Source organism: Ranitomeya variabilis, chromosome 3, assembly GCF_051348905.1.
Source record: "Ranitomeya variabilis isolate aRanVar5 chromosome 3, aRanVar5.hap1, whole genome shotgun sequence".
NCBI classification, from domain to species: Eukaryota; Metazoa; Chordata; class Amphibia; order Anura; family Dendrobatidae; genus Ranitomeya; species Ranitomeya variabilis.
The window spans coordinates 523,309,315-524,462,747 of NC_135234.1; the positions used below are offsets into that span (position 1 = coordinate 523,309,315).

Genomic DNA, 1,153,433 nt, shown 5'->3' on the forward strand with positions numbered 1-1,153,433 from the left:
GGGGAACATCATACTATATGGGGGCTATGAGGTGAACTATCATATTATATGGGGCTGTTGGGGGTACCATCATAATATATAGGGGCAGTGAGGTGTACCATCATAATATAAAATGAACTGTGGGACTGACCATCGTACTATATGGGGGTGTTGGGGGGACCATTGTACTATATAGTAGTCTGTTGGAGGGATCATCACATTATATGGAGGGCTGTGTGGTGGATTATCATGCTATATAGGGGGCTCTGGGGGACCGTCATACAGTATTTGGGCTATGGGGGATCTTCATAGTGTATGGGGAATCTATCATACTGTGTGGTGAGGCTGTGGGCACCAGCTTACTGTGTAGGGTGGTTGTGGTGTATATCATACCGTGTGGGGTGCTTGTGGTGGGCATTATACACTGTAGAGGTTTATGTGGTACATTACACTATCCTCGGGGCTGTGGTGACCATCATAGTGTATGGGATAGTTATGGAGGAAATCATACTGTAAGGGGGCTGTGGGGTCATCATACTGTACGTGGGGCTTTGTTAAAGATCATACTTTATATAGGGGCCTGTGGTGGACATAATACTGGGGGGCTGTCATGGATACCATGCTGTATGGGAGGCTGTGGTGACAATCTTAGGGTAAGTTCACACAGGGCGTTTTTGCTGCGTTTTTTTGCTGCTTTTTTTATGCTAATTTTCAGCTGCTTTTTACAGTACCAGCAAAGCCTATGAGATTTCAGAAATCTCATGCACTCACATTGGTTTTTTGTGTGATCAGTATTTTGTGCTTTGCTGCGTTTTTTGGACATAGAGCATGCCACTTCTTTCAGCGCTTTTCCAGCGTTTTTTCAAAAAAACGTTGCAAATACACAGGTTGACTTTTCTTGCAGAGCATTTGCTGCAGAAAAGTCAAGGACAGCTGGATGTGACGTCACACACGGCTCTGCTACATCTAGATGGCAGGCTGCATGATGCGTCCATGCAGCCTATCATCCAGCAGAGCGGACCCGTTCCCCATTCACTTGAATGGGGGGCCCGACATTATAGTGTTTGACATGCTGTCATATGCATGACAGCACAGCAAACACTGCCTCTGATCGGCGGGGAAAAGAGAGCCTTGGTTCCCACGCTGGTTTCTGACAGCGGGAGTGCTCAGCTGTGATCGGAGGTATAAACTTCACCTCCGATCACTGGTGTCAGCTGATGGGACTACTGCTCCCATCATCTGACACCTACAGCTGCTAATTACAGTGAGAGCAGGAGCGGCGGATGGGAGTATTCATCTGACGCTCCTGCATTATAAATAAATAATTTTTTTTAAAAAGCGGCGTGGGTTCCCCCCAGCTGTCAGCTTCAGCAAGGCTAGTTATCAAGAATAGAGTGGTCCTCATGCTTTTTTTAATTATTTAAATAATTAAAAAAAAAACGGCTTGGGGTCCCACCATTTTTGACAACCAGCCTTGCTAAAGCTTACAGCTGGTATTCTCAGGCTGGTAAGGGGCCATTGATATAGGCACCCCTGCCTAAAAATAGCAGCCTGCAGCTGACTCCCAGACATTTAAAAACTTGGACATGGGCCAAAGGTTGTATGGGAATCATTTTAATTTCCCCGTGCCACAACCTCTTCTCAACACTCAAGGCCCGCCAATTCCTTTCAGATGTGTGGAAACCTCCTGATCCATACTCCATTCGGGACTTGAACTACACAAAAAGTATTTTTTATTTCAGACTGACCAGGGCAAGAAGAACTGTTGAGAGTGCCTTTGGTATCCTTGTCTCAAAATGGTGCATTTTTGGGACAGCCATTAATCTAAAAATTGAGACAGTTGATGAGGTGGTCAAGGCGTGTGTGGTGCTGCACAACTATATAATGGCTAAAGAGCAACCTAGCATTGAACTTGATGAACCTGTTTCTAACCCATTGCCAGATTACTATCATCACCCTTTCAGGACAACAGTTAAAGTTGCCCAAATGAGAGATACATTTGCGTCCTACTTTGTTTCTGAGAGTGGACGTCTGTCCTGGCAAGATGACATGGTTTAGTGTTCTTGTAATGTTGTGCAATGTTATGTACCTGTAATTAGTAAAATTTACTTTAATGTTTGCTGACAATAAAACACCTATAGTTAAACATCTGTTCCAAGTGTCCTCTATATTAGAATAATAATTTTTAGAGGTTAATAAGGTGATCATCGGTTCGCAACTACAGTTTTTATATAGTTCACTCGCTGTATCATGCAGATTGCATGAGACAGGGATTGTATAATCAAATTGGGTTAGGTAACCCATGCTTTACACTACACCTCCTCTCTCTGAGGTCAGTGCTATGGTAGGTGACATTGGATTAGCTCCATCGTCTCTTCAGTCTGCTTTGCTCTACTTCTATATATTACTGCAGACTGAAGAGATGATGGAGCTAATCCACCTCATATCTTTACTCACCTGCCCATGAGTCAGAACTACTGCACTCAAGATGCAGAAAACACTGTATCCTGAGTGCACTAGTGCTGACACCTGGGCAGGTGAGCATTGTTGACCCCTGACCTTTTTTGCTGTATTAATATATATTTTTGAGGTTTTTCATTCCTCCTTGTGTTTTTGCCACCTCATAGCTACATTACACATACAAGAAGCAATGCTGCTGTGTAAAGCAAATAAAAAAGAGGAGCTGTAGATTGTGTGTCAGGGAGATATGAGGTGGCAAAAACACAATGTGTGTTTACGGCGACATGTGTGTTGACGGCGCACGGTGTGTATTGCCGGCGACGATAGAGACAAAGATCAAGCATTGATTTGGGGAAAACAACACAAATTTATTTACAAAAAAAAAATTAACTTTTACAAGGTTAGGGGGAAATGTTATGGACCTGTGGGTGTAGAGCTGGGAGGATTGGCTATAGGTGGACGATGAAGGGGTTCCAGGGGAAGGGGTAACTAAACTTGTGGGGTCTTGAAGGTCAAGGATGGAAGTAGACACAATAGAAGTGGAATCACAGGATGGGAGAGACACATTGGAAGGGAAAGACAAATTGGACAACACAGACAAATTGGGATGCAAGGGTGGAGGTAGCACGACACTTCTGCCTTTAGTCCTTTTTATTTTATGTCCACTTTTCTGTGACATCCTCCTTTTTTTGTTTCTCCTTGGGAGGGTGGGAGTGGTGGGGTCAGCAGGGCATGTATCTCCTCTACCCGGCCTGGTGGTGGCAGTGGACAGCCGTGCAGGTACTTCTGGCGGCCTACTGGTGGTGGCGGTTGGCAGTTGTGCAGGTACTTCTTGCGGCCTACTGGTGGTAGTGGTGGGCAGCTATGCAGGTACTTCTGGCGGTCTAGTGGTGGTGGCGGTGGGCAGCCGTGCAGGGTCTTCCGGCAGCCTACTGATTTTGGTGGTGGTCAGCTGTGCAGGAGCAGGACTCGGCATGGTGGTGGTGATGGAGTGGATTGCAGCTGCGCCCGCCATGGTGGTGGCGGTGTAGTGGTGTGTGGCAGGACTGGGCATAGTGGTGGCCATACAGTGGTATGCAGCATAACTCTACTGAGTTACTGAGTCTACTGAGAGGTTAAGTGTGTAATTGGTGGCAGAGGTGGAAATACCACCTGTGCCTGGTGGTAGTACCGAGTCTGCTGCATAGCCTGAACATAAGCAGCGTTGCAGGTCTGCATCACGTTGAGCTGGAGTTCAGGCGTAAGGTGTTCCGACATGCCCTGCTCTATCTTGTTAAAAAAATGGTGTGCTGGTTTCTGGAGGTCGGCTTCCAGACGGTTAAGGCGTTGGTTGACATCCTGGAACAGTGTGTTAATATGGGTCAGACCACTTTCCAGTCTATGTCCCAGCGCCTTTAAGCCATTCTGGAAGACCGAGCGCAAGCGAATAAACTCGGGCATGAGTGACCTGTCCGAGGCCTTCTGCCACTGACAGGAAGAGCCCAAAACCAGAGGCAGAGGACCTGAAGGACCAGCTGCCTGTTCTCCAGCCTGTGACGCCGACCCACTTGCTGCTTCACTAGTGGATGGCTGGGACTGGTCCATGGCTGTTCGATGAGGGACCACTCCAGAGGAAGATCCAGGTTTCAGGGTGCTGCTACAGGTTCTGTGAAAAGAAAAGAAAAATATTACTACCAAATAATAACAATTGTAAAAGCGCCAACTCCTGTGGAATAGAAAAATTCAGATTAGGCATTACAACACAGTGGAATATAACACAAAAATACTTACATTCTCTGAGCAAGGACAGGCCTCAGGAAAGCCAGGAGCCGGTGGTACTTGTACTTCCCTATCCTTGCTGCAGCACCACTGAGAACTTGGATCTCCTGTCTCAGGTCCTTGTTGAAGCAATCCTTCATCGAACGCCAACGGGTTTTGACTTTGATCATTGTGAATAAGGAGAAAAAAAAGCACTTTAGGCAGGGATCCCACAACCATGTGTTATGCAACAAACTCGCAGGAGTTTATCGCATCACACATGGTTGTGTGATCCCGGCCTTCAGGTTCACTACAGCATCAGACCACACTGTAATACTTACGAAAATCCTTTCTGATATGTGATGTGGCGTTGTCCCAGTCATCCATCAGCGCTTGGGCCACCTTATTCCACAGCCGCCGAATCACCACAGCGTCCGAGTGCTGCTGCTCCCAGGTGTCCCACAACGGAACTCGCTCCTGCACTAGGGTGATGAGGAAGTCATTGTCAATAAAGTCCTCCTCACAGGACCTAGAAATTAAAAAAAAATGTTAGAAAGATAAAACACTAGGGCAGAGACATACGGCCGTATTTCTCGTGCGAGAATCGCATTGTAAAACTCGACCTGGCTGTCGGCTCTCCTGACCTGAGCTTCACAGCGGCATAGTAATCCATCATGCTGTCATGCTTGGGTCAGGAGAGGTGACGGCCAGTCCGTGCAGTGCGATGTGATTATCACAGTAGGAATACACCTGTTTTAAGGTGCTAGAAACCAAAAAGAGAACGCCGAACAAGTGGTCAAAAAAGTGGGCCATTAGATGGAGGATAAAACACCTTTATTAAGTAATGGGTAGCAATAAATGGCACTACGAGCAACAACAGAGTACCCGCACTTGTGTGAAAACAAAATACAAGTAAAAAAGAAGATGATAAAATATTATAAAGGGGCACCTGACTAAGTACTTGGTTCCAAAACGCACGTTGGGGTGTACGCCGCACTTGGACTGGGGACCACAGACCAGGTAATTTCAGTGCATGGGGATCGCATTCAAGCTCTTAAACTTGCAAGCACTCTCATTTGGGACACACATTGCAGCATATTTGGGATTATCTTTCGATATCATTTACTTATTTTCCCTTGTGCATTTTCTCTGTCATCACAATGTCATTAGCCCTATACCATCCACCCTTTACACGTTACATTTCTCGCTGTACTCATGACAATGTTGATAGCATGCCATCATACTACCAGGGCTATTTATGTTTTGCCTTACCATTGTGTTATGGCTTTTCCAATATCATTAATATTGACCTTTTGCACTCCTCCTGCATCCTGTGTCAGCGCTGAATATCTCCGGCATCTCCCACAGAGCAGAGCGGTGACGTCATCGCTTTGCTTTACGGCCGGCACTTACACAGGATGCAGGAGGAGTGCAGGGAAGCGGACACCGGGCACCGGAATGTGAGTATGTAGTGTTTTTTTTTTACTTTTACACTGGTAACCAGGGTAAACATCGGGTTACTAAGCGCGGCCCTGCGCTTAGTAACCCGATGTTTACCCTGGTTATCAGTGAAGACATCGCTGGATTGGTGTCACACACACCGATTCAGCGATGTCTGCGGGAGATCCAGCGACGAAATAAAGTTCTGGACTTTCAGCAACGACCAGCGATCTCACAGCGGGATCCTGATCGCTGCTGCGTGTCAAACACAACGATATCGCTATCCAGGACGCTGCAACGTCACGGATCGCTATAGTTATCGTTGTAAAGTCGCTTAGTGTGAAGGTACCTTAAAAAGCAGAAACGTGCCTTCAGGAGCAAAATCATCTTCGTGCTGACAATGCCCCATCTCATGCTGCAAAGAATACCTCTGAGTCATTGGCTGCTATGGGCATAAAAGGAGAAAAACTCATGGTGTGGCCACCATCTTCCCCTGAACTCAACCCTATAGAGAACCTTTGGAGTATCATCAAGCAAAAGATCTATGAGGGTGGGAGGCAGTTCACATCTAAACAGCAGCTCTGGGAGGCTATTCCAACTTCATGCAAATAAATACAAGCAGAAACTCTCCAAAAACTCACAAGTTCAATGGATGCAAGAATTGTGAAGGTGACATCAAAGAAGGGTCCTATGTTAACATGTAACTTGGCCTGTTGGGATGTTTTGGCGTTAAATAGCTTTTTTGTTCAGTGAATGTGACCTCCTAATGCTGCAAATTCCACAAATGAGCATTTTCAGTTCTTTAAAACATATCAAATGTTTAGAAATTCTACTGTGCATAATAATTTGGAACAGTGCATTTTGAGTTTTTATTCATTTTGGAGATTATACTGTTATCATTGTGAGGTTTCTTCAATAAAATTCGATGTATACTCTAACGGGTGATTACTTTTATTAGGCTGACTGTCATTTGCACTGACCATTTAGGAAAATATGATAAAAATGTAATTTGCATAATAATTTGGAACATAGTGTATATATGGGGGCTCTGGTGGTGACCATGCTATATATTGGGGGATTGTTGTGGAAATCATAACATATGGGCGGCTGTGGTGACCATCATACTGTGTAGTGGGACAGTTTGAGGAGTGGTTACAGTTTGAAGAGACAAACGTGGTGGGCAATATGAAGGTATAGTGTGAAGAGGGGGCACAGAATGGATATGGAGAGGGGGCAGCTTGAAATGGAGGCACAAAATGGAGAGGGGTTAGCATGGTGGGGGGAATAGTATGAAGATGTAGAAAGTGTAATGGATAATTAGAGAGGGGACAGCCAAAGTATAGGCAGTGGTTCATAAGGGCAGATGGTGTGGCAGTTATAGGTGTTAATGGTAGACACTGTGGAGGCCAAATACCATAGGAGACTTATTTAGGTTATAATATGAAAATATATTTTTATGCAGATGGCATTTTAATGACACTGTTATTTTAAAGGGCATTGTGTTGGAATGTGCTGCAAAAGACCGGCGAAGAACCGCTGTGGATATGAAAAGTCATCATGGCTTCTAGACAATATGGAGATGAAAAGAATGAGACAACGCCAGAGAAGATGTAATCTATAAGGTACCTGGATGTAAATGTTTATTTGTGATACTAAGTCTCATCAGTACTGTGGTTCCTGTAGGGTCCACAGTCTGATGATGGCTGTTAATAACAAATCCCAGTATCTCCTTACCATTGTTAAGGACATACTGGGAGTTGTAGGTTCATGCAACACAATTGATTATGGGGTTGACTTGATATTACAATTGTTTTACTAAGCTTGGTTATTGTATTCAAGTTCTCTTGGTTCTCGCCATGGATTTGTGTACCTTTGGTGGTTCTTGTGAAGCATTCATGTACTGATGGAGGTTCTGGTGCTGTATTAATTTACTAATGGTGGTTCTGATGAGGTGGTGGATCTGTTGATGTATTCATGTACTCAGGTACGGACTGGAGCTGAAATTCAGCTCTGGCCTTTGAAATCACACAGGCTCATGCTGTCCCTGTCCCCAAGCACTAGATGGGATATATTACTAATATTACTCTGGATATAGGAAAGCAAGATTTACTACAAGACCAATATTTTTAATGATACCGGTGGCCTGGTGGGGTATGTGACTGAGTCAGCGACTTTGTGCTCAGTCACATCTCTCATCAGTATGGGTGTCTTGAGAACACCGATTCTATTAACAACGTTGCAGACAAGGCAGCCCACAACCAGACAGGCCCTTCTGGCACTTGCCAGAATTGCCAGATGGCCAGTCAGGCCCTGCATGTACTAATGGTTGCTTTAATGATGTGCTCATATAATAGTGGTGGTTCGCAGAATATTTCATCATAGTCTGCATTCCAAAATGTTACTCCTTCCTTTCCGAGCTGTGTACTCAAACAGTAATTTTCCTCTACATATGGGGTATCAATGTACTCAGTAGAAACTGCACAACAAATTTTGGGGTCCCTTTTCTCCTGCTATCCTTGTAAAAATGAAAAAATTGGGGCTTGGGGGTTGAAGGGGGTTAACCATACCATTTCTGTGTGTTATATAATGAACTGAAAAATCTTCATACCACCTAAATTATTTTGCATATGTGTAAATATTTTGACAAACTATTAGTTGTGTTTGTAATCATTGTATTGCTAATTATATATTATACACATATGTATATATGTGGGCAATTTGCCAGATTAGCTCACTCGTTAAATTTATGTCTGTAAATCTGTGTTTGTATGTATTTATTTTTTAAGTATCTGTTTAAATAAAATTAGACTTTTTATTGATATATTAGCATTACTTTGTTCCTGGCACACAACTTTTTTTTACTGTTTATGTATCTCTGTGCCCTATGGGGACTAAAAAAACTAAAATACACAATAATCTGGGTTTTAAAGCGGTTTTGGTAATTTTTATATTAACCCCTTAACCCCCAAGGGTGGTTTGCATGTTAATGACCGGGCCAATTTTTACAATTCTGACCACTGTCCCTTTATGAGGTTATAACTCTGGAACGCTTGCATGGATCCTGGTGATTCTGGTTTTCTCATGACATATTGTATTTCATGTCATTGGTTAAATTTCCTAGATATTACTTGCGTTTATTTGTGAAAAAAACTATTTGGCGAACATTTTGACGAAACGTTTGAAAACTTCGCAATTTTCCAACTTTGAATTTTCATGCCCTTAAATCACAGAGATATGTCACGCAAAATACTTAATAAGTAACATTTTCCACATGTCTACTTCACAATTTTGGAATCAAAAATTTTTTTTATTAGGAAGTTATAAGGGTTAAAAGTTGACAAGCGATTTCTCATTTTTGCAACACCATTTTTTTTTAGGGACGACATCACATTTAAAGTCACTTTGAGGGGTCTATATGATAGAAAATACCCAAACGTGACACCATTCTAAAAACTGCTCCCCTCAAGGTGCTCAAAACCACATTCAATAAGTTTATTAACCCTTCAGGTGCTTCACAGGAATTTTTGGAATGTTTAAAAAAATGAACATTTAACTTTTTTTCACAAAAAATTTATTTTATATATAATAATAGAAATTGGACACCAAAGGTTGTTGTACAATTTGTCCTGAGTATGCAAATACCCCATATGTGGGGGAAACCACTGTTTGGGCGCATGGCAGAGCTCAGAATGGAAGGAGTGCGGTTTGACTTTTCAATGCAAAATTGGCTGGAATTGAGATGGGACGCCATGTTGCGTTTGGAGAGCCCCTGATGTGCATAAACAGTGGAAACCCCCCACAAGTGACACCATTTTGGAAAGTAGACTCCCTAAGGAACTTATGTGTAGTGAGCACTTTGCAAGGGTAACAGGAGAAATTGGACCCCAAAGGTTGTTGTGCAATTTGTCCTGAGTACGCTGATACCCCATATCTGGGGGTAAACCACTGTTTGGGCGCATGGCAGAGCTCAGAATGGAAGGAGCGCTGTTTGACTTTTCAATGCAAAATTGACAGGAATTGAGATAAGACGCAACGTAGCGTTTGGAGAGCCCCTGGTATGCCTAAACAGTGGAAACTCCCCATAAGTGACCCCATATTGGAAAATAGACCCCCCCCAAGGAACTTATCTAGATGTGTTGTGAGAACTTTGAACCCCCAAGTGTTTCGCTACAGTTTATAACGTAGAGCCGTAAAAATACAAAATCCTTTTTTCCACAAAAATGATTTTTTAGCCTCCAGTTTTGTATTTTCCAAAGGGTAACAGGAGAAATTGGACCCAAAACGATGTTGTCCAATTTGTCCTGAGTACGCTGATACCCCATATGTGGGGGTAAACCACTGTTTGGGCGCTTTGCAGAGCTCGGAAAGGAAGGTGCGCCGTTTGACTTTTCAATGCAAAATTGACTGGAATTGAGATCGGACGCCATGTCGCATTTGGATAGTCCCTGATGTGCCTAAACAGTGGAAACCCCCCACAAGTGACACCATTTTGGAAAGTTGACTCCCTAAGGAACTTATCTACATGTGTGGTGAGCATTTTGAACCCCCAAGTGCTTCACAGAAGTTTATAATGTAGAGCCATAAAAATAAAAAAAATCATATTTTTCACAGAAATGATCTTTTCGACCCCAATTTTTATTTTCTCTAGGATAACAGGAGAAATTGGACCCCAAAAGTTGCTGTGCAATTTGTCCTGAGTACGCTGATACCCAATATGTGGGGGTAAACCACTGCTTGGGCGCACAGCAGAGCTTGGAAGGGAAGGAGCACTGTTTTACTTTTTCAACGCAGAATTGGCTGGAATTGAGATTGGACACTATGTCTTGTTTGGAGAGCCCCTAATGTGCCTAAACAGTGGAAATCCCCCAATTCTAACTCCAACCTTAACCCGAACACACCCCGAACCCTAATCCCATCCCTAACCATAACCACACCCCTAACCTAAATACGCCTCTAAGGCCAGGTCAGACTTGCGAGAAACACGGCCGAGTCTGGCATGTTAATAGTCGGCACTGCTGCCCGCACTCGGATCGGAGCGTGCAGCCACATAGTAATACATGGAGCCGCACGCTCCATTCCTGAGTGTCGTGTCAGTGCTGGCTATTAACATGCGAGACTCGGCCGTGTTTCTCGCAAGTCTGACCCTGGCCTAACCCTAATTCCAACCCTAACCACACCCCTATCCCCAACACACCCCTAACCCTAATCCCAACCCGAACCATAACCCTAACCACACCCCTAACCCTGACACACCCCTAACCCTAATCCCAAACCTAATCCCAACAGTAAGCGTAATCCGAAATGCTAGCCCCAACTCTAGCCCCAACCTTAACCCTAACTTTAGCCCCATACCTAGCCCTAACTTTAGCCCCATCCCTAAGCCTAACTTTAGCCCCAACCCTAAACCTAGCTTTAGCCCCAACCCTAAACCTAGCTTTAGCCCCAACCCTAACCCTAACTTTAGCCCCAACCCTAATTTTAACCCTAACCCTAATGGGAAAACCGAAATAAATACTTTTTTTATTTTATTATTTTTCCCTAACTAAGGGGGTGATGAAGGGCGGTTTGATTTACTATTTATAGTGGGTTTTTATAGTGGGTTTTTGTTTGGCAGCTGTCACACATTAAAACACACTTTTTATTGCAAAAAATAGTTTTTGCATCACTACATTTTTCCATATTTTGGCCCACAGAGTCATGTGAGGTCTTTTGCGGGATGAGTTGACGTTTTTATTGATACCATTTTCGGGCACATGACTTTTTTTATCGCTTTTTATTACAATTTTTGGGAGGCAGAATTAACAAAAAACAGCAATTCATGAAATTCTTTTGGGTGGAGCATTTATACCTTTACACGTGTGGTAAAATTGATAAAGCAGTTTTATTACCCGGGTCAGTACGATTACAGCGATACCTCATTTTTTTATGTTTTGGCGCTTTTATGCAATAAAAACTATTTTATATAAAAAATAATTATTTTTGCATCGCTTTATTCTGAGAGCTATAACTTTTTTATTTTTTTGCTGATGACGCTGTATGGTGGCTCGTTTTTTGCGAGACAAGATGACGTTTTCAGCGGTACCATGGTTATTTATATCCGTCTTTTTGATCGCGTGTTATTCCACTTTTTGTTCGGTGGTATGATGATAAAGCATTGTTTTTTGCCTCGTTTTCTTTTTTTTACGGTGTTCACTGAAAGGGTTAACTAGTGGGACAGTTTATAGGTCGGGTCGTTATGGATGCGGCGATACTAAATATGTGTACTTTTATTGTTTTTTGGGGATTTTTTACGCAAAGAAATGTATTTATTGGAACAATATTTTTTTTCTTTGCTTAGGAATTATTTAAAAAATATTTTTACACATGTTAACTTTTTTTAAAAACTTTTTTACATTGTCCCACTATATAGTGTCAGATCGCTGATATGACACTTTGCAGAGCACTGTGTCAGATTAGCGATCTGACAGGCAGTGCAGGAGGCTTGCTGGCGCCTGCTCTCAGCAGGCACTGACAAGCCACCTCCCTGCAGGACCCAGAAAGACCCCGTGGCCATCTTGGATCCGGGGAGCAGGGAGAAGAACGGAGGAGACCCTCAGAACAACGCAATCACATCGTGTTGTCCTGAGGGTCTCAGGGAAGCACGCAGGGAGCCTCCTCCCTGCGCGATGCCTCCCTATGCCACCAGAACGCTGCAATCTTGATTGATTGCAGTGTTCCAGGGGTTAACATGCCGGGAGCGGTCCGTGACTGCTCCTGGCACATAGTGCCAGGTGTCAGCTGTGATAATCAGCTAATACCCGGCCGCGATCGGCCGCTCTCCACCCGTGAGCTCGGCTGATCGCGTATGACCTACTTTCCCATCCATGGGAATTAAGTCCCAGGTCACATGGACGGGATAGTACGTCCGATGGCAGAAAGGGGTTAATTGTTGCTAAGTTTCCTCTAAATAAATTTTAGAAAATTGGTATAATAAAATATTCTGCATCTGTAAATATGCAAAAATAATAATGTCTCAAAGTACTGAAACTTTTAGGGTATGTTTCCACTTCAGTAAACGCTGCGGATTGGACACTGTGTACAGCCGCAGCGTCCAATCCGCAGTTGCCAGAAGTTACAGCATTGTGGATGAGATTTTATGAAATCCCATCTCCACTATGCGTGCAGGGACGCCTCCGGCTTCCTTGCGTATACGCATGCAGCATGTCAATTTATCTTGCGGAGATGTTCAGTCTCTGCAAGATAAATATCACAGTCCAATGTATAGGATGCGGTGATTCCGCATGGTTCAATGAACACGTGCGGAATCACCGTGCGTACAAAAGCCGGCAGTACTTTGGATGGAGCGGACATGTGCTGCGTCCAAAGCGCTGCCAGTACTGACCGTGGAAACATACCCTTATGCATTCATTATCTGTAGCAGTAAAAGGAAAACTCTTTGGTATCACAAATACAGGAGTCAACTCAAAATTTTCACTGTCAGATTTGAATTCAGGAGGTCAAAATCATTAGGAAATGGCTGATTTCTTAACTAAACCGGACAACTTTTGAAAATATGTAGAACAGTGTAAGCTATTCCACATTATATGCTGGACACCATATAAAACAATGATGTTACAACATTTAGTGAAATCATATTTGTAGCTGTAATTTATTAGTATAAATTTTGTGATGGACTCGAACAGATTTGCAGGAAACAATGATGACAAACCATGATACCAGCATGGTATATCAAGTACAACCTTGCTTGTATTATGCTGCCACCTCCTGGTAAAAAGAAAACATAGAATGTTTTTTTAAACTCCCTGATCCCTGTACCATGGACATGAAATTACTTGTATTAGGCCGGCGTTACACTAGCGAGTTTTACGGACGTATGAGAGGTGCAGAAAATACGGATTACATACGGAGGATGCCATGCGCAAAATACGCTGCCACACCCTGCCTACGGATGACATACGGATCACTATTTTGGGAACATTTCTGCGTATTACGGCCGTAAAATACAGACCGTATTTTCATACACTGAGTGTGACGCCGGCCTTAAAAGGTAACTTCAAATCTCAGAGAGACAGAAGGGTTTTGAGTATAAACTCATGACAACCTTTGACCCACTCAGTGCAGGAATTATTGTATTGCATGGATTTATGTCTTTTTACATCAATTAACCCCTTAACCCCTGAAGTTTTTTTCGTTTTCGTTTTTCGCTCCCCTTCTTTCCAGAGCCATAACTTTTTTATTTTTCCTTCAATATGGCCATGTGATGGATTATTTTTTACGGGATAAGTTTTGCTTTTGAATGATACCATTGGTTTTACCATGTCATGTAACAGAAAACAGGAAAAAATTCCAAGTGCAATGAAATTGGAAAAAAGTGCAATCCCACACTTGTTTTAGGTTTGGCTTTTTTGCTACGTTCATGAAATGCTAAACCTGACCTGCCACTATGATTCTCCAGATCATTATGAGTTCATAAACACCAAACATGTCTAGGTTCTTTTTTATCTAAGTGGTAAAAACTAATTCCAAACTTTGCTAAAAAAAAAAAAAAATTGAGCAGTTTTCTGAGACCGATAGCGTCTCCTTTTTGGGGGGTCTGGGGTAGCAGCATGAGGGCTTATTTTTTGCGCGCCGAGCTGACATTTTTAATGATGCCATTTTGGTGCAGATACGTTCTTTTGATCGCCCGTTATTGCATTTTAATGCAATGTCGCGGCGACCAAAAAAACGTTTGTGCTGTGTTGTGTATAAATATGTGTTTCTTCAGATTTTGTATTAGTCTATGCCTGATGAAGAGAACTGAGTAGTCTTCAAAGCAATTTGTCACCATCGTTTGGCTACTTTCACACTAGCGTTGTGCACTGCACGTCGCTATGCGTCGTTTTGTAGAAAAAAACGCATCCTGCAAAAGTGCTTGCAGGATGCGTTTTTTCTCCATTGACTTGCATTAGTGACGCAGTGCGACGCATTGCCACACATCGCAACCGTCGTGCGACGGTTGCGTCGGACTGTCACCACCAAAAAACGTTGCATGTAACGTTTTTTGGTGCGTCGTGTCCAGCATTTCCAACCGGAACTCCGCCCCCACCTCCCCGCACCTCACAATGGGGCAGTAGATGCGTTGAAAAACAGCATCCGCTGCCCCGTTGTGCGGCGCTTCCACAGTATGCGTCGGTGCGCCGCAACGTCGCATTGCGACGTGCAGTGCACGACGCTAATGTGAAAGTAGCCTTTCAGTTAGCCATTAAAAGGTATCAACCACTAAGGACTCTCAATCCTAAATATTTTTCTATCTACTGGCTAACACGGTACAAAGATATTTATCGTTCCTGTATCAGAATGTTTCACAGTGATTTCAGATGCTACCGTATGTGTGTAGGGGAATCAATATGTAAATTCCACTCTTAAAATATGTGAAATGTTTGTGTGTGTAGGGTCTAAGGGTGTGTTTCCACGGTCAGGAAACGCTGCGTGTTTGACGCTGCGTAGAGCCGCAGCGTCAAACACGCAGCGTCCAGATGTTACAGCATAGTGGAGGGGATTTCCTGAAATCCCGTCTCCACTATACCTTAAAACACACAGGTGGCAGACCCACGTAAATGGACATGTGGTGTGTCTTTTCAGAACGCAGCTAATATTTGTTAGAAAAACTGGCGCACTACCCATAAACGAATAAATATTACAGGGGTGCAAACAAGTGGTCAAAACACATGATAAAGAAAAAAGAGAAAAAAGAGAACCACTCAAGAGAAATGCACACCACTGCTAGCGCAGGGATGTACAAGCGCAGGGATGGTATATCTTTGTGTCCATAGTTGGTTATCTACCAGTTTGTTTTGCCAGAGTTGTTCTGGCAGGCATTTATTTTACGCATAGTGTCCACTGCCTGCACATGTTAATATTTTGGTGCTATTGTGTGTGTGGTTAGGATCCCTTTATCACCTTGATGGTGGGGGGTGGCTTATCAGTGTGTATTCTTGTTTTTTTCTATTGAAACGCATGCGTTTAAAACGCAACCAAACGCATGTGCTTAAAAACGCATGCGTTTACATAGACAGCAATACGTTTTTTTGCGGCAAAAAAACGCCTCTAGAAATTACTACATGTTGCATTTCTGCAACCAAACGCAAGCATAGAAACAATGCATGCGTCGTCAAATGCGGCAAAACGCATACAAAAAAAAACGCATGCATTTTTAATGTTAAATATAGGAAAAAAAACGTATGCGTTTTTTTGCGCTAAAACGCAGCGGCAAAAAACGCAAATGTGAAACCAGCCTAAGTGCTCTAAAATTTCCTAGTAGACAGCTGAACTGACTTTGGTCTTGATAAAACACAGTGGACCAACACCAGCAGATACGTATACATATTAATCCAAACACAACCTAAACACCATAGGTCACACTCCGTACATAATAGATATTCCTTAGAACAAAGAAGAAAAGGTCCATGAGGTGTATATAAAACAATTGGTAAAGTTTATTTTAAATACATATCCATAAAATCATGTAAACAGTATATAATGGATGCCATAACAAAATGACTAACAACCAACAACAGAATAACACACTGATTCACATACAGGTATATACCATGATAAGTGTCAATCATGGTAACCGTCAAAACCATTGCTCAATCTAATATAAATACAGGTGCTATTTATGATAAATCTTAAAACAATCCATCCATGGTAATTACCATCAATACATGTAGTATGCTAAAGTGTCTAAGTACATAGCGCTACTCTATTTTGAAAATATAAAGTGCATAGAGTCGCATACTAATACCTGTGTGAAGTGTCAATACAGCTGCGTCTCACCCCGACGCACATTTCGCCTATTCTTCTTCCGGGGGCGTGTATTAGTGAGGAGGCAAGGAGACCTTTTAAATACCCATTTTCCTATCAGAATCAGAGGGCCAATCACCCAACATTATTGCATCTGGGCCCGTGGGGTCTGCATGTATGCTGCGACATGACGGCGCATCCGGTGTTCGCATCACTTCTGAAGGAACATCCCACTTCTGGCCAGTGGAACGCACATGTCGAGCGCCACCATGTGTTGCCAAAGGCAGGATGTCCAGAGCGCACCGTCACAGCATGGAAAAATATACCTAATTGTTGGATGTTGTGTATGGCGCACATAACAAAGTTAATAAAGGCGATACATTTGCTAATGTGTATATAACTAAAATACTAATAAGCCAAACCTAAGAGTGAATGTTGTGAATTTTGATGGTGACATAGATCTAATGACAATAACACAGCACTGCATATATGCTGCATACTGATAATGTATAAACACAAAACTATTGCTCACTTGAGCCTGTACAATATATGTGACAATTGATAAATATAAACAGTGCCATGATGCCCATATGTGCCCGACATATAATTAACTGTGACCTTGTAAGGTCACCTAAACCCATAAAATCCATCCATATGTAGTGTTCTAAAAGTGACATGAATGTTCCCTAATCTATATATATATATATATATATATATATAGTGATGTGAACACCTATATTAAATTAGCACATGAAAATCAACATTAAACAACCTATAGCAAACTACTTAAACATGATAGACAAACTTAAATCCCCAAAATTGGTAATTATCAATCATATATCATAAATAATAATAAATGGACCAATTTTATTGTTTTCCAAATACATTATTGTAAGGTCCATAGTATATAAATTCTGAAAAGATTCTAAGAGGTTGATAGGACTCCAAATGATTTCAATAAAATTACTCATATATCCCAAAAATGTCAAAAAGAATGTCTTTAGACTTGTCCTCACAAGATCATTCTCCAGGAGTTATATCTTTAGATGTAATCTTCAGCAGCAATGTTAGCCCTCCATAACGTTCACAGACACAATGCACAAACCCAGAATCCTACAGGCAACAGACTGGACCATCTGATACTGACATAAATCTCTGAAGGGACAAAAGTGACCATTAATATACAATAAGCATAAAAACATTAAAAGAAAAAAGAAGAAAAAGGCCCACCCACCCCTTAAAAACTTCCATACAGACAGTAAAGTTCACAAAAATGCTCCAAAACCAAAACTCTCATTTAACCCAGGCGGTGGTAATGTGCCTAGAAGATATATGCACCTACTTTGTGCCAAGATTTTGCCAATGTTCCCCCTCTATCCCCCAAAGATAACAAATCAATACCTTTGATTTTAAGGCCATGCGAATTACCTTGATGGTATTTCCTGAAGTGTTTGGGGAGAGTTTTGAGGGTCCATTCATTCTCCACTGCAATTGCCTCTTGAGATCTCTAAAATGCTCACGTGTCCGGATTTGTAATTCTCTTGTTTTTAAACCGATGTATATCTCATTACATGGGCACGTGGCATGATAGATTACACCACGGGAAGTACACGAGATGTATTTTCTTATGGTATACACTTTGGAATTATCCCAATTAGAAAAGGCTTTGATCTTAATATTTAATTCATTTGAGTTCAATGTGTCCATAAAGGTGACCAAATCACTACTTAATCCCTCCCAGATGAACCAAATGTCATCTATGTACCTAATCCAGCCTGTAAACAGGCTGGACTGAGGTACAGGATCACATGCAAAGATACTCTGTTCCCATACACCAAGAAATAAGCTGGCATATGATGGGGCACAGCAGCCCCCATAGCAGTGCCTTGGCATTGGTAGTAAACAACATTCTTAAAAATAAAAATGTTGTGAGTAAGAGCATATTCCAAAAAATTCATCAACAGTGTACTCATATCCCCATCCACATTACTTGCATTCAGGTACCAGGAAACTGCCTTCAATCCATCTTTATGGCGTATAGATGTATATAAGGCCTCTACATCGGCCGTCACCATCACAGCATTGTCACTTAAATAGATATTATCTAATCTGCGTAGTGCCGCATTTGTATCCTTGATATAAGATGGTAGATCATCTACCAAAGGCTTCAAATAATGATCAATGACTGTGACTGTCGCAGAGACCCCCCGTTTATCTGATACAATGGGCCTCCCTGGTGGGTCCAACGCATTCTTGTGGATTTTAGGCATCAGGTACAGTGTTGGTAAACGAGGATGCATCTCCTTCACTATATCCACCAGTTTTTGGGGAATAATGCCCCTAAGGCGTCTTCCAATATTCTAACTAACTCCTCATGAAATACATCCATAGGGTTAACTGATCATTTTTTATAACAAAAGAGTTGGGTGAGTGGCCCTCTGATTCTGATAAGACAATGGGCATTTAAAAGGTCTCCTTGCCTCCTCACTAATACACGCCCCCGGAAGAATAGGCAAAACACGCGTCGGGGTGAGACGCAGCTGTATTGACACTTCACATAGGTATTAGTATGTGACTCTATGCACTTTATATTTTCAAAATAGAGTAGCGCTATGCACTTAGACATTTTAGCATACTACATGTATTGCTGTTAAGTACTATGGATGGATTGTTATTAGGGTGCATCATAAATAGCACCTTTATTTATATTAGATTGAGCAATGGTTTTGATGGTTACCATATGATTATGATACTTATCATGGTATATAACTATATGTGAATTAGTGTGTTATTCTGCTGTTGGTTGTTAGTCGTTTTTTTGAGGCATCCATTATATACTGTTTACATGATTTTATGGATATGTATTTGAAATAAACTTTACCAATTATTTTATATACACGTCATGGGCCTTTTTTTCTTGGTTCTAAGGAGTAGCAACACCAGCAGATGACATCACTGATTGTGGAAGCTTCACACTAGACCTCAAGCAGCTTGGATTGTGTGTCTTTCCACTCTTTCTCCAGACTCTGACACCTTGACGTCCAAATGACGTGCAAAATTTACTTTCAACTGAAAATAACACTTTGGACCACTGAACAGCAGTCCAGTTCTTTTTCTCCTTGGCCCAGGTAAGACGCTTCTGGCGTTGTCTATTGGTCATGAGTAGCTTGACACAAGGAATGCGACACATGTAGCCCATGTCCTGGATACGTCTGTGTGTGGTGGCTCTTGAAGCAATAACTCCCCCAAATTTTTGAATGGTCTTTTCTTAACAATCCTTTCAAGGCTGCAGTTATCCCAGTTGCTTGTGCACCTTTTTCTACCACACTTTTTCCTTCAACTCAACTTTCCATTAATATGCTTGGATACAGCACTCATGAACAGCCAGCTTCTTTAGCAATGACCTTTTGTGGCTTACCCTCTTTAAGAACTGTGTCAATGACTGCCATCTGGACATCTGTCAAGTCTGCAGTCTTCCCCATGATTGTGGAGCCTTGCTGAAACAGATTAAGTAACCTTTTTAAATGCTTAAGAAGCCTTTGCAGATGTTTTTTGTTAATTATTCTAATTTACCGAGATAATGACTTTTTGGTTTTCATTGGCTGTAAGCCATAATCATCAACATTAACAGAAATAAACACTTGAAATTAATCACTGTTTGTACTGACTATCTAATATATGCGTTTAACTTTTTGTATTGAAGAAGTGAAATAAAATAACTTTTTGATGATATTCTAATTTAGTGAGAAGTACTTGTAACTAGGGTTGAGCGAAACGGGTCGTTCATTTTCATAAGTCGCCGACTTTTGGCAAAGTCGGCGTCTCATGAAACCCGACCCGATCCCTGTGCGGGGTCGGCCATGCGGTACGCGATCTTGGCGCTAAAGTCGCGTTTCGCATGACGCGTTTAGCGCCATTTTTTCAGCCAATGAATGAGCGTGGGCAGAGTGTTGACATAGGTCTTAGGGGAGTGAACGCCTATCGTCATGTTATCGCTTGTGCGCAGTAGGGATTTGGAATGTGCAATACGAAATTTTCTGTGCTGGGACGGAGGGGGGAGAGAGAGAGAGAGAGAGAGAGAGAGAGAGAGAGAGAAAAAAAATTTCTTCATTGGGTTTCGTGTTTCGGCCGAAACCCGACTTTTCACGGTGGTCGGCCGATTTCACTCGACTCGACTTTTAAGACAGTCGGGTTTCACAAAACCCGACTCGACCCTAAAAAACTAAAGGTCGCTCAACCCTACTTGTAACTATCCAGATATTTGTTGGGAATCTCTCTCAGGCAAAAGTAGTGGGTCCAGAAAATTATTATCTTCTTTCGCTGACAACTTTATCTTTCAAAAAGTAGAACAGAGAACAAGAGGATCTGCCATCTTGGACCTAATTCTTACCAATAGGGGGGAAATGATTAAGGAAGTAAAGCTGGCTGGGAATTTAGGAGGCAGCGATTATGATATCGTCGATTTTTGATTACAAGAGGAGGAAGACTTTAAGATTGGACTTCAGAAAGGCAAATTTTAATGGACTCAGAAATAGGGTAGGAAAGGTCCAATGGCTGAATGTTCTAAAGGACAGAAATGGCCAAAAGGATGGGGAATTTTGCTAGATGAAATTCTCACTGCATAAGCAGTTACAATCCCAAAAAGAAGGAAGATTTGGAAACATTTAAAGAGATCAGGATGGATGAACAGAGAACTTAAACACTTGCTAAAAATGAAAAAAGAAATGGAAAGCGGGGGCATATCCAAATAAGAATACCGTGTGTAGAATTATTAGGCAAGTTGTATTTTAGAAGATTATTTTTATTATTGATCAACAACTATGTTCTCAATCAAACCAAAAGACTCATAAATATCAAGGCTTAATATTTTTGGAAGTTGGAGTGTTTTTTTTTTTAGATTTGGCTATCTTAGCAGGATATCTGTTTGTGCAGGTAACAATTACTGTGCAGAATTATTAGGCAACTTAATGAAAAACAAATATATTCCCATTTCACTTGTTTATTTTCACCAGGTAAACCAATATACAGTTGTGGCCAAAAGTATTGACACCCCTGCAATTCTGTCAGATAATACTCAGTTTCTTCCTGAAAATGATTACAAACACAAATTCTTTGGTATTATTGTCTTCATTTAATTTGTCTTAAATGAAAAAACACAAAAAGAATTGTCCTAAAGCCAAATTGGATATAATTCCACACCAAACATAAAAAGGGGGTGAACAAAAGTATTGGCACTGTTCGAAAAATCATGTGATGCTTCTCTAATTTGTGTAATTAACAGCCCCTGTAACTTACCTGTGGCACCTAACAGGTGTTGGCAATAACTAAATCACACTTGCAGCCAGTTGACATGGATTAAAGTTGACTCAACCTCTGTCCTGTGTCCTTGTGTGTACCACATTGAGCATGGAGAAAAGAAAGAAGACCAAAGAACTGTCTGAGGACTTGAGAAACCAAATTGTGAGGAAGCATGAGCAATCTCAAGGCTACAAGTCCATCTCCAAAGACCTGAATGTTCCTGGGTCTACCGTGCGCAGTGTCATCAAGAAGTTTAAAGCCCAAGGCACTGTGTCTAACCTCCCTATATGTGGACGGAAAAGAAAAATTGACAAGAGATTTCAATGCAAGATTGTGCGGATGTTGGATAAAGAACCTCGACTAACATCCAAACAAGTTCAAGCTGCCCAGCAGTCCTAGGGTACAACAGTGTCAACCCGTACTATCCGTCGGCGTCTGAATGAAAAGGGACTGTATGGTAGGAGACCCAGGAAGACCCCACTTCTTACCCCGAGACATAAAAAAGCCAGGCTGGAGTTTGCCAAAACTTACCTGAAAAAGCCTAAAACATTTTGGAAGAATGTTCTCTGGTTAGATGAGACAAAAGTAGAGCTTTTTGGGCAAAAGCATCAACATAGAGTTTACAGGAGAAAAAAAGAGGCATTCAAAGAAAAGAACACTGTCCCTACAGTCAAACATGGTGGAGGTTCCCTGATGTTTTGGGGTTGCTTTGCTGCCTCTGGCACTGGTCTGCTTGACCGTGTGCATGGCATTATGAAGTCTGAAGACTACCAACAAATTTTGCAGCATAATGTAGGGCCCAGTGTGAGAAAGCTGGGTCTCCCTCAGAGGTCATGGGTCTTCCAGCAGGACAATGACCCAAAACACACTTCAAAAAGCACTAGAAAATGGTTTGAGAGAAAGCACTGGAGACTTCTAAGGTGGCCATCAATGAGTCCAGACCTGAATCCCATAGAACACCTGTGGAGAGATCTAAAAATGGCAGTTTGGAGAAGGCACCCTTCAAATATCAGGAACCTGGAACAGTTTGCCAAAGAAGAATGGTCTAAAATTCCAGCAGAGCATTGTAAGAAACTCATTGATGGTTACCGGAAGTGGTTGGTTGCAGTTATTTTGGCTCAAGGTTGTGCAACCAAGTATTAGGCTGAGGGTGCCAATACTTTTGTCTGGCCCATTTTTGGAGTTTTGTGTGAAATGATCAATGTTTTGCTTTTTGCTTCATTCTCTTTTGTGTTTTTTTTCATTTAAGACAAATTAACCCCTTAGTGACAGAGCCAATTTGGTACTTAATGACCGAGCCAATTTTTACAATTCTGACCACTGTCACTTTATGAGGTTATAACTCTGGAACGCTTCAACAGATCCTGCTGATTCTGAGATTGTTTTCTCGTGACATATTGTACTTCATGTTAGTGGTAACATTTCTTCGATATTACTTGCGTTTATTTATTAAAAAAATGGAAATATGGCGAAAATTTTGAAAATTTTGCAATTTTCAAAATTTGAATTTTTATTCCCTTACATCAGAGAGATATGTCACACAAAATGGTCAATAAATAACATTTCCCATATGTCTACTTTACATCAGCACAATTTTGGAAAAAAAAAAAAAATATTAGGGAGTTATAAGGGTTAAAATTTGACCAGCAATTTCTTATTTTTACAGCAAAATTTACTAAACCATTTTTTTTAGGGACCACCTCACATTTGAAGTAAGTTTGAGGGGTCTATATGGCTGAAAATACCCAAAAGTGACACCATTCTAAAAACTGCACCCCTCAAGGTGCGCAAAACCACATTCAAGAAGTTTATTAACCCTTCAGGTGCTTCACGAGAGCTAAAGCAATGTGAAAGGAAAAAATGAACATTTTACTTTTTTTCACAAACATTTTACTTCAGAACCAATTTTTTTTATTTTCATAAGTGTAAAAAAAGAAAATGAACCACATAATTTGTTGTGCAATTTGTCCGGAGAATGTCGATATGTCATATGTGGGGAAGGACCACTTTTTGGGTGCACAGCAGAGCTCCGAAGGGAAAGAGCGCCATTTGACTTTTTCAACACAGAATTCCCTGGAATTGAGATCGAACACCATGTCGCGTTTGGAGAGCCGCTGATGCGCCTAAACAGTGGAAACCCCCCACAAGTGACCCCATTTTGGAAACTAGACCCCCTAAGGAACTTATCTAGGTGTGTGGTCAACACTTTGAACCCCCAAGTGCTTCACACAAGTTTATAACGTAGAGCCGAAAAAATTAAAAATCTTTTTTTTTTCACAAGAATGATCTTTTCACCCCCAATTTTTTATTTTCCCAAGGGTAGCAAGAGAAATTGGTTCCCAAAAGTTGTTGTGCAATTTGTCCTGAGTATGTCGATACCCCGTATGTGGGGGTAAACCTCTGTTTGGGTGCACAGTAGAGCTCAGAAGGGAAGGAGCGCCATTTGGCTTTTTCAACATAGAATTCCCTGGAATTGAGATCGGACACCATGTCGCGTTTGGAGAGGCGCTGATGTGCCTAAACAGTGGAAACCCCCCACAAGTGACCCCATTTTGGAAACTAGACCCCCTAAGGAACTTATCTAGGCATGTGGTCAACACTTTGAACCCCCAAGTGCTTCACACAAGTTTATAACATAGAGCCGAAAAAATTAAAAATCATTTTTTTTTCACAAGAATGATCTTTTCACCCCCAAGTTTTTATTTTCCCAAGGGTATCAAGAGAAATTGGTTCCCAAAAGTTGTTGTGCAATTTGTCCTGAGTATGTCGATACCCCGTATGTGGGGGTAAACCTCTGTTTGGGTGCACAGTAGAGCTCAGAAGGGAAGGAGCGCCATTTGGCTTTTTCAACATAGAATTCCCTGGAATTGAGATCGGACACCATGTCGCGTTTGGAGAGGCGCTGATGTGCCTAAACAGTGGAAACCCCCCACAAGTGACCCCATTTTGGAAACTAGACCCCCTAAGGAACTTATCTAGGCATGTGGTCAACACTTTGAACCCCCAAGTGCTTCACACAAGTTTATAACATAGAGCCGAAAAAATTAAAAATCATTTTTTTTTCACAAGAATGATCTTTTCACCCCCAAGTTTTTATTTTCCCAAGGGTATCAAGAGAAATTGGTTCCCAAAAGTTGTTGTGCAATTTGTCCTGAGTATGTCGATACCCCGTATGTGGGGGTAAACCTCTGTTTGGGTGCACAGTAGAGCTCAGAAGGGAAGGAGCGCCATTTGGCTTTTTCAACATAGAATTCCCTGGAATTGAGATCGGACACCATGTCGCGTTTGGAGAGGCGCTGATGTGCCTAAACAGTGGAAACCCCCCACAAGTGACCCCATTTTGGAAACTAGACCCCCTAAGGAACTTATCTAGGCATGTGGTCAACACTTTGAACCCCCAAGTGCTTCACACAAGTTTATAACATAGAGCCGAAAAAATTAAAAATCATTTTTTTTTTCACAAGAATGATCTTTTCACCCCCAATTTTTTATTTTCCCAAGGGTAGCAAGAGAAATTGGTTCCCAAAAGTTGTTGTGCAATTTGTCCTGAGTATGTCGATACCCCGTATGTGGGGGTAAACCTCTGTTTGGGTGCACAGTAGAGCTCAGAAGGGAAGGAGCGCCATTTGGCTTTTTCAACATAGAATTCCCTGGAATTGAGATCGGACACCATGTCGCGTTTGGAGAGGCGCTGATGTGCCTAAACAGTGGAAACCCCCCACAAGTGACCCCATTTTGGAAACTAGACCCCCTAAGGAACTTATCTAGGCATGTGGTCAACACTTTGAACCCCCAAGTGCTTCACACAAGTTTATAACAGAGCCGAAAAAATTAAAAATCATTTTTTTTTCACAAGAATGATCTTTTCACCCCCAAGTTTTTATTTTCCCAAGGGTATCAAGAGAAATTGGTTCCCAAAAGTTGTTGTGCAATTTGTCCTGAGTATGTCGATACCCCGTATGTGGGGGTAAACCTCTGTTTGGGTGCACAGTAGAGCTCAGAAGGGAAGGAGCGCCATTTGACTTTTTCAACATAGAATTCCCTGGAATTGAGATCGGACACCATGTCGCGTTTGGAGAGGCGCTGATGTGCCTAAACAGTGGAAACCCCCCACAAGTGACCCCATTTTGGAAACTAGACCCCCTAAGGAACTTATCTAGGCATGTGGTCAACACTTTGAACCCCCAAGTGCTTCACACAAGTTTATAACATAGAGCCGAAAAAATTAAATATCATTTTTTTTTCACAAGAATGATCTTTTCACCCCCAATTTTTTATTTTCCCAAGGGTAGCAAGAGAAATTGGTTCCCAAAAGTTGTTGTGCAATTTGTTCTGAGTATGTCGATACCCCGTATGTGGGGGTAAACCTCTGTTTGGGCGCACTGCGGAGCTTGGAAGGGAAGGAGCGCCGTTTGACTTTTTAATCTCTTAATTGTGAGAGCGGACGCCATTTTGGGTTTGTAGATGTGCCTAACAGCAGAAACCCCCCACAACTGACCCTGTTTTGGAAACTACACCCCTCAAAGAATTTAATCAGGGGTATATTGAGCAATTTGAACCCACATGTACGACACAGAGTTTGATAACATTAGGTCGGCATACTGAAAAAATTCATTTTTTTCCACGAGAATCTTGTTTTAGACCTGAATGTCTCACTTTTTCAGAAATAACATCAAAAAGTGGACCCCACAATTCGTTACCCACTTTATTATGAGTGCAGCGATATCCCATATGTAGTCAAAAAGTTCTGTTTGGACAAATGGCAGGGCTTGGACAGAAAGGGGCACAATGTGACAAATTTGGCTTTATTTGAAATTGAAGATCCAGGACCCATTCAAAGCTTCTAGAGATATTGAGCAAAAAAGAAAATCCTTCCAGGAATTATTACTCACAAAGTGAGGCATGCTCCTAAAACACTTTGGCTGACTATAAAATTGGTCTTGCTAACAAAACAGTTGTCCCGCATTTGCGTATATTGTAGCAGGAAGAATAAACTGTACTGGAATGAAGGGCAAAATGTGTAGCAAAATGCAGCCAACTATGTGGCAAAGCGGAGTTTGTTCCAAAGATGAAAGAACACCATCAGGGCTAGAATGGCACAGCAGACACATTCAGAGACTGGTCGTACAACGTCCTTTTAGCTCCATCAATCCCTATATGGGGACAAATGTGCCAATAGACGTGGTACACCATAGCAAGCTCCCACCCGCCAAGGTCAGAACCGCTATATGCACAAAACAACCAGTTCTCTATAGAAAGTATTGTCTGGTACCAGAGGTTCGGCAAGAACCATAAAGTAAAGCCCATAGTGTATAAGTACGGAACTTCCTAATTTTTTTAGAAATCCTACAATAAAATGATCATGCCCGTATCATCAGCATAAATATAAGTAATATAAATGGAAGCCAAAGTTTTGTGTAGCAAGACAGTCATAAAAAATGGTCAAAAATAGATAAATGGTCAAAAATGTTTGTGAGTAATCAAGTCCTAGAATTCATTTTCAGATGATCTCACTTTTCAAGATCATTTCTGGGGTCCACATTCTAACGCTTATTGACATGGGTACGTGGACGAGAATTTGTTGGAATAGTAGTTTGGCATGGGATTGATCAAGTTCTAGAATTGTCAGATGACCTGACTTTGCAAGAACATTTGTGGGGTCCACACTCTAGAGCGTACAGACGTGGGTACGTGGATGAGAATTTGTTGGGATAGTAGTTTGGTATGGGATTGGTCAAGTTCTGGAATTAATTATGAAATGGGGTAAAATGGGATCTACTAATTAAAATAATATTTATCAATTGTTCCAAATTGTACTACTTGGGCCACTAAGCAGAAAATAAAAATTATTGAAAAAAAAAAACCAAACTAATAATTGTAGGTGGTGTGGTAGGTCTCAAAACAGGGGGAGATACAAAGGCCTGGTTGGGATGGGCATGTGGGGCAATAGAATCGGGAATCACTCCGTCTGCCATGCTTTCTGCAGACTCGGCACCTTTTTTGAGGATACCTTTGGGTGGGAGTGACAGGGACAGGGTGAGGAAAATGGCGTTCTGAAAGTCTCCGGGAATCCTCAGAGTCGAAGGCTTCCCCCGGTGCCATGGACTCAAATATGAGGCTCTCTATAATTTTTTCCTGAAAGTGCAGGAACGTAAGTGGGCCTTGTGATTTTTTATATAGGACAAAACTGTTATAAGTGGCAGTTTGGATTAGATAGATTGCCACCTTTTTATACCATGCCCTGGTCTTCCTCTTGACCAGGTATGGTTGCAGAACCTGGTCTGACAAGTCTACGCCACCCATGTGTTTGTTGTAGTCTGTGACGCAGACAGGTTTTTCTTTGTCCCTGGTGGCACCCCTCTCTCTGACCGTCACAGTGGTGTCCGTATGCAGTGTGGAAAGCATGAAGACGTCCTTCCTGTCTTTCCACTTCACTGCAAGAAGTTGGTCGCTTGCAAGTGAAAATGACGCCCCCCTCTCCAAGCGTCTGGACACCAACTGTGACGGAAGCCCCACTCTATTTTTCCTCACTGTCCCACAGGCCCCTGTATTTGCAGCATGGAGGGATTTGTATAGGGGGATGCTCGTATAATAATTGTCCGTGTACACGTGGTACCCTTGATTGAGAAAGGGCGTCATTAGCTCCCAGACAATTTTGCCTGGGATACCAATTGTCTGGGGGCAGTTTGGGGGGTTAATTTGGCGGTCCCTACCTTCATAAATTAAAAAGGTGGACGTGTACCCTGATGAGCTCTCGCATGCTTTATATAATTTTACACCGTATTTGGCTCTCTTGGAGGGAATAAATTGGCGGAATGACAGACGGCCCTTGTAGCTCATCAAGGACTCGTCGACTGCCACATTTTGCTCTGGGGTATAGGAATTTAGAAAGGAAGTTTTTAGGAGGGAAATTAGGGGTCTTAATTTATTTAGCCGATCGTAGTTGGGGTCAGTTCTTGGGAGGGCTTGGGAATTGTCACTAAAGTGGAGGAATCTCATCAGGGCTTCGTAACGGACTCGGGACATGATGGCTGCAAATACAGGGGTGCAGTGGACAGCTTTTGTTGCCCAGTAAGAGCGGAGAGTGGGTTTTTTGACTATACCCATATTCAGGGTGAGGCCTAAGAATTTTTTTATTTCGGGGACATTTGTGGGGATCCAGGAACGGGAATGAAAGGCATTGGGTTTTTGGGAAATATACTGGCGGGCATATAGGTTGGTTTGGTGGACGATTAATTGCAGGACTTCGGGGCTAATGAAAATTTCAAAAAAATCAATGGGGGTAAAATTGGCGACATTTACTTTTATTCCAGGGACTGCAGAAAAAGGGGGAATTTGAGGGGAAAATGAGGTGTCATTATACCACAGCGGTGGGGGCACTGCGGTACTTGGTCCTGCCTCTGAAGCTTCAGCAGTGACGACCGACTCCGCTACCATCGGGCCGGGGGATCCCGTGGAGGAAGAGTCGTCATCACTGTCTGAAAGCTGCTCAGCTTCAGAGGCAGATTCTGTTTCACTGCCGGAGCTGCCGGAGCAAAGCAGGCTGTAAGCTTGCTCCGCGCTGAACGTTCTGCGGGCCATTTTATTTATTTCCAACCCCAACACCAACCCTAACCCTAACCCTAACCCTAACCCTAACAAAAAATTTTAAAAAAAATTATATATATATATATATTTTTTTTTTTTTTATAATCCCCTGCTTATGATGCAGGGATTACGGAGAACGGGGGTGGATAAATTCGATGCTGGCGGATATGGAAATGGCTTTTTTTATTACTGACAGGGCAGCGCTTGATATGTAGTCTCTCTCTCTTCTCTCCCAGAACAACTACAAGGAGAGAAGAGAGAGGTACATCCCAAGTGCTGCCATGTTTATAAAACATTTGGGGTTTTGATCACTGTGATAGGACATATCACAGTAATCAAAACCCAGCAGCCTATGAGAAAATTCTCACAGGTTGCTGGGTCTCTGCTGGCAGATCATGGCAGGCGTACTGCGCATGCGCCCGCCATTTTCTTCCAGCAGAGAAGAAGAAGGGGGGCCGGGAGCTGTGGGCTGGGGACCCGGGAGCTGTGGGCTGTGGGCTGTGGACCGGAGACACACCGGAGGCATGGTGGGGGGCTCTGGGGACTCTATTTCTCTCCCTTCTGATGTACGATCACATCAGAGGGGAGAGAAATGAAAAGCACACTGTTTTTTTTTTTTTTTACAAACTATATGCAGCGATCGCAACCCCGGGGGTCTGTAAAGACCCCCGGGATTGCGATCGCTCCAGGGGTCGGTAAAAACCGACCCCAATACAATGCGGGGAGGCTGGGTTCTGGCGGCCGGAGTTAACTTTCGGCGGGCGCATCTGCTCATGCGCCCGCCATTTTGGAGCCGTGAGAGGAAGGAGGAGGGTCGGGGACCGGAGGGGGGACTTTTACGGTACATAAGGTACCGTGGGGGGCTCGGGGGACCCTATTTCTCTCCCCTCTAATGTGCGATCACATTAGAGGGGAGAGAAAGAAAGCGCAAGTCCGGATTTTTTTTTTTTTTTTGCGATCGCCGGTAAACGGTTAATTACCGGCGATCGCAAAAGCGGGGTCGGTAAAAACCGACCCGAATCATGTTCTCTGGGGTCTCGGCTACCCCCGGCAGCCGAGACCCCGGAGAAAATCGGACTGTGGGGGGCGCTATACACTTTTTCCACAGCGCCGTTAATTAACGGCGCTGTGGTTTAAGTACCCTTAGCGGCCGCCGTTAAAAGGCGTATCGGCGGTCGTTAAGGGGTTAAATGAAGATAATAATACCAAAGAATTTGTGTTTGCAATCATTTTCAGGAAGAAACTGAGTATTATTTGACAGAATTTCAGGGGTGTCAATACTTTTGGCCACAACTGTAACTGCACAAAATTTAGAAATAAACATTTCTGACATGCAAAAACAACCCCCCCCCCAAATTAGTGATCAATATAGCCACCTTTCTTTATGATGACACTCAACAGCCTTCCATCCATAGATTCTGTCAGTTGCTTGATCTGTTTACGATCAACATTGCGTGCAGCAGCCACCACAGCCTCCCAGACACTGTTCCGAGAGATGGACTGTTTTCCCTCCCTGTAGATCTCACATTTTATGAGGGACCACAGGTTCTCTATGGGGTTCAGATCAGGTGAACAAGGGGGCCATGTTATTATTTATTCTTCTTTGAGACCTTTACAGGCCAGCCACGCTGTGGAGTAGTCGGAGGCATGTGATGAAGCATTGTCCTGCATGAAAATCATGTTTTTCTTGAACAATACCGACTTCTTCCTGCACCACTGCTTGAACAAGGTGTCTTCCAGAAACTGGCAGTAGGTCTGGGAGGTGAGCTTCATTCCATCCTCAACCCGAAAAGGTCCCACAAGTTAATCTTTGATACCAGCCCATACCAGTACCCCACCTGCACCTTGCTGGCATCTGAGTCGGAGTGGAGCTCTCTGCCCTTTACTGATCCAGCCTCTGGCCCATCCATATGGCCCATCAAGAATCACTCTCATTTCATCAGTCCATAAAACATTTGAAAAGTCAGTCAAGATATTTCTTGGCCCAGTCTTGACATTTTATCTTATGTTTCTTGTTCAAAGGTGGTTGTTTTACAGCCTTCCTTACATTGGCCATGTTCCTGAGTATCGCACACCTTGTGCTTTTTGCTACTCCAGTAACGTTGCAGCTCTGAAATATGGCAAAACTGATGGAAAATGGCATATTGGCAGCTTCGCGCTTGATTTTATATCAGGAAAGATGTTTGAACAAATTATTAAACAGCATATATGTAAGTTCTTGGATAAGAATACAGTAATTAACCAGAGCCAGCATGGGTTTGTAGAGAACAAGTCATGCTTGACTAATATAATTTCCTTCTATGATGGAATCACTAACTGGGTGGATTTGGGAAATGCAGTAGATATAGTATATCTTGACTTCAGCAATGCTTTTTATAGAGTACCCCATACTATCCTTATTTAAAAAAAAAAATACCAAGCATAGGATTGACAAGGTTACAATTAGGTTGATTCATAACTGGCTCAGTGATCATACTCCACGAGTGGTAATAAATGGTTGCACATCCAATTGGAAGAGCATTTCAAGTGGGGTACCACAAGGCTATGTCTTGGCCCTAGTGATGTTCAATATTTTTATAAATAATGTAGATAAGACTTGGGTATACTAACAGATCACAGACTGCACGAGTCAACAGAGTGATGCAGCAGCAAAAAATGCAAACAGTTTTGGGATGTATTAAAAAGTATTAAAAGAAGCTGTGCGAAAGAACTTGAACACTTGTTTCTAGTGTCCTAAATGAGAGGACCGGTTCACATGAAACAAAAAGAGATGTTCATTAACTTAAGTAAAGTACAGGAGAGTGTACTGGCATTTTGTAGGTTCTGGATGGTCGAGGACGACCATCGCTAAAGAAGGGGGAATGTAAGGATATGGACATGCTGCCCACATTTCCCACTTGAAAAAACACATTTTGTTTTTGATATGTGTGTAATGTGATAATTAGAGATGGGTGAACCCAAACAGTAAAGTTCGAGGTTCGTACAGAACACCTTTTGTTTCGGGCCATAACTCAGAGCACGAACTCCGAACACAGATTTCTCCAGAAAATTTATGTTACTGTTCGGGTTCAGCACTCAGAACATCAGGTGTTTCCCATGCTGTCATCTGCATGACAGCGCGAGAAACACCAGTGGGTCTGATCGACGGTAAGATTAGTGCCACTGGAAAGGGCACTAGGGCTCCCACGCTATCAGATGACAGAGTGAGCCAGCAGCTGTGACCAGCAGTAAAAAGTTTACCTCCAGTCACAGATGTCAGCTGATGGGAGAGTACTACTTCCAACAGCCTACGCCTGCTGTCGCTGATAACAGCGAGACAAGGTGCGGCTGATGGGAGTATTCATCAGCTGGCATCTGCACTATAGATAAATAAAATAAACTGCATAGGTTTCTCTCTATTTTGTATAACCAGCATTGCAAAACTGATAGCTATGGGAGTGGGATCTCCCCATTTTTGACAACCAACCAAGCTAAAACAGACAATTCTGGCACTTTGCCCAGCTCTTCCCACTTGCCCTGTGGCGGTGGCATGTGGGGTTAATGTCAGCTGTTTTATGGCCGCTGACATCAAGCCCACAAGTTAGTAATGGAGAGGCGTCTATATCATGTCTCTCCGTTACTGACCCCATAGATTGTAAATAAAACACACAGCCAAAATAAAGTCCATTATTTGAAATAAAAACAGTTTTCCTTTTTTATTTAAAAATAAAAAACAGTTACTCCCACCCTATGCCCATTCCATTGAAGACTTCGTCCCCTTTAAAAAACAGAAATTAATAAATAATACTCACCTAAAGCCTATTCGATTGAAGCTCTGGTCTCCTGTAAAAAAAATATATATATAAATAAAACCATATCCCTCAGCTGTCTGACATTGTCCCATGCCCTAATCGATGTCTGTGATAAGTGGTTTGCAGCCTGGATGGTGCCAAGATGTGACCATCCAAGCTGAAGACTATGGAAGAATGAGCTGCTGCGAGCACAGGGTCAGTGGCTAGCAGTGACGTCATCGAGGTTACCACAGCTTACTTCAGTGTGAGCCGGACCAATGAACTGCGGTGACCTCAGTGACATCACAGCTAGCACCATGAGACTTTTTCCTCACGGCGCTAGCGGAGAGCTCACTGAGGTCACCGCAGTTTAATAGCTTAGCTCCCAGCTAAGTGAGCTAGGAATGCAGCCTCTGAGCCCTGTGGTAACCTCAACGACATTACTGCTAGTTACTAAAGCTATGCTCGCAGCAGCTCATTCTCCCATGGTCTTCAGCCTGGACGGACGCATCTTGACACTGTTCAGGTTGAAAAACGCTCATCGCAGACATGGTTTACAGTGAGGAACAGTATGTTGGACAGGTGAGAGATATGTTTTTTATTTTTTATTACAGGGTACCAGAGCTTCAATGAAATTTGCGTTGGGGGGAGTATAACTTTTTTTTATTTTTAAATAAAAAAGTAAAGCCTATTTTCAGGTCAAATAGACTTAGTTACTTATCGGTAACAGTATTTTTCGGAGAACATGACAGCACAACGAGAGAGGGGGATCTGCCATTCAGGGACAGGAAACCTACAGATATAAAAGGGCTGCACCACTCCCACGCATCAGTTGGATGACAGAACCTGAGAGGACCTCCATGGTTAATGGCAGAAATATATACAATACTCTAACACCGAACAATTTCACACACGTGAAAACTTATAAGAGGAAGATGTGCACACCCACACGTGAAGGGAAGGAATCTAAGGGCGTTGTCGTGGGCTCCGAAAAAATACCGTTACCGGTAAATGACTAAGACTTTATTCGGTTTCCCTTTACAGCACCACTAGAGAATTACAGAAAGGTAATAATTGCCTTAGAGAGGGACCACAGCCTGCAGCACCCAAAGGTGAGATCCGAGGAGGCACCCATATATAACCTACACTCACCGGCCACTTTATTAGGTACACCTGTCCAACTTCTTGTTAACACTTAATTTCTAATCAGCCAATCACATGGCGGCAACTCAGTGCATTTAGGCATGTAGACATGGTCAAGACAATCTCCTGCAGTTCAAACCGAGCATCAGTATGGGGAAGAAAGGTGATTTGAGTGCCTTTGAACGTGGCATGGTTGTTGGTGCCAGAAGGGCTGGTCTGAGTATTTCAGAAACTGCTGATCTACTGGGATTTTCACGCACAACCATCTCTAGGGTTTACAGAGAATGGTCCGAAAAAGAAAAAAAATCCAGTGAGCGGCAGTTCTGTGGGCGGAAATGCCTTGTTGATGCCAGAGGTCAGAGGAGAATGGGCAGACTGGTTCGAGCTGATAGAAAGGCAACAGTGACTCAAATCGCCACCCGTTACAACCAAGGTAGGCCTAAGAGCATCTCTGAACGCACAGTGCGTCGAACTTTGAGGCAGATGGGCTACAGCAGCAGAAGACCACACCGGGTACCACTCCTTTCAGCTAAGAACAGGAAACGGAGGCTACAATTTGTACAAGCTCATCGAAATTGGACAGTAGAAGATTGGAAAAACGTTGCTTGGTCTGATGAGTCTCGATTTCTGCTGCGACATTCGGATGGTAGGGTCAGAATTTGGCATAAACATGAAAGCATGGATCCATCCTGCCTTGTATGGAGCATCTTTGGGATGTGCAGCCGACAAATCTGCGGCAACTGTGTGATGCCATCATGTCAATATGGACCAAAATCTCTGAGGAATGCTTCCAGCACCTTGTTGAATCTATGCCACGAAGAATTGAGGCAGTTCTGAAGGCAAAAGGGGGTCCAACCCGTTACTAGCATGGTGTACCTAATAAAGTGGCCGGTGAGTGTATAATGATTATAAGGTGGAAGGAGAAGACCAGGTAGCTGCCTTACATATCTGGTTAAAGGAGACCTCCGACCTCTCCGCCTATGAAGTTGCCATAGCTCGAGTGGAATGCGCCCTTAGACCCTCTGATGCTGGCCTGCCACTGGATGTATATGCTACAGAAATAGCCTCTCTAATCCACCTAGCTAAAGTACTCTTTGACATCCTAAGACCCTTCCTGGCCCCATGGAAGGACACAAACAAGGCATTATCCTTCTTTCAAGGATTAGTGACGGATAAATACTCTAACGGGCACCTCCTAACATCTAGAGTATAAAAATTCCTTTCTTTCTGGTTAGTAGGATTGGGGAGGAAGGAAGGGAAAACTATCTCTTGTGACTTGCGGAATCTAGAGGCTACTTTGGTCAAGTAAGCTGGATCTGGCCTAAGCACAACTCTGTCAGCCAGGACCTGTGTATATGGAGGGAGTCTAGAAAGAGCCTGGATATCACACCCTCCACGCTGATGTTAATACAACCAAGAAGGCTACCTTAAGTGAGAGCACCTTCACTGAAGCTGAGATAATGGTCTCAAACGGGGGCTCCGTCATAGCTGTGAGAACCAAGTTCAAGTCCCACGGTAATCCTTTCTTTATGAACAGGCCTAGATCTGCTTGATGCTTTAATAAATCTAGCCACCCAGTAATTACCCACAATGTCACAGCTAACTAAGGCCCCCCAGGGCTGACACTTGGACCTTAAGGGTACTTGTGGAAAGACCCATTTCCAGATCCTTTTGAAGGAACTTCACAATTTGACTTATCGGCACCCCCTTCCCGGCTCTAAATTCTGAGGTAGCTAGAAATTTCCTCCGGGTCCTGGAGTAGATCCTGGTCATAATTACCATCCTACTCTGTAGGAAAGTGGCTATCAAATTGGGGGAAAATCCCTTATCCCTCGGTAACGACTTCTCAAATTCCACGCTGTCAGGTGAAGCCCCCCCACTTGTGGATGGTAGACTGACTCCTTGGAGAGGAGATCCAGGTGTTCCGGTAGCACCCATGGATCAGAGACCAACATGGTCCTTAGCCACGAGAACTACACCCTCCTGGTCCAAAAGGGGGCAATTACTATAATTCTTGCCCTGTCCTCCCTGATCTTCCTCACCACTAGAGGCAAAAGGGCTAAGGGGGGAAAGGCATAACTCAGGTTGAAGTTCCACTTTATCCATAAGGCATCCACTACCAGTATTTTCTGTCTGTGGTTCAGAGAACAGAACCGCCTCACTTTTCTGTTCTTCTTGGTGGCAAAGAGGTCTACGTCTGGCTGACCTCACATCCGCACAATCTGGTTGAAGACGGCACTTTTCAGCATCCATTCTCCCTGCCTTAATAGGTTGCGGCTCAAAAAGTCTGCCCTGATGTTGTCCTTTCCTCTGATGTGCAGCGCCGTCAAAGATAGAAAATGCTCCTCTGCTATTTGAAACAGCCACTCTGTCACTTCCATTAGGAATCTGGACCGAGTTCCACCCTAGTGGCTGATGTAGGCCACCGCAACCTGATTGTCAGAGAGGATGCTTATGTGATGACCCTGCAGGAATATAATGAGCCCCTTAATTGCCAGTTCTACTGCCGTCAGCTTCTTCAGGTTAGATGAACTCTCTGTTGCTCCCATAGGCCCTGGACTACGACCTACCCAATATGTGCCCCCCCACCAGTAGGGCTAGGGTCTGTGGTGATCACCTGGGTTGTTTTTCTACCCTAACCACCACCTCAGTGAACGTATAGAAGCAGGGCACAAGGTCACCAGTCCCTGCAGGTACCCTCTAACTGCCCTATCATTAACTAACACGTCCCATTGTAAGGTTCTTGTATGGAACTGTGCCCACCAGACCGCTGGGATGCAGGAGGTTAGCGAACCCAAAAGGGACATCGCCCGCTTAAAGGGCATAGTGGGATGGTTTGATGCACTTAATACTTGGTGCCGAAGGTGAATCATCAGGCGGCAGACGACACTCCTGCCGTTCTGAGTCCAGAATGAGCCCCAGAAACTGCTGCACTTTCAAGAGTTGTAGCTGACATTTTTTAATGTTCAGTAGCCACCTCAAGCATTCCAGAGTGGACATTGTCCTCTCTACCTGAACTGAGCAATGATCTGCTGACCTGCCTACAATAAGAATATAATCCAGGTAGGGAATAATCAGGATGTTGGTTTCACGCAGGTGGGCCATGACCTTGGCAACTACCTTTGTAAAAACGCAATGTGCCACGGCAAGACCAAAGGGGAGAGCTCTAAATTGGAAATCCCCAATTACTACCGCCACCCTGACGAACCACTGATGATCTGCGTCAATAGGCACGTTGTAGTACGCGTCTTTTACATCCAACACCGCCATAAAACAGTTTTCAAAAATTTGCTTTATTGCCGACCAATAGATTCCATCTTGAAGAGGCAAACTACCAAGAACCCATTTAGAGCTCTAAGGTAATGATAGTCCTGAAGGGGCCATCCGGTTTCCAAATCAGAAAGGGGGGGGGGGGGGAGAGTAAAATCCAATACCCCTCTCTGGCCCAGGAACCTCCACCAGGATCTCCTTATGCCATAGCTCCAGGACCTCAACCTCCAGGGATGATCCGAGGGGGCTTTATCCCAAGTGTAGCCTACAGTTAAAGAACTTTAAGAGAAGGGGTATCTTCCCTTAAATGCCGGAGGAAGGGAGCCCCTCTTCTCCGGCCTCTTCCACTACCAGCCTACCAGAGCCTGGATTTTTTCATTCTAGGGGAAGGACCTGCGCTTCCTTTGATCCAGCCCCCCAAACATGACATCCTGAACAGAACGTTCTGGCCTAGACTCCACTATCCCCATAGTGCTCCTGACTGCTTTCACCAATTTAGCCACGCGGTCTATTGGAAAACAAAAGCAGCCAGAGTCCTCTTCCGAAGAAGAGGAAGTTGAAGGCGATGAATCGGAAGAGTCCTCATTTCCCATATAGTCAATAGAGGAGTCGACTTTGGGAACCATGTTTTACGCCCTTTTTCCTTCCCCTTGGGGCACTCACCCTGGGACAGGGTTTTCATGGACTCCCTCACTTCCGCTCTAATAATCTCTTTCAGGCTTGTGACTAAGTTAGGTGTCTCCTCTGCTGCCTGTGGGGGGCAGTAAGCATCAGTTAATGTACCCTACACTAGCCCCTCTCTCCCCATTTCCTCACGGTGAAGTCTCACCGTCTGCATGATACAGGACTGACAATCTTTTCGGACAGGAGTCCAACTAGGGGACCTGCAAAGGGCACTTTCTTTGTGTCTTGACTTCCCTTTACACTTGTTTCCCTGGAAGGGCAGGACAAATAAAGGGAAGACTGCATCACCGAGTGAACATTCATGAAGATCACTTACCAGTGTTGCAGTGAGTAGGTACAGGATTACAAGGGGGCACATCTCAGCTGATGCCGCTAACTCATCCACTCTGGAGGAGCTGCTGTGGCTGGATCGATCACTTGCCTGGCCATCACCCGTATCATCACGGGTCTTTCACACGGCTTCTGGACTGGTTGGATATGCTGCTGCGCAGGGATTACCTGCTCCTGCTGCACTTTCTTCCATTCTCAGAAATGGGCTCAGAGGCTGCCTGGGCAGCGTTCCCCTTTGTCCTCCCCCCGGAAATCAGCAGGTCCTGGCCAGGCGCCTCTTCCTCCCTAAGACCTGTCACACACACAGCGTGGCATGACCGCCTCAGTACCCACCTCCTGCAGACCTCAGACCGAGCCACCGGTCATGGCCTGTACTGAAGCCAGGTGCCCCAAGACACCGGCCGCAGTCCAACGGTTCTATCGCATACGTGACTGTGGCACTGTCATCCGGCAGCCCGGACGCACCCCCAAATTTGGCCCGGCCGTGTCGGCATATCAACCCAGGCCGCGTCACAGGGCCCACCCAGGACGCGTCACCCGGCCCCCCCAACAGATGCCCCCAGCCCTAGGACACACCACAGCCCGGGCAGCGCCACACTGGAGACACAGAATCTTCAGAGGCATACTCACCTTCTTCCGGTGCTGGCCCTCCGCAGTTGGTAATCCACCGGACACCACTCCATCTGCCCACTCACTGTCATGTTGTCCACCCTGGACCTGATGTGGCGCTTCCAGGGACCCCCCACTACCTGAACCAATTGACCGGGCCTGGGATATGTCAAATCTTCCTTCACAGGTATGTCTGTAGGCAAAAGTTCCCATCAGGGACAGGAAACCAACTGACGCGTGGGAGAGGTGCCGCCCTTTTATATCTGTAGGTTTCCTATCCCGGAAGGGCGGATCCCCTCCCTCGTGGTGCTGTTATGGGAGACCGAATAAAAAAAGGACTTTATTCTGGCTATGTGTTTATTTACAATCTGACTGTGGGGTTAGTAATGAACAGACATCCCACTCCATTACTAATTTCTGGGCTTGATGTCAGAGGACAAAAATAGCCGACATCAACCCCACAAATATTAACCACAGTTGCCACAGCGACAGGGCAAAGAGCCAGGGGAAGTGACTTTTCTGGGGCACCTGCGGGATGCTATTTTTAAACTTGGGGGGGATGCCCAATATCCATGGCCCGTTACCTGCCTGAGAATACCAGCCCCAAGCTGTCTGCTATAGCTTGGGTGATTGTCAAAAATGAGGTGGGGGGGGGGGTTAACATCACATTTTTAAAAAATTATTTACTTAAAAAATTTAAAAAAACTTTATGGGGACTCCTCTATTATTGATTACCAGCCATGACAAAGCTGACAGCGCTAAGGGTGGTAGCCCGCAGCTGTCAGATCTCCCATGCAGGTTATAAAAAAAGTAGAAGGGGGGAAAAAAAATGTATTGTGCAGGTGCCGGCTCATGAATACTCCCATCAGCCGGCACCTACTCTCGCTGTTATGAGCGACAGCAAGCGTAGACTGATGATTAGCAGTCCCATCAACCGACGCCTGTAACCGGAGATAAACTTTTTACGCAGGGGAGCCGCAGACCTCTGACCGGCGGTAATGATTAGTGATGAGCGAGTATACTCGTTGCTCGGGTGATCTCTGAGCATTTGTTAGTGCTCAGAGATTTAGTTTTGTCACCTCACCTGCATGATTTACGGCTGCTGGACAGCCTGTATACGTGTGGGAATTCCCTAAGAAACAGGTATTCCTCACATGTATTCAGCCTGTCTAGCAGCCGTAAATCATGCAGCTGCGGTGACGAAAACTAAATCTCCGAGCACTAACAAATACTCGGAAACCACCCGAGCGTGCTCGGGAAAACCCGAGCAACGAGTATACTCGCTCATCAATAGTAATGATCTTACCGCCAATTAGAGCCAGTGTGTTCCGCACTGTCATGAAGATAGCAATGTGGGAAACAATGGCTGTTCGGGCCCCCCAATCATCTGAATGGGGTCCGGTTACTGTTCTGGTACCTGAATCACACTTTTTTTTTTTTTTTTTTAGCTGTTAGGCAGAACATCCAGGGGTTTGCCCATCACTAGTGACAAGTGTTAATGGTATGTAATGTGAACTGTGTAGTGCATTAATAATGTGTAGCTTGAATATAAGAACAGTTAAAGGGAATCTGTCACCCCATTTTTGTGATATGAGGTAAAAATATCCATCAATTCAGAGTCAGTTCTGCGTTACAGCAGTACTTTTGATACCCCCCCCGACTCCCCACCTTTGATAAATACCTTTTTTATCTCTCCTGCGTTGTATGCAAATCTCCTTGGTCCAGTCCGATGGGTGTGGCTTATTTTCCTTCTCTCTACACCTCCTGTCTTGCTCTACGCATTTATTTCTCCTCATTCCTGCGTTCACGTACAGTGCAGACCAAAAGTTTGGACACACCTCATTTAAAGATTTTTCTGTATTTTCATGACTATGAAAATTGTACATTCACACTGAAGGCATCAAAACTATGAATTAACACATGTGGAATTATATTCTTAACAAAAAAGTGTGAAACAACTGAAATTACCGTATATACTCGAGTATAAGCCGAGATTTTCAGCCCATTTTTTGGGGCTGAAAGTCCCCCTCTCGGCTTATACTCAAGTCATACCCGGGGGTCGGCAGGGGAGGGGGGCAGGGGCTATCTAATTATACTCACCTACTGCTGGCGCGGTCCCTGCGTGTCCCTGCTTCTTCCAGCGCTGCATATTATTCCTGTACTGAGCGGTCACATGGTCCCGCTCATTACCGAAATGAATATGCGGCTCCACCTCCCATAGAGGTGGAGCCGCATATTCATTTCGGTAATGAGCGGTAACTGTGACCGCTCAATACAGGAAGAAGATGCAGCGCTGGAAGAAGCAGGGACGCGCAGGGACCGCTCCAACAGTAGGTGAGTATACAGCGCTGCGCGATATTTACCGCTCCTCGTTCCAGTGCGGCTCCGTCATCAGCATCCTCTGGCTGTGACGCTCAGGTCAGAGGGCGCGGTGACGTAGTCAGTGCGCGCCCTCTGCTGAACATCAGTGCTGAAGACGGAACCGCACGAGGAGCAGGTAAATATTGAAAGTGCCGGGGGTCCTGAGCGAAGAGAGGTGAGTATGTGATTTTTTTGTTATCGCAGCAAAAGCATATGGGGCAGTGACTGTACGGAGCATCTTATGGGGCCATAACGATTGTGCAGCACTATAAGGGGCAGTGACTGTACGGAGCATCTTATGGGGCCATAACGCTTGTGCAGCATTATATGGGGCAAGTGACTGTATGGAGCATCTTATGGGGCCCTTATTACCCTTTATGCAGGATTATATGGGGCATATTTTAATATGGAGCATCTAATGGGGCCCATCAAACTTTATGGAGCATTATATGGGGCTCCTGATTCAATATGGATATTCAAAAACACAACCTACTGATGTCTCAATTAATTTTACTTTTATTGGTATCTATTTTTACTTTTGAAATTTACCGGTAGCTGCTGCATTTTCCACCCTAGGCTTATACTCGAGTCATTAAGTTTTCCCAGTTTTTTGTGGCAAAATTAGGGGGGGTCGGCTTATACTCGGGTTGGCTTATACTCGAGTATATACGGTATGTGTTATATTCTAGGTTCTTCAAAGCAGCCACCTTTTGCTTTGATGACTGCTTTGCACACTCTTGGCATTCTCTTAATGAGCTTCAAGAGGTAGTCACCAGGAATAGATCTCACTTCACAGGTGTGCCCTGTCAGGTTTAATAAGTGGGATTTCTTGCCTTATAAATGGGTGTTGGGACCATCAGTTGTGTTGTGCAGAAGTCTGGTGGATACACAGCTGATAGTCCTACTGAATAGACTGTTAGAATTTGCATTATGGCAAGAAAAAAGCAGCTAAGTAAAGAAAAACGAGTGGCCATCATTACTTTAAGAAATGAAGGTCAGTCAGTCCGAAAAATTGGTAAAACTTTGAAAGTGTCCGCAAGTGCAGTGGCAAAAACCATCAAGCGCTACAAAGAAACTGGTTCACATGAGGACCGCCCCAGGAAAGGAAGACCAAGAGTCACCTCTGCTTCTGAGGATAAGTTTATCCAAGTCACCAGCCTCAGAAATCGCAGGTTAACAGCAGCTCAGATTAGAGACCAGGTCAATGCCACACAGAGTTCTAGCAGCAGTCACATCTCTACAACTGTTAAGAGGAGTCTTTGTGCAGCAGGCCTTCATGGTAAAATAGCTGCTAGGAAACCACTGCTAAGGACAGGCAACAAGCAGAAGAGACTTGTTTGGGCTAAAGAACACAAGGAATGGACATTAGACCAGTGGAAATCTGTGCTTTGGTCTGATGAGTCCAAATTTGAGATCTTTGGTTCCAACCACCGTGTCTTTGTGCAACGCAGAAAAGGTGAACGGATGGACTCTACATGCCTGGTTCCCACCGTGAAGCATGGAGGAGGTGGCGTGATGGTGTGGGGGTGCTTTGCTGGTGACACGGTTGGGGATTTATTCAAAATTGAAGGCATACTAAACCAGCATGGCTACCACAGCATCTTGCAGCGGCATGCTATTCCATCCGGTGTGCGTTTAGTTGGACCATCATTTATTTTTCAACAGGACAATGACCCCAAACTCACATCCAGGCTGTGTAAGGGCTATTTAACCAAGAAGGAGAGTGATGGGGTGCTACACCAGATGACCTGGCCTCCACAGTCACCAGAACTGAACCCAATCGAGATGGTTTGGGGTGAGCTGGACTGCAAAGTGAAGGCAAAAGGGCCAACAAGTGCTAAGCATCTCTGGGAACTCCTTCAAGATTGTTGGAAGACCATTCCCGGTGACTACACCTGAAGCTCATCAAGAGAATGCCAAGAGTGTGCAAAGCAGTCATCAAAGCAAAAGGTGGCTACTTTGAAGAACCTAGAATATAAGACATAATTTCAGTTTTTTCACAATTTTTTGTTAAGTATATAATTCCACATGTGTTAATTCATAGTTTTGATGCCTTCAGTGTGAATGTACAATTTTCAGAGTCATGAAAATACAGAAAAATCTTTAAATGAGAAGGTGTATCCAAACTTTAGGTCTGTACTGTAGTTGCCGCGCGTGCACATTGAAATGGCCTCTCGGGCGTGCGCAGTATGCTTTGCCCAACTGTGGGAAAAGCATAAAAATCAGTATTGCGCATGTGCCGGTATTTTTCATTACGTTCTATGCCCCGGAAGTCTTGCCAAGCAAGGGGGCATAGAACGTAATGAAAAATGCGGGCGCATGCGTAATAATGATCTTATGCTTTGACCACAGTTGGGCAAAGCATACTGCGCACGTGTGAGAGGCCATTTCAATGCGCACGCGCGGCAACTTTATGGGATCTGTGCTATTCACAGATCTCATTACATACAGCAAGCCGAGCAGCGGGAGGAGAGAAAGAGAATAAGCCACACCCATAGGACGAGGAGATTTACATACAATGCAGGAGAGATATAAAAAAAAAGGTATTTATTCATCAAAGGTGGGGAGTCAGAGGGTATCAAAAGTACTTCTGTAATGCAGAACTGGCGCTGAGTTGATGGATATCTTCACCTCATATCACAAAAATGTGGTGACAGATTGCCATTAAGAGTTAGGCTGCCGTCACACTTTCAGTATTTGGTCAGTATTTTACATCAGTATTTGTAAGCCAAAACCAGAAGTGGAACAATTAGAGGAAAAGTATAATAGAAACATATGCACCACTTCTGCATTTATCACCCACTCCTGGTTTTGGCTTACAAATACTGATGTAAAATACTGACCAAATACTGCTAGTGTGACAGCAGCCTTAATGTTTGGGACTAGCTATGTGGCAAGATAGTAGGGAACTTTATGATGGAGAGGCAGATAGGGCCTGGAGTGCTTAGTGAGCGGACCAAAGGTGCATTGTGAACAGCACCCCTTTTTGCCTAACAGAGAAGACAGAGAGAAGGGATAGCAAGATCCTTAGCATAAATGACAGAGACAGAGTGAACTTCTGGATAAGACCCCGAGCTTACATCACAAAGGTAATGGGCCTAAGTAGGACTGAGAACGTGAGACAAGTGAAGGGTCCCAAGTGGGAGTTCCAGGGCGCCAGTAGTGGAAAGAGGATGCGGAACAGCAGAACAAGTAGATGACACTTGTCGATCAGGACTGCTGGGTTGTGGTGAAGAAGGGAGAAACAGCAGACATAGGGATCCATGGAGTATACTACTAAAGGAAGGAAACGGTGTTGAGAAAGCTTCACGTTGTGAAAGGAAACATTCATAAGACTTTGTACCTGATATTCCTTGTATATAACCCTTACCAAGTTACCATCCAGAAGTAGGGTAGGGGACTGGAGCAGCAGGATTAATACTACAAGGTAGTGTGAACGCACGAAAAAGAAAAAAAAAAAAAAAAAAGACCAGGTGTATTTCAGGCACTAAAAACCCCAAAATATAAAAAAAATATGAAATGTCCATAGAATGAAATGTACACTTTAATTGATTTTATTTCTTGTGTATGTTTTAATAATGTATTAATAAAGATGGAAGAAAAGGTAGGTGGGAATACCTTTTATGGTAAAGCAAAGTCCCCATATCATAATAAACAAGGTATAGTAGGACAACTCCCCAAACGACAAGAAATTGAAGCAAAAATTAAAAATAATACGTAGGGTTTACACAGAGGTACAACCAAACAGGTATGGATCTTAAATCTAATATAGATATTACTAAGGTACAACTTACTATATGGAATGAAAGGGAGAGTTACGGACCCCACCACTTGCACCACAGCCATGTAGCTTCCTCGGGGGTAGAGACTCCTGAGACATTGCTGTGGCTTAACACGTGGGGTTTGTTACTCTCTCCCTTTCATTCCATATTGTGGGTTGCACATTGTATGGTTTGCACAACTAATTTGCTAATATCTTAACCAGTTTTTAATTAAAGAATACTGAAGCACCACTAGAAGTAGTATTGGGGAGCAAGCAACATCAGCTCCCTCTACCCGCCCCACGGGCGTAAACCACAGAGGATAGCTCCCAACAAAGATGAAGGCAAAAAAACGGAGCAAAAACATCCAAAGCAACATGTTTTAAAATAGGTAACTTCAACACAGTAACATCAATATTTGAACTGTAATGAGTGCTAAACGCACTCTGCAGACACAGAGAGGCAACAAGAAAGGGGAAATGATGATAGCCACACACAGGGGGGGGAAAAATAGCACATACAGTTGTGCCCTTTCACCCCCTTAGAACACTGGGACGCCCAGCCCACAATGGCAGTCACCTACAGGGTCCTTCCGGTATCCCCTTTGCATACAAAACAGAGCTATGGTGCACAAGTGTACGCCGTATTCAATAAGGCTTACCCATTATAGTTGCTTCAAAAGGGTTCCCCCTCCTGGTGTGGCTCCCCTGGACGCGCGTTTCGCGTATTCGCTTTATCAACATTATCATCAACAATATTATGACCCTGTTGATAAAGCGAATATGCGAAACGCGCGTCCAGGGGAGCCACACCAGGAGGGGGAACCCTTTTGAAGCAACTATAATGGGTAAGCCTTATTGAATACGGCGTACACTTGTGCACCATAGCTCTGTTTTGTATGCAAAGGGGATACCGGAAGGACCCTGTAGGTGACTGCCATTGTGGGCTGGGCGTCCCAGTGTTCTAAGGGGGTGAAAGGGCACAACTGTATGTGCTATTTTTCCCCCCCCTGTGTGTGGCTATCATCATTTCCCCTTTCTTGTTGCCTCTCTGTGTCTGCAGAGTGCGTTTAGCACTCATTACAGTTCAAATATTGATGTTACTGTGTTGAAGTTACCTATTTTAAAACATGTTGCTTTGGATGTTTTTGCTCCGTTTTTTTGCCTTTATCTTAACCAGTTATTTGCCATAAATATTATGCCTCATTGGATCCATATACATGTCTTTCCAGGCACCTTAATATAGTTTTCATGGGATCTAAGTTCTACTAAATATCTATATTGAATTTAAGCTCCATACCTGTTTTGTTGTACTTCTGTGTAAACCCTACATATTATATTTAATTTTTGCATCAATTTGCCATTTTGGTTGTTTGTCTACTATACCTTCTTTATTATGACATGGTGACTGTGCTTTACCATAAAAGGTAATCCCCTACCTTTTCTTCTGTTTTTAATTGATTTTATCTCTTGTGTATGTTTTCGTATTAATAAAGTGTACAATTTATTCTATAGACATTTCATATTTCTTTTGTGTGTGGATTTTTGGTGCCTGAAATACACCTGGTGTTTTTCCGTTTAGTATACAAGTTACCATCCAGTAAAGAGTTTATTTTTGAATGGTGGTCTCCCTCATTGAGCTGTGAAACATCTGGTCCTGGTGAGCCCACAACAACTGTTACTTGCAGCCCGCATGGGTGTAAGGCGCCCCAGGCCCAGGCCCTGACTGACACTGGCTCTGCATTGGAGTCACCTGTCAGTTAGGGCTGGGGACACCGTCACAGCAGCAGCTCTGTATTCTCAGAATGTTAACAAACCGAATGCTGCCATGGGAAATAAAGTTCTTTTTTCTCCTCACAGCGTTTAACAGGTTAATAATGCTATTAACATGATGATTAACCCCGTAACTGGTTGATAGTGTTTTTTTTTTTCTGGTGACAGGTTTCCTTTAAACACTTGTTTAAAAGACTGAGCTCATTTGTCTAGGAGACCGACCACCGCTGCTAACCAGTTTGTAAACACTGCACTGAAGTGGACTGGGATTAGGAGGTAACAGTGCGCTTCCGTGATCCTGGCCAGCTTCAAAACAATGTCCTGCTGTCTAGCAGCAGTGGCCAGTCTCCAAAGCAACAAGCTATGAAAAGTCTTAATCTCTCAAGAATGGCTGAATATCTTTAAAAAAAAAATAGCAAAATATCTGGTATTTAAAAGCACTATCAGTCAATACCCATTTATGAAAAGGGGAATAACACTAATTAATTGTTTTCTATGATCACTTCTATATGTTCGACCTAGGTGTTTTTTTCCATAATTCTTTCACTCCCTTTCTTTATAATACTCCATGCCTTACATGATGCAACGTGCAAAGTTTGGGGTGATTTTCAAATTTCCATGCTCTTCTTGCATCCGAAAAAGGAAAGTCACAAAAATAACTTTCCATAGACCTGTATTTATTTTAAGTATTACAGCTGTACAATCTTCATACATACAGAAGGAAATGCACATTGGATATACAACGGCATTCAGCTGCATTTCCAATTATAATACATCAAATGCAATGCCACTTAAAATGTACATTTATACAAATTAGGATTGCTTCACTAATACCTTTGACTGTATAAAGCTTGATCTGTGAGAGTCATTAATAAACCACTGTTTGACTGCATAAAAAAACATAGTTAATTAAAATGGCCTCATCTGGACTCCAGGCCAGAATTCAGTATAAAATATTCGCCATGTAAAATGTTTATTTTTCTTTGCATCTCTAGAAATAAGCCAGGTGTCTTAAATGGAGTCTGTTGGTATAATAATGCAGTCATAGAACATGGGTTACTTTTATACTTCTGCTGCCAACACGAGGGGCACACGGCAATACATTACAAAGCAGTGGCTTTTGGCAAAAGTCAATTTATAGGGAAAATTTGGCATAACTATATGCCGTAAAGTAGTGGTGAAAATGTAACCGAAAATGAGACAATGGGCTGTGCGAAAACAAGTGGATGGACACAGTGCTTTTAAGAGTTTTAGAAGTGCATTAGACATCCACCTAACTGATATACTCCGAGTGCCATCTTCTCCAGAAAGGGTCCAAGACAATGAACATAAGACATGCATGGCATGAACAATAAACCAGCTCACTAGGTTCTCAGACATAAAACATGGGCATGAAGTGATGTTATTGCTGTCACTATAGCAGGAATATCCCTAAACTTGGGTACAAGAAAAAAGTATGCCATCCTCATCACCTTCACAAGGTATGTCTGGCCAATAAATACAATGCTTTTTTTCTCCCCTTGGGAACTGCAACTCAACTACCTGTTGTATGCCCTCTCTTTTTTTGATTTCTCAAGTGCTTTCCCCATGGTTTTTTCATTTTCTCCTCTACATTCAGGACAGTACCATTTTCCTTTGGGTTTATGGTTGAGTCCAACACAAGAAAAGTGAAACCATTCTATGGGGCATTCTTCATTATCACAACCAATCATTTCACCATATGAAACTTGGTTACACAGGCAATAGGTCGGCTCGTTGGGATCAATAGGAAGATCGGCAGGTGATGCTTCTCTTTCAGCTTTAGCTTTCGATCTCTTTTTCTTCTTTGATGTTTTTGGCTTCTTTTCTTTGGGTGTTCCTGATGTAAGGTCATCATGGTCATGATTAATGGTGGCATTTTCTCGATTTTCATTGTTCCTCTGCCTCCTTGATCTTTTATTGCTGGCTTTCTCAGTCTGTGAGAGCGCCTCGTTTTTAGACTTATCTTGGGCGTTCTTGCTGCTGTTACTTGTACTGTCATTTAGATCCTGGCATGTTTCAAACAGTTCCACATGACTGTCCACTTGTCTTGTCCTGTTTTCAACTAGTTCCACCATCTGGCTAACTATTTGTATTTTGTCGTCACCCAGTTCTTGGCTACGAATAAGTGCTCTCTGAATGAACTGCAGAAGGCGCCGCTTCTGTACTGCATCAGATTCGCGTCTGAATTTTTCATAGTAGTCGTCCAACTCTTTCAGGATCTCTACAATGACAAAATTTAGAGTCAATAGAAAAAAAGCAAACTACTTGAGCACGCCCACCCACCATCCCCATGTAACTTAGAAAGCCACTACGAGGGTGGCTCTCATCTTGAAGGACCAAGGATGACCATCAACAAGTAATGTTTAATAGCAAGCAACAAGTTCTCCCTCCTAGAAGTAAATCACTTTAGGTCAATCTGTCTCAACTCTCCTCTCGACATTGACTTGTTATTCCTGGGTAGCACTTTGTATTTATTAACGGAGCTAGGAAATAGGGTTCAAAGTTGCAAGCGTTCCCCTGGCCATATCCCTTCTGCCATGTGTTGTATTTACTACCAAAAAGGTTTTGTCTAGGTGTGGTATTGTCCTGTATTTGGTGCATAGTGCTCCCATCAGCAGTATTAAAAGGGTTGTCTGGGAGTTATATTTATTTCTCCATACGCTATGTTAAATCCTATATCTGCAAGCCTATAGGGGAAATAAAATCATTTTAAAACCCAGGCAAACCCTTTAAAAAGGAATGTTCTCATGTGGTTTCTCCAGGTGTAATCCGCCCCACTGCCTCCAGGGTTCCTGGTAACCGCGCTTATATAGATTGACAGTTTTTTACAGCGACATGGTAACTCCACTGATGTGATAGGTCTTCTCCCTTGTACAGCTAGCAGGGGCAGCTTTGCCTATGTAACATGGTAGAAGCGCAGGGAAACGGATTCCGAGAAGCACAAGCAGGAGCTAAAGCATAGACCCGGCTTGTGGTACAAGCTCCTTACCTTGGCAATAGACCGTATGGTGGCACGTAACCCTACAGCATTAAAAATCACTAAGTTCTTGAAAGCAGATAGAATTTTTATTAACAGGTAAAATTCACAAAGTCACTTATTTTTACAAGCACTTTGGAATTTTAAACATTTTAAGACTTGAGACAAGGTATGACCACATGGATGTTTCATTTGGAAAAAATCTGTATATATTTGTAGCAGAGACTGACCCTCAGATTTCAGTCACGAATTTGCAGTTTTATCTGCAGTGGGTTAGCATGTAGATTTGATCCATTCACTGGGGCTAATCCTTGTGCAGCTACGTGCCCTCGTTTCAAAAATCCACAGAATCTGCATAGAAACTGGTGAATTAAGTAACATTGCATTTACTGAAGTGGTTTACAAATCCACAACCTTGTGAGCTGCAATGTCAGATCCCCTTCCTTTATAAATGGGAGTTTGTAGACAGATTTCAGTGTAGAACAAGTGACCAAATCCGCAGGAAAAAAAAATTCTGAAAGCATTCCTACATTAACTTTTGACTAGAAATGTAACTATCTGTATTTGCATTTAATTGTTACACTTCATAAGTACGATAAGTGCTGAATGGATTAGGAGCCGTAGCAGAAGTTAGCAAATACGTGGAGCGTCAGACATCTGATCATCTCAACCCAGATCCTGCCCGCAATGACGGACAGGCTGTCACAACCAAAAGCCACTAGTGCGCGGACTGGAACTTGTTTAACATAAAATCTGAGAGCACTAAATTTTTAACACAAATTTTGAAGCCCTGAGCGGTTAAAAACTAACTGCACAATCACTTGAAATAAATTGCTGAACGATGTAAAACCCATTTAGATAAGACAGGAGGTCGTGCAAAAGCCACCGTCACAGGTTCGTTTTGAGTTTTCCAAGCTATTTGCACACACAATGCGCATGGGATTCTCCATGTTCAACTCACAATCCATGTCAATGTAATTATTCTTCCTCATCGGCAATCATGTTTGAAAAGCGAAGTATGCCAGGAAGGGCTCATTCAGACGTCCGTGGCTATCAGTACGAGTACGGACAGCTAAAACACGGACTGGCCACGGATCTCTCGACCAGAGCACGGCAGCACGTGCATTGCAGTTTGATTTTGGATTGATTTTCACAGACATCTGAATGAGCCTAACATTTTAGAATTACTAAGGCCCCTTCACTTGTCACGATTTTACATACTTGTGTACATGTGCGTCATCTGTGTGCCATCCATGTGACACGTACCGGAATAGAAAGCAGAATTTTTAGGCGCTTAAAGGGAATCCGTCATCCACCCGGGAAGTATATGACCTATTAATATGGGCATACAGGTAATAGAAATGTTACACTAGTTCTACCTGCATGCCTCATATTAATGGTCTTGTTGCTGAGAGATGTTATATTCTTTATTTATGCTAAGGCTCCCAGGCATGCGGTGCTGGAAGAAATCTGTGGCCCCCCTGTCTTCATTGTAATACTTACCCCTCACACACATGTCAGTTATGGCCCCGGAGTCCTGCGCCTGCGCTCCCTCCAAAATACGTACCTCTTCCTCCCTTCTGTGGGCACTGCATTCAGGGATCCCGGGGAGTCACTGTGACCTCCAGTGTGCCCACCGATAAAGTGCTCTCCCCTACCTCCCTGCATAGTCATCGCTTCTCAACCATATGTACATAACTGACTATGCAGGGAGGAAGTGGGGAGAGCACCTTATGGGCGCACACACTGGAGGTCACTGGAGCGGAAGTCACCAGCACCTGCGTAGAAGATCCCGGAATGCAGTGCCCAAAGAAGGGAGGAATCAGTACGTATAGTGAAAGGATTGCAAGGCGCAGGATTCCGGGGACAGAGCTGACTCTGATGGGAGGGGGGTAGCATTACAATGAAGATTTTTTCCAGGCACTGCATGCCCCAGACCACATGTATTGACCTAATAAGTACATTAAAAAAAAAAATGTAGGTTCTCCCCCCCCCATCATTTTTGATAACCAGCAAGAGAGCAACTGAGAGTTGTTATTATCAGGTTGGGAGGGTCCATGGCCTTTACCAACCTAAAAATACCAGACTGCAGCCCCCCAGAAGTGGAGTATCACATTAATGCAACAATTCTGAAGCTTTGCCTTCACTCTTCCCGATTGCTCTGGTGCGTTGGCAATAGGGTAATGAGGATTAGGGTTAAGCCGGCGTCACACTCAGCGTATGTAAATACGGTCCGTTTTTTACGGCCGTAATACGCAGAAATGTTCCCAAAATAGTGATCCGTATGTCATCCATAGGCAGGGTGTGGCAGCGTATTTTGCGCATGTCATCCTCCGTATGTAATCCATACGGCATTCCGTACTGCGAGATTTTCTCGCAGGCTTGCAAAACCGACATGTTCGTTAAAAGATATAGTGTGTGTGTGTGTGTGTGTGTGTGTGTGTGTGTGTGTGTGTGTGTGTGTGTGTATATATATATATATATATATATATATATATATATATACATACACACACACACACAACAACAGTTGGGTCCGTATATATTTGGACAGAGACAACATTTTTCTAATTTTGGTTATAGACATTACCACAATGAATTTTAAACAAAACAATTCAGATGCAGTTGAAGGTCAGACTTTCAGCTTTCATTTGAGGGTATCCACATTAAAATTGGATGAAGGGTTTAGGAGCTTCCGCTCCTTAACATGTGCCACCCTGTTTTTAAAGGGACCAAAAGTAATTGGACAATTGACTCCAAGGCTATATCATGGACAGGTGTGGGTAATCCCTTCATTATGTCATTCTGTATTAAGCAGATAAAAGGCCTGGAGTTGATTTGAGGTGTGGTGATTGCATTTGGAAGGTTTTGCTGTGAAGTAAACATGCGGTCAAAGGAGCTCTCCATGCAGGTGAAACAAGCCATCCTTAAGCTGCGAAAACAGAAAAAAACCCATCTGAAAAACTGCTACAGTATTAGGAGTGACAAAATCTACAGTTTGGTACATCCTGAGAAAGAAAGAAAGCACTGGTGAACTCATCAATGCAAAAAGACCTGGGCGCCCACGGAAGACAACAGTGGTGGATGATCGCAGAATAATCTCCATGGTGAAGAGAAACCCCTTCACAACAGCCAACCAAGTGACCAACACTCTCCCGGAGGTCGGCGTATCAATATCCAAATCTACCATAAAGAGAAGACTGCATGAAAGTAAATACAGAGGGTTCACTGCACGGTGCAAGCCACTCATAAGCATCAAGAATAAAAAGGCTAGACTGGACTTTGCTAAAAAACATCTAAAAAAGCCAGCACAGTTCTGGAAGAACATTCTTTGGACAGATGAAACCAAGATCAACCTCTACCAGAATGATGGAAAGAGAAAAGTATGGCGAAGGCGTGGTACAGCTCATAATCCAAAGCATACCACATCATCTGTAAAACACGGCGGAGGCAGTGTGATGGCTTGGGCATGCATGGCTGCCAGTGGCACTGGGTCACTAGTGTTTATTGATGATGTGACACAGGACAGAAGCAGCCGAATGAATTCTGAGGTATTCAGAGCCATACTGTGTGCTCAGATCCAGCCAAATGAAGCAAAACTGATTGGTCGTCGTTTCATACTACAGATGGGCAATGACCCAAAACATAAAGCCAAAGCAACCCAGGAGTCTATTAAAGCAAAGAAGTGGAATATTCTTGAATGGCCAAGTCAGCCACCTGAACTCAACCCAATTGAGCATGCATTTCACTTGTTAAAGACTAAACTTCAGACAGAAAGGCCCACAAACAAACAGTAACTGAAAACCACCGCAGTGAAGGCCTGGCAGAGCATCAAAAAGGAGGAAACACAGCGTCTGGTGATGTCCATGAGTTCAAGACTTCAGGCAGTCATTGCCAACAAAGGGTTTTCAACCAAGTACTAGAAATGAACATTTTATTTACAATTATTTAATCTGTCCAATTACTTTTGGTCCCTTTAAAAACAGGGTGGCACATGTTAAGGAGCTGAAACTCCTAAACCCTTCATCCAATTTTAATGTGGATACCCTCAAATGAAAGCTGAAAGTCTGAACTTCAACTGCATCTGAATCGTTTTGTTTAAAATTTATTGTGGTAATGTCTATAACCAAAATTAGAATAATGTTGTCTCTGTCCAAATATATATGGACCTAACTGTGTATATATATATATATATATATATATATATATATATATATATATATATATATATATATATTTTAGATTTACTTCAGCGCGATATAGCAGAAAAGCCAGTAATTCAATTGCCGGCTTTTCATTTCCCCTTCACAAACCCGACATGATACGAGACATGGTTTACATACAGTAAACCATCTCATATCCCTTTTTTTTTTTTTTGCATATTCCACACTACTAATGTTAGTAGTGTGTATGTGCAAAATTTGGCCGCTGTAGCTGCTAAAATAAAGGGTTAAATGGCGGAAAAAATTGGCGTGGGCTCCCGCGCAATTTTCTCCGCCAGAGTGGTAAAGCCAGTGACTGAGGGCAGATATTAATAGCCTAGAGAGGGTCCATGGTTATTGGCCCCCCCTGGCTACAAACATCTGCCCCCAGCCACCCCAGAAAAGGCACATCTGGAAGATGCGCCTATTCTGGCACTTGGCCACTCTCTTCCCACTCCCGTGTAGCAGTGGGATATGGGGTAATGAAGGGTTAATGTCACCTTGCTATTGTAAGGTGACATTAAGCCAGATTAATAATGGAGGCGTCAATTATGACACCTATCCATTATTAATCCAATAGTAATAAAGGGTTAATAAAACACACACACACTTAAAAGTTTTTTAATGAAATAAAGACACAGGGTGTTGTAATATTTTATTAGACTCTTAATCCACCTTCAGACCATCGTCCTGAAACAAAGTTAAAAAAACAAACAACAATATTCCATACCTTCCGTCGTTATGTCCCACGATGTAAATCCATCTGAAGGGGTTAAATAATTTTACAGCCAGGAGCTGTGCTAATGCACTCGCTCCTGCCTGTAAAACCCCGGGTACTGAATGGAAAGCAGGGTGACCTGTAGTTACCTTGAGTCGCGGTGAGGCGCCCTCTGCTGGATGTCCTCATATCAACTCGAGCGTGGGAACTTTTCCAAGGCTCCAGTTCATGAGGACATCCAGCAGAGGGCGCATCACCGCAACTCAAGGTAACTACAGATCATCCTGCTTTCCATTCAGCCTGAATACATGTAGGGTTTGCCCGTTTGTTAGGCAACAATCTTCGAGCAAGCCCAAAATACTCGGAGAACACCCGAGCATGCTTGGAGAAACTCAAGTAACGAGTATACTCGCTCATCACTACACAAGACTGCTGAGACCAGTGATTAGCTGACACGTTCATGTGGCTGTACTTGGCGTTAGTCACTGCAGGACAAGTCAACAAATCCAGGCAGCAAGCTCTGAGGCTCTATGCAACCAAGTATTGCATGTGGGTTTCTTTTTTAGCAATTTTTATTAAGACTGCTTTTTCAATCCCCCCCCAAAAAAATATAAATTTAACCCCTTCATGAGAGCCTTTTTCGTTTTTGCGTTTCTGTTTTTCGCTCCCCTACTTCCAGGAGCCATAACTTTATTTTTACGTCAATATGGCCATGTGAGGGCTTGTTTTCTGCGTCACGAGTTGTACTTTTGAACGACACCATTGTTTTTACCATATCGTGAACTAGAAAACGGGAAAAAAAATCCAAGTACAGTGAAACTGCAAAAAAAAAAAAAAAAAAAGCCAAATTTTTTTTTTTTTTTTACCATGTTCACCAAATCCTAAAAAACAGACCTGACATTATTATTCTCAGGTCATTACACGTTCGTAGACATCAAACATGTATAGGTTCTGTTTTATTTATGTAGTGAAAAAAAATCGGCACCATTTTCCGATACCCGTAGCATCTCCATTTTTCATGATCTGGGGTTGGGTGAGGGTTTATTTTTTGTGTGCCGAGCTGACGTTTTTAATGACACCATTTTGGTGCAGACATGATCTTTTCATCACCCATGATTTAATTTTAATGCAATGTTGTGGCGACCAACAAAAGTAATTCTGGGGTTTTTAATTTTATTCTCATTACGCCATTTAGCGATCAGGTTAGTTTTTTTTTTTTAAATAGATTCTGAACGCGGCGATACCAAATATGTGCATGTTTGATTTTTCTTTATTGTTTTATGCTGAATGGGGCAAAAGGGGGGCGATTTCAACTTTTGTATTTTTTTTTATATTTCTAAAAGCATTTTTTTTTTTTTACTTTTGCCATGCTTCAATAGCCTCGATGGGAGACTACAAGCTGGCATAGCCTGATCGGCTCTGCTACATGCAGGCAATGATCAGATCGCCTGTATGTAGCAGAATTGCTGACTTGCTATGAGTGCCAACCACCGGGCAGCGCTCATAGCAATCTGTCACTGACAAGCAAATGTGTCTGCAGGAGACCTCTGGTTGTCACGCCGACCCATCTTTGACCCACGATCACGTGACGGGGTCACCAATGGGTTGGATTTCCAGAGTGATTGCCGGAAACACGCGTTAAATGTCGCTGTCAGAGTTTGACAGCGGCATTTAACTGATGGGGTTTTTTAAACTCTAATTTCTTTTTTAATGCCAAAAAAAATAAAAAATTTAAAAAGCTCAATCAGATCATATGAAAATAGTGTGGCATATCCACAACACAAACATAAGTCAGCCCAAAAGCCGAATAGGTGTATACATAACAGGAAAAGGTAACAAAGTTACAAATACAGTGGTGTGAAATGTGTTTGTCCCTTCCTGATTTTCTATTCTTTTCAATGTTTGTAACACTTAAATGTTTCAGATCACCAATGTAAATGTAATGTAATGTTCCATCCTAGGGTGGCACATGCGGATTTCTGAACCCAATGATGCAGAGGGCCGGGCCTGCCCAGGAAGGGGAATAGCTAAGTGGCTAGATTTGGATAAAAAGATGTATAGATGGGGCAAGGTAATATAAAGAGGACGTGCACTATATACATGTGCCCAAAGAGGACTCCAAAAGTCTATACACGGTATAGGTAATGACACAAATAATGGCAGATACAGCCCGGGATTAGATAATGCTGTCCCTCCGCCCTGCACTCACTATCTCACTCATGCTAAAACCATACAACTCTGCCCTTCACCTCTCCAAACAAACCTATTTCAACACCCTCATCACCTCACTGTCCAATAACCCTAAACGTCTCTTCGACACTTTCCAGTCCCTACTCAACCCAAGAGAGCAGGCCCCAACCACAGATCTCCGCGCTGACGATCTGGCCAATTACTTCAAAGAAAAAATTGACCACATTCGACAGGAAATCATCTCCCAATCTCTTCATACCATGCACTGTCCTCCCTCCCCCACTGCATCTAGTTCACTCTCTGACTTTGAACCAGTTACAGAAGAAGAAGTAAGCAGGCTCCTTGCATCTTCTCGCCCGACCACATGCACCAGTGACCCCCATTCCATCACATCTCCTCCAGTCCCTTTCCCCAGCTGTCACCTCTCACCTAACAAAAATATTCAATCTTCCCTCACTCCCAGTATTTTTCCCTCCTCATTTAAGCATGCCATCATACATCCATTACTTAAAAAACCCTCCCTCGACCAAAACTGTGCCGCTAATTATAGACCTGTCTCTAATCTTCCCTTCATCTCTAAACTCCTCGAACGCCTGGTCCACTCCCGTCTTACCCGCTATCTCTCAGATAACTCTCTTCTCGACCCTCTTCAATCTGGCTTCCGCTCTTTACACTAGACTGAAACTGCCCTCACTAAAGTCTCTAATGACCTACTAACAGCTAAATCTAATGGTCATTACTCCATGCTAATTCTCTTGGATCTCTCCGCAGCATTCGACACTGTGGATAATCAGCTCCTCCTCACTATGCTCCGCTCCATCGGCCTCAAGGACACCGTTCTCTCCTGGTTCTCCTCCTATCTCTCTGATTGCTCCTTCACTGTATGTTTTGCTGGTTCCTCCTCCTCTCACCTTCCCCTTACTGTTGGGGTTCCTCAAGGATCAGTCCTAGGCCCCCTCCTCTTCTCTTTGTACACTGCCCCTATTGGACAAACAATCAGTAGATTTAGTTTCCAGTACCATCTCTATGCTGACGACACCCAATTATACACCTCTTCTCCTGTTATCACGCCGACCTTCTTAGAAAACACGTGATTGTCTCATTGCTGTCTCTAACATCATGTCCTCCCTCTATCTGAAACTGAACCTGTCAAAAACTGAACTCCTCGTGTTTCCTCCCTCTACTAACCTACCTTTGCCTGACATTGCCATCTCCGTGTGTGGTTCCACCATTACTCCAAAGCAACATGCCCGCTGCCTTGGGGTCATCCTTGATTCCGAGCTTTCATTCACCCCCCACATCCGATCATTGGCTCGCTCTTCTTATCTGCATCTCAAAAACATTTCTAGAATTCGCCCTTTTCTTACTTTCGACTCTGCAAAAACTCTTACTGTCTCACTTATTCATTCTCGTCTGGACTATTGTAACTCTCTACTAATCGGCCTCCCTCTTTCCAAACTCTCCCCGCTCCAATCTGTCCTGAATGCTGCTGCCAGGATCATATTCCTCACCAACCGTTACACCAATGCCTCTACCCTGTGCCAGTCATTACACTGGCTACCCATCCACTCCAGAATCCAGTACAAAACTACTACCCTCATCCACAAAGCACTCCATGGCTCAGCACCACCCTACATCTCCTCTCTGGTCTCAGTCTACCACCCTACCCGTGCCCTCCGCTCCGCTAATGACCTCAGGTTAGCATCCTCAATAATCAGAACCTCCCACTCCAGGTCTCCAAGACTTTACACGTGCTGCGCCGATTCTTTGGAATGCACTACCCAGGTTAATACGATTAATCCCCACAGTTTTAAGCGTGCCCTAAAAACGCATTTGTTCAGATTGGCCTACCGCCTCAACGCATTAACCTAACTATCCCTGTGTGGCCTAATAAAAAAAAAAACAAAAAAAAAAAACATAATCAGGTTCCTCGCATCATGTTCTCATACACTTTATGCAGTTAACAGCACTCTGTGTCTGTACTGCTACATACTTAGGCTGTCAACTGGTTCATGCAGCTTTACATGAACACCCGAGCCTTACACTATGGCTGGTCCAAATAACTAAAGCAATTGTCACCATCCACCTCTCGTGTCTCCCCTTTTCCTCATAGGATGTAAGCTTGAGAGCAGGGCCCTCACTCCTACTGGTATCTGTTTTGAGCTGTGATTTCTGTAATGTCTATTGTCTGTACAAGTCCCCTCTATAAGTTGTAAAGCGCTGCGGAATATGTTGGCGCTATATAAATAAAAATTATTATTATTATTATTATTATCTTGGCCCAGTTATACATCTTTTTACCCAAATATATTCTGTTCTCAGAGGAAACCCAGGCAAACACGGGAAGGACACACACACACTCCCTGCAGATGTTGTCCTTTGTTGGATTTGAACCCAGGACCCCAGCACTGAAATGCAACAATGCTAACCACTGAGCCACCTGTGTGATTTTTTTTATTTTCACATGACAGGAATACATGTCACATCCAATTTAAAGATCTCTCTATAATAAGTTGCACACTTTATTTACATAGTAACATAAGGCGAAAAAAGCCCCCTTGTGACCGTCACCTTCCTTGGTATAAGCAGATCCTCAAAGAAATATTTGTATTGTCCCCTTATATATGGTTATTAGATCACCTCTCAGTCGTCTTTTTTCTAGACGAAATAATCCTAATTTTGCTAATCTCTCTGAGTATTGTAGTTCCTCTATTCCCTTTATTAATTTTGTTGCCCTCCTTTGTACTCGCTCTAGTTCCATTATATCCTTCCTGAGCACCGGTGCCCAAAACTGTACACAGTACTCCATGCACGGTCTAACTAGGGATTTGTACAGAGGCAGTATAATGGTCTCATCATGTGTATCCAGACCTCTTTAATGCACCCCATGATCCTGTCTGCCCTAAACCTGTATGTGTAGTGTCGGAGCATTAACAGTCACCGATAGCCATGTTCCCCACGCCGCCCCGTCCCTCTTCTGACTCATATGATGCAGATTCCGGGGTGATGGATCGCACTGGAGTTTGTGAGTCTATGTAGCGTCAGAACAAGTCTCCATGGGCTTACATTGGAAAAAGTGACTTCTGGCTCAGAGACCCCAGGGTGATCGGCAACCCAGCATTTTAGTCACGTGACAAGATGGCGATCAGGAAGCGTTTTATGGCACTTCCATTCCCTTTAAAAGGGGCCAAGTATAAAATCAGGCCGGAAACTAATACGGGGACCCCACCACCGTGTCATGTAGCACTGGGAGAGGCGATAGGCAAATGGCGAGCCCCCCAGGGGTGTAGGGATGCAAATCACATGTGTGGTCATGTGACGGCTGCTGGAAGCCTGACAGTAGGATGTGTGATTCCCCAGAGTTAGACCCTGTCTGTGCAGCCAGTGTCAGCCCCTCTCGGCTGAGACCCTCTACAAGTAACAGCTGGAGCTCCTAGCCCTGAACACCGGAAAGGCAGCTTTCTGCCGGCCACTGTGCTGCTAATACCGGCGCGACTACGACGACAGAAGGCCGGCACTACCCTACACAACCAACAGTCGGAGCCCAGCACACAACAATAGCCATTGTGGAAGGAAATCCCTCATCATGCCCACAGAAAACATGGCCGCCAATACGTATATACTTTCCTGTATTTTCTGCCCATATCAGTACTGTAGGAAAGTAGGCTTTAGTGCCCGCCCCCTCGAAAAACCGCCAGCCAATGAGAGCAGCGGGGCGGGCAGAGACATCCAAATGAATGTAAAGGGACTACTAAACTGCGAAAACGAAGGCGGAGTAGCCAGCAGTGGGCGGGGCTAATGGATAGCAAATGAGAAGACAGCCAGCACCCGGGACGTTCTAAAGTAGTAAGTAACGTCCAATGGGCATGAGGAGGCGGAGCCGAAAGGATGACGTAAACACGTCCTCACTATAAAACAGAGCAGCGAGCACCAGCCAGGTTAAAGCGCGGCTGGCTTTTGTAGCATGTACTTCAGTTGTTTGTTTCCGAAGCAGTAAACATAAATATGTCCTCTACACAGAGCGGTGCTGCAGCACATAAACAGCGTCCCCAGCAGCGCGGAGAGCGCCGTGCCGGCCTTCCCGCCATCACTGTACCGGAGGTTGCCACAAGAAGTTACCGTGCGGAGCCAGCGGCGAGACTCCCCGAATGTGACGCATGTACCCGAGCCCGGGCTGTCTCCGGGGAGGCGAGTGCCCCGGTGCACGGAGGAGGGGGCTGCAGGCGGCGCACTGCGGCCCCGCACACACCGAGCCCCGCACAATGTCACACAGAAGGAGCTCCCGGGAACAATGAGCGGCGGCACCGAGCACAATGAGGAGCCCTCCCACCACCCGCTCCGCGCCGGGGACCTCGGCAGCTCCGGGGGACCTCGGCAGCTCCGCGGCTTTGTTCCGCCCAGCAGGACCGAGCACACGGCGGGCTGCACACCGGAGCCGCCGCCAGACACAACAGCCGCAAAAGTTCCTCGGCGCTTACCCTGGTACTTGGCGTCTATCTCCCGCATCAGGGACACATTTCTCTGCAGGTCGAACGGCAGAGACTCGATGGAGTCCAGGTACTCCTCCACGTAGGTCACCATGTGAGCCTGCTCGCCGGGGCTGGGGGTCAGCATCCTGGGCACACACCGAGCACACGGCCGCAGCCGCCACTGGCACGGGAACACAAAGGAGAAGCCCCCGAGAGCGGCGGGCCGGGCATCCAGCCTCCGAGCGCGGCGGCACGGCGCACAGTCCGGGGGGCTCAGCAGCTGATTGAATGGCTGTCTACTGGGCAACTCGGGAACAAGACAGTGGAGGAGGCTGTGGGGTGTGTGTGTGTAAGGGGGCGGGGAGAGGGTGGCGCCGCGGAGAATGCAGCAGGCAGGAAGGAGAGCTGCTGGCGACAGTGAGCGGCGGGGCTCGGTGCGTGCCTGAGGGCTCGGTGCGTGCCGGCTGCCGGAGGGCTCGGCGTGTGCCGGCCGGAGGGCTCGGTGTGTGCCGGCTGCGGGGCTCGGAGACACAGCACTTACGCTACAAACACTTGGGAAACATTCCTGTCTGTGCCGCATGCGCAGTGTCACCTCAGAGCTGCTGCCGCCGGTTCCCCAGCCCCTGGTTTATTTACAGCGCTCAGTGCCAGGCTCCTCCCACTAGGAGGCATCAGCGCTATACCCGTGCCGACACACACAGTTACGCCGGCAGTGAGCGCTGCTCGTGCACGCCTCCTGCTCGTGAACGCGGACATGACATTTTGACAGCGCAGCTCTTGTCACTAGAAAACTATCAATCCCAGAAGCCACCTGTCACTGAGAGACAGCAAATAGCAGCTGCCTCTCGCCATTTGAAGGCGGGGCGTGAGAAGCGCCGCCCCACGAATCATTCATCCTAGTAGTCACTAGGTAACGCGCGCCCTGCAGGGGGCGGAGCCAGGGGTGGAAGGCGGAAGTGGCTATAGTAAGGTGGGCGGGAATTGGTGAGCTGGGAGGGGATTGGCAGGCCTTATTGTAGCCATGACAACAACGCCAACAGCCCGGCCCTCGGCCCGCCCACTTAGTGCCAGAGAGAGAAATAAATGCAGCCCCCAGCTGCAGGCTCCGTGCCGATACTGGCGGCGCAGAGACCCCACAATAACGGCGATGAGCAGGCAGCTAGGCTGTGTACTGCCCTCTGTAGTCAGGCAGGGCCGCACACTGGGTTATTGCAGGGTCACTGTGTGATGGGGGAGGGAGCTGGGAAAGTGCTGGAGGGGAGCAGAGAGTGGCCGGCATTGTGTAAGCAGGTTACATGAAGCCCACCACATCATGGTGTAGTGCCAGGGACCCTGATTCCAGTCCCGGAGCTTATCACTACAGGACTAGTGAGCCTGTATGTAACCCCTCCCCCACCGCTGATTGGCTGCTCTCTGCCTATGCACAGTGTACACAGAGAGCTGCCAATCAGCGGCGTGGGCGGGGCTATACAGAGCTCAGCATCAGAGAGCTTCAGCCCTGTAAGCATTGCTGGAGTCAGGGTCTCTGCCCCTCCATACAGCTGCTCTCAGCTAGGGAAGCAGTCACCAAGTTTCCCTACCGTATGGCGCGGCCTTCCCTTCTCGCACACTGATGGAATAGCCACACTCTGGTGGTGCAGGTCTCACCCATGGGACTCGTAGCTTTCTGGAGACTATGGCGCCGTCGGGTTCTGCGGTCAGAGTTCCTATACTAATACATTAGAATTCTGTCTGGTTTGAAACTGACACAAGTTTGGATTTTCCACAATTTGCCTCTTCAGTGTTTGCAGCCTTTAGTCAGATGTTTCCATGGTTACTGATGTATAAGCATTCCATATGATTGGGACCTTGTATTACCGTCAGGTTTCTGCGAGTCCTCAGTACTTACAGTGCTGACCCTTACTTTCCCAAGCTGTTACACTTCGCCCTACGTGTCGGATATCAGCTTCTGGGCCGTTGCTGACTGATGGCCGCCAGTTTAGGCCTGATCTTTGCGCTTAGTCACCATTTCTGTGCTTTGTTTGGCCTTTTGGGGATTGTCTGCAGGATCTCGGTTGGATTGAGATCTGGCCATTTTCCCGCCATGGACTCCAGATCTCAGTGTTTTGTACACCGAGCTCCTCTCACTTTTGCTTTCTGACATGGTTTTCCATGATGCTGGATGAATACTTGTTCCTCACCAGATCGCTCTGGGATGGTTGGAGAACTTGCTCTTGGAGGATGAGTACATGCCATTCTTTGTTCATGGCAGCGTTCTTGGGCACAATTGTGAGTGGTCCCAGTACCTTTCATGAACGACACCCCCACCCATGAATGGCCTTTACCGTTGGCGTGACACACAGAACTCACGGTAGCGCTCGCCTTTTCTTTTGTGGGAAATCATGTCCAAATCAGCCAAGGGGCTTCATCACAGAGCATGACTTTACCCCTGTCCTCTGCAGTCCAATCTGTGTATTTCAGGCAAAGATGTGTTCTCTGATGAAGCCCCCTCCAGACCCTTTGGGGCACCTGCCAACAGTAAAGCACCCCAAGTGCATTCATGTGCGGGATTGCGTTTCATCCCAGAGAGTGGGCTCATTTTTTTATGAATAAAGAACGGTATATACTCATTGTCCAAGAGCAACCTCTCCCTACAATCCAAGAGTAATTTGGTCATGAGCAATGTTTTTCCAGCATGATGGAGCTCCATGTCATAAGGCAAAAGTGGTGACTAAGTGGCTCGGTGAACATAACATTGACATATTGGGTACATGGCCTGGAAAGTCTGCAGATTTCAATCCCATTGAGAATCTTTGGTCAATCCTCAAAAAGTGGTTGGACAAATATAACCGCAGAGATGAGGATAAATTCCAAGCATTGATTAGGCAATACTGGGTTGCCATCAGTCAGGGTCTGGCCCATAAGCTGATATCCAGGGCAAATTACAAAAGTCTAGAAATATAAAGAGCAAAATTGTGATATTCAGCCATTGCATAAACTTGATATATTTATCAATAAAAGTATGAAAACTAATGAAATACTTATATTTAGTCTTCAATATCTGACTAAAAGACCTAAAAATACTGAAGCGGCAAAGTGTGAAAACCAAAATTTGTGTCAGTCTCAGAAGTTTGGGCTCGACTGTGAAAGTTTCATACAGTAGAAAACTGATGCAGATGTAGTATAAAATACGGCAGTAGTACCTGTGGTATTCTAAGTGTTCTCTGTTGGCTTCAGTTGTGCACCTTTGGTTTATGCACACTATGAAGCTGTCATCTGCCAGCGCAATATTAACACATTACTTGCCTTTCATTTTGTACCCACCCTAATTCTGCTTTGGGGCCTATTTACTGATATTGTTGTGCTGCTCAGAGCTACATTACAATGTAATTTAGAACCAAGAAGGATTTTCCTGCAGGGACTATGATCAACTATGACTAAGGGCATAGCGTGCGTCAGAAACGCGTTTTTATCCTCATGATGGATCCTACCGTTTTTAAATTAATTTTTAATGAAAAGATTAATTTTATGCATGAAAGTGCAGGAAAATCCTTTTTCTTCATCGGTTCTACAATAGCTGAGCTTCTCCATCAGGAATTGGCAGCCGTTCAGCAACTTTCCGGTGTATCCCGAACAACATTGGCATGGTGAGGTTATTTCTTTTTTCTACAGAATGTAACTTAATATAGCTTGTGTATTTTATGTATGAAAAACTTGGCTATATAATGGGAAACCTTGAGTCTGAGCTGAGAAGAAATAAACCTGATAAATAATAAATAATAAATAAACGAGATCCTGGGGTTTCAGACTCCACTTTGCGTATGATATAACGGGGGATGTATACAAATTGCATCCCCAATACCATTTGGGAAAGAGGATGGTCAAACAGAGGGTTGTGACAGAGGTAACACTTCCTGTGTCATGTATGTCCGGCTGTGTCACAAGATTCACCATTATGTAAATTAGTTCACATGTGTAGTGAGCTGCGTTCCCACACTAAATACGCATGTGATTAGGAAGATAATGCAGCTTTGCCGCATCTAATGATAGTGAATGGGTCATTTACCCAGCGGAAACTGAGCGTCTCCACTACATAAATTGACATGCTGTGGTCTGGAAAGACGCATGTCCGTCTCTGCGGGTGAGGCGCGGGCATCGGTGCACACACAGTGGGCATGGGATTTCTTGAAACCCCATGCACTATGCTGTAACATCTGGATGCTGCAGATGTACACAACGTCCAACCCACAGCATAGCGTTGAACATACCCCAATATAGCTGCAAACAGGAAATCACTTTTTTTTTTCTTCCCAGAAGCCAACTTTCAAGAAGCTTTATTTCAAGTGACAAAAAAACACATGCAGAAAAAGTGCATCGAAAACGTATGTAAAAAACGCATCAAAAACACAAGTGACCTGCCAGTGTCCTCAGATGCAGATTTGGTGCAGATTTCATCTGCCTCAAATCCTGAGCAAATACTGAGCCATTCCTGACTGTGGAAACATACCCTTAGACTACGTTCCCACAATAAGCTTTTGATGCATTTTTGACTCTGTATGTTTTTTCTGTGTCAAAAATGCAGCATCTTAGAATTCTAGCAATGTGGATGGGATTTATAGAAATCTCATGCACACTGTGCTTCTTTTAATCACTGGGTAAACTTTGTGCGTTTTTCAAATCCACAGCATGTCAATTTCTCTTGCCAGTGTGCTGAGTTTTCTGTATGGATTTTGAGCTTGAGGAAGGCGAGTGTCAATGCTCCTTTCATTTGGTGTTGGTGCTGTGTGGCGGCCATTGTTGCTGTGGTTTTCTGCTTGTGGCGCTGTGGTCTGGAGTCATGGAGACCCAAGTCGTGTAGTACGGGCGCTGTGGGGAACGAGACCGCTTGCCCTGCTGGGGCATTGTCACTGCGGCGGTGGTTAGCGCACAACGCTGCTACATTAAGGCAATAAAAAATTAGGACCCACAGAGATTCGCCGTGACGTGGCAGTGGGTTTCACACAGTCTGATCAGAATGTTAAACTAAGAACTTCATGGTCAGTTCTATATATTTTTGCCTAGAAGCATTAGATCGATGTATGATTTTTGGAGGTCCGATCCATTCTCATTTTCTGCATATAGTGTCCGTAATGGTTTTCTATCACAGTACTTATGGCATCCATAATGGTTTTCCTAAAGGAAAAAAATGACAAAGAACAAAGCAAGCTAAGCAGGCCATGCACAAGTCATGTTGATTCTTATGCGATCAATGTTAAAAATACTTAGCCACATTCAGCACAAGATGTCCGCAACAATGTGTTTAATTTTTCCCTACTGAAAATAATTTGGTTCCCTGCAAGTATAGCTCATAGTGCAGATTTTGGGAGACTGACATTTCACTATGCTGGATACCCCAAATTTATAAAGTAGCAACAGTATATTTATGTTATAATTTACAACAATCTCTTTAGTAAATTTGTCAGACCCCAGTTGACTATACCCTTTTTCCCACTAAAAACACCCCTTTAAGCCTCCTTCACACATCCATGTTTCCAGTATGTGTGGTATCCATTTTGTTTTTCACAGATACACAAATTGCCTATTCAGAGAGGAAGAGGACTAAAGCTTTACTGCCACCTCTTAGAAGTAGCATTCCTAAAAGTCAACGGATACCACACGTACCCATTACAACCCATGGTGCTTTGCACATGTTCATTTTTTTCAGACAACATGGATGACAAAGGCCAATACAAGTCAATGGGTCTGCTGACGCTGGGAGAAACTGAACTGAACAACATCCCAAAGGTCGCTAAATTTTAGTGCAAATCCGAATTGCGCCTATGTTTTGCAACTTTTCGAAGCTTTTACACTAGAATTCTGGTGTGAAAGCTTGGATGAATCAGGCCTTAATGTCTATGGAGTATAGAATGTGGGCCCGATTCATCAAGACCAGCGTTGTTCACGTTGGTCTTGATTAGTGGGCATGGTGGAGTCAAAAGCTTCCAATTCATGAAGAGGTGCACACGGCTTTATGGATCAGGAGCATCTTACAAGTGGCATGTGCAGCACACCACAAATCTCACTCCAGTCAGGTACTGGATCACAGACCGCTCCTGCTGGCCATTCTGCTCCTTCATTTGACCTCACATCAACAGAACAGCTATTTTGGGCTGCTCTGTTGACGGGGCGTGACTGCCGATGTCATGCTGATTGACGGCCGATGTCATGCTGATTGACAGCCAGTTCCTCACAATTAGGCAGTGGAGAGCCAGCTGTCAATCAGTATCACATCGACAATCACACACCATCAACAAACAGAGTAGAGCAGAAGAGTAGACGCTGCTCTGTTGATGTGACAAAATCAGAAGTCACAGAATCAGCGGCAGGAACAGTCCATGCCTACTCTGTGCTAGCATGGATCATAAATTCTTAGGCCCATAAGAAAAAAATAAAATAGTCCCACATAAAGCCCTTAGTCTGTGCAGGGATACTTCATGAATCAGTGTTATAATACCAGCCCGATTACTGCTCCTAACATATTGGGGCTACTATCGTGGTGCGACATTAACCTCACAATACTGGATTATCCTATTAATGTGGAATCCTTAATTATGAGTTTGTACACTAGAATTCTGATGTAAAAAGCTTTTTAAATTTGCAAAATTTTGGCACAAGCGAGGCTGTGCTAAAATTCTGGCACCATATTAACCCAGCTCTGACACGTGGGTGCAGCTGGGACAGGGGCGTGGAGACCCCTACTCGTCTAATTCATTAGGAGCGATGGCATTCGCTAAGCCGCAAATTTTACTCCAGTCCCCAACAGGAGTAAGATTTGCGGCGAGGTTGGGTACGTCTCTTAATGAATCAGGATCATTGACAGGTGTGAACAATGCCGGTCTTGATGAATCAGGACCTTAGTTTCTACTCAGTTTTTACTACAAAAACTCAGTGAACAGACTCTGTACCCGATTCATAAAAGCTTTCACGTAAAAATCTTTGAAAAGTTGCACAATTTTGATGCAACTCAAGGCTGTGTTAAAGTTTTGAAACACTTGGTGTTCTCCACAATTTTCAACCAACAGAGACAAAGTGGGCAAAGCTGAGACAGGGCGAGGCAATCTCTGCTCGTGAAATTCATGATGAGCAGTGGGGTTCGCTACAAAAAAATTCTTACTCCAGCAGAGACTTGAAGGGTGCATGCCACTCATCAGACACTCTTGATTATGCAAAGGTGTACGCCTCATCATATATCAGGAGCGCCTTACTCCAGCACAACTACCCATTAAGACCAGCATGAACAACACTGGTCATGGTGAATCGGTCCCTCAGTGTGCACATAGTCTTAGAAACACAAGTAATTCTGCTATCATAGTACTGGCAGTAGGTGGAAGCTATGGATACAGGGTGGAAAGGTGTAGTTGTTTTCTGTCTCTGCCTATAATGGTCGCTAGTCAGGAGGAGCTTATTTCTGTACAGCCCCGTGTTTTGTATACAGCCTAAGACAGAGAAGCTGTATACTAAGGGCCTGGGCTAGAGAAGCTGTGTAGCAGTGGCCTGGGCTAAAGAATCTGTGTAGCAGTGGCCTAGGCTACAAAAGTAGTGTAGTAGTGCATGAGCTGGAAAATTAGTGTAGTAATTGTCTGGGATAGAAAAAACCCATGTGGTAATGGCCCAATCTAGACAAGTCGTGTGGAAATGGCACAGACTAGGGAGGATGTGTAATGTACCAGGCTACAAAAGTCGTGTAGCAATGACCCAGGCTAGAGAAGCTGCGTCGTAGTGGCCTGGGTTATAGTAGCCGTGTAGTATTGGCCCTGTCCAGAGAAGCCATGTAGCAATGGCCCAACCTAGAAAAGCCATACAGTTGTGGCCAAAAGTATTCACACCCCTGCAATTCTGTCAGATAATACTGTTCCTTCCTGAAAATGATTGCAATCACAAATTCTTTGTTATTATTATCTTAATTTAATTTGTCTTAAATGAAAAAAACACAAAAGAGAATGAAGCAAAAACCAAAACATTGATCATTTCACACAAAACTCCAAAAATGGGCCAGACAAAAATATAGGCACCCTCAGCCTAATACTTGGTTGCACAACCTTTAGCCAAAATAACTGTGACCAACCGCTTCCGGTAACCATCAATGAGTTTCTTACAATGCTCTGCTGGAATTTTAGACCATTCTTCTTTGGCAAACTGCTCCAGGTCCCTGATATTTGAAGGATCCCTTCTCCAAACTGCCATTTTTAGATCTCTCCACAGGTGTTCTATGGGATTCAGGTCTGGACCCATTGCTGGCCACCTTAGAAGTCTCCAGTGCTTTCTCTCAAACCATTTTCTAGTGCTTTTTGAAGTGTGTTTTGGGTCATTGTCCTGCTGGAAGACCCATGACCTCTGAGGGAGACCCAGCTTTCTCACACTGGGCCCTACATTATGCTGCAAAATTTGTTGGTAGTCTTCAGACTTCATAATGCCATGCACACGGTCAAGCAGTCCAGTGCCAGAGGCAGCAAAGCAACCCCAAAACATCAGGGAACCTCCACCATGTTTGACTGTAGGGACAGTGTTCTTTTCTTTGAATGCCTATTTTTTTCTACTGTAAACTCTATGTTGATGCCTTTGCCCAAAAAGCTGTACTTTTGTCTCATCTGATCAGAGAACATTCTTCCAAAACGTTTTAGGCTTTTTCAGGTAAGTTTTGGCAAACTCCAGCCTGGCTTTTTTATGTCTCGGGGTAAGAAGTGGGGTCTTCCTGGGTCTCCTACCATACAGTCCCTTTTCATTCAGACGCCGACGGATAGTACGGGTTGACACTGTTGTACCCTCGGACTGCTGGGCAGCTTGAACTTGTTTGGATGTTAGTCGAGGTTCTTTATCCAACATCCGCACAATCTTGCGTTGAAATCTCTTGTCAATTTTTCTTTTCTGTCCACATCTAGGGAGGTTAGCCACAGTGCCATGGGCTTTAAACTTCTTGATGACACTGCGCACGGTAGACACAGGAACATTCAGGTCTTTGGAGATGGACTTGTAGCCTTGAGATTGCTCATGCTTCCTCACAATTTGGTTTCTCAAGTCCTCAGACAGTTCTTTGGTCTTCTTTCTTTTCTCCATGCTCAATGTGGTACACACAAGGACACAGTACAGAGGATGAGTCAACTTTAATCCATGTCAACTGGCTGCAAGTGTGATTTAGTTATTGCGAACACATGTTAGGTGCCACAGGTAAGTTACAGGGGCTGTTAATTACACAAATTAGAGAAGCATCACATGATTTTTCGAACAGTGCCAATACTTTTGTCCACCCCCTTTTTTATGTTTGGTGTGGAATTATATCCAATTTGGCTTTAGGACAAATTAAATGAAGATAATAATAACAAAGAATTTCTGTTTGCAATCATTTTCAGGAAGAAACTGAGTATTATCTGACAGAATTGCAGGGGTGTCAATACTTTTGGCCACAACTGTATAGTATTGGCCTGGGCAAGAGAAGACAAATAGTTATTGGCCCAGTCTAGGGAAGCCATGTGGTATTGGTCTGCGCTAGAGAGGAGTGTAGCAGTTTCCTGAACTAAAGAAGCCATGTACCACTATCCTGGACTATTAATGTCTTGTAGTACTGGCCTGGGTTAGGAAAGCCGTATAGTATTGACCCAGCCAATGAAAACTGTGTAGTAGTGGCCTGGGTTAGAGAAACTGTGTAATATTGGTTCTGGCTAAAGAAGCTGTGTAGCAATGACGTTGGTTAGAAAAGCAGTGTAGTATTGGTCCAGGCTAGAGAAGCTGTGTAGAATCATAGAATGGTAGAGTTGGAAGGGACCTCCAGGGTCATCGTGTCCATCCCCCTGCTCAATGCAGGATTCACTAAATCATCCCAGACAGATGTCTGTCCAGCCTCTGTTTAACCCCTTTACCCCCAAGGGTGGTTTGCCCGTTAATGACCAGGCCAATTTTTACAATTCTGACCACTGTCCCTTTATGAGGTTGTAACTCTGGAACGCTTCAACGGATCCCGGTGATTCTGACATTGTTTTCTCGTGACATATTGTACTTCATGATAGTGGTAAAATTTCTTTGATATTACCTGCGTTTATTTGTGAAAAAAAAGGAAATTTGGCGAAAATTTCGCAATTTTCCAACTTTGAATTTTTATGCCCTTAAATCACAGAGATATGTCACGCAAAATACTTAATAAGTAACATTTCCCACATGTCTACTTTACATCAGCACAATTTTGGAACCAAAATTTTTTTTTGTTAGGGAGTTATAAGGGTTAAAAGTTGACCAGAAATTTCTCCTTTTTACAACACCATTTTTTTTTAGGGACCACATCTCATTTGAAGTCATTTTGAGGGGTCTATATGATAGAAAATACCCAAGTGTGACACCATTCTAAAAACTGCACCCCTCAAGGTGCTCAAAACCACATTCAAGAAGTTTATTAACCCTTCAGGTGTTTCACAGGAATTTTTGGAATGTTTAAATAAAAATGAACATTTAACCTTTTTTCACACAAAATTAACCCCTTCACCCCCGGAGCTTTTTCCGTTTTTCGCTCCCCTCCTTCCCAGAGCCATAACTTTTTTATTTTTCCGTCAATTTGGCCATGTGAGGGCTTATTTTTTGCGGGACGAGTTGTACTTTTGAACGACATCATTGGTTTTAGCATGTCGTGTACTAGAAAACGGGAAAAAAATTCCAAGTGCAGTGAAATTGCAAAAAAAGTGCAATCCCACACTTGTTTTTTGCTTGCCTATTTTGCTAGGTTCACTAAATGCTAAAACTGACCTGCCATTATGATTCTCCAGGTCACTACGAGTTCATAGACACCTAACATGACTAGGTTATTTTTCACCTAAGTGGTGAAAAAAAATTCCAAACTTTGCAAAAAACAAAACAAAACAAAATTGCGCCATTTTCCGATACTCGTAGCGTCTCCATGTTTCGTGATCTGGGGTCAGGTGAGGGCTTATTTTTTGCGTGCCGAGCTGGCGTTTTTAATGATAGCATTTTGGTGTAGATAACGTTCTTTTGATCGCCCGTTATTGCATTTTAATGCAATGTCGTGGCGACCAAAAAAACGTAAATCTGGCGTTTCGAATTTTTTTCTCATTACGCCATTTAGCGATCAGGTTAATGCTTTTTTTTAATTGATAGATCGGGCGATTCTGAACGCGGCGATACCAAATATGTGTAGGTTTTTTTTTTTTTTTATTGATTTATTTTGATTGGGGCGAAAGGGGGGTGATTTAAACTTTTATGTTTTTTTTATTTTTTTCACATTTTTAAAAACTTTTTTTTTTTACTTTTGCCATGCTTCTATAGCCTCCATGGGAGGCTAGAAGCAGGCACAGCCCGATCGGCTCTGCTACATAACAGCGATCATCAGATCGCTGTTATGTAGCTAAAATGCAGGTGTGCTGTGAGCGCCGACCACAGGGGGGCGCTCACAGCCACCGGCAATCAGTAACCATAGAGGTCTCAAGGACCTCTATGGTTACAATGGAGGAGCATCGCCGACCCCCGATCATGTGACAGGGGTCGGCGATGCGCTCATATCCGGCCGCACGGCCGGATGCGGTAGTTAAATGCCGCTGTCTGCGTTTGACAGCGGCATTTAACTAGTTAATAGCGGCGGGTGATCGCGATTTCACCCGCCGCTATTGCGCGCACATGTCAGCTGTAAAAAACAGCTGACATGTCGCGACTTTGATGTGCGCTCACCGCCGGAGCGCACATCAAAGCGGGGGTCCCGACATGTGACGTACTATTCCGTCACATGTCGGGAAGGGGTTAAATTCAGCTCCAATTTGTTTTATTGTACCAAGGGTAACAGGAGAAAATAGACCCCAAAAGTTGTTGTACAATTTGTCCTGAGTACGCTGATACCCCATATGTGGGGGTAAACCACTGTTTGGGCGCATGGCAGAGCTCGGAAGGAAAGGAGCGCCATTTTACTTTTCAATGCAAAATTGATTGGAATTGAGATGGGACGCCATGTTGCGTTTGGAGAGCCCCTGATGTGCCGAAACATTGAAACCCCCCACAAGTGACACCATTTTGGAAAGTAGACCCCCTAAGGAACTTATCTAGATGTGTGGTGAGCACTTTGACCCACCAACTGCTTCACAGAAGTTTATAATGCAGAGCCGTAAAAATAAAAAATCATATTTTTTTCACAAAAATGATCTTTTCGCCCCCAATTTTTTATTTTCCCAAGGGTAAGAGAAGAAATTGGACACCAAAAATTGTTGTGCAATTTGTCCTGAGTACGCTGATACCCCATATGTGGGTGTAAAGCACTGTTTGGGCGCATGGCAGAGCTCGGAAGGGAAGGAGCGCCATTTGACTTTTCAATGCAAAATTGACTGGAATTGAGATGGGACGCCATGTTGCGTTTGGAGAGCCCCTGATGTGCGTAAACATTGAAACCCCCCACAAGTGACACCATTTTGGAAAGTAGACCCCCTAAGGAACTTATCTAGATGTGTGGTGAGCACTTTGACCCAACAAGTGCTTCACAGAAGTTTATAATGCAGAGCCGTAAAAAATAAAAATCATATTTTTTCACAAAAATGATCTTTTCGTCCCCAATTTTTTATTTTCCCAAGGGTAAGAGAAGAAATTAGACCACAAAAGTTGCTGTTCAATTTGTCCTGAGTACGACGATACCCCATATGTGGAGGTAAACCACTGTTTGGGCGCATAGCAGAGCTCGGAAGGGAAGGAGCGCCATTTTACTTTTCAATGCAAAATTGACTGGAATTAAGATGAGACGCCATGTTGCGTTTGGAGAGCCCCTGATGTGCCTAAACATTGAAACCCCCCACAAGTGACACCATTTTGGAAAGTAGACCCCCTAAGGAACTTATCTAGATGTGTTTTGAGAGCTTTGAACCCCAAGTGTTTCACTACAGTTTATAACGCAGAGCCGTGAAAATAATTTTTTTTTTCACAAAAATGATTTTTTAGTCCCCAGTTTTGTATTTTCCAAGGGTAACAAGATAAATTGGACCCCAATAGTTGTTGTCCAATTTGTCCTGAGTACGCTGATACCCCATATGTGGGGGGAACCACTGTTTGGGCACATGGCAGAGCTCGGAAGGGAAGGAGCGCCATTTGGAATACAGACTTAGATGGATTGGTCTGCAGGCGTCACGTTGCATTTGCAAAGCCCCTGATGTACCCAAACAGTACAAACCCCCACAAGTGACCCCATATTGGAAACTAGACCTCCCAAGGAACTTATCTACATGTGTTGTGAGAACTTTGAACCCCCAAGTGTTTCACTACAGTTTATAACGCAGAGCCATGAAAATAAAAACTCTTTTTTTTTCACAAAAATGATTTTTTAGCCCCCAGTTTTGTATTTTCCCAAGGGTAACAGGAGAAATTGGACCCCAAAAGTTGTTGTCCAATTTGTCCTGAGTACGCTGATACCCCGTATGTGGGGGGGAACCACTGTTTGGGCGCATGGCAGAGCTCGGAAGGGAAGGAGGGCCATTTGGAATGCAGACTTAGATGGATTGGTGTACAGTCGTCATGTTGCATTTGCAGAGCCCCTGATGTACCCAAACAGTAGAAACCCCCCACAAGTGACCCCATATTGGAAACTAGGCCTCCCAAGGAACTTATCTAGATGTGTTGTGAGAACTTTGAACCCCCAAGTGTTTCACTACAGTTTACAACGCAGAGCCGTGAAAATAAAAAATCTTTTCTTTTGCTACAAAAATGATTTTTAGCCCCCCAAATTTTTATTTTCCCAAGGATAACAAGAGAACTTGGACCCCAAAATTTGTTGTCCAATTTGTCCCGAGTACGCTGATACCCTATATGTTGGGGTAAACCCGTTTGGGCGCACGGGAGAGCTCGGAAGGGAAGGAGCACTGTTTTACTTTTTCAACACAGAATTGGCTGGAATTGAGATCGGACTCCATGTCGCGTTTGGAGAGCCCCTGATGTGCCTGAACAGTGGAAGGAAACTCCCCAATTCTACCTGAAACCCTAATTCAAACACACCCCTAACCCTAATCCCAATGGTAACCCTAACTACACCCCTAACCCTGACACACCCCTAACTCTAATCCCAACCCTAATCTCAACCGTAAATGTAATCCAAACCCTAACTTTAGCCCCAACCCTAACCCTAACTTTAGCCCCAACCCTATCCCTAACTTTAGCTCCAACCCTAGCCCCAACCCTAACCCTAACCCTAGCCCTAACCCTAGCCCTAGCCCTAATGGGAAAATGGAAATAAATAAATTTTTTTAATTTTATTATTTTTCCCTAACTAAGGGGGTGATGAAGGGGGGTTTGATTTACTTTTATAGCGTTTTTTATAGCGGATTTTTATGATTGGCAGCTGTCACACACTAAAAGACGCTTTTTATAGCAAAAATGTTTTTGCGTCTCCACATTTTGAGACCTATAATTTTTCCATATTTTGGTCCACAGAGTCATGTGAGGTCTTGTTTTTTGCAGGACGAGTTGACGTTTTTATTGGTAACATTATCGGATACGTGACAGTTTTTGATCGCTTTTTATTTTTGTGAGGCAGAATGACCAAAAACCAGCTATTCATGAATTTCTTTTGGGGGAGGCGTTTATACCGGTCAACGTTTGGTAAAATTGATGAAGCAGTTTTATTCTTCGGGTCAGTACGATTACAGCGATATCTCATTTATATAATTTTTTTTATGTTTTGGCGCTTTTATACGATAAAACCTATTTTATAGAAAAAAATAATTATTTTGGCATCGCTTTATTCTGAGGACTAAAACTTTTTTATTTTTTTGCTTATGATGCTGTATGGCAGTACGTTTTTTGCAGGACAAGATGACGTTTTCAGTGGTACCATGGTTATTTATATCCGTCTTTTTGATCGCGTGTTATTCCACTTTTTGTTCGGCGGTATGATAATAAAGCGTTGTTTTTTGCCTCGTTTTTTTTTTTTTTCTTACGGTGTTCACTGAAGGGGTTAACTAGTGGGACAGTTTTATAGGTTGGGTCGTTACGGACGCGGCGATACTAAATATGTGTACTTTTATTGTTTTTTTATTTTATTTAGATAAAGAAATGTATTTATGGGAATAATATATATATATATTTTTTATTTAGGAATTTATTTATTTATTTTTTTTTACACATGTGGAATTTTTTTTTTTACTTTTTTACTTTGTCCCAGGGGGGGACATCACAGATAGCTGATCTGACAGTTTGCACAGCACTCTGTCACATCAGTGATCTGACTTACAGTGCTGCAGGCTTACCAGCGCCTGCTCTGGACCCGGAAGTAGTCCCTGCAGGACCCGGATGCAGCCCCGCGGCCATTTTGGATCCGGGGCCTGCAGGGATAGGAGGTAAGAGACGCTCGGTGCAACGCGATCACATCGCGTTGCTCCGAGGGTCTCAGGGAAGCACGCAGGGAGCCCCCTCCCTGCGCGATGCTCCCCTATACCGCCGGAACACTGCGATCATGTTTGATCGCAGTGTGCCGGGGGTTAATGTGCCGGGGGCGGTCCGTGACCGCTCCTGGCACATAGTGCCGGATGTCAGCTGCGATAGTCAGCGCGGCCGATCACGCTGGACGTACTATCCCGTCGGCGGTCATACGGGCCCACCCCACCTCGACGGGATAGTACGTCCGATGTCAGAAAGGGGTTAAAGACTTCCATTGAAGGAGAAATCACTTCTTGTGGCAACTTTTTCCACTTATTGATCACCCTCACTGTCAAAAAGTTTTTTTCTATCTAATCTGTATCTTCTCCCTTTCAGTTTCATTCCATTGCTTCTGGTGTTTCCATGTGCAAATGAGAATAAGGATGATCCCTCTACACTGTCACATCCCTTCAGATATTATTGCAAGTCAAACATTCCCAGATCCTTTAACCGTTCCTCATACTGTGCAGTTCGCTCACCATTCTGTTAGCTCTTCTCTGAACTTGCTCCAGTTTGCTCATGTCTTTTATAAAATGTGATGCCCAGTACTGGACGCAGCATTCTAGATGAGGCCTAACCAAGGAGGAATAGAGGGGGATAATGACTTTGCATGATCTAGACTCTATGCTTCTGTTAATACATCCTAGAACTGTCTTTGCTTTTTTTTGCTGCTGCATCACACTCTTGACTCATGTGTAGTCTGTGATCTATTAGTATACCCAAGTCTTAGTATTTGCCCGTAGTATGTTTGGTAAGTGTAGTATTTGCCTGGTCTATAGAAGCCGTATAGTAGTAGCCTGCCCCAGAGAAGCTGTGTAGTTTTGGACCAGGTTAGAGAAGCTGTGTAGTAATGGTCCGGTCTAGAGAACCCGAGTAGTAATGGCCTGGCTAGGGAAGCCATACAATATTGGCCTGGGCTAGGGAAGCTGTACAGTACTGGCCTGGGCTAGAGAAGCTGTACAGTACTGACCCGGGCTAGGGATGCTGTACAGTATTGGCCTGGGCTAGGGAAGCTGTACAGTACTGGCCCAGGCTAGCAAAGCCATACAGTATTGGCTCAGGCTAGGGAGGCTGTACAGTACTGGTCCTGGCTAGAGAAGCTGTACAGTACTGGCCCGGGCTAGGGACGCTGTACAGTATTGGCCTGGGCTAGGGAAGCTGTACAGTACTGGCCCGGGCTAGGGAAGCCATACAGTATTGGCTCGGGCTAGGGAGGCTGTACAGTAATGGCCTGGGCTAGGGAAGCTGTACAGTACTGGCCCGGGCTAGGGAAGCCATCCAGTATTGGCTCGGGCTAGAGAAGCCATACAGTATTGGCTCGGGAGGCTGTACAGTTCTGGCCCGGACTAGGAAGGCTGAACAGTACTGGCCTGGGCTAAGGTGTACAGTACTGGCCTGGGCTAGGGAGGCTGTACAGTTCTGGCCCGGGCTAGGGAAGCTGTACAGTACTGGCCCGGGCTAGGGAGGCTGTACAGTAGTGGTTTGGGCTAGGGAGGCTGTACAGTAGTGGTTTGGGCTAGGGAAGCTGTACAGTACTGGCCCGGGCTAGGGAAGCTGTACAGTACTGGCCCGGGCTAGGGAGGCTGTACAGTAGTGGTTTGGGCTAGGGAAGCTGTACAGTACTGGCCTGGGCTAGGGAAGCTGTACAGTACTGGCCCGGGCTAGGGAGGCTGTACAGTAGTGGTTTGGGCTAGGGAAGCTGTACAGTACTGGCCTGGGCTAGGGAAGCTGTACAGTAGTGGTTTGGGCTAGTTAAGCTGTACAGTACTGGCTCGGGCTAGGGAGGCTGTACAGTAAGTGGCCCGGGCTAGGGAGGCTGTACAGTAAGTGGCCCATGCTGCCATACACACAATATCTGTATAATCCTGTCACAGAACAGCTAAGCTAAGGTGAGCCTTAGGTCCATACAACGTGGCGCTGGTTTCTTTCCTGCTCTATGAGGGCAGAGCACTAGAGCAGGGTTAACGGTGGGAGGGGCAAAGGAAGAGGCTTGGTTTCATGGAGGGAGGCTGGCTTCTGTCTGAGTGTGATGCATGTGGCCTCAGTGACAGCGCTCCTAATACCGCACTGTACGGCTGACAACACGGAGACTGTCGCGCTGGATGCGAGTTGTCGGGTGTCAAAGGAAGGAGGATGCAGGGCATAGCGCGGCTTTGCTGCCGGCGGCTCCCCGGAGTGACCGTGAACGTTCGGGCCGGAGGCTTATGTACCTCTGCAGCTGGGCACTGTGCGCCCCCTAGTGGATATGACACGGGGATACAAGTGTACAACAGCCTGACTAAAAGGAAGGAAGTGCTCTCACTGCACCGACCGGCGCTGGCGACATGGTCAGACCCTGCCTGTATTGTATCGCATGACGTGTGGCGGCAGTTGTGTGGGATGGTGGCGCGGTCTACACCCGCGGTTGTATAACACCTGGTCGGGCTGTATAATGCTTCTAGGATGGTTTGTCACCCAGGGAAAAGGTCTTTATGTAAATAAAACGTCTTCCATTTATGATGTAAAGTTCGGCAGCTTTCTGCTTTGGTGTATTATGTTATTGTAAGGGTTCGGCCTGCTGTCAGTGAATGGAAATATCCAGAGGCTGAATATCTGTCCTGATGACCTCTGGCTGACCCCCCAGTACCCTCATTACCATTCTGTATCTCCCATAGATCCTTGGGACACGCGCTACGTATCTCCCATAGATCCTTAGGACACAGGCTACGTACTTCCCATAGATCCTTAGGACACAGGCTACGTACCTCCCATAGATCCTTAGGACACGAGCTACGTATCTCCCATAGATCCTTAGGACACAGGCTACGTACCTCCCATAGATCCTTAGGACACGGGCTACGTATCTCCCATAGATCCTTAGGACACAGGCTACGTACTTCCCATAGATCCTTAGGACACAGGCTACGTATCTCCCATAGATTCTTAGGACACAGGCTACGTATCTCCCATAGATCGTTAGGACTCGCGCTACGTATCTCCCATAGATCCTTAGGACACGCGCTATGTATCTCCCATAGCTCCTTAGGACACGCGCTATGTATCTCCCATAGCTCCTTAGGACAAGCGCTACGTATCTCCCATAGATCTTTAGGACACGCGCTATGTATCTCCCATAGATCCTCAGGACACGCACTTTATAGCATAGTACTGTCTCATGGGTAACATGAAAGGCGTTAGGTCCTCCACAAGTGCCACCTCATAAAAATGGTTCTCAACTCCTGCCATCTACCCGTACTGTGCCCCAGAAACATTGCTTGTAGAGGATGCTAGTGTCCGGGTAATGTCATGGGTCCATAATAAGGTCCCCATCTTAGGCCTCATTCACAAGTCAGTATTTTTGCATCAGTGTTTGTAGGATAGGAATAGGAAACAAAGGGTGGTTATTAATGGAGCACACTCGGACTGGGTTGCGGTTAGCAGTGGGGTACCACAGGGGTCAGTATTGGGCCCTCTTCTTTTTAACATATTTATTAATGACCTTGTAGGGGGCATTCAGAGTAGAATTTCAATATTTGCAGATGACACTAAACTCTGCAGGGTAATCAATACAGGGGAGGACAATTTTATATTACAGGATGATTTACGTAAACTAGAAGCTTGGGCTGATAAATGGCAAATGAGCTTTAATGGGGATAAATGTAAGGTCATGCACTTGGGTAGAAGTAATAAGATGTATAACTATGTGCTTAATTCTAAAACTCTGGGCAAAACCGTCAATGAAAAAGACCTGGGTGTATGGTTGGATGACAAACTCATATTCAGTGGCCAGTGTCAGGCAGCTGCTACAAAGGCAAATAAAATAATGGGATGTATTAAAAGAGGCATAGATGCTCATGAGGAGAACATAATTTTACCTCTATACAAGTCACTAGTGCGACCACACTTAGAATACTGTGCACAGTTCTGGTCTCCGGTGTATAAGAAAGACATAGCTGAACTGGAGCAGGTGCAGAGAAGAGCGACCAAGGTTATTAGAGGACTGGGGGTCTGCCATACCAAGATAGGTTATTACACTTGGGGCTATTTAGTTTGGAAAAACGAAGACTAAGGGGTGATCTTATTTTAATGTATAAATATATGAGGGGACAGTACAAAGACCTTTCTGATGATCTTTTTAATCATAGACCTGAGACAGGGACAAGGGGGCATCCTCTACGTCTGGAGGAAAGAAGGTTTAAGCATAATAACAGACGCGGATTCTTTACTGTAAGAGCAGTGAGACTATGGAACTCTCTGCCGTATGATGTTGTAATGAGTGATTCATTAATTAAATTTAAGAGGGGACTGGATACCTTTCTGGAAAAGTGTAATGTTACAGGGTATATACACTAGATTCCTTGATAAGGCGTTGATCCAGGGAACTAGTCTGATTGCCGTATGTGGAGTCGGGAAGGAATTTTTTTCCCCATGGTGGAGCTTACTCTTTGCCACATGGTTTTTTTTTGCCTTCCTCTGGATCAACATGTTAGGGCATGTTAGGTTAGGCTATGGGTTGAACTAGATGGACTTACAGTCTTCCTTCAACCTTAATAACTATGTAACTATGTATGCCAAAGCCAGGAGTGGAACTTGCAGAAAAAAAACTATAATTGCGAGATTGACGAATGTTCTGGTTTTGGAGACACTCCTGGTTTTGGCATACAGATACTGATGAGACAATACTGTGCATGAGGCCTTACAGGGTGCGAGCGTGTAGCAGGTCTGGCCCGGGTAGTGCCATGGGTCCATAATGAGGTCCCCATCTTACATGGTGCGAGCGTGTAGCCGTCCTTTCCTGGATTGTGCCACGGGTTCATAATAAGGTCCCTACCTTACAGGGTGTGAGGGTGTAGCTGTCCTGGCTCGGGTAGTGCCACGGGTTCATAATGAGGTCCCCATCTTACATAGTGTGAGGGTGTAGCCGTCTTTCCTGGATAGTGCCACGGGTTCATAATGAGGTCCCTACCTTACAGGGTGTGAGGGTGTAGCGGTCCTGGCCCGGGTAGTACCATGGGTCCACAATGAGGTCTCTATCTTACTGCTTGTGAGTGTAATCTTCCTGGCCCAGGTAGTGCCATGGGTCCATAATGAAGTCCCCATCTTACAGGGTGCGAGGGTGTAGCCGTCCTGTTCCAGGTAGTGCCAGAGTTTCATAACAAGGTCTCTATCTTACATGGTGTGAGCGTGTAGCCGTCCTGGCCCGGTTAGTGCCATGTGTCCATAATGAGGTCCCCATCTTATAGGGTGTGAGGGTGTAACCGTCCTGGCCTTTATAGTGCCATGGTTCCATAACGAGGTCCCCATCTTACAAGGTGCGAGGGTGTAGCAGTTCTAGCTCAGGTAGTGCCATGGATTCATAATGAGGTCCCCATCTTACAAGGTGCGAGTGGTGTAGCCATCCTGGCCCGGGTAGTGCCATGGGTCCATAATGAAGTCCCCATCTTACAGGGTGCGAGGGTGTAGCAGTTCTGGCTTGGGTAGTGTCATGGGTCCATAATGAGGTCCCTACCTTACAGGGTGCGAGGGTGTAGCAGTTCTGGCTCGGGTAGTGTCATGAGTCCATAATGAGGTCCCTACCTTACAGGGTGAGAGGGTAGTCATCCTGGCCCGGTTAGTGCCATGGGTCCATAATGAGGTCCCTACCTTACAGGGTGCGAGGGTGTAGCAGTTCTGGCTCGGGTTGTGCCATGGGTCCATAATGAGGTCCCTACCTTACAGGGTGCGAGGGTGTAGCAGTTCTGGCCCGGGTAGTGCCATGGGTCCGTAATGAGGTCCCCATCTTACAGGGTGCGAGGGTGTAGCAGTTCTGGCTCGGGTAGTGCCATGGGTCCATAATGAGGTCCCCATCTTACAGGGTGCGAGGGTGTAGCAGTTCTGGCTCGGATAGTGCCATGGGTCCATAATGAGGTCCCCATCTTACAGGGTGCGAGGGTGTAGCAGTTCTGGCTCGGGTTGTGCCATGGGTACATAATGAGGTCCCCATGTTACAGGGTGCGAGCATGTAGCTGTCCTGTATTCTTACAGACAAAATGAGCATTACAGAAAACTGGAGAGAAAGTACAGACCAAAAGTTTGGACACATCTTCTCATTTTAAAGATTTTCCTGTATTTTCATGACTATGAAAATTGTACATTCACACTGAAGGCATCAAAACTATGAATTAACACATGTGGAATTATATGCTTAACAAAAAAGTGTGAAACAACTGAAATTGTCTTATATTCCAGGTTCTTCAAAGTAGCCACCTTTTGCTTTGATGACTGCTTTGCACACTCTTGGCATTCTCTGGATGAGCTTCAAGAGGTACTCACCGGGAATGGTTTTCACTTCACAGGTGTGCCCTATCAGGTTTAATAAGTGGGATTTCTCGCCTTATAAATGGGGATGGGACCATCAGTTGTGTTGTGCAGAAGTCTGATGGATACACAGCTGATAGTCCTACTGAATAGACTGTTAGAATTTGCATTATGGCAAGAAAAAAGCAGCTAAGTAAAGAAAAACGAGTGTCCATCATTACTTAAAGAAATGAAGGTCAGTCCGAAAAATTTAGAAAACTTTGAAAGTGTCCCCAAGTGCAGTTGCAAAAACCATCAAGCGCTACAAAGAAACTGGCTCACATGAGGACTGCCCCAGGAAAGGAAGACCAAGATTCACCTCTGCTTCTGAGGATAAGTTTATCCGAGTCACCAGCCTCAGAAATCGCAGGTTAACAGCAGCTCAGATTAGAAACCTGGTCAATGCCACACAGAGCTCTAGCAGCAGATGCATCTCTAGCAGCACACACATCTCTACAACAACTGTTAAGAGGAGACTTTGTGCAGCAGGCCTTCATGGTAAAATAGCTGCTAGGAAACCACTGCTAAGGACAGGCAACAAGCAGAAGAGACTTGTTTGGCTAAAGAACACAAGGAATGGACATTAGACCAATGGAAATCTGTGCTTTGGTCTGATGAGTCCAAATTTGAGATCTTTGGTTCCAACCACCGTGTCTTTGTGCGACGCAGAAAAGGTGAACGGATGGACTCTATATGCCTGGTTCCCACCATGAAGCATGGAGGAAGAGGTGTGATGGTGTGGGGGTGCTTTGCTGGTGACACTGTTGGGGATTTATTCAAAATTGAAGGCATACTGAACCAGCATGGCTACCACAGCATGTTGCAGTGGCATGCTATTCCATCCAGTTTGCGTTTAGTTGGACCATCATTTATTTTTCAACAGGACAATGACCCCAAACACACCTCCAGGCTGTGTAAGGGCTATTTGACCAAGAAGGAGAGTGATGGGGTGCTACGCCAGATGATCTGGCCTCCACAATCACCAGACCTGAACCCAATCGAGATGGTTTGGGGTGAGCTGGACCGCAGAGCGATGGCAAAAGGGCCAACAAGTGCTAAGCACCTCTGTGAACTCCTTCAAGATTGTTGGAAGACCATTCCAGGTGACTACCTCTTGAAGCTCATCAAGAGAATGCCAAGAGTGTGCAAAGCAGTAATCAAAGCAAAAGGTGGCTACTTTGAAGAACCTAGAATATAAGACATAATTTCAGTTGTTTCACACTTTTTTGTTAAGTATATAATTCCACATGTGTTAATTCATAGTTTTGATGCCTTCAGTGTGAATGTACAATTTTCATAGTCATGAAAATACAGAAAAATCTTTAAATAAGGTGTGTCCAAACTTTTGGTCTGTACTGTAGCTGTCCTGTAGTCTTACAGACAAAATGAGCATTACAGAAAACTGGAGAGAATAAAGACTAATGTACAAGGTTCTGCAGGATCGGGGTGAGGAATAACCCCATTTTGAGTATGTGCACACAACAGATTTATCAGGTGGATTCCAGCTGAATAAGTGGCAAAAAGACGGAACATTTTCTATTCAAAGCGACTAGCCATGCACCTTTTCCGTCTTTTATGAATTCTTTTAATCACTTCAGGCCTCAAAAGCTGTGAAGAGGCAAAAATAAGTGACCAATCCGTGCTTCTGGCGACGTCTCCTTGAAAGCTGTCACCATATTTTATGTGGATTGAAAAAAAAACAATCACTTGTGCATGAGGAGGACAAGCTTCCAGCTTCTGAATGTAAATGAATCTCCATTCACTGACAGCAAGCACATCATAAATGGAGAGGACTTGAAATTCTTTTAGACAGCTGTGAAGGAGATGGACATGAAATAAAATAAACCATTAACATTTGGGATAAAGAGCAGTAATGTTGACTCGTGTTAACTTGCAGTATTTAATTTTTTTTTAATTCATTTTTTTTTTATATTTGACATCCTAAATCAAAACTATTCTTATGGTAATATTATCTGTACTGCTGTTTTAGGTATAGCTGTGGGCCTACAGTTTATGATCACGCACATCTTGGACATGCATGGTAAGTGACCGTGTGTCATTTATCATTGTAGGCAGCAAAATAAGGAAAACTGCCAAATTTATTTATCTAAGATTTGTTGATAAGTGGTGATTAGTGTCTTCGTAACTGAAATTGCTATTATGTACTATTGTCTCAGTCAAACTTATATTTATTGTTTTTATGATTATTATTGTCTTAAATAGAGCTTAAGACTTAAAGGGTTGGTTTAGTTCCTAAAATTTCCTTTCTAAATATCTATCTTCACACCCTAACCATTTTTGTCATTTCCTTTATTACTCAACACCCTACATTTTTCCGTATCTATCTAATCTCTAAATGTGTTTTTTTTCCCACTGTATTTGTGTCCCATTTCGTTTGAGAGGAGTCAAACGTGACGTCATAGGAGGCTGGGGCTGCATTCACTTTCCTGAAACGTGACGTCATAGGAGGCTGGGGCTGCACTCACTTTTCTGCAGTGTCCATCACCCCTCCTGAAACAGGACGCCTTAAGGGGGCAGTGCTGTAGTTACTCACTGCAGTTTCTTGCATCTCTGCCCCTCTGAAGATTTCCTGGATCCATGGTGATAGATGCTGTAGTAGAAGTGAATGAGTACCGTATATATGACAAAATAAAAACAAAACAAGTTCAAATCACTCTCTTTTGCCCCATTGAAAATAAAAAAAAATAAAAATACACATACAGTGGGGAAAATAACTATTTGATACATTGCCCATTTTGCAAGTTTTCCCACCTACAAAGAATGGAGAGGTCTGTAATTTTATCATAGGTACACTTCAACTGTGAGAGACAGAATCTAAAAATATAAAACAGAAAATCACATTGTATGATTTTTAAATAATTTAATTTCATTTTATTGCATGAAATAAGTCTTTTATCAGCTACCAACCATCAAAAATTCTGTCTCTCACAGACCTGTTAGTTTTTCTTTAAGAAGCCCTCCTACTCTGCACTCATTACCTGTATTAATTCCACCTGCTTGATCTCGTTACCTGTATATAAGACACCTGTCCACACACTCAATCATTCACCCTCCAACCTCTCCACCATGGACAAGACCAAAGAGCTGTCTAAGGACACCAGGGACAAAATTGTAGACCTACCCAAGGCTGAGATGGGCTTCATGACAATAGGCAAGCAGCTTGGTGAGAAGGCAACAATTGTTGGTAAAATTATTAGAAAATAAAAGAAGCACAAGATGTTGGTCGATCTTCCTCGGTCTGGGCCTCCATGCAAGATCTTGCCTTGTGGGGTAAGGATGATTCTGAGGTCAGGAATCAGGCTAGAAATACATGGGAGGACCTAGTCAATGACCTGAAGAGAGCTTGGACCACAGTCTCAAACATTACCATCAGTAACACACTACGCTGTCATGGATTAAAATCCTGTAGGGCACACAATGTCTCCCTGCTGACGCCAGCACATATCATGTGGTCAGATGAGACCAAAATAGAACTTTTTGGTATCAACTCCACTCGCCGTGTTTGGAGGAAGAAGAAGGATGAGTACAACCCCAAGAACACTGTCCCAACCGTGAAGCATGGTGGGGTAAACATTATACTTTGGGGTGCTTTTTTGTAAAGGGGACAGGACGACTGCACCATATTGAAGGGAGGATGGATGGGGTCATTGTGAGATTTTGGCCAGCAACCTCCTTTCCTCAGTAAGGGCATTGAAGATGGATCGTGGCCATTGTGAGATTTTGGCCAACAACCTTGTTCCCTCAGTAAGAGCATCGAAGATGGGTTGTGGCTGAGTCTTCCAGTATGATGATGACCAAAATCACACAGCCAGGGCAACTAAGGAGTGGTTCCCTAAGAAGCATTCAAGGTCCTGGAGAGGCCTAGCCAGTCTCTAGACCTGAACCCAATAGAAAATCTTTGGAGAGCTGAAATTCAATGTTGCCCAGTGACAGCCCGGAAACCTGAAAGATCTGGAGAAAATCTGTATCGAGGAATGAGCCAAAATAATCACCTGCAAACTTGGTAAAAAACTAGAGGAAACAAAGATTTCTGTACTAAATATTAAGATCTGCTTTTCTATTGTATCACATACCGTACTTATTCAATATATTTCATTTAATAAAATGCAAATTAATTATTTAAAAATCATACAATGTGATTTCCTTGATTTTTTTGTAAGATTCTGTCTTGGTTGAAGTGTACTTACGTTAAAATTTACAGACCTCTCCATTCTTTGTAGGGAAAACTTGCAAAATCGTCAGTGTATCAAATACTTATTTTGCCCATTGTATTTGGTATCGCTTTCAGAAATGTCCAATCCATCAAAATATAAAGTAAATGAACCCGATCAGTAAAGAGCAATGAGAAAACAAATACAAAATGTAGAATTTAGTATTTTGTCCGCTACCACATTGCAATAAAATGTAATCAGAGGCGATCAACACATCATACCTGTCCCAAAATGGTATCAATAAAAATGTCAGATCAGGGCTCAAAAAATGAGCCCTTACTAAACCCCATATCCAAGAAATGAAAACGTTATGGGTCTCAGGAAAGTGTCGACAAAAGTAAAAACTTTTTTCCATACAAATTTTCTAATTTCTTTTTACCACTTACCTAAAAAAAACCTTTACATGTTTTGTTTCTGTGTACTCATACTGACCTGGAGAATCATATTGCCAGATCAGTTTTACCATATAGTGAGCATGGTAAATACAAAAAAAAGTTGTGGAATTGAACAATTTTTTTTGCAATTTAGCCACATATTGAATTTTTTCTTCCAGTTTTCCAGTATACTATATGGTAAAATCAATGGTGTCGTACAAAAGTACAACTCGTCCTGCAAAAAACAGGCCCTCACATGGCCATATTGACTAAGAAATAAAAAGTTATGGCTCTTGGAAGAAGGGGAGTTAAAAACAAAAGTGAAAAACAGCCCAGGGGTGAAGGGGTTAAAAAGTCGCACATTGCGAATCAGCTGCAAACATCAAGTAGAAAATAGACTTCAAAATAGGCGCATCTTATGATAATAATTTTGGCTCAAAACTAAAAAGTAGTCAGCAGATTTGGGTTCCAGTATCATCTCTATGCTGATGACACCCAATTATACACTTCTTCCCCTGTCATCACCCCTACCCTAATTAAAAATACCAAGGATTGTTTGTCTGCTGTCTCTAACATCATGTCTTCCCTCTATCTGAAACTAAATCTCTCCAAAACGGAACTTCTTGTGTTTCTCCCTTCTACTAACCTCACTCTTCCCAACGTCGAAATTACTCTGGAGGGTTCAACCATTACTCCGAAGCAGCATGCCCGCTGTCTTGGGGTCATATTCGACTCCGAACTTTCCTTTACTCCCTATATCCGATCACTCACTCGCTCTTGTCACCTACATCTTAAAGGGAACCTGTCACCCCGTTTTTTCAAGATGAGATAAAAATAGCGTTAAATAGGGGCAGAGCTGTGCTTTACATTAGTGTATTTTTTGTGCCTTTATTCCCCACCTATGCTGCCGAAATACCTTTGTAAAGTCGCTGTTTTGGGCTGTCACTCACGCTGGTCTGGTCATATGGGCGTGGTGACATCACTGTTTCTCCCCCAGATCCTGCTCATCTTTCTGTTGGTGGCATAGTGGTCTGCGCATGCCCAACAGGCGAATCCACTGCGCAGCTGAAGGAAAAGAGTGCGATCTGCGCTATTCCCCTGGTGATCGTGGGGGCGGTTATCTTCCTGTGGCCGCGCGTGCGCAGATGGAGCGCTCTGCTGCCCAGGGCTTCAGGAAAATGGCCGCGGGATGCCACGCGTGCGCAGATGGAGATCGCGGCGGCCATTTTCCTGAAGCCGTGTTCGCATCTCGGCTTCAGGAAAATGGCCGCCGCGATCTCCATCTGCGCACGCGCGGCATCCCGCGGCCAGTTTCCTGAAACCCCGGGCAGCAGAGCGCTCCATCTGCGCACGCGCGGCCACAGGAAGATGGCCACCCCCACCGATCACCAGGGGAATAGCGCAGATCGCGCTCTTTCCTCACCTGTGCAGTGGATTCGGCACTTGGGCATACGCAAACCACTACGCCACCAACGGAAAAATAAGCAAGATCTGGGGGAAGAAACAGCGATGTCACCACGCCCATCCGACCAGACCGGACTGATTGACAGGCGAAAACGGCGACTTTGGTAACGTATTTCGGCAGCATAGGTGGGGAATCAGGGTCCACAAAATACACTATTGTAATGTACAGCTCAGGCCCTATTTAACGGTATTTTTATCTCATACGGAAAAAAACGGGGTGACAGGTTCCCTTTAAAAACATCTCCAGAATCCGACCTTTTCTCACCTTTGAAACTGCTAAGACTCTTACTGTCGCTCTTATTCATTCTCGTCTGGACTACTGCAACTCTCTTCTGATTGGTCTCCCTCTTACCAAACTTTCTCTTCTCCAATCCATGTTGAATGCTGCAGCCAGAGTCATATTTCTGTCCAGCTGCTTCACCGATGCCTCCATCTAGTGCCAGTCATTACACTGGCTACCCATTCGCTACAGGGTCCTGTATAAACTCATCTCTCTCACCCACAAAGCCCTCCACAGTTCTGCACCGCCTTATATCTCCTCTCTCATCTCTGTCTATCCCCCTACACGTGCGCTCCGTTCTACAAATGACCTAAGGCTAACATCCCCCGTAATCTGAACCTCACACCTCCGTCTACAAGACTTCTCTCGTGCTGCTCCAGCTCTCTGGAATGCACTTCCCCAGACGATCAGACTGATACCTAGCCCCGACCTATTCAAGCGAGCTTTAAAAACCCATCTCTTTAAACAAGCCTACAACATCAACTACTCAGTAAACTAACTTTGCCCTGTTCCCTCCTTCCAAATATTATTCTGAATCTGCACCCTACTATTCATCTGTCTCCACACCCTCCATGCTCATGATAACTGCACTTGATACTTGACTATTGCACTTAAACACACGGGCTGATGACCGGATCATGCAGCTTTGTATGAAAATCCCTATTTATTATAATTGCCAGACCTGAAATAACAATCACTTTTCACCTATTGTGTCCCCCCCCATTTCCTTGTAGATTGTAAGCTTGCGAGCAGGGACCTCACTCCTAATGTCACTGTTTAAATTGTCTTAACTTGTATTGAATCTGTCTGTATATGTCCCCACTTAATTATAAAGTGCTGCGGAATATGTTGGCGCTATATAAATAAAGATTATTATTATAGTGAAAAGTAGGCAAAAATAGGAGCAAATTCAACAATGAATCAGACCCTTATTGTTTAGGCTGGTTTCACATTTGCGTTTTTTGCCGCTGCGTTTTAGCGCAAAAAAACGCATGCGTTTTTTTTCCTATATTTAACATTAAAAACGCATGCGTTTTTTTTGTATGCGTTTTGCCGCGTTTGACGACGCATGCATTGTTTCTATGCTTGCGTTTGGTTGCAAAAATGCAACATGTAGTAATTTCTAGAGGCGTTTTTTTGCCGCAAAAAAAGTATTGCTGTCTATGTAAACGCATGCGTTTTTAAGCACATGCGTTTGGTTGCGTTTTAAACGCATGCGTTTCAATAGAAAAAAACAATACAAACTGATAAGCCACCCCCCACCATCAAGGTGATAAAGGGATCCAAACCCTACCCCTAACCCTAACCCTAGGGATCCTACCCCTAACCCTAACCCTAGTGATCCTAACCCTAGGGATCCTAACCCTAACCCTAGGGATCCTAACCCTAACCGTAACCCTAACCCTAACCCCAACCCTAGCTATTTCTATTTATAGTGGGTTTTCTAGATGATTTTGATGATTGGCAGCTGTCACACACTTCTCAGCATGCGTTTCAAAAACGCATGTAAACGCGTCAAAACTCCGCGTTTTTTTTACCGCATGAGAAAACGCATGCGTCTAAAAAACGCAGCGTTTGCACGCGTTTACATGTGTTTTTTTCACCACCTGCGTTTGCGTTTTAAACGCTGCGTTTTTAAACGCAAATGTGAAACTAGCCTTAGTGTTAGAAGCGGAAAGCCTGTCCTGTTAACCAGTGCTTGTCCATAGCTTTGTAAGGGGGCACATTCTCACAGGGCGATGCAGCAGATTGTTGGGTCTGATTTCCATATGGATATTGTCGCATTTTGCCCTACCAACAATGTGTGATATACAGTATATATCAGTGACCAAAGTAAAATATTTGCCTGTGCTATGTATTTATTATATACACAGTCTTTTCTTGATGCCTATTTGTAGGTAACATATACACCTTTTAGGGGTAATACATTTTTTTTTCCATTGTTTTTTTTTTAAATATTTTTATTTAAATTAAGATATACCTTCTTATTATATATTCTCTGTCTTGGTGGTTCTTGGTTTTACCATGTTTAGAGTATAAGTAAGTTTCCTCTTTCAAGTGGTTCCCACTTAATTTCTGCACTTCACGGTGTTTCTATGGTATTTATTATTCATAAAAATTTGTAAGCAAATATAAAATCTAATAATATATAAAACCATAGGGTGTTACTGTTGTGCTTATCTAGTGTCTTGTTTAGTAAAACTGATGCCTTTCCTTTTCCAGTTCCTATGTTAGATTTGATATCATCCGTCGAATTCTAACCCAATATTTTGGAATAGACGTGATCATGGTGATGGTCATAACCGACATTGATGACAAGATAATCAAGAGGGCCAGCGAGGTAAATGTGACACCAACTGCATTAATTCTGTTTATGACTATGGGAAATGTTCCGCCGCAGATTAAAGATTGTGTTTATAGAAGGAAATCTTCTGGCAGTTCTGTATCTCAAAGAAACAAGGTTTTAGGAAAATTGTTAATTGATGGCTGTTAGAGCAACGACAGCACAAATGGCAGCAATATAGTTTATACAATAATGTACTTGTGTTACATTGCTGCATATACCATTAGCTAACTGTGTAGCATAAATGGTACAAATTATATTTAGCTCTTATTTTAACATCCATTTTCTTTGTTCCTTCACACCATCAGCTGATTGCATCCGGTGACATTTACAGTATTTTCCATGCACTTTCTGTAGTGTAAGGCTTTTTTTTTGTTTTTTAAGACGTTAACATTGCTAAAAAAGTGTTGTAATAAAGAATACTACAGGGTACTGATACACAGGGCTGTGGAGTGGAGAAGCCAAACCTCCGACTCCTCAGTTTCCATGGCTCCAACTCCACCAAAACGGTCTCCGACTCCGACTCCACAGCCAAACCTCCGACTCCTCAATTTCCATGACACCGACTCCGACTCCACAGCCCTGCTGGTACAGAAAAGAAAATGTATCATGGAAGTCAATGACAGCGGAGTCTAAACTGCATATGTTTCTTGTCAAAAACAACCTTGTGGGTTTTTTTCAGTGTGCTGGACCCCTTTTTGGTCCTTGTTTCAGTTTTTACAATCCTTGTTGCATTCGTTTTTCTTATATAAAAAAATGTAAGCTTCTCCAACCCATTAAACAGTAAGATAGGAACTAGTGACGAGCGAACGTGCTTGGATAAGGTGTTATCAGAGGATGCTCGGGTACTAATAGAGTACAATACCTATGTTCGAGTCCCCGCACCTGCATGCTTTGCTGCTGTTCAACAGCCGCAACACATGCCGAGATTGCCTAACAAACAGGTAATCCCGGGATGTGTTGTGTCTGTCTAACAGCCGCGAGTCATGCAGCCACGGGGACTCGAACATATTTTTCGATTACGCCGAAGACACTCGGTTAGCACCCGAGCATGCCGCACAGTCGCTCATCACTAATAGGGACAACACATGAATAAGATCCCTGTTCTATCCGTTTTTTTTCCCTCTGGGCCATTGACTTGCGTTGTCGATTTTGATTCCCAATTTGGATTACATTAGGACATGTAAACTTTTTTTTTCTTTTCAAAACCAACTGGTCTGGGGGGAAAAAGGGACACATATAAGGATGCATGGTTCTGATGGGACTGTGATCTAGCTGTAAAAATAAAGGATAGCACACAAAGAAACTGATGTGTGAAACTACTGCCCGACTACAATTACAACTTCTATCATATTGTGTGGCGTCTGTGATGTGTGAAGAATAGCTTCATAGTAAAATGTAAAACAATTTCCCTAATTAGTCCGAAATTGGAAGGAGAAGAGATGGAAATGTACGTGAGAGGAAAATAATATATTCATATTATTGGATGAAAATGAGTAATTAGGAAATCTCTTCTGATGATATTGCTACTAGTTCTGTTCTAAAGAGTTGGCAAAATTCACTGGGTTACATCTCAAAATATCACTTTTATGTTCACAACTTTATGCAGTCGCTGCCGGCAGCCAGTTCATTGATACCCAGTGTGAGAAAATAGAATTACAAGGAAGAAAGAAGTAAATTCTGTTTTCTTCTGCTTGCTGCACTGTTCGGTTTCATTTACAGACACGCCAGTCACAGTGCTGAATCAATGATGCAGATTTTCTCCAAGAACCTCTAGAAGGCTCCTGTTCCAGGGATCCTGCTGCGTAGCTGCCAGATATCAGTGAGCAGCATTTAGCACTGGTCTCCAGAGGGAGCTGCCCCATCTGACTCCGTGCAGTTATTTAGGGCTTGTTCACACAGCTCTTAGCTGCTGGTGACAGTTCTATTTCCCCTCGGGCTCCTGCAGCCAGTTATCTACATATTAAGGAGAAAGGGGACATCAGGGACCAGATCAGCACCACAACCTTAGTGTTTAGAGTATAAAAAGTAGCTCTTATGATCCTATATTATATAGGTGTGTTCGCTATTACAAATGTGCTCAACTTCAACATAAGGAGATACCTAATTTAAGGCATAAATCATATGCCTGTCATTTCAGCATCTATTGTTTCTTTTCTTTGGTCATATTGATAAATATATTTTTTAACTCTGTATCTGAGGACTACATTGGAAGGTTGTATGTGTGTGTATACACTGTGTGTACAATTATTAGGCAATTTGTATTTTTGATGATTCTTTTTATTATTGAACAACTGCAGTGCTTTCGGTCACTCTAAAAGGTTAATAAACCTGAATATTTAAGAAAGATAAAGTAAGGCTTTGTCTTTCTTAGTCTTTGTCTATATGCCCAGAATTATTGGACAACTATTAGTGTGCAGAATTATTACGCAACTAGAAGAAAAATGTATATTTCTCTATCGCTTCATTGGGGGACATAGGAAACCAAGTTAGTTCCCCCCAGCAGTGTACACCCACCAACTAGCATGGAGTTAATCTGTTCCAGCCTAGTTTTAGCTCAATGCCAGTAGGAGGCAGACACGGGTCTGGTCCCAGTCCCGCATCTACCTTAGATTTTGTTGTTTTTTATGAATTATTTTCTTTTTTCTTTCAGATACGGCTTGTAAGGGCAACAGAATGGCGTTCCTACCTATAGATTGAGAGCACAGTGTGGAGTTGTGTCACTACTGTATCCTCTCTGGTCTATGAGGCAGGATCCTAACTCCATCACGCAGCAAGAGCGTTTGAGGCTCCCCAGCTTACGGTCCTTGCCACCATTCCTATGCCCACATAGGAGCATAGAAGGAAGATGGATCCATTAGCTTCCAGCCATCAATAGTCAGCGTACGGGACGTCTTATGACCATCTTCCATTACTGGCCTGCGAAGAAGGATTCAGTATCTTCAGGACAGTTACTAACCAAGATCTTCACATGCTAATCTGTGACAGTTAGGGAGGCTCCAAAAAAAGGAAGAAAAGGGCTCTAGCCTTCCCTTTCCTTCTTTCTGGCATGCTCTATTCACCCATTGGAAAGGTTTCCTATCCATTTCGCCATTCATTCTTTCCCTCGTAGACCAGCTGCGGCTTTCACTCCGCTCTGGTTCTCTTCAGTGGGTTCACTTATAAATTTAGCCCACGGCAGACTGACCAATCGCTAATTCACGCCCCCTGCAGTCTGGCCAATCGCATGCACTGCCTCTCTCGGGTCCGTCCGCTGACCACTCTCAGCCTATTAAGGTGTACCTCTCATTTAGACAAACAGGAACCCTGCAAGCTCTTTCTGATGCCATATCTTCCTCTTCTTCCTTAGGGCGTCATCTGAAAGCCGCCGGCTCATCCCCAACCGCTACAGGTTCTACAGTTCACAGCCTGGAACCACTGATCCAGTGTTGTCTCCTGTTTCTCAAGGGCACAGGACCCAGGACCTGAGTAAACTCTGCCACCAAGGGGCAGCTTTTCTATCCTAAGCAATGCTCTGTCTGTCACATTTCTTCTCCTTTATGCCTAACCCCAGGGAGTTTCGCTCCAGTACTTCGGCTATTTTCCTGCACTTTGTATGTTTTTCCTGTTACAGGAAGTTTGCCTCCACTCAGACCTCTGCCAGATTGCAGTCCACCCACCATGCTATCCTCCCAGGAACCCCAAACTGCCCGCAACGAGAGCGGTTCCCCTCCCCTTGAGTGGGCTGCTGTCCCGGGTTTATCGTGACATAGAGAAGCCAGAAGACTGCAGCGTCTGATTTCTCCTACTCCTACACTGATTTAAAGCACTTCACCTTCTTATTAAATGGTGTAAATTTCTTTTGGCAGTGCAGGGGTTAATCTCTGAGAGCTCCCGGAGTGTTAAGGCTCTCAGCTGTGCACTGTTTGCCACTCCCATCTCCTACATAAACTGGGTCCTGCCTAGAACTCCTTGTCAGAACTAGCTTATGCTGCATGGCTGGAGATTGTTGTTGGTTATTATTGGAGAAGGCGTTTGTCCTGCACTTTGTATGTTTTTCCTGTTACAGGAAGTTTACCTCCACTCAGACCTCTGCCAGATTGCAGTCCCCCCACCATGCTATCCTCCCAGGAACCCCAAACTGCCCGCAACGAAAGCGGTTCCCCTCCCCTTGAGTGGGCCGCTGTCTCGGGTTTATCATGGCATAGAGGAGCCAGAAGACCGCAGCATCTGGTTTCTCCTACTCCTGCACTGATTAAAAGCATTTCACCTTCTTATTAAATGGTGTAAATTTCTTTTGGCAGTGCAGGGGTTAATCTCTGAGAGCTCCCGGAGTATTAAGGCTCTCAGCTGTGCACTGTTAGCCACTCGTATCTCCTACATAATCTGGGTCCTGGCTAGAACTCCTTGTCAGAACTAGCTTATGCTGCATGGCTGGAGATTGTTGTTGGTTATTATTGGAGAAGGCGTTTGGTGGATTTATCTGTAACTGTTCCTAGGTTTTGAGTGTGTGATAATTCCCTTTCTCATTTTACTTTGGTTTAACCCAATCCTCCACTCCCCGGTGCATTCCTGTGTTACATGTTATTTGTATGTTTGCTATTTTTCGTTACCCCTGTTCGTATTACCTTGTTAGCCAGGCTGGTTTACTACAGTATTCTACTACTCCCCTCTTCCCTGGGTATGGAAGGGTACAATCTGAGGGCGGATTCAGGAGCTAAGGCAAGGTACTTGGCCCCGATATCTTCACCATCAGAAGTAATCAAGGGAGCAGGGCGAGCTAGGGCGCCCCTAGTGTTAGGGACAGGGAAGGAACCCCTAGCCTCAGGACAACCGACAACAGAGTCGTGACAGCCGCAGCTCTTAATTAGTTGCCAACCTGACAAACATGTCCCAGACCTTGGTCTCAGTCCTATAACGACTGACCAATCCTGCTACCATCACGGGGGGCCGTCCTCTTCCCTGGGCATTGTGGACCTTCAGGTTTTTCAAACCCACCATGGTAGATTACGCAGAGGTTCCAAAAATCATTCCCGCTCTAGCACATCGTCCAGTTCTCCATCGCCCTCAATGGTCTCCAAGATAGCATCTCTATCTCACTCTCCCTCCTCTGGCGGCTTAGCAGTCACACTTCTGTTCCGAGTCAGATTCCGATCTGAATGCGAACAAATCTCAAAACTACAGGACATGGTGGATAGATTGATTCTGGCTGTTAATCAAACCCTTACCTGAAGGATGTGGAGCCCTTTCCCTCGGAGCAGACCGTATCCTTCAGGAAGACTAAGTGCCTCCCCCGGGCTTTTGCCAACCGTGAAGAATTTGATGGAATCTTTACCAGGCAATGGGAGCACCCAGAAAAGCATTTGCAGAGAAGAAAATGCATGGAGGTCTTCTATTTGTGTCCAACCTGCTACAGAAATGTGCAGAGTCTCCCTCAGTGGACACCCCCGTTTCCCAGCTCTCCACTCACACCATCTTCCCTTTTTCTGATGGAGCCTCTCTGAATGATCCCACACCGAGGTTCTCGCAAAATTCTGCCATTGAGACTGCGGGATCGGCAGTTTGCCTTTTTTTGCCACAACGTGGGAATCCAAGTCAGTTTCAGCCTGGGCAAAATTACTTTGACAAGGTATTCTGTTGGGCGCTCCCGCTACGGAATTAGCAGATTTAGCTAGTGGACCAGATTGGACAAGCGGGGAAGTACCTCCTTTCAGCTTCTCTCGATGCAGCTGCCTATTCAGTCCATGCCACTGGCAACATTGTCGCTATCCACAGGGTCTTATGGCTGAAGGCATGAAATGTGGACTCGGCATCAAAGAAGTCTCTCACCAGTCTTCCTTGCCAGGGCTCCAAGCTTTTCAGAGAAGAGCTAGACAAAATTATTTCACATGCCAAAGGAGTAAAGGGTACTTTGTTCACGCAACAGAAGACTTAATTCCCACCTCCCAAAAGACGCATGATCCAGTTTAACGCCTTTGAGAAATTTTCAATCTGGAACAGGCAACCTCTTCCTGGCTTGCACGAACCCACCACTGCTGGTCCTCCAGACCCGCATATAACAGATTCTTTACTGCATAATGCGGCGCATCAACGTGGGAAGCATCTCAGGGTGGGCGTCTGTCTTCTTTGTGGCTCTCAGTAGTCGACCACACTTGGGCCTGTTGTCTCCTAAGGATACAAAATAGAATTTTTCACCCTCCCACACTTTATTTTTTTAAATTCCTATCCTCAAAAGAACCCCTTTCTCATTCCTGGCTTCTTTAAGGCTATCGATTGGCTCTACAAGGCATGCGTCATCAGTCCCGTTCCCCCGCAGGAACGCTTTTCAGGTTTTTATTCAAACCTGTTTGTAGTCCCAAAGAAGGATGGCTCTGTTTGCCCCATCATGGACCTAAAATTATTGAACAGACATGTTCATCTACGTCTATTCAGGATGGTGTGCTATGAGGACTAGAGAAGTGGACCCTCTGGGACACGGCTTCAGAGCCCCCGAGGGCGAGCGGACAAGATGGAGCCACCCCCTGTACAGGGAGCGTTAGGGACAGGCCCAAGGAGGGTGAAGCCGCAACTGCCGGAGCCAAAGAGACGACTGAGGATATGACAGAGGGAGAACGGAAGATGGGAGAAGGTCGGAGCTACAGAGCAGACCAATATGGCGGAGGCACAAGACGGACGGCGGCAGCAAAGAAAAAGTACTGACCGGTAAGATGAAAACACACGTTTGACGGAACACAACAGGAACACAGGACTGGAAGGCACGGCAGGAACTCAGGGTTAGTAGATACGGCGGGAACACAGGACTGGTGGGCACGGCAGGAAACACAGGACTGGAAGACACGACAGAAACGGCAGGACTGACAGGAATGGCAGGAACACTGGACTGGAAGACACGGCAGGAATGGCAGGACTGACAAGAACGGCAGGAACACAGGACTGGCTAGAACGGCAGAAACACAGGACTGGAAGACACGGCAGGAACAGCAGGACTGGCCGGAACGGCAGGAACACAGGACTGGCTAGAACGGCAGGAACACAGGACTGGGATTACTAAGAGTCACAGCAAGGATGCAGGGACCGGAGCCAAAGAACCTACAGAGATGCTGGCAAAAACCAGCAAACGCAATGGACGCAAAGGCATCTGAGTAGGGCTGGCGCTGGGAAGAAGTGCCCGACGGGCGCCGCCATATTGGAGGTGGAGCCGCCGGGTCATGACCTCCCAGAAGCTCCAGCGAGGAAAGGAGCGTGTCTGCGCATGCGTGGCCCAGAGAATGGACGAGCGCTGGAGAAGCTGGAAGACGGAGAGCAGGAAGGAGCATCGGGAGCGCGCCGGCCGGACAGGTAAGTATGGGAAAGCGGCGTAACATGTGCCTTCGGTCTGTCTTTCCCTCCGTGAAGCCCAAGGAGTTCCTATGCTTGGTGGACATTCAGGATGCTTATATCCACATGCCCATTTTCCCACCTCACCAGAGGTGAGGTTTCTCCGTTTCACAGTCCAGGGAGCTCACTTTAAGTTCACAATGCTGCCTTTTTGCCTAGCCACAGCAGCACCCAGGGTTGTCACAAAGATAATGGCCATTCTTTGAAGCAGATACATTCTCGTCATACCTTATTTAGGTGACATTCTGATCAAGACTCCTTCCGCCTCAGCATGTTGTGAAAGCCTGCCGAGCACTCTGGACACCCTCTGTCTTTTTGGCTGGATCATCAACAGCTCAAAGTTGTCTCTGATCCTGGCCCAACGCATAGTTTTCCTTGGACTGCTGTTAGACACTGTGCGGGCAGGTGTTTTTCTGCCAAAAGAGAAGTACTCAGTCCTGCTATGCAGGATTTGTGCTTTCAGAGGTACCTCCTCACGTTCTCTCAGCTTCTGCATGAGTGTACTGGGCAAGATGGTAGCCTCAATGAAAGCAGTTCCATTCGCTCAGTTTCACACATACCCTCTACAGCTCTCTCTTCTGTCAAGGTGGGACAAGTCTGTTCAGTCCCTAGACCGGCTTGTCACACTTCCTTACCGAATCAAGAAATCCCTGGAATGGTAGAGACACTCCCTCCTCATTCGTTGCACAAAATCGCTTCTTCCAGTGCATTAGAAGGTCGTAATAATGGATTCCAGTCTTCTCAGTTGGCAAACAATTTTTTAAGACCTAATGGTCCAGGGCCGATGGAACGCTTAGGAATCGTGCCTTCCCATCAACATTCTGGAACTGGGAACAATCCTCCTTTCTCTTCTTCACTGGCAGAATCTTCTCTCCGGCCGTCCAATACGAGTCGAATTCGACAAGGCCATGGTGTTGGCATAAATCATCCACCAAAGAAGAACTCATAGTCGAGCAGTGATGTCAGAGGTGGCTCAGGTCCTGTCCTGGGCCAAATGGAACGTACCGTCAATCTCAGCGATATACATCCCGGGAGTGGACAACTGGGCCACCAACTTTCTCAGGCAAGAGGGACTCGCCGTGGGCAAATGGTCCCTGAACTCTTCAGCTCTGACTCAGATGGAGAACTTCCAACGTCGATCTGATGGTGTCCAGACTGAACCACAATTTGTATCCAGATCTCATGATCCCCTAGTGGTCTCTTAGTCCCAGTTCTTCCTCCCATATCTGTTTCCTCCTCTGCCTCTGATTCTTAGGGTGGTTAAGAAGATCAAAGCGGAAGTAGTGCCCCTCATACTCGTCTCTCCGACTGGCAAAGAACATCTTGGAATGCAGAAGGAATCAATATCCTCTCTGACTCTTCATGGAAACTTCTAGATCATCCAGATCTCCTCTTGCATGGTCCTCTTTTCCACCAGAAATCTCAGTGGCTCAATTTAAAGGTAGGGTTGTTGAAGCAGTGATACTGAAGTCCGCTGGTTACTCTGGTCAGGTTGTTCAGACCATGATTAGGGTGAGGAAGTCTTCTTCAGCTCGCATATACCACCATACATTGGAGGCCTTCTTCCACTGGGGCAAAGCCAACCAAGCTGCCGCCATGGTTTTTGTTCTGCCATCTCTTTTGCCATTTTTACAGTCAGGCCTTAAATTTGGCCTGTCTTTAATTTCAATGCTCTCCTTTCTGTTTCAGATGAATCTGGTGTCTCATTCTCAGATCAGGACTTTCCTTCAGGGGGTCGCACACTCTGTTCCTCCTTAAGGGCCCTGATAGACACTTGGGACCTCAACTAAGTTCTGGATGTCCTTCAAAAGTCGCCATTTGAACCGCTACGAGAAATCTCTCCTTCCTCTCCTGGAAAGTTGCCTTCCTGGTAACCATCACCTCAATCAGATGAGTGTCCAAACTCCCAGCTCTTTCTTGTAGTTCCCCCTACCTGGTGTTCCACCAGGACAAGGTGGTCCTGTGTCCTATCTCATCATTTCTTCCTAAGGTGGTTTCCTCATTTCACCTCAATGAAGACATCGTGCTTCATTCATTTGATCCGTCTCCCTCTAATCCTTGGGAGCAGTCACTAAACAAACTGGACCTGCTCAAAGCTCTACATCTCTACCCATCCAGGTCTTCACCCTTCAGACTGGCGGACTCTCTGTTCATAAATCCTTGCAAAGGCTTCCCTGCTTACAGATCCATCATTGCCTGCTGGACTCGTTCTACTATTCTGGAAGCCTGTTAGATAAGGGACAGAGCGTGTCCACTCATGGTCACGGCTCACTCTGCTTGCGCAGTGGGGGCCTCCTGGGCCGTCCGTCACCAGGCATCAGCTTTGCAAAGTTGTTACATGGTCTTCCATTCAAACCTTCACAAAGTTCTACACTCACTCTTCGTCGTATGCGATCCTCGGTAGAAAGGTCCTGCAGACCGCAGTGACCAGAGCTCAGACTTGAGGGTACTGTCCTTTTATCCACCCTTGGGACTGCTTTTTGGACAAACCATAGTTCCTTGTGTCACCCAATAAAGCGATAGAGAAATAAAGATTTTGAGTACTCCATTAAAATCTCTTTCTCTTTAATGTATGACACGGCACCCATCCTTGTATACAGTTATGTTAGTTCTGCTATGTTGTTTGTCTTTGTGTTGTTTCTCCTACTGCTTTTTTACTAACTGATTAACTTTGTGCCATTTGGTGTACACTGCTGTGGGGGGAGCTAGCTTCTTTTTGCATAGTGTCAACCTCCATAGTGGCAGCAGCATACACCCATGGTTTCCTGTGTCCCCCAATGAACACTCCAATAAAGAGATTTTACGGTGAGTACCCCAAATCTTCATTTTCCCATCAATTGTTTATTTTCATCATTTAAAGTTAGAGTAATAACTAAACAACTCAAAATGTTCAAAAATATATTTGACAATTAGAAAAAAAAATCAGTGACCAGTATACTTGTAGTTGCCCTTCTATTCAATAACAATGATAAGCCTTCCATCCCTGGAGTCTGTCAGTTTCTTATCTGATGATCACTTTTTGGACAGCACCAACCAGTCTCACTGAGACCAGTCAGAGAGGTGTACTGTTTTTCTCCACCCTAAATCTCCCATTTAAAGGGACTCTGTGAGCACAGAATTATTATTCAAACTAAGTACCACCTATCGGTGCTTCATGGCCAGGCAAATCTTCTAAATACACCTTCCCACCTGCTGGTTTTCTCTCAATCTCCACCCCCCCCCCCCCCCCCCTCTTCTTTGATTTCTTCTTCTATTTTGATCCTTTGATTCTACCCTCTTCTGGCTTCATAGGGCCAGAAAAAGGTAGAGCTATAAAGCAAGCAGGTGGTAAGGTATATTTAATTGATTGGCCCCGCCGTGAAGCACTGAGCGGCTGCACTTGGTTTGAACAATCATTCCGTGCTGACAGAAGGGCCCACAAGTTCTCCATAAGGTTTTGGTCAGGTGTGGAAGGGAACATGTCATTATTTTTCATCTTTAAGGACTTTACTAGCTTACCAATCAGTGAATCACTTCAATACATGCAATGGAGCATTGTCCTGCATAAAAATCATGTTTTCTTGAAAGATGCCGACTTTTTCCCGTACCACTTCTTGAAGAAAATGTCATTTAAAAACTGGCAGTAGGTTTAGTAGTTTATTTTGAGTCCATAATCAGCCCAAATAGGTCCAACTAGCTTCTCTCTAATAATTCCACATCATAGCAGTACCCCACATCCACTTTGCTGAGGTCTAAGTTAAAGTGAAGGCCTGTGCCCATTATGATTCAGCCATGGATCCATCCATCTGGTCCATCAAGAGTCACTCTCAACTTATCAGTCCATAAAACCTTTGAATAATCTGCCTTCAGATGTTGCTCAGTGGTGCTTGGTGCTTGATAAAGGTCTGTTGACCGAAACGTCGCTACAGGAGGCAGAATAAATGTAAGCTCCTATTTTTCCACCATCCATTGTGGCGCTGTCTTTTTGTTTTTTGTGGTCTTGGTACTGTCCGGGATGGGCTCCCTGGTTTCGGACGTGCGCCCTTGTGTCCGCTGAGACCTTCAATCTATATATAAAAGGGTGCGGTTTTGACTTTCTTTTATTTTGACTCTGTTGCTCAGTGGTGGTCAGTAGTGATGAGCCAATATACTCGTTACTAGAGATATCCCAAGCATGCTCGGGTGACCTACGAGTATTTGTTTTTGCTCGGAGATTTAGTTTTCATCTCCTCAGTTTCATGATTTACGGCTTCCTGATACGCTGAATACATGTGAGGAATGCCTGTTTATTAGGGAATTCCCACATGAATTCAGCGTATCTGGAAGCCGTAAATCATGCAACTGAGGCGATGAAAACTTATTCTCCGAGCAATAACAAATACTCGGAGATCACCTGAGCATGCTCTGGAAATCTTGAGTAACGAGTATATTCGCTCATCACTAGTGCTCAGGTTTCAGCCTCCATTATTTTGGCCATGTCTCTGAACACTGAGCACCTCGTACTTCTGGGCGCTACAGGGAGGTTGCAGTTCTGGAATATGACAGCACTGGGGGATAATAGTTCCTGGCTCCTTACCATTTGATTCTTTTGAAATCTTTGGCAGTTTTCTTCTCTTTTTTTTTTTCCCTCTAAACCGCCAACATGTCATGTCTGTAGTCTATTTCTACATTCTGACACGCTACTTCTTACACCTTAGCAATGGCTCTATAATTGTAGAATCGAGTTTGAATCTGTTCACGCAAACCTATGAGGAATAGTTCGTCGAGGCATTGTTTTTCCTGGACTAAGCCTCCCTCCCATCTTTGTGGAGGCATTGTTTTTCCTGGACTAAGCCTCCCTCCCATCTTATAAGCACGCCCCAAGGGTGTGATTGACATGATTTTCAAGGGCAACATTTCTGTCGGCCCTTTACAAATCTCGAAAATATGTGTAACGTTCTGCCAACCTACGCATTTCAAAGAAGCTGAGTTTAAGCTCCCTGGCTTCATCACCACACTTGTCATGCCCAAGAAGGTCAATCATCACATTCATGAGAGATTTGCAATTAGTTGACGGTGACGTTGCTCTTGCAAATAATCGTACTTATGCCATAAAGGTAGGGGCAGGCTTACAAGATGGGAGTTAGGATTAATCTGTGAAATAAATGCCCCTATTCCTCACAGTTTTACAGAGTGCCACCATCAATTTAGCTCGATCTTACAATTTTACAATAATTGCAAAGGCATACAAAAAATCTTGCTAGAATGTAACCACGTTGGCGGTTGAGGTTGATCAGGGAACCTGATAGGTTCCCTTTATTTATACAAAAGAATGAACACAGAGGTTTTGCCAGTTCATAAAGTGATGGCATATTATTTTACAATCGGTTCAGATCTGATCTCTGTGACTGCTGAAAATTAAAGTCTCTCTGCACTGCCCTTTTAATGATTTTTTTTCTTTCCTGCAACGTGGTATCTGGCCTCCTGTCTGTACAGTGATAACTTTGAAGAGTCACAACTTAACACAAGTGAGAACACCCAATTGACCCATAAACCTTTACATCATAATTTCTGGTTGGTATCTTCCGGCCAGCAATTGGGCACATAGGAGTACCTTTCTCTATTTTATATACAGCTCTGGCACAAATTAAGAGACCATTGCAAAATTTTCAGTTTGTCTGATTTTTCTCTTTATAGGTATATTTTTGAGTAAAATAAAAATTGTTCTTTTATTCTATAAACTATTGACAACATGTCTCCGAAGTTCCAAGCAATAAATTTTGTATTTATTTTGTGAAAATGAGAAATAGTCAAAATAAAAAATGCATTGCTTGCAGACCACAAATAATGCGAAAAAACAACTTCATAATCATTTAGAAACAACAATACTAATGTTTTAACTCAGGAAGAGTTCAGAAGTCAATATTTTGTGGAATAACCATGATTTTTAATCATAGCTTTCATGCGTCTTGGCATGCTTTCTACCAGCCTTTCACACTGCTTTTGGGTGACCTTATGCCACTCCTGGTACAAAAATGTAAGCAGTTCTTCTTTGTTTGATGGCTTGTGTCTATCCATCTTCCTCTTGATTACATTCCAGAGATTTTCAATGGGCTTCAGGTCTGGAGATTGGGCTGCCCATGACAGGAATTTGATTGAACTAGCTGTGTGGCACGGCACATTGTCCTGCTGGGAAAAAAAGGCCTCAGAGTTGGGGAACATTGCCTGAGCAGAAGGAATCAACTGTTTTTCCAGGATAACCTTGTATGCAGCTTGATTCATACATCCTTCGCAAAGATTAGCCTGCCCAATTCCAGCCTTGCTGAAGCATCCCCAGGTCATCACCGATCCTCCACCAAATTTCACAGTGGGTGCAAGACACTGTGGCTTGTACACCTCCTCAGGTCTCCGTCTAACCATTAGACGACTAAGTGTTGGGCAAAGCTGAAAATGAGACTCATCAGAGAAGATTACCTTACTCCAGTCCTCTATGGTCCAATCTACAAACTACAGCCTGGCTCTCCTTTGCGTCTCATTTATGAAAGGCTTTTTTCTAGCTTTACATGACTGGAGTTCTGCCCCTAGGAGCCTGTTACGAACTGTGCTTGCAATGCCCTTCACCCCAACTGCCATTTGCCATTCTTTTTGTAGCTTACTTGATGTCATTCTGCGGTTGCTGAGTGACATTCAAATAAGATGATGGTCATCGCGGTCAGTGGAGAGTCGTTTTCGCCCTCTGCCGGTCTGTAGCTTTGTTGTCCCCAATGTCTGCTGCTTGACTTTGTTGTAATGGATTGCCGTCTTGGAAATTTTAAGGATGGAGGCAACATGACTCTCACTGTGTCCCTCTGCTAGTAAAACCAGAATTGAGCCCTTCTTTTCCTCACTCAAGACTTTCTTTTTCAACTCCTTTGGCACGGTTAAAAGTTATTTGTTCATTCCTATTACTTTTGGGATATTACTAGCACTTGTTTTGCCATCTAGCTTGTCCTATTGCAAGAGGATTGTGAACACCACAGCAGTGTTTCTTATACTTTTCTTCGTTAAATAAGATTTGGTTCAGGTGATCACCTAATGAGAAGCACATTAAGTAGAATGAGGAGTCCTCTGGTTAGAATTCAACTGACAATGGAATGGAATGGCTGTCAGACAAGTAGAAAAGCTGATTTTTATAAAACTATGCAGTGGTCTCTTAATTTTTGCCAGAGCTGTAAGCTCAGAAAATGTCTTTAAAGGGTTGTTCCACTATAATGATATTATCATATTAATATCCTTGGGATAAGTCATCACTATCAGATCGGTGGGTATCCAATACCTGGCACTCCTTCTGGTCAGCAGTTTTTAGTTTCGGTTAGCCAGACTCTATGAGGTGTGGGAGAAGGTCCCATCTCAGAGCTCAAAACAAAAAGGACTCGGATGCCTCCACCAGGAGACTATAGTAACATAGAGATCTACTTGAAACTCGTTACACATTTTTGCATGCTTCCATACTGCAGGAAGCTTGTACCCCCTGCTGGTAGCATGTTTTGTATATGAGCTCAGGATTGAATTAATTACCTTGTAGTGGTTTCTGTGTATAATAATACTGCATACTATAGGCACTAAAAGCACTGCTTGATGACTTTTTCTATACACTATTTTTTTTCATCATTTTTTTTATGCTTTTGTATTCAATAATATTTATTTGTTTTACATATTGTGGACTCGAACTCCATGTTTTCTGTAGGATTTATGTTATTGGGAGTGTCCATTTCTATTACTTACTGGTCTTTTATGATGGCATAGGACCAGTTTTGTTAATAAGTTACTATGTTTCAGTGGACTTATTTATAGGGTTAAGCTTATATATACTATGCCATTTATGTTGTTTTTTGCATGACCATACCACCTTTTTTTTAAAAAACTTTCTCTAGCTGATAGGTTTTGTGCTGTCTCCATATACAACCTTTTTTGTCTTTGGTCTGGGACTTTACTCCAGCCATCTCCTCGCTATATCACATTGCGGTAGCTATCCCTTTATGTAAAGGCGTATAAAATATATCTCTATGAGAGTTTTATCTCCCTCTTAAAACATTGAGCCATATACCTGCACTGCTCATTGTTGACTAGGCACATAGGATCATGTATCTAAACATGCACTTTAAACACTTTATGTAGGTGGTGGCGCGGGGGCGCCATTTCGCTACCCAGTGTGCCAAACTCCACTGTTAGATTGTGTGTTACCCTATATATCCCTTCCTGTCTTCCCTAGATGCTTCCTTTTTGTGTTACTAACTAGCTCCAAACCCTACGCGCTGTTTTTGTCTTTTGTATCCCAGTGTATATTCCCTCTGAGATAACCCGTATCAGACTCTCTATAACTCCTTTTTTTATTGCTTAAGAGGAATTTTTGGGTAGTTTTTTATATATTAATAAATAATGTAATTATTAATATAAATAAGTTATTTTTAAGGGGTTTCTTTTCCGCTTTGGTTTTCTTCCCATTAAGACCCTATAACATTGTTTTGGTTTTTGATGCACTCTGACCGATCAGCAGTTTTTGGATGTGTCCGTGGAGGCTGGATGATAACGGTTGGGGAGCTGAACAGCCCAGCTCTGTCCTCTGTCTCATGACCACTGCCAAGTACTGCAGATCCTGTTTTGTGGCCAGTAAACCGTTGATGGCGCTGTGCTGTTCACCTCCACAACTGCATACATTTACAACAAAACTTAATACAAAAGCAAATATTAAGTTAAATCCCTTCAGGACACTGATAGGGAAACGTAAAATGTATGCACAACCAAATAGATTCATGTGAAGCAGGATAATTCTACCACTGTGTGTATATGAAAAAATAATATACAGTATATATACATATATAATCAATTAAGCTCAAATTTCATGGAGTATTATGTGCTAGCGGAAGCATTGTATGTATCTGTGTGAATAAAATCCACTTATTTCCATTGAAGTGCTGCTTGCAGTATGTATATACATATACATATGTCTACAATCCCCACCCTACAAACTTTCACACCCTCGCAGAAATCTTAAACATCTTGACCTACATTCATTCTCTGAATCCCTCCTCCCTCTCACAGATATAAGTTCCTTACCCAATGCGGATGACGCTGCCGCTCTATATAACACCACAATAGCTGTAGCTTTGGAATCTGCTGCCCTAGTTACACATACCAAAGCTCGCAAAATCAACAGACAGCCCTGGCACACCAGCCTGACCAAAGAACTGAGGCGAGCTTCCAGGGCTGCTGAGCGCAGATGGAAAAGATCCCACTCCAACGAGCACTTCAACGCATTCAAACAGTCCCTCACTACTTTCAAGACCACACTCGCCACAGCTAAACAAACCTACTTCTCATCTCTCATATCCTCCCTGTCTCACAACCCTAAACAGTTATTCAACACCTTCAATTCTCTCCTCCGTCCCCCAGCACCTCCTCCCTCCCCACTTATCTCAGCTAAAGACTTTGCCTAATTTTTCAAGCAGAAGATTGATAACATCAGAGACAGTTTTGGTCAACAACCCCCAGAGCCCTTCCTCCTGACTTCCCAGCCCTCCACCTCCAAAACCAACTTCACCATTACAGAAGATCAACTCTCCACTCTACTCTCAAGATCGCATCTCACCACCTGTGCACTTGACCCGCTCCCATCCCACTTCATCCCAAACCTCACCACAGTCTTCATCCCAACCCTAATCCATCTCTTCAACCTATCACTAACAACTGGTGTTTTCCCCTCAAGCTTTAAACATGCCTCCATCAGACCTATCCTCAAAAAGCCTTCTCTTGACCCATCCTCTGTATCTAGCTATCGCCCTATATCACTTCTCCCCTATGCCTCCAAACTACTGGAACAACACGTCTACCTTGAACTGTCCTCCCATCTCTCTTCTTGCTCCCTCTTTGACCGCTTACAATCTGGCTTCTGGTCACACCATTCCACTGAAACTGTCCTAACTAAGGTCACCAATTACCTCTTAACCGCCAAGAGCAAGCGACACTACTCTGTCGTCCTCCTCCTCGACCTGTCGGCTGCCTTTGACACAGTGGACCATTCCTTATTATTACAGACCCTCTAATCCCTTGGCATCACAGACTTGGCCCTATCCTGGATCTCATCATACCTAACAGACCGGACATTCAGCGTCTCCCACTCACACACCACCTCCTCACCTCGCCCCCTATCTGTCGGAGATCCACAAGGTTCAGTCCTAGGGCCCCTGCTCTTCTTCATTTACACCTTTGGCCTGGGGCACCTCATAGAATCTCATGGCTTTCAGTATCACCTCTATGCTGATGACACACAGATCTACATCTCTGGACCAGATATCACCGCCCTACTAACCAGAATCCCTCAATGTCTGTCCACTATTTCATCCTTCTTTTCCGCTAGATTTCTGAAACTTAACATGGACAAAACAGAATTCATCATCTTTCCCCCATCTCACACGACCCCCCCAACGAACCTATCCATTACAGTAAATGGCTGCCCACTCTCCCCAGTCCAACAAGCTCGCTGCCTCGGGGTAATCCTTGACGCTGATCTCTCCTTCAAACCACATATCCAAGCCCTTTCTACTTCCTGCCGACTTCAACTCAAAAATATTTCACGAATCCGTACATTCCTCAACCAAGAATCTGCAAAAACCCTAGTTCATGCCCTCATCATCTCTCGCCTTGACTACTGCAACCTCCTGCTCTGTGGCCTCCCCTGTAACACTTTTGCACCCCTCCAATCTATCCTAAACTCTGCTGCCTGACTAATCCACCTGTCCCCCGCTATTCCCCGGCCTCTCCCCTCTGTCAATCCCTTTACTGGCTCCACATTGCCCAGAGACTCCAGTACAAAACCCTAACCATGACGTACAAAGCCATCCACCTGTCTCCTCTATACATCTGTGACCTTGTCTCCCGGTACTTACCCTACACGCAACCTCCGATCCTCACAAGATCTCCTTCTCTACTCCCCTCTTATCTCCTCTTCCCACAATCGTATACAAGATTTCTCTCGCGTATCACTCCTACTCTGGAACCCTCTACCACAACACATCAGACTCTCGCCTACCATCGAAACCTTCAAAAAGAGCCTGAAGACCTACCTCTTCCGACAAGCCTATAACCTGCAGTAACCACCGATCGACCAAACCTTTGCACGACCAGCTCTATCCTCGCCTACTGTATTCTCACCCATCCCTTGTAGCTTGTGAGCCTTCACGGGCAGGGTCCTCTCTCCTCCTGTACCAGTTATGACTTGTATTGTTTAAGATTATTGTACTTGTTTTTATTATGTATACCCCTCCTCACATGTAAAGCGCCATGGAATAAATGGCGCTATAACAATAAATAATAATAACACATATAAAGTATATAATGTGATGTAAATCCTTCTCTTCACATTGTAAACTATCAAATGATAAGTTGAATCAGATCAGCCAACATATTGTCCGTGCATATATGGCCGCTCCAATACTATTGTTTAGGTATTTTTAAAAGAGAAAATGCCCTTGTGTCCACTTATGGCTTTTTCGAGTAACGATGATTGCGGAAGACTTGAAAGGATACAAAGACTCCCAGAACGTATGAGACTAGCTGCGAAGACTTTGTGGCACATTTTATTCACAGCTTGCAGCTAAAAACATGTTTGCATGAAAGTGCACAAAGGCTTTACCAGTCATCCAATGGTGTTTCACAGCAGTAATAGCTCTGTTGCTAAGATGAAACCAAAACTTCTCAGTTTTATAAATACGTATCCTTTCATCTTTTAAGGTTCTTGAACTAGGTAGTCATGGAAAGCTCACAGCTGAAGAGACTTACAAGACTCGCATATCAATTTACCTTAGCGACTTTGACGACAAGGTTTGAGGATAGGAAAAGAGATGGTACACACCTAATCCCACACAGCACTAAAAATGTATACTTGATTGAACATTTTATAAATGAAAGACTATTAAGATATTAGAGACAACAACAAGATGGATGTTTATAAACAGATGAATTAGTACCTAGGTACTAAAGGTGAAAATGTATCATTCCAACTAATCCAATATTTTGTTGTAGGAAAGGCTAAAATTCCAACAAATGGGATATTTGCTAAAATATTTTGATTTCTAAAGCTTACAGGATGCTTCTTAAAAATGGCTGTGACATAGTGAGAGAGTATGGCCGTTAACTGATAAACAAATTTGCTATAACTTATGCCAGAAATTGATGTCAAATATATTGCCATGGCTGCTGTGGATTAGGTTTTCTGGTGCATGGACTGAGATCCAACAATTTTTTAAAGAAGTTTAAATATGTAGGCAGGCGCAAGTGTAACCACTGCCAAAGGGAATCAGATGCAAACAGGACAATACCACAACGTTGTCAAATGCCGAACACAATAAATATTATATCGTTTGTGCTATAAATACCCTTTTCACCTGGTTGGAAAAAAGAGACATATTTAATAGACATATAATTAAAAATACAATCAAATAGCATAAAAAAGTCACAGTATCCCAATACTTTGGGTGTAAAGTCCAATTCATCCAGATGATTTCCTGACACAACCGTTAGTGCACAAAAGTTCCGAATATTTGCAGAGTTAAGAGTCAAACTGCATAGAGTACATAATGCTGAAATTACCTTTCTACAGACGATGTGAAGGTCTCAAGTATGAAGTTTCCGCTCGGGTCCTCCTCCGTAAAGATGATGATAGTGACAGCTGACATCACACAAGGTCCTGCTGGCTGATCGCTACATTGCAGACCCTGATCGCGAGCTCACCACACTCACGTACCACCGGAAAGGAGGCCCGGGGAGCGTGTGTCACTGGCCGGGACAACGCTCCTGAAGAAAAATCTTTTTCCTGATCTGCTATCATCATCTTTACGGAGGAGGTACGGAGGAGGACCCGAGCGGAAACTTCATACTTGAGACCTTCACATCGTCTGGACGAATTGGACTTTACACCCAAAGTATTGGGATACTGTGACTTTTTATGCTATTTGAATGTAATTTTAATTATATTTCTATTAAATATGTCTCTTTTTTCCTACCAGGTGAAATAGCCGGATTACTTACGGTAATGCTCTTTTAATGAGTCCATGACAGCACCCACTGGAGAGATAGGGATCCGCCCCAAGGAACAGGAAACCTACAGAGACATAAAAGGGGGCGGTCCCCCTCTCCTCCTCAGTTTAATTTCAGAGTACCCGGAGGACCGCCAGTGTTAGTCAACCATTACAATGTATCATCAGAATATAAACTTCATAGAAGTAATTACATTGGCTTTTATTAGGGAGGGATGTGACTGGGTGTTGTCATGGACTCATTAAAAGAGCATTACCGTAAGTAATCCGGCTATTTACCCTTCGCCATGACAGCACCCACTGGAGAGATTTCCAGAGACCAACACCTAGGGGGGGACCACCGTGCTGAGGATAGTCCTGCCAAAGTGTAGGTCAGAGTCGGAAGACAGGTCAAGCCTGTAGTGATTATAGAAAGTGGAAGGAGCCAACCAAGTTGCAGCCTTACATATATCCTCGATTGGCACGTTCCCTCTTTCGGCCCAGGAAGAAGCCATGGCTCTGGTGGAATGTGCTTTGATACCCTCCGGAGGTTCTTCATTTTTCATGGAATAGGCCAACCGGATAGCGTCTCTTATCCACCTGGATAATGTTGCTCTTGTGACTCCATATCCTTTCTTTTTGCCCTGGAAGGATATGAACAGAGCCCTACTCTGCCTCCAACTACTAGTTTTCTCAATATATTGCAAAACTACTCTCCTGACGTCTAGAGTATGAAATTTTTGTTCTTCAGGAGTAGAGGGGTCTTTAAAGAAAGTAGGAAGATGTATCTCTTGTGACCTGTGGAACTTCCCTGCTACCTTAGGAAGGTATAAGGGGTCTGGTTTTAAGATTAGTCTGTCGTGAAATGTGAGAAGGTAAGGTTGATCTATCGACAAGGCCTGAATGTCGCTGACTCTTATAGCCGATGTTAAGGCTACCAAGAAGGCTGTCTTTAGCGACAAATGTTTCAAAGATGCTGTGTCTATAGGCTCAAACGGAGATTCTGTTAGAGAGTCTAAGACTAGATTTAGATCCCAAGGAGCTACCCTAGGTATGTGGACAGGAGTAACTCGTTCACAGGCCGTGATGAAGCGGGATACCCATTTATTACCAGCAATATTATGGCCATAGAGGGCACCCAGAGCGGACACCTGGACCTTCAGTGTATTAACCGACAGACCTAACTCTTTCCCTTTCTGTAGAAATTCTAGTATAGATTTTATTGGGACTTCAGAGGGGTTTGAACTAGTATGGAACTGAAGAAACTTTTTCCATATTTTGGTGTAAATTTTTGTTGTAGATGGTTTCCTGCTAAGCAGGAGTGTATCAATTAGGCCTTTTGAAAACCCCCTGGAATTTAATATCTGCCTTTCAAATTCCAGGCCGTCAGGTGGAGGCTGTCCACCTGAGGGTGGAAGAAAGGTCCCTGAGAGAGAAGGTTTGGGATTGAGGGAAGGACCCAAGGATCCGTCACCGACATTGACCGCAGGCACGAGAACCATGGTCTCTTGGGCCAGAATGGTGCTATCAGTATTATCCTGGCCTGCTCTTCCCTGATCTTCCGTATTACTTGTGGAAGCAGAATTATCGGAGGGAAAGCATACGCTAGTTTGAATTGCCAGGGTGTTTGAAGAGCATCTAGAATGTCCGGGTGATCTGCACGGGACCGAGATGCGAATTTCTGGACTTGTTTGTTCTGTTCTGTAGCGAACAGGTCTATTTGGGGCTTGCCCCATAATGTTATTTTGTGGAAAATGTGAGGATTGAGACACCATTCTCCTTGATGAAGAGTGTGTCGACTTAGAAAGTCCGCTTGTTGATTGTCCTCTCCTTTGATGTGGACTGCCGAGAGGGACAACAGATGCTTTTCGGCCAGGATTAAGGTACTGTTTGCGGAAGACATTAGAGCGTCTGATCTTGTGCCGCCTTGTTTGTTTAAATACGCCACTGTCGTAGTGTTGTCTGAACAGATTCTGATGTGGCTTCTTCGTAGCTGTGGGAGAAATTGACGCAGTGCATAGTTTACCGCATTCAATTCTTTCAGGTTTGATGAATATAAATCCTAATTTTTATCCCAGGTTCCCTGGCAGAATCTATCTCCCATGTGTGCGCCCCACCCGTGGGGACTAGCGTCCGTAGTTATCGTGTGGGATGGTGATATTACCCAAGGGACACCCCCCGCTAGGTTGTTTTTATCTAGCCACCACTCTAAGGAGGATAAGACTTTCTCGGATAAAGTTATTTTTGATTCAAGGTGCCCCAGAAATTTTCTCTGTTCCCGAAGTATCTGGTGTTGCAACGTTCGGGTATGAAGTTGTGCCCACTGAACGGCTGGAGTACAGGAGGAGAGGGATCCTAGCAAGGACATTCCTGCTCTCAGGGACATTTGAGGCTTGTGAATGGCCGCCACTACTTTACCCTCTATAAGAGATATTTTTTCTTGGGGAAGTAGACATTTTTGTTTTATGGAATTTAGATTGAACCCTAAAAATGTCTGAAGAGAAAGTGGGATGAGTCTGGATTTTTTATAGTTGACGATCCAGCCCAGGCTTTCTAAGGACAAGACAGTGTCAGCTAATCGTTCCGCACACTGAAGGGACGAATTTCCTACAACTAAAAAATCATCTAAGTAGGGAATGATTAAGGTGTCTCTCTGGCGAAGGTAGGCCATTACTTCTAACATTACCTTCGTGAAGATCCTGGGTGCCGTGGAGAGACCAAAGGGCATGGCTGTATACTGGAAATGATGAATCTCCCCCTCAAGAGTTACTGCCACTCTTAAGTATTTTTGATACCTGCTATGGATAGGGAGATGGTAGTAGGCATCTTTTAAATCAATGCCGCCCATTTTACAATTCGGAAAAAGGAGTTTAATGGCCGATCTAATAGACTCCATTTTAAACGTATAATTTTTAATAAACGTATTGAGTTTTCTAAGATTCATAATTGTTCGAAATGAACCATCGGGTTTAGGGATTAAAAATAACGGAGAGTAGAACCCTCTACCCTCTTGTCCCTTTGGCACCCTAACTAAAACATTTTTAACTATGAGACTTCGAATTTCCAGTTCAAGGGCCTTCTGTTGCACTGGTGAGGAAAGGGCTGTTAAAATAAAAGAATCATGGGGAATTTGGAGGAATTCTATCTTCATTCCTTCCTTAATAATATTTAGCACCCAGGAACTTGACGTGATTTTTCGCCATTGGGGAAACAAAAATTTTAACCTACCCCCTACTGGGGTGTCTGGTGTTTTAGAATTTATTGTCTCTACGGAAGGGGGGGCCTTTAAACATAGTGCCACCCTGTTTTCCCTCTCTTGTGGCCCATCGTGACGATCTTTCATTTTGTGTTCTTTTCCCGAACGGCCTCTTCCTAAAGGTCTTCCTATAGAAAGGAATTGAGGGGTCAGGGAAGGCTTTTTTCCTCTCCTTCGCTTTTTTGAGGATCTCGTCTAATGCTTTCCCAAACAATAACTCACCCTCACACGGAATAGCACAGATCTTAGCCTTTGACTGCGTATCCCCCTTCCAGCTCTTCATCCATAACGCACGTCTGGCATTATTAATCAGACCCGCTGATCTTGCTGCAAGGCGAAGAGAGTCAGCTGAAGCATCGGCCATGAATGCTGCTGCACCTCTAATTAGTGGTATCGCATCCCGCAATTTTTGTCTGGAGACCCCCTGTTCGATCTGTTGATCCAGCTGATCAATCCAAACAAGCATGGATCTAGCAGTGCATGTACTGGCAATTGATGGTTTAAATATGCCCGTGGAAGCTTCCCATGATCGTTTTAGTGACGATTCTGCCTTCCGATCTAGAGGATCAGAAAGTAGGCCCGCATCCTCGACTGGTAGAGCTGACTGTTTTGAGGTGGAGGCGACTGCAGCGTCCACCTAAGGAATTTTAGTCCATGAAATTAACTCCTCATCATTAAAGGGGTACTTCCTTTTGGAGGCTGACGGGAGAAAACCTCTCTGGTCCTGTTTCTCCCACTCCCTCTTTATCAGTGCCTTAACCGCAGGAATTACTGGGAATGCTCTTCTCTTCCTCTCTGCCAACCCTGCAAACATGATGTCTTGTGCAGTTTGGTCGTCTTTTGCATCCTCACAACCTATAGTATTCCTGATGGATTTTACTAGGTTGTCCACCCCATCAAGGGGAAAACAAGCTCGACCCTCAATGTCCGATTGTGTCGAGGAAGAGGATGACGCCTGCGAGGAGTCTGAGTGGATAACGCCTTCCTCCTCGGACTCAGAGCTGGATATTGCCTTTTCTTTCCCGGATTTTTTAGGGGGGGGCTACTGGCTTGTGAGATGGCCTGTAATTCTTCTCTAATTATGGCCCGTATATCTGTGACCGACATAGATGGACTCTGCATTGTTTCAGTCATACATTGATTGCAGAGTTTTTTGGGGTGGGAATCTGGGAGAGGCTCGTCACATAACGCACACTGTTTGTGTTTAGATTTTTGTCTCCTTTTGGCCTGGGAGAAGAAGACATTTGTGGAAAAGAGTGTCAGCTTTATAGGCAGAGGGGAATTACACTCACCCAGTGAAGCTGTACGGTACCGAAATAGGAGGTTGCGACTTTCTGGATCTTGAATCCTTGGTCTCGCTCCTGTGGCTGGCATCTGAGGACCTTTTGCTGGCTGGCTCACCTGCTGGGTCCACTGTTTTGCCTGGGGACGACATGTTGCATCGCCTGTGCGTTTGCAACTTCCCCCTTTTTATAGGCCAAGATCCGGTCAGCTTTCCTTTTTTTTTTTTTTTTTTCCCCATACCCCACAGCGGTGTACTGCGCATGCGCGAAACTGCGCTTTCCCTCACCGCTGTGTGGGTGACCCGGAAGTGCTCACCCGCCCTGGGGCAGTATGGGGATGTTTTTCCCACCGCTACCACGCACGCGCGGCCGCCATCTTGCCCGGCCTGCGCTATGGAGCGGTGTGCCGGCTGCCGCTGCAGCTGTGCCTCAGAACCCGGACCTCATACCTGCCGGTCCGCGTCTGGAGCTCCTTTAGGGCCGCACATCTGCCGCGTTGCCTCGTGGAACCGAGCGGCCTCCCGGACCTGGCGTTCCACATGCCGGCCAGACGAGGGGGGAGCCATCTAGCGGAGTCTCCCCCGACGCTGCTTCTGGACTGCATCCCCTGCCGTTCTCGCGGAAACCGCACAGGCGGATGCTTCTAGCCCAGGTATGCCTGTAGTTCGGAGAATCCAGAGATCCTGTCCCCTGGGAACAGGAAACCTAAACTGAGGAGGAGAGGGGGACCGCCCCCTTTTATGTCTCTGTAGGTTTCCTGTTCCTTGGGGCGGATCCCTATCTCTCCAGTGGGTGCTGTCATGGCGAAGGGTAAAAGCCTATTTATAGCGCAAACGATATAGTATTTATTATTTTTTTTTTAAGAAGTATGCACCGCCTAATAAATTGATCGCATCTTACTCCAGTAGGTCCTTCTTTAAATCTTTTCTCTGGCACCGTTCAATTCTGCATCGGCAGGTGAGTGATGCTGATGACATGGCATTATTAGAATCAGATGAATGCATCCTTCCACCTCTTGATGTGGAAGTGAATGGTGATGGAAACTTTGTAAGGGTATGTGCACATGCCAGAATGAATACAGGAAAGCTAGCTCACCGTAGTTGCCCAGTTTAGTCCAGAACACTGAGCGACGTCACGTCCAGGGAGGGAGTTGACCATCGGATTATAGAGAACGATCCAACTTCATGGACATAAAATCTTAATTTTTATTTGTGAGAATGCAAAAATTTTTTATATAATCCAATCATTAGAGAATGGCTTGTTTAAATAGCAGTTTTCCAGCAAGATTGATTGCACATATAAAACGATATTGTTAGACCTGGTATGCATAGGCTGAAGAAAACGTGAGTCAAAGGAAAAAAATAGTGAAAAAATTCAAATAAACAAGACCGTTAAAAACATACAAAGAGCAATGACTAATATTTACAATAAGAACCAAACAAATATAATTAATCATAGTAATCTTAAGGCGATAAAGACGCATAATAGTCTAGTATGAATATGGCTATAGACAGGCAATGATTGACTGGTTAAGAAAAAATAAATCAAACCATAGATGTCCATAAATTAGGTGTATTAATGAGAAATGACACAGGGAAAAAGTATTGAAAACGTGAAGCAAGAAAGGTACAAAAAGCCATGGAAAATCATGACACCAGCTGAAATCTATTAGTAATTAGAAAGCAATCCTGCCACTTAGTGAAAAATATCATCTAGCTCAACTGATGGCCTATAGAAAGGTGCCACACAAGAAGCATCTCTTCATAGGTAAAAGCAGTGAGCTGCCTCAATACCTTTGCAACCTTATTGTTGCAAAACACTGATGGCATTGATAGAAGACTTGCTAAACTCCTGAAGGTTCCAGCGAGCACTGTTGGGGTGATAATCTGCAAGGGGAAAGAACATCATTTCACCATAAACCAGCCACGAGTAGGTGCTTCCCGCAAGATTTAAGACAGAGGAATGAAAATAATTATTTGAAGAACTGTCCAAAAGCCAAGGACCACACCACCTGTGGAGAGCTACAGAAATACCTGGAATCAGCAGGTACAATTGTTTCAAATACTGTAAAACAATAAGTAATGCACTCAACCTCCATGGCCTGTATTCACGCAAGACTCCATTGCTGAAAAAAAGCATGTTCAAGCAACGCTAAAGTTGGCTCATTAGCATTTAGACAAGTCTGTGAAATACTGTGAGAATATAGTCTGGTCATATGAGACCAAAATTGATTTCTTTGGATGCCATAATACACGCCATGTTAAAACACCATATCAACAATAAAGTTTGGAGGTGGAAACATCATAGCGAGGGCCTGTTTTTCAAGAATTCAGCACTTACAAACTTCATATCATTTTAGGAAGGATGAATGGATAAATGTACCAAGACATTCTTGATAAAAATCTTCTGCCATCTACTAGGATGATGAAGATGAAATGCAGTTCAACATTTCAGCAAGACAATGATCCCAAACACACAGCCAAGGAAACTCTCAATTGGTTTCAGATAAATAAAATAAAGTTTCTAGAATGTCAGAGACAATCACCTGACCTGAATCCAATAGAAAATTTATGAAAGGAACTAAAGCTCAGTTCATCGATGAAGCCCACAGAAGCTTCAGGATTTCAAGAATGTTTGAGTGGAAGAATGGGCCAAAATCACACCTGAGCAATGCATGCCACTAGTTTCTCCATAAAGGAGACATCTTGAAGCTGTCATCACCAATAAATTCTTTTGTATGAAATCTATATATATAAAGCTGAGTGTATGTATGTGTGTGTATGTATTAAGCCACGACCACTCAACATAGCCCCACCCACACCACACGCAAAGCCCCATCCACACATCCTAAGTTGTTAGCGCACACAGCCGGAGACACATTCACCTCGAAAGCCACCCTGCAAAACTCACTGGCTGCGATGGCCCAGCCGCTGCAAGCTACAATCAAGGCCGCCACCTTCAGAGTATCAGTACGTGGCAGGCACAGGCCACATCTAGCTATATTGTGTCTAGAATAGAGTTGCTCCTGTGAGGCATGACGTCAAGGGAGAGGGAGGAGCCTCATGGATTACACCGTTGTGCTCATAAGAGGAAGTTGCTGCGCACGTGTTAGGGGAACAGAGGAGTGAGGTGAAAATGAGAGGAGTGTGGGGAAAATGAGAGGAGTGCGGGGAAAATGAGAGGAGTGAGGTGAAAATGTGAGGAGTGAGGCGAAAATAGTGGAGTGAGGGAAAAATGAGAGGTGTGATGTGAAAATGAAGAGGAGTGAGGGGAAAATAGTAGAGTGATCTGAAAATGACAGGTGTGAGGAGGAAAATGAGAGGAATGAGGGGAAAATGAGAGGCGTGAGAGGAAAATGAGAGATGTTAGGGGGAAAATGAGAGGCGTGATGGAAAAATGAGAGAAGTGAGGTGCTGCTGCAGTATGAGGCTGTGCATAGAGACGAGTGAGGCGCTGCAGGTGGAGGCTGCAGCTTCAGAAATATATTTACTTAGAAGATTGGTGGCATGTTCAATACTTATTTCACCCACTGTACACATATTCATGTTACATCATATTCAAAAGTTTTTAAATTGGGTACAGAAACTATTCAGACCCCTTTAACCCCTTTACCACCAAGGGTGGTTTGCACGTTAATGAACAGGCTAATTTTTACAATTCTGACCACTGTCCCTTTATGAGGTAATAACTCTGAAACGCTTCTAACAGATCTTGGAGATTCTGAGATTGTTTTTTCGTGACATATTGTACTTTACGCTAGTGGTAAAATTTCTTTGATATAACTTGCATTTATTTGAGTAAAAAATGGAAATTTGGCGAAAATTTGGTACATTTTGCAATTTTGAAACTTTGAATTTTTATGCCCTTAAAACAGAGAATTATGTCACACAAAATAGTTAATAAATAATATTTCCCACATGTCTACTTCTCATTAGGCGAATTTTGGAAACAATTTTTTTCTTGTTAGGAAGTTATAAGGCTGTGTGCCCACGTTGCTTTTTTTACACGTTTCCGCCATGTTTTTTGCCGCAGCGGAAACGCTTAAAAACGCATTCCCATGCAATCTTATGGGATTCCGCAGTTGCTGTGCCCATGCTGCGGATTTTCCCACTGCGGAATCGCATAGCGGTAAAATCTGCAGCATGTTCATTATTTCTGCGGAATCGCGGCGATTCCGCAGCCATAGAATTGCATTGAAACGCTCACTTTACGCATGTGGCTATGCCTACCATGCGTAAAGTGAGCGCTTCATGGATGGTACCCAGGGTCTGGAGGAGAGGAGACTCTCCTTCAGGCCCTGGGTAGAATATTCTTGTAAAAAAAAAAAATTAAATAAAAAAATAGGGATATGCTTACCTTCTGATGGCCCCCGGAGTCATCCCGCCTCTCAGCGGTGCACGCGGCGACTTTCGTTCCCAGGGATGCATTGCGCAAATCACCTGAGATGACGTCGTGGTTACGCGACCGTGACGTCACAAAGGTGCTTTGCGCAAAGCATCCCTGGGAACGGAATGTACCGGGAGCGCCGCTGAGGAGATCGGGGGCCGTCGGAAGGTGAGAATAACCATTTTTTTTTAAATATTTTTTTAACATTCTATCTGCATAGGCAGCATCAATAGTAAAAAGTTGGTCACACTTGTCAAGCACTATACTTGACAAGTGTGACCAACCTATCAATCACTTTTCCAAGCGATGCTTCAAATAGCTTGTAAAGTGCAAGCATTCTGCAAGCTAAAAACGCTTGCAAAACGCTTGTCTTTTGCGGGAAAATGCATGCGAATTCCGCATGCGTTTTACCCACGGCTGGGAATTGTGGAAATGCTGTGGACATTTCCGCAGCATTTCTGCAATGTGGGCACATAGCCTAAGGGTTAAAAGTCGATCAGCGATTTCTCATTTTTACAACATAATTTACAAAACCATTTTTTTAGAGACCACCTCACATTTAAAGTCAATTTGAAGGGTCTATATGGCAGAAAATACACAAAAGTGACACCATTCTAAAAACTGCACCTCTCAAGGTGCTCAAAACCACATTCAATAAGTTTATTAACCCTTCAGGTGTCTCACAGGAGCAGAAGGAACATGGAAGCAAAAAATTAACATTTAACTTTTTAGTCACAAAAATGATCTTTTAGCAACAATTTTTTTTATTTTCACAAGGGTAAAAGGAGAAAATAAAGTTGTTGTGCAATTTCTCCTGAGTACGCCGATACCCCATATGTGGTGGGGAACCACTGTTTGGGCGCACGGTAGTTCTTGGAAGGGAAGGAGCACCGTTTGACTTTTTCTTACTAAAATTAGCTGGAATTGAGATCGGACGCCATGTCGCGTTTGGTAAGCCCCTGATATGCCTAAACAGTGGAAACCCCACACAAGTGACCTCCCTTTTGGAAACTAGACCCCCTAAGGAACTTATCTAGATGTCTGGTGAGCACTTTGAACCCTCAAGTGCTTCACAGAAGTTTATAATGCCCGGGCGTTTTTTCCACAAAAATGATTTTTGTCCCCAATTTTTTATTTTCCCAATGGTAATAGGAGAAATTGGACCCCAAAAGTTGTTGTCGAATTTGTCCTGAGTACGCTAATACCCCACATGTAGGGGGGAACCACTGTTTGGGCGCACGCTAGAGCTCGGAAGGGAAGGAGCGCCATTTGAGCGCCAAATTGGCTGGAATTAAGATCGGAAACAGCAGAAACCCCCCACAAGTGACCCCATTTTGGAAACTAGACCCCCTAAGGAACTTATCTAGATGTGTGGTGAGAACTTTGAACCCCCAAGTGTTTCACTAAAGTTTATAATGCCCAGGAGTGAAAATAAAAAATCCTATTTTTTTCCCAAAAAATGATCTTTTAGTCCCAAATTTTTAATTTTCCCAAGGGTAACAGGAGAAATTGGACCGCAAAAATTGTTGTCCAATTTGTCCTGAGTACGCTGGTACCCCATATGTGGGAAAAAACTGTTTGGGCACACGTCGGGGCTCGGATGGAAAGTAGTGATGTTTTGGAATGCAGTCTTTGATGGAATGGTCTGCGGGCATCATGTTCCGTTTCAATCAGATGGGTAACCAATTGTATGTAAAACAATTCTGTCAAGCACAATTTATCAACAAATCCTCCCCAAAATTTAGTGCAAAAAAGACAATAAATAATAATTAAAATAATTGTTTATTCAATTTATAATATTAAAATGTGTATAAGTTAAATATAACAGCTGATAGAAGCACAATTAATATTAAATCTATAAGTATGAGAACATACAAAAATTATATTAATACAAAAATCCAGGTATTACAATAATAAAAAAATATATATATAAAAAGAACTGACACAAAGGACTCCTGAATAAATATATACTTAACGTTGCAAAAATAATATGTATATAACTGACTGTGTAAAATTGCTCCAGCCACAAAATGCATAGGTTACAAGTGCTAAATAAGGAAAACCATATATATCCTAGAAATAAACAAAAAAATTAATAAAAGTGCAAATTGCAAATAAAGTGCAATTATGTGTGTATAGCAACAACAAAATTTGCGCAAAATGTGATGTAATCACAAAAAAGTGCTAGAAGTGCAATAAAAAAACTAAGTTTGTGCAAACCAACCTATATCATATACTCCAGGACCTTATATGTATCCTAACAGGGAACTATCCGTGTAAACCACTAGGAGAGCCCATACAAAGTGCTGTAGTGCCAAAGCAATATATAATCTGTATAAAACACAGCCAAGAGCCCGTAAAGTGTTGTAGTGCTAAATAGACAAAGAGAGGTAAATAACCTGGCAAAATACGTTCATGAAATCAACCGATTTATAAAGTGTTCCACATACCCAAATGCTCCTGGATCCCTACGTACGTTTCGGCGTTTAAGCCTTCTTCCGGGGGGCGTATACAATCAAGCCCAGGGTGTGCATATTTAAGCAAATGGCCACCAATCAGAAACCGGACACTGAATGCCGGGTGATGTAATGCGGCGCATGCGCAGATGCCCCGCCGCTGAACACATCCGCCCGGCGTCACCAGGACAACGCACACCAAGCTGATCCCCAAGCCACGTGACATGACCGAGGAATCACAAGGGCGCGCTGCCAAGGAAACAGACGCCGGAACAGATGCGGCCAGCAGCAGGGAAAACCACGCAAGCGCACAACCGCCCGTACTCAGGTCCGGGAAGGAAGATGAAAAAAACTATTCTAGGTACATTTATACCACTATCAAAATAAATACCGTCCACACGGACAGCGTATTAATAGACCTATAATGTAACCAACTAATTATGTGCACATAAGAAAAAAATATTTAGTATTATATGATAAATAAAGTGTGAAAAAAGTGTAAAAAAAGGGGGGAAGACATATATGCTAATTTATGCGCAAGTATGCATAATGTGACAAATATAAAAATAATAATAATAATGCAAATGAACATAATATTAATAAATGATCGGTACATATTAGTGTATGGTGATAAAATTAATAAATAATTTAATCAATACCATTATATATAAAAATATTATAGACACATACACATATAATAGTAAATGCAAATACCAATGTTATAAAAGAATATATAATATATACTACATGTGTGAAAATTATTAGTGTATAGTGATATTGCCGTGAAATTAATAATTTAATCAATACTATTATTATAAACACATACATATATAATATAATATATAATAAATACAAATGCCCATATTATAAATATGAAAATTATTAAACTACATATATAAAACTTAAAAATTATCATGTGCATAAATATCTTCTGATTAGTTGATAGCAGTAACGAATTCATATAGTCTTCTCTCTGCTCATAGGCTGGAGACCAATAGTAGATAATAAAACTAAAAAATATATATAAAAAATTAGTTAACATATTAAAAGACCACATAAAATATGCAATGGAATTAAGAATTAATACAAAGGATGATCAGAGAAATGGTGAATAGCTTATATTCTCATTAAGACCCAAAGGTTGAAGGGTACGGAGGGTCCAGATCCATCTGGTTTCTTTTTGAGCAAGTCTGCGACTAATGTTGCCACCACGTAGGTCTGAAATAATTCTGTCTATACCAATTACACGAAGGCCGGTTGGATCACAATTGTGATAAATCTTAAAATGCCTTGGTAAGGTTTTCAGATATTCTAATGTTGTTTCCTTTTCCGCGGCAATAATCTCTCTAACATGTTCTCGTACACGCAACTTTAGATTTCTGGTTGTGAGCCCAACATATATTTTTTGACAAGGACATGTGGCATGATATACAACAGCTTTCGTATTGCATGTAATAGACTGTGTTATCTTATAACTTTTTTTGTCCGAACCAACAAAAGTAAAAGCATGATCTATGTTGGAACAAGCAATACAGTTGCCACATGGGGCACAACCCCATTTCTCAATGGGCTTAGGAATTATTGAGGGAAACAGAGTAGATTGAGTGTTGATTGGATAAAAGCTCTTAGTCAAATGATCTTTTAGATTACGGGCCCGACGTGCTGTTATACAAGGTCGCTCTGGTAAGTATGCCCTCAAAATAGGATCACTGGTAAGTATGGTCCAATGCTTAGATAAAATATCCTGCATCATGCCCCATTGTGAGTGATATTCCGTAATTAGTCTAACTCTAGTGTCATTCTGTGATTTATGTTTTGGAAAAATTAGACTCCCACGTTCAGTCTTCATGGCACGATAGTAAGCCTTCTTGATGCTTCTATGGCTATATCCTCGATCAATAAATCTCTTTTTCATGTCATCAGCTCGCAATTTAAAATCATCAAATGACGAGCATAGGCGCCGAAGTCTCAAAAATTGCCCGGTTGGAATGGCATTGATGACATGTTTGGGATGTGCTGAAGAAGCATGTAACAACGAATTGACGGCCGTTTTTTTACGAAAAATATCAGTTTGTAGGATACCAAAATTATCACGTCGAATTGTAACATCTAAAAAATCGACATGATTAAAATCAAAATTGCATGTTAATTTAATATTAAGTTGATTACAATTTAAAACATTAATAAAATTTAAAAGCTCCTCAGGAGTACCACGCCAAATAAAAAAAATATCATCAATAAATTGAGTCCAAAAAACGACTCGTTCCATGGTATCCGTAGAGAAGAGCTCCCTCTCCCACAGCCCCAGGAACAGGTTGGCATAAGAGGGTGCACCCATTGCTGTTCCCTGGAGCTGCAGGAAGAAGGAGCCATTACAAGTAAAAAAAATTATGAGTTAAAATGAATTTTAAAAGTAGGATAAGAAAATCAATTTCCTCAATATTAAAATTTAACATACTTAAAAAATATCTGGAAGCTTTAAGACCATCATCATGTTTTATACTTGTGTACAGTGCTTCTACGTCACAGGTTACCAATATCATGTCATCATCAATAAACATTGACTCTATTTTACGGAGTAAGTCAGACGTGTCACATAAGTATGACGGTAACGTCTCCACGAGGGGTTTTAAATGAGAATCAATATACCGGCAGACATTTTCTGTTAGGCCTCCAACACCAGAAATAATAGGCCTACCTGGTGGACATGTGGGATCTTTGTGAATCTTCGGTAATAAATATATCGTGGGTATCGATGGTTCTTTAACATTAAGCACCTCTTGTATCTCTTTAGTGATAATATTAGAATCACGTGCAGTCTGTAGTAATCCCCCAAGTTGAGCCCTATATGAAATAAGGGGGTTAAATGTTAATTTCTTGTAACATTGATGGTCTTTTAAAAGCCGGTTCATCTCTTGTTCATACATACGACAAGGCCAGACCACAATATTGCCCCCTTTATCGGCGGCTTTGAATACCACATCTTTCTTTTTCTTTAGAGAATTAAGGGCCGCACGTTCTTCCGTTGTTAAATTATCTGAATATATATTCAATGGTATTTTCCCAAATTCCTCAGAGACAGTACGTACAAAAATATCTACACTGGGACTATTTTTTTCCCCAAAAATGATCTTTTAGTCCCAAATTTTTAATTTTCCCAAGGGTAACAGGAGAAATTGGACCGCAAAAATTGTTGTCCAATTTGTCCTGAGTACGCTGGTACCCCATATGTGGGAAAAAACTGTTTGGGCACACGTCGGGGCTCGGATGGAAAGTAGTGATGTTTTGGAATGCAGTCTTTGATGGAATGGTCTGCGGGCATCATGTTCCGTTTGCAGAGCCCCTGATGTGCCTATGTAACGCCCGCCAGGGCCGTGGGGTACTCGGTATCGGGGCCGGTACTTAAAGGAATGTGTCATGGCGGCGGTGACCCCATCCGTGGCCCTGCGCGCCCATGTTCAAGGGAAAGTATTTTTAAAGTGAAATAAAGAAAGTTTGTGACGCCACCTGTGGTATTCGGTCAGAGGTGACCAACGCTGGTTAAAGGGGTCCTCTGGGCGAATGTTATGGCAGCCAGATGGTATAACTTCCCACAGGTGAAGTAGGTCCCCAGGGCTCCCGGTGAATAGATGGAAGATGACGAGTGGTGCAGTAAAGAGTGAAGGACGCAGTTGTGCAGTCTTTTTACCTGGCTAACTGATGGTAGCAGGCAGCCACAGTCCAGGGCGCCAGATCACAGGTACAGGCAGGGTCCGGACGGCTTTGCAGTGAGTTCAGAGTTCAGCTTTACCAGGTGGAGTTAAAAGCCTTCCTTCTAGCGCTGTGGTTTAGTTCCTTACTGCCTATGGCTTCTTAGCAAGGTCCGCTCAGTTATATCTGTCTTTTATTGAAGTGGGACACAAACCCGTATGACAGGTGACTCGAGCCTTTTTACAGGGTCTCTATCATTACCCGGGCTCTATGTGTCACTCTTGGGTGTTAGGGCGGACAGGTTACGTGTAGTTTTAGCTTTCCTACCAGTTTCTGCTGTGCCTCCTAGAGTACAACACAACCTCAGTCTTCTGGTTACCGGTATCTGCGCTCTGTCAAGGAGGTAGCCCGGTTGCAGCTATTCTCTCTTATTTTCACTGTCCTGTGCTTCGCTCTCCGGCACGTTCGCTCAAAGCTGTTCTTCCTTCTGTATATCGCTATCCAGGGGCTACAGCACTTTAGGCTGTACGGCCCCTCACCCTTCCTTTAGAACGAAGAGAAAATAGTGGAGTCAACTCGAATTTATAGAATATAATAAAATACAACTTTTATTTAGACAATATTAAAAACAGTACAAACAATGAAAAATCAAGTATATTCAGGAAAAAGCAGTAACAGGCAAGGTGCGCACATATATGTTGCTATTGGTGAGGCATGAGCTTGTCACAGTAATAGGTAATACAGGCAAGTAATACTGTGGAATACTAAGCTCAACAACGAAGGCATACAGAGAGACTGGTTTAGTATGACTCTGACAGGTGCAGAGCCGACATTATAATGAAGCCTCACCAGGACATAAAGTAGGGGAGAAATACGGCAAAGCTTACCACAATGTGCGCAGCAGACCTGTATATGATGGTGGATGACCCGACGCGCGTTTCGTGTCCACGCTGGACACTTCCTCAAGGGGTATATTCTGCACATATGGGCAAGGACCTTAAATTGCCATGGCGACACATCACGTGATGTGTTTTTCACCAATCACATTGCGGTAGTAATGGCGCATGCGCAGTGTGGATCCCGGATGTCGGCACAGCAACAAGGCGTCTGGAATCACAGCGCATGCGCAAGCAAGCGAAGGAAACCATGGAGACGCCCGCTGCTATGCTGAGCCCGGGGACGGCACCACGGATGCGCACAACCGCCTGTGAATTTGGAGGCGTATAACGTATACAGCAAATAAGATATTGGCAGCATCACTATAAGCAGCACAAAAAGTCAGATCGATATATATATACATAGCGTATTAATTACATGTCAGAAGACCAAAGACAAAGTCACATTATAAGCATAAAGCATATACATCTAGTCATAATATTAATAGGTGCTTAAAAATGACACAGTGTAAAAGATGTCAGAAGCGCTGTATGAACTCCATAATACGATGATGGAATGATGAAAGAAGTACTGCATAAGGTTCTTGGCCATATTAAACAATCACTGAATAAAAATAAAAGATAAATAAAGTTAAAAACATGATAAAAACAAGAAGAACGCATTTTAAACCATCTAGAAAAAAATATATATATAAGGTAATATTAGGGCACAGGGAAAAAGGCAGGATAATAATGTGGAACAAAATTACAAAAATGGGACAAAAGTAAAAGACTCATTAAGACCTTTAGGGGCCAGTGTATCGAGAACTACGATCCATCTGGATTCTTTTTGCGCTAAGATTTTTTTATAATTTCCACCGCGAATCCCAAGATGGATAGCTTCAATCCCTCTAACTTTAAATGATGTTGGGTCACATTTATGATAAACTTTAAAGTGACGAGGGATGGATTTAAGTTCAGAGAGATCGACCACTGTCTTGGCCGCGCAAATGTCCCGCACGTGCTCACGTACTCTGATTCTGAGTTCTCTCGAAGTAAGACCAACGTATATCATGGAGCAGCCACATGTGGCGTAATAAATTACGTTGGTACTGCCACATGATATACGCTGTCGTATTGTGTATTGCTTTGAACCGTCTGATGATTGAAATGTAGAGCACCGCAGGACATTCGCGCAGGCAAGACAGTGGCCGCAGGAAAAACAGCCTACTGTCGGTTCTCTGTTACTAAAAGGATTGGCAATTTTTGGAACGTAGTGACTGTTAACAAGTAAATCATTAAGATTTTTGGATCGTCTTGATGTCATGGACGGAAAATCGCCAATGGATGGGCCCAGGGAAGGTTCAGCGCCCAAGACAGCCCAATGTTTTGTTAGAATATCACGCATGTTCTTCCATTCGTGATTGTACGTTGCAATGAAGCGGATCTTTTGATTATCTTTTTCTTTTTTCATCATATTTTCTCTAGGATACAGCAAGTCACTCCGTGGGGTTCTTTTCGCTCTGCTGTAACCTTTCCTTATACATCTGTTACTATAACCACAATTAGAAAAACGGATTTTGAGGTCTGCTGCTTGTTTCTCAAACCGGTCGTTAGTAGAGCATATTCTCTTCATCCTGAGGAACTGTCCGACCGGAACGGCGCTAATGGTGGAGGGGTTATGGGATGAACTGGCATGTATAAGTGAATTAACTGATGTCGGCTTTCTGTACACATCAGTCTGCACCAATCTATTGGCATCGACTGATAATGAAATGTCCAGAAAGTCGACACTAACAGTATCAAAAGTATATGTGAGTTTGATGTTAAGTCTATTGTCGTTCAGAGTCGCCATGAAATCCCCGAGCTCCCGCACCGTCCCGTCCCACAAAAACATCACGTCGTCAATATAACGGAGCCAGCACAGCACATGGGAGGCAGCCTGTGCGCCCCCGTCGCCAAACACGGATCTCTCCCAGTGACCTAGGAAGAGATTAGCATACGAAGGCGCACAGGCCGCGCCCATGGCCGTGCCGCGCCTCTGCAAATAAAATTGATCTTTAAAGATGAAAAAATTGTGGGTAAGGACAAAGTGCAGAAGCTCGAAGATAAGTTCCACCATTGCGCCGTCCAGGTCGGAGGTCCCCAGAAAGAACCGAATCGCATCTAATCCGTTGTCGTGGTTAATGCAGGTGTATAAGGATTCTACATCCGCTGTTACTAGAATAGTATTTTCATCCACAAGGATGCCATCAACGCGTGCCAGGACGTCCGTCGTGTCGCGGACAAATGATGGTAATAGTACTACAAGTGGTTTTAAGTAGAATTCTATAAATTTACAAATAGGGTCACAAAGACCTTCCATCCCCGACACGATGGGGCGTCCTGGTGGGTTGAGGGCATCCTTGTGGACTTTAGGAAGAAGATAAAAAGTGGGTGCTTTGGGAAACTTAACCATTAGACCATCAAAAACCTCCTTTGTAATTATGTTCTTTTCATAGGCGGAGAATAGAATACGCTGGAGTTTAAGCGAGAAGGAGGTAGTAGGATTAAATGATAATTTCATATATGTCAAAGGGTCTCTCAATTGACGAAAGGCCTCTTTTTCATAAAGTATAGTCGGCCAGATCACGATGTTCCCTCCCTTGTCCGCTCTTTTAAAAATCACATCAGGTAGTGATTGTAGTTCAGCGATAGCACGGCGTTGTGCCGCAGTAAGGTTATCAAATCTACGTCTAGAGGATAGTTTTTTAAAATCATCACTGACTAATTTGGTAAATATTTCTATCGCTGGACTCAAGGACAGGGGAGGGAACCTCTGTGATCTGGGACGAGTTGTGGATGGAAACCTACCTCGGTCAGAAGAGGCCTGTTCGTCAAGGAGATCTTCTAAATTTTGAAGTACCTCCCTCTCGATTTCATCCAGTGGTTCCGCCAATTGTTTCTTAGTATGGAGTTTTCTCAGTAACAGCTTGCGAGAAAATAAATTAAGGTCTTTTAGTGCTGAAAAATAATCAAAGGAGTTAGTAGGAGAGAATGTCAAACCCTTTTCAAGCACTTGGAGCTGTATATCAGTAAGAACATGAGTCGAAAGGTTAAGTACCTGAAGTCCCCCCCGGGCACCACCAGAGGCAGACTTAGCTCCGACATCCTTATTTTTAGTTTTAGTAGATTGTCTCGTAGTTATTCGTTTGTTGATTTGATCAAAGGAGGGCTGGCCACCAGATACTGATGACTGTGGTTGAATGTCATCGTCATAAGATCTATTAGATTTAATTGAAGCAGATCTTGATCTAGATCGAGATTGATTTCTGTACTGTTGGCGGGAGCGCTCATTTGGGTTGCGCCACCTGTATACTCTGCCCGTCAGTTTGTCTTGAGTGTCTCTTTGAAACTTTTTATTTTTAGTAGTTTGAATATCACTGACCCATTTTTGAAGTTCCACATCAATATCCTCGTTCAGTTTTTTCAAGGCATCGCCCGTCATCTCTTTCTGTAATATAGTTTGTAAGTTGTCAATATCAGCTTCAAGAGATTCTAGTGAGCCTTGATTCATGTTTTTTAGAAGTTCTAAGAACCCCTTTGAGCAGGTGTTAACCAGTTCCTCCCATTTATCTTTAAAATCATCGTCATATATAGGGAAGGCTGGAAACACCTGAACCCGCAATCCACGAGGGATAAGTTCTTTTTGCAAATACTTCTCTAGGTAGGCATGGTTCCACCAGATGCGGGTTCTTTTTTTCAAAAGATCCTTGAACTTATAAATGGTCTCTTGTACATTACTATTGTGCCCATCTATAGTCGTAGAACTGCTATCCTGAAAAGTATCGTTAAGTTGGGCGCGCCATGTGCGGTCACGAGCCCGAAAATCCATAAAAAGATTGGGAGACACTGTAAAGAATACAGAAACGATGAATATACAAACAAAAAAACCCAAGTGCATCATGAACGTCATAAGGTGGGAATGCTAAGTAGCCAACCACCTGGTGTAGCTTAATTCGAACTCCATAGATACTTTAGAATGAAGAGAAAATAGTGGAGTCAACTCGAATTTATAGAATATAATAAAATACAACTTTTATTTAGACAATATTAAAAACAGTACAAACAATGAAAAATCAAGTATATTCAGGAAAAAGCAGTAACAGGCAAGGTGCGCACATATATGTTGCTATTGGTGAGGCATGAGCTTGTCACAGTAATAGGTAATACAGGCAAGTAATACTGTGGAATACTAAGCTCAACAACGAAGGCATATAGAGAGACTGGTGAAAAACACATCACGTGATGTGTCGCCATGGCAATTTAAGGTCCTTGCCCATATGTGCAGAATATACCCCTTGAGGAAGTGTCCAGCGTGGACACGAAACGCGCGTCGGGTCATCCACCATCATATACAGGTCTGCTGCGCACATTGTGGTAAGCTTTGCCGTATTTCTCCCCTACTTTATGTCCTGGTGAGGCTTCATTATAATGTCGGCTCTGCACCTGTCAGAGTCATACTAAACCAGTCTCTCTATATGCCTTCGTTGTTGAGCTTAGTATTCCACAGTATTACTTGCCTGTATTACCTATTACTGTGACAAGCTCATGCCTCACCAATAGCAACATATATGTGCGCACCTTGCCTGTTACTGCTTTTTCCTGAATATACTTGATTTTTCATTGTTTGTACTGTTTTTAATATTGTCTAAATAAAAGTTGTATTTTATTATATTCTATAAATTCGAGTTGACTCCACTATTTTCTCTTCATTCTAAAGTATCTATGGAGTTCGAATTAAGCTACGCCAGGTGGTTGGCTACTTAGCATTCCCACCTTATGACGTTCATGATGCACTTGGTTTTTTTTGTTTGTATCCTCACCCTTCCTTCGGCCTCAGACTGCTCCAGTCTGCTGTCCGGCACCAACTGACTAATTCTTCCCAACTGCCTGGCAACTAACTCTTCCTCCCAACCAGAGAGAGCAGCTCCCCTTAAGTCGAGTGTAGAGCTCCCCCTTCTGGCCTGGAGTCAGAACGATGTTGTATGTGCTGATTACCTGTCAAAAAGGAATCCTCCATCGCTTCCAAGCGTGACATCACTCTCCCCGTGAGGAAAGCAATGCCACTGTGACAACCAGGACCCTGGGGCATCACACCTAAACAGTAAAAAAACTACAAGTGACATCATTTTGGAAACTAGACCCCCAAGGAACTTATCTAAATGTGCCCCTTTTTGGAACTAATCTACTGTTTCCTGTAAATCTAAGTAAATTAGTAGTGCATAAAGGTGTGGTACAATTTGAAGCAATCATTCATACACAGGCCAGGTTTGTCGAGGTAGGTGTCGCATTGATAAGTGGAGTCCTTGCGTATTCCCCTTTTTTAAAACACTCGGCACCTTTTTTGCGGCTTACCTTTTCTTTCAGTTGGTGGAAACACCCCCGGGAAATGCTGACCTGGTACAATACGAGCATCTTCAGTTCCGGAAGTACTGGGGCCCGCTCCTTCCTGAGTGCCAAATATCAGGGCCTTAACCACTGCCTCCTGGAGATGAAGGTACGACATATCGGTGTGGCTTGCACATCGTGATAGCAGCAAAGCGTTGAGCATTGCCATATGTACGATGTGCAGGGCCAGCTTTCTGTACCACACCTTAGTCTTTCTGAAAGAACTGTACGGTTGGAGGAGTTGATCGGAGAGATCAACGCCTCCCATGTTTTTGAGGTACACCAGTACAGTCCGGTTTGCTGACCTGTGTAGAGGTACCTCGTACAGTGCTGAGGGCGCTGCCATCACCATGTATGGTGGTCAAGAGAAGGACATCCCTCTTGTCCTTGTACTTGACCACTAGCAGGTTGTCGCTACATTGGGCTCTGCTGTCACCCCTTCTGGGCATCTGCCCAAGTAGCGTTTTTGGGAGGCCTCTCTGCTTTTTGCGACAGTAACGCAAGCTGCGGTACCTCACGCAGAGAGTGGTTTGAAGAGTGGGATGCTGGTATAAAAGTTATAGATGTAGAGGTGATAACCTTTACCCAGCAGTGGGTGCACCAAATCCCACACAATTTTCCCACTCACTCCCAGGACAGGGGGACATTCAGGGGGTTCAGTTCTGGTGTCCTTTCCTTCGTACACTCTAAACCTGTGGGTGTACCCTGAGGTACTCTCACACAGCTTATAGAGTTTAATTCCGTACCTGGCCCTCTTGCTGGGCAGGTACTGATGAAATTCGAGCCTTCCCTTAAAATGAACTAAGGACTTATCCACGCAGATGTCCCTTTGGGGCACATACAATTCAGCAAACTTTTTGTTGAAGTGTTCGATGACCGGCCGAACTTTGAACAGACGGTCAAAGTTGGGGTCATCTCGTGGGGGACACTGTGCATTATCAGTATAATTCAGGAATTTGTTGATGGCCTCAAAACGCGTCCGGGCTATGACCATTCGGAACACTGGAGTGTTGTATAAAATATCAACCCTCCAATATTGCTGAAGTTCTGGCTTCTTCAGGATCCCCATATAAAGGACCAGACCCCAAATCTGCATCATTTCAACTGCGTCTACAGGAGACCAGTTAGAATATGATGAACCGGTGTTTTGTGCCAAAAATTGACGAGTGTACAAATTAGTTTGGCCCACTATGAGGTTAACAAAATCCTCAGAGAAAAAGACTTTGAAAAAGTCTATTTCTGTGAGGCCGGTGGTGTCAAACTTGATTCCGGATTCTGCCACAAAATCAGGAATCAGTGGCTCGTAACTTTCGGGGGGCGAGTTCCATTCGGGGTCCACAGTGGGGTGCACTGGTTCATCTTCAGGACTGGGTGCTGCCTCATCTCCTGCCCTGGGACATCTGCGTGGCAGTTCTGCAGGACCCGAGGAGGAAGAGGATGAGGATGAAGAATCCGAAAAGTAAAGAAATGTGGGATCCTCTCCCTCGCTATCAGCGTCGGAGGCGAGGAAAGCATATGCCTCCTCCACTCAATAGCGCTGTTGGGACGAATGGGACGGGTGGGACATATTTTTTACGAGTATGGTGCTTGTGTGTACTTTATTTATAACTGTGTATGTGCCGGGGGTAATAGTGCTTGGTGCAAACTTGTCTGAAAAAAAGCTAAAAGAAAAAAATCAAGTAGGGAGAAAAAAATGCCTTGAAAAGAAAAGTGTAAAACTGCAGGCACGAGCTCTGATGAGTGAACTGCGTCTCTTATCAAAGTTCGGCGGCTACTGGATGTGAGTAAGGAGGTGTTGCATGGGGGGGCTGAAAAAAAAGGAAAACGGCAGGCACGAGCTCTGATAAGTGAACAGCGTCACTTTATCAAAGTTCGACAGCTGCTGGATGTGCGCACGGGGCTGGCACAAGGGGGGGGGTGAAAAAAAAAAAGGAAAAAGGCAGGCACAAACTATAAGTGAACTGCGTCGCTTAGAATTATCACCAAAAAGATCTATCTTCATCTCATCAGACCAGACAATCTTATTTCTCATAGTCTGGGAGTTCTTCATGTCTTTTTTAGCAAACTCTATGAGGGCTTTCATATGTCTTGCACTGAGGAGAGGCTTTCATCGGGCCACTCTGCCATAAAGGCCTGACTGGTGGAGGGCTGCAGTGATAGATGACTTTGTGGAACTTTCTCCCATCTCCCTACTGCATCTCTGGAGCTCACCCACAGTGATCTTGGGGTTCTTCTTTACCTCTCTCACCAAGGCTCTTCTCCCACGATTGCTCACGTTTGGCTGGACGGCCAGGTCTAGGAAGACTTCTGGTGGTCCCAAACTTCCTCCATTTAAGTATTATGGAGGCCACTGTGCTCTTAGGAATTTTGAGTACTGCAGAAATTCTGTTGTAACCTTGGTCAGATCTGTGCATTGCCACAGTTCTGTCTCCGAGCTCCTTGGCGACCTCATGATTCTCATTCAGCCTGACATGCACTGTGAGTTGTGAGGTCTTATATAGACAGGTGTGTGCTTTCCAAATCAAGTACTATCAGTTTAATTAAACACAGCTGGACTCCAATGAAAGAGTAGGACCATCTCAAGGAGGATCACAAGGAAATGAACAGCGTGTGACTTAAATATGAGTGGCTGATCAAAGGGTCTGAATACTTATGACCATGTGATATTTCAGGTTTTCATTATTAAATTTGCAAAAATGTCTACATTTTTGTTTTTTTCAGTCAAGATGGGGTGCAGAGTGTACATTAATGTGAAAAAATGAACTTTTTTGAATTTACCAAATGGCTGCAATGAAACAGAGTGAAAAATTTAAAGGGGTCTGAATACTTTCTGTATCCACTGTATATTCTCACAAGTAAAGATGAAGATTTTATGTCCATGAAGCTGTATCCTTTACTATTATCCTATGTGCACAAGGTGTCTTATAGAAGCTTCAGGAAGCAGAAGAAGCTTCAGGAAAATGCCAGTGGCGTTTTTCCTGATTCATATTTTTTGCCATGTGTCTTTTTTTTTTACAATTTATATTTAAAATAGTGGTGGCTTCCAAGCGGAATCTGCCTGAAGAATGGTTATGTCAGATCTTTAAGCAGTTTCATGGGCTTCGAAGTCTGAAAAGAAGTTAAAAAAGGCAATGTATGCACAGCAAGTCGTTTTGACATTGCTGTGTGTAGGTTCATTATGTTTAACATTTATTGAGCGCGTTCCAGGCAGAATTTGCCTCAAAAAGATGCGGGGTGCACATATCTTAGGATCGTTGTAAGAAATAATGAAAATGCAGGACTTTATACCTTCCCTAATAGTGGGAACAAATAAAAGTGTAGTAAAAAAAATAATTGTTACAAATATTATAACAGTAACAAACAAAAAATAATTTGAAATACGTATAAGTTAAAAAAAAATGAATGATCAATTTTGATCGGAACAATGAACGTCCATGAATACTTACATGCAAACATACTCAGATTTCTACCTGCCTCTGGTCTCTGAATGAGGAGAAGGTAGGCAGTGACCTGTCATTCAAAGACCGGAAGAAGACCCCTGTGCGGTCCTGCACCAACATCTAATTTGCAGAAAATTTGATTAAAGAACAATAAAGGGGATTTCCTGACCAAAGGCATCAAGGGCCTGTCTGGTCATGGGCTGCCTTGTCTGCTACGTTAACAGAATCGGTGTTCGCAAGACACTCATACTGTTAAGAGTTGTGACAGAGCACAAAGTCGCTGACTCCATCACTTACCCCAGCAGGCCACGGGTATCATCAGACATATTAGTCTTGTAGAAAATCTTCCTTTCCTCCATCCAGGGTAATATTAGTAATATATCCCATCTGGTTCATGGGGACGGGGACAGCATGGGCCTGTGTGATTTCAAATGCCAGGACTGGATTTCAGCCCCAGTCTGTACCTGGGTTCACACAACCAATTTCTCCACATTCAACAAAAAAACTTTGAGCAGAGTTTGATCAGAGTGGTATCAGTTTTTCTCAGCCTTGGAGAGAAAAAAAAAGCTTCTCCACACTCTCCATTCTGTCAGTCTGTGAAAATCAGACCGCACTCTGAGTGCTGTCCGATTTTTTTCATGGACTCATAAACGCATTGCTGATTTTTCCCAACACTTGGATCACGAGATGACGTCTCCATTTTTATCACAGACCATTAGATCTGAGGAAAAATCGGACATGTGCCCAGCCACATTGAATATCATATGTATAAGTGCTATCAGTGAAAACCACGATATTACTCAAATGAGTATATTTGTCATGTGCACCAGCCCGTGCAGCGCCATTACAGCCATGTCTTTACATGACAAAATCATGTTGACAGGTTCTCTGTAAGTGTCACATGTCTCTTAATGAATTAGGTAGCTGTGCCTTAAAGGGAACCTGTCACGCTTAAAATTGAAGATGAGCTAAGCCCACCAGCATCAGGGGCTTATCTACAGCATTCTGTAATGCTGTAGATAAGCCTCCGATGTATCCTGAAAGATGAGAAAAAGAGGTTATATTATACTCACCCAGGGGCGGTCCCGGTACGATGGGCATCGCGGTCTGGGGCCTCCCATCTTCTTACGATGTTTATGGAAAAACAGCCACACACATTAAACTTGAAGGTTCTATGCAAAAATTATACTTTTTATTAGTACAGTCATCACCAAGTGCTCATTAGTGTAAGAAAAAATGACGGATACTTTGAGTTAGGGTTAACGTTTCGAGCAAGGCTGGTCTTTGTCAAAACCACACTGAAAAAATAAATACACAACATAAGTACATAGTATAAGTGTGCTGTACACGTATCTATATGTGACACAATTGACAAAGTATTTACATATTAACATCAAAACATACAATCAGAACTTAATACATGTATTAATTTACAACCCAATATATACAAAATGTAGTGCTAACTAGAACGCCTCAATGGAGGGACCTTGTAGGGTGTCCCTGGAAATACAGATCCTTAGGAAACAGGAGAAGCAAGAGGAACCTGGGAAGGGGGGGTGCCAGATATGTCCCAGTCGCAATATTAATACATGTTTATACCTAATAACCAAATTCCTACCATTATATTTATCTTATAACTATCGTTGTGGTATATAGAAATGGGGGAGGAGATCATGGCAGCCTAGTATATGGATAACAGGATCGACATAAAACCCACCTATGCAAAGTATTAATTCGAAAAAGACAATGGCAAACTCAGGGAGTAATAATCATCCCCTGACCCCTATAGAATAGTGATATGGATGTACCCTGCATCTTGAGCATATACAATACATTCTATGACCTGAGGCACTGACCTTTTAGTAAGAGGTAGAGTGCACCAAGCAGAAAAGCAGTCCGGAGAGGGCTGTGAAAGATAAAGAGTATTTTTAAGTATATAGATAAAGTAGGAGGGAGGATTAGGGATCTGTAAAAACCCAAGTAGTTACCGGAAACTGTAGGGGTCCAGGAGCGCTGTGTCCGTCTCATTGGTGATGCAGTGTGCAGCGGTGGATGTGGCCAGTGATTTTATGCTGGTAGCGTCTGATGTAACTTCCGGGTATGCGCAGTGAAGCGCTAATAACCCGTGGTTGAGGCATGGGGGCCAGCATGCAGGAGCGTGTCCGTCATAGCCCGCGCATGCGTAGTAAAAGCGCTTGTTAACAGTGGCCGGTAAATGGAGGCTGACATGTAGGAGTGTGTGTGTCGCTCTGCTGCAACTGCACGCCTAGGGAGGGAAGCTGTGCGCCTGCGTAGTGTGTGTGGAGAGCGGGCGCGCCTGAGTCAGACCCAGCTGTACGGTCTCCATGTGTGGAACTAAGTTGGTGGTAATAAGGAGGAACACCCTTGCATACTAATGGAGCCTGGAAGTCATTTGAAAAAAGAGATTCAAATAAATTGTCTCCGTTCTTTAAGCTCTGTAGATTTTTTTATTTTTTATTTTACCCCACCGGAGTTGTACATGCATGGATGGCCCGTTTGCTAGACATTCGCAACACATGCAACAATTGCCTAACAGCCGAGAGACATGTAGCCACGGGGATTCGAACATATTATTCGAGCATGCAGAAGACACTCGGTTAGCACCTGCGCATGTTCGGATAACACCGTATCTGAGCACGTTCGCTCATCACTACTTCTTATGTCTCAATATATTTAAAGGTGGTATTGTCTGGAAATAACCCTGTATGTGGATCTCTGCCAGTACTTTGTGGTGTTACTGCTGTTCCAAGTTGCCAGTGCATGGTTCTCTTAAAGAGATGGTACCTTTGACTAAACACATTTGGGTTGGAATTTTTAAGACCACCTAGTTGCCCGAAACAGTGCTCCGGTTGTGTAGGTTGCTGGTGGCATACATATTTGTTGTATATCTGAATCTGTTGGCCCTCACTGAAACCTGGATCCAGGACTCTGACACTGTCTCCCCTGCTGCCATTTCCCATGGTGGCTTACAATTCTCCCATTCCCCAAGACCCACTAACAGACCTGGTGGTGGAGTCGGCATACTCTTGTCCCCCCAATGCACGTTCCAGGTTATACCCCCAGTTGTTTCACTTTCATTCCCTTCTTTTGAGGTCCACACCGTCAGGCTCTTCCGTCCCCTCTCCCTCAGAGTAGCGGTCATATACCGGCCCCCAGGCTCACCTACCCACTTCCTGGACGACTTCTCAGCCTGGCTGCCGCACTTCATGTCCTCAGAATTACCAACCCTTATCCTGGGAGACTTCAACATTCCCATTAACAGCCCCACGTCCACATCTGCATCCCAGCTTCTATCACTAACCACTTCTCTCGGCCTCTCACAGCTCTCAACCTCTGAAACACACAAAGACGGTAACACCCTGGACCTGGTCTTTGTCCGGCTCTGTTCAATTCCCCACCTAGATAACTCACCACTTCCCCTCTCTGACCACAACATTCTCTCCTTCACACTCACAATTCCTCGCCCACCCCAGCACTCTCCTACCTACCACACATTCAGAAATCTACATGCTATTAATCCTCACACACTTTCAGACTCCTTACACTCATCACTGTCCCCAATCTCCTCTTGTCCCTGTCCTGATCTGGCTGTACATTACTTCAATGACACTCTTAGAAGCACCCTAGACCAAGTAGCTCCCCCCACCTTCAGAACCTCCAAACACAGAGTGAAACAGCCCTGGCTCACATCGCAAACCCGATTCCTCCAGCGATGCTCCAGGTGTGCTGAACGCTTATGGAGGAAAACTCGCACCCCAGAAGACTTCTTGCACTTCAAATTTATGTTAAGGACCTATAACTCTGCCCTTCACCTTGCCAAACAGACCTACTTCACCACCCTGATCTCCTCACTATCCAACAACCCCAAGAAACTTTTTGACACATTTCACTCCCTCCTCAGGCCAAAAGCACAAGACCCTATCACAGACATTTGTGCTGATGACCTGGCCTCCCACTTTATAGAGAAAATAGATAACATCCGTCAGGAAATCCGCTCCCAGACACCAAGTGCAATGACTCCCATTCCTCCCTGCATCTCCCCTGGCTCACTCTCCACATTCGATCCCATCACAGAAGAAGAAGTCTCCAAGCTCCTCTCCTCTTCTCGTCCGACTACATGCACCACCGACCCCATTCCCTCACACCTCCTCCAGTCTCTCTCTCCAGTCGTCACAACTCACCTAACTGCAATCTTTAATCTCTCCCTCTCCTCTGGCATTTTCCCCTCCTCCTTCAAACACTCTATCATTACTCCATTACTAAAAAAACTCACCCTTGACCCATCATGTGCAAACAACTACAGACCGGTCTCCAATCTACCCTTCATCTCAAAACTCCTGGAGCGCCTAGTCTACTCCCGCCTTACCCGTTACCTCTCCACTCATTCCCTCCTAGACCCTTCACAGTCCGGGTTCCGCCCCCTACATTCAACAGAAACTGCACTCATCAAGGTGACCAATGACCTTCTGACAGCAAAATGTAACGGTGACCACTCTCTGCTCATTCTCCTCGATCTTTCTGCAGCTTTCGACACTGTTGACCACCCTCTCCTACTCTCTAGGCTCCAGTCACTAGGCATTAAGAACACTGCTCTCTCCTGGTTCTCTTCCTATCTTTCTGAACGCTCCTTCAGTGTTCTGTTCTCCGGCTCCACTTCATCTCCTCTTCCTCTCACTGTCGGGGTACCTCAGGGCTCAGTCCTTGGCCCCCTTCTCTTCTCCCTCTACACGGCCCCAATTGGACAGACCATCAGCAGATTTGGCTTTCAGTACCATCTTTATGCTGATGACACACAACTATACACATCAGCCCCTGACCTTACCCCCGCTGTACTACAGAACGCCACTGACTGTCTGTCTGCAGTCTCTAACATCATGTCCGCTCTCTATCTGAAGCTCAACCTCTCCAAAACTGAACTTCTTCTGCTCCCGCCTTCTACTAACCTCCCTAAATCTGACATTTCCCTCTCCGTGGGTGGCACCATAATAACACCCCGGCAGCAGGCACGCTGTCTGGGTGTCATGTTTGACTCCGATCTCTCCTTCACCTCCCACATACAATCTCTTGCCCGCTCGTGCCGCTTACACCTAAAGAACATCTCTAGAATCCGCCCTTTTCTCACCATGGAGACAACAAAAACTCTCACTGTCGCCCTAATCCACTCCCGTCTGGACTACTGTAACTCTCTTTTAATTGGCCTCCCCCTCACGCGACTTTCCCCTCTCCAGTCTATCCTTAATGCAGCAGCCAGGGTCGTCCATCTGGCTAATCGTTACTCGGACGTGTCCGCTCTTCGCCAGTCATTACACTGGCTGCCCATTCATTACAGGATACAATTCAAAGTACTTGTTCTCACCCACAAAGCTCTCCACAGTGCGGCACCCCCTTACATCTCCTCCCTCATTTCTGTCTATCGGCCTAACCGACCTCTGCGCTCTGCAAACGACTTTCGACTAACCTCTGCACTAATCCGTACCTCCCACTCCCGACTCCAAGACTTCTCCCGTGCTGCGCCAATCCTCTGGAATGCTCTACCCCAAGATATTAGGACCATCCACAACTTGCATAGCTTTAGGCGCTCACTCAAAACTCATTTGTTCAGAGCGGCCTATCGCGTTCCCTAATCAGTCATTTTATGTTTGTGTGTGTGTAGCCCATTCACTATCTCACCTACCCCCCACCCCCTGAAGATGGCTGGACCATCATTGTAAATACATCATTGTAAATACACACCTGTGCTTTGTATCTCCCCCACCTCATTGTAGATTGTAAGCTCTCACGAGCAGGGTCGTCTTATTTTGCTTTATTGCTGTATTGTTAACATTGTTACCTATGACTGTTGTGTTTGAAACTGTTAAACTGTAAAGCGCTGCGGAATATGTTGGCGCTATATAAATAAAGATTATTATTATTATTATTATTATATTTGTGCGGAGGGAGCTGTGTGTAGTCAGTAAAGGATTCCAGTTGTGGCCGACATAGCTGCTTATGCTTCTTATCCCAAGTTGGGGTGATAAGTTATCGCATGAAAGTTTTCGGAAATGTGAGCCATTGATGGTGACAATTGCAAAGTGAGGCCTCCTTCAAGGTTTTGTCCTATGGCCACATTGCTACTTGTTGCACCCCTGTGAACACCTCCTTTTTAGTCAGTTTCCTGCTTTTATTGAAAACCCGCTGTGTCTACTGTATTCTTATGCCCTGTGTCCCGGGCTTCTTTAACCCCTTTCTGACAGTGCTAGTTTCTGTTTTTCAGTTTTTGTTGTTTCCTCCCCTTCTGTAACTTTGTTATTTTTTTGGTCCACATAACCATGTGAAGGCGTGTTTTTGACACTATTAATTTTACCATGTGATGTACCAAGTATCTTGTTTTATTATTCTCAATTGGGTTAAGGATCCTGTGAAGGAAGCGCCCTGAAACATCCTTATTCAGATTGTATTTTATTGCTATGTTGTGGCAGCCAAAATATTTAATTCTGACTTTTAAAACATTTTTTTGTTACGCTGTTTATTGATCGGATTCATTTATTTTATATTTTTATAGATTGGGCTTTTACGAATGTAGCAATACCAAATTGTGTATTTTTTATTTGTTTTATTTTTTAATGGGACAAAAGGGGGTGATATGAACTTTTTTTTTTTTTGTTGTTGTCATTTTTCTCTGTATGTGATCGTCCCCTTATGGGGATTTGAAGCTTTGTGATATACATAGCAGTGCACCTTCAATGCTATGTATAGAGAAAATCACGATCTATGAATGCCACCCATTGGCTGGCTTTCACGGGAGGATCATAATGACAGGCTGTAATGACAACCCATCGATGCCACGTGATCAGGTCACAGGCACAGATGAGAGCGTGGGATGACGCAGCCCCTGCTGGCGTATGTTAAATGCCACTGTTTTATATTGACAGTGGGGTTATAACAGGTTAACAGTCTCCACCCGCAGCTGTTAAAGGCACATGAGGGCTGATTAAATCAGCCTTCAACTTCCAGGAAACATGCGCATCAAAGTCGGGGAGCTGGCATAAAACGTACCAGTGCGCCATATGTCTGTAAGGGGTTAAGGTAGCAAATTGTGTATGATATATACTGTACAATATTAGTTCCCCCCCGTCACTGAGAATGAACCTCATATCAATTATAATGTATAATGTAACTTGGTACAGGAGACAACAGGTAGATTTATACAGTTTCAATAAAAATTATTCAACCCCCAAAGAAAATGACGTTTATTACCAAAATGTACCAATTTTCTGCGGTTTGCAATAAACAAGAACAATTTGAAGCTGACGTCTGGCTTTCTCTCACGGTTGCCGTAGGTTATAAGTGTCAAAGGGGCTCAACAAAGTAATAAACACTTGCCATAAAAGTTTGAAAAATGTTGAGACTGCATTAATTAGTCAGTAAAAGTGGCATTATGTACTTCATTTGGAGAAACCACTCGGTTGGTCTCCAGATAATTGTGACCTGCCATACAAGTACTGATGAGAAAGCCCTTAATCTATGAGAACCTGGTTCTGGCTCTTATAGACTTGTATTGAGAGCTTGTGATTGTTACCTGTTGACTTCCGGGCAGTCAGTAGTTGCGGTCACAGGATGGCGGCATGGGATCAGAGTGGCTTCGGTAAGACACCACCTGGTGAGTATAATACTAGGGTCAGGGAATTTAGATTAGAAGCACCACGCCAGTGCTGGAATGAATAAAAAAACTTGGAGTGGTGCTTTAAGGGACATTTGTTAGATAAAGTGTACCTGTCATGTAATCTTTTTGTTTAGAGCACTTGCCAATAAAATGTAATTGTTTTATCTTTTCCTAATTCTGCTGTTCTCCTGAATCTATAGTGGTTGTTTTTTGTCCTGATTACTGAGATATGGCCGCTCTTCCTTTTATGTAAATCTAGTCTTCTTATTTAAGGAGGTTGTCCACTGCATTTACATTGGTGACCTATCCTTAGGATAGGTCAGTAATGTCTGATTGGCCAGGGCCCGGCACCCAGCACCCCCACCAATCGGCTGTTATCAGTGTTGGCGACGGTGCCGAACTGCTCCGTCTACTTGTAGTGGCTGCCGCAGGGTGCTACACATCCGCTTGCCATTGATTTCAATAGAAGGTGGATGTACAGTACCAAGTGCCAGCCACTACAAGTAGATGGAGCAAATCATCAAGTGAATATTCCCTGACGGCCACCACTGCTGACACCGATAACAGCTGATTGGTGGGGGTGCTGGGTGTCCGACGCCGGCCGATCAGACATTAATGACCTATCCTAAGGATAGTTTATTAATGTAAAAGTAGTGGACAACCTCTTTAAGGGAATGTGGTTCTCAACTATTCCTTGTGGGTGTCTTCATGACAATTGCAGCCCCTTAGTTAACAAGACTAGATTTGCATACAAGGAGGAGGGGGCATATCTCAGTAACAGAAAAGCACAGGAGCAAACAACAACAAAAAAACAATGCTAAATTTGGAAAAGTGGCATCTAGACATGGTAAAACAAAATACATGTTTTTGTCAAATGACAGGTCCTTGTCACCTCCACCTAATGTGCAAGTGTATGAGCCTGTACACAAAGTGGAGTAGACATGCAGAGATTCTCTTGAGCAATGCATAGAAGCTCAGTACGTCTCCCTGCAGAGCAGCGTCCTTAGAGCAACTTCTTGAGGAATCAGTTAAATGCTCCAGATGTAGGCCTCAACTCATCTGATGCAAAAAAATATTGTTAGGTACTCTTTAAGGAATCATCATTCTTCACAGCAAAGAACACATCACACACAGGCATTTGCTGAAGTTTTTTTGGAGGTGAATGGTGCAGTTCTAAACTTCATCACAAACACCATCCAGCTACACAATGTGTGAACCTCATTGAGATGTTTTTCATTGATGAAATGCTTACACGTTATAATCTATGAAGCCCATGGTTTGTTTTGCAAACTGTCCACAAAAAAGTTTTGGAGAAGCCAATTTTTGATCCGACTCATTATTAAAATCACCAATGTAAGTCTTTAGCTCTGTGAAAATCTTGTGGATGTAATGGTTGCAATCCTTTTGCTCTCCAGCTTTAAAATTGTAATGGGTGCTGGAAGTTAAGCGATTTTTTTTTGCTTTTTTTTTACTGATGGTAAAAACAGATCACTGACCAAAGACTGATGAAAATCTTATCCAGCACTCTGATGTAAAATCAGTCTATTTTTTTTCATATACAAGGAAAAAAAAAAAAACGTCTTAATGAGGCATTAAATGCAGAGTTACCTACCCAGGTTCCTCCTCATCAAGCTGTCTAGCTCAGCTGACACTAGGTGGGTCATGAGTAGACCTGGTACATACTGCACCAGTTGGGATGTGCCTTGTTACTTCACCATAACGTCTACTACTGTATTATGAATCAACCTGATTAGTAGGCCCAGTTGAAGTCATGCCTTTGTCACGCCTATATGACAACCTCATTTTGGGGCCAACCAATCAAAAGAAGTGCCAAGGTAGGATACAATTCGCAGGGCTCCCTTCTGGTGGCCACAGACTACTGATGAGGCCACTGGGCTGCAGTCCTGGGAATCGAATTTCTCACATCTAGAAGGTATATTTCATTATTGGTTTAAATTTCTGTAATATGGCACTGACTAGACAGATTCTGCTTTAACAGAACGTCATATGTCAATTTTACTTGTAGGGGTAATAAATCTGTCAAAATCATCCCCAACATAGACATTTACGGCATACCCAGGCAGAGTTGCTTTGGCTGCCTGCTGAAAATCGTATATGTGCGTATCTCTATTCTAGTCATTGGGAGTTACAGGAGCAATGCCGCCACCTCTCGTAGGACCTTCGTTGTCCCAGCAAGGGCTCCCAGAGATTAACCTTGATTAATCAGACATTTATATACAAAAAAGGTTGCACTCTATCGTGCCAAAGCATGTCTAATATGAAATACATGAAATATGAATAGCAAAATGGCTTTTGAACATTAGGAAAATATTTGAGAGACGCTTTGCACAGAATTTGATTTAATCAAATAGTGTGAGCCCATCAACCATCGTCAAGGTGGTCTCATTAAACTGATGGGTACTTGACCTCCCTGTCCAAATGTGAACACTTACCGAAGGCCAATGTCTGTATTTCTGGGTGAATGTGGACACCTCTGTCAGCAAATTCTGTGCAAAGCGTCTCTCAAATATTTTCCTAATGTTCAAAAGCCATTTTGCTATTCATATTTCATGTATTTCATATTAGACATGCTTGGGCACGATAGAGTGCAACCTTTTTTGTATATTTGTGTATGGAGGTAGCTGCTCCTGGTATGCACCTATTCACACTAGTTTGAATGTGCCAGTCGTTTTTCTGTCATTTCTAATCAGACATTTATGGCATATCCTGTGTACTAGAAGCTTTGGGGATGACATTTTTATTTATCCTTTGAATAAGGAAAAGCACCTTGGAATAGGCTTGTATCATATATCATTCCCTCCTACCAGTCTCCAGTAACTCCAGGTCTGATACTTACCCGGTCCCTACTAGTCTCTACGTCCCTGCTCCATTTTGTCATACAGAAAAGTGCTAACAAAATGCCTGATCAGCCATTCATTGGCTGAAATGCGTCCCTGCTGTGGCCAGTGATTGGCTAAGAAGGTATTTCTGGCGATTTCTGTTGTTACAAAATGGGACAAGGAAGTAGAAACCAGAAGGTATTATATAGCCGTTGAAAGAGGAGCTGCAGGGATTTTATAGGGAAGCGTATTACTTTTTTATTTTTTAAAGCCACTCCGAATCCTTTGAAAAATATTTTCTAGTTGAAAAATATTTTCCCTTTAAACACAGAATACATTTTATAAGGGAATTTTCACCCAACAGATTAATTCTGCGAATAAAAAACCCTCCAGCATGTACATGGGTTTCTGCTACACTTCCTTCAGATGACATGGACAGCTGCACGAATTTCCACCGCAGATCTGCTGTGTATGAAGTAATTGTGCCCATATAACTAATGCACGGTATATGGGGGCATCTCAATTGGATTGGCCACTCTGAATTTCAGTTTACTTTGGCCATGTATAAGTAAATTCCTGTCTTTTGTTTTACCAACAGCTTAACTTGTCTCCAGTTTCCTTGGCTCGTACATATGAACAAGAGTTTAAACAAGATATGATGGCTTTGAAGGTAAGGATGATCGAGTGGATGCCAAGATTTTATTACGGTAATTTATTTTAAGTAACACTAACATAAACATTTAAAAAATATCCCATCACTTTCTCGCTAACTCTTTTTTTGTATCCTACCGTATTTTCTCATAAAGCTGAAAAATTGGAATTGTATAGAAATAAATCTTCTCTGTTCCCCCTACTCTGCCTCTCCATCCTGTGTGTGATTGCAAAGATTACAAAGTTCCGCAGGTTAACTACTAAATGTAACTGATCAGAAAATTAACCCTTTATACGCTGCTGAATTTCTACAAGACTATGAGTCTGCAGCATTTTCTGTATGATAATAAAACAGTGTTGTAATCTTCATCAAAGATTTTATGTCCAAACAGTGTCGTAAAAACTTTGAAGACTTTCCAAATTTTGGGTCAACCGGGAGTTGCATCAAAATTTTGTGACTTTTGCTGTCTTAATGCCAGTTTCTCCCAGCTCCACTGAAAAGGGTGGAACAGGGATGAGATGGGGGAGTGATGCCATAATTCATCTAATTCGTGGCATTCCCTACACCAGAAATCTCATTCCAAGTCTGATTGTAGTAAAATTTCTGGCGTGGCATACAGAGGCTCACACCACTCATCAGTCGAGACAGATTCTGAAAGCCGTCTTCATGAATTAGGAGCGTCTGACTCCAGCACGTCCCCTCAACAAGACTAGCAAGAAAATCGCTGGCCTTGATTAATCAGGGCCAAAGTTTGGGCAACTATCCTTATTTAACTTAAATATTAATTAATAGGTTTAGGCCCTAATTCATCATTTGCATTTTTTAAGTAACTTTCCTTATGTGTCTTGTAGTACTAGCTGCCGTCTTTTGATCCCCAATTCATCAAAATGGCGCATGCAATTCATTAATTTGACAGAGTCAAAAAAGAGCTTTCTTCCTGTCTTGAACTGGAACCCAAAGTTTACATTTTGGAGCCAAAAGTCACACAAATTGCACCAAAAAAACTGTTGAACTCAAAAATACACCTGGGGGCGACTGGAGTGAAGTGACGCTAAATTTTGCAACATTTAAAAAGTTGGAATTGATGGATCAGACAAAAAGATCTGGAGTTGCTTAACTTTGCCCACAAAGTAAGAAAAAACAAAAAACAAAAGAGGCAATTATGTATAAAATAGATTGAAAAAGAGGCTCAAATAGAATAATGAATTGGGTGCAAGCAAAGGACAAGGCGCAAAACACACAATACGAGACGAAAAAAACTGGTGCAAACACAATGATGAATCTGGGCTTTACTATCCCTTTAAACCCTTTACCACGCGTCGGAGGTTGGTGATGGCAGAGGTGTGTTACCCAAAGATGCAGAGCAGATCTAATTCTTTGGCTTTCCTGTTCTTGGTGCCTATTCTTAATACATACAATACCTTTACACTGTGGATTTCATACAGATTTCAACAGGTATTCTGTGCCAAAAACAACTTGAAATCTACCAACAAACCATTTCAATAGAAAGTCTTCATTAGCGCACTATTTTTTTTCAGGTTGGATTAGAAATCATTGTTACAGAAAAAAAACAATGATATGTCATTTATTGAAATTATGTACCAAAGGGAGAAATGTGGGTGTGCTGCACTGGTAAGGAATTCACAAGATTCAGATTAATAGAAATAGATTGTAGTTTATTCCCAATGTGTTTCTAGGTCGATCTCTTCTTCAGGGGTTCTTTATTGTGGTTCCCCTGAGGAAGAGGTCCGTTTGACCTAGAATGGCGTTGGGAATAAACTACAATTTATTTCTATTCATCTGAATCATGTGAATTCCTGATCAGCAGGGTAGCACACCCGCATTCCTCCCCTTGGGACATATCGACGTTGGTCCATCCTACCAGCAGAGCAGCAGTTGGAATAGTGCCATCGCAGGCTATTCAAGATTAGCAGAAAAATGCAATAATACCGCATGCTTTTGGTTAATGCCCTATGTGCGCTTTTTGTCATTCCCTAGGCTACGAACTTATTGAATCCATTCCATGTGTCTACAAGCAGATTAGCCCCGATGAATGGATCCACATAATATCACAATGCAAATCTGTTACAGAAATCCGAGTGTCACACTGGCTATTTGCTGATTCCCCAATAGACCTCATCATAAAAAATAATAATATCACCAAAAAAACATGATAATGCAAACTGAACCTGATGGTAAAGTTGACCAGACACGAGAGAGTTCCATCAGGATCATGGCCATGGTTTCTGAACAATGGACGCACTGCACAGTTGTAACTTTATCCATTGTCACATTCACTTACATTGTTGTGTAGCCAGGGCATATGGTCCATGTGTGCGGTTACACAGCTTTCCGACCAGGATGTATGGTAAAGGGTGAATAAGATACCTTAGGAAATTGATGATCTCAGCATTAGGGATGGGGCTCTCATCTCATATGTACATTATACCATACCATTAGTGCACAGTATACAGTAGTAGTTTTTGGGTCGGCGACTAATCTACATTTTAAATGTCTTCTAGTAAATAAAAATCAGTCATTAAACGATTAGAATTAAGAAATATACATTTTTGATCTCTACGTCTGCTCGATTTGTCTAAACGTTCACAGTGTTTATATGTTTATTCATTAAGGCCACTTAGACACCAATAATCACCAAATTGCTCCTGGATCACTGGGAGAAGTTATTGAGTCTTCACATAAGGGCTCATGCGGACGAGCTTATAAATCGGACTTGCGCTATCAGATTTTTGATTGGACGGCTCACTGACCCATGTTATTCAATAGGGCTGTACAGGGGAATGATTTTTCCCTTGGTCCGACTGTCCATAAGAAAAATAATCATAGCATGCACTACTTTCTTCCAACACTCAGAGGAGACTCACACATTCAAGTGTAAGGCTGTGTGCGCACACGTTAAGTATTTGGTGCGGAAATTTCTGCACCATTTCCACATCTCTTGGCAGGAAAAACGCTGCATAAAACAGGCGTGTTTTTGCTGTGTTCTTTATGCATTTTTACATGCGTATTTGGTGCAGATTTTTCCCCATTCATTACTATTAGTGAAATTTGCAACAAAAACGCAGAAAAAATGGACATGCTGCAGATTTACACCTGCTCCAAGTCAGAAATAAGCAACATTGGTTGAGGCTTCATGATTCTCATTCACTTTGCTGGCATCGGGAAACCCTTCAGGTTTTTGGACAAATCTGCACAGGCTCTATGGGTGCTAAAAAAATTGGATCATACGAGTGGCAACTGAATTTTACGGATATATTTCTATTGTAAATCTAGGAAACTGTATTTTATAATGCACATTTTTAGTGTCGATGTATGAAAACGGATGTCACACAGATGTAAAAATCGTACACATATAGCACACAAATGAAACTCGGATGAAAATAAATTATGCAAAAATTGTCTCGTTTTCAGGATGAAACTTGACCATAACTGTACACGGTTATAAACTTTCTGATCACCCAAGGATCTAGCATTGCACTCATTCATTGGGTGATCGTTGGCAGTTTTACACAGGTTAAAAATTGGTACTGATCACTCTTAAGAGCACATTCGTCAATTATCTGCTCGTCTTAAAGTACCGTAAGATAGGGACAGAAAGGCCAAGGCCACCACAGCCTGGGTCATTCCATCCTACTTTTGATTCATCTCTTATTTTCATGGCAGCCTTCCCTATTCGTATCCTCCATATGTGTTTTTACAGAAACACCTTCTCCTTGTCACATCCATACCTATGTTCTTGTGTTTCTCTAGGTTCTCCCACCCACAATATATATGAGAGTTACTGAACACATTCCACGGATCTTATCCTTCATAGAGCAGATCATTGCTAATGGCCATGCTTACCCTACCTCACAAGGTAAGAGTTCGTAAATTTCATACCTGACAAAAACATGAGCAGTAAAGTAGAAAAGTTGTTGGTTGTTGTAGTTTTTTTAATATGTAAATGAGCTGTTAAGATCTATGGGCAGAACATAGATGTCCCAGAGAATCTGCCTTCAGAGCTTATTTTAAATAATAGCAGCGTTACCAGTGTAATTTAAAATGAGCTCTGGAGGCAGATTCTCAGGGAGATCTATGTCTACCCCATAACAGCTCATTTACATATTCCAGACAAATCCATGTTTTTGTTAATAAGACAAAACAGATAAGATATCAAGGTATCATTTTATTTTCAACCTTCTTTAGCCTACATGCCCATATGGATGATTTGCTGTTCCATGTGTATTGACTTAAAGGAGTACTCCCATCTTCAAAATCCTATCCCAATATGTACTAGGTGTAATAATAAGAATATTAGCAAATACCTCCAATTAGACATGTAGTATAGTTTTTCTGATTCGCTATGTCTCTTTACTCATGTGCAGGCATTTCAGGACCTTAAGTATCCATGGTTACGACCACTGATATAGTGACAGTTAATTGCTAATGGTCATAGCCATGGATACCTAAGGTCCTGCAATGCCTGCACATGAGGAAAGAGACATAGAGAATCAGAAAAACTATACTACATTTCTAATTGGAGGTATTTACTAATATTATTATAATTACACCTACTATATATTGGGATGGGGGCTTGGAGATGGGAATAGCCTTTTAAAGCTCCATGATGTACTATTCCATCTCCCCCAAAATAATGCCCTGACACCTGTGGTTGCTTTCATTGTTTAGGTAACAAAAGTGAGCCGACTCTATATTTCTTTTTCTCCATTGCTTAATATGATTACAAGCATCTTTTGTGTTTTTTTTTAATGTATTAGTAAATATATTTATCACATTTCCTTTTCTTACTTTTATTTCAGTTTGTAGCTTAATTACATGGAGTATTTCATTACTTTTCTTGGCTGTTTTAACACCATCTGTATAGCATGTGAGATGTTTTTTTTTCCCAGCAGCCTGCTTGTCACTCCACTGACATGACAGGAAATCAGAGGGATATACTTTGTATATGGAAGTAAAATATACCTTTCCGTTATTCTACAGTGCACATTGTACCGCATAGCTATATTACAAGTTCTTGCATTGACATCTTCCTATACACACTGTGCATGTTGTCCCGATTCCCCGGTATTCTTGGTGCGAGCAGGCGGTCACGTGACTGTGTGCATGCTATTTGCATACTTGGAATTACGTGCCAACTAGTCTCATGCAGTTTCTCTCAGTTCTCATCCACTGACAGAAGCCGAATGCATCTAGTTGGCACATAATTCCAAGTATGGAAATCACATAAACACAATCTCGTGACCGCCAGGAATACCAGGGAATCGTGACAGCATGCACACCACATGGCATCGCCATTCAGCAGACTGACGTCCTAAGCCTGGCCAACCCCTTTAACCGCTTCATGACGTATCGCGTCTATTTACGTCATATGTTGGGTCATTGACTTACATCAGCCATCATGTGTGAGGAAGGACGCGGGCTCAGCTTGTGAGCCTGCATCGTTCCCCGCACATGATGGCTGATGTAATTGTTCCTAATAGAGTTAGATAAAAAGATATATGTACTTCAAAATGGCGCCATTAAAATTCTACTAAACCCCCAAAAAAGCCCTCATACAGCTACATTAATAGAAAAATGAAAAAAATAGGATTAATCTTTAAGACCTAAACACGCCTGGTCATTAATGCGGTCATGTACATGGCTATATCCAGATGCATAGTCTAGAAACAGAGACTTTTCAATTTTCCTGGAATTCTACATACTTTATAGAGATTGACATATAGGCATGTGGATTAACAATGATGAGAAATAGAAATTACAGTCAGAGTACATTAAATATGGTCTCCATGAAATTGATTGGACCCCTCTTATCACACATTGATGGCCTATCCGCATAGCATACTATGGCCCACCACTTCCATCAGTGACCGTGAGACACCGTTCTCTTCTTATACTGAGGCTATGCTTAGTGTACCCTCATCCCAGGGAATCCTTCACCTATAAGGCTTTGCACTGGTCTATGTTGGTGATTTATTCACTATTTCAACAGGTTTTTTTTTTTTGTTTTTTTTCTAGGAAATGTGTATTTTGATGTCCAGTCCATTGGCAAAAGATATGGAAAGTTCATTGGTTCTTTTTCCGATACCAACTCAGAGCCAGGTACAAACTCAGTCATAGATGGCAAGATGTGTGACCAGTACATATAATTACAGCAGGCACATGTGCTGCCATAGAGGGAGCCCAAACTGTCTGTTCTTCAGATCATGTACACTTTTACAGTGGTGGGACTCAAATGTTTGTGTGTAAGATGCCTGCTGTGTATTGCGGAGTAGAAAAATGTTCCTCGCCCAATAATCAGCAATTACTATATTCCCAGAACAATATATTGCTATAGAAACCACATACAGATGTAAGTGACATCCTATATACATTATAAATATGTATGTAATATCATATACAGCTGAAACCAGTAGTTTACATATACTATATAAAGAGACACGTATGCATGTTTTCCTCAATATCTGACATGAAATCAGAATAAACCTTTCCCGGTTTAGGCCAATTAGGATTACCATAATTATTAATATTTGCCAAATGCCAGAATAATAAGAGAGAGAGAATGTTTTAAGGCATTTTTACTACCATAGGTGCCCAAAAACAGTGTCCTTTTTAACCCCTGTCGGGCTGGTATACTTTTAAGCTTTCTAAAATAGTACAATCTGCTGAGGAATTTTGTGTAGAGTCATCTGGGGGAGAAAAGGTACACTGCGCAATATATATCTTTTTTTATTTTCAACCTAGGAGCCTATGGTCTACATATACATGTGCCTATATCATGTGGAAATTACAGGAGGGATATCTGCAATGTATACAGTGTAAAATTAACCCTAACCTTCACACCTAATTCTCAATGTTCATTTGCCCTATGCAGCATAAAAGCTCACATTACATGCATGAAACATATCCATGGGCTTTCATTTGCCCCACAGAAGCCCAATGGGTGTCTTTTAGGTGTCTGTTGGTAGACATACAGAACTGTGCAAAAGTTTTAGGCCCTTCTGGAAACAATGCTGCACAGTAAGAAAGCTTTAGATAATAGAAGTGTTATTTGTTTGTTCATTCACTTTACATTTTGTTTATTTGAAAAAATCTAATTAATATTTGGCGTGACCTCCCATTGCCTTCAATTCTTCTAGGTAGACTTAACGCAGCAGAGATTGTTCCAAACATCTTGGAGTACTAACCACAAATCTTCTGTGGATGTGAGTTTGCACAAATCCTTCACTACATTCATGTTACTCCAGACAGACTTAATGATGTTGACATCAGCACTTTGAGAGGGGGCCACATCATCACTTACAGAACTCCTTGTTCTTTCTTATTGATGGAGATAGTTCTTAATAACATTGGCTGTATGTTTGAGGTCGTTGTCCTACTACAGAATAAATTTGGAGCCAATAAGATGCCTCTCCGATGGTATTGCGTAATGGCTAATTATCTGTCTTGCATGTCTCAGCATTGAGGACACCATTAATCCTGACCAAATCCTCAACTTTATTTGCTGAAATGCAGCCCCAAAGTTGCAAAGAACCTCCATGCTTCACTGTTCCCTGCAGACACTTATTCTTGAAACTCTTTCCAGCCTTTTTAGCAAACAAACTGCCTTCTGTTACAGTAAAATACGGTATTTCAAATTCTGACACCTCAATCCAGAGCACCTGCTGCCATTTTCTGCTCCCAGTCCCTCTGCTTTTGTGCATCATTGAGTCACCTGGCCTTTTTTCCATGTTCTAGGTAGCTAAGGCTTTTTTTGCCACAATTCATTCATGAAGACCACTTTTGGCCAAACTTCTCCCAACTGTACATGGTGTAGCTGCGTCCCACTTTTCGCTGCCTGTTCTGAGCTGATGGCACTGCTGGACATTTTTCTGATTTCAAATGGAAGTAAGCTTGATGTGTCTTTCATCTCCTGTACTAAGTTTCCATAGCCGACCAATGGGTCTACAGTTCTCAACATTGTCCATTTCTTAGTAATTCTTCAGCAGAACTTGAACAGCTTGAAACCTCAGTCTGCTTTGGAATCTTTGCCTGTAAGGGACTTTTCTGATGCAGTATAACTACCTTGTGTCTGTCTGGTTTCTGTGCTCAGCTTTAGCATTGTGTATGACCCCCAATGTGAAAATGGCTTCTACAACCTCACTTTTGTAACATAGTTTGGCTGCTCCTCACCCAGGCTTTAGCCTCCTACACAGCTGTTTCTATTTCACGACTGTGTTCATCCTACTTATGAGAATGAAGATCATTATTACCTGTTTGGAATAATGTTTTACTCATACACCTGACTAATATCCTACAAAATCCCTGACTTTGCGCAAGTGTTCCTAGAAGAATTGATGCTGTTTTGAAGATAAAGGATGGTCACACCAAATATTGCTTTGGTTTATATTTCTCTTTTTGTTCCCTCACTGATTTGTGCTGTTTTTGTGTATGACAGTTGTAAGTGACAAGAGGTCCCCCAGAGACTTCGCATTATGGAAGACCGCTAAACCCGATGAGCCACATTGGGTCTCTCCATGGGGTAAAGGAAGGCCTGGCTGGCATATCGAGTGCTCCACTATTGCAAGGTGCTTAAGACATTCCATAAAGTATTCCTTTAGCGTTTTACATCTATAAAACCTTCACGCTGTGTCCTTTGTCATGCCTAAATATAAGCGTCATTTCCATATGACTATTGATGTTTCTGTGCATGTCACCTCATGGTGTGAGACTTTGTCTTCTCTAGTACAGTGTTTGGAGAACAGCTGGACATTCATACTGGTGGGATTGACCTGGCATTTCCTCATCATGAAAATGAAATTGCTCAATGTGAGGCCTATCATCAGTGTGATCGGTGGGGGAACTATTTTCTCCATTCTGGTAGGTCTGGGTGATGCGTATATGTGACTGGAGCATTGGTTGTATTACACCTGGGAATTCTTGTGATGCCATTTGTATATTATGAAAAAGGACAAAAGGCGTCAGGCTATATAGTAGGGACCACCACTAGAAATAGTACAAAAATGTATACATTTTATTTTGTCAACCAAAAAACACCACACTATTAAAATCACTTAAAAACCAGGACCTGCTCTACTCTAGGTGGCGATACACGTTGGGCCTCATGCCCCCTGGACCTCTGGGTGATAGGTATCATGGTCATGGTCATGCTCTTTGAGTAGTGCTATCCTTAGCATTTCTGGTGGCACCTAGCACTGAGACATTGTGCGGTGCTTCACTTCATCTGCATGTGTACACCTTTTTTATGCAGAGACTCAGACCTTTAGGACAGTTGTGGTGATTGACTTTAGTGGGTGATTATTGCCCTTTTATAACATTCCATTTTTTCTGGGATTATTCAATTCCATGATTTAGGCTCACTTGTAAAATTACCATCTGTCAATCCGTTCATTTGACTTGCTTCTGTCATATAATGATTTAGATGTATTTCTGTCTTTCATAGTGAACTGTATAGTCCTCTACAAAAGACTCTGTGTATGATTTGAGTGGGCAATTTTGCCCAAAAACAACATTTTTTTCTCTAGACACTACTTGACCTCATGATTCTGGTCCACTTACAGTTGTGGCCAAATGTATTGACACCCCTGCAATTCTGTCAGATAATACTCAGTTTCTTCCTGAAAATGATTGCAAACACAAATTCTTTGTTATTATTATTTTCATTTAATTTGTCTTAAATGAAAAAAACACAAAAAGAATTGTCCTAAAGCCAAATTGGATATAATTCCACACCAAACAAAACATAAAAAGGGGGTGGACAAAAGTATTGGCACTGTTCGAAAAATCATGTGATGCTTCTCTAATTTGTGTAATTAACAGCACCTGTAACTTACCAGTGGCACCTAACAGGTGTTGGCAATAACTAAATCACACTTGCAGCCAGTTGACATGAATTAAAGTTGACTCAACCTCTGTCCTGTGTCCTTGTGTGTACCACATTGAGCATGGAGAAAAGAAAGAAGACCAAAGAACTGTCTGAGGACTTGAGAAACCAAATTGTGAGGAAGCATGAGCAATCTCAAGGCTACAAGTCCATCTCCAAAGACCTGAATGTTCCTGTGTCTAACGTGCGCAGTGTCATCAAGAAGTTTAAAGCCCATGGCACTGTGGCTAACGTCCCTAGATGTGGATGGAACAAGTTCAAGCTGCCCTGCAGTCCGAGGGTACAACAGTGTCAACCCGTGCTATCCATCGGCGTCTGAATGAAAAGGGACTGTATGGTAGGAGACCCAAGAAGACCCCACTTCTTACCCCGAGACATAAAAAAGCCAGGCTGGAGTTTGCCAAAACTTACCTGAAAAAGGCTAAAACGTTTTGGAAGAATGTTCTCTGGTCAGATGAGACAAAAGTAGAGCTTTTTGGGCAAAGGCATCAACATAGAGTTTACAGGAGAAAAAAAGAGGCATTCAAAGAAAACAACATGGTCCCTACAGTCAAACATAGCGGAGGTTCCCTGATGTTTTGGGGTTGCTTTGCTGCCTCTGGCACTGGACTGCTTGACCGTGTGCATGGCATTATGAAGTCGGAAGACTACCAACAAATTTTGCAGCATAATGTAGGGCCCAGTGTGAGAAAGCTGGGTCTCCCTCAGAGGTCATGGGTCTTCCAGCAGTACAATGACCCAAAACACACTTCAAAAAGCAATAGAAAATGGTTTGAGAGAAAGCACTGGAGACTTCTAAGGTGGCCAGCAATGAGTCCAGACCTGAATCCCATAGAACTCCTGTGGAGAGATCTAAAAATGGCAGTTTGGAGAAGGCACCCTTCAAATATCAGGGACCTGGAGCAGTTTGCCAAAGAAGAATGGTCTAAAATTCCAGCAGAGCATTGTAAGAAACTCACTGATGGTTACCGGAAGCGGTTGGTCGCAGTTATTTTGGCTAAAGGTTGTGCAACCAAGTATTAGGCTGAGGGTGCCAATACTTTTGTCTGGCCCATTTTTGGAGTTTTGTGTGAAATGATCAATGTTTTGCTTTTTGCTTCATTCTCTTTTGTGTTTTTTCATTTAAGACAAATTAAATGAAGATAATAGTAACACAGAATTTGTGTTTGCAATCATTTTCAGGAAGAAACTGAGTATTATCTGACAGAATTGCAGAGGTGTGAATACTTTTGGCCACAACTGTAAGTGTAACTATTATTGGTTGAATTTTCTCACTGCATACGTTCTGTCATATAAACATTCAGGTGCTAATTAGCATCAAGAGTTTACCCGTATGTTTTGTTAAGCATTGGTTCTATTGTTAATCATGCTGCGAGCTGTGCCATACTAATACTTTCATGTGCGATTAGCATAGTTGTGATATCCCTTCAGGATTGCTTATATTCAGATTTATGACAGTTGTATTATTGTAGTTTGATTATACCACTGTATCTTCACGTATTTACTTGTATACTGTGTCCTATCATAACCATGTCCAGTGGGGGTGGTTCCTAATCTGGAAACCATGATTAAGTTTGGTTTTTAAGTGATTTTAATAGTGTGGTGTTTATTGGTTGACAAAATAAAATTTATACATTTTTGTACTATTTCTAATGGTGGTCCCTACTATATAGTCTGACCCCTTTTGTCCTTTTTCATATTCCATTATATGTCATGCTTTGGGTTGACCCCCTTTTGGTGTTACTATGTTCTGATGGTGCCCTCCACTTTCCCTGTGTTTGCCATTTGTATATTAGCTAGGATGCGAATATATATATATATATATATATATATATATATATATATAATGTTTGTATCATAATATGCTTAAAAACCAGTACAACATTACTGATATTGGAGATATAGGGAGCAAAACCCACATCCCACCATACTACGGCATAGTTTCCTGGCATATACATAAGACGTTGCATACAATGATGTTCATGGTCGCTGTAAAGAACCAGCTCCCCTGCACTGACCTTCTGGCCGGCTTGTGTTGTACATCTACACAGCAGCCAGCAACTGTAGTGTAAGGGAGAGGGACAGCAGCCTCATATTCTGGTGAGACAGATGGTGGATTTCAGATGGCATCACATGCCTAATAGCTAACCTGGGGGTCACAGATCGTAGTTGTGCTAATGCCGCAGAGTTAAACCGCAGGCTTTGCTTTAGGCAGTAAATTCCAGGTGAGGATTGGTGTAACCTTCTTCACACTTGCTTTATACACTTTTCAGAGTTTTAAGTATTCTTGATGGCAAGAATAAATGGAAAAAGGGATCTAGAGAGTCAGTAAGTGTGTTCCATACCAGGGCATATAGAAATATCTGGGCTTTACGTGTAGCGACCAATAAAGAATACAAAGCTGTTGCTCATACCATCAAGACAGTAAAGAAAAATGAGTCGGTGCATACGGAGGCTGTAACCCCGTGGGTCCCTCCCAGGAGTAATCATGTCCCGTTCTTTGGTCACCTGACTGCTTTACATGCATCCGTCAGTGCCCTGCTGCTATTGGGTGCAACTGCCGTCCACCTACCGCGCACACTGTCCACCCCTGCAGGCAGTCTCTACTGCCAGTTCCCAAAATTTTGAGAAAAAAATACAGGAGCTATCAATATTATATTATACAGTAAAGCAATAGAATAAAACACTAGAGGGAGACAGAGTTTATTTTTTATCAGCTGTTACAATGGAAACACAATTCTTTATTCTGTGTAGTTAATAGGGTTGGTCAGAAAACTACATTTCTCTAGTAGCACCAAAGATGTTTTAGTATTAATAAAATGTATACTAAGTTCAAGTCTGTATCAATGACAGTTAATGCTAGGGGAAAAGCCATGTGATTTGTCATATACTGTATGGACAAAAGTACCGGAACACCTATACATTACACTTACAGAAAACATTTCCCCAAACTAAAGCCACAACGTTTAAATAACGCAATTATGGTAAATGTCTTGGTGTGCTGACGCACTAAGATTTACCTTAACCCCTAAAAATAACAACCTTATATCTTGATTACTCATCCACCAAAGTTTACAATTGGCACAATGCGGTCAGTCAGGTACCGTTCTCCTGCCATTTGCCCAACCCAGACCCGTCCATCAGAATGCCTGATAGAGGAGCGAGATTCAGCACTCTGATCCTGTGCTGCCTGTGACGGCCTTGGACCGCCTTACCACGTCTTTGCCTTCTCCCTCCTGCACCTCGTACTCGCGCCTCTTACCGTCAGGTTGGCTGCCCTGGTGTGGTACCTGGTGTCTACCGGCTGCCCAGCCTATCCTCACCATCAGAGGCTCTAGTAAAGACCTGGTAGATGCCAAGCCACCACCGTTACACTCGGCACACAGTCTTGTGTTGATTTCATTGCAGAGGAGGTTTTGAGCTCTACAGTTATTGATTCAGCAGAGCGTTGGTTATTTTTGCATCTCAGAATTCGGCAACACCACTGAGTGACAGAGTGGCAGATCATGTAAAGTGGCAGATGCTGTGTGGTTCCTAAACACTTTCACTTTCAACAATAACACTCACAGGTGATATTTCTTTCCCCCTAAATATTCCACAAACTGTTTGGTTTTTTTTTAACATCAGTGGTGTCTTATTACAGTTACCTGCTCAAATTCAGTGATCCCATTAGTATGATCCATGCCATTTACACAAATGTTTGTACAGACAGATGGCATGGCTAGCTTCTTGGGTGTACAAGCCTGTGGCAAAGGGAATGGATGAAAAAACCCTGAAATCACTGATTGCTAAAATCTTTCACCCCCCAAAAATCAAGGCAACATAATCCTTCTAATGATCCATCTTTATTGTGGCCAGAAAAGTGCACAACATAACAGTAATGATTCAGCACATTACAATAGGTTGGCGTTTTACGTGCTTAAGAAGAGGCCCTAATGTAAGAAAGGTGGGATCCAGCTCAGCTGGATTGAAATTGCCAGTGGTCCTCGGCTAAGGCCCCTTTCACACATCAGTTTTTAGCCGTCAGGCACAATCCGGCGAATTTTGAAAAAAACTGATCCGTTGCAAATCGTCAAAAACTGATGAAACGGATCCGTTTTTCTGCTGGATCCATCTATTATTATTATTATTTTTTTTTACCCAGGGCTAGAGTTTGGGGTTCCTGTTCCGGGGAGGAGAGAAAGTTCCTGTCCTGGGGGGGAGAGAGACCAGAATGCATGATTTCTTTAAAAAAAACGGAATCGGTCGCCGGATTCCATCATTTTACCTCACATTTCGTCTGTTTTTCGCCCGGATCCATCACTGTGCATTTTTTCGCCGGACAGAAAAAACGTTCCTATGTACATTTTCTCCGCCCGCCAGAAAACTAATGATCCGGCAAAAACGGATGAAAAGTGACAATCCGGCGCTAATACAACTCTATGAGAAAAAAACGGATCTGGCGGCAACTTTTGACGGACCAGTTTTTTCAAAATTCGCCGGATTGTGCTTGACAGCAAAAACCTGATGTGTGAAAGGGGCCTTAGATGATAAGGATGCTCCTGCTAGGGTGGTAGCAAGTAGAAGGTAGGAAGAATCTGGTCTTTTTTTGGAAAAAAAAAAAATCTGCAAAAACTTTATTGTAGATTCATATAAAACCGGACACTCCCAGTATAATAAAAAAAAAGATGTAAACCTACGCGTTTTGAACTAGTACGTAGTCCTTGGATCCATGAGTAAGGACTATGTTATAGTTTGAATTGCGTAGGATTTAGTTCATATTTTTTAGTACTGAGAATGTTTTCTATGAATCTTCAATAAAGATTTTGCTGAATATATCCAGAAACCGTCTGTTCTAACAAACAAAAAGACCCAACTACTGTAAACACTCGAGACGTGGCTGATATTCTCTATACTTTTCTGGGCACAATGAAGATGGATCTTTCCTTGGAACAGCTGCTTCCTCTCTGCTTGTGCTATTGATGAGGTGTAACAAAGTCTGCTTCAGGCTAAGTTCAAACCGGCATACGAAAAATCATCCGATTTACATCCTGATTAAAAATGGACAATTTTCACCCTTCTGTCATCTGTATGTCCGTTTTTATACCGTAGCAGTAAAATTGACAACACCAAATAGTTTCCTGTAGTACAATCAAGATGGATCCATAACAATCAGATGCCATACAGTTGAGCCATATGGAGTCTGATTCTTTTTTGCGTACCCATAAACTTGAATCAGCGAGTCTGATACAAGAGACGAGGGCCTGCTGTGATTTTTTGGTCCATCTCCTCTGAACAGCCCTACTGAATAACATTGGCCAGTGTGTTGTGTGTATGCCATCCGATACTAATCCAGACGTCTGAGCGAGCCCTTAGTGGTCACTTCTAGGTTCTCAATCAGGGCGCCTCTGTTCATCTTTTTCCTCCTCCGCCTCGCCTTCTCTTTCACCATTGGAGGGGTCCCGTTATATAAATTGATCTTCATCGTAGCGTAGACACATTGTAAGCTGAACGGTAAACTTTTTTTTTTTTACTTTTCTCTACTTCATTTGTCAGTCATTTCGCTTACTGACACAGGGCAGTTCTAATGGTTTGGATCTAAATGTTGATCACTTGGGCCCAAAGTCATCCGTCCCTCTGTGTCGGCACAGCCGAATGATCTCATTACATAAAGCCGCTGTATCCCCAATGACGAACACAAGACACTAAGATAATGACTTTTCATCCTAGGGCATTTACATCTGAAAGGAAACGAAGATAAAATGTCAAAGTCTTTGAAAAACTACATTACAGTCCAGGTAATTTGTCTTGGGAAATGTCTGTAGACCATTTTGTAATATAGCTTTTATCGTTGGTTACATACTGAATGCTAATGGAAGATGTTGTAGAATATGCCGGTGATCGGGGTTTTACCAAAGCCAGTTGTACATTGCTATTCTATTACACTAGTTACATCTCCATAGATAAGGTAGTAAATAAATTGATGTCTGACAATACCGAATACGACTGTTTGGCATTCAGCCCTACATGTAGAAGATGAATCTGGACTGGAGGGAGACACAGGTTACAGTTGATGTTGTCCTGGTGCATGACGAGGGCCACGGCCGGTGGTATGGGTGACACGTGACACTACTGCAGTCATAATGTCCATTTTTTATCATTTTCCCAGGCTGGAAACTTCTTATATACGAGTACCGTATACAAGATACCAACAGCTGCCTATAAATCCCACTTACCGTTAAAACCCAATTCATCATTTGCAATTTCTTGAAGTCACTTTTCTGTTTGTTTTTTTTTTGTCTTGTGTTATACACTAGCGTTTTTTTTGCATCAAATTCCTCAAAATGGCACACGCAGAAAATTACAAATGCTCTTAATTTTTGTCTTTTTGCAACTTTTTAACCCCAAAAGTTTCAAACCCTTTAAAAAGGGAAATCTGACAAATTGAAAACTCCAGGACTGTAGTGAGATGCGCCAAAATGTGACATTTGGTAAAAGTCGCATTTCGTGAATATGTCTAAAACATCTGGATAAGCAAAGGTGTTGAGAAAAATCAGAAAAAATACTTAAAAATGGAGCAAATCGAATAGAGAATAAGGCCCAAATACTAAAGCTACTAAAAAACAGCAAATGACTCCAGAAAACTGTGACAAATTGAATTTGCGGCACTTCTCCAGGTCCACCTGAAGAAGACATCGTGCTCACACAACCTAAAGGCCTTCTAAATGTATATTATTTCCCACCTGGCAGCTTACTTGCCTTTACCAGCAAAACAAAATAAAAAGTTAACGGGGTTTTCCAGATTTTTTTCTCACCCTCCCAGAGTCCAAGGCTTCGTCTCTGCAGCTGATCCCAGTTGTGTGTTATTGTCTGCAACCCTGATGTCATGTTTACAGCTCTGCAACCACTAACTGAGCTCGGCGGTTCTGTACGAGTTGACGTCAAGAGCCTCTAAGCTCACTGATTGGCTGCAGTGTTCAGTGCTGTCAGCGTGACGTTAGCGCTGCAGACAGTAACGGACACTGGAAGCAGCACTGTAAACTCGGCGTTGGGCGCCGGCAGGGTCAGTAAAGCTCAGTTTATTCGTTTTTAAACATACTGCATCTGGGTTAAATGGGTTTCACAAAACTGGAACAACCCCATTGGTTTTACCATGTCATGTACTGGAAAACGGGAAAAAAATTCCAAGTGCAGTGAAATTGCAAAAAAACCTGCAATCCCACAATTTTTATTTTTTTTACAATATTCTCTAATTGCTAAAACTGATCTGCCACTATGATTCTCCAGGTCATTACGAGTTCACAGACACCAAACATGTCTAGGTTTTTTTTTTTATCAAAGTGGTGAAATAAATTCCAAAGTTTGTTAAAAAAAAAGAAAATTGTGCCATTTTCTTATACCCGTAGCATCTCCATTTTCAATGATCTGTGGCTGGGTGAGGGCTTATTTTTTTGCGCGCCGAGCTGACGTTTTTAATGATACCATTTTGTTGCAGATATGCTCTTTTGCTTGACTGTTATTGCATTTTAATTCAATGTTGCGGCAACCAAAAAAATCAATATTCTGGCATTTTGACTTACGCTGCTTAGTGATCGGGTTAATCCTTTTTTTTTTTTTTTTACTTTTGGAATGCTTCAATAGTCTCCATGGGAGACTAGAAGCCACCATAACCGGATCGGCTCTGCTACATACAGGCGATGATCAGATCGCCTGTATATAGCAGAATTGCTCACTTTCTATGAGCGCTGACCACTGGGCGGTGCTCATAGTAATCCGGCAGTAACAACCATTGAGGTCTGCTTGAGACCTCTGGTTGTCATGCCAATCCATCGGCAATTATGTGACGTGGGCACCGATGGGCAGGATTTCCGGTGCGCTTGCTGGAAGCGCGTGTTAAATGCCGCTGTCAGAGATTGACAGCGGCATTTAACCAGTTGATCCCAACCGCAGCTGTTAGAGGCACATGTCAGCTGTTCAAAATAGCTGACATGTGCTGGAAAAGATGTGGGCTCAGCACCAGAGCCCACATCAAAGGAAGGAAGTCCGACATTGGTGTACTATTACGCCCGATGTCGGAAAAGGGTTAATGTACTGTATATCATGCAGACTAGTAGTGAGACCAATTCCAATGCCCCTCATTCACATGGCTATGTTCCCGTGACATACTAACAGCATAACAAGCTTGGTTGGATAACCCAGCATAGTTTCTAGCTATTACACGTGTAGGTTAAAAAGGATTGTACAGGCATAAAATTACTGGTGCTCAAATCTATTCACTTTACCAAAGATGAGCTGCAATACCAAACACAACCTGTGCACAAGTGTGAATATGAATATGGCTGTTTTTCTAATCCTGTAGCCCCTCACTGACTGCACATTCTGACTCTTTTTTTATGTCTTCTTCTTTCCAGGAATTCCTACAGTCTTTCTCATCTGACGAATTTCGGATGTTTTGCTTGCGCACTAAATACAGATCAGGTATTGTCATGCTATCCATCGCAGAGCAGGACGGACCACCAGATTATACACTGCCTGTTTCCCGCTCTGACCTACTTTACTCTCCATTCTCAGCTGTTGAATACAGTAATGACTCCATGAGCGAAGCCACGAACACCCTGAAAATAATCTCCTCTTTTCTGAACGATGCCAGTGCCTATGTGAAAGGTCAGCTCCTCTGTGGGCCTGTACAGGAGGATATCCTATGGCAGAGGTAAGCCATGTCTTGTCCTACCTGTCACCTCTCCGCCTGCTTAGATAGATTGTACTGTGACCCCACTACCATGCCAGTCTGGATTTGCTTTTCTCACAAATGTTTTTCCTCCCTTGTCAAAAAGCCTGAATGAAACAAAAGTGACTGTTAAAGCAGCGTTTGCAGATGACTTTGACACCCTAGGAGCTGTCAATGCCGTTCTGGACCTCATTCACCACGGCAACCGACAGCTTAAGGCCGTTTCCAAGGTAACCCATCAGGATGTAATCTAAAGATGGCAGCTGTCCACGGCAGCAGGCTCAGGGGTGCCCTAAGGGTTGCAGTTAGTTCTGGGCTGGATATGCACTGAATCACCATAGATGTGATACTTTCTAGTTCCCGGGTACTTTGCTGATAATGCAGTCCGGCTTTTACAGTTCAGCTGTGAGAATATTGTGTGGATCAGAAAAAATAAGAAATAATTACGGTAACTGTCGTCTCATTGTTGTCCTATAAATGGAGTCTGTCACCCACAAATTCAGCTACTTAACCCCTTACTTCCATCGGACGGAATAGTAGGTCCGGTGGCAGAACCCTCGCTTTGATGTGGGCTCCGGCGGTGTTTTGAACAGCTGACATGTGCCCGCAATAGGCGCAGGTGGAATCGCGGTCTACCCGCGCCTATTAACTAGTTAAATGCCGCTGTCAAACTCTGACAACAGCATTTAACGCGCGCTTCCAGCCATCGGGCCGGAAATACGCACACCGCTGACCCTCGTCACATGAACGGGGGTCTTCGGTGCATCAGCATGACAACCTGAGGTCTCCTTGAGACCTCTATGGCTGTTGATGCCGGTTTGCTATGAGCGTCACCCTGTGGTCAGCGCTCATAGCAATGTAGTAATTCTGCTACATAGGGGCGATCTGAGCATCACCTCTATGTAGCAGAGCCTATCAAGTTGTGGCAGATTCTAGCCTCCCATGGAGACTATTGAAGCATGCCAAAAGTAAAAAATAAAAAAATGTTTTTAAAAATATGAAAAAAATAAAAAAAAATACAAATACAAATCATCCCCCATTCGCACCATTCAAAATAAAATAATTTAAAAAAAAATCAAACCTACACATATTTGGTATCGCCGCGTTCAATATCGCCCGATCTGTAAAAAAAAAAGAATTAATCTGATCGCTGAAAGGTGTAGCGGTACAAAAAAAGTCAAAATGCCAGAATTACGTTTTTTTGGTCGCGATTAAAATGCAATAACGGGTGATCAAAAGAACGTACCTGCACCAAAATGGTATAATTAAAAACATCAGCTCGGCGCCAAAAAATGAGCTTTCACCCAACCCGAGATCACAAAAATAGAGATGCTACGGGTCTCAGAAAATTGCGCATTTTTTTTTTTTTAAGCAAAGTTTGGATTTTTTTCACCACTTAGATAAAAAAGACTAGACATGTTTGGTGTCTATGAAGTTGTAATTACCTGGAGAATCATAATGGCCGGTCAGTTTTTGCATTCAGTGAACCTAGCAAAAAAGCCAAAAAAACAATTGTGGGATTGCACTTTTTTGCAATTTCACCGCACTTGGAATTTTTTTCTCATTTTCTAGTACACGCCATGGTAAAACCAATGGTGTCGATCAAAAGTACAACTTGTCCCACAAAAAATAAGCCCTCACATGGCCATATTTGCGGAAAAATAACAAAGTTATGGTTCTGGGAAGGAGGGGAGCGAAAAACGAAAAAAGCTCCGGGGGTGAAGGGGTTAAACATTTGTATACGGGGTTTAGGCCCTATAAAAATCATCCAAGCAATATACGTTATAGTGTTTCATTTGCAGATGAATTCAGTGTTAATCCATAGAGAGCACCTTGGTGCACCCTTGGCATGGCTAATGTCTTGGTGCACCGTTACACCCGCCAATTTGCATATCCAGCACTGTCCCTGATCTTGATTGGCTGAAACCTCTGTTCCTGTGCATGCACACTGACACCAGGGGACCCAGCAGTATGCTCACAGTGTCCGTCTGGGCGCATACTCAGTGTGGGTACAGACATGCTCCGAGCTCCAGCTTCTGCCACTGTAATGTAGCGAGCGAGTGACTTCAGGGAAGAGCTGAAAATCAGAGCACACTCACACTCAGTGTGCGCGCCCACCCTGACACTGCGAGCGTGTCGCTAGATTTCCTCTAGTGTCAGTGCACACATGCAGGAACAAAGATTTGAGTTTAGGGAGCGATCATTGCTGGATGTGCAAATTGGAGGATGTCACTGAGCACTGAGCCATAGGCCACGCCAAGGGTGCACCAAAGTGCTCTCATTTGCATATGGATTAAAAGTAATTTTACTGAAACTACCACATTACAATGTATATTACTGGTATGCTTTTATAGGGCTATGTCCCTTATATAAATGTTTAAGTAGCTGAACTTGCATTATTGGGGGTGACAGACTCCATTTGAAGGAAATGGGTCACCAGGTTTTTGCTGCATGAGACCAGCATAATGCAGAGGCATAGGCCCTGATTCCAGTGCTGTGTCACCTACTAGGCTGCTAGCTATATATATATATATATATATATATATATATATATATATATATATATATATATACACACATATATACACTATATATAAATAAAACAGAAATTTTATCATATATATATATATATATATATATATATATACACTATATATAAATAAAACAGAAATATATATATATATATATATATATATATTATCAGCAGGAGATTATCACTAGAGGACTAATAAACCTGCCACCAGGTAGTCCAGCCACGCCCCCCCAATGATTGGCAGCTTTCTGCTTATGCAGTGTACACGGAAAGCTGCCAATCAGTGGTGTGGGCGGGGCTATACAGAGCTCAGCATTCAGAGAGCTGGGAGATCAGCAGCAGAGGAAATAGTTTTTAATCAACACTTCATCACCCAGTAATGTGATACATCGATGTAATTAAGGTCTCTGGCCCTACATCATGCTGCTCTCACATGGTATAGAAAAAACCTGCTGACATAGGCACAAGTTGTACAAATGTTCCCATGATGGCTTCCAACAGGGTGGCATCCTTGAGAAAGGTTTGTATAGAAATATAGAATTATTCTGTGCTATTCGTTCATTTTATGAGTTTATTGAGGGATCTAAGTTCAGCCTTAGCACTTTTTAGTTTGTTACATATTTGTAGTGTTATTACCCAGCTGCAATCTGTAAACTAATAAGATAAGCCATAACTGTAAAGCACTGCGGAATATGTTAGCGCTATATAAAAATAAAGATTATTATAATTTAGGCCTTGTACATTACAATAATCATATTTAAGGCTCTTCAGTGTTTTTTACATTTAAGAATTTGCAAAGTGGAACCAATGTGTGGGATTTTTGAAGGCAATGCTTCTCATCTCCCGGGGTGAAGCAACGCTAGCCTGTGGTCGGCAGCCATCATGTGTCTGTGGATGTTGCATGACACCGTTCGGATGCCGGACCAATGCATCTTTTCAGACCATGGGATTTGTATAGATCAGACGTCACATTGCATCAGTGTCCCTTAACTAAACATCCATTTTCTCGGTTGCAGGGAATACCCGTGGCTCGTAGCCCTGTGGTGTACGGTGCCATTGTATCCTACGTGGAGCAGTTCTTGGATCTTTTGGGAATGTCTCAGCAGGAGAAGCAGGTACCATCATTTCTTTCATATGTAATTTACCCCCAACTAAACTTGAGCCTAATTTACAGAACAACCCTCTTTCTTAATTTCGTCGGAGAACCTATTCATGGAGTAGATTATAATTGATTGTTCGGTGGGGGTTCCGTACTAATTGGATGAACAGTGAATTTTCATCCATAAGGCTATGTGCATTTCTTCCGCACGGATTTGGTGCTGAAAGTACGTAGCACTTTACAGTAGCAGTAAAGTGAGTTTTCAAAAATCCCATGCACACATTGCTAATTTTTTCCTAGCAGATTGTAATCTGCATCATGTCAAGTCTTGCAGCAGATTTCATCCATATTAATTTTAACGAGTGGAGAAAAATATGCAGCAAAATCGTATTTTACCCATGTTTTGTTTTTGCCAACATGTCAGGATTTGCAACTGAATTTTTTGCTGCAAATCCCAAACATGAGCACTTTTATCTCTGTTGGAACGACACTCCATTCATTCTCTATGGGACCCCCTGAAAAAGCAGAGTGCAGTGCTCAGCAGTCCCTTAGGGGACAATGGTGTGGCAGTCAGGCTTACACTCTGACACTGCATTCTAAGGGTATGTTCACACGTTCCTGATTTCAATCCTTTTTTTTGAGGACTAAAACCGCAGCTCTTGGCAGAAAACGCAGGTGCGTTTTTGGTGCGTTTTTTGATGCGGTTTTTGATGCGTTTTTTTATGCAGTTTTCTCAGCAGATTGTCTGTGTTTGACACAAATAAAGCTTTAACTGCAGTGGGGGAAAAAAAAAAAAGGATGTCATTTCCTTGTCCAACCCTTTTCTTCTTCCATCCTCCATTTTGGGACTAAACACCAAAATGAGTGGACGTGTTTTGAATGACAGCGCTCCGCAGAGTGCTGAGCGTAGGCCAGATCACAGCCCGCGGATCCAGCTCTATCCAGCTATTTAAGTTTACGTTCACATTTGCGGTCTGCGCCGCAGCGTCGCCGCATGCGTCATGCGCCCCTATATTTAACATGGGGGCGCATGGACATGCGTCGCACTTGCGTTTTGCGCCGCATGCGTCACTGCAGCGCACGCATCCGGGCGCAGAGGACGCAGCAAGTTGCATTTTTGCTGCGTCCAAAATCAATCAAAAAAAGGACGCATGCGGCGCAAAACGCAGCGTTGTGCATGCGTTTTGCTGCGTTTTTGTTTGCGTTGTGGCGCCGACGCTGTGGCGCACAACGCAAATGTGAACATAGCCTAAGTGCCACGTATTTAAGTGCCACGTATCACGTATTTCAGTGCCACGTATTTCAGTGCCACGTATTTAACTGCCACGTATTTAAGTGCCACGTATCACGTATTTAAGTGTCACGTATTTCAGTGCCACGTATTTAACTGCCACGTATTTCAGTGCCACGTATCACGTATTTAAGTGCCACGTATCACGTATTTAAGTGCCACGTATTTAAGTGCCACGTATCACACATATATATAACGTATAACACACTGACAGGAGCCATAGTTCCTGTCGGTGTGTCACTGCGCATGCGCGAGCGAGTTTACCGGCGGTCATTGACCCCGGCACTCTCGCTTAACGGCAGTGCTGCGTGGGAAAGTTCAACGCAGCTGTACTGCCGTTAACCGAGACGCCGGAGCCATTGAACTCCGGAACAGTACGCGATACACTGCTAGGAGCTTCGCTCCTGGCAGTGTATCGCCGGAGAGCAGCCGATCGGCGTGGGACACTCGTTTTATGGATTCTGCGGACAGGGAGTATGGATTTTATTTTTTATTTTGGGATTTTATCTAGGGGATCGAGGGCTTCGCCTACCAGTGTGCTGTTGGTGAGTATATACTCTGTGTTATATGTTGTATGTACTGTGTGTCATGTATGTGTATTGTGTGTGTTTTGTGTAACTTTACAACTGTGCTAAGTCGCCGGACACAGGGACAACTCTCCCATCCTAATACCGGATGGGAGTAGTAGTCCCATACGGCGACTTAGCACAATGGTGGCACTAGCGTCGCATGGGGACACACACACACACACACACACACACACACAGACACACACACACACACACACATACCAAATCAATCAAACGGCCGACACGATCCCCATGCGACGGTACGCCTCCATGTCTCTCCGCCCAAGCACTTCCGCCCACGCACTTCCGGCCGCTTCCCCGCACTTCCTGCTGCAGCGGTTCTGCACCACAAACCGCAATAAAACCCGCAGATATATTTTTGATCTGCGGGTTTTACTGCGGGTTTGACCTCACAATGGAGGTCTATGGGTGCAGAACCGCTGCTGTTTCGGACAAAGAAGTGACATGCTCCTTCTTTTTTCCCGCAGCTATTCAGCGCGGCTTTTTTTTGGAAATTCAGGATCGTGTGCACAGTGGTTCCTGTTTTCCATAGGGTACATTGTACTGTACCCTGCATGGAAAAAAGCTGCGGAACCGCAGCGGCAAAACCGCTGCGGTTCCGCGGTAAAAAACGCACTGTGTGAACATGGCCTAACAAGGATAGAAGTTCCGTTTCCTGATTATTGGTGCAGACCCCCATGGTTGGACTCCCACTGATCAATACATTTCGAGTTATCCTCTGAATAACCACCTCCAATGCTGGCTAAGGCTACCAGTAAAATTCACACACCTAATACAAGAGGTTGCAGTCTCCTACAAGATCCCTGCAGTCTCAGAATTATTCAGCTCCTTCATGTCAAGCACCGTTGGTACTTAGGTCACCTTTTTGCTGTTATGACCTACTGCACATGTGATGTACAGCCAGACACCAACTTTGGGCAGTGTTCCTGAGGAATACAGGCCCGCTCGTGACCACTGGCCTCTAGTTCACTAATATTCCTGTGTTTGCGTGATCTAACTGCCTTCTTCAAATCCCACCGAAGATTTTCTATGATGGCCACTCCAGAATCTTCCAGGACTTCTACTGAAAACCAAACCTTGGTGGACTTTGAAGTCTTCTTGTATCGCTGCGTGTATAAAAGTCCAATCTCCAAAAAATAAAATAATTTTACCCAATCAGTAAACACCGTAAACAGGAAAAATTTCAAATTAAAAATTGCAAAATTATGTTTTTTGGGTCACCAAAATACTGCAAAAACACCCTGTAAAAAGGAAGCAAAATATCATACTTATTCCAAAATGGTAACAATAAAAACATTGTTTTGCTTTGCAAAAGTTCAACCCTCAAATGACCGCTCTATTACCCGAAAAATTAAAACGTTACTGGTTTGGGAAACTTTTTTTTCAAATTACAATTTTATTTTTGATCACTAAACTAATAAAAAAAAAAAACGGACAAGTTTGTTTTCCATGTAATGGTACTGATGAGGAAAATCATATTGCCAGATTATTTTTAGTGCGCAGTAAAAACAATTCCCCCACAATAACACCAGAATTGCATTTTTTTTTTGCAATTTCACCACACTTTTTTTTTTTCCCAGACCACTAGGTAGTAATTGAATGGTGTCACTGAAAAGTACAACTCATCCTACAAAAAAACAAGTCCTCATCCGTCTATGTGGACAGAAAAATAAAAAAGTTGTTCAAAAAGGGAAGTAACGAAAAACACAGAACAGAAATTGGTCATGTTGGGAAGGGATTAAAAACATTACAGGTCTTGTAAAATGATGACATCACATCGGGCATAGTATAACATCTATGAGATTTTTATGCTGCGTATTTTCGCTCTGCAAAAAGGCAGCATCTTATATTTCCAGCCAAGTGGATTGGATTTATAGGAATCTCATGCACACTGCGCTTCTTGTTTACTCGGCGTAAACGACCAGCGGTGCAAATGTAAAATCCCCATCATGTCAGTTTCTCTTATAGCGGCACTGAGTTTTATGTGCAGATTTTCCCCGTTAACTGCTCTGGATGCAGAAAATCCACAAGTGTTTTTAGTGCGTTTCCACTGCAGAAATGCTCCAAAAATGCATGTAATCTGCATATGACTGTACAGTATCAAAGCAGTTTAATATAAAGCATGACATACCAAAAACAGACTAAAAACACAAGTCAAAAACACAATGAAAAAAAAAGTAGAAGCAAAGAAATGCTGCAGAAAATCTGCAATGTCAAAAACTCAACAAATACTCATCGTGGAAATGTGCCGTAAAGAAGTTGTCCACTACTTGTACAACTTCTTCTCGTTCCAGATGTTTGGCCTCCACAAAATAATAAAGCTTGTACTCCCCTCCCATGCCAATGCCATTGCCACGGTGTCGGCACTCGCTCTACCCCGGTGGTGTGACATGTGACGCCGGCGCCCAATCAGCGCTGGCGTCACTGGCCCCGCCTTCGTACAAATTGAGTATGAAGAGGACGCTGCCGCCCGGACTTCCTGTTCATCTTCGATTTTTCTGAAGGCGAGGACAGTGATGTCAGCTCTGATTGGGCGCCGGTGTCACAACACCGGGGTACAGCGAGTGCTGACACGGCGCGAACGGTCCCGGCACGGGAGGGGAATATAGGCTTTATTATTTTATCGGGCCAAACATTTTGATCAAGAAGGGGTTGTTGTCTTAGTAGTGGATAACCCCTTTAAAGAAGATACATAAGCGTAGCGTCACACAGCTCTCATGTGGTGGCATTTTAACGTCCAATCTAAGGCTACGTTCACATTTGCGTTGTGCGCCGCAGCGTCGGCGCCGCAGCGCACAACGCAAACAAAAACGCGGCAAAACGCACGCTAAAACGCTGCGTTTTGCGCCGCATGCGTCGTTTTTGCCCGCAAGTTGGACGCAAAAAAAATGCAACTTGAAGCGTTTCTTGCGTCCAACGCTTGCGGCCATGCGGCGCAAAACGCAGCACAACGCATGTCCATGCGCCCCCATGTTAAATATAGGGGCGCATGACGCATGCGGCGCCGCTGCGGCGCCCGACGCTGCGGCGCTGACCGCAAATGTGAACGTAGCCTTTGATGGCAAGACTCAAATCTCCATAGAATAAATGACATGCAGCAGAACGAGAGGGCTGGGGTCTTGTAGCCATAATACGGTGATGTGAAACACCACTTACTGGCTCACAGGAGCTGCACTGTGGATGAGATTATTTTCAATAAAAAAAAAATATCTGCAGTGTAAATTAACGAGCTATCAATCTGAGCTGCGGATTTATCCCTCTGCAATACACAGTAAAAGGTGCAAGAAATGTGCCATATTTCTACATTGAAATCCACAGTGCTTTTCTTCTAGAGAAATTCCACAGTGGATACGGCCTGTGGGATCATACAATCACAATGCAGGAATAGTGATCAGCACGGATAGGCTTTAAAGGGGTTTTCATCTCCTAAAGTGATGGCATGTCCCCAGGGCTGGACTGGCCATCTGGCAAATGCCAGAAGGGCCTGTCTGGTCATGGGCCACCTTGTCTGCTATGTTGTTAACAGAATCGGTGTTCTCAAGATACCCATACTGTTAAGAGTTGTGACGGAGCACAAAGTCGCTGATTCCATCACTTACCCCAGCAGGCCACGGGTATCATTAGAAATATTGGTCTCGTAGTGAATCTTGCTTTCCTCCATCCAGGGTAATATTAGTAATATATCCCATCTGGTTCATGGGGACGGGGACAGCATGGGCCTGTGTGATTTCAAATGCCAGGACTGAATTACAGCCCCAGTCCGTACCTGCATGTCCCTAGGGTATGTGCAGGCAAAAGCTATCAGTAAATTCAGTGCGCATGCCTTTTTCTTCTCACACATCATAAACAGACGTTTATGGATGAAACTCTATTGAAATGTGCAGCCAAGTATAAGATTTTCATCACAGCAGGCCACGTGTGACTGTGACAATCTTTGACAGTTCATGCACCAGAAAAGGAAATCAATGGATTTGGGATGTTCTAGATATATCCGCCAATTTATAGCAATTTCTGGTGTAAATTATAGTAAATTTATGGGGTTTTTTAATTGTGGCAAAACCAAAAAAGGTCATGAGATCACATGCAACAAAATTTGCTTTTTTTTCCATCAGAAAACTGGCGCACGTTGCCTCCTCATAATTGGATTGAATAGTAACGATGTGTTTTGCTGTTGTCCTGCTCGTCTCTCAATAGGTTGCAGTGGAAGGGAAAAATACTGCACTTCTAATGAACGTGGTTGATGAGATTGTAGACTTCAGAAGCCAAGTCCGTAATTACGCTCTCGCAACCGTGGAGATGGCGCAAGACTGGCGGGACTCTAAGGAAGAGAAGGGGCAGCAGAAGGAGAGGAGGAAGCAGATGATTAAAGACAGGGAGCCCCTAATGAGGGCCTGTGATGGAGTACGCCTGAACTTAGCCGGGCTTGGTGTCACCATTAAGGTAAATTGCTATCACTGATCATTACAGTTGCCTCATTTTTATTAAAAGCTAATAAAGCAATAACTTTTATCAAATGTTATCCCCAAACTCCATGCCAACTGCAGATGTCTAGTCATTGGATTATTTCATATTTTTTAGGACAGAGGGACGGTCTCTACATGGGAGCTGCAGAGCAAAAAAGAAAACCCGGAATAGTCAGATTATTTCTCATGTGCTGCCATTTATGTCACATTAAAATTATATATATTTTTTTTTCAGAAAACGTGTTATATTTCATAACTAAGCAATGCCATTTGGTCTACATTTTGTCAGCGTAAACCATAATTATTATTTTTTTCTAATTTAGTATAGTCCTGGGATTCGTCCCCCTAAAGTCAGTACTTTTTGCTGCCAGTTGTTTTGGATACGTCTCTATGAGCTTTCCACATCTTGCCACTAGGATTTTTGGTCATTCCTAAAGTCAAAACTGCTCCAGCTCCTCCAGGTTAGATGGTTTCCTCTGGTGAACAGCAATCTTCAAGTCTGACCACAGATTCTCAATTGGCTTAAGGTCTGGGCTTTGACTAGGCCACTCCAAAACATTTACATGTTTCCCCTTATACCACTTGAGTGTTGCTTTAACAGTATGCTTTGGGTCATTGTCTTGTTGGAAGATGAACCTCCATCCCATTCTCAAATAGTGATTTGCTCAAGACTATCCCTGTATTTTGCAACATCCATCTTCCCCTCTACTCGGACCATTTTCAAAGTCCTTGCTGCCAAAAAACATCCCAACAGCATGATGCTGCCACCACCATGTTCCACTATGGGGATGGTGTTCGGGGGGGTGAGCTGTGTTGGTTTGGTGCCAGATATATCATTTACCTTGGTGGCCAAAAAGGAAAACTTAGGTCTCATCTGACCACAGCACCTTCCTCCATACATTTGGGGAGTCTCTGACATGCCTTTTGTTAAGCTCAAAACGAGTCTTACAATTTTTGTGTATAAAATAAAGGCATTTTTCTCCCTCACTTCCATAAAGGCCACCTCTATAGAGTGTGTGGAGTATTGTGGTCGTATGGACAGATATTCTATTTTCAGCTTGAAAACGCTGCAGCTCCTTCAGGGTTACCTTTGGTCTCTGTGCTGCCTCTCTGATTAATACCCTTCTTGCTTCTCAAATTGTGAAACGCCACCTAGTTATTGATGTAGCATTTGAAAGGTGATTTTCACTGAGGGTATTATAAGCTGCACAAGTCTTTTTCTAATGTCAGCAAACTCTGGTTTTACTTATTTTAATGTTGGACAGAGTTCAGGACACAATAAAAAATACTGCAGGTAGCATTCTTCATGGCTTGGACCACAGGTGGAGGGAGCCAATCTAGTGAAGCTCAAGAGGAAGAAGAAAGTCTGTGCATCCCAGGCAAACGTTTTAACACAAGTATCTGTCTTCCTGGCCTTAAAGATTTTTTTTAATACTAAAGATGCAATAACATTCGAAGGCTACAAATGTAAAATAACATGGTTTCTTTTTACTTTTTTTGTGGCGTAAATGGTATTTGTTTGCCTTTACAAGTATAAAAAAAAATTATTTTGTCACCAGGTCAGTAATATTGTGAAAGGTACCAATTTTGCTCTCTCTCTTCATTGGGGGACACAAGAAACCATGGATGTATGCTGCTGCCACTAGGAGGCTGACACTATGCACAAAAAAGTCATCTCCTCCTCCGCAGTGTACACCCCACCGACCGGCACTAGGTTAATCAGTTTTAGCTTAGTGTCAGTAGGAGGTGGACACGGGTCTTTTACTAGACCCATATCTATCTCGGTTTTTGTCACTTTCCAGTAACGTCTCTTCCTTTTTAGATGGATCTTCCCCTTACCTCTGGAGGGATACAGTGTGAACATTCAAACTGTACTCCCACATAGAGACTGAGTATGGCGTGAACTGCCACCCTGTATCCTTATACGTCTATCCAGCCAGACCCTAACACATGAAGAGTGTTTAGGTGATCCGAACATCGGTCCTGCCCACTCGCCCACCAGAGCCTGTCGGTTTTAGGAATCATGGAAGTGCCACATCCCCAAGAGGCTCGGACATCTATGATATGAAAGGTCTCATGAATGGAGAGGTACATCTTTTTCTTCTCTCCATCAGGTCTGTCGAGAGGCGACGAGGATAAAATTCAGGTAAAGAAGATTCAGGTAAATAAGAGGATAACGAATGAAGGCAAAGATGAAGATTTGAAGACTGGACAGGCTTACCGGAAGGAAGAAGAGTTTGATTCCCTCCTAATCCCACGCTTTATAGGGTTTACCTTTTCTGTCCTTAGCACTTAATTCCCGCTGGATTGGTGATGCAGGCTACCTTACCAGTAAGTTTTTGGGCCTCCTCGCTGCCTTGTCGGCCACTGTTCTTAATCTAGGCCCCGTCCTAGTCCCGGCGTTTAGCCCCACCCCCTTTTCCTCCATATCTTCGGACGGGCTTTTCTCCCGCCCGTTGCTGACATCTCCTCTTCCTGGCTTTGGTGGTTAGCTCCGCCCCATCCTCCTGGCTCTATCGAAAGGGTTTTCATCTGCCTTTGTTCCCGTAGTTAGCTCCGCCCCTCAGTGAGCGTGTTTTTCAGTCTATGCCTCCTCCTCTCTCTCTGCAGCGCAGCATCTGCGAGCATTTTTGGGGGGGCACTGCCGGCTTTCCGCTTCCTCTCTGCTGTCGCCATTTGCCGTCATCTGGACCTGGAAGGTGGCTCATCTCTGCAGGATCTTCATCTTCTCCTCTGCAATCACCCTGCAGCCCTGCTTGTCTTTTGGACTACAGCCCGATAGCAGTTTTCAGGACCTGCATCTTCCTGTGAGTATCTCTGCTCTTCAGACTGACACGATTCTCAGCTCATATTTTTCTATCCCCTAACCTTTTGGCATTAGTTAGTGGGTCTGCTTCTTATCATGCTTAATCCTAAAAAAGAGTGATCTCGCCCTCCTGCCTCTTCTTCTTCCTCTGCTCTTGTCAGGCACTTTGTCTGCTCTTCATGTAAATGCAATCTCCCTTCTGACCAGTCCTCCTCCCTCTGTCAGGGCTGCAGCAGCCCCCGTGCCTGCTACCCAGGAGTCCCCTACTGCCCCAGTAGAGAGTGGTGCCCCTATCCCAGTGTGGGCTACCTCTCTTGTCACAATCTGTGGCGGACCTCACCAATGTGTCGCAGACCCTGGTGTCCTCTCTCGACAGGTTGCCCCTTCCTGCCTCTGCCGTTGCTAGCAGATCGCAGTACTCACCGGCTGTGCCTACCAACATGGGCCGTAAAAGATCCAGGCAGGAGTGTCATTTTATGTCCTCCTCCTGGTCTTTCCCAGTGGACCGCTTCTTACCTGTCCTCTTCCGAGTCAGGCGAGGCGGTTACCGATGTACTGTTAGAGGATGACTCAGACCTGGATTCTGACCAGGCCTCTAATATGAGAGACATAGTCCAGACTCCAGAGACTCATTGTGGTAGTCAGACCTTTAACATTAAGGATACCGCTACGAAACCCGCAGAATAAGCGGTTTCGTTTAGACGGCTGAGACCAGCTCCATAGGCTTTGCCCCACACAGAGAATTTTAGGAGGTACTTTCCAGGGAACGGAAAAACCTGACCAGACACTTCCAAAGAGGGAAGTGCCTCGGCATCCTATATCCCTGAGCTCACTACGAACTGGACTGCTTCTCCAACTGTGGACCCTCCAGTTTCCAGACTGTCCACCAACACGGTCCTTCTGATTACAAATGGAGTATCCCTCAACAACTCCAGTGACAGGATCAGAGTCTTTTGCAAAGTCTGCCTATGAAGCAGCCGCTTCTACACTGTGCCCTGCCTTTGCCACCACCTGGGTGTCAAAGTCCATAGCTGCATGGGCTAAACAACTCCATCGGGGCATTCATTCTGGAGCCCAACCGGAGGAATTGGCCGACCTCATGGACTAGATTTCTCATGCAAGGGAAGTACATGGCATCCGCTCCCTTGACACCGCTTCACGTGTGGCTCAGGCATCCAGCAATATTGTGGCCATCCGACGGACCATTTTGCTTAAGGCATGGCAGGCGGACTTATCTTCAAAAAAGTCCCTTACCGACTTGCTTTTTCAGGGTTACCATCTATTTGACTCCAAGTTGGACCAAGTTATTAAGGAGGCCTCCGGAGGGACGAGCTCCCTCATTCCTCAGTCCAAACCTCGCTGGCCTCCTCTGAAGCTTAAGTTTTGTTCTTTTCAGCCATTTCGCCGTTTCTCCCGGACGGAGGATTTTTCCCGCCAAGAGAGGCCACAGGTTTGCCAGGATAGGAAAAGGGCTTCTTTTAAACCCACCCCCTCCTGACGCACCCGTAACGCTCAGTGAAGATCAACCAGGCCTAGACCTGGCAGATCTTCCTCTGCATGATTTCTCTCTAAATTCCAGGGAATCTCCCAGGCTGGGCAGCCGTCTCTAATTTTTTAGAGACGTCTGGCTCAATTCGGTGGAGAACGTATGGGTCAGGGAGGTTGTATCCTAAGGATAGAAAATAGATTTCGTTTTGCAGCCCTGAGATTGATTTTCGAATCCCGTCCTCCAAGAAATGCTTCCCTGGTCCGGGGGTCTTTGAGTCTGTTGTCTCCCTTCACAGTTCAGGTGTCATTGTTCCTGTTCCAGACCAGGAATATTTCACAGGGTTTTCTAGTACACAACTTGGTAAAAACAATGGTGTCGCTCAAAAGTACAACTCGTTCCGCAAAAAATAAGCCCTCATATGGTCATATTGATGGAAACATGAAAAAATTATGGCTCTAGGAAGAAGGGGAGTGAAAAAGGAAAACGCAAAACCGAAAAAAGCTGGGGTCATAAAGATGATCCTGGAGATTGAAGAATCCTACAAGAATCCCACCACCATGGCTAAAAGTAGCATTGAACAGCTTTGTTTCATGGGTTTAGGAGTGCATTTACATGGTGCAATGCAGTGTGAAATGACTGCCGATCAGCAACATCAGTGTTCATTTAATACCGAGTCTAAACAGAGCTATTGTTCTCGCCATAGAGTCCTGCTTATTCAAGATTATGTGCTGCAAAGGATGATCATTTCACCCAACAAATGCACGTTTTGCTTGTTCATCAGCTGAGTGGCATCCCGTTTAGACTGCATGATTATGGTCAATAGAGCATTCCTAGGATCATTGGTTCACAATATTCGTGCAGCATAAATGCACCCTAGACCTTCTTGGGAAATCACAAGACCCGCCGTAAACCGTGAATCGAGCAGTAGTCATGCATTTGGACTACCGCTTTATATACACAGACAAGACGAGAACCCCATTTTTTATATTTGAATCTATTTTTACCAATTCTCCTAACTGTTTAACAGCTGGTATCGTATGTATGCGAGCGTGTGGCTTACCACAGGAAGCGAATAGTTTCTATTTAAAAAAAAAGTCCAAAATATTAAATACAGAATATTTATTTTACTTTTGTTTGAAACAACTGGAACCTAGAACTGTAGGTCTTGTACATAAGTAAAAATCACCAAATTTAAAGACAACAGAGCTTTTCACTGGATATTATCTTACTTTCCTGTGAAGATTTTCTAAAATTGCATACAAACTATGTGTATTTAGAACAATGCATTAGAAGCTCTGACAACATTTCAAAGGACTCGTTACAAAGTGGAGACAAATGAAATCTAATTGCAGGCACTTATCACCATGGGTGTCACTGAGCACTGATCATCTACAATTAAAGATCTTGTCCGGAACTTTAACATTGATGGGATAGGTCATCAATGTCTGATGGGTGGGGTGTGAGACCTGATACCACCACCGATCAGCTGTTCCCAATGACGGACGGAAGTGCTCAGTTGCGGACCTGTAGAGCACAACTTCGTCAACTGTATAGTGGTGACGACCAGGTACTGCACATCTGCCCACTATCGATTCAAATTGGGGTATACAGTACCCAGCTGAGGCCACTATATAGTTAATGGAGCTGCGCATTTCTGATGTCCACCGACACAGATGTCGCACCCCCACTGATAAGCAGTTAATACCTTATCCAAAGGACAGGTTATCAATGTTAACATATCAGACAACCCCTTTAATGCCTTTCATTTCTTTCCATGAAGCTCATTATCAGAGCACCCATATGTAACTGTATATCCTAATAGTGTTCAGACGTGATTGGATTTTCTTCCTGTCATTTGTGAATGTTCATCTTCTGCCTGCAATTCAGTGCTCTGTATTTTGGTAAAGGGTTAAACAAAAATCTGGAGTCTTCAATACCAGTTCCTCCTTCCAGGAAAATACAGTGTTGCATGGTTTCCCTATGGTTACTGCATAGGAACAAGTGTCTTTTGTGTATTCCAGTGCCAGTCCTATGCATAAAGCAGTCCCTTGTTCACAACAAGCAGATCAGGTTTCAAAGAGCTTGTTAAAAGCGGTCCCAACTTCCGAAATCATGTCAGTCGTGGTCATGGAACGGCCATATTTCTGAAACGCTTGATGATTGCACTGCCTTGTAAGAGAACAGGCTCCGAATGCTGCCACCACAAAAGGATTCTGACTGCAACAGAATAAAATCAAAGGGTTAAAATCCATCTGATCAACATACAGGTCTGGAAAGACATAATGGGAAAATGGGTACCAAAAAAAATTTCACACCATGTAGCATAAAGAAGATACCAAGGGAATGGTTCAGTTGTAAACGAAGGTGAAAACGGCACAAACTTTTTTTTATAAAGCATCGTTTCTGAAATGTTTGGTATATTCATAAAAATATGCAAAAGTTTCTATCCACAAAGTTTTTAAGCGAGCCTATGGCAGGTCAGGTAGGGTGAACAGTGTCTGACATATTCATAAAAGTGGCATTATAGGGATGCTGTGTATTTGTATTTTGTTCTGCCCGATCCTTTTCAGACTTCATTCACACCTCTGTATGGACACATTTTATGCAAAACCTGACTGGATTCTGTGTGCGAGATCTGCAAGGAGCTTATTTCCTCTAACACTCCAAATACACAGTGCAGATGGTTGGCATCGATATGTGACACACGTGGGAATGTAGCCGCGTCATGTCACAAGCAGGAGCCAGGGCGAGCAAACTGTACGCCGCACACCCCTTACACTGGGAAAGAATACACACGGACACCAGGGCCGTTACTGCGAGTACTGCTTGATTCTGGATAACTAGCTTGTACAAAATATATTACTGTAAAGTTCTATCAAGTTGGTAAATGGTGGATTCCAGATAATTAGGGGTTACTCAAAAGAATTCAAATCAGTGCAAAGATAAAGTAAATGATTTGAGAGTCCATTGTGACAGGGAAATTACACGACAAGCTTTGATTTGACAAAACATACCCATTTATTTTTTCTGGTCCAGCAAGAAATGCCCAGTGTACCAAGACGCCAAGAGAACCAGCTAAGAGATCACCCTGTCCTCCGCAGCGCCGGCTGCTACCTTCATGATTGCACACTAAAACTTTAAATACAAAAGAAGTGAATTAGAATTTGGCTTAATTCAAATTGTATGTTTTTTTCTCAACTTATATTTCACTCCCTTTTGGGGACTTGAACCTGTGATAGTTTGATCGCTTGTACTATGTACAGCAATACAACAACAAAACATGACAGGCACAAAAAACCTTCGGTAGACCCCGGCTGTCATAGAAACTAGTGATGAGCGAATATACTCGTTGCTCGGGTGGTCTCCGAGTATTTATGACTGCTCGGAGATTTCGTTTTGCATGCCTCAGATGGATGATTTACAGCTACTAGCTAGGCTGAATACATGTGGGGGTTGCCTGGTTGCTAGGGAATCCCCACATGTAGTCAAGCTGTCTAGTAACCGCAAGTCATCTAGCTGCGGCAAGGAAAACTAAATCTCCGAGCAGTTATAAATACTCGGAGACCACCCGAGCACACTCTGGAAAACCCGAGCAATGAGTACACTCGCTCATCACTAATAGAAACCCATCGGCTCCCCACAATCACATCACAGTGAAGAAATGATCAGGCTAGATTGCACTGATCGACGGCAAAATGCTGCAGTCAATGATTCACAGTAGCATTTAAGAGGTTAACAGCAGCTATTGGCAGCAGCGCCTGCCACTGCTATTAAAGGCATACATTAGCGGTGTAGTATAGCCGGTACCTACCCGGTGTGGAGTACCCAGACATGCTCTATTAAGTAATAGAACATCATATAGCTTTAACGGTGTATTCCCATCTCCAAGATCCTATCCCACCCAATATGTAATAGGTGTAATCATATTATCAAATGCCTCCAAACAGAAATGTAGCATAGTTTTCTGATTCATCATGTCTCTTTCCTCATGTGCAGAACCTTAGGTATCTATGGTAACGACCACTGATATAGTGACAGCTGGTTGCTAGTGGTCGTAACCATGGATACCTAAGGTCCTGCAATGCCTGCACATGAGTAAAGAGACCTAGCGAATCAGAAAAACTATAATGTATTTCTAACTGCGGGTATTGGCTAATATTATTACTGCACCTATTACTTATTGGGATAGGATCTTGGAGATAGGAATACCCCTTAAAGGAATCCGTTTCTGTTCCCTTTGATGATATTGAAACTACTACAAGTACACATTTTCCATATTATAACATTAATAACCACAATGCCAATACATGACCTCAATATTTTCTGCGTGAAAACGAAGGTATAAGAATGTGAACTGGAGAAGTAGCAGCCATATTCCTAACATTGCTTTTTTCATCCCTCACTTGCTTGGATGATTGTATCAGTGCCATTTCTCTAAGTGGATATTACATATGTTATGATAATCCTCCATGCTATAGTCTCGTTTGACCAGTAGGTGCACAAACCTTTATCCCCGTCGGAGATTAGATCCCACTCTCCTTTCTGAACAATGGTAATATTGCCCATTGCTTGGCTGAGCCGGAGTACACTTCCATGCTGATCGCTAGTATCCACAGGCTCAGTGAGCTGCAAATAGAAAAGAAACTTCTCAGCATTTCGGATTTTCATTCACTCTTTACAGGAGTTAAATTAAAAGATACAAAATTAATGTTTGCTTTCTTGCAGAACAGCACACAACACGTCCAGATCTACTAACCGCAAAAAAGCATTTAATGAGCATGCATTTACAATGCCATTGTCTCATGGTAAGCCACCGCTGGGCTCCCTAGGTCCAAATGATATCCCCTGCAGCTACCAGAGCATATTCCCTCCTCTCACCAGTGCACATGCAGAAAATTTCCCATTAGCTTGTGTAAGAATGATTATTATTTTGTAATACCATGAGCTCAGTGTAATGATCGCCCCTGGTTTCAGAAGGCAGTCAGAATCCTACCAGCCATAAAATTAAATGGAATCTGTCAGTAGGATAAACCAAAGATGATTCCTTGATATCTGCACTGTGTTGTCTTACTCCAAAAAAATATCCAGTTTTTTCCTCATACGCTAACGAGCTGTTAACTATGAGCAGGACACTGATATTTATGAGAATCTGCCAAGAGTTTATGTAAATGAAAGAGGGCATTACCAGTGCAATCACACATTAGTCTGCAGTGAGGTCAGAACTAGCGCAGTACAGCAGAGCTAAGGGTACCGTCACACAGTGGCACTTTTGTCGCTACGACGGTACGATCCGTGACGTTCCAGCGATATCCATACGATATCGCTGTGTCTGACACGCAGCAGCGATCAGGGACCCCGCTGAGAATCGTACGTCGTAGCAGATCGTTTGGAACTTTATTTCGTCGCTGGATCTCCCGCTGTCATCGCTGGATCGTTGTGTGTGACACCGATCCAGCGATGCGTTCGCTTGTAACCAGGGTAAACATCGGGTTACTAAGCGCAGGGCCGCGCTTAGTAACCCGATGTTTACCGTGGTTACCAGCGTAAAAGTAAAAAAAACCAAACAGTACATACTCACATTCCGGTGTCTGTCCTCCGGCGTTCTGCTTCTCTGCACTGTGAGCGCCGGCCAGCCGGAAAGCGAGCACAGCGGTGACGTCACCGCTGTGCTTTCCGGCTGGCGCAGACACAGTGGAGAGAAGCAGAACGCCGGGGGACAGACACCGGAATGTGAGTATGTACTGTTTTTTTTTTTTTTACTTTTACGCTGGAAACCACGGTAAACATCGGGTTACTAAGCGCGGCCCTGCGCTTAGTAACCCGATGTTTACCCTGGTTACCCGGGGACTTCGGCATCGTTGGTCGCTGGAGAGCTGTCTGTGTGACAGCTCCCCAGCGACCACACAACCACTTACCAACGATCACGGCCAGGTCGTATCGTTGGTCGTGATCGTTGGTAAATCGTTTAGTGCGACAGTACCCTAAGAGTACAGTAGAAGTGACCTGTGTCATTACAAACATGGCAGCAGCACTTGTCCTCTCAGTGCTGGCAGCCCTGCTGCAGAGCTGGGTCTGATTATAACGTAGCATTGCAGAACCTACACGGTACAGCAGAGTTGAACTTTGTGTCATTGCAAACCTATTTGCAGTGATGTCAGCTCTGCTGTACTGCCGCGCCACCCCCCACACTGGCTGCCTGTGAGATGGAAGTTGAAGCACTATCAGAGGAACCTGCAGTACAAATGTGTTAGCACAACAGAAGTGAACGCTGTCTCATTAGTCTGTGACACTGTTAGTCTACGTTCACATTAGCGTCGGGCGCCGCAGCGTCGCCGCATGCGTCATGCGCCCCTATATTTAACATGGGGGCGCATGGACATGCGTTGTGCTGCGTTGGGCGCAGAGAACGCAACAAGTTGCATTTTTTTTGCGTCCAACTTTCGGCCAAAAAGGACGCATGCGTCGCAAAACGCAGCGTTTTAGCGTGCGTTTTGCTGCGTTTTTGTGTGCGTTGCGTCGCCGACGCTGCGGCGCACAACGCAAATGTGAACGTAGCCTTAGTTCTGATCTCACGGAAGAGCTGTGCATCAATCATTACATGTATCTCACTGGTAAAGACCACTTTCATTTATAATAAGCCCTGGAAGCAGATTCTCTTGCAGATCAGTGTCCAGCCCATAGATCTTAACAGCTCATTCACAAATAAGAAAGACAAGGCTTTATGTGGAATAAGGCAACGGATGGCAGATATCAATGTATTATTGTATTCAGCTTCCCATGACCTACTGACAGATTTCCTTTAATGCTGCCCGATCCAAAGCCAACATGAACCAAAAACCGGCCACCTCACTACAAACATCTATGCACCGAAATGGGGACAAGGTGACCGAAGACATTAGTCACAGGGACACACATCCTCCGGCTTGTCACCTGCCACCTCTGCTCACACCTTTGTCACTAGCTTTAGCCACCATGTTTCTCTGAGTCGCCTTAGCGTTTCAGAGTGACACATACAGGTGTGTAATGGAGGTCGGCGTCTGATTCACACTGCCTGTGGATACAAAGCATGTAGCAGGTTCCTAAATAATTTTCTGGCTATATATACACAATATATATCTTTATAAAACTGTGGACCTCCATAGTATAAAAAAATGGGGTCCTAAGCCATCATATTGTAGGTGGTAAAAAGATCTGGGGGAGTTGTTTAACGATCAGCCATATCACTGGAGCCTACTGGGTACCACCAGAACATCTCTGACCCTTCAAGGCCTGGACTCCAGAAGACTTCTCAAGATGTCCTGTGGTATCTAACACCAAGATGATAGAGGTTAGCCTCTGTACTATGCTGCCCTCAGTAACAGGTGGCAGGACACCTAACAAAGCCACTTTAAGGATCAGTCCATGGACTTCTCTTCCTAGTAGCACCACTTACATTCATCTCTCACTTCTTGAGGCCAAGATCCTGGGGAATCCTAAAATCAATCGAATGTACAATTTCTCTAGAAGCAGAATCTATCTAACATTTACAGTTACATGACCAAGCATGGTCACTGAATATATTTACCACCGCTTCATACAGCCGACTGAACTCCATGAAGTTTGGGGTGAGGACAGCCCTCTGATAGCCTTGAATAACAGAAGGTTGTTGGGCAATCAGCCAAAGTCCATCCTAAAAGACAGGGCAACATCTACTTAGTGCCAAATACAATCTAGAAATGCCCAAAGAATAAAAGCAGCATACTCACCGCATCTATAACCAGAGGAATGCCCTTCGCCTTGGCTTTTTCAATAATACCCTGGGAAATAAAAAATAGGCATGAATACTTCATAAGGATTATACAAGGAACTTGTAATGACTTGAGGCTAGAACACTGGTTCTGTCTGTGATAGTAATACCTTTGCAGTGTCCAGTATGGAATCATTTCTTCCCAAACCCGGTCCAATTACTAGAGTGTGTAGTCTTGGAAGCCATTTTTCTATCTCATGCAATGCATTGGGATGATCACTGTGTGAATATCATATACATAAGCAATGTACAGTGAACATGAAGGTGATCCATTATTAATGGTACTGATGAACACTTACAGAACAGGATGTACAATCAGCTCTGGACTGTACGACTTTATCACAGTCGCTGCATCTTTGGTACAAAATACCTGGGACAAATCTGCACCCTATGAATATTAATATACAGGAGGTCAGAGCTGGGCTATGGAGAATACAATACAATGCCAATATAATAGAAACACGAGTTATGTAACATCAAGGATGAAAGCTTTCCAGCCATTACCATACACGCCGTATAAGACGACACCCGGTGTATAAGATGACCCCCGAAGAGTTGGGGGTCATCTTATACACCGAAAAATACGGTATATACTGTATGGCTTCATAACAGCCGATTGGCTCAAGAGAGACACAAACGTGTAGTTATAGTATACGTTTTATATTTCAAGCTCGCCATTTACATTACATAGGATCAATATGGCCAACATGTAAAGACTGACCTTGTGGATAGAGGTCATCATTAAATCAATTTGCTGCACACATACGGGGAAATGTATGATATCTGGTGCACAGGACAACCAGATTCCAGCTCTCGTTTGCAAATTAATACTGTAATTTATTTATTTTTTTTAAGAGCAACTGTTCTGATTTTCTTTTGTACCGAGTTCAATAAATCTCTTTCATATTTGACACAATCTCCAATAATATCCAACATAGTCGATAGCTTTTTAAGACCAACATTGGTAAGTCGCCAGCCATCATCAGTGAAAACATTTTAAAAGGGGTTGCCCACTACTAGGCCAACCCTTCTCATGCCTCATGTTTGGCCCTGTAATAAGTACACCTATACTTGCCTCCGATGCCATTCCAGCGGTGTTGGCACTCGCGGGGCTCACATGAAGTTCTATCACGTAAGCCCTGTGCCCAATCAGTGCTGGCATCACTGTCCTTCGAACATGTCATCAACATCAACAGGAAGTCAGGGCTGCGGCAGCTCTCCAACTTCCTCTTGATGTGCGATTTGTCTGAAGGCAAAGACAGTGACGCCTGCACTGATGGGGCGCAGGGCTTACGTGATAGAACTTCCGATGAGCCCCGCGAGTGCCAACACCACTGGAACGGCATCAGAGGCGAGTACCGGTGTACTTATTTTTACAGGTCAAAACATAAGTATTAAGAAGGGGTTGTCCTAGTAGTGGACAACCCCTTTAAATGGCCAGTTTTTAATCATTTTCCCCTAATAGGTATGGACAGCCATAGGATACTGCATTCTTTACACACCAAGTGATGTGATTTTCCATTTGTAGTAATAATTTACTTACCACTTTAAGTGCTGAAATTGCAGCAAAGTACGGAGCACCGGTATATCTATAACAAAGGCAAAGCATTTTTAATTCCAGCGCTGAATTATAAATATGCGATATACATGTGTCATAGTGAGAACCTGCAGTGGAAACTAGCACCATGCCTGCCTCTGCTGAACACAGGCAGAGGAAACCAGCACCGTGCCTGCCTCTGCTGAACAAATGCAGAGGAAACTAGCACCGTGCCTGCCTCTGCTGAACACAGGCAGAGGAAACCAGCACCGTGCCTGCCTCTGCTGAACAAATGCAGAGGAAACTAGCACCGTGCCTGCCTCTGCTGAACACAGGCAGAGGAAACCAGCACCGTGCCTGCCTCTGCTGAACAAATGCAGAGGAAACTAGCACCGTGCCTGCCTCTGCTGAACACAGGCAGAGGAAACTAGCACCATGCCCGCCTGCTGAACAAATACAGAGGAAACTAGCACCGTGCCTGCCTCTGCTGAACACAGGCAGAGGAAACTAGCACCGTGCCTGCCTCTGCTGAACACAGGCAGAGGAAACCAGCACCGTGCCTGCCTCTGCTGAACAAATGCAGAGGAAACCAGCACCGTGCCTGCCTCTGCTGAACACAGGCAGAGAAAACCAGCACCGTGCCTGCCTCTGCTGAACAAATGCAGAGGAAACTAGCACCGTGCCTGCCCCTGCTGAACACAGGCAGAGGAATCCAGCACCGTGCCTGCCTCTGCTGAACACAGACAGAGGAAACTAGCACCATGCCCGCCTGCTGAACAAATGCAGAGGACACTAGCACCATGCCTGCATCTGCTGAACAAATGCAGAGGAAACTAGCACCGTGCCTGCCTCTGGTGAACAAATGCAGAGGAAACTAGCACCATGCCTGCCTCTGGTGAACAAATGCAGAGGAAACTAGCACCATGCCCGCCTGCTGAACAAATGCAGAGGAAACTAGCACCATGCCTGCCTCTGGTGAACAAATGCAGAGGAAACTAGCACCATGCCTGCCTCTGAACAAATGCAGAGGAAACTAGCACCGTGCCTGCCTCTGGTGAACAAATGCAGAGGAAACTAGCACCGTGCCTGCCTCTGCTGAACAAATGCAGAGGAAACTAGCACCATGCCTGCCTCTGAACAAATGCAGAGGAAACTAGCACCGTGCCTTCCTCTGCTGAACACAGGCAGATATGCCTAAAGGAGAAACATTCTCTGATTAACAGGGGCTCTTTTTCGCTTAAATCTAAAACTATGACTTGGATATGCTTTTTTTTTTTTAGCCTGTGGCCATTGTTCAACCAGTCATGAAAAGATATAAAAATGTAACCTCATGGCAACTACAGCAATTTATTAAAACATCAGGGCAAAAAAGAAATGAAAGGCCCACTTATGCTGATAATCATGAAAAGAATGTCCATACGAACACTGGTTTCCAACTATCGGCCCGTCTAAACAGGGCGGCAAACACCTAATGGGTTAAAGGGAACCTGTCACCCCCCCCCCAGGCGTTTGTAACTAGAAGAGCCACCTTGTGCAGCAGTAATGCTGCATTCTGACAAGGTGGCTCTTTTAGTTCTGGGTGCTGTAACTGCCAAAATAATCAGTTTTATAATTTGTCCTAAATACCTTGTCTTCAGACAAGGAGGCAGGCCTTTCCCCCCTGCTTCAGACGCCGCACAGCCGTCAGTCACATCTTCTTGGCGCCGCCTCCTCACCACTGTTTTGAAATCTGCCGGCGCCTGCGCTGATTTCTTCTGCTTTGGGCAGGCGCAGTGAGCGCTGGCCGTCTTTCCTCATATGCAGTCTCGGTGACTGCGCCTGTGCGGCCGCCCTGCCTGTTAATCCCAGCCCGCAATGTGAATAAATCATAATTAACTGCGGGGGCTGGGATTTACAAGCAGGGCGGCCGCACAGGCGCAGTCACCGAGACTGCATATGAGGAAAGACGGCCAGCGCTCACTGCGCCTGCCCAAAGCAGAAGAAATCAGCGCAGGCGCCGGCAGATTTCAAAACAGTGGTGAGGAGGCGGCGCCAAGAAGACATGACTGACGGCTGTGCGGCGTCTAAAGCAGGGGGGAAAGGCCTGCCTCCTTGACTGAAGACAAGGTATTTTGGACAAATAACAAAACTGATTATTTCGGCAATTACAGCACCCAGAACTAAAAGAGCCACCTTGTCAGAATGCAGCATTACTGCTGCACAAGGTGGCTCTTCTAGTTAAAAATGCCTGGGGGGGGGGGGTGACAGGTTCCCTTTAACAAGAGTTTGGGTGGCATGATGTTTGAAGGTTTTTGAAGGATTATTCCCACAAAACCAAGATTTGCTGATCGGACTGCTGGGATGTTCAGCAGTCCTGAGAACAGGTCTCTGCAGCCTCATCTTCAATGAAGCGAAGGTATGCACACTTGGCCTCCGCTCCATTCATGTGTAATCATTGTTAATAGGACTGTGGGATACAGCAGAGTACAGTGCTCGGCTTTCCCTAGCAGTCCCATTGACAACAAATGAAGGAAAGGTAGAGTAAGAACATCTCTGCTCCATTCAGGACTGGGCTGCAGAGCCCCATTCTCGCTTTCCCAAAGCCTTTATGTTGGAGGAGTAAAAACGTCTATATGCCGAATGTCATTGAGCGAGAAATCAGCTAATATGTCCGAAAACGATCGTCAAACATAAATTTGGCACAAATAGGGTAAGCAAGATGGCACGAATATGGCAAATTCAGATTTGTAGACCGATTCCGAACGTATATTCGCTCAACTCTAGTGTTAATCTCCTGCTGATAAAACATTAATTGTATTAAAAACAGCACACAGCCTATTCAGTGACATCACTGGAGTCAGTGTCTCATACCCCATCTCCTGCTGCCCTCAGATTAAATAGCAAAAACCTGCGGACATATCATCCTGAGGAGACCTGCAAATAAAGTAATATTCCTGTGCACAGAACAGTCATCATTGATTGTACACAGAAAGGCTAAACAGACCATTAAACGACTGCAGATTGGCCTGTATGGAGCCGATAATTACCATAATTGTGCTGTCCTCAATCCAGCACAAGATTTTCTTCACACAGGTTTTATTACCTTTTTTTTTTTTTAAAACATTGTTATCCCATAGGTTGTGTGCCCACAATGAGTTTTTGACGCTGCATCAAAAACGAAAGCGTCTTTCAGTTCCAGCCAAGTGGGTGGGAGTTATAGGAATCTCGTGCACACTGCGCTTCTTTTTAACTCTGCGTAAATGACCCGCGGTGCGAGTTTTAAATTCACAACATGACCAGTTCTCTTGTGGGTACGATGCATTAGATAGGTAAAAAATGCACGTGGTTTTGTGTTCTCCGCTGCGGAAGTGCATCCCAAACACATGTAATCCGCACATGACCATATCAAAGTTTTGTCAAAGCCAAATGCCAGGAAGTATCAAAAACAAAAGCCGCTTTATTTAAAACATGACATATCAACAAGAAAGAAAAACTGCAGAGACAATAACACAATAAAAACGCATGTAAAAGAAAAAACGCTAAGTACCCAAACTACATAATAGGTGCCGAAAATCTGCAACATCAAAAGCTCATTGTAGGAATGTAGCCTTAGGGCTTGTGCACACGCTGCAGATTTGGTGCGTTTTTGCCAGGCAGATCCTGATAGCAGCAAAGTGAACGTGAAACCTGAAGTGCCATGCACACGTTCAGTATTTCTCACCTGCAGATTATAATCTGCTGCATGCATGTCAGTAAGGCTACTTTCACACTAGCGTCGGGAACAACCCGTCGCTGTGCGTCGGGCCGCCGTTCCCAACGCTAGCGTGGTCTCCGCCGCACAACGGGGGCAGCGGATGCATTTTTCCCACGCATCCGCTGCCCCATTGTGATGTGCGGGGAAGTGCGGGGAGGTGGGGGCGGAGTACATGTAACGTTTTTTTCTCCCGACGGTCCGCTACCACACGCCCAAGCGTCGCAAAACGGACGCGACGTTTTGCAATGCGTCGCAAATGCGTCGCTAATGTTAGTCTATGACGAAAAAACGTATCCAGCAAGAACTTTTGCTGGATGCGTATTTTCGGCAAAACGACGCATTTGCGACGTATTGCAGTTAACGCTAGTGTGAAACTAGCCTTATCTGTGTTTTTAACTGTTCACTTCACTCAAATTACTCAAAAAACACCCAAAAACTTGCATTTTTCCTGCCAAGGGGTGCAGAGATTTCTGCATCCATTACTCACTGTGTGCACACAGCCTTACAGCTCCCCCCATACATAAGTCTATGTGAAACTGCATGTAGTAGACCCCATAGCGGCAGCAGACTGCTTGTGCCCATGTGTGCCGTCTTGGCTGGGCATGTATACAGATATCCCATTATTGCCCTTCTCGTTCACTACCAAAGACCCCCAGGACATCGATGTGCTTACTCTTGACAGCCTCCAACGATGCCAATCTTTCCATCTTGACCTTTGTGCTTTTTAGATGCAAGTGGGGGGATGACATTTCTGACCAGCTGGAAGATATTCTCCATGTCCTTGGCTGGCCGTGTGGGACGCAGAGAGAACGATCTCTCTAGAACTAAAGTATGAAAATGACAAAATTAGTTTTCCAGAAGCCAGGATAATAAGCAAAGATCCATGTACAAGACTTCCAGAGGCTTCCTCCTGGCAGTATATAGATGAACTGCCTAGCTGCACTGACGTCACACTCTGGGGGCATCAGGAGTTACACCCCAATACAGGCTGAGCTCGGACAAAGCTGCCGTATGGGGGGCCCGGAGAGATGACTGTCGGGGGAGTTAAGGATCTGGCATGTCCGACTGCAGATTCTTTATTTCTCTCTGAGATTAGCCGCTGACAGACTCTCAGAGAACACCAGAGCCTTTGGTAGTGAGCGTTCCTGTGTATGGGAGAAACAGGCGAGATAGCTACCGGCCAAATCATCATGTGGCCAACAGTCATCTAAGGTCTACAGGGGCTTAAAGGAATATTCTCATCTTCAAGATTCTATCCCAATACAGTGGGGGAAATAAGTATTTCGTCCCTTGCTGATTTTGTAAGTTTGCCCACTGACAAAGACATGAACAGTCTATAATTTTAAGAGTAGGTTAATTTTAACATCAAGAGATAGAATATCAAAAATAAAATCCAGAAAATCACATTGTATAAATTATATAAACTTATTTGCATTTTGCAGTAATAAATAAGTATTTGATCCCCTACCAACCATTAAGAGTTCTGGCTCCTACAGATCAGTTAGACGCTCCGAATCAACTCGTTACCCGCAATAAAGACAGCTGTCTTACATAGTCACCTTTATAAAAGACTGTCCACAAACTCAATTAATCAGTCAGACTCTAACCTCTACAACATGGGCAAGACCAAAGAGCTTTATAAGGATGTCAGGGACAAGATCATAGACCTGCACAAAGCTGGAATGGGCTACAAAACCATACGTAAGACGCTGGGTGAGAAGGAGACAACTGTTGGTGCAATAGTAAGAAAATGGAAGATATACAAAATGACTGTAAATTGACATCGATCTGGGGCATCATGCAAAATCTCACCTCATGGGGTATCCTTGATCATGAGGAAGGTGAGAGATCAGCCTAAAACTACTGTGGTCCCAACTGCCTTGAGATCATTAATGAGTTCATTAATGATCTCAAGGCAGTTGGGACCACAGTCGCCAAGAAAACCCATTTCTAACACATGCCATAAAGGTTTAACCCCTTCATGACCTTGCCATTTTTTGCAATTCTGACCAGTGTCCCTTTATGAGGTAATAACTCAGGAACGCTTCAACGGATCCTAGCGATTCTGAGATTGTTTTTTCGTGACATATTGGGCTTCATGTTAGTGGTAAATTTAGGTCGATAATTTCTGAGTTTATTTGTGAAAAAAACGGAAATTTGGCAAAAATTTTGAAAATTTCGCAATTTTCACATTTTGAATTTTTATTCTGTTAAACCAGAGAGGTATGTGACACAAAATAGTTAATAAATAACATTTCCCACATGTCTACTTTACATCAGCACAATTTTGGAAACAAATTTTTTTTTTGCTAGGAAGTTATAAGGGTTAAAATTTGACCAGTGATTTCTCATTTTTACAACAAAATTTACAAAACCATTTTTTTAGGGATCACCTCACATTTGAAGTCAGTTTGAGGGTTCTATATGGCTGAAAATACCCAAAAGTGACACCATTCTAAAAACTGCACCCCTCAAGGTGCTCAAAACCACATTCAAGAAGTTTATTAACCCTTCAGGTGTTTCACAGCAGCAGAAGCAACATGGAAGTAAAAAATGAACATTTAACTTTTTAGTCACAAAAATGATATTTTAGCAAAAAATTTTTTATTTTCCCAAGGGTAAAAGGAGAAACTGGACCACGGACGTTGTTGTCCAATTTGTCCTGAGTACGCTGATACCTCATATGTGGGGGTAAACCACTGTTTGGGCGCACGGCAGGGCTCGGAAGGGAAGGAGCGCCATTTGACTTTTTCAATGAAAAATTGGCTCCAATCTTTAGCGGACACCATGTCGCGTTTGGAGAGCCCCCGTGTGCCTAAACATTGGAGCTCCCCCACAAGTGACCCCATTTTGGAAACTAGACCCCCCAAGGAACTTATCTAGAAGCATAGTGAGCACTTTAAACCCCCAGGTGCTTCACAAATTGATCCGTAAAAATGAAAAAGTACTTTTTTTTTCACGAAAAAATTATTTTAGCCTCAATTTTTTCATTTTCACATGGGCAACAGGATAAAATGGATCCTAAATTTTGTTGGGCAATTTCTCCTGAGTACACCAATACCTCACATGTGGGGGTAAACCACTGTTTGGGCACATGGTAAGGCTTGGAAGGGAAGGAGCGCCATTTGACTTTTTGAATGAAAAATTATCTCCATCGTTAGCGGACACCATGTCGCGTTTGGAAAGCCCCTGTGTGCCTAAACATTGGAGCTCATCCACAAGTGACCCCATTTTGGAAAGTAGACCCCCCAAGGAACTCATCTAGAGGCATAGTGAGCACTTTAAACCCCCAGGTGCTTCACAAATTGATCCGCAAAAATGAAAAAGTACTTTTTTTTCACACAAAATTTCTTTTAGCCTCAATTCTTTCATTTTCACATGGGCAACAGGATAAAATGGATCCTAAAATTTGTTGGGCAATTTCTCCTGAGTATGCCGATACCTCATATGTGGGGGTAAACCACTGTTTGGGTGCACGGCAAGGCTCGGAAGGGGAGGCGTGCCATTTGACTTTTTGAATGGAAAATTAGCTCCAATCGTTAGCGGACACCATGTCGCGTTTGGAGAGCCCCTGTGTGCCTAAACATTGGAGCTCCCCTACAAGTGACCCCATTTTGGAAACTAGACCCCCCAAGGAACTTATCTAAATGCATAGTAAACACTTATAACCCCCAGGTGCTTCACAGAAGTTTATAACGCAGAGCCGTGAAAATAAAAAAATAATTTTTCTTTCCTCAAAAATTATTTTTAGCCCAGAATTTTTTATTTTCCCAAGGGTAATAGGAGAAATTGGACCCCAAATGTTGTTGTCCAGTTTGTCCTGAGTACGATGATACCCCATATGTGGGGGTAAACCACTGTTTGGGCGCACGGCAGGGCTCGGAAGGGAAGGCACGCCATTTGGCTTTTTGAATGGAAAATTAGCTCCAATCATTAGCGGACACCATGTCGCGTTTGGAGAGCCCCTGTGTGCCTAAACATTGGAGCTCCCGCACAAGTGGCCCCATTTTGGAAACTAGACCTCCCAAGGAACTAATCTAGATGTGTGGTGAGCACTTTGAACCCCCAAGTGCTTCACAGAAGTTTATAACGCAGAGCCATGAAAATAAAAAATAATTTTTCTTTTCTCAAAAATGATTTTTTAGCCCACAATTTTTTATTTTCCCAAGGGTAATAGGAGAAATTGGACCCCAAAAGTTGTTTTCCAGTTTCTCCTGAGTACGATGATACCCCATATGTGGGGGTAAACCACTGTTTTGGCACACGTCGGGGTTCGGAAGGGAAGTAGTGACGTTTTGAAATGCAGACTTTGATGGAATGCTCTGCGGGCATCAGGTTGCGTTTGCAGAGCCCCTGATGTGCCTAAACAGTAGGAACTCCCCACAAGTGACTCCATTTTGGAAACTAGACCCCCAAGGGAACTTATCTAGATGTGTGGTGAGCACTTTGAACCCCCAAGTGCTTCACAGAAGTTTATAACGCAGAGCCGTGAAAATAATAAATGTGTTTCCTTTCCTCAAAAATATTTTTTTAGCCCAGAATTTTTTATTTTTGCAAGAGTAACAGGAGAAATTGGACCCCAAAAGTTGTTGTCCAGTTTCTCCTGAGTACGCTGATACCCCATATGTGGGGGTAAACCACTGTTTGGGTACATGCCGGGGCTCGGAAGGGAAGTAGTGACGTTTTGGAATGCAGACTTTGATGGAATGGTCTGCGGGCATCATGTTACGTTTGCAGAGCCCCTGATATGCCTAAACAGTAGAAACCCCCCACAAGTGACCCCATTTTGGAAACTAGACCCCCCAAGGAACTTATCTAGATGTGTGGTGAGCACGTTCAACCCCCAAGTGCTTCACAGAAGTTTACAACGCAGAGCCGTGAAAATAAAAAATCATTTTTCTTTCCTCAAAAAAGATGTTTTAGCAAGCAATTTTTTATTTTCACAAGGGTAACAGGAGAATTTGGACCCCAATATTTGTTGCCCAGTTTGTTGTGAGTACGCTGATACCCCATATGTGGGGGTAAACCACTGTTTGGGCACACGTCAGGGCTCGGAAGGGAAGTAGTGACATTTGAAATGCAGACTTTGATGGAATGGTCTGCGGGCGTCACATTGCATTTGCAGAGCCCCTGATGTGCCTAAACAGTAGAAACACCCCACAAGTGACCCCATTTTGGAAACTAGACCCCCCAAGGAACTTATCTAGATGTGTGGTGAGCACTTTCAACCCCCAAGTGCTTCACAGAAGTTTATAACGCAGAGCCGTGAAAATAAAAAATAATTGTTCTTTCCTCAAAAATTATGTTTTAGCAAGTAATTTTTTATTTTTGCAAGGGTAACAGGAGAAATTGGACCCCAACAGTTGTTGCCCAGTTTGTCCTGAGTACGCTGGTACCCCAAATGTGGGGGTAAACCACTGTTTGGGCGCACGTCGGGGCTTGGAAGGGCGGGAGCACCATTTGACTTTTTGAATGCAAGATTGGCTGGAATCAATGGTGGCGCCATGTTGCGTTTGGAGACCCCTGATGTGCCTAAAACAGTGGAAACCCCTCAATTCTAACTTCAACACTTACCCCAACACACCCCTAATCCTAATCCCAACTGTAGCCATAACCCTAATCACAACCCTAACCCCAACACACCCCTAACCACAACCCTAACCGCAACACAACCGTAACCCTAATTCCAACCCTAATCCTAACCCTAATCCCAACCGTAACCCTAATCCCAACCCTAACCACAACTGTAACCCCAACACACCCCTAACCCTATCCGTAACCCTAACCACAAGCCTATTCTTAACCCTATTTCCAACCCTAGCCCTAATTCCAACCCTAACCCTAAGGGTATGTGCCCACGTTGCGGATTCGTGTGAGATTTTTCCGCACGATTTTTGAAACATCTGCAGGTAAAAGGCACTGCGTTTTGCCTGCGGATTTACAGCAGATTTCCAGTGTTTTTTTGTGCGGATTTCACCTGCGGATTCCTATTGAGGAACAGGTGTAAACCGCTGCGGAATCCGCACAAAGAATTGACATGCTGCGGAAAATACAATGCAGCGTTTCTGCACGGAATTTTCCGCACCATGGGCACAGCAGATTTGGTTTTCCTTAGGTGTACATGGTACTGTAAACCTGATGGAAAACTGCTTCGAATTCGCAGCGGCCAATCCGCTGCGGATCCGCGGCCAATCCGCTGCCAATCCGCTGCGGATCCGCGGCCAATCCGCTGCAGATCCGCGGCCAATCCGCTGCAGATCCGCGGCCAATCCGCTGCAGATCCGCGGCCGATCCGCTGCGGATCCGCGGCCAATCCGCTGCAGATCCGCGGCCAATCCGCTGCGGATCCGCTGCAGATCCGCGGCCCATCCGCTGCAGATCCGCGGCCAATCCGCTGCAGATCCGCTGCCGATCCGCTGCGGATCCGCGGCCAATCCGCTGCAGATCCGCGGCCGATCCGCTGCGGATCCGCGGCCAATCCGCTGCAGATCCGCGGCCAATCTGCTGCGGATCCGCGGCCAATCCGCTGCAGATCCGCGGCCAATCCGCTGCGGATCCGCGGCCGATCCGCTGCCGATCCGCTGCAGATCCGCGGCCGATCCGCTGCGGATCCGCTGCGATCCGCGGCCGATCCGCTGCGGATCCGCGGCCGATCCGCTGCGGATCCGCGGCCGATCCGCTGCGGATCCGCGGCCGATCCGCTCTGTGTGCACATGCCATAACCCTACCCCTAACCCTACCCGTAACCCTAACCCTACCCCTAGTTCTAACCCTAACCCTAGTGGTAAAAGAAAAAAAAATATTTTCTTTATTTTATTATTGTCCCTACCTATGGGGGTGATAAAGGGGGGGTTTTATTTATTATTTTTTTATTTTGATCGCTGTGGTAGAACCTACCACAGCGATCAAAATGTACCTGTAACGAATCTGCCAGCCTGCAGATTCGGCGGGCGTACTGAGCATGCGCCCGCCATTTTCCAAGATGGCGGCGCCCAGCGAGGAGACGGCCGGACACCGGGAGGATCGGTAAGTATGAGGGGGTGGTGGATCGGAGCACAGGGGGGGGGGATCGGAGGACGGGGGGAGCGGACAGGAGCACGGGGGAGTGGACAGGAGCACGGGGGAGCGAACAGGGGGACGGGGGGGGGGGGGTACCTGACAGAACGGACGACTGGGGAGGAGATCGGGGGCGGTGGGGGGGGCCAGTACATGATTTCCAGCCATGGCAGATGCTATTGCAGCATCGGCCATGGCTGGATTGCAATATTTCACCATTTTCATAGGTGAAATATTGCAAATTGCTCTGATTGGCTGTTGCACTTTCAACAGCCAATCAGAGCGATCGTAGCCACGTGGGGGCAAAGCCACCCCCCCTAGGCTGAAGTACAACTCCCCCTCTCCCTGCAGATCGGGTAAAATAGGAATTAACCCTTTCACCCGATCTGCAGGGATGCGATCATTCCATGACGCCGCATAGGCGTCATGGGTCGGGAAGGGGTTAAAATCCTGCGGTGCCCGCAAGGTCCCCTGTTCAAGAAGGCACATGTGCAGGCCCGTCTGAAGTTTGCAAATGAACACCTGGATGATTCTATGAGTGATTGAAGTTGCTGTGGTCAGATGAGAAAAATTTTTTAGCTCTTTGGCATTAACTCATTTCGCCGTGTTTGGAGAAATAGAAATGCTGCCTATGACCCAAAGAACACCATCTCCACAGTCAAGCATGGAGGTGGAAACATTATGTTTTGAGGGTATTTCTCTGCTAAGGGCAGAGGACTACTTCACTGCATCAATGGGAGAATGGATGGAGCCAGAGAACCGTAAAATCCTCAGTGGCAACCTCCTTCCCTCCGCCAGGACATTACAAATGGGTCGTGGCTGGGTCTTCCAGCAAGACAATGACCAAAAACATACAGCTAAGGCAACAAAGAAGTGGCTCAAAAAGAAGCACATTAAGGTCATGGAGTGGCCTAGCCAGTCTCCAGACCTTAATCCAATAGAAAACTTATGGAGGGAGTTGAAGCTCCGAGTTGCCAAGCGACAGCCTCAAAATCTTAATGATTTAGAGATGATCTGCAAAGTGAAGTGGACCAAAATTCCTCCTGACATGTGCGATGGCTGCGTCGTGTTTTGGCGGACCACCGCCACAAAAAAAGTTACATGTAACTTTTTTTGTGCGTCGAGTCCGCCATTTTCGACCGTGCCAAAACTCCGTCCCCTCCTCCCCGGACCTTACAATGGGGCAGCGGAAGCGTCGTAAGACTGCTTCCGCTGCCCACGTCGGGCATTTTTTTCACAGTATGCGTCGGTACGTTGGGCCGACGCAGCGTGACGGCCCCATACCGACGCTAGTGTGAAAGCAGCCTTACCTGCCTTCTACACAGAAGGCTGGGGTTACTTCAGCCAACATAACCCATACGTCCACAGAATAGCCCAATTTCTTCCCATTCCCAGCAATGCACCTGCCTTTCTGTAATCTCTCCCATTAACACCAAAATACGAAGTGAGATGTATAAAGAAACAAAAAATGCTGCATAATGCTCTATAAAAAAATAAAAAGTATAAGATCTGCTTATTTCTAAAAAATGTCTACATTGTTTCCCACGGTGGCAGAAGTTCATAGACTCGAAGCCTTAGGGTATGTTTCCATTGTCAGTAAACGCTGTGGGTTGGGCACGGTGTACAGCCGCAGGATCCAATCCGCAGCGTCCAGATGTTACAGCAATGTGGATGGGATTTTATGAAAACCCGTCTCCACAATGTGTGTACGGCCGCGTCTGGCGGCCCTGCGCAACTGGACATGCAGTGCGTCTTTCTAGACCGCAGCATGTCTATTCATCTTGCGAAGACGCACAGTCTCCGCAAGATAAATATCACCGTCCAATGTATAGGATGCGGCGATTCCGCACAGTTCAATGATCACATGCGGAATCACCGCGCGTACAAAAGCCGGCAGCGCTTTGGATGGAACAGACGTGCTGCGTCCAAAGCGCTGCCAATTCCTACTGTGGAAACACACCCTAAAGCGTCCTGGCTGAGAGCCCATGATTAGTACTAAGATTCCATTCTCTAATGCTACATGAAGGTGACATTAGATACATGGAAATCATTCGTCATGTAAAGGAAGCGCGTGATTCTCTTCTGCGGGAATCGGTTATCCTTCTGGTATAAGAAACTACAACTCACAATGCAACCAACACCAAACTTTAGTTTGAGGGATCATCCACTTTATGGACAAAATCAACCAATGTATTAAACCAAGACCCTGTCTGGGAAAAGCATATCTGGCTGTGTATTATAATATATATTATGTGTGTGACGATGGCAGAGGTCTCATCCAGCAGTGACACAGAGGCCGAACAGCCATGGATACAAGTCACACGGTCATATCTGCTGCTCCCAGATGGAGATCTGCAGGGAGGTATACTTTTCCAAGCATAAAATAGTTAAAAAGCACAAAATCTCAGTTAAAAACAAAAAGATGTTTATAACAAATATCTATCCTGGTAGGTTGGTTTCCATTATCAGATTAGTTGAGGACCTGCCCCCCACATCCCCTACTACTCAGCAGTCGGATGTAACCAGTTCTGCTCCTATAGAAAGATAAGACTTTTTTTTTCGTGATGCCCTTCTGAATGAGGAGTCAAATGAAAGCCAAAAGTCTCATTTTCCTTCAGTCTGGTGAATGTATTAACTCTGCATGTGAATATAGTGCCGATGCGGTCAGTCCTCCCTACTGAGAGTCTGGCTACCAGGATGACATGCGCTTACTGCTCCGGGGAGCGGAGAGCTATGACTGTCCTGCACAGATGTGCTGACAATGTGCCTCTATGGCCAAGAGCTAGCTCCCACCTCAGAGGACAACATTGCGTCCATAGCTGCCCAGCAGGACGTGTGCACAAGCCACCGCTAGTCACAGAACCTGCCAGGCATCTGCCGGCACAGCCTCATCTGTGCCACTGGCCTCCTGCTGCTGCAGAACCCCTTTACCTTTCTGCCTGCCATAGCTTAGTGGCACCCTGCATCTGATTCTTAGGGTTAAGCTCCTTATTGCCCACACCATCTAACAGGTTAGACTGCAGGGATCAGAGCGGTCTCCGGGCCTGGCCATTACAGCTGGCTTCCCAATAAATGAGGGTTATAGCAGTCTTTAGGTAACCCACGCTGTCTTTACAACCACATGAGCGCACTCGAGACTTGGATTGCATGGCTTCAATGAATGCCGTTATGGTAAATATTTCATACCTTGCTTTTATCATTTAGTTAATTTATATATCTTTGATAATTCTGTGTTTGTATTTGCTTTATAAGTGTTATTCATAAAACCAATCACACAGGGCACTGTACACTGACAGACGCTGGCTGTGGGTTTCTTGCCTCTGAAGCATCGTTTTTATTTGGACCAAGAATGGCAGATCTGGAGATTGTATCTCCCCCCAAATTAGCCCTTTCAGGAATAGAGGATTACCACGACAATGGCTAATGCCAGAGAGACACCTCCAAGTGACTGAATCCCACGCCAACACGCAGTTTGACAACTGATTATTAATCGCCCTATGATTTTGAGTAAAACTGCACATTTTTACTGAATAGACCGATACTGGTAGCATGTCGCAAGTAAACAGCAATATTACTTGAAATGTCACATGACCCAACAATTTGCGAACCATACTAAACGCATAATTGATAATCATACTACTTGTACCTATTGGAGGAGAAAATGGTGAAGCAGTAGTAAAGTGCACCGAGTCCCCATACGTCCGCACATTGCCTCGCATGGGGCTGCTGACACGGCTGTGCCCTCCCATCTGAGCGCTGGAGGAGATGCCATTCAGTAACTGTCCCAGCATCTGTAACATTTGGATTTCCCGATTGTGCTCAGATTCTCGCCGCTTGTCTTCAATCTGCAGACGCTGTTCTTCATACTTGTAAAACCTTTCCTCGGCATTCACGCTCTGCTGAAGGAAACGCTCCATCATCTTGTCCAAACTAAAGCCCAAGTGGCGCTTCTTAGACTTTTTAAGCTGAGGTATCTGAGATGGATTTGTCTTAGCATGAACAGATTTATAACCTGAGGTGAGAAGAAGTTAGACATAGTTTATTAATGCTTCAAGATGTGCATTACACAAAGCGACGAAGTGCGGCCTGTCTGCTCAGGAAGACCCAACATTTGCACTTCAGTAATATGGCCGCCATCACTATCAGAAGCGGCACAATGAGCCTCCAGCCTGGGAACATCGCATGGCCGTGATCTCGGCCAGTCTGTGTGCTGTGGCCGGACATACTCGTCTTCCCTCCCTTTGGCAATATCACTTCTGCAGTACAAAGCCACCAATGTGTTATCGGCCACCACGATAGACCCTTGGAAGGTAGGAGACCCTTAGATGTGCTACACAAAGCAGCCAGCAATCGCGGCAGTCTGGTCCCCACTCCGCAGGGGTGATAACTGACCAGGAGCTGGTCGCCACATCTAGTGCACTAGACCCTGCCGGCTTCTTACCAACCTCTGGCCCAGGGTGATGATGGGTTTAGTTTTAGTAACAGATCACCCATTGGACAACCCCTTATAAATGGAACCAAGGAGGCGAAGAAAAAAACCCACACACTACTCCAGAACAGGTACTGCAGCCGCTGACACCAACATCCAGCAGGGCGCCATGTGAGCACTGCAACCAATCAGCAAACGGCGATTGGCTGCAGCATTCATATTTTGTCCAAGCATAAGAAACACTGGGGAAGATTTAGATCAAATATGAATGCTGGAGTCTGGTCAGCAGTCACTGATTGGCTGCAGCACTCACATGATGACTGCACCGGATATCGATGCTAGTAGACTGGAGGGGGCGAAGGTCTGAGGATGTCGGAGCTGGAGGATTTTACTTTTCTTACTTCCTTGGGCCCATTAATAAAGGGGGCAACCCCCGCAATGGCCCAATAATAAGGGGGCCGTCCCCCACAATGGCCCAATAAAAAGGGGGCTGTCCCCCACAAAGGCCCATTAATAAGGTGGCTGTCCCCCGTAATGGCCCATTAATAAGGGGGCCGTCCCCCGCAATGGCCCAATAATAAGGGGGCCGTCCCCCGCAATGGCCCAATAATAAGGGGGCTGTCCCCCGTAATGGCCCAATAAAAAGGGGTCCGTCCCCCGCAATGGCCCAATAATAAGGTGGCTGTCCCCCGTAATGGCCCATTAATAAGGGGGCTGTCCCCCGCAAAGGCCCATTAATAAGGAGGCCGTCCCCCGCAATGGCCCAATAATAAGGGGGCCATCCCCCACAATGGCCCAATAATAAGGGGGCCGTCCCCCACAATGGCCCAATAATAAGGGGGCCGTCCCCCACAATGGCCCAATAAGGGGGCCGTCCCCCACAATGGCCCAATAATAAGGGGGCCGTCTCCCACAATGGCCCAATAATAAGGGGGCCGTCCCCCACAACGGCCCATTAATAAGGGGGCTGTCCCCCACAATGGCCCATTAATAAGGGGGCTGTCCCCTGTAATGGCCCATTAATAAGGGGACTGTCCCCCACAATGGCCCATTAATAAAGGGGCTGTCCCCTGTAATGGCCCATTAATAAGGGGGCTGTCTTCTGTAATGGCCCAATAATAAGGGGGCCGTCCCCCACAACGGCCCATTAATAAGGGGGCTGTCCCCCACAATGGCCCATTAATAAGGGGGCTGTCCCCTGTAATGGCCCATTAATAAGGGGACTGTCCCCCACAATGGCCCATTAATAAAGGGGCTGTCCCCTGTAATGGCCCATTAATAAGGGGGCTGTCTTCTGTAATGGCCCAATAATAAGGGGGCCGTCCCCCACAACGGCCCATTAATAAGGGGGCTGTCCCCCGCAATGGCCCATTAATAAGGGGGCTGTCCCCTGTAATGGCCCATTAATAAGGGGACTGTCCCCCACAATGGCCCATTAATAAAGGGGCTGTCCCCTGTAATGGCCCATTAATAAGGGGGCTGTCTTCTGTAATGGCCCAATAATAAGGGGGCTGTCCCCCGCAATGGCCCATAATAAGGCAGCCGTCCCTCGCAATACCCCATTGATAAGGGGGCCCATCACCTTGCCTAGATGACAGCCCCCTCCATGCTGTAAGCTCTGTGGTTACTATGGAGACAGGCACCTTAGTGATACGGGGGCACTCACCCTCGTTGGGGGGCAGCGGGATGGCGAAGCTGGGGCCGTCTTCCACCTTGATGGGCAGCTCCGTGTAGCAGGAGGACCCTTCCCCCGAGTCCTCGGTGAAGTTGTCCTGGGAGGACTCGGGCCCCCCGTCCCCCTCCCCGGGGAGCTCTTCCTCGATGATGTCCTCCTCCTCGGGCAGCTCCTCTCTGCTGGGGGGCTGTGGGCGGAGGAGCAGGATCCCGGGGGGCTCGGCGCCGGTAGCCGGGGCCGGCCGTGTGCGCAGGATGCGGTCCATCTCGTCGTAGTAGCGGCAGATCTTCCGGGCGTGCCCGTTCTTCTGGAAGCCCTCCCGGGCCTGGTAGTACTGGCGCTTGAGGCCCTTGATGCGGATGCGGCACTGCTCCGGTGTCCGCTCGAAGCCCAGCTCGCTGAGCCGCCCGGCCACGTCCCGGTACACATGGCTGTTGCGGAAATTCCCGTCCAGGGCCGACTGCACGTCCGCCTCCCCCCAGATGTCCAGCAGCGCTCGGGTCTCCATGTCCGACCACAGGAAGCCCCGGGTGCTTGTGATGAGCCGCCGCATACACACCGACATCCCGCCCGCCCGCCCGCACAGTCCCAGGATACACGGAACGGAGTGCACGGAGCTCTCTCATCCGCAGCCGGCACCCCCGGGAGGCTACCGGCTCCGCTCAGCAGACGTGCCCGGCGCACACATTACTGGAGCAGTGACCGGGTCACGCAGCGCGGCGGCAGCGAGGAGCAGCTCCCGGACTCATGCATGGCTGCGCTGGTAAAGACCTGCGGGGAGTCCACATTCCATGCTGTCACTTTTCAATAAAGCTTTGGCTAGTCAAAATCCTGACACATTATTATAAACAAAAACACCACGCGGGTGTGGAGTGACGTCACTACCCGTACTGTCAGCAGATTAGAGTGTACACGGCACGTACACTGCACACTCCAAAGCAACCAATCAGATTGTGTTTGTTATTTTCTAACTAGTCTAGAAATGTAATAGCAGGCGTTTGATTGGTTGACATGGACAGCAGCTACATTTGCATTAGTGATCAAAAATATGGGCACACTAGAACCATGATATGCGTCAGCCAGCAGTTATGGGGTTATTCACACCTCCTTTTATGGGTAAAGTGTTTACTATTAAAAATCCTCTCGTCTGTCAAGAAAGAATGGATTTCAGGTTATTGTTTGTTGCCCTGGCAACGGGCCACTGCTGCATTGAAGCACTGCGCATGTGGCCACCACTGCTAAAGAGCCCTTTCCAATAGAATTATAATCGCTGCTCTGGGGCCGGATAGATTGCTGGAACACACGATTAGGAGCACGCTGCCCCTCATACAGGTCCTTCTCAAAAAATTAGCATATAGTGTTAAATTTCATTATTTACCATAATGTAATGATTACAATTAAACTTTCATATATTATAGATTCATTATCCACCAACTGAAATTTGTCAGGTCTTTTATTGTTTTAATACTGATGATTTTGGCATACAACTCCTGATAACCCAAAAAACCTGTCTCAATAAATTAGCATATCAAGAAAACGTTCTCTAAACGACCTATTACCCTAATCTTCTGAATCAACTAATTAACTCTAAACACATGCAAAAGATACCTGAGACTTTTAAAAACTCCCTGCCTGGTTCATTACTCAAAACCCCCATCATGGGTAAGACTAGCGACCTGACAGATGTCAAGAAGGCCATCATTGACACCCTCAAGCAAGAGGGTAAGACCCAGAAAGAAATTTCTCAACAAATAGGCTGTTCCCAGAGTGCTGTATCAAGGCACCTCAATGGTAAGTCTGTTGGAAGGAAACAATGTGGCAGAAAACGCTGTACAACGAGAAGAGGTGACCGGACCCTGAGGAAGATTGTGGAGAAGGACCGATTCCAGACCTTGGGGAACCTGAGGAAGCAGTGGACTGAGTCTGGTGTGGAAACATCCAGAGCCACCGTGCCCAGGCGTGTGCAGGAAATGGGCTACAGGTGCCGCATTCCCCAGGTAAAGCCACTTTTGAACCATAAACAGCGGCAGAAGCGCCTGACCTGGGCTACAGAGAAGCAGCACTGGACTGTTGCTAAGTGGTCCCAAGTACTTTTTTCTGATGAAAGCAAATTTTGCATGTCATTCGGAAATCAAGGTGCCAGAGTCTGGAGGAAGACTGGGGAGAAGGAAATGCCAAAATGCCTGAAGTCCAGTGTCAAGTACCCACAGTCAGTGATGGTGTGGGGTGCCATGTCAGCTGCTGGTGTTGGTCCACTGTGTTTCATCAAGGGCAGGGTCAATGCAGCTAGCTATCAGGAGATTTTGGAGCACTTCATGCTTCCATCGGCTGAAATGCTTTATGGAGATGAAGATTTCATTTTTCAGCACGACCTGGCACCTGCTCACAGTGCCAAAACCACTGGTAAATGGTTTACTGACCATGGTATTACTGTGCTCAATTGGCCTGCCAACTCTCCTGACCTGAACCCCATAGAGAATCTGTGGGATATTGTGAAGAGAAAGTTGAGAGACGCAAGACCCAACACTCTGGATGAGCTTAAGGCCGCTATTGAAGCATCCTGGGCCTCCATAACATCTCAGCAGTGTCACAGGCTGATTGCCTCCATGCCACGCCGCATTGAAGCAGTCATTTCTGCCAAAGGATTCCCGACCAAGTATTGAGTGCATAACTGAACATTATTATTTGATGGTTTTCTTGTTTGGTATTAAAAAACACTTTTTATTTGATTGGTCGGGTGAAATATGCTAATTTATTGAGACAGGTTTTTTGGGTTATCAGGAGTTGTATGCCAAAATCATCAGTATTAAAACAATAAAAGACCTGACAAATTTCAGTTGGTGGATAATGAATCTATAGTATATGAAAGTTTAATTGTAATCATTACATTATGGTAAATAATGAAATTTAACACTATATGCTAATTTTTTGAGAAGGACCTGTATATCAGCATGGGAGAGCGGGGAGCCCGGGCTAGCAGGGCAATGGTGCCTCAGGAACACACGATTAGGAGCACGCTGCCCCTCATATATCAGCATGGGGGAGCAGGGAGCCCGGGCTAGTGGTGCAATGGTGCCTCAGGAACACACGATTATGAGCACGCTGCCCCTCATATCAGCATGAAAGAGCAGGGAGCCTGGGCTAGCAGCGCAATGGTGCCTCAGGAACACACGATTAGGAGCACGCTGCCCCTCATATATCAGCATGGGGGAGCAGGGAGCCCGGGCTAGCGGTGCAATGGTGCCTCAGGAACACACGATTATGAGCACGCTGCCCCTCATATATCAGCATGGGGTAGCAGGGAGCCCGGGCTAGCGGTGCAATGGTGCCTCAGGAACACACGATTAGGAGCACGCTGCCCCTCATATCAGCATGGGGGAGCAGGGAGCCCGGGCTAGCGGTGCAATGGTGCCTCAGGAACACACGATTAGGAGCACGCTGCCCCTCATATCAGCATGGGGGAGCAGGGAGCCCGGGCTAGCGGTGCAATGGTGCCTCAGGAACACACGATTAGGAGCACGCTGCCCCTCATATCAGCATGGGAGAGCAGGGAGCCCGGGCTAGCAGTGCAATGGTGCCTCAGGAACACACGATTAGGAGCACGCTGCCCCTCATATCAGCATGGGGGAGCAGGGAGCCCGGGCTAGCAGGGCAATGGTGCCTCAGGAACACACGATTAGGAGCACGCTGCCCCTCATATCAGCATGGGGGAGCAGGGAGCCCGGGCTAGCAGTGCATTGGTGCCTCAGGAACACACGATTAGGAGCACGCTGCCCCTCATATATCAGCATGGGGGAGCAGGGAGCCCGGGCTAGCAGTGCAATGGTGCCTCAGGAACACACGATTAGGAGCACGCTGCCCCTCATACATCAGCATGGGAGAGGAGGGAGCCCGGGCTAGCAGTGCAATGGTGCCTCAGGAACACACGATTAGGAGCACGCTGCCCCTCATATATCAGCATGGGGGAGCAGGGAGCCCGGGCTAGCAGGGCAATGGTGCCTCAGGAACACACGATTAGGAGCACGCTGCCCCTCATATCAGCATGGGGGAGCAGGGAGCCCGGGCTAGCAGTGCATTGGTGCCTCAGGAACACACGATTAGGAGCACGCTGCCCCTCATACATCAGCATGGGAGAGGAGGGAGCCCGGGCTAGCAGTGCAATGGTGCCTCAGGAACACACGATTAGGAGCACGCTGCCCCTCATATATCAGCATGGGGGAGCAGGGAGCCCGGGCTAGCAGTGCAATGGTGCCTCAGGAACACACGATTAGGAGCACGCTGCCCCTCATATATCAGCATGGGAGAGCAGGGAGCCCGGGCTAGCAGCGCAATGGTGCCTCAGGAACACACGATTAGGAGCACGCTGCCCCTCATATATCAGCATGGGGGAGCAGGGAGCCCGGGCTAGCAGTGCAATGGTGCCTCAGGAACACACGATTAGGAGCACGCTGCCCCTCATACATCAGCATGGGAGAGGAGGGAGCCCGGGCTAGCAGTGCATTGGTGCCTCAGGAACACACGATTAGGAGCACGCTGCCCCTCATATCAGCATGAAAGAGCAGGGAGCCCGGGCTAGCAGTGCAATGGTGCCTCAGGAACACACGATTAGGAGCACGCTGCCCCTCATACATCAGCATGGGAGAGGAGGGAGCCCGGGCTAGCAGTGCAATGGTGCCTCAGGAACACACGATTAGGAGCACGCTGCCCCTCATACATCAGCATGGGAGAGGAGGGAGCCCGGGCTAGCAGTGCATTGGTGCCTCAGGAACACACGATTAGGAGCACGCTGCCCCTCATATCAGCATGAAAGAGCAGGGAGCCCGGGCTAGCAGTGCAATGGTGCCTCAGGAACACACGATTAGGAGCACGCTGCCCCTCATATCAGCATGGGAGAGCAGGGAGCCCGGGCTAGCAGCGCAATGGTGCCTCAGGAACACACGATTAGGAGCACGCTGCCCCTCATATATCAGCATGGGAGAGGAGGGAGCCCGGGCTAGCAGCGCAATGGTGCCTCAGGAACACACGATTAGGAGCACGCTGCCCCTCATATCAGCATGGGAGAGCAGGGAGCCCGGGCTAGCAGTGCAATGGTGCCTCAGGAACACACGATTAGGAGCACGCTGCCCCTCATATATCAGCATGGGAGAGCAGGGAGCCCGGGCTAGCAGTGCAATGGTGTCTCAGGAACACACGATTAGGAGCACGCTGCCCCTGATATCAGCATAGGAGAGCAGGAATCCCGGGCTAGCAGTGCAACGGTGCCTCAGGAACACACGATTAGGAGCACGCTGCCCCTCATATCAGCATGGGAGAGCAGGGAGCCCGGGCTAGCAGTGCAATGGTGCCTCAGGAACACACAATTAGGAGCACGCTGCCCCTCATATCAGCATGGGAGAGCATGATTAGGAGCACGCTGCCCCATATATCAGCATGGGAGAGCGAGGAGTCCAGACTAGCACTGCAATGGTGCCTCAGGAACACACAATTAGGATCGCACTGCCCAACATATCAGCAAGGGAGAGCGGGGAGTCCGGGCAAGCAGTGCAATGGTGCCTCAGGAACACACGATTAGGCCATACACGTTAGATATCTGTCAGCTATGGCTCCCAATGTCCCCAAACACAGGAACGCTCGCTCCTCTGGCTGAGGCCCCTGTATGTATTAGATGGCTGACTGGCACCTTTGCAATCACTGGGGTGTGGGTGATCAAAATGGCGTCAGGACATGTTCCTGGCATATTTTGTGCTTTCCCATTGACTTGTAGCGAAAAGCATAACTGTGGTCACAGGAACACTGCTCAAGCTCCATCCAGATAAAGCTCTAGCTGAGAACACAAGAACGCTCAGATTTGGCTCTCTGCAGTGCGAAAAAAGCAAAGTACATATAGAACTTTAGCCCAGAAAACTACTGTACTCCTATAAATAATGTAAATAAAATAAAAATAAGACTGCAAAATAATACAAATTAACTTCAGTTTTGAAAATAAAATTTTAAAAACAAAATATACTGCAGAAAAAAAAAGTGCCTTTTTTTTAACATTGTATATCAATGTAGACTAAATCTGTCTACCACCAGAGATGATATAAAACCAATTACAATAACCACTGATTAAATGTATCTAAAAATGCAGGGTAGTTATATATGAAAATTACTATGCTTTTCAGCGTCCTCAAATAACCTCAATAAGGCTACGTTCACATTAGCGTTGCGTCATGCGCCCCTATATTTAACATGGGGGGCGCATGGACATGCGTTGCACTTGCGGTTGTGACGCATGCGTCACTGTGGTGCATGCGTCAGGGCGCAGAGGACGCTGCATGATGCAGTTTTTTCTGCGGCAAAAACCATGCAAAAGTGGACGCATGCCTCACAAAACGCTGCGTTGTGCATGCGTTTACATTTGCGTTGCGTCGCCGACGCTGCACTGCACAACGCAAATGTGAAAGTAGCCTAAGATACCAGGTTGTAGACACGCCACAATGAAAATGTATTTGCACTAAAGAAGCCTATAAGAAGGTCTCATTCATTTTATGTACAGATTTCTGTCTGATGTAGGCTAAACTGTAGTATGAATGATGCTTATATGTGAATATATATATATATATATATATAACCACAAATTATCCAAGCCATAATGCCACACAGGCCTGATATACCGTGTATATATACATACACAGTCATGAAAGAGATAAAGGAAATCTCTCATCAAAATGTACCCCCCAAAAAAACTATATGCACATGTAGCTCTTTCAAAGACAAGTTCAGCAATACATTTAGATAGTCAGTCCATTCCTCTGTTACAGATAATTTAGCAGTTGAATTTATATGCACAGGAGGCTGAAGACCTATTGTAGACCTGAAACCTCTGTCACTCCAGCTCTATCGCCCTCCCAGTGCTGCATCTTGCTTGACTAACAGCCTCTATGCTGTGTGACTTCAAACAGAAGAGCAGTCACTCAAGCAGGAGGCAGCAGCGCTGGATGAGAATAAGAGCTGGAGAGACAGAGGCTTCAGATATACAAATAGCTCATCAGCCTCCTTTGAACATCAGTTCAAACGCTGATTTCTCAGTAACAGACCCACCATGTAAATAAAGATATGGCTGGACTAGTCTTTGATAGACCTCAATGAACATACACTGCTCAAAAAAATAAAGGGAACACTTAAACAACAGAATATAACTCCAAGTAAATCAAACTGTCCACTTAGAAAGCAACGCTGATTGACAATCAATATCACATGCTGTTGTGCAAATGGAATAGACAACAGATTATTGGCAATTATCAATGCAAATTGCCTCTTCTGAGAAAAAGAGGACTTAACTCTATAGCGCCACCTGTTGGAAGTAGCGATCCTACAAGTCACAATCAACCCTTTAACGAGTCGTGCAATATGGCTTAGGATAAAAGCCAAATCAGTATCTCAATTCGCAGACACGGTGTTTCGGGCTGTTGGCCCTCGTCAGTGCGAAGCATGAGAACTGATTTGGCTAAGTGAGAGGCTCTGGACTGGGGTCTAAGTGGTAACGTTTCTCCTTATGGAGAGTGACATACCAGCTGGCTTGTCAAGGTAAGGCCTTGTCAAGGGAGGCGCTACCAGGAGACAGGCCAGTACACCAGGAGATGTGGAGGGGGCCGTAGGAGGGCAACAACCCAGCAGCAGGACCGCTACCTCAGCCTTTGTGCAAGGACGAACAGGAGAAGCACTGCCAGAGCCCTGCAAAATGACCTCCAGCAAGCCACAAATGTGCATGTGTCTGCACAAACGGTTAGAAACCGACTATGAGGATGGTCTGAGTGTCCGACGTCCACAGATGGGGGTTGTGCTCACAGCCCAACACCATGCAGGACGCTTGGCATTTGCCACAGAACACCAGGATTGGCAAATTCGCCACTGGCGCCCTGTGCTCTTCACAGATGAAAGCAGGTTCACACTGAGCACATGTGATAGAGTCTGGAGACGCCGTGGAGAGCGATCTGCCTGCAACATCCTTCAGCATGACCGGTTTGGCAGTGGGTAAGTAATCGTGTGGGGTGGCATTTCTTTGGAGGGCCGCACAGCCCTCCATGTGCTCACCAGACGTAGCCTGACTGCCATTAGATACCGAGATGAGATACTCAGACCCCTTGTGAGACCATATGCTGGTGCAGTTGGCCCTGGGTTCCTCCTAATGCAGTACAATGCCAGACCTCATGTGGCTGGAGTGAGTCAACAGTTCCTGCAAGATGAAGACATTGAAGCTATGGACTGGCCCACCCATTCCCCAGACTTGAATCCGATTGAACACATCTGGGACATCATGTCTTGCACCATCTACCAACGTCACGTTGCACCACAGACTGTCCAGGAGTTGGCAGATGCTTTAGTCCAGGTCTGGGAGGAGATCCCTCAGGAGACCATCCACCGCCTCATCAGGAGCATGCCTAGGCATTGTATGGAGGTTATACAGGCATGTGGAGGCCACACACACTACTGAGCATCATTTCCTTGTCTTAAGGCTTTTCCACGGAAGTTGTATCAGACTGCAATTTGATTTTCCACTTTGATTTTGAGTATCATTCCAACTCCAGACCTCCATGGGATATTAGTTGTGAGTTACATTGATCATTTTTAGGTTTTATTGTTCTCACCACATTCCACTATGCAATGAATAAAGATTTACAACTGGAATATTTCATTCAGTGATATCTAGGATGTGGGATTTTAGGGTTCCCTTTATTTTGTTTTAGCAGTGTATAACGTAAATAGTTTGGGGGGTTAAGAGGGTGAAATCTGGCTGACATGTTCTCTTTAGAGCCTCATTCAGATAGCCTTTTTTTCACTGCTGAATAGAAAAAAAAGAAATTATTTTAATCATTGTGCTGGATCAGAGTTTGGTCAGTCAGTTTTTACCATGAGGTTACACTCACATTTGTGTGACATGTCTGAATGCTGTCCGATTTGTTCTTAGACAGCACTTGGCCAGAGATATGTGTAAAAAGGAATTTCACCAATGATGGGCGAGCAGTAAAATGCTCGGGTGCTTGTTGTTCGGGTCAAGCAAACTGGAATACTCGGGTACTCGACCCGAGCAACGAGCCTAATGTAAGTCTATGGGAAAACCGAGCATTTTTGCCGCGCCCCCCAGGGTTCCTTTCAGGGTCTAAAAACGTCAGAAATCGATGAAAACAGTGCTCACATGACACGGGAACATCATGGGGAGGACCCCTGGAAGCATTTCTGACTCCTAGGTCACAGCTGTGAACAATATTGTCAGAGTCTTACGCCACTTTTACAGGTGCAAAATAAAACATACAAAAACAAAATGGATTTTCCAGGGAAATATGTTAAGGTGCATCCTTTCCAGGGTAATGACTTGTATATTCGGCAAAATAAATAACCCAAAACAAAAATGTACCTCCACCACTTGGGCTATGTTCACAAGTAGCGTTTTTGATGCGTTTTTCAACTTTAACATTGCTTTCAACCAAGACAAATGCATTCACTGGGAAATGTCATTGTATCATTTAACAACCCTAGCTGGCCATGTGGTGTGTGACACATAAGCACACACATCTTGTTTCATTTATGAAGGAGGGACTCTTAAAGTCACAAAGTCTATTTTTATAGGGTCATCAGGTGGCCTTTACTATTCTTAAAGGGCCAGCAGTTGGCCATCACTTTTCTTAGTGAGGCATCAGCCGGCTATGCTTGGTTGTTCCCATTATTAAACAGTGGGACTGTTATACTGTTATTGCGTATGCAGTAAGTGGCAGGGCTGTCCAAAATTTGGATGCACCCCAACAACTCATTCAACAGACATGTGGATGACCACATGCAACCAAAGTTCCCAGTATTCATTTGGTACTCCCATACTGTTTGCTTATGCATTGAGTGCAAGGCCTGCCCTGCACCAAAAAGTTACTCACACCCCAATAAGCCTTTGAAGACACGTACTGCATGGCCACATGAAAACAAAGTTCCCATTATTATGATTTTTTTTTTTTAAGTCACCTAAAGTTTGCCCATGAAGTGAATACAAGGCCTGCCCAATATTTGCACGCACTCCAATCCCCCAAGGAAGAAACGTGGAGGATAGCCTCTGAAAAAATGTTTTCCCAGTTTAACCCCTTCATGACCTTGGGATTTTTTGTTTTTCCGTGTTCGTTTTTCACTCCCCTCCTTCCCAGAGCCATAACTTTTTTATTTTTCCGTCAATTTGGCCATGTGAGGGCTTATCTTTTGCGGGACGAGTTGTACTTCATTGGTTTTAGCATGTCATGTACTAGAAAATGGGAAAAAAATTCCAAGTGCAGTGAAATTGCAAAAAAAGTGCAGTCCCACACTTGTTTTTTTGTTTGGCTTTTTTGCTAGGTTCACTAAGTGCTAAAACTGACCTGCCGTTATGATTCTCCAGGTCATTACGAGTTCATAGACACCTAACATGACTAGGTTATTTTTTACCTAAGTGGTGAAAAATAATTCCAAACTTTGCTAAAAAAAAAATAAAAAAAAAAATGCGCCATTTTCCGATACTCGTAGCGTCTCCATTTTTCATGATCTGGGGTCGGTTGAGGGCTTATTTTTTGCGTGCCGAGCTGGCGTTTTTAATTATAGCATTTTGGTGCAGATACGTTCTTTTGATCGCCCGTTATTGCATTTTAACCCCTTCATGACCCAGCCTATTTTGACCTTAATGACCTGGCCGTTTTTTGCAATTCTGACCAGTGTCCCTTTATGAGGTAATAACTCCGGAATGCTTCAATGGATCCTAGCGGTTCTGAGACTTTTTTCGTGACATATTGGGCTTCATGTTAGTGGTAAATTTAGGTCGATAATTTCTGCGTTTATTTGTGAAAAAAACTGAAATTTGGCGAAAATTTTGAAAATTTCACAATTTTCACATTTTGAATTGTTATTCTGTTAAACCAGAAAGTTATGTGACACAAAATAGTTAATAAATAACATTTCCCACATGTCTACTTTACATCAGCACAATTTTGGAAACAATTTTTTTTTTTTCTAGGAAGTTATAAGGGTTAAAATTTGACCAGTGAATTCAGGGTGGATAAAAATCAATGTTTTTTTAAAAAAATCAAAAAAATCGGATTTTTTTGATTTAAATCGGATTTTTTTGATTTAAATCGGATTTTTTTCAATAAACTGCTTTTTGAGGAAAATATTTTACCATCCAAAGGTTCTTCCATCATGAGATAAAGCTGAGATGTTTAACTCAGTAGAATAAAGGCTGTATATGTGTAACATTCACAATGCCATGCTCTTCCAGAGGTTTCTGTAGGATTAGTGGGCAGTTTCTCTCCTATATTATCACAGACGCTCGCTTTACTTACGCAGTTCTCAAAACTGAATTTGACTCCGCAGAGGTCCCAGCCTCTTCTTCATGGCAAAAATGTTACAACATGAACAGAGTTGAGAAAAAGACCTTAATCCTATTGTTCTACAAACCTATGAATACAGAATCAACCCCTTCAGTGCCAAGTCCAAGAAGTTAGACAATATGTTTCTGATTGTTTGGAGTGGAATAGATCTGCACAACACAAGAAGAATGTGAATCTAAGTGTTTTGAGGAGGAAGGGCAAGCAGACAAAAAAATGAAAGTGAAACTTTGAGCACAATCCTGCAGCATAGCCACAGACAGACAAGTCTGGATCTGTTTGTGTGTACGATCTGAGGTTTATTACATTCTTTCCTTATAATGGCAGCAGGCCGTAAAAGAGACCCAGTTTGGGAATATTTTAATGAAGCTCCTTCGCCTATCGGTAAGGCAGGCATGCGTGCAAAATGCAAACGATGCAACAAAGAGATGCAAGGCCTGGTGGCGTGAATGAGGCAACATCATGAGAAGTGCGGTGATGAAGATGACCAAAGAAACACTTCACTATCAACATCTTCATTTCCCTTCTGGTTGCAGTTTTCATAATGTGATTTCAAACGGCAAACAAGTCCTTGGATATCCTTTTGACAGTATTTGCACTTTGCTCTTGCACCTTTCTTTCCAAGATCTGCTGCTGGCATCTCAACAAAATGAACCCAAATAGGGTCTCTCTTACGACCTGCCATGGCTCACACAGATCACTTATGAAGTTTGATTGTTACTACAGCCAAGTACTGCTGACTATCCAACAAGTTTGGGCATGTCAACTGAATGGAAAAAGAAACTAAACCAAAAGTGAAACCAAGCTAGAAGTGTGGAATTAAAGGGGCAGTATGAACAAAATGTGGAGGCTATTAATAGTTTATACAATTAAGACATGCTGCTTTTAAACACCTACCTATTGCCATATAGTAAAACAAAAAAGATTTTTACTTACTTTGGGGTCCCCCCCTCACCCTGGCGTTAGATCGTTGCCCCTAGTTTCGTCCGTGTAACTATGGGCGCACATGCGCACTGCTCTCACTTCTCATTTTAATCGTGATTTATATTAAAAAAAACCTTTTGATTTAAATCAGTGATTTAAATCATGATTAAAATCATGATTTAAATCGATCCGATTTAAATAGAAAAAAATCTTTTGATTTAAATCGTGATTTAAATCATGATTTAAATCGGCGTGATTTAAATCAATCCACCCTGCCAGTGATTTCTCATTTTTACAACAAAATTTACAAAACCATTTTTTTTTAGGGACCACCTCACATTTGAAGTCAGTTTAAGGGTTCTATATGGCTGAAAATACCCAAAAGTGACACCATTCTAAAAACTGAACCCCTCAAGGTGCTCAAAACCACATTCAAGAAGTTTATTAACCCTTCAGGTGTTTCACAGCAGCAGAAGCAACATGGAAGGAAAAAGTGAACATTTAACTTTTTAGTCACAAAAATGATCTTTTAGCAACAATTTTTTTATTTTCCCAAGGGTAAAAGGAGAAACTGGACCACAAAAGTTGTTGTCCAATTTGTCCTGAGTACGCTGATACCTCATATGTGGGGGTAAACCACTGTTTGGGGGCAAGGCAGGGCTCGGAAGCAAAGGAGCGCCATTTGACTTTTTGAATGAAAAATTGCCTCCAATCTTTAGCGGACACCATGTCGCGCTTGGAGAGCCCCCGTGTGCCTAAACATTGGAGCTCCCCCACAAATGACCCCATTTTGGAAACTAGACGCCCCAAGGAACTTATCTAGATGCATAGTGAGCACTTTAAACCCCCAGGTGCTTCACAAATTGATCCGTAAAAATGAAAAAGTACTTTTTTTTCACAAAAAAATTCTTTTAGCCTCAATTTTTTCATTTTCACATGGGCAACAGGATAAAATGGATCTTAAAATTTATTGGGCAATTTCTCCTGAGTACACCGATACCTCATATGTGGGGGTAAACCACTGTTTAGGTGCACGGCAAGGCTTGGAAGGGAAGGAGCGCCATTTGACTTTTTGAATGAAAAATTATCTCCATCGTTAGCGGACACTATGTCGCGTTTGGAGAGCACCTGTGTGCCTAAACATTGGAGCTCCCCTACAAGTGACCCCATTTTGGAAACTAGACCTCCCAAGGAACTAATCTAGATGTGTGGTGAGCACTTTGAACCCCAAAGTGCTTCATAGAAGTTTATAACGCAGAGCCATGAAAATAAAAAATAATTTTTCTTTTCTCAAAAAATGATTTTTAGCCCGCAATTTTCCCAAGGGTTACAGGAGAAATTTGACCCCAGAAGTTGTTGTCCAGTTTCTCCTGAGTACGCTGGTACCCCATATGTGGGGGTAAACCACTGTTTGGGCACACGTCGGGGCTCGGAAGGGAGAGAGCACCATTTAAATTTTTCAACGCAAGATTGGCTGGAATCAATGGTGGCGCCATGTCGCGTTTGGAGACCCCCTGATGTGCCTACACAGTGGAAACCCCTCAATTCTAACTCTAACACTAACCCCAACACACCCCTAACCCTAATCCCAACCCTAACCCCAACACACCCCTAACCCTAGTCTTAACCCTAATTCCAACCCTAACTCGAATTCCAACCCTAACCCTAAGGCTATGTGCCCACGTTGCGGATTTGTGTGCGGATTTTTCCGCACTGTTTCTGAAAAATCTGCAGGTAAAACGCAGTGTGCTTTACCTGCGGATTTACCGCAGATTTCCAGTGTTTTTTGTGTGGATTTCACCTGCCGATTCCTATTATGGAGCAGGTGTAAAATGCTACGGAATCCGCACAAAGAATTGACATGCTGCGGAAAATACAACGCAGCGTTTCCGCGCTGTATTTTCCGCACCATGGACAAAGCGGATTTGGTTTTCCATAGGTTTACGTGGTACTGAAAACGTGATGGAAAACTGCTACGAATCCGCAGCGACCAATCCGCTGCGGATCCGCAGCCAAATCTGCACCATGTGCACATAGCCTAATTCTAACCCTAATTCCAACCCTAGCCCTAATTCTAACCCTAACTCTAACCCTAATTGTAACCCTAACCCTAATTGTAACCCTATCCCTAAGTGCAACCCTATCCCTAAGTGCAACCCTATCCCTAAGTGCAACCCTATCCCTAAGTGCAACCCTATCCCTAAGTGCAACCCTATCCCTAAGTGCAACCCTATCCCTAAGTGCAACCCTATCCCTAAGTGCAACCCTATCCCTAAGTGCAACCCTATCCCTAAGTGCAACCCTATCCCTAAGTGCAACCCTACCCCTAACCCTAATCCTAACAGAAAAACAAAAATAAATATATTTTCAGTATTTAATTATTGTTTCTACCTATGGGGGTGATAAAGGGGGGGTTTATTTACTATTTTTTTTATTTTGATCGCTGTGATAGAACCTATCGCAGCGATCAAAATGTGCAAGGAACGAATCTGCCAGCCGGCAGATTCGGCCGGCGCACTGCGCATGCGCCCGCCATTTTCCAAGATGGCGGCGCCCATGCGAGAAGACCGAGGACATCGGGAAGGACACCGGGACTAGGTAAGTATGGGGGGTGCGATCGGACAGCGGGAGGGGCAGAGGGGAGGACGGGGAAGTTTCGGATGGGAGAGGAAGGCGCTTAGGACAGGACGGAGGGGTACGGAACACTGACGGCGGCTGCAGATCACCGCCGTCAGTCGGTAGGGGGGGCAGATCGGGGTCTCCAGCCATGGCAGATGCTATTGCAGCATCGGCCATGGCTGGATTGTAATATTTCACCAATTTTCATAGGTGAAATATTACAGATTGCTCTGATTGGCTGTTGAAAGTGAAACAGCCAATCAGAGCGATCGTAGCCACGGGGGGGGCCAAGCCACCCCCCCTGGGCTGAAGTACCACTCCCCCTGTCCCTGCATGTCGGGTGATATTGGAGTTAACCCTTTCACCCGGCCTGCAGGGACGCGATCATTCTGTGACACAGCATATGCGTCACAGGTTGGATTGGCACCGACTTTCATGACGCATACGCTGTGTCACAGGTCGGGAAGGGGTTAATGCAATGTCACGGCGACAAAAAAAACGTAATTCTGGCGTGTCTAATTTTTTTCTCGCTACGCTGTTTAGCGATCAGGTTAATGCTTTTTTTTTTATTGATAGATCGGGCGATTCTGAAAGCGGCGATACCAAATATGTGTAGGTTTGATTTTTTTTTTTATTGATTTATTTTGATTGGGGCGAAAGGGGGGTGATTTAAACTTATATATTTTTTTCACATTTTTTTTTTTACTTTTGCCATGCTTCAATAGCCTCCATGGGAGGCTAGAAGCAGGCACAGCACGATCGGCTCTGCTACATAGCAGCGATCTGCTGTTCGCTGCTATGTAGCAGAAAAATGATAATTACTTACGGGTAATTTGATTTTCCAGATCCATGACAGCACCGGTACATGAGAGATGGTCCCGCCCCCAAGAATAGGAAACCTGCAGAGGAGATAAAAGATGGGGGCGGCACCTCTCTCCTCAGTTTGTTTACAGAGAATGTAAGGTAACCGCTTTGTCAGTCTTAGGCATATATACATTATATTAAACGCTAAAGACTATCTATTGTTATAATAAGTGGTTATTGCCCCATCTTATGTATGTATCTGTTTGTTTTTTTTTTGTTTTTTTTGTGAATCACATAACCATCACCAAGATAGGGCGGGAATTAGAGCGGTGCTGTCATGGATCTGGAAAATCAAATTACCCGTAAGTAATTATCATTTTTTCCCTTCCCCATGACAGCACCGGTACATGAGAGGAAGAAATAGAAAGAACCTCTAGGGTGGGATAACGGCAGATAGCACTTTTCTCCCAAAGGCGAGATCTGATAGCCCCAGATTTAATCTATAATGGCGGAAGAAAGTAGAGGGTGAAGACCATACTGCTGCATTACAGATTTGCTCTATAGACGCATTTGCCCTCTCTGCCCAAGATGTGGAAATAGCCCTAGTAGAGTGGGCCGTAACACCAGGTGGAGGGACCTGCGCCGCAGAGGAATAGGAAAGTGATATAGCCATACGGAGCCACCGTGCAATGGTTGATTTTGTGGCCTTTTTACCCCTGTTTGCCCCCTGAAAGGAGACAAAAAGGGCTGAAGACTGTCGCCATGGATTTGTCACTTCTATATATTGAAGTAGGCAACGTCTGACGTCCAAGCAATGGATTGGCACAAAATGAGGGCAAGACTATCTCCTGGTCCCTGTGGAATTTTGAGTTGACCTTTGGTAAGAAGGCCGGATCAGATTTTATAATTACCCTGTCCTCTAGAAATGTAGTGTAAGGAGGGTCTATAGATATAGCCTGGAGCTCACTAATGCGTCTGGCTGAGGTAAGGGCAATCAGGAGAACCATTTTTAAAGTTAGCGCTTTCACCGATATAGAGGAAAGAGGCTCAAAGGGAGAGGTGGTCAAAGCATTTAAAACTAAATTTAAATCCCAGGGAGCGACCTTTGGACGAGGTTTGAATGGTCTGGCTTTAAAGGAGGCCCGAATGAACCTACACACCCAGGGGTGATCAGCCAATTTTTGGTCAAACAGGGCGCTAAGCGCCGAGACTTGCACTTTTAGGGTGCTGGTAGATAATCCTCTCTCCAGACCCTTTTGGAGAAATTCTAAGATTTCTGATATAGGGACTTTCTGAACGGTATCTGTTATCCCTCGGCCTGAAAATTCTAAAAATTTTCCCCAAACCCTTTGATATTTATCAGCTGTGATCTTCTTTCTACTGGACAGCAGAGTAGTAACTAACGGATCCGAGAATCCCTTCGCTAGCAGAAGTCCCCTCTCAAGTTCCAAGCAGTGAGGTGTAGACTGTGTACTTGAGGATGTGTCACTGGACCCTGGTGCAGGAGATTTGGAACATCTGGAAGGATCCATGGGTCCGAGATGGACATACGTCTGAGCCAAGTGAACCAAGCTCTTTGGCCAGAAGGGTGCGATTAAGATTATGCGCGATTTCTCTTCTCGGATCTTCTTCAGGACTGTAGGGATTAATGGGATTGGGGGAAACGCGTAGGCTAATTGGAATCTCCATTGGTGCAGCAACGCATCTACTCCTTCCGGGTTCTCTTTCGGGTTCAGAGAGTAGAATCTTTCTACCTTTCGATTCTGCCTTGTGGAGAAAAGATCCACTTGAGGAAGCCCCCAGATGGCACAGATTTCTCCAAAATTTTTTTGATTTAGAGACCACTCGCCCTGGTGCAGGACGTGACGACTCAGAGTCTGCGACAAGGTTGTCCGACCCCTTTAAGTGTGTACTTGTAAGAGATAAGAGATGGTTTTCGGCCCAACGAAATAGCCTTCTTGCTTCTTCCATTAGGGGACTTGATCTCGTTCCTCCCTGTCGATTTATATACGATACCGTTGTGCTGTTGTCGGACAACACTACCAGATGTCTTCCTTTGACGTCCTCTTCCGTTCGAAGAATCGCTTGCCTTACCGCTGTTAATTCCTTAAGGTTTGAGGAGGCTAATTGCATCTGTGGATCCCATAGACCCTGTAGGATCCGACCTGATAGGTGTGCCCCCCAACCTAACGGGCTCGCATCCGTGGTCAGTACCACCGGATTCTGGATTGACCATGGGACCCCTTTTTTTAGATTTTCGGAATCTAGCCACCAGCTTAGAGAGTCCCATACATGTTGTGACAATACGATTTTTCGATTTAAGTTGTAGGGTATTTTTGTTTGTTCTGACAGAATCTGCCACTGTAGGTCCCTTGAATGCAGTTGTGCCCATTGGACCTCCGGAATTGTTGCAGTTAGCATACCTAGGAGGGACATGGCTTCCCTCAACGAGACGGATTGGGCCGTCTATTTGTCTTACTCGCTGTTTTATGGCCTAGATCTTTCTGTCTGGAAGGACACAGTCTTGTCTGATTGAATTTAACTGAATTCCCAGGGACTCCTGTATCTGGACCGGAATCATTCTTGATTTTTTTAAGTTTATTATCCACCCCAGCCTGGTTAGTAGCTCTCGTACTTTCATAACTGCTTTTGTGCAATCTTCTTGATTGTCTGCTATAAGGAGGAAATCGTCTAAATAGGGCACTAGTAGAAAATGTTCTCTCCTCACGAAGGATGCTACTTCCGAAATTATTTTTGTAAAGATACGAGGAGCCACTGATACCCCGAAGGGGAGACATTGGTATTGTAGATGGGTGAAGACCTGTCCCAGCTGCACTACGAACCTTAGAAATTGTTGATGCTCCATGCTGATTGGTACATGATAGTAGGCATCTGTAAGGTCTATCACTGCCATGTAACATCCCGGATACAGCAGTTTTACCGCCATTCTCAGAGTCTCCATTTTGAATTTTTCCACTCGGATGAACTTGTTTAACTCTTTTAGGTTGAAAATTGTTCTTAATGACCCATCCGGTTTTGGTGTGAGGAATAGGGTGCTGTAAAAACCCCTCCCTATTTCCTGTGGAGGTACTCTTACCAGGACTTTTTTGTCTAGAAGAAGATGAACTTCTTTTTCGAGTACTATTTGGTTCTTTTTGGCCACACGAGTAACTTTTATTCGGTGAGGAGGCAGGGAGATAAAGTTTAATCGTAGGCCGTCGGATAACAGGTTGATTATCCATTGAGACAGCTGTAAGCTTACCCACTGATGGACAAAAAAAACGTAACCTTCCTCCCACCTGGAACATGGCGTCATTGTTTGGGATCTGGTTTTGGAGGTTTACTGAAAAGTAAACCTCTCTCTCTTCTTTCACCCCAGGTTTTTCCCCGTGTGGCCCTATCCGTTGGACGACCCCGGCCTGCTCTACCCGATCCTCGAAAGGACCGACGATTGTCATACCAACGTCGTTTAAAGAAGGGAGGTGGAGGGAAGTGTTTCTTCTTATCCGCCGCTTTTTCTAAAATTTCATCTAATGCCCTCCCGAATAAATATTGCCCCTCACAGGGTACAGCACAGAGCTTCACTTTTGACTGAAAATCAGCATTCCAGTTTTTTAACCATAACGCTCTTCTGCCCGAATTAGAGAGGGCACTTGCCCGGGCAGCAAACCGTACAGAATCAATGGCAGCGTCCGCCCGCTGCATTTTGTAGTGAAGGGATGACTTCTAGAAGTCTGTCTCTTGGACACTTGTTTTTTATTTGGTCGCTTAGTTCATCTAGCCATTTAACCATGGCACGGGCAGTGCAAGTAGCCGCTACTCCAGGTTTGAACACCCAAGTTGAGGCTTCCCAGGCTGATTTTAGAAAGGCATCTGCCTTTTTATCTAGGGGGTCCTTTAGGGCACCCATATCCTCGAAAGGAAGTGCTATGCCCCTGGAGGTACTTACGATAGCCGCGTCCAACTTAGGCGCCTTTTCCCACTTTTCGCAAAGGAATATATTGCACATACATATATGCTGAGAGGTACATAACCATATCATGGGGTAGATCAGAAACTAGTAAAGTGTCAGTGCACGCAAAAAGCTAGCCGTTCAGCCTATGAGTAGTAATAAAGGGACAAAATACGGGTACAGGGAAGTGTATAGCACTCGATATCTGATAATTACCTGCTGGTACGAGGGCTGCGGTGGGGGGAGGTTCCTCCTAGGACTAGGTGATTGGTGCGTATGTACTGTCGCAAAATGCCGGCGGAGCCCCGCCACACCACCGTATCGGTCGCAAAATGCAAGCGGAGCCCCGCCACACCGCCGCTGAACCTGTCGCAAAATACCTCCGGGAACCCCAGAGCACCACCGCCACACCAGTCTGGGACGGGATTTACCAAAGGCCACCGCACCAGCCTGGGCCACCGAACAACCCCTTTAACCACGCTCCCCTGTGACCACTCCTCCACCTGTGCCGATCCCCCCCTGGTAAGCTGAATCCAGACTGTAAGACGGACCCCGTTTGACACATTATTTTTTTCCCTATTTTCCTTCTGAAAATTTGGGGTGCGTCTTATGCTCCGATGCGTCTTATAGTCCGAAAAATACAGTACATACCCATACCATACATAAACACATATACCGTACATACACACATCGTACATAAACGCATAGATACACATATACCATACATATACATCGAACATACATATACTGTATGTGCACACACAGATATAATGTATATACCCATATCGTACATACACACACATATACCGTACATACAGTACAGACAAAAAGTTTGGACACACCTTCTCACTTAAAGATTTTTCTGTATTTTCGTGACTATGAAAAGTGTACATTCACACTGAAGGCATCAAAACTATGAATTAACATATGTGGAATTATATACTTAACAAAAAAAAGTGTGAAACAACTGAAATTGTGTCTTATATTCTAGGTTCTTCAAAGTAGACACCCTTTGCTTTGATGACTGCTTTGCACGCTCTTGGCATTCTCTTGATGAGCTTTTCAAGAGGTAGTCACCGGGAATGGTCTTCACTTCACAGGTGTGCTCTGTCAGGTTTTATGAGTGGGATTTCTTGCCTTATAAATAGGGTTGAGACCATCAGTTGTGTTGTGCAGAAGTCTGGTGGATACACAGATGATAGTCCTACTAAATAGACTGTTAGAATTTGTATTATGGCCAGAAAAAAGCAGCTAAGTAAAGAAAAACGAGTGACCATCATTACTTTAAGAAATTAATGTCAGTCAGTCCAAAAAATTAGGCAAACTTTGAAAGTGCCCCCAAGTGCAGTGGCAAAAACCATCAAGCGCTACAAAGAAACTGGCTCACATGAGGACCGCCCCAGGAAAGGAAGACCAAGAGTCACCTCTGCTTCTGAGGATAAGTTTATCTGAGTCACCAGCCTCAGAAATCGCAGGTTAAGAGCAGCTCTGATTAGAGGCCAGATCAATGCCACACAGAGTTCTAGCAGCAGACACATCTCTACAACAACTGTTAAGAGGAGACTTTGTGCAGCAGCCCTTCATGGTAAAATAGCTGCTGGGAAACCACTGCTAAGGACAGGCAACAAGCAAAAGAGACTTGTTTGGGCTAAAGAACACAAGGAATGGACATTAGACCAGTGGAAATCTGTGCTTTGGTCTGATGAGTCCAAATTTGAGATCTTTGTTCCAATCACCATGTCTTTGTGCGATGCAGAAAAGGTGAACGGATGGACTCTACATGCCTGGTTCCCACCGTGAAGCATGGAGGAGGTGTGATGTGTGGGGGTGCTTTGCTGGTGACACTGTTGGAGATTTATTTAAAATTGAAGGCATACTGAAACAGCATGGCTACCACAGCATCTTACAGCGGCATGCTATTCCATCCGGTTTGCGTTTAGTTGGACCATCATTTATTTTTCAACAGGACAATGACCCCAAACACACCTCCAGGCTGTGTAAGGGCTATTTGACCAAGGAGGAGAGTGATGGGGTGCTACGCCAGACCTGAACCCAATCGAGATGGTTTGGGGTGAGCTGGACCGCAGAGTGAAGGCAAAAGAGCCAACAAGTGGTAAGCATCTCTGGGAACTCCTTCAAGATTGCTGGAAGACCATTCCCGGTGACTGCCTCTTGAAGCTCATGAAGAGAATGCCAAGAGTGTGCAAAGCAGTCATCAACGCAAAAGGTGGCTACTTTAAAGAACCTAGAATATAAGACATAATTTCAGTTGTTTCACACTTTTTTGTTAAGTCTATAATTCCTCATGTGTTAATTCATAGTTTTGATGCCTTCAGTGTTCATGTACAATTTTCATAGTCATGAAAATACAGAAAAATATTTAAATGAGAAGGTGTGTCCTAACTTTTGGTCTGTACTGTACATACACACAAACACAGACATACTGTACATACACACATGGTAACTATTGAACCTGTTCTAAGCCCGGGTGGAAAGCTTTTTTATTGGTACATTTCTGGAGCCATTTTTTTAGGACACTGTCTGCGAATTCGCATATAGTGTCTTCAATGAAATTACGTCAGCTAACATGGTATGCGCACGTGCTGGCTCTAGCGCCATTTTATTCAAGTAATTGTGAGGGGTTGACTCACTCAGCTGCTTGCAGAGGTAAATGCAGGAACGTTTCTTAGGCAAGTCACCTGCTAGTTTATTATAAAACAGCATTACCCATGCAGGGTTTAACAAAATAAAAATGGCCTTTCTGGCATAACAAAAGATAAATCACAGCCAAGTCCTCCTGGAGCCATATCTGGAGTCCCTCCTCTCCAAACTCAACACAGAGAAAAAAAAAAAAAAAAACAACAGTGGCTGAACATTTAACTCCCCAGCCATACCCTTAAGGTGGAAACATGGTGAGTAGGGTTGAGCGACTTTGACTTTTTTAGGGTAGAGTCATGTTTCGCGAAACCCGACTTTTTGAAAAGTCAAGTCGGGCGAAATCGGCCGATTACTGCGTTTTTTTTTTTTTTCTCTCTCCCTCCCTCTCTCCCCTCCGTCCCAGCACAGAAAATCTCGTGTTACACATTTCAAATCCCTACTGCGCACAAGCGATAAAATGATAGGCGTGCACGCCCCTAACCCTTATGTCATCACTCTGCCCACGCTCCTTCATTGGCTGAAAAAATGGCGCTAAACGCGTCATACGAAACGCGACTTTGGCGCCAAGATCGCGTACCGCATGGCCGACCCCACACAGGGATCGGGTCGGGTTTCATGAGACGCCGATTTTGCCAAAAGTCGGCGACTTATGAAAATGACCGATCCGTTTCGCTCAACCCTAATGGTGAGTATGCATCCCGCCCATCTCTGACCCACTAACCAAAAATACCCAGTCCCTTATCATGGCTGGTTAACCCCTTCAGCACACAACATGCTGGAGAGGAACTTAAGGGTTTTTAGATCACGGAAGAAAGCAATCTTCATGACACACATCTCCCTTGACAGAGTGCCAGTGACCAAGCCACAATGAACTACAACATCAACATAGCAGGTTCTTTCAATACCGCTGGATCAGTTTTTGCAGCGTTTTTGGTGAAAAAAAAGCACAGGTGCAACTGGATGTGAAACCCATTTTGTTTTCTTATAGCAATTATTTTGCTTCTTCCCACTGCAAGCAATAGTTTAAAGGGAACCTGTCACCCCCAAAATCGAAGGTGAGCTAAGCCCACCGGCATCAGGGGCTTATCTACAGCATTCTGTAATGCTGTAGATAAGCCCTCGATGTATCCTGAAAGATGAGAAAAAGAGGTTAGATTATACTCACCCAGGGGCGGTCCCGCTGCGGTCCGATGCGATGGGCGTCGCGGTCCGGTCCCTCCCATCTTCTTACGATCACATCCTCTTCTTGTCTTCTTGCCGTGGCTCCTGCGCAGGCTTACTTTGCCCTGTTGAGGGCAGAGCAAAGTACTGCAGTGCGCAGGCGCTGGGGCCTCTCTGACCTTTCCCGGCTGGAGCCACAGCCTGAAGACAGGAAGAGGACGTCATCGTTAAGAAGATGGGAGGCCCCGGACCGCGACGCCCATCGCATCGGACTGCCCCTGGGTGAGTATAATCTAACCTCTTTTTCTCCTCTTTCAGGATACATCTGGGGCTTATCTACAGCATTACAGAATGCTGTAGATAAGCCCCTGATGCCGGTGGGCTTAGCTCACCTTCGGGGGTGACAGGTTCCCTTTAATCGAATCAATAATAATAAACATAAAAAAAAAAAAAAAGAAGTTCCTCCCTAAATAATTTCTTTTGCCAAAATGTTTTCTGTTTTCACATATGTCTTGCATTGGTGGCCTAACAACTTGTACTGTTCATGTTTGCTAGGTGGAAGCGAAGCTGAACTTCGAGATGTTGCAATAGGCACAAAATCTGTGTTTTGACTGCTAAAGGGAACCTGTCACCCCCTCTGGCGTTTTTAACTAAAAAAGCCACCTTGTGCAGAACTAATACTGCATTCTGTGAAAGTGGCTCTTTTTGTGCTCCCTTCCAACGCAGCAATATTATTATAATTTTGGCGCCATACCTTTAGTCTGTCCGGGGGGGGGCACGTCTTTTCCCCCGGATACAACCGTCTCCCAGACATCAGTCAGCCCCTCCATGCGCCTGGCGCTGCCTCCTCTATCTTCAGTAACGTACTCGGCGCCTGCGCTGTGATTTTCTTTTCCATGCTTCTCCATGCGCCGTTTGCGCTGCCCTTCGACTCACATCATCTGATGGAATTCATCACACCCGAGGCCTGAGATCCCGCCCCGCAGTGTGAATAAGTCATAACACACTGCGGGGCGGGATCTCGGGCACACGCAGGCGCGAGATGAATTTCATCATTTAGTTTGTACAGAGCAGCGGGACAGGTAGTTAGAGAGTGTATGTGCACATGCATAGGCAGATTATAATGAGGGCAATCTGGGCTACTGCCTGGGACCCATGGCCCTCATTTTAATGTTTTGTGCATCGACATCGGCGATGCACATATACCAGCAGGTAGCTTTCCTTGCCCTGTGCGGCTGACAATACAGAATGGCAGCGCAGTTCCAGGGGAGCTCCCGTCTCCTCTGCTGTGACGTGTTAGCGCAATGACGCTGGCATGTATGCGTTGGCCAGTAGAAGTGGAGCCTCGGGGACTAAAGCAGAGTGCAGGGGGAACGGGAGCACAGTGAGAATGTATGTGCTGTGTTTTTTTATTAATATGTGTATGGGATGTGCGGGCTCGCACTGTATATAGGAGGCTATATAGGGGCTCATACTGTATATAGCTCACACCGTATATAGGAGGCTATGTGGGAGCTCATACCCAATATAGGAGGCTATATAGGGGCTCATACCATATATAGGAACTGATACCGTATATAGGAGGCTATGTGGGGGCTCATACTGCATATAGGAGGCTATATAGGGGTTCATAATATATATAGGGGCTCATACCGTATATAGGAGGCTATATACGGGTTCATAATGTATATAGGAGGCTACGTGGGGGCTCATACCGTATATAGGAGGCTATGTGGGAGCTCATACCGTATGTAGGAGGCTATATAGGGGCTCATACCATATATAGGAACTCATACTGTATATAGGAGGCTATGTGTGGGCTCATACCGTATATAGGAGGCTATGTGGGGGCTCATACTGTATATAGGAGGCTATATAGGGGTTCATAATGTATATAGGAGGCTATGTGGGGGCTCATACCGTACATAGGAGGCTATGTGGGGGCTCATACCGTACATAGGAGGCTATGTGGGGGCTCATACCGTACATAGGAGGCTATGTGAGGGCTCATACCATACATAGGAGGCTATGTGGGGGCTCATACCATATATAGGAGGCTATATAGGGGTTCATAATGCATATAGGAGGCTATATGGGGGCTCATACCGTATATAGGCGGCTATGTGGGGGCTCATACCGTATATAGGAGGCTATATAGGGGCTCGTACGTATATATGAAGCTATATAGGGGCTCATACCGTATATAGGCGGCTATGTGGGGGCTCATACCGTATATAGGCGGCTATGTGGGGGCTCATACCGTATATAGGCGGCTATGTGGGGGCTCATACCGTATATAGGCGGCTATGTGGGGGCTCATACCGTATATAGGAGGCTATATAGGGGCTCGTACGTATATATGAAGCTATATAGGGGCCCATACCGTATATAGGAGGCTATATAGGGGCTCATACGTATATAGGAAGCTATATAGGGGCTCATAACGCATATAGGAGGCTATATAGGGGCTCATACCGCATATAGGAGGCTATATAGGGGCTCATATGTATATAGGCAGCTATGAGGGGGCTCATACCGTATATAGGCAGCTCATACCATATATAGGAGGCTATGTGGGGGCTCATACCACGTATAGGGAGCTATATAGGGGCTCATACATAGGAGGCTATATAGGGGCTCATACCGCATATAGGAGGCTATATAGAGACAAACTTTATATAGGGTCCATCTATTATGTACAGTGCTGTACATAACGGAAAAATGCGCATGGCTTAGGCTACTTTCACACTAGCGTCGTTCCGACACTAGCAGTGAATGCGCCGCACAACGGGGGCAGCGGATTCAGTTTTACAACGCATCCGCTGCCCCATTGTGAGGTGCGGGGAGGTGGGGGCGGAGTTCCGGCCACGCATGCGCGGTCGGAAAAGACGGGAACGATGCACCAAAAAATGTTACAAGCAACGTTTTTTGGTGGCGATGGTCCGACGCAACCGTCGCACGACTGTTGCGACGTGTGGCAATGCGTCGCACTGCGTCGCTAATTCAAGTCTATGGAGAAAAAAACGCATCCTACAAGCAATTCTTTCTACAGAACGACGCATAGCGACGTGCAGTGCACAACGCTAGTGTGAAAGTAGCCTTAGCGCGCTACTATTTCTATCATTTTCAGTGTACAGATATGCACCAGAGCACCTGTGTTACTCACACGACCTATGACATGGCCTATCAAAGGAGATCATGTGACATGTGATACATCGGGTACCTACGAGGTCCACACCTTCTAAACTGCCCGTGGCCCGTGTTACTCTTATTAATCCGCCCCATACACACGCCTTCATACTCTGCATAGACTTCAGGACACCTTCATTTTACGCGATCAGGAGGCATCTGCCAAAGTGGTAGATCAATTTTAAACAAGTGGTGTAAAGTCAGACAGAAGTGTCCAGAGAGGCCCCAGTGTATCAGCCCCCCAGCTGCTGAGAAGTGTATAGGGGATGTCCAGGCGTAGGAGACTGATGGCCAGATCGGAGGGTCCTGGCCCACCCCTGTACACACTGTTGGCTGCCTGATTACACAGGACACGTCCAGGTGCTGGCGATCTTCAGGGTGCAGCTATAGAAACACACGTGCAGGTGAGGGCTCTGCACATAGGGGGCGCTGGGCACCAGGCGGTCAGTGCTCAGGCAGCCTCACAGCCGGAAGTACCTGCTTCCCGTAGAGCATACAGCAGACCTGCAGCCAGGACGCCCGCAGCGGCCGTAACTGTGAGTGCAGCGAGGGAGCCCCAGGACGCCATGACAGCCGTGCTCCTTACCTAGCGCTGTGCACCGAGCAACCAGCATCAGGCCACTTCCGGGATCTCAGTCCAGCAAGCAGCCTGAGGCACACGTGAGTGTCACCAACCAATCACAGAGGAGGTCCTACTGTGGGCGGTCATATGCTAGCTGTCAGAGTAGAGAGCCAATCAGTAGGCGGGATCCAGGTGAAGCTGTGACAGTGATTGCTTCAGTCTGGCAGCAGCACACTACAGAACATGACAGGAATGAAGGGAGCAACACGTCTTCTTCAGGCACAGGAGGCCGCTCAGAAACTGCGGCAGCCAGCACATGTCACATCAGGCACTGAGGCGGGAAGCAGTAATGGCTGACACGGCTATTCCGGCTGCAGCGGAGGGGTGACAACCAGAGGCGTAGCTAGAGGTTCAGCTCAGGGGGGGCGAAAAATCTGAGTGGGCCCCTAACCAATAGCCCTGATTGCACCTGAGGTGGCGCACTCTATTCGCGGGTGTAGGAGAACCTCAGCACATTACAGTGCTGTAACTGAAAAAAATCTCTACACAAAAAACAATACTGATAATACCGTCATATGATGATCTCATAATTGTAGATACCAGTGTTGCAGAATATACAAGAGTTTACAATACAGACAATAACTTACAGGTGATGTTCTTTTTGATAATCGTTCACTTTTACACCTTACTCAGACCGACATGCCAACTTCTTCCAGCCAGGACTCCTCTGCAGAGATTACAACAAAGACACATTTGACTTCTCACACATTTCCAGCCCAGTACCCATCTATCTCCAACCTGCACAAAGTACTCAACCCAATACTGAGTCACTTCTGTCACATGTGTCCCTACTATTGCACCTGCTGTGTGATACAAAAGCAATGCTCCTCATACTGCCTCACATAATAATGCCACCATTGGGACCTTTACATAGTAGAATGTCTCTTTTGTCCCCCCACAGTAGCTCCCACACTGTATGTAAATCCCAGTTTATGACAGACCCCACAGTAACACCCACACTGTATATAGGCCCCCATACCGTATGATGGCCCCCACAGTAGCCTTTAAACTGTACTGTATAATGGCTTCCGCATTAGCACACATGCTGTATAATGGCCTCTGAATTAGCTCTAACACCGTATGATGGCTCCCAAAAATAGCTATCATGCTGTATACTGGCCCCACATTAGCTCCCATACTGTATAATGACCCCTGCATTAGCTCTCACGCTGTATACTGGCTCCCGCATTAGCTCATCCGCTGTATAATGACCCCCGAATTAGCTCTAACACTGTATAATGGCCCCCGCTGTAGCTCCCATGCCTTTGATTCTGGTCTCTGTCGGTCCCTGTTTGTGGACTACATCTTGCACAGTGCTGATATATATAACAAAGGGCTAAATAGAAGAAAACAGAAACAGCCAGTGGGTGTATATAGAGGCCAGCGTATGTGAATAGCTCCCTTAATGTACCCAGGTAACCCTAAAAGAAATACTATTGTCTGGGCAAGACCCCAAAGAGGGGACCAGAAAGAAAGAGGGAACTAGAAGAGAGGGAGGTAAAATATTACTCATGTAAAGAAGAAAGTGCACACCCTGGTAGGTCTTCTCTTTTATTCCCTTTTCTGCATTTGGGGGGTCTATTTGGCCAGACTGAGTATACGTTCAGGGGTCTATATGTTATCATCTATACGCACCTACTGGCTGTTTGTATTTTCTTCTATTTGGCTCTTTAACATATATATTCATCCTCAACTTTGTGGGGATTATTTTTTTTTAATAAAATGTTATACCGTATATTTGGGTTTTCATGCTTGCCACCCTGGATTTACAATATGATATGATAGGACCCTCTCCCCGGCTACAGGACCAAGTCACAGAGTGTGTATCGAGATCGAGAGAGAGATCGAGAGAGATTTGAAAGCAGCACTAGCAAACAGTGCGTAATATCAGCTGCCAAACCCAAACATTCCAGGCATTTACCGATCTTCAATGTAGCAGCAAAAAAAATGAAAAAACAGAATTTTGGTTCTCCTGGATAAAGGTTCTCAGTAGAACCGACATGTGGCTGAGCCCCAATGGGCTACTCAAACACTATTTTTTAATTTTGTCAATGGTGCACTGCCTTATTTTTTTGCTACTATATATATATATATACATATATATATATACATACATACACACATAGTGTATATATAGAGAGAGAGAGAGAGTGTGTATTTATATATAGTGTGTGTGTGTGTATATATATATATATATATATATATATATATATATATATATATATATATATATATATATATATATATATATATATATATATATACGCATTCATTGTATATATACAGGGAAAGACACAGTCTTGTTTGTGCTGTCCTGCAGCTGGGGTGACTTCTATCAGGGCAGTGCCTGATAGTTACTACTTATGTCAGTGGCTCTACCTGAGGCATAATGAGATTTATGGCAGCTGATTTGCATTGGCAGAGACACCTTCTGATATGTTTAAAAGTTCAAGTAGACTAGCGCCATAAATTTACTGTGCCTCAGATACAAGAAAATAAACAATCCAGGACTTGTAAGGAGGGGAGCAGCGTCCTGCCCCCTCCTCACTGCACAGACACAACCCCCCCCCTGCACGAAGCAGCCCAAGTTCTAAATACAGCACCACCTTGTCTTTGCTCCTCTCCGGCGGGAAGAAGAAGCCTCAAGCAAGTGCTGCGTGGTGACGTCTCTCGTGCAGTCTCTCCTGCAGACACACAGGGTGCAATGGGGGCGTGTGCTATACAACAGACAGTGATAGTGCAGGGAGATTATGTCTCCCCACACTTCAGTGGAGAGAACTACATCGGCGTGCTGCGTACGCCGGCATAGTTAACAGTGGCAGTAACTCTGAGTGGGCCCCCTCAGAGCAAGGGGCCCGGGGCGACCGCACCCTCTGCCCCCCTGGTAGCTACGCTACTGGTGACAACGTTTTCCTTCCCTAGATGGAGGCTGGAGCTGTAGGCAGTGGTAGGAGTGAGGGTCCAGCGCCATCTGCTGGTGCGTTTGAGAATGTCAGGGTTGCAGGAGATGTGGAGTCTAGTCTGCTGTTTTGGCTCCACCTGCTGGTAGAGTTGAGCAGTGTACTGGTGTTTCTTCTGTTTTGTTTTGTTTTTACAGGTGCTGGTTCTAGAGATGGGAAAAATATTTAGAATTGAGAGTCCTCAGTGGTTGATACCTTTTAATGGCTAACTGAAAAGATGGTAACAAATTGCAAGCTTTCGAGACTACACGGGTCTCTTCATCAGGCATATTTTTCTATCTACTGGCTAACACAGTACCAAGATATATATTGGTTCTTGAGATGGGCAGCCAGAAGAAGGTATACGGCAGGCAAGGAGAGGCTTCCCATCAAGTATACGGCAGGCACTAGGAGGTGAGGAGAGGCTTCCCATCAAGTATACGGCAGGCACTAGGAGGTGAGGAGAGGCTTCCCATCTAGTTTACGGCAGGCACTGGGAGGTGAGGAGAGGCTTCCCATCAAGTATACGGCAGGCACTAGGTGGTGAGGAGAGGCTTCCCATCTAGTTTACGGCAGGCACTGGGAGGTGAGGAGAGGCTTCCCATCAAGTATACGGCAGGCACTAGGAGGTGAGGAGAGGCTTCCCATCTAGTTTACGGCAGGCACTAGGAGGTGAGGAGAGGCTTCCCATCTAGTTTACGGCAGGCACTGGGAGGTGAGGAGAGGCTTCCCATCAAGTATACGGCAGGCACTAGGTGGTGAGGAGAGGCTTCCCATCAAGTATACGGCAGGCACTAGGTGGTGAGGAGAGGCTTCCCATCAAGTATACGGCAGGCACTAGGAGGTGAGGAGAGGCTTCCCATCAAGTATACTACAGGCACTGGGAGGTGAGGAGAGGCTTCCCATCAAGTATACGGCAGGCACTAGGAGGTGAGGAGAGGCTTCCCATCTAGTTTACGGCAGGCACTAGGAGGTGAGGAGAGTCTTCCCATCAAGTATACGGCAGCCACTAGGTGGTGAGGAGAGGCTTCCCATCAAGTATACGGCAGGCACTAGGAGGTGAGGAGAGGCTTCCCATCTAGTTTACGGCAGGCACTAGGTGGTGAGGAGAGGCTTCCCATCAAGTATACGGCAGGCACTAGGAGGTGAGAAGAGGCTTCCCATCTAGTTTACGGCAGGCACTAGGAGGTGAGGAGAGTCTTCCCATCAAGTATACGGCAGCCACTAGGTGGTGAGGAGAGGCTTCCCATCAAGTATACGGCAGGCACTAGGAGGTGAGGAGAGGCTTCCCATCTAGTTTACGGCAGGCACTAGGTGGTGAGGAGAGGCTTCCCATCAAGTATACGGCAGGCACTAGGAGGTGAGGAGAGGCTTCCCATCAAGTATACGGCAGGCACTAGGAGGTGAGGAGAGGCTTCCCATCTAGTTTACGGCAGGCACTAGGAGGTGAGGAGAGGCTTCCCATCTAGTTTACGGCAGGCACTAGGAGGTGAGGAGAGGCTTCCCATCAAGTATACGGCAGGCACTAGGAGGTGAGGAGAGGCTTCCCATCAAGTATACGGCAGGCACTGGGAGGTGAGGAGAGGCTTCCCATCTAGTTTACGGCAGGCACTAGGAGGTGAGGAGAGGCTTCCCATCAAGTATACGGCAGGCACTAGGAGGTGAGGAGAGGCTTCCCATCTAGTTTACGGCAGGCACTAGGAGGTGAGGAGAGGCTTCCCATCTAGTTTACGGCAGGCACTAGGAGGTGAGGAGAGGCTTCCCATCAAGTATACGGCAGGCACTAGGTGGTGAGGAGAGGCTTCCCATCAAGTATACGGCAGGCACTAGGAGGTGAGGAGAGGCTTCCCATCTAGTTTACGGCAGGCACTAGGTGGTGAGGAGAGGCTTCCCATCAAGTATACTACAGGCACTGGGAGGTGAGGAGAGGCTTCCCAACAAGATTACAGCAGGCACTGTGAGGTGAGGAGAGGCTTCCCATCAAGAATACGGCAGGCACTAGGAGGTGAGGAGAGGCTTCCCATCAAGTATACGGCAGGCACTAGGAGGTGAGGAGAGGCTTCCCATCTAGTTTACGGCAGGCACTGAGGTGAGGAGAGGCTTCCCATCAAGTATACGGCAGGCACTAGGAGGTGAGGAGAGGCTTCCCATCAAGTATACGGCAGGCACTAGTAGGTGAGGAGAGGCTTCCCATCTAGTTTACGGCAGGCACTGTGAGGTGAGGAGAGGCTTCCCATCAAGAATACGGCAGGCACTAGGAGGTGAGGAGAGGCTTCCCATCAAGTATACGGCAGGCACTAGGAGGTGAGGAGAGGCTTCCCATCTAGTTTACGGCAGGCACTGAGGTGAGGAGAGGCTTCCCATCAAGTATACGGCAGGCACTAGGAGGTGAGGAGAGGCTTCCCATCAAGTATACGGCAGGCACTAGTAGGTGAGGAGAGGCTTCCCATCTAGTTTACGGCAGGCACTGTGAGGTGAGGAGAGTCTTCCCATCAAGTATACGGCAGGCACTAGGTGGTGAGGAGAGGCTTCCCATCAAGTATACGGCAGGCACTAGGAGGTGAGGAGAGACTTCCCATCAAGTATACGGCAGGCACTAGGAGGTGAGGAGAGGCTTCCCATCTAGTTTACGGCATGCACTAGGAGGTGAGGAGAGGCTTCCCATCTAGTTTACGGCAGGCACTAGGAGGTGAGGAGAGGCTTCCCATCAAGTATACGGCAGGCACTAGGAGGTGAGGAGAGGCTTCCCATCTAGTTTACGGCAGGCACTAGGAGGTGAGGAGAGGCTTCCCATCTAGTTTACGGCAGGCACTAGGAGGTGAGGAGAGGCTTCCCATCAAGAATACGGCAGGCACTAGGAGGTGAGGAGAGGCTTCCCATCAAGTATACGGCAGGCACTAGGAGGTGAGGAGAGGCTTCCCATCTAGTTTACGGCAGGCACTGAGGTGAGGAGAGGCTTCCCATCAAGTATACGGCAGGCACTAGGAGGTGAGGAGAGGCTTCCCATCAAGTATACGGCAGGCACTAGTAGGTGAGGAGAGGCTTCCCATCTAGTTTACGGCAGGCACTGTGAGGTGAGGAGAGTCTTCCCATCAAGTATACGGCAGGCACTAGGTGGTGAGGAGAGGCTTCCCATCAAGTATACGGCAGGCACTAGGAGGTGAGGAGAGGCTTCCCATCAAGTATACGGCAGGGACTAGGAGGTGAGGAGAGGCTTCCCATCTAGTTTACGGCATGCACTAGGAGGTGAGGAGAGGCTTCCCATCTAGTTTACGGCAGGCACTAGGAGGTGAGGAGAGGCTTCCCATCAAGTATACGGCAGGCACTAGGAGGTGAGGAGAGGCTTCCCATCTAGTTTACGGCAGGCACTAGGAGGTGAGGAGAGGCTTCCCATCTAGTTTACGGCAGGCACTAGGAGGTGAGGAGAGGCTTCCCATCAAGTATACGGCAGGCACTAGGAGGTGAGGAGAGGCTTCCCATCAAGTATACGGCAGGCACTAGGAGGTGAGGAGAGGCTTCCCATCTAGTTTACGGCAGGCACTAGGAGGTGAGGAGAGGCTTCCCATCTAGTTTACGGCAGGCACTAGGAGGTGAGGAGAGGCTTCCCATCAAGTATACGGCAGGCACTAGGAGGTGAGAAGAGGCTTCCCATCAAGTATACGGCAGGCACTAGGTGGTGAGGAGAGGCTTCCCATCAAGTATACGGCAGGCACTAGGTGGTGAGGAGAGGCTTCCCATCAAGTATACGGCAGGCACTGGGAGGTGAGGAGAGGCTTCCCATCAAGTATACTACAGGCACTGGGAGGTGAGGAGAGGCTTCCCATCAAGTATACGGCAGGCACTAGGAGGTGAGGAGAGGCTTCCCATCTAGTTTACGGCAGGCACTAGGAGGTGAGGAGAGGCTTCCCATCAAGTATACGGCAGGCACTAGTAGGTGAGGAGAGGCTTCCCATCTAGTTTACGGCAGGCACTGTGAGGTGAGGAGAGTCTTCCCATCAAGTATACGGCAGGCACTAGGTGGTGAGGAGAGGCTTCCCATCAAGTATACGGCAGGCACTAGGAGGTGAGGAGAGGCTTCCCATCTAGTTTACGGCAGGCACTAGGAGGTGAGGAGAGGCTTCCCATCTAGTTTACGGCAGGCACTGTGAAGTGAGGAGAGTCTTCCCATCAAGTATACGGCAGGCACTAGGTGGTGAGGAGAGGCTTCCCATCAAGTATACGGCAGGCACTAGGAGGTGAGGAGAGGCTTCCCATCTAGTTTACGGCAGGCACTAGGTGGTGAGGAGAGGCTTCCCATCAAGTATACGGCAGGCACTAGGAGGTGAGGAGAGGCTTCCCATCAAGTATACGGCAGGCACTAGGAGGTGAGGAGAGGCTTCCCATCTAGTTTACGGCAGGCACTAGGAGGTGAGGAGAGGCTTCCCATCTAGTTTACGGCAGGCACTAGGAGGTGAGGAGAGGCTTCCCATCAAGTATACGGCAGGCACTAGGAGGTGAGGAGAGGCTTCCCATCAAGTATACGGCAGGCACTGGGAGGTGAGGAGAGGCTTCCCATCTAGTTTACGGCAGGCACTAGGAGGTGAGGAGAGGCTTCCCATCAAGTATACGGCAGGCACTAGGAGGTGAGGAGAGGCTTCCCATCTAGTTTACGGCAGGCACTAGGAGGTGAGGAGAGGCTTCCCATCTAGTTTACGGCAGGCACTAGGAGGTGAGGAGAGGCTTCCCATCAAGTATACGGCAGGCACTAGGTGGTGAGGAGAGGCTTCCCATCAAGTATACGGCAGGCACTAGGAGGTGAGGAGAGGCTTCCCATCTAGTTTACGGCAGGCACTAGGTGGTGAGGAGAGGCTTCCCATCAAGTATACTACAGGCACTGGGAGGTGAGGAGAGGCTTCCCAACAAGATTACAGCAGGCACTGTGAGGTGAGGAGAGGCTTCCCATCAAGAATACGGCAGGCACTAGGAGGTGAGGAGAGGCTTCCCATCAAGTATACGGCAGGCACTAGGAGGTGAGGAGAGGCTTCCCATCTAGTTTACGGCAGGCACTGAGGTGAGGAGAGGCTTCCCATCAAGTATACGGCAGGCACTAGGAGGTGAGGAGAGGCTTCCCATCAAGTATACGGCAGGCACTAGTAGGTGAGGAGAGGCTTCCCATCTAGTTTACGGCAGGCACTGTGAGGTGAGGAGAGTCTTCCCATCAAGTATACGGCAGGCACTAGGTGGTGAGGAGAGGCTTCCCATCAAGTATACGGCAGGCACTAGGAGGTGAGGAGAGGCTTCCCATCTAGTTTACGGCAGGCACTAGGAGGTGAGGAGAGGCTTCCCATCAAGTATACGGCAGGCACTAGGAGGTGAGAGGCTTCCCATCAAGTATACGGCAGGCACTAGGAGGTGAGGAGAGGCTTCCCATCTAGTTTACGGCATGCACTAGGAGGTGAGGAGAGGCTTCCCATCTAGTTTACGGCAGGCACTAGGAGGTGAGGAGAGGCTTCCCATCAAGTATACGGCAGGCACTAGGAGGTGAGGAGAGGCTTCCCATCTAGTTTACGGCAGGCACTAGGAGGTGAGGAGAGGCTTCCCATCTAGTTTACGGCAGGCACTAGGAGGTGAGGAGAGGCTTCCCATCAAGTATACGGCAGGCACTAGGAGGTGAGGAGAGGCTTCCCATCAAGTATACGGCAGGCACTAGGAGGTGAGGAGAGGCTTCCCATCTAGTTTACGGCAGGCACTAGGAGGTGAGGAGAGGCTTCCCATCTAGTTTACGGCAGGCACTAGGAGGTGAGGAGAGGCTTCCCATCAAGTATACGGCAGGCACTAGGAGGTGAGAAGAGGCTTCCCATCAAGTATACGGCAGGCACTAGGTGGTGAGGAGAGGCTTCCCATCAAGTATACGGCAGGCACTAGGTGGTGAGGAGAGGCTTCCCATCAAGTATTTGGCAGGCACTGGGAGGTGAGGAGAGGCTTCCTGTTGTGAATTTGGATTCTGGGCTCCCCCGGTGGCTACTGGTGGAATTGAACTTGTGACATCATCTTCCCTGTTCACCTGTTCTGATTAGATCTGGGTGTCGCTATATAACCTGGCTTCTCTGTTAGATGCTTGCCGGTCAGCAATGTTATCAGAAGCCTCTCTGTGCTTGTTCCTGCTCCCAGACATCTACTAGATAAGTTGGACATTCGTCCATGTTTTGTTTTTATATTTTGGTTCCAGTTCACAGCTGCAGTTTCGTTACTGTGTCTGGAAAGCTCTTGTTGATCAGGAATTGCCACTCTGGTATTATGAGTTAATGCCAGAGTCCTAAAGTAATTTCTGGATGTGTTTTGTTAGGGTTTTCTACTGACCATGAAAGTATGCTTTCTGTCTTCTGCTATCTAGAAAGCGGACCTCAAATTTGCTAAAACTATTTTCCTGCTGCGTTTGTTGTTTCATCTCATATCACCGCCAATATATGTGGGGGGCCTCTGTCTCCTTTTTGGGCATTTCTCTAGAGGTGAGTCAGGTCTTATATTTCCCTCTGCTAGCATTATTTAGTTCTCCGGCCGGCGCTGGGCATATAGGGATAAAAAGTAGGACATGCTACCTGGCTACTTCTAGATGATGCGGTAGGTTTAGTTCATGGTCAGTATAGTTACATCTTCCAAGAGCTTGTTCCTATAGAGGCTTATGCTAGTTCTCTGGCCATGGAGATCATGACAGTTTGACCGGCCAACTAAAGGGTTAAAATCCTTGGCTGAGAAAGGAGAGAAATAAGAAGTCTGCTGAGAGTTTTTTTTTTTTTTTTTTTTTTTTTTTTTTCTCTGTGCTCTTAATTGGATCACTTGCCAGTCTGTCTATGCTGCAGTCTTTCTTTTTTTTCTCTCTCCTTATAATCTTTGAATGGCTTTGTGTTCACCTGTTAATAATGGATCTTCAGAGTGTAACTGCAGGTTTGAATAATCTCACCACGAAAGTACAAAATTTGCAAGATTTTATTATTCATGCTCCGGTATCTGAGCCGAGAATTCCTTTGCCGGAATTCTTCTCAGGGAATAGATCTAGCTTTCAGAATTTTAGAAATAATTGTAAGCTATTTTTGTCCCTGAAATCTCGTTCTGCTGGAGACCCTGCACAGCAGGTTGGGCTTGTGATTTCCTTGCTCCGCGGCGACCCTCAAGACTGGGCTTTTGCATTGGCACCAGGGGATCCTGCGTTGCGCAATGTGGATGCGTTTTTTTTGGCCTTGGGCTTGCTGTATGAGGAACCTCATTTGGAACTTCAGGCAGAAAAAACTTTGATGTCCCTATCGCAGGGGCAAGATGAAGCTGAAATTTACTGCCAAAGATTCCGTAAATGGTCTGTGCTTACTCAGTGGAATGAGTGTGCCTTGGCGGCTACTTTCAGAGAGGGTCTCTCTGATGCCATTAAGGATGTTATGGTGGGGTTCCCTGTGCCTGCGGGTCTGAATGAGTCCATGACAATGGCCATTCAGATCGATAGGCGTCTGCGGGAGCGCAAACCAGTGCACCATCTGGCGGTGTCCACTGAGAAGACGCCAGAAAGCATGCAGTGTGATAGAATTCTGTCCAGAAGCGAGCGGCAGAATTTTAGACGGAAAAATGGGTTGTGTTTCTATTGTGGGGATTCTACTCATGTTATATCAGCATGCTCTAAGCGTACTAAAAAGCTTGATAAATCCGTTTCCATTGGCACTTTACAGTCTAAATTTATTTTGTCTGTGACCCTGATTTGCTCTTTGTCATCTATTACTACTGACGCCTATATCGACTCTGGCGCCGCTTTGAGTCTTTTGGATTGGTCCTTTGCCAATCGTTGTGGGTATGATTTAGAGCCTTTGGAAACTCTTATTCCTCTGAAGGGGATTGACTCCACCCCATTGGCTAATAATAAACCACAATACTGGACACAAGTGACTATGTAAGACAGTCCAAAGCAGCATTATAATATAATTTATTAGTAGTTTTATTAATTTAACAAATATAGATGTATATCTGCTGTATGCAGAAATACACCAAACAGAGAGGGCAGTACAAGAAAGATATGGTGGTACAACAGGTAAGGTGCGGTGCTACTGGGTATCATCCCTAACTAGTGCATATAGTATAAATATAACTTCACATGTCCCAGGGAAAATTACACAAGGCGCCATAAGTGAATAAATAGTCCCTGCATCGGCGGACATACAAATGAAGTAGTTCCTATTCAGTCATATGCACTTACCCATAATACTCAGGGAACCCGGTCCCACACCACCTGGAGGTGAAAAAGCTGAAAAAGCTACCGCGAAACGCGCGTCCAGGGCCTCCAGGTGGTGTGGGACCGGGTTCCCTGAGTATTATGGGTAAGTGCATATGACTGAATAGGAACTACTTCATTTGTATGTCCGCCGATGCAGGGACTATTTATTCACTTATGGCGCCTTGTGTAATTTTCCCTGGGACATGTGAAGTTATATTTATACTATATGCACTAGTTAGGGATGATACCCAGTAGCACCGCACCTTACCTGTTGTACCACCATATCTTTCTTGTACTGCCCTCTCTGTTTGGTGTATTTCTGCATACAGCAGATATACATCTATATTTGTTAAATTAATAAAACTACTAATAAATTATATTATAATGCTGCTTTGGACTGTCTTACTCCTTCTTTTTGTGTCACAATATTTCCGGAGTTGTCCAGTTAGGTGGATGCCCTTGGGGCATCCGGGGAGAGTTGTATACTCTCAAGTTGAGGTTATATTGAGGCTTTATGATTACGGTTATACAAGTGACTATGTGTATTAATCCGGATCACCAGGAGACTATTCGTTTTCTAGTGCTGTATAATCTACATGAGGATTTGGTGCTGGGATTGCCATGGCTGCAGTCTCACAACCCAGTCCTTGACTGGAGAGCTATGTCTGTGTTGAGCTGGGGATGTAAGGGGACTCATGGGGACGTACCTTTGGTGTCCATTTCATCATCTATCCCCTCTGAAATCCCTGAGTTCCTGTCTGACTATCGTGACGTCTTTGAAGAACCCAAGCTTGGTTCACTACCTCCGCACCGTGAGTGCGATTGTGCTATAGATTTAATTCCGGGTAGTAAATACCCAAAGGGTCGTTTATTTAATCTGTCTGTGCCTGAACATACTGCTATGCGAGAATATATAAAGGAGTCCTTGGAAAAGGGACATATTCGTCCATCGTCATCTCCCTTAGGAGCCGGTTTTTTCTTTGTGTCAAAAAAAGACGGCTCTTTGAGACCATGTATTGATTATCGGCTTTTGAATAAAATCACGGTTAAATATCAATACCCATTGCCGTTGCTGACTGATTTGTTTGCTCGCATAAAGGGGGCCAAGTGGTTCTCTAAGATTGATCTCCGTGGGGCGTATAATTTGGTGCGGATCAGGCAGGGGGATGAGTGGAAAACCGCATTTAATACGCCCGAGGGCCACTTTGAGTATTTGGTGATGCCTTTTGGTCTTTCTAATGCCCCTTCAGTCTTCCAGTCCTTTATGCATGATATTTTCCGCGATTTTTTGGATAAATTTATGATAGTGTATCTGGATGATATTCTGATTTTTTCGGATGACTGGGACTCTCATGTCCGGCAAGTTAAGAGGGTTTTTCAGGTTTTGCGGTCTAATTCTCTATGTGTCAAGGGTTCTAAGTGCGTTTTTGGGGTTCAGAGAATTTCCTTTTTGGGATATATTTTTTCTCCCTCTTCCATTGAGATGGATCCTGTCAAGGTTCAAGCTATTTGTGATTGGACGCAGCCCTCTTCTCTTAAAAGTCTTCAGAAATTTTTGGGCTTTGCCAACTTTTATCGTCGATTTATTTCTGGTTTTTCGGATGTCGTTAAGCCATTGACCGATTTGACTAGACAGGGTGCTGATGTTGCTAATTGGTCCCCTGATGCTGTGGAGGCCTTTCAGGAGCTTAAGCGCTGTTTTTCTTCTGCCCCTGTGTTGCGTCAGCCTGATGTGACTCTTCCTTTTCAGGTTGAGGTCGACGCTTCTGAGATCGGAGCTGGGGCAGTGTTGTCGCAGAAAAGTTCTGACTGCGCCGTGATGAGGCCTTGTGCCTTCTTTTCCCGTAAATTTTCGCCCGCTGAGCGGAATTATGATGTTGGGAATCGGGAGCTTTTGGCCATGAAGTGGGCGTTTGAGGAGTGGCGCCATTGGCTCGAGGGGGCCAGACATCAGGTGGTGGTATTGACTGACCACAAAAATTTGATTTATCTTGAGACCGCCAGGCGCCTGAATCCTAGACAGGCGCGCTGGTCATTATTTTTTTTCTCGGTTTAATTTTGTGGTATCGTACCTACCAGGTTCTAAGAATGTTAAGGCGGATGCCCTTTCTAGGAGTTTTGAGCCTGATTCACCTGGCAACTCTGACCCCACAGGTATTCTTAAGGAGGGAGTTATCTTGTCAGCCGTTTCTCCAGACCTGCGGCGGGCCTTGCAGGAGTTTCAGGCGGATAGACCGGATCGTTGTCCGCCTGATAGGCTGTTTGTTCCTGATGATTGGACCAGTAAAGTCATCTCTGAGGTGCATTCTTCTGCGTTGGCAGGTCATCCTGGAATTTTTGGTACCAGGGATTTGGTGGCAAGATCCTTCTGGTGGCCTTCCCTGTCACGAGATGTGCGAGGCTTTGTGCAGTCTTGTGACGTTTGTGCTCGGGCCAAGCCTTGTTGTTCTCGGGCTAGTGGATTATTGTTGCCCTTGCCTATTCCTAAGAGGCCTTGGACACACATCTCGATGGATTTTATTTCAGATCTGCCTGTTTCTCAGAAGATGTCTGTCATCTGGGTGGTGTGTGACCGTTTTTCTAAGATGGTTCATTTGGTTCCCCTGCCCAAATTGCCGCCTTCTTCCGAGTTGGTGCCCCTGTTTTTTCAAAATGTTGTTCGTTTGCATGGTATTCCTGAGAATATCGTTTCTGACAGAGGAACCCAATTTGTGTCTAGATTTTGGCGGGCATTTTGTGCTAGGATGGGCATAGATTTGTCTTTTTCGTCTGCTTTTCACCCTCAGACTAATGGCCAGACCGAGCGGACTAATCAGACCCTGGAGACATATCTGAGGTGTTTTGTGTCTGCTGACCAGGATGATTGGGTTGCTTTTTTGCCATTGGCGGAGTTCGCCCTCAATAATCGGGCCAGCTCTGCCACCTTGGTTTCCCCGTTTTTCTGTAATTCGGGGTTCCATCCTCGATTTTCCTCCGGTCAGATGGAATCCTCGGATTGTCCTGGAGTGGATGCGGTGGTGGAGAGATTGCATCATATCTGGGGGCAGGTGATGGACAATTTAAAGTTGTCCCAGGAGAAGACTCAGCTTTTTGCCAACCGTCACCGTCGTGTTGGTCCTCGGCTTTGTGTTGGAGATTTGGTGTGGTTGTCTTCTCGTTTTGTCCCTATGAGGGTCTCATCTCCTAAGTTTAAGCCTCGGTTCATCGGTCCGTATAAAATATTGGAGATTCTTAACCCTGTTTCCTTCCGTTTGGACCTCCCTGCATCCTTTTCTATTCATAACGTTTTTCATCGGTCGTTATTGCGCAGGTATGAGGCACCGGTTGTGCCTTCCGTTGAGCCTCCTGCTCCGGTGTTGGTTGAGGGTGAGTTGGAGTACGTTGTGGAAAAAATCCTAGACTCCCGTGTTTCCAGACGGAGACTCCAGTATCTGGTCAAGTGGAAGGGATATGGCCAGGAGGATAATTCTTGGGTCACTGCATCTGATGTTCATGCCTCTGATCTGGTTCGTGCCTTTCATAGGGCCCATCCTGATCGCCCTGGTGGTTCTGGTGAGGGTTCGGTGCCCCCTCCTTGAGGGGGGGGTACTGTTGTGAATTTGGATTCTGGGCTCCCCCGGTGGCTACTGGTGGAATTGAACTTGTGACATCATCTTCCCTGTTCACCTGTTCTGATTAGATCTGGGTGTCGCTATATAACCTGGCTTCTCTGTTAGATGCTTGCCGGTCAGCAATGTTATCAGAAGCCTCTCTGTGCTTGTTCCTGCTCCCAGACATCTACTAGATAAGTTGGACATTCGTCCATGTTTTGTTTTTATATTTTGGTTCCAGTTCACAGCTGCAGTTTCGTTACTGTGTCTGGAAAGCTCTTGTTGATCAGGAATTGCCACTCTGGTATTATGAGTTAATGCCAGAGTCCTAAAGTAATTTCTGGATGTGTTTTGTTAGGGTTTTCTACTGACCATGAAAGTATGCTTTCTGTCTTCTGCTATCTAGAAAGCGGACCTCAAATTTGCTAAAACTATTTTCCTGCTGCGTTTGTTGTTTCATCTCATATCACCGCCAATATATGTGGGGGGCCTCTGTCTCCTTTTTGGGCATTTCTCTAGAGGTGAGTCAGGTCTTATATTTCCCTCTGCTAGCATTATTTAGTTCTCCGGCCGGCGCTGGGCATATAGGGATAAAAAGTAGGACATGCTACCTGGCTACTTCTAGATGATGCGGTAGGTTTAGTTCATGGTCAGTATAGTTACATCTTCCAAGAGCTTGTTCCTATAGAGGCTTATGCTAGTTCTCTGGCCATGGAGATCATGACAGCTTCCCATCAAGTATACTACAGGCACTGGGAGGTGAGGAGAGGCTTCCCATCAAGTATACGGCAGGCACTAGGAGGTGAGGAGAGGCTTCCCATCTAGTTTACGGCAGGCACTAGGAGGTGAGGAGAGGCTTCCCATCAAGTATACGGCAGGCACTAGTAGGTGAGGAGAGGCTTCCCATCTAGTTTACGGCAGGCACTGTGAGGTGAGGAGAGTCTTCCCATCAAGTATACGGCAGGCACTAGGTGGTGAGGAGAGGCTTCCCATCAAGTATACGGCAGGCACTAGGAGGTGAGGAGAGGCTTCCCATCTAGTTTACGGCAGGCACTAGGAGGTGAGGAGAGGCTTCCCATCTAGTTTACGGCAGGCACTGTGAGGTGAGGAGAGTCTTCCCATCAAGTATACGGCAGGCACTAGGTGGTGAGGAGAGGCTTCCCATCAAGTATACGGCAGGCACTAGGAGGTGAGGAGAGGCTTCCCATCTAGTTTACGGCAGGCACTAGGTGGTGAGGAGAGGCTTCCCATCAAGTATACGGCAGGCACTAGGAGGTGAGGAGAGGCTTCCCATCAAGTATACGGCAGGCACTAGGAGGTGAGGAGAGGCTTCCCATCTAGTTTACGGCAGGCACTAGGAGGTGAGGAGAGGCTTCCCATCTAGTTTACGGCAGGCACTAGGAGGTGAGGAGAGGTTTCCCATCAAGTATACGGCAGGCACTAGGAGGTGAGGAGAGGCTTCCCATCAAGTATACAGCAGGCACTGGGAGGTGAGGAGAGGCTTCCCATCTAGTTTACGGCAGGCACTAGGAGGTGAGGAGAGGCTTCCCATCAAGTATACGGCAGGCACTAGGAGGTGAGGAGAGGCTTCCCATCTAGTTTACGGCAGGCACTAGGAGGTGAGGAGAGGCTTCCCATCTAGTTTACGGCAGGCACTAGGAGGTGAGGAGAGGCTTCCCATCAAGTATACGGCAGGCACTAGGTGGTGAGGAGAGGCTTCCCATCAAGTATACGGCAGGCACTAGGAGGTGAGGAGAGGCTTCCCATCTAGTTTACGGCAGGCACTAGGTGGTGAGGAGAGGCTTCCCATCAAGTATACTACAGGCACTGGGAGGTGAGGAGAGGCTTCCCAACAAGAAACCAGGAGGCACTGTGAGGTGAGGAGAGGCTTCCCATCAAGAATACGGCAGGCACTAGGAGGTGAGGAGAGGCTTCCCATCAAGTATACGGCAGGCACTAGGAGGTGAGGAGAGGCTTCCCATCTAGTTTACGGCAGGCACTGAGGTGAGGAGAGGCTTCCCATCAAGTATACGGCAGGCACTAGGAGGTGAGGAGAGGCTTCCCATCAAGTATACGGCAGGCACTAGTAGGTGAGGAGAGGCTTCCCATCTAGTTTACGGCAGGCACTGTGAGGTGAGGAGAGTCTTCCCATCAAGTATACGGCAGGCACTAGGTGGTGAGGAGAGGCTTCCCATCAAGTATACGGCAGGCACTAGGAGGTGAGGAGAGGCTTCCCATCTAGTTTACGGCAGGCACTAGGAGGTGAGGAGAGGCTTCCCATCAAGTATACGGCAGGCACTAGGAGGTGAGGAGAGGCTTCCCATCAAGTATACGGCAGGCACTAGGAGGTGAGGAGAGGCTTCCCATCTAGTTTACGGCATGCACTAGGAGGTGAGGAGAGGCTTCCCATCTAGTTTACGGCAGGCACTAGGAGGTGAGGAGAGGCTTCCCATCAAGTATACGGCAGGCACTAGGAGGTGAGGAGAGGCTTCCCATCTAGTTTACGGCAGGCACTAGGAGGTGAGGAGAGGCTTCCCATCTAGTTTACGGCAGGCACTAGGAGGTGAGGAGAGGCTTCCCATCAAGTATACGGCAGGCACTAGGAGGTGAGGAGAGGCTTCCCATCAAGTATACGGCAGGCACTAGGAGGTGAGGAGAGGCTTCCCATCTAGTTTACGGCAGGCACTAGGAGGTGAGGAGAGGCTTCCCATCTAGTTTACGGCAGGCACTAGGAGGTGAGGAGAGGCTTCCCATCAAGTATACGGCAGGCACTAGGAGGTGAGAAGAGGCTTCCCATCAAGTATACGGCAGGCACTAGGTGGTGAGGAGAGGCTTCCCATCAAGTATACTACAGGCACTGGGAGGTGAGGAGAGGCTTCCCAACAAGATTACAGCAGGCACTGTGAGGTGAGGAGAGGCTTCCCATCAAGTATACGGCAGGCACTAGGTGGTGAGGAGAGGCTTCCCATCAAGAATACGGCAGGCACTAGGAGGTGAGGAGAGGCTTCCCATCAAGTATACGGCAGGCACTAGGAGGTGAGGAGAGGCTTCCCATCTAGTTTACGGCAGGCACTGTGAGGTGAGGAGAGGCTTCCCATCTAGTTTACGGCAGGCACTGAGGTGAGGAGAGGCTTCCCATCAAGTGTACGGCAGGCACTAGGAGGTGAGGAGAGGCTTCCCATCAAGTATACGGCAGGCACTAGTAGGTGAGGAGAGGCTTCCCATCTAGTTTACGGCAGGCACTGTGAGGTGAGGAGAGTCTTCCTATCAAGTATACGGCAGGCACTAGGTGGTGAGGAGAGGCTTCCCATCAAGTATACGGCAGGCACTAGGAGGTGAGGAGAGGCTTCCCATCTAGTTTACGGCAGGCACTAGGTGGTGAGGAGAGGCTTCCCATCAAGTATACTACAGGCACTGGGAGGTGAGGAGAGGCTTCCCAACAAGATTACAGCAGGCACTGTGAGGTGAGGAGAGGCTTCCCATCAAGAATACGGCAGGCACTAGGAGGTGAGGAGAGGCTTCCCATCAAGTATACGGCAGGCACTAGGAGGTGAGGAGAGGCTTCCCATCTAGTTTACGGCAGGCACTGAGGTGAGGAGAGGCTTCCCAGCAAGTATACGGCAGGCACTAGGAGGTGAGGAGAGGCTTCCCATCAAGTATACGGCAGGCACTAGTAGGTGAGGAGAGGCTTCCCATCTAGTTTACGGCAGGCACTGTGAGGTGAGGAGAGTCTTCCCATCAAGTATACGGCAGGCACTAGGTGGTGAGGAGAGGCTTCCCATCAAGTATACGGCAGGCACTAGGAGGTGAGGAGAGGCTTCCCATCTAGTTTACGGCAGGCACTAGGAGGTGAGGAGAGGCTTCCCATCAAGTATACGGCAGGCACTAGGAGGTGAGGAGAGGCTTCCCATCAAGTATACGGCATGCACTAGGAGGTGAGGAGAGGCTTCCCATCTAGTTTACGGCAGGCACTAGGAGGTGAGGAGAGGCTTCCCATCTAGTTTACGGCAGGCACTAGGAGGTGAGGAGAGGCTTCCCATCAAGTATACGGCAGGCACTAGGAGGTGAGGAGAGGCTTCCCATCAAGTATACGGCAGGCACTAGGAGGTGAGGAGAGGCTTCCCATCTAGTTTACGGCAGGCACTAGGAGGTGAGGAGAGGCTTCCCATCAAGTATACGGCAGGCACTAGGAGGTGAGAAGAGGCTTCCCATCAAGTATACGGCAGGCACTAGGTGGTGAGGAGAGGCTTCCCATCAAGTATACTACAGGCACTGGGAGGTGAGGAGAGGCTTCCCAACAAGATTACAGCAGGCACTGTGAGGTGAGGAGAGGCTTCCCATCAAGTATACGGCAGGCACTAGGTGGTGAGGAGAGGCTTCCCATCAAGAATACGGCAGGCACTAGGAGGTGAGGAGAGGCTTCCCATCAAGTATACGGCAGGCACTAGGAGGTGAGGAGAGGCTTCCCATCTAGTTTACGGCAGGCACTGTGAGGTGAGGAGAGGCTTCCCATCTAGTTTACGGCAGGCACTGAGGTGAGGAGAGGCTTCCCATCAAGTATACGGCAGGCACTAGGAGGTGAGGAGAGGCTTCCCATCAAGTATACGGCAGGCACTAGGAGGTGAGGAGAGGCTTCCCATCTAGTTTACGGCAGGCACTAGGAGGTGAGGAGAGTCTTCCCATCAAGTATACGGCAGGCACTAGGTGGTGAGGAGAGGCTTCCCATCAAGTATACGGCAGGCACTAGGAGGTGAGGAGAGGCTTCCCATCAAGTATACGGCAGGCACTAGGAGGTGAGGAGAGGCTTCCCATCTAGTTTACGGCAGGCACTGTGAGGTGAGGAGAGTCTTCCCATCAAGTATACAGCAGGCACTAGGTGGTGAGGAGAGGCTTCCCATCAAGTATACGGCAGGCACTAGGAGGTGAGGAGAGGCTTCCCATCTAGTTTACGGCAGGCACTAGGAGGTGAGGAGAGGCTTCCCATCAAGTATACGGCAGGCACTAGGAGGTGAGGAGAGGCTTCCCATCAAGTATACGGCAGGCACTAGGAGGTGAGGAGAGGCTTCCCATCTAGTTTACGGCAGGCACTAGGAGGTGAGGAGAGGCTTCCCATCTAGTTTACGGCAGGCACTAGGAGGTGAGGAGAGGCTTCCCATCAAGTATACGGCAGGCACTAGGAGGTGAGGAGAGGCTTCCCATCAAGTATACGGCAGGCACTAGGAGGTGAGGAGAGGCTTCCCATCTAGTTTACGGCAGGCACTAGGAGGTGAGGAGAGGCTTCCCATCAAGTATACGGCAGGCACTAGGAGGTGAGAAGAGGCTTCCCATCAAGTATACGGCAGGCACTAGGTGGTGAGGAGAGGCTTCCCATCAAGTATACTACAGGCACTGGGAGGTGAGGAGAGGCTTCCCAACAAGATTACAGCAGGCACTGTGAGGTGAGGAGAGGCTTCCCATCAAGTATACGGCAGGCACTAGGTGGTGAGGAGAGGCTTCCCATCAAGAATACGGCAGGCACTAGGAGGTGAGGAGAGGCTTCCCATCAAGTATACGGCAGGCACTAGGAGGTGAGGAGAGGCTTCCCATCTAGTTTACGGCAGGCACTGTGAGGTGAGGAGAGGCTTCCCATCTAGTTTACGGCAGGCACTGAGGTGAGGAGAGGCTTCCCATCAAGTATACGGCAGGCACTAGGAGGTGAGGAGAGGCTTCCCATCAAGTATACGGCAGGCACTAGTAGGTGAGGAGAGGCTTCCCATCTAGTTTACGGCAGGCACTGTGAGGTGAGGAGAGTCTTCCCATCAAGTATACGGCAGGCACTAGGTGGTGAGGAGAGGCTTCCCATCAAGTATACGGCAGGCACTAGGAGGTGAGGAGAGGCTTCCCATCAAGTATACGGCAGGCACTAGGAGGTGAGGAGAGGCTTCCCATCTAGTTTACGGCAGGCACTGTGAGGTGAGGAGAGTCTTCCCATCAAGTATACGGCAGGCACTAGGTGGTGAGGAGAGGCTTCCCATCAAGAATACGGCAGGCACTAGGAGGTGAGGAGAGGCTTCCCATCAAGTATACGGCAGGCACTAGGAGGTGAGGAGAGGCTTCCCATCTAGTTTACGGCAGGCACTGTGAGGTGAGGAGAGGCTTCCCATCTAGTTTACGGCAGGCACTGAGGTGAGGAGAGTCTTCCCATCAAGTATACGGCAGGCACTAGGTGGTGAGGAGAGGCTTCCCATCAAGTATAGGGCAGGCACTAGGTGAGGAGTGGCTTCCCATCTAGTTTACGGCAGGCACTGTGAGGTGAGGAGAGGCTTCCCATCTAGTTTACGGCAGGCACTAGGAGGTGAGGAGAGGCTTCCCATCTAGTTTACGGCAGGCACTAGGAGGTGAGGAGAGGCTTCCCATCTAGTTTACGGCAGGCACTAGGAGGTGAGGAGAGGCTTCCCATCTAGTTTACGGCAGGCAGTAGGAGGTGAGGAGAGGCTTCCCATCAAGTTTACGGCAGACACTAGGAGGTGAGGAGAGGCTTCCCATCAAGTATACGGCAGGCACTAGGTGGTGAGGAGAGGCTTCCCATCAAGTATACTACAGGCACTGGGAGGTGAGGAGAGGCTTCCCATCAAGTATACGGCAGGCACTAGGAGGTGAGGAGAGGCTTCCCATCAAGTATACGGCAGGCACTAGGAGGTGAGGAGAGGCTTCCCATCTAGTTTACGGCAGGCACTAGGAGGTGAGGAGAGGCTTCCCATCAAGTATACGGCAGGCACTAGTAGGTGAGGAGAGGTTTCCCATCTAGTTTACGGCAGGCACTGTGAGGTGAGGAGAGTCTTCCCATCAAGTATACGGCAGGCACTAGGTGGTGAGGAGGCTTCCCATCAAGTATACGGCAGGCACTAGGAGGTGAGGAGAGGCTTCCCATCTAGTTTACGGCAGGCACTAGGAGGTGAGGAGAGGCTTCCCATCTAGTTTACGGCAGGCACTGTGAGGTGAGGAGAGTCTTCCCATCAAGTATACGGCAGGCACTAGGTGGTGAGGAGAGGCTTCCCATCAAGTATACGGCAGGCACTAGGAGGTGAGGAGAGGCTTCCCATCTAGTTTACGGCAGGCACTAGGTGGTGAGGAGAGGCTTCCCATCAAGTATACGGCAGGCACTAGGAGGTGAGGAGAGGCTTCCCATCAAGTATACGGCAGGCACTAGGAGGTGAGGAGAGGCTTCCCATCTAGTTTACGGCAGGCACTAGGAGGTGAGGAGAGGCTTCCCATCTAGTTTACGGCAGGCACTAGGAGGTGAGGAGAGGCTTCCCATCAAGTATACGGCAGGCACTAGGAGGTGAGGAGAGGCTTCCCATCAAGTATACGGCAGGCACTGGGAGGTGAGGAGAGGCTTCCCATCTAGTTTACGGCAGGCACTAGGAGGTGAGGAGAGGCTTCCCATCAAGTATACGGCAGGCACTAGGAGGTGAGGAGAGGCTTCCCATCTAGTTTACGGCAGGCACTAGGAGGTGAGGAGAGGCTTCCCATCTAGTTTACGGCAGGCACTAGGAGGTGAGGAGAGGCTTCCCATCAAGTATACGGCAGGCACTAGGTGGTGAGGAGAGGCTTCCCATCAAGTATACGGCAGGCACTAGGAGGTGAGGAGAGGCTTCCCATCAAGTATACGGCAGGCACTAGGTGGTGAGGAGAGGCTTCCCATCAAGTATACTACAGGCACTGGGAGGTGAGGAGAGGCTTCCCAACAAGATTACAGCAGGCACTGTGAGGTGAGGAGAGGCTTCCCATCAAGAATACGGCAGGCACTAGGAGGTGAGGAGAGGCTTCCCATCAAGTATACGGCAGGCACTAGGAGGTGAGGAGAGGCTTCCCATCTAGTTTACGGCAGGCACTGAGGTGAGGAGAGGCTTCCCATCAAGTATACGGCAGGCACTAGGAGGTGAGGAGAGGCTTCCCATCAAGTATACGGCAGGCACTAGTAGGTGAGGAGAGGCTTCCCATCTAGTTTACGGCAGGCACTGTGAGGTGAGGAGAGTCTTCCCATCAAGTATACGGCAGGCACTAGGAGGTGAGGAGAGGCTTCCCATCAAGTATACGGCAGGCACTAGGAGGTGAGGAGAGGCTTCCCATCTAGTTTACGGCAGGCACTAGGAGGTGAGGAGAGGCTTCCCATCTAGTTTACGGCAGGCACTAGGAGGTGAGGAGAGGCTTCCCATCAAGTATACGGCAGGCACTAGGAGGTGAGGAGAGGCTTCCCATCAAGTATACGGCAGGCACTAGGAGGTGAGGAGAGGCTTCCCATCTAGTTTACGGCAGGCACTAGGAGGTGAGGAGAGGCTTCCCATCTAGTTTACGGCAGGCACTAGGAGGTGAGGAGAGGCTTCCCATCAAGTATACGGCAGGCACTAGGAGGTGAGAAGAGGCTTCCCATCAAGTATACGGCAGGCACTAGGTGGTGAGGAGAGGCTTCCCATCAAGTATACGGCAGGCACTAGGTGGTGAGGAGAGGCTTCCCATCAAGTATACGGCAGGCACTGGGAGGTGAGGAGAGGCTTCCCATCAAGTATACTACAGGCACTGGGAGGTGAGGAGAGGCTTCCCATCAAGTATACGGCAGGCACTAGGAGGTGAGGAGAGGCTTCCCATCTAGTTTACGGCAGGCACTAGGAGGTGAGGAGAGGCTTCCCATCAAGTATACGGCAGGCACTAGTAGGTGAGGAGAGGCTTCCCATCTAGTTTACGGCAGGCACTGTGAGGTGAGGAGAGTCTTCCCATCAAGTATACGGCAGGCACTAGGTGGTGAGGAGAGGCTTCCCATCAAGTATACGGCAGGCACTAGGAGGTGAGGAGAGGCTTCCCATCTAGTTTACGGCAGGCACTAGGAGGTGAGGAGAGGCTTCCCATCTAGTTTACGGCAGGCACTGTGAGGTGAGGAGAGTCTTCCCATCAAGTATACGGCAGGCACTAGGTGGTGAGGAGAGGCTTCCCATCAAGTATACGGCAGGCACTAGGAGGTGAGGAGAGGCTTCCCATCTAGTTTACGGCAGGCACTAGGTGGTGAGGAGAGGCTTCCCATCAAGTATACGGCAGGCACTAGGAGGTGAGGAGAGGCTTCCCATCAAGTATACGGCAGGCACTAGGAGGTGAGGAGAGGCTTCCCATCTAGTTTACGGCAGGCACTAGGAGGTGAGGAGAGGCTTCCCATCTAGTTTACGGCAGGCACTAGGAGGTGAGGAGAGGCTTCCCATCAAGTATACGGCAGGCACTAGGAGGTGAGGAGAGGCTTCCCATCAAGTATACGGCAGGCACTGGGAGGTGAGGAGAGGCTTCCCATCTAGTTTACGGCAGGCACTAGGAGGTGAGGAGAGGCTTCCCATCAAGTATACGGCAGGCACTAGGAGGTGAGGAGAGGCTTCCCATCTAGTTTACGGCAGGCACTAGGAGGTGAGGAGAGGCTTCCCATCAAGTATACGGCAGGCACTAGGTGGTGAGGAGAGGCTTCCCATCAAGTATACGGCAGGCACTAGGAGGTGAGGAGAGGCTTCCCATCTAGTTTACGGCAGGCACTAGGTGGTGAGGAGAGGCTTCCCATCAAGTATACTACAGGCACTGGGAGGTGAGGAGAGGCTTCCCAACAAGATTACAGCAGGCACTGTGAGGTGAGGAGAGGCTTCCCATCAAGAATACGGCAGGCACTAGGAGGTGAGGAGAGGCTTCCCATCAAGTATACGGCAGGCACTAGGATGCGAGGAGAGGCTTCCCATCTAGTTTACGGCAGGCACTGAGGTGAGGAGAGGCTTCCCATCAAGTATACGGCAGGCACTAGGAGGTGAGGAGAGGCTTCCCATCAAGTATACGGCAGGCACTAGTAGGTGAGGAGAGGCTTCCCATCTAGTTTACGGCAGGCACTGTGAGGTGAGGAGAGTCTTCCCATCAAGTATACGGCAGGCACTAGGTGGTGAGGAGAGGCTTCCCATCAAGTATACGGCAGGCACTAGGAGGTGAGGAGAGGCTTCCCATCTAGTTTACGGCAGGCACTAGGAGGTGAGGAGAGGCTTCCCATCAAGTATACGGCAGGCACTAGGAGGTGAGGAGAGGCTTCCCATCAAGTATACGGCAGGCACTAGGAGGTGAGGAGAGGCTTCCCATCTAGTTTACGGCATGCACTAGGAGGTGAGGAGAGGCTTCCCATCTAGTTTACGGCAGGCACTAGGAGGTGAGGAGAGGCTTCCCATCAAGTATACGGCAGGCACTAGGAGGTGAGGAGAGGCTTCCCATCTAGTTTACGGCAGGCACTAGGAGGTGAGGAGAGGCTTCCCATCTAGTTTACGGCAGGCACTAGGAGGTGAGGAGAGGCTTCCCATCAAGTATACGGCAGGCACTAGGAGGTGAGGAGAGGCTTCCCATCAAGTATACGGCAGGCACTAGGAGGTGAGGAGAGGCTTCCCATCTAGTTTACGGCAGGCACTAGGAGGTGAGGAGAGGCTTCCCATCTAGTTTACGGCAGGCACTAGGAGGTGAGGAGAGGCTTCCCATCAAGTATACGGCAGGCACTAGGAGGTGAGAAGAGGCTTCCCATCAAGTATACGGCAGGCACTAGGTGGTGAGGAGAGGCTTCCCATCAAGTATACTACAGGCACTGGGAGGTGAGGAGAGGCTTCCCAACAAGATTACAGCAGGCACTGTGAGGTGAGGAGAGGCTTCCCATCAAGTATACGGCAGGCACTAGGTGGTGAGGAGAGGCTTCCCATCAAGAATACGGCAGGCACTAGGAGGTGAGGAGAGGCTTCCCATCAAGTATACGGCAGGCACTAGGAGGTGAGGAGAGGCTTCCCATCTAGTTTACGGCAGGCACTGTGAGGTGAGGAGAGGCTTCCCATCTAGTTTACGGCAGGCACTGAGGTGAGGAGAGGCTTCCCATCAAGTATACGGCAGGCACTAGGAGGTGAGGAGAGGCTTCCCATCAAGTATACGGCAGGCACTAGTAGGTGAGGAGAGGCTTCCCATCTAGTTTACGGCAGGCACTGTGAGGTGAGGAGAGTCTTCCCATCAAGTATACGGCAGGCACTAGGTGGTGAGGAGAGGCTTCCCATCAAGTATACGGCAGGCACTAGGAGGTGAGGAGAGGCTTCCCATCTAGTTTACGGCAGGCACTAGGTGGTGAGGAGAGGCTTCCCATCAAGTATACTACAGGCACTGGGAGGTGAGGAGAGGCTTCCCAACAAGATTACAGCAGGCACTGTGAGGTGAGGAGAGGCTTCCCATCAAGAATACGGCAGGCACTAGGAGGTGAGGAGAGGCTTCCCATCAAGTATACGGCAGGCACTAGGAGGTGAGGAGAGGCTTCCCATCTAGTTTACGGCAGGCACTGAGGTGAGGAGAGGCTTCCCATCAAGTATACGGCAGGCACTAGGAGGTGAGGAGAGGCTTCCCATCAAGTATACGGCAGGCACTAGTAGGTGAGGAGAGGCTTCCCATCTAGTTTACGGCAGGCACTGTGAGGTGAGGAGAGTCTTCCCATCAAGTATACGGCAGGCACTAGGTGGTGAGGAGAGGCTTCCCATCAAGTATACGGCAGGCACTAGGAGGTGAGGAGAGGCTTCCCATCTAGTTTACGGCAGGCACTAGGAGGTGAGGAGAGGCTTCCCATCAAGTATACGGCAGGCACTAGGAGGTGAGGAGAGGCTTCCCATCAAGTATACGGCATGCACTAGGAGGTGAGGAGAGGCTTCCCATCTAGTTTACGGCAGGCACTAGGAGGTGAGGAGAGGCTTCCCATCTAGTTTACGGCAGGCACTAGGAGGTGAGGAGAGGCTTCGCATCAAGTATACGGCAGGCACTAGGAGGTGAGGAGAGGCTTCCCATCAAGTATACGGCAGGCACTAGGAGGTGAGGAGAGGCTTCCCATCTAGTTTACGGCAGGCACTAGGAGGTGAGGAGAGGCTTCCCATCTAGTTTACGGCAGGCACTAGGAGGTGAGGAGAGGCTTCCCATCAAGTATACGGCAGGCACTAGGAGGTGAGAAGAGGCTTCCCATCAAGTATACGGCAGGCACTAGGTGGTGAGGAGAGGCTTCCCATCAAGTATACTACAGGCACTGGGAGGTGAGGAGAGGCTTCCCAACAAGATTACAGCAGGCACTGTGAGGTGAGGAGAGGCTTCCCATCAAGTATACGGCAGGCACTAGGTGGTGAGGAGAGGCTTCCCATCAAGAATACGGCAGGCACTAGGAGGTGAGGAGAGGCTTCCCATCAAGTATACGGCAGGCACTAGGAGGTGAGGAGAGGCTTCCCATCTAGTTTACGGCAGGCACTGTGAGGTGAGGAGAGGCTTCCCATCTAGTTTACGGCAGGCACTGAGGTGAGGAGAGGCTTCCCATCAAGTATACGGCAGGCACTAGGAGGTGAGGAGAGGCTTCCCATCAAGTATACGGCAGGCACTAGTAGGTGAGGAGAGGCTTCCCATCTAGTTTACGGCAGGCACTGTGAGGTGAGGAGAGTCTTCCCATCAAGTATACGGCAGGCACTAGGTGGTGAGGAGAGGCTTCCCATCAAGTATACGGCAGGCACTAGGAGGTGAGGAGAGGCTTCCCATCTAGTTTACGGCAGGCACTAGGAGGTGAGGAGAGGCTTCCCATCAAGTATACGGCAGGCACTAGGAGGTGAGGAGAGGCTTCCCATCAAGTATACGGCAGGCACTAGGAGGTGAGGAGAGGCTTCCCATCTAGTTTACGGCAGGCACTAGGAGGTGAGGAGAGGCTTCCCATCTAGTTTACGGCAGGCACTAGGAGGTGAGGAGAGGCTTCCCATCAAGTATACGGCAGGCACTAGGAGGTGAGGAGAGGCTTCCCATCAAGTATACGGCAGGCACTAGTAGGTGAGGAGAAGCTTCCCATCTAGTTTACGGCAGGCACTGTGAGGTGAGGAGAGTCTTCCCATCAAGTATACGGCAGGCACTAGGTGGTGAGGAGAGGCTTCCCATCAAGTATACGGCAGGCACTAGGAGGTGAGGAGAGGCTTCCCATCTAGTTTACGGCAGGCACTAGGAGGTGAGGAGAGGCTTCCCATCAAGTATACGGCAGGCACTAGGAGGTGAGGAGAGGCTTCCCATCAAGTATACGGCATGCACTAGGAGGTGAGGAGAGGCTTCCCATCTAGTTTACGGCAGGCACTAGGAGGTGAGGAGAGGCTTCCCATCTAGTTTACGGCAGGCACTAGGAGGTGAGGAGAGGCTTCCCATCAAGTATACGGCAGGCACTAGGAGGTGAGGAGAGGCTTCCCATCAAGTATACGGCAGGCACTAGGAGGTGAGGAGAGGCTTCCCATCTAGTTTACGGCAGGCACTAGGAGGTGAGGAGAGGCTTCCCATCTAGTTTACGGCAGGCACTGTGAGGTGAGGAGAGTCTTCCCATCAAGTATACGGCAGGCACTAGGTGGTGAGGAGAGGCTTCCCATCAAGTATACGGCAGGCACTAGGAGGTGAGGAGAGGCTTCCCATCTAGTTTACGGCAGGCACTAGGAGGTGAGAAGAGGCTTCCCATCTAGTTTACGGCAGGCACTGTGAGGTGAGGAGAGTCTTCCCATCAAGTATACGGCAGGCACTAGGTGGTGAGGAGAGGCTTCCCATCAAGTATACGGCAGGCACTAGGAGGTGAGGAGAGGCTTCCCATCAAGTATACGGCAGGCACTAGTAGGTGAGGAGAGGCTTCCCATCTAGTTTACGGCAGGCACTGTGAGGTGAGGAGAGGCTTCCCATCAAGTATACGGCAGGCACTAGGTGGTGAGGAGAGGCTTCCCATCAAGTATACGGCAGGCACTAGGAGGTGAGGAGAGGCTTCCCATCTAGTTTACGGCAGGCACTAGGAGGTGAGGAGAGGCTTCCCATCTAGTTTACGGCAGGCACTGTGAGGTGAGGAGAGGCTTCCCATCAAGTATACGGCAGGCACTAGGAGGTGAGGAGAGGCTTCCCATCAAGTATACGGCAGGCACTAGTAGGTGAGGAGAGGCTTCCCATCTAGTTTACGGCAGGCACTAGGTGGTGAGGAGAGGCTTCCCATCAAGTATACGGCAGGCACTAGGAGGTGAGGAGAGGCTTCCCATCAAGTATACGGCAGGCACTAGGAGGTGAGGAGAGGCTTCCCATCTAGTTTACGGCAGGCACTAGGAGGTGAGGAGAGGCTTCCCATCTAGTTTACGGCAGGCACTAGGAGGTGAGGAGAGGCTTCCCATCAAGTATACGGCAGGCACTAGGAGGTGAGGAGAGGCTTCCCATCAAGTATACGGCAGGCACTGGGAGGTGAGGAGAGGCTTCCCATCTAGTTTACGGCAGGCACTAGGAGGTGAGGAGAGGCTTCCCATCAAGTATACGGCAGGCACTAGGAGGTGAGGAGAGGCTTCCCATCTAGTTTACGGCAGGCACTAGGAGGTGAGGAGAGGCTTCCCATCTAGTTTACGGCAGGCACTAGGAGGTGAGGAGAGGCTTCCCATCAAGTATACGGCAGGCACTAGGTGGTGAGGAGAGGCTTCCCATCAAGTATACGGCAGGCACTAGGAGGTGAGGAGAGGCTTCCCATCTAGTTTACGGCAGGCACTAGGTGGTGAGGAGAGGCTTCCCATCAAGTATACTACAGGCACTGGGAGGTGAGGAGAGGCTTCCCAACAAGATTACAGCAGGCACTGTGAGGTGAGGAGAGGCTTCCCATCAAGAATACGGCAGGCACTAGGAGGTGAGGAGAGGCTTCCCATCAAGTATACGGCAGGCACTAGGAGGTGAGGAGAGGCTTCCCATCTAGTTTACGGCAGGCACTGAGGTGAGGAGAGGCTTCCCATCAAGTATACGGCAGGCACTAGGAGGTGAGGAGAGGCTTCCCATCAAGTATACGGCAGGCACTAGTAGGTGAGGAGAGGCTTCCCATCTAGTTTACGGCAGGCACTGTGAGGTGAGGAGAGTCTTCCCATCAAGTATACGGCAGGCACTAGGTGGTGAGGAGAGGCTTCCCATCAAGTATACGGCAGGCACTAGGAGGTGAGGAGAGGCTTCCCATCTAGTTTACGGCAGGCACTAGGAGGTGAGGAGAGGCTTCCCATCAAGTATACGGCAGGCACTAGGAGGTGAGGAGAGGCTTCCCATCAAGTATACGGCAGGCACTAGGAGGTGAGGAGAGGCTTCCCATCTAGTTTACGGCATGCACTAGGAGGTGAGGAGAGGCTTCCCATCTAGTTTACGGCAGGCACTAGGAGGTGAGGAGAGGCTTCCCATCAAGTATACGGCAGGCACTAGGAGGTGAGGAGAGGCTTCCCATCTAGTTTACGGCAGGCACTAGGAGGTGAGGAGAGGCTTCCCATCTAGTTTACGGCAGGCACTAGGAGGTGAGGAGAGGCTTCCCATCAAGTATACGGCAGGCACTAGGAGGTGAGGAGAGGCTTCCCATCAAGTATACGGCAGGCACTAGGAGGTGAGGAGAGGCTTCCCATCTAGTTTACGGCAGGCACTAGGAGGTGAGGAGAGGCTTCCCATCTAGTTTACGGCAGGCACTAGGAGGTGAGGAGAGGCTTCCCATCAAGTATACGGCAGGCACTAGGAGGTGAGGAGAGGCTTCCCATCAAGTATACGGCAGGCACTAGGTGGTGAGGAGAGGCTTCCCATCAAGTATACTACAGGCACTGGGAGGTGAGGAGAGGCTTCCCAACAAGATTACAGCAGGCACTGTGAGGTGAGGAGAGGCTTCCCATCAAGTATACGGCAGGCACTAGGTGGTGAGGAGAGACTTCCCATCAAGAATACGGCAGGCACTAGGAGGTGAGGAGAGGCTTCCCATCAAGTATACGGCAGGCACTAGGAGGTGAGGAGAGGCTTCCCATCTAGTTTACGGCAGGCACTGTGAGGTGAGGAGAGGCTTCCCATCTAGTTTACGGCAGGCACTGAGGTGAGGAGAGGCTTCCCATCAAGTGTACGGCAGGCACTAGGAGATGAGGAGAGGCTTCCCATCAAGTATACGGCAGGCACTAGTAGGTGAGGAGAGGCTTCCCATCTAGTTTACGGCAGGCACTGTGAGGTGAGGAGAGTCTTCCCATCAAGTATACGGCAGGCACTAGGTGGTGAGGAGAGGCTTCCCATCAAGTATACGGCAGGCACTAGGAGGTGAGGAGAGGCTTCCCATCTAGTTTACGGCAGGCACTAGGTGGTTAGGAGAGGCTTCCCATCAAGTATACTACAGGCACTGGGAGGTGAGGAGAGGCTTCCCAACAAGATTACAGCAGGCACTGTGAGGTGAGGAGAGGCTTCCCATCAAGAATACGGCAGGCACTAGGAGGTGAGGAGAGGCTTCCCATCAAGTATACGGCAGGCACTAGGAGGTGAGGAGAGGCTTCCCATCTAGTTTACGGCAGGCACTGAGGTGAGGAGAGGCTTCCCATCAAGTATACGGCAGGCACTAGGAGGTGAGGAGAGGCTTCCCATCAAGTATACGGCAGGCACTAGTAGGTGAGGAGAGGCTTCCCATCTAGTTTACGGCAGGCACTGTGAGGTGAGGAGAGGCTTCCCATCTAGTTTACGGCAGGCACTGTGAGGTGAGGAGAGTCTTCCCATCAAGTATACGGCAGGCACTAGGTGGTGAGGAGAGGCTTCCCATCAAGTATACGGCAGGCACTAGGAGGTGAGGAGAGGCTTCCCATCTAGTTTACGGCAGGCACTAGGAGGTGAGGAGAGGCTTCCCATCAAGTATACGGCAGGCACTAGGAGGTGAGGAGAGGCTTCCCATCAAGTATACGGCATGCACTAGGAGGTGAGGAGAGGCTTCCCATCTAGTTTACGGCAGGCACTAGGAGGTGAGGAGAGGCTTCCCATCTAGTTTACGGCAGGCACTAGGAGGTGAGGAGAGGCTTCCCATCAAGTATACGGCAGGCACTAGGAGGTGAGGAGAGGCTTCCCATCAAGTATACGGCAGGCACTAGGAGGTGAGGAGAGGCTTCCCATCTAGTTTACGGCAGGCACTAGGAGGTGAGGAGAGGCTTCCCATCTAGTTTACGGCAGGCACTAGGAGGTGAGGAGAGGCTTCCCATCAAGTATACGGCAGGCACTAGGAGGTAAGAAGAGGCTTCCCATCAAGTATACGGCAGGCACTAGGTGGTGAGGAGAGGCTTCCCATCAAGTATACTACAGGCACTGGGAGGTGAGGAGAGGCTTCCCAACAAGATTACAGCAGGCACTGTGAGGTGAGGAGAGGCTTCCCATCAAGTATACGGCAGGCACTAGGTGGTGAGGAGAGGCTTCCCATCAAGAATACGGCAGGCACTAGGAGGTGAGGAGAGGCTTCCCATCAAGTATACGGCAGGCACTAGGAGGTGAGGAGAGGCTTCCCATCTAGTTTACGGCAGGCACTGTGAGGTGAGGAGAGGCTTCCCATCTAGTTTACGGCAGGCACTGAGGTGAGGAGAGGCTTCCCATCAAGTATACGGCAGGCACTAGGAGGTGAGGAGAGGCTTCCCATCAAGTATACGGCAGGCACTAGGAGGTGAGAAGAGGCTTCCCATCAAGTATACGGCAGGCACTAGGTGGTGAGGAGAGGCTTCCCATCAAGTATACTACAGGCACTGGGAGGTGAGGAGAGGCTTCCCAACAAGATTACAGCAGGCACTGTGAGGTGAGGAGAGGCTTCCCATCAAGTATACGGCAGGCACTAGGTGGTGAGGAGAGGCTTCCCATCAAGAATACGGCAGGCACTAGGAGGTGAGGAGAGGCTTCCCATCAAGTATACGGCAGGCACTAGGAGGTGAGGAGAGGCTTCCCATCTAGTTTACGGCAGGCACTGTGAGGTGAGGAGAGGCTTCCCATCTAGTTTACGGCAGGCACTGAGGTGAGGAGAGGCTTCCCATCAAGTATACGGCAGGCACTAGGAGGTGAGGAGAGGCTTCCCATCAAGTATACGGCAGGCACTAGTAGGTGAGGAGAGGCTTCCCATCTAGTTTACGGCAGGCACTGTGAGGTGAGGAGAGTCTTCCCATCAAGTATACGGCAGGCACTAGGTGGTGAGGAGAGGCTTCCCATCAAGTATACGGCAGGCACTAGGAGGTGAGGAGAGGCTTCCCATCAAGTATACGGCAGGCACTAGGAGGTGAGGAGAGGCTTCCCATCTAGTTTACGGCAGGCACTGTGAGGTGAGGAGAGTCTTCCCATCAAGTATACGGCAGGCACTAGGTGGTGAGGAGAGGCTTCCCATCAAGTATACGGCAGGCACTAGGAGGTGAGGAGAGGCTTCCCATCTAGTTTACGGCAGGCACTAGGAGGTGAGGAGAGGCTTCCCATCAAGTATACGGCAGGCACTAGGAGGTGAGGAGAGGCTTCCCATCAAGTATACGGCAGGCACTAGGAGGTGAGGAGAGGCTTCCCATCTAGTTTACGGCAGGCACTAGGAGGTGAGGAGAGGCTTCCCATCAAGTATACGGCAGGCACTAGGAGGTGAGGAGAGGCTTCCCATCAAGTATACGGCAGGCACTAGGAGGTGAGGAGAGGCTTCCCATCTAGTTTACGGCAGGCACTAGGAGGTGAGGAGAGGCTTCCCATCTAGTTTACGGCAGGCACTAGGAGGTGAGGAGAGGCTTCCCATCAAGTATACGGCAGGCACTAGGAGGTGAGAAGAGGCTTCCCATCAAGTATACGGCAGTCACTAGGTGGTGAGGAGAGGCTTCCCATCAAGTATACTACAGGCACTGGGAGGTGAGGAGAGGCTTCCCAACAAGATTACAGCAGGCACTGTGAGGTGAGGAGAGGCTTCCCATCAAGTATACGGCAGGCACTAGGAGGTGAGGAGAGGCTTCCCATCTAGTTTACGGCAGGCACTGTGAGGTGAGGAGAGGCTTCCCATCTAGTTTACGGCAGGCACTGAGGTGAGGAGAGGCTTCCCATCAAGTATACGGCAGGCACTAGGAGGTGAGGAGAGGCTTCCCATCAAGTATACGGCAGGCACTAGTAGGTGAGGAGAGGCTTCCCATCTAGTTTACGGCAGGCACTGTGAGGTGAGGAGAGTCTTCCCATCAAGTATACGGCAGGCACTAGGTGGTGAGGAGAGGCTTCCCATCAAGTATACGGCAGGCACTAGGAGGTGAGGAGAGGCTTCCCATCTAGTTTACGGCAGGCACTAGGAGGTGAGGAGAGGCTTCCCATCTAGTTTACGGCAGGCACTGTGAGGTGAGGAGAGGCTTCCCATCAAGTATAGGGCAGGCACTAGTTGAGGAGAGGCTTCCCATCTAGTTTACGGCAGGCACTGTGAGGTGAGGAGAGGCTTCCCATCTAGTTTACGGCAGGCACTAGGAGGTGAGGAGAGGCTTCCCATCTAGTTTACGGCAGGCACTAGGAGGTGAGGAGAGGCTTCCCATCAAGTATACGGCAGGCACTAGGAGGTGAGGAGAGGCTTCCCATCTAGTTTACGGCAGGCACTAGGTGGTGAGGAGAGGCTTCCCATCTAGTTTACGGCAGGCACTAGGAGGTGAGGAGAGGCTTCCCATCAAGTATACGGCAGGCACTAGGAGGTGAGGAGAGGCTTCCCATCAAGTATACGGCAGGCACTAGGAGGTGAGGAGAGGCTTCCCATCTAGTTTACGGCAGGCACTAGGAGGTGAGGAGAGGCTTCCCATCTAGTTTACGGCAGGCACTAGGAGGTGAGGAGAGGCTTCCCATCAAGTATACGGCAGGCACTAGGAGGTGAGGAGAGGCTTCCCATCAAGTATACGGCAGGCACTAGGTGGTGAGGAGAGGCTTCCCATCAAGTATACTACAGGCACTGGGAGGTGAGGAGAGGCTTCCCAACAAGATTACAGCAGGCACTGTGAGGTGAGGAGAGGCTTCCCATCTAGTTTACGGCAGGCACTGAGGTGAGGAGAGGCTTCCCATCAAGTATACGGCAGGCACTAGGAGGTGAGGAGAGGCTTCCCATCAAGTATACGGCAGGCACTAGTAGGTGAGGAGAGGCTTCCCATCTAGTTTACGGCAGGCACTGAGGTGAGGAGAGTCTTCCCATCAAGTATACGGCAGGCACTAGGTGGTGAGGAGAGGCTTCCCATCAAGTATAGGGCAGGCACTAGGTGAGGAGAGGCTTCCCATCTAGTTTACGGCAGGCACTGTGAGGTGAGGAGAGGCTTCCCATCTAGTTTACGGCAGGCACTAGGAGGTGAGGAGAGGCTTCCCATCTAGTTTACGGCAGGCACTAGGAGGTGAGGAGAGGCTTCCCATCTAGTTTACGGCAGGCACTAGGAGGTGAGGAGAGGCTTCCCATCTAGTTTACGGCAGGCACTAGGTGGTGAGGAGAGGCTTCCCATCTAGTTTACGGCAGGCAGTAGGAGGTGAGGAGAGGCTTCCCATCTAGTTTACGGCAGGCACTAGGAGGTGAGGAGAGGCTTCCCATCTAGTTTACGGCAGGCACTAGGAGGTGAGGAGAGGCTTCCCATCTAGTTTACGGCAGGCACTAGGAGGTGAGGAGAGGCTTCCCATCTAGTTTACGGCAGGCACTAGGTGGTGAGGAGAGGCTTCCCATCTAGTTTACGGCAGGCAGTAGGAGGTGAGGAGAGGCTTCCCATCAAGTATACGGCAGGCACTAGGAGGTGAGGAGAGGCTTCCCATCAAGTATACGGCAGGCACTAGGTGGTGAGGAGAGGCTTCCCATCAAGTATACTACAGGCACTGGGAGGTGAGGAGAGGCTTCCCATCAAGTACACGGCAGGCACTAGGAGGTGAGGAGAGGCTTCCCATCAAGTATACGGCAGGCACTAGGAGGTGAGGAGAGGCTTCCCATCTAGTTTACGGCAGGCACTAGGAGGTGAGGAGAGGCTTCCCATCAAGTATACGGCAGGCACTAGTAGGTGAGGAGAGGCTTCCCATCTAGTTTACGGCAGGCACTGTGAGGTGAGGAGAGTCTTCCCATCAAGTATACGGCAGGCACTAGGTGGTGAGGAGGCTTCCCATCAAGTATACGGCAGGCACTAGGAGGTGAGGAGAGGCTTCCCATCTAGTTTACGGCAGGCACTAGGAGGTGAGGAGAGGCTTCCCATCAAGTATACGGCAGGCACTAGGAGGTGAGGAGAGGCTTCCCATCTAGTTTACGGCAGGCACTAGGTGGTGAGGAGAGGCTTCCCATCTAGTTTACGGCAGGCACTAGGAGGTGAGGAGAGGCTTCCCATCAAGTATACGGCAGGCACTAGGAGGTGAGGAGAGGCTTCCCATCAAGTATACGGCAGGCACTAGGAGGTGAGGAGAGGCTTCCCATCTAGTTTACGGCAGGCACTAGGAGGTGAGGAGAGGCTTCCCATCTAGTTTACGGCAGGCACTAGGAGGTGAGGAGAGGCTTCCCATCAAGTATACGGCAGGCACTAGGAGGTGAGGAGAGGCTTCCCATCAAGTATACGGCAGGCACTAGGTGGTGAGGAGAGGCTTCCCATCAAGTATACTACAGGCACTGGGAGGTGAGGAGAGGCTTCCCAACAAGATTACAGCAGGCACTGTGAGGTGAGGAGAGGCTTCCCATCAAGTATACGGCAGGCACTAGGTGGTGAGGAGAGGCTTCCCATCAAGAATACGGCAGGCACTAGGAGGTGAGGAGAGGCTTCCCATCAAGTATACGGCAGGCACTAGGAGGTGAGGAGAGGCTTCCCATCTAGTTTACGGCACGCACTGTGAGGTGAGGAGAGGCTTCCCATCTAGTTTACGGCAGGCACTGAGGTGAGGAGAGTCTTCCCATCAAGTATACGGCAGGCACTAGGTGGTGAGGAGAGGCTTCCCATCAAGTATAGGGCAGGCACTAGGTGAGGAGAGGCTTCCCATCTAGTTTACGGCAGGCACTGTGAGGTGAGGAGAGGCTTCCCATCTAGTTTACGGCAGGCACTAGGAGGTGAGGAGAGGCTTCCCATCTAGTTTACGGCAGGCACTAGCAGGTGAGGAGAGGCTTCCCATCTAGTTTACGGCAGGCACTAGGAGGTGAGGAGAGGCTTCCCATCTAGTTTACGGCAGGCACTAGGTGGTGAGGAGAGGCTTCCCATCTAGTTTACGGCAGGCAGTAGGAGGTGAGGAGAGGCTTCCCATCTAGTTTACGGCAGGCACTAGGAGGTGAGGAGAGGCTTCCCATCTAGTTTACGGCAGGCACTAGGAGGTGAGGAGAGGCTTCCCATCTAGTTTACGGCAGGCACTAGGAGGTGAGGAGAGGCTTCCCATCTAGTTTACGGCAGGCACTAGGTGGTGAGGAGAGGCTTCCCATCTAGTTTACGGCAGGCAGTAGGAGGTGAGGAGAGGCTTCCCATCAAGTTTACGACAGACACTAGGAGGTGAGGAGAGGCTTCCCATCAAGTATACGGCAGGCACTAGGTGGTGAGGAGAGGCTTCCCATCAAGTATACTACAGGCACTGGGAGGTGAGGAGAGGCTTCCCATCAAGTATACGGCAGGCACTAGGAGGTGAGGAGAGGCTTCCCATCAAGTATACGGCAGGCACTAGGAGGTGAAGAGAGGCTTCCCATCTAGTTTACGGCAGGCACTAGGAGGTGAGGAGAGGCTTCCCATCAAGTATACGGCAGGCACTAGTAGGTGAGGAGAGGCTTCCCATCTAGTTTACGGCAGGCACTGTGAGGTGAGGAGAGTCTTCCCATCAAGTATACGGCAGGCACTAGGTGGTGAGGAGGCTTCCCATCAAGTATACGGCAGGCACTAGGAGGTGAGGAGAGGCTTCCCATCTAGTTTACGGCAGGCACTAGGAGGTGAGGAGAGGCTTCCCATCTAGTTTACGGCAGGCACTGTGAGGTGAGGAGAGTCTTCCCATCAAGTATACGGCAGGCACTAGGTGGTGAGGAGAGGCTTCCCATCAAGTATACGGCAGGCACTAGGAGGTGAGGAGAGGCTTCCCATCTAGTTTACGGCAGGCACTAGGTGGTGAGGAGAGTCTTCCCATCAAGTATACGGCAGGCACTAGGAGGTGAGGAGAGGCTTCCCATCAAGTATACGGCAGGCACTAGGAGGTGAGGAGAGGCTTCCCATCTAGTTTACGGCAGGCACTAGGAGGTGAGGAGAGGCTTCCCATCTAGTTTACGGCAGGCACTAGGAGGTGAGGAGAGGCTTCCCATCAAGTATACGGCAGGCACTAGGAGGTCAGGAGAGGCTTCCCATCAAGTATACGGCAGGCACTGGGAGGTGAGGAGAGGCTTCCCATCTAGTTTACGGCAGGCACTAGGAGGTGAGGAGAGGCTTCCCATCTAGTTTACGGCAGGCACTAGGAGGTGAGGAGAGGCTTCCCATCTAGTTTACGGCAGGCACTAGGAGGTGAGGAGAGGCTTCCCATCAAGTATACGGCAGGCACTAGGTGGTGAGGAGAGGCTTCCCATCAAGTATACGGCAGGCACTAGGAGGTGAGGAGAGGCTTCCCATCTAGTTTACGGCAGGCACTAGGTGGTGAGGAGAGGCTTCCCATCAAGTATACTACAGGCACTGGGAGGTGAGGAGAGGCTTCCCAACAAGATTACAGCAGGCACTGTGAGGTGAGGAGAGGCTTCCCATCAAGAATACGGCAGGCACTAGGAGGTGAGGAGAGGCTTCCCATCAAGTATACGGCAGGCACTAGGAGGTGAGGAGAGGCTTCCCATCTAGTTTACGGCAGGCACTGAGGTGAGGAGAGGCTTCCCATCAAGTATACGGCAGGCACTAGGAGGTGAGGAGAGGCTTCCCATCAAGTATACGGCAGGCACTAGTAGGTGAGGAGAGGCTTCCCATCTAGTTTACGGCAGGCACTGTGAGGTGAGGAGAGTCTTCCCATCAAGTATACGGCAGGCACTAGGTGGTGAGGAGAGGCTTCCCATCTAGTTTACGGCAGGCACTAGGAGGTGAGGAGAGGCTTCCCATCAAGTATACGGCAGGCACTAGGAGGTGAGGAGAGGCTTCCCATCAAGTATACGGCAGGCACTAGGAGGTGAGGAGAGGCTTCCCATCTAGTTTACGGCATGCACTAGGAGGTGAGGAGAGGCTTCCCATCTAGTTTACGGCAGGCACTAGGAGGTGAGGAGAGGCTTCCCATCAAGTATACGGCAGGCACTAGGAGGTGAGGAGAGGCTTCCCATCTAGTTTACGGCAGGCACTAGGAGGTGAGGAGAGGCTTCCCATCTAGTTTACGGCAGGCACTAGGAGGTGAGGAGAGGCTTCCCATCAAGTATACGGCAGGCACTAGGAGGTGAGGAGAGGCTTCCCATCAAGTATACGGCAGGCACTAGGAGGTGAGGAGAGGCTTCCCATCTAGTTTACGGCAGGCACTAGGAGGTGAGGAGAGGCTTCCCATCTAGTTTACGGCAGGCACTGTGAGGTGAGGAGAGGCTTCCCATCAAGTATACGGCAGGCACTAGGTGGTGAGGAGAGGCTTCCCATCAAGAATACGGCAGGCACTAGGAGGTGAGGAGAGGCTTCCCATCAAGTATACGGCAGGCACTAGGAGGTGAGGAGAGGCTTCCCATCTAGTTTACGGCAGGCACTGTGAGGTGAGGAGAGGCTTCCCATCTAGTTTACGGCAGGCACTGAGGTGAGGAGAGGCTTCCCATCAAGTGTACGGCAGGCACTAGGAGGTGAGGAGAGGCTTCCCAACAAGTATACGGCAGGCACTAGTAGGTGAGGAGAGGCTTCCCATCTAGTTTACGGCAGGCACTGTGAGGTGAGGAGAGTCTTCCCATCAAGTATACGGCAGGCACTAGGTGGTGAGGAGAGGCTTCCCATCAAGTATACGGCAGGCACTAGGAGGTGAGGAGAGGCTTCCCATCTAGTTTACGGCAGGCACTAGGTGGTGAGGAGAGGCTTCCCATCAAGTATACTACAGGCACTGGGAGGTGAGGAGAGGCTTCCCAACAAGATTACAGCAGGCACTGTGAGGTGAGGAGAGGCTTCCCATCAAGAATACGGCAGGCACTAGGAGGTGAGGAGAGGCTTCCCATCTAGTTTACGGCAGGCACTGTGAGGTGAGGAGAGTCTTCCCATCAAGTATACGGCAGGCACTAGGTGGTGAGGAGAGGCTTCCCATCAAGTATACGGCAGGCACTAGGAGGTGAGGAGAGGCTTCCCATCTAGTTTACGGCAGGCACTAGGAGGTGAGGAGAGGCTTCCCATCAAGTATACGGCAGGCACTAGGAGGTGAGGAGAGGCTTCCCATCAAGTATACGGCATGCACTAGGAGGTGAGGAGAGGCTTCCCATCTAGTTTACGGCAGGCACTAGGAGGTGAGGAGAGGCTTCCCATCTAGTTTACGGCAGGCACTAGGAGGTGAGGAGAGGCTTCCCATCAAGTATACGGCAGGCACTAGGAGGTGAGGAGAGGCTTCCCATCAAGTATACGGCAGGCACTAGGAGGTGAGGAGAGGCTTCCCATCTAGTTTACGGCAGGCACTAGGAGGTGAGGAGAGGCTTCCCATCTAGTTTACGGCAGGCACTAGGAGGTGAGGAGAGGCTTCCCATCAAGTATACGGCAGGCACTAGGAGGTGAGAAGAGGCTTCCCATCAAGTATACGGCAGGCACTAGGTGGTGAGGAGAGGCTTCCCATCAAGTATACTACAGGCACTGGGAGGTGAGGAGAGGCTTCCCAACAAGATTACAGCAGGCACTGTGAGGTGAGGAGAGGCTTCCCATCAAGTATACGGCAGGCACTAGGTGGTGAGGAGAGGCTTCCCATCAAGAATACGGCAGGCACTAGGAGGTGAGGAGAGGCTTCCCATCAAGTATACGGCAGGCACTAGGAGGTGAGGAGAGGCTTCCCATCTAGTTTACGGCAGGCACTGTGAGGTGAGGAGAGGCTTCCCATCAAGTATACGGCAGGCACTAGGAGGTGAGGAGAGGCTTCCCATCAAGTATACGGCAGGCACTAGGTGGTGAGGAGAGGCTTCCCATCAAGTATACGGCAGGCACTAGGAGGTGAGGAGAGGCTTCCCATCTAGTTTACGGCAGGCACTAGGAGGTGAGGAGAGGCTTCCCATCAAGTATACGGCAGGCACTAGGAGGTGAGGAGAGGCTTCCCATCAAGTATACGGCAGGCACTAGGATGTGAGGAGAGGCTTCCCATCTAGTTTACGGCAGGCACTGTGAGGTGAGGAGAGGCTTCCCATCTAGTTTACGGCAGGCACTGAGGTGAGGAGAAGCTTCCCATCAAGTATACGGCAGGCACTAGGAGGTGAGGAGAGGCTTCCCATCAAGTATACGGCAGGCACTAGTAGGTGAGGAGAGGCTTCCCATCTAGTTTACGGCAGGCACTGTGAGGTGAGGAGAGTCTTCCCATCAAGTATACGGCAGGCACTAGGTGGTGAGGAGAGGCTTCCCATCAAGTATACGGCAGGCACTAGGAGGTGAGGAGAGGCTTCCCATCTAGTTTACGGCAGGCACTAGGAGGTGAGGAGAGGCTTCCCATCTAGTTTACGGCAGGCACTGTGAGGTGAGGAGAGGCTTCCCATCTAGTTTACGGCAGGCACTAGGAGGTGAGGAGAGGCTTCCCATCTAGTTTACGGCAGGCACTAGGAGGTGAGGAGAGGCTTCCCATCAAGTATACGGCAGGCACTAGGAGGTGAGGAGAGGCTTCCCATCTAGTTTACGGCAGGCACTAGGAGGTGAGGAGAGGCTTCCCATCTAGTTTACGGCAGGCACTAGGAGGTGAGGAGAGGCTTCCCATCAAGTATACGGCAGGCACTAGGAGGTGAGGAGAGGCTTCCCATCTAGTTTACGGCAGGCACTAGGAGGTGAGGAGAGGCTTCCCATCTAGTTTACGGCAGGCACTAGGAGGTGAGGAGAGGCTTCCCATCAAGTATACGGCAGGCACTAGGAGGTGAGGAGAGGCTTCCCATCAAGTATACGGCAGGCACTAGGTGGTGAGGAGAGGCTTCCCATCAAGTATACTACAGGCACTGGGAGGTGAGGAGAGGCTTCCCAACAAGATTACAGCAGGCACTGTGAGGTGAGGAGAGGCTTCCCATCAAGTATACGGCAGGCACTAGGTGGTGAGGAGAGGCTTCCCATCAAGTATACGGCAGGCACTAGGAGGTGAGGAGAGGCTTCCCATCAAGTATACGGCAGGCACTAGGTGGTGAGGAGAGGCTTCCCATCAAGTATACGGCAGGCACTAGGAGGTGAGGAGAGGCTTCCCATCTAGTTTACGGCAGGCACTGTGAGGTGAGGAGAGGCTTCCCATCTAGTTTACGGCAGGCACTGAGGTGAGGAGAGGCTTCCCATCAAGTATACGGCAGGCACTAGGAGGTGAGGAGAGGCTTCCCATCAAGTATACGGCAGGCACTAGTAGATGACGAGAGGCTTCCCATCTAGTTTACGGCAGGCACTGAGGTGAGGAGAGTCTTCCCATCAAGTATACGGCAGGCACTAGGTGGTGAGGAGAGGCTTCCCATCAAGTATACGGCAGGCACTAGGAGGTGAGGAGAGGCTTCCCATCTAGTTTACGGCAGGCACTAGGAGGTGAGGAGAGGCTTCCCATCTAGTTTACGGCAGGCACTGTGAGGTGAGGAGAGGCTTCCCATCAAGTATAGGGCAGGCACTCGGTGAGGAGAGGCTTCCCATCTAGTTTACGGCAGGCACTGTGAGGTGAGGAGAGGCTTCCCATCTAGTTTACGGCAGGCACTAGGAGGTGAGGAGAGGCTTCCCATCAAGTATACGGCAGGCACTAGGAGGTGAGGAGAGGCTTCCCATCTAGTTTACGGCAGGCACTGAGGTGAGGAGAAGCTTCCCATCAAGTATACGGCAGGCACTAGGAGGTGAGGAGAGGCTTCCCATCAAGTATACGGCAGGCACTAGTAGGTGAGGAGAGGCTTCCCATCAAGTATACGGCAGGCACTAGGAGGTGAGGAGAGGCTTCCCATCTAGTTTACGGCAGGCACTGTGAGGTGAGGAGAGGCTTCCCATCTAGTTTACGGCAGGCACTAGGAGGTGAGGAGAGGCTTCCCATCTAGTTTACGGCAGGCACTGTGAGGTGAGGAGAGGCTTCCCATCAAGTATAGGGCAGGCACTCGGTGAGGAGAGGCTTCCCATCTAGTTTACGGCAGGCACTGTGAGGTGAGGAGAGGCTTCCCATCTAGTTTACGGCAGGCACTAGGAGGTGAGGAGAGGCTTCCCATCTAGTTTACGGCAGGCACTAGGAGGTGAGGAGAGGCTTCCCATCTAGTTTACGGCAGGCACTAGGAGGTGAGGAGAGGCTTCCCATCTAGTTTACGGCAGGCACTAGGTGGTGAGGAGAGGCTTCCCATCTAGTTTACGGCAGGCAGTAGGAGGTGAGGAGAGGCTTCCCATCTAGTTTACGGCAGGCACTAGGAGGTGAGGAGAGGCTTCCCATCTAGTTTACGGCAGGCACTAGGAGGTGAGGAGAGGCTTCCCATCTAGTTTACGGCAGGCACTAGGAGGTGAGGAGAGGCTTCCCATCTAGTTTACGGCAGGCACTAGGTGGTGAGGAGAGGCTTCCCATCTAGTTTACGGCAGGCAGTAGGAGGTGAGGAGAGGCTTCCCATCAAGTTTACGGCAGACACTAGGAGGTGAGGAGAGGCTTCCCATCAAGTATACGGCAGGCACTAGGTGGTGAGGAGAGGCTTCCCATCAAGTATACTACAGGCACTGGGAGGTGAGGAGAGGCTTCCCATCAAGTATACGGCAGGCACTAGGAGGTGAGGAGAGGCTTCCCATCAAGTATACGGCAGGCACTAGGAGGTGAGGAGAGGCTTCCCATCTAGTTTACGGCAGGCACTAGGAGGTGAGGAGAGGCTTCCCATCAAGTATACGGCAGGCACTAGTAGGTGAGGAGCGGCTTCCCATCTAGTTTACGGCAGGCACTGTGAGGTGAGGAGAGTCTTCCCATGAAGTATACGGCAGGCACTAGGTGGTGAGGAGAGGCTTCCCATCAAGTATACGGCAGGCACTAGGAGGTGAGGAGAGGCTTCCCATCTAGTTTACGGCAGGCACTAGGAGGTGAGGAGAGGCTTCCCATCTAGTTTACGGCAGGCACTGTGAGGTGAGGAGAGTCTTCCCATCAAGTATACGGCAGGCACTAGGTGGTGAGGAGAGGCTTCCCATCAAGTATACGGCAGGCACTAGGAGGTGAGGAGAGGCTTCCCATCTAGTTTACGGCAGGCACTAGGTGGTGAGGAGAGGCTTCCCATCAAGTATACGGCAGGCACTAGGAGGTGAGGAGAGGCTTCCCATCAAGTATACGGCAGGCACTAGGAGGTGAGGAGAGGCTTCCCATCTAGTTTACGGCAGGCACTAGGAGGTGAGGAGAGGCTTCCCATCTAGTTTACGGCAGGCACTAGGAGGTGAGGAGAGGCTTCCCATCAAGTATACGGCAGGCACTAGGAGGTGAGGAGAGGCTTCCCATCAAGTATACGGCAGGCACTAGGAGGTGAGGAGAGGCTTCCCATCAAGTATACGGCAGGCACTAGGAGGTGAGGAGAGGCTTCCCATCTAGTTTACGGCAGGCACTAGGAGGTGAGGAGAGGCTTCCCATCTAGTTTACGGCAGGCACTAGGAGGTGAGGAGAGGCTTCCCATCAAGTATACGGCAGGCACTAGGTGGTGAGGAGAGGCTTCCCATCTAGTTTACGGCAGGCACTAGGTGGTGAGGAGAGGCTTCCCATCAAGTATACTACAGGCACTGGGAGGTGAGGAGAGGCTTCCCAACAAGATTACAGCAGGCACTGTGAGGTGAGGAGAGGCTTCCCATCAAGAATACGGCAGCCATTAGGAGGTGAGGAGAGGCTTCCCATCTAGTTTACGGCAGGCACTAGGAGGTGAGGAGAGGCTTCCCATCTAGTTTACGGCAGGCACTGTGAGGTGAGGAGAGTCTTCCCATCAAGTATACGGCAGGCACTAGGTGGTGAGGAGAGGCTTCCCATCAAGTATACGGCAGGCACTAGGAGGTGAGGAGAGGCTTCCCATCTAGTTTACGGCAGGCACTAGGTGGTGAGGAGAGGCTTCCCATCAAGTATACGGCAGGCAATAGGAGGTGAGGAGAGGCTTCCCATCAAGTATACGGCAGGCACTAGGAGGTGAGGAGAGGCTTCCCATCTAGTTTACGGCAGGCACTAGGAGGTGAGGAGAGGCTTCCCATCAAGTATACGGCAGGCACTAGGTGGTGAGGAGAGGCTTCCCATCAAGTATACGGCAGGCACTAGGAGGTGAGGAGAGGCTTCCCATCTAGTTTACGGCAGGCACTGGGAGGTGAGGAGAGGCTTCCCATCTAGTTTACGGCAGGCACTAGGAGGTGAGGAGAGGCTTCCCATCAAGTATACTACAGGCACTGGGAGGTGAGGAGAGGCTTCCCAACAAGATTACAGCAGGCACTGTGAGGTGAGGAGAGGCTTCCCATCAAGAATACGGCAGGCACCAGGAGGTGAGGAGAGGCTTCCCATCTAGTTTACGGCATGCACTAGGAGGTGAGGAGAGGCTTCCCATCTAGTTTACGGCAGGCACTAGGAGGTGAGGAGAGGCTTCCCATCAAGTATACGGCAGGCACTAGGAGGTGAGGAGAGGCTTCCCATCTAGTTTACGGCAGGCACTAGGAGGTGAGGAGAGGCTTCCCATCTAGTTTACGGCAGGCACTAGGAGGTGAGGAGAGGCTTCCCATCAAGTATACGGCAGGCACTAGGAGGTGAGGAGAGGCTTCCCATCAAGTATACGGCAGGCACTAGGAGGTGAGGAGAGGCTTCCCATCTAGTTTACGGCAGGCACTAGGAGGTGAGGAGAGGCTTCCCATCTAGTTTACGGCAGGCACTAGGAGGTGAGGAGAGGCTTCCCATCAAGTATACGGCAGGCACTAGGAGGTGAGAAGAGGCTTCCCATCAAGTATACGGCAGGCACTAGGTGGTGAGGAGAGGCTTCCCATCAAGTATACTACAGGCACTAGGAGGTGAGGAGAGGCTTCCCAACAAGATTACAGCAGGCACTGTGAGGTGAGGAGAGGCTTCCCATCAAGTATACGGCAGGCACTAGGTGGTGAGGAGAGGCTTCCCATCAAGAATACGGCAGGCACTAGGAGGTGAGGAGAGGCTTCCCATCAAGTATACGGCAGGCACTAGGAGGTGAGGAGAGGCTTCCCATCTAGTTTACGGCAGGCACTGTGAGGTGAGGAGAGGCTTCCCATCTAGTTTACGGCAGGCACTGAGGTGAGGAGAGGCTTCCCATCAAGTGTACGGCAGGCACTAGGAGGTGAGGAGAGGCTTCCCATCAAGTATATGGCAGGCACTAGTAGGTGAGGAGAGGCTTCCCATCTAGTTTACGGCAGGCACTGTGAGGTGAGGAGAGTCTTCCCATCAAGTATACGGCAGGCACTAGGTGGTGAGGAGAGGCTTCCCATCAAGTAAACGGCAGGCACTAGGAGGTGAGGAGAGGCTTCCCATCTAGTTTACGGCAGGCACTAGGTGGTGAGGAGAGGCTTCCCATCAAGTATACTACAGGCACTGGGAGGTGAGGAGAGGCTTCCCAACAAGATTACAGCAGGCACTGTGAGGTGAGGAGAGGCTTCCCATCAAGAATACGGCAGGCACTAGGAGGTGAGGAGAGGCTTCCCATCAAGTATACGGCAGGCACTAGGAGGTGAGAAGAGGCTTCCCATCAAGTATACGGCAGGCACTAGGTGGTGAGGAGAGGCTTCCCATCAAGTATACTACAGGCACTGGGAGGTGAGGAGAGGCTTCCCAACAAGATTACAGCAGGCACTGTGAGGTGAGGAGAGGCTTCCCATCAAGTATACGGCAGGCACTAGGTGGTGAGGAGAGGCTTCCCATCAAGAATACGGCAGGCACTAGGAGGTGAGGAGAGGCTTCCCATCAAGTATACGGCAGGCACTAGGAGGTGAGGAGAGGCTTCCCATCTAGTTTACGGCAGGCACTGTGAGGTGAGGAGAGGCTTCCCATCTAGTTTACGGCAGGCACTGAGGTGAGGAGAGGCTTCCCATCAAGTATACGGCAGGCACTAGGAGGTGAGGAGAGGCTTCCCATCAAGTATACGGCAGGCACTAGTAGGTGAGGAGAGGCTTCCCATCTAGTTTACGGCAGGCACTGTGAGGTGAGGAGAGTCTTCCCATCAAGTATACGGCAGGCACTAGGTGGTGAGGAGAGGCTTCCCATCAAGTATACGGCAGGCACTAGGAGGTGAGGAGAGGCTTCCCATCAAGTATACGGCAGGCACTAGGAGGTGAGGAGAGGCTTCCCATCTAGATTACGGCAGGCACTGTGAGGTGAGGAGAGTCTTCCCATCAAGTATACGGCAGGCACTAGGTGGTGAGGAGAGGCTTCCCATCAAGTATACGGCAGGCACTAGGAGGTGAGGAGAGGCTTCCCATCTAGTTTACGGCAGGCACTAGGAGGTGAGGAGAGGCTTCCCATCTAGTTTACGGCAGGCACTAGGAGGTGAGGAGAGGCTTCCCATCAAGTATACGGCAGGCACTAGGAGGTGAGGAGAGGCTTCCCATCAAGTATACGGCAGGCACTAGTAGGTGAGGAGAGGCTTCCCATCTAGTTTACGGCAGGCACTGTGAGGTGAGGAGAGTCTTCCCATCAAGTATACGGCAGGCACTAGGTGGTGAGGAGAGGCTTCCCATCAAGTATACGGCAGGCACTAGGAGGTGAGGAGAGACTTCCCATCTAGTTTACGGCAGGCACTAGGAGGTGAGGAGAGGCTTCCCATCAAGTATACGGCAGGCACTAGGAGGTGAGGAAAGGCTTCCCATCAAGTATACGGCATGCACTAGGAGGTTAGGAGAGGCTTCCCATCTAGTTTACGGCAGGCACTAGGAGGTGAGGAGAGGCTTCCCATCTAGTTTACGGCAGGCACTAGGAGGTGAGGAGAGGCTTCCCATCAAGTATACGGCAGGCACTAGGAGGTGAGGAGAGGCTTCCCATCAAGTATACGGCAGGCACTAGGAGGTGAGGAGAGGCTTCCCATCTAGTTTACGGCAGGCACTAGGAGGTGAGGAGAGGCTTCCCATCTAGTTTACGGCAGGCACTAGGAGGTGAGGAGAGGCTTCCCATCAAGTATACGGCAGGCACTAGGAGGTGAGAAGAGGCTTCCCATCAAGTATACGGCAGGCACTAGGTGGTGAGGAGAGGCTTCCCATCAAGTATACTACAGGCACTGGGAGGTGAGGAGAGGCTTCCCAACAAGATTACAGCAGGCACTGTGAGGTGAGGAGAGGCTTCCCATCAAGTATACGGCAGGCACTAGGTGGTGAGGAGAGGCTTCCCATCAAGAATACGGCAGGCACTAGGAGGTGAGGAGAGGCTTCCCATCAAGTATACGGCAGGCACTGTGAGGTGAGGAGAGGCTTCACATCTAGTTTACGGCAGGCACTGTGAGGTGAGGAGAGGCTTCCCATCTAGTTTACGGCAGGCACTGAGGTGAGGAGAGGCTTCCCATCAAGTATACGGCAGGCACTAGGAGGTGAGGAGAGGCTTCCCATCAAGTATACGGCAGGCACTAGTAGGTGAGGAGAGGCTTCCCATCTAGTTTACGGCACGCACTGTGAGGTGAGGAGAGTCTTCCCATCAAGTATACGGCAGGCACTAGGTGGTGAGGAGAGGCTTCCCATCAAGTATACGGCAGGCACTAGGAGGTGAGGAGAGGCTTCCCATCAAGTATACGGCAGGCACTAGGAGGTGAGGAGAGGCTTCCCATCTAGTTTACGGCAGGCACTGTGAGGTGAGGAGAGTCTTCCCATCAAGTATACGGCAGGCACTAGGTGGTGAGGAGAGGCTTCCCATCAAGTATACGGCAGGCACTAGGAGGTGAGGAGAGGCTTCCCATCTAGTTTACGGCAGGCACTAGGAGGTGAGGAGAGGCTTCCCATCAAGTATACGGCAGGCACTAGGAGGTGAGGAGAGGCTTCCCATCAAGTATACGGCAGGCACTAGGAGGTGAGGAGAGGCTTCCCATCTAGTTTACGGCAGGCACTAGGAGGTGAGGAGAGGCTTCCCATCTAGTTTACGGCAGGCACTAGGAGGTGAGGAGAGGCTTTCCATCAAGTATACGGCAGGCACTAGGAGGTGAGGAGAGGCTTCCCATCAAGTATACGGCAGGCACTAGGAGGTGAGGAGAGGCTTCCCATCTAGTTTACGGCAGGCACTAGGAGGTGAGGAGAGGCTTCCCATCTAGTTTACGGCAGGCACTAGGAGGTGAGGAGAGGCTTCCCATCAAGTATACGGCAGGCACTAGGAGGTGAGAAGAGGCTTCCCATCAAGTATACGGCAGGCACTAGGTGGTGAGGAGAGGCTTCCCATCAAGTATACTACAGGCACTGGGAGGTGAGGAGAGGCTTCCCAACAAGATTACAGCAGGCACTGTGAGGTGAGGAGAGGCTTCCCATCAAGTATACGGCAGGCACTAGGAGGTGAGGAGAGGCTTCCCATCTAGTTTACGGCAGGCACTGTGAGGTGAGGAGAGGCTTCCCATCTAGTTTACGGCAGGCACTAGGAGGTGAGGAGAGGCTTCCCATCAAGTATACGGCAGGCACTAGTAGGTGAGGAGAGGCTTCCCATCTAGTTTACGGCAGGCACTGAGGTGAGGAGAGTCTTCCCATCAAGTATACGGCAGGCACTAGGTGGTGAGGAGAGGCTTCCCATCAAGAATACGGCAGGCACTAGGAGGTGAGGAGAGGCTTCCCATCAAGTATACGGCAGGCACTAGGAGGTGAGGAGAGGCTTCCCATCTAGTTTACGGCAGGCACTGTGAGGTGAGGAGAGGCTTCCCATCTAGTTTACGGCAGGCACTGAGGTGAGGAGAGGCTTCCCATCAAGTATACGGCAGGCACTAGGAGGTGAGGAGAGGCTTCCCATCAAGTATACGGCAGGCACTAGTAGGTGAGGAGAGGCTTCCCATCTAGTTTACGGCAGGCACTGTGAGGTGAGGAGAGTCTTCCCATCAAGTATACGGCAGGCACTAGGTGGTGAGGAGAGGCTTCCCATCAAGTATACGGCAGGCACTAGGAGGTGAGGAGAGGCTTCTCATCAAGTATACGGCAGGCACTAGGAGGTGAGGAGAGGCTTCCCATCAAGTATACGGCAGGCACTAGGAGGTGAGGAGAGGCTTCCCATCTAGTTTACGGCAGGCACTAGGAGGTGAGGAGAGGCTTCCCATCAAGTATACGGCAGGCACTAGGAGGTGAGGAGAGGCTTCCCATCAAGTATACGGCAGGCACTAGGAGGTGAGGAGAGGCTTCCCATCTAGTTTACGGCAGGCACTAGGAGGTGAGGAGAGGCTTCCCATCTAGTTTACGGCAGGCACTAGGAGGTGAGGAGAGGCTTCCCATCAAGTATACGGCAGGCACTAGGAGGTGAGGAGAGGCTTCCCATCAAGTATACGGCAGGCACTAGGAGGTGAGGAGAGGCTTCCCATCTAGTTTACGGCAGGCACTAGGAGGTGAGGAGAGGCTTCCCATCTAGTTTACGGCAGGCACTAGGAGGTGAGGAGAGGCTTCCCATCAAGTATACGGCAGGCACTAGGAGGTGAGAAGAGGCTTCCCATCAAGTATACGGCAGGCACTAGGTGGTGAGGAGAGGCTTCCCATCAAGTATACTACAGGCACTGGGAGGTGAGGAGAGGCTTCCCAACAAGATTACAGCAGGCACTGTGAGGTGAGGAGAGGCTTCCCATCTAGTTTACGGCAGGCACTGAGGTGAGGAGAGGCTTCCCATCAAGTATACGGCAGGCACTAGGAGGTGAGGAGAGGCTTCCCATCAAGTATACGGCAGGCACTAGTAGGTGAGGAGAGGCTTCCCATCTAGTTTACGGCAGGCACTGTGAGGTGAGGAGAGTCTTCCCATCAAGTATACGGCAGGCACTAGGTGGTGAGGAGAGGCTTCCCATCAAGTATACGGCAGGCACTAGGAGGTGAGGAGAGGCTTCCCATCTAGTTTACGGCAGGCACTAGGAGGTGAGGAGAGGCTTCCCATCTAGTTTACGGCAGGCACTGTGAGGTGAGGAGAGGCTTCCCATCAAGTATAGGGCAGGCACTAGTTGAGGAGAGGCTTCCCATCTAGTTTACGGCAGGCACTGTGAGGTGAGGAGAGGCTTCCCATCTAGTTTACGGCAGGCACTAGGAGGTGAGGAGAGGCTTCCCATCTAGTTTACGGCAGGCACTAGGAGGTGAGGAGAGGCTTCCCATCAAGTATACGGCAGGCACTAGGAGGTGAGGAGAGGCTTCCCATCTAGTTTACGGCAGGCACTAGGTGGTGAGGAGAGGCTTCCCATCTAGTTTACGGCAGGCACTAGGAGGTGAGGAGAGGCTTCCCATCAAGTATACGGCAGGCACTAGGAGGTGAGGAGAGGCTTCCCATCAAGTATACGGCAGGCACTAGGAGGTGAGGAGAGGCTTCCCATCTAGTTTACGGCAGGCACTAGGTGGTGAGGAGAGGCTTCCCATCAAGTATACTACAGGCACTGGGAGGTGAGGAGAGGCTTCCCAACAAGGTTACAGCAGGCACTGTGAGGTGAGGAGAGGCTTCCCATCAAGTATACGGCAGGCACTAGGTGGTGAGGAGAGGCTTCCCATCAAGAATACGGCAGGCACTAGGAGGTGAGGAGAGGCTTCCCATCAAGTATACGGCAGGCACTAGGAGGTGAGGAGAGGCTTCCCATCTAGTTTACGGCAGGCACTGTGAGGTGAGGAGAGGCTTCCCATCTAGTTTACGGCAGGCACTAGGAGGTGAGGAGAGGCTTCCCATCAAGTATACGGCAGGCACTAGTAGGTGAGGAGAGGCTTCCCATCTAGTTTACGGCAGGCACTGAGGTGAGGAGAGTCTTCCCATCAAGTATACGGCAGGCACTAGGTGGTGAGGAGAGGCTTCCCATCAAGTATAGGGCAGGCACTAGGTGAGGAGAGGCTTCCCATCTAGTTTACGGCAGGCACTGTGAGGTGAGGAGAGGCTTCCCATCTAGTTTACGGCAGGCACTAGGAGGTGAGGAGAGGCTTCCCATCTAGTTTACGGCAGGCACTAGGAGGTGAGGAGAGGCTTCCCATCTAGTTTACGGCAGGCACTAGGAGGTGAGGAGAGGCTTCCCATCTAGTTTACGGCAGGCACTAGGAGGTGAGGAGAGGCTTCCCATATAGTTTACGGCAGGCACTAGGTGGTGAGGAGAGGCTTCCCATCTAGTTTACGGCAGGCAGTAGGAGGTGAGGAGAGGCTTCCCATCAAGTTTACGGCAGACACTAGGAGGTGAGGAGAGGCTTCCCATCAAGTATACGGCAGGCACTAGGTGGTGAGGAGAGGCTTCCCATCAAGTATACTACAGGCACTGGGAGGTGAGGAGAGGCTTCCCATCAAGTATACGGCAGGCACTAGGAGGTGAGGAGAGGCTTCCCATCTAGTTTACGGCAGGCACTAGGAGGTGAGGAGAGGCTTCCCATCAAGTATACGGCAGGCACTAGTAGGTGAGGAGAGGTTTCCCATCTAGTTTACGGCAGGCACTGTGAGGTGAGGAGAGTCTTCCCATCAAGTATACGGCAGGCACTAGGTGGTGAGGAGGCTTCCCATCAAGTATACGGCAGGCACTAGGAGGTGAGGAGAGGCTTCCCATCTAGTTTACGGCAGGCACTAGGAGGTGAGGAGAGGCTTCCCATCTAGTTTACGGCAGGCACTGTGAGGTGAGGAGAGTCTTCCCATCAAGTATACGGCAGGCACTAGGTGGTGAGGAGAGGCTTCCCATCAAGTATACGGCAGGCACTAGGAGGTGAGGAGAGGCTTCCCATCTAGTTTACGGCAGGCACTAGGTGGTGAGGAGAGGCTTCCCATCAAGTATACGGCAGGCACTAGGAGGTGAGGAGAGGCTTCCCATCAAGTATACGGCAGGCACTAGGAGGTGAGGAGAGGCTTCCCATCTAGTTTACGGCAGGCACTAGGAGGTGAGGAGAGGCTTCCCATCTAGTTTACGGCAGGCACTAGGAGGTGAGGAGAGGCTTCCCATCAAGTATACGGCAGGCACTAGGAGGTGAGGAGAGGCTTCCCATCAAGTATACGGCAGGCACTGGGAGGTGAGGAGAGGCTTCCCATCTAGTTTACAGCAGGCACTAGGAGGTGAGGAGAGGCTTCCCATCAAGTATACGGCAGGCACTAGGAGGTGAGGAGAGGCTTCCCATCTAGTTTACGGCAGGCACTAGGAGGTGAGGAGAGGCTTCCCATCTAGTTTACGGCAGGCACTAGGAGGTGAGGAGAGGCTTCCCATCAAGTATACGGCAGGCACTAGGTGGTGAGGAGAGGCTTCCCATCAAGTATACGGCAGGCACTAGGAGGTGAGGAGAGGCTTCCCATCTAGTTTACGGCAGGCACTAGGTGGTGAGGAGAGGCTTCCCATCAAGTATACTACAGGCACTGGGAGGTGAGGAGAGGCTTCCCAACAAGATTACAGCAGGCACTGTGAGGTGAGGAGAGGCTTCCCATCAAGAATACGGCAGGCACTAGGAGGTGAGGAGAGGCTTCCCATCAAGTATACGGCAGGCACTAGGAGGTGAGGAGAGGCTTCCCATCTAGTTTACGGCAGGCACTGAGGTGAGGAGAGGCTTCCCATCAAGTATACGGCAGGCACTAGGAGGTGAGGAGAGGCTTCCCATCAAGTATACGGCAGGCACTAGTAGGTGAGGAGAGGCTTCCCATCTAGTTTACGGCAGGCACTGTGAGGTGAGGAGAGTCTTCCCATCAAGTATACGGCAGGCACTAGGTGGTGAGGAGAGGCTTCCCATCAAGTATACGGCAGGCACTAGGAGGTGAGGAGAGGCTTCCCATCTAGTTTACGGCAGGCACTAGGAGGTGAGGAGAGGCTTCCCATCAAGTATACGGCAGGCACTAGGAGGTGAGGAGAGGCTTCCCATCAAGTATACGGCAGGCACTAGGAGGTGAGGAGAGGCTTCCCATCTAGTTTACGGCATGCACTAGGAGGTGAGGAGAGGCTTCCCATCTAGTTTACGGCAGGCACTAGGAGGTGAGGAGAGGCTTCCCATCAAGTATACGGCAGGCACTAGGAGGTGAGGAGAGGCTTCCCATCTAGTTTACGGCAGGCACTAGGAGGTGAGGAGAGGCTTCCCATCTAGTTTACGGCAGGCACTAGGAGGTGAGGAGAGGCTTCCCATCAAGTATACGGCAGGCACTAGGAGGTGAGGAGAGGCTTCCCATCAAGTATACGGCAGGCACTAGGAGGTGAGGAGAGGCTTCCCATCTAGTTTACGGCAGGCACTAGGAGGTGAGGAGAGGCTTCCCATCTAGTTTACGGCAGGCACTAGGAGGTGAGGAGAGGCTTCCCATCAAGTATACGGCAGGCACTAGGAGGTGAGAAGAGGCTTCCCATCAAGTATACGGCAGGCACTAGGAGGTGAGAAGAGGCTTCCCATCAAGTATACGGCAGGCACTAGGAGGTGAGGAGAGGCTTCCCATCAAGTATACGGCAGGCACTAGGTGGTGAGGAGAGGCTTCCCATCAAGTATACGGCAGGCACTGGGAGGTGAGGAGAGGCTTCCCATCAAGTATACTACAGGCACTGGGAGGTGAGGAGAGGCTTCCCATCAAGTATACGGCAGGCACTAGGTGGTGAGGAGAGGCTTCCCATCAAGTATACGGCAGGCACTGGGAGGTGAGGAGAGGCTTCCCATCAAGTATACGGCAGGCACTAGGAGGTGAGGAGAGGCTTCCCATCTAGTTTACGGCAGGCACTAGGAGGTGAGGAGAGGCTTCCCATCTAGTTTACGGCAGGCACTAGGAGGTGAGGAGAGGCTTCCCATCAAGTATACGGCAGGCACTAGGAGGTGAGGAGAGGCTTCCCATCAAGTATACGGCAGGCACTGGGAGGTGAGGAGAGGCTTCCCATCTAGTTTACGGCAGGCACTAGGAGGTGAGGAGAGGCTTCCCATCAAGTATACGGCAGGCACTAGGAGGTGAGGAGAGGCTTCCCATCTAGTTTACGGCAGGCACTAGGAGGTGAGGAGAGGCTTCCCATCTAGTTTACGGCAGGCACTAGGAGGTGAGGAGAGGCTTCCCATCAAGTATACGGCAGGCACTAGGTGGTGAGGAGAGGCTTCCCATCAAGTATACGGCAGGCACTAGGAGGTGAGGAGAGGCTTCCCATCTAGTTTACGGCAGGCACTAGGTGGTGAGGAGAGGCTTCCCATCAAGTATACTACAGGCACTGGGAGGTGAGGAGAGGCTTCCCAACAAGATTACAGCAGGCACTGTGAGGTGAGGAGAGGCTTCCCATCAAGAATACGGCAGGCACTAGGAGGTGAGGAGAGGCTTCCCATCAAGTATACGGCAGGCACTAGGAGGTGAGGAGAGGCTTCCCATCTAGTTTACGGCAGGCACTGAGGTGAGGAGAGGCTTCCCATCAAGTATACGGCAGGCACTAGGAGGTGAGGAGAGGCTTCCCATCAAGTATACGGCAGGCACTAGTAGGTGAGGAGAGGCTTCCCATCTAGTTTACGGCAGGCACTGTGAGGTGAGGAGAGTCTTCCCATCAAGTATACGGCAGGCACTAGGTGGTGAGGAGAGGCTTCCCATCAAGTATACGGCAGGCACTAGGAGGTGAGGAGAGGCTTCCCATCTAGTTTACGGCAGGCACTAGGAGGTGAGGAGAGGCTTCCCATCAAGTATACGGCAGGCACTAGGAGGTGAGGAGAGGCTTCCCATCAAGTATACGGCAGGCACTAGGAGGTGAGGAGAGGCTTCCCATCTAGTTTACGGCATGCACTAGGAGGTGAGGAGAGGCTTCCCATCTAGTTTACGGCAGGCACTAGGAGGTGAGGAGAGGCTTCCCATCAAGTATACGGCAGGCACTAGGAGGTGAGGAGAGGCTTCCCATCTAGTTTACGGCAGGCACTAGGAGGTGAGGAGAGGCTTCCCATCTAGTTTACGGCAGGCACTAGGAGGTGAGGAGAGGCTTCCCATCAAGTATACGGCAGGCACTAGGAGGTGAGGAGAGGCTTCCCATCAAGTATACGGCAGGCACTAGGAGGTGAGGGGAGGCTTCCCATCTAGTTTACGGCAGGCACTAGGAGGTGAGGAGAGGCTTCCCATCTAGTTTACGGCAGGCACTAGGAGGTGAGGAGAGGCTTCCCATCAAGTATACGGCAGGCACTAGGTGGTGAGGAGAGGCTTCCCATCAAGTATACTACAGGCACTGGGAGGTGAGGAGAGGCTTCCCAACAAGATTACAGCAGGCACTGTGAGGTGAGGAGAGGCTTCCCATCAAGTATACGGCAGGCACTAGGTGGTGAGGAGAGGCTTCCCATCAAGAATACGGCAGGCACTAGGAGGTGAGGAGAGGCTTCCCATCAAGTATACGGCAGGCACTAGGAGGTGAGGAGAGGCTTCCCATCTAGTTTACGGCAGGCACTGTGAGGTGAGGAGAGGCTTCCCATCTAGTTTACGGCAGGCACTGAGGTGAGGAGAGGCTTCCCATCAAGTGTACGGCAGGCACTAGGAGGTGAGGAGAGGCTTCCCATCAAGTATACGGCAGGCACTAGTAGGTGAGGAGAGGCTTCCCATCTAGTTTACGGCAGGCACTGTGAGGTGAGGAGAGTCTTCCCATCAAGTATACGGCAGGCACTAGGTGGTGAGGAGAGGCTTCCCATCAAGTATACGGCAGGCACTAGGAGGTGAGGAGAGGCTTCCCATCTAGTTTACGGCAGGCACTAGGTGGTGAGGAGAGGCTTCCCATCAAGTATACTACAGGCACTGGGAGGTGAGGAGAGGCTTCCCAACAAGATTACAGCAGGCACTGTGAGGTGAGGAGAGGCTTCCCATCAAGAATACGGCAGGCACTAGGAGGTGAGGAGAGGCTTCCCATCAAGTATACGGCAGGCACTAGGAGGTGAGGAGAGGCTTCCCATCTAGTTTACGGCAGGCACTGAGGTGAGGAGAGGCTTCCCATCAAGTATACGGCAGGCACTAGGAGGTGAGGAGAGGCTTCCCATCAAGTATACGGCAGGCACTAGTAGGTGAGGAGAGGCTTCCCATCTAGTTTACGGCAGGCACTGTGAGGTGAGGAGAGTCTTCCCATCAAGTATACGGCAGGCACTAGGTGGTGAGGAGAGGCTTCCCATCAAGTATACGGCAGGCACTAGGAGGTGAGGAGAGGCTTCCCATCTAGTTTACGGCAGGCACTAGGAGGTGAGGAGAGGCTTCCCATCAAGTATACGGCAGGCACTAAGAGGTGAGGAGAGGCTTCCCATCAAGTATACGGCATGCACTAGGAGGTGAGGAGAGGCTTCCCATCTAGTTTACGGCAGGCACTAGGAGGTGAGGAGAGGCTTCCCATCTAGTTTACGGCAGGCACTAGGAGGTGAGGAGAGGCTTCCCATCAAGTATACGGCAGGCACTAGGAGGTGAGGAGAGGCTTCCCATCAAGTATACGGCAGGCACTAGGAGGTGAGGAGTGGCTTCCCATCTAGTTTACGGCAGGCACTAGGAGGTGAGGAGAGGCTTCCCATCTAGTTTACGGCAGGCACTAGGAGGTGAGGAGAGGCTTCCCATCAAGTATACGGCAGGCACTAGGAGGTGAGAAGAGGCTTCCCATCAAGTATACGGCAGGCACTAGGTGGTGAGGAGAGGCTTCCCATCAAGTATACTACAGGCACTGGGAGGTGAGGAGAGGCTTCCCAACAAGATTACAGCAGGCACTGTGAGGTGAGGAGAGGCTTCCCATCAAGTATACGGCAGGCACTAGGTGGTGAGGAGAGGCTTCCCATCAAGAATACGGCAGGCACTAGGAGGTGAGGAGAGGCTTCCCATCAAGTATACGGCAGGCACTAGGAGGTGAGGAGAGGCTTCCCATCTAGTTTACGGCAGGCACTGTGAGGTGAGGAGAGGCTTCCCATCTAGTTTACGGCAGGCACTGAGGTGAGGAGAGGCTTCCCATCAAGTATACGGCAGGCACTAGGAGGTGAGGAGAGGCTTCCCATCAAGTATACGGCAGGCACTAGTAGGTGAGGAGAGGCTTCCCATCTAGTTTACGGCAGGCACTGTGAGGTGAGGAGAGTCTTCCCATCAAGTATACGGCAGGCACTAGGTGGTGAGGAGAGGCTTCCCATCAAGTATACGGCAGGCACTAGGAGGTGAGGAGAGGCTTCCCATCAAGTATACGGCAGGCACTAGGAGGTGAGGAGAGGCTTCCCATCTAGTTTACGGCAGGCACTGTGAGGTGAGGAGAGTCTTCCCATCAAGTATACGGCAGGCACTAGGTGGTGAGGAGAGGCTTCCCATCAAGTATACGGCAGGCACTAGGAGGTGAGGAGAGGCTTCCCATCTAGTTTACGGCAGGCACTAGGAGGTGAGGAGAGGCTTCCCATCAAGTATACGGCAGGCACTAGGAGGTGAGGAGAGGCTTCCCATCAAGTATACGGCAGGCACTAGGAGGTGAGGAGAGGCTTCCCATCTAGTTTACGGCAGGCACTAGGAGGTGAGGAGAGGCTTCCCATCTAGTTTACGGCAGGCACTAGGAGGTGAGGAGAGGCTTCCCATCAAGTATACGGCAGGCACTAGGAGGTGAGGAGAGGCTTCCCATCAAGTATACGGCAGGCACTAGTAGGTGAGGAGAGGCTTCCCATCTAGTTTACGGCAGGCACTGTGAGGTGAGGAGAGTCTTCCCATCAAGTATACGGCAGGCACTAGGTGGTGAGGAGAGGCTTCCCATCAAGTATACGGCAGGCACTAGGAGGTGAGGAGAGGCTTCCCATCTAGTTTACGGCAGGCACTAGGAGGTGAGGAGAGGCTTCCCATCAAGTATACGGCATGCACTAGGAGGTGAGGAGAGGCTTCCCATCTAGTTTACGGCAGGCACTAGGAGGTGAGGAGAGGCTTCCCATCTAGTTTACGGCAGGCACTAGGAGGTGAGGAGAGGCTTCCCATCAAGTATACGGCAGGCACTAGGAGGTGAGGAGAGGCTTCCCATCTAGTTTACGGCAGGCACTAGGAGGTGAGGAGAGGCTTCCCATCTAGTTTACGGCAGGCACTAGGAGGTGAGGAGAGGCTTCCCATCAAGTATACGGCAGGCACTAGGAGGTGAGAAGAGGCTTCCCATCAAGTATACGGCAGGCACTAGGTGGTGAGGAGAGGCTTCCCATCAAGTATACTACAGGCACTGGGAGGTGAGGAGAGGCTTCGCAACAAGATTACAGCAGGCACTGTGAGGTGAGGAGAGGCTTCCCATCAAGTATACGGCAGGCACTAGGTGGTGAGGAGAGGCTTCCCATCAAGAATACGGCAGGCACTAGGAGGTGAGGAGAGGCTTCCCATCAAGTATACGGCAGGCACTAGGAGGTGAGGAGAGGCTTCCCATCTAGTTTACGGCAGGCACTGTGAGGTGAGGAGAGGCTTCCCATCTAGTTTACGGCAGGCACTGAGGTGAGGAGAGGCTTCCCATCAAGTATACGGCCGGCACTAGGAGGTGAGGAGAGGCTTCCCATCAAGTATACGGCAGGCACTAGTAGGTGAGTAGAGGCTTCCCATCTAGTTTACGGCAGGCACTGTGAGGTGAGGAGAGTCTTCCCATCAAGTATACGGCAGGCACTAGGTGGTGAGGAGAGGCTTCCCATCAAGTATACGGCAGGCACTAGGAGGTGAGGAGAGGCTTCCCATCAAGTATACGTCAGGCACTAGGAGGTGAGGAGAGGCTTCCCATCTAGTTTACGGCAGGCACTGTGAGGTGAGGAGAGTCTTCCCATCAAGTATACGGCAGGCACTAGGTGGTGAGGAGAGGCTTCCCATCAAGTATACGGCAGGCACTAGGAGGTGAGGAGAGGCTTCCCATCTAGTTTACGGCAGGCACTAGGAGGTGAGGAGAGGCTTCCCATCAAGTATACGGCAGGCACTAGGAGGTGAGGAGAGGCTTCCCATCAAGTATACGGCAGGCACTAGGAGGTGAGGAGAGGCTTCCCATCTAGTTTACGGCAGGCACTAGGAGGTGAGGAGAGGCTTCCCATCTAGTTTACGGCAGGCACTAGGAGGTGAGGAGAGGCTTCCCATCAAGTATACGGCAGGCACTAGGAGGTGAGGAGAGGCTTCCCATCAAGTATACGGCAGGCACTAGTAGGTGAGGAGAGGCTTCCCATCTAGTTTACGGCAGGCACTGTGAGGTGAGGAGAGTCTTCCCATCAAGTATACGGCAGGCACTAGGTGGTGAGGAGAGGCTTCCCATCAAGTATACGGCAGGCACTAGGAGGTGAGGAGAGGCTTCCCATCTAGTTTACGGCAGGCACTAGGAGGTGAGGAGAGGCTTCCCATCTAGTTTACGGCAGGCACTGTGAGGTGAGGAGAGGCTTCCCATCAAGTTTAGGGCAGGCACTAGTTGAGGAGAGGCTTCCCATCTAGTTTACGGCAGGCACTGTGAGGTGAGGAGAGGCTTCCCATCTAGTTTACGGCAGGCACTAGGAGGTGAGGAGAGGCTTCCCATCTAGTTTACGGCAGGCACTAGGAGGTGAGGAGAGGCTTCCCATCAAGTATACGGCAGGCACTAGGAGGTGAGGAGAGGCTTCCCATCTAGTTTACGGCAGGCACTAGGTGGTGAGGAGAGGCTTCCCATCTAGTTTACGGCAGGCACTAGGAGGTGAGGAGAGGCTTCCCATCAAGTATACGGCAGGCACTAGGAGGTGAGGAGAGGCTTCCCATCAAGTATACGGCAGGCACTAGGAGGTGAGGAGAGGCTTCCCATCTAGTTTACGGCAGGCACTAGGAGGTGAGGAGAGGCTTCCCATCTAGTTTACGGCAGGCACTAGGAGGTGAGGAGAGGCTTCCCATCAAGTATACGGCAGGCACTAGGAGGTGAGGAGAGGCTTCCCATCAAGTATACGGCAGGCACTAGGTGGTGAGGAGAGGCTTCCCATCAAGAATACGGCATGCACTAGGAGGTGAGGAGAGGCTTCCCATCAAGTATACGGCAGGCACTAGGAGGTGAGGAGAGGCTTCCCATCTAGTTTACGGCAGGCACTAGGTGAGGAGAGGCTTCCCATCTAGTTTACGGCAGGCACTGTGAGGTGAGGAGAGGCTTCCCATCTAGTTTACGGCAGGCACTAGGAGGTGAGGAGAGTCTTCCCATCAAGTATACGGCAGGCACTAGGTGGTGAGGAGAGGCTTCCCATCAAGTATACGGCAGGCACTAGGAGGTGAGGAGAGGCTTCCCATCTAGTTTACGGCAGGCACTAGGAGGTGAGGAGAGGCTTCCCATCAAGTATACGGCAGGCACTAGGAGGTGAGGAGAGGCTTCCCATCAAGTATACGGCAGGCACTAGGAGGTGAGGAGAGGCTTCCCATCTAGTTTACGGCAGGCACTAGGAGGTGAGGAGAGGCTTCCCATCAAGTATACGGCAGGCACTAGGAGGTGAGGAGAGGCTTCCCATCTAGTTTACGGCAGGCACTAGGAGGTGAGGAGAGGCTTCCCATCTAGTTTACGGCAGGCACTAGGAGGTGAGGAGAGGCTTCCCATCAAGTATACGGCAGGCACTAGGAGGTGAGGAGAGGCTTCCCATCAAGGATACGGCAGGCACTAGGAGGTGAGGAGAGGCTTCCCATCTAGTTTACGGCAGGCACTAGGAGGTGAGGAGAGGCTTCCCATCTAGTTTACGGCAGGCACTAGGAGGTGAGGAGAGGCTTCCCATCAAGTATACGGCAGGCACTAGGAGGTGAGAAGAGTCTTCCCATCAAGTATACGGCAGGCACTAGGTGGTGAGGAGAGGCTTCCCATCAAGTATACGGCAGGCACTAGGAGGTGAGGAGAGGCTTCCCATCTAGTTTACGGCAGGCACTAGGAGGTGAGGAGAGGCTTCCCATCTAGTTTACGGCAGGCACTGTGAGGTGAGGAGAGGCTTCCCATCAAGTTTAGGGCAGGCACTAGTTGAGGAGAGGCTTCCCATCTAGTTTACGGCAGGCACTGTGAGGTGAGGAGAGGCTTCCCATCTAGTTTACGGCAGGCACTAGGAGGTGAGGAGAGGCTTCCCATCTAGTTTACGGCAGGCACTAGGAGGTGAGGAGAGGCTTCCCATCAAGTATACGGCAGGCACTAGGAGGTGAGGAGAGGCTTCCCATCTAGTTTACGGCAGGCACTAGGTGGTGAGGAGAGGCTTCCCATCTAGTTTACGGCAGGCACTAGGAGGTGAGGAGAGGCTTCCCATCAAATATACGGCAGGCACTAGGAGGTGAGGAGAGGCTTCCCATCAAGTATACGGCAGGCACTAGGAGGTGAGGAGAGGCTTCCCATCTAGTTTACGGCAGGCACTAGGAGGTGAGGAGAGGCTTCCCATCTAGTTTACGGCAGGCACTAGGAGGTGAGGAGAGGCTTCCCATCAAGTATACGGCAGGCACTAGGAGGTGAGGAGAGGCTTCCCATCAAGTATACGGCAGGCACTAGGTGGTGAGGAGAGGCTTCCCATCAAGAATACGGCATGCACTAGGAGGTGAGGAGAGGCTTCCCATCAAGTATACGGCAGGCACTAGGAGGTGAGGAGAGGCTTCCCATCTAGTTTACGGCAGGCACTAGGTGAGGAGAGGCTTCCCATCTAGTTTACGGCAGGCACTGTGAGGTGAGGAGAGGCTTCCCATCTAGTTTACGGCAGGCACTAGGAGGTGAGGAGAGGCTTCCCATCAAGTATACGGCAGGCACTAGGAGGTGAGGAGAGGCTTCCCATCTAGTTTACGGCAGGCACTAGGAGGTGAGGAGAGGCTTCCCATCTAGTTTACGGCAGGCACTAGGAGGTGAGGAGAGGCTTCCCATCAAGTATACGGCAGGCACTAGGAGGTGAGGAGAGGCTTCCCATCAAGTATACGGCAGGCACTAGGTGGTGAGGAGAGGCTTCCCATCAAGAATACGGCAGGCACTAGGAGGTGAGGAGAGGCTTCCCATCAAGTATACGGCAGGCACTAGGAGGTGAGGAGAGGCTTCCCATCTAGTTTACGGCAGGCACTAGGTGAGGAGAGGCTTCCCATCTAGTTTACGGCAGGCACTGTGAGGTGAGGAGAGACTTCCCATCTAGTTTACGGCAGGCACTAGGAGGTGAGGAGAGGCTTCCCATCAAGTATACGGCAGGCACTAGGAGGTGAGAAGAGGCTTCCCATCAAGTATACGGCAGGCACTAGGTGGTGAGGAGAGGCTTCCCATCAAGTATACTACAGGCACTGGGAGGTGAGGAGAGGCTTCGCAACAAGATTACAGCAGGCACTGTGAGGTGAGGAGAGGCTTCCCATCAAGTATACGGCAGGCACTAGGTGGTGAGGAGAGGCTTCCCATCAAGAATACGGCAGGCACTAGGAGGTGAGGAGAGGCTTCCCATCAAGTATACGGCAGGCACTAGGAGGTGAGGAGAGGCTTCCCATCTAGTTTACGGCAGGCACTGTGAGGTGAGGAGAGGCTTCCCATCTAGTTTACGGCAGGCACTGAGGTGAGGAGAGGCTTCCCATCAAGTATACGGCCGGCACTAGGAGGTGAGGAGAGGCTTCCCATCAAGTATACGGCAGGCACTAGTAGGTGAGGAGAGGCTTCCCATCAAGTTTACGGCAGGCACTGTGAGGTGAGGAGAGTCTTCCCATCAAGTATACGGCAGGCACTAGGTGGTGAGGAGAGGCTTCCCATCAAGTATACGGCAGGCACTAGGAGGTGAGGAGAGGCTTCCCATCAAGTATACGGCAGGCACTAGGAGGTGAGGAGAGGCTTCCCATCTAGTTTACGGCAGGCACTGTGAGGTGAGGAGAGTCTTCCCATCAAGTATACGGCAGGCACTAGGTGGTGAGGAGAGGCTTCCCATCAAGTATACGGCAGGCACTAGGAGGTGAGGAGAGGCTTCCCATCTAGTTTACGGCAGGCACTAGGAGGTGAGGAGAGGCTTCCCATCAAGTATACGGCAGGCACTAGGAGGTGAGGAGAGGCTTCCCATCAAGTATACGGCAGGCACTAGGAGGTGAGGAGAGGCTTCCCATCTAGTTTACGGCAGGCACTAGGAGGTGAGGAGAGGCTTCCCATCTAGTTTACGGCAGGCACTAGGAGGTGAGGAGAGGCTTCCCATCAAGTATACGGCAGGCACTAGGAGGTGAGGAGAGGCTTCCCATCAAGGATACGGCAGGCACTAGGAGGTGAGGAGAGGCTTCCCATCTAGTTTACGGCAGGCACTAGGAGGTGAGGAGAGGCTTCCCATCTAGTTTATGGCAGGCACTAGGAGGTGAGGAGAGGCTTCCCATCAAGTATACGGCAGGCACTAGGAGGTGAGAAGAGGCTTCCCATCAAGTATACGGCAGGCACTAGGTGGTGAGGAGAGGCTTCCCATCAAGTATACTACAGGCACTGGGAGGTGAGGAGAGGCTTCCCAACAAGATTACAGCAGGCACTGTGAGGTGAGGAGAGGCTTCCCATCAAGTATACGGCAGGCACTAGGTGGTGAGGAGAGGCTTCCCATCAAGAATACGGCAGGCACTAGGAGGTGAGGAGAGGCTTCCCATCAAGTATACGGCAGGCACTAGGAGGTGAGGAGAGGCTTCCCATCTAGTTTACTGCAGGCACTGTGAGGTGAGGAGAGGCTTCCCATCTAGTTTACGGCAGGCACTGAGGTGAGGAGAGGCTTCCCATCAAGTATACGGCAGGCACTAGGAGGTGAGGAGAGGCTTCCCATCAAGTATACGGCAGGCACTAGTAGGTGAGGAGAGGCTTCCCATCTAGTTTACGGCAGGCACTGTGAGGTGAGGAGAGTCTTCCCATCAAGTATACGGCAGGCACTAGGTGGTGAGGAGAGGCTTCCCATCAAGTATACGGCAGGCACTAGGAGGTGAGGAGAGGCTTCCCATCTAGTTTACGGCAGGCACTAGGAGGTGAGGAGAGGCTTCCCATCTAGTTTACGGCAGGCACTGTGAGGTGAGGAGAGGCTTCCCATCAAGTTTAGGGCAGGCACTAGTTGAGGAGAGGCTTCCCATCTAGTTTACGGCAGGCACTGTGAGGTGAGGAGAGGCTTCCCATCTAGTTTACGGCAGGCACTAGGAGGTGAGGAGAGGCTTCCCATCTAGTTTACGGCAGGCACTAGGAGGTGAGGAGAGGCTTCCCATCAAGTATACGGCAGGCACTAGGAGGTGAGGAGAGGCTTCCCATCTAGTTTACGGCAGGCACTAGGTGGTGAGGAGAGGCTTCCCATCTAGTTTACGGCAGGCACTAGGAGGTGAGGAGAGGCTTCCCATCAAGTATACGGCAGGCACTAGGAGGTGAGGAGAGGCTTCCCATCAAGTATACGGCAGGCACTAGGAGGTGAGGAGAGGCTTCCCATCTAGTTTACGGCAGGCACTAGGAGGTGAGGAGAGGCTTCCCATCTAGTTTACGGCAGGCACTAGGAGGTGAGGAGAGGCTTCCCATCAAGTATACGGCAGGCACTAGGAGGTGAGGAGAGGCTTCCCATCAAGTATACGGCAGGCACTAGGTGGTGAGGAGAGGCTTCCCATCAAGAATACGGCATGCACTAGGAGGTGAGGAGAGGCTTCCCATCAAGTATACGGCAGGCACTAGGAGGTGAGGAGAGGCTTCCCATCTAGTTTACGGCAGGCACTAGGTGAGGAGAGGCTTCCCATCTAGTTTACGGCAGGCACTGTGAGGTGAGGAGAGGCTTCCCATCTAGTTTACGGCAGGCACTAGGAGGTGAGGAGAGGCTTCCCATCTAGTTTACGGCAGGCACTAGGAGGTGAGGAGAGGCTTCCCATCTAGTTTACGGCAGGCACTAGGAGGTGAGGAGAGGCTTCCCATCTAGTTTACGGCAGGCACTAGGAGGTGAGGAGAGGCTTCCCATCTAGTTTACGGCAGGCACTAGGTGGTGAGGAGAGGCTTCCCATCTAGTTTACGGCAGGCAGTAGGAGGTGAGGAGAGGCTTCCCATCTAGTTTACGGCAGGCACTAGGAGGTGAGGAGAGGCTTCCCATCTAGTTTACGGCAGGCACTAGGAGGTGAGGAGAGGCTTCCCATCTAGTTTACGGCAGGCACTAGGAGGTGAGGAGAGGCTTCCCATCTAGTTTACGGCAGGCACTAGGTGGTGAGGAGAGGCTTCCCATCTAGTTTACGGCAGGCAGTAGGAGGTGAGGAGAGGCTTCCCATCAAGTTTACGGCAGACACTAGGAGGTGAGGAGAGGCTTCCCATCAAGTATACGGCAGGCACTAGGAGGTGAGGAGAGGCTTCCCATCAAGTATACGGCAGGCACTAGGAGGTGAGAAGAGGCTTCCCATCAAGTATACGGCAGGCACTAGGTGGTGAGGAGAGGCTTCCCATCAAGTATACTACAGGCACTGGGAGGTGAGGAGAGGCTTCCCAACAAGATTACAGCAGGCACTGTGAGGTGAGGAGAGGCTTCCCATCAAGTATACGGCAGGCACTAGGTGGTGAGGAGAGGCTTCCCATCAAGAATACGGCAGGCACTAGGAGGTGAGGAGAGGCTTCCCATCAAGTATACGGCAGGCACTAGGAGGTGAGGAGAGGCTTCCCATCTAGTTTACGGCAGGCACTGTGAGGTGAGGAGAGGCTTCCCATCTAGTTTACGGCAGGCACTGAGGTGAGGAGAGGCTTCCCATCAAGTATACGGCAGGCACTAGTAGGTGAGGAGAGGCTTCCCATCTAGTTTACGGCAGGCACTGTGAGGTGAGGAGAGTCTTCCCATCAAGTATACGGCAGGCACTAGGTGGTGAGGAGAGGCTTCCCATCAAGTATACGGCAGGCACTAGGAGGTGAGGAGAGGCTTCCCATCTAGTTTACGGCAGGCACTGTGAGGTGAGGAGAGGCTTCCCATCTAGTTTACGGCAGGCACTGTGAGGTGAGGAGAGGCTTCCCATCAAGTTTGGGGCAGGCACTAGTTGAGGAGAGGCTTCCCATCTAGTTTACGGCAGGCACTGTGAGGTGAGGAGAGGCTTCCCATCTAGTTTACGGCAGGCACTAGGAGGTGAGGAGAGGCTTCCCATCTAGTTTACGGCAGGCACTAGGAGGTGAGGAGAGGCTTCCCATCAAGTATACGGCAGGCACTAGGAGGTGAGGAGAGGCTTCCCATCAAGTATACGGCAGGCACTAGGTGGTGAGGAGAGGCTTCCCATCAAGAATACGGCAGGCACTAGGAGGTGAGGAGAGGCTTCCCATCAAGTATACGGCAGGCACTAGGAGGTGAGGAGAGGCTTCCCATCTAGTTTACGGCAGGCACTAGGTGAGGAGAGGCTTCCCATCTAGTTTACGGCAGGCACTGTGAGGTGAGGAGAGGCTTCCCATCTAGTTTACGGCAGGCACTAGGAGGTGAGGAGAGGCTTCCCATCTAGTTTACGGCAGGCACTAGGAGGTGAGGAGAGGCTTCCCATCTAGTTTACGGCAGGCACTAGGAGGTGAGGAGAGGCTTCCCATCTAGTTTACAGCAGGCACTAGGTGGTGAGGAGAGGCTTCCCATCTAGTTTACGGCAGGCAGTAGGAGGTGAGGAGAGGCTTCCCATCTAGTTTACGGCAGGCACTAGGAGGTGAGGAGAGGCTTCCCATCTAGTTTACGGCAGGCACTAGGAGGTGAGGAGAGGCTTCCCATCTAGTTTACGGCAGGCACTAGGAGGTGAGGAGAGGCTTCCCATCTAGTTTACGGCAGGCACTAGGTGGTGAGGAGAGGCTTCCTATCTAGTTTACGGCAGGCAGTAGGAGGTGAGGAGAGGCTTCCCATCAAGTTTACGGCAGACACTAGGAGGTGAGGAGAGGCTTCCCATCAAGTATACGGCAGGCACTAGGTGGTGAGGAGAGGCTTCCCATCAAGTATACTACAGGCACTGGGAGGTGAGGAGAGGCTTCCCATCAAGTATACGGCAGGCACTAGGAGGTGAGGAGAGGCTTCCCATCAAGTATACGGCAGGCACTAGGAGGTGAGGAGAGGCTTCCCATCTAGTTTACGGCAGGCACTAGGAGGTGAGGAGAGGCTTCCCATCAAGTATACGGCAGGCACTAGTAGGTGAGGAGAGGCTTCCCATCTAGTTTACGGCAGGCACTGTGAGGTGAGGAGAGTCTTCCCATCAAGTATACGGCAGGCACTAGGTGGTGAGGAGGCTCCCCATCAAGTATACGGCAGGCACTAGGAGGTGAGGAGAGGCTTCCCATCTAGTTTACGGCAGGCACTAGGAGGTGAGGAGAGGCTTCCCATCTAGTTTACGGCAGGCACTGTGAGGTGAGGAGAGTCTTCCCATCAAGTATACGGCAGGCACTAGGTGGTGAGGAGAGGCTTCCCATCAAGTATACGGCAGGCACTAGGAGGTGAGGAGAGGCTTCCCATCTAGTTTACGGCAGGCACTAGGTGGTGAGGAGAGGCTTCCCATCAAGTATACGGCAGGCACTAGGAGGTGAGGAGAGGCTTCCCATCAAGTATACGGCAGGCACTAGGAGGTGAGGAGAGGCTTCCCATCTAGTTTACGGCAGGCACTAGGAGGTGAGGAGAGGCTTCCCATCTAGTTTACGGCAGGCACTAGGAGGTGAGGAGAGGCTTCCCATCAAGTATACGGCAGGCACTAGGAGGTGAGGAGAGGCTTCCCATCAAGTATACGGCAGGCACTGGGAGGTGAGGAGAGGCTTCCCATCTAGTTTACGGCAGGCACTAGGAGGTGAGGAGAGGCTTCCCATCAAGTATACGGCAGGCACTAGGAGGTGAGGAGAGGCTTCCCATCTAGTTTACGGCAGGCACTAGGAGGTGAGGAGAGGCTTCCCATCAAGTATACGGCAGGCACTAGGTGGTGAGGAGAGGCTTCCCATCAAGTATACGGCAGGCACTAGGAGGTGAGGAGAGGCTTCCCATCTAGTTTACGGCAGGCACTAGGTGGTGAGGAGAGGCTTCCCATCAAGTATACTACAGGCACTGGGAGGTGAGGAGAGGCTTCCCAACAAGATTACAGCAGGCACTGTGAGGTGAGGAGAGGCTTCCCATCAAGTATACGGCAGGCACTAGGAGGTGAGGAGAGGCTTCCCATCAAGTATACGGCAGGCACTAGTAGGTGAGGAGAGGCTTCCCATCTAGTTTACGGCAGGCACTGTGAGGTGAGGAGAGTCTTCCCATCAAGTATACGGCAGGCACTAGGTGGTGAGGAGAGGCTTCCCATCAAGTATACGGCAGGCACTAGGAGGTGAGGAGAGGCTTCCCATCTAGTTTACGGCAGGCACTAGGAGGTGAGGAGAGGCTTCCCATCAAGTATACGGCAGGCACTAGGAGGTGAGGAGAGGCTTCCCATCTAGTTTACGGCAGGCACTAGGAGGTGAGGAGAGGCTTCCCATCTAGTTTACGGCAGGCACTAGGAGGTGAGGAGAGGCTTCCCATCAAGTATACGGCAGGCACTAGGAGGTGAGGAGAGGCTTCCCATCAAGTATACGGCAGGCACTAGGAGGTGAGGAGAGGCTTCCCATCTAGTTTACGGCAGGCACTAGGAGGTGAGGAGAGGCTTCCCATCTAGTTTACGGCAGGCACTAGGAGGTGAGGAGAGGCTTCCCATCAAGTATACGGCAGGCACTAGGAGGTGAGAAGAGGCTTCCCATCAAGTATACGGCAGGCACTAGGTGGTGAGGAGAGGCTTCCCATCAAGTATACTACAGGCACTGTGAGGTGAGGAGAGGCTTCCCATCAAGTATACGGCAGGCACTAGGAGGTGAGAAGAGGCTTCCCATCAAGTATACGGCAGGCACTAGGTGGTGAGGAGAGGCTTCCCAACAAGATTACAGCAGGCACTGTGAGGTGAGGAGAGGCTTCCCATCAAGTATACGGCAGGCACTAGGTGGTGAGGAGAGGCTTCCCATCCAGAATACGGCAGGCACTAGGAGGTGAGGAGAGGCTTCCCATCAAGTATACGGCAGGCACTAGGAGGTGAGGAGAGGCTTCCCATCTAGTTTACGGCAGGCACTGTGAGGTGAGGAGAGGCTTCCCATCTAGTTTACGGCAGGCACTGAGGTGAGGAGAGGCTTCCCATCAAGTGTACGGCAGGCACTAGGAGGTGAGGAGAGGCTTCCCATCAAGTATACGGCAGGCACTAGTAGGTGAGGAGAGGCTTCCCATCTAGTTTACGGCAGGCACTGTGAGGGGAGGAGAGTCTTCCCATCAAGTATACGGCAGGCACTAGGTGGTGAGGAGAGGCTTCCCATCAAGTATACGGCAGGCACTAGGAGGTGAGGAGAGGCTTCCCATCTAGTTTACGGCAGGCACTAGGTGGTGAGGAGAGGCTTCCCATCAAGTATACTACAGGCACTGGGAGGTGAGGAGAGGCTTCCCAACAAGATTACAGCAGGCACTGTGAGGTGAGGAGAGGCTTCCCATCAAGAATACGGCAGGCACTAGGAGGTGAGGAGAGGCTTCCCATCAAGTATACGGCAGGCACTAGTAGGTGAGGAGAGGCTTCCCATCTAGTTTACGGCAGGCACTGAGGTGAGGAGAGGCTTCCCATCAAGTATACGGCAGGCACTAGGAGGTGAGGAGAGGCTTCCCATCAAGTATACGGCAGGCACTAGGAGGTGAGGAGAGGCTTCCCATCAAGTATACGACAGGCACTAGTAGGTGAGGAGAGGCTTCCCATCTAGTTTACGGCAGGCACTGAGGTGAGGAGAGGCTTCCCATCAAGTATACGGCAGGCACTAGGAGGTGAGGAGAGGCTTCCCATCAAGTATACGGCAGGCACTAGGAGGTGAGGAGAGGCTTCCCATCAAGTATACGGCAGGCACTAGGAGGTGAGGAGAGGCTTCCCATCTAGTTTACGGCAGGCACTAGGAGGTGAGGAGAGGCTTCCCATCTAGTTTACGGCAGGCACTAGGAGGTGAGGAGAGGCTTCCCATCAAGTATACGGCAGGCACTAGGAGGTGAGAAGAGGCTTCCCATCAAGTATACGGCAGGCACTAGGTGGTGAGGAGAGGCTTCCCATCAAGTATACGGCAGGCACTAGGTGGTGAGGAGAGGCTTCCCATCAAGAATACGGCAGGCACTAGGAGGTGAGGAGAGGCTTCCCATCAAGTATACGGCAGGCACTAGGAGGTGAGGAGAGGCTTCCCATCTAGTTTACGGCAGGCACTGTGAGGTGAGGAGAGGCTTCCCATCTAGTTTACGGCAGGCACTGAGGTGAGGAGAGGCTTCCCATCAAGTATACGGCAGGCAATAGGAGGTGAGGAGAGGCTTCCCATCAAGTATACGGCAGGCACTAGTAGGTGAGGAGAGGCTTCCCATCTAGTTTACGGCAGGCACTGTGAGGTGAGGAGAGTCTTCCCATCAAGTATACGGCAGGCACTAGGTGGTGAGGAGAGGCTTCCCATCAAGTATACGGCAGGCACTAGGAGGTGAGGAGAGGCTTCCCATCAAGTATACGGCAGGCACTAGGAGGTGAGGAGAGGCTTCCCATCTAGTTTACGGCAGGCACTGTGAGGTGAGGAGAGTCTTCCCATCAAGTATACGGCAGGCACTAGGTGGTGAGGAGAGGCTTCCCATCAAGTATACGGCAGGCTCTAGGAGGTGAGGAGAGGCTTCCCATCTAGTTTACGGCAGGCACTAGGAGGTGAGGAGAGGCTTCCCATCAAGTATACGGCAGGCACTAGGAGGTGAGGAGAGGCTTCCCATCAAGTATACGGCAGGCACTAGGAGGTGAGGAGAGGCTTCCCATCTAGTTTACGGCAGGCACTGTGAGGTGAGGAGAGGCTTCCCATCAAGTATACGGCAGGCACTAGGTGGTGAGGAGAGGCTTCCCATCAAGTATACGGCAGGCACTAGGAGGTGAGGAGAGGCTTCCCATCTAGTTTACGGCAGGCACTAGGAGGTGAGGAGAGGCTTCCCATCTAGTTTACGGCAGGCACTGTGAGGTGAGGAGAGGCTTCCCATCAAGTATAGGGCAGGCACTAGTTGAGGAGAGGCTTCCCATCTAGTTTACAGCAGGCACTGTGAGGTGAGGAGAGGCTTCCCATCTAGTTTACGGCAGGCACTAGGAGGTGAGGAGAGGCTTCCCATCTAGTTTACGGCAGGCACTAGGAGGTGAGGAGAGGCTTCCCATCAAGTATACGGCAGGCACTAGGAGGTGAGGAGAGGCTTCCCATCTAGTTTACGGCAGGCACTAGGTGGTGAGAAGAGGCTTCCCATCTAGTTTACGGCAGGCACTAGGAGGTGAGGAGAGGCTTCCCATCAAGTATACGGCAGGCACTAGGAGGTGAGGAGAGGCTTCCCATCAAGTATACGGCAGGCACTAGGAGGTGAGGAGAGGCTTCTCATCTAGTTTACGGCAGGCACTAGGAGGTGAGGAGAGGCTTCCCATCTAGTTTACTGCAGGCACTAGGAGGTGAGGAGAGGCTTCCCATCAAGTATACGGCAGGCACTAGGAGGTGAGGAGAGGCTTCCCATCAAGTATACGGCAGGCACTAGGTGGTGAGGAGAGGCTTCCCATCAAGTATACTACAGGCACTGGGAGGTGAGGAGAGGCTTCCCAACAAGATTACAGCAGGCACTGTGAGGTGAGGAGAGGCTTCCCATCAAGTATACGGCAGGCACTAGGTGGTGAGGAGAGGCTTCCCATCAAGAATACGGCAGGCACTAGGAGGTGAGGAGAGGCTTCCCATCAAGTATACGGCAGGCACTAGGAGGTGAGGAGAGGCTTCCCATCTAGTTTACGGCAGGCACTGAGGTAAGGAGAGGCTTCCCATCAAGTATACGGCAGGCACTAGGAGGTGAGGAGAGGCTTCCCATCAAGTATACGGCAGGCACTAGTAGGTGAGGAGAGGCTTCCCATCTAGTTTACGGCAGGCACTGTGAGGTGAGGAGAGTCTTCCCATCAAGTATACGGCAGGCACTAGGTGGTGAGGAGAGGCTTCCCATCAAGTATACGGCTGGCACTAGGAGGTGAGGAGAGGCTTCCCATCAAGTATACGGCAGGCACTAGGAGGTGAGGAGAGGCTTCCCATCTAGTTTACGGCAGGCACTAGGAGGTGAGGAGAGGCTTCCCATCTAGTTTACGGCAGGCACTGTGAGGTGAGGAGAGGCTTCCCATCAAGTATAGGGCAGGCACTAGGTGAGGAGAGGCTTCCCATCTAGTTTACGGCAGGCACTGTGAGGTGAGGAGAGGCTTCCCATCTAGTTTACGGCAGGCACTAGGAGGTGAGGAGAGGCTTCCCATCTAGTTTACGGCAGGCACTAGGAGGTGAGGAGAGGCTTCCCATCTAGTTTACGGCAGGCACTAGGAGGTGAGGAGAGGCTTCCCATCTAGTTTACGGCAGGCACTAGGTGGTGAGGAGAGGCTTCCCATCTAGTTTACGGCAGGCAGTAGGAGGTGAGGAGAGGCTTCCCATCTAGTTTACGGCAGGCACTAGGAGGTGAGGAGAGGCTTCCCATCTAGTTTACGGCAGGCACTAGGAGGTGAGGAGAGGCTTCCCATCTAGTTTACGGCAGGCACTAGGAGGTGAGGAGAGGCTTCCCATCTAGTTTACGGCAGGCACTAGGAGGTGAGGAGAGGCTTCCCATCTAGTTTACGGCAGGCACTAGGTGGTGAGGAGAGGCTTCCCATCTAGTTTACGGCAGGCAGTAGGAGGTGAGGAGAGGCTTCCCATTAAGTTTACGGCAGACACTAGGAGGTGAGGAGAGGCTTCCCATCAAGTATACGGCAGGCACTAGGTGGTGAGGAGAGGCTTCCCATCAAGTATACTACAGGCACTGGGAGGTGAGGAGAGGCTTCCCATCAAGTATACGGCAGGCACTAGGAGGTGAGGAGAGGCTTCCCATCAAGTATACGGCAGGCACTAGGAGGTGAGGAGAGGCTTCCCATCTAGTTTACGGCAGGCACTAGGAGGTGAGGAGAGGCTTCCCATCAAGTATACGGCAGGCACTAGTAGGTGAGGAGAGGCTTCCCATCTAGTTTACGGCAGGCACTGTGAGGTGAGGAGAGTCTTCCCATCAAGTATACGGCAGGCACTAGGTGGTGAGGAGAGGCTTCCCATCAAGTATACGGCAGGCACTAGGAGGTGAGGAGAGGCTTCCCATCTAGTTTACGGCAGGCACTAGGTGGTGAGGAGAGGCTTCCCATCAAGTATACGGCAGGCACTAGGAGGTGAGGAGAGGCTTCCCATCAAGTATACGGCAGGCACTAGGAGGTGAGGAGAGGCTTCCCATCTAGTTTACGGCAGGCACTAGGAGGTGAGGAGAGGCTTCCCATCTAGTTTACGGCAGGCACTAGGAGGTGAGGAGAGGCTTCCCATCAAGTATACGGCAGGCACTAGGAGGTGAGGAGAGGCTTCCCATCAAGTATACGGCAGGCACTGGGAGGTGAGGAGAGGCTTCCCATCTAGTTTACGGCAGGCACTAGGAGGTGAGGAGAGGCTTCCCATCAAGTATACGGCAGGCACTAGGAGGTGAGGAGAGGCTTCCCATCTAGTTTACGGCAGGCACTAGGAGGTGAGGAGAGGCTTCCCATCTAGTTTACGGCAGGCACTAGGAGGTGAGGAGAGGCTTCCCATCAAGTATACGGCAGGCACTAGGTGGTGAGGAGAGGCTTCCCATCAAGTATACGGCAGGCACTAGGAGGTGAGGAGAGGCTTCCCATCTAGTTTACGGCAGGCACTAGGTGGTGAGGAGAGGCTTCCCATCAAGTATACTACAGGCACTGGGAGGTGAGGAGAGGCTTCCCAACAAGATTACAGCAGGCACTGTTAGGTGAGGAGAGGCTTCCCATCAAGAATACGGCAGGCACTAGGAGGTGAGGAGAGGCTTCCCATCAAGTATACGGCAGGCACTAGGAGGTGAGGAGAGGCTTCCCATCTAGTTTACGGCAGGCACTGAGGTGAGGAGAGGCTTCCCATCAAGTATACGGCAGGCACTAGGAGGTGAGGAGAGGCTTCCCATCAAGTATACGGCAGGCACTAGTAGGTGAGGAGAGGCTTCCCATCTAGTTTACGGCAGGCACTGTGAGGTGAGGAGAGTCTTCCCATCAAGTATACGGCAGGCACTAGGTGGTGAGGAGAGGCTTCCCATCAAGTATACGGCTGGCACTAGGAGGTGAGGAGAGGCTTCCCATCAAGTATACGGCAGGCACTAGGAGGTGAGGAGAGGCTTCCCATCTAGTTTACGGCAGGCACTAGGAGGTGAGGAGAGGCTTCCCATCTAGTTTACGGCAGGCACTAGGAGGTGAGGAGAGGCTTCCCATCTAGTTTACGGCAGGCACTAGGAGGTGAGGAGAGGCTTCCCATCAAGTATACGGCAGGCACTAGGAGGTGAGAAGAGGCTTCCCATCAAGTATACGGCAGGCACTAGGTGGTGAGGAGAGGCTTCCCATCAAGTATACTACAGGCACTGGGAGGTGAGGAGAGGCTTCCCAACAAGATTACAGCAGGCACTGTGAGGTGAGGAGAGGCTTCCCATCAAGTATACGGCAGGCACTAGGTGGTGAGGAGAGGCTTCCCATCAAGAATACGGCAGGCACTAGGAGGTGAGGAGAGGCTTCCCATCAAGTATACGGCAGGCACTAGGAGGTGAGGAGAGGCTTCCCATCTAGTTTACGGCAGGCACTAGGAGGTGAGGAGAGGCTTCCCATCTAGTTTACGGCAGGCACTAGGAGGTGAGGAGAGGCTTCCCATCTAGTTTACGGCAGGCACTAGGAGGTGAGGAGAGGCTTCCCATCTAGTTTACGGCAGGCACTAGGTGGTGAGGAGAGGCTTCCCATCTAGTTTACGGCAGGCAGTAGGAGGTGAGGAGAGGCTTCCCATCTAGTTTACGGCAGGCACTAGGAGGTGAGGAGAGGCTTCCCATCTAGTTTACGGCAGGCACTAGGAGGTGAGGAGAGGCTTCCCATCTAGTTTACGGCAGGCACTAGGAGGTGAGGAGAGGCTTCCCATCTAGTTTACGGCAGGCACTAGGTGGTGAGGAGAGGCTTCCCATCTAGTTTACGGCAGGCAGTAGGAGGTGAGGAGAGGCTTCCCATCAAGTTTACGGCAGACACTAGGAGGTGAGGAGAGGCTTCCCATCAAGTATACTGCAGGCACTAGGTGGTGAGGAGAGGCTTCCCATCAAGTATACTACAGGCACTGGGAGGTGAGGAGAGGCTTCCCATCAAGTATACGGCAGGCACTAGGAGGTGAGGAGAGGCTTCCCATCAAGTATACGGCAGGCACTAGTAGGTGAGGAGAGGCTTCCCATCTAGTTTACGGCAGGCACTAGGAGGTGAGGAGAGGCTTCCCATCAAGTATACGGCAGGCACTAGTAGGTGAGGAGAGGCTTCCCATCTAGTTTACGGCAGGCACTGTGAGGTGAGGAGAGTCTTCCCATCAAGTATACGGCAGGCACTAGGTGGTGAGGAGAGGCTTCCCATCAAGTATACGGCAGGCACTAGGAGGTGAGGAGAGGCTTCCCATCTAGTTTACGGCAGGCACTAGGAGGTGAGGAGAGGCTTCCCATCTAGTTTACGGCAGGCACTGTGAGGTGAGGAGAGTCTTCCCATCAAGTATACGGCAGGCACTAGGTGGTGAGGAGAGGCTTCCCATCAAGTATACGGCAGGCACTAGGAGGTGAGGAGAGGCTTCCCATCTAGTTTACGGCAGGCACTAGGTGGTGAGGAGAGGCTTCCCATCAAGTATACGGCAGGCACTAGGAGGTGAGGAGAGGCTTCCCATCAAGTATACGGCAGGCACTAGGAGGTGAGGAGAGGCTTCCCATCTAGTTTACGGCAGGCACTAGGAGGTGAGGAGAGGCTTCCCATCTAGTTTACGGCAGGCACTAGGAGGTGAGGAGAGGCTTCCCATCAAGTATACGGCAGGCACTAGGAGGTGAGGAGAGGCTTCCCATCAAGTATACGGCAGGCACTGGGAGGTGAGGAGAGGCTTCCCATCTAGTTTACGGCAGGCACTAGGAGGTGAGGAGAGGCTTCCCATCAAGTATACGGCAGGCACTAGGAGGTGAGGAGAGGCTTCCCATCTAGTTTACGGCAGGCACTAGGAGGTGAGGAGAGGCTTCCCATCTAGTTTACGGCAGGCACTAGGAGGTGAGGAGAGGCTTCCCATCAAGTATACGGCAGGCACTAGGTGGTGAGGAGAGGCTTCCCATCAAGTATACGGCAGGCACTAGGAGGTGAGGAGAGGCTTCCCATCTAGTTTATGGCAGGCACTAGGTGGTGAGGAGAGGCTTCCCATCAAGTATACTACAGGCAGTGGGAGGTGAGGAGAGGCTTCCCAACAAGATTACAGCAGGCACTGTGAGGTGAGGAGAGGCTTCCCATCAAGAATACGGCAGGCACTAGGAGGTGAGGAGAGGCTTCCCATCTAGTTTACGGCAGGCACTGAGGTGAGGAGAGGCTTCCCATCAAGTATACGGCAGGCACTAGGAGGTGAGGAGAGGCTTCCCATCAAGTATACGGCAGGCACTAGTAGGTGAGGAGAGGCTTCCCATCTAGTTTACGGCAGGCACTGTGAGGTGAGGAGAGTCTTCCCATCAAGTATACGGCAGGCACTAGGTGGTGAGGAGAGGCTTCCCATCAAGTATACGGCAGGCACTAGGAGGTGAGGAGAGGCTTCCCATCTAGTTTACGGCAGGCACTAGGAGGTGAGGAGAGGCTTCCCATCAAGTATACGGCAGGCACTAGGAGGTGAGGAGAGGCTTCCCATCAAGTATACGGCAGGCACTAGGAGGTGAGGAGAGGCTTCCCATCTAGTTTACGGCATGCACTAGGAGGTGAGGAGAGGCTTCCCATCTAGTTTACGGCAGGCACTAGGAGGTGAGGAGAGGCTTCCCATCAAGTATACGGCAGGCACTAGGAGGTGAGGAGAGGCTTCCCATCTAGTTTACGGCAGGCACTAGGAGGTGAGGAGAGGCTTCCCATCTAGTTTACGGCAGGCACTAGGAGGTGAGGAGAGGCTTCCCATCAAGTATACGGCAGGCACTAGGAGGTGAGGAGAGGCTTCCCATCAAGTATACGGCAGGCACTAGGAGGTGAGGAGAGGCTTCCCATCTAGTTTACGGCAGGCACTAGGAGGTGAGGAGAGGCTTCCCATCTAGTTTACGGCAGGCACTAGGAGGTGAGGAGAGGCTTCCCATCAAGTATACGGCAGGCACTAGGAGGTGAGAAGAGGCTTCCCATCAAGTATACGGCAGGCACTAGGTGGTGAGGAGAGGCTTCCCATCAAGTATACTACAGGCACTGGGAGGTGAGGAGAGGCTTCCCATCAAGTATACGGCAGGCACTGTGAGGTGAGGAGAGGCTTCCCATCAAGTATACGGCAGGCACTAGGTGGTGAGGAGAGGCTTCCCATCAAGAATACGGCAGGCACTAGGAGGTGAGGAGAGGCTTCCCATCAAGTATACGGCAGGCACTAGGAGGTGAGGAGAGGCTTCCCATCTAGTTTACGGCAGGCACTGTGAGGTGAGGAGAGGCTTCCCATCTAGTTTACGGCAGGCACTAGGAGGTGAGGAGAGGCTTCCCATCAAGTATACGGCAGGCACTAGGAGGTGAGGAGAGGCTTCCCATCAAGTATACGGCAGGCACTAGGTGGTGAGGAGAGGCTTCCCATCAAGTATACTACAGGCACTGGGAGGTGAGGAGAGGCTTCCCAACAAGATTACAGCAGGCACTGTGAGGTGAGGAGAGGCTTCCCATCAAGTATACGGCAGGCACTAGGTGGTGAGGAGAGGCTTCCCATCAAGAATACGGCAGGCACTAGGAGGTGAGGAGAGGCTTCCCATCAAGTATACGGCAGGCACTAGGAGGTGAGGAGAGGCTTCCCATCTAGTTTACGGCAGGCACTGTGAGGTGAGGAGAGGCTTCCCATCTAGTTTACGGCAGGCACTGAGGTGAGGAGAGGCTTCCCATCAAGTATACGGCAGGCACTAGGAGGTGAGGAGAGGCTTCCCATCAAGTATACGGCAGGCACTAGTAGGTGAGGAGAGGCTTCCCATCTAGTTTACGGCAGGCACTGAGGTGAGGAGAGTCTTCCCATCAAGTATACGGCAGGCACTAGGTGGTGAGGAGAGGCTTCCCATCAAGTATACGGCAGGCACTAGGAGGTGAGGAGAGGCTTCCCATCTAGTTTACGGCAGGCACTAGGAGGTGAGGAGAGGCTTCCCATCTAGTTTACGGCAGGCACTGTGAGGTGAGGAGAGGCTTCCCATCAAGTATAGGGCAGGCACTAGGTGAGGAGAGGCTTCCCATCTAGTTTACGGCAGGCACTGTGAGGTGAGGAGAGGCTTCCCATCTAGTTTACGGCAGGCACTAGGAGGTGAGGAGAGGCTTCCCATCTAGTTTACGGCAGGCACTAGGAGGTGAGGAGAGGCTTCCCATCTAGTTTACGGCAGGCACTAGGAGGTGAGGAGAGGCTTCCCATCTAGTTTACGGCAGGCACTAGGTGGTGAGGAGAGGCTTCCCATCTAGTTTACGGCAGGCAGTAGGAGGTGAGGAGAGGCTTCCCATCTAGTTTACGGCAGGCACTAGGAGGTGAGGAGAGGCTTCCCATCTAGTTTACGGCAGGCACTAGGAGGTGAGGAGAGGCTTCCCATCTAGTTTACGGCAGGCACTAGGAGGTGAGGAGAGGCTTCCCATCTAGTTTACGGCAGGCACTAGGTGGTGAGGAGAGGCTTCCCATCTAGTTTACGGCAGGCAGTAGGAGGTGAGGAGAGGCTTCCCATCAAGTTTACGGCAGACACTAGGAGGTGAGGAGAGGCTTCCCATCAAGTATACGGCAGGCACTAGGTGGTGAGGAGAGGCTTCCCATCAAGTATACTACAGGCACTGGGAGGTGAGGAGAGGCTTCCCATCAAGATTACAGCAGGCACTGTGAGGTGAGGAGAGGCTTCCCATCAAGTATACGGCAGGCACTAGGTGGTGAGGAGAGGCTTCCCATCTAGTTTACGGCAGGCACTAGGAGGTGAGGAGAGGCTTCCCATCTAGTTTACGGCAGGCACTAGGAGGTGAGGAGAGGCTTCCCATCTAGTTTACGGCAGGCACTAGGAGGTGAGGAGAGGCTTCCCATCTAGTTTACGGCAGGCACTAGGTGGTGAGGAGAGGCTTCCCATCTAGTTTACGGCAGGCAGTAGGAGGTGAGGAGAGGCTTCCCATCTAGTTTACGGCAGGCACTAGGAGGTGAGGAGAGGCTTCCCATCTAGTTTACGGCAGGCACTAGGAGGTGAGGAGAGGCTTCCCATCTAGTTTACGGCAGGCACTAGGAGGTGAGGAGAGGCTTCCCATCTAGTTTACGGCAGGCACTAGGTGGTGAGGAGAGGCTTCCCATCTAGTTTACGGCAGGCAGTAGGAGGTGAGGAGAGGCTTCCCATCAAGTTTACGGCAGACACTAGGAGGTGAGGAGAGGCTTCCCATCAAGTATACGGCAGGCACTAGGTGGTGAGGAGAGGCTTCCCATCAAGTATACTACAGGCACTGGGAGGTGAGGAGAGGCTTCCCATCAAGATTACAGCAGGCACTGTGAGGTGAGGAGAGGCTTCCCATCAAGTATACGGCAGGCACTAGGTGGTGAGGAGAGGCTTCCCATCAAGTATACGGCAGGCACTAGTAGGTGAGGAGAGGCTTCCCATCTAGTTTACGGCAGGCACTGTGAGGTGAAGAGAGGCTTCCCATCAAGTATACGGCAGGCACTAGGTGGTGAGGAGAGGCTTCCCATCAAGTATACGGCAGGCACTAGGAGGTGAGGAGAGGCTTCCCATCTAGTTTACGGCAGGCACTAGGAGGTGAGGAGAGGCTTCCCATCTAGTTTACGGCAGGCACTGTGAGGTGAGGAGAGGCTTCCCATCAAGTATACGGCAGGCACTAGGTGAGGAGAGGCTTCCCATCTAGTTTACGGCAGGCACTGTGAGGTGAGGAGAGGCTTCCCATCTAGTTTACGGCAGGCAAGGTGAGGAGAGGCTTCCCATCAAGTATACGGCAGGCACTAGAAGGTGAGGAGAGGCTTCCCATCTAGTTTACGGCAGGCACTAGGAGGTAAGGAGAGGCTTCCCATCTAGTTTACGGCAGGCACTAGGTGGTGAGGAGAGGCTTCCCATCTAGTTTACGGCAGGCACTAGGTGGTGAGGAGAGGCTTCCCATCTAGTTTATGGCAGGCAGTAGGAGGTGAGGAGAGGCTTCCCATCAAGTTTACGGCAGACACTAGGAGGTGAGGAGAGGCTTCCCATCAAGTATACGGCAGGCACTAGGTGGTGAGGAGAGGCTTCCCATCAAGTATACTACAGGCACTGGGAGGTGAGGAGAGGCTTCCCATCAAGATTACAGCAGGCACTAGGAGGTGAGGAGAGGCTTTTCATCAAGTTTACGGCAGGCACTGTAAGGTGAGGACAGGCTTCCCATGAAATATACGGCAGGCACTGGGAGGTGAGGACAGGCTTCCCATGAAGTATACTACAGGCACTGGGAGGTGAGGAAAGGCTTCTGCTGCGGTCCCACCATTACATATGGATTTTGCTGTTTCTTCAGGAGATGCTGGACGAGCCGCTCCGCCATTAGTGTGACGGGCCCTTTTTATCATCAGCTTGCATACCAACACATGCACACTTAACAATACCTGATACAGGTGATGGGGTTCAGCCTATTTTACAACAAAGTAACATGTTGGGGGATTTTAGAGAAAAGACAAAAAGCCATGTATACAGGGGTCACCTAAAATAAACTGGTATTTTAGTGGGTGCTATAGAAAGCTGAATAAAAATACATAAAACATTTAAAAGTCATGAAATGACATGGATGTTATAAACCAAGCACACAATAGTCACAGCCCATGATCAAGTGACATGACAAGCAATACAAGCAAGCAATAATGTCAATGTAAGGATATATGGTGAGCACACCAAGGAACAGACCCTATAGGAATTGTTGTTGAGGTCATCTTTACTAAAAAAAAAAAAATGTCTGCTATGATATTAGAGATGCAGTGAGGTTATCAAAAGGTAAATAAGAAAAAATACCCAGATAGAAAAAGTATGCAAAAGTGGTCATAAGCCGGCCAGTATGTAAGCAATATGATAATGGTGCACACTCAAAAAATCACCAAAAGAGGTCATATGAACAACTGCACAGTGAGTGCAAGGAATACAGCACAAATAGGGTATTACAAAACATACACAGCCGATTGTAGGACACTGTGCACACTCAATAGTGTGGCACAGATAAATGAAAGGGAATTCAGGAGAAGGACAGATACTTCACAAGACGTGCATGGGCACATAGTCCTTGCCTGAAGTATAAGATGTGGTGCCTATTAGTGATACTTACAGTAAATGAAAGTGAATACATACAAAAACAGAGGATTCTTAAAATGACGGACTAGTACACAGGTAGTATGCAGGGAAACACGTGGCAGTAAGGAAATAAGCGCCCATATTCCCTAGTCTGTCAGCTACATGCTAAGACCTGTGTCTTTGCTGGACCTGTAATATATCGTGCAATGAAGATACGCAGCGTCAAAAATGCACCAAATACTCAACATGGGAACGCAGCCTAGGAGCTTATAATTTAACCCTTATGTTAGCTGCAGCAAAACTTGCTCAATTGTGGTTTGTTGCAGATTTTCCTTCTCTCCATTGAACGCAATAAGGCCACGTTCACATTTGCGTTGTGCGCCGCAGCGTCGGCGCAACGCACAACGCAAACAAAAACGCAGCAAAACGCATGCACAACGCTGCATGCGTCCTTTTTTTCATTGATTTTTGACGCAGCAAAAATGCAACTTGCTGCGTCCTCTGCGCCCAGACGCGGGCGCCGCAGGGACGCATGCAGCGCAAAACGCAAGTGCGACGCATGTCCATGCGCCCCCATGTTAAATATAGGGGCGCATGACGCATGCGGCGACGCTGCGGCGCACACCGCAAATGTGAACGTAGCCTAAGGAAAATCCTGAAATCTACACAGGAGTTAACAGACTTTGGGAACAAAACTCTCGCTTCATCTGTTCCTACAGAAAACTGGAGTCATTTTATGTTTTAGTCCTGATTCAACAAAGTCCGAATTCTGGTGTAAAAAGCTTTGAAAAATCATAACATTTTGGCACAATGCAGGGCTGCGCTAAAATGTTGCAATTTATGGCGTTCTCCCAGCATTTACTCCCTCCTCCGACAATGTGGGGAGAGCAGGGATGGGACGAGCAGCGGCGTTCCTTGCGCCATAGATTTCGCACCGGTCCCACACTGGTGTAAGGTTTGTAAGGAGGCGCATGCCACATGTCCGTGGCTCCTGATTTGGTAACAGGCATGCACCTCCTAATGAATCGGGTACGTCTGACAACAGCATCGGCGCGAACAACGCCGTTCTTCATGAATTGGGGCATTTCTGTTTGGGTTTTTACCCCTAGTAAGAGACCTTTCTCCTTCATGCTAATTACTTGCAGACTACTGTTATAGCTCTAGTTTAACAAAGTAATTAACTGCTTTTCTGATAATTTTATTGAGCTTATGAAACAACAAATAGAACATGCACTAAGCAATTATTTATTTTATTTTTGCCTGGATTTAAGCCAATAATAAGGCCTAGGCACCACCATATTCTTGTAGGTGGGTCTACAGCAGAGAAAGCTTGAGAAAGGTAAGATTCTTCTTTTGTGCGTTTATTTTATTTATTTTGCAGTTCTGACCGTGAGCTGCACAGCAGTGTATGATATCGGCCCTGTCAATCATGCCACGAGTTGTATATACTTTTATGGGTTCCAATCTTCCCAGGTATGAGTTCATCTTGTGCTTTAAATGAATTACATGATCTATTTTTTTTAATCATATTGTTACGTGGAATTAAATATAGTGGTTTCCTGGTATAGTAAACAATTGGTCTCCACTAGTACGCTATTGTCATGCGTTGTGTGGTTTGGCCACAGAATCGCTAAATTATGGTCAATTAAATGTTGCACACGCCCTTAAAGGGAACCTGTCACCATAAAAAGGACATTCAATCTCTTGGTATCCGGTTATACAGAAGGGGAAGCTGAGCAGATGCATAGTTTTGTGAGAAAGCATTAAGTATAAACTATTTTAGTCCTTTACACCTTCACTCTTTCTGGGATTATCGTTTTTTCTCCGTTTTGGCCGGACTCCTCACATTAGTTTCTAACGTATGAGAAGCCCTGCTCTAACTGGTCTTGCCTTGTCCTAGGGTTCACAGCTTTCATCTCCCATTATCGCAAGCTTTTGGATCGTGCAGGGGAGAGTCTCCCACCAAACGCCAAATGTATTTTCATTGAGATTGCAACATGAATGAATAAAATTATGAAAATCACAGGATTAATAGACGTTATTGATATGCAAATTGAGAAAAAATAAAAACAAGATTTTAAAAACATCTCAATTTATTCAGTATCAAGTATGAGTGCCATACACAGAAATACACCCACGTACACGCCTTGGCACGTTATTAATGGTTGTCTGAGGAATGTTCTGCAATGCCGAATGCACTTGGACAGGCAATTGCAGCCTGGTGCCGTGTGGAAAGTAGCACTACGGGCACTTTGACATTCCTTTGGGGAGGCTTCTTTAGTTCCCACATGAGCTTTTGGTGAGTTTTTGAAGTTGCAGATTTTCTGCACCCATTAAGAATAAGGTTAAAGGGAACCTGTCACCCCCAAAATCGAAGATGAGCTAAGCCTTCTGGAATGCTGTAGATAAGCCCCCGATGTAACCTGAAAGATGAGAAAAAGAGGTTACATTATACTCACCCTGGGGCGGTCCCGCTGCGGTCCGGTCCGATGGGCGTCGCGGTGCGGTGCCTCCTATCTTCACAGTATGACATCCTCTCCTTGTCTTCATGCTGCGGCTCCGGCACAGGCATTCTTTGTCCTGTTGAGGGCAGAGCAAAGTACTGCAATGCGCAGGTGCTGGGCCTCTCTGACCTTTCCCGGCGCCTGCGCACTGAAGTACTTTGCTCTGCCCTCAACAGGGCAGACAAGGAACGCCTGCGCCAGAGCGTGAATGCAAGAAGAGGACGTCATAGGAAGATGGGAGGCCCCAGACTGGACAGCGACGCCCACCACAGCGAGACCGCCCCTGGGTGAGTATAATCTAACCTTTTTTTCTCATCTTTCAGGTTACATCGGGGGCTTATCTACAGCATTACAGAATGCCACTGAGCTTTGACTAGTGACGCAGTTCACTCATCAGAGCTTGTGCCTGATGTTTTCCACTTTTCTTTTACACCCCACCTTTGTGCCACCCCCATGCGCACATCTAGCAGCCGCCAAGCTTTGATTAGTGATGCAGTTCACTCATCAGAGTTCATGCCTGCTGTTTTACACTTTTGTTTTCATTGACTTTTTTTTCTCCCTGGTTGCTGCCTTTTTTCTTTTAGCTTTTTCTTTTCAAACAAAAAAGTTTACATCAAGCACTCTCACACACACGCATACACACAAACAACTAAATAAAGTACTGACACAATCACCACATACATAAAAATAAAATGTCCCGTTCGTCCCAACAATGCTATTCAGTGGAGGAAGCATATGCTTTCCTTGCCTCCAACACTGATAATGAGGGAGAGGATCCCACATTTCTTTATTTTTCAGATACGTTGTCTTTTTCTTCTTCCTCCGTCTTGTCTTCCTCCTCAGGTGCTGCTGAACCACCATGCAGACGTCCCAGGACCGAAGATGAACCAGCGCCCTCCATTACTGACCCTTTATGGACCTCTCTGCCTGAAAATTATGAGCCATTGATTCCTGATTTTGTGGCACAATCAGGGATCAAGTTTAACACCACCGGCCTCAAAGAAATATACTTTTTCAAAGCCTTTTACTCTGAGGATTTGTTAACCTCATGGTGGGCTTCAAACTAATTTGTACGCTCATCAATTTTTGGCACAAAACTGCGATTCATCATTTTCTAACTGGTCTCTTGGCAGTTGAAAAGATTGCAATTTGGGGGCCTGGTCCTTCACATGGGAATCCTGAAGAAGCCAGAACTTCGGCAATATTTTAGTGTTGATGTTTTATACAACACTCCAGTGTTACGAATGATCATGGCCCGGACACGTTTTGAGGCCATCCACAAATTCCTGCATTATACCGATAATGCACGGTGTCCTCCCCGAGATGACCCCCACTTTGACCATCTGTTTAAAGTTCGGCCGGTCATTGAACACTTCAACAAAATGTTTGCTGAAGTGTACATGCCCCAAAGGGACATCTGCGTGAATGAATCCCTAATTCATTTCAATGGGAGGTTTAAATTCCATCAGTACCTGCCCAGTAAAAGGGCCAGGTACGGAATTAAATTCTATAAGCTGTGTGAGAGTACTTCAAGGTATTTTAGCGTTTATGAAGGGAAGGACACCCGGATTGAACCCCCTGAATGCCCCCCTGTCCTGGGAGTGAGTGGGAAAATTGTGTGGGATTTGGTGCACCCACTGCTGGATAAAAGATTATCACCTCTACACCGATAACTTTTATACCAGCATCCCACTCTTCAAATCCCTTTCTGCGCGAGGTACCGCAGTCTGCGGTACTGTCCACAAAAATCAGAGAAGCTTCTCGAAAATGCTACTTGGGCAGATGCTCAGAAAAGGTGAGAGCAGAGTCCAATGTAGCGATCACCTGCAGGTGGCCAAGGACAAGAGGGATGTCTTTTTCTTGACCACCATACATGGTGATGTCAGCACCCTCGGCAATGTGCGAGGTAACTGCACAAGTCTGCAAACCGGACTGTGTACATGGGGTACAACAAAAAAATGGGGGGGGCGTTGATCTCTCTGATCAACTCCAAACGTTCAGTGCTTTCAGAAAGGTCAAGGTGTGGTACAAGAAGCTGGCCTTGCACATCGTACAGATGGCAATGCTCAACGCTTTCCTGCTGTCACGATGTGCAGGCCAGACAGATACGTTGTACCTTCAGCTCCCGGAGGTAGTGATCAAGGCCTTAATCTTTGGAGACCAGGAAGGAGCAGGCCTCAGTACTTCCGGAACTGAAGGTGCTCGTATCGTACCAGGTCAACATTTCCCAGGGGAGGTCCCTCAAAGCAGAAAAAAAAGGTAAGTCGCAAAAGAGGTGCCGAGTGTGTTACAAAAGGGGAATACGCAAGGACAATTCGACACCTGCCCCAATAAAGCTGGCAAGTGTATGAAAGAATGCTTCAGACTGCTCCACACCTCCATGAACTACTGAATTCATTTCTGACTTACACAACAAATACAATATGCAAATTGCCTCTTCAGAGAACAAGAGGACTTAAACTCTATAGCGCCACCTGTTGGAAGTAAAGATCCTACAAGTTACAATCAACCCTTTAATGAGTTGTGCAATATGACTTAGGATAAAAGCTAAATCAGTATCTCAATGCGCAGACATGGTGTTTTGGGCTGTTGGCCCTCGTCAGTGCGAAGCATGAGAACTGATTTGGCTAGGTGAGAGGCTCTGGACTGGGGTCTAATGGGTAAGGTTTCTCCTTGTGGAGAGTGACATACCAGCTCTGGCTTGTCAAGGTAAGGAGGCTTAGGCTACTTTCACACTAGCGTCGGTACGGGGCCGTCGCCATGTGTCGGCCCGACGTGCCGACGCATGCTGTGAGATAAAAGCACAACGGGGGCAGCGGATGCAGTTTTTCAACACATCCGCTGCCCCATTGTAATGTTCGGGGAGGAAGGGGTGGCGTTTTGGCCGCGCATACGCGGTCGAAAGTGGCGGACACGACGCACAAAAAAAGTTACATGGAACGTTTTTTTGTGCCGATGGTCCGCCAAAACACGACGCATCCGTCACACAACGGATGCGACGTGTGGCAATGCGTCGCTACTGAAAGTCTATGGTGAAAAAAGATCCTGCAGGCAACTTTGCAGGATGCGTTTTTTCTCCAAAACGACGCATTGTGATGTCCGTCACACAACGCTAGTGTGAAAGTAGCCTAATTCGCCCTGCAATGCTCGTCTGGGAAATTTAATATGCAAATTGCCTCATTAGAGAAAAAGAGGACTTAAACTCTATGGCGCCACCTGTTGGAAGTAGCGATCCTACAAACAAACATGCAATCATTTTAATTAGAATCTAAGCTTTACCAAGTGACGGGTTAACAAAATACGGCTTATCAGAAAAAATCCTGCTAAAATATAACATTTATTTAGATCAAATATTAAAATAGTCAAAAAAGAGACCAGGAAAATATTATCAAATATACTATGAGATACTAGGGCGTTTTAAACACAAAATTAAACTTTGAGTAATCTCTTTTACCCTATTTATTCTCCCCTTCCTGGCTGCGGAGGTTGGCACCCTAGCTAGGTCGCAATGTGGTGCACCTGCTCACCGATGGCTACCCCTGCTTCAACCTGGTATATGTCTTATACTATAGATTGCCCAGTATTGACAGTGTCCTTATAACCATGAAGTCACTCAGAAAAGAAGGATTAGATGTGACCGAGTGTCTTTGGCGTCCTCAAAAAATATGTTTGAATCCCTACGGCTGCATGTCTCCCAGCTGTTCAACAGCCGCAACACATGCAGGGATTGTCTAACAAACCAGTAATCCCTGCAGTCAAACAGCTGCAAGACATGCAGCCATAGGGACTCGAACATATTTTTGAGCACGCCGAAGACACTCATTTAAACACCCGAGCATGCTCAGATAAGACCTTACTCGAGCATGTTCACTCATAACTAATCAACAGGCTTTGCTGTAACATGAGTGTTAGGCCACGTTCACATGTTCAGTATTTGGTCAGTATTTTACCTCGGTATTTCTAAGGCCGGCGTCACACTAGCGAGTTTTACGGATGTATGAGAGGTGCAGAAAATATGGATTGCATACGGTACAATGATTCTCTATGGCCCAGCTCCTATCTGCCGTATTTTACTGATCCGTATTATACGGTCTTGTACGGCCATAGAAAATCGCAGCATGCTGCGTTTGTCACCGTATTGCGCAAAAAATCCGCCAATGAAAGTCTATGGGGGCGAGAAAAATACGGATTACACACGGACCAGCAGTGTGACTTGCGAGAAATACGCACCGGTGTTATAGAGAAAAGCCGGCAATTCAGTGCGGTGTACAGTAAAATCACACTGACAGAATAGAATAGGTAGAATAAATGTCTACACATAGAATAGGTATATATATATATATATACATTGTAACATTTCACCCGCTACGGGTCTAGGGGACACTCGCTTAGGTGCGGCAGATGACACTCAGGAGACACGTTTCCTTCAAAGTTCACAGGTTTATTGCTCCATAAACCATATTGCAACAGGAACAACAGGTAAACAGTCTTACATCAGACAGGTTAATCCTCAATGTCCATAGTAGAGCTCCGCTCTCTCTCAGACCTGTAGGCACACAGGTCGTGCTATGTCCAGCACGTAGGCTCTCCAGCCTAAATTGTCTCTGTGTGTTGTTCAGGGCGTCTGTCCCCACGTGGAACCGTCCAACACACAGGCCACTCTGCAGTGTCCAGCCAGGACACATGGAAGTGTGTCCACCCTGACACACACTCACTCCATGTGCTACACACACCTCTTTACATAGGTGTAACCACACTCAGGTACCTGTCACATGGCTAGTCAGGTGAGCGTGACATCACCACAGGTCCTTACACACAAAACCATCTTGCGTGTTCAGACACGCCTCTTTGGGTGGGTTTGTAGGTGACTGAACCCACCCATCTCTCCAATCACCTGGAAGCCTCCCAACATAAACAAATCCCTCAGCAGTAGATCTGCTTGAGCAAAACATACCCAGGCTTCCATCACAGGGCCCCCCACCTCTGCGATACATACCATCCATCACATGACCAGTCGCTATGCCACATATTCCCCCCTCTGCCTAAAGCCGTGGGGCTTGGCACTTTCTATTACCTGACCAGAGATCCTCCTCTGTCGCCCCTGACAGTCAAACCGTCTGTCAAAGTTAGGGCCTGTTACTGAACCCTTTCGTCAGCATTCGTCAACCATTTCCGTCACACCCTTTGATAAAGACGACCTCTTGTCATCTCGTCTGCTACAGGGTCTCCCACGTAAGTCACTCAGCCCTGAGCTAACTGAGGAGTCACTGCCTCTAACCCTTCAGGCTGGGTACTTCTTTACTGTACTCCCTTACTTCCTCAGAGTCACAGTCACCAGCATAGTCTGTGTCATACCCCACAGTATGGTGAACCCCCAAGTCACACTCTTTCTGGGAGTCCGCTCCACACATTCTATCCATCACACCACTAACAGTCATATTGTGGCACACATTAGGTGACGTCATGTCCGTAAATTGGGACCCTCCACCATTTTCCTTGGTCACGCCTGACTTAGGACTGTCAACTATAGGGGGTGCATTCTCTGCATTAATTTTTATACACATCAATTCCACAGACACTTCACCCTTTTTCCACCAGTCCCACAGTGCTTCCAAATCCTGTCCTATTACCATAGGACACGGCAAGTTCGGGACTACAGCCACCTCATGGTATGTGGAAACATTAGCTGCGACAATGTAGAGAGTGGCTACCTGAAGACGTTTAGTGTCCCCAGGTGACACAGAACTTCCTGGAAGGGTTCCCAGCAAAGACACTTCTCTCCCCGGGTCTATCAACCCCCGCACACACTCTCCATCCAGCCAAAAAGGACACAGTTGTGACTCCTCACTGATTGCCACCCCTTTTTGGCTCCGCCCCCTTTTGGGCAAGTGCTCCGCTTTTTGACACCATCCCTGTTCGGGATACAGCCCCCTTTTGGGATTCCACCCCTTTTTGGGCTACTACCCCTGTTCGGGTTACCGCCCCTTTTTGTGACTCCGCCCCCTTTTGGGCAACCATCCCCGTTTGGGTCACTGCCCACTTTTATGGACACCACCCCTTTTAGAGACACCCCTCGTGGACTCCCCCACAGCACTCACAAGCCCCAACAGCTCCACAGTATATATCTCTTTAGGTCGGCACTGGCCCTTTAAGAGTCTGCACGACCTGGAGCACAAAATTATTATTTTTTATTTTTTTTTCAACCTTCACCAGCTCTTGCTGGCACTGCTACAGCTCCTGCTGCAGACACAACTCTCTGGCACCTCTGGGTGCCGATCACAAACAGCTGCTGCCGCCACTGCAGCTCCTGCTGCTGCGGAACCTCTTGCTGCAACCGCGCTGCACGGCTCAACCGCAGACTTCGTGGACCCGCCGATCCACAGCAAGCCGCTTGTCACCTTCGTGGACCCACCAATCCACAGCAAACTTCGTAACCCCGCCGAGTTACTCCCAGACGCCTTCAGTCTTCGTGGCCCCGCCGAGCCACAGCAAGTTGACCAAAGAAGGAAAAAAAAAATACATGGACTCGCCGGTCCACAGCAAGCACCTGCACACGTGCTTTATAGAAAAACACAGTCTCTCACTGACCCCGGTCAGAACAACACAGACTCCGGTCTGTTACACACCTGGCTTTACAGCCCAAACACAATTTCTCACTGACCCCGGTCAGTATAATACACGGTTTTCAGACCGTTACCCGTTGGCAACTTTTACGGGTTCCTGGACACCCCTCGGCCTCAGAGGTGCCCAGACGCAATGTCTCTCTTTTCCTTCCACTCTGACCCCGGTCAGTACACCACGGATCTCCATCCGTTACCTGTCATTGCCCCACAGGTTCCCGGATCCCTCTTCTCCTCAGAGGTATCCCATTAACAGCAGTTCTCACTGACCCCGGTCAGTATTTACTCACGGTTGTCAAGACCGTCCACTCTTCTGGCTCAGACCAGCCAGTGCTGCAACCTGTGTTCCTTGGATCGTTGCCCGCATTCGAAACACCATTTGTAGCATTTCACCCGCTACGGGTCTAGGGGACACTCACTTAGGTGCGGCAGATGACACTCAGGAGACACGTTTCCTTAAAAGTTCACAGGTTTATTGCTCCATAAACCATATTGCAACAGGAACAACAGGTAAACAGTCTTACATCAGACAGTCAGACAGGTTAATCCTCAATGTCCATAGTAGAGCTCCGCTCTCTCTCAGACCTGTAGGCACACAGGTCGTGCTATGTCCAGCACGTAGGCTCTCCAGCCTAAATTGTCTCTGTGTGTTGTTCAGGGCGTCTGTCCCCACGTGGAACCGTCCAACACACTGGCCACTCTGCAGTGTCCAGCCAGGACACATGGAAGTGTGTCCACCCTGACACACACCCACACACTCACTCCATGTGCTACACACACCTCTTTACATAGGTGTAACCACACCCAGGTACCTGTCACATGGCTAGTCAGGTGAGCGTGACATCACCACAGGTCCTTACACACAAAACCATCTTGCGTGTTCAGACACGCCTCTTTGGGTGGGTTTGTAGGTGACTGAACCCACCCATCTCTCCAATCACCTGGAAGCCTCCCAACATAAACAAATCCCTCAGCAGTAGATCTGCTTGAGCAAAACATACCCAGGCTTCCATCACAGGGCCCCCCACCTCTGCGATACATACCATCCATCAATCACATGACCAGTCGCTATGCCACAATATATATATATATATATATGTCAGTGAGACACATATATATATATTTATATTTCATACAGCGCTAGATATCATAAAAGCCTGTAATTCAATTGCCGGCTTTTGCTATTTCCTTCCCAAGCCCGACATGATATGAGACATGGTTTACATACAGTAAACCATCTCATATCCCTTTTTTTTTGCATATTCCACACTACTAATGTTAGTAGTGTGTATGTGCAAAATTTGGGCGATCTAGCTATTAAATTAAAGGGTTACATCGCGGAAAAAATTGGCGTGGGCTCCCGCGCAATTTTCTCCGCCAGAGTGGTAAAGCCAGTGACTGAGGGCAGATATTAATAGCCTAGAGAGGGTCCATGGTTATTGGCCCCCCTGGCTACAAACATCTGCCCCCAGCCACCCCAGAAAAGGCACATCTGGAAGATGCGCCTATTCTGGCACTTGGCCACTCTCTTCCCACTCCCGTGTAGGGGTGGGATATGGGGTAATGAAGGGTTAATGTCACCTTGCTATTGTAAGGTGACATTAAGCCAGGTTAATAATGGAGAGGCATCAATTATGACACCTATCCATTATTAATCCAATAGTACGAAATGGTTAATAAAACACACATTATTACAAAGTACTTTAATGAAATAAACACACAGGGTGTTGTAATATTTTATTAGACTCTTAATCCACCTGAAGACCCTCGTTCTGTAAAAAAGGAAAAATAAAAAAACAATATCCCATACCTTCCGTCGTTCTGGTCACGTCCCACGATGTAAATCCATCTGAAGGGGTTAAAGCATTTTACACCCAGGAGCTCTGCTAAAGCAGCTGTGCTCGTGGTTGTAAAAATACGGGGAATGAATGGAGTGCAGGGGAATGTCCTGTAGTTACCTTGAGTCACGGTGATGCGCCCTCTGCTGGATGTCCTCATATGAACTCGAGCCTGGGAATTTTTCCCACGCTCGAGTTCATATGAGGACATCCAGCAGAGGGCGCATCACCGCGACTCAAGGTAACTACAGGACATTCCTCTGCTTTCCATTCATTCCCCGGGGTTTTACATGATTTAACCCCTTCAGATGGATTTACATTGCGGGACGTGACCTGAAGAACGGAAGGTATGGGATATTGTTGTTTTTTTATTTTTCCTTTTTTACAGAACGAGGGTCTTCAGGTGGATTAAGAGTCTAATAAAATATTACAACACCATGTGTCTTTTTTTCATTACAGTACTTTGTAATAATGTGTGTGTGTTTTATTAACCATTTCTTACTATTGGATTAATAATGGATAGGTGTCATAATTGACGCCTCTCCATTTTTAACCTGGCTTAATGTCACCTTACAATAGCAAGGTGACATTAACCCTTCATTACCCCATATCCCACCGCTACACGGGAGTGGGAAGTTGAGTGGCCAAGTGCCAGAATAGGCGCATCTTCCAGATGTGCCTTTTCTGGGGTGGCTGGGGGCAGATGTTTGTAGCCAGGGGGGCCAATAACCATGGACCCCCTCTAGGCTATTAATATCTGCCCTCAGTCACTGGCTTTACCACTCTGGCGGAGAAAATTGCGCGGGAGCCCATACCAAATTTTTCCGCGATTTAACCCTTTAATTTAATAGCTAGAGGGCCCAAATTTTGCACATACACACTACTAACATTAGTAGTGTGGAATATGCAAAAAAAAAAAAAAAAGGGATATGAGATGGTTTACTGTATGTAAACCATGTCTCATATCATGTCGGGTTTGGGAAGGAAATAGCAAAAGCCGGCAATTGAATTACCGGCTTTTAAGCTATCTCGCGCTGAAATAAATATAAATACAGTATATATATATATATATATATATATATATATATATATATATCTCAATGACATTTGAGTCCATAAATCCATTAGATGTCGGTTTTGCAAGCCTGCGAGATGCCATACGAATTACATACGGAGGATGACATGCGCAAAATACGCTGCCACACCCTGCCTACGGATGACATACGGATCACTATTTTGGGAACATTTCTGCGTATTACGGCCTTAGCCAAACCCTGGATTGGGTGAAAAATGCAGAAGTGGTGACGTGTTTGTATACTTTTCCTCTGATTGTCCCACTCATGGTTTTGGCTTACAAATATTGGGGTAAAAAAATTAAAATACTCAATGAGGGCACATAGCCTTCAAGTCTATTATCTGCATTGTCACCTAGGTCACTTACCAGAGAACCTTCTAACTAAGGCTACTTTCACAATAGCGTTGTTTGCTGTACATCGCAAAGTTGTTTGCAGGATGCGTTTTTTTCCCCATAGATTTGCATTAGTGACGCATTGTGACGTATGGCCACACGTCGCAACCGTCGTGCGACGGTTGCGTCGTGTTTTGGCTGACCGTCTGCACAAAAAAAGTTACACGTAACTTTTTTTGCGTGTCGAGTCCGCCACTTTCAACCACACATGTGTGGCCGAAACTCTGCCCCCTCCTCCCCGGACATTACAATGGGGCAGCGGAAGCGTCGTAAGACTGCTTCCGCTGCCCACGTCGGTCATCATTTTCACAACGCACGTCGGCACGTCGGGCCGACGCTAGTGTGAAAGCAGCCTTAAGCGAAGAGCATGGTGAAATATTTCACCAAAACATAAAAACAATGGAAGCCAGATACAAAGGAAGATAAGAGCCACACATGATGGCAGAATATTATAGGAATTGTAAGCAGGATTGCTCTGGCAGATCCCACTCTTGGAAGTCTTACAAAAGGAGCTTCTTGTGTGTCGAATGAATGCAAAGTTTGTACCATAAATCTGTGCTTTTGCTATGAAATAAAAATATTTTCACATAGGACACTTTTGTTTTATGTTTCCTTCATGCTTAACCCCTTCATGACCTTGGGATTTTCCGTGTTCGTTTTTTGCTCCCCTTCTTCCCAGAGCCATAACTTTTTTTATTTTTCGGTCAATATGGCCATGTGAGGGCTAATTTTTTGCGAAACAAGTTGTACTTTTGAACGACATCATTGGTTTTAGCATGTTGTGTACTTGTACTAGAAAACGGGAAAAAAAGTTCCAAGTGCGGTGAAATTACAAAAAAGTGCAATCCCACACTGGTTTTTTGTTTGGCTTTTTTGCTAGGTTCACTAAATGCTAAAACTAACCAGACATTATGATTCTCCAGGTCATTACGAGTTCATAGACACCAAAAATGTCTAGGTTCTCTTTTATCTAAGTGGAGAAAAAAAATTCCAAACTTTGCTAAAAAAAAAAAAAAATTGCGCCATTTTCCGATACCCGTAGTGTCTCTATTTTTCATGATCTGGGGTCAGGTAAGGGCTTATTTTTTGCGTGCCGAGCTGGCGTTTTTAATGATAGCATTTTGGTGCAGATACGTTCTTTTGATCGCCCGTTATTGCATTTTAATGCAATGTCGTGGCGACCAAAAAAACATTCTGGCGTTTAGAATTTTTTCTCGCTACGCCATTTAGCGATCAGGTTAATCCTTTTTTTTATTGATAGATCGGGCGATTCTGAACGCGGTGATACCAAGTATGTGTAGGTTTGATATATTTTTTTATTGTTTTATTTTGAATGGAGCGAAAGGGGGGTGATTTAAACTTTTATATTTTTTTCACATTTTGTTCAACTTTCTTTTTAACTTTTGCCATGCTTCAATAGCCTCCATGCGAGGCTAGAAGCTGACACCTCTCGATCGGCTCTGCTACATAGCAGCGATCATCAGATCGCTGCTATGCAGCAGAAATGCAGGTGTGCTATGAGCGCCAACCACAGGGGGGCGCTCACAGGAGGCCAGCATCAGTAACCATAGAGGTCTCAAGGACCTCTATGGTTACAATGCAGAAGCATCAATGACCCCCGATCATGTGACGGGGGTCGGCGATGCGCTCATTTCCGGAAGCGCCGGTTAAATGCCGCTGTCAGCGTTTGACTAGTTAATAGCGGCAGGTGAATCGCGATTTCACCCGCCGCTATTGCGGGCACATGTCAGCTGTTCAAAACAGCTGACATGTCCTGGCTTTGATGCGGGCTCACCGCCAGAGCCCTGCATCAAAGCGGGGGATCTGACCTCGGACGTACTATCCCGTCCGAGGTCAGAAAGAGGTTAAAAGATACAGGAAAAATATATCTTGTACCGTGTTATCCAGTGAATAGAATTATATTAAAATTTGAGAGTCCACAGTGGTTGGTACCTCTTAATAACTATTCACACTTGCAAGTGCAATGCGAGAAACTCGCGCATCAATACCCGGCACTTCCGCTGGCACTCGGGACTGGAGCGTTCAGCTGCATAGAAATACATGCAGCAGCACACTCTGGTCCCGAGTGCCGGTGGCAGTGCCGGTGGCAGTGCCGGGTATTGATGTGAGAGACTTGCACTAGTCTCTCGCATTACACTCGCAAGTGTGACACCGGACTTCCTGTCACCTTTTGTGTATAAATATGACTTTTTAGATATGGTGCTATGCTATGCTATGAAGAGACCCGAGTAGTCTTGGAAGCTTGCTCTTTGTTACCATCTTTTCAGTTAGCCATTAACCCCTTCACCTCCCAAGGCTTTTTGCACCTTCATGACCAGACAAAATTTTACAATTCTGACCAGTGTCACTTTATGTGGTAATATATTACTCTGGAACGCTTCAACAGATTCCACTGATTCTGAGATGTATTTTTTTCGTCACATATTGTACTTCATGATAGTGTTGAAATTTATTTGATATGACTTGCGGAAATTTTAAAATTTTTGTGATTTTCAAACTTTTAATTTTTATGCCCTTAAATCAGAGAGATATGTCACACAAAATAGTTCATAAATAATATTTCCCACATGTCTACTTTACATCAGCACAATTTTTGAAACTTCTTTTTTGTTAGGAAGTTATATGGGTTAAAATTTGACCAGCAATCTCTCATTTTTTCAACAAAATTTACAAAACCATTTTTTTAGGGACCACCTCACATTTGAAGTGATTTTGAGAGGCCTATATGACAGAAAATACCCAAAAGTGACACCATTCTAAAAACTGCACCCCTCATGGTGCTCAAAACCACATAAAATAAGTTTATTAACCCTTCAGGTGCTTCACAGGAATTTTTAGAATGTGGCAGGAACAAATTAACATTTAACTTTTTTTTCACAAAACTTTTACTTTAGACCTTTTTTTATTTTCACAAGGGTAACAGCAAAAAAATGGACCCCAAATTTGGTTTTGCGATTACTCCTGAGCATGCCAATAACCCATATGTGGGGGCGAAACCACTGTTTGGTCGCATGACAGAGCTTGCAAGGGAAGGAGCGCCATTTGACTTTTTGAATGCAAATTTTGCAGCAATAATTAACAGATGCCATGTCACATTTGGAGAGTCCCTACTGTGCCTAAATAGTGGAAACCCCGCACATGTGACACTATTTTGGAAACTAGACCCCTTAGGGAACTTATCTAGATGTGTGCTGAGCACCTTGAACCCCTTGGTGTTTCTAAGAAGTTTATAATGTAGAGCCGTTAAAATCAAAAGTCAAATTTTTCCCCAAAAAATGTATTTTAACCCCAAATTTTGCATTTTCACAAGGGGAACAGGAGAAATTGCACCATACAATTTGTTGTGCAGTTTATCCTGAATACGTCGATTCCCCAAATGTGGGAAAAACTACTGTTTGGGTGCATGGTAGGGCTCAGAAGGGAAGGAGCACCATTTGACTTTGTGAATGCGAAACTTGCTGGAATAATTACCAGACGCCATGTCATGTTTGGGGAGCTCCTGCTGTGCCTAAACAGTGGCACCCCCCACAAGTGACACCATTTTGAAAACTAAACCCCTAAAGGAATGTATCTAGATATGTAGTGAGCACCTTGAAACCCCCAGTGCTTCACAGAAGTTTATAATGATGAGCTGTGAAAATAAAAAAGTCAATTTTTTTCAACAAAAATGGTCTTTTAGCCTCAAATTCTTTATTTTATTGTGCAATTTCTCCTGGGTATGCAGATACGTCATATGCAGGAGTAAACTACTGTTTGGGTGCATGCAGGGCTCAGAAAAGGAGTGATGTTTTGGAATGCGAACTTTGATGGCATGGTCTGCCGTGGTCATGTCTCATTTTGAGAGCCCCTGATGTGCCTAAACTTTGGTAAACCCCCAAAAGTGACCCTGTTTTGGAAACTAGACCCCTCAGGGAATCTAGCTAGATGTGCCGTGAGCACCTTGAACCCACAGGTGCTTCACAGAATTTTACAATGTTGATCTGTAGACATGAAGAAAAAATATTTTTTACTCAAAAATGTTGCTCATTTTGGATAGGAGAAAATGGACCCGGTAGTGTGTTGTGCAATTTCTCTTGAGTACACCGATAACCCCATATGTGGTTGAAAAATACTTTTGAGGCAAAGTGGACAGCTCTGAAGGAAAGGAACACCATAGTGGAGTTTAGTTTTACTGGACTGGTTTGAGGGTGCCATGTCACATTTGCAGAGCCCCTAAGGTAACAGAACCCTGCATAAGAGGCCCCATTTTACAGACTACACCTCTCAATAAATTCAAGTAGGGGTGCAGTGATCATATTGATGCAAAGGGTGGGTCACAGAATTTTATACCACTGGGCTGTGAAGACAAAAATAATTACATTTTTACCAACAAAATTTTGTTTTAGCCCCAGATTTTACATTTTCACACTGGGAAATGGGTAAAAATGGCACCAAGATTTGTCCCACAATTTCTGCTGAATGTGGAAATACCCCGTTTATCGCTGTACAGTATTGCTTAGCCATATGGCGAGACTCGGGAGGGACGGAGGGCTATTTACATCCTGGAGTGAAGATTTTCCTAGAATAGTGTGAGGACTTCATATACAGAGCCCCTAAGTGCTAGCAGAATCTCCCCTCCAAGTGACCCCATTTTGGAAATTATACCCCTTTGGGAATTTATCTGCAAGTGTAGTGGTGATTTTGAGTCTACGGATGTTTTCCAAATACAAGCAGTAGTGGATATTGCTGAGTTAAAATTGCAAACTGCCATTGTAGTGACCAGTACGCTGTAGTGACTAGTACATTGAGTGACCAGTACATTGTGCCCAGCTAATGCATCTGGAGACATGCACCTGTAAATTAGGTGGGCTTTCATTGCTACAGAATGTCAAACATGTGGATGCTAACTGTGGTTTAGGCACACTGTCAGCAATGTGGAAGCCCCCTATATTTCCATTGACAGGTGATGGACCTGAGTGGGGACTTTCTTTTTTGTGGATTGATTCAAAACTTTTATTGGGAACATTTTACATAACGTTTGTGATCACATTTATCCTGCGCTGTACGCTGAGCTCTTACTTTGGGGTTTCCATCTAAATCTCCAAGTGATGTGATTCAGATGAAACCCCCGAGGCTTCTAATCACTATAATGAAGCAGCAGTTACTTTGGACTCAGTCTGGCCTCTGTTCAGCGATGTCCTTCTTTTCAGAAGTCCACAAAAATGTGACTGACGGCACTTTTATGTACACCTAAAAAGATACACTGCCAGATCACAGGTCTGACAGCGCCCACAGTGTCTTCATCTGCCTCATTATAGGGAATATTCCATCGGGGGTTCCGTCTGAATTACGTATTTCAGAGATTTACACAGAAACCCCGGTGTAAGCGCTCAGCACAGAACCTTAGTGAAATCTTTGAGAGACAGAATGAACAAATCAACAGTAGGTCAAGAATTGGTTTTATTTATTTTTTATGCTGTTTTGTGCGGTATAATTGATTAGACGACTTTATTCTTCAGGTCGGTGTGATTACAGTGAAACCAGATTTATATCAGGTTTTTATGTTTGGATCTGTCACACACTACACTCCCTGACAGAAGTTATGTCGCTTATCCATGTTATGTGTTGTGTATCCGCTTTTTGGGCTCCCCTGGTGGTTGCTGGTGGTACTGGTGACTTGTTTGCACTTTGCTGCTTCTGTTCACCTGCTTCCATCAGTGTTTGGGAGTTTCCTATTTAGCCTTGCTCTCCAGTCATTTCCTTGCCGGTCATCATTGTAACCAGAGCCTTCGGTTGCATGTTCCTGCTACTAGTCTGCTGATCAGCTAAGTGGACTTTGTCCTTTTGTTTTGTACCTTTTGTCCAGTTTGCAGTTTTTGTAATTCTCTGTAGCTGGAAGCTCTTGCGGGCTGAAATTGCCACTCCTGTGTCATGAGTTGACACAGGAGTCTTAAAGTAATTTCAGGATGGTTTTTTGAAAGGGTTTTCAGTTGACCGTGAAGTCCTCTTTTGTATCCTACTGCTATCTAGTAAGTGGACCTCTCTTTGCTAAATCTACTTTCATACTGTGTATGTCTTTTCCTCTTAATTCACCGTTATTACATGTGGGGGGCTGCTATCATCTTTTGGGGGATTTCCCTAGAGGTAAGCCAGGTCTGTTTCTTCCTCTACCAGGCGTAGTTAGTCCTCCGGCTGGCGCGTGGCATATATGAAGCCGTAGGTATGCTTCCTGGCTACTGTTAGTTGTGTGGTAGATTAAGCTCACGGTCAACTCGAGTTTCCATCACCCGAGAGCTCGTTCGTTACTTATATGTTTCTTACGTTCCCTTGCCATTGGGAACCATGACAGTATGACCGGCCTGTGTTAAACTTATTGGCAGAAGAAAGGAGAGAAAAAAGAAGTCTGTAATTTTTTTTTTTTTTCCCTTTTTCCTCTATGCTTGCTTCATAGTTGGATCAGTTGTATTTCAGCTTTAATTACAGCCTTTGCTGTTGTGAATTTGGATTCTGGGCTCCCCCGGTGGCTACTGGTGGAATTGAACTGGTGTCTTCATCTTCTCTGTTCACCTGTTCCCATCAAGATGTGGGAGTCGCTATATAACCTTGCTGCTCTGTTAGTTGCTTGCCGGTCAACAATGTTATCAGAAGCCTCTCTGTGCTTGTTCCTGCTCCTAGACAACTACTAGATAAGTTGGACTCTTGTCCATGTTTGTTTTTGCATTTTTGTTCCAGTTCACAGCTGTAGTTTCGTTACTGTGTCTGGAAAGCTCTTGTGAACAGGAATTGCCACTCTGGTGTTATGAGTTAATGCCAGAGTTTTAAAGTAATTTCTGGATGGTGTTTTGATAGGGTTTTCAGCTGACCATGAAAGTGTCCTTTCTGTCTTCTGCTATGTAGTAAGTGGACCTCAAATTTGCTAAACCTATTTTCATACTATGTTTGTTATTTCATCTTAATTCACCGCCAATACATGTGGGGGGCCTCTGTCTCCTTTCGGGGTATTTCTCTAGAGGTGAGCTAGGACTAATATTTTCCTCTGCTAGCATTATTTAGTCCTCCGGCTGGAGCTGGGCATCTAGAATCAACGTAGGCATGCTACCCGGCCACTGCTAGTTGTGCGTTAGGTTTAGTTCATGGTCAGCTCAGTTCCCATCTTCCAAGAGCTAGTTCCTATATATGCTGATGCTATGTTCTCTTGCCATTGAGAACATGACAGTTTGACCGGCCCACTAAAGGGTTAAAATCCTTGGCTGAGAAAGGAGAGAAATAAGAAGTCTGCTGAGATTTTTTTTTTTTTTTTTTTTCTTTCTTTTCTCCTTCTAATCTTTGAATGGCTCTGTGTCCACCTGTTTGTAATGGATCTTCAGAGTGTAACTGCAGGTTTGAATAATCTCGCCACGAAGGTACAAAATTTGCAAGACTTTGTTTGTCATGCACCTGTATCTGAGCCGAGAATTCCTTTGCCGGAATTTTTCTCGGGGAATAGATCTGGGTTTCAGAATTTTCGAAATAATTGCAAATTATTTTTGTCCCTGAAATTTCGCTCTGCCGGAGACCCTGCACAGCAGGTCAGGATTGTGATTTCCTTGCTCCGGGGCGACCCTCAAGACTGGGCTTTTTCATTGACACCAGGGGATCCTGCGTTGCTCAATGTGGATGCGTTTTTTCTGGCCTTGGGGTTGCTTTATGACGAACCTCATTTGGAGCTTCAGGCAGAAAAAACTTTGATGTCCCTATCTCAGGGGCAAGATGAAGCGGAAATTTACTGCCAAAGATTCCGTAAATGGTCTGTGCTTACTCAGTGGAATGAGTGCGCCCTGGCGGCGACTTTCAGAGAGGGTCTCTCTGATGCCATTAAGGATGTTATGGTGGGGTTCCCTGTGCCTGCGGGTCTGAATGAGTCCATGACAATGGCTATTCAGATCGATAGGCGTTTGCGGGAGCGCAAACCAGTGCACCATCTGGCGGTGTCCACTGAGAAGTCGCCAGAGAGTATGCAGTGTGATAGAATTCTGTCCCGAAGCGAGCGGCAGAATTTTAGACGGAAAAATGGGTTGTGTTTCTATTGTGGTGATTCTACTCATGTTATATCAGCATGCTCTAAGCGCACTAAAAAGCTTGATAAATCTGTTTCCATTTGCACCTTACCGTCTAAGTTTATTCTATCTGTGACCCTGATTTGCTCTTTGTCATCTATTACCACGGACGCCTATGTCGACTCTGGCGCCGCTTTGAGTCTTATGGATTGGTCCTTTGCCAAACGCTGTGGGTATGATTTAGAGCCTTTGGAGACTCCTATTTCTCTGAAGGGGATTGACTCCACCCCATTGGCTAATAATAAACCACAATACTGGACACAAGTAACTATGCGTATTAATCCGGATCACCAGGAGATTATTCGCTTTCTGGTGCTGTATAATCTACATGATGATTTGGTGCTAGGATTGCCTTGGCTGCAATCTCACAACCCAGTCCTCGACTGGAGAGCTATGTCTGTGTTGAGCTGGGGATGTAAGGGGGCTCATGGGGATGTACCTGTGGTTTCCATTTCATCATCTATTCCCTCTGAAATTCCTGAGTTCCTGTCTGACTATCGTGACGTCTTTGAAGAATCCAAGCTTGGTTCGTTACCTCCGCACCGAGAGTGCGATTGTGCCATAGATTTAATTCCGGGTAGTAAATACCCAAAGGGTCGTTTGTTTAATCTGTCTGTGCCTGAACATGCTGCTATGCGAGAATATATAAAGGAGTCCTTGGAAAAGGGACATATTCGTCCATCGTCATCTCCCTTAGGAGCCGGTTTTTTCTTTGTGTCAAAAAAAGACGGCTCTTTGAGACCATGTATCAATTATCGGCTTTTGAACAAAATCACTGTTAAATATCAATACCCATTGCCGTTGCTGACTGATTTGTTTGCTCGCATAAAGGGGGCCAAGTGGTTCTCTAAGATAGATCTCCGTGGGGCGTATAATTTGGTGCGAATCAGGCAGGGGGATGAGTGGAAAACCGCATTTAATACGCCCGAGGGCCACTTTGAGTATTTAGTGATGCCTTTTGGTCTTTCAAATGCTCCGTCAGTTTTCCAGTCCTTTATGCATGATATTTTTCGCGATTATTTGGATAAATTTATGATTGTGTATCTGGATGATATTCTGATTTTTTCGGATGACTGGGACTCTCATGTCCAGCAAGTCAGGAGGGTTTTCCAGGTTTTGCGGTCTAATTCTTTGTGTGTGAAGGGTTCTAAGTGTGTTTTTGGGGTACAGAGGATTTCCTTTTTGGGATATATTTTTTCTCCCTCTTCCATTGAAATGGATCCTGTCAAGGTTCAAGCTATTTGTGATTGGACGCAGCCCTCTTCTCTTAAGAGTCTTCAGAAATTTTTGGGCTTTGCTAACTTTTATCGTCGATTTATTGCTGGTTTTTCGGATATTGCTAAGCCATTGACCGATTTGACTAAGAAGGGTGCTGATGTTGCTGATTGGTCCCCTGACGCTGTGGAGGCCTTTCGGGAGCTTAAGCGCCGTTTTTCCTCTGCCCCTGTGTTGCGTCAGTCTGATGTTGCTCTACCTTTTCAGGTTGAGGTTGACGCTTCTGAGATCGGAGCTGGGGCAGTGTTGTCGCAGAAAAGTTCTGACTGCTCCGTGATGAGGCCTTGTGCCTTCTTTTCTCGTAAATTTTCGCCCGCTGAGCGGAATTATGATGTTGGGAATCGGGAGCTTTTGGCCATGAAGTGGGCTTTTGAGGAGTGGCGCCATTGGCTTGAGGGGGCCAGACATCAGGTGGTGGTATTGACTGACCACAAAAATTTGATTTATCTTGAGACCGCCAGGCGCCTGAATCCTAGACAGGCGCGCTGGTCATTATTTTTCTCTCGGTTTAATTTTGTGGTGTCATACCTACCGGGTTCTAAGAATGTTAAGGCGGATGCCCTTTCTAGGAGTTTTGAGCCTGACTCGCCTGGTAACTCTGAGCCCACAGGTATCCTTAAGGATGGAGTGGTATTGTCAGCCGTTTCTCCAGACCTGCGGCGGGCCTTGCAGGAGTTTCAGGCGGATAGACCGGATCGTTGCCCACCTGATAAACTGTTTGTTCCTGATGATTGGACCAGTAGAGTCATCTCTGAGGTTCATTCTTCTGCGTTGGCAGGTCATCCTGGCATTTTTGGTACCAGGGATTTGGTGGCAAGGTCCTTCTGGTGGCCTTCCCTGTCATGAGATGTGCGAGGCTTTGTGCAGTCTTGTGACGTTTGTGCTCGGGCCAAGCCTTGTTGTTCTCGGGCTAGTGGATTATTGTTGCCCTTGCCTATTCCTAAGAGGCCTTGGACGCACATCTCGATGGATTTTATTTCAGATCTGCCTGTTTCTCAGAAGATGTCTGTCATCTGGGTGGTGTGTGACCGTTTCTCTAAGATGGTCCATTTGGTTCCTCTGCCCAAGTTGCCTTCTTCTTCCGAGTTGGTTCCTCTGTTTTTTCAAAATGTTGTTCGTTTGCATGGTATTCCTGAGAATATCATTTCTGACAGAGGGACCCAATTCGTGTCTAGATTTTGGCGGGCATTCTGTGCTAGGATGGGCATAGATTTATCTTTTTCGTCCGCTTTCCATCCTCAGACGAATGGCCAGACCGAGCGGACTAATCAGACCCTGGAGACATATCTGAGGTGTTTTGTGTCTGCTGACCAGGATGATTGGGTTGCTTTTTTGCCATTGGCAGAGTTCGCTCTCAATAATCGGGCCAGCTCTGCCACTTTGGTGTCCCCGTTTTTCTGTAATTCGGGGTTTCATCCTCGATTTTCCTCTGGTCAGGTGGAATCTTCGGATTGTCCTGGAGTGGATGCTGTGGTGGAGAGATTGCATCAGATCTGGGGGCAGGTGGTGGACAATTTGAGGTTGTCCCAGGAGAAGACTCAGCTTTTTGCCAACCGCCACCGTCGTGTTGGTCCTCGGCTTTGTGTTGGGGATTTGGTGTGGTTGTCTTCTCGTTTTGTCCCTATGAGGGTCTCTTCTCCTAAGTTTAAGCCTCGGTTCATCGGCCCGTATAAGATATTGGAGATTCTTAACCCTGTTTCCTTCCGTTTGGACCTCCCTGCATCCTTTTCTATTCATAACGTTTTTCATCGGTCATTATTGCGCAGGTATGAGGTACCGGTTGTGCCTTCCGTTGAGCCTCCTGCTCCGGTGTTGGTTGAGGGTGAGTTGGAGTACGTTGTGGAGAAAATCTTAGACTCTCGTGTTTCCAGACGGAGACTCCAGTATCTGGTCAAGTGGAAGGGATACGGCCAGGAGGATAATTCTTGGGTGAATGCATCTGATGTTCATGCCTCTGATTTGGTTCGTGCCTTTCATAGGGCCCATCCTGATCGCCCTGGTGGTTCTGGTGAGGGTTCGGTGCCCCCTCCTTGAGGGGGGGGTACTGTTGTGAATTTGGATTCTGGGCTCCCCCGGTGGCTACTGGTGGAATTGAACTGGTGTCTTCATCTTCTCTGTTCACCTGTTCCCATCAAGATGTGGGAGTCGCTATATAACCTTGCTGCTCTGTTAGTTGCTTGCCGGTCAACAATGTTATCAGAAGCCTCTCTGTGCTTGTTCCTGCTCCTAGACAACTACTAGATAAGTTGGACTCTTGTCCATGTTTGTTTTTGCATTTTTGTTCCAGTTCACAGCTGTAGTTTCGTTACTGTGTCTGGAAAGCTCTTGTGAACAGGAATTGCCACTCTGGTGTTATGAGTTAATGCCAGAGTTTTAAAGTAATTTCTGGATGGTGTTTTGATAGGGTTTTCAGCTGACCATGAAAGTGTCCTTTCTGTCTTCTGCTATGTAGTAAGTGGACCTCAAATTTGCTAAACCTATTTTCATACTACGTTTGTTATTTCATCTTAATTCACCGCCAATACATGTGGGGGGCCTCTGTCTCCTTTCGGGGTATTTCTCTAGAGGTGAGCTAGGACTAATATTTTCCTCTGCTAGCATTATTTAGTCCTCCGGCTGGAGCTGGGCATCTAGAATCAACGTAGGCATGCTACCCGGCCACTGCTAGTTGTGCGTTAGGTTTAGTTCATGGTCAGCTCAGTTCCCATCTTCCAAGAGCTAGTTCCTATATATGCTGATGCTATGTTCTCTTGCCATTGAGAACATGACACTTTGCCTTTCTCTCCTTATAATCCTTGAATGGCTCTGAGCTCACCTGTTTAAAGATGGATCCTCAGAGTTTGGCTGCAGGTTTAAATAATCTTGCTACGAAGGTTCAAAATTTACAAGATTTTGTTATACATGCTCCTATTTCTGAACCTAAAATCCCTACACCAGAGGTGTTTTCCGGAGATAGATCTCGGTTTTTGAATTTCAAATATAATTGTAAATTATTCCTTTCTCTCAGACCTCACTCCTCAGGAGATCCTGTCCAGCAGGTTAAGATTGTAATCTCTTTGCTGCGAGGTGACCCTCAAAATTGGGCATTTTCATTGGCACCAGGGGATCCTGCGTTGCTCAATGTGGATGCGTTTTTCCTGGCTTTAGGGTTGCTTTATGAGGAACCTAATTTGGAGATTCAAGCTGAAAAAGCTTTGATAGCCCTATCTCAAGGGCAAGATGAAGTGGAGATATACTGCCAAAAATTTCATAGGTGGTCTGTGCTTACTCAGTGGAATGAGTGCGCCTTAGTGGCAAATTTCAGAGAGGGCCTTTCTGATGCCGTTAAAGATGTTATGGTCGGGTTCCCTGCGCCTACAGGTCTGAATGAGTCCATGACAATGGCAATTCAGATTGATCGGCGTTTGCAGGAGCGCAAACCCGTGCACCATTTGGCGGTATCTTCTGAAGAGACGCCAGAGAAAATGCAATGTGACAGAGTTATGTCCAGAAGCGAGCGGCAGAATTATAGGCGTAAAAATGGGTTATGCTTCTATTGTGGTGATTCTGCTCATGTTATATTGGCATGCTCTAAGCGTACTAGGAAGGTTGACAAGTCCATTTCAATTGGCACTTTACAGTCCAAATTTATTTTGTCTGTAACCTTGATTTGTTCATTATCAGTTATTACCGTGGATGCCTATGTGGACTCTGGCGCCGCTCTGAGTCTTATGGACTGGTCCTTTGCCAGGCGCTGTGGGTTTGATTTAGAGCCTCTGGAAGTCCCTATACCTCTGAAGGGTATTGATTCTACACCTTTGGCTTGTAATAAACCACAGTTCTGGACGCAAGTGACTATGCGTATGACTCCAGACCATCAGGAGGTGATTCGCTTCCTTGTGTTGTACAATTTACATGATGTTTTGGTGCTTGGATTACCATGGTTACAGTCTCATAACCCAGTCCTTGACTGGAAGGCTATGTCTGTGTTAAGCTGGGGATGTCGGGGGGCTCATGGGGACACTCCTATGGTGTCCATTTCGTCATCTATTCCATCTGAGATTCCGGCATTTTTGTCTGATTATCGTGATATTTTTGAAGAGCCTAAGATTGGTTCACTCCCTCCTCACAGGGATTGTGATTGCGCCATAGATCTGATTCCTGGCAGTAAATTTCCAAAGGGTCGTTTGTTTAACCTATCTGTACCTGAACATGCTGCTATGCGTGAGTATATTAAGGAGTCCCTGGAAAAGGGACATATTCGTCCTTCTTCATCACCTTTAGGAGCCGGTTTTTTCTTTGTCTCTAAAAAGGATGGCTCTCTGAGGCCTTGTATTGATTATCGTCTCCTGAATAAAATTACAGTCAAATATCAGTATCCGTTGCCTTTGCTGACTGATTTGTTTGCTCGCATAAGGGGGGCTAAGTGGTTCTCTAAGATTGATCTTCGTGGGGCGTATAATTTGGTGCGAATTAAGCAGGGGGATGAGTGGAAGACCGCATTTAATACGCCTGAGGGCCATTTTGAGTATTTGGTAATGCCTTTCGGCCTTTCTAATGCACCTTCTGTCTTTCAGTCCTTAATGCATGATATTTTCCGTGAATATTTGAATAAATTTATGATTGTGTACTTGGATGATATTTTGATTTTTTCTGATGACTGGGAGTCTCATGTTCAGCAGGTCAGGAGGGTTTTTCAGGTTTTGCGGGAGAATTCTTTGTGTGTAAAGGGTTCAAAGTGTGTTTTTGGGGTTCAAAAAATTTCATTTTTGGGGTATATTTTTTCCCCTTCTTCTATTGAGATGGATCCTGTCAAGGTTCGGGCTATTTACGACTGGACGCAGCCTACTTCTCTGAAGAGTCTCCAGAAATTCTTGGGCTTTGCTAATTTTTATCGTCGATTTATAGCTGGTTTTTCTGGCGTTGCTAAACCTCTGACGGATTTGACTAAAAAGGGTGCTGATGTTGCCGATTGGTCCCCTGCTGCCGTGGAGGCCTTTCGGGAGCTTAAGCGCCGCTTTTTGTCTGCCCCTGTGTTGCGCCAGCCTGATGTTTCTCTTCCCTTTCAGGTTGAGGTCGATGCTTCCGAGATCGGAGCGGGGGCGGTTTTGTCGCAGAAAAGTTCCGACTGCTCAGTGATGAGACCTTGTGCGTTCTTTTTGCGAAAATTTTCGGCCGCCGAGCGAAACTATGATGTTGGTAATCGGGAGCTTTTGGCCATGAAGTGGGCATTTGAGGAGTGGCGTCATTGGCTTGAGGGTGCCAGACATCAGGTGGTAGTTTTGACTGATCACAAGAATTTAATTTATTTGGAGTCTGCCAGGCGCCTGAATCCTAGACAGGCACGTTGGTCGTTGTTCTTTTCCCGGTTTAATTTTGTGGTCTCGTACTTACCGGGTTCTAGGAATGTGAAAGCAGATGCTCTTTCTAGGAGTTTTGAGCCTGACTCTCCTGGGAATTCTGAACCTGCTGGTGTCCTTAAGGATGGAGTGGTTTTGTCTGCTGTCTCTCCAGATTTGCGACGTGCTTTGCAAGAATTTCAGGCGGATAGACCTGATCGTTGTCCGTCTGGTAGACTGTTTGTTCCTGACGAGTGGACCACTAGAGTCATCTTGGAAGTTCATTCTTCTACTCTGGCAGGTCATCCGGGAATTTTTGGCACCAGAGATTTGGTGGCTAGATCCTTCTGGTGGCCTTCCCTGTCTCGAGATGTGCGTGTTTTTGTGCAGTCTTGCGATGTGTGTGCTCGGGCCAAGCCTTGTTGTTCTAGGGCTAGTGGGTTGTTGTTGCCCTTGCCTATTCCGAAGAGGCCTTGGACGCACATCTCTATGGACTTTATCTCGGATCTCCCTGTTTCTCAGAAGATGTCTGTCATCTGGGTGGTGTGTGACCGTTTTTCTAAAATGGTTCATTTGGTGCCATTGCCTAAGTTGCCTTCCTCATCTGAGTTGGTCCCTCTGTTTTTTCAAAATGTGGTTCGCTTGCATGGTATTCCGGAAAACATCGTTTCTGACAGGGGTACCCAGTTCGTGTCTAGATTTTGGCGGGCAGTCTGTGCCAGGTTGGGCATTGATTTGTCCTTTTCGTCTGCATTCCATCCTCAGACCAATGGCCAGACGGAGCGAACTAATCAAACTTTGGAGACTTATTTGAGGTGTTTTGTGTCTGCGGATCAGGATGATTGGGTTGCCTTTCTGTCGTTGGCGGAGTTTGCTCTTAATAATCGGGCTAGTTCTGCCACTTTGGTTTCTCCTTTCTTTTGCAATTCAGGGTTTCATCCGCGTTTTTCATTTGGTCAGGTTGAATCTTCGGATTGTCCTGGAGTGGATGCGGTGGTGGATCGGTTGCATCGGATTTGGGGACAAGTGGTGGATAATTTGGAATTGTCCCAGGAGAGGACTCAGCAGTTTGCTAACCGTCGTCGTCGTGTTGGTCCCCACCTTCACGTTGGGGACTTGGTGTGGTTGTCTTCCCGTTTTGTCCCTATGAGGGTTTCTTCTCCCAAATTTAAGCCTCGGTTCATCGGTCCTTATAGGATTTTGGAGATTCTTAACCCTGTTTCCTTTCGTTTGGACCTCCCGGCATCTTTCGCTATCCATAATGTGGTCCATCGGTCGTTGTTGCGGAGATATGAGGTACCGGTGGTTCCTTCTACTGAACCTCCTGCTCCTGTGCTGGTGGAGGGTGAATTGGAGTACGTCGTAGAGAAGATCTTGGACTCCCGTATTTCCAGACGGAGACTTCAATATCTGGTTAAATGGAAAGGCTATGGTCAGGAAGATAATTCTTGGGTAACTGCCTCTGATGTTCATGCCTCGGATTTGGTTCGTGCCTTTCATAGGGCTCATCCAGATCGCCCTGGCGGTTCTTGTGAGGGTTCGGTGCCCCCTCCTTAAGGGGAGGGTACTGTTGTGTATCCGCTTTTTGGGCTCCCCTGGTGGTTGCTGGTGGTACTGGTGACTTGTTTGCACTTTGCTGCTTCTGTTCACCTGCTTCCATCAGTGTTTGGGAGTTTCCTATTTAGCCTTGCTCTCCAGTCATTTCCTTGCCGGTCATCATTGTAACCAGAGCCTTCGGTTGCATGTTCCTGCTACTAGTCTGCTGATCAGCTAAGTGGACTTTGTCCTTTTGTTTTGTACCTTTTGTCCAGTTTGCAGTTTTTGTAATTCTCTGTAGCTGGAAGCTCTTGCGGGCTGAAATTGCCACTCCTGTGTCATGAGTTGACACAGGAGTCTTAAAGTAATTTCAGGATGGTTTTTTGAAAGGGTTTTCAGTTGACCGTGAAGTCCTCTTTTGTATCCTTCTGCTATCTAGTAAGTGGACCTCTCTTTGCTAAATCTACTTTCATACTGTGTATGTCTTTTCCTCTTAATTCACCGTTATTACATGTGGGGGGCTGCTATCATCTTTTGGGGGATTTCCCTAGAGGTAAGCCAGGTCTGTTTCTTCCTCTACCAGGCGTAGTTAGTCCTCCGGCTGGCGCGTGGCATATATGAAGCCGTAGGTATGCTTCCTGGCTACTGTTAGTTGTGTGGTAGATTTAGCTCACGGTCAACTCGAGTTTCCATCACCCGAGAGCTCGTTCGTTACTTATATGTTTCTTACGTTCCCTTGCCATTGGGAACCATGACAGTTATGTAAATAAAATTCCTGACGTTAAATTCATCCATTGGTTGTATAAATTATTCTTTTGAAAGCTGAAACCCTCCGACATGTGGTAAAGGTTAAGAAAATAAATTGGCATCAATGCAGACATATTGATCAGTTAATGGACACAGAAAGGTCAGATTTTGGCAAGACAAAAGTCTTGTCGCCCACAGAAAGTAATGTGATATTCAAACAAATAATTAACTTAAAAAAACAAATAGATGTTGCATAACATTGGTGAATGAAGTTGTGGTGCTATTAGAGTCATATTTAATATTTTGTGTGACTTCCATGAGCTTGAAGGACTGCATCCATGCGGTTCAACAATGATTCATTCAATTTATTAATGAAGTAATCAGGAATAGCAAATAATGCAGTCTTACATGCCTCCCAGAGTTCATCTAGATTCTTTGGTTTTGTCTTCCAAGCTTCCTCTTTCATCCTACCCCAAACATGCTCAATGATGTTCATGGACTGGCCAGTCCTTGAGCACCTTGATCTTTTTTGCCTGGAGGAACTTTGTTGTAGAGATGGATGAATGAGATGGAGCATCATTCTGCTGCAGAATTTGAGCCCTTTTATGATTTGGAATATAAGAGGTAGCTAGTAGTTCTTGATATTTTAGGCTATTGATATTGCCTTCCAAATTGCAAATGTTTTGCACACCCCCCGTACTGAATGTAACCCCAGACCATGATCTTTCCACCACAAAATTTAACTGTTTTCTGGGTGTATTTTGGATCCATACGGGCTCCAGTAGGTCTCCTGCAGTATTTGCGGCGGCTGTGGTGTAATTCTACTGAAGATTCATCAGAGAAATCCACCTTCTGCCACTTTTCCAGCGTCCATCTGTTTAGCAGGCTGTGGGACTTTGCAAATGCCACACGGTTTTTTATTTGCCTTTTGTTTAGTGCTGGCTTCTGGGCACTGATTTGACCATGGAGACCATTTCGAGACAGAATCCTGCAATTTGTTCTAGTTGACACAGGGACTTGAGGTGACCAGGCCTGTAGGAGCTCTGCTGCAGTGGAAGAGGGGCTTGCTTTGGATTTTCTAACCAACAAACGTTCCTCCTGAGCAGTTGTCTTGCAGGGTCTGCCGGACCTGGACTTGTCAAACACATCTACAGTCTCTTCAAATCTTTTTTTAATTCTTTGTACTTGACGCTGAGACACATTAAAGGTGCCAGCCACCACTGCAATGGATCTGGTCTTCAGCCTCTTGATAATCCAGGCTTTGGTCACAGGGTGGATTTTTGGCATGTTGTCAGAGCTCAAGTTGCAGTTAAATTGAAGGTCTGGGGTGCTGGGTTTCTTTTTATACACACACACACTAATTAACCGATCATTTACTGAGCACAGGTGAGGATGTAAACTAGGATTGGGTGCAGTATATGACCAGGCGACAAAACTTTTGTCTTGCCAAAATCTGTTCATTCTGTGTCCATTAACTGATCAATATTTCTGCATTGATGCCAATTTATTTTCTTAACCTAAACCACATTTTGGAGGATTTCAGCTTTCAAAAGAATAATTTATACAGTCAATGATTGAATTTAACATCAGGTTATAAGCTTTTCTTTACATAACATAGATAAGCGACATAACTTCTGTCATGGAGTGTAAACAAGGCACTTTAAAAAAAAAAAAAAAAAAAACAAATTTTTGCATCACCATATTTTGAGAGCTATAATTTTTCCATTATTCTGCCGAGTCATGTGAACGGCTTGTTTTTTTGTGAGACGAGTTCACATTTTTATTGTTACCATTTTCGGGCACATGACATTTTCTGATCGCTTTCTATTTCATTTTTTGGAAGGCAGAATGAACAAACACCAGGAATTCAGGATTTTTTTTTTAGGTTTTTTTTATGCTGTTACACCTATGGTAAAATTACAGTGATACCACATTTATATTTTTTTTATGTTTTGGTGCTTTAAGTTTTTATTTTTTTATGATTGAGCTGTATAGTGGTTTGTTTTTAGCAGGACAAGATGACGTTTTCAGCAATACCATTTTTATTTACATTTGTCGTTTTGATCTTGTTTTATTCAACTTTTTGTTTGGCGGTATGATGATAAAGCATCTTTTTTTGCCTCGTTTTTTTTATGATGTTCACTAAAGGGGTTATATGGTGGGACAGTTTTATAGGTTGGGTCGTTCCAGACGCGGCAAAACCAAATATACAGGTCCTTCTCAAAAAATTAGCATATAGTGTTAAATTTCATTATTTACCATAATGTAATGATTACAATTAAACTTTCATATATTATAGATTCATTATCCACCAACTGAAATTTGTCAGGTCTTTTATTGTTTTAATACTGATGATTTTGGCATACAACTCCTGATAACCCAAAAAACCTGTCTCAATAAATTAGCATATTTCACCCGTCCACTCAAATAAAAGTGTTTTTTAATAACAAACAAAAAAAACATCAAATAATAATGTTCAGTTATGCACTCAATACTTGGTCGGGAATCCTTTGGCAGAAATGACTGCTTCAATGCGGCGTGGCATGGAGGCAATCAGCCTGTGACACTGCTGAGATGTTATGGAGGCCCAGGATGCTTCAATGGCGGCCTTAAGCTCATCCAGAGTGTTGGGTCTTGCGTCTCTCAACTTTCTCTTCACAATATCCCACAGATTCTCTATGGGGTTCAGGTCAGGAGAGTTGGCAGGCCAATTGAGCACAGTAATACCATGGTCAGTAAACCATTTACCAGTGGTTTTGGCACTGTGAGCAGGTGCCAGGAAGCATGAAGTGCTCCAAAATCTCCTGATAGCTAGCTGCATTGACCCTGCCCTTGATGAAACACAGTGGACCAACACCAGCAGCTGACATGGCACCCCACACCATCACTGACTGGGTACTTGACACTGGACTTCAGGCATTTTGGCATTTCCTTCTCCCCAGTCTTCCTCCAGACTCTGGCACCTTGATTTCCGAATGACATGCAAAATTTGCTTTCATCAGAAAAAAGTACTTGGGACCACTTAGCAACAGTCCAGTGCTGCTTCTCTGTAGCCCAGGTCAGGCGCTTCTGCCGCTGTTTATGGTTCAAAAGTGGCTTTACCTGGGGAATGCGGCACCTGTAGCCCATTTCCTGCACACGCCTGTGCACGGTGGCTCTGGATGTTTCCACACCAGACTCAGTCCACTGCTTCCTCAGGTTCCCCAAGGTCTGGAATCGGTCCTTCTCCACAATCTTCCTCAGGGTCCGGTCACCTCTTCTCGTTGTACAGCGTTTTCTGCCACATTTTTGCCTTCCAACAGACTTACCATTGAGGTGCCTTGATACAGCACTCTGGGAACAGCCTATTTGTTGAGAAATTTCTTTCTGGGTCTTACCCTCTTGCTTGAGGGTGTCAATGATGGCCTTCTTGACATCTGTCAGGTCGCTAGTCTTACCCATGATGGGGGTTTTGAGTAATGAACCAGGCAGGGAGTTTTTAAAAGCCTCAGGTATCTTTTGCATGTGTTTAGAGTTAATTAGTTGATTCAGAAGATTAGGGTAATAGGTCGTTTAGAGAACCTTTTCTTGATATGCTAATTTATTGAGACAGGTTTTTTGGGTTATCAGGAGTTGTATGCCAAAATCATCAGTATTAAAACAATAAAAGACCTGACAAATTTCAGTTGGTGGATAATGAATCTATAATATATGAAAGTTTAATTGTAATCATTACATTATGGTAAATAATGAAATTTAACACTATATGCTAATTTTTTGAGAAGGACCTGTATATAATAAAGTAAAAAAAAAAAGCTGTAAAAATATGTATTTTTTAAAATCACAAAATCATAATAATAAAAATATATATTTTCTTCTTTTTTATATTACTATTTTTTTTTATTAAAAAAAAATATATATAATTTTTCAGCTTTTTGTTTTTAGTTTTTTCTTTAACTTTTTTTTACTTAGTCCCACTATAGGACTTTCATTTTCTGCAGTCTGTTCGCAGTTATATGGTATAGCAATGCAGGAGCATTGCTGCACCTTATAACCTGTCAGCCCTGCAGATGCAAGTTAGTTGCATCATGCACTGCATCTGATCTAACTAACTTCCTAGTGCCTGGTGACCTGGATGTCATTATGACTACATTGAGTCACCATGGCAACGACATAGCTTTCTTCCCTCTGCTTGCTCGCTAAATGCTGCTATTGCAGAATTTAAGGGGTTAAAATGCCAGGAGCTGTGCTAGGTGTGAATCAGTTGACAACTGGTGGTAATCACGGTCGCTCACCGTTTGCACAAAATCGTCTGGATGTATCCTACGTACAAAGCAGTGAAGGGGTTAAAAGATATCTACCACTGAGGACTCTCAAATTTGAATATTTTGCTAAAAAGATATTAATTTAAACACTGCATTAAAATATCCTGATCTTATATAGGGAGCGGAGTAATGTGTATATATATATATATATATATATATATAATGTATATGGTATATTTTCTGTATCTCAAAAACTAGAGCTCATGGTGAGAAAGTGGTACAATTTGTTGCTTGCTGCTTTAAGTGTACCCACAACCTTAAAGAGGGAAGGTATAGCCTGGTTGCTACCCTGTATCTGCCAGAATGCAAGATCTGTACCTGTCAGTTGCTTGGGAAAGCTGAGTGATTGAGTGAGATGTGGATTCCCCTCTGGGCCAAGGATGCACTCAGAGACCATCACTGGGCTTCGGGTGTCATTACAGTTGTCGGGACCCATGACTGCACTTGCGTGGACCCTATAGGTTTAAAGAGGGAGCCCTCCCCCTCTGTCAACCATTTGAATTCAGCTGCTGCCCTAGAAAATGGCAATAAGGGACTAAACAGCTACAAACGTTCCAAAAACTAATTGTAGCGGTATCAGCAGGTTGTTTCTTAGAACATACAGTTGACATCTGCTGCATTTTCACCTGTTGGGCTGCGTTATTTACTTAATGAGGTAAAAAATGAAGTGTAAAGGATTAAGGCCCCTTAATGACCTCCGAAAAAAGGTTTATTGGCGGTCGTTAAGAGGTTAAAGAAAACCTGCAAACCGACATTGAAACCCCTGGCACTTACGCAATAATCCCCAGTCTAAAAGAAAGGAGTACAAGTATCGTTAATCATAGAAATCTGACTCGTCAAGTTCTCAGTTGCTTTACGGACCCCGAGGCAGCAAACATGATACTTGTCCTATGAATTGAAAACAACATTATCACTATAATGAATGGCTATGTCCCTAGCCAAGGCCAGGTGCAATTTGTTGCTTTACAGCGCTCGGGTCCTGGGTTCATATCCCACAAAGTTCAAGCTCAGTGAGGAGTTTGTATTTCTCCCCGTGTTTGGGGTTCCTCCGGGTACTCCAGTTTCCTCCCACACTTCAAAGTCAAACTGATTGAGAATTTAGACAGACAGTCATCTTGGATCCATCTGTTGAAGGTCTTTGCGATTAGCACAAGCACCTTCTTGATTTTTGCATCTCTGTTATGGAGAGATATCCTTCTCCCTCTAGGACCCAACAGTTACCTCCACCTTCTGCTGCTAATTACACACCTGTGCGGTAGGTCACCTAGCGTGACATTGACATGAGCCATACACTTTTGTAATTGTGATTTCACTCTTGCAAAGGGATCCTCAATCCTGGGCTTTTTATTTGACACATGGTTCTATTTGTCTCCAGTCCATAGAAGAGTTTTTCAGGGCTTTAGCCCTTATCTATAATGGCTCTGACCGTATTTCCTTGGCAGAAACAAGGCTCCATCCCCGCCGTCAGCAAGGGAATCATTCAGTGGAGACTTATAGCTCTGAATTCCGCAGGTGGACAACCGATACCAAATGGAATGACCTGGCTCTTAGAAGCCAATATTGTCAAGGTCTTACTGAAAGGTTAAAATATGCTTTGGCAGTGTACTGGAGGCTGCCATGTCATTGGCTATATGGGTGGATAGACGCCTGCAGGATACTGTAGATGGGTAAGACCACCTTCTCCTGAGCCCTTTTCCTGGGACAATACCCCTGTGTCAGGGGGACAGGCCAGGGGTGAACCTATGCTTATGGAGTTAGAGGAACCCATGCAGTTAGGAGGTGCTTCCGCGTCTTATGTCTCTCCCGATATTCGCAAGAAAAGGTGTTTTATTTGTGGGCGGAAGGGACATTTTATTGGAGCCTGTCCTTTTGATTTATAAACAAAAAGGGACTCGATTAACCCTTGGGAGCCTGAAGTTTGATAATCAAGGAGTATGCTCATCTTCAACCTGTAATTCTTGCTTTGTTCTGACGGCAGAGGTGGTGCTAGAGTGCATGACTGAGAAAATGTCTGTGTTTGTAGACAGTGGAGCTGGAGTCAGTATGGTTGATGTGGAGTTTGCTAGAACTCATGGGCTTGCTTGCTCTACCTTAGCTAAGCCTATTCCTATTTATGCCACCGACTCAGAACCACTTGCACAGAAAGTTCTCACTCAGATTGTATATAATGTCATACTGCGGGTGTTTTTTTTTTTCAATATGAGGTAATTCCTTGTTATATTCTGGAGGGTCTCCCCACTCCAATAATTCTGGGGTTACCCTGGTTGGTGAAGCATAATCCGACTGTGGATTGGCAATCCAGAGAAATTGTGGAATGGAGAGATTACTGTCATGATAACTGCCTAAATATTTCTCTTTCTGCAATATCTACAGGGACCTTACATCAGGCTTTGAGGACGTATTTTCTGAGAAGGTCAGGATTTGCCCCCCATCGGGCATATGACTGTCCTATTAATCTGACTCCTGGAGCTAAACTTTTTTGTGAAAAAGAAAGATGGTGGTCTCCGTTACTGTTTAGATTTCCGCGAATTGAATCTAATGACTATCTGAGATCCATATCCTCTTCTTCTGATTCCTGATTTCAAAGGTGGTGGGGGCTAACATTTTCTCCAAGTTGGACTTAAGGGGGGCCTATAACCTGGTTAGAATCAGGAAAGGGATGAATGGAAAACGGCGTTCAATACCCCTGAGGGACAGTTTGAGAGTCTGGTTATGCCTTTCGGTCTGACCAAGGCACCAGTGGTGTTCCAGCATTTCATTAATGATATTTTCCATCATTTGGTGGGCATGTTTATAGTGGTCTATCTGGATGATATTTTGGTTTATTCATCTGATTTGGAGACACATCGGGGGCATGTGAAACAGGTGCTTCAGATATAAAGGGAAAATAAGCTTTATGTCAAACTAGAGAAATGTTTTCGCCGTCCAGGAGGTGCAGTTTTTGGGGTACCTGTTGTCATCTTCGGGCTTTCGGATGGATCTGGAAAAGGTTCTGTACTCAATTGGGACCGTCCCGAGAATCTGAAGACAGTACAGCAGGCTTTTTCCAACTGTAACTGTATCAGCGCACACAGCTAAAGCATGTCATGTTTTTCCTAATCCTCCAAAGCCGTATTGCTATTCAAATTTCACATATTCCTAATTGACAAGCTTTAGCATGATAGAGTGCAACTTTTTTTGTATATTGTATATGGAGGTAGCTGGTATGCACCTACTCACACTAGTCTGGATGTATCAGTCAGTTTTTGGTCTTTTGTATGTTAGCTTACTGACCGAGCACTCCGCCCTCCACCAGGTGGTGATTTTAATTACAGCAGGTCCCTACTTACGCATAAAAAAAGGCATTGCTGACAGAGGTGTCCACATTCACCCAGTAATTCAGTCATCAGCCTTAGAGAGGTATTCACACAGGCCAGGGACCCATCAGACTGAGACTATTTTCCTAATCCTCCAAAGCCGTATTGCTATTAAAGTTTCACATATTCCAAATTGACACGCTTTAGTATGATAGAGTGCAACCTTTTTTTGTATATTGTATATGGAGGTAGCTCCTCCTGGTATGCACCTATTCACACTAGTCTGGATGTGCCAGTCAGTTTTTTGTCAGGAGTGACAGACAGTCATCCTGGATCCGGCTGTGGCTCTTTGCAATTAGCTCAAGTAATGGAGTGATATCCTTCTACCTCTAAGACCCAACAGTTACCTCCACCTTCTGCGGTTAATTACACACCTGTGTGGTAGGTTTAATACATTCAATTGCTGAATCATAGTGCTGGTGTTAGAGCTTACGTGTCTCTGTCTAGTTGGAAGTACTCCGGTGGCTAAACTTCATCCATTGTCAGTGTCTCCTTTCAGCGCTCCTGTGACCGATTTCTACCTTTAACCCTAGTTGGAAGTACTAACAGTCGGTTAGTTCCTTCTCAGAGGATTCTTGAGGATTGCTATCATGACATCTCGGTTGTCTTCTCAAGCTAAGCGTTCCCCTCGTTCATCTACCCTCTCTTTCTTTAGTTGTAGTGGAGACTGACTAGTCATCCCATCAACTCCCTAACCCGCGACTATCACTAGGGTCAAGCGTGGATTAGGGTCCTGCTCGACGATAGGTGCAGGACCTATATAGGGACGGTTATGGCAGACAAGGTGATTTTAGATCTGCCTAGGAGTCTACACTCCCCACTTCCCTAGTGCTTGAGCTCCCCCTCACTTTCCCCGTTGTTGTGCACTTATTTATCCTTCACCCAGTGTGACAGGAATGTGATGATGCTGTATAGGCCAAATAAATTGTTCTCAACCTAATAGATATAGCTCTCCAATTTTGCCGGGAATGACAATTCCTTGTGCAAAGCTTAATCTGACCTTTTATCCAACTCTGAGTAATGACACAGAAAAAGCCTCTCTATAAGGCTTCTTTTACACATACCGTTGTTTTGCGGCCCGTTTTTGCAGCCCCAATAATTTCACGGTGTGCTGTTTGGCCGTGAGGGCCATATTTACAGCTGTGAAAAAAGATCGAGCCTGCTCGATCTTTTTCACGGCTTACAGACACAGCCCCCATTGAAAATCAATGGGGCCGCAAAAACAACGGAAGCTTGTTTTTGCGGTGCACCGTGACTTCCTGTTTTGCAGAATGCCTTTTTTTCCAATACTATTTCTATAGTATTGGAAACCCGAAAAACGGAGATCCGCAAGTTTTTTGCGGTCCGTTATTGCGGCAGACCTTGAAAATTGCGGCAATACGGCCCGCAAAAAAACCGTTGTATGTAAAAGAAGCCTAATACTTGCCAATTAGGAAGGTGAAACTTCCCTTTCTCCAGCCTGAATTACATGATCCATGGCACCCTATCAGATACTAGTATTTTTTTTCTCATCCTCACAACACATAGTCGACTTGATTATATCTTGGTGTAACGCCATGGACTATCATGGCAGAAAGAAGCAGATATTGGGGCAATTCTGTGGTCTGATCACACTTTCAGTATTTTGTTCTCATTTTAGCCCCTCACTCTCCAAACCAATCAGATTCAGGAAGTTAAATAAATTTATTTTACTCAATCCAACTTGCATTCGACATAATTTGCATTCGACATAATAAAAACACTATCAACAATTTCAAAGATTACCACACATATATTATTGCCCTAACGATAAAGGGGAAGCACTAAAATGTATATTTAGAGGAATATTGTTTAAACATGACTCATGCCTGAAAACAGAAATGATCCAGAATGTAAAAGATCTTTTAGAAGATTGAATCCTTTTAACATAAACCTGCATGTTCCTCAGCAATACTACGTGACTTGCTTGTGACACAAATTGAGGTGAAAACCCTGATGGACCAAATATATAAACACTACCTTCAGTGGCAGAAAATTCTGGTAAAAAATGTGGCCATTTATTGCCAAGAGCTCTTATCCAACCAGCTCAAAAATTATATTTCCCCTATCAAAAATGAAATTTGGCATAACTTTATAAAAGAAATTGACTAATAATCCTGATATGTTAACAGCCGCGGGTGAATCGTGACCTCTGGGTGTTAGGTGCACATGACAGCTGATTAAATCAGCTGTCATGTGCTGAAAAACATGCAGACTCAGCATCGGGGCCCACATCAAAGGGGATACACAACCTAAGATGTAACTATAGGTTGTGAGAGGCACCACTAACCAAACAACACCAGAAGACTAAGGAGATCTCCAAACAAGTCAGGGACTTTGTTGAGAAGTACAAGCCAAGGTTGGGTTCTAAAAAAATATCCCCATCTCTGATGAACCACCAAAGCACCATCAAATCCATTATCATCAAATGGAAAGGACACAGTACCACAACAAACCAGCCAAGCGAGGGCCACCCACCAAAACTCTCAGCCCTGACAAGGGCATTAATCCAAGAGGCAGTACAGAGACCAAAGGTAACTCTGATGGAGCTGCAGAATTCCCAAGCAAAGATTGGAGTATCCATCCATCCTACCACAATAAGCTGTACACTACATAGAGGTGGCCTTTATGGAAGAGTGGGCAGAAAAAAAACTGCACAAAAATTGGCATACTGTTCTCTTCACAGAGAGTTGGCTCACACTAAACACATGAGACAAATGTGGAAGTCTGGAGAACGTTTAATTTCTCTGCAACATGGTCCAGCATGCTGGTTTGGCATTGGGTCATTGATGGTCTGGGGAGACATGGCCATGAAGGGTCCTTAGGATAGATGATGGATCCCCTGACTGCTGTAAGAAACAGACATTGTCAGAGTTGCTTGATGAAATTCAAGCAAGGTGGATCCTTCTGTAATTTCATTTTTTTACTTTGATTTTTGGGGCAATTTGGAATCCACTGCTCAATTGTTTTCAATGAGTGACTTAATTTTTTTATTCATCGAGATCAGATGTGATTTAAGCATTTCCTTAATGTTTTTAATATGTGTAAAATACCCTCTTTGTCTCGCCAATATACCCATATATACATTATTCCATTCATAAAAAAAAGTTCACAAAGGTGTATAGCATAAATGAATTGCTGAAAGCAAATATACCAGATATTTATAACTACAACCTGTTTGACTAGTCCATTATTATTATAAGAGTCTTGTTTCGTAGGTGTGAATCATAACATTCCTATGGTTAGCGATCATAATGTGTACATTAGAGAAGTGCCATGAGGACTAGTTACTGCATGTAAGAAAAGAGGTGCTGCTCACTATAGTCTGTGCTCTGTCGATTTCCTGCAGGGTCTTCTATATATATATATATATATATATATATATATATATATATATATATATATATATATATATATATATATATATATATATATATACACATATATATATATATATATACACACAGTATAGTTTTCCTATATTTACTATGTACTATTTTTTCTGACTTGAACGCCCCACCCTTCACCATGCTGTGATTTTAATTACATCCAAACACAGTTGGTTCCGACCTTCCTATAAATGCAGGCTTTACCATGTTATTAGCCATAGGTAAGTGTTCACACTAGGCAGAGAGGTCAGGGACCCATCCGATCTGAGATTACCTTGACAATTGGTGGATGGGCTCACATTTTTTGGCCAAATCTTGTGCTAAGCATCTCATGTGTTTTTTCATAGATTTCACAAGCCATTAAGCTATTCACATTTCATGTATCGCACATTTCCTTGCTTAAGTACAGTTGAGTGCAGCCATTGATCTATTTGCTACGTAAGACTTTTTTGGTTATGCACCAGTTCAGACTAGATTGCTGTCCAGTCAGTTTTCCTATATATATATATATATATATATATATATATATATATATATATATATATATATATATATATATATATATATATATATATATATATATATATATATATATATATATGTATGTACACTCACCGGCCACTTTATTAGGTACACCTGTCCAACTTCTTGTTAACACTTAATTTCTAATCAGCCAATCACATGGCGGCAACTCAGTGCATTTAGGCATGTAGACATGGTCAAGACAATCTCCTGCAGTTCAAACCGAGCATCAGTATGGGGAAGAAAGGTGATTTGAGTGCCTTTGAACGTGGCATGGTTGTTGGTGCCAGAAGGGCTGGTCTGAGTATTTCAGAAACTGCTGATCTACTGGGATTTTCACGCACAACCATCTCTAGGGTTTACAGAGAATGGTCCGAAAAAGAAAAAAAATCCAGTGAGCGGCAGTTCTGTGGGCGGAAATGCCTTGTTGATGTCAGAGGTCAGAGGAGAATGGGCAGACTGGTTCGAGCTGATAGAAAGGCAACAGTGACTCAAATCGCCACCCGTTACAACCAAGGTAGGCCTAAGAGCATCTCTGAACGCACAGTGCGTCAAACTTTGAGGCAGATGGGCTACAGCAGCAGAAGACCACACCGGGTACCACTCCTTTCAGCTAAGAACAGGAAACTGAGGCTACAATTTGTACAAGCTCATCGAAATTGGACAGTAGAAGATTGGAAAAACGTTGCTTGGTCTGATGAGTCTCGATTTCTGCTGCGACATTCGGATGGTAGGGTCAGAATTTGGCGTAAACAACATGAAAGCATGGATCCATCCTGCCTTGTATGGAGCATCTTTGGGATGTGCAGCCGACAAATCTGCGGCAACTGTGTGATGCCATCATGTCAATATGGACCAAAATCTCTGAGGAATGCTTCCAGCACCTTGTTGAATCTATGCCACGAAGAATTGAGGCAGTTCTGAAGGCAAAAGGGGGTCAAACCCGTTACTAGCATGGTGTACCTAATAAAGTGGCCGGTGAGTGTATATATGTATGTGTATATATATATATATAATATATATATATATATATATATATATATATATATATATATATATATATATATATATACACTCACCGGCCACTTTATTAGGTACACCATGCTAGTAACGGGTTGGACCCCCTTTTGCCTTCAGAACTGCCTCAATTCTTCGTGGCATAGATTCAACAAGGTGCTGGAAGCATTCCTCAGAGATTTTGGTCCATATTGACATGATGGCATCACACAGTTGCCGCAGATTTGTCGGCTGCACATCCCAAAGATGCTCCATACAAGGCAGGATGGATCCATGCTTTCATGTTGTTTACGCCAAATTCTGACCCTACCATCCGAATGTCGCAGCAGAAATCGAGACTCATCAGACCAAGCAACGTTTTTCCAATCTTCTACTGTCCAATTTCGATGAGCTTGTACAAATTGTAGCCTCAGTTTCCTGTTCTTAGCTGAAAGGAGTGGTACCCGGTGTGGTCTTCTGCTGCTGTAGCCCATCTGCCTCAAAGTTCGACGCACTGTGCGTTCAGAGATGCTCTTAGGCCTACCTTGGTTGTAACGGGTGGCGATTTGAGTCACTGTTGCCTTTCTATCAGCTCGAACCAGTCTGCCCATTCTCCTCTGACCTCTGGCATCAACAAGGCATTTCCGCCCACAGAACTGCCGCTCACTGGATTTTTTTTCTTTTTCGGACCATTCTCTGTAAACCCTAGAGATGGTTGTGCGTGAAAATCCCAGTAGATCAGCAGTTTCTGAAATACTCAGACCAGCCCTTCTGGCACCAACAACCATGCCACGTTCAAAGGCACTCAAATCACCTTTCTTCCCCATACTGATGCTCGGTTTGAACTGCAGGAGATTGTCTTGACCATGTCTACATGCCTAAATGCACTGAGTTGCCGCCATGTGATTGGCTGATTAGAAATTAAGTGTTAACAAGAAGTTGGACAGGTGTACCTAATAAAGTGGCCGGTGAGTGTATGTATATATATATATATATATATATATATATATATATATATATATATATATATATATATATATATATATATATATATATATACACACACACACAAAGCTGTGCTCTAAAGTTTCCATACCCTGGCAGAATTGTTGCTTTCCTGGCGTTTTTTCAGAGTATGTATGATAACACTATGTCGACATTGACTTGTAGGATTGCTACCTTCCAATAGGTGGCACTAGAGTTCTAGTTCTCTTCCTCTCTGAAGAGACAATTTGCATAATTAGCATATTTCCCAGAGCATTGCGGCTTTAAGTCTCCTCATCTTGGCATGCTTAGCATGTCAATCTCCTCAAGGAGAAATTATACTTCTTGGATATCGGTCGGACGCCTCTCACTCAGCCAAGCAAAGATCTCCACTTTGCAATGATGAGGGGCAGTACCCCGAAACACAGTGTCTTCAAATTGAGAATCTTGTTTGGCTATTATCCTAAGTCATGTGACAAGGCTCGTTAAAGGGTCGACATTGACTTGTAGGATTGCTACCTTCCAATAGGTGGCACTAGAGTTCTAGGTCTCTTCCTCTCTGAAGAGACAATTTGCATAATTAGCATATTTCCCAGAGAAGCATTGCGGCTTTAAGTCTCCTCATCTTGGCATGCTTAGCATGTCAATCTCCGCAAGGAGAAATGATACTTCTTGGATATTAAAAATAGTAGGTATTGCTCTAATGAGACACCTTCATTTATGTGCGCTGAGTGAAACAAAACACACATACTGTATATATACTGTATATAAAACCCACAAAGAAAGAGATCATCAACCTTGAACTACAGTAGTTCAAAGACATACATTCATTCGGTTGTATGTAATCTTAGAGACCTCCACCGCTACTCTGTAGTCAAAATCAGGTAGCAACTACGGTACCAAAAGTGATGCCCACTGCTAAGCCTCAGATACACATACCCTCTATTATGTAAGGTTCATCATCATTTTACTGCGCTTTGAACAGAAAACACCTAGTGAATCAGTCAAGTAAACCCGCATAACACAACAGAAAATAACTAGAGATAGTACAAATTGGATCGCAAGAGATGGACAAGTGGTCACGCCAATAGTTGGCGTGTACCTTATCCAGAGCTGAGGGCTGCTGCAAATAAGTCTGGCAGATTCAGAGCAACCACTTATCAAGTGGTTACATTATCATTTAAATGGCTGCCCTGTAAGAATCCTGAATGTGGTAACCAATTTAAAAAAAGATCAGCAAAAAATGAACAACAATTCCGTTCGGTGAAGTAACCAGCTATGTAAATAAAAGGTCATGGTGCTCAATGAACATTTAAAAGAAGCATGAGTTTTTACATTACTGTAATTACTATGCAATGTGTTCTGTTACAAGTGTCATGTCAGTCACCACTAGTGATATCTCTGCATCTCAACAGATAGCGGTCATGTGCTGATGTCAGTATGAACTTTGTTCTGGGTAGGGTAGTCTATTACAATAATGTCATGCCAGACTTGTGACGATACCAAAATAGGACTGTGAAGATTGAATATTCACCCTCTATTTTCCGTGACAGCTAAAATATCTCTCCAGTAAACTTTACTAAATGATTCCCACATTTCAATATATATACACTGCTCAAAAAATAAAGGGAACACTTAAACAAGAGAATATAAATCCAAGTAAATCAAACTTCTGTGAAATCAAACTGTCCACTTAGGAAGCAACACTGTTTGACAATAAATTTCACATGCTGTTGTGCAAATGGAATAGACAACAGATGGAAATTGTTGGCAATTATCAAGACACACTCAATAAAGGAGTGGTTCTGGAGGTGGGGACCACAGACCACATCTCAATACCAATGCTTTCTGACTGATGTTTTGGTCACTTTTGAATGTTGCTTGTGCTTTCACACTTGTGGTAGCATGAGACGGACTCTACAACCCACACAAGTGGCTCAGGTAGTGCAGCTTATCCAGGATGGCACATCAATGCGAGCTGTGGCAAGAAGGTTTGCTGTGTCTGTCAGCGTAGTGTCCAGAGGCTGGAGGCACTCCCAGGAGACAGGCCAGTACACGAGGAGACGTGGAGGGGGCCATAGGAGGGCAACAACCCAGCAGCAGGACTGCTACCTCAGCCTTTGTGAAGGAGGAACAGGAGGAGCACTGCCAGAGCCCAGCAAAATGACCTCCAGCAGGCCACAATTGTGCATGTGTCTGCATAAAAGGTTAGAAACTGACTCCATGAGGGTGGTCCGAGTGCCCAACATTCACAGATGGGGGTTAAGCTTACAGCCGGGGGTTATGCTCACAGCCCAACATCATGCAGGACGCTTGGCATTTGCCACAGAGCACAAGGACTGGCAAATTCGCCACTGGCGCCCTGTGCTCTTCACAGATGAAAGCAGGTTCACACTGAGAACATGTGACAGACTGGAGTCTGGAGAGCGATCTGCTGCCTGCAACATCCTTCAGCATGACCGGTTTGGCAGTGGGTCAGTAATGGTGTGGAGTGGCATTTCTTTGGAGGTGCCGTACAGCCCTCCATGTGCTTGCCAGAGGTAGCCTGACTGCCATTAGGTACCGAGATGAGATCCTCAGACCCCTTGTGAGACTATATGCTGGTGCAGTTGGCCCTGGGTTCCTCATAATGCAGGACAATGCCAGACCTCATGTGGCTGGAGTGTGTCAGCAGTTTCTGCAAGATGAAGGCATTGAAGCTATGGACTGGCCCGTCCGTTCCCCAGACCTGAATCCGATTGAACACATCTGGGACATCATGTCTCACATCATCCACCATCGTCACGTTGTATCACAGACTGTCCAAGAGTTGGAGGATGCTTTAATCCAGGTCTGGGAGGAGATCCCTCAGGAGACCATCAGCTACTTCATCCGGTGCATGCCCAGGCATTGTATGGAGATTATACAGGAAGGTGGAGGCCACATACACTACTGAGCATCATTTCCTTGTCTTGAGGCATTTCCACTGAAGTTGGATCAGCCTGTAACTTTATTTTCCACTTTGATTTTGAGCATCATTCCAACTCCAGACCTCTGGGGGATATTAGTTGTGATTTACGTTGATCGTTTACGGGTTTTATTGTTCTCAACACATTCCACTATGTAATGAATAAAGATTTACAACTGTAATATTTCATTCAGTGATATCTATGATGTTGGATTTTAGTGTTCCCTTTATTTTTCCGAGCAGTGTGTGTATATATATATATATATATATATATATATATATATATATATATATATATATATATATATATATATATATATAATATATACACACTGTTGCAACACTTTCCAATACTTCATCGCCTTAAAGTGTAGCCCCGTACTTATTTATTGGTGGGAGCGTGTAAGCAGGTGACCAACTGCAACACATAGAAGACATGAGGCAGGAACAGTCATACATTATGGCTGGACTGACGTCCCTGCACAATCATGCCGTCCTTCTGTAACTGCTGGAGTCCTTCTCTGGTTGATGTCTCCTAGAGGATCTTTAGTGCTTAACCGTCGGCAGGTGTCTCTTAGTCCTGTGGCAGAAAAGACCGGGTCCCAATTTTCAATGGGCAATGTCTGGTCTCTGGAACTTGATCAGCATGGGGCAATGGTTCTGTTCTTGACCATCGCAGCCTGAACTCTGGATGTTGACTGGCATAGGTTGGGTCTCTGAATCTCACCGGGCGTCATCTGGGCCTTGTCTGGCGGCAACCAGCACCTTGGTGGCTAACACTTTTTTGCTGTGGCCTGTCACATTGGCTTCAGCATGGTCTATGGTCCACGTCTGCACTGCTCCTCTTCTTGTAGACAAATCCCCGTGCTTTCGTGCACAGGGCTTCTACATCCAGGAACTCTGTCATGCAAGGCACCTGACCAGGTCCCGCACAAGAACTGGCTTCCCCTGCAATTCTTTTGTTGCCCAGTTGGTTTCACCTGGTTTTATTCAGTCAGCAGATGGCAGTCTTTCATCACTAATGGCACACCACGCAGGGAGTCTTCAGAGGTACCATGGCTTCCTCTTACAAGTGCAACACTCTGTACCCCTCATTATCAGACATTCCTGCCACAGACAGCAGCCAGTATGCTTGGTTGCAAAGAGGAACAGCACAGCTCCGATAACTTCATAGTGACTGCAGAGGGATATTGCACATCTATCTCTATTCATATGAATAAGGGCTCCACAACTGATTACATCAGGCCGCTATCAGCACCTGGCGCAGCTAATCGGCAGCAGTGCCCCCACCGATCTGCTATTGATGACATATCCTGAGGATAAGCCATCAATATTAAAGTACTAGACGCCAATTTAAAATGAGTGTCAACACAGAATAACTGTTCAAACCAAGTGCAGGAGCTCAGTGTATCCTTGTTGTGTCCAAACATTTAAATGCAAACCTTTAGATGTAACCCCCCAGCCTAAGAAAGCTCGCATTTTTACAGGAATTTACGTTTGAAAGTTTTTTTCCATAACCAACCATTATCCTGTGTGTCATCACAAACTGACACTACATTGATCAACCTTATTGATCTGGGTCTTAAGTTACATAGTACTTTTAATCCACTGAAAACTAGTCCACCGGTTGAAACTTTTATTTCCCTCATTGATAGAGAAGTGTCAGAATATTCTAAACAAATTTTGAGAGGTGATTTGGTCTTTCATTCCAATCTTGATTCTGTTGAATAGTCTGCACTTCGTGCTCTGGTCTCTGATAAAAATATAATTAAACCCGCAGATAAGGGTGGCGCCACGAGTGGTTATGGACCGCTCATTTTATTGGAATGAAATTCTATCACAACTTTCCAATAGGGAAATACATATTTACCCTTACCCAATAATCCTACATCATTAGTAAGATAAAAAATATCACGTGTACTAGACCAAGCACTTTCTTCCAACATTATTGAGAAAAAAAAAACCTCAAGAACATTTGGTGAAGGCTGATCCTATTATTCCTGTATTTTACGTATAACAAAAGATACACAAGAGACTTGATAAACCTCCTGGGAGGCCCATAGTTGACTCCACAGATTTGATTCTATCTCCATTATCAATATTGTTGGAAAAAGTTTTAACACCTCTTATTAAGAATACACCATCCTTCTTGTTGGATACAGGGGATTTCCTGAAAGTTATCAATAACCTAGGTCGATTACCAGCTGATACATTATTGGTGACCCTTGACGTTAATAATCTCTACACTTCTGTTCAACATGTAAAAGGTATTCGGGCCACAAAACTGTTATTGGAATGATCCTCCATGGACACTAGAGCCATTTCATTTTTGACTGATTTATTGAATTTAGTCCTCACAGAAAATGGTTTCCTGTTTGAAGACACATTTTATTTACAAGTTCAAGGTACAGCTATGGGGTCCAATATGGCTCCTCCCTATGTGATTGTTTTATGTCCCTTTTGAATCAGAGTTTTTATACACTAATCCACTTTTTGTGACACACTCTCTACTATGGCGTCAATATTTTTTGCCTATGGAGGGGGACCCGATACCTTGAACGCCTTCTTTCATCTGATTAATAATATATGGTTGGCGCTTACCTTTACACTAAATACTAGTTCTACAGAAATCAATTTTTTGGATACTAAAATCATCAAAGATGTTTATGGTAACTTATCAGTGAACCTCTTTACAAAAGATACTGCTAAAAATAGTTTATTGCTTCACCAGAGCTGCCATCCAGCTGCTGTAAAAAAAAAACAATTCCCCTCTCTCAATTTCAACACGTAAAGAGAATAGTTAGCTATCCAACTACATGTTCTCTTAGATTTGATGAAATGGAAAATAAATTTCAAGGGGTTATCCCCTTAGATTATTACAACGTTGTCGTTCTACTTTTGGTTCCTCCACAAAATCGAATATGTCTAGGATCTCTTTTGTCCATATGTTTCATCCCTTCATGTATAGATTACATCACAAGATTCCGAAACATTGGCCTATATTTAAAAATAGTTACCCAGTTAAACCTAAGAGGAGGAAGGGTGATCAGATTAGACACCTCAAAATGAGAGAAGCCTTTTGGATTCACTTCCTACAAAGCATGGAACCGAAAGGGCTAAACCAAGAATATGATTTGATGAGCTTCTATTAATTTGTCATTTAGAATTTATATCTTGTTTATTGTGTTCATTATTATTTCATTATTCATTTATTGTGTTTCATTTAGGTTTTCCAGCATCAACAATTCAGCTAATTTTCATGTAAGAGTATGGAGCTTCTTTTGTTCCATTTATCTTTTTTTTTTCCCCTTTTTTCTTCCTTTTTTCCATTATAGTTTCCTTTAAATGCCCCTTCCTTCTTTCAATTAATGCATTAATTCCTAAGTCACACCCCCCATTGTTTTCTTTTTCCCTTTATAGGCATCCCATTGGTCTGCGGCACCTTTGGATCCTTCCTCACTGATATACTTACTTCCATTCTGTGTTCCAGCGATGCGTCTCACCCTTCGACACTGGTTGTTTGCAGTTCTGTTGGTGACACCCTTCCGGTTTGCGGTCCACAGCTGCGTTCCACCTGACACTTCCGTTCCCAGCGATATCCTATGACGCACTTCTGGTGCGCCTGTTAGCGTGCATTCCACCACGGCATGCCTTCGGTCAGGCACTAGTTGCAGTGACAGCATACATCGCACATATATAATCTCCCTGTACCTCACAGTGTGTTAGCGCTTGTTCTCCAGGAGTTGCTTCCTTCATACTATTTGTGCTGTTTTCCTTGGGGCGGCATTCGGGCTACAATCTGGTAAGCTATGTTCCTCCATACCTCTCCTAACTTATATACGCTATACTGTATGTTCATGGTTATATTCTCATGGTTGGATATTTACTATTAATTCTATTTGATTTGGAATTCATAGGGCTCACATTGTGTTAACATAGTAATATTTTTGAATATTTCCTCTTTCCGAGGAGGTCCCCCACTTGTTATATTTTTGCATATGTGAATATATGTTTACCTATATTGTGTCTTGTGCGGTCTTGAATAGATTAAGGTTTCTACGAATCCCTTTTGCTTGTATGCTATTTTGATCCAGTATTCTGACATACTATGTCACTTATTATACCATATTTTATACGCTTTTATTTTTATATCCCGTGAGGTGTTATGAGGACAATGAATCTAATATTTGTTTTCTTTATGTATACTTTTTGCCATAGTCTGAGGAAGGTCTGAGTTGAAGACCGATACGTTATATTTGGATAGTCATTGAAGAGTGCCAGATCTTTTTTCATCTAAAAAAGCTCATTGAAGATTGACAACTAATCTTGGAGTGTATGAATAAACAAACATTTATCAACACTGCCTCAAAATGAAATAGATTCATTCAGAGACGTCTCTTGAAAATTAAAACTCTGTATGCTATTCTTCATCTTAGGTTAAATAGGTGTAACATTTCAAGGAAAACCCAATTGGAAGTAACAATGGGATAATGGTTGCAGGTTCGGCTGTTGGTACACTCAGCTGTCAGCTCTGGGAAAGCTGTCCAGAAAGTATGGCCATAGCCAGATAACTGATTATGTAGCAGTTCTGCAAAAGCACAATAACAAGCCCTATCTAATAGAGGGGAGTCTCAGTTACGGACCTCCCTATATGATGGTTCCACATATCCTGGGGTGTCAGTGGAGCACAACTCTGTATAGTCTGTATATAGGAATATACTGTTATATGTAGTCTTGTGGATGGCAGTAATGCTACCAGAAGTCACTTTATTTCACTACAGTAGTCTCCTAACAATTGACCCACATGCATCACCTTGGTTTCTCTTCCTGATATTTTAATCACTGAACAGTTGTGCCTCTGTTTGAGCATGCAAATTATAGCCATAGCATGAGTGTCACGCTGCAATCATCTCCATCATCAGTTGACATCATAAGGAAACCAGGGTGCACGCTCAAATCACAGGTCTGATGACTAATTGAAAGAGTGTACTACATTAACTACAGCGGTTGGAGCGACTAAATGAGATGATCAAATACTTATTTCATGCAATAAAATGCAATTTAATTGTTTAAAAATCATAATGTGATTTTGTTTTTTTTTTAGAATTCTGTCTCTCACAGTTGAAGTGTACCCACGATAAAAATTACAGACCTTTCCACTCTTTGTAGATGGGAAAACTTGCAAAAATGGCAGTCTATCAAATACTTATTTTCCCCACTGTACATATATGCAGTTCCAGCACGAACCGTGATTTTTTGGACTCACGACTAGACTCCTGGCCTGAACTCAACAGCCTCATGAAAATGTTACATTTGGAAGAAGACACCCAGTGTCAGTCATTAAATCACAGTTTCAGACTGTGATACATGAATGTGTAAATAAGGCCCGAGGCCAAATTCAGCCACCCGTGTTTTACAGTAGGAGCATGGACTGTGATGCACAGAGTAACCGTGGATATCCCAAACTCGACAATTTCATAGGCATATACATACCTCCCAACTATAAAGGAGGGACACATACTGCAGCGTGGCAATGTTTAACGCTAAGTCAGTACCCTAACCTCACCCCCCTCTACATGTGTCCAACCTGAAATATTGCTCCTAGTGAAGCCAGTTTGTGTTCCCACACAATATGGTACCATTTTCATGGTCTCCACAATGCCCCCATATGATGCCTCCACAGTGTACACACTGGGCCCTTTCACATCAATACCCCTTGCATGTGTTCTGCTCCACATCTCCGCCACTGTTCAATCTGTGCAGAGACTGAATATTCTGCCAGGACCTTGAGGTCATGTGAGAATGTCAAATGATATCAACAAACAAGAAAACATTCGTACTGCACTTTTCTCACAATGGGATCAAAGTACCAGGGTCCTGGCCAGATCTCCAGTCTCTGCGTAGACTGAATGGTAATGGAGGGATCTGCTGGTTTCCTGCTCCACTCATATTCAGCAGTATATACTGTATGTTCTGAGAAGACACACCTGAAATCAGGACATACCCTTAACCTCCAGTGAGACAGCTCCCCAAATTCAGGACAGTCCCAAGATCCTTGACAGTGGCCAAAACATGCTTTGCAGTTTGTACGCATACTGTGATACACGGAGGTCTGAATTCAGCCGAAGGTCAGGGTAACCATTTTCTCCACATTTGAGAACAACAGTGCAGTTATTCTGATCAGAGTACCATCAGTTTTTCTCAGTTGTGGAGAAAAAAAAAAAAAAGTTAAATGGTTCTCCTTCTCCAGTCTATCAGTCCGGGAAAATCAAACAGCAGAGATGTCGGAGTGCGATTCAATTTTTTACCATAGACTTTCATTGCCGACTTTGATCTGACACTCAGATCAAAGTCAGACATGTGTAGAGTCCCAAAGTACATAGTAAATATAAGTAAACTGACTGAACAGCAATCTAGTGTGAACTGGTGCATAACCAAAAAAGTCTTACATAGCAAATAGAACAATGGCTGCACTCAACTGTCCTTAAAGGGACTCTGTCACCTGAATTTGGAGGGAACAATTTTCAGTCATATGGGCGGGGTTTTCGGGTGTTTGATTCAACCTTTCCTTACCCGCTGGCTGCAATATTGGATTGAAGTTCATTCTCTGTCCTCCATAGTACACGCCTGCGTAAGGCAAGATTGCCTTGTGCAGGCATGTACTACAGAGGACAGAGAATGAACTTCAATCCAATATTGCAGCCAGCATGCAGCCAGCGGGTAAGGAAAGGGTGAATCAAACACCCGAAAACCCCGCCCATATGACTGAAAATTGTTCCCTCCAAATTCAGGTGACAGAGTCCCTTTAAGCAAACACATCCAAACACAGTTGGTTCTGACCTTCCTATAAATGCAGGCTTTATCATGTTATTAGCCATAGGTGAGTGTTCACACTAGGCAGTCAGCTCAGGTACCCATCCGATCTGAGATTACCTTGACGTTTGGTGGATGGGCTCACATTTTTTGGCCAAATCTTGTGCTAAGCATCTCATGTGTTTTTTCATAGATTTCACAAGCCATTAAGCTATTCACATTTCACGTATTGCACATTTCCTTGCTTAAGTACAGTTGAGTGCAGCCATTGCTCTATTTGCTATGTAAGACTTTTTTGGTTATGCACCAGTTCAGACTAGATTGCTGTTCAGTTAGTTTACTTATATTTACTATGTACTATTTTTTCTGACTTGAACACCCCACCCTTCACCATGCTGTGATTTTAATTACATCCAGAGTTGGTTCTGACCTTCCTATAAATGCAGGCTTTATCATGTTATTAACCATAGGTAAGTGTTCACACTAGGCAGTCAGGTCAGGTACCCATCCGATCTGAGATTACCTTGACAATTGGTGGATGGGCTCACATTTTGGTGGATGAGCTCACATCGCTGTCGTTCTCGTTGGAAAGTTGCTGAGTGTGACGGTACCTTATCCCTGCGGAGGCCATTACCATAAGACAACCAGCTTCACAAGTGTGTACTTCCATCCGGAGGCCACCACTAACAGCTGATCAGTGGGAGTTATGGGTGTCGGACCCCAGCCAATCAGACATAGGATAGGTCATCAATGTAAAAGTAGTGGACAACCTTTTTAACCCCTTCCCCCCCGAAGTCTGTTTCACCTTCATGACCAGGCTAAATTTTACAATTCTGACCAGTGTCACTTTACGTGGTAACTATGGAACACTTCAACTGATCCGGGTGATTCTGAAATTGTTTGTATTGTCGTGACATATTGTACTTCACGATAGGGGTATCATTTGTTCGATATGACTTGTGTTTATTTGTGAGAAGAAAAAAAATTGAAAATTTTGTAATCTTCAAACTTCTAATTTTTATAACCTTAAACCAGAGAGTTATGTCACACAAAATAGTTAATAAATAACATCTCCCACGTGCCCACTTTACATCAGCACCATTTTTGAAACATTTTTTTTTGTTAGGAAGTTAGAAGCATTAAAAGTTGACCAACGATTTCTTATTTTTCCCCCTTAATTTACAAAACCTATTTTTTGACACATGTATGGAAAACCTGTTTGTTGGGCTCTCCATGCATGTGTTGTGACATCACACAGCCGCAACACATGCAGCCTGCGGATCCGAACGGTTGATCAGCCGGAGCAATCCAGGTATCTGGGTTACCGATGCAGCTTATTCAGTAAGCGATATAGCTTGCCGAATAAGCCCTGACCCGATAAAATTCGCTCATCTGAACTCAAAACCACATTCTAAGAAGTTTATTAACCCTTCAGGTCCTTCACAGGAACTAATGGAATGTGAAAGGGAAAAAAAAAAAAAAAAATCACTTTTTTTTCCTTCACAAAAACTTCACTTTAGTCCCAATTTTTTTTTTTATTTTCACAAGGGTTACAAGAGAAAATGAACACCTAAAATTGTTATGCAATTTCTCCAGAGTACTCTATATATGGGGAAAACCTACTGTTCAGGTACATGGCAGTGCTCGGAAGGGTAGGAGCGCAATTTGACTTTTTGAACACTAAATTGGCTGGAATCATTAGCGGAAGCCATGTTGTGCTTGGAAATCCCCTGATGTGTCTTAACAGTGGAAACCCCCTACAAGTGACCCAATTTGGGACACTAGACCCCTCAAGGAAGGCATCTAGATGTGCTGGGAGCATCTTGAGGCCAAGATATTTCATTGAAGTTTATTACATTGAGCTGCACAAAAACAAAAAACAACAACAATTTTAGCCCTTTTTTTTTTATTTTCAAAAGGTTAACAGGAGAAATTGCACCAGTTTGTTCTGCAATTTCTCCTAAGTACGCAGATACCCCATATGTGGTCAAAAACTACTTTTGGAGGCACAGTGCAAAGCTCAGTAGGGGAGAAGAACCATATTGGAGTTCAGAATTTGCGGGAATGGTTTGAGGGTGCCATGCCACATTTGCAGAGCCCCTGAGATTCCAAAACAGTAGAAACACCCCATAATTGATGTTATTTTCCAAACTACACCGCTCTTTGAATTCATCTAGAGGTGCAATGAGCATATTAAGAACACAAGCACCTCACAGACATTTATACCATTGGGAGATGAAGAAAAAAATATTTTTTTTACAGCTAAAATGTGTTTCAGCCCTCATAAAAATTTGGGGCGAATAGGGCAAAATAGACCTCTTAATTTGTTGTGCAATTTCTCCTGAGCATGCCAATTCCCTACATGTAATTGGAAACTACTTTTGAGACAGCGCAGAGAGAAGGAGCACGATAATTTCATGCAGAATTTACTGTTATGGTTTTCAGGGTGCCATGAACTACTGGGAGAACCTCTGAAGTACCAGAACCGACCCCAAAAGTGACCACATTTTACAAACTACACCTCTCAATGAATTCATCTAGGGGTGCAGTGATTATATTGACACCACAGGTGTGTCACAGAATTTTCTGCCATTGGGCAGTGAAGAAAAAATTAAATTTTTACCACAAAAATTGTTTTAGCCCCAGATTTTACATTTTCACAAGGGAAATGGGTAAAATTGCACCAAAATTGGTCCCACAATTTCTGCTAAATGTGGTAATACCCCATATGTGGTTGTACAATACTGCTTAGCCATATGGCAAGACTTGGGAGGGACGGAGCTCTATTTCCCTCCTGGAGAGTAGATTTCTAAGAATAGTTTGCAGAGTCCATATAGAGACCTTAAAAGGGAACCGGTCAGCACTTTTTTGGGCTACCAGCTAAAAATATAATTTAATTTAGTGTCACCTATGCATTACACAACTACTTCTGATACCCCGACTCCCCATGTATCATCCATAAATACCTTTTTTATTCCTCCTGTGCTGTAAATATGTTCAGTCCGGTCCGATGGGCGTGTCTTCGTTTCCGTCTCTCCACCCCTCCTGACTTGCTCTACGCATTCCTTGCAGTGAATTTCGGCAATCGTGTAGTTTTCCCGCGTGCGCATTCCAAAGGCATCACACGCGTACGCAGTACGCTTTGCCCAACTGTTGGCAAATCCGAAAAGCAGTATTGCGCATACGCGATTGCTATGTACCGGAAGTATTTCGCTGCCATTTCTGTGTTTCCTGACACAGGAAACCTTTCAAAAGCGCTGGCGAGAAGACCGGCCATAGAAAGCAATCCTGTATGCTGGTGCATGCGCAGTTCTGCTTTGCACATGCGAGATGTCATTTGAATGCGCAAAAACTGTACGCGATCAGCGAGCAAGGAATACGTACAGCAAGCCGAGGAGGGGTGGAGAGACGGAAACTAAACCACGCCCATCAGACCGAACAGATTACCATACAGCGCAGCAGGAATAAAAAAGGTATTTATGGATGATACATGGGGAGTCAGGGGGTTTCAGTAGTAGTACTAAATTAAATGATATTTTTAGCTGGTAGCCCAAAAAAGTGCTGACAGTTCCCTTTAAGTTCTGAAAAAGCAGAATACCCCTCTTAAGAGACCTATTTTGGAAATTATAACCCTTTGGGAATTTATCTATAGGTGTAGTGACAATTTTGACTATGGCTGTTTTCCAGAAACAAGCAGTAGTGGATGTAGCGGAGTGAAAATTGCAAGTCTGCTATATTATAGTGCCCAGTACATTATGCCTAGCTCATGCTTCTGGATGCTTGCACCTGTAAATTAGGCGGGCTCGCATCGCTACAGAAATGCCAAATGTGGTGTACATACACTGTGGGGCTCAGAAGGGGAGGAGGCATTTAAATTTTGGAGAACAGAATTTATTTTGGGGGCGAGGGGCCACAGCGATTTTTCAGAGCCTTTGTACTACCAGTACCATGGAAGCCCTTATACTGTATTTCAATTGACAGATGATGGCCCTGAGTCAGGACTTGGCTTTTTGGATTGAGTTGAAGCTTTTATTGGGAACACTTTACATAACATTTGGGACCACATTTAACCTGCGCTCTATGCTGAGAGCTTACATGGGGTTTTCCCATCTAAATCCGAATGACATGATTAAGGTGAAACCCGAGGTAAACATTCACTATAATGAAGCAGCAGTTACTCTGGACTCCGTCTGGCCTCTGTTCCGTGATGTCCTTTTCAGAGGTGCGGAGAAATGTGGCGTACACTTTTCTGCACGCATAAAAAGGACCCTGCGATTCATAGGCCAGACGGCGTCCACAGTGCCCAATTATAGAGAATCTTCCTGCCAGGGGTTAGGTCTGAGATTTACACGGAAACCCCAATGTAAACGCTCAGCACAGACTGCAAGATAAATGTTAGCCAAGCATTACTGCTAACTTTGGGAGGCAGAATGAACAAATCAATAGCAGGTAAAGAATTCATTTAATTTTTTACACTGTTTCTCGTGCATAAGTGATTAGACTATTTTATTCTTTGGGTCGGTGTGATTACAGCAATACCAGATTTATATTTTTTTTATATTAGGCTGCTGTCACACTAAAATATGCTTTTTTTTCCCCTGCAAAAACTAGTTTTTGCATCGCCACATTTTGAGAGCTGTAATTTTTCCATATTTTTTTCCGATAGTCATGTGAATGATGGCGAATTGATGTTTTTAAATCGATACCATTTTTGGAAAGTGACATTTTTTGATCATTTTCCATTCCGATATTTGGGGTGGCAAAATGAGCACACAAAAAAACCCAGCAATTTAGGACATTTTCTGGGGGGTTCTTTTCATGCAGTTCTGCGTGTGATAAAATCGATAAAGTAGCTTTTTTCACAGGGTCAGTACGATTACAGTGATACCACATTTATATGGTTTATGTTTTGGAGCTTTTACACAATAAAAGCTATGTTATAGAAAAAAAAATTACATTGCTGTATTCTGAGAGATATAACTTTTTTTATTTTTCCATTAATGGTGCTGTATGGCAGCTTTTTTTTTTTTTTTTTTTAAACAGACGACGTTTGCTATGCTTCATAACCTGTCAGTGCTGCTGACACGAGTTAGTTAGATCATGATTCGTGATGAGCCAATATACTCGTTGCTCGGGTTTTCCCGAGCACACTTGGTGGTCTCCAAGTATTTATGACTGTCCGGAGATTTAGTTTTCCTTAGCTAAGCTAGGTGATTTATGGCTGTTAGCCAGCCTGAGTACATGTGGGGGGGTTGCCTGGTTGCTAGGCAATTCCCACATGTAATCAACCTGATCTACGAGCAGTCAACTACTTGGAGATCACCCGAGCATGCTCTGAAAAACCCGAGCAATGAGTATACTCGCTTATCACTAATCATGATCTAACTCGCTAGAGCCTGGTGATCCGGATATCGTCATGACGACATCTGGTCAACATGGCAACGATCGGCCACTCGTGGGCGTCGTCCGGAGAGCAGAGGTAGCCCCTTCCCTCTCCCCGCCTTCTAAAAGCTGCAATCAATATGGATTGCAGCATTTAGAGAGTTAAACTGCCAGGAGCGAGTGCTGTGCGTAAGCTGTCATGTCAGCTGAACAGACGGCGGCGATCGAACAGCTCCTGTGTGCGCAAAGTGACTTGGATGTATCCATACATCCAAGGTTGTGAAGGGTTTAAAGAAGTTGTCCACTATTAGGCTATATGCACACGTTGCGGATTTTGCTGCGGATCTGCAGCTGCGGTTCCGCAGCAACTTTCCATGCGTTTACAGTACAATGGAAACCTATGGAAACCGCAATCCGCAGTGCCCATGCTGCGGAAAAAAACTCGCGGAAACGCTGCAGGTTACACTCCGCAGCATGTCAATTCTTTGTGCGGATTCCGCTGCGGTTTACACCTGCTCCACAATAGGAATCTGCAGGTGTAAAACCGCAGTGGAATCCGCACAAAATCCGCATAAAAACCACGGTAAATCCGCAGGTAAAACGCAGTGCCTTTCACTTGCGGATTTCTCAAATCCGCAGCGCTCCAAAATACGTGTGCACATACCCTTAGGACAACCTCTTTTTGATCTAAGGCTATGTGCACACGTTCAGGAAAGTTTGCAGAATTTTCCTGAGCAAATCCAGACTACTTTCGCAGGAAATCCGCTCGCGTTTTTTGCGCGGATTTTTCCAGAGGTTCCCAATGCAATAATATAGCGGCAAATCCGCAAAATTAATGAACATGCAGCGTTTTTTCCGCTATGCGTTTTTTCCGTGGGGAAAAAAAAAAGCAACATGGGCACAAAAATTGCAGAATGCATTAAAATTGATGGGACGCTTAATGTAAGCGTTTTTGCAGCAGAAAACCGCCAAAAATCCGGAATGTATGCACATAGCCTAAATTTTTGGGGTTCTTGTACGGTTCTGACACTTGAGCCCAGCACCCAATCAACGCTGGCGTAACTGTCCCAGTCTTCGTATTTATTGACTATGAAGTCAGAGTTGCTGTTGATCTTGGACTTTCTCTTCATGTTCAAGTTGTAAAAAGGTGGGGACAGTGACGCCAGCGCTGACTGGGCACCGCACTATGTCACAACACCGCACGAGAGTTCAGTGGAGAGCGAGTGCCGACACCACTGCAGCAGCGCCAGCACGGGTGGGGAGTATAAGTTGTTTTTTTTTTTTTATTGGGGCCAAGTGCAGGGTATGAAAAGGGGTTGTCTTAGGCCAGTCTCACACGTCCAGATAATTCCGGGACCGGAAAAATTGGTTCCGGAGTTATCCGTGTCTGTGTCCGTGAGCTCACGTGGCACATCAGTGTGGCACACGTGCGGCAGCCGTGTGCCGCCCGAGTACCACACGGACCGTGCAGGAGACAGCGCTACAGTAAGCGCTGTCCCACCAGCGTGTGGTGCTGAAGCCGCCATTCATTCCTTCTCTCCAGCAGCGTTCGCTGGAGAGAAGGAATGAAAAATCAAGGTATTTTTGTTTAAAATAAAGATCCTTGTCACCTGCCGCCTCCCACCCCGAGCGCCCGCCCGCTGGCATTAAAATGCTCACCCAGCTCCCTCGATGCTTCCTCTCAGCCCCGTAGCTTGCCCTGTATGAGCGGTCACGTGGTGCCACTCATTACAGGGATGAATATGCGGCTCCACCCCTATGGGATATTCATCACTGTAATGAGCGGCACCACGTGACCGCTCATACAGGACAAGCTGCGACGCTGAGAGGAAGCATCAAGGGAGCCGAGTGAGTATTTTAATGCCAGCGGGCGTGCGCACATGGAGTGGGAGGCCTTATATAACCAAGAACTTTATTTTAACCACAAAAAAAATAAAAAAAACATTGATTTTTTTATTCCTTCTCTCCAGCGAACGCTGCTGGAGTGAAGGAATGAATTCCGGCTTCAGCACCACATGCAGGGAGGACAGCGCTTAACTAGCGCTGTCTCCTGCAACGTCCGTGTGGTACTCAGTCGGCACACGGACAGCATCCGTGTGCGGTACGTGTTTACACGGACCCATTGACTTTAATGGGTCCGTGTGATCCGTGCGCTCCCACGAACACTAACATGTCTCCATGTTTTTCAAACGGACACACGGTCCGTGAAAACACGCTGACATGTGCAGAGACACATTTATTTTAATGTGTAATGGTTAAAAAGAGGTAACTTTATTATGCCATCAGAGCAGCAACGTTTCGACCTAAATAGGTCTTTTTCAGGCTTGAAAAAGACCTATTTATGTCGAAACGTTGCTGCTCTGATGGCATAATAAAGTTACCTCTTTTTAACCATTACACCTGGATGGAGCGCTGTGACCTTTTTGTTTGAAGTATCTGCTTGTCCTGGAAGGTTCCCTGGACTGTGAACGGGCGCCCCAGTAAGTGAGTGCTGTCAGCCAACTTCTTTTTTTCTGGACATTTATTTTAATGTGTCTACGTGAGTCAGTGTCTCCGGTACGTGAGAAAACTTAGCACACGTACCGGAGCCACTGATGTGTGAAACAGGCCTTAGTAGTGAACAACTTTAAGTATGACAAACAAAGTTCAGCATATGATCACTTCTATGAAAACTACCTCCTCCGCTGTGCCTCATCAACAGCAAGCATGTGCAGGTAGCCTCAGTTTGAGAAGCATTGCAATACACACGTTTCAGATGCATGTCACGCAGGGCATCCATCACCATAGGGAACCAATTACTGTAGTTCGGAACAGTACAGTTGGCTTTGGTTTTCAAACAGCAGTAGCCCGTAAATAAGTTAAATATGCTCCTAAAATGTGATGTGAACATATCCTAAATGGCTCAGAGTGTTGCTAGATTATATCAAGGGCATGTAAGCAGCAAACTTCAGAGCAGCTCTTGAAAGCATGATGAAACTAACAACTGATTTACATTAGGCTTTGGCACTTCACCAAGCAAAAAGGCTGCATCCTCCTGCACAGAATCAGCAGGTGCAGAATGCTCGTAGCTAGTGTTAGTTTTTATATTGCAAAAAGCTAAGCTATACTGAAAGAAAAAGTTTATATTCAGTAAAGACTAGTGTGCATCATATTGACTAGTGGACAATATTACCAACTTACAACCATTCAAATAATCACATTATACAATTTAGCACTGAATACTTTTACAATCTTTACCCACCTCATTTCTAAATCTACTGCTGGGTAAGACATCCTAGTAAAAAAAAAAATAAAATAAAATCTAACAATATCAAGTTTCAAAATAATAAAATAACAAAACTGACAAGCACAAAGCAAGTGTGAACAGGTGCATGCTCCTACGGCTGCATAATATATAGATAAAAGAATACAGCACGACTAAGCAAGCAATGAATATATTACATTTATTCCGCATTACTCCTTAGAAAATATTCTTATGAAATGAAGGTATGCAGTGCACAAATTGGCCAATTCAATTAAGCCCACCAGCCACGACAAGGCTTAAAGGGAACCTGTCAGCACTTTTTTGCTCTATCAGCTAAAAATATAATTGAATTGCTTGTCAGGTATGCATTCCACATCTACATTTGAAACCACCCAACACCCCATGCATTGTCCAGCGCTGTATGTTAATCCGTTCAGTCCGCTCCGAAGGGCGTTGCCTCTGTTCCCTCACTCCACCCCTCCTCGGCTTGCTGTACGCATTCTTCGCCGTGAATCTCGCAGAGCGCGTACAGACTTTGCACGTACGCATTGCTATGTGACCTCGCGCGTGCACAGTATGCTTTGCCCAAAGGCGGGCAAGCATACTGCGAATGCGCGAGGTCAAATTGCAATGTGCATGCGCAAAGTCTGTACGCGCTCTGCGAGATTCACGGCGAAGAATGCGTACAGCAAGCCGAGGAGGGGTGGAGTGAGGGAACAGAGGCAACGCCCTTCGGACCGGAATGAACAGATTAACATACAGCGCGGGACAAATTAAAAAGGTTTTTATGGGTGATGCATGGGGTGTTTCAAATGTAGATGTGGAATGCATACCTGACAAGCAATTCAATATTTTTAGCTGATAGAGCAAAAAAAAAGTGGTGACAGGTTCCCTTTAACTTTCTTTGGGACCCTAAAACTATTATTTATCCAACATGCCTCTCCCAAGCTATAAGGATATATCTCGGTTTCTACAGAGTGCTGCTGTACTCTTGTGTATGAAAATCAAGGTAAAGGGATTAAAAAAAAAAATGCATGCAATAGTTCCGTATCCAAGTCTAAGGAGTGGATCTGTATAAACGTACACACATATATATATACACAATATATATATATATATATATATATATATATATATAATATATATATATATATATACATATATACACAATATATATATATATATATATATATATATATATATATATATATATATATATATATATATATATATATATAATTTATAACCATAGGTCCAACATATTTATCGAAAAGGCACTTCAACCTATTGAATATAGACTACTATTTCGATCCAAACAAGGGCCGACTAGAGAAGAGATCCTTTAAAAAAGTAACATTTTATTGAACATATTAAAAAGACACATAAAAAGCAGAAAATACACAGACAGGGAGCTGCTAAAAACCAGACCCAAAATAACCGTCACAATAAACATCCAAATCTATTCAGTACAAAACCAAGTGTCTACATCAAAAAATGGACATCACTAATATAGATATAGTTATTACTTTTCAATAAATATGATCTAGTGATGCTCTAAAGGTGATTTATCATATTCAACTACATATGGATAGAGATATAGATACAAATATAACAATACTCAGTGTCCATGTTATAATGTAGGTACTAAATATGGTAAGTATATTAACAATACGTTATTTTAATATCCCACTAGTCTCCAAAGACATAAATAACAGTGATCTATAGGTTAGCTCCTAATGTTCCATCTAAACTACCAGCAAACATACAGGTTAATACGTGATCTCCAGCCTGGCGGTATAACCAGTAAAGCCAAACAGGCCTGAATTAGGCAAGCAGTGCAATGTAATGCAATGTAAGTACCCGCAGGAAGTAGACACAATATTCAATATTGTAGGGATAATGCTGGAGGAGCGAAAGAGGGGACGCTGCTACCTGGACCAAGACCATTCTCTTGTCAAGTCCCGCGATGTAGGTATATTCTTTTTTCCTCTTTCGCTCCTCCAGCATTATCCCTACAATATTGAATATTGTGTCTACTTCCTGCGGGTACTTACATTGCATTACATTGCACTGCTTGCCTAATTCAGGCCTGTTTGGCTTTACTGGTTATACCGCCAGGTTGGAGATCACGTATTAACCTGTATGTTTGCTGGTAGTTTAGATGGAACATTAGGAGCTAACCTATAGATCACTGTTATTTATGTCTTTGGAGACTAGTGGGATATTAAAATAACGTATTGTTACTATACTTACCATATTTAGTACCTACATCATAACATGGACACTGAGTATTGTTATATTTGTATCTATATCTCTATCCATATGTAGTTGAATATGATAAATCACCTTTAGAGCATCACTAGATCATATTTATTGAAAAGTAATAACTATATCTATATTAGTGATGTCCATTTTTTGATGTAGACACTTGGTTTTGTACTGAATAGATTTGGATGTTTATTGTGACGGTTATTTTGGGTCTGGTTTTTAGCAGCTCCCTGTCTGTGTATTTTCTGCTTTTTATGTGTCTTTTTAATATGTTCAATAAAATGTTACTTTTTTAAAGGATCTCTTCTCTAGTCGGCCCTTGTTTGGATCGAAATAGTAGTCTATATTATATAATGTATATCAAAAGTTTAAAGGGCCACTGTCACCCCCCCCCCAGCCGTTATAAACTAAAAGAGCCACCTTGTGCAGCAGTAATGCTGCATTCTAACAAGGTGGCTCTTTTAGTTTTTGATTCATTTATTACCTCAAAAAAGTGTTTTAAAAATTGGCCACACATACCAGATATTGTACCAGGAGGCGGTCCGAAGCGTCCTGTATGAATCCCCCAACTGCCATCACTCATCTCTTCAGGGCCGATGGTCCCCGCCCCCTGAGCGCTGTTATCGTCTGAAATCCGGCGCCTGCGCTGTGCGAGCCTGCCTGGGGCCTGCGCAGTGTTCATTGTCAGTGCTGCCACACTGTTGCTGAATCCCCCGCCCCGCACTGTTATTCATTATGCACAGTGCGGGGCTGGGGTTCCTGGGCATGCGCACTGCGCTGTTTAGACGCTCCCCAGCTCTGACGCTCCCCCGCCTTCCCAGGAACCCCAGCCCCGCACTGTGCATAATGAATAACAGTGAGGGGCGGGGGATTCAGCAACAGTGTGGCAGCACTGACAATGAACACTGCGCAGGCCCCAGGCAGGCACGCACAGCGCAGGCGCCGGATTTCAGATAACAGCGCTCAGGGGGCGGGTACCATCGGCCCTGAAGAGATGAGTGATGGCAGTTGGGGGATTCATACAGGACGCTTCGGACCGCCTCCAGGTATAATATCTGGTATGTGTGGCCAATTTTTAAAACGCTTTTTTGAGGTAATAAATTAATCAAAAACTAAAAGAGCCACCTTGTTAGACTGCAGCATTACTGCTGCACAAGGTGGCTCTTTTAGTTTATAACGGCTGGGGGGGGGGGGGGGGGGGTAACAGTGGCCCTTTAAGACGCATACCATCCAGATAGACCGGTGTTATTTTGTGTGATGCACATTTCTGGATCAGTGTTATTTGCATAATCATCCTGATTCTCTTGGATGAGGCAATCTACGGCTGTCTGCCCCTGCCCTTAGACACAATCTGCCATCATTCTGGAGGGGTATTTCATCTTAAGGGAACCCGATACCAGTTTTTTTTCTTTTCTGAACTAAGATTAGCACCTTAAACAGTGCCTGTGCTGCATAACCCGCTGACTCCCCCTGTATGCCCCCATATAACCCTTTGAAAGTCTGCCAAACTATGAAAATCCTGCAGGTTCAATCATAGTTCTCCTGCTCTGATTGACGCCTCCCGCGTCATCCACATAGCCGGGCTACATTACACGCCTGCGCACTTCACTCTTCACTACTGTGGGCACAGCCTAAACTATAACCTTCTGTTTTAGGCTCTGCTTGCAGTAGGGTAGAGCGTAGTGCGCAGATGTGAGCCGGCAATCTCTTTGCACAGGTGCAAAATGTTGCCCAGCTATGTGGATGATGCCTCCTGCGTCACCCACATCAACGAGAGCTGGAGGACGGCGCTCAGCTGCTGGGGGATAAAGACACCTCATCAAGGATGCCTACTGGACCGGACCTGCAGGATTTAGATAGGGCAAATGAGACTTTCAAAACGTTTTTAGGGGCAAACAGGTTGAGTCAGGGGGTTGTATATCCCTTTATGGAATGGAGCACAGGCGCTGATGAAGGTGCTAGACTTAGTTCAGACACACACACAAAAAAAAAAATGGTGACAGGTTCCCTAGAAACATTTAATGCATTTGCCACAGGATAGTCTCCACATCCACCTCAATAACAAGGCCCATAGTTTACTGCTGTCAGAGAGAGGATTACAGTTCCTGAACAAATCAAGTGGAATTACGACCATCTCTCCACTGACGGCGGCGCACATCGGAGGCCTGATCTAGAGGTAGATATGAATGTCATTAATGACAACTAGTATACAATTATGGCACACAAGGCTTTTGAGCAGACCACTGATGATGAGCAAGTCCAAACTCTCTACCTGCTTATTTCCCTGGCGGCTACATTGCTAGTTACTACTGGCCATAGGGAACCAGCACAATACAAGTCAACTCTGCCACACTTAATTTGATTTTTATAAATTGCTTACTACACAATGTCAGGCCCCCTCCTGTATTTGTTGTTCAATCTGTCATTTATAGGGAGTCTGTCATCAGGTTCTTTTTTTTCACCAATTCTGAGAGCAGCATAAAAACAGAGACCCTAATTCCATCGATGTGTTGCTTACTGGTCTACTTCCTGCAATTTTCATAAAATCAGTAATAGATCACTGGAGGAATAGTAAACCTGCTGTCATGTAGTTGAGTATATTAATGAGCGCTGTATAACCCCACCACTGATTGGCAGCTTTCTGTATATACTGTGCATAGGTAGAAAGGGGCCAATCAAAGGTGTTGGTAGGGTTTTACAGAGTTCAACATACAAGACTGGTAGACCTGCAGCAGATAAAAGGGATTTTATCAAAATAGCAAGCAGTCTAGTAAGTGATACATCACTGGAATCAGTCTCTCTCCCTACATCATGCTGGTCTCCGATGCGGTAGCAAAATTTTGGTGACAGATGAAGAAATGGATCCTACTTGCAATGGAAATCTCAATCTGTCCGACTCATTAGTTGTTTCAGACAGATGCCAAATAACTTTTCATACAATTTTATGATCTGGCCCTGGACCATTGCCTGGAAGAAAAATGTGAAAAATCTAATGCTATTATACATGTAAAGTATAAAGTGATGGTGAGGAAACATGGATGCATGTAAATGAAATCCCAGTCAGCTAAACCCAAGACCACAGCTATAACCACTTTTTACCATTGACGCTATAGGGATCCATCCTTATTCAGATTTGTAGACCTTATATAATCATATACAAAAATATAAGCCTCTGCTAAAACTAGTTTTTTTTTTTTAACCTGTGAAACACTTTCTACCAGAAAAAGAAATCCACATTTGTGCAGCCTCCAATTAACCCAATCACTGCCTTGAGCCATTACTGAGAACTGGTGATAACATCTATGATCATCACTTACCACATTGGAGCACCGATAGGACAGGAGGAATCGGGTCAATCAGCCCCGTCTGCTCTGAATGATGCATCTTAGACCGACATTCTCAAACAGTGCTGTGCTTTTGTACATTTATTTTCATTATGATTTACAAGGCTTTTGATTATTAGACAAAAATAGCATACAATAACTAAATATAAAGAAAGAGTAAAAATAAAGAAAAATAGAGAACAACCAAAATTCTATATATGAAAGAGCATAGTGTTACCAGAGATATCTGCACATTACCAAAAAAAAATCTCTGCGTCGAGCTCAAGAAAGTTTCTTTTTGTCAGGCAAAACTTGAGTCCCTTTCATTCTAATCATGTCTCGGCTGAAAACAGGCAGAAATGGCTTCGTGCAACCAGGAGTTTAGCTCAAACAGTTCTCAGAACAAGAATTAGGGGCTTATATTATACAGTGCACTTACTGCCACTGAAAGAGACTTTTCAAGTTTTCTTAAGAATTTTTATGTCTACACACTTATTGCTGAGGTGGGAAGAAAGGAGGCTGTGGGCAGGGGTAACCGGATGGTTGAGTTGGGTAAGGTGCCTGACCAGCCTGTGGTTGGTATAGGTAAGGGGGCATGGTTTGGCCATACATGTATGGATTATAGCCAACAGGCATAGGCATACCATAATACCCTGTGTATCCTGGGTAGGTCGGGAATGGGGGACCCTGTGCCTGGGATGGTACAGTGCCCGTAGGAGGCTGTACAGGTGCTGGAGCAGTGGCACCTCCTAGGGCAGGGTTCACATTCTGAGCTACACTAAAAGGGACAGGAGCACTTGTGGGGACCGCTGGAGGAGGAGGACGTGGTGGAGGCTGCTTGTTGGTGTAGACAGTCCTTGGAGCTGGTGTTGGAAGGCTCGATGTGCCACCAGCAGCTGCAGACGATGAAGCAGCAGTCTGGTAACTTGGTACAGCGGGCATTGATGGAGCGCTTGGCTCTCTTGCAATACTTTGCTGCAAATCTTTCAGTAACTCATCTCTTTCAGTTTTCCGGGCAAATACAATATCACTGCATTTACCCTGGAATTTCAGCAGGATTTCTGTCAGGTCGTTGTAAAATTTGGTTCCCTCCCTCAGATTAGCTACAAGTTCGATGTAACTATCATGGCCGGCAGCTAGTTTTTTCAAGACTTCTTCTCTTAAGTTGGCCTCACTGTTTGACTGCTTCATCTTGGAAAACTCCTGGTGAGACACTTGAATTTGACCAATCAGCTCCTCCTGCTTGCTCAGGTTCTTCTGCACTCGGTCTGTGTAGCCTCCATAGATTCTGTCAAGCTCAGTCACTGATAAAGCTTCTTCATTGATGGCTCCATCTTGTGACAAAGCAGTGAGAAACTTGGTTGTCATGTCAAAATTAACAGATTTTATATCATTCTCTAGTTGCTCCCTCTCCTTCTTTACATCGTCTAACTGGGCCAGCAGAGACTTCAGGGCGATGACCACCTCACTGCCCTGCATGGTTTTTGCAGGGTTGGCAGAAGGAATGGACGCATTGAGATCGGCTTCTCCCTTACACAGGATTGCGATGGCTTCACGCTGAAACTGATAACGGTCTTTCACTTGTGCATCTGCTGCAATGGCTTTATCCAAGATATTATGCAGGTTGGCGCCTTCACTTCTCAGAGGCTTGTACAGTTCAATAGAAGGCGTTCTTTGCCACCTTTCTTTGAATTTTGATTTCAGTTCATTATCGGTCGCCTCTTCCTCATCCAGAAACTTAAGCGATGCTTCCAGAATTTCTTTGTTTCGCAGGAGCAGCTCTGGAAGGTCTCTGATTAGTTGATCAATGGTCTGGATCCCACCTTGCTCAATCACAGCCTTTGATTTCTGTAAAATAGACTGAGGTATACTGTCACCAGAAACATCTTCGATGGCAGCAGGAAGATTCAGAGAGGCAAGAACCCCATTACATAAAGTGGTGGCATCTCTCATCCTGGCAATGGTGCCGTTGATCAGATCGGCCTTTCTCTGGTTATAAAGACTCATTGACTGTTGTACAGACACAGGTACCATCTTCTCAAACAGGTCTGTGTACTTCTGGCTCATAGGGACGGAGACAGGAGTGGGTTTCACAAGAGGAGCTTTTCCGATAGGATCAAGATCTTTGAGGTCTGGGACTCTGTCGTGGTAGATAAAGTCGTTGTCTTTTTTGGCGGCTGTCAGTGCTCGTTGGATTTTGTCAGACAGATCCTTAACAGTGATGTATTCATCGTACCTGGAGGTGACAGTCTTCACCAGATCGGCGGCATGCTGTAACCTGCTGATCTCCTCCCCAAACTTCTTCTGCTGCTTGGCCAGGACCGACTGGTGGTAGTCCGCATGGGCCTGCATGAGACAGTGCTTGGCAGCCAGCACCGGGAACACCTCCTTGGGCAGCACATCTTTGTACTGACACTGCTTGAAGGCATCTCCATAGAAGTCAGCAGCTTGGTTGGCCAGCTTGGCTATGATGGCATCCTTCATCTTGTCTCTGGTGGCTTTGAGGAAGAAGACCTCCTGGGCCTGGGCCAGCATGATGACGCTCAGGGTGCCCATGGTGTCGGGGGAGATGTCCACAGTGGGGTCCCGGCTGAGGGAGGACAGCACGGTGTCCTTGATGTGGGAGAAGGCCCCGCTGGCCAGCTGGTAGTACCGGGAGGCCGCCTTCAGGGCCTCGTCGTTGTCCAGGTTCTGCTCGGAGGCGATCTGACTGGCCAGGGCCCCGACGTTGAAGAGCACGCAGGTCTTCTCGTAGCCCAGGCTGGGCAGGCTGAGCTTCACCGAGCCGCCGAACAGGGAGCCCTTGTCAAACGCGTCCTTCCAGGTGAAGCTGAGGCACAGCTGGCCGTCCGCCCACGGGAACTTGGGCTCCACGGAGCAGAGCTGGTCGTAGTAGCGCATGACGGCCTCCAGCGAGCTGTCGTGCTTGTCCTGCGGCCTCCCCACCGCGCTCCGCCGCAGCTTGTGCAGCTCGTCCACCGCCCGCACGTACTCGGCCTGCTCCTCCCCGCTCGGGTACGTGTTCGCGATGAACTTGGTGAGCGGCTTCACCAGGTCGGTGTCCGACGTCTTCTTCAGGGGCACAGAGATGAAGGCGGCCATGGCTGCACCGCGTCCTGCAGGAGACTAGGGTTCCTCAGTATCGGCCGCTGTTTCCGGGTGCCGCCTCCCGCGCTGCTCGGTCACACGGTGAGTGAGTCACCTGCAAGAGAGTGCACTGTCATTTCCTGCTGCCTGTCACAGTGCTGCCGTGTGCTAGCCCCGCCCGCCCGCTGCACATACGTACTGGGAGCAAGATGTCAGCGGGGTCCCCGGCGGCAATGAGGCGCTAATATGCGGGCGCGCACATCCTGGGGAGGAGGAGCCTGTGAAGAGAGGGGCGGAGCCAGGGCGGGCGGGGAGGAGCCGTGCCGGGAGGGGCGGGGCGCCATGAGTCAAACAACTTCCTGAACTTCCCAGCTTCTCCTAAAGTTGTGCACAAGTGTGAGGAGCAGTGTGAGGAGCAGCGCGGACCCGCTATGTGCTGCCGGCCGCCCCGCCACCCCGGCCCGCCACAGGCCGCGCACTAGGGCCCCGGAGCGAGCGCCTCCGCCATGATGAAGAAGCCGGACGTGAAGGTGGTGCTCCTGGGGGACATGAACGTGGGCAAGACGTCCCTGCTGCACCGCTACATGGAGCGCAGGTTCGCGGACACGGTCAGCACGGTCGGCGGAGCCTTCTACCTGAAGCAGTGGGGGCCCTACAACATCTCCATCTGGGACACTGCAGGTAACGGCGGCGGCGACCCCCAGTGCTGGCAGCGCCCCCCAGTGCAGACCCCCTGTGCAGGCAGCGCCCCCCCAGTGTAGGCAGCCCCCCCAGTGCAGGCAGCGGACCTACCCCCCCCCGGGCCAATCCCCAGCTCAGGCAGCCCCCCCAGTGCTGACACCACCCCTCAGTGCAGACCCCCAGTGCAGGCAGCACCCCCCCAGTGCTGACCCCTAGTGCAGGCAGCCCCCGTGCACACCGCACCCCTATGTAGGGCCTCATTCCGACAGTGTCCGTTTTTATGATCAGTTTTCTTTGCAAAAAAAACCCCGAATCCTGCTGGCGGTTTCTCTGCTTTCCGTGTCTTGGAGCGACCGGATCCGTTATGTTTCTCACTGACATGGTCCAAATCCGAGCTGTCCCTGTGATTTGGTCGGAGCCCTGGCTCCACATAGCACAGGGTCATGTGACCGGCCCCCTAGACTGTATTAGGTGGGTGCCGTATCCGAGATGACCGCGGAGCGCCATTAGTGGGGTCCTGGCGGATCCTACGCGGGTGATGATTATTATGCACGGGTCAGCAGGCTGTATACGGCTGGTGCTGGCCCCACTGCGGGGGATCAGGCGATCTAAGGGATCGCTCGGAACACAAAGCGCCCTCCGTCATTTATCGTCAGTCCTACAGTGACTCGTCTTATTCTACTTTTTTATCTATAAATATCAATGTTTATAACGTGTAATTTCCACATGGAGCCAAGAAAATCTCTGTAAGGCTACTGTCACACTTCGGGTTTTTGCCATCAGGCACAGTCCGGTGAGTTTTGAAAAAAAACGGATACTTTTTTTCCGCCGGATCTGTTTTTTTTTCAGTTGTATTAGCGCCGAATTGCAACAGATGGCCACACGTTTCATCTGTTTTTTGCCGGATCTGTCAAAAATTATGTTTGCAGCTGATGGAGAAAATGTACAGAGGAACGCTCAGCGACGGTTCCGGTGATAAACGGATGAAACTGAGTTGTGAAGTGATGAATCCGGCGACCGATTCCGGTATGTTTACACTGAGCATGCCCCGTAGCTTCATTTTCCATTCTGGAGAGTCTTTCCCCAAACTCTATGCCCAGTAAACAAAACGGATCCATTAAAAAAACGGATCCGGCGCATCAGTTTTTCACAATTTGCATCGGATCCTTTTTTTTTTTTCAATAATAGCCGGATTGCGCCTGAAGGCAAAAAACTGATGCATGAAAGTAGCCTAAGATGCAGATATTGTCACTTCCCCGCACACTGGTTGTAATCTCAGGCAAATGAAGACACTGAGGCCTCCTTCATGGATCCATAATAATCTATGGTGCTATTCACATGATCATGTTTTTTTGCGGACCGTCTGTCTGTACAAAACTCACCGAGACATGTCCATTTTTCTCTGGTATGACGCATTAAAATATCCAGTACAAGTCTGTGGGTCCATGAAAACCCATCTAGCACATGGAATCGCGTCCGTGTACCATCCGTGTGTAATACTGCAAAGTGTACGAGAAGCTTTAATATTTATTTATCCATGAAAAACACTTGATGGTAAAAATTGACACACGGACAAGACACTGATGACACCGACACCGTGAGGCCTAAGTGACCTCTGCCCCCTCTCTGCCTTTGCACAATACAAAAAAATAACATCAAAGCTGAGTTCCCCATAACGTTCCTCCCATTGGCCGCTCATAGACCTTCCAGTAAGGTTATGTGCACATGTCCAGTTATAAGAGCGGATCCAGCAGCAAGCCGTTACCAAAAATGTTCCAGATTCAACCTTTTTTGTCCAGCGAAAAAAAAACAAAACTTATTTCAGCTGAACCTGTTATTTTTCTTTCTAACATTCTCATCTATGGGAAACGGATCAGTTAATTACAGTAGCCACCTGCTCTTCTTTCCTTTTGATAATGTTGTTTTTTTTGCTGACTGGATCAGATTAAATTGGAACCGAACACATGGCTATTTAATTGATCCAGTTTCCATAGACTTTAGTGTTAAAATGGATCCAGTTGAAATCTATTTTTTTTTTTTTTTTTTTTTTCTGCACAACATTTTTCTTACCAGATTACTGCTGAGTCAGTTCTAACTGATGATTACTGGACATGTGCTTTAATCATCAACAGGTATCTGTGAAGAAGACCCACTGATCTCTGTAAGAAGACAATATGTGACTCTTTATCAGTGACTTCCCCCAGCTATTATCTCTAGCCATTGTGACTGTGAGTCTCCAAACAATACCCCATGGCATGATACAGCTGTAAGGCCATGTGCACACGTTGCGGATTTCTTGCAGAAATTTCCTGAAGAAAACCGGAAATTTTCTGCAAGAAATCCGCATTTTTTTTTTTGCGTTTTTTTTCCGTTTTTTTTAGCATTCTGCAAGCGTAATTAGCTTGCAGAATGCTAAAGTTTTCCAAGCGTTCTGTAGCATCGCTTGGAAAACTGACTGACAAGTTGGTCACACTTGTCAAACATACTGTTTGACAAGTGTGACCAACTTTTTACTATAGATGCAGCTTATGCAGCATCTATAGTAAAAGATAGAATGTTTAAAAATAATTAAAAAAAAAAAAAAATGCTTATACTCACCCAGACATCTCATAAGCGGCGTCCGTTCGTCTTCCTATAGCTGGTCTGTGCGCACAGGACCTTCCGTGATGTCACGGTCACGTGAGCGGTCACATGACCGCTCACGACCAATCACAGGACAGTGACGTCATCGGCAAGGTCCTTCGCCGCACATCAGCTACAGGAACCGAACGGCAGCGTGCAGCGGTGAGGCGGGAACACTGCGCGGGACATCGAGGGTGAGTATAGGACTATTTTTTATTTTATTTCTTATTTTTTGACCAGTTATATGGTGCCCAGTGCGTGGAGGAGAGTCTCCTCTCCTCCACCCTGGGTACCAACCGCACATAATCTGCTTACTTCCCGCATGGTGTGCACAGCCCCGTGCGGGAAGTAAGCAGATCAATGGACTCCTAGGTGTGCGGAATCCCTGCAATTCCGCATTTTTAATGAACATGTTGTTTTTTTTTCCGCTATGCGATTTTTTCGCGGAAAAAATCGCAACATTTGCACAAAAAATGCGGAATACCTTGTAAATAATAGGAGGCATATGTTAGCGTTTTTTTCGCGTTTTTATCACGTTTTTATAGCAAAAAAACGCTAAAAATCCTGAACGTGTGCACATGGCCTAGCCGTCTCACATAGCGAGATCGCTAGCGAGATCGCTGCTGAGTCACAAGTTTTGTGACGCAACAGCGACCTCAGTAGCGATCTCGCTATGTGTGACACGTACCAGCGATCAGGCCCCTGCTGTGAGATCGCTGGTCGTGTCGGAATGGCCTGGACCTTTTTTTGGTCGTTGAGGTCCCACTGACATCGCTGAATCGGTGTGTGAGACACGGATTCAGCGATGTCTTCACTGGTAACCAGGGTAAACATCGGGTTACTAAGCTCAGGGCCGCGCTTAGTAACCCGATGTTTACCCTGGTTACCATCGTAAATGTAAAAAAAAACAAACAGTACATACTCACATTCCGGTGTCCGTCAGATCCCTTGCCGTCTGCTTCCCGTACTGACTGACTGCCGGCCGGAAAGTGAAAGCAGATCACAGCGGTGACGTCACCGCTCTGCTGTTAGGGCCGGCGCTCAGTCAGTGCAGGAAGCGGACGCCGGGGGACGCGAAGGTGAGTATGTACTGTTTGTTATTTTACATTTTACACTGGTAACCAGGGTAAACATCGGGTTACGAAGCTCGGCCCTGCGCTTAGCAACCCGATGTTTACCCTGGTTACCTGGGGACCTCGGCATCGTTGGTCGCTGGAGAGCGGTCTGTGTGACAGCTCTCCAGCGACCACACAACGACTAAACAGCGACGCTGCAGCGATCGGCATCGTTGTGTGTATCGCTGCAGCGTCGCTATGTGTGACGGGGCCTTAAGGGATCCCTCCTCAGGAGGCTTCTCAATGGGGCAGCAGTGGAGGAGGGTGTTGTCCCATTGTACTATTCATTTGGGAACACAATGCTGTGATACCCCCCCACCGATATGTGACCACCACTTGGGGTCCCTGTCCTCAAGATAGATACAGATCCCACCTGTGTCCCTGCATCAGGCATTTAATACATATCCTGTTCTATATCAGCAAACGGAGTGGATGTTTCCTGGCACCAGCTCTTCATACTAGAGGGATTATTTTCCCACATGCGGAACATATCGGCCAAATGCAGAAACAATTGGTGGTGCGCACCTTCGTGATCCATCAGCGTCATTCAAGTAGGAAACTAGAAAAATAGTGCTTACCAAATTCTTGCAAAAATACGTTTCTTCAATCTCTTGGGATACAAACATGCCAACAGGCAGGGAGATGGGACAGCGTGCCTAATCTCCCTGTCTGTTGGCATATTTGTATCGATAAAGGATTAAAGAAACTTATTTTTGCAAGAATTTGGTAAGCGCTATTTTTCTAGTTTCCTACTTGAATATCCTGTTACATAGTTAATGTTCCACTAATGAGTAATGTTGGATAGAAAAAAAAAAAAATAGATATATAAATATATATGTTTTTCAAAGTAGTATGTATATGTGATATATATTTATACAGCGCATGAACTAGCACATTGATGTGCAGTGATCAGCGTGTTGTCTGTATTTTACACATGGGCCAATTCCAGGTGGTGTACGGACATTGTGGGTTTTCCATGGAATCCGTTTTAGGTGCAACGCCTAAAACTGCACTTGTGTGTGCCAACAATAGCAGTAATCCAGCTTTCTGAATGTTATTTTTTAGTTGTATACTTAGTGAATGTTTTACCTCCTGCCTGCAGATTAGATGCTGATGAATGCAAATAACGAGTCCCTCACCCCGTACTGTAGTCTTCCAGACGTTGCCTGAAGTGATCTCCTGGTGCAGGCTTTGTGCTGTTCTAGATGTCAATACTTGTCTATTCCACATGTACCTTACCTGCTCCATCATGAGACCGTGCTGCCGCATACTATGCCTTTTGCTCTATAAAACATTGTCACATGTCAAAATTTCCATTTATTGTGCAACCAAAATGCAGAAGTAGCTGGGTCACGTCAGCTCATCTTTTGTGGGATGCAAAATCATCACTTGCTTTTATAGTTATGACTGATTAAGAAATGTGCATTCATGGCTTTTCGGGAAACGTGTAAATGAGATTCTTATCTTGAAGACAGCTCTGGGTTACACAGTATGACTGCCATGGGAATCCAAGTCTCACCAGTAGGGTTTTGAATTTAGACATAGTAATTTTCCTCTGATGCCGAGTCTTGTAGTATTTATCGCTTATTAAAAATTAGACTTGCATGAACAGCAATACTTTTGTCTTGTCCCTCCATGTGCCAATATACAGTGGGTACAGAAAGTATTCGGACCCCTTTCAATCTTTCACTCTGTTTCATTGCAGCTATTTGGTAAATTCAAAAAAGTTAATTTTTTTCTCATTAATGTACACTCTGCACCCCATCTTGACTGAAAAAAACAAACAAATGTAAAAATGTTTGCAAATTTATTAAAAAAGAAAAACTGAAATATCACATGGTCATAAGTATTCAGACCCTTTGCTCAGTATTGAGTAGAAGCACCTTTTGAGCTAGTACAGCCATGAGTCGTCTTGGGAATGATGCAACAAGTTTTTCACACCTGGATTTGGGGATCCTCTGCCATTCTTCCTTGCAGATCCTCTCCAGATCCCTCAGGTTGGATGGTAAACGTTGGTGGACAGCCATTTTTAGGTCTCTCCAGAGATGCTCAATTGGGTTTAGGTCTGGGCTCTGGCTGGGCCAGTCAAGAATGGTCACATAGTTGTTCTGAAGCCACTCCTTTGCTATTTTAGCTGTGTGCTTAGGGTCATTGTATTGTTGGAAGATGAACCTTCGGCCAAGTCTGAGGTCCAGAGCACTCTGGAGGAGGATTTCATCCAGGATATCTCTGTACTTGGCCGCATTCATGTTTCCTTCAATGACAACCAGACATCCAGTCATGCAGCTGAAAAACACCCCAATAGCTTGATGCTGCCACCACCATGTTTCACTGTTGAGATTGTATTGGCAGGTGATGAGCAGTGCCTGGTTTTCTGCACACATACTGCTTAGAATTATGACCAAAAAGGTCTATCTTCGTCTCATCAGACCAGAGAATCTTATTTCTCATAGTCTGGGAGTCCTTCATGTTGTTTTTTTTTTTTTTTTTTTTAACAAACTCTGGGCCTTCATATGTCTTGCACTGAGGAGAGCCTTCCGTCAGGCCACTCTGCCATAAAGGCCCGACTGGTGGAGGGCTGCAGTGATAGTTGACTTTGTGGAACTTTCTCCCTACTGCATCTCTGGAGCTCAGCCACAGTGATCTTGGGGTTCTTCTTCTATGTCTCTCACCAAGGCTCTTCTCCCACGATTTCTCGGTTTGTGTGGATGGCCAGGTCTAGGAAGACTTCTGGCGGTCCCAAACTACTTCATAGGAAATATTCTATCGCACCATATGACAAGAAAATGTATATTACCAAATAGTATACTATATAGAGTGTATAGCTTCTTTAATAACCTGTTACATGTGTTCATTCTTGTCATGACAAGCGGGCACCAGAGGCAGACACTGCACTGTCCGGTTACGTGCCTCCTGGACAGCTGGACGCCATCTGTTGTGGATACTCAGATGCAGAATAGTTGCACCTTAACCCTGGAGGGTATTTTCCCTCTCTGCTATTTTATATATGTATCTTTATTCACATTACTAATAATTCTGCAACTGAATGGAGTTGTTTGGCAGAAAACACATGAATTTCATCATGCCCCATTTTTTTTTGGGGGGGGGGGGTGTCACAGGAAGTTCTGCAGCAATATCTGACATGACAGTACAGTAAGAGGGTTTAAACGCACTTTGTGTCATAAAAATCCTACATGCTGCACTGGAAGCCATGGAAGAAATCTAAGGCTGAACCTCTGGCTTTTGCTGCTGACCGTAAGGGGAACCTGTCATGTCCTTTTTGTGTTCTATACTCGCCCCCAGTATGGTGGTAGTGGTGTAATGTGCATCACTAACATTGTTTTCTGAAAGAATATCTCCCAGTAGATGTGTTAAAAAAACAAACAAGAAAACACACTTTATATCATTAGCAGATTGCATCAAATACCTTTTTAGCTTGACATGTTCCTGTTCAAAATTGGCAACAGTTGTGTGCGCCTCTTTGGAAATAAAAGGACACAGCTGAACAGAGGCAAGACGGAGTCCAGAGTAACCACATTTAGCATCCACATGTTTGGCATTTCTGCAATGATGAGAGCAAGCCTAATTTACAGGTGCATGTCTCCAGAAGAACTAGATGGGCATAATGTACTGGTCACCACAACGTATTGGTCTCTACAACAGCAGATTTGCAGTTTTCACTCAGGAACATCCACTGCTTCTTGATTCTGGAAAACACCCATGGGGTCAAATAATTACTACACCTGTAGATAGATTCCCAAAGGGGTATAATTTCTGAAATGGGGTGACTTGAAGGGGGGGTATTCTGCTCTGCTAGCACTTGGGGGATCTATTTATGGACTCTGCAAACTATTCTATGAAAATCTGCACACTAAGAGGCAAATAGCGCTCTGTCCCTCCTGAGTCTCGCCGTATGACTAAGCAGCACCGTACAGCCACATACGGGGTATTTCTACGTTCAGCGAAATTGTGTAACACATTTTTGTGCCATTTTTACCTACAGTATTTCCCTTCTGAAAATGTAAAATCTCGGGTTAAAACTAAATATTTGTGGTTAAAATGTAGTTATTTTTTTCTTCACTGCCCAATGGTATACAATTCTTTGACACATCCGTGGTGTCAATATGATCACTGCACCCCCTAGATGAATTCATTAAGAGGTGTAGCTTATAAAATGGGGTCACTTATGGGGGGGGGGTTCTGCTGTTCCGGCACCTCTGGGGCTCTCCCAGTGGGTCATAGAAACCCTAATACCATAATAGTAAAATCTGCACTATAATATGGCGCTCCTGAGCTTTCCACTGTGCCTGAAAAGTAATTTCTGATTACATGTAGGGTAATGGTGCACTCAGGAGAAATTGCACAACAAACAGACGCCCATTTTTTCCTATTAGCCCTTAGAAAAATTAAAAACTTGGGGCTAAAACATTTAAGGGTTAAAAGTCATTATTCTTTCTTCACCTCCCAATGGTATAACATTTTGTGAGACACATGTGGTGTCAACATGCTCACTGTACCCCTAGATGAATTTGTTTGGGGATGTAGTTTGTAAAATGGGGGGGTTGCTGATGTTTTAGCACCTCAAGGGCTCTGTCAATGTGGCATGGCATCCTCAAACCATTCCAGCAAAATCTCAACTCCAATATGATGTTTCTTCCCTTCTGAGCTTTGGACCACACATGGGGTATCTGCCTACTCATGAGAAATTGCAGAACAAATTTTGGGCTCCATTTTCTGTTGCTATCCTTGTGAAAATGAAAATAACTGGGGGCTAAACAACATTTTTGTGGGGAAAATGTTTGTTTTTATTTTCACAGCTGTACTTTGTAAAATTCTGTGAAGCACCTGATGGTTCAGGGTGCTCACCACACAGCTAGTTTCCAAAATGGGGTCACTTGTGTTTATTTTCACTGTTTAGGCACATCATTGGGCTCTCCTAATGCAACATGACGTCCTCTCTCCATTCCAGCAATTTTTTGCATTTGAAAAGTCAAATGATGCTTCTTCCCTTTCGTGCCCTGCCAAAGCGGTAGTTTTCCCCCCACATATGGTGTTTTGGCTTACCCAAGAGAAATTGCACAACAACTTTTTGGCTTCCATTTTCTCCTGTTAACTTTGTAAAAATGTAAACACATTTGAGGCTACAGTAACATTTTACTCTTTTGTAAAAAAAAAAAAATTACCTCCACATTGCATTAATTCCTGTGAAGCACCTGCAGAGTTAACAAACTTCTTGGATGTAGTTTTCAGCGGTTTGAGGGATACAGTTTTTAGAATTGTCACTTTGGGGTATTGTGTGTCCTAGGTGCCCCAAATTCACTTCAAATTTGATCCCGAAAAAAAACAAACAAACGTTTTGTACATTTTATTGGAAAATGGTAAAATCGACTATCAACTTTTAACCCTTATAAATTCCTAATAAAAGAAATTGATAAAAAAAAATGATGCAGATGTAAAGTAGACATGTGGTACATGTCATTTAACTATTTTGGGTGACATAAGTCTGGTTTAAGGGCACAAAACTTAAAAGTTTAAATATTTCTAAATTTTCACCACATTTCTTGGAATCAGTGGGGCCTGTTGACGCTTTTCGGAGTTATTACTAAATAAACTGACATTGGTCTTTCACCTGCTCATTATCATCGGTGGCTATTGCAGGCGCACTTTGCTCTGCCCTAACTAATGTGCTCCTGGGAAACCTCATTCTGGCTCCTTTTTCGCCATAATGTATTTCCGTCATTTGTTAATAAGTTTTGGTGTTTTTTTTAATTCACATCTTTTCACCTTTAACCCTCCACTATTAATCTACTACCTTTCAGTGGTGAGCATTTATGTGAATATTCCAACCAACGCATTCTCGGTAGAGCAGGGACTAAGCAGCTTCTGAAACGGACATCACTGATGACGCTCCTTTTCAGTGTGGGGGCAGAGGCTACGGCACTAACCACAGTATTAGAAAAGAAATTAGATTATGACAAGATAAGCATGTAGAATTAAAATAAACTTTTGTTTTTGTAGCACCCCTTTAAAACAGATGCCAGCAGTGTAAGGGTATGTTCCTACGGTCAGTAAACGCTGCGGGTTGGATGCTACGTACATCCACAGCGGCCATATGTTACAGCATAGTGGTGTGCTTTTCAAAAATCCCATGTCCACTATGCATGCATTGACGCCCGCTGCTGACCCGCGGAGACGGACATGCGGCACGTCTTTCCAGACCGCAGCATGTCAATTTATCCCATACATTGTATTGGACACGTTGATTCCACACGGTTCAGTGACCACATGCGGATTCACCTGCGTTCAAAAGCCGGCAGCACTTTGGCCGCAGCGGACATGTGCTGCGTCCAAAGCGTTGCCGATTACTGACCGTGGGGACGTAGCCTAATATAGCCAGCGTCAGACATGTATGGATAGAACTCTGCTCCTGAGCCCTTTGCACACAATCCTTTACATGTACGTGTCATTTTGCGTTGAATTTAGAGAAACCACTTGTTGAGCTATTTCCATAGTTCTTGTTTGTTTGATTTATTGTGAAACAAAGTTTGTAAATTTTGCTAATAAACCTAATTTACAATGGGGGTTAAATATTAATTGGAATTGTGTGTGTCGGAGTAATCTGTCTAAAAGGTGTGCAGAAAATATAAATGGTTATTCAGGACTATGGGACTTATTGACTACTACTTTTCTGTATTACTCTTTGAGTCTAAGCTTTCTTTTTCCTTGTGAGTTGTCCCCCACCCTTCTTCCTCAGTAGTAGTAGCAGCAGCAGGCTTCCTCTTGTACTCCTCACCTGTACGCTGTATCTGTGCACCCCCTGTTCAGCAGGAGGCTACACGGAACCAGACACTGGTATAACCACACACCAGCACACGAGGTCGGTATGCACCACAGATGCTCAATACTTGCAGATCAAGGAGCATGTTTTTCTTGGTTACTGTGTCCGTTTTCTTTGCCGATGTGTCTACTTGTCTTACCTTTCATGTATTGTTCCTTACTGATCAAGTTGCATAGTGTTTAAGTTTTAATATCCGTGGCCATCTTGATTGAGTTCTGCATTTTAGTGTGATTTTAATACTGAATTGAAATGGTTGAGAACTTTAGAAGGATCAAGCAGTGGGGGGAACGGGTCTAAAATTTTGGATGTTAATTCAGCCATGCGCTCACAGAGCGCTCTTTGGCAGCCATATACGTCTTGGGCTGCCCTCACACTAGCAGTATCTGGTCAGTATTTTATATCAGTATGTGTAAGCCAAAACCAGGAGTGGGTGATAAATACAGAAGTGGTGCATATGTTTCTATTATACTTTTCCTCTAATTGTTCCACTCCTGGTTTTGGCTTACAAATACTGATGTAAAATACTGACCAAATACTGCTAGTGTGACGGCAGCCTAATACAACCTCTAACCATGTCAGGTTAGTCCTCTCACCGCCTCTATCTGGCTTATGAACTTACCGAATTTACTGAATATTAGCTCCCTATTAGAATAATAGACGTGATCAAAGGTCTCATGCATCGGGTGATTATAGATGACATTGTTTCTTTAAAGGGAACCTGTTACCTCGTTTTGCCGCTATAAGGCCATGTGCACACGTTAAGTATTTTTCGCGTTTTTTTCGCGTTTTTTTGCTATAAAAACGTGATAAAAACGCGAAAAAAATGCTTACATATGCCTCCTATTATTTTAAGTGTATTCCGCATTTTTTGTGCAAATGTAGCCTTTTTTTCCGCAAAAAAATTGCATCGCACAAAAAAAGCAACATGTTCATTAAAATGCGGAATTGCAGGGGATTCCGCACACCTAGGGGTCCATTGATCTGCTTACTTCCCGCACGGGGCTGTGCCCACGATGCGGGAAGTAAGCAGATCATATGCGGTTGGTACCCAGGGTGGAGGAGACTCTCCTCCACGCACTGGGCACCATATAAGTGGTCATAAAAAAAGAATTAAAATAAAAAACAGTCCTATACTCACCCTCGATGTCTTCCCGCCTCCACTGCATGCTGTCGCTTCGGTTCCTGTAGCTGATGTGCGGCGAAGGACCTTGCCGATGACGTCACTGTCCTGTGATTGGTCGTGAGCGGTCATGTGACCGCTCACGTGACCGTGACGTCACGGAAGGTCCTGTGCGCACACGCCAGCTATAGAAAGAGGAACGGACGCCTCTGAGGAGATGTCTGGGTGAGTATAAGCATTTTTTTATTTTTTTTATTATTTTTAAACATTCTATCTTTTACTATAGATGCTGCATAAGCTGCATCTATAGTAAAAAGTTGGTCACACTTGTCAAACGCTATGTTTGACAAGTGTGACCAACCTGTCAGTCAGTTTTCCAAGCGATGCTACAGATCGCTTGGAAAACTTTAGCATTCTGCAAGCTAATTACGCTTGCAGAATGCTAAAAAAACGCGAAAAAAACGGAAAAAAACACACAAAAAAAATGTGGATTTCTTGCAGAAAATTTCCGGTTTTCTTCAGGAAATTTCTGCAAGAAATCCGCAACGTGTGCACATACCCTAAGATGAGGCCATTGCCTTTCAGGCCTTATCTACAGTTTACTATAATGCTGTAGATAAGCCCCCGGTCCAACCTGCAAGTGAAGAAAAATAAGTTATGTTATACTCACCTTCGGGGTGGTCTGGTGACGCTGCCCTCCTGCTTCTTTATTGCTCCCCGGCATCGGCGCTCCTGCGCTGGCGTACTGATTTGCCCTGTTGAGGGCAGAGCAAAGTACTTTACTCTGCCCTCAACAGGGCAAATCAGTACGCCAGCGCAGGAGCGCCGATGCCGGGGAGCGAAGAAGAAGCAGGAGGGCGGCATCGCAAGAAGATGGGAGGCGCTGGACCTGTGACACCCATCGGACCGGGTGAGTATAATAAAACTTATTTTTCTTCACATTCAGGTCAGACCGGGGGCTTATCTACAGCATTGTAGAATGCTGTAGATAAGCCCTGAAAGGCGGTGGCCGCATCTTATAGCGGCAAAACGAGGTGACAGGTTCTCTTTAATTGTTAGTCCCCTTTAGGAGTAAAGATGGTACCCTAAAATGTCAGACATCCTGGTACTGTTACACAAAACGATTTACCAACGATCACGACCAGCGATACGACCTGGCCGTGATCGTTGGTAAGTCGTTGTGTGGTCGCTGGAGAGCTGTCACACAGACGGCTCTCCAGCGACCAACGATGCCGAAGTCCCCGGGTAACCAGGGTAAACATCGGGTTACTAAGCGCAGGGCCGCGCTTAGTAACCCGATGTTTACCCTGGTTACCATCGTAATTGTGAAAAAAAACAAACAGTACATACTCACATTCCGGTGTCCGTCAGGTCCCTAGCCGTCTGCTTCCCGCACTGACTGAGTGCCGGCCGTAAAGTGAAAGCAGAGCACAGCGGTGCGCTTAGTAACCCGATGTTTACCCTGGTTACAAGCGAACGCATCGCTGGATCGGTGTCACACACACCGATCCAGCGATGACAGCGGGAGATCAGCGACGAAATAAAGTTCCAAACGATCTGCTACGACGTACGATTCTCAGCGGGGTCCCTGATCGCTGCTGCGTGTCAGACACAGCGATATCGCTGTAACGTCACGGATCATACCGTCGTAGCGACAAAAGTCCCACTGTGAGACGGTACCCTTAGACTCTATGCACAACTCGCTGAGACAGACTTCTGATAGAGGTTTACTATCTATCACATGCCTTGTTCCTTGCATTACGATATAGATATGGCCCATTCCTCCTAATGCCCCTGCAAGGCAGTTATGGATGGCTGGACACCTACATGCCTGGGATTTTCTGGTAGATGGTAACAGTCAGTACGTAGGGTAGCATGCCGATCACCAATGCTGATTGTGCTTATTCCAGAACATTAGCATTACCCCATGCTGTGGCCCATAGTCTATTATTAAGTGTATCCTGCTATACTGACATGCTTTATGCTGCTCACATGTTCCACATTCCTGCTCTTCCCACTGCTATAAAATTCTACATCCCACTGACATATTTGAGCAATGGCTGCTTTGTTACCGCTGTCGTTATTTTGGATGCAGGACTGGAATTATAATAAAGGCTGAAATGTGAATTTACCACTTGAGGGTTTGGGTTCAGTGTTCCTTTCACTAAGTTAGAGACCCCGGATCTCCAGTAATGCTTTTTTAACTAGTACTGTAATTCATTGTAGGGTTTTGAGCCCATGTTCCGCATTAACCCCAGTATGGGATTTGAGGACTATATTATTTAAATTCTAAAAGCCCATTTATTCTGCATGACTATTGTGAAGTTTTCCTGGGAACACTGCTGGCGATCACCTGACTAATGAGCAAAACGTTTGTTCATCGTGGTTTGCATGAAAGATCGTTATTCTGGGTAGCTGTGTGTACACAGGACTTGTGCTGCCGAGAAGATCATTCATTATGTGGTCTGCCTGTGTAAACAGGAACTAAATGACGGCTGACTGGTAATTATTTACAGATCGATGATCGTTTTAACTTTGGCTCCTATTTCGGTTAGTCTCCATTACTGAAGTCCCCCATATTTTTATTTTTTTAAACTGTGGAACGTTTTAGTTTGTCAAGTATAACAAGTAAGTGCGGTATACAAGTGTTAGCAGTCTGCGCTACCCAACCCGGGTGTATAACTGCGAGGTGTGCAACCTTACTACATGGATATCTAAATATTTGCTCATCTATAGTTTTAAGTTTCTCTGCAGATGGCTGTTTGTATTGGAATGGGGTTTCCATCATCTTTCCATTCAGAACGTGCACAGGGGTCGGGAGAGAAGGCTGGCCATACACATTTGTTTGACTTTCTGCTGAAAGTTGTCTGTTTTCTTGGAGATGAGGCTAGCTGCATACTGCGGCACAAGAGCGTAGTTGCATGTGCTCTTGTGCCCATCTGAAAAGAGGGACACTGCCACAAAGGAGGGCACAGGTTTTTGATCTTTGTCTTGTAATGAATAGTTTTCTTCATCGGCACTTTTCACACCAGTTTTTCAAGGATTTAGACTGATGTCCCAGATGGAAGCCAGCAAAGACTGCTGATCGCTGTGTAGGTCACATTCACTCGATAAGCAGAGGGCATTTAAGATATTATTTGTACCTAATATTTCCATTACTTTGCCACAAAAACTTTAATTCTGGGAAACTGTTTCATTTGGCTTCAGGCTCTATGACTCAATGTCAAGATTTGTTTACCTGTGGGCTCTCGGAGAAATATTTGGAGCCATGGCATTTTCACAGATCCACAAACATACCTGCATGTGTCAGTTAACTATTGATTTCTGCCTGGATGAAACGATATACAGTGGGTACGGAAAGTACTCATACCCCTTTAGATTTCAGTTTTTCTTTTTTATTAAATTTTTAAAAATTTCTGCATTTGTTTTTTTCAGTAAAGATGGGGGTACAGAGTGTACATTAATGTGGAAAAAAAAGATCTTTCTTGAATTAACCAAATGGCTGCAATGAAACAGTGAAAAATTTAAAGGGGTCTGAATACTTTCCACACCCACTGTATGTTAAGGCTTTCCATTCACATTAGATAGCAGTTAGCCACATGCTCGTTTTTCAACAAAAAAGCCTTGTTTTTTTTATACTTTGGTAGTGTTTATATTGTCTCCTCCCAAATAATGCATTACCCAAAACATCAGGGCTGTGGAGTCGGAGTCGTGGAGTCAGTTAGTTTTGGTTGGAGTCGGTAGAAATGTACCGACTCAGACTCCAGCTTAAAAAAAATGTATTAATATTTCATAATTGAACTTTCATATGAATTTTATAAATGCTACTCAAATATATATGTTCTATCAAACTATGAACAACAGTGATAAGCAGTTCTGCTGGAGATAGAGACATTTCTTAAGGTACCTTCACACTAAGCGACTTTCCAACGAGAACGACAGCGATCCGTGACGTTGCAGCGTCCTGGATAGCGATCTCGTTGTGTTTGACACGCAGCAGCGATCAGGATCCCGCTGTGATATCGCTGGTCGGAGCTAGAAGTCCAGAACTTTATTTCGTCGCTGGATCACCCACTGCCATCGCTGGATCGGTGTGTGTGACACGCTTGTAACCAGAGTAAACATCGGGTTACTAAGCACAGGGCCGCGCTTAGTAACCTGATGTTTACCCTGGTTACCATTGTAAATGTAAAAAAAAAAACACTACATACTCCCCTTCTGATGTCTGTCACGTCCCTCGCCGTCAGCTTCCCGCACTGACGGCGAGGGACGTGACAGACATCAGAAGGTGAGTATGTACTGTTTTTTTTTTTTTTTTACATTTACAATGGTAACCAGGGTAAACATCGGGTTACTAAGCGCTGCGCTTAGTAACCCGATGTTTACCCTGGTTACCCGGGGACTTCGGCATCGTTGGTCGCTGGAGAGCTGTCTGTGTGACACAACAACTTACCAACGATCACGGCCAGGTCGTATCGCTGGTCGTGATCGTTGGTACATCGTTTAGTGTAACGGTACCTTTACTTCTTGTGTGTCACTGTTCTCCACTGCCCTTATCTAATCTTCTACTTGGTTAACCTCATGCTGCCCCAACCCCCCTACTTACAATGTATGAAACTGAAAGTGAAAATGTGTTGCAAATTCTTAGTAGTAAAGCTCCTCCTCTAGACTAGATGTTTACTAGGTGTGCGTCTTCCAAGCATCTCACAGCTGCTACTAAGAAGAGGAAGAATGTAAGAAGTATTATCCTTTCAACAAACTTTGCATCAGTTAACTGTGAGTACATGAGGAATAACAGTATTACTGACCACTATATCAGTTGTACGACCTGGCAATAATTTTGTACAATTGTTTTTAGGAAAAACAATTGTCATTTGGATTGTGAATGCAGAATTAAAAACCTGCGAATGTCAAAGAAGCGTCACATTAAATCAGCTGTATTTGAACATTTCACTATCACTCAAGATAGAAAACATTATGTCTGTCAGTGTATGACAAATGATCCAGACGAAAACAAATGCTGTGAAGCCAAGATCAGTGCATATTCAGGCAAAGATAAAAATGCTCCTACCAGAGCTTCTAATCTAAAGAGACATTTACAGCGCTTTCATCCAGAAGTACTGAAAGCAGTGGATGAGAAAGACTGCATCCAAACCAATGAACCAGTGCCCAGCTCTTCCAGCCAAACAAAGGAGCAAAGAACTTTGCAGCCATCAGTTGCAAGATATTTTGTCAGTGACAAAGTTACCGTGACAATGACAGTAGATACATTTAAAAAACAGATCATAGAGCTTGTTGTAAAGGATAGTGTGCCCATTTCATTATTTTCACGACCAGCTTTTGTGTCTGAATGGGGAAATGGCCCTCAAGTTTGGTGTTTCTCTGGAGAGAGAGAGAGTATTAGAAAATTAGTAATCGAAGAAGCTTTTAAAAAAAACTCTCAAGGGACGCTTTCTGTTTCTTAAAATGGATGTGAACTATTTTGCCATCAATGTCCGATTTGTTTGTGACAAAAATGAAATAGTTACCAAGACATTGGCAGTAAAAGACACCAAAGCTCATCACACCAGTGAGTTTCTCCAGGTCTTGGTGGAAAAGGTTCTGCAAGACTATGAACTTAAAAAAGAGCAAGTTCTTTCTGTCGTAACTGCCAATGCTTCAAATATGATAAGTACTATTCAGCTATGAATGAGAGTAATGATGGTGACCAGCAGCTAGAAGAACATTCTGGGTCCATAGACACAGAAATGTTTAAAATAGAGGAACACAGTATTGTAACGGAGGAGTAAACTGAAGTTGCCTCAGATGAACAGCAACATGATAGTTTAGATGATCTTGTTGAAACTGTGTCAATACGTTCTTTCATCACATGCGCTGTGTTGTGCATACGCTACAGCTGGCTATAAGACAGTCTGCAAGAAGGACATGCTGCTGCACTGATTGGCAAGGTGAGAAAATTGGCTACTGTTGCCAGAACCCCTAAAGTTGACTCAGTTTTGAAGAGACGTGCTGGAAAAGGGGCAATTATTGATCAAGCCACACGATGGGGCAGTACTGACTTAATGATTCAGCGCTTGGTTGAACTGAAAACCTTTCTTGTAGACATGGCTAACCCTCAACTGACGCTAAATGAAAGTCAGTGGAATCAGGTGACTGAGCTGGAAAAATTGCTAGAGCACCCATTTTCAGTGACTAAAAAATTACAAGCAGAGGACTTAACTCCAGGTATTTTCTTAAAGGAGTGGAAGAACCTGATGTTTCGCCTGTCCCAAAGAGGAGGGTTAATTGCAAGTGGCATTGCTACATCAATGAAACGGAGAGAGGAGCTACTATTACAAAATAACATTCTTTTGGCAACTGTTTATGTAGACCCAATGCATCGGATTCTTCTAGATGATCAACAGCTAACTAAAAGGAAAAGAAGCTCTGTTTGAAATAGCAGTAAGGATGAAAGGGTTGCAGAACAGTCAGGAGGAACAAGAAGAATTTGGTCATCCTGCCACATCTTCACCCTCATCAACTGATGAAGACTTTAATTTAAAAAATATTTGGATCACAAGGACCGTGCAAAGCGTTCCCGCATAGAAGAAGAGTCATCCCCATCAAAGAACACAGCCAGTACATTTCAGCAGAATTTTTCATGTGCACTAAAAGAAATTGAGAAATTTGACCGTTCATCAAAAATAACAGTGCAACAAGGGATTCCTCTGTATCCTGACATTGTCAGAGATGTTGCCCGAGTGGTTACTGCTTTGCCACCAACCCAAGTTAGTGTAGAGAGGTTGTTCTCTGCTCTCAAAATAGATCAGATTTGAGGGCATCCATGAAGGAGGATCTGTTAGAGGCAATACTTTTTCTGAGGACAAATTTATAGATTTCTTCTTATTAACTGCAGAACAGTGTTTATTGCATATTTACTTACAAGAGTTTAGAACAGTTTATAAAAGTTCTTTGCTATATTCTAATTGTATTCTAATAAATATAGTTTTTGCTCTAAGTGGTCTGATTACTTATATGATGGTGAGAAACTGAATAAGCACTATGTTAATATTTTACAACAGTAAATTTATTGTTACGAACTGGCCATTTATGAAGGAGTCGGAGTCGGATAAAATCCAGGAGTCGGGAGTCGCAACTGTGGCTTACCGACTCCACAGCCCTGCAAAGCATAGCATATTGTGTTAAAAAAAAAAAAAAATCTCCAAAATACTTTATCTAACAAATTCCAGCATTTTAGCTCCCCAAAATACAAAAACAGCCAAATTTTGCTTGAGCTTTAAAGTGTAACTATTGTTTTAATTGTTTCTCTTAAATCAGTAGTACACATGAAAATAAGCAACTTTGTAACATATTTTATAAGGGAAATCTGCTTCTTCGCCAGCACTGATATTCTCACATCTCTGGTAAAATCTTTATTCAATGAAGACCGTTACTTACATTACTGAGATTGGAGGTGAATTACTACTGACAACATTCTATGTAATAGCGAGGAGGAGGATGGATGAGCTGGAGGCAGAGCTCTTCTCCCATCCTCCCATCTACATAGAACCTTACTGTATCAGTAGTAACTCACCTCCTATCTCAATGGACAATGAAAAATTAGATTGGAAATACCATCATGCCCATAAAGACAAAAGTATTTTAGGATTGATGCCTTTTATGGGCTAACCATTGGTAAACCAGCCTGACGAAGGCGTCTCCGGGCTCTAAAAGCCTGCAAATATAATTTTTCGGGTTAGCCTATAAAGGAATCTCACTTATAATATGTTTGTCGTTTTTTGGGACATAAAAGTATTTTCATCAATCTCCTATCTCAGAAATGTAAATATCTGTCTTCACGGAATACAGATTTACCCTGGAATTGAGAATGATCAGGCCTGGTGGAGAAAGAAGCGGGCTTCTCCCATAAAATATATTACAAAGTTGCCTATTTTCATACATACTATTGATTTTACATTTTTATATAAAAAAAAATAAAGTGTGCAAACCCTACTTAGTATATTGTGGGTGTATTGTACAGAATAAGCCTGTTTTGTCACTTACCTCTCGTGTCTCCCCTATTCCCTCATAGCTTGTGAGCAGCAGGGCCCTCATTTCTCCTGGTGTCTGAGTTGTTTCTTCTGTAATATCTTTATTGTCTACAAGGCCCCTCTAAAACTGTGCTTCGGAATATGTTGGCGCTGTAAAAGTGAATTGCTATAGTTATAAAATGACGGTGACTCTTCAGGTTTTGTTGACTTGTAATGGATTTAAAATGTGAAAATGAAGCAATTTTCTTTAAGGTTTTCTCATATGCTGTACAGGTCTATGTCACATAACACACAGGAAAAAAAACTCCCCTTGGAGCTAGTTCAGCAGCTTTCTGAATGGTTTCCTTGTAGTGAAACTGCTGACCCTCCTAGTGACGTAACTGAGAAAGTGCAAGAACGTTGTGACCTATGTCTTCCCGACACTTATCATGTTTCCTTTCTGTTTTAGGGAGAGAACAGTTCCATGGCTTGGGCTCTTTGTACTGCAGGTCGGCCTCCGCGATCATCTTCACCTATGACGTGTGTCACCGGCAGAGTCTCGTGGAGCTTGAGGACAGATTCTTGGGCCTGACGGACACAGCCAGTGATGACTGCATCTTCGCTGTAGTGGGGAACAAGATCGACCTCACTGATGAACATGAAGCAGAAAGAGAATTCGGGGGAGATGCGGCTCGTAAGGGTAGTGCTTCTAAGCTTCGCAAACAGGTTTCTACCGAAGATGCTATTGCTCTGTACAAAAGAATCATCAAGTATAAAATGGTAGATGAGATCCATGCTCCAGCCGCAGACAAGATGTGCTTTGAAACCAGCGCCAAGACTGGACACAATGTTGATTTCCTGTTTGATAGCGTCTTTAACATGGTTATACCACTGATTGTGAAGAAGAAAGCAGGTGGACCGGATGATACAGTGAATCTCACACAGAATCATCACGAGAAAAAGACTAAAAGTGGCTGCTGTTAGTCAGGTCTCCTGCATTTCTTCTAAGACTATGATCGTACTGCACAACTGTTTTACTTTCACATAACTGCCTTAGTAAAAAAATTAAAATAAAAACCCAAAACTGGATTTTGCACAGAAAAAGCCTTACTAAACGACTACCTACTAGTTTGGAATAAATCTATTGCTTCCTTCAGCAGTTAATTTATTCCACATCACGTCCAAAGGATTAGTTCAAACATTCTGTTTTAGTGTTCATTTCATAGCTCACACATTTTTAGTACATTTATTTATTAGATTCAGCTGATTTTCAACTTCATTAAAAATGTGTGACTTGATTCAATAATCATTCACTTTATAGAATCAATTCATTTATTTATATTTGAGCAAAATACTTTTGAAAAATGAATTGTCGATCCAAGAAAGCTCTGTCCATAATGGGTGTTTATTTAAAAACAAAACAAAAAAAAAGCAATACATGTACGATGACTGTTCCGTATGCTATGAGTGTATATACACGTATTATGTATAATATGTGGGGGGGGGGGGGGAAGTAACTTATGATCATCATTGTTGATGCGATTTGTCGCTAACCTATATCAATTACTGACCTGATATTAAAATTCTAAATTTTCTTACTTCTATTTTTATGTTCAGTTTATTTTTGTTAATAACTAGATGGAGGCCCGATGCGATCGCATCAGGGGGCGGTAATGTCACGATGGGGGCAGGCTTTGCAGCGTTGAGAATCTCTTTCCCCCCCCCACGTGCTCTGTCTCTCACACCTGTGGCTTTCCCTCTCCCCCATCGGCTGTCTTCTCCTCTCATGTCATCTCTTCTTTGACCTGCGTACGTAGTTTCGTTCGTGGGAAAACCCCTTTAATGTGACGGTCTTCCTCTGCCTGTAGACACGTCGCCCATCTGCCGCCAGGATCAGCAGATTGATTCACTGCGCCTTCGTGGAATTCGCGCAGGCGCAGTAAATCAGAACGCCGCCATCTTTGTGCAGGCAGATAGCGGCGGTCACATTAAAACTGTGCATGCGCTCCTGTACAAAGATGGCGGCGGTCAGTGAATCATTCGGCTGATCCTGGTGGCGTGTTTGCGACGGTGTTCCGCTGGTGGTACCGTGCAAGAAGCTGTGTGTGTGATGCATATGGGGGGTATGTGTGTGTGTGTGGTGCGACGGTGTTCCGCTGGTAGTACCGCGCAAGAGGCTGGTACCACCAGCAGTTTCCATAGTGAGACACCCCTCACTTGGGTGTCCCAATATGGCGGTCGGTGAACTTCCGTCGCTTGAATTTCTGGGATCCGGACACATCTGGACAGAACAGGATGTGAAGACAGTACAAGGTAGTATATATTAAGATAAGTAATAAAAGGTATGAATGTTTAACTTGGCTGTGTAGAATCTGCATAAGATCAGAACTAAGATAATAAAACAGTCATCAGCAGCTCACTAATGATGCATGCTAACGAATGTTTTCCAACTACATAAACCACTTCCAACTAGCAGTACATTAGATCAGGCTGTCGTGTGTGTGTGTGTGTGTGTGTGTGTGTGTGTGTATGTACAGTTGAAACTAGAAGTTTACATACACTATATAAAAAGACACACATGCTTGCTTTTCTCAATATCTGAGATGAAATCAGAATAAACCTTCCCCGCTCTAGGTCATTAAGGATTACCATACTTATAAAAACTTGACAAATGCCAGAATGAGAGCGAGAGAATGTTTTTAAAGCATTTTTATTACTTACTGCAAAGTCAAAAGTTTACATACACTAAGTTTATTATGCCTTTAATTCTGGACTGCCCATATGATGTCATGTGTTTGGAAGCTTCTGATAGGTGTTTTTTTTGTAACATCTGAGTTCATTAGAGACACACTTGTGGATGTATTTTAATACACACCTGCTTCTTTGTGTAGCATCATGGGAAAAGTCTAAAGAAATCAGCCAAGATATCGGGAAGAGAATTGTGGACTTGCAAAAGTCTGGATCATCCTTGGGTACAATTTCAAGATGCTGGAAGATGCCTCGTTCATTTGTACAAACAATTACACGCAACTACAAACCAGATTGGTATGATGGCTGGACATTCCCATCAGGAAGGGGGGTCGGTGTCCCAGAGATGAACGTGCTTTGGTCCGACATGTGCATATCAACCCAAGGACAAAAGCAAAATACCTTGTGAAGATGATGGCAGAAGCTGGTAAGATTGTGTCAATATCCACAGTGAAACAAGTACTATATCAACATGGGCTGAAAGGCCACACTGCCAGGAAGAAGCCATTACTCCAAATGAAACATAAAAAGGCTGATTAATGTTTGCAAATACACACCGGGACATGTCCTGAGGTCTGATGAAACTAAAATTGAACTTTTGGGGCATAATGGCCATCGTTGCATATGGAGGAAAAAGGGAGAAGCCTAAGACCACCATCCCAACTGTGAAACGCAGGGGTGGCAGCATCATGTGAGATTGCTATGTTGCAGGAGGGACTGGTGCACTTCACTTAATAGACGGCATCATGAGAAATGAACATTGTGGTATTAATTATGGTAATTCTAATTGACCTAAAATGGGAAAGGCTTATTCTGATTTTCATGTCAGACAGAAAAACATGCATATGTGTCTTTTTATATAGTGTATGTAAACGTCTCGTTTCAACTGTGTGTATATGTGTGTACACATACAGTATATACACTGCTCAAAAAAATAAAGGGAACACTAAGATGCCACAGCCTAGATATCACTGAATGAAATATTTATTCATTACATTGTGGAATGTGGTGAGAACAATAAAACATAAAAATGATCAATGTAAATCAAAATGAATATCCCACGGAGGTCTGGATTTGGAATGATACTCAAAATCAAAGTGGAAAATCAAATTACAGGCTGATCCAAACTTCAGTGGAAATGCCTCAAGACAAAGAAATGATGCTCAGTAGTGTGTGTGGCCTTCATGTGCCTGTATGATCTTCCTACAACGCCTGGGCATGCTCCTGATGAGACGGCGGATGGTCTCCTGAGGGATCTCCCTGACCTGGACTAATGCATCCGCCAACTCCTGGACAGTCTGGTGCAACGTGACAGTGGATGGTGTGAGACATGATGTCACAGATGTGTTAAATCGCATTCAGGTCTGGGGAACCGGCGGGCCAGTCCATAGCTTCAATGCCTTCATCTTGCAAGAACTTCTGACACACTCCAGCCACATGAGGTCTGGTATTGTCCTTCATTAGGAGGAACCCAGGGCCAACTGCACCAGCATATGGTCTCACAAGGGGTCTGAGGATCTCATCTCGGTACCTAATGGCAGTCAGGCTACCTCTGGTGAGCACATGGAGGGCTGCATGCCACCCCACACCATTACTGACCCACTGCCAAACCAGTCATGCTGAAGGATGTTGCAGGCAGCAGATCGCTCTCCACGGCGTCTCCAGACTGTCACATCTGTCACATGTGCCCAGTGTGAACCAGCTTTCATCTGTGAAGAGCACAGGGCGCCAGTGGTGATTTTGCCAATCCGGTGTTCTGTGGCAAATGCAAATCGTCCTGCATAGTGATGGGCCAGTGAGCACAGCCCCCATCTGTGGACGTCAGGCACTCAGACCTTCATGGAGTCGGTTTCTAACCATTTGTGCAGACACATGCACATTTGTGGCCTGCTGGAGGTCATTTTGCAGGGCTCTGGCAGTGCTCCTCCTGTTCCTCCTTGCACAAAGGCTGAGGTAGCGGTCCTGCTGATGGGTTGTTGCCCTCCTACGGCCCCCTCCATGTCTCCTGGTATACTGGCCTGTCTACTGGTAGTGCCTCCCTTGACAAGGCCTTACAATTGTGCCCCTAGAAACCTTTATACGTCACTCAAAATGATGAAGTAGAACCTCATAAAATTTACATGAATAGTCTTTTGAAATTCTGGGAAGCCCTGAAATTAAATCTATACTTCCCAGAGCTGTAGAAACTTATCAGTATGACCATAATTTTCTGCAGAGAGTTCCTCCATTATAAAAAGTATTCCAGCTCACCGTAAATTATTTCTATGCTGTTCGGTGCTCGGATAGCAGCTCTGTCACGGCATGCGAGTGTGAACAGGAGGAAAGGGGAATCCTGCTCTGACGATCGATCTTTATTCACGTGAATGTGACAGAGGGCATTAATAAGACCAGTATGTAAATAAGGAGGAAAGAGGAAGGCATCTCTGTTTAAAATTCTTCAAAGTTTATTTTCAAAAGATTGAGGCTATGTGCACACGTTGCGAATTGTATGCGTTTTTGCCTCGTTTTTTTCGCTGCGAAAACGCATACACAACACAACCCATTGAATTCAAAGGGATTCCGAAATGCTGTGCTAATGCATATTTTTCCGCGGCGGAATCACATTGCGGAAAAATACGCAGCATGCTCATTCTTTATGGGGAATCGCGGCGATGCCGCACACAAAGGAATGCATTGATCCGCTTACTTCCCTAAAAAAAAAATTAAAATAAAAAATAGTTATATACTCACCTTCTGGCGGCCCCCGGATCCAGCAGCAGCTCCCGTTCCCAGTGATACCTTGTGGCAATGACCTGTGATGACGTAGCGGTCTCGCGTGATGCTACATCATCTGGGGTCATTGTCGCGACATAACTGGGAACGGGAGTTGCCGGGAGCATCGCGAGGATCAGGAAGGCTGCGGGGGCTGCCGGAAAGTGAGAATATCAAGATTTTTTAAATTTTTTTCTACTATTTTTAACATATCTTTTTACTATTGATGCTGCATAGGCAGCATCAATAGTAAAAAGTTGGTCACACTTGTCAAACACTATGTTTGACAATTGTGCCAACCTGTCAATCATTTTTCCAAGCCATGCTACAGATTGCTTTGAAAATGCTAGCATTCTGCAAGCTAATTACGCTTGCAAAACGCTAGTGTTTAGCGGGAATACACATGCCAATTTCCCATGAGTATTTCTGCAATTCCACAACGTGTGCACAAAAAACTGACGCGTTTCTGGCACTAGTGTGCCCTTACTCATAGAGTACTCTGGCCTCTTTCCTACTTTTTGCGGACGTCTCTGCATCAGCAGCTTTTTGGTTATGGAACTCTGTGGGATCTAACAGGCGTACAATACTTCAGTACGGTAAGATCATTTTCTTTTTTCATAACAATACCAGTAAATAATCTGGGTAGAGAAGTAGCTCTTTTCTTTTATATATTTTTATAAACCATTTCTCTTTATGGGACTACAACTTTATTGTGAACTGCATTGCACCCTCACCTACTGTATCCTCACCCATCCCTTGTAGACTGTGAGCCTTTGCGGGCAGGGTCCTCTTTCCTCCTGTACCAGTTGGTGACTTGTATTGTTTAAGATTATTGTACTTGTTTTTATTATGTATACCCCTTTTCACATGTAAAGCGCCATGGAATAAATGGCGCTATAATAATTGATACAAGTATTGTGACACCTACACGTTAGGCTGGGTTCAAACATTCAGAAAAAAACCCCATGATTTTTCATCCATACAGTGGCTTACAAAAGTATTTCACCCACATTGGCATTTTTTGTGTTTTACAACCTTACAACCTGGAATGGAACAGTTGTTTTTTATTTTGCATTAGTTCATGTAAAGAACATGCCTACAACTGTGAACATTTTTGTTTTTCTTTTTCTTGTGGAGCAAACAACAAATACGACAAAATTACTGACAACTTCAGTGTACATAAGTATTCACCTACCTAAAGTCAGTACTTTGTAGAGCTTCCTTTTTGCGGCAATTACATCTACAAGTTGCTTTGGACTCTCTAGATGTCCGATACGAACCCCGAACTTTACAGTTTGGTTCTCTTAACTCTACAGTAGTCTCTATGTGCTTTCCACATCTTGCCACTGGGATTTTTGCCTTTTCCTTAAGACAAAACTGCTCCTGTTCCTTCAAGTTAGATGGTTTCCTCTGGTAAACAGCAATCTTCAAGTCTGACCACAGATTCTCAAATGGATTAAGGTCTGGGCTTTGACTAGGCCACTCTAAAACATTTAGGCTATGTGCACACGTTGCGGATTTTGCTGCGGATCTGCAGCTGCGGGTCCGCAGCACCTTTCCGTGCGTTTACAGTACAATGTAAACCTATGGAAAACGTAATGCGCAGTGCCCATGCTGCGGAAAAAAACGCGCGGAAACGCTGCGGGTTACATTCTGCAGCATGTCAATTCTTTGTGCGGATTCCGCTGCGGTTTACACCTGCTCCATGATAGGAATCCGCAGGTGTAAAACCGCAGGTGGAATCCGCATAAAAACCACGGTAAATCCTCAGGTAAAACGCAGTGCCTTTTACCTGCGGATTTCTAAAATCCTCTGCGGAAAAATCCGCAGAGCTCCTTTCTACGTGTGCACATACCCTTACATGTTTCCCTTAAACCACTCGAGTTTTGATTTAGCAGTATGCTTTGGGTCATTGTCTTGTTGGAGGATGAACCTCAATCCCAGTCACAAATCACTGATAGACTGAAACAGGTTTGGCTCAAGAATATCCCTGTATTTTGCACCAGCGATCTTCTTCTCAACTCAAACCATTTCCCCTGCTGCTGAAAACATCCAGCATAATGCTGCAATCACCATGTTTCACTGTGGATATGACATTGGGGTGATGAGTTTGTGACAGATATAGCATTTACCTTGGTGGGCAAAAAGTAACATTTTGATCGCATCTGACCACAGCACCTTCCTCCATACATTTGGGGAGTCTCCCACATGTCTTTTGCAAACTCAGAAACAAGCCTTACAATTTTTGTGTGTAAGTAAAGGCTTTTTTCTGCCCACTCTTCCATAAAGGCTACCTCTATGGAGTGTACGGCTTATTGTGGTAGGATGGATGGATACTCCAATCTCTGCTTGGGAGCTCTGCAGCTCCTTCAGGGTTACCTTTGGTCTCTGCTGCTTCTCTGATTAATACCCTCCTTGCCCGGGCTGAGAGTTTTGGTTGGGGGCCCTCTCTTGGCAGGTTTGTTGTGGTACTATGTTCTTTCAATTGATGGTGCTCAGGGGGATCATCACAGATTGGGATATTTTTTTGAAAACCCTGACTTGTACTTCTCAACAACATTGTCCTTGACTTGATTGGAGACCTCCGTGGTCTTCATGGTGTTTGGTTAGTGGTGCCTCTTGCTTAATGGTGTTGCCGCCTCTGTGGCCCTTCAGAAAAGGTGTGTATATACTGACAAACTTACACTTATACTGACACTTAGATGGCACACAGGTGGACTTCCTGTCACTAAGCATGTGGCATTATGAAGGGAATTTCTTGCACTAGAAATTTTTAGGGGCTTCATAACAAAAGCGGTGAATACATATACACATGCCAATTGTTAGTTATTTGATCCCATAAATTAAATTTTTGCCTATATTTTTTTCACTTCACTTCACCAGCTTAGACTATTTGATGCTGATGTATCACTCACAAATCGGATGGCAAAAATATTTAAACACAGGTTGTAATGTAACGAAATAGGTAAAAAGCCAAGGGAATGAATACTTTTGCAAGCTGTATTTCATCTTAAATTTTTTCTAAGGAGGACCTGTTTCTAGTAATTACTAGGATTCTTCACAGAATAACAATTTTGGAGCCGCTTTTCATAGACGTTTGTATTGTGAGGTTCCTGTTATTCCTCTGAAAATGTATGATTAATTTAACACAAGGGTGTTACAAGTTTGGAGGGTGTCATTAAACAGTCTGACACCATCGAATCAGTGCTGACGGTATCAGATTATCGGCATGCACACCATTTGACAAGCAGAATCAGACCGCGGTTAACAGATAAGTCTGATGTATGTGTGTTACACGTGAACTTTATAGAGGAGAGCATTAATATTTCCAGGACCCTGGTCTAGAGATCATGTTGGTAGTCTATGGCTGCCGGACCAGAGCCCTGTGAACCTCCTCTGACTAGTAGGCTCAACACAATGTCATGCATGTATCGTGCTGTAACAAAGTTCTCGTGCTGGGCTTGCTGGCCAGAAAGAGGTTTGCAGGGCATTGGTGTGTCGGCCATGGACTACACACATGGCCACTGGACCAGGGTCCTGCAAATCTTTTTCTTCAACTCTAAAATATGATCATTTAACTTTGAAGGCTATGACATAAAATAGACACATAATTAATTATAAAATATACTTTTATTTAGGATAATTACAACAGCATCATATTGAGAAAACTACAAAGTCAAAATCTGAGAAAAAGAAACACAGATAACAATTGTGATTACAACACTGGAACCTGAACTGCGGGCGTTTAGTTTTCTTGTCGTAACTGTTTTTAGTTAAATGAATGTATTCTACACAATATGTCAGTATTTTGCAAGTGAAAACCAAGAGTGGAACATAAACTTATTACAGTGAAATGGAAAATTTGTGGTTCGTCTTTGTGTTGGTCCAACTCTTCATTTTGGCCTTAAAATCTGGATGTAAAAACTGGTTAAATTCTGCAAGTGTGAATGAGATCTGACACTGTCAGCCTTGATTGAACAGTGAAAGACTGAATGGGGACACATCCATTGAGTAGAGGTAGAAACACTATTTATCATTTTATGCCCACAATTCCAGGAATACTATCATCATATTGAGTGCGAAGTACATGTGCTCCAGCATCGTTAGTTTATGGGAAATGGAATTCTTTACTAAAACAGGTATGTCAGAAGAGCTGATGGCTTGTCTTGAAATCTTCTATACTATTTTATGTAAATTAGCCATAGTTTCCGGTAATACTGTACAGGCCTAACGTGTGACTGGTGAGAAGAAAAGGTTTCTCTCATTTTTACCTGCAGGTGGAGATAAAATGGTCACCCACAAGTAGATGGTATCCGTTTAGACCCACAGCTACGGAATCCCAAGGTGATGTTGTAAAGGTACTGGGAGCGCAATGCTAAGCGGCTCATTGGGGAACATGGTTTTCGTGCGGTGCCAAATCATTGCAGCACCAACGCTGTAGCGTAGGTTGTCAGCCATTTGGATGCCTGCGTCCGCTCAGACTGAGAAACACATGGGACATCGCTTTTGGCATACTGGGAGAGGGGCTATCGGCTCAGGATGCTCCAATAAGGGGTTTTCTAGGCTGCACAACCATTTTACCTGGACCAGTGCTTGCTGTTGTATACATGATCTTTATGCTTTGCATCTATATTTCTTGTATGAATTAATCAATGGATCATATAATGTCTTGACCTGGACAGAACACTGCAGAAAAATGTACTAGCGATGCACATATCTTCATATTAATATATAATGCTTCAATTGCAGTCAGCAGGCACTATAAAATTGCAAGAAAATTGATTTGCATGCAGGAATGTGCCTCAGACAATGTTACTCCTATTCACATATGACACTGCACTTTTTTCTTGCAGCTTTTTATGGGAGAGCAAATTGGTCCAGTCAAAGAGAAGCATATGAAAATGCGTGGCATCGCTGTGCCAAAGCGGGGGGTTCACATCAGTATACAGTGAAATGGCACAATGTTCATAGACTAATGTTCTCATAACTATTGCTGGTAAACTATACACTGTACCGAAGGAATTGTATATGGTCTGCTCACAAGCAGTTGTTGATGCCCCCTAGTGGCTAACGTCTAGAAATGCTTAGTTGTGTAGCCCAATATCTGCTAATACTGACAAGGACGGTGCAGTCATTTTCTATGGCCCAAAGTGAAGGCAATGCCAATTACACGCTAATATTATATTTACACTGGGATTTTAGTTATTCTTTTGTCAATTTGCAAGTGTTTTAGGGACCTTTAATTGCAAATAATAATAATATATAAATGATGTGTGACTTAAAAACAATTTATAAAAACTGAAATGTTAACCATACAGTGTTGCAAACACTATGTAAGTACATATATTTGTTTAGAAGTAAAGAAGATCTAAAACCGCTATATAAAAAAGATCTAAAACCAGTGTGGTATGCTGCTGTGTGGTCTTAAAAAAGGAACACTTTTAGCCTCAAATGGAAAAGGCCATAAATTAGAATGAAACAACAAGTAGAATGAGTCTTGATCTTTCCTTCTAATTTATGGTATAATTCCATTTGTATGTATTTACCTCAGTCTGTCACGTCTGCTTTTTAATCATGTTGAACATTGCGTTTAATTAGCATATGTTAATTATTTTAATTATGTGACCAATAGGTTTGTTGGACACACTATTTAGTGGTGTAACTTTTGCTATAAGGTTAGATCATGAGTAAGACGCATGCTGCAATGCATTGATCTGTCCTAACAGTGTGTTAGTGGTCGACATTGTGATTTTCATTTTAATAACTTTACAATAAAAGTTATTTTTTAACCACCTCCGCCTACCGCTGGATCCTCCTTTCGACAAAATGTTACAAATCATCAGAGTTCCAGCAGCTCAGTTCCCTCTGCTCTCCCTCTCTTCTCTCATTGTTAGACATAGCAGCAGGGAGGACACATGAAGCGGGGAAAAAGTATCTCTTCAGGAGAGCTGAGATAACGAGGAAAGAACATGACGAGAATATAAGTGCAGGATAGAAGTTGTGCTAATATATGAGATGGGAGGGCGGCAGCACTTTTGATATAGCCCTCACAAACAGCCTATATTACAGGGAGGGACACTCACAAGAGACAAATCTGAAACTTTAAAACTTGGATCAGGCTGCAAAATGCATAAGAACTATTATGAAAATAAATGAAGATTGAAGACTGGACAATAGTGCAGTTTTAGGTAACCACTAACATAGAGAAATGTATTTTACATACTGTATCTCAGAGTTGTATTTAGCCTTTAAGGCCTTTTTGTTATTGCTTTATTGTGTTTACATTTTAGGTTTTTTATTTTGGTCATTTACCTACACTATTCTTGGTTCTCCTATACCAAAAATAAACTACAGTACAATTGTATACCATAGTGATCTAAAGGTGACACAAGATATCTGGCTTAACCCAAGAATTTTGAATACGTAAGGGGGTGTCCTGAACTTCCCCGATGTGTTTCAATATGCCTGCTCTTCCAACAAAATGGTGCCAGAAACGTCTGTCAGTAGCTCATTTTTTATTCAGAAGATTCATAGGAGTCCAAGCGTTGTGGCCTTTCTACAGTTCAGTAGCATCGGATTTTCGCCTTTTGCCCTACAGTAACCAGTATAAAGGCACCGACAGAGGCTGGCACCATGCCTACTAATATATGACAAATGCAAACCATTTACAGGATACAATTTGATATCCCTAATGCTTTACCGGAAATTATTAATGGGTGTGGGTCCCAAACCATTGTTTGCATTCAGCAGTCCACACTGGTCCTAGTCAATTAAAAACAGAATAGGGAAAGTACAAGAAGGTAAATGTTACGAGCCCCAGCCATTTCATCCACGTGTCACTTCATCATTTTATTTTTCTCTATACAGACCAAGTCAAACACCTTTCAGATAAAGTCCTAACATATGTATAAATGGAGTTCTGTGTAATGGCACTGATCCCACCTAATTAGGTGAACAAAAATAACATTTTCTTAACAAATGTGAAATCAAGTAGTGAGGTAATAAGTTAACATTGAGCACCAATAATACATTTGTTAAATGTTTACTTATAAAAAGGGAATACGTATAAATTTCATTTTACAAATTTTTCATGCAAACTTGACAGCGGCTGATATGAGTTCGGATCAGGCCGGCTTTCAGTGTATCCGCAGACGGGGAGCTCTGGAATGCCTTGTCAATAGTCGTAAGCCAGAAGCTGTATTTGTTAGCAAAGTAGTGGCAAGTTCCACGACCACCGTTACATTCAATGAATGGAGTTGCTCTGAAGTCTTCTAAGCAGCTGCCAGGAGAAGAAAGGGACTGTCCACCTCCCTCGTCACCGGCGGCGGTGTGCTGAGATAAAGATAGCAAAGTTACACTTCACTACTAGACTTACCGTGGTAAATCTACTGATACACTATAATGTCTTTTTACATGCACATGCAATTATTACGAGATATAAAAGCATCATATATGTAAAAACAAAACTGAAAGATTCATATTTGGATATATGCCATAATCTTCTACAAGTAAATGGACCTTAAAACCTAATAGATTAAATTTGCAGTCGTAAAATATGTATGCAGCGCCCCAGAGTCCTGGTCGTTGCAGTACTGTGGCTCCGCCACTATGGGGAGCTACGGTACGTCTGATGGCACTGAAGGAGTTCATCTGATCAGGTATCACAGACACCAATACATTTCACAGTCGGGCCTCCGGGGGGGGAGCTAAGGGTTCTATTCACTAGGCCACTCCCCACCATAGTGGGTAAACTGGGGGTCAGGCAGGAAGTTAGATCAGAAAGCTGACTGGGTTGGAACCAGGCAACACCTTGTGGCAGAGGGTGTTGTGGGGGAAGATACAGTAGGGTCTCTGTCAGGGGTGGGATCCTGACAGAGGCTTGGCAACTTGAACGAACGTAACGGGACCGTGCCTGCTCCGGGTAGCGGCGGTGCCCAAGGAAGGATTAGAAGTGAGATAGATTGTGCTGAGTGAGAAACGAGATCAAGCAAAAGGAGAAATACCAGTAGGAGTCGTGCTGTAAGACCGAAGCAACATCCTACTGAGGCGCACTACCGGTGGCCGGAACGCCGAGGGAGTATCATAACATTCAGTTTCAAGCAATACTCCAAACAGCGGCAGGACAGTCAGTTTAAGGCGGGCTGTCTAACTTTAATCACCTATGCAGTCTTGGGGGGCAACTTGTGGAGAGGGGCGACTCTAGGGTCCCGGAAGAGCTCCGAGCCTACCCGTCAAACGGGTGCCGTCCCAACCAGAACACCAGGGAGGGACGGAGGATTAGCAGAACATCATCTAATCGAGTTGTGAGGGAACTTAAGAAACAGACACAACAGTTGTGGGGACTTTCCGTAAGCACAGCAGGGAAGGACCACAACACCTAGCGCTAGCAGGAAGGCACAGATTTCCACCTGCTAAGAGAACTCTGGAGGTGCCATTGGGCCGGCCGGACTTGCGCAGCCTGGTTATCCGGATTCCGGACTGAGGACCCAGAAATCTTCAGTAAAGAGGTAAAGAGACTGCAACCTGGTGTCCTCGTTATTTACTGCACCTCACCACCACAGCCTCACCACCACTACCATCATCCGTCACATCATTCACTGTGCGCCCCTCGGCAGGGTCACAAATTGGGCCTAGCCACCGTGACAACCCCAGAGCAGAGACTCAGAGGCCCGGTACCGGGTACCCCTCGGCCCTGCGGCAGTGGGGGCGCTTCAACTTGGCGTCACGAACAGGATCTACTTAAGCCTGAAGAATCAGGTCATGTGTGCCTTGGAACTGCGATTTATTGTGCTAGGACTGTATTATGTTGCAAAGACTGTGCTACGACATTCCCCGCCAAAACCGCCGCCATTGTAGTACTATGTGGCGCGCAGGGAGCATGGGGCGTGTCATCGTGGGCGTAGCTTGGAAGAGTGGCGCGAAGATGGAGCCCGCCCCTCACAGATACTACTATGTCCAGAAGATATGCCCATCAAGGAGAAGGACCCGCCTCCTAGTGTGGGATGGTGGAGGAGAGAAAGGCCGCCCTCCGGACGGGGAGGAGCAAGAGCCTCTGGATGCCACGAGGCAGAATCCGATTGGCAGCATGGAGCGCGGAAGTCACCCCGGAGAAAGAGAGAAGACCCGTACCAGGCTCTGCCAATGGGAGCCGACGGAGTTCTTACCAGGCTGCGCTAATCAGGAGATCCTCGGGGCGGAAGTAGAGGAGCTGTGCCGGCAGTTCCGGAGTCTGTGCCAGCGAGCCACCACCCCTAGCGAGGAGCCGCACCCGCACCAGGCATCGATCCCGCAGCCGACAACAGAGGAGACCGGCACCGGAGATGCGTCGGAAGCAGGTAACGGCGCCGACCCTGGCGTGGCGATTGAAGAACCCCTGCTGGTGGATGTAGACTCACCCCCACCACGACCACCCGGGCGGGTGTGTAGCCGCATCGAATGCGAGAGGCCCTGGGAAACTCTGCAGACAGCCGATAGCCCCCTACGACCCATCAAACAGCCCACGCAGCTCCAGGGAGAATGGGTAACCTTCAAGTGGACCCGCGCGGCCACTACCAATCTGATGGGGTTTCCAGGGGATGCCCAGGAGGAGGGGGAGATTATTGAGGTCATCCGCCAGAGGGAATGCCGCCAGCAGCTGCGCCAGCAAGAGGAGGAGTGGGCCCGCAAGAAGGAGCTCCGGCATCAGGCTGAGCGGGAGAAAGACCTTCAAACTAAAGCCCAGGTCCGACAGGCTGCTGAGGAGAACTGGGGCCCGCAGCGCTATGGCGTGATCAGCACCTTCCGGCTGCAGGGAGGTTGGGGCTTCATTAAGGAGCCCGGTCTTGCCTTGGAAGTGTTTGTAAACCGGCGGGATGTAGAGGCGCATCTCATCGAGGGACACCCAGGCCGGGATCTTTACCCAGGAGACCGAGTTCGGTACACCCGCCACTGGGGAGATAAGGGGTGGTATGCCCTGCACGTGCGCAAATACAAGCCGGAAGTGACAGTCCCACTCTCCGATGATTCACCGAGACCAGCGGTCATTGTCCCAATCTCCCTGTGTGCCAAATGTTTGCGGACCATCACTCCAAGGAGAACCGTGAGTACCCAGACCCCTATTCAGGGTGCTGATGCCCTTTACGTGGTGGCAGGAGGAGGGCGGTACTCACGGAAGCCGTCCCCAGACTTGGAGGGATAAACCTCGATACCCTGAGTATGTATATAGTTGCTGCTTTACTGTTTTGTTGCTAAACCCGTCCAGGGTTAACTCTTAAGGGGATCCTTTTTGTTGACCCGGGATCCCTATTGTTTTGTTTGTTTTTCTAGTTTTGCACAAGTTTTCAGAACTGCCGCAATCATGAACAGTGCATGATACAAACTTTTTGTACATAGTTTGCACCTTATTAAAGGTGCTCCCTACTGGTTTTACTTAAAGAAGGACTCTTTGTGAAGATACCACACTGGAACCTTTGCCGAGTATGGACTGGTGGCTTGAGAAGATATGCTACCTCATAGAGACTTGGTCCCCTCTTAAAGGGGATGTTCACTTGTTGCACTTAAAAGAATGGCATTGCTTTAAGACTGAGAGATAGCAATGATGTTTTGATAAAGAGAACGTGATGATAATGTTTATGTGAGAAAGTTGTACGTACCCAACTAGTTAATTGTAAAGAAATGCTGATGATGTTCCCAGAAAGAAAGTGAAAGCTAGAAGAAGGATGCAGTGGGCCCGTAGGGGTAGACGTGGTGTCCAGCATGCATGTTAGTGAGAAAGATAATGAGAAGGTTTAATGTTCCATAGAAACAGTTTTTGATAATGTTGATAGATAATGGGGATAGAAGGTGAACCCTGAGTCCTCATAGGAGCCATATAGGGATGGCTCAGTGCTCTTAAACTGAAAGTAATGTTATGTTCTATACTGTGTATAGTAGTTGAAAAGGCAGTAGGCCCGGGCTGAACGGGGCGGTCCTGCATAGAAAGGAGAGGCAGTAGGTCTGGTGCCGTTAGGACAGGCGGTCCTGCAGATTTAAAGAAGGAGAATGAAAAAGTTAAATTGCCTTATAATGTGATTATAAGAAGGTCTTTAGTGGATTCCGAGTGTATGTCCTTAAAGGCAATGTTAAATTATTGTTCAACCATTTTGTACTAGTAGAATACCCGGTTGGGTAAGAAAAAGTTATTTATAGCATGTTGCTATGATATTTAACCATGTTTGTAACGTTCAAGTGTCCTCACCTCCCATAAAGGGAAGCTCTGTTTAAATATACTTATTGTTATTGCACTCAACAAAACTGTATGTCTTTTTGCTAACTTGTATTGCTGTTTTCTTCTCAGTCCCGGAGTACTGTGTTTAACCAGGGGGGAGTGCAGCGCCCCAGAGTCCTGGTCGTTGCAGTACTGTGGCTCCGCCACTATGGGGAGCTACGGTACGTCTGATGGCACTGAAGGAGTTCATCTGATCAGGTATCACAGACACCAATACATTTCACAGTCGGGCCTCCGGGGGGAGCTAGGGGTTCTATTCACTAGGCCACTCCCCACCATAGTGGGTAAACTGGGGGTCAGGCAGGAAGTTAGATCAGAAAGCTGACTGGGTTGGAACCAGGCAACACCTTGTGGCAGAGGGTGTTGTGGGGGAAGATACAGTAGGGTCTCTGTCAGGGGTGGGATCCTGACAGAGGCTTGGCAACTTGAACGAACGTAACGGGACCGTGCCTGCTCAGGATAGCGGCGGTGCCCAAGGAAGGATTAGAAGCGAGATAGATTGTGCTGAGTGAGAAACGAGATCAAGCAAAAGGAGAAATACCAGTAGGAGTCGTGCTGTAAGACCGAAGCAACATCCTACTGAGGCGCACTACCGGTGGCCGGAACGCCGAGGGAGTATCATAACATTCAGCTTCAAGCAATACTCCAAACAGCGGCAGGACAGTCAGTTTAAGGCGGGCTGTCTAACTTTAATCACCTATGCAGTCTTGGGGGGCAACTTGTGGAGAGGGGCGACTCTAGGGTCCCGGAAGAGCTCCGAGCCTACCCGTCAAACGGGTGCCGTCCCAACCAGAACACCAGGGAGGGACGGAGGATTAGCAGTACATCATCTAATCAAGTTGTGAGGGAACTTAAGAAACAGACACAACAGTTGTGGGGACTTTCCGTAAGCACAGCAGGGAAGGACCACAACACCTAGCGCTAGCAGGAAGGCACAGATTTCCACCTGCTAAGAGAACTCTGGAGGTGCCATTGGGCCGGCCGGACTTGCGCAGCCTGGTTATCCGGATTCCGGACTGAGGACCCAGAAATCTTCAGTAAAGAGGTAAAGAGACTGCAACCTGGTGTCCTCGTTATTTACTGCACCGCACCACCACAGCCTCACCACCACTACCATCATCCGTCACATCATTCACTGTGCGCCCCACGGCAGGGTCACGGATCGGGCCTAGCCACCGTGACAACCCCAGAGCAGAGACTCAGAGGCCCGGTACCGGGTACCCCTCGGCCCTGCGGCAGTGGGGGCGCTTCATGTACAAAAAACCCTGATAGGTTATCAGGATTACACGTAGCGAGTAAAGACAACATTTAACCGAAATACAAACCATAAGGAATGAATATCCAATCCACAAGCTTCTCCAGCCGTCGGGACAGAATGGGATGGAAGTATCTTGGCTATGGACGGCAATTGCAACTGCAGGAGCCTCACAAACCGTACAACGACTTATATAGGGTTGAATTTCTTCTTCTACTAAAGGCATCATTGGAAGAGGAGCTGTGGTTGACAGCCAGTAGGATTTATCATTACGACTGGCATAATAGCACACATCACCTGGGTTGCAGTATAGGAAAGGCATTGTACTGAAGCGTTGCAGACAAGATCCAGCCAGACCTATGGAAACACAGCACATGTGGTTATAACATAGGGATAAATGCTTTAACATAAAAGTGGCTGTACATTGGATGTGTAGTAAACTGTCAGACTGAGGTTAAAGGGAAGCTTTACAAAATCACCTATTCTTTAAATCAGGTTTTTTTTTATATATATATATATATATATATATATATATATATATATATATATATATATATATATATATATATATATATAAATATTTATATATATATTATAATTTGGCATTTTTTTCTTGTCTTTTCATACTATGATCTTCATAAAAGATAAAATAATAATCTTGCAATTTTCACCCCGTCCACTTGGGCATTTTTAGACTGCTTCCTTCCAGGAACAGTTTACAGCAAGGTTCTTTATCATCAGAGGTTGGGTTACAATGACAATGACTCTTGTGTACACAGCTGATAGCCTTGTGTGATTGGTGGATCCTGCGTTATGTCACAGATGACCCTGCTCCCCGTCTTTCACTATCATCTTTTTATGGGCTTTTTGGACACTTCCATACAAAAGATAGGGTCGGGGTCTGACAATTGTGTTTAATATACATGTGTTTTTATTGTAACCACAGGAAGTTACAGACCAAAAAAGCCCCAATTTTAGGTGTGAAAATTGCAAGATTTCAGTTTTTCTCTTTAATACAGATTGTAATACATAAAAAAATGCCCCAAAAATTAAAAAAATAAATTTAACACAAAACTTGATTTAAAAAATAGGCCATTTTCTGATCATAGATTCCCTCTAAAGGCCCCATACAATGATTGTAGGTAGACTTCCTTGCTGAGGCATTTTGCTTTCCACATCTTATATATATAATACAAAATGATTATTACTGACCATTTAGTTATCAAGTTAACAGTTAAAGCACACAGTGCAACAGCTATGATTTTCCTTAGGGCTCATACTCACTTGCAAGAAAAACGGACAAGTGCAATCCAATAAAAAAATCAGATTGCACTCGAACCAATTGTATTCAATGGGTGACATCTCATTTGCGTTTTTTCTCTCAGCTGAAATCGGACTGAGAAAAAAAATCACAGCATGCTTCACCAATGTAAGTCAATGGGGGCGAGAAACAAAATCACACAGCACTCGCACCATGCCAGTGCTGTCCGATTTTTACGCACCGGTGTCCTTTGGAAAGCCGGTAATTCATGTCCGGCATACAGTAAAATAACTCTGACATGTTAAGAATAGAATAGACAGAATAAATGTATACAAATAAAATAAATCAGCAGAGTACTCCTTTAGCACTGCCGGGCTTCACATTTTTATCATCGCACTTCTAGCTGTTATATTTTTTCTTACCCTAGTGTGAAAATGTAATTAAAGATGTAAATCATGTTACCTAAATCTTGGTTGTGCGCTTTCTCCTGCCCTTCAAAATACAACAGACTGTATCCGCTCCACAGCTTGCTCATGCCCACAGGACACATAGGCTCTTGGTCAGTCTGGCTGTGCTTTACTAGGAGATAGCCAATGTTCACACTTCTTCCTGGCATTCCTGGCAACCCAACAGTACCCGGTACACCGGAGTTTCCTGACAAACAGACGATAACTTAATATGCTGCAGTAAATATCGTCCTAAAAATGTACATTGTTGACACTGTACAAATCAATTTGAAGGAAGTACCCAAGAGAAACCCATACAGCGCCTGTGCCAGTTATGAGCTCCTCTGTAGGTAGTCCCACTTAAAAAAAAACAAGAAATTAGATAACTTTCAGATCGTTGGGGTCTAACCACTGAAACCCCCACCAACTCAGAAATCGAGGCTTTAGAACTCAGAAAATGGGTTTTTGCAGTCACGTTCTGAATATCTCCATTCATTGTCTATAGCACTGACATGTGCAGTGTTTGGCTAGTCCCCTGGACAATGAATTGAGAGAAAGCTGTGCATTCTTACCTCCGCTAAATTCAAAATGGGGCTGCAAAGCCTCGTTCTCCAGGTTCTAAAGCCCGGATCTTGGGAACTGTGTGGGTCCTATTGGATGAAGCTCAAGTGATCATCAAGTTATCCACTATCCAAAAGATAGAGGATACCTTGTTTTTTTTTGGGGGGATAACCCTTTAAATTCAGTAATAAATTGCCATTTTTACTGGTTCAAGTGCATAAAAACCAATGCAGACAATGTTCTTACTTCTCTGTGCCTGTAAAGGACCATATGGCGCCTAACTGCTACCTATATGGTTGCTTTCCCAAGTGGCCCAATAAAGATGACGCTTTTTTGTGCCTAATACTTTGTGATGTGTAGATTACACAAAGACTTGTTTCATTAGATAAATTGCTACGTGTCCCAATAATACAAAGTACTGTAGATAAATACCAATTGTGCTAAACTGCACCTGTAACTTAATACTGCAGCCACCCTAAGGGTGGGTTTCCACGGTCAGGAAACGCTGCTTGTTTGACGCTGCGCAGAGCTGCAGCGTCAAACAAGCAGCGTCCAGATGTTCCAGCATAGTGGAGGGGATTTCATGAAATCCTGTCTCCACTATGCAGTAAAAGACGCATGCGGCGGCCCTGAGAAAACTCACATGAATGCAGCATGTCCTTACATTGCAGAAAAAACTCAAGGACAACGCAGGTGACCTGCCAGTGACCTCAGGTGCAGATTTGGTCAGGATTTTACCTGCATAAAATCCTGACCAAATCCTGAAGCAATCCTGAACGTGGACACACACCCTAAGGGTATGGCTCCACGGTACGGCTTGCCGGCGGGTTCGCCGCAGCGGCGAAGCCGCTCGGCGCTAAGCCCCGCCCCCTTTCTGGGACGCGATGGTGCCGGATGTGTACAGTACACATCCGGGATCATCGCACCCCTCGCCATAGCGCCCTGTGATATGCCTTGCGGGGACGCTGCGTCCCCGCAAGGTGTACGGACATGCTGCGTTCTGAAAAGACGCGCAGCATGTCCGGAGTCGCAGGGCCGCCGCGTGCGGGTTTCCACGCATAGTGGAGACGGGATTTCATAAAATCCCCTCCACTATGCTGGAACATCTGGACGCTGCTTGTTTGACGCTGCAGCGTCAAACAAGCAGCGTTTACTGACCGTGGAAACATACCCTTATGGTGTTGGCAGAGATGGACAGCCGCTGTGCAGAACCTACAGTATAAAGCTTGCCACACACATACTGTGCAGTTCTGCAACCAATGTAGAAAGACACTGTGTGTAGGCTGCATTCACATGTTGCAGTGATAAAAATTGCACCATTTTCCTCAACTTTTGAAAATGGCAGCAAAAACTTTACCCTTTTACTACCATTGCTGCTGCTGCTGCAAAAAAGAACAGCGGTGGCGGCACGTGAACGCAGCTGAATACCTGGGCATTATTTACTTCTCAATGGGATTAAGAAATTATGAAGGATCTCGCGCGTATCTTTTCCTTACTGATGCTAATGCAGATCGCACGACTAATACATTGATTGATTAATTGATTTAGTAATATCCAAACTATAATGAAACATCTGAAGATCTGCAGAGTCACTCAGTGAGGTATACTTTTTTATTTACCTTGAAATCCTAAAGGACCCCTCTGTCCCATTATCCCCTGGTCTCCACGGATGCCCGGCGCCGCAGACCTTCCAGCTACACCTGGCACACCTTGTTTACCTTGTGGACCTTGTGCTCCTGGAAAGCAAGTCTCTAAATTAGAGTTTGGTAATTATTATTTGCTAAGCCATGACATTTACAGACTGTCCTCGATTCTGTCAATCCGAACTAACCAGCCTCAAATATATCTACATCCTTCAGGGACATCTGGGTTCGACCTTAATAACTCATTCCATCCGACCTTGACCTACAATTACTGGTGAATTACTGCTATAACTACGTGGGTTTACTTTAGGGAACAATGTCACTAGGTTTTTGCCACCTACAGGTCCTTCTCAAAAAATTAGCATATAGTGTTAAATTTCATTATTTACCATAATGTAATGATTACAATTAAACTTTCATATATTATAGATTCATTATCCACCAACTGAAATTTATCAGGTCTTTTATTGTTTTAATACTGATGATTTTGGCCTACAACTCCTGATAACCCAAAAAACCTGTCTCAATAAATTAGCATATCAAGAAAAGGTTCTCTAAATGACCTATTACCCTAATCTTCTGAATCAACTAATTAACTCTAAACACATGCAAAAGATACCTGAGGCTTTTAAAAACTCCCTGCCTGGTTCATTACTCAAAACCCCCATCATGGGTAAGACTAGCGACCTGACAGATGTCAAGAAGGCCATCATTGACACCCTCAAGCAAGAGGGTAAGACCCAGAAAGAAATTTCTCAACAAATAGGCTGTTCCCAGAGTGCTGTATCAAGGCCCCTCAATGGTAAGTCTGTTGGAAGGAAACAATGTGGCAGAAAACGCTGTACAACGAGAAGAGGTGACCGGACCCTGAGGAAGATTGTGGAGAAGGACCGATTCCAGACCTTGGGGAACCTGAGGAAGCAGTGGACTGAGTCTGGTTTGGAAAGGCGTGTGCAGGAAATGGGCTACAGGTGCCGCATTCCCCAGGTAAAGCCACTTTTGAACCATAAACAGCGGCAGAAGCGCCTGACCTGGGCTACAGAGAAGCAGCACTGGACTGTTGCTAAGTGGTCCCAAGTACTTTTTTCTGATGAAAGCAAATTTTGCATGTCATTCGGAAATCAAGGTGCCAGAGTCTGGAGGAAGACTGGGGAGAAGGAAATGCCAAAATGCCTGAAGTCCAGTGTCAAGTACCCACAGTCAGTGATGGTGTGGGGTGCCATGTCAGCTGCTGGTGTTGGTCCACTGTGTTTCATCAAGGGCAGGGTCAATGAAGCTAGCTTCCATCGGCTGAAATGCTTTATGGAGATGAAGATTTCATTTTTCAGCACGACCTGGCACCTGCTCACAGTGCCAAAACCACTGGTAAATGGTTTACTGACCATGGTATTACTGTGCTCAATTGGCCTGCCAACTCTCCTGACCTGAACCCCATAGAGAATCTGTGGGATATTGTGAAGAGAAAGTTGAGAGACGCAAGACCCAACACTCTGGATGAGCTTAAGGCCGCTATTGAAGCATCCTGGGCCTCCATAACATCTCAGCAGTGTCACAGGCTGATTGCCTCCATGCCACGCCGCATTGAATCAGTCATTTCTGCCAAAGGATTCCCGACCAAGTATTGAGTGCATAACTGAACATTATTATTTGATGGTTTTTTTGTTTGTTATTAAAAAACACTTTTATTTGATTGGACGGGTGAAATATGCTAATTTATTGAGACAGGTTTTTTGGGTTATCAGGAGTTGTAGGCCAAAATCATCAGTATTAAAACAATAAAAGACCTGACAAATTTCAGTTGGTGGATAATGAATCTATAATATATGAAAGTTTAATTGTAATCATTACATTATGGTAAATAATGAAATTTAACACTATATGCTAATTTTTTGAGAAGGACCTGTAGTCTGTAAGCAACATGATATAAGAGCAGATACACTGATTCCAGTAATGTGTCACTTATTGAGCTGCTTCCTGTAGTTTTCATAAAATCACTGTTTTCTCAACAGGATATTATCACTAGGGAGCTAGTAAACCTGATGCCATGTAGTCCTCCATATTCATGAGCTCTGTATAACCCCATCCCCAACACTGATTAGTGGCTGCCCCCGCAGAGTGTATACAGAAAACTATCAATCAGTAGTGGGAGCCGGGTTATACAGAGCTCAGCATACAGAGAATTGGTAGATCTGCAGCAGATAAAACAGCTGTGATCAAAACGACAGCAACCATTAAAGTTAGTGATACATTGCTCTGATTGATACCACTCTGCCCCGTGTAGTACAGTGGTTCAGTGGTTAGCACTGTTGTTTTGCAGTGCTGGGGTCCTGTGTTCGAGTCCCACCAAAGACAATGTCTGCAGGGAGTTTGTTTGTTCTCCCCATGGTTTCCTTTGGGTTCTCTGGTTTTCTTCCACACTCCAAAGACATACTGATAGGGAATTCAAATTGTGAGCCCCAATGGGGACAGTGATGATGTGGGGACAGTGATGATGTCTGTACAGTGCTGCGTTATTTGATGGCCCTATATAAGCAAAATAATAATTCATCATTCTGCTCTCAGATGAGGTAGAAAGACTTTGGACACGTGATCTTCATTACTAGGATGTGAAATAAATATGAATATACATGCTGTGTGTATAGAAAAGAAAATTTTGCAAATGTATCCTGCGGCATAGCCATAGCATATATTCAACTCTGCTAAGCACGGGAAGATTAAAGGAGCATGATATTCAGCAGAGCAATGGAGACCCTTCTGTCTAGAAATCGAAGGATCTTTTTTTCTTCTAATGTCTATACTTTAGCCTCACACTGCTGAAAATAGTCATACCTTTATCACCAACGAGACCATGAGGTCCTACGTCTCCTCTGATGCCTTCAGGACCTATAATTCCTGTTACACCAATAGAACCTGGTTCTGCACGGATATTTAATGGTTCCGCAGCAACTCCTGGCAATCCAGGTTGACCCTGCAGACCTATAAAAGAATAGAAAGTCAGGAAGGTCTCCGAAGTCGCAATGAATCCTTCCCTGCTTTGAAGGAAGACATCATGGTTGATTATGCATTTTGATTTACTTTATGTAACAGATACAATTACAAACTTGGTAATAATGGAGAAGATGATTGTTTTGGTACTTACCCTCTGATCCACGTCTTCCTTTTGGGCCTTTAGGACCTCTGTCTCCTGGGAATCCAGGTAATCCAAGTCCACCTTCATTACCCTGCAATCCTATTTTACCTTTTGACAATAAAAACTAGGTTTATATTATTAAGTATATGGAAGAAGTACAGTGGCGCAGCTATAGAAATATCATGCTCATTACCTTTCCCACCAGGATATCCTTGGATACCAGTAAATCCTTGTGGCCCTCTGTCACCCAGAATTCCTTTATCACCAACCTTTCCTTGTGACCCAAATGGTCCTGGTTCACCTTTAGCACCGGCTTGTGCAGGCACACCAGGTCTTCCCTGGGGGCCTGGGGAGCCTGTACAAAATTAAACATAAGTCATGCATATGAGCCAAAGTTTAGTTAAAGGCACTTGTTAAAGGGATGATCATAAAGCAGAAATGTGTAAGAAAATTTCAAAATCTCTATTTGTAAAGACAAACATACCTGGTTGCCCTGGAACACCCGCAAAACCATCATCTCCAGGGATTCCTGTGTAGTTAGAAACACCAGGAACTCCACGAACGCCATCTAATCCAGGGAGACCCATAACACCAGGCTTACCTGATAAACAGAGAACTTTATTAATTTCCTAATGACATATTTGAATGGGCAAATAGTATAAATACTAAACGCATATTATAGAATACTGTTTTATTACAATACATGAAAATAGTATTAGATTGTTTTATTCCAGTACATAATAATGATAGTGGCATGTTTTCTTTCCGTATATAATAATAGTAATTGATTGTCTTCCTCCAGTATATCATAATGGAAGTGTATTGTTTTCTTCCACTATATAATATTGGTAGTGGACTGTTTTCCTCTAGTATACAATGATAGCAGTGGACTGCAGGGCTGTGAAATCAGTAAGTCAAAACTTCTGACTCCTCATTTTCCTTTCCTCCCGACTCCACAACTCGACAGCACTACCTCACTACTGAGCATGTACATAAAGTGCAGCACAGATTCATCTCAACAAAAAGCCTCCGGTATCTAATAATAGTAGTTGACTGTCTTCCTCTAGTATATAATAATTGTAGTGGATTGTCTCCCTCTAGTATACAGCTCTGGCAAAAAGTAAGAGACCACCCCATCAAAACCCTGTCATGGGCAGCCCAATCTCCAGACCTGAACCCCATTGAAAACCTCTGGAATATAATCAAGAGGATGATGGATAGTCACAAGCCATCAAACAAAGAAGAACTGCTTACATTTTTGCACCAGGAGCAGTGTGAAAGACTGGTGGAAAGCATGCCAAGACCCATGAAAGCTGTGATTAAAAATCATGGTTATTCCACAAAATATTGATTTCTGAACTCTTCCTGAGGTAAAACATTAGTACTGTTGCTTCTAAATGATTATGTACTTTGTGTTTTCTTTGCATTATTTGAGGTCTGAAAGCACTGTTTTGTTTTTTTCATTTTGACCATTTTTCTTTGTCAGAAAAAAATGTATTGCTTGGAAATTCAGAGACGTAGTCAGAAGTTTATAGACTAAAAGAACAATTTACATTTTACTCAAAAATATACCTATAAAGAGAAAAATCAGACAAACTGAACATTTTGCAGTGGTCTCTTAATTTTTGCCAGAGCTGTCTTCTGCCAGTATATAATAATAGTTGTTGAATGTCTTCCTCCAGTAAATAATGGAATTAGACTGTTTTCCATTAAATGCAACGTATATGGTGAAATGCCAAGCTTCCAAGTTTTCTTATTTTGGAGGGTAGCTAAATCTACCTCTAGCCACAATTCACTAACCCAACATAGTACTCAACTGCTCCCGTGCTCTTATTTAGACATCTGGAAACCTGCACTCATTTGATTGTGGAATACAGAGTAGTTATAATTGTGGAGACCAGATGTTCAAAGTCTACATTAACCATACTTTCACCTCTTTCCGACATTGGTCATACACATATGCCGATGTTGGACTTCCTCCCTTTGATGTGGGCTCCGGCGGTGAGCCACATCTTTCCCGACACATGTCAGCTGTTTTGAATTGCTATCCAACCATGGCTATTAACCCATTAAATGCCGCTGTCAAACTCTGCCATCGGGCCGGAAATCCGCCCATCGGTGACTTCCGTCACGTGATCACGGGTCACAGATAGGTTGGCATGAGAACCAAAGGTCTCCTGGAGACCTCTATAGTTGTCACTGCTGGCGCTCATAGCAAGTCAGCAATTCTGCTACATACAGGTAACCTGATCATCGCCTGCATGTAACAGAGCCGATCGAGTTATGACAGCTTCTAGTCTCCCATGTAGACTATTAAAGCATGCCAAAAGTTAAAAGAAAAAAAAAAGGTTTCAAAAATATTAAAAAATAAAAAAAGACAAAAGTTCAAATTACCCCCCTTTCGCCCCATTCAAAATAAAACAATAATAAAAAAAAAAATCCAACATACACATATTTGGTATCGCCACATTCAGAACTACCCATACTATCAATGAAAAAAAGGATTAACCTGATCACTTAACAGCGTAACGAGAAAAAAGTCAAAACGCCAGAATTACGTTTGGTCGCTGCGACATTGCAGTAAAATGCAATAACGGGTGATCAAAAGATCGTATCTGCATCGAAATGGTATCATTAAAAATGTCAGCTCGACACACAAAAAATAAGCCCTCACCTAATCCGAGATCACGAAAAATGGAGATGCTACGGGTATTGGAAAATGGTGCAATTATTTTTTTTAACAAAGTTTGTCATTTTTTTTTTCACCACTTAGATAAAAAAGAACCTAGACATGTTTGGTGTCTGTGATCTGTACAATCATAATAGCAGGTCAGTTTTAGCATGTAGTGAACATAGTGGAAAAAAAAAACAAACAAACAAGTGTGAGATTGCACTTTTTTTGCAATTTCACCGCACTTGGAATTTTTTTCCTGTTTTCCAGTACATGACATGGTAAAACCAATGATGTCATTCAAACCTACAACTTACATGGCCATTTTGAAAAAAAAAAAAATAGAAAGTTATGGCTCTGGGAAGAAGGGAGGCAAAAATGAAAATGCAAAACCAAAAATAACTCTTGTCGTTAAGGGTCTAAAAAATATGTTGGAATTGACCTCAGACAATATGAGCATGTCCTTTTTACACCTTTGTTTTTTACACTCTAAACTGACATTATTTAAAGTAAATAATAAAAAAGCTAATCCTGAGAAAGTGAAAGGATTATATTTTTAATAAAACTTAGAAACAAATAATTCATAGACAAAATAGCACTGACCTGGGTCTCCTTTGGCTCCTTTAACACCTGTATTTCCTGGTAATCCAACAACATTACTTTGCTCTCCTTTGTCACCTGTTTCACCTATGGGTCCTTTGAAGCCCGGTGAACCAAATGAATCTGTGCCTATTAAAGAATGATAGTATACAGACATTTGGGTGCAGCTCTAAACTTGTGTTCAGCATTAGAGAGTGGATGCTACGTGTACCTGATGTGCCTTGCTGTCCCTTAGTCCCCGTTTGACCTTCAACTCCGGAGCGTCCTCGCACTCCAGGAAAGCCTGTATTTGGATGAATAATGGGACCATTTATAAATGATACAATGAAAAGTAAAAGCTATAGGGGTTGTTGGGCTTGTGAGTAGCAGTCGGGTTCTTTTCTACACCATTATTAGGACGTGAGGTCACCTTGCTCTCAGTTTCAGCACTTAGTGTGGTGCTGGGGCTTTTACGCATGATGGCACTGCAGCTCATACTTATGGAGACTGAAAATGTTTCAGGTTGTGAATGTTATAGAGCACTGGCGCTGTGACTCTTATGGGGGCCATGTGGTTGTCCAGATATTTAGGCACTGTAGCTGCATCTCTTACGCATCTATGGGGGCAATGAGGATAGCTTTGGAGCGTTCACTGAAGAATAAAGCTTGATTTGATGTCCACTAATGTGACAGATTGACCAACTATGTTACAGTGTAGAGAGACATAAGCAACACCAATTCCTGAGAAAATATTCAGCACAAGCTGTTCTAACTGTTGCACTGTAAGGTTTGCTACCAGCGTTATCTCCTTTATATACCGTAGTTGTCTCTGTCAAATAATCAGCCTCTCACTGACAAAGCTTTTGCCTCCTAGTGGTCAGCTAAAGTAACTGCACTACAAAAATGCATTTTGCCCCTATGTTTCAGAAAATGCTTCCTTTAATGATAAAATTAGATTCATGAATTGTACTTTAAGGGAACTTGTCACCTCCAGTAATGCTTTTTACCCGCAGATGTAGGAGTAATCTGCAGGTAAACAGGATTTCAATCATAAACCAAAAACCCCCGATGGTTAGTATGAGTCTTTAAATTAGGGCTCGTACTCATTTGTGAGAAAAAAAGATCTGATTTCCGGACAGAAAAAACAGACGAGTGCTATGCGAGTGTCATGCGATTGTAATGTGATTTCTGTGCAATTTTTCCTCGGAACATCCGTATGGCATGCGTATGCAATCTGTAAGCAATGCAATTTTTAAAGTCGGCAGATGCTGCATGCAGTATAGAGTAGAATAGGTTAGAATAGAATAGATAGAATTGAAATATACACATAGTATAGGTGTATATAAATATATATATATATATGTTAGTGACACACACATATATATATATCTCAATATTTCATATTTGGTAGCAGAATAGCCGATAAATCAATCAATAATCATTGCAGAAGCCGACAGGATATGAGACATGGTTTACATACAGTAAACCATTGCATATCCGTTAGATTTTTATATGTCCTTTACTAATAATGTTAGTAGTGTGTGTGTGTGTGTGTGTGTGTGTGTGTGTGTGTGTGTGTGTGTGTGTGTGTGTGTGTGTGTGTGTGTGTGTGTGTGTAAAATTTTGGAGCTGTAGGTGTTAAATTAAAGGCTTAATTCATGAAAAAAACTGGCGTTGGCTCCGGCGCAATTTTCTCCACCAGAGCGGGAAAGCCAGTGACTGAAGGCAGATACCTCAGGTCAGGTGGGGTCTAATATCCTGTCGGCTTCTTCAATGATTATGCAGAAGCCGACAAATGAATTATCGGCTATTCTGCTATCTCTCTATGAAATATATATATACACCTATTCTTTGTGTATATATCTATTCTATTCTAACATGTCAGTGTGATTTTACTGTACACCGTACATGAATTACCGGCTTTTCAAAGGCCACCGGTGCGTAAAAATCGTTGCATCCGAGAATCGCAGCAATACGCAGTATGCTGCGATTTTTTTCTCAGTCTAATTTCAGCTGAGAAAAAACTTGCAAATGATATGTCACCTATTGAATAACATTGGTCAGAGAGCAATCAGATTTTTTATCGGATTGCACTCGTCCGTTTCTCGCACAAATGAGTATGAGCCCCTAGTATGAATCCTACATAGAACAAGATGCTTTAGACAAAGAAATATATGCAATTCCGATTCAGAGTAATATATTACATATGTTTATTAATTCATTCTCATTAAAATTATAAAGATAAAAACATAGAAAAGGAAATTACTACATAAGATACAGAAACAGGATAAAAAGATGTGCTGCAAAAAGAGGAATATGGTCACATTTGAAATAGTGTAACTATTAGAAAATATAAAGCAATAGCGACTCACAGATGTCTCACAATTGTGAACATAATACACAATCTGTAATACTCTGATAAATTCTAATGGTATTTTGATACACCTCATTTCCTTTTGGCATCTATTAACGTATAGACAAATGGCATGATATAGTGGCATGGTTGTCTATTACGGTAATTACTTAATACTTTTGCTTATATTTCCTTTTATTGGTGTCTATATTTTTGTAATGCTCTTCAGTTTAGTGTTACTTAAAAAAAATAAAACCTATAAACTGGACAAATTCTTGAAGTCCCCCAAGTCTAAGGCCTTATTCCATCATCCATTTTTCATTTGTTTTCTGTTTTTCATGGTTAGAACATAAACACATTGTAATCTAAAGAGAAAAATTCTAATTAATTAACTACTGAGCTTCAGGATTAAATAATCTCAATGATTTTCTGCAGCAATCTGCAATTTGATATTGAGGTGCAGGCCACGGCTATTTATTTCTATTGATATTTTTCTATTGATTTTTTTACACTTTTTTTTATAATACTGTGATTAATACTATGTAGCTAGAGATGGGCGAACCTGAACAGTAAAGTTCGGCGTCCATACCGAACACCAACTATTCGGGCAAGAACACCGACTTCACAAGGAAGTCCATGTTACTGTTCGGGTTCGGCTGCCTGAACACTGGGTGTTTGTTGCGCTGTCATATGCAGGACAGCATGGTAAACACCACTTCTGATCGGTGGTGAAACCATGCCTGCTGGTCAGAGCCTTGGTTCCCACGCTGTCAAAAGAACAGCTGTGATGGGAGGTATAAAGTTTACCTCCGGTCACTGGTGTCAGCTGATGGGACTACTGATCCCATCATCCGACACTTGCTAACGCTAATAACAGTGGATGGGAGTATTCATCCGCTGCTCCTGCGCTGTAAATAAATAATTAATAAAAACAAAATGGTGTGGGTTCCCTTGTATTTTTGATAACCAGCCAGGCAAAACTGACAGCTGGGGGCTGCAACCCTCAGCTGTCAGCTTCAACAAGGCTGGTTATCAAGAATAGAGGGGTCCCCACGCTGTTTTTTTAAATTATTTAAATAAATAATGTAAAAAAACGGCATGGGGTCCCCCCATTTTTGACAACTAGCCTTGCTAAAGCAGACAGCTGGAGGCTGGTATTCTCAGGCTAGTAAGAGGCCATGGTTATTGCCCCCCCCCAGCCTAAAAATAGCAGCCCGCAGCTGCCCAGAAAAGGCACATCTATTAGATGGTCCAATTCTGGCGCTTTGCCAGCCTCTTTCCACTTGCCCTGTAGCGGTGGCAAGTGGAGTTCATATTTGTGGGGTTGACGTCACTTTTGTATTGTCAGGTGATATCAAGCCCACGGCTTAGTAATGTAAGACACCTATCCATTACTAATCCTATAGTTGTATGGTAAATAAAGACACGGCCAGAATAAAGTCCTTTATTTGAAATAAGACTATACACAGTTTTCCATTTTTATTTAAAAATAACAAATACAGTTATACTCACCTAATGCCTAATAAGCCCTTGTTCTCCTGTAATAAAACTAAAATAAAAAAACAACAATATAACATACCTGTCTGTCGTTCTGTCCCATGCCGTAATCCATGTCTGGGGGATAAACAGTTTTCAACCTGGATTGTGCCAAGATGCGACTGTCCAGGCTGAGAACCACTGGTGACTGAACTGCTGCGAGCGCAGCCTCAGAGACCGGTGGTGATGGCATCGAGGTTACCTCCGGTCACTGAGGCTCCATTCCCAGCCAGGTTGAACTGTCATGACTTCGGTGAGATCCCTGTTAGCACCCTGAGAACAACAAACACCACATGTTCGGGCCTCCCATTCAAGTGAATGGGGTCTGGGTTCGGGTACTGTTCTGGTACTCGAACCCGAACTTTTTGTAACTGTTCAGCTGAACCTGCCGGACCTGAAAATCCAGAGGTCTGCCAATCTCTATACGTAGCACTATTTCCACTTTGTTTGAGTTGCAATTGTTGATGTGCATTATATATTCATATTATCCTCCAGGTTGTTTAATCCTTAAATGCAGTGGTTGCCCACATTTTTTTCTTTTGGTTTTCTAATACTTGTATGCACACAGACAGGTGAGTGCATAACCGCATAGCTGTCTTTATTAACTTTGATGCAAGAGGGCATAGGTGCGCATCATGATTTTTATATACCGTTCATTATACTATATGAATTTATATATGTCTTTATTTTACAGCAATAATAATACTAATTTTAGCAATAGCTGTCTTTATTAACTTTGATGCAAGAGGGCATAGGTGCGTATCTTGATTTTTATATACCGTTCATTATACTATATGAATTTATATACTGTATGTCTGTATTTTTTGTGGACTGTGAGTCTGCAAAAGAAAAAATCAGAGAGACATGTTCATTTTTTATCTAAGTTATGGATCAAAATTATCCGCACAAGTATTTGGGTCCATGACAATCACTGACAGAACACGGATGGCATCAGTGTACAGTCCATGATTAACAATATAATGAATAGGAGAAGTTTTGTAATTTTTTTTTATGTTTTACACGTGAAAATCACTGATAACATACGGATGGTAAAAACTCACAAATGGACCAAACACTGATGAAACTCATATCCAAAACACAGATAGACAACGATACGAGAAACATCACCAACGTCTAAATGAGGCGTTAAACGCGTCTAGGATATAAAGCCCAGGATGCTGAATCTCTGGACCAGAAAAATATGATTTCAGATATGCTCCTCAAAATTAAAAGGGAAACTTCCTTTTGGGAGACATTTTTCCTGCCATACAAAAATATAATGGGTCACTGGAAGATCTCCCTCACAAATAGGAGGCCTAAGAAATGACATCTTCCTATGTGTGAAGACATAACATTTTTTTTAGGACAGACTGAAAGAACCTGAGGGGGCAGTGACAAGGTTCCAACAAGAAATTAGAAATTGCAGAGGTGAGCGAAGAGGTTACTAAGGAAATAGTTGAGAACAAATCTCTTGGAGCAAAAATTGTGGATTTAGAGGATAAGTCAAGAAGTAGCAATATTATAATTCTTGGAATTCCAGAAGGCGAGTAAGGTAGGGAAGTCCACCAGGGTCAGACTGGCAATCGAACAGATCTGGCAAATGCCATTCCAGCAGCGGGCACAATGGCCTGCAACATTTTTAACTGAATCAGCATCCTCAGGACAATGATCCTGTTTACAGTTGTGATGTAGCAGAAAGCCATTGGATCCCTGCTCTGCCAGTTGCTCTGGCATGCCATAGGCAACATTTGGCCTGCATGCAGTTAGAACCCAGTGCCTTACAGGAGACGTCGAGTGTTTTGATGACATAACTGCATCTGTCTGTCTGAGTCTGCTCATTTTTAGATAAGCTAGGAGAAAAGAGAGAGACTGTGGTATAATGGGTACTGCAAAGTACTGCAGTGCGCAGGTGCTGGGAAAGGTCAAAGAGCCCAGGCACCTGCGCACTGCAGCACTTTGCCCTTCCCCCAACAGGGCAGATAAGTACGCCTGCGCAGGATCACGGTGCCGAGGAGACTGTGTGGATGACGCAGGGACGTGTCATCCACATGAAGCAAACAGGAGGGTGGCATCACAAGAAGATGGGAGGCGCTGGACCAAGAAGACCAACACCCCTCGGACTGGACCACCCTGCAGGTGAGTATAATAAAAGTTATTTTCCTTCTTTTACAGGTTGGGTTGGGGGCATTATAGAAAGCTGTATATCAGCCCTGAAAGGTGATGGCCGTAACTCATATCAGCCAAACCTGGTGACCAGTTCCCTTTAGCTATTATGAATGATTTACTTGTGGGGCATAATAAGAAAAATGTCAAATGGAATATGAAATAATTCTTAGTTAATAGACAATATTGCATCCTCAGCCCCAAATCTAGGTTGGAGAATTCGGCTGAACCCCACATCTGGATTGGTTAAAAAGGCATGAGTCAATGTAGCAGAAATTGAAATAATCATTTAAGGGTAAGGAATAGAGGGGTAAAGTGACGTAATTTACTTATTGAATGAAAAAAATGTTTTATTTTGTTAGATTAAAAATGTAATAATTTTTTTACACAAGAAGGCTTTTTGGAGGTTGAAAGTATCCAGAAAAGGTGTTGTCTGCCATGATCAGACTGAAAACAAATTTGCTCCTTGTTTTGAAGAAATTTATCAGTCAGAATTTGAAAGTGATTTATTGGAAATAGTGATGACAAGATCATTGGAAATTCGAATTCGCCAGTTCGCATGGAAAAATGTATGTTCTGTGGCTTGGCGAGACCCCACAGCATATTGAACATAAGATACCGTATATATAAAATTAAAACCTAATGCTGACCTTACAGCTCACCTCTCTGGCCACCTCATTGCTTACTACCCCATGTATGTCCTCTTCTTAAAGCCGTCTCGTGCCTCATCTACCTGCTTTTCCCCATAGGCCAGGACTTCCAGACATGACCAGGCCTCATGGATCACTGCATGTTCTAATGTTACATTGCAATGTCGTGACCTGCAAAGCACAGTGGCCTCTGAGGTCTGGGTGTGGCCAGATGTTCCTGCCTGGCAGATGAAGAGTGCAAAAGCTGAAAAAAGAGGTTCTGAGGACAGGACAGTGGGCGGCACACAATGGGGCAGCCAGTGGGGTGATTGGTAAGATGAATGTTAAGTTTTGTTTTCTTTTTATCATTTGCTGGCACATAAGGTCACACAAATGGCGGCCAGACTTTTTTTTTCCGCTCCTTGCGAATCGAATCTCATATTGGTTGAATTTGCGTGGAACCAAATAGATCGATCTGCTCATCTCTAAAACAGGAATATATTTGGAGAAGATTGGTCTTCCTGATTTTTGGGAGTCACTTAAAAACCAGGTGTAGGCCTCAATTATGCTCCTACAACTAGAGGAGGTGTTAAGTTAAACTTCTGTTAATTCTGCTGTTGAAGCGGATGAGCTCTCCTTGAAACCTCAGGAAATATAATGAGAAGACCTACTGGCACCTCTTTTGATGGAAGTGCTGAATGCTTCTTGGAAGGAGAGAGCTTTACATAATGCAATGATGGAAGGAATAATTGTTTTCATACCAAAGAATCGGAAAAACCCAAACAAAAGAGACCAATTACATTACTTAACACCAACATCAAAATTGTGGCTAATATACTGGTGATTAGATTGAAAATACTTATTCTAATCTTGCCTATGTTGACAAAAATGGGTTTATACTGCGGAGGAATACACTCTTGAATCTACACAGATTCTGGTACACAGCTCGGTCAGGGGTGGCACTGTTATTGGATGCTACTAAGCCTCTTAAAAGGGTGGAGGGGTGTTTCCTCTGGAGGACATTAGAGAGGTTTGGATTTGGTCCCAAATATATCAAGTACAGATTTTGTATTATCAACCTAGGGCTAGGGTTGAGATTAATGGGAACGTTACTGTTTTATTTGAAGAATACTTTTTTTCCCTTATGTAAGTTGCCAAGGATATTATTGGGTTTATATATGTGATGGGGAGAGGCATTACCATAGATTATGTTATATGCAGATGAAACCCTCCATAGATTGCTGTGCATGTTTATTACTTTAGTAGTGAAATATCGCTATATATTTCTGCAATTTAAATCAACTGAGGGAAATCAGTGCTTTCCCTGTGTATAGAGAAGTGACAAATAATTATGGGGAACGGAGTATTAATACCTAAAGTTTGAGCCTCTGAGATGGTTTTGAGGACAGAGGAACTTTATAATCTTATGCATATAATTACTGGAGTATGAGTGTATCTGATTTTGACAGAGTCAAAGTTACAGAGTGGGAGACAACATGGTTCAGGTGACGCAGAAGAGTGGTAGAGGGGAATAGGGAAGGTTTTTTATTTATTTCTGATCCAGTCTGGGGAGAGATGGGAGGGATGCAGGTAATTAAAGATAATATTATTTGATGTGATGTTATAAAAATTGAATAAAAAAAGTAATTTCCTATCACTAATTTTATGACTTCCTGCTTATGAAAGAACCTTAAAGGGGCTGTCATACCTATGCAATTGATTTGCATTAGCTTGCTGATTGCTGTTACTGGACTGTCAGAGATAGCTGAGCACTGTACCAGGCTATCTCCCGCAGTCTTATGTCTACCAAACCCGCTTATATTGACAGGTTTGGCCGACAGTGTAATGTTTATGGGAGCCCCGGATAATTCAGTATTGGGTAAAATATTGATTCAGCATGTCTGTTTTTAGACTGTCGATCATATTTTCTCCTGGAAATAATGCTGCCGCAAGACAGATTGGGAACACAGGAGTGCTAGGCTGAACACACCCTGTGTATAGGAAATCCGGCTGAGATAGCTGTTGGCCGACAGACATCTAATGTGTATGGTGGGTCTTAAAGTAACTAAGATCTGTAGGCAGTTACCTTGCTGTATGTAAAGTAATGGATTCAGAAATAGAACAAATGTTAAGAAATATCTTTGCTCTGAAGCTTAGTAAAATACATTTCTATTTGTTCAGAGTCTCTCATGTTTGAACACTAAAAATGAAAAATATAACTCATTTTTACCTTGCTGACCAGGCACACCTGGAAAACCAACACTTCCTTTTTCACCTGGAATGCCAGGGAAACCAGGATCACCCTGTGCTCCAGGCAATCCCAGAAGGCCCGGTAACCCTTACAAGAAATAAACACATTATTATACATGTTATACACTGGGACAAGCTCACAGATCCCTTTTGATTAATGGATCAATCTGAATCGACGGCAACAATTAAAGTATATATATGTTACTGCTATGTGCACAGACAATACCTATGCTGCCTCTGTCTCCTGGCTGTCCTGTTACTCCTTTCATTCCTTCAATGCCTGAAAACCCTTCATTTCCATGGAATCCTTTGTCTCCAGGTCTTCCTCTGAATCCTACAAATGCAAAATGAATAGATTTATATACTTGGTTAATGTAACGCAAATCCATACAATGATGCGGTACAGGAATTATGAAACGCACTAATGCGTTTCTGGCGCCTACCGCACCTTCAGCCATAGAGCATGAATACTGAGGTGTTGCCACCACATTTAATAGACCAGACCACAACCTATCAAGGGCTAACTAATTAATTAAATCACATGCAGCAATCATGAAAAACATCACCTACAATCAAAGAAAGAAAAAAACACAAATAATGCATATTCAAATAAAGTGTATCAATAGTTACCAGCATATAATCCATTACTGTTATAACATTCATTCAATATATAAACATTGTGGTTTTAGATGCTTTGTGGCCAATGTGAACATGCGTTTAAGTTCTGCATGTGTACCAACTCAAGTCAAGCTCAATTTTTGTATTTTTTTTTTCATTGTGCTGTTTCAGTAGTTCATTCCCTTTGGTTGTTTGGTACCCAGGGAAGTAATCCAAAAAGCTTCTCTCATAAAAAGCTTTTACTGTCAACTACCACCTCGATTAGGTTTGATTACCTTCTCCAAACAAAACAAACCTAAAACTATCCAAATCGCCTTCATGTTTTTCCAAAAAACATCGAACTGCAGCTGAATGTGATATTTTTGTTATTGATATTGTAATTATGTTCTGTAATTCTCTTTTTTAATCCTTTTTTTTCTTGTATATTGGACATTTCTGGTTGGTCAGCAGCATTGGAATGGCACTCCGGAAAACAAAGACAGGTGTTTTCTAAAATGTAAGCATGATGGGAATTTTTTCATGTTTTCCATAGAAATAAAACTAGCAATTTTTACACTGATTTCATACTTGTTAAATCTCTAAATATTAACTAAAATGTTTGCGATGTATTTTTCCTATTTTATAATGCGCTGACTTGTCAATACCAGCATGCTGCATTTACAGTCAGCAGATTGTTATTATTATTATTATTATTCTATATCCTTATTTTCATTTGCACATGGAAATACAAGAAGCAATGAAAGTAAAAAGGAGAAGATACAGATTAGATATTAGAAAAAACTTTTTGACAGTGAGGGTAACTAGGGATGAGCGAATAGCTTTGGATAACTCCTTATCTGTATAGCTATAGCGCTTACCGAACAGCTGCCTTGGGAACCCGGATACCTGGAGTGCTCCCGATAATCAGCTGTTCGGCGCTGCATGTGTCACGGCTGTGTAACAGTCACAGCACATGCATGGAAAGCTTGTTTGTTGGGCTCTCCATGCATATTTTGTGACTGTCACACAGTAGCGACACATACAGCTGCAGCGCCGAACAGCTGATTATCGGGAGCAATCTAGGTATCCAGGTTCCTGATGCAGCTATTTGGTAAGCGCTATAGCTATACGGATAAGGAGTTATCCAAAGCTATTTGTTCATCCCTAAGGGTGACCAATGAGTGGAACAGGCTTCCACGAGAGGTGGTGAGTCTCCTTCAATGGAAGTCTTCAAACAGAGGCTGGACAGTCAACTGTCTGAGATGTTTTAGTGAGTCCTGCATTGAGCATGCGGATGGACACGATGACCCTGGAGGTCCCTTCCAACTCTACCATTCTATGATTCTTTTTGTCTTCACATATTTTTGAATATAAAAAGGGCCATCTGTACTAGACATACCACATTGATAGGAACATTAATGCTTAGGGAATAAATCTACTCAGTCTATAGAAAATAGGTTGTCCAGCTGAAATTGGCAAGTTTGTCCAACATTAATTTAATGTGTATGACCAGCTTGATTCCAATATCTGAGAAAGATAACTATATTGTTAATGGGGCACCCATTGACTTGGATTAACTTAAGACTGCACCATATACCAACAATAGTCTTGTGATTTATGGAAATGTGGAAATCTTTAAGCAATTAGCTGAATGGGCAAAATGCTTGAAAGACTACCATATTGCTTGTTTTCATCTACGGTAATTTTAAGTGCCATGTTCTATACAATCAGCATGGAGCAATCACAGGAGCTGAGCCTGCTCCATGCAGTAACTCCCAGACAGTAACTGATGCAATAAGAGCTAGCTCCAATTGCATAAGTTTACTCCTTAAAGGGAACCTGTCACCCCCAAAATCGAAGGTGAGCTAAGCCCACCGGCATCAGGGGCTTATCTACAGCATTCTGTAATGTTGTAGATAAGCCCCCGATGTATCCTAAAAGATGAGAAAAAGAGGTTAGATTATACTCACCCAGAGGCGGTCCCGCTGCGGTTCGATCCGATGGGTGTCGCGGTCCGGTCCGGGGCCTCCCATCTTCATAGGATGACGTCCTTTTCTTGTCTTCACGCTGCGGCTCCGGCGCAGGTGTACTTTGTCTGCCCTGTTGAGGGCAGAGCAAAGTACTGCAGTGCGCAGGCGCTGGGCCTCTCTGACCTTTCCTGGCACCTGCGCACCGCAGTGCTTTGCTCTGCCCTCAACTGGACAGACAAAGTACGCCTGCGCCGGAGCCGCTGCGTGAAGGCAAGAAGAGGACGTCAGTGTAAGAAGATGGGAGGCCCCGGACCGGACTGCGACGCCCATCGGCCCGGACCGCAGCGGGACCGCTGTTATGACCCCAGTGGACAGGGTCTCAGAGGAACGTGTAAGTCTGCGAGATTCAAAAATCCAGCTCATAGGGCTGTGGTAACTGGGTTGACCAAATAGCTACTCCTAACGCCAACACTAGAAGTAGCCGGGGATCATGCCTACGGTGATCGCTAGATGACTCGCGCCAGCCGGAGAATCTAACTACCCCTAGGAGAAGAAAACAAAGACCTCTCTTGCCTCCAGAGAAAGGGACCCCAAAGCAAGATACAAGCCCCCCACAAATAATAACGGTGAGGTAAGAGGAAATGACAAACACAGAAATGAACCAGGTTCAGCAAAGAGAGGCCAGCTTACTAATAGCAGAATATAGCAAGATAACTTATCTGGTCAACAAAAACCCTATAAAAATCCACGCTGGAGATTCAAGAACCCCCGAACCGTCTAACGGTCCGGGGGGAGAACACCAGCCCCCTAGAGCTTCCAGCAAAGGTCAGGATACAGATAGGAACAAGCTGGACAAAAATACCAAACAAAACAAAAGCAAAAAGCAAAGAAGCAGACTTAGCTTGAAAAACAGGAACAGGATCAGAGGACAAGAGCACAACAGATTAGCTCTGATTTCAACGATGCCAGGCATTGAATTGAAGGTCCAGGGAGCTTATATAGCAACGCCCCTGAACTAACGGCCCAGGTGAGGATATAGGAAAAGACAGACGCTCCAGAGTCAAATCACTAATGACCACTAGAGGGAGCAAAAAGCAAAATCACAACAGTACCCCCCCCTTAGTGAGGGGTCACCGAACCCTCACCACGACCACCAGGGCGATCAGGATGAGCGGCGTGAAAGGCACGAACTAAATCGGCCGCATGAACATCAGAGGCGACCACCCAGGAATTATCTTCCTGACCATAGCCCTTCCACTTGACCAGGTACTGAAGCCTCCGCCTGGAGAGACGAGAATCCAAGATTTTCTCCACCACGTACTCCAACTCGCCCTCAACCAACACCGGAGCAGGAGGCTCAGCAGAAGGAACCACAGGCACAACGTACCGCCGCAACAAGGACCTATGAAACACGTTGTGGATAGCAAACGACACAGGTAGATCCAGGCGAAAGGATACAGGATTAAGAATTTCCAATATCTTGTAAGGACCAATGAAACGAGGTTTAAATTTGGGAGAGGAAACCTTCATAGGAACAAAGCGGGAAGAAAGCCACACCAAATCCCCAACACGTAGTCGGGGACCCACACCGCGGCGGCGGTTGGCAAAGCGCTGAGCCCTCTCCTGTGACAACTTCAAGTTGTCCACCACAAGATTCCAGATCCGCTGCAACCTATCCACCACAGAATCCACCCCAGGGCAGTCAGAAGGTTCCACATGACCCGAAGAAAAACGAGGGTGGAAACCAGAGTTGCAGAAAAACGGCGAAACCAAGGTGGCGGAACTAGCCCGATTATTAAGGGCAAACTCAGCTAACGGCAAGAAGGTCACCCAATCGTCCTGATCAGCAGAGACAAAACACCTCAAATAAGCCTCCAAAGTCTGATTAGTTCGCTCCGTCTGTCCATTAGTCTGAGGATGGAAAGCAGACGAAAACGACAAGTCAATGCCCATCCTACTACAAAAGGATCGCCAGAATCTGGAAACGAACTGGGATCCTCTGTCTGACACAATATTCTCAGGGATGCCGTGCAAACGAACCACGTTCTGGAAAAACACAGGAACCAGATCGGAAGAGGAAGGCAGTTTAGGCAAAGGAACCAAATGGACCATCTTGGAGAAGCGATCACATATCACCCAGATAACAGACATGCCCTGAGACACCGGAAGATCAGAAATGAAATCCATGGAGATATGTGTCCAAGGTCTCTTAGGGACAGGCAAGGGCAAGAGCAACCCGCTGGCACGAGAACAGCAAGGCTTAGCTCGAGCACAAGTCCCACAGGACTGTACAAATGACCGCACATCCCTAGACAAGGAAGGCCACCAAAAGGATCTGGCCACCAGATCTCTGGTGCCAAAAATTCCTGGGTGACCTGCCAACACCGAGGAATGAACCTCGGAAATGACTCTGCTGGTCCACTTATCAGGCACAAACAGTCTGTCAGGTGGACAAGAATCAGGCCTATCAGCCTGAAATCTCTGCAACACACGTCGCAGATCAGGAGAAATAGCTGACAAGATAATACCATCCTTAAGAATACCAACAGGTTCAGCGACTCCAGGAGCATCAGGCACAAAGCTCCTGGAAAGAGGATCGGCCCTCACATTCTTTGAACCTGGTAAATACGAGACAACAAAGTCAAATCGGGAGAAAAACAATGACCAGCGGGCCTGTCTAGGATTCAGGCGTTTAGCAGACTCGAGATACATCAGATTTTTGTGATCAGTCAAGACCACCACACGATGCTTAGCACCCTCGAGCCAATGACGCCACTCCTCAAATGCCCATTTCATGGCCAACAACTCCCGATTGCCCACATCATAATTTCGCTCCGCAGGCGAAAACTTCCTAGAGAAAAAGGCGCAAGGTCTCATAACAGAGCAACCAGGGCCTCTCTGCGACAAAACGGCCCCTGCTCCAATCTCTGAAGCATCCACCTCAACTTGAAAGGGAAGCGAGACATCAGGCTGGCACAAAACAGGCGCCGAAGTAAACCGACGTTTCAACTCCTGGAAAGCCTCCACGGCAGCAGGAGCCCAATTAACCACATCGGAGCCCTTCTTGGTCATATCCGTCAAAGGTTTCACAATGCTAGAAAAGTTAGCGATAAAACGACGGTAGAAGTTAGCGAAACCCAAGAACTTCTGAAGACTCTTAACTGACGAGGGCTGAGTCCAATCAAGAATAGCTCGGACCTTGACTGGGTCCATCTCCACAGCAGAAGGGGAAAAAATGAACCCCAAAAAGGGAACGTTCTGTACACCAAAAAGACACTTTGAGCCCTTGACAAACAAAGAATTTTCACGCAAAATTTTAAAGACCATCCTGACCTGCTCCACATGCGAGTCCCAATTATCAGAAAAAACCAGAATATCATCCAGATAAACGATCAGAAGTTTATCCAGATAGTTCCGGAAAATGTCATGCATAAAGGACTGAAAAACTGAAGGGGCATTAGAGAGCCCAAAAGGCATCACCAAGTACTCAAAATGACCTTCGGGCGTATTGAATGCGGTTTTCCATTCATCCCCTTGCTTAATGCGCACAAGGTTGTACGCACCACGAAGGTCTATCTTGGTAAACCACTTGGCACCTTTAATCCGGGCAAACAAGTCAGACAACAGCGGCAAAGGATACTGAAATTTGACAGTGATCTTATTTAAAAGCCGATAGTCAATACAAGGCCTCAAAGATCCGTCCTTTTTAGCCACAAAAAAGAATCCCGCACCAAGAGGGGAAGAAGACGGACAGATGTGTCCTTTCTCCAGAGACTCCTTGATATATGAACGCATAGCGGTATGTTCAGGTATCGACAGATTAAACAGTCTTCCCTTAGGAAATTTACTGCCTGGAATCAAATCTATTGCACAGTCACATTCCCTATGAGGAGGCAATGCACTGGACCTGGACTCGCTAAAGACATCCTGATAATCAGACAAGTACTCCGGAACTTCCGAAGGCGTAGAAGAAGCAATAGACACAGGCAGGGAATCCTCATGAATACCACGACAGCCCCAACTAGACACTGACATAGCCTTCCAGTCAAGGACTGGATTATGGGTCTGTAACCATGGCAGCCCCAAAACAACCAAATCATGCATTTTATGTAGAACGAGAAAACGTATCACCTCGCGGTGTTCAGGAGTCATGCACATGGTAACCTGTGTCCAATACTGCGGCTTATTTTCTGCCAATGGCGTAGCATCAATACCCCTAAGAGGGATAGGATTTTCTAATGGTTCAAGAATAAAACCACAGCGCTTAGCAAATGAGAGATCCATAAGACTCAGGGCAGCACCTGAATCTACAAATGCCATGATAGGATAAGATGACAGTGAGCAAATCAAAGTTACAGACAGAATAAACTTAGGATGCAAATTACCAACGGTGACAGGACTAACAACCTTAGATATACGTTTAGAGCATGCTGAGATAACATGTGTAGAATCACCACAGTAGTAGCACAAGCCATTCCGGCGTCTATGAATTTTCCTCTCATTTCTAGTCAGGATTCTATCACATTGCATCAAATCAGGTGTCCGTTCAGACAACACCATGAGGGAATTTGCGGTTTTTCTATCACATTGCATCACATCAGGTATCTGTTCAGACAACAACATGAGGGAATTTGCGGTTTTGCGCTCCCGCAACCGCCGGTCAATTTGAATAGCCAGGGACATGGTATCATTCAGACCTGTGGGAATGGGAAAACCCACCATAACATTCTTAATGGCCTCAGAAAGGCCATTTCTAAAATTAGCGGCCAGTGCACACTCGTTCCAATGTGTCAGCACGGACCATTTCCGAAATTTTTGGCAATACACCTCAGCCTCGTCCTGGCCCTGAGACATAGCCAGCAAGGCTTTCTCTGCCTGAATCTCAAGATTGGGTTCCTCATAAAGTAAACCGAGCGCCAGAAAAAACGCATCAATATCAGCCAATGCCGGATCTCCTGGCGCCAACGAAAAAGCCCAATCCTGAGGGTCACCCCGTAAGAATGAAATAACAATTTTTACTTGTTGAGCAGAGTCTCCAGACGAACAAGGTTTCAGGGACAAAAATAATTTACAATTATTCCTGAAATTCCTAAACTTAAATCGGTCTCCTGAAAACAGTTCAGGAATCGGAATCTTGGGTTCAGACCTAGGATTTCTGGTAACATAATCTTGTATACCCTGCACACGAGCGGCAAGCTGGTCCACACTTGTAATCAAGGTCTGGACATTCATGTCTGCAGCAAGCTTAAGCCACTCTGAGGTAAAGGGGAAAAGAAAAAAAAAAATGAGAGAGGGAAAAAAAAAACTCAAAATTTTCTTTCTTATAATCCCACTTCTGCAATGCATTAAACATTTAATACTGGCCTGGCATACTGTTATGACCCCAGTGGACAGGGTCTCAGAGGAACGTGTAAGTCTGCGAGATTCAAAAATCCAGCTCATAGGGCTGTGGTAACTGGGTTGACCAAATAGCTACTCCTAACGCCAACACTAGAAGTAGCCGGGGATCATGCCTACGGTGATCGCTAGATGACTCGCGCCAGCCGGAGAATCTAACTACCCCTAGGAGAAGAAAACAAAGACCTCTCTTGCCTCCAGAGAAAGGGACCCCAAAGCAAGATACAAGCCCCCCACAAATAATAACGGTGAGGTAAGAGGAAATGACAAACACAGAAATGAACCAGGTTCAGCAAAGAGAGGCCAGCTTACTAATAGCAGAATATAGCAAGATAACTTATCTGGTCAACAAAAACCCTATAAAAATCCACGCTGGAGATTCAAGAACCCCCGAACCGTCTAACGGTCCGGGGGGAGAACACCAGCCCCCTAGAGCTTCCAGCAAAGGTCAGGATACAGATAGGAACAAGCTGGACAAAAATACCAAACGAAACAAAAGCAAAAAGCAAAGAAGCAGACTTAGCTTGAAAAACAGGAACAGGATCAGAGGACAAGAGCACAACAGATTAGCTCTGATTTCAACGATGCCAGGCATTGAACTGAAGGTCCAGGGAGCTTATATAGCAACGCCCCTGAACTAACGGCCCAGGTGAGGATATAGGAAAAGACAGACGCTCCAGAGTCAAATCACTAATGACCACTAGAGGGAGCAAAAAGCAAAATCACAACAGACCGCCCCTGGGTGAGTATAATCTAACCTTTTTTTCTCATCTTTCATGATACATCGTGGGCTTATCTACAGCATTATAGAATGCTGTAGATAAGCCCCTGATGCCGGTGGGCTTAGCTCATCTTCGGTTTTGGGGGTGACAGATTCCCTTTAAAAGTTGATGAAAAGTGTAAAAGTGGTACTTATCAGGCTCCAACACCATGGCTGTCTCATTGTATGGCTTTCACACCCCACATAATGTGATCACAGAGTGCCAATTGGTTCTGAAGTCCCCTCTGTCTGCCATGTAAGATCTATGCAGCACAGCTTATGCAGTGAATTGTATAGGTGATCAATATATCGAAGAGGAATAGTTAAAAAGTAAGATACATAAAAAGTTTGAATCACCCTCCTGTTAAAGGGGTATTCCCATCTCCATGATCCTATCCGAATAAGTAGTAGGTGCAAAAATAATATTATCCAATATCTCCAATTGGAAATGTGGTATAGTTTTTCTGATTTGCTATGTCTCTTTCCTCATGTGCAGGCATTGCAGGACCTTAGGTATCCATGGTTACGACCACTAGCAACAAGCTAACTAACTGTCACTATATCAGTGGACGTAACCTTGGATAGCTAAGGTCTTGCAATTCCTGCACATGAGGAAGGAGACATAGCTACTATGCTATGCTATTTCTAATTGGAGATATTTGATAATATTATTTATTACACCTACTAGATATTGGGATAGGATCTTGGAGATAGGAATACCCCTTTAAATAAAAAAATAACATATTTGGAATTGCTCTGTACGTAATAGTTTGAAATAAGTAAATATAAAAATATTTATCCCGCATGGCTTAAGCCCTGCTGTGTGTAGCAGGCAATTGGATGATCACAGCTTCTAGTCTCCCATGGAGACTATTGAAGCAAGTAAAAAGTAAAAAAAAAATGCTTTTTAAAAAAATAAAAAAATATAAAAGTTTAAATCACCCCTCATTCACTCCATTCAAAATAATTTTAAAAATGCACATATTTGGTATCGTCGTGTTCTGAAATGCTCAATCTATCAATATATAAAAAAATAATTAATCTGATCGGTAAACGGGGTAATGAGAAAAAAAAGTCAAAACACCAGAATTACGTTTTGTTGGTCATTAACCCCTTTCTGACCTCGGATGGGATAGTACGTCCGAGGTCAGCTCCCCTGCTTTGATGCAGGGCTCCGGCGGTGAGCCCACATCAAAGCCGCGACATGTCAGCTATTTTGAACAGCTGACATGTGCGCGCAATAGCAGCGAGTGGAATTGCGATTCACCCGCCGCTATTAACTAGTTAAATGCCGCTGTCAAACGCTGACAGCAGCATTTAACCACCGCTTCGGGTCACGCAGCCGGAAATGCGCTCATCGCCGACCCCCGTCATATGAACGGGGGTCAGCGATGCGTCGGCATAGTAACCAGAGGTCTCCTTGAGACCTCTATGGTTGCTGATGCCGGCTTGCTGTGAGCACCACCCTGTGAGCCTGCAATTAAGCTACATAGGAGCGATCTGATGATCGCTGCTATGTAGCTGAGCCGATCAGGCTATGCCAGCTTCTAGCCTCCCATGGAGGCTATTGAAGCATGGCAAAAGTAAAAAAAAATGTTTAAAAAAATATGAAATAAATAAAAAAAATATAAAAGTTTAAATCACCCCCCTTTCGCCCCGTTCAAAATAAAACAATAAAAATAAAATCAAATATATACATATTTGGTATCGCCGCGTTCAGAATCGCCCGATCTATCAATAAAAAAAAGGATTAACCTGATCGCTAAACGGCGTAGCGAGAAAAAAATTTGAAATGCCAAAATTAAGTTTTGTTGGTCGCCACGACATTGCATTAAAATGCAATAACGGGTGATCAAAAGAAGGAATCTACACCAAAATGGTATCCCTAAAATCGGCAGCTCGGCACGCAAAAAATAAGCCCTCACCTGACCCCAGATCATGAAAAATGGAGACGCTACGGGTATCGGAATATGGCACAATTTTATATTTTTTTTTAGCAAAGTTTGAAAATTTTTTTCACCACTTAGATAAAATAGAACCTAGACATATTTGGTGTCTATGAACTCGTAATAACCTGGAGAATCATAATGGCAGGTCAGCATTTAGTGAACCTAACAAAGCCAAACAAAAAACACACATGGGATTGCACTTTTTTTGCAATTTCACCGCACTTGGAATTTTTTTTCCCATTTTCTAGTACATGACATGGTAAAACCAATGACATCGTTCAAAAGTACAACTCGTCCCGCAAAAAATAAGCCCTCACATGGCCATATTGACGGAAAAATAAAAAAGTTATGGCTCTGGGAAGGAGGGGAGAGAAAAACAAACACGGAAAAACGGAAAATCCCAAGGTCATGAAGGGGTTAAAATGCAATAATGGCAGATCAAAAGAATGTGTCTGCACCAAAATGGTATAATAAAAACGTCAGCTCGGCACACAAAAAGTAAGCCCTCACCCAGCCCCAGATCACAAAAAATGGACACACTAAGGGTCTTGGAAAATGGCGATTTTTTTTTTGTCAAACTTTGGATTTTCACCACTTTTTTTCACCACTTCACAAACTCGTAATGCCCTGGCGACTCATAATGGCAGGTCAGTTTTAGCATTTAGTGAACATAGTAAAGAAGAAACCAAAAACAACTGTGGAATTGCACTTTTTTAGCAATTTCACCACACTTTGAAATTTTTTCCCTGTTTTCCAGTACATGATATGGCAAAACCAATGGACTCGTTCAAAAATACAAATCGTCCCACAAAAGGCAAGCCCTCACATGGCCATAAAGACGGAAAAAGAAAGAGTTATGGCTCTGGGAAGAAGAGGAGCAAAAACCAGAAACTCAAAAATGTAAAAACCCAATATGGTGAAAGGGTTAAAAACATCATTTTAAAAACAAACTGGCCTCAGAAAATGGTCACACAAGCCATTTTTTTTAAAGTTCTGATTATTATATATAAAAAAAGTTGATAGTTTGAAATCACTGTAATATTTCAGACTTGGAGAATTATGCTGCCTGGTCATTTTTGCTTCAAAATCACTGGTGCAAAAACATAACTCAAGGAATAAAAGCCGAATTGCTTTTATTTTTCATCATCTCACAGCAAATTATTTTTTTCCCTTTGTTTTTCAGTACAGGTCCTTCTCAGAAAATTAGCATATAGTGTTAAATTTCATTATTTACCATAATGTAATGATTACAATTAAACTTTCATATATTATAGATTCATTATCCACCAACTGAAATTTGTCAGGTCTTTTATTGTTTTAATACTGATGATTTTGGCATACAACTCCTGATAACCCAAAAAACCTGTCTCAATAAATTAGCATATTTCACCCGTCCAATCAAATAAAAGTGTTTTTTAATAACAAACAAAAAAACCATCAAATAATAATGTTCAGTTATGCACTCAATACTTTGTCGGGAATCCTTTGGCAGAAATGACTGCTTCAATGCGGCGTGGCATGGAGGCAATCAGCCTGTGACACTGCTGAGATGTTATGGAGGCCCAGGATGCTTCAATAGCGGCCTTAAGCTCATCCAGAGTGTTGGGTCTTGCGTCTCTCAACTTTCTCTTCACAATATCCCACAGATTCTCTATGGGGTTCAGGTCAGGAGAGTTGGCAGGCCAATTGAGCACAGTAATACCATGGTCAGTAAACCATTTACCAGTGGTTTTGGCACTGTGAGCAGGTGCCAGGTCGTGCTGAAAAATGAAATCTTCATCTCCATAAAGCATTTCAGCCGATGGAAGCATGAAGTGCTCCAAAATCTCCTGATAGCTAGCTGCATTGACCCTGCCCTTGATGAAACACAGTGGACCAACACCAGCAGCTGACATGGCACCCCACACCATCACTGACTGTGGGTACTTGACACTGGACTTCAGGCATTTTGGCATTTCCTTCTCCCCAGTCTTCCTCCAGACTCTGGCACCTTGATTTCCGAATGACATGCAAAATTTGCTTTCATCAGAAAAAAGTACTTGGGACCACTTAGCAACAGTCCAGTGCTGCTTCTCTGTAGCCCAGGTCAGGCGCTTCTGCCGCTGTTTATGGTTCAAAAGTGGCTTTACCTGGGGAATGCGGCACCTGTAGCCCATTTCCTGCACACGCCTGTGCACGGTGGCTCTGGATGTTTCCACACCAGACTCCTTCTCCACAATCTTCCTCAGGGTCCGGTCACCTCTTCTCGTTGTACAGCGTTTTCTGCCACATTGTTTCCTTTCAACAGACTTACCATTGAGGTGCCTTGATACAGCACTCTGGGAACAGCCTATTTGTTGAGAAATTTCTTTCTGGGTCTTACCCTCTTGCTTGAGGGTGTCAATGATGGCCTTCTTGACATCTGTCAGGTCGCTAGTCTTACCCATGATGGGGGTTTTGAGTAATGAACCAGGCAGGGAGTTTTTAAAAGCCTCAGGTATCTTTTGCATGTGTTTAGAGTTAATTAGTTGATTCAGAAGATTAGGGTAATAGGTCGTTTAGAGAACCTTTTCTTGATATGCTAATTTATTGAGACAGGTTTTTTGGGTTTTCAGGAGTTGTATGCCAAAATCATCAGTATTAAAACAATAAAAGACCTGACAAATTTCAGTTGGTGGATAATGAATCTATAATATATGAAAGTTTAATTGTAATCATTACATTATGGTAAATAATGAAATTTAACACTATATGCTAATTTTTTGAGAAGGACCTGTATATGATATGGTAAAAATTAATGGTGTGATTCAAAACTGCAACTTATCCTGCAAAAAGCAAGTACTCATATCTAAGTTGACAGGAAAGTAAAAATGTTAGGGAGTCTATTGCTAGGTTTGTGCTGTCCCATCTGAAAGCAGCGTTATGTAGGGGCAGAGATACTGATTCCAGGAGAGTGGCACTTGCTGGGCTTCTTGATGTAGTTTTGATAAAAACACTATTTTATCTGCTGCATCTCTTCTAGTCCTCTCAATGATGGATTCCTGCTATGTAGTAGTTTCAATGCTGTGACATTGACAAGTGATTGGCAATTTTCAGTCTAAACACAGTGAAAGCAAAAAGCTGTCAATCAATGGCATGGGCAGGGTTAGAAAGCGCTCATTTTAATCGACAACAGTAAGCCCAGTATGTAACACACAGCTGGAATCAGAAACTCTGTCCCTATTTTTTGCTGTCCCTCAGATTGGGAAGTATAAACCTGGTGACAGTTTCCATTTAAACAATTCCATTACTATATTCTTTAGATTAGAGCAATCAGGCTTCTAGATCTGAGGCCCCTGTACATTAATGTTATGATGTCTGAGATAAGAACACTAATTGTTTAGGATTTCAGCCGAATCCATCTATTTCACTTATAATGTGTCTCTTTAGAGCTCAATTTATTCCTTTACAACAATGTTTGATGGATGTTTACCATGTCCATATTAGTCTAAAACTAATGCTTGTATTTAATTAAAATGTTGGAACATGTAAATGATCTACAGTTCCCATAAAATCCCAATGGTAAGAGATAGACCTGGATGCACAACATTCACATTGGTGAACACTCTTCATATGATGGTTCTTCTACATTTGCTGAGCATGTCTTTACGCAATGTTTACCTGGTAAGCCACTGTCTCCTGTCAGACCCTTGATTCCTCTCTCGCCAGGCATTTCCATTGTTTCTCCTATTTGTCCTATGACAAGAAATACAAAGCAGCAATAAATAATTTTGCATTACATTCTATTGTCAGCAAAGAAAACAAAATATAGAGCGAACATACCTTTATCTCCAAAAGTACCTCTTTCCCCTGGCAAGCCAAACATACCAGGCATGCCCTTGGAGCCCTGTGTGTGAAAACAATGAATGAAAATGTCCATAACATATGTAAGTCTTATTAACCACCTGTATTGGAACACTATAGTAATATATTGGGGTTATCCTAACCTCTACTCATCTTGGTTTGTTAACGAAATAGAGCTTTTTTTGTGTGTGTGTGTGAGTGTATGAATACTATAGAAATATAGTCAATCACTGAAATATGGGATAAAAAACACCAGAATACATGTTTTTAAGCTAAATATCATGCAATTGGAATTCAATCAAAGTTTTGAGCTATTTGGCTTCTGCAGCCTCTACATTTCACTGTACATAGCTGCTATAGAAGGAGTTTCCTGTGAATCCTTCAGTAAGCTAGTCCTGTTGGCATCTTTAGTAACCCTTATCTGTCTTCTCCTGAAATCCTCTATGCGGATTTAAGACTATATCAAAGTTGTGGTCATAAGAAGAACGATAAGAGCTACAAACTCATCATAATGTGCTCACTTTTACCTGATCTTGCTGTCTGGTTAAGTCTGAAATGTACTGTGATACATAGAGGAAGGAGAAGCCAAATGTTTACAAATATTAATGAATGAATCCCAATTGCAAAAATGTTTTCTTTTATCTCAAAATACATGCATTTAATTCAAAAAATGCCCCCCTTGCAGTCCTGAATGTGTCCGTAGCCTTTAAGATGTTCATAAAGGCTAATAGAATACAATTATTCTATTACTATGCCCCAAAGTCTTCTTTTATAGTTGTATTTTACTTACACAGAATGGAGAAATTATCAATGATTCTTCTTCTTTTTAAAACATTTCCAAGTGAGATAAACTTACTCTGGGACCAGTAAATCCTGGGAATCCACGAATGCCTGGTGAGCCACCTTGGCCTGGAACACCTTGAAAACCTGTATTTCCAAATTCTCCGCTTTCTCCTTTAACACCTTGGTCATAGTTGGGCATTCCAGGTAAGCCAGGCTGTCCACGTTGCCCAGGATGACCTGGCATACCTTTATCACCTAAAGAACAAGTCATATTTAGTAAACTGTACAAGCATTGAAGAAAATATTAAAATAAGAATGCAAAATCTAAGAATATTGTTTAGCTAATGTTTAATAGATAACTATGTTCTTACCTTTAGGCCCTGTGAACCCTTTTAATCCATGAACTCCCTCATCTCCTTTCTGCCCTTTCATTTTCATTAACATTTCTGGCTCCACTTCAGGTTTACGTCCAGGTGGGCCGCTTTCCCCTCGATCACCTTAAGGTGTACAAGTGGATAAAACTTAACTTTATTTTGTTACTGTGCTAACGTTCTAGATCTAGAGATCGAAAGTGCATCTGTCAGGTGACTTTTCAGAATAAACTGCTAGGTGTTTCTGGTCATCATATGACTGGTATGCTGCATTTTTCACCACCAGGTCTACATCTAATTTTTCAGTTGTTTGTGAACCAGTGTGTGAGGATTTGAAAGCAGCATGGAAGTCATTATACTTAGCAGTGTAGCTGTGAATCCAGCCCCTGAGTAAAATCAAACAGAAGAATGTAGTAGCATGGGTCTGTGCTCTCTCCACCACACTCCCTTTCTTTTCCCCTCTCCATAGACTTCAATAGTTGTAATCTCATCCTTCAATGAACTGGTAGTCCATCTTGTCTTCAACAAGATGGATTTTAGCTTTTTTTTTTATAGTGAATGATCATTTCAGGAGGCAGGGGGAGAGAAGATGTAACTTTTAAGTGGGGGAAGAAGCAGATTTCTCTGATAATGTTTCTTCTTCTTGCTTTTACTATTGATTTATGAAAAGTTTGTTGAAACAGCAGCCACCACTTTTCTGATCTAATGAAGAAACAACGTACAGTATAAAGCAACAATAGAAATAATTCCAGGAAGGGTCATTGACTATGAACTATGCTGTTCAATGCATCCTAAAAAACAAAATCATTGGTATTGCTTTTGAGGCATGAAACTGATAAAATAATAAGATTTAGGGTAGGTATAATGTATAGTACAGTGGGAGAGAAGTAAGATAATTACTATCAGTGTAATTGGTTAGGGGAAAAATTCCAGATAAAGAAAATATAATTAGTACTATATTGTATATTTGTTATATAGAATCTCAAAAACTATAGCAGATATTTTATAATAAATGTGCTTAGTACATTTTAAAATTAATAACTGGAATGTCAAAAGCTCGATATGGATATAGAGATAGAAAGTAATAAAGTGGTAGAATTTATTCTATTGTTTTACAATTTACCTTTTGCTCCTGAATCTCCTGAAAGCCCGCTAAGTCCTGGGAAACCAACATTGCCAAGTTCTCCTTTAACTCCACTCCAAGCAGGTCTTCCTTTTTCTCCCTTCATTCCCTCAAATCCTGCCATGCCAGGTGAACCTTTTGCTCCTATTACAAGGTAATGATAAAAAAACTTCACTCTTAGGCTGTGTGCACACGTTGCAGATTTGGTGCGTTTTTGTGTCACCTTTTTTTCTGCACGGATTTGTTACAAAACCTGATGCCAACAAAGTGAATGAGAAACCTGAAGTGTCATGCACACGTTAAGTACGTTTGACTTGCAGATTTGGTACAGAAAATAAAAAAAACCGAAAAAATTCCCAAATTGGTCTAGGTAGAGTAATAAATTAATTATAAAAAAGAAAATATGCATATAAATATATAACTATCCAAGAATACCAATAAGGGAAAAAGGCGGGGTATAAATACAAATTTATGATTTTATTGCATTAAATATAAACAGACAAAAAGGTGATACAATACAGAAAACAGCTGAAGAGAGTCGGCAGTGTGGACATGGATAATGCCGAACAGAGACAATAGAAAAACTGCGTGGCTACCGATACCGCAGCATCAGGTGCAAAAGAAAACTGATAATAGCACCAAAGACACTGCACTGGTTAGAGTCTGCCGTCAGAGGTTAAATATAAATATAAATAGGAAAGCATAGTCCACATAGGTGGAGGTAACCATATAATGTAAGTATGAGCAGTCACTAATACTGGTTACACAATATCCACCGGGTATACTAGAACAACATAATCCTATATTAAAATGCCTTGTGACAAGCTGTAATAGCCGCACAGTGGACTAGACCCTCCGCAAAGTAATGGCCCATTTACCTTCAGACATAGTGCAGGCTGTGTGCTGGGGCGTCGGTGAACCACGCAGAGGCCTCAACGCGCGTTTCACCGTCCTCGGCTTCGTCAGGAGGCGTGGCTTACGAGCGGGGAAGACGGACTATATGTATGGCTGTGAACCCCTAATCAGCGAATCGAAGCGCCACAGTGTATGATGTCCCGCCCAGCGGCGACATCCGGCTGGCGCGCCGCGCCGACGATGGAGAGGAGGACGTGCGTCATCACTCACCATCGCCATAGCGACGCGCCCAGCCGGACACACCACCGGAAGAGTACAGCGCACACAGAGGGCGCTTCTGCGCATGTCAAGGTGCAGATGAAAGAAAACTAATACATAAGTATTACATCAGAAGATCCGTAGTAGAATAATATAAAATTAGACCGAATATGGTTTAAATTTACTACGGAAGATATAGGTGCCATATACAAGAAGGATAAATCGCACCATAAACTAAATAAGCATATGAATATATAAATGACAAGGAAGAAAATCTAAATTGCCGGCAAGTAGAACCAATGCATTATTAAATATATCTTAATCCCATCCGTAATAATATCAGGGGAATGCAATTGTACATATATATATACAGCCTAAATATAAAGCAAAATAATAAGTATACATTACACCCCGTCAATTATAATAACGGGGGAATATAATGGCAAATAAAATAAACAATAATCTAAATAGACTATAGCCCGTATACATAAACAAGCCGTCAGCATGCACCGGCACTCCATCATCATAATCTCAAAAAAATATGATTATATGAAAATACGGTAAAAAGCAATAATTACATGATGAAAATAAGCAAACCGCACAAATATATGTGATTAAATTATTTATACAGAAAAAGGAAATATAAATAATGACAGATAAGGGCCGTAAATACAGTCATGTCTTGCTAGAAGATTTCCTTCCCATCCAATAAAATCTGAACTACAGATGCACCACCAAGTTATGCTGATGAGATGTACTAGAGGGTTCCTAGATGATTAGCCATATATCTATAGAAATAGGAAAAAATCCATAAGTGATATAAAAAACAACATATAAAATAATTAAAAACACCAACATAAAAATCCATGACCCCATTAAAATAGCGCACAAAAAATTAGAGAAAAGGCTTGAAACTAATGGCCTCATTGAGGCCGTTTGGTGTCAGAGTGTCCAACGTAACTATCCAACGCGTTTCTTTTTGTAACAGTTTTTGTTTCAAATTTCCGCCGCGTATCCCCATGTACACATGGTCGATGCCCCTAACGGAAAATCCTTTAGGGTTACAGTTGTGAGTTTCGAAAAAATGCCTAGGAATAGTTTTTAAAAGATGTGGTTCCAGGCAAGTACTCGCATTTTTAATGTCTCTAACATACTCTTGAACTCGAATTTTGAGAGACCTAGTTGTCATGCCCACATAAATGCGACCACAGGGGCAGCTGGCATGATAGACAACCGCCTCCGTGTCGCACGTGATGTGATGTACTATTTTGTAGGTTTTGTCTCCTTTCGCATTGTGAAATTCTTTAGTTCTTAGAATATAACGGCATGCAGAGCATTTACCACAAGAGAAGCAACCCCAGGGGGGACCCTTATTATTGGTTGTAAATAAATTGTTTTTAGGTACAACATAATGGCTCTGGCACAGCAGATCACCAAGAGTCTGGGATCTGCGCCACGTAATGGAAGGAAAAGAGGTGAGTTGTCGTTGTAAATCACTATCAGATAATAAGATGGGCCAATGTCTCCTGAATATCTGGTTGATTTCCATCCAATTTGCGTTAAATTTAGTTATGAATCTAGGTGTTCCATCTGTTTTTGTCTTTATCTTTTTACGACTAGGTTTAGATAGGAGAACAGATCTATTAGTATTAAGGGCACGTAGATAACCTTTATTGATATCCCGATCGGAGTAGCCCCTATTTTTAAATCTATGGCGCAGATCCTTGGCCTGCGTGTGAAATGCCGTGTCATCAGAGCAGATGCGACGTGCTCGCAAAAACTGTCCTATGGGGATGGAGCTTTTTAATTTGGGTGGGTGAGATGACGTACAGTGCAAAAGCGAATTTGTAGCAGTAGCTTTTCTAAATATGTCTGTACTTACAGACCCATCCTTTAGCTTTGATATCTGAAGATCCAAAAACTCCACTGTAGTCTGACTATACTTCCAAGTGAGTTTAATATTAAAAACGTTGTTATTAAGATGACATAAAAATGATTCAAGCTGCGACGTGGAGCCCTGCCATATGAATAGTATATCATCAATATAACGTAGCCACGAGATAACCGACCAGGTCACGGCTCGGTTATCTCGTGGCTACGTTATATTGATGATATACTATTCATATGGCAGGGCTCCACGTCGCAGCTTGAATCATTTTTATGTCATCTTAATAACAACGTTTTTAATATTAAACTCACTTGGAAGTATAGTCAGACTACAGTGGAGTTTTTGGATCTTCAGATATCAAAGCTAAAGGATGGGTCTGTAAGTACAGACATATTTAGAAAAGCTACTGCTACAAATTCGCTTTTGCACTGTACGTCATCTCACCCACCCAAATTAAAAAGCTCCATCCCCATAGGACAGTTTTTGCGAGCACGTCGCATCTGCTCTGATGACACGGCATTTCACACGCAGGCCAAGGATCTGCGCCATAGATTTAAAAATAGGGGCTACTCCGATCGGGATATCAATAAAGGTTATCTACGTGCCCTTAATACTAATAGATCTGTTCTCCTATCTAAACCTAGTCGTAAAAAGATAAAGACAAAAACAGATGGAACACCTAGATTCATAACTAAATTTAACGCAAATTGGATGGAAATCAACCAGATATTCAGGAGACATTGGCCCATCTTATTATCTGATAGTGATTTACAACGACAACTCACCTCTTTTCCTTCCATTACGTGGCGCAGATCCCAGACTCTTGGTGATCTGCTGTGCCAGAGCCATTATGTTGTACCTAAAAACAATTTATTTACAACCAATAATAAGGGTCCCCCCTGGGGTTGCTTCTCTTGTGGTAAATGCTCTGCATGCCGTTATATTCTAAGAACTAAAGAATTTCACAATGCGAAAGGAGACAAAACCTACAAAATAGTACATCACATCACGTGCGACACGGAGGCGGTTGTCTATCATGCCAGCTGCCCCTGTGGTCGCATTTATGTGGGCATGACAACTAGGTCTCTCAAAATTCGAGTTCAAGAGCATGTTAGAGACATTAAAAATGCGAGTACTTGCCTGGAACCACATCTTTTAAAAACTATTCCTAGGCATTTTTTCGAAACTCACAACTGTAACCCTAAAGGATTTTCCGTTAGGGGCATCGACCATGTGTACATGGGGATACGCGGCGGAAATTTGAAACAAAAACTGTTACAAAAAGAAACGCGTTGGATAGTTACGTTGGACACTCTGACACCAAACGGCCTCAATGAGGCCATTAGTTTCAAGCCTTTTCTCTAATTTTTTGTGCGCTATTTTAATGGGGTCATGGATTTTTATGTTGGTGTTTTTAATTATTTTATATGTTGTTTTTTATATCACTTATGGATTTTTTCCTATTTCTATAGATATATGGCTAATCATCTAGGAACCCTCTAGTACATCTCATCAGCATAACTTGGTGGTGCATCTGTAGTTCAGATTTTATTGGATGGGAAGGAAATCTTCTAGCAAGACATGACTGTATTTACGGCCCTTATCTGTCATTATTTATATTTCCTTTTTCTGTATAAATAATTTAATCACATATATTTGTGCGGTTTGCTTATTTTCATCATGTAATTATTGCTTTTTACCGTATTTTCATATAATCATATTTTTTTGAGATTATGATGATGGAGTGCCGGTGCATGCTGACGGCTTGTTTATGTATACGGGCTATAGTCTATTTAGATTATTGTTTATTTTATTTGCCATTATATTCCCCCGTTATTATAATTGACGGGGTGTAATGTATACTTATTATTTTGCTTTATATTTAGGCTGTATATATATATGTACAATTGCATTCCCCTGATATTATTACGGATGGGATTAAGATATATTTAATAATGCATTGGTTCTACTTGCCGGCAATTTAGATTTTCTTCCTTGTCATTTATATATTCATATGCTTATTTAGTTTATGGTGCGATTTATCCTTCTTGTATATGGCACCTATATCTTCCGTAGTAAATTTAAACCATATTCGGTCTAATTTTATATTATTCTACTACGGATCTTCTGATGTAATACTTATGTATTAGTTTTCTTTCATCTGCACCTTGACATGCGCAGAAGCGCCCTCTGTGTGCGCTGTACTCTTCCGGTGGTGTGTCCGGCTGGGCGCGTCGCTATGGCGATGGTGAGTGATGACGCACGTCCTCCTCTCCATCGTCGGCGCGGCGCGCCGGCCGGATGTCGCCGCTGGGCGGGACATCATACACTGTGGCGCTTCGATTCGCTGATTAGGGGTTCACAGCCATACATATAGTCCGTCTTCCCCGCTCGTAAGCCACGCCTCCTGACGAAGCCGAGGACGGTGAAACGCGCGTTGAGGCCTCTGCGTGGTTCACCGACGCCCCAGCACACAGCCTGCACTATGTCTGAAGGTAAATGGGCCATTACTTTGCGGAGGGTCTAGTCCACTGTGCGGCTATTACAGCTTGTCACAAGGCATTTTAATATAGGATTATGTTGTTCTAGTATACCCGGTGGATATTGTGTAACCAGTATTAGTGACTGCTCATACTTACATTATATGGTTACCTCCACCTATGTGGACTATGCTTTCCTATTTATATTTATATTTAACCTCTGACGGCAGACTCTAACCAGTGCAGTGTCTTTGGTGCTATTATCAGTTTTCTTTTGCACCTGATGCTGCGGTATCGGTAGCCACGCAGTTTTTCTATTGTCTCTGTTCGGCATTATCCATGTCCACACTGCCGACTCTCTTCAGCTGTTTTCTGTATTGTATCACCTTTTTGTCTGTTTATATTTAATGCAATAAAATCATAAATTTGTATTTATACCCCGCCTTTTTCCCTTATTGGTATTCTTGGATAGTTATATATTTATATGCATATTTTCTTTTTTATAATTAATTTATTACTCTACCTAGACCAATTTGGGAATTTTTTCGGTTTTTTGTATGTAGCTTTAGGGGTATGGTCCCAAGTAGCTATGGTGACCACTTTGTAGGTTTTCTTGGTACAGAAAATAATCTGCTCTATGTTTATTCTCTGTGCGTTTCTGCCCTGCGTTTTTCACCATTGACTTCACTCAAATCAATCAAAATGCAATTTAACACAAAAGCATAGTTTGGTGTTTTGTGTTTTTTTTTGCTTTTACCTTTACGATTTATCCCCATTAGTATGTGCTCCACGGACAATGCCAGCACGTATATGCCTTCTGAGTTGTATTCATGCCTTGAACAGCTGTTTGAGGGTGAATATGTCTGCACTCGATGCCAGCGAGTTACATGTTTGGAAGCCCAGGCAATGGATCTAAATGTGCAGCTGGCAACACTCATTGCCATTGCATTGCAAACCTGGAGAGCAGTTTAGAGCTCACTGATCTTGTGCTGTCTGAGGCCTATGATACGGAGGAGGGTGGAGGAGGGGAAGATCAGGACAGAGAAGTACCAAGCTGGATAAATGTTACAAGAAGGGGCAGGGGGAAAAGTGCCAGGGAGCCCAGTCCTAATCTGGCACAACCTAGTAAATATTTCTGTTTAGCTGATATTAGGAATGCAAGCCCAGGACTGGGATAACTGCAGTACATTGCTCCTAGCAATCAGGAAAATGACTGTTGTAGGAAGGAGGGAAATAGGAGTGCCGCAAAGGCCAGACAGATGTTGGTGGTAGGGGACTCTCTAATTAGGCTGAAAGACAGAGTCTTCTGCCTCTGAGACCGTGAATGCTGAACAGTGTGTTGTCTGCCGGGTGCTCAGGTTGCGGATAGGATAGACAGATTGCTGGGTGGGGCTGGGGAAAACCCAGCAGCCAATGACAAAGTTAGGGGGAGGTGGAAGGTCCTTAAGAATGACTACAGGGAAGTAGGAGAGAAGCTGAAGGCCAAGACCTCCAAGGTGGTGTTTTCAGAGATACTGCCAGTGCCACAAGTGGCACTAGATAGGCAGTGGGAGCTTAGGGAGATAAATAAGTGGCTTAGAAATTGGTGAAGGAAGGAGGGGTTTGGGTTCCTGGAGAACTGGGTAGACTTTTCTGTCAGATACAGGCTTTACCGTAGGATCGGGCTGCACCTCATTGACGAGGGTGCAGCTGTGCTTGGGGAAAAAATGGTAAGACGGATGGAGGAGTTTTTAAAATATGATCTGGGGGAGGGAGCATAGCTGGGCTAATAAGGAGATAGAGTAGACAGACAGAGGGAGGCAGTAGGGGTAAATGAGGATTTAGGGGGGCTGGGATATGCAATGAAAGCAGGGAGCTGAGTAGGAGTAACAAATGTGCTAATAATATTAAATGTTTGCTGGCAATTGCAAGAAGTCTAGCAAACAAAATGAATGAACTGGAGACTCTTATGACGGTCACAGAACACGATGTAGTAGGCATTAGGAAAACCTGGCTTGACGAGAAGCATGACTGGGTAACAAACATAGAGAATTACACTACATTTAGAAAGGACAGGAAAGATAAAAAGGTGGAGGGGTGTGTATCTTCGTAAAATCCACATTAAAACCTGTGCTCAATGAAGACATTGGGGGAGATACAGCAATGTAGAGTCACTATGGGTAATGAACATGGGGATGGCAATAATGGAAAGCTGCTAAGTGGAGTTTGCTACAAGCCTCCTAATGTAGCTGAACCGGTTGAGGATGAAATGCTGCAACAAATTAAAAAGGCAGCAAGCAGTAATAGGGGGATTTTAACTATCCAGACATTCAATTGGACATATAATCTTCTGGTTGTGCTAAAATCTACAATTTCTTATCCACAGTTCAGGACAATTACCTCTCTCGGCTGGTTAATGAACCAACCAGGGGAGGTAATCTGCTGGATCTGGTTCTGTCAAATAGGCCAGATACGATTTCAGATCTACAGGTAAGGAAGCATTTGGGAAGCAGTGACCATGACACGGTAAGTTTCAATGTAATTTTAAGTCAAACATTCAAAAGTGGAAATGCCACAACCTGTAACTTTAAGAAAGATGATTCCAACAAATTAAGGGAAGAGCTTAATCGCATAGACTAGTACACATTATGGTAACTGGGGATATTGAACATAAATGGGGCATTTTTAAGGAAATACTACTAAACTCCTGCAGATAAATGTAAGTTTAAGGGTACTGTCACACAGTGCAATTTTGATCGCTACGACGGTACGATTCGTGACGTTCTAGCGATATCCATACGATATCGCAGTGTCTGACACGCAGCAGCGATCAGGGACCCTGCTGAGAATCGTACGTCGTAGCAGATCGTTTGGAACTTTCTTTCGTCGCTTGATCACCCGCTGACATCGCTGGATCGTTGTGTGTGACAGCGATCCAGCGATGTGTTCGCTTGTAACCAGGGTAAACATCGGGTAACTAAGCGCAGGGCCGCGCTTAGTAACCCGATGTTTACCCTGGTTACCAGCGTAAACGTAAAAAAAACAAACAGTACATACTCACATTCCGGTGTCTGTCCTCCGGCGTCTCAGCTTCTCTGCACTGTGAGCGCCTGCCGGCCGGAAAGCGAGAACAGCGGTGACGTCACCGCTGTGCTTTCCGGCTATGGTGCTTACACAGTGGAGAGAAGCAGAACGCCGGGGGACAGACACCGGAATGTAAGTATGTACTGTTTGTTTTTTTTACGTTTACGCTGGTAACCAGGGTAAACATCGGGTTACTAAGCGCGGCCCTGCGCTTAGTAACCCGATGTTTACCCTGGTTACCCGGGGACTTCGGCATCGCTCCAGCGCCGTGATTGCAACGTGTGACTGCAGTCTACGACGCTGGAGCGATAATCATACGACGCTGCGACGTCACGGATCGTGCCGTCGTAGCGATTAAAATTGCAGTGTGTGACAGTACCCTAAGACAAAAACAAAGGGCATTTAAAATCTTGAAAGCCGATTATACTGAAATTGCATTTCAGGAGTGTAAAGATCTAAATAAGAAAGGTAAATAAGAAATCAAGCTAGCAAAGTTATCTACAGAAAAACAAATTGCCAACGACATTAAAATAAAACCAAATTTTTTTTATAAATACATCAATGTCAAAAATAAAAAAACAGATGGTATAGGCCCATTAAATGATGACAATAACAAGATAATTACAGAGGATAAAAAAAAGGCTGAGATATTAAACAGGCACTTTTCATCCATTTTCACTATTGAACTGTCTGTTATAGGGATCATTCAACAAGGCAAAAATCAAAACTCACCACCTGATATTTCTAGTTTAACACAAAAAGAAGTACATCTACATCTGAACAATTTAAACATTGACAAATCCCCCAGCTCAGATGGTATTCATCCACGGATACTGAGGGAATTGAGCTCAATAACTGACAGGCCACTGTATCTCATATTCTTAGACTCTCTTGTAACAGGGATGGAGCCACAGGATTGGAGGATGGCTCACGTGGTACCAATATTTAAGAAAGGTAAGAAGGTGGATCCAAGCAACTACCGTCCGGTAAGTCTGACATCAGTAATGTGCAAAATTTTTAAAGGCTTTAGAAGAGATGACCTGCAGAAATATACCATAGATAGTAATATAATAACTGACAACCAGCATAGTTTCATGAAGAATGTCGTGTCTAACATGTTGGGTTTCTATGAGGAGGTAAGTGCAAATCTGGAAATTGGTAATGTGGTTGATGTGATTTATCTGGACTTTACAAAGGCATTTGATACTGTTCCACGTAACAGCCTTAGGGTACTGTCACACAGTGCAATTTTGATCGCTACGACGGCACGATTCGTGACGTCGCAGCGTCGTATGATTATCGCTCTAGCGTCGTAGACTGCGGTCACACGTTGCAATCACGGCACTGGAGCGATGCCGAAGTCCCCGGGTAACCAGGGTAAACATCGGGTTACTAAGCGCAGGGCCGCGCTTAGTAACCTGATGTTTACCGTGGTTACCAGCGTAAAAGTAAAAAAAAACAAACCGTACATGCTCACCATCTGATGTCCGTCAGGTCCCTTGCCGTCTGCTTCCTGCTCTGACTGAGCCGCCGTACAGTGAGAGCAGAGCGCAGCGGTGACGTCACCGCTGTGATCTGCTCTCACTTTCCGGCCGGCAGACAGTCAGAGCGGGAAGCAGACGGCAAGGGACCTGACGGACATCAGATGGTGAGCATTTACGGTTTGTTTTTTTTAACTTTTACGCTGGTAACCACGGTAAACATCGGGTTACTAAGCGCGGCCCTGCGCTTAGTTACCCGATGTTTACCCTGGTTACCAGCGAAAGCATCGCTGGATCGCTGTCACACACAACGATCCAGCGATGACAGCGGGAGATCCAGCGACGAAAGAAAGTTTCAAACGATCTGCTACGACATACGATTCTCAGCAGGGTACCTGATCGCAGTAGCGTGTCAGACACTGCGAGATCGTAACGATATCGCTGGAACGTCACGAATCGTGCCGTCGTAGCGATTAAAATTGCACTGTGTGACAGTACCCTTATACTGAAGCTACAGAAGCAAGGACTGGGAGAAACTATATGCAGATGGGTAAGAAATTGGCTAAATGACAGGAAACAAAGAGTTGTTATAAATGGTACGTTATCTAAATGGGATATAGCCAGCAGTGGGGTACCGCAGGGATAAGTGCTAGGACCGATTCTTTTTAACCTCTTTATTAATGGCCTTGTGGATGAGATTGAGAGTAAAGTGTCAGTGTTTGCTGACGACACCAAACTATGTAGGATAGTACCAAAAGAGAGATAAAATCCCGCAATACCCTGTATAAATCATTGGTGAGGCCAGATCTAGAATATGGGAGCCAGTTTTGGGCTCCACATTTTAAAAAGGATATTCTGAAGTTAGAATCAGTTCAAAGACAAGCAACTAGATTATTACAAGGGATGGAAGGCCTCTCATATGATGAAAGGTTGGAAAACTCGGGCATTTTTAGCTTAGAAAAAAAGACGCCTCAGAGGAGATCTGATTTACAGAATACTGGCATATGACTTATTCCTTCCAAAGACAATACTGAAGACTAGGGGGCACTCATTACAGGTGGAAGAAAGGTGATTCTGGCAGCTAAATAGGAAAGGATTCTTTACAGTTAGAGTAGTCAGATTGTGGAATGCCGACCACAAGAGGTAGTAATGGCAGACACTATAACAGCTTTTAAAAAAGGGCTGGATGATTTCCCTGATAAACATAACATTGCAGGTTATAGTTAAATTAGTGAGGAAATGTACAATTGGTGGAGAAAGGTTGAACTTGATGGACCTAGGTCTTTTTTCAACCTACATAACTAAAAACACAGGGCAAAAATGCATAAAAAATGTGGCAAAAATGCACAGTAAAGTGTAGTTTTGCAGCAGCGTTAGTCCTGCCATGAGATGCAGAAATGGTGCAGACATTTTACTCAACTTGTGCACATACCCTAAAAGTTATGGAATCAAAAGCTGGGCATTATGGAGAACATATACTAACAGACCACACTAAAGGATTGTGTAGAACTTTTATATTGATAACCTATCCTTAGGGAAGGTCAATAATATCTGATTGATGGGGGTCTGCCATGCAGCATCCACACTGATCAGCTTTTTGCCACATCTGTTGTTCTTCCATTTACACGGTGTACAGAGCCCGACAACCATGGCTCCATAAATTGTATAATGGCCTTTCTAAAGTACTGCAGCTTAACTCCCATTTAAATGAATAAGAACTGAGTTGCAATGTCTGAGAACAACCACTCCACAGTGTATGGACCTATGCTGGTCCCGGCTCTGTACGCTGTATGGTCATAGCGAAAGCTGGAAACAGCTGATTGTTGGGAGTGCTGGACTCCCTCTAATCTGGATTGATGACCTATCCTATAGATAGATCATCAATACAAAAATCCTGGACAAATATTTTATTAAGATTAAGGAAGAAATTAGAATATGCAAAGTAGTAACATTTACTAAAACACAAAAGGCTGATTTAATTTACCTTTTGAACCAGGGTGTCCATCCATGCCAATCAAACCAGGAAAGCCTTGATCTCCTGGTCTTCCTCTTATACCAATAATGCCTACTTTTCCTCCATCTCCTGGCTGTCCTTTTATCCTGGATTGTCCAGGTTGGCCTTGTGCACCTTCATCTCCTCTTGGTCCAGGAGAGCCTGTGATCAATATCTTGCAATATAATTTGTGCACATGCAGTTACAATGTGATCACTGTATACTATATGCTACACTTTCATCCATGCTGCAAAAATTAGCTTTTAGCTTAAAAAGAACCTGTCAACTGATGGTGTGGGCAGCTGGAAACAAAGACATTACTGCAGAAATGTGCTGTGCTGCAGTGTCTCAGAGAAATCATACTTTGAGACACTGACCGCGAATGATACAAATAGGATGACTAATCCATGGCAGGCCCCTGCAGCTTCTTCCCACCCCACTTCCACTTGAGTGACAGGTTACTCCCTATATTTGTGTATTTTTTTGTTGATACGTGTTACACTGCACTATGATATTTAGAGGTATGTCATGAATGAATTTATTACTTCTAAGCTTATTGGGCGATAGCCATGATGTGGCCACTTCCTTAGAAAATCTCTTATGGGTAAAGCAGATGTTTTGTAATATATAAAATTATTTAATCTCACCTGGAAGTCCAGGGGATCCAACTGTTCCTGGCAGTCCCTGTTTTCCTGGCATTCCTGGAAATCCACCATTACCTGAAGGTCCTGGCAAGCCAGAAACACCAGGGATTCCATGTTCTCCTTGAATACCTTTCTGTCCTGGAGTCCCAGGAACTCCATTGACACCTAGGCGAGAACAGTATAGTAACCCAAAAAGGAAAGAGGAATATATACAGCTCAAAAACACGCAATACCTACATCAAAATCTTATATCAAGCAACTACATTTCATTAATATTTTGATTACGTAATACAGAATATAGATCAATTTTTTTAAAGAGACAAGACGTTCAGCAACCCCAACAAAATATTATTAATGCATCACTGAAGTAGGAATCTCAGGCAATAGCCTGGCACGACCGTGCTTCCTTAGATATTACATCAAATGTTATTCATTTACAGCTTACTTGTGAAAGACTACGTTTACAAGGCCACACTTTAGTTGGTATTTCACATCAGCATCTTCAAGCCAAAATTAATGGGTCAAAAATGAAGAAGTGGGGCAAATATTTTTATGATACTTTTTCTCTGTTGCACTCCTGATTTTGGCTTCTAAATACTGATATGAAATACTGACAAAATACTGATGCATTGACGTGGCTAAATATGTAACCCTAATTCAGTTTAATAATTAATTCAAACTTTAATATATTCTGCTCTATATATAACTTATCCGATAATTATCGTGAGGATTTCTCTTTAGCATTCTATGGAATCGACAAAATGGAAACAAGTTGATAGACTTTTTCAGATGTACTACAGCTCACCATATGCAGCAGGAAAATCACATACATCAAATGTAAGAATTAAATGTGTCATTACACAAAATACCTTAAAATTACATTACATGTAAACTATTTCTGCTTTCCATAAATGTCAGTATTACGAAGATGTAATAACTAAAATAAAGTGATGTACCTTGTAATCCTGATAAACCTGGCTCGCCTTGTTTGCCTTTTGGACCTTGGAAGCCAGGATATCCAATATCTCCACGAGATCCTGATGGAGCACCTAAGACATCACCTGGGCCTCCTTTCTGACCATCAAGTCCTCGTTTTCCTGGATTACCCTCTAGGCCAGGTAGCCCAGGCAAACCTGGTAAACCAGGAGTACCACGGTCTCCTCTTCTCCCTGGAAATCCTGCACAAGTAAGAAAAGACAGTACAGGAGCTATAATCACTACTTCATACAATAAAGTAATTATTATAGTGTGAACCATAGTGCAGGAATCCTCAACTTTAAATTGTCAGTTCAGTGCAGTTTGAAGGTGTAATATGTTTATATAATGAGCATTAAATGTTGATGATTTTGGAATAATGTTTTAATGTCAAGAAATGAAGTACAATAGAAACTCTACTAAATAAATAATGCTGTCTTGTAGAATCCTTTGGTTAACCCTACAGTACAGGAGCATGGACGGGTGAATAACTCTATTATAGGGGCACTGTCGCTATTATTTCTATGGCAGCACTATGGCTGCTAAAGGGGCAATGTGGCTGACTTTGTAATAGAGGTATTATGATTGGTAATATTATTGCGGTGCTGTATTTATTTTGCTTTGGGTTTTCTAGTAACGAAAACCAGAGTTTTCATTGTAAAAGAAGTGGAAATTACTTTTTCATTTTATTTGTTTTCTACTCGGCTATGTCTAAATAGAAAAGTAGAACATTGAGATTCTGGGAATTTTTCAGGGGACGGTAGCCATGATGAAATCTTGCAGATACCCTTTAGTGCAAAACAAGAATATTTATTTTTCATTCAAATAAGCACAGGACTCTTGGCAGTCACTGGTACATTCAGAAGTACACATGCATAATGGTCACGGTCTCTAGATGACGAACATTTGGAGGGGAAACCCTTTTGAACTGCAGAATTACCACTGACCACTTGCAGTGCATACTCGTGGCTTGCCTGCTAGAAATGTACCTGCAGTTTTCATTGGAGATATGTATTTATGATTTTATATATATTCAATGAAATAATTTGTTTTATCCCAGTGCATATGCTTACTGGAAGCATACCTCTTGCTAGTTCAAATAGGTGGCACACAGTCCTATTCCTCTCTGAAGAGGATATTTGCAAACTTAACTATTAGGCTACTTTCACACTAGCGTTTTTTGCAATACGTCGCAATGCGTCGTTTTGGCGAAAAACGCATCCTGCAAAAGTGCTTGCAGGATGCGTTTTTTCCCCATTGACTAACATTACCGACGCATTTGCGACGCATTGCCACACGTCGCAACCGTCGTGGCGGACCGTCGGCTGCAAAAAAACTTTACATGTAACGTTTTTTGCTGCCGACGGACCGCCATTTCCGACCGCGCATGCGTGGCCGGAACTCCGCCCCCACCTCCCCGCACCTCACAATGGGGCGGCGGATGCATGGAAAATCAGCATCCGCTGCACCCGTTGTGCGGCGCAAACAACGCTAGCGTCGGCACGTCGGCCCGACGCTCTGCGACGGGCCGAGTAAGACGCTAATGTGAAAGAAGCCTTACTCTTGTACCACGTGCACAATTCCTTATTTGCAGGAGGAGAATTTTTGAAGATGATGATCATGTATTAGTGATTTCCTGGTGCATTCATCTGTACACATCCCTTGTTTCTTCAATTAGTGCCTCTTGGTTCATTGACAATTCACCATGTCATGAAACAACCAGTTCTAAAATTATGCTAAATCATATTTAAACAGCTGAAAGCCTAAAATTGGGACATTTAAGCCCCGCCCCTGTACCAGCAGCTACCACTAGGGGGAGCATGGAAGTTTACTGAGTGCTTATCATTGACTCATTTTACACCAGCATGCAGTTAGCTACAAAGTTTTCTCTCGTGGTAGCTGTAAGTAAATTTCTATCTTTGCACAAAATTTAGGGCTCTAAACAAGAAAAACATACACACATTATGAAAAAACTGCAGTGAGATAAGATAAATAATAAAGAAATGAAGAGTTCATAACTATAATAACACAGGTCAACAAAAAAAAAAATTTTTTCTGGTGTCCAAAATATTTTAATGAATTTGGGGTATTTTTGGGGTGCTGATTCTGAATATGTCATCAGTTTTGCCAGATTTGCTCAAGTTTTTGAGATTTTTGGTATCTTATTTATAGCACTTGTTGGTAAATGCGACGCATCATCTCATTAATTTCTTTGGATTAGTACTTGAACTGAGCAGTTCTCAATATAGTTTTGTGTTAATTAGTGTTCTAAAAGTTTGTTCATAGCTTCATTTTTGCACTAACTTTATGTTGTTGTCTGTTTTCCAGTGAAAAGCATGAACTCATCAAGAAGAAGTTGTCTTAACGATCCAGACTCATTCTGTTACATTTGTGGTGAATACACACTGCCAAAACATAGAAGAAACATAACAGACTTCGTAAAAAAAGTGTATTTTGCCTATTTTGGGGTTATGCTTGGGGACCAAGACAAGTTTTGGGCACCACACATAGTGTGCAAAGCATGTATCGAATTATTACGAAAATGGAGCAAAGGACAAAGAAAAAGCTTCAAATTTGGTGTTCCAATGGTGTGGAGAGAGCCAAAAAATCATCATGATGACTGTTATTTCTGTGCAGTGCAAGTGCAAGGATTCAATAAGCATAAGAAACGAAAATGGGAGTAACATGGAATCTGCAAGAAGGCCTGTCCCTCATTGTGAAGATGTGCCTGTACCTGTGTTTACCATAAATAACAGTCATCATGATGATTTTTTGGCTCTCTCCACACCATTGGAACACCAAATTTGAAGCTTTTTCTTTGTCCTTTGCTCCATTTTCATAATAATTCGATACATGCTTTGCACACTATGTGTGGTGCCCAAAACTTGTCTTGGTCCCCAAGCATAACCCCAAAATAGGCAAAATACACTTTTTTTACGAAGTCTGTTATGTTTCTTCTATGTTTTGGCAGTGTGTATTCACCACAAATGTAACAGAATGAGTCTGGATCGTTAAGACAACTTCTTCTTGATGAGTACATGCTTTTCACTGGAAAACAGACAACAACATAAAGTTAGTGCAAAAATCAAGCTATGAACAAACTTTTAGAACACTAATTAACACAAAACTATATTGAGAACTGCTCAGTTCAAGTACTAATCCAAAGAAATTAATGAGATGATGCGTCGCATTTACCAACAAGTGCTATAAATAAGATACCAAAAATCTCAAAAACTTGAGCCAATCTGGCAAAACTGATGACATATTCAGAATCAGCACCCCAAAAAATACCCTAAATTCGATGAAATATCTTTGGCACCAAAAATGCTGTTGACCAGTGTAATCTATTGTAACTAGAACCCATTTGACTGAGTAAGAAAACAAGATTACCTTGTGGCCCTGGCAAACTATCAGGTCCAGGATCACCTCTGGTTCCTTTAAAACCTTGCATGCCATCTGTACCAGGTAACCCTAGCTGGCCTTTTAGGCCTCTGATACCTGGTATAAAAATAAAACACATATGCATTAAATATGGCTTCCATAAGCCACCGACTAAACCTGTACAACAAACTTTGAAAAGTGAAATTCTACATGATTATTATAGAAAATGTGTTTAAAGCTTCCCATAGATGTTATAGGTCTGCAACAAAAGACTCTTTACTGGGTGATGTTTGAAGCCAGCTAAAATCATGAGATACAAATGGATTTCTTGAGAGTCACAATTCTGCTGCCTCAGACCATTCTTTTTATAAAAATCACTTTATTGAAGAATTGAATAACATAAAAACTAGGGTTGATTGAATAGCTTCGGATAAGAGCTTATCCGAGCCTGTTTGTTGGGTTCTCCATGCATGTGCTGTGACTGTCACACAGCTGCGACACATGCAGCTGATTACCGAGAGCTCTCCAACTATCCGGGTTCCCGATGCAGCTATTCGGTAAGCGCTGTATCTATTCGGATAAGCTCTTATTCGAAGCTATTCGAGAAACCCTAATAAAAAAGTATGACATTACAGATACTGTTAACATGACTTAGAATATGGTTCATAGCTAGATTAAATAAAGATATACGTATACAGAAGGGACATATACAGTGACATATACAGTGCCTTGCAAAAGTATTCGGCTCCCTGGAACTTTTCAACCTTTTCCCACATATCATGCTTCAAACATAAAGATACCAAATGTAAATTTTTGGTGAAGAATCAACAACAAGTGGAACAATTTATTGGTTATTTTAAATTTGAGATGAAAGTTTAGAGGGATGGCCGGGTCTTGGTAGATTTGCAGTGGTATGATACTCCTACCATTTCAATATGATCGCTTGCACAGTGCTCCTTGGGATGTTTAAAGTTTTGGAAATCATTTTGTATCCAAATCCGGCTTTAAACTTCTCCACAACAGCATCATGGACCTGCCTGTTGTGTTCCTTGGTCTTCATGATGCTCTCTGTGCTTCAAACAGAACCCTGAGACTATCACAGAGCAGGTGCATTTATACGGAGACTTGATTACACACAGGTGGATTATATTTATCATCATTAGGCATTTAGGACAATATCGGATCATTCAGAGATCCACAATGAACTTTTTTGTTTGCTGCACTGAAAGTAAAGGGGACGAATAATATTGCACGCCTTACTTTTCAGTTTTTGAATTTCCACAAAAATTTAAAATAACCAATATATTTCGTTCAACTTCACAACTGTGTTCCACTTGTTGTTGATTCTTCACCAAAAATGTACATTTGGTGTCTTTATGTTTGAAGTATGATATGTGGGAAAAGGTTGAAAAGTTCCAGGGGGCCGAATACGTTCGCAAGGCACTGTATATATATATATATATATATATATATATATATATATATATATATATATATGCTACACCAGAAGCTGTTAAAGTCAGAATATGTTATATGTCGGGAATGAGTTAAAAACTCCATTTCATAGTATTACAGTGCCTACAAGTAGTATTTAACCCCCTGCAGATTTAGCAGGTTTACACATTTGGAATTAAATTGGCATTGTGACATTTGGACTGTAGATCAGCCTGGAAGTGTGAAATGCACTGCAGCAAAAAAGAATGTTATTTCTTTGTTTATTTTTTTTTTAAATTGTGAAAAGTCTTTTCAGAGGGTCATTTATTATTCAACCCCTCAACCCACCAGAATTCTGTTTGGTTCCCCTAAAGTATTAAGAAGTAGTTCAGGCACAAAGAACAATGAGCTTCACATGTTTGGATTAATTATCTCTTTTTCCAGCCTTTTCTGACTATTTAAGACCCTCCCCAAACTTGTGAACAGCACTCATACATGGTCAACATGGGAAAGACAAAGGAGCATTCCAAGGCCATCAGAGACAAGATCGTGGAGAGTCACAAGGCTGGCAAGGGGTACAAAACCCTTTCCAAGGAGTTGGGCCTACCTGTCTCCACTGTTGGGAGCATCATCCGGAAGTGGAAGGCTTATGGAACTACTGTTAGCCTTCCACGGCCTGGACAGCCTTTGAAAGTTTCCTCCCGTGCCGAGGCCAGGCTTGTCCGAAGAGTCAAGGCTAACCCAAGGACAACAAGGAAGGAGCTCCGGGAAGATCTCATGGCAGTGGGGACATTGGTTTCAGTCAATACCATAAGTAACGTACTCCACCGCAATGGTCTCCGTTCCAGACGAGCCCGTAAGGTACCTTTACTTTCAAAGCGTCATGTCAAGGCTCGTCTACAGTTTGCTCATGATCACTTGGAGGACTCTGAGACTGACTGGTTCAAGGTTCTCTGGTCTGATGAGACCAAGATCGAGATCTTTGGTGCCAACCACACACGTGACGTTTGGAGACTGGATGGCACTGCATACGACCCCAAGAATACCATCCCTACAGTCAAGCATGGTGGTGGCAGCATCATGCTGTGGGGCTGTTTCTCAGCCAAGGGGCCTGGCCATCTGGTCCGCATCCATGGGAAGATGGATAGCACGGCCTACCTGGAGATTTTGGCCAAGAACCTCCGCTCCTCCATCAAGGATCTTAAGATGGGTCGTCATTTCATCTTCCAACAAGACAACGACCCAAAGCACACAGCCAAGGCCTGGTTCAAGAGGCAAAAAATCAAGGTGTTGCAGTGGCCTAGTCAGTCTCCTGACCTTAACCCAATTGAAAACTTGTGGAAGGACCTCAAGATTAAAGTCCACATGAGACACCCAAAGAACCTAGATAACTTGGAGAAGATCTACATGGAGGAGTGGGCCAAGATAACTCCAGAGACCTGTGCCGGCCTGATCAGGTCTTATAAAAGACGATTATTAGCTGTAATTGCAAACAAAGGTTATTCCACAAAATATTAAACCTAGGGGTTGAATAATAATTGACCCACACTTTTATGTTTAAAATTTATAAAAATTTAACTGAGCAACAAAACTTTTTGGTTTGTAAGATTTATGCATCTGTTAATAAATCCTGCTCTTGTTTGAAGTTTGAAGGCTCTAACTTATTTGCATCTTATTAAACCTGCTAAATCTGCAGGGGGTTGAATACTACTTGTAGGCATTGTATATTACAAACTGATATAGTTAGGATGTCTGCATGGGCAAACATATGGCAGATGAAGTTTAATGTTGATAAATGAAGGGTAATGCACCTAGGAAGGAATAATCATATTGCTGCTTATACAATATAGGGTATAATACTCGGGACCTGGGTATTCTAGTTAAAAATAAGCTGGCACCAGTAGTCAATGTCATACAACAGCTGCAAAAGCAAACAAGATTTTAGGGCGTATAAAGAGAGACACAAAATCCTATTATCCAAAAGATAATTTACCCCTTTATAAATCACTTGTAAGACCACATATTGACTATGGGGTCTAATATCGGGCTCCATATTTTAAAAGGATATTGGGAAATTAGGGTCAGTTCAAAGGTGGGCAACTTGATTATTACATGGAATGGAAGCCTCTGATATGACGAGAGTTTAGAAAATTTGGCTTGTTTAGATGAGAAAAAGATGCCTCAAAGGAGATCTAATTCAAATGTAGAGATGAACAAAAGTTTGGGGTCTGGTACCTGAACCAAACGTTAGTCCAAAGTTTGGTTTGGGTACCAGAACTGTACCTGAACTTGAACCAGAACCTAAACAACATTTAAATATAATGGAAACCAGAACTTTGGATCTGGAAACAAATTCTCTCTCTCTTCCAGAAGGAGTCTGTGTTCGGCGTCTACTGTCGGACACTAACTGGCCGGTACGAACCCCCAACTTTTAAAGGGAACCTGTCACTCCCAAAATCGAAGGTGAGCTAATCCCACCAGCATCAGGGGCTTATCTACAGCATTCTGTAATGCTGCAGATAAGCCCCCGATGTATCCTGAAACATGAGAAAAAGAGGTTAGATTATACTCACCCAGGGGCGGTCCTGGTCCGGTTCTGGTCCGATGGTCGTCACAGTCCGGGGCCTCCCATGTTCTTACGGTGACGTCCTCTTCTTGTATTCACGCTGCAGCTCCTCAACAGGGCAGACAAAGTACACCTGCGCCAGAGCGTGAATACAAGAAGAGGACGTCATCGTAAGAAGATCCTGGACTGCGACGCCCATCGGATAATCTAACCTCTTTTTCTCATCTTTCAGGATACATTGGGGGCTTATCTACAGCATTACCGAATGCTGTAGATAAGCCCCTGATGCTGGTGGGCTTAGCTCACCTTCGATTTTGGGGGTGACAGGTTCCCTTTAAGGTCGAGTTCACTCATCTTTATTAATATGTATAAATACATGTGTAGTCAATGAAAAGGACTGGCTCATGACTTATTCCTACCAACGACCTTACAAAAACTCAAAAATACACCAGGTAGGATTGACCAGAGTAAAGTTCTGCTAAATTTAGAGATTTTTTAAAAAAAATTCACAATTGACAAATCAGGCGAATGCATCTGAAATTGCTAAACTCCGACCACAAAGTGAAATAAACAAAAACAAAACCGGTGAGCACATATAAAATAAAATAGGAACAAATGGAATAATGAATTGGGTACAAATAAAAAAAGACATAAACACAAAAAATTAGGGAAAAAAATGGCCGCTAAGGCAATGATGAATCTGGGACTAGATTCAGTGGCTCAATATTTGTCAGTGTCATTTAGCTTTACATGTTACAAATAATATAAATAGGGATGTAAGTCAGTTTTCAGGTAAATTCATATAAATAAATGTTCCAACCATTAAATCCTGGTAATCCCTGTGGTCCTGGTGCTCCGACTGGTGCAGGTGGAGGCGTTAAAGTACATCCATTTCCTGGAAATAAATAAATATATATAGTTATACTTCCATACAATGGCTTCAACTTTATCTTACAGTGAAAAACTTAAAAGGTTATTCTCAACTCGGCAAGTTATCATCTATTCATAGGATAGGCTAAATGCTGGGAGTAAGACAACTTAGGACTCCAACCATGCGTGGCTACAGCTCCATTCCAACTGGGCTTTTTAGAGCCTTATTCTGACCATTGGCAAGAATCCCAGTGGTCAGACAATCAGCAATAAGTCAGTTGTTGCTTATCCTGTGAATAGATGAAAACGTACTGTGCTAGGAATAATGTATTAATATATCACACAGGGTTAAGTACTGTTAACATATCTTAAAGAAGCACTCTCATGAACATTTTTATCCTATTAATATATTGCAATCATATTATATAGCACTGTGTACAGAGAGAGTATCAAGTATCAACTCTTTGAGAAAGCCACTGGGCGAAACGTATGTTAGCGTCACAGGAGCCACGGGGTACTGACTACTGGTATACATTATCCTATTGTACTTCCTTTCTTCTTTATGCCTACTCTATTATGCTAATGTGCATGATGTTTCCTACATCTTTTTACCTCGTATATATATACAGTTAAGTCCATATATATTTGGACAGAGACAACATTTTTCTAATTTTGGTTCTAGACATTACCACAATGAATTTTAAACAAAACAATTCAGATGCAGTTGAAGATCAGACTTTCAGCTTTCATTTGAGGGTATCCACATTAAAATTGGATGACAGGTTTAGAATCCTTAACATGTGCCACCCTGTTTTTAAAGGGACCAAAAGTAATTGGACAATTGACTCCAAGGCTATTTCATGGACAGGTGTGGGCAATCCCTTTGTTATGTCATTCACAATTAAGCAAATAAAAGGCCTGGAGTTGATTTGAGGTGAGGTGCTTGCATTTGGAAGGTTTTGCTGTGAAGTAAACATGCGGTCAAAGGAGCTCTCCATGCAGGTGAAACAAGCCATCCTTAAGCTGCAAAAACAGAAAAAAACCCATCCGAGAAATTGCTACAATATTAGGAGTGGCAAAATCTACAGTTTGGTACATCCTGAGAAAGAAAGAAAGCGCTGGTGAACTCATCAATGCAAAAAGACCTGGGCGCCCACGGAAGACAACAGTGGTGGATGATCGCAGAATAATCTCCATGGTGAAGAGAAAGCCCTTCACAACAGCCAACCAAGTGACCAACACTCTCCAGGAGGTCGGCGTATCAATATCCAAATCTACCATAAAGAGAAGACTGCATGAAAGTAAATACAGAGGGTTCACTGCACGGTGCAAGCCACTCATAAGCATCAAGAATAAAAAGGCTAGATTGGACTTTGCTAAAAAACATCTAAAAAAGCCGGCACAGTTCTGGAAGAACATTCCTTGGACAGATGAAACCAAGATCAACCTCTACCAGAATGATGGAAAGAGAAAAGTATGGCGAAGGCGTGGTACAGCTCATGATCCAAAGCATACCACATCATCTGTAAAACACGGCGGAGGCAGTGTGATGGCTTGGGCATGCATGGCTGCCAGTGGCACTGGGTCACTAGTGTTTATTGATGATGTGACACAGGACAGAAGCAGCTGAATGAATTCTGAGGTATTCCGAGACATACTGTGTGCTCAGATCCAGCCAAATGCAGCAAAACTGATTGGTCGTCGTTTCATACTACAGATGGACAATGACCCAAAACATAAAGCCAAAGCAACCCAGGAGTTTATTAAAGCAAAGAAGTGGAATATTCTTGAATGGCCAAGTCAGTCACCTGATCTCAACCCAATTGAGCATGCATTTCACTTGTTAAAGACTAAACTTCAGACAGAAAGGCCCACAAACCAACAGTAACTGAAAACCACCACAGTGAAGGCCTGGCAGAGCATCAAAAAGGAGGAAACACAGCGTCTGGTGATGTCCATGAGTTCAAGACTTCAGGCAGTCATTGCCAACAAAGGGTTTTAAACCAAGTTCTAGAAATGAACATTTTATTTACAATTATTTAATCTGTCCAATTACTTTTGGTCCCTTTAAAAACAGAGTGGCACATGTTAAGGAGCTGAAACTCCTAAACCCTTCATCCAATTTTAATGTGAATACCCTCAAATGAAAGCTGAAAGTCTGAACTTCAACTGCATCTGAATTGTTTTGTCCAAATATATATGGACTTAGCTGTAATAGGCTATTGGTATGAAAGTTTATTTTGTATCACTATGTCATTTAGTCATTATACCCATTACTAATATCTTTGTGCATTGGTTTCCATATATTTTGTTGTTTGGTTTCCCTCCATCCTTCATGTGTTTTATTGTCTCTTACATTTTAATATTACGATTTATATTTTTTTATACATATTGTTTTGATTTGGTTTGTTTTATAAACATTCTATGTTCATTGCATAAGTAGAAAACTGAAAATCAGTGGTGAGGGTTATACAGAACTAATGAATATTGGCCAATTTATGCGCTAAGAATCTTCATTTCATCTATTACTGTAAGTTTTCTGAAAACATTTTTTTTGAAAAAAATATTTTTGAGAAGTATAATTCATATTGAATATTTGTCTGTGTTTTCACATGGCCTAGATTCATGTACATGTGCTGCTGTTCTTTTTTATCTATATGATGCAGTTTGCAGCTTGCACGTGTTCACATTAGAAGTGCTGGTTGTTGTTTTTTTTCTCTATTTAACCCCTTCATGACCGTGGGATTTTCCGTTTTTCCGTATTCGTTTTTCACTCCCCTCCTTCCCAGAGCCATAACTTTTTTATTTTTCCGTCAATTTGGCCATGTGAGGGCTTATTTTTTGCGGGACGAGTTGTACTTTTGAACGACATCATTGGTTTTACCATGTCGTGTACTAGAAAACGGGAAAAAAATTCCAAGTGCGGTGAAATTGCAAAAAAAGTGCAATCCCACACTTGTTTTTTGCTTGGCTTTTTTGCTAGGTTCACTAAATGCTAAAACTGACCTGCCATTATGATTCTCCAGGTCATTACGAGTGATAATCTACTGTGATTTTATTGAAGCTACAGCAAGCAGCCCAGTAATTGACACATTGCTCTAATCAGGATCTCTGTCTCTACATTATGCTGCACTCAGACTAGTTGACAAAAACCTGGTGACAGGTTCCCTATAAATGCTCTCATTTAAAGTGGCATTTTCAGGTTCTGAATTTGCTTTAATTAGTTTAAATAAGCAGATTTGCTTTTGACTTGCTTTTTCTATCTGCTGTATTTCTCCTGCAATGAGAGATTTGTTTTTATAGTGTACAGATTATTTATTTGAAGACCAGCCTCTAATGCCTGACCTAGAGTGCACAGTAGTTACATTCCAGGAGGGAGGTTACCTCTTAACATCCCAGTCAGCTCTCTGTTGTCTATTGATATCTGTACAGCAGTTAGCTCCTCATCTTATCCCCCTCCATCCTTTCATCTTCTGAACAGATACAGTTATATATCACCAACCCAGCAGGTCTCATAGTCACAGCTCTTTGCTCTCACTGTCTGCACCTGTGTGCTTGCCGATATATGCCCTGTTATGTGTAAATACAGGGATAACAGTTTAAACTCAGAGAAATTCACTGATAGCTAAATGTGGTACAGGAGAGCTTGTTATAGCCTTTATAGTTGTGCTAATACTTCAGTTCTAATCACCAGTTATCACTCAAAGAGGAGAGTAAGGAAATTTTAAGGCGATAGCAATACTCTGGGCTGATCAAGAGGCAACTTAAGAATATCCCTTTAATTGTGCTCTTTTACCAACCTGTCAGTTTAGAGGAGGTGGTTGAGGGAAGCAGCCAGAGACCTGCCTTTTGGACTAGTCTTTTTAGTCATATTATTCCCAGGATGGCTTTTAAAAGTACAATGTGTGCAAAATTATTAGGAAATTTGTATTTTTGCTGAAATTTTTTAACCTCTTTGCGACATGTGCCGTACTAGTACAACACATGTCGTGTCTCCCCCTTTGATGTGGGCTTCGGCGGTGAGCCCACATCTTCCCGGCACTTGTCAACCGTTTTGAACAGCTGACATGTGCCTGGAACAGCCGCGGGTGAAATTGTGATCCACCCGCGGCTATTAACCCGTTAAATGCCGCTATAGCTCTGGGAAGAAGAGGAGCGAAAAACAGAAATGCGAAAACTTAAATGGGCTGGGGCGTGAATGAGTTAATATTGAACAACTACAGTGCTGTCAGTCAATTCAGAATAAACCGGAAAACTGAATATTTAAGAAAGTAAAAGAGAAGTATTGTACACTGTGTGCAGAATTATTAGGCAAGTTATATATTGGTCACATGATACTTTTTATACATGGTGTCCTACTCCAAGCTGTTCAGGCTTGAGAGCCAACTACCAATTAAGTAAATCAGGTGATGTGCATCTCTGTAATGAGAAAGAAGAAAAAATAATGACATGGCCCCCTTGCTCACCTGATCTGAAACCCATAGAGAACCTGTGGTCCCTCATAAAATGTGAGATCTACAGGGTGGGAAAACAGTACACCTCTCGGAACAGTGTCTGGGAGGCTGTGGTGGCTGCTGCACGCAATGTTGATCGTAAACAGATCGAGCAACTGACAGAATCTATGGATGGAAGGCTGTTGAGTGTCATCATAAAGAAAGGTGGCTATATTGGTCACTAATTTTTTGTGGTTTTGTTTTTGCATGTCAGAAATGTTTATTTCTAAATTTTGTGCAGGTATATTGGTTTACCTGGTGAAAATAAACAAGTGAGATGGGAATATATTTGATATTTCTTAAGTTGCCTAATAATTCTGCACAGTAATAGTTACCTGCACAAACAGATATCCTCCTAAGATAGCCAAATCTAAAAAAAACCCACTCCAACTTCCAAAAATATGAGTCTTTTGGGTTGATTGAGAACATAGTTATTGATCAATAATAAAAATAATCCTCTAAAATACAACTTGCCTAATAATTCTGCACACAGTGTATTTCTTTGGAGAATAGAATATCTATGTGTGCATAAATATCGGGGAACTATTAGGCTATGTGCACACATCCGGAATTGCCGCAGAAATTTCCGCGGCAATTCCGGAACTCCCTGCAGCGGGAAAAACGCATGCGGAATTGGCATGCATTTTCCCGCTAAACACTAGCGTTTTACAAGCATAATTAGCTTGCAGAATGCTAGCGTTTTCCAAGCGATCTGCAGCATCGCTTGGAAAACTGTTTGATAGGTTGGTCACAATTGTCAAACATAGTTGTTAAAAATAATAATAATAATAAAAAAAAATCGTGATATTCTCACGTTTCGGCGTCCGCGGCAGTCTTCCCACTACTCGCGATGCTCCCGTTCCCAATAATGCCTAGCGGCAATGACCCCAGATGACGTAGCGGTCTCGCATGTCATTGCCGCAATGCATTATTGGGAACGCGAGCATCGCGAGGAGCAGGAAGACTGCTGGGGACGCCGGAAGGTGAGAATATCACAATTTTTTATTTTAATTCTTGTTTTATAACAATTATATAGTGCCCAGTCCGTGGAGGAGAGTCTCCTCTCCTCCACCCTGGGTACCAACCGCACATGATCCGCTTACTTCCCGCATGGTGGGCATAGCCCCTTGCGGAAAGTAAGCGGATTTTTTTAAGCGGATCAATGCATTCCTATGTGTGCAGAATCCCCGAGATTCCGCACAAAGAATGAACATGCTGCGTTTTTTTCCAGAATGCGATTCCGCCGCAGAAAAAAACGCAGCATGTGCACAAAAAATGCGGAATGCATTCTAATAATAGGATGCTTAGTGTATGCATTTTTTTCACGTTTTTATAGCGAAATTCCTGAACGTGTGCACATAGCCTAAGTGTGCAGAATTATTATTCAACTAAACAAAAAACATAAAGTTTCCCATCCTAATTGTTTATTTTGACCCATTAAAGTAATAATAATAACTAAACAACTCACAATGTACAAAAAGAAATTTCGGAAATCTAAAAAAATGTCAATGACCAATATAGCCTCCCTTCTTTTCAATAGCCATCATAAGCCTTCCAGTCATGACAATCAACTACCGTATTTTGGCAGCACCAACCACAGCCTCCAAGACACTGTTCAGAGTGTACTGTTTTTCCTCACCGTAAATCTCATATTTAAGAAGGACTCACAAGTTCTTAGATCATGTTTAGATAAGGTGAGGAAGGGGCCATGAAATTATTTTTTCATCATTAAGGCCTTTACTGGCTAGCCAAGCAGTGGAGACTTTGATCCGTGTGATGGAGAATTGTCCTGCATAAAAATCATGGTTTTATTTAAAGATGCAGACTTTTTCCTACACTACTGTTTGAAGAAAGTGTCTTCTAAAAACTTGAAGTAGGTGTGGGAATTGATTTTGAGTCCATCTTCAGCATGAAAAGGGCCAATCAGCTTATCGCTAATAATACCAGCCCATAGCAGTACCCCACCTCCACCTTGCTTGTGTCTGAGTTGAAGTGGAGGTCTATACCCATCCCACTCCAGCCACAAGCCTCTCTGACCTTTCCAGGCGCCTGCGCACTGCAGTACTTTGCTCTGCCCTCAACAGGGCAGACGAAGTACGCCTGCGCAGGAGCTGCGGCAAGAAGACAAGAAGAGGACGACATCGTATGAAGATGGGAGGCGCCGGACCTGGACTGCGACACCCATCGGACCGTACCACAGCGGGACCGCCCCTGGGTGAGTATAATATAATTTGTTTTTCTTATCTTTCAGGATACATCGGGGGCTTATCTACAGCATTACAGAATGCTGTAGATAAGCCCCTGATGCCGGTGGCCTTAGTTTATAGATTCCCTTTAAGAGTCACTCTCATCTCATCAGTCCATAAAACCATTGAAAAAACAGTCTTCAGTTATTTCTTGGCCCAGTCCTTAAGTTTCAACATACGAGGGGCGATCCAAAAGTAATGATAATCGGTTATTTCTATTGCAAACAGAAATTAAAATAAAATGTTTTCTTCTCTCTTAGGTACCCACTAGTCCAGGAAAAAAAAATCACTTAAATAGACCACGATTCCCGGGAGCTACATTCATTTGAATATGAACTGCCGAGGAGTGAACATCAAAATGGAAAAAAACGAGCTTAGAGCTGTCATCAAATACCTCTGCTTGAAAAAAATGACTACCAAAGACATGCACAGTGACTTGGTGGAAACATTGGGGGACTCTTCTCCATATTCCACAGTTGCATGCTGGGCCAAGGAATTTAAGCTGGGAAGAACATCGACGGAAGATGAACATCGTGAAGGACGCCCATCCACGTCCCTCAATGAAGAAAACGTGAAAAAAGTTGAAGTTGTATTGGCAGATCGAAGAGTGACTATCGGGCATGTAGCTGAGGTCACAGGGATCTCATATGGCAGTATTCAAAGAATCCTTGCAAAAGAATTGCATATGAGAAAGGTCTCCGCGCGTTGGGTACCAAAAATGTTAACCGACGAGCAAAAGAAGAAACGAGTTGACATTTCAATAGCAAATCTCGAAAAGTTCCAAGCAGACAAGGAAAATTTTTAGTCACGTTTTTTGACCATGGACGAGACCTGGATCCACCACTTTGATCCTGAAACTAAACAACAATCGATGACATGGAAACGAGCCGACGAACCGACGCCGAAGAAATTCAAAGTGTCAAGCTCAGCAGGGAAGGTTATGGCGTCCGATTTTTGGGATGCTGAAGGAATTATGGTGGACTATTTGGAGAAGGGAGCCACTATTATGGGCTGCTACTACGCAGAACAAATAAGAAGATTGCGGGAGGCTATCAAGGAGAAAAGGCGCGGCAAACTGCGGGCTGGAGTGCTGTTTCGCCAAGATAACGCGCCGGCTCACAAAGCTGCAGTTGCCATGGCTACCATTCAAGAAGCGGGCTTTGAACTGGTGGAACCCCCCCCCCCCTATTCGCCAGATCTAGCCCCCAGTGACTTCTTTCTCTTTCCTCGGCTCAAGGAACACCTCCAGGGCAAGAAATTTGACGACAATAGCAACGTGATAACCGCTGTTGGGGATTTTTTTGAGGGTCAAGATCAAGAATTTTTTTCGAAGGGAATTCTAAGTTTAGAAAAGAGATGGACTAAATGTATAGACTTGTTAGGAGACTATGTAGAAAAAAATATATATTTTTTTTACTATATTCATTGTGTTTAGTATTGATTATCATTACTTTTGAATCGCCCCTCGTATGTGTCTTATTCAGTGGTTGTTGGTTTTCAGCCTTCACGAGCACTGAACATCTTGTACATATGGGCACTCCAGGGAGGCTGCAGTTCTAGAATATGACTGAACTGGGGGATAATGGGTTCCTGGTCGCTTCGCGTTTTATTCTTCTCAAATCTTTGACAATTAATGTGCATCTTATTTTCTCAACACATTTTTTACGACCCTGCTGAGTATTTGCAACAAAGCTTTTGATGATTCTCTGATTACAACCCAATATTTTAGCAATTTCAAGAGCACTGCATCACTCTGCAAGACTTATAACAATGTTTGACTTTTCAGAGTGAATTAAATCTCTTTTTGGACCATTTAGCCTGAGGAAAAACAATATGCCTAATAACTCTTCACCACTTGATAAAGGGTGTTGATATTATTAGGTTCCTCATTACACAAATACATATCACCTGATCTGCTTCATCCAATAAGCATTCCAGTTTATATAACTTGAAAATATGCATACAAATTATGGTATGGTCAAAATACTTGCTTAATAATTGTGGACACAGAAAATGTATTCTCTGAAACGCTGCAGCATTTCAGCGTAAATCACAGCTGCAATAATAAAGTCGGACTCTGATTCTTACTATCTATGATCTGGGCAGCATGAATTAGCTGTCAGGTCCCTTTAAATGTTTATTCTTATTCCATTTTGCAAGGATATGCAATTAAATTATGATCTGTGGGAGTCCGAGCACTGAAACTCCCACAGATTGTCTGCATAAAAAGGACACAACATTGCATTCACATCAAAGTTTGCCCTGCACAGTGGCTCACTTGGCATTGGGTTGTGCAAGGAACCGCAGCATAGTCGTATTCATGTGAGTGGTTCCATGCTTTAGTTTCCTGAACAGATGAGCATACATTGTGTTGAAAGTCATTTGAGCTACCCCATCATTTTGAATATAGGTGAAGGGTTCCAGGGCTTCAATGATCACATAAATATGGTGGCAAATCTTAGGAATAACTAGAGATGAGCAGATCTGACAAGATTTGAAATGACCAAATCTGTTAGGTTTCACTGGAATATTTGACTCAGAGCAAATTTATTTCCGCAAATTGAAACAAATTGTCAACGACACTAAAATAAATCCCAATTTTTTTAAAAAATACATGAATGCCAAAAAGAAAAAACAGATAGTGTCAGCCCCTGAAAAGATGACAATAACAAGATAATTACAGAAGACAAAGAAAAGGCTGAGATATTAAACAGGCACTTTTCATCCGTGTTCACAATGAACTGTCTCTTACAGGGATCATTTAACATAGTAAAAATCAAAATTCACTACCTGATATAACTAGTTTAACACAAAAAGAAGTACATCTACATCTGAGTAATTTCAATATTGACAAATCCCCTCGCCATGATGGCATTCATCCACAGATACTGAGGGAATTGAGCTCAATAATTGACAGACCACTGTATCTTGTATTCTTAGACTCTCTTGTAACAGGGGTCGTGCCACGGGATTGGAGGATGGCTCACATAGTACTGATCATTAAGAAATGTAAGAAGGTGGATTCTGGCAACTAAAGTCCGGTAAGTCTAACATCAGTAGTGTGCAAAATTTTTGAGGGCATTATAAGACATGACCTGCAGAAATATATTGTAGATAATAATATAATAACTGTCAACCAGCATAGTTTCATGAAGAATAAGTTGTGAAAAATTGGATCAGAGCAACATACAATAATATACAGTATCTGACGACATCAAAAATGGCTTTTTTGCTGCCAATACAACAAAAAACTCCCATAAATATAAGAAATTAGAAAAATTGGAGTCATGAAATCTGTCTTCGAAATATGTGAAAAAAAATTATTTATGTAAAGATATCATACAGTACTAAAATATTAGAGTATACATAATTACACACAAATTTGACATGGGTATAATCACTATGAAGGACACAGGTAAAGAAAGTTCAGGAGACAACACTACACTGAAAAGTATATGACTGGAGGAATCAAGTTCTTAAGAGGATATACCATAATATATAGTGTGTATATGCCTTTAAGGGGCAAACAAATAAGATTACTAGCTCAAGACTGATCCTTACCCATGTTGTCTGTAGTTTTTGTCTGCAGGCTGTCAGCCCCTATGCGTGTTTCGTGTTGGCTTCTTTGGGGGATCGTCACAGCTAAATGACAGGAAACAAAGAGTTGGCATAAATGGTACGTTCTCTAAATGGGATATAGTTAGCAGTGGGGTACCGCAGGGATCTGTGCTAGGACCGATTAATGACCTTGTGGTTGGGATGGAGAGTAAAGTGTCAGTCTTTGCTGACGACACCAAACTATGTAGGATATTAAATCTGACCTTGACATTACAATATTGCAAAACGATCTGAAAAAGATGACTGAATGGACAAACACTTGGCAAATGAGAATTAATGTAGATAAATGTACAGTAATGCACCTAGGACAGAGTAATCATGTTGCTGCACATACATTAGATAAAAGAATACTCGGGACTACAGAACAGGGGAAGGACTTGGGTATTCAGGTTACAAGTAAACTGAGCAACATTACTTAAGGTACCTTCACACGAAACGACTTTGTAATGATATCGCTAGTGATCCGTGACGTTGCAGCGTCCTGGCTAGCGATATCGTTAAATATGACACGCAGCAGCGATCAGGATCCTGCTGTGATGTCGCTGGTCGCTGAATAAAGTTCAGAACTTTATTTGGTCGTCCGATCGCCGTGTATCGTTGTGTTTGACAGCAAAAGCAACGATACCAGCGATGTTTTACACTGGTAACCAGGGTAAACATCGGGTTACTAAGCGCAGGGCCGCGCTTAGTAACCCGATGTTTACCCTGGTTACCAGTGTAAAATGTAAAAAAAACAAACAGTACATACTTACATTCACATCCCCCGCCGTCTGCTTCCCACACTGACTGAGCGCCGCAAAGTGAAAGCACAGCACAGCGGTAACGTCACCGCTGTGCTCTGCTACTGCCGGCGCTCAGTCAGTCAGTCAGTGCAGGAAGCGGACGCCGGGGGACGCGAATGTAAGTATGTACTGTTTGTTTTTTTTACATTTTACGCTGGTAACCAGGGTAAACATCGGGTTACTAAGCGCGGCCCTGCGCTTAGCAACCCAATGTTTACCCTGGTTACCCGGGGACCTCGGCATCGTTGGTCGCTGGAGAGCTGTCTGTGTGACAGCTCTCCAGCGATCAAACAGCGACGGTGCAGCGATCGGCATCGTTGTCGCTATCGCTGCAGCGTCGTTTCGTGTGAAGGTACCTTTAGTCAGGCAGCAGCTGCAAAAGCAAACAAGATTTTAGGATGTACAAAAAGAGAGAGAAATTCCCGCTATCCCAGTGTATTATTACCCCTTTATAAATCATTGGTGAAGCCACATTTAGAATATGGGATCCAGTTTTGGGCTTCACATTTTAAAAAGGATATTCAGAAGTTAGAAACAGTTCAAAGACAGGCAACTAGATTATTACTTGGTATGGAAGGCACCTCATATCATGAAAGGTTGGAAAAGTTGGGCTTGTTTAGCTTAGAAAAAAGATGTCAGAGGAGATCTCATTTACATGTGTAAATATATGTAAGGCCAGTACAAAGTACTAGAACATGGCTTATTCCTTCTAAAGACCATACTAAGGACCAGGGAACATTCATTCCTGGTGGAAGAATGGCGATTCCGGCAGCTAAATAGGAAAGGGTTCTTTACAGTTAGAGCAGTCAGACTTGCTCTACCACGAGAGATAGTAATGGCAGACACTATAACAGCTTTTCAAAAAGTGCTGGATGATTTATTTGATACAAATAATATTGCAGGTTAAAGTTAAATTAGTGACGTGATGTACAATTGGTGGAGAACAGTTGTCCTTGATGGACCTAGGTCTTTTTTCAACCTATGTAACTATGCAACTATGTAACAACTATTACTATGCTCTGGGGCATAATATACGTAATATGCAGAATAAAATGACAACCAATGCTCAACTCTCCACTCCCCTCTGCTGCTCACTGTCACCCGTATGGTCCCGTGCACCTATTCTTACCGCTGCCTCGCACTGAAACCCCAGGCATCTTTACACTTAGCGGGAACTTCTAGCCTTGACTAGGCTCAAGTTTAGTAGTGGTGGAAGGTCCGCCATTGAGTGCTCATCATAAGGCCGAGGCACATCCTGATTTCACGACTTCAATGCAACCTTAAGACGAGGATGCAAAGTGACGTCCCTGGTCTAGTTGTGGCATCAGTCCCGGCCTAGTACGTCAGTCATAAAAAGGTTGTGATGCACATCCTGAAGTCCCGGCCTAGCATGAAGAGGTCATGGATAACAGCACACAGAGCTGGTAAGAAGAGGCAGTTAAAACTGTATTGGGAAGAAAATACAGTGGGGGTGGCTGGGAGTTGAACGTTGAGATGAGAATTAGCTCTTTTTATTTGTTTTAATATTTTGTTGGCTCTCTATGGTTCAGTCAAATGGTGTTCAGTAAGCCGCCATCTTAATGAATTCCCGTGTATCAAATAAAAAAAAATCCAGATTTGGCAGAACACAGATTTTTTTGTAAAATCTGAGTGGAATTCCCTTCAACCATTCCACACAAATAAAGTTGCCCATCTGTAGAAATAACTAATAAAAAATAATATCAGAAATCTTTAGAGAAGAAACATAGTTATTGTGCACAAGAGGTAGTGGGGAGGCCAAGAATTACCTGTTTGTCCGTCTCTGGGCTCCTTAAAGCAATCTCCTAAAATAAAAAATAAAAAAAATATTTTAACATTGATGTCAAAATGTAACCAAATAAACTTTATAGTCTTTATGAAACTACGGTACATTGTTATTATCAACAAATTATATCTGATGAATAAAGTTAACATTATGTCATGGTGGTTCTAATTTGAACCATCCATAACATGCACTGTTATACTGATATAATTCCAGTATTGTTTGAATTGGGAACTTAACATTACACATTTTTAACCTTATATCTTATCAGACTACTAAATAATGTAATAGCTAACATTGAGCTACAAATGTCCTCATTGGAGATGAGCAAATTTTTCACATAATTTGAATTCCATCCATATTGGTAATATGGATGATCACTATAACAATTGCTTTTAGTGCATTTTAGAGAATAAAAGGCAAACAAATTTTTCTTTTGTATTTTATAAACTGATAAAGCAGAAAAACTGGCAAATCATCGGAAACACTTTGTTTCCTAATCTACTTGGAAGCTTTGGGCTCAATTAATCTTTTACAATTATTTTTTCTCACGCTTCTCTTAGTTTTGTGGTATTCGCTGATGTATTTGAAAGAAATTAATCAAAATGAAACACTCTATTCATCAATTTTGCACAAAATAAAACAAATACCACTTATTATTGTTTATAACCTGTTTCGAGACTTTTTATTGCAAAAAGTTGCATGTTTGGCTAAAATATTGCAAAATTTGTGCCAAAATGCCAGGCATACATAAAATTATTAAGGGGAGTACATTTGTGCAAAATTTGCAACTATTTTTCAGGCAAAATAATCTGGAAACCCTAATCTCTGAGCAAGCTAAAAAAAAGATGAACACTTAGCTAAAAAAATTAAATGAACACTGAAAACAAGTAACTTAAAAAAAAAGGTCAAATGGAAAGATGGTGCAAAGTAAAAAAAGTGCAAGACACCAAAAACTTCAAGTGCCACTTTAATAATGAATCAGGCCTATTACTTTACTAAATTTACCTCAATCCAAATATACAAGGTGGGCCATTTATATGGATACACCTAAATAAAATGGGAATGGTTGGTGATATTAACTTACTGTTTGTGGCACATTAGTATATGGGAGGGGGAAAACTTTTCAAGATGGGTGGTGACCATGGCGGCCATTTTTAAGTCGGCCATTTTGGATCCAACTTTATTTTTTTCAATGGGAAGACAGTCATGCACCACCACATTATGGGTGTCAGGTCCGAGCATTCTTACATGAACAGTTTCCTGGAAAGTGGATTGGTCTTCGTTGGCCAGTTGAATCGCCACCAAGGTCTCCCGATCTGACCCCCTTAGATTTTTATCTTTGGGATCATCTGAAGGCAATTGTCTATGCTTTGAAGATACGAGATGTGCAGCATCTGAAACAACGGATACTGGAAGCCTGTGCTAGCATTTGTTCTACAGTGTTGCTATCAGTGTGTCAAGAGTGGGAGAAGAGGGTTGCATTGATGATCCAACACAATGGGCAGCACTTTGAAAACATTTTATAAGTGGTCATAAATTTGTAAACATAAAAGAATAAAGTTACGATAAAACCAAGCACACCGTTGTTTTTCTTGTGAAATTCTCAATAAGTTTGATGTCTCACATGACCCTCTTCCCATTGAAAAAAATAAAGTTGGATCCAAATGGCCAACTTCAAAATGGCAGCCATGGTCACCACCCATCTTGAAAAGTTTTCCCCCTCCCATATACTAATGTACCACATACAGGAGGTTGATATCAGCAACCATTCCCATTTTATTTAGGTGTATCCATGTAAATGGCCCACCCTGTAGATGAGAAAAAAATATTTCATTTACTAATTCATTACATAACATTTTTTACACTCATGTCAAGTGAATCTAATATTTTTTACAATTTTCATTACATTTTAAATAATAATGAAATTTAATGATCAGTTGCAAGCACTATAAAGTTAGACTTTAAAGGGGTTGTCCCAAGTCGACAACAGAGGCCTGAAATATCACGTCAAAATTAGGCATTGGCCATGCATTTTCGCCACAACTTCGGTGGTCCTATAGACAATAAATGAGCAGGTCGTGCACATGCATGATCACCTCTACATTCTAATGGGGGATTTCAAACCCACAACTCTCATATACTTGACGAAGGCCAGATATGTGTCCTTTTGGATTTCATCTGGTAAGTATATATCGCCTTACCCTTTATTCAACTGCATAGGATAGTATAACAGGCTACATAGAGCCAGTAAGAATGAAGAATTACAGGTTTTGCATGGTTTATGCCTTTAATGACCACTTCTGCAGTTTCCAGCCATGTACCTAAGGACGTGACCATTTGTTGTGTGTTGGGATCATGTTGTGAGCCATTCTGCTTTGTTAGCTTGAATTTTTCTTTTGACTATATCCTATCAGTGTGCAGCATTAAGGTATTTCTCTGGAGGTTATTATGACCAAATATATTTTAAGAATAGTTTTGGACTGCGATAAAGCCAGTTAAAGGAGTGATCAGTAGAATGTAGTCATTAAGCTAAGCTACTAAGCCTCATCCTTACTAAAATCTGTTGTTATCAAAATTTTGTGAAATTAATTTAATGATCTACACATAATCACTGAAAAATAGTTTTTACAATTCTTACCCGTTAAGCCTGGCAATCCTGGAATTCCTGGTAGTCCGTTCAGTCCTGGTGGCCCAGGAAGTCCACGTGTGCCTTTAGCGCCTTCAAATCCTATACCTGGCTGACCAGTCTCACCTCTGGGTCCTTCAGAACCTGGAAGTCCTGGAAACCCAGGGTCGCCAAGTAGTCCTTTGACAGCATCACCCTATAACAAACAAAGTACGGTATACGGTATATGTGTTGTTTGGATTTCTGAATACTTTGGATATCTTAGAGTGAACGTGATAGCGATTTTAATAATATTTTATGTCCCTAAATATCCTGCAGAAAAATGAGGATCCAGGTCTTTAGACCCTCACTGCTCAGAGCACTGTCCCAAAGCACTCCCTTATGGAACTAGTAGAACTCCTGCATGAGCATATAGACAGAATGGTTTAGGGCTCACAGGTGTAAGAACACTGTCAAGATCACTTCAGTTCCCTGCATATTAATAAACATCTAGGATGAAGATACACCTACAAAACACTTCATTACATTTTGTTAAAAACACAAATTACGATATTTAATAAATGGCTATTTGTAGCTAAGGCTATGTTCACATGTGGATTGGAGCCTCAGCAAGTTCTGTCATTTTTACCAGAAAAATAAGTGCACCACTAGTACTACCACTAGCACTAGCACAGCTAGTGTGAACATACCAATTTGCCTTGTATGCATTCTTATAACATATGGTTACTCAAAAGTATGTTTTCTTTTAAGTGCGGGCATAATCTGTTTTATGAATACATTTTGAACTACATTACAAACATTTTTGCCACTATATACATAAGTAAGAGATGCATATATATTTTATATAGAAGGTGCATATAGATGAAAACATACATTACATGCCAGGGTTCTTACAGTTACTATTTATGCCCCTGCGCCAGTGTCAATTGTAATGTTCATTTAAAAAAATACATATATTACATATATTTCTATGTGTTTGGTTTTGATTGCAGATTAGCTTTCAGTGAACTACTCACAGCAGCACCAGGGAAGCCAGGAACTCCATAAGATCCATCTTTTCCCGGAGTTCCTTCAAATCCTATAGTGCCGGATATGCCAGGATCTCCTGAAGCACCTTTTGCACCTTAAAGAATGTAAAGTTTTAATTAATTTTCTCACTAACTTACTTTTAGCACAGGTCATGACAACCTTAATCATAAACGATGGTTCACTAATAACAGAACTGTGATTATCTGTCCAAGACACATGTAGGCGGGGTATGGAGCACCTTGCGTTACTTGAGTAGAGTGGAGACTTTTTTATCTTGTATTAAAATGGCTTTGCTGTACATGTAGTATAATACCAATAATATGTGCTGCTCAAAAATATTACCCAAACAGACCCTCACAGCTGTGATTATATGCTACCAATTAAAAGCACAGCAGATGTATAGTCTAAGTACTCTGGCCTCTGTTTCTTTTGTTCTTATAGAAGGGAGTCTAAGGGGTAACATTGCTCCTTAGGGAGAGTGACAGTCAAGCCTAGCATGTCAGAGTGAGCATAGACTGCAATCCAGAGCCTCTCACCTAGCTAAATCAGATCTATTACTTTGCACTGATGAGTGGCATAACTATGAAACACTGTGTCTCCAAACTGAGATTCTGGTTTGGCTTTTATCCTTAGTCATATGGAAAGGCTTGTTGGAGGATAAATATTGACTTTTGGGATTGCTACTACCAATAGGTGGCACTAGTGTTTTGGTCCTCTTCCTCTCTGAAGAGACAATTTGCATGTTCCGATGGAAGTGTATAGCAGAGGCTTGTCCCGTCTCCTCACTGAAAACACATGCATACACAAACACTTATGTGGTTTAAAAATATTTACGCCCACGATACAGAAACAACCCATTTGGAAGTATACATTGGATTTTCATTCATAAAAGTTTTTGCAACTAATTTGTCACTTGTGATAAAACCCTTAGGCCTCACACACACAGCAGAGTAGTGTGCTGGAGGCTGTCCAGTTATTGAACCAGTTACAGAAGAAGAAGTAATCAGGCTCCTTGCATCTTCGCCCAACCACTTGCACCAGTGACCCCATTCCGTCACATCTCCAGTCCCTTTCCCCGGCTGTCACCTCTCACCTAACAAAAATATTCAACCTTTCTCTCTCTTCCGGTATTTTTCCTTCCTCCTTTAAGCATGCCATCATACATCCATTACTTAAAAAACCATCCCTCGTTCAAAACTGTGCCCCTAATTATAGACCTGTCTCTAAACTTCCCTTCATCTCTAAACTCCTTGATCGCCTGGTCCACTCCCGTCTTACCCGCTATCTCTCAGATAACTCTCTTCTCAACCCTCTTCAATCTGGTTTCCGCTCTTTACACTCTACTGAAACTGCCCTCACTAAAGTCTCTAATGACCTACTAACAGCTAAATCTAATGGTCACTACTCCATGCAAATTCTCTTGGATCTCTCCGCAGCATTCGACACTGTGGATCATCAGCTCCTCCTCACTATGCTCCGCTCCATCGGCCTCAAAGAAACCGTTCTCTCCTGGTTCTCCTCCTATCTCTCTGACTGCTCTTTCACTGTATCTTTTGCTGGTTCCTCCTCCTCTCACCTTCCTCTTACTGTAGGGGTTCCTCAAGGATCAGTCCTAGGCCCCATCCTCTTCTCTTTGTATACTGCCCCTATTGGACAAACAATCAGTAGATTTGGTTTCCAGTACCATCTCTATGCTGACGACACCCAATTATTCTTCTCCTGATATCACGCCGACCTTTTTAGAAAACACCAGTGATTGTCTCATTGCTGTCTCTAACATCATGTCCTCCCTCTATCTGAAACTGAACCTGTCAAAAACTGAACTCCTCGTGTTTTCTCCCTCTACTAACCTACCTTTGCCTGACATTGCCATCTCGGTGTGCGGTTCCACCATTACTCCAAAGCAACATGCCCGCTGCCTTGGGGTCATACTTGATTCCGAGCTTTCATTCACCCCCACATCCGATCACTGGCTCGCTCTTCTTATCTGCATCTCAAAAACATTTCTAGAATTCATCCTTTTCTTACTTTCGACTCTGCAAAAACTCTTGCTGTTTCACTTATTCATTCTCGTCTGGACTATTGTAACTCTCTACTAATCGGCCTCCCTCTTACCAAACTCTCCCCGCTCCAATCTGTCCTGAATGCTGCTGCCAGGATCATATTCCTCACCAACCATTACACCGATGCCTCTACCTTGTGCCAGTCATTACACTGGCTACCCATCCACTCCAGAATCCAGTACAAAACTACTACCCTCATCCACAAAGCACTCCATGGCTCAGCACCACCCTACATCTCCTCTCTGGTCTCAGTCTACCACCCTACCCGAGCCCTCCGCTCATGACCTGAAGTTAGCACCCTCAATAATCAGAACCTCCCACTCCCGTCTCCAAGACATTACACGTGCAGCGCCGATTCTGTGGAATCCCCACAGTTTTAAGCGTGCCCTAAAAACTCATTTGTTCTGATTGGCCTACCGCCTCAACGCATTAACCTAACTATCCCTGTGTGGCCCATTCAAAAAAAAATTAAACCATAATCAGATTCCTCGCATCATGTTCTCATACACTTTATACAGTTAATAGCCCTCTGTGTCTATACTGTTACATACTTAGGCAGTTAACTGGTTCATGCAGCTTTACATGAACACCCGAGCCTTACACTATGGCTGGTCCAAATAACTAAAGCAATTGTTACCATCCACCTCTTGTGTCTCCCCTTTTCCTCATAGTTTGTAAGCTTGCGAGCAGGGCCCTCATTCCTCCTGGTATCTGTTTAAAACTGTGATTTCTGTTATGCTGCAATGTCTATTGTCTGTACAAGTCCCCTCTATAAGTTGTAAAGCGCTGCGGAATATGTTGGCGCTATATAAATAAAATTATTATTTTTATTATTATTATCTAGATTCCCTGTGGCACGTGGGGAGCTTGCAGTTATATCGTGCTTTGTACGCCGCTGTTTTTATCAGGTTATTCCTTCAAGAAGGAATGGTTTTTACGCAGAACAGCACCATAGCACAGAATCTAATGGAGTCAAATATTTGTTTTTATTTTTGTAAAAAACTTTACATGAAATTGGTGACAGACAAAAGTAGTGTTGAAAGGATGTATGCCGTCTAAATGAGAGCTGCACAAATTAATATGGCTGAGGACTAGATATTGCCATACTACAGGAAACATTTTGTCATGAACATGAAATTTATATCACTTTAGACCAAAATGCACTTTACTCTAAACATGTGCTTTTTTTAATATATGAATGAATAATTTGTTATCAATATATTAACATTTTTCTGCGGCTTTGAAATCTTAGAATTTTGTACAATATTATAAATTAAGCTATTGTAGACATGCACAGTAATTAATTACCTTTCTCTGTAGCAAACACTGTGTCTCCCTTTCCTCCATCAGATCCAGGAAGACCATTGATGCCTGGTAGGCCCTTATAAACAATATATAAAAAAAATTGTCAACGTAAAATATATTTTTACAATAATTGCTTCTAGTAATATTGGCATACGCTGATGGATTTTAAAGGATTGTATAGTCCTAAAATAAATTACTTTTATTCTTTTAACGATGATTAAGTAATACTTGACCTGTATCTACAGAATATACTACAATTGCCATACATGCCAAAGTTGGCATTATTAGGCAACCTGCACTTGTAACAGCATTTAAAGTGTTCCTCTCTTTTTAAATGGATAAAATTACAAAGTACTTGCAAAAACAAACAATTCAGCAATTTACTTCTTATTAAAAAACGCTCAAGTATGCTATCCCTTAATTGTTAGTCCTCTTTGTTTCCTTTACTCCCACCTTCTACGAATGTTATACGCCGTTATTTTGGAACTGCTCTGAAAATGAATATGGTCCTCTCTGAAAGGTTAGGATTTGGGATTAGGGTGGGTTAGGGAATTGAAGTTGAGATACTTTGTCTATGTTTTATACTATGGAATTATTATGTCATTCTTAAGGGATTTGTTATTCTGTTGTGCATTGCTCTTTGCTTAGGTTACTGGCCACCTTTGTGGTCTATCAGCGGTGGCTGGTCTCCTAGGCAAGGAGTGCAGTGAATGCTATAGAGCTTGTCTGCGCTGCTTTGATGCTTGCTGGATCCCACCAGCTTCAGTGTCCCTGCACTCCTTCAATGTTGCAGAGGCAAAAGTACCTCTTTCGCAGCATCAATGAGTGCATAGTTTGGGCCAGCAGCACAGCCATGCTACTACTCTGACCTATCAATCATCAGGAACACTCCGCCTCCTGCAAGCAGAAAACCAGTAGGAGTAGGAGTGGTGCGCTCTTTAAGGTATAACATGGACTGATAAGAATCAATGTAAAACGAGTAAAACTGTTTTTTCCCCAGTCATCAAATGACTGTAAAATCCATCACAAAGTAGTGTACAGACAGAACATCAAAGGGTTAGTATTACACAAAGCGTCCTCAGTCGTGAACTAAGACGATGACTAGGGACACACTGTCATACCTGCCGCTCCTGACGCTGCGGCCGCTTCCTCCATTAGTTCCTCTCGTTGCGCTCCTGCTGTCCGTCCCGGGCATCGCGCCGCTCCCTCGTTCTCTCTTGCGGCTGCTGGGGGTCTTCAGCGTGGCGCTCGTGCTCCCTCCTTCCTCCGGCCGGCGTCTGCTCCGCACATGCCTCTTAGGTCGCGGGCGCGCGCTCTTCCTCCCTCTTAACCCCTTCCGCGTCCTCCCTGTTTCACCTCTACCAATCAGGTGATTCCTTTGCCTTTATCAGGCGCCCTCCCCATAATGGAGGCGCCTGATTATTGTTGTGCTTTTGTGCGCAGTGTTAGGCCTTTTTCTCCTCAGTCTGGTTGCGTCTACTTTCAGCTGTGTTCCTATTTTCCGTTTTGCCTCCTCTGTGTCTTTCTTGTTCCAGCCCAGCCTCCCTCGTTCTGTTCCCAGCCTCCCTTCCTCTTACCATTCAGTCTTGTTTTACGTCCCTCTCCTCAGTCTGTTATTTTTCCTGAGCCGCCCCTCTTGTACCAGCTGTTGCAGTGTAGTTCCCCTTGGGCTTGCTCCCCACTATCCCTGTATAGGGGTAGCCTCTCCCCGGGGTTGCTCGTCCTTGTGTCGTCTGCACTGTGACCCTGAGGGTCCACTCTCTCTTGTACGCCTCTGTGCGTCACACACATCATGCATTGGCGTTGTGTCTTTAGGGTATGTGCACACGTTCAGGTTTTTTCGCGTTTTTTTCGCGATAAAAACGCTATAAAAACTCATTAAAAACGCATACATTATGCATCCTATCATTTAGAATGCATTCTGCATATTTTGTGCACATGGTGTGGTTTATTTTCCGCAAAAAAAGCGCATTGCGATAAAAAAAGCAGCATGTTCATTAATTTTGCGGATTTTCCGCGTTTTTCCCGCAATTCTATGCATTTGGAAAAAAACGCACAAAAAACGCACAAAAAACTTGTCAAAAACGCGTCAAAAACGCATGAAAAAACGCGAAAAAAACGCATGCGGATTTCTGGCAGAAATGTCTGGTTTTTGTCAGGAAAATTTCTGCTAGAAATCCTGACGTGTGCACATAGCCTTACACTACTTTGTGATGGATTTTACAGCAATTTGATAACTGAATATAAATATTATTAATCTGGAATACAGGGTAACTCACTCTATGTCATTGATTCCCTACGTAAAAATTGTGAACCTAGCCCAGTGAATTTTTAGTTATAATCAGATACAATGTTCATTCTAACAATTTGTAACTGATGAAAAGTTATACCTTTGCTGTTATCTTTTAACATAACAGAAAATAAAAAATTACTCACCCCAATACCTGGTGCGCCAGGCAGACCATGAACTCCTCTGTCTCCTCTTTCTCCTTTGGCTCCAAGTTCACCTGGTGAGCCTGAAAATCCTACAGGACCAGCAACACCAGCAGGACCTCTTGAGGGGTCATCACCAGCCGTGCACCTACATTCACCTTGGTCCCCTGTGTAATAAGATTGAGATGCTCCTTATAGGCATATATTTATGTGAATTGGTCTATGATTCATTTATTACAAATAGAACCTATAAATGCCTAAAAAATAATAAGGGATTCCACTGCAAAGCCGCAACATACCAACCAGCTCAAATTTACCATACAAAAAAAAAGGAAAACCACTGTCCACAGATATATATCAAAAGTATCAGCTATTAAATAATTGTGATAACTGTAAATGACCACAGATATCAGATGTACATTAGATACTATCAGTGTTTTAATTTTTATTTTCAGGTCACCTTTAACTCCTCTTGAGCCAGCTAGGCCAGGAAATCCATTAACACCTTCTTTTCCCTGAGGTCCTGGTAAACCTTTGGATCCAATGCGCCCACCTATAAATATAGACATAGATGTAACACAGAGTAGCTTTAAACTTAGTTAAAACATGGAACCACACAACTTTTTCAGGCTGGCATAGAAAATATAGTCCCTGATTTATCAAAGTGTTTACAGCAGAAAACTGATGTAAAATGCTTTGAAAAGTCACAAATTGTGTGACTTCTGGCCTTTACATGCTAGCTTCTGGTAATTACGCCAAAATATATGTAGCTGTAGTTATTTCCACCCAATTCATAAATAGTGAGAGTGTTTCTTACGTCAGAAATGGTACACCAGTCCGTGAGTGGAGTAACATTTCTGGCGCGGCACATAAAGGCATATGCCACTGATATTGTGCAACAAATTGATTAAAAGCATGTGCCTCATATTTAATTCGCAGCATATTATTCCTCCCAATAACTGGCGAACAAAATGTCACTATTAATGAGTCGAGGCCCTAGATTTCTTGTTCTCATCTGAAAAGAAAAATGCTTTCAGGATAAAAACACAAACAAAGCAGAGTTAATCTGAAGTTCGTACAATTCATAGCAGTCGACAGCTTCCATTTTTATGAGGATTCTGACAGAGTCCCTGGACACTGGATAAACACAGTGTGAACAGGGCCAAAGTTTCTGTAAGTTACAGAAACAGGCAAGTCGGATCCCTGTTTCATCTGTCAGAATACAGGTCAGGGGTTTCCATTATAACTATGGGTGTATGTCTGAGAGGTGATGTTTTAGTCTCTCTGACATTAATAGAACATCTATTGAAACCATACCCCTTTCCCAGACAGTTTAACATGAATGTTTCCACTCATATTTAGAATCTACATATATATATAATCGTTTAAGGGGCACTTCCGTCTGTTTGTCTGTATGTCTGTCTGTCTGTCTGTCACAGAAATCCCGCGTCAGCGATGTGCACAGTCCAGCCGCGAATTCACCCCTTCCTACTCTGTCAGTGCCCCCTCCATTCTCCCCTCCAGTCAGCGCTCACACAGGGTTAATGGCTGCGTTACACCGCGTTATGCCGTGGTGTAACGCAGTCCGTTAACGCTGCTATTAACTCTGTGTGACCAACTTTTTACTATTGATGCCGCTACGTCATCATCTCGCGAGACCGCAATGCATTCTTGGGACCGGAGCGTCACGAGGAGCATCTCTAAACGCCTCGCCTGGATCCGGGGGCCGCCGGAAGGTGAGTATATAACTATTTTTTATTTTAATTCTTTTTTTTAACAGGGATATGGTGCCCACATTGCTATATACTATGTGGACTGTGTTATATACTATGTGAGCTGTGTTATATACTGCGTGGGCTGTGTTATATACTATGTCTCTGCTATATACTACGTGGGCTGTGCTATATACTACATCACTGTGCTATATACTACTTGGACTGTGTTATATACTGCGTGAGCTGTGTTATATACTGCGTCTCTGTGCTATATACTACGTGGGCTCTGCAATAAATTACATGGCTGGGCAATATACTACGTGGCTGTGTTATATACTGCGAGAGCTGTGCTATATACTGTGTGAGCTGTGCTACATACTACATGAGCTGTGTTATATACTACGTAGCTGTGCAATATATTACGTGGCTGGGCAATATACTACGTGGCTGTGTTATATACTGCGTGAGCTGTGCTATATACTATGTGAACTGTGCTATATACTACGTGGCTGTGTTATATACTATGTGGGCTGTGCTATATACTACGTAGCTGTGAAATATACATGGCTGGGCAATATATTACGTGGCTGTGCTATACACTACGTGGCTGTGTTATATACTACATGGGCTGTGTTATATACTATGTGGGCTGTGCTATATACTGCGTGAGCTGTGTTATATACTGCGTCTCTGTGCTATATACTACGTGGGCTGTGCAATATATTACATGGCTGGGCAATATACTACGTGGCTGTGTTATATACTGCGTGAGCTGTGCTATATACTGCGTGAGCTGTGTTATATACTGCGTCTCTGTGCTATATACTACGTAGTTGTGCAATATATTACGTGGCTGGGCAATATACTACGTGGCTGTGTTATATACTACGTGGGCTGTGCTATATACAGTGGGGCAAAAAAGTATTTAGTCAGTCAGCAATAGTGCAAGTTCCACCACTTAAAAAGATGAGAGGCGTCTGTAATTTACATCATAGGTAGACCTCAACTATGGGAGACAAACTGAGCAAAAAAAATCCAGAAAATCACATTGTCTGTTTTTTTATCATTTTATTTGCATATTATGGTGGAAAATAAGTATTTGGTCAGAAACAAAATTTCATCTCAATACTTTGTAATATATCCTTTGTTGGCAATGACAGAGGTCAAATGTTTTCTGTAAGTCTTCACAAGGTTGCCACACACTGTTGTTGGTATGTTGGCCCATTCCTCCATGCAGATCTCCTCTAGAGCAGTGATGTTTTTGGCTTTTCGCTTGGCAACACGGACTTTCAACTCCCTCCAAAGGTTTTGTATAGGGTTGAGATCTGGAGACTGGCTAGGCCACTCCAGGACCTTGAAATGCTTCTTACGAAGCCACTCCTTCGTTGCCCTGGCGGTGTGCTTTGGATCATTGTCATGTTGAAAGACCCAGCCACGTTTCATCTTCAATGCCCTTGCTGATGGAAGCAGGTTTGCACTCAAAATCTCACGATACATGGCCCCATTCATTCTTTCATGTACCCGGATCAGTCGTCCTGGCCCCTTTGCAGAGAAACAGCCCCAAAGCATGATGTTTCCACCACCATGCTTTACAGTAGGTATGGTGTTTGATGGATGCAACTCAGTATTCTTTTTCCTCCAAACACGACAAGTTGTGTTTCTACCAAACAGTTCCAGTTTGGTTTCATCAGACCATAGGACATTCTCCCAAAACTCTTCTGGATCATCCAAATGCTCTCTAGCAAACTTCAGACGGGCCCGGACATGTACTGGCTTAAGCAGTGGCACTGCAGGATCTGAGTCCATGGTGGCGTAGTGTGTTACTTATGGTAGGCCTTGTTACATCGGTCCCAGCTCTCTGCAGTTCATTCAATAGGTCCCCCCGCGTGGTTCTGGGATTTTTGCTCACCGTTCTTGTGATCATTCTGACCCCACGGGGTGGGATTTTGCGTGGAGCCCCAGATCGAGGGAGATTATCAGTGGTCTTGAATGTCTTCCATTTTCTAATTATTGCTCCCACTGTTGATTTCTTCACTCCAAGCTGGTTGGCTATTGCAGATTCAGTCTTCCCAGCCTGGTGCAGGGCTACAATTTTGTTTCTGGTGTCCTTTGACAGCTCTTTGGTCTTCACCATAGTGGAGTTTGGAGTCAGACTGTTTGAGGGTGTGCACAGGTGTCTTTTTATACTGATAACAAGTTTAAACAGGTGCCATTACTACAGGTAATGAGTGGAGGAAAGAGGAGACTCTTAAAGAAGAAGTTACAGGTCTGTGAGAGCCAGAAATCTTGATTGTTTGTTTCTGACCAAATACTTATTTTCCACCATAATATGCAAATAAAATGATAAAAAAACAGACAATGTGATTTTCTGGATTTTTTTTTCTCAGTTTGTCTCCCATAGTTGAGGTCTACCTATGATGTAAATTACAGACGCCTCTCATCTTTTTAAGTGGTGGAACTTGCACTATTGCTGACTGACTAAATACTTTTTTGCCCCACTGTACTACGTAGCTGTGAAATATACATGGCTGGGCAATATACTACGTGGCTGTGCTATATACTACGTGGCTGTGTTATATACTACGTGGGCTGTGTTATGTACTATGTGGGCTGTGCTATATACTGCGTGGGCTGTGTTATACACTGCGTGGGCTGTGCTATATACTACGTGAGCTGTGTTATATACTGCGTCTCTGTGCTATATACTATGTGGGCTGTGCAATATATTACGTGGCTGGGCAATATACTACGTGGCTGTGTTATATACTGCGTGAGCTGTGCTATATACTGCGTGAGCTGTGCTATATACTACATGAGCTGTGTTATATACTACGTAGCTGTGCAATATATTATGTGGCTGGGCAATATACTACGTGGCTGTGTTATATACTGTGTGACCTGTGCTATATACTATGTCAGCTGTGCTATATACTACATGGCTGTGTTATATACTACGTGGGCTGTGCTATATACTACGTAGCTGTGAAATATACATGGCTGGGCAATATACTACGTGGCTGTGCTATATACTACGTGGCTGTGTTATATACTACGTGGGCTGTGTTATATACTATGTGGGCTGTGCTATATACTGCACGGGCTGTGTTATACACTGCGTGGGCTGTGCTATATACTACGTGGGCTGTGCTATATACTACGTGGGCTGTGCTATAAACTATGTGGGCTGTGCTATATATTATGTGGGCTGTGCTATATATTACGTGAGCTGTGTTATATACTGCGTCTCTGTGCTATATACTACGTGGGCTGTGCAATATATTACATGGCTGGGCAATATACTACGTGGCTGTGTTATATACTGCGTGAGCTGTGCTATATACTGCGTGAACTGTGTTATATACTGCGTCTCTGTGCTATATACTACGTGGGCTGTGCAATATATTACATGGCTGGGCAATATACTACGTGGCTGTGTTATATACTGCGTGAGCTGTGCTATATACTGCGTGAGCTGTGCTATATACTACATGAGCTGTGTTATATACTACGTAGCTGTGCAATATATTACGTGGCTGGGCAATATACTACGTGGCTGTGTTATATACTGCGTGAGTTGTGCTATATACTATGTGAGCTGTGCTATATACTACGTGGCTGTGTTATATACTACGTGGGCTGTGTTATATACTATGTGGGCTGTGCTATATACTGCGTGGGCTGTGTTATACACTGCGTGGGCTGTGCTATATACTACGTGAGCTGTGTTATATACTGCGTCTCTGTGCTATATACTATGTGGGCTGTGCAATATATTACGTGGCTGGGCAATATACTACGTGGCTGTGTTATATACAGCGTGAGCTGTGCTATATACTGCGTGAGCTGTGCTATATACTACATGAGCTGTGTTATATACTACGTAGCTGTGCAATATAATATATGGCTTGGCAATATACTACGTGGCTGTGTTATATACTGCGTGAGCTGTGCTATATACTATGTGAGCTGTGCTATATACTACGTGGCTGTGTTATATACTACGTGGGCTGTGCTATATACTACGTAGCTGTGAAATATACATGGCTGGGCAATATACTACGTGGCTGTGCTATATACTACGTGGCTGTGTTATATACTACGTAGGCTGTGTTATATACTATGTGGGCTGTGCTATATACTGCATGGGCTGTGTTATACACTGCGTGAGCTGTGCTATATACTACGTGGGCTGTTATACACTGCGTGGGCTTTGCTATATACTACGTGGGCTGTGCTACAAACTATGTGGGCTGTGCTATAATTATGTGGGCTGTGCTATATATTATGTGGCTGTGCTATATACTACATGGCTGTGCTATATGCTACGTGGCTGTGTTATATGCTATGTGGCTGTGCTATATGCTACGTGGGCTGTGCTATATGCTATGTGGGCTGTGTTATATACTACGTGGCCTGTGCTATATACTACGTGGCTTGTGCTATAAGCACGTGGCTGTGCTATATGCTACGTGAGCTGTGTTATATGCTACGTGGGCTGTGTTATATGCTACTTGGCTGTGGTATATTTCTCTGCTATATCTGTGCATCATGAATCATGGTATGTGTTAAAGAGGGGGGCCCAATGAGACTCTTTCGCCCAAGGCCCTCAAAAACCTGGAGCCAGCCCAGGCTTCACTGATTGGTCACGCCCGGCCGGCCGCGAACAATCAGCGACAGGCGCAGTCCGGCCGCGAACTGGCACAGAATTTGAACCACGCTTCGCTAATTGGTCGCGCCCGGCCGCCCGAATCCTGAGTATAAATTGCATTATTCTGAAAACTTCATAAATAAACTACATACATATTCTAGAATACCCGATGCGTTAGAATCGGGCCACCATCTAGTATTCTATATTTGTTTCTAGTTACCAGGATATCCAGGTAAGCCAGGAGGTCCTTGTTGTCCAGGATCTCCAGGTTGTCCGACAATTCCAGGTTGAAAGGCAGGAAATCCAGGATCCCCTTGATATCCTTTGTGACCTATTTCACCCTTTAAGCCTGGAAAGCCTGGTTGTCCTGTATAAAGAAAAGGAAAACTGGCAGCATTTGTCAAATAAGACTATGAATATAAAATAATGCTAATAATTAATATTTACCAGGAAATGGACTCGGTCTTCCCATTAAACCTGGAAGTCCAGTATCCCCTCTGTCGCCATTTTCCCCATCGAGACCAATATTTCCAGGGAAGCCAACATCTCCTCTGGATCCTATAAACAAAAATACCTTTAAAAGTGGCCTCATGATTGGGTTCGGACAAATGTATGAAAAATTATTTGATTTTCAGATAAAATAGGACAAGTGTCATCTGTATTGCAATCTGTGTTCCATCTCTCTGCCATCTGTGTCCGGATTGTATATCTGTATGACATCCGTGTTTATATAGCCACAGTTAATAAAATCAACAGTTAATAAAATTACAGTTTTCTATGTTAATAATTGCAATGTATCCGTACAAATCAGATGCAATACAGATGATCTGTATGGGAGCGACAGAATTTAAATAGCGAGTATCATCCGAAATATGGAAGAGACTAGTGCACTGTGCACTAAGGGCTCGCTCACACAAGCGTAAAAATCGGACAAGGGACTGCACTCAGACCAATGTTATTCAATGAGGCCATGCAGATCTGTGTATTTTTCTCAGCTGTATTCGGCATGAGGAAAAAAATCGCAGCATGCTGTGATTTGACTACAAAATCGGATGGGTGTAAGAAAAAAAACAGGTGCCTTACAACTATCCGTATGGCATCCGATTTTTACAGTTACATTACAATTCTGTAGCATAAAAAACTGTAAATGATTCTGTAAAAGATTAATAACTGCTGAGTAAAAAAAATGGACAGAACTTACACAGCACATAGATGACATGTGAGAAAAAAATCATCCAATTTTTCTGGATGTAACTGCGACCGATTATTAATTCGCTTGTGTGACTCAAGCCTAGAACCACATTCACACATTCAGTACTTGGTCAGTATTTTACGTCATTGTATGTAAGCCAAAAAGTTATCTGACGACACAAATTTCCAGGGCTGCCCAAACTTTTGCATCTGCCCATTTTCCTTTTTGTAATTTTAAAAATTTAAAAAAATTACTATATATATATATATATATATATATATATATATATATATATATATATACTCACCGGCCACTTTATTAGGTACACCATGCTAGTAACGGGTTGGACCCCTTTTGCCTTCAGAACTGCCTCAATTCTTCGTGGCATAGATTCAACAAGGTGCTGGAAGCATTCCTCAGAGATTTTGGTCCATATTGACATGATGGCATCACACAGTTGCCGCAGATTTGTCGGCTGCACATCCCAAAGATGCTCCATACAAGGCAGGATGGATCCATGCTTTCATGTTGTTACGCCAAATTCTGACCCTACCATCCGAATGTCGCAGCAGAAATCGAGACTCATCAGACCAAGCAACGTTTTTCCAATCTTCTACTGTCCAATTTCGATGAGCTTGTACAAATTATAGCCTCAGTTTCCTGTTCTTAGCTGAAAGGAGTGGTACCCGGTGTGGTCTTCTGCTGCTGTAGCCCATCTGCCTCAAAGTTCGACGCACTGTGCGTTCAGAGATGCTCTTAGGCCTACCTTGGTTGTAACGGGTGGCGATTTGAGTCACTGTTGCTTTTCTATCAGCTCTAACCAGTCTGCCCATTCTCCTCTGACCTCTGGCATCAACAAGGCATTTCCGCCCACAGAACTGCCGCTCACTGGATTTTTTTTCTTTTTCGGACCATTCTCTGTAAACCCTAGAGATGGTTGTGCGTGAAAATCCCAGTAGATCAGCAGTTTCTGAAATACTCAGACCAGCCCTTCTGGCACCAACAACCATGCCACGTTCAAAGGCACTCAAATCACCTTTCTTCCCCATACTGATGCTCGGTTTGAACTGCAGGAGATTGTCTTGACCATGTCTACATGCCTAAATGCACTGAGTTGCCGCCATGTGATTGGCTGATTAGAAATTAAGTGTTAACAAGAAGTTGGACAGGTGTACCTAATAAAGTGGCCAGTGAGTGTATATATTGCCTAAAATACAGAGGAAATGTGTTATCTCTAGGCCATTTTGAGATAATTTCATCTTCAACTTGCTTAATGGTTCACAATAACTGCAATTGTAACCGGGGATGTAACCTTTACATGGCACTGTAATACAAACACGTCACCACTTCTGCATTTATCACCCACTCCTGGTTTTGGCTTACAAATACTGAGGTAAAATACTGACCAAATTCTGAACGTGTGAATGTGGCCTAATACATGTCTAAATGAGCCCTAAATGTCAGGACTTTCTGCACAGAAAAGAGCACATGCAGATCATATACTGTATAGCAGAAAGGTGCTGTTTAATAGCGTGAATAGCTAACTCAGGCCGGAGTCACACTACAGCGAGATACGGCCGAGTCTCGCAGGTTAAAAACAAGCTCTGGCACCGGCACTCCAGAGCGGCTCCATGTATTGCTATGTGGCCGCACGCTCCACTCTGGATTGCCGGTACCAGAGCTTGGTTTTAACCTGCGATCCCGGCCTTATAGTCACATCTTGGACTTAAAATGAAATTTTCAGGTTGTGAGAACAAAAGTTTTTATAAATAACATAAGCTAAAAATATTTTTAAAACTACAAAAGAGAAATAATTCAGCAAAACAAAGGCCATATTCATCAAAGCTTTTATGTTAGTATCCTGGAGTAAAAAAAGCTTTTTGAAAAATCGCATTATTTGGGTGCAACCTAAAGCTGTGCTAAAACTATGTGACTTTTGGCATTTTCAGCTCAGACAACGTGGGAGTGAGCAGCAGCATTCGCTACTCCATGAATCTTACTCCATCAGGGACTGGAGTAGGATTTGTGGCAAGGCAAACACATAGGAGCACGGCACTCATCATCTGCCATTCCTGATTCTTTAAGAGGTGTGCGCCTCTTGATGAATCAGGAGCATCTGACTTCAGTACACCTGCTCACAAGACAGCTTGAATCAGGCCCATATTCTTTAAATTTCTTATTGTTTCCTGAAGGCCAAATGTATGTGAATGTAGTTTATTTTAACATACATTTTAGGGCAACATTTCAAGAATCCCTTATTTGTGTGCTTTTTAGATGTGCGTTGTCTTTAATTTACAGAAAACATGCGCAATTCTTTCAGCTATGAATACTTAACCATTATCTGTTCAGGCTCATTCACACCTCATTGCAATAGCTGTGCTGGCAGTTCCATTCACTGACATTACGCTGACACATTACAGTTTATCGGGCTAGACATGATTTTTTCTTTTTTATTGATGGTCCATATAAAAAAAGACACGTGTCCAATTTTGGTTTGAACTCCCCCACTCAAGTGAATGAACCAATGAAAAAAAAAACAACAGTAGATTGAAGCCATTGTAGCAGCATTCTGATGACGTTCATTTTTAAAAGTTTGCTAGAAACCTCCATTAGTTTTTTTGCATACTAGAAAAAGTTACAGTAAAAACTGATACACGGACCAAACGCTGATCCAATACGCTGATGAAATAAGCGTAGATTAGAAAAAAAGATGTTTGAGCCAGTCATGTTGAGGTGGCAAGTTGTAAGAGCATCTGACAAGTGGTGTGTGCGTTGCTGCAAATCTCACTCCAGTAAGCTTTCTGATGTAAGATCTCTGACGTAAGGTACGCCATGAATTAGACGAGCTGTGGCGCCACGTCCCCATCTCGCCCCAGCTACAGCCATTGTGATGGGCCTGTGTATACTTTGCCAAATGTCACCTAAAAGGGAATTCCAAAGGAATGTTGTCCCAGGAATGAGATGGTTAAAAACATCCAAGTACCTTTTTGTGTTTCAGATTGTGTTACATAGGTAATAGGTCCTGGAGCGCCTATTCCACCACGTTCTCCCTATGAAAAATGTTAATACAAACAATTGTGACATAGCTCTTTAAAAACGATATAATCACACTTTAATTTGCTTGATGTTATACAATGGAAATATCCTGTAATTGTTACTTTTCCATCTCATGGTTTTAGAGCGTTGTATCATTTTCCTAACCAGTGTCCTTTACTTTAATTTCCATCAAGGTACACTTTCTTCTTTCTGCTCTTTGCAGATGTCCCATAGCTTTAGGCAACAGACAACAGACATTGACTATTTCTTTAATCATTTGTTCTCCTCTATAGAGTTATTTGTCTGTAACAAGACAGGGGATTCCCAGAAAACAAACTTTCCTTTGAACGTTCTTTTTCAACAGACAGCTAGTAAACTTGCTAACATGAATACTAATATCTATAAAACTAAATTTTATTTAAATCATTAAAAAATAGAAGACAAATTCCACACATGCCTGCAAACCACAGATGCAATATACGGATTGTAGTATATAAACAAAACACCCTAGATGGCCCTGCCGGACCCTAATTGCAACCTTCGTAACAGCGGAGGTTGGCACCCTAGCTTGCTCGCAATATGGTGCCCCCACTCACCGACGGCTGACCCTGGATGCAACCTAGCAGTCCCTAGTTAGATGTTATGTGCAACCAGTTAATACAATATCCCAATAACAAAGGAATAATAGTGCCGTGATGATAAGAAAGGGATAGAGGGTTGTGAAAAAGATCAGTGAACCCAAGGAGGGTATGTCCTTAGAGATAATAACTAGTGATGAGCGAATAGCATTGTTGCTTGGGTCTCCCCGAGCATGCTCAAGTAATCTCTGAGTATTTGTTAGTGCTCGGAGATTTTGTTTTCGTTGCCTCAGCTTCATGATTTACAGCTGCTGGACAGACTGAATAAATGTGGGAATTCCCTAACAAACAGGCATTCATCCTGTCTAGCAGCCGTAAATCATGCAGCTGAGGTGACGAAAACTAAATCTCCGAGCACATCCAAATACTCGGAGACCACCCGAGTCTCTTGGAGACCTGAGCAACGAATATACTCGCTCATCACTAATAATAACAAACACAACGAATGACATTCTCCACCTCGGGAGCCTAATGAAAAACAAATACAATCATATACAAAAAACAAGAAAACAGAAATACATTGGAATACCCAAACATATAATATAGCGTGGAGGTCAGGGAAAAAGCCTGATCTGGCTCACCCTCCACTCACCCTGATTGGTTATCCCTGCCTTACCGTGGAGGTTGGCACCCTAGACAATATGCAAAATGGCGCCCCCACTCCATGTCGGCTTACCCTCACTTTCCCTTCACACTCACCCTACTTACTCTCCAAAACCATAGACAGAATGCAGGAGAGAAAAAAGAGGCCAGGCGTGCAAGGAACTTTAAAATAGGGGTGTTAGGAATAACCAATAAGCCCAGACCTCATATCAAAAAATTGGTGCGCTCAAGATTTAGAGTGGGGTGCCGTGGTTCCAGATGTTCATCCTTAATCACAGACAACAAGTGCAATACACAACAAATGCTTATATATCAAAAATCACTAGACTCAATTGTCTTCATAGGTACAGGGTAACGCCACAATTGTGTTTTATCAGCAGGAATTTAAAGAGGGCATCATGTAAATACTGCACTGCTCCACTATTGCAACATGCCCATAACAGCACCAAATGGCAGATGGAATTTTATCTGGGCTCTAATTAAACACCAAATGTCTGAAGCCCAGATCTCTAAATTATAAATGGGTGCCTTCAAGGGTTATCGTGGGGTGCCACAGTTCTAAATATCTATCCCAAAACATGGACCATAGCAGGTGTAACACACAATGAGGTCTATAAAAATGAGCCGATGTACCAAATCACTGGGCCCATTAATTTTCATATGCAGGGGTTATATATATATATATATACTGTATATATACTGTATATATATATATATATATATATATATATATATATATATATATATATATATATATATATAAAACCCCTTTTTTCAACTTCGGTTAATTCAGAGATTATGCACTGTAAGTAAAGCGGAGGACACTCACTTCTTAATCCAAAAAATAACTAAGCACTTTCCCTTCCATGATGCAAGTTTATCAGGAGGCAACCAGGATGTCCTGTCTGCCGGATGTCACGCATCTTAAGACACTGGCTACACCATGTGCCTCCTGATGAACTTGCATCATGGTAGGGAAATGCATTGAGGCATTCGATGACTACTTGGATAACAGATAAGATTTCAATTATTATTTGGTGCTATTATGGCCATAGTGCAATAGTGGAACAGTGCAATACGTATATGGTGTCTCCTTTGAGTATTTGAACGTATTTTAGGGGAACCATTACGAGACACACATAGTGCTTAGTTATTTTTTGGCTTAAGAAGCGAGTGTCTTCTGCTTTACTTACAGTGCATAATCTCTGAATGAACTCAAGTTGATAAAAGGGGGGTTTATATATATTTAGTTGTGGTGTTACCCCTGCTTATGAAAATTAATGAGTCCAGTGATTTGGTACATCGATTCATTTTTATAGACCTCATTGTGTGTTACACCTCGTATGGTCCATGTTTTGGGATAGAGATTTAGAACTGTGGCACCCCACTATAACCCTTGAGCGCACCCATTTATAATTTAGAGATCTGTGCTTGAGACATTTGGTGTTTAATTAGAGCCCAGATAAAATTCCATCTGCCATTTGGTGCTGTTATGGACAAGTTACAATAGTGGAGCAGTGCAGTATTTACATGATGCCCTCTTTAAACTCCTGCTGCTAAAACACATTTGTGGCGTTACCCTGTACCTATGAAGACAATTAAGTCTAGTGATTTTTGATATATAAGCATTTGTAGTGTATTGCTATTGTTGGTGTCTGTGATTAAAGGGACTCTGTCACCTGAATTTGGAGGGAACAATTTTCAGCCATAGAGGCGGGGTTTTCGGCTGTTTGATTCACCCTTTCCTTACCTGCTGGCTGCATGCTGGCTGCAATATTGGATTGAAGTTCATTCTCTGTCCTCAGTAGTACATGCCTGCACAAGGCAATCTTGCCTTGCGCAGGCGTGTACTATGGACGACAGAGAATGAACTTCAATCCAATATTGCAGCCAGCATGCAGCCAGCGGGTAAGGAAAGGGTGAATCAAACAGCCGAAAACCCCGCCTCTATGGCTGAAAATTGTTCCCTCCAAATTCAGGTGACAGAGTCCCTTTAAGGATGAACATCTGAAACCATGGCACCCCACTCTAAATCTTGGGAGCACCAATTTTTTGATATGAGGTCTGGGCTTATTGGTTATTCCTAACACCTCTATTTTAAAGTTCTTTGCACACGTGGCCTCATTTTTTTCTCCTTCATTCTATCTATGGTTTTGGAGAGTAAGTAGGGTGAGTGTGAAGGGAAAGTGAGGGTAAGCCGATGTGGAGCGGGGTGCCATTTTGCGTATTGTCTAGGGTGCCAACCTCCATGGCAAGGCAGGGATCAGGGTGAGTTGAGGGTGAGCCAGATCAGGTTTTTTTCCCTGACATCCACCCTTTATTATATCAAGATTTAAAAATTGGTGGCGCAAATTGTCACCGTTATTATCAATGCCTGCTGCAATACCAACAAACCTCCACCTAGGTTTGTAAAAACAAAACAAACAATAAATATATATACACACACAAGGTGTGTATGGGTATGCGCTGGTATGAATAACGGAAATACTGATAAAACCTGAAATAATAATACAGAAAACAGAACGTTTAAAACTCCTTAAAATGGCACAGATTCCAGAAGAAAGGTCTGACGCCCAAATAGATATTAGTGAAAGCCTGATGTATTCAATTAGATCTGTAGATAGAGCACTAAATGCTTTCTAATATAGTTTCTTCCTACCTCCGTTGCAGGCTAGCAGTCTTTAGGACTTGATTCCGTTTCCAGAGGGGTTTTCAATGCACAAAGATGTTGGTTATAGGTGGGTGGCTGCCCCGGCCGGCGGCAAGCCACCATCAGAGATCTTCCAGGTGGGAACGGGATCCTGCAGAGCCGCCGCTGTGTACCGTCGCGGCGGTGAGTTCGAGCGGTGCGCAGGACCTGAGTGACGCGATCGTCACGTGACCGTGCCCCCCGGAGTGATGAGTACGGAGTGCAGCTAGGACCAAACAACCGACGCGTTTCGGAGACGTCTGGAGGAAGGAGACAGACGTCTCCGAAACGCGTCGGTTGTTTGGTCCTAGCTGCACTCCGTACTCATCACTCCGGGGGGCACGGTCACGTGACGATCGCGTCACTCAGGTCCTGCGCACCGCTCGAACTCACCGCCGCGACGGTACACAGCGGCGGCTCTGCAGGATCCCGTTCCCACCTGGAAGATCTCTGATGGTGGCTTGCCGCCGGCCGGGGCAGCCACCCACCTATAACCAACATCTTTGTGCATTGAAAACCCCTCTGGAAACGGAATCAAGTCCTAAAGACTGCTAGCCTGCAACGGAGGTAGGAAGAAACTATATTAGAAAGCATTTAGTGCTCTATCTACAGATCTAATTGAATACATCAGGCTTTCACTAATATCTATTTGGGCGTCAGACCTTTCTTCTGGAATCTGTGCCATTTTAAGGAGTTTTAAACGTTCTGTTTTCTGTATTATTATTTCAGGTTTTATCAGTATTTCCGTTATTCATACCAGCGCATACCCATACACACCTTGTGTGTGTATATATATTTATTGTTTACCCTTTATTATATGTTTGGGTATTCCAATGAATTTCAGTTTTCTTGTTTTTTGTATTTGATTGTATTTGTTTTTTATTGGGCTCCCGAGGTGGAGAGGTTCATTCGTTGCGTTTATTATCTCTAAGGACATATCCTCCTTGGGTTCACTGATCTTTTTCACAACCCTTTATCCCTTTCTTTTCACCATGGCACTATTATTCCTTTGTTATTGGGATATTGGATTAACTGATTGCACATAATATCTAATTAGGGACTGCTAGGTTGCATCCAGGGTCAGCCGTCGGTGAGCAGGGGCGCCATATTGCGAACAAGCTAGGGTTCCAACCACCGCTGTTAGGAAGGGTGCAATTAGGGTCCGGCAGGGCCATGTAGGGTGTTTTGTTTATATAATACAATCCATATAGTGCATCTGTGGTTTGCAGGCATTTGTAGAATTTGTCTTCTATTTTTTAATGATGTAAATAAAATTTAGTTTTTATAGCTATTAATATTCATGTTAGCCTGTTAATTCATTATACTGCTATATCCCCCCTCTTTTTGCACAGCTAGTAAACTTCTTTTATTTTCTGTTTGGAGGGGGCTATATCCTGCTAGGAACTAACAGGCACACCGAGGAATATGTGGGTAAATCTATTGCCTGTTTGAGCACATATACTCTAGTACCTCCTCTCTTTTACTTCCGCTAGATAGGAGATACATATGGTTTTGCTAACCACCATGACTCAAGAGGGTTTTGTACTTGATTTAATATGTGGTCATAAAAAAAATGAACCACAAAAAGCTGCCCAAGGGCTGAGAACCAGGGAACCATATATATATGGGAACCATGTAACTTGTTTTCTCAGTGTTATAAATACATGTGAAAATACCAAGAACATTATGTTTTATTCTAATTCCCCAACCATCAGTTTTTTCTTTTCTCTTCATTAAACTGTACATTGTATAAGATAATTAAGACTAAAATGTAGCTATTTAACTTGGTGGACATATGACTCAGTAATAGAATGTTTGCTAATATATGAATATGGGATTTTTCAATGTTTTGCTCAAAGGACATCTATACAGCTCCACTTAAGAAAGGAAGGAAACATCTACAGCTTCAGACTAGTGCTTACATGTAGCAGTTTTAGTCACTTCTCAACCTAATGTTATCCATCCAAATGAGCTGTAGTTCCATTCCTTTTTCACCAGCAAACTGGAAACATCCATGCTATCCTATATCTGACAGGGAAAGAAAGATACCTCCATGGAGAATTATTCTGTCATTGTTTGCAATGGCTGTCCTTTCCGATACATTTTTGGGATTTGTTTTCTTATATTGTCCATATGTATACTTACTCTGCGTTTTAACTTTAGCAAAGGGTGATGTATTCATGCATTAGGGTCTCTGCTCTCTTACTCCCTACGTTTTTGTATTCTTTAACATTTTTTTGAGACTATTACTCTTTTGCTTATTTCATATACAAAAGTTTTAACAAAACCAAAATTAGTTTCAATTTTATGCAAGTTGGCAAATATTCTACATCTTTCAGGAACAGAATTAAAGAGAACCTGTCATGTTTCCAAATGCTATTTATCTGCAAATATGAGGTTAGTCTTTAGGTTCACAGCGTTCTAAAGCCATGCGGTCTTACTGAAAGTCCGACTACTGGGAACAAAATTAACTGTATTCCTCCGGGCAGCCTCTGGCTTTCAGTCATAGTTTTGTGCCGGTGTGGCTTCAGTCACCGCTCAGTATACAGTGAGCAGCAGCTGTGAGCATGCCCTGGCACACTGACTGATACGTGCTTATAGATGCCACTCACTGTATACTGAGCGGTGACTGATGCCGCGCTGGCTGTATCTCTATGACTGAAAGCCGGAGGCTGACAGGAGGAATAAATTTCACATCCTCATGGAAGCCTGGCTTTCACTATAGCATCTGCACAGCTTTAGAATACTACCTCACAACTGCAGGTTAACAGCGTTTGGGGACATGACAGGTTCCCTCTAAATAAAGTATTTTTTGCACCAAACGTATTATGTCAACGTGCACTACTTTGTAATTTGTCCTTGTTGTGTAACTGGTCATTGCTTTAGACTTTGTAAATGCAGGCATTATGTAATTTTTGAGATTATGGCATTTGCAATATTTGACAGGAAATACAAAATGTCTAAATAGACCTTACTTGCATCTGAAATCAAAAAAGTTTATGAATAAAAAAGTATACAGAACACAAGCACAGTTTTCGTTCTCTACAGCTAGCTAACAGTGCACAAAACTTCTAATGAAAGAGTTAAGAATTCTAGGTGTAAAAAGTACAACAAATGTCTGGTGAAGGATAACGCTCATTCGCACAGAACAGGAGCAAAGAGTATCACAGAACTTAGTAATAATTTATACATAATACTGATGAAGGACATTTGTTGTAATGGAACTATATATAAACCTATTTACCTTTATTCCTCTAAATCCAGGTATTCCTGGATAACCAGATCTTCCAGGCATTCCCTATTAAAGTAGAAAATAATGAACTTCAATTAAGGTAAATAATTATGTAAGTGCCACAGGTATCCAATGTTGGCATTACCCAAATAAAACAAATCTATAAATAAGTCTGATACTATAGGAAAAGGCATATGAAAGATATATGAAAAAGACATAGTCAGGGGTGGACATATACAATTGGCGCAGTCGCACAGGGCCCAAGAGTTAAGGGGACTGATTTCAACCTCAAAAGCATCAAGCAGCTTCTGCCACAGACACATTATTGGGCTGCAAAGGGCCCACACACTTTTTTTGCACAGGGACCCTCTTCTGTCTGTGCCTGCCCCTGATCATACTAATATACTACCTGGCATGGATTACAGCATTGCTTCATCTTCTTGTACATCAAAGGGCTACCACCTGTGACTTTCTCCTAAAACCACATCTCCCAGCATGCCCTAAAATCTGGTGGTCGGGGCAGGTTGGGACTTGTAGCTTATGAGCTGGGTTGCTACAACCTGCACACAACTGCCATATAAAAATGTCCATTAATACTATTGTCTACAATTCACAGTATAAGCATACAATAAATGGTATAGAAATGAGGTAAGCTTACGTCATATCCAGTTTCACCAGGCTGCCCATCGTTCCCAGGAAAACCCTACGAGATATATTGTTATTATTATTGTGCTCAATTATTTTCTGCAGACTATTCCCATTATGAGATTTTTTCTGCTTAATTTCCATAATAAATAAAAAAAATTTCAACAAGAAACAGCAGCGATGATCGGTTTATTTCTTTGCACAGGTTAGAGGAAATAAGACTGCAAGTGCCAAGGGAAGAGAACAGAGGAAGATATAAGCACCCATTTTGTTAGGAGAATACTAGTTAAGGCATCATTCAGATGACGGTGTACGTGTTTTAGCCTTTTTTTCCACAGATACAACACGTGCCCATTATAATCTATGGAGCTATTCACATGTGTTTTTTCATGGACCATGTGTCCATGCAGAACACAGAGACATGTCCGTTTTTTTCTAACAGCACGGCTGAAAAGTTCAAATGCAAGTTTATGTGTCAGCGGCAAACATGTACAGCACACAGGATGCATCCGCGTGCCATCCGTGCACTGTCCGTATTTAACATTGCAAAATATAGGAGAAACCTTGTAATTTATTTATCCATTCGTGAAAATTACTGATGACACGTGCCTGTTTAACCCCTTTCTGACATTTGGCATAATAGTACGACGATGTCGGACACCCTCCCTTTTGTGTGGACTCCAGCGGTGAGCCCACATCTTTCCGGGCACATGTCAGCTGTTTTGAACAGCTGACATGTGCCCTCAATAGCCACAGGTGGAATGGCAGTCCTCTCGCAGCTGTTAACCTGTTAAATGCCGCTGTCAACCTCTGACATCGGCATTTAACACGCGCTCCCGGCATGTGCGCCGGAAATCCCGTCCATCGGCACCCGTGTCACATGACCGCGGGTCGCCGATAGTTTGGCATGACAACCAGAGGTCTCCAGCAGACCTCTATGGTTGTCACTGCGGGATTGATATGAGCGCCGCCCGGTGGTTGGCACTCATAACAAGTCAGCAATTCTGCTACATACAGGGCGATTTGATCTGATCATCGCCTGTATGTAGCAGAGGCGATCGGGTTATGGAAGCTTTAAGTATGGAGACTATTGAAGCATGCCAAAAGTTAAAAAAAAGTTGGTGACCAGGACATTCTTCTAATAAAAAGCTTTGTTCAATGTGGACACCCCAAGATATACGGTATTGCTATAGAGTACTAAAAATATAAACTCGTAGAGTATTGACTGTCATAGTGTTAGGGGTAGGGTTAGGGTTTGGATCCCTTTATCACCTTGATGGTGGGGGGTGGCTTGTCAGGGTTAGGGTTAGGGGTAGGGTTAGGGTTTGGATCCCTTTATCACCTTGATGGTGGGGGGTTGCTTGTCAGGGTTAGGGTTAGGGTTTGGATCCCTTTATCACCTTGATGGTGGGGGGTGGCTTGTCAGTGTGTATTCTTGTTTTTTTCTATAAAAACGCATGCGTTTTTAACGCAAGCAAACGCATGTGCTTAAAAACGCATGCGTTTACATAGACAGCAATACGTTTTTTTGCCACAAAAAATGCATGCGTTTTTTTGCGGCTAAAAAACGCCTCTAGAAATTACATGTTGCATTTCTGCGACCGAACGCATGCAGCAAAAAACGCATGCGTTGTTAAACGCGGCAAAACGCGTACAAAAAAACGCATGCGTTTTTAATTTTAAACATAGGGAAAAAACGCTGCAGATCAAAACGCAAGTGTGAAACCAGCCTAAACGGCGTAACAAGAAAAAAAGCCGCAATATTGCATTAAAATGCAATAACAGGCGATCGAAAGAACATATCTGCACCAAAATGGTATTTTTTAAAAACATCAGCTTGGCGCGCAAAAAATAAGCCCTCACCAACCCCAGATCCCGAAAAATGAAGATGCTACGGGTTTTGGAAAATGGCGCAATTTTTTTTTTAACAAACTTTGGAATTTATTTTGCTTAGATGAAAAAGAACCTATACATTTTTGGAGTCTATAAACACATAATGACCTGGAGAATCATAATGACCGATCAGTTTTAGTATTTAGTGAACATAGTAAAATAGCAAAATAAAAAACAATTGTGCAATTTAATCGCACTTGGAATTTTTTTCCCCCTTTTCCAGTACTGGATATGTTAAAACCAATGGTGTCGTTCAAAAGCACAACTCGTCCTGCAAAAAACAAGCCCTCACATGGCCATATTGACCAAAAAATAAAAAAGTTATGGCTCTGGGAAGAAGGGGAGCAAAAAATTAAAACGCAAAAACGAAAATACCTCCGGTCATGAAGGGGTTAAAAACTGACATGTGAATGAGACCTAAACAGGACCTGTCACAAGCTTAGAAGTGGGCAGTTTTTCCTAGGCATTTTTTTCCCTGTTGTCCCTTAAGTATTCTTTTTTTTTAATTCTCCATACAGTTCCAGAGATGTGGGCCTTTTTATTTACTACAATCTTTTTTTACTCACTGGATTCTCTGGGGTTGGGTCAACAGTGGACCTGGTGACAGCAAAAATGGGCAGTGAAATTATAAATAAATTGTAAGTGATTGAAAAACATGCTTCTTAGTATATTTTAATAGGACTGAGGCAGTTTGTTCAATGGGAAGCATGTGTATGTTATTTTGCATGAATTTTCTCGGGTCATGTGCTGTTCAGGTTGTCTGTTAAAAAGCATTATTAGTGTCTATTAATTAATCTCCAACTCCTATATGCTATATTACTAACACTCCTACTTATAAGGACAATATCTTTCCTCTGTCCTAACTCTGTCGTACTGTATGTGTAAACTTGTTTGAACTTGGTTTTGTACAGTTTGCTAATAAACCTAATTTGCAATGAGGGTTGATTAATTTGTTAATAACTGCACTTCAAAAAAATAAATGCCAAATTACAAATGCAAATACAATGCATTAAATATAGTCTAATTAATTACTATTATTGGTACATATCAATTCATGTCTCTACAATGTATTTGTATTTCCAAAGTTGGAAGGAGAAGTATCATATGAGCAATGTGTCACCTGAAGCTAGAAAGACTGAATATGCAATAGGAAGAAGCAATTAACTGAATTTTTGGATATGTTTTGTGGTATATAACTTACCCTTGCTCCTGGGAAGCCCATTATACCTTCTTCTCCTTTTTCTCCTTCAATAGCACTTTGTCCCTAAAAAAATAAAAGCATAATTTACATTACTGTTTCTCCTTTTTGGACATTGCCAGGTGACATAAGGAGACTTATAGGGAATATGAGAATAGCAAAAAACATAAAGGATCATAACATAAAACACATCAGTCAACATAGAAAAATATTTAGAATTGAGAGTCCTCAGTGGTTGATACCTTTTAATGGCTAACTGAAAATATGGTAACAAATTGCAAGCTTTCGAGACTACATAGGTCTCTTCATCAGGCAAAGACCTGTGTAGTCTCGAAAGCTTGAAATTCTAAATATTTTTCTATCTACTGGCTAACACGGTACCAAGATATATATCTTGTATCAGTCAACATAGGTATTCAAAAACTTACTTTTAATCCAGGATTTCCTTTCTCTCCTTTGACACCCTTTTCTCCCTAGAAACATTACACAAGACATTTAATTAAAGGATTTGTCCAGCTCCAGGGATTGCCAAATCCTAACAATGTGCAATGTGCATGCTGCGAAAAAAGCAAAATATAATATTGAACGTGTCAATTGATCCTACCAAAGATCTGGGAACATAGCATAAGCAGGAATTTTAAAACATAACTTTTAATGTGTTACAAAATAAAAGAAAATTCAAAAGAAAGTGTCACCCAAAAAAGAATAAAAAAAAAAAAAGTACTTCATGGTATAACCATGAAAAATACCACATCTAGGTTAGTTGTGGTTAATGAAAGCAACACTAAGGCTACTTTCACACACAGCATATTTGCTGCGTATTTTTACGCGCGCGTATTTTGCTGCTGCTTTACCTGCGTTTTTTTAAAAAGGGAAAAAACACAGCTGCTTTCACACACTGCGTTTTTTGCTGCGTTTTTTGCAGCTGCGTTTTTTTCAGCATTGTGTACTGAAAATAAAGTTTGTTTGAAAAAAAAAAAAAGGGGAAAAAAAAAAGTCATTGAGGTCATTTCCTGTCTTTATGACTCGGAATACAATACACACTGGAGTTAACATCATGTCGATTCTGCCAGCTGCAATGGCCTTGAGCCAAAGACGCCTCAGCAAGCGGAACAGACATCAGCTGGGGTTTACTAACCCCACTGTCACTAACCCCAGATTACTAGGGCAGGCGTCAGTCAGACGCCCCCCCTCGTAACCCTGTACGGTAAGGGTATGTTCACACGATCCTGATTTCAATCCTTTTTTTTCAGGACAAAAACCGCAGCTCTTGGCAGAAAACGCAGGTGCGTTTTTGGTGCGTTTTTGATGCGGTTTTTGATGCGGTTTTTAGTGCGGTTTTTTATGCAGTTTTCTCTGCAGATTGTCTGTGTTTGACACAAATAAAGCTTTAACTGCAGTGGGGGAAAAAAAAAAGAAATGATGCCATTTCCTTGTCCAACCCTTTTCTTCTTCCATCCTCCATTTTGGGACTAAACACCAAAATGAGTGGACGTGTTTTGAATGACAGCGCTCCGCAGAGTGCTGAGCGTAGGCCAGATCACAGCCCGCGGATCCAGCTCTATCCAGCTATTTAAGTCTACGTTCACATTTGCGGTCTGCGCCGCAGCGTCGGGCGCCGCATTCGTCATGCGCCCCTATATTTAACATGGGGGCGCATGGACATGCGTCGCACTTGCGTTTTGCGCCACATGCGTCACTGCAGCGCACGCATCCGGCCGCAGAGGACGCAGCAAGTTGCATTTTTGCTGCGTCCAAAATCAATCAAAAAAAGGACGCATGCGGCGCACAACGCAAATGTGAACATAGCCTAAGTGCCACGTATTTAAGTGCCACGTATTTCTTTGCCACGTATCACGTATTTCAGTGCCACGTATTTCAGTGCCACATATTTCAGTGCCACGTATTTCAGTGCCACGTATTTCAGTGCCACGTGCCACGTATTTCAGTGCCACGTGCCACGTATCACGTATTTCAGTGCCACGTGCCACGTATTTCAGTGCCACGTGCCACGTATTTCAGTGCCACGTATTTCAGTGCCACGTATTTCAGTGCCACGTATCAAAGTGCCACGTGCCACGTATCAAAGTGCCACGTGCCACATATTTCAGTGCCACGTGCCACGTATTTAAGTGACACGTGCCATGTATCAAAGTGCCACGTATCACGTATTTCAGTGCCACGTATTTAAGTGACACGTATCACGTATAAGTGCCACGTGCCACGTATTTAAGTGCCACGTATCAAGATTTTCCATGGAGAACAGACACATCCAGAGATATGTCTGCTCTCCACGGCTGCAGCAACACACTGACAGGAGCCATAGTTCCTGTCCGTGTGTCACTGCGCATGCGCGAGCGAGTTTACCGGCGGTCATTGACCCCGGCACTCTCGCTTAACGGCAGTGCTGCGTGGGAAAGTTCAACGCAGCTGTACTGCTGTTAACCGAGACGCCGGAGCCATTGAACTCCGGAACAGTACGCGATACACTGCTAGGAGCTTCGCTCCTGGCAGTGTATCGCCGGAGAGCAGGGGATCGGCGTGGGACACTCGTTTTATGGATTCTGCAGACAGGGAGTATGAATTTGGTTTATTATTTTTGGATTTTTTCCTGGAGGATCGAGGGCTTCGCCTACAAGTGTGCTGTTGGTGAGTATATACTCTATGTTATGTGTTGTATGTACTGTACTGTGTGTCATGTATGTGTATTGTGTGTAGGTGTTTTGTGTAACTTTACAATTGTGCTAAGTCGCCGGACACAGGGACAACTCTCCCATCCTAATACCGGATGGGAGTAGTAGTCCCATACGGCGACTTAGCACAATGGTGGCACTAGCGTCGCATGGGGACACACACACACACACACACACACACACGCACACGCACACACACACACACACACACACATACCAAATCGATCAGCAGCCCCACGTTTATGCTCATTCTGTTGAAGGACTCCATGCTGCTTCACTGGGGGGCGGGGGCTTCCCTCTTCCTGTCCGACGTCACGTCCGGTCCTGGGTGTCAACCCCTCCGTACAAAGACGCCGACACCCAGGACAAAGGCGCTGTGTGTGGACGGTAATATGGGGCCCTATGGGGATACGCAGACACGCCGCTGCGTAAAGAATTGACATGTCAATTCTTTTTACGCCGGCGTGTTTGCAGACAAAAGCGCCGCGTTTTTTTGCGGTGTGTCTGAACGGCAAAGTGAATTTCTCATTCACTTTGCCGGCAGACGAAAATGACATTGCGCATTTTTGAAAAGCGCCCGCAAAATAGCGCTCAAAAATGCGCTATGTCTGAAAGGAGCCTAACAGTGGCCAAATGTATTATCACTCAAACCCAAGGTACCTTAGCGAAAACAAATAGGTAACCCTGGTTGCATAAATATCATCAGATATCACAAAAAGTGAATGAAAGAGGGGTAAGACCAGGTGGTAAGAAGAGTAAACAAATATAACAATATTGGAACAATCTCACCAATTGCCGAGGACAGGTCAGGTGGAGCCAAAACTTGCTGTAGTGGAAAAGTCCATCATACAACAGCGTTGGGAGACAATGCCCTGTCAATCCCTAGGGGGCTATCCATAATGCTAAATCCCCAAGCTCCCACCCTTACAAGGGCAGTCCACAGCTACTCCTAAAGTATAACATGCCCTGCACTCTCCCTATTCAGATGTCCTGAAGTGCATGCTGTAATTGTTAGATTTGTCTTGGCTTGCCAGTTTGAGTGGTTGTCATGTGACTGCAAATATATTATTAGCACACATGAGGTCACATACCGACTAGATTCTCATCTGCTTTTCTCAATGCTCTATTGAGAGAGGCTGGGGAGAAACTAGTCAGCATGTGACTGCAAGTGCCCAAATTTCATACTTGTGGTCACACGACAATTGCTCAAACTGGCAAGCAGAGACAAATTAAAAAGTATGTATATTACACACTGTTAGGATTCAGCAAGCCCTGAAGGTTTCTGAAAATTTTGCCATGGGAGTACAACGTTTTTTATAGTGAATATATTAGAAATTGGAAATCGATTTGCAAGGCTCTGGTCATTTAGCCAGATCAGTAATCTGTGACCGCTGTATGGAAGGCCTGCGAATCTCCTTACCTCCCGTCATTCCCAGCTCCTGTCTTATTAGCTTGGCTGGTGAGACATCATCATTTCAGCGTGACACACACATGACATTGTGCAGCATTGCTAATCAAAAGAAGAGCCTGAAGTAAGAAGATTTGCAAGCCTACTATTCTAATGGTCACAGATTACTGACCTGGCCAATCGACCGGTGTCCTGCTAATCGATTCTCCCATCTCTATAAACTATCACCAGAAAAGGACTTATTATTTAAATCAGACATTTGTGCTACATGTATGTTTTAAAAAAATTTACAACATTTTTTTTCTTCATGTTACAATATTTAGTAAAAAAAATAGTAATCTTACAGTTTTCACAACGACTACTAGGGCTTTTTTTAATCTCATACATCCTGTCATTTCAGGAAGAGTTTTCAGCAGACTCCTTAACATATCTATAGACAGGGCATAACAGGATCCACTAGGTGATGTTACAGCTCACCCTTCTCCTCCCTTCATGATGAAATCTACAAATGCTCATTAGATGCTTGAATACAAAAAGATAGGGTCAGGCCCTGTTCATTGTGGCTAATGTACTGTATGTGTATCGATTTCTGAAACAACAGGAAATTAGAATCTAAAAAGCCCAATGGCCAGTGTGAATATTGTAAGATTTCTATTTTTTTATTTTTAATACAGATTGTGAAATGAAAAAAGGCAATAAAAAATACATTGAATACAAAACCCTGATTAAAACAACAGGTTATTTTCAGATGATAGCTTCCCTATAAAGAAAAAAGTTTGGGATTTATATAAAAATTAAACTACTGCACAAACACTTCATACCTAATATTATGTTATAGCAGACATGTTAAAGTGATTTCTGCAACTATAGATCTGTCACATATATCTAAATGGTTGTTTTATACAGTTGTTCATAGATTTTAGGAAACCCAATTCAGATCAATTAGACAGGTACAGAAATTTCTGCAACAATTCATGTGAACATACCATAACAGTCACTAGCTGGCATTCAGCACAGGCTGACAATACAGTAGAGCAGAGGTCCTCAACCTTTCTGACCTTGAGAGTTACATTCAGCTCTGAGAAATGGTCGAGAGCCACATTCATCTCCTGCCCCACTCACAGTAGCGACACCCACAGCCCTATTACCAATATAATGACAGCCAAAGCTTTTTCACTGAACTCACACCAAGGCAGTATGCCAAGCTCCAGGGTTTCCTGTCTTAATCCCATTCAGATCTGCTCTTCGCTACATACAAAAGTCTCCATCTGGAAACCTTCACTTCATAGCTGGTTGCTTCAGTTGGCGCTAATGCTCTAAGCTGGCAGACAGCCGTAAGCCACACATCACAGGCCGGCAAGCCATACGTGGCTCTCGAGCTACAGGTTGGGGACCCCAGGAGTAGAGAAAAGCTTCTCAATAGTGATTGGAGTACTTACAATATAATCTAATAACGATATATCAGATGGCTTCACCAACTCTAGGTGGCACGGTGCGCCTGTGGGTCCTGTCGCCCCTGGTTCACCCTGTAGAAGCAGAAAAATACAAGTATTGTTCACATCTGTTGTTTTGGATCTGTATGGAATTGTGAATGAGTATTCATGTAGTACATGAGATCTTGAGACATTGTTAATTTTATTCCAAGTACTATAAAAGAAAAATAAACTTGTTTCTCATGTTCTTCATAAACAAAATGTTTAAGAGAAAGTAACAAAAATAAAATAAAATACAGATGCTACAAAGGGAACACGTACTGACATCTGCTCCAGGGTACAGAATGCATGGCACAGCAAGAAATACAAATAGCAGTTTTCAGCATTTGAAGGTGTTATATGACTGAACCAAGTATATTTGAACTCTTTTGCTGCTAGGAATCTCCAGCCCTCGAGCATTATAAATGTAAGATATAAAAAATATATACAAATATTTTTATTCACTTTCGTTGCTCCCTGCCCACTGTCGAGTCCTGCGCATGCCCGTTTTGTCACATTTCTGGCCAGATGTTCACTCTAGGTTGAGGCTTCTGGCCATGAGAAGGCACCAGATATAGTTTACATGCAGTGAACTCCAGGGCCCGGTTGTGGGGAAAAGCCCCGGCCTTGAGTGAACATTGGGCCAGAGATGCGACAAAGGTACACAGGACCATACATAAGGCAGGGTGCAGGGGAGGCAGGAAAAAGATCGTCAAAAGGTAAAAAAATAAAAACACACTTGCCTCATCACTCACCCTCCTCCCCTGTCCCCACTGCACCCTGTCTGATATCCAGTTCTTTGCCCCTCTGTTGCTTTGGATCTCCAGCACAGTGTTCACTTTAGTCAGGGCCAGAGATGCAATGCGACAAAGCCGTGGAATAACAGACAGCGAGTAGGGAGCAGTGGGGGTGGCCTTAGAGGTGAGCAGTGACATGAATATGTTTTTTTTTCTCTTTTTCACCTTTTATCAGCCTTCTACTCTTCAACAAGGTGGTAGCCACATTTGACCGCCATCTTGGTGAAAACATGCTGAGTGAATTACAAGAAATCCGTATTCTCCAGAATGCGAGTTTTTGTAAAATTCATGTAGAATTCAATTACACTCAAATGTTTTCATGACACAGTGTACTGTAGTATATTTAGGTTGATATTTGTGAAATAAATTAAATTAAAAAAAAGAAAATTTGCGCTTTTCAAATTTTAATGTGTTGGTCACACCACACAAAAGAGTAAATTTCTCATCTGTTTACTTTATCATGATGTTATGTGTATATGTCCGTTTATTTTTTTGGGGTGATATTAGATGGCTTATAAGATTTGCAGCAAATTTCTCAAATAAAAAACAACAACTATTTTTAAGGGAGCCATTCAGTTCCCAAGTGCTTTTGAGGGGCCTATTTATTACAATCCTCCTGCAAATTACACTATTTTTAAAAATGCATACCTAGTATTCTACATGATGATGTATAGTAGTTTTTGTTAACCATTCAGTAGCTTTACATGATCTTTACATGATCTAAGGCAATCAAACATTTTCAAAAGAAGTAATAGGAGAAAGAAGAATAACATAATTACTCAAGAGTATGGAAATACCCTATATGTTGTCGGATACTATTGTTTTGGGGCACTGTATGACTCAGAAGGGCAGTAGCACCATTTGGAGCTCAAATTTTGTTGAAATGGTTTCCAGTCGCCAGATTGCATTTGCAGAGTCCTTTACGCATTAGTAGAAAAAACAAACACTCAGAAGTGATACCATTTTGGGAAACTATACCCCTGAAAGCATTTATTGAGGGGTGTAGTGACTATTTTGACCCCCAAACTATGGGGTGTGAATAGAGTATCTTTGGCGTGCTTCAATACTACATTCGAGTCGCCATGGCTGCATATCTCGCGGTTGTACGACATTGGCAACACATGCAGGATTGTCTAACAAACAGGCAATCTCTGCATCAGTGCGGCTGTTGGACAGCTGCGAGACATACAGTCGTGACTACTCGAATACAGTATTCAAGCATGCCGAAGATACTCTACTAGCACACAACCATGCTTAGATAACACCTTATCCGAGAACGTTCGCCCCTCACTAATTGCAATATATTAAGAGGATGAAAATTTTGATGGGAGTGCTTCTTTAAGGTATCAGTTCTTGGGAACTGATCAAGTTATTAGTTTTCTATTGGAAAAAAATAATATTGTAATGGTGATCTATTTACAGACAATAAAAACACAGGTTCTGAATCATCTTTAAACTTGCGCTGGATTATAAATTGTTCTAATAGTGACTTTTATGCTTGCGCCTTATTCATTGTTTAGTTTGTGTCATTTTAAGTTCACCTTACTTGGGTTTGTCTGTTTTTTGGTTTTGCTTTGTTTTGCTTGAAAACATGGGTTTGGTTTTACTTTTCACAATCTTTTAGCCTAATTCATGATTTTCGACTGAAATGTTGCTAAATTTTTGCGAAATTACTCTTCAGTACAAAATCTGTCTAATATTATTTTTGCGCAGTTGAAAACTAACCTATAACATCTTAAAGGACCTTGCATCTTTTCGCTCAGTAGGCATTCACTTAGACAGAAAATTATACACATTATAAATGAACTATAAAAACATAAAGAGATGATCTGATTACTGCTAATTGACATGGAAGGCCTTGGGGTCCAGGACTGCCTTGTTCACCCTGTAATGTAAGCATAAATATGGTTAGAATAACTTAATGTGGTGATAATTCCCGTATACTCTACATCATAAACATTCAATTCTCAGAAAAGCAACTGTGTGGAAGCATTGTTTATTTGCATATTTAGACAATGGTGTAATATGGTCATCGCAAAATGATACTTTACCTTTCAGAATTTCACGAGTTCAAAAAATGAAAGTGTAAGCCTGCACAATTGCAGTCAGGCATGTTTTTCTTTGAAAAGTTCTCATTTGAGAGAGAATACAGGTTGAAGAGCCAGCCGGAGACATAACAAATCCTGCACTGCACATGGCTGGTACCTCGCCACACTGCCCACATTTGTACATAGAAACAGACCGGTCAAAGAACTGAATACCATGCGGTACTGATGTAATGCTCCAAAGTTGTAGTGTATGTGCCCTTAAGATGTAGCAGAGCTAGCAGATGCCCTTTGAAGATAATGTACATGAGAATTCAGTATATAGAAGTGGTTTATATATGTATAGAGTGATGTTCATGTTATGTTCTGCTATCAGGAGGTTGTAAAGAGTTAACCATATATGGCCTTAAGGTCATATGGTTAGACCACATGACTGGGTCCTGGGTTTGGTAAAGAAGGAAACATTTTGTGCACAAGTGTAATGCTTAGGGAAGCTGAAGGGACAGGTAAGGAAGCAGTCAAAGCTCCTGTATAAAAGAAATCACAGCCTTCGCTTCAGATAACTATGTGATTAGGACTGTGCATGTAAACAGAAGTTGGAGTTCAGAAATCACTGCACCATTTATATATCTGCATTACTGAATCTCTGTTAAATAATCATTTATCTGGATATACCTTTGCATGTGTGCAAGATGTAAAAGTTCACAACAGCCCCTCTGGCCTCCCTGTTTTCTGGACTATTTGGAGACCACAACATTACATCACACTACTAGGAAGCAGAGGTTAATGATGTGCACCCTGGAGTCACAAACTTTATTTTCTTTATTTCTTAGTCCCTGCCATAGTGAAGTGGTAACATCTGCACACAACATGGTGCGTAACCTATGGAATAGTAGTGTTTGCATTACAATTTCTGGCGTCCATGAACACGATCCTGCTAAATTAAAGGTGCGCAAAGAGCCCCAGCCCACTGTGACTACAGAGTTTGATTATTGAACTGTAAATGTGTTTATGGCCGCAGTAAGGACAAGCACAGCACCAGAAGCAAGCCTCACCTTCATCATGCCTCAGACATTTGCAGGACAGCATGCCAAAGACGAGGAAGTTCCGCCTCCACCACATTACATCACACTACTAGGAAGCAGAGGTTCTTTTATTTTTTGTCCCTGCCATAGTGAAGTGGTAACATCCAAACACCACAAGGTATGTGACCTATGGCATAGTAGTGCGTGCATTACACTGACGCTGGAGTAGTGCCATCTCTCCATACAGTCCTAAGCAAATTCTTCAAACTATAGAGCATTTCGTAAAAATACCTGGTTACAATCGTGCACTGGTTAAGGCATAATGAATACTACTAGTAATTTGGGCAGCATGAATCGAGTGACAAATTTCTTTCAAAGAGGTTTTCTCAGGATCCTATCATCAGTAGCCCACTGCTCCCCTGCCTGCTTTTCTGCTTGTCAGGAATAATACAATCCTGATGATTCACAGGTTGGGCCATCAGTATATCTGAGGCAATGGAAATGTTCACTCTCCAATAGCGCTATATGAGGCAGCATTGCTTCTATAGCACTGGAGGAGCACAATAGCACAGAAATCTGGCCAGCTTCAGAGCAGAGCTTGCAAGCTCAATAGCAGACAGCTTACAAGCACATGCTCTTTGCCTAGGAAGATGACCAACAGATTGGAGAAGTGACCAGAAATCATGGAATTGAGCTTTGAGGTATAAATTACAAAGTTGCTTGCTTTTTATGAGCACTATGCAATTTTACACTTTTATGAAGAAGAGATAACCCATATAATCACTATGTAACATCACTACCTAGAATATTTTCTTATGTAATAAAGTGTTGTTTACCTGTTTTCCTTTCTGTCCATAAAATCCAATGCCTTTACTACCCTTAAAAAAAGACAAAATAAATGCTAAAGCATAAAAAAAGAAAAGGATATTCCTAAACATTTTTTTTAAATTAAACTATTTTATTTTAGTATATTAAATATATTATCTTTTATGTTACACACATAAATCTCTTGTATTTAAAACCAAACTATGAAATCTGACAGTTAAGTAAATTTTATACTGTTTTTCCCTTACTTTAAAAGTTATTAGCAATAGGTCTAGGGTGGGATAATAATAAAAATTGCTTAATTTACCTCCAAGGCCGGTGCTGTTCCTCTATACAGGCCCTGCCAGTTTTAGGGCATCAACATTCAAAGGGGTGGCCACATGGTTGCTGCACCAATCAGACCCCACTGGCTGCAGCCTTCTCTTCCATCCACACTAGCTTCTTCAGTGTAGGTGAGTTGTGAAGGCTGCAGCCAATCAGCAGCAGCTGCAGCAGTCATGTGAATATTTACCCTTCCAAAACTTGATGCTCCAAGACCGGCAAGGGACAGAGTAGCATGTGCGGTGGTTCACTTGTCTAGGAGTTCAGTAAAGGAATTAGTTTTTTTTTTTTATTATACCACCCTTGGCCTATTGAAAACATTTTAAGTAGAGAAAAACTTATTTAATACGCCATATAAACAACGTGATGCTCAGCCAGCGATATTCACGTGTAGCAAGTAAGCTGGAAACATTTTTTAATTTCAATAATGTAATTAATATAAAATGAAAAATAAAAGAATTCAAGACACTTTGCTGTCAACATATTAGTTACTAAGTTTACATAGAAGCTATATATGTTGTTTCTCTTCACGGTATTTCTACCGCATTGACAATTTAAATTTAGTTGATATATTAAAATATCATGTGATTTGCATCTTTATAAAACTTACAGGTGGTCCTGGTGCTCCTGGAGGCCCCGGAGATCCCTGTAGAGAAATCCAATGGTTTGTTATAATGAACAGCAAATCACTAGTAGGTTCTTTGGAATCTACAGGTCTTCAAAATGTTAGCACTAAGCTCAATAACATCATTCAATTATCACATTCATTCATTTATTGAGTATAACTCAGCTTTCTGCAGATGGAAATTCATAAGACTTTGTTATGGTGATCATTATTCTCTCTCAGGAAGAAGGGACACTGACGCGAAACGCGCGTTGGGGAACACGGCCATGGAGCAGACAGGACTACTTAATATAATGGGTAAATAACTCATTCTAACCACTACCTTCATAATACATAATACGTCCAGCATGAACCTGCTGTTACTTTCTAACAGACATTGAGCTATTGTCCTACTATCTAAACCTTTCCTATCTTTGGATTACATTAATTATTGACATCAGATTACTCATATGTCTCTTTCTGAAACTATAGGATTTTTCGTTGCACGTATCTTACTTATCATGTCCTGATCTATTCCTTGGTCAAAACTTTTTACCTTTGGATTACATCACAACTGTACCTATTATGATGTATTGATATATATTTTGTGATTATTTTCTATTGTAACTAATAAACTTTGATATTCTTTTATCCTATTCAGACTCTAGTCCTCCTTATACCATACGTTAATATGAGTCGCTGCAATATATAGGTGCACTACCAATATAGTACTGGTATCCGTATATAATAGATTTATGAGAGCTTGTATAATTAGCGGGACTCCTTAATGTTTGAATTACACAGAGCCATAAGTTTATGTTATTCTGGCAATAGCGTTATATAAGGGCTTGTTTTTTGTGGGACAAACATTTGTTTTTACTTGTGCCATTTAGTACAATCTAGTCTATATGTCTTCCTGATCTAATTTTTACTGTGTGTATGGTATAGAATACATATCATATTTCATTAGTTTGGAAAAAAAAGCATCTGGTGAAATTTGTTAATTTTATAACATATTCTATATTGTGTTGTAACATTTCAAGAAAAGGGGGTGACTCAAACTTTTATATTTTTAGTAATATTTTTTACAAATATTTGTAGTTTTATTTTTACAGTTTTCATTATTTTCCCTTAAAGAACGTGAAGCTGCGATCATTTGATCATTTGTAAATCCTGCAATCTCTTATGAACTCTAGTGACAGGCTGGTCTTTATAGGCGTACAAACATGGCAAACACCATGACAGCACTATAGGCATCTTTCACAACAGAGCTGGAACACGCTCAGCTCCTGAGCCTGCTCTATTAATTTAGCATACACATCCATTATATATGTATGGTGGATGTCGCCAAGGGTTTAAAAGAGGATCCCTTTGACACACTTTTAGCTGAGCTACTGTCTTTAGCTTGTCTCTTTTTTTTCATATATCATACAAGTAAACCAAGAATATATTAGTCTCCCGGGAAAATTTTAATGTGGAGAGTATTGGAGTATTTTTATTGTCCCTTTACATCAAATGCACTTACAGGATATCCAGGTTGACCCATTGGGCCAATGAATCCTATAACTCCAGGAGAACCTCTGGCACCCTGTAAAAGTCAAAAGTTTATAAGAATTGAGCAGCAAAAAACACTGAAAATGAAAATGTTATAAATAATATAACTCACTGGAACTCCAGTAATTCCGGGTACACCAGGATCCCCCTAAAAGGAGAAAAGGAGAAACAACAAACCACATTAACAAAGTATGTAGTAGTGGTTGAAAATACAGCAGAGCTTAATATTTCCATATGTTTGGTGCCCTGAGATAACCAAGTATGTTATAGAGCATGTCAACATGTTCTATTAAGAAAGTTTGTATATTTTGTGGCATAAAACATAATAGAAAAATGATTTAAATAATCCCAATGATTTTTTCTTCAGTTTGCAACACTTCTATCAGAATTAGATTTTTTTAAAGGATTTAAAATATGTAGCAAGTATTTTGTGCCCTAAAATTGGATCTGATGCAAAAGGTTTTATGCCCATGAAGGTAATATGGCTCCTCCCTGTAATACAGAATGGAAATAGGGCACATCAATATGACTCCATAAGACAATACTGTATGATTCCAGAAGACAACAGGATTTTTCTGTTGAAATATTTAGTAATGGCACATTTGGAAAATTGTGAAATGCGCCCCTGCATGGCTTAATACAGAAGTAATCTCCTCAAGAAAAATTGTTTCTAGTTGACAATATTTTACTAGAGGGCACAATGAAGCAGCAGCAGCACATCGAGTCCCTGGGCTGCTCTGCAGCCTCACACACATGGCTCTGCTATGTGCAGATATTTAGCATAAGGTGTCCTGTGTACATATTAGCTTGTAAATATTCCTAATAGTACAAAGACTGTACAATCTGTATTAATGGTGCACTTACCATTAGCTTCAATTTCAAGTCTCCTGATATATAAGAAGGTTCACCTTTCTGTCCCTTGAGACCGTGTTCCCCCTGTAACATAAAATAAGTGTATATTTAACATACAAGTAACACACTACAAAGAAAACTTGTCCTGGCTTAGAAAACCCAAGAGCTAGGGTTATGTGGCAAAATTCTGTAGGGCACACAAACCAGATTTTTTGCCTGATTAAATGCTTTTTTGCATCTCGCTGTACACTTTTCAAAAATGTAGAAAAAAAAAAGCAGGGCAGAGGAGTCCTAAAATGGACCAGAATGCTGCAAAATACTGGTCTAAAGAAGCTCAACCAAGAAAACAGGTGAAAGGAAGCGGTCAATGTTTAATGTCTCTTAAGATGTTCCAAGTCTATTACACAGTGTGCACCACTGTGATAACTTTGCTTGTTTCCTCTAGGTTCATGATGTCTTTATATGATGCTCATTAAAATTAATAGGCCCTCTGCTCATTTCTCCAGCTGCCTCGTCTGGCTAACAGAGGAAGATCTGCAGTGGAACCCTTCTATTCCATTCATATGACCTGGCAGAGAATACACTCACCGGCCACTTTATTAGGTACACCTGTCCAACTTCTTGTTAACACTTAATTTCTAATCAGCCAATCACATGGCGGCAACTCAGTGCATTTAGGCATGTAGACATGGTCAAGACAATCTCCTGCAGTTCAAACCGAGCATCAGTATGGGGAAGAAAGGTGATTTGAGTGCCTTTGAACGTGGCATGGTTGTTGGTGCCAGAAGGGCTGGTCTGAGTATTTCAGAAACTGCTGATCTACTGGGATTTTCACGCACAACCATCTCTAGGGTTTACAGAGAATGGTCCGAAAAAGAAAAAAAATCCAGTGAGCGGCAGTTCTGTGGGCGGAAATGCCTTGTTGATGCCAGAGGTCAGAGGAGAATGGGCAGACTGGTTCGAGCTGATAGAAAGGCAACAGTGACTCAAATCGCCACCCGTTACAACCAAGGTAGGCCTAAGAGCATCTCTGAACGCACAGTGCGTCGAACTTTGAGGCAGATGGGCTACAGCAGCAGAAGACCACACCGGGTACCACTCCTTTCAGCTAAGAACAGGAAACTGAGGCTACAATTTGTACAAGCTCATCGAAATTGGACAGTAGAAGATTGGAAAAACGTTGCTTGGTCTGATGAGTCTCGATTTCTGCTGCGACATTCGGATGGTAGGGTCAGAATTTGGCGTAAACAACATGAAAGCATGGATCCATCCTGCCTTGTATGGAGCATCTTTGGGATGTGCAGCCGACAAATCTGCGGCAACTGTGTGATGCCATCATGTCAATATGGACCAAAATCTCTGAGGAATGCTTCCAGCACCTTGTTGAATCTATGCCACAAAGAATTGAGGCAGTTCTGAAGGCAAAAGGGGGTCCAACCCGTTACTAGCATGGTGTACCTAATAAAGTGGCCGGTGAGTGTATGTACATGAGTGTCAGCGTTTGGAGGGGTTGTTATTGTTATTTTGTACGTTCCCGAACTATCAGTTTGTCCCTTCCTGACCAGGCCAACTTTTAAAATTTTGGCCAGTGTCACTTTATGTGGTAATAACACTGGAACGCTTCAACGGATCCCACCATTCTGAGACCATTTTCTTCGGACATATTGTACTTAATGATAGTGGTAACATTTGTTTCACATAGGAAATTTGTCGAAAAATGTAGAACATTTTGCAATTTTCTAAAAACTGCACCCCTCATGGTATTCAAAACCACATTCAGTTTATTATTTTTTTCAGGTGCTTCACAGGAGTTAATGGAATGTAAAAGGAAAAAATTAACATTTAAATTTTTTTCACAAAAATTTTACTTTAGACCCAAATGTTTTTATTTTTGCCGGGGTAACAGGAAAAATTGGACCCCAAAATTTGTTATGCAATTTCTCCTGAATACGCTGATACCTCATATGTGGCAGAAAACTACTGCTTTGGTGCACGGCAGAGCTCGGAAGGAAAGGACCGCCATTTGACTTTTTGAATGTAAAATTTGCTGGAATAATTAGTGGACACCATGTTGCGTTTGGAGAACCCCTGATGTGCCAGTGGAACCCCCACAAGGGACCACATTTTGGAAACTAGACCCCTCAGGGAACTTATCCAGAAGTTTAGTAAGCACTTTGAACCCTGAGGTACTTCACAAAAGTTTAGCATGTTGAGCAGTAGAAATAAAAATATCTAATTTTTCCCACAAAAAAGTTCTTTATTCCCAATTTTTTTTATTTTCACGAAGGTAACAGGAGAAGATGCACTGTCCAATTGTTGTGCAACATTTCCCAAGTACTCAGATACCCCATATGTGGGGGGAAACCACTGATTTGGTGCATAGCAGGGTTCAGAAGAAAATGAGCGCCATACAACTTTTTGAATGTAAAATTTGCTGAAATCATTAGGGGACACCAAGTCGCATTTGGAGAGCCCCTGATGCGCCTAAGCAGTGGAATCCTACAAGAGACCCCATTTTAAAAACTAGACCCCTCAAGGAACTTATCTAGATCTGTGGTGAGTGCCTTGAACCCCCAGGTGCTTCATAGAAGTTTGGAACGTTGATATAACATATAGTTTGTGATATTCTAGAGGTTCAATACTTTAATGCCAAGGTCCCAAAGATTACTGTTAAGTTGAGGCAAGGGTTTGAAAAACTTTATTTGCATTTTGTATGTTTTTTATTTCATGTTACTGCTTTTAATTTTTTTTTAATTACTAGCGTATATCTATATGCACTTCAATGAAAATAGTTATCTCCTTGCAACAACATGTGTTTCCAAGAAATGAATGCAGTCAGGGAAGAGTGATCATTTCAGCTAATGGTTACTTCAAGAAAATCAGGCTGGCACAATGTCAAGGTAATATCTTTAATGGCATACTGCTATATAGCACAATCTGCTCAGACAATCACATATATTGACGTTCTTGCAGCATGAAACATAGCCAGTTATATTGTTAATATAATCATTTTGATTGTCAAAAGCAGCTTACTAAATGTTGTTCTTTCTCTGAACCCAGTTCTCATAAAGGCAAGAAGAATTGTTATCAGTTCTTATAGTACTTACAGGATAGCCTGAAGAACCACCTGGACCCTGTGGCCCATGCTTGCCAGCATCTCCCTTTGTTCCATTGCAACCATCCAATCCTGGTTTTCCTCTTGAACCACCTTGTCCAACATGACCCTGTGCACATGATAATTAAAAACATTTTTACACACATTGAACATCAGGGCACTCCTTTCAAGTATCACTTGTTGCAAATATCATGTTAAAGGGAATATGTTACCAGGCTCTATAGTCATGAGCCCTGTTTAACCCTTCACCAACCATTGATTGGCTGCTCAATGCCTATACACACTGTAATAATAATAATCTTTATTTTTATATAGCGCTAACATATTATTCCACAGCGCTTTACAGTTTTGCACACATTATCATCGCTGTCCCCGATGGGGCTCACAATCTAAATTCCCTATCAGTATGTCTTTGGAATGTGGGAGGAAACCAGAGTGCCCAGAGGAAACCTATGCAAACACGGAGAGAACATACAAACTCTTTGCAGATGTTGTCCGAGGTGGGATTAGAACCCACGACTCCAGCGCTGCAAGGCTGCTGTGCTAACCACTGCGCCACCATGCTGCCCACAGTACACTGTACCAGAAAGCTGATGATCAGTGGTGTAGGTAAAGTTATGCAGAGCTCAGCATTCAGAGAACTGCTAGATCTGCAGCAGATAAAATATTGATTTTATCAAAATGACAGCAAGTAGACCAATAAGTGATACATCACTGAAATCTGGATCTCGCACGTACAACATGCTGCTCTCAGGTAGAGTAGCAAAATTCTAGTGACCAGATTGTCTTTATACTACTTTTTAATAAAAAAAAAAAAGAAAAACAAAGCACCGCATGTTAGTTGTTAGAGAAGTATAAGGTTGTCATACGTACAGGTATACCATTCGCCCCTGGAAATCCTGTGACACCACTTTGACCCTAAAAGAAAAAAAAAGAAAAAAACTATTTTAACTAAAACCTTTTTACATTAGTCACCAAAATCACATCGATGTGATTTGGTGATAGAAGGAAAACTATCACCAAAATTAATGTTAACGTACTTAAAATATCTGTTCATGGTTTTGTGTAAAATGTAATCATTTTATTTAATTAAAAAGTATAATGTATTATACCTTGTTACTTTTGGGAAACAAAACGTAAAGAGTGGTTATTACTAAGATATTGATGATGTATCTCAGCTAGGCCTTCAGTATTAAACATTAGATCGGTGGAGGTCCACACTGATCAGCTGTTGTCAGCTCCAGCGGATGTAAACATTGAACATCACAGCTCTATCAACTGATTGCTGCTCCGTATTCATTAGAACAGAAGTCGGTCTGCAGTAGCGGCAGCAGCCACTAATCATTTGATGGAGCGGTACTGTAAATCCACAACTGTTTACATCTGGGAGCCTTTGGACTCCCACTGAACTGACAGCGATGACCTATCCTAAGGGATCATCAATATCATAGGAGTGAAACACCACCAAGTCCTTTTGAACTAGTATGCAGGGAATCATCTTTGGTTTAGTTTTGGAATAACATCTAGTAGCCATTTATTTCAACATCGATGACATAACAAAATAATAAAAAAAATTCTGTAATTATAACGCCCCATATTACCTTATCTCCAAGTGGCCCACTGACCCCTGGATGACCTCTTTCACCTTTGTCTCCTTTACGACCTGGTAATCCTTCTATTCCAATAAGTCCTGGTGGCCCTGAGGCACCTTGATTGCCAAGTGCTCCTGGTTGCCCCTACATAAGAAGGATATATAAAGCTTATTAATGGTACATTTGTCACATGTTGTCGAAAATGGTTTTTAGTATGATATGAGTAGAACATTAAAACAGAGAATAAACATTAGAACATCTAAAGACAGAGCTAATTTAAAGAAATAATCCCATAAAAGTTTTTATCTTCTTAAAGGGGTTTTCCCACAAACAAAGTTAATTTTAAAGTTGATTTTGGAATAATAAGTTCCACAATTGTATGTGTTTAATAAAATGTTCCTGTGTTGAGATAATCTTATAAATGTGCCTGTTATGTACTGTGTAATGGCTGTGTCCCACCGTGCAGGAACATGGTCTGATCACACCACATCTCCTGGGCTGGGGAGGAAGCAAAAAGAATACAAACATTACAGCACAGGATCACAGCTGATTGCTTTGTGAGATAAAACATCTCCCTGCTTGTTTTTAAAAAATGTTTTACCTCAAAGAAAGGATTATTTGTGATCCCATGTTGTAATGTCAGAATACTCTCCTTTGCTTCCTCTCCTTCCCAGGAGATGTGATAAGATCAGACCATGTTTCAGTATGGTCAGACACAGCAGAGACACATAAAAAAACCCATCCAATTGTGGAAATTATTGTTATTCCAAACTGATTAAAATGAGCTTTGTTCATGAGACAACCCATTTACTGTATTGCAGTCATATTATATAGCACTGTATACTTACAATTGCTCATTTTGTCTTTCTACTCAGCTAATTCATCTCTTTCCTCTGCTTTATGTAGAAACAGGAAGAAATCATTCCTCTCTACAACTCCTGAGCCAGCTGTTCCTCCCCTCCCTCCTGCCAGTGACTGTTGCAGTGACTGATGAGTCATACAGGGAAATTGACCTCCTGTTTCTACATAGAGATTAGAAGGATTCAGCTAGTCAGTTTTTATACACGTCATGTCATGGACCTAATGTAAAGAATTCTAAGAAGAATTAACTGGGTGGAAGGGCAAAATTAGCAGTTGTAAGTACAGTGTTATATAATAAGATGACTGCAATATATTAATATGATAACATTTTGATGGGAGTGCTTCTTTAAAGGTAAGGTACCGCGTTTGTAGATCATTAATAAATCACTGTAATGTAGCATAACATGCTGCTATAACCAAGTTTTAAATGCATGTGAAACAGATTTCGTGTGTTATATGTGTTTAAAGAAGGAACTGGGGGCTGACATCTTGGTTTCACAGCAGTTCACAACACTAACAGTGTCATTTTACAGCACCCCATGGACATAGGAGATAATAGACCGGCGCTGACCCTATCTTTAACATTGGAGAGGCGTTAGCAGTGAGCTGGGCACGCCTCTGTGGGCTGCACAACTCACTGCTGTAGGTGTGACTAGCCGCCATTTTATTATAGCCCAGTGCTCTCTGCCCAGCTCCACTTACTCTCTATCACAGGAGCTCCATTCCCAGCCTGCAGAGAGAGGTGACACCTGACACCTCTCTCAGCCATACAATGTATCTCTCCCCTCCCCCCACAATGCCTGGCCATTCACTGCAGACCTGGAGCTCCTTCTTATCTTACTGAGGGATGAGTCACAGACAGCTCTGCACAGACAATGCTGCTCCATACACACCACATAAACTAACTGTGCTTCTGATGCACTAACTGCTGGTGATAGCAGATCACAGGGCAGTCACACACAAAATGGCTCTGCCCTGTGATGCTGCTCTTCATTCTGCCCCAGGGATATTAGACCACCCAAAAGGGGAGGGAAATGCTGATGTCAGCAGTTACTGCCCAGATTTTCCAGCTAACAGTAAAGCTGGTAAGTCTTACTATAGCTGCTTGAGGTCTAAAATGGAAAATGCTCCCCCTAGTGGTCAATATATATATTTGTAAGAAAATATATAATATTTTTCATATAGAAATGTTTGCAAACAGTGCAAACATTGCATTAGTACATTTTATTTACTATTTTAAGCTTAATTTCACAAAAAAACAAACTACAAGAAAACTGGTGGCACCTTCCCTTTAAGGAAAAAATATAATTTTACTTCACACAAAAGTGTTATGTTTCTGATACAAGCAAGTATTTTATAGGAAAAGGAAGGTTATACCCTTGGAACTATTAAGGACACTCAAATACCTAGATCGAAAATATCTCACTTAGCCTGGTGTCCCACTTGCAAGTCCAGTGCGAGACATTCGCACGAGTCTCTCGCATCAAGTCCCACACAGCCATTGGCACTCAGGACCGGAGTTTGCGGCTGCATGTATTTCTATGCAGCTACATGCTCCGGTCCCGAGTGCCGGCGGCAGTGCGGGACTTGATGCGAGAGACTCGTGCAAATTTCTCGCACTAGACTCACAAGTGTGACACTGGCCTTAGGGTATGTTTCCATGGGCAGAAACTGGCAACGCTTTGGACGCAGCACATGTCCGCTCCGTCCACAGAGCTGCCGGCTTTTGAATGCGTTCACTACATTGGACTGGTGATCTTTATCTTGCGGAGACTGAGCGTCTCCGTAAGATAAATAGACATGTTGCGGTCTGGAAAGACGCGTCACATGTCCGTTTACGCAGGGAAGCCGGAGGCGTCCATGCACGCATAGTGAACATGGGATTTCATGAAATCCCTTCCACTATGCTGTAACATCTGGCCGCTGTGGATGTACGCAGCGTCTAACCCGCAGCATTTACTGACTGTGGGAACAAACCCTAAGAAGTATAATTTTCATCTAACTTATTTAATTGAGCCAAAGCAGAAATAGTTTAGAATTTTGATTGAAAACAAGGCAATTCCTATAGGTTTCTGAGCAGGTGTTACGGGACGCTTTGCTCTCTATGTAAATTGGTCCTGTAGACATTAGATTTGTGCAAGAGATGTGAGAAACAGGAGGGAACATTTTCACAAACAGTATATTTTGGGTATTGCTCTCAGATATTCTCTTTCTGGAAATATTGGATTAGCTATCAATTATAATTTAAGAATGAAGTCAAAAGATTTGTGCTGCCCTGCTCCAGGCACCCAAGATTCCTTGCTAAAGATACTGGCCATTAGTGATGAGAGAAACCGATGGGTGAACAAGTATTGGCATGGCTGTGATTGGCCCGGCGCACTATGTTAAAATAAATTTTAAAAAGACGTGGGGTCCCCTCTATTTTTGCTTGATCTTATTTAGCATATTGTACCAATGTGATTGTTCACTTCTCTGCCAATTTTAAAACTTACAAAAAGATAGTTTCCCTTTATATCAAGTTTTTATGATACACTTATAATGTTGCTAAAGAAATTTCCATGGTGAATGCTAGTTGGAGATGAGAAATTGCAGATGAACATGACTGCAAATGACCAACAATGGAGCAAAGTTATACTGAAACAGGTATGATTTACTAAACTCACTATATCACCCTGGTTGAGCTACTGTGTATACAATTCTCATTTTAGTTATTTGTTTCTTTTTCTCTTTCTTCTCAAAGATCATTTAAACTGCGAATTTCAGATTGTTTATAATTCTGCCGTTAAACTCAGTTTCATAGTATTTTTGTAATGACTAATAAAATAGTTTACATTTCATCACATAAGTATTACTTTTGCAGTTTAACTTTCTTACAACAGATGGCAATCTAACATAACAATGCTCAAGCCTAGTAACTTCCGTATGTATCAATATATTCATTTTGTGAGCAGAATGTTACACATTTGGAAAAATGACTTATTTGAAAACTTAAAAACAGGTATCTTAGTACTGTTTACATAATAACAGCAATGAGGGAAACCCTTGTTCATACAGTTAAAAAAACATCTGTTATGTGAATTGAGGAATAACGTAAGTGGAACATCAATACTAAACCTGTAGATATGGGTACATATTGGTATATTATTTGTAATCAAGCTAAATTGAAAAATGAAATATTCAACAGCTTGAACTCAAATTTACAATCTTTTTGAAGCTAATGTAACCCAATGAAAAGAGTCCGGTGGTATCTATATATGTAATTGTCTAAGGGGTACTTCCGTCTTTCTGTCGGCAACTTCCGTCATGGAAATCCCGCGTCGCTGATTGGTCTCGCCAGCTGTCTGTCATGGCTGCCGCGACCAATCAGCGACGGGCACAGTCCGATTAGTCCCTCCCTACTCCCCTGCAGTCAGTGCCCAGCGCCCGCTCCATACTCCCCTCCGTTCACCACTCACACAGGGTTAATGCCAGCGGTAACGGACCGCGTTATGCCGCGGGTAACACACTCCGTTAACGCTGCTATTAACCCTGTGTGTCCCCAACTTTTTACTATTGATGCTGCCTATGCAGCATCAATAGTAAAAAGATCTAATGTTAAAAATAATAAAAAAACAAAAAACCTGCTATTCTCACCTTCCGTCGTCCGACGATGCGCTCACGCCTGCCGCCATCTTCCGTTCCCAGAGATGCATTGCGAAATTACCCAGAAGACTTAGCGGCCTTAGCATTGCCAGAGGTTCGCTGGATCCCGGCAGGTGAGTATATAACTATTTTTTATTTTAATTATTTTTTTTAACAGGGATATGGTGCCCACACTGCTAAATACTGCGTGGGCTGTGTTATATACTCCGTGGCTGCTATATACTACATGGGCAGTGTTATATACTGCGTGGGCTGTGTTATATACTGCATGGGCTGTGCTATATACTACGTGCCCTGTGTTATATTCTGCGTGGCCTGTGCTATATACTACGTCGCCTGAGTGCCTGTGTTATATACTGCGTGGCTGCTATATACTGCGTGGGCTGTGTTATATAGTACATGGGCTTCATTTTCAAAATGTTTTTTCTGTTTGCTCTGAAAATTAACAATCTTATCTAGGTTTTAAATGCTATAGCATAACCATAGTTTTACTTTTTATTACATAAATCAATGGTACACATGAAAATAATCAACTATGTAATATATCTCAGCACAGAGATCTGCTTCTTTCTCTGCTAGAATTGATCAGTCATTACCAAAATTCTCACTTCTGAGGTAAAATCTGTATTCAGTGAAGACCGACTTTCCAATTACTGAGATAGGAGATGGCAGCTGCTACTGAGATTTTATGTAAATAGGAGAGGGAGGAGCTCTGTCTCTAGCTCCTCCTTCGTCCATCTACATAGAATGGTTTGTTACTGACATTTCATGTCAATAGCACCTGTCAAAATATATTTACTTAGAAAATTGGTGACGTGTTCAATAGCTATTTCATCCGCTGTATGTGTACCAGTCCCAGTGTCACCTATGTGATGTACATGTACCAGTCCCACATGACTGTGATGAATTTCCCACCTTGAGGAGACATATAGTATAATCTACTTTTGTGTTCAGAACAACTTACTGCTGCGAGTTCTTTACAAAACTTATCACAAAGAGTTGACTATGAGTCCAGACTGACGCCAATCTGGAAAAACAGTTGGAAGTGGCATCATCATTGTTACCATCTAACATCACATCAGCATGAAAGAGAAGCAGCTCCAGCCATCACATTAGGGGTGAGTTGATTAGTTGTTTGACCAAATATAGCAGGGTGATTTTCAGGTTGATTCTGTACGGCCCCCGAATGAATATCCAAATGGCCCTTGACAAAAAAAAGGTTCCCCACCTCTGCTCTAATGTAATTGCAAGTTCTAAGATATGGTCATAATAGAAAAGATCTGAGAATGTTATAACACGTTTCAACTGCTTGATCACAGAAATTACACAATTGTTAGGCTATGCTTTTCGGATAGGAATCTGTAATACCAAACAAGGTTTAAACTAGTTCCATATCTAAAAATATTTTTTTTTCTCATAGATGCACAAATGGAGACATGTGTAATGTGGTATTGATTCACGTAATAATGCATCAATATGGTATCTATCAAAAATTCGGCATAAATATTTGAAGCACGGAGAATGTTTTGGGAATGAATAAGACAAATCAATCACTTAAAATATACAACAAAAATCGAACACAGAAAATCAATAGAAACTGGCATTATTAGAACATGACAAGCAAAATAAAATGTTTAGGATAGTTTCAAATGTTAAATAATTAGGTTTGAATCATCAAATTTATGATGCTAAGTTGTGTTAGCATATAGGAACCATGTGTTTAGTACGTCAGGATAGGTTTAGGCTAGGTTCCCACCCCTTGACCAATCTTATTGTTTTGTTTCACCATTGACACAGAAAACAAAATTAATCGACCCTACTGACTTATACCTACTGACCCTACCAGGATGGTGAGTGGACTGCGAAGTATGTCCTACAAGAAACGGGTAAAGGATCTGGGAATCTTTACACAGACATCTGTCTGAGATGGTTTAGTGAATCCTGCATTGATCAGGGGGTTGGACACGAACTCTAACATTCTATGATTCTATGATAATGGGGTCTTTCAGGTTCTGTGATGGTGTCCATCATTTTGATGGCAAAATAGCTGTGCATCCTGTGTTATTATTCCCATCAAACATGACAGAATCTGCAACAGAGGACTTACAGATGTGAACAGAGCCTCAGTTCACACAATATTTGTCACCCATTTGACACGATATCAGTATTTTAAACAAATTACAAATTACTTTCATTCACAGAATACAGCTGCATATATATATATGTATATATATATATATATATATATATATAGTGACAGAGTCTATGGTAAGGGGATAGAGGGGAGATATGTGTCACTGCGCTTAACGGTGTCAGTGATGTGAAATCAGAGCATTTTTTCTCCAGCACACTACGTGTTGTGAGGTTTAAGTTGCAGAAAAAGGACTGGTTTTATGTGGACCTTCATAGAGCGGGTGGGAGAAGTCCACTTTATCTCCCCTGGTAAACCTGCCAGGACCTGCATGAGGTCATGATCATGTGATCAATCACATGATGGGGAAGTTACAGGCTTGTGTTGAAATAACCGAGCTTTACAGGCAGTCTGGGTTTAGCTAGCCTGGAGGGAGGACTCTCCAGAGACTTTGTGGCTCGTCGGGCACAGACTGAACCTGTGCTGCTCCAGAGTGGGGTGCCACCCGCAACATGCGGACTGTGTTGCATCATTTTGTTTTCTTTTCTTGTTTTGTTTTTGGTTTATGCTGCCTTACAATACACCAAAGAGGATTTAAATAGACGGTGTTCCCATTTTCTCCTACTCTGTGTGTCGCCACGTGAGTGAACTACCACAATATATATATATTTATATATAGATTTGTAGACAGAAATTCTACCTTGTTATATAGTAATATATTTCCAGACCCCAAATATGTATAAATTTGTCATTCAGGAGACTTGGATAACCTTGTGACAACTACTTTATGAACTTTAATATTAGTTATATCAGTTTGATAGTATCCCTTTCAGGTTTTAAAAACATGGAGGTGCAGCTGCAATCATCCCTATATATAATGATGAAAAGGAAAGGTGAAAGCATACCTGTCATTTCATCCAAACTAAGTAAAAGCGTGGTCTTGCTGCTCTCATTTCCCACAAGCTAAAACTGCTTCTAATGACCAAACCAGTCTAATATATCCTGGTTCTCATATTTTGTAACTTTCCATCCACTCCATTGAGTGGGCAGTTAGTCATAAACATTCTGACAGCACTTTAGGTGCTAGATCTTACCTTTGACTTATTTCCCAGCATGTATTGCACCTGACATTGTCTAATACCCTAGCTAGACTCAACTGAAAGCCTGCCTTTCTGTTATGTCTGTATGCAGTTGGACAGACAGGGGAGTAACTAAGAATCTAGACATAAAGAGACACTTCCTGTCAAAACTGCCTAGGTTTCTCTGCTGCTAGAGGATTACATTTGACAATAGGCAGAAGACAGCAAGTTACACAAAGGGGAGACACCTAGGTGTTTGCACTTTTAAGTGAGTTTTCAGACTAAACATCAGTGTATATAAGTAATAAAGGACTTCATTAAAATGAGAGTGATTATTTACAAAATATAAAATTCAGAACACTTGTTCTAGCAAAGTATTCAGAAGTCCAATGTCATATCTTGTCATACTTTACATGTAGTTATCTTGCAGTTGAATCTCTATGTTCTACTCTATGTTCCAATGTAAATATAACTATCACTATGTCATCACTCAGTATCATCGCCATGTAGCTCATCCACAAATTGAACAATGTTCACCTCCTCTCATCAGATCAAGCATCAGTATCACCTTAATAGTAATCTCTGTGTAGTCATATCCAAATGCTTCATTTAAACCAATTTGTATAGTTATGAAGCTCTTACAAATGTGTGTACATGACTGGCACTGAATGAAAGCAGATTAGAAAAACTTTATCTTTGCTGATAAGTGTGCAGAGAAGGACTGAAGCATTCTATGCTACACCTCATGAAAAAAGCACTTCTTGGAGGGCTCAGCCAGATCCTCTGCTATTAACTGTCAGAAAAAAATAAACCATAGTAGACAAGATTAGAAGCTAGTAAGAGACCCAACATTTCATACACAGATACAAAAGAAAAAAGGGTTGTTAAAGGCTGATGAACGCCAACTGGATCATTTATTCTACCAAAGTTTGAAGTAATAGTCTAAACCTACAAAAAATTAGAATATCACCCATAACATTAATATTTATCGGAAACAAACTTTCTAATTGTCAATCAGCTAGTATACGGCGGATTTTTCCTGAGAGTGGAGCTGGGAGCCTAGGTAGCAGAAGAGCACTTGTCCCTCCCAGAGCGCTTCCAGACTAAACTGCATGTCATTATTAAAATTGATTTCTTGACGCTACAACAGCCCTTTTGTTTAATAAAGGCACATTTCTTATATTTCATAGCTTACATAGTCATGTAATTACTTGTTGAATGATCTGACAGGTTTCCTTTACAGGGGATTTATAATAAGTTGCAGATGCATCTCTTTTGTTTCTGTGTGCAAGTGACAGCTCAGTTGCAGAGCATCTGTTCCATTTCTGTGTGTGAGTGACACAGCTCAGTTGCAGAGCATCTGTTCCTTTTCTGTGTGTGAGTGACACAACTCAGTTGCAGAGCATCTGTTCCATTTCTGTGTGTGAGTGACACAGCTCAGTTGCAGAGCATCTGTTCCGGTTCTGTGAAAAAGACTTGGGTATACTAATAGATCATAAACTGAACATGAGTCAACAGTGTGATGCAGCAGCAAAAAAGGCAAATGCAATTCTGGGATGTATTAACAGAAGCATACAGTCTAGATCACACAAAGTCATTATTGCCCTCTACTCCTCTTTGGTCAAACCTCAACTGGAATACTGTGTCCAGTTTTGGGCACCACATTTTAAAAAAGACATCAACAAACTGGAGCAAGTTCAGAGAAGAGCGACCAGAATGGTGACCGGTCAGCAAACCATGTCATATGAGGAACAGTTGCAGGATTTGGGAATGTTTAGTTTGCAAAAAATAAGACTGAGAGGAGACTTAATAGCTGTCTACAAATATCTTAAGGGTTGTGACATGACATTGTAGAAGGATTATTTTTATTCTCATTTGCACAAGGAAAGACTAGAAGCAATAGGATGAAACTCAATGGGAGGAGACACAGATTAGATATTCAAAAAAATTTTTTCACAGTTAGGGTGATCAATGAGTGGAACAGGCTGCCACGAGAGGTGGTGAGTTCTCCTTCCATGGAAGTTTTCAAACAGAGGCTGGACAGACATCTGTCTGGGATGATTTAGTGAATCCTACTTTGAGCTGATGACCCAGGAGGTCCCAGGAGGTCCCTTCCAACTCTATCATTCTATGATTCTAATCAAAAATTACCTACTCTCTTTTTCATGTTTTGGTAGTGAGGAGAAATTCATTATGAGAGGAATGCAGTTTTGTTTGTGGCTGCGTTACCTTTATTTGGCACATCCTTAGATATATAATTTCGGTCTAGAGCCGTTGTTTTTTTTTGTTTTTGTTTTTTTTTCATTTTTTAATCCACCGTCCTGCTGGAGTGAAAGGTACAACTTTTTTTACTTATTCTTAAAAGTAATAATTCATTCACTTTTGTATAGACAACCACGTCCGGTTCCAACCCACTATTTAAAAGTGAAGAGAATAGCATAAAATTGCAAAAAGACACGGATGAGACAAAATTAGCAAATTATTGATGCTAACAAACTTGTGTAACCTTGATTAATTCATAATTTCACTTATGTGTGTTAAACATGTTTTTTTCAAAGGCTTGTTGATTTTTTTTGATTTACAACTATCACTATCATTTGAAAAAAAATAAAATATTGTAATTTTCACACTTTCCTATTAGTCTCATATTGGGCAGATACCACATTGACAGGCCTCGGGAATCTTGCCCTCCACGGGATAGATCCCAGGCCTTATCTGTCCCTGCGGTCTCCCATTCAGGTTCGGCTGCTGTGGGTGCTGATCAGCAGAGACATAGGTCTCAGCGTCTTGCTCAGGCTCGAGGTGTTCCATTGGTTTCTGCTGACTTTCCAGCTAACTGCTTTTGTAGCCAGTAATATGCAGGGGCACCCTGGTACTTGGGAGGCAAAGTCCAGAAATCCCTGTACTGAGCATGTCTGTGATGTGGCATCTCCACATTGGTGGTTGGACGTCAGCTGCTTCGGTGAGTTGCCACTCCGGATTGGACCGCGGACAAGGTCATGTTCACCTAAATATGAACCTTGTGTATAAAAGGTTCTCAGAGGCACATGTCGGTGTGCTAGTATCATTTTTGTGTGGCAGTTGCCAGTGGATACTCTACCAATCTGTCTGCACGTGTTGTGTGTCTGTCTAGCCTTGGGACTACACGTAGGTAGGCAGCTAGAGTCAGTGGATCTGGTTCCTACATGTGTGCAGTTAGCACACTAGAGTTCCAGAGCAAGCGCAACACTAGTCAGGGTATTTTATAGAGCATCTGTTTCGTTTCTGTGTGCGAGTGACACAGCTCAGTTGCAGAGCATCTCTTTCATTTCTTTGTGCGAGTGACACAGCTCAGTTGCAGAGCATCTGTTCTGGTTCTGTGTGCGAGTGACACAGTTCAGTTGCAAAGCATCTCTTTTGTTTCTGTGTGCGAGTGACAAAGCTGCAAAGCAACAATATTGCAACACTGGCTGCCTGTGAGCTGGAAGCTGAAATTGAGAGGAACCTGCAGATGTGTCAGTTATAACCAGGCATACACAGCTCTGCAGTAAGATCAGCAGAGCAGAGCGTGGCCATTACACTGGTAAATCCCCTTACATGTACAATAATCTCTGTAGGCAGATTCTCATGCAGATCAGTGTCCTCTCCATAGCCTAGAACACCTCATTTACATATAACAAAAACATGAATTATCTCTGAAATAAAACATCAATGTATTGTGATGACACAACTGTTGATGCCATACAGTATATGTATTATTCACTATACTATTGTTTCTGGAGGAAAACAGTCATGTTTTTCGAGACTCATATACACCCACCAAATTACATGCAATAACTATAGGTTGGTTCTGCACACATTACCCTTTTCAGTTTTCTGTCACAGATATCAGTATTTTTTATAGTAAGAATTGTGTAATTTGCAGTGCAGTTTTTACTATCAGAAATACCCAGACCCAAGGGGAAACCAAAAATAGATCCAGCATCTGTTATGCCCAAAGGCCAAGACTGAAATGCAAATGAAGCAAAAGATTCCCCTGAAAACATTCACCTCAATATAAAAATATTTATTATAAAAAAAATTCTCCTTCCCGACATGTGACATACAGTAATTGCTAGTTATTACATTTTAATGCCCCAATAATCATTACCCTAAAGTCAGTCAAATCTGCCAATGTTGGCGGGATCGGCCAACAGTCGTGTATGAATGCTTCACGATTCTTCCCCAACAGATGATGTTGAGAGAGTTAAGGGTCAGGGAGTCAGAACTGTTGAGTTTTGCCTTTCAGGAGTTGCTGACATAGCTGGTTTTCAGAGACTTTTTCCATTGTCATGTGTGTGGATGAGTCAGGAGAGGTAGATTATAGCCGAATGAGCATTCGGCAATCAGCTACTGTATGTGTGACCAGCTTCATTCAGAATCTCCAGATTTCCTATGACCATTCATAAACCTCCAATTTATAAGTAAATCATAGAAAGATTATGGCATAGCCATTTGTTATAACATATAAAGAAATGTGAGATTTGTCACAGGGGCTCCAGGGTATCTCTGGCAAAATCTTACACCTGTTTTGAAAACGCAAATTTCAGTAACACACTGAGAAATCTGTTCAGCCAAACAAATAGTTCAGTAGTAGTGTGTGGGAGTGTTCTCACAAAGCATCCAGCAGATGTTTTCTGTCAGCAGGCGTTGGGAGCTCCAAGGGCTAAAGTACATCTGTCCTGGGTTTGATATTTGTGAGAACATTCTTTTCTACTAGAAGTGTTCCCTAATGAAGTTTTAAACATCGTCAGCATACAGAATGATAGTGAGCTTCTCAAAATAAGAAATACTCAGATGAATGAGTCACTGCGGATGTGAAATTAGAAAAAATCCCTCTAGGAAAATGAAAACGGAAATGGGATTATTTTGAGGCAAGACTGATTAACCTTTAAAGGAAGATATGTGATGTTCTTGCACTAAGGGAATTCAAAGTGGTAAAAGCAATTCTTAATAAATGCAATCTGGATGAATTCCTTTGATTACTTTAGATCAGAAGATACAAATGCCACTCATCACCAGATCGAGTAATGCAGTTCCCATGCTAAATGGGGCAACTTACTGACTTGCTGAACGTCAGCTTCAACCACTCATTTTTCCATTTCTATTTGACATAGTTCTGTCCAATCACCCTTTTAATAAAGCATTTATTACTGGCTTATCTCAGTAGACCACACACAACTCTTATACACAGAAGATTGAAAATATGGCTTTAAGCCAATTATCCTGCGGACTTTGATGAAAAACAACTCCAAACACAACTTCAAACAGAAGAAACACAGTCACAACACAAGTAAAACAACATTTGGTGAATTACTGACACTTTAGACAGGAAAATTAATTTGAGGAGATGAATTCATTTTTATAGCAGCATATACAGTGGCATATAAAAGTTTCGGCACCCCTGGACAAATTTCCTGTTATTGTGAACAGTTAAAGGGAACCTGTCACCCCCAAAATGGAAGCTGAGCTAAGCCGACCGGCATCAGGGGCTTATCTACAGCATTCTGTAATGCTGTAGATAAGCCGCTGATGTATCATGAAAGATGAGAAAAGAGGTTAGATTATACTCACCCAGGGGCGTTCCCGCTGCGGTCCGGTCTGATGTGCATCGCGGTCCGGGGCCTCCCATCTTCTTACGATGACGTCCTCTTCTTGTCTTCACACTGCGGCTCCGGCGCAGGCGTACTTTGTCTGCCCTGTTGAGGGCAGCGTATAGTACTGCAGTGCGCAGGTGCCAGGCCTCTCTGACCTTTCCCGGTGCCTGCGAACTGCAGTACTTTGCTCTGCCCTCAACAGGACAGACAAAGTACACTTACGGCGGAGCCGCAGCGTGAAGACAAGAAGAGGATGTCATCGTAAGAAGATAGGAGGCCCCGGACCGCGACGCCCATCGGACCGGACCGCCCGCCCAGGTGAGTATAATGTAACCTCTTATTCTAATCTTTCAGGTTACATCGGGGGCTTATCTACAGCATTCCAGAATGCTGTAGATAAGCCCCTGATGGCGGTGGGCTTAGCTCACCTTCCATTTTGGGGGTGACAGTTTCTCTTTAAGCTAGTTGAAGATGAAATGTTCTCTAAAAGACCTAAAGTTAACGATGACACATTTCTTTTGTATTTTAGGCAAAAAATCTAAATATTAATTTTTTACATTTTAAAAATTACAAAGAGGAAAATGGGCAGATGCAAAAGTTTGGGCACCCTACTCAACCTACATAGAAAAAGAAGTCATTGCCATAGGAATAAAAAAAAAAATTATGGAGAATTTTTTTTAAAATTAATTAAAAAACACATGGGGAAAAAATATGAAGACAACACCCGCAGGTATGTTAGACCTCCAAAGTGTACATATTTTTCTTACTTACATCCAAAACCCATAGGTTGACAGAGACATCAAGTAAACCATGTAGAGGCAAACATAATCAACATGTTTAGAGAGGTTAAAGTCATAACCTGCACGTGTAGTCCGGGCCCCGACACGCGTTTTCCGTTTAAGCTTCTTCCTGAGGGGGTCTGTATGTCTCTTTCTTAAATAGCACTAGGCACATTCTTAAATAGCACTATGCACTTTTTTTTTTTTTTTTTACATTCGTTTATTAGTTCAGAATAAACAGACATTGCACACATTTGCAATTATCGTCATTAATTATACCGTGAAATACAAATAGTTGCAAAACATCATCATATTAGAAGTTACAAAGATAATGGAATGTGCATGGTAAATCAATAGTTCCTTATAAGAAAATACCTATTATACAACTTTAACAACTTTAACCATTAACAGTAAGTCGCCGAAAGAAAAACAGATTTGAATCCTGCTCTATGAGCGATGCCCCCGAAAACCACAAGCCCACCTTTCTATGTAGATGTCTAGTCAATGCAGACTATAGAGTACGATAAGAGGAATTCCATCTGCCCCATATCTTTTCAAATTTACCTGGACAACCTCTATTTTGATACATTGTTCTTTCATATGGGATAATCGAATTCACCAGATCAATCCAAACTCTAAGGGTCGGGGGGGAGCCACCCATCCATCTTAACGCCAACACCTTCCGTGCCAAAAAGAGCATCTCTCGGAGAAAGATCCCAGTATAATGATCCCAAGCCTCCGTATCCCACACCCCGAACAAACAGGTCAATGGTTCGAACGGGACAGGAATCGACAATAAAGACGTTAATAATGTTATTACCTCTCTCCAGTAATGGAGAACTACAGGGCACCTCCAAATCATATGAACAAAATCTGCATCGGGCATATGACATCGTAAGCAATCTGACGAATGTAGGCGGCCCATTTTAAAGAGTCGTTTCGGGAGCACTATGCACTTTGTTACTTTGTAAGGCAACATTAGCATACTAGGCTTTCTAGCCAGATTAAGTAATTACTTCGTTATAATGGAGCATATGTACATATATGGGTATTGCAATATGGCGTTTTTGCTAAACATTGATTTGCCTTTTTTTCTTCAAGTGCTGTGCATGGATTAAGGACCATTATATAGAGCTATTGTAGAAAAGAAAATTGGCTGTGTTATTATTTTTTTATGGTGTATATACAGTTGTGTCAACCTACAGGTTTTGGATGTAAATAAGAAAAGTATGTACACTTAGGAGAGCTAACATACCTGTGGGTGTTGTCTTCATATTTTTCCCCATGTGCTTTTTTTTTTACAAATTTTCTCAATAACATTTATTTTTTTAATACTTATGGCAAAGACTTTATCTTTAGGGTTTATTATGGTTAGTACCTAGTAGCATGCCCTTTTGAAAGTGTCGCAGCTTTGAAACGCTTTTTGTAGCCAGTCAAGAGTCTTTCAATTACTGTTTGAGGGATTTTCAACTATTCTTCCTTGGAAAATTCTTCCAGTTCTGTGAGATTCCTGGGTCGTCTTGCATGCACTGCTATTTTGAAGTCTGGCCATAGATTTTCAATGATGTTCAGATCAGGGGACTGTGAGGGCCATTGTAAGACCTTCAGCTTGCATCTTTTGAGGTAGTCTATTGTGGAATTTGATGTGTGGTTAGGATCATTATCTATTTGTAGAAGCCATTCTCTTTTCAACTTCAGCTTTTTTACAGATGGTGCTATGTGTGCATCAAGAATTTGCTGAAATTTTATTAAATCCATTTTTCCCTTTACTCGTGAAATGTTCCCCGTGCCATTGACTGCAACATAACCCCAAAGCATGATTGACCCACCCCCATGCTTAATGGTTGACGAGATGTTCTTTTCTTGAAATTCTGTACTTTTTTATCTCCACACATACCTTTGATCACTGTGACCAAAAAGTTCTATTTTAACCTCACTGGTATATGGGACTTGTTTCCCAAATGCATCAGGCTTGTTTAGATGTTCTTTTGCATACTTCTGAAGCTGAATTTTATGGCGAGGACGCAGAACAGGTTTTCTTCTGATGACTCTTCCATGAAGGCCATATTTTTGCAGGTGTCTCTGAACAGTAGAACAATGTTCCACGACTCCAGAGTCTGTAAATCTTTCTAAAGGTCTTTCGCAGTGAAGCGGGGGTTCTGATTTGACTCTCTAGCAATCCTACGAGCAGCTGGCACTGTAATTTTGCTTGGTTTTCCAGACCTTATCTTGACCTCCACTGTTCCTGTTAACTGCCATTTCTTAACCCCTTCCCTACCTTTGACGCCACGTAGGCGTCATGAAAGTCGGTGCCAATCCGACCCATGACGCCTATGTGGCGTCATGGAATGATCGCATCCCTGCAGATCGGGTGAAAGGGTTAACTCCTATTTTACCCGATCTGCAGGGAGAGGGGGAGTTGTATTTCAGCCCGGGGGGGTGGCTTTGCCCCCACGTGGCTACGATCGCTCTGATTGGCTGTTGAAAGTGCAACAGCCAATCAGAGCAATTTGCAATATTTCACCTATGAAAATGGTGAAATATTGCAATCCAGCCATGGCCGATGCTGCAATAGCATCTGCCATGGCTGGAAATCATGTTCTGCCCCCCCCCGCACCGCCCCCGATCTCCTCCCCAGTCCTCCGTTCTCTCCGGTACCCCCCTCCGTCCCCCTGTCCGCTCCCCCGTGCTCCTGTCCGCTCCCCCGGTCCTCTGATCCCCCCCCCTGTGCTCCGATCCACCCCCCCACCACCCCCTCATACTTACCGAGCCTCCCGAAGTCGGTCCGTCTTCTCCCTGGGCGCCGCCATCTTCCAAAATGGCGGGCGCATGCGCAGTGCGCCCGCCGCATCTGCCGGCCGGCAAAGTACATTTTGATCGCTGTGGTAGGTTCTATCACAGCGATCAAAATAAAAAAATAATAAATAACCCCCCCCCCCTTTATCACCCCCATAGGTAGGGACAATAATAAAATAAAGAAAATATATATATATTTTTTTTCCACTAGGGTTAGGGTTAGAACTAGGGTTAGAACTAGAACTAGGGGTAGGGTTAGGGTTATGGCATGTGCACACAGTGCGGATTTGGCCGCGGATCCGCAGCGGATCGGCCGCGGATCCGCAGCGGATCGGCCGCGGATCCGCAGCGGTTCGGCCGCGGATCGGCCGCGGATCCGCAGCGGATCGGCCGCGGATCCGCAGCGGATCTGCAGTGGATTGGCCGCTGCGAATTCGTAGCAGTTTTCCATCAGGTTTACAGTACCATGTACACCTATGGAAAACCAAATCCGCTGTGCCCATGGTGCGGAAAATTCCGTACAGAAACGCTGCGTTGTATTTTCCGCAGCATGTCAATTCTTTGTGCGGATTCCGCAGCGTTTTACACCTGTTCCTCAATAGGTATCCACAGGTGAAATCCGCACAAAAAAACACTGGAAATCCGCTGTAAATCCGCAGGTAAAACGCAGTGCCTTTTACCTGCAGATTTTTCAAAAATCGTGCGGAAAAATCTCACACGAATCCGCAACGTGGGCACATAGCCTTAGGGTTAGGGTTGGAATTAGAGTTATGGTTGGAATTAGGGCTAGGGTTGGAAATAGGGTTAAGATTAGGCTTGTGGCTTGTGGTTAGGGTTACGGATAGGGTTAGGGGTGTGTTGGGGTTACAGTTGTGGCTAGGGTTGGGATTAGGGTTAGGATTAGGGTTAGGGTTGGAATTAGGGTTACGGGTGTGTTGGGGTTAGGGTTGTGGTTAGGGGTGTGTTGGGGTTAGGGTTGTGATTAGGGTTATGGCTACAGTTGGGATTAGGATTAGGGGTTAGTGTTGAAGTTAGAATTGAGGGGTTTCCACTGTTTAGGCACATCAGGGGTCTCCAAACGCAACATGGCGCCACCATTGATTCCAGCCAATCTTGCGTTCAAAAAGTCAAATGGTGCTCCCTCCCTTCTAAGCCCCGACGTGCGCCCAAAAAGTGGTGTACCCCCACATTTGAGGTACCAGCGTACTCAGGACAAACTGGGCAACAACTGTTGGGGTCCAATTTCTCCTGTTACCCTTGCAAAAATAAAAAATTACTTGCTAAAACATAATTTTTGAGGAAAGAACAATTATTTTTTATTTTCACGGCTCTGCGTTATTAACTTCTGTGAAGCACTTGGGGGTTGAAAGTGCTCACCACACATCTAGATAAGTTCCTTCGGGGGTCTAGTTTCCAAAATGGGGTCACTTGTGGGGTGTTTCTACTATTTAGGCACATCAGGGGCTCTGCAAATGCAACGTGATGCCCGCAGACCATTCCATCAAAGTCTGCATTTCAAATGTCACTACTTCCCTTCCGAGCCCTGACGTGTGCCCAAACAGTGGTTTACCCCCACATATGGGGTATCGGCGTACTCACAACAAACTGGGCAACAAATATTGTGGTCCAATTTCTCCTGTTACCCTTGTGAAAAAAAAAATTGCTTGCTAAAACATCTTTTTTGAGGAAAGAAAAATGATTTTTTATTTTCACGGCTCTGCGTTGTAAACTTCTGTGAAGCACTTGGGAGTTGAACGTGCTCATCACACATCTAGATAAGTTCCTTGGGGGGTCTAGTTTCCAAAATGGGGTCACTTGTGGGGTGTTTCTACTGTTTAGGCACATCAGGGGCTCTGCAAATGCAATGTGACGCCCGCAGACCATTCCATCAAAGTCTGCATTTCAAATGTCACTACTTCCCTTCCGAGCCCTGACGTGTGCCCAAACAGTGGTTTACCCCCACATATGGGGTATCAGCGTACTCAGGAGAAACTGGACAACAACTTTTGGGGTCAAATTTCTCCTGTTACCCTTGCAAAAATAAAAAATTCTGGGCTAAAAAAATATTTTTGAGGAAAGGAAACACATTTATTATTTTCACGGCTCTGCGTTATAAACTTCTGTGAAGCAGTTGGGGGTTCAAAGTGCTCACCACACATCTAGATAAGTTCCCTTGGGGGTCTAGTTTCCAAAATGGTGTCACTTGTGGGGAGTTCCTACTGTTTAGGCACATCAGGGGCTCTGCAAATGCAACCTGACGCCCGCAGAGCATTCCATCAAAGTCTGCATTTCAAAACGTCACTACTTCCCTTCCAAACCCCGACGTGTGCCAAAACAGTGGTTTACCCCCACATATGGGGTATCAGCGTACTCAGGAGAAACTGGACAACAACTTTTGGGGTCCAATTTCTCCTGTTACCCTTGGGAAAATAAAAAATTGTGGGCTAAAAAATCATTTTTGAGAAAAGAAAAATTATTTTTTATTTTCATGGCTCTGCGTTATAAACTTCTGTGAAGCACTTGGGGGTTCAAAGTGCTCACCACACATCTAGATTAGTTCCTTGGGAGGTCTAGATTCCAAAATGGGGTCACTTGTGCGGGAGCTCCAATGTTTAGGCACACAGGGGCTCTCCAAACGCGACATGGTGTCCGCTAATGATTGGAGCTAATTTTCCATTCAAAAAGCCAAATGGCGTGCCTTCCCTTCCGAGCCCTGCGGTGCACCCAAACAGTGGTTTACCCCCACATATGGGGTATCATCGTACTCAGGACAAACTGGACAACATTTGGGGTCCAATTTCTCCTATTACCCTTGGGAAAATAAAAAATTCTGGGCTAAAAATCATTTTTGAGGAAAGAAAAATTATTTTTTATTTTGACGGCTCTGCGTTATAAACTTCTGTGAAGCACCTGGGGGTTATAAGTGCTCACTATGCATCTAGATAAGTTCCTTGGGGGGTCTAGTTTCCAAAATGGGGTCACTTGTAGGGGAGCTCCAATGTTTAGGCACACAGGAGCTCTCCAAACGCGACATGGTGTCCGCTAACGATTGGAGCTAATTTTCCATTCAAAAAGTCAAATGGCACGCCTCCCCTTCCGAGCCTTGCCGTGCACCCAAACAGTGGTTTACCCCCACATATGAGGTATCGGCGTACTCAGGAGAAATTGCCCAACAAATTTTAGGATCCATTTTATCCTGTTGCCCATGTGAAAATGAAAGAATTGAGGCTAAAAGAAATTTTGTGTGAAAAAAAAGTACTTTTTCATTTTTGCGGATCAATTTGTGAAGCACCTGAGGGTTTAAAGTGCTCACTATGCCTCTAGATAAGTTCCTTGGGGGGTCTAGTTTCCAAAATGGGGTCACTTGTGGAGGCGCTCCAATGTTTAGGCACACAGGGGCTTTCCAAACGCGACATGGTGTCCGCTAACGATGGAGATAATTTTTCATTCAAAAAGTCAAATGGTGCTCCTTCCCTTCCGAGCCTTACCATGTGCCCAAACAGTGGTTTACCCCCACATATGAGGTATCGGCGTACTCAGGAGAAATTGCCCAACAAAATTTAGGATCCATTTTATCCTGTTGCCCATGTGAAAATGAAAAAATTGAGGCTAAAATATTTTTTTTGTGAAAAAAAAAGTACTTTTTCATTTTTACGGATCAATTTGTGAAGCACCTGAGGGTTTAAAGTGCTCACTATGCTTCTAGATAAGTTCCTTGGGGGGTCTAGTTTCCAAAATGGGGTCACTTGTCGGGGAGCTCCAATGTTTAGGCACACGGGGGCTCTCCAAACGCGACATGGTGTCCGCTAAAGAGTGGAGCCAATTTTTCATTGAAAAAGTCAAATGGCGCTCCTTCCCTTCCGAGCCCTGCCGTGCGCCCAAACAGTGGTTTACCCCCACATATGAGGTATCAGCGTACTCAGGACAAATTGGACAACAACATCCGTGGTCCAGTTTCTCCTTTTACCCTTGGGAAAATAAAAAATTGTTGCTAAAAGATCATTTTTGTGACTAAAAAGTTAAATGTTCATTTTTTACTTCCATGTTGCTTCTGCTGCTGTGAAACACCTGAAGGGTTAATAAACTTCTTGAATGTGGTTTTGAGCACCTTGAGGGGTGCAGTTTTTAGAATGGTGTCACTTTTGGGTATTTTCAGCCATATAGAACCCTCAAACTGACTTCAAATGTGAGGTGGTCCCTAAAAAAAAATGGTTTTGTAAATTTTGTTGTAAAAATGAGAAATCACTGGTCAAATTTTAACCCTTATAACTTCCTAGCAAAAAAAAAAAATTGTTTCCAAAATTGTGCTGATGTAAAGTAGACATGTGGGAAATGTTATTTATTAACTATTTTGTGTCACATAACTCTCTGGTTTAACAGAATAAAAATTCAAAATGTGAAAATTGCGAAATTTTCAAAATTTTTGCCAAATTTCCGTTTTTTTCACAAATAAACTCAGAAATTATCGACCTAAATTTATCACTAACATGAAGCCCAATATGTCACGAAAAAACAATCTCAGAATCGCTAGGATCCGTTGAAGCGTTCCTGAGTTATTACCTCATAAAGGGACACTGGTCAGAATTGCAAAAAACGGCAAGGTCATTAAGGCCAAAATAGGCTGGGTCATGAAGGGGTTAATTACATTTCGAACTGAGGAAAGGGCAACTTGAAAATATTTTGCAATCTTCTTATAGCCTTCTTCTGCTTTGTGGACCTCCAACAATTTCATATTTAGAGTGCAAGGCAGCTGCTTAGAACCCATGGCTGATGTTTTTTGGCACAAGCTTAGAGAAGGTTGGATTTTTATAAAGCTTGGAAATTTGTATCACCTGACCTTTCCTAATGATGATAGTGAGCAAGCCATTACCCTAACAGGTCTGAAACCTTAGACAAAATTATCTGAGCACACAAATCTTCAAGGGTGCCCAAACTTTGCATCTGCCCATTTTTCTTTTTGTATTTTTTTTAAATGTAAAAGATTAATATATTATTTTTTTGCCTAAAAGACAAAAGAAATGTGTCATCTCTATGTTCAGGACATTTGGAGATCATTGCATGTTCAACTTGCTTAAAGGGAACCTGTCACCCCCCCAGGCAATTTTAACTAAAAGAGCCACCTTGTGCAGCAGTAATGCTGCATTCTGACAAGGTGGCTCTTTTAGTTATGTGTGCTGAAACTGCCGAAATAATCAGTTTTATAATTTGTCCAAAATACCTTGTCTTCAGTCAAGGAGGCAGACGTTTCCCCCCTGCTTTAGATGCCTGGGGGGGGTGACAGGTTCCCTTTAACGATTCACAATAACAGTAATTTTGATCAGGGGTGCCTAAACTTTTACATGACATTGTATTCACACAGAATATTGTCTATGATTTATAATGCTGGATATTTAGATCTTATTTCCAAAGAGGCAGGATCAGCCAACAGTCCAATGTATATTACGACCTCCTAACTCTTCCCAGATGATGTCGGGCAAGAGAAGGATATGCACATTTGGATTCTAATGGCTGATATCTTTGCTCTATCTTCAATAAGCCAGAGGAGTTTGTCAGTGACTCTTCCATAAAGAACACAGGAGTGCCCAGTGTTTTGGCAAACAGTTATCTAATGTGTATGGAGCCATAAAAATAAGAATATGCAACAGTAAACACCAAAAAAGGTGAAAACTAATAATTGATTAAAGTTAAAGAGACTGTCCAGGGAAAACAACGTATCACAATCCACAGAACCCTGGGCGGTACACCCCTTCTGCTGAGGAAAGTATAAAATAAAAAGTATCTTGATTCTGCAAAAAGAAACATACAAGCAAAACCTGCATGAAAAGACGCACAATAAAAAAGATTGCAGAAGGTATACACATATAGATATACAGGTACGTCCACAAATATTTGGACAGTGACCACATCTGTAACAACCCTGCTAGCATCACTGCATGGCCTCCCATCCCCCACCTGCATTACACTCAAACTCACTTCTCTGGGCCATCTTGTGACTTCTCTCTGCTGCCAGCTCCATGCTGTGTGTCTCATGTCTGCTGCTTGCTCTGTGCATGCTCTGTCTGTGTGCATAGGGGGAGGCGCCGGCAACTCCTGTGTCTTATTGAGACTGTGTGCACCTTGCTAAGGTGTCCCTGGCCAATCGCCATGTGGCTTCTTGTATTTAAGACATCCCCACCCATTGGTGGGGGCCTGTGAAACTTACTCCCTCTGTCAGTTCTTAGCTGCTGAGGTGCCAGGCCCTGTCTCTGTTACTCTTATGTCTGCCACCCAGGGAGGCGTTGTACCCTGGTCTGTGTCCTGTGTTTACCATCCAGTAGGGCTTCGTACCCTGGCCTATGTCCACCACCCAGAGGGGCGTCGTACCCTGGCTTGTGTCCATGTCTCTGTGCCTTGTCCTGTTCCTGACTTTGTCTTAGCCTAGTTCTGTTCCTGTGTCCATTTATATCTCTGCCTTGGTTTCCTTTCCCTGCTGTGCGTACTCTGTGTCTTGCTTTGCTCTGTTCTCTGCGACCTTGCTTTGCTCCTTGCTCTGCATTCTGTGACCTTGCTCTGCTCTCTGTGGTTTTGCTCTGGGCTCTGCACTCTGTCTCTTACTCTGCACTCTGACTTTACTCTGCTCTCAGCTTTGCACTCTGTGGCTTTGCTCTCAGCTCTACACTCTGTGTCTTGCTCTGGTCTCAGCTCTGCACTCTGTGGCTTTGCTCTCAGCTCTGCTCTCTGTAGCTTTGCTCTGCACTCTGACCTTGCTCTGCACTCTGTGGCTTTGCTCTATGGCTCCGCTCAGCTCTCGCTCTGCGGCTCCGCTCCTTGCGGGTCTACCTAGCTCCGCTCCATGCGGTTCTACGTCTCTTGCTCTTGGCTCCGCCTCCTGCATTTCTGCACTTGGCTCCGCCTCCTGCGTTTCTGCACGTGGCTCCGCCTCCTGCTCTTGGCTCCACCTTCTGTGTTTCTGCACGTGGCTCTGCCTTTTGCTCTTGGCTCCACCTCCTGCATTTCTGCACTTGGCTCCTCCTCCTGGCTCCACCTCCTGCGTCTCTGTTCTTGGCTCTAGCTCCTGTGCTTTTGCTCTGCATCCGTTCTTGTGGTCTTTCTCTTCCTATTCATAAGTCCTCCTGTCTGAATAGGTTCTTACCTGTTTTACATACCAGCCTGCAGACCGGTCCCTACTGGTTCTTCCAGTGTACCAGCCTTGTCCTCCTGTCCTACCAGAGAGCCACCCGTACCTGCCTGCCAGAGAGCCAGCCGTGCCCACCTGCCCGTGTCTCTGTTATACCCGTCCGCCTGCCTGTGTCGCAGCCGTGCCCACCTGCCAGAGTGCCAGCCATGCCCGCTTGCTTGTCTATGTTCCGTTCCCCTGGTGGGATCAGCAGCCACAGCCAGACACCACCCTGGAGTGGTACCTGGTAGCTTCCTATTGCACAAGTCTGACCTCACCATCAGAGGCTCCAGCGAACACCTAGGAAGCTACTTAGTTACGCCCCTTCCAGGGAAGTTTGGTCTGTGGTCCAGTGGGGCCACACCCCTGCACCAACCAGTTTGGGCGCGAGCGTGACAACATCTTCATGATTTGGAGTTTGCATGCCGCAATTTATTTATTTAAAATGAAACTACTGATATGCAACTGCAGTGTAGATTTTAAATGGAATCTGTCACCAGATTTGATCTATCTAAACTATTAATATGGGTACACAGGTGATAGACTGCTGAAAAAAGTCCTACCCGTATGCCTAGTATGCCTTGTTGAAAAATCATCTTTTATCACTTTATGTAAATTATCTTTTCCAGGCTATGTGGAGGATGTTTGCCTGGAAGATAAATCTGCCTTGATTAATGGTTTTCACCTTGTGGTGAACTAGCATAGTTAGATGCTAAAACACCTACTTCCCAAAGAGTGTTCCTCACTTGGGTGGATGTAGTGAAGGGGTTTTTCTCCACCATGGAAAGGATTCTGAGATCATCCACCACTGCTGTGTTCCATGGATGTCCAAGCCTTTTTGAATTCCCAAGCTCACTAGTGAGGTCTCATTTTTTGTGGAATGTACCGAACCATTGATTTTGCCTCTCCTGACATTTCTGGCATCCCTCTGATGGATTTCTTATATTTGTTCAGCCTAATGATGGCCTGTTTCTCTTCCATTGAGAGCTACTGTAAACACATGTTGTGGGTTCACAGCGACAGCATTCAAATGCAAATGCTCAGCTCCAGGCACTTTAATGATTAATGGATTAATTAATTGATGATGGATTAACACAGGAATAAGCCATGCAATCCATTAAAGAGCTTTTGAGATAATTGTCCAATTACTTTTGTTCCCTTTAAAAAGAGGCAGCTACATATTAAAGAACTGTAATTCCAAATATTTGGGGACCTAACTGTATGTATAGATACAGATATTTAAATTGAAATTTAGTTGCCACTTCTTTTTGATTTTATGACTAAGCCATTAGAACATTGACAGATTTGGACTAGGACTACAAATGAACATTTGTCGAAAAGAATGAAAATCACAATGGTGCATATATAAATTCTCAATGATTGTTTGGAAAAATCCAAGCCATTTTGAGTGCAGACTTTAAATCGCATGTGAGTTTGTAACTATAGGCTTTATTGTAAGTAGCATTCAGAAAGACACATGTCTACAGTTTAGCAGTTTTTACGGTCAAATCGAAGCCCTAAAACAGCAAGTTACAAAAATACATATAAAGGTCACCCTAAATAAGGCTGGAATGATCTTTGAGATGGAAGAAGCAACTCGTGTATAGTGTGGTAAAACGATGGTCAAAAGATTCTCCAGCCGTGTTCAAGACAAACATATGTATGAACTTTACCAATGGTAAAAGTTGATATTACCAAGTACATCCAGATTTTATTGGTTTTCCATTCCTACGCATTTCAGACTATAACTCAGTCCTTACAACAGTCATTGTAATTGCAAGTTGCCAACAATTTGCACAAATGTTTTTAGTTGCATGGATTGTTTGAGATTTTAACTCCCTCCTCCGCCCACCACTGCCCCATGGAAACAAGGAAATAAATGGTTTTGTGATTTACAGTTATTAAAAATTATGCTTGGTTCAAAAAATAACAAGCTTTCATCTTCTGAAGTATCCCTCCTGATGTTATTTCATTCTGTCCTCCCAGTGGCCGAGAATGCGCAGTTCTTGTCATCATAAGAGTTGCACCACCACCCCACCCCCTGGATGCACAGCTGAACGATCTTACCCAGATGTCAGACCTGTGTAAGCGCAAGGGGAACAAATCACTGCACACACTTCCGTGATTCTCAGCAATCTGCATCCTACCCACGCTGTCAGACCTGTGTGAGGCAGCACAGAGAGCGTCTCACATCAGCTGTGCACACTGGGGGTGGGGAGGTGGGGGAACTCTTATGATGACAGAAACTGCGCATGCTCGGCCAGCTGATCGGCCACTGGGAGGACGGAATAGAATAACGCCAGGGGGGATACTTCAGAACATGAAATTTGTTCCTTTTGAATGGAGTATAATAATTAATAACTGTAAATTACAACATTTATTTCCACGTTTCCTGCTTAGTTAAATGTATTCTTTATGGGGGCATAACCCCTTTAACACTGACTTACAAAGCCATGCTAAACCTTTCTCCTCTGTATATCTCCAAACTAATTTCCCGATATTTTCCTCACGTAATCTCTGGTCCTCCCTAATTTCTTTCCCTCCTCCAGACTTATTCGTTCCTCACCCAACTGCCTCCAAGACTTCTCCCGAATATCCCCCATCATCTGGAATTCTGTGCCCCAACACATCCATTTATCCACCATATTTGGATCCTTCAGATTGACCTTGAAAACCCATCTCTTCAAGAAAGCTTACAGTTTGCCATGCTCTCGCTGCCTCCTCACCACCACCAGAGCTACCGCAACCCTCAACCTACTGTCTCCTTCTCCACCATCATGTGGAATGTAAGCCCTCAAGGGCAAGGTCCTCTTCCCTCTGTACCAGTCGGTCATTGTTAGTTTGTTTACTGTAAGTTATACCTGTATTTTGTATGTAAAACATTCTTATGTACAGTACCAAGGAATCAATGATCATAAATAAAATAATAATAATAATATGTAATATGTCACCATGTAACCCTTGCATTTTGGTTGTCATATTAGTTGTGGTGAGCTATTTAAATTGCTCTTGTTTTATTTTGCATTTGTGTGCATTACTGCTGGCACCAGTCTGTTATAAGAACAGCAATGGTTTATTTTACATTTATATAACGTGTAATTTTCAAGAGATCCTGTAACTAAATTCATGCTGCCTGAACCACGGGCAGCATGAATCAGATCTGCGTGATTGCAGACAGGTATGTCTTTCTCTGAAGTGCTGTAGTGTTTCAGTGAAAGCATAGTTTGATAAGTCAGCCAGGGATTATAGGAGGAAATAGATACACCTGGTTGCAATTGTGCTCTGATTCATGCTGCCAAAAGTTTGTGCAGCATGAATCTAATGACAGGTTTCATTTGATGGCTGTGTTTTTTTTAAAGACTAATGTTCAAAAAGACCACACATGACATTATTTAATGCTGTCCGTGGGACTAAGCATGCAAGTCCTTGACTGTTATCATAGTTTTCCCATGTTCCTTCTCAATGATTTAACTTTCCATTTCCATATAAATCATCAATGCAGCTGAAAGCACATTACTCAGACTTTAGTTTCTCACAGAAAGAAAATGAGAAATACTGCACTCCAAAGGAATTCCTCAAGATACGCAGTCAGCAGAAACATAGAATAGAGAAGTAAGGCATCTATTGGTTACTGTACAAACGGTACTCAGAATTTCACCAAACATCAGCTCAGAAACACAAGCCTAGTTAGTTTCTTGCCCTGGAATGTGATAATAACTTTATTTAGGAAATTTATATTAGAAAATATCGATGATAAAATTGTAAATGTCCAACACAGTTTTTGGTGATCAGATTTATATAATCTCAAAAGGGTATTCCCATCTTGTGCGTTTATAGCCTATTAAAAAATATGCCTCAAATGCCATATGAGGACGAAACCAATGGGACCCATAGCCATTTTAAAAGCAGGGCCTTAAAGTGCTCTTCTATAGTATAGTCTTCCCCCACACACAGTATTATGGCTCCCACACAGTATGATTGCCTGTCAGCATGATTCCCCCAGTAGGTATGAAGACACCCACAGCCTCCTACTCTCTATGAGGATCCTCACAGCCCCTCACACAATATGAGGGTCCTTGCAATCCCCCACACAGTATTATGGCTGAAGCAGCCCCCTCGCTCAGTATGAGGGCACCCAAAGCCTCCTAATCAGTATGAGGGCCCCACAGCCTCATAGACAGTATAAGGGCCCCACAGCCCCTGCTCAGTACAACAGCCCCCAGAGCCTCCATCAATTATGCAGAACTCCACAGCCTCTCACGCAGTATGAGGGCCCCCAAAGTCCTCTATTAGGACTCCACAACCCCTCACACATTGAGGCCCTCCATAGCTACTCCACACAGAATTTTTGTCTTCACAGCCCCCCACTCAGAACAAAGACCCCCACAGCACCACAGTCAATGTGGGACTCCCCCACGGTCCCCGACTCAATATGGGAGCCTCACAGTCCCCCAACTCAACACTGGAGCCCTGACAGCCCCCACACACAGTATTGTGGCCCACACTCAGTATGATCACACACTGAGTATGATACCCAACAGTCACCACCCTACACTGTATCATGGTATCCACAGTATCCTACTCATTATGATGCTCCCACCGCCCCCATTCAAGTGGAATAGCCTTCAATAGCACCCCACTCATTATAATGGCCCCTATCACCCCCTACTCAGTATAATGATCCCCCACCAGCACCCTACTCAATACAATGACCCCTGATCAGTATAATGGCTTTCATCAGTCCGCACTCAGTATAATGCCCCTATCAGTCTTCCATTCAGTATGAATGACCACACCAGCCCCTAATTCAGTATGATTGGACCCCACCTGCCCCTATTCAGTGTGATTGATCACAACTACCCCCCATTCACATGATTAAACCACAACAGCCCCCCATTCAGTATGGTTGTCCCCCACCACCACCTCATTCATTATGATGGCTCCCATAATTACTGACACTTAAAAAGAAAATTAAATTATTCATCTTGCTCTGGTTCCCCGGCGCTCTGTTCTGATCTGTGCAGTGTGAGTCTAGACACAATGTAGCAATGACATGCAGTGCTCGGTGTCTCAGACTCACAGGCGCAGGCTGAATGGTTTGGCTCCCTGATCCACCATTATATTTAATGGTATATGCATCCCATAGTTAGGTTCCTCTACGTATGTTCTTGTTGTACCCTTATTTACTAAATTCCCATTTAACTAGCTAATGTGTGTGTGATACATTTTTGTCATAGATCGCTAAGCAAAGTATAAAGCCGGCTCAGGAGCAGACACTGCTTCATACCTGGCAGATGCTGGCTGTTTTACATTGTCCCCATCTGCCTGAAACTGTAGTGATTAGAGCAAGCTCCTATTGCTGTAGTTTATTTAAATGCTGATGTAAATCTCTATGATTGCAGGAATCTGATTCCTACCATGGCAGCTAGGGACCTGCTAAAGACCCCTGTAACTGCCATGTTAGTTCTCCTGTGAAGTACAGATATAGACTGTGGCATTGCAGTATAAAGTATACACGATCATGCCACAATGGGCTCAACTTCATAGGAAACTGTGATTACACTATATGCTAGAGTACTGTGCTACTGTAGTAGTAGTAGTAGTAGTAGTAGTAGTAGTAGTAGTAGTGAACAAGTCCTTGGGGGATTAAAAAGTAAAGTAAAAAAATGTTTTATAAACTTTTATATTTTTTAATTTTTAATCACCCCTCTTCAAAAATGAAGAAATTAAAAAAGTATTACAAAAAATGGTTTTGTCATAAAAAGGTACGAACTATCAAAACATAAAATTATTTAAATAATATATTAAACATCAAAAAGAAAAAAATAGGAAAACCATTTTTTCGAAAACTGATTTTTTTTCATCACTTCACTTTCCAAAAATGGGGCAATAAATCACTATGAAAATGGCATATACAGCTCTGGCAAAAATTAACAGACCATTGCAAAATGTTCAGTTTGTCTGATTTTTTTTTCTTCATATGTATATTTTTGAGTAAAATGTAAATTGTTCTTTTATTCTATAAACTTCTGACAACATGTCTCCAAATTTCCAAGCAATACATTTTGTATTTTTTTCTAACAAAGAAAAATGGTCAAAACAAAAAAACAAACAATGTGGTTTCAGACCTCAAATAATGTAAAGTTCATAATCATTTAGAAGCAACAATACTAATGCTTTAACTCAGGAAGAGTTCAGAAATCAATATTTTGTGGAATAACCATGATTTTTAATCGCAGCTTTCATGCATCTTGGCATGCTTTCCACCAGTCTTTCACACTGCTTCTGATGCAAAAATGTAAGCAGTTGTTCTTTGTTTGATGGCTTGTGACTATCCATCATCCTCTTCATTACATTCCAGAGGTTTTCCATGGGGTTCAGGTCTGGAGATTGGGCTGCCCAGGACAGAGTTTTGATGTGGTGGTCTCTTAATTTTTGCCAGAGTTGTACATGTTCCAGTGGCACCAGCAGCGGCTGCAGTTTCAGTGGCAACAGCAGCAGCATCAGCAGCAGCAGACCTACAGCCTGATTCTGCAACAGATTGGTTCCTCCCAAGGCCAGCGACAAAGTCAGGTCAGCACTGAGGAAGAGGAGTTCGGATGACGACATGAAAGCTTTCCTTACCATGTTTTGGAAACGCAAAGGTGAGAATCTTGCCTGACTAGGAGTTAATACGTATGTACGGGCACAATGAGGGTATCAGTGGTCTCTTATGGAGACCTTACCAGCTAGGTCTCAGGTGTATGACTTATTGCAGTTAGTAAAAAAAATGGATCCAGCCTGAGACCTTGAGCCTAGCACAGATTGTAGATAGGGTAGTAGTTGACCGGTTGGTGCCATATAGCGCTGGTTGAGGCAAAGGGAACTGGGCAACCTAGATTAGAAGGTTAGCCTGATTGAGAGCTATGTGGCCATCCAGGACTTTGTAGGGGACGCTGACCCACTGCGAGTATCATGCCGGGCCCTGCAAGCCCAGGAGTCTGGGAAAGTGGTATGACCCTAATCTGAAGTTAGTCCTAACCATGCCAAAACTGAGAGTTGGAGCCCAGTATCTCCTAAACTGGTCTCGCGGACCAGAGGTACCAACTGCCCACTGACTGCTAAGCCCATGGACTGTGGGTTTACTCAATTTGTATCTATGTATGCACAGACGGTCTGCACCATGGATGCAGATGCCACATGAAGTAAACCCAATTTGTGCCAGATACGCGTTAAGGGGTAGCAGGCCAAAACTCTCTTGGACTTGGACTTGTCTCTAATGACACTTTTCCGAGGGTAAAACCACAATGGTCTGGAAATCGGGGTTGTTTGTATACATGGGGATCTCTGAGAGCATCCGATGGTGGAGGTTACCTTTTCCACCCCTTGTGGGGAGATTAAACATGCAGTGGGACCCTTCCACATTGGCCTGTTTTGCAAAGAGACCATTGTTTTGGTCTCAATGGGAGAGCAAATTTAACCTTCCCAAGGTAAAGGTGTATCCGGGCACTGAAAAAGAAGATACCGAGTCAGGGACGCCTGCTGTAGGGGGTCACCATGATAAGGAAAGAGTTAATGCCAAGGTTCAGAGATTTTGTGAGTCAAAATCTCTGAGCCAGAACCAGAGATTATGTATGCGTTATGCATACTCACCGGCCAGTGGGCACGGCCTCACTTCCATACACATGGAATACTATACTTCTATACTATGGAGCGAGGCCATGCCCTCTAGTCAGGACCTGTCCAGGAGTATGTACATACCCTTCGTTCCTGTTTCAGAAAATGGCAAATCCCCACAGGGTACTGTGAATGTGCTGGGAGATTCATAAGTCTGCAGTTACAGAGTGACTGCAGACTTATTGATTTGGATCGGATAACCCCTTTAATCTTCTCAAGATTTTGCGGTAGATTGTGCATTGTGAACTTAAGCATAGATGGCACTGTTCATACTCAGTATCAACTGCTTTGAAAAAATAGTTCTCTGAGAATAAAAGTTGTTATTGCAAACAATATTTTCACCCTCAATGGATATTGTAGGTTGCCATAAAAATCAACATTGTACATGATGAGCTTTGCGCTTTCTAAGATCTTGATATTTGATATTTGATACTCTCACATTATAATACGTTTAACATATCGACAATCGAATCTCATATGACATGACCCTTGTGAATCTTGCAACATTTGTCTATTAAACATGATGACCTCCATTCATAAACTTTAACAGCACAAGCACAGTATGATATCCAGAAATGTCAAACAGCCCACACAGAAATTCCTAAAATACTTACAGTAGATTTTAATAGCCTTCATTACTTTGATGACTGGTAGTCTGCTATTTTGATTTATTGTCATTAGGTAATTTACAGCTCTGGCAAAAATTAAGAGACCACCACATCAAAACCCTGTCATGGGCAGCCCAATCTCCAGACCTGAACCCCATGGAAAACCTCTGGAATGTAATCAAGAAGATGATGGATAGTCACAAGCCATCAAACAAAGAAGAACTGCTTCAATTTTTGCGCCAGGAGCAGTGTGAAAGACTGGTGGAAAGCATGCCAAGACGAATGAAAGCTGTGATTAAAAATCATGGTTATTCCATAAAAAAATTGATTTCTGATTTCTGAACTCTTCCTGAGTTAAAACATTAGTATTGTTGCTTCTAAATGATTATGAACATGTTTTCTTTGCATTATTTGAGGTCTGAAAGCACTTTTTTTTTTTTGACCATTTTTCTTTGTCAGAAAAAAAATACAAAATGTTTTGCTTGGAAATTCGGATACATGTCAGAAGTTTATAGAATAAAAGAACAATTTACATTTTACCTATGAAGAGAAAATAAACAGACAAACTGAACATTTTGCAGTGGTCTCTTAATTTTTGCCAGAGCTGTATATGATGGAAATCACACAATACAAGATAATATAACTCTTCAGCATATCTTGCTTATAACCCTTGAGTCACACTAAACGTATGGAAAATCGGTCCGAGTCTCCCTGCTGAGAGTCGCACAATTGTTCTCCATATGGTCATCCGTGTGTAATGCGTTTGCGATGTGATGATGCGATTTTACACGCACGTCGAATATGCTTGAGAAAAAATACGGTGATGTGAGCTGCCCCATAGATTAACACTGGTCCAAGTGCTATGTGATGTTTTCTTGCATAGCACGCGTCCGCATTCTACAGTAGTGTGACCCTGGCCTAAGACTTTTGATGTTTTACCCAGAGAGCCATATTCTGGCTAAAATTTTTGGTGACATGATATTGTTGTCAGACCCCCCATATACCCCAGCTTTAAAAATAATATTAATATAATATTGTTAAGTACTTTCATGTATAAATTATTTATAACCATTATTTTCCATTTCAGGATTTTTAGATCTGCTTAAATTGCTCCAAAAGTACAATTTCAAATTATGTTAAAACTTTAGCCCAGTGACAATACCATTTGACTTAAAGAGAATCAATAAGTTAGATTAATCATCCTAAACCACATAAGGTGCTCAGTATCAATAAGCACACACCCTTTCAAATGTAAAATTTTTATCAATATCTCACTGAATACAAAAACAATTTCTAAAATTTTGATAAGAATTAGTTTCATAGAACCTTTTTGACTTATAACATGAAAGTTAATAATAAACAGTCATGACCAAAAGTGTTGGCACCCTTGAAATTGTTGCAAAAAAATTATTGCAATTGAACATGTTTTGTTATACACATGTTTATGTTCTTTGTGGGTATGAGAACAACACAAAAAAACAGAAAAAAGGCAAATTGGACACAATTTCTCAGAAACCCCCAAATTGGGCTGGACACACACAGATACACAATGCAAAGATTGAGTCAACTTTTCCTCTTTTTATCTGGTTTCAGGTGTGATTTTCATATTGCCCACACCTGTTACTTACCACAGGTGAGTTTGAACGAGCATCACATGCTTGAAACAAAGTTATTTAACCCCTTCATGACTGTGGGATTTTTCGTTTTTCCATTTTCGTTTTTCACTCCCCTCCTTCCCAGAGCCATAACTTTTTTATTTTTCCGTCAATTTGGCCATGTGAGGGCTTATTTTTTGCGGGACGAGTTGTACTTTTGAATGACACCATTGGTTTTACCATGGCGTGTACTAGAAAACTGGAAAAAAATTCCAAGTGCGGTGAAATTGCAAAAAAAAGTGAAATCCCACACTTGTTTTTTTTTTTTTGCTAGGTTCGCTAAATGATAAAACTGACCTGCCATTATGATTCTCCAGGTCAGTACGAGTTCATAGACACCTCACATATCTAGGTTATGTTTTACCTAAGTGGTGAAAAAAAATTCCAAACTTTGCAAAAAAATAAATAAATAAAATTGCGCCATTTTCCGATACCCGTAGCGTCTCCATTTTTCGTGATCTGGGGTCGGGTGAGGGCTTATTTTTTGCGTGCCGAGCTGGCGTTTTTAATAATAGCATTTTGGTGCAGATACGTTCTTTTGATCGCCCGTTATTGCATTTTAATGCAATGTCGCGGCGACCAAAAAAACGTAATTCTGGCGTTTCGATTTTTTTTCTCGTTACGCCGTTTTGCGATCAGGTTAATGCTTTTTTTTATTGATAGATCGGGCGATTCTGAACGCGGCGATACCAAATATGTGTAGATTTGATATTTTTTTTATTGATTTATTTTGATTGGGGCGAAAGGGGGGTGATTTAAACTTTTATATTTTTTTTATTTTTTTCACATTTTTTTTAACTTTTTTTTTAAACTTTTGCCATGCTTCTATAGCCTCCATGGGAGGCTAGAAGCAGGCACAGCCCGATCGGCTCTGCTACATAACAGCGATCATCAGATCGCTGTTATGTAGCTAAAATGCAGGTGTGCTGTGAGCGCCGACCACAGGGGGGCGCTCACAGCCACCGGCGATCAGTAACCATAGAGGTCTCAAGGACCTCTATGGTTACCTTCCTGACTCATCGCCGACCCTCGATCATGTGACGGGGGTCGGCGATGCGCTTATTTCCGGCCGCCCGGCCGGATGCGGTAGTTAAATGCCGCTGTCTGCGTTTGACAGCGGCATTTAACTAGTTAATAGCGGCGGGTGATCGCGATTTCACCCGCCGCTATTGCGCGCACATGTCAGCTGTAAAAAACAGCTGACATGTCGCGACTTTGATGTGCGCTCACCGCCGGAGCGCACATCAAAGCAGGGGACCCGACATCGGACGGTATAGTACGTCCGATGTCGGGAAGGGGTTAACAACAATTTTGGAAAGGTGGCAACAATTTTGTCCAGCCCATTTTTGAGGTTTTGTGTGAAATGATGTTCAATTTGCCTTTTCAACTCTGTTTTTTTGTGTTATTCTAATACACAAAAATGAAATAAATATATGTATAACAAAACATGTGTAATTGAAATAATTTTCTGGAATAAATGATTAATTTTCCTCTTTCTGTCAAGGATGCCAACACTTTTGGCCACGACTAATTTTCATTATAAAATCTTCAGTTTTACTCAAATTAGTTTATGCAAAACTGAATACGTCCAACATCAAAAACAGCTACATCTAGTATTTCTTATGACCTCCATGATTTTTAAAGAGTGTCCATCACCAACCAAAAAGCATTTTAATTGGGCTATACAGTGTTTTAGGGGACTTAGCCTCTATAACAACCAAAGTAGCACTGTACCTATTACTGGTAGAGTGCCAGAGAAGATAACTTTAAATTCATATTCAAAGATTCTCTAAAGAATCTAAGGTTTACAACATATTCTGGTCTGAGCATCTCTGGAGAGCCCTGAAAATGGCTGTCCACCAACGTTCACCATCCAACCTGATGGAACTGGAAAGGATGTGCAAGGAAGAATGGCAGAGGATCCCCAAATCCTGGTGTGAAAAGCTTTTTGCATCATTCCCAAGAAGACTCATGGATGTACTAGCTCAAAAGGAGGCTTCTACTCAATACTGAGCAAAGGGTCTGAATATTTACGACCGTGTGATATTTCAGTTTTTCTATTTTAATAAATTTGCACAAATTTCTATATTTGTTTTTTTTCAGTCAAGATGGGGTGCAGAGTGTAATGAGAGAAAAATGAACTTTTTTGAATTTACCAAATGGCTGCAATGAAACAAAGAGTGAAAAATTTAAAGTTGTATGAATACTTTCTGTACCCACTGTATGTCAAAAACTTTTTAAGTGGTAGCGTAATGTAATATAATATAGTGTCAAGGAAAAAATAGTGTGACTTTCTGATTCCTCACTATAGAGAAGCGACGGCAAGTAGAATGCACAGACGTGGGATTTCCCTAGCACATGACGTCAAATGGACACTGAAGAGAAAGGTGTGGAGAAAACTTGTACAATGAAAATTTGAGGCTTGTATAATGAAGATTTGAGGCCTTCTTTTCTTCCAGGCAGCATATGTCCCATAGCCTGGAAGATCAAAGCTAGAAAAGGGGATTTTTCAAATTTGCTTTACAGAGCTATTCCCATCTCCAAGACCCAAACAAATATGTAGTAGGTGTAATAATATTAGCAAATACCTCCAATTAGAAATGTTTTTCTGATTTGCTTTCCTCATGTGCAGGCAATGCAGAAACTTAGGTATCCATGGTTAAGACCATTAGTTACTACCTAACTAACTGATTCTATATCAGTAGTTGGAACCAAGGAAAACACATGGCGAATCAGAAAATCTATACTACCATTGCTAATATTATTATTATTAGTTACACCTACTACATATTTGGATATGATCTCAGAGATAGGAATACCCCTTTAAACCTCTAGTACCGCATTCAATAATTTTAGCTTATTTACTTTGAATACAATTATTTCTACATAGCTATGGTTGTCATGTCTACAGAAGAGAGAATTTAGTTATATCTGGGAGTTAGCCAGAGAAATGTTAGCAATTGTTCTTGTTTTTCAAGTTATGTGTATGAAAGTGATTAGTGAATTTTCCCATGTATAAACTATCCTGTTTAGGAAATACATAAAAAAACAGATCATCACAGACATCTGGTAGTCTAGCAATACACATGTTCCCATATTTAAAGGGAGATGACGAAGATGCTGTAGGGTGATGTTACTTTATTTAAAGCATATGTATTACGTGAGTTGGAGGCTCAGCAATCCCTGTTTATTCCTGAAGAGTCTGCTGACTCACACCCGGAATCTCGCATAAGACATACAACAGTCCCATGAGCCTAGTGTACAACTAAGTTAAAGGAGATGGATCCTCCCTAAGCCATCTTTATGATTCATTGGAAACATCTTCCCGGTGACATGTAGGCATTCAGAAATGGAGAATGGCAGGGAGTCACATCTGTTCTGTGCTCAGATATAATATCATGGAACAGCAGCTGAACTGTTTCATATGTCTAAATTCTTATTGTCATGATTTTCCCACGTTATAAATATCTCCAGGTGTAGTCATGCAACTACCATAAGTTATGTTTATATTTGCATTTATTTCACTTATTCTCAAATATCACATCATGAACAAAATACATAGCAAACATTCACAAGATATTTCCGCTTATTGGAAAATGCCATAATGTCTTGAATCAAGTATACATAGTTACATAGTTATTCAGATTGAAGGAAGACTTTAAGTCCATCTAGTTCAACCCATAGCCTAACCTAACATGCCCTGACATGTTTATCCAGAGGAAGGCAAAAAAAAACCATGTGGCAAAGAGTAAGCTCCACATTGGGGAAAAATATTCCTTCCCGACTCCACATACGGCAATCAGACTAGTTCCCTGGATCAACGCCCTATCAAGGAATCTAGTGTATATACCTTGTAACATTATACTTTTCCAGAAAGGCATCCAGTCCCCTCTTAAATTTAAGTAATGAATCACTCATTACAACATCATACGGCAGAGAGTTCCATAGTCTCACTGCTCTTACAGTAAAGAATCCGCGTCTGTTATTATGCTTAAACCTTCTTTCCTCCAGACGTAGAGGATGCCCCCTTGTCCCTGTCAAACATGTTTTGTAAGTACATTTCCATCTGAATAATGTTGTGCTTCCGGCACTACTGGGTGTTATGTCATGTTGGGCCAAATTATTCTTCCCTTAAGGTACATTTTTCTCCAGCCATTATGGATATAATCTAACTTCTCAAATCATGGCAGCACTTTAACTCCTTAATGACCACCAATAGGTCTTTTTACTGACCTGCAATAATAGAGACTAGCATCCCCCGACGGGTGACAATCCAGCACCTGTCAGCTGTACACTATAGCTGCAACTTGAGGCATCAGCCACGAACAGTGTTGGTACCATCTATAGTTGTTTTACCCCTTAAATGCTGCTGTCAATAATGACTACAGCATCAAATTGGTTAACAGAGCGTGGGGGCTTTCTCTTTAATCCCAGCGGCACCCTGAGATCTTGATCGTGTACTCCTGATGTTTGCCACGGCAATTCATGGTAAAATAACGTCCTTAGAGTCTGTCGGCTATTGCGGCCTGTTCAAAAGTTGTTAACATTTTGATGGCAAAAATACATGTCTTCATTTCTGTTATGCCACTTTTCATTAATTCCTGAAAAGCACTTGAAGGGTTAATAATCTACCTGAAAGTATTTTTGAAAACGTTGAAGGGTGCGTTTTTTAAAATGGTATCATTTTGGGGGGTTTCCAATATATACGACCCCCAAAGTCATTTAAACCTGAATAGGTGCTTAAAAAAAAAAGTTTTGTAAATTTCCTTGCAAAAATGAAAAATTACTGCTACATTTTTAAACCTTCTAACATGTGAACAAAATAAAACAACATTTTACAAACGGTGCTGATGTAAAGTAGACATGTGGGAAACATTGTTTATTAATGTTTTTGTGTGGTAAGACTATCTGGATTAACCCCTTAACGACCGCTGATATACCTTTTAACGGTAGCAGTTAAGGGTACTTATTCCTCTGCGCCGCTTTTTAACGGCACTGAGAAATAAGGTTATAGCACTCCCCAGAGTCAGAAATTCTCTGGGGTCTCGGCTACCCCTGGAGAACATGATTTGGGTTGGTTTTTACCGACCCCAGGGTTGCGATCACCATTATTCGCAGAATAATGGCGACTGCAAAAAAAATCAACCCAATTTCCCATTTAATTTCTCTCTCCTCTGATGATCTATGACATCAGAAGAGAGAGAAATGGGGTCCCCCCACGCTCCCGGGTACCTCTGGTGTCCCTGGGTCTTCCTGCATCTCCTGGTCCTGTCCCCTGGCATTTTCTTCCGGGAAGAAAATGGCAGGCACATGTGCAGTACGCCCCCTGAGATCTGCCGGCCAGCACAATAGAACAGTAAAAATCATAAAAAGTATTTATTTCCATTGGGTTTATTGTTGGGCTAGGGCTAAGGTTGGGGTTAGAGCTGGAGCTAGAGTTAGGGTTGGGCTAGGGTTGATGCTAGAGCTGGTGTTAGGGTTGGGCTAGGGTTAATGTTGGGGCTAGGGTTGTGGTTAGGGGTGTGTTAGGCATAGGGTTGTGGTTAGGGTTCAGATTAGGTTTAGGGGTGTGTTAGGTGTCGAGTTCCCGCCGCTGCACAGTGGGAATCTCGAACCATGTCCACTGTGGTCTCCCATTCTCCTCCAGCCACAGTGGAACCTGCTCAGCAGAGATGTCGATCCCAGCGTCTGGCTCAAGCTGATACTGTGCGCTTGGGTACTGCTGCTTTTCCAGGCTCTGCCTTTGTAGCCAGCACTGATCAGCAGCGAGCTGGTGTTTCAGGGACTAAGTCCTGCTTTTCCCACACTGAGCATGCCCACAGGACGACCTCCCATTGGAGGTTGGGGTCACATGCTAAGGTCTTGTTGCGGCTCCTATTGGACAATCATGTAGGTCTCGGAGCGCTACTGCTATAAAAGGTTTGCATGGCCGCTCGGCCATGCACTAGTGCAAACTTATTAACTTGTGTGTGTGTGGATTAATGCCTGTTGATGGATGAAAGCTCCGAATCATTCCCATCCCTAGTGTTGTTGCCTGCTCGCGAATGGTATAGCTACCGAGCGTGTGTTGGGGTTAAGATTGTGGTTAGAATTGGTATTGGGAGATTCCACTGTTACGGTACATCAGGGAGTCTCCAAATGCGACACGGCGCACACCATTAATTCCAGCCAATTTTGCGTTCAAAAAGTCAAACGGTGCTCATTCCTTTCTGAGCCCTACCATGCTCCCAAACAGTGGCTTTCCCACACATACAGGGTATCGGCGTACTCAGGAGAAATTGCACAACAAATTTTGTGGTCCATGTTATCCTGATACCCTTGTGAAAATAAAAAAATTTGGCTCCAAAGTAAATTTTTTGTTAAAAAAGTAAAATGTAAATTTTTTCCTTCAACATTGCATTAGTACTCGTGAAGCACCTGAAGGGTTAATAAACTTCTTGAATATGGTTTTGCACACCTTGAGGGGTGGAGTTTTTAGGATGGTGTCACTTTTGGGTATTTTCTGTTATATTGACCCCCCAAACTCACTTCAAATATGAGGTGGTCTCTAAAAAATGGTTTTGTAAATTTTGTTGGAAAAAATCAGAAATAGCTGGTCAACTTTTAACCCTTATAACTTCCTAACAAAAAAAATATATTTCCAAAATTGTGCTGACGTAAAGTTGACATGTGATAAATGTTATTTATTAACTATTTCGTGTGATACATTCTCTGATTCAAAGGTACAATAATTAAAAGTTTGAAAATTGCTAAATTTTCATAATTTTTGCCAAATTTCCATCTCTTTCATAAATAATCGCAAGTTATATCAAATAAATTTTACCACTAAAATAACGTATAATATGTCAGGAAAAAAACAGTCTCAGAATCAGTGGGAGTTCTAGAGCTATAACTTCATAAAGTGACAGTGGTCAGAATTGTAAAAATTGGCTTGGTCATTAGGTTCCAAATTGGCTCTGTCACTAAGGGGTTAAAGGGATAATCACTCTAAGTTTGAAAATTGCAAATTTTTTGAAAGATTTGTAAAATTTCTGATATTTTTATAAATAAACACAGAAAATATCAACATACATTTACTATTATCATAAATTATAATGTGTCCCAAAAAACAATGTCAAAATTAGTGAGATATTTTGAAGCATTCTAGCGTTATTACCACGTAAAGTGACACTGGTCAGATTTCAAAAATTTAGCCCAGTCACTAACTATTCTCTGGCTCTTGTCTTGTCACTTTTGATAAAAATCCAACATAAGGCTGCTTTCCCGAGTATTTAGAAGTTTATATAATCTACAAAATTGCAAAGTTGGTTTTTTTCATGCTGCATCAACCTAAGGTATTGGGAGGTCTAAACCTACCTAATATTAATTTGTATAGTCTAGCAGCCAATTTTAAATATGTTGCCTAGACGTGTCTTGAACACGTACTTGCTACTAGAGATCCTTTAAGATAATCTATCAACAGGTTTTTGCTATGTAATCTGAGAGCAGTAGTGTACAATGATTTTGGGGTAGAGACCCTAATTCGATTGATGTGTCACTTACTGGACTGCATGCTGTAATTTTGAAGAAATCACCATTTTCTCTGCTGCAGATCTATCATTTGACTGAGTGCTGAGCTCTACATAATGCTGCCCACACAACTGATTAGAAGCCTTCCGTTGTACACTGTGCAAAGGCAGAAATGTGCTTCTAATTGATGGGGGTAGGGTTTCAGAAAGCACAAGGACTACATGGCACGAGACAACTAGTTCTCTAGTCATTAATTTACTGCTGATAAAACATTCATATTATTAAAGCAACACAAAGCCTAGTAAGTGACACATTGCTGTAATCAGGCTCTCCGTTACATCATGCTGTTCTCAGATTACATAACAAAAACCTGCTCCCTCTAACCTGGTTCAATATAAAATCATGGAGCAAGACCAGGAAAATCTGAGGTCTAGAAAGTAAACCGCAAAGACAGGGTCCTCTCCCCTCTGTACCAGTCTGTCATCATAAATTTGTGTACTGTAAATGATATCTATAATTCTGTACGTATCCCCTTTCTCATGTACAGCACCATGGAATTAATGGTGCTATATAAATAATAATAATTTTCTTCAGTGGCGTATTACTTTAATTAGAATGATAATTAGGATATTTTCAGATCAAGGTTGCTGTGTACATATTGATATAATTGATCATAAATGGTCTGTCCTGATAATCAATTTGTCCATTAAATTTCTTGTACATATATATATTTTGAAAAAAATCAAGTGAGATAAAAAAGTAACATATATTGCAATAGATGTGTTTCACTAACCCAATAACTGTTTTGTCATTGTTATCCATTTAATTCTTTTGGCCTCATTCACAAAAACTGGCTTTGTGCACGCCAGTGTAAAGGAAGGCACTAATGGAGTGAAATGCGCCTAATTCATTAAGAGACTGTCACAAATCATTAAGGAATTCGTGGCAGCTCTGGATCTGCAAAGTTAATGTCAGTCTCTTGCTAGCAGCTTCTCTTAGGCTGGTCAGCTGATGTTGGTTGGTAACCATTCCCACCTCCCTTTAAATAGTCACATGACCCATCAGCTGATCGTCGGTTAGAGTTACTTCTATGCAGACCAGCTAGGTGTATGGAGCTCTCCTGTGACTGTGGTATTGCAGCTGTTGGAGTCCTGTTTACCTGGTGCCTTTTCTCTGCTGCTGTGGAGCTTAGCAGCAGATCCTGAGCTGAGTTGTATCCTTTCTGCCTGTCCATTGTTAGTCTCTTTCCCTACTGTTATATCACCTGCAGTGGCAAGGCTAGTGTCCTTGCCAGCGAGTGCGCTAGCTAGGATTAGTAGAGGTCACAGCCAGGAACTAGGCAAATAATGGCGGTGGGGAGGGAAGGACCTGCATGGGGCGTCAGGGGGAGCATAAGGACAGACACAGGTTGGTTTCAGGAGGTGTCCCATTCCCCGCTTCCAATCATTAGGGCTTTCCTCTCCTTTTATCATCACGTTGTACTTACACACCTAGACAAAATTGTTGGCAGCCCTTGTTTAATGAAAGAATAACCCACAATGGTTACAGAAATAACTTGAGTCTGATAAAAGTAATAATAAATAAAAGATCTATGAAAATGAACAAATGAAAGTCAGACATTGCTTTTCAACCATGCTTCCACAGAATTTAAAAATAAAATAAAACTCATTAAACTCTCAATGATAAAATGAAATATTAACAGTAAGGCCAGAGTCACACTAAAGGTATGAAAAATCAGTCCGAGTCTCCCTGCCGAGAGTCTCACAAGTGTTCCCAGTATGCAATGCGATGATGTGATTTTCTCGCACCTATGTATCCGTACATCCGTACTACATGGGTATGGCTTTACATTTCTCACTGATTTTCCCCATTGAATTTAATAGCTCAATGGGCTGAAATGAGGAAAATGTGTGTGTGTTATATGTCGCAAGCTAGACGGATGGTCCAACTGGTGTCCGATTCTTCCTCGCACCCATAGGCTTCCATTGGCGAGTCTCAGACTATATACGCATACAATCACAGCAAGCTGCGATTTTACACGCATGTCGAATACGTCTGAGAAAAAATATGGTCATGTGAGCTGCCCCATAGATTAACACTGGTCCGAGTGCTATGCAATGTTTACTCGCATAGCCCTCGTCCGTATTCTATGTTAGTGTGACTCCGCCTAATAGTGTATATTGCAATAATGGAATTTATAGCACAAAATATTCTGCAAGGAAATATAGACCAAGTATTGACTCCATTAGTAAATAGATCTGTTCTGGTTTAAACCATTCCATATATATATTTCATTGGCAAAGGGTGTAGATGGAGTTCTGTGGTTTCTCTTAAAGAGTTAAATACATCACAGTCTGTCATTTAATTCTACTCCCACACACAATTCCTATGTACTCCCTCGTTAATGTTAGCCACAAAAGACTATTCATGTCAGGCAAACTCATATGAATACACAAGATAATTTAGAAATGCTCCAACCATCCAATATTCTTCCCTGCTAAACAACTTATTTTGATATAACTGTGGAAAATCTGGTTCTGGCATATCCTCTTATTAATCCTGAAATTCAGCTACAAAAAATATTCCAATGTAATACTAGAAAATCTAGTAAACTTTGATCAGACTTTTGCATATTATTATTCAAGCAGTAAGAAACGACTATTTTGTGCAGTAGTTTGTAATTAACAAGCTGATAGTAGTATGAATGAGTAGCTGTATGGCCAAATGGGACTCAGAGATGTATATTTTCTCTTTTTACTTTTCTTTGCAGTACTTCAGAAACTGAGGCCAGAGTAACCGATGATGACATAGGGTAGTAGTGGTAGTTCCATTATTACATATTTACCGTATATACTCGAGTATAAGCCGAGATTTTCAGCCCAAATTTTTGGGCTGAAAGTGCCCCCTCGGCTTATACTCGAGTCACAGTCGGCGGGTGAGGGGGAGAGGGCGCTGAGGCATACTTACCTAGTCCCGGCGATCCTGTCGCTCCCCCTGCCCGTCCCACGGTCTCCGGGTGCCGCACCTCTTCCCCTGTTCAACGGTCACGTGGGACCGCTCATTAGAGAAATGAATAGGCTGCTCCACCTCCCATAGGGGCGGAGCCGCATAATTCATTTCTCTAATCAGCTGTGCCGGTGACCGCTGACAGAGGAAGAGGCTGCGGCACCCGGAGACCAGCTGTCCGGGAGAAGGAGCCAGGGACGCCGGGAGCAGGTAAGTATCGCATATTCACCTGTCCGCGTTCCACACGCCGGGCGCTGTCTCCATCCTCCCGGCGTCTCTCTCTCGGCACTGACTGTTCAGGTCAGAGGGCGCGATGACGCATATAGTGTGCGCGCCGCCCTCTGCCTGATCAGTCAGTGCAGGGAGACGCCGGGAAGATGGCGCCGAGGAGCTGCAAGCAAGAGAGGTGAGTATGTGTTTTATTATTTTTATTGCAGCAGCAGCACAGCTATGGGGCAATAATGGACGGTGCAGAGCACTATATGGCACAGCTATGGGGAAATAACGGTGCAGAGCACTGTATGGCACAGCTATGGGGCAATAACGGTGCAGAGCACTGTATGGCACAGCTATGGGGCAATAATGGTGCAGAGCACTGTATGGCACAGCTATGGGGCAATAATGGTGCAGAGCACTTTATGGCACAGCTATGGGGCAATAATGGTGCAGAGCACTGTATGGCACAGCTATGGGGCAATAATGGTGCAGAGCACTGTATGGCACAGCTATGGGGCAATAATAGTGCAGAGCACTGTATGGCACAGCTATGGGGCAATAATGGTGCAGAGCACTGTATGGCACAGCTATGGGGCAATAATGGACGGTGCAGAGCACTGTATGGCACAGCTATGGGGCAATAATGGACGGTGCAGAGCACTGTATGGCACAGCTATGGGGCAATAATGGACGGTGCAGAGCACTGTATGGCACAGCTATGGGGCAATAATGGACGGTGCAGAGCACTATATGGCACAGCTATGGGGCAATAATGGACGGTGCAGAGCACTGTATGGCACAGCTATGGGGCAATAATGGTGCAGAGCACTGTATGGCACAGCTATGGGGCAATAATGAATGGTGCAGAGCACTATATGGCACAGCTATGGGGAAATAACGGTGCAGAGCACTGTATGGCACAGCTATGGGGCAATAACGGTGCAGAGCACTGTATGGCACAGCTATGGGGCAATAATGGTGCAGAGCACTGTATGGCACAGCTATGGGGCAATAATGGTGCAGAGCACTGTATGGCACAGCTATGGGGCAATAATGGTGCAGAGCACTTTATGGCACAGCTATGGGGAAATAACGGTGCAGAGCACTGTATGGCACAGCTATGGGGCAATAACGGTGCAGAGCACTGTATGGCACAGCTATGGGGCAATAATGGTGCAGAGCACTGTATGGCACAGCTATGGGGCAATAATGGTGCAGAGCACTTTATGGCACAGCTATGGGGCAATAATGGTGCAGAGCACTGTATGGCACAGCTATGGGGCAATAATGGTGCAGAGCACTGTATGGCACAGCTATGGGGCAATAATAGTGCAGAGCACTGTATGGCACAGCTATGGGGCAATAATGGTGCAGAGCACTGTATGGCACAGCTATGGGGCAATAATGGACGGTGCAGAGCACTGTATGGCACAGCTATGGGGCAATAATGGACGGTGCAGAGCACTGTATGGCACAGCTATGGGGCAATAATGGACGGTGCAGAGCACTGTATGGCACAGCTATGGGGCAATAATGGACGGTGCAGAGCACTATATGGCACAGCTATGGGGCAATAATGGACGGTGCAGAGCACTGTATGGCACAGCTATGGGGCAATAATGGTGCAGAGCACTGTATGGCACAGCTATGGGGCAATAATGGTGCAGAGCACTATATGGCACAGCTATGGGGCAATAATGAATGGTGCAGAGCACTATATGGCACAGCTATGGGGCAATAATGGTGCAGAGCACTATATGGCACAGCTATGGGACAATAATGGTGCAGAGCACTATATGGCACAGCTATGGTGCAATTATGAACGGTGCAGAGCACTATATGGCACAGCTATGGGGCCATAATAAACGGTATGGAGCATCTATTTTTATTTTTGAAATTCACCGGTAGCTGCTGCATTTTCCACCCTAGGCTTATACTCGAGTCAATAAGTTTTCCCAGTTTTTTGTGGCAAAATTAGGGGGGTCGGCTTATACTCGGGTCAGCTTATACTCGAGTATATACGGTAATCTAGATTGTGAGTCCCAGTGGTGACAGTGATGATGATGTCTGTAAATCACTGTGGAATTAATACAGCTATATAAGTGAGAAAAATGAATAAAAAAAATATATTCTATAATACAACCTGATAGGCAAGGCTGTCGTGGAACTAATAATCCAAGGCACATGCCCTTGACTACTTACCTGGTACCCTGGCAATAGGCTGCCTGCCCTACCACTCTCAGTCTTGTTGGCCTAAAAGATTACGGCAGCACGCAGCCGATGTTAGCATTCCGGAATAGATGGTGCAATGTCATTATTGCTATCTTAGGCTACAAACCATACACATCAGAAGAGGACTCTTTATTGCACACCTTCAGGAACTGGTGTTAGTTGAATATTGTTTTATTTACTTATCATTTTTTTCAAATTATTAGTTTTTAATGGGATGCTCATGGGGTATTATTGCTACTAAGGGGTCTTACTATTATCTAGAGAATATAACTGGCATGCATATAGGGAGTATTACTACTTTCTAGAGAACACAGAGTGTATTATTCATTATTGGGGGTGATCACAGTGTGAATTTATACTGCCTAGTGGGCACTAAGGGGTCAATATTAATTTGTAAGTGGTACGACAGTGGACATGATTACTATATGGGGGCACACAAAGAGCACTACTCCTTTGTGATGCACTAAGAGGAGCAATAAGACTGTGGGCACTGAGAACATTGATATTAATCTGTGGAACACAAATGATGGCCCCGTTACTGTTTGGGATACTAAAGATACAAACGTGTAGTGCACTATTACCCTCTGGGGTCTATTGTGGGGAAATATCTGTTTGGCACTATTATTTTTGGGGAGCCAGGATGTATGGAGATAGACATGTGGGGAACTAGGATGAATGGAGACAGACATGGGACTACAGTTTTAAACATTACCGCTAGTAACACACTAAGTGGTCATGGGTAAAAATCCTGAAGGGCACGCAAAGTCCCCCTACTAATGCCAGCACAAGTCCACGCCCATTTGAAGTTCACCAATGACCATCTGGATGATCCAGAGGAGGCACGGGAGAAGGTCATGTGGTCAGATGAGACCAAAATAGCCCCTTAGTGACGGAGCCAATTTTTTAAAATCTGACCAGTGTCACTTTATTATCACAACCGATTGCTCTATAAAGTACTATATAAATCCCTCCCATATGAAGGGTAAGTACCAATAAACAATATACCTCTCACATGTAGTGTGACCAGTAGAATAAAATGATCTCCACTATGGTACTTGATATAAAACAACAATTTTATTTAGACCAAATGCTAAAAAACATGTAAAAAAATTAGCTACATGCAAAGAAAAGTGCAAGAATCCACAAGGAGGGACTTTACTGCCATAGGCATACTCACAAGCAACCAGGATAAACACAAGCAATTATGTACATAAATTGACCACTACTGAAAACAGCCTGAATGTATATCACAAACACCATTGGTTAGAGCTTTAGAGGCAATATGATAATGTATAAGGTAATAGAAGGCTTCCAGAATAGGATAAGCCTGCGGCCATATAGGCTCCAATCAATGGCGAGTTACAAGTCTATGCGGCATAAACATAGTGGATGATGCTAACGGAGGTATAATACCTTGCTGGCCGTCCTGTGTGAGTGTCTCTGTTCCTTTTGTTCTGTAAACTACGCCTCAAAGTCATAAGCTACTGAACAGTGTCTTATCAACTGAGACGGATTGGCGGTGGTGGCGAATAGTCTGGGGTTATACTCCATGTGTTGGAATTCGGAGGTGTATATATCATATGATCACCGTTAGTTTTCCAATAACCGGCCTAGTGGTGCAAACAGGCTGCGGCCTTCTCTGTTGATCGTCAGACAATCATGTAATTGTCCGGACGATAGGAGGCAGCAGAGAGCTGTTCGCTCCAAAGATCACAGCGGGTGGTACTCGTGACCCTCTCGGCCTGTGATTTTAGGAATTTATGGGATTAAGAAAGTCTTGTCAAATTAAATCTCTGACAGTCTCGTACTCGCAAGTAGTTGTCTTCACAAGTTCTCAGCCTCACTCTGGCACGATTTGGATTACAAATACTGAGGTAAAAAATTCACCAAATACTCAACGTGTGCACATGGCCTAACAACAGGGTAATAAAAAAAGCTGTAGTGATGCATTCTGTCTTGATATGACGGTAATCATGGTATTATTTAGTCATGGTGATATTAGAGTAAGGAGACACAAGTGTTTATTTGCACTACATTGCTGTTTACAGGAAGCTGATGTAAGGATCCATAGATTGATGTGTCACGATTAGTGTTGAGCATTCCGATACCGCAAGTATCGGGTATCGGCCGATACTTGCGGTATCGGAATTCCGATACCGGGATTCCGATACTTGCCGCGTATCGGATACCGGAATCGGAAGTTCTAAGATTCAAAAAGCAGAAATTCAGCCAATGAGATTGATTCCAAGTGTGGGCACATCCTGTTTAGCATGGAGGGCATGAAACTACTGGCATGGCTGTGATTGGCTGGTGTAATGATGTCATGATGCAGTTTAAAAGTCGCTGGCGCCATTTTGCGATCACTCTGCTGTGAATTCAGTTAGTGACAGGACGCTGTTTGCTGACTGAGGGACAGTTTAGAGATAGCGATTTGCTTCTTTGTGCTTTCCAAAGGCTAATTTAGCAACCGCTGTGTTCACCTACTATTCACCTTGCTTTTGCCTTGTAGCGCTGTTTTCACAGCGATCTGCAGGGTCTGTGTGTGTGTGTGTGTGAGTGCAGCCCAGTCTCCAGTCTGAGTGCAGCCACATAGGCCATCCATAGTTGGTTGTATTCAGTTCAGGGAGGGTGGTTCATTGCCTCATACTGTTCCTTTTTTTTTTTTTTTTCCCAAGTAGTGTAGTCTGCTGCTAATTTATTCAAAAAAATCCTATTAGTGTCTTTCCACCCGTCTCCAGCTAATTTGTGGAAAAACACTACATAGGATAAAGTAGAGGAGGGTTTTTGGGCCTTGCAGCGCCGTTTACGGCTGTCTGCACGGTCTCCGTGTGACTGCAGCTCGCCCTGTAATCTGTGAGCAGCTGTAGCCTGGTTGTCTCCAGCTCAGGGTTTTTCACTGCGTCATACCGCCAAATCAATTTTCTTTTTTTTCAAAGTAGTGTAGTCTGCTGCTAATTAATTTAAAAAAATCCTATTAGTGTCTTTCCACCCGTCTCCAGCTAATTTGTGGAAAAACACTACATAGGATAAAGTAGAGGAGGGTTTTTGGGCCTTGCAGCGCCGTTTACGGCTGTCTGCACGGTCTCCGTGTGACTGCAGCTCGCCCTGTAATCTGTGAGCAGCTGTAGCCTGGTTGTCTCCAGCTCAGGGTTTTTCACTGCGTCATACCGCCAAATCAATTTTCTTTTTTTTCAAAGTAGTGTAGTCTGCTGCTAATTAATTTAAAAAAATCCTATTAGTGTCTTTCCACCCGTCTCCAGCTAATTTGTGGAAAAACACTACATAGGATAAAGTAGAGGAGGGTTTTTGGGCCTTGCAGCGCCGTTTACGGCTGTCTGCACGGTCTCCGTGTGACTGCAGCTCGCCCTGTAATCTGTGAGCAGCTATAGCCTGGTTGTCTCCAGCTCAGGGTTTTTCACTGCGTCATACCGCCAAATCAATTTTCTTTTTTTTCAAAGTAGTGTAGTCTGCTGCTAATTAATTTAAAAAAATCCTATTAGTGTCTTTCCACCCGTCTCCAGCTAATTTGTGGAAAAACACTACATAGGATAAAGTAGAGGAGGGTTTTTGGGCCTTGCAGCGCCGTTTACGGCTGTCTGCACGGTCTCCGTGTGACTGCAGCTCGCCCTGTAATCTGTGAGCAGCTATAGCCTGGTTGTCTCCAGCTCAGGGTTTTTCACTGCGTCATACCGCCAAATCAATTTTCTTTTTTTTCAAAATAGTGTAGTCTGCTGCTAATTTATTCAAAAAAATCCTATTAGTGTCTTTCCACCCGTCTCCAGCTAATTTGTGGAAAAACACTACATAGGATAAAGTAGAGGAGGGTTTTTGGGCCTTGTAGCGCCGTTTACGTCTGTCTGCACGGTCTCCGTGTGACTGCAGCTCTATCTGTTGTCAGTTCAGCCCCCAAAAAATAAATAAATAATAAAGTTCACCAAACACACCAGTTACACCACTTTACATTTCTGTAGGCCACATTAGCTCATATTTGTGTCTAGTCCACACTTTAGATAATTAGTGCTTCTTATACCTGTTAGGAGGAGTTGCTCAGGAATAAGCACACAAATCCGTTAGTACTTTTCTGCTTATCTTTATCAGTCAACCAAGATGAAGAAGGCAGTGAGTAAGGCACGGGGGCGTGGGAGCCGTCGCGGAGCAGGGAGGGGACGTGGGGATTCTGTGCCTGCTGCGGGCACCGGTGACTCATCAGCACCCACTTTCACCAGGCAACAGTCGTTCATGCGAAGCTTTGTGTCCGAGCGCCGTACACCGCTGCTGCGTGAAGAACAAATTGAAGCTGTTGTCGGATGGATGGCAGCTAATGCATCAACTTCCATTAGTGCCACATCCTCTCAGACACAGAGCACTGGAGAGCAGCCATCTGTCTCTTCACCACCTGCCAAATTGCCCAGGCAGACAGAGAGCCCAGGACAGGAGCCGTCTCTACTTCTGTTCTCTGAATCTCTTGGCTTGGAAACAGGGGGCCAGCCAAGCAGCATTGGAGAAATGGAAGAAGAGGCAGGGTGCAGTGATGCCCAACAGCTTTTTCTGTCTTCCTCTGAAGAGGCGGGTGGGCCAGTGGCTCCGGTCACCACATCGCAGGCCGCATCAGCTGATGATGACACTCAGGTGCCACTTACTGGTGCGTGCTCTGCTGCTGAGACTACCCAGGAGGAGCAGTTGGGGGCAGAGGGTAGTGTAGATGATGAGGTCCTCGACCCATCTTGGCGTGAGGGACAGGAAGGTGGTGGGAGCAGCTCTGAGGAAGAGATTCCCCGTACGGCCCAAAGAGGGAGAGGGAGGGGGAAGACTGCGGATCCTGCAGCCTCCGCTTTGGCACCCGTTAGGAGCATGTCTCTTCCAAAAGCCAAAAAGGGCGCTCCCAAGACTTGCAGTGCCTGGTCCTTTTTTGACACAGTTGCAGATGACATTTGCTATGTCAGATGCAACGTGTGTCATCAAAAAGTCAAAAGAGGTCGAAATGTCAGCAACCTCAATACCTCCAACATGTGGAAACATGTGCGCAACAGGCACCCGGCGGAGTTAGAAAAACACACTGAAGAGGTAGGCCAACCAACAGCGGCAGCTACCACCTCTTCAGCTCGTGTTGCCTCTTCCTCTACCTCACACGCAGCTGGTTCGGCGTCCTCCCAGGATCGCCGTGGAAGAACCTCTGCCCCTGTTGTCCAGAGACCCGCTGTAATTCCACCCGCAGCGCCACTTTCCCAGTCATCCACACACTCCCAGCCCAGTCTACAGCCATCGGTAGTACAGGCATGGGAGAAAAGGCGGCCTTTCTCGTCAAACCACCCACGAGCACAGGCTCTGACTGCAGGCATTGCCAAACTTCTGTCACTGGAAATGCTGTCATTCAGGCTGGTGGAGACTGACAGCTTCCGTGACTTCATGTCATTGGCAGTCCCACAGTACAAAGTGCCCAGCCGCTTTTACTTCAGCAGGCAAGCCGTCCCTGCCCTGCAGAAGCATGTGGAGGGACACATAAAACACGCGCTACTGAACGCCGTCAGTAGCAAGGTCCACCTCACCACCGATGCGTGGACCAGTCAACATGGACAGGGGCGATACCTTTCCCTCACTGCCCATTGGGTTAATGTCGTTGAGCCGGGTACAGACCGTGCGAGTGGCGCAGGACGTGTCCTGCCCACTCCAAGGATTGCAGGAATCCATTCTGTACGCATTGACTCCTCCTCTTACACCAGTTCCTCAGAATCATCGCTGCAGGAGCCGTCACAGTCCACCTCCACATGGACCCATGATGAACGTGTACCTGTTACGACCGACATGAGCACAGCCGTGGCCAAACGTCAACAGGCCGTCTTGAAATTAATTTTCTTGGGGAATCGTAGCCACACAGCGCAGGAGCTCTGGAATGCCATCAAGCAGGAGAGCGATGTGTGGTTTGTGCCAGCGAATCTCCAGCCAGGCATGGTAGTGTGTGATAATGGCCGAAATCTGGTGGCAGCTCTGGGCCTCGGCAACCTCACTCACATCCCATGTCTGGCACATGTGCTCAATTTGGTCGTGCAGAGCTTTTTGAGGGACTATCCGGATCTTGATGCACTGCTGCACAAGGTCCGCCTAGAGTGTGCTCACTTGCGGCGTTCCAGCACGGCAAAAGCGCGCATTGCGGCTCTGCAGCGCCGACACCGCCTGCCGGAACATCGCATCATATGTGACCTACCTACCAGGTGGAATTCCACGTTACATATGTTGGAGCGGTTGTGTGAGCAGCAGCAAGCTGTAATGGAGTACCAGCTGCTTCAGGCGCAAAAAAGTCGCAGTCAGCGCCGTACAGACTTCACAACCACAGAGTGGGCCACTATGAATGATGTCTGCCAGGTTTTGCGTCCCTTTGATTATTCCACGCGGATGGCGAGTGCAGATGATGCACTAGTCAGCATGACTGTCCCCCTTATCTGCCTGCTTGAAAAATCACTGCAAGCGCTAAGGGATGATGTTGTGGAAGAGGTGGAGGATGAGGATTCACCATTTCCATCATCTTCTGGACAGTCAGCGCCACGTGGTTCCTCACAAACGCGTAGGCAGGGGACCGTTTGTGAGGAGGATGAGGAGGAGTCAATGGAGGAGGAAGACATCCGTCCAGAGGAGGGAGTTACACAATTGTCCAGTACTCAGTGTGTACAGCGAGGGTGGGGTGATGACGAGCGGGCAGAGATCACGCCTCCAGCAGGGGACAGCGTTTCTTGGGCAGTTGGCAGTCTGCAGCACATGGTGGATTACATGCTGCAGTGCCTGAGAAACGACCGCCGCATCGCCCACATTCTCAACATGTCTGATTATTGGGTGTTCACCCTCCTCGATCCTCGCTACCGGGACAACGTAGAAAGCCTCATCACACCGTTGAACCGGGAGCGAAAAATGCGGGAGTACCAAGACACACTGGTCAATTCCATCATCTTCTCCATTCCAACTGAGAGAAGTGCTGCTAGTGCATTCCAAAGCAGCTCAGTGCGTCCAGGCCGTGGTGGAGGCTCTGCACAAAGAGGGAGCAGAAGCAGTGCCTCTGCCCAAGGCAAGACCAGTATGGCCGAACTGTGGCACAGTTTTCTGTGCCCGCCACAAAAGTCTACACCATCACAGACGGCTCCAGTCAGCAGGAGGCAACGGTTCCGTCAGATGGTGACAGACTACATGTCTTGCCCTCTTGCTGTACTCCCAGACGGCTCTTCCCCTTTCAAGTTTTGGGTCTCAAAGCTGGATACATGGCCAGAGCTAAGCCAGTATGCATTGGAGGTGCTGTCTTGCCCTGCGGCCAGTGTATTATCGGAACGTGTCTTTAGTGCTGCAGGTGGTGTACTAACTGACCGTCGCATGCGACTATCCTCCGATAACGTTGACCGGCTTACTTTCCTGAAAATGAACAAGGCCTGGATCTCGCCGGAATTTGCCACTCCTCCTCCTGATTGAATAATTAGGTCACTGTATACGTTATCCAGGTCTCCTGTTGTGTTCATCTTTCTACCACCTGAACTTAAATTCCTGGGCTCCAACACCGCCAGTTGAGGCTCAGACGTGCCGTCTGCACAGTCAAAACATACGACCCAGTGTTATTGGGTTTCAGTAATGTCAGCTGATCCCCAGCTGTGTAGCCGGCAATGTGTCATGCGACCGCCACGCTGACACAACAACTGAAATGTAAGGGAATCTGTCCCCCCCCCCCCAAGGCGTTTGTTACTGAAAGAGCCACCTTGTGCAGCAGTAATGCTGCCCAAGGAAAAGGTAGCTATTTTTGTTTAGCTCCTTGCACACGCAGAACTTAACACTTATAAAATGTGTCCACTGATACCGTAAAACCGTCCCGGAGGTGGGACTTTACTTCGTAATGTGACGCAGCCCAGCCGTCATTCCTACCCCCCCGGCGCCGCGCACCGGCTCCTCAGCGTTGTTTTATTCCGTCCTGGAGCCTGCGCTGTTATGTTATCCCGTGGCCAGGCACACTTAGCGCTGCCCGTCTTCTGGCATCATTTGGTGTCTGGATGGCTGCGCCTGTGCGGCCGCGCTGGCAGAGAGCCCGCCTCGCAGTGTCTTCTGATTTAATCCCACTGGGGGCCTGGGATCCATGGACATGCGCAGTGCATATCTGAACCTCCACCTCTCACTCATTTCCCTATGGCTTCTTCAGACTGTTCGGTGTCAGCTGGTCCCTAACAGCATGCCACGGCCGTGACACCGCACAGTCTGAAGAAGCCATAGGGAGATGAGTGAGAGGTGGAGGTTCAGATATGCAGTGCGCATGTCCATGGATCCCAGGCCCCCAGTGGGATTAAATCAGAAGACACTGCGAGGCGGGCTCTCTGCCAGCGCGGCTGCACAGGCGCAGCCATCCAGACACCAAATGATGCCAGAAGACGGGCAGCGCTAAGTGTGCCTGGCCACGGGATAACATAACAGCGCAGGCTCCTTGACGGAATAAAACAACGCTGAGGAGCCGGTGCGCGGCGCCGGGGGGGTAGGAATGACGGCTGGGCTGCGTCACATTACGAAGGAAAGTCCCACCTCCGGGACGGTTTTACGGTTGCAGGGGACACATTTTATAAGTGTTTAGTTCTGTGTTTGCAAGGAGCATGATGAAAAGAGCCACCTTTTCCTTTTGCATCTTTTGTGCTGCACAAGCTGGCTCTTTCAGCTACAAACGCCTTGGGGGGGGGTTAAAGGTTCCCTTTCGACTTTCTCAGGCTTCGGCCTACATTGTGTTCCTCTGCTTTTCCACCTGTCCCTGGGCTCCAACACCGCCAGTTGCCGTCCAGAAGTGCTGTACGCACAGTCAACAGTCCCTCCTCTGTTATTGGGGTTCAGTAACGTCAGCTGTTCCCCTGCTGTGTGTGTGGCAATCCCTCCTACCTCCTCCAACCTCCTCCTCCTCCACCCGTCCCTGGGCTCCAACACCGCCAGTTGCCGTCCAGAAGTGCTGTACGCACAGTCAACAGTCCCTCCTCTGTTATTGGGGTTCAGTAACGTCAGCTGTTCCCCTGCTGTGTGTGTGGCAATCCCTCCTACCTCCTCCTACCTCCTCCAACCTCCTCCTCCTCCACCTGCCCCTGGGCTCCAACACCGCCAGTTGCCGTCCAGAAGTGCTGTACGCACAGTCAACAGTCCCTCCTCTGTTATTGGGGTTCAGTAACGTCAGCTGTTCCCCTGCTGTGTGTGTGGCAATCCCTCCTACCTCCTCCAACCTCCTCCTCCTCCAACCGTCCCTGGGCTCCAACACCGCCAGTTGCCGTCCAGAAGTGCTGTACGCACAGTCAACAGTCCCTCCTCTGTTATTGGGGTTCAGTAACGTCAGCTGTTCCCCTGCTGTGTGTGTGGCAATCCCTCCTACCTCCTCCAACCTCCTCCTCCTCCACCCGTCCCTGGGCTCCAACACCGCCAGTTGCCGTCCAGAAGTGCTGTACGCACAGTCAACAGTCCCTCCTCTGTTATTGGGGTTCAGTAACGTCAGCTGTTCCCCTGCTGTGTGTGTGGCAATCCCTCCTACCTCCTCCTACCTCCTCCAACCTCCTCCTCCTCCACCTGCCCCTGGGCTCCAACACCGCCAGTTGCCGTCCAGAAGTGCTGTACGCACAGTCAACAGTCCCTCCTCTGTTATTGGGGTTCAGTAACGTCAGCTGTTCCCCTGCTGTGTGTGTGGCAATCCCTCCTACCTCCTCCAACCTCCTCCTCCTCCACCCGTCCCTGGGCTCCAACACCGCCAGTTGCCGTCCAGAAGTGCTGTACGCACAGTCAACAGTCCCTCCTCTGTTATTGGGGTTCAGTAACGTCAGCTGTTCCCCTGCTGTGTGTGTGGCAATCCCTCCTACCTCCTCCAACCTCCTCCTCCTCCACCCGTCCCTGGGCTCCAACACCGCCAGTTGCCGTCCAGAAGTGCTGTACGCACAGTCAACAGTCCCTCCTCTGTTATTGGGGTTCAGTAACGTCAGCTGTTCCCCTGCTGTGTGTGTGGCAATCCCTCCTACCTCCTCCTACCTCCTCCAACCTCCTCCTCCTCCACCTGCCCCTGGGCTCCAACACCGCCAGTTGCCGTCCAGAAGTGCTGTACGCACAGTCAACAGTCCCTCCTCTGTTATTGGGGTTCAGTAACGTCAGCTGTTCCCCTGCTGTGTGTGTGGCAATCCCTCCTACCTCCTCCAACCTCCTCCTCCTCCACCCGTCCCTGGGCTCCAACACCGCCAGTTGCCGTCCAGAAGTGCTGTACGCACAGTCAACAGTCCCTCCTCTGTTATTGGGGTTCAGTAACGTCAGCTGTTCCCCTGCTGTGTGTGTGGCAATCCCTCCTACCTCCTCCAACCTCCTCCTCCTCCACCCGTCCCTGGGCTCCAACACCGCCAGTTGCCGTCCAGAAGTGCTGTACGCACAGTCAACAGTCCCTCCTCTGTTATTGGGGTTCAGTAACGTCAGCTGTTCCCCTGCTGTGTGTGTGGCAATCCCTCCTACCTCCTCCTACCTCCTCCAACCTCCTCCTCCTCCACCTGCCCCTGGGCTCCAACACCGCCAGTTGCCGTCCAGAAGTGCTGTACGCACAGTCAACAGTCCCTCCTCTGTTATTGGGGTTCAGTAACGTCAGCTGTTCCCCTGCTGTGTGTGTGGCAATCCCTCCTACCTCCTCCAACCTCCTCCTCCTCCAACCGTCCCTGGGCTCCAACACCGCCAGTTGCCGTCCAGAAGTGCTGTACGCACAGTCAACAGTCCCTCCTCTGTTATTGGGGTTCAGTAACGTCAGCTGTTCCCCTGCTGTGTGTGTGGCAATCCCTCCTACCTCCTCCAACCTCCTCCTCCTCCACCCGTCCCTGGGCTCCAACACCGCCAGTTGCCGTCCAGAAGTGCTGTACGCACAGTCAACAGTCCCTCCTCTGTTATTGGGGTTCAGTAACGTCAGCTGTTCCCCTGCTGTGTGTGTGGCAATCCCTCCTACCTCCTCCTACCTCCTCCAACCTCCTCCTCCTCCACCTGCCCCTGGGCTCCAACACCGCCAGTTGCCGTCCAGAAGTGCTGTACGCACAGTCAACAGTCCCTCCTCTGTTATTGGGGTTCAGTAACGTCAGCTGTTCCCCTGCTGTGTGTGTGGCAATCCCTCCTACCTCCTCCAACCTCCTCCTCCTCCACCCGTCCCTGGGCTCCAACACCGCCAGTTGCCGTCCAGAAGTGCTGTACGCACAGTCAACAGTCCCTCCTCTGTTATTGGGGTTCAGTAACGTCAGCTGTTCCCCTGCTGTGTGTGTGGCAATCCCTCCTACCTCCTCCAACCTCCTCCTCCTCCACCCGTCCCTGGGCTCCAACACCGCCAGTTGCCGTCCAGAAGTGCTGTACGCACAGTCAACAGTCCCTCCTCTGTTATTGGGGTTCAGTAACGTCAGCTGTTCCCCTGCTGTGTGTGTGGCAATCCCTCCTACCTCCTCCTACCTCCTCCAACCTCCTCCTCCTCCACCTGCCCCTGGGCTCCAACACCGCCAGTTGCCGTCCAGAAGTGCTGTACGCACAGTCAACAGTCCCTCCTCTGTTATTGGGGTTCAGTAACGTCAGCTGTTCCCCTGCTGTGTGTGTGGCAATCCCTCCTACCTCCTCCTACCTCCTCCAACCTCCTCCTCCTCCACCTGCCCCTGGGCTCCAACACCGCCAGTTGCCGTCCAGAAGTGCTGTACGCACAGAGCCAAACACCTCGCCAATGTGTTAGTGGGGTTCAGCACCGCCAGCTGTTCCCCTGCTGTGTATACGGCAACGTGTACTGCGACCGCCACGCAGGCACAACAAGTTAAATGTAAGGGAACCTGACCCCCCCCCCCCCCAGGCGTTTGTTACTGAAGGAGCCACCTTGTGCAGCAGTAATGATGCAAAGGGAAAAAGTGCCTCTTTTCGTGATGCTCCTTGCACATGCTGAACCAAACACTTATGAAATGTGTCCCCACACAGCGTTAAACCGTCCGGTAGGTGGAACTTTCCTTTGTCGTGTGACGCAGCACAGCCATCATTTTTACCCCCTTGGCGCCGTGCGCCGCCTCCTCAGCGTTGTTTTAATCTGTCCCGGAGCCTGCGCTGTTAGGTTAGCCCTTGGCCATGCACACATGTTGCGCTGCCCGTCTTCTGACCTCATTTGGTGTCAGGCTGGCTGCGCCTGTGCGGGTGCGCTGGTCGAGATCCCGCCTCGCAGTGTCGTCTAATGTAATCCCACCGCGGGCCTGTGATCCGTGCCCGTGCGCAGTGCATATCCTCTCCTCTCACTCCCCTCCCTACGGCTTCTTCAGACTGTGCGATGTCAGCTGGTCCCTAATAGCATGCCACGGCCGTGACACCGCACAGTCTGAAAAAGCCGTAGGGAGGGGAGTGAGAGGAGAGGATATGCACTGCGCACGGGCACGGATCACAGGCCCGCGGTGGGATTACATTAGACGACACTGCGAGGCGGGATCTCGGCCAGCGCACCCGCACAGGCGCAGCCAGCCTGACACCAAATGATGTCAGAAGACGGGCAGCGCAAAATGTGTGCATGGCCAAGGGCTAACCTAACAGCCCAGGCTCCGGGACAGATTAAAACAACGCTGAGGAGGCGGCGCACGGCGCCAAGGGGGTAAAAATGATGGCTGTGCTGCGTCACACGACAAAGGAAAGTTCCACCTACCGGACGGTTTAACGCTGTGAGGGGACACATTTCATAACTGTTAGGTTCCGCATGTGCAAGGACCATAATTAAAAGAGCTAAGTTTACCTTTTCCAGCATTAGTGCTGTACACAATGGCTCTTTCAGCTACAAACGCCTGGGGGGGGGGGGGGTTAAAGGTTTCCTTTCAACTTGCTCGAGTGCAGGCTTCGGCCTACACTCCGCTCCCCCTGCTCCTCCTGCTGACCCTGGGCTCCAACACCGCCAGTTGGGGCCCGGTACTGCTAGCTGCACAGAGAAAAACACCTCGCCAATGTGTCAGTGGGGTCCAGCACCGCCAGCTGTTCCCCTGCTGTGTAGCCGGCAACGTGTCCTGCAAAAGTCACGCAGACACAACACACCCAAAGCTGCCGCCTGTGCAGGCTTCGGCCTACACTCCCCTCCCCCTGCTCCTCCTCCTCCTGCTCCTCCTCCTGCTGTCCCTGGGCTCTAACACACCGCCAGTTTTTGCCCAGATGTGCTAGCTGCACAGAGAAAAACACCAGCCAATGTGTCAGTGGGGTCCAGCACCGCCAGCTGTTCCCCTGCTGTGCAGCCGGCAACGTGTCCTGCAAAAGCCACGCAGACACAAGAACTGAAATTGAAGGGAACCTGTCCCCCCTCCCCCAGGCGTTTTTACGTTATCCAGCCACCTTGTACAGCGGTAATGCTGCATGTGTGCAAGGTGGCTCAGAAACGTATTCTCCTCGCACATGTGGAACTGAAAACACGTCTGCAATGTGTCCTCTGTGTGACCATTTAACCGTCCCGGTGGTGTGACTTTCCTTTGTAATGACACGCTGCAACCCCCTTGGTAGCGCTGCCCGTCTTCTGGCATCATGGTTTGGCTGCCTGCGCCTCTGCGGCCGCCCTGACCCACACAACGCCCCTCGGTGTCTTATTTATTGGGACTGCGAGGGTGTGATTGATGGGCAGGATCAGTGCATCAGTTCGCCTGTCCCTCCTCTCCTTCCGCCTTCTTCGGACTGTGCGGCTTCATGGCCGTGGCATGCGATAAGGGATCAGATGACGCCGCACAGTCTGAAGCGGGTGTAAGGACCCGAGTGTGAGAGGCGAACATATGTGCTGCGCCAGGCCCTGAATCCCAGCCCCGCAGTGTTTTAACAATGTTAAGACACTGCGGGGCTGGGATTCATGGGCATCGCGAACCGCACCGGCCGACATTACATGATGCCAGAAGATGGGCAGCGCTAACGGCGCTAGGCCAGGGGATAACACGACAGCGCAGACTCCTGTACAGCAAATAACAACGCTCGGGAGGCTGCACCCAGCACCAAGGTGGGATTCTTGACACCTGTGCTGCGTCTCATTACAAAGGGAACTCTCGCCTCCATTACACAGTTTGACTGTCTAAAGGGCTGAATGTTATACGTGTTCCATTCAGCGTGTGCAAGGAGAAAAATTACAAGAGCAACCTTTGACTTGCGCAGCACTGCTGCTGCATAAGCTGTGGCTCTTCTACTTTGTAACCCCTGAGGGGGGGTTAAAGGTGACTTTTGAAATCGGTTCAATTAGGCTTCGGCCTACACTCTGCTCCACCTGCAGAGCCCGGGCTCCAACAACGCTAGTTGCTGTCCGGAAGTGCTGGCTGCACAGAGCCAAACACCTCGCCAATGTGTCAGTGGGGTCCAGCACCGCCAGCTGTTCCCCTGCTGTGTAGCCGGCAACGTGTCCTGCAAAAGTCACGCAGACACAACACACCCAAAGCTGCCGCCTGTGCAGGCTTCGGCCTACACTCCCCTCCCCCTGCTCCTCCTCCTCCTGCTCCTCCTCCTGCTGTCCCTGGGCTCTAACACACCGCCAGTTTTTGCCCAGATGTGCTAGCTGCACAGAGAAAAACACCAGCCAATGTGTCAGTGGGGTCCAGCACCGCCAGCTGTTCCCCTGCTGTGCAGCCGGCAACGTGTCCTGCAAAAGCCACGCAGACACAAGAACTGAAATTGAAGGGAACCTGTCCCCCCTCCCCCAGGCGTTTTTACGTTATCCAGCCACCTTGTACAGCGGTAATGCTGCATGTGTGCAAGGTGGCTCAGAAACGTATTCTCCTCGCACATGTGGAACTGAAAACACGTCTGCAATGTGTCCTCTGTGTGACCATTTAACCGTCCCGGTGGTGTGACTTTCCTTTGTAATGACACGCTGCAACCCCCTTGGTAGCGCTGCCCGTCTTCTGGCATCATGGTTTGGCTGCCTGCGCCTCTGCGGCCGCCCTGACCCACACAACGCCCCTCGGTGTCTTATTTATTGGGACTGCGAGGGTGTGATTGATGGGCAGGATCAGTGCATCAGTTCGCCTGTCCCTCCTCTCCTTCCGCCTTCTTCGGACTGTGCGGCTTCATGGCCGTGGCATGCGATAAGGGATCAGATGACGCCGCACAGTCTGAAGCGGGTGTAAGGACCCGAGTGTGAGAGGCGAACATATGTGCTGCGCCAGGCCCTGAATCCCAGCCCCGCAGTGTTTTAACAATGTTAAGACACTGCGGGGCTGGGATTCATGGGCATCGCGAACCGCACCGGCCGACATTACATGATGCCAGAAGATGGGCAGCGCTAACGGCGCTAGGCCAGGGGATAACACGACAGCGCAGACTCCTGTACAGCAAATAACAACGCTCGGGAGGCTGCACCCAGCACCAAGGTGGGATTCTTGACACCTGTGCTGCGTCTCATTACAAAGGGAACTCTCGCCTCCATTACACAGTTTGACTGTCTAAAGGGCTGAATGTTATACGTGTTCCATTCAGCGTGTGCAAGGAGAAAAATTACAAGAGCAACCTTTGACTTGCGCAGCACTGCTGCTGCATAAGCTGTGGCTCTTCTACTTTGTAACCCCTGAGGGGGGGTTAAAGGTGACTTTTGAAATCGGTTCAATTAGGCTTCGGCCTACACTCTGCTCCACCTGCAGAGCCCGGGCTCCAACAACGCTAGTTGCTGTCCGGAAGTGCTGGCTGCACAGAGCCAAACACCTCGCCAATGTGTCAGTGGGGTCCAGCACCGCCAGCTGTTCCCCTGCTGTGTAGCCGGCAACGTGTCCTGCAAAAGTCACGCAGACACAACACACCCAAAGCTGCCGCCTGTGCAGGCTTCGGCCTACACTCCCCTCCCCCTGCTCCTCCTCCTCCTGCTCCTCCTCCTGCTGTCCCTGGGCTCTAACACACCGCCAGTTTTTGCCCAGATGTGCTAGCTGCACAGAGAAAAACACCAGCCAATGTGTCAGTGGGGTCCAGCACCGCCAGCTGTTCCCCTGCTGTGCAGCCGGCAACGTGTCCTGCAAAAGCCACGCAGACACAAGAACTGAAATTGAAGGGAACCTGTCCCCCCTCCCCCAGGCGTTTTTACGTTATCCAGCCACCTTGTACAGCGGTAATGCTGCATGTGTGCAAGGTGGCTCAGAAACGTATTCTCCTCGCACATGTGGAACTGAAAACACGTCTGCAATGTGTCCTCTGTGTGACCATTTAACCGTCCCGGTGGTGTGACTTTCCTTTGTAATGACACGCTGCAACCCCCTTGGTAGCGCTGCCCGTCTTCTGGCATCATGGTTTGGCTGCCTGCGCCTCTGCGGCCGCCCTGACCCACACAACGCCCCTCGGTGTCTTATTTATTGGGACTGCGAGGGTGTGATTGATGGGCAGGATCAGTGCATCAGTTCGCCTGTCCCTCCTCTCCTTCCGCCTTCTTCGGACTGTGCGGCTTCATGGCCGTGGCATGCGATAAGGGATCAGATGACGCCGCACAGTCTGAAGCGGGTGTAAGGACCCGAGTGTGAGAGGCGAACATATGTGCTGCGCCAGGCCCTGAATCCCAGCCCCGCAGTGTTTTAACAATGTTAAGACACTGCGGGGCTGGGATTCATGGGCATCGCGAACCGCACCGGCCGACATTACATGATGCCAGAAGATGGGCAGCGCTAACGGCGCTAGGCCAGGGGATAACACGACAGCGCAGACTCCTGTACAGCAAATAACAACGCTCGGGAGGCTGCACCCAGCACCAAGGTGGGATTCTTGACACCTGTGCTGCGTCTCATTACAAAGGGAACTCTCGCCTCCATTACACAGTTTGACTGTCTAAAGGGCTGAATGTTATACGTGTTCCATTCAGCGTGTGCAAGGAGAAAAATTACAAGAGCAACCTTTGACTTGCGCAGCACTGCTGCTGCATAAGCTGTGGCTCTTCTACTTTGTAACCCCTGAGGGGGGGTTAAAGGTGACTTTTGAAATCGGTTCAATTAGGCTTCGGCCTACACTCTGCTCCACCTGCAGAGCCCGGGCTCCAACAACGCTAGTTGCTGTCCGGAAGTGCTGGCTGCACAGAGCCAAACACCTCGCCAATGTGTCAGTGGGGTCCAGCACCGCCAGCTGTTCCCCTGCTGTGTAGCCGGCAACGTGTCCTGCAAAAGTCACGCAGACACAACACACCCAAAGCTGCCGCCTGTGCAGGCTTCGGCCTACACTCCCCTCCCCCTGCTCCTCCTCCTCCTGCTCCTCCTCCTGCTGTCCCTGGGCTCTAACACACCGCCAGTTTTTGCCCAGATGTGCTAGCTGCACAGAGAAAAACACCAGCCAATGTGTCAGTGGGGTCCAGCACCGCCAGCTGTTCCCCTGCTGTGCAGCCGGCAACGTGTCCTGCAAAAGCCACGCAGACACAAGAACTGAAATTGAAGGGAACCTGTCCCCCCTCCCCCAGGCGTTTTTACGTTATCCAGCCACCTTGTACAGCGGTAATGCTGCATGTGTGCAAGGTGGCTCAGAAACGTATTCTCCTCGCACATGTGGAACTGAAAACACGTCTGCAATGTGTCCTCTGTGTGACCATTTAACCGTCCCGGTGGTGTGACTTTCCTTTGTAATGACACGCTGCAACCCCCTTGGTAGCGCTGCCCGTCTTCTGGCATCATGGTTTGGCTGCCTGCGCCTCTGCGGCCGCCCTGACCCACACAACGCCCCTCGGTGTCTTATTTATTGGGACTGCGAGGGTGTGATTGATGGGCAGGATCAGTGCATCAGTTCGCCTGTCCCTCCTCTCCTTCCGCCTTCTTCGGACTGTGCGGCTTCATGGCCGTGGCATGCGATAAGGGATCAGATGACGCCGCACAGTCTGAAGCGGGTGTAAGGACCCGAGTGTGAGAGGCGAACATATGTGCTGCGCCAGGCCCTGAATCCCAGCCCCGCAGTGTTTTAACAATGTTAAGACACTGCGGGGCTGGGATTCATGGGCATCGCGAACCGCACCGGCCGACATTACATGATGCCAGAAGATGGGCAGCGCTAACGGCGCTAGGCCAGGGGATAACACGACAGCGCAGACTCCTGTACAGCAAATAACAACGCTCAGGAGGCTGCACCCAGCACCAAGGTGGGATTCTTGACATCTGTGCTGCGTCTCATTACAAAGGGAACTCGCGCCTCCAACACAGTTTGACTGTATAAAGGGCTAAATGTTATACGTGTTTCATTCAGCGTGTGCAAGGAGCGAAATTAAAAGAGCAACCTTTGACTTGTGCAGCACTACTGCTGCATAAGCTGTGGCTCTTCTACTTTCTAACCCCTGAGGGGGGGTTAAAGGTTACCTTTGAAATTGGTTCAAGTAGGCTTCGGCCTACACTCTGCTCCCCCTGCAGAGCCCGGGCTACAACACCGCTCGTTGCTGTCCGGAAGTGCTGGCTGCACAGAGCCAAACACCTCGCCAATGTGTCAGTGGGGTCCAGCACCGCCAGCTGTTCCCCTGCTGTGCAGCCGGCAACGTGTCCTGCAAAAGCCACGCAGACACTTGCTCTTGTACCTTCTGCTCCACATCCTGGTTCCAGTACCGTCAGCTGGTTCCGGGCAGAGCCTTTGGCTTAGGTGCCTCCCTCTGGGTATCCGAGTTCCACCAACGTCAGGTGGTCCTTGGTAGTGCTTTCAGGCACGGGTACCTCCTGCTTAGTAACCGGGTTCCAGTAACGTCAGCTGGTCCTCGGTAGTTCCATTGGCTCTTGGACCTTCGGCTACCCATCCGGGTTCCAGCACCGTCAGCTGGTTCTCGGCAGTGTCTTTTGCTCTTGTACCTTCTGCTCCCCATCCTGGTTCCAGTACCGTCAGCTGGTTCCGGGCAGAGCCTTTGGCTTAGGTGCCTCCCTCTGGGTATCCGAGTTCCACCAACGTCAGGTGGTCCTTGGTAGTGCTTTCAGGCACGGGTACCTCCTGCTTAGTAACCGGGTTCCAGTAACGTCAGCTGGTCCTCGGTAGTTCCATTGGCTCTTGGACCTTCGGGTAGCCATCCGAGTTCCAGTTCCATCAGCTGGTTCTCGGCATTTTCTCAGCCTTCTTGTACCTTCTGCTACATTTCCAAGTTCAAGAGACTAAACACGATGACCCGGAAGAACACCCCTAAGATGACGACGACACCAGAGACGACAACCACCGTGATGACGACGACCCTGGAGACGATGACCCTGAAGACCACCCCGATGACGACGACCCCGGAGACCACCCCGATGACGACGACCCCGGAGACGACGACCCTGGAGACGACGACGACCTGGAAGACCGAGAAGCAGAAGAACAAGAGGCTGCAGAACAAAGAGCAGAAGGACATTAAGCATAACACAAAATATCAGAGCAAAAAAATATTATGTAAATTATAAGCAGAAGAAGACTAAGCAGTGTATGGGGGTGAGTCCGTTCCTCCTCGTGGTGCCCCTGGATAAAGCCTGATGCTGCAGGCCAAACTGAACGCGGACAAATGTAACTGGTTTGTGACAGGCAGAACGGAAGGTGTAATCTTCAAACTTTTATAGATAACAACTACGGGAATGCCTGTCACAAATAAGAATATGATGAAGAAGTTGAATATGATGAAGATAATAGTAAAATAAAAAGAATATGAACAATGTAACCCAAAAAATAATAGGTAGAAGATGAAGAAGAAGATGAATAAGGTGAAGAAGTTGATGTCAAAGAAGCTGATGATGAGGATAATTAAGAAGAAAGCGTGGGAGAAGTAAAAAAGAAGGTGAAGGGCGTGGAAGTAGTGAAACATCAATATCTGACATAAAAAAAAAAAAAAATAACATAGTCAAATTCTTTCTAACGCCGAACTTCATAAAAAAAAATAAAAAATCCTGCTATTCTATTACATTGGGCTAAACCTCTGTCCCTTTAATATCTCCGCCACGTCCCCCAATACATCCTACATTATTCTTAGTTGTTTTCCTTCATGTAGAATGAACCTACAAGTTTATTAAGGGTTTATTTTAATTCCGATATTTTCGTCCCATTGACTTGCATTGGGATCGGGTATCGGTATCGGATTGGATCCGATATTTTGACGGTATCGGCCGATACTTTCCGATACCGATACTTTCCGATATCGGAAAGTATCGCTCAACACTAGTCACGATCTTGCTAACAAAAACAGTAGATGGAAGAAATTATTCATCATCATTCAATTGCTATATGTAATAATATTTATTCACGGTGAAAAATAAATTATTTCAATGTCAAGGGAATGAATGTGACTTCATTGCTAAGAGTTATGGTCTAACGTGCAACACTGTGAGATAAAAAATTAGCCAACATTTTTGGCTTACCTTTTTGGATCAAAATAAACCAACTAATAAATAAAGTAAACTTACACCAGCCAATCTAAAGATGCACTTGATTTAGCAAACAGCATTAACGACTATGATCATTTTGGTGCATTTTAAGTCTGTGTAGACTAAATTTCCACAAACACTATGGAAAGTTGTATTGATAAAAATGTACCATTGTATTGTTTTGGTGCTGTTTCAATTCACATTTAATAACTGTTCTACTTAATAGGAAGCGAAACAAACTGTACTGCCCACTAACAAACAATAATAGGATGTTTATATTAGTGAAATAAAACAAATGGATTCTTAAAAATTTGTAAAAAAAATAATGACACACGTGTTGTGAAGTAAACAGCTGGGATATTTGGAAGCAGAGCAATAAAAGGATAATTAAAACCAGATTCTGGGGTTGGACGAGGCTGCAGGATCCTATCCAATAAAAATCTAATATTTTGAACAGTGGTTCTGTTTTCCTTGGCCAGTCAGTTCATGTGACAGATATTGGTTCCTTCAAAAACAATTTTTTTGCCTTTTTCGATAAACACGGAGAACTGTGTTCAGTAATGACGAGCTTTATTGGGTAAAGAGTACTAAATACTCAGAAATTAAAGTAAAAAAAAAAACAATTATCATAGTTATGGACTATTTACATGGCTTAGATCAGATCTAATAAGCAATGTATCTGAGTGACATATGTCGCCAATCTCCTTCTTTACCCACCGCCACCAAAAAAAAATGGTCTTCCTAGCTTTATATTTAATATATTCCAAGTTAGCACAGACATGGAAATCGAAAGGTAGCAGAAATCTTATTTGTAGACATACTTAGGGAGAGTAGAATAGATTGAAGCCAGGCTCTAGAGTCAACCATATATGTGATATTACCGTACATACTCGAGTATAAGCCGAGATTTTCAGCCCATTTTTTTAGGCTGAAAGTGTCCCTCTCGGCTTATACTCGAGTCATTGTCCCAGGGGGTTGGCGGGGGGGGAGCGGCAGCTGTCAATTCATACTCACCTGCTCCCGGCACGTCTCTGCATGTCCCTGTTTCTCCGGCGCCCGCAGCTCTTCCTGTGCTCAGCGGTTACATGCTATGGCTCATTAACCCCTTTCTGACCTCGGACGGGATAGTACATCCGAGGTGAGAAGCCCAGCTTTGATGCGGGCTCCGGCAGTGAGCCCGCATCAAAGCCGGGACATGTCAGCTGTTTTGAATAGCTGACATGTGCCTGTAATAGGCGCGGGCAGAATCGCGATCTGCCCGCGCCTATTAACTAGTTAAATGCCGCTGTCAAACGCAGACAGCGGCATTTAATCGGCGCTTCCGGCCGGGCATCCGGAAATGAGTGCATCGCCGACCCCCGTCACATGATCGGAGGTCGGCGATGCTTCTACATTGTAACCATAGAGGTCCTTGAGACCTCTATGGTTACTGATCGCCGGTAGCTGTGAGCGCCACCCTGTGGACGGCGCTCACAGCACACCTGCATTTCTGCTGCATAGCAGTGATCTAATGATCGCTGCTATGTAGCAGAGCCGATTGCGTTGTGCCAGCTTCTAGCCTCCCATGGAGACTATTGAAGCATGGCAAAAATAAAAAAAAAAAAGTAAAAAAAAATGTGAAAAAAATAAAAAAAATAAAAAAGTTTAAATCACCCCCCTTTCGCCCCAATCAAAATAAATCATTAAAAAAAAATCAAACCTACACATATTTGGTATCGCCACGTTCAGAATCGCCCGATCTGTCAATAAAAAAAAACATTAACCTGATCGCTAAACGGCGTAGCGAGAACAAAATTCGAAACGCCAGAATTACGTTTTTTTTGTCGGCACGTAAAAAATAAACCCTCAACCGACCCCAGATCATGAAAAATGGAGACGCTACGAGTATCGGAAAATGGCACAATTTTTTTTTTTATTTTTTTAGCAAAGTTTGGAATTTTTTTTCACCACTTAGATAAAAAATAACCTAGTCATGTTAGGTGTCTATGAACTCGTACTGACCTGGAGAATCATAATGGCAGGTCAGTTTTAGCATTTAGTGAACCTAGCAAAAAAGCCAAACAAAAAACAAGTGTGGGATTGCACTTTTTTTGCAATTTCACCGCACTTGAATTTTTTTCCCATTTTCTTGTACACGACATGGTAAAACCAATGATGCCATTCATAAGTACAACTCGTCCCGCAAAAAATAAGCCCTCACATGGCCAAATTGATGGAGAAATAAAAACGTTATGGCTCTGGGAAGGAGGGGAGTGAAAAACGAACACAGAAAAACGGAAAATCCCAAGGTCATGAATGGGTTAAAGTAACGAATATGGACGTGACTCCACTCCCATAGGGGTGGAGCGCATATTTTCTTTAATGAGCGGTACCAGTGACCGCTGAACACAGGAACAAGCTGCCGGCATCAGAGACCATCGCATCAGAGAAGCTGCCAGGGGCGGTGCCGGGAGGGTGAGTATAACGGGGGAGGGTGAGTATTGCGATATTCACTTGTCCCTGTTCCACCGCCGTGCACCGCTGTGCCTTCTGTGTCCTCTGGCTGACTTTCAGGTCCGAGGGCGCGATGACGTGTTTAGTGTGCGCCGTGTTTAGTGTGCGCGCCGCCTTCTGCCTGAACAGTCACTGTAGAGATGGAAGACAGAGTGGCACACAGCGGTGAAACAGGGACAGGTGAATATCGCAAGTGCAGCCGTCCCCGCCTGCTCAGGACAAGAGGTAAGCATGTCAGTTTTTTTTTCTATTGCAGCAGCAGCACATGGGGCAAATGTTTCTATGGAGCATCTCACAAGGCCATAATCAATCTTTGTGCAGCATTATATGGGGCAAATGTTTCTATGGAGCATCTTATGGGGCCATAATCAACCTTTATGCAGCATTGCATAGGGCATAATATTTTATGGACCATCTTATTGCGCCATACTCAACCTTTATGCAGCATTATTTGAGGCAAATGTTTCTATGGAGCATCTTATGGGGCCATAATCAACCTTTATGCAGGATTATAAGGAGCAAATGTTTCTATGGAGCTTCTTATGGGGCCATCATTAACCTTTGTGCAGCATTAAATGGGGCTTCTTTTTGTATGAAGAATCTTATGGTGCCCATCATAAACTTTATGGAGCATTATATGGGGCATATTTGCAGCATTATTTGGGGCAAATGTTTCTATGGAGCATCTTATGGGGCCATAATCAACCTTTGTGCATCATTATATGGGGCAAATGTTTCTATGGAGCATCTTATGGGGCCATAATCAACCTTTGTGCAGCATTATATGGGACAAATGTTTCTATGGAGCATCTTATGGGGCCATAATCAACCTTTATGCAGCATTGCATAGGGCATAATATTCTATGGAGCATCTTATTGGGCCATAATCAACCTTTATGCAGCATTATTTGGGGCAAATGTTTCTATGGAGCATCTTATGGGGCCATAATCAACCTTTATGCAGGATTATAAGGGGCAAATGTTTCTATGGAGCATCTTATGGGGCCATCATTAATCTTTGTGCAGCATTATATGGGGCATCTTTTTGTATGAAGAATCTTATGGGGCCCATAATAAACTTTATGGAGCATTATATGGGGCATATTTTATTATGGAGCATCTTATGGGGCCCATCATGAACTTTATGGAGCATTATATGGGGCGTATTTTGTATGGAGCATCCTATGGGGCCCTGTTATGATCTGGTGACCTTGGAGCCGCATGGGACTTTCTCAGGAGTAGGTGAAACCTGTACTGACCGCAAACCCTAAACTGACACCGCAACTAGAAGTAGCCGTGGGGTGTACCTAACACATCCTAGACACCTCGACACAGCCGGAGGACTAAATACCCCTATAGATGGAAATGGGAATTCTATCTTGCCTCAGAGCAGAACCCCAAAGGATAGGCAGCCCCCCACAAATATTGACTGTGAGTATTAGAGGAAAAGACACACGCAGGCAGAAATCAGGATTTAGCAAAAGAGGCCACGCTAGCTAAATAGGAAAGGATAGGACAGAATACTAAGCGGTCAGTATTAAAACCCTAAAAATATCCACAGCAGATAATACAAAAATTCCACATCTAACTAAAGACATGGAATGTATATCTGCTTCTCCTGAGAATCCAACTTGACTGAAAATATCCAAACACAGTCTAAGCTGGACAAGAAAAAACCATGAATAGCACTGAATTGTAAAGCACACAGCATGTGTGCCGTAAAAACCAAAACCAGACACTTATCTTTGCTGATTTGGCAGCAGGGCAGGAGGAACCAGACAGAGATGCAAAACCTCCAAGAACAATGGACAACTGGCAAGGGCTCATGAATCCTGCACACCTAAATATCCCAGTCAGAGCTGCAATCAGCAGGGACACCTGCCCAGCATTGCAACCCAGGGACAACTGCATTACTATCAACAACCACTGGAGGGAACCCAAGAGCAGAATTCACAACAGTACCCCCCCTTGAGGAGGGGTCACCGAACCCTCACCAGAGCCCCCAGGCCGATCAGGACGAGCCAGATGAAAGGCACAGACCAAATCAGCAGCATGGACATCAGAGGCAAAAACCCAAGAATTATCCTCCTGGCCATAACCCTTCCATTTGACAAGGTACTGAAGCCTCCGCCTCGAAAAGCGAGAATCCAAAATCTTCTCAACCACATACTCCAACTCCCCATCAACCAACACAGGGGCCGGAGGATCAACAGAGGGAACAACGGGCACCACATATTTCCGCAATAAAGATCTATGGAAGACATTATGGATAGCAAAAGAAGCCGGAAGGGCCAATCGAAAAGACACCGGATTAATAATCTCAGAAATCCTATAAGGACCAATAAAGCGAGGCTTAACCTTAGGGGAAGAAACCTTCATAGGAACATGACGGGAAGACAACCAGACCAAATCCCCAACCCGAAGCCGGGAACCAACACACCGACGATGGTTAGCAAAACGTTGAGCCTCCTCCTGAGACAATAACAAATTGTCCACCACATGAGCCCAAATCTGCTGCAACCTGTCAACCACAGAATCCACACCAGGACAGTCAGAAGGCTCAACCTGCCCCGAAGAAAAACGAGGATGAAAACCAAAATTACAAAAGAAGGGCGAAACCAAGGTAGCCGAACTAGCCCGATTATTAAGGGCAAACTCGGCCAATGGCAAGAAAGCCACCCAATCATCCTGATCAGCAGACACAAAGCATCTCAGATAAGTTTCTAAAGTCTGATTAGTTCGCTCAGTCTGGCCATTTGTCTGAGGATGAAATGCGGAAGAAAAAGACAAATCAATGCCCAGCCTAGCACAAAAGGCCCGCCAAAACCTAGAAACAAACTGGGAACCTCTGTCGGACACAATATTCTCCGGAATACCATGCAAACGAACCACATGCTGAAAAAACAATGGAACCAAATCAGAAGAGGAAGGCAATTTAGGCAAAGGCACCAAATGGACCATCTTAGAGAACCGGTCACAAACAACCCAGATGACCGACATCTTCTGGGAAACCGGAAGATCAGAAATAAAATCTATAGAAATATGCGTCCAGGGCCTCTCAGGGACCAGCAAGGACAAAAGCAACCCACTAGCACGGGAACAACAAGGCTTGGCCCGCGCACAAGTCCCACAGGACTGCACAAAAGAACGCACATCACGTGACAAAGAAGGCCGCCAAAAGGACCTACCAACCAATTCTCTGGTACCAAAAATACCAGGATGGCCAGCCAACACAGAACAATGAACCTCAGAAATCACTCTACTAGTCCATCTATCAGGAACAAACAGTTTCCCCACTGGACAGCGATCAGGTTTGTCAGCCTGAAATTCCTGAAGAACCCGTCGTAAATCAGGGGAAATGGCAGAAAGGACCACCCCTTCTTTCAGAATGCCGACCGGTTCAAGGACCTCAGGAGAATCAGGCAAAAAACTCCTAGAGAGGGCATCAGCCTTAATATTCTTAGAACCCGGAAGATACGAGACCACAAAATCAAAACGGGAAAAAAACAAGGACCATCGAGCCTGTCTAGGATTCAGCCGTCTGGCAGACTCGAGGTAAATCAGATTTTTATGATCGGTCAAGACCACAATACGGTGCTTAGCTCCCTCAAGCCAATGTCGCCACTCCTCAAACGCCCACTTCATAGCCAACAACTCCCGATTGCCGACATCATAATTGCGTTCAGCAGGCGAAAACTTACGGGAAAAGAAGGCACACGGTTTCATCAAGGAACCAACAGGATCCCTCTGAGACAAAACGGCCCCTGCCCCAATCTCAGAAGCGATTTTACTTCTGCCCCGGTGTTGCGTCAACCGGATGTTTCTCTTCCGTTTCAGGTTGAGGTTGACGCAACACCGGGGCAGAAGTAAATCGGCGTTTAAGCTCCTGAAAGGCAGAGACAGCCGCAGAGGACCAATTCGTCAGATCAGCGCCTTTCTTCGTCAAATCGGTCAAGGGTTTAACCACACTGGAGAAGTTAGCAATGAAACGGCGATAAAAATTAGCTCTTCACTAGTGTTGAGCGATACCGTCCGATACTTGAAAGTATCGGTATCGGAAAGTATCGGCCGATACCGGCAAAGTATCGGATCCAATCCGATACCGATACCCGATACCAATACAAGTCAATGGGACTCATGTATCGGACGGTATTCCTGATGGTTCCCAGGGTCTGAAGGAGAGGAAACTCTCCTTCAGACCCTGGGATCCATATAAATGTGTAAAATAAAGAATTAAAATAAAAAATATCGCTATACTCACCTGTCCGACGCAGCCGGGACCTCAGCGAGGGAACCGGCAGCGTTGTTTGTTTAAAATTTGCGCTTTTACTTCGTTACGTGAAGTCCCGGCTTGTGATTGGTCAGGGCGGCCATGTTGCCGGGACGCGGACCAATCACAGCAAGCCGTGACGAAATTACGTCACGGCTTGCTGTGATTGGTCCGCGTCCCGGCAACATGGCCGCCATTAACCAATCACAAGCCATGACGTCACGGGAGGCTGGACATGCGCGTATTTTGAAAAGCACGCGTGTCCAGCCTCCAGTGACGTCCCGGCTTGTGATTGGTTAATGGCGGCCATGTTGCCGGGACGTCACTGGAGGCTGGACACGCGCGCTTTTCAAAATACGCGCATGTCCAGCCTCCCGTGACGTCACGGCTTGTGATTGGTTAATGGCGGCCATGTTGCCGGGACGTCACTGGAGGCTGGACACGCGCGCTTTTCAAAATACGCGCATGTCCAGCCTCCCGTGACGTCCCGGCTTGTGATTGGTTAATGGTGGCCATGTTGCCGAGACGTCACTGGAGGCTGGACACGCGCGCTTTTCAAAATACGCGCATGTCCAGCCTCCCGTGACGTCACGGCTTGTGATTGGTTAATGGCGGCCATGTTGCCGGGACGTCACTGGAGGCTGGACACGCGCGCTTTTCAAAATACGCGCATGTCCAGCCTCCCGTGACGTCACGGCTTGTGATTGGTTAATGGCGGCTATGTTGCCGGGACGTCACTGGAGGCTGGACACGCGCGCTTTTCAAAATACGTGCATGTCCAGCCTCCCGTGACGTCACGGCTTGTGATTGGTTAATGGCGGCCATGTTGCCGGGACGCGGACCAATCACAGCAAGCCATGACGTAATTTCGTCACGGCTTGCTGTGATTGGTCCGCGTCCCGGCAACATGGCCGCCCTGACCAATCACAAGCCGGGACTTCACGTAACCAAGTAAAAGCGCGAAATTTAAACAAACAACGCTGCCGGTTCCCTCGCTGAGGTCCCGGCTGCGTCGGACAGGTGAGTATAGCGATATTTTTTATTTTAATTCTCTTTTTTACACATTATTACATTAATGTTGTTGCGATACCCGATACCCGATACCACAAAAGTATCGGATCTCGGTATCGGAAATTCCGATACAGCAAGTATCGGCCGATACCCGATACTTGCAGTATCGGAATGCTCAACACTACTCTTCACGGATGTGGGTTGAATCCAATCATGAATGGCCTGAACCTAAACCGGATCCATCTCTATAGATGAGGGAGAAAAAATGAAGCCCAAAAAAGAAACCTTCTGCACTCCAAAGAGACACTTAGACCCCTTCACAAACAGAGCATTATCACGAAGGATCTGAAATACCATCCTGACCTGTTTCACATGAGACTCCCAATCATCGGAAAAAATTAAAATGTCATCCAAATATACAATCATGAATTTATCAAGGTACGTCTGGAAGATATCGTGCATGAAGGACTGAAAAACAGATGGAGCATTAGAGAGCCCGAATGGCATCACAAGGTATTCAAAATGGCCTTCGGGCGTATTAAACGCAGTTTTCCATTCATTACCCTGCTTAATACGAACAAGATTATATGCCCCCCGAAGGTCAATCTTCGTAAACCAACTAGCCCCCTTAATCCTAGCAAACAAATCGGAAAGCAGAGGTAAAGGGTATTGAAACTTGACCGTGATCTTATTCAAGAGGCGATAATCAATACAGGGTCTCAAGGAACCATCCTTCTTAGCATCAAAAAAAAAATCCTGCTCTCAACGGTGAAGAAGATGGCCGAATATGCCCTGTCTCCAAAGACTCCTTAACATAACTCCGCATGGCGGTATGTTCAGGCACAGACAGGTTGAAAAGTCGGCCCTTAGGAAACTTACAGCCTGGAATCAAGTCAATAGCACAATCACAGTCCCTATGCGGTGGAAGGGAACTGGACTTGGGCTCATCGAATACATCCTGAAAATCAGACAAAAACTCTGGAATTTCAGAAGAGGAAGAAGAGGAGATTGACATCAAAGGAACGTCATTATGAACCCCCTGACATCCCCAACTAGTCACAGACATAGACTTCCAATCCAACACAGGATTATGTACCTGCAACCACGGAAAACCCAGCACGATAGCATCATGCAAATTATGCAACACCAGAAATCGACAATCTTCCTGATGGGCTGGCGCCATGCACATGGTCACCTGTGTCCAGAACTGGGGCTTATTTTTAGCCAAAGGTGTAGCATCGATGACCCTTAAAGGAATAGGGTTCTGCAAAGACTGTAAGGGAAAACCACAACGCCTGGCAAACTCAAAGTCCATTAAGTTCAAAGCGGCGCCTGAATCTACAAACGCCATGACAGAAAATGATGACAATGAGCAAATCAAGGACACAGATAACAGAAATTTAGGTTGTACAGTACTGATGGTAAATGAACTAGCGATCCTCTTGGTACGCTTAGGGCAGACTGAAATGACATGAGAAGCATCGCCACAATAAAAACACAACCTATTCTGACGTCTGAATCCCCATTGTTCCATTCTAGACAGAATCCTATCACACTGCATTGACTCAGGCATCTGCTCTGAGGACAACGCCACAGCGCACACAGTTCTGCGCTCCCGCAAGCACCGATCAATCTGAATGTCCAGAGACATAGAATCACTCAGACCGAAAGGCGTGGGAAACCCCACCATAACATCTTTAACGGATTCAGAACGACCCTTTCTGAAAATTGCCGCCAAAGCATCATCATTCCATTTGGTCAACACAGACCATTTTCTAAATTTCTGACAATACAATTCTGCCGCTTCTTGACCCTGAGACAGGGCCAACAAGGTCTTCTCCGCTTGATCCACAGAATTTGGTTCATCATCATATAATAATCCTAAAGCCTGAAAAAAGGCGTCTACATTAAGCAAGGCAAGATTCCCAGATTCCAGGGAAAATGCCCAATCCTGAGGATCGCCACGCAGCAGGGAGATGACAATTTTAACCTGCTGAATGGAATCACCAGAGGATCGAGGTCTCAGAGCAAAAAACAGTTTACAGTTGTTTTTAAAACTCAAAAATTTGGACCTGTCCCCAAAAAACAAATCAGGAGTAGGAATCTTAGGCTCTAAAACTGGAGTCTGAACAATATAATCAGAAATACTCTGTACCCTAGCAGCAAGCTGGTCTACACGAGAAGCTAATCCCTGAACATCCATGCTAGCACAAGACTCCTCAGTCACCCAGAGAAAAAGAGGGAAGAAAAGACAAAGCAGGCTACAGAAAAAAAAATGGCTCAACACCTTTCTTCCCTTCTTCTGAGATGCATAACTCATTGCTGGCCAGTTGTACTGTTATGATCTGGTGACCTTGGAGCCGCATGGGACTTTCTCAGGAGTAGGTGGAACCTGTACTGACCGCAAACCCTAAACTGACACCGCAACTAGAAGTAGCCGTAGGGTGTACCTAACACATCCTAGACACCTCGACACAGCCAGAGGACTAAATACCCCTATAGATGGAAATGAGAATTCTATCTTGCCTCAAAGCAGAACCCCAAAGGATAGGCAGCCCCCCACAAATATTGACTGTGAGTATTAGAGGAAAAGACACACGCAGGCAGAAATCAGGATTTAGCAAAAGAGGCCACGCTAGCTAAATAGGAAAGGATAGGACAGAATACTAAGCGGTCAGTATTAAAACCCTAAAAATATCCACAGCAGATAATACAAAAATTCCACATCTAACTAAAGACATGGAATGTATATCTGCTTCTCCTGAGAATCCAAATTGACTGAAAATATCCAAACACAGTCTAAGCTGGACAAGAAAAAACCATGAATAGCACTGAATTGTAAAGCACACAGCATGTGTGCTGTAGAAACAAAAACCAGACACTTATCTTTGCTGATTTGGCAGCAGGGCAGGAGGAACCAGACAGAGATGCAAAACCTCCAAGAACAATGGACAACTGGCAAGGGCTCATGAATCCTGCACACCTAAATATCCCAGTCAGAGCTGCAATCAGCAGGGACACCTGCCCAGGATTGCAACCCAGGGACAACTGCATTACTATCAACAACCACCGGAGGGAACCCAAGAGCAGAATTCACAACAGGGCCCATCATGAACTTTATGGAGCATTATATGGGGCATATTTTGTATGGAGCATCTTATGGGGCTCATCATTAACTTTATGGAGCATTATATGGGGCTCCTCATTCAATATGGATATTCAGAAACACTTAACCTACTGATGTCTCAATTAATTTTACTTTTATTGGTATTTCTTTTTTATTTTTTAAATTTACCAGTAGCTGCTGCATTTCCCACCCTAGGCTTATACGAGTCATTAAGTTTTCCCAGTTTTTTGTGGCAAAATTAGAGGTCTCGGCTTATACTCGGGTCGGCTTATACTCGCGTATACACGGTACTTTCTTAAATACTGTATATTTGCAATGTATGAAAAACACAAAATGTTGATGGATCTCCCTAAGGGCGAGTGCAGACAATAAAGTATTCTTTAATCGGCGAGAATCAGGCTGATTATACAAATCACCCTCTGATCAATCTCTGAAATGTGCACAGCCCCATAGCATAACATTGGTACGGGTGTGAATCGATGTTTTGTCCGACAGATAATACAGTCGTCTATACAATTCCTTAAAGTGAAAACCTTAACTGAAATTCAAAATAGCAAACTCAAAGCAGTTAATGAAAAATTTAGAAGAAAATATTTTAAAAGGTTGTCCATTAGTAGGTCCACACCTTATCATCCCTTATGTTTGACCCCATTAAAATAAAGATACCTATACTCCCCTCCCCTGAAGGCGCTGTTCTCGCAATCACGTTCCCGGGGCTCACATGAGGTTGTTATGACATGTGAGCCAGGCCCAATGAGGGCCGGCGTCACTGCCCCTGCCTTCAGACAAATCGAACATCAAGAGGAAGTCACTAGAAGAGTATATATGGTTGTGCATAGAATTCAAGATGTCTAATAATATGCAGAGATGTGCAATTTCAACACTAGTAACTCCAATCTGTTAGTGATTTGTTAGCACCTGCTGCACATCCTCAAAACACAAATAGTTTCAGGATAAAATTGGTTTAATCACTCAACACAAACAGAATGATGCCAACTTAATTCAATTGCATAAGGTAAGTGATTAGTTATTTGTAAAAGTTCAATATCTAGTAGATTTGAGTTGAGTAATGAAACACTGACATGTATGTGTAGCGTAATATGCAGTGGTGCTTTAGTGAACGAAATATATTTTTCATAGCTAACCTTCAGATTCAACTTGTGTCTCCTGCCTGCAGAGATGCCACAGATACCAAGACATTTCTAATGTGCTAATGTCTTGCCATATATAGTGTTCTCTACTACTGTACTTCTATAAAAGGGATATTGTGTGTACATTGCTTTATTACATCCAATGTAATCTTCCTTTGAACAAAGAAGACAACAATTCTTTCTCATTATAAATAATTAAATAATAGTGAAAGAGAATTATCACAAAACGGTTTATTAAACAATGCTCTGGTTCATTGCAGTTCACATGTAATTAGCAACAATCTTAACTCACGTTAGTAATGCCTGGATTATATCACACTATAAAAAGGATATGTTGTAATTCACACACTTTAGTAATGTAATGAGTTTCTATGCCCTTTAAAGAGGTCTCCTGTCACATAAAGACCGACAATCTGCCATGCCAGGCAGACTCTAGGTGGGTTGGTCGCACAGTGGAATCTCCAGTCTGGATACACTGCACATTTTACCACTCAACCTAAGGTTATTTCATGGATGTACAAAGTGGGCACTATCAGTAAGGGGTGCCATCATTAGGATAAAATGTAATTAGCTATAAATTGATAACATTACTAAAATACTGTGTATTACAGTATATAGATATAAATGCCATGGCGGAACAATACCTCTAATTTTGGGGTAAGTACATGCCAGTTAGTTGGCATGTGTGCACATACACCCTGACATTGCCTGTGCTCAGCTGTTGATGCACACAGTGGCCTGGCAGGTTCTTTTCTCTGGCCCATCTCTTTAGACAACACTTGCTACTCTGATATGCTCAGAAATGTAGAGATCTGTATCAGCAGAGAGAAGCCAGAAAGGAGAACACCCGACCACTTAGTGTGCAAGGCCCGGATACAAGTAATGTCAGTTCCCACATGCTCCCTGACTATAGGAAGCAAACGCTGTCAATCAGACATAGGGAATGCCACCAAACGATGGGATGTACAATGGTGTTCAAAAGTCCTGCATAGGCGTGAAGAAAACTATATGTTTCATACTTCTGCATCTCTACAGTGAAACTGGTGGAACATATATGTTTTTGTAATCCCTCATTGTATGCCATACTAATTTTTGAATGTCCCAAGTGTATAAATTGTTATGGTAAGCGCATTTTTGATAATTTTTTTACAGCATAACCATACCTACACCAGTACAGTGTGTAGAATGGTGAACAGGTTTCTAAGTTCATTAACTTCCAATGCAAGTTCACACAGACAAATTTAACTTTTTAAGATTTATTATTTTTTATTTAATTCAGAGTCCTGAAAAGGGCCTTTAGAGTGCATCTTTAGCTTCTAATACTTTATTGGCCAGCCTTTGCTCTTGAGCACCAGCTTGCATCTCTGTGGCATTGAGTGAACAAGCTTCTGCAGATGTTCACGAGTGATGATGTGGTTCCAGGCCTGTATCAGAGCCTCAATCAACTCACTCTTGGTCCTTGGCTGTTTTCTAGATATCTCTAATGATACCTTGTGCCACAAATTTTCAATTGGATTGAGGTCCGGGGACTGAGCTGGCCAGTCAATAGTAGCCACCTTGTTCTTTTTTTTCCATTCCGTTACTGTCTTAGCTCTGTGACAAGGAGCATTATCATCCTGGAAGATGTAATCCCCTGAAAAGAGGTGTTGAGCAGAAGGAAGCATTTTCTTATTAAGGATGTCTATGTATTTTTTTGCATTAACCATACCCTCCACAATATGAAGCCTTCCAACACCATTGGCTGCCATACAGCCCCAGACCATTACTTTCATCGGATGTTTCACAGAGAAGCTCAAACACTCTGGCTTGTACTCTTCATGTGGGAACCTTCTCACATAAGACTTGCCATCATTTCCTAAAATGCAAAAAGTGCTTTCATCACTAAACAGCACTTTTTCCCACTCCTCCTTCCTCCATTTTAAATATTTCAATGCCCACAGTTTTCGCCTTTGTCTTTGTATGGCTGTCATCAATGGCTTCTTTCGGGCCTTGCACCCTCTCAATCCTGCTTCCAAACATCTCTTCCTAACAGTTGATGTTGCTACCTCAATATTGCACTTTTCTTGCCATTCTCGCAGAAGCTGAGGAGAGGTGAGCTTTCGATTGGCAAGGGATGTTCTTATCAGTACTCTATCCTCCCTTTTAGTTGACTTTCTGGGCCGACCAGATCTGGGCCTGTCCTGGGTAATTCCAAGCTGCTTATGTTTCTGCAAAATTCATACGACTGTACTCTGATTACAGCCGACCTTCCTTGCGATCTGGGGGCCAGTATAACCCTCTTCATGTAGCACCACAACTCGCACACGATCCTCCGCTGACAAAACTCTGAAGGCTTCCATCATAAAACTCTACAGTATGATTCAGCTAGATAGACCAACAGATAAAACAAACAAACAAAGCAGCAGATGGGATGTAATGTGATTGGCTGCCATATCCAGGTTATGATTGGTCACAAGAACCTCATCTGTGATTGGCTAATTTTAGATCTGAAGCTGTACAATATTTAGTTGTGCTTTCAATTCCCATATTGTTGCAATAATATCAGGCAAAACTGCTTCAAAAGCTAAAAATATTACAGGGAGAGAATGCAAAATTGTATTCTGAACAAAACCATATATAATATGTCATATTAGCATCGAAGATATTCAACAGAAAACGTTTAAAACTTGAAAAATCAATTTATCCTATACCTATGCAGGACTTTTGAACACCACTGTAACTGTGCACCAAGTTTTTGGCTAAGCGAAGGGTGCCCTGGAGCCCGCTCTTTTGCATACATATTAAAAATAGTTTTATATAGGTTACGTCCTGTATATCATAGTATAGATCATTTAAAATAAATTTGGGGACAGACTCCCTTTTAAAATTAACTGTTCTACTATATACAGCAATGCCATAGAATCTCTGTACAAAATAAAAATCACCGCCTCCTAAGAAGCCCAGCCACATGGTGGATTTTAATGAATTTACGTGATGACAGGCACAGAGGTCTTCAACAGACTGTCATATAACCCACTGGTGCCCAAAGCTTATTGGCGCATAGAATTATGCCTCCCCAATCTGAAGTGCTGTTAATGTCTGATATTGACAGCAGCATTTCACAGGTTAATAGCTGCTGGTAGAGGCCAGCCATTATTCAATGTATGCGGTGGGATCACCCACTGACTTGCTATATCATGAATTAAACGAGTTGTGGTGTTAATAGTTGCACAAAAATTTGGATACCTTTTAAAGCGATTTACGCCAGAATTCTGGCATAATTACTTTGCTGTATTGAGACCGTGGTATTTATAGATTTTATAGGTTCTTTATGACTCTGGTACTTATAAGCAGTATTATTTCGCAGTTACCATTTCTGATTTTCTCAGTATCAGTAGGGAAAACAGTGTATTTTGAAATGTTCTAAGCCCAAGTAAATTATAGGTGTCTTGTGAAATGTGCGATCGTTAGGATGCATCTTCTGTAGAAACCACATCCTAATACAATAATCTAACATACGTGTGCTTTGCAAAGTTCTCACATAAATCCATCAGATTACTGCAATCACCAATAGATTTCCATATCTGGACTTGGATGTTGCATATATTGGTCTACTAAAATATGTCTTAAATGATGACGACTCCGCAGCTGTAATATTAATTGTTCCCAGTTCTCTAGTTTTGTCTTGAAGTACATTAAGTTTCAACAGTAGAGGTAATATACAGGCTGCATAGTTCAGATGACCCATGCCAACAAATGGCTGGATACTGTGGGAATTCATAAATTGAGGAATAACAAAGCAACAGGGAATAACCGTTTAACCCAAGCTAAAATGCAGTTGTCTCTATTTTACATTTCTATCTGTGATATAAAGAATCCTTTTGTTGATTTTATTCCAGGAATGTGACAGTCTGAATTAAAGTGGGGAAGTCAAAGGGCATGAGAATCCACTATTAATTCCCCACAGGATAGTTGAAAAATCCAACTACTGTGCACAGGATTCAGTTGCTGAACAACCTAAAGGATTTACAAGAACATAATGCCGTTCAGACAACCCGGGGTTACATTTACCATGGCTGAAGTCACTGTAGATAATTAAGGAAATCTCGAATAAAGTGAATTACGGTAGCTTTAACTGAGGATTGTATCAAAATGACACAAAAAACATCATAATGGGCAAATGTTTCCTAGTAATAATGTTTTCATATTGTATTTACATCTTATTTGAAACAAAAATATCAAATATCATAATCTAGATACAAGGATATATGTATCTACTTCTTTCTATGCATGAGAAAAGATATTGGAACAGCACCAAAAAATGAACAGTGGTTGGAAGGCCTCCAAAACGGTTATCATATTGTAGTATACATAAAAATAAGAAAAGCAGGCTGCACTCCCAAAGTAAATGTAAAAAGTGGCCACACAATATAGGCTAATAAAAAGTCCACTTTTTTCACATTTACTTTTGGAGAGCTGGCTGCTTTTCTTGTTTCTATCTATCTATCTATCTATCTATCTATCTATCTATCTATCTATCTAAAAAAGTAAAAAATAGCACAGAACAAGCAATAGCAAAAATAAAGATAGTGGGTACAAAGCCACCCAGGCAACTTCAAACCTTAAGGCCGGTTTCACACGTCAGTGGCTCCGGTACGTGAGGTGACAGTTTCCTCACGTACCGGAGCCACTGACACACGTAGACACATTGAAATCAATGCATCTGTGCAGATGTCATTGATTTTTTGCGGACCGTGTCTCCGTGTGCCAAACACGGAGACATGTCAGTGTTCGTGGGAGCGCACGTATTACACGGACCCATTAAAGTCAATGGGTCCGTGTAAAACATGTACCGCACACGGACGTTGTCCGTGTGCAGTCCGTGTGCCGTGCAGGGGACAGCGCTACATTAAGCGCTGTCCCCCCCACTGGTGCTGAATCCGCGATTCATATGTTCCCTGCAGCAGCGTTTGCTGCAGAGAAAATATGAATAATAGTGTTTAAAATAAAGATCTATGTGTCCCCCGCCCTCCCACCCGCTGTTCTGACAATACTCACCCGCCTCCCTCGTTAGCTGTCACTGCTTCCTGGTCTGGCCGCATCTTCTCCTGTATGCGGTCACGTAGGGCCGCTCATTTACAGTAATGAATATGCGGCTCCACCTCCCATAGGGGTGGAGCCGCATATTCATTACTGTAATCGGCGGCCCCACGTGACCGCATACAGAAGGAGATGCGGCCAGACCAGGAAGCAGCGACAGCCAACGAGGGAGGCGGGTGAGTATTTTCAGAACAGCGGGGGGGGGGGGGGGCGAACAGGTTGGACACATAGATCTTTATTTGAAACACTATTATTCATATTTTCTCTGCAACAAACGCTGCTGCAGGGAACATATGAATCGCGGATTCAGCACGATGCAGGGGACAGCGCTAAACTTTAGCGCTGTCTCCTGCACGGTGCGTGTGGTACCCAGTGGGCACACGGGCGGCACACGTGTGCCGTACGTGTGCCACACTGATGTGCCACGTGAGCACACGGACACACGGACACGGATAACTCCAGTATCGATTTTATACGGTACTGGAATTATCTGGACGTGTGAGACTGGCCTCAGGCTGTGTGCACACGTTCTGGATTTTTCGTGCTTTTTGTCGCTATAAAACCGCAAAAAAAAACCGCATCCATTAAACATCCTATTAATAGAATGCAATCCGCAATTTTTGTGCACATGTTGCGTTTTTTTCCGCGAAAACAACGCATCGCGGTAAAAAAAACCAGCATGTTCATTAAATTTGTGGATTTTTCGTGGATTTCCCACTATTTAATGCATTGGGAAGCTCCGGAAAAAAAACTTGCAAAATCCGCACAAAAAACCCACGCAAAAAACGTGAAACAAAACGCATGCGGATTTGCTGCAGAAAATGTCCGTTTTTGTTCAGGAAATTTCTGCAAAGAATCCTGAAGTGTGCACATAGCCTAGCAATATCTAGATTAGAGGCAGCACTCCAAAGTTAAAATTATTGACCTATTGTGATGGCTAGTGAATACCTAAATATATCATACCTTCCATAGAGTTAATGTTATTACACTGAAAATAATAGCAAGTTGGCAAAAGAGTTATAGTTTGTATATGTGTTGACATGACAACCTTCAAAATGTTGGCAAATTAGAACCTCTGGTATTCTTTCAATTAGCTGGTGCTAACAACTGTACTTCCCCAGTAATAAAAATGTGCAGAATATATAGTGGCAGCTTATTGCACATGGGACTGCAAAGAGGCAGGCTGGTTAGAAGGCGCATGCTAACCCTATGTACACCACAGAAAGAACCTACAATGGCTACATGTGACTCACAACTGGGCCATGGAGCAATGGGAAGAGGTGCTCTGGTGTGATCACATATCACATTTGTTTTACTTGATGTGGCTGGCGTAGTGTGTGCAGTTCTTAACTGTCATAAAATAGATGCTCCAGGATGCATTGCAGGAAATATTTATGGGGATGCTACTTTGACAAGTGCCAACTACCTAAACATTTGCTAAGCCCATCCTGTCATATCAATGATATTTCCTAACAGCAGCAGCCACTGCTGAGAACAATGCAACCTATCTCATTGCAAAGAAATGTTCACAAATATAATTTACAGAATATGACGGAGAGAATCCAAATTACACATCTGTGGGATTTGCTGAAAAGACAAGTCTGATCCATAGAGGCTCCACCTTGTATCTTACAGGACAAGCATTATTTGTCTGATGCCACAGAACATCATAGACACCTATTTGAATCTATAACTTGAGGGGTCAGAGCATTTTGGCTATACAAAGGGAGCTACATAACATTAGGCAGACGGTTTGAATGCTATGGCTTTGCTCTATGGCAGAGCTTACTTAAAACGCTTTCTCATTGAAGGCAATAGGATATTTTCTTATAGGAAAAATTTCTGCAGTCATTCTAGACTGCGCACACTGCCATGATTCCCCTGTATCCTTTATTCTCATTGCATGTTGTCAGTCTCGTGACAATGTTGTATTTTCTATACAAAGAAGTGTCTGGGAATTTATTTGGAACTTAACTATGCAAATCCCATATTCTTGACGATTTGTTTTAGTGGCTGTAAATTTAGCAAAAAATGTTATTTAAGCTGCTAGACAGAAGTGGAGTAGCTGAGTAGTCCTGACAGCAGATTACTGCTTCATTAAACTGTAGAATGAACAAAACTACCTTCTAAGTAATGTTAATGACTCTATAATGTTAGCATGCGACCACCATGTGCTCGTTTTCCTCAGTCTGACACTGTGTTTAGCCTGGATAAAAAGACGTACGCTTTGTCTCAGCACATTCCTTCCAAGAATATTTATCTGTGTGACAGTCTGAAAATCTGCAGAACTGAGATTCCCACTTACAGAGCACATTCACAAATTCCTGCTGCTGCGATTGGTGGTAAAGACAAATGCACTTTGCCAGACGCTTCAGAATCCTTCCCTTTTCTAGTAATGTGTAATGCATGTAGGTCTCCCAGGCTGCATTCACATAGAAGGCGTTTTTGTTTCTAATAAGAAATGAGTAAAAGGGATTATCCAGCTTCTGATTTTTATTTACCGATCGCTCCAATTGTTCTAAAGTAATAAAATAGACAGTTTTCACCTACTTTCCTGGCCATCCATCCAGAGATGCAGCATGCCATACACTCTAACCGCTCAGAGGTGGGAGCCATGATGCCAAGAGATCGGCACATGAACGCTGCAGCCCCCGAGCGCCACCTGTATGTAAACAAAGACCAGGAGCGCCACAGGACAACTGTTGCTCAAAAATATTTCTGAAAAAAATGTAAAGCTATAAAGGGAATCTGTCACCCTCCAAAATGCAAACTTAGCTACTTAAATATTGATATAGGGGACTTACACTTACCAGTAATATACATTGTTGTGTTGTAGCAGCAGATACATTTCCTTTTAACCCATAAGCAAATGAGGGTGCTTTGGTCGAATCTTGGCATGGCCAATGGCTCAGTGCACCATTACACCCTCCAATTTGCATTTCTAGCACTGTCCTTTATCTTAATTGACATTGCTGGCTCTCTCACAGTGAGCGCTCTATATAGCTAAAATCCCTGTTCCTGCACAGGCAGCCTAATACTGGAGGGGCTGGGCGATCACATGGGTGATCGGAGCTCCTCCAGTGTTACTGTGCACGGGCAGGAACAGAGATTTGAGCTTGAGGCGCACTCGCTATGAAAAATGTTAATCAAAATCAACACTAAAATGTATATTACTGGTATGACTTTTATAGGTGCTAAATCCTCTATTTAAATGCTTAAGTTGCTGAATTTGCAATTTAGGGGTGACAGACTCCCTTCAAACGTATATTTTTTACAAAAAGAGTAACTTACTTAATGATGGCAATGACACCTTATGAGGCTTCTTTTCTATCAGATGTTACTGATATGCAAATTCAGACATACAGAACAAGTTGTAAAAAGAATATTAATTAGGCTATCAAAGTATCATACACATACAAGGAGAGGGATGCCAAATCCTATTGTAAGTCTAACTATACAGAGGCTTCTTTATTACTTATGTGAATACTTTATTGTAAATATGTTATCAGTTATGCGGCACTCACTCTGTGCCATTCTTGTGCTGAAATACTTTTAGAATACTGTGAATAATGTATCTGTGTTCATCTAATAAATATTGTAAACTAAAGATGGATCTATGCTTTATTCCCCTTATACAGGGTAATCTGATGACAAGTCCGTGTTAACTGTTGGTTTAAAAAAAAAAAACCAAAACAACTGAAAAATGTAATGAAGCCTTTTTTTCCTGTGTACTCCAATGATCTTGTGCAGTCACTTAAACTGATTCTAGGGGGATAACTTTGACATGAGGGTGGAAAGGAAAGATTGTGACAGTACAAACTTGTCATGAACTATTTTATGGTGTCATCTAATATATAATTGCCTAGAATACTACTTCCTGCAATTTGTGCCAACTTCCGTGGCTTTGTCCGGAGCTATTGTCCGGAGCTATTGTCCGGAGCTATTGTCCGGAGCTAAAGTCCGGAGATAAAGTCCGGAGCTAATGTCCGGAGATAAGTGACGTCACCAGTGTCCTACACCCAGGCAGAGCACAGTGGCCCCAGGCAGAGCACAGGGGCCCCAGGCAGAACATGGGGCCCCAGGCAGAGCACAGGGGCCCCAGGCAGAGCACAGGGGCCCAAGGCAGAGCACAGGGGCCCAAGGCAGCATATGGGGCCCCAGGCAGCATATGGGGCCCCAGGCAGAGCACAGTGGCCCCAGGCAGAGCACACACCAAATCGGAGGCCGAGGGGCCCCGCCAACCAAATCGGAGGCCGAGGGGCCCCGACCACCACATCGGAGGCCGAGGGTCCCCGCCCACCAAATCGGAGGCCGAGGGTCCCCGCCCACCAAATCGGAGGCCGAGGGTCCCCGCCCACCAAATCGGAGGCCGAGGGTCCCCGCCCACCAAATCGGAGGCCGAGGGTCCCCGCCCACCAAATCGGAGGCCGAGGGTCCCCGCCCACCAAATCGGAGGACGAGGGGCCCCGTCCACCAAATCGGAGGACGAGGGGCCCCGTCCACCAAATCGGAGGCCGACGGGCCCCCGCCCACCAACGCGGAGGCCGAGGGTCCCCGCCCACCAAATCGGAGGCCGAGGGTCCCCGCCCACCAAATCGGAGGTCGAGGGTCCCCGCCCACCAAATCGGAGGCCGAGGGGCCCCACCAACCAAATCGGAGGCCGAGGAGCCCCGCCCACCAAATCGGAGGCCGAGGGGCCCCGCCCACCAAATCGGAGGCCGAGGGGCCCCGCCAACCAAATCGGAGGCCGAGGGGCTTCGCCCACCAAATCGGAGGCCGAGGGTCCCCGCCCTCCCCGCCCACCAAATCGGAGGCCGAGGGTCCCCGCCCACCAAATCGGAGGCCGAGGGGCCCCGCCCACCAAATCGGAGGCTGAGGGTCCCCGCCCACCAAATCGGAGGCCGAGGGTCCCCGCCCACCAAATCGGAGGCCGAGGGTCCCCGCCCACCAAATCGGAGGCCGAGGGGCCCCGCCAACCAAATCGGAGGCCGAGGGGCCCCACCCACCAAATCGGAGGCCGAGGGGCCCCGCCCACCAAATCGGAGGCCGAGGGTCCCCGCCCACCAAATCGGAGGATAGGGGGCCCCGCCCACCAAATCGGAGGCCGAGGGGCCCCACCAACCAAATCGGAGGCCGAGGAACCCCGCCCACCAAAGCGGAGGCAGAGGGACCCCGCCCACCAAAGCGGAGGCAGAGGGACCCCGCCCACCAAAGCGGAGGCAGAGGGACCCCGCCCACCAAATCGGAGGCCGTGGGGCCCCGCCAACCAAAGCGGAGGCCGAGGGTCCCCGCCCACCAAATCGGAGGCAGAGGGACCCCGCCCACCAAAGCGGAGGCCGAGGGGCCCCGCCCACCAAAGCGGAGGCCGAGGGTCCCCGCCCACCAAATCGGAGGTCGAGGGTCCCCGCCCACCAAATCGGAGGCCGAGGGTCCCCGCCCACCAAATCGGAGGCCGAGGGTCCCCACCCACCAAATCGGAGGCCGAGGGGCCCCACCAACCAAATCGGAGGCCGAGGAGCCCCGCCCACCAAAAGTAAGTGCGGCCCCAAAAGTAAGTGCGCCCCCGGGTGCAAAAGTAGGTGCGCCCCCGGGTGCAAAAGTAAGTGCGCCCCCGGGTGCAAAAGTAAGTGGGCCCCCGGGTGCAAAAGTAAGTGCGCCCCCGGGTGCAAAAGTAAGTGCGCCCCCGGGTGCAAAAGTAAGCGCGCCCCCGGCCCCGGGTGCAAAAGTAAGCGCGCCCCCCAGTCCCGTGTGTGAAAAGTGCTGCTGTGAAGCTGGTAGCGCTGTTCAAGCACCATGTATTTCCTTCAGGAAATGCCCATCTAATATATAATTGCCTAGAATACTACTTCCTGCAATTTGTGCCAACTTCCTTGGCTTTGTCCGGAGCTAATGTCCGGAGCTAATGTCCGGAGCTAATGTCCGGAGCTAATGTCCGGAGCTAAGTGACGTCACCAGTGTCCTACACCCAGGCAGAGCACAGGGGCCCCAGGCAGCATATGGGGCCCCAGGCAGAGCACAGTGGCCCCAGGCAGAGCACAGGGGCCCCAGGCAGCATATGGGGCCCCAGGCAGAGCACAGGGGCCCCAGGCAGCATATGGGGCCCCAGGCAGAGCACAGTGGCCCCAGGCAGAGCACAGGGGCCCCAGGCAGAGCACAGCGATATTTTGGACCATTGTGCGGTGTTTCAGACCCCCTGTGTGATGTCTGGGGCCCTGTTCTTAAGTATATTAAAGATTAAAGTAACGTATATTAAAGTATATTATAGATCAAATTTGACACGTTTATGAGCACCATTGAGTGATATACTCAAGAATGACATAATTTTTCAACATTTTATGGTTTCAAACTGTAAACACTCAGAGTTTTTTTTACTTCAACCAGAAAACCTTAACGGTTCATAAAAAACTTGACTGTTCAGGATATGATAAAAGTCATAGTATTCTGAATCTTTAACTTATAAAGATACCTTTACATGGGGTGATTATTGGTTCCAGAGAGGCTTTCGGCCGATAATCGTACACATGGCTGGTGACAGGACAATACAATATAAACGTTCAAAGGTAAACACTGATAACATTAAAATCTAATATATAATTGCCTAGAATACTACTTCCGGCAATTTGTGCCAACTTCCGTGGCTTTGTCCGGAGATAATGTCCGGAGATAAGTGACGTCACCAGCGTCCTACATCCGCTCAGGGTGGACAAAGATATATGCCTTCGTGGTGCGCGGCACTTTTCTGATTGGTTGCCGCCTGCCGCGAGCGACCAATCAGAAATGTGCCGTACTGTCAAGAATTGTCAAGAGCTGGTGAGTGCAGCCATTTTTTGTTCTTTCTTACTATTATTTAATTGTATTATTCTTACATTTGAATAAATAAAGTATATATGGATTCTAGACTCCCGATTCTTTAGAATCGGGCTGCCATCTAGTAAATAATAACCCAAAAGCTTTATGGAACATTTGCAGCACCTCACGGAGTCCATACAATGAGGAATACAAGATGAACCCTATGCAGACTACAGAGGAAGTAGAAAGAAGCAGAACATTTTCCTGTTTAGACCATTATAATTTTCTAAACCCAAGAAAAAAAACAAAATGAGCATATACCCTACAGTAAGTAAATAGTATAAGGTGTACCCAGTCGGAACGGTCTTATCCTGTCTCCAGCTACAGTGTGAACGTGCTCTTACTGTGCATATTGCACATATACCAACTTAGGCTTTGGCTCATTTCTCTGGTTTTGCTGTAGTTTCTTGTACCTTGTACAAACAGGGGTATGGCACTCCTTTCTGAGCTAGGCATTTCATCTATATAACTTCTCATGGACAGGCGGCTCCACGGTTGGACCCCTATCCTGCCCTCCCTTATTTACATTGAGGTCAGCTGACACAAGGTAAGGTTTTAATACTAGATACGGGATAGGACTGTCCCGACTAGGTAAACCTTGTCATGGTGGGATTATACGCTTCTTGAGCCAAATAGTGTTAACCCAGTACCCTATGTTATTTACATGTACTTTTACACTTTACTTACTATAGGGTATATGCTCATTCAGTTTTTTCTTGGGTTTTATCTGTGATATGGTCACAGTCTGAGCGTGCTCTTACATATTGCATGTATACCAACTTATGGTTCTGCTAATTTTTTTGGTTTTACCATTGTAATTTTTTTTACTTACGATAATTTCTGCAATATAAAAAAAAGAAACTTTCAACTTATGGCTTCAACTAGTTTCAAGATGAAGTTACTATAACTAATATTGTCTTACTATTATTTAATAAAAGTAAATTCATCCAAATTTTAAATCGATAGAAAATTATTACTTTAAACATACTCCTACACATAAAGTCCTACACATATACAGTGGATATAAAAAAGTCTACACACCCTTGTTAAAATGCAAGGTAAAAAAAATCCTACCAAAAAAGAATAATTTCAGAGCTTTTTCTACATTTAATGTCACCCATAATCTGTAGAAATACATTGAGAAACATACTGAAATCATTTTTAAGGGAAGAATAAAAATAACAAAACAAAAATATGTGGTTGCATGAGTGTGAACACCATCTTATAATTGGGATGTCGTCGTGTTCAGAATTAGCCAATCACAATTATACTCCTGTTAAATAGCAGTCAGTACATAGCTCCGTTCATTTACAGTGATTCTGATTAATCCCATATAAATTTTACAGCAATAGCCATGGTCCGTAAACAGCTTACAACACAGCAAAGGGATCTCACTGTCGAAAATTATCAGTCATGTAAATGGTTTAAAAATTTCCAAGGCATTAGATATACCATAGAATATTGTGATGATGTCATTAAAAAGTGGCTTAATTTTACCTACAACTGGACGTCACTCAAAAATAGATGAAAAGTCAAAAAGAAAATTGGTCTAAGGGACTGTAAACAACACTAAGAGAGCAGCAGGAATGTTAAAATATCAGTCAATTTTGGAACAAAGCCTTCAGGTGTCTGCTAAAAAGCTTAAGATGAATTTTGCCTTTAAGACCAACAACTCTAAGCATAACCTCAAAATTAAAGGGACTCTGTCACCTGAATTTGGAGGGAACAATTTTCAGCCATAGGGGCGGGGTTTTTGGGTGTTTGATTCACCCTTTCCTTACCCGCTGGCTGCATGCTGGCTGCAATATTGGATTGAAGTTCATTCTCTGTCCTCCGTAGTACATGCCTGCACAAGGCAATCTTGCCTTACGCAGGCATGTACTACGGAGGACAGAGAATGAACTTTACAAAAACCGGACAATTTAAAAGGGGTGTCTAGACTTTTTTTTATATCATCTGTATGCTTTCTAGTGGAAAAATGTTCTTGACTTATGCTACAATATTTCTTTTACTAAAGAATACAGGGACAGGCTTGTTACCTGCTAAATTATGCTTTTTAAATAAACACGTACATTACAAATTCTGTGTACATCATTTTTATTGTAAAACCTAAAACTGTTTTTTTTAATGCTTATTTTGAATCATCTTCTCCTTATTAAAATAAATAGCGCATACCAAGTCAAGTCTAAATTAGTCTTATTGGTGGAATCCATTTTCGGAGATGATACATACAAAGACTGGGCTACAGTCCCAGTTTTTAGATTAGCTGAAAGTTCATGTACTGGTTTTCTATAGAGATTTTAAACAGCCTGAAAAGATAAAGATGCTTATTCTTCTAAAACAGGAAATATTTAATTTCTGAAAGACGACCATTTGTGTGTGAAATAAATGACCCTGGAATATCTTAATCCCAACTGAATGTCTAAGGGAAAATATTGCTTTGTTCCCAATGGAGAAAAGTTCCTAACGTTGGACATAAACTGTACTCTGAAATCAGCCAAACAAGAGAAAGAAATGTCATATAAGGACAAGCCTTATAAAATAAAATGTTATAGTCCGCAATGGGTTCTCTGGGAAACATGCAAATTCGTAGAATGCTGAAAAAGCATCAATTGTCACATAAGCAAAAAAAAAAGCATTATGCGATACTGTGCTGCCCATGTGCCAAAGTGTAGAAAGTACCACATTCACATTATCAGTATTTGGTCAGTATTTTACCTCAGTATCTGTAAGCCAAAACCAGGAGAGGGTGATAAATACAGAAGTGGTGACGTGTTTCTATTATACTTCTCCTCTGATTATCCCACTCTTGGTTTTGCCTCACAAAGGCCGGCGTCACACTCAGCGTATGTAAATACGGTCCGTTTTTTACGGCCGTAATACGCAGAAAAGTCCCCAAAATAGTGGTCCGTATGTCATCCGTAGGCAGGGTGTGTCAGCGTATTTTGCGCATGGCATCCTCAGTATGTAATCCGTATGGCATCCGTACTGCGATATTTTCTCGCAGGCTTGCAAAACCGACATCTAATGGATTTATGTGCTCAAATGTTCGTTAAAACATATATACAGTATATATATATATATATATATATATATATATATATATATATGTGTCATTGAGACACATATATATATATTCTGGATTTATATTTAATTCAGCGCGATATATGTGAAAAGCCGGTAATTCAATTGCCGGCTTTTCAATTCTCCTTCCCAAACCAGACATGATATGAGACATGGTTTACATACAGTAAACCATCTCATATCCCCCTTTTTTTTTTGCATATTCCACACTACTAATGTTAGTAGTGTGTATGTGCAAAATTTGGGTGCTGTAGCTGCTAAAATAAAGGGTTAAATGGCGGAAAAAATTGGCGTGGGCTCCCGCGCAATTTTCTCCGCCAGAGTGGTAAAGCCAGTGACTGAGGGCAGATATTAATAGCCAGGAGAGGGTCCATGGTTATTGGCCCCCCCTGGCTACAAACATCTGCCCCCAGCCACCCCAGAAAAGGCACATCTGGAAGATGCACCTATTCTGGCACTTGGCCACTCTTCCCACTCCCGTGTAGCGGTGGGATATGGGGTAATGAAGGGTTAATGTCACCTTGCTATTGTAAGGTGACATTAAGCCAGATTAATAATGGAGAGGCGTCAATTATGTCACCTATCCATTATTAATCCAATTGTATGAAAGGGTTAAAAAACACACACACACATTATTAAAAATTATTTTAATGAAATAAATACACAGGTTGTTTTAATATTTTATTGCTCACTCAATCCACCTGAAGACCCTCGCTCTGCAAAATAATAAACCAACAATATACATACCTTCTGATGAACTGTCACGTCCCACGAAGTAAATCCATCTGAAGGGGTTAAATCATTTTACAGGCAGGAGCTGTGCTAAAGCACTCGCTCGTGCCTGTAAACCCCAGGTACTGAAAGGAAAGCTGGGTGATCTGTACTTACATTGAGTCGCGGTGAGGCGCCCTCTGCTGGATGTCCTCATGAACTGGAGCCTTGGAAAAGTTCCCACGCTCGAGTTCATATGAGTTCATCCAGCAGAGGGCGCTTCACCGCGACTCAATGTAAGTACAGATCATCCTGCTTTCCTTTCAGCACCTTTGTGCTCCGTCACAACTCTTAACAGTATGGGTGTCACCGATTCTGTTAACAACGTAGCTGACAAGGCAGCCCACATCCAGACAGGCCCTTCGGGCATTTGCCAGAATTGCCAGATGGCCAGTCCAGCCCTGACTACTAGCATAGCTACTGAGTGGCTGACAACATAAATAGAATGTGCGCACTAATGTGCTAATTTATTGGCATATTGATCCTTATATGTTGATTTTAATATTGCTACATCAGTATATAAATTACATACATCAGTGTATTATTAAAATAGGTGATTAGGAAAAATCTAGAGGGTTTTTGCTTATCAGCGATGCTTCGTTCCATTTCTGGGGTTTTGTGACACCTTCCCTGGCATGGAACTAGTGACAAGATTAATAGAGGTTGACTGACTGGCTCAGCTCCATAGATAATCCAACTCCCGACAAAGATATTCAGGGACAGTTTCTGTGTTTCTGTTTGTCCACCTTGTTTTTGAGGAATGACCAGAGGTGCTGAATGGGATTGAGACCAGATGAGTTTCCTGGTCATGAACCCAAACAGTCATTGTTTTTGTCACACAGCCACTTAATTATCACTTTTGCCTTGTGACATGGTGCTTCATCATTCTGGGAAAATCGTTATGCATCGCTAAATTACTCCTAGATCGTTAGAAGTTGATCTTTGAAGAAGCCCCTTTAAGACTGTTTGGGAGAACTGGAAGATTCCTGAAAAAGCATGTGATCAAAAAAAACTGGGAAATTGTGATTAACTCCAAGCACAGATTAAGTAAGAATGGGTTGTCATCAGCATAATTTGGTTCAGAAGCTAATGTACCCCAGCAGATCAAATTGCAAAAGTTTTGAGAAATAAGGGTCAACACTGTAAAAATCGAGGCTTTGCTTAAACTTGATGTATTTGTGAATAAAAGTGTAAAAACTTAGGAAATGTGTGTAACTGTACTTCGGTATTCATAGAAACTTTGGACTAGAAGATCTAAAAACACTGAAGCTGCAAACTTTGTGAAAACAAAAATTTGTATCAGTCTCAAAACTTTTGGCCAATACTGTTGTGAGGAAAGCTGTTGGTGTTTATAAAATTAGTATTTGGAACGTGTATGTAAATTTGGGAAGGATTATGCATTTAGGGGTTTATTTGTGAAGCGGAATTCAGTAGTTGTCAGCTACTCGGATAGCCTTTTCTTAAATATTATATTCTCCAGAGTAAAATGAAACTAAAAGATACTCACTTCCTGCACAGGTGACAGTCCAGCTATGTCCGTGCCGAGTTTCTCAGGGCTCTCATGACATTGTTATGCCTCATGAGCATGACAGCCAGTTAGTGGTTGCTAATGGTCTGCAGTTCTCATACTTCCTTCAGGCCTCAGAGGTTTGCCAGAAGATTTATAGAAGGGCAAGAAGAATAACATGTGAGAGGAAAGCTAAGAATCAAGATAGAGCCTGAAGGTAAAAAACAGAAGGCTGAACTACATTCTGTAATGCTGTAGATAAGCCCCCGATGTAACCTGAAAGATAAGAAAAGCAAGTTAGATTATACTCACCCAGGGGCAGTCCCGGTGCGGTCCGGTCCGATGGGCGTCGCGGTCCGGGTCCAGCACCTCCCATCTTCATATGATGACGTCCTCTTCTTTGCTTCCTGCCGCAGCTCCGGCGCAGGCGTACTTTATCTGCCCTGTTGAGGGCAGAGCAAAGTAGTGCAGTGCGCAGGCGCACCTTTCTCTGACCTTTCCCAGTGCCTGCGCACTGCAGTACTTTGCTCTGCCCTCAACAGGACAGATAAAGTATGCCTGCGCAGGATCCATGGCAGGAAGCAAAGAAGAGGACGGCATTGGATGAAGATAGGAGGCGCTGGACCCGGACCGCAACGTCCATCGGACGGGACCGCCCTGGGAACGCCCCTGGGTGAGTATAATCTAACTGGTTTTTCTTATCTTTCAAGTTACATCCGGGGCTTATCTACAGCATTACAGAATGCTGTAGATAAGCCCCTGATGCTGGTGGCCTTAGCTTATAGGCGAATTTTGGGGTGACAGATTCCCTTTAACCAACAATCAATTGCAGAAAAATCAGCATTGATGATTAGTCAAACCTATTCTGTAGGGTTACCGGGTCAGCTAGTAAAGGTTTTTGTTAGCGTTACTATTTCATTTTACTTAAGGTGTTGATTTTACTCACTTACATAGCGCCATTTATTCCACAGCAGTTTACAGACAATATTGGTACTATCCTCTTTGGGGCTCACAATCTAGATTCTCTATCTTTGTCTTTGGAGTTTGGAAGTAAACCAGAGTACTCAGAGGTAAAGAAACCCATGTGACAACAGAGAGAACATACAAACGCCTTGCAAATGTTGTCCTTGGTGGGATTTGAACCCAGGACCCTTGCATCGCAAGGCTGCAGTGCTAACCACTGAGCCACCGTTCTGTCAATATTGGAGTAAACTTAGAAAACATACATGCTGTGTTTTGTATTTATGAAATGCCATATATACTCGAGTATAAGACGATATTTTCAGCTCATTTTTTTAGGCTAAAAGTGCCCCTCTCGGCTTATACTCGAGTCATTGTCCCAGGGGGTCAGCAGGGGAGGGGGAGCGGCAGCTATCACATCATACTCACCTGCTCCCGGCGCGGTCCCTGTTCTCAGATGGTCTCTGACGCTGGCAGCTTGTTCCTGTGTTCAGCGGTCACATAGGGGTGGAGCACATATTCATTACTTTAATGAGCGGTACCATGTGACCGCTGAACACAGGAACAAGCTGCCGGCACCAGAGACCATCGCAACAGAGAATCAGGGACCACGCCAGGAGCAGGTGATTATGACGGGGAGGGTGAGCCATGTGATATTCACCTGTCCCCGCTCCACCTTCCGTCTTCCGCGTCCTTTGGCTGTGACGTTCAGGTCAGAGGGCGCAATGACGTGCCTGAAGAGTCACTGCAGAGACCCGGAAGACACAGTGGCCCGCGGCGGTGGAACGGGGACAGATGAATATCGCAAGTGCTGGGGGCCTGAGCGACGAGAGGTATGTAATTTTTTTTTAATCGCAGCAGCATATGGGGCATAATATGCTATGGAGCATCTTATGGGGCCATCAACCATTGTGCAGCATTATATGGGGCATAATATTCTATGGAGCATCTTATGGGGCCATCAACCATTGTGCAGCATTATATGGGGCATAATATTCTATGGAGCATCTTATGGGGCCATCAACCTTTGTGCAGCTTTATATTGGGCATAATGTATGGAGCATTTTATGGGGCCATCAACCTTTGTGCAGCATTATATTGGGCATAATATTCTATGGAGCATCTTATTGGGCCATCAACCTTTGTGCAGCATTATATGGGGCATAATATTCTATGGAGCATCTTATTGGGCCATCAACCTTTGTGCAGCATTATATGGGGCATAATCTATGGAGCATCTTATTGGGCCATCAACTTTTGTGCAGCATTATATGGGGAATAATCTATGGAGCATCTTAAGGGGCCATCAAACTTTGTGCAGCATTATATGGGGCATAATCTATGGAGCATCTTATGGGGCCATGAACCTTTGTGCAGCATTATATGGGGCATAATCTATGAGCATCTTATGGGGCCATCAACCTTTGTGAAGCATTATATGGGGCATATTCTATGGAGCATCTTATGGGGCCATCAAACTAGGTGTAGCATTATATGGGGCATAATCTATGGAGCATCTTATGAGGCCATCAACCTTTGTGCAGCATTATATGGGGCATAATATTCTATGGAGCATCTTATGGGGCCATTATTAACCTTTTATGCAGCATTATATGTGGCATATTTTAATATGGAGCATCTTATGGGGCCATCATGAACTGTATGGAGCATTATATGGGGCTTCTGATTCAATATGGATATTCAAAAACACTTAACCTACTGATGTCTCAATCAATTTTACTTTTATTGGTATCTATTTTTATTTTTGACATTTACCAATAGCTGCTGCATGTCCCACCCTAGGCTTATACTCGAGTCAATAAGTTTTCCCAGTGTTTTGTGGCAAAATTAAGAGTCTTATACTCGGGTCGGCTTATACTCGAGTATATATGGTATCTCTCATTAAAGTCAACACACAAAATCTATAGACACAGTACATTGTATTGCAATTTAATGGGAATCTACCAGTAGTATTTCACCCCAAAGCTCTTTCAAAGACAAGTCCAGAAGTACCTTTCTATGGCCAGTCAGTTCCCCAGTTACTGAGAAATCAGTGTTTGAACTGATATGCAAATGAGGCTGAAGAACTATTGCAGATGTGACGCCTCTGTCGCTCCAGTTCTATTCCTTGGCAAGCGCCATCTCTTCCTTCTTGACTGACACCTCCTTTGCCTAAAGTCATACACAGCATAGAGGCTGTCAGTTAAGCAGGAGGGAGTGGCGCTGGGAGGGGAATGGAACTGGAGCGACATAGGCTTCACTGTCTACAAAAGTTGTTGGACATTATTTGCATATCAACTCAAACACTGATTTCTCAATAAGGGAGGAATTCACTGGCCATGTAAAGGTAATGCTGGACTTGTCTGTGAAAGAGCTACTGTACATACAAATATAAAGCCTACTGACCGATTCCCTTTAAGAACTTCTGGTGCAGAAATGCCCAAATAAGTAACACATACAATGTGTACCTGGTTTTATTCTGTTTTACGTATGTATGTATGTATGTATCTCTCTTATAATGTGACAAAACCAAATAAGAGAAAATATCAGAATGCCAGAAAAGAGGCTAAAAAAGCATGCATTGCCCATTGAAGTCTTTAGAAAGAGGAGACATTATAATACAAACCTGAAATGTATTTTATTTTAGTTTTTTTTTTTATCATAAACTCACTTTTCAATAGAATTTTCTATGGTCAAAGATGGTCTGTCTGGAAATTTTAGCTACAGCTTTGCAAATGTCATGAGAAATACTTTATAATACTTGCGCATGGAACAAAAATAAACACAGACAAAACATAGACAATGCAGCACTAAATTTCTATGAGAGCTATGAACGCAACCTTTGTTTGAGATCTTCTTTTAACAACCAATCACAAGATTTCCAGAACTGTGCCAGACAACATGAAAACCAGGCTCCCCACAACCAGAGAGTTTCACAGGGAGGCTCTATATGGAAAATGTTTTTCAGTTCTTCCACATCTTCAAAGTCATTAACAAGTTGCATGCACATTCCTCTTAGTCCCAATAGATACAAGATAATAAAAACTTCCTGTTGTCTTTTTTTCCAGAATGCATTTAAATCTAATGGAAGGTAGGGAAATATACTTCAATGGTTCAGCTATCTGTCTACTTAACCCTGTCCCCACATTTAACGTAAATGTACATCATAATCGCGAAGGAATTCCTATATTATGATGTACAGTTATGTCATGGTGATAATGCAGGCATAGTAGTAGTACCAGCACAATCACCACTGGGTGCTTAGTTGATAACTGAGGTCCATCAGCCAGCCCTGCACCTGTCTATTTAAGCCTTTAAATACCACAATAAGGGGTGTAAAGATCATGTATCCAGAGGGTGCGACCGCAACTGGGACCGTGCGAGACGCCAGCACCTATTTTAGCTGGATTTTACCTATTTCAGAGGCTGACATTGGCGTGCCAGTCACAGGTGGTAAATAGCAGTGACATCATGTGTCACCCATAGCAGGCATGCTGAAGTCAGTTGCCGTCATCTGCGCTGGCTGTAGAAGAGGCCACACATCGTGGAAGGCGAGAATAGTCTTTTTTTAAATGTGTAAGGGGAGAGATCACTTAAAGTGATCCTGTCATCAGGATTTTGCTAATTAAACTATAAACACTGTCAGCTTGGCACTGTTTTACTGATTAAAATGATACCTTGGTTGATTAAATCCGTCTTCTGGTTGCTGTTTAATCTGTATTTGCAGTTTTCAGTTAATGAGATTCTCGTGCTCTGGGACGGGCCCTTGTGGGGAGGGGATATTTATGTGGTGCTCTGCTTACATATGGATCCTTATGGGCTTATGACAGGTCACTGATCCTTCAGTGACCTGCTTCCTATTTTACATAATGCATATAGTATTGTGGAGTTAGAAAAAAATTACATCCAGCAAAATGGTGCCTGCGGTGGCGCCCGCGCAGTAGCATCTGTTTGTTACCAATAGATGCCACTGCACAAGCACCGCCACCGGCACCATTTAGCTGCAGACAATTTTTTTTTCTCCAGGAAAATGGCTCCGGCAGCGGAGCATGTGCAGTAGCATCTATCGCTTGCCCATTTTGCTGGAGAAAGAAAAAATGTGGCAGCAGCAAAATGGCGCCAGCGCAGTAGCATCTATCAGAAAGCGGATAGATGCTACTGCACAGGCGCTACCGGCAGTTTGTTGGAGGAAAAAAAAATTGACAATTTGACTGCAGCTAAATGGTGCCGGCGCTTGCGCAGTAGCATCTGTAGGTAAGAGATTTTATTTGTGCATGTGTTTTGGTCCAATAACAGTTATATACTTTTATACAAGTGTGATTATTGCTGTTTAATGTTCTTTTTTTTCTTGCTGCACTTCTGTTTTGCTTACTGATTAAGCACCCGTTCTTACAGGAAAAATTGTGTTAAACATTTTGGGGTGTATTTTCACCTATTACCTATGTGAAAATGAAAACCTAAAGCAACATTTTAGTGGGAAAAAATATAATTTTATAATTTAACAGCCCACTGTTATAACACTCTGAGAATTCTTTGAATAAAATTCCTGTATAAATTCCAGTGTTACAAAATTCTGTGAATCATTTCTGGTCTCACAATGTTCGTTACACCACTAGATGAATTCCTTGAGTTATTTACTTACCAAAATGAGGTCACTGGTGTGGGTTTCTGTTGTTTTGGCATCTCAAGGGCTTTTCTTAGCCTTGGCGAGTGCCCAAACAGTAGTTTTTGGCCACAAGGTGAGGTGTACTCAGGATAAATTGCACATGAAATTGTGTTTTCTTTTCTGTGACCTTTGTAGAAATGACAAATTTGGGGCTAAAACAACATTTTAGTGGAGAAAAAAACCCAGAATATTTCATTTTCACAACCCACTGTCATAATTTTTTTTTTTTAAGCACCTGTAGATTCAAGAGACTCACCCTCCACACCCCTGCATGAATTCCTTGAGTGGTGTAGTTTTCAAAATGTGATCACTTTTGTGCGGTACTAATGTTTGGCATCATTGGGGCTCTCCAAATGCAACATGGCATTTACACTCTATTCCAGCCAAATGTGTGCTAAAAAAGTCAAGCAGAGCTCCTTCTCCACCAAGCCCAGACATGTGCCGAAACAGTAGTTTTCAAACACATGGAGAAATTGCACAACAAACTTGTGGGTTTCATTTTATCCTGCTACTTTTGTGAAAATGAACTATTTGGGTCTAAACCAATATTTTAGTAAAAAAATGCAATTTTTCATTTTTTTTCTTCCACATTTCGTTAATTCCTGTGAAGCACAAGACATAAACTTCCTGAATGTGGTACAATTGATTTATGGATAGTGGCTATACTAATAGTGATAATTGTTTTTCTGTCAAATGTACTTCCCCTAACAGGGCATCATCACAACTGAAATCCATATCATATACCATATCAACCACACAACTGCAAGGCATACATCAAGACACCATGGCATAAATCGTCCATTCCAAGACCACGTGCACATGTTGGGTATTTGGTGAGTTTTTCACATCAGTATGTGTAAGCCAAAACCAGGAGAAGGTGGTGACGTGTTTCTATTATACTTTTCCTCTTATTGTTCCACTCTTGGTTTAGGCTTACAAATACTGCTGTTAAAAACTCATCAAATACTCAATGCGTGCATGTGGCCTAAGTGTTCAACTTCTCAGATTTTCTCTGATCCACAATGCTACTACAGTATTACAGAGACAATCATTTAGTACAGTTACATCCACTAAAGAGGCAGCAAAGTACTTCTTAATCCCTGACTATTACTTTGATGGACTGTTTAATGTATACCGTATCTATAATCCTCTTCCTTTTTGCGACTGCAAAGGTTCCAAAGGTTGGAGCTCTGTAGATAAAGTGGGTCAACGCATATACTAGCAATATGCCATAGTGTACTAATTCGTGAATACACCTCAATATGTCGTATTGACTAATTTATTTAGTAATATCTAATTTGATTGAGGTGATCAATTTAGAGCCATTATCCCCCTTAGTGACAGAGCCAATTTGGTACTTAATGACCAGGCCAATTTTTACAATTCTGACCACTGTCATTTTATGAGGTTATAACTCTGGAACGCTTTAACAGATCCCGCTGATTCAGAGACTGTTTTTTCGTGACACATTGTACTTCATGTCAGTGGTAACATTTCTTCGATATTACTTGCGATTATTTATGAAAAAAACAAAAGTATGGCGACAATTTTTAAAATTTTGCAATTTTCAAACTTTGTATTTTTATGCCCTTAAATCAAAGAGATATGTCACAAAAATAGCTAGAAAAATAACATTTCCAACATGTCTACTTTACATCAGCACAATTTTGGAAACAATTTTTTTTTTTTTGTTAGGGAGTTATAAAGGTTAAAAGTTGACCAGCAATTTCTCATTTTTACAACAGCATTTTTTTTTAGAGACCACATCACATTTGAAGTCATTTTGAGGGGTCTATATGGTAGAAAATAACCAAGTGTGACACCATTCTAAAAACTGCACCCCTCAAGGTGCTCAAAACTACATTCAAGAAGTTTATTAACCCTTTACGTGCTTCACAGGAACTGAAACAATGTGGAAGGAAAAAATGAACATTTAACTTTTTTTGCAAACATTTTACTTCAGAACCATTTTTCTTATTTTCACAAGTGTAAAAACAGAAATTTAACCATAAATTTTGTTGTGCAATTTCTCCTGAATATGCCAATACCCCATATGTGGGGGTAAATCACTGTTTGGGCGCAGCGCAGAGCTTGGAAGAGAAGGAGCGCCGTTTGACTTTTTCAATGCAGAATTGGCTGGAATTGAGATCGGATGCCATGTCACATTTAGAGAGCCCCTGATGTGCCTAAACAGTAGAAACCCCCCACAAGTGACCCCATTTTTGAAACTAGACCCCTTAAGGAACTTATCTAGATGTGTGGTGAGCACTTTAAACCCTCAAGTGCTTCACAGAAATTTATAAAGTAGAGCCGTGAAAATAAAAAATCCTTTTTTTTTCCTCAAAAATGATTTTTTTAGCCTGCAATTTTTTATTTTCTCAAGGGTAACAGGAGACATTGGACCCCAAAATCTGTTGACCACTTTATCCTGAGTATGCTGATACCCAATATGTGGGGGGCACTGTTTGGGCACCCATCGGGGCTCAGAAGGGAAGGAGCACCGCTTGGAATGCAGACTTTGATGGGATGGTCTGCGGGCGTCTTGTTGCATTTGCAGAGCTCCTGATGTAACTAAACAGTAGAAACCCCCCACAAGTTTCCCTTTTTGGAAACTAGACCCCCCAAAGAGCTTATCTAGATGTGTGGTGAGCACTATGAACCCCCAACTGCTTCACAGATGTTTATAATGCAGAGTCGTGAAAATAAAAAATATTTTTTTTTCCACAAAAAAGATTTTTTAGCCCCCAAGTTTTTATTTTCACAAGGGTAACAAGAGAAATGGGACAACAAAAGTTGTTGTCCAATTTGTCCTGAGTATGCTGGTACCCCATGTGTGGGGGGGACCACTGTTTGGGCGCACGGCAGAGCTCGGAAGGGAAGGAGCGCCGTTTTGGAATGCAGACTTTGACTGAATGGTCTGTGGGCGTTAAGTTGCGTTTGCAAAGCCCCTGATGTACCTAAACAATAGAAACCCTCCACAAGTGACCCCATTTTGGAAACTAGACCCCCCATGGAACTTATCTAGATGTGTGGTGAGAACTTTGAATGCCCAAGTGCTTCACAGAAGTTTATAATGCAGAGTCGTGAAAATAAAAAATATTTTTTTTCCACAAAAAAGATTTTTTAGTTTTTATTTTCACAAGGGTAACAGGAGAAATTGGACCCCAAAAGTTGTTGTCCAATTTATGCCGAGTACGCTGATGCCCCATATGTGGGGGTAAACCACTGTTTGGGCGCACAGCAGAGCTCAGAAGGGAGCACCATTTGACTTTTTGAGTGCAAAATTGGCTTTCGTGTTTGGAGACTTCATGATGTACCTAAACAGTGGAAACCCCCCAATTCTAACTCCAACCCTAACACCAACACACCCCTAACCCTAATCCCACCCCGATCCATAATCCTAATCACAACCCTAATGATAATCACAACCCTAAACTCAAAAAAACTCTAATATCAACCATAACCATAACCCTAATCAAAACCCTAAATCCAACATACAACTAATCCTAATCTCAACCCTAACCTCAAACCTAACCCTAATCCCAATACACCTCTAACCCCCCAACCCTAACCTTAACCCTAATCCCAAACCTAACCCTAATCCCAAACGTAACCCTAATGCCAACCCTAACCCTAATACCAACCCTAATCCAAACCCAAACCCTAATCCCAACTCTAACCCTAACTTTAGCCGCAACCCTAGCCCTAAATTTAGCCCCAACCCTAACCCTAGCCCTAACCCTAACTTTAGCCCCAACCCTAACCCTAGCCCCAACCCTAGCCCTAACCCTAAATTTGGCCCCAACCCTAACTCTAGCCCTAACTTTAGCCCCAACCCTAGCCCTAAGGCTACTTTCACACTTGCGTCGTGTGGCATCCATCGCAATCTGTCGTTTTGGACAAATAACGGACCATGCAAATGTGCCCGCAGGATGCGTTTTTTGCCCATAGACTTGTATTGCCGACGGATCGCGACGGATGGCCACACGTCGCGTCCGTCGTGCACTGGATCCGTTATATTTTGGCGGACCGTCGTCACAAAAAACCGTTCAATGTAACGTTTTTTTGTATGTCACACCCGCCATTTCCGACCGCGCATGCGCGGCCGTAACTCTGCCCCCTCTTCGAGGAAATAGACTGGGCAGTGGAAGCATTGAAAAACTGCATCCGCTGCCCACGTTGTGCACAATTTTCACAACGTGCGTCGGTACGTCGGGCTGACACATTGCGACGGCCCCGTACTGACGCAAGTGTGAAAGAAGCCTAACCCTAGCCCTAACCCTAAATTTAGCCCCAACCCTAACCCTAAATTTAGCCCCAACCCTAACCCTAACCCTAAATTTAGCCCCAACTCCTCTAGCTGCCGGCCGGCAGATCATGGTGGGCGCACTGCGCATGCGCCCGCCATTTTCTTACCGGATGAAGAAGCCGGCGGTCAGAAGGGGACGCAGGAGGACCCAGGGACACCGGTAAGTATAACAGGGTCCCCGAATCCCCCTATTCCTCTGTCCTCTGATGTGCGATCACATCAGAGGACAGAGAGTGACATGGCTTTTTTTTTTTTTGCGGCCGCCAGTAAACAGTTAATTACTGGCGATTGCAAAACAGGGGTCGGTAAAAAACGACCACGATCATGTTCTTTGGGGTCTCGGCTACTCCCCGGCAGCCGAGACCCCAAAGATCTTCCGGGTGCCGGCCAGCGGGCGCATGTACCCGCCATTTTTGGGGCCAGAACAAGATGGCGGCGCCCATCAGGAGCCACGAGGAGCACCGGGGGAGACAGGTGAGTATTGGGGGGCGATCGGGGACCCCATTACTCTGTCCTCTGATGTGCGATCACATCGGAGGACAGAGAAATTAAATGGGAAATCACACTTTTTGGGTATTTTTGCGACCGCCGGTAAACGGTTAATTACCGGCGATTGCAACCCGGGGTTCGGTAATAAAAAACCCCCGAATCATGTTCTCTGCATTCTCGGCTACCCCCGGCAACCGAGACCCCAGAGAAACTCCGACTAGGGGGCGCTATTTACTTTTTCCACAGCGCCGTTAATTAACGGCGCTGTGGTTTAAGTACCCTTAACTGCCACCGTTAAAAGGCGTATCGGCGGTCGTTAAGGGGTTAAGTAGAGAATTTTATATAAAGCATCATTGTGGTAATGGAAAATATGGCATTATAGGGAATCTTTCTCCAGGTTTTTGCTAATCCAGCGGAGAGCAGCAGGATGTAGGTTCAGAGACCTCGACTACAGCAATGTGTCACTTACTTGGCTGCTTGTTGTCGTTTTGATAAAATCCATGTTTCTTCTGCTGTAGATCTATCAGTTGCATGAATGTAGAGCTCTGTATAACTCCACTCACACCACTGATTGGCAGCTTTCTGTCTATGTACAGTGTTCACAGAAAGCTGCCAATCATTGATGGGACAGGGTTATACAGAGCTTATGAATATGCTTTTCTACCTGGAAGCAGGTTTACTAGTCCTCTGGTGATAATCTCCTGCTGATAAAACAGTGATTTTATCACAACTGCATCAAGAAAACCAACAAGTGATACATTGCTTGTATCAGGGATGATGCACGGTGTTCTGAAACATATTGGCCAAATATAATTGCTTGTAGCCAAGACATGAGTCAGCAGGCAAAGGAGAAACTAACAGACTAATATGTAAAGTTATGCAAATTGAGAAGACCACAACATAGAATGGGAGACACCAATCAGCCAAAGTCAAAAGAACGAGCTAGATGGGATCTCAAAGGAAAAATAGCAGTCACTCAATCATCACTCAAAAAAGGAAACAATGATAAACACTTGGCAAATGTGAAGACATTACACAATCTCACAGTGGATGGATGAAAAAAGTTCTACTTCTGATTATTTCAATAAAATTTATATTTATTGCATTAACGGGAGAGGAATGTATGTCAAATCAACAGTGAAACATTATAATAGGAAAATTCAGATCTCAACTATGTTGTTTCTATTCTGGAGTGAAACATCACACCAAATCATCTACTGCTTGATAAAGAAAAATCCCACTGGTTTGGATCTTGGTGGAGTCAGATTCATAGTGAAACAGGATCCTGTTAATGGGAGAAGTGGTGGAGGTTGATGGACAGGTCTGGTCACATGCTCCTCCATCAGTAGCCATATTGAGAAGAGAAGAGCTGTTCAGTATGTGAGGAAGACTGAACTAACAAGAACCTGAGAAGTACAGTATATACCACACTTTCATATTACTGAGTGCTGAAATATCCTGTCCCTAGCAAAAATAAAATGGCCAAACCCTTAAAGGGAATCTGTCATCTCAATTTTGCCCTATAAGCTGCGGCCACCACCATCAGGGGCTTATCTACATCATTCTGTAATGCTGTAGATAAGCCCCCAATGTAACCTGAAAGATAAGAAAAACACGTTAGATTATACTCACCCAGGGGCGGTCCCAGTTCTGTTCGGGTCCGATGGGCATCCAGGGTCGGTCCAGGTGCGGTCCTATGGGCGTCGCGGTCCTGGTCCGGCGCCTACTATCTTCATACGATAACGTCCTCTTCTTTGCTTCCTGCCGCAGCTCCTGTGCAGGCGTACTTTATCTGCCCTGTTGAAGTACTGCAGTCCGCAGGTGCTGGGCCTCTCTGACCTTTCCCGCTGCCTGCGCACTGCAGTATTTTGCTCTGCTCTCAACAGGGCAGAGAATTACGCTTGCGCAGGAGCTGCAGCAGGAAGCAAAGAAGAGGACATCATCGTATGAAGATGGGAGGCACCGGACCAGGACCGCGACACCCATAGGACCGCACCTGGACCGACCCTGGATGACTATAATCTAACGTATTTTTCTCATCTTTCAGGATACATCGGGAGCTTATCTGCAGCATTACAGAATGCTGTAGATAAGCCCCTGATGGCGGTGGCCGCAGTTTATAGGGCAAATATGAGGTGACAGATTCCCTTTAAAGAATCATCAAGTAGTGCACAAACCTCTGTAAACCATGTTAGCTAAAAGTTTGAGAACTAAACATTATCATCCCCTCTAAAAAGTTTTAAAAAAGTGAACACACGGTCCTACAGTAAAATAGTGACGGAATATGTTTGGGTAATGTATGCTTGGAAAATTCTTTTCTTGCATTTTTTTCTAATTCTACAGAAATTCCATGTGTAAACATAACCTTATGCAGAAGACAATGCAATTTGTCATGCACAACTTTGGCTTAAAGTACATAAGGACACAAAACTAAAGTATGTTCATAAAAAGTCACAGACTTTTGGACCCTATTCCAACACACGTGTTATTTCCTTGTTACACTGACTCCAAAATAAGTTGATTCATAAGGGACATGACAATGCAGATGCGCATTTACATCTGTGTGTGACTAATTTTGCAGATATGAATGTTTTATGTGTTTTCCATTAGTTCGATCCACCTCCAGCTTGTGAAACAGGTGCCTGCACAGAGCGCAGTGTCCCTGAAGATTATACAGATGATGCAAACTGTTCTGCCAGAAACATGTGAACCATGAACCAGAGTTCTGTAACTCACAATCTCCTCTATTCCACACCCATTTATTAACAAGCCGAAGAGAGGATTACAGCAGAAGCAAATTGTTTGTGAAAACATGTCAATAAAATGATATTCTGGTTAATACATTTCTTATTATGATCTCATATTGTGAAGTGGCATACCTAAAAAAAAGCCATGATACTTTACAGTTTCCAAACTTCAGTATCTTTCTGCCTGGCTTCTTCAAATATAAACTAATTTTAATGACTGTCAGATAAATCTAAAATATTAAAATGAAAACATGTCTCGCACCTGATTTTCAAATACAAACTGCATTAATGAATAAGTAGATCTCTTAGAACTGATAGAGGCCATATGTGCTTTAAACATCCCTGTTAGAATGGCTCCATAATCCTTCATAAAGGTTAGGTCCAATGTCTGCTTGACAGCTCCTCAGGGTCCCTTCAGCTGCTGAGATCTCACGCTGCTCATTACAAGCCGCAGCTGTCAGTCAGCCTGTGTGGCCGGATACTGAACACACTTTGACTTGTATTTCTGTTCATAAAATGTTCATCTTAATTAAAGGATCATATAACCATTCTTACATGGATATTTAAACTAAATACACCAGTCTTATAGGGTCTATGAAAATTACTATTTAATAATTGATCCAGTTAGTATTGTGAAACCTGCTGACAGACATATTTTAATCTTCAAAAACTGCATCCCTATAATGTGGTTTGGAAACATTTTATGTTAGGAGTACATCTAAAGTTTTTACCTCACTATAAAAAAAATACTATTGTATTGCTGTCTGTTGGACTGCATTAATTAGCTTGAAAAATCTCAAAATCAAGTAGTATATTCCTATCAGGAGATCTGCAGCCAGTCCACACATCAAGGATTTTTAAAACTTGTTATTAAAAACAACGGTTTTTGCTCATTGATTATTCCAAATGTTAAATAAAAGTATAATTACTACCTTCTGTCAGGCTTATCAATAATATCATGTTATATTGTAGATTTTCTACAAAGCTTCTACTTCTCATTTGCATGGGTATAGAGTTCAAGGAGTTATCCAGTTTCAGAAAAACCCCCATCAAAAATAAAAAAGTAGCAAATGCAGCAAAAAAAAACAAACTTATGACTAGCCTCTTCTTTCCTCCACCGATGGAGCAGACACAATACAGCAGTCCTGTGGCTGAAAAATCATACTGTGCTAATGGCAGAAGTGCTCAGTGTTAAAGGGAACCTGTCACCAGGTTTGGCTGACAAGAGATACGGCCATCACTCACCCATTGGACCGGACCACCCCACACTTGAGTATAATAAAAATTATTTTTCTTCTCTTGCAGATCGGGTGGGGGCAGATATACAGCATTATAGAATGCTGTATATCAGCCCTGAAAGGTGATAGCTGTATCTCTTATCGGCCAAACCTGGTGATAGGTTCCCTTTAGGTAAGGATATATCGTATACACTTGAGTATAAGCCGAGTTTTTCAGCACTTTTTTGTGCTCAAAAAGCCCTCCTGGGCTTATACTCGAGTGAGGGTCCCAGAAGGTAAAGGGGAAGTGGCAGCAACGAAGCAGCGGGTCACAGGAGGCAGGAACTGGCTGCTGCGGCTAAAGCCTGTGCCCGCTGCTAAAGAGAAATTAATATTCACGGTGATGGCAGTGAATATTAATTTCTCTGTAATAGTGCGTACTGTGTCAGCCACAGCCGCCGGCTTCCAGCCACGGCCAGGCGGTCATGTGTGCCTGCTACTTAAGAGAAATGAATATTCACTTCTCTCCACTCACATGGGAGTGGAGAAAAGTGAATATTAATTTCTCTGAAGTAGCGGACACACATGACCGCACAGCGGCTGCGGCTGACACTGTGCGCGCTACTTAATAGCAATGAATACTCACTGCCCTCCACGCACACAGTCCCGGTGTGGAGAGCAGTGAGTATTCCAGCAGCTGTGCTCTGCTTGTAAGCAGCGCATGACATCAAAGCCATGTGCTGCGTACAAGCATAAATCAGCTGCTTGCACTGGAACAAGATGCTGCGAGGGAGCGCCGGGAATGTAAGTAGGATGGTTTATTTATTTTTATGTTTTTTTATGGGGGGCATGCATACAAGGATAGGGATGAGGAGCCATGCAGAGCAGGATAGGGATGAGGAGCCATGCATACCAGGATAGGGATAATGAGCCATGCAGACTAGAATGGGGATGAAGAGCCATGCATGCAAGGATAGGGATGAAGAGCCATGCATACCAGGATTGGGATGAGGAGCCATGAATACCAGGATGGGGATGAGGAACCATGCAGACCAGGATATGGATGAGGGGCCAAACATACAGGATAGGGATGAGGAGCCATGGATACAAGGATAGAGATGAGGCGCCATGCACACCAAGATGGGGATGAAGAGCCATGCACATCAGGATGGGGATGAGGAGCCATGCATGCCAGGATGGAGATGAGCCATGCATACCAGGATGGGGATGAGGAGCCATGAATACCAGGGTGGGGATGAGAAGCCATGCATACCAGGATGGGGATGAGGAGCCATGTATACAAGGATAGGAATGAGGAGCCATGCAGACCACGATAGGGATGAGGAGTCATGCAGACCAGGATGGGGATGAGGGGGGCATGCAGACCAGGATAGGGATGAGGAGCCATGCATACCAGGATGGGGATGAGGAGCCATGCAGACCAGGATGGGGATGAGGAGGGCATGCAGACGACCAGGATAGGGATGAGGAGCCATGCATACCAGGATGGGGATGAGGAGCCATGCAGACTAGGATGGGGATGGGGGGCCATGCAGACCAGGATGGGGATGAGGGGACAATGTATACCTGGCTTCTACTCGAGTCAATACGTTTTCCCATTTTTTTGTGGTAAAATTAGGTGGCTTGGCTTATACTCGGGTTTGCTTATATTTGAGTATATACAGTAAGTTTTACACAGATTCAATATGCAAATTGTCTCTTCAGAAAGGAAGAGGACTTGAATTCTAGTGCCACCTATAGGAAGTAGTAATCCTAAAAGTCAAGTCAATATGCCTTAGGATAAAAGCTAAACCAGAATCCCAATTTGCAGACATGGTGTATTGCAAGGCTCGTTAAAGGGTCGATATTGACTTGTTGGATTGCTACTTTCAATAGGTGGCACTAGAGTTCAAGTCCTCTTTTTGCCAGAGGAGCATGCAAGACGTTTAAGTCTCCTCATACTGGCATGCTAGGCCTGGCTTGTCACTCTAAACAAGGAGAAACCTTATCCCTTAGATCCCATTCTTAGCCTCTCACCTAGCTAAATCAGGTCTCATACCTTGCACTGAAGAGGAGAAATACCTGAAACTCCGTGTCTGCAACTTGGAATTTTGGCTCGACTTTTATCTTAAGTCATATTGCAAGGCTTATTAAAGGGTTGATATTGACTTGTAGGATTGCTACTTCCAATAGATGGCACTAAAATTCTAGTGCTCTTCCTCTCTGAAGAGGCAATTTGCATATTTAATTACCCATAGGAGAATGCATATATTAGCATGGCAGACAAGGCTTGTCACTCTCCACAAGGAGAAGCCGTACCCCTTAGATTACACAGATTCAGTATTTATGGTTTGCTAATTTTTAAGAGGGAATGAAAAATAATAATTGTGGAAAATATAAAATATTTTTGAAGGCTTTAAACATGATAAAAAGTAAGTTGTCTTTTTTAAAACCACCAACAAATTATTGTATTAAATTCCTCTTTGCCAACTGTAGCAATTTCTGTAATACACAATGATACTTCCAAGCAATTACTGGTCCTGCTGGCAACAGTTTTACCAGTTATTTTTTAGAGTATTTTCATCAGACAATTACCGATAAGACAGTGCCTGGCGAGCCTTTTGGTTAAGAAGTCAGATGTTTCTAGGTTAAAGATAGTTTTTCTCTCTCACTGCAGCAGGACAGCAGTGAGTCTCTTTCACCTTACAGAAAGAATTCTGAAGTAGTAATTAAATGGCATTGGTTATGTGTCTAGTATTAAACTGCATTCTGTTAGCACTTCCATTAACATTTTATGGGTAATACCTGTCTTAACATTTATTTAGTGTAGTGTAGATGAATTAATAGACTCGCACAATACACTACACTACATGAACAGTCACACAGGTTTAGCTAAATAAAATTTTAATAGGAGAGCTTCTTTAAAGGATCAATAAATATAGAGAGCATATAAAACTGTATTGTAAAAACAGTTTTTTCACTTACGGTAATACTTTACTCCTCTTTCATTAATTTATTTGACAAATTCCAGTTAAATCAGTGTATGTATCAACTGTTTTTACATATTCTAGACTTCTTTGTAATAATATTTATAATTTTGTTTTGTAAAGCAATTAACAATTAAATAAAAACATATTGTTTTCTTTTTTAACACAATACAAAAAATACAATCAGTAAATCAAAATTATTGTTCTAATTTTTAAAGTTGCTGAATGGCAATGTTCATCTATTCAACATAAAGTAGAGGATGCATCACGCATTTAACCCCTTACCTACATAGCACATACAGTTACTGTATTTTTTGCTTTGTAAGACGCTCCGGATTATAAGACGCACCCCAAATTTTGAGGAGAAAAAAAGCAAAAAAAACTTTTTTTTAATAAATTGGTGATGTTTCCTCCTGCTAGAGGAGGCAGGAGTGGAGCGTTGCTGCAGGCTGGGATGAGGGGTTGTGCAGGTGTCCTGTGTTGCAGGGGGGCTCCTGTGCTGCAGGGGTGTCTCCAATGCTGCAAGGGTGTCTCCGGTGTTGCAGGGTGTCTCCAATGCTGCGGGGGGCTCTGCTGACTTTTTGTGAAAGGCCAGAGCCCCCCGGCAGTTCGTCCATGCTTTCCTGTGCGGTGGACTTCGAGAAAATGGCCGCCGGGAGGCCGGGCATGCGCAGATGGAGATCTTGGGACCAAGATCTCGAGAGATGAGATCTCAGCGCTGAAATCTCATCTCCTGAGATCCCGGCGGCCATTTTCCCAGAGTCTGTCACACAGGAAAACATGGACGAACTGCCAGGGGGCTCTGGCCTTTCACAAAATTTCGGCAGAGCCCCCCGCAGCACAGGCGACTCCAGCATCACCCTGGGCAGCAACGGACAACCTGGGCAGCAGCAGCAGCAGCGGCGGACACCCCCTCATCTAAGCCTGCAATGGTAACGGTAAGCGGTATATCCGCTTTGTAAGACGCACCCCCATTTCCCCCCAAATTTGGGGGAAATAAAATGCGTCTTACAAAGTGAAAAATACGGTACGTCATAGGCTGGCTCCTGACTTTGATGCGGGCTCAGGGACTGCTAGCATATGATGGCTGTGATATTAAATTATCACCTGCCTCTAAGGCCGGGGGCACGCTAGCGAGCTTTACGAACGTATGAGAGGTGCAAAAACTACGCATTGCACACGGACCAATGATTTTCTATGGGGCAGCTCCTATCTGCCGTATATTTCTCAGCTGTATTTTACGGGCGTAGAAAATCGCAGCATGCTGCGTTTGTCAGCGTATTAAGCAAAAAATCCACCAATGAAAGTCTATGGGGGCGAGAAAAATACGGATTACACACGGACCATCAGTGTGACTTGCGAGAAATACACAGCGGTGTTCTATAGAAAAGCCGTCAATTCACAGCAGTGTACAGTAAAATCACACTGACAGGTTAGAATAGAATAGATAGAATAAATGTCTACACATAGTATATATATATATATATATATATATATATATATATATATATATATATATATATATATATGTCAGTGATATATATATATATGTATATTTCATACAGCGCTAGGAGCCTGCTAATGCAGCTGTGCTCCTGACTGTAAAATCTGGGGAATGAATTGAACGCAGGGGAACGTAACCTAGACTTGCGGTGCTGCGCCCCCTGCTGGTATAAACCCATATGAACTCTAGCGTGGGAATTTTTCTGAATATTTTCTCATGCTCGGGTTAGCAGGCTCCTGTTTGTAAAATTATTTAACCCCTTCAGATGGATTTACAGCGTGGGACATGACTGAGCTCTGGAAAGGTATGGGATATTGTTGTTTTTTTATTTTTCCTTTTTTACAGAATGAGGGTCGTCATTTGGATTAAGAGTATAATAAACTATTACAACACCCTGTGTCTTTATTTAATTAAAATACTTTTTTCATAATGTGTGTGTGTTTTATTAACCATTTACTACTATTGAATTAATAATGGATAGTCTTATTGACACCTCTCCATTATTAACCAGGCTTAATGTCACCTTACAATAGCAAGGTGGCATTAACCCTTTATTACCCCATATCCCACAGCTACTGGGGAGTGGGAAGAGAGTGGCTAAGTGCCAAAATAGGCGCATCTTACAGATGTGCCTTTTCTTGGGTGGCTGGGGGCAGATGTTTTTAGCCAGGGGTGGGCCAATAACCGTGGTCCCTCTCTAGGCTATTAATATCTGCCCTCACTCACTGGTTTTCCCTCTCTGGCAGAGAAAATTGTGCGGGAGCCCACGCCAGTTTTTTCCGTGATTTAACCCTTTATTTTAACAGCTAGAGCCCAAAAATTTTGCACACACACACACACACACACACTACTAACATTAGTAGTGAGGAATATGCAAAAAAATGGATATGAAAAGGTTTACTGTATGTAAACCATGTCTCATATCACGTCGGGTTTGGGAAGGAGAAAGCAAAAGCCGGCAATTGAATTACCGGCTTTTCTGCCATCTAGCGCTGTATGAAATATAAATATATGTATATATATGTGTCTCACTGACATATATACAGTATATAAACTGTATATATATTTTCACGAATAATTGAGCCCATGGATCCATTATATGTCCATTTTGCAAGTCGGATAGAAAATCTCACTGTACGGATGCCATGCGGATTACATACGGAGGATGACATGCATAAAATACGCTGCCACACCCTGCCTACGGATGACATACGGATCACTGTTTTGGGATAATTTCTGCGTATTACGCATGTAAAATAAGGACCGTATTTCCCTTCGCTGAGTGTGATCCCGGCCTAACAGCCACACATGTCATTTTCAGCACACCGACGGGGGGGATCACGTCATTCTGTGAGCCCATCAGTGACCTCCCGTGACACAATCGCGGGGTGCTGATGGGTTGCCATGATGGCCTGGGGTTTACTGAAGACCCTTGTGCTTGTCAAGATGGAACTCCTGTGAACGCCAATTTATAAGAGACTGCAATTTTTCCTGTGTACAGAAATACTGCGGTTAATTTTTAATTTTAATTTGAAACTTTTTTACTTTTATTTTGTATATTTCCTTTCATTTCCACATCACACTATACCCTTCACACACCATATCATTCACCTGGTACTACGCCACCTTTTTAGCTATTTGGACTCGATACATCATGGCACTTGACATCGCACTTTATATATATATATTACACACATCATAATAACATTTGTATCAGATAATAAGATTGTAACTGTATAATATAATCTTATCCACACTAGATATTTAATACTATTTCACACTACACACATTATGTTTTGGCTTTAAAATACAAACTTGTTCCGCCCCATTTGAACACTGTTCACCACTGTGAGAGACATATATACTATTGCCTATAACACCCTTTTCCAGGGTTGAGCGCATCAGCGGTCCTCAGCAACTTCTGGTCCTGCTACTTAAAACTGCCAAACGTTCCATGCTTGCGTTCCAACGCATGGAAACTGGAAGTAACTATACTATCAACGAGAGACCAGCTAAAGCTGCATGCGCCGACATTTCCCTGGATACTTGAATATCTTCTACACGTGGCATATTTGCATTTTGGGATTTAAAGAGACACCTGGAAGAAGCGTGGCGAAACGGCGGCAGGGAGTGCTAGCTACGGGACATGCAGACCCTTTCCTTTTAGAGTCTTTACAGCCGTAAGTAAATTCACATCTAACTAATAATCAGACATTGATAATTACATCCACGGTGATCTCTGATTACACTCAGCTTAAGGCTGAAATATAGTCCTTGGTTTACATTGGCATTGCACTTTAGCCTAATACATCACATCCATAATGATCCCTGATCATATTACATTTTAGGCTGAAACACGTTTCCTGGTTTACACTGGCACTTGCACTTTAGCTTAAATATTATTGATGTCTTTTCATTTGAATTGATTTAGGAGCACATTTCCAGCTATTTATATATGGATATCTGTGCACGATCTCTATATGTTTGAATTAGGCAATCCCTGCTTATTTTTAAGACATTTTTTAAAACATGAATTTTCAATTAAAATTATATATTTCAATAATATTTGAAGCATATGTCCCTTCCTAACCTGAGACTATATTGGATATAATGATTGGATGATTGCAGGTTCCAATCTCCTAAGGGGACTAACAAATAGAGTGAAAGGTTAAAAAAATTGTTTTAAAAATATACAAAAAAATATAAAATCTCAATTAACCGCCCTATCACCCATTAAAAAAATATACACATATGTGGTATTGTTACATCCCTTCTGGGAATTCACCTCTACAAACCAAAAGGGCCAGAAATAGTGACTCCCTCTTTGGAGAACTCAATGTGGCTGTGAATTTCATGGCCCCACATTCATTTCAGTGAGCTTCATGTGGAACGTCCAGCTGATTGCTGACCAGCTGAATTCTAAAAGTAGGTAGCCCATTAAGACAGTCACTACATAAGTACAACAGGCAATTTGTTAAGTCATACATAAAAAGCACAGTAAGATTTATACTATCACATCATTATACAGCAAATTTAATGTAAGCATTTCCCTGAAATAACCTTTTCTTAGGGAACACTGAATAGATGAATAAACACTGAAAAGCATGCAAACAACTGACTTGGAGTACTGTAATCCGTCAGAACTTATTACCGTGCTTAGCTGAGTGAGTGGGATAGCGTGGAACAATATGACATCAATGGCATTCAACTTGTGATGTTTCATTAATGTCATAATATGTCAAGCAGGAATTTTTAGTTCTTAAATGTTTGTATATTATCAGAAGTAAACGGCTATAAATTTCTGCTAACAGGACAAAGTCAGCATTTGTGAGGAGCCAAAGAATTCCTTGTATGTGTCTCCCTTTAAAGAGGTCCCAGGTTCATAGAGACCAGATTTTGCTTTCATTTTATTCCCTCTGCTCCATATGGCTCCAGAGATATGGGCCTTTTTAGCGCTAATTTTTATGGTCTTGACAAAGGGGGCATGGCTCACAGAGTGATAATGCAGAGCAGCCTAAAAACAAGCACCCAAAGAATCATGGGAGACAATTAGTAAAGAACGTAAAAATTAGCACTTAAAAGAGAATCTTTCAGCACGTTTTTGCTATGTAAATGGATGGCAGCATGAGATAGGGGCTGAGACACTAATTTCTGCGATGTGTCACTTTTTATGCTGTGTACTGTTGTTTCAATACAATAAATGTTTTATCAGCCGGACTGGTGCCTAGTCTAACTCCGCCCACAACACCGATTAGTGGCTTCCTGTCAATATACAATGCAATATGCTACATCTAAAAAACACTGATTGCATCACAATTGCTTAGCAGCAGTAGAGCAATGTAAAATATTTGGATGTGCGGTCCATGTCCCTTTTTTCATAATGTGAGAAAGAATGTTAGTAGTCAATTTAAAAACTGCAGGTCCGTGTGGCTTCCTGCTGCATCATGGCAATGCCCCATCCTCCTGGTGGCTGCTACCAGCAGTAGTGTTTTCATGTAAATACTGTATCCACGAACTGACAGCAAGTAGAGATGGTGAAACTATGAGGAATTGATTTTATTATTCTATGATTCCGTTCCATTTGTGAAATATTGGACATATAATAATGGATACTGAATATAATATATATAATGTACGTGTATTTAAATTTATATTATTAAAGGGAGCCTGTCAGCAGGATTTTGCTAAGTGAACTACAGACACTATCAGATTGGCATTGTTAAACAAACAGTTTGTCTCTATAATGAGGAACATGTTTGTGCGTCGGGGCAGCCTGTGGGCAGGTCTCTACTTGGTTTCTCTGGCTTAGAGCAGGAGATAACACTCTGCTTACAGTCCCACCCTGGAGCGCAAGCATATCATTAACTGAAAACTTCTAACACTGATTACACTAGAACCACAAGACAGATTTCTTCGCCCCAGGTATCACTTTAACACTGCCAACCTGACAGTGTCTGTAGTTTACTTGGCAAAATCCTGCTGACAAGTTCACTGTAATAATCTGAATATTTAAAGGGGTTGTCTCAATTGTTTGTAAAATCGCAAACCACTTGTAAAATCAAACACACTTGCTACCGTCCTCTTCTAAAAGACCATCTCTAGTCTCAGAAATGGTTAGAATTCTTTTATAGTTTACGTTCATTGTCTAGGTTACCAGCCACCGCTGACCAATTTCCTAGGCAAGGAGCGCAGCACTTACAAGTTCTTTCCTATAGAGCTTCACAGGCTCTAAAGCTGCCTAAGCACTGGAGAGGACATACTTTGGGCAGCGACATAACCATGTTACTGGTTTGTGAGGCGAATGGACAGATGACCCTGGAGGCCTCTTCCAACTCTAATATTCTATGATTCTATCTGTTAGTCATCGAGAGTGCATTGCCTCCTGGCAAGGCTGGGGAGAAGTGCACTCCTGAAGAAAAACATGGACAAAAACTTTTAGATACAGTTTGAAAAATGTAATTCATGTGGAAGTTGCTAATTTTCTTTAGCATCTATGCACAGGTTTTGGTGATAGTGCTGCTGTAGAGCTGGTACTAATATAATCAGCTAGAGAGCTAAAAATAATCCAACATACCATACATTTTAAACTGTCACTACTTACTCAGGATGGGATGTCTTAATAAATTTATGAAAAAAGTATACAATAGGCTATTTTAACTTGTAAAAGAGAAATTGACAGAACAATATGTATGATCTGTGTGCAGAGGTGTTAGATATCGATATATAGACTCATACGAATAAATCTACATATGACAGATAACATGAGGCTTCTACAACACAAGATGCTATAACACAATATTGAAACATTTGTTTCATTGCCTTCTCGCCATGTCATAAAAGAATTTGGAATTGGTTAGACTATGGAACTGATAGTAGATGGCTCAAGCAATAGATCAACTAGCTAAAAATAGGGAAAAACATTAAAGTTGTCAAAGTGTAGGGGGTTTAGGAATGTTTCAATAAAATGAGGAGTATTAAAATTTTTGGGTCATCCAGGTCAAGAATGGCTGCACAAGTAATATAATGTTCACCGACGGTCATGCTCCGGGACCAAATTGGACAGTTAATGGAATACTTCAATGCTTGCCCTTCTGATTTTTTCAGTGTTCTTCCATACACAAGTCTTCAAAAATATACAGATGAGTGAAAATAATTTAAAATACTTGATTGTAATTATACATCAAAATCTATATAGAATATACAGTTGTTCTCAAAAGTTTACATACCCAGGCAGAATGTTTTATTCCGTGACCTTTTTTCAGAGAATATGAATGATAACACCAAAACGTTATCTCCACTCATAATTAGTGGTTGGGTGAAGCCATTTATTGTCAAACTACTGTGTTTTCTCTTTTAAAATCATAATGACAGCCCAAAACATCCAAATGACCCTGATCAAAAGTTCACAAACCCTGGTGATTTTGGCCTGATAACATGCACAGAAGTTGACACAAATAGGTATGAATGACTACTAAAGGTAACATCCTTACCTGTGACCTGTTTGCTTGTAATCAGTGTGTGTGCATAAAAGTTGAGTGAATTTCTGGGATCCAGACAGACTCTTGCATCTTTCATCCAGCCACTGACAATTCTGGATTGTGAGTCATGGAGAAAGCCAAAAAATTGTCAACGAATTTACGGAAAAAGGTAGTTGAACTGCATAAAACTGGAAAGGGATACAAATATATATCCAAGGAATTGATAATGCCAATCAGCAGTGTTCAAACTGTGATTAACAAATGGAAAATCAGGAGCTCTGTAAAAACAAGACCACAGTCAGGGAGACCAACAAAAATTTAATCCACAACTGTCAGGAAACTTGTTCAGGATGCAAAGAAAAACCTACAAATAACATCAGCTGAAATACAGGACTCTCTGAAAACTAGTGGTGTTGCTGTTTCGAGATGCACAATAAAGAGGCACTTGAAGAAAAATGGGCTGCTTGGACGAGTCGCCAGAAGAAAGCCATTACTGTGTAAATGCCACAAAGTATCTCGCCTACAATATGCAAAACAGCACAGAGACAAGCCTCAAAACTTCTGGAACAAGGTAATTTGGAGTGATGAGACCAAAATTGAACTTTATGGCCACAACCATAAACGTTACATTTGAAGAGAGGTCAACAAGGCCTATGATGAAAGGAACACCATTCCTACTGCAAAGCTCGAAGGTGGATCGCTGATGTTTTAGGGATGTGCGAGCTACAAAGGCACATGAAACATGGTCAAAGTTGAAGGAAAGATGAATGCAGCACGTTATCAGCAAATACTGGTGGCAAATTTGCACTCATCAGCCCGGGAGCTGCGCATAGGGCGTACTTGGATGTTCCAACATGACAACGATCCAAAACACAAGGCCAAGTCAACCTGTCATTGGCTACAGCAGAACAAAGTGAAGGTTCTGGAGTGGCCATCTCAGTCTCCTGACCTCAATATCATTGAGCCACTCTGGGGAGATCTCAATCGCGTAGTTCATGCTAGACAACCCAGGAATTTACAGGAACTGGAGGCTTTTTGCCAAGAAGAGTGGTCAGCTTTACCATCTGAGAAAATAAAGACCCTCATCTACAATTACCACAAAAGACTTCAAGCTGTCATTGATGTTAGAGGGGGCAATACACGGTATTAAGAAATGGAGTATGTGAACTTTTGATCAGGGTCATTTAGATGTTTTGGGTTGTCATTATGATTTAAAAAGAGAAAACACAGTAGTTTGACAATAAATGGCTTCATCCAACCACTAATCAAGAGTGGAGAAAAAGTTTTGGTGTTGTCATTCATATTCTCTGAAAAATAGGCCAAGAAAGCAAACATTCTGCTGGGGTATGAAAACTTTTGAGCACAATTGCAATATAATTCTAGAATGTGTGGATGTTATATGCACTCTCAAGGCTCTATGTTTCTGTTTTGTCACTAAATTAAATATTCAGTAACCTTTAAGATTTTTCCTTTTCTGTTAGTTATTAGTGATGAGTGAACGTGCTGGGATAAGGTGTTATGCGATCATGCTCGGGTGCTATCTGACTGTCTTCAGCGTGCTCCAATAACATGTTCAAGTCCCTGTGACTGCATTTCTCACAGCTGTTGGACTGTCTCAACACATGCAGGGATTGCCTGTTTGTTAGGCAATCTCTGCATGTGTGGCAGCTGTCTTAGGCTGGGTTCACACTAGCATTCGGCACGGCTGCGGATGGCAGCCTTCTTCCTCTGTTAAGCCCTGCCCACTGCCGCACCTCTTCCTTCAGCTCCGCCTACTTCTGCATGCGTCCTGCCTACCCTATATTTAACATTGGGCATGCAGACCATGCGGATGTATGCGGATGCCTGTGCATGCATAGTTTCGACGCTGCGCTGAACTGCGTGGAATGCAACATTTTGCATTTTGTTGCGGTCGGCGCAGGGAACGCTAGTGTGAAACTAGCCTAACAGCAGCGAGACATGCAGGTGCAGAGCCTCGATCATGTTATTGGAGCATGCCGAAGACAATCAGATAGCACCCGAGCATGTTTGGATAACATCTTATCCGAGCACGTTTGCCCATCACTATCAGTCGTATATTTTTGCACTCTCACAAATGCTTTAAGGGTTTATATACATATTATATACAAAGTTTGTTGGACGTTTTGAAAATTATGTTAACTACAGCAAAAGCACTAACATTTTGTTGGTGATTCATCACTTGCTGTGAATTATTGTAGTGCAATGTAATTTTTCCATTATTCAGCAAAGGAAACATTTGAGACACTGGTAGGGTATTATGACCCGGACCCCCACTTATCTGCTTATGATAAAAGGGACAAAACATATAAAAAAATCTCCCAAAGGTTAAGTTACTCTTTAAATGTTTAATAATGTTACTGACTGCATCGAATCAATGCTGTGGTTCCTGTATTGTCCAAAGTCAGATGATCGCTGTTAACAAAAACTCCAAGCATCTCATTACCATGGTTCAGTGTGATATTGGGAGTTGTAGGTTCCAGCTATATAAATGTATATGGTAGGGGCTGACGTGACATTCCAATTGATCACTGTACTAAGTACTGTGTCCATGTACTCATGTTGGTACTTGTGTAGTAGTTTAACCCCTTTCTGCCAGCTGACGGAATAGTACGTCAGCTGGCAGAACCCCCGCTTTGAGGTGGGCTCCGGCGCTGAGCCCACCTCAAAGCCACGACATGTCAGCTGTTTTGTACAGCTGACATGTGCGCGCAATGAGCGCGAGCGGAATCGCGATTCGCCCGCGCCCATTAACTAGTTAAATGCCGCCGTCAAGCGCTGACAGCGGCATTTAGCTAGCGCTCCCAGCCGCGCGGCCGGAAGTGCTCGCACCGCTGACCCCGTCACATGATCGGGGGTCAGCGGTGCATTGCCATAACAACCAGAGGTCTCCTTGAGACCTCTATGGTTGTTGATGGCCGATTGCTTTGAGCGCCACCCTGTGGTCAGCGTTCAAAGTACACCTGGATTTCTGCTACATAGAGGTGATCTGTACTTCACCTCTATGTAGCAGAGGCGATCGTGTAGTGCATGCTTTTAGCCTCCTATGGATGCTATTGAAGCATGCCAAAATTAAAAAAAAAGTGTTTAAAAATATAAAAAAAAATAAAAAAAAGGGTAAATAGAGCAAAGGGTCTATTGCTAAAGCAGGGGTGGGGAACATCAAGCCCCAGGGACATTTACGGCCCTCGATGACCTTTTATCAGGCTCCCGAGCAGATTCTCAGAGACCGCATTCTTTGGCAGGGAGCTGTATTTTGATTACAACAAGCTCATTAATTTCTTTTTGCTCTGTTAGCACACAGACACAGTGTCCACTACTGAACACTGAAGGGCATGCAATGAAAGATTACGTCCTGAAACCAGTGCCAGAGTCAGGATGTACTTTGTGGGCGGAGTTTGTACGGCCCCCGAAGGATAGTATAAATATCCATATGTCCCTTGGCAGAAAAAAGACTCCCCACCCCTGTGTTAAAGGAAAACTGTCATGTCAGATAATGCTTTTAACCTGCAGCTATAGGGTTAATCTGCAGGTTAATACTTTTAGGAAGCTACCCGGCCATTGCACTGAAAGTGTGGCATATGAGAGAAAAGTAATTTTATTCCTCGAGGGGAACTGCTGGCTTTCAGTCACATAGGTGTGTCGGGGAGGCAGCAGTTCCTGCAGTGCTGAGGTGTACTTACGGCCACCACAGTGACTGTAGCTGAGCTGACACACCTTTATGACAAAGCCAGCAGCTAAGCGGAATAAAGTTCATTTTCTTCAGGTTGCCGCACTTCCAGTATTGCCCTTGGGCACCTTCCTATTGCTATTAACTTGTAGATTAACCCTGTATCTGCAAGTTAATAGCATTATAGAATGTGACAGGTTCCCTCTAATGATCACTCTGTGTGTATGGAAGCACGGTCGGCCTGTCTAAACAGGGTAGTAAACTTCCGGTTGTTGACTAGTCTAATTGTACCCTAAGCAAAAATGCCTGATAAAGAGCCTCCAGTAGTGGGTAAAGTTCTGTTAAATTTTACCAAGGTCTACAACTTGATGTTTTTGTATCTGTCTTGTCAAGTAATTTTTATTGTCTATAACTAGAAAAAAACATTAGATGTAAAGCTTGACTGAGCTAATTTACTTTGATGCCTAATGTATAATTTGTTTTATTCATAGAAGAATACTAATATAAAAAAGCCTAATATGGCAAGGTCTCCTTCATCTACCCCAAATTTTCACATCATAATTTAGCCAAGAAACCAAAGAATAGTCTTTGTTACACATAAAGAAATTTCATTGTACAGACAAAGCATAAGTAATAATGCTTAAGACGGTGTAGATGTGGCAGATTCACTTTAGAGTGAATCTGCAGAAATTCTGCCACTTACTATAACAAATGCAAATAAAATAGCAATATATTATAGCTTACACGGCTGCCTTTTTCTGGATAACACTGGCATCCTCCACTGCAATCTCGTCCACCACAGGGTCCGGTGTATGACTTGCCACCCTAAGAACAAAATACAGGGGAAAGGTGAATATACATTTTTTAATGATTGCTCTGTTAAGCATATATGTATTTAATTGATCTTCAATTATGTTCTAGATATGACTAAAGAACACTGCACATGGAAAAATGACTATTAGGTTGGTTGAGGTCATACACTATAAGGACAAAGGTATTAGGACACCTACAGGAGCTTTTATGACACCCTACTCTAAAACTATATTCTTTACTACAGAAAACTGCTGCAGGTTGTGACTGGCTGCACTGGTCAGGTAACTTGAAGAGCACATCATTAGATTTTTTTTCTGACATGCCCTTCTAGTCACCTGATTTCTACAGCCAATCACAGGCTTCAGCTGCCCTTTTACTTGTGAACGGAGCAGGCGTTTTCCTCTATTGGACAATCCCTTTCCGTGTTGACCATATTGTCTACCCGCTTACAGAAAAAAAGAAGCTGCAGTCATTGTCTTTACATTGCAGTACTTCATCATCATAAAAGGGAGCCTTTTGCTTAATCAGTGTCAATGCTGCTGTAAACATAGAGCTACTAGACAATTACCGTATTTCATCTCTAAATTCTTTACCTCTCTAAACTATTATCTATCTAATTAGCTCTCTATCTTTCTCTCAACTTGATGTCCGTAACTCACCAGGAAAGCAGCAAAAGCCTGTAGTAACCCATGCCTCATCATACTATAACCCATACTGAAATTGATTAAAGAGAACCTGACACCTAGTTCATGCTGCCCAAACTGCATGTAGCATGAGGAATCAGAGCCTGGATGAACAATTGCAGGCAGATATATTTTTCTCTGAAGTGCATTTCAGAGAAAGTATACTTTTCCCTGGACATCTTCTCTTAGCTCCACTGCAGATGATTGACATGTCTCTTCCATAGCAAGAGACCTACCAATTGCCTTTAGAAGTGCTGAGAAAAGCTGATCAGGAGCAGCTATGGTCTTCAGATCCTTAAATTAGATTTTCTCTGAAAGTTCGGAATGCTTCAGAGAATAATATACCTGCCTGAACTACACCTTGGAACTACAGCCAGGGTCCCTCTCCTCGTCTCACATTTCCCTTTCCAACCTGGCCCATTACCTCTCTATCTAGAAAACTTGGTGCCGTAATTTTAGGCGTCCTGTCCCAGGATTCGTCAATAGTGCATCACTCTGTCCTTCTGTCACTTCTTCTTTCTCTACTCTTTGTTCTCACCGTCCACTGCCTCACGTCAGGGACACCCACGTCAAGCAGCTTTGCTGACTAGTCAGACCTTAGGTCTGCTTCTGTTGCACACTGGGCCCCATCAGTTGTCCTGACAGGAAACTGTCTGTCTCTTCACTTTAGAACCTCCCACTTTGGGCTAGTCCCAGCTATTAACTCTAACTCTCCCTATTGTAGGGCCAAATACAATCCATCACTAATAACGAATGTCACAATACAAATTACACATGACAACAAGACCTCAAGAGGGAACATGGACAGCATGTTTATCTCCTTATACACTCACCGACCAATATATTGTGTTTGGAGATAATACTTTATGTTGATAGGTGAAATTAAGACATACAATTAGTCTCTCTTTCTTATATTCTTTTTTATTGCTGAGGTTCTACTTAAGGTTCTATGTAAACGATGGGTAAACCACTACACAGTAGTATATATATAGAAAGAACAAAGCGTGCCTATTGATTCTTGTATGTAAGAATGGTCCATTGTCTTTTGCTTACTTGAAATACAATGCATGAATTCAAAGAACAAAATATTATATCTTTAAGGCACATAAACTGTAATTTTCACTGTCTTGGTGGGAGGAGAGTACATTTTGTCTTAATATCATGCACTTATAATGTGCCAGGAACTGTCTAAAAAAACCATATCCAGTAAAACAAGTCTTTTATTTTAAAAATTGAAAAATGTTAGGAAATTCCTGTAGATGAGATCATCTAATTTTTTTTTACCATATTGACTAACGTAATTCCTGGGACTAAGCATTCTTAGTGGATGTCCATGGTTAAAGTACACTTACACAGAAAGATTACAATCTTTCTATAATTTATATATATATATATATATATATATATATATATATATATATATACACTCACTGGCCACTTTATTAGGTACACCTGTCCAACTTCTTGTTAACACTTAATTTCTAATCAGCCAATCACATGGCGGCAACTCAGTGCATTTAGGCATGTAGACATGGTCAAGACAATCTCCTGCAGTTCAAACCGAGCATCAGTATGGGGAAGAAAGGTGATTTGAGTGCCTTTGAACGTGGCATGGTTGTTGGTGCCAGAAGGGCTGGTCTGAGTATTTCAGAAACTGCTGATCTACTGGGATTTTCACGCACAACCATCTCTAGGGTTTACAGAGAATGGTCCGAAAAAGAAAAAAAATCCAGTGAGCGGCAGTTCTGTGGGCGGAAATGCCTTGTTGATGCCAGAGGTCAGAGGAGAATGGGCAGACTGGTTCGAGCTGATAGAAAGGCAACAGTGACTCAAATCGCCACCTGTTACAACCAAGGTAGGCCTAAGAGCATCTCTGCATGCACAGTGCGTCGAACTTTGAGGCAGATGGGCTACAGCAGCAGAAGACCACACCGGGTACCACTCCTTTCAGCTAAGAACAGGAAACTGAGGCTACAATTTGTACAAGCTCATCAAAATTGGACAGTAGAAGATTGGAAAAACGTTGCTTGGTCTGATGAGTCTCGATTTCTGCTGCGACATTCGGATGGTAGGGTCAGAATTTGGCGTAAACAACATGAAAGCATGGATCCATCCTGCCTTGTATGGAGCATCTTTGGGATGTGCAGCCGACAAATCTGCGGCAACTGTGTGATGCCATCATGTCAATATGGACCAAAATCTCTGAGGAATGCTTCCAGCACCTTGTTGAATCTATGCCATGAAGAATTGAGGCAGTTCTGAAGGCAAAAGGGGGTCCAACCCGTTACTAGCATGGTGTACCTAATAAAGTGGCCGGTGAGTGTATATATACAGGGGCATGTAAACGTTTGGACACCCCTGGTTAAAATTACTGTTATTGTGAACAATTAAGCAAGTTGAAGATGAAATGATTTCTAAAAAGCCTAATGTTAAAGATGACACATTTCCTTTGTATTTTAGACTATATATATATATATATATATATATATATATATATATATATATATACTGTATATACAGTATATTTTCATCTTTTACACTTTAAAAATTACTAAAAAAAAAGTGGGCTGATGCAAAAGATTCCCAGCCCCGCAGTGTGAATACATCATAACACACTGCGGGGCGGGATCTAGGGCCTCCGCTACACGAAGGCGCAGGCACCTGATATCCATTCACAGGTAGCGCCGATAACTCATTGCAGAGCGCAGGTGCCGGTGACGTCAGGAGAAAGAGAAGAGGCAGCGCACGGAGGACAGAGTGGGATGATGGATGGGTGAGAGGCGGTTGAGTTAGGGGGATAAAACATACCTCCCTGACTCAATAGAGGTATGGCGGGAAATTTATAAAAGTCATTATTTCAGCGTTCCTAGGGATAATAAACATAAGAGCCACCTTCACAGAATGCAGCCTTAGTGCTGTTGAAGGTGGCTATATTACTTAAATAGGCCCTGGGGGGGGGGGTGTGTGACAGGTTCCCTTTAAGCTGCAAATTGGTTCTGTCACTAAGGGGTTAAAAAAAGTAGCTACCACAATGCAAACCAGGACTACAGCAGGTAAAGATTCTCTAGTGTAATGAAAACTAAAACAAACTACAACCATATTCTCTTTACAAGCCCATAAAACTACACCTTTAAAGGTTTATTCTTAAAAAAAATAAGGATAAGATAGGGAATAACCTGAAGACTGCTGTGGACTGGAGTTGGGACTCCGAGCGATCTTAAGATAAAAGCTTTGTAATCACGAGAATAGGGCTCTGTAGCCACATCCGGAATGGGACTGCTGGAGCGCTGTACTCAACAATACAATAAAAAAACAAATAAAACACATACAGTGTCAGTGCAGGTTCACTCCTGTTAACAGCTGACATTCACTGCACACAGGATTACACAATAGCGGGAGGCAATGTTGACAGGAGAGGGAGTGAGTGCACTCCCGCAAGTGCGGAGCTGCCTAATTGAAAGGGATGAATGGAACACTGAGGCATTGGACATGACAAGTGTGCACTAAAAACCCCTCATTTATATAAGTAATAAAATAATTTTTACTGCAGATATGATTTTTTACGTGCTAAGTCCATTTTAGAAGTATGTAAAAGTTTCATTAGCGTTTTGAGGGTGATAGACTCCCTTAAAGGAAATCTGTCACCCCAAAATCCGCCTATAAGCGAAGGCCACCGGCATCAGGGGCTTATCTACAGCATTCTAAAGGATTTCTATGAGATCACAGCAACTGAATATTTTGCTTTTCAAGGATAATTAGCCTGAAATGTAGAATTATGTGAGTGAATAAATTACAGCTATTGTTCTAAGCAAAGAAAAGCTGATGTATTAAGAGGTTTCTCCAACATGAGATTTGTGGTCCTGCATAGGAACCAAGAATGCGGTTATCTTTGTACAAACAACTTGTACAATAAGATAGAAACACATAAATATTTAGCTTCCTCTACGTTTCTCCAAATGATGTCAGCTGACACATCTTTCACATCCATTTTATTAAGCCCTCATGCTTTGTTTATTTTGAGAGCGCTTCCCCATCATGGAGCAAGCAACAAACATGCTTGACAAATACCTGCTTAAAGGGAATCTGTCACCTCATATTTCATATATAAACTGCGGCCACCGCCATCAAGGGCTTATCTACAGCATTCTGCAATGCTGTAGATAAGCCCCGATGTAACCTGAAAGATGAGAAAAACAGGTTATATTATACTCACCCAGGGGCGGTCCCGCTGCGGTCCGGTCCAATGGGTGTCGCAGGTCCGGGTCCAGCGCCTCCCATCTTCTTACGATGACGTCCTCTTCTTTGCTTCCTGCTGCGGCTCCGGCGCAGGCATACTTTGTCTGTCCTGTTGAGGGCAGAGCAAAGTACTGCAGTGCGCAGGCACCGGGAAAGGTCAGAGAGGCCCAGCACCTGCACACTGCAGTACTTTGCTCTGCCCTCAACATGGCAGACAAAGTACGCCTGCGCCGGAGCCACGGCAAGAAGACAAGAAGAGGAGGTGATCGTATGAAGATGGGAGGTGCCGGACCAGACTGCGACGCCCATCGGACCGGACCACAGCGGTAACGCCCCTGGGTGAGTATAATATAACCTGTTTTTCTTATCTTTCAGGTTACATCGGGGGCTTATCTACAGCATTACAGAATGCTGTAGATAAGCCCTTGATGGCGGTGGCTTCAGTTTATATACGAAATATGAGGTGACAGATTCCCTTTAACCCCTTTCTGACTTCAGACAGGATAGTACGTCCGAGGTCAGATTCCCCTCTTTGATGCAGGGCTCCGGCGGTGAGCCTGCATCAAAGCCGGGACATGTCAGCTGTTTTGAACAGCTGACATGTGCCCGCAGTAGCGACGGGTGAAATCTTGATTCACCCGCCGCTATTAACTAGTCAAATGCCGCTGTCAAAAGCAGACAGCGGCATTTATCTACCGCTTCCAGTCACATGATCGGGGGTCAGCGATGCTTCTGCATAGTAACCATAGAGGACCTTCAGGAAAATTCCCAGGCTCCAGTTCCAGGACATCCAGCAGAGGGCGCATCACCGCAACTCAAGGTAACTACAGGTCATTCCCCTGCAATCCATTCATTCCCAGGGTTTTTACAGGCAGGGGCGGCTGCATTAACAGGCTTCTGCTTGTAAAATTAGTTAACCCATTCAGATGGATTTACAACGTGGGACAGAACGACGGAAGGTATGGAATATTGTTGTTTGTTTTTTTAACTTTGTTTCAGGTGACAAGGGTCTTCAGGTGGATTAAGAGTCTAATAAAATATTACAACAACATGTGTCTTTATTTCATTAAAGTACTTTGTAATAATGTGTGTGTGTTTTCTTAACCATTTCATACTATTGTATTAATAATGGATATGTGTCATAATTAACGCCTCTCCATTATTAATCTGGCTTAATGTCACCTTACAATGGCAAGGTGACATTAACCCTTCATTACCCCATATCCCACCGCTACACAGGAGTGGGAAGAGAGTGGCCAAGTGCCAGAATAGGCGCATCTTCCATCTGCCCTCAGTCACTGGCTTTACCGCTGTGGCGGAGAAAATTGTGCGGGAGCCCACACCAATTTTTTCCTCCATTTAACCCTTTATTTTACCAGCTACAGCGCCCAAATTTTGCACATACACACTACTAACATTAGTAGTGTGGAATATGCAAAAAAAAAAGGATATGAGATGGTTTACTGTATGTAAACCATGTCTCATATCATGTCGGGTTTGTGAAGGAGAAATGAAAAGCCGGCAATTGAATTACCGTCTTTTATGATATCTAGCGCTGTATGAAATATAAATATATATATATATATATATATATATATATATATATATATATGTGTCTCACTGACAAATATATATATATATATATATATATATATATATACCTATTCTATGTGTACAGGAAAGATATATATCTTGGTACCGTGTTAGCTGGTAGATAGAAATTATTACACTATTCTATGTGTAGACATTTATTCTACCTATTCTATTCTGTCAGTGTGATTTTACTGTACACCGCAATGAATTGCCGGCTTTTCTCTCTAACACCGCTGCATATTTCTCGCAAGTCACACTTCTGGTCCGTGTGTAATCCGTATTTTTCTCGCCCCCATAGACTTTCATTGGCGATTTTTTTTGCGCAATACGGTGACAAACGCAGCATGATGCGATTTTCTACGGCCGTAGAAGACCGTATAACACGGATCTGTAAAATACGGCTGATAGGATCTGGGCCATAGAGAATCATTGGGCCGTGTGTTATGCGCATTTTACGGACGTTTTTTCTGCGCTCATACGTCCGTAAAACTCGCTAGTGTGACGCCGGCCTAACATGACTGTTTAGACAGTTTTTATTCCAGGTGTCTCATTAATAAAGTGATTATTTTTACTGATTGATAATTTGTAAGGCGGGTTGTGTATTAGAGAGTATATAAACAACTGACAGAGACTTATTATGTCCCCGAAGAACAAAGAAATGGACATGCTGGATTTTACTATGCATAATCCTTGTTTTCAGTGACAATAGATGTTGGGGGCTAGTTAACATGCCCATACACATTAGGTGATTCCTAATCTCACTAATTTCATCTAGATAGAAAAATACCTAGTATATATACAGTATTGTGCAAACGTTTTAGGCAGGTATGGAAAAAAAACTTGCAAACTAATAATGCTTTCAAAAATACAAGTGTTATTAGTTGATTTTTAGGAACTAACAAAATGCAAAGTGAATGAAGTAAAGAGAAATCAGAATCCAATCAATATTTGGTGTGACCTTCCTTTGCCTTCAAAACAGCATCAAAGCATCAATTTTTATAGGTTCATTGGCATATGGTGTTTTAAGAAACTCAGTAAATTGGTTGTTTCAAACATCTTGGTGAACTAATCACAGACCTTTTGTGGATGTAGGCTGGCGGATTTTGAGCCAATCCGATGCCTCACTGATGGTACTGTATGATATGTGACAGCACTGAGGGCTCAATTGATCCTGTTTAAGGAAACTCCACCAGGCTTCATTGTTGCCTGCAGACACTCATTATTGTACCTTTCTACAAAAAGACCAGACAAGATGGGCCAGGTCATGTTGACCGAGCATGGAAATCATATTTATGCTGTTGAAACTTACACTTGATCTTGACACTTTCTGTTTGTTTTGAAATAGCTGAACTAAAGGAAAACCTCAAATGTTTAAATAAATAGCTGCATGGGGACTGCACAATTCATAAACTAATCAAGATCATTGTATATGTATTCTATATGAGACTCCCAGTGTGAAACCTCTGAAATGTAAAGCACACAGCACGGCTGTGTATCCACATTGTAGAGGTCTTGACCATTAGAAAATCCACACTAAAAATCCACAGACACAATTGTCTGCCTGTATGCCAACAATAAGAATTATCTTGCTTTTCATTTTTTTTCCATTCATTTTTTGACTCAATTTACAGTATATATGGCTGAAAAAGTGACATCATTCTAAAAACTGAACCCCTCAAGGTGCTCAAAACCACATTCAAGAAGTTTATTAACCCTTCAGGTGTTTCACAGCAGCAGAAGCAAAATGGAAGGAAAAAATGAACATTTAACTTTTTAGTCACAAAAATTATTTTTAGCAACAATTTTTTATTTCCCAAGGGTAAAAGGAGAAAGTGGACCCTAAAAGTTGTTGTCCAATTTGTCCTGAGTACGCTGAAACCCCATATGTGGGGGGGAGGGAACCACTGTTTGGGCGCACAGCAGGGCTCGGAAAGGAAGGAGCACCATTTGATTTTTTGAATGAAAACTTAGCTCCAATCCTTAGCGGACACCATGTCGCGTTTGGAGAGCCTCTGTGTGCCTAAACATTCGAGCTCCCCCACGTGACCCCATTTTGGAAACTAGACCCCCCAAGGAACTTATCTAGATGTGTGGTGAGCACTTTGAACCCCCAACACAACACAGAGCCGTGAAAATAAAAAATCATTTTTTTTTCCTCAAAAATATTTTTTAGCTCGCAATGTTTTATTTTCACAAGGGTAACAGGAGAAATTGGACCCTAAAAGTTGTTGTCCAGTTTGTCCTGAGTACGCTGATACCCCATATGTGGGAGGGAACCACTGTTTGGGCACATGTCGGGGCTCGGAAGGGAAGTAATGACGTTTTGAAAGGCAGACTTTGATGGAATGGTCTGCGGCCATCATGTTACGTTTGCAGAGCCCCTGATGTGCCTAAACAGGAGAACCCCCCCACAAGTGACATCATTTTGGAAACTAGACTCCCCAAAGAACTTATCTAGATGTGTGCTGAGCATTTTTTACCCTCAAGTGCTTCACAGAAGTTTATAACGCAGAGCCGTGAAAATAAAAAATATTTTTTTTTCCTCAAAAATTATTTTTTAGCCCGCAATTTTTTATTTTCACAAGGGTAACAGGAGAAATTGGACCCCAAAAGTTGTTGTCCAGTTTGTCCTGAGTACAATGGTACCCCACATGTGGGGGGGAAACCACTGTTAGGGCACATGTCGGGACTTGGAAGGGAAGTGACGTTTTGGAATGCAGACTTTGATGGAATGGTCCGCGGGTGTCATGTAGCGTTTGGAGAGCCCCTGATGTGCCTAAACAGTGGAAACCTCCCAATTCTAACTCCAACCCTAACCTCAACACACCCCTAGCCCTAATCCCAACCTTCTATAAACGGAGTAGCTGGCCAGCAGCACACGGATGAACGGATGCACGTCCTAATTCCACTGGACCCCCATGGAAGGTGTACATACCAGATAAAAAATGAAGGACAGCATCCAATCCAGGTGAAAGTGTTCACAAACGAGTTCCTTTATTTGCCAAAGTGCAACGTTTCGACCCACATGGGTCTTTGTCAAGCATGCTTGACAAAGACCCATGTGGGTCAAAACGTTGCACTTTGGCAAATAAAGGAACTCGTTTGTGAATACTTTCACCTGGATTGGATGCTGTCCTTCGTTTTTTATCTAATCCCAACCCTCATCACAAACTTAACCCTAAGACACCCCTAACCCTAATCCCAACCTTAACCCTACCCCCTAATCTTAACCCAACCCTGACTTTAGCCCCAACCCTAACTCTAACTTTAGCCCCAACCCTAACTCTAAACCATAACTTTAGCTCAACTCACTTTAGCCCAACTCTAACCCTAATGGCAAAACTGGGACGGGAGGGGGTGATCCCTGGGGCATAGGTCAGCATGGTGGGGCGATCAGTGGGGCAGGGGGCAGATCAGCGGGGCAGGGGGGTGATCAGCGGGGCAGCGGGCAGATCAGCGAGGCAGATGGAGATCAGCGGGGCTGGGGGGAGATCAGAGGGGCAGGGGGCAGATCAGCGGGGCAGATCAGTAGGGCAGGGGGGAGATAAGGGGGCAGGGGGTGATCGAGGTGATCACTGGGGTGGGGGGGTGATCACTGGGGGGCAGGAGGGGTCTGTCAGGCGCGGGGTGCTGAGGAGATGCAGCAGCAGGGGGGTGATCAGGGGATGATCACCGGGGCAGGGAGAAGGGAGCAGACGGCGGGGGGAGGGGAGGGCAGCAGAGGGGAGTACCTAGCAGCGGCGACGATTGCGGTATGTGGCAGGGCACCTCGCTGTTCAGCTTCCACGGATGGCATGAAGCTGGAAAGCGAGGCAGCCATGGTTTACTCCGCCCCTCCACATCTGAATGGAGAGATAGCGTCACATGTATGCTAGCTCCAATCAGATCTGAGGGGTGGTGACAAAGTGGTCACCAGAGCAATCGTAGCCACGGGGGGGGGGGCAAAGCCACCTTCCCTGGGCTCCTGTACAAATCCCCCTGTTCCTACGGGTCGGGTGAAATTTCAGTTAACCCTTTCACCAGACCCACAGGGACGCGATCCTACCATGACGCATACGCGGCATCACAGGTCGGATTGGCAGCGACTTTCATGACGCATACTCTGCGTCATAGGTCGGGAAGAGGTTAATGTCCAAAGCTCCTATGGAGAGCTATGCTATATCACCCCGTATAGTCTGATATGGGGTAATATAAGCTTGCTGTGTGCAGTGAGTTTCTGGTCCTGCTTGCTATGCATGCTTAGGGCACACGCGTAGGAAATTCCTGGTTCTTAAAGAGACAGTGCTTGCACTCTTAATGTATCCTCAGTCAACTGCCGGGAGGCACTTAGTACTTAAGGCACCTCAGCCTGCTGGGAGGTGCTTGAGAAACATTATCTTTCAGTGTGTTTGTGCAACTGCTGAATTGCCAAGTTATTTCCTGTTGCTGCCACCCTGCGGCCTGAATACCCAGGCCTGATACCTGAACCGTGACTTTCCTTGTCTGAATTAGGACCAATCCCTGAACCTGTTTGTATCTAAGTCTGGATCCTTTCTGAAATTCACTGTGTCTGAGCCTATACCTATCTCTACAACCTGTACTGTCTGAACCTGTACCTATCTCTAAAACCTGCAGTCTGAACCAGTGCCTATCTCTAATCTGTTGCCTTTGTGGTACATTAGAGGTTTGCGTGTACTCTTGCTACTTCAATGTAAGTACCTTGTGTTAGTCTGGCTCTGGCTGCCCTGTGTGTACCTGTCCTTGTATTGGTCTTGTGTGAACTTGGTCCTGTATGTCCTGTGTGTACTTGTCCTCTGCATTTCCGGCTCCTTGACTGCCTGCATTTGCAGTTCACTGCCTGTCTACATCTGTGATTTCCTGTTTGTCTACTTGTGTGATTCCCTGTCTGTCTGCATCTGTGGTTCCCCGTCTGAGGTCCAGTATCCCTTTGCCAGAGACCCAGTTTTTCTGAAGCCATTCCTGCCCATCCAGTATGAACTGGGTTCTAAGCTGGATTGTATATCAGTCGTGTCCACCAGCACCATAAAAATCATAGTGCAGAGGGAGCGTCATCTCTGCGTCTCCGTGTATATACAGTGGGGGAAATAAGTATTTGATCCCTTGCTGATTTTGTAAGTTGGCTACTGACAAAGACATGAACAGTCTATAATTTTAAAGGTAGGTTAATTTTAACACTGAGAGATAGAATATCCAAAATAAAATAAAATCCTGAAAATCACATAGTATAAATTATATAAATGTATTTGCATTTTGAAGTGAGAAATAAGAATTTGATCTGTCTGGCAAACAAGACTTAATACTTGGTGGCAAAACCCTTGTTGGCAAGCACAACAGTCAGATGCTTTTTGTAGTTGATAACGAGGTTTGCGCACATGTCAGGAGGAATTTTGGTCCACTCCTCTTTGCATATCATCTCTAAATCATTAAGATTTTGAGGCTGTCGCTTGACAACACTGAGCTTCAACTCTCTCCAAAAGTTTTCTATGGGATTAAGGTCTGGAGACTGGTTAGGCCACTGCATGATCATAATGTGCTTCATTTTGAGCCACTCCTTTGTTGCCTTGGCTGTATGTTTTGGGTCATTGTCTTGCTGGAAGAGCCAGCCACGACCCATTTTTAATGTCCTGGCAGAGGGAAGGAGGTTGCTATTCAGGATATTACGGTACATGGCTCCATCCATTCTCCCATTGATGCGATGAGATAGTCCTGTGCCCTTTCCAGAGAAGCACCCCCAAAACATAATGTTTCAACCTCCATGCTTGACAGTGGGGATGGTGTTCTTTGGTCATATGCAACATTTCTCTTTCGCCAAACACGGTGAGTTGAGTTAATGCCAAAGACCTCCATTTTTGTCTCATTTGACCCAGCACCTTCTCCCAATCCCTCGCAGAATCATCCAGGTGTTCATTGGCAAACTTCAGGTGGGCCAGCACATGTGCCTTCTTGAGGAGGTGGACCTTATGGGCACTGCAGGATTTTAAACCTTTATGGCGTAATGTGTTACCAATGGTTTTCTTGGTGACTGTGGTCCCAGCTGCCTAGAGATCAAAACCAAGCTCCCCCTGTGTAGTTTTAGGCTGATCACTCACCTTCCTCATAATCAAGGATACCTCATGAGGTGAGATTTTGCAGATCGATGTCGATTGACAGTCATTTTGTATTTCTTCCATTTTCTTACTATTGCACCAACAGTTGTCTCCTTCTCAGCCATTGTCTTACTTATGGATTTGCAGCCCAGTCCAGCTTTGTGCAGGTCTATGATCTTGTCCCTGACATCTGTATAAAGCTATTTGGTCTTGCCCATGTTGTAGAGGTTAGAGTCTGACTGATTGAGACTGTGAACAGGAGTCTTTTATAAAGGTGACTATGTAAGACAGCTGACTTTAATGCAGGTAACGAGTTGATTAGGAGCGTCTAACTGGTCTATAGGAGCCAGAACGCTTAATGGTTGGTAGGGGATCAAATACTTATTTCTCACTGCAAAATGCAAATAAATTTATATAATTTATACTATGTGATATTCTGGATTTTATTTTGGATATTCTATCTCTCAATGTTAAAATTAACCTACCCTTAAAATTATAGACTGTTCGTGTCTTTGTCAGTGGGCAAACTTACAAAATCAGCAAGGGATCAAATATTTATTTCCCCCACTGTATATATAGGGTCAGTGGGCCAAGCATCAGGATCCTGAGTCTTAGATAGACCTGATGACATGATGAGGCCGGCCAATCATAGTGATTAACTGTCCAAGAGCCGCAAAACATGCAGGACAGGGACTCAAGCATTGCGCTCAAGCACCCTGACATTCGGCCAAGTAACGAGCACGCTCACTCATCACTAGTTAACTCCTTTATCTGTTCTTACCTGCTTCATGATCTTTTCCTAAGCTAATGATTAAAGATCATTCTCACAAGGAGTTCAAATAGTCCTAATACCATTAACGTATTGCCTTTTTGTAAAAACAAACTTAACAGCATGACAATACATGTGCAAGTTTAGGGATCTTGCATCTGAAATAAAAAAAACAAACTTTTTAAATTGTCTGACTTAACCCTTCCTGTCACTTTTTGTAAACGTATTTCCCAGGCATCATAGAGCAGAAAGAGCTTCAACTCCGTGTCTCTGTATATATACACAGAGATAAAGCTCCTTCTGGTCTATGATTTTTGCGTGTGTTTTTTTCCCTTTTTATTACTGGGTTAGTAATGGGGGTGACTGACACCTCTCCATTACTTACCCCAGGGGTTAATGCCAGCTGTGATTTTTGACAAATGTCAGCTGACATCAACCCCAAAACTAATTACCCTAATTGCCAACGCACCATGGCAATCTGGAAGAGCTGAGACAGGGCACCAGAATTCGCGCATCTAATTCTGGGGTGGCATTGGGCAGGTAATTTTAGGGTGGGATGGGGCCAATAACCATGGCCCTTCCCAGTCTGATATCAGCCCGCAGCTGTCTGCTTTGCCTTACCTGGTTATTAAAAAATAGGGGGACCCAACGTCATTTTTTTAAATTACTTATTTATCGCTAAAAACAACAGGGAAATACAGTGACAGATTGTGTTTTTTTCTCTTTTTTATTTTGCCTTATATACAAGCCACTTTACAGAAAATAGCTTACTAACATTTTTTCCTGTAAAATCCATTTTATCTTCGATTTTGTATGTTTTACTGTCAGTCCGTAAAAGTGGCATAATACGCTGTCAACATTGTTCCCAGCAGCGACCTGGGAATCAGAGATGCATCCAGGGGTCTTCCTTATGCTGTTTCCATTCCATTCCAGCGATTTTCCGCCTTGACCTCCTGGTAGGATGTGCCTGAAAAACTCCTGATTCTATTGGCTTCTATTAGGCTCGTTACTCAAACGAGCTCCCGAGCATTACAATTTGTTCGATTGGAGTAATGAGCACCTGAGCAATTTAGTGCTCTCTCATCACTAGCGTTAGCATATTATACATTGGCTTTAATCTAAAATGTTGGGAAATGTTAATAAAAAGGATTGCAATGTATTCTTGTCTGTTCAACAACTGTTCTGGCCTACTATATTGGATCTTTTTAGAGATTTCCTACATTTTTTGCCATAGATTAATTGAAAATTAACCAAACATATAGCAGCTCACATAAAGTGAATTAGAGGCAACTATAAATAGTTAAACATGTTTTACATTAACGAACCAAAATGTAATTTTTGAGGATGCATATGTGGGAATGTACTGTAAGAACAGTTATAAGCATATGTAAAAATGGATACATTTTCCCTGTTTACATAATATAATGTAGATCACCTGCAGAAGGTTTATACCAGTATGGAAACAATTTAATTCTGGGATACCTATGTACACATAACCAAGAGATCACAGAAGATGTAATTATGTGTATTGAAACCAGATGTAGTCATGATAAACTATGTGCATGGAGGTTTGCAAAACATTTATCCACTGACAAGGCTGAATATTCACTGAGCAATTAATTATAAATGTAATAGTTATCAAACTAGCCTATATTACAATTGGAATAGGTATATGAGTTGTAAGTTATTGTAAGTAATGACAGTCACATTTTTCGTAAGGTATCATGGAACCAGATACTGAGGTACTGATGCAAGTCACTGAGTGTATAAAGTCAACTGATGGATATTATGTGCTTTAAAGGGAACCTGTTAGCACGTTTTTAGACCCTAAACTAACGTCATCCATGTAAAACATCTGAAATCTTGATTATTTCTATACCCTTGAATCATAAGTCCATGCCTTCATTTTCTAGAAATCCATGCCTATGAAAAAGATCTCATAGGTGCAGGGGGCCTGGCCTTGCACTTACCGCTCTCCAGACCATCTCTCTCTTTCCTTCCATCGCAAGCCTTGTGTCAATGACTGACAGGTCACTTTTTCTCTGTGACCTGATCTCCCACCTGAGCATTCATGCAGAAGTAATCATTTCTGGGAAGGGTGCACGTCCAGTAAGGTCCTGATGATGCTGCGTGAGCTGGACATGTAATCTGTGCATGCACTGTCCCTAGGAATGCAGAGGCATGATTGAGATCTAGGGTGAGGGAGTGGGTCACAGAAAAAAGTGACTTGTTGGTCACTGACAATAGGACCTGGATGGGAGGAGAAAGATGGAGAGAGACTGGAGACCTGTAACTACAGGGGAAAGGCCCCGAAATTGCAAACTCATCTGCATAAACATATGTCGATGGATTTCTAGAAAATGGAAACCCAAACTTATAATACACAGGTATAGTAATAATAATCAACATTTTAGATGCTTTACAAAGAAGAAGTTAGTTTAGAATCTAAAAACCCGGTGACAGGTTTCCTTAAAGTGAACCTGTCAGCAGAATTTTGCTAATTAAACTACAGACACTGTCAGGATGGAGCCGTTACACTGATTAAAATAATACCTGGGTGATGAAATCCGTCTTGTATTGTTTAATTTTTATTTGCAGTTTTCAGTTAATGATATGCTTGTGCTTTGGGGCGGGACTGCTGGTGGTGCTTTATGTGGTGCTCTGCTTTCTTATGCATCATTATGGGCTTATGACAGGTCACTGATCCTTCACTAAATACTGTATATGAAAAAAGGGGGAATAGGGAACGGGAGAAGTCAGCTCATCATTTGCAGTCTCTTTCCAAGAATGAGTTCCACCCCCGGAGTTGCCTGGGCTTGGGAGTGCAAGTTCCAAAGAATGAAGAAAAAAAGGTACTCCAGCGTAGAAAAATATAAAACTTCGTCTCTAATGGAAAAAAATTATAAAAACAGCCTCCAGTCTGACAACTTATACTAACTATGATTAAGACCAGAGTGTCGAAACACATCGGTTGGTAGCTCTCTGGGATCTACTGTATATGTTCTCCGCATTATGCCTGTTTTTATGATTTTTTTTTCAATTAAAGACGAAGTTTTTTTATTTTTCTACATTGAAGTACCTTTTTTTCTTCATTCTTTGGAAATTATCCTTCACTGACCTGCCCCCTATTTTACATACTACATATATGTACTATTGTAGGGTTACAAAAAAAATTAAACTTCAGCAAAATGGCGCCGGCAGCAGTGCCTGCGCTGTAGCATGATACATGCCTAATATTGCTATATGCATTTATTCCTATATATCATGGGGTAAAAAAAAATCTTCATCAAAGTGGCACCGGCATCGTCGCATGTGCAGTAGCATCTATCGTATTCTGATGCAAGCGCCATTTTGCTGGAGAAAAAAAAAAAACTGGCTCCATCAAAATGGCGGTGGTGGCACCTGCGCAGTAGCATTTATTGGCGATAGATGCTACTGCACCATTTTGATGGAGCCAAATGAGCCAAATTTTTTATTTCTCCAGCAATATGGTTCCGTTTTGCTGAAGACTTTTTTTTATAATTTTTTTAACTCCAACATACACTACCGTTCAATGTAATGCTCCAGATTTTCAACTAGTTCAAAGGAAGGTCAGGTTTATAGGTTCTCTAATCAGCCAAACTGTTTTCAGCTGTGCTAACATACAAGGGTTTTCAAGGGTATTATAACCATCCATTAGCCTTCTTACACAGTTAGGAAACAGAAAGTACCATAAGAACACTAGAGTGATAGTTGTTGGAAATGGGCCTCTGTACACCTATGAAGATATTGCATTACAAGCCAGATGTTTGCAGCTAAAATAGTCATTTACCACATTAACAATGCATAGAGTGTATTTCTAAATCATTTAATGTTAGCTTCATTGGAAAAAAATGTGCTTTTCTTTAAAAAATAAGGAAATTTCTAAGTGACCCTAAACTTTTGAACGGTAGTTTAGGAATAGTAGTAAGTCACAAGCAGTGCTCAAGTGATCTTGTTAAGTATGAACATCTCCTGGATCTGGCATTGTATTTCTTTAGTTCTTACATCTTTCATGAGATATGGCCCCTCTTCCCTATGTGGAAATTTTATCTTTAGCCAACTAGACATGGTCCACAGGAAGACTTCCAAAGAGAAGAGTTGAGAACCAAGTAAACAAGATTTACTTGAGAACTAAGATTTATATACAGAGAGGATGAGACTATAGCTCTGGAATGTAGAATCACAGGAACAAAAGAAAAGTAAAGCCAGATTCAAGAGCTCAACATTTACACCAAGGAAAAAAAATTACATATGTACATATATTGGACTTAAAGGGACACTGTCACCTGAATTTGGAGGGAACAATCTTTAGACCTAGGGGCGGGGTTTTCGGGTGTTTGATGCACCCTTTCCTTACCCACCGGCTGCATGCTGGCTGCAATATTGGATTGAAGTTCATTCTCTGTCCTCTGTAATACATGCCTGCACAAGGCAATCTTGCCTTGCCTTGCCTTGTGCAGGCATGTATTACAGAGGACAGAGAATGAACTTCAATCCAATATTGCAGCCAGCATGCAGCCGGTGGGTAAGGAAAGGGTGCATCAAACACCCGAAAACCCCGCCCCTAGGTCTAAAGATTGTTCCCTCCAAATTCAGGTGACAGTGTCCCTTTAATTTCTAGATGGGGCTGGGCTGGGCTAGAAACGCTGGAAGTATGTTTTCTTTTTTAAAAAAAAAAATATATTTTTTTTATTTATTTTTTATTTTTTTAAATATATTTTTGCTATTTTTAGTTTACCATCATTTTTTACAATTCATAGGTAGTAACATGAATTCACAGATGCACTGTTCTATATTGAAAGAGAAGATGCTACTGTCACTACGTGTCCTTTGTAGACCTGCACTTTTCCAATACGACGATGATCCAAGACACATCTGTTGCAATTCTAAAGAAGAACAGGGTGAAAGTAACTCAGTGGCCAAGTATGTCTCCTGATCTGACCCCAAACACCTATGGGGGAATTCTGAAGAGACAAGTTGAACAGCACTCTCCATCCAGCATCCACTCTCTAAAATAGGTCATTCTTGTAGAAAAAGATAGATATTGCAATATGTCACCATTCCATGCCTAGAAGACTTGATGATGTCTTTAAAAATAATGCAAGTCATATAAAATACTAGATGTAGTGGTATTTGATGGTGAAGTGTATTCACTAATTTGAGTAAAACTGAAGATTTTGTAATTAAATTTATAATATTAACCTTACTTTCATGATATGGGTTAAAAAATGTTCTATGAAATTAGTCTTGTCAACATTTTGGAATACTGTTCTTGTACTCAGTGAAATATTAATAAAAATCTTACTCTTCAAAGGGGGTGTACTCATTTGTGCTGTGCACTGTATGTGGAGAGCCCCCACGTTAAGGGCAATGGGGTACTCGGTACCGGGTCTATCTCTCTCTCGGTTCTGGGGATGTCACGGTGGCCCGACCCGGTCCGTGGCCCTTCTGAGGGGCGTCCAATTAAAGGTGTAGTTTGTACGGTGTTCGTGACGCCACCTGTGGTATTCGGTCAGGGTGACCGACGCTGCTTAGGGGTCCGCTGGGGTGATGGAATGGCAGCTAGATGGTATAGCTTCCCACAGGTGAAGTATGTCCCCAGGGCTTCCCAGATGTGTAGGTGGTGATGATGGATGATGTAAGACGCGATGAATAACGAGGACACAAAGGTTGCAGTCTCTTTACCTTTTACTGAAGACCTCAGGGTCCACAGTCCAGAGTACCGTTCACAGGGCAGGCAGAGTCCGGCCGGTCCGAAGGCACATCCAGAGTTCCCTTATCCAGGTGGAAATCAGTGGCCTTCCTACTAGCGCCTGTGTGTTGTAGTACCTCCCTGCTGAGCACCACGGGATAGTCCTCACAACTTTCGTGGATGTTTCTGATGTTCTCTCTCTCTGTCCCCCAGATGGTATGGATAGGACAACCCGTATGACGAGGTAGGCCTGGAGATTATTTTTAGGGACCCTAGAGATGCCCCTCTCCCACAATTTGACTCCGTGTCTTCTTAGGTATTTAGGTCGGGCAGCTAACTTGGAATTAACTGTCCTGCCGGTCTCTGAAGTAATACGTAGAGTCAATTACTCCCTCGGTGTTCCGGCCACCGGCTACGCGCCTCGAAAGGAGGCTGCCGATCTCGGGGCAGGACTCCTCCCGGTATTATCTCCTTGTGCTGTGACTTCTTTGCTCACTCTCCACAATATACTTCGCTTCGTGTCCTTTCTTAGGATGCTGCCGCAATGGAGTGCAGGCGCAGCTCCGTAACGTTCTATCTCGTGCTTGACCTCTGTCTGCAGCTCAGATGTTCCTCCTTCTCCCCCTGTCTGCCTGACAGGTCCTCTCTGGGTCTAACACAGGTAGCTTCCGACTCGATGTTATCGGGTCGAAGCCCAGTCTGCTTCTCTCTCACTTCCTATCCAACCCACCAGTTTTACCCGTGTGTGAGGAGTGCCCTAATAGATAGAAGCAAGGCTCCCCCTGGTGGACTGGAGTGTGAAGTGTAGTGTGTGACGGTGATACCTGGCAAGGTGAACTCCTTTAGTACCATCAGACGTAATATCACTCCCCCTGGTGGACGAGCGACATTACTGCAACGACCAGGACTCTGGGGCGCTGCATATGCATTAAATTATTCCTTGAAAGGAGCTCAGCTAATTTACAACAATGCCATGGCAATATCAGTACACCTATAGGTCCATTAACAAGAGGGTGAGTTGTTTTCTGTGTAGTTTTGTTATATTCTCAAATGACACATTTGTGTTTTTTTTAACCCCTATACAACCTATGATGCATAGGTACATCATAGGTCACCTCCCCCTCTTTTGTGTGCTGAGCCCTCACTGTTTCTGGCACATGACAGCTCATCTGATAAGCTGTCATGTGACCCTCACAGCCGAGGGTGCAATCGCGATCCACCCACAGCTGTTTACATGTTAAATGCCGCTGTCAGTCTCTGACAGTGGCATTTAACTTGTGCAAACCCAGATGCGTGTCATTAGCTCCGCCCATCGGTGCCCCAGTCACATAACTGCGAGACGCCGATGGGTTGGCGTGACAACCCCGGGTTTGCAGGAGATCCCTGTGGTTGTCATTACCGAACTGCTATGATTGCTGCCCCATGGTGGTGCTCATAGCAGATGAGTATTTTTGTTACACATAGCAGGGCTGCAGCGCAAGTGATCAGAAGACCGCGGGTTCAAGTCTCCTAAGGAGACTATTGAAAAAGTAAGGAAAAAAGTTTAAAAAAATATTTAAAAATGTTAAAAAAAATGTAAGTTCAAATCCCCTCCTTTTGCCCCATTCAAAATAAAACAATAATAAAAAAAATACACATATTTGGTATCTCCAAGTTCAGAATCACCTGATCTATCAAAATATAAAAATAATTATTCTGACTGGTAAACAGCGTAACAAGAAAAAATAATCAAAATACAAGAATTGATTTTTTGGTTGGTGTAACATTGCAATAAAAGCAGTAACAGGCGATCAAAACATTTTATGCATTCTAAAATTGTATCAATAGAAATGTCAGCTCGGCGCACAAAAAAATAAGCCCTCACCCGGCCCGATATTTCAAAAAATGGAGACGCTATGGGTCTCGGAAAATGGCGCCATTTCCATTATTTTTTTACAAACTTTGGATTTTTTTTACCACTTAAATAAAAAAGAACCTATACATGTTTGGTATCTACGAACTTGTAAAGACCTGGAGAATCATATGCACTGGTCAGTTTTAGCATTTAGTGAACATAGTAAAAAAAGAAAACCAATTGTTGAGTTGCACTTTTTTTGCAATTTCACTGCACTCGGAATTTTTTCCCCATTTTCCAATACACGATATGGTAAAACCAATGGTGTTGTTCAAAAGTACAACTCATCTCAGAAAAAAACAAGCCCTGACATGGCCATATTGATGGAAAGATAAAAAAGTTATGGCTCTGGGAAGAAGGGGAGCAAAAAGCAAAAACGCACAAAACCAAGTTGGCAAAGAGGTTAAAGATAATGCTTTATAGGTTATGTTTTACATTTTTAAGCTGCATATCTACTTTATATGTAAAAGCAAATACCCACTCTAGCGGACTTGGTGCAAGAATGATTAAATATCTTCTTTGGAAGCACAATTTTTTTTAGAAGCTTTTCTCCTCTTTGTACAACTCCTTTAAATAAGAGGTAGTTGTGGAAATATGTATTATTTGCACTATTATAGTTTATTTTGAAACTGTATCTAACGTATCATAGAAATTTTTTTTTAAATTGAATGAACATGTGTAAAAAAGTGGCAGAAGGAGATGTTTCTTTTATCACAATTGTAGGAATCTTTGTTCTATAGTCATCTTGCATGCATATGTTTGAGATCTACCCACACAGATCAAGATTATGCGAGTCAGGGGACTATACATACCATTCCAAAACCTTAATTTACTTTCTTTAAGTAGATAAAGGTTGATTTTGCAATAGGTTTTGGATCGTCTTGTTCTAATATGTTGTGGTACAATTGCTTCATTGACAATCTGTAAAATTCATTATTCTCTCTACCCACACTATATTGCTAGTGCCACTGGTTGCCAAAGCACTCCAAAGTACTATAAACACAGCACATGAATCTTGCATGACGGCAGGATCTTTTCAGTTTGAGTATCTGTAAGCTGATAGAAAACATGACTATGCATATTATTTCATTGTAAAGGAGCGGGCATTGCCTCTTGTTTCTTGGACAATCAGAGAAGGTAGCAGATGTCAATTGATAAAATTAAGAATATTTTCATATGAAGAACCCGCCAGTCTATATTTAGACTTTCCTTCATTCTGGGCCACAAGGATTTGATGCTATAGTGTGAGTAACTCAAAGGAAAATAATGGTAATGATTAGTGATCAGCGAATGTACTCGGATAAGATGTTATCTGAGCATGCCCGTGTGTTAATCAAGTGATTTCAGCCTGCTCGAATATTATGCTGGACTCCCAGGCAAACACGCAATCCTGGCATGTGTTGCAGCTATCGACGAGCCGCGAGACATGCAGCCGTCGGGGCTCGATCATAGCACTCGAGCACTCCGAAGACACTCGATTAGCACACAGCATGCTCGGATAACACCTTAACCGAGTACGTTCGCTCATAACTAGTAATGATGACTAATGATGATGAACTTTGCAAGTTACCCCTGTCACACACATTTATTCCCCTTGTGCTAGTAATTTGGATGAACGGCTTCCAAACAGTGTCTCTATGCACTTTCTCTCCCACATGACATCTGAAATTCCGGTATGATTTCCTTTTTCTTATGATACAATCTGTGAAACTCCCTGCCCTTTAACACCAGCCAACAGCCTGCTCCACTAATATAAAACAGAAGTTAGTCTATTGACCTGCGAGGTTAAAGATTACTCTTGTCTTGTAAAGTTATTTATTTCCTGTAGAGAAGCAGATTCAGCTCTCATAATATACCAAGCATACTATGTACAAACATAAATTTGATTTTCTTTCCTTGCTGACCATCAATTACTCTTCTTTATCCTCTCCACTGTTGAGCCACTAGATTCCAGAGGAATCCTTATGTGACCATAATGAAAAAAAGCCATTCTGGTCATGTATATACACTGCCGCTCCATTCTAATGGAAAAATAGTGCCCCGTTCTGCTGATCAAAGATGGTCCCAGTGGTAGGAGTCCTCTGATCCTAGGTTATTACCTACTGCATGGATGGGTGATAACTTATGTTCACAGGAACTTTTAATTGATATTCTTATAGAAAATTAAAACGAAACGGCTGATACATCAAAGCTTTTAAGCCAGAAAACTGGTATAAAATACTTATAAAAGTCACAAACTTTTTGCAAAATAAGGAGTTGTGGAAAAATGTTACCACTTTGGGCGTTTGCACACCTGTTTAAAGCAGTTTTGTAAAAATGGGAGGAGCTGGAGTATGATGGATTTTGGATACACCTAGATACTAGACAATTTCAGCAAAAACTACCTAACAAGGGACACATAGGCAGTTCTTGATATTTGTTAATGGGAATCTGTCAGTAAGATAACCCCCTTAAACCACAATTATCGCCAGGCAGGTCTTAAAAGATATAAAGGTTTCACTAAATTTATATTTCAATCTAATGCTGCATTTCTGAATAATTTGAATTTCATTCATATTCAAATGAGCTGTTAATTGCTCTGGGTGTGACATTGCTTTCCCAGGTTGCTTCCTGACCTAGCACAGGGCTCTTTAGCTTGATTGATAGCTGGTTGTCTGTATAACATCAGGTGCCAAGCAAGGAAATCAGACAGTGAACTATCAATCAAGCTGAAATGGAATATGTCACCAGGTTTTTTCTAGCCCATCTGAGCGCTGCAAAATGTGGTGGCAAAGCCCTCGATTCCAGAGATGTATCACTCACCTTACTGAGTGCTAAAAACTGTTTTATCTCCTGCGGATCAACCAGTTCTCTGAACGTTGAGCTCTGTATAACCTCGCACCCAACCACTGATTGACAGCTTTCTGTGTATAAGATTAAAACTGCCAATAAGTGGCTGGGGCTTGGTTAGACAACCTAGCAGTAGGTAAAGTAGTCTTTTAGTGATAATCTCCTGATAATAAAATGATTCTATAAAAACTACACTAAGCATTGGGACTCTCAGAAACAAAGGTAGCAGAGATACTATGGGGCTTCAAAAAGTGATTCAGGACCTTACGCAGGCGTGTACTATGGAGGACAGAGAATGAACTTCAATCCAATATTGCAGCCAGCATGCAGCCAGCGGGTAAGAAAAGGGTGAATCAAACACCCAAAAACCCCGCCCATATAGCTAAAGATTGTTCCCTCCAAATTCAGGTGACAGAGTCCCTTTAAACACATGTGATAATTAGTTTTTCCGGTGATTCTAATGAAAGGAAAACTACTTAAAAATGATGTTCCACATTATTAAGCAGGCCACAGTTTTCAAGTAACATGGGAAACAAAAAGGATCTCTCTGCTGCCGAAAAGCATCACATAGTGCACTGCCTTGGTCAAGGGATGAAAACATTAGATATTTCCCCAAAAACTTAAACGTGATCATCGTACTGTTAAGAGATTTGTGGCTGAATCTGAAGGTTTCTTCCAGGCAAGTTCATCGGATTAAGACAGCATCTGCTAAAAAGCCATTACAAACCAGCAAACAGATATTTGAAGCTGCTGGTGCCTCTGGAGTCCCTCGAACCTCAAGGTGTAGCCTTCAAAGGCTTGTTTTGTTTGGTTCATAAACCGACTAATTTGCAAACAGTCTTGTTTACTGATGAGTGCCGAGCAACCCTGGATGGTCCAGATGGATGGAGTAGTGGATGGTTGGTGGATGGCCACCATGTCCCAACAAGGCTGCAAAATCAGCAAGGAGGTGGAGGAGTCATGTTTTGGGCCGGAATAATGGGGAAACAGCTGGTAGAGCCCTTTAAGGTTCCTGAAGGTGTGAAAATGACCTCTGCAAAGTATATAGAGTTTCTGACTGACAACTTTCTTCCATGGTATAAAAAGCAGAAACGTGCCTTCAGGAGCAAAATCATCTTCATGCATGACAATGCACCATCTCATGTTGCAAAGAATATCTCTCAGTCATTGGCTGCTATGGGCATAAAAGGAGATAAACTCATGGTGTGGCCACCATCTTCCCCTGACCTCAACCCTATAGAGAACCTTTGGAGTATCATCAAACAAAAGATCTATGAGGGTGGGAGGCAGTTCACATCAAAACAGCAGCTCTGGGATGTTATTCTGACTTCATGCAAAGAAATACAACCAGAAACTCTCCAAAAACTCACAAGTTAAATGGATGCAAGTATTGTGAAGATGTTGTTAACATGTAACTTGGCTTTTTAGGATGTTTTGGAGTTAAATAGCTTTATTGTTCAGTGAATGTGACCTCCTAATGCTGCAAATTCCACAAATGAGCATTTTCAGTTCTCTAAAACATATCAAATGTTTAGAAATTCTACTGTGCCTAATAATTTGGAACAGTGCATTTTGAGTTTTTATTCATTTTGGAGATTATACTGATATCATTGGGAGGTTTTTTCAATAAAGTTCGATGTATACTCTAACGGGTGATGACTTTTATTAGACTGACTGTCATTTAGGAAAATATGAGAAAAAAAAATAATTTGAATAATAATTTGGAACATGATGCATAGTGGACATGTTGAACAGACCAAAGGGCATGACAAGATACTCATAAAGCCCGCTACGAGTATTAAAGGCCGACTTCTCTTCATCACCTTTAAAAATCCGAATTAAGTTACAACCTCTCAGTAGATCCAGTTTTGTGAACACACTTGCCCCACAGATTATATCAAATAGTTGAGAAATCAAAGGCAGGCGGTACTTGTTTTCAATGGTGATCTTGTTAAGGCCTAGATAGTCAATACAGGGATGTAGGAAACCATCATTCTTAGTAACAAAGAAGAAGCCGGCACCATACGGAGAAGAGGATTTACAAATTAATCCCATGGCCAAATTTTCTTTAATGTATTCAGACATGGCTCAAGTCTCCGGAAGAGATAGGGTGGTGAAGTACCAGGTAGAAGGTCGACGGGACAGTCATAAAGTCTGTGAGGTCGCAGGACCTCTGCCTTCTTTTCACAGAAGATGTCTGCAAAGATACAAATGGATGGGCAGAGAAGCAACATTCGAAGTAACAGATGGAGGAGTCTTGGGCATGACTTTGGCAAGGCAGTTGGAAGCACAATATGGTCCCCAGTAAAGCACCTGACTGGTGGACCAGTCAACAAAAAGCACAAGTATATAAAAAGGAGAACCAAGAGTTTGCTAAATATACCATTTATTACATCAAAAAGGATTTATACATAATAAAAATGGATATTATATATCAAGTACATGCTAAGTGAACTACCCAGGTGAGTAAAATTGACCATAGGTCCACATAGGATAACCAAGTATAACCCAATATAATAAAACAGGCTTTTACAATACACAGATAAATGCACAGATAAATAGTAGCGACTGAGGAAGCGAGGCTATTGTAAGCACGCGAAACACGCGTTGGGGTGACCGAGGTCCTCACAGGAGTTGGATAACACTAATGGGTAAATATTACTAATCAACTTGGAAATAGGCTTGTGTATTTGATATAAGCAGAGCAGTATGGTGGGTGGCTCATTAAACGAGCATTGAGCTGTAACATGATAGTCTTTATGACAAATAGTATATTGAGTCGCTACTATTTATCTGTGCATTTATCTGTGTATTGTAAAAGCCTGTTTTATTATATTGGGTTATACTTGGTTATCCTATGTGGACCTATGGTCAATTTTACTCACCTGGGTAGTTCACTTAGCATGTACTTGATATATAATATCCATTTTTATTATGTATAAATCCTTTTTGATGTAATAAATGGTATATTTAGCAAACTCTTGGTTCTCCTTTTTATATAATTTGTCTATGAGTGAGTCTAAATAGTGGGATATTCTCATTTTACTGGTATTTTTCTAATAAAAAGCACAAGTAGACGAGGCCATGGAAGACCCAAAAGAGCAGAATTCACAGATCTGAGTAGCAGGTAGAAGGATTTTTTTTCAGAATGTAGGACTCCAATGTGCAGCGTGAATGGCAGAGTGATGAATCGAATAGGCTCTGCCATGGGTTGTCCGTCAATGGAGGCAAAAGTGAGGGTATGATCCAGCTGTTGTGTAGGAAGCTGGATCAGACCAGATTCTGATGAATGAAGTTGCTCACAGTCGGAATCCAGATGTGCAGCCACAGAGAGACCTCTAACACCAGGCTAGAGTAACTTCGGTCCATAGCTTTGAAGAACAACTACTCTCAACTAGGGTCCTATCTCCGGCCGACCATAGATGCTGGAGTTTCTCAGTTTCATAGTGTACTGGCGAACCAAATGTCACTTGACTCCAGAGTACATGCATATGTTCTCTCCATACCTCCACTGTTGTTACTGCACAGAAAGTTTATCCCTCTCAACCTGCATTGGCTCAATGGCTGATGGTGCGACTTGCACTAGAATAGGGAATTGGAAGTTTGTAGCTAGTCTGGGTGGTTTTCTAGCACGAGGAGGCTCCAAAGCTTGTTCCAGCACTGCAGGTAGTCATCAAGTACAACTCCAGGGTAGTCCTAGTGTAAGCAGCAGCTGACCGGTGGAGCAGCTTAATAAATCCACTGATGCCTAGGGACAGGCTGGGGAAAATAAACCCTGCAGGACACAGCAGAGTTAAGTTTCTTCAAGATCTGGCCGCGCCTTCCTATAGCCAAGTGGAGACAGCAGGGCTGGAGAGCTGCATGTGTACTCAGAGAGGCAGACTAACACGGGAAGGTGCAGAGCAACAAACACTGAGAAGCACAGCGCTGGGATAATGTGGGCACCTTACCGCCATGACACGCAGATACATAGACGAAATCAGGGTCTCTGTCCTTCATTATTTTGATCACAGATTAGATAGCAAAAACCTGGTGACAGATTGCCTATAAGAGGCTTGTTCTGGGTGGGAAAATAACCTTAGGAGGCAGTGGCTTCTTAGGTGCTCTGTCAAGCCCAAAGCACTTTGAATATAAATTAAAATGCTAATTTCTCAGGAATGCAGCAACAGATAGAAGATATAAAGGTGTCAATTAATATACATTTCAAAAGACTGCGTAAGTTTAAAATTTTATTCTAGAAATAATGGATAACTAGTGGAATGAATGTCTTGTTTTCCCCTCCCACACTTTTAACCCGTTCATGACTTTTTACGCACATGTATGTCAAAAGCATCAAAAGCAGTGTTCCTGACATTGATGCGGCTTGCACATCGAGCCCACATTTTTCCCACACATGATGGCTGATGAAATCACAAAACACTAATTGTCACTTCCAAACAGAAAACAGATGTCTACAGGTGCAAACATAATGCTCTCTGATGAACATTCCAACAATCAGACTCTAGAGGTTTGTCAGGACTCTGAACATTTTTTATTACCTTTTGTGCATTACTGCCCTTTTCCAAGATGGCGTCTTTGGTCTCATGTGCACTGTGTCTTCCTGCTATAAAACTCCACCCCAGCCTTCAGTGTGTGCTAGAGTATTCTGCCTTGCATCCAGCTCCTGACCCTGGTGGCTCCCTGGCTATATACCTGCTCCTGTGAACCTGTATGGTGATCCTGCTACTCTGCTCTGTGTTCTTGCTGCATACACCAGTTTCCAGCAATCCTCCTTCATCTGCTGCGTGTGTTTACTTCCATCTGCATTTGTTGGACATGTAAGCTGTTTCTGCTCTGCAAAGACCTGAGACTATTACCCAGGCCTCCCTGGTTGAGCTAAGATATTATTTGAACTGCCTTATAAGCATAGCTATCTGTGTTTTGGACTAAACAATGACTTATTCGTGTCAAGTATCCTCAAGAATAATTATGCTTCATAGACTTTCTGCGTGATTGCATTTTCCTCTGAAGTTCCCTATAGACTGCTAAGCTGCGTTTAATATTTACTCCAAGTATTGTGGACTTGAGTTTGTCTCTGCACCTGTTTGAATCACCGTATTATAATATAGACTTTACCACTTATAAGACTGTGTCCTGTAGTTGTCTTGTTCCACGCAAAGAGTCTCCTGAGTTATCCCCTATAATTATTACAAGGTTCTAATCACAGCAGGAACCTATCTAATGGGTACGCATGCTGCCGGGTACACATGAATTGGCCAATTTATGTGCTAAGTATTCTCGTTTTTTCCTTTTTACTACAGTAGTAATGCAATTACTACACAGTGCTATTTTATTTGTTGGCTGATGAAATCAGCGGCCATGTGGAGTGGAGCTCCACATGAGGCTGTGAACCTGTTAATCTCTGTTAGCAGCATTTAACACGGCCAGCGGGGGGCATCATTCCACGCTTACATGAAGCTGCCCATGACATGATTGCAGGGCGCTGATGGGTTGTAACGTCAGCTAGGGATCTACTGATGACCCTCATGCCTGCCATTATGATCCTCCTGTGAAGGTCAGCCCATGGCTGGTGTGCATAGGAGATTGTGATTTTTGCTATATAGCACAAGCAATCTCAGATGGTCACAGCTTCAAGTCCCCTAAGGGGACTATTAAATACAGTAAAAAGTGAAAAAAGATTTTAAAAATATGAAATAAAAAAAAAACACATTAAAAATAAAACAATTAAAAAGAAATACAAAACACATACATATTTGGTATAGCTGCGTTCATAAAAGTCCAATCTATCAAAATATAAAGTAAATTAATCTGATGGATAAGCAGCGCAACAAAAAAATCTAAACAAATTGCAATAAGCGGTGATGAAAACATCTTAACTACCCCAAAATGGTTTCAGTAAAAACGTCAGCTCAGGGCACAAAAAATAAGCCCTCACACAGCCCTATATCCTGAAAAATGAAAAAGATACAAGTCTTGGAAAATGGCTACAAAAGCACAATTTTTTTTCTTACATTACTATCTGTTTTTATTATTAATGGAGATCACCTATGCTATATTCCATGTCAGGATATACCATACCTAAAGGAGTGCATACACTGTAAAGCATAGCTGGACTTCTGTATCTATCTTGCGTACTTGACAGTTTTTAAAACATTTTAGTAGAAGGGAATGGGCAAGCTAAAAATTACCTATAAAATATGTGGTTCATTATAACTATTGCTGAACAGTGTTTATAACACAACTATGTACTGTATCTCAATCAATATTTTTGATTGGAAAAACTACAAATGTGAACATACCCCAATGTTACCATCAACTACGCAGTCATATATTTCATATGTATTATTAAATTTGATTATAACAAACTCACAGCATCAACAGTCCTGAGGAGCAACCCTGCTAGCAGAGCCGATAGGAGAATCCTAAAAAGAAAAGAAAAATATATATATTAGAGCAGAGCTATATTAGAGCAGAACACGCTTGCACAGAACATGCTTTGAACTTCCATGCCTTTAAAAAAAAAAAAAAAATTCTATAATCTGTACAAAACGAAAAAAGGAAAACAAAATATGAAAAAAACATTTCCGTTAAAAGTATTTGTAAACATAGTTACAATGATGTAACAATGTTAATGCATACATGTCTTTTTACCCCAAACCAGAGTAAAAGCAAGGTCTTTGTGCCCTTATACCTTAATAGAAAGTTGAAACTGCTTTTGGTGTACATTGCAGTCTAATAAGTACAGAAATTGTCCTAATTATCATGCACTATAACTTGATAGAGGGTGGTTTCTAGGGATGAGCGAATAGCTTCGGATAACTCCTTATCCAAATAGCTATAGCACTTACAAATAGCTGCATTGGGAACCCGGATACCTGGAACGCTCTCGATAATCAGCTGTTCCGCGCCGCAGCTGCATGTGTCGCGACAGTGTGACAGTCACAACCCATGCATGGAGAGCCCATAATCTGCGCTCCAAATATCTGGAAACAGATTTTTAAAAGTATTTGGACTGATGAGATGAGAGTGACTCTTGATGGACCAGATGGACTGGCCCGTGGCTGGATCAGTAATGGGCACAGATCAACACATGCCATAGAAGTGGAGGTTGGGTACTGATATGGGCTAGCATAACTAAAGATTAGATAATTTATTATTATTATTTTTTATTATTATTATTATTATTATTATACATTTTTACATGTGAAAAGGGGCAAATATAGACAAATACATTAAACATGAGCCAAAACAAGGCACACAGGTACATAAGGAGGGAGGACCCTGCCCGCGAGGGCTCACAGTCTGCAGGGGATGGGTGAGAATACATTAGGAGAGGGTAGAGCTGGTTGTGCGGCAGTTCAGTAGGTTGAGGATCACTGCAAGGCTGTAGGCTTGTCGGAAGAGGTGAGTCTTCAGGTTCTTTTTGAAGGTTTCTATGGTAGGCGAGTGTCTGATGTGATGGGGTAGAGAGTTCCAGAGTATGGGGGAAGCACGGGAGAAGTCTTGGATGCAGTTGTGGGAAGAAGAGATGAGAGGGGAGAAGAGAAGGAGATCTTGAGAGGATCAGAGGTTGAGTGTAGGTAAGTACCGGGAGGCCATGTCACAGATGTATGGAGGAGACAGGTTGTGGATGGCTTTGTATGTCATTGTAAGGGTTTTGAACTGGAGTCTCTGGGCGATAGGAAGCCACTGAAGGGCTTGGCATAGGGGAGAGGCTGGGGAATAGCAGGGAGACAGGTAGATTAGTCGGGCAGCAGAGTGTAGGATGGATTGGAGTGGTGCCAGAGTGCTAGAGGGGAGGGCAGCGAGTAGGAGGTTGCAGTAGTCAAGGTGGGGGATGATAAGGGCATGCACTAGTGTTTTTGTGGTGTCGCGGTCAAGGAATGCACGGATCCGGGAAATGTTTTTTAATTTGAGACGGCGGGAGGAGGCAAGGGCTTGGATATGCGGCTTGAAAGAGGGCAGAGTCGAGGATCACCCTGAGGCACCAGGCAAGTGGGACTGGGGAAAGTGAGCAGCCATTGACATTGATGGATAGGTCTGGTGGAGGGGTAGAGTTAGATGAGGGAAAGATGATGAATTCTGTTTTGTCCATGTTCAGTTTTAGAAAGCGAGCAGAAAACAAGGCTGAAATAGCAGACAGACAGTGTGGGATTTTCGAAAGTAAGGAGGTGAGGTCAGGTCCGGATAGGTAGATCTGCGTGTCATCGGCACAGAGATGGTACTACATACCGTGGGATTCTATGAGCTGTCCCAGGCCGAAGGTGTAGATGGAGAAGAGTAGGGGTCCTAGAACAGAGCCTTGAGGAACACCGACAGACAAGGGTCGAAGTGAGGAGGTGGCATGGGGAAGGGAGACACTGAATGTTCGGTCTGTCAGATATGACAAGATCCAGGATAGGGCCAAGTCTGTGATGCCAAGAGATGAGAGGATCTGTAGCAGAAGGGAGTGGTCCGCAGTGTCAAAGGCAGAAGACACGTCCAGTAGAAGGAGGACAGAGTAGTGTTGCTTGCTCTTGGCAGTTAGTAGGTCATTGGTGACTTTAGTTAGGGCAGTTTCAGTTGAGTGATGGGGTCGGAAGCCAGATTGTAACCGGTCAAAGAGGGAGCAGGAGGAGAGGTGGGAGGAGAGTTCAAGATGGACGTGTTGTTCCTGTAATTTGGAGGTACAAGCGAGACGAGATATCGGGCGATAGCTAGACACAGAGGATGGGTCGAGAGAGGGCTTTTTGAGGATGGGTGTGATCTTGGCATGCTTGAAGGATGAGAGGAAGACACTTGTGAGTGAGGTGAGTGAGAGGTTGAAGAGGTGTGTTAGGGTTGGAATGAAGACTGTGGCAAGGTTAGTGATGAGGTGGGATGGGAGCGGGTCGAGCGTGCTGGTGGTGAGGTGTGATCTTGACAGGAGGGTGGAGAGCTGATCTTCCGTCATGGTGGAGAAGCTGGTTTTGGAGGAACAGGGTTGAGCAGCTAAGAGGGGCATTGGGCGCCGTGGGCCAAAGCTTTCTCTGATCGTATCGATCTTCTGTTTAAAGAAAGAGGCAAAGTCTTCAGCAGAAATGAGAGGGGAGGGAGGGGGTGCGGGGGGACAGAGTAGAGAATTGAAAGTGTTGAAAAGCTGTTTAGGGTTGTGAGACAGGGACGATATCAGAGATGAGAAGTAAGTTTGTTTTGCGGCAGTGAGCATGGACTTGAAGCTGGCGAGGGACTGCTTGTATGCAGTGAAGTGGTCGGCTTCCATCTCCGCGACCCTGGAAGACCGTTTCAGTTTTTTGGTCAGGCTGGTCAGCCAGGGCTGCCTGTTGAGTGTGCGATTTTTGCTATGCATGAGCGGGGCAGCCGAACCGAGTGTTGCTATTATTGTGGTGTTATAAAAAGTGGCAGCAGCATCTGTGTCATGAAGAGAGGCTATGTCTGTAAGAGGGAGAAGGGACTCACAGAGTGATTGTAAGTTGAGGTGTTTGAGATTTCTGCGAGGGTGAGTGAGTTTGTGGAGTGGGGGTTGCACACTAGGAGAGGAGAGGGAAGAGAATGTCAGTAGGTTGTGGTCAGACAGGGGGAAGGGTGAGTTAATGAGATTAGTAAGGGAGCAGACGTGGGTGAAGATGAGGTCCAGCGTGTGGCCATCTTTGTGAGTGGCCTCAGAGGACCATTGAGTGAGGCCAAAGGAGGTAGTCAGTGATAAAAGTTTAGAGGCAGCTGAGGTGGAAGTGTCAATGGGGATATTGAAGTCACCCATGATGATAGTGGGGATGTCAGAGAACAGGAAATGAAGCAGCCAGGTGGTGAAGTGATCGAGAAAGGTGGAGATGGCTAGTTCTGGGGGACGATAGATGACAGCCAACTGGAGGTTGGAGGGAGAATAGATGCGGACGGAGTTCACCTCGAACGAGGGAAGAGTATCGGAGGGTGGTAGCGGGATTGGAGTACAGGAGCAGGTGTTGGACAGGAGCAAGCCAACCCGTCCACCACATTTGTTGCTGGGGCAAGGGGTGTTAGAGAGGTGGAATCTGCCATAGGAAAGTGCAGATGAAGAGGACAAGAGGGGGTGAGCCAGGTTTCAGTGATGCGGAGGAAGGAGAGTTTGTTGGTGATGAAGAGGTCATGGATAAATGGCAGTTCATTGCAGATGGAGCGTGCGTTCCATAGTGCTCAAGGTAGGGGGGCCGAGGGAGTGGGAGCTGAATGAATGGGTATGAGGTTATCATGGTTGGGAAAACATGCAGAAGATCGTGGCAGGGGGTTAGAAATTAGTGTGGGCATGTGTTGAGGAGGGCTGGGATTTGGGGATATGTCACCAGAGATGAGGACTAGCAGACAGAGCATTAGAAGGTGGGAGCTAATTGTACCGGTTGAACATGGGCTCAAAATCAACTCCAAAATCTACTGCCAGGTTTTAGAAGTCACTTTCTTAAAGCAGTACTACAGGAAAAAGTATGCATCTTTCAAGAAAACCATGATTTTTATACAGTACAATGTTCCATCACATGCATCAAAGTCCTCTTTTGCTTGGCTAGTTAGTAAAAGCTTTAACCCCTACGTCCCAAAGGCTGTTTTCACCTTCTTGACCAGGCTAATTTTTACAATTCTGACCACTGTCACTTTATGAGGTCATAACTTTGGAACGCTTTAGTGGATCCCACTGATTATGACAGTATTTTCTAGTGACATATAGTACTTCATGTTACTGGTAAAATTTCTTTGATATGACTTGCTTTCATTTGTGAAAAAAATGGAAATTTGTCGAAAATTTTGAACATTTTGCAAATTTTCTAACTTTTAATTTCTATGCCCTTAAATAAGTGAGTCATATCATGCAAGTTTTTTTTTGTTAGGAAGTTATAAGGGTTAAAATTTGACCAGCAGTTTCTCATTTTTACAACAAAATTTGCAAAACCATTTTTTTTAGGGACCACCTCACATTTGAAGTGACTTTGAGGGGCCTATATGACAGAAAATACCCAAAAGTGACACCATTCTAAAAACTGAACCCTTTAAGGTACTCAAAACCACATTCATAAAGTTTATTAACCCTTCAGGTGCTTCAAAGGACTTTTTGGAATGTAGAAGGAAAAAATAAACATTTACTTTTCTTTAACAAAAATGTCCCTTTAGACCTATTTTTTTTTTACTTTCACAAGGGTAACAGGAGAAAATGGACCACACAATTTTATGTGCAATTTCTCCTGAGAAAGCCGATACCCCATATGTGGGGGAAATATACTGTTTGTTTGCACGGCAGGGCTTGGAAGGGAAGGAGCGCCATTTGACTTTTTGAATGAAAAATTTGCTATAATAATTAGCGGATGCCATGTTGCGTTTGGAGAGCCCCTGGTGTGCCTAAACAGTGGAAACTCCAAACAAGTGACACCATTTTGGAAACTAAGCCACTTATTGAACTTATCTAGAGGTGCATTGAACCCACAAGTACTTCACAGAAGTTTATAAGGTTAAGCCGTGAAAATAAAAAAATCAAATTTTTCCCAGATAAATCTTCCTTAGCTCCAAATTTTGCATTTTCATAAGGGTAACAGGAGAAATTGCTCCATACAATTTGTTGTGCTATTTCTCCTGAGTACGCAGATACCCAATATGTGGAGGAAAACAACTGTTTGTTTGCACGGCAGGGCTTGGAAGGGAAGGAGCCATTTGACTTTTTGAATGTAAAATTTGCTGTAATAATTAGCGGTTGCAATGTCGCGTTTGGAGAGCCCCTGATGTGCCTAAACAGTGAAAAAAAAACACAAGTGACCCCATTTTGGAAACTAGACCCCTTTGGGAACTTCTCTAGATGTGTATTGAGCACCTTGAACCCCAGGTGTTTCACAGAAGTTTATATAGTTAAACCGTGAAAATAAAAACATCACATTTTTCCCACAAAAATCTTTTTTTAGCTCCAAATTTTGTATTTTCACAAGGGTAACAGGTGAAAATGGACCCCAAAATTTGTTGTGCAATTTCTCATGAGTTCACCAAAACACCCATATGTCACTGAAAACTACTTTTGAAGCACAGTGTAAAGCTCAGAAGGGAAGAAACACCATATTACAATGCAGATTTTGCTGCACTTGTATAAGGGTGCCATGTTACACTGGCAGAGCCCCTGAGGTGCCAACAAAGCAAAACCCCCAAAAGTTACATCATTTTACAAACTAAACCACTCAATTAATTCATCTAGGGGTGCAGTGCTTTTATTGACACAACAGGTGTGTCATAGACTTTTATACCATTGAGAAGTGAAGATAAAATAATTTACATCTTTACCACCAAGATTGTGTGTTAGCCCCAAGATTTACATTTTCATACTGGGAAATGGGTAAAAATGTCACTAAAATTTGTCCCCAAATTTCTACTGAAAGTGGCAATACCCAATATGTGGCTGTACAGTACTTCTTAGCCATATGGAGAGACTTGGGAGGGACATAGCGCTATTTGCCTCCTGGAACGCAGATTTTCCTAGACTAGTTGTGGATTCCATATAAAGAGCCCCTAAGTGCTAGAAAAGCAGGATCCCCCCTCAAGTGATCCCATTTTGGAAACTATAACCCTTTGGGAATTTATCTACAGACATCATAATGATTTTGACTTCATGGGTGTTTTCCAGACACAGGCAGCAGTGGATGTTCCTGAATGAAAATTGCAAACTACCGTTGTAGTGACCAGTATATTATGTCCAGCTCATGCTTCTGGAGACATGCACCTGTAACTTGGATGGGCTCTCATCGCTACAGAAATGCCAAACATGTGGGTGCTAAATGTAGTTTAGGCACATTGGGGCTCAGAAGGGAGGGTGGGCATTTGGATTTGGGAGCTGAGAATTTTCTGAATTTCTTTTGGGGGGCGAGGAGCCATTTAGCTTTTCCAGAGCCTTTGTGCTACCAGTAACATGGAAGCACCTATATTTCCATTAACACATGACGGACCTGAGTGAGGGCTTACATTTTTGTGGATTGAGTTGAAGCTTTTATTGGGAACATTACATAACATTTATGATCACATTTATCCTGCGCTCTACACTGAGAACTTACTGTACATCGGGGTTTCCATCTAAATCTCCGAGTGACGTGACAGTTGAAACCCCAGATGGATCCATTCACTATAATGAGGCAGCAGAGTTACTCTGGACTCTGTCTGGCCTCTGATCAGTGGTGTCCTTCTTTTCAGAAGTGCACAAAACTGTGGCTGACGGCACTTTTATGCAATCCTAAAAAGACGGACACCGCTGGATCACAGGTCAGACAGCGTCCACAATGCCTTCATCTGATTATCGTCACCATACAGATGTTTATTATGCCTGTGTTAAATACCTGCTCCAAGGATAACTCACCACTACATTTAAGAGAACGCCATGTTTATATGTGCCAATGATTGGGAATGAAAACGGTCATTCAACCCGTTGACCTGTGTAAATGGACCTTAGCTTGTTTTCACCAGACAACCCTTCTATTACCCATCTACAGGATAGGTGATAACTTGCTGATCAGTGTGGGTCCGAGTCAGACCGAAAGACAGCTGGGACCCTCACTGATCAGCAGATTGGGGAATTTGTAGCCATCGACAGGGCACATTTTTGTCCATTCATTTTCAATGTGGCAGCTGGAAAAAGCCAAATACAACGATCAGGTGCCCCATAGGTAATGAATGGAGCAGGTGTCGAGCACGTGCACTGCCTCGCCATTCTAAGGGAACAGTCAGACGGCAGTGTGGTTCGGACCGGGAGCGGGGCGCAGTGCTTGGACTGGCCGGCAGCTCTCTCCACCGAGCGTGACCGCTTCATGTATTTCTATGCATCTGTCACGTTGTGTTGGGGGAGCCGCCAGCCAGTCCGAGCACTGTGTCCCGATCCCGGATGGATTTATACTTGCGTCTGACTGCACCACAATGGTGGTAAAAATTCCTCTTTCTGCATGCGGATTCCAGTGGTCAGACCGCCACGATCAATAAGTTATCAGCTACCACCTGCTCCCCAACCTCACTAACACGCTCATTCCAGCCCTAACCCATCTCTTCAACCTATCGCTCTCTTCTGGTACCTTCCCCTCTGCCTTCAAACATGTCACCATCACACCCATCCTCAAAAAACTAACCTTGACCCAACTGCTATGCCCAGCTATCGCCCCATATCACTGCTCCCGTTTGCTTCAAAACTCCTTGAGCAGCATGTCCATGCTCAACTTTCTTCCCACCTCTCATCTAACTCTCTCCTTGACAACCTCCAATCTGGCTTCTGCCCCCATCACTCCACCGAAACTGCCCTGACAAAAATGACTAACAACTTAGTCACAGCCAAAGCTAACAGACAGTTCTCCATCCTCCTCCTTCTTGACCTGTCCTCTGCTTTCGACACAGTCGATCACTGCCTACTGCTACAGATTCTTTCTTCCCTTGGCATCAAAGACTTTGCCCTGTCCTGGATTGCCTCATACCTGTCCAACCGCACATTTAGCGTTTCCCACTCCCACACTACCTCCTCATCCCGCCCTCTCTCTGTTGGAGTCCCTCAAGGCTCTGTCCTAGGGCCCCTACTTTTTTCCATCTATACCCTTGGCCTAGGACAACTCATAAAGTCCCATGGCTTCCAGTACCACCTGTATGCAGATGACACTCAGATCTACCTCTCTGGCCCAGATGTCACCTCCCTGTCGTCCAGAATCCCGAAATGTCTGTCAGCCATATCCTCCTTCTTCACCTCTTGCTTCCTAAAACTCAATGTAGACAAAACCGAATTCATCATCTTTCCCCCACCTCACGTATCCCCCCTACCCGATCTATCTATTATGGTAAATGGCATCATGCTCTCTCCCGCACCTGAAATCCACTGCCTCGGGGTAACTCTCGACTCTGCCCTGTCCTTCAAACCTCAGGTCCAAGCTCTTGCCACCTCCTGTCGCCTCCAACTCAAAAATGTTGCCAGAATCCGTTCCTTCCTCAGCCCACAATCTACCAAAACTCTTGTGCATGCCCTCATCATCTCCTGCCTCGATTACTGCAACACCCTCCTCTGTGGCCCCCCAGCTAACTCTCTTGCAATACTCCAGTCTGTCTTCAACTCTGCTGCCTGGCTAATCCACTTCTCTCCTCGCTACTCCCCTGCTTCTCCCCTCTGCAAATCCCTCCACTGGCTTCCAATTCCTCAACGAATCCAGTTCAAACTACTAACACTGATCTACAAAGCCATCCACAACCTGTCCCCTCCCTATATCTCTGAACTAATCTCCCAATATCTTCCCTCACGTAATCTTCGATCCTCCCAAGACAGAACCTGAAAACCCATCTCTTCAGGAAAGCCTACAGCCCACAATAACCGAGCCGCCGCCTCACCAACGCCAGAGCTGCCGCCTCACCACTGCCAGAGCCACCGCCTTAACACCGCCAGAGCCGCCGCCTCACCACCTTCTGTCTCTTCCCCACTATCCCATAGAATGTAAGTCCGCAAGGACAGGGTCCTCTCCCCTCTGTACCAGTCTGTCACTGTAAACCTTTTTACTGTAAACAATATCTATAACCCTGTATGTAACCCCTTTTTCCTGTACAGCACTATGGAATTAATGGTGCTATATTATTATTATTTTATTATTATTGTTTATTTATATAGCACCATTAATTCCATGGTGCTGTACATGAGAAGGGGTTACATCAAAATACAAACATCACTTACAGTAAACAAAACTAACAATGACAGACTGGTACAGCGGGAAGAGGACCCTGCCCTTGCGGGCTTACAATCTACAGTATAAATAAATAATAATAATAATAATCTGCCTCATTATAGGGAATCTTCCGCCGGGTGTTCCGTCTGAATCACCCGGTGTGAGTGCTCAGCGCATGATAAATGTGCGCTGAGCCTTACTGCGATCTTTGGGGGGCAGAATGAAAAAATCAACAGCATGTGAAGAATTGGATTTATTTTTTTTTACGCCATTCCTCATACAGTGTAAGTGATTAGGTGACTTTATTCTTTGGGTCGGTGCGATTACAGAGATACCAGATTTATATCGGGTTTTTATGTTTGGCTGATGTCACACACTAAAAGATGCTTTTTATTGCAAAAACTAGTTTTTGCATCACCATATTTTTAGAGCTATAATTTCTCCATATTTTGGCCCACAGAGTCATGTTATGGCTTGTTTATTGCGGGACAAGCTGACGTTTTTATTGGTACCATTTTCATGCACATGACATTTTTTGATCGCTTATTATTCCGATTTTTGGGAGACGGAATGAATAAAAACCAGCAATTCAGGAATTGCTTTTTGTTTTTTTTATACTGTTCCGTATGTGGTGAAATTGGTAAGACCGCTTTATTCTTTGGATCAGTACGATTACAGTGATACCTCATTTATATCGTTTTTTTATGTTTTGGCACTTTTACGCAATAAAAACTATTCTATAGAAAAAATATTTTTTTTTGCATCGCTTTATTCTGATAGCTATAACTTTTATTTTTCTGCTGATGGAGCTATATGATAGCTTCTTTTTTTGTGGGACAAGATGTCGTTTTCAGTGGTGCCATTTTTATTTACATTAGTCTTTTTGATTGCATTTTATTGCACTTTTTGTCCGGCGGTATGAGGATAGAGCATTGTTTTTGTCTCTCTTTTTTTTTACGGTGTTCACTGAAGGGGTTAACTAGTGGGACAGTTTTATAGAGCTTGTCATTATGGATGCGGCTATACCAAATACGTGTTCTTGTATTTTTTATTTACATAAATAAATTATTTATTGGAAAAATATTTGTTTCTTTTTTTTCCTTTGGGGATTTTTCTGCAGAGCCTCTGATGTGCCTAAACAGTGGAAACCCCCCCAAATGACGCCATTTTGGAAACTACACCTCTTAAGGAATTTACCTAGATGTATGGTGAGTGTCACCCTTGCCGGGGGCGAGCGTGGTTTGTGAACCCATTATGCCACTGGGCTGGGCTTGGCTAGTAGGGGCATAGCTAAGTGTCTACCTGGTGTTCACTGGATCTCCTGATGGTGGAGTCATACTTGAGCTGTAGGTGGCCGCCTGACGGACAGTGCAGACAACGTGGACTTTGGGGACAGGTTCTCGCTCAGACACACAAGTCTCAGGAGACGGGTCAGATACTGTTGGACCGGCTTCAGGGTCATAAATAAACTACACAAGACTACAGGGACAATACTGATTAAGGAAATAACTATATTAAACTAAGGACGGGGAACCTGGCAACAGTTGCACAAACACAAAAACTAAAAAACTATTGGGGAGGGTGACTTTTATACTAGATGCGTCCCAGCTATTGGCTGGGGGCATCTTTGCAGATGAGCGTGCTGCCCCTTAAATAAGGGGAGCACGCCCACTAGGTGCGCTGCTTTAAGCCTATGCGTCGTGCAAAGGATAAGGAGGGGAGGAGCGTGAGGATGCTGCCATGGTGGTGAGCCTGCCGGCCATAGCTGCTACAGTGAGCACCTTGAACATTCAGATGCTTCAAAGAATTTTATACCGTTGAGTCGTGAAAATAAAATATCAAATTTTTCCAAGAAAAATGTTGATTTAGTCCCATTTTATTTTCATAAGGGTAACAAGAGAAAATGCACCATTAAATTTGTTGTGCAATTTCTTCTGAGTACGCGGATACCCCATAAGTGGTGGAAAACTACTGTTTAGCCGCATAGCAGGTAGCAGGGCTCGGAAGGAGCACTGTTTGACTTTTGGAGCACAAAATTGGATGGAATCGATAGCACACGCCATGTTGTGTTTGCAGAGCCCTTGATCAGCCTAAACAGTGGAAAACCATCACAAGTGACCACATTTTGGGAAGTACACCCTTTATGGAATTTATCTAGATGTGTGATGAGCACCTTGAATCCCAAGGTGCTTCACAGAATTTTATAACGTTGAGCTGTGAAATTAGAAAATCACATTTTTCCCACAAAAATGTTACCATAGCCTCCAATTTTTTATTTTCACAAGGGTACCAAGAAAAAATGGACACCAAAATTGTTGTGCAGTTTATCCTGAGTTCGCCAATGCAATGTATGTGGTTGGAACTACTAACTGGACACATTACCAAGCTCCAAAAGGAAGGACTAATGTTTTGGAGGGCAGACTTTGATAGAATGGAAAAATTTATTTTTCACACAAAAATGTTGGTTTAGCACAACATTTTTTCATTTTCAAAAGTTTAGCAAGAGAAAATTGTCCTTAAAATGTGTTGTGCAGTTTCTCCTAAGTACAACAACACCTCATGTGTGGTAGGAAACTACTGTCTGGATACACTGCCGAGCTTCAAAAGGAGGAAGTGACATTTTGGAGTGCAGACTTTGATGGAATGGTTTGCGGGAGTCATGTTACATTTTGAGAAGCCCTGATGTGGCTAAACAGTGGAAACCTCCATAAGTGACCCCATTTTGTAAAGTAGACCCCCTCATGGAATTATCTAGAAGCATATTTATAGTAATGATAATAATGCTTTTTTTTACTGGTGCACAAATTAATAATGTGATGTTATGTGTAAGTTGTGGGGAGTATATCAGGCTATTAAAGGGTGTTGTGTTTAGAGATGAGCGAGTTTGAGCAAGTCAGGGCTTATTCGGCAAGCTATAGCGCTTACCGAATAAGCTGTAGAGGGAACCCGACTTCCTGGATCGCCCCTGGCTGATCAGCTGTTCGGCTCCACAACTGCATGTGTTGCGGCTGTGTGACAGTCATGACACATGCATGGAGAACATGTTTGTTTCTGAGTGCAGGTTTCACAATGGTAAATTTTGTCCTTTCGTATTCCACTCTTACACTGCACTTTTTTTGTGTTGTTCTCTTCCTCGCAGTTTGGGGATCCTCACCAGGGAAATGTTGACTTGGTACAATACAGGCACCATCAGTTTCAGAAGTACTGGAACCCTCGCCTTCCTGACTGTCAAACATTAGCGCCTTAATGACTACCTCCTGAAACTGAAGGAAACTTCCTGCATTGCCTGCACATCGAAACAGCACAAAAGCATTGTACAGTGCCATCTGTACAATGAGCACGGCCAAGTTTTTGTACCAGACTTTTGCTTTTCGCATGGCACTGTATGGTTTGAGGACCTGTTCTGAGAGCTCTACATTGAATTAACTTATTATAACTTATTATAATCCAGGATACAATCTGACTTTGAGACTTTGGTTGTGGCACCTCAGACAGTGACAGTGGAGCTGTTGTCACAGCGTATTGTCATCAAGATAAGGAAAAGATAAAGATAAAGGGATGTCACTACAGGTACCGTCACACTCAGCGACGCTGCAGCGATATAGACAACGAGCCGATCGCTGCAGCGTCGCTGTTTAGGTCGCTGTAGAGACGTCAAACACAGCAGCTCCAGAACGATGCAGGAGCGATCCTGTGACGTAACGGTGACTCACTTATCGTTCTCACAGGTCGTTAGCTCCATGTAAAACATTGCTGGCATAGTTGCTTTTGCTGTCAAACACGACGATATACGCCGCCCTGACGACCAAATAAAGTTCTGGACTTCTAGCTCCGACCAGCGATATCACAGCGGGATCCGGATCGCTGCTGCGTGTCAAACACAACGAGATCGCTAACCAGGACGCTGCAACGTCACGGATCGTTGTCGTTCTCGTTGTAAAGTTGCTGAGTGTGAAGGTACCTTAACACTACGCTGTCCGCTCACCTAATACCCTACCTGTTAAGCAACTTGGAACCAACTATTCTTTTTCTGCAAAACAAAAATGGACGTCACTAACTTTATGAAATCCACTCACCAATGCGCTACCTATGAGGCTACTCGGTACTGTTTTTTTTTGCAAAGCAAAAACACGTCACTAAAACATCCTGCGAAGAAACCAGATTGTATCTTAATTTTCCAGACAACCATGTTTTTGCAAAACCAAAAAAACTGGCTTTTTATCTGTATATTGGCTAGTGAATTTAAGTGTTTATGTCTGGTGGGTCAAGAAGACAGACTTGCCAACTGATATACTATCTAAAATACTGTGTTAGGGTACCGTCTCACAGTGGCACTTTTGTCGCTACGACGGTACGATCCGTGACGTTCCAGCGATATCCATACGATATCGCTGTGTCTGACACGCAGCAGCGATCAGGGACCCCGCTGAGAATCGTACGTCGTAGCAGATCGTTTGGAACTTTTTTTTGTCGCTGGATCTCCCGCTGTCATCGCTGGATCGGTGTGTGTGACACTGATCCAGCGATGCGTTCGCTTGTAACCAGGGTAAACATCGGGTTACTAAGCGCAGGGCCGCGCTTAGCAAACCGATGTTTACCCTGGTTACCATCGTAAATGTAAAAAAAAAAAAACGTACATACTCACATTCCGGTGTCCGTCAGGTCCCTAGCCGTCTGCTTCCCGCACTGACTGACTGCCGGCCGGAAAGTAAAAGCAGAGCACAGCGGTGACGTCACCGCTGTGCTCTGCTTTCACTTTACGGCCGGCAGTCAGTCAGTGCGGGAAGCAGACGGCTAGGGACCTGATGGACACCGGAATATGAGTATGTACTGTTTGTTTTTTTTTACATTTACGATGGTAACCAGGGTAAACATCGGGTTACTAAGCGCGGCCCTGCGCTAAGTAACCCGATGTTTACCCTGGTTACCCGGGGACTTCGGCATCGTTGGTCGCTGGAGAGCTGTCTGTGTGACAGCTCTCCAGCGACCACACAACGACTTACCAACGATCACGGCCAGGTCGTATCGCTGGTCGTGATCGTTGGTAAATCGTTTTGTGTAACGGTACCCTAAGTCTGTAATAGTGACTGTACATTGAGTGTGTTAAGCTTTGATTATTGATGTGTGCTTATATGCTAATAGTGCTACTTAATCCCATCACCATTGTTTACCTTATCTTGATGTTGGACTGAAAGACCCTGGGTAATTCTAAAAATAGCTTACATGCCTTGGGTATAAAAAGACTCAGAGATCACATCCTAGAGTCGGAAGTAACACAGAGCTACCAGCCGGACATTCTGAAAACCACCCAGCAGACAAGATAAAGGACTAGAGCCAATTAATCATGGCACCATCACGAGGGACATTGATCTATGATTCTATAGGAAACACCCTAGGGGTTTTCGTCTCTGCTTAGAAGGACACAGATCTGATCCAGTGACCATCTCTGAACCATGGATATGTTTGGAGAAAGCCAGGTTTGGGACCCGCTGGTCGCCTGGTTCCATGGAGATGGTCAGATAAGCCAGGTGGTGACTCTCGTGTCAACTGGCTTTGGACCTTGTATGGACTCTATGGACAGTTCTTGGTTATCTCCCTATGTTTGTCGTTACCTCTTCTCTATGCGTGCATCCACAGATGGAGTAGCGACCCTGGGAGCTCTGACATCATGTCAACTGGCTTTGGACCTTGTATGGACTCTATGGACAGTTCTTCGTCATCTCCCTATGCTTGCCGTTACCTCTTCTCTGTGCGTGCATCCACAGGTGGAATAGCGACCCTGGGAGCTCTGACATCATGTCATACTGGAAATACGTGGAGAGGCAGTGATCTTTTATATGCGCCCATGTAACCAAGCAATTCCAGCCATGGTGGGATTGTTCTGTTTGCTATTGTGTGTTGTGGTTCAATAAAGTATTGCCACACTGTTTTACCTTAACCCTGTGTTGTCTGTGTAGTGTATTGCCCACTGGGAGATAGAACGGGCGTTCAATGGTATGAGCCGTGGTCCATGCAGTCTTGCTAAAGACAGCCGGGCCAACGGACAAGAGCAACCACTGACCCCGTTTCTCCACACATCCGTTGCCCTAATTTTCTAACTCCTTACCTATAAAGCTACTCAGTACTACTATTATTTTTTTCTAAAAAAAAAAACTGGACATCAAAAACACTGAAACATCCGCTACTCCACTTGCAGAAAAAAAAAAAAGCAGCAATACTGATTAGAGAACTGTGACCGTGAAAAGTGCACGTTAGTGTTGCAAAAAAATCTGTGCCAAAATCTGAGAGTGAATGCTCAGTGGGAAATGCAATTGGGGTGTGCATGCAGGACTCCCCCCAAAAAAGTGCATAAAAAATGCAATAGGGAAGTGGGGGAATGGAGTTAGGGGGGATGGGCTGTATTGGGGGGAGCTGGAACAGGGAACTGCTGCTGCAGTGATCACAGATCAGTCATGCAGCATACAGCACAGCAAACAGCACAACACAGAAGATCACAGGAGATGCAGTTGGATCGCACTGGCCACCAATGAAGTATTTCTCTCAGGTAAACAGAGGGGGTCTTCAACCCTCTGCATGCCAGATATAAGGGAAATATGACATGTAGAGTGGCGATCATCATTTTACATCAACCCTTGTGGCGCTGATTAGGAAGTAAATATTGATCAGCCTATGGGCGACAAAAGAGTTAACAAGCAGAGGTGATGTCATGATCACCCCATCCATTTTGACTGCTGTGATTGGAGCTATCTCATACAGCAACAATCACAGCATGCCACATTAGTTTTTTTTACAATTTTATTGTAAAATGCTGTGATTGGCTGGAATTGATCAGGCTATAACAGCGAATGCAACAACAGCCATCTGTACTCCGCCACGATGAAGCGTGGTGCCAGAACTTGCCATGTCAAGTGGTGCTGTGGGCAGTGTCTGACCCTTGCAAATGAGGAAAACGGAGAACATATTACCTTAAAGGCGAACAAGATGGCAGACAACGGCACAAACTCCAAGTTAGCGGACAGCAGCGTCAGTCCCAAGATGGCAACGGCTGGTGGTCCGAAGCATTGTTGTCCACTCCAACAATATGCATTGTTGGAGTGGACAACATCTGAAGGTGCGATGATGAAGTGCCCATCCTACCGGACTGATAACCTCAAGGAAGAGGTGTGCCAGAGCCAAGGTCCGATCCAGAAGAGGTGGAGTGTCGCAGAAGGAGGTGCGGTCCAGCAAGCAAGATGACCCATTGGGTGAGAAAAATCAAGTGAAGTAGGTGTGATTGGAGGTGGATTCACGGGGAATGACAGAAGAGGTGGCAGCTGAATCACTAGTACGGCCCCGGAAGGACGGAGCAAATCAGGCGAAAAGGGAGCGGTGAGTAACTGTCCGACACCATTTTGCTTACATTTTGGAGCATGTAAGCAGCAGAATAGAAGAAATGGAGGTATCCTCTGGCATGTGAAACTGTAGGCCAGGCAATGCCACTATCGATATCAGTTTAGTGTCAGATGAGAAGTTGAGGGCCCTGTGGGAGAAAATGCTGAAGAGAGGGAAGATCTGAAACCTGCCCCTTGTGTTCCCCAAAGAGGGATCGGCCCAAGACGCTCAACTGGACCCCTTTGAGGACGAAATCAAAGGGAATCCTATGGTCACGGAAGATGACAGGAGACATAGAGGAGATAATGAGAGAGGACGTGCTGACCCGGGAGTGGCTTAGGCCTTGAAGCAAGCTTTGTTCGAAGAACAGTGCACTGAGGGCCATGTGATCAATTTTAATTGTTCTGTAAAGTGTGGTGCCGCAAAGGCTGGTACGTGCTGGGGGGTAATTGACTAGAGAAGACACTGAAAAGTGGGAGGAGGAGGCTGACTTTGAAAGACACCAGCACCAGCGCTGTACTCCGCCATTGGAACCCAATTTCCCAGGAACAGAAGTAGGACACGCAAGAGCGCCACAAAGAGGATGAGGATACCCAGACCGTTCGGGCCGAGGAAGAGGAGAAGGAACATCCTGGTGCCAAAATATCTCATGTGGTTGGTTTTGGTTCTAATATTTGCTTTTCGGGGAACACCTCAGCACAGGTGTTCATAACGGGGACATGACTGCTTCAGGATTACTACTGTAGGCAGCAGTATCCTGATCAGCTGTGGAGGTGGAACTGAACTCCATCTCCTGACTCCTGGGCAGCCTGGAAAAAGAAGAACCTGTGAAGGTAATTGACATTTCTAGGTCTGTTACAGGTTCTTCTTAAAAGCTGTCTTCTCTAAGGCTTATTCTTCTACTACGGTATAGAGCAAGTCAGGGTGAGTAGGGCTCAGGGGACTCCAACTGCTAAAGTAGTTCCCTCTCAGTTGTGCAAAGTTTGCAGCCTGTTGCTGTGTTAGGTCTAGGGTCCCAGTTAAAGGGACATTGACACTTGTTCCAGGGTCCCAATCCAGTTGGACCAGAGTCCAAATGACTCTGAAAAGAAGAGAGAAGTCAGTTTTCAGGAGAACAGAGTGAATTTGACAGTTAACTAAGTTTTCAATTTAAATGTGTGTTATGCTTTTTTTTTCTCCAGTTCAGTATGGTTGAGGATGACCATCATATGCTGTGGGGGTATGTGAGAGGGTGAGCAGTAGCTCAAGAAGACATTGTGTCAATTGAATTTGCTAAAGGTGTTGTTATTTGCATAATTTGCCTTCAAGCTATTTTGTATCATAGCACAGAAAAAAATCTGCCTTAAGCAGATATTGATATGCAGTACCACTTTTATCTATATCTACAAGCCTACAGGAACACTTCAAATATTCAGTAGATCTAAATTTATATTAGTATTGATGTATTGATCAGTAGTATTGATGTTCCAGATACCAATAAACATTCATTTATGCCCCAAAGAGAAAAATGAAGGTGCATCTTATAGTCCGAATGTAGCTTACTGATAGGCTGCGGAAGTGGTGGAGCAGGGTCGCCATTGTAGGAAGCCAGTGGCAGCAGCAGTGGGGCCATGCTGCTGGCCCTGAACTAGGAGGGGGTGTCCCGAGGAAGAGCGCAGTTCCTGCTGCGCAGACTGACGTCACGGTGGACTTCTGAAAAATGGCACTGGTTGTCGGTGCATGTGCAGATGTAGATCTCAGCTCAATGTCAAGATCTCAATCTGTGCATGCGCCAACATCTGCTGCCATTTTACTGAAGACTGCCAGGAGATCAATGTGCACAGCGGGCCTCCTGCCTCACAATAATGGGACACCCCCTCTTCCTAGTCCAGAGCCCGCTGCCTACCCCCCGTAAGCTACATGTAAGACACACCTGTAATGCCTGACATGCCTGATCCTGATGACAGGATAAAAATATTTTTTTTTCCTATTTTCTTCCTCTAAACTTAGGGTGCGTATTATGGTCCGGTGCTTCTTATAGTCTGAAAAATAGAGTACATTTTTGGGGTCACTGTAACAAGCGATCAAAACGTCTCAACTATCCCAAATGGGTATCAATAAAAACATTGTCTCACCCCACAAAAAATAAGCCATCACACAGCTACATCGACCAAAAAATGAAAAATCTGGACACGTTTGGTATTGTCATAATCGTAACGATGAGCAGAATCATAATGTGAAGTCATTTTTACCGCAAAATGTACACCGCAAACACAATTCCCAAAAAACAATGTCAGAATTGCGTGTTTTTTTCACAATTTTTTCCCACTTGCAATTTTGTTCCCATTTTCCAGTACACTATGTAGTAAAATGAAAGGTGTTATGCAAAAGTACAACTCGTCCCGCAAATAACAAGCTCTCATATGTCTATATGGACAGAAAAATAAAAGTTAGCTCTGTGAAGAAGGGTAGCATAAAACAACAACGAAATGATGGAAATTAACCCAGTCGTGAAGGGGTTAACCTGGAGATATTGTGTGAATAGCGTTCTGAAGCTGCACGGAGCCCACACTGAGAGCCCTGCTGCTTGGAGGAAATTAACTTAATTCTTACCGATGCAAAAAACTTGCATATTTTGGTATTTTTACATCAGTCTCCACCAGCCCCACTAATTTTATGAAAAGTAAGCAGAGCTTTTCGGGGCCCATGCAACAAATTTATCATAGTTTACACCATAAATGGTGGCATAAATTATGGCAGCAGAAAAATGTACGAAAATCATGAAGAAGTACGCTTATCTTAAAAAATGTGGTGCATCTTAACCCAGTGCACTCTTCATCAAGAACAGTGTACAAAATGCCAGTCTGGATGAATCGGGGTCGTTGTCTGCAAGTTTGCTAGCTCACATTATACTCACCACTTCATGACTAACTCTTCTCCTATGTCAAAAAGATTGCTTTCTTGAAACTGTGCAGATTTTGCTTTGATCACAGGACTTTATTAGAGAGCAAGTTCTTTTTAGAGATTCTCTCTCATTAGGAGTACATTCACCCAAATGTATTTTCGGTCTGAGACTTGACCATGATAAAAACTGAGCTCAAAAGGATAACAGTAGGACCAATGTTATTCAATTGGGCTTTTCAAATGACATACCAAATGTTCACTGGCAAATATATTGCATTAGTCACAAGTCTCTTCTGTATTTTGGATGACACTTGCCTATTCAAGTCCATAGGTGTACAAAAAAACTTTATCCAGCACCAATCATTCGCATAGCATCCAATCTTTACAGATAGATTGCAGTTATTAACATAAGAAACTAAGTTTGGTCTTGTAAATATAATTAAAAACTGATGTATAAAAACAGATGCCCTACTGCCACAGGGATATCAATATAGATGAAATATTGTACGTTTGCACGTGGGTACTTAGCTTAAAGTCAAGTTAAGGGCTTTAGTCATTTTCGTCTGTCTTACTCTGCCCTATATACAAATGTGCAGCACAGAATACTTAATTTTAATTCTATATTATACAGTTAGATTTTTGCATGAATAGTTTTTAGGAGGTTCATCAAAGGTATGTCTTTGATATCAATCCTAAAATAATTCTGACAAGAAAATACATATTTTGTGTAAAATTAGGTTTCCTTCATCTAGAACCATAAACTAGTATAACGTAAACGTAATAAAGAGCATCTGCAGCAGGCATTTACTCTTAAATAGCACTGTACCTTATAGCAACAATGAGATTTTTATTAGTGGACTGAAGAGACCTATAACACCACCAGAAACACACTGGACTGGCAGATTGCATAACTTATGGGTATACAGTTTTACTCACTATTATAACAATTTATTTTTGAGTACCAAGAGATAATAATTAGCAGCACATAACTAAGCGCATTATAAACATTCCTATTTCAAGATTTAATGTATTCTTAAAAACAATGCTTTAGCAGGGAAGAACTCTTACATGTTGTAAGTGTGTAACTCAGATTACTTGCCCAGCAGCTGTACTTACCATGACACACTCTTCTTCCATTGCTGATGGTTTCTATGACATCTTGTAATGCCTTCGGTGACCACCATCCTGGCTACTTTTACCCAGGCTATCTATTAAAAGAAACAGGAAAAAGGTAAAACGCACTGACATTGCTCAAAACCTTTAATTATATAAAGTTAACATAATTGCAAATATTCACATAACCCATGAAAAGCAGTCTGATGCCTCAAGTGACTATATTACAGCTACATTTTATCATTCGCATTGAAACTCCAAAATCTGAAAGCCCCCATGGTTTTAGTGAATCAAACTTCAATAAATGTTTAGTTATGCCGTATTCAGGCATTCGTTTGTTGCTGTCCAAGTACAAACTACAATGCACTGACCGGCCTGGTGGTCGCTGACCTTAACTTGAAAGTCTCATACATGACTTTGAAGCTGTTGAGTTTGGGATCTGTGAATATGACCTAAATCTGTATATTATATGGAAATAGCCAGGCACATTTGTAGAACATAATTTGCTGTTTCTATAACTCACAAAGAAGTGTTAGAGGTGAGCGCAAACATGACCAGCTCTCCATTGTGGCACTCTGGCCACCTAAATAGCAGGAAATTTGTGAGAAGACCCATGTTCTTGACATAGATGTGGACTCTCAGTATATGACTTGCACCTATCAGACATTAATGTTAAAAACTAAATATGTCATAAATGTCTATGATCGGATTAGGAATATATGGGCATGAAAGTTATTTTTTCAGCCAAGTTATTCAAGACGATGGTACAAGGGTAACAGGACAAAATTGACCCCAAAATATGTTGTGCAATTTTTCCCGAATAAGCCGATACCCCATATCTGATGCAAAACTACTGCTTGGGCACATGACAGGGCTTGGAAGAGAAGGAGCGTTATTTGGCTTTTGGAGTGCAAAATTGTCTGGAATAAATAGCAGGAGCCATGTCGCCTTTGCAGAGCCCCTGATGAGCCAAAACAGTGGAAACCCCCTACAAGTGACGCCATTTTGGAAACTAAGCCCTTCAAGGAATTTATCTAGGGGTGTAATGAGCATTTTTCACAGAATTTTAAAACATTGGACAGTGAAAATTAAAAATAATTTTGTTTTAGCCGCAATTTTTTCATTTTCACAAGGGCAACAGGAGAAAATGGACCAAACAATTTGTTGTGCAATTTTTCCTGAGTATGCTGATATCCCATAAGTGATGGAAAACTACTGTTTGGATGCATGGCAGGGCTTGGAAGGGAAGAAGCGCCATTTTACTTTTGAAGTGTAAAACTGTCTGGAATAGATTATGGACGCCATGTCGCATCTGGAGAACCGCCAAGGTTCCAGAACAGCAGAAACTCCCACAATTGACCCCATTTAGGAAACTACATCTGTTTGAAGAATTTTAAACCCACAGGTATTTCACAGAATTGTATAAAATTGGGCATTGAAAGTTAAAAGTTAAATTTTTTCTACTAAAAAGTTGTTATAACCTCAAGTTTTTAATTTTCAAAGGGATAAAGGAGAAAATGTACCACAAAATTTGTTACACAATGTCTCCTGAGTACGTCAATGCCCCATATGTTTTCAACAATTACTTTAGGCACAGTGCAAAGCTCAGAAGGGAAGGAGCGCCATATCGGAGTGCAGATGTGCCTGAAATGGTACAGGACAGCAGTACCCCCCATAAGCGACCCCACATTTTACAAACTACACCCCTTAATGAAATTATCTAGGGGTACACTTAGCATACTGACACTACGTGTTTCATAAAATGTTATATAATTGAGTGGTGAAAAACAAATTACATTTTTACCACTATAATGTTGTTTTAGACCCAGATTTTACATTTTCAAAAGGGAAAAATTACCACATAATTTGTTACACAATTTCTCGTGAACGTGTCAATACCCCATATGTGGCTGTAAGTACTGTTTGGTCACACGGCGAGACTGGGGAGGGAAGTAGAGCTATTTGGAGAACAAATTTCGTATAATAATTTGTGGACTCCACATACAGAGCTCTAAAGTGCCAGAAAAGCAGAATCCCCCCTCAAGTGTAAATGTAAATCTGCCAGTGTAATGCCCAGTACATTGCACCCAGCTTGTGCTTCTGGAGACATACACCTGGTAAATTAGTGGGCTTCTCGCTACAGTAATGTCAAACATGTGGATGTTAACGCCGGTTTAGGCACACTGTGGGGCTCAGGAGGAAGGGGCATTTGGATTTCGAAGTGCAGATTTCACTGGATTTTTATTTTGATGGGAGCCATGTTACTTTTCCAGAGCTTTTGAGCTACCAGTAATTTGGACATCCCCTATATTTATATTAATATATGATGAACATGAGTGAGGATTTGTTTCTTGTGGGTTGAGTAGAAGCTTTTATTGGTGGCATTTTGGGGAACAGAACATTTTGGATCACATTGATTATGTGCTCAACAGTGAGCACTTAAATCGGAGTTACCATCTAAATCTACAAAATATGTGATTCGGATGAAACCCTTGAGAAATCCACTCACTAATGAGGCATAGTCACAAAGGTTTCAAAAGACAACATACACATGTAAGGTGAATCATTATAATAATATGAAAATAATATATGCATAGAAGGCAGATGCCGAAAAGCGCGTTGGGGTGGACACATCCCTGGGACTGACTTGGACCCTTCTCCCCTCCATCTTCTACCAGGCACTATACCATAGAATAAATATGCACCATCAAAAACACCATTAGTACTAGGTAGCTCTATCATCCAGTGGATAGGCCAAATAGCACCAAAAGTAGGATACTCCAAAATACAGCTACAAAAAACAAAAAAACGGAGTATAGTGTTGTGAATTTGCTTTTTGCTCCCTCTAGTGGTTACTAGTTTTTTGACTCTGGTTTTTCTGTCATTCCTTTTATCCGCACCTGGGTCGTTAGTTAGGGGTGTTGCTATATAAGCTCCCTGGACCTTCAGTTCAATGCCTGGCAACGTAGTTATCAGAGCTAGTCTGCTGTGCTCTTGTCTACTGATCCTGGTTCCAGTTATATCAGCTAAGTCTGCCTTTTGCTTTTTGCTATTTGTTTTGGTTTTGTATTTTTGTCCAGCTTGTTCCAAATCTATATCCTGACCTTTGCTGGAAGCTCTAGGGGGCTGGTGTTCTCCCCCCGGACCGTTAGACGGTTCGGGGGTTCTTGAATTTCCAGTGTGGATTTTGATAGGGTTTTTGTTGACCATATAAGTTACCTTTCTTTATTCTGCTATCAGTAAGCGGGCCTCTCTGTGCTAAACCTGGTTCATTTCTGTGTTTGTCATTTCCTCTTACCTCACCATCATTATTTGTGGGGGGCTTCTATCCAGCTTTGGGGTCCCCTTCTCTGGAGGCAAGAAAGGTCTTTGTTTTCCTCTACTAGGGGTAGCTAGATTCTCCGGCTGGCGCGTGTCATCTAGAATCAACGTAGGAATGATCCCCGGCTACTTCTAGTGTTGGCATTAGGAGTAGATATATGGTCAACCCAGTTACCACTGCCCTATGAGCTGGATTTTTGTATTCTGCAGACTTCCACGTTCCTCTGAGACCCTCGCCATTGGGGTCATAACAGTTTGCCAGGCCCGTATTAAATGTTTAATGCATTGCAGAAGAGGGATTATAAGAAAGAAGATTCTGAGTTTTTTTTTTTTTTTTTTTTTCTTCTTCCCCTTTACCTCAGAGTGGCTATGCTTGCTGCAGACATGAATGTCCAGACCTTGATTACAAGTGTGGACCAGCTGGCTACTCGTGTGCAGGGCATACAAGACTATGTTATCAGAAATCCTAGGTCAGAACCTAAAATACCGATTCCTGAACTGTTTTCCGGAGACAGGTTTAAGTTTAGGAATTTCGTGAATAATTGTAAATTGTTTTTGTCCCTGAGACCCTGTTCATCTGGAGATTCTGCTCAGCAAGTAAAAATTGTTATTTCGTTCTTACGGGGCGACCCTCAGGATTGGGCTTTTTCGCTGGCGCCAGGAGATCCGGCATTGGCTGATCTTGATGCGTTTTTTCTGGCGCTCGGTTTACTTTATGAGGAACCCAATCTTGAGATTCAGGCAGAAAAGGCCTTGCTGGCTATGTCTCAGGGGCAGGACGAGGCTGAAGTTTATTGCCAAAAATTTCGGAAATGGTCCGTGCTGACACATTGGAACGAGTGTGCACTGGCCGCTAATTTTAGAAATGGCCTTTCTGAAGCCATTAAGAATGTTATGGTGGGTTTTCCCATTCCCACAGGTCTGAATGATACTATGGCACTGGCTATTCAAATTGACCGGCGGTTGCGGGAGCGCAAAACCGCAAATTCCCTCATGGTGTTGTCTGAACAGACACCTAAATCGGTGCAATGTGATAGAAAAACCGCAAATTCCCTCATGGTGTTGTCTGAACAGACACCTGATTTAATGCAATGTGATAGAATCCTGACTAGAAATGAGCGGAAAATTCATAGACGCCGGAATGGCTTGTGCTACTACTGTGGTGATTCTACACATGTTATCTCAGCATGCTCTAAACGTATAGCTAAGGTTGTTAGTCCTGTCACCGTTGGTAATTTGCAACCTAAATTTATTCTGTCTGTAACTTTGATTTGCTCACTGTCATCTTATCCTGTCATGGCGTTTGTAGATTCAGGTGCTGCCCTGAGTCTCATGGATCTCTCATTTGCTAAGCGCTGTGGTTTTACTCTTGAACCATTAGAAAATCCTATTCCTCTTAGGGGTATTGATGCTACACCATTGGCAGCAAATAAACCGCAGTATTGGACACAGGTTACCATGTGCATGACTCCTGAACACCGCGAGGTGATACGTTTCCTGGTTTTACATAAAATGCATGATTTGGTTGTTTTAGGGCTGCCATGGTTACAGACCCATAATCCAGTCCTGGACTGGAAGGCTATGTCAGTCTCAAGTTGGGGCTGTCGTGGTATTCATGGGGATTCCCTGCCTGTGTCTATTGCTTCTTCTACGCCTTCGGAAGTTCCGGAGTATTTGTCTGATTATCAGGATGTCTTCAGTGAGTCTGAGTCCAGTGCACTGCCTCCTCATAGGGACTGTGACTGTGCTATAGATTTGATCCCAGGCAGTAAATTTCCTAAGGGAAGACTGTTTAATCTGTCGGTACCTGAACATACCGCTATGCGTTCATATATCAAGGAGTCTCTGGAGAAGGGACATATTCGTCCGTCTTCTTCCCCTCTTGGTGCGGGATTCTTTTTTGTGGCAAAAAAGGACGGATCTTTGAGACCTTGTATTGATTATCGGCTTTTAAATAAGATCACTGTCAAATTTCAGTATCCTTTACCGCTGTTGTCTGACTTGTTTGCCCGGATTAAGGGTGCCAAGTGGTTCACCAAGATAGACCTTCGTGGTGCGTACAACCTTGTGCGCATTAAGCAAGGTGATGAATGGAAAACCGCATTCAATACGCCCGAAGGTCATTTTGAGTACTTGGTGATGCCTTTTGGGCTCTCCAATGCGCCTTCAGTTTTTCAGTCCTTTATGCATGACATTTTCCGGAAGTATCTGGATAAATTTTTGATTGTTTATCTGGATGATATTTTGGTTTTTTCTGATAATTGGGATTCGCATGTGGAGCAGGTCAGGTTGGTCTTTAAAATTTTGCGTGAAAATTCTTTGTTTGTCAAGGGCTCAAAGTGTCTCTTTGGTGTGCAGAAGGTTCCCTTTTTGGGGTTCATTTTTTCCCCTTCTGCTGTGGAGATGGACCCAGTCAAGGTCCGAGCTATTCTTGATTTGACTCAGCCCTCGTCAGTTGAGTCTTCAGAAGTTCTTGGGCTTCGCTAACTTCTACCGTCGTTTTATCGCTAATTTTTCTAGCATTGTGAAACCTTTGACGGATATGACCAAGAAGGGCTCCGATGTAGCTAACTGGGCTCCTGCTGCCGTGGAGGCTTTCCAGGAGTTGAAACACCGGTTTACTTCGGCGCCTGTTTTGTGCCAGCCTGACGTCTCACTTCCCTTTCAGGTTGAGGTGGATGCTTCGGAGATTGGGGCAGGGGCCGTTTTGTCGCAGAGAGGCCCTGGTTGCTCTGTTATGAAGCCTTGTGCCTTTTTCTCTAGGAAGTTTTCGCCTGCCGAGCGAAATTATGATGTGGGCAATCGGGAGTTGTTGGCCATGAAATGGGCATTTGAGGAGTGGCGTCATTGGCTCGAGGGTGCTAAGCATCGTGTGGTGGTCTTGACTGATCACAAAAATCTGATGTATCTCGAGTCTGCTAAACGCCTTAATCCGAGACAGGCCCGCTGGTCATTGTTTTTCTCCCGCTTTGATTTTGTTGTCTCGTATTTACCAGGTTCAAAGAATGTGAAGGCCGATGCTCTTTCTAGGAGCTTTGTGCCTGATGCTCCTGGAGTCGCTGATCCTGTTGGTATTCTTAAAGATGGAGTTATCTTGTCAGCTATTTCTCCGGATCTGCGACGTGTGTTGCAGAGATTTCAGGCTGATAGGCCTGAGTCTTGTCCACCTGACAGACTGTTTGTTCCGGATAAGTGGACCAGCAGAGTAATTTCCGAGGTTCATTCCTCGGTGTTGGCAGGTCACCCGGGAATTTTTGGCACCAGAGATCTGGTGGCCAGGTCCTTTTGGTGGCCTTCCTTGTCAAGGGATGTGCGGTCATTTGTGCAGTCCTGTGGGACTTGTGCTCGAGCTAAGCCTTGCTGTTCTCGTGCCAGCGGTTTGCTCTTGCCCTTGCCTGTCCCGAAGAGACCTTGGACACATATCTCCATGGATTTCATTTCTGATCTTCCGCTATCTCAGGGCATGTCCGTTATCTGGGTGATATGTGATCGCTTCTCCAAGATGGTCCATTTGGTTCCCTTGCCTAAGCTGCCTTCCTCTTCCGATCTGGTTCCTGTGTTTTTCCAGAACGTGGTTCGTTTGCACGGCATCCCTGAGAATATTGTGTCAGACAGAGGATCCCAGTTCGTTTCCAGGTTCTGGCGATCCTTTTGTAGTAGGATGGGCATTGATTTGTCGTTTTCGTCTGCTTTCCATCCTCAGACTAATGGACAGACGGAGCGAACCAATCAGACTTTGGAGGCTTATTTGAGGTGTTTTGTCTCTGCTGATCAGGACGATTGGGTGACATTCTTGCCGTTGGCTGAGTTTGCCCTTAATAATCGGGCTAGTTCCGCCACCTTGGTTTCGCCTTTTTTCTGCAACTCTGGTTTCCATCCTCGCTTTTCTTCGGGTCATGTGGAGCCTTCTGACTGTCCTGGGGTGGATTCTGTGGTGGATAGGTTGCAGCAGATCTGGAATCATGTGGTGGACAACTTGAAGTTGTCACAGGAGAAGGCTCAGCGCTTTGCCAACCGCCGCCGCGGTGTGGGTCCCCGACTACGCGTTGGGGATTTGGTATGGCTTTCTTCCCGCTTTGTTCCTATGAAGGTCTCCTCTCCCAAATTTAAACCTCGTTTTATTGGGCCTTACAAGATATTGGAAATCCTTAATCCTGTATCTTTTCGTCTGGATCTTCCTGTGTCGTTTGCTATTCACAATGTATTTCATAGGTCCTTGTTGCGGCGGTACATTGTGCCTGTAGTTCCTTCTGCTGAGCCTCCTGCTCCGGTGTTGGTTGAGGGCGAGTTGGAGTACGTGGTGGAGAAGATCTTGGATTCTCGCCTCTCCAGGCGGAGGCTTCAGTACCTGGTCAAGTGGAAGGGCTATGGTCAGGAGGATAATTCCTGGGTGGTCGCCTCTGATGTTCATGCGGCCGATTTAGTTCGTGCCTTTCATGCCGCTCATCCTGATCGCCCTGGTGGTCGTGGTGAGGGTTCGGTGACCCCTCACTAAGGGGGGGGTACTGTTGTGAATTTGCTTTTTGCTCCCTCTAGTGGTTACTAGTTTTTTGACTCTGGTTTTTCTGTCATTCCTTTTATCCGCACCTGGGTCGTTAGTTAGGGGTGTTGCTATATAAGCTCCCTGGACCTTCAGTTCAATGCCTGGCAACGTAGTTATCAGAGCTAGTCTGCTGTGCTCTTGTCTACTGATCCTGGTTCCAGTTATATCAGCTAAGTCTGCCTTTTGCTTTTTGCTATTTGTTTTGGTTTTGTATTTTTGTCCAGCTTGTTCCAAATCTATATCCTGACCTTTGCTGGAAGCTCTAGGGGGCTGGTGTTCTCCCCCCGGACCGTTAGACGGTTCGGGGGTTCTTGAATTTCCAGTGTGGATTTTGATAGGGTTTTTGTTGACCATATAAGTTACCTTTCTTTATTCTGCTATCAGTAAGCGGGCCTCTCTGTGCTAAACCTGGTTCATTTCTGTGTTTGTCATTTCCTCTTACCTCACCGTCATTATTTGTGGGGGGCTTCTATCCAGCTTTGGGGTCCCCTTCTCTGGAGGCAAGAAAGGTCTTTGTTTTCCTCTACTAGGGGTAGCTAGATTCTCCGGCTGGCGCGTGTCATCTAGAATCAACGTAGGAATGATCCCCGGCTACTTCTAGTGTTGGCATTAGGAGTAGATATATGGTCAACCCAGTTACCACTGCCCTATGAGCTGGATTTTTGTATTCTGCAGACTTCCACGTTCCTCTGAGACCCTCGCCATTGGGGTCATAACAGTATAGGGTCTACAATCATTATAAAAGGAATAATTTTAATGACAAATTCAATAAATACAACAGATATTTTATTCCAAAAGTATACATAATTACAAAATTAAATCAGAGAGACACAAACAATAAAGGATCAGGAAGATAACGGCTAGTGTGTCCTGACTGAAAACCAATAGGGGCATAATGTAAAGTGCTAGTGCCTTCCGACAAAAGGATCAAGGGGGTGAAGATCAATGTATGAAGCAGCTCATCCTATTGCACAATGCGTATGGTATGCTTCCAAATACTCTCCCCTCTCCCAAAAGTGCTTACCCATACTGGTAATCGGGCAGGAACACACGCCTCTCCGCCACCGACGAGCATTTCGCGTGAGCTTTGTCAAGCTTTATCAGATACTATACCATGCAATATTGTGGCAGTATATTTATACTTCACTTGATGGGCAGGCTTTACTAACTAGCTGGAACAGATTTAAGTGGTCATTAGTGTATTAGAATTTAATTAGCTGGCACAGATTTATGTGGTCACCAGTGCATTAATAAGGTGACAGTATGTGCACTTGCACTTTACTATTATTTATTTATATTGCTTTTCTGGCCACACATTGCATCTGCCTTTTTATGTAGGTCCATTTCTTACATTTTTTTTCATATTTATACATTACTAGCTGAAGAGCCCGGCGTTGCCTGGGCATAGTAAATATCTGTGGTTAGTTATAGCACCTCACTTCTCTTATTTTCCCATCACGCCTCTCATTTTCCCCATCACATCTTTCATTTTCCCCCTCACATCTCTCATTTTCTCCCTCACACCTCTCATTTTCCCCCTCACTCCTCTTATTTTCCCCCTCACTCCTCTCATTCCCCCCTAACACTTGTCATTTCGACCTCACATCTGTCATTTTCCGATCACTGCACTATTTTCCCTCACTCCTCTCATTTTGCACTCACACCTTTTCATTTTCACCTCACACCTCTCATTTTCACCTTAGTATATACATGTTTGTCATCTCCCTTATATATAGTATACACCTGTATGTCATCTCCTGTATATAGTATATACCTGTATGTAATCTCCCCTGTATATAGTATATACCTGCTGTGTGTCATCTCCCCTGTATATAGTATGTACCTGTATGTCATCTCCTCCTATATATAGTATATACCTGTATGTAATCTCCTCCTGTATATACTATATACCTGTGTGTCATCTCACCTATATATAGTATATATCTGTGTGTCATCTCCTCCTGTATATAGTATATACCTGTATGTCATCTCCTCCTATACATAGCATATACCTGTATGTCATCTCCTCCTGTATATACTATATACCTGTAGGTAATCTGCTCCTGTATATAGTATATACCTGTGTGTCATCTCCTCTTGTATATAGTATATACCTGTATGTCATCTCCCCTGTATGTAGTATATACCAGTGAGTCATCTCCCCTGTATATAGTATATATGTGTGTGTCATCTCCTCCTGTATATAGTATATACCTGTGTGTCATCTCTCCTGTATATAGTATATATCTGTGTGTCATCTCCTCCTGTATATAGTATATACCTGTGTGTCATCTCCCCTGTAAATAGTATATATCTGTATGTCATCTCCTCCTGTATTAGACCTCGTTCACACGTTATTTGGTCAGTATTTTTACCTCAGTATTTGTAAGCTAAATTGGCAGCCTGATAAATCCCCAGCCAACAGTAAGCCCACCCCCTGGCAGTATATATTAGCTCACACATACACATAATAGACAGGTCATGTGACTGACAGCTGCCGGATTCCTATATGGTACATTTGTTGCTCTTGTAGTTTGTCTGCTTATTAATCAGATTTTTATTTTTGAAGGATAATACCAGACTTGTGTGTGTTTTAGGGCGAGTTTCGTGTGTCAAGTTGTGTGTGTTGAGTTGCGTGTGGTGACATGCATGTAGCGACTTTTGTGAGATGAGTTTTGTTTGGCGACATGCGTGTAGCAACTTTTTGTGTGTCGAGTTGCATGTGACAGGTTAGTGTAGCAAGTTGTGTGCAGCAAGTTTTGCGCATGGCGAGTTTTGTGCGTGGCGAGTTTTATGTGTGGTGCCTTTTGAGTATGTGCAAGTTTTGTGTGAGGCAACTTTTGCATGTGTTGGTAACCCGATGTTTACCCTGGTTACCATTGTAAATGTAAAAAAAAAACAGTACATACTCACCTTCTGATGTCCGTCAGGTCCCTGGCCGTCTGCTTCCCGCACTGACTGTGAGCGCCGGCCTGAAAGATGAGAAAAAGAGGTTAGATTATACTCACCCAGGGGCGCTCCCACTGCGGTCCGGGTCCGATGGGTGTCTCAGGTCTGGTCCGGTGCCTCCTATCTTCATTCCATGACGTCCTCTTCTGGTCTTCACACCGCGGCTGCAGCGCAGGCGTACTTTGTCTGCCCTGCGTCAATAGTTCTAAAGGATGAAAAGCTACGTAGCACAAAGACATCATGTTGTGTCTGATGTCATGTTAATCAGACACAACATGATGTCTTTGTGCTACATAGCTTTTCATCCTTTAGAACTATTGACACAACCTGATACAAAAGTGTCAGACAGCAAACACCTACTGAAGAAGTACTGGTCATAACATACTCCTCACATTCGTCATGCACTATTTTAGGTATGTGACATTTTTGTTAAAGGTACCGTTACACTAAACGACTTACCAACGATCACGACCAGCGATACGACCTGGCCGTGATCGTTGGTAAGTCGTTGTGTGGTCGCTGGGGAGCTGTCACACAGACAGCTCTCTCCAGCGACCAACGATCAGGGGAACGACTTCGGCATCGTTGAAACTGTCTTCAACGATGCCGAAGTCCCCCTGCAGCACCCGGGTAACCGGGGTTAACATCGGGTTACTAAGTGCTGGGCCGCGCTTAGTAACCCGATATTTACCCTGGTTACCATTGTAAAAGTAAAAAAAAAAACACTACATACTCACATTCTGATGTCTGTCACGTCCCCCGGCGTCCACAGGGTTAAAACTGCTTTCGGCAGGAGCGCTGCTATGCACGCGCTGCTGCCGAGAGCTTCCCTGCACTGAATGTGTCAGGCAGCGCCGGCAGTAACAGCGATGACGTCACCACTGTGCTCTGCTTTACGGCCAGTGCTGACACATTCAGTGCAGCGAAGCTCTCGGCAGCAGCGCGTGCATAGCAGCGCTCCTGCCGAAAGCAGTTTTAACCCTGTGGACGTCGGGGGACGTGACAGACATCAGAATGTGAGTATGTACTGGTTTTTTTTTTACTTTTACAATGGTAACCAGGGTAAATATCGGGTTACTAAGCGCGGCCCTGCGCTTAGTAACCCGATATTTACCCTGGTTACAAGTGAACACATCGCTGGATCGGCGTCACACACGCCGATCCAGCGATGACAGCGGGTGATCAGCGACCAAAAAAAGGTCCTGATCATTCCCATCGACCAACGATCTCCCAGCAGGGGCCTGATCGTTGGTCGCTGTCACACATAACAAGATCGTTAGCGGGGATCGTTGCTACGTCACCAAAAGCGTGACGTTGCAACGATATCGTTAACGATATCGTTATGTGTGACTCAGCCTTTAGGCCTTGCCTCCATTTAAGCGGTCATCTATTGTTTTGTCCCTATGACATAGTAATCAAGCCACACAGTATCTATAACTTTAGGTGCCAGTTGCATGTATTTTTTTTATCAGCCTATGGATACTAACTTTCCAATTAAAGCTGCACTCTGAAACGCTATACTATGTAAACACTGAATATATGAAATTGGAACAGAATTACTGATGTAGAAAACATGTTAAAAAATTAAGGTAATTAGCCAATTCATATCAGCCCACCAGCCAATGACAAAGCGTACTCCTTTATTGAGACCCTAAACTTATCATGATGCCTCCCCTGGTTAAAAGCCTACCAATATATGGGCAGGTATGATAAAGCTCTATTTAAAAACACCTTAAAACACCATTTAAAACACACGTTCAAGGAAAAGTTTTTTCGTACGTCGGATCCTGCATTTCCTACCGCGCATGAACGGCCGGAACTCCGCCCCTTCCTCCATGGGACTTTAGGATGGGCAGCGGATGCGTTGAAAAACTGCATCCGCTGCCCACGTTGTGCCGAATTTTCACGGCGTCCGTCGGTATGTCGCGCTGACGCTTAGCGACGGCCCCGTACCGATGGAAGCGTGAAAGAAGCCTTAGGCTGATGGGAGGAGTGCTCAGTCAGAAAGCATTTACTGCAAATATCAAAAACTGACCGGTATTTCCAAACAGAAAAAGACTAGTGTGAACAGGTATAAGCTAAGAGAGCCGCTCTATATAACAAACAAATTAAGGCTGCACTTTGAAACGATATAGTATGTAAATATTGAATATATGTAATTGGAACTGCATTACTGCTGTAGAAAACATGTTAAAACATGAAGGTAGTTAGTGAACAAATTCGCCAATTCGTATGAGCCCACTCCTTGTCGTTGGCCAATTTGTGCACTAATTACTTTCATTTTTTAACATCTTTTCTAATTAATAATAATTTGTTAGTTATATACATTATATAGAGTGGCTCTCTTAGTTTGCACCTGTTCACACTCATCGTTTTTCTGCTTGGAATAACTGCTCAGTTTTTTGGTATTTGCAGTACATGCCCTCTGACTGAGCACTCCTCCCATCAGCCTAAGGTGATTTTAGATAGAGCTTTATCCTACCTGCCCATATAACTGTAGGATTTTAGACTGGGAGATGCATCATGTTAGGTTTAGGGTCCCAACAAAGGGGTACACCTTGTCTCTGGCTGTCGGGCTCACACGAATTGGCTAATTTATGCGCTAAGAACTTTAATCTTTTACAATGTTTTCCACAGCAGTAATGCAGTTCTAATCTCATATATTCAATATTTACATACTATAGTGTTACAGAGTGCAGCTTTAGTTTGTTAGTTGTATGCAGCTTGCACCTGTTCACACTTGTCTTTTTCTGTTTGAAAGTGCTGGTTAGTTTTTTTAATATATGGATACTAACTGGACACAAGCGATATTTATGGAAATGCAGTGAAACGATCACAAAACCCACAAGACATTATTATACACAAGACATTATTATACATGACCTGCAATACATGGGAATAGGGGTGATCACAGACAGAGGAGGGAGGACCACAGTGCAGAAGAGTTTGTAGGCTCTTTTCAGTCCAATAGCTCATCATACTCCACCCATGGAGGTAGTAGAGACCCCCTTACCTCTGGGGCCGCCGAATGCGGCTGCACAGGTTGCACCAATAGTATATCCACTGCTATATAGAAAAGTTACAGCACATTTACAACCATTTTGTGGGAGCTACTAAAGTAGTAAATAAACCTTAGGGTCACGTTCCCACCCTGCGCTTTTGGTGTTTGATGCTGCAGAAACATTTCTACACCCACTATTAGGTTACTTGTGGTTTTTCATTGTGTTTTTATTGCTTTTTCTGCAGTGGTTTTTGTTTCTTGCTGGTGTGTCCTGCTTCACATAGTTACATATAGTTTCATAGGCTGAAAAGAACATCTAGGGCCATCAAGTTCAACCTTCATTAAATAAAGCTGCTTTGTTTTTATACCTTCTAGTAATTGGCTTTGAGCACCCTTTATTGATATACTAATGTGTGGATTCCATGCGTTTTGGATGCGTTTCCGTAGTGTAAACACCGTTTTTTTTTACCTGAGTATCTTCTGCATCTAGTCCTTTACTATGGGAAAAATCCGCACAGAAAACTCAGAAGTTGACATGCTGCGGATGTGAAACTTGCACCGCGGGTCGTTACGCTGAGTAAAAAAGAAGCGCAGTGTGCACGAGAGCTCTATATATCCCATCCACTTGGCTGGAAACGTAAAATGTAAAAATATACAGTCACAAACTCACCAAAAGCTCATCGGGGAACATATCTAAGGGGTACCCACGGACCACCCGTCTAGAAGGACTATTAGTGACGAGAGCCCCGTAGTGTAGCAGCCTCTGTGTGACCACATTGGCGCGGCGTAATATTAGTATTATTAGATCACCCTTGCAGTGTATGTGCTGGTGCCCACCTAGTGATCACCAGCCAGTGTACCCCTATAAATGGGGGCACCCTCAGGTCAGGGAATGAAAGATTACTTGTTCTGTAACTGGCACTGAGCGACTGTCCCATGCTGCAGCTCGTTACAGTGTGCCAGCCCAGCAATCCCCTGACAGCCATGCACTTGTAATAAGGCTGGGCATGGACTATTCCCCTCCACTGACAGCAAGCAGAGCTGGGCGCTACAGACACTGAGGGGACACAGCAGTCACATATACTGTAGGTAGAATGCAGCGCCTGTCGCGATATGGCTGACTATCCTGACATCTCTCAGTAGGTGAGAGCCCCCCAGCTAGCAGCAGCCCCGGGCACCGTCACTTACCAGCAGCCTCTGATGCCAGCTCTGCCCGGGCACCGTGCGCTTCCCTCCGAGGTGCAGAGTGAGCCGTTGTGCTGGGACCGGAGCTCTGCAGCAGCGCAGACGAGGGGTTCAGCTTCATGGAGGTCCCTGTGAGGAGGTGGGGGCTGCAGTGGGAGGGGAGTTAGCGCCAACAAACTGCGAACTTTCCTCAGCGCCCATTTCACATTGCGCTCTCACATGAGAACAGGGGACTCGTGAGGGGATGCTGCCAGGCCACACACTGGCACCTCAGTAACACCAGCCTATCTGCCGGGACACCATGCCAAGGACCAAGCTGCTGGCACTGCTCTGCCTGCTCCAGGAGCTCATCAGCTGCTACGAGGCTGCGGTGAGTGCACACTGTCCGTCACTGGTCACCCGGTACTAGCCACAGTGACCGCAGCCCTGGCCACTGCCTGCAGGCTCCCTGCCAGTCAGTGTGCGGCCATGTGTGGTCTGGGAGTTACAGGGTTACATTGGATTGTACGGAGACAGAAAGTGTTGTAATAGGCTTAGATACAGCAGCTATACCCATAATGATGTGTAATAAGCTTAGATACAATAGCTATACCCATAATGATGTGCTTAGATACAGCAGCTATACCCATAATTATGTATAATAAGCTTAGATACAATAGCTATAGCCATAATGATTTGTAATAAGCTTAGATCCAGCAGCTATACCCATAATGATGTGTAATAAGCTTAGATACAAGAGCTACACCCATAATGATGTGTAATAAGCTTAGATACAACAGCTACACCCATAACGATGTGCTTAGATACAGCAGCTACACCCATAATGATGTGTAATAAGCTTAGATACAACAGCTACACCCATAATGATGTGCTTAGATACAGCAGCTACACCCATAATGATGTGTAATTAGCTTAGATACAACAGCTACACCCATAACGATGTGCTTAGATACAGCAGCTACACCCATAATGATGTGTAATAAGCTTAGATACAACAGCTACACCCATAATGATGTGCTTTAGATACAGCAGCTACACCCATAATGATGTGTAATTAGCTTAGATACGGCAGCTACACCCATAATGATGTGTAATTAGCTTAGATATAACAGCTACACCCATAACGATGTGCTTAGATACAGCAGCTACACCCATAATGATGTGTAATAAGCTTAGATACAACAGCTACACCCATAATGATGTGCTTAGATACAGCAGCTACACCCATAATGATGTGTAATAAGCTTAGATACAAGAGCTACACCCATAATGATGTGTAATAAGCTTAGATACAACAGCTACACCCATAACGATGTGCTTAGATACAGCAGCTACACCCATAATGATGTGTAATAAGCTTAGATACAACAGCTACACCCATAACGATGTGCTTAGATACAGCAGCTACACCCACAATGATGTGTAATAAGCTTAGATACAACAGCTACACCCATAATGATGTGCTTAGATACAGCAGCTACACCCATAATGATGTGTAATTAGCTTAGATACAACAGCTACACCCATAACGATGTGCTTAGATACAGCAGCTACACCCATAATGATGTGTAATAAGCTTAGATACAACAGCTACACCCATAATGATGTGCTTTAGATACAGCAGCTACACCCATAATGATGTGTAATTAGCTTAGATACGGCAGCTACACCCATAATGATGTGTAATTAGCTTAGATATAACAGCTACACCCATAATGATGTGTAATAAGCTTAGATACAACAGCTACACCCATAACGATGTGCTTAGATACAGCAGCTACACCCACAATGATGTGTAATAAGCTTAGATACAACAGCTACACCCATAATGATGTGCTTAGATACAGCAGCTACACCCATAATGATGTGCTTAGATACAGCAGCTACACCCACAATGATGTGTAATAAGCTTAGATACAACAGCTACACCCATAATGATGTGCTTAGATACAACAGCTATACCCATATTGATGCCACCAGAGCAAGAAACAGTTATGTGAAATTGCTCGTGCCCAGTCTCTGATCGCACCAGTCCCTGACTCACTGAGGGCCACCTTGATTACATGCTATGAATGTGTATACAGAACTGTGCAAAGGTTTTCAGCAGTTGTGGAACTAATGCTGCAAAGTAAGAATGCTTTCAAGAATAGATGTTTTAATAGTTTGTTTTATTAATTAACAAAATGCCAAGTGAATGAACAAAAGAGGAATGTAAACCAAATCAGTATTTGGAGTGACCAGCTTTTGCCTTCAGTTCAGCAGATAGTTTTTTCACTTCACATGCAAAGTTTTTGAAGGGATTTGGCAGGGAAGAGGTTCCAATCATCTTGGAGAACTAACCACAGATCTTCTATAGATGTAGGCTTGTGCAGATCCTTCATGTATCCGTGGACAGACTCTTTGATGAGATCAGGGCTTTGTAGGGACCATATCATCGCCTCCAGGACTCTTGGTGCTTCTTTAGGCTGAAGACATTGGTTGTATGTTTGGGGTCATTTTCCTGCTGCACAATGACTCAGGGCCAATCAGACGTCTCCATGATGGTATTACAAGATGGCTAAATATCTGTCTTGTTTTTCTCATCATTGAGGACACCATTAATCTTGGGCAAATTCCATTTGCTGAAATGCAGCCCCAATCTTGCAAGGAACCTTCTCCATGCTTCACTGTTCCCTGCAGGCTCTCATTATTGCGCCACTATACAGTCCTTTCACTTCTGTTACTACCAAATATTTCAGTCAAGAGCACTTTCCTATACCCCAGTTCCTGTATTTTCATGCATAGTTGAGTTGCATGGTTTTGTTTCCATGATCATGGTATGGCTTTTACCTACAATTCTTCCGTGAAGACTTCTGGCTAGACGTCTTCAAATAATAGAGGGGTGTTAGCTTGGTCCCACTGGTTACTTACAATGCTGAACTGATGGCACTGCTAGTCATCTTCTTGGCCAATTACTGCTTCTTCGGTCCTCAACATTTCCCATTTCTTGGTGTCCACATGCAGGCAGACGCTTATCCATGATGTAATGAAACCAGGGAGATGTCTGATTGGCTCAAAATGTATTGTACACCAGTACAATGACCCCAAACATACAGCCAAAGTAAATAATATCTTCAACATAAAGAACAAGGAGTCCTGGAAGTGATGATTTGGTGCCCATGGAGCCCAGATATCAACATAATTGAGTCTGTGTGGGCTTGTCTCAGACAGAAGGATTTGTGCAAGCCTACATCAACATAAGATCTGTGGTTAGCTCTCCAAGATGTTTGGAACCTTCCTAACAAGTTAATTCAAATCAAAACCTGTGTGCAAGTGTACCTAGAAGAACTGATGCTGTTTTTAAGGCAAAGGGTGATCACGCCAAATATTGGTTACATTTATATTTCATTTTTGTTCATACACTTTATATTTTGTTAATAAAAATAAACTGTTAGCACTTTTATGTTTTTTCAAAGCATTCTTACATGTAGAGGATCAGATACATACAGTGCAGATTTCATTTTTTTCCTGTGCTTATTACTGCACTAATTTATCCACCAAGATGCATGAAGGTATTTGAAAATGTGACTGATGTTGTAACCTTGCTTACACTTACTAAAAATAAAAATATGAGTAGATTTTTGTCTGCACAGCAGGAAAAAAAACATGGCACATCCAACATGTGTGAACATACCCTAAATCATTGGATTCATCTAGATTGAGCACAAAGGGGGTCATGAAAGTCCCATCATGTTACTGTAGAAATATAACTGAGGGCAGCTAAGGCTGGGGCTGCAATATCTCCCTTACATTGTGAAAAAAATACAAGCCGGGTAATTTTTCAGATTTCCTACATTATGGGGACAAAATAAAGCAATATAAGGTCATGAAATCACCATCTGAAATAGAACTGATTTTCATGTTCTATGTAAAAGAGTACTCCCATATTAACAATTGGGCTTAAAAAGTGGATTCCGAATAGTAGCTCTGGTATGGTGCACCCGAACCAGTGCTCTGCGGGCCTCCTACCTGTGGATCTGATTAGTGGGTCCAGCACGACATCATGAATGTATCCCGCCACAATGATGATGTCTCACTGGGTTTACTAATCAGAGGCGGAGGTCTGCAGGGCTCTGGTCTGTTGGCCACAGACTTCAGAAGTCTACTGCACCAGCGTCCAGTGAATCACTTTTCTCAACTCTGCTTACTTGAAATACTGAACTATACTTAGAACATCGGAGTATCAAGCACTTTGAAAGATTTTGGATAAGGGGCTAATTTTATAACTGCTCTTTGTGTTTAAAGCGTTGGTCCTAAAGGTGCACAAAAAGATTTGCCCTGCCCTGGTGGGGAGTCCATGGAGGAGAGGACTGGATGCCGGACCAAGACAGCGCAAATCTTTCTTCTAAATTCTAGCTGCTTCCGTCTTCTATGATGAGTATATTTGCAAACTGCTTGTAAAAAGTTGCAATTTACTTTTTTCTTCAAATTTCACCTTTTTTTATTGCTTACTGCTCATTGTCAAGGGGGCAGACCACTGCTGCCGTCTAGCTACTGTAGCCCAACATGCGCAGTGCTTACGCGTCTCTACATGGTGGAAATATACTGTATGCAGTGCACTGACCCTGGCTGGGACCTCTGGAGGACACCTTGGCCTCCTGATCCTGGACAGTTTCAGTTCCACTGAGGCCCAACTGCCCCATTCAGCAGCATCAGGAGCACACAGTTTGGGCCAGAAGAGTGATGATGATTTTGACCTAAACTGTCAATCAGTAGCACCCTCTCCCAGTCCGTCATGAAATAATGAGACTGCAGAGCAATGTCCTCCTCAAAAAAGAATATAATAACCCTTTAAAGGGGTTGTCTGGCCTTGGTTTGCCAGCCTGCTATCACTTTATGTGACTACAAGCTTTTGAGTCCTCACAACACATTCACACATACGCGCTGTGAGAATTTTCCGGTGCCGTGAGCCGTGAGCATGTGACCACAAGAATGCAATTTGTATACATGCGGTCCCATGCCGACTAGACATTTGCATCCTCGTTCAATGCAAGTGTATTGAGTGAGGCCTGACATGTCTAGTAGGAATATGTATGATTGTTCAATGGCAGATGATGGGGAAAACAGAGATTTTTTTCATGCCTCATCCTATTATTTCCCAACTGCTATTCATAACACATTAATGATCAGTCAAAAAGAGTGTTTTCATATGTGTCAATTTTAAAAACCACTACAAAACAATACTACAGAACCTCTTCAAAAACAGCATTTGTGAATACAGTTTTAAAAACCTATACATAGAATAAGCAATCCAACTATCAGATATTAGTATGCTAATAAGAACCTTTGGAAATGCACGTGGATTGTATCATGTATACATGTCTTCATGTATGTATATGAGAGAATTGTACTTAGTATTCACACAAGCCAAAATATTAGGAACTGTACAAACATTATTGCTGGTGGCCAACATTAATAGGTAAGCTATGTAAAGTATCCCAAGGGGGTATCTTTAAAATGTAACTGGTCACTGGACCATGAACTTTTTAAAAGCTAATTTGCAAACGTTTTTCCATTGTTAGCAGTTATAAAATGTAAATGTTGCTAAACGTTCCCATTGTAAGTACAGTCACATGCACAGTAGGTATTACTGCAGAGAACATACAGTGGTCATATTTCAGTAACTATATTGTTAAATATTGGAATCTGTGGAAGGAAGGTATCATGAAAGGACTATTCAAAATTCTATTCGTGGCTACGTTGCTGTATTTGCATCAATTGTTTCAGACATAACCGACTAGAATATGTGACATTTTAATAATTTTTTTAAAAAGTCCTAATTCATGTTTCTGGCTTAAAGCTCATTTGCACCCCGAACCATGCCTACTTTTTATACTCACTTTTAAAAGTGGCTACACGGGTTTAAAATAACACAAAGTTGAATTGCATCAAAATTTGCACCTTTCAAAGGCAGAAACGTTCTAAAATGTCACTGCATAGTAGAGCAGCTGAACAGGATCATGCTTCTTCGGGAGCTGGAAGTCAGCTGTCATACACAGCTAGACTCCCTATGGAGAAAGCAGAGATGGTTTACTAGGCCCCTTTCACACATCAGTTTTTTGCCATCAGTCACAATCCGTTGGCTCGACGGATCGATGGATCCATTGCAGATTGTGAAAAACTGATGCGACTGATCCTTTCTTGGACGGATCCGACTAGCAGATCTGGCTAATTGGATCGGAGCATGCTCAGTAAAAAAAACGGAATCCGTCGCTAATACAAATCTAACAGGAAAAACGGATGAGGCAGCATCAGTCGCCGGATCCGTTTTTTTCAAAATTCGACGGATTGTGACTGATGGCAAAAAACTGATGTGTGAAAGGGGCCTCACCATCTTTGCCTTCCTGCTCGCTGTATACACAGTGCTGAAAAAGTAATATGTAGTGCCTCAAGGCACTTTACCCCTTCGGTCATGTGAGAGGGAGAAGGGTCCTAGGAGGCCCAATCAGCTCGGTCATGCAACCAAGAGGCTGTATTTCTACTTTAACTGGGGATAATATGAGCTCCAGTCACTGGGGAAATTGGAATAAAAAAACAAACAGTATTTATATCTTGAAATGCCACTCAATGATCATTTATGACCTTATGGGATGCACAATATGTGAACTAAATTAAACAATAAATAAGTGCATAAATAAGCAAAACCCAGGAATTAAATAAAGAAATACATAACTAAAAGCTGCTACCAATCCTACCTTTGTTAAGGAAAGGTGAACAAATTGTGTACTGTTAGTCAAATGTTCCTTCTGGTTATAAAAAACAGATACATATCTTCTTTATTCTCCCACCGATATCGCCCAATATCGGTAAAAAAGGTACAAGAAAGTATGGGAATAACATACAAATAAGGCCCCATGTACCATGAAAAAACAAAGCAAACATTATTTTAACATCTGTGTGAAAACATTTTTTTTTACAGCTTTTTAAAATGCATGTACGGAAAAAATGAAACTGTGCCTGCTCAAGAACGGGTGTAAATGGCCTGATCTTGAACTGGGGAAGGGATTGTCTCATCACTCATTTGAGCATGCGTGCTTGAACAGATGAGCAATCAGAAGAGTGCTGTAGAAGGATAACAGTCTGCGGTGAAACATCTCGGTCACATAGGCAGGATTGGAGTGGTTCAGTTACCGTATGTATATATATGTGTATATTTTTTTTTTGTTTCACTTTGAATGGGGTGAATGGGGGGTGATTCAAACTTTTATTTTTTTTATTTTTTAATACTTTTAAAAACTTTTTTTTTTTACTTTTTGCATGCTTCAATAGTCTCCATAGGAGTCTAGAAACTGCGATAACCAGACTGCCTCTGCTACAGACAGGCGCTGATTAGAATGTCTGTATGTAGCAGAAATGCTCACTTGCTATGAGCGCCGACCATCGGGCGGCGCTCATAGTAATCCGGCAATAACAACCTTAGAGGTCTGCTGGAGACCTCTGGTTGTCATGCCGATCCATCGGTGACCCGTGATCATGTGATGGGGTCACCGATAGGATAGGCGGGATTAGTGATGCGCTTCTGGCGCAATCACATTAAGGCTGTGTGCACACGTTCAGGATTTTTCAATTTTTTTTCATGTTTTTTCGCTATAAAAATGCGATAAAACCGCGAAAAAATGCATACATTAAGCATCCTATTATTAGAATGCAATCCGCAATTTTTGTGCACATGTTGCGTTTTTTTCCGCGGCGGAATCGCATTCTGGAAAAAACGCAGCATGTTCATTCTTTGGGGATTCGGGACACATAGAAATGCATTGTTCCGCTTTCTTCCCGTATGGGGCTATGCCCACCATGCGGGAAGTAAGCGGATAATGTGCGGTTGGTACCCAGGGTGGAGGAGAGGAGACTCTCCTCCAGGCCCTGGGAACCATATAGTTGTTAAAAAAAAAAAGAATTAAAATAAAAAATCATGATATTCTCACCTTCCAGCGTCCCTCGCAGAGTTCCCGGTCCTCGCGATGCTTCCGTTCCCAATAATGCAATGCGAAAATGACCTGTGATGACATAGCGGTCTCGAGAGAACGCTATGTCATCTGATGCATAATTGGGACCGGAGCATCGAAAGGAGCGGGGGGACGCCGGAAGGTGAGAATATCATGATTTTTTATTATTTTTAACATTAGATCTTTTTACTATTGATGCTGCATAGGCAGCATCAATAGTAAAAAGTTGGTCACACTTGTCAAACAGTATGTTTGACAAGTGTGACCAACCTGTCAATCAGTCTTCCAAGGGATGCTACAGATCGCTTGGAAAACGCTAGCATTCTCCAAGCTAATGACGCTTGCAAAATGCTAGTGTTTAGCGGAAATACGCATGCCAATTCTGCATGTGAAATACCTGCGGCAGGAGTTGCGGAACTGCCGCGGAAATTTCTGCTGCAATTCTGCAACGTGTGAACTTAGCCTAAATGCTGCTGTCAGCGATTGACAGCCTCAATTAATAGGTTAACAGCCGCGGGAGGATCACAATTCCACTCCCGGGTGTTAGGGGCACATGTCAGCTGTTTTGAACAGCTGATATGTGTCTGGAAAGTTGTGGGATCAGCACCCTCATCAAAGGGAGGGACACGACATGCGCTGTACTAGTACGGCACATGTTGTGAAGGGTTGTTTGTTTGGTTATCTGAACCATTTAAGTGGGATAAAGATGCAAAAAAATAAGAAATCAGTAAAGGGGCAAAACTATTTTTCACACAACTGTATTTATGTGAACAAAAACAAAAAAAAAGTGCATATTTGGTATTGCTGATTCCAGAACTACCCAACCTATGAACCTGTCACACTATTTATACAAACCCACCAGTGGACTCCGTAAAATGAATAGAAAAACTTTGCAAAAAACTATGCTTTTTCATCATACCGCTAAAAGAACGTGGAATAAAACAAAAGCAAAAAAGATAAATATAAATAAAAATCATGTAGCTGAAAACGTCATCTTGTCCTGCGAAAAAACAAGCCACCATAGAGCTCCATCAGCTGAAGAAATAAAAAAGTTATACCTTTCAGAATACACCATGCAAAAACAAATATATTTTCTATAAAATTGTTTTTATTGTGTAAAAACAGCAAAAACATAAAAAGCTAATATAAATGTGGCATCGCTGTAATTGAACTGACCAGAAGAATAAATCTGTCATATTACTTTTACCATACAGTTAACGGCATAACATTTTTTTTCTCAATTGTGGTTCTTTGTTCATTCTGCCTCCCAAAAATCAGAATAGATAGCGATCAAAAAATGTTATATGCCCAAAAATGGTAGCAATAAAAATGTCATCTTGTCCTGCAAAAAACAAGCCCTCACATAACTATGCTGGAAGAAATGTAGAAAAATTAAAGCATTCAGCATATGGTAAAGCAAAACTCTATTTTGCAAAAAAAACCCATTTTTTAGTGTGTGATAGCAGCTGATCATAAAAAAAATGATATAAATCTGATATCGCTGTAATTGCACCAACCAGAAGAATAAAGTAGTCTAATTGCTTATACTGTACGAGTAACATCTTAAAAAAATAAATAAAAAACCGCAATAAGACTCGGCTGACATTTATCCTGCACTCAATTCTGAGTGCTTACATCGGGGTTTCTTTGTAAATCTGAGATACGTGATTCAGGCGGAATCTCCAGCGGATGATTTCCTATAATGAGACAGGTAGAGACTGTTATGGACTGGTAATTTAGGAGCGACATGCGACTAGCTCTGAGCAGGTGGTAACTATACAGACCGCAGTTCCTGATCTTAACACAACACTAGAAGTAGCCGTGGGATGTTCCTGTCACTCCCTGGACACCTCGTCACAGCCGGAGAACTAGCTACCCCTAAAGGTAGAAACAGGAAAGCTATCTTGCCTCAGAGAAAATCCCCAAAGGATAGGATAGCCCCCCACAAATATTGACTGTGAGAGGAGAAGGAAATGACATACGTAGTATGAAACAAGATTTAGCAAAGGAGGCCACTTCTAGCTATATACATAGTAAGTAAAGAACACTGTGCGGTCAGTAATAAAAACTAGAAAAAGTCCACCGCAGAGATATGCAAAAATCTCCACACCTGACTAAAGGTGTGGAGGGCAAAATCTGCAGCCCAGAGCTTCCAGCTTAGCTAAATAGATCCATACTGATAAGCTGGACAAATGAGCAAAACATAGAATGTGCTAAACAATAAAGTCCACAACAAATGGACTGCAAAAGGACAAGCAAGGACTTATCTTTGCTGAACTGGACAGAGTGTCAGGGAAATCCAAAAGAGCAGTGGCTCCAAGCAGGAACAATTGACAACTGGCATTGATTGAGGGCTAAGGCCAGACTAAAATAGCCGAGCCAGAAAGACGATCAGTGGAAGCAGCTGCTAATGCTAAATCCAAGAAGCAGCTATACCACTCAAAACCACAGGAGGGAGCCCAAGAGCAGAATTCACAACAGTACCCCCCCTTGAGGAGGGGTCACCGAACCCTCACCAGAGCCCCCAGGCCGATCAGGACGAGCCAAGTGAAAAGCACGAACCAAATTGGCAGCATGGACATCGGAGGCAACCACCCAAGGATAACCTCCTGGCCATAACCCTTCCACTTAACAAGATACTGAAGCCTCTGCCTCGAAAAACGAGAATCCAAAATTTTCTCAACCACATATTCCAACTCCCCCTCAACCAACACCGGGGCAGGAGGATCAACAGAGGGAACAACGGGCACCACATATCTCCGCAACAAAGATCTATGGAAAACATTGTGGATGGCAAAAGAGGCTGGAAGGGCCAAACGAAAAGACACTGGATTGATAATCTCAGAGATCTTATAAGGACCAATAAACCGAGGCTTGAACTTAGGGGAAGAAACCTTCATAGGAACATGACGAGAAGATAACCAGACTAAATCCCCCACACGAAGCCGAGGACCAACACACCGACGGCGGTTAGCAAAACGCTGAGCCTTTTCCTGAGACAACGTCAAATTGTCTACCACATGAGTCCAAATCTGCTGTAACCTGTCCATCACAGAATCTACACCAGGACAATCAGAAGGCTCAACCTGCCCTGATGAAAAACGAGGATGGAAACCAAAATTACAAAAAAAGGCGAAACCAAAGTAGCCGAACTGGCCCGATTATTAAGGGCAAACTCGGCCAACGGCAAGAAAGCCACCCAATCATCCTGATCAGCAGACACAAAGCATCTCAAATAGGTTTCCAAGGTTTGATTAGTTCGCTCAGTTTGGTCATTTGTCTGAGGATGGAACGCCGAAGAAAAAGACTAATGCCCATCCTAGCACAAAAGGCCCGCCAAAACCTGGAAACAAACTGGGAACCTCTGTCAGACACAATATTTTCCGGAATGCCATGCAAACGAACCACATGCTGAAAAAACAATGGAACCAAATCAGAGGAGGAAGGCAATTTAGGCAAAGGTACCAAATGGACCATTTTAGAGAACCGGTCACAAACCACCCAGATAACAGACATCCTCTGGGACACAGGAAGATCCGAAATAAAATCCATGGAAATATGCGTCCAGGGCCTCTCAGGGACAGGCAAAGGCAAAAGCAACCCACTAGCACGGGAACAGCAAGGCTTAGCCCGGGCACAAGTCCCACAGGACTGCACAAAAGAACGCACATCCTGCGACAAGGAAGGCCACCAAAAGGACCTAGCCACCAAATCTCTGGTACCAAAAATCCCAGGATGACCGGCCAACACCTAACAATGGACCTCAGAAATTACCTTACTTGTCCATCTATCAGGAACAAACAGCTTCCCCACAGGACAGCGGTCAGGTTTATCAGCCTGAAATTCCTGAAGCACCCGCCGTAAATCAGGGGAGATGGCAGAAAGAATCACCCCTTCCCTAAGAATGCCAACCGGCTCAAGAACTCCAGGAGAATCAGGCAAAAAACTCCTAGAGAGGGCATCCGATTTAACATTCTTAGATCCCGGAAGATATGAAACCACAAAATCGAAATGGGAGAAAAACAGGGACCATCGAGCCTGTCTAGGGTTCAGCCGCTTGACCGACTCGAGGTAAATCAGATTCTTATGATCGGTCAAGACCACAATACGGTGCTTGGCCCCCTCAAGCCAATGTCGCCACTCCTGAAATGCCCACTTCATAGCCAACAACTCCCGATTGCCGACATCATAATTGCGTTCCGCAGGCGAAAACTTTCGGGAAAAGAAGGCACACGGTTTCATCAAGGAACCATCAGAATTCCTCTGTGACAAAACGGCCCCTGCCCCAATCTCAGAAGAGTCAACCTCAACCTGAAAAGGAAGAGACACATCCGGCTGACGCAAGACAGGGGCAGAAGTTATTCGGCGCTTAAGCTCCTGAAAGGCCTCAACAGCCTCAGAGGACCAATTTGTCACATCAGCGCCTTTCTTCGTCAAATCGGTCAGGGGCTTAACCACACTAGAGAAGTTGGCAATGAAACGGCGATAAAAATTAGCAAAGCCCAAAAATTTCTGAAGGCTCTTCACAGATGTGGGTTGAATCCAGTCATGAATGGCTTGGACCTCAACAGGATCCATTTCTATAGACGAAGGAGAAAAAAATAAACCCCAAAAAAGAGACCTTCTGAACTCCAAATAGGCACTTAGACCCCTTCACAAATAGAGCATTATCACGAAGGATCTGGAATACCATCCTGACCTGCTTCACATGAGACTCCCAATCATTGGAAAAAAATCAAAATATCATCCAAATACACAATCAAGAATTTATCAAGATAATTGCGGAAAATGTCATGCATGAAGGACTGAAATACAGAAGGAGCATTAGAAAGCCCGAAAGGCATCACCAGGTATTCAAAATGGCCTTCGGGCGTATTAAATGCAGTTTTCCATTCGTCACCCTGTTTAATACGAACAAGATTATATGCCCCTCGAAGGTCAATCTTGGTAAACCAACTAGCCCCCTTAATCCGAGCAAACAAATCAGAGAGCAAAGGTAAAGGGTATTGGAATTTGACCATGATCTTATTAAGAAGGCGATAATCAATACAGGGTCTCAAGGAGCCATCCTTCTTGGCAACAAAAAAGAATCCCGCTCCCAATGGTGACGAAGACGGCCGAATATGCCCCTTCTCCAAGGACTCCTTAACATAGCTCCGCATAGCGGTATGTTCTGGCACAGACAGGTTGAAAAGTCGGCCCTTAGGGAACTTAGAGCCTGGAATCAAGTCAATAGCACAATCACAGTCCCTATGTGGAGGAAGGGAACTGGACTTGGGCTCATCGAATACATCCTGGAAATCTGACAAAAATTCAGGAACATCAGAAGAGGGGGAAGAGGAAATTGACATTAAAGGAACGTCACAATGTACCCCTTGACAACCCCAACTAGTCACAGACATCGATTTCCAATCCAACACTGGATTGTGTACTTGTAACCATGGAAAACCCAGTACAACAACATCATGTAAATTATGTAATACCAGAAAACGACAATCTTCCTGATGTGCTGGAGCCATGCACATAGTCAACTGAGTCCAATACTGAGGTTTATTCTTGGCCAACGGTGTAGCATCAATACCCCTCAAAGGAATAGGGCTCTGCAAAGGTTGCAAAGAAAAACCACAGCGCCTGGCAAATTCTAAGTCCATTAAGTTCAGGGCAGCGCCTGAATCCACACATGCCATGACAGAGAAAGATGACAATGAGCAAATCAGGGTCACAGACAGGAGAAACTTAGGCTGTACAGTACTAATGGTAACAGATCTAGCAACCCTCTTAATACGCTTAGGGCAATCAGAGATAGTATGAGCTGAATCACCACAGTAAAAACACAGCCCATTCTGACGTCTGTATCCCCTCTGTTCCGCTCTAGTCAAAATCCTATCACATTGCATAGGCTCAGGACTCCACTCAGAGGATGCTGCCATATGGTGCACCACTTTGCGCTCACGCAGGCGCCGATCGATCTGAATGGCTAGAGACATAGATTCGCTCAGACCAACAGGCGTGGGGAACCCCACCATAACATCTTTATGGGCTTCAGAAAGACCCTTTCTGAAAATTGCTGCCAGAGCGTCCTCATTCCATTTAGTGAACACAGACCATTTTCTAAATTTCTGGCAGTATAATTCTGCCGCTTCCTGACCCTGGCACAGAGCCAACAAGGTTTTTTCCGCATGATCCACAGAGTTAGGTTCGTCATACAATAATCCGAGCGATTGAAAAAATGCATCTACATTAAGCAATGCCGGATCCCCTGACTCAAGGGAGAATGCCCAGTCCTGAGGGTCACCACGCAGCAGAGAAATAACTATTTTAACTTGCTGAGTGGGGTCACCAGAGGAACGGGGTTTCAGAGCAAAAAACAATTTGCAGTTATTTTTAAAGTTCAAAAACTTAGATCTATCCCCGTAAAACAAATCTGGAGTAGGAATTCTAGGCTCTAAGGCTGGAGTCTGAACAACATAATCTTGGATACTCTGAACTCTTGCAGCAAGCTGATCCACACGAGAAAACAGACCCTGAACATCCATGTCCGTGCCCAAATCCATCCAGAGATTAAGAGGAAGGAAAAAGACAAAACAGACTAAAGAAAAAAAAAATGGCTCAGAACTCTTTTTCTTTTCCTTCTTTTGAGATGCATTCAACTCATTTTTTTGCCAGTTGTACTGTTATGGACTGGTAATTTAGGAGCAACATGCGACTAGCTCTGAGCAGGTGGTAACTATACAGACTGCAGTTCCTGATCTTAACACAACACTAGAAGTAGCCGTGGGATGTTCCTGTCTGTTGTGAACGCTGTTTTCGGGCTCCCTCTTGTGGTCACAGGTGGTATTGTGTGAGTTTTGTTTTTGGGCTCCCCCTGGTGGCTTTGTTTGTTATCCTGCGGATCTGTGGCTGGATCAGCTGCCTCGTTATGCACTAGGGAGTTTCCTATTTAGCTCTGCTTCACCTCCACTTGTTGCCGGCTGTCGATGTATTCAGTGCTATTCTGATCTCCCCTGATTATCTTCGTTTTCAGTCTCTTCTGGAGAAGCTAAGTTTCTGTTTGATTATTTTTTGCTCATCAGTCTGCAATATGATTTCAGTGTATGATGAGTTTAGTCCAGCTTGCTAATATGTGAGTTCTTGCTGCTGGTAAGCTCTGGGGTATGGAGTTGCTTCCCCCGCACCGTTAGTTGGTGCGGGGGCTCGAGCAATCTCTGTGTGGATATTTTGCTTAGGGTTTTCTATTGACCGCACAGCTCCCTTCCTATTTTCTGCTATCTAGTGTTAGCGGGCCTCATTTGCTAAATCTATTTCATCTCTGCGTTTGTGCTTTCCTCTTAACTCACCGTTAATATTTGTGGGGGGCTTTTCTATATCTTTGGGGTCATTTCTCTGAGGCAAGTAAGGACTTTACTTTCCCTTTAGGAATAGATAGTTTCTCAGGCCGTGAAGAGATGTCTAGAATTTTCAGGTAACGTTCCACGGCTGCCTATAGTTGTTTGCGGATAGGATCAGGTTGCGGTCAATCCAGATACCACTTCCCCAGAGCTGGTCGTCGGTTTAGTTACTTAGCTAGTCAATCTTGTGATCCTTGCCACTAGGATCATAACACCTGTCATTCCCTGGAAACCTCGTCACAGCTGGAGAACTAGCTACCCCTAAAGGTAGAAACAGGAAAGCTATCTTGCCTCAGAGAAAATCCCCAAAGGATAGGATAGCCCCCCACAAATATTGACTGTGAGAGGAGAAGGAAATGACATACGTAGTATGAAACAAGATTTAGCAAAGGAGGCCACTTCTAGCTATATACATAGTAAGGAAAGAACACTGTGCGGTCAGTAATAAAAACTAGAAAAAGTCCACCGCAGAGGTATGCAAAAATCTCCACACCTGACTAAAGGTGTGGAGGGCAAAATCTGCAGCCCAGAGCTTCCAGCTTAGCTAAATAGATCCACACTGATAAGCTGGACAAATGAGCAAAACATAGAATGTGCTAAACAATAAAGTCCACAACAAATGGACTGCAAAAGGACAAGCAAGGACTTATCTTTGCTGAACTGGACAGAGTGTCAGGGAAATCCAAAAGAGCAGTGGCTCCAAGCAGGAACAATTGACAACTGGCATTGATTGAGGGCTAAGGCCAGACTAAAATAGCCGAGCCAGAAAGACGATCAGTGGAAGCAGCTGCTAATGCTAAATCCAAGAAGCAGCTATACCACTCAAAACCACAGGAGGGAGCCCAAGAGCAGAACTCACAAAAGTGCTACTCACAACCACCGGAGGGAGCCCAAGAGCGGAATTCACAACAACAGACACCGCTAACTCTATCCTATGAGTCAGCGGTGCATAAAAGCCCAGTCGGATGCAGTTTTTGGAACCTCTGAAAAGAAGAACACCGCTGAATAGAGGCCAGACGGAGCCCAGAGTATCTCTGCTGCCTCATTATAGTGAATAGATCCCTTGAGGGGTTCATCTGAATTATATGATTCAGAGATTTAGATGGAAACCCCGTTGTAAGTGCTCAGTGTAGAGCGCAGGATAAACGTGATACAAAATTTTATTTAAAATGTTCCCAATAAAAGCTTCAACTTAATCCACTCAGATCCATCATCTGACAATGGAAATATAGAGGGCTTCCCAGTTACTTTTAGTACAAAGGCTCTGGAAAAGCGCTATGGCTCATCACCCCCAAAAGAAATTCAGCAAATTTTGTGCTCCCAAATTCAAAGGCCCCCTCCCTTCTGAGCACCACAATGTGCACATTCAGCGTCTACATGTTTGTAATTTCTGTAGAAATGAGAACACAATTAATTTACGGGAGCGTGTCTCAAGAAGCACGAACTGGGCATAATGAATGGGCATTGCAGTGTACTGGGCCCTGCACTGGCAGATTTGCAATTTTTACTCTGAAGCATCCACTACTGCTTGTTTCAGGAAAATCATCACTACACCTGTTAGATACATTTTTAATATCATAACATAATGTTATCAAATTCTGTGTAGTACCTGTGGGTTCAGAAAAGGTTGCTATACTCCTGTATAAAATCCTTGTGGTGTATTATTTCCAAAATGGGGTCACTTGAGAGGGGATTCTGCTCTTCTGGCACTAAAGGGCTCTGTATATGGAGTCCACAAACTATTCTATGATCATTGTTTCTCCATGAGTCAAACAGCTCTCCTTCCTGCCTAAGTCTCGCCGTATGGCTAAACAGTACTGTGCAGCCACCCACATATGGGGTATTGCCACGTTTAGCAGAAATTGTGCGACAAGTTTTGGTGCCGTTTTATCCATTTCCCCCTCTGAAAATGTAAAATTTTGGGCTCAAACAAAATTTTTGTGGTAAAAATGTAATTATTTTTTCTTCACTGCCCAATCGTATAAACTTCTGTGGCACACCTGTGGTGTCAATATGATCATTGCACCCTATGTGAATTAATTGAGAGGTGTAGTTTGTAAAATGGGGTCACTTATAGGGGTTCTGGTTTTCTGACACCTCAGGGTCTCTTACTGGGGGTTATAGAACTCACAAACCATTAACAATAAAATCTGCTCTACAATATGTCGCTCCTTCCCTTCTGAGCTATCCACTGTGCCTGAAAAGTGCTTCCCAATACCTGTAGGGTATTTTCACACTCAGGAGAAATTGCACAACAAACAGATGTCCATTTTTTCCTATTAGCCCTTAGAAAAATTAAACACTTGGGGCTAAAACAACATTTTAGTGGTAAAAATGTAATTATTCTATCCTGATGTTTTGCCCTTCGGGGGCTCTGCCAGTGTGACACGGCACCCTCAAACCATTCCAGCAAATATCTGAACTCCAATATTGCGCTTCTTCCATTCTGAGCCTGTGCCTCAAATGTTGCTTTTTACCACATATGAGGTATTTTCGTACTCTGGAGAAATTGTGTAACAAATTGTACTGTTAATTTTCTCCTATTTTTCCTTTTGAAAACTAAAAACTTGGGGCCAAAGCAGCATTTTAGTGAAAAAAATGATAATTTTCCATTCAATCATTCTAATGTTTTGCAATTCTGTGAATCGCCTATAGATTAAAAAGGTTCTTGAATTCCTAGAGAGGTGTAGTTTCTAAAATGGGGTCACTTGTGGGGTTTCTATTGTTTTGGCATGTCAGGGGCTCTTCCGCAATCTATTCCAGCCAAAATTGAGCTCTAGAAATCCGTTGGTGTTCTTTCCCTTCTGAGCCATGCCGTGTACCCAAAGAGTAGATTTCCACCACATATGGCATATCAGTGTACTCAGGAGAAATTGAACAATAAATTATATGATCTATTTTCTCCTGTTACCTTTGTAAAAATACAAGATTTGGGGCTAAATCAACATTTTTGTGGGGAAAAGTAAAATTTTTATTTTTTTCTTTCACAGTGTTTTAATTTCTGTGAAGGGTTAAGAAACTTATTGAATGTGGTTCTGAACACTACGAAGGGTTTAGTTTTTCAAACAGTGTCACTTTTGGATATTTTTTGTTATAAAAGCCCCTTAAAATCACTTTCAACTTTGAACCCTTCTAACTTCCCAACAAAAAAAAATGTTTCAAAAATTATGCTGATGTAAAGTAGACATGTGGGAAATGTTATTTATTAACCCCTTCACCCCGGAGCTTTTTTCGTTTTCGTTTTTCGCTCCCCTCCTTCCCAGAGCCATAACTTTTTTATTTTTCCATCAATATGGCCATCTGAGGGCTTATTTTTTTGCGGGACGAGATGTACTTTTGAACTATGCCATTGGTTTTACCATGCCATGTAACAGAAAACAGGAAAAAAATTCCAACTGCGATGAAATTGCAAAAAATTGCAATCTCACACTTGTTTTTTGTTTGGCTTTTTTGCTGGCTTCACCAAATGCTAAAACTGACCTGCCATTATGATTCTCCAGGTCATTACAAGTTCATAGACACCAAACACATCTAGGGTCTCTTTTATCTAAGTGGTGAAAAAAAAACAAACAAAAACGGCGCCATTTTCCAATACCCGTAGCGTCTCCAATTTTCGTGATCTGGGGTCAGGTGAGGGATTTTTGGCGTGCTGAGCTGGCATTTTTAATGATACCATTTTGGTGCAGATGTTTTTTTGATCGCCCGTTATTGCATTGTAATGCAATGTTGCGGCGACCAAAAAAATGTAATTTTGGCTTTTTGATTTTTTTCTCGCTACGCCATTTAGCGATCAGGTTAATCCTTTGGTTTTTTTGATAGATCGGGCGATACTGAATGCAGCGATACCAAATATGTGTAGGTTTGATTTTTTCAATTTTTTTATTTTGATTGGGGCAAAAGGGGGGTGATTTGAACTTTTATATATATATATATATATATATATATATATATATATATATATATATATTTTTTTTTTTTTTTTTTTTCTTTTTGAAAAAATTAGAACAGCATCATATTACCACACTTGTAGTGCAAAGCTCTCCAAGCCAGTATTCCAGCGGCTCCAATAATATGAGAAAAAAGGAAAACAGCACAAAAAAGTAACAAAAAGTGGGTCTTTTTAATGCCTGAACGGCGTGGCAACGTTTCGGATTTTCCAATCCTTTTTCAAGCCTGGCTTGAAAAAGGATTGGAAAATCCGAAACGTTGCCACGCCGTTCAGGCATTAAAAAGACCCACTTTTTGTTACTTTTTTGTGCTGTTTTCCTTTTTTCTTATATATATATATATATATATATTTTTAAACACTCTTTTTTTAAAATTTTGGCATGCTTTAATAGCCTCCATAGGAGGCTAGAAGCATGCACTACACGATCGCCTCTGCTGCATAGAGGTGAAGCACAGATCACCTCTATGTAGCAGAAATGCAGGGTTGCTTTGAACGCTGACCACAGGGTGGTGATCAAAGCAATCGGCCATCAACAACCATAGAGGTCTCAAGGAGATCTCTGGTTGTTATGGCAATGCACTGATGACCCCCGATCATGTGACGGGGGTCAGCGGTGCGAGCAGTCCCGGCCGCACGGCCGGGAGCGCTAGTTAAATGCCGCTGTCAGCGTTTGACAGTGGCATTTAACTAGTTAATGGGCGCGGGTGGATCGCGATTCCGCTCGCGCTCATTGCGCGCACATGTCAGCTGTACAAAACAGCTGACATGTTGCGGGGGTTCTGCCAGCTGACGTACTATTCCGTCAGCTGGCAGAACGGGTTTAACTATTTTGTCTAACTGGTTTAAGGGCATAAAAACTAAAAGTTTGAAAGTTGCGAAATTTTTGACAAAATTCTGATATTTTCACAAAAAAACCCACAAAAAATATCTGCCTAATAACATTAACATGAAGTACAATGTGTCACATTATAACAACCTCAGAGTCATTGAGATTCATTGAAGCGTTCCAGAGTTATTACCGTATAAATGGCCACTGGTCAGAATTGTAAAATTTGGCATGGACAGGAAGGTGAAAACTGGCTCGGGTTGAAGGGGTTAAAAATAGTCAGTCCACCTCAGAGTACAAGACAGGGAGAAACCCAATGGTGGCCAATTTAGAGAGACTTTCAGGAGTAAAACATTAGCATTTTTGAATAAAGTGATATCGTGTATTCATGTAAGTCACATGTAGTACAAAATGAGAACAGGTTGATTTAAAAGTTAGTGACCAGTGAAACAAAATTCACCAGTTCTATCTGCAAAAATAATGTGTAGACCTTCAAGCAGATAGCATGGCATTGAACACACTAGGAAGCTGCTGTTAATTCCACTGTAAAGTCAGCTATTCTCACTCCCACTATAATGAATTACTTGTCCACTATTTTATAGCTTCCTCCATCTGTTCTAACAGCTGCAGAGAAATATATTTGTAAATGTCATTTATTACATTGCATGCTTCTAAACCGGCATCTTGGTGATGGTCATGTGATTCAGTGCGTTTTCACGCTGTTCTCTTCCATTTGATGCATTCCATTTTGGGCTCTGAAGAGAAGAACTTTGTCACCAAGCCTTCGCTATCCTTGTGATGGAGCATGGTGACAATATAGATAAATCCAAAGCCTGGAAGAGGGATGGATTGGATGGAAAGTAAAGGGAAGAAAACATTGGAGAGACACATTGAATCATGTGACCGACCGAAAGATGCCAGTTTAGAAGCATGTAATGCAATACATTACAATAACAATTAAAAATATACTTGTCTGCAGCTGTTGGGGCAGATGGGACAGGTAATAAAGTACTGGACTTATCATTTTGTGGCCTATGGATCGATCTCAAGCCATGGCGACTTGATGTACCAGGGTCTTCTCCGCCGTTATTTTGATTGTATCAAGCCATCGGGTTGCTGGGCTTCCTCTTCACTTTGTTTCTTCTATTCTTCTGACAATGATGTCCTCCAGTGATTGCTCTCTTCGTATGATGTGTACAAAGTAAGCAAGTTGCAGCCTGGTGATCCTTTCTTCATTAACAATCCTAATTTGCCATAGATTTAATTATACACATATATCGAATAGTCTAATCTACTTATGGCAAATTAGGATTGCCTTTTTAAATCATTACCCCATAAAATAACCATTTTTGTTCACTCTCTACCATTTTGACTCTGATTTTAGTAAAATTATATCAAGCAGCTCACTAAGTGATACATAGTTGGAGTCAGGGACTCTTCCCCTATCTTATGTTTTCTTTAGATGGGGTAGTAAAAACCTGGTGACAGATTCCTTTTAAGCTTTGCTTGTTCCAGATTCAATGCTTAAGCAAACCTTTAGATATGGAAAGGTTTATCGTTGTATTTGATAAGAAAAAACGTTCTCAATCGTAAACATTTTGTAATAAATATCAAAGTTGGACGCAACTTTCTCCAAGTTTTTGGCCCTGTGTGTATTTAAGTTTGACTTCCCTGTTAGAGGTAATAATTGTCCAACCCTGCGCTACTTTGTAATTACTCAACAATGGATAAGCAAACATGAAGAAGCCATGTATGGAAATAATTACATCCTGAGTGTTTCCATCTCAGTTTGGGAAAGTAATTAAACCCTGGTGTTGCCGTTAATGTGTACTGGATACCTTTCCTGTGAGAAGTAAAAGCATTGCAGATGTATTAACAGCATTTAGACTTCCTGCATAGCAATGTTAAAGAAACTGAATAGTAATAAAGGGGTCTTCCAGGTTTTCCTTTATTTAATATAAATTTCAAAAAATCCAAACATAGACTAAGTATGAACAGGTGCTGAACCTAGAGTCATCAACTCATAAACACATAAATAAGGCAGCACTCTGTAGCGCCAAAACTTGCAAACATGAAATATGAAAATTGAATTGCATTACTACACTAGAAATATGAAAAATTGAGAAGGTTTAGCGCATAAATTGGCCAATTCATGTGTACCTGATAGCCACGATAAGTGTTATGGTTACCCCAATGACCATGGGAAAAAGAATACAAAACGGACTAGCTCTCGGGTGATGGAAACTAAGGTCGACCGTGACCTGAACCTGACCCAACACTTACAGTAGCCGGGGGATGTACCTACGATGCCCTAGACACCACGCGCCAGCCGGAGATCTAACTACCCCTATAAGAGGAATATACAGGCCTGCCTTACCTCCAGTGAGGAACCCCAAAAGATGATAGTAGACCCCCACAGATATTGACGGTGAGTTCAGAGGAAATGACATACGTAGGATGAACAGCAGATTTAGCACAGTGAGGTCCGCTTACTAGATAGCAGAAGGACAGGAAAGTGTTACTTCACGGTCAACCTAAAAATCACTATTCAAAAACACCATCCAGAAAATACTTTAAACTCCAGTGACAACTCATGCCACTGGAGTAGTAATTTTCTGTCCACAAGAGCTTCCAGCACTGAAGAGTCACATTGCAGATAGCTGGACAAAAATAGCAAAACAAGAAACAAAATTCAACTTAGCTGAACTGGAACTTGAGGCAGGTGAATGCAACAGAATGCTACTAGCACATTGTTGGCCGGCATGTGACTAACAGCCAAGCAGCCTTAAATAGGAAACTCCCCAAGAGGGTGGCGACAGGTAATCAGAGATGGAGGAAGGCACATAAGAGACACTACCATAACAGACCACCGGGGGAGCCCACAAACCGAATTCACAACAGTACCCCCCCCTTAAGGAGGGGGCACCGAACCCTCACCAGAACCACCAGGGCGACCTGGATGAGCACTATGAAATGCACGAACCAAATCGGGAGCATGAACATCGGATGCTGTCACCCAAGAATTATCCTCCTGGCCATAACCTTTCCACTTAACCAGATACTGAAGTCTCCGTCTGGAAACACGGGAGTCCAAGATCTTTTCCACCACATACTCCAATTCACCCTCAACCAACACAGGAGCAGGTGGATCAGCAGAAGGAACAACCGGTACCTCATACCTCCGCAATAATGACCGATGGAAAACATTATGGATATTAAAAGATGCTGGGAGGTCCAAACGAAAGGACACAGGATTAAGAACCTCCAGAATCCTATAAGGGCCGATAAACCGAGGCTTAAACTTAGGAGACGAGACCTTCATAGGAACAAATCGAGAAGACAGCCACACCAGGTCCCCAACACCAAGACGAGGACCAATACGCCGATGACGATTAGTGAACTGTTGAGTCTTCTCCTGGGACAACTTCAGATTGTCCACAACCTGTCCCCAAATCTGATGCATCCTATCAACCACAGCATCCACTCCAGGACAATCCGAAGACTCCAATTGACCGGACGAAAACCGAGGGTGAAACCCTGAATTACAAAAAAATGGAGAAACCAAAGTGGCAGAACTAGCCCGATTGTTAAGGGCAAACTCTGCCAATGGCAAAAAGTCAAGCCAATCATCCTGATCAGCGGACACAAAACACCTCAAGTAAGTCTCCAAGGTCTGATTAGTACGCTCAGTCTGGCCATTAGTCTGAGGATGGAATGCAGACGAAAAAGACAAATCGATACCCATCCTGGCACAGAACGTCCGCCAAAATCTAGACACAAACTGAGTACCCCTGTCAGACACTATATTCTCAGGAATACCATGCAAACGCACCACATTCTGAAAAAATAGAGGAACCAACTCAGAGGAGGAGGGCAATTTGGGCAAAGGTACCAAATGAACCATCTTGGAAAAACGGTCACAAATCACCCAGATGACAGACATCCTACGAGAAACCGGAAGGTCAGAAATAAAGTCCATAGAAATGTGCGTCCAAGGCCTCTTAGGAATAGGCAAGGGCAACAACAACCCACTGGCCCTAGAACAGCAGGGCTTGGCCCGAGCACAAACATCACAAGACTGCACAAACATGCGCACATCTCGAGACAAAGAAGGCCACCAGAAGGACCTAGACACCAAATCCCTGGTGCCAAAAATTCCAGGATGACCTGTCAACGCGGAAGAATGAACCTCCGAGATAACTCTACTGGTCCAATCATCAGGGACAAACAGTCTACCAGGCGGACAGCGATCAGGCCTATCCACCTGAAACTCCTGCAAAGAACGCCGCAGGTCTGGGGAGACAGCTGACAATATCACCCCATCCTTCAGGATGCCGGTAGGTTCGGAATCACCAGGCGAGTCAGGCTCAAAACTCCTAGAGAGGGCATCCGCCTTCACATTCTTGGACCCAGGCAGATATGACACCACAAAGTTAAATCGGGAGAAAAACAACGACCAGCGCGCCTGTCTAGGACTCAGACGCCTGGCCGACTCAAGATAAATTAGATTCTTGTGGTCAGTGAGGACCACCACCTGGTGTCTAGCACCCTCAAGCCAATGACGCCACTCCTCAAACGCCCACTTCATGGCCAGAAGTTCCCGATTTCCCACATCATAATTTCGCTCAGCGGGCGAAAACTTTCGGGAGAAAAACGCACATGGTCTCATTACTGAGCAGTCAGGATCTTTCTGCGACAAAACTGCACCTGCTCCGATCTCCGAAGCATCCACCTCAACCTGGAACGGAAGTAACACATCAGGTTGGCGCAACACAGGGGCGGAAGAAAAGCGGCGCTTAAGCTCTTGAAAGGCCTCCACAGCCGCAGAGGACCAATTAGCAACATCAGCACCCTTTTTGGTCAAATCAGTCAAAGGTTTAGCAATGGCAGAAAAACCCGCTATAAATCGGCGATAGAAATTAGCAAAACCCAAGAACTTTTGCAGACTCTTCAAAGAAGTAGGTTGCATCCAATCACAAATAGCCTGGACCTTGACAGGGTCCATCTCCATAGATGAAGGGGAAAAAATATATCCCAAAAAGGAAATTCTCTGAACTCCAAAACTACACTTTGAGCCCTTTACAAAAAGAGAATTAGCTCGCAAAACCTGAAAAACTCTCCTGACCTGTTGAACGTGAGATTCCCAGTCCTCCGAAAAAACAAGAATATCATCCAAATACACAATCATAAACTTATCCAGATATTCACGGAAAATATCGTGCATAAAGGACTGAAAAACGGAAGGGGCATTTGCGAGACCGAAAGGCATTACCAAATACTCAAAATGGCCTTCAGGCGTATTAAATGCGGTCTTCCACTCATCCCCCTGCTTAATCCGCACCAAATTATACGCACCACGTAGATCGATCTTAGTGAACCACTTAGCCCCCTTTATACGAGCAAACAGATCAGTAAGTAAAGGTAACGGGTACTGGTATTTAACTGTAATCTTATTCAAAAGTCGATAGTCGATACAAGGTCTCAATGAACCATCCTTTTTACCTACAAAGAAAAATCCTGCCCCTAGTGGAGACAACGAGGGGCGAATATGACCCTTTTCCAAGGATTCTCTGATATACTCCCGCATAGCAGTATGTTCAGGTACAGACAAATTAAACAAGCGACCCTTAGGAAACTTACTACCGGGGATCAATTCAATAGCGCAGTCACACTCTCTGTGGGGAGGGAGAGAATCAACTTTAGGCTCTTGAAAGACATCATAAAAATCTGACAGAAATGCTGGGATCTCAGAGGGAGTAGATGAAGAAATAGGAACCAAAGGTGCATCCCCATGAATACCCCGACATCCCCAGCTCAACACAGACATAGATTTCCAGTCCAAGACGGGATTATGAATCTGTAACCATGGTAATCCAAGCACTAAGACATCATGTAGGTTATATAATACAAGGAAACGAATAATCTCCTGATGGTCTGGGGTAAGACGCATAGTCACTTGTGTCCAATATTGTGGTTTATTGCTAGCCAAAGGTGTAGAATCAATACCCTTCAGGGGAATAGAAACTTCCAACGGCTCCAAATCAAACCCACAACGCTTGGCAAAGGACCAATCCATGAGACTCAGAGCGGCGCCAGAATCCACATAAGCATTCACAGTCACAGATGATAAGGTACAAATCAATGTCACGGACAAAAGAAATTTTGACTGCAAGGTACCTGTAGAAAAAGATTTATCAACCTTTTTATCAACCTTATTTATACGTTTAGAGCATGCTGATATAACATGAGCTGGATCTCCACAGTAGAAGCACAATCCATTTTTGCGCCTGTAATTTTGACGTTCGCCTCTAGACAAAACACGATCGCATTGCATATGCTCTAATGCCTTTTCAGAGGTCACCGCCAAATGGTGCACAGGTCTTTGCTCAGAAGACACCGCCATATGGTGCACAGGTTTTTGCTCAGAAGATACCGCCATATGGTGCACAGATTCTTCCTCAGAAGACCCCGCCATATGGTGCACAGATTTGCGCTCCCGCAAACGCCGATCAATCTGGATAGCCAATTTCATGGCATCATTCAGACCTGTAGGCACAGGGAACCCCACCATGACATCCTTCACGGCATCAGAGAGACCTTCTCTGAAATTAGCTGCTAAAGCGCACTCATTCCATTTAGTAAGCACCGACCATTTACGGAATTTCTGGCAGTATATCTCAGCTTCATCTTGCCCTTGGGAAAGAGCTATCAAGGCTTTCTCAGCCAAAATCTCCAAATTAGGTTCTTCATAAAGCAACCCCAAAGCCTGAAAAAACGCATCTACATTTAACAACGCAGGATCCCCTGGCGATAATGCAAATGCCCAACTTTGTGGGTCGCCGCGCAGTAGAGAGATAACAATTTTAACTTGTTGAGTCTGATCACCAGCAGAGTGAGATCTCAGAGACAAAAACAATTTGCAATTTTCTCTGAAACTCAAAAACCGGGATCTGTCTCCGGTAAAGTATTCAGGCAGAGGAATCTTAGGTTCAGACATTGGAGCACGTATAACAAAATCTTGTAGGTTCTGTACTTTTGTCGCAAGGTTATTCAAACCTGCAACTAAACTCTGTGGATCCATGTTTCAAATGGGTGTAACCCAAGCATTCAGAGGTTAAGAGGAGAGGAGAGAAAAAAAAGTCTGAAGACTGCAGTTTAAGCAAGGAATACAAATGATCAAACTAAGGTGCACTTTCAAACACAGAAAAAAAAAAAAAAAAACCTTTTCTTCTCCTTCCTACTTTAGTGCATATTTTAACACATAGATTTTTTATAGGCCGGCCAAACTGTTATGGTTACCCCAATGACCATGGGAAAAAGAATACAAAACGGACTAGCTCTCGGGTGATGGAAACTAAGGTCGACCGTGACCTGAACCTGACCCAACACTTACAGTAGCCGGGGGATGTACCTACGATGCCCTAGACACCACGCGCCAGCCGGAGATCTAACTACCCCTATAAGAGGAATATACAGGCCTGCCTTACCTCCAGTGAGGAACCCCAAAAGATGATAGTAGACCCCCACAGATATTGACGGTGAGTTCAGAGGAAATGACATACGTAGGATGAACAGCAGATTTAGCACAGTGAGGTCCGCTTACTAGATAGCAGAAGGACAGGAAAGTGTTACTTCACGGTCAACCTAAAAATCACTATTCAAAAACACCATCCAGAAAATACTTTAAACTCCAGTGACAACTCATGCCACTGGAGTAGTAATTTTCTGTCCACAAGAGCTTCCAGCACTGAAGAGTCACATTGCAGATAGCTGGACAAAAATAGCAAAACAAGAAACAAAATTCAACTTAGCTGAACTGGAACTTGAGGCAGGTGAATGCAACAGAATGCTACTAGCACATTGTTGGCCGGCATGTGACTAACAGCCAAGCAGCCTTAAATAGGAAACTCCCCAAGAGGGTGGCGACAGGTAATCAGAGATGGAGGAAGGCACATAAGAGACACTACCATAACAGACCACCGGGGGAGCCCACAAACCGAATTCACAACAGATAAGGCTTTTCTCATTTACCAGGACCTAACACTGCCTTTCCTCTCTTAGAATAAAGTCTTCATCTGTATGGGAACATGAATCCGCTGTTAGACTAAAATCTCTCTCTCTGTGGAGGGGTAGTGGTCCTGCTGTGATTAAAAACACCTGTGGCTAAAAGGCGGAGTGCTCAGTCAGAAGGCTAATGAATACAAATTTCAAAAAACTGACCATCACATCCAAACATAGAGTAAGTGTGAACAGGTGCTGAACCTAGAGTCACCAACTCATATACAATCAATTAAATAAGGCAGCACTCTGTAGCGCCAAATATTGCAAACATGAAATATGAAAATTGAATTGCATTACTGCACTAGAAATATGAAAAATTGAGAAAGTTTAGTACATAAATTGGCCAATTCATGTGTACCTGGTAGCCACGATTAGGCATTTCTCCTTTACTTTTTTTCTTTCATTTAATAGGCATGTGGCTTGCAAAATACCAAAATGAGCCGTACTCCTTTCCTGCAGCTCCAGCGCCTTTCACCGGTCTTTGTTGACACGGCTGCAGCGGTGACATTATGACTACAGCATGTGCCTACTGTAGCCAATCACTGGGCTCAACAATGTGGTTAGCATAAGACTACTGAGCCTAATGACTGTCGCAAGTTGTAGTAATGATATAGACGCTGAATTTGCATCAACAGAGTCCTGGCAAAATGGCAGAGAGTTAATGCTTGAGTAGAATGGCATAATTATCATGTTAAATGCTGCGATTCCACCCGCGGCTGTTAGGGGCACACGACAGCTGATCAAATCTGTGTGCTGGAAAAGATGTGGACTACACGAGCTGTGATGTATCTATAAATCAAAGGTCATGAAGGGGTTAAACACATAATAATTGTGGTGTAAGGAACAAATTGCAGCAGAATTGTGTCGCCTATAGCTTAGAAAATCTCCCCTCGTGCTTTTTTCATCCTCGTTGTATATATACTGTATTTCTTTTAGAAATACATTTATGTTAATAAATATGTACAGTTTGCAAAATAAAATAACACACATATTTGTTATGTATGATAAAGCTAAAAATAAAATGTCCGTGTCCATCCATTTGCAAATATGTGTTTTATCTAGACTACCAATGAGAACATGTCAGATAATCAGAAAGTTCCCAGCAGCGTTGTGTGAGTGAACAGATTGTAGGGAAAGCAGTGACCTCTCTGTGTGACATGTCATAATGACAATGTGATGTGGTGAGAAAATGAACAGGTCTTGGAACAGAGATCTGAAAGGTGCAGGCTTGAAATAGGAGTCTGGTACTTCCTATGTCTTTGTGCCCACTACATATACTCATGTTGTACGTCTTATTATCATACATAATATTGGTTCATCATCACCTGACATTATGAGTATACATACAGATATGGTATGGACATTCTGATTCTTCTCACACAGTACACACATATCCCTTCAATTATAGAAGCTAAAATGGAACTGAACAAACTAACAATCATAAATTAATCTTTATAAAATGTTAACTATCTGCAAATTCTTGCCGTTCCTAAAGTCTGCAACCAATAGATATCACCACGTTTTTCTCACACATTCTGTCTCCTTGGAGGCAATTTAATGTCAATTTTGCCTTCAGCAAATGAAATACAGGCAGCTGATTTGGCCATACCGATACTGTACATCATCTCTTGCCTGAGCACAGTTCAGGATAATCAATACCAGTGTTCATGTAACAAAAAAGAAAACCTGAAGAAAATTATGTTGGGGGACATAAAGTTTGGACGGTTGAAATTCTTTTATTCAGCGGAGAGTTAAGCCATTGAAAGATGATTTTGCCAGCGGCTCTGGTATAGAGAAACATAGGATAATTTCCCATTCCTTGTGAATCCACTTCTGTTTTTTTAAAAGAAATATGTGTAAAGCCACTCCAAAATGAATTGTGTAAATGGAGAAGATTTACTGTGAACCTGTCAGCAGGATTTTGCTAAGGAACCTACAGACACTGTCAGATTGGCAGTGTTAAACTGATTAAAATGATACCTGGGGTGAAGAAATCTGTCTTGTGGTTCTTGTGCAAGTGTGTTTGATTTTACAAGTGGTTTGCGATTTTACAAACAATTGAGACTACCCCTTTAAATATTCAGATTATTACAGTGAACTTGTCAGCAGGATTTTGCTAAGTAAACTACAGACACTGTCAGGTTGTCAGTGTCAAAGTGATACCTGGGGTGAAGAAATCTGTCTTGTGGTTCTAGTGTAATCAGTGTTAGAAGTTTTCAGTGAATGATATGCCTGTGCTCCAGGGCGGGACTATAGCCAGAGTCTTATCCTCCTGCTCTAAGCCAGAGAAACCAAGGAAAGACCTTACCACAGGAACATGTTCCTCATCATAGAGACAGGACTGTTTGTGCTTCAGGGTGGCCTGTGGGCCGGTCTTTCCTTGGTTTCTCTGGCTTAGAGCAGGAAGATAAGACTCTGCCTACAGTCCCGCCCTGGAGCACAAGCATATCATTAGCTGCAAACTTGTAACACTGATTACTCAAGAACCACAAGACGGATTTCATCAACCAATGTATCATTTTAAACAGTTTCAAACTTTCAACCTGACAGTGTCTGTAGGTCACTTAGCAAAATCCTGCTGACAGGTTCGCTTTTTAAACATTTTAAACTAATGTTGGCTGAACCAGGAGATATTGATGAGTTTGGCCAGTAGTCTAATGTGTTTGGGGGCACCGGACAACTGATAGTCGGGAAAGATGTCGATTGGGTATTTCTGATTTCGCACTGCCAATCGTATTGTTCTCCCTGAAATAAGCTGTCGGCAGACATGTCAGCCGACGGCTTTCTCATAAAGGACACATGAGTACTCGACCCAGCAAACACTCCAGTGTATTGGAGTTTTAGCTGACATGGCTGTCGGCCAAATGATCACCTGAAGCATCGTTCGGCTAAAAGCCATCTAATGTCTAAGGCCAGCCTTAAAGGGGATGTGTCACGAAAGACATTTAGTGAATATTACATGTAAAGCGCCATGGAATAAGTGGCGCTATAATAATAAATAATAATAATAATATCCATAAGATATGTAATATATTCCTGACAGATGTGGGTACCACTTACATAACTCTTATGGAAATTCCATAAATATCTCTCCTGAGACAACACCTTTTGCTTTTTTAAAGAGTTGTCAACCTGCCAAAATGATAAATCTACAAGAACAACTCATCCAGATAGTCACAGAACCTCTTAAAAAGTTTCAGCCAGGCTGTCATTCACAGCTGTCGGTGTCAAGAATAAACAGAAAAAGGGGTCTGAGAGTAGCAGGAAACTACTACAATTCTGGAGTAAAGCCATTCATGTTTTAGATTTAGGGGCAAGGATTTTGATAAAGTACTGTGAACAGAAATCTCAAACTACTTAGTATCTAGTATTTATAGATAAATAATTCCATACATATATTTGCATATATCAATGTTTTGTTAATATCTCTATATCACCACAATTTCCATAGTTACAATCTGAATTACATGTTAAATCTCATTTCCAGGATCCACCCTACACTAGGCATAGTTGCTTTTCTTACCAGTGATTTTCTGCCTTCTTTTGTTTATAATAATTTTATCCTTGTTGTAATAGAAATCCGCTTTCCCTTCTCTGAGCATGTACTTCTACACAACACCCACTTCAACTAGCATACGTGCAGTATAAAGCATGACTTGGGAGGGATAGCATAGCACCATGAGTCTTTGATTAGACAGGAAGTTTAATTCAGACTGACTTTAAGTCATTGATGACATATGGTCTTTAATGGAGCAGAACAGAAAAGTAACCAATACAAATGTAAACAGGTATGTATAACTGTATATATGTACTGTAGGATGACTGTAAATATTGATCTTACGTTATATTATGGGCACTTTCATCCCAAAATTTCAGTTAAGACTTTATGAATAAAATCTTCAGCAAGTGCTGCATGTTGCCGAATGGCAACGGTGTATAATGGACAAACCTTACAATGTTTTATTAAGAAACACAGCTGAGACTCTAGTTGGCATGTGACCACAGGTATACAAATCGCTTGCTTGCGGTAAAATGACGATTACTAAACCCAACAAGTGGAGCGAATCCTAAGAGTGTCTAAATTACACATCATTAGATTTCGGCAAGATTCAGTGATTATTGATGATTTAATAATAATAATAATAATAATAATAATCTTTATTTATATAGCGCCAACATATTCCGCAGCGCTTTACAGTGTAACAGTTTCAAACACAACAGTCATAGGTAACAACGTTAACAATACAGTAATAAAGCAAAATAAGACAAAATAAGACGAACCTGCTCGTGAGAGCTTACAATCTACAATGAGGTGGGGAGATACAAAGTACAGGTGTGTATTTACAATGATGTATATACAATGATGGTCCAGCCATCTTCAGGGGGTGGGGGGTAGATGGAGATAGTGAATGGGCTACACACACAAACATAAAATGACTTTGATTAGTTAATGTGGTAGGCAGCTCTGAACAAATGTGTTTTGAGCGAGCGCCTAAAACTATGCAAGTTGTGGATGGTCCTAATATCTTGGGGTTGAGCATTCCAGAGGATTGGCGCAGCATGGGAGAAGTCTTGGAGTCGGGAGTGGGAGGTACGGATTAGTGCAGAGGTTAGTCGAAAGTCGTTTGCAGAGCGCAGTGGTCGGCTAGGCCGATAGACAGAAATGAGGGAGGAGATGTAAGGGGGTGCCGCACTGTGGAGAGCTTTGTGGGTGAGAACAAGTACTTTGAATTGTATCCTGTAATGAATGGGCAGCCAGTATAACGACTGGCGAAGAGTGGACACGTCCGATTAACGATTAGCCAGATGGACGACCCTAGCTGCCGCATTAAGGATAGACTGGAGAGGGCAAAGTCGAGTAACAGGGAGGCCAATTAGTAGAGCGTTACAGTAGTCCAGGCGGGAGTGGATGATTTCACCAGAGAGGAAAAAACCTTTTAAACTGAACTTAACACCTAACAGCCAATGCTGTAGAGTCCTGGTGCAAAATTGTATCTAGTATAATGTCTCCCTTTCCATGTATGTATAATGTCCTCCATCCTGTACCACTTCCTAGTATACTGTCTCCCTTTCCTGGTATAATGTCCTCCATCCTGGGCCCCGTCCTGGTGTAATGTCTTCTCCTGGTATAATGTCCTCCTTCTTGGGCCTCATCCAGTAATTTATGTCCCCCATTCTTGTATAATGTCCCTCATCTTGGGCCCCTTCCAGTTATATATCTTCCCCATCGTGGTATAATGTCCCCCATCCTGGGCCTCTTCCAGTAGTATATATCTCCTATACTGGTATAATACCTCCCATCCTGGGTCCTTCCAATAATATATGTTCCCTGTCCTGATATAATATGCCCCACCCTGGGCTTCTTTCAGTAATAATGTCCCTGTTCTGCGTCTCTTCTCTAACTAAAAAAAAGTAAAAAAACCTTAAATTATTTTATTCACCTTCCGCCGCTCCCACGACATGTAGCATTCTTTTCCATAGCCAGGACAGAAGCCGGCAGCTGACTTCAGCGTACAAGTGATTGCAGGACATTATGCCACTGCCATGAACTGCCAGTGATTTGCATGTCTTTGTCAACTGCCGGCCTCTGATTGGCTGGCAGTGTGTATTGCAGTGACCCAGCAGGTCTCTGTGCAGCAGTACATTCCAGCTGAAATAGCTGCTGGCTTTGGAGGCCCCCTTCAGCTCAGTGCGGTCGCACCCTTTGAGACTGTGATCATTACATCCTTGCTGACATCTGATACTGTACATGCTGCCTAATCCACAGGCATCATGAATCAGCCACTGGCTGTATGATGTCAGGCAGGTATGTTTGATTCCTAAATAATGCAGATTTTTAGAGAAAAACAGACTTTAAAAGTCGTTCCTGGCAGGTAATGCCCGCTTGCTGCCCTGGAGCTATAGGTTTCTCCCTATACGAGCATGTACACAGAGGTCTGTCAATTCAGGGCAGCACGCGGTAGTAGCTGCCGGTTACCCTTCTGTCCAACTAGTCTCCAGTGCAGCGTGGCCACCAGTGCTTGAAAAATATGTTTTTCTCTGAAACGCCACATCATTTCAGAGTCAAACATGCCTGGCTGAGATCAAACAGCCAGTGCCTGCTACATGATGCCTGTGGATCGGCAGCATGTCTACTTATCAGGTTCACTTTAGGTGAAAACTAGACTGTATTCACTTGTCTTGTATGTACAGTGTCAATGTATGGACCATGATTTTCATACCAGTAGCAGAAGTCCTGATGTAAACTCATCGGTGTCGTATGTGCACATGCTGCAGCATGTGAATGAGCCTTATAAATAACCCACACTCTCGTATGACTACCATTAGAATTATGGAAACTTCTTTGTAACTTGTGCCGATTAATTTTGTAATTTATTTTATAGAGGTTGAGGCTCTGGTATGTCACAAGGCTGCATATTCTCAGCTTCCCTTCACACAACCATAAGATTAAAAGTTTACGACACCTTTAAACTGATTTTTCTATATTGTTTATTGATTCCTAAATGCAAAATTAGGCCAAAGCTGTTTGCACCATCTTAAGTAAGTGTGAGTGGGCACCTATAGCCTTTACTTGTGGGTAGCCCATGTTCTGCCTGTAGCTTCCCTCCTCCAATGCCCAGCAGAGTTCAAATTCATCTCTGCCCAAATTGGTAGCCATAGTCAATCCTCATCCTTCTCTGCTTGTAGCGATTGGAGTCCTTCTTTTTTTCTCTATCCAACCAAGATGGCTATGACTATTTTTCCTGGTCATGGCTCTGCTGTCAAGTTTCACGCCCAGATATCTTCAGCTCCTTGGCTTTGCTGCACATTTCCTACACTTCTCAGACACATTGTGCCCCCGGAAAAGAAAAGATCAAAATATTGTGTCCTGGATAAAAATAGTGTCCACCATATGTCCCAATAAAAAATGCAGACGTTGTACCCCCAATTTAAAAATAGCGACATGGTGCCACTAAATAATACAAAATGCTAATTATGTGCCTCAGAGATACCTAAGCGGTACACATAACAGAAGCAAAATAATAAGATAGTTACACTAATACATAGACACAAGTCATCCTCTCGGAGCTGGCCTGTAGCAGCATCATGATGCCTTCCTAACATTTTTAATTGTCAGCTAAATAATTTAACAACCTGGTCTGTCATTGATTCTTGACCTAACTGGCTGTAAAAAATTGATTTAGAATACGTTTCTCACAACAAATGAATTTACATGAAAAAGATGTCATTAGTTAATGATGCTTCTAAAGAACCAGACTTGTATCCTAAAATGTCTGGAGTTAATTTCCTACTTGTGGCTTCCATGGGCCAATAAGCACCAATGCTGTGTCTTTATTGTGGGTGTAAAGCTTCCCAATAAACAGACAGATTCACATGATTCATTTATTCCCTAACCTATTAGTTTTTTTTTTTTTTTTTCATTTATCGCCTTGCTAAACACATTTTGCATTAGTATTCATGTCCTTTAGGCTCCTGGCGTAAAGTCAAATTTGTGTAAAATGCACTATTAGGTCGTCTTTTGGCATATGCTTAACTTCTTCTCATCTGGATTTTGTTTTTAACTTAAGGTAAGGTATGCCCTACCATACTTGTCTTCAGGGCCGGGTTTAGACAAAGTGGGGCCCCCAATCCTGAAATATTCCACCAACAACACTGTTAGGCACCCTTCACATGTCCGTATTAAACACGTACGTGTTACACTGATATCGGTGTCACCAGTGTTTTCAATCAGTGTGTTGTCCGTGTGCCATCTGTGATTTTCCAGTATGGATACTGGAAATTAAATTACAAAGCTTCTCACTTTCAATGTTAAACAAGTACAACACACGTACGGCACACAGACGGCACACGGACAGCACACGGACAGCGTGTTTACACAGACCCATAGACTTGTATTGGCCCTTGTCATCTGTGCTGCTGGGAAAACACGGACATGAGTGCAGCACCGTAGATTAAAAAGAGCACACATGGCATCCGTGAAAAATATAATACATGGGCCGTACAGTCAAATAATAGAAAACAGCAGAATTGCCGTCTTTGTGTACATTCTACCTCATAAACGGTAGAATAAAAAGCTATAAAGAAACAAATCCTACATGTCCCCTGAACTACCCCACTAAATCCCATCTGTCTCCATGTGGCCGATGCTTCAGGGTCCCTGATGGTTACTATTCACTTTGCAGCTATACTTTAAGATGCAGCCACAAGACCACTGCAGCCCAGTGCTAAGACTGGCAGAGACCCCCGGAGCCACAAGACCCCTGCAGCCCAGTGCTAAGACTGGCAGAGACCCCCGGAGCCACAAGACCCCTGCAGCCCAGTGCTGAGACTGGCAGAGACCCCCGGAGCCACAAGACCCCTGCAGCCCAGTGCTGAGACTGGCAGAGACCCCTGGTGCATCGGTGCTGGACCCACGGGGGATTTATCATTTCATGCTAATTATTTTTACATTCTCAGAAAACCCCTGTAGACACTGTTCACACGCACCATTTTTGCTGTAGATTGACCTACCATGTTGGCACACAAACACAGACAGGGCTGCAGGCATCTTCCTGGCCCAGTGTGTGACCTCTGCTGTGCTGTGAGACGGCCCCTCCCCCTCTCAACTTCTAACCCGACACTGCCGGTGGAGAGGGAGAGAGACGGGGCGAGGGATAGAAAAGGGGGAGAGGGAGAGAGACAGGGAAAGGGAGAGAGACGGGGGAGAGGGAGAGAGAGGTTCCGAGACTACAGAGGATGTACAGCATTATTCACTGTAAGTAATGCTGTACACCCTCCTAAAGGGGCTGCAGACACAGGGAATCCCTTTGTGGGTGGGGGCCCTAGGCATCTGACTTGTTTGCCGGCCCAAAAAGCCAGCCCTGCTTGTCTTTCCTATCAGAAAACAGGACGTACAATGGAAGTCATCAGCAGACATATCGAAGGATTGATTATGCATACGGCACTTGTTTATTAACTTGAAATAATGCTTTAGCAGATTAGGATGCACAGGTTATGTTCTGCTATACATTTTGTTTCTTTTGGTCTGCATCTAACTAAACTGACTAAGAAACTGATTATTATTTGACATCATGAGCACCCCTGCAGGTTGCCCAAAGAAAAATTCACAATAACTGGGGCTTGTTGAGGCTCTTGACTCCCACTTTAAACTTTATGGAGATAATTTGCTACATAAACAGACATGCTGTATATTTAGAATCTGCAACACTTGTTATTTCTGAGCAAATCCTTACGGCAGTATGTTGATGCAATTTAATAAAATTGCATCTGCTTAGTTCATACTTTAATTCGTTGCAGGTTTTCCACGTAAAAAAATTCAGATAGAAACTCTACAGCATATCTAACCTGTGTGGAAATAGCCAAAGGTAGTTTCACACTAGGCTGATACAGCGGTCAACAGAGACAGAAAATGCCCCTGTGCAAAAACAGGATAGGGCCTCTTTGTAGTACAATAGTATCACACTATGACCATAGGAGTGCCAGGGATGAGGGACCCTATACTGTCCCTTAGTCCAGAGGGGCTCTAGTCTATCCCTAACTCCTGGGATACCCCTGAAGGTGGAGTTTCCCAGTTCTCATGTCTCTCTGTGCTCCTACAAAATCGTACGCAGCTCTCATTCCCCTGGTTGGGGGGCAGGAGAAAAAGGGTTACACAGACTAGACAGTCAGGAAGAAACCAAGGCACAATCAAACAACAGCCACGCAGGATAAAATACAATGGTAAAGTGGGTGCACAGTTGAGAGGCAGAAAAGCAACATGAAAGAACTTCAAAAGAGGAAGGTAGAGGTATTCACAGCAATCCACATGCAACAATCTCAAAACCACTGGAGCAATTCTCCAGAACACTTTCTCCAATGAAGCCAGGAACAGAATGAAAATTCTATTGCACGCATGGAGGGAAGCCAGAAACAGGTTTATATAATGGAAGGGTGTGGTTTCAATAAGCAGCACAGCCAATAGATCACGAGGAACTCTAAGGGTACCATCTCACAGTGGCACTTTGGTCGCTACGACGGCACGATCCGTGATGCTCCAGCATCGCTCCAATATCGCTCCAGCGTCGTAGACAGCGGTCACACTTCGCAATGCACGACGCTGGAGCGATAATTTCATGACGTATTTGCGATGTAGAAGCCGTTGGTTACTGTGCGCACATCGCATACAACCTTTGTTACACGATGCGATCATGCCGCCACAGCGGGACACTTGACGACGAAAGAAAGTTTCAAACGATCTGCTACGACGTACGATTCTCAGCGGGGTCCCTGATCGCAGTAGCGTGTCAGACACAGCGATATCGTATGGATATCGCTGGAACGTCACGGATCGTGCCGTCGTAGCGACCAAAGTGCCACTGTGAGACAGTACCCTAAATCCTTTCCAAGCCACAATAAACCTTTTACCTCATAAATGGCTGTGTAGATTTAAAGATGGCTTGTGCTCAGCTAATCGCTGCAATCTTGTAATCTCAGATGTACCACAGGTCTCAACAGAATAAGGCACTTTCATGATAAATAGCTCTTTTTGAGAGTAGCTACATGCTGATTTGGACGTAGTAAGTAGCCCCCTTACATGTTGGACCCCAGCGGCACAGGCTGCACCAATGATATGGCCACCCCTGGACTGATATTTATCAATCTGTGGCTTCCTCAGGGAAGAGGCCACCTTGAAGAAGCTACAGCCTGTGACAATACGAGTCGGGAACTGTGCCTCCCCATTCCCCTGTCTAATCCATGTTTTAATTTATCCTATTTGGAACTCCTAAATAAATGTTTTGTATTTTTTTATGTTATGACCTACGGTATGTTTATTCTTTCTACTAACATTGTGCATTGCCATGTGTGTATTTCTCTATCACTTTTGTTCACTTGGAGATGTGAATAGAATATGACTCCTAATGGTGTTCATGTTTGTATGCAAATATTTGAATGCCTTCTAATAGTTTTTATTCTTAATGGTGTGTATCTGTAAGGAGATGGACAGATTGCCCCTTGAAGAACACGCGTATTGTTGTATTGTATAGTGTGAACTGTGACATGAGCTAATAGTGTTGGTATTGTTATCTGCCCGACAGTAGAGAGAGTTAGAGTTAATTTTTGCTACCAGCCCATAGTGAGAGGGGTAAAATGAAGGGACTGAGACAGTTTCTTGTCAGGACTTTATTTAGGACCCACTGTGTGAGAAATGGATGTAAGATCTGAATAGCGGGCAGTGCTGCATGATGTGGGTGTCCTGAAGTGAGGTGAGAACAAGATAGTGGTTAGCATCAACCATAGTAAAGAGTAAGGAGAACCGAAAGAAAAGACTGAGTGGTCAGTCAGAGACAGGTACTATGTAAGAATACCTAGGTATGCATAGAATAGAGGCTAACTTTCTGATCCCTGAGAATCCAACCTCTGGGTACAGTCCCTGGCTGTCTCTCAGTCCTTTAATGAATGAGAGCTGAGGAATGTTGATGTCGATCTCTGTTCCACTCTGTCAGATCGCAAGCCCCATTCTTGACATTGGTGGAGGCGCCAGTGGTTGAATCCCCAGCAATTAGAAAGCTATCCTGTATTCTATGAATAGGTGCTAACATCTAAACTTGGTACAAAACCTTTAATTCTAGAACAGTGGGTTGGTAGAATGTAGTTCTATATTGTGAGAAATATGTTTGTTTCAAAAGACTATATGAATAATGTTTTACAGAGGCAATATGTTCATTAACCTGATGTTATAAGAAACAATTATTTCTCAGGAGCTGTAATGTTTCTTCTGAGCATACCAAAGATATCCACAACTTTATTTATGACAAATAATAATGTTTTCAAGGTATTTTTCCAGCATTTTTCCCAGAGGGCTCATTTGGGTAGGAAGAATTCAGGAACATGATCTCCACCCCCATGATATCTTGGCCAAGCCACTTGTGTTACTTAAACAACAGAATTAAGGTCGAGAATGTTTAAAAGCTGTGTATATTAAAAAGTTCTATGACTTTCTGACATAGTTTATGTTTTAATTTCAGGATAAAAGTTTTCTTTTAGTTAATTTAGACACTGTTGTTTAAATCCAGAAGCTAAAAACCTTAGTTATAAATTAGCCAAAGTATTTACAATCATATCTTGTCTAGACTCTGTAAGATAAATTTATCAACAAGTACAGTAGATGGGCATATCTCTCTGCTAGTTTGCTACAATGTTTCATTCTGACTTCCAAACTGTTTAGGCCACAGATTAGATCTACTAATACTACAGCGCTGCTACTCACCGAAACTGTCACTCAAGGAGGATTGCCCGTCCCACTATAAACCAGGAAGTGCAAGAGACTGGAAAGCTGTGCGCTGCTCAAGAGACCTGAAGAATAACCCTTAAAGGTGCAATTAGACTAGTACATAATTGGTGAAGGAGCGTTCATAGAAATGCTTGTTCCTGATTATCAGCTCATGAAGACAAGACGGCGATCAGCCAATAAATGAGCAAAATCTTCCCTTACGGGGTGATTGGTTTGTTTGATAGCAAAAAATATAATTGTTATTAGTAGAACATAGCCCAATAACAACAAGGGGTATTTTTGGGGGGACAATGATGTGGTTATCTTTTATTCTCTCCCCATCATTGTGTATGTGTAAATAGACCAGTAGATGAGTGCTGATTGGTTTGTACAGTCAGTAGTCACTCATTATGGTGCAGTGTTGGACCAAAGTTTACACATCTTAATGCACCAAGAAGAAAAGCAAACATAATACCGTATATACTCGAGTATAAGCCGACCCGAGAATAAGCCGAGACCCTTAAGTTTGCCACAAAAAAATGGAAAAACTTAATGACTTGAGTATAAGCCTAGGGTAGAAAATGCAGCAGCTACTGGTAAATGTCAAAAATAAAAATAGATACCAATAAAAGTAAAATTAATTCAGACAGCAGTAGTTTAAGTGTTTTTGAATATCCCTATTAAATCAGGAGCCCCATATAATGTTCCATACAGTTCTTGATGGGCCCCATAAGATGCTCCATACAAAATACGCCCCATATAATTCTCCATACAGTTTATGATGGGCCCCATAAGATGCTCCATATTAAAATATGCCCCATACAATGCTGCACAAATGTTAATTATGGCCCCATAAGATGCTCCATACAGACATTTGCCCCATATAATGCTTCACAAATGCTGATTATGGCCCCATAAGATGCTCCATAGACACATTTGCCCCGTATAATGCTCCACAAATGCTGATTAAGGCCCCATAAGATGCTCCATAGAGATATTTGCCCCATATAATGCTGCACATGGCCCCATAAGATGCTACATAGAGATATTTGCCACATATAATGCTGCACATAGCCCCATAAGATCCTTCATAGAGTTATTTGCCCCATATAATGCTGCATATGGCCCCATAAGATGCTCCATAGAGATATTTGCCCCATATAATGCTGCACATGGCCCCTAAGATCCTCCATGGAGATATTTGCCCCATATAATTCTGCACATGGCCCCATACAGATATTTGCCCCATATAATGCTGCACATGGCCCCATAAGATGCTCAATACAGATATTTGCCCCATATAATGCTGCACATGGCCCCATACAGATATTTGCCCCATATAATGCTGCACATGGCCCCATAAGATCCTCCATAGAGATATTTGCCCCATATAATGCTGCACATGGCCCCATAAGATGCTCCATACAGACATTTGCCCCATATGCTGTTGCTGCGATTAAAAAAAATCACATACTCACCTCTCAGGCCCCCAGCACTTGCTATATTCACCAGCTCCCCGTTCCATCGATGGGCGCCGCTGTGTCTTCCCCGTCCTCTGCACTGACTGTTCAGGCAGAGGGCGGCGCGCACTAATCGCGTCATCGTGCCCTCTGACCTGAGCGTCACTGCAGAGGACGGGGAAGATGCAGCGGCGGCCGACGGTAGAACGGGGAGCAGGTGAATATCGCGCACTGCGTTATTTTCACCTGCTCCTTGCTGTGTCCCTGCACATCTGTTCCCCGACGGCGGCAGCTTCTTTCTGTAGTAATCGGTCACATGGTACCGCTCATTACAGTAATGAATATGCGGCTCCACCCCTATGGGAGTGGAGTCAGGTCCATATTCATTACTGTAATGAGCAGTACCATGTGACCGCTCACTACAGGAAGAAGCTGCCGGCGCCCGGGAACCAGGGACTGCACCGTGCCAGGAGTAGGTGAGTATTATTGCACTGCTGCGGCTCCCCCTCCCGACACCTGGGAATGACTCGAGTATAAGCTGAGAGGGGCAATTTCAGCCTAAAAAAATTGGCTGAAATTCTCGGCTTATACACGAGTATATAAGGTATATATTTTTGTCTCAAGCATTTGACAATGTGGTTCATTAACGGTATTCCTTTTTTCTGGTCAAACTATGTGTACATCTGCATTGAATCGGTAACGGAAATCCATTACATGGCGAACACCAACATCGTCTTATAGACACCGTTAACTATCAAAGTGTCAGTAGGGTGTCTTCCCTATTATTTCACCCCTATGAAATCTTAACAGAGCCTCCAACTAAGTTCTGAGCACAGATGAGCAACCGGGATATTTCTACTTGAAGTTATTTACTTGGTTTTGTTCCCCTTGAATTTCAACACTCTGATTACATCAACCTTAGGAGAAATCCTGCAATGTAATAACAATCCACATTTACAGCTAAGAAATATCAGACCTCTTGTAAGCAAGTTACTACATTTCCCTGAATGTATGTTAATTCAGTGCCCCCAGCCTGGCAAGAATTCATTCTGTGTCATTATGTGAAAGTGTGCTCAACTTAAGAAAACAATAGAAAATGTATTACGTTTGATGTAACGCAAGAATCAAGTCCTGGCCTGCGTCTTGGAAGTGGCTTTGCCTCAAACAATATTCTTTAAGAGTACAAAGACTCATTTTATTTATATAAAAGCACAAAGGAAGTGCTCAGTATAGAGAAATAAACAGTTGTTCAAAGTTGGAATGTAATGTAGGGGCACAATTGCTATTGTATTTTCCGGGAGGCTGAATAATTCAGTCTCAGGATGGCTCTTCTTTTCATTTTACTTCAGCTGTCATGTTACTTTCGTTACATAGTCACACACTTTTATTTGTCACTTTTTTCATGGATTTCAGTTGAATTAACTTATAATTCACTAATTAGATACATTCTGGCAGTAGAAAAAATAAGATTAGTTTTCCGTCCACTGCCATCCTAGTCACAACATGTTACTCCACCCATGTGATGCAATAGTCGTTGATAAACCATGTTTGCATTTGCACAAGGACAGTTAGATTTGTCTAGAATAAGAAGCATTCGTAAACATCCTTTCAATGTATATGCTTTGACGTATTTTATTCACGTCATTTGACTACAATTCATAAAGGACTTGGTAAATTTTAACTGGCCGTTCGCATAAAATAAAAGTCATTCACTAATGGAGGTTTTGGTAAATGCGGCCAACAATTAATGTATGGGACTGAGACCCAACACGTGTCCGGTGAAAGGAGGATCAAGCTTATCCAAATTCAACATGTGATTTGGCAATGCCTTATTATGCTCTGCCTATTAAAATAAACATTTGACTTACTCCCCTTTTCCCATGAAATAAACATGCACGTTTGGACAGCTTAGTGGACGCAGGAGAAATATAGCTATTGATCAAGTAAGTGTTTGGGAATCTTAAAGGGAATGTACTATCAACCCTCCTAAGCTGTTTATATGGGCATGCAGGTCATAGAAAGCTGTCATGTCCCATGATTTGGGAATCATACAGACAGTATTGTAGTATTGTATTATCATTGTATTGTTCTGTTGTGCTGTTTTGTTGCTGTGCAATGAGGTTGGCCCTCTTTAGAAATTTGTCCTCCCCCTCTCCTTGTCTCTCTCTGATGTAGCTCTGATGTTAGTAACCCCTCACTTCTTCCTCATTCATTGTCTATCAGCCTTCTTAGAAGCTCATGTGTTTGCCGCCCTGTTTTTTTACCTATTGTATGTGTGCAAAACTACAAGAATTCAGCTATAATATAAACCTTCTTCTGGAATCTTTATCTGCCTCATTCAAGTTATCTGAGGACATGACTCTGCGTGAGTAACGGTTATAGAGGCAATCTCAAGCGCCCTACACTTGCAGATTAGTTATGGAGTCAGAATAAAAGCTGAATAAAATAATAGGAGGGTTTGACTGATTCCCTACATTCAAGTTACATCTCACACTAAGCACACGTGTGTGCACATTAGGAATTACACCAGTTCTTTCCTTTATATGACTTGTATCCCACATTTTAAACAGTTTTTCACTCTGCAGGCTCTATCTCTATTTTGCAGTTGCCTCTGAGCTGGTGGGAGGATGCTAGAAACTATGATGTATCACATACAGCAGTCTGCATTGTCTTGAGCAAGACAAACTTTAGTTGCTTTTCATTCAGATAGGAATATCAATTCAGGAGGCAGGGAGAACAAGAAGTGGCTGGATTCAGGATTCTCTGATAAAATGTATACCAGAGTATCTTATAATTGACTGTACTATTCATGAATGCAAAGTTTTTTTGAAAGTAACTTTCCCATTTAAGCCAATGTCACATTTTGTTCATGGTTTTCTGCCCTCTGTTTTTTCTTACTGCAATGGTCAATAAACACAGTATCCAGATTTTACATAATAACATTCCTTGTTTAAATGTGCATGTATGAGTCATGTGAAAAACAGCATATAATGCATTATTTTAGCTGCTGCCCTAATTACATGCATAACAATTGTTTTGGAAAAGTATTGGTTTAATTGGAAAAAATGTGCTTTTACTTTTCTGGAAGCCATAGTAGATAAATCACTGTCTTTTAGTATAGGCATTACTGTATGTACCATATGTGGAGGGTTAACTTAATACTGAAAGACAAAACTATACCATCAATCTACCCAGGCATGTGGAAGGATAGTGCATTAGAAGCACAGCATCTTGTTCCCATATCTTCAGTTCATGTAGGTCAGGGTTGTACCAGAAAGATCGGGATAAGATCTTATTACAGTGGAGAAATGTAATGATCTCACAGTCACTCTATAATGGCAGACCCACTCTGCCACCATAGCTCTCGCAGCTGCCATGGGGGCCACCGACAAAGGAAACTCAGCTGCCAATGCTGAAGGCACTGGGACCTGCCAGCAGGCTCCTAGCCAACCAAGTATCATGTACCCATTGCGCTTCCTCCTCCAGCACCTATAGTCTGTCTTCTGTTGGCATTTTTCACAGGGGTTTGCTCTCTATTGATTCATTTTAAAACAGATCCTGTGAAAATATTACTCACAGAATGCAGGATTCTGGAAGTACCTACGGCTTACTGAGTACATTTGATATTCCCGGAAGCCCTGACCTCTGTATGTAACAAAGGACAATAGCAGCACCCTCTTTTTGTATACAACTCTTAGCTGCCTTGGTGTTAACGACCAAGACCAGAGTTGGCACGGGAGGCCGGTTACCAGTCACAGTTAATCTCCCATGGAAAACAATGTGGGCACATCTTATTTGCCATGACTTTTTTATGTTGTATGTTTAGTTATCTTAAATGGGTATTCCCATCTCCAATATCTTATCCCAATATATAGTAGGTGTAAAATATTAGCAGATAGCTCCAATTACAAATGTATAGTTCTTCTGCTTCACTATGTCACTTACCCCATGTGCAGGGCATTTCAGTAGCTGAGGTATTTATGATTACGATCACTCATATAGTGACAGCTGTTAGTGATTGTAACCATGGATACCTGCTACTGTAATTCCCTGCTCATCGTGTAAGCAACAAAGCAAATGCTACATTTCTAATTGGAGGTTTTGCTAATATTAATATTATTACACCTACTACATATTGGGGTAGGATCTTGGTGATGGGAATACCGCTTTAATAACAAAATAAGAGATACTATAGGATAATAAAAAAAGATTGACTTTCACTACTAAGATATTTGTTTTGAAGAAGTTATTCTACATACTGTTAAAAATCGTGTTTCATTTTCAGTTTATAAGACTTTGAAAACATTTAAAAAAAAATGCAAAGTGATATTTATTGTGCAGGGTCTTATTTTGATCAAGAGAACACCTAATACATGTAGCACTTTTTTACCTTGAATATTCCCCTTATAAAAATGAAAGCATCTGATTGCTGTCAGTCTCTGTCGTATTATCTGGTAATCAGCTATTATTGCAAGGAAAAGCAGATTATTTCTAAAAAAAAAAAAAGTAATGTCGCATAATATGGGAGCCATTCATGACATGGAGGACTCATTGGAGCGTCTTCCTGTTCTTGCTAATGAAGGAGGAAGACCCCTCCCCACCTTACGACTCCCATATTCTGAAATAGGGCACATGGGCAGGGTTGACATCCTGAGACAGCAGCTTTAAGGGTCATCAGTAGAGGTGGTTAAACTTCAACTTTAAGTTTCAACTTTGAACTTTCCACTGTAAAATTCCAGAAATATGACACAGTAATGTATTGTCAATGTATTTATTGCCGTGACAGAGCAGCTGTTGCAGCACATTTGTCATGCCGTGGCTGACCCTAAAGAGGGTCCGGTGTGATCTCTGCCTTACTTTCTGAATCATCTTCACTTTATAGTAAGTTCCTGTAAGTGATTTTCTTGTTGTGATGTGGTTGCTTGGCTGCTCGGAGCTAATAGCACATGCCACCTAGACATCTGAAAAGATTTCCAGATGCAGTGTAATAGCCATAATTCCTACCAGAGGATATGCCTTTCTTCAGATTCCATGAAGCCCCTTATTTGGACCCCTGTGAAAATATTATCTTACATTTGCACAAGGCAGAACTTGAATTAGGCTAACATATACACAATAAAATTGCCATTTAATTCTGCTATACTATGATAATGAAAATACGTTCTTCCCAGGGGATTGGTATAAAGCTAATAAATGCATTAGAGAACACATGCTCAAAGTGGTTGTTTGGTAAAAGAACGCTGAGCAACGTGTATCATGAAACTGACTGAAAATTTAATACAGATGTTATTGAAATCTGTCAAATAATTGAATTGCATTAAATTTCCAAAGGCTGTTCTGGCGTGGAGTTGCAGTTCGCACGGATATTTCATTTCATCCATTTTTTTTCTTGGAACGGCAGCCAAAACCTTTCTTATAACTTCTGTGAAGTCTATGTTTACTATAATACTTTTTACATTGTGCAAATTTTGTATATTATATAGAGAAGACTGCATGATTAACTCTAAACCTCCTGAATATCCTGTATGTTTTTATTTCTGAGTCAGAAATATTTTTTGCTAATTATTTATTATTTTTTTTATATTACCGTACTCACTTACAAAGCGTAATTAATTGCACAGCACTTTACAGACATCATCATAGCTGTCCTCATTGGGGCTCGCAATATAAATTTCCTATCAGTATGTCTTTGGACTGTTGGGAAGCCATGCAGGGTAAACATATAAACTCCTTGCAGATGTTGTCCTTGGTGGGATTTAAACCCAGGACCCCAGCACTGCAAGGGTACAGTCCTAACAACTGAGCCACTGCAGTTTACATTTGCCTTGTTATGCGCAGTAGTCTGAAAAATGCATCAATTTCTTACCATTCGCAGCCCGTCATGGATTACAATTAGGGAACTCACGGCTAGTAATAGGAGTCTGAAGTGGCAGGGTGAGCATGGCCAGATTACCCACATTATAGTCTTTTTTGGGGTACATCGCTGGGCATAGAGTGTTCCTATTCATTTAACACCACCTGTTACTTATTCTGTATTGAAGTTCAGTGGTCAATGCTGACTGTAGTGGGCACTTGTTAGGTTTGCTCACTTGAAATATTAAAGGGGTGGTCCGAAGTCCAAAGTAGTTTTCTTCTTAAATCCCTATCTCTTTAGTGCCATAATCTAAACTATTTTCTAATATACTTGAATTAAAATTTCTCTATCTTCCCTAACTAAACTATCTAACTGATTTTAGATTTCTTTTTCACTTCCTTCTTGATGCTTCATTTGAGAATCTCAGATACTCAGACTAAGCATTATCAGGGGGCCGAAACTGTGGTACCTACCGCAGCATCTACCCCCTCCCTGAAACAGAGTCATCTATGATGCTCATTTCAGGGGCTGGGCTAGTCCCTGCGCACTGTCCATTATGTGATATGCACAATGATAGCGAACTCTATGTGTCTAGCTCACAGCAGTAACAGTCTGGCAGCAAAGCACATTGTCAGAAAACTCAGCATGCAGAGACCAGCACCACTCCCGCTAGTGATGTCACTGGTCTCTGTTCACCAGGTATTCTAACAAAGCACTCTGTTTCCAGAGCATTACTGATGATCGGAGCCAGGAACAGAGAGTTCGTTGTCGTTGTGCACATCACACAGTGGACACTGCACAGGGACTAGCCCAGATGCTGAAATGAGCATCACTAATGACGCTTCATTTCAGGGAGGGGGTAGGGACTGCAGCAGGGACTGCAGCTTTGCCCCATGATGATACTTTCAGTATCCCAGCATGCATTTGGTTTCTCAAATGAAGCGTCATTAAAAAGTAAGTGGAAAATAAAATAGAAAAGCAGTTAGGGAAGAATCGGGAATTTTGAATTCAGTTAAATTAGAAAATAGTTATGATTACAGCGTTAAATAGGGATTTAGGAAGTGAATTACTTTGGACTTCAGTCTACCCCTTTAACTAGAAAATCGTAATATGTTTTATATAGACTGGATTGCGGTGCACATTGTAAGGCATTTCCAGGTTTGAGACTAGAGCATAGTCTGGAATAGGCAAGAGTTAGGATCTGGAGTTGCAGAACACGCATCAGGCGTAGCGCTCATTGGTAACTACAGGAGTATAACAATACACTAACTGCCACTAAGGTCAGTGATTGGAAGACTTAAGGCCCCGTCTCACATAGCGAGATCGCTAGCGAGATCGCTGCTGAGTCACAAGTTTTGTGACGCAACAGCGACCTCCATAGCGATCTCGCTATGTGTGACACGTACCAGCGATCAGGCCCCTGCTGCGAGATCGCTGGTCGTGTCGGAATGGCCTGGACCTTTTTTCGGTCGTTGAGGCCCCGCTGACATCGCTGAATCGGTGTGTGTGACACCGATCCAGCGATGTCTTCACTGGTAACCAGGGTAAACATCGGGTTACTAAGCGCAGGGCCGCGCTTAGTAACCCGATGTTTACCCTGGTTACCAGCGTAAATGTAAAAAAAAACAAACAATACATACTCGCCTTCTGATGTCCGTCAGGTCCCTTGCCGTCTGCTTCCTGCTCTCACTGACTGCCGGCCGTACAGTGAGAAGTGAGAGCACAGCAGTGACGTCACCGCTGCGCTCTGCTCTCACTGTACGGCCGGATCTCAGCCAGAGCAGGAAGCAGACGGCAAGGGACCTGGACACCGAAAGGCGAGTATGTAGTGTTTGATTTTTTTTGGTAACCAGGGTAAACATCGGGTTACTAAGCGCGGCCCTGCGCTTAGTAACCCGATGTTTACCCTGGTTACCCGGGTGCTGCAGGGGGACTTCGGCATCGTTGAAGACAGTTTCAACGATGCCGAAGTCGTTCCCCTGATCGTTGGTCGCTGGAGAGAGCTGTCTGTGTGACAGCTCCCCAGCGACCACACAGCGACTTACCAACGATCACGGCCAGGTCGTATCGCTGGTCGTGATCGTTGGTAAATCGCTATGTGAGATGGGGCCTTTAGAAAGAACTCCTTGCACTACGATTGCTTGGGTGACTGTGTGACATTCCTGGGAGCCCCACTGCAAAATTTTCTGCAGAGTCTGTCAGGGAAAGATGGTGCTAGATTGTGGATAGGCAAAAACGTGACAGCACTACAAGGTTGAGCAAATAATGAAAATTTGTTGAATTGAGCTTCCCTTAAGCCAACACTATAGAAACTAGTTTGGTAAAAAAAATCATCTATGAATCCAGTGGTAAACAATTACCATATGCTGAGCCTGCTAAGTATAACATCGAAAGTTCAAAACTGGGACAGCATATGTCAATGTCAGTACAGCCGCCAGATGAGTGTAATAGGAGATGTACAATTACATTTACATGAAGTTCTTCTGACTACTGATGAAATGAGAAGTGAAAAGCTTATAAAGAACAAGTGAAGCCTTTGAAATATTAAGATACTTTGCTGCTGCGTGTAACCAAAGAGAAAGCATTATTCCCCTTGCTGCAAGAGCTTTCCGAAATAAACTCAAATTAATCAATACTTAATAGTCCACACGTAAGAAAAAAAATTTGAATTAAAGAGGTTTGTTGTTTTTCGTGCTTGTCATTCTTCAGTTATAGAAGAACTATCAGTGTTTTGCAGTTATCATTGTATAGGACTAACAGCTAACTAGTAGGTTATTAAAATTACACAGTCTAAAAATGCACCAAATTTATCAAAAAGCATTGTCACTATAGTAAATCTGGTGCATTTTAAGACCAAACAAGGTGGTAATTAATTAAAACAAAAAACGTGAAAGCTGTCAAAGCACTGAATGAATACTTTTCTGTTTCATTTTGTTCCAACGCCCTGATAAAAAAAAGTAATGGCTTCTCTTGAGAACAGCAATATAATTAGGCTAGGCATAACTTCTAAAAGATGCAGTCATAAAAAGGAAATTTGTTAAACTGGTAATACTTTTGAAGCAACATGTTTAACATTGTTACAAAATGAAAATCATCTACAATTTTTTTTATTCAACTAAAATATGCAGCCTGCTTTAGAGCAAATGTCACAGGACTTTTTTGGAAAGATCTTGCGACAATGTGAATCAGGAATTCCCTTAAGTTAGACACAACAATGGAATACAAAGAAGTTTTATTAATAGTTCTAAAAGGAAATGTGTCCTGCCATCAGACACAATGAACTCTTAGTCATGACCTGGTGCATCATTAAACTTGAAGAAGCTAACCGAGCTAGGTTTTTTATGGTCAGTCACATTTTTTTCTACCATATGTCATCGTAATTATAATTAAACAAATGTAAAAAAGTGTTTTTTTTATTAGAATTGCTATATTAAATTTTAATATTAGAGCCAGTAAGGTGTACAAAAATATATCTAAATGGGGTCAATTTCAATTTCAGCAGAGGTCTATATTGTCACAAATCAGAAGAACATTTCTGTTTGAATCTTTGAGTGTAAGGATAATATTGAACATTTATAATTTTAATTTATGGAAGCATTAACAAAAGAGCCTTGCATCATAAAGGAAATAATACATTATTTTAAAAGAAAATAGCATATACCTAATAATAATAATGTGGTTGTCTGACTTCGGGAAAGAATCTTGTAAATGGCAGGGACGGTTTGAATCAATAAAATGTTGAGGAATGCTCCCCTGTTTCGACCCCCATGGACTGAACTGGGACATCATCTGCGGCACATCTGATGATGTCCTGTTTTAGACAACTTACATCTGCAGCCAATCACAGGCCTCATTGGTCAGGTGACCCAAAAACAGGACACCGTAGCTTACTACCACGACGCAGATCACCATAACCTTTTTTGGTTTTAAAATCAGTTTTGGCATAAGGAAACTCCTAATAGTCTCTTTGTGATATGATGGATATACAATCATTTTGTGTATCCATCATATGTGTACTTGTTTAGGGAATCTTCCAGAGAATCTTTAAGAGTGCGTATATAACATGGTATGAGTTTTCACTGACATTGGCCTTTGCTCAAAAGGCCCCGTCTCACATAGCGAGATCGCTAGCGAGATCGCTGCTGAGTCACAAGTTTTGTGACGCAACAGCGACCTCAGTAGCGATCTCGCTATGTGTGACACGTACCAGCGATCAGGCCCCTGCTGCGAGATCGCTGGTCGTGTCAGAATGGCCTGGACCTTTTTTTGGTCGTTGAGGCCCCGCTGACATCGCTGAATCGGTGTGTGTGACACCGATCCAGCGATGTCTTCACTGGTAACCAGGGTAAACATCGGGTTACTAAGCGCAGGGCCGCGCTTAGTAACCCGATGTTTACCCTGGTTACCAGCGTAAATGTAAAAAAAAACAAACAGTACATACTCACCATCTGTTGCCCGTCAGGTCCCTTGGCGTCTGCTTCCTGCTCTGACTGAGCCGCCGTAAAGTGAGAGCACAGCAGTGACGTCACCGCTGCGCTCTGCTCTCACTGTACGGCGGCTCAGTCAGAGCAGGAAGCAGACGCCAAGGGACCTGACGGGCAACAGATGGTGAGTATGTACTGTTTTTTTTTTTTTACATTTACGCTGGTAACCAGGGTAAACATCGGGTTACTAAGCGCGGCCCTGCGCTTAGTAACCCGATGTTTACCCTGGTTACCCGGGTGCTGCAGGGGGACTTCGGCATCGTTGAAGACAGTTTCAACGATGCCGAAGTCGTTCCCCTGATCGTTGGTCGCTGGAGAGAGCTGTCTGTGTGACAGCTCCCCAGCGACCACACAACGACGCTGCAGCGATCAGCATCGTTGTCTGTATCGCTGCAGCGTCGCTGTGTGAGACGGGGCCTTAAGGTGCACATTACACAGAAGAATAGAAAAAAAGTATCTCTTTTCATGAGAATTCTTCCTAGAATATCAAATGCCACAGTCAAGGGTGTGTAATATTGGAAAGTTTGTGAAATACAGTAGAGGATTTGTTATTCCAATATAAACATTTAAATGCTTTCATATTCTTAATACTTTATGGTCAATCCATCATAGCTCACAGTGCTAATGATATATCTTGTTAAAAAGGTTTTTTCCATTATAGGCAGTAATGGCATATCTTTAGGATAGGTTTATCTCTCAACTCCGGGAAGCAAGCAGCATCCATCTGTTTGCATATCTCACATAAACTTTCAAAAATCACAGCCTGAACAAAAGTGTCCATCTCTTTCATAAAGTATATTGAAGAGTTCAGTCTGTGAACGGTGGTCATGAGACCCTCAATTTTTGTATTTTATTGTATCATATATTCTTGGCATATCCTGACTATTAATGCGTAAGATAGATAGATATGTATACACAGAACTTTAAAGCCTGACATTTGCCACTGTGTATCATACAGTAGCACATTGTACTTCGGCCCCCATATTAAAAAAAATGTTTCACATAGGATTGTATAATAAGTTGTATGTGATATCCACTTCTTGCTATTTTCACAAAACAGCCATGGCCGAAAATGTTGTAATCTTTGAAATTGTTCCAGAAAATGAAGTATTTCTCACAGAAAATTAATGCAATTATACATGTTTTGTTATACACATGTTTATTTCCTTTGTGTGTATTGGAACAACACAAAAAAATCCAAGAAAAAACACAAATTGGACATAATGTCACACAAAACCCCCAAAATGAGCCAGACAAAATTATTGGCACTCTTAGCTTAACCCTTTCTCGACCTATGATGCAGCGTATGCATCATGAAAGTCGGTGCCAGTCCGACTTGTGCCGCAGCGAATGCGTCTTGTGGGATCGCGCTCCTGCGGGTCAGGTGAAAGGGTTAACTGAAATTTCACCCGACCCGCAGGAACAGGGAGACTTGTACTTGAGCCCTGGGGGTGGCTTTGCCCCCCCCATGGCTACAATCGCTCCGGTGACCACTTTGTCACCACCCTCCAGATCTGATTGGATCTAGCGTCCATGTGACGCTATCTCTCCATTCAGATGTGGAGGGGCACAGTAAACCATGGCTGCCTCGCTGTCATCTTCATGCCGTCCGTGGAAGCTGAATAGCAAGGTGCCTGCTTCCTGCCCTGCCACCTACTCACCGTGATCGCTGCCGCCATCATCACCACCTCCATCATCATCTCTGCCAGGTACTCCCCTCTGCTGCCCTCCACTCCCCCCACCATCTGCTCCCTTCCCCCTGCACCAGTGATCACCCCCCTGCTGCTGCTGCCGGCTCCATCTGCTGCATCTCCTAAGCCCCCCATGTCTGACAGCCCCCTCCTGCCCCCGGTGATCACCCCCCACCCCAGTGATCACCCTGATCCCCATAGGGTTAGGGTTGGGGCTAAATTTAGTGTTAGGGTTGGGGCTAAAGTTAGGGTTGGGATTAGAGTTAGGGGTAGGGTTAGGGTTGGGATTAGGGTTAGGGGTGTGTTAGGGTTAGGTTTGTGCTTATGGTTGGGATTAGGGTTAGGGGTGTGTTGGGGTTAGGGTTGGAGTTAGAATTGGGGGATTTCCACTGTTTAGGCACATCAGGAGCTCTCTAAACGCGACATGACACCCGCTGACCATTCTATCAAAGTCTGTATTTCAAAACTTCGCTACTTCCCTTCCGAGCTCCGACGTGTGCCCAAACAGTGGTTACCTCCACATATAGAGTACCAGCGTACTCAGGACAAACTGGACAACAACTTATGGGGACCAATTTCTCCTGTTACCCTTGTGAAAATAAAAAATTGCTGGCTAAAAAAAATCTTTTTTGAGGAAAAAAAATATTTTTTATTTTCACGGCTCTGCGTTATAAACTTCTGTGAAGCACTTGGGGATAAAAAGTGCTCACACCATCTAGACAAGTTCCTTGGGGGGGTCTAGTTTCCAAAATGGGGTCACTTGTGGGGAGTTTCTACTGTTTAGGCACATCAGGTGTTCTGCAAACGTAACCTGACGCCCGCTGACCATTCCATCAAAGTCTGCATTTCAAAACATCACTACAACCCATCCGAGCCCCGACGTGTGCCCAAACAATGGTTCCCCCCACATATGGGGTGTCAGCGTACTCAGGACAAACTGGACAGCAATTTTTGGGGTCCAATTTTTCCTGTTACCCTTGTGAAAATAAAAAATTGAGGGCTACATATCACTTTTGAGAAAAAAAATGATTTTTTATTTTCACGGCTCTGCGTTATAAACTTCTGTGAAGCACTTGGGGGTTCAAAGTGCTCACCACACATCTAGATAAGTTCCTTGGGGGTCTAGTTTCCAAAATGGGGTCACTTGTGGGAGAGCTCCAATGTTTAGGCACACAGGGGCTCTCCAAACAAGCATGGTGTCCGCTAATGATTGGCGCTAATTTTCAAAAAGTCAAATGGCGCTCCTTCCCTTCCGAGCCCTGCCGTGCGCCCAAACAGTGGTTTATGACCACATATGAGGTATTGGTGTACTCAGGAGAAATTGCCCAACAAATTTTAAGATCCATTTTATCCTGTTGTCCATGTGAAAATGAGAAAAATTGAGGCTAAAAGATTTTTTTTGTGGAAAAAAAGTACTTTTTTACGGATCAATTTGTGAAGCACCTGGGGGTTCAAAGTGCTTACTATGCATCTAGTTAAGTTCCTTGGGGAGTCTAGTTTCCAAAATGGGGTCACTTGTGGGGGAGATCCAATGTTTAGGCACACAAATGAAAAAAATTGTGTAAAAATGAGAAATCGCTGGTCAACTTTTAACCCTTATAACTTCCTAACAAAAAAAATATTTTTTTTTCCAAAATTGTGCTGATATAAAGTAGACATGTGGGAAATGTTATTTATTAACTATGTTGTGTCACATAATTCTCTGGTTTAACAGAATAAAAATTCAAAATTTTAAAATTGCTGAATTTTTAAAAGTTTCACGAAATTTCCAATTTTTTCACAAATAAACGCAAACATTATCGACCTAAATTTACCACTAACATGAAGCCCAATATGTCACGAAAAAATAATCTCAGAATCGCTAGGATCCGTTGAAGCGTTCCTGAGTTATTACCTCATAAAAGGATACTGGTCAGAATTACGAAAACTGGCCAGGTCATTAAGGTCAAAATAGGCTGGGTCATGAAGGGGTTAATATTTGCTTGCTTGGAATAAATAAATGCAATCAGTCACATTCTATAACCATCAAAAAGCTTATGCCCCTCAGCTGGAATTTTGTACCACTCTTCTTTTCCAAACTGCTCCAGGCCTTTCATATTTGGAGGGTGCCTTCTTTAAAAAAAAAATTTAAGATCTCTCCACAGGTTTTCAATCAGATTTAGATCTGGACCCATTGCTTATCACTTCAGAACTCTCCTGCATTTTGTTTCCATCCATTTATGGGTGCTTCTTGGAGTATGTGTGTGGTCACTACATAGCGACCCAAAAACATTTGATAATCATTAGATTTCATGATGCCTTGCACACAGTCAAGGCACCCTGTGCCAGAGGCAGCAGAACAACCTCAAAATATCTACCATATTTGACTGTATGTGCTGTGCGCTTTCTGTTTTCAGTAAACAGTAGAATGATGTGCTTTACCAAAAAACTCAATCTTGGTCTCATCAGTCCACAAGACGCTTTCCCAGGCAGATTTTGGCTTACATTCATTTTGGCAAACTGCAATCGTTTTTTATGTCTCTGTGTTAGCAGTGGGGTCCTCCTTTGTCTCCTGCCACAGCATTTCTTTTCATTTCATTCAAATGTTGGTGGATAGTTCTCACAGACACTGATGTACCTGAGCGTACAGTACAGCTTGAATTTCTTGGTAACTCGATTGGGACTGTGTTGTGAATTTGGATTCTGGGCTCCCCCGGTGGCTACTGGTGGAATTGAACTTGTGTCATCATCTTCCCTGTTCACCTGTTCTCATCAGATCTGGGTGTCGCTATATAACCTGGCTTCTCTGTTAGTTGCTTGCCGGTCAACAATGTTATCAGAAGCCTCTCTGTGCTTGTTCCTGCTCCCAGACATCTACTAGATAAGTTGGACTTTCGTCCTTGTTTGTTTTTGTTTTTTGGTTCCAGTTCACAGCTGCAGTTTCGTTACTGTGTCTGGAAAGCTCTTGTTGATCAGGAATTGCCACTCTGGTATTATGAGTTAATGCCAGAGTCCTAAAGTAATTTCTGGATGGTGTTTTGTTAGGGTTTTCTACTGACCATGAAAGTGTGCTTTCTGTCTTCTGCTATCTAGAAAGCGGACCTCAAATTTGCTAAAACTATTTTCCTGCTGCGTTTGTTATTTCATCTAAAATCACCGCCAATATATGTGGGGGGCCTCTGTCTCCTTTTTGGGCATTTCTCTAGAGGTGAGTCAGGTCTTATATTTCCCTCTGCTAGCATTATTTAGTTCTCCGGCCGGCGCTGGGCATATAGGGATAAAAAGTAGGACATGCTACCTGGCTACTTCTAGTTGTGCGGTAGGTTTAGTTCATGGTCAGTACAGTTACCATCTGCCAAGAGCTTGTTCCTATATAGGCTTATGCTAGTTCTCTGGCCATGGAGATCATGACAGGACTGCTTATCCACAATCAGAACTATTCTGCGTTGCAACCTTTCATCAATTTTTCTTTGCCGTTCACGTCCTGGGAGATTAGCTACACTGCCATGGGTTGTAAACTTCTTGATTAGGCCAAAAGAATTCCAAGATTTTTGTAGATGGACTTGTAACCTTGAGATTCTTGATATTTTTCAACAATTTTGGTTCTCAAGTCCTCAGACAGTTCTCTTTCTGTTTTCCATGCTGAGTGTGGCACACATATACACACAATGCAAAGATTGAGTCATCTTCTCCCATTTTTATCTGGATTCAGATGTGATTTGATTTTATTTTGTCCACAGGGGAGTTGGAACGAGCATAGCATGCTTGAAACAAAGTTGTTTACCCACAATTTTGGAAAGGTTACAACAATTTTCTTTGGACATTTTTTGGGGGTTTTGTGTGAAATTATGTCCAATTTACCTTTCTTAACCTCGTTTTTTTTCTGTTGTTCCAATACAAACTAAGGAAATAAACATGTGTATAAACCATGTGTAATTTTCATAATTTTTGGAAAAAATACTTCATTTTCTGGAACAATTTCAAGGGTGCCAACAGTTTCGGCTATGGCTGTATATTCAAAGTCATTGACTTCACTTGGCAGTTTTAATGATATTGATGACCTATATAAGGCATGTCCAGTGCTAGAGTTCCCGGAAGTTGTGGTCACAGTGAAAGATACACTGACTCAATGTGTTTACCCAGTTCTGCAGATCACTGCTCCAGTGATAGCCAAAAAATATGAGTACAAGTCAATTTTGCTTTGGGATATACTGCTAGACTGACATATACACCTGTTCACAGACTGCAAAAGAGAGGATGATAGATTTGTTAGTCATGGTGAAAGAATCCATTTGTGGTAGAGGGTGGACATGTGGTCAAAGCCTATGATGATATTCAGTATTGAGACGCTGCCAGTCTGGGCGATATAAATGCTAAATCTCATCCCGGTGTTTGATCACACATCCACCCTCTACCGCCTACGGATTCCTTCACCACGACTGATGAACCTATCATCCTTTCTTGCATACTTTTTGGAGGTGTACAGGTTAGCCTAGCAGTATATCCCGAAGGAATATTATGTAGAGTGTGTGACACACATTGAGTCAGTGTAAACTTGTACACTATTGATACTACTTTTTGAGTGAGCAGATACACACTTATTGCCCATTGCCACCTGAGAGAGCATAGATTGCTATCATCCATTCTTACCCAGTATTTCTATTTGTAGTGGAATCCCTAGTGTTTATTATTTTATTTCACATTTAAAGGTAGTAATGAAGTTCTGAGGGTAAAAAATTAACTGAAAAATGGAGAATACAATTAAATAATCAAGTTGATAACTTTTAGGCAGGAGATGACATTGTATGCAGCTGTGTGGAGTGTGTAGAGTTTTGTTTTCTTCCTTGACATGAAAGAACCTTTTATGTTGAACATTCTGAAGAAAAAAGTTATCTACTATGATCCAATGTCATAAAACTATACAAAAGGAGAGAGATTGTGTTTGGAGATGTTACCATTGAATACAATGAGTTTTTCTCATACGTATTACAGTGATATAAATTCCATATATTAGGGGTATAACTGAAAAGTTTATTAATGTGCTATGTGTAAGACATTTTCCTTTGCATAGAGAGTAATTGTACTTTGCTCTATTCTAAAAGTGACCATAAAGCTCTTCTTTCATTAACTTGAAAATCTGTCTTTCTTAGTTCAATTGACTATTGACCTTTATGTGAAAATTTTACCCTTGGCTATTTAGTAAGAATGGATGCAGCGTCTTTAAGTCTGCAATATAAATGGTACATTGTGTAAAGTAGAAATGGGAACATTCCAAAATAGTGTGTGCAGAATCAGAGTATGACATGGAAGTGAGTTTTCAGAATTATCTAGGTTTTTTTAAAAAAAACCATTTGTCTATGTGCATTGTCTTACAGACAAAAACTATGTAATTCTAAACATTGTATTAAATTAATGCACTGTAATATGTTCAGCTTACCAAAACTCCTTAGTTCCCTACTGTTTTTTGTCAAATTGACCTGTCACTAAAACTTTAAAAGAAGGTGGGGTATTGGAAACACTACCTCTAATATATATATAGATATATAGATATATATATATATACTGTATATATATATAGCAAATTCTAAATATGTATTGAATGACGCAAATAGAACACATACATTAAATGACATTGAAACCACATAGAGATACCTTTTGTGTGCACACATGATTAGGTGCCCCATCCACCGTGCAGCATCCTGGATAGATACCACATGCAAAACGTAAATGGGGTTGACTTGCAACACCAGGCTCAGCTCATACAAAAGAGTTGCACAGTTTTTATGCTTAACCTAATAACATTATGAAAAATACTACTGGAATTGTTCAGCCAGGGAAAACTTTTCTTAAAGAACAACTCAGACTGGGTAATATAATAAGAATTCATGCTCACATTACTGATGTGCCACCAATTTATTATGATGCTTTCCGCTCCTTCCCACGGTCTCGCTACTTATTACTGTAATGATAACTTCCTAGTATGCACTTATGATCACAGTTCAGAGCAGTTATCAGCTACAGCTAGTGATTGTAAGCTCTTACAGAAAATAAATCTCTACACAAAGACTAATACTGATATTACCGCCATATGGTGAACATATAGTCGTAGATACCAGTCCTGGAGATCAAACAAGTGATTTCAGTACAGTTATAGATATTGACTTACAACTCATGTTCTTTCTGATGGAGTCTTTCTTTTTTACTGTCTTTTTCATCTGGCCCAGACCAACATGACAACTTCTCTGGCCACAACTTGTCTGCAGAGATTACACAAGGATGCATTTGACTTCTCACATTTCCAGCACCGCTCCCATCTATTCACAACTTGCACAACTGCCTCATCCTGCTGATACCCAATACTGAGCCGCTACTGCCAAATATGCCTCTGTTAATGCACCTGCTGTTTGGCACAATAAGAGTGCTCCTCGTAGTGCCCCACATAGTAATGTCCACCACTGTGCCTTTTACATAATAATGTCTCACACTGTATATTGACCCCCACATTAGCCCCCAAACTGTATAATTGCCCCCAAATTAGTTCCCAATCTCTATAATAGCCCCCTCACTAGTCCCCAAATGGTTGAACAGACCCCTCATTTGTCCCCAAATTGCACAATGGCTCCCGCATTAGCCCCGAAACTGTCTAATGACCTCCACATTAGCCCCCAAAATGTATAGCGGTCTACACATTAGCCTCCAAACTTTATAATGAACCCCAAATTAACCTTCAAAGTGTACAATGGCCCCCACATTAGCCCCCAAAACTGTATAATGGCCCTAACATTTTATAAGGTCCCCTAAAGTGGTTCCTACAATGTATAAGAGCCCTCCACACAGTTTCAGGGTTCCTCAATGTAACCCCCAAACTGCATAATGCCCCCACAGTCACGCCATAAGTTTTAAATAAAGTAAAAAACATCATATTCTCACCTAATCCATTGATTAATTCAAATCGCTCTTTCTTTCTCCTTAGGATATATTAATAATAAAACAGATTGGATATAGTATTTGAGATGGCAAAATGTTCTAAACACCATTCCAAGGCAATTGGATTACTTAGGATTCACAGCAAACAAAAGTGCTGCAAATCAAATTTTTATGAAAAATTTGTCGAATCTGGCAAATTTTAATTTTATAGTACTATACATTTAGTACAGAGCTTGAAGTACTATTAATTTAACACATAGTTTGCAGTACTATATATTTAGCACATATGTTGAAGATCCTTCCATTTAGCACATATGTTGAAGTTCGAGTTGAGCAACAAGATTTGCAAGACCCAGGTCCAGCTGCCACATCGGTAGTGGACCACAGCTCTGCAAACCTCCTACTATCTGCGATATCCTAAGCACCCCTTATAATTAATAGGTCCCCTCCATGTCATGAATGCATTGTGCCACAAAGTAGTGAGGACGTGGCAGCTGAGCCAGGGTTCTGATATTCTTTTTGCTCAGCTTTAGTTGAAGTCCATCCATTTAGTACATAGGTTGAAGTATTATACAACTATCTTAAACTTATTATAATTTAAAGCATCTACAATTTATACTTTTGTTGTTGAAGCAGAATCATGCAGGGAATACATCTGGTGAGGAACTGTGAACTGCCAAGATAGAGTACACATTGAACTCTTTAGTTCTTTGAGAAATGTTCACAGATGTCCTGGCGGAAAATAAGACTACAAGTTTTACATGCTGAACTATAGTGGGTAACGTTTAAAAGGACAAATGAACAGGAACATATTATGTAGAACTATCTTTCTTTAGCTTTCTCTAGTGCAGATGACTATTTATGCATTAGCGTGGTTTTTGGTTTCGATCCTTTCAGGTAATATTAGTAGCTGGAGTTGCATAATAGGCATCAGATTCTTCAAATGTGTACAAGTGAAGAGACAAATGCCGAAATCTCACCAAATTAATAATTTTCGCTGTTCTGTTCCTAGTTACCTCAAACAAGCCACTTGTGTTGCCTTCCCATAGGTCTTTTTATATTCTTCAGACAATAAGTCTTTTCTATATATTTTAGATTAAACTAAGATCAAAGCAATAATAATTTATAATATGAAAGTGATTATTGGTTTTACACGCTGTTAAAACTATCGTCATGGCTTTTGTTTATAATGGAGTCATGACAGTGATGCCAGATGCATTTCCAGAGGAATCATGGGGTCCGTCAGGTTCTCATTGGTGCTCTGGAAATTTTGTTTGCAGTAATAGCACTACAGGCTTCAATATTCTTGCCTTATTGTCAACACAAACTGACAAAAACACCAATGTGAATAAAGCCAAAGTGCAGACCTCTTAAATTCCATCTGTGTTTCTTAATAAAAATGCAACAATAGATATTCAGTATATAATTTGGCCGTTTTCGCTACATGCACTGAACAATCAAAGCCCTCAAGAAAGTCCCAGTCTTAGTGATGAGTTCACATCCCACGATCACACCAAAATACAGTACAAAATCCATGCGAACATGTAGATGGGTATTGCTTACAAACTGAATGGAGCGAAGAGCAGCTTCATTATCAGTCATGGTGGTTTCTCTGGCATCATGGCTGCCTCTCACCCCACAACATATGAACCCAATGTTTGACTTATAAAGTGTAACATACAAAAAAAAAGAAGCCTCATCAATATAGAACACTATAAAAAAGACTTTAATAAGTAAAACAGTTCAGGGGAAGGGAACACAGCTATAAAATGGCCACATAGGCAGCAGGAGAGGGTATGAGGCAAATGATATAAAGTCTATTTGTACAATCACATAGAAGAATATATATAAGAATGATATAAGTATATATTGTGTATATAGTAAGAGCCAACATTGCTTAGGGCTGGCCCCATTCCAGCAGGAGCTTCCACTTCATGGGTATGGTATTCCTTGTACTGTTGTCACTTAAAGGGTACCTGTCAGGTCTCCCCTGCTGCGGGGGAAGTGAGGATGACTTATGATCATGCTCAATGCGCCTCTATGAAGCCATGACACGTACACCCGGCTTCAGAGGATCAATGCAGTGAGGGAAAGAAGCCGTGTGGCGCGAGGTACGTCTTCATGTTTTTGAAGATCATGATATTCCATTACTTACTACAGTGGGAAAACCTTTCTGATTTATTTTAAGAGTATCCTAATACGCTGTTGCATATCGTATATATGGATGTTTTTATTCAAACTTCAAAATCAGTAATAGGGTAAAAAGCAATTTTGATACAGAACATTTATGGCACATATTAATAAAGCTGTGCGGGAAAGGAATGTGTAGAGATATGAATTAAGCATATTTTAATATTGCAAATATTATTTCTGTTTCTAAAAGATTCCTATGCTGGTTTGTATGGCATTGTGCCAACCCTGAGTTAGGGAGTATAATTCCATACAGAATATTTGTGTCTGTGCTTGTTTACTAGGTTTTCAGAATTACTCATTGTGAACATTGTGAACAAGTAATAGTCATGTCCTGAAAAGGAAGCCAAATATTCCCATATCCCATAGTGACAAAAGTTTGTATTATTAAGACACAACAATAGTTAGCCAAATATTAGGTTAGCCAAGTAGAATAAAATAAGTCTATTGTAATGAAATAAAGATTTCTTGGAATCACTTTGAACTACTGCGCTTGCTCACATTTACACCAAAAATGGTTTAACAGGTACCTTTACGTATACAATACTTATCTGACTTTTCTACATCTCTAACTTTTTAAATCTATCATGTTATCTATAAATAATATGATGGGGGAATTGCAAGAGACAGTTCATATATGCTTAAAGTTGATCTATTCTGTGCAATCTATTACAGATGATAAGAGAGAGCAGTAAAGAAGACTATCAGGTGGTTGCCACGTAATGCCTCGTTCCACATCAGGTGACACTTTATAGCCACTTGTCTAGTACAACTTGAAGGACAAGTTCCCAATACACCAGATAAATGTCCAAACTTGCTGATCAGCAGGTTTGGCAGACCATCTAAATTGTATAATCATTAGGGATGAGTGGACCCTTGGAAGTTTGGGTTCTGGTACCCAACCAGAACTTTATTCCAAATTTCGGTTCTGGTACTCAACTGTACCTGATCTTGAACCAGAGCATAAACCCCATTGAAAACAATGGCGACCCAAACTTTTGATCAGGAAAATCTCTCTCTCCTCCCAGACTTCCCCCTGAAATCCAAACATTAAAACGGATTTCCAGGAGAAGAAGAATTAACTGGGAAGAAGGGCAAAATGAGCAACTGTACGTACACAGTGCTATATAATATGATGACTGCCATATATTAAGAGGATAAAAACTTTGATGGGAGTGTTTCTTTGAATATGTCAGACAAGCATGTATTTTGCAAAGATTGCTGTTAAAGGTAATTTGGAGCATGGTAACTGATAACTAATCATTATCTAACATGATCTTGAGCACTTTCCAGCATGTTTCCGGTGGTTGTTTAACCCCTTAGTGACAGCTAATTTTCTACTTAATGACCAGGCCAATTTATACAATTCAGACCACTGTCACTTTATGAGGTTATAGCTCTGGAATGCTTCAAAGGCTCCCACTGATTCTGAGAATGTTTTTTCATGACATATTTTACTTCATGTTAGTGGTAATATTTCTTCGATATGACTTGCATTTATGAAAAAATGGAAATTTGGCAAAAATGTTGAAAATTTAGCATTTTTCAAACTTTAAATTTTTGTGCCCTTAAATCAAAGAGTCATATTGCAGAAAATAGTTAATATATAACATTTCCCACATGTCTGCGTTACATCAGCACAATTTTGGAAACATATTTTTTTTTTAGTTAAGACGTCATAAGTAGTGTTGAGCATTCCGATACCGCAAGTATCGGGTATCGGCCGATACTTGCGGTATCGGAATTCCGATATCGAGTTCCGATACTTTTGTGGTATCGGGAATCGGTATCGGATCCATATTAATGTGTAAAATAAAGAATTAAAATAAAAAATATTGATATACTCACCTCTCCGGAGGCCCCTGCACCTCACCGCTGTTAACCGGCAGCCTTCTTTGCTTAAAATGAGCGCGTTTAGGGCCTTCCATGACGTCACGGCTTCTGATTGGTCGCGTGCCGCTCATGTGACCGCCACGCGACCAATCACAAGCCGCGACGTCATTCTCAGGTCCTAAATTCCTAATTCTTTCAAGTATCGGACGGTATCGCTCAACACTAGTCATAAGGGTTAAAAGTTGACTAGCCATTTCTCATTTTTCCAACAAAATTTACAAAAACATTTTTTTAGGGACCACCTCACATTTGAAGTGAGTGTGGGGGGGTCAATATGACAGAAAATATCCAAAAGTGACACCATTCTAAAAACTGCACCCGTCAAGGTGCACAAAACCACATTTAAGAAGTTTATTAAGCCTTCAGGTGCTTCACGAGTAGTGTTGAGCGATACCTTCCGATATGCAAAGGTATCGGTATCGGATTGGATCGGCCGATACCCAAAAAATATCGGATATCGCCGATACCCGATACCAATGCATATCAATGGGACACAAAATATCGGAATGGTTCCCAGGGTCTGAAAGAGAGGAAACTCTCCTTCAGGCCCTGGGATCCATATTCATGTATAAAATAAAGAATAAAAATAAAAAATATTGGGGGCGTGGCTATGTAGCTGAAGGAGCAGGACGCATCTAAGGAGAGCTCCAATGATCCTGAATTAATTTGCCATAAAATAATGAATGTGGCTGAACAGAAATAAACCATACTTCAGCCTTATATATTAGAGAGCCCTGTGGACCTCCCGGGAGACCGCTGCGGAGACTTGTGGAGCCGGGAACAGCAGGAGCTGAAGCGGGCAGGAGGCCCCTGCGTGTGACGGCGGCCATTTCTGGAGCGCGCGCCGAGAGACACAGAGAGCGACGCTGCTTCCAGCTGGAGCCCCGGACCCTCTGTCACCTTAGAAGCGGCGGTGACCGACCTCGCTGGTGAGAGCTGCGACTGCGAGATACCTGCAAGTGGGAGCGACGAGGAGGGTACACGGGTGCGGCGCTGCTCCTTGCCAGAGCTGGATCCCCCTTTCATCCCGGAGGAAACGGCGACGGACGGTGCCGGTGGGTGCGGTGGGGTGCCCACATACAGGAGCTGTGGAGGCTGGTGCTCCGGACGACTGCAGTGATAATTTGAAGCAGCGGGAGCTGCAGGGTCGGAGACACCAGGAGGACCCACGTGCAGCGGCGGCCATTTTCGGCACACGCGTTCTGAAATACAGGACGCGGCGGTGACGCCATTCTCTTCTGAGGCTAGACCTTCCTTTCAGCGGAGCCGACAGAGACAGGACCGTAGTGGTGAGAACGTGGGCTGGTATGCGGGGACTGAGAAACCTGAGGGGGATAGCGGTGCACAAGGGGAACAGTGCCCATTAATATAGCGCACTCCCTGACAGCAGAGGGAGTAGTGCCTTTCAAACCTGCGGTGCTGTTTGGGGGATAATTAAACATTCCAAATTAGAGGGGTGGTGCGGTGTATGTGTGCCCTGAAATATTGGGCCCTGTGCCCCCCCTATCAACCAGCCGCCTCATACAGCATCATAACATTGAGGGTTAATCCCCTCACCGCTGTTCCCCCCCCTTGTCCATAAACTGAATGCCTGCCCAGCCATATTGGACCTGAGTGATCACCCGGACAACCACCCTGTGATCCTCATTATTTGTCAAATATACGGAGACTTGAAGTGCAGTCCAGCATTATATATATAGGAACTGGGGTCGGAGTTCGATCCATATAACATCATAACATCAGAGCACAGCCTGCCTACAATTGCTTTTGGGGTTGCTTTGTGGGATTCCCCCTTGCATATACCTGCCATGCAGCATCCTAGAGGAGCGATAGCAGCTGAAAAGCTTAAAAAATATGCCAAAGATGACTCCCATGATAATGTACGCAGCCTTAGGAACAACCCCACATCATCTCAACGCAGGGGTCGCCCCTCTGATGGCACTGGGGAGGGGGAGGAGGAAGAACTGACTCTTAAACAGGCATCGGAGCAGTTAATGCAGGCCATCTCCCTCACTAGATCATCTCTTACTGAGAAAATAGAGGATGTACATACGGAGGTGGGCCGCCTGCGGCAGGACATGCAAACTATGAGGGGGCGTATTTCTGAGGTTGAAACAAGGGTATCCCACATAGAAGACACTATCACTCCTATGGAGGCTAAACTGACTAAAGCTACTGGATCCGTAAATGCATGGAAGCAAAAGGCAGACGATTTGGAGAATAGCCTACGCCGCAACAATATCCGAATTATAGGTCTTCCGGAACGGTCGGAGGGTCAGCGACCTGAACAGTTCTTAGAGGAATGGCTTAAATCTACATTGGGGGATGAATTCTCCTCAACATTTTCAGTGGAGAGGGCCCATAGAGTGCCGACGAGGTCTTTGCCTCCTGGGGCCCCGCCGCGACCTTTCCTGGCACGCCTCCTTAATTGCAGAGACAGGGATACCATCCTCCGCTTGGCACGGCAGAAGGGCCTTATCAAATTCGATAATGCTACCATATCAATCTTTCCAGATTTTTCCATGGAACTTCAAAAGCAGCGGGCACGATTTGTGGATGTTAAGAAACAACTCAGGGATAAGAACATCGTCTACTCTATGCTCTACCCAGCCCGGCTCCGTGTCGTCCACAATGGCTCTTCCTTATTCTTTACGGACCCAGCGGAGGCAATTGAATGGATGCGGTCTCGTAACGTGGAGGACCCCTAACCTGGACTCCTTGATCAAAGGCAATACACCTAGAGCTCTCCGTGGAGGTGTGGAGAAAAAAGTCAACAATACCGGACACTGTATCCAGTGAGGGTATCCCCTTTTCAATTTGACTGTGGGAGAATGGAAATACTCTCCCCTACTGTTCAAGTTCTTTTGTTTCTTTTGGTTTTATGTACCAGTTTTGATTGTTTATTAAGTAAGACTGCCGCTGATACTGACTCTTTGCCCTGTATGATATTGCTGGAATGCACCCGAATATTAATGTTATGCTTTAACCTTTTCTTTAAAAGTAAACATGGGAACTGAAATTATATGTATGACATGGAATATACGAGGTATCAAAACCCCTAGAAAGAAAATTAAGGTATTTTCCCAGATAAAAAGGTGCCATCCCCATATTGTGGCACTAATAGAAACACATCTAACAAGAGATACGGCTAGATATGTGCAAAAACCATGGGTACAGTGGGCCTTACATGCCTTCCATACCAGTTATTCCAGAGGGGTTTCTTTACTGATACACAGGGAGGTCAGATGGGAAGCCAAGGAGGCGAAACGTGATCCCGAGGGTCGTTTTGTTTTTGTGCACGCATTCATTAACTCGCGAGAGTACGTGTTGTTATGTATCTATAACCCCCCCCCGCCAACATGTCAATTCTCCGTATGGCTCTAGGCTTCTCCTTAAAATATCCGGAAGCAAATGTTATCTGTATGGGAGACTTTAATTTAGTTATGGATCAGTCTATGGACAGATTGAGGCTAGATGAAGTAGCATCGGGAGACACTTTACCTCAATCCCCCTCTCAATTGGCGCTGTTTATGGATGGTAGTGGTTGGCTGGATTTATGGAGAATGGGTCACCCGGGGGTCAAGGGGTACACTTGCCACTCATCTACTAGACAGTCACTATCTCGAATAGACTATATATTTGGGTCGAGTGGATTGGCATTATGGATGGATAGTATCGAACATGGTGGTCGGGGGATCTCAGATCACAGCCCAATTATTCTTAAACTCAAATTTGAACAATCCAATAATAATAGTAAATCCTGGAAACTGAACCCCTTCTGGTTAAAATTAATAGACGCTAGCGATAGGACGATTGATCAGCTGAATAGTTTCATTCTAATACACTCGGAACTCCAAAACCTCGGATTATTTTGGGACACCCTGAAGGCATATTTGAGGGGATGTCTGTCCTCTACTATCTCCTATATTAAGAGGGTAACGGCGAGAGAAGATGAGGAGATGGAACAAAGATTAAAAGACTCAGAGGCCACTTACATAGCCAACCAGTCCAGTAGTAATAGAATTGAATGGCTTACTTCCCAGAGACTATATACCCAACATGCAGATGTCAAGTCAAAGCGCAAATTATTTTTCACTCGCCAAGCCTATTTTGAACTGGGTAATCAGGCCAGTACACTTTTGGCCTTCTTGGTACGCCAACACAATACCTCCAGTACAATATTGCAAATCTGGGTGTCTGATGGCTCTTTAGTGTCTTCTACTGAAGGAATACTTCAGGGCTTCTATGATTATTATACCTTATTATATAAATCTAGCAGTGATTATGGTATTGAGGAATGCTTAGATTATTTATCGGATATAACATTCCCCTCACTGAGCCCATCCCAACAAGCTCTTATGGAGGCTGAATTCACCCTGGAGGAGGTAGAACACGCTATAACAGATATGGCAGCTGGAAAGGCCCCGGGACCTGATGGGTTCCCCATTGAGTTCTATAGGAAATACCGCGACAAATTGGCACCTATACTATTGCAGGTACTTAAAGGAATATGGGAAGGGGAATCTGTGCCCGAAACGTTCTATGATGCTAATATTGTTGTACTCAGGAAGGAGGGGAAGGATCCCCTAGATTGTGGATCATATAGACCAATCTCTTTGGTGAACGTAGATTATAAAATCTTCACTAAAATCCTAGCCATTAGATTAAATAAGATCATATTAGATCTCATACACCCGGATCAAACCGGTTTTATGCCTGGGAAAAATACCTCTATTAACATCAGGCGGGTACAATCGGTCATACAATATAGTTCTCTAGAACCAGACAACAAGTGGGCATTGGCTTCGCTGGACGCAGCCAAGGCTTTTGACTCTCTCGAATGGCCCTTCTTGGTTGCGTGTTTACGGAAATTTGGGTTTGGGAATAAATTTTTGAGAGGGATAGGCACATTATATGCGAAACCTAGAGCACGAATGGTGGTGAATGGTTCAATGTCTGCACCGTTTTCTTTGCATAGAGGAACTCGACAGGGGTGCCCTCTCTCCCCAGCTTTATTCGCCTTGGCGATAGAGGCCTTGGCAATACGAATGAGGTCTTCTGTAGATATTAAAGGGATACATATCGCTGATAGAGTGGACGTCATTGGTCTATACGCTGATGATATGGTGGTGTTTATGGATCAAACGGAGGATACATTACCGAAAGTAATAACGATGATAGATAGATTCAGTAAATTTTCTGGCCTTTATATAAATTGGGAAAAATCCACCCTGATGCCTCTCTCCCATGCTCCAATATCCTGTCTTAAAACCCTCTCACCACTACCCATTGTTTCCAAGTTTAAATATTTAGGAATACATATGTCCAAGAGTAGTCACTTAGACTTACATCTTAATATATTTCCGTTACTAGATGTGGTTAAATCCAAATTTGCTACCTGGGACAAACTACCACTATCTGTGGCTGGACGTATTAACCTTATAAAGATGATATTGCTCCCAAAGCTGAGCTACTGCTTTCAACACAGCGCGGTTATAATACCTAAATTTTTTTTTACAACCCTAAATTCTCTTACTACATCCTTCATATGGGGAAAGGCGAGGCCTAAACTTAAGTTATCCACCCTGCAAAGACCCAAACAAGGGGGCGGGGCGGCCCTACCAGATTTCTATTTATATTATCTTGCTGGTCAGGCTAAAATGTTGAATATGTGGATGCCCGGGAAAACTCTTCCTAACTCTGAAAACCATATCCTATACTCAGCCAAAATTGATTGTCCACTGGGATTTTTGGAGATGGAGAGAACTACGGTTCCTCATTTACTACCTTTACTTCGGCTGGCACGATCAATATGGAGGCAAATTAAAAAGGTAACGGGATTTGCTGATATAGTAGCTGAAATGCCATTATGGAATAATAGTTATTTTCCGGTATTACTGGGTCATCCATCCACTGAATTTTGGATATCGTATGGTGTCCTTACGGCAAGAAACCTACATAGTCAGGGGATTTTTGTTTCCTTTGAACAGCTACAAAATACCTACAATATACCAAAATCACAGTTTTTCCGTTACTTGCAACTAAGGTCAGCCTTCCAGTCACATATGCGGAGTGTGGGTACGGGTCGAGCTATCTCAGATTTACCGTTAATAGGTATCCTTAATTCGCAAGGTCCCCAGGGACTTATCTCCTCTTTATATACCTATCTGTTATCCATGGGTGAGGGATCTACCATAGATTCAATCAAGGGGAAGTGGGGACGGCTTCTGCCAGATATACTGGGAGAGGAATGGGAGGAAATCTTGGAATCCCCAACTAAGGTCTCCCCATCAGTCAATAATAGGATGATCCAACTATATATCATATATCAATCCTACTTGACCCCGATTCGTCTTTTTAAAATAGGTCGTCTACACTCACCAGACTGCTTAAGATGCCACTCTAGCAATGCGGATTTTATCCACATGATATGGAAATGTCCCATTGTTTTCCAGTATTGGAATGAGGTAACGACATTACTGGCATCACTAGTGTTGACCCCTGTCCCACTTGAACCCCTGGTATGCTTATTTGGAGTATGGGAGGCAGAGACTTGGGATCATCATACGGGAATTTTTCTGAGGGAGACGCTGTTCTTAGCACGAAAGGTGTTGGCTCTGAGATGGATGGGTGGTTCTTGTCCAACTCTTGGAGCATGGGTAGATTTGGTAAATTCCATTATTCCGTATGAGCGGACACTATACCAGAATAGAGGTATTCCAGCTAAATTTGAGAAGATATGGGGAAGATGGAACTCCTCCTGTCACACTGTTTAGGTTAAATACCTTTACAAATATGCAGGGAAAGGGTATCAGATCGCGGACATTGTTTACTCACAGGGTAGAATTTATTTAGAATTCTCCTTCAAGCGGCAGCACGTTAGTTTTTAGAGGTTTTATTAGAAGTTAATGTAATTAAAGTTTAAATAAGATATGAACAAATGATTGACATGCATTGCTTATAACCTTTATAATTTCTCAACCATGGTTATGTGTGGTAATTCTATGTATCTAATGGATAATGATGAACATGGGCAAATGTATGTATGGTTTATTCTGTAATCAATAAACGAATTTAAAAAAAAAAATTAAAAATATTGATATACTCATCCCTCGGACGGTCCTCGGAGGTCCTACCCTCACTTCATTCTTAGGAACGGAGGCTGCCGGTTACATCGCTAAGGTCCAGGGTCCGCCGGAGGGGTGAGTATATCCGTATTTTTTATTTTTATTCTTTATTTTTTACATGAATATGGATCCCAGGGCCCGAAGGAGAGTCTCCTCTCCTCCAGACCCTGGGAACCATACACTGGGAACTTCCGATTCCGATTTCCGATATCACAAAAATATCGGAACTCGGTATCGGAATTCCGATACAGCAAATATCGGCCGATACCCGATACTTGCGGTATCGGAATGCTCAACACTATTCATGAGAACTAAAGCAATGTGGAAGGAAAAAAATGAACATTTTAATTTTTTCACAAAAAAATTACTTTGGAACCAATTTTTTTTATTTTCACAAGGGTATCAGGAGAAAGTGGATCACAAAATTTGTTGTGCAATTTTTCCTGAGTTCACTGATACACCATATGTGTGGAAAACCCACTGTTTGGGCGCATGGCAGGGCTCATAAGGGAGGGAGCACGGTTTGATCTTTTGAACACAAAATTGGCTGGAATCAATGGCGGGCACCATGTCGCTTTTGGAGACCCCCTGATGTACCTAAACAGTGGAAACCCCCCAATTTTAACTCCAACCTTAACACAGCCCTAACCCCAACCCTAATCCCAACCATTACCATATCCCTAACCACAACCCTAAACCCAACACCACCCTAACACCAACCCTAACCCTTGCCCCAACCCTAGCACAAGCCCAATCATAACCCTAGCTCTAACCCCAACCCTAGCCACAACCCTAACCTTAGCCCCAACCCTAGCCAACCCTAACCCAACCATAACCCTAGCTCTAACCCTAGCCCAATCCTAACCCTAGCTCCAACCCCAACCCTAGCCCCATCCCTTACCCTAATGAAAAAATGGAAATAAATACATTTCTTTTAGTTTATTATTTTTTACGTCATGGGGTGGTAAAAGGGAGCTTGATTTTCTGTTTTTTTTTTTTATTATTTTGATCAAAATTAACCTATAGGAAAAATCTATTGTTGCTGGGCGCCAGCCGGCAGATCCCGGTGGGCACACTGCGCATGCGCCCACCATTTTCTTCCCAGAAGAAGACGCCGAAGGCTGGGGTACAGAGCTGGAGGGACCGGGGGACACCAGAGGTATCGAGGGCTCTTGGGACCCCATTTCTCTTTTCTGATCTGCTAGATCATATCAGAGGAGAGAAACAAATGGGAAACCACACTTTTTTTTGCGGTTGCAACACTGGGGATGGTAAAAACCGACCCGAATCATGTTCTCCGGGGTCTTGGCTCCCCCGGTAGCCAAGAGCCCAGAGATTTTCCAACTCTGGGGGCGCTATAGCCTTATTTCTCAGCGCTGTTAAAAAGCGGCACTGAGGAATAAGTACCCTTAACTGCGGCCATTAAAAGGCGTATCGGCGGTCATTAAGGGGTTAAAGCTGTTGCTCAAGCCTTTTAATGCTAGCCATGCTTTTCCTAGCATCATGCATAGCTTTACTTTTGGGTTTGGATTTAAACAAGAATGCTTTCACCTAACTCATGTCCCTAGTTTGTATTACAATGTTATTACGATATTTCACATATATAAAAGGTCTAAATTGATAAGAAATTCACCCAAATGTAGAAGGAAGATGTAAACCACTTGTTTGTCATGCAGTTCATGACTCAATTAAAAGTTTTGTGCCAAATTGAGATACTGATTTGGCTCTTATCCTAATTCATATTGAAAGAGTCGTTAAAGGGTTGATTGTGATTTGTAGGATTGCTACTTCCAACAGGTGGTGCTATAGAGTTCAAGTCCTCTTCTTCTCTGAAGAGGCAATTTGCATATTGTGCCAAATTAGTTATCCTTTATGACTATCACGCAATATCCACCTTAATAATCAGTATGCATGTATACCCACAATGGAAGTCTTTATAAAACAGCCAATGCTAATTTACATGATATTATTAATTGATAATTATGAAATTACAGATGTCTTGTTCACTAAGTTGTGTGTTCTAACTTTATTAATCAGGACCTTGGACAGCACTGACATTACCATCTCATGGATAGGCTTAGATAGCCAAAGTATTTAATAGTCTATTAATATCTGTGATACATTCCTTATATTTTGTTTCTACAACACTAAAGAAAGTCTTGACTTAACTTGACAGTAACTTTACCAAATGTTTTATAACCTGTCATTTATAATCATTTTGCATTCATGGAAGGGACTGAGGGGACAGACCTTTAATCGTGTTATAGTTATTCTAGGCCAAGACAAAATGATATATATGTATATATATATATGCATAATTATTATTGTTATGACCATTACAACATGTAAAAGTGAAATTGCCTGCCTTTTTCTTCATTTATTAAAAAAGTTATAAAAATTAATGCCAAGGGCATTGTATGTACCAATAAATGGCATCTACATAAAGTACATCTCAACCCACAACAAAACAAGCCTCAAAAGCTACGGTATTAAAAACAAGAACAAATCACAAATACTATATGTTCTATGCTTTATATGTACTACAGAACGATACCTTTAGTAAGTCAAATATGCAATAGTTAGTGTGGTTATTGTTCTCAGTCTTGGTGGTCTGGCTGTTTTCCCTAGTCGTATAGGTCAGAAAAAAGCATTGATTTATCTTAACATAGATGCAAGAAAGCAGCTTCCGATGTAAGTGTTATGTCATAGACTCATGCTGGAGGCAGTTTAAATTGTAGCACTCCAGTGTATACAGAGTGTCAGAACCAGCAAGTACATTATGATAACAAGACACTTGAAAGATAGCTACAATCACAGTTTAAACCTTAAGATACAATGGTTAATAATGACCAATGTGTCCAAAAAAGGGAAAATCTCCCTCTCTGTCACTTATTGGTTGCTTTGTCAGCAAGAGGTCTAAGGACCCCCATAAGTATGTGCCCATTACACCTTATGAAAGTGATAAACCTATGAGATTTGAAAAAGAGATAACAGTTGAGTCCAGCTTATGGCTAAAAACCCCCCAAAAACAAGCGTTTACAAATGTTAAAAAAATCCACACCTTTTTTTCCTATTACAAAATGCTATAATTTAGGGGGAAAAAAATTAAAAATAAATATTTTAAAATTTTTTTTCACACAATTGGCATCACCACAAAAGTAACGACCTGTTTTACAAAAATTAACATTTCATTTAACCAAGGCGGTGAACATCCCAAAATGACAATGGTGTCATGGAATTTTTGTGCACTCTGCCTCCCCCAAAAAATGAATAAAGTTAAAAAAGATTAAAAAAACAAAAAAAAAAGTCAAAAACAGGAGAAGGCGTCGGATGGGGAAATGACATGGTATAATAAAAGTAGTCTTACCTGGAGCAGTTTTTTGTGCTTTTCCATGCTGGTGTTTCATAAAATCATAGAATGTTTGAATTGGAAGGGGCCTGCAGAGTCATCGTGTACAACCCCCTGCTTAATGCAGGATTCACTAATCCATATCAGACAGATGTCTGTCCATCCTCTGTTTGAAGACTTCCATTGAAGGATGACTCGCCATCTCTCGTGGCAGCCTGTGCCACTCATTGATCACCCTAACTGTCAAAAATATTTTTCTAATATCTAATCTGTATCTTCTCCCTTTATGTTTTATTCCATTGCTTCTCGTGTTTCCATGTGCATATGAGAATAAAGATGATACCTCTGCACTGTGACATCCCTTCAGATATTTGTAGACAGCTATTAAGTCTCCTCTTAGCCTTCTTTATTGCAAGCTAAACATTCCCAGATCCTTTAATTGTTCCTCATAAGACATACTCTGCAGTCCATGCACAATCCTGGTAGCTCTTCTTTGAACTTGCTCCAGTTTATCAACGTGTTTTTTAAAATGTGGTGCCCAGAACTGGACATAGTATTCCAGATGAGGCCAAGGAGGAGTAGAGGGGGATAATTACTGCACATGATCTAGACTTTATGCTTCTCTCAATACATCCTAGAACTGTGTTTATTTTTTTTGCTGCTGGTGCATCACACTGTTGACTCAATGCAGTGTGTGATCTATTCTTATACCCAAGTCTTTTTCAAACATGCTGTTGCTTAGTTCTAATTCTCCCTTTCTGTATATGTAATTTTTGTTTTTCTTGCACAGATGTAGAATATTCCATTATTCCCTGTTAAATACCATTCTATTAGTCGCCGCCCATTGTTCAAGCTTATCTAGATCCTTCTGAATCCTTTCTCTGTCTCCTGTTACGGATCTGCGACTCAGGACTAGGGTAGAAGAGGGAAAAGCTGACCCTGTACTAGGACTAGGCTGAAACCCTACGATGGAGTGGGTGACCTACTCTTTATGAATAGACCCACCTTCGTTTCCTAGGCTAAACTCAAACGAAGACCTACAGGTAGGGGGGAAGGGTGTCCCTGAATGATCTAGGGACTGGGAACAAAAATGGGTAACCTCCTAGTAGGAAAATAGAGGAAGCCACAGAAACGAATGGAAAACCAAAAACAAAACTGGCAGAACTCGAGAAATCCCAGAACTGCACAATATCTAACACAGAAAGCTAGCAAGGCACCAAGACAGAAAACACTAGCGGATTAACACTGTTGTCCAGCAAGGACTGGGAGGCAGATGCTGGGTAATAAAGGGTGAAGCGATCACCTGACCTAGGACAAACCCAGCACCAGAGGAAAAAGACCAGCAGCCTGAAAACCACAACAAGATGGTGGACCAAAACGAAATAGATTTTAACATCTCCTCTAGTGCTAGCTCATCCTCCAAGCTTTAAATAGTCTGCAAATTTGATTAGTTTACCTTCAGTTCCCTTATCTGGATCGTTTATAAAAATGTTGAACAACCCTGAGGCCATGACAGAGTCTTGTTGTTACTCTACTTGAAGCATTCTTCCAATTAGATGTGTCACCACTTATTACCAATCTTTGGGTATAATCTCTGAGCCAGTTTTGAATCCAACTAACCATAGACTTGTCATCCCATACTTGGTCATTTTTTCAATAAGGATGGTATGAGATACTTTATCAAATGCTTTGCTGAAGTTGAGATATACTATATTTACCGCATTTCCCTGATCCACCCAGTCAGTGATTCCATCATAGAAGGAAATTAGATTAGTCTGGCATGACTTGTTTACTGCAAACCCATGCTGGCTCTGGTTAATTACTGTAGTCTTATCCAAGTGCTATACAGGCTGTATAATAATTTGCTCAAATACCTTTCCTGGTATAAAAGTAAGGCTCACTAGCCTATTATTTCCTGGCTCTATCTGCTTTTCTTCTTTGATAGGTTTTCCTGGCTCTATCTGCTTTCCTTTTTTGATGATATTGGTTTTGCAATTTCCTCTGCTTTCTCTTTCAGTAACCTAGGATGTAATTCATCTGGACCAGGAGATATGAATCAATTTAAATTAGCTAAGTGTTCCCTCACCATCTCTCCATTTATAGATAGTGTGGATTATTTTATTCCTTTGATAGCACAATGAAGATCAGTTGATGTTACAATTGCTATCTTAGGCTTCTTTCACATTTCCATCTGTACGGGGCCGTCACGAAGTGTCGGCGCGACGTACCGACGGAAGTGTGTGCTTTTACATTTACGTCAGACTGCAGGGTGAGGAAAGATTGTGAGAGCGATATTTCCTGCTGGGCATGCACAGTCTGAAACACTGGATTGTACAGAAAACCGTTCCCTTGACGCAACCAGTGCACGACGGATGCAACGTGTGGCCATATTGACGCAACCACAGATACAACAATCACTGTATACCAATAGATTATAAATAATTAAAATTTTATTCTTATTGTATTTCTATAATCGCCAGTGATACGTGTTCTGTGGAGAAAAGTGTGGAAACCCACTAACCAGAGAGAGCAGCCACAGCCAATATGGAGCCACCCAGAGATAACACCAAGCAGGAGTGAGATATAAAATGCCTTTATTTAATATTAGCAGCAATATAACATATAATATATAGAATTTGTGCGCATACATGGGAATAAAATTTATAAAAATCAGAATACTAAGAACAAAATAGGGGAGTTTATACAGGCTGACCCTTTTATATTAGGATAACAGGTTAATGGAACCTCCAAAAATAAAAATTAAAAAATTTTTTTTAAAAAACATGCGGGCATGTGGAATTTATTAATTACTACTAATAGTGTAAGAGGTGATGTCGGACCATTAAAGTGCCAAGTGATAAATAAATATGAAATTAATGTACTATTGAATTCAATTGATATGTACGTGACAATATTAATTAATTTATGTGCAAAACGTAAGCAGAATAGAGTGCAATGTGCAATACTGTGCCAAAGCCACAGGGTATATAATGACAGTGTCCGCAATGGGTGCACAATATAATAGAGATACTATAATATTAAATTGTGATATAGTGTACTTGTTCATAAAACACGTGTTAAAAAATGTGCAAAAAAATAGCAAAAAATCAAATATAAACCAGTGCAAAACTTATGCGTTACACAATTATAGTATCCGCACCAAGTACACAGTTTTACGGACATGGATAGTGGCAGACTGCTGAAAGCTGCACCATATACCACAGTGCCTATTAAGAAATCTCATAAAACTATCACACCCACAGCCATAATCCGATCCGAGGAGGAATATAATGTTATAATATACCTGTATAAGGGGTCAGCCGAGTCCCATGCAGCACACCCCGACGCGCGTGCACCCCCTGACGAAGGATTAGATCCGAAACGCGCGTCGGGGTGTGCTGCATGGGACTCGGCTGACCCCTTATACAGGTATATTATAACATTATATTCCTCCTCGGATCGGATTATGGCTGTGGGTGTGATAGTTTTATGAGATTTCTTAATAGGCACTGTGGTATATGGTGCAGCTTTCAGCAGTCTGCCACTATCCATGTCCGTAAAACTGTGTACTTGGTGCGGATACTATAATTGTGTAACGCATAAGTTTTGCACTGGTTTATATTTGATTTTTTGCTATTTTTTTGCACATTTTTTAACACGTGTTTTATGAACAAGTACACTATATCACAATTTAATATTATAGTATCTCTATTATATTGTGCACCCATTGCGGACACTGTCATTATATACCCTGTGGCTTTGGCACAGTATTGCACATTGCACTCTATTCTGCTTACGTTTTGCACATAAATTAATTAATATTGTCACGTACATATCAATTGAATTCAATAGTACATTAATTTCATATTTATTTATCACTTGGCACTTTAATGGTCCGACATCACCTCTTACACTATTAGTAGTAATTAATAAATTCCACATGCCCGCATGTTTTTTTAAAAAATTTTTTTAATTTTTATTTTTGGAGGTTCCATTAACCTGTTATCCTAATATAAAAGGGTCAGCCTGTATAAACTCCCCTATTTTGTTCTTAGTATTCTGATTTTTATAAATTTTATTCCCATGTATGCGCACAAATTCTATATATTATATGTTATATTGCTGCTAATATTAAATAAAGGCATTTTATATCTCACTCCTGCTTGGTGTCAACGTGTGGCCATATGTCGCGATCCGTCGGCAATACAAGTCTATGCGAAAAAAAACGCATCCTGCGGGCAAATTTGCAGGATGTGTTTTTTTCCCAAAACGACGCATTGTGACGGATTAAAAAAAACGGAAATGTGAAAGTAGCCTTAGAGAACACAGATGCAAAATAGGAATTGTACATTTTAGCATTCCAAACATCATTTTTAACCACTTCACCCTCTTCATCCTGTAAAATCATATAGCATCTTTGACTTTTCTTTTGCTTTTTACATACCCCTAAAATCCTTTATATTGCTTTTGGTCTCCTTTGCAACCTCATTTCATTGCTGGTTGTAGCTCTTCCAAATCTTGTCCTGCGTTCTCTGCAAACAGCATTATATTCTTCTTTAGATATGCCCCCCTCTTTGCATTTAACATACTTTTTTTGGTTTTTAACAAGTGTTTAAGTTCTGTGTTCATCCATCCTGGTCTCTTTAAATGCTTCCAATTCTTTCTTTTCGGGATTGTTACTGATTGTGCAGTGGGAATTTCATTTATCAAAATTTCCCATCCTTTAGCAAAATCCTTTAGTTGACTGTACTGCAGCGATGACATGCTGTGGCCAAGTGACTGCTGTGGCCAATCATTGGCTTGATTCAGGAAAATCCTTTTAATTAACCAGAACTCATTCTAAAGTCAGTAAAATAAAAAGATATGCCTCTCAGAAAGTCATGGTTTTTCAAAGTTTTAATTCGTCAATGTTATTGTTACTCCTCTCACTTTTCTTACCACTTTTCAAATTCAATAAGAGAAGTGAAAAGTCCAAATTATAGTGGAAATATTGCATGTGCCATAATTTACAAATCTTTAGTTGGAATGTTACTTGGAAGGCTGCTAGTGAACATTTCAAACTACCTTTTTGTCATAAGGAAACAGATGACAATCTGGGGATATCTGAAATTTCAACAAGGCTTGGAGAACAATTTATTCAAGGTGTTAAGAGAAAAGGGGATTTGACTCGTCAATCATCTGCTACATACAAAAAAAATAGATATCTCAGCTTACCTGAGTTAGGTGTAAAGTATAGTATCCCAAATCCTCATTAAGGATGTTTGAAAATTATGCAATTTATATAGTTTTGATTAAGTGGGAAATACTCAGGAAGGACACTCTGTCGACTAAACACATAAGATACCAGAAAATGCTTTTCATTTGGCAATATTCAATCATTTAACCAATGTGAAAATCCCCTGCCAGGAGTTGACATACAAACAAAAATATTAGAGGGGTGAGGAAACAATCATGGAGTTGTCATAAATTAAAGATCTTGTGAAACTGATGCATTCATCAATTTATTGTTTTTGACATCCCTGCAGACCACAATGTTCCAGATTGCCTGATTGCTTTCCTCAAATACAGAGAAGGGACAAATTACCTACAATTTCATGATATATGGTCGTGTCCACATACCCAGTTATACCAGGATCACATCATATATCTAATGACATCCAGTGACTGGTAGCAATTCCCGAGAAACCCCTGACCCTCAGTTACAGGGTCTCTATCTCTGTTTGCCCCCATCCTTATTTGGTGTCTAAGAGATGTCTGCTTGCCAAGTGGATATAGCTGAATATTCCTCAGGTTGCTAAACTGGTGGAGTGAATGAAAATTTGATAACTTGGAAACTGGACAAAATAAATATACAGAGACCAAGGAATTTTTAAAAAATTGAGTTCCTTTATTAAAAATCTCTTGACTGATGTTCAATTGAAGATGCTTATGAATGTGTTGTTCTCCTATGATACCTGAGGGCTGAAATTGCAGATAACTTAGGCAGACTTAACCCATCTAAATAAGATTTCTGGTTAAGCAACACATAATGGATCAATATTGGACTATTCACAGTATATTTCATTCTGAATGTTAAATGATGATACATAAAATATATTAAAGGGCAGTAATACTTACCTTACCATTCCTATTTTTATGGATGAGACTACTGGGGTGAGTAGAAGTTAGAGGCTTTTCCTTTTTGAATTGTTGGTTTTCTCCTTACCCTATTCTTCTAAAAAATGTAAACGTTATGCAAAAAGTTAAATGTACCCTAAAAGGTGACATTAAAAAATACAATGTGCTCTGTAAAATCATATCCCTATATTGCCATGTCAATGGTATAATAAAAATGTAATAGCTCTCAGAACACATTGATGAGTATATTATAAAAATCCATTCAAGAGTTAAAAAAATAGTTTTTTTGTTGCACTCAGTATTATATTACAATATATTATCTTGAGAATATTTCAGCTGATTGTTATTTTTTACTTTGTGTCACATTTCACCATTTTTGCTAAGTTTACAAGACATTGTCAGTATTTCTCCATCCCCAACTCAGCAGTATGAAGTGTATAGTGGCATGACATAAGACTGTCCTATGAATATAGACCTGGAGGTCATTATTTATGTTGGGAAGTTTTTGTAACTTTGCCTTCCTATTCTTATAAGAGGAAATTTCACATTCCTCAGCAGGATGCAGGTGGAAGTTCCTTCCTCCTCATATAATTCTGTTTTATTTTTTTCTGTAGAGGTTTTTTTTGTTTTTCTTTTATTTGGCTTGTTAGCAATATGAGCCTCCATATATGTCATTTTTCTACAGTCGCTGTTCAAACATTATTTCCAGAATAATGAACAATACTTTTTGCATTACATAGTCACTCTATAACCAAGCTTTAAAGTACAGTAGATGTTAGGCTAAGTGCAATACACTAAGTGTGCACTTAGCCAAACATACACTGGGAAATACATGGGCCCACATTTACCAGACGGAAGCCAAAAGAGCATTCCCGCTTTTGTCTCCATCTGGCCAGAATGAATAGATTTAACTGAATGATAAGACAGTATGCAGTAAGCTACCATTCTCAGTATAGTGGAGTCTGCAGGAAGTCTACATATTATCTGAGAAGGACATACTGATGACCTATCCCTTTCTTTTGGATGGGTCATCAATATGAGATTGTTGGGTCTGACATGCGCCCCCCCTACTGAGCATTTGACAGTCACCCCTGCAGTAGCTGTAAGTAAGCAATCTATGAAGAGGGACACAGAAGACCCTTAGTGGCTGCTGCCAAGCTCTACACTTTATCTCCTACTCAAGTGAATGGGAGATTCAAAAAGCAGAGTTCTATAAAGTACAAGTCATACTACATCTTTTCCCACGAACAGGCATATGGATCTGCTACTTATTCCATCTTTAGCATGCTACAACACAAATTAAACTGTATTTTCAACATGACAGTTTCACTTTAAGATGAAGTTTAAACGTAGCAGAAATACATATTTTTTAAACTAGCCAAAAAATCTGCACCACATGTAGTAAAACATACGTATTTGATATTATTGTACTAAATTTATTGGGATCACTTACTACTGTAAAAATATGAACTCTAACATTTCAAGCGAGACCCTTAGGGTGTTCAAACGTTGGTATGTACTTTTTTAGGTTTATACAACAAGATTTATTTTCTTCTGTTTGTGAATGGGTTTAGCTAAAACCCGACTCATGGAATTTTTTTAGCTGTCAAGTATATACTTTACTCAATTGTACAGTGCCACAGAATATGTTGGTGCTATATATAATTATTATTATAACTGTTTCTGACAATTATATGTCTTGAATCCTGCATATATCACCAATTTTCCCTCTGTTCATCCATATATAATTGTCATTTGCTGCTCAACACACCTTCAAAGTGGGCGGTGATTAAATGCTTATTTGATGCACAGAGAAGCGAAGAACCTCTTGTCCTATATCTCTGTATACCCTCAAAAGCAGCATCAGGATGGAGGAGAATATACAGCAGTACTGAGCAGCGTAGCTGTGAATTCAGCACTGGCAGAACACAAACTAGAAACTGCAGCCAAATCTATGCATCTGCGTGTACAATGGGGCAAAAAAGTATTTAGTCATTCAGCAATAGTGAAGTTCCACCACTTAAAAAGATGAGAGGCGTCTGTAATTTACATCATAGGTAGACCTCAACTATGGGAGACAAACTGAGAAAAAAAAATCCAGAAAATCACATTGTCTGTTTTTTTATCATTTTATTTGCATATTATGGTGGAAAATAAGTATTTGGTCAGAAACAAACAATCCAGATTTCTGGCTCTCACAGACCTGTAACTTCTTCTTTAAGAGTCTCCTCTTTCCTCCACTCATTACCTGTAGTAATGGCACCTGTGTAAACTTGTTATCAGTATAAAAAGACACCTGTGCACACCCTCAAACAGTCTGACTCCAAACTCCACTATGGTGAAGACCAAAGAGCTGTCAAAGGACACCAGAAACAAAATTGTAGCCCTGCACCAGGCTGGGAAGACTGAATCTGCAATAGCCAACCAGCTTGGAGTGAAGAAATCAACAGTGGGAGCAATAATTAGAAAATGGAAGACATTCAAGACCACTGATAATCTCCCTCGATCTGGGGCTCCACGCAAAATCCCACCCCGTGGGGTCAGAATGATCACAAGAACGGTGAGCAAAAATCCCAGAACCACGCGGGGGGACCTAGTGAATGAACTGCAGAGAGCTGGGACCAATGTAACGAGGCCTACCATAAGTAACACACTACGCCACCATGGACTCAGATCCTGCAGTGCCAGACGTGTCCCACTGCTTAAGCCAGTACATGTCCGGGCCCATCTGAAGTTTGCTAGAGAGCATTTGGATGATCCAGAGGAGTTTTGGGAGAATGTCCTATGGTCTGATGAAACCAAACTGGAACTGTTTGGTAGAAACACAACTTGTCGTGTTTGGAGGAAAAAGAATACTGAGTTGCATCCATCAAACACCATACCTACTGTAAAGCATGGTGGTGGAAACATCATGCTTTGGGGCTGTTTCTCTGCAAAGGGGCCAGGACGACTGATCCGGGTACATGAAAGAACGAATGGGGCCATGTATCGTGAGATTTTGAGTGCAAACCTCCTTCCATCAGCAAGGGCATTGAAGATGAAACGTGGCTGGGTCTTTCAACATGACAATGATCCAAAGCACACCGCCAGGGCAACGAAGGAGTGGCTTCGTAAGAAGCATTTCAAGGTCCTGGAGTGGCCTAGCCAGTCTCCAGATCTCAACCCTATAGAAAACCTTTGGAGGGAGTTGAAAGTCCGTGTTGCCAAGCGAAAAGCCAAAAACATCACTGCTCTAGAGGAGATCTGCATGGAGGAATGGGCCAACATACCAACAACAGTGTGTGGCAACCTTGTGAAGACTTACAGAAAACGTTTGACCTCTGTCATTGCCAACAAAGGAAATATTACAAAGTATTGAGATGAAATTTTGTTTCTGACCAAATACTTATTTTCCACCATAATATGCAAATAAAATGATAAAAAAACAGACAATGTGATTTTCTGGATTTTTTGTTCTCAGTTTGTCTCCCATAGTTGAGGTCTACCTATGATGTAAATTACAGACGCCTCTCATCTTTTTAAGTGGTGGAACTTGCACTATTGCTGACTGACTAAATACTTTTTTGCCCCACTGTATATCCCCTCACAGATGCAGCTGCTCTGTCTGTTACCCCTCCCCTCTTCGTCGACTTCAGTTGGCACCAACAGTAACTTGATCTCTCATTGAAACTATAAATCCGTCTCATTTCTGCCTTTCTAAAGATGCATTCGGTTTTAAATCGAGAGAAGGTGGAGAGACTTTAGTTGATGAGTGGAAAATAAGGTCTTGTTCTCTATTAACATATATTGCAAGTTTCTAATATTTGCTTGTACTATTGATTTATGCAAATATCAGTTAATGATTACATTTCTCTTACTATGGTCTTTGAGTGGTACAGTGTTTCCCCAAAATAAGACCTACCCTAAGCATAAAGCCCCAACGCGATTTTCCAGGATTTTTGCAGTATGCTTGAAATATAAGCTCTACTCCAAAAATAAGTCTTGTTACAGTCAGGGCCGGCACTAAGGGGGGATCAGGCAATTTCTCAAGCCTCCTACTTTATTTGGTCCCACAGCATTTCTATTTTGAGGTTAAGAGGTTTGGTGTCACCAAAAGTCCTTTAATTGTGGGAGTCTAGAATAAACTGAAAACAAGACAGCCTGGTATGTACTGTATGTGCAGTGTGTGTGTATATGTGTATACTGTATATGTGTTTGTATTTGCTGTGTGTTTGTATATACTTGTGTTTGTGCAGTGGGAAAAATAAGTGTTTGATACATTGCTGATTTTGAAAGTTTTACCCTTCTACAAAGAGACAGAAATAAAAAAATATAAAACAGAAAATCACATTGTATGATTTTTAAATAATTAAATTGCAATGTATTGCATGAAATAAGTATTTGATCACCTACCAACAGTGGCGTAGGAAGGGGGGTGCGGGGGGGGCGGGCCGAGAGGAGGAGGAAGGAAAAAAAAAAAAGAGAGACGCGGGCCCTTTAAATCTTCGGGCGGCGACGACCGCCGCCACGGCCAGGCCCCCCCCCTCCCGGTGCCAGCGCTGGCATTGGGCCCCCCTTTAATACTCACCTCTCCTGGTTCCTGCGGCAGCTGCAGCGTCTTCAGCGCCCTCTGACTCTGCGACGTCTCAGGGCAGAGGGTGCGATGACGTCATCACTGCGTGCTCAGCCTCTCTGTCCTGAGCGTTGCAGAGCCGGAGAGACGCTGAGTGCACGGGACCTGCGCTGGGAACGGGAGAGGTGAGGATTTTACTTGTTTTTTTTTTTTCTTTATGTCTGACTCAGACAGACTGGGGGCAATATGCTGGAGACTGACTGGGGGTAATATGCTGGAGACAGACTGGGGGCAATATGCTGGAGACAGACTGGGGGCAATATGCTGGAGACAGACTGGGGGCAATATGCTGGAGACAGACTGGGGGTAATATGCTGGAGACAGACTGGGGGCAATATGCTGGAGACACACTGGGGGCAATATGCTGGAGACAGACTGGGGGCAATATGCTGGAGACAGACTGGGGGCAATATGCTGGAGACAGACTGGGGGCAATATGCTGGAGACAGACTGGGGGCAATATGCTGGAGACAGACTGGGGGCAATATGCTGGAGACAGACGGGGTAATATGCTGGAGACAGACTGGGGGCAATGCTGGACACACTGAGGGCAATGCTGGACACACTGGGGGCAATGCTGGACACACTGGGGGCAATGCTGGACACACTGGGGGCAATGCTGGACACTGGGGGCAATTCTGGACACTGGGGGCAATGCTGGACACTGGGGCAGATTTCTGGACACACTGGGGGCAATTCTGGACACTGGGGCAATGCTGGACACTGGGGCAGATTGCTGGACACACTGGGGCAATGCTGGACACACTGGGGCAATGCTGGACACTGCGCCTGTGCGGCTGCCCTGCTTGTGAATCCCAGCCCCGCACTCTGCATAATGCATAACACACTGTGGGGCTGGGATTACCAAGGTGGGTGGCCGCACAGGCGCAGTCTGCAAGCCTGGCTGTGACGTCAGACGGCCAGAGCTCTCTGCGCCTGCACCAAACAGCGATACACAGCGCAGGCACCGGATTTCATGGGTAAACAGTGCTGAGGGGGCGGTGCCCGGCGTTGAGTGACGGCAATGGGGGGGGGGGGGCGCCAAACTCGGAATCAGCCCCGGGCGGCAAAAGCTCTAGCTACGCCAGTGCCTACCAATCAGCAAGAATTATGGCCCTCACAGACCTGTTAGTTTTCTGCTACTCTGCACTCGTTACCTGTATTTCTTGCACCTGTTTTTACTCATTACCTGTATAAAAGACACGTGTTTACACACTTAATCACACTTCAACCTCTCCACCAAGGCCAAAGAGCTGCCTAAGGACATCAGGAACAAAATTGTAGACCTACACAACGCTGGGATGGGCTACAGGACAGTAGGCAAGCAGCTTTGTGAGAAGGCAACAACTGTTGGTACGATTATTAGAAAATGGAAGAAACAGAAGCCCTGGTCTGGGGCTCCATGCAAGATCTCACCTTGTGGGATAAGGATGATTCTGAGAAAGGTCAGGAATCAGCCCAGAGCTACACTGGGACTAGGACCTGGTCAATGACTTGAAGAGAGCAGGGACCACAGTCTGAAACATAAACTACTATTAATACACTACGCCATCATGGAATAAAATCCTGCATGGCACACAAGGTCGCACTGCTCATGCCAGCACATGTCCAGGCCTGTTTGGAGTTTGCCAGTGATCATCTGGATGATCCAGAGGCGGCATTGGAAGAGTTCATGTAGTCAGATGAGACCAAAATAGAACTTTTTAGTATCAACTCCTCTCACCGTTTTTGGAGGAAGAAGAATGTTGAGTATAACCACAAGAACACTGTCCCAACCGTGAATCATGGTGGGGGAACATCATACTTTGGGGGTGCTTTTCTGCAAAGGGGACCGGACAACTGCATCATCTGGAAGGGAGAATGGATGGGATCATGTATCGCCAGATTTTGGGCAACAACTTGCTTCCCATAGTAAGATCATTGAAGATGGGTTGTGGCTTTTTAAGATTCTGTCTCTCACAGTTGAAGTGTACCTACGATAAAAATCACAGACCTCTCAATTTTTTGTAGGTGGAAACTCTTTCAAAATCGGCAGAGTATTAAATACTTATTTTCACCACTGTATGTACGTTTGTATGCGCAGTGTGAGTGTGTGATGACTTGATTATATTTGAATAAATATTGAATTTTTTGTTCAAGAATAAATGTAGATTGTTGTACATGGAAAAACAAATAAGTCCTCCCCTGAAAATAAGCCCTAACACATCTTTCAGAGCAAAAAATAATATAAGACCCTGTCTTATTTTCAGGGAAACATGGTAGAAGGCTTTTACTTTTCTTTATTTACTGTACAGTATTGAATGCCTCTTTTAGCATTGCCTAGTATGGTCTGACTAGTACTGTTTATGACAATGACTATTTATGAAATGGTAATGTATACAGTATGATTTGACTGACATTTTCAAGCCCTAAAATCATAAAACAAATATCTGGTTTCTCATGTATATTTATATGTGTGTGTTTATTTAGCTGGCACAATATCACAGTCGCTGACAATGCTAAAGTTAAATAAACCTAGAAGGCTGTAGGATTAAGGGCCTATTTTTGCAGTATATATAGCAGTACAAAGACTAATGAGAGTGTTAGTTCTGATTAGTTCACCAATGTGCAGAAAACATATTTTTCATAGACATAAATTTATTGTAAGTCATTTTAGTATAGACTTATGAAATTGATTTAACAGAACATACATTACAGAAGTTAGTATGTACAGCTTTAGGTTTGTACATTCTGCCATCTACCTCTGCCTGGAAGATAAATACTTTAGTTTGTTCTTACTTTCATTAAGTTAATGTATGATTGTTTAAGTGTCTTTATTGTACCACTATTTCTGCACCCTATGAATAAAGAATCCATCTTCTTTACTTAGAAAGGACCCTTTCCTTACAGCAAGGAATGGGTTACTTCCTTAGGTAAGATGTCATTTGCTGACCTTCACATGCAATTATTAACGGCAATGACCTCTAGTCCCATTCCACATCACTGATTTGTTTTAGTCTGCTATTCTAGCAATATATTATTCAGCTGTTTATTTGGAGAGTATAATGAGATTGTACACATTTGTCCTTCATAATGTTTATAGTCTAATGCACTCTCATCTCATAAACTGCAAATGGACTGTGACATTTTGAAATATACAGCAAATTTAGTTGGATTTAGTTCAGTCCATACACTTAAATGTAAATCCCCCTATAAGTATACTTAAATCCTCTAATCTTACTAATAGCAAGTGTCGCAAGTGGTTACTGAAGTGAAGATGACATTACGGCTAAGAGTTTTGCAGAAATTCATGTATTTGCTGAAAAAAAACCCTTAAATCCCACAAACATGTCGAACAATAGAAGCTTGGTTTGTGATTGACTGTTATACTGTTGTATGTACGTTGTATATTTTTACTGTAGCCCATCAACATATAGTTTTTAAATGAAGCTTCATATCCTGCATCTAATATTACGCATCCTTAAGCACAGCATATTTCTGGTCACCTTTTCATTTATGTCAAAAGGTTTTTCTCATTTTAGCTTTCGAGCTCTGGAAATTGAGCTACACTGTTTCTATAACCCCCATAAAAATGAATTGGAGTTAAGAAAAGAGCGCGGCACAATGATCCATACTTTTTAGGCAACTGCCTAGTTTTGTAAATAGCATATCTGTTCTTAGCTATAGAAACGGTATAGCTTGGCCACGTGCAGCTGTTTCTGTAGCCCCATTCCCTGTGGTCATCATCTGGGTGGAGTTTTTTCTATATAACACATGAAAGGATGAGTGGAGAGTAACCCTTTCATAGGGATGTCAATAACTCAGACAACTCCCTCTCCATTGCTATATTCCCCTTTATAAAATAACTTCAGCCTATACTCACCTCCATTGAGGACACCATTCCAGAAGTTGTGGCGTTGGCTGTACTGGGGCTCGCTTGATGTTGTTATCTCACCATTCCAACAATAGGGAGAACCCTGCAGCCAATCAGCAGTCACTTCACTCCCACTTCCTTTGGATGAAATTGACACCCGGAAGAAGTGAGAGCTGTTGCTGCTCTCTGACGCCCTTTGGATGTCACTTACGTCCGAAGGTAGTGAGAGTGAAGTGGCTGCTGATTGGCTGCAGGGTTCTCCCTATTGATGGAATGGTGTCGGCACTGGAGGGGAGTGTCAACTGTTGTTATTTTACAAGGAGGAATATAGCAATTGAGAAGGGGTTGATCATTACGTGGTTTCCTGACCTATCAGTACTGACTGAAATGTTATGGTACTAGCCTGTATTGTACCGGTATTGTACTAGTTTTCTTATACGATAATGTAAAGTAAAATAAATTGTATAACAAATATTTATAAATAAGTTATAATCTCATCAGAGGGATTCTAAGGTGGCAAATTTGGGCATTCCGCTAGGATGGCAGCCAAGCTTATAATATATTTCATATCAGGATTTTATAGTGAAGAGGCTACTAGACATTCCTGAGATAAGCAGAGTCGTAGATCCATAGCTCCTTATTTGGATGAGATGTTGCAGGTTGAAGTTATTATAATATTCACCACATCAAAGCACCAAGGGAGTTCTAATCAGATATCTAAAAAAAAAAGGAATAATCTGAAAATGCTGGCCAAAACTGCATTGAGAGATAGTAGGAAAAATATGTTCTGATGGCGGACACATTCATCAGCCACAGTTCATACAGATAGGAGTTCATTCTGAGCGTAGCACATATCAGCTGCTATTAATGGCTGATGGTGCTACTGCTTAGATAAGGAATGTGCACAATATTGCGTCATGAGATGTTTCTAGCAAAGCAAAATATTTGGAAGGATTTAGGATTTGTATAAAATGAGCTGTAAAATGGTTTTAATAAATGGAATGAAACGTGTTAATAGAGTTATGTTAATTGCGCCCATATTTCTGTGTGCCAGCCATTAGTCAGTTGAATTATGGCGCCATAATGGAAACAGATGGAGAAAGCTACAAGGTGCAGACCGCTCTTCTCGTCAGACCCCCTCTGCATTCCGCTGAATAGATAACACCATTGCACAACCACATTTACCATTTTTTTGCCATTTTTACAACACTGTGGTATTTTCTATAACTATCTGAGTCCTAAATTGTATATTTTTTCTGCATGTTTTTATTGCTTATATTTCATATATATAAATGTAGGCTAAACATTTAAAGTCTTTTCTGAGGGATTACTGAAAATGTCATACTTTCCTGCTAAAAAATCTATAACAATGCTCCCACCTACAATGTGCCATATAATATACTGGTGCCATCTTTGGGCTCCATTGGGAACCAGCTCCGAATATGACTGCTATTTTGATCTTTCTGTTAACATTATATTTATTGGACCTGAATAGTTCAATATTCAGCAATTAAGATCATGTTTTTATTAAACAGTCTATGTACAGTATTGAGTTGCATTTATTATTGACTGATAATTCATGCCTAAACTAGTAACACAAATATTCTTGTTTTATTTTCAGGCATGTAACGGGTGTGGAACTACCAAATGTGACTGTAGTGGAGTAAAAGGAGAAAAGGTGAGTGTATGCTGCACTTCTTAAACCTGCTGACAAACATCTGATATATCACAAAGGCACAAAAATCCAGTACGGCAAGTCATATGCTTTTCAATATTTTGTTACACAGATCCAACAGACAGGGAGCTACTCTTAATTGGGAACTCTCTTCTCTGACTACAAGATGGGATCCTGAGTGGTGAACGCCCTTACCCGTAGTCCACGTTCACACGTACAGTATTTTACCTCAGTATTTATAAGCCAAAACCAGGAGTGGGTGATAAATACAGAAGTGGTGACGTGTTTCTATTATACTTTTCCTCTGATTGTTCCACTCCTGGTTCTGACTTACACAAATACTGTTGTAAAATACTGACCAAATACTGAACCTTTTAGCTACCTTTTCCTCCTCCCTACTACTTGTTTACCACTACCTGTTGTGACGCGGCTTCAGGAAAATGGCCGCCAATATCTCAATCTGCACACGCGTGGCCTCCGGCAGCCATTTTCCTGAAGCCTCCGGCGGCCCACGGCTTCATGAAGATGGCCGCAGGGAAACCGGTGATGCACTCTGCTCACCGTGGACACTGGGCCGCGGCGCCACCCCATTTCTGCCTCTGGCATCCTGAAGAAGGGGCCCTGATCAGGTGCACTCCTCACCGCCCACCGCCACAGCATTGCCACACCTCTGCCACAACCCCCCGGTAAGCCTGCATTCCCACTAGAAGACACCCCTCCCCATTTTCCTCCCAAATTTTTTTTGGGAAAAAGTGCATCTTATAGTCCGAGAAGTGCGGTAGATTTTTTAACAAAGACTGAATAATAAGCTTATTCAAAGTAGTACTTGAAGTAGTATTAGGCTTTGAGATAGTTTAGGTTTTTCATGACTATTTGCTACATTTCTACTTATAACCACTAGAGGGCCCAATATCCAATTATCAGATAGCATTCCTGACATAGTATTAACACCCCCACGCAAAGTCAGCTGAATCTGTTGATTCCGGAAGGACTGGCTCACCTTCTGACATGCATTGGCAAATAGGAATTTCAACAGCTTATTCTTTTTTTCAAGAGTGATAAGGCACCATCAGGAAATTGTGGCAGTGGCTTTCTCTTCTCTTCCCAGTGAAAACATATGAATGCCAGGCTGAGCACTTGTGCATGGAAGAGTTGGGAAATATAGCTGTCCACAAAATTTGGCAGACAGTTATCTCATTTATGGTCAGTTTTAGTTAGTTGGAAAAGCGGTTTAAGGGTATGTTTCCACGTGGCGTATTTGCTGCAGAATGGACGCTGCCTACAGCTGCAGCATCCAATCCGCAGCGTCCATAGTGGAGGGGATTTTATGAAATCCCATATCCACCATGCATACAAAGATGCAGGTGGCAGACCTGCATATACGCACATGCGGCGCGTCTTTATAGACTGCAGCATATCTACGGTATTTATCTTGCCGAGACGCACAGTGTCCGCAAGATAAATAGCACCGTTCTATGTATAGGAAGCGGTGATTCCACGTGTGTTCATTGAACTCATGCGGAATCACCGCACTTACAAAAACCGGCACGCTTTGGATGGTGCGCGGATCCGCTGCGTTCAAAGTGCTGCTGGTACGCCATGTGGAAACATAGGCTATGATCACATGTGGCGTTTTTGCTGCGTTTTTTGGCAAATTTGTAGCTGCGTTTTACAGTACCAGCAAAGTCTATAAGATTTCAGAAATCTCATACACAGGTTTTTTTTTTTTCCTGACTGAAATGGAAGAGATTTCAGAAATCTCGTACACACAGTTTTTTTTTCCTGACTGAAATGGAAAAGTGCTGTGTTTTTGAAAACTGCAGCATGTCACTTCTTTCATCGTTTTTTTCTCCCACAGAAAGCAATGAGTAAGTGCAAAAACGCAGCAAAAAACGCAGGTATCAGGTGCAAAAACCTAAGGAAGTTGCATCATGTCTTTTTTGGGAGGCACTAAACTTTATCAGCATGCAAAAAAGACAATAAAAACGCAGCAAAACCTGCTTTTTGTAATCAGCTTCTTTACTGCGAAGAGAGCAGGTTTTGCTTGCAGAAGAAAAAAGTCAGAAAAACGCAAATTGTGAGCGTAGTCTTAGAAGACAGTGACAAGAGTGCACAGTTGTGGAGCAACTAGTCCATGAAATTCATTACTGTATTTAACATTTAGAATTTAGGACTTTCTCAGGAGAAAATATTTTAGTAAATCAGAGCAGCTGTACATTGTGTAGACAGTAAGTTACATTAAAAAGGTTAAAAGACATCTGTGGATCCTAAATTCTCCAATAAAAGGGTCTTAATAGCTGTGAAGTAGTATAAATGCCCATTACATATCCTCACTACCATGCCAACTAGCCGCACACAGTGCTGTCCACAGTAATTATGTGGGCAATAACCATAGAAAAAAATCAAACAGGTACTTCTGTGTGTGTATATATATATATATATATATATATATATATATATATATATGTGTACGGTATATACACCCACACGTAACTATACAACAAGATGCTATATGACACTAAAATCCATACTACTATTATCAATTAATCTATAAGCTGGCAGATGTGGTGGGTACTACCATGAATTGGACAGTTTGTTTCCTTATTAGTTTCCTTATTAGTTATAGTCTCGTGGTTATTATTTCAGATCAGACAAGAAAGGATTCATTATTTGAAAGAAATTTCCATTGAACATTGATTGCATCATGAAATTGATTTAGAGATGCAAAATTCCCAAAATTGTGGAATTCCATGTATGATAACGCACAGGGATGATCCTGGCAGCTGGCTTGTTGAGATCATACAATGAAATTTTCATCTCCGTCTTCCAGCTGCATTTTATCCCAGAAGACGTGAAAGATGTTCTGGCATCCCACTACACATTAATACCAGTCTGGACAGCTAATTTGTCATGGATTAATCTGCGGGCTACAGTTTACAGCCTCAGGTTCCATATTAAAACTATGAATACATTGTCAACTTTGATTTTCAGCATACCGGTATAAAAAATCTTTACCATGGATCATACATTATTTTTTTTACAGCTGTGTATAATGGTCCTTTTAAATGCATATAATTGGCTATGTGAGGCTTGCAAACCCTTAATGCAGTGTGAACCTAGCGTATTATTGTTTTTTACTACATCACAATGTTGTATTAATACTTATTCTGAACAATACGACAAGCAGAACATATTTACTAATTATATACTTGATAAAATCAAGGCCCCAAGGGTGTATCCACCAGTCATTTCATTGTTAGGAGCCTATTGTGTAACTGACCTATGAAGGGCACTAAAGGTTGCACACATTTGCTTTATCCTTTGCCGAGTCTTTAACAATTCATTTGGCGCCATATTTGCTATTTTATTGCTCATGAGAATGTCACAACACTCATTATTACATATAGTGCTAATCTACCTTTAAAGGGAACCTGTCATCAGAAATAATTGGTATGAATTAGTGGTAGCCTGCAGGTAAATCAATACCATTTTTGGAACTGCAGAGAGCAAATGAAGTTATATTCTCCCTGCAGCCGCTCATTTCCAGTCATTCGGGCAGCTCAGGCAGTGAACAATCAGGGCTCTACACAATGAGATCACAGTTATCGTACCCACCGATTCTTGAGTGACATCCTGCTCTGCTGTTTATGTGTTCAGTTCAGGATGTCAGTTAAGAAGCAGAGGCAGTGATTACAGTACTCACTATGTAAAGTGTGATGGCCACTCACTACTCACTGTCCCAGTTCCGTCCCAAAGTCTGCACGGCTGCAGGGGGAATATAATTTCATTTTCTTCCTTCAGCCAAACATCACATTATACTCAGAAACATGTTTACAAGTACTGTGTTTTTCTGATAAATGGTTCCTTTTAAAAAGGTGATTTGGCTTTAGGTTAATCATCATTTACTTAGTTCCATGTGCACAAATAGAATTCATATGCAAGAGTGATCCATTGCATCTGTTACGCAAAAAGACACAGAGGGGCCCCATTTATTGTTATGAGGTCTTTCTGGTTTCTGTTTCTTTACAATAGAAGAAAAAGTTCTGCATGCATGACATTTTTTTCTGTTTTACTAAACATACATTAAACGGAAACATTAAAAATGAATGGGGTCTCTCTCTCACTAATGCAACAAATTACATTTGCTCATAATATAAGTTCCACAGGTGGATGTGTTTAACCTCTTAACGACCGCCGATATGCACAATAATAGCGGCCACTAAGGGGCCTTATTTCCTCATCACCGTTTTAAAACAGCAATCGGGAATAAGGTAAAAGCACCCCTCAGAGTCGGAAAATCTCCGGGGGTAGCTGAGACTTTGGAGAACACGATCAGGACAGGTTTTTCCTAATAACGGTGATCACATAGTAAAAAACAGAGATCAGGTATAAAATAATTTTTCTCTCTTTTGACATGATATAGCATGTCAGAGTAGAGAGAAATGGTGTCCCCAAGCCCCCCATGGTACCTAAGTATCGGGGTCCGCCATCCCCCAGCCCTCATTCTCCTCCTGAAGCAAAATGGTGGGCGCATGTGCAGAGCACCCACCGAGATCTGTCGTCCAGCACCTGGCAACCTCAGGGACTTTTCCTATTGGTTACTGACTTTAGATCACTGTGATAAACCCTATAATAATTAGTAAATAGGACAGCACTTTGGCTGTGCCTCACTGTGCATCCGCTTGATCAGTTCCCCCGTGTCATCCCCTTAGTCAGATAAAAAAAAATGTTTTATCATTTTTATTTCTTTCATTCTTTGCCATTAGGGTTAGCCTTAAGCAGGGCCGGACTGGGACTAAAATTCAGCCCTGGCATTTGAAGTCACACAGGCCCACTTGTCGCATGGTGACTGTATAATATCTTTGTACACTTGTAGGCTACAAGAAGTGAGGGGAGTGTAACACGACTATATAACATATAATTACAGCTGTATCCAGCATTACAGCTCAGTCCCCATAGAATGTAATACAGCACAGCCCCCATAGACTATAATACAGCACAGCCCCCATAGACTATAATACAGCACAGCCCCCATAGAATGTAATACAGCACAGCCCCCATAGAATGTAATACAGCACAGCCCCCATAGAATGTAATACAGCACAGCCCCCATAGAATGTAATACAGCACAGCCCCCATAGAATGTAATGCAGCCAGCCTCATAGAATGTAATACAGCACAGCCCCCATAGAATGTAATACAGCACAGCCCCCATAGAATGTAATGCAGCCAGCCCCATAGAATGTAATACAGAACAGCCCCATAGAATTTAATGCAGCACAGTCCTCATAGAATGTAATGCAGCACAACTCCCATAGAATGTAATACAGCACAGCCCCCATAGAATGTAATACAGCACAGCCCCCATAGAATGTAATACAGCACAGCCCCCATAGAATGTAATACAGCACAGCCCCCATAGAATGTAATACAGCACAGCCCCCATAGAATGTAATGCAGCCAGCCCCATAGAATGTAATACAGAACAGCCCCATAGAATTTAATGCAGCACAGTCCCCATAGAATGTAATGCAGCACAGACCCCATAGAATGTAATGCAGCCAGCCCCATAGAATGTAATGCAGCACAGCCCCCCTAGAATGTAATGCAGCCAGCCCCATAGAATTAAATGCAGCACAGCCCCATAGAATGTAATACAGCACAGCCCCATAGAATATAATGCAGCACAGCCCCATAGAATATAATGCAGCACAGGCCCATGGAATGGAATGCAGCCAGCCCCCATAGAATGTAATGCAGGCAGCCACCATACAATATAATGCAGCACAGCCCCCATAGAATGTAATGCAGGCAGCCCCCATAGAATGTAATGCAGGCAGCCCCCATAGAATGTAATGCAGCACAGCCCCATAGAATGTAATGCAGCACAGCCCCATAGAATGTAATGCAGCACAGCCCCATAGAATGTAATGCAGCACAGCCCCATAGAATATAATGCAGCACACGCCCATAGAATGGAATGCAGCCAGCCCCATAGAATATAATGCAGCACAGGCCCATGGAATGGAATGCAGCCAGCCCCATAGAATATAATGCAGCACAGGCCCCTGTAATGGAATGCAGCCAGCCCCATAGAATATAATGCAGCACAGGCCCATGGAATGGAATGCAGCCAGCCCCCATAGAATGTAATGCAGGCAGACACCATACAATATAATGCAGGCAGGCAGCCCCCATAGAATGTAATGCAGGCAGGCAGCCCCCATAGAATGTAATGCAGGCAGGCAGCCCCCATAGAATGTAATGCAGGCAGGCAGCCCCCATAGAATGTAATGCAGGCAGGCAGCCCCCATAGAATGTAATGCAGGCAGGCAGCCCCCATAGAATGTAATGCAGGCAGGCAGCCCCCATAGAATGTAATGCAGGCAGGCAGCCCCCATAGAATGTAATGCAGGCAGGCAGCCCCCATAGAATGTAATGCAGGCAGGCAGCCCCCATAGAATGTAATGCAGGCAGGCAGCCCCCATAGAATGTAATGCAGGCAGGCAGCCCCCATAGAATGTAATGCAGGCAGGCAGCCCCCATAGAATGTAATGCAGGCAGGCAGCCCCCATAGAATGTAATGCAGGCAGGCAGCCCCCATAGAATGTAATGCAGGCAGGCAGCCCCCCATAGAATGTAATGCAGGCAGGCAGCCCCCCATAGAATGTAATGCAGGCAGGCAGCCCCCCATAGAATGTAATGCAGGCAGGCAGCCCCCATAGAATGTAATGCAGGCAGGCAGCCCCCATAGAATGTAATGCAGGCAGGCAGCCCCCATAGAAAGTAATACAGGCAGGCAGCCCCCATAGAAAGTAATGCAGGCAGGCAGCCCCCATAGAATGTAATGCAGGCAGGCAGCCCCCATAGAAAGTAATGCAGGCAGGCAGCCCCCATAGAAAGTAATGCAGGCAGGCAGCCCCCCCCCCCAATAGCTCCACAATCCAATCATCACTCATTGATAAAAAAAACCAAACACTCTACTCACCTCTCTCCTCGTGTCCCGCGCTGCTCTGGCTCTGGTCTCAGCAGTCGCAGTCTGCCCGCCCGGTCACACAGCAGGTGCGCGATGATATGACGTCATCGCGCACCCGCAGTGTCAGCGGCAGGCAGAGCGGGAAATGATGGGAGAGGAAGCGTCAGCGGACGCTCTCTCCTCCATCATTGCATTCAACTGTATCGGCGTCTATGACGCCGGTATAGTTGAATGCGGGGCCGGGAGTGCGCCGACAGCGGGGAGAGTGTGCCGACAGCGGCACATTCGAGCGGCCCACTACTGCCATCGGCCCTTCTGGCATTTGCCAGAACTGCCCTATGGCCAGTCCGGCCCTGGCCTTAAGGTCAGGGTTAGTCTTGAGATTAGGGTTAGGCTTAGCGTTAGGCTTAAAGGCTAGGGTTTTTTCAAAAGTTACAAAAAGATGGCCTAACGTTATCAAATTCTGTATAGTATCTGAGGGTTAAAAATGCTCAATATACCCCTGGATGAAATCCTTGAGGAGTGTAGTTTCCAAAAATGGGGTCACCTGTGTGTGTGTGGGGGGGGGGGGGGTTCTGCTGTTTAGGCACCTTAGGGGCCCTGCAAATGCAACATGGTGCCCACAATCTCTTTTAATCAAATTTTTGTTCCAAAATTCTAATATTCTCCATCCCTTCCAAGCCCTGCCGTTTGTCCAAACAAAACATTTTGACTACATGTGTGGTAGCACTGCGCTCACTAGTCAGATTTCTAACATTTGGCCTGGTCATTAAAGCGGTTGTCCCATGAACAAAGCTCATTTTAATCAATATATCTCTGAATAATTTCCAGAATTGGATATATTTATTAACATGTTCCTGTGCTGAGATAATCTTATAAATGTGCCTCTGTTGTGTACTGTGTAATGACTGTGTCTGACCGTACAGGAACATGGCACTGACAGTGGGATTTAACATGTGCCGGCTGAAAGCACGTCATTAATCCTGCCCATCGGCGCCCCTGTCATGTAATCACAGGGTGCCGATGGATTGTCATGACAGACGAGGGTCTGCTGATGACCTCCATACCTGTCATTGTGAATCTCCTAGGAGATCATCATTTCTGCTATACATAGCAGAGCTAAAGCAAACAAAGAAAAAATGGAGTAGCCATGAACCAGAGAAATAGAATAAAAGTCAAAGTTTATTTAATAAAATACATAAAACATCAAGTAACATTAAAGAAACATATGTGTTATAGCAAAGGAGGAACAACAAGTGCGAGGGGAGTGTTTCTATCCATCAAAAATATCCTCCATGGGACAAAGATCACCAAATATTAGAATTATGTACCTAGGTGACGAGTGACAAGTGTGAACTAGCGCAAGGTTTTTTGTGACCTATGAAAACATTCAGTGCATATAGAAACTCAGAGAGGTAAAAGAGAGGATAAATATGCTAACCTTGGATGTGTCAATGTAATACAAACTGCAAATTATGCAGATTTCGTGAATTTCCCGTTTCTAGTCAAACAAATCAAGGTGCACAAATTCCCACATATTTCCCGCAAATCTATAGTAGAATCTACAACTTACCCATGGTGTATGGAGATGGAACGCCCCACACTGCCCTGACGCGCGTTTGCTTTCTCAAGGGAAGGTGCTTCAGTGATGAAACCCTGCTATGCATAGCACTGATGATCATGCAATTGCAGTTTCAAGTCTCCTAAGAGGACTATTGAAGTCAGTAAAAAGTGTGACATTTAAAAAACAAAAATATGAAAAAAATAAAAAACACAAAAGTTCACATCAGCCCCATTGAAAAAAATACACACATTTGGTATCGTTCAGAAATGTCTAAATTATCAAAATATAAAAACAATTAATCTGATCAGTAAATGGCGTAATCAAAACTCCAGAGTTGCATTTTTTTGGCCACCGCAACATTGCAAAAAAATGAAATTAAGAGGCTATCTAAACATTGTATCTACCCCAAAATGGTATCAATAAAAACGCCATCTCAAGCTGCCAAAAATAAGCCCTCACACAGCCCCAGATCCTGAAAATGCTACGGATCTTGAAAAATGGCGACATGAGCAAAACATTTTTTCTTACACGTTTCAGAATTTCGTTTTACCACTTAAATAAAAATCTATACATGTTTGGTATCTGCCTACTCGTACTGACCTGGGGAATCATATTGCCAGGTCAGTTTTGCCATATAGTGATCATAATGAATAAAAAAAAAAACATGTCTGGACAGTGCTAGGTTGTCCACGCGCAATGACAGCGTCTTTCTGATGTCATGATTACACTGTCCCCATGGTATCCCCTGATGAGGACAATGAAATGCGTCGGGATTAAAGGGGAAAGTATCCACTGCTGAATCAGGATAAAAGGTCATTTTTCTGATGATATTCATGCGGGTGAGATCTTTCTAATCTGTTGAATATTCCGATCATGTATGCTGCGTTAATCCCCTCCAATGTGAAGGAGAGAGGTGGGAGATTTACACCTTAGAGGATGCACTGATAAAGAGAGATGTTGCATCAATAGGTAGCACCACCCGGGGATTGAACACTGCTGGCATTGTTGACCCTTTAATCTGCTGTATATTAGTCTTTTTGGACATACGGCTATAGAAGAGGGTCTTGTTTGTGGCAAGTAGATGGATCTGATATCGCTGACAGGGATCCATCACACATAGTAGTCACACTCACTACAGTTGGTATATTTCTAGGTGTATAATATCTATATATTCATGGATTGTATGGCCTGTCTAATGGGTGTTTTGACTACGGTATTTGAATTATGTGGAGGATGCACTGAACAGGCAAGACCATACCATTGGGATTGCCCATTTAAGTCTGATCCGTATAGAACAGATATATAAACCCCATGCAAATGAGAAAACAAAGACTGCATGCTATGTGACAGTAGATATAAGGAACAGACTATTATATATTTAGGGGTCGAATACAGAAATTAACCCATTTGTTTATGTGCATTTCATAATTTTTTACTGTTGTTTGTCTTATGCACCTTGCACTTTTTGATATTGTTTGCTCTGATAGTTATACCTTTTAGAGATTTATATTAAAGGTTACATTTTAATCCAAAATGCTAATACAAAATACTATTTGGATTCTACCACTGGCTAAATTCAATGTCCGTGGTGGTGTTGAAATCTAGGTTCCTTCTCTACTGATAGCCGCACATAGTTGGGACAGCTTGAAGGTAACATCCAACCCCCCAAGATGCTTACATGGCCATGTAAGTCTTTGAAACATAAAGCAATCTGTACCTTTAATTATGCAATTCATTGTTCCATTGCTAAATGGAACAATGAATTGCATAAGCTGTTGTGCTGTGGACCTGCCAAAGAAGTGCCTGATCCTCTGGTTCCACGGTTCTGTTCTGTTTAGCACCATCTTTTGGTTGTCAGTTCACTAGCTTGATTACAAAGTCGATGAGCTGTCAGTCAAGCAGAAGGAGGTGGAGCTAGATGTGGAAAAAAGTCAGGGAGAAAAAGTTTTGGGCAATTGCCTTCTATTTCCAAAGTCCTAAATAGCCATGTGAGGTTTTTTTTGAATGGAGAAAGCCAAGATGCAATGGAGAAAGCCAAGATGCAATGAAGAAAGCCAAAATGCAATAGAGAAAGCCAAGATGCAATGAAGAAAGCCAAGATGCAATGGAGAAAGCTAAGATGCAATGGAGAAAGCCTAGATGCAATGAAGAAAGCCAAGATGCAATAGAGAAAGCCAAGATGCATTGGAGAAAGCCAAGATGCAATGGAGAAAGCCAAGATGCAATGGAGAAAGCTAAGATGCAATGGAGAAAGCCAAGATGCAATGGAGAAAGCTAAGATGCAATGGAAAAAGCCAAGATGCAATGAAGAAAGCCAAGATGCAATAGAGAAAGCCAAGATGCAATGGAGAAAGCCAAGATGCAATGGAGAAAGCCAAGATGCAATGAAGAAAGCCAAGATGCAATGGAGAAAGCCAAGATGCAATGAAGAAAGCCAAGATGCAATGGAGAAAGCCAAGATGCAATGGAGAAAGCCAAGATGCAATGGAGAAAGCCAAGATGCAATGGAGAAAGCTAAGATGCAATGGAGAAAGCCAAGATGCAATGGAGAAAGCCAAGATGCAATGGAGAAAGCTAAGATGCAATGGAGAAAGCTAAGATGCAATGGAGAAAGCCAAGATGCAATGAAGAAAGCCAAGATGCAATGGAGAAAGCCAAGATGCAATGGAGAAAGCCAAGATGCAATGGAGAAAGCCAAGATGCAATGGAGAAAGCTAAGATGCAATGGAGAAAGCCAAGATGCAATGGAGAAAGCCAAGATGCAATGGAGAAAGCCAAGATGCAATGGAGAAAGCCAAGATGCAATGGAGAAAGCTAAGATGCAATGGAGAAAGCCAAGATGCAATGGAGAAAGCCAAGATGCAATGGAGAAAGCCAAGATGCAATGAAGAAAGCCAAGATGCAATGGAGAAAGCCAAGATGCAATGGAGAAAGCTAAGATGCAGCGGAGAAAGCCAAGATGCAGTGGAGAAAGCTAAGATGCAATGGAGAAAGCCAAGATGCAATGAAGAAAGCCAAGATGCAATGGAGAAAGCCAAGATGCAATGGAGAAAGCTAAGATGCAATGGAGAAAGCCAAGATGCAATGAAGAATGCTAAGATGCAATGGAGAAAGCCAAGATGCAATGGAGAAAGCTAAGATGCAATGGAGAAAGCCAAGATGCAATGGAGAAAGCCAAGATGCAATGGAGAAAGCTAAGATGCAATGGAGAAAGCCAAGATGCAATGGAGAAAGCCAAGATGCAATGGAGAAAGCCAAGATGCAATGGAGAAAGCCAAGATGCAATGGAGAAAGCCAAGATGCAATGGAGAAAGCTAAGATGCAATGGAGAAAGCCAAGATGCAATGGAGAAAGCCAAGATGCAATGGAGAAAGCCAAGATGCAATGAAGAAAGCCAAGATGCAATGGAGAAAGCCAAGATGCAATGGAGAAAGCTAAGATGCAGTGGAGAAAGCCAAGATGCAGTGGAGAAAGCTAAGATGCAATGGAGAAAGCCAAGATGCAATGAAGAAAGCCAAGATGCAATGGAGAAAGCCAAGATGCAATGGAGAAAGCTAAGATGCAATGGAGAAAGCCAAGATGCAATGGAGAATGCTAAGATGCAATGGAGAAAGCCAAGATGCAATGGAGAAAGCCAAGATGCAATGGAGAAAGCCAAGATGCAATGGAGAAAGCCAAGATGCAATGAAGAAAGCCAAGATGCAATGGAGAAAGCCAAGATGCAATGAAGAAAGCCAAGATGCAATGGAGAAAGCCAAGATGCAATGGAGAAAGCCAAGATGCAATGGAGAAAGCCAAGATGCAATGGAGAAAGCTAAGATGCAATGGAGAAAGCCAAGATGCAATGGAGAAAGCCAAGATGCAATGGAGAAAGCTAAGATGCAATGGAGAAAGCTAAGATGCAATGGAGAAAGCCAAGATGCAATGAAGAAAGCCAAGATGCAATGGAGAAAGCCAAGATGCAATGGAGAAAGCCAAGATGCAATGGAGAAAGCCAAGATGCAATGGAGAAAGCCAAGATGCAATGGAGAAAGCTAAGATGCAATGGAGAACGCCAAGATGCAATGGAGAAAGCCAAGATGCAATGGAGAAAGCCAAGATGCAATGGAGAAAGCCAAGATGCAATGGAGAAAGCTAAGATGCAATGGAGAAAGCCAAGATGCAATGGAGAAAGCCAAGATGCAATGGAGAAAGCCAAGATGCAATGAAGAAAGCCAAGATGCAATGGAGAAAGCCAAGATGAAATGGAGAAAGCTAAGATGCAGCGGAGAAAGCCAAGATGCAGTGGAGAAAGCTAAGATGCAATGGAGAAAGCCAAGATGCAATGAAGAAAGCCAAGATGCAATGGAGAAAGCCAAGATGCAATGGAGAAAGCCAAGATGCAATGGAGAAAGCCAAGATGCAATGGAGAATGCTAAGATGCAATGGAGAAAGCCAAGATGCAATGGAGAAAGCTAAGATGCAATGGAGAAAGCCAAGATGCAATGGAGAAAGCCAAGATGCAATGGAGAAAGCTAAGATGCAATGGAGAAAGCCAAGATGCAATGGAGAAAGCCAAGATGCAATGGAGAAAGCCAAGATGCAATGGAGAAAGCCAAGATGCAATGGAGAAAGCCAAGATGCAATGGAGAAAGCCAAGATGCAATGGAGAAAGCTAAGATGCAATGGAGAAAGCCAAGATGCAATGGAGAAAGCCAAGATGCAATGGAGAAAGCCAAGATGCAATGGAGAAAGCCAAGATGCAATGAAGAAAGCCAAGATGCAATGGAGAAAGCCAAGATGCAATGGAGAAAGCTAAGATGCAGTGGAGAAAGCCAAGATGCAGTGGAGAAAGCTAAGATGCAATGGAGAAAGCCAAGATGCAATGAAGAAAGCCAAGATGCAATGGAGAAAGCCAAGATGCAATGGAGAAAGCTAAGATGCAATGGAGAAAGCCAAGATGCAATGGAGAATGCTAAGATGCAATGGAGAAAGCCAAGATGCAATGGAGAAAGCCAAGATGCAATGGAGAAAGCCAAGATGCAATGGAGAAAGCCAAGATGCAATGGAGAAAGCCAAGATGCAATGGAGAAAGCCAAGATGCAATGGAGAAAGCTAAGATGCAATGGAGAAAGCCAAGATGCAATGGAGAAAGCTAAGATGCAATGGAGAAAGCTAAGATGCAATGGAGAAAGCCAAGATGCAATGAAGAAAGCCAAGATGCAATGGAGAAAGCCAAGATGCAATGGAGAAAGCCAAGATGCAATGGAGAAAGCCAAGATGCAATGGAGAAAGCCAAGATGCAATGGAGAAAGCTAAGATGCAATGGAGAAAGCCAAGATGCAATGGAGAAAGCCAAGATGCAATGGAGAAAGCCAAGATGCAATGGAGAAAGCCAAGATGCAATGGAGAAAGCTAAGATGCAATGGAGAAAGCCAAGATGCAATGGAGAAAGCCAAGATGCAATGGAGAAAGCCAAGATGCAATGAAGAAAGCCAAGATGCAATGGAGAAAGCCAAGATGCAATGGAGAAAGCTAAGATGCAGCGGAGAAAGCCAAGATGCAGTGGAGAAAGCTAAGATGCAATGGAGAAAGCCAAGATGCAATGAAGAAAGCCAAGATGCAATGGAGAAAGCCAAGATGCAATGGAGAAAGCCAAGATGCAATGGAGAAAGCCAAGATGCAATGGAGAATGCTAAGATGCAATGGAGAAAGCCAAGATGCAATGGAGAAAGCTAAGATGCAATGGAGAAAGCCAAGATGCAATGGAGAAAGCCAAGATGCAATGGAGAAAGCTAAGATGCAATGGAGAAAGCCAAGATGCAATGGAGAAAGCCAAGATGCAATGGAGAAAGCCAAGATGCAATGGAGAAAGCCAAGATGCAATGGAGAAAGCCAAGATGCAATGGAGAAAGCTAAGATGCAATGGAGAAAGCCAAGATGCAATGGAGAAAGCCAAGATGCAATGGAGAAAGCCAAGATGCAATGGAGAAAGCCAAGATGCAATGAAGAAAGCCAAGATGCAATGGAGAAAGCCAAGATGCAATGGAGAAAGCTAAGATGCAGTGGAGAAAGCCAAGATGCAGTGGAGAAAGCTAAGATGCAATGGAGAAAGCCAAGATGCAATGAAGAAAGCCAAGATGCAATGGAGAAAGCCAAGATGCAATGGAGAAAGCTAAGATGCAATGGAGAAAGCCAAGATGCAATGGAGAATGCTAAGATGCAATGGAGAAAGCCAAGATGCAATGGAGAAAGCCAAGATGCAATGGAGAAAGCCAAGATGCAATGGAGAAAGCCAAGATGCAATGGAGAAAGCTAAGATGCAATGGAGAAAGCCAAGATGCAATGGAGAAAGCCAAGATGCAATGGAGAAAGCCAAGATGCAATGGAGAAAGCTAAGATGCAATGGAGAAAGCCAAGATGCAATGGAGAAAGCCAAGATGCAATGGAGAAAGCTAAGATGCAATGGAGAAAGCTAAGATGCAATGGAGAAAGCCAAGATGCAATGAAGAAAGCCAAGATGCAATGGAGAAAGCCAAGATGCAATGGAGAAAGCCAAGATGCAATGGAGAAAGCCAAGATGCAATGGAGAAAGCTAAGATGCAATGGAGAAAGCCAAGATGCAATGGAGAAAGCCAAGATGCAATGGAGAAAGCCAAGATGCAATGAAGAAAGCCAAGATGCAATGGAGAAAGCCAAGATGCAATGGAGAAAGCTAAGATGCAATGGAGAAAGCCAAGATGCAGTGGAGAAAGCCAAGATGCAATGGAGAAAGCCAAGATGCTGTGACATTACCTATACCAGCCAGTACGATGAAAATACATTACTGCCCAAAAGACAGACATGAAGCCTGGCATTCCTATGGCTGCTCTCAGCAAGAAGTGGACACAATTGTATCAAATCTAGGAAATGATCAGTGAGCTAAATATATGAGCAGCAGGAATCTCACTGATATGTTGTACAATGCTTCATCCGGCAGTTGCATTTCCATCACAGGCCAGGAAGGATATGCACCAGTTTTCTGCCCCTCATGTAAACAAAAGTGTTATTATTCACTGACATCTGGAAAATGTTCACAAATTAAAATGAAAATGGTGGAATTTCTGATCCTCTACGACAGTTTTCTGGTATAAAATGTCATGTGGCATATTTTCACAATAACTTTCAACTTTAAAAGAAAAAAAATTCTGCCCCTCACTCTCACAGCACTTTAGTAAAAAAAAAAAAGTGAGAGGAGCTTTGTGGAAGGTTGTGGCCTCTAATCATAAGAGAAATTTACTGTAATGAATGCCAGAAAACTGGCATCTACTGAAGAAGAAATCTGCGCCAGTTTATGACTTCTGTAGATGTTATTTTCTGGTGCTTGAATTGCCCAAAGAGGTGAGCTATAGATTTTAGACTTTTGTGTAAAACGTCAGTCTTCATCGACTTCATTGTTGCAGTTATTATGTTTTGTTTCCGGAAAACTGGAATAAAAGATTCACAATTTGATATATTTTGAATAGAATATTACCTAATTATACCATATATTTACTTCTGTTACTAATAAGCTAGTTTTTTTTTAATTTTCAGGCAGGAATTACCCTTATTTACTTCATTTACTTTACAATCCTGTTATGGCGCTGAGCAATTAAAGCTATTATCCAGATGCATAAGTTATTTAAAGCAGGAACAAGAAGCGATATATTTTTCGGGAGCTTTGTCCCTACTGTTCAGTGAGTCAGTTGGACATACACAATGTCCCATAAAACTGAGGAAATTGCAAAAACATGTGGCAGCTAATCATTCTAGCAGAACTGATATGTGTATTGTGTCCACTACAAGATACATCCTCTTTCCGTAGCCCTTTTTGTGTTATATGTAAACAGTACGTTATGGAGATAGATGAAACCACAGAATGAAGTCCGAGGATGCTTAGATCTAGACAGTCATGTTTAAAGGAATTTTCCAGGCTGAGAAGAAAAGTCTGCAGTGTGTGACTGCAAATTGACAATTTGTGCAAATGCGCACATGATCATGATTTCTCTATTCCCTATGCGAGTAGCGTTCATGTGATTGCAACAATGCAATTTTCAGACTTGTAGTTACATGCTGACAAGACTTATCTGGCTCCACTCAATTACGGTAGACGGTTGTGAGGTGCAGAAGAGAAGTCTAGTCGGCATGTAACTGCAACTATGTATATTTGTAATCACCCGACCACCCACTCACACAGGGAATACATGACAGTGTGTGCATTGCATACTGCCACAATTCGGACATAAAATAACTGCAGACTTTTCTTCTCGGCCCAGAAAATCCTAATAATATCAATACACATATACATATGATGTAATGTACGACCCTAATTAAAAAAAAAAGTTGGGGCACTTTGTAATATGTAAAGAAATTAGGAATGAACAAATACAAGAAAATGGCACATATTACATATTGCAGGGTCCTCTCCCCCTCTATACCGGTCTGTCACTGTTAGTTTGTCCATTGCAATTTATGTATGCTTTTGTACGTAAACCCTCTTCACGTTCACAGCACGATACAATCAATGATACTTTAAAAATAAATAATAATAATATTGTCACACTAATTGTGGTCTCACTATTTAAACATTCCTTTTTGTTAATAGATGCACCAAATAATATATTGTATAGCTATACACTAATAATGTGAAATCTACTAAAAGGCAAAGTGAATGGCATTAGTTATCTTGTGAAACTGATACCTGTTTTTATTTGTTTTATACTTTAACCTGATGCCAATAGAATGAATCAAATGTTTCAGAATATTAAGGTAGATCGATAATTCTTCAACTAAGAGCTCTGTGTGTATGTGGAAAGCACAAGCGGTCCTAATTTGGATACCTAGCGGAGGCCCACCAGTGATCTCCATGTATTGTCTGCCCTCTAGTGGCCAAAATTCAGAATTCAGAATTGTGATTATTCTTCGTTACTTTTAGCTTACATTTGGTTTAGCGACTGAATTATACTCAGTGTTTCAGTTTTTATAATTAATAATAAGGAATAAATTATTTCAGTTTTACGTATACATTCCCCCAGCTGTAAAAACAAATTCATATCACTGCTAGGAATATTCCCTTTCGTCATCAGCAGTGCGTAAAACACAAGTTCTTTTTAGGTCTTGGTTAAGAATATACTCCGCAGTTTTATAAGTAAGCCAGAGACTAAGCAACACTATAACGTGTCTACCATTTGTAACTTTATACCATGTTCCTGTTCTCTTTGCAAGGGTGAACGAGGATTTCCTGGTCTACATGGCGTTATTGGGTTTCCTGGCCTTCAAGGACCAGAAGGACCTCCTGGACCATTTGGACAGAAAGTGAGTGATTTATATGATGATCCAATTCAATTTATTTCACCATGTATACAAGTGCAACATATCTAATATTCTACTATTACAGGGTGACACAGGTGAACCAGGACTTCCAGGTACCAAAGGAAATAGAGTAAGTTCTTTAACCTAATAAATATACCTATTACAAACTATTACACATAGTGTATAGCAGTTCTTCAGCTATGATGTAACTTGGGCCTTAGATTATTCATTATGCTACATATAAAAATAAATCCTACTAAAAAACCTGTAAGACTATCAAACAATGTGTTTTATTTAAAAAAAATTAACTCTTTGTTGACAAAATTACACACAGAACTTATTGAAATGAGGTAGGAAACGCAAAACTATATAGTGCTAATACATGATACCATAATGTGATATATGACAGTAAGGTTAGGAATAGCGATGCTACACCAGTCAGGGAAAAGCAGAAACTAGAAATAGCAATATGATGATGCAATGGACATGGCGATGTGACAGAAAGAGTCAGATGCATGCGAATCAGTACAACTCTATAATAGGGGTGTCCATATACTGTATGTTCCAACTATGATCTATTCCTGAAGATATGGTGCCCCCACGACCCACGTTTCCCCACCAGTCAGATGATAACTGTAGTCCTTTTTGACATTCACACAATTCTAGCTCAAACTAAAGCTTCCAAAGCACAGATTTACTGAAAATGTACAAAATGAAACATTCATTTCAATTAAATACTGTCAATTCATTTTCTGCCGAATAATTTAAAAGAAATGCTCCTGTGTCGAGATTTTTGTTGTTTCTCACTGTTACTAATGGCATACAGTCTTCAGTGCCAGTAGTCACACATGCTCAGTAGGTTAGCGCGACCACACACATCCTCTTACACAGTGCGCAGGCCAGCCAATAACCATCAGCGCTCTAGAAGAGGCTTCTTTTTGTCAGCCATGGACACATTAGGTAGACTTTTGATGAGAAATCAAATGATCAACAAAGGGCACTATAGCAAACATCTAACAGCAGAATCTAGACTCAAACATTAATGTATTTTAAGATCAAGCAACCAAAGTAAATATGAAATATTGTCCCATGGAGACAAGCTATCACCTATCCAGAATAGGACACTTTTATCCTTGACAGGGCACTTTTGTCCCTGTTAGAATGGAGTGTGCATGCCAAAACGCCGCTCCATTCATTCTCTGTGGGGCTACCGGAAAGAATGAAGCAGCATTCTAAGGGGCCGAAAAGTGACCCGTTGTGCCGATTAGTGCAGGTCTCAGATGTCAAACTCCCACTGATCAGCTATCCAGTGGATAAATGATAACTTATCTACACTGGACACCCTCTTTAAATTGTGGGGCAATCCTTTTAAGCCTTTTTGTTGGCTAATGAATAACTCTTACATTCTCTCTCACTCACTATCTCTCTTAGGGTGCGTGTGCACTGTCCGGATTGACGGTGCTTTGGATGGAGAGGAAAACCCTCTCCGCCCAAAGCGCCGCCCCTTCTGTACGCGCAGTGATTTCGGATGTGTTATTGCACACATCCGGAATCTCCACACCCCATACATAGGGCCCTGTAATTTACCTTGCGGCAGTGGAGCGTCGCTGCAAGGTAAACAGAAATGCTGCGTTCTAAAAAGACGCGCCGCATGTCCGTAAACGCAGGGCTTCCGGGTGCGTGTTCGCACGCATAGTGGAGACTGGATTTCAGAAAATCCCCTCCACTATGCTGTAACATCTGGACGCTACGGGTTGAACACTGCAGCTGTACGCAGCGTTCCATCCCCAGCTAATCCGGATGTAATCCGGCCCTTGGACACATACCCTAACTCTTTCAACTTCTCCCTCTCTGACTAACTAACCCTACTACTGAATATTGCTAAGATATTATTAAAATCAGTTACACAATGCATTTTACATTCTACAAGGGATTTGCTTTGTGAAGCCATTCCATCATAAAGTCATTGTTTTTTCCTTTCATTCAATCCAGGGGCCTCCCGGATCTGCTGGATTTCCAGGAAACCCTGGCCTCCCTGTATGTATTGGCTTCATTCTGAATAAATACTTCATTGCATTTGAACATAGTATTTTAATCTATTATAAAATCTTCTATTTCTAAAGGGCATTCCTGGTCAAGATGGCCCTCCAGGCCCGCCTGGCATTCCTGGCTGCAATGGTACAAAGGTAAATTAAGTTACTTGCTGATAATACATTTTCTCTAATTCAAACAGAGGTTTGTAATATTGTTAGATTAAGTAACAACTTATCTTTTCCTCATAGGGTGAAATAGGACCATTGGGGCCATCTGGGCTTCCAGGGTTAATAGGTTATCCGGTAAGCACTACTTATTTTTATGGTTTTAATACCATATCATAGTGATATACTGTACATTGCAGATTAAGCATAAGTATGACGAGAATTGTAGTATCAGGAATAAATGGTTCACTTTTACATTCATTAGTGGTATATACAATACTGGAAAGAATACATCCAAGGCCTACTCCAGGTTCATGCAAACTTTTGGGTGACAGTCCCAATGGGCATCTCTGTGCTTTTTATTTTTTTCTCCTCGTCTTCCTAGAGCTCTAGCTTTATTTTTCGGCTAATAGAGGTGTATGAAGACTTGATTTGGCAGCACTAGCTGTAGCTTTTATCACTACCATTTTGAAATCTGTATGACTTTCTTTTTTTTTTTAATTCCATAAAGTCAGAAATTCTGCTCTTTTGTTCTTTTCAGGTTTTTCTTTTTTTACGTTCACCGTTATGTCAGTAGAAATTATGACCTTTTATTAGTCTGGACAGTTATGCGGGTAGCGATAACTAATATTTTCTTTCTCGATTTTGTTTACCTCCTGGGAAAGGAGCGAAATTTGATAATTTTTAAAAAAATATTTGTAATGTAATTTACATTTTTGGGGCACTTGAACCTGCTGCTCACTTGTACATCACACTGCAATGCAGTAATTTAGCAGTGTATTGTAAAACTACTAGGTTCACAAACGTGACACATTCAGTAAGCCTTTGGCGGCCATGACAATGTCATCAGCAACCCGCAATCAGGTTACAAGGGAATCATAATGGGCAATTTCCCCCATTTTCAATCTCTATATGCCATGATCTCAGCAGTTAGATGCAATGAGCATATCCATCACACATGGAAAGAATACAGTTCCCATAAGCACCGCCTTCAGTTACAGTAACTGCATAGTGAAGACTGCATGGTCGTTTTGACCCCCTTCCCCATGTGTGACATATACGTATTTCATACATTGGGTGCTTTGTGTGAAGCAGGCTCGGGATGAGCCCACACCGTAGCTTACAAATGCCAGTATCTGCCTGTAACAGCAGCGCCTGGAGGTTTCTAATTAACCATTTAAAGCCACTGTCATTCACTGATAACAGCCTTTAAATTGCCTCTGATTACCACTGCATTTGTGCACCCATCAACCATTCCGGCACATTTGTGGGATACCAATGAATTGTTATGACAGCTAAAGGCCTCCCTAGAAGGCCTACTTAGATCCATGGCTTCCATCTTAATTCGCCTATGAAGCCAGCTTCGGATGTCATTTTGACTATATCCTGCAATATATACTGTAAGTATTGCAGTTAAATAGAACAAACAATCAAACAAACACAGGTTCCAATCCCAAAAGGGAAGTGAGAAAAAAAAGTAAAAAATATAAAAAGTAAAAATGAAACATAATACAAAATAAGCATATTTGGTATCGCCATACTCATAAAATTCCAATCTATCAAAGTATAAAATTAATTAACCAGTTCAGTAAATGGTGTAAAATAGAAAAGAGAATGAGATGCCAAAATAACATTTAATCCAATTGCCTGAAATATAAAGTGTGAACTTTTTCATATTTGTTTTCTTTGTAATATATCCCTCTTCACAAGCTATGGAAATCTTTAATTACCCTATTTTGTTATTTTAGGGCCCTCCAGGTTTACCAGGAATAAAGGTATGTAATAATGCATGAGTAAAGTAACTCATTTGAGTTTTTTGATGCTGTATTGCCTTTTTGATGGTGTTAAATGTCTTAATGTTGTGGTGTATCGTGCACGTTACTCCATGTCAGAGGGTGTTCAGGAGGGGTACGACCCCATACAATTCAAGAAGAGGCCCACCACTTGTTGTAATCTCAGTGTAGGAATGTCTATATTAATGTCATCCAAACAAATATTGTGATATTTCGATCCACATTAAATCTTCATTAGACTGAAAGAATATATGCAAATACAAATGTGTCAAAAAAAGGAAAATTTCAATGACATATAAAAAAGTAGGCAAAAATAAGCAATATATCATGAAGCAAATACAAGTAAATGAAATGAAACACAAAGTTACAGATATGGCTAGGCTCATATAAAATGAAGTTAAACAATCAAAATCAGGGCGCCTGAAGACACATCTCGTTCTGAGGGTTCAGTGATGTATAATGACTAATTTGTGTGTTTCGGATGTACTTGAAATTATATAGCTGATGAACAGCTAAGGGGACCGATGACCAGGAAGAACTAGTTTCTGAAAAAGAGAATGGCTGCTATGGCAATGTGAGGACGCTCAATAAGTGTCCTCTTATATAAATGTATGGAAACTATAGGAACAAGTTGTTGAGCGTAAAAGTGTACCTTGTGTCCAATGTAAGTGTAGATATTGGGACAATATGGTACATGGAGAAAAGCAGGGAAGAAGGAAGAGATTGAGGGAAGGAGAAACGAAAAAAAAAAAGAGTAAAAAAATAAAATTCAAGCGAGAATGAAAATTAGAAAAAATTAAAAAAATGAACAATAAGAAATAGAAAATAAAAAAATTAAAAATAGAATCAAATAAATAAAGGATAAAAAGTGGAGAGAAGATGATAAGAGGAAACAAAAAGCGAGGGCGTGGCCTGACTGCTCATGGTGGAGGCTGCTTGATCCAGGAGCTCCCGTTCCCCTGAGCACAAAAGCGTCTTTTAAAGCATCCAGATCTTCCAGATCCAGCTGAATTTAAACAGAGACTCTTTTTCTTCCATTCCTCACTACATGGGAAAGGTAAAACCTTCGCAATCTACGATCCCTAAACGGGTCTCAGATTACTTTCCTCCAGGCCGCTCTAACGAGGTACCTCTCTCCAATATGGCGCCTCCCTCTCCTCGTTCAGCCCGTGCTTCCCGCCGAGACTCCCAGGCACAAGAAGCTGCATCGGCAGTTCTTCCCTCGGACTCGCCAGTCACATTATCTCTGATGAAAGGTCTATTATCGGAACTGAGAGCCTCTATTCAAGACGATATGAAGTCTATGGTAACGGAGCTCAGAGGTGAGATTGTGGACCTCGGCAATCGCACAGACCATCTTGAAACTAAAATGACTGAACTCATTCAATCTCACAACACTCTCCTGGATGATCACGAACACCTCCAGCTCTCAGTTGAAGCGCTTCAAGCTAAAAACTTTGACCTGGAGGACAGACATAGACGGAACAACGTCCGCCTTAGAGGCGTCCCTGAGTCGCTCCCTCCTGAGGAACTAAGAGCGTTTCTCCAGGATTTCATGTTAGAAGTGCTACCGGGCTTAGAACCCAGAGACCTAAAAATAGATCGCATTCATAGAGTGCAGAAGCCTGCTGGTGTCCGCTCGGATCTTCCTCGTGATGTGCTGGCAAGAGTACATTTTTATGAGGTTTAGGATGACTTTCTGAAGGCTCTCAGAGCGTCTCCCGCTATATCTGAACGCTTTACGAAACTTGAGGTGTATCCGGATCTATCTCCAGGCACCTTAGCTCAGCGTCGCTCGTTTAAGCCCTACACAGCACTACTACGGGATAAAGAAATAGCCTACAGATGGGGACACCCTACTCGTCTTATTATTCGCAGAGATAACATCACTCACACTTGCTCTACGCCCGCTCATGCAGCGCAACTCCTGAAGACCTGGAATTTTCTCCCAGCGTCCTCTTCTACAACGCTCCAACCTCCCAGACTGGACTCCTTGGATAAGAGTGGATCTCGTGGGAAAAGGATCGACCCAGAATGGAGAGTCGCCTGACCTGATTTTAGTTGATCTGGATTTCATTTTTGCTGGATAATATGCTCAGGGGTCCGTCTTCCTGTTTTTCTTTTTTTTTCGTTTCCCAGGTTACATTTTGGCTCCTTTCCCTTCTTTTCCCTCCCTCCCTATTACTTACGCCTGGGAATGCGGCCCCTTCGAGCGACTTTTGTTCGCTCTGAATTTCTGGACTTTTTTTTCTTAATTTTATTGTTGCTTTTTGTAAATATTTCTGGTAATCAGTTACTTCCACTGATGTTTCATTTTTTATTGTTTTTGCATTGTCCTTGTTATGGCGCATTTGCGTCTGAATCTTTATGCACTGTTACCCTGGTTATGTACCCCTCTCCCCCCTTACCCCCACTTCCCTCCCTTTTGTGCAGCCGACCATCCTTGTTCTTCATTGTTCTAACATATGAGCTAAGGGTCTACTTTAGATTCTTATTATGCCTATCTCGGTATTTTCATTAAATGTAAATGGCCTTAATTCTCCTCAAAAACGCTCGCTTCTTTATAACCAACTTAAGAAATCTTGGGCGGACGTTTTCTTTTTGCAGGAGACTCATCTATTAGAGACTGATAATTACCGCATAACCTCCCGCTTTTATCCTCAGCGTTTTTTTTCCAATGCTCAGGATAAAAAATCTGGTGTAGCAATTTTTATCAGCGCTAAGTTGTCATTTGAATTGATTAAAATCTTTTCTGATCCTGAGGGAAGGTATTTGCTTCTGACTTGTCGTTTAAATGAGATCCTATTTTCTTTATTGGCGATTTATGCCCCGAACGCAAAACAATCTGCCTTTTTAAATTCAATATTAGATAACCTGTCCCCCTCTATGGTGGGTCACAAACTAATCGCGGGAGATCTTAATGCCCCCCTTAACAAATCCCTTGACTGCTCGAATTCCCTGACTTTTAGATCTGACCTAGCTCCTATTACCTCCTCTTTTCACCTGCATGACGTCTGGCGTTACCTCCATAGCAATGAAAGGGACTACACCTTCTTCTCTCCCAGACATAAATCCTTCAGCCGTTTAGACTATTTTCTAGTTAGTGACTCCCTTCTTCCTTTATGTGCGTCTGCCAACATTGACATTATCTCTTGGTCAGACCATGCCCCTATTACTTTAACTCTTTCTGACTCCACTCCCCATTCTCCTTTGACTAACTGGAAATTGAATGAACACCTCCTGACTTCTACGATTAATCTTAAAGCCCTTACTACTCACCTGAAGGAATTCTTTCAATTTAATAATGTTGATGACATTGCTCCAGATGTGTTATGGTTCTCTCATAAGGCTGTGATGCGTGGTCATTTTCTCAAATTAGCAGCCCACTCTAAAAAACAATATAATATGATTCTGGATTCCCTCCTCACTAAGATTAAAACACTCGAAAATTCTCTTTTATCCTCTTCAGACCCTACGTCCCTCTCAGATTTATTAAAGACTCGGAACCAACTGCGCACTCTTCTCCTTTCGCGAGTTGAGCTTCAACTGAAAAAAACTAAATCCAATTTTTATGCCATGGGGGACAGAGCTGGTGCCCTCCTTGCGCGTAGAATTAAAAAAAAGGAGATCCGTTCAAGAATTCCCCACATTATCTCCCCCCATGGAGTCAAAATCTGTAACCCTATTCTTATTGCTGACCAATTCCGCAATTACTATAATGACCTTTATAATTTGTCCTCCTCTCCTTCTACACCGCAACCCTCGCTTGACACTATTTCTGCTTTCCTTGCAAAAGCCAAACTTCCTTCGCTGTCCTCGGAGCAATTAAAATACTTAAATGAGCCTTTTACCCTCCCTGAAATTCTTGAAGTTATTCGTACGTCTAAAAAACGGTCGGCCCCTGGTCCAGATGGCTTCCCCTATCAATATTACTCCTCCTTTTCTTCCTTCCTTGCTCCTCATCTGCTATCTCTTTTTCGGTTCTGGCAACGTGAGGGACACATCAAACCCGAGGGACTAAGAGCATCTATCTCTACAATCCCTAAACCTGGGAAGCCCCCCACCGATCCGAGCAGCTATCGTCCAATAGCTTTGCTTAACTGCGACTTAAAAATTTATTCTAAATTACTAGCGGACCGTCTTAAAGTAGTACTTCCGTCTCTGATTGCTTTAGATCAGGTGGGATTCATTCCTGACCGTCAGGCTAGGGATGCTACGAGAAGGGTCATAAACCTATTGGAGATTTTGGAGAGGAGGGGATCCCCTGGTGTACTCGTCTCGTTAGATGCGGAAAAAGCTTTTGATCGTGTGCACTGGGGGTTCTTGGCGGCGGTCCTGGATAAATTTGCCTTCTCTGGTAACATTAAATCAGCCATTATGGCCCTATATTCGTCCCCTTGTGCTTTTGTTAAAGCGGGTGGCTTTGCTTCTTCCACTTTTTCAATAACCAACGGGACGCGCCAGGGCTGCCCCCTCTCCCCCCTCATTTTTGCCCTTGTGATGGAACCGCTAGCAGCTATTATTCGCATACATCCTGATATCTCGGGTATTTTGGTGGGCCCTGTAGACCATAAAATCAGTCTCTATGCTGATGATGTTCTCCTCACTTGCACAAACCCTACTGTTTCTTTACCAACTATTATGTCTGTTCTCTCTGACTTTTCTAACGCCTCTTTCTACAAACTCAACCTTACTAAGTCTTCGATTTTTCCAGTTAACCTTCCCTTTATTTCCCAGCAAAAGCTTTCCGCACATTTTCCCTTTAATTGGACTCCTAACGGCTTTCGTTACTTAGGAATTCACATCTCTTCCCTTAAAGATATTATTAGAGTTAACTGTGATTCCCTTCTTTCCGATATCCGGTCGTTATGTGCAGAATATTCGTCTTACCAATTGTCCTGGATCGCTCGAATCCAAACTGTCAAAATGATGTTTCTCCCTAAGATCCTATACCTCCTCCGTTGTATCCCTCTTCTCTTCCCTAAAAGATATCTAAACCTCTTTCAATCGGGTCTGAGTCGGTTCATTTGGGGTAACAGATCACATCGTGTCGCCATGTCCACTCTGACCCTTCCATCTGGGGGGGGTGGCTTTGGGGTCCCTGATATTGCATCGTATTATTCCTCTGTTATGCTTGAGGTAGCGAGGATTTGGTGGCTAGAGTCTCCTTTATCGCTTTGGTTGCAGATTGAGATGTGTTTTGCTCCTCGTGGATCGACCAGACTTCTTTTGGAAATGAATCTACTTCGTTTCTCCCCTCCGTCCTCCTCTCTTCGTTCTATCCAAAGCCTCCTTTCGACTTGGCAAAAATTTAAAATGTCTCATTTCCCTTTCCTTTTTAAACATATTTCCCTGCGAGCTGTAGAAACCCTGATGGGAGAAATTTCTTTTGCATCTTGGGGCATTGGTCTCACATCCACACTCTCACTCGATGATCTGTTGGTTCAGGGTCGTCTCTCTCCTTATAACGACCTGGCTTCGAAATTTTCCCTTCCTCCCTCCTCCCTTTTCTCCTATCTTCGGCTCCGTCACTTTCTTAACTCTGTATCCTTCCCAGTCTGCGATCCCAGGGAGATTAACCTCTCACTACAAGCGTTCTTTGGTCAACTCACCCGGGCCCGTCGCGGAGTCTCTATTATTTATAAAGCCCTTCTTGAATCACGAGTGACGTCTAAACTTTCTTATATGCTCAGATGGGAATCCAGATTTGCCTTTTCAACTCCTTTAGAAAATTGGCTTACAGCCTCGGGTCATGCTTATCATTTCACGCGCTGCATTAACCACCTGGAGCAATCGAAAAAACTTATGTTCAATTGGTATCTATCTCCTTCTCGAATCGCGAAATTTAGTGGTCGGGGTCTCTCCCCCTCCCCTGCTTGCTGGAAGGGTTGTTCTCACTTGGGCACAGAAGCCCATATGTGGTGGCACTGTCCTGGGGTGAATCAGTTTTGGACTGAAGTGAGCTCTCTTATCTCCTCTTTAACGGGTCTTCCCTTGATACTAACGCCCTCCCTAGCTTTACTGGGTTTGGATTTGGAGACTTATCCTCTTACTATTAGACCAATCATAACAAATACCCTCATTGCGGCCCGGCAGACTATAGCAGCCCATTGGAAGTCTCCGACTCTCCCTTCTCTTCCCGAAACTATATCTCGCCTAAATTCACATTGTGCATATGAGCTCATGCTTGCACATGATTTAAATACAAAAATAAAGATTTTGAATTGGTGGGACCCGTGGATTTCCTCTATTTATAACATTGTTGAAGTACCTCCCTGATTCTCGTCAGATCTTGAATTATTGTGTATTACCGAGTAACAGTTAGATTCTGTTTCAATGCTTTTTGTATCTTATATGTAACGGGATGTATAGCTGCTCATTTTCCCTTCCCCTTCCGTGTTGTTGTTGCTCTGTTTTGTTTTTTTTTATTTTTATGCTTGTATTCTTGTATTCTTTTACTGGTAACTGTTTGTTACTTATATTCTTTGAATTCCTTAATAAAAAACAACTGGTTTAAAAAAAAAAAGGAAACAAAAAGCAAATATGCAGAAAAGGGTAAGACATAGTGGAAAGAGGGGAGAAGAAAGAAAAGGGGTAAGGGAAAGAAGGTGGGGAAAAGTAGGGTTTGGGAAGGGGGAAATAGGAGGAAAAGAGAAAAAAAGGATGTGAAAGATGAAAGAGAAGCATAGACTTAAGATGAAGTTATAGAAGAAAGAGGTATACCAGTCCTGTGAGAGTCAGTCTTGTGGAAGTAAAGAGGTGGACTAATGTCTCTGTTGAGAAAATGGATGAAAGGTTAGAAAATCAACATTCTATTAGCTCAAGATATTATAATTTGTCACTTGCCATTATTTGTAAGTGGTGTATCCAAAATTTCAGTGTCAGTACACTAACTATCCTACTATCCTACTGTGTGACTTGCCACATAAAATTGATGTGAGATCAGTAACATACTTCTACTGCAGCGTATGTCAGATTTGTGTTGGTAAATCCCAAGCTGGATCATTTCTTCCACATACACATAGCTACAAGGGCATTTAATGGTGTAAATGACAAATCTGGAGTCACATGTATAGAAGCCTTTCATTTAATAGCCTTTGAGTTTGTTCCTACATTGGCACAATGTAGGCAGGGAAATACCCCTCTTTTGGGTCTGTGAAAACTGTTTTACTGGTACTTTACACTTAATGCCCTGCTTGGAAGAATGAGATGGAAGCTGAAGAAGTATTAGTAATCACACTCATCTCTGCTCTACTTGCACTTTGCAATCACACACATTTTTGCAGTGAGATCAGTGTATGTCATTATATGTCTCACACAGGAAAAAGCCTATTCTAAGCTATTGTGTATGTTATTTTTTCCCATGAATGTTGCTGCCTGCTTATGATTGGTCAACCTCATTCAGGGGAAGAAATACACACCCCCAGAGAAGACTCTCTGATAATGCCCAGTTGAGTTTATCATAAATTATAACCTAATTTTAAATTTTACAAGCTAATATCTCCACAATGGAGTGGTGAAATTAAAATGTTTTATTCAGCTCTGTAGCCACTATTCTATGATGTGGCCAATTTAACATGCTAAAACAGGTGAAAGATCCAGATCATAGGAAAATAGCAGTCCCTTTCAAATAACGAAGACAGGAAAAAGAGCAAGATAAGCTGAGAAGCAGAAAATCTAGTTATTCACAGATGAGATAGAGAAAGATTAACAACAAAGAAGATGTTATTATGTTAATTTTCATTGATCCTCTTTTGTACCACAAGTTTTATCTTTGTCCTTAATTTAAGAAAGTGGAGGACTTGTTGGATGTGTTCCTACTCCGTCCAATTAGTCTATAGCTAATAATGATGGGAGCCAAATGAACATGAACTCCTTTCTTATGTGTTAGATTTCTGAGATTTTGGAGTTTTCTATTGAGTCTGTAGAAATTATTTTAAGGAGTGTGCACATTGTCATACTACATTTTGTAATGAGCTAAAATGGAACTACCATAGATGAGTAGGAGACTTTTACTATATGCTTCCAGTTTTATGTGTAGGTAGACAGTTTTTTATTCTGTCTGGTACCCCAAAAAAAGAGAAAAAAAGGTGGTGGCTCATTTTGTCAGATGGAATATTTAAGGAGAAATTTTCCCCAAAAAACATTACTTGGAAAGATAATACCTTCATAATGTACGTAAGGCATCCAGTGGTACATGTGTAGCTGTAGATGTAGGTTACATGTTTCCTTTCCAAAGAAATTCACTTACTCAATGTGAATGAACAGTCATTTACATTCAGTTTATTCTAATATCTGTATCTTTTTCCAGGGAGATCCAGGAGATGTTATTGGTATGCAGGGATTAATGATAAAAGGTGAAAAAGGTTTACCTGGGATCAATGGATTACCAGTAAGTTAAATGTATATCATGAAATAAGATTGATAGATATGTTATCCTAATTATGTTTACATTGTTAATATATTGCATATTTTAACTTTACCCTTTATGTTCATACAGGGTACACCTGGGTTGCCAGGTTTTGAAGGCCCAGTCGGCCCCCCTGGTCCACCAGGGCGTACAGTAAGTATTTGAAAAATGTGAGAAAAATATATATTGTGGCTAGAGATGAGCAGACCTGTGGAAGTTCAGGGTCTGGTACCTGACCTGTACTTTATTCCAAAGTTCGGTTCAGGTACCAGAACTATACCTGATCTTGATTGATATCAAGTGGGACCCGAACTTTGGAGCTGAAAAAAAATCTCTCTTTCCCCAACGGAATTCCCCCAGACCTACGAACATGTAAATGAACTTCTGGGAGAAGTCCGTGTTCAGCGTTTAGCACTGGAGACTAACTGTCCTGTACGAACCCTGAACGTTTAAGTTCAGGTTCTCTCTTCTCTAATAGGAACCTCAGTTTTATATCATCTTATGGAATCAGAACTATAAAATGAGGTCCCAAGAAGACAAATTAGATTATGATTATAATGAAACTTCATGACAGTTTTTGTCCTGTAAAAATCAACTTGAGTAAACTGCCTTGTTACAGATAAAGTCTGTTATCATTTTTGTTTGCTAGTTTTTTATGTTATATGTTGTAGCTATAAATGTAGGAAAACTGTTAGACTGGTTTCTAAATCTTACCAACAAGAAGGTGGCAAAACAACATATCTACACACACACAGTTTCTAACAGCTTTGCTGTGAAAGTGTGGTTGTGATTTTTGATAAAAAAAAAAAAATAGCTCTAGATAGTATTCCTAGAATTGCCTATAGAATTGGTGGGAAATTAATTTTCTAGAAGGGCCAAATTAGAGTTTGTGGCCAAACCAATAGGCTGAAATAAATTATGCTTAAAATTAATATTAACATATTCATTACAGTTATAATTATTATTTTATATTCATACTATCCCTTGATATTGAGCAGAATTAAGTATGCTGCCATCCCCCTATATACAGCATGAGCCCCCACACAGCCTCCCTATATACAGCATGAACCTCCACACAGCCTCCTATATACTGCATGAGCCCCACATAGCCTCCAATATACAGCATGAGCCCCCACACAGCCCCCTTTGTACAGCATGAGCCCCTACACAGCCTTCCTTTATACAGCGTGAGCCCCACATAGCATTCTATATGCAGTATGAGAGCCACATAGCCTCATATATATAGTATGAGCCCCCCACACAGCCTCTTATATACAGCATGAACTCCACATAGCCTCCAATATACAGCATGAGCCTCCAAACAGACCCCTATGTACAGCATGAGCCCCTACACATCCTCTATATACAGCATGAGCCCCACAAAGCCTTCTATATGCAGTATGATAGCCACATGGCCTCATATATACAGTATGAATCACCACATAGCCTCTTATATACTGCATGAGCCTCCACATAGCCTCCCGATATACAACATGAGCCCCCACTCAGCCTACTATATACAGCATGAGCCCTCACATGGCTTCCCTGCATACAGCATGAGCTTCACTTAGCCTCTTATATACAGTATGGTAGTCACATAGCCTGCTATATATAGTATGAGCCACCACATAGCCTCGTTTATACAAAATAAGCTCCCACATAGCCTCCAATATACAGTATGAGCCCCCACACAGTCCCTATATACAATTTGAACCCCCACATAGTCTCCAATATACAGCATGAGCCCCCACATAGCCTCTTATGTACTGTGTAGCATCAGCCCCGACATAACCTCCTATATACAGCATGAGCCCCTACATAGCCTCCTATATACAGCATGAGCCCCCACTATATACATGCAAACATGTTGTACATATGTGAAAAACAACAACACATACGTACCTGTCTCCTGCTTCCCCGGTGCTCTGCTCCTGTCTCCTGTACACTGAGTCTCTGCAGCATCGCGATTAAGTGATGTCATGACGTCTGCGGGCTCACATGCTGATTGGTGGAAGAAGGGACTGGGAGCCCTGTTCTCCACCAATGAATTCACGGCTGGAGGATGCGGAAAGTAGTGACAGTAGGCAAGTGGCAGATGGGTGGCAAAGGGTATGGTATGGCTTGTGGGCCACTGTTTTCAGCCCCTCAACTGTCTCATACCATGGGCCAGACTGGAACAACCAGAAGGCCTCACTTTGCCTAGGTCTGACCTATAGAGCATAATGTGCCCCTAGCTAAAATGTGAAGATATGCGTATATATATAAATATATATATATATATATATATATATATATATATATATATATATATATATATATATATATATATATATATATATATATATATATATATATATATAGTTGTGTGGTCTTATCCAGCTGACAGAAAATAGAAAAATAGAAGAGTGCATTTAAAGGGTTAACAGTACTGGGCTCTACTTGTTGCTGTTAGAAGCAGATTTTGGCTGTGTAATACTCAGATTCAGCTTTTGACAGTGGGAGTAGACATTGGATCTAGATTGGATGTGCCAATACTAGTACATTCAATGTTGGGTAGGAGTTAATGTGTGATGAAGAGATGTAAGTGGTCTTAAAAGCCTTCTATCTGTAATCATCTTTTCAGTTAGAATTTAAAGACTCATTTTTTATGTCTTAAATTCTCATCTTCAGCTATGCTGGACAGATGTATTAAATAGTTGTCCGGCTCAAATCAAGAGTCTGCAATCTATGTGACTGCAGACTGCCAAACCGTGACATTCTGAGATGCACACACTGTCATCATTCCCCTTTATTCCTTCTGCCGGTGACTACATTTATGTGATTTGTAAACTTGCGGTCACACACTGACTAGATTCTGCCAATAGAAGAGAATTGAGAGATCACGCACGCTGTCACGTGACGCGTGGGAAATCATGACAGAGTATGCATAAAAGACTGTCACGGTTCTGAAGTCTACAGTCAAATAGAGGGAATGTGGACCTTTCACTTTAGTCCGGACAACCTTTTTAGGAAACTAATCACACAGAATTTTGAAATAAAAAAAAAAAAATATATATATATATATATATATATATATATATATATATATATATATATATATATATATATATATATATATATATATATATATATGTATATATACATATAATTACATTTAGGTGCAGTCATTCATTGTAATCTTTCTTCAATCAACTTTTATAAGCTGATGTACCAGAGTTTGTAAGAAGAAAAGAGCTTGTAATGAAATAAGTTTGCAGTGCATAAGCAATAAACATATATGGTAATCTTCCCTAAAATAAATCTGTCAGTAGGATCAACCCTTTTAAGCCATCTATATGGGCAAGTAGGTCACAGGAAGTTTTATATCTCAGGGGTAGATTGTCTGGGAGATCTATGCCCGTCTGATAGATCTTAACAGCTCATTCACATATTGGGAAAAACGTGGATTTCGCTAGAATAAGACATCAGATTCCAGATATCAAGGTATCATTTTATTCAGCTTCTTATGACCTACATGCCCATATAGACGGCTTTGAAGGGTTGATCCTACTGATAGATTCCTTTTAAAGGCAGGTAAGTTTACAGCTGAAGATAATTAGAATTAAAAGTAATAATAGAAATGGTATGTACCTTCACGGATCCTCTACAGCTAGATTTCCAAAGACCATACACCCCTGAGTGGTCTGCTGTTTTTATTGCGTCATTGTTTTTATACTAGGCGGCATTGCTGAGACCTGTTATCACTGCTATACTATATAGCAGCATTTACAAGGAAAACTCCGCAGGACAACATTTCTCAATTAGTCCCTTAGTTGCTGCAGATAAGACAGAGGAAAAGGACTTTCTCTGTCACCCCTTCGTTGCCCCACAGTGTGATTGTTGGGTGGCAAATCGATGAGTTTCCATGGCATTCAGAAGTCTAAAAGAGGCCCAAAAGCATTTCACTACTCTAAAAAAAAGTTTTGAGATATTTATTTACAAAACAAATATTTACACTAAAAAATACACATATTCGGTATTAACATAGCATTTAGGGCTCATTCAGTGTACTGTCCATCTTTAACCAACTGTATGATAGGAGAAGAACGTCCAACATTTAATTATATTTTTAATCCAAGAAAAACTGATGAAATTCTGACCACACTCTAATGGTAAACACTGACACACTGACCAAACTGATGAAAAATAATGATCAAACTCAGACTGTTTTTTGCGTATGAGAAAAATCACTGACACGTGAAGGAGCTCTTAAGCCTCTACTTGGTTACTGTACTCCTACGGTGGATGAAGTGAAACTCACACCACAGTTCAGTCTTACCGGGTGCATACCATACCTATTTGGATACAACAAACTACTATAATATACATCTGCACTATTGTATATTGTAACTGTATACTTACATTACTTTTTTATGTTTTGTTTCCAGGGAGCACCTGGTCAACCCGGTTCTCCAGGACCAAAGGTATGTATAGGTTATATCCCAATAATAACAACAGTTAATGTTCACATAAACTGCTCTATAAGGATCTTTTATTTTGTACCTTTCCAGGGTCAAATGGGACTTGGTTTTCATGGACCACCGGGTGAAAAGGCAAGTAATGTCTTCTTTGTTTCAAGTAGATAATGGAAGATAAATCAGCACCAGATCAAATAAATTGTGCCCCAAGGCAGTTCAGTTTTGGACTTCACTGTAAGTGGGCATTGTTGCAAATTTGTTGTCATTTATTTTTTGAGTCAAACAAAGCAAAAAAAAGTCTGACATTTGCCTTAATGAAATCATGAACTAATTAATTTAGATTTTTAACACTGTCTTTCAAAGTTTGACCTAAACACAATTAAAAAGAGTTCTGATCTAATACTGGTTGCCAATTTGTGCAATTTGACATTGCTCCTCAAATGCCATTTTGCTAGGAGCAGGTTACACATGTCCACCACCATCCATGGGTCTTCTGACCCAAACTCAACAGCCTTATTTCTATCTAAGAGACTGATGAGTTGTGGTCAGGTTACCTGTGGATGATCTGGACATCACAGTCCTTGCTCAAACCATGAATGTCAGATGTGTGAAACTGGTCTCACTCAAATTAAAATTAACCATATACTGGTTTATTTGATGCTCATGATCATTAATGCCTATAAGTAGTCATTAATTCCTATAAGTCTAGATCATTCTCAGTTTTCCACTCTTTCCATTTTACAACCTCTTCTATTGACCAAGTGCAAGCATTCCTTTATATACAGTCATCTCAGCATAAGACAATTTTTACTGTGTGATGTTACAAAAAATTTAAATTTAAGAAATTGAACAGTGAATTTCCCTGAGCACAATTATGATGCTCCTTTACTTGTTTTATGATCGTTCAAGGAAAAATGCTGTTAATAGTAATTACTGTTTACAAGCATAGTTGAAAAATTCAGTGCAGTTATCATGGAGTTCGGAAAAGTGATCCAGATGAGAACTAAACTGTTTAAACATTCAGTACATCTGGTTTGCTAATCAGGCAACTGCATTGAATAGTAGTCAGGAATATGCTTCCTTTTTATTTTATATGTACTATACTGCTTACATTGACAGCTTTGAGTAGGCTACTTAGGTTGATCAAATATTCATGTGTCTCACCTTAGGAGGATCTTATTAATGCTTTTCTCTTTTGATTTGAATATTGTGGGCGCTCTTTTTATCTTAATTTTGACAGGGTGAGCCAGGACCACCAGGGCCTCCAGGTCCACAAGGCCATGCATCTGCTGAGAACAGTTCAGTGTGGTATCGAGAAAAGGTAATATATCTATTACCATAATCATTATTCTATGTGAGAACGATATTTTTTAATTTCTGCAAAATTGCGGCAAAAATGTTTCAATTTTATCGCAGTCGCGGCAAAAAAAATCACCACAGCCGCAACGTGTGAATGCAGCCTAACAGGAGCAACATTTTAGTGGACTTGTACCCCATTGAACACCTATGGATAGATCTTAAAATTGCTGTTGGGAGAAGGCGCTTTCAAATATGAGAGACCTGGAGCAAAAGAAGAGTGGTCCAAAATTCCAGTTGAGAGGTGTAAGAAGATTGTTGATGGTTTTAAGAAGTGATTGATTGCAGTTATTTATTCCAAAGGGTGTACAAGTAAATATTAAGTTGAGGGTGCCAAAATTTTATCTGGCCCATTTTGGGAGTTTTGTGTCAAATTATGTCCAATTTGCATTTTTTTTTCCTCTGTATTGGTCCAATACACATAAAGCAAATAAACAAGTGTAATTGCAATAATATTCCAGGAGAAATAATTCATTTTCTGGAACAATTTCTAGGGTGCCAACATATTCGGTCATGACTGTATAACAATTATTATAATGCTCTGTATGATCTTGTCCCACATCACAGGGAGAAAAGGGCATGCAAGGTGATAAAGGTGATCAAGGCAATAGGGTAAGTGTTTCTTCATGGTGTTTTTATTAAAATTTCTCGCATTTATATATGTGGGCCATGAGAGGTGGACTTGGCACCTAATTTTTTATACTGTAGATGATGCTGTGGCCCGCACTCACCAGCCAGGGATGTGGGGTTGAGAGAAAACGATGCTGTGCCACTCACCAATCTAGTGGAGAGTGGCCCGTGTTACACTTACAGTCATCACCCATATTGAAGTGCTGTACAAGAATATATAGTATGATGTGATTTTTGGGGTGACAGATTCCCTTTAATTCTCTCAAGTCCCCCTAAAAATACCCGCTGCCTTTTAACACACTGCAGAAGATTGCATCAATAAAAGAAAGTGGACATGACAACAAGCGCCATCGAGCAGGCTTCCCCATAATGCCTTGCAACTACACATCACATGGTATAGCGCAATCAGTCAGGAGGGACTATCATATCCTGTATAAAAGCCTAATGCAGCTGACATTTTAGGCTAGTGAATTTGAATTTCTAAACATTTGATCATTTCTAGTATATATAAATACACACTCATATCTTTGTTTATTTTTATTTTAGGGTGATCCTGGATTAAGTATTAAAGGTGAAAAAGGAGAACCTGGAAAACCAGGGCCCAGAGTAAGTGCTGTCATTTGAACTTTAATACTGAGAACCAAAAACATATACCGTGTTTTTCAGACTGTAAAACGCACTTTTTTCCTCCAAAAATGTGTAGGAAAATGAGGAGTGCGTCTTATAGTCTGGCTGTACCGGCTCTGGCTGTGGTGGGGAGGTGGGGGAGCGACAGCGGGTCACAGAGGCAGGAGCCGGCTGCTGAGGCTAACTCCTGTGCCCACTGCTAAAGAGAAATTAATATTCACTGCATTCCACGCCCATTGGAGTGGAATGCGGTGAATATTCATTTCTCCTACGTAGCGGCACACGTGACCACCCGTCTGCTGCTGGAAGGCTCCTGCTGACACTGTGCTCGCTATTAAAGAGCAATGAATTCTCACTGCTCTCCACGTTTACAGTTCCAGCATGCAGATTAGTAAGTATTCTGGCGGCTGCCGTTCAGCTTGCAAGCAGCGCATGACGTCCCTGCCATGCGCTTCTTACAAGCATAAAGCAGCTGCTGTCATCGGAACAAGATGCTGCTAGGGAGCGCCGGGAAGGTAAGTGTAATGGTTTGCTTTTTTTAATGTTTTTTGATGGGGCCATGCATACCAGTATGGGGGTGGGGGCCAATCATACCAGGATAAAGATGGGGCCCTGCATTCCAGTATAGGGATGTGGTCATGCATACTAGGACAAGATGGGGGCCCTGCATACGCATACAAGGATAGAGATGAGCGCGACCATTCCTGCCAGGATAGGGATGGGATAGGGATAGGGAAAAAAAAAAGGTGGACCATTCCTACCAGGATAGGGATGAGGGAGCCATGCCTACCAGGCTAGAGATAAGGGGGACATGCATACCAGTAAAGGGATGAGGAGGCCATGCATACCAGGATGGGGATGAGGGGGGCATGCATACCAGGATAGGGATGAGAGGGCTATTCATACCAGGTTAAGGATGAGGGGGCCTAATTTCCTCCTCTAAAACCTAGGTGTGTCTTATGGTCTGGTGCGTCTTATAGTCAGAAAAATACAGTATATATTCTAGAAATTGTCAGTGGGCCGGTGACTTAAAGGGGTACTCCCATCTCAAGATCCTATCCCAAGATGCAGTAGGTGTACTGGACTACTGATATAGTCACAGTTAGCTAGTTGCTAGATATCGTAACCATGGATACCTAAGGTCCTGCAATGCCTGCAAATAAGGAAAGAGATAAAGCGAATCAGAAAAACTATACTACATTTCTAATTGGAGGTATTTGATATTATTATTATTACACCTTCCACATATTGAGATAGGATCTTGGAGATGGGAATACCCCTTTAATTGTGCTCCATGTTCCATGTGGTCCCAAGTCTCCCTCCCATGTTCCATGTGGTCCCAAGCCTCCCTCCCATGTTCCATGTGGTCTTCCTTGCATAGTATTAACCTGCCTATTTATTAGGGGCACCTCTTAATGTGCCTATAAATATTAGATATAAATAAAATTGGTGGCTGAACAATCATTGAAGATTTAATTATCTGTTGCACATATCTTGCACCAACCCAGTCATAAACATTTCCGTCGATATCAGCTGTTAACATTGATCAACTGATCATACATGTTTGATGAAGGAAGTCAATGATAAATTATTATCTTTTTGGGAATGTTCTTGGCATATTCTTTCATGGAAAAATATATGGTCAGTTAAAATGATTGTTCATTGTTAAATTTAATTTGATAAACATTCCTATGTTACAGTATGTGACAATCTTCCTATAATCCTCACATAGTGCACAGTGCGTTTTGTCGACATTCTCCGTTGCCAACACCAGGAGCCGGTGGTCATGTGACCACAAACATGCAATTTGTATACTTTCTGCCACATGCCAACTTGATTTGTCTGGCCTCGCTCAGCTCAACTGTATTGCGTGAGGCGGCATACGTATAGTCGCCATCTAACCGATTATATCCTAATCGCTTATGTGCGGTCACGCTCATGTCTGCTCTCAGCGCTGGAAAATCCTGACCACGCGCAGACTGTGAGCTGTGAAGATTTCCAAGTCTGCAGTCTCATAGAGTGACTGCAGACCTTAACATAAAGCCTGGACAATGCCCTTAATCTGAGACAAATGTATATGGCCATCTTTAGCAAGCATGAAACTGGAGGAACTAAGCCAAAAATCAGGAGGCCCATCTTTCTTAAAAATCAGAAGAACATAAATACAGTATGTGCATGTTCTCGATTTATATTTTTCATTCCTTTTATTTAGGGAAAACCTGGCAAAGACGGTGAAAAGGGACAAAGGGGACATGATGTAAGGATTTTATTAAAAAATAAAAGCATTAGAATATATTATTAGGTAATTTTAAGACTTGAATATTTTTGTCCAAATTAAGCATGCATGCATCTTCCTCATGTCATATTCCAAGTATAGTGGTCAATAATAGATTTATGGCTAATAGTACGACATGTTATGCAAAGGCTAAAACTCCCCTAACCATAGGGGGGCTTACTGCACTGAGCACTATAGAAACCTTTATCCCTCAGGTACTACTGTAAGGGGGATTTTGTGTTAGTGAAGAATGGTTATTATTTGTAAAATAAAACAGGTAAAATATTTTTTTCAATTAATATATTATCTAATAAATAATATACTGTATACTTTTAAAGACAAAGTATCAAATTAATTAAAAAAAGTTATCAAAAGTAATTAAAACAGAATTGCTGTTGTCCAATTTCAGTGTTTAATGTATTTCTAACATATTTAGGGTGTACCTGGTAGACCTGGATTTGATGGAATCCAAGGACAGGATGGAGAAAGAGTAAGTGCAATGTGCTCACACCTGCTCACAGAGGTGTAGTTACTAGGTTCTCTTTATTTGCCAAACATTATGATCTAGGTAGATGAAATATGTGGAAACCACTTTATTTTTGTTTTGTTAGGGAGAAAAGGGTGACTCTGGACCACCAGGACCACCAGGAATAGTAAGTTGTGGGTTTTGCATATAGATGGTATTTATCATTTCATGCATTTATATTCAGTACTCACAGAATTATCTTACAGGCAGCAAAAAACATGAATAATTGAATTTTACTGTGCCATTGTGGTGACCATTTTATTATTATTATGTACTTGAGGTAATCCATGATGGCCAACATACTGTTACTGGAGAAAAAGGAGACACAGGACCACCTGGTTATCCAGGTAGCAGAGGAGAGAAGGGGGCCAAAGGTAATTAGACTAAGCTGTCGAATGTTTCGATTTTGTTTTCAGTTCTGGGCTGTGATTTTTAATTTAAGTACCTTATCTAATAATAATAATAGTTATTTTTTTTAATACCAAACATTATTTGTTTTTATTCTAAAGGTACAACCGGAATACCAGGAAGCCCTGGACAACCAGGTACTGTATAAAAGATATCTAGAAAGCCAAAAATAGGGCACTCTCCTGGAATCTTGGAAGACTTGTCTTTCTTCCTGTGTATAAGGCTGAGAACTTTTCCCTTTTCACCTGCATTGTGCTGGTACTGGTAGTCCTACACCACTACTACAAAGCGACTCCCTCATGCTCTTTTTATATCAGTGACATATCAAATATGCAAAGGGAAAAGTACTCACAACACTGACTGAAGAGCACTCTGTCCCTCTTCCCGTCCAATGGGTTTTGCCTCTTATTTTTACCAGCCGCCTTACAGATATGAGTTGATAACGGTCTTTGGTGAGCTGGTACACGTTTCCTAAACTAGATTAAAATAAGGATGGACCATCCTATGCTGAGATAACTAAGGTAAAAAATTACCTGTATCAAATCGGTGAGTTGTTAATACTTTTCTATGAATCAATTTCTCAGTTTGAAGAATCCTTTCACAAAGCTTCTTCAACTCAGTGTGGTACCGCTACAGCTAATGTGAAACAAATATATATACCGTATATATATATATATATATATATATATATATATATACATATGTATAGTAACTTGACGAGCAGATCTATAAAGTGGTGCCATGCAGCCAATCTGTGTCATGCCAGTGTTAGGAAGTTAGTGCTTCTACAGTGGGGTCTGTGGTGAGAATGGTTAAAGCAGATCCATAACTAGATTTCACAATACAAGCTGAATGCATTGTTTAAGGCTAGTTTCACACTAGCGTTCGGCAGGGCTGTGGACTTCCTCTGTGAAGCCCCACCCACTGCCACGCTTCTTCATTCAGCTCCGCCTACGGCTGCATGCGTCCTGCGTACCCTATTTTAACATTGGGTACGCAGGCCATGCGGATGCCTCCCCATGCGTCGTTTTGGCGGTGCGGCGACCTGCGCCGAACGCAACGAGTTGCAATTTGGTGCGGTCACCGCACCGTCAAAACGATGCATGCGGAGGCATCTGCATACATCCTCATGGCCTGCGTACCCAATGTTAAAGCTTAAAGCTAGTGTACGCAGGACGCATGCAGCCGTAGGCGGAGCTAAATGAAGAGGTGCGGCAGTGGACGGGGCTTCACAGAGGAAGTCCACAGCCCTGCCGAACGCTAGTGTGAAACTTGCCTAATAGATCTCTTAGACTTGATAAGGATGCTGTATTTTTTTTATAATCCATGCCAGAATGACTGTGTAATCCTTTATGAAAGTTCAACTTATTCTCTGCCTATGTAGCCTTATTGACAGATCCTCTTGCTGCTGAAATCTCACACTACACAATATAAGCAGCAAATATCAGTCGGACTTGGAGGTCAGAAAAATGAATACTCCGACACTCATAATTTCTCTCACTCTACAGAGATAATGATAAAATGCTCAATTTTAAAGGGAATCTGTCAAAAGTTTTTTGCTACCTCATCTGAGAGAAGCATGATGTAGGATCTAAATACATCAATGTGTCCCTTAGATTACTGGGTGCTGCCGTTCTGGCACAATCAGGGCTTTTAGATTTAGAATGAAGCAGAGCTGAGAAAGCTAGCCCCGCCCACACCAGGCTCTCTGTGAACATAGCTCTAGACAGTGAGCTGCGTAGCTGCTGGACTAGAGTAGTCCGGCAATGTTAATTTCTTAGTGATAAATCCATCACAGTTAGTAAACAGCAGCACACACTTTGACAAGTGACACATCCCTGAATTCTGTGTTTCAGCCTCTATCGCCTGCTGTCTCCAAATTGATTACATAGCAAAAACATGTTGACAAATTCCTTTTAAGGAGTTTTCTATCCCTGAGCTGAAGTTTGGCAGTGACCCTATGTGACTGGAGATTAGTGGATAATTTGAAAGATTAGATTAGTCACCTGACACCAGTATGCAATATGCAACTGGAGATCATCTGCCATCAAGATTCTCATCAGCTTCTCTCAATAGAACAATTGAAGTCTTACCAGGTCTGAGAAATCTATTTAACATGGAAATAATGTATAATATTTTGTATTTTGAAATCTGGTGAATTAACCATTTTAAATCTCATACATTGCTGGATTCTGAGGTCGTATTTATTGTAGGATGCTGAAATGGGGGACTGTTTATGTCTCAATAAAGTCTGGAATTAGATGAACTACTAAGTGCTGAAATCTTAGGTCTGATGAAGTTTAAATAGTAACCATCATTTTATTTTTTATTTATAAATTACCGTATTTTTTGCTTTATAAGACGCACCTGATTATAAGACGCACCCCCAAATTTGGTGAAGAAAAAGAGAAAAAAATAATTTTTTATGTTAAATGGGGGTCTGTCTTATAATGCCAGTGTCCGCCTTACAAATCATATGTCCCTCATCCTGGTATCTATATAACCCCCATCCTTGTGCTGGCACATGCCCCCCTGTGCTGCTGTCAGGCACATGCCCCCCTGGTCACTGTATGCCCCCCTGTGCTGTTGGCAGACACATGCCCCCCCTGGGTCACTATATGCCCCCCCCCTGTGCTGGCAGGCACATGCCCCCTCGTAACAATATGTCCCCTGTGCTGCTGGCAGGGACATGTCCCCCTGGGTCACTATATGCCCCCTGTACTGGCAGACATGTCCCCTTGGTCACTATATGCCCCCCTGTGCTGGCAGGCACATGCCCCCCTGGGTCACTATATGCCCCCTGTGCTGGCAGGCACATGCCCCCCAGTCACAATATGCCCCCCAGTCACAATATGCCCACCTGGGTCACTATATGCCCCCCTGTGCTGGCAGGCACATGCCCCCCCGGTCACAATATGCCCCCCTTGCTGCTGACAGGTACAGCCCCCCGGTCACTATATGCCCCCTGTGCTGCTGACAAGTACAGCCCCCCAGGTCACTATATACCCCCTGTGCTGCTGGCAGACGCATGCCCCCCTGTGCTGCTGGCAGACATACGCCCCCTGTGCTGCTGGCAGACACATGCCCCCCCTGTGCTGCTCGCAGACACATGCCCCCCTGTGCTGCTGGCAGACACATGCCCCCCTGTGCTGCTGGCAGACACATGCCCCCCCCCCCCGTGCTGCTGGCAGACACATGCCCCCCCTGTGCTGCTGGCAGACACATGCCCCCCTGTACTGCTGGCACACATGCCCCCCCTGTACTGCTGGCAGACACATGCCCCCCTGTGCTGCTTGCAGACACAGGACCCCCATGCTGCTGGCAGACACATGCCCCCCTGTACTGCTGGCACACATCCCCCCTGTGCTGCTGGCAGACACATGCCCCCTGTGCTGCTGGCAGACACAGCCCCTCCCCCATGCTGCTGGCAGACATATGCCCCTCTGTGCTGCTGGCAGACACAGGCCCCCCCCGTGCTGCTGGCAGACACATGCCCCCCCATGCTGCTGGCAGACACATGATAAAATAACAAACACTTAACTCACCTTCCGATGATGGCTCCGTGCTCACCGCTCCTCGGTTGTGCTTCCTGTTTCCCAGGCATCAGATCATGTGACCTGGGCACTCAGTGATGTCATCACTGTGCTGTGCCGATCACATGATCGGATGTCAGCACAGACACAGGAAGAGCAATCGAGGAACTGTGAGCACGGAGCCATCATCAGAAGGTGAGTTAAATGTTTGTTATTTTATCATGTGTCTGCCAGCAGCACAGGGGGGTATATAAGAGTGATGGGGGCCATATCCATGATGGGAGAGGGGGAGATGCAGGCACATGTAATATTGGCTGCTCCCCTGTGAATCTTCTTGGCAGCTTCAGCACCGAGGTGATGGACAGCAGGTGCAGTGAATATTACATGAGGCTAATGAGCGGGAGCACAGGACCTCCCGCTGTCTCTGCAGCCCGCAGCCAGCCCACTCCAGCCCCCTGACACCACTCCAGAGCCGCCCCCCTCCTCTACAGCACATCACAGCACACAGATTCGGATTATAAGGAGCACCCACCACTTTCCCCCCAAATTTGGGGGAACAAAAGTGCGTTTTATAATCCGAAAAATACGGTAATAGTGCAGATGGAAATAAGAAATGTTGACAAATATCTTATTATTGAAATCTGCTGCTTTTTGAACTGATCATTCATTCTCAAAATTCTCAATTACATCTGAATTCTGTCTTCACTGAATACATATTTTCCTTTTACTTAGTTATAAGATGACAGTTGGTGCTGATAAATTTCTATGGAGAGCAATAACTGTAGTTTCAGGAGAACTTGCAGCAGGATGTCTGTGTCTGGCTCTAGCTCCTCCTTCTTCCATAGAATTTTAAAAAGCCACTATCTGTCATCTCAATAATTGGAAAATCTTCACTGAACACAGATTTTACAGATTTTACTCATGAGATGAGAGTAAAAGTTCAATTCCGGAGGTTGAAGGAGCAAATTTGTCTGATAAGATATGTTAAAAGGTTGCTGTGTATCTTGTATTTGTGTAATAAAAATTAAAATAAAGGTTACTCTTTAAGGTGATAAGTGTTTGGTATCAGATGAAGTGTTTAATCCTGAAATATGAGGTCTGATGAAGGTTTGGGTATTTATTTATTTGGGACGGTAAAGTGTTTGGTGATAAATAGTGTTGAGCATTCCGATACCGCAAGTATCGGGTATCGGCCGATATTTGCTGTATCGGAATTCCGATACCGAGATCCGATACTTTTGTGGTATCGGGTATCGGTATCGAAACAACATTAATGTGTAAAATAAAGAATTAAAATAAAAAATATTGCTATACTCACCTCTCCGACGCAGCCTGCACCTTACCGAGGGAACCGGCAGCGTTCTTTTCTTAAAATGCGCGCTTTTCCTTCCTTCCGTGACGTCACGGCTTCTGATTGGTCGCGTGCCGCCCATGTGACCGTGACGCGACCAATCACAGCAAGCCGTGACGTAATTTTCAGGTCCTTCTAGGCATTCAGTATTTTAAAATTACGTTCCGGCGTTGTGATTGGTCGCGTCGCGGTCACATGGGCGACGCGACCAATCACAAGCCGTGACGTCACGGGAGGCAGGAGATGCGCGCATTTTAAAATGCGCGCGTGTCCAGCCTCCCGTGACGTCACGGCTTGTGATTGGTCGCGTCGCCCATGTGACCGCGACGCGACCAATCACAACGCCGGAACGTAATTTTAAAATACTGAATGCCTAGAAGGACCTGAAAATTACGTCACGGCTTGCTGTGATTGGTCGCGTCGCGGTCACATGGGCGGCACGCGACCAATCAGAAGCCGTGACGTCACGGAAGGAAGGAAAAGCGCGCATTTTAAGAAAAGAACGCTGCCGGTTCCCTCGGTAAGGTGCAGGCTGCGTCGGAGAGGTGAGTATAGCAATATTTTTTATTTTAATTCTTTATTTTACACATTAATATGGATCCCAGGGCCTGAAGGAGAGTTTCCTCTCCTTCAGACCCTGAGAACCATCAGGAATACCGTCCGATACATGAGTCCCATTGACTTGTATTGGTATCGGGTATCGGTATCGGATTAGATCCGATACTTTGCCGGTATCGGCCGATACTTTCCGATACCGATACTTTCAAGTATCGGACGGTATCGCTCAACACTAGTGATAAAGTCTGGGTAGGTGCTGAAGTCTGGGTGATGGACTGATAAAGTGGCTTTAAATGACTCAATTGTCTTTGGGTCAAACTGTTCATTAAAAGGCATTAGGTTGAGGTACAAACTATATTTCAAGAGAAAAAAATCAATTATATTATAAATATAATATATTAGTTGGCACAACAAGACGTGATTTTTTTTATATACTTAGTATCTTTAATGTAAGACTTTATCTATGAATGCTGTTTTTGTTATATGTAGGTATTTCAATATCCGGACCTCCCGGGTCTCCAGGATTAACAGGGGAAAGAGGGGAAAAGGGTGAACCTGGAATCCCTGGGTTATCCCTACCTGGACAGAAAGGTAGCGAGGGGCTACGTGGACCTCCTGGATTCCCTGGTCCACCAGGTGCAATAGGTAAGAAATTATACTGAGGGATCAAAAGGGTCCTTTTACTTACGTTAGTGGAATTGTAGTTAAATCTATAGACACTTATACACACACAATCATATGTATATGTATGAATATGTGTACTGTGGGTGAAATAAGTAGTTAACACGCAACCAATTTTATAAGTAAATATATTTCTAAAGGTGCTATTGACATTAAATTCTGTCCAGATGTTGCTGACGTGTTCAATACTTTTTTCAATATGCTCTATGGAAATATAAATATATATTTTGAGTAACATGTAAATTGTTCTTTTATTCTATAGACTACTGACAACATGTCTCTGATGTTCCAAGCAATACATTTTGTATTTATTTTCTGAAAATGAGAAATGGTCAAAATAACAAAAAAATGCATTGTTTGCAGACCTTGAATAATGCAAAAAAAGAAAGAAAAAAAATACAAGTTCGTAATCATTTAGAAACAACAATACTAATGTTTTAACTCAGGAAGAGTTCAGATATCAATATTTTGTGGAATAACCTTGATTTTTAATCACAGCTTTCATGCCTCTTGGCATGCTTTCCACCAGTCTTTCACACTACTTTTGGGTGACCTTATGCCACTCCTGGCACAAAAATGTAAGCAGTTCTTCTTTATTTGATGGCTTGTGACTATCCATCTTCCTCTTGATTACATTCCAGATGTTTTCAATGGGGTTCAGGTCTGGAGATTGGGCTGTCCATGACAGGGATTTGATGTGGTGGTCCTTCATCCACACCTTGATTGACCTAGCTGTGTGGCATGGCGCATTGTCCTGCTGGAAAAAACAGTCCTCAGAGTTGGGGAACATTGCCTGAGCAAAGCTAGTAAAACTAGAAAAAAGCCTTTCATCAATGAGAAGCAAAGGAGAGCCAGGCTGAAGTTTGCCAAAGACCATAAGGATTGGACCATAGAGGACTCGAGTAAGGGAATCTTCTCTGATGAGTCTAATTTTCAGCTTTGCCCAACACCTGGTCGTCTAATGGTTAGACGGAGACCTGGAGAGGCATACAAGCCACAGTGTCTTGCACCCACTATGAAATTTGGTGGAGGATCGGTGATGATCTAGGGATGCTTTAGCTAGGCTGGAATTGGGCAGGTAATCTTTGCGAAGAACGTATGAATCAAGCTGCATACAAGGTTATCCTGGAAAAACAGTTGATTCCTTCTGCTAAGGCAGTGTTCCCCAACTCTATACAGTATATATTTATATACTGTATATACAAATACAGGTCATTCTCAAAAAATTAGCATATAGTGTTAAATTTCATTATTTACCATAATGTAATGATTACAATTAAACTTTCATATATTATAGATTCATTATCCACCAACTGAAATTTGTCAGGTCTTTTATTGTTTTAATACTGATGATTTTGGCATACAACTCCTGAAAACCCAAAAAACCTGTCTCAATAAATTAGCATATCAAGAAAAGGTTCTCTAAACGACCTATTACCCTAATCTTCTGAATCAACTAATTAACTCTAAACACATGCAAAAGATACCTGAGGCTTTTAAAAACTCCCTGCCTGGTTCATTACTCAAAACCCCCATCATGGGTAAGACTAGCGACCTGACAGATGTCAAGAAGGCCATCATTGACACCCTCAAGCAAGAGGGTAAGACCCAGAAAGAAATTTCTCAACAAATAGGCTGTTCCCAGAGTGCTGTATCAAGGCACCTCAATGGTAAGTCTGTTGAAAGGAAACAATGTGGCAGAAAACGCTGTACAACGAGAAGAGGTGACCGGACCCTGAGGAAGATTGTGGAGAAGGAGTCTGGTGTGGAAACATCCAGAGCCACCGTGCACAGGCGTGTGCAGGAAATGGGCTACAGGTGCCGCATTCCCCAGGTAAAGCCACTTTTGAACCATAAACAGCGGCAGAAGCGCCTGACCTGGGCTACAGAGAAGCAGCACTGGACTGTTGCTAAGTGGTCCCAAGTACTTTTTTCTGATGAAAGCAAATTTTGCATGTCATTCGGAAATCAAGGTGCCAGAGTCTGGAGGAAGACTGGGGAGAAGGAAATGCCAAAATGCCTGAAGTCCAGTGTCAAGTACCCACAGTCAGTGATGGTGTGGGGTGCCATGTCAGCTGCTGGTGTTGGTCCACTGTGTTTCATCAAGGGCAGGGTCAATGCAGCTAGCTATCAGGAGATTTTGGAGCACTTCATGCTTCCATCGGCTGAAATGCTTTATGGAGATGAAGATTTCATTTTCCAGCACGACCTGGCACCTGCTCACAGTGCCAAAACCACTGGTAAATGGTTTACTGACCATGGTATTACTGTGCTCAATTGGCCTGCCAACTCTCCTGACCTGAACCCCATAGAGAATCTGTGGGATATTGTGAAGAGAAAGTTGAGAGACGCAAGACCCAACACTCTGGATGAGCTTAAGGCCGCTATTGAAGCATCCTGGGCCTCCATAACATCTCAGCAGTGTCACAGGCTGATTCCCTCCATGCCACGCCGCATTGAAGCAGTCATTTCTGCCAAAGGATTCCCGACCAAGTATTGAGTGCATAACTGAACATTATTATTTGATGTTTTTTTTGTTTGTTATTAAAAAACACTTTTATTTGATTGGACGGGTGAAATATGCTAATTTATTGAGACAGGTTTTTTGGGTTATCAGGAGTTGTATGCCAAAATCATCAGTATTAAAACAATAAAAGACCTGACAAATTTCAGTTGGTGGATAATGAATCTATAATATATGAAAGTTTAATTGTAATCATTACATTATGGTAAATAATGAAATTTAACACTATATGCTAATTTTTTGAGAAGGACCTGTATGTGTATATGTATATATATATATATATATATATATATATATATATATATATATATATATATATATATATATATATATTTTGTACAGACCAACAGTTTGGACACACCTTCTCATTTAAAGATTTTTCTGTATTTTCATGACCATGAAAATTGTAAATTCACACTGAAGGCATCAAAACTTTGAATTAACACATGTGGAATTATACACTTAACAAAAAGTGTGAAACAACTGAAAATATGTCTTATATTCTAGGTTCTTCAAAGCAGCCACCTTTTGCTTTGATGACTGCTTTACACACTCTTGGCATTCTCTTGATGAGCATCAAGAGGTAGTCACCGGAAATGGTCTTCCAACAATCTTGAAGGAGTTCCCAGAGATGCTTAGCACTTGTTGGCCCTTTTGCCTTCACTCTGCGGTCCAGCTCACCCAAAACCATCTCGAGTGGGTTCAGGTCTGGTGACTGCGGAGGCCAGGTCATCTGGCATAGCACCCCATCACTCTCCTTCTCGGTCAAATAGCCCTTACACAGCCTGGAGGTGTGTTTGGGGTCATTGTCCTGTTGAAAAATAAATGATGGTCCAACTAAACGCAAACGGGATGGAATAGCATGCCGCTGCAAGATGCTGTGGTAGCCATGCTGGTTCAGTATGCCTTCAATTTTGAATAAATCCCCAACAGTGTTATCAGCAAAGCACCCCCACACCATCACACCTCCTCCATGATTCACGGTGGGAACCAGGCATGTAGAGTCCATCCGTTTACCTTTTCTGCGTCGCACAAGTCAAAGACACATTGGTTGGAACCAAAGATCTCAAATTTGGACTCATCAGACCAAAGCACAGATTTCCACTGGTCTAATGTCCATTCCTTGTGTTCTTTAGCCCTTGTTGTTGCCTGTCCTTAGCAGTGGTTTCCTAGCAGCTATTTTATCATGAAGGCCTGCTGCACAAAGTCTCCTCTTAACAGTTGTTGTAGAAATGTGTCTGCTGCTAGAACTCTGTGTGGCATTGACCTGGTCTCTAATCCGAGCTGCTGTTAACCTGCAATTTCTGAGGCTGGTGACTCGGATAAACTTATCCTCAGAAGCAGAGGTGACTCTTCTTCTTCCTTTCCTGGGGCGGTCCTCATGTGAGCCAGTTTCTTTGTAGCGCTTGATGGTTTTTGCAACTGCACTTGGGGACACTTTCAAAGTTTTCCCAATTTTTCAGACTGACTGACCTTCATTTCTTAAAGTAATGATGGCCACTCGTTTTTCTTTACTTAGCTGCTTTTTTCGTGGCATAATACAAATGCTAACAGTCTATTCAGTAGGACTATCAGCTGTGTATCCACCAGACTTCTGCTCAACACAACTGATGGTCCCAACCCCATTTATAAGGCAAGAAATCCCACTTATTAAACCTGGCAGGGCACACCTGTGAAGTGAAAACCATTTCCGGTGACTACCTCTTGAAGCTCATCAAGAGAATGCCAAGAGTGTGCAAAGCAGTCGTCAAAGCAAAAGGTGGCTACTTTGAAGAACCTAGAATGTAAGGCATATTTATATATATTTAAGTATATAATTCCACATGTGTTAATTCATAGATTTGATGCCTTCAGTGTGAATGTACAATTTTCATAGTCATGAAAATACAGAAAAACTTTAAATCAGAAGCTGTGTCCAAACTTTTGGTCTGTACTGTATATATAATAAGCACATTACCTATACTCACTTCCCTCAAACACGAGGTGAGCTACACTTTCAAATTTAGATAAGCATACTGGTCTCGCAGCAGTAGGTTACGCATAGATCATAGTGCAATATAGAAAATAGTAAAAGAATCTTTATTTATTTCAGATGAAACATACATTCAAAAAACTTTAAAAACAGGTGCCTCAAACCATAGAACACATATCACTAGGGAGAAAAAAAACGGAGTAGTCAGTGTTCCTATATAGGTGCACATGTAGGGTATACAATTGCATCCTATGCCAGTCTGTTTCAATATAAATTACTCAATACACTGTTATATTAGTGCCAATCACTTAAAGGGTATATTGAGAAGGCTTATAGCTGCATAAGGTATCAATGATATCATAAAACATGCCCTAATGCAAAAAATGCATTTACCAAAAAATCCCAATCCACACTCATAAAGTGCAATATGGATTCATCATGAAACCCTATAGTAACAATGGTTAGGGCTGCAATAATGCTGGTAGTTAAATATATTGAATACCATAATATGAATACAATGCCCCGTGCCTAATGCATATTACCTTTATCTGCGCCAACTCCACACATGCAGTGCCCCGTGGCAGGTAAAGACTCCCGACCGCATCATTGGAAGCCAAGCTTACTCATGTCATCACACTGCCTCCACCATGTTTTCCAGAGGATGTTGTGTGCTTCGGTTCATCAACCGTTCCAAGCCTTCTCCATACTCTCTTCTTCCTATCATTCTGATACAGGTTGATCTTAATTTCATCTGTCCAAAGAATTCTTTTTCAGAACTGGCCTGGCTTCTTTAGATGTTTTTTGGGAAAGTCTAATCTGACCTTTGTATATTTAAGGCTGATTAATGGTTTGCACCTTGGACTTAGATACTAAAATACCTCCTTCCTGAAGAGTGTGCTCCACTTGGGTGGATGTTGTGAAGGTATTTTTCTTCATCATGGAATGGATTCTGAGATCATCCACCATTGTTGTCTTCTGTGGATATCCAGGCCTTTTGCATTCCCAAGCTCACCAGCGCCCTCTTTATTTTTGCACAATGTACCAAACTGTTGATTTGACCACTGCTAACATTTGTGTGATCTCTCTGATGGATTTATTCTCAGTCTAATGATGGTCTCCTTTTCCGCATGTTGTGGGTTCACAGCAACAGCTTCCAAATGCAAATGCCACACCTTGAATCAGCTCCAGGTCTTTTACCTGCTTAACTAATGATGGATTAACAAGGGAATTGCCAAGGCAGTCCATTAAAGCTTTTGAGACAATTATTCAATAACTTTTGATCTCTTTAAAAAGAGGCGGCTACAAATTGAAGAGCTTCCTGGACCCTTGCACCAATTAGGATGTGGTACCCTCAAATTAAAGCTGAGAGTCTGCACTTTAAGCTCATACTGATTATATAGCTGTATATTGAATATGCTTTCGTAAACAGCTAAAATACCAAAACTTGTGTCACGGTACAAATATATTCTGGACCTATATATAAAATCAATAACTGTGTCCCGATATGTACTCGATTAATCGATTCATCAAACTAAACTGCTCAACCTGTATCATTACTACAGGTTAGGCAGTTTAGTTTGCTGAAGAACACAGTGATAATGTGGAAAAGCAACCATTCTCAAAGGAAAAGGTAGTTGCAAATTTCATCAGGTTTATTATCTTAATAAATTAGACACGGCATTTGACACAAGATGATATGCTGGATACACATATGCCTTCTCATGGTCAAGCATGTATGCCTTTCACCTACAGCTGTGCTAGTCAGTAATAAATTTTACTTTCAGTCTTTTTTTAAATCTGTTTTACACTATAACTCTTTATTAGTGATGAGCAAGTGTACTCGTTGCTTGGGTTTTCCAGAGCACGCTCGGGTGACATCCGAGTATTTATGACTGCTCGGAGATTTAGTTTTCATCCCTGCAGCTGAATGATTTACAGCTACTAGCCTGCTTGATTACATGTGGGGATTCCCTAGCAACCAGGCAACCCCCACATGTACTCATCCTGGCTAGTAGCTGTAAATCATTCAGCTGCCATGATGAAAACTAAATCTCCGAGCAGTCATAAATACTCGGAGGTCACCCGAGCGTGCTTGGGAAAACCCGAGCAACGAGTACACTCGCTCATCACTACTCTTTATGCTTCATATCATTTTTTGCACACATTTCATACATGCAGTAGCACTTCATATCCGGACATATACAGATACTGACTGATGACTGGTTAATGTATCATTATATGAACACCTTTATTTAATGTAAAGATGGCTGGTCCATACCCTAGAAGCAGATTTTACCTTTTGTGTCTCCCATATTTCCTCCTATATTCTGGTGAGTACGGCCCTCACTCCACTGGTTTGAATTGTTGAATTATGTGTTACTCTGTAATGTTTGATTATTTGTACATGTATCAATTATAAAGTGTTGCGGAATATGTTGGAGCCATATAAATAAAATTGTTATTATTGATAGACCCTACACAGGAATGCATTCCAGGACAACCTGGTGAATCCGGATTCCCTGGAACTCCAGGAGAACAAGGCTTCACTGGGGAAAGGGGTCAGAAAGGTACGATTTTCGTTTTATATCTAAATAGTCAAAAAATATATAACCTGCAAATTCTTACTCATTTTTCAGTTATTATAACCAGTCAAAGAGTATATAAAGGACATTTTCATTGTATTATTACTGATGGAATAACTAGCAAGGAAGATCTGAACCATTCAGTTGTAGCTAGGATGATAGATCATGAACAATGAGGCCTCATTCAGTTATCAAACAAGGAGAAATTCCAGCTCTACAGTGGGCCGAAATATTTATTTAATAGAAATACAAGGATAATTTCAGACATCAAATGTAATGTGCAAAATCCATAAAAACAATGTAGATCTACGCGTTTCATATGAGAATCATCCTTCATCACGGTTAACGATGGTTCTCATCTGAAATGCGTAGATCTCCATTATTTTTATAGATTTTATTTTGTGCATGACATTGGATGTCTAAATTTTACCCTTGGATTTCTATTAAATACATTTTTCTGCACACCGTAGAGCTGGAATTTCTCCTTGTTTGCGATGCACTATGTCTGAACAGCACATTTCCTTGGTCCAGAGTATTGGAGTGCTGCTTTGAGGGTGAGCTAAGCACTTTCTATATATCTTATTCAGATATCCATTTTTTTCTTCACATTGTTGAAAAATAGATCATATTTTTTCAGAGAGCTGGATCTATTTTTGGTCTATGTGTCAATCTTTACAATCTATGTCTCATCCTTTTTTTTCATATGACAATAAAAAGTTTTTCAAAGCTTTTCCTATCCACTGCTCAGTGACAAATCGGCCATCAATAGGTTGTCACGTGGATAGCATCCAGCTGCTAACTATTCACTCCAACGGGCAAGCTTGATCTGCAAATACGCAAATTTAAAATCAAATTAAATACACTCAGTGAGGAATTTTTATTAATAATTCAGCCTTCACTATTCCATCAGAGTGGAAGAAACACTGATCTTACAGTCTGACAGAATAGTGAAGGGCAAACTGCATCGGATCAGGAGCAGTGGTCAGGTGACATTATTTATGTCAAGTGACCAAAGGGGAAAATGGCGCTGAGATTGGAGGAAATGTGCCTGTCTGAGATTGATTTGTGGAATGAACAGAAACAGCAGAATAGAGTATTTTTATTTTAAGCTGCACCCTTAATTCCCTACTAATAAGGCTAGTAAAGGCTCAATATGGTAAAGGCTCATTTGGTGAAGGGAATTTTTCACGCTATAAGTTAGGGTAGGCAGCATGGAAAAGAGGCAATGATGCTCCTGAGCTGTGCTTGTCATACTGCCTTTGGATCAGTAAGGACCAGTATAGCACAGTATGAAGAACGGCAGATGGACATCCAATGCTGGGATCACTGGATACAGCTCTATCAAATGTGTAGATTGAACAGGAACAGTGAAGATATATAAGGAAAGTAGTACCATGCTTGCATAACTGCAGTTCCACACAAGAATAGCAAAACTGTAGGCAAACTGTTAACTTGCTTGCAGATATGTGGTTATAGCAGTAGTAGAGATGTGTAGGCACACTAATAACTTGATTTAAGAGATACAGTTACACACAGGAATATCAGAGATATTTAGGCAAACTGGTAACTCCAAGAAAAGAACTTGATAGCAAAATGCCATATATCCTGAAAATTCCGGTGGTTGCTAGCTGCCTGAGCTGACCTTAAAGAGTATAAGATGATGACATAAGTGGTGCTTGCATGGCTACTCCAGTAACAAGCTGTGCACTAGCATAGAAGGTGCTGGCAATAGCGTAAGGAAGCAAAACCTGGTGGAGGATCCAGGACTTGTTAGTAACAAAAGGGTTGTATTGTAGTGCCTCAGATGGTATCATGCAATCAATAGGTTTTTAAAAGTGCACCCTTGCTTTTTTTTACCTATGAAATATTTATTTTTTACAAAATTATTTTTTCTGGAAAGATCGGCAATAAATAATGCTTTTCTGAATAAGCAATCCAGTGGGCATATATAAGAGCTCATACTTACCTGCGAGAAACTCGGATGAGTCTCGCACGTCAATACCCGGCACTCAGGAGCGGAGTGTGAGGCTGCATGTATTCCTATGCGGCCGCACGCTCCGATCTGAATGTCGGGTGCAGTTCTGGGCATTGACGTGCGAGACTCATCCGAGTTTCCCGCAGGTGAGTATGAGCCCTAATTGTCATTTAGTTGCATCCCCTTGTACAGTATATCTTTTCTACAAGGAAAAATTGATTAGTCAGTTGTATATGTATTCCTATTATGACATTAAAAATAATTTTCTTTTTGCATGTAGGTGACAAGGGAGATGCTTGCCCTGCATGTGACACACTGCCATCACCTCTACCAGGACCACCAGGGCCTCAAGGTCCTCCTGGCGAACCAGGTATGATTTCTGCCTTTATGGTGCATCAAAGCTCCTTTTCTTGGTAAAGAAAAAACTTCAATTAAAAAGAAATGTGCATGCCCTGAGGGAAGAACCAATTTATTTTTTGCAATGGTTCACTTTTTACATTCATTTACTGTAGCTAACATATATTAGCTGGTTAAAGGGCACCTGGCGAGTTCAAAATTGCTGCTTACGTGCAGATATATGGGGTGGGTCTGCAGGTAAATAGTATTAAAATCCTACCTAGCTATTTTACTGCAGCTGCAGGTACAGGGCTGAAATACATTTACAGTTGTTATAAAAAAAAGCATCCCTGATTGTGGGCTGGCCGTCTCATTTGGTATTACCGCACCTGTGCAGTCGCCATCTTTACTTGGGCCCGCTGCACCATGTTAGTGCATTTGATTTGAGGGCTGGACAGGTAAGCACCTTTGCCTGTTTTTTCTGTGGAGTTATAAAAAAAGTCTGCACACACTTGTTAAAATGCCATTTTTTTTCATGTAAAAAATCATATAAAAAGATTAATTTCAGATCTTTTTTCCTCCTTTAACGTCACCTAACTGTACAATTAATTTGAAAAACAAACAGAAACATTTTCACATGGAAAAATAAAATCAAAAACTAAAATAATGTACTTACATAAATATGCACATCCTGAAACTAATAATTTTATAGATTAAAGATAGAAATACATCCATTGAGTTCAACCTAACCTAACATATTGATCCAGAAGAAGGCAAAAACCCCATGAGGCAGGTGTTAGTTGCCCCATATCAAAGGAAAATTAATAGGGTCATTAATAAATATATTAAAAAGAAGAGTGCCCATATCTGACCCTGTGGTACCCAACAGAATGCTCCCTGTACTGGAAATGAGTTGGAAAGTTGTTTGAGAAGTGATGTACCCATTACTTGACCAGGTTTACCACATTTACTTGGGTAACTTCTACACTAACATCTACTCTTCAAGTCCCTCTCAGCCAGTGTTATTGTTGCATATGGTACCTTGCTTAAAAATTAGAGTGGTTTCCCTAGGCCACTAATTGGGCAGCTTCTCAGAAAGGATGAGAGCAGGGCCACTACATAGCGACAACCTGCTGGTGTTCAAGTGTAAGGGTACTGTCACACTATACGATTTACCAACGATCACGACCAGCGATACGACCTGGCCGTGATCGTTGGTAAGTGGTTGTGTGGTCGCTGGGGAGCTGTCACACAGACCGCTCTCCAGTGACCAACGATGCCGAAGGCCCCGGGTAACCAGGGTAAACATCGGGTTACTAAGCGCAGGGCCGCGCTTAGTAACCCGATGTTTACCGTGGTTACCAGCGTAAAAGTAAAAAAAAACAAACACTACATACTCACATTACGGTGTCTGTCCCCCGGCGTTCTGCTTCTCTCCACTGTGTCTGCGCCAGCCGGAAAGCACAGCGGTGACGTCAGACGTCACCGCTGTGCTCGCTTTCCGGCCGACCGGCGCTCACAGTGCAGAGAAGCAGAACGCCGGGGGACAGACACCGGAATGTAAGTATGTACTGTTTGGTTTTTTTTACTTTTACGCTGGTAACCACGGTAAACATCGGGTTACTAAGCGCGGCCCTGCGCTTAGTAACCCGATGTTTACCCTGGTTACAAGCGAAGGGATCGCTGTCACACACAACGATCCAGCGATGACAGCGGGAGATCCAGCGACGAAAGAAAGTTCCAAACGATCTGCTACGACGTACGATTCTCAGCAGGGTCCCTGATCGCTCCTGCGTGTCAGACACAGCGATATCGTATGGATATCGCTGGAACGTCACGGATCGTACCGTCGTAGCGACAAAAGTGCAACTGTGTGACAGTACCCTAAGGACAAAAGGGATGTTCTCATTGACCACAATGCACCATGATAACTGCACCCTATCATTGTCCAAAGTATTACACAAAGGTCTCAAATTTATTTTCATAAATAAATGTCAGTTTTATTACCTAAATTTACAGCTGTCACGAAGTACAATGTGTCGCAAAAAACAACCTCAGAATCACTGGGATATATAAAAGTACGGTACTCCAAAATTATTACCATATAAAGTCAAATGTCAAATTTGAAAAATGGGACTTTGTCAGGAATGTGAAAACAAGATTTCAGCAGTAAAGGGTTAATCAATCCAAATCAATCCAAATATTTTCCTGTTGTACAAACCCTTTAAATAATTAAAAGTTAAAGGGAATCTGTCAGTAGAATCAACCCTCCTAAATCATATAAATGGGCATGCAGCAGGTCATAGGAAGCTGAATAACATGATACCTTGATATCTGCAATCTGATGTCTTATTATGCGTAAATCCTCATTTGTCTTATATGTAAATGAGTTATTAAGAACACTAATCTCCCTGAGTATCTGCCTTCTCTGATTATTTTAAATGAAAGAAGACATTACCAGTGTGAGGCATGTAACTAACACATCTAGAACAGTGGAACTGAACTTTGTCTCAAAACAAACACATTAGCACCTGCAGCTCTCACAGCTCTGCTGTATTGCAATAATATTGAAGCACTGAGAGGAACCTGCAGATGTGCCAGGTATAATCACACACAGCTCTGCAGTGAGATCAGGAGAGCAGAGAGGGGCCATTTATTTAAGGTACCTTCACACGAAACGACTTTACAACGAGAACGACAACGAGCTGATCGCTGCAGCGTCGCTGTTTACATCGCTGTAGAGATGTCAAACACAGCAGCTCCAGAACGACGCAGGAGCGATCCTGTGACGTAGCGGTGACGCACTTATCGTTCTCACAGGTCGTTAGCTCCATGTTTAACATTGCTGGCATCGTTGCTTTTGCTGTCAAACACGACGATACACGGCGATCTGACGACCAAATAAAGTTCTGGCCTTCTAGCTCCGACCAGCGATATCACAGCAGGATCCAGATCGCTGCTGCGTGTCAAACACAACGATATCGCTATCCAGGACGCTGCAACGTCACGGATCGTTGTCGTTCTCGTTGTAAAGTCGTTTCGTGTGAAGGTACCTTTAAAATAAGCTCTGGAGGCAGGGTTTCATGCAGATCAGTGTCCGGCCCATAGTCCTGAACAGCTCATTTACATATAATAAAAATGTAGATGTTTCTGGAATAAGACATCGGTTCGCAGATATCAAGGTATCATTGTATTCAGCTTCCTATGACCTATATTTCAATATAGACAGCTTAGAAGGGTTGATCCTACTGACAGGTTCTATTTAAGTAAAATTATTGTATTTTATGCTGTTATATTAAAAGTGTGCATCCTAATATAAGTTCATATTATTCAACATAATGCAAAGGAAAAATTCCTTACACAGAAACAAAGATGTATTTTTACAGATACCAATAAACTCAATAATAAGGCAATTTAACTTTAAGTCTGTATGAATGTGAGCATTTGCTGATTGGCTGTTTTAAAAGAAGAGTTTTTAATGCAATAAGGATATATTGTAAAAATATTTAACAATTAACAATTTTTCTTCTTATGGGACTAAGAACTTACAGACAGGTAGCTGCTAACTATTTGCGTGTTGTGCTCGGCCTGATCTCTGCCACCTCACAGCGGTCACTGTGGTGACGACAAGACGACAGAGGAGCTGCATCTCTTCCACTCTGTTCTGTTCTCAGAGTATGACTGCCGATGTCATGCTGATTGACAGCCGGCTCCCAGCTACATAACTGCAGGGAGTTGGCTGTCAATCAGTATGACCATGGCAGTCACGCCCATTCAACAGAACCGCCTGTAAGAGGAAGAGCTGCTCTGTTGACAGGGAGCAGCTGAATTGCATAAACAGGTAATCAGTAACTACCTGCCTGTCAGTTCTTAGCCCAACAGGAAAAAAATAAAATACTCCAGGAAAACCAATATAGTTTTTAAAGAATTCATCAGGCTTCTAATATTGATGACCTACCCTAGGTCATCAATATCATATCAGTAAGGTTTGAACACCCTCTCCTGTCAGCTGTTATAAGCACCGGCTGTGGCTTGATGTAAACAGTGAATATATTTTTCATCTGGCTACTGTTGGAGCTGACAACAACTAATTGATGAGGGAGGATAGCAGGCATTGGACCATCAGTGACTTGCTATTGATTATCGTAAGGATTGGTCATCAGTACTGGAAGCATGGTAAACCGCCTTAAATTGGAAGTCCACTTTTTTGCATTTGAAATTATTTAACACCAAGTACATTTTTTTTAAAAAAAGCTGATAATATTAACCCATCCGTATAATATATGCATGTCTTTTTAAGGTATTTCTGGTCAACCGGGAAACAAGGGAGACAGAGGAGAACCGGGCTATGATGGCCCACCAGGTTCACCTGTAAGTATTGAGTGTTTGTTAGCTAGTTATGAAATGTATTCCTGGTGCCTCTTCTCATTAGTAGGATTTTGCCTGGAACCCACCTGAAATCACATATGCACAGCGATGTCAAAGCAACTTGCTGGCCATAAATTCAGTCTTTTTATAGCTTCTTTTAACCGATTCAGGCTTCTAAAGTCATGAAGTTGCTAAAAGAAGTGACTGGTCCATCCTTTTAGTGTCTTCTGTTCATGAAATAACTGCTAATGGCAAAGCTGCTGCAATAATGACAGCTAAGACGCAAAAGAGGATGCTTGAGGAAAAACACTGCCAGCATTTTCTTATACAATTTTCCTGTAGCAAAAACTAAACCGGTATGCTGGCGTCTATAACATGACGTGTGCTCATGCCCTTATCATTTGAGCACTCAGAAAGATTTTACTGCTGTAAAATGCAAGATATGATGGCTTGAGCCTTTTTAAAGTGCTCTTTCTTCTTCTACTTCATAATAATAATAATAATAATAATAATATATGTTTTTGTAGGGATCACAAGGTATACCAGGTCTTATGGGGAGACCTGGAGCAAAAGGATCTCCTGGTGAAGTTTATTTTGAACCAAAACTAAAAGGAGATAAAGGAGACGCTGGTTTACCTGGGCTGCAAGGTACGCCTGGTAGAGAAGGAAGGCCAGGAAGAGATGGTCAGCCTGGACAACCAGGTCCCAAAGGTGTATCGGTATGAGAAATTTATCCTTAGCAAATTTTCTGTCTTAAAGGCTAAAGGCGGTGTCCCATGTATCAAATTGTTTCATTGATTTGATGTGGATACAATATGTAGAATATAATCATTGTGTTTTTTTTTTTTTAAATGCGGCATCTATTCTTTACAAAACTTTGGTGGTGGCTGTATTGGAGATACAATTTCCTTCCGGTGTATAGGCAACTGAAATGATATTCAAACAAACAATTCAGAGATAAATAACATTATTACATGGCATGGCATTATCTCAGACTTTATTACAGTGTCCATATAGTACAGGTCCTTCTTGATGAAGCCGGAGCATGAAAGGGGAGCTGCACACAGAGTTTTATCTGTGTAAAGTTTTGTTTACCTGCCTTAGAGGGGTTGTCCAAGATATTTTTTATTTTGTTAGAATCACAAGGGCCAAGGATCACAACAGATACCCCAAACAGCAGCGAAAATGGTTCCCTTTATGTATGTGATGTTACACCCTCAATACACTTACCCAGTCAGCAATATACTTCTAGCTGACATGAAACTTGAGAACCTTAACTCACATCAAAGAAGGAGAGACTCTATTTATAAACATAAACTACATTTTGCTGACGAACTTGATTAGCTGTACATCCTGATTTTATCAGGCACAATGCTTAGGCCCCTTTCACACATCAGTTTTTTGCCATCAGTCACAATCCGTCGCATTTTGAAAAAAACGGATCCGGCAACTCATGTCGCCAGATCCGTTTTTTCTCATAGAATTGTATTAGCGACGGATGGCCTCACGTTTCATCTGTCATTCGCTAGATCCGTCGAAAATAGTTTGTCCGGTGGCCGGAGACAACGGACAAAGTAACGTTTTTTGTGTATGTCAAAAAAACGGACAGCGACGAATCTGTCGCCATCCGTCGTTTGCTAGAATGGAAGCCTATGGCGACGGATTCCGTTTTTTTTTTTAACTGAGCCTGCTCCTATCCAATTAGCCAGATCCCTTAGTCTGATCCGTCACATCAGTTTTTCACAATCTGCGACGGATCCGTCAAGCCAGCCGGCAAAAAACTGATGTGTGAAAGGGGCCTTAGGGAATACATGATCTGTTTACATAGAGGGGCTGAGAAGAATGATATACTGTAGGATGATAATGTACACTATATAGAGGGGCTGAGAGGAATGATATACTGCAGGATAATAATGTACAGTATATAGAGGGGCTGAGAGGAATGATATACTGCAGGATGATAATGTACAGTATATAGAGGGCTGAGAGGAATGATATACTGCAGGATGATAATGTATATACAGTAGAGGGCTGATAGGAGCGATGTACTGCAGGATAAGACTTTATATATGGAGCGGCTGAGTGGATTGATGTACTGCATAATGCTACTGTATATAGAGGGTAGAAAGGAGAAACAAATGTCAAAATATAACAAATTGCATATCCTTAAGTAATCGTTAAAAGAGAATTACAACACTAAAAAAGGAGTCCAAAAGGATGACTAGCATGGCAAACATGCAAAAAGATGGATACAAATTGAAAATTTCTATAATAAAAGTATATATAAAATACGTAGCCTGTAATAGGACATAAAACTATCATCAATATTTATATTTGGCTGATACAACGAGTTAGTTTTGAAAAAAAATAAAGGAACATATGTTTATTGCTACGTATACTGTAAAGAGGTCTGTCATAGTAATAAGAAAATCACTAATGGTAGTCTAAGTGCATACGTGGTGAAAGTATATAAAAAATGAAGACAAAATTGTCATTGATTTATATAACACATATGCATCAGGATATATACAGAGGCACATAAAAGTTTGGGCACACCTGGTCAAAATTACTGTTATTGTAAACCGTTAAGCAAGGTGAAAATGAAATGATCTCTAAAAGGGGTAAAGTTAAAGATGACACATTTCCTTTATATTTTCTGAAAAAAAAAATATTGTAATTTTGTACATTTTAAAAATTAAAAAAAAAAAAAATGGGTAGATGCAAAAGTTTGAGCATTCTTGGAGATTTGTGTGCTCAGGTAATTTTGACTAAGGTTTCAGACCTTAATTAACTTGTTAGGGTTGTGGCTTGTTCACTGTCATCATTAAGAAAGGCCAGGTAATGCAAATTTCCCTGCTTTATAAAAACTCAGCCTCCAACCTTGTGCCAAAAAACATCAGTTATGGGTTCTTCTAAGCAGCTGGCTAGCACTCTGAAAATGAAAATTCTGGAGGGCCACAAAGCAGGATAAGGCCATAAGAAGATAGTCAAGTTGGACTTTCCTCAATTTGAAATGTAGTTAAGAAATGGCAGTTAACAATAAAAGTGGAGGTCAAGTTAAGGTCTTGGAAACCAAACAAAATTTCAATAAGAGCCGCTCGTAGGATTGCTAGAGAGGCAAATCAGAACCCCGCTTGACTTCAAAAGACCTCCAGAAAGATTTTGTAGACTTTGAAGTTTTGGTGCTTTGTTCCACTATCCAGAGCCACCTGCACAAATATGGCCTTCGTGGAAGAGTCATCAGAAGAATACCTCTCCTGCGTCCCCACCATAAAATTCAGTTTCAGATGTATGCAAAGGAACATCTAAACAAGCCTGATGCATTTTGGAAACAAGTCCTGCTGACCGACAAGGTTAAAATAGAACTCTTTGGCCACAATGATCAAAAGTATGTGTGGAGAAAAAAGGGCACACAATTTCAGGGAAAGAACATTAACATTAAGCATGGGGATGTATCAATCATGCTTTGGAGTTGTGTTGCAGCCAGTGTCATTGGAAGCATTTCACAGGTAGAGGGAAGAATGGCTTCAATGATATTTCAGAAAATTTTTCATACAAGCATAACACCATCTGTAAAAAAGCTGAAGTTAAAAATAGGATGGCTTCTACAAATGGATAATGATCCTAAACACACATTAAAATCCACAATAGACTACCTCAAAAGGTGCAAGCTGAAGGTTTTACAATGGCCCTCACAGTCACCTGATCTGAACATAATTGAAAATCTGTGGCTAGACCTCAAAATAGCAGTGCATGCAAGATGACCCATGACCCAGGAATCTCACAGAACTGGAAGAATTTTCCAAGGAAGAAAGGGTGAAAATCCTTCAAACAAGAACTGAAAGACTCTTGGCTGGCTACAAAAAGCATTTACAAGCTGTGATACTTGCAAAATAGGGTGCTAAATTTTTGCATTGGCCCATTTTCTTTTTTGTAACATCTAAACATAAAAGATAAAGATAAATATTTTTGGGGGCCTAAAATACAAAGGAAATTTGTCATCTTTAACTTTATCCCTTGTAGAGATCATTTCATCTTCAACTTGCTTAAGTGTTCACAATAACAGTAATTTTGTTATTACAAAATTATTGTTTTGCTATTGCACAAACTTTTATATTCCATTGTATAAAAGGATAATGTCAACTAAATATACACATATAGAATGACATGAATTTCACTAAGTGCAGTCCATGGTGTATGGTGGATATCTCAGCAGCAGCCACAAAGAAAAACAGTCAAAAAGTAAGGATATAGTAGAGCCATATTACCGTATATAGAATACATATATCCATCCATCACTCCAGACGGCGCCTCAGTGAAACTTGTGGATATATGGATAATGGATATATGTATTCTATATAATATGGTCCTACTTTCTTTATTGATACTTACTTTTTGACTTTGTTTTTCTTTGTAGCTGCTTAGATATCCACAATGCACAATGGCCTGCACTTAGAATATTCTTGTCATTTTATATTTTCTTATGTGATTGAAATTGTCCATCTATATACAGTTGAAACCAGACGTTTACATACACTATATAAAGAGACGCATATGCATGTTTTTCTCAATATCTGACAGGAAATCAGAATAAACCTTTCCCGTTTTAGGTCAATTAGGATTACCATAATTAATAATTACCAAATGCCAGAATAATGAGAGAGAATGTTTAAGGCATTTTCATTACTTAGGCTACTTTCAGACTTCCGTTTTTTGTTTTCCGTTGACGTGCAGTGAAATGACGTATCGACGGACGTCATGAAAATATTGAAAACGTGTGCGACGGATCCTGTGAAATGATGGATGCGTCGTTTGGAATTGGAAAAATTTCCGGAAGTGAAATGAGAGAGAGAGCAAGAGAGAGAGAGATCCCGCCTCTGCACAGGGGGAATCTCAGGCCATCTCCGCTGCGGTCTCCCATTCTTCTCCAGCCGCAGTGGAGTCTTGGAGTCTGCTCAGCGGAGACGTCGGTCCCAGCGTCTCGCTCAGTCTGACTCTATTCAAAGGGTTACTGCTGCCTTTCCAGCTTCTGCCATTGTAGCCAGTACTGGGCAGCGGCGAGCAGACGCTTTTGGGATTAAGTCCTGCTTCTCCCCTTCTGAGCATGCCCAGGGTAAGATCTCTCGTTGGAGATCAAGAGTCACATGCTTAGACACTGCAGCTAATCCCATTGGTCCTCTAGGAAGGTCCTGCCTGAAGGTGCTTGGCTTTTGTAGCAGCCTCCCATTGGTCCTTCTGGGAAGGTCCTGTACTTGCTGCAGCTATAAAAGGTTTGCATGACCGCACGGCCATGCACTAGTATCAAATCTAAGTTATGTGCTTTGCGCCAGTGTGGTTACGTGTATATGTGTTCAGGGACCCGGCTGAAATAAGCCCCTAGAATACCGGCTCCTCCGGTGAGGAGATTGTATGATTGCCTCTTTGATTGCGTAACCACAAACTGCTATCTGCTTGGCAGTTGCTGTGTACTCCTGTGAGTTAAACAGGACACAGTGCTTTCTTTAGGCGACTCTGTGAAATAACAGAGTTCGCTTCTACCGCCATATAGGGCCGCCATTTGTCAGCAGCAGGTTCTCTCCTGCACGGTGGACCCCGGGCTGCGAACGCACCAAATAACATCTCACTATTTACTCAGTGCGTTCCGCCAGCCCAGCGAGAGAGAAAGAGAGACTCTGTGACCCGGACTCAAAAATCCTTCCGGGCCTGCTCAGAAGGGAAAAACTGGATCCGTCGCTGGATTCCTGTGTGTGACGGTCAGCGACGGATCCTGCATCCATAGGCTTCCATTGTAGCCGACGACGGGCAGCGCAGGATGCGTTGCTGACCGATTTTCCGACATGCACAAAAAACATTACAATGAACGTTTTTTCTGCACAACAGACCGCTATTTTACGACAGATCCAGAGCACGACGGATGAAATGGATGGCCATCCGTCACAATCCGTCTCTAATACAAGTCTATGGGAAAATGCAGGATCCTGCAAATTTAAAAATCGACGGATTGTGACGGATCAGAAAAGAGGGAAGTGTGAAAATAGCCTTACTTCAAAGTCAAAAGTTTACATACATTTCATTAGTGTTTGATACTATTGCTCTTAAGGCCCCGTCACACTTAGCGACGCTGCAGCGATACAGACAACGATGCCGATCGCTGCAGCGTCGCTGTTTAGTCGCTGTGTGGTCGCTGGGGAGCTGTCACACAGACAGCTCTCCAGCGACCAACGATGCCGAGGTCCCCGGGTAACCAGGGTAAACTTCGGGTTGCTAAGCGCAGGGCCGCGCTTAGTAACCCGATGTTTACCCTGGTTACCAGTGTAAAATGTAAAAAAACAAACAGTACATACTCACCTTCGCGTCCCCCGGCATCCGCTTCCTGCACTGACTGAGCGCCGGCCCTAACAGCAGAGCGGTGACGTCACCGCTGTGCTGTGCTTTCACTTTACGGCCGCAGTCAGTCAGTGCGGGAAGCAGACGGCAAGGGACCTGACGGACACCGGAATGTGAGTATGTAGTGTTTTTTTTTTTTTACATTTACGATGGTAACCAGGGTAAACATCGGGTTACTAAGCGCGGCCCTGCGCTTAGTAACCCGATGTTTACCCTGGTTACCAGTGAAGACATCGCTGAATCCGTGTCACACACACCGATTCAGCGATGTCAGCGGGACCTCAACGATCAAAAAAAGGTCCAGGCCATTCCGACACGACCAGCGATCTCACAGCAGGGGCCTGGTCGCTGCTACGTGTCAAACATTGCGAGATCGCTACTGAGGTCGCTGTTGCGTCACAAAACTTGTGACTCAGCAGCGATCTCGCTAGCGACCTCGCTTAGTGTGACGGGGGCTTTATACTGAATGACTTGGGTCAAATGTTTGGGATATCCTTCCACAAGCTTCTCACAATAGTTGGTCGGAATTTGTTAATTTGTTAAGTAGGATGCAGCTGAACAAAGGAAACAATGGCAATCCCAGATAGCAACATACAATTGCAGATTCTCACAATTTGCAGAAGTAGAGAGAAGCCCATGCTGCACTAGCTCAAATATAGGACACACAGGGGAGGAGTAACAGTCATGAGGTGAGGTGAAAGTACTCAGATAAGGAAAAGATTGATGAGTAGTGTAGTTTGTGAAGACAAAGGAATGGGTATTATCAGGATATAAATACACCAAGATTAGCATTGTGTTTATAGAAGGGATCTTCAGGGTCATCGTGTCCAACCCAACCAAATTACCTAAATGTTCCCTCACCATCTCTCTGTTTATAGATAGTGTGGATTCTTTTATTCCTTCGATGACACTGCGAAGATTAGTTGATGTTACAGTTATTTTCTCAGAGAACACAGATGCAAAATAGGAATTTAAAAGTTCGGCCTTCTCAATATCATTTTTGACCACTTCACCCTTTTCATCCTGTAAAAATCGTATAGAATCTTTGCGTTTTCTTTTGCTTTTGACATACTCCCAAAATCCTTTTTTACTACTTTTGGTCTCCCTTGCAAGCCTCACTTCATTGCTGGCTTTAGCTCTACTAACGGTTGCCCAGCATTCCCTGCAATAGCATTATATTTTTCGTTAGATATGCCCCCTCTTTCCATTTAATATACCTTTCTTTTTCTCTTTTTATTTACCTGCATAAAATGATTTTCTGGCAAAATAAATAATCAAACTTCAACTATATATTAATATTACAGACCTTTTGAAGGTTTTTAGATTTTGAAATGGATCTCGGAAAAGCCCGTTAACCAGGCCTCCAGGAGTACAATAAAGGAATGATACTGCTCCCTAATGAAATAGTTTGCTAAAGCATTAAAAACAAAGACTAAAATTCAATAGATATCACATGAAAATAATCTGATATGTAATGAAAGCTTATAACTAGTATTAATTTATAAAAAAGACAAAAAATTTCAAGCTGTTTTGACTCATATGTAGATGATAAAAAAATAATTTGACAGCTTTAGTTAAAGTGGTTGTCCACTATTTGGACAACCCCTTCTCCAGCCCCATGATTACCCCTTGTAAAAAAATAACACTTATACTTACCTCCTGTGCCAATGTCTTTCCAACGGTGTTGACACTGGCTCTCCTGGGAAACCTCACCGACACTGGAGGTATACCGAGCATATCGGTTATAACTTTTACAAGTGGGAAAAAATGGGATAGAGAAGGGATTGTTCAAGTAGTGAATAACTCCTTTAAAGCTAACAACAAAATTTCACATTATAAAATTACACAATTTTATTTAAATTAATTTGAAACCATAATGAGTATTATATAAGTATGGCATGATATAAGTACGACAATTCTACATGAAAAAGTCCCACTGAAAATCCAGGGCATATAGCCAAATGTAATTTAGACTTATACTACATTGATCTGACTTCATGTACTTTCTACTGTTTCCAAATACCAGTGATTTATTGCATGATGTACTTAGGAACCATAATAACTACATATATATGAATGTATATTGATTTGGCTTTTTCTGAGCAATCATATACTGTACATAACTGCTCAGTTTATGTGGGCAACCTAAATTATATTTGACTACTGTATATACTCTGAATTTTGAGTGGGGATTGTTCATGTAGCATTATGGCACCACTATATTACCAGTGACCAATTTCTAAGCCATACTTATATCATGCTATTTATGTTTTTAATTAATTTAAATAAAATTGTGTAATTTTGTAAAGTGTCTATGACTCCTATTTATCTTGTGTGTATCAAACATGTACCTCTGTAGTTTTCAGTCAGTAGATATTTTGAACATATTCAATATTTTACATATTATTTATAACACTTGACAAGAAATGGTCCAAATACAATGTCTGTGTTGCTACTTATACAATTCAGGGAACAATTGGTGCCAAAGGGGAGCGTGGGCCCCCTGGAGACAGTGGATTCACTGGCATTCCTGGACAGCGAGGTTTACAAGGACCTCCAGGAATTGGTCCAGCAGGACAGGTTGGAGAAAGAGGAGAACCTGGAGTACCAGGGTTTGGTGGATTACCTGGTAACCCAGGTAAGTACGATTAATATTTACAGATGTAGAAAAGGTTAATATGACAACGTGTTACATGTCATAAAAAAGCAAATCAGAAGAATTCTGCCTCATGGTATCATGACACGTGAAGTTTTAAATTTACATTTGCTACATGTGTATAGAATATTTCATAATGCAACATTAACTTTACTGAAATCCATTCAACTAATTATTGTCTGCATTGTTATGTTTACTCTTTAGGAAGCAAAGGTGAACCTGGCAAGTTAAGTGTTGTAACTGGACCACCAGGACCAATGGGAAGTGCAGGTTCTCCTGGATTTCCGGGAGATCAAGGTACAGCGGACTATTAGTGTACTTGCTTTTAATAAATAATTAATCTTTCCATGGGTTGGAGTCAAATATTTAAAATTTTTCTTGTTTGAGGGCGTGAAACCATGCCCCTTTTTAGATCACACCTTTTTTGTAGACCACATCCAGTTACACACCCATTTTTCACACATAAAATTAAAGTAACATTTTAATGTAGGCAATAAAGTAGATATTCCATATGGTTCTATATAATACCACAAATAATACTAAGTGATAACTCTTTAAATATTGTTAATATGGTAGGTTTTATATAAGCATTTCACTAGATTACACAGACATCACAGTATACATAGCACACTGAGGTAGGACTCTTATCTTTGTCCACCTCAAAAATACAAAATTGCAATACTTTCAGTATAAATATAGATGCAATAGTTCATAACTTGTCAGTATGTTATCTGACAAATTAAGAGTTGCTAAACCTACATTACTACATAATCAGAAACATCATCAGTACATAAATACAGCACTCAAACAATCATCAGCACATGAATACATCACCGGAACTATCAATACATGAATAAAGCACCAGATCCACCATTGATACATGAATATATCACCAGAACTATCATCAGTACAGCAACACCGCAGCAGAGCCATCAGCAATACAAGAATACAGCACCAGAACCATCATCATTACATCAATATAGGATCTGAACCACTCTCTATACTGAAATAAAGAACAGGAATCACTATCTGTACATGACTACTGTAACAAAACCACCATTAGTACAGGAATAAAGCACCAGAACAATCATCATTATAGGAATACACACCTTAACCATCATCAGTACAGGAATGCAGCACCAGAACCATGATCAGTACAAAAGTGCAGTATCAGAAATATCATCATAGCAGGAGCATAGAACCATCATCATTACATGAATACATCACCTGAAAAATAATCAGTATGACTATAGCACAGAACCATCATCAGTTCATGAATACAGCAAAAGAACCACTTTAGTGCATGAATACAGAATCATAATTTCATGAATAGAGCACGAGGGCCACCGCCAGTACATTAATGCAGCACAAGAACTACCATAAATACGTAAATACAGATTCAGCATCAGAACATGAATGCAGCACCATAGCCATCTGCAGTACAGAATTACAGCACCAGAACCATCACTACATGAATACAGCACAAGAACCACCATTAATACATGAATACAGCACCAGAACACCATCACCACCTGAATGCAGCACCAGAACCAACATTTGTAGATCAGTACAGCACCAGAACCACCATCTGTACTAAAGTAAAGCACCAGAATTACTATTTGTACATGAATACATTACCAAAACCTCCATTAGTATAGGAATACAGCACCAAAACTTTCATCAGTACAGGAATACAGCACCAGAACTATCATCAGTAAAGGAATGCAGCACCAGAACCACCATCTGTACATGAGTACAGAATCAAAACTACCATAAGTACATAAATACAACACCAGAGCCATCATCAGTATACACTCCCTGACAGAAGTTATGTCACTTATGTAATGTAAATAAAAGCACATAACCTGACGTTAAATTCATCCATTGGTTGTATAAATTATTCTTTTGAAAGCTGAAACCCTCCGAAATGTGGTTTAGGTTAAAAAATAAATTGGTATCAATGCAGAAATATTGATCAGTTAACCCCTTCATGACCCAGCCTATTTTGGCCTTAATGACCTTGCCGTTTTTTGCAATTCTGACCAGTGTCCCTTTATGAGGTAATAACTCGGGAACTCTTCAACGGATCCTAGCGATTCTGAGATTGTTTTTTCGTGACATATTGGGCTTCATGTTAGTGGTAAATTTAGGTCGATAATTTCTGCGTTTATTTGTGAAAAAAATGGGAACTTGGCGAAAATTTTGAAAATTTTGCAATTTTCACATTTTGAATTTTTATTCTGTTAAACCAGAGAGTTATGTGACACAAAATAGTTAATAAATAACATTTCCCACATGTCTACTTTACATCAGCACAATTTTGGAAACAACATTTTTTTTTGCTAGGAAGTTATAAGGGTTAAAATTTGACCAGTGATTTCTCATTTTTACAACAAAATTTACAAAACCATTTTTTTTAGGGACCACCTCACATTTGAAGTCAATTTGAGGGTTCTATATGGCTGAAAATACCCAAAAGTGACACCATTCTAAAAACTGCACCCCTCAAGGTGCTCAAAATCACATTCAAGAAGTTTATTAACCCTTCAGGTGTTTCACAGCAGCAGAAGCAACATGGAAGGAAAAAATGAACATTTAACTTTTTAGTCACAAAAATGATCTTTTAGCAACAATTTTTTTATTTTCCCAAGGGTAAAAGGAGAAACTGGACCACGAAAGTTGTTGTCCAATTTGTTCTGAGTACGCTGATACCTCATATGTGGGGGTAAACCACTGTTTGGGCGCACGGCAGAACTCGGAAGGGAAGGAGCGCCATTTGACTTTTTGAATGAAAAATTGGCTCCAATCTTTAGCGGACACCATGTCGCGTTTGGAGAGCCCCCGTGTGCCTAAACATTGGAGCTCCCCCACAAGTGACCCCATTTTGGAAACTAGACGCCCCAATGAACTTATCTAGATGCATAGTGAGCACTTTAAACCCCCAGGTGCTTCACAAATTGATCCGTAAAAATGAAAAAGTACTTTTTTTTTCACAAAAAAATTATTTTAGCCTCAATTTTTTAATTTTCACATGGGCGACAGGATAAAATGGATCCTAAAATTTGTTGGGCAATTTCTCCTGAGTACACTGATACCTCACATGTGGGGGTAAACCACTGTTTGGGCACATGGTAAGTCTCGGAAGGGAAGGAGCGCCATTTGACTTTTTGAATGAAAAATTATCTCCATCGTTAGCGGACACCATGTCGCGTTTGGAGAGCCCCTGTGTGCCTAAACATTGGAGCTTCCCCACATGTGACCCCATTTTGGAAAGGAGACCCCCCAAGGAACTTATCTAGATGCATAGTGAGCACTTTAAACCCTCAGGTGCTTCACAAATTGATCCGTAAAAATGAAAAAGTACTTTTTTTTCACAAAAAAATTCTTTTAGCCTTAATTTTTTAATTTTCACATGGGCGACAGGATAAAATGGATCCTAAAATTTGTTGGGCAATTTCTCCTGAGTACGCCGATACCTCATATGTGGGGGTAAACCACTGTTTGGGCGCATGGCAAGGCTCGGAAGGGAAGGCGCGCCATTTGACTTTTTGAATGGAAAAGTAGCTCCAATCGTTAGCGGACACCATGTCGCGTTTTGAGAGCCCCTGTGTGCCTAAACATTGGAGCTCCCCCACAAGTGACCCCATTTTGGAAACTAGACCCCCCAAGGAACTTATCTAGATGCATAGTGAGCACTTTAAACCAACAAGTGCTTCACAGAAGTTTATAACGCAGAGCCGTGAAAATAAAAAATAATTTTTCTTTCCTCAAAAATGATTTTTAGCCCAGAATTTTTTATTTTCCCAAGGGTAACAGGAGAAATTGGACCCCAAATGTTGTTGTCCAGTTTGTCCTGAGTACGATGATACCCCATATGTGGGGGTAAACCACTGTTTGGGTGCACGGCAGGGCTTGGAAGGGAAGGCACGCCATTTGTCTTTTTGAATGGAAAATTAGCTCCAATCATTAGCGGACACCATGTCGCGTTTGGAGAGCCCCTGTGTGCCTAAACATTGGAGCTTCCCCATAAGTGACCCCATTTTGGAAACTAGACCTCCCAAGGAACTAATCTAGATGTGTGGTGAGCACTTTGAACCCCCAAGTGCTTCACAGAAGTTTATAACGCAGAGCCATGAAAATAAAAAATAATTTTTCTTTTCTCAAAAAAATTTTTTTAGCCCTGAATTTTTTATTTTCCCAAGGGTAACAGGGGAAATTTGACCCCAATAGTTGTCCAGTTTCTCCTGAGTACGCTGATACCCCATATGTGGGGGTAAACCACTGTTTGGGCACACGTCGGGGTTCGGAAGGGAAGTAGTGACGTTTTGAAATGCAGACTTTGATGGAATGCTCTGCGGGCGTCACGTTGCGTTTGCAGAGCCCCTGATGTGCCTAAACAGTAGAAACCCCCCACAAGTGACCCCATTTTGGAAACTAGACCCCCAAATGAACTTATCTAGATGTGTGGTGAGCACTTTGAACCCCTAAGTGCTTCACAGAAGTTTATAACGCAGAGCCGTGAAAATAATAAATACGTTTTCTTTCCTCAAAAAAATTTTTTTAGCCCTGATTTTTTTATTTTCCCAAGGGTAACAGGAGAAATTTGACCCCAAGAGTTGTTGTCCAGTTTCTCCTGAGTATGCTGATACCCCATATGTGGGGGTAAACCACTGTTTGGGCACATGCCGGGGCTTGGAAGTGAAGTAGTGATGTTTTGAAATGCAGACTTTGATGGAATGCTCTGCGGGCATCACGTTGCGTTTGCAGAGCCCCTGATGTGCCTAAACAGTAGAAACCCCCCAAAAGTGACCCCATTTTGGAAACTAAACCCCCAAGGGAACTTATCTAGATGTGTGGTGAGCACTTTGAACCCCTAAGTGCTTCACAAAAGTTTATAACGCAGAGCCGTGAAAATAATAAATACGTTTTCTTTCCTCAAAAAAATTTTTTTAGCCCTGATTTTTTTATTTTCCCAAGGGTAACAGGAGAAATTTGACCCCAAGAGTTGTTGTCCAGTTTCTCCTGAGTACGGTGATACCCCATATGTGGGGGTAAACCACTGTTTGGGCACATGCCGGAGCTCGGAAGTGAAGTAGTGACATTTTGAAATGCAGACTTTGATGGAATGCTCTGCGGGCATCACGTTGCGTTTGCAGAGCCCCTGATGTGCCTAAACAGTAGAAACTCCCCACAAGTGATCCCATTTTGGAAACTAAACCCCCAAGGGAACTTATCTAGATGTGTGGTGAGCACTTTGAACCCCCAAGTGCTTCACAGAAGTTTATAACGCAGAGCCGTGAAAATAAAAAATCATTTTTCTTTCCTCAAAAATAATTTTTTAGCCCGCAATTTTTTATTTTCCCAAGGGTTACAGGAGAAATTGGACCCCAAAAGTTGTTGATCAGTTTTTCCTGAGTACGCTGGTACCCCATATGTGGGGGTAAAGCCATACCTCCCAACCGTCCCGGATCCCGCGGGACTGTCCTGATTTTGACAGCCAGCCCCGGGATCCCGGGCGGGACACTAATGTCCCGCACTACGAGACTGGGGCGGGGACAATGCAGGGGGCGGCACCTGAGTAGCTTAGGTTTGTGGCTGTTTTTTTTTTCTTATACATGCTGGGTCTCCTCCCGACCGATCCCGCCTCCACTATACAGTATGCATGCGGTCATTATACAGTATGGAGCATCATGTGCGGTCATTATACAGTATGGAGCATCATGTGTGGCCATTATACAGTATGGAGCATCATGTGCGTTCATTATACAGTATGGAGCATCATGTGCGGCCATTATACAGTATGCATGCGGTCATTATACAGTATGGAGCATCATGTGTGGCCATTATACAGTATGGAGCATCATGTGTGGCCATTATACAGTATGGAGCATCATGTGCGGTCATTATACAGTATGGAGCATCATGTGCGGCCATTATACAGTATGCATGCGGTCATTATACAGTATGGAGCGTCATGTGTGTTCATTATACAGTATGGAGCGTCATGTGTGGCCATTATACAGTATGGGGCATCATGTGTGGTCATTATACAGTATGGAGCACTGTGTGGCCATATTTTTTTGTTTATAACTATTGTATATGAAACAGTGTGATCGGCAGTGCTAAATGGGTGTGGTTGGGACGTGGATATGGGTGTGACTAATTATGAATGGGTGTGGTCAGAGGCGTGGCCTAAAATTTGCCGCGGCGCGCTTTGCGCGCCGCAAACTTTGTCCCTCTTTCCCATCTTCAAAAGTTGGGAGGTATGGGTAAAGCACTGTTTGGGCACATGCCGGGGCTTGGAAGTGAAGTAGTGATGTTTTGAAATGCAGACTTTGATGGAATGCTCTGCGGGCGTCACGTTTCGTTTGCAGAGCCCCTGATGTGCCTAAACAGTAGAAACTCCCCACAAGTGACCCCATTTTGGAAACTAAACCCCCAAGGGAACTTATCTAGATGTGTGGTGAGCACTTTGAACCCCCAAGTGCTTCACAGAAGTTTATAACGCAGAGCCGTGAAAATAAAAAATCATTTTTCTTTCCTCAAAAATAATTTTTTAGCCCGCAATTTTTTATTTTCCCAAGGGTTACAGGAGAAATTGGACCCCAAAAGTTGTTGATCAGTTTCTCCTGAGTACGCTGGTACCCCATATGTGGGGGTAAAGCACTGTTTGGGCACACGTCGGGGCTCGGAAGGGAGAGAGCACCATTTTACTTTTTCAACGCAAGATTGGCTGGAATCAATGGTGGCGCCGTGTCGCGTTTGGAGACCCCCTGATGTGCCTAAAAAGTGGAAACCCCTCAATTCTAACTCCAACACTAACCCCAACACACCCCTAACTCTAATCCCAACCCTAACCACAACCGTAACCCCAACACACCCCTAACCCTAGTCTTACCCCTAATTCCAACCCTAAGGCTATGTGCTCACGTTGCGGATTTGTGTGGATTTTTCCGCAGTTTTTGAAAAATCTGCAGGTAAAACGCACTGCGCTTTACCTGCGGATTTACCGCGGATTTCCAGTGTTTTTTTGTGTGGATTTCACTTGCGGATTCCTATTATGGAGCAGGTGTAAAACGCTGCGGAATTGCACAAAGAATTGACATGCTGCGGAAAATACAACGCAGCGTTTCCGCGCTGTATTTTCCGCACCATGGGCACAGCGGATTTGGTTTTCCATAGGTTTACGTGGTACTGTAAACGTGATGGAAAACTGATACGAATCCGCAGCGACCAATCCGCTGCGGATCCGCAGCCAAATCCGCACCGTGTGCACATAGCCTAATTCTAACCCTAATTCCAACCCTAACCCTAATTCTAACCCTAATTCTAACCCTAATTCTAACCCTAGCCCTAAGTGCAACCCTAGCCCTAAGTGCAACCCTAGCCCTAAGTGCAACCCTAGCCCTAAGTGCAACCCTAAGTGCAACCCTAAGTGCAACCCTAGCCCTAAGTGCAACCCTAAGTGCAACCCTAAGTGCAACCCTAGCCCTAAGTGCAACCCTAAGTGCAACCCTAGCCCTAAGTGCAACCCTAAGTGCAACCCTAGCCCTAAGTGCAACCCTAAGTGCAACCCTAAGTGCAGCCCTAAGTGCAACCCTAAGTGCAACCCTAGCCCTAAGTGCAACCCTAAGTGCAACCCTAAGTGCAACCCTAGCCCTAAGTGCAACCCTAAGTGCAACCCTAAGTGCAACCCTAAGTGCAACCCTAGCCCTAAGTGCAACCCTAAGTGCAACCCTAGCCCTAAGTGCAACCCTAAGTGCAACCCTACCCCTAACCCTACCCCTAACCCTAATGGAAAAACAAAAATAATTATATTTTCTGTATTTTATTATTGTCCCTACCTATGGGGGTGATAAAGGGGGTGATTTATTTACTATTTTTTTTATTTTGATCGCTGTGATAGAACTTATCACAGCGATCAAAATGTGCAGGAACGAATCTGCCGGCTGGCAGATTCGGCGGGCGCACTGCGCATGCGCCCGCCATTTTCCAAGATGGCGGCGCCCATGAAGCAGACGGCCGGACACCGGGAGGGACATCGGAGCTAGGTAAGTATGGGGGGGTGGGACCGGAACACGGGGGGGGGGGATCGGAGGACCTGGGGAGCGGACAGGAGGACCGGGGGAGCCGACAGGAGGGAGGAGGGGAGCGGAACGGAGATCGGGGCAAAAAGGACGACTGGGGAGGCGATCGGTGGGGTGGGGGCAGATCGGGGTCTCCAGCCATGGCAGATGCTATTGCAGCATCGCCCATGGCTGGATTGTAATATTTCACCATTTTCATAGGTGAAATATTACAAATCGCTCTGATTGGCAGTTTCACTTTCAACAGCCAATCAGAGCGATCGTAGCCACGGGGGGGTGAAGCCACCCCCCTGGGCTGAAGTACCACTCCCCCTGTCCCTGCAGATCGGGTAAAATGGGAGTTAACCCCTTCACCCGATCTGCAGGGACGCGATCATTCTGTGACACAGCATATGCGTCACAGGTCGGATTGGCACCGACTTTCATGACGCATACGCTGTGTCACAGGTCGGGAAGGGGTTAATGGACACACAATGGTCAGATTTTGGCAAGACAAAAGTTTTTGCCTCAGAAGAGGCAATTTGCATATTTAATTTCCCAGAGGAGCATTGCACGGCGAATAAGCCTCCTTACCTTGACAAGCCAGCTGGTATGTCACTCTCCATAAGGAGAAACATTACCCCTTAGACCCCAGTCCAGAGCCTCTCACCTAGCCAAGTCAGTTCTCATGCTTCGCACTGACGAGGGCCAACAGCCCAAAACACTGTGTCTGTGAATTGAGATACTGATTTGGCTTTTATCGTAAGTCATATTGCACGACTCGTTAAAGGGTTGATTGTGACTTGTAGGATCGCTACTTCCAACAGGTGGCTTTGTAGAGTTAAGTTCTCTTTTTCTCAGAAGAGGCAATTTGCATATCAGCTTTCAAAAGAATAATTTATAGAAACAATGGATGAATTTAACATCAGGTTATAAGCTTTTATTTAGATAACATGGATAAGCGACATAACTTCTGTCAGGGAGTATTACCACCTATCCGATGTCAAATCTGTAAGTAGCCCAGTGATGGCAATCATAAACACCAAAGAATAGCACTAGGCTAAAAAATACTAAAATATCCAATTTTATTTTAACAAAAGTATTAATACACAAACAATTATTATTAAATACATTAAAACAAGAGGACAAACAAGTAAACAGGAAAAACCGACGGGTATGGCTGGAGACAAAGTGGTACTGATATATATAAAGTGCCTTAAGAACAATCAATATTAGATAAATACAGTCACAAAGACCATTTGCTCATCATCATAGATCATGGCGCGTATGCACCACAAGTGAGGTAAATATACTAATAAATATATAAAGAAATCATACCATACTAATATGCTGTCAAGAAACTTGTGCAGCAAATAAATAAATATATTTTATCATCTATGTGCATGTGCAGGGTGCACACTCACCATGATCGTGAAGTCCAGCAAAATAGATCAATCATAATGGCAAAACAAGTTAAAGGCACATAATTACCTAAATGTAAACCACCAGCCAGAGACCCACGACACCCGACGCGCGTTTCGCTACGGAAAGCTTCGTCCAGGGGTGGTGGGTAACTGGAAATGAGGCATTATTTATAGTTGTCATTGGCCAATGACAGAGAGACACACTGGCTCTCCACAAAAACACATAACTTAAACAAAAATAATATACCAAACATCCTACACTCGTAAATAACACAAAAAATAATAATAGAACATAGAAACTCATAATATTCACTGAATACTGATATCCACAACCAAATAACTCCCGGATCCGCCCCCATTACTTCCGGGTTACGACACAACCCATTCATTCAAATACCTATTTATCAACAAAATATCCATCAAATACATAGGTGAGTACTAAAGAAATGTCCACATAACTTCTGGGTCACCCATCACAAAATATAGCCATAAATAATGGAAAAAGCTTTGTCCGATCACCGGGATCCCTTCCTGATGGTAAGCGATGAATTACGGTCGTAACCATAGTTACCCCGATCTGATCACGTGACGCTGGAGGCCGTACCGCTGAAAAACGTCATATCCGGAAAGAAGTTGCATAAGGTATGCCGTACGGACCTAGTTCCAGTCACACACGTGACGCTGGAGGGCGGGACGCTTGAACACGTCACATCCAAGGCCACTTGTACATGGTATGCCGTAGTTATGGTAACATGACACGCTAGACGAAGCCGGTACATCACATCCGGAGGTGGTGCACACTTTATCCAATGGAATGTATCGTATACGGAAGCAATCAGGGAATAGCATGCCGTAGTCATGGAAACTGAACGTATCAATCCAGTCCACCGGAAGGTTATGAGTAGACATGCAGAGTGAATCACCTTGCCAAATAGTATACAGGGACGGTCACGGGCCCTCAAATGGTATCATAAAATCGGCAGGTTCAAGATGTTTCATAGGATATCCATAAATATAATATAAAAACAAAAAACACACAATTAAGAAAGAAAAACAATAAGGAATATAAATATAAGGTATACCGGGAAGAGAAACAAAATACAAAAAAACATATAATATGTCAGGTTGCCTTTTAACTGTATCTAAAACCACAATAAAAAACCACAATAAAAAAAGTGAAAAGTGCTCAATATAGTGCTAATTTCTCATATACCAAATATAGTGCAGTGAACACCACATGAATATTAATCATTTAACCATATAAATAAGACCTAATACAATGTGCCAAGAATCTAATAAAAATAAATATAAAAAAAAATTTTTTTAAAATAAAAAAGTGAAAAATACCAAAACTTTAAGAAAGAAAGATATTAATAACAATAATGCAAAAAAAGGTGAAACAATTTATTATTTCAATATACGTGAAATTAAGTTGATGATATGTTGGTAGTCGTCCCGGAATCCATAAAAGAAAGGAAACACAACTAGATGACAAAACAAGCCTCTAGAAAAAAGGAAAAATAAGTAAAAAGGTGAGTACCAGAATACTAAAACCCAGTTACCCACAACAGAAGACAACCACAAAACCAAAATAACATACCAGTACAACAAACACATAATATAAAATCAAAAACCACATGTAAAATACATGTGAATAGATAATTAATAAAATGTACCATAACCGTCGAATCATAATAGGTAAGATCAGGACAAATACCCCAAAGGCATCTACCGTACAGAGGAAACCATATGAATACATATATATAATATAATAAATAGATGGATAAAAATATGAGGGTATAGTAAAAACTAAATATTATCCTATTTTATACAGGGAGGAATGGCACAAAACTATTATGGTCATTAAGACCAAAGGGAGTGATAGTATTAAGTTTAAAAATCCATCGTGACTCTTTCTGTGCAAGGATTCTCTTCCAATTGCCACCACGTGTACCAGGAAAAACCCTATCAATGCCTCTAACTAAAAATTTAGATGAGTCACAACCATGGTACATCCTGAAGTGGCGGGGGATTGTTTTTAAACTGGTAATGTCCTCAACCTCAATTGCAGATTCAATATCGAGGATATGTTCCCGGACTCGACGTCGTAATTCCCTCGATGTCATACCCACGTAAATAAGATTACATGGGCATGTTCCATAATATATGACCCCCTTAGTGGTGCAATTGATGCAGTGTGTAATAACATATTTCCTGTTATTAGAAGAGTCAACAAAGTCATTGGTTGTCAAAATATTTTTGCACGCGACACATTTGCCACAAACTGTACAACCCCAGGCTGGGCCCTTTGACTGAAACAGATATTTATTGCCTTCTTTTTTATATTGGCTACGTACTAATTTGTCTCGAAGGTTGTTCGCCCTCCTAAATGTAACCGATGGGACCGTATCAATAATTTTTGCAATAGTTTTATCTAGTCGCAAAACATTCCAATGTTTTGACAATATCTCATGCACCTCATCACTCCTGGAGTGAAAGTCCAGAATGCATCTTACCTTCGTATCCACTTTTGATCTATCAGGTCGTTTCTTGCAAAGTAAATCCGTCCGATTACTTGTCCATGCTCTTGTATACGCCTGTTGAATATAGTTTGATTGGTAACCCCGGTCAACAAACCGCTGTTGAAGGTCCGCTGCCTGTTTCACAAACTTTGAGTCATTAGAACATATCCTACGGGCTCTCAAGAATTGTCCAGTTGGAATATTACGGATGAGGTGCTTAGGATGCTGTGATGAAGCATGTAAGATGGAATTTGTAGAGGTGGGCTTCCTAAATAAATCGGTCTGCAAAAATCCATCCTGGTCCACCTGAATCAAAATGTCCAAGAAGTCAATTTGGGTCTTACTTAGTTTGTGTGTCAATCTCACATTGATGTTGTTTTGATTCAGATCTGCTAAAAATCCCTCCAACTCCAGTTGAGATCCATGCCAAATCATAAGTACATCATCTATGTACCGGCCCCAAAAAATAGCCTTTTCACACATGGCGACTGGATCAGTCTGGAAGAAGGCCCTTCTGGAACTAGGTCCGTACGGCATACCTTATGCAACTTCTTTCCGGATATGACGTTTTTCAGCGGTACGGCCTCCAGCGTCACGTGATCAGATCGGGGTAACTATGGTTACGACCGTAATTCATCGCTTACCATCAGGAAGGGATCCCGGTGATCGGACAAAGCTTTTTCCATTATTTATGGCTATATTTTGTGATGGGTGACCCAGAAGTTATGTGGACATTTCTTTAGTACTCACCTATGTATTTGATGGATATTTTGTTGATAAATAGGTATTTGAATGAATGGGTTGTGTCGTAACCCGGAAGTAATGGGGGCGGATCCGGGAGTTATTTGGTTGTGGATATCAGTATTCAGTGAATATTATGAGTTTCTATGTTCTATTATTATTTTTTGTGTTATTTACGAGTGTAGGATGTTTGGTATATTATTTTTGTTTAAGTTATGTGTTTTTGTGGAGAGCCAGTGTGTCTCTCTGTCATTGGCCAATGACAACTATAAATAATGCCTCATTTCCAGTTACCCACCACCCCTGGACGAAGCTTTCCGTAGCGAAACGCGCGTCGGGTGTCGTGGGTCTCTGGCTGGTGGTTTACATTTAGGTAATTATGTGCCTTTAACTTGTTTTGCCATTATGATTGATCTATTTTGCTGGACTTCATGATCATGGTGAGTGTGCACCCTGCACATGCACATAGATGATAAAATATATTTATTTATTTATTTGCTGCACAAGTTTCTTGACAGCATATTAGTATGGTATGATTTCTTTATATATTTATTAGTATATTTACCTCACTTGTGGTGCATACGCGCCATGATCTATGATGATGAGCAAATGGTCTTTGTGACTGTATTTATCTAATATTGATTGTTCTTAAGGCACTTTATATATATCAGTACCACTTTGTCTCCAGCCATACCCGTCGGTTTTTCCTGTTTACTTGTTTGTCCTCTTGTTTTAATGTATTTAATAATAATTGTTTGTGTATTAATACTTTTGTTAAAATAAAATTGGATATTTTAGTATTTTTTAGCCTAGTGCTATTCTTTGGTGTTTTCTGTCAGGGAGTGTAAGAATACAGCACCAGAACCACCGTCAGTACAAAAATGCAGCACCAGAACAATTATTCATACATGAACATAGAACCACTATCAGTACATGACTGCATCAACCAAACCATAATCATTATATGAGTACAGCCCCATCAACAGTACATGAAGTATTGTTTTATTTATTATGCTTTGCTTGTATAGCGATATCTTATTCTGCAGTGCTTTACATACATTGTCATCACTGTCCCCAGTGGGACTCACAATCTAAATTCCCTATCAGTATGTCTTTGGAATATAGAAGAAAACTGGTGTACCCAGAGGAAACCCACACAAACTTCTTGTAGATGTTGTCCTTGCTGGGATTTGAACCAAGGATCCCGGTGCTGCAAGGCTGCAGTGCTAACTACTGAGCCACCGTGCTGCCCCTAAGTAGTACCAGAACCATTATCAGTACATGAATACGGCACCAGAATCATCATCAGTACTTGAATACATCATTAAGATTGGTACAATGATCAATTGCAGTGTCAGGTCAACCCCTGCAATATTCATTTGTATCGTATGAACCTGAAACTCCCCCTATGACCGTAAAGAAGACATAACCTTTTTCCAAAAAATTGAGTGAAATACCTTGTACAAATTTTCTGAGCTTCTATGATTCTTATGGTTTTCACTGTGTCACTCCATTGCAGCTATACTCACATTTATTGCTTTTGGAGGGTAGTATATGAAATCTTTGCTTGTAGTTCAACTAGGTATTTCTTCAAAGCCTTCTCGGGCGGTTTGCGTCTTCACCTTTCCTTCCCAGATTATGTCAATCATAGCATCCGAGACTGCTAGATCAGCTGCCATGCTGTGATTTGCTGCTTCTGCGAAGGAGGGTTGAAAGTGCCCACACCCAGAGAAGACTTTTAAGAAATGTCCAGTTGAAGTGCAAACAGAAATAGGAATATCTCTGCAATGGAGTGATTCAGTGCAAAACTGAAAAATGCACCAGAATCAGGGGAGCTCAGGGATTTTTATAAAGTATTTACCTCACTTTGTTTTAGATAGTGACAGGTCCTCTATATCAATGTGAAGTTTATGGTGGGAACTGTTGTTACCAGCCATTATCAGACTAAGGATTATACAGGAATCACAGAACTAATTAAACATAGTACCAGTATTAAACATTTAAAGAGTAACAACTTTTGGGAGATGTTTTAGATGTTTTAAAGGTAATCTGTCAGTAGGATCAACTCTCCTAAGCATCTATACGTCTGACTGTAACGGGAATAATGACGTACAGTATATCCTAGTATGGTACAGTAAGGTGCTGGTTTATTTCAATGCATTTCAAAGTATATAACTTCTTCTTCAGGAAAAAACACATGTATTATGTGTTTTTTCCTGAATAAGAAGTTATATACTTCAAAACATGTTGAAATAAACCATCACCTTACTGTACCATACTAGGACATACATCTCGATTCTGTCGGCAGCGCGGAATATTGTCCACTAACCCCCGTTACAGTCTGATGTCCGATGGTCACTTGCTGACCTGTGGATCCGCTGTGGCTGATTTTCTACATTATATGCGTCTTTAACATATTGAACAGGTGAGTTTAAGCTGAGTGCTAAACTAACTGTATTTCTTGAATAAGACCCTATTTGCACTGATTTCTCCTACAGTTTGTTTTAAGACGTCTATACGGGCATGTAGGAATTAGGAAGCTCAAGAAAATATATCTGAAATCTGATGAATTATCCTAGAGAAATCCATATTTTCTTAATATGTAAATGAGCTGTTAAAATCTATGAGCAACAAATTCACAGAAAAAAAACCTCCGCTATTTCTCTATATTAAAAGATAACTTTTATTAATTAGTCTAAAATTAACAACCAGTGCAAAAAAACACAATACCATCACCAATTCAAAAAATAGACACTAGATAGAAAAGGCTGCAGGGGATGCCTAACCCTAATCTATAGCTGTATTATGTCAGGCATGTTTTAAAATCATTCTTATCTAGTCATTGATCATGGCTATATTATTATAGAGAAGGTGTTCGAATAACGTTCTACTTACCGTATATACTCGAGTATAAGCCGAGATTTTCAGCCCCCCAAAAATGGTCTGAAAGTGCCCCTCTCGGCTTATACTCGAGTCATGGAAGGCGGGGGGGTCGGCTTGTGAGGGGGAGCGACGACGGTCACATACTCACCTGCTCCTGGCGCTCCTCACGTGGTCCCCGGTGGTCCCATGGTCTCCTGCGTCGGCACCTTCTTCCTCTGTTCAGCGGTCACATGGTACCGCTCATTAAAGTAATGAATATGGACTCCACTCCCATAGGGGTGGAGCCGCATATTCTTTACTGTAATGAGCGGTACCAGTGACCGCTCAATACAGGAAGAAGCTGCGGGCACCGGAGACCATCTGTCCGGGAGAAGCTGCCAGGGACCGCGCCGGGAGCAGGTGAGTATTAAATATTCATCTGTCCCTTGTTCCAGTGTCGGCGCCGCTCTGTCTTCCGCATCCTCTGCAGTGACTGTTCAGGTCAAAGGGCGCGATGACGAATTAGTGTGCGCGCCGCCCTCTGCCTGAACAGTCAGTGCGGAGAGATGCTGAGGAGCAGCGACGAGAGGTGAGTATGTATTTTTTTTATTGCAGCAGCAGCATTATTTGTGGCACATTGTTTTTTGGAGCGTTTATGGGGCCATACTGAACTGTATGGAGCATTATATGTGGCACATTTGTTTATGGAGCTATGGGGCGTATTTTGTATGGAGCATCTTATGGGGCCCATCATGAACTGTATGGAGCATTATATGGGGCTCCTGATTCAATATGGATATTCAAAAACACTTGACCTACTGATGTCTCAATTAATTTTACTTTTATTGGTATCTATTTTTATTTTTGACAAGTACCAGTAGCTGCTGCATTTCCCACCCTAGGTTTATACTCGAGTCATTAAGTTTTCCCAGTTTTTTGTGGCAAAATTAGGGGGGTCGGCTTATACTCGAGTATATACGGTATGTTTTTATTGTAAGTTAACATTAGCTATTAAGTCAATGTGATTTATTGTGTTTAGTTTTATTTGCTTTCTCTTAATATCTGAAGATAAGCCAGCAAAGTAAACCTTCTTTAAACTTTGTGCCATCTCCAGGTGAAAAGGGTTCTCATGGATTTCCAGGGAGACCTGGATTTCCTGGAGAAAAGGGTGAGCCTGGTGTTGAAGGGAAAGGAATTCCTGGGTCTCCTGGTGAAAAAGGTTTGTTCATTCATATAACTTTATCACGTTCCCGTGATGCCTACCATTGACTACTCCTCTTTTTGGCATAGTAAACTATGGCAGCAATTTCTAACCCTTAAATACAATTTTAGCATTTGCTGTTATATTATTCTAGTATTACTTTTTTTATAATGTCTGTTTTAACTAATTTACAGTTATATGTAAAATTTATGTATCCTAGCTCTGGAATTATTAGCATTTAAACTTAAATTGTAATGTTTTATTTATTTAATCTATTTAACGGGTTCTAAATATACAATAAACAGAATAAAAAACTATTTTACAAAATTCAGCAGTAGTTAATTTACATATTGCCATTGACGCTACTTTGTTTTTCTGCTAGGAAACTTTATTACTAATGACATCACAGGAGTTCCCAGTGTAGAGATTGCTGGGAGGCATGCAGACACATTGCAATCTTCGTCTTCTATGCATTACATATAACTGGTAACAGTTATCTAATGGCCTGTTACCATCTGCTCATTGTTATAATTTGTTCTATGCTTTTTATGCCCCATAGTAAAAATGTAACCATCATTCATTCCCACACCCACAACCACGCCACAAGCCTTAGATGGTTGACATAAGTAGATGTACTACCACACCAAGCTGATTGTGCGGTCATTGCTATTGTTCCTACTTGATCAACACTGAAGGATGGTTAATACATAGTGGCACTCCTGTCTCAACTACCAGAATCAGACCAATATTCCAATCCCGTTAGTGGCGCTGTATGAGGCTAGACCTCTTAGAAGCAGTAAATTGAGTGAAAAAATATTAATCTTTAGAATGCAGCATTCCAAAAGGTGAAATTTTGCTCTAGATATCAAGTCCCAAGACAATCCAAGTCATGAAACTGAACTTATAGCATGGAAAAACTTGTAAAGTTTGAAGTTCCAAGCATCCTTTATTGTTTTGCATTTTTCTTTACGCTTTTTTCTTTATGCTATGTTCACATTGCATGGATTTACCAAAGGCAAATACGCTAAGGCTAGGTTCACATTGCTTTTGGGCGATCCGTTTAACGGATCCGTTACTTAGTGGCATTAACGCTATGAAACAGATCCGTTAACACGCCCATATTCTTCCATTATCGTAACGCATACTAACGCATGTCAAAATCGGCATGCGTTAGCGATGGTGCGTTATTTTGTGACGCACCCTGGAATGCGGTCTACCGCGTTTTCGAGTACGTTAGATCTAACGCACAGCGAAAGGACGGATTCGCTGTGCATAGACCTCTATTGCTAACGCATGCCAACGCAATGGTACCATGCGTTAGCACATGTGTCAGCATGATTGAAGAAAAAAAGATTTTGTGCATCAGCATTAGCGCATCCATTTAACGGATCCATTAAACGGATGGCACTGACGCGATGTGAACCTAGCCTAAGGATTAGCGCTATCATAGTTTAAATTATACCAACATGCATTTCTTATATTTTGTATTTCTTTTCCGATGCAAAACTCAGTGTGTTAGGGCTAACAATGACAAAATTAGGATGCATAATGTTAATTTTCTAGGTTATCAAGGAATGGAGGGTACACGTGGTACAGATGGTAGCCCTGGTCAGCCAGGTCGTGATGGCTTACGTGGTGAACCAGGTGTGGCAGGAATAAAGGTAGGTTTACAAATTAAATATAATTCAGCTGAGAAATAATGTTCATGTGAAAGGTAGATGACTCAGAATACCACACTGTATACGGCATATCATGTAAAAACTGGGTAAAGTAACTGTATACCAGAGAGTTCCCTACACTGCAGTGTTTATTGACACCTGAATCCATGGGTGCTGTGAAACTACAACTATCAGCCTGCACTACAATACTGGTATGGTATTGTGGACATTAAACAAGTTCTTGAGAGCCACAAGTTGAAAACTATTACAGAAGAGTGACTGGCTGTGACCCAGTGCAAGGGTGATTTATTTCTTAAACATAGCAGAGATATATTTTAAGTATCTCTTTATACTACCGTGCCCTATCACCAACTCAGGCAGGGCAGCATGATTTTTTTACAGGTCTCTGTAAAAATAAAAATCTGAAAGACGTGTTTGATCTTTTATTATCTTGTATGCTTTTCTTACACTTTTTATTTTTAGGAAAACTGCCCCAGTGGAAGGCCATTTGCCACTGTAATTTTAAGAGTTAAAAAAGGCTTTACTGTACAATTGTGGTCAAACTTTTTCAGATGGACACAAATATTAGTTTTCACAAAGTTGGCTGCTTCAAGTTTAATAGTGGCATTATGTGCATTAACAGTAGATTGTTATGAAGAGGCATGAGATTAATTCTAAAAAAAAATCGCAGTTATTCTTTGCCATGAAAATTAACTAAATCCAAAAGACCCCATATCCACCAATTTTCTTCCATGAACTAGTGTTGAGCATTCCGATACTGCAAGTATCGGGTATCGGCCGATACTTGCTGTATCGGAATTCCGATACCGAGATCCGATATTTTTGTGATATCGGGTATCGGTATCGAAACAACATTAATGTAAAAATGTGTAAAAGAGAGAATTAAAATAAAAAATATTGCTATACTCACCTCTCCGACGCAGCCTGCACCTTACCGAGGGAAGCGGCAGCGTTCTTTGTTTAAAATTCGCGCTTTTCTTTCCTTTACGTGAGTCCCGGCTTGTGATTGGTTGCGTGCCGCCCATGTGACCGGGACGCAACCAATCACAGCAAGCCGTGACGTAATTTCAGGTCCTTCAGGATTTTAAAATTACGTTCCGGCGTTGTGATTGGTTGCGTCGCAGTCACATGGGCGACGCAACCAATCACAGCAAGCCGTGACGTAATTTCAGGTCCTTAAGGATTTTAAAATTACGTCCCGGCTTTGTGATTGGTTGCGTCGCAGTCACATGGGAGACGCAACCAATCACAAGCCGTGACGTCACGGGAGGCTGGACACGCGCGCATTTTAAAATGGGCGCGTGTCCAGCCTCCCGTGACGTCCCGGCTTGTGATTGGTTGCGCCGCGATCAACCAATCACAAGCCGGGAGGCTGGACACGCGCGCATTTTAAAATTTTAAAATGCGCGCGTGTCCAGCCTCCCGGCTTGTGATTGGTTGACCGCGGCGCAACCAATCACAAGCTGGGACGTCACTGGAGGCTGGACACGCGCGCTTTTTAAAATGGGCGCGTGTCCAGCCTCCCGTGACGTCCCGGCTTGTGATTGGTTAATGGCGGCCATGTTGCCGGGACGCGGACCAATCACAGCAAGCCGTGACGTAATTTCGTCACGGCTTGCTGTGATTGGTCCGCGTCCCGGCAACATGGCCGCCCTGACCAATCACAAGCCGGGACTTCACGTAACCAAGTAAAAGCGCGAATTTTAAACAAACAACGCTGCCGGTTCCCTCGCTGAGATCCAGGCTGCGTCGGAGGGTGAGTATAGCGATATTTTTTATTTTAATTCTTTCTTTTACACATTTATATGGATCCCAGGGCCTGAAGGAGAGTTTCCTCTCCTTCAGACCCTGGGAACCATCAGGAATACCGTCCGATACATGAGTCCCATTGACTTGTATTGGTATCGGGTATCGGTATCGGATTGGATCCGATACTTTGCCGGTATCGGCCGATACTTTCCGATACCGATACTTTCAAGTATCGGACGGTATCGCTCAACACTATCCATGACACATGTCTTTCATCATTTCAGTGATCTTCTCATTAGCTCTGGAGAAAGTGTCAACAATGACAAAGTATATAAAATCATTCTGATCGAATTATAAGAACCGACTGGTTGCTTTGAAAAGGGGCTGATACTTGAAATCATTGTCTTCTTCAGTTAACCATGGTTACCTTGAAGGAATTGTGCAGCCTTCATTGATTTGAATTAAAAGGGCTTTACAGGTAAAGCCATTGCTGCTTGTAAGATTACCTCAAAATCAACCATTTAATGGATAATCAAGAATGTCAAAAAGACTGGTTCAGTTGCGCTGAAGACAGTTTTAGAGTAAGAAAGACAGTGCAACAAATGTCAGGACCGTCTCCTAAAAAGGATTCACCTATAGAATCGGTTCAACAGCAGTACAGATCATGCTCAGGCATAGCAGCAGGCAGATATCAGTGCATCTGCTAACAGAGTGAGGCAAACGCTTTTGGAGGCTGGTCTGCATGGACCAACATTCTGCTGGAGGTGCATGAATTGTATTGCAGAGGATTGGTGTAAAGTTATTTTTTTCTGATGGAAACCACCTTCAGACTGTTTGAAAAATCTGGAAGAGTAATTCTCTGGAAAAGGTGAGCTCTACCATGAATCCCCTGCCATGCTAACAGTAAAGCATCCTGAAACCATTAATGTGCTGGGTTGCTTTTCAACCAACAGAATGAGGTCAATCACAATTTGGCCTTGGACACTGCTTTGAATAAATAATCATATCTAAATATTCTCCAAGAACAAATTCTCCCAACAATCCAGGAGCAATTTGGTGATGAACAATGCTTTTTCTAGAATGATGGAGCAGCATATCACAAGATACAAGTGATAACTAAGGAGCTCGGTAAACAAAACATTGACATTTTTGGGTCCATAGCAAAGAAACTTCCCAGCTCTCAGTGCCATTGAGAACTTTTCATAAATCTTCAAAAAGTGGGTAGACAAACAAAATCACAGAAACTGTGATAAACTTCAGGCATCAATCAGGATTTGGCCCGGAAGCTGATATTCAGCTTGCCAGGGCGAATTGCAGAAGTCTTGAAAAATAAGAGTCAACACAGTAAATATTGACTCTTTATGTAATCTTGATGTATATAATAAGAGTTTAACACTTATGGAATGTGTATAATTGTTGTCCAGTAAACATCTGACTAAAAGATCTAAAAAAACAAGCAGCAAAACAAAACTTGTGTTAGTTTTGAAAACGTTTGGACACGACTGTATACGTATGTATAATCAACAAGTTGGCAGCTCAGACTACTACCCAAAATCTCAGACTTTCCTGACCTATGTCAAAGCTGCATCTAAAATATAAATATTATGTATTAGTAAAGTATGCATATTATATAAAATAATATTAGATTGTATATTTACTAATGCCTAGCATTTTATTTTTTGATATTTAATTGACAAACTTTCAGAAAATTTGGCACTAAACCAGCAACTAAACTGAATTTATGTTTTGAAGCATTAAAGCTATTGCAGATTTTTGGATCTACTGAATGGCTATGTATTGTCCTCCACTATGTAAAGCAAAGTGCAGGTACAATTTGGAAAGTGTGCTGACTTGCTGACGCATGTTGATAGACAAAGTTCACAAGTTGGACTGCACTTTCGGTTGCTTGGTTAGAAAGTACACATAAGTGGGTAGATGCCTCAATATAGTTAACAGTCAAAGGACGTGAGGGATTTTTATTACACAGCAGCAGCTGACGTGGGTTCAGTGGAAATGGTGCCAAATATCTTCTCAAACATACACTGTAGTGGGTGGTTCAGGAGATATGGAAGAGAGAAAGAAAACTTTTTATAAGTAGGCATGAACGTACATAGTATGTATAAGGCTGAGGAAACATTGCTGCTAGATGTCCAGCATATAACGTTTCTTGACTTTGATTGGGAAACCTCTTATCGACATTTTGTTAATTCCAATTTTTTTAATTAAGTTATCCTTAATAAAAGCTGTAAAATGGCCTTTTTTAATTTTTTTGTTTTTTGTTGACTACACATGTTTACTATATAGGAGATCATTTTATTTGTTATATTTCATTTTAAAATGTTATTTTTATTTAATGTTTATTTTTCCTTTGCACTCTCTAGGGGGAGCCAGGACTAGGCCTTCCGGGCCCTAAAGGGTCGCATGGGCCACCAGGTCCTTCTGGAGTCACTGGAGAAAAGGGAAGCACAGGACTCACAGGTGTCCCAGGAGAGCAAGGTCTTCCAGGAGTTCCAGGATATTCTGGTGCTAAAGGTAAGGTCTGTGCACAGTATATGATGTACACCAGTGAGTAAAGTTCAAGCCATTGTTATGAAAGTGACTGCTGTTGTTTAACATATGTAACTAAATAATTTTTTTGCATTTCTTCCATAAAGGTGACACTGGACCAGCTGGAGCACCAGGCATGAGAGGAAACCCAGGTGTACCAGGATTTGGCCCACATGGGGAACCAGGTCCTCAAGGACTACCAGGATCCTCAGGAGTTCCAGGTATTAAGTCCATTTAAAATAAAATCATCTGCTGGAGACAGCATGAAAATTAGGTATTATGGGGCAGGGGGAAATTTATCAAGAGTGGTTTTAATAAAGAGCCTGCTTGAGTTAAGGTGCATTTACACTGCATGATTAATGGGACGATCATTGGTAAGGGAACGTTCAAAAAATTAAAATTTAAGCTTGCTTAAGAAAACATCGTTCTCGGCAGCACAGTGTTAGTATGCTGCCGAGAACAATGACAGCCTATGCATGCAGAATAATCTATTACTGATTGCTCTGTGCACTGTGCACAATGTAAGCATAGTCAGCCTATCTAAACAGGCTATTAAACAACTGCCATCGGCAAATATGTAACTGATCAGCAGTCATTTAAACGCTGCACATCATAGTGTAAGCGTAAACCAAGCCTTAAATGAAAATCATTTCTTACCATATGTGTGCGAGAAAATAAAATATGTGCCAGCCACATTATATTCCAATTTGTGGTGTAAAGGATTGTAAATTTGTTGGACCAAGGGAGGCCATGTGTTATGATCCCAATGGCAGGGGACCTCAAAGATCACAGCAAAGTCTGCAAAACATAAATACCAGCTCATAGGGAAGTGGTAACTAGGCTGACCATATACCTGATCCTAGCGCAAACACTAACAGCAGCCGGGGAACGTGCCTACGTTGGTTCTAGACGTCTCGCGCCAGCCGGAGAACTAACTACCCCTATCAGGGAAAATAAGACCTCTCTTGCCTCCAGAGAAAAGACCCCAAAGTAATACAAGCCCCCAACAAATAATAACGGTGAGGTAAGAAGAAAAGACAAACGTAAGAATGAACTAGATTTAGCAAAGAGAGGCCCACTGACTAATAGCAGAATATAGTAAGAAGACTTATATGGTCAGCAAAAAACCCTGCAAAATATCCACGCTGAATATCCAAGAACCCCCAAACCGACTGACGGTGTGGGGGGAGAATATCAGCCCCCCTAGAGCTTCCAGCAATAACAGGAATCACATATTGTACAAGCTGGACAAAAAATATGAACAATGCAAATGATCAAGAGTACGAAAGCAGGACTTAGCTTATCTTGCAAAGAACCAGGACCTGAAGACAGGAGCAAACAGAAGTGAACTGATTACAACGATGCCAGGCCCTGGACTGAGAATCCAGGAAGTTTAAATAGCAACACCCCAAGCCTAACGAAGCAGGTGAGCACCAACCTGGTAAAAGACAATCCAAGTGCCAAATCACTAGTGACCACAAGAGGGAGCCAAAAAGTATAGTTCACAACAGCCATGCCCTCCTTCGCAATTCTCAACCCATTTTTAGAAAAGTGGCATGATTGGCAGATACATTTGGAACCTGCACTGAACTTATTGATTGTCTCTATGGTAGGAACATCCATAGCCACATCTTTCCATTTATCTTTTATATCATAACAATAGTCTATCTCTGCAATCTGAACATTTTGTATTTATGGATTATGTTATACAGCAAAACAGTATCTCTGTATCGCTAACTAGTTGTTACTTTTCACTTGCTGTAATGTTCTGCATCCCGTTATCGTTAGTACCTCTTGTAACAACACTTTCTACAGTTTCTGAAACACAACCATTTTATAAATGTTAATATAAGGTATAAATAGTTCGCTGCTTGTGTTATTAATATAACATCTGTTTAATACTTAATGGATAAGGATTCACTTTATTGTGCTACTTTGTAATATGAATCTATGTGCAACTCTAAAGGCCCCCATATATATTAAACTAAACCTACCAATATCGACGGGATGAGCCAACAGTCTAATGTGTGTGGGAATCTCTCGGCTCTCGATGTCAGGAGAGGATACTCTGTTATAGAGAACACAGGAGTGCTCGGCTAAGCCAAATGTTCCCGTGTATAAGGGAGTCGGGGAAGAAAGCTGTTGCCTGAAGAGTTGTTCGGCTGGCTGCTAACTAATATGTATCAGAGCCTAAATAGTATATTACTGTGACTCACAATAGTAAATTTATTTTGTGTCACCATTTGTTATTGTCTGACTTTGCTATATTCTACAGGTGCAATAGGAGCAAAGGGAGAAAGAGGCTATCCAGGTGTTCCTGGAACTGACATGCCTGGCCCAAAGGGAGACAAAGGCACATCAGGCATGCCTGGCATAATGGGTATGCCTGGGGTACCAGGAACTCAAGGTCCACCAGGAAGCGATGGGTCTCAAGGACTTCAAGGTAAGCATATATAAAATGTTTGGGAGATGATACATTATTCGCAAATGTATTTAAGCTAAGAAACATAAACAGTGTATTTTTTTTAATAATAGGACAAAAAGGTGATATGGGTTTTATGGGAGTACCAGGAATCCGAGGCCAACCAGGTACACCAGGAAATCCAGGTCTGCCTGGAGAAAAAGGTAAACTAAATCTAAGACACCTTAATTGGCACTTTTAAGAAACAATAACATATTTTTGAAAAATATTCAACTGAATATTATCAATTTAATTTGATCTTAAATTATTTTTTTATTTAAGAATTTCCATACTTTGCATTATAGTTTTGCAAATTGTTTTATGCAGTACATACTGACAAAATACATACAATGCCTGGTTCAACACTTGATTATAATTTACATTAACTAGCCTGACAATGAAGATAAAATCTGAAATTCTGGCTAATTGTGTTTATACAGTGCACTATGTTATCTTTTGGCAAAGCAGTTTTGCTTTATCGTAAGTGCAAAATGTTTTAAGCACTGTCACAGTAATGCAGTTTTCAGTCCTCATATGCCCTTTCCATGTTACACTGATGTATGGCATACATAACATGGCATTTGTACACACTATACAGTACATTTTGTATTTATCTGCTGTCACTCTCTATTATAAAAGCCGTGGAGCTGAGATGCATGTGAAAAACATTGTTCCGACGCATACATTCGCATGGCCTTCGTACCCAATGTTAAAGATAGGTACGCAGGCCGCATAACGATGTAGGCGGAGCTGAATGGAAGAGGTGCGGCAGTGGGCAGGGCTTAACGGAGGAACTACGCAGCCCTCCGCAGCTCTGCTCTACACAAATGTGAAACCAGCCTTAGTGAGTGAAAAAATTCTTAGGTGGATGTGTGGGAAGAATTTTGTTTATACAGTAAGTTTGCAAATCAGAACATAAGCTTAGCTTACAGCTATCTTTCATGACCTTTTTATACACATAATAAGAAAGAAGTAAACCAATTCTAGACTCTGGGAAGTGGCTTAACTCTGCCGAAACAATGAAATTAGGAAGTTGAAATCCAACTCCTTGATTCCTACCTCTTCCAACATCATGCAAGAGGGAAGTGGGGAGGCTCCAATAGGGGGATGGCTGGTCTTGCTGAAATCAGAATGTTTTACCAATCAAGATCACATTAGTTTGGCCATTATACATTAGTTTGGCAAGTATGTTGTGAAATGCGATGGATGACTATGTATTACTCTTGACTTAACCTGTTAATATAAAATATGTGCAAGTGTAAATTTGCTTTGCAAATTTGTTATTGTCATTATTAAATATTGTTATAACTTGTAGGTGATCTGGGTCCAACTGGATTCCGTGGGGAAACAGGAGTTCCAGGTACAAAAGGTGAAAAAGGAGAACATGGTTTGCAAGGACCCCCAGGAACACTTCCACCCATGGAACATATGAAGGGTGATAAAGGAGATCAGGGTATAACAGGTAGAGTCATTTATGTACTCTATGTTCTTAAAAATATTTAACGTAAGCTGCTTTTTTTTTAACAAAACTTAAACTATTTTCAGGGCAAATTGGACAAGAGGGAGAAAAAGGATTGCATGGTGATTTGGGATCCACTGGAATGCCTGGAAAAGAAGGGGAGCAAGGAATGCCTGGGAAGCCAGGTGACAATGTTATTACATGCATTCATTGAATGCTGACAAGAAGTCTTAAAAAGCTTTGGTTGTTTAATCTTAACCTAAATATTGTAACATCCTTAAATATTTACAGGATCAAAAGGAGAGAAAGGTTTGCAAGGAACTCCAGGAGCTCCTGGGATGCCTGGACAAAAAGGATCTGTGGGAGAAATGGGTTTGCCAGGTAAACATTTTTTGTTACAATTTTTTTTAATACACATTGGAACCTGTACTTGACCATTCACTTTGACAGATATTTGGGATTCTCTGACTTAATTTGTTGCGGCACCCCTTTTTTTACATTTAGGGACAACTGGACCAAAGGGTGAACATGGTATTCACGGCACTCCTGGTCTTCCGGGTGTTACTGGAATCAAAGGTGAAAAAGGACTTAAAGGTGAAGAAGGTCTACCTGGCATTGGCATACCAGGACCTCCAGGCACAAAGGTAAAAACAAAAATCCAGTTTTGAGTAAATGTAGGTACCTCATTTAATGACTTAAAGGTAATCTGTTGTTATTTTTTGCTTACTTGTGCAAGGCTGATAGAGAAATGTACCAATATAGTAACGCGAGCTTGTGGTTTGTGTTGAACATCATATTTAGTTAGTCCTCGTAGTACTTTAACAAGATGTGTAAGGAAAAGTTGGGGAAGCAATTTATTAATCTTTTTTCCAATTTTCGGTTTAGAAATTTGGTGTAAGAAAGTTCGGAGTAATTTTAAGACCACTGTATTTTTGTGAGCATGGATTCTGATGATAAATGTGGCGCATGCTTCACTGGAAGAAAGACTTGTACAATGCTCAGGCAGAGCACCAGTATTAATAGATGTTCCTGAAATGTTTTAAGATTTTCATACTTTACCTTAAAAATATATATAATTATAAGACATTTTGCATAGAACAGTGTGTCTGTCACACATAAGAATCAGTGGAACCTACTTCTCGCTTATTTGGCTTGATGTGGTTACTGAATCCTCACATATACAGTATGACCAACATTACTTTGAGTCACACTATTGCTTTCTAATGCAGCTTGATTGCGGAATATTGATGGGTTTCTATAGCAATCAGGGATATGTAAAAGCCCATGTTTCTGCCATCTTAATACCCCTGTGAAGGTTTACAATATGCTGCCATGCATAATTATTGTGGTGTAGTGTTCCTGCAGTCACTATATTACTCATATATATTGTTTTGTACACATATATGTATGTATATATAAAAACAATTTTTAAAAAATATGGAAGTTTAAATAAACCCCCAGATATGCAAAGTTAACGTCAATTTTACTACACAGTAAATGCCATAGAAAAAAATCCTAATAAAACAGTGGACTTGTGTTATTTTATTACATCTCATTAAGAAGTTTCTTACTGTTTTTTTTAGTACATTCTATGGTAACTTAAATGGTGCAAATAAAAAATAAAATTTGTCCCACAAGAAAAATAATAGGCCTTTGAAAACAAAGACATTTGCCTGGTCTTGGAGGAGTTAAGACCGCATCATCTTATCCAAAAATGAAAGCGAAAGAATTTATGTTGTTTTCTACTGAACCCTGTTTTTGATACATAGAATAAAATAATAACAGCTTTTCCCTGAAAGTAAATATATGTAACACTTATATTTTGTTTCTAAATTTGTTTTTAAAACACATTTGAATGTAGGGCGATGCTGGAACTGATGGTCTTCAAGGTGTCCCAGGTGAAAGGGGAGACAAAGGTGACATTGGTGTCCCCGGAATGCCTGGATTACCAGGACCAAAAGGATCATCGGGCTCTGCAGGGTTTCCAGGTGATTAGATGTCCTGTGGTTTGAGCGGAATATTTTGATAAGAAGGGGAAATGCAACTTTAACATAATATTAATATGGTAATAGGTAACCCGGGTATGCCTGGAGAGAAAGGAGAGAAGGGCTTCTCTGGACAAGATGGTATTCCAGGATCAAAAGGACTACCAGGTGAGAAGCATAAAGGAACAGAACTCCCTTTAAAGGGGTGTTCCAGATTAAGTACATTTATCATCTATGTACATCTAGAGCAAGGTTTCCGTAAATAAGTTAAGGTTGACTGTAATCTGCTAGCGATCCTTTAAAACTCGGTTCATTGTGCAAAAATGATTCCTTCATGATTTTTTTCAAGCTGGAGGAACTTGTACAGATTGTTATTATTGTAATTTATAATCATTTTACAGATCACATTGAATACTACTGATGTCTTCATAAGAGTATCTGAGCTTTATCACCACTTTATTCTTTTCATGAGCTTATCGTTCACAAAGCAACATATTGGCTGTAATGTTCTGCTCCGTACATCAGTTATATCAAGTTATATCCGGAGAAGATATTAGCTGATTGGTTACGGTGTTGGATATCAGACTCAACTAATATGGTACATGTAAGGTTCAGGTGTATGAAGCTCAGGAGCTGAGCCCACGCAACACCCAGAAGATGCTGTCTGTGTTATACAGCACCTTCTTGTAATAGCAGTTTTCAGACCTAAGCTAAATCCCTCATTTAAGGTGCATGGTCCTGGTAGTTTGCCATTCTAGGTGTTTATTGGCACATTATAGACATAATTGCAGGGTTTCTATTGTAGCTCAGGGTCTGTTAAATTCCCTCAAAGCTGCCAAGTTGTACTGCTGTGGAGCCGAGCTACAAGATGATCTTTACATGAGCATTTTGTTTCAGACATTACATTTACCAAAAAAAAAAATCTGTTAGATTGATTTTTGTTTTTGGCAAATGTGTAGGTGAACGTGGAACTGAGGGTCCATCTGGCTCCATTGGTGAAAAAGGAGAACCTGGATATGATGGGATTCAGGGAACACCAGGGGAAAAGGGTGAACCAGGTAAGTCAAGTTGTTTCAATATTTGTTATCTTCTTTCTTTGCTTTTTTCCCTAAGACTTCAACATAAAAATTCATGTTTGGTTTGGAATTTTATTTCAACAGGGAGAGGTAGGTAAGCTGAAGCCAGAAACATCTGACACCATTTATCTGCTAGGGAAAGCACATAGAAGAATTGGTCAATTGATTGGGAAACATTCATCAACATTTCTTAAAAAATGGGATGTAAATGGAATTTTTAAGTAAACAAAATCTGGATGTGGTACTTTTCCATGAAACAGCAGTCTTGAAGAAAGATGCAAAAATATGCAAGGCATAAACTCCTTATTTCATAAAAGTATACATTCTTCCTACTTGCCATGACCAAAGAATAGATTTTTTTCCCAATTACAATTGTTAGCATACATTTTTAAACTCTTTAGACAAATGTGTACTTCACAGTCACAATTTCCTAATTGTAAGGAAAACCATGAAAGAAGTTGGCCTATATTTAAGGTAGACCATTAATATCTGATCAGTGGGCATGCTACAACCATCACCCCTGCCGATTAGCTGCAGCCCCTGGGTGTGGCCACTATAGTTTTGATGGAGCTGCTGTATTCTGGTAGCATCTGACAACTTTCTGCCATCGGTAACAGCCGTTTGATGAAAGGGCCAGTTGTCGCATCCCACCAATCATATATTGAATGTCTATACTAAGTATAGTCCAACAATAAAAAAAAATAATGGCAAACTCCTTTAACCTTGTACTGTCCTGAGATATACTAATTAGCCTTTGCTCCACAATACCTGATTTTTTATTAGAATAGAATATAATAGTACAGTAATGTGTTGTAAAAGCAAACTATTTTGTTACTTTGTTAATTATTCGCTATGTGCTTATGTAATACTGTATTTATTCTTTGTAATATAATTTGAATAATATTTATGTAATTTAAGGTATACCTGGGAGAGGCGTTCCTGGATACCCTGGGGAACGCGGAGAGAAAGGTAAAATTCTGTACAACTATATGCTAAAAATTCATTGACATGAGTCTGACTATTGTTTTGCAAATCACTGAAATATTTTTCAAACTCTAGCCAGTGTAGTGATTCATGCTATCAGGTAGGCATTAGGTAGCGTTCACACAGGCAATGCAGTTTTGGTCCATAGACAAGCAGTTTTTATTGCTTTCCACGGGTTGCCCAGCACCAAACACAAAACCATAAGCATACTGTAAATCCCTAGCCTTGTCCATACACTAAGCAGAACAGACCCTGGCTGCTCATACATGGCTGAGCTAGTCCCAGTGCGGTCAAACAAAACAGCTATTGTTCATAGCAACCAGAGATACTTGTGGTTCTCTGCACGCGGCCTGTGCATCATGATCACATATGTCAGCACGTGCTCACCCGAATATATTACAGTCCCTTTTTTCTGGAGCAGACTTCATACACAGACACGATACCCTTCAGTTTGAGCTTCAGCAGCTTCTAGTGCCAAACAGTAATGTTCAACTGTGGGCACGGTTCACACTGAGCATGCTGTAGCTTCCACATGGTTCTCTGCAGCTCTCACAAACAGACTGCTTAGCGCAGTCTCAATTCAGAAAGAGGCCCGGCCTATCTCTCTCTCTCTGCTACAGTCATGTGAAAATGTTTTTCACATTTTAGCTGGTCACTCACCAGTAGCACACTCAACTTTACTACATCCAGCAGACAGACATTCCGTCAGGTTGGCTGACGCACAATGTGTGTACATCCTGCTTCGTAGAGAAATACTCTAGGTGCTTCTAATCAAACAAATCCCCCCAAAAAGAAAGAAAAGAAATAAAAAAGAATTTAAAAAAAAATGAAAGTCAAATCTGGATATAATGAATTTTTTATGTAATGTTTCTCTCTAATATATTTTATCATTTGCTTAATTTTTACTTCATAGGTGTCAAAGGTGATGCTGGATTTCCTGGTTCACCTGGAGCACCTGGCTTCCCTGGTATTAAAGGTGATCTAGGGTTTCCTGGAAACCAAGGTGTACGTGGCCCACAGGGTGTTCCTGGACTTCCTGGTATGGCAATGGACGGACCAAAAGGTGACAAGGGGCATCCTGGTCCTCCAGGATTTCCAGGTAAAGGAATGAACAAATAATTAATTTAGCAATGTGCATCTTTATTATGTTTAGTATTAAACTGTATTACATCAGGTTTTTTTTACTAATATTGAATTTAAATTGTGTGTGTGTCAGTAATATGCTTCTTCATATCCTACAAGAGACATTCACAGATAAAAAAAACATTACCTAAAGGGAGGATATGACCTAAAATAGCAAGAAAAAAATATAAACCCTATATTCATCCTTTTTCATTCCAGTGCAGCCCTGGAACTCCCCACTGGCCACGGTTTACTTCCCTGCAGCTATCCCTTTTCATCTAACTATGGATTCATTTAAACAGAACGATAATAGAGAATTAGTGTTCATGGAAATACTTCCTGATTATTGGCCTATCTAACTGTTAACAGGGCATGTGCTGCCACTACATTACAGATTATACTGGACTCATAAAGTGCGGTTGGCCTGGCTAAACACGCCATTAAATGACTGCGGACTATTTGTATGTCCCTGATTAATAGCTGTTTAAAGGCTGCGTTCAGCTCATCTAAATAAACCCTCTGTGATTGCTGCAGCTAATTACTGGGCTGAGTGGTCTAATGCTGTCTATCTCCAAATGACTGCGGAGTAATTGACTTCGGTGTTGGAATGTGATCGCTGTAGGGTAGAAAGCAGAGGACAGTGAGGAGCACTGAAGATTTGGGTGATTTATCAGGCGATTTTAGGTTTGTTACTTTATGCCATTTCTTCTACTTGGGCAAATACAGCTGAAACCAGAAGTTTACATACACTATATAAAGAGACACATATGCATGTTATTCTCAATATCTGACATGAAATCAGAATAAACCTTTCCCATTTTAGGTCAATTAGGATTACCATAATTATCAATGTTTCCCAAATGCCAGAATAATGAGAGAGAGAGAATGTTTTAAGGCATTTTTATTACTTACTGCAAAGTCAAAAGTTTACATGCACTAAGATTACTATGCCTTTAAACAATTCTGGACTGGCCATATGATGATGTCATGTGTTTGGAAGCTTCTTCTGGTTTTATGGCAACATCTGAGTTAATTAGAGACACACTTGTGGATGTATTTTAATGCGCACCTCAAACACGCAGTGTAAAGAAAGCAGCCAAGATATCAGGAAGAGAATTGTGGACTTGCACAAGTCTGGCTTATCCTTGGGTACAATTTCAAGATACCTGAATCCAGACACGAATGTGCTTTGGTTCGACATGTGTATATCAACTCAAGGACAAAAGAAAAAGACCTTGTGAAGATGATGGCGGAAGCTGGTAAGATTGTGTCAATATCTACAGTAAAACAAGTACTGTAACAACATGGACTGAAAGGCCACTCTGCCATTGCTAGAAAGCAAACATAAAAAAGCCAGATTAATGTTTGGAAATGCACACAGGAACAAAGACCTTAATTTTTGGAGCAATGTCCTGGAGTCTGATGAAACTAAAATGTAACTTTTGGGGCATAATGACCATTGTTACATTTGAAGGATAGAGGGAGAAGCTTGGAAGCCTAAGAACACCATCCCAACTGTGAAACAAGGTGGTGGCAGCATCATGTTGTGGGGTTGTTTTGCTGCAGGAGTGATGCACTTCACAAAATGGATGGCATCATGAAAAAAGAAGATTATGTGGCAATACTGAAGCAACATCTCAAAATATCAAAAAGGAAGTTAAAGCTTGGGCTGAAATGGGTCTTCCAAATGGACAATTACCGGAAGCATAATGCCAAAATGGTAGCAAAGTGGCTTAAGGATAAAGTCAATGTTTTGGAGTGGCCATCACAAAGCCATGATCTCAATCTTATTGAAAATTCATGGGCAAAGCAAAGGCAGATGTGAGCAAGGCGACGTACAAACCTGGATCAGTTTCAACAGTTTTTTCAGGAGGAATAGGCGCAAATTCTGACTAACTGTTGTGAGAAGCTTGTGGAAGGAGAGATCATATGTTCCTTGTCACTTTATTTATTGTACAAAGCTTGCCCCTCCCACTTTTCCAGGTTGTCATTGGACATAGAAATTCATGTATTGTAAATACAAATGTCCCGATTGTGGCAGCCTTACGGTTTGGGGATCTTTTGTTTTAGTCTGACTAAGGAGTAGAGTGTGTCTACTCCATAGTTAGACTATCTGCAGTGATCTCTGCTTTTCATGCATATGCACTTTAGAATTGTGAAATGATAGTTCCATCTATGTATATAATCTATATATAATCTATAATAGCATACCTTGATTTTTTTATTATTGTTTGTATTTTTCTAATCATTTATATCATTTATTTATTCCTAAATTAATTTATTTAAAATAATATATTTATAAAATTACTGATTGGCATTTGTCCTTTAATTCTTTGTCTATTTAGATTTATATATGCATTAGCAGCTTCAGGGATTATGTGCCTTTAAACAATTTAAAAAGTTATTGTATACTTTGCTGCTATACATTTATTATGGACTTTAACCCCTTTCTGTCATTGGACGTACTATTCCGTCCATGTGGAGTGGGCCCTACTTCCCAAGGACGGAATAGTACGTCCAGCGCGATCAGCCGCGCTCACGGGGGGAGCGCGGCCGATCACGGCCGGGTGTCAGCTGACTATCGCAGCTGACATCGGCACTATGTGCCAGGAGCGGTCACAGACCACCCCCGGCACATTAACCCCCGACACACTGCGATCAAACATGATCGCGGTGTTCCGGCGGTATAGGGAAGCATCGCGCAGGGAGGGGGCTCCATGCGTGCTTCCCTGAGATGATCGGTACAAGGTGATGTGCTCACCTTGTACTGAGCGTCTTCTCCCTGCAAGCCCCGGATCCAAAATGGCCGCGGGGCTGTATCCGGGTCCTGCAGGGAGGTGGCTTCACAGCGCCTGCTCAGAGCAGGAGCTGGGAAGCCTGGAGCTGTGCACTTCAGATCGCCAATCTGACACAGTGCACAGCCCCCCCGGGGCAAAGTAAAAATGTAGAAAAAAAAATATATAATATGTGTAAAAAAAAAATCCTAAATAAATAATAAAAAAAAATATTGTTCCAATACATTCCTTTAGCTAAATAAAAAAATAAAACAATAAAAGTACACATATTTAGTATCGCCGCGTCCGTAACGACCCAACCTATAAAACTGTCCCACCTCTTCAGTGAACACCGTAAAAAAAAAACGAGGCAAAAAACAACGCTTTATTATCATACTGCCGAACAAAAAGTGGAATAACATGCGATCAAAAAGACGGAAATAAATAACAATGGTACCGCTGAAAATGTCATCTTGTCCCGCAAAAAACGAGCTGCCATACGGCATCATCAGCAAAAAAATAAAAAAGTTATAGTCCTCAGAATAAGGCGATGCAAAAATAATTATTTTTTCTATAAAATAGTTTTTATCGTATAAAAGCGCCAAAACATAAAAAAAATATAAATGAGGTATCGCTGTAATTGTACTGACCCGAAGAATAAAACTGCTTTATCCATTTTACCAAACGCAGAACGGTATAAACGCCCCCCCCAAAAGAAATTAATGAATAGCTGGTTTTTGGTCATTCTGCCTCACAAAAATCGGAATAAAAAGCGATCAAAAAATGTCACATGCCCGAAAATGTTGCCAATAAAAACATCAACTCATCCCGCAAAAACCAAGACCTCACATGACTCTGTGGACCAAAATATGGAAAAATTATAGCACTCAAAATGTGGTAACGCAAAAAACATTTTTTGCAATAAGAAGCGACTTTTAGTGTGTGACGGCTGCCAATCAAAAATCCGCTAGAAAACATGCTATAAATAGTAAATCAAACACCCCTTCATCACCCCTTTAGTTGCGAAAAATTAAAAAAATGTATTTATTTCCATTTTCCCATTAGGGTTAGGGCTAGGGTTAGGGCTAGGGTTATGGTTAGGGCTAGGGTTAGGGCTAGGTTTAGGGTTAGGGCTAGGCCTAGGGTTAGGGTTGGGGCTAGGGTTAGGGTTGAGGCTAAAGTTAGGGTTAGAGTTTGGATTACATTTACGGTTGGGAATAGGGTTGGGATCAGGGTTAGGGGTGTGGTTAGGGTTACAGTTGAGATTAGGGTTAGGGGTGTGTTTGGATTAGGGTTTCAGTTATAATTGGGGGGTTTCCACTGTTTAGGCACATCAGGGGCTCTCCAAATGCGACATTGCGTCCAATCTCAATTCCAGCCAATTCTGCATTGAAAAAGTAAAACAGTGCTCTCCCGTGTGCACAATCAGGGGTTTACCCCAATATATGGGGTATCAGCGTACTCAGGACACATTGGACAACAACTTTTGGGGTCTAATTTCTCCTGTTACCCTTGGGAAAATACAAAACTGGGGGCTAAAAAATAATTTGTGTGTAAAAAAAAATATATATTTTTTATTTTCACGGCTCTGAGTTATTAACTGTAGTGAAACACTTGGGGGTTCAAAGTTCTCACAACACATCTAGATAAGTTCCTTGGGGGGTCTAGTTTCCAATATGGGGTCACTTATGGGGGGTTTCTACTGTTTAGTTACATCAGGGGCTCTGCAAATGCAACGTGACGCCTGCAGACCAATCCATCTAAGTCTGCATTCCAAATGGCGCTCCTTCCCTTCCGAGCTCTGCCATGCGCCCAAACGGTGGTTCCCCCCACATATTGGGTATCAGCGTACTCAGGACAAATTGGACAACAACTTTTGGGGTTCAATTTACACTGTTTCCCTTGGAAAAATACAAAACTGGGGGCTAAAAAATATTTTTTGTGGAAAAAAAAGGATTTTTTTATTTTCACGGCTCTGCGTTATAAACTGTAGTGAAACACTTGGGGGTTAAAAGTTCTCACAACACATCTAGATAAGTTCCTTGGGGGTCTAGTTTCCAATATGAGGTCACTTGTGGGGGATTTCTACGGTTTAGGTACATTAGGGGCTCTGCAAATGCAACGTGACGCCTGCAGACCATTCCATCTAAGTCTGCATTCCAAATGGCGCTCATTCCCTTCCAAGCTCCCTTCCAAAATGGTGTCACTTGTGGGGGGTTTCAATGTTTAGGCATATCAGGGGCTCTCCAAACACAACATGGCGTCCCATCTCAATTCCAGTCAATTTTGCATTGAAAAGTCAAACGGCGCTCCTTCCCTTCCGAGCTCTCCCTTGCGCCCAAACAGTGGTTTACCCCCACATATGGGGTATCAGCGTGCTCAGGGCCAATTGTACAACTTTTGGAGTCCAATTTCTTCTCTTACCCTTGGGATATTAAAAAATTGGGGGCGAAAAGATCATTTTTGTGAAAAAATATGATTTTTTATTTTTATGGCTCTGCATTATAAACTTCTGTGAATGACTTAATGGGTCAAAGTGCTCACCACACATCTAGATAAGTTCCTTAGGGGGTCTACTTTCCAAAATGGTGTCACTTGTGGGGGGTTTCAATGTTTAGGCACATCAGGGGCTCTCCAAACGCAACATGGCGTCCTATCTCAATTCCAGTCAATTTTGCATTGAAAAGCCAAATGTCGCTCCTTCGCTTCCGAGCTCTGCCATGCGCCCAAACAGTGGTTTACCCCCACATATGGGGTATCGGCGTACTCAGGACAAATTGTACAACAACTTTTGGGGTCCATTTTCTCCTGTTACCCTTGGTAAAATAAAACATATTGGAGCTGAAGTAAATTTTTTGTGTAAAAAAGTTAAATGTTCATTTTTATTTAAACATTCCAAAAATTCCTGTGAAACACCTGAAGGGTTAATAAACTTCTTGAATGTGGTTTTGAGCACCTTGAGGGGTGCAGTTTTTAGAATGGTGTCACACTTGGGTATTTTCTATCATATAGACCCCTCAAAATGACTTCAAATGAGATGTGGTCCCTAAAAAAAAATGGTGTTGTAAAAATGAGAAATTGCTGGTCAACTTTTAACCCTTATAACTCCCTAACAAGAAAAAATTTTGGTTCCAAAATTGTGCTGATGTAAAGTAGACATGTGGGAAATGTTACTTATTAAGTATTTTGTGTGACATATCTCTGTGATTTAATTGTATAAAAATTCAAAGTTGGAAAATTGCGAAATTTTCAAAATTTTTGCCAAATTTCCGTTTTTTTCACAAATAAACGCAGGTAATATCAAATAAATTTTACCACTCTCATGAAGTACAATATGTCACTAGAAAACAGTGTCAGAATCACCGGGATCCGTTGAAGCGTTCCAGAGTTATAACCTCATAAAGGGACAGTGGTCGGAATTGTAAAAATTGGCCCGGTCATTAACGTGCAAACCACCCTTGGGGGTAAAGGGGTTAATTACACCTCTATTTTCCAATATCCTATTCCTGAAATTTTAAATGTTTTTTTAATTATAATCGAATAAACATTATGTTTTAATATTGATTCATTAGTCAGTTCAGTTGTTTTGTTCCTCATTACCAGTTTTGGCAACAAACTGTGTGTTCATAATTGAGAAAAACATGCGTATGTGTCTTTTTATATAGTGTATGCAAACTTCTGGTTTCAACTTTATGTAGCAATTTCAGAAAATCCTTTTAAATGGAAAAGGAAAAACCTCTTACCAGCTAATACTACACAGCATCCAATGGAACCCATTTTGCCCCATGTGAGAGATGTATCTAATATATTATCACAACATGACAATCCAGCAGTGTTATTTGCTGGTAGTTTTGACTGATGCCTAGAAACCACTCATACTTACAATTTCTAGAAATTTAAACTGTGAAAAGATGATACTGCTTGTTAGTTACATATTCTATTTTCCTAGGTGTTCCTGGACCTGTGGGTGTTGCTGGCTATCCAGGACAGGAGGGAGCAAAAGGAGACAAAGGTGAAAGAGGTTGGCCTGGAGCTCCTGGTTTTCAGGGAGTAAAAGGTGAAATTGGAAATCAAGGTCTTCCTGTAAGTAATTTTCCCAATTTAAAAGCTGCTATCAATGTTGTTTATGTTTTTTTTCCAATACATAGAAGGTAATTAATTACTTTTTTGTAGGGAGATGCAGGTTTTCCAGGTCAAACAGGAGAAAAGGGTGATAAAGGGCCTCAAGGAGCGCCAGGATTTCCAGGTACACAAAGTAAAAGTAATGTATTCATATAGGTAAAATGATAAAAAATGATAAATAAATAATAAAAGCAGGTGAGCATGCTAAGTATCTTATCTATGAAAGAAAAAGATATTGCTATATGGGCCATATAAGAGTACTTATTTTACCACGTAGTAAAACATTTCCATTTTTCTTTTTGGCACATAGTAGGTGGGTGCCTTATTAGAGAGAAAAGTTGTGGTCTAAGAGCTCTAAGTTACTACTCTGCACAAGAACTTACTATCTATAAGGAAAAAGGAAAATACATAGGGTGTAGGTACAGTGGCTTGAAAAAGTTTTGGCACCCCGGATAAAATTACTGTTATTGTGAACAGTTAAGCAAGTTGAAGATAAAATGATCTCTAAAGGGCCTGAAGTTAAAGATAACACTTTTCTTTTGTATTTTAGGCAAAAAAAATATATATTTTCATCTTTTACATTTTAAAAATTACAAAAAGGAAAATGGATCAATGCAAATGTTTGTGCACCCTGCGTAGTTTGTAGCTAGTAACGCCCCCTTTTGAAAGTATTATAGCGTGTGAATGCTTTTTTTAGTCAGTCAAGAGTCTTTCAATTCTTGTTTGATGGATTTTCATCTATTCTTCCTTTGAAAATTCTTCCAGTTCTCTGAGATTCCTGGGTCATTTTGCATGCACTGCTATTTTGAGATCTTGCCACAGATTTTCAATGCTGTTCAGATTAGGGGACCATGAGGGTCATTGTCAAATCTTCAGCTTGCACCTTTAGAGGTAGTCTATTGTGGATTTTGACGTGTGGTTACGATCATTATCCATTTGTAGCACCCATCCTCTTTTCAACTTCAGATTTTTTGCAGATGATGTTATCTTTGCATCAAGCATTTGTTGAAATTTCAATTAATACTTTCTTCCCTCTACCCATGAAATGTTCGCCGTGCCATTAGCTGCAACACAACCACAAAGCATGATTGATCCACCCCCATGCTTAGTGGTTGGCAAGATGTACTTTTCCTGAAATTCTGTGCACCTTTTTCTTCACACAAACCTTTGTTCATTGTTTCTGAAGAGTTCTATTTTAACCTCATCTGTCCATGACTTGAATTTTATGATGAGGATACATGAGAGGTTTTCTACTGATGACTCTTCTGTGAAGGCCATATTTGTGCAGGTGTCTCTGAACAATAGAACAATGTTCCACAAATCCACAATGTGCCACAAATCTTTCTGAAGGTCTTTTTCAGTCAAGCAGGGGTTCTTATTTGGCTTTCTAGCAATCCTACAAGCAGCTTTCATTGAAATTTTACTTGGTCTTCCAGAACTTATCTTGACCTGCACTGATCCTGTTAAGTACCATTCCTTAATTACATTTCGGACTGATTAAAGGGCAACTTGAAAATGCTTTGCTATCTTCTTATAGCCTTGTCCTGCTTTGTGGGCCTCCAACATTTTCATTTTCAGAGTACTAGATAGCTGCTTAGAAGGATCCATGGCTGCTGCTTTTTGGCACAAGGTTAGATGAGGATCGGTTTTTATAAAGCTGGGAAATTTGCATTACCCAGCCTTTTCCTAATGATGACAGTGAACAAACCATAACCCACACAGGTTAATTAATGTTTGAAACCTTGATCAAAGTTATCAGAGCACACAAATCTCCAAACTTTTGTATTGTCCCTTTTTGTAATTTTTAAAATGTAACAAATGCCAATATATGTTTTTTTTTTACCTTAAATACAAAGGAAATGTGTCATCTACAACATTAGGCCTTTTTAGAGATCATAGAGGGCAGAGAAGCCTAGTGCAGAGAAGAAGGTCTTGCGTGTATCAAAGATTAGAGCAGAGATATATGGAAACAACAGTTGGTGGGCTGTTAAGAACAGTATTTTAAAATTAATTTGAGGGCAATGAGATATGATAGAGAAAACAGTTATTTTAACTGGATAGCAGATTTGAGTGCAGATTGTTGGAGTGCAGGGATATATAAGGGAAGGCCAAAGGGTAATAATTCTGGTCATCCTGATCTTGTGTCAAAGAAGTAACCTGGCACAAGCGCAGTAAGTTTTAATAGACACTACTGCTGGATGAAGTTACATCAACTGCATCATCTCTATCAGCGGCCATTTGCAGTATATGAGGGACATTACTGTGTGGTAGAAAGGCTTAGATAGAAAAGAGACTTGATAGCAGGAAGAAAGGAAATGGCACAGAACTTCTTAAGATTATATGTTAGTATCGCCTATACTTCTTTTAGCCATTATCCTTTACTGGTAAGTTATAAGATTGCCTTTTAATATTAATTCACAACTATAACTGAAAAAACATACACTTTTTATATTATCCTGTTTTAGGATTAAAAGGTGCAGACGGTCCAATGGGAGAGAAAGGACAAGATGGAGACAGAGGAGAGCCTGGCCCAAGAGGTGAGTAATTGTCTCAAGAGAAAGGTGCTTCCTCCCTGGGTCCAGCTCTGTCTCTCCACCACTGCTTCAATATCTGATAATTCCGGTATCTGATGTTGACTGAAGCGCTGACAGCAGATCAGTGAGCACAGTCGCTCTGAACGGAGATAGAGCCGATGAGCTCTGTGATTTAGATGCCGCACTGTCGACATGATGTCAGTGCTGCAGCCAACATCAAATAACAGGTGTAGCGGTCAGGACTTAGCTGTAGACGTGAGAATGAAGAGTAAGGTGCGTTTTGCTTTTTTATATAACAAACTGTGCCTGATGGCTGGGATTTTCTGAAAGGGGATTACCCCTTTAAGGTTCCAATGTCAACATTTTTTTGTGCTATATGATGCATAATATCAGACACACTTAAGCTCATTTATTGTATTGTTTTAATTTAAACAGTTTTTCTTAAATAAATTAATATTAAATAATAATGATGTGATGTTTTAGCTCTGAGACTGTTATTAGCAGAACCAATATATGATTATGGCATAACTTTCTTAAACTTTTATTTACTTTTATCTTAGCTCTTTGAACATAATTTTAAATAGGATTGACTTTCTATAGTGATGAATTTCGTAATATATATTTTTGGTGATTGAATCTCCGTTTTCCTAAAAAAACAAACAATAAAAACCCTAACTCCATCTCCCTTATAAAAAAGATTTAAAGTTGCATTAGCATTTTGTAAAGTCATGGCACAGCATTAAAATATGCCATTGCTTTATTATTGAAGCTAAGGAGGAACATAACTCGCAAATAGAGTTTTATCCAGATTATGCAGAGCAGGTAAACATGTAGTTGTATGCTTACTTCCAGGGTTTGTGTGTAGACACATGCACTATATAGTGTGAAAATATTAGTTTCTACAGTATCTATGGGGATGCAATGTGCCAATATACCAGGATCAGCGTGGACCTTAACTGCACTGATAAATTGCCAAAAACATAAATCTTTGCCCAGTGGTTTATTGTCTTCGCTAGAGATGAGTGAACCTTTCAAGGTTCGGTTAGGCAAGCGTCCCGATGTTTGCCGAACATGTTCACAGAACGGTTTGTCGAACATACTTAAACCCCACTGAATTCAATGGGAGGGAAAACCAAACACATAGACAACACCTTAAGGGGGGCCAAAACACTTCCCAAACACCTCAAATTAGGGGCAGGCACCAAGAAAAGTGGCATCAATTGACCAAGAATACAAATAGTATAATTGCATGGATGCATGGGACAGGGCCTGGAACAGGGCTTGTACTTGCATTTCTAGCTGAAACATTGATCAGTAACACATGGATGAGTGACAGGTGTATGCCTGGTTCTCTAAGAGCCCTGCCAAATTCAGGCAACACACATGAAGCTTGGAGACCAAACATTACCAAAAATTAGGGGCAGACAACAGGAAAAGTGTAATCAATTGATCCACAGTAGAAATTTGATAATGACATAGCAGTCAGCCATGGGCCATACATGAGGTATCAGGGTCTGGGCCAGCGTTTATAGTTTTTAATTTAAGTTTAAATTAATATGAGGTGAGTGAGTGACCGGTGGAAACCTGCTTTGCTGGGATCCCTGATACCTCATGCAACAGCTCAAACTGCTTTTTTACTCAGCCACACTCAGGTGGCACAAATATGAGCTTTGTCGACTACTGGTGTTAGAAACATTTAAGGATAGTAACACAGGTATTTGATTGAAAGTTTGTGCATGCTTGCTAGTCTAGGAGCCCTACTGCTACAGGCAACACACATGAAGGAGATCCAACTTGGAGTACTAACATTTCCAAAAATTATTGGCACACATCACTAAAGTCCCATCAATTTGTTCAGAGTTGAAATAGTATAATTGCTCAGTTTTTTACAGCTTCTGTTACTGTGCGGGCTACTTGACTCCCTTTCTTTATAAATCGTAATTATTATTATGATTTATTGTTATAGCGCCATTTATTCCATGTCGCTTTACATGTGAAAAGGGGTATACATAATAAAAACAAGTGCAATAATTTTAAACACTACAAGTCACCAACTGGTACTGGAGGCGAGAGGACCCTGCCTGTGAGGGGTCAGAGTCTACAAGGGATGAGTGAGGATAAAGTAGGTGAGAGTAAAGCTGCTTGTGCAGCGGTATGGTGGAGCGGTGGTTATTGTAGGTTGTAGGCTTGTCGGAAGAGGTGGTTCTTTAGGTTCTTTTTGAAGGTTCCCGTGGTAGGCGAGAGTATGATATGTTGGGGTAGACAGTTCCAGAGTAGAGGGGATCTACAGGAGAAATCTAGTATGCAATTGTAAGAAGAGGAGATGTAGAGAAGGAGATCTTGTGAGGATAGAAAGTTGAGTTCAGGTAAGTACCGGGAGTCTAGGTCACAGATGTATGGAGGAGACAGGATGTGGATGGCTTTTTATGTCATGGTTAGGGTTTTGAACTGGAGTCTCTGGGTATTGGGGAGCCAGTGAAGGGATTGACAGAGAGGAGAGGCCATGGTATAGTGAGGGACAGGTGGATTAGTCAGGCAACAGAGTTTAGGATAGATTGGAGGGGGGAGAGACTGTTAGAAGGGAGGGCAAAAAAGCATGAGTTTGCAGTAGTCGAGGCGGGAGATGAGTGCCTGGACTACGGTTTTTGCAGGTTCTTGATTAAGGAATGTACGGATCCAGGAAATATTTTTTAAGTTGTAGTTGGCAGGAAGTAGAAATGGCATGGATATGTGTTTTGAAGGACAGATCAAAGTCCAGGGTTACCCCAAGGCAGCAATCTTGCGGGACCCCTTCATCTTTTAGAAGATGGCCTAAAATAGCATGTGCTCCAGTGGATGGCAAGTGGCCTCTTCTCCTCTTCCTGCACCTTAACATCACACACAGTACAGTCCTCAGTGCTGGCACTCTAATTACCCTTGTTTCCCCCAAGTCACAACTCTCCAACCACCCACCTGACTGGCGAACAACAGATGTGCGAGTCTGCAGAGCTGTTCACATATTCTGTTTCATGGACATCAGAGGTCTTCTCCAAAGATTCACAGACTCAAGAGGAGTAAAGCATCTGCACCAGTGCCCAAATTTTTTTTCATTTGGATTCGGGGCTGGACGAAGTAGGGTCTGAGCAGAATCCAGACCCTCATCACCAGACGTTAACTCCCGGGAGTGGTGGTGGTCCTGATAAGAGTCAGATACTTGAAGTGCATGTGGACTGTACTGTGCTGTCAGGTCAGGAAGAGGAGGAGGGTAACTCTAAGGGCGAAGAGGGGGAGAACAGAGAGGATGACAATGATGTTGTGGATCCCATTTGTGAACCCAGAGGCACGCAGTTGAGTAGATCAGCAGAGGAGGCGGAGGAGGAAGACAAGGAAGTTGCAGCTTACTGCACAGGCAGGGAGTGATGCAACCATGACAAGCACTACATCCTCAGCCACAATTCTGGCTGTGGCTAAATTATTTTGATTAGTAAATGTGACCTCCTGAGTCCAGACTGCAGCACAGTGTTAGCCCAAACTGTTTGGATTAGGAAATGGGGCCTGGTGCCTGCACCCCAATATTAGTCAAAACGATTTTGATTAGTAAATGTGACTTCCTGAGTCCTGACTCTAACACAGTGTTAGCCCAAACGATTTGGATTAGGAAATGGGGCCTGGCACTTTTATTAAGGTTTAATCTTCTGATCCATGTATTTGGCAATCAAGCAGCGCAGTTAAAGTCCACTTTTTCCTGGTATATTGATAACTTTATTATTAGTGGAGGTCAGAACACTAAGAACGTTACCAATTCAGAGAATGAAGGGGCCTGTAAGATTTTTGGTTCTGCATTCCATTTAAAATTTTCCCTTCTTATTGACACTCCTTGCCATTCACTGTGTAAGAAACGGCTCCATGGCCCCATTAACTGGAATAGTGCAAGTTAATTTTTTTTATTAATTCCCATTATACCATTTTGGTACTTAATTTGTTGCATTTCCAGAAAATAATAACTAATCTCTTTAAAGTAGAGTCATACTGCTTTATTTACAGTCATGAGACAAACTAAGTACAGGGCATAATATCAAGTAAGTATCAGGACACAATTATAAAAAATATAGTCCTCAGAAGGTCTGAAAATTATGTATTGCATAGGATGGTGGCTCAGTGGTTAGTATTGTAGCACTGGGATCCTCGGTTAACCACTTAACGCCATGGCCATTTTCCATTTTCCATTTTTTTCCTCCCCTTCCAATAATGAGAACTTTTTTTATTTTTCTGTCAATATAGCTGTATGAGGGCTTGTTTTTTGTGTAACAAGTTGTAGTTTTGAATAACATCATTTATATTATACTGTAAAGCATATAGTGTACTTGAAAACAAAAAAACTCCAAGTGAAATTGCAAAAAAGGGCAATTTCACAATTGTTTTTTGGGTTTTTTATTTACCATGTTCAATATATGGTAAAACTGACTTGGCAATATCATTCCCCAGGTGAGTATAAGTATGCAGATACCAAATATGTAGAGTTAATTTTTCATTTTAGTGGTAAAAAAACATTCTGAAATTTGTATGAAAAAAAGTTTTTGTGTTTGTTGCCACAGTCTGAGACCTGTAGCGTTTTCCTTTTTCGGGATCTGGGGCTGCGTGAGGACTTACTTTTTTAACCCTGAACTAAAATTTTTATTGATGTCATCTTTGGGTAGATAGAATATTTTGGTCGCCTCTTATTGTATTTTATTTATGCAATGTTACGGCGGCAAAAAACACGTACAGTAAAGACCAAAAGTTTGGACACACCTTCTCATTTAAAGATTTTTCTGTATTTTCATGACTATGAAAATTGCACATTCACACTGAAGGCATCAAAACTATGAATTAACACATGTGGAATTATATACTTAACAAAAAAGTGTGAAACAACTGAAATTATGTCTTATATTCTAGGTTCTTCAAAGTAGCCACCGTTTGCTTTGATGACTGCTTTGCACACTCTTGGCATTCTCTTGATGAGCTTCAAGAGGTAGTCACCGGGAATGGTTTTCAATTCACAGGTGTGCCCTGTCAGGTTTAATAAGTGGGATTTCTTGCCTTATAAATGGGCTTGGGACCATCAGTTGTGTTCAGAAGTCTGGTGGATACACAGCTGATAGTCCTACTGAATAGGCTGTTAGTATTTGTATTATGGCAAGAAAAAAGCAGCTAAGTAAAGAAAAACGAGTGGCCATCATTACTTTAAGAAATGAAGGTCAGTCAGTCCAAAAAATTGGGCAAACTTTGAAAGTGTCAAGTGCAGTGGAAAAAGCCATCAAGCGCTACAAAGAAACTGGCTCACATGAGGACCGCCCCAGTAAAGGAAAACCGAGAGTCACCTCTGCTTCTGAGGATAAGTTTATCCAAATCACCAGCCTCAGAAATTGCAGGTTAACAGCAGCTCAGATTAGAGACCAGGTCAATGCCACACAGATTTCTAGCAGCAGACACATCTCTACAACAACTGTTAAGAGGAGACTTTGTGCAGCAGGCCTTCATGGTAAAATAGCTGCTAGGAAACCACTGCTAAGGACAGGCAACAAGCAGAAGAGACTTGTTTGGGCTAAAGAACACAAGGAATGGACATTAGACCAGTGGAAATATGTGCTTTGGTCTGATGAGTCCAAATTTGAGATCTTTGGTTCCAACCACCGTGTCTTTGTGCGACGCAGAAAAGGTGAACGGATAGACTCTACATACCTGGTTCCCACCGTGAAGCATGGAGGAGGAGGTGTGATGATGTGGGGGTGCTTTGCTGGTGACACTGTCGGGGATTTATTCAAAATTTAAGGCATAATGAACCAGCATGGTTACCACAGCATCTTGCAGCGGCATGCTATTCCATCCGGTTTGCGTTTAGTTGGACCATCATTTATTTTTCTACAGGACAATGACCCCAAACACACCTCCAGGCTGTGTAAGGGTTATTTGACCAAGAAGGAGAGTGATGGGGTGCTACGCCAAATGACCTGGCCTCCACCAGACCTGAACCCAATCGAGATGGTTTGGAGTGTGCTGGACCGCAGAGTGAAGGCAAAAGGGCCAACAAGTGCTATACATCCCTGGGAACTCCTTCAAGATTGTTGGAAGACCATTCCCGGTGACTACCTTTTGAAGCTCATCAAGAGAATGCCAAGCGTGTCCAAAGCAGTCATCAAAGCAAAAGGTGGCTACTTTGAAGAACCTATAATATAAGACATAATTTCAGTTGTTTCACACTTTTTTGTTAAGTATATAATTCCACATGTGTTAATTCATAGTTTTGATACCTTCAATGTGAATGTACAATTTTCATAGTCATGAAAATACAGAAACATCTTTAAATGAGAAGGCATGTCCAAACTTTTGGTCTGTACTGTAATTCTGGCATGTTGATTCTCTTTCATTACACTGTTTACGGATCTGATTAATTGTTTTTATATATTGATAAATAAGACATATCAAATATGTGTTTTATTTTAATTGTTTAATTTTCAATGGTGCAAAAGGGGAGTGATTTCAACTTCTGTGTTTTTTACAAATTTTTTAAAACTTTTTTATCCACTTTTTACTGTTTTCATTAGTCCCATTAGGAGACTGGAAGCTGCGATCATTTGACTGCCTGTGCCACACATAGCAGTGCTTCAGCACTTCTATGTATAATGGAATATATTGATCTCCTATGAACACCGGCCATGAGTCAACGTTCATAGTAGATTCACAATGACAGTCACAGGGGTCTTCTGCAGACCCCCAGCTGTCATGGCAACCCATCGGCGCCCCCCCGATCATGCAACAGGGATGCCAATGGGCAGAATTCTGACTGGCGCATGGGTAAATTCTGCTATCGGAGATTCACAGCAAGATTTAACTGGTTAACAGCCGCAGGTGGATCTCGGATCCATCTGTGGCTGTTAAAGGCACTTGACAGCTGATAAAATCAGCTGTCATGTGTAGGAAAGGATGTGGACTTAGCATTATAGCCCATATCAAATTCAGGGTCATGACATATGACGTAAATATATATGCCATATGTTACGAAGGGGTTAAAATTAGTGATGAGCGAATATACTCGTTACTCGAGATTTCCCGAGCACGCTCGGGTGTCCTCCGAGTATTTTTTAGTGCTCGGAGTTTTAGTTTTTAGTGCCGCAGCTGAATGATTTACATCTGTTAGCCAGCATAAGTGCATGTGGGGATTCCCTAGCAACCACGCAACCCCCACATGTACTTATGCTGGCTAACAGATGTAAATCATTCAGCTGCGGCGCTAAAAACTACAACTCCAAGCACTAAAAATTACTCGGAGGACACCCGAGCGTGCTCGGGAGATCTCAAGTAACGAGTATATTTGCTCATCACTAGTAGTGTTGAGCGATACCGTCCGATACTTGAAAGTATCGGTATCGGAAAGTATCGGCCGATACCGGCAAAGTATCGGATCTGATCCGATACCGATACCCGATACCAATACAAGTGAATGGGACTCAAGTATTGGAAGGTATCCCTGATGGTTCCCAGGGTCTGAAGGAGAGGAAACTCTCCTTCAGGCCCTGGGATCCATATTAATGTGTAAAATAAAGAATTAAAATAAAAAATATTGATACACTCACCTCTCCGACGCAGCCTGGACCTTACCGCTGTGAACCGGCAGCCTTCTTTGCTTAAAATGAGCGCGTTTATGGCCTTCCATGACGTCATGGCTTCTGATTGGTCGCATGCCGCTCATGTGACCGCCACGCAACCAATCACAAGCCGTGACGTAATTCTCAGGTCCTAAATTCCTAGAATTAGGAATTTAGGACCTGAGAATTACGTCACGGCTTGTGATTGGTCGCGTGGTGGTCACATGAGCGGCACGCGACCAATCAGAAACCGTGACGTCATGGAAGGCCATAAACGCGCTCATTTTAAGCAAAGAAGGCCGGTTACCAGCGGTGATGTCCAGGGGCCTCCGGACAGGTGAGTATATCAATATTTTTAATTTTAATTCTTTATTTTACACATTAATGTTGTTTCGATACCGATTCCCGATACCACAAAAGTATTGGATCTCGGTATCGGAATTCCGATACCGCAAGTATCGGCCGATACCCGATACTTGCGGTATCGGAATGCTCAACACTAATCACTAGTTAAAATCCCACCAAGAAGATCGTCTGCAAGGAGTTTGTATATTCTCCCCATATTTGGTTGTGTTTCTTCCCAGCATTTTGGTTTCCTCCCACACTCCAAAGACATACTGATAGGGAATTTAGATTGTGAGCCCCAATGGAGACAGTGATCATGATGTCTGTAAAGCACTGTGGAATTAATGGTGCTATATAAATTGATAAAATAAATAAATCTAAATACAACCTCAGGTTTGACTTGACAAATTACATTGTGTCAGTGTTTATTCAACAAAAACTACAGCAAAATGCAGAAGCAGCGTGTGCTACATTAAGTACATCCCAAGGATAAATAGCTTGTAAAACCACCTTTAGCAGCAATAACTTAAAGTGATTGTTTTTGTATGATTTTACCACAGTATTTCGATTAGGATGAGGTCTGTACTTTGACTGATCTATTGCAGCTCGTTGATTCTTTTCTTTTTCAGTTATTCTGATGTAGATTTCATGATGTACTTGAGATCATTGTCCTTTTGCGTGACCCAGTTTTTAGACAATCTGTAACATTTGGATAGATATCCTTACATTTGAGTCTATAAGGCTATGTGCACACGTTGCGTATTTTGTTGCAGATCCGCAGCGTTTATGGACTTACGGAATTGCACCAAATCCGCAGTGTAGTGCACAACCAATGTTAATCAATGGGAATCCAGAATTGGTGTGCACATGTCAATTCTTTTTGCAGATTGGCAGCATTTCTGCACCCATTGACTTCCATTGAGTCAGTCAAATCCGCAGCAAAACCACAGGTGTAAAAAGATTTGCGGATGTGCGTGTGAAAAATGCTGCAGAAAGGAAGGAGGAAGAGTGTGTGGACGGAGACTATGTGTGAGCGGAGAAGATGTGCATGTCTGTCTGCGGGTGTCTGTGTGTATCTTGTATGTTTCTCTGTGTGTGTGTGCCTGCGGGGGTCTGTGGGTGTGTGCGCGGCTGTCTGCGGGTCTGTGTGTGTGTGCGGGTGTCTGTGTGTAGGCAGGCATCGTCCGCTTGGACTACTAGTCCCATCTGGCTATGTCTGCTGCCACATATAACAGTGACAGCATTAGCCGATGATGGGATAGTAGTCCCATCATCTGGCTACTGTGTTCAATAGTAAATTAAAAAAAACACTCATACTCACCAAACAGCTAATCCCCGACGCCCTCGATCTCCTGCAAAAAAATAAACACAAATACTCCCTGTTCCGATGTAATCCATTTAATAACGAGTGTCCCACAATGATCTCCTGTGTAGAACGGTCACATCGGGAGATGTGACCGCTCTACATGGCTCCAGTGAAACAGTGACAGGAGATAATCCTCCCGCCATAAATCACTCCACCGCCTTGAGTTCACCGGAGTTCATGCTGTCACTTGCGGCACCGCTGCGTGAGAAAATTCTCACGCAGCAGTAGTGCCGTAAAGTGAGAGCACGAACTCATATGAACTCTGATGCACTACAGGAGCAATTATCTTCTGTCAGTGTATCGGAGGCTGGGTAGGGCAGTCATATCTCCCGATGTAACTGCTCTACACGGGAGATCGTCATGGGACACTTGTTATTAAATGGATTACACCGGAACAGGGAGTATTTGTGTTGGTTATCATTTTTTATTTTTTTTTGCAGGAGATCGAGGGCTTCACATGCATTAGGAGTAATAATAAAAATGGCAAACTGTGTTGTGTTTTATTTAATTAAAATACTTTATTCTGGCTGTGTCTTTATTTAACATGTAACAACTATAGGATTAGTAATGGATAGGTGTCTTATTGACACCTCTCCATTACTAAGCTGTGGGGTTGATGTCAACAATTAATATAAAACCACAACTATTAACCCACTTGCCACCTCTACAGGGCAAGTGGGAAGAGCGAGGCTAAGTGCCGGAATTGGCGCATCTTAGAGATGCACCTTTTCTGGAGCGGCTGTGAGCTGATGTTTTTAACCATGGGGGCCAATACCCATGGCCCCTTCCTAGGCTATTAATATCAGCCCGCAGCTGTCTGCATATGCATAGCCTTTGCTGGTTATTAATTACAGGGGGACCTCACTTCATGTTTTGGGGGGACTCCCCTATTTCAATAGCCAGTAAAGGCTAAGTGTGAGCTGATATTAATAGCTTGGGAAGATCCATCGGTATTATCCCCTTCCCAGGCTATAAACATTTGCCCCAATCGCTAGCTTTCCCTATGCTTGTTAAGAAAATTACGCAGGAGTCCACGCAATTTTTTATTTCCATTTTTTTTTTATTTAACAGATACTGCGATTCACAGATTTCGTGTGTGTGTGTGTGTGTGTCTTTATTTAACTCTTTATGTACCATTTTATTATGTTCATTACTAAACATCGGGCTTGGTATTATCTATCTATATATATTATTCACTTATATTTGTTTTGTGTGTGTAAACACATGTGAACAGGGTATGTAATGATATTATGGTCTTCAATGGAATATGTAAAAGAAGAGGTTGGACAAGGAAATTACATCACAATTTTTTTTCTTCTGTTAAATAATATATCTTTATTTAGCTTACAAAAATGCATACAAATCCACATTAAAAAAACGCATAAAAATCCGCATAAAAAACGCATCAAATCCGCACAGATATTCAACTGCGTTTTCTGCAAAGAGAGGAAGAATCTGCTCAGAAAATTCCACAGGCAAATCCACAACGTGTGCACATACCCTAAAACTTTTGTATATATACGTTTATGATTGTCTCAATGGTTGAAAAATGCCCAGGTCCTGTGGCTGCAAAACCAGCCCAAATCATGGCCCCTCTACCACCATGCTAGACATTTGGTATGAGTTATTTGTGCTGTTATGCTGTGTTTAGTTTTCACCACAAGAAGCACATGACAATATAGCTAAACATCTACAATTTGTTCTCATCTTTTCAAAATGTATTATTCCAGAAGTCTTTTGGTTTGTTCAGATGCAACCTTATACATTTTAGCCTTGCTGCCATGTTATTTTTAGACATAAGATACTTTCTCCTGGAAACCATTACAAATATGCCATAGTTAATCAGTCTTGTTTCTACTTATGCTTTCATGAACATTAGCATTAAACATGCCCAGTGAGGCCTTAAGAGTGTAAGCGGTAGCTCTTGTTTTTTTTCTTCAGTTTCTCTGAGCATAGCACAATCTGACCTTGGGGTGAATTTGCTGAGGCCTCATATCCTGGGATGAATGTCAGCTCTCTTGAATGTTTTCCACTTGTGGATTTTCTTTCTTACTGTACACTGATGGACTCCAGGTTGTTTGGACATGGCTTTATAACCATGATTGCTAAGCAGCAAAACGTGCTTCTCTATGAACATTGTTGGGGTCTTTCCTCCTTAGTATTGTTTAAATGCGCACTTGAATGCTGCACACCAGCAAACAGCCAAAACTCCAGCTTTTATTAACCCCTTCCCGACCTGTGACACAGCGTATGCATCATGAAAGTCGGTGCCAATCCGACCTGTGACGCATATGCTGTGTCACAGAATGATCGCGTCCCTGCAGGTCGGGTGAAAGGGTTAACTCCAATTTCACCCGACCTACAGGGACAGGGGGAGTGGTACTTCAGCCCATGGGAGGTGGCTTTGCCCCCCCGTGGCTAAGATCGCTCTGATTGGCTGTTGAAAGTGAAACAGCCAATCAGAGCAATTTGTAATATTTCACCTATGAAAAGTGGTGAAATATTACAATCCAGCCATGGCCGATGCTGCAATATTATCGGCCATGGCTGGAAACCCTGATGTGCCCCCCGCCACCGCCACCGATCTCCTCCCCAGTCCTCCGTTCTGTCCCGTACTCCCCTCCGTCCTCCTGTCCGCTCCCCCCGTGCTCCGATCCACCCCCCCCCCCCGTGCTCCTATCCACCCCCCCATGCTCCGATCCCACCCCCTCATACTTACCGAGCCTCCCGGTGTTCGTCCGTCTTCTCCATGGGCGCCGCCATCTTCCAAAATGGCGGGCGCATGCGCAGTGCGCCCGTCGAATCTGCCAGCCGGCAGATTAGTTCCAGGTACATTTTGATCACTGTGATAAAACCTATCACAGTGATCAAAATAAAAGAAATAGTAAATGAACCCCCCCTTTATCACCCCCATAGGTAGGGACAATAATAAAATAAAGAAAAAATATATATTTTTTTGCCACTAGGGTTAGGGTTAGGGCTAGGGTTCGGGCTAAGGTTAGGGCTACAGTTAGGGTTAGGGCTAGGGTTAGAATTAGGGTTAGAACTAGGGTTAGGGTTGGAATTAGGCTATGTGCACACGGTGCGGATTTGGCTGCGCATCCGCAGCGGATTGACCGCTGCGGATTCGTAGCAGTTTTCCATCAGGTTTACAGTACCATGTAGACCTATGGAAAACCAAATCCGCTGTGCCCATGGTGCGGAAAATACTACGAGGAAACGCTGTGTTGTATTTTCCGCAGCATGTCAATTCTTTGTGCTGATTCCGCAGTGTTTTACACCTTCTCCCCAATAGGAATCCGTAGGTGAAATCCGCACAAAAAACACTGGAAATCCGCGGTTATTCCGCAGGTAAAATGCAGTGCCTTTTACTTGCGGATTTTTAAAAAATGGTGCGGGAAAATCTCACACGAATCCGCAACGTGGGCACATAGCCTTAGGGTTAGGGTTGGAATCAGAATTAGGGTTGGAATTAGGGCTAGAGTAGGAAATAGGGTTAAGATTAGGCTTGTGGTTAGGGTTATGGTTAGGGGTGTGTTGGGGTTAGGGTCGTGGTTAGGGTTGGGATTAGGGTTAGGATTTTGGATTAGGGTTAAGGGTGTGTTCGGGTTAGGGTTGTGGTTATGGATGTGTTGGGGTTAGGGTTGTGATTAGGGTTATGGCTAGAGTTGGGATTAGGGTTTGGGGTGTGTTGGGGTTAGTGTTGGAGTTAGAATTGAGGGGTTTCCACTTTTTAGGCACATCAGGGGTCTCCAATCGCAACATGGTGCCACTATTGATTCCAGCCAATCTTGCGTTCAAAAAGTCAAATGGTGCTCCCTCCATTCTGAGCCCCGACGTGCGCCCAAACAGTGGTTTACCCCCACATATGGAGTACCAGCATACTCAGGACAAACTGGGCAACAATTATTGGGGTCCAATTTTTCCAGTTACCCTTGCAAAAATAAAAAATTACTTGATAAAACATAATTTTTAATTCCTCAAAAATTATTTTTTATTTTCATGGCTCTGCGTTATAAACTTCTGTGAAGCACTTGGGGGTTCAAAGTGCTCACCACACATCTAGATAAGTTCCATGGGGGGACTAGTTTCCAAAATGGGGTCACTTGTGGGGGGTTTCTACTGTGTAGGCACATCAGGGGCTCTGCAAACGCAACGTGACGCCCACAGACATTCCATCAAAGGCTACATTTCAAAAGTCACTACTTCCCTTCCGAGCCCCGACGTGTGCCCAAACAGTGGTTTACCCCCACACATGGGGTATCAGTGTACTCAGGACAAACTGGGCAACAACTATTGGTTTCAAATTTCTCCTGTTACCCTTGTGAAAATAAAAAATTGCTTGCTAAAACATCATTTTTGAGGAAAGAAAAATGATTTTTTCTTTTCACCGCTCTGCGTTGTAAACTTCTGTGAAGCACTTGGGGGTTCAAAGTGCTCACCACATATCTAGATAAGTTCCTTGGGGGTCTAGTTTCCAAAATAGGGTCACTTGTGGGGGGTTTCTACTGTTTAGGCACATCAGGGGCTCCGCAAACGCAACATGACGCCCGCAGACCATTTCATCAAAGTCTGCATTTCAAAAGTCACTACTTCCGTTTCGAGCCCCGACGTGTGCCCAAACAGTGGTTTACCCCCACATATGGGGTATCAGGGTACTCAGGACAAACTGGACAACAACTTTTTGGGTCCAATTTATCCTGTTACTCTTGTGAAAATAAAAAATTGCTTGCTAAAACATCATTTTTGAGGAAAGAAAAATGATTTTTTCTTTTCACCGCTCTGCGTTGTAAACTTCTGTGAAGCACTTGGGGGTTCAAAGTGCTCACCACATATCTAGATAAGTTCCTTGGGGGTCTAGTTTCCAAAATAGGGTCACTTGTGGGGGGCTTCTACTGTTTAGGCACATCATGGGCTCCGCAAACTCAACATGACGCCCGCAGACCATTCCATCAAAGTCTGCATTTCAAAAGTCACTACTTCCGTTTCGAGCCCCGACGTGTGCCCAAACAGTGGTTTACCCCCACATATGGGGTATCAGGTACTCAGGACGAACTGGACAACAACTTTTTGGGTCCAATTTATCCTGTTACTCTTGTGAAAATAAAAAATTGCTTGCTAAAACGTCATTTTTGAGGAAAGAAAAATGATTTTTTCTTTTCACCGCTCTGCGTTGTAAACTTCTGTGAAGCACTTGGGGGTTCAAAGTGCTCACCACATATCTAGATAAGTTCCTTGGGGGTCTAGTTTCCAAAATAGGGTCACTTGTGGGGGGTTTCTACTGTTTAGGCACATCAGGGGCTCCGCAAACGCAACATGACGCCCGCAGACCATTCCATCAAAGTCTGCATTTCAAAAGTCACTACTTCCGTTTCGAGCCCCGACGTGTGCCCAAACAGTGGTTTACCCCCACATATGGGGTATCAGGGTACTCAGGACAAACTGGACAACAACTTTTTGGGTCCAATTTATTCTGTTACTCTTGTGAAAATAAAAAATTGCGGGCTAAAAAATAATTTTTGAGGAAAGAAAAATGATTTTTTATTTTCACGGCTCTGCGTTATAAACTTCTGTGAAGCACTTGGGGGTTTAAAGTGGTCACCGCACATGTAGATTAGTTCCATGGGAGGTCTAGTTTCCAAAATGGGGTCACATGTGGGGGAGCTCCAATGTTTAGGCACACAGGGGCTCTCCAAACGCGACATGGTATCCGCTAACGATTGGAGATAATTTTTCATTCAAAAAGTCCAATGGCGCTCCTTCCCTTCCAAGCCCTGCCGTGTGCCCAAACAGTGGTTTACCCCCACATGTGAGATATCAGTGTACTCAGGAGAAATTTCCCAATAAATTTTAGGATCCATTTTATCCTGTTGCCCATGTGGAAATGAAAAAATTGAGGCTAAAATAATTTTGGGGTGAAAAACATGTACTTTTTCATTTTTATGGATCAATTTGTGAAGCACCTGGGGGTTCAAAGTGCTCACTATGCATCTAGACAAGTTCCTTGGGGGGTCTAGTTTCCAAATTAGGGTCACATGTGGGGGAGCTCCAATGTTTAGGCACACAGGGGCTCTCCAAACGCGACATGGTGTCCGCTAACGATTGGAGCTAATTTTTCATTGAAAAAGTCAAATGGCGCTCCTTCCCTTCCGAGCCCTGTCCAAACAATGGTCCCCCCCACATATGGGGTATCGGCATACTCAGTGTCATGGGGATACAAGGAGGGCGAGAGCTAATAACCCGGGCCCCTGCAATTTCCCTCAGACTAGGGTAACCCTGTCTGACCCTCTACCTGAAGTTTACACTGAAGGTGTGCATGTTCAGGCCTCCACCCTCACCCTGATTCCTGATTCAGCCCTAGACTGAACACCACCGCCCACCACCCAGTGAATGCAATAGACCAATACCCACAGTTATAACAAACAAGGATAAAGGAAAATATACACCACGCCGCAGTCAATCAGGAATACACTATAAAGGTGCAGGGCAAAATAAATACAAATATAGGAAGGAGTAAATAAGACAAAGGAAAATACACCACCAGCAACGATTCTCCAACAACCAGCTCTCCACTCCGGACCGAGATAACTACGGATAAGACAGAAGCTATAATCGGCGACGCCCAAAGATCAGGAGAACCATTTAAAGGAAATGGGCATGGCCCAGCTTCCAATCCGAGGATCAGATAAATTAACCCCGGAGCAGCCAGACGAAAACTAGCCGACGCCAATGAGCAAACAGTGGTCAAACGCGGAATTACCGCTGTCTGTCAGACGACCTGGTCTGAACAGTGTCCGACATGACACTCAGGATAAATTGTACAATAACTTTTGTCGTCCAGTTTCTCTTTTTACCCTTGGGAAAATAAAAAAATTGTTGCTAAAAGATAATTTCTGTGACTAAAAAGTTAAATGTTCATTTTTTCCTTCCATGTTGCTTCTGCTGCTGTGAAGCACCTGAAGGGTTAATAAAGTTCTTTAATGTGGTTTTGAGTACCTTGAGGGGTGCAGTTTTTAGAATGGTGTCACTTTTGGGTATTTTCAGCCAAATAAACCCCTCAAACTGACTTCAAATGTGAGGTGGTCCCTAAAAAAATGGTTTTGTAAATTTTGTTGTAAAAATGAGAAATCGCTGGTCAAATTTTAACCCTTATAACTTCGTGGCAAAAAAAATTTTTGTTTCCAAAATTGTGCTGATGTAAAGTAGACATGTGGGTAATGTTATTTATTAACTATTTTGTGTCACATAACTCTCTCGTTTAACAGAATAAAAATTCAAAATTTGAAAATTGCGAAATTTTCAAAATTTTCGCCAAATTTCCATTTTTTTCACAAATAAACGCAAAAATTATAGACCTAAATTTATCACAAACATGAAGCCCAATATGTCACGAAAAGGCCATCTCAGAACCGCTAGGATCCGTTGAAGCGTTCCTGAGTTATTACCTCATAAAAGGACACTGGTCAGAATTGCAAAAAACGGCCAGGTCATTAAGGTCAAAATAGGCTGGGTTAAAGTGGTTATCTTTAGTGATGAACAATTAATCAAGGGTATTTGATTAGCAGCAACTGGCTTGCTTCTTTCGCTCTTAATTCCTGTGGAAGCATTAAGGGTGTATTAAATGTTGTACACACTGCTTTTGCTATTTAGTCTAGCTACTGTTAAATTAATAATTTTCTCATGTGTTGTTGTTCATCAGCGGTTGTATTTGCCTACTTTTATGACCTTCTAATGACAATATGTGTTTTTGTTATGTCCTGATTGTCCTGATACATAAAATCACACAATTTAAAGCGTACACTTAGTTTTTATCATGGCATTCTTATATAATAGGTGACAATTCTTTGATGTTCTTCTTAGGATCACAAGGACATCCAGGGCCTGTAGGTGCTTTCCAGACATTCAAAGGAGAACCTGGTCCACCTGGACTACAGGGTCCCTTTGGTCCAAAAGGTATTCCTGGTTTTCCAGGTGCTAAAGGAGAGCAAGGTCAGTATGTTCACTTTAATCTACTATATAATTGTCTAAGGGTCACTTCCGTCTGTCTGTCCTTCTGTCTGTCTTTCTGTCACAGATATTCATTGGTCGCGGCCTCTGTTTGTCATGGAATCCAAGTCGCCGATTGGTCTCGCCAGCTGCCTGTCATGGCTGCCGCGACCAATCAGCGACGGCCACAGTCCGCTCCATACTCCCCGCAGTCACCGCTCACACAGGGTTAATGCCAGCGGTAACGGACCGCGTTATGCCGCGGGTAACTCACTCCGTTACCGCCACTCTTAACCCTGTGTGATCAAGTTTTTACTATTGATGCTGCCTATGCAGCGTCAATAGTAAAAACATCTAATGTTAAAAATAATTAAAAAAAATCATTATATACTCACCTTCCGCCGCCTTTCCCACTCCTCGCGACGCTCCGGTCACCGCTCCATGCAAGCGGCAGGTTCCAGTGGCAAGGATGGTCTGCGAGAAGGATCTGCCATGACGTCACGGTCATGTGACCGCGACGTCATCACAGGTCCTGCGCGAGAAGGACCTGCCATGACGTCACGGTCATGTGACCGCGACGTCATCACAGGTCCTGCGCGCCTGCGCGAGAAGCAGGCGACAGGACTGCAAGGGGCCCTCGGAAGGTGAGTATATGTTTATTTTTTATTTTTTAACCTGTGACATACGTGGCTGGGCAATATACTACGTAGCTGGGCAATATGCTACGTGACTGTCCAATATACTACGTGGCTGGGCAATATACTACATGGCTCTGTGCTGTATACTACGTCACTGGGCAATATACTACGTAACTGGGCAATATACTACGTGGCTGGGCAATATACTACGTAACTGGGCAATATACTACGTAACAGGGCAATATACTACGTGGCTGGGCAATATACTACGTGGGCTGGGCAATATACTACGTGGGCTGGGCAATATACTACGTGGGCTGGGCAATATACGTGGACATGCATATTCTAGAATACCCGATACGTTAGAATCGGGCCACCATCTAGTTCAATATAATTGTGTATAGATATATATTACTAGCTTGCAAATAAACATTTTACCTATTTTTCTATAGGTCCAGTTGGTGCAGTTGGCTTCCCAGGTCCAAGTGGGGTGCCAGGAATAAATGGTATCCCAGGGCAGAAAGGAGAATTGGGTCCAACGGGGCCAACAGGTATGTTATTGTACATTTTATTTTCTCTAAGAAGATCAATTAACCCATTTTTTATTTTGGTTAGATAACATTTTATCACTAAAACATAATTCGTATTTTCCTGCGTATAAGACGACTGGGTGTATAAGACGACCCCCCAACTTTTCCAGTTAAAATATAAAATATTCTTAAAAGTCAGGGGTGCGGACCAATCTGCATATGGTGGGGATACTCCACTTACACTTTCCCTGTGAGACGCCCCCTCCCTTTATCATGGGACCACTCCCATGATGAAGGGAGGGGGCGTCTCACAGGGAAAGTGTAAGTGGAGTATCCCCCTATTACCTCATTGTGACAGCAATGCTTTCTGTGGGTCTCTGTGCTTGGGGGGGTGGCGGCGGCTCTTCTTTGTGCAGCGTGGGGGGCTCTGTGCTGGGGGGCGGCGGTGGCTCTTTGTGCAGTGTCAGGCTCCGCCAGCATTTCCTCAAAGCCTAGAAGCCCCGGCAGCTCCATTTTTGCGATGCAGTGGCCTCCTTGAAAATGGCCGCTGGGGGTGGTGCATGCTCAGTTTCAGATCTTGTCTCCCGAGATCTCGGGACGAGATTTGAATCTGAGCATGCGAACCCCCAGCGGACATTTTCCCGAAGGCCACCGCATCGCAGCAATGGAGCTGCCGGGACCTCCGGGCTTTGAGGAAATGCCAGCGGACCCCTGACGCTGCACAAAGAGCCACCCCCGCCGCCCCCCAGCACGGAGCCCCCCACACTGCACAAAGAGGAGCCGCCACCACCCCCCAGCACAGAGACCCGCAGAGAGCATCGCTGCCACAATGAGGTAATAGGGGGATACTCCACTTACACCTTCCCCTCTCTTCGTCATCGGGACCAATCTCCCCCACCATATGCACATTGGTCCGCACCCGCCCTATAAGACGACACCCGGCGTGTAAGACGACCCCCGACTTTTAAGAAGATTTTCAGTGGTTAAAACGTCGTCTTATATGCTGGAAAATACTGTACATACATATAGATTTTTATCAATGCTTTTAAACTTTTAGGTCCAAGAGGATATCAAGGGCCACCAGGTTCAGATGGCTTACCTGGTCCAATGGGTTTACCTGGTCCAGCTTCTATGGCTCATGGCTTCCTAGTGACAAGGCACAGTCAAACAACTGAGGTTCCACAATGTCCCTTCGGTACAGTTCCAGTCTATATTGGCTACTCACTTCTCTATGTACAAGGAAATGAAAGGGCACATGGACAAGATCTTGGTAAGAAATTATTATATTAAATGTCCATTGCTCTTGTATTTATTCATACTAACTTGGCTTTGTATATACAATCTCTGTATAAATTCTACAGTCATGACAAACTTTCAGATTCAGTGTGAGTTGGCTACAATTATGTTTTTTCAATTTTAGGTGCTGCAGGAAGTTGTCTTCGTAAATTCAGCACGATGCCTTTCCTATTTTGCAATATTAATAATGTATGCAACTTTGCATCAAGGAATGATTATTCCTACTGGTTATCTACTCCTGAACCAATGCCAATGAGCATGGCTCCAGTAACTGGGGAGAGTATTGAGCCATTCATCAGCAGGTAACCAAGCTGACCTCGCTACTCTATTGTTTGGTTTTTAATAAAAATGAATAAGACATGCAAAGAATATACTGAGATTGACATGCAAAACCTCGCCATTTGTGGTTTTGCAAGGTTTCTATGTAAATAATAGTAACTTAGTATATTCTTTTCTGCAATTGATTTAACTATCGTATGGTGGATTTGGCCATCCAATTATTCCCTATGGGACAAAATAGGATACAAATTTTGATTAACTCTGCCCAATAGGCATCCCCTCTCTACAGCATGCTTGTAGACTACTGTCGTCCAGAGTACAGAATACAAAAAGTACGGTAGTCATGAAGAAAAGGGATAACACATTCTATAATGGCACTAGTTGATTGTGGAGAGCCCTTAGAATCTTAGGTGTAGTAAGTTATTGTCCAAACCAAACAAGCCCTTTAAGTAAATTAATATTTGGTGTTATATGTTCCTCCTACATTTGGGACACTGAGAAAATATTAATCCCACCAATACAAAGTTATTTTTCTAACCTTTAAGTTTAGTTGACCTCTTCTTGAACTGTATGTCATGATTACTGTCATTCATTGTGAGACTAAAAAGTCTGTTTTTGCTTGTATTTTGTTAATGTTAGTAGTTTGTTTCATACTTTACTGATGATGAACACCAATGAATATTTTCAATAGGTGCAGTGTTTGTGAGGCCCCTGCAATGGTAATGGCTGTTCATAGCCAAACAATTCAGTTACCAGCATGTCCAGATGGATGGATTTCACTGTGGATTGGATATTCATTTGTAATGGTGAGCGTTCATGCACTAGATTTCATGATAAAAGTATGCTAAATGAAAACTACATTTTCTCACATATATTTTATTAATAATTCTAGCAAACCAGTGCTGGTGCTGAGGGCTCAGGCCAAGCTCTGGCATCACCAGGGTCTTGTTTAGAAGAATTCCGCAGTGTGCCATTCATTGAGTGCCATGGACGAGGAACCTGCAACTACTATGCCAATACCTACAGCTTTTGGCTTGCTACAATAGAGAGGAATGAAATGTTCAAGTGAGTTGACAATTCAATATTAAAACTTTGGTTTCATTAAGTTAATTTCAATAAAACTGGTTGAATTGTATGGTCAAAATATCAGATCTGAATAAATAAAATGTTGCCCTTATGTGTTGCTTCCAACAAAGAAATATCTCAGCTGTCTGCCCAGCGGTCTCTAGATGTATTGCTACTCCACATGTAGCTCTACAAATATCTTGCTAAATGTCTCTATGGCATCTGCAGGTGCTTAAAAAAACGATTCTCCTAATATCACAAAAAGTACTAATATTAAATTAGAATGAAAAAGATGCTGGTGTTACTAAAAAAAATACATCATTTTTGGAAATAACCAGTTGACAAAAATTACAGCTTTAAAAACCTGCAAGTGTTAGCAAAATTGTATGTTAAGAAATATATTTTATTAGATGATTAGAAAAAACTCTGAAGCCAGTCTTAATGAATCAGGCGATGGAGTAAGTTTTGCTTTATTTGTTAAAGAGGACCTTTCACCAAATTTTTCAGGTTGAATTGGATACACTATCTAATAGTGGCTGTAGAGTGGAATAAAATGTTTTTGCTTTTTTACATTTCTTCTACACATTGTGGAGATTATCAGCAATCAAAGTTTTTGGCACCTAATGAGTTACCGGTATGTCTTGTTAAGTAATAGTTGGTGTTATAAGAAAACAACTCATACAGGGAGAAGATGTACATTCCCCAAATAAAAACACCCGCTTAGTCTAAAAGGGGGATTTCTATGAACAAAGTACATTTGAATTATTAGATCTTGTAAGGAGAAACATTTCACTGCATGTCCTTAAGCAATGTTTTACCTCACAGAAGCTGTGATCCTGTGCTGTAATGTCTATACTCTTTTTCTTCCTCCCCTGCCCATGAGATGTGGTATGATCAGACCATGTTCCTGTATGGTCAGACACAGCCATTACACAGTACACAGTAGGGGCATATATGTAAGATTATCTCAGCACAGGAACATTTTATTTAAACACATCCAATTGTGGAAATAATTATTATTCAAAAATCTGTTGATTAAAATTGTAACACAGCGGAGTTTACAGATAGGCAGGGACCACAGAAAGTTCAGCATAAAATTTATTTATTCCAGAACCTCACATAAACATGAAAACTATATCATCCGGTTCACAGCCGGGTCCACAAAAACCGTCTGGATTCCACCCTGTTGCTGTGGGCAACCATATCTCTTGAGTGTGTCAGCCGCTTTGAAGTCCCTGGCTATGTGTTAGCTTCACACAGGCCTGGGTTGCACAGATCCTCCTGCTTTTCAGCTTGTGAAAGCAAACTGACACACCCAAGACAATCCTGAGAGTTCAAATGGGAATCGTGGACAATGTGCCACTCCTAAAACACGGAGTGGAAGGAGGGATTCACCCCACTACCAAACCTGCAAATCCCTCCAAAAATAGAAGCCCATGTCGGGTTTTCAACTACTTTGACCAAATCGACACTTACTTTTACTTTGCCTTGTAATTTACAGATGTTTTGCTGTAAACACAATGCACTCCAGTGCATTTAAAGGGAATCTGTCACCTCATTTTGGCCCTATAAGCTGCTGCCACCACCGTTAGGGGCTTATCTACAGTCTTCTGTAATGCTGTAGTTAAGACCCTGATGTAACCTGAAAGATAAGAAAAACAAGGCGGTCCCGGTTTGGTTCAGATCCGATGGGCATCACGGTCCGGGTCCGGCGCCTCCCATCTTCATGCGACGATGTCCTCTCCCTTGCTTCTGTCGCGGCTCCTGCGCAGGCGTAATTCTCTGCCCTGTTGAGGGCAGAGCAAGGTACTGCAGTGCGCAGGCGCCGGGAAAGGTCATAGAGGCCCAGCGCCTGCGCAACAGAAGCAAGGAGGATGACGACATCATATGAAGATAGGAGGTGCCGGACCCGGACATGCGACGCCCATCGGAGCTGAACCGGGACCACCCGTGGGTGAGTATAATCTAACTTGTTTTTCTTATCTTTCAGGTTACATCGGGGGCTTATCTACAGTGTTATAGAATGCTGTAGATAAGCCCCTGATGGCAGTGGCCGCAGTTTATAGGGCCAAAATGAGGTGACAGATTCCCTTTAATATGTCTCTATACGCATCCTGGGAGACACATACCGGCCCTCGTATATGATCCCGCTCACTGCCTCACAAAATGTTGATTAAAATGAACTTTGTTCGTGGGAAAACCCATTTAACTAAAGCTAATCCATTTGGTGCCAAGTACTTTGATTGCTAATATCTACGCAATGTATAGGTGAAATTACTTACAAATATAAATGTTTTATTCCGCTCCATCTCATCACCAAATTCCATCTCAATATGAAAAATTTGGATAAAGGTCTTCTTTAAGAGGCACAGGCCACTTAATGAATTTGGCACTTTACAAATTCAAGTCAGAGACTGAAGTACATTTCTGGAGTAAGTTACACCAGTACAGTGGCATAACTTTTTATGAATTTGACAGATAGATGTAGCCATGTCCCATCCTGATCATGCTCTGCCCATGTTGTGTAGCTGTCTGGGACTGGTGTACAAACACCAAAAGTTGCTCAACTTCTCAGTTATTCGAAAAGATTGTGACTTATTAAAGAGAATCTGTAATCACCTTTGGAGGGCCTTTACTTTCAAGTATGGCTATTCAGCACCTTTAAACCGCAGTTATCCATGCAGAATAACTATATCTGCAGGTTAACAGGTTTATCACATGTTGCAAGTAGGGATGAGCGAATAGCTTCGGATAACTCCTTATCCGAATAGCTATAGCGCTTACCGACTAGCTGCATCGGGAACCCGGATACCTGGAGCGCTCCCGATAATCAGCTGTTCAGCGCTGCATGTGACGTGGCTGTGTGACAGTCACAACACATGCATGGAGATCCTGTTTGTTGGGCTCTCCATGCATATGTTGTGCCTGTCACACAGCCATGACACATACAGCTGCGGTGCCGAACAGCTGATTATCAGGAGTGCTCCAGGTGTCCAGGTTCCTGATGCAGCTAGTCGGTAAGAGCTATAGCTATTCGAATAAGGAGTTATCCGAAGCTGTTCCCTCATCCCTAGTTACAAGTTCTCTTTAATATATTGCTGAAATTTATATTGACTAATTTGTCATCAATTTTAATTTACACAGAAAACCTGCTCCATCAACTCTCAAAGCTGGAGACCTCCGTACACATGTCAGCCGCTGTCAAGTATGCATGAGACAGACTTAAAGACCAAAGTTTTACAACACATGGTGCTATTTGTGTTATACAAGAAGCCAAATACTATATCAATGTACCTCACTATTGTACAAGAAAAGCAGTAAAGTGCATTATAGGAACTTACATCACTAACTGTGTTCTTAATGGTCCTTGTCCATGGTCCTTGTCCAAAGGCAAGACAGTCAAGACTAGATTCCTTATTAAGTACAAGATGGCACTTTGAAATTACATAATGTTATAATGCACTGATCGTTTCCAGCAAACAGAAGCTGATTCCTTAATTCATAAGGTGCTAGGAGATACGCAGTGCCTTATGCTGTTGACTCCTCTTATTTTTGTACTATATTTTAGATTTTGTTTAAGAAATATAAATATTTGTTAAAATCATTGTATGTTTTTGAGAAGTATATAAATAACTATTATCTGCACAAAACATAGGTATGTTGTAACTGGTAGCACACAACATAAAATCCCTTTTAGTGCCTTTTGGATATTTGAAATCTAAATGAGAGCAAAATACAGTATGCTAGCGTGACCGAAGTTCATCTAGTTAATAAACAGTAACTAATGTACATGAGAAAATCGTTTATAAGGCATTTGTCAGAGACAAGATTTAGCAATGGAATATGTGTGAGATACAGGTTTCTCAGAGTTGCATTTCTGTTTCCCTATGGCATTATAGCATTCAGTATAGTATCTGGAATCTCAAAAATATTATCATTCATTTATATGATACATCAGAACACATTCCTGAGTATACATTTATATGCAGATGCTAAATACAGTACTCACATATAATAAAAATGCAATTTCCCAGCAGTGAAATTATTATTTTAGTAATTTATGTCAGTAAATTAGTATATGCTAATTTTGTTAATTGATATGTACATTTTTAAATATATATATAATGTATAATGTAACACTTGTGAGACCAGCTCCCTACTGTATAATGACTGTTTACAAAATGAGTTGTCCACTTGCATCTGTATGAATGCCATAAAATACCATCATTTACAATTGGGTATCGGATATTGTGAAAATGGAGAGGCCAACTGTGACAGGGTTTACCAATATAGGTTGTGGTCACTAGAGATAAACGGATCGATCCAAGGATGATTGGATTTGAGTCGAATTTCTTAAAATTTGCCGTTTCAAGCAAATTTGAACACTTCAAGATTAGTTTTGCGGTTTTCAAAAAGTAAAACCTTTTCTGGCATCATTGCTAAAGCACTAGAGGGGGAAATGTCTTTTAGTCATTGCCGGGGACTTTTCCCCATAATGCTCTGCAACTATGACATCTATCAGATTGTCATACCTTGTACAGTGGTGGTCAGGACCTGGACCATCACAGATCAGCGGTGTATAGTTTGTACGGCAGAGTCGTTTTCCATCTCCAGAGTCACTGGGTGAGTCTCTGTCTCCTGTAGAGTGTAAGCACTTGTCAGCAGGGTCCTCTCTCTCTCTCCTGTAGAGTGTAAGCTCTAATGGTCAGCAGGGTCTTCTCTGTATCCTCTGTAGTGTGTAGGCTCTTATGGCGAGCGAGGTTCTCGCTCCTCTCCCTCACTTGTAATTTCCAAGCAATTGCAAGCTTTTCAGTATTGAGATTCACACAAATTTCTTTGCCTCAAATCGAATTTTTGGAAAAAAATGGTCAAAACCGGTAAATTAAAATTTTAAAAGATCTACACATCTTTAGTGACCACCAATCAAACAGTATGAATATCTTCATTTTTGGTATGAGCTATCCATCTCCATACAGGTATTAAGTTAATAATAGAACATTTTATAAGGAAATTTAGTTCTCTTGTTTTCACATCTTAGAAGAATACAACATTACTCTTACCTGTAATACCCCTAAATTCATCATCGTTAATGTTTTAAAGTCATATGTATTATTCAACCTTCAAAACAACAAAGTCCTTTAACAATGGTGACGTTTGCTGATTTGCCCATGATGTAGTACATTCTCATCACTATTCTGAAGTCAGTTTCATGATATGTATGTTATAATGCTTCATGGGCTCAGTTACAATGTTTCTAATTGAAAACCACCCTCATTAATGATCTAATGATTTTTCTGTTCTCTACTTGATTCGTCACCACTGTGTTTGAATTATATTTGTTTAACAAGTGTTTTATATGGAAATTCCAAACCACCCTTTTACAGCTGTTAAGGTTCCCTGTGCTCTTGTTGTGCATAACAGAAATATTCAGTTTTCAATAAACACTTATGTATTTTTTTACTGACTGACTATACTAAGTGTGATGCTGTTCTCAAAAAATACAATATTCAGTTTCAGGATTTATTTTAAGGTCCTGTACGATGTCACAAATTTTATAAAATGTAAAAACATGTCATTTTAGACACAAAGTAACCTTGATCAATAACACATGGAGTTGTGACCCTGCATGCATCCCAAAAATTACATATGAGTGTGATTAGCTTAAAGGAGGAAGTGGAGGAGGATTAAGTGACAAGAAAGTTTAGTTTAAAGTGTAAGTAAAGTGCAAAAGTGATTACCACGTGATCAAGAACTATGTGGGGCCCATTATTCTCTATGGAGGACTATGGGGGCCTATATTACTTTATGGAGGACTATGTGGGGCACATTATACTATATGGAGGACTATGTGGGGCATATTATACTGTTTGGGCAATCACATTGTGTTGAGGTCACCATACTTTGATGAGGGGTACAATAGGGTCATCATACAGTGCATTTGTTGGGTACTTTGGAGGAATTCACTGTGGGGGTATCCTAATGTGTTTGGTTGGGAATCTTGTTGGAATCATACCTTATTATCTATATTATTTATTAATTCAGGGTTTTTTATCCTTTGTTATTACATATTTATATTAGGCCATTGGGGGAAATGCTTTTTACTGTTCTTACGTAACATATTGTATTATCCCTGTATTCCCCATTTGTGATTATGTGTTTATTTCATTCTAATATATGTTAGTTAAAATGTACTTTGTTCGTTTGTCAGTGGGACAATTCCGTTAAGTTTGTTTCCTTATGAACAGGTTAATAGTTATATTTGATGATGAGCACAAACTTCCTCAATTGTGGACATTTTTTAAATATATATCAAGGTTGGCCCGCTACTTTATCCAAGTTTTTTATTTTGGCCCTTTTCTGTATTTCAGTTTGACATCCCTGTTCTAAACACTTCATATACTCATGTAGACCATTAATTTTGCACTGTTTACTTGTAGAGTGAGTGTTGAATGTTTTTTCTTTTCCTGGTCAGTTTTCTTTAGGCGATATGGTGACTTTTTGTTCTTTAGTTTGTAACAGTTTTAACAGCAAAAAAAACAAACAAACCACAAAACATGCAGTGAATTCATAGACAAAGCAGGGGAAAAGAAGTTTAAAGGGAACCTGTCACCACGTTTTTGGAAGATGGGATAAAAATAGCGTTAAATAGGGGCAGAGGTGGGCGTTACATTAGTGTGTTTGTTATGCGTTTATTACCCACCTAAGTTGCCGAAATACCTTTGCAAAGTCTCCGTTTTCGCCTGTCAATCAGGCTGGTCTGGTCAAAAGGGTGTGTTGTCTTCCCCAGATTTTGCGTAGTTTTCCGTTGGTGGCGTAGTGGTGTGCGCATGCCCAAGGTCCCGAATCCTCTGCCAGGGGATTTAAAAGAGCGCGCTGTTCGTTATTTCATTGGTGATCGGTGGGCGCGGCCATCTTCCTTTGGCTGCGCGTGCGCAGAAGCGGCGCTCTGCTGGCCGCGGCGCTCTGCTGGCCGCGGCTTCAGGAAAATGGCCGCCGCGATATCCATCTGCGCACGCGCGGCATCCCGCGGCCATTTTCCTGAAGCCGCGGCCAGCAGAGCGCCGCGGCCAGCAGAGCGCCGCTTCTGCGCACGCGCGGCCAAAGGAAGATGGCCGCGCCCACCGATCACCAGTGAAATAACGAACAGCGCGCTCTTTTAAATCCCCTGGCAGAGGATTCGGGACCTTGGGCATGCGCACACCACTACGCCACCAACGGAAAACTACGCAAAATCTGGGGAAGACAACACGCCCTTTTGACCAGACCAGCCTGATTGACAGGCGAAAACGGAGACTTTGCAAAGGTATTTCGGCAACTTAGGTGGGTAATAAACGCATAACAAACACACTAATGTAACGCCCACCTCTGCCCCTATTTAACGCTATTTTTATCCCATCTTCCAAAAACGTGGTGACAGGTTCCCTTTAATGATACAGCATTCAAGAATGGATAGACCAGGATTTACACAGGCAACAAAAACAGCATTACTGTATTTCATTTGCTATGTAAATTATATTTTGTTTTGTTATAAGTTATAATGTTATCACTGTTCAATGTAGCAAAGAAGATATCATTAGTGTAAACTATTGAAGACACCCAGTAGGTGGCGCTAACGCCCTTTATCTGTGAGTTTAAATAAGGAATCTAATAATGTTGCAGAATATTTACATATTATGATGTTTCAGAATAACATAATCCCCAGTCCTATATGTCCTTAGTGTTACTGTCATGCTCTTATGCCAAACAGCAAAAATGTAAAAAGAAAATGTTAAAATTATTTACTAATCTAATTTGTCACTGCTGTAACATATAGGTTGACGAGGGTATACAAATGCTCTCGCTTGATTTTTGAACATCTGAGGATAGGCTCCCAAATTCAGTCCATAATATCATAATTCGATGTAGAAAACAATCTTTATTCCCAAATTTAATGAAAGCACCAGTTCACTCTTGCCAGTTCGCAAATCATATCCAGAACAGGCTTCATAGCCATAGTGAAGGAAATAAGACCTCTAGAGCAGTCAATCTTAGATGCATGTTGTAAATAGAGTTGTGCCCACTTTAGCATAACCCAATTAGGTGAGCATCCACAGTTTACTTTTTTCATTTAAATATTTTTCTTAAAAGGAACCCATGATCTTGGAAAATGCAAATTACTTGCAAATATAAGGTTAATCTGCAGGTAAATTGTGTTCCAATGTTACCAGGCCACCTTACTGAAAATGTGATTAAGGGTGAAAAATCAAGTTATTTCCTCCTGGGAGAATCTGACTTTCAGTCATGGGGCATGAATGAAGCGGCTTCAGTCACTGCTCAGGGCACCTCTCAATATTACTGTAGGGTGCGGGCTGGGAAAAAGCCAAAGTGGACCTGCTTCCAACTAGTCGTTAACTCCTTTCTGACATCGGGCGTAATAGTACGCAGATGTCGGACTCCCCCTGTTTGGTGCGGGCTCTGGCTCCAGGCACATGACAGCTGATATATACAGCTGACAAGTGCCCACAACAGCCACAGGTGGAATCGTGATCCACCCGTGGCTGTTAGCATACAAAAAGTTAAAAAAATGGTTTTAAAAATATTAAAACATAAAAAAATTAAAGTTCAAATCACCCCCATTCACAATAAAACAATAAAAAAATCAAATATACACATATTTGGAATCGCTGCGTTCAGAATCGCCCGATCAATATAAAAAAAGAATTAACTCAATCGTTAAACGGCACAACCAGAAAAAAAGTCAAAACGCCAGAATTACTTTTTTTTGGTCACCGCAACATTGCATTAAGATGCAATAACGGGTGATCAAAAGATCATATCTGCACCAAAATGGTATCAGTAAAAATGTCAGCTTGGCACACAAAAAACAAGCCCACCCCCAGATCATGAAAAATGCAGACGCTACAGTTATTGGAAAATGGCACATTTTTTGGGAATTTTTTTCACCGCTTAAAGGGACTCTGTCACCTGAATTTGGAGGGAACAATTTTTAGTCATATGGGCGGGGTTTTCGGGTGTTTGATTCACCCTTTCCTTACCCGCTGGCTGCATGCTGGCTGCAATATTGGATTGAAGTTCATTCTCTGTCCTCCATAGTACACGCCTGCATAAGGCAAGATTGCCTTGTGCAGGCATGTACTACGGAGGACAGAGAATGAACTTCAATCCAATATTGCAGCCAGCATGCAGCCAGCGGGTAAGGAAAGGGTGAATCAAACACCCGAAAACCCCGCCCATATGACTGAAAATTGTTCCCTCCAAATTCAGGTGACAGAGTCCCTTTAAATAAAAAAGAACTTACATATATTTGGTGTGTATGACCTTGTAATGACCTGGAAAATCATAATGGCAGGTCATTTTAAGCATTTAGTGAACATGGTAAAAAAAAACCCAGAAAAAACAAATGTTGGATTGCACTTTGAAATTGCACTTTTTTGCAATTTCACCACACTTGGAATTTTTTTCACAATTTCCAGTACACGTTATGTTAAAACCAATAGTCTCATTCAAAAGTACAACTCATCCTGCAGAAAACAAGCTCTCACATGGCCACTTTGACCAAAAAATAAAAAAGTTATGGCTTTTGGAAGAAAGGGAGCAAAAAATGAAAATGCAAAACCAAAAATACCTCTGGTTGTTAAGGGGTTAAACATTTTTATCCGTTAACGACTTTTTAAAGTATGTTTTCTCTGAAACACTGCAGAAATTCATGGTACAACATACATGGCAGCAATACTGCAGCCACTGTCTGATCAATGATGCCCGCTGTTCAGGCAGCATGAATCACATGTCAAATTAATACAATTTAAATATTTAATATGCACATTGATAATCCTGATAATACATAACTTGGGCACAGCTGCTGAGCTCAGTTATTGGCTGAAGTAATGTCTATTCCTGAATTACTGATTATAGGCCTCACATCTTTTTGGGGCCCTGCACAACAGATGAAAAATAATATTGATTTCATATTGAAAGAAATCCACAATTAGCTTGCGGGAAAGGCCGGCTGACTTTGGAGTCCAGCTTGAGCAACAGATCTCAGATGTGAACATTACAACAAGTGGCTCTGGGTCTGCTGGAATTTAAATGTATTTTTTTTCCTTTGACCCAGCAAGAGTTAATGTCAGTCTCTTGCTGGCAAATTCTTTTATGCTGCTCAGCTGATGTTGGTTGGTAACTACTCCCTTTAAATAGTCACCTATCACCTGATCATCGGTTATAGAGTTAATTCTATGCAGACCGGCTAGGTGGCTGGAGCTCGCCTGTGACTGTGGTATAGCTGCTAATGGAGTCCTCTTTACTTGGTGTCATTTACTCTGCTGCTGTGGAACTAAGCAACAGATTCTGAGCTAAGTATTATTATTTCTGTCAGTCCCTTATTTGTCTCTTTCCCTGTGTAATTTTACCTGCAGTGGCAAGGCTAGCATTCTTGCCGTCCAGTGCACTAGCCAGGGTTAATAGAGGTGACAGCCAGGGACTAGGCACATGAAGGTGGTGGGGGGGAAGGACCTGCATAAGGCATTAGGGAGCTTAGGGACAGGCACAGGTTGGTGTCAGGAGGTATCCCATCTCCCTCTCCCTACTGTTAGGGCCTTCCTCTCTCTTTACCATTCCATTGTATGTACTGCATATGTTGTGTCGTCCACTGGACATACCCTTGTTTGTTCATGACATTATAACCGACCAGCACCATTTTCTGAGTCTCTTTTGGTCAAGCTAAGGCATTTGCAGGCCTGATTCAGAAGCTCGCGGATGAGGTTACTGAGTTGCAGTCACAGGTGTTGCAGCAGCTTCAGCTTATGTCTGGATTCTGGGTCTCGGCTCAGTCCCAGGTTCAATCTAAACCCAAAATATCTCCCCAACAGATTCTCTTGTCAGCTGCTGTTGGTTGGTAACCACTCCCACCTCCCTTTAAATAGTCACATGACCCTTCCTCTAATTGGTTATAGAGTTACCTCTATGCAGACCAGCTAGGTGTGTGGAGTTCACCTGTGACTGGTATTGCTGCTGTTTGAGTCCTGTTTACCTGGTGCCATTTACTCTGCTGCTGTTGAGCTTAGCATCAGCTTCTGAGCTAAGTATTATTATTTGTCAGTCCCTTTTTTGTCTCTTTCCCTGTGTAATTTTACCTGCAGTGGCAAGGCTAGCAGTGCACTAGCCAGGGTTAAACAACAGACAGAAAAAGATGATAACTGGTCAGACCAAATGTAATAAAAACACTATAAACTTTATTAATAATATTTTGTCAATATAAAAATCAGGTGGAGGGAGGGAAGGTAGTAGCAACACAGAAAACACTGCTGAAGGATTAGCAGGAAGAGCGCAACCAGGACTACCAGTCCTCCAAATTTAAGAATTGTGTATATGTAGAGATAGAAAAAATAAGCAAAAATAAGAAAACATAATATATAATAAACTAAGTAAACCAAACAAAAATAGTTAGACCATGCAACGAGGGAAACCGAGCTAACAGCAACCGTTCACGAAATATACACAGGCAAACAAACAATAGCCGCTATAATATTGCCACATATGTGTGCCATAGCCTATCAAACCGAAATAGTAAATGCTGCTGCAGCAAGGTACCCACCGCACAGAGGACTGGAGTACTGGAGACGCGCTTCCGCCCCAACGCGCGTTTCGGCGATCACACCTTAGTGTGTGCACATGGAGTTTAAAAGCACCCGAACCGGAAATGTAAGGGTGCAACGACCAAGAATGCCCGTGTGGCTACGTAGAAGCTAAAGACAGCGTCCGCATACACAGGAAGTAGAGGGGCGTGGCAACCGGAAGTAGTCGCGCGGCACCATGGAAACCACAGCGCCGGCCGCGTCCGAGGAAAGCCGAAGGAAGCCGAAGATCACTGGGGCCCCAGGTGATCCGAAGCGACCAACAGCCACCGCGGAAGCGCGCAGGCGCATAGGGATCACACGGTCAGCACAACTACAGCCGCACCAGGAATATACTGAATTGTATCTACTGCTTCAATGAGAAGCAGCCGTACTGGAGAATAATATTGTGGAGATAAGTGTCACATAAGAAGAGGGTTAGTAGAGGTAACAGCCAAGGACTAGGCACCTGACGGAGTGACTATTTAGCAGGCCAACCACAGTAATACCAGGAGCCAACATGGCCACGGCATTTCTTTGATTGGCAGGCATTCCACGCATGTTTAGTGGCTGAAAATCAGACGTGGACGGGGAAATCTAGCATGGCGAGAGAGTACTCAGATACTCAATCGATTGCCGAGTATCTCGAGCAGTAGGATCAATCGAACCTCGAGCAGTGCCGAGCACAGTCGCCCATCACTAGTCGCCATGCCACATGAGCTAATTAGACTGGAGTCACACTTAACGTATGAAAAATCGGTCCGAGTCTCCTTGCCGAGAGTTGCACGGGTGTAATGCGAGTGTCATGCGAGTACAATCCAATTTTTCACACCTAGCATCGAATTTACATCCAAGTGCAGTGCGATTGCTATCCGACTGCAATGCAATTTTAACATGAGCTTTTACATACAGCAATTCTCTGTCATTTATACATCGTTTTCAATGGAAATATTCAATATTCGTCAAAACACACACACATATATATACAGAATATATATATATGTATATATATATATATATATATATATATATATATATATATATATATATATATACACCGTGGGGGAAAAAGTATTTAGTCAGCCACCAATTGTGCAAGTTCTCCCACTTAAAAAGATAGAAAGGCTTGTAATTTACATAATAGGTAGGCCACAACTATGAGCGTCAAAATGAGAACACAAATCTAGAAATTCAGTTTGTCTGATTTGGCAAGATCTATTTTGCAAATTATGGTTGAAAGTAAGTATTTGGTCACCTAAAAACATGCAAGATTTCTGGCACTCACAGACCTGGAACTTCTTCTTTAAGAGGCTCCTCTGTCCTCCACTCATTACCTGTAGTAATGGTACCTGTTTGAATTTGTTATCAGCATAAAAGACACCTGTCCACAACCTCAAACAGTCACACTCCAAACTCCACCATGGTGAAGACCAAAGACGAATGACACGAGAGACAAAATTGTAGCCCTGCACCAGGCTGGGAAAACTGAATCTGCAATATGCAAGCAGCTTTGTGTCATGAAATCAACCATGGGAGCAATAATAAGAAAATGGAAGACATACAAGACCACTGGTAATCTCCCTCAATCTGGTGCTACGCAAGATCTCCCCCCATGAGGTCAAAATGATCACAAGAAAGGTGAGCAAAAATCCCAGAACCACATGGGGGACCTAGTGAATGACCTGCATAGAGCTGGGACCACCGTAACAAAGGCTACCATCAGTAACACACTACATCGCTAGGGACTCAGATCCTGCAGTGCCAGACGTGTCCCCCTGCTTAAGCCAGTACATGTTCGGGCCTGTTTGAATTTTGCTAGAGAGCATTAGGATTATCCAGAAGAGTATTGGGAGAATGTCATATTGTCTGATGAAACCAAAGTAGAGCTGTTTGGTAGAAACAAAACTCGTCGTGTTTGGAGGAGACAGAATGTTGAGTTGCATCCAAAGAACACCATACCTACTGTGAAGCATGAGGGTGGCAACATCATGCTTTGGGGCTGTTTCTCTGCAAAGGGATTCGTGTACATGAAAGAATGAATAGGGCCATGTATCGTGAAATTTTGAGTGCAAACCTCCTTCCGTCAGCAAGGGCATTGAAGATGAAATGTGGATGGGTCTTTCTGCATGATAATGATCCCAAGCACACCAACAGGGCAACGAAGGAGTGGCTTCATAAGAAGAAGCATATGAAGGTCTTGGAGTGGCCTAGTCAGTCTCCAGATCTCAATCCCATAGAAAACCTTTGGAGGAAGTTGAAAGTCCGTGTTGCCCAGCGACAGGCCCAAAACATCACTGCTCTAAAGGAGATCTGCATGGAGGAATGGGCCAACATACCACCAACAGTGTGTGCCAACCTTGTGACCTCTGCCACTGCCAACAAAGGATATATAACAAAATATTGAGGTGAACTTTTGTCCAAATACCTATTTTCCAGCATAATTTGCAAAATAAATCTTGCCAAAACAGACAAGGTGATTCTCTGGATTTGTTTTCTCAACTTGACTCTCATAGTTGTGGTCTACCTATGATGTCAATTACAGGCCTCTCTCATCTTCTTAAGTAGGAGAGCTTGCACAATTGGTGGCTGACTAAATACTTTTTTCCCCACTGTGTGTGTGTATGTACAGTATATGTATATATATATATATATATATATATATATATATATATATATATATATATATATTGTAAGGTTTCTCTTACTGAGAGTGTTGGGGGACACTCACTTGGCCGCGATGTTCAAGCACACGGGCACGAGTTTATAAAACAAAGCAGTCCATGCGGTTTATTAAGCCTCATAAACCGGGTTACGCACAGTTCATAACATGAAACACAACAGGCACCAACTGGTGATATTTACTTGCAGCTTCTAACACTTCAGTGTACGGCTTTGCCTCACGGACACTAACACGCTGGTCCTCCCTTAACCAGTTCCCAAGGGAGACCACACAGTTCATAGAACTTCACAAGCACTACCGGCCTGTACGATACCTGACGGGAGCTCCGGCTCCACCTGCTGACTCCTCGCCAGTCCACACCTCCGGGTAAGCTGCCTTACAGGGATCACCAACTTGCCTGGCCGGCACGCACTAGTCAGTCCAGACCACACCGAAGGACTCCAGCTTCCCCAGACTCCGTTAACACTCTTCTGGGTAAGCTGCCTAACAGGGATCCCCAACTTGCCTGTCCGGCATACAGTAGTCAGTCCAGACCTTACCGAAGGACTCCAGCTTCCCCAGTTCCACTGTGCACTGCTCCGGGATCCGGTCCTCCTACTAGGACCTCCCACGCCAGCAGGTGCTTTCCAGGAAGCCTCCTCTCAGGCTTCCAACACAGGAACACACCGAGCCCTCAGGAACTCCCTCAGGGATTTTGCACTTGGACCCTTCAGGTCCAAACACTGGAACCACACAGGAACATGTGACCCACACTCTGGTCACGTTATGTACCTGTAACCACACCCACAGTAATGGATCACATGGACTGGTCACGTGATCCTGACATCACTGCAGGTCAATTCTCACGGCTTCAATACAACTCCGTGCACATCCCGGGGAGACCATGCAGCGCCCCCTACCTGTTACAGGGGTTACTGCATCACATATATCACAATATATATATATATATATATATACATATATATTTATATGTAAAGCTCTGGAAAATTTTAAGAGACCACTGCAAAATTTTCAGTTTGTCTGATTTTTCTCTTTATAGGTATATTTTTAAGTAAAATGTAAATTGTTCTCTTATTCTTTAAACTACTGACATCATGTCTCCGAAGTTCCAAGCAATACATTTTGTATTTTTCTGAAAATGAGAAATGGTCAAAATAATAAAAAAGTGCATTGCTTGCAGACCTCAAAAAATGCAAAAAAAACGAGTTCATAATCATTTAGAAACATCAATACTTATGATTTAACTCAGGAAGAGTTCAGAAATCAATATTTTGTGGAATAACCATGATTTTTTTAATAATCAAGTACTTCTCATTAAGGCATATGTCAAAAGTGTAATATGGTCTGACACAAACTTCAGACAGATATAAAAATTGCAAAGCAGATTGATACATTTTCATTTAACATGAACTAGCCACTTTACCCAGTAGCCCACCCCCCCCCCCCTCCCTCCTCACCTCCTCCCCAAACCCCATCCCAATATCCTTTATTATCAAACTGGTACATCTCCTCTTGATAGATTTATATACCACTTTACAAAAGCTCAACCGCACAAGTGCAATTTATGCAGAGGTAATTAACCGACTCCCAACCTACTGTGCAATAGCTCAACAGACACCCCACCCGGACAATCCATCCATCCACCCCACACATTTTCAAATTTTGTATTTTGACTTCTCTTAACATTTATATTCCTTTCCATGAGGACAATAAAGTTTATTTTATTCACAAACTCTTTTCTGACTGGTGGTTTTTCATCTAAGCAATGCATCATAATACGCTTCCTAGCAGCATATAGCAATCTTGCAATAGCCAGTTTCCCACATTCATCCATAGCAATATCATCCATACATCCCAGGAGGCAAGTCAGCGGGTTACACAAGATATTTACCTCCATCACTTCTTGAATCAGACTGAGCACTTTCACCCAAAAGGGCAGAATGCGAGAACACGACCACATCATGTGTAGAAGGTCGGCTCCTTCCTCAGAACACCTTGGACATTTTGAGTCTCCTCTCAGACCTGCCTTCATCATCCATAATGGGATCCTGTAAGCTCTATAGACTAAATATAGCTGTGACACCCTTTTAGCCTCACTTAAAGAAACCTTGGGAATATATTGTAATATGGACTCCCACTGAGACTCCGATAAAGGACACAGATCTGCCATCCATTTTTCCCTCAACATTAACAGATGTCTCAGTAAAAAAGTGTCCTGACGGTGACATCAATCCCCCCGACTATCACCCCACTTGCCACCACTACAGGCCAAGTGGGATGAGCGAGGCTAAGTGCCAGAATTGGTGCATCTTTGAGATGCGCCTTTTCTAGGGTGGCTGAGAGCTGATGTTTTCAGCCTAGGGGGCCAGTATCCATGACCCCTTCCTAGGCTATTAATATCAGCCTGCAGCTGTCTGCATAGCCTTTGCTGGTTATTTATTATAGGGGGACCCTACATCATTTTTTTGGGGGGTCCCCATTTTAATAGACAGTAAAGGCTAATTATACAGCTGTGAGCTGATATTAATAGCCTGAGAAGCTCCATGGGTATTACCCCCTTCCCAGGCTATAAACATCTGCACCCAGCCGTCGGCTTTCCCTCTGCTGGTTACGAAAATTGTGAAGGACCCCACGCCTTTTTTTGTCGAAAAATAATCTTTTATTAATTAAATACATTCACGGACATCTTTATGTCTACCTAATCCATTTGTATTTACTGTATGTAATCCATCTCTTCTATCCTGTCGGCTCCTGCAGTGATTTTACAGAACACGGCAGATGAATTATCGGCTTTTGTTCTATCTATCTATGTAATATATATACATATATATTGTAAGATAGCGCTTACTGTGTGTCTTGGGGAACACTCACTTGGCAACGGGATAAATGCACACAGGCATGATTTTCTTGCAAAAACAGTCTATTTGGTTTATTTACACACCAGCATAAACCTCAACCTCAGGAACTTGGTAGTATGTAACAGCCTGAACACCGCCTGTACACGTTCGGCTTTACAGTGGGACCACAGTCCCTCACTGACCCCGGTCAGCATAACAGGGATTACAGTCCGTTACCTGTTGGCATCCATCACACAGGTTCCCAGATGCCTCTTATCCTCAGAGGTATCCCATAGAGTAAACACATTCTCTCTCTCTGACCCTGGTCAGTATAACACGGATCCCTGTCCATTACCTGTTGGTGTCAGCCACACAGGTTCCCTGATGCCTCTTACCCTCGTAGGCATCCCACAGACGTCTCACAGACAGTATCACTCACGGTTATCAAACCATCCACTCCAAAGGTATCTCACAGCCTCCTTGCTCTGGCTCAGACTAGCCAGCACTCGATCCCATATGTCAAACACACCTCCATTGCATAGCCCTAACCGCTCCCAAGTACCTATCACATGGCTAGTCAGGTGATCGTGACATCACCGCAGGTCCTCAAACACACAACCATCTTAGGTGTTCAGACACACTCCTTTGGTTGGGTATGTAGGTGACTGGATCCACCCATCTCTCCAAGTCACCTGGAAGCCTTCCCAATGTATAACAAAAACACTCAGCAGAAGATCTGCTGAGCAAAACATGCCAAGACTTCCATCACAGGGCCCCCCACCTCTGTGATACATACCGCCCATCAATCACATGACCAGTCGCTATGCCACAATATATATGTGTGTCACTAACATATATATATATATATACACTCACTGGCCACTTTATTAGGTACACCTGTCCAACTTCTTGTTAACACTTAATTTCTAATCAGCCAATCACATGGCGGCAACTCAGTGCATTTAGGCATGTAGACATGGTCAAGACAATCTCCTGCAGTTCAAACCGAGCATCAGTATGGGGAAGAAAGGTGATTTGAGTGCCTTTGAACGTGGCATGGTTGTTGGTGCCAGAAGGGCTGGTCTGAGTATTTCAGAAACTGCTGATCTACTGGGATTTTCACGCACAACCATCTCTAGGGTTTACAGAGAATGGTCCGAAAAAGAAAAAAAATCCAGTGAGCGGCAGTTCTGTGGGTGGAAATGCCTTGTTGATGCCAGAGGTCAGAGGAGAATGGGCAGACTGGTTCGAGCTGATAGAAAGGCAACAGTGACTCAAATCGCCACCCGTTACAACCAAGGTAGGCCTAAGAGCATCTCTGAACGCACAGTGCGTCGAACTTTGAGGCAGATGGGCTACAGCAGCAGAAGACCACACCGGGTACCACTCCTTTCAGCTAAGAACAGGAAACGGAGGCTACAATTTGTACAAGCTCATCGAAATTGGACAGTAGAAGATTGGAAAAACGTTGCTTGGTCTGATGAGTCTCGATTTGTGCTGCGACATTCGGATGGTAGGGTCAGAATTTGGCGTAAACAACATGAAAGCATGGATCCATCCTGCCTTGTATGGAGCATCTTTGGGATGTGCAGCCGACAAATCTGCGGCAACTGTGTGATGCCATCATGTCAATATGGACCAAAATCTCTGAGGAATGCTTCCAGCACCTTGTTGAATCTATGCCACGAAGAATTGAGGCAGTTCTGAAGGCAAAAGGGGTCCAACCCGTTACTAGCATGGTGTACCTAATAAAGTGGCCGGTGAGTGTATATATATATATATATATATATATATATATATATATATATATATATATATGTATTCTATGTGTATATATCCTTTCTGTTCTATTCTAACCTGCCATTGTGATTTTAATGTATGCAGCACATGAATTGCCGGCTTTTCAAAGGACACTGTTGCATAAAAATCGGACAGCACTCACATGGTCCGAGTGCCGGGCAATTTTTTTCTCACATCCATAGGCTTGCATTGGCGAGTCTCTGACAATATATGCGTAAAAATGCAGCGTGTTGCAATTTTACACACACGTCAAATACGCCTGAGAAAAAATACGGTGATGTGAGCTGCCCCACAGATTAAGACTGGTTCGAGTGCTAAGCGATGTTTTCTCACATAGCACTCATCCATATTCTACACTAGTGTGACCCCGGCCTTAAAGTTCACTGTTTTTTCATATTTTTAGAGTGCTGCCTACTTTTATTTTTCTCTATCATATATCTATCTATCCATCCATCTGTCTATCATAATGTTCACAGAATTACTTTATAAGTCATACATTAGTCTTCAAGATGATGAAATTATTTCATACTGTACTTCTGTAAGTGACTGGAAGGAACACGGGTACATTTTGTGATTGCAATGTTCTTCCGCTCTGGCCTTGAGAACAAAGCGCTGTTCTTGCTTCTATTTGTGTTCAGAATACTGTGGGTAAATTTAGCATCTCACAAATGTGTGATGGCAGACTGCTATTATCTCTTTCTGTATTTAGCATCTTATTGTAAGGTGCTGCAAATTGTAGCTTTTTTGCTTTGCTATTTTACTATGTGTTTACTAATGATACTAGTACGCATACATACACCGGATTAGGATATGTGAACGCGATGAGTATTTGGATGCAGGAATTTCTACCCAAATTCTGCATCTCTTGGTCAGGAAAAATGCACCATTTTTGCTGTGTTTTCAATGAGTTGGGTTCTAGTGTTTTCGGATGTCAATGAATGAGATAGATAGATAGATAGATAGATAGATAGATAGATAGATAGATAGATAGATAGATAGATAGAACAAGAAAAAACCAGAGCAGCATGAAGAAAAATTAAATCCAGGTGCAAAGCCCCCCAAGTCAAAGACCAAACCTCAATTATAGGAATCCAGAAATCAGAGTCAGCACACCATTCTTGAGTGAAAAATAGGAGCTATTTTATTCAGCTCATCATGGTGATGTTTCGGTCCAATCTGAACCTTTTTAAAGCCTTGGACTGAAATGTCGCCACGATGAGCTGAATAAAATAGCTCCTATTTTTCACACAAGAACGGTGTGCTGCCTCTGATATTTGGATTCCTTGATAGATAGAGACTAGTGTTGAGCGATACCTTCCGATACTCAAAGGTATCGGTATCGGATGGTATCGGCCGATATCCAAAAAATATCGGATATCGCCGATACCGATACCCGATACCAATGTAAGTCAATGGGACACAAGTATCGGAAAGTATCCTGGATGGTTCCCAGGGTCTGAAGGAGAGGAAACACTCCTTCAGGCCCTGGGATCCATATTCATGTAAAAAATAAAGAATTAAAATAAAAAATATGGATATACTCACCCCTCTGGCGGCCCCTGGACCTTACCGATGTAACCGGCAGCCTCCGTTCCTAAGAATGAGGAGTTTAGGACCTTCGATGACGTCGCGGCTTGTGATTGGTCGCGTGACCACTCATGTGACCGCTCACGCGACCAATCACAAGCTGCGACGTCATCGCAGGTCCTAAACTCCTCATTCTTAGGAACGGAGGCTGCCGGTTACATCGGTAAGGTCCAGGGGCCGCCGAAGAGGTGAGTATATCCATATTTTTTAATTTTAATTCTTTATTTTTTACATGAATATGGATCCCAGGGCCTGAAGGAGAGTCTCCTCTCCTCCAGACCCTGGGAACAATACACTGGGAACTTCCGATTCCGATTTCCGATATCACAAAAATATCGGAACTCGGTATCGGAATTCCGATACAGCAAATATCGGCCGATACCCGATACTTGCGGTATCGGAATGCTCAACACTAATAGAGACACATAGACAGATATACAGTAGGAAAAAGGGTATTTAGTCCGGGACCAATTGTGCAAGTTCTCCCACTTAAAAAGATGAGAGAGGCTGTAATTGACATCATAGGTAGACCACAACTATGAGAGTCAAAATGAGAAAACAAATCCAGAAAATCACCCTGTCTGATTTTGCAAGATTTATTTGGCAAATTATGGTGGAAAATAAGTACCATATATACTCGAGTATAAGCCGAGACCCTGAATTTTGACACAAAAAACTGAGAAAACGTAATGACTCGAGTATAAGCCTAGGGTGGGAAATACAGGAGCTACTGGTAAATTTAAAAAATAAAAATAGATACCAATAAAAGTAAAATTAATTGAGTCATCAGTAGGTTAAGTATTTTTGAATCAGGAGCCCCATAAGATGCTCCATACGAAATACGCCCCATATAATGCTCCATACAAGATACACCCCATATAATGCTCCATACAGTTCATGATGGGCCCCATATAATGCTCCATACAAAATACACCCCATATAATGCTCCATAAAGTTTATGATGGGCCCCATGAGATGTTCCATAGAAACATTTGCCCCATATAATGCTGCATAAATGTTGATTATGGCCCCATAAGATGCTCCATAGAAACATTTGCCCCATATGCTGCTGCTGCGATTTTAAAAGAAATGAGATACTCACCTCTTGTCCTGAGCAGGCGGGGATGCCGGCACTTGCGATATTCACCTGTCCCCGTTCCACCGCCGCATGCTGCTCTGTCTTCCGGCTCTCTGCAGTGACTGTTCAGGCAGAGGGAGGCACGCACAATAAGCATGTCATCGCACCCTCTGACCTGAGCATCACAGCCAGAGGATGTGGAAGATGGAGCGGCATGCGGCGGTGGAACGGGGACAGGTGAATATCGCAATGCTCACCCTGCCCATCATACTCACCCTCCCTGTGCGATCCCTGGCAGCTTCTCTGATGCGATGGTCTCTCTGGCGCTGGCAGCTTGTTCCTGTGTTCAGCAGTTACTGGTACTGCTCATTAAAGTAATGAATATGCGCTCCACTCCTATGAGACTGCAGTCGCATCCATATTCATTACTTTAATGAGTGGTACCATGTGACCGCTGAACACAGGAAGAGCTGCCGATGCCCGAAGACCATCGGAGAAGCAGGGACTGCGCCGGGAGCAGGTGAGTATGATGTGACAGAGAGACGGACCGGGGGAGAGGGGAGACAGACCGGTGGGGGTGATGGGTGACAGACCGGTGGGGATGAATCGAGTATAAGCCGAGAGGGGCACTTTCAGCCTAAAAAAATGGGCTGAAAATCTCGGCTTATACTCAAGTATATACGGTATTTGGTCATTAACAAAAGTTCATCTCAATATTTTGTTATATGTCCTTTGTTGGCAATGAAAGAGGTCTATCGTTTTCTGTAAGTCTTCACAAGGTTGGCACACACTGTTGGTGGTATGTTGGACCATTCTTCCATGCTGATCTCCTCTAGAGCAGTGATGATTTGGGCCTGTTGCTGGGCAACATGGACTTTCAACTCCCTCCAAAGGTTTTCTATGGGGTTGAGATCTGGAGACTGGCTAGACCTTCATATGCTTCTTATGAAGCCACACCTTCATTGCCCTGGCGGTGTGCTTGGGATCATTATCATGCAGAAAGACCCATCCATGTTTCATCTTCAATGCCCTTGCTGATGGAAGGAGGTTTGCACTCAAAATCTCAAGATACATGGCCCCATTCATTCTATCATGTACATGGCAATGCACCAGAAAGGGCTCATCTAATGTGATTTGCCACTTCTGGGTAAGCTGCGGACTAGTATTTTTAAGCTGTTAGAGACCCATTAACCAGGTACCTTCCCAGCCTGATAATATCAGCCCACAGCTGTTTGCTTTGTCTTTAGAGGTTACTAAAACATTTTTTTTTTCATTCACTTAATTGATCATAAAAAGCTGTTCAAAAAGCTCTATGGGGTGCAATTTTAGAATATATCAGGGAGATGTGCAATTATATGTCTATATGTCTGTCGCTCTGTCTCTATATCTAATATATAAAGCTGAATGTGTGTATGTGTGTATGTCCGGGATTGGCATCTGAACCGTCGCAGCTACAGCCACAAAATTTTGCACAGTCACACGTCTGGACCCCGAGAGCATCATAGGCTATGTTGTGAGGTGAAATTTTAACCCCGCACTTTCCAATTCACCAAACAATTTTGCCCCTATCTACATAATGGGGAAAAAGTGAAAGGAAAAGTGTTGGAGGCAAATTAACAGCTGCCAGATGTGAACAAAGGGGACTTAAAGAATGAGAGCGATGGCGCCAAAGAGTATATACTGTTCAGTTGCTAAGGTGGGGCCCCGACATGGGATAATCACCACACCACCACGGGGATATGAACACACACACAAAATGCGCCACACACTACCACGTGCTCGAACACATATACCACCCTCAGCGCACATTTCACCACACATACACCAACCTCGCCACATAAAAGTCGAAACACAAAAGTCGCCGTTCAAAACTCGCCACGCGCAAAACTCCACATGCAAAACTCGCCACACGTGCAAAACTCACCTCATGGAAAACTCGCCACACGCAAAACTTGCACACGCGGAAAAATTGCCACATGCACAAAAGTTGCAACACATGCAAAAGTTGCCTCACACAAAACTTGCACATACTCAAAAGGCACCACACATAAAACTCGCCACGCGCAAAACTCGCCATGCGCAAAACTTGCTGCACACAACTTGCTACACTAACCTGTCACATGCAACTCGACACACAAAAAGTTGCTACACGCATGTCGCCACACAAAACTCATCTCACAAAATTTGCTACATGCATGTCGCCACACGCAACTCAACACACACAACTTGACACACGAAACTCGCCCTAAAACACACACAAGTCTGGTATTATCCTTCAAAAATAAAAATCTGATTAATAAGCAGACAAACTACAAGAGCAACAAATGTACCATATAGGAATCCGGCAGCTGTCAGTCACATGACCAGTCTATTATGTGTATGTGTGAGCTAATATATACTGCCAGGGGGTGGGCTTACTGTTGGCTGGGGATTTATCAGGCTGCCAATTTAGCTTACAAATACTGAGGTAAAAATACTGACCAAATAACGTGTGAACGAGGTCTAATACAGGAGGAGATGACATACAGATATATACTATATACAGGAGGAGATGACACACAGGTATATACTATTTACAGGGGAGATGACACACAGGTATATACTATATACAGGAGGAGATGACACACAGATATATACTATATACAGGAGAGATGACACACAGGTATATACTATATAGAGGAGGAGATGACATACAGGTACATACTACATACAGGAGGAGATGACATACAGGTATATACTATATACAGGAGGAGATGACACACAGGTATATACTATATACAGGAGCAGATTACCTACAGGTATATAGTATATACAGGAAGAGATGACATACAGGTATATGCTATGTATAGGAGGAGATGACATACAGGTATATACTATATACAGGAGGAGATGACACACAGATATATACTATATATAGGTGAGATGACACACAGGTATATACTATATACAGGAGGAGATTACATACAGGTATATACTATATATAAGAGATGACATACAGGTATATACTATATACAGGGGAGATGACACACAGCAGGTATATACTATATACAGGGGAGATGACATACAGGTATATACTATATACAGGAGATGACATACAGGTGTATACTATATATAAGGGAGATGACAAACATGTATATACTGAGGTGAAAATGAGAGGTGTGAGGTGAAAATGAAAAGGTGTGAGTGCAAAATGAGAGGAGTGAGGGAAAATAGTGGAGTGATCGGAAAATGACAGATGTGAGGTCAAAATGACAAGTGTTAGGGGGGAATGAGAGGAGTGAGTGGGAAAATAAGAGGAGTGAGGGGGAAAATGAGAGGTGTGAGGGAGAAAATGAGAGATGTGAGAGGGAAAATGAAAGATGTGATGGGGAAAATGAGAGGCGTGATGGGAAAATAAGAGAAGTGAGGTGCTATAACTAACCACAGATATTTACTATGCCCAGGCAACACCGGGCTCTTCAGCTAGTATATATATATATATGTATATGTCTATTGATATCCATTATCTTTCTCTATGATCTATCTCTATAAATACGACTGAAAAAAGAGACTGTCTTCTCCAATGACTAATGTAAAAATCCTTAATTGGTACATTAATTCAAAAGGATATATATATTAAAACCATTTAAAGGGAACCTGTCAGGTCCCCACGCCCTCCAACCCAGCAGCATTCACCTATGAAGGACTAAATTCCCTGCCTAACCAGCCCTGTATAACGTTAGTCAGTGAAAACGTGGTTTTAAAAAGCATTTATAAGGTCCTCGTTTGCTATGTTAATTAGAGCTTTGATTAGTCGATGGGCTGTTAGTTTCCCCAGACTAGTCACCCCGCTTTCCATGTTATCACGCACCTGTGGGCATGATAGCATAATTTGCAGGAGCAGAATTCATCACCAGCTCCTGCAAATCTTGTGCATGTGGGTAGCTTTTTTCACTCACGTCTTTGTGCCAGCGGAGTCTGGTTCCTGCTAAATCCAGCTGTTCTTCCAGTAGTCCGGCTCTTTGGCTCCCCCATGGACGTGAGTCATCTTCTAAATTTCTGGCCATGTGCACAAGATGAGCAGTCATGATGCCAAAATGAGTGTGGTACATGCGCAGGGTATTGGCTCCTGCAAATTAGCTCTTTCCTCATGTGCAGGCATTGCAGAACCTTAGCTATCCATGGTTATGACCACTAGCAACTAGCTAACTCATAGTCAGTATTTCCGTGGTCATAACCATGGATACCTAAGGTCTTGCAATGCCTGCACATGAGGAAAGAGACATAGCGAATCAGAAAATCTATACTACATTTCTAATTGGAGGTATTTGCTAATATTATTATTACACATACTACATTTTAGGATAGGATTTAATTTGAGGGTATTCACATCCTAATTGGAGTAAGGGTTTAGAACGTACAGCTCTTTAACATGTAGCTTTCTGTTTTAAAGGGACTAAAAGTAATTGGACAAGCATCTCAAAAGATATTTAATGGGATGAATCATCAATTAAGGGTTCAAAATGTCTAGAGCTCATTCCAGGTGTGGCATTTGCATCTGGAAGCTGTTGCTGTGAACCTACAACATGCGGTTAAAGGAGCTCTCAATGGAAAAGAAACATACCATCATAAGGCTAAATAAAAAGAAGAAATCAGGACATCCACGAAGAAAGACAACAGTGGCATATGATCATGGAATCCTTTCTAAAGTGAAGAAAAACCACTTCATAACATCCACGCATGTGAAGAACACTGTCCAGTAAGTAGTATTTTAGCCTACCTTAAAAAGAGGACTTCATGACAGAAAATACAGGGTTCACCATAAGGTGCAAACCACTAATCAGCCTTAAAAATAGCCAGGGGGGCGCATGCGCGGGCTTTGATGGGGCTGGACGTGCTCTGCTAAGCTCCGTAACCCGTCGTCCAAACACACCCTTATCGAGCATCGGAGCCGAGGAAATTTTCATAGCGATCGGATTCCCCTTACACCTGGGAGTCCCGCGACTTATAATGCCCAAGAAAGGAGGTACTGGGCAGCCGGTGAGTCGACCGATCTCTGAGCTCCTGGCGGGCAGTGGTGCAGGCAAGATGGCCGCCGCGTCTATCTCCTCTCCCGCCCCGTCCTCGCAGAGCAATGCAGGAGCAGGCGATGAGGACCTAACTAATGGAGAGGACGCAGTTATATCTACCACGGCGCTAATAAAAACTCTCCAGAACACCTTCCGCACCGAACTCACCATCGCTATGCAAGCTTTATCCACCCAGCTGCAGGACATAACCCAGCGCACAACAAGCCTTGAGGAGAGGATGGAGGTCGCGGCTGAGGCATTAGAGGAGAATCAGGAGACCCTTAAGCTCCATGCGGAGCACATCATGGAACTCGAGTTGAGAAATGAGGACCTGGAAAACAGGTCTCGCCGGGGAAATATTAGGGTACGTGGACTGCCTGAAACTTACGTAGCACTTAAGGAAACAATCGCCACGCTTTTTGCAGCACTACTGCCGGCTACAGACCCTTCATTACTACATATAACCAGGGTCCATAGATCGCTGGGTAAGCCGCGGTCTCCAGATATCCCCAGAGACGTGGTCCTTAAAATGCAATACGAGGAGTCCAGGGACCTCATTCTGAATGCCGCAAGACCGCTTTCCTCTCTCCCTGGCCTTCCAGACGCCGTACGCCTATTTTCAGACATTGCACCTGCCACGCTTTTCCGCAGGAGGGCCTTAAGACCGGTCACTATGGCCCTGCAATCAGCTCAAGTTAAATACCGGTGGGGCTTTCCATTCTCTCTCTCCTTCTCCCATGGAAATGAACTGCACATTTGTCGCTCGTTGGAGGAAGGTAAAAAGGCCCTTGAGCAAGCTGGAGTATCTTTCTCTGACACCCTTCCTCCACAACCTCAAAGAAAGCCTCGTCCAAACAGGGAATGGCAGACTGCTCCTAGAACTAGGAGCCAACGCTCACGAATTACCTGACTGTCTCCTAGAGGCTATCCAGTGATGTATTACAGTTTTGCTGCCATCTTGTAACCTCGTGCTGACTTCACCACGTTATGCTGGTTTTTTTGATCCATGCTTTTTGAACTTCCTTTCGGTTCCATGTTTATTAAGAAGGGCCCGAACGTTTCATTTACCCTCCCACTTTTATCCCTATACCCCTTACTCTTTCCACCCCCCCCCTCATCTTTCCCATCCCTCCCCTCCCCCCCCATTTCTCCCACCCTTCCCTCACCCCCCTCCTCTTTCCCCTTCCTCCCTTCCCTCCTCTCCCATCCCCTCCTAACCCCCCTACTATCCCCTTATCCGTTCCCCCCACCTTTCCCTCCTATTCCCCCTTCCCCCCCCTTTTTTTTATATCTTATAAGGGCCCTGAGTTGTTATGGGTTGGACCTCGGGTCCTTTACATGCTGCCTACTTTTGGCGATCTCTGGATTGCTTTTTATGGCACTCCAGATCACCATGTGTTTTGGGCTTAGATCCCAGATTCACTTTTTTTCAATGTTATATGTGTTTGCTTTCCCCTGTATTGTACCCTTCCCATTGTTTTCCCTCAGAATCACTCATTGCTGCCCATTTCGTCGCCTTCAGTGGAGAGGATTTCTCTGGCCGAGCTGGTTGAGCGCCTGGGTCCTCCGGTCTATTGCGGTAATATTTGACCTACCATGTGCAGGGTAATTTCTCACAATGTGAGAGGGCTGAACTCACCTATTAAACGGAAAAAAGCCTTTTTAGATTACCATAAACACAAACCTGACATTTTGTGTTTACAAGAAACTCACTTTTCCACCACCTCTTCTCCTAAATATTTTGATCCTGGCTACTCCCGTTTCTATTTGGCATCCTGGGACCGTAAAACCAGGGGTGTGGCTATATTTCTCAAAAATACTTTCCCTTTCCATTTAACTGACACACGTTTAGACCCGGAGGGTAGGTTCATAGTACTACAAGGGACACTACAAGGTAAAAACTTCTGCATTGTAAATAGTTATATTCCCGCTAATACCCAACTATTGGTATTTAAAAAGATAATCTCAAAACTTTCCTCAATCTCATACCACTATTTAGTATGGTGTGGAGATTTCAACTTCACTTTAAATCCGAGCCTGGATAGCAGTGCAATACGAAGATCTGATATCACCAAGACTGACAGGAAAAAAATCCTACACTTAATGAGTGAGAATAGACTGGTGGACATCTGGAGAGAGGTAAATGGACCAGCGAGGGGCTACACGTTCTTCTCAACTGTCCATAAATCATATTCGCGTATTGATCTTCAAATTACGACCGCAAGTTTGCTTGCGACAGTTTTATATTCACGCCACATCCCTTCGATATGGTCAGATCATGACCTCGTCCTGTCGGTTTTTAAATTTGACATTACGACGTCTAGACTGTTCAAATGGAGACTTAACGAGTCCCTAATAATAGACCCCTCAATAAAATCTCAAATAGCTGAGGAATTAAAACTTTATTTTCAAACTAACGAGATCGGAGAATCTACCCCTGGGAATATCTGGATGGCCCATAAAAAGTTCATCACGGGCTCTTTAATCAAAATAGCTTCTTTTCGAAAAAAAAGCAGAACCGATCTCCAAAATAGATTAGAGACCAAGCTATTTAAGCTAGAGCAGGCGAGTCAACTGTCTACATCCCGTTATCTTATAAAACAAATTCATGACGTTAAAAGGCAACTGGACGCCATCCTCACTAATAGAACGGAGAGGGCCCTGGCTTGGACCAGAGCCACCTTTTATAAGCAGGCAAACAAACCCTCCAGAATGCTAGCTCGCCAATTACGAGCGAGAGAATTTATAAATACCATCCCCTCCATTAAGGACAATTTGGGTCATGTATCCGCCCATCCTGAGACCATTTATAGAGTCTTTCAAGAATACTATCAGAAATTATATTCCTCCCCTCACGCACCCCCTACCAATCTCTTGAATTCTTTCCTTCGGGACATAAACCTCCCTAGAATTACTGATTCTGTAGCACAACAGCTCCAATCAGAGATTATGCCCGAGGAAATTAATTTGATAATTAAAAATCTAAAAGCAGGACGGGCACCAGGACCTGATGGTCTTTCCGCTCTCTACTACAAAAAGTTTGGAAACCTTCTTCTGCCCCACATTAAAAATTTCTGTAATGCCCTCCTCACGGGATCCCAGATGCCTCCCGAGTTCTATATTGCGCATGTGACGGTTATTCCCAAACCAAAACGAGACCACTTACTAGTTAAAAATTATCGGCCCATCTCTTTATTGAACGTCGACTTAAAAATATTTACATCACTCATTACCGATAGGCTTAATAAAATCCTCCCTATGCTTATCCACCAAGACCAGGTAGGCTTCATCCCCAAGAGACAGGGCCCAGACAATATACGTAGAAATCTTAACGTCATCCACTCAGCAAATTGTTCCCAAAAACCTCTCATGGTATTAGCCTTAGATATTGAAAAAGCGTTTGATACTGTTACTTGGCCCTACCTCTTTACAGTATTAGCTAAATTTGGCTTTCCCCAAAAGTTAATCTCATGTCTGCAGCTCATATATGACAAACCGACTGCATATCTTAAACTTCCCTCGACCAAACCCACTCCTATAGCTATACAACGCGGCACGCGACAGGGATGCCCTCTATCCCCTGCACTGTTCGCATTAGCTATGGAGCCGTTAGCCGCAACTATAAGAAATAACCCGAATATTCTAGGTCCTTCAGGTCTAGGCGAACAATATAAAGTCAGTCTTTTCGCCGATGACCTTCTTCTGACACTAACTAATCCCTACTCTACCCTCCCTAACCTATTCTCTCTCCTTCGCACATTTGAGAGAGTATCCGGCCTTAAAATCAATGTGGATAAGTCGGAGGCCTTATTTATCAACACCCCCAGGGAGGAGCAAGATAATTTAGTTTCACAATTCGGATTTACTAAAAAGGAACACTTTCTAACTTATCTAGGAATTAATCTTACAACCCATAAATCATCTCTTTTTAAATGGAACTATTCCCCCCTAATCAAGAAATTCCAAGCTGATATTGTCAAATGGTCGCGCATGACGTTATCTTGGTTGGGCCGACTACACACTATTAAGATGATTTGCTTCCCTAGATTTTTATACCTATTTAGGTCTCTCCCTATAATGGTGCCATCAAAAAGCCTCCGAGATGTCCAGTCTGCTATTTCTACGTTCATTTGGAACGGTAAGAGACCCCGCATTAAGCAGAATGTTATGTTTTTGCATAGGAAGATGGGTGGCCTATCATTACCCAACTTTATGCTATACGTTAAGTCAGCTCAAATTGCCCAAATGGCTAAAATTAACTCTAATAGCCATAGTCCTAGATGGGTACAACTAGAAACTTATTTTCTACGGCCATACTCTCTTCGTGGCCTCTTGTGGTCTACTGAAAAACTTCCGCAAAATATTTTAATTTTTGCCCCTTTTTCAGCACTCTCCCTTGTCCTCTGGAGAAAAGTGAGATTTAAATACGGTCTACAGTCTAAATTATCCCCCCTCACCTCCCTATTTCACAATCCTATGTTCATTCCGGGACTAGAGCCAGCACACTTTGCCTGGTGGACTCTAAAGGGGATCTCCACACTGAAACATCTTTGTTCTCCATTTAATTTGTTATTCACCAGACAAGAATTTACCCAACGATATGAACCACCGTCTAAAGAAGCCCTACGCATTAACCAGGTCTTCCACTTCGCTAGACAGAATTCACCTCATAGGATTCCATTTAGCCCAACTAATTTTGAACAGAGGTGTATTGATGACCCTATGGGTAATGGAATAATATCCCTGCTATACTCTCTGTTCAATAAACCACACACACATGGGAAATTAAAATACATGTTACAGTGGGAGAAAGATCTGGGACTTACTATGCCCATAGAGACTTGGCATATATGCTGCGACACGTTATCAAAAGGTAGTTATCAGACATCGTTGGCTGAAACATCGCTTAAAGTACTACATAGAATATATCATGTCCCAACAAAACTTCATGCCATGTTCCCTCATATATCCGAAAATTGCTTCAGGGGTTGTACGGCCCCAGGAGATTTTTTACACATTTGGTGGAAGTGCCCAGTAGTCGAGACTCTATGGAAACAGGTCAAATTGATTATTGAACAAATTTTTGGTAAAACTGTTCCCATGGATCCCGCGGTTTTCCTATTGGGCAAGAAATACCCTGGGTTTTCCAAAAATCTACAGAAACTGGTGACCGTTATATGCATGGCGACCAAAATTCATATTGCCGCCAAATGGAGAACCCCATTATTGTCTATCTCACTGGTTAGAGGCAGAGTGGATGAAATCCTTTTATACGAACGAATCCAAGCTACCAGGAATGACGAATGGGATGTATTTTTTCAGACCTGGAACCCTTGGTTGGACCTTGGCTCCGGCGCTCTCCTGGCTCGGGCCCTTTCGTTATCTCCGTAAATAAATATGTTGTGGGGACGGGAGGTTTATCTTGGTCGTTCTTGTTAGGAGGTGGGCCTCCGGAGATCTGGGGGCACTCTTCTCTGCGTTTGATTCCCGCAATTCCGGATGTTCTCGCCCGATTGAAACCTGAGTGAGCCTGGGCTCTGATCTATAATGCACTTCTCCTTTCTGTGTTGTATTTACAACTTTGTTTCCAGTAATGAAGTTCTTGAACCTTATGTTCTTACCCCTTGTATGTTTTGTATTGTACCCATTAAGTCTTTATGTCTGTCTCACCCTATGTTAATTTGACTACTTCACTCTGCAAATATTGTACTTTTCAATCACCTGTCTTCCTTCATGCTTGAAGGAGTATATACATATTGTTATGTTTTATTGAAAATTTCAAATAAACATATTGAAACAAAAAAAAAATAGAAAGGCCAGATTAGACTTTGCCAAAGAACATCTAAAGAAAACAGTTTTGGAGAAGCATTCTTTGGACAGATGAAACTAAGTTCAACCTGTACCAGAATGATAGGAAGAAGAAAGTATAGAGAACGATTGGATAGGTTCATGATTGAAAGTACACCATATCCTCTGTAAAACATGATTGAGGCAGTGTGATGTCATGGGCATGAATGGCTTCCAGTGGCATTGTGTCACTAGTGGTTATTGATGATGTGACTGAAGACAGAAGCAGCTGGATGAATTCTGAAGTGTTCAGGGCTATACTTTCTGCTTAGATTCAACCAAATATAGCAAGGTTGATTGGACGTTGTGTCACAGTACAAATGGACAATGACCCAAAACATACTGCAAAAGCAATCAAGAGTATTTTAAAGCAAAGAAGTTGAATATTCTGCAATAACGGAGTCAATCACAAGTGAGCCAGCAACTGTGACCAGCAGTAAAATAGATACTGTCAGTCACAGGTGTTTGCTGATGAGAGTAGTACTCTCATAATCGTACACCCGGTCTTGCTGATATCAGAGAGAGCAGGCATACAATGATGAGTGTATTCATCAGTCGGACCCTGTGCAAGAAATAAATACTTAACCCCTTAAGCCCCAAGGGTGGTTTGCACGTTAATGACCGGGCCAATTTTTACAATTCTGACCACTGTCCCTTTATGAGGTTATAACTCTGGAACGCTTCAACGGATCCCGGTGATTCTGACACTGTTTTCTTGTGACATATTGTACGTCATGATAGTGGTAAAATTTCTTCGATATAACTTGCGTTTATTTGTGAAAAAAATGGAAATTTGGCAAAAATTTTGAAAATTTTGCAATTTTCCAAATTTGAATTTTTAAGCCCTTAAATCACAGAGATATGTCACACAAAATAATTAATAAGTAACATTTCCCACATGTCTACTTTACGTCAGCACAATTTTGGAACCAAATTTTTTTTTTTTACGAAGTTATAAGGGTTAAAAGTTGACCAGCAATTTCTCATTTTTACAACACCAATATTTTTTAGGGACCACATCACATTTGAAGTCATTTTGAGGGGTCTATATGATAGAAAATAACCACGTGTGACACCATTCTAAAAACTGCACCCCTCAAGGTGCTCAAAACCACATTCAAGAAGTTTATTAACCTTTCAGGTGTTTTACAGGAATTTTTGGAATGTTTAAAAAAAAATGAACATTTAACTTTTTTCCAAAAAATGTACTTCAGCTCCAATTTGTTTTATTTTACCAAGGGTAACATGAGAAAATGGACCCCAAAAGTTATTGTACAATTTGTCCTGAGTACGCTGATACCCCATATGTGGGGGTAAACCACTGTTTGGGTGCATGGCAGAGCTCAGAAAAGAAGGAGCGTCGTTTGACTTTTCAATGCAAAATTGACTGGAATTGAGATGGGACGCCATGTTACGTTTGGAGAGCCCCTGATGTGCCTAAACATTGAAACCCCCACAAGTGACTCCATTTTGGAAAGTACACCCCCTAAGGAACTTATCTAGATGTGTGGTGAGCACTTTGACCCACCAAGTGCTTCACAGAAGTTTATAATGCAGAGCCATCAAAATAAAAAATCATATTATTTCACAAATATGATCTTTTCGCCCCCAATTTTTTATTTTCCCATGGGTAAGAGAAGAAATTGGACCCCAAAAGTTATTGTGCCATTTGTTCTAAATACACTGATACCCCATATGTGGGGGTAAACCACTGTTTGGGCACATGGCAGAGCTCTGAGGGGAAGGAGCGCCATGTGACTTTTCAATGCAAAATTGACTGGAATTGAGATGGGACGCCATGTTGCGTTTGGAGAACCCCTGATGTGTCTAAACATAGAAACCCCCCACAAGTGACACCATTTTGGAAAGTAGACCCCCTAAGGAACTTATCTAGATGTATTTTGACAGCTTTGAACCCCCAAGTGTTTCACTACAGTTTATAACGCAGAGCCGTGAAAATAAAAATTCTTTTTTTTTTCCACAAAAATTATTTTTTAACCCACAGTTTTGTATTTTCCCAAGGGTAAAAGGAGAAATTCAACCCCAAAAGTTGTTATCCAATTTGTCCTGTGTACGCTGATACCCCATATGTGGGGGGAACCACCGTTTGGGCGCATGGCAGAGCTCGGAAGGGAAGGAGCGCCATTTGGAATGCAGACTTAGATGGATTGGTCTGCAGGCGTCACGTTGCATTTGCAGAGCCCCTGATGCACCTAAACAGTAGAAATCCCCACAAGTGACACCATTTTGGAAACTAGACCCCCCAAGGAACTTATCTAGATGTGTTGTGAGAACTTTGAACCCCCAAGTGTTTCACTACAGTTTATAACGCAGAGTCGTGAAAATAAAAATTTATTTTTTTCCCACAAAAATGTTTTTTAGCCTTCCAAAATGTTATTTTCCCAAGGGTAACAAAAGAAATTGGACCCCAATTGTTGTCCAATTTGTCCTGAGTATGCTGATACCCCATATGTTGGGGTAAACCCCTGTTTTGATGCACGGAAGAGTTCGGAAGGGAAGGAGCACTGTTTTACTTTTTCAACGCAGAATTGGCTGGAATTGAGATCGGACGCCATGTCGCGTTTCAAGAGCCCTGATGTGCCTAAACAGTGGAATCCCCCAATTCTAAATGAAACCCTATCCCAAACACACCCCTAACCCTAATCTCAACCATAACCCTAACCACACCCCTAACACACCCCTAACCCTAATCCCAACCGTAAATGTAATCCTAAACCCTAACCCTAACTTTAGCCCCAACCCTAACTTTAGCCCCTACCCTAACCCTAACTTTAGCCCCAACCCTAACTCTAACTTAAGCCCTAACCCTAACTTTAGCCCCAACCCTGTTGTGGATTCTGTTTGTGGGCTCCCTCTGGTGGTTACTGCTGGTACTGGGTGACTTTGGTGGGTTGCGGCCTTTGGTTTCCACCTGTCCATCAGAGGCTGGGTGTTTCCTATTTTACCTGGCCTTTCTGTCATTCCCTTGCCGGCTATCAATGTATTCAGATGTGCTCTGTTTGGTTCCTGCCTACCTGCTCCCAGATCTTTCAGGATAAGCTAAGTGCTGATTTTCAGTTGTTGGTTTTTTTGTCCAGCTTGCTTATTATGTCTCTATGCTAGCTGGTAGCTCTAGTGGACTGAGGTTCTCCCCATGTGCCATGAGTTGGCACATGGGTTCTTGTAATCTCAGGATGGTTTTTTGATTAGGGTTTTTTGCTGACCGCTCAGACCCCTTTTGTATCGTTCTGCTTTCTAGTGTACAGCGGGCCTCAATTTGCTGAACCTATATATATCATCTCTATGTGTGTGCCTTCCTCTCATTTCACCGTCAATACATGTGGGGGGCAACTATACCTTTTGGGGTTCATTCCTCTGGAGGCAAGTGAGGTCTTTATTTTCTCTGCAGTACTAGTAAGCTCTTAGGCTGGTGCGTGGCGTCTAGAACCAACGTAGGCACGCTCCCTGGCTATCACTAGTTGCGTTTGTCAGGCGTAGGGCAGCGGTCAGCCCAGGTTCCATCACCCTAGAGCTCGTCCGATATTTTGTATTACTTTGCTTGTCCCTTGCTATCCCTAGCCATTGGGATTCATGACAGTATAGCCGGCCAACAAAGTGTTAATTGTTTGGGCTGAAGCAGGAGAAAAAGAAGTGTTTAAGGGAATTTTTTTTTTTTTTTTCCTTCAGAGTTTTGCTGCCTAGCCCTTAATTGCTGTCTAGCTGCTTCTTACCTCCTCTTAACCCTTGAATGGCTCTGATATTTGCTGTTTAACATGGATGTCCAGAGTTTGGCTTCCAGCCTGAGTAATCTCGCGGCAAAAGTTCAAAACATACAGGATTTTGTTGTTCACACTCCCATGTCTGAACCTAGAATTCCTATTCCAGAGTTCTTTTCTGGAGATAGATCTACCTTCCTGAATTTCAGGAACAATTGTAAATTGTTTCTTTCTTTAAAATCTCGCTCCTCTGGAGACCCTGCTCAACAGGTCAAGATTGTAATATCTTTCCTGCGAGGCGACCCTCAGAATTGGGCATTTGCATTGGCACCAGGGGATCCTGCATTGCTCAATGTGGATGCGTTTTTTCTGGCATTGGGATTGCTCTATGAGGAACCCAACCTGGAGATTCAGGCTGAAAAGGCTTTATTAGCCCTCTCTCAGGGGTATGATGAAGCGGAAACATATTGTCAAAAATTTCGGAAATGGTCGGTGCTTACTCAGTGGAATGAGTGCGCCCTGGCTGCAAACTTCAGAAATGGTCTTTCCGAGGCCATTAAGGATATTATGGTGGGGTTCCCTACGCCTACAGGTCTGAATGAGTCGATGGCTATGGCCATTCAGATTGATCGGCGTTTACGGGAGCGCAAACCCGTGCACCAGTTGGCGGTGTCTTTTGAACAGGCACCTGAGACTATGCAATGTGATAGAATTCAGTCCAGAAGTGAACGGCAAAATTATAGGCGGAAAAATGGATTGTGTTTTTATTGTGGTGATTCAGCTCATGTTATATCAGCATGCTCTAAACGCACAAAAAGGGTTGATAAATCTTTTGCCATTGGTACTCTGCAGCCTAAGTTCATTTTGTCTGTGACTCTGATTTTTTCACTGTCTTCCATTTCCGTCGATGCCTATGTGGATTCGGGCGCTGCCCTGAGTCTTATGGATTGGTCATTTGCTAAACGCTGCGGTTTTAGTCTGGAACCTCTGGAAGTTCCTATTCCTCTGAAGGGAATTGACTCTACACCATTGGCTATGAATAAACCGCAGTATTGGACACAAGTGACCATGCGCATGACTCCCGTTCATCAGGAGGTGATTCGCTTCCTTGTACTGTATAATTTACATGATGTACTAGTGCTTGGTCTGCCATGGTTACAAACTCATAATCCTGTCCTGGACTGGAAAACAATGTCTGTGTTAAGCTGGGGATGTCAGGGGGTTCATGATTATGCACCTCCGATTTCAATCGCTTCATCTACTCCTTCTGAGATCCCTGCGTTTTTTTCTGACTATAGGGATGTTTTTGAGGAGCCTAAGCTCAATTCGCTCCCTCCACATAGAGATTGTGACTGTGCTATAGAATTGATTCCTGGCAGTAAGTTCCCTAAGGGTCGTTTATTTAATCTGTCACTGCCAGAGCATACTGCTATGCGGAATTATATTAAGGAGTCCTTGGAAAAGGGACATATTCGTCCATCTTCGTCCCCTCTGGGAGCAGGTTTTTTTTTCGTGGCAAAAAAAGATGGTTCCCTGAGGCCTTGTATAGATTATCGCCTTCTGAATAAGATTACAGTCAAGTATCAGTATCCATTGCCATTATTGACTGATTTGTTTGCTCGCATTAAGGGGGCTAGGTGGTTCACTAAGATAGATCTTCGCGGTGCGTATAATCTGGTGCGGATAAAACAGGGTGATGAGTGGAAAACCGCATTTAATACGCCTGAGGGCCATTTTGAGTATTTGGTAATGCCTTTTGGACTCTCCAATGCTCCGTCAGTCTTTCAGTCCTTTATGCACAATATTTTCCGTGAATATCTGGATAAGTTTATGATTGTGTATTTGGATGATATTTTGGTGTTTTCTGATGACTGGGAGTCTCATGTTCTACAGGTCAGGAAGGTGTTTCAGGTTCTGCGGGCCAATTCTCTGTTTGTGAAGGGCTCAAAGTGTCTCTTCGGAGTCCAGAAGATTTCTTTTTTGGGGTACATTTTTTCTCCTTCTACTATTGAGATGGATCCCGTCAAGGTTCAGGCGATTTGTGACTGGACACAACCTACATCTGTTAAGAGCCTTCAGAAGTTCTTGGGGTTTGCTAATTTTTATCGTCGGTTCATTGCTAATTTTTCCAGTATTGTTAAACCTTTGACTGATTTGACTAAAAAGGGTGCTGATGTTGCTGATTGGTCTCCTGCGGCCGTGGAGGCCTTTCAGGAACTTAAGCGCCGGTTTTCTTCTGCTCCAGTGTTGTGTCAACCAGATGTTTCACTTCCTTTTCAGGTTGAGGTTGATGATTCCGAGATTGGAGCGGGGGCGGTTTTGTCACAGAGAAGTTCTAATGGCTCGGTGATGAAGCCATGTGCATTCTTCTCTAGAAAATTCTCGCCCGCCGAGCGCAATTATGATGTGGGTAATCGGGAGCTTTTGGCCATGAAGTGGGCATTTGAGGAGTGGCGTCATTGGCTTGAGGGTGCTAAACATCGTGTGGTGGTCTTGACTGATCACAAGAATCTCATTTACCTTGAGTCTGCCAGGCGTTTGAATCCTAGACAGGCTCGTTGGTCGTTGTTTTTTTCTCGTTTCAATTTCGTGGTTTCATACCTGCCAGGTTAAGAATGTGAAGGCAGATGCTCTTTCCAGGAGTTTTGTGCCTGACTCTCCTGGAGACTCTGGGCCTACTGGTATCCTTAGGGATGGGGTAATATTGTCCGCCGTATCCCCAGACTTGCGACGTGCATTGCAGGAGTTTCAGGTGGATAAACCGGATCGTTGTCCACCAGAAAGACTGTTTGTTCTGGATGATTGGACCAGTAGAGTCATCTCCGAGGTCCATTCTTCTGTGTTGGCTGGTCATCCTGGAATATTTGGTACTAGAGACTTGGTGGCCAGGTCTTTTTGGTGGCCTTCCTTGTCTAGGGATGTGCGTACCTTTGTGCAGTCTTGTGAAGTGTGTGCTCGAGCTAAGCCTTGCTGTTCTCGGGCCAGTGGGTTGTTGTTATCCTTGCCCATCCCGAAGAGGCCTTGGACGCACATTTCCATGGATTTTATTTCTGATCTCCCGGTTTCACAGAAAATGTCCGTTATCTGGGTTGTGTGTGACCGCTTTTCTAAGATGGTTCATTTGGTGCCCTTGCCTAAGTTGCCTTCCTCCTCTGAGTTGGTCCCTTTATTTTTTCAGAACGTGGTTCGTTTGCATGGGATTCCGGAGAATATCGTTTCTGACAGGGGATCCCAGTTTGTGTCTAGATTTTGGCGGACGTTTTGTGCCAAGATGGGCATTGATTTGTCTTTCTTGTCTGCATTCCATCCTCAGACGAATGGCCAGACGGAGCGAACTAATCAGACCTTGGAAACTTATTTGAGGTGTTTTGTTTCTGCTGATCAAGATGACTGGGTTGCTTTTTTGCCACTGGCCGAATTTGCTCTTAATAATCGGGCTAGTTCTGCCATGTTGGTCTCTCCTTTTTTTTGTAATTCGGGGTTTCATCCTCGTTTTTCCTCTGGTCAGGTGGAGTCTTCGGATTGTCCTGGAGTGGACGTGGTGGTGGACAGGCTGCATCAGATTTGGAACCAGGTGGTGGACAATTTGAAGTTATCTCAGGAGAAGACTCAGCAGTTTGCTAATCGCCGTCGCCGCGTGGGTCCCCGACTTCTTGTTGGGGATTTGGTGTGGTTGTCTTCTCGTTTTGTCCCTATGAAGGTCTCTTCTCCTAAGTTCAAGCCTCGGTTCATCGGTCCTTATAGGATCTTGGAGATTCTTAACCCTGTATCTTTTAGTTTGGATCTCCCAGCATCGTTTTCTATTCATAATGTGTTCCATCGGTCGTTGTTGCGGAGGTATGAGGTGCCCGTTGTTCCTTCGGTTGAGCCTCCTGCTCCGGTGCTGGTGGAGGGAGAATTGGAGTATGTTGTTGAGAAGATCTTGGATTCTCGTGTTTCCAGACGCAAACTCCAGTATTTGGTTAAGTGGAAGGGTTATGGTCAGGAGGATAATTCCTGGGTGGTCGCCTCCGATGTTCATGCGACTGATTTGGTCCGCGCCTTCCATAGAGCTCACCCTGATCGCCCTGGGGGTTCTCGTGAGGGTTCGGTGACCCCTCCTCAAGGGGGGGGTACTGTTGTGGATTCTGTTTGTGGGCTCCCTCTGGTGGTTACTGCTGGTACTGGGTGACTTTGGTGGGTTGCGGCCTTTGGTTTCCACCTGTCCATCAGAGGCTGGGTGTTTCCTATTTTACCTGGCCTTTCTGTCATTCCCTTGCCGGCTATCAATGTATTCAGATGTGCTCTGTTTGGTTCCTGCCTACCTGCTCCCAGATCTTTCAGGATAAGCTAAGTGCTGATTTTCAGTTGTTGGTTTTTTTGTCCAGCTTGCTTATTATGTCTCTATGCTAGCTGGTAGCTCTAGTGGACTGAGGTTCTCCCCATGTGCCATGAGTTGGCACATGGGTTCTTGTAATCTCAGGATGGTTTTTTGATTAGGGTTTTTTGCTGACCGCTCAGACCCCTTTTGTATCGTTCTGCTTTCTAGTTTACAGCGGGCCTCAATTTGCTGAACCTATATATATCATCTCTATGTGTGTGCCTTCCTCTCATTTCACCGTCAATACATGTGGGGGGCAACTATACCTTTTGGGGTTCATTCCTCTGGAGGCAAGTGAGGTCTTTATTTTCTCTGCAGTACTAGTTAGCTCTTAGGCTGGTGCGTGGCGTCTAGAACCAACGTAGGCACGCTCCCTGGCTATCTCTAGTTGCGTTTGTCAGGCGTAGGGCAGCGGTCAGCCCAGGTTCCATCACCCTAGAGCTCGTCCGATATTTTGTATTACTTTGCTTGTCCCTTGCTATCCCTAGCCATTGGGATTCATGACACAACCCTAACTGTAGCCCTAACCTTAACTTTAGCCCCAACCCTAACCCTAACTTTAGCCCCAACCCTAACTGTAGCCCTAACCTTAACTTTAGCCAACCCTAACCCTAACTTTAGCCCCAACCCTAACTGTAGCACTAACCCTAACTGTATCCCTAACACTAGCCCCACCCCTAACCCCAACCCTAGCACCAACCCTAGCCCTAACCCTAACCCTAGCCCTAACCCTAATGGGAAAATGGAAATAAATACATTTTTTTAATATTTTTATGTTTCCCTAACTAAGGGGGTGATGAAGGGGGGTTTGATTTACTTTTATAGTGGGTTTTTTAGCGGATTTTTATGATTGGCAGCCGTTACACACTAAAAGATGCTTTTTATTGCAAAGAATATTTTTTGCGTTACCACATTTTGAGACCTATAATTTTCCCATATTTTGGTCCACAGAGTCATGTGAGGTCTTGTTTTTTGCAGGACGAGTTGACGTTTTTATTGGTACCATTTTTGGGCATGTGACGCTTTTTATTCCGATTTTTGTGAGGCAGAATGACCAAAAACCAGCTATTCATGAATTTCTTTTCGGGGGGCGTTTAAACCGTTCCACGTTTGGTAAAATGGATAAAGCAGTTTTAATCTTTGGGTCAGTACGATTACAGCGATACCTCATTTACATATTTTTTTATGTTTTGGCGCTTTTATACAATAAAAACTATTTTATAGAAAAAATAATTATTTTTGTATCGCTTTATTCTGAGGACTATACCTTTTTTGTTTTTCTGCTGATGATGCTGTATCATGGCTCGTTTTTTGTGAGACAAGATGTTGTTTTCAGCGGTACCATGGATATTTATATCCGTCTTTTTGATCACGTGTCATTCCACTTTTTGTTCGGCGGTATGATAATAAAGCGTTGTTTTTTTGCCAGTTTTTTTTTTTTTTTTTTTTTTTACGGTGTTCACTGAAGGGGTTAACTAGTGGGATAGTTTTATAGGTCAGGTCGTTACGGACGTGGCGATACTAAATATGTGTACTTTTATTGTTTATTTTTTATTTAAAGAAATGTATTTATGGGAACAATATATTTTTTTTCTTTATTTAGGATTTTTTTAAAAATTTTTTCTTACACATTTAAAAAATTTTTTTTTAACTTTTTTACTTTGTCCCAGGGGGGACATCACTGTATAGTGACAGATCGCTGATCTGACACTTTGTAGATCACTGTGTCAGATCAGCGATCTGACGTATCCTGCTCTGAGCAGGCACTTGGTAAGGCACCTCCCTGCAGGACCCGGAAGTAGCCCCGTGGCCATTTTGGATCTGGGGCCTGCAGGGAGGAGACCCTCGGTACAAGGTGAGCACATCGCCTTGTACCGATTGTCTCAGGGAAGTAGCCCCCTCCCTGCGAGATGCTTCCCTGTACCGCCGTAACACTGCGATCATGATTGATCGCAGTATGCCGGGGGTTAATGTGCCGGGGGTGGTCCGTGACTGCCCCTGGCACACAGTGCCGGATGTCAGCTGCGATAGTCAGCTGACACCCGTCCGCAATCGGCCGCGCTCCCCCCGTGATCGCGGCCGATCGCATATGACGTACTATCCCATCACTGGAAATTAAGTCCCAGGTCACCTTGATGGGATAGTACGTCATATGGGATTAAGGGGTTACATTTAAAAAATGGCGTGAAGTCCTCTCTATTTTTGCTAACCAGCACAGGCAAAACTGACAGCTGAGGGTTGCAGCTCTAGGCTGTCAGCGTTATCTTGGCTAATTATCAAAATTAGAGGGGTCCTTGCCCTGTTTTTTTAAATTATTTAAATTAAATTATTTTTGACAACCAGCCGAGCTAAAACACGCAGCTGGGGTTCTCAGACTGGGAAGACGTCATGGATATTGGCCCTCCCCAGCCTAAAAATAGCAGTCTGCATCTGTCCCAGAAATTCTGGAGCTTTGGCAAGCTCTTCCCACTTGCCCTGGTGTGATGGCAAGTGGGGTAATATTTGTGGGGTTGATGTCAGCTTTGTAATGTCAGCTGACATCTAGACCACAGGTTAGTAATGGAGAGGCGTGTAAAAAACATCTTCATTAATAAACTGTAAAAATAAAAATAAAAAAACCCACCATACTCCACACCTGTCCGAAGATAATTCATATCCCACAATACTATTCAACTCTGCTACATCTGGATTGCTTGGCTGAATGATGGCATGATGCGATCACTCAGCTGTGAATGCAGGAGATACTGAGCTGAGCCTGAGAACTCAACTACAGCACCGAGTGAAGTCACTAAGCTGAGCTGAGTTCGTAATCTCACTGACGTTTATTCTAACTCAGCTAGTTTGACGCCAATGTATCTTTTAACACTTCAGACAGGCCCTGACAGAACTGACTCCTAAAAGCAGGATCGGAACAAAATTTCTCTGCCTGTGGGTTTCCCCCCTGGATCTTATGTAGTTTAGATTCCACGAGGGAGACCCAATTCGGGTCATCATAAATGAGGCCAAGAGCTGCGAAAAATTCATCCACCGACTGTTGTGACAATGAATTGATGGGAGTGAGAAGGCCCAATGCGATGACACAGCATCTAACCTTAATTATCCAGATGTCTATTTTCAATAAGCCAAAAAGCATAGACTGGTATCTATATGTTGACTTTTGGGTTTATGTTTTTGTTCTTTGGTTGGTCAGGAAAACAGACTTTTGTTTGTGCAAGCCTGTAATATTGACTTTTAAGTTAACATTTGTTGTAGCATATTGTATTTTTATCCTGGATGTGTTTTTATCCTAGATGTGTGTTAATATGTTGATTACACATTGTCCAAACCAGCTAGTTTGTTGACCTGCAAAACAGAGAATGGCAAACTATGTAAACTGATTAAATACTTAAACAATGCAAGTTAATTCTATCACACCTTCCTCTTGACCTCTGGATGATGGCTTGAAATATAACAGTTGTGAACTATATGTGGGATATGCCTCTGTAACAGATTTTCGAAAAATACAGAGATTGAAAAAACTAGAAACTTTTTACAAAATCACTGCCAGGAACACAGTACAGCAGTCAGGGCATCATGGCTCCATCACAAGGGACACATATTTGACATTCTACGGGATGCCTCACCTGTGGTCTATTGGGTCTGTCTGTATGCCTCCCTGGTTGTGGAGCCATCCACAAACACCAGTCCCCTGCAGCTCTAGTCCGCTAGCCCAAAACTGCGTGGCTTATACCACCGAATGCCTACTCTACTTTTACCATGGGCATAATACTACTCAAACAACACAGGGTGAGGGTAAAAGTGTGGCAATACTAAACTGAACCACAAAACAGGCAAATAACACATTGAACAGTCCCAGCAAAATATGCAAGATAGTGCAAAATTACAGAGTCTCATCCTTCTGCTGACTCGCTGGGAAAAAGATTAAAGCATCTGTGGCTTCAGAGCCTCCAGGGCCAACAAACACTACCCATGGAATGGACAGAGAGGAGATAACAACAAGCTTAGGAAGCTGACAGTCCATTGAGATACAAGGCCAAGTGACCAGAGGGTCACAACTTGGCTTCTCTGAATATCTCCATGAAGCCATATGACTGTGAGCCCCAACCCTGACTTCCCAAACATATCCATGGGGCTCAGGTGACCGGTGGGTCCAAATCCTGGCTTCTCCAAACGTATCCATGGGTTTAGTGATGGCCAATGAAGGAAATCTGTATTCTTACAGCCGGGGCCGTGGTTCCCTAAGCTGGCATCCTGTAGAATGTCAAACCTGTGTCCCTCATGATGCAGCCCTGGCTGCTGTCCTGTAGTTTTTCTGACTGTGGTTTTGTAAAGAGTCTCTGGATCTTTGGATCTTTGTTTTATTTGGAAAACCTGTTACAGAGGCATATCCCACTCATAGTTCAAAACTGTTGTCCTTCAAGCCAAGAGGAAGCTGTGATTAAATTAACTTGCATTGTTTGAGTATTTAATCAATATGAATAGTTTGTCCTCTATTTTACAGGTCAACAAACTAGGTGGCCTGTACAATGTGCAGTCAACATATTAACAAACATCTATCATTCAATTACCCTGCGTCTCTGTCTCCAGATAACAACACAATATGCTACAACAAACGTCAACTTAAAAATCAATATACGAACAAAAGTCTGTTTTCTTGACCAACCAATAGAACAAGCACATAAATTCAAAAATCATCATATAGATAACAGTCTGTGCCTCCTGGCTTACTGAAAATAAACATCTGGATAATTAAGTTTAAATTCTGTGTCATCATCACACCCAGGATTGAGGATCTCCTTGAAGGAGGGAGACTACAATCCCCACCCTCTGTACCTCACTCCCAGCGGACCACAGACAAAGCCTGAGATAAAGCTTACAGGCTTCCTGGAATGCAACAAGTTTATCTCGACCCTCAGAAAACGCCAGTTCAGTTGTCTGTTAAGAAGAAACCTTAGACCGTAGGTTTGAGAGCTCAAAAGACAGACCCTGAGGAAGTCTCTCACAGATAACAACAAGATCCATGTCAAGATCTTAAAATCTGGGGCCAGTGAAAATATCACTCTGTGACTGTACGTAAATTGGGAAAGGGTAGCAGCACTGTTCCTAAGGCTGGGACCCTAACTATTCATGCTCCCAAAAGTACCTGTAAAGGTGAGGAGGTTTGGGCCACCAGCCTTACTGTTCTCTTGTTATAGCATAAGCTGTCCCCTCCCCCTCCCCCAGGAGGCATGGGACAGAAATGCTAGTGTATAAACATGTAAGACAGACAGGGATAACAAAAAGCAACTAACATAGAAAACAGTCACTAAAGGTACAAAGGCATATAGGGAAAAGTAGAAATGTACAAACCAAATCAAGCCCAGGGATTAACAATTTAGAGGCATCGAAAAGACACGCCCATTGTGAATGCATTAGCCATATTGTAATAAAGGCACAGCTAGAATAAAGTCCTTTATTTGAAATAAAACTAAGTGACCCTTTTACCAATTTATTTATTTACAACAATTAAAAAGAAAAAAACATCATATTCCTCACCTGTCGCACGATAATCCATATGTTCCACAATGCGCTCCAACTCTGTTTCATCTGGATTGCATGGCTGAGCAGTGGCGTGACGCGACTGCTCAGCCATGAATCCAGTAGACACTGAGCTGAGCCTGAGAACTCAGCTCAGTCTCCTGGATTCATGGCTGAACAGTTGCGTTATGCCATGCAATCCAGATGTCGCTGAGTTGGCAGTTTGGCTCTTCGTGGGACAAATAGATTATCATCGGACAGGTGAGGAATATGGTGTTTGTTATTTTTAATTTTTGTAAATAAATTGGTAAGAGAGGGTCAGAGAGTTTTATTTCAAACAAATTACTTTATTCTGGCAGTGTCTTTATTACAATATGACCATGAGGTCAGTAATGGGGGCGTCTTATAGACGCCTCTCCATTATTAACCCCTGGGCTTGATGTCAGTAGTCAAAAAACAGCTACATTAACCTCAAACTTATTAACCCACTTGCCATCGCACCAGGGCAAGTGGGAAGAGCGGAGGCTAAGAGCCAAAATTGTCACATCTTATGGATGCGCCATTTTTGAGGTGGCTGAGAGCTGATGCTTTTAGTCTAGGAGGACAATGTCCATGGCCATTTCCTAGGCTATTACTATAAGCCTACAGCTGTCTGTTTAGTCTTTGATGGTTATTGAATATAGGGGGATCCCATGTAATTTTTTATGGGTCTTCCCTATAATAACCTGTAAAGGCTAATCAAACAGCTGTGAGCTGATAATAAAAGCCTTGGAACATTTAGGGATATTGGCTCATTTCCAGAATACTATGAACACCCCCATCCACCGGTTTTCCCTCAGCTGGTTATGAAACTTACCGGGGACCCCACAATGCTTTTTAACATTTATTTTTCTAATTATTCAATAAATAGATTGTACAGTAAAATACAGACGCGCTGACTGCACTATATCACACTGACATCTTTATTATAATGAACAGCCGTCGGCTGATGACAATACTACTCTCATCAGTGTTGCCTGCTTTCGCTCCCATCACCGAGAGCAGGGGAACGCTGATGAGAATAGTAGTACTCCAGTCAGCCGACACCTGACTGGCAGTAACCTTTTTCACTGCCTGTCCCAGCTGCTGGGCTGGCTCACATGCTGTCATTCGTTTTACACCTTGGGAATCAATGTGCTGTGACCAGCAGTAACATGTAATGTTACCGCAGGTCAGAGACGCTGTTTCCCATGCTATCACACAGATTACAGTGTAGGAAATGCCAGATGTTCTGCCCCCGATTCATTTGAATGGTGTCTGGGCCCAAGTTCGAGTAACGTTCTGGTAACAGAACCAATCTTTTAAAAAATGTACTGCCAAACCAGCCGGTCCCGAACATCCAAGCGTTTGCCCATCACTAGTTGCAATTCCTAAACATTCTCGGATATTTTTTTCTATAAATAAACCTGAACGTCTAAACTTCAATTGCATCTCAGTAGTTTAATTTTAAATACAAAATAGTGGCACGCAGAGCCGAAATCACAAAGATTCGGTCACTGTCCCAAAATTTCTGGACATAACTAAAAATAATAAATCCAAAAAATATATATTAATGTAAGGAGGTGGAGATGCTGTGCACACCCCATGACAAATCTGTGCTGAAACAATGCATTTTGTTGTTTTGCACATTTACTGTATTGTGTGTTTTGTAATTTGCATTGTCAACAACAATTAATAATTTAAGAAAGAATAGAGGTACAGAGAGATACATAAAGTGCATGTATAATAATGCCAGAAGCCTCACCAACAAAATAGACGAATTAGAATTAATGTTGTTGGAGCATAATTATGACATGGTGGGGATATCTGAAACGTGGCTGGATGAGAGCCATGACTGGGCTGTTAACTTGCAGGGCTATAGTCTGTCCAGAAATGACCGAACGGATAAGCGAAGGGGTGGGGTGTGTCTGTATGTAAAATCGTCCTTAAAACCCATCCTGTGTGATAATATAGGTGAATGTAATGAAAATGTAGAGTCCCTGAGGGTGGAGATAAGGGGAGGGGGAAAAAATAATAAATTACTGATAGGGGTTAGTTATAAGTCTCCAAAAATAATGGAAGCAACGGAGAATATCCTCGTAAAGCAAATAGATGAAGCTGCGACTCAAGGAGAAGTCATTATTATGGGGGACTTCAACTACCCTGAAATAGATTGGGGAACAGAAACCTGCAGTTCCAGTAAAGGTAATAGGTTTTTGACAACTATGAGTGACAATTACCTTTCACAACTGGTTCAGGACCCAACAAGAAGGGGGGCACTGCTAGACCTTATATTAACCAACAGGCCAGACGGCATATCAAATATAAGGGTTGGGGGTCACTTGGGGAATAGTGATCACAAAATAATAAGTTTTCATGTATCCTTTAATAAGATGTGTAGTAGAGGGGTTACAAGGACACTAAACTTCAGGAGGGCAAATTTCCATGGATGAGAGATGATCTTGGTGCAATTAACTGGGATGATATCCTGAGACATAAAAATACACAAAGAAAATGGGAGACATTTATTACCATCCTGGATAGGACCTGTGCACAGTATATACCGTATGGGATTAAACATACTAGAAATAGGAGGAAACCAATATGGCTAAATAGAGCTGTAAGGGGCGCAATAAGTGACAAAAAGAAAGCATTTCGAGAACTAAAGGAAGTAGGTAGTGATGAGGCATTAAATACAGAAAATTAAATAAATTCTGTGAAAAGCAAATCAAGGCAGCAAAAATTGAGACAGAGAGACTCATTGCCAGAGAGAGTAAAAATAATCCCAAAATATTCTTTAACTACATAAATAGTAAGAAACTAAAAAATGATAGTGTTGGCCCCCTTAAAAATAGTCTGGGTGAAATGGTGGAGGAGGATGAGGAAAAATACAATATGCTTAATTTTCATCAGTATTTACACAAGAAAATCCCATGGCAGACAATATGATCAGTGATAACAAAAATTCCCCATTAAATGTCACCTGCTTAACCCAGCAGGAAGTACAGCGGCATCTAAAAATCACTAAAATTTACAAATCTCTGGGCCCGGATGGGATACACCCCCGAGTACTTCAGGATTTAAATACAGTCATTGATAGACTATTATTTTTAATCTTTAAAGACTCCATAATAACAGGGTCTGTACCACAGGACTCGCGTATAGCAAATGTGGTGCCAATATTCAAAAAGGGGACAAAAACTGAACTCGGAAATTATAGGCCTGTAAGCTTAACCTCTACTGTGGGTCAAATCCTGGAGGTTATTCTAAGGGATACTATGCTGGAGTATCTGAAGAGGAATAACCTCATGACCCAATATCAGCATGGGTTTGCTAGGAACCATTCCTGTCAGACTAATCTGATCAATTTCTACGAAGAGGTAAGTTCTGGACTGGACCAAGGGAACGTAGTGGACATAGTGTATATGGACTTTTCAAAAGCTTTTGTTACGGTGCCACACAAAAGGTTGATACATAAAATGAGAATAATGGGGATAGGGTAAAATATGTGTAAGTGGGTTAAGAGCTGGTTCAGGGATAGGAAACAAAGGGTGGTTATTAATGGAGCACACTCGGACTGGGTCGCGGTTAGCAATGGGGTACCACAGGGGTCAGTATTGGGCCCTCTTCTTTTTAACATATTTATTAATGACCTTGTAGGGGGCATACAGAGCAGAATTTCAATATTTGCAGATGACACTAAACTCTGCAGGGTAATCAATACAGAGGAGGACAATTTTAAATTACAGGATGATTTATGTAAACTAGAAGCATGGGCTGATAAATGGCAAATGAGCTTTAATGGGGATAAATGTAAGGTCATGCACTTGGGTAGAAGTAATAAGATGTATAACTATGTGCTTAATTCTAAAACTCTGGGCAAAACCATCATTGAAAAAGACCTGGGTGTATGGGTGGATGACAAACTCACATTTAGTGGCCAGTGTCAGGCAACTGCTACAAAGGCAAATAAAATAATGGGATGCATTAAAAGAGGCACAGATGCTCATGAGGAGAACATAATTTTACCCCTATACAAGTCACTAGTTCGACCACACTTAGAATACTGTGTACAGTTCTGGTCTCCGGTGTATAAGAAAGACATAGCTGAACTGGAGGGGGTGCAGAGAAGAGCGACCAAGGTTATTAGAGGACTGGGGGGTCTGCAATACCAAGATAGGTTATTACACTTGAAGCTGTTTAGTTTGGAAAAACGAAGACTAAGGGGTGATCTTATTTTAATGTATAAGTATATGAGGGGACAGTGCAAAGACCTTTCTGATGATCTTTTTAACCATAGATCTGAGACAGGGACAAGGGGGCATCCTCTATGTCTGGAGGAAAGAAGGTTTAAGCATAATAATACTTTACTTTAAGAGCAGTGAGACTATGGAACTCTCTGCCGCATGATATTGTAATGAGTGATTCATTACTTAAATTTAAGAGGGGACTGGATGCCTTTCTTGAAAAGTATAATGTTACAGGGTATATACACTAGATTCCTTGATAGAGTGTTGATCCAGGGAACTAGTCTGAGCTTACTCTTTGCCACATGGGTTTTTTTTGCCTTCCTCTGGATCAACATGTTAGGGCATGTTAGGTTAGGCTATGGGTTGAACTAGATGGGCTTAAAATCTTCCTTAAACCTTAATAACTATGTTACTAAGTTAATATGTGATGAAGATGTATTCTGCCCAGCAACAGGTAGTTAGTAGGGATAGACAGCGTTAATAGTTGGGAATAGTCAAAATGGCAGGAACTACACATGGACACAAGACTTTATTCCCTGGTAATGAGGCAGATAGAGTCCAGTATCCATTGAAACAAAAACACATGAAGTATACAAACCACCGCAAACTATGCTAAAAGGTATATTTTTAATGACAATTAATTCAAAATGTATAGTACAATACATGTATCACAGCAGATTAGTCATTCACAGAGCTGTTCAAGTCGGGTCAAATGTGCACCAAAAACGTGGTGTCACCCCACAGGCATGAACACAGATAGAAGGACCTTCACATTACATAATATATAGACATAAAGTGCCAGTGCATATATTTATAAAGATAGACAAATCAAAATGGCAGACTCTGATCACCACATTAGGGAAACTGTTATGATCCTTAGTGGTTGAGGATCACGAATTACTCCAGCTAAGTAACAAACATAGGACAAGCTCTAGGGAGGTGGCAAACTGGACTGACCGCAAATCTGAACCTATCCAAACACACTAGAAGTAGCCGGTGAACGTGCCTAAAAATCTTAGACGTCTCGAGCCAGCCTGAGGAACTAACTACCCCTAGAGAGAAAGAAAGACCTCTCTTGCCTCCAGAGAAATAATCCCCAAAGATATAGAAGCCCCCAACAAATAATAACGGTGAGGTAAGAGGAAGGCACATACACAGGGGTGAAAACAGATTCAGCAAATGAGGCCCACTAATACTAGATAGCAGAAAATAGTAAAGGGGTCTGTGCGGTCAGTAAAAAACCCTTACAAAATATCCACACTGAGATTCAAGAACCCCCGCACCAACTAACGGTGTGGGGGGAGAAACTCAGTCCCCTAGAGCAACCAGCAAGCGAGGAGATCACATCTTAGCAAGCTGGACAAGAAACATGATGAATGCTGATAATCAAAAAATGAACGGGCAAAAACTTAGCTTGTCTTGGAGAGGCTGGGAGCAAGGTAATCACAAGGAATCTGAAGAGCACTGAATACATTGGTAGCAGGCAAGGAACTGAGTATCCAGGTGAGCTAAATAGGAAACCAACCAAGGATAACGAACCAGCTGATGCAGCCAACCTGCAGAAAGACAACACTACACAGTACCGCTTGTGACCACTAGAGGGAGCCTAAAAATAGAGTTCACAACAGTACCCCCCCCCCTTGAGGAGGGGTCACCGAACCCTCATCAAGACCCCCAGGGCGATCAGGATGAGCCGCGTGGAAGGCACGAACCAAATCGGCCCCATGAACATCAGAGGCGACAACCCAGGAATTATCCTCCTGACCATAGCCCTTCCACTTCACCAAATACTGAAGCCTCCGTCTAGAGATACGAGAATCCAAAATCTTCTCCACCACGTACTCCAATTCTCCCTCGACCAGCACCGGAGCAGGAGGCTCAACAGAAGGAACCACAGGTACCACATACCTCCGCAACAAAGACCTATGGAACACATTATGAATGGCAAACGATGCTGGGAGATCCAAACGAAAAGACACCGGGTTAAGGATTTCCAAGATCTTATAAGGACCGATGAAGCGAGGCTTGAATTTAGGAGAGGAGACATTCATAGGAACATACCGAGAAGACAGCCACACCAAATCCCCAACACGAAGTCGGGGACCCACACCGCGGCGGCGGTTGGCAAAGCGCTGAGCCTTCTCCTGTGACAACCTCAAATTGTCCACCACATGGTTCCAAATCTGCTGCAACCTATCCACCACAGAATCCACCCCAGGACAGTCAGAAGACTCAACCTGACCCAAGGAAAAACGAGGATGGAAACCAGAATTGCAGAAAAAAGGCGAAACCAAAGTAGCAGAACTAGCCCGATTATTAAGGGCAAACTCGGCCAATGGCAAAAAAGTCACCCAATCATCCTGATCAGCAGAAACAAAACATCTCAAATAAGTTTCCAACATCTGATTAGTTCGCTCGGTTTGGCCATTAGTCTGAGGATGGAAGGCCGACGAAAAAGATAAATCAATGCCCATCTTAGCACAAAAATAGAGGAACCAAATCGGAGGAGGAAGGCAACTTAGGCAAGGGCACCAAATGGACCATCTTGGAAAAACGATCACACACCACCCAGATGACAGACATTTTCTGAGATACTGGAAGATCCGAAATAAAATCCATGGAAATGTGCGTCCAAGGCCTTTTCGGGACAGGCAAAGGCAAAAGCAAACCGCTGGCACGAGAACAGCAAGGCTTAGCCCGAGCACAAATCCCACAAGACTGCACAAAGGAACGCACATCCCGCGACAAGGAAGGCCACCAGAAGGACCTAGCCACCAAATCTCTGGTACCAAAAATCCCAGGATGACCCGCCAACACCGAAGAATGAACCTCGGAAATAACTCTGCTGGTCCATCTATCCGGGACAAACAGTCTCTCTGGTGGACAACGGTCAGGTCTATCCGCCTGAAATTTCTGCAGCACTCGTCGCAAATCTGGGGAAATGGCAGACAAAATCACTCCCTCTCTGAGAATACCAGCCGGCTCAGAAACTCCCGGAGAGTCAGGCACAAAACTCCTAGAAAGTGCATCAGCCTTCACGTTCTTCAAACCAGGCAGGTATGAGACCACGAAGTTGAAACGGGAGAAAAACAGCGACCAACGAGCCTGTCTAGGATTCAGGCGCTTGGCAGATTCGAGGTAAATCAGGTTTTTGTGATCAGTCAAGACCACCACACGATGTTTAGGGGATGAAAGAAGCTAAACAGACTGCAGCAAAGGAAAAGCGGGAGGAAAAAAAAAAATGTACTCAGGTCTTCTTTTTATCCCACTTCTGCGATGCATTAAACACTTTTTTGGCCTGCTATACTGTTATGATCCTTAGTGGTTGAGGATCACGAATTACTCCAGCTAAGTAACAAACATAGGACAAGCTCTAGGGAGGTGGCAAACTGGACTGACCACAAATCTGAACCTATCCAAACACACTAGAAGTAGCCGGTGAACGTGCCTAAAAATCCTAGACGTCTCGAGCCAGCCTGAGGAACTAACTACCCCTAGAGAGAAAGAAAGACCTCTCTTGCCTCCAGAGAAATAATCCCCAAAGATATAGAAGCCCCCAACAAATAATAACGGTGAGGTAAGAGGAAGGCACATACACAGGGGTGAAAACAGATTCAGCAAATGAGGCCCACTAATACTAGATAGCAGAAAATAGTAAAGGGGTCTGTGCGGTCAGTAAAAAACCCTTACAAAATATCCACACTGAGATTCAAGAACCCCCGCACCAACTAACGGTGTGGGGGGAGAAACTCAGTCCTCTAGAGCAACCAGCAAGCGAGGAGATCACATCTTAGCAAGCTGGACAAGAAACATGATGAATGCTGATAATCAAAAAATGAACGGGCAAAAACTTAGCTTGTCTTGGAGAGGCTGGGAGCAAGGTAATCACAAGGAATCTGAAGAGCACTGAATACATTGGTAGCAGGCAAGGAACTGAGTATCCAGGTGAGCTAAATAGGAAACCAACCAAGGATAACGAACCAGCTGATGCAGCCAACCTGCAGAAAGACAACACTACACAGTACCGCTTGTGACCACTAGAGGGAGCCTAAAAATAGAGTTCACAACAGTACCCCCCCCCCCCTTGAGGAGGGGTCACCGAACCCTCATCAAGACCCCCAGGGCGATCAGGATGAGCCGCGTGGAAGGCACGAACCAAATCGGCCGCATGAACATCAGAGGCGACAACCCAGGAATTATCCTCCTGACCATAGCCCTTCCACTTCACCAAATACTGAAGCCTCCGTCTAGAGATACGAGAATCCAAAATCTTCTCCACCACGTACTCCAATTCTCCCTCGACCAGCACCGGAGCAGGAGGCTCAACAGAAGGAACCACAGGTACCACATACCTCCGCAACAAAGACCTATGGAACACATTATGAATGGCAAACGATGCTGGGAGATCCAAACGAAAAGACACCGGGTTAAGGATTTCCAAGATCTTATAAGGACCGATGAAGCGAGGCTTGAATTTAGGAGAGGAGACATTCATAGGAACATACCGAGAAGACAGCCACACCAAATCCCCAACACGAAGTCGGGGACCCACACCGCGGCGGCGGTTGGCAAAGCGCTGAGCCTTCTCCTGTGACAACCTCAAATTGTCCACCACATGGTTCCAAATCTGCTGCAACCTATCCACCACAGAATCCACCCCAGGACAGTCAGAAGACTCAACCTGACCCAAGGAAAAACGAGGATGGAAACCAGAATTGCAGAAAAAAGGCGAAACCAAAGTAGCAGAACTAGCCCGATTATTAAGGGCAAACTCGGCCAATGGCAAAAAAGTCACCCAATCATCCTGATCAGCAGAAACAAAACATCTCAAATAAGTTTCCAACATCTGATTAGTTCGCTCGGTTTGGCCATTAGTCTGAGGATGGAAGGCCGACGAAAAAGATAAATCAATGCCCATCTTAGCACAAAAATAGAGGAACCAAATCGGAGGAGGAAGGCAACTTAGGCAAGGGCACCAAATGGACCATCTTGGAAAAACGATCACACACCACCCAGATGACAGACATTTTCTGAGATACTGGAAGATCCGAAATAAAATCCATGGAAATGTGCGTCCAAGGCCTTTTCGGGACAGGCAAAGGCAAAAGCAAACCGCTGGCACGAGAACAGCAAGGCTTAGCCCGAGCACAAATCCCACAAGACTGCACAAAGGAACGCACATCCCGCGACAAGGAAGGCCACCAGAAGGACCTAGCCACCAAATCTCTGGTACCAAAAATCCCAGGATGACCCGCCAACACCGAAGAATGAACCTCGGAAATAACTCTGCTGGTCCATCTATCCGGGACAAACAGTCTCTCTGGTGGACAACGGTCAGGTCTATCCGCCTGAAATTTCTGCAGCACTCGTCGCAAATCTGGGGAAATGGCAGACAAAATCACTCCCTCTCTGAGAATACCAGCCGGCTCAGAAACTCCCGGAGAGTCAGGCACAAAACTCCTAGAAAGTGCATCAGCCTTCACGTTCTTCAAACCAGGCAGGTATGAGACCACGAAGTTGAAACGGGAGAAAAACAGCGACCAACGAGCCTGTCTAGGATTCAGGCGCTTGGCAGATTCGAGGTAAATCAGGTTTTTGTGATCAGTCAAGACCACCACACGATGTTTAGGGGATGAAAGAAGCTAAACAGACTGCAGCAAAGGAAAAGCGGGAGGAAAAAAAAAAATGTACTCAGGTCTTCTTTTTATCCCACTTCTGCGATGCATTAAACACTTTTTTGGCCTGCTATACTGTTATGATCCTTAGTGGTTGAGGATCACGAATTACTCCAGCTAAGTAACAAACATAGGACAAGCTCTAGGGAGGTGGCAAACTGGACTGACCACAAATCTGAACCTATCCAAACACACTAGAAGTAGCCGGTGAACGTGCCTAAAAATCCTAGACGTCTCGAGCCAGCCTGAGGAACTAACTACCCCTAGAGAGAAAGAAAGACCTCTCTTGCCTCCAGAGAAATAATCCCCAAAGATATAGAAGCCCCCAACAAATAATAACGGTGAGGTAAGAGGAAGGCACATACACAGGGGTGAAAACAGATTCAGCAAATGAGGCCCACTAATACTAGATAGCAGAAAATAGTAAAGGGGTCTGTGCGGTCAGTAAAAAACCCTTACAAAATATCCACACAGATTCAAGAACCCCCGCACCAACTAACGGTGTGGGGGGAGAAACTCAGTCCCCTAGAGCAACCAGCAAGCGAGGAGATCACATCTTAGCAAGCTGGACAAGAAACATGATGAATGCTGATAATCAAAAAATGAACGGGCAAAAACTTAGCTTGTCTTGGAGAGGCTGGGAGCAAGGTAATCACAAGGAATCTGAAGAGCACTGAATACATTGGTAGCAGGCAAGGAACTGAGTATCCAGGTGAGCTAAATAGGAAACCAACCAAGGATAACGAACCAGCTGATGCAGCCAACCTGCAGAAAGACAACACTACACAGTACCGCTTGTGACCACTAGAGGGAGCCTAAAAATAGAGTTCACAACAGGAAACAGGATGTAATATAGGTATTATTAAGTCAGTGACCATCAGAGTACTCTCCCAGATAGTGGTGATCATCTTGGCCCCCTGAAGAAGCCAACGTGAAATGCGCATTGGGGGCGTGTCACACCTGCAGCTATGAATACAGGTGAGAACTATTAATGACATGACTCGGTCCACCACTATCTGGGAGATAGGACTTGGCACCTGTCCAAACTTCCAAAAGTACCAATTCCTGGTTTAAAAACAACAGTATCACTGTGCTTGATTGACCAGAAAACTCACCCGACTTTAACTCCATAGAGAATTTATGGGGTATTGTCAAGAGGAAAATGAGAGACACCAGATCCAACAATGCAGATGAGCTGAAGGCTTCTATCAAAGCAACCTGGGCTTCTATAACCCCTCAGCAGTGCCACAGACTGATCGCCTCCATGCCAGGCCGCATTGATGCAACATTTCGGATTTTAAAATAATTTTTTCAAGCTGGTGTTATAAAGTATTTTAATTTACTGAGATAATGACTTTTTGGTTCTCATTGACTGTAAGCCATAATCATCAATATTAACAGAAATAAATGCTTGAAATAGACGAAAGTTCTTTTGCTTTTGTCGTTGGGTTGATATGCACATGTCGGACCAAAGCATAATCATCTCTGAAACACAGAATAACAAAATGTTGTTTGTACTCGCGTATAATTGTTTATACAGATGAACGAGGCACCTTCAGGTATCTTGAAATTGTACACAAGGATGAGCCAGACTTGTGCAAGTCCACAATTGTCTTTCTGATATCTTGGCTGATTTCTTGAGACTTTCCCATGATGCTACACAAAGAAGCAGTGTGTTTCAGGTGTCCATTAAAATACATCCACAGGTGTGTCTCTAATTAACGCAGATGTTACAAAAAAGCTTCCAAACATATGACATCATCATATGGCCAGTCCAGAATTGTTTAAAGGCATAGTAATCTTAGTGTATGTAAACTTTTGACTTTGCAGTAAGAAAAATGCCTTAACATATTCTCTCACTCTCATTATTCTGGCATTTGGCAAATATTAATAATTATGGTAATCCTAATTGACCTAAAACGGGAAAGGTTTGTTCTGATTTCATGTCAGATATTGAGAAAAACATGCACATGTGTATTTTTATATAGTGTATGTAAATGTCTGGTTTCAAAGGTATATGATAAATGTATGATTGCGGGGGTCCAGCTGCTGAGACTCGTACCGATAACAAGATGGAGGCCAAAGTAACTTGTGTGAATGTAGAGCTGTTAAGCATGTGCGACCACCCCTTTTGAAGTCAGTGAACTGAAAAGTGGTCACAGTTGCTCTATTAGAATTATAGCCACTATACCAGCATAAAACTGTAAGCCAGAGTACATGCGTTAAGTGCATTTCTGAGAATATTTTGTGTGCTTAGACCAATGGAAATGTGTAATTGCTACTGTTTAGCAAAACGGAGTGGAGCCTGGTGAAGTTCTCTGCTAGGTAAGAGTTGTCTTATGTAACTATGTCAGATGTCACCTGGAATTGTTCACTACCACTGAGGAAACATTTTAAAAAGAGGTTTTGAAAGCAAGTCGCATGCATTGATATAGAGATCTGTATATCTCTACTTCCTGTTTAGCATTGTATCAGCACTAACTTGCTAGAAATAAAAATGCGTAGCTGACCATCGATGCTTCAGAATAATGAATGCTGAACAGTGGAGTAAGCTACAGATGTTACCCCATATGTATGTTAAAGTCATTTATTACACTGTAACTGAAAAACATCTGCTGGAGTTGTAAAGATTTCCCTGAGGCAGCTAATAGACCAGCCATAGCAAGATGTGGGCTTTAGTTATGCATTTCATTGGACTGTTAGAAAAACTGGACAGAATTTGAAATTGAACATAATCCCCACATAGTTAGAAATAGAAATATCATATAAAATATGAAAAATCTGGTGTTCATAGAAACAGTGCCTAGTAATTGTGGTGATAGCAGATAACGCTGTGGAGTGATTCTGTGGGGTTTTAATCCTTGTAGATATGAGAAAATATCATAAAATAAACTAAATGTGAGAAAACCCCAAACACATAACTGCTGTATCCTACATGTCATTTTATAAAAACAATTCTATAAACTCTTTTTTATAAAATCCAAAAATTATTTTCACCCTGATCTTATACTACATTCATACATTACATAACATACATACATTAACTGCAGTTACTTTGGTGGTTTCTTGATATCGGAAGTGTCTTCAATTTCATTGGCTCTTGAAGCCAGGGCCGGCGTCAGCACCCGGCGTACCCGGGCAAGTGCCGGGGCCCTGGCGAGATGGGGGGCCCATTTACGGTAGTAGCGTTGGTTCACAACAAGTAGTACTGTACACTCACACACTCCACACAGACACACTTATGCCGCTATGCGCTCCTGGGGGGGCCCCGCTGACGCTGTGCTGTTGCGTGACACAGAGTGTCAGTCTCCCAGCCAGGACCGGAGCACATCCATCATCACCGCCCCGCTGCGCAGCTGCAGGAATACTCACCTCCGGCTCCATGACCGTCACCATGGATACAGAGTCACTTCCGGGCCGTCTGTCCTGTCACTTCCGGTCGGGTGAGAGCTCATCATCCTAAGAGCTCAGAGAAGAGATCCGGCTGCTGCTGTCATCCACATCCTCCACCGTCCAGGGCCAGGCATCCAGGGGCAGCGCAGCGCCAAGCAGACAGATGAGCAGGAGGCAGGAGCAGCACTGCAGTCAGGTGCACGGACGTGCACCCGGTCCCTGTCCCCTGCCTGTGTCCACAACGGAAGCAACGGCGAAGTCAAGTGAAGCAGTGAGTGATGAAGAGTGAGTGAGTCTTCCTTCCAAGTTCCTGGTGGTCCCAACGCATTGCAGGGGCGGGGGGATGCAGCCTGCTGTGAGCCTGGGAGTGGATCATCATGCCTGGTCTCTGCTCTGTGCAAGTTGCAAGACAGACAGTATTGTCTCACTCTCTGTCTGGGACTTGTGCAATAATATGGTATGTTAGCGATGCTGGGACTTGTAGTCCTAGACTGTCTGTATATACTAAACGGCTGGCTGAGTTATATACTACGTACGTGGGCTGTTATATACTACGTCACGGCCCGGGTCTGTGCTATATACTACGTGGGTGGCTGTGTTATATACTGCGTGGGCTGTGTTATATACTGCGTGGGCTGTGCTATATACTACGTGGTCTGTGCTATATACTACGTGGCCTGTGCTATATACTACGTGGCCTGTGCTATATACTATGTGGCTGTGCTATATACTACGTGGCTGTGCTATATACTACGTGGCTGTGCTATATACTACGTGGGCTGTTATATACTACGTGGGCTGTGTTATATACTACGTGGTCTGTGTTATATACTACGTGGCCTGTGCTATATACTACGTGGTCTGTGCTATATACTATGTGGCCTGTGCTATATACTACGTGGCTGTGCTATATACTACGTGGCTGTGCTATATACTACGTGGGCTGTTATATACTGTCTGGCTGTGCTATATTTCTCTGCTGTATCTGTGCATCATGAATCGTGGCATGTGTTAAAGAGGGGGGCCCACTGAGACTTTTTCGCCATGGGCCCTCAAAAACCTGGAGCCGGCCCTGCTTGAAGCTAAAACAAAATATTGGTATTAAATGATTACTGAAGAGCATACAGTGGCATGTAAAAGTTTGGGCACCCCTGGGCAAAATTACAGTTATTGTGAACAGTTAAGCTGAAGATGAAATGGACTCTAAAAGGGCTAAAGTTAAAGGTGACACATTTCCTTTGACATTAGTGTCCTGAAGGAGTGTCATTGAGTCTTTGAACATCCTTGTGAGCTATTTTCAACAGTTACTGTCTATGAGTCACACATATACAGGCACCAATCTCCTATTTTTCAAACCCTTAAAAGTATATACAGTATCTACAGAATTTCTAATAGTTAAAATCATATAATGACACATATTAATTTTCTCTAACCTGTTTATATTGTCTGATTGTAGTATATATATATATATATTCTGCACATAATTATGTCTGATCTTCTGTTACTGGGAATGAATCAGCAGGTTATACTCATTAACCTTCCTAAGCCATCTATATGGGCATGTAGGTCATAGGAAGCTGAATAAAATGATACTTTAATATCTGCAATCTGATCTCTCATTCCAGAAATACCCATATTTTTCTTATATGTAATTGAGCTGTTCCAGGCCATGGACCGGACACTGATTTGCAAGAGAATTTGTTTCCAGAGCTTATTATAAATGGAAGGAGCTTTACCAGTGCAAGACCTGTAATCCACACAGAAACATAGAACTGAACTTTGATAAGAAACACTTTAGCACCTGCAGCTGTCACAGCCCTGCTGTATTGTAACAATATTACTGCCCTGTCTGCCTGTGAGACGGAAGCTGAAGACACGAGGAACCTGCAGATGTGTCAGGTATAATCACACACAGCTCTACAGTGAGATCAGGAGAGCAGAGAGCGGCCATCACACATCACATTGGTAACTCCTCTTTTTATTTAAAAAAATAAAGGTGAAGGGGAAGGGACTGATGAAGGCTGATTCAGGAGTACAGCAAGGTACATGGTCCCAGCATATTTACCATCAGAAGTCACCTGGGGAGCAGGGATAGCTAGGGTGCCCCTAGTGTCAGGGACAGGGTAGGAGCCCCTGGCCCCCAGGTTATCAGACAACAGAATCGTGACAACTTTACAATATAGCAGGGACATGTACAGACCATAAAAACAATACACAGTAACACATATTTCAACAGTTATAGGAGTGAGGGCCCTACTCCCAAGCTTACAATCTATAAAATAAGCTCTGGAGGCAGATTCTCAATGAGATCAGTGTCCGGCCTATAGTCTGGAAGAGCTCATTTACATATTAGAAATACGTGGATTTCTCTGGAATAAGAGATCAGATATCAATGTATTATTTTATTCCTATAACCTGTGTTCCCATATAGATGGCCTTGAAGGGTTGACTCTACTGACAGATTCCCTTTAATAGCATTTTATGATATGCTGTACGGTAGACACGTAGAACACATCAGGCAATAGACAGGTTCTGACTTCTGACTTCTATAGGTGAGTTTATTAGGCATGCTTGTGATTGTACATGATGAGTAGGTCAAGTTTGACACCACCTATTGTGATTTGTGGATCCAGAAAGCATGATTCTAATATTACACTCAATGTTCAGTGTAAAATTGCATGATTTCAAGATTTGATGTTAGTAAACTGATAAAAAAATGACTTGCTTGTTTTAAGAAATAATTGTTTTCTCTTGAGCTCATTTACTTAGAACTCTATGTTGTGTCCTTCCTCTGTTATTGCTCCTGGAAATGTATGAATATCAGGATGCTGCTATTCCTTTTATCAGCAAGGTTTCTTTATATAGTAAAATTCTGGCATTGCAGCCGGATTGCCAACTTGACTTTTTACTTTTCCTAGATAGTTTGTCAAAAAGTCACAGACACATAATATTTTTTAAGGACACATTGAAAAATACTGGACAGTTGGGATCTCAATCTGAGCATGCGCCACCCCTGGCAGCCATTTTCCAGGAGGCCACCGAATTGCAGCAATGGATGTGCGGGGGCCTCCACAAAATTCCAGCGGAGCCCCCCGCAGAGCACCTGCTGCACCAGCCTGGTAAGAGGGTGTGATCGTCACCCTGCAACATCGGACCGGGACCGCCGCAGAATCGCCCGACTCCTGCTGCTGCCACACTACTTGTAAGTATATTCCGACTATAAGATGCACCCCTATTTTCCCCACAATATTTTTGGGGAAAAAAGTACGTCTTATAGTCTGAAAAATAAGGTATATATCACTTGCTCTTATCGTCTCTTTTTATATTATACCTCTCATTGTTTAATCTCATATATTATACCTATACATTATCCCTACGGCAGGGATTTTTTCTTTTTTGATAGTGTGTGCATATACTCTGTCCACCTCCACAGCGCCATTCAAAATCTATTTTTTACCATTATTAGTATCTCTAGATGTGTCCTCTCTGTCATAGTGCACCAGAAGTACCAACATTACCACTTGTGATCTGACCACTAGCCCACATCCAGATGAATGCAGCTTTTTAGTAAACTTGTCAGGCTGCCATTTTACTCTTATGGTACAAATCGGCCGTTCAGCCCCATAGACAGTAGGGGAGCATATATCCCCTATAGTAACATCACTGCAGTAAATGAGTTCCCAATGAATTCAGGAAATTGGAAGGAGGAAAGAAATTATTATTTTTTTTTTCTGTGCTATGTTGTGCATAAATATGTGATTCTTCAGAATTTCTTTTAGTCTTTGCCTGATGAAGAGACATATGTAGTCTCGAAAGCTTGCAATTTGTTACCATCTTTTCAGTTAGCCATTAAAAGGAATCAACCACTGAGGACTCTCAATTGGAAATTGGAAGGGAATTCTACAATAATGTTCCTATTGTTAATTGCTATTGGCCCTTGTTAATGCTATTTTTAGAAATTCAAGTTTTAACCCCTTAACGACCGCTGATACGCCTTTTAACGGCGGCCGCTAAGGGTACTTAAACCACAGCGCCGTTAATTAACGGCGCTGTGGAAAAAGTGAATAGCGCCCCCCAGAGTCGGATTTTCTCTGGGGTCTCGGTTGCCGAGGGTAGCCGAGACCCCAGAGAACATGATTCGGGGGGGTTTTACCGACCCCCAAGTTGCGATCGCCGGTAATTAACCGTTTACCGGCGGTCGCAACAAAAAAAAAACAAAAACGCGATTTGCTGTTTAATTTCTCTGTCCTCCGATGTGATCGCACATCGGAGGACAGAGAAATGTGGTCCCCGATGGCCCCCAATAGCCCCCCGATACTTACCTACCTCCCCCAGTGCTCCACGTGGCTCCCGATGCGCGCCGCCATCTTTTTTCCGGGAAAAATTGGCGGGCGCACGCGCAGTGCGCCCGCCGCCCGGCACCCGGAAGATCTTTGGGGTCTCGGCTGCCGGGGGTAGCCGAGACCCCAAAGAACATGATCGGGGTCGGTTTGCACCGACCCCTGTTTTGCGATCGCCGGTAATTAACAGTTTACCGGCGACCGCAAAAAAAAAAAAAAAAAAAGCGATCTGTAATTCTCTGTCCTCTGATGTGATGTGCGGAGAGACGGGATGCTGAGGAGCAGCGACGAGAGATGGGTATGTGATTTTTTTTATTTTTTTTATTGCAGCAGCAGCATTACATGTGGCTGTATGGAGCGTCTATGGGGCCATAAACAACTGCATGGAGCATTAAATTGGATCGTCTATGGGGCCATAAACAACTGCATGGAGCATTATATGGAGCGTCTATGGGGCCATAAACAACTGCATGGAGCATTATATGGAGCGTCTATGGGGCCATAAACAACAGCATGGAGCATTATATGGGGCATCTATGGGGCCATAACTGCATGGAGCATTATATGGGGCATCTATGGGGCAATAACTGTATGGAGCATTATATGAGGCATCTATGGGGCCATAACTGCATGGAGCATTATATGGGGCATCTATGGGGCAATAAATGGGGCATCTATGGGGCCATAACTTCATGGAGGATTATATGGGGCATATATGGGGCCATAACTGCATGGAGCTTTATATGGAGCATCTATGGGGCCATAACTGCATGAAGCTTTATATGGAGCATCTATGGGGCCATAACTGCATGGAGCTTTATATGGAGCATCTATGGGGCCATAACTGCATGGAGCATTATATGGAGCATCTATGGGGCCATAACTGCATGGAGGATTATATGGAGCATCTATGGGGCCATAACTGCATGGAGCATCTATGGGGCCATAACTGCATGGAGAGCATTATGTGGAGCATTATATGGGGCCATAACTGCATGGAGGATTATATGGGGCATCTATGGGGCCATAACTGCATGGAGCATTATATGGGGCATCTATGGGGCCATAAAGAACTGCATGGATCATTATATGGGGCTCCTGATTCAATATGGATATTCAAAAAACTTAACCTACTGATGTCTCAATTAATTTTACTTTTATTGGTATCTATTTTTATTTTTGACATATACCGGTAGCTGCTGCATTTCCCACCCTAGGCTTATACTCGAGTCAATAAGTTTTCCCAGTTTTTTGTTGCAAAATTAGGGGGTCGGCTTGTACTCGGGTCGGCTTATACTCGAGTATATACGGTAATTGTATTCCAACCCGTATATCAAATTGATACATTCCTATAGCATATACCCTGGAATCCTATTGGTCAGTTACTGATCACATGACCAGTGTCATCCAGGTGCCCGTGCGCTCAGTTGACAGTTGAGGAAAGTGACAGTTGGAGTTGATGGTGAAGGTGAAGAATCTGTCTGTGGATTATAAGCAAAGCGCTAATATGGAGAAAGAAGAGTTTGTAGGGAGGAAGAGAGCGAGGAAAAGAAGACACTTGGATTCATTATCTGATGACGAGCCTTCAATCAAAAAAACAAAAAAAGCAGACTCCGGACGGAAGACGTCTCCCACCCCAGAAATGGAGCGAGTGCATGAGGACTTCATTGCCCAGAGTGAAGGGCTAAAGAACAGAAGAGACTTCGCCTCATCGGCTGATGAGAAGTCTTCAATCAAAGAGCCCAAAAGGAAGGGCAAAAAGAGGAAGAATCCAGACGCAGGACAGAAGACGTCTCCCACCCCAGAAATGGAGCGAGTGCATGAGGACGTCATTGCCCAGAGTGAAGGGCTAAACAACAGAAGAGACTTCGCCTCATCGGCTGATGAGAAGTCTTCAATCAAAGAGCCCAAAAGGAAGGGCAAAAAGAGGAAGAATCCAGACGCAGGACAGAAGATGTCTCCCACCCCAGAGATGGACCGAGTGGATGAAGACATCATTGTCCAGAGGATAGGACCAAAGAAAAGAAGAATCGGCCTGGACTGTGCAGAGGAAGGAAAGACACCAATTATTAAGACCAACATTCAGGAAAACATTCGTATCGTAACATGGTCAGAGTTATCTGTTCCCAATTCATGGTGACATGTTCTTATCATTGTGTAATGTCCAGGTTCAGCTCTGATGAGATTTACCACAAGATATGGAAAAGGCTGACACCTTTTTAAAGGGAATCTGTCAGCATGATATAGGGGCAGAGACCCTTATACCAATGATATACTACTTATTGGACTACATGGTGTAATTTTGATAAAATGACAGTCTTATCAGCTGCAGATTTACCAGTTCTCTAGATGCTGAGCTCTGTATAACCCTGCTAACAACACTGATTGGAAGTATTCTGTGTATGTGTACACTGTGCATAGGCAGAAAGCTCCGAATCAGTGGTCGAGTTATACAGAGCTCATGAATATGGATAACTATCTTGCAGCAGTCCTCTACTGATAATCTCCTGCTGATAAAACAGTGATTTTATAAAAACTACAGCAAGCAGCTCAATACGTGATACATTTCTCTTTATATATTACAGTATATAGATATATAATTCTAAATACGGTATATTAGATCTCAGATTAGGCGTTATAACCTTGGTGACATAACCCCTTTAAATGCTGCAGTATCTGAAATAAAATAAAAAACACACACCTCCTGGAATGGCGCCATTCCCACGATGCTGGCACTGAGTCTCCTGTAAACATGGAGTGCTTTTACTTTGTTGCTCTGCAGCACTCAGAAGGGGTTGACCAGTAGTGAATAACTCCTTAAATGACTTTCTCTGCCGTAAACGGTCCTAGAAGTTGCCACATTTGTTGCCAATGTTATAATGTTACTATTTCCTCCTCTACTCCCCTTTTGTTTAGTCTTTCCACATTCACATACAAGGTTTCTCCAGTGTATCCCCCCTCACTCTTGAACTCTCTACCCCAACATATCAGACTCTCACCTACTGTGGAAACCTTCCTAAGGAACCTGAAGGCCTACGTCTTCCGACAAGCCTACAACCTGCAGTAACCCTCGCTCCACCACACCGCTGCACGACCAGCGCTGCCCTCCCTTCTGTATCCTCACCCACCCCCTGTAGACTGTGAGCCCTCGGGGGCAGGGTCCTCGCTCCTCCTGTACCAGTCGCTGACTCGTATTGGTCAGGATTATTGCACCTGTTATTACTATGTATTCTCCTTCTCACATGTAAAGCGCTATGGAGTAAATGGCGCTATAATAATAAATCATAATAATCCATGGGAGGACTAGGTGAAGTGCATTATATTCTATGAAGGACCATGGGGAGTGCATTATCTTGTTTGGAGGACCATGGGAGGTGCATTATCTTGTTTGGAGGACCATGGGAGGTGCATCATCTTGTTTGGAGGACCATGGGAGGTGCATTATATTCAATGGAGTACCATGAGGAGTTAATTTTATTCTATAGAGTACCATGAGGAGTTCATTGTATTCTATAGAGGACCATGGAGAGTACATTATATTGTATGGGGGACCATGAGGGGTGCATTATACTGTATGGAGGATTATAAGAGGTTAATTATATTGTATGGAGGACCATGGGGTACATTATATTGTATGGAGGACCATTGAGGGTGCATTATATTCTTAGGAGGACCACGGGGAGTGCATAAAATTCTCTGGAGGACCATGGGGTGTACATTAAATTGTTTGGTGGATCATGGGGAGTGTATTATATTCTATGGAGGACTATGGGGGTGGATTATAGCCTATGGAGGACCATGGGGAGTACATTATATTGTATGGAGGACCATGAAGAGGGCATTATGTTGTATGAAGGACCATAGGTCGCTCATTGCATTCTATGGATGACTATGGGGAGAACATTATATTCTATTGAGGACCATGGGGGGTGCATAAGCTTGTTTGAAGGACCATTGGGAGTGCATTTTATGGAAGACCACGGAGAGCGCATTACATTCTATGGAGGACTATGGGGGCTGCATTATAGTCTATGAAGGACCATGGGGAGTGCATTTTATGGAGGACCACGGAGAGCGCATTATATTCTAGGGAGGACTATGGGGGCTGCATTATAGTCTATGAAGGATCATGGGGAGTCTACTATATTCCCAGGAGGAAAATGGGGTGTGCATTATATTTTTAAGAGGACTCTGGGGAGTGCATTATATTCTAGGGAGGACTATGGGGGGTGCATTATAGTCTATGAAGGACCATGGGGAGTCTACTATATTCTCGGAAGGAAAATGGGGTGTGCATTATATTTTTAAGAGGACTCTGGGGAGTGCATTATATTCTAGGAAGGACTATGGGGGGTGCATTATGTTCTATGAAGGACCATGGGGAGTCTACTATATTCTCGGGAGGAAAATGGGGTGTGCATTATATTTTTAAGAGGACTATGGGGAGTGCATTATATTCTAGGGAGGACTATGGGGGGTGCATTATAGTCTATGAAGGACCATGGGGAGTCTACTATATTCTCGGAAGGAAAATGGGGTGTGCATTATATTGTTAAGAGGAGTATGGGGAGTGCATTATATTCTAGGGAGGACTATGGGGGGTGCATTATATTCTATGGAGGACCATGGCGACTGCATTGTATTGTATGGAGGACCATGGTCAGGCCCCAAGAAGCAACCTTGCGAAACTGTGCACGTCGGACAAGGGGATCTCTAGCAGCAGCTGGCCCTACCGCACAGTCTGACAGTTCCAGTCTTCTAGCAGGTATCTAACTATATGAGCATTCTGAACTTCCTGGACATTTAATACACCTTTTTACTGAGATCTGTCAGCAGCACATGTAATGTGAAGGAACTAGCTTCTATGGCATATAATCCATAAGCACCTCACCTTGTCTTCACTCCTCCTGGACTTTGTTTCTTTCCTTTCCTTCTTGCAGGCAGCTATTTAATATTGCACCTGCAAAACTTAGCATATAAAGCAACTTTGTAGTGCTTGCTAAGTCTCTCCATTCCTGTCCCTTCATGAATGTAAGGATTATACATTCGCCTGCTTCTTTTATGCATGGTGCTCGCATTATATTGTTTAGCTGTGCGCTTTATCATTACTTGCTGCTACTTCCTTTCCCCATCATTTGGAGGCCCTTTTTTCTTGCCCTGTCTTTTCAAATTTGTTTTTATACTATTGTTATTTTATAAAGATATTCTTTTATTTGCATGTTGTTTCATATCAATTCTCTTCTATATGGCACCTTACCATAGTAGATGATGTTAGTCATATATTGATGAAGTGTCCTTAGCCTCTTTATTATTGTATCGCATTATATTGTATGGATCACCATGGTGAGGTACATTGCATTCTATGGAGGACCATGTGGAGCGCATTATATTCTATGGAGGAAAATGGGGTGTCCATTACATTGTATGGAAGACCATGGGGAAGGCATTATATTGTATGGAGGTCAATGGGGGTACATTACATTCTACGGATGACCATAGGGAGCACATTACACTCTATGGAGGACCATAGGGAGCCCATTATATTCTATTTAGGACCATGGGAAGTGCATTATATTGTATGGAGAGCCATGTGGAGTGGATTATATTTTATAGATCAGCTGGGTGGGTGCATTCTATTCTTTGGAGGACCATGGGGAGGCCATCATATTGTATAGAGGACAATTGCAGGTTCATTATATTGTATGAAGGAACACGGGGAGCTCATTACATTCTATAGAGGACCATGGGGAGCGCATTATATCTTATGGAGCACCATGGGGTGCGCATTCAATTCTATGGAGGGCCACGTGGCTTGTATTATATTGTATAGAGGACTATGGGGGGTGCATTATACTGCATGGAGGACCATGGTGGCGCAGTATATTATATAGAGTTCCGTGGGAGTGCATTACATTGTATGGAGGACCATAGGGGTGCATTATATTGTGTGGTGGACAATGGGAAGGGCATTATATTGTATAAATGTCCATGGGGGTGCTTTATATTGTATGGAGGACCACGGGGGGGGGGTTATATTGTGTGGAGGACCATAGGGGTGCATTTTATTGTATAGAGTACCATGGGGAGTGCATTATACTATATGGAGGATTATGAAGGGCTGCATTTTATTGTATGGAGGACTATGGGGAGTGCATTAAATTGTAAAGATGACCATGAGGGGTGCATTATGTTGAATCGAGAACCATGGAGAGTGCATTATATTGCATGGAGGACCATGGGGGGTCCACTATATTGTATAAAGAACCATGGGGGATTGTATTATATTTTATAGAGGACTATAGGTGGTTCATTATATTGTATGGAGGACCATAGGGGTGCATTATATTGTATGGAGGGCCAAGTTAGGGCATTATATTGCACGGAGGACCATAAGTAGTGAATTATATTGTATAGATGACAATAGGGCGTGCATTATATTGTATGGAGGACCATGGAAAGTGCATTATATTGTATAGAGGACAATGGGGGGGTTTATTATACTGAATAGAGGACCATAGGGGGTTTAATATATTGTATAGAGGACCATGGGACGTGCATTATACTATAAAGAGGACCAAAGGGGTACATTATAATGTATAGAGGACAATGGGGATGTGCATTATATTCTATGGAGGACCAAGGAGAGCACATTATATTTTGTGGAGGACCATTGGGAGTGCAATATATTGCATACATGACCATGGGAATGCATTGTATTCTATGGAGGACCATGGGGAGTGCATTATGTTGTATGGAGGACCGTGGGGTGTATTATATTGTGTGGAGGACCATAGGGAAGGCATTATATTGTATAGATGACCTTGGGGGTGTTTTATATTGTAGGGAGCACCACGGGGGTGCATTATATTGTGTGGATGACCATGGAGGGTGCATTTTATTGTACAGAGTATCATGGGGAGTGCATTATACTATATGGAGGATTATGGAGGGGTGCATTATATTGTATGGAGGACTGTGGGGAGGGAGATTTATATTCTATGGAGAACCATTGAAAGTGCATTACATTGTATGGAGGACCATGGGAGGTGCATTATATTCTATAGAGGACCATGGGGAATGCATTATATTGTATAATAGACCATGGGGAGTGCATTATTGTCTATGAACAATCGTGGGGAGGGCATTATGTTGTATGGAGGACCGTAGGGAGTATATTATATTGCATGGAGGTCCATGGGGAGTGCATCATATTATATGGAGGACCATAGGGAGTGCATTATATTGTATAGGTGATTTGTGGGTTCATTATCTATATATATAATTGTCTAAGGGTCACTTCCATCTGTCTGTCCTGGAAATTATATTGTATAGAGGACAAAAGGAGGTTCATTATATTGTAAAGAGGACAATAGGAGGTTCATTATATTGTATATAGCACCATGGGGAGAGCATTATATTTATAGAAACTTAATTCCAGCTCACCCAGTTGCTCTATGCTCATCCATCTGGAGCTCAGACACTGGGTCATGTCGACCATGTAAATTTTTCTTATGTATGCACCATATTTCTTTTGAAAAGTAAAAAGAAAAGGAAAATCCAGGCCTGTTGAGCCGGATTCCAATTTTTTCTATTTTCCTTGATGTGAGAGCATAATATTGTATGGAGGACCATGGGGAGCTCATTACATTCTATGGCGGACCATGGAGAGTACATTATATTCTCTGTAGGGCCGTGTGGAGCGCATTATATTCTATGGAGCACTATGGGGAGCGCGTTATATTGTTTGGAGGACCATGGGGGATTGAATTATATTGTATAGAAGACAATAGGAGGTTCATTATATTGTATGGAGGATCATGGCAAGTGCATTGCATTATATGGAGGACCATGATGAGTGCTTTATATTGTATGGACGACAATAGGGAGCGCATTATATTGTGTAGATGACATTGGTGGGTGAATTATATTGTATTTAGGACCATGGGAAGGTCATTATATTGTATAGAGGACAAAAGGAAATGGTTCATCATATTGTACGGATGACCATGGGGGGTGCATTATATTTTATAGAAGACCTTGGGTTGTGTATTATATTGAATAGAGGACCATGGGAATGCATTATGTTGTATATAGAACAATGGGAGGTGCATGATATTGTAGGAAGGACCATGGAGAGTGCATTAAACTATATAGAGGACCAAGGGGAGTGCATTATATTGTATGGGGACCATGGAGAGTATATTGTATTGTATGGAGGACAATTGGAGATTCATTATATTGTATAGATGACCATGGACTAGGACTATGGGCTGTGCATTATATTCTATGAAGGATAACAGGGATTGCAATATACTGTATAGAGAACCATGGGCGGTGCATTATACTGTATAGAGGCCATGAGGAGTGCATTATCTTACATGGAGGAGTATGAGGGTGCATTCTATCTTATGGAGGACAATGGGGGGTACGTTATTTATTATATGGAGGACTATGGCGAATGCATTATACTGTATGGAGTACCATGGGGAGTGCATTATATTGTATGGAGGACAAGAGGGGCTAAATTTTATTGTAAGGAGGATCATAGGCGGTGCAATTTTATTCTATTGAGGACCATGGGGAGAGCAATATATTGTATTGTATGTCCATGCTGGACATAAGAAGGATATGGGACTCTCATTGAGTATATGGGGAGGCTATGTGAGGCTCATGCAGTATATAGGAGGCTGTGTGGGGTTCATGGTGTATATGGGGATGCTGTGTGGGGGTCATGCTGTATATGGTGAGGCTGTGGAGGCTCATGCAGTATATAGGGAGGCTGTGTGGGGCTCATGCAGTATATGGGGAAGCTGTGTGAGGCTCATGCTGTATATGGGGAGGCTGTATGAGGCTCATGCTGTATATAGGGAGGCTGTGTGGGGCTTATGCTGTATATGGGGAGGCTGTGTGGGGCTCATGCTGTATATAGGAGGCTGTGTGGGGCTCACGCAGTGTATATGGGGAGGCTTTGTGGAGCTCATGCATTGTATAGGGAGGCTGTGTTGGGCTCATGCGGTATATGGGAGGCTGTGTGGGGCTCATGCTGTATACAGGGAGGCTGTGTGGGGCTCATGCTGTATATAGGGAGGTTGTGTGGGGCTCATGCTGTATACAGGGAGGCTGTGTGGGGCTCATGCTGTGTATAGGGAAGCTGTTTGGGGCTCTTGCTGGACATGGGGAGGCTCTGTGGGGCTCATGCAGCATATAGGGAGGCTGTGTGGGGCTCATACAGTATATGGGGAGGCTGTATGGGGCCAAAGCAGTTTATGGGGAGGCTGTGTGGGGCTCATGGAATATATAGAGGTTGTGTGGGGCTCATGCTGTATATAGGGAAGCTGTTTGGGGCTCTTGCTGGACATGAGGACGCTGTGTGGGACTCATGCAGTTTACAGGTAGGCTGTGTGGGGCTCATGCTGTATATAGGAAGGCTGTGTGGGGCTCATGCTGTATATGGGAGGATGTGGGGCTCATACAGTATATGGGGAGGCTGTGTTGGGCTCATACAGTATATAGGGAGGCTGTGTGGGGCTCTTGGAATATATAGGGAGGCTGTGTGGGGCTAATTCAGTATGTAGGGAGGCTGTGTGGGGCTAATGCAGTATATAGGGAGGCTGTGTGGGACTAATGCAGTATATAGGGAGGCTGTGTGGGGCTCATGCTGTATATAGGGAGGCTGTGTGGGGCTCATGCTGTATATAGGGAGGCTGTGTGAGGTTCATGCAGTATATAGGGAGGCTGTGTGGGGCTCATGTAACATATAGGGAGGTTGTGAGGGGCTCATGCAGTATATAGGGAGGCTGTGTGGGGCTCATGCTGTATATGGGGAGGCTGTGTGGGGCTCATGCTGTATATAGGGAGGCTGTGTGGGGCTCATGCTGTATATAGGGAGGCTGAGTGGGGCTCATGCTGTATATAGGAGGCTGTGTGGGGCTCATACAATATATGGGGAGGCTTGTGTGGCTCATGGAATATATAGGGAGGCTGTGTGGGGCTAATGCAGTATATAGGGAGGCTGTGTGGGGCTCATGCAGTATATAGGGAGGCTGTGTGGGGCTCATGTTGTATTTAGGGAGGCTGTGTGGGGATCATGCAGTATATGGGGAGGCTGTATGGGACTCATGCAATATATGGGGTGGCTGTGTGGGGCTCATACTGTATATAGGGAGGCTGTGTGGGGCTCATACAGTATATGGGGAGGCTGTGTGGGGCTCATGGAATATATAGGGAGGCTGTGTGGGGCTCATGCTGTGTATATAGGGAGGCTGTGTAGGTGTCATATTGTATATAAGGAGGCTGTGTGGGGCTCATGCTGTATATGGGGAGGCTGTGTGGGGCTCATGCTGTATATGGGGAAGCTGTGTGGGGCTCATGGAATATATAGGGAGGCTGTGTTTGGCTCATGCAGTATATGGGAGTCTGTGTGGGGCTCATACAGTGTATGGGGAGGCTGTGTTGGGCTCATGCAGTCTATAGGGAGGCTGTGGGGCTCATGCTGTATATAGGGAGGCTGTGTGGGGCTCATGGAATATATAGGGAGGCTGTGTGGGGCTCATGCAGTGTATAGGGAGGCTGTGTGGGCCTCATGCTGTATATAGGGAGGCTGTGTGGGGCTCTTGCAGTATATGGAGAAACTGTGTGTGGGCTCATGCAGTATATGGGGATGCTGTGTGGGGCTCATGCAGTTTATGGGGAGGCTGTGTGGGGCTCGTGCTGTATATAGGGAGGCTATGTGAGGCTCATGCTGTATATGGAGAGGCTGTGTGGGGCTCATGGAATATATAGGGAGGCTGGTTGGGGCTAATGCAGTATATAGAGAGGCTGTGTGGGGCTCATGCTGTATATAGGGAGGCTGTGTGGGGCTCATGTTGTATTTAGGGAGGCTGTGTGGGGCTCATACAGTATATGGGGAGGTTGTGTGGAGCTCATGCTGTATATAGGGAGGCTGTGTGAGGCTCATGCTGTATATAGTGAGGCTCTGAGGGGCTCATGCAGTATATGGGGAGGCTGTGTGGGGCTCATGCAGTATATAGGGAGGCTGTGTGGGGCTCATGCAGTATATGGGGAGGCTGTGTAGGGTTCATTCAGTATATGGGGAGGCTGTGTGGGGCTCATGGAATATATAGCGAGGCTGTGTTGGGCTCATGCAGTATATAGGGAGGCTGTGGGGCTCATGCTGTATATAGGGAGGCTGTGTGGGGCTCATGTTGTATATGGGGAGGCTGTATGGGGCTCATGCAGTATAAGGGGAGGCTGTGTGGGGCTCATGCTGTATATAGGGAGGCTGTGTGGGGCTCATGGAATATATAGGGAGGCTGTGTGGGGCTCATGCAGTGTATAGGGAGGCTGTGTGGGGCTCTTGCAGTATATGGAGAAACTGTGTGTGGGCTCATGCAGTATATGGGGATGCTGTGTGGGGCACATGCAGTTTATGGGGAGGCTGTGTGGGGCTCGTGCTGTATATCGGGAGGCTATGTGAGGCTCATGCTGTATATGGAGAGGCTGTGTGGGGCTCATGGAATATATAGGGAGGCTGTTTGGGGCTAATGCAGTATATAGGGAGGCTGTGTGGAGCTATGCTGTATATAGGGAGGCTGTGTGGGGCTCATGCAGTATATGGGGAGGCTGTGTGGGGCTCATGCAGTATATAGGGAGGCTTTGTGAGACTCATGCAGTATATGGGGAGGCTGTGTGGGGTTCATTCAGTATATGGGGAGGCTGTGTGGGGCTCGTGCTGTATATCGAGAGGCTATGTGAGGCTCCTGCTGTATATGGAGAGGCTGTGTGGGGCTAATGCAGTATATAGGGAGGCTGTGTGGGGCTCGTGCTGTATATAGGGAGGCTGTGTGGGGCTCATGTTGTATTTAGGGAGGCTGTGTGGGGCTCATGCTGTATATAGGGAGGCTGTGTAGGGCTCATGCAATATATGGGGTGGCTGTATGGGGCTCATGCAATATATGGGGTGGCTGTGTGGGGCTCATGCTGTATATAGGGAGGCTGTGTGGGGCTCATGTTGTATATAGGGATGCTGTGTTGGGCTCATGCAGTATATGGGAGGCTGTGTGGGGCTCATGGAATATATAGGGAGGCTGTGTGGGGCTAATGCAGTTTATAGGGAGGCTGTGTGGGGCTCATGCTGTATATAGGGAGGCTGTGTGGGGCTCATGCAGTATATGGGGAGGCTGTGTGGGGCTCATGCAGTATATGGGGAGGCTGTGTGGGGCTCATGCTGTATATGGGGAGGCTGTGTGGGGCTCATGCTGTATATGGGGAAGCTGTGTGGGGCTCATGGAATATATAGGGAGGCTGTGTTTGGCTCATGCAGTATATGGGAGGCTGTGTGGGGCTCATACAGTGTATGGGGAGGCTGTGTTGGGCTCATGCAGTCTATAGGGAGGCTGTGTGGGGCTCATTCAGTATAAGGGGAGGCTGTGTGGGGCTCATACAGTATATGGGGAGGCTGTGTGGGGCTCATGGAATATATAGGGAGGCTGTGTGGGGCTCATGCAGTGTATAGGGAGGCTGTGTGGGCCTCATGCTGTATATAGGGAGGCTGTGGGGCTCATGCAGTATATATGGAGGCTGTGTGGGGCTCTTGCAGTATATGGAGAAACTGTGTGTGGGCTCATGCAGTATATGGGGATGCTGTGTGGGGCTCATGCAGTTTATGGGGAGGCTGTGTGGAGCTCGTGCTGTATATAGGGAGGCTATGTGAGGCTCATGCTGTATATGGAGAGGCTGTGTGGGGCTCATGGAATATATAGGGAGGCTGTTTGGGGCTAATGCAGTATATAGAGAGGCTGTGTGGGGCTCATGCTGTATATAGGGAGGCTGTGTGGGGCTCATGTTGTATTTAGGGAGGCTGTGTGGGGCTCATACAGTATATGGGGAGGTTGTGTGGAGCTCATGCTGTATATAGGGAGGCTGTGTGGGGCTCATGCAGTATATGGGGAGGCTGTGTGGGGCTCATGGAATATATAGCGAGGCTGTGTTGGGCTCATGCAGTATATAGGGAGGCTGTGGGGCTCATGCTGTATATAGGGAGGCTGTGTGGGGCTCATGTTGTATATGGGGAGGCTGTATGGGGCTCATGCAGTATAAGGGGAGGCTGTGTGGGGCTCATGCTGTATATAGGGAGGCTGTGTGGGGCTCATACAGTATATGGGGAGGCTGTGTGGGGCTCATGGAATATATAGGGAGGCTGTGTGGGGCTCATGCAGTGTATAGGGAGGCTGTGTGGGGCTCTTGCAGTATATGGAGAAACTGTGTGTGGGCTCATGCAGTATATGGGGATGCTGTGTGGGGCACATGCAGTTTATGGGGAGGCTGTGTGGGGCTCGTGCTGTATATCGGGAGGCTATGTGAGGCTCATGCTGTATATGGAGAGGCTGTGTGGGGCTCATGGAATATATAGGGAGGCTCTTTGGGGCTAATGCAGTATATAGGGAGGCTGTGTGGGGCTCATGTTGTATTTAGGGAGGCTGTGTGGGGCTCATACAGTATATGGGGAGGTTGTGTGGAGCTTTGCTGTATATAGGGAGGCTGTGTGAGGCTCATGCTGTATATGGAGAGGCTGTATGGGGCTCATGCAATATATGGGGTGGCTGTGTGGGGCTCATGCTGTATATAGGGAGGCTGTGTGGGGCTCATGTTGTATATAGGGAGGCTGTGTGGGGCTCATGCAGTATATGGGGAGGCTGTGTGGGGCTCATGCAGTATATAGGGAGGCTTTGTGAGACTCATGCAGTATATGGGGAGGCTGTGTGGGGTTCATTCAGTATATGGGGAGGCTGTGTGGGGCTCGTGCTGTATATCGGGAGGCTATGTGAGGCTCATGCTGTATATGGAGAAGCTGTGTGGGGCTAATGCAGTATATAGGGAGGCTGTGTGGGGCTCGTGCTGTATATAGGGAGGCTGTGTGGGGCTCATGCTGTATATAGGGAGGCTGTGTGAGGCTCATACTGTATATAGTGAGGCTGTGTAGGGCTCATGCAGTATATGGGGAGGCTGTATGGGGCTCATGCAATATATGGGGTGGCTGTGTGGGGCTCATGCTGTATATAGGGAGGCTGTGTGGGGCTCATGTTGTATATAGGGAGGCTGTGTTGGGCTCATGCAGTATATGGGAGGCTGTGTGGGGCTCATGGAATATATAGGGAGGCTGTGTGGGGCTAATGCAGTTTATAGGGAGGCTGTGTGGGGCTCATGCTGTATATAGGGAGGCTGTGTGGGGCTCATGCAGTAAATGGGGAGGCTGTGTGGGGCTCATGCAGTATATAGGAAGGCTGTATGGGGCTCATGCAGTATATACGGAGGCTGTGTGGGGCTCATGCAGTATATAGGGAGGCTGTGTGGGGCTCATGCAGTATATAGGGAGGCTGTGTGGGGCTCATGCAGTATATAGGAAGGCTGTGTGGGGCTCATGCAGTATATACGGAGGCTGTGTGGGGCTCATGCAGTATATGGGGAGGCTGTGTGGGGCTCATGCAGTATATGGGGAGGCTGTGTGGGGCTCATGCAGTATATAGGGAGGCTGTGTGGGGCTCATGCAGTATATAGGAAGGCTGTGTGGGGCTCATGCAGTATATAGGAAGGCTGTGTGAGGCTCATGCAGTATATGGGGAGGCTGTGTGAGGCTCATGCAGTATATGGGGAGGCTGTGTGAGGCTCATGCAGTATATACGGAGGCTGTGTGGGGCTCATGCAGTATATAGGGAGGCTGTGTGGGGCTCATGCAGTATATAGGGAGGCTGTGTGGGGCACTTTGCTGGACATGGGGAGGCTGTGTGTGGCTCATGCAGTATATACGGAGGCTGTGTGGGGCTCATGCAGTATATAGGAAGGCTGTGTGAGGCTCATGCAGTATATACGGAGGCTGTGTGAGGCTCATGCAGTATATACGGAGGCTGTGTGGGGCTCATGCAGTATATGGGGAGGCTGTGTGGGGCTCATGCAGTATATAGGAAGGCTGTGTGGGGCTCATGCAGTATATAGGAAGGCTGTGTGAGGCTCATGCAGTATATACGGAGGCTGTGTGAGGCTCATGCAGTATATACGGAGGCTGTGTGGGGTTCATGCAGTATATAGGAAGGCTGTGTGGGGCTCATGCAGTATATAGGAAGGCTGTGTGAGGCTCATGCAGTATATACAGAGGCTGTGTGAGGCTCATGCAGTATATACGGAGGCTGTGTGGGGCTCATGCTGTATATAGTGAGGCTGTGTGAGGCTCATGCAGTATATAGGGAGGCTGTGTGGGGCTCATGCAGTATATAGGAAGGCTGTGTGGGGCTCATGCAGTATATACAGAGGCTGTGTGGGGCTCATGCTGTATATAGTGAGGCTGTGTGAGGCTCATGCAGTATATACGGAGGCTGTGTGAGGCTCATGCAGTATATAGGAAGGCTGTGTGGGGCTCATGCAGTATATACGGAGGCTGTGTGAGGCTCATGCAGTATATACGGAGGCTGTGTGAGGCTCATGCTGTATATAGTGAGGCTGTGTGAGGCTCATGCAGTATATACGGAGGCTGTGTGAGGCTCATGCAGTATATAGGAAGGCTGTGTGGGGCTCATGCAGTATATACGGAGGCTGTGTGAGGCTCATGCTGTATATAGTGAGGCTGTGTGAGGCTCATGCAGTATATACGGAGGCTGTGTGGGGCTCATGCTGTATATAGTGAGGCTGTGTGAGGCTCATGCAGTATATACGGAGGCTGTGTGAGGCTCATGCAGTATATAGGAAGGCTGTGTGGGGCTCATGCAGTATATACGGAGGCTGTGTGAGGCTCATGCAGTATATACGGAGGCTGTGTGGGGCTCATGCAGTATATAGGGAGGCTGTGTGGGGCTCATGCAGTGTATAGGAAGGCTGTGTGAGGCTCATGCAGTATATACGGAGGCTGTGTGAGGCTCATGCAGTATATAGGGAGGCTGTGTGAGGCTCATGCAGTATATAGGGAGGCTGTGTGGGTCTAAGACTTCAGCAGGCGGAAAATTACTTTGTAAAGGCTGGCAAGTTGGGAGATACGCTTTTCTGTGACCCCAGCAGTTTTTTATTTAGTTTTTTTTTTAAGGGGGAACTATTGGAACTTCTGCTCCAGTGCCCCATGATTTCTATGTACGCCCCTGCTTATATGGCTCCTGTAATGCAGAGTATATTACCCATATTGCTGGGTTCTCCTCCGTTGTCCGTGCTCCATCTCCTGACAGCAGTGGTAGACCAGTGACATGGAGCTGCTGTCCCCTAATGTATAATTCAGGGTCTCATCCTCATTTATCAAAACTGTTCATTAAATTGTCTTTGTTGCCCATAGCAACCAACCACAGTTCAGCTTTCATTTCTCAAAATGCTTAGGTAAAATGACCGCTGATCACTGATTGGTTGTTATGAGCACAGTAGATAGTCCTGATGTACGGCTATGTGCACACGTTGTGTTTTTGCTGCGTTTATTCAGTGCAGATTTGTCATAAAACGTAAAGTGTTTCTTGATTCCAGAAAAGTGAATGAGAATCCTGAAGTCTCATGCTCACCTTGCTTATCTGTGACTTGCAGATTTGGTGCAGATTTAAATCCGTAGCATGTCAATTCTTTCAGCGTTTTTCCTGCAGATTTCACTCATTCTGAGTGGGGAAAAATCTGCCCCAAACTCACAAGTAAGGCTACTTTCACACTAGCGTTTTTGGCTGCATGTCCCAATGCGTCGTTTAGGAGAAAAAACGCATCCTGCAAAGTTGTCTGCAGGATGCGTTTTTTCCCCATAGACTAACATTACCGACGCATTGCGACGCACTGCCACACGTCGCAACCGTCGTGCGACGGTTGCGTCGTGTTTTCGCGCACCGCCGCCACCAAAAAAAGTTACATGTAACGTTTTCTTGTGCGTCGGGACCGCCATTTTCGACCGCACATGCGCGGCCGAAACTCCGCCCCCTCCTCCCCGAACAATGAAGCAGCGGAAGCGTCTTAAGACTGCTTCCGCTGCCAACGTCGGGCATTTTCTTCACAGTATGCGTCGGTACGTCGGGCCAACGCAGCGCGACGGTCCCGTACCGACGCTAGTGTGAAAGCAGCCTAAACAATGCAGCAAAAATGCGCGTTTTGCCAGAGAGTTTTACCTGACATGACTTTTTTTAGACAAGTCTTCAACCATCTCTATAGCTGCATGGGAGACATACAGAGTGACAAGGAGGGTGAAGCTGGGGGTCCGGGGAAGAGTCTGAGCTGTCAGGAGGGATTCATAGCTGGAGAGGTCATCTTACAGGTCACATGACATCAGAGACTGACTTCCTGTTGGAGCGCCCCCAAGGGCTAGGGGTACTCGACATCGGGTCATTCGGTTCCCAAGGGGGATGTCACAGTGGCTGACCCGGTCCGTGGCCCTCGGGAGGTCCGTTGTAAAAGGGGAAAGGTATTTAAAGGGATATGTTCGTGACACCACCTGTGGTATTCGGTCAGGGTGACCGACGCTGCTTAGGGGTCCGCTGGGGTGATGATATGGCAGCTAGATGGTATACCTTCCCACAGGTGAAGTGTGTCCCCAGGGCTTCCCAGAGTGTAGATGGTGGATGGTGTGAGACGCAGTGAAGAACGAGGACACAAGGTTGCAGTCTCTTTACCTTTACTGAAGACTTCAGCATCCACAGTCCAGAGCACCAGCTCACAGGGCAGGCAGAGTCCGCCCGGTTTGGAGGCAAATCTAGAGTCCCCTTATCCAGGTGGAAATCAGTAGCCTTCCTCTAGCGCCTGGGTGTTGTAGTACCTTATTGCTGAGCCTCTCATAAGGTCCTCACAACTGTTGTAGATGTTCTAGATGTTGTGTCTCTCTCTGTCCCCCAGATGGATAGGACAAACCTGTATGACCGGTGGCCTGAGGCTTTTTACAGGGCCTCTATCATGCCCCAGCCTCTCGTGGGTGCCACCTTGCCTCCTGGGTATAGGGCGGGAAGGTAACGTGGATTTAGCTGTCCTGCCGGTCTCTGGAGCAAGGCATAGTGAACTGTTGCTCCCTCGGTTTTCCGGCTACCGGGATCCTGCGCCTCAGAAGGAGGCAGCCTGTGTAGGGCAGAACTCCTTCTGGTTTTCTCTCCTTTTGCTATGACTTCTCCTCACTCTCTACAATACAGTTCTCTGTTCGTGTCTCTTTCTGGAAGCTGCCGCACGTGGGGCAGGCGCAGCTCTGTGTCCTTCTGTCTAGGCCTCGGACAGGATCCCACCCCAACTACCTGAGCAGAGCTCAGATAGCAACTGCCTGAGCGGAGCTCAGCCAGCTTCTGTCTAACTTCCTATCCAGACCACCAGTTTTACCTAATTGTGAAGAGTGCCCTAATAAATAGGAGCATAGCTCCCCCTGGTGGACTGGAGTGTGAAATGTGTTGTGTTGGTGTTACCTGGTAGTGAGATCTCCTTTATCGCCTCCAACCGTAACACCACTCCCCCTAGAGGAGAATGATATTACTGCAACGACCAGGACCCTGGGGCGCTGCACTGTCAACACATTAGTGCATGTACTGTAATAGTTATCAGACCGGAGATCACATGACCCAACTCCCTATAATGAAGGGGGGATGTGTCAATGTAACTGATGTGGGATGTAAGAAAGCACTTCTGGACGACCCTTACATTATACATTTCTGGGCAGTCCACTCATTACTCTGCACTGACGGTCTAAAACATCAATGGAGTGTAAGCAGCTTGCACAAGATGGTGAAGCTGTGGGGTGGCGAGCAGACTGTCAGCCAGACTTCCCAGACAGTAGGTAAAACCTGGCTTATTACCATGCTCACCATCTCCATGGTTGAATACACTGTGCTAAACCAGCGCTTCTGTATACAGAGTAAGAAGAGATTAGAAGACATGGACTGTGCTTCCTTCTCCAGATCCAGAGAACATGTGACGCTAGACAGTTGTAGGGAGGGACCAGGAGCTGCTTGGCTGTAGGAGGTCAGGTCAGCTCTGCCATGCAGGCCGGAGGCTGAAATTCTCCTGTAACTGGGGAGAATATACCAGCCTAAGCTACAGGGTAAATTAGCAATAATAAGAATGTTAACCCCTTTATGACCGTGGAAATGTTGGTACGTCCAAGGTCGCCTCCCCCTGATTTTATCAGCTGACATGTGACCCTAACAGCTGCGGTTGGAATCGCTATCCACCCGCGGCTGTTAAGGCTACTTTCACACTAGCGTCGGGCCCGGCCCGTCGCAGTGCGTCGGGCCGAAGTCACCAACGCTAGCGTTGTCTCCGACGCACAACGGGGGCAGCGAATGCATTTTTCCAGCGCATCCGCTGCTCCATTGTGAGGTGCGGGGAAGTGCGGGGAGGTGGGGGCGGAGTTCCGGCCGCGCATGCGCGGACGGAAAAAGCGGACCGTCGGGAGCAAAAAACATAACATGTAGCGTTTTTTGGTCCCGACGGTCCGCCACAACACGGCGCAACCATCGCACGACGGTTGCGACGTGTGTCAATCCGTCGCAATACGTCGCGTAATGTTAGTCTATGGGGAAAAAACGCATCCTGCAAACACTTTTGCAGGATGCGTTTTTTCGGCAAAACGACGCATTGTGGCGGATTGCAGTTAACGCCAGTGTGAAAGTAGCCTAACATGTTTAATGCCGCTGTCAATCTCTGACAGCGGAATGTAACATGATCGTGCCGGAAGCGCATCACAAACCCTGCCCATCGACACCCACGTCACATGACCGCGGGCTGCTAATGAATTGGCATGACAACCCAGAGTCTGCGGAGACCACTGTCATTGTCATCACCCAAACTGCTGTGAGTATTTTAGCTACAGAAACGCCCTGCCATGTGTAGCACAGGTGATCGGAGGATCGCAGCTTCTAGTCTCCCATGGACCATTGTACCCAGTAAAAAGTAAAAACACATTCCCCCCATATGAACAAGAAAAGGGAATCTAAAAAATGCCATAAAAAGTAAGCCCCATGTATGGCAAAAAAAGGCAAAACTTTTGAATATCCAAGTGAGAACATTCTTTTTAGAGCACTTATAAGCGCATGTATGAGAAAACCCGAAAAAGTGTATGGTCAGGAATGGGGGGGTGCAGCCTGGTTGCAAACTGGTTAAACAGCTAGAATACTGAAGGCGAATGATCTTTATATATGGAAAAAATATACTGGAGCGATTTTCTAAAAAGGAGACTGTCAGCAGGTTTGTCTGCAAATTTATATTTTTAGCTGCATCATAACTGAGAAAATGTAGCTTAAATCTGATTTATGTTGCTCCCGAGTTTTGGGAATTCTGTGACTATGACATGCCCCTGGCATTCTGCAGTAAGTGCTTTACCACACCTCTGCTCTGGAGTGACAGTTGTAGCATTCGTCCAGATGCCCGTTTAGATGCCCCTCCAGATGCAAGTCATTTTGAAAATGGCGCCCGCCATGCCTGCGCAGTAGCAGCTATCAGTATGTATAGATTCCATAGCTGCTATTGCGCAGGCGCTGGCGTCACTATCTTGGAGGAGGAAATCTTTTCTTTCTTCTCCAGCTAGATTGCGCCGCCGGGGCCTGCACAATAGCAGCTATCGGATCTCTATATACACCGGTAGCTGCTACTGCGCAGGTGCGGCAAGTGCCATTTTCAATTTTTATTTTTTTCTCCAAGCTGAATAACATGAATAAAATGTATTCGTGTCACAGTAAACATGCGATTATGCTGCAGTGCAGGTGGTACGGCCGGCACCTTCCTGCAGAAGCACTTTTTATGTATATACAGATATTCAATATGCAAACTAGTGGGCAGGTCAGTGAGGGATCAGTGACCTGTCAGCAGTCGGCATTATTAATATATTATCAGACACCATATACGCCAAACACACCTTAGGGCATGAGAATCTCATTAACACAAAACTGAAAATACAGATTAAAGAACAACCACATCGCCCAAGGTATCATTGTAAGGCCGGGGTCACACTTGCAAGTGCAATGCGAGACCCTCACCTCAATTCCTGGCACTGCTGCCGGCACTTGGGACCGGAGTGTTCAGCTGTATAGAAATCCATGCAGCCGCACACTCCAGTCCCAAGTGCCGGAAGCAGTGCTGGGTATTGAGGCGAGAAACTCGCGCCGGTTTCTCACATTGCACTCACAAGAGTGACCTTGGCCTAATCAGTATAACGGCGCCAACCTGACACTGTGTGTAGGTTACTGTGCACAATCCTGCTGATAGGATCCCTTTAAGCACCTTTTCAGATCTCCCATCTAGAGCTGCCAGCACAATACTGTAGCACTTTGCTGTTTCCATCAGTCCCATAAATTTTGAGTTGAAAATAGCAATATGCATGTTTCACCACTATCATATACAAAAACCCTCGTCAATGGACGACTGCAGGGGTCCTTTTCTAGTGATCATGAGAGTCCCAGAGTAAGATAGGTGATAAGTAGAGTCAGGAAAATGTATTCAAGTGAAGTTCAATTTTACAAACATCACTATTCTTTTCCATATTTTTTGTAGTTTGCTCCTAAGGAATTCAGTAAAATAGTTTCCACAATTTTTGTTGAACTGTACAGAGTCGGCCGAAGGTTAAAAAACGAATGTCTCTGCTGCTTGTTGTCCCCCTTACGGTCCTCAACACCTCTACTTACCATCACTGTGCCATGAAACCTCAGGCATCTTCACACTAGGCTGGGAGTAGACCCTGGGTGTCCCTGAGTCTGGAAGTCCTGGTCTACAGTACTCGTTGTAAGGCTGTGGCACATGTCGTAACATCATGACTTGCTTCATGACTCTAGCAAGGGACTTCCAGCTGCAAGTAGGCCCCAGGACATCTCTTTGCATGAGCAGGGAATTCACAGGCCTAGTCACGGACAGAAGTCCCGGCCTAGTGTGAAGATGACCGGGTTCCATCAGCGCATGCTGGCAGTAAGGAGCAGCGCCAAGGACCTTGTGGATGACAAAGAGCAGAAAAGTGGAGCTGTGAGGGGAGTATTAATTTTCTGGGTATTTTTTCCTGCATATTATGCTTGGGGAGTCTTTCCATACCCCAGTACCTGAGAGCTTAGTAAAGGAAATCGAATTAGCTGAGAATAAATTCACTGTAAATCGAATGTCCAGGTAAAATCCAGAATGCTGTAGATAAGCCCCTGATGCCGGTGGGCTTAGCTCATCTTCGATTTTGGGAGTGACAGGTTCTCTTTAACAGACAGAACCGTATAAGATTAATTACATGAATACTAAGTTGCTTATTAATAAAATCCATTAAAGGGATCCTGTCACCAAGTTTGGCCTGTGTGAGATACGGCCACCACCTTTTAGGGATGATATACAGTATTCTATAGTGCGGTATATCTGCCCTCAACCCGACCTGTAAGAGAAAAAGACCTTTTATTATACTCACCTGCAGGGCGGTCCGGTCCAAACGGTGACAATGTTCTTAATCCGACGCCTCCCATCTTCTTATGATCGCCGTCCTCCTTGCTTTGTGTGGATGACACGTCCTTGCATCATCCGCACAGTTTCCTCGGCATCGCGCTCCTGTGCAGTCATACTTCTCAGCCCTTTTGAGTGGAGAGCGAAGTACTGCAGTGAGCATACGTCAAGGTTCTTTGTCTTTTCCCGGCACCTGCGCACTGAAATACTTTATTCTGCGCTCAATCTGGCAGAGAAGTATGACTGCACAGGAGCGCTATGCCGAGAAGACTGTGTGGATGACGCAGGGACACGTCATCCATGCGAAGCAAGAAGGAGGACAAGGATCGTAGGAAGATGGGAGGTGCCGGACCAAGAACATTGACACCCCTCGGACCGGACCGCCCCGCAGGTGGGACTAATAAAAGGTCTTTTTCTTGTCTCACGGGTCAGGTTGAGGCAGATATATCGCATTATAGAAGGCTGTATATCAGCCCTGAATGGTGGTGTCATATCTCATATTGGCCAAACCTGGTATTTCAGGGACCCTAACATACTCACCCGGTGTCCCTGGGTCCTCTTCTGTCTTCTCCTGCCAGCCGGCTTTTTCATCATGGCGGGCGCATGCGCAGTGCGCCCGCCATCTGCTGCCATCTGCCGTCCGGCAGGAGAAGACGAGTTGGGGCTAAAATTAGGGTTAGGGTTAGGGTTAGGGTTAGAGTTAGGGTTAGAGTTAGGGTTAGGGTTAGGGTTAGGGTTAGGGTTAGAGTTAGAGTTAGGGTTAGGGTTAGGGTTAGGGTTAGAGTTAGGGTTAGAGTTAGGGTTAGGGTTAGGGTTAGGGTTGGGGCTAAATTTAGGGTTAGGGTTAGGGCTAGGGTTAGGCTACTTTCACAATAGCGTTTTTTGGCTTCCGTCGCAATGCGTCGTTGGAGAAAAAACGCATCCTGCAAAAGTGCTTGCAGGATGCGTTTTTTCTCCATTGGCTTGCATTAGCGATGCATTGCGACGGATTGCCACATGTCGCATCCATCGTGCGACGGATGCGTCGTGCTTTGGCGGACCGTCGGCACAAAAAAAGCTACATGTAACTTTTTTGTGCGACGTGTCCGCCATTTCCGACCGCGCATGCGTGGCCGGAACTCCGCCCCCGCCTCCCCGCACCTCACAATGGGGCAGCGGATGCGTTGAAAAAACAGCATCCGCTGCACCCGTTGTGCGGCGCTTACAACGCTAGCGTCGGTACGTCGGCCCGACACACTGCGATGGGCTGAGTACGACGCTAGTGTGAAAGTAGCCTTAGGCTTCTTTCACACTTGCGTCGGTACGGGGCGGTCGCAATGCGTCGGCCCGACATACCGACGCACGTTGTGAAAATTGAGCACAACGTGGGCAGCGGATGCAGTTTTTCAACGCATCCGCTGCCCAGTCTATGTCCTGGGGAGGAGGGGGCAGAGTTACGGCCACGCATGCGCGGAAATGGCGGACGCGACGTACAAAAAAAAGGTTACATTTAACTTTTTTTGTGACGACGGGGGCTAAAGTTATGGTTAGGGTTGGGGCTAAAGTTAGGGTTAGGGTTGGGGCTAAAGTTAGGGTTAGAGTTGAGATTAGGGTTAGGGTTTGGATTAGGGTTGGGATTAGTGTTACGTTTGGGATTAGGGTTGGGATTAGGGTTAGGGTTGGGATTAGGGTTAGGGGTGTGTTGGATTTAGGGTTTTGATTAGGGTTATGGTTAGGGTTGAGATTAGGGCTGTTTTGGGGTTAGGTGTTATGACCCCAGTGGACAGGGTCTCAGAGGAACGTGTAAGTCTGCGAGATTCAAAAATCCAGCTCATAGGGCTGTGGTAACTGGATTGACCAAATAGCTACTCCTAACACCAACACTAGAAGTAGCCGGGGATCATGCCTACGGTGATCGCTAGATGACTCGCGCCAGCCGGAGAATCTAACTACCCCTAGGAGAAGAAAACAAAGACCTCTCTTGCCTCCAGAGAAAGGGACCCCAAAGCAAGATACAAGCCCCCCACAAATAATAACGGTGAGGTAAGAGGAAATGACAAACACAGAAATGAACCAGGTTCAGCAAAGAGAGGCCAGCTTACTAATAGCAGAATATAGCAAGATAACTTATCTGGTCAACAAAAACCCTATAAAAATCCACGCTGGAGATTCAAGAACCCCCGAACCGTCTAACGGTCCGGGGGGAGAACACCAGCCCCCTAGAGCTTCCAGCAAAGGTCAGGATACAGATTGGAACAAGCTGGACAAAAATACCAAACAAAACAAAAGCAAAAAGCAAGGAAGCAGACTTAGCTTGAAATACAGGAACCCGGATCATAGGACAAGAGCACAACAGATTAGCTCTGATTTCAACGATGCCAGGCATAGAACTGAAGGTCCAGGGAGCTTATATAGCAACGCCCCTGAACTAACGGCCCAGGTGAGGATATAGGAAAAGACAGAAGCTCCAGAGTCAAATCACTAATGACCACTAGAGGGAGCAAAAAGCAAAATCACAACAGTACCCCCCCCTTAGTGAGGGGTCACCGAACCCTCACCACGACCACCAGGGCGATCAGGACGAGCGGCGTGAAAGGCACGAACTAAATCGGCCGCATGAACATCAGAGGCGACCACCCAGGAATTATCTTCCTGACCATAGCCCTTCCACTTGACCAGGTACTGAAGCCTCCGCCTGGAGAGACAAGAATCCAAGATCTTCTCCACCACGTACTCCAACTCGCCCTCAACCAACACCGGAGCAGGAGGCTCAGCAGAAGGAACCACAGGCACAACGTACCGCCGCAACAAGGACCTATGAAACACGTTGTGGATAGCAAACGACACAGGAAGATCCAGGCGAAAGGATACAGGATTAAGGATTTCCAATATCTTGTAAGGACCAATAAAACGAGGTTTAAATTTGGGAGAGGAAACCTTCATAGGAACAAAGCGGGAAGAAAGCCACACCAAATCCCCAACACGTAGTCGGGGACCCACACCGCGGCGGCGGTTGGCAAAGCGCTGAGCCCTCTCCTGTGACAACTTCAAGTTGTCCACCACAAGATTCCAGATCCGCTGCAACCTATCCACCACAGAATCCACCCCAGGGCAGTCAGAAGGTTCCACATGACCCGAAGAAAAACGAGGGTGGAAACCAGAGTTGCAGAAAAACGGCGAAACCAAGGTGGCGGAACTAGCCCGATTATTAAGGGCAAACTCAGCCAACGGCAAGAAGGTCACCCAATCGTCCTGATCAGCAGAGACAAAACACCTCAAATAAGCCTCCAAAGTCTGATTAGTTCGCTCCGTCTGTCCATTAGTCTGAGGATGGAAAGCAGACGAAAACGACAAGTCAATGCCCATCCTACTACAAAAGGATCGCCAGAATCTGGAAATGAACTGGGATCCTCTGACTGACACAATATTCTCAGGGATGCCGTGCAAACGAACCACGTTCTGGAAAAACACAGGAACCAGATCGGAAGAGGAAGGCAGCTTAGGCAAAGGAACCAAATGGACCATCTTGGAGAAGCGATCACATATCACCCAGATAACAGACATGCCTTGAGACACCGGAAGATCAGAAATGAAATCCATGGAGATATGTGTCCAAGGTCTCTTAGGGACAGGCAAGGGCAAGAGCAACCCGCTGGCACGAGAACAGCAAGGCTTAGCTCGAGCACAAGTCCCACAGGACTGTACAAATGACCGCACATCCCTAGACAAGGAAGGCCACCAAAAGGATCTGGCCACCAGATCTCTGGTGCCAAAAATTCCTGGGTGACCTGCCAACACCGAGGAATGAACCTCGGAAATGACTCTGCTGGTCCACTTATCAGGCACAAACAGTCTGTCAGGTGGACAAGAATCAGGCCTATCAGCCTGAAATCTCTGCAACACACGTCGCAGATCTGGAGAAATAGCTGAAAAGATAATACCATCCTTAAGAATACCAACAGGTTCAGCGACTCCAGGAGCATCAGGCACAAAGCTCCTGGAAAGAGCATCGGCCTTCACATTTTTTGAACCTGGTAAATACGAGACAACAAAGTCAAAACGGGAGAAAAACAATGACCAGCGGGCCCGTCTAGGATTCAGGCGTTTAGCAGACTCGAGATACATCAGATTTTTGTGATCAGTCAAGACCACCACACGATGCTTAGCACCCTCGAGCCAATGACGCCACTCCTCAAATGCCCATTTCATGGCCAACAACTCCCGATTGCCCACATCATAATTTCGCTCCGCAGGCGAAAACTTCCTAGAGAAAAAGGCGCAAGGTCTCATAACAGAGCAACCAGGGCCTCTCTGCGACAAAACGGCCCCTGCTCCAATCTCTGAAGCATCCACCTCAACCTGAAAGGGAAGCGAGACATCAGGCTGGCACAAAACAGGCGCCGAAGTAAACCGACGTTTCAACTCCTGGAAAGCCTCCACGGCAGCAGGAGCCCAATTAACCACATCGGAGCCCTTCTTGGTCATATCCGTCAAAGGTTTCACAATGCTAGAAAAGTTAGCGATAAAACGACGGTAGAAGTTAGCGAAACCCAAGAACTTCTGAAGACTCTTAACTGACGAGGGCTGAGTCCAATCAAGAATAGCTCGGACCTTGACTGGGTCCATCTCCACAGCAGAAGGGGAAAAAATGAACCCCAAAAAGGGAACCTTCTGTACACCAAAAAGACACTTTGAGCCCTTGACAAACAAAGAATTTTCACGCAAAATTTTAAAAACCATCCTGACCTGCTCCACATGCGAGTCCCAATTATCAGAAAAAAACAGAATATCATCCAGATAAACGATCAAAAATTTATCCAGATAGTTCCGGAAAATGTCATGCATAAAGGACTGAAAAAATGAAGGGGCATTAGAGAGCCCAAAAGGCATCACCAAGTACTCAAAATGACCTTCGGGCGTATTGAATGCGGTTTTCCATTCATCCCCTTGCTTAATGCGCACAAGGTTGTACGCACCACGAAGGTCTATCTTGGTAAACCACTTGGCACCTTTAATCCGGGCAAACAAGTCAGACAACAGCGGCAAAGGATACTGAAATTTGACAGTGATCTTATTTAAAAGCCGATAGTCAATACAAGGCCTCAAAGATCCGTCCTTTTTAGCCACAAAAAAGAATCCCGCACCAAGAGGGGAAGAAGACGGACGGATGTGTCCTTTCTCCAGAGACTCCTTGATATATGAACGCATAGCGGTATGTTCAGGTATCGACAGATTAAACAGTCTTCCCTTAGGAAATTTACTGCCTGGAATCAAATCTATTGCACAGTCACATTCCCTATGAGGAGGCAATGCACTGGACCTGGACTCGCTAAAGACATCCTGATAATCAGACAAATACTCAGGAACTTCCGAAGGCGTAGAAGAAGCAATAGACACAGGCAGGGAATCCTCATGAATACCACGACAGCCCCAACTAGACACTGACATAGCCTTCCAGTCAAGGACTGGATTATGGGTCTGTAACCATGGCAGCCCCAAAACAACCAAATCATGCATTTTATGTAGAACGAGAAAACGTATCACCTCGCGGTGTTCAGGAGTCATGCACATGGTAACCTGTGTCCAATACTGCGGTTTATTTTCTGCTAATGGCGTAGCATCAATACCCCTAAGAGGGATAGGATTTTCTAATGGTTCAAGAATAAAACCACAGCGCTTAGCAAATGAGAGATCCATAAGACTCAGGGCAGCACCTGAATCTACAAACGCCATGACAGGATAAGATGACAGTGAGCAAATCAAAGTTACAGACAGAATAAACTTAGGATGCAAATTACCAACGGTGACAGGACTAACAACCTTAGATATACGTTTAGAGCATGCTGAGATAACATGTGTAGAATCACCACAGTAGTAGCACAAGCCATTCCGGCGTCTATGAATTTTCCTCTCATTTCTAGTCAGGATTCTATCACATTGCATCAAATCAGGTGTCCGTTCAGACAACACCATGAGGGAATTTGCGGTTTTTCTATCACATTGCATCACATCAGGTGTCTGTTCAGACAACAACATGAGGGAATTTGCGGTTTTGCGCTCCCGCAACCGCCGGTCAATTTGAATAGCCAGGGACATGGTATCATTCAGACCTGTGGGAATGGGAAAACCCACCATAACATTCTTAATGGCCTCAGAAAGGCCATTTCTAAAATTAGCGGCCAGTGCACACTCGTTCCAATGTGTCAGCACGGACCATTTCCGAAATTTTTGGCAATACACCTCAGCCTCGTCCTGGCCCTGAGACATAGCCAGCAAGGCTTTCTCTGCCTGAATCTCAAGATTGGGTTCCTCATAAAGTAAACCGAGCGCCAGAAAAAACGCATCAATATCAGCCAATGCCGGATCTCCTGGCGCCAACGAAAAAGCCCAATCTTGAGGGTCACCCCGTAAGAATGAAATAACAATTTTTACTTGTTGAGCAGAGTCTCCAGACGAACAAGGTTTCAGGGACAAAAACAATTTACAATTATTCCTGAAATTCCTAAACTTAAATCGGTCTCCTGAAAACAGTTCAGGAATCGGAATCTTGGGTTCAGACCTAGGATTTCTGGTAACATAATCTTGTATACCCTGCACACGAGCGGCAAGCTGGTCCACACTTGTAATCAAGGTCTGGACATTCATGTCTGCAGCAAGCTTAAGCCACTCTGAGGTAAAGGGGAAAAGAAAAAAAAAAAAAAAAAATGAGAGAGGGAAAAAAAAAAAACTCAAAATTTTCTTTCTTATAATCCCACTTCTGCAATGCATTAAACATTTAATACTGGCCTGGCATACTGTTATGACCCCAGTGGACAGGGTCTCAGAGGAACGTGTAAGTCTGCGAGATTCAAAAATCCAGCTCATAGGGCTGTGGTAACTGGATTGACCAAATAGCTACTCCTAACACCAACACTAGAAGTAGCCGGGGATCATGCCTACGGTGATCGCTAGATGACTCGCGCCAGCCGGAGAATCTAACTACCCCTAGGAGAAGAAAACAAAGACCTCTCTTGCCTCCAGAGAAAGGGACCCCAAAGCAAGATACAAGCCCCCCACAAATAATAACGGTGAGGTAAGAGGAAATGACAAACACAGAAATGAACCAGGTTCAGCAAAGAGAGGCCAGCTTACTAATAGCAGAATATAGCAAGATAACTTATCTGGTCAACAAAAACCCTATAAAAATCCACGCTGGAGATTCAAGAACCCCCGAACCGTCTAACGGTCCGGGGGGAGAACACCAGCCCCCTAGAGCTTCCAGCAAAGGTCAGGATACAGATTGGAACAAGCTGGACAAAAATACCAAACAAAACAAAAGCAAAAAGCAAGGAAGCAGACTTAGCTTGAAATACAGGAACCCGGATCATAGGACAAGAGCACAACAGATTAGCTCTGATTTCAACGATGCCAGGCATAGAACTGAAGGTCCAGGGAGCTTATATAGCAACGCCCCTGAACTAACGGCCCAGGTGAGGATATAGGAAAAGACAGAAGCTCCAGAGTCAAATCACTAATGACCACTAGAGGGAGCAAAAAGCAAAATCACAACAGTTAGGGTTGTGATTATCGTTAGGGTTGTGATTAGGATTATGGATCGGGTTGAGATTAGGGTTAGGGGTGTGTTGGAGTTAGGGTTGGAGTTATAATTTGGGGGTTTCCACTGTTTAGGTACATCAGGGGGTCTCCAAACACGACAGCCAATTTTGCGCTAAAAAAGTCAAATGGTACTCCCTCCCTTCTGAGCTCTGCCGTGCGCCCAAACAGTGGTTTACCCCCACATATGGGGCATCAGCGTACTCGGGATAAATTGGACAACAACTTTTGGGGTCCAATTTCTCCTGTTACCCTTGTGAAAATAAAAACTTGGGGGCTAAAAATCTTTTTTGTTGGAAAAAAAATATTTTTTTATTTTCACTACTCTGCATTATAAACTTCTGTGAAGCACTTGAGCTTTCAAAGTTCTAACTACATATCTAGATAAGTTCCTTAGGGGGTCTAGTTTCCAAAATTTGGTCACTTGTGGGGGTTTCTACTGTTTAGGTACATCAGGGGCTCTGCAAACGCAACATAACACCCACAGACAATTCTATCAAAGTCTGAATTCCAAAATGGCGCTCCTTCTCTTCCGAGCACTGCCGTGTGCCAAAACAGTGGTTTACCCCCACATATGGGGTACCAGAATACTCAGGACAAATTGGAGAACAAATATTGGCATCCAATTTCTCTTGTTACCTTTGTGAAAATAAAAATTTGGAGGCTAAAAAAATCTTTTTTGTGGGAAAAAAAATATTTTTTATTTTCACTACTCTGCATTATAAACTTCTGTGAAGCACTTGGGCATTCAAAGTTCTCACCACATATCTAGATAAGTTCCTTGGGGGGTGTATTTTCCAAAATGGGGTCACTTGTTGGGGGTTTCTACTGTTTAGGTACATTAGGGGTCTGCAAACGCAACATAACGCCCGCAGACAATTCTATCAAAGTCTGCATTCCAAAATGGCGCTCCTTCCCTTCCGAGCTCTGCCGTGCGCCCAAACAGTGGTTTATCCCCACATATGGGGTACCAGCATACTCAGGACAAATTGGACAACAACTTTTGGGGTCCAATTTCTCTTGTTACCCTTGTGAAAATAAAAACTTGGGGGCTAAAAAATCTTTATTGTTAAAAAATATATATTTTTTATTTTCACGACTCTGCATTATAAACTTCTGTGATGCACTTGGGCATTCAAAGTTCTCACTACACATCTAGATAAGTTCCTTGGGGGGTCTAGTTTCCAAAATGGGGTCACTTTTGGGGGGTTTCTACTGTTTAGGCACATCAGGGGCTCTCCAAACGCGACATGGCGTCCAATCTCAATTCCAGTCAATTTTGCATTGAAAAGTCAAATGGCGCTCCTTTGCTTCTGAGCTCAGCCATGCGCCCAAACAGTGGTTTACCCCCACATATGGGGTGTCGGCGTACTCAAGACAAATTGTACAACAACTTCTGGGGTCCATTTTCTCCTGTTACCCTTGGTAAAATAAAAATTTGGAGGCAAAAAGATCATTTTTGTAGAAAAAATGCGATTTTTTTTATTTTCACGGCTCTACGTTATAAACTTCTGTGAAGCACTTGGGGGTTCAAAGATAAGTTCCTTAAGGGGTCTAGTTTCCAAAATGATGTCATATGTGGGGGGTCTCCACTGTTTAGGCACATCAGCGGCTCTCCAAACGTGACATGGCGTCCGATCTCAATTCCAGCCAATTCTACATTGAAAAAGTGAAACGGTGCTCCTTCACTTCCAAGCTCTGCGGTGCGCCCAAACAGTGGTTTACCTCCACATATGGGGTATCGACGTACTCAGGAGAAATTGCACAACGACTTTTGTGGTCTAATTTCTCCTGTTACCCTTGTGAAAATAAGAATTTGTGGGTGAAAAAATCATTTTTGTGAAAACAAATGCGATTTTTTATTTTCACGGCTCTACGTTATAAACTTCTGTGAAGCACTTGGGGGTTCAAAGTGCTCACCACACATCTAGATAAGTTCCTTGGGGGGTCTAGTTTCCAAAATGGTGTCACTTGTGGGGGGTTTCCACTGTTTAGGCACATTAGGGGCTCTCCAAACGCGACATGGCGTCCGATCTCAATTCCAGCCAATTCTGCATTGAAACAGTCAAACGGTGCTCCTTCACTTCCAAGCTCTGCGGTGCGCCCAAACAGTGGTTTACCTCCACATATGGGGTATCGGCGTACTCAGGAAAAATTGCACAACAAAATTTGTGGTTAAATTTCTGTTTTTAAAAAAAATGGTTCTGAAGTAAAATGTTTGCAAAAAAAAGTTAAATGTTCATTTTTTTCTTCCACATTGTTTTAGTTCCTGTGAAGTACGTAAAGGGTTAATAAACTTCTTGAATGTGGTTTTGAGCAGCTTGAGGGGTGCAGTTTTTAGAATGGTGTCACACTTGGTTATTTTCTATCATATAGACCCTTCAAAATCACTTCAAAGGTGATGTGGTCCCTAAAAAAAACATGGTGTTGTAAAAATGAGAAATTGCTGGTCAACTTTTAACCCTTATAACTCCCTAACAAAAAAAAAAATTGTTTCCAAAATTGTGCTGATGTAAAGTAGACATGTGAGAAATGTTATTTATTAACTATTTTTTGTGACATATCTCTCTGATTTAAGAATCAGCGGGATCCGATAAAGCGTTCCAGAGTTATAACCTCATAAAGTGACACTGGTCAGAATTGTAAAAATTGGCTCGGTCATTAAGTACCAAATTGGCTCTGTCACTAAGGGGTTAAGTAGGATGAATATCCTGAAGGGTCAAGATATTAAAATCTCTGCTCCTTACAGATAAGCATGAAGCTCTAGTGCTAGATGAAATTATTTGGCTCCACGACAATTTTTTTGAACTGTCAAGCAGATGGCATAAACATACCATTTGCATTTTAATAATGCAAATCTAAGTAATCAGACATTGTCCTTATCTAGAAATGTGATGATAAATCAAATCAGAAATCATTTAATAATGTTTTTCCAAGAATTGTTGTTGATTATGTAGTAATATGCTGGCAGAATATAAAATACTAAACATTAATACTGCTGCATGGACAAGAATGCGGATGATTGTATATCAATCTTGCTTTTCCAATTCCGGTAAAAGGAACTAATGCCTGAACAATCACCCAAAGTAGATAACTTTCAGCTATGTGCATTGCAGAACATTTTTAGCTGGTTCACATATTTGTTTAAGTCTGTATTTTTCCATACTATATCTCATGTTTGTACAGACAGATCAAACGCTGCAGGCTGCATTTTTAACATTTCCGAGCTGTAAATAAGTCAATTTAGTGGATGAATTGTGAACACCTGTGTGTATACACTGCAATTTCATGAACACAATGCCAATGGCATTTCATTTCATCTGTACCATCATCTGTCCCTGATGGTACTGCATTAACAATGAATTGAGAAATATACAGATTGGCAAAGGCATCGCAGTCTCATAGTTAGAATTGTGTCTAGAAAATAGTAATTCTCATTTAAGCAGAAAAATTAAAATTGGCACTTTTATATGTTTTATAATAATTTCTATAATACTAATAATTGTAATTTATATATTGAAACTCCAAATATGTACCGTAGACGTGATTAGAGATGATCCATCCTTTTGAAATTTGAATTCACTAGCTACACTGAATTTGTTCCAAAAATTTGCTTTGCAGTAAATGAGTTTCCAGTACCTTTAAAAGCCTAGAACAGATGTGTAACAGTCTGAGGTCTTCTTGAACTTTATTGAACCCTTTTTCGCAACACAGCCTTAAAAATGTCAAAGTATCCTCATCATATAAACAGATGATAGCAGGTGGCAACAACATCCTGTTTAACAACACACAGCACTTTAATTCTACAAAATGTCAAAAAATTATCCTTTTTTGAGAGCAGATGCTTACAAGCACAAGACCTATGTGTAGGCATCTAGCATCACTGGCAGCAATAGTGACAGTGGTAGCAACTGCACAGTATAAGATAATGTAGTATAGGATAATGTAGGCAGGAAAGATCTGGCAATTTAGGACCGGCTCTGGCAGTCCCTACAACAGCAATACTACAGTATATATTAAGTCCAGTGGATAGGCAGCTGATCTGTACTTGGTGTGACTGAGCAGTGGTAGTAGCATAAACTTCATTGGATAAAAGTATGATGGGACAGGCAAGAAGATGTTGTCACATCACTGTTGCAGGATATCCTGGGGCTAGGAGTGCCTCCTCTATCCCTAAAGCTAGGGGTGCCCTAGCTTTCCGTGGTCCCGAGATTACTTCTGATGGTGAAGATGCCGAGGCCACATGCCTTGCTGAGCTCTTAAATCAGCCCTTATCTGTTCCTTCCCCCACCCAGGGTTGCACTGCTAACAGAAACCTGCACTGTTTAATATGATAGTGAAGTGCTTTTAATCAGCGCAGGAGTACGTAAAATCAGACACCGTGGTCTTATGGCTCTCTCTGTTGCAGTAAACCCATGACAGATATCTGTAGGTATAGGGTCAGCTTATGTAGGATTACTACAGTATAAATGATATGATGGACATTGAGTAGATGCCTGACTGGGTGTGGGCCATCAGCACTGGAGACAGTAGAACAGTGTAGAAGACAATGGATGCGTAGGCAAATTCTACAGCTGATATAATCTGTTTTGGCTCACCTGGTGAGGTTGATCCTCGAAGCCCCAAGTCCGGGTTGGCACATGGGCCACATGCATCGATGCAGCAGGCAGGTAACTCAGCGCAGGAGACTCAGGACCAAAAGTACAGTTGCAGTGGGACAAAGTAATGGTGAATGCAGGTATGGAAAAATGAGGGTTAACATGCTGAGCCATAGGAATGCAGGAGCAGAGTTGGAGCACAAATGGTGGAGCACACCAAATACTAGAGACTAGTGGTCCACCACACAGTGTACTGGAAATGGGAAAAAAATTCCAAGCAAGTTAGATCTGCAAAAAAGTGCAATTTTACAATAGTTTTTTTTTTTTTATTTACCATGCTCACTACATAGTAAAACTAATCTGGTAATATGATTCTCAAGGTCAGCATGAGTACACAGATACTAAAGATGTATAGTTTTTTTTATTTAAGTGGTGAAAAAAATGCGGAAATTTGCAAGATTTTTTTTTTGTTGTTGCCATTTTCTGAGACCTGTAATATTTTCATTTCTCAGATATGGGGCTGAGTGTGGGCTTATTTTTTGTGCCCTGAGCCTTATTTTTTGTGCCCTGAGCTGACGTTTTTATTGATACTTGGAACTAGATGTAGTGTCTTGATGGCCTCTAATTGCACTTTATTGCAATGTTGAGGCGCCAAAAAAAGTAATTCTGACTTTTGAGGTTTTTTTTTTCGTTACACTGCTTGCTGATCAGATCAATTTACTTTTTATACATCAGACGTTTGTAAATGGAGAGGCACCAAATATGTGTATTTTAATTTTTTTATTGTTTTTTTTATGGAGTAAAAGGAAACGATTTGAACTTTTGTGTATTTTTATTTTTTTCATATTTTTTAAAACTTTTGTTTCCTCCTTTTGCTAGTTATTTAAAGTTCCCTTAAGGGAACTGCGGTTGCAACCATCTGATCACTTGTGCTATACATTGCAGTGCAACACTGCTATGTAGGCCGGTGTCACACTTGTGAGTGCAGTGCAAGTCTCTCGCATCAATAACCGGCACTGACGCCGTCACTCGGGACCATAATGTGTGGCTGCATGTATTTCTATGAAGCTGAACGCTCTGGTCCGAACCGTGGGCAGCAGTGCCGGGTATTGATGCGAGTTTCTCGCATTGCACTCGCAAGTGTGACATCGGCCTTATAGTTAAAATCACAATCTCCTATGAATGCAATTTGTAAAGTGCTGCGGAATATGTTGGTGCTATAAAATGAAATTCTAAAAAAAGATTATTAACCCCTTTACCCCCGAGGGTGGTTTGCATGTTAATGACTGGGCCAATTTTTACAATTCTGACCACTGTCCCTTTTTGAGGTAATAACTAGAGATGAGCAGTGTTCGAGTCGAACTGTTCGCCAATTTCAAATTCGAGCTGTTTTGGGCGGTGTTCGAGTCGTTCGATGAACCCGAACAATTTGCTTAAAATTCGGCTGTTCGAGTCTATGTTCGATAACTGTTCGTTCACCAAAAGCCTAGCTTGATTTGCACATTAAAACTGTTTATCTTTGTTAATGGACTGTTTCACTGTATAGTGGGCGGAGGGGGGGGGGAGGCGGGGATAGATCTGTGCTGAAATAATGCCGATCTCCATTTTTTTTTTCTTTCCCGCATTTACAGAGGGGTGGTGCAGTCTTTCAGCCTATCAGCAGTGCGCACACACAGCAATGTGCATGTAATGCACACAAGCAAGGGCATGTGTCATTGGCTGTGTATGTCACATGTCCTTGCCCTATAAGAACCAACCATTTGCCCCATCGCCACCATTTCCTCACTGCTGCAGCTTAGTGTTAGACGGCACCGCTGCTGCTGTGGGCGCTATACAGTCAAAGAGTCTTTTTTTGCCAGCGAATTTTCTGAGAGATAGGTTTAGGGAGTCGGGAGTTGGGACTAGTTGTAATATCAGCCCTTTTCAGGGTAGGTTACAGCAGTTCATAGCACTGTTTGCCAGGCAGGTCTGAGCCAGTGCTGTGCAAGTGTTAGTCACAGCATTTGGTGTAATCTAGCTCAGCCAATCCTTTTGGGCTAGTAGCATTGTCTGATAGTCATCTGAGTAGCCCGCCTGTGAAGCTAGCTACACCGCCTGTGTATCTAAATTTTTACTGCATCTAACCCAGTAAATTGTTTTGGGGTTTTGGGCTTAGTAGCAGTATCTGCACGTCAGCAGAGTAGCCCGCCTGTGAAGCTAGCTGCACCGCCTGTGTATCTCAATTTTTACTGCATCTAATCCAGTTAATAGTTTTGGGCTTAGTAGCAGTGTTTGCACGTCAGCAGAGTAGCTCGCCTGTGCAACAAACTATACCGCCTGTGTTTCTCAATTTTTACTGCATCTAATCCAGTTAATAGTTTTGGGGTTTTGGGCTTAGTAGCAGTGTTTGCACGTCAGCAGAGTAGCCCGCCTGTGAAACAAACTATATCGCCTGTGTATCTCAAATTTTTACTGCATCTAATCCAGTTAATAGTTTTGGGGTTTTGGGCTTAGTAGCAGTGTTTGCATGTCAGCAGAGTAGCCCGCCTGTGAAACAAACTATACCGCCTGTGTATCTCAATTTTTACTGCATCTAATCCAGTTAATAGTTTTGGGGTTTGGGGCTTAGTAGCAGTGTTTGCACGTCAGCAGAGTAGCTCGCCTGTGAAACAAACTATACCGCCTGTGTATCTCAATTTTTACTGCATCTAATCCAGTTAATAGTTTTGGGGTTTTGGGCTCAGTAGCAGTGTTTGCACGTCAGCAGAGTAGCCCGCCTGTGAAACAAACTATACCGCCTGTGTATCTCAAATTTTTACTGCATCTAATCCAGTTAATAGTTTTGGGGTTTTGGGCTTAGTAGCAGTGTTTGCATGTCAGCAGAGTAGCCCGCCTGTGAAACAAACTATACCGCTTGTGTATCTCAATTTTTACTGCATCTAATCCAGTTAATGGTTTTGGGCTTAGTAGCAGTGTTTGCATGTCAGCAGAGTAGCCCGCCTGTGAAACAAACTATACCGCTTGTGTATCTCAATTTTTACTGCATCTAATCCAGTTAATGGTTTTGGGGTTTTGGGCTTAGTAGCAGTGTTTGCACGTCAGCAGAGTAGCCCGCCTGTGAAACAAACTATACCGCCTGTGTATCTCAATTTTTACTGCATCTAATCCAGTTAATAGTTTTGGGGTTTTGGGCTTAGTAGCAGTGTTTGCATGTCAGCAGAGTAGCCCGCCTGTGAAACAAACTATACCGCTTGTGTATCTCAATTTTTACTGCATCTAATCCAGTTAATGGTTTTGGGGTTTTGGGCTTAGTAGCAGTGTTTGCACGTCATCAGAGTAGCCCGCCTGTGAAACAAACTATATCGCCTGTGTATCTCAATTTTTACTGCATCTAATCCAGTTAATAGTTTTGGGGTTTTGGGCTTAGTAGCAGTGTTTGCATGTCAGCAGAGTAGCCCGCCTGTGAAACAAACTATACCGCAGTAATAATTATAGGGGCTAACTCAGGAGACTCTTTTCGTGGAACAAGACAACTACAGGACACAGTTTTATAAGTGATAAAGTCTATATTATCACACGGTGATTCAAACAGGTGCAGAGAGAAACTCAAGTCCACAACACTTAGTGCAAATAATAAACATAGCTTAGCAGTCTATAGGAAACTTCAGAGGAAAATGCAATCAAGCAGAAAGTCTATGAAGCACAGATATTCTTGAGGATACTTGACACGAATAAATCCTTGTCTTAGTCCAGGCACAGATAGATATGCTTATTAGGCAGTTCAAATCATATCTTAGCTCAACCAGGGAGGCCTGGTTAATAGTCTCAGGTTATTGCAAAGCAGCAACAGCTTACATGACCAGCAAATGCAGATGGAAGTAAACACGAACAGCAGATGAAGGAGGATTACTGGAAACTTGTGTATGAAGCAGGAACTCAGAGCAGAGTAGAAGGATCACCACACAGGTTCACAGGAGCAGGTGTATAGCCAGGGAGTAATCAGAGGTCAGGAGCTGGATGCAAGGCAGAATACTCTAGCAAAGACTGAAGGCTGGGGTGGAGTTTTATAACAGGAGACACAGTGCACATGAGACCAAAGACGCCATCTTGGAAAAGGGCAGTAATGCACAAAAGGTAAAAAATGTTCAGAGTCCTGACAACCGCCTGTGTAACTCAATTTTTACTGAATCTAATCCAGTTAATAGTTTTGGGCTTAGTAGCAGTGTTTGCACGCCAGCAGAGTAGCCCGCCTGTGAAACAAACTATACCGCCTGTGTATCTCAATTTTTACTGCATCTAATCCAGTTAATAGTTTTGGGGTTTTGGGCTTAGTAGCAGTGTTTGCACGTCAGCAGAGTAGCCCGCCTGTGAAACAAACTATACCACCTGTGTATCTCAATTTTTACTGCATCTAATCCAGTTAATAGTTTTGGGCCTGGGAGCAGTGTCTGCACGTCAGCAAAGTAGCCCACCTGTGAAACTAAGTACACCGCCTGTATATCTCTATTTTCACTGCATCTAATCCAGTTAATAGTTTTGGGCCTGGGAGCAGTGTCTGCACGTCAGCAGAGTAGCCCACCTGTGAAACTAACTACACCGCCTGTGTATCTCAATTTTCACTGCATCTAATCCAGTTAATAGTTTGGGGCCTAGTACCACAGTAGTGGCCACTCAGTTCTGCTCGGTTTTCATCCATCGGTTGTTGTGCCAACAACTACAGATACAGAGTTGCCAATTAGTTAAGCACTAAAATGAGTGGCAAAAGGCCTGCTGCTGGTGGAATGGGGAATATGCATGTTGGAAAGGGAAAAAAAGGTTGTGTCCGTGGAGTAGGTGGTAAAGCAACAGTAACATCTGCAGAAGAAAGACCATCTTCCAGCCAAAGTAAGATGTCTACTTCTTTTTGTGGACAATCTGATATGATCCCTTTCTTATGACCATCGCTACAAGCATCGCCAAAAATTCCAGATGAGGCACAAAAACTGCAGGTGCTTGAACGGATATCAAGTGCTAGTTCAAGTGGGCTCTCCTTCATGTCAACTTCAACATCACAACTACTCCATTCCTCAGAGTTGTCACCCCAATCGCACTTGCTTCCTCACAGCTCCCAAGTCTCCAGCTGCCCGTCTGAGCATGGGGTAGCACACATGGTTGAGTCTGTAGAGCTGTTTACGCATACTATAGTCTGGGAATCAGAGGTCTGCTCCAGAGCTTCTGTGAATCCAGACGAGGAAATGATCTGCACTGATGCCCAGAATCTTTGTGAGTCGGATCCAGGCCCAGATGAAGAAGGTTCTGAGCATAATGTAGACCCTCGTTCCCAAACCGTAACTCCTGTTGGTGGAGACAATGAGGAAGATGATGATGAGACTGAGATAACTGATTGGAACGAAAACTTGACTTTTCGGTCGGGGCAGGAAGAGGTTGTCTCTGAGGACGACGGGTGTGAGAACACACAGGATGATGATGACAAGGTTGTAGACCCCACTTAGTGTCAACCCCCAGTCCACCAGTCCATGAGGTCAGCAGAGGAGGTGGAGGAGGATGCTAGTGACGAGTCTGACGACGAGGTAACGGTGCGCCTTCCTGGACAGAGACGGAGTACTGGAAGTAAGTCATCAACTACATCCTCAACCCCAACTGTGCCTCAGACCAGAAGTCGAGGTGGCTCTTCAGGTCGCAGGGGCTCTAAGCCTTGCATAGCCTGGGCATTTTTTGACCTCACAAAGGATGACCCAACTCATGTTGTCTATAAGATTTGTCAACAAAATCTCAGTAGAGGCCAAAAAATCACTAGCTTGAGTACTTCATGCATGAAACGTCACATGGATATGAGGCATAAGTTGCAGTGGGAAGCTCACTGTGCTACAATGCGGCCTAGTGGGCCGGGTCAACCACTGTCTGCCCCATCAAGTGCATCCGCGTCCTCTTCATCTTCTGTGACTGTGGGGACAGCAGTCACACTTGGTTTTGAATGCAGACCTTCCACCTCTTTACCCGCAACAGACAGTGTGATTGGCAGGTCATCAGGACATTTGCAAGTGGAAACACCTGCTGGTGTTGAGCGCTCTCCGACACCGACACCACATTTTGATCAAGGCAACATAACATCTCCGCCTGCACCTTCCTCACAGACAAGCAGTTTGCCGGGGACACCGTACTCAACTCCGTCTAAGCACGGCAGCCAGTCCTCAGTCCCTCTGATGTGGACAAGTAAAAGACCATTTCTTCCTAGCCATGACAAAGCTAAGAGGTTGAATTTCTCCATCTGCAAGCTGTTGGCTACAGAAATGCTGCCATTCCGCCTGGTGGACACAGAGGATTTTTGAGACCTTATGTCTGTCGCAGTGCCCCAGTACCAGATGTGTTGTGAATTCTGCTCTTGGGCTCCCTCCGGTGGTTGTAAGTGGTAGCGCTGCTGTCTCTGAATCACAGCATTTTTCAGGTGTTTTCACTTTTTGCAATTTGGACAGGGCTATTTAGTCTTGCTTCACCCTTTAGTCAGAGCCAGTTGTCCATTGTTCCTGGAGGATTCACATCCCTGCCTGGTCTTTTCTGCTTTGCAGTTCTTTTCAACAAAGATAAGTTCTGGCCTTGATTTTGCTGTCCACATGCTGTGGTCTTATTGTTCAGTTATTTTCCATGTTTTGTCTTCTCCAGCTTGGTCTGTATAAGGATTTGTTTAGCCAAGCTGATATCTCTGGAGATGCAGATATACCCTCCATGTCTTTAGTTAGCTGTGGAGTTTTTGTATTTTCTGTGGTGAATATTTTCTAGTGTTTTAATACTGACCGCAAAGTACTCTGTCCTGTCCTTTCTATTTAGCTAGAAGTGGCCTCCTTTGCTAAATTCTCATTTCAGTCTGTGTATGTTTTTTCCCTCTCCTCTCACAGTCAATATTTGTGGGGGGCTGCCTGTTCTTTGGGGATTTTCTCTGAGGCAAGATAGTTTTCCCTTTTCTATCTCTAGGGGTAATTAGTCCTCCGGCTGTGTCGAGATGTCTAGGGAGCGCTAGGTACATTCCACGGCTACTTCTAGTTGCAGTGTTAGGTTCAGGGTCTGCGGTCAGTACAGGTACCACCTTCTCCAGAGTACGTCCCATGCTGCTCTTAGGCCACCAGATCATAACAGTACAACTTGCCAACAATGAGTTAACCGCATCTCAGAAGAAGGGAAGGAAAGTGCTGAGCCATTTTTTTTTCTGTAGTCTGTTGTGTTTTTTTTTTCTCTTCCCTCTTTGCCTCTGGGTGGCTCAGGAGTTCGGCGCTGGTATGGATGTTCAGGGATTGGCTTCTCGTGTGGATCAACTTGCTGCTAGAGTACAGGGTATTTCCGATTATATCGTTCAGACTCCAGTTTTAGAGCCTAGAATTCCAACTCCTGATTTGTTTTTTGGGGATAGGTCCAAATTTCTGAGCTTTAAAAATAACTGTAAACAGTTTTTTTCTCTGAAACCCCGTTCCTCTGGTGATCCCATCCAGCAGGTTAAAATTATTATATCTCTGCTGCGTGGTGACCCCCAGGATTGGGCATTTGCCCTGGAACCTGGGAATCCGGCGTTGCTTAATGTAGACACCTTTTTTCAGGCGCTTGGGTTATTGTATGACAAACCTAATTCAGTGGATCATGCTGAGAAGACCTTGTTGGCCCTGTCTCAGGGTCAAGAAGCGGCAGAATCATATTGCCAGAAGTTTAGAAAATGGTCTGTACTGACTAAATGGAATGAGGATGCCTTGGCGGCAATCTTCAGAAAGGGTCTTTCTGAATCCATTAAAGATGTTATGGTGAGGTTCCCCACGCCTGTTGGTCTGAGTGATTCTATGTCTCTGGCCATTCAGATTGATCGGCGCTTGCGCGAGCGCAGAGTTTTGCACACTATGGCATTGTCTTCCGAGCGGAGTCCTGAGCCTAGGCAGTGTGATAGGATTGTGTCTAGAGCTGAACGACAAGGATTCAGATGTCAGAATAGGTTGTGTTTTTACTGCGGCGATTCTGCTCATGTTATTTCTGACTGCCCTAAGCGTACCAAGAGAATCGCTGGTTCTGTTACCATCAGTACTGTACAACCTAAATTTCTGTTATCTGTGACCCTGATCTGCTCATTATCGTCATTTTCTGTCATGGCATTTGTGGATTCAGGCGCCGCTCGAAATTTAATGGACTTAGAATTTGCCAGACGTTGTGGTTTCCCCTTGCAGCCTTTGCAGAGTCCTATTCCTTTGAGGGGCATTGATGCTACACCGTTGGCTAAAAATAAACCTCAGTTTTGGACACAGCTGACCATGTGCATGGCGCCAGCCCATCAGGAAGATTGTCGTTTTCTGGTGTTGCATAATTTGCATGATGCTATTGTGCTGGGTTTCCCATGGTTACAGGTGCATAATCCGGTATTAGATTGGAAATCTATGTCTGTGACTAGTTGGGGTTGTCAGGGGGTTCATGGTGACGTTCCGGTGATGTCAATTGCCTCCTCCCCCTCTTCTGAAATTCCTGAGTTTTTGTCAGATTTCCAGGATGTATCCAATGAGCCCAAGTCCAGTTCCCTTCCCGTCGCTGTGTTGGTTCCCGGCTTCGGGTTGGGGATTTGGTCTGGTTGTCTTCCCGTCATGTCCCTATGAAGGTTTCTTCCCCAAAGTTTAAGCCTCGGTTTATTGGCCCTTATAGGATTTCTGAGATTATCAATCCAGTGTCTTTTCGTTTGGCCCTTCCAGACTCTTTTTCCATCCATAATGTTTTTCATAGATCTTTGTTGCGGAAATATGTGGTGCCCGTTGTTCCCTCTGTTGATCCTCCTGCCCCGGTGTTGATTGATGGGGAGTTGGAGTATGTGGTTGAGAAGATTTTGGATTCTCCTTTTTCGAGGCGGAGGCTTCAGTATCTTGTCAAATGGAAGGGTTATGGCCAGGCGGATAATTCTTGGGTTGTTGCCTCCGATGTTCATGCTGATGATTTGGTTCGTGCCTTTCATTTGGCTCGTCCGGATTGGCCTGGGGGCTCTGGTGAGGGTTCGGTGACCCCTCCTCAAGGGGGGGGTACTGTTGTGAAATCTGCTCTTGGGCTCCCTCCGGTGGTTGTAAGTGGTAGCGCTGCTGTCTCTGAATCACAGCATTTATCAGGTGTTTTCACTTTTTGCAATTTGGACAGGGCTATTTAGTCTTGCTTCACCCTTTAGTCAGTGCCAGTTGTCCATTGTTCCTGGAGGATTCACATCCCTGCCTGGTCTCTTCTGCTTTGCAGTTCTTTTCAACAAAGATAAGTCCTGGCCTTGATTTTGCTGTCCACATGCTGTGGTCTTATTGTTCAGTTATTTTCCATGTTTTGTCTTGTCCAGCTTGGTCTGTATAAGGATTTGTTTAGCCAAGCTGGTATCTCTGGAGATGCAGATATACCCTCCATGTCTTTAGTTAGCTGTGGAGTTTTTGTATTTTCTGTGGTGGATATTTTCTAGTGTTTTAATACTGACCGCATAGTACTCTGTCCTGTCCTTTCTATTTAGCTAGAAGTGGCCTCCTTTGCTAAATTCTCATTTCAGTCTGTGTATGTTTTTTCCCTCTCCTCTCACAGTCAATATTTGTGGGGGGCTGCCTGTTCTTTGGGGATTTTCTCTGAGGCAAGATAGTTTTCCCTTTTCTATCTCTAGGGGTAATTAGTCCTCCGGCTGTGTCGAGATGTCTAGGGAGCGCTAGGTACATTCCACGGCTACTTCTAGTTGCGGTGTTAGGTTCAGGGTCTGCGGTCAGTACAGGTACCACCTTCTCCAGAGTACGTCCCATGCTGCTCTTAGGCCACCAGATCATAACACAGATGCCCAGTCACCACTACTTCTCAAAGAAAGCTGTGCCTGCGCTACACCAGCATGTCGCACACAACATCACCGCTTCCTTGAGAAACTCTGTGTGTGACAGGGTGCATTTCACCACAGACACTTGGACGAGTAGACATGGACAGGGGCGTTACATGTCGGTGACTGGGCACTGGGTAACTACGGTGACATCAGAAGAAGGGGCTGCTGTCCAAGTCTTGCCGTCCCCATGAGTTGCTCGTCGATCCTCTGCATCTAGAAGTTCCTCCACTGCTTCTGCCTCCTCAACCTCCTCTCAGTCCCCCACCTGCATCCAATGTCTGTCTGGTAATGCCACCCGCATTGTAATGGCGCAGAAGGAATCCTGCACACCTCCTCACTATGCTGTCACCAGGGCTCAACGGAATCAGGCAGTGTTTACATTGAAATGTCTGGGAAATGTGAGTCACACAGCTGAGGAGTTGTGGTCAGCTCTGGAGACCGAGTTCCATCAATGGTTGTCTCCACTCAACCTGCAGCCAGGGAAGGCTGTGTGTGACAATGCTGCAAACCTGGGTGCGGCCCTTCGCCAGGGCAATGTCACACACGTGCCTTGTATGGCTCACATTTTGAACCTGGTTGTCCAGCTATTTTTATCCCACTATCCCGGACTAGATGGGCTTCTGCAGAGGGCGCGGTCACTGTGTGCTCACTTCCGCCGTTCGCATCCCGCAGCTCGACGACTTGCATCTCTAAAGAAGTCGTTGGGCCTGCCAGTTCACCGGCTGAAATGCGATGTGCCCACACGGTGGAATTCAACCCTGCACATGTTGTAGCGACTGTGGCAGCACCGACCAGCCCTGGTGCAATACGTTATGATGTATAGCCTGGGCCAACGAGATGAAGAGGTTGTAACGTAGAGCCGTAAAAATAAAAAATCAATTATCTTTTCGCCCCCAATTTTTTACTTTACCAAGCGTAACTGGATAAATTGGACCTCAACAGTTGTTGTGCAATTTGTCCTGAGTATGGTGATATCCCATATGTGGGGTAAACCACTGTTTAGGCGCATGGCAGAACTCGGAAAGGAAGGAGCGCCGTTTGACTTTTTCAACGCAAAATTGGCTAGAATTGAGATCGGATGCCATGTCACATTTGGCGAACCCCTGATGTGCCTAAACAGTGGAAACCCCCTACAAGTGACACCATTCTGGAAACTAGACCCCAAAAGGAACTTATCTAGATGTGTGGTGAGCACTTTGATCTCCCAAGTGCTTCACAGAAGTTTATAACGTAGAACTGTGAAAACAGAAAATCATATTTTTTTACACAAAAATTTTTTCGTCCCCAATTTTTATCTTACCAAGGGTAACAGGAGAAATTGGACCCCAAAAGTTGTTGTGCAATTTCTGATGAGTACATCAATTCCCTATATGTAAGGGAATACTACTTTTGAGGCACAGTGCAAAGCTCAGAAGGGAAGAGGCGCCATATTAGAGTTCAGATTTTGCTGGAATGGTTTGAGGGTGACATGTCACATTGGCAGAGCTCCTCAGGCACCAGAACAACAATAAACCCTTATATGTTAACTCATTTTACAAACTACACTCCCGAATGAATTCATCTAGGGGTGCAGTGAGCATACTCACACCACATGTACCTCACAGAATTTTATACCTCTGAGTAGGGTTGAGCGAAACGGATCGTTCATTTTCATAAGTTGCCGACTTTTGGCAAAGTCTGCGTCTCATGAAACCGACCCGATCCCTGTGTGGGGTCGGCCATGCGGTACGCGACTTTCGCGCAAAAGTCGCGTTTCAATGACGCTAAAAGTGCCATTTCTCAGCAAATGAAGGTGGACGCAGTGTGTGGGCAGCGTGATGACATAGATATCAGTCCCCACCATCTTAGAGAAGGGCATTGCAGTGATTGGCTTGCTTTCTGCCGCGTCACAGGGGCTATAAAGGGGCATTCCTGCCGACCGCCATCTTACTACTGCTGATCTGAGCGTAGGGAGAGGTTGCTGCCGCTTCTTCAGAAGCAGGGATAGTGATAGGCAGGGTACATAAAGCCACAAACCGCTTGTGCTGTAGCGATTTCCACTGTCCAACACCACCTTTTGTTTGCAGGGACAGTGGAAGCTACATTTGTTTTTCCTCAGCGCTATAGCTCATTGGGCTGCCCTAGAAGGCTCCCTGATAGCTGTGTTGCTGTGTGTGTACACCGCTGTGCAAACCAACTGCTTTTTTCAAAGCACAAATCCTGTTGTTCCTTCCTTTCTGCACAGCTATCTTGTGTGTTTGTCCGCACTTTTGTGTGCAGCAGTCCTTTTTATAGCTGCCTGCCATACTTTCCTGAGATTACTGCAGGGAGATAAAGATTGGCAAGTCTGCCTCTGTGCCAGTCCTGTGTGTGGCATCTGTCTCTCATTGTGTGCCACCGAAAACCACTGTGTAATACTGGGCCTTTTTTTTTTTTTTCTAAATTCTCCCTTTTAAAAAAAAAAATAATTAGTGGGTGATAAAGATTGGCAAGTCTGCCTCTGTGCCATTCCTGTGTGTGGCATCTGTCTCTCATTGTGTGCCACCGAAAACCACTGTGTAATACTGGGCCTTTTTTTTTTTCTAAATTCTCCCTTTTAAAAAAAAAATAATTAGTGGGAGATAAAGATTGGCAAGTCTGCCTCTGTGCCAGTCCTGTGTGTGGCATCTGTCTCTCATTGTGTGCCACCGAAAACCACTGTGTAATACTTGGCCATTTATTTTTTTGGGTAAATTCTCCCTGTAAAAAAAAAAATTATTAGTGGGAGATAAAGATTGGCAAGTCTGCCTCTGTGCCAGTCCTGTGTGTGGCATCTGTCTCTCATTGTGTGCCACCGAAAACCACTGTGTAATACTGGGCCTTTTTTTTTTTCTAAATTCTCCCTTTAAAAAAAAAATAATTAGTGGGAGATAAAGATTGGCAAGTCTGCCTCTGTGCCAGTCCTGTGTGTGGCATCTGTCTCTCATTGTGTGCCACCGAAAACCACTGTGTAATACTTGGCCATTTATTTTTTTGGGGTAAATTCTCCCTGTAAAAAAAAATAATTAGTGGGAGATAAAGATTGGCAAGTCTGCCTCTGTGCCAGTCCTGTGTGTGGCATCTGTCTCTCATTGTGTGCCACAGAAAACCTAGTGTGTAATTTTTTTTTTTCTAAATTCTCCCTTTTAAAAAAAAAATAATTAGTGGGAGATAAAGATTGGCAAGTCTGCCTCTGTGCCAGTCCTGTGTGTGGCATCTGTCTCTCATTGTGTGCCACCGAAAACCACTGTGTAATACTTGGCCATTTATTTTTTTGGGGTAAATTCTCCCTGTAAAAAAAAATAATAATTAGTGGGAGATAAAGATTGGCAAGTCTGCCTCTGTGCCAGTCCTGTGTGTGGCATCTGTCTCTCATTGTGTGCCACCGAAAACCACTGTGTAATACTTGGCCATTTATTTTTTTGGGGTAAATTCTCCCTGTAAAAAAAAAAAAAATTAGTGGGAGATAAAGATTGGCAAGTCTGCCTCTGTGCCAGTCCTGTGTGTGGCATCTGTCTCTCATTGTGTGCCACAGAAAACCTAGTGTGTAATTTTTTTTTTTTTCTAAATTCTCCCTTTTAAAAAAAAAATAATTAGTGGGAGATAAAGATTGGCAAGTCTGCCTCTGTGCCAGTCCTGTGTGTGGCATCTGTCTCTCATTGTGTGCCACCGAAAATCACTGTGTAATACTGGGCCTTTTTTTTTTTTTCTAAATTCTCCCTTTTAAAAAAAAATAAAAATAATAATTAGTGGGAGATAAAGATTGGCAAGTCTGCCTCTGTGCCAGTCCTGTGTGTGGCATCTGTCTCTCATTGTGTGCCACCGAAAACCACTGTGTAATACTGGGCCTTTTTTTTTTTTTTCTAAATTCTCCCTTTTAAAAAAAAAATAATTAGTGGGAGATAAAGATTGGCAAGTCTGCCTCTGTGCCAGTCCTGTGTGTGGCATCTGTCTCTCATTGTGTGCCACCGAAAACCACTGTGTAATACTTGGCCATTTATTTTTTTTGGGTAAATTCTCCCTTTTTAAAAAAAAAAAAATAATTAGTGGGAGATAAAGATTGGCAAGTCTGCCTCTGTGCCAGTCCTGTGTGTGGCATCTGTCTCTCATTGTGTGCCACCGAAAACCACTGTGTAATACTTGGCCATTTATTTTTTTGGGGTAAATTCTCCCTGTAAAAAAAAAAATAATTAGTGGGAGATAAATATTGGCAAGTCTGCCTCTGTGCCAGTCCTGTGTGTGGCATCTGTCTCTCATTGTGTGCCACAGAAAACCTAGTGTGTAATATTGTTTTTTTTTTTTTTTAAATTCTCCCAGAAAAAAAAAAAAAATAGTGGGAGATTAAGATTGGCATTTCTGCTTGAGTGCTGGTCCTGTGTGTGCCATCTGTCTCAAATTATTGGGGCACAGAAAACGTAGTGTGTAACATTGGGCCTGATTTTCCTTTCAGTGTCAGGCACCTATAAAGGTATATATAAATCCTACAGAAGTTTGAGTTCACCTTATAGGTTGTTTTCAGTAACAAATACCGTTATTTTGGTTACGTTTTGCAAACAATGAGGAAGTCTAGTGGAAGAGGTCCTGGCCGTGGGCAGTCATTGTCAGCTGGTAATGATGGTAGTGGTGGTGGAGTGTTGTGATTTTGCTTTTTGCTCCCTCTAGTGGTCATTAGTGATTTGACTCTGGAGCGTCTGTCTTTTCCTATATCCTCACCTGGGCCGTTAGTTCAGGGGCGTTGCTATATAAGCTCCCTGGACCTTCAGTTCAATGCCTGGCATCGTTGATATCAGAGCTAATCTGTTGTGCTCTTGTCCTCTGATCCTGGTTCCTGTTTTTCAAGCTAAGTCTGCTTCTTTGCTTTTTGCTTTTGTTTTGTTTGGTATTTTTGTCCAGCTTGTTCCTATCTGTATCCTGACCTTTGCTGGAAGCTCTAGGGGGCTGGTGTTCTCCCCCCGGACCGTTAGACGGTTCGGGGGTTCTTGAATCTCCAGCGTGGATTTTTATAGGGTTTTTGTTGACCAGATAAGTTATCTTGCTATATTCTGCTATTAGTAAGCTGGCCTCTCTTTGCTGAACCTGGTTCATTTCTGTGTTTGTCATTTCCTCTTACCTCACCGTTATTATTTGTGGGGGGCTTGTATCTTGCTTTGGGGTCCCTTTCTCTGGAGGCAAGAGAGGTCTTTGTTTTCTTCTCCTAGGGGTAGTTAGATTCTCCGGCTGGCGCGAGTCATCTAGCGATCACCGTAGGCATGATCCCCGGCTACTTCTAGTGTTGGCGTTAGGAGTAGCTATTTGGTCAACCCAGTTACCACAGCCCTATGAGCTGGATTTTTGTATCTTGCAGACTTACACGTTCCTCTGAGACCCTGTCCACTGGGGTCATAACAGTATGCCAGGCCAGTATTAAATGTTTAATGCATTGCAGAAGTGGGATTATAAGAAAGAAAATTTTGAGTTTTTTTTTTCCCTCTCTCATTTTTTTTTTTCTTTTCCCCTTTACCTCAGAGTGGCTTAAGCTTGCTGCAGACATGAATGTCCAGACCTTGATTACAAGTGTGGACCAGCTTGCCGCTCGTGTGCAGGGTATACAAGATTATGTTACCAGAAATCCTAGGTCTGAACCCAAGATTCCGATTCCTGAACTGTTTTCAGGAGACCGATTTAAGTTTAGGAATTTCAGGAATAATTGTAAATTATTTTTGTCCCTGAAACCTTGTTCGTCTGGAGACTCTGCTCAACAAGTAAAAATTGTTATTTCATTCTTACGGGGTGACCCTCAGGATTGGGCTTTTTCGTTGGCGCCAGGAGATCCGGCATTGGCTGATATTGATGCGTTTTTTCTGGCGCTCGGTTTACTTTATGAGGAACCCAATCTTGAGATTCAGGCAGAGAAAGCCTTGCTGGCTATGTCTCAGGGCCAGGACGAGGCTGAGGTGTATTGCCAAAAATTTCGGAAATGGTCCGTGCTGACACATTGGAACAAGTGTGCACTGGCCGCTAATTTTAGAAATGGCCTTTCTGAGGCCATTAAGAATGTTATGGTGGGTTTTCCCATTCCCACAGGTCTGAATGATACCATGTCCCTGGCTATTCAAATTGACCGGCGGTTGCGGGAGCGCAAAACCGCAAATTCCCTCATGTTGTCTGAACAGACACCTGATGTGATGCAATGTGATAGAAAAACCGCAAATTCCCTCATGGTGTTGTCTGAACGGACACCTGATTTGATGCAATGTGATAGAATCCTGACTAGAAATGAGAGGAAAATTCATAGACGCCGGAATGGCTTGTGCTACTACTGTGGTGATTCTACACATGTTATCTCAGCATGCTCTAAACGTATATCTAAGGTTGTTAGTCCTGTCACCGTTGGTAATTTGCATCCTAAGTTTATTCTGTCTGTAACTTTGATTTGCTCACTGTCATCTTATCCTGTCATGGCGTTTGTAGATTCAGGTGCTGCCCTGAGTCTTATGGATCTCTCATTTGCTAAGCGCTGTGGTTTTATTCTTGAACCATTAGAAAATCCTATCCCTCTTAGGGGTATTGATGCTACGCCATTGGCAGAAAATAAGCCGCAGTATTGGACACAGGTTACCATGTGCATGACTCCTGAACACCGCGAGGTGATACGTTTTCTCGTTCTACATAAAATGCATGATTTGGTTGTTTTGGGGCTGCCATGGTTACAGACCCATAATCCAGTCCTTGACTGGAAGGCTATGTCAGTGTCTAGTTGGGGCTGTCGTGGTATTCATGAGGATTCCCTGCCTGTGTCTATTGCTTCTTCTACGCCTTCGGAAGTTCCGGAGTACTTGTCTGATTATCAGGATGTCTTTAGCGAGTCCAGGTCCAGTGCATTGCCTCCTCATAGGGAATGTGACTGTGCAATAGATTTGATTCCAGGCAGTAAATTTCCTAAGGGAAGACTGTTTAATCTGTCGATACCTGAACATACCGCTATGCGTTCATATATCAAGGAGTCTCTGGAGAAAGGACACATCCGTCCGTCTTCTTCCCCTCTTGGTGCGGGATTCTTTTTTGTGGCTAAAAAGGACGGATCTTTGAGGCCTTGTATTGACTATCGGCTTTTAAATAAGATCACTGTCAAATTTCAGTATCCTTTGCCGCTGTTGTCTGACTTCTTGGCCCGAATTAAAGGTGCCAAGTGGTTTACCAAGATAGACCTTCGTGGTGCGTACAACCTTGTGCGCATTAAGCAAGGGGATGAATGGAAAACCGCATTCAATACGCCCGAAGGTCATTTTGAGTACTTGGTGATGCCTTTTGGGCTCTCTAATGCCCCTTCAGTTTTTCAGTCCTTTATGCATGACATTTTCCGGAACTATCTGGATAAATTTCTGATCGTTTATCTGGATGATATTCTGTTTTTTTCTGATAATTGGGACTCGCATGTGGAGCAGGTCAGGATGGTCTTTAAAATTTTGCGTGAAAATTCTTTGTTTGTCAAGGGCTCAAAGTGTCTTTTTGGTGTACAGAAGGTTCCCTTTTTGGGGTTCATTTTTTCCCCTTCTGCTGTGGAGATGGACCCAGTCAAGGTCCGAGCTATTCTTGAGTGGACTCAGCCCTCGTCAGTTAAGAGTCTTCAGAAGTTCTTGGGTTTCGCTAACTTCTACCGTCGTTTTATCGCTAACTTTTCTAGCATTGTGAAACCTTTGACGGATATGACCAAGAAGGGCTCCGATGTGGTTAATTGGGCTCCTGCTGCCGTGGAGGCTTTCCAGGAGTTGAAACATCGGTTTACTTCGGCGCCTGTTTTGTGCCAGCCTGATGTCTCGCTTCCCTTTCAAGTTGAGGTGGATGCTTCAGAGATTGGAGCAGGGGCCGTTTTGTCGCAGAGAGGCCCTGGTTGCTCTGTTATGAGACCTTGTGCCTTTTTCTCTAGGAAGTTTTCGCCTGCGGAGCGAAATTATGATGTGGGCAATCGGGAGTTGTTGGCCATGAAATGGGCATTTGAGGAGTGGCGTCATTGGCTCGAGGGTGCTAAGCATCGTGTGGTGGTCTTGACTGATCACAAAAATCTGATGTATCTCGAGTCTGCTAAACGCCTGAATCCTAGACAGGCCCGCTGGTCATTGTTTTTCTCCCGTTTTGACTTTGTTGTCTCGTATTTACCAGGTTCAAAGAATGTGAAGGCCGATGCTCTTTCCAGGAGCTTTGTGCCTGATGCTCCTGGAGTCGCTGAACCTGTTGGTATTCTTAAGGATGGTATTATCTTGTCAGCTATTTCTCCTGATCTGCGACGTGTGTTGCAGAGATTTCAGGCTGATAGGCCTGATTCTTGTCCACCTGACAGACTGTTTGTGCCTGATAAGTGGACCAGCAGAGTCATTTCCGAGGTTCATTCCTCGGTGTTGGCAGGTCACCCAGGAATTTTTGGCACCAGAGATCTGGTGGCCAGATCCTTTTGGTGGCCTTCCTTGTCTAGGGATGTGCGGTCATTTGTACAGTCCTGTGGGACTTGTGCTCGAGCTAAGCCTTGCTGTTCTCGTGCCAGCGGGTTGCTCTTGCCCTTGCCTGTCCCTAAGAGACCTTGGACACATATCTCCATGGATTTCATTTCTGATCTTCCGGTGTCTCAGGGCATGTCTGTTATCTGGGTGATATGTGATCGCTTCTCCAAGATGGTCCATTTGGTTCCTTTGCCTAAACTGCCTTCCTCTTCCGATCTGATTCCTGTGTTTTTCCAGAACGTGGTTCGTTTGCACGGCATCCCTGAGAATATTGTGTCAGACAGAGGATCCCAGTTCGTTTCCAGATTCTGGCGATCCTTTTGTAGTAGGATGGGCATTGACTTGTCGTTTTCGTCTGCTTTCCATCCTCAGACTAATGGACAGACGGAGCGAACTAATCAGACTTTGGAGGCTTATTTGAGGTGTTTTGTCTCTGCTGATCAGGACGATTGGGTGACCTTCTTGCCGTTGGCTGAGTTTGCCCTTAATAATCGGGCTAGTTCCGCCACCTTGGTTTCGCCGTTTTTCTGCAACTCTGGTTTCCACCCTCGTTTTTCTTCGGGTCATGTGGAACCTTCTGACTGCCCTGGGGTGGATTCTGTGGTGGATAGGTTGCAGCGGATCTGGAATCTTGTGGTGGACAACTTGAAGTTGTCACAGGAGAGGGCTCAGCGCTTTGCCAACCGCCGCCGCGGTGTGGGTCCCCGACTACGTGTTGGGGATTTGGTGTGGCTTTCTTCCCGCTTTGTTCCTATGAAGGTTTCCTCTCCCAAATTTAAACCTCGTTTTATTGGTCCTTACAAGATATTGGAAATTCTTAATCCTGTATCCTTTCGCCTGGATCTACCTGTGTCGTTTGCTATCCACAACGTGTTTCATAGGTCCTTGTTGCGGCGGTACGTTGTGCCTGTGGTTCCTTCTGCTGAGCCTCCTGCTCCGGTGTTGGTTGAGGGCGAGTTGGAGTACGTGGTGGAGAAGATCTTGGATTCTCGTCTCTCCAGGCGGAGGCTTCAGTACCTGGTCAAGTGGAAGGGCTATGGTCAGGAAGATAATTCCTGGGTGGTCGCCTCTGATGTTCATGCGGCCGATTTAGTTCGTGCCTTTCATGCCGCTCATCCTGATCGCCCTGGTGGTCGTGGTGAGGGTTCGGTGACCCCTCACTAAGGGGGGGGTACTGTTGTGATTTTGCTTTTTGCTCCCTCTAGTGGTCATTAGTGATTTGACTCTGGAGCGTCTGTCTTTTCCTATATCCTCACCTGGGCCATTAGTTCAGGGGCGTTGCTATATAAGCTCCCTGGACCTTCAGTTCAATGCCTGGCATCGTTGATATCAGAGCTAATCTGTTGTGCTCTTGTCCTCTGATCCTGGTTCCTGTTTTTCAAGCTAAGTCTGCTTCTTTGCTTTTTGCTTTTGTTTTGTTTGGTATTTTTGTCCAGCTTGTTCCTATCTGTATCCTGACCTTTGCTGGAAGCTCTAGGGGGCTGGTGTTCTCCCCCCGGACCGTTAGACGGTTCGGGGGTTCTTGAATCTCCAGCGTGGATTTTTATAGGGTTTTTGTTGACCAGATAAGTTATCTTGCTATATTCTGCTATTAGTAAGCTGGCCTCTCTTTGCTGAACCTGGTTCATTTCTGTGTTTGTCATTTCCTCTTACCTCACCGTTATTATTTGTGGGGGGCTTGTATCTTGCTTTGGGGTCCCTTTCTCTGGAGGCAAGAGAGGTCTTTGTTTTCTTCTCCTAGGGGTAGTTAGATTCTCCGGCTGGCGCGAGTCATCTAGCGATCACCGTAGGCATGATCCCCGGCTACTTCTAGTGTTGGCGTTAGGAGTAGCTATTTGGTCAACCCAGTTACCACAGCCCTATGAGCTGGATTTTTGTATCTTGCAGACTTACACGTTCCTCTGAGACCCTGTCCACTGGGGTCATAACAGTGGAGCATCAGGTGGTCGTGGTAAAAGCAGTACAGCACCTAAGTCTCGAGTTGTTGAGCCAGGTTCGTTGTCTGGCTACACAAGGCCTCGACCGCTCTCTTTTCTGGGAGTAGGAAAACCACTTTTGAAGCCGGAGAAGGAGGAACAAGTATTGGCTTTCATTGCTGACTCTGCCTCTAGCTCTTTCGCGTCCTCCTCGGAAAGTGCCAAATGTCAGAGCAGTGCATCGTCAGTGGATGCTCCCGGTCAGGAACAAGTCGCTTCCTTGTGTCCTTCACCCAGAACAACAGTGAAGGATGCATCAGTCGACAGAACAGGTTACTCCATGGAGCTCTTTACACATACCGTACCTGGGTTAGACAGTGAAACAGTTAACAGGCCATGCCCATTCGAAGTTGAATCAGACATGGAGTGTACAGATGCACAGCCACAGCCAGATTACTATGCTGTTCCTTTGACTCAGACCAGAACATTGCCCTCGCAGTGTACTGAGGCAGAATCAAACCCAGCGGAGACTATGGTACCCCGTCACGAACGCAATACCACCGGCTTACACGGTGACACAGACGAAGTTGTACACGACATAGAAGAGGAGGTCATAGATGACCCAGTTGTTGACCCCGATTGGCAGCCATTGGGGGAACAGGGTTCAGGCGGCAGTAGTTCTGAAGCGGAGGAGGAGGAGCCACAGCAGGCATCAACATCACAACAGGTTCCATCTGCCGGGCCCGTATCTGGCCAAAAACGCGTGGCAAAACCAAAACCAGTTGGAGGACAGCGTGGCCATCCGGTTAAAGAAGCTCAGTCTGCAATGCCTGAAAAGGTATCCGATAGTAGAAAGAGTGCAGTCTGGCATTTTTTTAAACAACATCCAAATGATCAGCGCAAAGTCATCTGTCAAAAATGTTCAACTACCTTAAGCAGAGGTCAGAATCTTAAAAGTCTAAATACAAGTTGCATGCATAGACATTTATCCACCATGCATTTGCAAGCCTGGACTAACTACCAAACGTCCCTAAAGGTTGCAGCACCCTCGACCAATGAAGCTAGTCAGCAACGCTACATCCCTTCCCTCCCTGTAAGCCCACCATTTCCCGCGCCACCTGCAGTATCTGTGCAGCTTTCGTCGCCAGGCCAAAGCAGTCAGGGAATCACCAGGTTAGTAGTAGGAAACACTGCATGTAGGGCACCGGCAAGAATACCATCTCCAACCCTCTCTCAGTCACCCATGTCCACCGGCACCACCGCTAGTTCCACGATCTCCAGCTCTCCAGTCCAGCTCACCCTACATGAGACTCTTGTTAGGAAAAGGAAGTACTCATCCTCGCATCCGCGTACACAGGGTTTGAACGCCCACATTGCTAGACTAATCTCATTAGAGATGATGCCCTACCGGTTAGTTGAAAGCGAAGCTTTCAATGCGCTGATGGACTACGCTGTACCACGCTACGAGCTACCCAGTCGGCACTTCTTTTCTAGAAAAGCCATCTCAGCCCTCCAACAGCATGTTAAAGACCGCATCGTCCATGCACTCAGGCAGTCTGTGACTACAAAGGTGCACCTGACAACAGATGCATTGACCAGTAGGCATGGCCAGGGACGTTACGTGTCCGTCACGGCACACTGGGTGAATGTGGTGGATGCAGGGTCCACAGGGGACAGCAATATTGGGACAGTTCTGCCTAGCCCACGGTCAAGGAAAGCGTTGGCTATAGGCGTTCGCCCCCCCTCCTCCTCTTCCTCCTCCTCCTGCAGAAGCGAGAGCTCGTCCACAGACCGCAGTCGCACATCCACTCCATCCGCAGCTTCCACTGTTGCACACCAGGTGTGCCATTATGGGACAGCTAGTGGCAAGCGTCAGCAGGCTGTATTGGCAATGAAGTGTTTGGGTGACAACAGACACACCGCGGAAGTTCTGTCCGAATTCTTGCAGAAAGAAACTCAGTCATGGCTGGGCACTGTACATCTTGAGGCAGGCAAGGTAGTGAGTGATAACGGAAGGAATTTCAAGGCTGCCATAGCCCTTTCCCAACTGAAACACATTCCTTGCCTGGCTCACACCTTAAACCTGGTGGTGCAGTGCTTCCTGAAAAGTTATCCGGGGTTACCCGACCTGCTCCTCAAAGTGCGCAGACTTTGCTCGCATATCCGCCGTTCGCTCGTACACTCCAGCCGTATGCAGAACTATCAGCGTTCTTTGAACCTTCCTCAGCATCGCCTAATCATCGACGTTGCAACAAGGTGGAACTCCACACTGCACATGCTTCAGAGAGTGTGCGAACAGAGGCGTGCTGTTATGTATTTGTGGGAGGATACACGGGCAGGCAGTTGGATGCAGACATGGAGTTGTCAGGTGTGCAGTGGTCGAACCTACAAGACCTGTGTCAAGTCCTTCAGTGTTTTGAGGAATGCACACGGCTGGTTAGTGCAGACAACGCCATAATAAGCATGAGCATCCCCCTAATGCGTCTGCTGATGCAAAGTTTGACGCACATAAAGGAGCAGGCATCTGCAGCCGAGGAAGAGGAAAGCCTTGATGACAGTCAGCCATTGTCTGGTCAGGGCCGTGTAGAGGACGCGGTAGAGGGGGCGAAGAGGAGGAGGAGGATGAGGAGGATGATGGGGATGAGTACTTTTTTAATGAGGAAGCTTCTCCTGGGCCAACAGAAATTAGTGGTGTTGCAAGGCCGGGTTCTGTTTTTTTAAGGGAGACCAGTGACGTAGATTTGCCTGTAACTGCCCCTCAAACCAGCTCAACCGCAGATTTGACAACTGGAACTTTGGCCCACATGGCGGATTATGCCTTACGTATCCTCAAAAGGGACCACGCATTATTAAAATGATGAGCGATGACGATTACTGGTTGGCCTGCATCCTTGACCCTCGCTATAAAGGCAAATTGCAAAATATTATGCCACATGAGAACCTCGAACAAATATTAGCAACCAAACAAGCTACTCTTGTAGACCGTTTGATTCAGGCATTCCCAGCACACAGCGCCGGTGATGGTTCTTACACAAGCTGCAGGGGGCTACAGGGCAGAGGTGTTAGAGGTGCACAGATCAGAAGTGGCGTTGGACAGAGGGGTTTTCTGACCAGGTTGTGGAGTGATTTCGCAATGACCGCAGACAGGACAGGTACTGCAGCATCTATTCAAAGTGACAGGAGACAACATTTGTCCAGTATGGTTACTAACTATTTTTCATCCCTTATCGATGTTCTCCCTCAACCGTCATTCCCATTTGATTACTGGGCATCCAAATTAGACACCTGGCCTGAATTGGCAGAATATGCATTGCAGGAGCTTGCTTGCCCAGCAGCTAGTGTGCTATCAGAAAGAGTATTCAGTGCTGCTGGTTCAATATTAACCGAAAAAAGGACTCGTCTGGCTACCCAAAATGTGGATGATCTCACCTTCATTAAAATGAACCACTCCTGGATTTCAAATTATTTTGCCCCACCTTTCCCGGCTGACACCTAGCTTTCCTATAAAAAGGTCTTGCTTGTGGACTGGTCTTACTGAGTGTTCCAATCTCTTAATTTGCAGCAGCTGTTTGTCCAGCATATGACATGTTTACACCTCCCTCAATGGGAAAATTCCCCCCACGGGGCCGTGGTCTCACCACTTGGCGCAAGCACCCGTTACAGTGCTGTTTGTCTGAAGAGGTGGGTGTGCCCACTTTTGGTCGACGGCACTGCCACTGGGTCCCTCATAGTACAATGAAGTGTCTCTGGCGGTGGTGGTGCGCACCCAACGTCAGACACACCGTTGTAACATGAGGGACCCTGGGACGGTACCGCCGGCCACAAGAGAGTTCCCCCCCCCAGCTCAAACTGTGCTCTACCACGTGCAAAATTATCTCGCACAGCTCCACCAATGTTTAGTCTATGCGCTGACATCATTCAATGCCTGGCACTGACAATACCAATTTGTTGACATCTATGATGCTAGTTAAAGTAGTCTGGGTCAGTGTCCTATATTGACACCAGTAAATACTTACTGCCAAATTACTTTGTCAGAAACTCAGCAGATGAGCCCACCCCTGTACCTAAGTATGCCACACTTTTTTTTTTGTTGTTTTGCGAGACATTAACATCTATTTATTTTTTGTGAGTACTGTGTCAGACACTCCTTGCAATCCTCCTCCGCTGACCACAATGCTGCCTGTGTATCCATGTAACCGATTTAAAACTGCCTTGAGCCTATTTTTTGTTATTTTAGGCCTTTGTTAGCCTGTCTGCGGTCCCTCCTTGCAATCTTCCTCCGATGACCACACCAATGCTGCCCGTGTACCCCTGGAACCTATTTAAAAGTTCATAGAGCCTATTTATATATTTTATTTAATACTAATAAAGCCATGATGGACTACGCTGTACCACGCTACAAGCTAACCAGTCGACACTTCTTTTGCGAGAAAAGTCATCCCAACCCTCCACCTGCATGTAAAAGACCGCATTGTCCATGCACTCTGGCAATCTGTGAGTACAAAGGTGCACCTGACAACAGACGCATGGACCTGTAGGCATGGCCACGGAAGGTTACGTGTCCATTACGGCGCAATGGGTTAATGTGGTGGATGCATGGTCCACAGGGGACAGCCTACTAAGTCTGTCTGCAGTCCCTAATTCAAATTGTCCTCCACTGTCTAAATCTGAGCTTCAACCTTCTGGCTCTCCTTAAGTGCTTTTTTAAAAAAATTGGTGTTTGGGGCCTAATAACTCTGTTTGCCGCTCCCTGTTGTTTGTCCTCAACTGTATAAAGCTGAGCTTCAACCTTCTGGCTTTCGGCCTATAGTATCAGATATTAAACAGCATTTGGCCTTCAACTTTGGTTGCGGCCTACTAACGGTGTCTGCCGCTCCCTGGTGTTTGTCCTCAACTGTATAAAGCTGAGCTTCAACCTTCTGGCTCTCATTAAGTGTTTTTTTTTTTTTAAATGGTGTTTGGGGTCTAATACCTCTGTTTGCCGCTCCCTGGTGTTCTCCTCAACTGAATAAATCTGAGCTTTAACCTTCTGGCTCTCATTAAGTGCTTTTTTAAAAAAAATTGGTGGTTGGGGCCTAATAACTCTGTCTGCCGCTCCCTGGTGTTTGTCCTCAACTGTATAAAGCTGAGCTTCAACCTTCTGGCTTTCGGCCTATAGTATCAGATATTAAACTGCATTTGGCCTTCAACTTTGGTTGCGGCCTACTAACGGTGTCTGCCGCTCCCTGGTGTTTGTCCTCAACTATATAAAGCTGAGTTTCAACCTTCTGGCTCTCATTAGGTGCTGTTTTTTTAAAAATTGGTGGTTAGGGCCTACTAACGGTGTCTGCCGCTCCCTGGTGTTTGTCCTCAACTGTATAAAGCTGAGCTTCAACCTTCTGGCTCTCATTAAGTGTTTTTTTTTTTTAAATGGTGTTTGGGGTCTAATACCTCTGTTTGCCGCTCCCTGGTGTTCTCCTCAACTGAATAAATCTGAGCTTTAACCTTCTGGCTCTCATTAAGTGCTTTTTTAAAAAAAATTGGTGGTTGGGGCCTAATAACTCTGTCTGCCGCTCCCTGGTGTTTGTCCTCAACTGTATAAAGCTGAGCTTCAACCTTCTGGCTTTCGGCCTATAGTATCAGATATTAAACTGCATTTGGCCTTCAACTTTGGTTACGGCCTACTAACGGTGTCTGCCGCTCCCTGGTGTTTGTCCTCAACTGTATAATGCTGAGCTTCAACCTTCTGGCTCTCATTAAGTGTTTTTTTTTTTTAAATTGGTGTTTGGGGCCTAATACCTCTGTTTGCCGCTCCCTGGTGTTCTCCTCAACTGAATACATCTGAACTTCAACCTTCTGGCTCTCATTTTTTTTTTTTTTTAAATTGGTGTTCGGGGCCTAATACCTCTGTTTGCCACTCCCTGTTGTTTGTCCTCAACTGTATAAAGCTGAGCTTCAACATTCTGGCTCTCATTAAGTGCTGTTTTTTAAAAAATTGGTGGTTAGGGCCTACTAACGGTGTCTGCCGCTCCCTGGTGTTTGTCCTCAACTGTATAAAGCCGAGCTTCAACCTTCTGGCTCTCATTAAGTGCTGTTTTTTAAAAAATTGGTGGTTAGGGCCTACTAACGGTGTCTGCCACTCCCTGGTGTTTGTCCTCAACTGTATAAAGCTGAGCTTCAACCTTCTGGCTCTCATTAAGTGCTGTTTTTTAAAAAATTGGTGGTTAGGGCCTACTAACGGTGTCTGCCGCTCCCTGGTGTTGTCCTCCTCCTGAGTGTTCTCCTCCTCCTTGGTGTTCTCCTCCAGGTTGCCTTGTCTGAGCTTCAACCTTCTGGCTCTCATTAAGTGCTTTTTTAACAAAAAATTGGTGGTTAGGGCCTACTAACGGTGTCTGCCGCTCCATGGTGTTGTCCTCCACTGTATAAAGCTGAGCTTCAGTCTTTAGGCTTTTGGCCTATAGTAGCAGATATTAAACTGCATTTGGCCTACTAGTGTGGTTGGGCCCTTAAAACAGTGTCTGCTGCTCCTGGGTTTGCTACTCCACTGAACAAAGCAATGCCGCCTGTTTAGTCCTGTTACCAATTTTGAACTGCATTTAGCCTACTTTATTCTTTGGTCCTATATCTGTGTTTCCTCCTCATCCTGCCCATTGCCCAGCCACAGCTAGATGAGTCTGCTGGTACATTGACCTAGACCACTACATTCCCCTTGCACTCTACACAGCCAGAATCTGACCCTGCTGAAAGTAAGGTTCCCCTTCCCGCTTGTTATACCACCTTACACAGGGACAAAGAGAAAGGTGCAGATGAAAGTGCAGGTTCCTTCATCAGGTGAGGGGGCATAATCGTTGGCGACGTCACTGGCACAGGGCCCCTCAGAGTATGCAAAAGTGTCGCTGCTGGTGGGAGGCGCCCCCGCCATGCAAACACACCGCTGTACTTTGAGGGGCCCTGTGCCAGTGCCAATGCCAACGAGTGGGCCCCCCTGCTTGCTTAGGATCACAGCACTTGCAAACTTGACATACTTACCTCTCACTGCTCCACCGCCGTGACGTAGTCCACGTTTCCTGGGCCCACTAAAACCTTGAACCAGCCCTACCCCCCACAACTTTTGCCAAATGACCCCCAATTTCCAATGCCCAACTATTATTATAAAGTTAATTAAGATTGACAAGCTTCAGAAACAAGAATGGATGTTTTTGGCATTAAAATGGGCACTGTAGGTGTTTTCCTGGCCTCCACTCACTGTCGACTATGCTTCCCCATTGACTTGCATTGGGTTTTGTGTTTCGGTCGATCCCCGACTTTTAGTGATAATCGGCCGACTGCACTCGACTCGACTCTGAACAAAGTCGGGTTTCGCAAAACCCGACTCGATCTTAAAAAAATGAAAGTCGCTCAACCCTACCTCTGAGCGGTGAAGAAAGAATAAATTACATTTTTACCACTAAAATGTTGTTTTATCCCCAAGTTTTTAATTTTTCTAAGGGCTAATAGGACATTTTTGTTACAACAAACTGAGGTCCATTTTTTCCTGAGTACGGCAATACCCTACATGTGATTGGGAAATATTTTTCAGGCACAGTGCAAAGCTCAGAAGGCAAGGAGCGCCAGATCTTACTGTTATGCTTTGCAGGTGCCATGACCCACTGGGAAAGCCCATGAGGTGCCAGAACAGCCGAACCCCCCCATAAGTGACGAACTACACCTCTCAATGAATTCATCTAGGGGTGCAGTGATCATATTGACACAGACACAGACACAGAATTTTATACCACTGGCAGTGAAGACAAAATAGCTACATTTTTACCATCAAAATTTTGTTTTAGCTAAAGATTTTACATTTTCACACAAGAAGTGGGTTGAAGTGGCATCAAAATTTATCCCACAATTTCTACTGAATGTGGCAATACCCCATATGTGGCTGTACAGTACTACTTAGCCATGCGGAGAAACTCGGGAAGAACGGAGGGCTATTTGCCTATTCAAGTGAATGGGTCTGTGCACATGTCAGTGTATTTCCACAGATCGCGTGTCCGTGGGCAAAACACACTGACATGTCCATTTTTTAATGTCAGCACAGGCCACAAAACACCCTGCACATGTGCATATGCATAAAACATGGATGTCATCCATGTGACATGCATCGGAATCGGGGAAGAAGCGTTAGAGTAAGCGTTTTTCCCTGGCGCGGGGTGCTGAACACTGCTCTCATCATTCTCCCCTGCTCTGCTGGCGATTGGCAGGGGAGACTGATGAGTTACATTTAAGAGATAAAAGAGACAGCAGGCGGTGGCTGATTGGACTATTACTCCCATCAGCCTACCGCTGCTGCTAATAACAGTGACAGCAGGAGCGGCTGATGGGGGTATTCATCAGCCGCCACCTGCGCTATAAATACATGAAAAAAACAGGGTGGGTTCCCATGTATTTTCTATAACCAGCCAGACAAAACTCACAGCTGGGGGCTGCAATCCTCAGCTGTCACCTTCAGCAGGGCTGGTTGTCAAGAATAGAAGGGTCCTCACGCTGTTTTTTTAAAATTATTGAAATAAATAATTTAAAAAATGGAGTGAGGTCCCCCAATATTTGACAACCAGCCTTGCTAAAGCTCACAACTGGGGGCTGGTATTCTCAGGCAGGTAAGGGGCCATGGATATTGACCCCCCCAGCCTAAAAATAACAGTCCGCAGCTGCCAAGAAAAGGCACATCTATTAGATGCGCCAATTCAGTTACTTTGCCCTGCTCTTCCCACTCGGCCTGTAGCGGTGGCAAGTGGGGTTCATATTTGTGGTGTTGATGTCATTTATTTATTTATAGTGCAGGCGGCGGCTGATGAATACTCTAATTAGCCGCTCCTGCTGTCAGGGGGCGAATGATGAGAGCCGTGTTCAGCACCCACCAGCAGGGAACAACGCTTACTGTAACGCTTCTTCCCTGACGCCCGTCCGTGTGGTACTAATGCGGCACACAGAAATATCAGGATGTGTGAAAGAGGCCTTATAGCGGGTTTCTATGTTTGGCTGCTGTCACACAATAAAAGACGCATTTTATTGCAAAAAATACTTTTTGCATCACCACATTTTGAGAGCTATAACTTTTGCAAATTTTGGCCCACAGAGTCATGTGAGGTCTTGTTTTTTGTGGGATGAGCTGACGTTTTTATTGGTACCATTTCCATTTTCAGGCACATGACATTTTTTGATCGCTTTCTATTCAGATTTTTGAGAGGCAGAATGAACAAAGGCCAGCAATTCATGAATTTCTTATTTGGAGGGGGTTTATGCCATTCCATGTGTCGTAAAATTGATAAGGCAGTTTTATTCTTCAGGTCAGTACGATTACAGAGATTCCTCTTTTATATATTTTTTTATGTTCTGGTGCTTTTATACAATAAAAACTATTTTATAGAAAAAATAATGATTTTTGCTTCACTTTATTCTGAGAGCTATAACTTTTTTATTTTTCCACTGATGGAGCTGTATGGCAGCTTGTTTTTTGTGGGACAAGATGACGTTTTCAGTAGTACCATGTTGATTTATATCCATCTTTTTGATCGCATGTTATTCCACTTTTTGTTTGGCAGTATGATGATAAAGTGTTGTTTTTTTACTTGTTATTTATTTTTAATATAGAGTATATATATTGATTTTTGTATTATTGTTTTGATTTTTTTGAAAAATATTTTTACAATTATTTAAAACTTTTTTTAAACTTTTTTTCTAACTTTTTTACTTTGTCCCACTATGGGAGTATCATTGCTTGCAGGCTGATCCCTTCTATAGCATCCAGATGAAACAGCATCTGCATGCCATAGAAGCTGTCAGCGCTGTACTGACAGCGAGACTTGCTGATCATGCACTGCGCATGATCAAAGAGTTTCCTAGCTCTGGTGACCTGGATGTCGTCATGATGATATCAGATCACCATGTCAACTATCGGGACCCAGCATCCCGCCGCGGGGTCTCTGATCCAAAGGCAGAGTGGCTGTCAGCCCTCTGTCAGTTTCCGAGAATGCTGCGATCTTGTATGATTGCAGAATCTTGGGGGCACCTAGTGCCGGGTGTCAGCTGTCAGAATCAGTGAGGGCTCACGGCTCACGGTGCTAGCGGGGATCTCAACGGATCTCATCGCAGCTCAGCCCAGCTGGGAACAGAGCTCAGTGACTGGAGGTTACCTCTATGACGTTACCCCTGGTCACTGAAGCTCCACTCCCTAGCAGCTTATTCACCAGTCGTTTTCAGCCAGGACGGTCTCATCTTAGCACCATCCAGGTTGAAACTAGTATATCCCCAGACATGGATTACGGCGTGAGACACAATGATGGACCAGTATGGTATATTGTTGTTTTATTATTTTACATTTATTACAGGAGATCGAGGGTGTCGGGGAATTAGGAGCAATAATAAAAATGTCAACTGTGTTTTGTTTTTATTTAAAATAAAAGACTTTATTCTTGCTGTGTATTTATTTACCATACAACTATAGGATTAGTAATGGATAGATGTCTTTTAGACGCTTCTCCAGTACTAAGCCGTGGGCTTCATGTCACCCGTGACATCAACCCCACAACTATTACCCCACTTGCTACCGCTACAGGGCAATTGGGAAGAGTCAGGCAGAGCGCCAGAATTGGCGCATCTAATAGATGTGCCTTTTCTGAACAGCTGTGGGCTGCTATTTTTAGGCTGGGATGTCAATATCCATGGCCCCTTACCAGCCTGAGAATACCAGCCCCCAGTTGAGAGCTTTAGCAAGGGTGGCTGTCAAAATATAGGGTGGGGACCCCTCTATTTTTGATATTCAACCTTGCTGAAGCTTACAGCTGAGGGTTGCAGCCCCTAGCTATGAGTTTTGTCTAGCTGGTTATCAAAAATAGGGAGTAACCCACGATGTAGTTTTTTTTAATTACCATACTTATTTACAGCGCAGGAGTGGCAGATGTATACTCCCATCCGCCACTCCTGCTGTCACTGTTATTAGCAGCAGCAGGGGTAGGCTGATAGGAATAATAGTCCCATCAGCCGCCCCCTGCTGTCTCTTTTATTACTTAAATGTAACTCTCATCATTCTCCCCTGCTCGCACTGATCACCAGCAGAGCAGGGAAGTTTGAGGAGACCCATGTTCACCACCAAGCACCAAAGAACAGCGCTTACTGTAACGCTTCTTCCCCGGCACCGAAGCGTGTTACACGGATGACATTCATGTGTGTTATGTGAATGCACGTGTATGGGAAGTTTTATGGCCCGTGCTGACATTAAAAAATGGACATGTGAGCGTGTTTTGCCCATGGACACACAGTCCGTGGAAACACACTGACATGTGCACTGACCCACTCACTTGAATAGGCAAATAGTGCTCCGTTCCTCCTGAGTCTCTCCGCATGGCTAAGTAGCACTGTACAGCCACATATGGGGTATTGCCACGTTCAGTAGAAATTGTGGGACAATTTTATTTGCCATTTTTACCCACTTCTTGTGTGAAATTGTAAAATCTCTGGCTAAAACAAAACTTTGGTGGTAAAAAAGACTTTCCCCCATCCCGATAATCTGCTGCCTCGGAGTAAACCTTGACTCTGCCTTTAAGCCACACATCCAAGCTCTCGCTACCTCCTGTCACCTCCAGCTCAAAAATATTTCCAGAATCCGTCCTTTCTTCAACCCTCACTCTACAGACTCTGCCCCCCTTCTATGATATCAGCTCAGGGTCTATAGTCATTGTACATCATAGAAGAGGGTTGAGTCGGACCAGGAGACAGGTGCTGCTGTGTCCTGGCAATAAGCTCCTGATGCTAAAACAATCATTGCAAGTAAACAAAATTATGGAGCTTTGTAAGAGAGGCAACACATATCTTTTTTTAAATCCCTACAGCATGCTGTCTTCAGATTACATAGCAAAAAAGGATTTTTCGCATTTTTTCGGTGGTTTTCCGCTGCAAAAATACTTAAAAAACTTACATTAAGTATCACATAATTTTTAATGCATTCCGCAATTTTTGTGCCCATGCTGCGCTTTTTCCGCAAAAAAAATGCATCGCTGAAAAAAACACAGCATGTTCATTAATTTTGCGGATTTTTCGCGGTTTTGCTGCTATATTATTGCAATGGGAAGCTCCGGAAAAAAAACACCAAAGATCCGCAAAAAGACGCGCAAAAAACATGAGAAAAACGCAAAAAAAGTCGAGCGGATTTCCTGCGCAGCGAGTCCGGTTTTGCTCAGGAAAATTCTGCAGACATTCCTGAACGTGTGCACATAGCCTTAATATCAGATCGATGAGGGTCTATCACTCTGCATCTTCGCTAATTAGATGAATGAATTGGCTGCTTGAGAGAGAAGTGCATCTTCTTGAATGTTAGCTGTACGCCTTTTAACCAGCAGTCTATCAATCTACACTGAATGATCCAATATATTTAACGATTCTCCATAATGCAACTTCTTCCTCTTTTTCAGAAGAGGTTGCTGTTCATTCAGCTTTGATAACTGTGTGGTATACAGTTTTCATACTGAAATTGTAGTCATACTATTTAGAATACATTTGGGGATTCGACACATTTTTGTTTCCTACACATAAGCCCTCAGGAGGACAATCACTACTGTCTTTTTGGCTAAAAGTTCACTTTGAAGAACAGTTGAATAACAAAGTTTGAGTTTATTATTATAGTGAAAAGTAATTTGTCAGTGTGATGACGAAAAGTTTATGACAGGCAATATTTTTCTGGGAGCTAAGTGAAAATATATTTTTCCACATTCCTTAAACTTCTTTAATTCTAAAAATGGGACACTCACATGAAATGGAGTTTTCTCAGGTCATAGTGTCCTAAACATACTTTCCCTTTTTAGTACCAAATATGGCAAAACAATTTCAGAAAATCTATTTCAGTAATAAATCTTATTTAGTAATATAAACATAAGGCTAAAAATTGAACATTCCTTAGTGAAAACTTGAGTAACCCCATTTCTCAGTTTCTTGTTATTCAGTATGCTCATAAGTTTAGTAAAGGTTTAAGAAAACTGAAATGTAATTATCTTAATATACCATGCTGAATTAATCCCCACTAATAGATAATCAAATATTTTGAAATGTGCCAGGTTGGATGAAATTTTCAAAAAAATTGACCAACAGCAAATCAATTCGCCAAGAATCGCAATACCGCAAAACCTTCGATTACCCTGAAAAGACGTGTGTAACACTCTGAGGAGTATTAGGGCTCTATCAACCCCTTTCAAGCTCTTTATCACCTTATTGGCCTTAGATGTACTCAGTACATCTTGGTCAGCTAGTACTCACCGACCTTAGATGTACTGAGGACGTCCAGGCGATTTTGCGTGCAGAGAGGCTGGGCGCGCGATCACCCTCTGTACTCTGATCGGCACATCTGTGGCATCATCGCAGGGACCTGATTGTTGCCATTGTGACCTGGCAATGGCAAGCCCCTCAGACCATGCACAGAGCACGGTCTCAGGGGCCTGTGTCTATGCAGCATTGACAGTTATAATCCATTGCAATGCTCATGCATTGCAATGGATTATAACTGGATCAGGCTGGAAATAGTGAAAGTCCAATAGTGGACAAAATAAATAAGTTCTAAAAGTATTTAAAAAAATTGTGAAAACACATCTGTCTGTCTATCCATCTATACAGTTGAAACCAAAAGTTTACATATACTATATAAAAAGACACATCTGCATGTTTTTCTCAATATCTGACATAAAATTAGAATAAACCTTTCACCTTTTAGGTTAATTAGGATTGCTATAATTAGTCATATTTGCCAAATGCCAGAATAATGAGAGAGAGAGAGAGAATGTTTTAAGGCATTTTGAAAACTTACTGCAAAGTCAATAGTTTACATATATTAAGATTACTATGCCTTTAAACAATTTTGGCTGCCCATATGATGATGTCATGTGTTTGGAAGCTTCTGATGTTTTTTGCAACATCTGAGTTAATTAGATACACACCTGTGGATGTATTTTAATGCAGACCTGAAACACACTGCTTCTTTGTGTGACATCATGGGAAAGTCTAAAGAAATCAGCCAAGACATCAGGAAGAGAATTGTGGACTTGCACATGTCTGGCCCATCCTTGGGTACAATTTCAAGATACCTTAAGGTGCCTCGTTCATCTATACAAACAATAATATGCAAGTGCAAACAAGGTGGTAATGTCCAGCCATCATACCGCTCAGGAAGGAGACGGGTTCTGTGTCCCAAGGATGAACTTGCTTTGGTCAGGCATGTCCATATCGACCCAAGGATAAAAACAAAAGACCTTGTGAAGATGATGGTGGAAGCTGGTAAGATTGTGTCAATATCCACAGTGAAACGAGTACCATATCAACATGACTGAAAGAACACTATGCCAGGAAGAGGCCATTACTCCAAAAGAAACATAAAAAAGCCAGATTAATGTTTGCAAATGCACGCAGGAACAAAGACCTTAATTTTTGGAGACATGTCTTGTGGTCTAATGAAACCAAAATTGAACTTTTTGGGCATCATTACATTTGCAGGAAAAAGTGAGAAGCATGGACGCCTAAGAACACCATCCCAACTTTGAAACATGGGAGTGGCAGCATCATGTTGTGGGGTTATTTTGCTGTAGGAGGGGCTGGTAAACTTCACAAAATAAATGGCATCATGAGAAAAGAAGATTATGTGGCAATACTGAAGCAACATCTCAAGACATCAGCCAGGAATATAATGTACTGACAAATTTAAATTTTTATGTAAAAAAAAAAAATACACGTTTGGTATTGCCTCATCGGTGACAACCCACCCCATAAAACTGCCCCACTAGTTAACCCCTTCAGTGAACACCATAAACAGCCTTTTTCATCATATTACCAAATAAAAAGTAGAATAAAACACAATCAAAAATACGAATGTAAATACAAATTGTATTTCTGAAAACGTCATCTTGTCTTGCAAAAACCAAGCTGCCATACAGTTCTATCAGCCAAAAAATAAAAAAGTGATAGCTCTCAGATTAGTGCTATGCAAAAATAATTCTTATTTCTGTAAAAAACATAAAAAACGATATAAATGAGGAATTGTTGTAGTCGTACTGACCCAAAGAATAAAGCTGCCTTATCAATTTTACCACAAGTAGAATGCCATAACCCCCCCAAAAACAATTCCTGAGTTGCTGTTTTTGTTTGTCCTGTCTCCCAAAAATCAGAATAGAAAGCGGTCAAAAAATGTTATGTGTCCAAAAGCGGTACAAATAGAAACGTCAACTTCGTCGTGCAAAAAACAATGACTCTATTGGACAACAGATGGAAGAATTATAGCTCTCAAAATTTGGCTATGCAAAAATTAGTTTTTGCAATAAAAAGCTTCTTTTAGTATATGACAGCAGCCAAACATAAAAAATATATAAATCTTGTATTGCTGTAATCTCAACTGACTCGAAGAATAAATTTGCCTAATCAATTATACCGCTTGAGGAACTGCGTAAAAAATAAATAAAACCAATTCATCACCTGCTGTTGATTTTTCCATTCTGCCTCCCAAAGATCGCAGTAAGATTCAGCTCACTCCGGGCTTTCCGTGTAATTCCCTGAAATACGTGATTCAGACAGAACCCCTGGCGGAATATTCCCTATAACAAGGCAGATGGAGGCACTGTGAACACTGCCTGACCTATGATCCGGCAGTGTACGTCTATTTAGGCGTGCATAAAAATGCAGTCTGCAACTGTTTTGTGCATTTCTGAAGAAAAGGAAACCACTGAACAGAGGCCAGACAGAGCCCAGAGTAACTCTGCTGCCTCATTAGAGTGAATGGATCCTTTGGGAGTTTCATCTAAATCACATCTCTCGGCGATTTAGATGGAAACCTCAAAGTAAGTGCTCAGTGTAGAACGCGGATGAATGTGATACCAAACATTAGGTAAAATGTTCCCAATAAGAGCTTCAACTAAATCCACACAAATAGCAAGTCCACACTCAGGTCCATCACCTGTCAATGGAAATATAGGGGGCTTTCATGTTACTGGTTGTGTAAGGGGAAGAAACCAATTAGGCATGTCTCCTCAGTAACAGGTCCAGAACCGTCGGAGCTGTCACCTAAATTACAGCTTAAAGTGCGGGACTGCTCTCTGTACTCAAGAAAAGGGGGCATGGTCAAGCTGAGAGAATGTTCACCAGCGAGGATTCAAACAGTTTGGGCGGGAATGTTGAGCGGGTGAGACGCCTGTGAGGTAAGATCAGCTGTAAGGCAACTGAGCAGAGTAGAGCAGAGCCTGGGATGGAAAAGAACTTGGACAGGAGACTACCGATGGAGTACCGCTCAGACACCATTGTCCCTGCTGACATTGCTGTCCTTGCTGAGACCGCTGACAGCACTGAAAGTGAGAGACAAGGTCTGTGAACGGGACTTAGGAACGCAACGAAATGACATAGCGAACCAGGCTGCTCGTTGTAAACTGTATTTGGGCAGTGTTTCAGGTCTCCGTAGTGTTGGGACACTACCTGCTGAGGATAAGGACGTTTCCCCCTTCATCACTTCATCTACTGAACCCAAGACCCATTCTAGGATCCCGTGGAGTTACCGCCATCGTCAGGACCATGAGAGAACACCACCAACGTCAGGAGATATTACCCCATCTTTCTCAGGACTGTGACAAACTCCCACTGTGACACAATCTAAGCAGCCCCAGTCACAGACAGGAGTTCGGCCGTGACTGGCATCTGAGTGATAAGTTAGTATAATTTAATTGTCTGTTTAATTTGTCCTTGTGTCTTTAATTTAACCCCATTAGCCATTTACTGTATTAGGGAATATTGTCACTCCATTTTCTCCCTGCGTGGAGTTCCCGTTGTTTAATAAATCCTTACCACCCTTAGTCTGTGTACAGTCCATTACTGCATCCTCCATAACTGCTATCTTATATTTGGTGTAGTCGGCAGGATGCAGTCTACACGTAAGGACATGGCAGACCAAGTGTCTGAGGAGGGCCCTAGTTCCAGTATTTCTTTGGGGGCAATGTTAACTAACCTTCTGAAGTTTAACCCCTTTACCCCCAAGGGTGGTTTGCACGTTATGGACCAGGCCAATTTTTACTATTCTGACCACTGTCCCTTTATGAGGTTATAACTCTGGAACGCTTCAACGGATCCCGGTAATTCTGACATTGTTTTCTCGGGACATATTGTACTTCATGATAGTGGTAAAATGTCTTTGATATTACCTGCATTTATTTGTGAAAAAAACGGAAATTTGGCGAAAATTTTGAAAATTTTGCAATTTTCCAACTTTGAATTTTTATGCAATTAAATCACAGAGATATGTCACACAAAATACTTAATAAGTAACATTTCCCAAATGTCTACTTTACATCAGCACAATTTTGGAACCAAAATTTTTTTTTGTTAGGGAGTTATAAGGGTTAAACGATGACCAGCAATTTCTCATTTTTACAACACCATTTTTTTTTAGGGACCACATCTCATTTGAAGTCATTTTGAGAGGTCTATATGATAGAAAATACCCAAGTGTGACATCATTCTAAAAAGTGCACCCCTCAAGGTGCTCAAAACCACATTCAAGAAGTTTATTAACCCTTCAGGTGTTTCACAGGAATTTTTGGAATGTTTAAATAAAAATGAACATTTAACTTTTTTTTACAAAAAAGTTACTTCAGCTCCAATTTGTTTTATTTTACCAAGGGTAACAGGAGAAAATGGACCCCAAACATTGTTGAACAATTTGTCCTGAGTACGCCGTTACCCCATATGTGGGGGTAAACCACTGTTTGGGCGCATGGCAGAGCTCGGAAGGGAAGGAGCGCCGTTTGACTTTTCAATGCAGAATTGACAGGAATTGAGATGGGACGCCATGTTGCGTTTGGAGAGCCACTGATGTGCCTAAACATTGAAACCCCCCACAAGTGACACCATTTTGAAAAGTAGACCCCCTAAGGAACTTATCTAGAGGTGTGGTGAGCACTTTGACCCACCAAGTGCTTCACAGAAGTTTATAATGCAGAACCGTAAAAATAAAAAATCATTTTTTTCACAAAAATTATCTTTTCGCCCCCAATTTTTTATTTTCCCAAGGGTAAGAGAAGAAATTGGACCCCAAAAGTTGTTGTACCATTTGTCCTGAGTACGCTGATACCCCAAATGTGGGGGTAAACCACTGTTTGGGCGCATGGGAGAGCTTGGAAGGGAAGGAGCGCCGTTCGACTTTTCAATGCAAAATTGACAGGAATTGAGATGGGACGCTATGTTGCGTTTGGAGAGCCACTGATGTGCCTAAACATTGAAACCCCCCACAAGTGACACCATTTTGGAAAGTAGACCCCCTAAGGAACTTATCTAGATGTGTGGTGAGTAGTGTTGAGCGATACCGTCCGATACTTAAAAGTATCGGTATCGGAAAGTATCGGCCGATACCGGCAAAGTATCGGATCCAATCCGATACCGATACCCGATACCAATACAAGTCAATGGGACTCAAGTATCGGACGGTATCCTGTATGGTTCCCAGGGTCTGAAGGAGAGGAAACTCTCCTTCAGGCCCTGGGAACCATATTAATGTGTAAAAGAAAGAATTAAAATAAAAAATATTGCTATACTCACCTCTCCGACGCAGCCTGGACCTCACCGAGGGAACCGGCAGCGTTGTTTGCTTAAAATTCGCGCGTTTACTTCCTTACGTGAAGTCCCGGCTTGTGATTGGTCGCGTGCCGCCCATGTGGCCGCGACGCGACCAATCACGGCAAGCCGTGACGTAATTTCAGGTCCTTCAGGATTTTAAAATTACGTTCTGGCTTGTGATTGGTCGCGTCGCGGTCACATGGGCGACGCGACCAATCACAAGCCGTGACGTCACAGGAGGCTGGACACGCGCGCATTTTAAAATGCGCGCGTGTCCAGCCTCCCGTGACGTCACGGCTTGTGATTGGTCGCGTCGCGTCGCGACCAATCATAAGCCAGAACGTAATTTTAAAATCCTGAAGGACCTGAAATTACGTCACGGCTTGCTGTGATTGGTCGCGTCGCGGCCACATGGGCGACGCGACCAATCACAAGCCGGGACGTCACGGGAGGCAGGACACGCGCGCATTTTAAAATGCGCGCGTGTCCAGCCTCCCGTGACGTCACGGCTTGTGATTGGTCGCGTCGCCCATGTGACCGCGACGCGACCAATCATAAGCCAGAACGTAATTTTAAAATCCTGAAGGACCTGAAATTACGTCACGGCTTGCTGTGATTGGTCGCGTCGCGGCCACATGGGCGGCACGCGACCAATCACAAGCCGGGACTTCACGTAAGGAAGTAAACGCGCGAATTTTAAGCAAACAACGCTGCCGGTTCCCTCGGTGAGGTCCAGGCTGCGTCGGAGAGGTGAGTATAGCAATATTTTTTATTTTAATTCTCTCTTTTACACATTTTTACATTAATGTTGTTTCGATACCGATACCCGATACCACAAAAGTATCGGATCTCGGTATCGGAATTCCGATATACGCAAGTATCGGCCGATACCCGATACTTGCGGTATCGGAATGCTCAACACTAGTGGTGAGCACTTTGACCCTCCAAGGGCTTCACAGAAGTTTATAATGCAGAGCCGTAAAAATAAAACAAAAATTTTTTCCCACAAAAATTATTTTTTAGCCCCCAGTTTTGTATTTATCCGAGGGTAACAGGAGAAATTGGACCCCCAAAGTTGTTGTCCAATTTGTCCTGAGTGCGCTGATACCCCATATGTGGGGGAAACCACCGTTTGGGTGCATGGGAGGGCTCGGAAGGGAAGGAGCGCCATTTGGAATGCAGACTTAGATGGAATGGTCTGCAGGCGTCACATTGCGTTTGCAGAGCCCCTAATGTACCTAAACAGTAGAAACCCCCCACAAGTGACACCATTTTGGAAAGTAGACCCCCTAAGGAACTCATCTAGATGTGTTGCGAGAGCTTTGAACCCCCAAGTGTTTCACTACAGTTTATAACGCAGAGCCGTGCAAATAAAATTTTTTTATTTTTCCACAAAAATTATTTTTTAGCCCCCAGTTTTGTATTTTTCTAAGGGTAACAGGAGAAATTAGACCCTAAATATTGTTGTCCAATTTGTCCTGAGTACGCTGATACCTGATATGTGGGGGGAACCACCGTTTGAGCGCATGGTAGAGCTCGGAAGGGAAGGAGCATCATTTGGAATGCAGACTTAGATGGATTGGTCTGCAGGCGTCATATTGCGTTTGCAGAACCCCTAATGTACCTAAACAGTAGAAACCCCCCACAAGTGACCCCATATTGGAAATTAGACCCCCCAAGGAACTTATCTAGAGGTGTGGTGAGCACTTTGACCCACCAAGTGCTTCACAGAAGTTTATAATGCAGAACCGTAAAAATAAAAAATCATTTTTTTCACAAAAATTATATTTTCGCCCCCAATTTTTTATTTTCCCAAGGGTAAGAGAAGAAATTGGACCCCAAAAGTTGTTGTACCATTTGTCCTGAGTACGCTGATACCCCAAATGTGGGGGTAAACCACTGTTTGGGCGCATGGGAGAGCTTGGAAGGGAAGGAGCGCCGTTCGACTTTTCAATGCAAAATTGACAGGAATTGAGATGGGACGCCATGTTGCGTTTGGAGAGCCACTGATGTGCCTAAACATTGAAACCCCCCACAAGTGACACCATTTTGGAAAGTAGACCCCCTAAGGAACTTATCTAGATGTGTGGTGAGCACTTTGACCCTCCAAGGGCTTCACAGAAGTTTATAATGCAGAGCCGTAAAAATAAAACAAAAATTTTTTCCCACAAAAATTATTTTTTAGCCCCCAGTTTTGTATTTATCCGAGGGTAACAGGAGAAATTGGACCCCCAAAGTTGTTGTCGAATTTGTCCTGAGTGCGCTGATACCCCATATGTGGGGGAAACCACCGTTTGGGCGCATGGGAGGGCTCGGAAGGGAAGGAGCGCCATTTGGAATGCAGACTTAGATGGAATGGTCTGCAGGCGTCACATTGCGTTTGCAGAGCCCCTAATGTACCTAAACAGTAGAAACCCCCCACAAGTGACACAATTTTGGAAAGTAGACCCCCTAAGGAACTCATCTAGATGTGTTGTGAGAGCTTTGAACCCCCAAGTGTTTCACTACAGTTTATAACGCAGAGCCGTGCAAATAAAAATGTTTTATTTTTCCACAAAAATTATTTTTTAGCCCCCAGTTTTGTATTTTTCTAAGGGTAACAGGAGAAATTGGACCCTAAATATTGTTGTCCAATTTGTCCTGAGTACGCTGATACCTGATATGTGGGGGGGAACCACCGTTTGAGCGCATGGTAGAGCTCGGAAGGGAAGGAGCATCATTTGGAATGCAGACTTAGATGGATTGGTCTGCAGGCATCATATTGCGTTTGCAGAACCCCTAATGTACCTAAACAGTAGAAACCCCCCACAAGTGACCCCATATTGGAAACTAGACCCCCCAAGGAACTTATCTAGATGTGTTGTGAGAACTTTGAGCCCCCAAGTGTTTCACTACAGTTTATAACGCAGAGCCGTGAAAATAAAAAATCTTTTTTTTCCCACAAAAATTATTTTTTAGCCCCCAGTTTTGTATTTTCCCAAGGGTAACAGGAGAAATTGGACCCCAAAAGTTGTTGTCCAATTTGTCCTAGTATGCTGATACCCCATATGTTGGGGTAAACCTCTGTGTGGGCACACAAGAGAGCTCGGAAGGGAAGGAGCACTGTTTTACTTTTTCAACGCAGAATTGGCTGGAATTGAGATCGGACGCCATGTCGAGTTTGGAGAGCCCCTGATGTGCCTAAACAGTGGAAACCCCCCGATTCTAACTGAAACCCTAATGCAAACACACCCCTGTCATGACTCTCTGCAGGCAGAGATCATAGCAAGCCTATAGAGGGACAAGCTCTCGGAAGATGGAACTATACTGACCATGAACTAAGCCTGCCGCGCAACTAGAAATAGCCAGGTAGCATTTCCTATTTATTGCTAGATGCCCAGCTCTGGCCTAAGACCTAAATAGCTAGCAGAGGGAAATATAAGACCTGGCTCACCTCTAGAGAAATATTCCAAAGAAGACAGTAGCCCCCCACATATAATGACGGTGAGTTCAGATGAAACAACAAACGCAGCAGGAAAATAGTCTTAGCAAATTTGAGGTCCGCTTACTAGATAGCAGAAGACAGATAGTATACTTTCATGGTCAGCAGAAAAACACTAACAAAACACCATCCAGAGATTACCTTAAACTCTGGCATTAACTCATAACACCAGAGTAGCAATCCCTGATCAACGAGAGCTTTCCAGACACAGTAACAAAACTTCAGCTGTGAACTGGAACAAATAGGCAAACGAAACATGGACAAAAGTCCAACTTATCTAGTAGTTGTCAGAAGCAGGAACAAGCACTGAGAGGCATCAGATAACATTGTTGACCGGCAAGAAACCACCAGAGAAATGAGCTTAAATAGCGACACCCACTACTGATGGAAACAGGTGAAACAGGAAAGAGGATGACAAGTCCAATTCCACAAGCGGCCACCGGGGGAGCCCAGAATCCAAATTCACAACAGTACCCCCCCCTCAAGGAGGGGGCACCGAACCCTCACCAGATCCACCAGGGCGACCAGGATGAGCCCTATGGAAGGCACGAACAAGATCAGAAGCATGAACATCAGATGCATTGACCCAAGAATTATCCTCCTGGCCGTAACCCTTCCAATTGACCAGATACTGGAGTCTCCGTCTGGAAACACGAGAGTCCAAAATTTTCTCCACAACGTACTCCAACTCACCCTCAACCAACACCGGAGCAGGAGGCTCAACTGAAGGTACAACAGGTACCTCATACCTGCGCAATAACGACCGATGAAAAACGTTATGAATGGAAAAGGACGCAGGGAGGTCCAAACGGAAAGAAACAGGATTAAGAATCTCCAATATTCTATAAGGGCCGATGAACCGAGGTTTAAACTTAGGAGAAGAGACCCTCATAGGGACAAAACGAGAAGACAACCAGACCAAATCTCCAACACAAAGCCGAGAACCAACACGACGATGACGGTTGGCAAAACGCTGAGTCTTCTCCTGGGACAACTTCAAATTGTCGATAACCTGCCCCCAGATGTGATGCAATCTCTCCACCACCGCATCCACTCCAGGACAATCCGAGGATTCCACCTGACCGGAGGAAAATCGAGGGTGAAACCCCGAATTACAGAAAAACGGGGACACCAAGGTGGAAGAGCTGGCCCGATTATTGAGGGCGAACTCTGCCAATGGCAAAAAAGCAACCCAATCATCCTGGTCAGCAGAGACAAAACACCTCAGATATGTCTCCAGGGTCTGATTAGTCCGCTCGGTCTGGCCATTAGTCTGAGGGTGAAAAGCAGACGAAAAAGACAAATCTATGCCCATCCTAGCACAGAATGCCCGCCAAAATCTAGACACAAATTGGGTACCTCTGTCAGAAACAATATTCTCAGGAATACCGTGCAATCGGACAACATTCTGAAAAAACAGAGGAACCAACTCAGAAGAAGAAGGCAACTTGGGCAGAGGAACCAAATGGACCATTTTAGAGAAACGGTCACAGACCACCCAGATGACAGACATCTTCTGGGAAACAGGCAGATCTGAAATAAAATCCATCGAGATGTGTGTCCAAGGCCTCCTAGGAATAGGCAAGGGCAACAGCAGTCCGCTAGCCCGAGAACTACAAGACTTGGCCCGAGCACAAATGTCACATGACTGCACAAAGACTCGCACATCTCGTGACAGGGAAGGCCACCAGAAGGATCTTGCCACCAAATCCCTGGTACCAAAAATTCCGGGATGACCTGCCAATGCAGAAGAATGTACCTCAGAGATGACTCTACTGGTCCAATCATCCGGAACAAACAGTCTATCAGGCGGACAACGATCCGGTCTATCCGCCTGAAACTCTTGCAAGGACCGCCGCAGATCAGGAGAAACGGCCGACAAAATTACTCCCTCCCTAAGGATACCTGTGGGTTCAGTATTACCAGGAGAGTCCGGGTCAAAACTCCTAGAAAGGGCATCTGCCTTAACATTCTTAGAACCCGGTAGGTATGACACCACAAAATTAAAGCGAGAAAAAAATAAAGACCAGCGCGCCTGTCTAGGATTCAGGCGCCTGGCAGTCTCAAGATAAATCAAATTTTTGTGGTCAGTCAATACCACCACCTGATGCTTAGCCCCCTCTAGCCAATGGCGCCACTCCTCAAACGCCCACTTCATGGCCAAAAGCTCCCTATTCCCAACATCATAATTCCGCTCTGCGGGCGAAAATTTGCGAGAAAAGAAGGCACAAGGCCTAATGACGGAGCAGTCGGAACCTTTCTGCGACAACACTGCCCCAGCTCCGATCTCCGAAGCGTCAACCTCAACCTGAAAAGGCAGATTCACATCAGGCTGACGTAACACAGGGGCAGAGGCAAAACGGTGCTTAAGCTCCTGAAAGGCCTCTACAGCATGAGGGGACCAATTAGCAACATCAGCGCCATGTCTGGTCAAATCAGTCAATGGTTTAACGACATCCGAAAAACCAGCAATAAATCGGCGGTAAAAGTTGGCAAAGCCCAAAAATCTCTGAAGACCCTTAAGAGAGGAGGGCTGAGTCCAGTCACAAATAGCTTGCACCTTGACGGGATCCATCTCAATGGAAGAGGGAGAAAAAATATACCCCAAAAAGGAAATTTTCTGGACCCCAAAAACGCACTTAGACCCCTTCACACATAAAGAATTAGACCACAGAACCTGAAAAACTCTCCTGACCTGCTGGACATGAGAGTCCCAGTCATCAGAAAAAATCAGAATATCATCCAGATATATTATCATAAATTTATCCAGAAAATCGCGGAAAATATCATGCATAAAAGACTGGAAAACTGAAGGGGCATTAGAAAGACCAAAAGGCATGACCAAATACTCAAAGTGGCCCTCGGGCGTATTAAATGCGGTCTTCCACTCATCCCCCTGCCTGATCCGCACCAAATTATACGCCCCACGAAGATCAATTTTAGAGAACCACTTAGCACCCTCTATACGAGCAAACAAATCAGTAAGCAATGGCAATGGGTATTGGTACTTAACAGTGATCTTATTCAGAAGCCGATAATCAATACATGGTCTCAAAGAGCCGTCCTTTTTTGAGACAAAGAAAAACCCAGCTCCCAAGGGAGAAGAAGATGGACGAATATGTCCCTTTTCCAAAGACTCCTTTATATATTCCCGCATAGCAGCATGTTCCGGCACGGACAGATTAAACAAACGACCCTTTGGATATTTGCAACCCGGTATCAAATCTATGGCACAATCGCACTCACGGTGCGGAGGTAACGACCCAAGCTTGGGTTCGTCAAAGACGTCTTGATAATCTGAGAGGAACTCAGGGACTTCAGAGGGAATGGACGACGAAATAGAAACCAAAGGTAAGTCCCCATGAATACCCTTACATCCCCAGCTCAACACAGACATTGCTCTCCAGTCCAAGACTGGATTGTGAGACTGCAACCATGGCAATCCCAGTACCAAATCGTCATGTAAATTATACAGCACCAGGAAACGAATAATCTCCTGGTGATCCGGATTGATACGCATGGTTACTTGTGTCCAGTATTGTGGTTTATTATTAGCCAATGGGGTGGAGTCAATCCCCTTCAGAGGAATAAGAGTCTCCAAAGGCTCTAAATCAAAACCACAACGATTGGCAAAGGACCAATCCATAAGACTCAGAGCGGCGCCAGAGTCAACATAGGCGTCCGTGGCAATGGATGACAAAGAGCAAATCAGGGTTACAGACAAAATAAACTTAGACTGAATGGTGCCAATGGAAACAGACTTATCAAGCTTCTTTGTACGCCTAGAGCATGCTGATATAACATGAGTAGAATCCCCACAATAGAAGCACAATCCATTCTTCCGTCTAAAATTCTGTCGCTCGCTCCTGGACAGAATTCTATCACACTGCATACTTTCTGGCGTCTTTTCCATAGACACCGCCAGATGGTGCACCGGTTTGCGCTCCCGCAGACGCCTATCAATCTGAATAGCCATTGTCATGGACTCATTCAGACCTGCAGGCACAGGGAACCCCACCATAACATCCTTAACGGCATCAGAGAGACCTTCTCTGAAAGTTGCCGCCAAGGCGCACTCATTCCACTGAGTAAGCACAGACCATTTACGGAATTTTTGGCAGTAAACCTCAGCTTCGTCTTGCCCCTGAGATAGTGCCATCAAAGTTTTTTCTGCCTGAAGTTCCAAATGAGGTTCCTCATAAAGCAAGCCCAAGGCCAGAAAAAACGCATCCACATCGCGCAACGCAGGATCCCCTGCTGGCAATGAGAAGGCCCAATCTTGAGGGTCACCCCTGAGCAAGGAAATCACAATCCTAACCTGCTGAGCAGGGTCTCCAGCTGAACGAGACTTCAGGGACAAATAAAGCTTACAATTATTTCGGAAATTCTGGAAGCTAGCTCTATTCCCTGTGAAGAACTCCGGCAAAGGAATTCTCGGCTCAGATACTGGAGCATGTACCACAAAATCTTGTAAATTTTGTACTTTCGTGATGAGATTATTCAAACCCGCAGTTACACTCTGAAGATCCATTATTGTCAGGTGCACACAGAGCCATACAGAGATTAGGAGGAGAGAGAGAAAAAAGACTGCAGAAAGGCAAACTGGAGGGAAAAAAAAAAGAATTCAGCAGACTTCTTATAACTCTCCTTTCTCAACCTGGGTCTTTAACACTTTATTGGCCGGTCAAACTGTCATGACTCTCTGCAGGCAGAGATCATAGCAAGCCTATAGAGGGACAAGCTCTCGGAAGATGGAACTATACTGACCATGAACTAAGCCTGCCGCGCAACTAGAAATAGCCAGGTAGCATTTCCTATTTATTGCTAGATGCCCAGCTCTGGCCTAAGACCTAAATAGCTAGCAGAGGGAAATATAAGACCTGGCTCACCTCTAGAGAAATATTCCAAAGAAGACAGTAGCCCCCCACATATAATGACGGTGAGTTCAGATGAAACAACAAACGCAGCAGGAAAATAGTCTTAGCAAATTTGAGGTCCGCTTACTAGATAGCAGAAGACAGATAGTATACTTTCATGGTCAGCAGAAAAACACTAACAAAACACCATCCAGAGATTACCTTAAACTCTGGCATTAACTCATAACACCAGAGTAGCAATCCCTGATCAACGAGAGCTTTCCAGACACAGTAACAAAACTTCAGCTGTGAACTGGAACAAATAGGCAAACGAAACATGGACAAAAGTCCAACTTATCTAGTAGTTGTCAGAAGCAGGAACAAGCACTGAGAGGCATCAGATAACATTGTTGACCGGCAAGAAACCACCAGAGAAATGAGCTTAAATAGCGACACCCACTACTGATGGAAACAGGTGAAACAGGAAAGAGGATGACAAGTCCAATTCCACAAGCGGCCACCGGGGGAGCCCAGAATCCAAATTCACAACACACCCCTAACCCTAATCCCAACGGTAACCCTAACCACACCTCTAACCCAGACACACCCCTAACCCTAATCCCAACCCTATTCCCAACCATAAATGTAACCCAAATCCTAACCCTAACTTTAACCCCAACCCTAACTGTAGCCCTAACCCTACCTGTAGCCTTAACCCTAGCCCCAACCCTAACCCTAACCCTAGCCCTAACCCTAGCCCTAACCCTAGCCCTAACCCTAACCCTAGCCCCAACCCTAACCCTAGCCCTAACCCTAGCCCTAACCCTAGCCCTAACCCTAGCCCTAGCCCTAACCCTAACCCTAGCCCTAACCCTAGCCCTAACCCTAACCCTAGCCCTAATGGGAAAATGGAAATAAATACGTTTTTAATTTTTTTAATTTTTCCCTAACTAAGGGGGTGATGAAGGGGGGTTTGATTTACTTTTATAGCGTGTTTTTTAGTGGATTTTTATGATTGGCAGCCGTCACACACTGAAAGACGCTTTTTATTGCAAAAAATATTTTATGCATTACCACATTTTGAGAGCTATAATTTTTCCATATTTGAGACCACAGAGTCATGTGAGGTCTTGTTTTTTGCGGGACGAGTTGACGTTTTTATTGGTATAATTTTCGGGTCTGTGACATTTTTTGATCGCTTTTTATTCCGATTTTTGTGAGGCAGAATGACCAAAAACCAGCTATTCATGAATTTCTTTTGGGGGAGGCGTTTATACCGTTCCGCGTTTGGTAAAATTGATAAAGCAGTTTTGTTCTTCTGGTCAGTACGATTACAGCGATACCTCATTTATATCATTTTTTTATGTTTTGGCGCTTTTATACGATAAAAACTATTTAATAGAAAAAATAATTATTTTGGAATCGTTTTATTCTGAGGACTATAACTTTTTTATTTTTTTGCTGATGATGCTGTATGGCGGCTCTTTTTTTGCAGGACAAAATGATGCTTTCAGCAGTACCACGGTTATTTATATTTGTCTTTTTGATCGCGTTTTATTCCACTTTTTATTCGGCGGTATGATAATAAAGCGTTGTTTTTTGGCTCGTTTTTTTTTTTTTTCCTTACGGTGTTTACTGAAGGGGTTAACTAGTGGGACAGTTTTATAGGTTGGGTCGTTACGGATGCGGCGATACTAAATATGTGTACTTTTATTGTTTGTTTTTCTTATTTAGATAAAGAAATGTATTTATGGGAATAATATATATATTTTTTTCTTTATTTAGGATTTTTTATTTTATTTATTTTTTTACACATGTGGAATTTTTTTAAAAACTTTTTTACTTTGTCCCGGGGGGACATCACAGATCGGTGATCTGACAGTTTGCACAGCACTCTGTCAGATCACCGATCTGACTTAGAGCACTGCAGGCTTACCAAGCGCCTGCTCTGAGCAAGCACTCGGTAAGCCACCTCCCTGCAGGACCCGGATGCCGCGGCCATCTTGGATCCGGGACCTGCAGCGAGGAGGGAGGTAGGAGACCCTCGGAGCAACGCGATCACATTACGTTGCTGCGGGGGTCTCAGGGAAGCCCGCAGGGAGCCCCCTCCCTGCGTGATGCTTCCCTATACCGCCAGCACACCGCGATCATGTTTGATCGCGGTGTGCCGGGGGTTATTGTGCCGGGGGTGGTCCGTGACCGCTCCTGGCACATAGCGCCGGATGTCAGCTGCGATAGGCAGCTGACACCCGGCCGCGATCGACCGCGCTTCCCCCGTGAGTGCGGCCGATCGCGCTGGACGTACTGTTCCATCCTTGGGAAGTAGGGCCCACCCCACATGGACGGAATAGTACGTCCAATGACAGAAAGGGGTTAATGGGAATAACACTATGTTATGGAGCTGGACTGAGCGTATAAAGGGAATGATGAGAATGCACCCTATGGTACCTGCCTTACTGGCAGAGGTAGCCATGAAGGCTTTAGACAGGGAGGCGAGAGATTCAGTTATGTTGCGACCCTCCCGGGAACGAGATACCCTTGACAAAGTATTACAAATACTAGACGAGACTCACGGGGACCCCACGGACGTAGGGGAGTTATGCATGAGGCTATTCTGTCGAGGTGAAAGAGAGGGGGAGACAGTGACCAAGTATATGAACGCACTGCAGGAAATTCACACTGCCATAGTCAGAAAAGATGGCTTGGAAGTAGGGCAGACTGATGTTTTGTTACGAGACCAATTAGTGACCGGGATGAGAGATGCGCTGCTTATGCAGGCCCTACAAGAATGCTTGCACGTGAACTCACACATAACCTTTGCAGAGGTGGGAAGCGAGGCACGTACATGTGAACAGGAGCAGGGAGTGACAGTCTCAGCGGCAAAGGTCCGGAGTGGGATGCAGCCATGAATGCAGCCATTGAACCAGGATGAGTGAAAGATTTACGGAAAGAAATCCAATCCATGAGGGAAGAACTGACCGAAACCAAAAGGAAGGTGACCTCGTTACATACCCTGGAAGCAGAACCCTCTTAGAACCACAACAAAGTGGAAGAGGATCTCGTCGGGAAGATCCCCAATGTGTTACCTCTGTGGAGAATTAGGACATGTGGTCCGGGCCTGCCCACAATGTGAGCGGCCAATATAGCGTTGCCTGTTAAACTAAGGGTCTCTGAGGCTGGGGGATGCCGCCCAGAGCCAGAACAGCCCAAAAGGAGCACCAATAGTCCCACCAATTTAGTGTCGGTGAGTCTATTAGTATGGGCCAAAATAGATGGACAGGCCGTACGCTGCTTGGTAGATACAAGCTCTCAAGTAACCACGGTGCCTGAGACATACTTTAAATGATACTTCCCAGAAGCCATGAGGCCTGAGTGGGGGCCAGTGATCAAGTTGACGGCCACCAATCAACTGCCTTTCCTGGTCGCAGGGGTGACCTGGATGCAGATCAAGGTTTGCAGAAAAGAGCTGGCCTGCAAGGGAGTGGTGTTAATTGAGGGAAACCCAGTGCAAGGACATACTGTCACACTAGGAATGAATGTACTTAAAGAGTTTGGAAATCTTAATAATGAGTCTCCGAATGCATTACTGAAACAATGGAGCCCCCATACACCACAAAGGAAAGTGTTTCAGCAATTGATCCGGACTCCCCAAGCACAACAGGTTTCCTGTGAAGGAAAGGTGTTGGGAAAAGTGATCATTCTGGCTACAACCAACCTAGACTTACCTAAGGGTCAAAGTTTGCTGTTATTACCTGTCCGAGCTTGCACCCCGCTGGAGGAGGTCGAAGTACAACTAGAACCAGCTACGGTGGAAAATCTTCCATCAGGGTTCTAAGTAGCCAGGACCATGCATGATGGAAAGGTACCCGTGCGTTGTGTGAATTTAAGGGAAGACACTCTGACGCTTACTTAATTTTTTTTTTTTTTTAAGTAATTAATAATTACTTAATTAATGGCAAAAATGGAAGACCCATGAACTGTAGCTGTGGAGACAGCCCCTGTTTGAACCCCAACCACAAAAAAGGGGGCATCACATACTAGAACAAACCCGGGCTGAGTTGACAGAGTTCACACCGCAGCAGGTGGAACAGGTGGAAACCGTACTAGGACGTTATCAGGAAGTGTTCGGTCAGCACAAGGATGATTTTGGTTGTATGACTGCCATCACACATGAGATTCCAACGGGTAATGCTGTGCCTGTGAGAGAGCGTTATTGACAGATTCCTCCACAAATGTACCAGGAGGTAAAAGGAGTGCTGACACAAATGCTACAGAACAGTGTCATTCGGGAGAGCCAAAGCCCATGGGCTGCACCCATTGTCCTGGTGTGGAAAAACGATGGTACCTTGCAGTTCTGTGTGGACTATCGCAAATTAAACGCCTGTACGGTGCGAGACTCGTATCCACTGCCCAGTATTAAAGAATCTTTGTCCACTCTGGGGAATGCAAGATACTTCTTCACTCTAGACCTGGCTAGTGTCAGAACACGACCGAGCTGAGATGGCCTTTATAGTACCTATGGGCCTGTACGAGTTCAACAGAATGCCATTTTGATTGGCTAATACTCCTGGTACGTTTCAGCGACTCATGGAAAGATGTTTAGGAGATCTAATCTTTGAAGCCACTCTCATCTACCTGGATGACATAATTGTGTTTGCCCCCATGTTCGAAGAGCATTTACAGCGTCTTGACCAAGTACTCAGCCGACTCCAGAAGCATGGACTGTGAGTGAAACCATCTAAATGTCACCAGTCCCGCACTCAGATTGAATACCTGGGGCATGTGGTCTACGCAGAGGGTATACGACTGTCCCGTGAGAAGATTGCGGCAGTGTAAGACTGGCCTACCCCAAGAACCGTAAAGGATGTTCGAGCCTTCTTAGGGCTGACTGGGTATTATTGACGGTTCGTGAAAAACTTCACCCACATTGTGAATCTGTTATTAGAACTGTTGAAAGGAGTACCAGCAGGAGCAAAAAAATCAGAAGATTCAATGGGGAGAGCATCAGGAGAAAGCGTTCCAATCCTTGAAAAAGGCCCTGACAGAAGCCCCGATCCTGGCCTATGCTGATTTTTCTCAATCTTTCCTTCTCGATACAGATGGGAGCTTACATGGACTCGGAGCCATTCTGTTGCAGATCCAAGATGGGAAAGAGAGGGTGATTGCCTATGCAAGTCATTCCCTCCATAACTCTGAATGGAATCCAAATAACTACCACTCGTTCAAACTAGAATTGTTCGCACTGGTATGGGCCATGACAGAAATGTTTGTGGAATACCTATCCAGGTCTGAAGTACTGGTGCGCACAGACAACAACCCACTGGCCCACTTGGATAATGTGAAGTTAGGGGCTCTGGAACAATGCTGGGTTGCTAGAATGGTCAAATACTGGTACAAAATAGCCCACAAATGGGGGGCTAAAAACACTCATGCAGATGTGTTATCCAGGGTTCCATATAAGCAGACCAGCCCTAACTGAGATGATGAGCTGTAGGCCGGAATGGTCTGAACATTGTTTAGTCATGGTGGACCACTTCATTAAGTTCGCTGTCATGACCCCTACTCGGGATCAAACTGCTGAATGCGCAGCTTATGCTATCTGTAAAAATTTCATTCAAGTATATGACTGTCCAAAAAGAATTCACTCAGACCAAGATACCTGCTTCTTAGGGCAAGTTATGGAGGAGTTACACCATTTGCATGGAATTGAGAAATCTCATACGACCCCTTACCATCTTCAGGGCAATGGAGCATGTGAATGGTTCAATCGAACCCTTATCCAAATGTTGAGGATCTTAGAAGAAGATCATAAGGCTCATTGGCCGGAATTTGCAGCAGAATTAGTGTGGGTGTACAACAATTGGGTACATCGCACCACAGGATATACGCCCTATACTCTATTTTTTGGCAGGCCAGGAAAAGAGATCACCGAATTGGAGCTGGACCCGGAGGAGGACTACCCAAGGACAGGGCTGTCCACCTGGGTCTGAGAATACCATCATCGATTGCAGACTCTACATCGTCTGGTGCAGACCCAGTTTCGAGAGTTGGAACATCCAGAGATGGCTCCTCTATGTGGGACTGATCTACAGGCCTGGGACCGGGTACTAGTTATAGAAAAATGTCCTCGAGACAAGTTAGATCATCGATGGGAGAATATACCATATTGTGTATGGAGGCGAGTCAATTCAGAAGGGCCTGTCTATGAGATTCAGCCTGAGGGGGTCGACGATGCTCCTACTCGTGTTGTGCACTGAAACATGTTACGCCACTGCGTGTCTAGAGACCCTAAGTGAATAGAGAAAGAAGAGCACGAAGCTCCTGAGAATAATTCTCTAGTGAAGAAGAAGATGATGAATGCCCTGAACCACTAAGAGCAGAACCAGAAGAAGAACCAAAGCCTGAGACCCCTGGGACTCCGAAAATTCCTACAAGGGCTGTTTCTCCAGGGCTGAGCGTGCCCCTACCTTTGTCCATTCAGCCTGATTCTACTACTCAAGTAGAATCAATCAGTATTCCCAGTTTACCACGTTCTGGACGTTCAACAGCAGGAAAACCCCCTCACCGATTTGATCAGGATCATTTTGTTAGGCAATAAGTTGTTCAAAACATAGAAGAATGTCAATGCATACTACAAGAACTCTCGCCTGTGGAATGGCGAGCACAAAGTGAGGGGGAATGTAAGGGGAAGAAACCAATTAGGCATGTCTCCTCAGTAACGGGTCCGGAACCATCGGGCTGTCACCTAAATTACAGGTGGAAAAGCTTAAAGTGCGGGACCGCTCCCTGTACTTGAGAAAAGGGAGGCGTGGTCAAGCTGAGAGAACGTTCGCGCGTAAGGATTCAAACAGCTTGGGTGGGAACGTCGAGCGCGCAAGACTTCTGTGAGGTAAAATCAGCTGTGAAGCGACTGGGCAGAGCAAAGCAGAGCCTGGGACAGAAAAGCGCTTGGACAGGAGACTATCGATGGAGTACTGCTCAGATGCCGTTGTCCCCGCTGACATCGCTGCCCTTGCTGAGACCACTGCATTTCAAGGGTCTCATGCCCCCTTCATCAGGAAATACCACCTAGGTGGTATTTCCTGATGAAGGGGACATGAGACCCTTGAAACGCATTGGATAAAACCACTGTGAATCTACAACATTCTCCTGGAATTTATCCCTGCGGCAGCGTGGAGTTTTAACCACAAATTCCCGTTAAATACATGAGGTAGAAAGGGGAAGAGGTGAGTTAGCCAGGTAGGGGATTAAACAGAGCCGGCTGAAGACCAGATCAGGGGTGTTACCGTCTTTGTGTGTCTCAGAGGTTGAAAGTTGTGAGAGGGCACTTTTATGATGACCTGGTGGTTAGGAGCACTAGGAAAGACCTGATGAGCAAACTAGTAATACAGGACGAGTACTGGGAAGAAGGGAGCTCTGCTGACTGCAACCCGTAATCCTATCACAACAACTAGAAATAGCCGTGGAGCGTACCTGACTCTGCCTAGACGCCTCTTCACAGCCTAAGAGCTAGCTACCCCTAAAGATAGAAAATAAGGCCTAACTTGCCTCAGAGAAATTCCCCAAAGAAATAGGCAGCCCCCCACACGTATTGACTGTGAGTTAAGATGGAAGTCACAAACACAGGAATGAAATAGGTTTCAGCAAAGGTGGCCAGACTTAACTAAACAGACTTGAGGATAGAAAAGGTATCTTTGCGGTCAGCATAAAAACTACCAAAAAACCATGCAGAGTGTGCAAAAGAGACCCCACACCGACTCACGGCGTGGAGGTGCCACTCTGCATCCCAGAGCTTCCAGCTAGCCAGGCAGAATCATGATAGCAAGCTGGACAAAAAAACAGTGGTAAACAAATAAGCTAGCAGGGACTTAGCTTTTGCTGGAGTAGACAGGTCATCTGAAAGATCCAAGAGCAAACTGAACCAGTACTAGGACATTGACAGCTGGCATCAAGTAACGATCCAAGTGGAGTTAAATAGAGCAGCCAGCCTAGGACTAAACGAGGTCAGCTGAGGACAAAACCTCAGAACCAGCAGCTCCACTCACAGCCACCAGAGGGAGTCCATGGACAGAACTCGCCGAAGTACCATTCATAACCACCGGAGGGAGTTCGAGAACAGAATTCACAACAGTACCCCCCCTTGAGGAGGGGTCACCGAACCCTCACCAGAGCCCCCAGGCCGATCAGGACGAGCCAAATGAAAGGCACGAACAAGATCGGCAGCATGAACATCAGAGGCAACCACCCAGGAATTATCCTCCTGACCATAACCTTTCCACTTGACTAGGTACTGAAGTTTCCGTCTCGAAATACGAGAATCCAAAATCTTCTCCACCACATACTCCAACTCCCCCTCAACCAACACCGGGGCAGGAGGGTCGACGGAGGGAACCATAGGAGCCACATATCTCCGCAGTAACGACCTATGGAACACATTATGGATGGCGAAAGAAGCTGGAAGGTCCAAACGAAATGACACAGGATTAAGAGTTTCAGAAATCTTATAAGGACCAATGAAACGAGGCTTAAACTTAGGAGACGAAACCTTCATAGGAACATAACGAGACGATAACCAAACCAAATCCCCAACACGAAGTCGGGGACCAACACAGCGACGGCAGTTAGCGAAACGTTGAGCCTTCTCCTGGGACAATGTCAAATTGTCCACCACGTGAGTCCAAATCTGCTGCAACCTGTCCACCACAGAATCCACACCAGGACAGTCTGAAGGCTCAACCTGTCCTGAAGAAAAACAAGGGTGGAAACCAGAATTACAGAAAAAAGGCGAAACCAAAGTGGCCGAGCTGGCCCGATTATTAAGGGCGAACTCAGCCAAAGGCAAGAAGGACATCCAATCATCCTGATCAGCAGAAAGAAAGCATCTCAGATATGTCTCCAAAGTCTGATTGGTTCGTTCGGTTTGGCCATTTGTCTGAGGATGGAAAGCTGAAGAAAAAGACAAATCAATGCCCATCTTAGCACAAAAGGGCCGCCAAAACCTCGAAACAAACTGGGAACCTCTGTCCGACATGATGTTCTCTGGAATGCCATGTAAACGAACCACATGCTGGAAAAACAATGGAACCAAATCAGAGGAGGAAGGCAATTTAGGCAAAGGCACCAAATGGACCATCTTAGAGAAGCGATCACAAACCACCCAGATAACCGACATCCTTTGAGAGACAGGGAGATCTGAAATAAAATCCATGGAAATATGCGTCCAGGACCTTTTTGGGACCGGCAAGGGCAAAAGCAACCCACTGGCACGAGAACAGCAGGGCTTAGCCCGAGCACAAGTCCCACAGGACTGCACAAAAGAACGCACATCCCGTGACAAGGAAGGCCACCAAAAGGATCTAGCCACCAAATCCCTGGTACCAAAGATTCCAGGATGACCAGCCAACACCGAACAATGAACCTCAGAGATAACTCTACTAGTCCATCTATCAGGGACAAACAGTTTCTCCGCTGGGCAACGGTCAGGTCTATCAGCCTGAAATTCCTGCAGCACCCGCCGCAAATCAGGGGAGATGGCAGACAAAATTACCCCCTCTTTGAGAATACCAGCTGGCTCAGGAACTCCCGGAGAATCAGGCACAAAACTCCTTGAAAGGGCATCAGCCTTCACATTCTTAGAACCCGGAAGGTACGAAACCACAAAATCGAAGCGGGAGAAAAACAGCGACCATCGAGCCTGTCTAGGATTCAACCGCTTGGCAGACTCGAGATAAGTCAAATTCTTGTGATCCGTCAAGACCACCACGCGATGCTTGGCTCCTTCAAGCCAATGTCGCCACTCCTCGAACGCCCACTTCATAGCCAACAACTCTTGATTGCCCACATCATAATTGCGCTCAGCAGGCAAAAACTTTCTAGAAAAGAAAGCACATGGCTTCATCACCGAGCCATCAGAACCTCTTTGAGACAGAACAGCCCCTGCTCCAATCTCAGAAGCATCCACCTCGACCTGAAACGGGAGCGAAACATCTGGCTGACACAACACAGGGGCAGAAGAAAAACGACGCTTCAACTCCTGAAAAGCCTCAACGGCCGAAGAGGACCAATTGACCACATCCGCACCTTTCTTGGTTAAATCAGTCAATGGTTTAACAACACTAGAAAAATTAGCGATGAAGCGACGGTAAAAATTAGCAAAGCCCAGGAATTTCTGCAGGCTCTTCACAGAAGTAGGCTGAGTCCAATCATAAATGGCCTGAACTTTAACAGGATCCATCTCGATAGTAGAAGGGGAAAAAATGAAGCCCAAAAATGAAACCTTCTGAACTCCAAAGACAAATTTAGACCCCTTCACAAACAAGGAATTAGCACGAAGGACCTGGAACACCATTCTGACCTGCTTCACATGAGACTCCCAATCGTCCGAAAAGACCAAAATATCATCCAAATATACAATCATGAATCGATCCAGGTACTTTCGGAAGATGTCATGCATAAAGGACTGAAACACAGATGGAGCATTAGAAAGCCCGAATGGCATCACCAGGTACTCAAAATGGCCCTCGGGCGTATTAAATGCTGTTTTCCATTTGTCGCCCTGTTTAATACGCACAAGATTATACGCCCCTCGAAGATCTATCTTAGTGAACCAGCTAGCCCCCTTAATCCGAGCAAACAAATCAGACAGTAGCGGCAAAGGGTACTGAAATTTGATGGTAATTTTATTGAGAAGGCGGTAATCTATACAAGGTCTCAGAGAACCATCCTTCTTGGCCACAAAAAAGAACCCTGCTCCCAACGGTGATGACGACAGGCGAATATGCCCTTTCTCCAAGGACTCTTTTACATAACTCCGCATAGCGGCGTGTTCTGGCACAGATAAATTGAACAGTCGGCCCTTCGGAAACTTACTACCAGGAATCAAATTAATAGCACAATCACAATCCCTATGAGGAGGTAGGGCACTGGATTTGGGCTCATCAAATACATCCCGGTAATCTGACAAGAACTCAGGGACTTCAGAAGGATGAGAAGACGAAATTGACAACAATGGGACATCCCCATGTACCCCTTGACAACCCCAACTAGATACAGACATTGATTTCCAATCCAATACTGGATTATGGACCTGTAGCCATGGCAAACCCAAAACGACCACATCATGCAGATTATGCAACACCAAAAAGCGAATATCCTCCTGATGTGCAGGAGCCATGCACATGGTCAATTGAGTCCAGTACTGAGGCTTATTCTTGGCCAAAGGCGTAGCATCAATTCCTCTCAATGGAATAGGATACTGTAAAGGCTCCAAGAAAAAACCACAGCGCCTGGCAAACTCCAAGTCCATCAAATTCAGGGCAGCGCCTGAATCCACATATGCCATAACAGAATAGGATGACAAAGAGCAAATCAGAGTAACGGACAAAAGAAATTTTGGCTGTACCGTACCAATGGTGGCAGACCTAGCGAACCGCTTAGTGCGTTTAGGTCAATCAGAGATAGCATGAGTGGGGTCACCACAGTAAAAACACAGCCCATTCTGACGTCTGTATTCTTGCCGTTCAGCTCTGGTCAAGGTCCTATCACATTGCATAGGCTCAGGCCTCTGCTCAGAAGATACCGCCAAATGGTGCACAGTTTTGCGCTCACGTAAGCGTCGATCGATCTAAATGGCCAAGGACATAGACTCATTCAGACCAGCAGGCGTGGGGAATCCCACCATAACATCCTTAAGGGCTTCAGAAAGACCCTTTCTGAAAATTGCCGCCAGGGCACACTCATTCCACTGAGTAAGCACAGACCACTTTCTAAACTTCTGACAATATACCTCCGCTTCATCCTGACCCTGACACAAAGCCAGCAAGATTTTCTCTGCCTGATCCACTGAATCTGGTTCATCATAAAGCAACCCAAGCGCCAGAAAAAACGCATCTACATTACGCAATGCAGCATCTCCTGGCGCAAGGGAAAATGCCCAGTCTTGAGGGTCGCCACGTAGCAAAGAAATAATGATTTTTACTTGCTGAATGGGGTCACCAGAGGAGCGGGGTTTCAAAGCAAAAAACAGTCTACAATTATTTTTGAAATTCAGGAACTTAGATCTATCCCCAGAAAACAAATCAGGAATTGGAATTCTGGGTTCCAACATCGGGTTCTGAACTACATAATCTTGAATGCCTTGTACCCTTGCAGTGAGTTGATCCACACAAGAGGACAGACCTTGAATGTCCATATCTACACCTGTGTCCTGAACCACCCAGAGATTTAGGGGAAAAGAAAAAAAAATGGTCTCAGAACTTCCTTTATCCCTCTATTGAGATGCATTAACACTTTACGGGCCAGCTGTACTGTTATGATGACCTGGTGGTTAGGAGCACTAGGAAAGACCTGATGAGCAAACTAGTAATACAGGACGAGCTCTGGGAAGTGGGAGCTCTGCTGACCGCAACCCCTAATCCTATCACAACAACTAGAAATAGCCGTGGAGCGAACCTGACTCTGCCTAGACGCCTCTTCACAGCCTAAGAGCTAGCTACCCCTAAAGATAGAAAATAAGGCCTAACTTGCCTCAGAGAAATTCCCCAAAGAAATAGGCAGCCCCCCACACGTATTGACTGTGAGTTAAGATGGAAGTCACAAACACAGGAATGAAATAGGTTTCAGCAAAGGTGGCCAGACTTAACTAAACAGACTTGAGGATAGAAAAGGTATCTTTGCGGTCAGCATAAAAACTACCAAAAAACCACGCAGAGTGTGCAAAAGAGACCCCACACCGACTCACGGCGTGGAGGTGCCACTCTGCATCCCAGAGCTTCCAGCTAGCCAGGCAGAATCATGATAGCAAGCTGGACAAAAAAACAGTGGTAAACAAATAAGCTAGCAGGGACTTAGCTTTTGCTGGAGTAGACAGGTCATCTGAAAGATCCAAGAACAAACTGAACCAGTACTAGGACATTGACAGCTGGCATCAAGTAACGATCCAAGTGGAGTTAAATAGAGCAGCCAGCCTAGGACTAAACGAGGTTAGCTGAGGACAAAACCTCAGAACCAGCAGCTCCACTCACAGCCACCAGAGGGAGTCCATGGACAGAACTCGCCGAAGTACCATTCATAACCACCGGAGGGAGTTCGAGAACAGAATTCACAACAGGGCACAACGAGTCGGTAGAGATAGAAACTGGGATGCAGTTGGGGAGGTGGGCTGTTGAAGTCTCCCAAGATAAGAGTTGGCAATTCTGAGAACATGAAGAGTGGCAACAAGACAATCTGTGAGGCACATGTGGTGTCAATATGATCACTGTATCCCTAGATGAATTGGGGAGTGTAGTTTGTAAAATGAGGTCATATATGGGGGGTTTCTGATGTTCTAGCACCTCAGTGGCTCTGCCAATGTGACACATCACCCTCAAACCAGTCCAGCAAAATGCAACTTCCAATATGGCGCTTCTTCCTTCAGAGATTTGCACTGTGCCTCAAAAGTAGTTTTTGAACACATATGGGGCATCTTTGTACTCCAGAGAAATTGCACGACAAATTTTTGGTTCCATTTTATCTTGCTATCCTTGTGAAAATTAAAAACAACTGGGGCTAAAACAACAATGTTGAGGAAAGTTTTTTTCATTTTCACAGATTAACATTGTAAAATTCTATGAAGTACCAGGGGCTCACCACTAGTGATGGGCGAGCACTAAAATGCTCGGGTGCCCGTTGCTCGGGTCGAGCAAATTGGAATACTCGGGTACTCGGCCAGAACAACGAGCCCAATATAAGTCTAAGGGAGACCCGGGTATTACCGCGATCCCCCCCCCGGGGGTCCTTTTAAGGTCTAAAAACGTCTGAAAATGATGGAAACACTGTTCAAATGACACAGGGACATCATGGGGATCACCCCTGGAAGCATTCCTGACTCCTAGTTCACAGCTTTAATCATATTTTCTGAGATTCATGCCATTTTTCCCGGAGCCACAAAAAACACATGAAAACGAAACAAAAACGGGTTTTGCTTGGAAATATGTCAAGGTACATCCTTTGCAGGTTAATGACTTGCCTGTAAGGCCAAATATTTAACCGCAGGCCGAAAATTTCCTCTTCCACTTAGGCTTAGTTCAGACGCTGCGTTTTTGAAGCGTTTTTCAACTTTAACATTGCTTTCAACCACTATAAATGCATTCACTGGGAAATGTCATTGTAACATTTAACCCCTTCATGACCCAGCCTATTTTGACCTTAATGACCTGGCCGTTTTTTGCAATTCTGACCAGTGCCCCTTTATGAGGTAATAACTCAGGAATGCTTCAACGGATCCTAGTGGTTCTGAGATTGTTTTTTCGTGACATATTGGGATTCATGATAGTCGTAAATTTAGGTCGATAATTTTTGCATTTATTTGTGAAAAAAAATGGAAATTTAGCGAAAAATTTGAAAATTTTACAATTTTCAAATTTTGAATTTTCATTCAGTTAAACGAGAGAGTTATGTGACACAAAATAGTTAATAAATAACATTACCCACATGTCTACTTTACATCAGCACAATTTTGGAAACAAAATTTTTTTTTTTAGGGACCACCTCACATTTGAAGTCAGTTTGAAGGGTCTATATGGCTGAAAATACACAAAAGTGACAGCATTCTAAAAACTGCACCCCTCAAGGTGCTCAAAACCACATTCAAAAAGTTTATTAACCCTTCAGGTGCTTCACAGCAGCAGAAGCAACATGGAAGGAAAAAATGAACATTTAACTTTTTAGTCACAAAAAATGATCTTTTAGCAACAATTTTTTTATTTTCCCAAGGGTAAAAAGAGAAACTGGAACCCAAAAGTTATTGAACAATATGTCCTGAGTACGCCGATACCCCATATGGGGGGGGAACCACTGTTTGGGCGCACAACAGGGCTCGGAAGGGAAGGAGCGCCATTTGACTTTTTCAATGAAAAATTGGCTCCAATCTTTAGCGGACACCATGTCGCGTTTGGAGAGCTCCTATGTGCCTAAACATTGGAGATCCCCTACAAGTGACCCCATTTTGGAAACTAGACCCCCAAAGGAACTTATCTAGACATGTGGTGAGCACTTTGAACCCCCAAGTGCTTCACAGAAGTTTACAATGAAGAGCCGTGAAAATAAAAAATCATTTTTCTTTCCTCAAAAATTATATTTTAGTAAGTAATTTTTTATTTTCACAAGGGTAACAGGAGAAGTGGACCCCAATATTTGTTGCCCTTTTTGTCCTGAGTACGCTGATACCCCATATGTGGGGGTAAACCACTGCTTAGGCACACGTCGGGGCTCGGAAGGGAAGTAGTGATGTTTAGAAATGCAGACTTTGATGGAATGGTCTGCGAGCGTCACGTTGCGTTTGCAGAGCCCCTGATCTGCCTAAACAGTAGAAACCCCCCAAAAGTGACCCCATTTTGGAAACTAGACCCCCAAGGAACTTGCCCCGAAGTGTGCTGAGCACTTTGAACCCCCAAGTGCTTCACAGAAGTTTATAACGCAGAGCCATGAAAATAAAAAATCATTCTTCTTTCCTCAAAAATTATGTTTTAGCAAGCAATTTTTTCTTTTCGCAAGGGTAACAGGAGAAATTGGACCCCAATAGTTGTTGCCCAGTTTGTTCTGAGTATGCTGGTACCCCATATGTGGGGGTAAACCACTGTTTAGGCGCACGTCAGGGCTCGGAAGGGAGGGAGCACCATTTGACTTTTTGAACCCAAGATTGGCTGGAATCAATGGTGGTGCCATGTTGCGTTTGGAGACCCCTGATGTGCCTAAGCAGTGGAAACCCCTCAATTCTAACTCCAACACTAACCCCAACACACCTTTAACCCTAATCCCAACTCTAGCCATAACCCTGATCACAACCCTAACCCCAACACACCCTTAACCACAACCCTAACCCCAACACACCCCTAACCCTAATCCCAACCCTAATCCTAACCCTAATCCCAACCCTAACCACAACCCTAACCCCAACACACCCCTAACCCTAACCATAACCCTAACCACAAGCCTAATCTTAACCCTATTTCCTACCCTAGCCCTAATTCCAACCCTAACTCTAATTTCAACCCTAACCATAAGGCTATGTGCCCACGTTGCAGATTCGTGTGAGATTTTTCCGCATCATTTTTAAAAAAACCGCAGGTAAAATGCACTGCGTTTTACCTGCGGATTTACCGTGGATTTCCAGCGTTTTTTTCTGTGGATTTCACCTGCGGATTCCTGTTGAGGAACAGGTGTAAAACGCTGCGGAATCCGCACAAAGAATTGACATGCTGCAGAAAATACAATGCAGCGTTTCTGCGCGATATTTTCCGCACCATGGGGACAGCGGATTTGGTTTTCCATAGGTTTACATGGTACTGTAAACCTGATGGAAAACTGCTATGAATCCGCAGCGGCAAATCTGCCGCGGATCCGCAGCCAAATCCGCACCGTGTGCGCATAGCCTTAGGGTATGTGCCCACGCTACGGATTCCATTGCAGAATTTTCCGCAGCGGAATTGATAAATCCGCAGTGCAAAACCGCTGCAGCTTTTACTGGGGATTTATCGCGGTTTCTAGTGCGGTTTCAGCTGCGGGTTTACACCTGCCGTTTTCTATTAGGGCAGGTGTAAACCCGCAGCGAAATCCGCACAAAGAATTGACATGCCGCAGAATATAAACCACTGTGTTTCCACGCATTTTTTTCCGCGGCATGTGCACTGCGGATTTCGTTTCCCATAGGTTTACATTGTACTGTACTGTACTTGCGGAAACTGTTGTGAACTATATTTCTTGGCTCCCTCTTGTGGTCACTAGTGGTATTACACTTGGATCATCTTTCTCCAGGTTGGTACCCACCTGGTTCATTAGGCCTTGGGTGTTCCTATTTAGACTTCCTGGAAACTCAGTCTAGTGCCTAGAATCGATGTAGTCAGTCTATGTCTGTTTGCTCCTGACTCCTGGTCTCCTGTTCTTTGCAAGATAAGCTAAGTCCTGCTTTCTTATTTTTGTTTATTCGCTTTGCTTCTATTGTGTTCCAGCTTGTTCATAATGTGATTCCTGATTTTTGCTGGAAGCTCTAGGGGGCTGATATTCTCCCCCCACACCGTTAGTCGGTGCGGGGGTTCTTGGATTTTCAGCGTGGATATTTTTGTAGGGTTTTTGCTGACCGTATAAGTCTCCTTCCTATTTTCTGCTATTAATTAGTGGGCCTCTCTTTGCTAAATCTAGTTCATTCTTACGTTTGTCTTTTCTTCTTACCTCACCGTTATTATTTGTTGGGGGCTTGAATTATAACTTTGGGGTCCTTTCTCTTGAGGCAAGTGAGGTCTTATTTTCTCTGAAAGGGTTAGTTAGTTCTCCGGCTGGTGCGAGACGTCTAGAATCAACGTAGGTACGTTCCCCGGCTACTTCTAGTTGTTGTGCTAGGATTAGATATACGGTCAGCCAAGTTACCACCTTCCTATGAGCTGGTTTTTGTGTTTGCGGACTTAGCTGGAACTTCTGAGATCCTCTACCACTAGGATCATAACAGTATTCCAGGCCGGAAGTTAATCCCAGAAGCGGGATTAAAAGAAAAGAAGTTCTGAGTTTTTTTTTTTTTTTTTCTTCTTCCCCTTTTTCCTCTGAGTGGCTTGAAGCTCTGCTGCAGACATGAATGTTCAGACTCTGATTACTAGTGTGGATCAGCTTGCTGCACGAGTGCAGGGCATTCAGGATTTTGTTATTAGTAGTCCTATGTCAGAGCCTAAGGTACCTATTCCTGAGCTTTTCTCTGGTGACCGATTTAAATTTGGGAATTTTAGGAATAATTGTAAATTGTTTCTATCTTTGAGACCGCGTTCGTCTGGAGACTCAGCTCAGCAAGTTAAAATTGTTATCTCTTTCTTGCGTGGCGACCCTCAGGATTGGGCTTTTTCATTGGTGCCAGGAGATCCGGCATTGGCAAATATTGATGCGTTTTTTCTGGCGCTCGGATTGCTTTATGAGGAGCCCAATCTTGAAATTCAGGCAGAAAAAGCGTTGCTGGCTATCTCTCAGGGCCAAGATGAGGCTGAAGTGTATTGCCAAAAATTTCGGAAATGGTCCATGCTTACTCAATGGAATGAGTGTGCTCTGGCCGCAAATTTCAGAAATGGCCTTTCTGAAGCCATTAAGAATGTGATGGTGGGTTTTCCCATTCCTACAAATCTGAGTGATTATATGGCTCTGGCCATTCAGATAGATCGGCGTTTGCGGGAGCGTAAATCTGCTAATCCTCTGGCAGTGTTGTCTGAACGGACACCTGACTCAATGCTATGTGATAGAATTCAGACTAGAACTGAACGACAAAATCATAGACGTCAGAATGGGTTGTGTTTTTACTGTGGTGATTCTACACATGTTATCTCAGCATGCTCTAAACGCCTAACAAAGATGGTTAGTCCTGTCGCCATTGGTAATTTGCATCCTAAGTTTATTTTGTCTGTAACTCTAATTTGCTCATTGTCTTCCTACTCTGTAATGGCATTTGTGGATTCAGGTGCTGCCCTGAGTCTTATGGACTTGTCGTTCGCCAAGCGCTGTGGTTTTGTCCTGGAGCCTTTGAAAAATCCTATTCCTCTTAGAGGAATAGATGCAATGCCATTGGCGGAGAATAAACCGCAGTATTGGACACAAGTGACCATGTGTATGACTCCTGAACATCGGGAGGTGATTAGTTTTCTTGTTCTGCATAAAATGCATGATTTGGTCGTTTTAGGTCTGCCATGGTTACAGACCCATAATCCAGTTTTGGATTGGATGGCAATGTCTGTGTCAAGTTGGGGTTGTCAGGGAATTCATTGCGATTCCCCGTCGGTGTCTATTGCTTCTTCTACTCCTTCTGAAGTTCCGGAGTATTTGTTGGACTATCAGGATGTATTCAGTGAGTCCAGGTCCAGTGCCCTTCCTCCTCATAGGGACTGTGACTGCGCTATAGATTTGATTCCTGGTAGTAAATTTCCTAAGGGACGATTATTTAATTTATCTGTACCTGAGCATGCCGCAATGCGTTCTTATATAAAGGAGTCTTTGGAGAAGGGACATATTCGTCCATCCTCTTCCCCTCTTGGTGCGGGATTCTTTTTTGTAGCCAAGAAAGACGGGTCTTTGAGACCTTGTATAGACTATCGGCTTCTGAATAAAATCACGGTCAAATTTCAGTATCCTTTGCCACTATTGTCGGACTTGTTTGCTCGGATTAAGGGTGCCAAGTGGTTCACCAAGATAGATCTTCGTGGTGCGTACAACCTTGTGCGCATTAAGCAGGGAGATGAATGGAAAACTGCGTTTAATACGCCCGAAGGTCATTTTGAGTACTTGGTGATGCCTTTTGGGCTTTCTAATGCTCCTTCAGTGTTTCAGTCTTTTATGCATGACATCTTCCGGAAGTATCTAGATAAATTCATGATTGTTTATCTGGATGATATTCTGGTTTTTTCTGATGATTGGGATTCTCATGTAAAGCAGGTCAGGATGGTGTTTCAGGTTTTGCGTGATAATGCTTTGTTTGTGAAGGGCTCAAAGTGTCTCTTTGGAGTGCAGAAGGTTTCCTTTCTGGGTTTCATTTTCTCCCCTTCTACAGTAGAGATGGACCCAGTCAAGGTCCGAGCTATTCATGATTGGACTCAACCCACGTCTGTTAAGAGTCTTCAGAAGTTCTTGGGTTTTGCTAATTTCTATCCTCGTTTTATTGCTAATTTCTCTAGCATTGTTAAACCTTTGACGGATATGACCAAGAAAGGTTCTGATGTGGCTAATTGGGCTCCGGCAGCCGTGGAGGCCTTCCGGGAGCTGAAGCTCCGGTTTACTTCGGCGCCTGTTTTGTGCCAGCCTGATGTCTCACTTCCCTTTCAGGTTGAAGTGGACGCTTCTGAGATCGGTGCAGGGGCTGTTTTGTCGCAGAAAGGCTCTGGTTGCTCTGTGATGAGACCTTGTGCTTTTTTTTCTAGGAAATTTTCGCCTGCGGAGCGGAACTATGATGTTGGTAATCGGGAGTTGTTGGCCATGAAGTGGGCATTTGAGGAGTGGCGTCATTGGCTCGAGGGAGCTAAGCATCGTGTGGTGGTCTTGACGGATCACAAAAATTTGATGTATCTCGAGTCTGCTAAGCGCCTGAATCCTAGACAGGCTCGTTGGTCGTTGTTTTTCTCCCGTTTTGACTTTGTGGTCTCGTACCTGCCTGGTTCGAAGAATGTGAAGGCCGATGCTCTTTCTAGGAGTTTTGTGCCTGACTCTCCGGGAGTCTCAGAGCCAGCTGGTATTCTTAAAGAGGGAGTAATATTGTCGGCCATTTCTCCTGATTTGCGTCGTGTGTTGCAGAGATTTCAGGCTGGTAGACCTGACCCTTGCCCACCTGATAGACTGTTTGTTCCTGATAAATGGACCAGCAGAGTTATCTCCGAGGTTCATTCCTCAGTGTTGGCGGGGCATCCTGGGATTTTTGGTACCAGAGATTTGGTGGCTAGGTCCTTTTGGTGGCCTTCCTTGTCGCGGGATGTGCGTTCTTTTGTGCAGTCCTGTGGGATTTGTGCTCGGGCTAAGCCTTGCTGTTCTCGTGCCAGCGGGTTGCTTTTGCCCTTGCCCGTCCCGAAGAGGCCTTGGACACACATTTCCATGGATTTCATTTCAGATCTTCCGGTGTCTCAAGGTATGTCTGTCATCTGGGTGGTGCGTGATCGCTTTTCCAAGATGGTCCATTTGGTGCCCTTGCCTAAGTTGCCTTCCTCTTCTGATCTGGTTCCTTTGTTCTTTCAGAATGTGGTTCGCTTGCATGGCATTCCTGAGAATATCGTGTCTGACAGAGGATCCCAGTTTGTGTCCAGATTCTGGCGATCTTTTTTTGCTAAGATGGGCATTGATTTGTCGTTTTCATCTGCCTTTCATCCTCAGACTAATGGCCAAACGGAGCGAACCAATCAGACGCTGGAGGCTTATTTGAGATGTTTTGTTTCTGCGGATCAGGATGATTGGGTGACCTTCTTGCCATTGGCTGAGTTTGCCCTCAATAATCGGGCTAGTTCCGCTACTTTGGTTTCGCCATTTTTCTGCAACTCTGGTTTTCATCCTCGTTTTTCCTCGGGTCATGTTGAACCTTCTGACTGTCCTGGGGTGGATTCCGTGGTGGATAGGTTGCAGCGGATTTGGAATCATGTGGTGGACAACTTGAAGTTGTCACAGGAGAAGGCTCAGCGTTTTGCCGACCGCCGCCGCGGTGTGGGTCCCCGACTTCGTGTTGGGGATTTGGTTTGGTTATCTTCTCGGTATGTCCCTCTGAAGGTTTCCTCTCCTAAGTTTAAGCCTCGCTTTATTGGTCCTTATAAAATTTTGGAAGTCCTGAATCCGGTGTCTTTTTGTTTGGATCTTCCGGTGTCATTTGCCATTCACAATGTGTTCCATAGGTCTCTGTTACGGCGGTACGTGGTACCTGTGGTTCCTGCTGTTGACCCTCCGGCTCTGGTCTTGGTTGAGGGCGAGTTGGAGTACGTGGTGGAGAAGATCTTGGATTCTCGTCTCTCTAGACGGAGGCTTCAGTATCTGGTCAAATGGAAGGGCTATGGTCAGGAGGATAATTCCTGGGTGGTCGCCTCTGATGTTCATGCGGCCGATTTGGTGCGTGCCTTTCACGCTGCTCATCCTGATCGCCCTGGTGGTCTTGGTGAGGGTTCGGTGACCCCTCCTTAAAGGGGGGGTACTGTTGTGAACTATATTTCTTGGCTCCCTCTTGTGGTCACTAGCGGTATTACACTTGGATCATCTTTCTCCAGGTTGGTACCCACCTGGTTCGTTAGGCCTTGGGTGTTCCTATTTAGACTTCCTGGAAACTCAGTCTAGTGCCTGGAATCGATGTAGTCAGTCTATGTCTGTTTGCTCCTGACTCCTGGTCTCCTGTTCTTTGCAAGATAAGCTAAGTCCTGCTTTCTTATTTTTGTTTATTCGCTTTGCTTCTATTTTGTTCCAGCTTGTTCATAATGTGATTTGTCATGATCTCTGCAGGCAGAGATCATAGCAAGCCTATAGAGGGACAAGCTCTCGGAAGATGGAACTATACTGACCATGAACTAAGCCTGCCGCGCAACTAGAAATAGCCAGGTAGCATTTCCTATTTATTGCTAGATGCCCAGCTCTGGCCTAAGACCTAAATAGCTAGCAGAGGGAAATATAAGACCTGGCTCACCTCTAGAGAAATATTCCAAAGAAGACAGTAGCCCCCCACATATAATGACGGTGAGTTCAGATGAAACAACAAACGCAGCAGGAAAATAGTCTTAGCAAATTTGAGGTCCGCTTACTAGATAGCAGAAGACAGATAGTATACTTTCATGGTCAGCAGAAAAACACTAACAAAACACCATCCAGAGATTACCTTAAACTCTGGCATTAACTCATAACGCCAGAGTAGCAATCCCAGATCAACGAGAGCTTTCCAGACACAGTAACAAAACTTCAGCTGTGAACTGGAACAAATAGGCAAAAAGAAACATGGACAAAAGTCCAACTTATCTAGTAGTTGTCAGAAGCAGGAACAAGCACTGAGAGGCATCAGATAACATTGTTGACCGGCAAGAAACCACCAGAGAAATGAGCTTAAATAGCGACACCCACTACTGATGGAACCAGGTGAAACAGGAAAGAGGATGACAAGTCCAATTCCACAAGCGGCCACCGGGGGAGCCCAGAATCCAAATTCACAACAGTACCCCCCCCTCAAGGAGGGGGCACCGAACCCTCACCAGATCCACCAGGGCGACCAGGATGAGCCCTATGGAAGGCACGAACAAGATCAGAAGCATGAACATCAGATGCATTGACCCAAGAATTATCCTCCTGGCCGTAACCCTTCCAGTTGACCAGATACTGGAGTCTCCGTCTGGAAACACGAGAGTCCAAAATTTTCTCCACAATGTACTCCAACTCACCCTCAACCAACACCGGAGCAGGAGGCTCAACTGAAGGTACAACAGGTACCTCATACCTGCGCAATAACGACCGATGAAAAACGTTATGAATGGAAAAGGACGCAGGGAGGTCCAAACGGAAAGAAACAGGATTAAGAATCTCCAATATTCTATAAGGGCCGATGAACCGAGGTTTAAACTTAGGAGAAGAGACCCTCATAGGGACAAAACGAGAAGACAACCACACCAAATCTCCAACACAAAGCCGAGAACCAACACGACGATGACGGTTGGCAAAACGCTGAGTCTTCTCCTGGGACAACTTCAAATTGTCCATAACCTGCCCCCAGATGTGATGTAATCTCTCCACCACCGCATCCACTCCAGGACAATCCGAGGATTCCACCTGACCGGAGGAAAATCGAGGGTGAAACCCCGAATTACAGAAAAACGGGGACACCAAGGTGGAAGAGCTGGCCCGATTATTGAGGGCGAACTCTGCCAATGGCAAAAAAGCAACCCAATCATCCTGGTCAGCAGAGACAAAACACCTCAGATATGTCTCCAGGGTCTGATTAGTCCGCTCGGTCTGGCCATTAGTCTGAGGGTGAAAAGCAGATGAAAAAGACAAATCTATGCCCATCCTAGCACAGAATGCCCGCCAAAATCTAGACACAAATTGGGTACCTCTGTCAGAAACAATATTCTCAGGAATACCGTGCAATCGGACAACATTCTGAAAAAACAGAGGAACCAACTCAGAAGAAGAAGGCAACTTGGGCAGAGGAACCAAATGGACCATTTTAGAGAAACGGTCACAGACCACCCAGATGACAGACATCTTCTGGGAAACAGGCAGATCTGAAATAAAATCCATCGAGATGTGTGTCCAAGGCCTCTTAGGAATAGGCAAGGGCAACAGCAGTCCGCTAGCCCGAGAACTACAAGACTTGGCCCGAGCACAAATGTCACATGACTGCACAAAGACTCGCACATCTCGTGACAGGGAAGGCCACCAGAAGGATCTTGCCACCAAATCCCTGGTACCAAAAATTCCGGGATGACCTGCCAATGCAGAAGAATGTACCTCAGAGATGACTCTACTGGTCCAATCCTCCGGAACAAACAGTCTATCAGGCGGACAACGATCCGGTCTATCCGCCTGAAACTCTTGCAAGGACCGCCGCAGATCAGGAGAAACGGCCGACAAAATCACTCCCTCCCTAAGGATACCTGTGGGTTCAGCATTACCAGGAGAGTCCGGGTCAAAACTCCTAGAAAGGGCATCTGCCTTAACATTCTTAGAACCCGGTAGGTATGACACCACAAAATTAAAGCGAGAAAAAAATAAAGACCAGCGCGCCTGTCTAGGATTCAGGCGCCTGGCAGTCTCAAGATAAATCAAATTTTTGTGGTCAGTCAATACCACCACCTGATGCTTAGCCCCCTCTAGCCAATGGCGCCACTCCTCAAACGCCCACTTCATGGCCAAAAGCTCCCTATTCCCAACATCATAATTCCGCTCTGCAGGCGAAAATTTGCGAGAAAAGAAAGCACAAGGCCTAATGACGGAGCAGTCGGAACCTTTCTGCGACAACACTGCCCCAGCTCCGATCTCCGAAGCGTCAACCTCAACCTGAAAAGGCAGATTCACATCAGGCTGACGTAACACAGGGGCAGAGGCAAAACGGTGCTTAAGCTCCTGAAAGGCCTCTACAGCATGAGGGGACCAATTAGCAACATCAGCGCCATGTCTGGTCAAATCAGTCAGTGGTTTAACGACATCCGAAAAACCAGCAATAAATCGGCGGTAAAAGTTGGCAAAGCCCAAAAATCTCTGAAGACCCTTAAGAGAGGAGGGCTGAGTCCAGTCACAAATAGCTTGCACCTTGACGGGATCCATCTCAATGGAAGAGGGAGAAAAAATATACCCCAAAAAGGAAATTTTCTGGACCCCAAAAACGCACTTAGACCCCTTCACACATAAAGAATTAGACCGCAGAACCTGAAAAACTCTCCTGACCTGCTGGACATGAGAGTCCCAGTCATCAGAAAAAATCAGAATATCATCCAGATATATTATCATAAATTTATCCAGAAAATCGCGGAAAATATCATGCATAAAAGACTGGAAAACTGAAGGGGCATTAGAAAGACCAAAAGGCATGACCAAATACTCAAAGTGGCCCTCGGGCGTATTAAATGCGGTCTTCCACTCATCCCCCTGCCTGATCCGCACCAAATTATACGCCCCACGAAGATCAATTTTAGAGAACCACTTAGCACCCTCTATACGAGCAAACAAATCAGTAAGCAATGGCAATGGGTATTGGTACTTAACAGTGATCTTATTCAGAAGCCGATAATCAATACATGGTCTCAAAGAGCCGTCCTTTTTTGAGACAAAGAAAAACCCAGCTCCCAAGGGAGAAGAAGATGGACGAATATGTCCCTTTTCCAAAGACTCCTTTATATATTCCCGCATAGCAGCATGTTCCGGCACAGACAGATTAAACAAACGACCCTTTGGATATTTGCAACCCGGTATCAAATCTATGGCGCAATCGCACTCACGGTGCGGAGGTAACGACCCAAGCTTGGGTTCGTCAAAGACGTCTTGATAATCAGAGAGGAACTCAGGGACTTCAGAGGGAATGGACGACGAAATAGAAACCAAAGGTAAGTCCCCATGAATACCCTTACATCCCCAGCTCAACACAGACATTGCTCTCCAGTCCAAGACTGGATTGTGAGACTGCAACCATGGCAATCCCAGTACCAAATCGTCATGTAAATTATACAGCACCAGGAAACGAATAATCTCCTGGTGATCCGGATTGATACGCATGGTTACATGTGTCCAGTACTGTGGTTTATTATTAGCCAATGGGGTGGAGTCAATCCCCTTCAGAGGAATAAGAGTCTCCAAAGGCTCTAAATCAAAACCACAACGATTGGCAAAGGACCAATCCATAAGACTCAGAGCGGCGCCAGAGTCAACATAGGCGTCCGTGGCAATGGATGACAAAGAGCAAATCAGGGTTACAGACAAAATAAACTTAGACTGAATGGTGCCAATGGAAACAGACTTATCAAGCTTCTTTGTACGCCTAGAGCATGCTGATATAACATGAGTAGAATCCCCACAATAGAAGCACAATCCATTCTTCCGTCTAAAATTCTGTCGCTCACTCCTGGACAGAATTCTATCACACTGCATACTTTCTGGCGTCTTTTCCATAGACACCGCCAGATGGTGCACCGGTTTGCGCTCCCGTAGACGCCTATCAATCTGAATAGCCATTGTCATGGACTCATTCAGACCTGCAGGCACAGGGAACCCCACCATAACATCCTTAACGGCATCAGAGAGACCTTCTCTGAAAGTTGCCGCCAAGGCGCACTCATTCCACTGAGTAAGCACAGACCATTTACGGAATTTTTGGCAGTAAACCTCAGCTTCGTCTTGCCCCTGAGATAGTGCCATCAAAGTTTTTTCTGCCTGAAGTTCCAAATGAGGTTCCTCATAAAGCAAGCCCAAGGCCAGAAAAAACGCATCCACATCGCGCAACGCAGGATCCCCTGCTGGCAATGAGAAGGCCCAATCTTGAGGGTCACCCCTGAGCAAGGAAATCACAATCCTAACCTGCTGAGCAGGGTCTCCAGCTGAACGAGACTTCAGGGACAAATAAAGCTTACAATTATTTCGGAAATTCTGGAAGCTAGCTCTATTCCCTGTGAAGAACTCCGGCAAAGGAATTCTCGGCTCAGATACTGGAGCATGTACCACAAAATCTTGCAAATTTTGTACTTTCGTGATGAGATTATTCAAACCCGCAGTCACACTCTGAAGATCCATTATTGTCAGGTGCACACAGAGCAATACAGAGATTAGGAGGAGAGAGAGAAAAAAGACTGCAGCAAGGCAAACTGGAGGAAAGAAAAAAAAAAAAAAAAAAAAAAAAAAAAATTCCAGCAGACTTCTTATAACTCTCCTTTCTCAACCTGGGTCTTTAACACTTTATAGGCCGGTCAAACTGTCATGATCTCTGCAGGCAGAGATCATAGCAAGCCTATAGAGGGACAAGCTCTCGGAAGATGGAACTATACTGACCATGAACTAAGCCTGCCGCGCAACTAGAAATAGCCAGGTAGCATTTCCTATTTATTGCTAGATGCCCAGCTCTGGCCTAAGACCTAAATAGCTAGCAGAGGGAAATATAAGACCTGGCTCACCTCTAGAGAAATATTCCAAAGAAGACAGTAGCCCCCCACATATAATGACGGTGAGTTCAGATGAAACAACAAACGCAGCAGGAAAATAGTCTTAGCAAATTTGAGGTCCGCTTACTAGATAGCAGAAGACAGATAGTATACTTTCATGGTCAGCAGAAAAACACTAACAAAACACCATCCAGAGATTACCTTAAACTCTGGCATTAACTCATAACGCCAGAGTAGCAATCCCAGATCAACGAGAGCTTTCCAGACACAGTAACAAAACTTCAGCTGTGAACTGGAACAAATAGGCAAAAAGAAACATGGACAAAAGTCCAACTTATCTAGTAGTTGTCAGAAGCAGGAACAAGCACTGAGAGGCATCAGATAACATTGTTGACCGGCAAGAAACCACCAGAGAAATGAGCTTAAATAGCGACACCCACTACTGATGGAACCAGGTGAAACAGGAAAGAGGATGACAAGTCCAATTCCACAAGCGGCCACCGGGGGAGCCCAGAATCCAAATTCACAACAGTGATTCCTGATTTTTGCTGGAAGCTCTAGGGGGCTGATATTCTCCCCCCACACCGTTAGTCGGTGCGGGGGTTCTTGGATTTTCAGCGTGGATATTTTTGTAGGGTTTTTGCTGACCGTATAAGTCTCCTTCCTATTTTCTGCTATTAATTAGTGGGCCTCTCTTTGCTAAATCTAGTTCATTCTTACGTTTGTCTTTTCTTCTTACCTCACCGTTATTATTTGTTGGGGGCTTGAATTATAACTTTGGGGTCCTTTCTCTTGAGGCAAGTGAGGTCTTATTTTCTCTGAAAGGGTTAGTTAGTTCTCCGGCTGGTGCGAGACGTCTAGAATCAACGTAGGTACGTTCCCCGGCTACTTCTAGTTGTTGTGCTAGGATTAGATATACGGTCAGCCAAGTTACCACCTTCCTATGAGCTGGTTTTTGTGTTTGCGGACTTAGCTGGAACTTCTGAGATCCTCTACCACTAGGATCATAACAGGAAACGCTGCGGTTTCGTAGCGAAATCCGCAGTGTGTGCACATACCCTAATTCTAACCCTAACCCTAATTCTAACCCTAATTCTAACCCTAACCCTAGCCCTAACCCTAGCCCTAACCTTAACCCTAGTTCTAATCCTAACCCTAGTGTAAAAATAAAAGTAAATATATTTTCTTTATTTTTATTATTGTCCCTACCTATGGGGGTGATAAACGGGGGGTTCATTTACCATTTTTTTTATTTTGATCACTGTGATAGGTTTTATCACAGTGATCAAAATGTACCTAGAACGAATCTGCCGGCTGGCAGATTCGGCGGGCGCACTGCAAATGCGTCCGCCATTTTGGAAGATGGTGGCACCCATAGAGCAGACGGACGGACACCGGGAGGCTCGGTAAGTATGGGGGGGGATCGGAGCACAGGGGGATCGGAGCATGGGGGGTGTGATCGGAGCACAGGGGGAGCGGACAGGAGTACGAGGGAGCGGACAGGCGGACGGAGGGGAGCGGAGCACAGGACGGAGGACTGGGGAGGCGATTGGTGGCGGTGGGGGGGTCAGATCAGGGTTTCCAGCCATGGCCGATGATATTGCAGCATCGGCCATGGCTGGATTGTAATATTTCACCATTTTCATAGGTGAAATATTACAAATTGCTCTGATTGGCTGTTTCACTTTCAACAGCCAATCAGAGCGATTGTAGCCACGAGGGGGTGAAGCCACCCCCCCTGGGCTGAAGTACCACTCCCCCTGTCCTTGCAGATCGGGTGAAATTGGAGTTAACCCTTTAACCCGATCTGCAGGGACACGATCCCTCCATGAGGCCACATAGGCGTCACAGGTCGGATTGGCACCGACTTTCATGACGCCTACGTGGCATCACAGGTCGGGAAGGGGTTAACAACCCTAGCTGGCCATGTGGTGTGTGATACATAAGCAGACCCATCTTGTTTCATGTACGAAGGAGGGACTCTTAAAGTCACAGATCCTATTTTTACTGGTGCATCAGGAGGCATTAATCTTCTTAAAGGGCCATTATGAAACAGTGGGTCTCCTAAGCTGTTGTAGCCTATGCTGTGAGTGGATGGGCTGCCAAGAATTACGACGCACCACAATACCCCTTTCATAAGATGTCCAGGAGGGCCTCCTGAAAAAATGCTGCATTGAATGCAAGGCCTGCCATGCTACCAATTCATATGCTCCCCCTTACGCCTTGGAACCCACATACTGTATGGGCCCATGAAAATCCACTTCACAATATGCATTTTGTGCTCTATACTCCTTTGTTTTATACATTGGCAGGAAGGCGAGCCCTGCTGCATAGTCAGTCATATGCACCCCATTAGGCCTTGGAACCCACATACTAGATGGGCCCATTAAAATCCACTTCACAATATGCATTTTGTACTCCCATACTTCTTTGTTTTACACATTGGCAGCAAGGCCTGCCCTGCTGCATAGTCAGTCATATGCACCCCATTAGGCCTTGGATCCTGCATACTGGATGGGCCCATGCAAATCCACTTCACAATATGCATTTTGTGCTCCATACTCCTTTGTTTTACACATTGGCAGCAAGGCCAGCCCTGCTGCATAGTCAGTCATATGCACCCCATTAGGCCTTGGAACCCACATACTAGATGGGCCCATTAAAATCCACTTCACAATATGCATTTTGTACTTCCATACTTCTTTGTTTTACACATTGGCAGCAAGGCCTGCCCTGCTGCATAGTCAGTCATATGCACCCCATTAGGCCTTGGAACCCACATACTGTATGGGCCCGTGAAAATCCACTTCACAATATGCATTTTGTGCTCCATACGCCTTTGTTTTATACATTGGCAGGAAGGCGAGCCCTGCTGCATAGTCAGTCATATGCACCCCATTAGGCCTTGGAACCCACATACTAGATGGGCCCATTAAAATCCACTTCACAATATGCATTTTGTACTCCCATACTTCTTTGTTTTACACATTGGCAGCAAGGCCTGCCCTGCTGCATAGTCAGTCATATGCACCCCATTAGGCCTTGGATCCTGCATACTGGATGGGCCCATGCAAATCCACTTCACAATATGCATTTTGTGCTCCATACTCCTTTGTTTTACACATTGGCAGCAAGGCCAGCCCTGCTGCATAGTCAGTCATATGCACCCCATTAGGCCTTGGAACCCACATACTAGATGGGCCCATTAAAATCCACTTCACAATATGCATTTTGTACTCCCATACTTCTTTGTTTTACACATTGGCAGCAAGGCCAGCCCTGCTGCATAGTCAGTCATATGCACCCCATTAGGCCTTGGAACCCACATACTGTATGGGCCCGTGAAAATCCACTTCACAATATGCATTTTGTGCTCCATACTCCTTTGTTTTATACATTGGCAGGAAGGCGAGGCCTGCTGCATGGTCATATGCACCCCATTAGGCCTTGGAACCCACATACTGGATGGGTCCAGGAAAATGCACTCGTATTTTTTAATAGTATGATGGTTCCCTCTTTGCACAATTATTTACAGGAGAATTTGACAATTTTATTTGACATGTTTTAACACTAAGGTTCAGATACGGCTTTAAAAAAGGCTAATACTTGCAATACAAGGCAATTTTATTGCAAACTACAAAATTCAAGGAATAGTATGATTGAATAGTGTGAGTGCATACACTTTTGTACGGGTTAACATACACAGGTTAATAAGTACATATAAGGATTAAATAAATATCGTGATTACGTATATATGAAGATTAACTACATACGGTATACTTAGATCATCACCAAGAGGCTTTTAAACATCATCCGTCTGGAATATCAGAGAAGCAACACCAAGACAGAGAACCCCTGGGAGATTACCTACACTGCATGGGCATCCCCAATTATGCAGGTATCAGCACACTGAACATGTACAGGTACCCTAGTTTTGGCATCTGTCTTAGTCATGTTTCTCTGGTCTTATATAGTGAATAACACTATGTAGTAATTATAGTTTCACCCACACCTTCAAGTGGCCACTTTTCAAGGTTGGATGAACCTGAGATATCATGGAGTCATCAGACGAGGGGCCATAAACCCCTGGAAAATAAAAGCCACAAGGATTTAGATCAAACCACCACCAGCATAGTTTCAGTAAACCTTAATGTTTTACAATGACAAACAGCAAACATATAGAGGCTTAGAACTGTTTGGTAAGTGAATAAACAAACATTTATCAAGATTGTGTCACTATGAGCATTGTCTGTCACATCTCTAAATATTTAACAAGAAATGCAGCTATGTGATTGTCTGAATACATTTGGTATACAGTATTTCAATCTTGCTTACAAATCGCCATTTGTATATTGTCCATTTGTACATTTGAGGCAGACAAAGTTAAGGCTCACAAGGAGATAAACTAATATTGTCAGGACTCTGAACATTTTTTACCTTTTGTGCATTACTGCCCTTTTCCAAGATGGCGTCTTTGGTCTCATGTGCACTGTGTCTTCCTGCTATAAAACTCCACCCCAGCCTTCAGTCTGTGCTACAGTATTCTGCTTTGCATCCAGCTCCTGACCTCTGGTGACTCCCTGGCTATATACCAGCTCCTGTGAACCTGTGGGGTTATCCTGCTACTCTGCTCTGAGTTCCTGCTGCATACACCATTTCCAGTAATCCTCCTTCATCTGCTGCTCGTGTTTACTTCCATCTGCATTTGCTGGACATTATATTATATGGAGGATTATGGAGTTTGCATTTTACAATAATGAGGACTGTGGAGCACATTATACTATGTGGAGGACTATGGTGTGTATTATACTAAACAAGCAAAATGCTGCCTATTCGAGTGATTGGATTGTTTATGCCGGAACAGAAATCATTGTTCTCAGCAGCACATCGCCGGTGTAAACTGCAGATATGCTGCTGATAACATGATACTGCATGGGGACAGATTGATCTAATAGTGATTTTTCTGTTCCCATCATTCCTTCTCAGTTGGTGTAAAGATGGCGGGAAACAAGCGTCGAATGACTTCAATATTGTAGATCACACTCGATTTGCGGCCTGAACACAGAGCATGAAAATACAACAGAAATTATTCTGTGTGATGTGCAATATGTTAGCATTTGGGGCCCCATTTTAAACGTTTGCCTAGGGCCCCACTTTGCCTAAAACCAGCCCTACCGACAACAGAGAGAGGACCCCGCTAATCATAAAAGCTTACATTCTACAGCACGAGGGATAGATGACCTCACAACCATAAAAGCTTACACTCTACAGGCAACATAGAGAGGATCCTGCTCATCATAAGACCTTACACACTACAAAAGAGAAGGCTTAGTCAGTGATTCTAAAGATGGAAAATGACTGTGTAAATGGCTGGGAATCGATGATCTGTGATAGCCTAGGTACCTAGGCTTGCACAGCACTGCAAAATTACTCTAGCCTGTTCGTTGATTCTTCATTAGTGAGGGAAATGCTGCAATGAAAGTTTTTTTTGGGAATTGTTTATCTCAAAATGTTTGAATTCATGTGAAACTAGGAATTTCACGAAATTCAACTCGAACTCCATTCTCTGCTGCTTAATGCACTCATCTCTAGTCAAGAGGTTTTTTTTCACCAGGCTGTTTATTGATTGGATTAATTTACTTTATATTTTGATAGACCTGACTTTTATGAATGCAGCTATTCCAAATATGTATTTTAGCTTACTTTTTTTTTATTTTTTAAATAATTTTAATTTTAGTGGGGCAAAAGAGAGGTGAATTGAACTTTTGTGTTATTTTTTAAATATTTTTTAAACTTTTTTTGCTTTTTACTGTATTTAATAGTACACTTAAGAGACTTGAAGCTGCGATTGTCTAATCGCTTCTGCTATATATGCATAGTGAAAATCATGTATAGTGAAAATCACGCTAACCATGGGCTGACCTTCAGAGGAGGATCATAATGACAGGCACAGGAGTCTTCAGCAGACGCCCCCGCTGTCATGACTACCCATCAACGCAACGCGAACACATCGGAGGCGCATCGATGTGAGTGTGGAATTACTTGCCTCCCTGTCAACGCATGTTAAATGCTGATGTCAGAGATTGTCAGAGAGAGCAGACTGTTAAAGCCACCTGATGGCAGATTAAATCAGCCATCTTGTACAGGGAAAGATGCAGGCTCAGCATGTGAACATGCATCAAAGTCAGATACAAATTCATTAAAAGTTGTGAGGGAGTTAAAACTCAAATGTGTTTTGTTATTAAATTGTTAAAAAACAGTGTTCCAGATGGGACAGCAGCTATAAAGAAGGTCTCTCACTTTGAAAAATCTAACATCGCCAAGCATTATACAGCAAATCAACTTCAGTGGACACTGTGTAGTATTTTGATACCTGTTCTAGCTCAAGCAACAGCTCTTGGTAACTTCCCCAAGATCCTTTAGTGCAACTTCACGCCAGGTTTCTGCAGTGATCCAGAAAATACCTTTGACATCGTCATGTAAGACCTTTTAATATTGACTCAGCTTTGCCTTTATTTCCACATATACTTCTGGAGTTTGCCTCAGCAACTATTTTTTCTCAGCTGACTATTCATTTCTTCATAAAATTCCTGCTTGTTTATCATTTGCGTGCATTTACATAGTGGCTCAGAGCTGTGGTTAAACATTTGTCTGCTGTAAGCATAATCAGCCCTTATCTCCAATGCTGGTGCTGTTCACGCTACAATTATGCAGCAGCTATGTAATTATCTTTGCATGCAAGTATTCAGTTACATGTTCATTATTGCTGACCTGCTTGCTAGTCTACTCTAACTATAAAAACTCTTCTCTGTAATACTGGTGTCGTTCACACTAAATAGCTATTTCAACATTGTGTCATTTATTCTTTAAGCAAGTATCTAGTTTGGCTGTTCATCTCATAAAACTGCTGTTAACCATTTGTTTGCTGATTGCCTATTTCTCTACCATTGACCATGTGTCTCTTTATAGCATACAATTCCACCATGAATCATTTGTTTTCTGCAAACCCTTCAACTGACTATACATCTACAGTTTCTGCTTGCTATGTGTCATTTTTTGTTTACTGCTCCACATGTTTGCCTACTTTCTTGCATAGTCCTTTTTCCTGGTCACTCACTGATTCACGTGCTGTCCATGTGTTGAGCCATTTAATTTGGTCTGTTTTGCTCATCCTGGCCTATGTCTTAGAAAACCCACCTCACCATGTGAGTTGTAACATATTTATCCCGCTCTGCCGAGCACTTCGTCGCATACAAGCAGTCCCTCACCAGCTTCAGGTCCATGCTCACTGCCGCAAAACAAGCTTACTTCTCATCTCTCATATCCTCCATGTCTCACAACCATAAACAGCTTTTCAACACTTTCAATTCTCTACTCCGCCCCTATTCTCTAATTTCTGCTGAAGACTTTGCCTCTTTCTTTAAGTAGAAGATTGATATGATCAGAGAAAGCTTTGGCCCGCAGCCCCCAATGCCCCTCTTAGCTGCTCAACCCTGTTCCTCCAAAACCAGATTCTCCACCATGACAGATCAGCTCTCCACCTTCCTGTCAAGATCACATCTCACCACTTGCACACTTGACCCGCTCCCGTCCCACCTCATCCCTAACCTTACCCCGGTCTTCATCCCAACCCTAACACACCTCTTCAACCTCTCACTTAAAATGGTGTCTTTCCCTCATCCTTCAAGCATGCCTCAATCACACACATCCTCAAAAAGCCCTCCCTCGAGCCATCCTCTGTGTCCAGCTATCACCCGATATCTCTTCTCCCTTTTGCCTCACAACTACTGGAACAGCATGTCCATATTGAACTGTCCTCCCACCTCTCCTCCTGCTCCCTCTTTGACTGGTTACAATCTGGCTTCTGACCGCATCACTCAACTGAAAGTACCCTAACTAAAGTTACCAATGACCTACTAACCGTCAAGAGCAAGCGACACTACTCCGTCCTCCTTCTCCTGGACCGGTCTTCTGCCTTCGACACTGTCAACCATTCCCTCCTGCTACAGATTCTCTCATCTCTTGGCATCACAGACTTGGCCCCATCCTGGATCTCATCATATCTAACAGACCGAACATTCAGTGTCTCTCTCTCCCGCACCACCTCCTCACCTCACCCCCTGTCTGGTGTTCCTCAAGGCTCAGTTATAGGACCCCTAGTCTTCTCCATCTACACCTTTGGCCTGGGACAGCTCATAGAATCCCACAGTTTGCAGTATCATCTCTACACCGATGACACGCAGATCTACCTATCTGGACCTGACCTCACCTCCTTACTGACCAAAATCCCACAATGTGTGTCTGCTATTTCAGCTTTCTTTTCTGCTTGTTTTCTAAAACTGAACATGGACAAAACAAAATTCATCATGTTTACCCCATCTCACTCTACTGATCCACCTGACCTATCCATTAATGTCAATGGCTGCTCACTTTCTCCAGTCCCACATGCTCGGTGCCTCAGGGTGATCCTCGACTCTGCCCTCTCATTCAAGCCACATATCCAAGCCCTTGCCCCCACCTGCCAACTCAAACTTAAAAATATTTCCCGATCCATGCATTCCTTGACCATGAAACCACAAAAACACTAGTGCACGCCCTTATCATCTCCCGCCTCGACTACTGCAACCTCCTACTATCTGGCCTCCCCTCTAGCACTCTGGCACCACTCCAATCCATCCTACACTCTGCTGCCCGACTAATCCACCTGTCTCCCATGTTATTCCCCAGCCTCTCCTCTCTGCCAAGCCCTTCACTGGCTTCCTATTGTCCAGAGGCTTCAGTTCAAAACCCTAACTATGTGACAAAGAAGGAAGGAGAAGACGGGGTTTCTCAATGTATCTGCGCTGACCACACACGATTTAAATGTTCTTGAAAGCTTTATTGTGCGACATGTTTCGTGGCAATCTGTCACTTCCTCAGGGCCAAAGACTTTCCAAACCCAGTCTTCTTCCTTTTTTGTCACATTGGTATCCACGAGAGTCTGCAGCGACCACTGTTTCTTCTCATATTCTGCAAGGGGTTGTGACTTTTCACAACCTCTAAAGGTGAGTGCACCTACCGTGTATTGTCATCCAAATCATCACTTTTATCTCCCTATGTGCACTCTCTCTCCTTAATTTCAAAACCCTAACTATGACATACAAAGCCATCCACAACCTGTCTCTTCCATACATCTGTGACATGGTCTCCCAGTACTTACCTACATGCAACCTTTGATCCTTTCAAGATCTCCTTCTCTTGTCCCCTCTTATCTCTTCTTCCCACATCCGCATACAAGACTTCTCCCGTGCTTCCCCCATACTCTGGAACTCTCTACCCCAACACATCAGACTCTTGCCTACCTTGGAAACCTTCAAAAAGAACCTGAAGGCCCACCTCTTCCGACAAACCTACAACCTGCAGTGATTCTTAGGTCTACTGAACCGCCGCACGACCAGCTCTACCCTCTCCTATTGTATACTGTTATGATCCTGGTGGCAAGGATCGCAAACTGACCTGCTAAGTAACAGAAAGCCTTAGGACAAGCTCTAGGGATGTGGGAGCTATACTGACCGCAACCCTGATCCTATCAATACACACTATAGGCAGCCGTGGAGCGTTACCTAAAATCCTAGACGCCTCGTCACAGCCTGAGAAACTAGCTACCCCTAGAGAGAAAGCAAAGCCTCACTTGCCTCAGAGAAATCACTCCAAAGTTTAGACAGCCCCCCACAAATAATAACGGTGAGTTAAGGGGAAAACATAAACGTAGAAATGAAAACAGGTTTTAAGCAAATGAGGCCCGCTAACACTAAATAGTCAGAAGATAGCAAGGGATCTGTGCGGTCAGTATAAAATGCTATCAAAAATTATCCACGCAGAGATTACAAGAACCCCCACACCGACTCACGATGTGAGGGGCGCAACTCTGCACCCCAGAACTTCCAGCAAGCGAGAAAATTACATATAAGCAAGCTGGACAGAACTCATCATATACTGAGAAACATTTTCAAGGAAATAATGAGCAAACATGAACTAGCAAGACTTAGCTTCTCCAGAAGGAGACAGGTCACAAGGAAAGTCCAGAGAGATCAGAACCAGTACTGAATACAACGACAGCAGGCAAAAAGTGAAGGTCCAGGTGGAGTTAAATAGAGGCCAAACGAGGCAGCTGGATTCCAGCTACAGACCCGCAGTAAGCGCTAAAGGCCACCAGAGGGAGCCCAAGAACAGAACTCACACAGTACCACTCATGACCACAGGAGGGAGCCCGAGAACGGAATTCACAACAGTACCCCCCCTTGAGGAGGGGTCACCGAACCCTCACCAGAGCCCCCAGGCCGATCCGGACGAGCCAGATGAAAGGCACGAACCAAATCGGCTGCATGGACATCAGAGGCAACAATCCAGGAATTATCCTCCTGACCGTAGCCCTTCCACTTAACCAAGTACTGAAGCTTCCGTCTCGAAATACGAGAATCCAAGATCTTCTCCACCACATACTCCAATTCTCCCTCGACCAACACCGGAGCAGGAGGATCAACAGAAGGAACCACAGGCACCACATACCTCCGCAATAATGACCTATGGAACACATTATGAATGGCAAACGATGCTGGGAGGTCCAAACAAAATGACACAGGGTTAAGGATTTCCAAAATCTTATAAGGACCGATGAAACGAGGCTTGAACTTAGGAGAGGAAACCTTCATAGGAACGAAACGAGAAGACAGCCATACCAAATCCCCCACACGAAGTCAGGGACCCACACAGCGACGGCGGTTAGCAAAGCGCTGAGCCTTCTCTTGTGACAACGTCAAATTGTCCACTACGTGGTTCCAAATCTGTTGCAGCCTATCCACCACAGAATCCACCCCAGGACAGTCTGAAGGCTCAACCTGACCTGAGGAAAAACGAGGATGAAAACCAGAATTGCAAAAAAAAGGTGAAACCAAAGTAGCAGAACTAGCCCGATTATTGATGGCGAACTCAGCCAATGGCAAAAAGGTCACCCAATCATCCTGATCAGCCGAAACAAAACATCTCAGATAAGTTTCCAAGGTCTGATTAGTTCGTTCAGTTTGGCCATTCGTCTGAGGATGGAAGGCTGACGAAAACGACAAATCAATGCCCATCTTAGCACAAAAGGACCTCCAAAATCTGGACACAAACTGGGATCCTCTGTCAGACACAATGTTCTCCGGAATCCCATGCAAACGAACCACATTCTGAAAAAACAGCGGCACCAAATCGGAGGAGGAAGGCAGCTTAGGCAAGGGCACCAAATGGACCATTTTAGAAAAACGATCACAAACCACCCAGATGACAGACATCCTCTGAGAGACTGGAAGATCCGAAATAAAATCCATGGAAATATGCGTCCAAGGCCTCTTTGGGACAGGCAAAGGCAAAAGCAAACCACTGGCACGAGAACAGCAAGGCTTAGCCCGAGCACAAATCCCACAAGACTGCACAAAGGAACGCACATCCCGCGACAAGGACGGCCACCAAAAGGACCTAGCCACCAAATCCCTGGTACCAAAAATCCCAGGGTGACCCGCCAGCACCGAAGAATGAACCTCGGAAATAACTCTACTGGTCCATCTATCTGGGACAAACAGTCTCTCCGGTGGACAACGGTCAGGTTTATTGGCCTGAAATTCCTGCAGCACCCGCCGCAAATCAGGGGAGATGGCAGACAAAATCACCCCCTCTCTGAGGATACCAGCTGGTTCAGAAACTCCCGGAGAGTCAGGCACAAAACTCCTAGAAAGGGCATTAGCCTTCACGTTCTTCGAACCCGGAAGGTATGAAACCATGAAATTGAAACGGGAGAAAAACAGCGACCATCGAGCCTGTCTAGGATTTAACCGTTTGGCAGACTCGAGATAAGTCAAATTCCTGTGGTCCGTCAAGACCACCACACGATGTTTGGCCCCCTCAAGCCAATGTCGCCACTCCTCAAATGCCCACTTCATTGCCAACAACTCCCGATTACCAACATTATAATTCCGCTCGGCAGGCGAAAACTTTCTTGAAAAGAAAGCACATGGCCTCATCATAGAGCCATCAGAGTTTTTCTGTGACAAGACAGCCCCTGCTCCTATCTCAGAGGCGTCAACCTCGACCTGGAAAGGGAGAGAGACAACCGGCTGACGCAAGACAGGAGCCGAAGAAAACCGACGTTTCAGCTCCTGAAAGGCCTCCACGGCCGCAGGAGACCAATTTGTCACATCAGAACCCTTCTTGGTCAAATCCGTCAAAGGCTTAACCACACTAGAGAAATTAGTGATGAAGCGACGGTAAAAATTAGCAAAGCCCAAGAACTTCTGAAGACTCTTCACTGATGTAGGTTGAGTCCAGTCATAAATAGCCTGGACCTTGACTGGATCCATCTCAATAGTGGAAGGAGAAAAAATAAAGCCCAAAAAGGAAACCTTCTGGACTCCGAAGAGACATTTAGAGCACTTCACAAATAAGGCATTGGCACGCAGGACCTGAAATACCATCCTGACCTGCTTCACATGGGATTCCCAATCGTCAGAAAATTCCAAAATATCATCCAGGTACACAATCATAAATCTATCCAGATACTCTCGGAAGATGTCGTGCATGAAGGACTGAAACAAGGAAGGGGCATTAGAGAGCCCAAAAGGCATCACCAAGTACTCAAAATGGCCTTCGGGCGTATTAAATGCCGTTTTCCATTCATCGCCCTGTTTTATACGCACAAGATTATAAGCTCGTCGAAGATCTATCTTGGTGAACTAACTAGCCCCCTTAATCCGAGCAAACAGATCGGACAGCAGAGGCAAAGGGTACTGAAATTTGACCGTGATGTTATTTAGAAGGCGATAATCTATACAAGGTCTCAGAGAACCATCCTTCTTGGCAACAAAAAAGAACCCCGCACCCAAAGGGGACGAGGACGGGCGAATATGCCCCTTCTCCATAGACTCCTTTATATAACTCCGCATAGCGGTATGTTCTGGTACAGATAAATTGAAAAGTCGTCCCTTAGGGAACTTACTACCAGGAATCAAATTTATAGCACAATCACAATCCCTATGAGGAGGTAGGGCACTGGATTTGGGCTCATCAAATACATCCTGGTAGTCCGACAGAAACTCAGGGACTTCAGAAGGAGTAGAAGCAGCAATTGACACCAAAGGAGCATCGCCATGAATTGCTTTCCAATCCAGGACTGGATTATGAGACTGCAACCATGGCAGACCCAACACGACAACGTCATGCAAATTATGTAGCACAAGAAAGCGAATCACCTCCTGATGTGCAGGAGTCATGCACATGGTCACTTGAGTCCAGTACTGAGGTTTATTCTTGGCCAATGGTGTAGCATCAATTCCCTTTAGTGGAATAGGGAACTGCAAAGGCTCCAAGACAAAACCACAGCGCCTGGCAAATGACAAATCCATTAAATTCAGGGCAGCACCTGAATCCACAAAAGCCATAACCGAATAGGATGACAGAGAGCAAATCAAAGTAACAGACAAAATGAATTTAGGCTGTACAGTACCAATGGTGACAGACTTAGCGAACCTGTTTGTGCGCTTAGAGCATGCTGAGATAACATGAGCAGAATCACCACAGTAGAAGCACAACCCATTCTGACGTCTGTGATTTTGCCGTTCAATTCTGGTCAGAATCCTGTCACATTGCATAGACTCAGGCTTCTGCTCAGGAAATACCGCCAGATGGTGCACAGGTTTGCGTTCCCGCAAACGCCGATCAATCTGAATAGCCAAAGACATTGACTCATTCAGACCCGCAGGCGTGGGGAACCCCACCATAACATCCTTAAGGGTCTCAGAAAGACCCTTTCTGAAAATCGCTGCCAGGGCACACTCATTCCATTGAGTGAGCACAGACCACTTCCTGAATTTCTGACAGTAAATCTCTGCTTCATCCTGACCCTGAGAGAGAGCCAGCAAAAACTTTTCAGCCTGGTCTACTAAATTAGGTTCCTCATAAAGCAATCCAAGCGCCAGGAAAAACGCATCCACATTTAGCAATGCAGGATCTCCTGGCGCCAGGGAGAATGCCCAATCTTGAGGGTCACCACGTAACAAAGAAATAATAATTTTAACTAGCTGAAGTGGGTCACCAGAGGAACGAGGTCTCAGAGAAAGGAATAACTTGCAATTATTTTGGAAATTCAAAAACCTAGATCTATCTCCGGAGAACAACTCAGGAATCGGTATTTTAGGCTCTGACATAGGACTGTGAACAACATAATCCTGGATACTTTGTACCCTTGCAGCGAGATGATCCACACTAGAGGACAGACTCTGAATGTCCATGTCTGCAGCTGAATTCTGAACCACCCAGAGATTAAGGGGAGGAGAGAGGCTAGACACAGTGCAGAGGAAAAAAAAAAAAAAAATGAACTCAAGGCTTCTCTTATCCCTCTTTTGCAATGCATTAACACTTTACTGCCTGCTGTACTGTTATGATCCTGGTGGCAAGGATCGCAAACTGACCTGCTAAGTAACAGAAAGCCTTAGGACAAGCTCTGGGGATGTGGGAGCTATACTGACCGCAACCCTGATCCTATCAATACACACTATAGGCAGCCGTGGAGCGTTACCTAAAATCCTAGACGCCTCGTCACAGCCTGAGAAACTAGCTACCCCTAGAGAGAAAGCAAAGCCTCACTTGCCTTAGAGAAATCACCCCAAAGTTTAGACAGCCCCCCACAAATAATAACGGTGAGTCAAGGGGAAAACACAAACGTAGAAATGAAAACAGGTTTTAAGCAAATGAGGCCCGCTAAAACTAAATAGTCAGAAGATAGCAAGGGATCTGTGCGGTCAGTATAAAATGCTATCAAAAATAATCCACGCAGAGATTACAAGAACCCCCACACCGACTCACGATGTGAGGGGCGCAACTCTGCACCCCAGAACTTCCAGCAAGCGAGAAAATTACATATAAGCAAGCTGGACAGAACTCATCATATACTGAGAAACATTTTCAAGGAAATAATGAGCAAACATGAACTAGCAAGACTTAGCTTCTCCAGAAGGAGACAGGTCACAAGGAAACTCCAGAGAGATCAGAACCAGTACTGAATACAACGACAGCAGGCAAAAAGTGAAGGTCCAGGTGGAGTTAAATAGAGGCCAAACGAGGCAGCTGGATTCCAGCTACAGACCCGCAGTAAGCGCTAAAGGCCACCAGAGGGAGCCCAAGAACAGAACTCACACAGTACCACTCATGACCACAGGAGGGAGCCCGAGAACGGAATTCACAACAGTATACTCACCCATCCCCTGTAGACTGTGAGCCCTCGCGAGTAGGGTTCTCTCTCCTTCTGTACTTGTGTGTGCCTTGTTTTGCTCATGTTTATTGTACAGTACTTATCTATATTTGCCCCTTTCACATGTAAAGCGCCATGGAATAAATGGCGCGATAAAAATGTATAATAATAATATTAATAATAATTTCTTATTAGGTGGTACTAAAGGGAAGTAAAAAAACCTGTTAACAAGTTCCCCTACAGGACACAGCTGATTTTGGGGGTTCCAAAAACCATTTTGGTTGCTGCATGTTCTGCTAATTAAAAGTGATTATTTGAAACAGGCAACCTTTGCGTAACTGCACTATTTGAATTGCAGTCTTGATACCATTTTTAACCTTCAAAGTAATTTCTAAGTAAAATCTTCTAGTTTTCTATTTTGTTTGCATTTGTTTTGTATTTACAATTCACTGAACACTGTGCTCTAATACTATAAGGCAGATGTCATAAAAAGACTCCTATCACATCTCCAACCAGTCTGCAGACTCTGCAGACATAAACAGATAATATACTGCTTAGCTAAAGGTTTTAAGCCTAAGTAAATCTGCTTATGTTAGGGTAAAGAAAAAGTTGAAAAGGTCATCTGGAACAGTATAGATATCGTTTGCTTCACATTTGCAATCCATAGTTTTAGCTGTGGATGGACTTGATTTACTTTGTATACTAATCAGAGGCATAACTAGAGTTTTGGTTGAGGGGGTGGGAAACTTCTGAGTGTCCCCCTAAACAGGTACTTCTGATTACAACTATGGGGACAGCACTGGCTGCACCAGGATCAGGGCACCTAACAACTACCTAGAAGGGGAAACTACACACTATTGAATGTTGTTGCTTCGGAGAATCACTAATGGGGAGGGAGTCTTTTATACAGGATGACTCCCTGCAATAGGCTGAGAGCTAACCTGCAGGTGCGCTAATTATACTAAATACCTCTTAGCTACAAGCATTTAGTATATCAATGGGCTGCCCCATAAGAGCAGGGGAGCGCGACGCCAAGAGCAGGAAGCAGGAGCAAGCTGGGGAACCATACCATGGGGTCGGGGTAATGAATATGCCAGCATTCCTGGAGGGGGAAGCGGACATCATGCAGAGGCGTCGGCCATAGCACTACATTATATATATCATAATGCACTTCCCATAGGCCTCTATATAGCATAATGCACTCCCCATAGGCCTCCATAGATTATAATGCACTCCCCATAGGCCTCAATATAGTATAATGCACTCCTCATAGGCCTCTATATAGTATAATGCACTCCTCATAGGCCTCTATATAGTATTCTCCACTCCCCATAGGCCTCTACTGTATATAGTATGATGCACTGCCCATAGGCCTTTATAGTATAATGCCCTCCTATATATAGTATCATGCACTCCCCATAAAAAAATACAATACTCACATCTCCTCGATCCACTGCTGCTCCGTGCACCTGCATACCTCAGCACAGCCATGTACTGATGTCATCGCGACCGCTGTCAGTGTCTGCTTTAGTGACGCTAGAAGCAGAGGCGGAATGATGAGAGAGGGAGTGTGATGTTCCCTCTCTCATCATTGCTTTCAACTGTATCATCGTCCTGCCGATACATGACCCCATAGAGGCAGTGTGGCAGTGCAGGAAGATCAAGCCTCCCTGCTCTGCCACAGAATTCAACTTTATGGTCAGGCCCCTCAGAGCACAGCGTCAGGGGCGACCGCCCACTCTGCTTCCCCCCCACCTCCCGGTAGCTACGCTATTGATACTAATGAAATTCCAGAAAACTACTTAAAATCTTTTTCTTATATTTGGAATTAGATATTAGGATGAAGAGTATTTTAGCAGTAAGTATTAATAAAACAATGTCCTTCAAAGGAACTTGCCATCTGATTCAAGATGCTCAAACTACAGCATGAATCAAGGTCTGGCTGCATTATGGCAGCCAAATATGTTTTATTCTGAAATGCTGTGGTGTTTAAGAAAAACATACCGTACTTTGAAAAGTGTCTGAGACTACAAAATGGTTTTATTGTGTAAAAGCACCAAAAAATAAAAAAAAGGTATAAATGTGGTATCGCTATAATCGTACAGACCTGAAGAATAAAGCTGCCTTATTAATTTTACCACATGCGAAATGGCATAAAAAACAATTCCTGCATTATTGGTTTTGATTTATTCTTCCTCCCAAAAATTGGAATAGAAAGCAATCAAAAAATGTCATGAGCCCGAAAATGATACCAATAAAAACCACAACTTGTCCTGCAAGAAACAAGCCCTCTCTTGACTTTATCAGCAGAAATATGCAAGAACTATAGCTCTCAAAATATGGTGATGCAAAAAACTAGTTTTTTTCACTTGTGGGGGTTTTCCACTATTTAGGCACAGAAGAAGCTCTCAAAACTAGACATGTCACTGGCAAACCATTCCATCAAAGTCTGCATTCCAAAACACCACTCCTTCTTTTCTGATCCCTGTCATAAACCTAAACAGTATTTTACCTCCACATATGTTGTATCTGCGCAGTCAGGAGAAATTGCACAACAAAATGTATGGTGCAATTTATCCTGTTACCCATATAAAAATTCAAAATTTGGGGCTAAAAAAACATTTTTGTGGGGAAAATGTGTTTTTTTTATTTTCATGGCTCAATGTTATAAACTTTTGTGAAGCACCATGAGGTTCAAGGTTCTCACGACACATCTAGATAAGTTCCTTGATGGGTCTAGTTTCCCAAATGTTGTCACTTATGGGGTGTTTCCACTGTTTAGGCACATCAGGGGCTCTCCAAACACAACATGGCATCTGCTAATTATTCCAGCAAATTTTGCATTCACAAAGTCAAATGGCACCCCTTCCCTTCCAAGCCCTGCTGTACGCCCAACCAGTAGTTCTCCCACATATTGGGTATCAGCATGTTCAGGAGAAATTGCCCAAAAATATTAAGTCAAAATTTCTCCTGATACCCTTGTGAAAATGCAAAATTATGGACTACAAAACATGTTTGTGGGGAAAATGTGATTTTTTTTCATTTTCACGGCTCAATGTTATAAACTTCTGTGAAGCACCTGGCAGTTTAAGATACTAAAAGCACATCTAGATAAGTTTTCTGAGGGGTCCAGTTTCCAAAATGGCATCACTTATGGGCGATTTCCACTGTTTAGGCACATCAGGGGCTCTTCAAATGCAACATGGCATCCGCTAATTAATCCATCACATTTTACTTTCAAAAAGCCAAATGGCGCCCTTTCCCTTCCAAGCCCTGCTGTGTGCCCAAACAGTGGTTTTCCCCCACATAAAGGGTATTGACATGCTCATGAGAAATTTCACAACAAATTTTGGGGTCCAATTTTCCTGTTACCCTTGTAAAAATAATATAAAAGAAGGAAAGAAAGTGCAACATGTGCACATCAACCAAGACCACCAATGATAAAGGTTAGTCAAAGTCTCACATTTAGTGGTTGTGCATCCAGGTGTTACTCTTTGGTAAACATGTGAATCATTAGGGCTGCTGCTCTACCCACTGGATCCCCCACAGGATCCAGAACATGTTGAAGAGGGAGGTTTCTGGTTGAAGTGATCTTACAGCGCTGCCCACGTACGTCCAGTCTAGAGAAAAGTAAGTTGTAAAAACTTTATTTACTAGTTCCTGCTCCTTCTTCAACCAAACATAAGAAGGACTTTGCCTGAAGAAGAAGCCTGAACTGCTCCAAAACGCATAGAAAATAAAAGGTTTTAAAATCTACTTTACTCAGTATGGACTGGACGTTCATGGGCAGTGCTGTAGGTTCACCTTAACCAGAAACCTCCTTGTGAAAATAAAAAAATTTAAAGTAAAATTTCTGTGACAAAAAGTTTAATGTTCATTTTTTCCTTCCACTTTCCAAAAATTCCTGTGAAGCACCTGAAGGGTTAATAACCTTCTTGATGGTGGTTTTGAGCATGTTAAGGGGTGCAGTTTTTAGAATGGTGTCAGTTTTCAGCATTTTCTGTCATATAGGCCCCTCAAAGTCACTTCAAATGTAATGTGGTCCCTAAAAAAATGGCTTTGTAAATTTTGTTGGAAAAATGAAAAATCGCTAGTCAAATTTTAACCTTTATAACTTCTTAATAAAAAAATATTATGTTTCAAAAATTGTGCTGATGTAAAGTTGACATGTGGCAAATGTTATTTATTAAGTATTGTGTGTGATATAACTCCCTGATTGAAGGGCATCAAAATCAAAACTTTGAAAATTGCTAAATTTTCTAAATTTTTGCCAAATGTACATTTTTTCGCAGACAAATTCAAGTCATATTGAAGAAATTTTACCACTTTCATAAAGTACCATATGTCACGATAAAACAGCCTCATAAGTAGTGGGATTGATTGATGCATTCCAGAGTTATTACCACATAAAGTGACACTGGTCAAAATTGTAACATTTGGCCCGTTCATGAAAATGAAAACAGGCTCGAGGGTGAAGTGATTAACAGATGGGTTATTCCATCTACTGAAACCTCACCTTTTTTTTGTAATTATGATTTTCATCCCCATTTTATTGAATTACCTAGGATAAGTCCTGGATGTCCTGAAGTGGAGATCACTATAAAAAAACTTGGGGATGTTTGGAGGGAGGTTCAAAAGAGTATTGGGGTGGCTTAACTCCGTCAGAAATGGAAGGACAATAAGAAACTTTCAACAGGTCCTGTTTTTAAAATAGGTGAAAGAATTTGCTTATTTTCCCAAAATATTAAGTTTAAAGTAGTGTCGGCGAAGTTGGATCCTAAATTTGTTGACCATTATGAGATTCTGAAGTAGTGAATCCAATGGCCTTTAGATTAAAACTTCTTCCATCTCTTCGCATTCTGAATGTCTTCCGAAGACCCATATTAAAAGAATTTATCCCTTCTGTGGTGTCTCCCTTGTTCCAGCCTCCTCCGGTTTCTGTTGATGGAGGTTTGGAGTACGAAGTTCAGAGGATCGTGGATTCTCAGAAAGACTGACATTCCGTCCAATATTTTGTTCACTGAAGGGGATAAGAGCCAGAGGAGAGATCTTAAGTTCCAGATTGATCTGTGAGGGGTGATCACTTTGTCTTTCAATTTAAGGCTTCCTGGGTAGCCTGGGGGTCTGGTGGCCCCCCTAGAAGAGGGATTACTGTCATGATCCTGCCATTCATGAGTCCCTAGGGATTCAGTGAGTGATATCACTGCCATTCTATAGACTGCAGGAGCGTGCTGGCCTGTCAGTTTTGGGAATGACGGCCCAAGCGCACGATCAGTGGCAGGGGCATGCTTGGTTGTCAGTATTGTGAGAGACCGCCCATAC

The 1,153,433-nt window shown here is 43.9% G+C and overlaps 8 protein-coding genes and 1 long non-coding RNA gene across 15 annotated transcripts; 4 read left to right on the forward strand and 5 right to left on the reverse strand.

The window, feature by feature from the left end:
* Positions 1-2,797: 2,797 nt before the first annotated feature.
* On the reverse strand, positions 2,798-19,897 carry LOC143818363 (uncharacterized). Its single transcript, XM_077299702.1, has 4 exons — positions 19,817-19,897; positions 4,518-4,705; positions 4,210-4,357; positions 2,798-4,084 (listed from the first exon to the last, which is right to left on the reverse strand). Exons 2-4 carry the CDS (start codon positions 4,561-4,563, stop codon positions 3,544-3,546), a joined length of 735 nt encoding a protein of 244 aa, XP_077155817.1. The 5' UTR covers positions 4,564-4,705; positions 19,817-19,897; the 3' UTR covers positions 2,798-3,543.
* A 27,749-nt stretch (positions 19,898-47,646) lies between these two features.
* On the reverse strand, positions 47,647-62,048 carry ING1 (inhibitor of growth family member 1). Its single transcript, XM_077297008.1, has 2 exons — positions 61,570-62,048; positions 47,647-49,225 (listed from the first exon to the last, which is right to left on the reverse strand). Exons 1-2 carry the CDS (start codon positions 61,703-61,705, stop codon positions 48,522-48,524), a joined length of 840 nt encoding a protein of 279 aa, XP_077153123.1. The 5' UTR covers positions 61,706-62,048; the 3' UTR covers positions 47,647-48,521.
* A 369-nt stretch (positions 62,049-62,417) lies between these two features.
* Positions 62,418-177,125, forward strand: CARS2 (cysteinyl-tRNA synthetase 2, mitochondrial). 5 transcript variants are annotated; one of them, XM_077297007.1, is made up of 16 exons: positions 62,418-62,470; positions 65,117-65,186; positions 85,262-85,312; positions 91,845-91,962; positions 148,249-148,320; positions 152,074-152,179; positions 154,339-154,422; positions 156,758-156,887; positions 157,046-157,179; positions 163,913-163,980; positions 166,594-166,660; positions 166,754-166,892; positions 167,017-167,140; positions 170,460-170,558; positions 176,618-176,863; positions 177,002-177,125. In XM_077297007.1, exons 4-16 carry the CDS (start codon positions 91,909-91,911, stop codon positions 177,056-177,058), a joined length of 1,380 nt encoding a protein of 459 aa, XP_077153122.1. In that variant the 5' UTR covers positions 62,418-62,470; positions 65,117-65,186; positions 85,262-85,312; positions 91,845-91,908; the 3' UTR covers positions 177,059-177,125. The 5 variants fall into 5 exon arrangements, with proteins under 5 accessions (XP_077153122.1, XP_077153121.1, XP_077153119.1 ...); XM_077297006.1 differs by lacking the exon at positions 62,418-62,470 and adding an exon at positions 62,515-62,530; XM_077297004.1 differs by lacking the exon at positions 62,418-62,470 and having other exon boundaries at positions 65,005-65,186.
* A 5,160-nt stretch (positions 177,126-182,285) lies between these two features.
* Positions 182,286-234,794, reverse strand: NAXD (NAD(P)HX dehydratase). 3 transcript variants are annotated; one of them, XM_077296999.1, is made up of 11 exons: positions 207,389-208,218; positions 204,940-205,305; positions 194,911-195,061; positions 190,511-190,556; positions 189,267-189,355; positions 189,078-189,186; positions 188,927-188,977; positions 188,746-188,850; positions 185,687-185,807; positions 184,196-184,316; positions 182,286-183,398 (listed from the first exon to the last, which is right to left on the reverse strand). In XM_077296999.1, the coding sequence occupies exons 1-11, from the start codon at positions 207,960-207,962 to the stop codon at positions 183,248-183,250; spliced, it is 1,884 nt and encodes a 627-aa protein (XP_077153114.1). In that variant the 5' UTR covers positions 207,963-208,218; the 3' UTR covers positions 182,286-183,247. The 3 variants fall into 3 exon arrangements, with proteins under 3 accessions (XP_077153114.1, XP_077153117.1, XP_077153115.1); XM_077297002.1 differs by lacking the exons at positions 204,940-205,305; positions 207,389-208,218 and adding an exon at positions 234,666-234,794; XM_077297000.1 differs by lacking the exons at positions 204,940-205,305; positions 207,389-208,218 and adding an exon at positions 234,557-234,694.
* A 148,807-nt stretch (positions 234,795-383,601) lies between these two features.
* PDCD6IP (programmed cell death 6 interacting protein) lies at positions 383,602-386,867 on the reverse strand. Its single transcript, XM_077297011.1, has 2 exons — positions 386,801-386,867; positions 383,602-386,716 (listed from the first exon to the last, which is right to left on the reverse strand). The coding sequence occupies exon 2, from the start codon at positions 386,614-386,616 to the stop codon at positions 384,007-384,009; it is 2,610 nt and encodes an 869-aa protein (XP_077153126.1). The 5' UTR covers positions 386,617-386,716; positions 386,801-386,867; the 3' UTR covers positions 383,602-384,006.
* A 94-nt stretch (positions 386,868-386,961) lies between these two features.
* On the forward strand, positions 386,962-408,583 carry RAB20 (RAB20, member RAS oncogene family). Its single transcript, XM_077297012.1, has 2 exons — positions 386,962-387,282; positions 407,456-408,583. Exons 1-2 carry the CDS (start codon positions 387,108-387,110, stop codon positions 407,968-407,970), a joined length of 690 nt encoding a protein of 229 aa, XP_077153127.1. The 5' UTR covers positions 386,962-387,107; the 3' UTR covers positions 407,971-408,583.
* A 7,517-nt stretch (positions 408,584-416,100) lies between these two features.
* Positions 416,101-736,921, reverse strand: COL4A2 (collagen type IV alpha 2 chain). Its single transcript, XM_077297013.1, has 50 exons — positions 736,791-736,921; positions 721,792-721,883; positions 701,142-701,193; positions 670,900-670,980; positions 545,067-545,201; positions 544,339-544,383; positions 543,458-543,574; positions 540,363-540,434; positions 539,611-539,646; positions 539,470-539,532; positions 537,951-537,986; positions 537,031-537,072; positions 534,962-535,009; positions 532,295-532,381; positions 527,183-527,227; positions 526,758-526,820; positions 523,677-523,721; positions 523,031-523,084; positions 515,804-515,870; positions 512,076-512,186; positions 511,849-511,995; positions 505,726-505,818; positions 505,269-505,432; positions 502,836-502,908; positions 499,452-499,558; positions 498,448-498,631; positions 495,793-495,828; positions 493,167-493,247; positions 482,817-482,891; positions 478,006-478,113; positions 474,597-474,818; positions 473,644-473,805; positions 472,988-473,158; positions 460,979-461,122; positions 459,856-459,981; positions 459,558-459,739; positions 458,681-458,744; positions 458,519-458,593; positions 444,433-444,540; positions 444,187-444,294; positions 435,509-435,580; positions 435,301-435,426; positions 432,511-432,627; positions 432,220-432,381; positions 432,036-432,134; positions 431,726-431,872; positions 428,873-428,989; positions 426,709-426,900; positions 425,056-425,342; positions 416,101-419,817 (listed from the first exon to the last, which is right to left on the reverse strand). The coding sequence occupies exons 2-50, from the start codon at positions 721,857-721,859 to the stop codon at positions 419,563-419,565; spliced, it is 5,271 nt and encodes a 1,756-aa protein (XP_077153128.1). The 5' UTR covers positions 721,860-721,883; positions 736,791-736,921; the 3' UTR covers positions 416,101-419,562.
* On the forward strand, positions 535,945-538,262 carry LOC143816525 (uncharacterized). Its single transcript, XR_013223956.1, has 3 exons — positions 535,945-536,117; positions 536,191-536,372; positions 538,192-538,262. It is a non-coding gene; the product is annotated as an uncharacterized LOC143816525 (long non-coding RNA).
* A 17-nt stretch (positions 736,922-736,938) lies between the features above and the next one.
* COL4A1 (collagen type IV alpha 1 chain) lies at positions 736,939-965,793 on the forward strand. The gene is made up of 52 exons (XM_077297015.1): positions 736,939-737,157; positions 828,404-828,460; positions 846,220-846,309; positions 846,392-846,436; positions 848,299-848,343; positions 848,430-848,492; positions 848,589-848,642; positions 850,253-850,279; positions 858,609-858,689; positions 858,798-858,860; positions 863,135-863,170; positions 863,258-863,299; positions 864,405-864,485; positions 865,088-865,132; positions 865,697-865,756; positions 867,990-868,034; positions 868,489-868,542; positions 868,664-868,705; positions 868,859-868,952; positions 869,088-869,123; positions 874,918-875,073; positions 882,077-882,172; positions 884,443-884,532; positions 888,799-888,869; positions 889,394-889,585; positions 897,723-897,891; positions 898,114-898,206; positions 914,639-914,743; positions 916,289-916,386; positions 920,535-920,685; positions 920,808-920,921; positions 922,976-923,143; positions 923,236-923,325; positions 924,477-924,623; positions 924,707-924,805; positions 924,912-925,001; positions 925,125-925,264; positions 926,482-926,608; positions 926,693-926,773; positions 927,565-927,663; positions 928,600-928,650; positions 929,579-929,764; positions 936,511-936,644; positions 936,735-936,807; positions 939,149-939,220; positions 956,396-956,524; positions 957,612-957,710; positions 958,747-958,959; positions 959,110-959,287; positions 959,956-960,070; positions 960,157-960,329; positions 963,474-965,793. Exons 1-52 carry the CDS (start codon positions 737,089-737,091, stop codon positions 963,553-963,555), a joined length of 5,010 nt encoding a protein of 1,669 aa, XP_077153130.1. The 5' UTR covers positions 736,939-737,088; the 3' UTR covers positions 963,556-965,793.
* The last annotated feature ends 187,640 nt before the right edge of the window (positions 965,794-1,153,433 follow it).

What these genes read in the sequence shown, in the direction of transcription:
- LOC143818363 (XM_077299702.1), bottom strand. Translation starts at nt 4,563, where the DNA reads ATGGATGACTGGGACAACGCCACATCACATATCAGAAAGGATTTTC. An exon ending in ACATATCAGAAAGGATTTTC is followed by an intron (nt 4,358 to 4,517) that starts GTAAGTATTACA and finishes CAATGATCAAAG; the next exon opens with TCAAAACCCGTTGGCGTTCG. An exon ending in CCTGTCCTTGCTCAGAGAAT is followed by an intron (nt 4,085 to 4,209) that starts GTAAGTATTTTT and finishes TTCTTTTCACAG; the next exon opens with AACCTGTAGCAGCACCCTGA.
- ING1 (XM_077297008.1), bottom strand. Translation starts at nt 61,705, where the DNA reads ATGCTGACCCCCAGCCCCGGCGAGCAGGCTCACATGGTGACCTACGTG. An exon ending in GATAGACGCCAAGTACCAGG is followed by an intron (nt 49,226 to 61,569) that starts GTAAGCGCCGAG and finishes TTGTCATTGTAG; the next exon opens with AGATCCTGAAAGAGTTGGAC.
- CARS2 (XM_077297003.1), top strand. Translation starts at nt 79,090, where the DNA reads ATGCAGGGCATAGCGCGGCTTTGCTGCCGGCGGCTCCCCGGAGTGACC. An exon ending in GCACATCTTGGACATGCATG is followed by an intron (nt 85,313 to 91,844) that starts GTAAGTGACCGT and finishes TTCCTTTTCCAG; the next exon opens with TTCCTATGTTAGATTTGATA. An exon ending in GAGGATATCCTATGGCAGAG is followed by an intron (nt 166,893 to 167,016) that starts GTAAGCCATGTC and finishes CTTGTCAAAAAG; the next exon opens with CCTGAATGAAACAAAAGTGA.
- NAXD (XM_077296999.1), bottom strand. Translation starts at nt 207,962, where the DNA reads ATGTCGGTGTGTATGCGGCGGCTCATCACAAGCACCCGGGGCTTCCTG. An exon ending in CTGATTGTACATCCTGTTCT is followed by an intron (nt 189,187 to 189,266) that starts GTAAGTGTTCAT and finishes ATATTCACACAG; the next exon opens with TGATCATCCCAATGCATTGC. An exon ending in AATCTCCGACGGGGATAAAG is followed by an intron (nt 184,317 to 185,686) that starts GTTTGTGCACCT and finishes TTGTATTTAAAG; the next exon opens with TTTTAGTGTGCAATCATGAA.
- PDCD6IP (XM_077297011.1), bottom strand. Translation starts at nt 386,616, where the DNA reads ATGGCCGCCTTCATCTCTGTGCCCCTGAAGAAGACGTCGGACACCGAC.
- RAB20 (XM_077297012.1), top strand. Translation starts at nt 387,108, where the DNA reads ATGATGAAGAAGCCGGACGTGAAGGTGGTGCTCCTGGGGGACATGAAC. An exon ending in CTCCATCTGGGACACTGCAG is followed by an intron (nt 387,283 to 407,455) that starts GTAACGGCGGCG and finishes TTTCTGTTTTAG; the next exon opens with GGAGAGAACAGTTCCATGGC.
- COL4A2 (XM_077297013.1), bottom strand. Translation starts at nt 721,859, where the DNA reads ATGGTGGTCACCGAAGGCATTACAAGATGTCATAGAAACCATCAGCAA. An exon ending in CTGGATTTAGAGGAATAAAG is followed by an intron (nt 515,871 to 523,030) that starts GTAAATAGGTTT and finishes CATTTTTCATAG; the next exon opens with GGAGAACGTGGTGGAATAGG. An exon ending in AGGTTTATCAGGATTACAAG is followed by an intron (nt 473,806 to 474,596) that starts GTACATCACTTT and finishes GTTCTCGCCTAG; the next exon opens with GTGTCAATGGAGTTCCTGGG.
- COL4A1 (XM_077297015.1), top strand. Translation starts at nt 737,089, where the DNA reads ATGCCAAGGACCAAGCTGCTGGCACTGCTCTGCCTGCTCCAGGAGCTC. An exon ending in CAGGTGTGGCAGGAATAAAG is followed by an intron (nt 916,387 to 920,534) that starts GTAGGTTTACAA and finishes TGCACTCTCTAG; the next exon opens with GGGGAGCCAGGACTAGGCCT. An exon ending in TGGTCCTCCAGGATTTCCAG is followed by an intron (nt 929,765 to 936,510) that starts GTAAAGGAATGA and finishes CTATTTTCCTAG; the next exon opens with GTGTTCCTGGACCTGTGGGT.